This window comes from Neofelis nebulosa, chromosome 11, assembly GCF_028018385.1.
Source record: "Neofelis nebulosa isolate mNeoNeb1 chromosome 11, mNeoNeb1.pri, whole genome shotgun sequence".
NCBI classification, from domain to species: domain Eukaryota; kingdom Metazoa; phylum Chordata; class Mammalia; order Carnivora; family Felidae; genus Neofelis; species Neofelis nebulosa.
Genome location: NC_080792.1, coordinates 35,865,408 through 36,719,583, shown reverse-complemented (window position 1 = coordinate 36,719,583; position 854,176 = coordinate 35,865,408). Strand labels below are relative to the sequence as shown.

The following is an 854,176-nucleotide window of genomic DNA, read 5'->3' as shown; positions in this document are numbered from 1 at the left end:
ACTATAAGAGAATAAATTCCTTTTGTTTTAATGCACCAAGTGGGTGGGAATTTGTCATGGCAGCTTTAGAAAATTTATACAACCATCTATCACAAATAGGCACTGAGGGCTTATTATAGAGGTAACCCTGTGCCGGGAGCTGGGGATTCAGCTGGGAAAAGGAGAGTCATGATCCCTCCCCTTAGGGCCACGAGAGGTAGTCATCAACTGAAATGAAAATTTGGTTTAATCTGCAGCTATTTATACATTTTGCCAGAGAGGTAACTAAAAATAAAAACATCCGATTGCCTCAGAGAAATGAAAGATCTTTGCAAGTGCAGTTAGGGTGCATGATATTAAAATGCCCCATGAATTCTGTCACAAAAGGTAGTTTATTTGGTAGAAAAAAAAATTCTGTTGCTAGGCAGTTATGGGGGATGGACTTTCTGCATGATTTTTACGAGAGCTAAAATATTGACGGCATCTGTATGGGTACTCGTTGTGTATTTTCTTACCTAGGATCCACGTAGCCATTCTGCATTGTCATCTTACATAGAAGCAAGGATAAGGGAGGCTGAACGACTTTCCCCAGGGTGAAAGATAGGAAGTGATATTTGCTGGCTTGTCACTTTTTGCTAGTTCTGGTTTTGTTCTTGTAGAATCCTTAAGAAGGCCTGGTAATTGGATATCAATAACTCTGCTTCTGGCCCAAACCTGTGGCACAGACTGAACAGGGGTGCGGCACATGGGTGGAGGGCAGTCGTCCCCACCTTGACTAAGCCCAAACCCTGGCAGCCAGGTTGTGTACAGGTGGCGGCACCATCTAACTTCCTTTTGATAAAGGTTCGTAATCCTGCACAAATTTCACATCGGTAATTGATAATCCACTCACCTCACCCCTGCCCATCCATCCACGTACATCTAGAAGTAGGAAAGGTTCAGGAGCTCCAAAGCATCATCTTTTGAGATGATAGAATGATTCCCACTCTGGTGAAAGCACATGGTGAGAGTTTATTCAGATTGCTGCTACTCAACCAAGTGAGGGCCAAGCCACTTCTATTCTCTTAATAAGCACTATTGAATTATTGCCCTTAAAAAGAGTATTTAGATGATCCACCTGAAGAAGTACCAATTTATGATTTTGTAGTTCAAACACCATTTTCAGTTGTTGACTTAGTGGAAATTTTCACTTGTTACTACTGGATTAGTAACAATGATTTGCTTCCAAAACGTCCTGTAATTTAGAAGTAGAGCATTCCATGTACAGGAAAATCAAATCGGCTGGATAATTATAGCAGCTGAGAATGAGAAACAGCACATCCTGGCCATCAGTGGGGAAGGACTGTGACCAGCGGTTCATCAGGATCACATAGGACCCGCGTGTGCCGGGCCCACTGCACCTCCAGGGCTTGGTGCACCAGGCTCCCTGCTTGTGGCTGGTGGGGCAGGAAGAGGTTTGCATGTACCACTCACGAAGTCTGCAGACACTCACCTCCTCATCTCCCATTAGAGGGGCTAGACAGCTGGGGTCTACTTGACACATTTTCTTCTATTCATTTTGAAATAATCTAGAAGTCATCTGATTTAGGTGGAAACGGGAAGAGATGGGTTTTGGTCAAATAGAGGACCTGTGTGGCATGTTACAGATAAACAACATTAAATCAACCACAAGGTAAGTAGGGCACCTTCTATTACTATGTTGGCAGTGGGTTTTCCTCTCTTTTGAGAAGTTACGGCGATAATTGGGACTATTCCGTTGACCCAGCTAAGCAGGGGCATGGTCTTTCATGCTTTTGGAAAATAAAACAGAAAGCTCATTTTCCTTCAGAATCCCTGCCCCTTAATAGCATCTGCCTAAAAAAAATGCTTTTAAACCTGCACTGCTCTCTGAAGGGGTTCCAATGAGGGACAGCCAGATGCTTCTGAAAACGGAAGTGGGCTAGGAAATGGAGACAGTCACCCTTTCCAAACAATACTCGAATTGTGTACCCAGTGGAATATACTTTTGCAAACCTCAACTTTCAAATAAAGAATAAAAAACATGGTAGCTATACAGGAAGAGCTGGGTGCTTGGGAAAGCTTTTATAGCTGCTTTATCTGGTCTCTTAAAAAACATCCTGGATGATAATACTGATTTAGATAAGGTCATCTACACTAGAACTCTGTACATAGCAGCTGGTGGTAGACCTGGACAGGATTAGAGCAATTCAATCAACGTCAGAGCCCTTGATTTAGAAGACTAAGGCATAAGATTGGAAACGGCAAAGGGAATAGAGTCGATTCCCAGCTCAACCCAACCTTAGAAATACAGACTCAATGGAAGGAAATGGATTCTAATCCAGCATCCCTCCCAGCAGGTGGTATGAAAAAAATAATTTGCATCACTTTGGAAGAAAAACTGTCCTGAAATTGTAAAGGTTATGGAAATTGACAACTTTTTTTTTTTTTTTTTTAAATTTTTTTTTCAACGTTTTTTATTTATTTTTGGGACAGAGAGAGACAGAGCATGAACGGGGGAGGGGCAGAGAGAGAGGGAGACACAGAATCGGAAACAGGCTCCAGGCTCCGAGCCATCAGCCCAGAGCCTGACGCGGGGCTCGAACTCACGGACCGCGAGATCGTGACCTGGCTGAAGTCGGACGCTTAACCGACTGCGCCACCCAGGCGCCCCGGAAATTGACAACTTTTTAAAAAAAAGTTTTAAAATGTTTTATTTTTGAGAGAGAATGAGAATGGCGGGGGGGGGGGGGGGGGGAGGGGGGCGGGTGGCGCAGAGAAAGAGAGGGAGACACAGAATCCAAAGTAGGCTCCAGGCTCTGGGCTGCCAGAACAGAGCCCGATACGGCGCTCGAACCAACAGCAGGATCATGACCTGAGTTGAAGTTGGAAGCTTAACTGACTGAGCCATCTGAAATTGGCATCCCGAGATCGACAACTTCCTAAACCAACCAAGGATTGGGTTAAATTAAACTTTATAAGGTTGTATTTATGAAAAAATGATGTGTTAAGACAAATTTTTAAATGTCTTGTACTTGACTGAATTCTTCCTGCTTTTAATGGATTAATATTTTTCCCCATTTTAAAAAAAAGGTCTAAAATAATTTGTGGAGATAATAATTAAGGCCACAGTAGTGTTTTAGAATCAGTAAAGGAAAATAGTTCTTAGTAAAGTTGCTCAATAAGCCTATATTCTGGAATCCCAATACTCTGTTCTAGAACCTGTGTGTGGCCATGGTCTAGAGGCATCCGTGGGAGATGTGCCTCAGGAACCTCCAGACACGTAAATGCAGACTCTCAAGAGCAATCTATGCCTCCACCTCTATCCCAAGGGATAACCTTATTTACAAAGTTTAAAAGTGGACAGTTGGGAACTGGAGCTGTGGTAAAGGTAAGCGGTTTTTCCAGAGGTTTAATCTTGTCCCGAATAGATGGTCCCTCATTTGCAACTTTTGATCCCTTGGTTGGACTTGAACTAAGAATTCTGAGGGCTGTGTCCCTGCTCTGGTTGGTCTCCAAGCTATCCTTTGCCAGGCTTTCTGCTGTGAAGAGGTAACCGATCTCCAAAATAATGGCAGGTACTTTGAGAAACGTTTCTTCTTTCTGGGCTCAGGAGAGTGTTCTCAAATCAGGCCCACCTGTTCCCTGTAAGGGCAGAGGAGATGAGCTGTTCAAAGATGCAGAAACCTGCTCTTTCGTTTCCATCCGCTTTTGGGGACAGACGCTGTGTAGACGCTGAGAGGCTGAGCTGCCCTGGGCCCTTTGACCAGCACGTGGGGCAAAGCCCAGAAGGTGCACAGTCCACTGTGCAGCCAGGACAACAGCCCCCTTTCCAGGGTGTGCAGTGGCATGCTGGCACATCCCTGGCGTTCACCGTGAGCCAGGAGTTATAAAAAGAGCATACAAAGTAGGAAAGGATGTGAGGATGCTGTGTCTTAAAGTGTCTCCAGGTAATGTGCGCAGAGCAGAGTATAAAGGTATAAAGGGGCTTTGCAGCAAAATCATTCTGCGAATCGTAAGGTGAAAATAAGTCATGCGTAGTCTAGGATAGGGCTGCTCTGGAGAACTTCCTGTGGTGGCAGAAATTTCTATACCCCATTCTGTGTGGTAGCCACTAGACGAACGTGGTTACTCAACCTATGTGGGTAGAGACATGAGGAATGGAATTTTAAGTTTAAATGGCTACATGTGGTTAGTCACTAGCGTATTAGCACGGATATGAGAGAAAACACATTTGTATATATATATACTCTCTATATATTCATTTTATATAAAGGAGAATTTTTGTAAAATTTGTGTGTAAAACTGCTTTAGACTATGTTTACTCCAAAAACTTCAAACAGCATCTACAGATCTAGGTCTACCCACTGCCCACGTTGTGTTCCAAGCCTTGGGATTTCTTGTCCTCAGAGAATGCCACGTGATTGGTATTCAGTGTGGTCCCGACAGATCTGCCTAGATGCACACTCTCCTCTGAGTCTACATCGGGGCTGTATGAACTTGTCATACATGCTGTGGCCCAACACACCCATCTCTGACAACCGCTAAACCCACTTTTGCAATAAAGCTTTATAAAGCACCGCTTCAGTTCCTGTGGTGCTTGTTTTCACCCTGTCGCCCTCTGGCTGGTCCTCACTACTGCATCTCACCCGTATCATCTGGAAGTCTGCTCACAACAGGTTTTATCCATGTCAAACTAGCCGGTTGGATACTGAAGACCACCAGTTAGATGGTCTTTCATTCTGTGTGCTACATGTACCAAGGGTAGGTACTGGGCAAGGCCTGGGCACTAGGTGCTGTAAAAAAACCCTTAAGAATGGGTAATCACAAAGACTACATTTCTTAAACTACAAACCAAGGCACATTGGTAAAAGATTTTTAGCCACAGCCAGTGAGTGGCAAGAGGCAGTCTGGGAGATACTGTTTGGATGCCAAAACCTTTGCAGTGTATCAGTAACAGATTTCGTGATGGCCAGGTCTTCTGACAGAAGCGGTCTATGAGCTGGAGTGTCCTGCCTCTAAAGTAGTAGCTGCCTTTTCACAATTTGCATAAGCATTGAAATAAATTAGCATTTGCATTTTTTTTTTTTTTAACTTGCTTTGCTTGGTTGTCTGTTTCCACCGGTCTATCCTGATTTAAATATTAGGTAACTCAATATTTTAGCACAAAATCATGTATTAACTGAAGTTCAATCTTTTTTAATGGTTCACGGAGTTGCACACCAAGCAGCATGGCTTCCCTCAGTAACACAGTCCTTGTCTCAACAACCACCAAAGACAGGAAACGAGGCAACATGACCTGAGATTACTTGAGTGGTACTGGCATGTGGCTTTCCACTCTGGAGAGGGCTCTCCTGGTGGACTAGGGCTTCATGGAGAGCTCCGATGTGGAGGAGACTGGAGCAGAGCCTTGGGAGGAAGAGCAGGGACATCTGGCCAGCACTGGCAGGTAGGAAACTAGTCATGGAAGGAGAACCATGGTGGTGTTTTAGAAGGAAAGTGAGTGGATCAGGAGGCAAGAGTCAGATGGCGCATGTAGAAAGTTAATGGCTGGAAAGAAACGTTGGAGTCATATTATAAAGGAAGAAGGGAAAAAGACTATTCTGAGTTCTCTATTGTCTGATTTAATCTTCACAATAGCTCCATAATGGAGGCTGTGGATTAGCCAGGGAATGCTTAGCTAGAAAAACAATGCAGTCTGGGTTAGCTTAAACCAAAGAAGAAATGCATCACAAGACCCCAAGGGTTAAAGTGTAGTCAATTTAAATTGGTATCTACCCACTGTCCAGTCACCTGTGATCAAGGGTGGGGGAGGGGGACCGAATTCTACACAAATACGGCTACTAGGGATGCCATATGAGTGGATACTGTATTGAAAACAGAATATATATCATAATCCTTAGAGGAATTGTGAAAATGTAATGCAAAAAACTGTAATTTAGAGTTATGTAAAAAAATTAAAATTGGAAGGGTAAAGACTAGATATATAGATAAAACATGCTTGGTCATAAGAATTGTTGAGACCAAGTGATGCATACATGGGATTCATTATTCTGCATATCTTTGTAAAAGTTTAAAATTCTCCTTAATAAAAAGTTAAAAAAATACATAGTTCACACAGGGTCCCTTGGTCCTTCTGTTCCAATCATTGTACATGCTTTACTAGATTAAAAACAGACTTGAAGTTCTTCTCCATGCAACGAAGACACAACCACCTAGACTCATTAAGTAGAAAGTTTCAGACTCAGTAAGCATTATTGTCAGAATTCCAGCTGACTACAAGTCCTGATGCCTGTATTTCCTTGCAATTTTGATTTAGTGGGTCTGGAAAGGGATTTGAGTGTCTTCTCTCCTAGTGACTCCTTCCAACTCCAGTGACACTGATGCATGTTCAAGTTTGGGGAGCACAGCTTCAAGGGATTCTATGGATTGTTATATGCAAGTCATAACATCCTTGGTTTGGGTCCTTCCCTGCTGTAGGACTCAAGCAGCGTGATGATGTGGTACTTTAAGCACAATCTTAACTACATCAATGCATTAAATGGCATTCTGCCATTCATTCTCATTTTGTGATTCCAGCATACTTTTTCTTGGGCAACTGATTTATAGAGCCTACTGCCATTTTAATTGCTTTTGTTTCAAAACATAAATCTCATGGATGAGTTTTTATCTCCCATGTAGCACACTCAACTTACATGTTGTCTGAGGTCTTTCCCCAGGAATGCTCCTGCCTTCCTTTACCAGGGCAGCGGCACAGAGGACCCTGCACTCAACGGGCCACACCCTTGGTTTAACACTCTCCTGTTGTGTGAAGTTCTTAATGTTGTTTCTGAACTTGTGTTTTGTAAGTGAAGTCTCATGCAGTGTGTGCCCACTGTTCCTCACCAACCCACTCAGAGCCTTCGTGATGTCTGTATGCACAAAATTCCAGCAGACCCGTGATGCAGGAGTTGAGAGGAGATGCAAAGTAAATATAAGCAAGTTATTCCTACAATTAAGTGGGGCCCCGAAAGCCCTAAGAGGCCACACTATTTAAACCAGACTTTGAATGCAAAAAGAAGGTAATAGCATTCTAAGCAGCATGAATGACCATGGAACCCTGTCATATCTTTTACTCATGTTACTTTTTTTAAAAGTTTTTATTGTACTCATGTCATTAGCCATTTACTCACTTCATTAGCCATCCACTTATGCTGAACATGATGACAAGAAAAAATGAAAACAAAAGGCAGCCCATAGTTCTTTCAGTCCTTCCTTACTCATTAGAATAAGAATGTGTACATATGAAGAAGTGAATAGTTGAGATAGGTTTTTCGTTTTTTGGTATTTTTTTGTTTTGGCAGTGTTTCCAGTGTTCTAGTAAGGACAAAATACATATACATACAATATGTGCACATACACTATGAAATGCAAATTATCTAATTTTGGTGATTCTACACGAGTTCACTGCCCTTCTAGTTGTAGTTTAAAACTGGAATTGCATAATACAAAGATGAATAAAGTTAATGCTAATAATTTAGAATTTAAAATTTTCATTACTTAGAACAGTATTAAGTAGAAAATAAAAATCCACCATAACAAGATGTGAGAGACCATGGAAGAAAGGGAGAACATTTCAATGCCTTTAATGGTACTATTTTCCTAATTTCTGGACATCTTCATTCTGTGCTGGGTCCTACACATCAGCTAGCTGCCCGAGTCTTCATGCTCTCCTTTCCTCACCAGAACCCCCATCCTCTGCTATATTCTAAGAGGGCTCCTGCTGATGTGAAGGGCTCCGCTGCCCTCCTGGGTCTTCTGCTGCTTCACCTGTGGAAAGCAGAACGGGGCCAGGCCTGACTTCAAAGTAACTCAGGGGACTCAACAAGCACTAGAGGAAGGGTGCTTGCCACAGGAGAGGATGACAGGACTTCTCAATCCCCTTCTGACCCTGACTTGTTTTGGAGTAGCAGCCACAGGCTGGAATCACTTATCTGGTGCTATTGGTTCTCCCTTTGGTTTGATCAGTTTTGGAAGAAAAATATTTCTAAAAGACTAAGACTTCAGCTCTCATCCTTGACAGCTTGGTCCCTCTTTGTCCCTTTCTGCCACTCCATGAATTGTTGGAAGCAGTTAGAAGGCAGAGCAGGTGGAAAGCTCTTGTCAACAGTGGTTTTACCAAAATTCTTTATGAAGAGTCCTGTAGACAATACTTGGGAGTTTTTGTTTTTAAATGATTCAAGTACAGCAGATCACTTCCTCTTAAAAAAAAAAAATTAAGATAATGTTGACAAACTTTATAGCAATCTGAAAAGGGAGCAGAGAATTATGAAAAATAAAAAGAACATGTACAATTGTATCTTCAAGAATTTTCATGGACCATTATGACCCATCAAATTAAGGTATCCACATTTTCTAACAAAAATGAACCAAGAAAGGGCAGCATGAAAATATTCTAACGCAGTGCTGCCCAACAGAACTTTCTGTGATGATGGAAATGTTGTCTAATACAGAATCTACTAGTCACATGAATACTCACAACATGGCTAATGCAATTGAGGAACTGAATTTTTCATATAAACAGCCACATGTGGCTAGTGGTTACTAACTGAAGAATACAGTTCTAATGTCTCATGGGTCAAAACCAGCGATTTCCTCAGGGGCCTTCTCTAATCACGGCTGAGGGATGCAGAGGAGTGGGGATGGGGAGAGGGGAAAGCCCTGAACAGATTATTTAGCTACTTAGTAAGTTCTGAAGCTCTCCACAGCTTTTGGAGGCTGGGGGTGAGGAAAGGACTCGGGGGGAGACCTGAGAATGCCCTTGAACTCCTGGCTAATGCCAACAGGAGTAAAAGGACTATGATTTGGCTCACTTAGACGGCGAAGAGGCCTGTGGTGCCACACACAGAACCGGAGGCTTGGGCCATCTGTGCATGGAAAACATCGCTGTGGCGCTGGCAGGGATGTGGAGGTGCTCATTTGCGGACAGGGTTTCCAGGACTAAAAGAGGATTTAGAGGTGGAAGGAGGACCTGAGGGCCCTTTTTGGCCACCTGCAGGCTGGACAGGCCCTTTCTTTTTGGGGCTTAAGGTCTTGTTCTTGCTCTTGAACACTTTGCTGGGATCCAGCTTGTTCACGAAGGAGTTGGTCTCTTCTGCGAGTAGGTTTGTGTTGTAGGTGATAGGTTTATACATGTTGAACCATTGCTGTAAGGCAGAATTGGGAAAGCGGTCACAATTCAAAGGAGAAATGCCACTGTTTATGCTTTTTAGTGGGGATCCAGGGGACAGAGAGCTGGGGAGATGGGGCAAAGAGAGCAAAAGGCTTTCTGAAAAACTGCCTTGGAAATCTGTTAGTACCTCCTTTAAGTGAAAGTGATGGCACACACATTGCTTCATGAGGTCTCATAACCTTTACAATAAATGCAGCGCGAGGACTAAGAATGTGAGTAAACATCCTTCCTTCTGATCTAGTGAGCCCTGAGTGTGGGATGTTAGGTCCCAGATCATCAGTGTTCTTCTAATTGTTCTGTCCTCAAACCAGCCACTGCCCACCAGGTAGACTGGGCAGTGCCTTCCTCACACGGAAGGTGCATAACAGAGGCCAGTAGCAGGCCTTGGCTGAAGGCAGGTGCCTGTTGGTGCTGTCCTCCCCTTCTGGGCAAAGAGCATCACATTTATTGATGTCACAGGGTTGACTGGATGATGCTGTTATGCGACATTTGAGCAAAGTGGGGCCCACCAGATGAATACATACATGGAGCTGAATCCCTCATTTATTGCCACCCAGCCTAAGTTCTTCCGGGCATACCAGGCGGCATATGAGCATTACCTGGCGATCGTATGTTTGAAGTGTTGCCCAGATGTGTAATATAAATGAGGCACATCCATACAGTGGAATATTCTGTATCACTAAAAAGGACATCTCTGTATGTACTGTAGGAAGTGAGCTCCAAGATGGAATGTTAAGTGAAAAGAAGGTTGCAGAACGATGTGAAAGGTGTATTATTGCAGTTGTGATTTAGAAAAAAGGAACCAAAAATCGTATGCATGCATGCATACTTTCTAGGCAGTAAAGTGTACTGTGAAAGGCACAAGAAAAGGGGAACAGTGGCTGCCTCTGGGGAAGGCTGGGAGGCTGGAGAATCTGGGAGTAAGAGACTGACTTTTCACTTTTCCTGTATCTACATACTATGCAAAACAACTTGACCTAAGCCCTCAATAAAATTTAATTAGAAAGTAAACTCCCAGGTGATCCTGAGGATCAGTCAAGTTTGGGAACCACTTAGTTCAGTATCAAGTGAGGCTGTCTACCTACACTGGAATCATCTGCCTTGCATTATGAAGATGCAGGTTCTTGGGCTCCATCCCGGGTCTTCTGAATCAGGGAAACTGAGAATCTGCAACGTAAGCATCTCAGTAGATTCTGATAGTCCAGTTTGAGATGATAGGTGTCCCTCCCTTACCTTGGCCTGTGGGCTAATGCCGTAGCTGGTGAAGGCGTACTGCCACTGTGGCAGGCCCAGGTGTGTGATGAGCAGGCGATAGTAAGCGGTAAAGGTATCTGTGAGAAAATGCCAGTATAACGCTCTGTCCAGGAACCAAATCTCAGCGTCTTGCGCCAATGCTGAAATAGCAGACAAAAGAAATGAATGCATGGTGTAACACTTTTCTCCTTTTTTTTTTTTTTTTTTTTTTTTTTAAATCTTTTATTTTTGAGAGAGAGAGACAGAGCGTGAGCAGGGGAGGGGCAGAGAGAGAGGGAGACACAGAATCCGAAGCAGGCTCTAGGTTCCGAGCTGTCAACATAGAGCCCCATGTGGGGCTCAAAGTCACGGACTGCAAGATCATGATCTGAGCTGTAGTCGGACACCCAACCGACTGAGCCACCCAGGCACCCCACACTTTTCTCCTTTTATCTGTAACGTCAAAAAAAAAAAAATTCCAATACTTCAAGGATGTAAAATTAAAGTTCCCTCCCCCCAACCTCCCAGGCCTATGCTCCAGTGGCCACTGTTAGGCATTTCATTGGTATTGTTTTTTACAGATTCCTGATCAGTCAGCTGACTGCCCTGCGTGCTTGGCGCTGGCCTTCTGTGCACTCAGGCTCTCCATTCAGCCACCCCTGCTCCAGTGGGACATACTGTGATCTCAGCTTTCCTGATGGAAGCAGACTCTGAATGGCTCTGGTCTTCTGAAGAGGTCTCCATCAGGAATCTGAGGGGCTGTGAGCAGCCACTACGAAGGAGCCCAGACCAGCACCCGTCCTGGATCCCACCTGCACTGTTGCGAGAGGTCCCGGCTGAACTGAAGCAGGCACTATCACACCAGCTCCCACCTCATTTGCTTCTGACACTCCACTCTTCCTACTGCAGACCTCTAATCTAGTGCATCTCCTGTCTAATGGACTTAATGTCTCCCTAAGTGGCCCCAACCCTCCAGTCTCTTCCTCTTCCAAGACTGCTTGTGGTCACATACACTTGCATCTCAATTCTGCCATTCTTCTACTGAACAACCTTGGCTTCCCACTGTCAGGTCCAAACTCCTGCCAAGCTCTGCATGAAGGGGAACTGGCCTCTGGCTTCATCTCCTCCCCATCCACAAGATGAACCGGGCAGCCCAATGAACTGAAGTTATCTGTCACTCCTTCCAAATCAGTTGCACTTTCCCATGGTGTAACTTTACTGTGTGTCTTTGCCTGGATGCTTCCTTTACCTCACAACTCCTCTTGTACCACACCTTCCCATAACCCAATATGTAGATGGAAGGCTACTTTGCAAAGATGGCCCCTCTTTTCTCCAGGGGCAAAATCCTGGCGTCTGTATCTTCTCACCCCTACCAGGCAGAGAGCTACTAAAAGAGGGCTCGGCCTTGTCTACAGTCCCTAAGCCAGGGCCTGAACTGCTGTTGGGGGGCGGGGGGCAGATAACAGCTGCTTCAACAGAGGCTGGAGGCTTTTACTCTGGATTTCTCATCTGAGGTCTTTAGCTTGAGGTTTACTAATTCAGGTTTTTAGTGCTGTCAACTTGCCTATGTATAGAAGTATACTAGAAGGATAATGCTTTTCCTGGATGCTTTCCTAATGTGTGAGCCTGCTGGAGGAGCCTATAAACAGAATGACCATTTCTTTTACTTTTTACTTGCTTAGTATCCTACTCCCACTGTTTTGTAGTAACTCACAAATGATGACAGCTTAAAAAGACTCTAGTGATTGGCCTAGAAGGAGATGCTCAGGGAGGACCAAAGGGGATTTCTCAGTCTTGGCATCTCCAAGAGACCCAGTGGCATCCATGCCACACCCAACGGCAGGCAGCCCCATGCTTGTCACTGATTCTTACCTGGCTTCCCTCTTTTGTAGACAAGGCAAACTTTCCCATTCCCATCGCAAGGATCCAGCTCAAATATCACACTTCGAGAATCAAAGTGAGGCTTCTCTGGCTGGTTCTCACTGGCTGCAAATCCAGAAGTTAATGGTCATGTTCAAACATACTCAACTCAAATACATACTTACTTGTCCAGTTTTGCTAGGGTGAGGAAAAAAAACCCAAAACCGGAAAAAACCTTATCTCAGACATAGTCTTTAAAAAAATATTAGAGAAAAAGAGAAAGTGGGTGTGCATATGTGGAGGGGAGGGGCAGAGAGACAGGGAGAGAGAGAACCCCAAGCAGGCTCTGCGTTCACAGAACAGGGCCCAACATGGGGCTTGATCCCACAAACCAGTGAGATCATGACCTGAGCTGAAATCAAGAGTCAGATGTTTAACCGACCGAGCCACCCAGATGCTCCTCTCAGACATATTCTTAACGACTATTTCCAATGTGGGCCAAATGAATTCTATACTCTAAATGCCCAGGATCGTATCCATGGTTCAAGCCTTCTGTCTGGGCTTCTCCATCACCAAAAGACAGTATCACGCAATCTGGGGGAAGGTGGCACAAGGAAAACAACCTGAACTTGCTGAGAATGGGAATACATAAAGGCTAAGTAATCTGGCCCGATGTTGACACAACTGTTCTTTTCCCCAGATAACTGCTTTCTCCTCATTTATAGCACTTTTTAAAAAAAAAAAATGTTAATTTTAGAGCAAGTACATGTGAGCAGGGGGCAGAGAGAGAAAATTTTTAAAATTTTTTTTGAAGTTTATTAAGAGAGTGAGCGAGCAGGGAGGAGCAGAGGGAGAGAGAAAGAATCTCAAGCAGGCTCTGAGGTGTCAGCAAACAGCCTGACGTGGGGCTCAAACCCACAAACCGTGAGATGACCTGAGCTGAAATCAAGAGTTGAACGCCCAACTGATTAAACTACCCAGGCGCCCCACTATGATCTTTTGATTAGAATCTCCTTTCCTCTAAAATGCATGTTTATAATATTTAATGTTATTTTATAATTAGTGCTAAGCCTGGCTCAATTAGAAATACCATTTTTTTACTTATACATATAGCCATACATATAATTTTATACAAATGTGTTTATTTACATTTCTAACTAAAAAAGTTTTAAGAAATAATTAAAAATGTTTAAATAATTAAAAATTATTTCTTAAAAAATTTTTAAATTTACATCCAAGTTAGTTGGCATATAGTGCAACAATAATTTCAGGAGCAGATTCCTTAATGCCCCTTACCCATTTAGTCTACCCCCCCGTCCCACAACCCCTCCAGTAACCGTCTGTTCTCCATATTTATGAGTCTCATGTTTTGTACCCCTCCGTTTTTATATTATTTTTCTTTCCCTTCCCTTATGTTCATCTGTTTTGTATTTTAAAGTCCTCACATGGGTGAAGTCATATGATATTTGTCTTTCTCTCACTAATTTTGCTTAGCATAATATCCTCTAGTTCCATCCTTGTAATTGCAAATGGCAAGATTTCATTCTTTTTGATTGCCAAGTAATACTCCATTCTATATATATGCCACATCTTCTTTATTCACCCATCGATGGACATCGGGCTCCTTCCATACTTTGGTTATTGTTGATAGTGCTGCTATAAACGTTAGGGTGCATGTGTCCCTTTGAAACAGCATACCTGTATCCCTTGATTAAATACCTACTAGTGCAATTGCTGTAGTTCTATTTTTAGTTCTATTTTTAATTTTTTGAGGAACCTCCGTACTGTTTTCCAGAGTGGCTGCACCAGTTTGCATTCCCACCAGCAGTGCGAAAGAGATCCTCTTTCTCCACATCCTCGCCAACATCTGTTGTTGCCTGAGTTATTAATGTTAGCCATTCTGACAGGTGTGAGGTGGTTTCTCATTGTGGTTTTGATTTGTATTTCCCTGATGCTGACAGTGATTTGATCATTTTTTCATGTGTCGGTTGGCCATCTGGATGTCTTCTTTGGAGAAGTACCTACATATCTTTTGCCCATTTCTTCACTGGATTATTTGTTTTTGGGTGTTGAGTTTGGTAATTTCTTTACAGATTTTGGATACTAACCCTTTATCTGATATGTCGTTTGCAAATATCTTCTCCCATTCCATCAGTTGCCTTTTGGTTTTGCTGATTGTTTCCTTCACTGTGCAGAAGTTTTTATTTTGATGAGGTCCCAATAGTTCATTTTTGCTTTTGTTTCCCTTGCCTCCGGAGATGTGTTGAGTAAGAAGTTGCTGCGGCCAAGGTCAAAGAGGTTTTTGCCTGCTTTCTCTTCGAGGATTTTGATGGCTTCCTGTCTTACATTTAGGTCTTTCATCCACTTAAGAGTTTATTTTTGTGTATGGGGTAAGAAAGTGATCCAGGTTCATTTTTCTGCATGTTGCTGTCCAGTTTTCCCAGCATCACTTGCTGAAGAGGCTATCTTTATTCCATTGGATATTCTTTCCTGCTTTGTCAAAGATTAGTTGGCCATGTGTTTGTGGGTCCATTTCTGGGTTCTCTATTATGTCCCATTGATCTGAGTGTCTGTTTTTGTGCCAAAACTAAAAAAATTTTAAACATGGCTTTCCTCTCTCCTAGAGGTTATACTTTCATACTCTTTTTGATCAATTCACAGAGTACAACAAGTTCTGCCTGGCTTCCCCTCTCTATGCTGTAGGCTGGAAAACTCTCTTGAAGTAATAAGCTGAGGTTCCCTTTATTTCCATCTTTCAGGCTCATTGTCCTCCACTGCCTGATGGTCAGTGTCGTGAAATCCATTTTTATATATCTATATATCTCCAGGCTGGAGGATAAATCAGGTCTGTTACTCCATCTTGGGTGAAATCTAAAATCCAGATTGTAGGGTCCCACCAAGTTTCAGCAGCCCTGACTGATGATGACCAGGGTCTGTCCTCTGGAGAAAAGTAATAAAAATACGAAACTCACTCAGTGTGGTTCCCTTCTGCCATTTATAGATGCCACTCCAGTTTTTAAAGCTTTCCCAGAGGAGGGGCGCCTCCTGGGCGGCTGAGCGTCTGACTTTGGCTCAGGTCATGATCTCCTGGTTCATGAATTCGAGCCCTGCATCAGGCTCACTGCTGTCGGCACCAAAACTGTTAGCGTAGAGCCTGCTTTGGATCTTCTGTCCCCCTCACCTTCTGCCCACTCGCGCTTGTGTGTGTGTGTGTGTTGTTTTTTTTTTTTAAAGACGGGCACCTGCGTGACTCAGCTGGTTGAATGTCTGGCTTTGGCTCAGGTCATGATCTCCTGGTTCTTGAGTTCAAGACCCACATTGGGCTCCATGCTGACAGCTCAGAGCCTGGAGCCTGCTTTGGATTCTGTGTATCCTTCACTCTCTGCCCCTCCCCCATTTGTGTTCTGTCTCTCTCTCTCAAAAATAAACAAACGTTAAAGAAAAAAAAAAGAAAAAGCTTTCGCAGAGTAGTCTTGATATGGTAAAATGTACTCTGACATTACCAAAAGGTCAATATTTGAGTCTTGCTTCCTTTTTTACCAAATAAAGTGTCACCTATTTTCAGTTCCTCACCGAAATTTTAGTTCGGTTTTATCTTCATGTGTACATTAGCATATTATTGTGCCCAATAATTTCTCTCTTGGGTGTACCAGTGGATCTCTTTTTTGTTACCTGTTAATTTGTGCTGGTTCTTGTTCATGGAGTTGTGTTTCTTCATGTGCGTATTTTTTACAGTAATTATTTTTTGAAAAATTATTTATAAAACAGTTTGAGGTCTAAGGTAATGTTATCTTCTTCTAGGGTAGAATTTTCTTTTTATGTAAGAGCTTAACTGAGATATAATTCACATATCATACCACTTACTCATTTAAACTATACAATTCAATGGTTTTTTAGTATATTTACAGTTATGCAACCATTAAGACAATCCATTGTAGAACATTTCTCTAGAGTGAATTTGTTTGTTTCTGCTAGGCCCCTGAGGAGCTTAGTAATCTGGAATCAATTTAGTCTAGTTTTGGGATTTAACATGTTCTGGGACACACATAGGACTTACACGTGAGCTTCAGTCCATGTGAAAAATGGTTACTTTTGGTTCATTCAGTCTCCTCTGGTACTGCTCCTCATGGTGCCAACCTGAAAAGCAGGGTAGTTTTTATGGGTGCCAACTTTTCTAAGTCTTGGACTCTGTTTTATTCCCCTGGCTTCAAAACGAGTCCAATTCACAGCTTTCCAGCATCCTCAGTGCCTGTTTGAAAAGGGCAATGTACCCCAGGCAAAAGCAACTCCAAATGCTGCATCTCTTCCCTGGATTTCTGTCTTCTGGATGTTGATCTGATATTACCTCATCATCTTGTTAGCTCTCTGGTAAACATTTTAGGAAGATGGTTTTTGTATTTTGGTCTGACTTCTCAGTTGTCTTTAGCAGGAAGGCTCTTGTGAATTACCTGTCTGCCATTACCAGAAGAGGAAGTCTTTTCATCAGTTTAGCTCTGCTCCTAAAAATAAAATAGATGAGCTTTGCTTTTTATATTGACAGTCTTTGGTTTTCAAAAGGGAAATTTAGGGGCACCTGGGTGGCTCAGTTGGTTAAGTATCTGACTTCGGCTCAGGTCACGATCTCACAGTTTGTGAGTTTAAGCCCTGTGTCGGGCTCTGTGCTGACATCTCAGAGCCTGGAGCCTGTTTCGGATTCTGTGTCTCCCAATATCTCTCTGCCCCCCTCCTCACCCCCACTTGTGCTCTCTCTTGCTCAAAAATAAATAAATGAACATTAAAAAAAAAAAGGAAACTTAATCCCAGAACATTTAATATAGTGATTGATCTGTCTTCTTTTATTTCTCTTAATGTTTTGTTTCCTAATTTATGTTTCTTCTTTTCCCTCATTTTTACTGTGATTCAATATTATTAGGTTGGTGATATTACTGTACATTTTTATTTCTATATTAGTTACTTTCCTTATTTTCACTTGTTTGTATTATTAGAGTCATAGGACTCTACCCTTATTTGAAAATAGACCATTATCTCCCCTAATCAAGTGTGGTATGCAGAATTCCAAGATGGCTCCCAGGATTCCTGCTCCTTAATATACAGACCTTTCATGACCTCCTGACCTTGAGTATAGTCAGGACCTGTGACTATGATGTTGTAGCCATTCCCTTGATTATGTTACAAGATAGGAGACTGTTGTAGCAGACTGGAGAGACATTTTCCTGCTAGCTGAGAAGTAAACTGCCATGTTTTGAGAAGGTCATGTGGCTATAATCTGAGGGCAGCCTAACAGAGTTGAGAGTGATCCCTGGCTAACAGCCAGCAACAAACAGGGACCTGAGTCCCACAGCTGTAAGAAACTGAGTACGGCCAACCACTAGTGGGCTTGGAAGAGGTCACTGTGCCATAAATGAGATCACAGCACCAGCTGACACCTTGATTTTAGCCTGGTAAGTAAGACCCTAAGTGGAGAACTCTACTTATGTGTAGGTGAATTCTTGACTCATGAAACTGTTAGATAATCATCTATTATACAAAAATAGAAAATTCAAACATCAAGACACTCTTGTTTTCCCCAGCAAGGTGTACTATTTCTTCCCTATAGTAGGAGGATACTGTCTACTTTCTGCTTCTTTTCCTCCTTTGTCCTACATTTTCTACTAGTAGGGACCCCAGGAACATTCTCTATATTAATTGCTAGGGCTGCTGTAACTAAGTACCAAAGTGAATGGCTTAAACAACAGATATTTGTAGTCTCACAATTTTGGAGGCCACAAGTTTCAAGATCAAGGTGTTGGCAGAGTTGGTTCCTTTTGATGGCTATGGGGGAAGAATCTGTTCCATGTTTCTCCCCTAACTTATGGTAGTTTACTGGCAATTTAGCTTTCCTTAGTGTGTGGAAATACTACCCCAACTCTGCCTTCATCTTCAAATGGCATTCTTCCTATGTCTTCAAGGACACCAGTCATATTGAATTGGGGTCCACCCTACTGCCATACAACCTCATCTTAACTACTTAGATCTGTAATAACCCTATTTCCAAATAATGTCACGTTCTGAACTAGGAGTTAGGAATTCAGTATGAATTTGGGGGGGCATAATTTAACCCGTAACACTGTTATATCTTCCCTCTTTCCTTTCTTTTAGGTTTAGCTGAGACAGTACACAGTTGACCCTTGAAAACGATCTGAACTTCATGCATCCACCTATACATGGATTTTTTACAGTACTATAAATGTATTTTCTCTTCCTTATGATTTCCTTAATATTTACTCTTCTCTAGCTTAATTTATTATAGGAATACATTTACAAATAACATACAAAACATGTATTTATTGATTGTTATTGGTAAGGCTTCCAGTCAACAGTAGGCTATTAGTAAGTAATTAAGTTTTGGGGGAGTCCAAAGTTATAAGGGGAGTTTTGACTATATGGAGGGTCACGGCCCCTAAGCTTCTGCATTGCTCAAATATCAACTATCGGTTTTACAATATTCCTTGCACTGCATCTGTCCCCTTTTCCAAGAGTTCTTACGTAAGAGCTATGGAACACATTCCTAGACATTAAGATTCCTAGACACCTCTTTCAGAGGAGGTTTGCTAATCCCTTGTTTCCTTCCCTTTTTATATCCATATCTTGGGACCTCCATTCAGTTGCATTTGTCTTTTGGTTAGAGTATTGATGTCCCTGAAGTTTTACACATCCTTACATGTTTGGTCTATGTATGTGGGCCTTTTGATTTTTACTTCTTGTCTCTCTGTAACCCGTATATGCTTTCTCTCTCTACTTTCCACTGCTGCAAGAAGTCTGATGTGAGTCTGATTATTATTTCTTCATAAGTACCTTAAATTTTTTGCCTAGAAGCCTATAATTCTTTCCCATATTATGTAACGCCTAGGTGTCTCTTTTCTCATGAATTCAATTTCGCTCTCAGAGAGCCCTTTCAATCTGCAGAGAAATTTTCTTGTATCAGTGTTTACTGGCTTTCTATCTAGTGTTCTTCTCTTTCTTGAGCATCTGTAATACCAATGGAAGGTCTTCTGGACCTATTTTCTACTTCTCTTACCCTTCCACCGTTTTCTTCATAATTTTCCCCTTTTAAATACATCTTGCACTCGGTTTATCATGCTATTAACTCAAATCTCAATAATGTTTATATTCTTCAATTCATCAGTTGTTTGAGAATCTTTACTGTTCTTCTATAGGAATCCTTTGTGCTGTCTTAATGTCTTTATTCTGATTCTTGTTTTTACTTAGGTTTTCATCTGTATCCTCTAGCAGTTTTATTTCTCTGGTTGTGTTTCCCGATGTATCTTTCTTTCTGACTGGCCTCTTTCTGAATACTAAAGTACCCTGAAAAGAGTCAGTATTTTTCCAATTAGGTTTTTTGTTTTTCTTATCTTACCTCATTGTAAGTATTTATTTGTTTATTTATTTATGAGAGTGAGAGAACGCACACATGAGTGAGCACAAGCAAGGGAGAAGAGGGAGAGAAAGAATCTTAAGAAATCTCCACAGTTCAGCACAGAGCCTGATGTGGGGCTCGAGCTCATGGTCATGAGATCATGATCTGAGCCGAAATCACAAGTTGGATTTTAACTGACTGAGCCACCCAGGCACTCCTCCAATTAGACTTAGGTCTAGGGGAGCCTGGTAGCTCAGTCGGTTAAGCATCTGACTTTGGCTCAGGTCATGATCTCATGGCTCATGAGTTCAAGCCCCACATTCTGCTCTCAACATGAAGCCCATTTGGGATCCTCTGTCTCCCTCTCTCTGCCCCTTCCCCACATGTTCTCCAGCTCTGTCTCAAAAGTAATAAACATTAATTTTGTTTGTTTGTTTTAAATAAGACTTGGCTCTAACTGCTGGACTATCCTAAACAGCGTGAACCTAGAAGGTGCCCCAATGCCAACTGGGTATGTAGGACATACCCTATCTCTATGGGTATGTAGGACAATGTGGTCTCTCTCCCTAGCTGTGTCCTTTGCTGAGGGCTCTTGAGATCCTCTCTGGTATCCAGCTCACCTCTATTCTTCCAACTTCAAAGGCGGGGAAGACTCAGTCTACTTATTTAACAACTTCTTTGCCTTCAGGGGTTCAAAAGCCCCAGCACACATAAGAAGCAGATGTGACCTTTCCTCTCTTGAGAACTACATACATCTCTTGAGTGGCAGGCTCTTCCCAGTTTTTGCTCCTGAATTCCTCTAGTACAGGCATAAATTGCTTGTTGTGCTTTGAACACTTGTGGCAACCTGTTGAGCAAGTCTACTGGTATCATTTTTCAAACAGCATTTGTTCACTTTGTGTCTGTGTTACATTTTGGTTATTTGTGCGATATTTCAATCTTTTGTATTATTATATTTGTTATGATGATCTTTGATCAGTGACTTTTAAAGTCTGAACCCATTGTTACTCCTTCCTCCCCGCACATTCTAGGTACATGGGGTCATATTTTACATTGTTTTATTCTGCGAATCCTTGACTGATTTTTATGGGTATGTTACTTTTATTGTTATTGTGTTTTTACTTCTCATATTTTTTACTTATTCTTTCCTTCCCAAAGACTGTCCTTTAATATTTCTTGTAGGGCTGGTTTAATGGTCACGAACGCCTTTTGTTTTTGTCTATATGAGAAAGTCTTTTTCTCTCCTTCTATTCTGAATGATAGCCTTGCTGGTGAGAGTATTCTTGGCTGCACATTTTATCCTTTCAGCACTTTGAATATATGATGCCACTCCATACTGGTCTGCAAAGTTTCTGCTGAATAATCTGCATATAGCATTGTGGGGTTTTTCTTATATGGAACTGTTTTCTTTTCTCTTGCTGCTTTTAAAATATTTTCTTTATCGGGATGGCCAGGTGGCTCAGTTGGATAAGCGAACGACTCTTGATTTTGGTCAGGTCATGATCTCACGGTCATGAGATTGAGCCCCACGTCGGGCTCCATGCTGGCCGGGAAGTCTGCTTAAGATTTTTTCTCTTTCCTTCTCTGCCCCTTTCCTGTTCATGCTCTCTCTCTCTCTCTCTCTCTCTCAAAAAATTGTTTGTTCTTTATAACTACTTTTGCCATTTTCATTACTATGTGTCTTGGTGTAGATCTCCTTGGGTTGATTTCTGGGGGAGATCTCTGTGCTTCCTGGATCTGAATATCTGTTTCCTTCCCTAGACAAGGGAAGTTTTCAGCTACTATTTCTTCAAATAAATTTTCTCCTCCCTTTTCTCTCTCTCCTTCTTGTGGGATCTATAACATGAATGTTCTTACAACTTGATGGAGTCACTGAGTTCCCTAAGTCTATTCTCACTTTGCATAATTCTTTTTTATATCATTTGTTTAGCCTGATGGCTTTCCATTACTCTGTCTTCCAGGTCATTAATTAATTCCTCTGCTTCCTCTAGTCTATTCATTCCATTAAGTGCATTTTAAATTTCACTGTGTTCTTCATCTCTGATTCTTTTTTATCTTTGTGTTAAGGGTCTCACTGATGTTCTTCACTCTTTTCTCAAGTCCAGTAAGTATCTTTATGACCATTACTTTAAATTCTCTATTAGGCATACTACTTATATCTGTTTCACTTTGGTCTCTTTCACTGGGGACATATTCCTCGGTCTCATTTTGTCTAACTCTGTACCTGTTTCTGTGTGTTAGGAAAGTCAGCTACGTCTCTTGCTCTTCAAAGTAATGGCATTATGAAGAAGCATTCCTGCAGTGCCCTACAGTACAGTGTCCCCTGTTCACCAGGACCTGGCGCTTCAGGTATGTTTCTTATATGTGTTGTGTGTGTCCTGTTGTGTCCTAGGTACCTTTTCCTTCAGTGCAGTCATCTGCAGAAGCTCTCTTGGCCTACTGTGGGCAGTGTTTGGTCTCCAGCCAGGGTAGAGGTGTGTTTTAACAAGGTATGCACCAGTCTGCTTGCAAAATGAGACCTGCTGCCACTGCTTCTCTGCCAAGTGTGCATGGGCGGGGCACTCAGCCTTAACAAGGCACCCCTCAGCCTTCTGCAGGGCCTGCTGCAGCTGCTGTCATAGTCGCTGCTGCAGAGACAGAGGCCCTGCAAAATGCAGGGATGGGGAGATACAGTGCTGGTGAGGTTTGCACCGGTTTTGATGTTATTGTAATTGTTATGAAACACACCTGCATAAGGCAGCAAACGATTAACGTATGTGTTCTGACTGTACCACTGGCTATTATTCCCCCATCTCTCTTCCTCTCCTCAGGCTTCTCTGTTCCATGAGACACAACAATAATGAAATTAGACCAATCAGTAACCCTACAGTGAATGGCCTTTGAAGGTTCAAGTGAAAGGAAGAGTCGCATGACTCTCACTTTAAATCAAATGCTAGAAATGATTAAGCTTTGTGAGGAAGGCATGTTGAAAGCCAAGACAGGCCGAATGCTAGGCTTCTTGTGCCAAACAGCCCAGTCTTAAGTGCGAAGGAAATTAAAAGTGCTACTCTGGTGAACACCTGAATGATAAGGAAGTAAAACAGCCTTATTGCTGATACAGAGAAAGTTTTAGTGATCTAGATAGAAGATCAAACCAGCCATCACATTCTCTTAAGGCAAAGTCTAATCCAGATCAAGACGTTAACTCTCTTTAATTCTATGGCTGACAGGTGAGGAAGCTGCAGAAGAAAAGTCTGAAGCTAGCAGAGGTTAGTTCATGAGGTCTGAGGAAAGAAGCTGTCTCTATAACATAAAAGTGCAAGGCAAAATAGCAAGTTATCCAGAAGATCTAGCTAAGATAATTAATGAAGGTGGTGGCTAAATAGCAGGTTTTCAGTGTAGTCCAAACATCCTTCTATTAGAAGAAGACACCACTTAGGACCTTCAAAGCCTCAAAGGACAGGCTTACTCTCTTTGAAAGGACTACTGTAGCTGGTGACTTGGTGGAAGCCAATGCTCACTGACCATTCTGAAAATCCTAGGGCCCTTAAGAATTATGCTAAATCATCTCTGCTTTGCTGTAAAAATAGAACAAAGCTTGGATGACAGTACATCTGCTAACAACATGGTTTATTGAATATTTTAACCCCATTGTTGAGACCAACTGTTCAGAAGAAAAGATTACTCTCAAAATATCACTGTTTACGGACAATGCACTTGGTCCATCTGATGGAGACATACCATGAGATTAATGTTCTCATGCTTGCTAACACAACACCCATACTGCAAAGCATGGATCAAGAAGTCATTTCAAGTTTTAATATTTAAGAAACCGAAACAGTCTGGAACTGTGCACCCGTGGGATCTCCTAGGATGCCTATGCTAGTGTTCAACTGCCAATGCAGTTGTTGCAGAAAGCCTTGCATCGGTTTTCTAGTGAGAGAATGGCCTTAAATGCACCCAAGGCCTTGGCATTGGAGACACTAGTTACCTGCTCAATATTCATTCTCCCTCTCTTTCTTAAACTCCAATTCTGTTTGAGGAGACAATGCTGAACAGGTAAACATACTTCCTCAGATTCCCTTGCAACTATGGATAACATTTTGACTCTCTTCTAGCCAGTGGCTTCAAGAGATTCTGAGAAAACTACTGTTTTCCTGATAAAACGGGAGAGATTCTGCCAAAAGACAGTTTTAGTTGTTGCTTTGCTTTTTACTCTTTTTTTTCCTCTCTGGAACATAGACTGGAAGCTAGGAAGTAGAGCCCACATTCCCCAATGATGAGGATGAAAGCCATATCCAAAGGTGGGTGGAAGAAGCCAGAGGGAGACTTTATCATTGACTTTCTCAAACAGCTGCACCAGCCTAGTTCCAGATTTCTTGTTATGAAAAAAATAAACTCCTATTTAGTTTAGATGTTGTAAGGGGTCTCTGATACATGCAGCCAAATCGATTCTGACAAAGTTCTCACTTATGCCCAGTTGCTCCTAGCTTTTAGCAGCAATTTAAATCAGGAATGGCAAAGAGCCTGGGGAGGAAGGGAGCTGCATTTAGATTCCATGTTCCCTGAAAGCTCCTGACACAGAAATGTTGAGTGAAGTTGATCTTTAACATTCATTCATTTACTAGGCATACATTAAGTGCCAACTCTGTGCCAGTCACTGAAGCGAGTGCTGGAAACAAAATAAAAATCTCAACCCTGGCATTTCTTCATGAAAATTTCCTTTGTTGATACAGGCTGTTTTCTTACCTCACTCCCATGGTCCTAAGAAGTCACACAGGGGAAAGGTTTTGGTTTGGGGAGAGTACTATAATGCCACAGCGTCTTCCTACCGTTTTCAACATTATAGAAGGAAACAAACAGGTTAATTTCTAACTCAGAGCAGAGGTTCCTTCAGGTACCTTCAAGTGCATCATCCTCCAGGTCTGTCAGAGTTGGTGCATTAGGGAGTGAATACACAGAAGACTGGTTGAGTTGAGTCAGTTTTGAGATGCTGTTAATAACCATACTGCCCAGTGGAATGGTGTGCTCTAGGGAAACATTAGCAAAGAGAAAAAGCCTTGTTACTGTATCATCATAAGGACTTCCGCTTGAGTAATTTAAGCCCAACTGTTGTTTGATTCCAGGGCTGAGCAATCTGATGGAAAGGAAGGAAGAGGATCAGTGGACTATATGCCCCAGAGCAACAACCTTTCATGCAAAAAAAAAAAAAAAAAAAAAAAAAAGGCAACGAATCATGGGTGAAGAGACCCCCACTCCACACATTGGAACAGAGTATTAAAGGAATTTACAAAGGGGACGCTCAAAAAGAACTCGGAAATCTGGGCTAGGGACCCTGTTTGAAGAGCAAAGGACCTAAAAAGGTTTTGCTCTCTCTTTCCCTTGCATGAAGGGTTACTTCTCTTCTAAGCTTTCCACAATGGAAGATAGCTCTTTATGTGTCATTTTTCCTTACTCATTGCAGAGAACTTGGTGGCGTTCTTGCCTGATTCTAGTCTTCTGTGATTAGGCTATAAATAAGAAACAGGCAAACACATATCTTCCTTAACAATTATACAGAATCCTCGTCATATAGGATACTAGACACTGGATGGCACACGAATACCAAGAAATCTGACTGCTGAAAAAACTGAAGGCAGTAAGACAGCTGGTATACAGACCACGGAAAGTCCAAGCAGGACAGACCAAGAGGTAAACCTCAGAAGATGCCTCTGCTGTCTTCTCTGTTGTTGACTTTAGCTCTCCAGGAAAGGACGGAAATGGGGACAGAACTGGGGATTGCATAAAACGACTAGGATTAGGAGAATTAAATTAGATATTAGAATAATTAACAGGGACTTGTTCATGAAAACTTCATGAAACTTTTCTCTGAGGGCACTTGTGAAGGGGCTAGTCTGTCTTCATGATGTGGGCAAGGGAAAATCTGTCCGTCGGTCTAGTCTCTGTCCATTCTCTCTCTTACTCCAGACTGCAAAGGCCATGGCCATGCTACAAAGAAGGGCTCTGATGCTGGTGACAAGAATGGTTTCAGGCCAATGGAGGAAATAATTCGAAGCTAAAAGTTCATGTTAACTGCTCAATAATAAGCTATAAAAAGTGCCTCTGGTCAGGTGAGAGAGAGAGAGAGAGGGGACTTTGAGAATCACCAAAAGGAACTCAGGAGGTGGAGGAAACGAAGGAGAGAATTCAGGTCTGCAGATCCACTGTGCAATAAAAATTCTGCCTTCTTGGGGCGCCTGGGTGGCGCAGTCGGTTAAGCGTCCGACTTCAGCCAGGTCACGATCTCGCGGTCCGTGAGTTCGAGCCCCGCGTCAGGCTCTGGGCTGATGGCTCAGAGCCTGGAGCCTGTTTCCGATTCTGTGTCTCCCTCTCTCTCTGCCCCTCCCCCGTTCATGCTCTGTCTCTCTCTGTCCCAAAAATAAAAAAAAATAAAAAAATAAAAAAAATTCTGCATTCTTAGTGACAGCACGGGGAGCTGCAGGATGCTTCCTGAGGATGAAAGTAGATATGGGGAGGTGGTTGGAGTCCAGAGGCAATAAAGGCCTCTTCTGGCCAGGAAAGTCTGTGGAAGGAATGGCTAGAACAGGGTTTCCTGGTTTATGAAATTTTACAGGAGTCGTCACTTAATGTGCGTCATCGCCTTTCATGTGTACATAGTATCTGTACTACTAAGTTATGAGTTCCTACATCTACAACACGAATGTCTGTCCTAGACACATTTAATACTTAGGATGACAACTAGAGAAGTAAGGTGGTTGGTAACTTATGCTGGGGAGATGTGGAGAGAAGTTTAAGATCTGGTGTGAGGGACACAGCTCTTGAGATAATTGCCAATCTGGGAATGAAGGAAATTGCCCCTCTTATTTCATCTTTTTTTTGTTTTTGTTTTTGTTTTTTTTGAGAGGGAAGGAGGGAGAGAATCTTAAGTAACGTGCTGAGATCATTACCTGAGCTGAGATTTGAAGTTGGACATTTAACCGACTGAGCCACCCATGTGCCCCAGGGAGTTGCCCATCTTAGGACCATCAGTGGCTATTCCTTCCCTCACTCTGGAGGAGACTGCTCTGAGGTGCAGCCTTCAGAGACCTTAAGTTTGAAGTAGTACAAGAATTTTGTGTAGTGATTAATGTTTTTCACCTGCTCGTACCAAAAGGAAGCCTCTAGATTGAGTTTCCAGTTAAGTACCAGCTAGACTCTGGCATAGTAGGTGGTGGGTGAAACGATGATATGTATTGGCTTTGGGAGAGAATCCTAGATTCTGGACATCACACTTACAGAGAACTCCCGAAAACTATCGAGATACCCAATCTCTCAGCCAGGGAAATGTTACCCTATAGCAAGAAGGTTGTCTCACCATCCAGCTTTACACTCCATGTCATGTGGAAGCCGTTGGTCATCAGGTAAAAATTCTTCACATCCTCAGGTAGCATGCAGTTATGTTTCTAGAATCACAAAGCAGCTGAGTGTTAGGGCAGAAAAAAGGCCCAAGGCTATGCCCCAAAGCAAATGGGGATACTACTTACCATGTTTCAGATACCCCAAATAGGAAGATTCTGATAATTATCTACAAACTCGATTACTGAGTTCAAGATGGCAACACCAGAGGCCCTGAACTCACCTTCTCCCACAGACACACCAAACCCACAGCTACTTATTGAACAACTTCCTCTGAAAGAAAATCAAAAATTGACTTAGCAACTCCTACACACTGGGTGAATGAGAAAATCCCCACATGGAAATGCGTAAGAGGCTGAGACACAATTCACCATAAACCCCATCACTGGTGCAGCAACACACAATCAGGAGAGAACCCCATCTTCCCTCTAAAGAGTGACAGGTTTGAACTCCGTATCTGGCACACCAACTTTTAAGGTCTGCATGTGAGAGGTGAACTCCCCAACATCTAGCTTTGTAAGCCAAAGGGCTTGCTCCACAAGACCCACAAGGCTACAGAAACTGAGAAATAGTTGTCCAAGGGCTCATGCATGTGGGTTTACCAACCCAGGGCCTAGCGCATAGGCAGTTGACTGAAAAGTACCCAGACTTCCAGTCTTTCTGTGTAAGAGGCTTATTTGCTTATCTGACAGCATCAGCCTGAGTGGCAGTTACCTAATTTAGCACACATCTAGGGGCTGGCAAAAATACTCTCTAGAGAATGGGGTGGCTGGCTGTCACCACCTTCATGTTCTCTGCCTTGCTCCAGGTCAGTAGTATCTCCCAGAAAGAGCTTATGCATCCAACTGATGCAGTGGCTTTTGCACTGACTGCCCAAGGGACACATCCCTTGATTACTGGGCTCCGGTGGCCAAGGGGGTTAGGTTTCCAGGTCTCACAGGACCGCAACAAAGAAACCGTTCTGAATCGGCTATCCCACCATGGTACAGTATAGAGGCAGCACACTGAAAAGCCCAGTCTTTCCATGAAAGACGCCGATTTGTCGATCTCCAAAAACCGTGGCCTAAGGGTCTCTCCTCTGCACAGACTTGGGAGGCCAGCGGGCACCATGTTCGCATGCACTACCCCTCTGCCATGCTCCAGGTCACCAGTGTCTCCGTGAAAGCACCTATGTCTATGTATGGCACCCCAGCTATTTTGGCTGTTGCCCAAAGGACACAGTACTCAATAGCCTGGCTCTGGTAGCCAGCAGGGCTTGTGCTAATGGGTTCAATGGGATGGTAAGCAAACAGTTTATGACTGGCTATCCACCCAGGGCGCAGTGTAGAGGGAAAAGAGAAAAACAGCCAGTTTATACTCTTTCCCTGAAGGATGTATACAGTTGACCCTTAACACAGGTTTCAAATGTGCAGGTCCACGTATATAGACTCTTTTCCCCGATAAACTGTAAATGTATTTTCTAATTTCTTAAATAAGATTTTTTTTTCTTTAGCTTTATTGTAGGAATACAGTGTATAATACATAAAACACACAAAAATATATGTTAATTGACTGTATGTTTTCAATAAGGCTTCTTCTCAACAGTTTCGGGGAGTCAAGTTATATGTAGATTTTCCACTTTGCAGACGGGTTGGTACTCTTAACCCCTTCATTGTTCAAGGGTCAACTGTATTTACATACTTTAAAAGTTGCTGCCTGAGGGCCCAGCTTCCAATCAGCTTTATCTAGGTGTTGAGAGAGATCCTCCCCTTTGGAACACTACAAGTCTGGGCAAACCCTGAACCACTGGGAGTTATTAAGGACAAAGAAGCCTGCCTACACAATCACATCAGGTTTGGGAGACAACAAAGAACAAGGGCACAGTAGAACAACAAAGTTCATCTCCTACATTAGACCTTGCCTTTAAGACTGGAAGAGGTGGCTGTTTTACCTAATCACAGAAACCAAGGAAGAAAAAAAGAAGAGAGGAATAATACATTCCAAACAAAAGAACATAAGACCTCAGAAAGACCATAATGAAATGGAGATAAGCAATTTACCTAACAGTTCAAAATAACACTCATAAATATGTTCACTTTGAGCGCAAAAGAGGAATGCATGAACAAAGTGAAAATTTCAACAGAGTTGTACAATATAAAAGTAACACATGATGGGGCGCCTGGGTGGCTCAGTCGGTTAAGCATCCGACTTCGGCTCGGGTCATGATCTCACAGTTCATGGGTTCGAGCCCCACATTGGGCTCTGTGTTGACAGCTCAGAGCTTGGAACCTGTTTCAGATTCTGTGTCTTCCTCTCTCTCTGCCCCTCCCCCACTCGCGCTCTGTCTCCCTCTGTCTCAAAAATAAACATTAAAAAAAAATTAGAAAAAAAAAGTAACACATGAAAGTCACAGAGCTGAGGAATACAATGACTGAACCAAAAAATACACTAGTGAGGTTCCACAGCAGACTAAGTGAAGTGCAAGAAGGGACAGTGAGCTCAAAGACAGAGTAGTGGAACTCATTTAATCAGAGCAGCAAAAGGGGGGGGGCTGGGGGGGGAAGAAAGAAAGAAAGAAAAAAAAACATTTAAAAGAGTGAAGATACCTTAAAGGACTTATGAAAGAACACAGAGCAGACTAGTATTAGACAAAAGGGTCCTGGAAGGAGGAGAGAGAGAGAGAATGCGGAAGAAAAATTACTTGAAGAAATAATGGCTGAAAACTTCTCCAACCTGGAGAAGGAAACAGACATCATAAATCCAGGAAGTGCAGAGTTCCAAATAAGTTGAATCCAGAGCCCCACCCCAAGACAAATAATTGTCTAAGGAAAAGCAGCATCTTAAAGGTAGCAAGACAAGGGGCACCTGGGTAGCTCAGTTGGTTAAGCTTCTGACTTTAGCTCAGGTCATGAACTCATCATGGTTCATGGTTTGAGCCCTGTGTTGGGCTCTCTGCTATAAGCACAGAGCCTGCTTCAGATCTTCTGTCCCCCTCTTTCTCTGCCCCTCCCTTGCTGGGGCAAAAAAAAAAAAAAAAAAAAAAAAAAAAAAAGGCACCAAGAGAAAAATAAGTTTTTAACATACAAGGGAACCCTACAAAAGACTACAAAGACTATGAGATTTTCTCAGCAAAAACTTTGCAGGCCAGAATGGAATGGCACAGTACATTCTAAGTGCTGAAAGAAAGAAACTGCCTACCAAGAATACTCTATCCAGCAAAACTATTCTTCAGAATTTAAGTAGAGATAAAAAATTTTCCAGACTAGAAAAAGCTATAGGCATTCACCACCACTACACTGGCCTTACAAGAAACGTTAAAGAGATGAGGTGCCTGGGTGGCTCAATCAGTTGAGCGTCCGACTTCAGCTCAGGTCACGATCTCACAGTTTGTGAGTTCAAGCCCCGTTGTCGGGTTCTTTGCTGACAGCTTGGAGTCTAGAGCCTGTTTCAGATTCTGTGTCTCCCTCTCTCTCTGCCCCTCTCCCACTCATGCTGTCTCTCTCAAAAATAAATAAACATTTAAAAAAAAAAAGAAATTTTAAAGAGACATCCTTAAGTGGAAAAGCCACAATGAGAAGTATGAAAGAAAAAAAAAATCTCACTGGTATCAGCAACCATATACTGAAGATAGTACATCAACTACTTATAAAGCTAGTATGAAGGTTAAAAAGCAACAGTAGTAAAAGCAACTATATCTACAATAACTAAAGGATAAACAAAATATTGTGAAATATGACATAAAAAATATACAACGTGGGGGGGACTGTAAAGATGCCATGCTTGTAGAATGTGTTTGAATTTAAGTAACCATCAACTTAAAACAGACTGCTAGATACAGAGGGTATTAAACAGGAGCCTCATGATAACCACAAACTGAAAACCTTTGATATATAAAAAATAAAGAGCTAGAAATCCAAACATAATACTGAAGAAAATCATCATATCACAAGAACAGGAAAGGAACAAAATAGAATTATAAAACAATCAGAAAAGTGTGGCAATAAGTAAATACCTATCAACAATTATTGTAGAGGAACTTGGGAAGATGGTGGAGTAGGAGGACCCTGAGCTCACCCTTCCCATGTTTACAACTAGGTATCATCCACATGTAGGTCATTAAACTAGAGAGCAATTCAAAGGCTGGCAGAACAAACTCCAAAACAAAAAAAGCTGCATCTGAAAGGTTAGGAAGGTGAGATAGGCAAGGGATGTTGACCTCAAGGGAGAGGGAGCCGTGGGCCCTTGTACCAGGGAGCTCATACGGGAAGACAAATCCTCTTAACATTTATTTGTCTTTGAAAACCAGAGAGGCTGAATTGTGTGAGTCTGTATAACCAGCAGGACTTGGACCCTGGAAGCTTTAGAAATCAGCTGACTCAGCATTGGGGGAGTGGAGACACAAAGGCAAGTGACAGCTGGGTTCCTGCCCTTAAAGACACAGCAGCCAGCACAGACAGGCAATATAAAGACAGCAGTTTATGCAACACCAGGGGAAAATGGGAGACATATCTGTTCATAGGAATTTCAGAGTGCGTTGGGGGACTTCTCCGAAAACGAGGGAACTGGCAGGTGCCATTTTTCTCCCCCCTTCCCCAGCATAAACACAGGGCCATCTGTGGGAGGCAGGGCTGCACAGACACTAGCTACACACAAGCTACCTAACCTGCAAGCAGTGCACCATGCCAATGAGTTCTCCTGAGGACTTGCCCACTCTAAGCCTGCTACCCTTGGCCCTGTGCTCAGGGCAAAGTTTGTAAAACCTGTGCATGCCCCACCGAGCTGCTGGGTTCACAGCTGCCACCATACACCCCACCCAGTTCTGCACACCCCCAGCTATTGTCACTCACCAGGTGAGTGTCACTCACCAGGCTGCACCCAGCCATCCTCAGGCACTGCGCCCAGCTTCAGGCCCCAAGCTGACCAGGCATGCAGGTCCTAGCTGCCACAGTGCTTGTACAAATCTGGCGTAAAACTAGTGGCCCAGCGCAAACTTTGGTAACACCACAGTGACCCCAGCACAGCCCACAACAGGCAGAGAGTCAGTGTAGATGACTGTACTATAAGGAAAAGTGATGAAGACACAACAGCAGGAGATAAGCAACACACATAAGAAGCTCTCTTGAAGTGCCAAGATCAGATGAACAGCACACAGAACACTGCAGGACACTCCAGGACCTCTTCTTCATAAAGTCACTACTTTCAAAAGCAGAAGACATAGCTGACCTTCTTAATACACAGAAACAGACACAGAAAAGCAGATAAAATGAGGAGAAAGAGAAATGTAACCCAAATGAAAGAACAACACAAAGCCATGGCCAGAGATCTAAGTGAAATAGATATAAGTATCAGAGAATTTAAAGCAATGATCATAAGGATTCTCACTGGACTTGGGAAAAGAGTGGAGGATATAAGCAAGACCCTTAACACAGAGATAAGGAACGACATTGCAGAGATAAAGGGCTCAATAAACAAAATGAGAAATATACTTGACAAATGAACAGCAGGCTGGAAGAAGCAGAGAAATAAATTAATGACTGAGGACACAGAGTAATGAAAAGTAACCTGAACAAATGAGAAAAAAACGCAAAACAAGAACAGAGAGCTCTGTGACTCAATCACAAGTAATAACATTAGTATTACAGGAGTCCTTGAAGAAGACAGAGAAAAAGGGGAAGAGAATTTTTTTGAAGAAATAACATCTAAAAACTTCCCTAATCTGGGGAAGGAAACAAATATCCAGATCCAGGAGGCAGAGAAAACCCCCATCAAGATCAACAAAAACAGTTACCCAACAAGACATAATTAAATTAGCAAAATATAGTGATAAAGAAAAAAAAAAGCGTATTAGTTCACAAAAGACAGTTAACATATAAGGGAAAACACATAAGTCTAGGAGGGAAGTTTTCAGCAGAAACTTTCCAAGAAGGAAAGGACTGGCACTGGAAGTGCTGAATAGGAAAAATCTGCAGCCAAGAATAGTCGGTCCAGTGAAGCTATTATTCAGAATAGAAGCATAGTTTCCCAGACAAATAAAAACTAAAGGAGTTCATGACCACCAAACCAGCCCTGCAAGAAATATTAAAGGGGACTCTTTGAGTGGAAAGGAGAGACCAAAGTGACAGTATAAAGGTAGAAAACACAGCAGTAAAAATGAATATTGCTATAAAAAAAATCATTCAAGGAATTCACAAGATAAAAGGATGTAAAATACAATGACACATACCTAAAACATGGGGAGGAGAAGAGTAAAGAATGGGTTCAAACGTAAACAACCATCAACTTAATATACACTGGTATATGCAGAAGAGGTTACATATAAACCTAATGGTAACCATGTATCAAAGCACAAAGACAAAGAATGCAAAGCACAAAGACAAAGATATCCAAATATATCAGTAAAGAAAATGAACAAAACACAAAAGAAAGACAAGGGTCAGGGAAATCTTCAGAAACCACAAAACAAGTAAGGGGATAATCCAATAAGAAGCTAAAACAGTTGCAAATATGCATCCACTACTGGAACACACAGTTAAGAACAAACATAAAGGAACAAATCAATAATAATACAACAATTGTAGAGGATTTTAACACCCTACTTACATCAATGGACAGATCATCTAAACAGTAAATCAACAAGGAAACAATGGCTTTGAATGACACTCTAGAACAGATGGATTCAGCACATATAGTCAGAACATTCCATCGCAAAACAGCAGAAAACACATACTTTTCAAATGCACATGGATCATTCTCCAGAATAGATCACATATTAGTCCACAAAACGACCTCAACAAATTCAAGAAGATCGAAATCATACGATGCATATTTTCTGACCACAACGCTATGAATACAGAGGTCAATCACACACACACACACACACACACACACACACACACACACACACAAAGGAAAGACCACAGATATATGTAGGTTAAAAACATGCTACTAAACAACAAATGGGTCAACAAAGAAATCAAGAAGAAATGAAAAAATACATGGAAATAAATGAAAATGAAAACACAACAGTCCAAAACCCCTGCATGCAGCAAAAGCAATTCCAAGAGGGAAGTTTATAGCAATACAGGTCTACCTCATGAGGCAAGAAAAATCCCAAATAAACACCCTAACCCTACACCTAAAGGAACTAGAAAAAAGAACAAACAAAACCTAAAACCAGCAGAAGGAAGGAAATAATAAAGACTAGAAAAGAAATAAATGATATAGAAATTAAAAATAACAATAGAATAAAGAAACCAGGAGCTGTTTCTTTGAAAAAAATCAATATAATTGACAAACCCATCAAAAAAGAAAGACTCAAATAAATAAAATCACAAATGAGAGAAGAGAAATTAACAACCCAATCATAATAGAATATTATGAAAAAGTATATGCCAACAAACTGGACAACCCAGAAGAAATGGATAATCTTCTAGAAACACATAAACTATCAAAACTAACATGGGAAGGAACAGAAAATTTAAATAGACCAATAACTAGCAAAGCAATTGAATCGGTAATCAAAAAAATTTCCAATAATCAAAAGTCCAGGACCAGAGGGCTTCACAGTGAATTCTACCAAACATTTAAAACATTTAAAGAACAGTTAATACCTATTCTATTCAAACCATACCAAAAAACAGAAAAGAAAGAAAACTTCCAAATTCATTCTCAAAGCCAACATTACCCTCATATCAAAACCAAATAAAGACATCACTAAAAAAAAGAACTACAGGTCAACATCCCTGATGAACATAGATGCAAAAATCCTCAATAAAATACTAGCAAACCAAATCCAACAAAATATTAAAAAAAAAAAAGTGAGGGGCGCCTGGGTAGCTCAGTTGGTTGAGCGTCTGACTTCGGCTCAGGTCATGATCTCACAGCTTGTGAGTTCGAGCACTGCATCAGGCTCTGTGCTGACAGCTCGGAGCCTGGAGCCTGCTTCAGATTCTGTGCCTCCCTCTCTCTCTGCCCCAACCCACTCGCATTCTGTCTCTCTCTCAAAAATAAACACTAAAAAGAATTAAAAAAAAAAAAGTGATACACCATCTCAAATAAGATTTAACCTGGGCTAAAAAGGTGGTTCAATATTTGCACATCAATTAACCTGATGTATCAGTCAGAGAAAGGATAAGAACCATATGGTCATTTCAAAAGACACAGAAAAAGTATTTGACAAAGTAAAACATCCAATCATATGATAAAAACACTCAACAAAGCAGATTTAGAGGGAACATACCTCAATATAATAAAGGGCATATATGAAAACTCCACAGCTAACATCATCCTTAATGGGAAAACTGAGAGCTTTCCCCCTAAGGTCAGGAACAAGACAAGATGTCCACTCTCACCACTTTTATTCAGCATAGTACTGGAAGTCCTAGCCACAGCAATCAGACAACAAAAATAAATAAAGGTCATCCAAATTGGTAAGGAAGAAGTAAAACTTTCACTATTTGCAGATAACATGATACTCCATAGAGAAAACCTGAAAGACTCCATCAAAAAACTGCTAGAACTCATAAATGAATTCAATAAAGTCACAGGATACAAAATCAACACATAGAATTCTGTTGCATTTCTGTATACCAATAATGAAGCAGCAGAAAGAGAAATTAAGAAAACAATCCTATTTCCAATTGCACCAAAAAATAGCAAGATACTGAAGAGTAAACCTAACCAATGAAGTGAAAGACCTGTACTCTGAAAACTAAAAACACCGATGAAAGAAACTGCAGGCAACACAAAGAAATGGAAAAAGATTCCATGCTCACAGATTGGAGGAACAAATATCGTTAATACCTGTATCACCCCGAACAATCTACACATTTAATGCAATCCCTATCAAAATACCAGCAGCATTTTTCACAGAACTAGAACAAACAATCCTAAGATTTGAACATAGCTACAAAAGGCCCCGAATAGCCGAAACAATCTTGAAAAAGAAAAAGCAAACCTGGAGGCATCATAATTCCAGACCTCAAGTGTTATTATTACAAAGCTGTAGGGTTCAAAACAGCATGGTAGTGTTATGGAAATAGACACATAGATCAATAGAACAGAAAATCCAGAAATAAATCTACAACTCTACAGTCAATAAATCTTCAACAAAGCAGGAAAAAATATCCAATGAGAAAAAGTCTCTTCAACAAATGGTGATGGGAAAATTGGACAGCAACATGTGAAAGGAAAAAAAAAAAAAAACTGGACCACTTTCTTACACCATACACAAAAACAAATTCAAAATGGATTAAAGACCTAAAAGTGAGATCTGAAACCATAAAAAAAAATCCTAGAAGAGAACAAAGGCAGTAATCTCTCTGACATAGGCCATAGCAACTTTTATTGTCTCCCGAGGCAAGGGAGATAAAAACAAAAACAAATTATTGGGACTGCATCAGAGTAAAAAGCATCTGCACAGCAAAGGAAACAATCAACAAAACTAAAAGGCTACCTACAGAATGGGAGAAAATATTTGCAAATGATATATTCGATAATGGGTTAGTATCCTTAATATATAAAGAACTTATAAAACTTAACACCCAAAAAACACTACAAGGAGATCAGCGCCTCAGTGGCTTACTCATTTGAGCTCAGGTCTTGATCTCAGGGTCATGAGTTCAAGCCCCACGTTGGGCTGTGTGCCGGGCATGAAGCCTACTTTCAAAACAAACAAACAAACAAACAAACAAACAAACAAACAAAAGAAACCCAAAAAAACCCCACAAGGACATATCACCTTATAAGCGTCAGAATAGCTAAAATCAACAACACAAGAAACAAGAAGTGTTGGCGAGGAAAAAGGAACCCTTGTGCACTTAGGAATGCAAACTGGTACAGCCACTGTGGACTGTGGAAAATAGTATGGAGGTTCCTCAAAAAGTTAAAACAGAACTAACCTACAATCTAGCAATCATACTGCTGCACATTTACCTAAAGAATACAAAAACACTAACTCAAAGGGATACATGCACCCCTATGTTTAAAGCAGCATTATTTATAATAGCTAAGACACAGCAGCCCCAGGTGTCCATCGGTTGATGAATGGATAAAGATGTAGTGTACAGTAATATTATTCAGCCATAAAAAAGCACAAAATCTTTCCATATGCAACAACATGAGTAGAGTTAGAGAACAGAGAGTATCATGCTAAGCCAAATGAGTCCAAGAAAGACAAATACCATATGATTTCACTTATATGTGGAATTTAACAAACAAAACAAATGGGCAAAGGGGGGGAAAAAGAGACAAATCAAGAAAAAGATTCTTATTTATAGAACAAACTGATGGTTACCAGAGGGGAGGGAGATGGGATGATGGGTTAAACAGGTGATGAGGATTAAGGAGTGCACCTGTGATGAACAATGGGTGATGTATGGAATTGTTCAACCACTATATTATACACTTGAAACTAATGTAACACCGCATGTTAACTAACTGGAATTAAAACCTTTACAAAATAATTACTTTAAATATAAATGAACTAAATGTTTCAAGTAAAAGACACGGTAGCTGAAAGGATTAAAAAAAAAAAGACTCATGTATATGCTGCTTACATGAGACTTATTTCAGACCTAAGGACACCCACAGGCTGAAAGTGAAGGGATGGGAAAAGATATTCCAAATCAATAGAAGTGAAAATAAAAGTTGAGGTAGCAATACTTGTATGAGAGAAAACAGACTTTAAAACAGACTGGAAAAAGAGACAAAGAAGGATTACGTAATGATAAAAGGGTCAATACAACATGAAGATCTAACAATCATAAATACCTATGTGCCCAGAATAGGAGCAACTAAACATGTCAAGCAAATATTAACACAGCTAAAAGGAAAAATGGACAAAAATACAGTAATATTAGGGATTTTAACACCCACATATATCAGTGGATACATCATCCAGACAGAAAATCAATAAAACAGTGGCCTTCAATGACACATTAGACCCGATTGATTTAATAGATATATATACAGAACATTCCATCTAAAAACAGGAGAATACACATTCTTTTCAATGCATATGGACCATTCTTCAGGACAGATCACATGTTAAGCCATGAAACAAATCTCAATAAATTTAGGAAGACTGAAATCCTATCGAGCATCTTTTCAAACAACTGTGGTATGAAACTAGTAATAGTAAGGAAAAAAAAACTGGAAAAAAACCCCCACAAACATGAGGAAGGCTAAACAACAAGCTACTAAACAACCAATGGGTCAATAAAGAACTCAAAGAGGAAATCAAAAAATACTGTGACTAATAAAAATGAATACACAACATTCCAAAATATATGATGTAGCTAGAGTTGCTCTTAGAAGGCAGTTTATAGTGATATAGACCTAACTCAGGAAACAAGAAAAAAATCTCTAATAAACAGTCTAACTTTACACCTAAAGGAACTAGAATAAGCAGAACAAATGAAGGCCAAAGTTAGTAGAAGGAAGGAAATAATGAAGATCAAAGCTGAAATTAATGAAATAGGCTAAAAAGAAAAAAAAAAAGATAAATGAAACTAAGACCTAATTCTTTGAAAAGATAAATAAAATTGATAAACTTTTAGTGAGACTCATCAAGAAAAAAGAGAGAGGGCTCAAATAAAAACAACAATGAAAAAAATTACAACTGACACCACAGAAATGCAAAGGATTATAAAATACTGCTACAAAAAATTATATGCCCGCATATTGGACAATCTAGAAGAAATGGATATATTCCTAGGAACATACAATCTTCCTAGACTGAATCAGGAAGACTGAAAATCTAAACAGTTACTACCAATAAAATTGAATCAGTAACAAAAATCCTCACCATAAACAAAAATCCCAGACCAGATGGCTTTGCAGGTGAATGAGAACACTTAAAGAAGAGTTAATACTTAATACCTATCCTTCTCAAACTATTCCAAAAACATGAAAAAGAACACTTCCTAACTCATTCTACAAGACCCTGACACCTAAATCATATAAAATCCCTGATGAACATAGATGCAAAAATCCTTGACAAAATATAAGCAAACTGAATTCAATGATATATTTAAAGGATCATATACCACGATCGTGTAAAGGATCATATACTACCATCCATCATACAGAATTTACTCCAGGGATGAAAGGATAGTTTGGTATCCATAAATCAACCAATGAGTTATATATACCACATTAACAAAATGAAGGATAAAACTCATATGATCATCTCAATATTTGCAGAAGCAGCCCTTGACATAATTCAATATTCATTTATGATACAAATTCTCAATGAAATGGCCATATATAACAAATGCACAGCAAATATCATACTAAGCAGGAAAAAGCTGAAAGCTTTTCTTCTAAACTCAGGAATGAGACAAGAATTCCAATTCTTGCCACTTTTATTCAACATAATTCTTGAAATCTGACAATAAAAGAAATAAAAAGCATCTAAATTGGTAAGAACTAAGTAAAACTGAACTATTTGCAAATGACATGATACTCCATACAAAACCCCAAAGACTGCACCTAAAAAACTATTAGAAACAATTAATTCAGTAAGGTTACAAAATACAAAATTAACAAAAAGAAATGTGTTGTTTTTCTATACACTACTACCAATCTATCAGAAAGAGAAATTGAGAAAACAATCCCATCTACAATTATGTCAAAAAGAATACCTAAAAATAAATTTAACAAAGGAGGTGAAAGATCTGTACTCTGAAAACTATGTAACACTGATTTAAAAAACTGAAGATGACACAAATTAATGGAAAGACATACCAGGCTAACAGATTAGAAGAATTAATATTTATTGTTAAAATGTCCATACTACCCAAAGAAACCTACAGATTCAGTGCAATCTCTATAAAAACACCAATGGCATTTTACAGAACTAAAACAAACAATCCTAAAATTTGTATGGAACCACAAAAGACCCCAAAGAGCCACAGCAATCTTGAGAAATAACAAAGTTGGAGGTGTCACACTCCTTGATTTCAAACTATGCTACAAAGCTACAGTAATCAAAACAATATTGTACAGTCAAGAAACACACATATAGACCAACAGAACAGAACAGAGAGCCCAGAAATAGACCAATTCCTGTATGGTCAATTAATCTACAACAAAGGAGGCAAGAATGTACAATGGGGAAAAGACAGTCTCTTCAATAAATGGTGTTGGGAAAACTAACAGCTATAGGCAAAAGAATGAAACTGAACCACTTTCTTACACCATACAAAAAATTTACCTCAAAATGGATTAAAGACTTAAATATAAGACCTGAAGCCATAAAACTCCTAAAAGAAAACACATGTAGTAAACTCTTGGACATCGTTCTCAGCCATAATTTTTTGGATCTGTCTCCTCAGGCAAGAGCAGAAAGAGCAAAAATAAACAAGACTCCATCAAACTAAAAAGCATTTGCACAACAAGGGAAAACAGCAAAAAAAGGCAACATACTGACTAGGAGATAATATTTGCATAGGATACATCTAAAAAGGGGTTAATATCTAAAATCTATTAAAAAAAATTCACACAATAAACACCAAAACCTCCCAAATAATCCAATTAAAAATGGGCAGAAGACCTAAATAGACATTTCTCCAAAGTAGACATACAGATGGCCAACAGACACATAAAAAGATGCTCAACATCACTAATCATCAGAGAACTGCAAATCGAAACCACAATGAGATCACCTCACACTAGTCAGAATGGCCAGTATAAAAAAGATAAAACATGTTGGTGAGGACGTGGAAAAAAAAGAGCCCCTGTGCAGCGTTCGTGAAAATGAACACCAGTATAGTCGGAAAACAGTATGAAGGTTCCTCAAAAAATTAAAAACAGAACTATAATATGATCCAGCAATTCCTCTTCTGGGTATTTAGCTGAAGAAAATGAAGACCCTAATGCAAAACTCGTAAGTTCACAGCAGCATTGTTTACAACAGTCAACACATAGAAGCACCCTAAGTGTTAATCAGTAGATGAATGGATAAAGAAGATGTGGGTGTGTGTGTGTGTGTGTGTGCGCGCACACACACACACACACACCACGCACAATGGAATACTTTTTTTAATGTTTATTTTTGAGAGAGAGAGAGTGTGAGCGGGGTAGGGAAAGAGGGAGACAGAGGATCTGAAGCGGGCTCTGTGCTGACAGATGATGCAGGGCTCGAACTCACAAACCATGAGATCATGACACGTGCCGAAGTCAGACGTCTAACAGACTGAGCCACGCAGGCGCCCCTATACAATGGAATATTATTCAGCCACAGCAAAGAATGAAATCTTACCATTTTGAAGAAAATAGACAGACCTAGAGGGTAATTATATTAAGTGAAAATAAATCAGAGAAAGACAAATGCCATATGATTTCACTTACATATGGAATCTAAAAAAATAAAACAAAATGAACAAACAAAACAGAAACAGATCCTAAATACAGAGGACAACTGGTAGTTGCCAGAGGGGAGGGAAGTGAGGGATGTATACAACAGGTGAGAGAGATTAAGAAGTACAACTTCCAGGTGTAACATAAATAAATCACAGGGATGTAAAACACAGCAAGAGAATATAGTCGGTAACACTGTAGTAATTTTATGGTGACAGATGGTAAAAGGACTTATTCTGGTGATCATCTTGTAAATGTATATAAATTTCAAATCACTGCATTGTACACCTTAAACTAACATAATGCTGTTTGTCAACTACTAAAAAAAAAAAAAAATGGCTGAGTGGGTTAAGAAACAAGACCCGACTATATGCTGCCTATATGAGTCTAACTTCAGCTTTAAGGACACATACAGACTGAAACTGAAGGGATGGAAAAAGACATTTCATGAAAATGGGAACCAAAAAAAGCAGGAGTAGCTAGCTGTATCAGACAAAAACACACTTTAAGACAGAGATTGTAATAGGAGACAAAGAAGATCATTATTTTTGTTTTTGTTACAAAAATTTTTTTTTTAATGTTTATTCATTTTTGAGAGAGAGAGAGAGAGAGAGAGAGAGAGAGAGAGAGAGAGAGAGTGAGTATGAGCGGGGAAGGGCAGAGAGAGGGAGACACCGAATCTGAAGCAAGCTCCAGGCTCCAAGCTGTCAGCACAGAGCCTGCTGCAGGGCTTGAACTCACGAGCCATGAGATCATGACCTGAGCTGAAGTCAGATGCTCAACCGACTGAGCCACCCAGGCACCCCAAAGAAGATCATTATTTAATGACAAAGGGGTCAATCCAACAAGAGGATATCACATTTATAAATACTTATGCACCAAATAAAGGAGCACTTAAATATATGAATCAAATTATTAACAGAACTAAAGGGAGAAGTAGACAGAAATACAAATAATAATATGGGGGCTTCAATACCCTACTTTTATTGATGGATAGATTATGCAGACAGAAAATCAATAAAGACAATGGATTTAAATGAACATTAGACCAGATGAACAACAGACACAGAAAATTCCATACAAAAGCAGAATACACATTTTTCCCAAGCACACATGGAACATTCTTCAGGACAGATCACATGTTAGCCCCAAAACAAGTCTTAATAAATTTAAGAAGATTGAAATCATATCAAGTATCTTTCTAATCACAATGGTATGAAACTAGAAATCAATTAGAAAAAGAAAACTGGAAAATTCACAAATATGTAGAGATTAAACAACTTGGTCAGAATCACCAATGGCTCAAAAGGAATACTCAAAAGAGAAATAAAAAATATCTTAAGACAAATGAAATTGGAAATACAAGATGCCCAAATTTAGGGATTTAGCACAAAAAGTTCTTTTTTTTTTTTTAAGTTTTATTTATTTTTGAGAGACAACAAGAGAGCATGTACAATGGGGGGAGGGGCAAAGAGAGAGAGGAGAAAGAGAGAATCACACTATCAGTGCAGAAACTGATGTGGGGCTCAAACCCACGAACCATGAGATCATGGCCTGAGGTGAAGTTCAGCGCTTAACCAACTAAGCCACCCAGGTGCCCCTACTTAGTACAAGAGGTACTATGAGGGAAGTTCATAGTGATAAATCCCTACATTATGAAATAAGAAAGTCCTCAAATAGGCAATCAAACTTTACATCTCAAGGTACTGGAAAAATAAGAACTAAACCAAAATTAAAAGAAGGAAATAACACAGATCAGAGCAGAAATAAATGAAATAAAGACTAAAAAGACAAAAGATCAGTGAAACTAAGAGCTATTTTTTTAAAGTAAACAAAATAGATAAGCCTTTAGCTAGATTCCCCAAGAAAAAGAGAGAACTCAAATCAGAATTGAAAAAGAAGACGTTACAAGAGATACCACAGAAATTAGAAAAACTAATGCAAACAATTATATACCAACAAATTGGAAAACGTAGAAGAAATGAAAAAATTGCTAGAAACATACAACCTACCAAGACTGAATCATGAAGAAATAGAAAATCTGAATAAGCAAATTACTAGTATGGAGATTGAATCAGCAATCAAAAGCTTCCAAACAAAAGTCTGGGGCCAGATGGCTTCATAATTGAGTTCTACCAAACATTTAACTAATTATTAATACGAATCTTTCTCAAACTCTTCCAAAACATATGAGAAAGAAACACTTCAAAACTCATATTGTGAGGCTGGAATTACCTTGATACCAAAATTAGACACAAGTACTATAAGAAAAGAAAATTATAGGTGCCCCTCGGTGGCTCAGTTGATTAAGCATCCAGCTTTCAATTTTGGCTCAGGTCATGATCTCATGGTTTGTGAGTTCAACCCCATGTAGGGCTCCACACTGACAGCACAGAACCTGCTTGGGATTCTCTCTCTCTCCCTCTCTCTGCCCCTCCCCTGCTCACTCACGCTCTCTCAAAATAAATAAACTTAAAAAAAATTACAGGCCAATAACCATGATGAACATTGATGCAAAAATCCTCAACAAAATATTAGCAAATTGAAATTAACAATACATGAAAATGACCATACACCATGATGAAGTGGGATTATTCCACTGATGCAAGGATGGTTCAACATTCACCACTCAATGTGATACACCATATTAACAAAATGAGGATAAAAATCATACGACCATCTCAAAGGATGCAGAAAAGGCATTTGACAAAATTTAATATATACTCATGGCAAAAACTTTCAACAAACTGGATACCCACAGCAAATATCATACTCAAAGAGAAGCTAAAAGCTTTCCCTTTAAGATCAGGAACAAGATAATGATGGCCACTCTTGATATAGTGCTTGAAGTCACAGCCAGAAAAATCAGGCAAGAAAAAGCAATAAAAGGCATCCAAATCAGAAAGGAAGAAACAAAAGTCTCTATTTACAGATGACCTATTATTTAGAGAAAACTCTAAAGACTCCACCAAAAAAACCTCTTTGAACTAAAAAACAAATTCAGTAAACTTGCAGGATGCAAAATCAATATACAAAAACCTGTTGTGTTTCTATACACTAATAATCAACTATCAGAAAGAGAAATTAAAACAACCTTATTTACAACTATATTAAAAAGAATAAAATACCTAGGATAAATTTAACCAAGGAGGTGAGACCTATACACTGAAAATTTTAAGACACTGATGAAAGAAACAAAAGAAAATGCAAACAAATGAAAAGATATTGTGTTCATGGATTGGAAGAACACTATTACAATGTCTATACTATTCAAAGAAATCTACAGATTCAATGTAATCCCTACCAAATTCCAACGGTGTTTTCCACAGAAACAGCAAAAACAATCAAACCTAAAGTCTTAGTAGAATCACAGAAGACCCCAAGGAGCCAAAGCAATCTTAAGAAGAACAAAGCTAAAGGCATTACAGTTTCTGATTTGAAGCTGCACTACAAAGCTATTATAAATAAAACTGTGTGGTATTAGCATGAAAACAAACACATAGATTGACTGAGCACAATAGAGAGCCCAGAAATAAACCCATGCATACATGGTCAATTAATTTCTGACAAAGGAGCCAAGAAAATACAACGCAGAAAGGATAGTTTCTTCAATAAATGGTGTTAGGAAAACTGGTTAAATCTCTTTTTAATATTTATTTACTAAGAGAAAGAGCACTCATGAGCTAGCAGGGGAGGAACACACACACACACACACACACACACACACACACACACACACAGAGAGAGAGAGAGAGAGAGAGAGAGAGAGAGAGAGAGAGAGAGAGAGAGAATATCAGAGAGAATCCCAAACAGGTTCCATGCTGTCAGCACAGAGCCCAATGGGGGCTCAATCTCATGAACTGCGACATCATGACCTGAGCCAAAATCAAGAGTCGGATGCTTAACTGACTGAGCAACCCAGATGCCCCAAAATTCGGCCACTATCTTAAAACATACACAATAATCAACTCAACAAAGATTACAGAGTTGAATGTAAGACCTGAAAACCATAAAACTCCTAGAACAAACCATACAGGGTGAACCCCTTGACATTAGTGTTAGCAATTTTTTTTCCTCTTTGGCACCAGAATCAAAGGCAAGAAAAGCAAAAATAAATAAGTAAGTGGGATAGATCACTTGTTATGTACAGCAAAGAAAACCACCAACACAATGAAAAGGTAACCTAGTAAATGGGAGAAAATATTTGCAAATCATTTACCTGATAAGCGGTCAAAATCTAAAATCTATAAAGAACTCATAAAACTCAACAGAAAAAACAATCCAATTTAAAAATGGGTTTAGAAACTACATAGACATTTTCCCAAAAAACACAAATGAACAAAAGTATATGAAAAGGTGCTCAACATCATTAATCATGAGGGAAATGCAAATTGAAGCCACAATGAGGTATCACCTCATACCTGTTAGAATGGCCATTATCAAAAAAGACAAGAGGCACGTGGGTGGCTCAGTCTGTTAAGCATCTTCAGCTCAGGTCATGATCTCATGGCTCATGAGTTCAAGCCCCACATCAGGCTCATTGCTGTCAGCACACAGCCCACTTCAGATCCTGTATCCCTCTCTCTGCCCCTCCCCAGGTCTCACTCGCTCTCTCTCTCAAAAATAAATAAACATTAAAAAAAAAAAAAAAGAGACAAGTGTTGGTGAGGATGTGGGGAAAAGGGGATGCTTGTGCACTGCTGGTGGAAATATAAATTGGTGCAGTCACTACGGAAAACCGTGGAGGCTCCTCAAAAAATTAAAAATAGGAACTACCATATGATGCAGCAATTCCATTTCTGGGTATTTAAATAAAGAAAACAAAAACACTAATTCAAAAAGATCTATGCATCCCTGTTTCACTATAGCACTACTTACACTAGCCAAGATATGGAAAAAACCCAAGTGTCCCCCAATGGATGAATAAAGAATGTATGGTAAACACACACATGCACACACGTGCACACACACACACATAATGGAATACTATTTGTCCATAAAAAGAATGAAATTTTGCCATCTGTGACAAGACAACATGGATGGACCTCAAGGACATTATAAGTGAAATAAGCCAAATACTGTATGATTTCACTTTTATGTGGAATCTAAACAACCAACCAACCAAGCTCAGAGCTACAAAGTACAGACTGGTGGTTGCCAGAGGCAGGGGTTAGGAGTGGGCAAAAGTGGGTTCAAAAGTACAAATTCCCAGTTATAAATAAGTCTTGGGGATATAATATACAGCAAGGTGACTATAACAATACTGTACTGTGTATTTGCAAGTTGCTCGTAGAGTAAATCTTAAAAGTTCTCATCGTAAGAAAATAAAACTTAAAATTATGTATGGTGATGGATGTTAAGTAAATTTGCTGCGGTAATCATTCAAAATATACACATATATCAAACCATTATATTATACACCTAAAACCAATACAATGTCGCATGTCAATTATATCTCAATAACATTGAAAACAAAAACAATTCTATTAGAGAGGCGGAGTCTGCAGAGCAGAGTTACCAATTTGATCTCTTTTTTGCCTCACCAGATAAGGCAGAGTAGTGTCTGCTCTGCTGTGACTGCCTTGGTGGAGAGGGAGGGGGAAGGGGCAGAAGAAGAAGCCGAGGAGGCGGCTTAGGGAAACAAAGTGTGAGAGGAGGTTCTAAGCAAAGTTCTGATGATGCTGGAGGAAAATAATCCCTGGCATAAATTCCAGACCCATTCTCATAAATTATTTTCTGAAACAAATTATTGGATAAATGAGAACATCTTCAAAGTGAAGAGTATATACTTCTAGAGCATTTAATGTAATGAACCTAATGATTCTGAAAGTTCTTAGAAAGTAAAAATGTATAACAAGACATGAACAAGTACTTCATATGGACAGCAAATCATCTAGTCTGGTGGTGGAAAGAACAAAGGAATAGTTTAGTATCTTTTCAGGAGGTACTAGGAACATGCCCTAAATTCTAAGTAACTCACATCTGTGCACATGACGGACCAGTCTTCTCTAGCCAATCAAGCCCTCGGAGTGTACAGAAGGATGGGTTCAGGTCTTTCCTGGCGCCCTCAGGCAGACTTCTCGTCATCGTTACATAGAGGGGCAATATATTAGCAACTCTATCCAAAACTTTTTGCTTTTTAGACCCCTCTGAGATGTGATACTGAACACTTCTTATAAGTCACGTTGCTGGTTACTTTAGGCAGGTGATGTGTGGGCAAATTAGAGTCTAGCAGGACAATCTGAGTTTACTTCCCAATTCTGCCACTAGCTGAGTAACTCTGAGTGTCACTTAAACTCTGTGAACCCAGGTTCAAGAATAAGCTCCAAGAGAGTCTAAAAGACACCAGAGGCAGGAGAGGGTGTAAGCTTGGCAGGAAGAGAGAAGACTAGGTAATTAAAATTTTAGGATATAACATCTTCAAGAACCATAGGTGAGGAGCAAATTTCAACCTTGCCGGTAATTTTAAGCAGTATTTTTAAATTATTAAATGCACAACAGCTGTCCTTTTAATGAAATGGGTTTTTCATTTTCCTGATCTAACAACTAAAATATGCATTGTGATCAGTTTTTGTTTGATCTCTTCACCATCTAGTTCCCAGTCTCACAGATGTGTAACCTAAGGGATTCTCTGACTCCTTGGCTAACTTACTTATTTTCATACTTAGTAAGCTGTCTGGAATTAAGGCTTCCTCCCAGTGCCTCCTGAATGGCACATCCTATGTGCTCTCAGGAAAAGCATGCACACAGAATGCCTTTCTTCCATCCCCAGAACCCTAGCACAGGAAGTCTACAGTTGTCGGTGTTCTGACAAAATCCTTGTTCCTTCTGTCACCCCCAAAGTCCAGCATCTACTCTGAGATTTTGGTCACTAGTGCCATCTAGTGGTGGAAACGTGGAAACTACTGTCTATCTGACCTAACGGGGATCCCAAGAAATCCAAGCCCATCTTTAAGTTAGGCTGGAGAATTCCACTAGTAATGATTATAACATTTATTATAATATTTATTTTGCTCAAGGAAGAAATTTTGGTATTGTTTTATACCATCATTTAAAAAATTATTCAGGATTCATAAACATAAAAATCAGTGAAATCAAGTATTTACTACATTCAGATATTAACATAAACCTATAAAATGTCAAGGAGTGTTCATGAAAATCTTAAGCCCACACTGACATTCGTCCATGAATCACCGTGGGTCCTGGCTCTGCTGCGTCCTTGCTGCAGATGTCACCACCAGGAAGCCTGCACTGTGGCTGGTCCTGAAGCTCTTCACTCCCTTCCGAGTGGGGCTGTCAGGGTGCCACTTTTATGTGGATCCTCTACCCTGACCAGCAACTCAGAGCTACTGACATTTCAATTTCTCTCCTGCCCAATCTGGAAAGAGACGGCTCTTCTTTAGGTAACAATCTGCCAACTTCAGAGGGCTTCTTCACACCAGGTTCATGTGTCTTATTTTGTGGGGCGCGGCAGGGAGGAAGAAGATTGGCAGAAAGGGAATGTAAAAGGGGGAGGTATGAGGATTGGAAGGATTTGGGGAGAAAGTCAAGAAAGGAGAATCATACTGCTGATCAGTGTCTGAAATTATCAGGTGGCCTCAGTGTGGTACTGCTACTCTGTGTAGCCCAAGGCTGATTCTGTCACATGGTTCCTGGTTTTCATTCTACTTTTCTTCTCCAGAGGAGGCTATCTGCAGTAGCCTCTTTAGGCTATGCCAGAAAGAGGCTACCACAAGCAGTATCACTGCTTTATCAGTTGAAGGACTTGAGGCACTCCGCTATTTGGGGAACTATCAGCTTCTTTCCCAGACCTTCATTTTCGTTCCTGAGCACTGCCTAAGCCTTGAGGGAAGGGCTAGTAAGAGCTGTCCACTTGCTCCTGCTCACCTTCTCTACTGTGGGAATCTTGTACCACTCTGCTCCCTCCCTTTCAGAGGCCACTTTACCGGGGAAGCGGGCTGGGCAGCAGATGCAGGATGAGGCAGGCAAAGGGGCGAGGGCCAGAAATTAATGTTTCTGCAGGTGCGTGTCCATCCTGGGCAGGCTCTCCGCGCCCATCTGCAACCTCAGCAGAGGAAGAATTGCCCGGGAGGTCCATCGTGCTAAAATCAAACTAGAAACCTGAGGCAATGAGGACAGCTGCATCTAACAGAAACTCTTCTCAGGAAGGATGTCCCATGTAGTCAAAGGAGTATCTGTTGGGGCTGTGGAGGGATAGGGCGAGGCCTGCAGGAGAATTCTCAAATATATTCTCAACACCCTGCCTAAAGAGAGTGGGAGGGCCTGGTGAACTGGAATCTTTTGTCTTGGTGGGTGGTGTATGAAAGGTTGGGTCTGAGTTGCTTAAAACTCAGAGGAGAAGCAACATATTCTTCCCCAAACCCTTTCCACATACAACCATCAAATATTCCTCTAAAGACATGTGATGAAAAAGATACCTAAATATCAACCTGTCTGGGGCACCACGTTTTGGTGAAGCTCTGTGTAAGGTAAGACATCAGCCAACACAACTTTCAAATGGCAATGCCCCCAGCTTAACAAGTCAGCAGGTTTCTACAGATGGAGGCATTTGTGGGGGAAGCCCCTGCACCTGAGGCCTCCTTCTGAGATGTTGGCTGCGGCAGCTGGACTCTCAGGGCTTATGGAAAAGGCGGCAGGTCACCTTGCAGAGGCTCTAGTCTTTGTAACCTTTTTTTTTTTTTAATCTAATTCACTCATTCCGTACTTTTATTAAGTGTTATGGAATAAATACTGTGCTGGGCACTAAAAACAGAAAGGAATAAGGCCAGGTACAGAGGAGGCTGTGGCAGATACATAGGCTGCTGATTCAAATCCATCTTCCTCTGTGACAAGCCCTAACTTTGTCTAAGATGGCCACGTGCCCGGCTCAGTACTTAAGGCCCTCCTCTGCAACAAGTGTGGGGCATTAACTGTAAGCCCAAGTCCAATGAGGGAGATTTTAGGAAAACTTTCCTTCCCCTGTTAAAAGGCGACAGATGTGGCTGGAACCTCCCTTACCTCATCTTCCTGCCCTGAGCCTACAGGTGGCAGGTGTGGCTGCAGCAGTCATTTGGCTGCATAAAGGAACAGGCTGAATTAGTGATAATGGCTTAACATGTTAAGGCTGATGAACCTACTGTAACTGTCCATCTCAGGTCTTGTTATGCAAGAAATATTAATTCCTACGTGTTTAAGCTGTTCTTAGTTTAGTATTATATTTCCGTGAGCCAAACACATTTCTACTTTCTGCAGAGACAAATACGTAACAGGTAAGTGTTGTGGAGACAGAGGGGTAGAGGGTGGTGCCACAGACTCTACAGAGATAGCTGGGTAGACAACGGAGTGGTGGACGGACAGAAATGCAGGAGATGTCACATGAGAGGAATATGGGTTTAGCAGCGCAGGGGTCCCTGGTAATTTGTGAGAGCGGTGTCCAGGGAATGGTGGTGGAGAAATACAGGCTGTGGAAGTGTGAAGACTGACTGGAAAGTGAAGGACGGGGATAGTAATTTAGACCAGGGGTTAGCAAATTGTGGCCCCCTGAATATCTCCACCCTGCCACCCGTTTTTTTTTTGGTTTTTTTGTTTTTTTAATTTTTTTTTTTTTTTTAACGTTTATTTATTTTTGAGACAGAGAGAGACAGAGCATGAACGGGGGAGGGTCAGAGAGAGGGAGACACAGAATCTGAAACAGGCTCCAGGCTCTGAGCTGTCAGCACAGAGCCCGACGTGGGGCTCGAGCTCATGGACCGCGAGATCATGACCTGAGCTGAAGTTGGCCGCTTAACCGACTGAGCCACCCAGGCGCCCCTGCCACCCGTTTTTGTAAATGTTTTATTGGGACCCAGTCACACCTGTGCATTTCAGCACTGCCCATGGCTGCTTTTAGTGCTACCATGGCAAAGATGAATAGTTGAGGCAGAATACAGCCCCAGAATCTAAAATAGTTACTATTAGATCCTTAAACACACACACACACACACACACACACACACACACATATGCTGACCCCTGATTTAGACAATTTTTCTACATACTTGGCTGTGCAAACAAAGGAACAAATGGCCAAGTAGCCAGAGAGAGACACAAGGTTACAGGTTTTGTTTTTAATTTTAAAGAGATGGGAAGGCCCTCTAGGAGAGTTGCCAGTGCAGCGGGAAGAAGTGAAGCACTGGAGAGGGACAGACTAACCCACAGAGAACACAGAGGGGCTCCCAGGGTGAAGAGGGGGCATGAGGTGAGGGGCTCCCTGGTGACAAGGTGTCACAGCCTGCTCCCTCCCACCAGGGATGCTTACAATAGATTCATAGCAGGGCACGTGAGGGACAGATCCGCAAGAAGGTTCAGAACCCACTCTCTGTAGACTGTAGAAAAAGCGAGCCTAAAAGGAGAGGAGATATTCTGCCAAATCATTTGGTCTCTGCGGGCCATAGTTTCACCACCAGTAAATTGAATTTTTATCTGGGGATTGGAAAGTCTAACCAATCAAGAATTGTAAAGCACTCTGCAACTATGAAATGTCACCGGAATACTTAATAATAGAAGTCTCCTGACACCAGGATGCTGTGAGTATCAGGAGGCAGGTGCTTTCACAGGCCTGAGAGATGAAAAGCCCAGTACAGACATTAGGTCTTACTAACTACCATCATTACAGAAGGCAGGCAGCACACACAGTGAACATGAATCATATAACTACACAAACTAGGCAGATTGAAACTGCTTTTTAAGGAACAAAAACGGGTGCAATACATTAAAACAGAAAGAGGTGGTTTTTCTATTCCTCTAAACTGAGGAGACTGCCACAGGTATGTGGTCATTTAAGTTTTAGTTTTCAGCCTTTTCCTCCTGTGTTTTCACCAAAGAATCACAAAATATTAGAACTGGATGAGTCCTTCAATAACACTTATTTCAAAACACTTATACATGATGAATATGAGACCCAGAGAAAGTGTATTATCTAGCCAAGGGCCTAGCGCGGCCACGAGACTCCTTTCTACTTCAGGCTGTTTTTGCCTAGTCAGTGCCTCCACAGACTTATTCCTGTGTCTTATCTCCATGGGCTTCCCCCGAGGACTGCATTTGCCCAGAGGGGCAGGGCAGCTGTAGGGAGCCTCTTCTTGGAGGGCCTCTATGGCCCCCGTATATTCACGCAGCTATGGACAGCAGGTCTACTGCGTGGCAGTTGGGCCCTGGCTGGGGTGTCTCTAAGCAGGTAAGTCTCTAGAGTCAGTCCCCCAGAGAAGTGGAAACTATCAGCCCTTGAGGGCCCTCCCACTCCTCAGGTATAGGCACTTTCTGGAGCAGGCACAAGTCAGGGGGCCCTGCCAAGCCTGATCCTATGGAAAAATGTTCTTCAGTAACCACTTGGGTAAATAAGTGGGGTAAGGGAGTTTCAGATCTGCTCAAGACTTCTGCCCTCCACTGCTTAAATGACAAAAGTAGGTATCAACAAATAACACATAAAGCACTGTGTCTATTTTGAATGAATAAATTATTACATTTCTAGATATGTCGCCTCAGACAAGGGAAACAAAAGCGAAAATAAACTATCATCTACACCAGCATAAAATGGTTTTGCACAGCAAAGAAAGCCATCAACAAAACAAAAAGGCAACCTACTGAATGGGAGAGCTTATTCATAAATGGTATACCAAATAAGGGGTTAACACCCAAAATATATAAAGTACTTATACAACATCAAAAACACAAAGAATCTAATTACAAAACAGGCAAAGAACCTGAAAAGACAATTTTCCAAAGACATACGGTTGGCCAACAGACATGAAAAGATGCCCAACATCACTAACCATCAGAGAAATGCAAATCAACACTATGATCAGATAATCACCTCACGCCTGTCAGAATGGCTAGACTGAAAAACACAAGAAACAAGTGTTGGTGAGGATGTGGAGAAAAAGGAATCCTCCCTTGGTGCACTGTTGGTAGGAATGTAAATTGGTACAGCCACTGTGGAACAGTATGGAGAGTCCTCACAAAATTAAAAATGGAACCACCCAACAATCCACTAAACCCACAACTGGGTATTTACCCAAAGAAAATGAAAACACTAATTCAAAAAGATATAGGCACCCATGTTTGCTGAAGGATTATTTAAAATAGCCAAGATATGAAAGCCAAGATGAATGAAGGGGTGCCTGGGTGGCTCAGTTGGTTAAGTGTCCGAATCTTGATTTTGGTTCAGGTCATGATAGCATGGTTTGTGAGACTGAACCCCCTTTTAGGTTCTCTGCTGATGGCGCAGAGCCTGCTTGGGATTCTCTCTTTCTCCTCTCTCTGTCCCTCCCCCACTTGCACATGCGTGCTATCTCTCTCAAAATAAATAAACATTAAAAAAATGAACGGATGAAGAAGATGTAGTATATATGCACAATGGAGTATGACTCAGCCATATAAAAAGAATGAAAAAAGAATGAGATCATGCCATTTGCGACAACACACATGGACCTTGAAGGTTATTGTATTAAGTGAAATAAGTCACAGAAAGATAAATACCTTATCATTTCACTTATATGGGGAATCTAAAAAATAAAACAAGCAAAGAAAAAGTAAAAACAGACCCATAAACACGAAGAACAAACTGATGGTTGCTGGGAGTGGGCAAGGTATGAGCAAAAGTGGTTACAGGGAGAGGGAGGTACAGACTCCCAGTTATGGAATGAGTAAGTCATGGGGATGAAAAGTACAGCAGAGAATACAGTCAGTGGTACTGTAATAGCATTGTATGGTGACAGATAATAGGTACATGTGTGGTGAGCATAGCCTAATGTACCAACTTGTCGAATCACTATGTTGTACACCTGAAACTAATGTACACTGTATGTCAACTATGCTTCAAAAAAAAAAAAAAAAAAGAAAAATTATTACAAAAACCTGTTCTTACACTTTTTAGGGTTATGAATCCCTTTCAGAATTGGAAGACACAGCTCTGCAGAAAAAGGTACACATTAGTAAATTTGACATACATTTCAAGAAGTCCCAATTCCCTTTTTGGACTCTTAGGGGGTCCCTAGACCATACTATTCATTGCTCACCTCCACCCACCCACACAACTAAAAGTATAGTAATAGTGATTATCTCTATGTGGTAAAGTCATAGAGGACTTTTCATTTTTTATCTTTTTTAAATTTCCAAATGTTCTATAGTGACCATGTTTTGTCCAGCACAACCAGAAAAAAAAAATGTGCTAGACAAAAACAGAATCTTAAAAACAAAAGCACATACCCAAAACTCTTCTATTGTCTGTGTCCATACATTAGCTTTTAAGTATCTATCCAACAAGCCTCCAGAAAGCTCAAGCCATGGAACTGCACAAGTGAATTTCTATGCTGCTGATCCTAATACTGTTTGTACTTTAAATATGGCACATTTTACTGTAATTAAGTCTAGAATATTTCAAGTAAAGCACTCAATGGAAAATTCCAAATCACTGTATATTATTCCAGGTGCTTTCACAGAAATTACCCCAATTGAGTATGTTTGAAGAAAATGTTCCATTGACTGTCTCAGTTAGCTAAAAATCTCTTTCTCTCATGCTTACCCATTATGCCTTTCAGATCTCTGAGGGCGATTTATCCATTTCCCTTAATGTCACTCTAAGCTCAAGGGAACCCAATAAAGATGCATTGTCCAGGAGGGCAAATTAAATCTAAATGAGATCAGCTATAGACTCCAGACCTAAAAAGCAGCCATGGAAGGCATGCTCCCAATGAATAAAGTACAGCATAAGTTAAACTAGGACAAGTGGATAGTTGTCTTAGAGAGTTCTGAAGAATATCTGGTATAAGACACAAGGAAGAATATGCCTCAGAAGTTACCTCATTAAATAAGTGACACAATATGATACCACCTCAATGGTGTTCCACCTAGGACAAGGCATTCCTGCCCTCTCATCCTCCCATCCAGGTCAACGAACTCAGGCTTCCAAGCCAGGAATCTCCTTCTCTTTGGCAGACAGGAAAACACCAGGATCTCACTCACAAAAAAGCACTCCCTAAAGGGCTGACTTAGGCCTATAAAGGATCAGAGGGCTGAAACAATGTCAACAAGGCCAGGCTGGCACAGTTGCACCAGAAGCAGGCTCTCCCTGATCAGCCAGCAAGAGTTCAGCAGATATACACTGTTCTAAATTTCCTTTTCTATTGTGAACTATGAGTGGAAATGGGGGTTGGGGCTAAGCGAGCCCATGAGAAGTTGGGAGTGCTGACTGAGTGGAGGTCCTAGAGAGAAACTTTAACTACCAGTTACTGAGCTGCCAAAGAAGGTGCCACTGGCTCAGTCCATGGAGGGTGAGCCCTGCTGGCAGGGACTGAACATGCACACATACCGTGGGATGCTTTGCTGCCCAGGGGAAGGCTGCCATAGTGGTGCCCTCCATTATGAGGGCAGTCTGCCAGAGCAGACATGGTCATGCTTAGATAAGGCAGGTAACTCTAAGTTCAAATTCAGGCTCTGCCACTTGGTAGCTCTGTGACCCAGGACAAACTCTTTAACCTGCACGGACCAATGACTTTCTTCATTGGTAACATGAAGATATCAATATCTACCCTGCAGGGTTATTATGAGGATTAACTAAAATAAATTATATGATGTGTGTTAGTAGGCACTTATTAAATGGTAGGTTAATTTTTCTCCCCTGGTCAAATCCATTTGCTATTCCTCAGACACAGTGACTTTTCCAAAGCAGAAATCTGAACTTCCGAGTTCCGTACTTAAAACATTTCAATGGTTCTCCTTTGCTCTCTTAATAAAGAGCAAACTCCTTTGAATGGAAAGACCAAAAGTGATAGTATAGAAGTAGGAAATAAAAAAGCAGTAAAAATGGATATTGCTATAAAAAAATCAGTCAAGGAACTCACAAAAAAGGTTATAAAATATAATAATATGTATTGAAAATGTAGGCAGGAGAGGAGAAAAGAATGGGTTCAAACTTGAATGACCATCAACTTAAAACAGACTGCTATAGGCAGAAGAGGTTATATATAAACCCCATGGTAATCATCTATAAAAAAACCACTGATAAATCCTCAAAGAATAAAGACAAAGAAATCCAAATATATCATTAAAGAAAATCATCAAACCATGAAAGAAAGGATAAGAGAAAATCTTCAGAAACAAACACAGAAAATCTTCAGAAAATGTCAATAAATACATTTCTATCAATAATTACTTTGAATGTAAATTGACTAAACACTCCAATCAAAAGACACAGGGTGACAGAATGGATTAAAAACCAAGATCCATCTATATGCTATCTGCAAGAGACTCGTTTTAGACTTAAAGATACTTGCAGATTGAAAGTGAGGATATGGAGAAACATCTATCATGCAAGTGGATGTCAAAAGATAGCCACACTAGCAATACTTACATCGGACAAAATAGACTTTAAAACAGACTGTAACAAGAGACAAAGAAAGACACTATATAATCATAAAGAAGACAACCCAACAAGAAGATATAACAATTGTAAATATTTATGTACCCAACAGAGAAACACCTAAATACATAAAAGAGCTAATTACAAACTTAAAGGAAGTAATCAATAATAATATAATAACAGTAGCAGACTTTCACGTCCCACTTACAACAATGGACAGATCATCTAAACATAAAATCAACAAGGAAACAATGTCTTTGAATGACACACTAGAACAGATGGATTTAACAGATACATTCAGAACATTCCATCCTAAAACAGCAGAATACACATTCTTTTCAAGTGCACACAGATCATTCTCCAGAATAGATCACATTAGTCTAGGAAACAAACCTCAACAAATTCAAGAAGATGAAAATCATACCATGCATATTTCCTGACCACAATGCTATGAAACTAGAAGTCGACCACAAGAAAAAATCTGGAGAAACCACAAGTACATAAAGGTTAAAAGACATGCTACTGAACAATGAATTGGTCAACCAGGAAATGAAAGAAGAGATAAGTACATGGAAACAAATGAAAATGAAAAGACAGTGGTCCAAAACCTCTGGATGCAGCAAAAGTGGTTCTAAGAGGGAAGTTTATAGCAATACAGGCTTACCTCAAGAAGCAGGAAAAAGCCCAAATAAACACTCTAACTTTATATTAAAGTGTTTATATTAAACACTCTAACAAAACCTAAAACTAGCAGAAGAAAATAAACACTAGAGCAGAAATAAATGATATAGAAGGTAAACAAACAAACTAAAAAAAAAAAAAAAAAAAAACAAAAACAAACCCAGTAAGACAGATCAAAGAAATCAAGAGCTATTTCTTTGAAGAAAATCAATAAAACTGACAAACCTGTATTCAGGTTTATCAGGAGAAAAAAAGAGAAAGAACTCAAATCACAAACAAGGGAGGGGAAATAACAACCAATCCCACAGAAATACAATCATAAGAGAATAAAATGAAAAACCATATACTAACAAATTGGATGACCTAAAAGAAGTGGGTAAATTTCTAGAAACATATAAACTACCAACATTGAAACAGGAATAGAAAATTTGAACAGACCAGCAAAGAAACTGAATCAGTAATCAAAAAACTCCCAATAATCAAAATTCCAGGACCAGAGGGTTTCACAAGTGAATTCTACCATTTAAACACTTAATACCCATTCCTCTCAAACTATTGCAAAAAACAGAAAAGAAAGGAAAACTTCCAAATTCATCCTATGAGGCCAGCATTACCCTGACATCCAAACCAGATAGAGACACCACTGAAAAAGAGAACTACAGGCCAATATCCCTGATTAACACAGATGCAAAAATCCTCAAAAAAATATTAGCAAAGCAATCCAGCAATACATTAAAAAAAATCATTCACTAGGATCAGGTAGAATTTATTCCTGGATTGCAAGAGTAGTTTGCAATGTTTGCAAATCAATCAACCTGATACATTACATCATTAAGAGAAAGGATAAGAACCATATGATCATTTTGAAAGACACAAAGTAGTATTTGACAAAGCCAAACATCCATTCACGATAAATACCCTCAACAAAGTAGGTTTAGAGGGAATATACCTCAACATAACAAAGGTCACATATGAAAACTCCACAGCTAACATCATCCTTAATGGGAAAAAAGAGTTTTCCCCTAAGGTCAGGAAGAAGACAAAGATGTCTACTCTCACCACTTTTATTCTACATAGTACTGGAAGTTCTAGCCAAGTAATCTGAAAACAAAAAGAAATACAAGGCATCCAAATTGGTAAAGTAGTAAAATCACTAAGATAACCTGATACTCCATATATAAAACCCAAAAGACGACAGCAAAAAAACTTCTACAACTGATAATTCAGTAAAGTCACAGGACACAAAATCAATGCACAGAATTCTGTTGCATTTCTATATACCAATAATGAAGCAGCAGAAAGAGAAATTAATTAAAAAATACCATTTCCAACTGCACCCAAAATAACAAAATACCTAGGAACAAACCTAACCAAAGAGGTGAAAAAACCTGTACTCCAAAAAGTATAAAACACTAATAAAAGAAAACGAAGACAACACAAAGAAATAGAAAGACAGTCCATGCTCATGGATTGGAAAAACAAATATTGTTAAAATGTCTATACTACCCAAAGCAATCTACAGATTTAATGCAATCATATCAAAATACCAACAGCATTTTTCACAGAACTAGAACAAACAATCCTAAAATTCATAGAGAACTACAAAAGACCCTGAGTAGTCAAAGCAGTCTTAAAAAAGAGTGAAGCTGGAGGCATCATAATTCTGGTCTTCAAGTTATATTGCAAAGCTGTAGTAATCAAAACAGTATGGTACTGGCACAAAAATAGGCACATATATCAACAGAACAGAGAACCCAGAAATAAACACACAACTGTATGGTGAATAAATCTTCAACAAAGTAGGAAAGAATATCCAATGCAAAAAAGACAGTCTCTTCAACGAATGGTTCTGAAAAAACTGGTTGGCAACGTGTGAAAGCAAAAACTGCACCACTTTCTTATACTATACACAAAAATAAATTCAAAACGTATTAAAGACCTAAGTGTGAGATGTGAAACCTAAAAATCTCAGAAGAGAACATAGTAAGTAAAGTAACATCTTTGACATCAGTCATAGCAACTTTTTTCTAGATATGTCTCTTGAAGCAAGGGAAATAAAAGAAAAATAACCTATCGGGACTACATGAAAATAAAATGCTTCCTACACCACAAAGGAAACGATCACCAAACTAAAAGGCAATTGACAAAATGGGAGAAAATATTTGTAAATGATGTATCTAATAAAAGGTTAATATCCCAAATATATAAAGAACTTATAAAATTCAATACCCAAAAAACCAATAATCCAATTAGAAAAATGGGTAGAAGACATGTACAGACATGGTCACCAAAACATGAAAAGATACTCAAATCATCACTATGACAGTCTCACTCCTCAGTATGGCTAAAATCAATAACACAACACAAGAAACGAAGAGGTGCAGGGGAGGGTGTGGAGAGAAAGGAACACTTGGGTACTGTTGGTGGGAATGTATACTGGTGCAGCCACGGTGGAAAACAGTACGGAAGGTCCTCAAAAGTTAAAAATAGCAGTAGCCTGTGATCCAGCAATCACACTACTGGGTATTTACTCAAAGAATGCACAAACACTAATTCAAAGGGACACATGCAACCCTATGTTTATACAGCAGCATTATTTACAACAGCCAAGATATGGAAGCAGTCCAAGTCTCCATGGACTGATGAATGGATAAAGAAGATGTGGTATATAAATACAATGGAATATTATTTGCCCATAAAAAAGATGAAATCTTGCCATTTGCAAGGACACGGATGTAGCTAGAGTATCATGCGAAGTGAAATAAGTGAGTCAGAGAAAGACAAATACCATATGATTTCACTCATATATGGAATTCAAGAAACAAAACAAAGAAGCAAAGGGAAATATGAGGAGGGAGGGAGGGAGAGGGAGAGAGAGAGAGGGAGAGGGAGAGAGGGAGAGAGAGGGAGAGAGGGAGAGAGAGGGAGAGAGAGGGAGAGAGAGGGAGAGAGAGAGAGGGAGAGAGGGAGAGAGAGAGGGAGGGAGAGAGAGAGGGAGGGAGAGAGAGAGGGAGGGAGAGAGAGAGGGAGAGAGGGAGAGAGAGAGGGAGGGAGAGAGAGAGAAATAGTCTTAATTATAGAGAACTGATGGCTACCAGAGGGGAGGGAGCTGGGGAAATGGGTTAAATAGGTGATGAGGATTAAAAAGTGCACTTGTCATGATGAGCAGGGTGATGTTGTATGGAACTGTCCAATTACTACATTGTACACCTGCAATTAATATAACATTGTATGCCAACTAATTGGAATTAAAATTAAAACTTAAAAAGAAAAATAAAGCACAAACTCATGATGATTTAAGAAGCCTGCATGTCCTGGTCCTTACCAATCTCTCTCCCTTGCTCTCTTGTGCACCAGCCACAGGGACTTTCTTTATGCTCTTAGAAAATTTAATCCTTCCCATTTCAAAGCCTTCCCACAGGTTGAAAGTCCCTTCTCAGAGCCCCTCTGTCTGGTTAACAACTCCACATAATTTCTTTAGGAAAAACCTTTCTTAACCTCAAACTAGGTCAGTCCTCCTGACAATGCTCCCTTTACCTCTCTCTCACTGTGCTAAGTCTGCTTGGTAATTATATTCATAACGATCTACACTATGTCTTACACAGTAACATTAAGAGGTAAGGAACCGTTTTTTGATTACCACTGAATCCCCAGGAATCAACACCAAGCACAATGCCTGGCCCAGTTTAGGAGCTTAAAACTTCTACTGAACAAATGAATAAAAGTTCAGAGGAGGGTTGGAGAAGCAGTAGCTATTAATCTGGTTAAGTACTTCCCTGTAACACTTATCCACATTCTGCTCAGCATGCTTATTAATATTTAATTTTTCCTTTCCTTCCTGAATTTTTAGCTTTGTTGTATACAACTATGAATGTTCCACTGCCTCCAAATGATAGTGAGGCTCACAGGAGATGCTCCAGGCTGAGGAAATGGTATGGAACTGAAAGGAATGTTAAATGGCCTGAACATAAAAGAGAAAATTGAACTCTTCCTTGAAGGCAGCTGTGGCCTGAGATAAGAACAGGTTTCCTGCCCTAATTTTTCCTTCTTTAGGGTCACTGAAGTTGACCTCTCATTGTGGAGATGTAAGGATTCAAAAGGGCAACACTTACTTGTTCCCATGAGGAAATCATATGACGTTCAGCAGGAGGCTTTTCTATGATAGTCACGTCTGTCACACCTGGGGAAGATTCTGGAAGAGGAAAAAGAGTGTAGAGCTGCAATAGGCCCGCTCTTCCATATTTCAATACTAGAGGCTGACTAACTGTTGATGAGTACTCTAGGAATATCAGATTCCTCTGAGCAGCATTTATTACCCATGTGATAAAAACAGGAAGGGGGTGCTTGGGTGGCTTAGTCGGTTAAGCATTTGACTCTTGGTTTCAGCTCTGGTCATGATCTCACAGTTCATGTGTTTGAGCACCACATTGGACTCCGCGCTGTCAGCATGGGATTCTCTCTCCCTCTCTCTCTGCCCCTCTTGGGTTCTCTCTCTCTCTCTCTCTCTCACCAAATAAATAAATAAACTTAAGAACACAAAAAACAAAACAGGAAGAACTGCTCAGTCTTTTGAAGGCACTCAGTCCCACAACCTAGGACCATGGAGTCAACCTGGCCGAAAGGACATCATCGAATACCCCCTACACCCAGTCACAGCTTAGTAATTCAGCTGTTGAACAAAAATCAGAGATTTTATGTTCCTAGTGATTTCATACTGAAAATCTCAGTGAGCTGAATTTATGCACTTATGACATGGTCAAAAGGAATAAGGAAAAGCACCCCAATAAACTTTTACAAGATACAACACTTGTTTGCTAATTTTTCTTCCAAATAAAACTCATCTTCTACTCAAGAGATCCAGGGTTTAGAAGTTTAGGCTAACATTATGGAAAATGGACTCTATCCAGAAATAAAACCAAATAAATCATGTCTCTAAATCTTTAAAGCAGGAAAAGGTCTTTAAATCTCTTTGTGGAGATATGTTCCATCATTCATTCTGAGGTAAAAGAGAAGCCACCTGAGTTGGAATACAACAGATTTGAAGACCTCCTACATTCTCCACTTGTCTGTATTTACCCATACTCAGGATCTTTAAGTCCTTAATCTCAGACACAAAATCTTTTATCAGTGGAACTGTGTTCCTTACAAAAAAATACATTTTTGAAGTCCTAATCGCCAGTACCTCAGACCATGACTTTATTTAGATATGAGGTCATTGACTCCGTGATTAGTTAAGATGAGGTCCCACTGGAGTAGGGTGGATCCCAAATCCAGTATGACGATGTCCTTATAAAAAGAATGCTTTGTGGAGAGACACACAGAGGGAAGAGGGCCACATGAAGGTGGAGAATTGGAGTGACACATCCATAATACACGGAACACTGAGGACTGCCAGCAAACCAGCAGAAGCTAGAAAGAGGCAAAACGAGTTCTTCCCCTCCAGGCTTCAGAACGAGCATGACACTGCCAACTCTTTGGGTTCAGGCTTTTGGCCTCCAGAATTGTGAGAATTTGTTGTTCTAAGCTACCTGCTTTGTGGTACTTTTATGACAGCCCTAGCGAACAAAGCCTCTACTCTTTTCTCTTTGCCATACTGCACAGATTGTCCCCAATGTCACCACTATTTTAGGCCACGGACACTGCAAGTGTAGACGCAATCAAAGCCACAAACTCTGTGTGCTTGAGCCACCTTCAGCATACCACCAAAGAACCTTGTCCATACCTAGGCTTGCTTCTTACCTGATCTTTTCAGTTCTCCCTGTGATCTGGAGGATAAGGCCCTTACTATACTGGTCTGGTCTTATCTCCTTCCACCCTCTAGTCCAAACCCTCTGTTCCAGTTGGGTCAGTTCCCTCATTGCCTCCACCCCTCTGTCCCTCACCCGCCAAACTAAATCTGCACTCATCTTTGATTATGCTGTATCCCTTTCCTATTATACACACCCAAATATGTCCATGTATCTCTCCACCTACGCAAGTCCTACTCACACTCCAAGGCCATGCTGAAGTTCCACCTTCTCCATGAAATCATTTCGGATGGTTTTTTTCCCTGATATCCTAACCCATCACATGCAGGGTTGGGGTCACATATGTTTATACTTAAGTATATTCTATTTTGAGCCATATCTTGGTTATTTACTAGGAGTAAATAATGTAATCAGGGAATGTATTCAAATGAATTTTTAAAATTTCTAAGAATATGACAGAGACTTCTAAACTAGTTTAATGTGTAAAATGGTTCCTGGACCCAATCCCTCCGACATTTTTGTGGGGAGATTTTCTCATACCAAGAAGCAATTCTCGGATACCCCGATGTCCCACAAGGAGATGGCAACAGATCCCAATGATTATGGGTTTAGTCTGTAAGACCTTCCCCACTTCAGACACCAGACACAAGTTCAGGTTGTCACCTGTGCTTCTGACTGATCTGCAAAAGACTGGGGGTTCTCATGACCCCCTCTTCTCATACTTCAGACAGCAGTCAAAAGCCCAGACTAGCTATAAATCAGGAGGTTCCTCAGACCCCCTCCTCAAGTTGCATTAATTTGCTACAGTGGCTCACAGAACTCAGAGAAACATTTTCCTTACTAGATTCCTGGTTTATTATAAAAGGATATAACCCAGGAACAGCCAGATGAAGAGATGCTTAGGACAAGGTATGTGGGAAGGGTCAAAGAGTTCCATGCCTTCTCCAGGCAGGCCACTGTCTCCAAATCTCCAGGTGTTCACCAACATGGAAGTTTCGGGTTTTTATGGAGGCTTCATTACACAGGCATGATTAAATCATTGGCTGTTGCTGTATCCCAAGATATGAACTTTGTGACAACTTAGAGGAAACTATGATGCATAGAAAGGGTACTAGCATAATTACACAACCAGTGAACCACACTGTGATATTCTGACCTCTAAGAAATATATATTTGCTCACTCAGATGACAGCTGACCCTTGAACAAAGCAGGATTAGGGCTGCTCACTGCCTGAAGGTCAGGGGATGGGACTGAAAATGCCAATCCTCTAATTCCATGTTTGGATCCACTGGTAACTAGTGCTCATCCTTAAGTGCTTTCCAAAAATCACCTCATTAACATAATGAAAAATCTTTACCACTCTTAACACTTATGAAATTACAAGGGTTTTAGGAGCTGTAAGCCAGGAACTGTGGACTAAGACAAAATATACAGGTGACCCTGGACCAATATGGGTTTGAACTCCATCGGTCCACCTGAACACTTACTTTTTTGAATAAATACAATATGGTACTATAAATGTATTTTCTTTTCCTTATGATTTTTTTAACTTTTTTTTTCTAGCTTACTTTAAAGTACAGAATACAATATACACAACATACAAAATACGTGTTAATTTACTGTTTGTTATCGGTAAGATTTCTGGTGAACTGTAGGCTACTAGTTACATTTTTTGTGGAGTTAAAGTTATATGCAGATGTTCTACTGCACTGTTGGGGGTGGGGGACTGAGGAGCCCTAATCCCGCTTTGTTCAAGCTTTCACCTGAGTAAATATATATTTCTTATAAGTCAGCATATCACAATGTGGTTCACTGATTCTGTAATTATGCTAGTGCCCTTTCTATGCATCATAGTTTCCTCCAAGTTGTCACAAAGTTCAAATCTTGGGATACAGCAACAGCCCAATAAAGGAGGCTGAGAATGCTGGACTCCACATATTCTAGTCTTGCTTTATACATTCACCACTTGTGTGACCTTAGATGAGTCTTCACTTTCCTTAGCATTCAGAGAGACAAGACTTATAAGAATATTTCCCTTGATAATGGAAGCTGAAGAAGCAGAGATAATGGTGCTTTGGAAACGCAAAAAGTACCATATACACAATTTTTTTTTTCTGCTTTCTGGTCAATGTTCTTTCTAAGATACTGTGAAGCACAGTACTAAGGTGGAAAAACACTTGAGCTTTAAGCCGTTACACGTGGCTAAGTCCTTGCTATGTCCCTGACTGATTAGGATGGAAGATGCTGTCTCGCCCTTCAGGGGTGGCCCATTTGGTAATGTTCCCACCAAAGGTAAGACAGTGAATAATAAATGTTATTACTGACACTTTATAGCGAGGACATGAGGGTGAGAATAGGCCACTCCAAGTGGCTAGGCTGACTCCATCTATGGGTCTAGTTAAGAGTTTATGTACAAACATCATTGTGTGCCCCTTAGCAAAGCCCTTTAGCAATTAACCTATGCAAATGCAGACTCTAGCTTTAATCAGTCTTAGCAGCCTATTACTCCAACTGCAGTAAAACAGCACAATACAGAATTCTTTGTCAACAATCCACTGGTTGCATAATGATGTCATCTAACTACACCCAGGAGGCAGTCTAGTGCGTAGGGTTGCTGGAGGACACATATTTCATATAAACCAGTATAAGCACCTGACATTAAGCTTTTGATTGCCAACCCACCCATTTCAAATACATTCATCTTAAATAAATGAATTGCCAGCTATATGACACAGCTACAATCTAAACAATCAGGAACCAGGGCACCCTACTCATTAAGTTCCCCTTTTAAAAAGCCCTGAGTAACTGGGGTAACTGATGGTTTGACTGACCTTGCCTTTCTCCTCCCATGCCCAAATTCCCACACCTAAATTTTAAATTCACCAATAAAGAGTGATTCTGTGAAACCCTGGCCTCCCCACCCTTGGGCCCCAATAAAAGACCCAGGTCTGCTCCTCGTCCCCGCCATTGGGCTGTGTGGCCCTCAGGCCTGGCATGTGCCCTCTAGGACCTGTGCACAATAAATCCTTTCTTCAAAGTTCCCTAACTGTTGTCGCTGAGGTGCAGCTTGCAAGCATAGTAAGAACCACAGGTGCCAGTCCAGCTGCAACATTAACACTGGCTCCAGTCAGGAAAATGTGGGGGGTCGTCACCAATCCTACATGCCCAGGTGAGTGCCTGAGGCATTCCTAGCCGATAGCATCAATGAATAGGCTGAGACAGACAAGCACATAATGATTCAGTGAGTTAACAGGTCCAGATTCAGGGTCTACAAGGCTTAAACAGAACTGCTGTGATGCTATTGCAGATGAGGGTATGAAACTGAATAAAAGAAACTTCATTTAAAATGGAGTCAGGAGGCCAAAAGCGGGAGCCTGCAAGGTCTACCACTCTGTCAACTTCACACTTCAACAGGAAGAGAAGTACCCTGCATTCCCAAGAAGCCTGCTTTGTTACTCTAGTAGGAGGAAAGAATTTCTCCTTGCCCAGCAACAACTCAGCCAATGAAAAACCATCACTACTCTGAACTCTCACTGTCTGCCAATGAACTACCTTGAAAGCAGCCCCTTCAATTCCTTCCTTTTTCTCTGCTTCTCGTCTTTCATTTCTACACTTGCCTCCTGTTTGCCACAGCTTGTATGTCTAGAATTGCAATTCTCTGCTATTCCCCCTCCCTCCCAAAAAATCATTTTGCTGATAAAATAACTGGCTGTTTTACTTTTAGGGCCAAAAAGGACATATGATACTTTAAACACCTCCAGGATAGGCCAATTGGTCAATATGCTGGCTTTAGAAACCATCCTATAATAAAGTCCACTGTAGGGACTTCGTTATACAATACAAATAGCACTGGTGGGGAGGAGGTGCTGAGGATGGAGAAGAGAGGGATATAAAATAAATTTCATTTGTACAATGCTCTATTTCAGGGAAGTAGTATAAATTATCGTTTAATCTTTCAATGATCTTGTAAAGCAGGTATCATTACTCTCATTTTTTAAAAATGCTTTTATTCTTTTTTTTTTTTTTTTTGAGAGAGAGTGAGTGAGTGGGGAGTGGGGTGCAGAGAGAGGGAGAGATCCCAATCAGGCTCCACACTGACAGTGCAGAACCTGATGTGGTTCTTGAACCCACAAACCATAAGATCATGACCTGAGCCAAAACCAAGAGTTGGACACTTAACTGACTGAGCCACCCAGGTGCCCCTACTCTTATTATTATGTATTTTAAAGATAAGGAAACAGGATGAGAGACATTAAATAATTTCATAGAACTAAATCTCTAACCACAACTGCAACATGAAGCCTAATGCTTTTTCTACCATGTTGTCTTAGCTAATTCCGACATGGGATGGGAGGGAGCTTTCCCCAAACCACCAAGCAATTCTCAGACATCAGCTGGGTTTCCTACAATTCAACTCAATTCTGACATCATCTACCCAGAGACAGCATCCACAGGCTAAGGGCTCAGTCCCACAAAACTGCCTTCCACTTCAGATGCCAGTTCCAAAGCCAAGTTGTTATTTGTGCTTCTGACTGACTATAAATAAGAGGTTCCCCCTTATTGAAACTCTTCTTTGGTTCAATTAGTTTTGCTAGAGCGACTCACAGAACTTAAGAAACCTATTTTCTTAACAGATTACAACGGATGTTATAAATCAACAGTGAGATAAAGAAATGCATAAGGCAAGGTCCCAAACACAGGAGCTTCTGTCCTCATGTGTCTGGGGCCCGGCACAATGGCAAGTGGAAGCCTTCTGGGTCAATGACCCAGAAGCTCTGCAAGCCTGCTCCTTTTGTTCTTTTATGGAGGCTTCATTACATGGGCATGATTGAGGAAATCCCTGACCACCAGCAATTCATTCAATCTCTAGCCCCTCACCCTTCCCTGGAAATCAGGGACCAGAACCAAAAGTTCTAACCCTCTAATCATAGTTGGTTGCCCAGGCCACCAGCCCCTATCCTTATTAGGTTACCTAGGGGCTTTCCAGAAGGTACATTAACATAACAAAGGACAGCTTTTTATCACTCTCCTCACTTAGAAAATTCTAAAGGTCTTAGAAAGTCTGCTAGAACCAGGAAGACTAAATATGTATTTCTTATTATAAATGACAATATCACAGATAGCCGAAAGCATTATGAAGATGTTTAGAAAGCAATAGCAATAACAAGCTGTCCTTGGTCTATTAAGATGTGACAGGATAAGTACTATCTGATGAGACACAGTTATCCCCACTCTCTGGCCTTTGTGATCAATGGCAAGCATTTGTGAGCAGCCTGGCTAGACTAACCTGTATGGCAGAGTAGGAAATATTAAATAGCATGCATATGAAACTCAGGTTTTCCTTATCTATGTGTGATTTCATAAAAGTCACCCTCTAGTAACTTCCTCTGAAAGGACACATGGGTACAGAAACCTAAGTTCTTTTATCTGAAAGATAGTTCAGCTGGTTATAAAATCCTTGGTTCACATCTTCTTTCATTGAGTTTCCTAAAAACACTGTTTTATTCTTACCTTGCTTGGTATGCTGGTTTTTGAAGTCTGATGCTGGTCTAATTCTTTTGACTTTGTAAGTTATTTGTGTTTTTGCTTTGAGGCCTTGAGGATTTCATCTTTATCTCTGATCTTACTTTTACTAGTGTATGTCTTAAAGTTGATAGTTCTTGGTTAATTTTTTTCCAGGTATTCAGGAAGCCCTTTCAGAATCAGATCTTTTCCCATTTTTGGAAAGTTTTTAATATAATTTTAAGTATTATTTCTGTTCCACTATTTTGTTTTTGCTCTTCACAGACTCTAATAATATGAATAGCATTCCTTATTTGCTTATCTTCCATTTCCCCTTCCTTCTTGACCCTTTTACTTTTTTATGTAGCTTTCTTGGTTGTTTTCCTATTTTTCTTCAATGCTCTAGACTAAATTCACTTCAATCTAGTCTCCTTATGATACCTTATAATTCACCCTTTATTTAGAACTTTGTTTCCTTCAAATTATAGTCTGAGTTTATACAACTGTTTTTTCATTTTCCCTCCTTTTTTTCCCCTCTATTTCTGTTCTTAGTTTTTGAGTGTCTGATTCTGGGTAGTTTTTCATATCCTCAGATGCTTGTTTATGTATTTTAATTCTGTCTGGAGTTTAGACTTGCTGTTTTCTTCTGCTTCATACTTGTTTTTTGGGAAAAAGTATCCGTTGAAAGAGAACAGAAAACCCAGAAATAAATGCACAATTAAATGGTCAATTAATCTTTGACAAAAGAGGAATGAATATACAATGGGAAAAAGACAGTTTCTTGAACAAATGGTGTTGGGAAAACTGGACAACATACAAAAGAATGAAACCGGACCACTTTCTTTCACCACATAAAAGAATAAACTCAAAATGGATTAAAGATCTAAATGTGAGACCCGTGGGCACTTGGGTGGCTCAGTCAGTTAAGTGCCCAACTTCGGCTCAGGTCATAATCTCACAGTTCATGGGTTTGAGCCCCACATCACACTCTGTGCTGACAGCTCAGGGCCTGGAACCCGCTTCCAGATTCTGTGTCTCCCTCTTTCTCTGCCCCTCTCCCACTTTCTCTCTCTCTCAAAAATAAATAAACATTAAAAAAAATAAATGTGAGACCTGAAACTATAAAATCCTTGAAGAAAGCACAGGCTGTAATCTCTCTGACATAGGCTGTGGCAACATTTTTATAGATATGTCTCCTGAGGTAAGGGAAATAAAAGCAAAAGCAAAAGCAAACTACTGGGACTACATCAAAATAAAAAGTTTCTGCACAGTGAAGGAATCAATCAATAAAACTAAAAGGCAACCTATGGACTAGAGGAGGATATTTGCAAATGACACCAGATAAAGGATCAATATCCAAAATATGTAAATAACTTGTATAACTCAATACTCAAAAACAAATAATCCAATCATGGGCAGAAGACATGAATAGAGATTTCGCTAAAGACAACAGACAAATGGGCAACAGACACATGAAAAGATGCTCATTATTACTTATCATCAGGGAAATGCAAATCAAAACTACAATCAGGTATCACCTTATACCTGTCAGAATGGCTAAAATCAACAACAAAGAAAGGTGTGGGTGAAGCTGTGGATAAAAAAGATCCCTCTTCACTGTTTGTGGGAATGCAATCTGGTACAGACAGTATGGAAAACAGTATGTTCCTTAAAAAATTAAAAATTGAACTACCCTGCAATCCAGTAATTGCACTACTGGGCATTTACCCAAAGAATACAAAAATGCTAATCCAAAGAGATACATGCACCTCCACGTTTACTGAAGCATTATTTACGACAGCCAAGACACGGAAGCAGCCCAAGTGATTGTCCATCCATTGATGAATGGATAGAGATGACATGATATACACGTGTATATATATGTATATATATATATTTATATATATGTGTGTATATATATATATGTATATGTATGTATTTACATACATATATATATACACATATAAAACACCTAATGGAATATTCAGCCATAAAAAATTAAACGCTGCCATTTGCAACAACATGGATAGAAGAAAATAAGTTTGTCAGAGACAGACAAATGCTCTATGATTTCACCCATATGTGGAATTTAAGAAACAAGCAAAAGGGAAAAATAAGAGAGGCAAACCAACAGACTGTTAACTATAGAGAAATAACTTATGGTTGCCAGGTGGGAGGTGGATAGGGGAATGGGGGAAATTGGCATGGGGATTAAAGAGTACACTTATCATGATGAACATAAGTAAATAAATTAATTAAATAAAATGATAAAAAAAGAATTATAAAAAAAGTAGAGAAGTTTAGGATGGAGAAATATAGATTATACAGATGAACCTTGAGTAACACAGAGGTTAGGTGTCAGGATGCTGACCCCACCCCCACGAAGTTGAAAATCTGTGTATAACTTTTGACTCTAAAAACTTAACTACTAATAGCCTACTATGGGAAACCTTACTGATAACATAAAGTCAATTAACACATATTTTGTATGTTATATACTGTATTCTTAAAATAAACTAGAAAAAAGAAAATGTTAAGAAAATCATAAGAAAGAGAAAATACATTTCAACTACTGTACTATAGAAAATCCAGGTGTAAATGAACCACACAGTTCAAATCTGTGTTGTTCAAAGGTCAGCTGTAATTGATCTTGTTGCATCTCATGCAGATCATTTTTCACACTGTCTGTATAATCATCTGTTATCAAATGTAACATTTGCCTACTCCAGGTTCCACTGAGTAGGAAAACATTTTGTCATCATAAAAAAAATTTTTTTCCCTCAGTTGATTGTTTAGCATTTCATTTCCTGACTTCAGCATTAATTCTCTACAGGTTCTACTTTTCTCTTGTCCATTTTGTGAAACTGTGGTGTTTAACAAGATGTCTACTTTAATGACACTGTTTCCAGTCAGTTGAAGCAAAGTCCAGATATTTCAGCAGGTTTTTTGTGTATAGGGGAGTGATGTGAGCTTTCCCTTTTCTTTGTCCTCTTATTATCAATTATCAAAAAACTCTTCCATTTTGCACATATTCTTCTCTAGAATATATGCATTTGGAATACGGTCCCTTTAAATTGTATGGCCAACCCTTTAGACAGCGCCTACTTTGAAGTCACTTTACTGCAGCCCTACTCTGTTCTACCAGTTGTTACTGTTGCACTTTCAGATTGGGGCAGGTTTTAATTTTTCTGTCATTCCAACTAGCCTCTTTTGCTGGCATCCTTTCTGGGTCTGCCTTTGCTTGCCACAGAATCTTCTAGCAATGAGCAACTGGCACTGGAACAGTGCTGGGATTTGTTGTTGTTTTCTGTTTTTACTCATAGTTATTTTGCACTTTTGGCATTCTCTATCTTTAAATAATGTTGGGTTTGGAACTGGATAGAATTGCCATAGTTATGGACAACATTTCACACAACATTTAGGGAGCAGATTTAGGTATGGTACTTTGCTTACTTCACACCCACCACGGATGTCAGCCAGCTTGTTTTTTTTAAAATCCTCTTAATATGTTTTAAAACAAAAGCCAAATGTGAAAGAATAAAAATATAATTGATATTTGACTTGTGATTAACCGAAATTATGAAGTTGTGGTTAAATTTACAAAGAGCATTACACTGTTGATGGGAGACGAGCTTCACTATAAATTTAATTACCAGAGTAGTTTAATTCCTTAGGTAGGTTTTGCCTTGTGTTACCAGATGTGTCAGACATTTGAAATGCTTAATAACAGATAGAATATACTAAATGTAGAAATTAAACTTGAAATGTTGACAGTTACTTAATTATTTAGGACTTTAAATTGAACTGACAGCTTAAGGGAAATTTAGCTGGCCTGACTTGAATAGATTAATCGAAAGAAAGTAACTTTTTAAATGAGGAGATAGGATATGGTTGTGCTTGATGATTAGATCTCTCCTTGCCCAATCCTACAACTTCATTTCTAAAGCTCACCGTTTCTCCCAAACATATGATAGTGTTTCACGTCTCACTGCGCATTTACCGTAGACACTGGGGAACCCCAGGGAGAACAAGACAAAGTTCCTAGACTCGTGGACTTCTATTAAAGAAGAGACCAGCAAATGAAAAAAGCAACCAAGTAAGCAGTTCCAAGTAGTGACAAAGCCACAAGGATTAAAAATATATATATAAAAGATAAGGGAAGACAATGATAGAGAAAGGCGTTACTAGAATTACATTCAGGGAAGGCCTCTCTGAGGTACTGATATTTGATGCGATTTGAATGAAGTGAGGGAAAGACATTTAGAAGAAGATAAGGGGTGGGGGGCCGTGGAAGGCAGGAGGGAGAAGGGGAGGGTCTAGAAGAGGCCTTGAAGCAGGAACAAGCTTGGTGAGTTTAAGGTACACACAAGGAGGCCACTGCGGCTGAAAGAGTAAAAATAAGGTCAGAAAGAGGAGAATAGCTCAAAAACAGACTTGTGGGTCACAGTACAGAATTTGAATTTTATTAAAACTGCGATGGGAAGGCATCAAAGCATAACATTTGGCCTGCTTCGGCTTTTTCCTCCTTGGTTATCTGGCCAGCTTCAATTTGTCTTTCAAAATCTAGCAACATCTCCTGTAGGCCATATTTCTTAACTCCCCAGGTAAGGTCAATCACCTCCTGCTGTGTGCTACTTCTGAGCAATAATAGATTACTACTGGCCGCCTCTCACATTTCTAGGGGTACCTAGGCTGTTGATTTTTACCTAGGTTGTGTTTTGCTTCCCCTCCCCCACCCCCACCACATCTTTGTAATCCTTGAGTCTAACACAGTGGCGGGTGCTAAGTAAAGGTTCCATAAAGGAAAAACTAACCCTTTCAGTGGCACAAGCCTCGACTCCTTCCAACCACTTGGGGTGCGGTACCCGGAGGCGCATGGGAGTTGTTGCCCTGGAAGGCTGCACGCACAGTTCCCCAGCTCTCTGCTACCAGAGGAAGGGCTTGCGTTTCAAGGATACTTCCTTGGCCAAGAATGCCTCTCCGGAAACCCAACGGCCCCTCAGTCAGGTGCCCGCTGTCTCCCTTTTGCACGCCTTTGCTCGTCCTTCCCGGGCCCTGGGTTGGGGAGTGGGAGGGAGTGGAACCTTCAAGCTTCCCAGCTCTGCGTCTTCACACTACCGGCAAACGCTCCGTTGGCCTAGTCACGCACCGGGACCCCTCTCCTCCTTAACAACGGAAGTTACAGCAGCGGTGCCCGCTGGCACACAGGGTTCGCGTCGCGCCGCCCCTCCTTGATTCTAGTGTACATCCTCTGGTCCCGCAGTCGCCCCCCACGGAACCCAGCCCGCTCACCTAGAATGCGGGTGATGCCCAGGGTCAGCTTCTCCAGGTGCGGCTTGCTGCAGCCTGGGGGCGGCGTCTCCTCCATGACTCGCGTCCCGGCTCCGCGCGCTGCGGGGGCAGCTGCGGGGACGCGGCGGGCGAGCGGGGTGGGCGGGACGGCTGGACGCCGCCCCAGAAGCTCGGCCGTCCAGTTCACGGCACGCCGGGAGTTGTAGTGCTCGGCGCCTGAGAGCGCGGCGAGGCGGAGATGGGGGGCCCCGGCTGCTCTGGGAGTAGTGGTTCCGTGCGGCGCTCGTACCCGTGGCCCCGGCGGTCGCGCCACACCACGCCGCCTGGACAGAGCGACTCCTCCGCCCGGGCCCTTCCGCCCCGCCGGGGCCGGTCGCGCAAGCGGGGGCGGGCCTCTGTGCCGTGCGGCCAATCCGGCCTGGGCCTGGAGGCTGGGGCGGGGCGGCCCCGGCGCGACGCCCCGAGTGGCGGTTGTTTCAAGATGGCGGACGTGGCGGGCCCCTCCCGCCCCGGCGCGGCGGCGTTCTGGAGCCGGGACTGTATCCTTTGCCCGCCTGGCAGGGGGCGCCGGCGCCCTCCACCACGCGGCGAGAGGTCGCGTGGGACTGAGTGGAGGGGCGACGCTCGATGCTATCTCTGGGGGCGGGGCCGTCCTTTCCGGCCGTCGTGTAGGTGCCGGGCTTTCCCCTGACTTGGGTGTTAGGTAGCTGGGAGCCAGATTCTGTCTCCAGGCTGGAGACTCAGCACTGAGGTTTTCCAGCCCTCCTTGGCGGTGAGCTTTGGAGAGATGGCCTAGAATCTTGGTCCAGCCAGGGGCTGGGAGGGTCCCTCTGACCGTGGTGACCTCGGGCGGGCTGAATCTCTGCGGAGGAGGGGTAGGGTGTGGGCTGGACAGGGAGCCTTTTTGTCTTGGTTTAGGACTGTCCTTGGTCTGCGTTGTTAGGAGCAAGTCAGGACCTTGTCGGACTTCGAAGGCCTGTCAGTGATGATTTACTTTCTTGCTGGGATTTTCGGAGAGGTTGGGGCTGGACGTGGTCTGGTGGTACTGGTTACGGAATAAAAAGCGTTGCAAGTCTTTGCTGCTGGAAGTAGTGTTGATTTTCATGTGGACTGTGGGTCCCCACTGGCAGGATTGAAGTTTTTGAGTTGTTTTGGGGTGGAGAAGCTGTGGAGCTTTACCGCTGTGGTGGTGTTTCCAATTAAGTAACTGATGAGACGTGTGACAGACTGATTCTTTCTTGGGTTTGGATAGACGGTGCCCGCCTGATCTTTGGTCCTAGTAAGTTACATCACGTTAGAGAAGTGTTACATGAAGAGAGGGCAGTCCGTGTACTGAGTGCCTGCAGAGGCAAGTCTTTTTGTCTGTTTGCTAGGATTGATGATAGAGCATTGTTTGAAGCATTGCTGTTAACTTTGGCAGAATCATTTTCTGCACGTCCTACTTAGCTCCCTGTGAAACTTACAAAATTATCAGTTTTACTGATTGAGTTATAGAACTAGGATTACAGTGTCATGTGTAGAGAGGGATATTTTTGCATTCCTTGTTCAGTGTTTAATACTTTGTAAACATAATTACCACTTGTCTCTGATAGGTGGGTGACAAGTAAAATCATGCACGTATACTGTGGATGAAAACACACTAGTGCACTGTGCAAATTAAATATATATATTTTTTCTTATCAGGAAGGATGCAAAGAGAATATGTGCATTGGGAACTGGGCTGAATTAGGAAGTCAGGAAATTGGGATGAGTCTTTTCTCATGAAACACTATGCCTGCAATGGATACTTGAAGGTTAGCAGCTTCTAAGGTGCTTTTTTTAGTGTAGTCATTTCCATAACCACTTACGTGGTTTCAGTGGTTATTCCTTAACTTTCTCTATGACCAAGGGACTTGTTCTCATCGGTATAAGTGGTGTGTGTGTGTGGGGGGGGGCAGTGTATTGCTGTGCCACTAATTAAGTTAATAGGTAAATAAACAAACTGTATTCTTGGTCTAAGCAGCCCTGTATGCTCACTTAGTCATATAGTTATTCCTTATTTCACATAGAAGTCCTATATTCTCTCTTTTCTCTCTTTTCACCCTTACTCTGAAAATTAATGTAAAATACTTATCTTCTCATGGAAAGTGAGTAGTAGAAATCAAATGGGGAAGATAGTGGTGATTAAATTTGATAGAAATTCCATAATTTGAAATGAATTGCAAGGTTACTAGTGTTACCTATTTCCCTCACCTATTTCATAAAATGCCCAGTTATCATCCAGCTTCAGATGTTTTCATTTTAAATCTCCATAGGACACAAAAGCAATGTCAAATATAAATTTGCTACTGAATCTTTGCTAAAAAGTATAAGGATAGTTATGAATCATTTGGTTTAATCATGTGTCTTTGGATCTTTATTACACTAATGACTTCCTGGACCACCTCATAGGCTTTATATAGAAGTTTCAATAGAAAAAAAAACAAAAAGAATGTATGTATAATCTGGTATTCTTTTCACACTGTTAAAAGAAAGATTTTCAATGCTTTGCCTAAACAATTAGAGAAATGTGACTAGGAAATTTCCTGGTCCTAGATGTTTCTGTCATGTGAGGACAGATCATCTGTGACTGAACATCACCTTTTTTTTTTTTTTTTTTTTACTGTTTCATGAGTTCTGCATCTCCTGCACAGTATGATTCAGCAGTAATGTTTGGCACAAGGTATGTCTTTATACCTACTGTGTAAACAGTGAGTATCCCATGTTGTCATTTTATGGGTTAAATCTACAAGTAAAATATGCCCCTTCAGCCATAAACTGTTTTTCTTCAGTATAGTTCCTGGTAATGTCAAAAGAAATTAATGTTTCTGCAGTATCTAAATTTGATTGGGTAATACACTCCAATGTTTTATCATTAACTGTATTTTTTTTTTTTTAACGTTTATTTATTTTTGAGACAGAGAGAGACAGAGCATGAACGGGGGAGGGGCAGAGAGAGAGAGGGAGACACAGAATCTGAAACAGACTCCAGGCTCTGAGCTGTCAGCACAGAGCCCGATGCGGGGCTTGAACTCACGGACAGTGAGATCATGACCTGAGCTGAAGTCGGACGCTTAACCGACTGAGCCACCCAGGCGCCCCTCATTAACTGTATTTTTAACTTGATATTAACAAATATGAACTGTAAGGGACTTGGTCAAAACATTGCAGTAGCTATAATCTCTGCCATTGAATATTCAATTACAGATAGAGACTTTATGTTGATGTTAAGAGAATATACTAGCCAGGAAAGTCATTTGGGTCAATGATAATTACATACATATACGTGTGTTGCTGGTAAGTGAAACTAAAAAAGGTTAGATTAGGCTGTGCAATACCAAGTTTATTTTCTTCAGCTTTTGTTGATCTGAGATAGATATGCTCCTTCCTCTGTACTTTTGGTTTCTAATTACTGCTTTAATTCTGGGGATTTGGAGTTTGGTACTAGCCTTAAGGATGCTTTATAATTTGCTGTACTTGTCTTAGTAAAGAACTTCCAAAGAAGCCGAAGTAGAAATGAGGTGGCACATAGAACCCAGTAAGAGGTCCAGTAGACATTTGGTATATACTGTGTCTCTTTGACTTTTCCTGTGAAATATGTTTGTATATTTTTCAGACTTTGTATTTGAAGAAAGTAAGTTATTTGGGTTCTTGAATGAAGATAGATTACCAATGATTACAAAGGATAGGTTGGATGGAGGCAATTTCAAATATTTTTATGTTTATTTTTTTAAAACCCATGTTAAGGTTAATTTAGCATTTTTATATTTGAAAAGATATTTAGCATGAATGTGGCTAATGGGTTTTGCCTGCATATTTTGACATTTTCCTCTACCCTTCAAGGTAATTCTGGCTGGTCTAAGAATTAAAATGACATGAGATAGATTAAGAGGAGAAAATCAAATTTAATTACGTATATATGGGGAATCTATATATCTGTGTGAAGTTCCAAAGACAAGCGAAATGAGGTATATATGTCATCCCAAACTAAGGGGAAGGGAATAGGGGTCTGGGACTTTAAAGGCAAGGAAAGCAATTCACAGGAAGGTGAAAAGGGATAAATGTTTGGTAAACAAATGTTTCCTGGGCCATATAGAAACAATGGGACATAGAAAGGAATTTAACAAACAGACTTTGCTAAATTCCTTCCTATCTACCACTCCTAGTTTATGTTATACATAGTTATTTATGGTGATTCTCTTTTCTGGGAGCAGGTCCTACATCTAAATTCTTTTAGGCAATTAGTGGCAGGGACAAGAATTCTTTGTGAGTCTTTTGGGCCTTGATTGTTTTCTGGTCAAAATAATCCACATGCCAAAGTGGACATTTGGGGTGATCAGTTCTGAATTCCTACAGGATAAAGGGAGAAAGACAACACGGAAAAGTTGTTAGTGCTTCATGGAATTAAATATCACTTTAATTCTTTCATAGACAGTTGACTACGAGCTGGGCATTTGACATTAGGGGATATAACATTGAACAAAACCAGGGGAAAAATCCTTCTCCACTTGGTGCTTATGTTTTTGTGAGATGAGATGAGGTCATGAATAAGTAAAACATGTTGTATGCCCAATGATTATAGGTGACATATAAAGAAAAGGCAGGAAAAGGGTAGCTATCATGGGCGTCTTTTGTCTGATTTTATGCCAGTACCACATTGTTTTGATTACTATAGCTTTGTAATGTAGTTTGAAATCATAAAGCATGATGTCCGTAGCTTCGTTTTTCTTAAGATTGGTTTGGCTGTTTAGGGCCTTTTGTGGTTCCATAGAAATTTTAGGCTTGTTTGTTTTATTCCTATGAAAAATCACATTGGAATTTTGATAGAGATTGCACTGAATCTGTAGATTGCTTTGGTATAGACATTTTTAACAATATTAATTATTACACTTTATAAGCATGGAATAAGTTTCTGTTTGTGTCTTCAATTTCTTTGATGTCTTACAGTTTTCAGTGTATAGGTCTTTCACCTGCTTGTTTAAATTTTAAATTCTTAGGTATTGTATTCTTTTTGGATGCAGTTGTAAATGGGATTGTTTTCTTCTTTTTCTGTTTCTATTCATGTAGAGAAACATGACAGATTTTTGTATACTGATTTTGCATCTTGCAACTTTGTCGAATTCATTTATTCTTATGGTTTTATTTGTAGTCTTTAGGGTTTTCTATATGTAATATGTCATCTGCAAATAAAGCTTATGAAAGATCTCTACAGTTTGCTTTTCCTAAAGAGGAAACAAAGTTATTAGCTCAGAGTAAGGATGTGGGAGGTGGCATCAGGTTTGAGAGAAGATACTTGATGAGCTTCCAAATCGTGATGCAGCTGAGTTGGGTCCTCAGTGGCTGGTCTGTTCCAGCTGTGAGCAGTCTTCTTCATGAATGTTCTAGGGAAGTCTAGTGTGTTTCCCAGGATTCAGTTATGTTAGTCTTTCCATAGGTTGTCTTTGGAGAATATTCTGCAAATTCATCATTACTGTATCTTCTAATTGAAGATGTTGCCAAATGGAGCTTGTCCTGAATCATCTTGAATATTTTTCCCTTGGGTACCTTCCCATGTGGGTATCTCTAACAGCAGATTATTTATTGAGAACCTACTATGTGCACTAGTCCCAAGGGATATAAAAAACGACTTGGTTTTTGCTGTTGAAGAGGCTGCATAATTTCATTTTGTAAGGCTTTTTTTAGATTGGGTGTCAGTGAATTTGTAAATTTTCTCTCTGCTCTCCTGTTAGCTGCTGTCAGTTTCCTTAGCCTAGTGGGGTCTGATTTTGTTTGTTTACTTGTCTTCTGTGCCCCTTAACATTTTCTGAGCTCCATACCTGATGTCTGAGAGGATTTGAAGTGTAGAGGAACTAGTTATCAGCGCAAATCTTGAATCTGTGGCAGTATTTGTGTGCTGCTGCAGAGAGCTGTTGGAAATCACCTGGCGGCTCACATAGTAGCACCCCCTTTGTATTCCTAAATTCCTATGGAGATTCTGAGCACTTAACAATCAGCCTCCTTGAAAAGATTCCATAGCTAGGAGTGACCCTGAAGTGATGTATATTGACTTTTTTTAACATGTTGTTAAATCTACTATTTTACTCCAGCCTTTGCCTGGAAGGAAATTTTTAATAATTGATTTGTCTAGAAATCTCGGAGAAGAAAGCATTTTATGAAAGAACAGAAAACAGGAATTTTGTAGGTCATTTGGAAAAAATTGTTTACACACTTACTTCCCGGAAGTGTAATCGAAGGTTATCAAATTGTGGACTTATCTGGATTTAGATATAGTTCTGAATAAGATTTTGTTTCTTAAAGAAAGCTTTCTTATTATATTGGTTCTATAACACTATTATGATCTTAGCCTTTCTAAATTTTTCCTTTTGAAATTCAAAATAGTTCTTTTTGTCTTCAATTTCTTCCACTTGTTAAATCACAGGGCTTCTGGGACATTTCATGAATGCACTGCAGAAGAATAAAACCTTTTTGTGTTTGCGTGATGGACTTGCCCTCAAACAGTGTTTGTTCTTCAGTGCTAAAGCTCATTTTGAAATTATTTATTCATGCCTAAAATAACTTGTCCGTTCTCCAATCATAAACAAACTGGTGCATTTAACTTCTTGCTTACAAAAGGAAAGGTAATGAAAGGAACTTCACAGCAGAATTTATTATTCCAAGATATCTCACTTGGAAATAAGCATGGGTGAAAGTTTTATGGAAGAAGACCTCCCAAAAATTTCACAAAACATATAGTGGGACTATGTAAAGATGAACTTTAAAAGATTAAGTTTACTACATTTTATTTCAGTTGCATTGCTTTCTAATTTTGTTTTTAAAAGCTAGTTATAAATTCCCAGGTCAAAAGAAATTAGAAATTATAACAGAAGTACAGAACAGAGGCAGCATTTGGATATTGGATGATCTTTTTTAGTATTTTCCTTCATGTCCTTCTTCACAGTTTCTGATGAAGAGCAATCAGTAGTGTATGTTCCAGGTATGGTTTTCTGTATTAATTTCGTAAGCTTCCTTTGCTTCTTAAGTGTTAGGAGAAAATAAAACAGTAGGACCATTTTGCCGATATAACTAGATGGAGAACAATTCATTGGAAAGTAATTAAAAAAAAAACCACAACTTGGTTTGACCTTACTAAGGTTTGAAATACTGCCTTATTTTATGGGCTGGTCAGGCAAGTAAGCTTTAGATGAACTTGTAGAACATTTCATTTCATCTCTTAAAGAGCAAGAAATTCTTACTTTTTTATATTGCAAATAATAGACTAAATTTTGTAGTTCAAAGCAAAATGTGAAAACTTCTTGATACAGGGTTTATGTGATAGACTCCTTAAAGCTTACCGGTTATTACTAAATGAGTGTTAAACTGAACCACTGAAGATACTCTGACTATGTTAAAAATCAGATTTTTAATTTCCCCTACATTAAGGTATATATTGACTGTATCTTAAGATTTATAAGTTTTAGGGGCGCCTGGGTGGCGCAGTCGGTTAAGCGTCCGACTTCAGCCAGGTCACGATCTCGCGGTCCGTGAGTTCGAGCCCCGTGTGGGGCTCTGGGCTGATGGCTCGGAGCCTGGAGCCTGTTTCCGATTCTGTGTCTCCCTCTCTCTCTGCCCCTCCCCCATTCATGCTCTGTCTCTGTCCCAAAAATAAATAAAAAACGTTGAAAAAAAATATTTAAAAAAGATTTATAAGTTTTAATGTGACTTATGAATTTCCACATCACCTTTTAAAAATATTTAAGTTGAACCTTAAATGTATTCCAAACATAATCTTTTCATGATTCATTATTTATTAAGAGGTTTAAAATGAAGTTTATAAAGTAGAATTTTCCCTGTGGGGTCCCGTAAGGAGGGATATTGGAGAAGTGCTTACTGGGGGGGCGAGTTTAAGAGAATAAGGTATAATTTTAGTGTCTTGTTTGATGGAAATCCTTAGGAATTTCTACGGAAGGAAATGCCAGATCAAGACACAAGTTGAGTCCAAAAGCTGATGTCAAACTTAAGACTTCCAAGGTTACTGCTGCTTCAGTCTCCATGGAGTCTTTAAAAGGTGCAGGAGACTCGGTAGATGAACAGGTCAGTAATTTCCCTTTTTTTCCCTTCCTCTTCAGTCTTTATAAATGCTGACCAATATCTGATAGATAAGGGTAGAAGAGTCCTTGAAAGAACGTTAGATAATCTACAAGCAATCTTAAAAGGTACAGAGGATTCTGGGATACTTTACATGGTATGAATATAAAGTATGTAGATTACTCAAAGGTTTTGATCTAAAATGTCTAGGTTTGCCTTCAGGCTTAGTTAAGTAAAATTTATTATCTTGGTATGTCTCAAAAGACCTACATCCTGATATATGTGAAGTTAGTAAATCAAATTGACAATGAATTTTTCTTTTATTAAGTGTCCTTTATATTTTTGTTCATGTGAATTTGTTAGGTGATGGTGGATAAACCTCTATATATAAGAAAGAAATTGTGTTAAAAGAAAATTTCCCCTACATTATTATTATTTCCTTTACTTTAAAAATATCATAAAGACTCTTGACAGCCCCGTCATTGATTCCTCCTTCATCGTTGCCTTTGTAATAGTATCTGTACATTCCTTTGCTGTAGACTCTTACCTGATAGGTTTATTTTATTTTACTTTTTGTTACATTTTGTCTCCCCAGCCAGAGGGTAAGTCAGGGTTTGGCAATGTATCACCTATAGGCCTAATTTCCTTGCTGCCTATTTTGTGAGTAAAGGTGTATTGGAATACATGCACACTTACTCTTTTAGTATTATTGCTCCTTTTGTATTATAATGGTAGAGTTGCTACCATAGTGTCTGCCCACAAAGCCAAAATATTTACTATCGAACCCCTTTAGAGAAGGGGTTCCCAGTTCAGTTCTTGAGTACATTTCCAATATCTGGTTTGTTGCCAATCGTTATGTTTAGAAATCTATAGGATTTACCTGGGATGAGCCCAAAAGCCCTACTTGTGTTACTTGTATCCTCATTGTACCCACTCTACACTGAGATGTGAATAGTAGTTGAATTTGCAAGTTCTTATTAAAAGTTGAAAGTGTTTTTTTCATGTGATGATTTGTGCATTTTATACTAAACAATTGCCTGCTTTTGGATTAAGTCCGTATTTTGGGAGGGCTTATTAACTATAATTCTTTTTTGGGCTATTTCACTGGCTTTGGGAATTATAGTATACATCTTTAGCTTAGCACAGCCTATTTTTTTTTTGATGTTTATTTATTTATGTTGTGTGTGCACACGTGTAAGTGGGGGAGGGCAGAGAGAGAGGGGAAGAGAATCCCAAGCAAGCTCCATACTGTCGGCATGGAGCCCTGTGCAGGGCTCCATCTCTTGAACTGTGAGATCATGACCTGACCCAAAATCAAGAGTCAGACACTTAACCCACTGAGCCACCCAGGTGCCCCTATCACAGCCTATTTTAAGTTATAGTTTCCACTTCACCTAGAATTTTGAGGACCTTTCAGCAGTCTATGTCCTGACTTTTGTGATATTGTCATACATTTTACTTCTATAGGTAAAACCCCCCAATACATTGTTATTTCTTTTGCTTAAATAGTCAGCGGTCTTTTTTTTTTTTTTTTCATATTGGTATATAATTTACATACCATAAAATTTACCCTTTCAAAATGTATAATTCATTGGGTTTTTGGGTGTTTTGTTGTTGTTGTTGTTGTTTTGTTTCATTTTTGTATATTTACAGAGTTGTGGATCCATCACCTCAGTCTAATTCTGGAACATTTTCATCATCCCAGAAAGAAACTCCATTATGTATTAGCAGTCACTTCCCATTCTCTATTCATCTTAGCCCCTAGCAACCACTAATCTACTTTAGTCTCTATAGATTTGTCTATTCTGGGCATTTCATGTAAATGGAATCCTATAATATGTGACCTTTTGTGGCTGGCTACATTCACTTAGCATAATGATTTCAAGGTTTATCTATGCTGTATCATGTATTATTACTTCATTACTTTTTATGGCTGAATATATATTTTGTTTATCCATTCACCAGTTGAAGGACTTTTGGGCTGTTAGGCTTTTTGGCTGTATGAATAACATTACTATGAACATTCACATACAAGGTTTTGTGTGGATATATGTTTTCACTTCTCTTGGGTATTTACCTAGAAGTAAAATTGCTGGGTCAAATTGTAATTCTATGTTTAACCTTTGCATGAACTGCCAAAGTGGCTATACCATTTTACATTCTACCAATGATGTTTGGGGATTACAGTCTCTTCACATTCTTGCCAACATTTTATAGCTATTCTTTTTATTACAACCCTCCTAGTGAGTATGAAGTGGTATCTCATTGTGGTTTTGATTTGTATTTCCCTAATGACTAATAATAATCATTTCTTTATGCTTCTTGGCCATTTGTGTATGTTCTTTAGAGAGATGTCCATTCAGAAACTTTTCATTTGGGTTGTCATCTTACTGAGGAAGTTAAAAGAGTTCTTTATAAATTCCATCTTCAAGTCCCTATTTGTACATCTATGAACAACAAATAGTTTCTCCCATTTTGTGCATTCTTTCACTTTCTTATTGGTGACCTTTGAAGTATGAAAGTTTTAATTTTGAAGTCCAGTTTATCATTTGTTTTCATTTGTTGCCTGTGCTTTCCTGTCATATCTAAAAAATCAATACCTAATCCAAGTTCTCAAGGATTTACAACAATATTTTCTTCTAAGAGTTTTATTATTTGAGATGCTACATTTAGTCTTTGATCCCTTTTGATTTAATTTTTGTATATAGTGACCCACATTCATTCTGTTGCATATGGATATCCAGTTGTCCCAGCATCATTTGTTGAAAAGATTATTCTTTTCCCTCTGATCATCCTGGCACCCTTGTGAAAATCTCCTACCATGTAAATGTAAGTGTTTATTTGTGGACTCTCAATTCTATTCCATTGCTTTACATTTCTATTTTTCTGCCAATACAAGCTAATTACTGTTTGGAATTATGTATTGGAATCAGGAAATGTAAGTCCTCTGAGTTCTTCTTTTTTAAGACTTTAGCTATTCTGGGCCCTTGAATTTCTGTAGGGATCATAGAATCAATTTGGCAATTCCTGCACTAAGGTCAGCCTGAATTTTGATAGCAATTGCAATGAATCTTTAGATAAATTTGGAGAGTACTCTCAACTTAATATCAAGTCTTCTAGTACTTGAATATGGTATGTGAGATACCTTTTCATTTATTTAGTTCTTCAGTGTCTTTCAGCAATGTTTTACAGTTTTAAAGTGTACATATCTTTTGTTAAATTGTTAAATTTATTTGTAAAGATCCCTTTTGTTAAATTTATTTCTAAAGATTAAGTGTTTAATACTTTTTGATGCTATTTTTTGGGGGGAGTTGGGGAGAGCGGTGGGAAGGGCAGAGGGAGAGGGAGAATCTTAAACCAGCTCCACACCCAGCACAGGAGCCTGACACGGGGCTCAGTCTTACAAACCGTGAGTTCACGACCTGAGCTGAAATCAAGAGTCAGGCGTTCAACTGACTGAGCCACTCAGGTGCCCCTTGATTCTATTATTAATGGAATTATTTTCTTAATTTCATTTTTGGATTATTTGTCGCTAGTGTATGGAAATAGAATTGATTTTGTCTCTTGGTTTTGTATCCTACAACCTTTCTAAATTCACTTACTAGTTTCGATTTAATAGTTTTTAAGGTGAATTTCTTACAGTTTTTTATATGTGTGATTATGCCATCTGTGAACAGAGATAGTTTGACATCTCCCTTTCCAGTTTGGATTTCTTTTATTTCAATTGTGTTTCACTTTCGTTTTTACTGGTTATAGAATTTGAGTTGACAGTTTTTTTCTTTCAGTACTTTAATAATATTATTGCATATATTTACTCGTTTGCACTGTTTTTGAGGGGGAAGTCTGCCGTCACCCTTGCTTCTGTTCTTCTGCATTTAATATGTGTGAGTTTAAACTCTGGCTACTTTTAAGATTTTTGTTTTCTCCCTGGTTTCAAGCAATTTGATTATAGTATACCTTGACTAATTTTCTAAATATGTCTTTTGGTTGTGGTTTGTTGGGCCTTTTCGATTTGACAATTTATAGTTTTCATAAAATTGGGAAAATTTTCAGCCATTACATATTAAGATATTACTGTGTCTCCCCCGCCGCCCCCCCCCCCCCCCCCCGCCTTATGAGGACTCCAGTAGGCCACTTAAGCTTACCCCACAGCTTTCTGCTCATTTTTTCCTTCAGTTTGTTGTTGCTATTGTTCTGTGTTTATCTATGGATAGTTTATATTGCTTTGTCTTCAAATTCATTAATCAACTTCTGAAATGTCTAATCTACCACTTATCTCATTCAGTGTATTTTTTATATAAGCCCATGTTTTTATCTCTAGAAATTCAATCTGAGTCTTTTGTTTTTCTTTATATATTTCATGTCTACTTAACAGGCTTGGTCTTCTAGTTGCTTGAGCATATGGAATATAGTAACTTTTAAAGTTCTTGTTTATAGTTCTGTCATCTGAGTCCTTTATGGGGAGATTTCAACTGAGTCCATTTTCGAATTATGTATTGTATTTTTCTGCCTCATTACCTGCCTGCTTGTTTTTTATTGGATACCACCAAACAAAGTGAAGCATACCTTTTTTTGAGTTTTGAATATTATGTGTTTCTATAAATAATCTTGAGCTGTTTTTCTGGGACTGAGTTAAGTTATTTAGAAGTAGTTTGATCTTTCTGAAGCTTGGGTTTAAGATTTTAAAGATGACACCAGAGCAGCTTTTAATATAGGGCTAATTTTGCCTACTGTAGACAGTACCTTTCTGAGTATTCTTGCTTTTGCCCCTTGAATTATAAGGTTTTCCACTCTGGCTGGTGGGAGCATGAGCTATTCCTGGCACTGTATTAGCTGCAAAAATTATTCTCACATTGAGTTGTTCTTTCCCTGGATTTTGGTGGGTCCCCTCATAAACGTATGCTGATCAGTACTCAGTGGTTGATGTGCAGGGACCCCTCTGCAGATCCCTGGAGCTCACTTTCTGTGCAGCTCTGTCTTCTCCAGTACTCGGGCCTGCAAACGCTAGACACCTTGGCCTTCGTGGATGCCTAGCTCTGTCTTCTCAACTTGGGGAGATTGCTGGGCTTCGTTTGGGTTTCCCACGTTGCACATTGGAAACTCCAGAGGCAGTTGAATTAAGATAATGGTATGCCTCATCTTATTTGGTTCCCCTCTTTCAGCGATCACTTTCCTGTGCTGCCTGCTAGCCAGTATTTGAGAACTGCTTTTTGATATATTTGGTCAGATTTTTTGGTTGTTTTAGGCATTGGAATAAGTTGGTTCCTGTTACTCCTTTTTCCCTGGAAGGTGGAATGTAAGTGTATGGGATGTATTTTGTTTCAAAACTAGAAATGATGTGTGTGTGTGTATGCATTTTTTTTTTTTTTCCCTCATAACTAGGAAGATGTGTGCATTTTTCCTTGGAGAACATGACGGCTTGTGGCTTTTCTATATGTGTTCTCGTGATCTTTGGTGTCCAAAAGCTAGGCCCTTAATTCATTAACAGTTTCAAAATGGTAATGGTGTCAGTTCGAGTCTTCTGGGAAGTAGGTGCTATGATGAAAGTAGAAATGGCAGAGATTCAGTGGAGGAAAAGCTGACATAGAATAGAGAGTAAAGCGAACAGGGATACACAAGGAGAGCCTTAGGATTTTACTCGACATCTGGCATCAGTGAGAGAACAAAGAAAGAAGAAAAATTGACTAGGAAAAACCTCAGACTTCGTAATGCTTTGCAGTGTGAGGCAGTGTCTGTCAGGCTAATGGGGAACCTCAGAGCACATGTTGTTCTTTAAGGATGGCCTGGCAGGCAGAAATGGTTCAGTTCTAGCATCTCTGCCATTCCCAGTCATTGGCATTGGCGTGAACACCACAGTGGATCTGAAGGCGTGGCAGGAGTTAGGTGAGGCACTTGGCCAACTATACTGTTTGCAGCAGGTTCTTTCTCTCTTTGAGAAGCCACATTGTTTTACTCTTCACAGTAAAATCCACTACTCATCGGGAATTATTACGTGTATCGTGTTAAGGTCAGTTCATTTTTCCATACCGACAGTCTATTGGTCTGCACCCGTGAGTGAGAAGACCATTCTTCTCCCCACTGCATTTCAGTGATGCCATTGTAAACCACGCGGCTGTAGAGGTATGTCCTTCCCTTATTGTCATCTTCTTTGGTAATACCTATTCTGGACTTTGTGTTTATCATTCTTTTCTTTTCTTTTCTTTTCTTTTTAAAGTTTACTTATTTATTTTTGAGAGAGAGAGTGAGATTGAGCGGGGGGGGGGGGGGGGGGGGCAGAGAGACAGGGAGAGAATCCCAACCTGGTTCCCCTGAGGTAAAATCAAGAGTTGGACATTTAACTGACTGACCCAGGTGCCCCATCATTCTTTTGTTTTTCTATGTCAGGAGTTGACAAACTTTTTCTGTAAAGGGCCAGATGGTAAATATTCAGCCTCTGTGAGCCATGTGGTCTCTGTCTCACTTACTCAACTCTGCCACTGTAGTGTGAAGAGAGTCAATGTGTAAATTAGTGTACATGGCTATGTTCTAATAAACCCTTATTTACAAAAATAGGCAGTGAACCAGATTTGGCTTGCAGCTGTAGTTTACCAACCCTTGTCCTATATAGTCTAATACATAATTGTTTTTTAAACAACGTTCAGTGTTCTATGTATTTGGAACTTTATATAAATGAGCTAATACTATGTTGCATCATTTGCTTTTTTTGCTTAATATTAATGTTCATGAAATTTACTTATGTTATATATAATTCTGTCATTTATTTTCACTGATATTTCAATCAGAGTTTAGTCAGTTATTCTAACTGAGCATGTTTAATATAAAGACCCGCTGAATTGGTGCTGGAAAATTGCAAAGGCAAACCGACCTCATCAAGATTTCATGTAGGCAGTAACCGCAAGAAACAGTTCCCATCTCTAGGGCTAGGAAAACAGCCAGAGCAAGTTGCAGTTATTAACACCTAGAAGCTTGACGGAGGGGCCCGTGAGAGCTGGAACCTGGACTGAGGGGGAACCAGCCTCAGAGGCACTGCTGTCCCTGAGGAGACATGCTAAAGGCTGGTTCTGCCAGGGCTGGGAAAATTGTAAACCGCAGCGTGCTGTGCCTGCCAGGGGCGGGGCAGAACATGGGTGGGAACAGGACGCCAATAGGGACGACAGTGTCTTTTCTTCTGACAACCTCTGGTCTCCCTCTCGTTCTTCCTGTTCGCAGATTTTAACAGAGAGCCATGTGGCAAAGAAGTAAGGTTTCTGAGTCTCAGCCTCAGCATCACAAAGCAGAGGCTGGAAGGGTGGGTTTGAAGATGGAAGCCAATTAATAGTGTAACAACCCGTGCCTATGGAATTCCATTGTATACATATGCTACAGTTTATTCTTTAGTTGACAACATTTGTGTTTTCAAGTGCGTTAAACACAATGCTGCTGAAGTTCTTGCCCACGTGCAGGGGTTTCTCTTGTTTATTCTACTCATGGCACCGCTACTCGGATGTCTTCCCAGATGTCTTCTTGTGTGTTTTCAGCAACTTCTTCCATTGCCAAATGGAGTGACTTCTTTCACATTCTGTGTAGTTTTTTTGTTCCTTACCACTCTTATCCCCAAACTCTTCTTGAAACGTTTCTTTTTCTCCCACAATATTATATCCTTCTGATTCTCATCTTGTCCTTTCAAATACCAATTTTAATTTATTATCTTGGATTTGTAGATAATTTTTAAAAACTAATATTTTTTCTTAATTTTAAGGAAAATTTAGAACATAGAAAAGTATAAAGAGAATAATAAAAATCTAAACATCATCCATAATACAGTATGGCTGAAGTTTTTAAAAAAAAATTTTAACGTTTATTAATTTTTGAGAGAGAGAAAGAGAGTGCGTGAGCAAGCACAGGAGGGGCAGAGAGAGAGGGAGACACAGAATCTGAAGCAGGCTCCAGGCTCTGAGCTGTCAGCACAGAGCCTGACATAGGGCTCACCCTCAGGGACTGCGAGATCACGACCTGAGCCGAAGTTGGACGCTTAATCAACTGAGCCACCCAGGCGCCCCCACAGTATGGCTGAAGTTTAAATCTTTTATATTTTTCTCTGACTTGAGAGCCAGACCCACATTTCCAACTTCTTGCCTAAACATTTCTGTATGACTATCCTCCTGGCATCTTGAGTTGACCAAAACCAAACTCATTTCATTTTTTTTACCATCTCCTTGATATAATTTACTTTTTCTCCTCATCTATGACTATCAGTATTTCCCATCTGAGACTATCAGTATTTCCAGGATTCATTTTAGAGGTCTTGGATTACCCTTGGCTACCTGAAGAAATTGGACTAATCTACTTTGTGGTTGTCCAAATGCCAAAGTTTCCTTCCATTTACATGTTACCTCTAGTTTCCTTGTGGTTCCCTAAGTTTCATTGCTTTAAAGATGTTCACGTGCAAGTACTTGATGTTCAAGTACTGGGAGAACTTCTTATAGCACAAGAGAGGGAGGAGATAGTTCAGTGGTTGAGAGCACATACTCATTCTGCTACTTTAACTGTTGGTATCCTAGGCAAGATATGTACCCTCGCTGTTAATAGAAATAATACCTACCTAATAGCACTGTTGTGAAAGTGAGATGGATTAGTAAGTGTAAAATACTTACAGTGTTCCTGACATGCAGTAAGCACGAGGTATGTGTTAGCTACTTTTATTATTCTTTGGTCTAGTACCCAGTGCAATGAACTTTAGGATATACTGAGAGGTTAGAAACTGGTGCCTCTGCTGCCAACCTTAGTGTGCTTTCAAGCAGCCTAGGGGCTGTGATGGAGGAAAGGTTCTCAGTAACTTCCAGTAGGTGTTTGTTTTGTGACATTCACCAAGGGAACATTATTTCCTTAATATTCCCTAATATTTAAGCAGGGACATTTCTGCCTTTTGAGTTCTTCCTGTGTGCTTTTCTGTGTAAACATTGCGATGTCCCCTGCTGGACAGACAGTTCCTTAGCCTGTTTTGAGTTCATAGTAGGTTTGAATGAAACAGGTAATGAGTGTACCACCAGAGAAAAGATATCTGAGAAATTTTTTATCTCCTAGGCTAATTTTAAGAGACTTCTCATAGAGTCTTAAAAATTGTTTTTAGCCAAAGTTTAACCAAAAGATTTTTCTGTTTTGTATTAGAATTTCTGCAAGGGAGGAATAAAGAGTGCATCATTGAAGGATTTATGTCTCGAAGACAAAAGACGCATTGCAAATTTAATTAAAGAACTGGCCAGGTGAGATAAAATCTTATATGAAATGTATTATTATATAAGACAATTTTTTGAAAATAGAAACCGAAAATATGGTTTGATGTCATTGTATCATTGATCTCAGGAAAGCAAAGACTTAGGAAAAAAAGGTATTCTGTGGCCCCAAAAAAAGAAAAGTAGGAAAAAAGTAAAAAAAGAAAAACCAGAACAAACCACTTTCCAATTTACATTTTCTTGTGTATTTAATTTCCCAAATTGTTTGGTGCACATATGTGCAGTGGTCCTCTATCACAAGGGAAAATGTAGGAGTTTAGCGCTGCTGTTGATATAGGTTGATATGTTGTAATCAGTGTTATAGCAACTACCTTTGGTTTTGGTTTAGCATCTGACCAGAAATGAACATTGACTTTACTGTAGTTCATCACAAGAATATCTGTGGTCATTCTGCTAACTCCTGATGCTTTCAGGATTCAAAGTAAGGGATTTTGAATTTTGAGAATGATAGTTTGTAACTATTCAGTTTTAATATTTCAGTTTATTAATGATATGTATGCAGCATATCTACTTGGAGTGACTTAGTTGTCAACACACACATCCAGTTTTGGGGTCTTAAAATACTTAATAAATGAAAATGTATATAGAGGAATGTATTAATACAAATTGTAAAAGTCAAATTTAAGGAAAGGCCATACCTAAAAATTGATTAAAATAGTACTATTTTTGTCTTTGAATTGCATGTTTGAAAATAGATCTTTTCCATCTTTACTTTTAATTAAAGATGACTGTATGAAGGGTTTCAAAATGTCAAGGCCATAAAATAATGTTTGTGGAAGCTTTTCTAAAAAGACTGAAGTTAAAAAATTACCTTACTAGGAGTGCCTGGCTGGCTCGTTGGTTGAGCATCTGACTCTTGGTTTCGATTCAGGTCATGATTTTGTGTTTTGTGGGATCAAGTCCTGCATCGGGCTCTGTGCTGACAGTGCACAGCCTGCTTGGGATTCTCTCTCCCTCTGTGCCCCTCCCCCACTTGGCTGTGTGTGTGTGTGTCTCTCTCTCTCTCTCAAAATAAATAAGTAACTTTAGCTTCTACTACAAAGCTGTAATCATTAAGACAGCATGGTATTGGCACAAAAACAGACACATAGACCAATGGAATAGAATAGAAACCCCAGAACTAGACCCACAAACGTATGGCCAACTAATCTTTGAAAAAGCAGGAAAGAACATCCAATGGAAAAAAGACAGTCTCTTTAACAAATGGTGCTGGGAGAACTGGACAGCAACATGCAGAAGGTTGAAACTAGACCACTCTCTCACACCATTCACAAAAATAAACTCAACATGGATAAAGGACCTGAATGTGAGACAGGAAACCATCAAAACCCTAGAGGAGAAAGCAGGAAACGACCTCTCTGACCTCAGCCGTAGCAATCTCTTACTCGACACATCCCCAAAGGCAAGGGAATTAAAAGCAAAAATGAACTACTGGGACCTTATGAAGATAAAAAGCTTCTGCACAGCAAAGGAAACAACCAACAAAACTAAAAGGCAACCAACGGAATGGGAAAAGATATTTGCAAATGACATATCGGACAAAGGACTAGTATCCAAAATCTATAAAGAGCTCACCAAACTCCACATCCGAAAAACAAATAACCCAGTGAAGAAATGGGCAGAAAACATGAATAGACACTTCTCTGAGGAAGACATCCGGATGGCCAACAGGCACATGAAAAGATGCTCAATGTCGCTCCTCATCAGGGAAATACAAATCAAAACCACCCTCAGATATCACCTCACGCCAGTCAGAGTGGCCAAAATGAAGAAATCAGGAGACTATAGATGCTGGCGAGGATGTGGAGAAACGGGAACCCTCTTGCACTGTTGGTGGGAATGCAAATTGGTGCAGCCGCTCTGGAAAGCAGTGTGGAGGTTCCTCAGAAAATTAAAAATAGATCTACCCTATGACCCAGCAATAGCACTGCTAGGAATTTACCCAAGGGATACAGGAGTACTGATGCATAGGGGCACTTGTACCCCAATGTTTATAGCAGCACTCTCAACAATAGCCAAATTATGGAAAGAGCCTAAATGTCCATCAACTGATGAATGGATAAAGAAATTGTGGTTTATATACACAATGGAGTACTACATGGCAATGAGAAAGAACGAAATATGGCCCTTTGTAGCAACATGGATGGAACTGGAGAGTGTGATGCTAAGTGAAATAGCCCATACAGAGAAAGACAGATACCATATGTTTTCACTCTTATGTGGATCCTGAGAAACTTAACAGAAACCCATGGAGGAGGGGAAGGAAAAAAAAAAAAAAGAGGTTAGAGTGGGAGAGAGCCAAAGCATAAGAGACTGTTAAAAACTGAGAACAAACTGAGGGTTGATGGGGGGGTGGGAGGGAGGGGAGGGTGGGTGATGGGTATTGAGGAGGGCACCTTTTGGGATGAGCACTGGGTGTTGTATGGAAACCAGTTTGACAATAAATTTCATATATTGAAAAAATAATAAAGTGAATTCCAGCACTTGTAAAAAAAAAAAATAAAAATAAATAAATAAGTAAACTTAAAAAATAATTACCGGGGCGCCTGGGTGGCGCAGTCGGTTAAGCGTCCGACTTCAGCCAGGTCACGATCTCGCGGTCCGTGAGTTCGAGCCCCGCGTCAGGCTCTGGGCTGATGGCTCAGAGCCTGGAGCCTGTTTCTGATTCTGTGTCTCCCTCTCTCTCTGGCCCTCCCCCGTTCATGCTATGTCTCTCTCTGTCCCAAAAATAAAAATAAAAAACGTTGAAAAAAAAAAAAAAAAAATTAAAAAAAAAAAAAAAATAATTACCTTACCAAATCATGTAATTGCAGTTATAAAGGATAACATCAGTGATGTTTTGGGGGCTAGGGTATAGGGTGTGAGAATTCAGAGTACATACCTTACTCTGAATTTGATGTCCCACCTGAGATAAACGGTAATTTTTTTCACTAGAGTTCTTTGGCTGTTTTAGTCCCCCAAGTAGAGTTTTCATCAACTTCAAATAGTGTTCTTTGTGTTGGGAAAACATTAGTTAACCCTCCATACTTGCAGATGACCTTTTCACAAAACTTTTTACCACTTAGATGGCTGTGGCTATCCTTACATACACTTGATGGCGTTGAAAACTATTACCATTAGTTTGATTCCATATATTAATGGTCCTGAGTTGCCATTGTTGTCCTAAGTGATCCACTTTAACATTTATTTATTTTTGAGAGACAGAGACAGAGCGCAAGTGGGAGAGGGGCAGGGAGAGAGAGACACACAGAATCCAAAGCAGGCTCCAGGCTCTGAGCTGTCAGCACAGAGCCTGACGCGGGGCTCGAACCCATGAACCATGAGATCATGACCTGAGCCGAAGCCAGAAGCTTAACTGACAGAACCACTCAGGCGCGCCCTTAGTGATCCATTTCATTTCAGTTGCCAGGCTTGGAGAATACCTGAAATATTAGAGCATATTGTTTTGGTTTCAGCAACCTTCTGCTTTCCAGGAAAATGCTGGTTTCTTGGTAGAGGGTCAGTATGTTACTACAGGGTATTAGTATAAATTTGCTTATATTTCTAGAAAACTCCAGTATTACTGTATTTACCATTAATGTACAGATACATGGGAATAACGTGTTCTAGGTTTCTTGAGTTTGCTACGTTTCCTCTATTGGATATTTCAGTCTACTTGTTTCTACTCATACTGCCCAAACCATTTTCACTTGCTTTTACAAGACTCATTTATATTGAAGTGGGGAAGTGCCATATTCCTTAAACACTGGCAACAAAACATTCCTACCTTTTGTATTCTTTTATCTTTGGATTTTTAGCTTGGTTTCAAATAACTGGTTGCCCATTGTCATTAAATACAATCATTTGTCTTTCGTCTTGAGAAATAAAATACTCCTCTGACCACATGTTTCCTTTCAGCTACTACCTTCTTTGTACACCACAACATAGCCTCCTTCCTAGAGTCTGTAGTATTATTTTCTTTTATTTATTTATTTATTTATTTATTATTTATTTTTAATGTTTATTTTTGAGAGAGAGAGAGTGAAAGACTGTGAGTGGGGGAGGGGCAGAGAGAACCAGAGACACAGAATTCAAAGCAGACGTCAGGCTCTGAACTGTCAGCACTGAGCCCTGCGTGGGGCTTGAACTTGTGAACTGTGAGATCATGACCTGAGTGGAAGTTGGATGCTTAACTGACTGAGCCACCTAGGTGCCCCTAGTCTATAGTATAATTTTCTACCTGTTGCATTTCATTCCCTCCTCAAGCTTATTTATTTATTTTAAAATGTATAGAAGTGCAACTTATATTCAATAATATGTATGCATTTTTTGATACATATACGTTTTAAGTGTATATTTCAGTGAGTTTTAGCAAATGTAAGGTCATTTTTAAAAGTTATGTTGAGACCTTTTACAGTCTGTTTCTTCCTTCCAGACAGCCAATAATGTGATTTCTGTCATCATTGCTTAGTTTTACTTGTTCTGACATGCCACGTAAATGGCCAGACAGTATGTACCCTCTTCTGTCTGGCTTTTTTTTCCTTCTGCGAGATGATTTTGTGTGTGTAGTAAAATGCACATAAAATTTATCATCTTAACCATTTTTAAGTCTGTAGTGGTGTTAAGTACATTCATATTGTTGTGCAGTCATCTCCACAATCCCATTTCCAGAACTTTTTCATCATTCAAACCCTGTATCCGTTAAAAATAACTCCTCATCCTCCCTTCACCCCAACTGTTTGGTAACCACTGTTCCATGTGTGTCTGTGAATTTGACTCTACGAGTGGAATCATAGAATATTTGTCCTTTTATATCTGGCTTATTTCAGAGGGTGATATTTTTGAGATTTTTTTTTTTTCAATTTGTTGTGTGCAGGAGTAGTACTTTTTTTTTTTTTTATTGAGTAGTCTTCATTGCTGGCCTGTATTTTAATTTGCTTAGCTATTCATCTGTTAATACACATTTGAGTTGTTTGAGTTTTTGCCTTTTATGAATGAAGCTTCTATGACATTCATGTACAAGTGTTTGTGTGGATATGATGTTTTAACTTTTCTTCTGTGAATAATTACATACAGAATTGCCCAGTTATATCTTAAGTGTACATTTAGCCTTATAAGAAATTGTCAAACTGTTTTCTAATGTGGTTGTGTTATTTCAACACTTCCACTAGCAACTGATGAGAATTCCATCATTCAGCATATTTACTAACTCTTGGTATCGTCATTTCTTTCAATTTTAGCCATTCTAATGAGTATAGTGATCTCTCCTTGTGGAGTTAATTTGTGTTGTCCTAAGATTAATAGTATCATTGGCTATTCTTCTTTCAGGTGTCTGTTAAAATCTTTTGCCTGTTTTTTTTGACCCACCCCATTCTCTTCTTGATACTGATATGTTCTTTATATACTGTGGATGCAAGTTGTCAAATAGTGGTTTTCTCCCCAACCTTGCTTTCTGGTTTTCTTAGTGTTTTCTTTTGTAAAGGAAGAGTTTTTATTTCATCAACTTTTTCTTTTGTTGTTCATGTCTTTAGTGTTCTATCTAAAAGATCTTGCCCATCCCAAGATGATTTTTTTCCTTTGTTAGAAAAGACTACCCTTTCTGCAGAATTACCTCTGCCTCCTTGTCAAAATCAGTTGACCATACATGCATGATCTGTTCTGGGCTTTTCATTCCATTCCATTGATCTTTGTGTTGCCCTTATGCCAATACCAAATTGACTTGATTACTGTAATTTTATAGTAAGTCTTGAAATCAGGTAAATCCTACAGTTTTGTTCTTTTTGAAAACCAGTTTGGCTTTTTGAAGTCCTTTGCATTTCACTGTAAATTTTAGAGTTAACTTTTCAACTTTTAAAAGAAAGTTGCCTCCTAAATTTTGTTTAGAGTGTATTGAATTTGTAGATCAAATTGAGGAAAATTGACATCTTTATGTTATTGAGACTTTCGGTCTGTGATAGGTCATATTTCTCCATTAATTTGGATTTTCTTAATTTTTTTCTGTAGTGATTTGTAGTTTTCATGGTACAGGTTATAATATATGTACATATGTTGTCGTTAAGTATTTTATGTTTTTGATACTATTGGAGATGTTGTAATTAAAAATTTTTATTTTACATTTAATTTTTAATTTTATATAATTTCTTATATGATAACACAGAATCTTTTAAAGTTTATTCATTCTGAGAGAGAGAAAGAGAGAGAGCACACACGCACAGGAGCAGGGACAGAGAGAGAGGAGAGAGAATCCTAAGCAGGCTCTGCTGTTAGCACAGAGCCCCATGTGGAGCCGGAACCGAGGAACCTTAAGATCATGACCTGAGCCAAAATCAAGAATTGGATGTGTAAAGATCAATTGAACCACCCAGGCACACCAGAATTAGTGTTTTAAATATTGACTTGGTCTCCTTCAAAAATTTTTTAAATGTTTATTTTGAAAAAGAGGGCAAGTGAGCAAGTGCACACACGCAAGCAAGGTAGGGGCGAAGAGAGAGAGGCTCTGTGCTGTTCAGTGCAGAGCCAGACGCAGGGGGCTCCATCTCACAAACGTAAACTGAGACGAAATCCAGAGTTAGATGCCTAACTGACTGAGCCACCCAGGTGCCCCCTCCTTCAGACTTTTTATTTTTTATGATAGTTTTTTTTGGCATAAGACTTTGGATTTTCTATATTCAGGATCATGTCATCTACAAATAAAAACAATTTTATTTTTTCCTTTCTATTTGTAGACACTTTGTTTCTTTTTCTTGCCCTTTTGCATTGGCTAGAACCTGTGCTACAATGTTGAATGAAAATGGATGTCTTTGTCTTCTTGTTCCTGATCTTAAGTCTTTCATCATTAATTTCAATGTAAGCTGTAAGATTTAAAAAAAACTTTTTTTAAGTATTTATTTATTTTTTCTGATAGAGAGACAGAGTGCGAGTGAGGGAGGGGCAGAGAGAGAGAGGGAGACACAGAATCCAAAGCAGGTTCCAGGCTCTGAGCTATCAGCACAGAGCCCTACCTGGGGCTTGAAACCCATGAACCTCAAGAGCACGAACTGAGCCAAAGTTGGACACTCAACTGACTGAGTCACCCAGGCGCCTCCAAGCTGTAGGATTTTTGTAAATGTTCTTTATCAGGCCCAAGAAATTTATTTTTGTTCCTAGTTTGCTGAGAGTTGTTTTTTTAATCATAAATAGGAGTAGAACTTTGTCAAATGATTTCTCTTTATTAGCTAATAGTATGATATTTTTTTTTCTTTAACTGTTAATGTAGTAAATTACACTGATTGGTTTTTGAATGTTTAATTTACTTTAATTAACAGATGTATGATTTGCATATAATTTCTCCTTATGTGGGTTTTTTTTTTTTTTTTTTTTTTTTTACTTCCTTGGTTGTGTCCTCTGAAGCACAAAAGATATTACTACCGATGAAGTCTAAATTCTCTATTTTTTTTCTTGTCAGTTGTGCTTTCAGTGTCATATCTAAGGATTATTGCTATATCAAAGATCATGAAGATTTAACCCTATGTTTTCTTCTATGCATTTTATGGTTTTAGCTCTTATATTTGGGCCTTTGGTCCATTTTTATTTAATTTTTGTGTATGGTAAGGGGTAGTGTTTTGACTTTTTTTTCTTTCTTTTTTTTGCATATGGAAATCCATTTGTCCTAGCATTATTTGTTGGAGAGACTGTTCTTTTCCCATTTGATGGTCTTGGCACAACTCAAAATTTGATTGACCAAAAGTATACCAGTATTTCTGGACTCTGAGTACTTTTTCACTGCTCTATATGTCTATTCTAATGCTAATACCACACTGTTTCAATTAGTGTATCTTTGTAATAAGCATGAAATACAAGACCTCCAACTTTGTTCTTCCTTTTGAAGATGACTTGAGCTGTCCTGGGTCCTTTGCAATTCCATATGAATTACAAGATCAGCATTTCCACTTCTGGAAAAAAAAAAAGGCACTTGAGATTTTGATAGGATTATATTAAATCCGTAGATCACTTTGGGGAATATTGCCATGTTAACAATATTAAGTGTTCCAGTCCACAAACATGAAATGTCTTTCAATATTTAAGTCTTTAATTTCTTTTAGCAATGTTTTGTAGTTTTCACTGTACAAGCCTTTCACTTTTTTGTTTAAATTTATTTTTAAGAATTTTCTTTTAGGTGTTATAAATAGAATTGTTCTTTTAATATTCCTTTCAGATTGTTTGTTGCTGTGTATAGAAATACAAGAGGTTTACATGTTAATCTTGCACCCTGAAACAGTTACATTTGTTTATTAGCTCTAATAGTTTTTTTTGTGGGTTCTCTGTGGATTTTCTGTATATAGAATCAATCATGTCATCCACAAACAGAGATGGTTCTACTTCTTTTCCACTTTGGGTGCCTCTTATTTCTTTTTCCTCTGGCTTGAAGTTCCAGCATATTGTTGAATAGAGCGGTAGAAGCAGGCATTCTTGTCTTGTTCCTGAACTTAGTAGGAAAGCTTTCAGTTTTTCATCATTGGGATAACATGTTAGCTGTGAGTTTTTCCTAGATTGCCTTTATCACGTTAAGGAAATTTCCTTCCGTTCCTAGTTTGAGTTTTGGGGGAGTTTTTTCAAATGCTTTTTCTGTGTCAGTTGATATGAACACATATTTTTGTAGGTTTGTTTGTCAGATATGTGTTGATTGATTTTCTTTTCTTTTTTAAGTTTATTTATTTATTTTGAGAGAGATAGAGACAGCATGAGTGGGGGAGGGACCGAGAGAGAGGGAGGGACCGAGAGAGAGGGAGACAGAGAATCCCAAGCAGGTTCCACACTGTCAGTGCAGTGACTAATGCAGGGCTTGAACCCATGAAACCACAAGATCATGACCTGAGCCAAAACCAAGAGTTGGCCACTTAACTGACTGAGCCACCCAGTTAGTAGATTTGTGTTAAACCTGATTGATAGTCTTAGGTTAAAACATCCTCGCATTTTTGGGATAAACATCAGTTAGTTGGTCATGTTTATAAACCTTTTAATACATTTTTGGATTTGGTTTGCTGACTTTTTTTTTTGAGCATTTTTGAATCTCAATTCATAGGGGATCTTGGTCTGTAGTTTTATTTTCTCATGGTTTCCTTGTCTAGCTTAGGTTATCAGGTACTACTTACCTCATTCTCTGAGACCAATGGTTCTTTGGATGAATTTGAGAAGGATTGGTATTAATTCTTCTTTAAATATTGACTAGGAAGGGCACCTGGGTGGCTCATTTGGTTGAGCGTCTGCCTTTGGCCCAGGTCATGATTTCACGGTTCATGAATTCAAGCCCCATGTTGGGCTCTTTGCTGACAACTTGGAGCCTGAAGCCTGCTTCGGGTTCTGTGTCTCCCTCTCTCTCTGCCCCTCCCTGACTCCTTCTCTCTCTCTCTCTCTCTCTCTCTCTCTCTCTCTCTCTCTCAAAAATAAAATAAAACATTAAAAGAATTAAAAATAAATAAATATTGGGTAGGAAAAAAATAAATATTTGGTAGAGTTCATCCTCGAAGCTATCTGGTTCTTAGCTTGTTTTTGTAGAGTAGTTTTTGATTACTGTTTATATCTCCTTACTTGTTAAAGGTTTATTTAGATCCTACATTTATTCTTGAGTAAGTGCTGGTAATTTTTGTGTTTTTAGAAATGTTTATTTTATATAGGTTATCCAATGCCTAGGACATAAAATTGTTTGTACTGTTCTCTTACAATCCTTTTTATTTCTGTATAGTTAGAAGTAATGTCCCTACTTTCATTTCTAATTTTATTTACATCATCTTTCATTTATCAGTCTAAGCTAAAAATTTTTAAATTTTGTTGATCTTTTCAAAGAACCAACTTTTGGTTTTATAGATTCTCTATTATATTTCTATTCTCTATTATATTTATCTTTGCTCTTTATTATTTTCTTCCTTTTGCTAGGTTTTGGTTTTAGTTTCTAGTCCTTAAGGTGTAAAGTTAAGTTACTGACTTGAAATCTCTCCCGTTTTTTAATGTAGGCATTTGTGCTATAATTTATAGCACAAATTTGTATGAGCACTGCTTTTGATGGACCCCATAGATTTTGATATGTTGTGTTTTCATTTTCATTCAAGTACTTTCTAATTTTCCTTATGATTTTTCCTTTTATCCATTTAAAAGAGTGTGTTGTTTGATTTCCATGTATTTATGAATTTTCCACTTTTCTTTCCCTTATTGACTTTGGGCTTCATTCCATTGCGGTGGAAAAGGTACTTTGCATGCTTTTAGTATTTTTAAATATTTTGAGAGTTGTTTTGTGAGCTAATGTATGATTTATTCTGGAGAATGTTCCATGTGCACTCGAGAAGAATGTTGATTCAACTGTTGTTTGGTGGAATGTTCTTTGTATGTCTTTTAAGTCTAGTCGACTTATAGTGTTGTTCAAGTTCCTCTTTTTATTATTGATCACTTGCATCTAGATGTTCTATTTGTTATTGATAGTGGGTTATTGAAGTCTCCAACTATTAGTGAACTATATTCCTCATCAGTTGTGTCAGTACTTTCTTCATATATTTGGTAACTCTAGTGTGTTCATTTTTATAATTTTAATATATTCTTGAGGACTTGACCCTTTTATGAGTATATGACATCTATCTCTTTGTCTTGTAACATTTTTTGTTTTGAACTCTTATTTTGTTTGATATTAGTATAGCCAACTCAGCTCTCTTTCTATTTGAAAGATACTTGCATGGAATATCTTTTTCCATATTTTAGCTTTCAATCTTTATGTCTTTTAATTTAAAATGAGTCTCTTAGAGGCAACTTATAGTTACATTGTGTGTGTGTGTGTGTGTGTGTGTGTGTGTAAGTTTATTTATTTATTTTGAGAGAGAGAGAGAGTGCAAGCAGGGTAGGGGCAGAGAGAGGGAGAGAGAGAATCCCAAGCAGGCTATGCACTGTCAGCATGCGGTCCAGTGTGGGGCTTGAGCTCACAAACCATGAGATCATGACCTGAGCTGAAATCAAGACTTGGTCACTTAACCAACTGAGCCCCCCAGGTGCCCCTGTTGGATTTTAAAAATCCATTTTCTAGGGGTGCCTGGGTGGCTCAGTCAGTTGAGCATCCAGCTTCGGCTCAGGTCATGATTTCATGGTTCATGTGTTCAAACCCAACGTCAGGCTTTGCACTGACAGTGTGGAACCTGTTTCAGATTCTGTCTCCCTCTCTCTCTGTCCCTCTCCTGCTCACACTCATTCTGTCTCAAAAATAAATATTAAAAATAATTGTTTTTAAATCCATCTTCCCAACTGCTTTCATTGGTGAGCATAATCCATGTACATTTGAAGTAATTTCTTATAATGAAGTACCATTTTGCCATTATGTACATATATGTTTTATATGTAACACGAATGTGAAAAATGCTTCCTGTTTTTGGTTTCCTTGTTACTCCATTGGTGCTTTTTTTGTTTTGTTTGATCTTGTGTGTGTGTGTGTGTGTGTGTGTGTGTGCACCATTTTGACTGGGTCTTTTGTTTCTTTTTTTTGTAAAATTTTAAATTATTTTCTTAATGGTTACCTTGGGGATTACAGTTAACACCCTAAATTTGTAACAATTTAATTTGAATTCATCTAATTTAGCTTAAGTGATACATAAAAATTCTATCTCTATACAACTGTGTTACCCAATATTTAAGTTGTTACTTTTAGCAATTACATCTTTATGCATTGTATGCTTCTTTTGGGCTAAATTGTGACACCCCCCCACCCAAATTCATATTGAAATGAATATTGAAATGAGAACCCCCAGTTCTCAGAGCGTGACTGTATTTGAAGGTGGGGCCTTTAAAAGTGGTTGTTAAGGTAAAATGAGGTCACACTGTGATTGGGAACTTATGCATTTCACTACTTAGTTTTGTCAATTTTTTCCTTATGTATTTGATGCTGTGGTTATTAGCTGTACTCAGTTATAGTTTGCATTTTCCTGTTTAAATGGACCTGCGGTCATTCTGGGGATTTGTAATATGCATTCTTGACTAATCACAAGCTAATATTAATTGGTATTTTTAGCTATTCTAAACAGTTCAAGAACTTTAGAACTTAAGAACTTTAATATCATTTTCCTCTCTTGATTATGTGCCATTTGTAATGTGTCATAATTTTGTACATGTTTATATATATGTTTTTATATATTTAATTTATATACATTTTAATCCAATGTAATATCATTATTCTTTTGTATTATTTTGAAATAATTTTAGGCCTACAGAAAACTTGCCTAAATAGTACAGTAATGGAGGAGTGAGAAATGGGTGGTGACTGCTAATGAATACAAGGTTTCTTATGGCAAAGTTGAAAATGTTTTAAAATTAGATTATGGTGATAGTTGTAGAAACTCTGTAAATATATGAAAAGCCATTGAATTGTACACTCTAAGTGGGTTACCTTGTTATATGTAACTTATATTCAATAAAGCTCTTCAAAAAAAATCTATGATGGGTTCTAATACATTTCATCTAGATAGCTTTAAAGTTAACCTGGGTGGCTGAGTCAGTTGAGCATCTGACTCTTGATTTTCACTTAGGTCTTGATCCTGAAGTCGTGGGATTGAGCCCCACATCAGGCTCCATGCTCAGTGTGGAGCCTGCTTAAGATTCTCTCTCTCTCTTACTCTGCCTCTCTCCCCTGCTTGCACTTGCTCTCTCTCTGGAAAAAAAAATAAATAAATTATAAAAAAATAAATTTAATATCTTGAATAACTATATTGCTATGATCACAAATTAACATTGATACAATAGTATTAATTAACTGTAGTTTATTCAGATTTCTTAAGCTTGCCTACTAATTTTTTCTTCCTGTTCCAGTATCACATTTTATATTCAGTTTTCATGTTTCCTTATTCTCCTCCCATTTGTGGCAATACTTTAGTTTTTCTTTGCTTCCCATGACCTCAGATATTTTGTAGGATTTCAGGTGTTTTTTTTTTTCATGTTTTCTCATAATAGATTGCATTATGATTTATTATAGTGTGGGTATATGATGTTGATGTGTTGGTGCTGGTGCTTTTAACTATGGTAATGTCATTGATGTAGAGTGTACTAGGTTTCTCTGAAAAGTTGCATTGTTTTCTGTAATTAATGAATAAATTGGAGGAGGTCCATGGGGACTATTGAAATCCACTGTTTTTTGGGTTTTTTTGTTTTTTGTTTTTTCCTGAAACTTTTACCCACTATTATAAGCACCCATCAAAGGGACTTCACTGAAACAATCATTGCTGTGATGTTGTAATGATTACTTCATGTTTTCCCTATTTGTTTTTCATTTATTACTTGGAATAATTCTTCTTTAAGGATGAGCTGTCACTTCTCCTATATTTATTTATTTACTTACTTCAGTATTTATTTTATTGTTTATTTTTATCAGTATCAGACTCATGGACATTTATTCTAGTCTAGGACTCACAGAAACAAAAATAGAATAGTAAGGTGATGCATTTTCTAAAAGAAAGAGTTTTTTGGAGGTAATTGTGGATTCACCTGTAGTAGTAAGAAATAATACAGACTGAAAGCCCATGTCCCCTCTCCAGTTTTCACCAATGGTAGTATTTTGATTAACCATAGCACAATATTACAACCAAGAAATTGACCTTGACAGGATCCATCAATCTTGTATAGGTTTCACATGTGCTCACTTGTGTGTATAGTTAGGTTTATGTAATTTTATCACATGTAGATTTGTGTACCATCACCAGAGTAAGGATACAAAGTGGTTTGTTTACAAAAACCACTCATGTTGTCTTTTTATAGACATAGTTAATTTGTCTTCCCACCGCCCTTCCCTAATCCTTAGCAACCACTAATTTACTCTCCATCTCTATAATGTTGTCATTTCAAGAATGCTGTCATTTCGAGAATGCTATAAAAATGGGATCATACAGTATGCTACCTTTTTAGATTAGCTTCCCCCCCACCCCCCGCACTTAAGCGTAATTCCTTTTAGATCCATCCACATTCTTGCGTGTATCAATAGTTTGTTCCTTTTATTGCTAAATATATTCCATGGGGGATGTACCACAGTTTAACCATTTGCCTGTTGAAGGATATTTGGCTTCTTTCCAGTTTCTGGGTTTTTTTGTTTTTGTTGTTTTTTGAAGATTTTAATTTTTTGTAAATAATCTCTACACCCCACCTGGGACTCAAATTTACAACCCTGAGATCAGGAGTCTCATGCTCCACCCACTGAGCCAGCCAGGAGCCCCTTCTTTCTAGTTTTTGACTGTTACAAATGAAGTTGCTATGAATTAGATTTTTGTGTGAGTATAACATTTTCATTTCTTTGGGATTTTGTGTAATAAATGCATATTTAGTTTTGTAAGAAACTGTCTTCAAAAGTGGTTTACCATCGTACTTTCCCACCAGCAATGCAAGAGACATCTAAGTCCTCAGCATTCTTGGCAGCATTTGTTATAATTATTTTTATTTTAGTCATTCTTAGAGGTATTTAATGTTATCTCATTGTGGTTTTAATTTGTATTACTCTAATGACCATTGATGACCACTTATGTCGGACATTGCAGTGCTTTGTATATAGGAGTGATAAGAGCAGACATCCTTCCTGATTTTATGTGGAAAGCGTTCAGTCTGTCATTAAGTATAATGTTAAGTGTAGAATTTTTGTAGGTGTTCTTTATAAATTTGAGGAAATTCCCCTCTATTCCTCATTTTATAAGAATTTTTGTTATGATTGCATGCTAGATTTTTGTCAAACATTTAATTTCCTATGAATTTTCTTGAAGAGTTAGCTGTTGATAGGGTGGATCTTATTAATTGATATTTGAATGTGAACCTGTTTTGCATACCTGTAATAAATCTTACTTGTTATCCTTGTTTTTATCCAGTTCTAGTTTGTTTTTCTATTATTTTGTTTGGAATTTTTACATCAAGTTTCATGAGACGCATTGGGCTGTAGCTTTCTTTCTTTTCTTTTTCTTTCTTTCTTTCTTTCTTTCTTTCTTTCTTTCTTTCTTTCTTTTTCTTTTTTTACTGGCATAGTCTGGCTTTAGTATCATGGTAACACTATCCTTATAAAATGAGTTAAGTATTCTCTCCCTTTCTGTTTTCCAGAAGAAACTATAAAATTGGTGTTAATTATTCTTTAAATATTTGATTGAATTCTCGATTGAAACTTTCCAGGCTGGGAGGTGTAGTTTTAAAGAGTTTTTTAATTACAAATTTAATTTCTTTAATGGTTACAAGATTATTTAGGTTGTCTGTTTCATCTTAGTTGAGCTTTAGGGGCTTGTAGTTTTCCAGAATTGTTCCATTTCTTTGGAGTTGCCAAATTTATGAACATAAAGTTGTTTGTAGTATTCTATTCTATTATTCTTTTAATGACTGCATAGTGCTTCACTTGTGATAGTGCTGATTTGTACCTTCTCTTTTAGTCAGTCAGGCCAGTTTTATCAGTTTTACTGATATTTGTCTAGATAATCAGCATTATGTTCCATTGAGTTTATCTATTTTTCGTGTTTTCAATTTTATTGATTTTTGCTCTTATTTCCTTCTTGTTGCTTTGGATCTATTTTGTTCTTTTTCTAGGTTCTTAAACTAGAAACATAGGAATATAGAGACCATTCCTCTTTTACTGTCAGCATGTAGTTCTATCATCTTCCCTCTCATTACAGAATATGCATTCTACATAGATTTTGTTTTCGTTTGCATTCAGTATGTATATATTTTAAAAATTACCTTTGAGACTTCCTTTTTGACCCATGGCTTTATTTAGAACAGGATTTTATAATTTCCAAGTGTTCCAAGTGGACATTTTCCTCTTATCTTTCTATTATTGATTTCTAGTTTGGTCCTATTCTGGCCAGAATTTTAAATTAGAAAAAAAATTATTTCATGACCCAAGGTATGGTTGATATTCATAAATGTTTGTGAGTGCTTGAGAAAATGTTATTATAACTTTCCTAGCTAACATTGGGCAATCTGGTTTCATATTTAATATGTTTAATTTTTTGTTGTTGTTTAATTACCTCCATGTAACTAATCCTCCCCCTCTGCTGCTACTCATTCTGCACAGAAGCCTTCTTTATCCTGCTTGAGCTCTTACTCCCCATTCTAGTTCACCAGTCCCCCTCTCATGGATGCCCTCTTCTCCCTGCTTATATTTTAGCACACAAGTCTGGTCCAAACTCTGCCTTAATGCCCTCCTCACTCCATTCTGGTTCTGAGTCTTCATGTTGGGCTGTCCCCACTATTTGGATATCCTGTTTCATCTGCTTAGGCCTTGACACCCACACCAGGCTCCCCCTTTGCAGTCATGTTCTTCTAACCCTTCTCTGGCTCTGACCTCCATGTTGGTCTTCTCCCTTGTGTAGATACCCTCCTCACCCACCCTCAGGCTCTGACATTCTACCAGCTTGCCCCTTCTTGAGGATAACCCTTCTCGTTCTGCCTGAGCTCCGATACTATAAGTGTATGTCTTCCTCATCTTCCTTGGACCCTGATAATCTACTAAAAGTTAACCGTTTTTGTGTGTTCTCTTCACTCTTTGTGGGCTATTCTATACTAACACCTACTCTCAAGCCCTGCATAGACCCTTCCTCACCACACTTGGGCTCTGAATCTCCATGGGGGTCCTTCCTACCGCCTTACAAGGATACCCACCTCAAATGCTTATACCCATGCCTGGCAGCTCTTCCACATAGATGCTCTTCTCATTTCACTGAGGCTGTAACACCCATGCTGGACTACCTGTCATGTGTTGACGCCCTTCTCAATCTGCTTGGCCACTGACATCCTACTGGGCAAACCTTGTGCACAGTGTGTCCTCCTTGTGCACAGTGTGTCCTTGTGTCCTCCGGATCTCACTCTGATTCTGACTCTGCCCCACGTCAATTAATTGTTCAGGAAGAAGAAGGAAAGTGGAAAATGAAGAAGAAAAAGGGAAAATTAAAGCTCAACTTTCATTTGAGAAGAGAAAAAAGTTTTCTCTTTGAGTAAAGGATAGTTAGATATATTTCCTTGTTCATAAATAAACACACTGTTTTAAATTTGTTGTATACTTTGCTTTCCAAATCATGTCATATAAGGTAAGACATCTGTTTCTTTTCTGTCCTGTGTACCTTTTCTGGTACATGGCTTTTTTAACTAAGAGACTTTTGAATAAATAGAAAATGATTTAAAGAGTATTAATAGGGGATTATTAGGAGGCTGAAGTTTTAAAAGTTGTTTTCATTCAAGGCTTTCCAGTAAAAATTAGGTATAAAGAATGAAGATTGCTTCAGTTGTGATAAAGGTCAAACCAAATGGAGAAAGTGTCATAAGATTTGGAAAACCTTATGTAGTCCTATGATCTATTTAAGTATAGCATATTTCAACTTTTTTTTTTTTTTTTTTTTTTTTATTTTTTTTTGGGACAGAGAGAGACAGAGCATGAACGGGGGAGGGGCAGAGAGAGAGGGAGACACAGAATCGGAAACAGGCTCCAGGCTCCGAGCCATCAGCCCAGAGCCTGACGCGGGGCTCGAACTCACGGACCGCGAGATCGTGACCTGGCTGAAGTCGGCCGCTTAACCGACTGCGCCACCCAGGCGCCCCTTAAGTATAGCATATTTAAAGAATTTCAGATATTACGCAGATCTATTAACATTAATTTAGGGGAGAAGTCACTGAGAGTGTTTTAGCACCTCAAACTGATCATTAACAGCATATTTTCAAAATCCCATTCACTAGCTCTCAGCATAATATACAAAACAAATAGCATGTTTTTCAGTTACAAGGTGACATACAATATAAAGGTAAAATGATACTGTAGGTTCTTTAAAATGGTGCCTTTGAGGTGAAAGGCACCCTTTAAAAAGCATAGGCTTTTTTTTTTTTAATAAACACATGGCCTCAACTTTAAAAATGTTCGTGGAAAATCCTATGTGTTTAAATTCCAAGACTGGCTTATCTATATCTTGGAGGGATCCATTAAAAATCTAGCTGTGAGGTCCTTTATAGTCAGTATCTTTGTTGGTGCTATGGATGAAAGAATCAAAAAGATGCCTATAAGATTTATTGATATTTTTAAACAAGAATAAATGTTAATAGAAGATATAAATAAAATTCAGAGTTGGCATAATAGGTTGGAAAATGGATTCATTCAAACAGGATAAAAGACAGTAGTGACAAGTACAGGTTATTATATGTCTAAGGATAAAAATAAATTAGAAATTCATTTTAGAGACAGACTCACTGGTTAGGCCCAGTACATAAAGAAAAATACATGGTTCATAGTTAAATTTAACCTGAACATGAGCAAGCAATATTGTGCTATTTGGCAAGGAAACAAGTAGATTAAAAAAGAAAAAAAACTGGTGTAAGTTTTTAATAATCTTTAGATGTGTCCTTAATAATCTGTATATGCACAGGGAACTTTTTCACTTGTGTTAAGTACACTGATAAAAGAATAGAATAAAAATATCCAAATTTACAAGCTATTGGAAAATAGATACCACAGAGATAAATTAGGAGTGTTATGAATTATTTAGTTTGTGGAGGAGAGTGTAAGACATGACTTGATATATGGGTTTCAAGTAAATGAAGGGGTTTCCCTGAGGTGTCCAGCATTGATTTACATTTGCAGAAGGATAAGTGGAATATTGATTGATCTTTCTAGGAGGTATTAGGATAAGAGAATTTTTTAGTTCAAGATTGCTGAATTAAGTGACCTCAGAAAGTCTTTTACAGTAGAATTAATGAATTGTTTGCATAGATGGGAAAAGGAGTGTCATTTTATGGGGACTTGAAAAATGAATGGCTTTACAAAATATTGTAGTTTCTGCTGAAATATGGTGACAGTTCTTTATATATGGATATGCATTTTTTTATTGAAACTTTTTAAGATGGGGAGGGGTACCATAGACTAATGCAGAAACTACACTGTCCCTTAGTCTTTAAAGGAAAAAAAAGTTTAAAAATAATCTTGGCTACAATTGCAGTTTTTGATGTATATGAGCCATGTTCTAAGAAGCCTAAAAAACCCCCCTCTATTTCATGTCCTATGCCTACAGTGTCAAATAATGCATGGTTCCCCAGTGCATACTTGTGCACTAACTCATTTGAGGACAGGGTTCTTTTTTAAGCTCAGATACTTTGATTTTTCCCAGAGGACAGTTTGCTATTTCTACTTGCCATTTCTTAGAGGAAAAATAGAAAGTGTAGCGCCATTAGTTTCCCATTGTAAAATGAGTAGATCATTATTATTTTATATTTATTCTGGTCTTTTATTTTTTGAAACTAATCATAATTTTTTGGTCGTAATTAAATGTACATTGCAGTATAATAAGAAAATTAGACTTTAATTTTTCAGGGGCTTTTATGCTTTCCTGTTTGAAGCCAATGTGAATTTTTTTTTTTTTTTTTTTTTGTTGCATAAATAGTATTTATGTTGGATGGTATAATGTTTCAAGATGAGATAAGGAACTTTTCACTTTAGGTAGAAAGGCAGTCTTTGAACTTCAATGTATCGTGACCCTACAGAACAGTTAGTATGCCAAAATTCATTTTACATTGTCTATTCTGAACTCTACAATTCAAAGAATGTTTTTTAAGTGACTAGCATACACTCGACAGTCTTTTTAATGGTTCTTCTGGCCAGATACTGCTTCCTAAAAGAGGTTAATTTTTCTATAGCATTCTTTCCCCTTATGCATGGCATAATGTTATATGCATCAGTTTATCTTTTAACATTAATAAATATTATAGTTCTGTGGGTTATAATTTAATACTGTGGTCATTTATGTTGTTAAAGTTTTTCCATCTTTGAAAATTGGGAGAGCATGTTAGTAAAATAAGAGCATTAAAAAATAAACTGAGGCATACTACATTTTTAAGACTCAGTTTTAGCAAAAATCAATTCAAATCAGGCAGCCTAGAACCAGAAGTATTAGGAACCCTCCACCAATAGGAGCTAGGGGAGAGACTTTTACAGGGAACAGGTGGAAGCAGTCAGGGAAAGTATTTGCCAGGCGTTAAGATAAGCCATTGCCTTATTTGGGAATGGCTAGGTGGCTGTTCCAGATGGATTGTTCTTAGGTTTTGATTTCTTAACCTTGAGGCATTATAGGTGTAAGTGTTGGTTTGCTTACTTAGGCTGGTAAGGCATTAAAGCCACCTCAGTCTAATTGCCTCCTGTTGAATTATTTTAATAGAAGCAAAATGAAATAAATATGTAAGTACATATAAATGATTATGTAGGTAGGTCTAAGTGACTGTAGAGGATGTTGCTCCTAACCTTATAATTATAAAAGGAAAAAAAGAAAAGGCAAGGAAAGAAAGCAAGCAAGGTGAAACCAATGTGAAACAAACTCAGGACATTTCTTGAAACAATCAAAGAGCTCAATTTGCAAAGCAACCATAACCTGAAATCTCAAGAGAGACATGTGCCTACAGGGAAAGATGAAGTGTGAGCACCAGCTTACCTGGGACAGACACAGCTGGCAGTGGGTAAGGACATTTCAGCTGCAGTAGGTAACAAATTGATGGAGAGCAAATGTGGGCAGGAGAGAGTGGGGAGCCCTCTGGAGCAGCAAATATAGATGGAGCTTGAACTGTCTTGCAAACGTTTTCTCCATAAGCCCTACTTGATGAGAGCCCTGATAAAGCATTTCTCTTGGTGTAGGCCTGGGAGAGGGGAACAACGGTTGCTACGGAAAGGACACAAATGTGTCCTAGGTCCTTCTTTTGTATCTCTCCTATGTAGCAAAACCCATAAGGTCGGAAAGGGGGAGTACCATAAACTGTAGTCCTTAGGGCACTGGTAGAAACCACTGAAGCTGGGGGTGGGGGAAAATAACCTCAGGGGATTACAGGGTTACATCTCAGAATTGCAGTTTCAGAACTACAATATAGAGGAGAGAGAGGAACACTTTAAAACCGGCTAACATTCCGATTAGCACAGCTCTAATTAGAATAACGGAGAACTCCACCCCAACCCAGATCCCCACCAACAGGCTAACCAGTGTCTAGTAAAAGTAACAGTTGAATAGTGATGAGAAAGAAACTCACAAAACACAAACCCCCTAGGATGGAAGACACAGAGCCAGGGTACAGCAGACACTGGGAAAAACATCTGGTCCACGTGAAAAGAAGTTATACCTAGGGGAATTTGAAGCCTCTGCTGCTTGGAGGGTAGCCACTGCAACAGTAAACATCAAAACTGCCTAACTTCTGATTAAATGAACAATTCTTGCACTGAAAACCTAACCAAAGGGAAGGTCTGCCCATTTTCAAGTATAGAAATTATTTGCCTCAGTCTTTACTGACCTCTCCAAGATATCCAGATGTCAATAAAATTATGAGCATTTGAAAAGACCAGGGAAAATGTGAAAAGAGGCAAAGCAACAGAAGCAGATGCAGTTGGAATGATCTGATGAGGAATTTAAAATAACTGATTAATGTGTTAAAATCTGTACTATCTATGGCTGCCTAACATTATCACAAAATATTAGCCATTTAAAATACTAGAGATCTTTTTTCTTTTTCTTTTTTTTTTTTTTTCTTAAATAGAGACCCTATTGTTTGAGAGGATTGGCGAGGCCCAGTCTTAATCTTTTCACAGTGCCTTTTGTATGACTCTCTTGCATCAATTTTGATCTTTCTAAGGTCTTAACAAGTTACACCCCTGACTTTATCTCTACAGCTTGTTTTTCCAGGTAGTGTCTTGGATTTGAAATTTATTTTGAATATGTGTCTTACTTTTATCATGTTTGCTATTTGGAAAGGTTGAGAAATCCTGATTCATTTTGGTTTAATATTGTCTTGCCTTGAATTTATCTTTTCTCCTCCCAATTCACCATAAGCACCAGGAAGAAACTAGGCAGCACTTAACACTTGGAAATCTCCTTGGATATTTTTGTGGCCCACTTCATTAGCCCCATTTCCTACTTTCCACATTACTAAAAATGTCAGTACACTCCCTGCTACCATATGCAATGCTTCCCCTTTCTTCAATTTCCAGTAATATCTTTCTGACACTGCTTTTTTCAGTTCCTTACTGGCTGTTGGCCGAAGGCCTCCCTCCATTCCTTGTTTCAAAGGCTTCTCCATGTGGTAGTTTACGACTAGGCAACTGGCTTCTACCAGAGTGAGCAAGAGTAATCAAGACAGAAGTCCCTATCTTTTGTAATCTAATCTCAGAAGTGACATCCAGTCAGTTTTGAGAGTCACTAGGTCCATTCAAGGGGAAGGGATTAAACAAGGATATGAATACCAGGAGATGGGATCACTGGGACCCATTTTACAGGCTAGCTACCATAATAACATTGTGATTTTCCTAAATTTACTTGTGCTAATATATTTTCCATAGATTCCTTAATATTTTCTACATACATACATACATACATACATATTATCTGCACATAAAAATTTACTTCTTTCTTTCTTTGCATTTTACTTTCTTTTCTTACCTTATTGGACTGGCTAAGAGCTCCAGTCAGTATTAAATAGAAGGAGTAATAGCTGACATTCTTGTTTTAAGTACAAGGTTAGGGATAGCGTTCTTTTTTCCATCCTTATAGCTGTAATAACTATAGGTTTTTATAGATGCTCTTTATTAGATTGAAGAAATTCCGTCAGTCCCTAGATTGTAGAGGTTTTTATTGTGAATAGGTTGAATTTTGACAAGTGCTTCCCTGCATTTATAGATGAGCATTTAAGATTTCTCCTTTATTCTCTTAACGTAGTGAATTACATCAATTTTCAACTCTTACAGAAGTCTTGCTTTCCTGGGATAAACTCTACTTGGATGTATTATCTTTCTGGATCTTTGGATTTGCTTTGCTAATAATTGTTTTGGGTTTTTTTTTCAGCTATATTTATTAGATAGATTGGACCCTAATTTTTGTTTTCTATGTCTTTGCCAGATTTTAGTATTAAGATTAGAGCTACTTCATGAAATGAGTATATACTTGAACTAAAAAGAAGTGACTAGTGAGTGGCGGGCCTGGGTAGCTGTTGGTTAAGCTGTCTCTTGATTTCAGCTCAGGTCATGGTCTCATGGTTTGTGAGATAGGCCCCCACTTGGGCTCTGCGCTGACAGTGCAGGGCCTGCTTGGGATTCTCTCTCTCCTTCTCTCTGCCCCTCCCTAGCTCACGTGTGTATGTGCACGCGTGTGTGTATGTGTGTGTGTGTGTGTGTGTGCGAGTGTTCTCTCAAAATAAATGAATAAACATTAAAAAAAAAGAGTAACAAATGACTATTAGAATGCTAACTTTTTTGAGGTGCACATTTAAACATGAATATAAATGATCAGATATCCCACCATTTTAGGCATTATATAATTATACTATCTTTTATGCTTTGTTCCTTGGAAAATGTGTTTTATTCTTAGCGTTTTAAAAACAATATGCAGGGGCGCCTGGGTGGCTCAGTCGGTTAAGCGTCCGACTTCAGCTCAGGTCACGATCTCGCAGTTTGTGAGTTCGAGCCCCGCGTCGGGCTCTGGGCTGATGGCTCAGAGCCTGGAGCCTGCTTCCGATTCTGTGTCTCCCTCTCTCTCTGCCCCTCCCCTGTTCATGCTCTGTCTCTCTCTGTCCCAAAAATAAATAAACGTTAAAAAAAAAAATTAAAAAAAAAAAAAAAAAAAACAATATGCATTTTTATTATTTAGCTGACCCATTTATCACTTGATGTAGACATTTGGGTTGTTTCTATTTTTTGGCTCTTATGAATAATAGCTATAAACATTTGTATAAAAGTTTTATGTGAACATGTGTTTTCATTTCTCTTGGGTGTATTAGGAGCCGAATTGCTGAGTCATATGGTAACTCTATGTTTAACTTTTTGAGGAGCTGCCAGACTACTTTCCAAAGTGGCTGCATCATTTTACATTCCTACCTGCAATCTATGAGGGTTCCAGTTTCTCCACAGCTTTGTCAACATTTGTTATTATCTGTCTTTTCAATTATGTTTTCGTAGTGGTTTTGAAGTGCTGTCTAATTGTTTTGATTTGCATTTACCTAACGGCTAATGATGTTGAACAACTTTTCATGTCCTTTTTGGCTATTTGTGTTTCTTCTTTGAAGCAGTGTCTATTCAGATGCTTTAAATTGGGTTGTCTTTTGGGGTGCCTGGGTGGCTCAGTCAGTTAAGCATCCGACTTCAGCTCAGGTCATGATATCATGGTTCGTGGGTTCGAGCCCTGTGTCAGGCTCTGTGCTGACAGCTCAGAGCCTGGAACCTGCTTTGGATTCTGTGTCTCCGTCTCTCTCTCTGCTCCTCCCCCACTCATGCTCTGTCTCTCTCTGAAAAATAAATAAACATTAAAAATTTTTTTCAAAATAAATTGGGTTGTCGTTTTAGTGTTGAGTTTTTGGAGTTTTTTATATACTGTATTCAAGTCCCTTATCAGATATATTATTTTGAAAATTTTTATCCATTCTGTGCATTGTTTTTCACTTTTTTGATGGGGTCATTTGAAACACAAAAGTTTTTAATTTTGATGAAGTCTGTTTTTCTTTTGTAGATTGTTTTTTGATGTCCTACATATCTTAGAAGTCATTGCCTAATCCAAGATCACAAAGATGTATGCATTTTTTTTCTTCCAGGAGTTCATAGTTTTAGCTCTTACATTTTAGTCTTTGATTCAGGAAGTGTTAATTTTTTTATGTGGCATGAGGTAAGGGCCCAATTTTATTCTTTTGCGTGTGGATAGGAAGTTGTACCAGTGCCATTTGTTGAAAAGACTATTCTTTCTCTTCGATTTTGTTGGTATCCTGGTTGAAAAATCAAGGTACCATATTGAAGGTGAATATTTATTTAGATTCCATTGTTCTCTGCGTCCATCTTCATGCAAGTACTACACTGTCATGATTACTATCGTTTTGTACTAAGTTTTAAAATTGGAAAGTATGGGTTCTCCGTGTTTTTCTCCTTTTTCAGGAATATTTTAGATATTCTGGGTCCCTTTCATTTCCAGATGACTTCTGTAGTTGGGTCAGCTTGTCAATTTTTGCAAGTAAGCCAGCTGAGATTTTGAAAAAGATTGAGTTGAATCTGAAGGTTAATCCTAACAATATTGTCTTCCCGTCATGAACATGGAATGCCTTTCCATTTATTTAGGTCTTTAGTTTATTTTAATAATGTTTTTTAGTTTTCAGTGAACAAGTGTTGAAAAATCCTGCTGAATTTATTCCTTTATACTTGATTTTTCTTGACGCAAATGTAGACGGAATTGTTTCCTTGATTTCTTTTGGGAGTTACTTACTTCTAGTATATAAACATATATTTGATTTTTGTACATTGATCATATATCCTGTAACCCTGCTGAACTCCTTCATTAATTTTTGTAGTGTTTTAGTGGACTTCTTAGATTTTCTATATATAGAAGCATGTCATGTGCAATAGAGATGGTTTTACTACTTTTAGGATATAGATGCTTTTTATTTCTTTTTTCCTAATTAATTTCCCTAGCTATAATCTCTAGTACAACATGAACTGAAGTGGTGAGAGCAGACATCTTTGTCTTATTCGTGATCATAGAGGGAAAGCATTCAGTCTTTTCCAATTAGATATGGTATATTAGATTTGGGCTTTTCATAAATAGTATATTTTTAGGTTGAGGAAGTTCCCTTGTCTTTCTGTTTTTTGAGTATTTTTTAAATCATGAATCATGGTTGGATTTTTTTGAGCACTTTTCCACATCTACTTAGATAATCATGTGGGTTTTGTTTAATGTATTGATATGGTATATTAAATTAATTGATATTTGAGTGTTAAACCAACTTTTAATTCCTGGGATCAATCCCATTTGGCCATGATGTATAATCTTTTTGTTATGTTTCTGGATTCTGTTTGCTAGTATTTTGTTGAGGATTTGTGCATCTATGTTCATTTGATATTACTCTGTTGTTCTCAGAGCCCTTTTGACATAGCTTGGTATGTCTCTGATTTCTTAAAGCACCTGTGTTCCTTCAGACGGTACATTTAAAATAACAGCCAACGTACCTGAGTGGCTCAGTCGGTTAAGTGTCCACTTTCCGCTCAGGCCAGGATCTCATGGTTCATGAGTTCGAGCTCCACATCAAACTCTGCACTGACAGTGCGGAGCCTGCTTTGGATCTTCTATCCTCCTCTCTCTCAACCCCTCCTCACCCACCCCTCTCAAAAGTAAACAAACATTTAAAAATTACTTTAATGAATAAAAAAATAAAATAACAGCCAAATGTTAAAATTTGTAAAGATGGCCTTAAAGTAATTGCACTGAAATATTTTTAATGATGATAGCTTTTTTCCCCACTTTGTGTTTACTTCAGTTTGAAAACAGTGTGTCTCTTTCTGTTTGCCAGATGTCCTATGAAATCTGTTCTTTCCTTCTCTAAAGCTTACCAGGTTGATATACAGAATTTATAAATTAGAACCCACATCCCCAGCTTCCAAACACAAGACATTAAACAGGGCAAGAAATTTATCTGGTTGACCATTCGATGAGCTGTAATTCTCTTTAAAATAGAAGCTTTGCTGCCTTGACCTTGTCTTCCACATTAGTGTAAAAGTACCCATTCCTGGAGAATACGGAAGAACACCAAGGTTATGCAAAACCATAAAATAAATCTTTTACTAAAAAATCAGCTTTTAGAAAATGAAGAATAGATGAGTGTGGGAAAACTTTTTATATTAAAACAGAAAATATTGTTTTATATGGGAAAATACAAAATATGCAGTGATGTTTAAGCTAAAATGTAAGACTTCGAAGAAATTAAGTACTTTTGGCACAATTTTCAGTTCAACCGTGAAGAATATGAAGGATAATGAATATCCTTCATTATCTAAGGATATAAATTATTTTCTATTGATAGATAAGAGTACATTTTGTGGAGGTTTAAAAAAAATTTTTTAATGTTTATTTATTTGTGAGAGAGAGAGACAGAGTGTGAACAGGGGAGGGGCAGAGAGAGAGGGAGAGAGAGGGAGACATAGAAGCCAAAACAGGCTCCAGGCTCTGGCTGTCAGCACAGCCTGATGTGGGGCTGGAACTCAGGAATAGTGAGATCATGACCTGAGCTGAAGTTGGACTCTTAAGCAACTGAGCCGCCCAGGTGCCCCTATTTTGTGGAAGTTTTTAAGGAATACTCTGAGGTGTTAAATGCCAAAAATGGTGATTTCTTCATGAACAGACTGTTGTCCTCCTTGTTAATAATTAACAAACCACACTGGGACTATTCTCTTGTCCAGTTGTAACTTTTTAATCCTATTAGTCAAATATTTCCCTTCCCTATGTTTAGATTCACATTTTCTTAATTAACTTATTGCTATACTCCACATGAGATAAAGGATTAGGTCTTTTTATGTTACTTTGTGGTCTGTGAATGCTTTGATGAAAAATGTAGATCATGATACCAGATATTTTCTTGTATGTATACCTCAAGGGAAATATTATTGAACATAAATTAAACAAGAAGACAGATTTCAGAGTGGGTATCAAATCTGGAGGCTGTTTTATTGGTAATTCCTCTGCATTTAAAGGTTGTATTAATATATGTGCTCATATTAACTAGGCTAATAGGCCACAAAGAAGCCGTACATATCTTTAGATAGGCCTAGAGAAGAAGTGTTGTCCTTTGTGCTTAACACAGCTTAAGTTTATAGTCTTCCAGAGCATAATAATTGCTAAAGAGTAGTCTTATAGCAGCAAACAGAAAAGATTAAAATGAAAAAGCCCTGTTTAAGTAGTATAGCAGCACATTTTATCAAACATACTCCTAAATTTTGAAGAGTGATTTTTCTGCATAGAGTACCTTAAGTTTTGGGGAAAGCTTATTGTGGTCTCTGGCATTATGAGACATATGTATAAGCATTTCTGCCCTTACTGATCCTTAGACTTTTCATGGATCTCCTTCAGATCTGACAAAGGAAGTAAGTAAATGTTGGTAAATAGCTATATGTTCTGACCTGGCAGGCTCTAGAGATAATGTCTTTGTTTAGTTTAATGTTAAGGTAAATTTGGCATTCTACCTTTTTTTTTTTTTTTAAACTGTTTTTATGACTCTGGTACATTACTTGCTGAAAAGACAAATCTTTGGGCTGTTCTTTATATTTGTATGAGTTTTATGAATAGTCTTGAAATGATAGAGAACCATTGTTAGGTTTCTTTTGGGTACCCTGTAACTGGCTAAAGTTACTTTGATTATTTTTTTTTTCTATAGTAGGCTTTGAGTAAATTTTTAATAAGTAAAAAAATAAATATTTGCTTATCTACTTATGAATTTTCCTCTTTAGTCTTAAGATTTTACCGATCTAAATAGGGAGAGATTTTGCTACATATTTTCTCACCTTGACAGTTTTTGTTCTCTCCTTACAATATATAGCATCATTTAATCCATCTTTTTTTCCTTAAGTTTATTTATTTTTTAATCTCTACACCCAGTGTGGGGCTCAAACTCATGATCCTGAGATCAAGAGTTGCATGCTCTTCCAACTGAGCCAGCCAGGTGCCCCTCATCTTTATCTTATGCATAATCCTACAGTTTCATCAGTTCTTATGTTTTGCACTATCCTTATGCCAAATTTTGCATGTTTATACTTTTTAATATTTCTCTTAATCTACTCTCTCTCATCCTATGGCTATAACTTTTGCCTAGATTATAGTATTGTATTCCTTGTACCTTGACCAAATGTTTGAGAACTTCTTTCTTATTCCTTTACAAATGCTCTCCATGTTTATGAAGGACACATACACAATATCAGGATATTTAGAGTATAGCAAAGGAAATAATAGAACTTTAGCTCAAGAGAATTTTAAAAAAAGCCTGATCTAGTCTAGCTTTTTTTCTTTATGAGGAAGAATAATGATGTTCAGAGAAATAAGCACAGTTTTCCAATGTCTCCATGTATACATGATTTTCTACTTTATACCTTGGGAGTTTACCTGATTTGGAACCGTTTTTTGACAAAAATGTTTCAGAAGCTGATTGACAGATTGAAAATTTGGGTGGTAGAAATAGTTAATGGTTCAAATGTTTGACAATTCTAGAAAAACTGAGAGGTGGCGGGATTACTGTGAAAGATAGTGCAAGTGTGCTTGACAGTGACGACATCAAAGGGGAAGGCCCTGGAAAGGGATGGCAACAATGGAGGCAAGTTAACCTGAGACCAGAGGATAAATCGTCATCTTGTGTATATTTGTTTAGTTGTCTGGATTCCTTGTACTTGTAATCAATTTTAGAGATTACCCTTATAGAAGGAAGGGCCTGAATCCCATTCATGGGCCCAATAGTATGCTGAGCATGAATAATAGGAGTTGGGAAAATGATTTTAATGTCATGATGAGGAAGAAGAAATAAACCTATTTTTTTGTACACTACTGTGTGTCGTGCACTTTCACACAAATTATTCAAAGATGAGATGCAATCAACTCAAACATTCAAAATTCTAATTTTCATTCTGTTATCTCATTGATTTCAAGTAGAGCGGGGGTCTAGAAGGAAGTAAATTTAGGAGCTCAAAGGAATCCCTGTGGATCTCACTTACACATATTGCTGTATGATCTTGTAGGATAAATGTTTTGGAGGAGTAAGCACTAGTAGCAGAACTCAGGGCTAACATCTCTGTGCACAGAGTAACATGAAAATTAGGGCTGTCGTTTTAAGATAAGTTTTCACTGCCCCTCCCCCACACCTGCTGTGTGTGTCTCTCTCAAAAATAAATAAACATTTAAAAAAATTTTTTTTAAAAAGGGGGTGGGGGCGGTTCCTGGGTGGCTCAGTCGGTTGAGCATCCAACTTCTGCTCAGGTCATGATCTCAAGGTTTGTGGGTTCGAGCCCTGTGCTCGAGCTCTGTGCTGACAGCTCAAAGCCTGGAGCCCACTTCAGATTCTGTGTCTCTCTCTTTCCCTCTGCCCCTCCCCCACTCCTGCTCTGTCTCTTTCTCTCTCTCAAAAATAAACAAACATTAAAAAAAAAAAAAACTAAGATAAGTTTTAATGTTGTTGCTGATTAATTGGGGTTTTTAAATGATTTCCTCCCTCTGCTCTTAATCAGAAACCATCACCTCTTTCTGGTAGGATTGAGTTGGAATACTTTTCAGTTAAACATTAAGGATACAGATTTTTTTTGGTCAGTTTTTTTTTTTAACACTTTTTAATTCTTTTTGTACTAAGAATAATTGTAATGTAAACCTTTTTTTTAAGTTAATACCCTCTTTTTATTCCAGTCTAGTTATTTATATGCTACTGAGGAATGCAAGGTATCAGTTCCAAGGAAAAGAGTAAAATTGCCTATGTATATTTAATGAAGTGTTTAAGAGATATATAGATTGTTTATTTCATTGACAGGATTTATATAAAAATATTAAAAAGATCCGAATCAAAATAAAGTGATTGTGCCTGTTGTGATAAGAAATGAAACTGTGTTTTAAAAATTGAATATTTTTCTGTCCTGGTTGCAACTGGGAACCTATTTTCTATTTAGGACTTTCCACATTTAAGATACTTCTGATGACTGGGAACATTTTTGATATAAAAATCATGTTCATATTTTATTACAAAGGTATGCACGATTGCCTCATGAAAGGTTAATTTAAAAAAACAAAAAAAGAAGAAAAAGCAAAGAGTATCCCTGAAGATACTGAAGAGTATCCCTGAAGAGTATCCCTGAAGAAATCAGCACACTTCTGGAAGAAATCTAGTTTTGGTAAATGACAGCTATATGCACATATTTTATCTCATCCTCACAGGCATTTTCTTTCCATTTTTGTATTTCTTTCAGAGTAAGTGAAGAAAAGGAAGTGACAGAAGAACGACTCCGAGCTGAGCAGGAATCATTTGAGAAGAAGATCAGGCAGTTGGAGGAACAGAATGAACTGATCATCAAAGAAAGGGAAGATATCCTTTTTGAAAGTCCTCTTTTTTAATGTGCAGAGAGTTTGACTGTTTCATGAAGAAAACGTAAAACTCCAGAGAAATAATTGTTCTAATTTATAACAGGGAATAAATCTGCATGGGCTGCCATTTTTAGGCAATCAAAATGACACTTAACAGCATGTGCTGTTGCTTCCTTTGTGCTTGATACGGCCACCCAGCTGTTCTGCTGCTGCTGTTACACTGCGGAGCACAGATTTGTCAACTAAAAAAGACAATAAGATGTTTGGGCTTTAAAATGTAGTGTTGGAACTTGCCTAAATTTTGTTCCACTACTGCAGTTGAGCCTGAAACCTCTTTGTGTTTGGTATTCTTCCCAGCTAAAGCTTTGGCAGCCCTAAGGAATTCTACTCTGAAATCATAAAAATAATAAATAATGATAAAAAAATCCATTGTAATTTGTAGGTGTTATAATTGATAGGTGTTTACACTACAGCATAACATCACCAAAATTCTCATGGAGGAGAAGACTATCAGGTCTAGAACTAGAGAGGTGTGTGTGTGTGTGTGTGTGTGTGTGTGTGTGTGTGTGTAATATAAATACTGCATTATTTGTAAGATAGTAAAATAACTTTCAACTTAAGAATTGTACTTTAGGGAATATGTGAGTTAAAATAAGCATATTTCTGAAGTTTCTTTTGACTGGGTGGAATTACTTATCTTTAGGTGTTTTTGCAGTGGCGTTGATATATAAGAGAAGTGACTGTCCCTAAAACTAGGCTGATGGATCAGCCAGCTAACCTAGTATATGACTACTTGAAGGGACCAGTGTCCTTCCTGTCAATACCATCAGTAACTTGATCATTAATAATTATTTCAAAGACTCTTCAAGTGTCAAAATAATCATATATGGACAGTAACTATACCCTTGTGAATACCACGGAAATAGAAGTGTGAAGATAAATTAATTCACTGGGGGAAAAGCATAAAAATGTAACTGTAAAAGCTGAGTTCTTAACTTCTGTTTTCTAACAGTGGGAATACATCATTAGAAATTAATCAGAATTTTCAGATTTGATTTGCTGAGTAGAGCATTTTTAAGTTTATTTCCCCACAATCTAGTGGTATACTTTTTCCAGTTATTTATTTTCTGTTTCTTTAGCATTTGCATAATCATCTTGGCTTTTGTCTTTTCTTTGCCTTCATTGACTTTATTGTACCTAGGCTGTCAACTCAGGCTCGACCCTCTTTTGTGATTTTCCTCCTGCTACTTTTCTCTCCCTGGTTAAAGTTAGTGCCATTTGGTCAGAATTTATAACAAACTGTGCTCAGCCACTTTGAGTCCTTCACTTCTTGCAAGGAGTAGTGACTCAGGACTTCCAAGAAAAGGTAGATTAGGAATATTTTCATTTGTAACAAAAATTCACTTTACAGGGTCTATTTTTTCCCATGTAACCACTCTGGAGATAAGTGGCTTCTGGCATTGTTTCAGTGGCTTAAAGTTTTCAGCACTGGATCTCTACAGTTCTCTTAGCTTCTTCTAATGGTTGCAGAATGTCAGCCTGCAGAATGTTTGCTCTAATTCCAGATATCAAAGTTGCTCTAAGGCAGGGAGAAAGTGAGGAGGAAGGAATTCTGGCAGTTGTGACTCCAGCTCCTTTTTTAAAAAAATGTAAAATCTTTCTCAGGGTACTGCCCCTGGTGCCCCCTCACCTCCCCTCCCTCCTGCCCCCACCGCCGGCAGTCTTTCATGAGATATTTATTGTCCTGAACTTTAATATATGGCCATGCTAAGCTGCGAGAAGGGCTGAGAAAGTAAGCATTTAACCTGTCCAGTTTATAGAGTGAAAGGCAGCAAGGGAGAAGGGGAATTGGGCATGAAGTCAGCCTTCAACTCTATCTGGTAACAGAATAAGGGAAACAGAAACCACTTTATATGTAGTAGGGGGGAGATGATGATGCCTTGGCCTTCCTGGAACAACAACAACAACAAAATCAGTATTGTGTCCAGTGGAATTGGGGTGAGTTGGGGAAATAAGGTGAGAAAGGGAATCAAGGTGAGAAGGTTTGAAAGCCTGACCTCAGTTAGGGCCTCATTTATCTGGTAATATGCTTAACCAAAATGTGTGGCTTTCTGAAAAGTAAAATCTAATTTTGGTGGACTATTATATTTTAGCACTCTTTGGATCAAGATTAATGAATTTAGTGCTTAAGTCTAAACTCAGCATGGCTCTGAGTGGTTTTTTTTTCGTTAGCCTAAGTAGTAAGATACCTCAGGTGATTGTAGTAGCACAATTTGTCCTATTTTTCCCATGACTTAGCTCAGGGGTCAGTTAACTACTGCCATGGGCCAAATCCAGTAGGTGCCAGCTAAATCCAGCCCCGCCCATTCATTTATGTATTATGTATGGCTGCTCTTACGGCTCCAGCTGCAAGCTGGGTGGGTGCAACGAAGACCCTGTGGCCCACATAGCCTAAAATATTTATTTCTGGTTCTCTGCAGAAAAGCTTGCTGGGGCACCTGGGTAGCTCAATCGGTTGAGTGTCTGACTCTTGACTTCAGCTCAGGTCATGATCTTGCGGTTGCTGAGTTTGAGCCCAGGGTCAGTGCAGAGACTGCTAGGAATTCTCTTTCTCTCCCTCTTTCTCTGCCCTGCCCCTGCTCACTCTCTTTCTCTCAAAATAAATAAATAAACTTAAAAAAAAATTTTGCTGACCTCTGATCTGTCTGATAACCTAAAAAGGAAAGGAAAAGGCATGTAAATAAGTCCAAGACTTAGACGGATGTCATAGTTGGATCTATAAAAAGGATTTGACTTGAGCATTTATTATTATTGTGAATGAAGATTGGAGCAAATGTTAGACCATTATCAAAAATCAAAATGGTTTAGTTAATATAATTGGTTTAAGATTTTTTGAATCACCAAAAGATAAGGTGGTATTTGTAGAAGTTGTCAAAGAAGGGAGAAAGGAAGACATGATTGTTTTGTTTTGTTTTGTTTTAATACAAAATGATGGAAGAATTACAGGAAACATCATATACATGGTAATTCAGTATGAAAAGTTGAGATAATTTAAGCCCTTGAAAGTTTTGACCTTCATATATCCTGAGGTTTTATGTTATTTACTAATACTTTTTGTTTTTAAAATTTTTTTATTTTTTATTTTTTATAATTTACATCCAAATTAGTTAGCATTTGGTGCAACAATGATTTCAGGAGTAGATTCCTTAGTGCCCCTTACCCATTTAGCTCCTCCCCCCTCCCACAGCCCCTCCAGTAACCCTCAGTTTGTTCTCCATATTTATGAGTCTCTTCTGTTTTGTCCCCCTCCCTGGTTTTATATTATTTTTGTTTCCCTTCCCTTATGTTCATCTGTTTTGTGTCTTAAAGTCCTCATATGAGTGAAGTCATATGATTTTTGTCTTTCTCTGACTGACTAACTTGGGAAGATATGATTTAAAAACAGCAACACCCATGGTTTTTATTCCAAGTAGATTGCTCAGGTGCCAAATCTCCTTTACTAGCATAAACCTGTCAAAGGTTAATATGGACAATTTTACAGTACATAAAACCCTATGAAACTTAGAAACATAAAACAAGGTTATAACTTAAAACAATATAATTTTAAATACAGATACATTACCTATCATACATGAATGATTCAGACTCTTTCATATACATGAAATCATATAATTTTAGATCATTTTGCAGTCTGTTTCTGTGTTAGGAACTATATGAATTCTTATTTTTGGAATTTTAAAATGTGTTCTACTAAATTTATAGGTTTTTTGTCTTAAAAGTTCTAATAACTTGATTTATGGCTTTATATGAACACAGACCCTTAGTGAAAAAAAGAAAAGATATTTTACATGTTTGCATTTGGACCAGGCTTTTGAAGGATTTGCTCTTATGGTAAATAGAGAATTTATTACTAAAACATAAAAATTTTTGTAATTTTTAGTCTTTGAACAAAGCTTATTTCCTGAGAACTTATCTGTGTAAATGAATATGCCATTTACAAAGTCAAGCAGCCTGATGAACCTAGTAGATTTCTGCCTCACTAAATGGGTATGAAGGGAGAGATAAATCTGAAATTTAGAGAGAAATATGTCCAGTAGGAATAGTTCTGACGCATGTTAACACGTAATAGTACAAGACATAGAGAATGTAGGCATTAGAAAAGTTGATTAATATCTGAGCTAATTATATTTTCAGAACATATGTCTCAGGTCAGGATGATATCAAAAACTTACAGAAGGAAAGTCAGATCTGATGTTTGCTGTTTTAACTGGTGTAGTGAGGGAAGTGATAGAGAAGAAAGCACAGTGGCTTTAGAGACAAAATCCTGCTTTAGTGTTGGTTAGCTGTCTGACCTTGGGAAAGCTACTGAACTCAGTTCTGAGTCTCTGTTTCCTTCTATAATATGTGGATAGCTAATAATGCCTTCTCATTTCTTTGTCCTTCTTCACTGGGGTTCCGACGGCTTTCATCAGGTTATGCAAGTGTCTAGGCTGTTTCGAGGCCTATTAGCAGAGTGACAGTGATTTGTTCTCTCCTTTAGCCTGACATAGAGCTCAAATCCACAAACCACGAGATCTCGACCTGAGTCGCAGTTGGATGCCCAACCGACTGAGCCACCCAGGCGCCCTGTAGGAAAAAAGATTTTTAAATAACTAACCTTAACTTTTTTGAGGAATGTTTTAGAATGAGCCAAGGGTCTTAGCATGTGTGTGCTGAAAATAGATTGGAGAAAATTCATAAGAATTTTATCTAATTATTTAAAAAGAAATCGCTGGTTTGAATAATGGTAATACTTGAGAGGTATTCAAAGCTTCCTATTTAATTATACATCTCCGCTACAGGAGCCAGACTAGCATGATCTGCCACGGTGATCTGTTGGATTTTGCCAAGGATAGGAACCGTACTGTAGGAAGCTCTATCCTAGATCTGGGTGCAGTGCTATTGGGTGGGTAGGGAGGGTAGGGAAGGATAGTAGAAAGAAGTTTCATGAGAAAGGAAATACGTTTCAAAAGAAAGATAAGTTTCTCCTTTCTAATTGACTTTTCTGGCCCATTATAAGAGAAGACAGAAGATGCTCTAGTCTTAGAAATGGTTTTGGGAGGATAAAAATTCTAACCTTAAAATGAGGATTATAGCAGAGGAGGGGGTGCTTTGGTGTTTGGTAGTGTCATATACAAATACAGCTAAAGTACATTGCCATACACCTTATCAGCTCTGATGAATCTTGGCCTTTCTGTTTTCAATAAATTGTGGGTTTTTGTTTTTCATGTTTCCAAATTGAATTCTCTGATGACAGAATATATTCTGTGTACTTGGATAAAGTCAGTGTAACAATTCCTAGACAGTATTATTTTACTAATCTAATAATTATCTCTAATACTGTGGAAGTTGTGCTTCTTGAGGCCATTTTATTTTCTCTCTGATGCTGTATAAAGTTAACAGGTTTTGGGCCATTATTATTGTATATTGCCCTGGAATGTCATTAAAATCATGATAACAGATTAAATAACTCTTTCTATTTGTATTATAGAAAAATAAGCATGCTTAAGGAAAGAACTGATTATTACTAGCATTGTTGTTGCCTAAACTGCTCTTAAAGATTATTTTGTTCTCTTAAAAATACTTGGATATTAATGTAGACTACAGAGAGGAATTGAGGATAAATGTTTACAGAATGTTGAAAAATTATAAAACTTTATCCATATATTTAAATTTCATTCCAGTAAGCCTTTAGGTGTTAAGCTACTCTGTGGTAGTGAGTTGTATTTATACTTTACTTGTCTGGAACTCATCCAAGAATAAAAATAATAAGTACTCCTCACCTGCTGTGGTCCCCTTTGTATGCACTTCTCTTGTATGAGCTGTCATGTGGATAATAATAAACTCATTATCTGGTGTCTAGTTTATAAGTCCAGTGCAGATTAAAAGCAGAAAATTAGAAGTAAGGTTTGGAGCTACAGTGAGAATCTTTAAGCTGACAGGGGACTCCACGGGAAAACTATTAAAAACCACCTAAGAACTGAAAATGCGTATCAGTCCAGAACTCTTTCCACCTCGATATATCGCAAGGCCTTCATAAATTAAGTGCAGGGCAGTAGTTAACATTCATAGTGATGATCCTGAGGCATCGAAACAATAACATTAAATTACTTTTATCCCCTGTTACTTTTTAGTACTTCTAGTACTTCTTTTAGTAAGACCTCTAACTTTTATATATTGGTTTCCTATTTACAGAGCACTTTCTTGTATACTTTTTAATCTTCACAATAACACAGTTAGGTGAGGCAGATACTCTTATTCTCATTTTACAGGTAAAGATACTGGTCTGGAGAGGTAATTGAAACAGCCCATTGCAGTTATGAGTGAAATCTTTTGACATCCCGTGGCTTTCCCTTACACCAAATCATTTCTGCAGCAATGAATGATAACAATATCAATAAGCCTTGCCTTTCTAGCCTGCTTTGCAGTTAAAGCACAGTTTTACAAAAATTTGTAATACATTTTACAGTGCTTTGCTCTTCAAAGTTGGTTAAATTTTTTTTTTGTTTTGTTTTTTGGTACTTAACCTAAAATTATCCAGAAATGCAGACATGTAGAATGTTCCTGAGATTTTCTTGTGTCTTGGTTTTTCTGTTCAGTCACCAAGCCTTTATCATTTCCTTCTGAAATTCTGAGCCCATTGTTTTTTGCTGTTGTTTTGAACGCTTCACTGCGTGCTTCCTCCATTACTCTATAGTATCCTTTCATCTCTGTCTCTGTTCTCCAGCCCTTTACCTAACTTCATCCCATCATTGCTGCTGGGCTAGTCTTTCTTAAGGACTATTTTTATTACATCACTTGCCTTCAAATCCCTTTCCATGGCTTCTTAATGGCCCAAAGTATCAAATGCACGCTCTTAATTTTAACGTTTAAACACTCAGTTACTGATATCACATAATATATGTGACCTTCATTTTTATGACTCCCTTCCTTGTGTGGTCCATACATATTAGGAAAGCCTCATTGGGTTTTTTTTTTTCTTTATTTCAGTTATTTCTATTTCTGTGTCATTGTTCCTTTTACTCAGATTCTTCTTCAATAACTCTTTAAGACATTTTTCTCTGACAATTTTTTAATAGTATTTGGCTTTTAGGATTCTTTACCTGTACTAACTGCCCTAACTTGTGTGTCTTATCCTTCTTTGAGCAACTGTGGTGTTCTTGCAGTGCTACTGGATTTTGAATAAGAAAGCTTACATCAGAGTCTTGGATCAGCTGCTTTATACCTTTGTGTCTTTATACAAGTCATTGAATGCAGGAGCATTTCAATGGCATTTTATGGGAATCAGGCACTTTACAATGACTTTAAGTCTAAGACTTAAGTCTGAGTAGGGGTGAGAAAGTGAAAGTTGTGAATAAAAGGAGTTGTTGTCCAGCCAAAGGGGTATCTAAATTTGAAGGAATGTTTTTTAGTTTGTTTTAAGGCTGGAAGAGAACTTTGAGCATATTTATGTGTCAAAACAAATGTGCCAGCAAACGATTAGACCTGCTTTCCATCTTATAGTACCTTTTCTGATTTTTAGTTCTGTGAAAATGAAACAAATCTTAAATTCTGATAAGTTTATCCAGTTGCTAAATTTACATGCTTTGCGGTATTGAGATATGAGATTGTGCTTTTCAGTCTCTTTGCCCTCTATTCTGGGTTTAGCAAGGTTCATTTGTTTATGTATGTATATATTTTAGTATTAGCTGTGGACAGAATTGTGTCCCTCCAACATTCATATATGTAAGTCCTAACCCCATCAATGGGACTGTGTCTGGAGATGGGGTTTTTAGGAGGTAATTAAAGTTAAATGAGGTCATACGGGTCAGGCCTAATCCAATAGGACTATGGCCTTATAAGAAGAGGAGGAGAGATCTCTCTTTCTCTCTGGCCCCCTCACCCCCCACCCTGCACCTTATGAGGATACAGCAAGAAGGTGGCCAAGAAGAGAGCTATCACCAAAAACCAAACCCTGCAGGGCCTTATTGGACTTGCCAGGCTCTCAAACTGTGAGAAAGTAAAGCTCTATTGTTTAAGCCACTTAGTTTGTGATATTTTGTCATTCCAGCCTAAGCAGATTTAGACAGTATTTAACATGTACTTAGTTCTTTGGTAATTTTATTCTTTATTCTATAAAGTATAAGGTGAAAAGGCCTTTCAGTGTATCTGTACAAGAGTAGTGTTTCTAAACATTATTATGTTTTCAGATATCATTCTCTAATCATTCTCCCTTATTTTTATTCCCCTGGTTGGGCGTTAATGCACTTTGAAAAATAATTTTTAAAATATTATTTTGTATTATTTTTTAATGATATTTGCTTTTAGGGATTTCTTTACCTTATTATTGTCTGAGATCCTTTTAGTATCTGTAGTGTACCAATTTTATAATGAAACAAAAGCTTTACTTTCCCAGTTTGATTTTGATAGTGTTTTTATTTCCTTGGCATGTTGAAGGCTCCAGATGTGGAGCCTTAGGACCCTGGAGAGCAACTGCTTTGTTGCTTTATAGTGAGTAACACTATGATTCAAACAAGTGTGTACTGGGGCTTGAAAGCTGCCCTTGAGACTAAGGGATTCATTTGTTTTTGATGCCCACAGGTCAATAAGCTCAGCGGACTGAAATACAATATACATATATATACACGTATATATACATATATATACATATATGTATATATATGTGTATTTACATCTCTTTAATTAAACAAGTTTTTTCGGTGATAGTTCTGCACTGGATGAATAGTACTAAATCTAGCATCATTTAAAATTACTTTGGGAAGTTTCAGTAGTTCTTGAATGAAGAATAGACTTTCAGTAAATCAATCTCATAATTATTATTATTTGGGAGAGTTCATTATTTTGTTTAGTCTTTTACATTACTGATCTTTGAAGGGCTATTCTGACATAATCTCTTCAGCTAGATCCATTTGCCATACTACAGTTAGTAATTGCCTTAGACTTGAAGAATGTAATGAATGACTTTATTATTAAGGAGTAGCAAATGTGTCTTAGCGTTCTTTAGTGTGGCCTTCATTTATGAATGCTTAAATGATTCAGATGGAAATATCCTCACTTCAGTTAGAGACTTATACAGTAACATTTCCTTTTTTATTTTGATAGTTATGCCTAAGATTCTGCATTTCCAGCTCTAAGTTTTCAGAAGTAATAGCAGTAATTATTGTATAATCATGTAATGATCAGAAGTTAACTGAGTATCTGAAATAGATCTCCCTATAGATAAGATGGTGAGGATTGATGCTTTCTCTCAATTTTATTATCTTTTGCTAATACAGAAATACCAATCTGTTGATCTATTTTTTTGAATCCTCAGGCTTGTGAAGAGCACAGCCAAATGGAGAAATAGTTCTTTGTGTCCAGTCTTAATTAGTCCTCGAATTTCTAAATAAATGTAGCCTAGAAAATCCAAATATCTAAAGATAATATTTGTTGTGTTCCTGTTGATTAGGGTTTTTTTTTTTTTAATTACTTTTTTTTTTTTTTTTTTTTACTTTAGAGAGAGCATGCTTCAGTGGAGGGGAGGGGAAGGGAGGGAGGCAGGGGGAGGGAGGGAGGGAGGGAGGGAGAGAGAGAGAGAGAGAGAGAGAGAGAGAGAGAGAATCTTAAGCAGGCTCCTTGCTCAGCACAGAGCTGGACACGGGGCTCAATCCCACAACCCTGGGATCATGACCTGCCAAAATCAAGAGTCAGATGCTCTACAGAGTGAACCACCCAGGTGCCCCATGTTGGTCAGTTTTTCAAATAGTTTTTATGATATGTGTATTTTATTTTGGGGCCATAGCCTATAAAACCTTTTTCCGTACAAAAACTGATAAACACAGGAAAAGTGGCCAGAGGAAAAGGAGAAAATAAGAGCTGAAACAAACAGAAAAGGTTAGACATAGTAATTGCCCTAGAGAAAATTTGCGATAGAGACAGTTTGACAATAGAGAAAAGAACCTATGGCTATGGTGACAGAATAGCTATTAGTCTAATGCAGGGAAAAGTTGCCAAATAGCCACCTCTGTCTCACCTTAATAACTCCAAGGCATCAGTGTTAAAAGCACAAGAACTAGTTAAGCAGTCTATAGAGGCAAAGGAAATAAGAGGAAGTTTCCGTATGATGGTGAGTGTAATCATTGGGTGATAGCACAGCATATTCTTCATATGGTACTATATAGTAATTTGAGATAGCTGAGAAGTGCTTTATGCTCCTATGGCAGCTTTTTTTTCTTAAAAAATATCATATGAAAAGTCCTTTTTGTAAACTCTCAGTTAATTAGAGACCAGAAGTCTCAAATATGACTTATCTCAATGTGTGTATCAGGAACACTGTAGTATTTTGGAAAGAGCACTAGAATCCTACAACTTGAAATCTTGACTTAATTTTGCCTTAAAGTAGTTGTTTGGCCTTGGATAAACCTCTGCAAGTCTTAATTTCATCAGATATAACATGTGAATAATATCTGAACTATTTACCACATGAAGTGATCATATTTTAGCAAATTGTTTTTCAAAAATTTTTTTTCAAAACTATAAATGTTCTATAAAAATATAAGGTCTACAAAAATATTTCCTTGCCCTGAAAAAGTTTACAACATAAATGGATATAAAGCCATGGTTGACACATCTTTCAAATACTATCTTTTATTTCAGATATTATTTTCTATTTGAAGATTTTTTTTTTCTTTTCAGAGTCCATATTCAAACTTCTGTTGCCCAGAGAGTAACTAGGTTTCTAATTTTTGAAGAGACGATATATATTTTGAAGCAAAATGTTTTTGGCTATATGAGGGAATATCCTTTAAAAATTTTAAAGCACTTTTAAGAAAGCTTATTGCCAAGAGAAATCAGGTAGGAATTGCTAAGGAATCTCCAAGGCATAGGAGAGATCTCAAGGAAAAGAAATCAGAAGCAAAGCTGAAAAGGCTAGGACTGGATGGAGCGTAGTTAAGGGTGTTTTATGAATCTGGGTCAGTATTAAGCTTTTTTGTCTATAACAGAAAATGCCAGGGGCGCCTGGGTGGCTCAGTCAGTTAAGTGTCCAACTTCTGCTCAGATCATGATCTTGCAGTTGGTGGGTTCAAGCCCTGTGTTGGGCTGTGTGCTGACAGCTCAGAGCTTGGAGCCTGCTTCAGATTCTCTGTCTCCCTCTCTCTCTAACCCTTCCCTGCTTGTGCTCTCTGTTTCTCTGTCTCTCAAAGATAAATAAACCTTAAAAAAATTTAAAATGCCAGGGGCTCTTGGGTGGCTCATTCGGTTAAGCATCATGATCTCATGGTTTGTGAGTTTGAGCCCTGCGTTGGGCTCTGTGCTGACAGCTATGAGCCTGGAGCCTCCTTCAGATTCTGTGTGTGTGTCTCTCTCAGTCCCTCCCCCGCTCACGTTCTGTCTCTCTCAAAAAGATGAATAAACATTTTTTAAAAAATTCAAAGTAAGGTAATCAAAACAAGATATGTATTTGTTTATTTTTCATGTAAAAGAACATCTGAGTTTGGGCAATTTTAGACAGGTACGACAACTCCATACGTTTTAGGGAGCCACGCTTGTTAACTTGATGTTCTAAGTTCAGCTCTCATGTAGGCATTCTAGTCAGCATGAAGGAGTCCGCTAGTTTTGAAAAGTTTGTACTCAATTTAGTTTTAGTTTTAATTTTCAGTTGTTGGAGTTAGAAATACAATTGCTTTTTGTATATCGATTTTGTATCCTTTGACCTTGTTAAATTGTCACTTGTTCATTTTAATAGTTGTTTTACAGATTCCTTAGGGTTTTTTTATTCAAACAATGTGCCATCTGCAAATAAAAACAATTTTAGTTCTTTCTAATCTTTATGCCTTTTATTCTTTTTCTTGCTTTATAGCAGTACCTCTGGTTAGGTATTTAATAGAAGTGATGACCAAGAACATTCTTGCTTTGTTTTATATCTTAGGGGGAAATATATATTTCATCCTTAAGATTGATATTAGCTATAGATTTTTAATAAATGCCTTTTACCACAAGGAATAATTTTTGTTTTCTTCCTAGTTTGCTAAGAGGTTGTTTTTTGTCTTTTTTTAGTCGTGAATGGGCATTGATTATTCATAGCACTTGAACAGTCTTACATATTTATTTTCTATTTCCCTTATGGGACATCATTTCTGTCTTGTGCACTATTTTTATTTTTTTATTTGAGAGAGGCACATGAGTGGGAGAGAGGGTCAGAGGGAGAGAGAGAGAGAGAGAGAGAGAGAGAGAAAATATCTTAAGCAGGCTCCATGCTTAGTGTGGAGCCCAGCATGGGACTCAATCCCATGACCCTGGGATCATGACCAGAGCCAAAATCGAGAGTCAGACACTCAACCAGCTGAGGCACCCAGGCGCCCCTGTCTTGTACACTATTGTACACTGAGAATCTAGTACAATACCTGGTACTCAGTATGTACTCAAAAAATAATGGTTACATGAATGAGTTGTTATTCCTGAGTTACTGGATCAGACTCTTGAGAGAAAACTTCTACTTCATTGCTGGAGCAGCACAGTCATAGTGCTCTACCACCACCTAGTGACACTGTATCTAAATTGTAGTAAAAGCTTCTTAGGAGATGAATAAACATGTGAGAGCCGAAACCACAAACGCTTGGACTGATGTGACTCTTACACTGTTGAAATAAACATATACTCACTGTATATACCAAGACTGTGTCTGAGAGTTAGCAAATCTTTTCACATTTAGGAGGTACCAAAGTGTTTTATGTTTTTCTGGATGCTAGAAAAGGACGAAGGATCACTCTAATTACATATGTTAAAGAAATAGAATAAATTGTGAAAGTTGACGCAAGTAGAGTGAGAGCAAAGGCATTTCCGAATTTGTATTCCTGCCCTGTCAGCATTTACTTGCCGTTAGGTGCTAGCTAAACTTGAATTTTAAACTACAAGGCTTTTCCAGTTTCTTAATTTCTTGTACTAAATATTTAATATATCGCCAGAAAGTCCATCTTGTGGCCAAAAAGGAAATTTTAGGTTTGTTCTTAAAAATCCAATACCTTAGTTCCACAGAATTCACTGAGGCATAAATGTCGAACTGATTTATCTGCTTCATCAGAGAGCATCTTGGAATGAAACCATCTGTCCACTCTACTGGTATGACTACCCCTGTGTATTTTCATCTCTTAACCTCCCTTTAAAAAAATGGACCAGGTGCCACAATTTAAGTATTAAAAATTTTCTTATTGATGTTTAATGATCAGTCTTTTAAAACATTGATATTTTTACATACAGGTTAGCTCTTCTTATCAAAATACCCTAGGGTGGTGATGTTGGGAGTACTGTTTCAGTAATAAAGATTATAGTGTGGATAAGTTCCCCACAAGGCCCCATGATGGTAATACCCCTAGATTTTGTCTTTAAAGAAAACTGCTGAGAGGCAATAATTTTTTTTTTGTATGTGTCCCATTTTCATTAATGCATGGTAATTGATGGAGTTGCAGTGACTTGTAGCAGTAATGAGTTCTAAACATAATAATGCACTCTTTTCTAATAAGTGAGCACTGCTGGGGTTTAAAAGCATACTAAATCAGTTGCTTTAGTATGAATTTATTAGTTTTTTTCAGCATTAGCTTTAATAGTAGTTATTTACATAAGCGTACATCCCATTAACCGCCATCAGGGCTGGAAAACATGCTGAACTGTTCATATTTTCATATAATTATTGAACATAATGGTTTCATTTGCATTTCTAAACAGTGATGTTTCTGTCAGCCTTGGAAATAGTGTCTTTACGCAGTCCCTATTTCACATCCACTTATTTGACATCGTTAAATTTTATGCTAATGTGCTTCCCTAGAATATCATCAGTAGGACAGATGCTTGTGCTTTAATATACAAATCAGGGATGCTTTTCCATCCCCCAAATGGTGAAGGAAATTTTTAAAAAATCTGCACTTTTAGATATAGAGTCTGTCTCCATATAAATAGGTTTACGAAATAAAACTTTCAGGATTAAATGTTATAATCTGGTTTTCTCTTCAAAATGTGTCGTTCATTACAAATAGCTATCTACCTGACTAGGGTTAGTTTTGTTGTCTTGACTGAGGAGATGATTCTTAGTAAAGATCTTGTTGCTTATGAATATTTAGAATTCTGCTTCTGCAGTGTTGATCTTGAGATGCACGTTTTTCGGTGCCTTTGAATTTTATCAGACCACAGTGTTAGCTCTGAAAGTATTCTCTACAATTTTGTTCCTTTAGTTTCTTAACTTGGATCATAATACCAATGGTGGAAACTGTTACGTTAATGCTCTTGGGTATCTAAGCTTTTTGTATGCATTTAGGAAATGTCCAGTGTGAGAAAAAATGAGTCACTTGATGGGGAAGAGTACAGGATGGGAGGCCAAGAGCATGTCATTGAGGTAACAGAACTAATAGGGAAGGATAGGTTTTATGGAAAAAAACAAAAATAAAAAAACCTTGCCTTTTGGACTATGTGTACTGTCGGCTTTTGTTTCTGCAGCATTTGTGGATGGTTTTGTGAATGTTGTCAATCAGATGGCTGGAAAATTTGAAATCATCAATAAAGCAAAGAATTGTTTTGGGAGTTGACTCAGGTCTTTTTGGTGCCCACTACGAAGGTACCGCCACTTTTTGGTCTTTTGGAGCCCCTTTTTTTCTTGTGTTCTGACAGCTCGCAGCAGCCATTTGCTGTGGACTCTTAGTGGACCTGCTATGCCAGAGCTGACTTTGCAAAGTTCAAAATGCAAGTCTGGCAATCTGGCAAGATAGGGTATAGAAGCAGCTTTAAGAGTATTCTTGCCCCAAATTACTTGCTAAAAATATATTAGAACTGATATAACATAAAACTGATACAGCATAAAAGGATTTTTTGCATAGAAATGTTATTTGGCTTAACAGGTCAAGAGGCAACTGAAATTTTTGCAAAGACTTCTGTTCTTTGGGGGATTGCCAGGGAAGAAATATGGTAAGGATTGTGAAGAAACTACAACAGAGGGGAAGTTTCATAGCCATTCATTTTTACCCCAACTTCTTCATGAATTTTCTATACCATCTCTTAAATAGTCTGAGATTAGTACTTCTCACCGTGATGGGATCTTGTGAACTATTGTATTGAAAACGTTGGCCATACCCTTCTATCCAGGGGAAATGTAGCCTTCATTGTTGCCAGATGGATGTATGTGAAAATTTGTTTAAAATGCTGAAAATTTAGCCTCACTTATTATAAGCAAGGCAATAGTTTCAGCTATTCATAAAACTATTTGTGATTACATTCTTCAGTGACAGATTTTTTTGGTTGGGTGCAGTTTGCCATAAAACTAGAAATACATTCCCTGTTGCCAAAACATACCATTTATCTTTTCCTCTTTGTCCCCATTTCTTTCTTTTCTGGAAAGAGGTTTAATGTTGAGATGAAAATTTCATCTGCCTTTTCAGTTTTAAAGTGCCATAATATTTAATCTGACAACTAGTAGAACTTCTACTACCTTCAAGGCAGCAAAAGAAGTGTGTTTTAAGTGCCTTGTGATTGGTTTCCAACCCCTACTTAGAGGATAAAATAATTCTAAATTTTGGTTTTGGGCAGGTTTTTGGTAGGTTTCTTGTAAAGTTAAAAATTTGAGAAAATTCGGGTATCTTCCATAAAGTGCCAAGTGGTTGGGAAGACATTATATGTTTGTTTATACTTATTTTCTCCTTTGTGGCTGGGGAACACCATTCCCACCTCTCTTTTAGAGATGATGAAAGTGCTTAGAAATAACCCCCAAGCATGTGAGACACCTGAGCACCACCTGTCCTGCAAAGCTGCAGGGACTCTCGGGCATTCACTGCGGGACACCTGTTCAAAGAAACTTTAATTTAGGGTATTTGATTTCTCACTACATAGATTTTCTGTATTTTTTCATCATTAGCTAGGACAGCACTTTTAGAATTTTCTAGCCTCTGGATATAGGTACAAATATGTATCTGTTAATCTTTCCTCAACTCTATGACTAGTGCTAGCATTTGAGGAACTAGGGAGAGCCAAGGGAATAGTTGGTAATTAATGCCTTATTCAATTACAGATGTCTACCTTATTTTTTCCTGGTTTTAAAAACAGTACATGTGCTTTATAAAACATTTTGGAAGATTCAGAATATTGCTTCCTCCTTGAAACCATCAGTATACATCCCATTTGTCTCTTCGCAGGTCACCATTTCCTCATGGCTTGAGGAGCGACCTGGATGCAAGTAGGTCTAATTTGACATCACCATCACCACGAACGCTAGCATTTTCAGCTCTCTTGCCTTTAATTTTGTATCAATTAGTTATACTCTTTAAAAGTGAAAATATTAAACATCTCTTTTAGACACAACAGAAAAGTAGCCAGAAGATGTTGAATGGCATCTATTTATAGTAATAACTTGCCAGTTTGGTTGTGTAATGGTATTTGAGAAAGTTCTCTGCTCAGTTTTGTGATTATGCTTAGGTCTTTCCAGTGAGGAAGGGGAGAGAGGACTCAAAAGAAATAGAAATCTGGAATTTATGTGATTTTAGATGAAATGTTGGGAAAATAAAATTTTCATGGAGCTCATTTAGTGCTTAGAACACCTCTGCTTTGCTAAGCCAGGTAGTTAGTTAGATAGCCCTGGGATGTGTGTAAATGACCGACCTCTCAAAACTTCAAGTTCCATCTCTGAAAAATTAAAAATTAAGATAATTATAGTATTTATTTCAAAAAGTTATTTTGAAGATTAAATGAAATAATGTGTATTGTATGGTTTGTATACCATGACTGACCACATTAGAATCACTAGAAACAGTGTTATGTTTTTATCTGTTATTGACTTTGTAGAAGCAGGCAAAACTAAGGAGACCCTAGCTTCCTTTACTCACTTTATTCCCATCTTCTAGTCCCTTGCCATTTTGAGGGCACCCCATTATTTTGTATTGTCAACATCACTAGGAACACCCAGGGGGACTTGTCAGAAATGCAGAGTCTTGGGCTTTGTGCCAGACTTTATTTTTTCAGAATCTGCATTTTAATAAGATCTCTGTATATTACGCACTGTTTATACTAATTCCTTGCAAAACGAGTGTTTTGTGTAAGAGAGATGGGCAGTGGAGCTTTTATTCTTTCATCTAGGTTCTCACTTCTCAATATATAGCTTCAGATAGGATGGAATGTGTATGTGAGAGGAGTGTATTCGGTAAACCTGTCTTCTGCTATAAGATGGATTTCCTACAGTGTCATATGTGTGATGCAAAGCTTCTGTATCCATATTGATTTTTCATCTGCCTGTTCTATCAGTTATTGAGAAAAGGAAATTGAAATCTCTGAGTAAAATTGTGGATCTATCTCTCCTTGGAATTCTTTTAGCTGTTGCATTGTGTATTTGGAAGATCTGTTTTTAAGTGTATAAAAATGTGAGATTGTTATCTCTTTCTGATGAATTGACCCCTTTATAGTTATGAAATGACTTTTTTTTTTTATCTCTGGTAGTAGTGTTTGCTCTAAACTCCACATTGTCTAATGTTTATTGAGCTACTCCAGCTTCTTTTGATTAGTGTTAGCATGGCATATCTTTCTGTATATTTTAACTTTTACCCCAATTGTTTCTTTTTATTTAAAGCACATTTCTTGTAGCCAGCATATAGGTGAATCCTGCTTTTTTATCCAATTTAAAATCCATATCTCTTCGTTGGGGTATTTAGACAGTCTACATTTTGTGTGATTCTTGACTCAGTTAAGTGTGAGTTTATCATTTTGCAGTTTGTCCCATTTGATCTTTGCTCCTCTTTTCCTTTTTTCTGCCTTCTTTGGGATTAATTGAATCTTTAAAAACTTATCTTCTCTCTCTTTTGTTGGCTCATTAGCTATCACTCTAGTTTTATTTTGGTATGTAATGGTTGCTGCAAGGTGTTTATATTCACCTTTAATAATAGTCAACCTTAGAGCGATATTTATAATACCACTTCAGCTGACTTAGAATAGTATAGTCTTATTTCTTCCTGATGTTTGTTTACTTATCAAGATACATCTTAATTTTATACCCACACCTTACTATTTTTGTTAAATAACCAGTTATCTTTAAGGGAGATTTAAATAGCAAGAAAAATATCTTACATATTTACCATGTGGTTACTGCTTTCAATGCTCTTCATGAAGTCTGTATGTCTGTTACTACATCCGTTTGTCCGTCAGACTTCCAGTAACAGTTGTGGTTATGAATTCTTTGTTTTTGTTTTTGTTTTAATTTTTTTTTTAATTAAGTAGGCTTCATGCCCAACATGGGGCTTGAACTCACAACCCTGAGATCAAGAGTCACATGCCCTACTGACTTAGCCAGCCAAGTGCCCCTGGATTCTTTGTTTTTGAACTTATGAAAAAGTTTTTGAAGTTTTTTTTTTCCCTTCAGTAACTTAGAAATGTCACTCTACTGTCATCACACTGTCATTTCTGCTTGAGAACAATGGTTGCCTTTAGTCTTCACACCTTACTTTTCACCTATAGGCACAGCTTACTCACTGTATCTCGTATATGCAAACCATGAGGTGAGAGGTGAGATAACATCTCATCATTGTTGATAAGTATTCATCTATGTTTTCACAGGGCTTGATACTCCATTACTCTTTATCAGTTAACAGCACTCTATTATATGGATGTACCACAGTTTGTTAATCGACTCATTTATTAAAGGATATCTTGGTTGCTTCTGGTTTGGGGAAATTCTGAAAAAAACCATTATAAACATTCACATGCAAAGGTTTTGGGTGGACATAAGTTTCAAATCATTTAGGTAAATTCCCGGGAAAATGATTGCTGGGTTGTATGGTAAAACTGTGTTTAGATTTGCAAGGTGCTGCTAAATCCTCTCCCAAAGTGGCTACAAGATTTTACATTCCCACCAGGAGTGAATAAGAGTCCTTCTTGCTCTGCATTCTCACCAGCAGTAATCACTATCAGTTTTTTGGATTTTAGCCAATCTAATAGGTATGTAGTAATGGTTTATTGTGATTTTTAATTTGCCTTTCTCTAATGACATTTGATTTTGGTCATATTTTCATATGCTAATTGACCACCTGTCTTATGTTCTTTGGTGAAATATCTGTTCATATCTTTTGCCTATTTTTAAATTGGATTATTTGTTTTCTTGTTGAGTTTAAAACATTTTATATATATTCTGGATACAAGTCTTTTGTCAGATATTTGATTTGATTTGCAAATGTTTTCTCCCAGTCCAGTCTATGGCTGTCTTTTCATTCCCTTAATAATGGCTTTCACAGAACAAATGTTTCTAATTATGCTAAAATCCATTGTCACCAATTTTTTTTTTCTTTCATGGTTCATGCTGTTGATGTATCTAGAAATTCATCATCAGATCCATGGTTATGCATATTTTCTCCTATGTTTTCTTTGAAAAGTTTTGCCACTTTGTTTTACGGTTAGGTTTATAATCCCCCTTGAGTTAATTTTTTAAGGTTTAAAGTCTGTCTTGACTCAGTTTTGTGTTTTTGAATTTTTTTTTTTTTTTTTTTTTGCATATGGATATTCATTTGTTTCAATACCATTTGTTGAGATCTCAAAGCTATCTTTTTACTAGTGAGTTACATTTGCCCCTTTGCTAAAAATTAGTTGAATGTAGGGACACCTGGGTGGCTCAGTTGGTTGAGAGTCCAGCTTCAGCTCAGGTCATGATCTTGCAGTTGGTAAGTTCGAGCCTCGCATTGGGCCCTGTGCTGACAGCTTGGAACCTGAAACCTGCTTCAGATCCTATGTCTCCTCCTCTCTCTGCCCTTCCCCCACTTGTGCTCTGTCTGTCTGTCTCTCTCTCTTAATAAATAAACATTAAAAAAAAATAGTTGACTGTATTTATGTCATTCTGTTCGTAGGCTCTCTTTCTGTTCTGTTGATTTATGGGTTGATTCTTTCACCAATTCAGTTTTGATTACTGAAGCTTATTAATATTAAAATCTTATGATGAGTCCTCCAACTTTGTTATTTTTCAGAATTGTTTTGGCCATTCTAGTTCCCTTTTTTCCACATCAGTTTAGAATCATCTTATTGATACTTACAAAAAAATTTACTGGGATTTTGATGCGATTGTGTTGAATGTATATATCAGACTGGAAAGGATACGCATCTTAACAATATTGAATCTTCCAATTTATGAACATGGTACATCTCTCAATTCATTTAGATCTGATTTTCTTTTTTTTTCCTCTTAGTGTTTTGTAGTTTTCACCTACAGATCTTGCACATGTTTTGTTAGACTTTACTTAAGTAATTTTTTGGTACTAATTTGTATTAACTTTTAAAATATTTTCAGATTTTACATTTTCATTGCTAGTATAAAGGAATGTGATGGACTTCAGTATGTTGATCTTGTGTCCTGTAACTACTAAGCTTACTGACCAGTTTTATGAATGTTTTTTTTTTTTTTTTTTTTTTTTTGGTAGAGTCTTTGGAATTTTTCACATTGGCAATCATATTGTCTAAAAAGAAGGATATGTTGACTTTCTCTTGAAACACTTTTTATTTCTTTTACCTGCTTTACTGCACTAACTAGTTTACTGGGTTTACTGCACTAATATGATGTTAAATAAAAGTGGTGCTGGAGGACATTATTACATTCTCCATATCTTAGTGGGAAAACTTTTAGTTTTTCACCATTAATTATGATTTAACCTATAGCACTTTTTTCTTTTCTTTTTTTTTTTTATTGAGGTGGAGTTGACACAGAATGTTACATTAGTTTTGGATGTACAACATAGTGATGTGACAAGTCTATGTGCTATGTTCACTGCAAGTGTAGCTACCTTCTGTCACCATACAACACTATTTCAGTACTATTGACTATATTCCTTTATGCAGTGCCTTTTATTTTTAAGTAGGCTGCACGACCAGCATGGAACCAAACATGGGGATTGAACTCATGGTCCTGAAATCAAGACCTGAGCCAAGACTAAGAGTTGGATGCTTAATCAGCTGAGACACCCAGGCATCCCTATGCTCTACTTTTTATCCCATGACTTCTTCATGCCTTAAGGGAAGCCTGTATCTCCCACTCCTCCTCTCCCATTTTGCCCATCTCTCTACTTCTCTCCCTCTTAAAACCATTAGTTTTCTGTGTTTATGAGTCTCTTTCTGCTTTTTGTCTGGTTGGTTGGTTTTGTTTTTTAGATTCCACATGTAAGTGGAATCATATGGTATTTGCCTTTCTCTGATTTATCTCACTTAGCATAACACCCTCTAGGTTCATCCATGTGGTTGCAAATGGCAAGATCTCATATGTTTTTGTGGCTAAGTAATATTCCCCTGTGTGTGTGTGTGTGTGTGTGTGTGTGTGTGTGTGTACCACATTTCTATCTGTTAATTTATTGATGGATACTTAGGTTGCTTCAATACATGGCTTTTGTAAATAATGCTGCAATAAACATAAAGATGCATATGTCTTTTCAAGTTAGTGCTTTCCTTTTTTGTTGGGGGGGGGGCGGTGGGGAGTGGGTAAATACCCAGTAGTAGAATTACTAGGTCATATTGTATGTCTATTTTTAGTTTTTTGAGGAACCTCCTTACTGTTTTCCAGAGTGGCTGCACCAATTTACATTCCCACCAAGAGTGCACAAGGGTTCTTTTTGCTCCATATCCCTGCCAACATTTGTTATTTCCTATCTTTTTGATTCTAGCCATTCTGACAGGTGTGAGGTGATATCTCATCAAGATTTTGATTTGTATTTCCCTGATAATTAGTGATGTTAAGCATCTTTTCATGTGTCTGTTGGCCATCTTTATGTCTTCTTTGGAGAAATGTTTATTCAAGTCCAAGGAATTACTGTCCAAAAAATTACTGCCTATGTTTTCTTCTACGATTTTTATGGTTTCAGGTTGTACATTTAGGTCCTTAATCCATTTTGAGGTTATTTTTCTGTATGATGTAAGAAAGTGGTCCAGTTTTCATTCTTCTGCATGTAGCTGTCCAGTTTTTTCCCAGCATCAGTTATTGAAGTGATTGTCTTTCCCCCATTGATTATTCTTGTCTCCTTTGTTGTAGATTAATTGACCATATAAGCATGGGTTTAATTTTGGGCTCTTTATCCTGTTCTATTCATTTATATGTCATTTTTTTTTGTGCCAGTACCATACTATTTTGATTATTACAGCTTTGTAGTATACTTTGAAATCTGAGATTGTGATACCTCTGGCTTTATTCTTCTTTCTCAAGATAACTTCGGCTATTTGAGGTCTTTTGTGGTTCCATACAAATCTTAGGATTATTTGTTCTAGTTCTTTGAAAAATGCTGTTGAAATTTTGACAAGGATTGCATTGAATCTATACATTGTTTTAGGTAGCATCGACATTTTAATAATATTCTTCCATTCCATGAGTATGGAATTTCTTTCCATTTGTTTGTGTGGTCTTCAATTTCTTTCGTAAGCTATAGGTTTAACATATACACCCTTCATTAGGTTAAAGCAGTTTCCCTCTATTTCTAGTTTGCTGATAGTTCTTATCACAAATGGATGTTGCATTTTGTAGGAGGCTCTTTCTATGTCAATCCATATGATCATGTAGTGTTTCTTATTTACTATATGGTGAGTTACACTGATTTTTGAATGTTGAAGCAGTTTTGGATTTTTGGGCTGAACCCCATGCGGTGTGATATATTATACTTTTATATGTTGCTGGATTTTATTAGCTAATATATTATTCAAGATTTTTGTTTATAAGAGATACTGGTCTGCAGTTATTTGTTTTTGTCTTGTAATGTCTTCATCTGGTTTAGTATCAGTGTGATACTGGTCTTAAAGAATGAACTGGAAACTCTTCTGTTCCTCACTTTAGTTCCTGCAACAGTGTATAGAATGAGTTTTACTCTTTTTCCCCTTAAATGTCTGTTAGAATTCACTCATTAAGTTATCTGAGCTTGAAGTGGTTTTTGTTTGTTTGGTGGTGGATGTTGTTGTTTTTCCTTTCTGATAGGAACATTTTCAGCTACAAATTCAAGTTTGATCAACATGGGACCATTCAGGTTATCTATTTCTTTTTGAGTAAGCTTTGATGGTTTGTGTTTTTCAAGGATTTTGTCCATCTCATCTATGTTTTCAAATTTACATGCATGAATTTGGAGTATTACAGTACTGAGTATCAATAGTTTTTTGAATTATGTTCATTTTAATTTGGAATAAAGTCAGCAAATTTCTTTCCTCCTCTTTGGAATATACTTAAAAAGGGATGTGCAAAAAAATATGGTTGTTTCCTCCTTATGGAGAAATTGCTGTTTGTCATTTCTTGAACTTGAGCCTAATAGCTTAACTTAAGAGTGACAGTTGTTCTTAAGACAGCAAAGTAATTTGTTTTCATTTATTGTATCAATTTACAAACAATTTGTGTGGAAACCATAGATACTTTTTTATAGCCGATTCTGACCATATTTTTGCAGACTTGGGAGAGTGTATGTCAGTTGTGAATATATTAAATGAGATTACAAGACAGAATTTGCATCTGTATGAATCCAGGATAGTGGGTTAATTATTATTTATATATAAAAATTGCCAATTATTTATAATAGTATATTAGATTTAAATTGAGCAGCTTCTCCCTTTTTATATAGTATTGTGACATCAACTTTATTGCCAGTGTAAGTTCAAAAAAGTATCCCTATTTCTAAAGCTAAATTGAAGTAGACTTTATTATCCACATAGACTGAACCAGAGTCTGTGTGTGTGGTAGATTTGGCCCTAGTTCTTTACCCATTTCTAAATCCACTTTCCATGTGACTTTACAGTTATATATATTTACCTTCCTGTTGATTTGGGATATAATCATATTATTATGATCAAATAGAATGAGTCAAAAGTGAAAGATAGTATGCCATTTTCAAACCTGGTCATTGAAAAAAACGGCCTTGAGGGGCACCAGGCTGGCTTAGTTGGTAGAGCGTGTGACTCTTGATCTCAGGGTTGTGAGTTCGAGCCCCACATTGGGTATAGAGATTGCTTAATAAAATATTTCTTTTCTTTTTTTTTTTTTATTTTTTTAATTGTTTTAATGTTTATTTATTTTGGGGAGACAATGAGACAGAGTGAGGGAGGGGCAGAGAGAGAGGGAGACACAGAATCTGAAACAGGCTCCAGGCTCTGAGCTGTCAGCACAGAGCCCGACGTGAGGCTTGAACCCATGAAGTGTGGGATCATGACCTGGGCCGAAGTCAGGAGCTTAACCGACTGAGCCACCCAGGCGCCCTCTTTTTTTTTTTTTTTTTTAAATGGGCCTTGAATGTTTTCTCTTATCTTACTGCATTTCTATCACTGTCATGAGAAACATTCTCAGGAGGATGAAAAGTCTTTGGAAGCAGTCTACCCTTATTGCCCAGGGTGAATATATCACGTGTTATCAGTACCCCAGAAGAGTCCCCTCGTGGCTCCTTCCAATTACTACCACCTCCCCCCACCAGTGGTGGCTTTTATAAACCGTAGCTTACTTTTTACCCTCTTGCCTTGCACATTCCCAGTTGTTTGGCAGAAATCTTGAGGGAAAATCAACAACATGTTGAGGCTTCAGAAATCTACCGAAAGCTCCACTGGTTTTGTATTCTATTTTATATTCAAAAAATGCTTTCTATAATGGTTTAGTTTATAAAAATTGCTAGGATCAATTTACAGTATAATTCCCGGGACTCCTGGGTAGCTCAGTCAGTTAAGTGTCCAACTTCGGCTCAGGTCACGATCTCACGGTTCGTGAGTTTGAGCCCCATGTTGGGCTCTGTGCTGACAACTTGGAGCCTGGAGCCTGCTTCGGATTCTGTGTCTCCCTCTCTCTCTGCCCCTCCCCTGCTCACGCTCTGTCTCTCTCTCTCAAAAATAAGTAAATGTTAAAAGAAAATTTACAGTGTAAGTCCCAAGATCTTGGCATTTTTAGCCTGTTTTCCTACCTCTTTCAAGACAATGTTGTATTTAGGAATTAGAATTGTGGCCGTGAATCATTGTTAGCCATTAAGGAGATATGACATTCTTCTTTCAAAATACTTAGCTTACCAAGGCAGAAGAGAAGAGTTAGACTTTCTATTAAAACTGGTAGTGAGTGTTTAAACCAAAAATGGCTTTGGTCATTTGTCAACCAGAATTCCTATTTTCTTTTTAACTCTCTATTATTTTATTGTGACCTTGTACAAAAACCTTACACGTATTTTATCTACTGTTTAAAATTGCTCTATTTTTTTGCAAAGCAAGCCATCTGCTCTTAAAGCATCTAGGCAAGAAACACAGACTCAAAGAAAGAAATTGCATGAAGCTGTGTAGTATAGTGGTTGAAAAGAGAAGTAAGACCTATTTGGATTCAACATTAGGATATGTTCCAATTAAGCTGCATGAATTCGGTCAAATTATTTTTTAAGCCTCATATACCCCCTATGTGGTATGTGTATCTGTGTAACAGATTTTACCTCATGTGATTATTAAGAAGGTTATATGTGATAAAAAATGCATTTAAAGACTTAATATAGTGCCTGGTGCATAGTAAACACTCACAAAGAGCTCTTTGATGATATTATTATTGTTAATTACTCCTATTACTGTTACTAAATATTTCACTGGAAATAGGAAAATCTAAGCAATTTTAAGGCTTTATTAAAAATACTCTTTCTATGCTTTATGAATTTTAGAATTTAATATCTTATAGATTACTACTATGACCTTGTGAAACAGTTTTTTTCCCTTCACATCTCTGTTAATCTTTTAGTTAAATGTGTCTGTTTATATGAATTTTTTCGAAGTATTCATTTTCTATAGCTACTGCAACAAATTGTCATGGACTTAGCAATGTAACACGGCACAGATTTCTTATCTTATAGTTCTGGAGGTCAGTTCAAAAATCAGTCTCAGTGGGCTAAAATTACTGTGTCAGCAGTGCTGAGATCCTTTGGAGGTTCTAGGAGAGAACCCTTCCCCACCTTTCTTAGTTTCTAGAGTCTGCCAGTATTCCTTGGCTTCTGGCCCAGTGATAATTCAACCTCTTTTTCTGTCATCATAGATCTTTCTCTGGCTCTGACTCCTTTCCATGAGGACGCCTGTGGATATATTGGGCATGCCCAAATAATCCAGGAGAATCTTACTATCTCAAGATCCTTAATTTAATCATATATACAAAGTCACTTTTTCTAGGTAATGTGACATATTCACAGGAATTTGGGATAAGGACATAGAAATCTTTGACTTTGTATCTTTGACAAAGATACAAGTTACAAACATTCTCATTCAAAAAGGGAGAAAAATGGAGCTACCAGTTCCTGGCAGGCAATTTTGAAACCCAGTCTGGCCAGCTCCATTAGGTTTCAGTACCTAGGAAAGATACTCTCTGATGTGAGGTTCTACTCTTACAGACTCATGGCTCTTTAAATCATTCTTCCTTTTTCATGAAGGCTAGTATGTGTTCACAGTTGAGTAGTTTCATCAGCCTGATTCCCGCTTATGGTATTTGTCCTCTTTTATTTTGTCCTCTCTCTGTCCCTAGCTGGAACAGAGCTAACAGTGTTTCTGTTTTTTGGGTTTTTTGTTTTGTTTTGTTTTTTGTTTTGTTTGTTTTTTAACATTCTCCAGAACCTTGTGGGTTTCCTATGTATGTCTTGGGGATTCCTTCTGTTATCTAGGGGCTCCTTCATAAATCTTTCCTGAATGATCCCATCTCTGTATCTGGGTTCTGCCTCAATGGCTGGAGTCTGTGAGTCACATGCCTAATCTATTCCAAGATCCTTCTGTGTGTTTGAGTATTCTGACTTTTTGATCTTCCCAAGGCACTATGGAAAGGTTACGTAGCATGTTTTAGGGCAAAGTCCCCTTTGCTATTTAATGTAACATAGTCACAGGTTTTTGGGATTAAGATATGGTCATCTTTGTGGAGATGGGCATTATTAGGCCTACCATAGTATTGTTCTTGTTTTTCAAAGAATTTTTTTTTTTTAATTTCAGGTACATCCCTATTCCCCCCCCCCCCACACACACACATAGGTATGTATATAGGTATTTGCAACCAAATAGTGTTGCAGTAACTGTTATTCATTAGGGAAATACACATATTTTGGATATATCATCTTGGGCTTCTGACCAATTATAATTTGTTTTTAACACAGTAGAAATGACTTCTGTCAGGCCATCTGTACTTCTAATCTAAATTAAATGGTATATTTCTCATTTCCTATGTCATTTATGCATGCATTTGCATTATCTGGTTTTAAAATATTTTTATAAGTTACATGAGGTACATGTGATTTATTTAACTACATTTTAGGCTCTTCAGTTTAAAATGTCATTTTGACATGTCTCAGTTTAACTTTCTTTTTGTTTTATCTGGTACTGTACTCAGTAGAATAAATTCTCATTGACAGACTCACTTTTATATTTTGTTTTAATTTATCTAATTTTCATCTAATATTACTTTCCAAAATCTTATTAGATAGTACAAACTTACTGTCAAATGTTCTGAAGCTTCCCATTGGTCTCTTCAAATCCATCTTATTTTATAAATATCTGGCAGAATATTTTTTCTTTTGTATTTTTGTGCTTCAGCATTGGTTATTCTAGGAAGTTTATAGATATTTCTTGACATTTTTTCCACTGTTGATTATCAACACTGAAATACGTTTTTAAACCTCAATACCATTTCAGTATCTAATGCATTTTCAGTCTTTAATCTTATTTTGAAGTTGTAAGTTGTTATTCACTAGTGGATGTTCACTGCAATGATTTTAGGGAGAGTTGTTACAATTCTTAAGGGGCACAGTAAAGTTGTATCATCAATTATTTTTTTATATTTTTTTAATTATTATTTTTTAGAAACATACATTAATGTTAAAAACTTTAAGAACAGTTTCTTAGTTTTGTATGCACTGAATTGGGAAACAATTTGTCATTTTTATAGTTATAAACACTGTGTCACCTCTTTTAGTAGTTTCCGCCAAAGATTGATAATATATATTTAGTTATCTCTATGATGTGATTTTGAGAAAAGAAGGAAGTATAATAAGGCTCTTTTATTTTTTTTATTTTTATTGTTTTTCATGTTTATTTATATTTGAGTGAGAGAGAGTACGCACGTGCAAGCAGGGGAGGGGCAGAGAGAGAGAGAGAGAGAGACAGACAGACAGACAGACAGACAGAATCCGAAGCAAGCTCCAGGCTGTGAGCTGTCAGCACAGAGCCTGAAGCGGGGCGCGAATTCACGAGCTGTGAGATCATGACCTGAGTCCAAATCAAATGCTTAACCGACTGAGCCACCCAGGTGCTCCTAATAAGGCTCTTTTAATAGCCATGTATCAAGATGATCTGTAATGATAAGAATAAACAATGGTGAAGTAGAAAAGAATAGTGACTTACTATATTCGTGTTTATAGCTCAGAAAGCTGCAATTCACGGAGGTTGTGTAACTTGGTCCATAAATTACTAAGTAGTCCCAACAGTTTGGATACAACTATCCCTGAAGTTCTAGCTATCCCTGAAGTTCTAGCTCTTGCTATCCATGAAGTTCTAGCTCTATTCAATTACCAGTGACACTTTTATGCTAGAGAAGCAGTTGGTTTTGAGACAAAAACTAAAATAAGTTACATAAATTATGTATTGTATTGAAATAGGGTGGCCTAATTGATTTATAAATATATATAGTTTTTCACGCCTCAGGTAATTTGCTTATATGCTTAAGTTTCCTCTAATTTACAGTATCATTGCAGAGATTAATGTTTAAGTGGCAGTCTTTGCCATATTGACAGCACCATATATAATCTTTCCAACTTGTACAAATAGCCACTTCATATATTTAAGAGGTTAAAAGTCAGTTGACACAGTTTCAAATACTTTATTGGCTTATTTTTATTTACGCACAACCTGGCTATTTGTCTTTGCATTAGCTGACTCCGTGTTATACAGCCATCTTATCCTAAAACAAGTCTTGTCTTCAGTTCAATCATTCCATTTCCTTTTATTTATTCATGTTGTTGTCTATCTTCAGTGCTACAGCAGTCTTCACTATCAAGCTAAGTTCCTCCAATGCTAGCTAAGGAAATTAAACTTTTGTAATTCACCCTATTCGGAGATGTCCTTTACCTTATTTTAAAATTCTTTATTAATTACTTATAAATATTTATACTATATAGTGTGTACTTTTAAATAGCTTTCCCTGAGAAAACTTCTCTACTTTGTTTTTAAGTGTATATTTTTCTTTTAATGGTTACTCAGTAAATTTTCACATATGTGTTTAAGTTACCGAAGTCTAAAGTTAGTATCTTTACTCTTCATGCATAGAACACATTAATTCTATTAACTGCACTACTCCAATTTATATGTTGCCATTGTTTTCTATTTAAGTTAGGGTTTTTTAAAAGAGCTCTTTGAGTATAGCTTAAAAAAAGAAACACCACAGATTATTTCTTGTATCTCAGACCTTCTACCTGGCATCACTTACCTTCTTTTTCAAGTATATTCTTTAGCATTTCTTTTTGTGAGGATTTCCGGGTTTCATCTATACTTCTTTTTGTCTAAAAATGTTTGTGTTTTTGCTTCATTCTTAAGATTCTAAGTCGGTGGTTACATTTTGCCAGCTCATTGAAGACATACCATTCTACTCTCTTCTGGCTTTCATTTTTGTTCTCTAGAGCCATCTGTTTGCATACTTCTCAGTCCTCTTCTTTATATGTGTTTTGTTCTGTGGTTTCATTCTGATGATTCTAGTTATGAATTTCTTTCTGTTTACCCTGCTTAGGAGTCATCTGTTATCTTGAGTCTCTAGATTTGTGTTTCATTGCTAGTGAGAAATTTTTAGTTATTATGTATTGCTGTTGCCCCTTTCTCTCATTGGTTGCCTTCAGGAAACTCGGAGTAGATATATTTTTGATCACTTTATTTTATCCTTTATAACTTTTCATCTCTTTTCATATTATCTTTGTTTCTCTATGCAACATTCTGGCTTTTCCAAGTCTCCTTTAAAATCTCTCTTTTCATTTCTGTCTAAGCTACTGTGTTAAATACTTCCATTGAAATTTTAAATTTCAGCCATATTTTTGGGGCGCCTGAGTGACTCATTTGGCTAGGCATCAGACTTCAGCTCAGGTCATGATCTCACAGTTAGTGGGTTAAAGCCCCGCACCGGGCCTTCTGCTGTCAGTGCGGAGCCTGCTTCAGATTCTTTGTCTTTCTCTCTCTCTCTCCGTCAAAAATAAGTAAACATTTGGGGGCCTGGGTGGCTCAGTCAGATGAATGTCCGATTCAGCTCAGGTCATGATCTCACGGTTCGTGGGTTCAATCCCCACATCGGGCTCTATGCTGACATCTCAGAGCCTGGAGCCTGCTTCAGATTCTGTGCCTCCCTCTCTCTCTGCCTGTCCCCTGCTCATGCTCTGTCTCTGTCTCTCAAAATAAATAAACGTTAAAAAAATTGTTTTAAATAAGTAAACATTGGGGCGCCTGGGTGGCTCAGTCGGTTAAGCATCCGACTTCAACTCAGGTCACGATCTCGCGGTCCGTGAGTTGGAGCCCTGCGTCGGGCTCTGGGCTGACAGCTCAGAGCCTGGAGCCTGCTTCCCATTCTGTGTCTCCCTCTCTCTCTGCCCCTCCCCCATTCATGCTCTGTCTCTCTCTGTCTCAAAAATAAATAAATGTTAAAAATAAATAAATAAATAAATAAATAAATAAATAAGTAAACATTAAAAAAAATTAAAAATAAATTTGAGCCATATTTTTATATAGCTAAAAAGTTATAGTTGGATCTTCAAATCTATTTGGGCATTCTTTATTGTTTTCTACCCTCTGTTCAGGTTTTCATCCTTCTGTTTTCTTTTATTGGGCATATTAAATATAATTATTTTATATTCCATGACAGATGATTCCAAAATGTGAAACCTTTGTAGGTCTGTATGTGCTGTGTGTCGTCTAACTGATTCTCACTTATGGTATTTGTTGCTGTCTAGATACTGATTTTTTTTTTCCGTGAATTGCTTATTTGCTTTGTAGTTTTATCTCTGGGAATTCTTTGAGGTTTGTGATAGAGGTAGGTTTTTCCAAAGTAGGTTTGGGTTTTTTCCCAAAGCGCTGTCATATAGTGTTATCTCTATAATTTAGATTATCATTTTGCACCACCTGGGTAGTATAAATTTTAGATGAAAATGTATATGAAGGCAGTTTCGTGGTCGCAGATTCTTAGGATGATTTGTGTAGTCACTTGAGCTTTTCATTTTCCTACTATAATATCTTCATAATACAGATGTAGGAAAGGAATGTAAGAAACAAAGACTGCTCAGTTGAGTCTGTTTCTTTTGTGTGTGTGCCAAAGCACATCAGCACGTGCTTTACAGGGGAAGACCTTTTGATGAGACCGCAAAACTCCTGGATGTGGTGGAAGAGAGGATTAGATACCAACTTTAAGCTCTAATACTTTATGTTCATAAAAATCCCAAGGAATCTTAAAAAACAAACAAACAAAACTCCCAGAGCTATTAAATGAGTTTAAAATGTTACAGGATAGAAGATCAAGGTACAAAAAAAGAAAAAAAAAAGATCAATGTACAAATATTTATCACAATGAAGAACTAGAAACTGAAATTTAAAAAATTGCTGTTTACATTGTCTCCCCCACAAGTGAAACAATAAGGTATTAAATACATACGGAATCTGGAGGCTAAACGCCACAAAATGTTGACAAAAGAAATTAGAGAAAACCTAAGTAAATGAACAGACCAGCCATGTTCATAGAGTGGAAGATTCAACATAGTGAAGATGTTAATTACCCTGGAATTGTAAATCCCTATCAAAGTTCCAGCAAGATTCTTTGAAGATATAGTCAAGGCGATTCTAAAATTTATATGTAAAGGTAAGGAAGCCAGAATATCTAAAACAGTTATTTAAAGGAAATAAAAAGTTGGAGGACTCCCACTACTCAGTTTCACTAGAGTAATCCAATGCAGTATTGGCAAAAGGACAGATCCATAGATTCGTGGAGCAGAATAGAGATTACTGAACTGGAGCCACACAAGTTTGTCTACTGGTTTTTGGTTTTGGCTTCTGGTTTTTGACAAAGGTGCAATAGTGTCCTCAATTAGAGATAGAGTTCTTTGATATGACACCAAAATAATGATCCATAAAAGAAAATTAACAACTAATTAGACAGTATCGGAATAAAAGTTTCATATGTGCAAGAAAGACTCCATTAAAGACAACGAAAAAAATATACCACAGACTGGGAATAAACATTTGCAAATTACATATCCAACAAAGGACGTAAACTCGGAGTATATAAAGAAGCCTCAAAACAAGAAAACATCCTCGTTTCAAAAAGGGAAAATATTAGAACTGACATATAGGAGAAGATTAATATCTTCTTCCTCTACCCTTTTGAGTTCTCAACTGGGACCCCTGTAGCAAAGGCTAGATTAACAACAGAAGAGCATACAAATTTAATTAGTGTAAGCTTTATGTGACGCTGGAGCCTTCATAAGAAATGAAGACCTGAAGAAATGGTTCAACCTGAGTGTTTGTATGCTAGGTTTGATGAAAAGTGGAAAGTCATGGAAAGGTATGATAGGACAAACCTCAACAAAGTGTCGTAAACTGGGAGAAATTTGTACCAAAGCCTGTTTGTTCAGATTCCAGTGTGTCCCTTCATCTTTGGAGATAAAGATGTTCTTTTCCTCTGGATATAGGAAAGTCACCTCTCATATAAGGGTTTTATAACCTGCTTCAGAGGAAGGTCCAGAAAGTCCTTTGTGCACATTCCATATTTCATTTTCCTTCCGCTTGAAATATTCAGCATGCCAAGGTGCCAGCCATGTTTGGGAGTAGTGTGTCCTGAAGCCTATCAGACACTTCACGAAAAGACAGTATACAAATGGCAAGTAAACATGAAAAGCTGCTCAACATTTTTACTCATTTGGAAAATGCAGATTAAAGCCATAATGAAATACCATTTCACACGTATGATGGGTAAAGCCTTAAAAAATACAATAGTGTTGTCAATGATGCAGAAAAACTGGAATTCTCATACATTTCTGGGGGCTATGAAAATGGCATATCCATGTTAGAAAAAAATTTGGCAGTTTCTTATAAAGTTAAGCATTCATTTATTGTATGACTCAGCAATTCCACTTCTAGGCATTTATGAGAAATTAAATGAAACAAGAGAAATGAAAACTTACACACAAAATCCTGAATGTAAATGAGTATAGCAGCACTATGCCTAATCGCCAAAAATCAGAAACAACTCAAATGTCTTTCAATGAGTGAATGAATACACAAACTGGTAAATCCATTTGATATAATACTGCTTACTCTGCACTAAAAAGGATCAAACTGTTGTTATACCCAACAACACGGATAAGTCTCAAATGCAGGATTAATCCATGATAGTTTCATGATCCAAACAAAGTTCAAGGACATGGGGGGCACCTGGGTGGCTCAGTCGGTTAAGTGTCCGACTTTGACTCAGGTCATGATCTTGAGGTTTGTGGGTTCAAGCCCTGTGTTGGGGGTTCTGTGCTGACAGCTCAGAGCCTGGAGCCTTCTTTGGATTCTGTGTCTTCTCTCTCTGCCCCTCCCCTGCTTGTCCTCTCTCTCTCTCTCTCTCTCTCTCTCTCTCTCTCTCTCTCTTTCTCATTTTAAGAATAAATAAACGTTAAAAAAAATTTTTTTTTAAGTTCAAGGACATGGAGTTTTGCATAACAGAACATTCATGTACTGAATAAAGGTTCCCCCTTCCTAGATGAGCTATTAGTTTAGATAAATCTTCAGATGAGTATGGAATTGCTCAATCCTTTCACCGTAGCAAAGGATTAAAAAAAAAAAAAAACCAGCAGCAAATGACTTTAAATAGGGAGCTCTGGACTTGATATGTGAAATGTTTGAACATATAAATATATATGTTCTATGAATATAGTTTATAACAATGATGTTAGGCAACTTCAGGCATCACATTTCTATTACTAGTTCTTGTTTTTCATGTACTATATTGAGAATTTACATTTTTAGTAATGTCTTCAACATCAGGATCAAAGTGATCTTTGAAAATTTTTATGAATTGGGCAACCGATTTTTCAATTATGTGAAAAATAATTGTGGATTTTAAATTTTACTTAGTCCTATTATGTAATCGGGCTGCATCTTTTGGTTTGTTTCAGTTGGGAAACTTAACGTACCCTTTTATTTTGTGGACCCTGTGAGATACATAGGATCAGGCATACTTGCTACTGATATAGAACCTAGTTTCTACACAAAGAAATGTTTACCTACCTTTGGTCACAGAAATATTCTCCTGTGTTTTCCCCTAAAAGTTTTAAAGCTTTGGCTTTTATGTTTCAGGTTTTGTTTTTTACCTTGATTTAAAATTATATATATTGTGAGGTAGGGGTTGAAGTAGTTTTTTCCATGTAACTATTTGTTTCAACACCATCCATTGACCGGCTTTTCTTTACCCATTGTTGCTGTGTCATCTTTGTTGATAATGTCTATTTCTAAACTCTTTGTGACTCATTTCTCAACTTTTATGCCAATGTAATGCTGTCTTGATTACTGTAGTTTTATCATAAATGTCTAATTCAGATAAATCCTCCATCATTGTTCATATTTGTCCAGATTGTTTTGGCTATTCTAGTTTTTGGCTTTTCTGTGTAAATTAAGAAATAGGGTGTCAGTTTCTATTTAAAAAAGAAAAAAACACTTCCTGGGATTATGACTAAGAGGTTATTGAATCCATAAATTAATCTGTAGAACATTGACATCTTAATAATAAGGAGTCTTCCAATCCCTGAAAATGTTACATCTCTCTATTTATTTAGTTATTCGTTGATTTTTCTTGGCAGTGTTTTAAAGTTTTCAGTGTAGAAGTTTTGTGTACTTTTTGTTAAATATATTTCCAAGTACTTTGTTTTTTGACATTACTTTACATGGTTTAAAATTTCATTTTTCAATTTGCCTCTAGCATATAGCAACATAATTTTTTTAAATGTTGATTTATTTTTGAGAGAGAGAGATAGAGCGTGAGCAGGGGAGGGGCAGAGAGAGAGGGAGATGCAGAATCTGAAGCAGGCTCCAGGCTCTGAGCTGTCAGCACAGAGCCCGACGCGGGGCTTGAACTCACGAACTGTGAGATCACGACCTGAGCCGAAGTTGGATGCTTAAGTGACTGAGCCAGCCAGGCATCCCTCATATATAGCAACATAATTAATATTTGTCCACTGATTTTGTACACTGAGATGTTCCTCAGCTTATTTAATAGTTCTAACAGATTTTTTGTTGTTGTTGATTCCTTGCTGTTTTCTATTTAAATAATCATGTATTTGCAAATAGAAGCAATTCTGCCTTTCTCATCTGTATACCTTTAGTTTTCTCATATTTTTTTTTTTCCTGGTAGGACCTTCAGTACAACTGAATATTATAGACCTCTTGGCCTTTTTCTTCATCTTAAGGAAAACATTCAGTCTTCCATATTGTATATGATGTTAGCTTTAAGCTTTTCATAGATTTCCTTATCAGGTTAAATCACCTTGCAATTCTAGTTTTCTGAATATTCTTATTGGGAATGGATACTGAAACATGTCAAGTGCCTTTTTGCATTTATTTGAAAGTATCATACAGTCTTCTTTATATGGTTAATATGGTGGATTTCATTGACTTTCAAATATTAACCTTTTATTTCTGGGAAAATCCTTATCTGATTGTGGTGTAGTATCTTTTTATATATGCTGGATTCAGTTTACCCAGGCTTATTTTATTACTATTTATGGGGTATATTGTTCTATAATTTTCCTTTCTTGTAATATCTTTTTCAAGTCTTGATATTAGGAGTTATGGAGGTCTAATAAAATGGGTACAGAAAGTTTCTTCATTCTGTTTCCCCCCAAAATTTGTGTAAGATTGGTTCATTTATTGCATTACTGATAGAATTCACCAGTGAAGCTTTTTAGACTGAAGTTGTCTTTGTTAATAACAAATTTATATTTTCTAATTCATCATTTCAGCTTTTGTTGGTTGTGTTTTTCAAGGAGTTTCCTATTTATCCAAGTTGTTGAATATTTTGGCATAAGAAGTTCATAATACTCCATTATTCTTTTGTTTCAGTACTTTAAAGATGTTATTCTACTTTTCTTCTGACCTACATAGTTTCTGGTAAGAAGTAACTTCTAATTCATATAATTTTTTACTTGGGTATAGTAAGTTGTTTTTCTTTTTCTGTTCAAAGTAATTTTGTTACAATGTGTCTAGGTGTGATTTTCTTTCCTGCATGGGGTTCACTAAAGTTCTTGAACATTTACATTTATTATCTTTCAACTCTGTGGGAAAATTTCAGCCATCATTTTTTCAAATATTTTATCTAAACTTTTCTTATCCTAGGACTTCACTTGCATGTATGTATACCTCCTAATATTGTCTCAAAGTTCATTGAATCTGTTTAATTTTAAAATCTTTTTTCTTTCTGTTACTTAGATTAGATGATGCATACTGATCTGTCGTGAAACTCACTGACTCATCCTTCTGATACCTCCAATTTGCTTTGTAAAGCTCATTTAATGAAACTTTCATTTCACATATTGAATTTTTCAATTCTAAAATATCCATTTTGTAATTCTTATAGTTTCTCTTCCTCTGTATCGATAGATTTTCTTTTCTTTTTATTCATTATGAGCATAGTTATAATAGATATTTATTTTTTTAAATGTTTATTTATTTTGAGAGCAGAGCGAGGGAGGGGCAGAGAGAGAGAGAGAGAGAGAGAGAGAGAGAAAGAGAGAGAGAAAGAGAGAAAGAGAGAGAGAAAATCACAGTCTCTGCCCTGTCAGCACAGAGTCAGATGTGGGGCTCGATCTCATGAATACTGAGGTCATGACCTGAGCCGAAATCGAGAGTTGGATGCTTAAGTGACTGAGCCACCCAGGTGCCCCAATAATAGATCTTTTAAATCTGTGTTGGATAAGCCCAGCATCTGGGTCATTTTAGTGTTAGTCTTCATTGCTGACTTTATGGGTTATTGATTGACTTTTGGGAATAACTTCTTTATGTCATGAATGACATGTTGTGGAGTGTTTGTATTCTGTTGTATTTCTCTAAAGAGTTTTTTTTGAATTTTGTTTTGTTTTGCTTTCCTTGGATTCAGATACCAAATTCTCCTTTCCAAGATTGGATAGGAGCTGAACTCTTTGCTCAGTTCATTTAGTACTAGCTGGGCTGCTTGGAGACTGTGTCTGTTTAGTTCCAGTGTCAGCCCGGAGATTTAAGCAGAGTTTAATACATAGGATTTGTGCTCTTCCTTTCTCCTTACTGGAATATTTCTCCTCAGTTTGCATCTGCCATTATCATCCTTTATTCCCTTCTCTGATTTAACAACAGGTAAGTCTTCCAAAATGTAGCCATTCTGCTCTACATCTGTTGGAACCTACACTTTGGTAAAAAGCCATAAGAACAGGAAGCTCACACGGTCTTCCAGTTGGCAACTCCCCTCCCATTTTTTCCCTGTTTCTGGTCAACCTCTGATATTTTGAGATTGTTGTTTTTTTATATCTGGAGTTTTTTTTTTTTTTCCCAACGTTTTTTATTTATTTTTGGGACAGAGAGAGACAGAGCATGAACGGGGGAGGGGCAGAGAGAGAGGGAGACACAGAATCGGAAACAGGCTCCAGGCTCCGAGCCATCAGCCCAGAACCTGACGCGGGGCTCGAACTCACGGACCGCGAGATCGTGACCTGGCTGAAGTCGGACGCTTAACCGACTGCGCCACCCAGGCGCCCCTATATCTGGAGTTTTTGTGTCTAGAGCTTTATACTGTGAGAAGGTTGGTTCAAAACAAACTACTCACATTACAGGAAGTGCAATTCCCTGTATTTTCCTTTCGATTTGTGTCACAACTGTAGTGATACTTTCTCTTTCATTTTTTATATTTGTAATTAGTGTTTTTCCTCTTTTCTATTAGTTTTGCAAAGGTTCTATTAGTTTTATCAATTTTCAAAAAGTCAGCTTTTGGCATTCTTAACTCTTTTTCATGTCTGATTTTTGTTTTCTTCATTTCTGCTCTTATATTCATTTTTTCCTTCCTCTTACTTTGGGCTTGATTTGCTAATCACTTTCTGTCATCTTATGGCAGAAACTGAGATTATTATTTTTAAACCCTTCTTCATTTTTACCATAAGCATTTAAAGATGTAAATAGCCATCTAAGTTCTAATTTAGCAACATTCCACAAATTGTGAAATACTGTATTTGCATTGTCATTCAGTTTGAAATATTTTTGAAATTTTTGAAATTTCTTTTTTGACACATGAACTATTTAGAAGGGTATTGTTGATTTCTAATTTAATTCCTTTATGCTTAGATAACATACTCTGTATAACTTTATCCTTTAAAATTTAATGAAAGTTGTATTACAGCATAATATGTGGTATATCTTGATGAACATTCTGTGTGCACTTGGAAAAAAAAATGTGTATTTTACAATTTGAGGGGTAATATTTTCTAAATTTAAATACTAATTGGATCAAGGTGTTTGATTGTATCATTTGAAATAGTGTTACTAGGTATTTTGCCATCATTGTTATATGTACATGATATATTTACTCTTTTATTATTATGAAGTTTTCCTCTATATCTGTGATAAGGTTTATTTTATTTTATTTTATTTTATTTTATTTTATTTTATTGAGGTCTATTTTATATTAATATGGTTACAACAACTCTCTTATGCTTACTGTTTGTGTGATTCTTTCTGTTCTATTCTTTATACTGTTTGTGTGATTTTTTTCATTCTGTTCTTTATACTTGCAACCTGTGCAACCTGTGCAACCAGTGCATCTTTTAAATACATCATATAGTTGGGTATTTTTTTAATCTAATGTGACACTATCTATATTTTAGTCATGAATGCTGAGTCTATTACATTTATTTAATTATTGGTATGGTTGAATTTAGGTCTTCCATTGTGCTCTTGGTTTACTGTTGGTCATATGTGTGCTTTGTCTCTGAGATTCTTTTCCTTCCTTATTTTGTGTTAGTTGAATATTCAGCATATTATATTGATTCCTCTATTGGAATTTTAGTTCTGCCAGTTTATTGTTTAGTGTTTGCTTTAGGGATTACCATATGCACTTTAAATTACTAAAATCTACTTAAAGTTAATATTATACTCCTTCTTGTTAAAGGAAACTTGTAAAAATAGACTAGCATTTACCCTCTACTTTGTGAACCTTAATTTGTTTACCTTCGTGTAGATTATAAAAAGTTTCGGTCTTTGTTCAGATGCTATAAATTATTTGGAACCATTTTTCATCTTTTGAATCTTGCTTTTAAGCTTTATTAGAATGTGTCTGTATCAATTTTTATTCTAGGGATTAGTTAGCCCCATTATTAAGGTGCGACCTCTCTGAGGACCCTATCAAATACCTTGTGTATTATGTAGTTTCTCTACTCTGATGGCAATGCTGTATTCATCCATGTGCAAGCTCCGGCACTTATTCAGCCTTCTACTTTCTGGTGGTTCTTTCACTGACTTGATGGTGTTTTACTCCATGAGTATGCAGATTAATACTCAGCCAAAGACTATATCCCTCTGCAGATCTCCTGAACATTCTCTTTGTATAGCACCTTCCTGTGTGGTACTAGCCTTGAAAAGACTAGTGTCTGTGGCCTCCCTATATGTCAGTCTGGATCTGAATAACTCAGCAAGCCTACCAGTTCCCGCTTGGATTACCTCTCACTGTGCTGTAGCCTAGCAACTTCCTGTAAGCAGTAAGCTGGAGTAACTGTAGGGCTCACCTAACTTTTTCTTCTCTTTTCTCTGTGTAATCTTGTGATATCTTTTATTCAACATCTGAACACAGTTGTTTCATATGTTTTGTCCATTTTTCCAATTATGAATGACAGGAGGGCAGTTTTTGTCCCAATTCATCCCCTATGAGCAGAAGCAGAAGCTTTTGAAAAGACAGTTTTTATGATCATGATTACAAGAGGATTTTTTTGGTTGGGTTCAGGTTGAATGAAATTCTAGATACAGTTTTACTTTAGGTCATTTCTGCTCTTAAGTTTGACAGATATCCAACTTACAGGTTTAGTATGACTTAACCTGGTCCATTCTCATCACTATTAGAATCTTCCAAGATTCATATAAATTACTGGATTTTTACAAGCTCCTAGTTATGGTTGCATTATTATTCTAGGAACCCACTCCTAGTACTCATTTTACCTTTTTCACATTTTTGTCAAAGTAATTATTTATTTCATAAGTGGTTTGGAAATTTTTGAAAATACTTTTTTACAGTGAATTTGTATCATTTAGTCAAGTCATAGTACTTCCTTTTTCTTTCCTTTTTTTTTTGATTACATAGATTTCAGCAAAATTGGGGTAGCATTTAATACCATTATCAGATTTTCCTGGGTATCAATGCCATTGTCTTTGTTTGCTATGTCTTGAATATAATTATCTACTTACCTTATGATCATGTAGTTCTTAAGGAGGCAGGATCTGTTTTTTTTTTCTTTTTATCCCGTGTGTGGTGCCATACTTTGATTTGGTTCAAACGTGTTTGCCCGCCTCCACCAATCCCATCTCTCAGTTGTCAACATGGCCTGCCACTGTAAGTAAATCATGGAGTTGATGTGCTTGTTTTCAGTAATTGGAAATTTTCTATTTGGGGTCAGTATCATCATGGAAAATCATTCATTAAAAATACATCTTGTTACAGGTACTTCTGATTTGGGTATTGAGAAATTTTTATTTTGCCACAGTGGTTCTATGTGGTTCCATGTTAAGACTTAGGCTGCTCTTTGATTGGTTCACATTTAGTAGGCTGGCCTGTGAATGCCCTTCAGAATTGGTTATATCTTAAAATGTTTACATTTGGGCCTCTAAAGGTAATATTTTTTTCCATTTATGAGTGCCTTTATAAAAGAGAAAACTTTTTTTTTTTTTTAGCTCAACAGAAGTCTAAACAAGGTAAACTGGTATTTAATAGAGAAGAAAAATGTTAAGTTAATGAGCATATGAGGATACTCAGGTTTCATCCTTCAAGTTATGTAGTTTGGGAATGTTTTTCTCATGACAGAGATTATTTGGGAGACATTTTACATACTGCCCCAAGAAGTGTCTTGGTAGCTTTGGGTTTGTTATTATACCATTTGTAATGTTTGCATAGTATTGCAGTTTTATTGGTATACTTTACTATATTTAACAGATTGATTGCTGGACATTTAGCTTATTCCCATTTTTATTCTTATACCTTTTATGTGACTTATTTGGGAAGAATATCCTTTTGTCATGTCCCTTCTTCCACCCCATGATGAGATGAACACCTCATCTGATATTTTTGCACTTTCATCTCTTTCTTTTAGTCTGCAATATTACCTGCTCAAACCATTTGCCCCTATTACAAATTATTTACTTTTTAAGTGTTATTTAGTACAGGTGTTTTGATCACTCTTGGTTTAAAGTGTATGTATATTTGGATGTAGAAGCTTTGTTATAGTGGAAGAAACTATACCAAGCCTTGGAACATAATTCTTAGCCTTGTTTTTTAGGAGAAATAGTGCTGTCTCCAAGAAGTAATGACGGGGTGCCTGGGTGGCTCAGTCAGTTGGGCATCTGACTTTGGCCCAGGTCGTGATCTCGTGGTTCGTGAATTCGAGCCCCATGTTGGGCTGTGTGCTGACAACTCGGAGCCTGGAGTCTGCTTTGGATTCTGTGTTTCCCTCTCTCTCTCTCTAACCCTCCCCTGCTCGCACTCTTTCTCTCTCTCAAAAATAAATAATAAACATTAAAATTTTTTTAAATGTCTGAAAAAAAAAGTAATGACATTTATGACCAAGTTCCTTTTATCTTTCCACTTCTAAGTACCCATGAGTCAGAGAAGAGATTCAAGTGGAAATTACAAAGTATTTTGAACTTAATGAAAATGAAAACCCAACATATTAAAATTACTTGGAGAACATATTAAAATTACTAAAGCAGTACTTAGAAGTTTTTAGGACTGAACACCTACATTAGAAAAGAAGGAAAGTTTCAAGCTAATAACCTCAGCTTTCACCTTGAGAAAGTAGAAAAAGAAAAACAAATGAAATATGAAGTGTTCAGGAAAAGAATATAATAAAGATCAGTTAAGTCAATGAAACATAAAACCAAAAAACAATAGAGAAAAATTTACAAAGCCAATCTGGTTCTTTGAAAAGGTAATAAAATTGATAAAACTCTAGGCATACTGATAATCAGGCAAAAAAAGAGAAGACAAATAACCAAATCAGGAATGAGGTCTCATTTCTACAGATTTTATGTTAAAGGAACAATAAGAACAACTTCAGGTATGTAAATATGACAACTTAAATGAAAGGGGTAGATTTTTTTGAAAGACGTAGACTACCAAAGCTCACTCTGGAAGAAATAGGTATTTGAGTAGCTATATATGTATTTTTAAACTTGAATTTGTAGTTAAAAGCTGTTATGGAACATCCTAGTAAAAGTCCTATTAATGCAGTAAGACCAAAAAAAAAAAAAAAAAAAAAAGGAATTGAAGGTACATATTGGGAAAGAAAGAATAAAGCTGTCTTTGTTCACAGCTGACACAACTGTCTCTGTAGAAAATCCTAAAGAATAACCAAAACCTCCTGGAACCTAGTAAATAATCCTGTCAAGGTTGCAGAATACAAGGTTAATATGCAAAAGTTAGTTGCTTTCCTGTATACTAGGGATGAGAAACTGAATTTGAAATTAAAGACACAATGTCATTTACATTCACAGCAACAGAGAGAGAGAGAGAAGAAGGGAGATACAGAACTAGGTATAAGTCTAGCAAAATATGGGTAAGATCTATATGAGGAAAACTACAAAACTCTGGTGAATGAAATCAAAGGATTAAATAAATGGAGAGATAGTCTGTGTTCATGGATATGAAGACTTAATATTTTGAAGTTGTCAGTTCTTCTTAGTTTGATCTGTAGATTTAATGCCATCCCAATCAGAACCCCAGCAAGTTACTTGTTATTGGTAAGCTGATTATAAGGTTTGTATGAAAAGCCAAAGAGCCAGAAGGGCCAACAAAATAATGAACAAGGACAAAGTAGGAGAGATGATGCTACCCAACTTCAAAACTTACAATGAAGTTACAGTAATGAAGACAGTACAATATTGGCAAAAAGAAAAATAGATCAGTAAAACTTGATTAGAGAGCCCAGAAATAGACCCACACAAATATAGTGAACTGATCTTTGAGAAAGGAGCAAATGTAATTCAATGGAGAAAGGATACTCTTTTCAACAAATGGCACTGGAATAACTGGATAATCCACATGCAATAATCCACATACAAAACAATGAATCTAGACACAGACTTTACACTTTCCTAAAAATTAACTGCAAATGGATCATAGACCTAAATATAAGATGCTAAACTATAACACTTCTAGAAGAGAGGAGAAAGTCTAGTTAACCTTGAGTTTGGTAGTGATTTTTGAGATAGAACACCAATAGCACAATCCATGAAAGAAAAATTAATAAGTAGGATTTTATTAAAATGGAAAAGTTCTGTATGCAAAACACTTAGGAGAAGGAAGAGCTAGGCCATAGACTGGGAGAAAAATCTTTGCAAAACACATTTTCTGGTAAGGGACTTATATCTAAAACATACAAAGAACTCTTAAAACTCAATAATAAGAAAACTAACAACCCAATTCTTTAAAAATGAGCAAAAGATATGAACAGACACCTCACCAAAGATGATAATACTGATGGCAAATAACCATATGGAAAGATGCTCAATATAACATGTTACTAGGGAATTGCAGGTTTAAACAACAATGAGATGCTGCTGTACACATTTTAATGACTAAAATAAAAAACACGGACAATGCCGTATGCTGATGAGGGTGTGGAGCAACAGGAACTCTAATTTTGCTGGTGGAGCACAAACTGGTGCAGCCACTTTGGAAGACAGTTTGGCAGGTTCTTAAAAAGCTAAACAGTCTTAAAATATGATTCAACAATCCTACCGCTTGCTATTTATCTAAATGCACTGAGAATATATCTGTACAAAAACCTGCGCACAAATGTTTATAACAGCTTTATTCATAATTGCCACAATCTGAAAGCAATGAAGATGTCCTTTAATAGGTGAATGGATAAACAAATTGTCATGCATCCATACTGTGGAATATTATTCAGTGATAAAGGAGCTATCAGGCCTTAGAAAGACATTGAGGAACTTTAAATAAATACTGCTAAGTGAGAAAGCAATCTGTAGAGGCTTCGTACTGTCTGATTCCAAGTACATGAGTTCTGGAAAAGGCAAAACTATAGAGATAGTAAAAAGATTTGTGGTTGCCAGCAGACTTGGAGTGAGGGAAAGAGGAGAAGGTGAATAGGTAGAACAAAGGGGATTTTTTAAAATCTTTATTTATTTTGAGAGAGAGAGAGAGAGCAGGGGAAAGGCAGAGAGAGAAGGAGAGAGAGAATTCTAAGCAGGGTCCACACTGTCAGTGCAGAGCCCGATGCGGGACTCGAACTCACACACCATGAGATCCTGACCTGAGCCAAAATCGAGAGATGCATGCTTAGCTGACTGAGCCACTAGGCGCTCTGAGCACATTTTTAGGGCACTGAAAGAATTCGTATGATATTGTAATGGTGGGTACTTGATGTTATGCATTTGTCAAATCCCACAGACCTGTACAACACAGAGTGAACCCTATTGTAAACTATCAACCTTAACGATAATGTTTCAAGATTCACTCATGAATTGTAAAAACTGTACCACACTAGTGCATGTTATTAACAATAGGGAGAGATGTTGGGGGGCAATGCTGTACAGGAGCTCTCTATGCTTTATGCTCAAATTTTCTATAAATGTAAAATTGCTCTAACAAATAAAGTCTGTTAATTAAGGGGGAAACAAAAAAATTTCCTCAAAGAAAATTTCAACCCCAAATGGCTCCATTGGTGAATAATGCCAAGCATTTAAGTAAAAATAATACTGGTCTTCACTGATGGTCCCCAGTGTCACACTGAGTTGGGGCTCCCCAGGACTATCTCCAGGGATAGTGATTAGCTAGAATGATCCACAGGACTCAGAAATCATTTTACTCATAGCTACATTTTTTTTTTTAACAACAAAAGGATATGCAGCAAAATCAACAAAAGAGAAAGAGGTCCTATAGACAAAGTATGGAAAAAAAACAGGTATCCGTTTCCAAGAGTCCTCACCCATTGGTGTCCCAGAGGATGCACTTAATTTACCAGCAGTGAATTACAGCAATACGTGTCAATGTTGTCTAACAGAGAAACTTTCTTGAGCCTAATAATTGAAGGTTTTTACTAGGGATCAGTCACATACTGCCTGCATGGCCAACTATAGTTACCAAAAGCAGGTGTTCACCTTGCTTGCACAAAGTATGTAGACAGATAGATTGGTAAGTGCAGTTCACATGTGCAAAACAGTTTTTATTGGTATATTCTAAGATTTCAGTTCCCAAGAGCTAGCTAAGGGCCAGTCAGAAAATCAGGCTCTTCTGGAAATGTGCGAGTTTTAAGTGAATCAGGCCTCCATCTTGCACATAGTCCTACACAAACTGTTTCTGAAAATTGAAAAGGAACAGATAACTCATTACGTGCATATCCTAATAGCAAAACCTGCCAAAGATACTACAAGAAAAATAAATTGCAATCCAGTATCCCTTGTTAATATAGATGCAGTAATTCTCAACAGAATATTTGCAAATCAAATCCAAAAATATAAAAGTCCATCATATATCACGACCAAAATTTTTCTAAAATGCAAGATTGGTTTAACATTCAAAATCAGTTAGTGTAATTCACCATATTAACTGATACAAAAAAAAAACTATGCGATTATCTCAAAAGATGAAAAACAATGACAAAATGTAATATCCCTTCCTTACAACTTTCTCTAGCAACCAGAAATAGAATAGAATTTCATCAACCTGTTTTAGGGCATTTACAAAGTATTTACCCCCATGCTTAAATAGGAAGATTATACTTTTCCACTTAAAATTTGAAGCAAGATTACAAGTTAGAAGTAGAAGTCTAGGGGCACCTTGGTGGCTCAGTTGGTTAAGCATCCAACTCTTGATTTCAGCTCAGATCATGATCTCATGGTTCATGAGTTCAAGCCCCACATCGGGCTCCATGCTGACAGTGTGGAGCCTGCTTGGGATTCTCTCTCTCTCTCCTCTCTCTCTCTCCACCCCACCGCCACTCATGTTCTCTTTCTCTCTCAAAATAAATAAACTTAAAAAAAAAAACTTTTAGAAGTATAACTCTAAATCATTTTAGGCTGATTTTAGGCTGATTTAGGATTCTTTATTTTCATACATGTATAGAACTTTAATAGTTCAGTGCAACAAATCCTTTTTTTTTTTTTTTTTGATGGGACACTTTTATTACCCCTATGGAATTTTTTTCTGTTGTTTTGTTGTCATTTATTTTATTTTATTCCTAAATTATAAAATGCCCGTCACATAATTCTTAAGTTGTTTAGTTTGATTTAAGAGGAGAGATAGCACATGATTACTAGCAGTAGGGGATTATAGTGTTTTGAGTAAAAGTGAACCATGTGTAACATTATTCTACCTGGTTTCAAAATGTTTAAAACCTCTTTTTTCCTTGTAGGTATTGGTCCCCTGAAGAGGCAGGGACTCAGGACAAGGCTCAGGTAGTTTCTTGGATAAGTTAAATAAGGTTTAGATGTGCTCATTTTGACTTGCATATAGGTCTTTCAGAATATGAATTTGCTTATAAGGCTTAGGTAAAAAGTCACAGTTGCATGTATATTATTGACAGAAATCAAAGAATAATGTTAATTGATAATCTCTATTGTTTATTATATAACACATATTTTGCAAACTGTTTTTGAGTGCCAGCTTTATACTAGGCACTGGCTTACACACTGTATGGGGGAACAAACCAAATATTTATGATGCGGAATGATAAGTGTATGATAGAGATATTTGTAGGGTAGGAGTTCAGAGCACAGAGGAGAGGTTAACCAAGGATCAAGGAAGACTTCTCAGAGGAAGTGACTTTAGCTCTGAATCATAAACCACAGAAGAATTAATCAAGTACTGAAGGCAAATAAGGGAGTGCCATATGAAAAAGCATCAAGATATAAAACATTGTTCAGAGAGCAGTCTAGGTAGGTACTTCCAGGTAGCACCTCATGCACAATGGCTGTCCTAATAAGTAATAAATTTCTTATTACAAAGTTGTGACTTCCTCTTTGTGAATCAGTGGCTTGGACAATATTTAATAGATAACAGACCCTCGGTAAATATTTCTTGAAAGAATGACCACAATATGATAAATGGTAACTTTTTTTTTCCTTATGTATAAGCTGTTGTAGGAGTTGATGGGGGCAAAGAAGACTTTATATAAAATACTCATGAGTTGAGACTTGAAAGATGAATAGAAAATTCATTTACGTGACCCTTTTGTGCCCACCTCATATTAAACAATAGCTTTAGCGAAAATTAGTCAAATCAGGGAGAGGAGATAACTCTTTCTTATAGAAGAATTTAAAGTAATAAATGTAGATACACATGCCAGTGAGTAAAGGGTAAAGGAAGGAACATTCTAGACAGGGGGACATATTTCAAGATGCAGAGAGCATAGAGCTGCATTGTTTAATATGGTAGCCACTAGCGACTACATGTGACATTTTAAATTTAAATTTAAATTAATTAGAATTGAATAAAATAAAAACTTTAGTACCTTAGTCACATTTGCCAACTTTTAAGTTCCCAATTACCCACCTATGACTGGTATCGTAGAGAATGGGCATAGAACGTTTACATCATCACAGAAAGTTCTGTTGGACAACACTGTCATAATGTGTTTAGGAAACTTCAGGAATCTGATTTACTGCGAGTGTAGGTTGCAGTGTTGACATGGAAGTTGCAAAGGCCAGGTGGAAGGAAATGATGCTGCAAGAGTAAGCTTAGTTCAAATCATGGCAAAGAGGTTGGACTCACCCTGTGAGATTTGAGCCGGCTGCAGTTGGGGGGTGGGGATAAGGAGTGTTTAGTTTTGATTGTTGAAGATAGGGGCTGATGAATTCATCTGATTAGTGTTTTTAAAGAATCTTTGTAGCAGCAAGACAAAAAGTGGATTGAAAGGGTGAAATTAGTGTTCAGAAGCTTATTGTATAGTAGATCAGCAGTCCAGATGAGAAAGATGCTGAAGACTGAGCTAAATCAGAGGTCATGAGGATAGAATGAAGGCAGACTTGAAAGCTATTTAGAGATAGGTCTGAGGATTTGTTGTGGGAGCGAACAGCATCTAGATGGCTGTCATTTCTGGATTGGTCATTTAAGTAGATGGTATAGGACATAAATGGGGGAAACGCAGGTTTTAAAAAGAGAAAAGGATTGTGACTGGTTTTGGCTACATTCGCTTTGGAGATAGGCTCAATTTAATAGAGTCTGGAGGTGAGAATAAAATTCAGGACCAAATATGTGTTTCTGGGAATCGCCGGAGTATAATTGGTTTGTGAAGCTTAAAGTTTGGATGAGATTGCCCTGGAAAAATGTGTAACACAGAAAGAGAAAAGCTACAGACAGACCCTAACATTTATTAAGTGTAGAAAGATAGGGCCTTAGAAAGAGGAGGAGGAGAAAGAATAGCTAGGAAAAAAGGAATAGTATTAATAAAGAATTGTGCCAAAAGAGCTGAAGGAAGATAGTACTTCAAGGAAGTCATGGATCCGGAGAAGTCAAATAAGAGGATCATAAAGTACATATTGGATTTGTGGAACAGAAGTCATTGGGAACCTTTAGGAACTGCGATTTGCTGAACTACCAGGTGAATTCAGACCTTCATTTGTGTTGAATCTGTAAAGGGTCCTCGGGAGTGCCAGAACTGATATGGCCTTCAGTCATGTCGGTGACCCTTACTTATTTGTAAAATGATAACACACCATGGTGTTTTTATTATTATAAAAGTCAAGTGAGAGAATAAGAGAAAAATATTTTTTAAAATCTAAAGTTTTTCTTCAAGTTTAGAGACTTATGGTTACTTTTAAGTCAAATCTATAAGCAAACAGGAGAGAGGATTTTAAAGACAAAAGACATAAAGACATATCTTGGTAGAATATTGGGATTACAGAGGACACATTACAGTTGTATGAACAGTGGAGGTATGAGCCAAGAAAGAGGAGGAGCTGGGCCAGATGAGGGAAAGAAATAGAATACTGTGTTTTATAGGCCATGGGTTACATACCTTCTTCCTGCGTAGATCTAGAATACATTAAATAAGTTTGGGGCCTTTTCTGTACTGCACAAATGCATCTCTGTTCCTTAGATGTGTTCAAACTAATTAATGAGGTGAGCTCCCTGCTCAAGGGGTTCAGTTTCATGGGAGCTGATTGGATGGGGGACAGATTATCTGGGAAATGAGAAATTATTTATAGCCTAACCAAGAATAATTGGAAAGTCTTTTAACATATCTGGTTATCATGTCTTCCATGGCCCCTAGAGATGTTATTTCTAATAGCAGATGACAGTACCAGGCATCTTTGTGTTACTAATAGGAAAGGAGAACATTAATTTCACTCATTTTGTTTTCTTCCTTCCATACCACTCACCTTCTACCTCAGAGGGAGGTAGGAGGAGAGGGATGGAGAGAGAGACAGACAGAGACAGAGACAGAGACAGAGAGAGACACTTTGGTTGAACATGTGAAGACCAAGTCCTGTTCCACGTTCCTCCATTCACAGTATACCTTGGATGAACTTTGCTTCTTTTCCTAAGGTTACTTTTATGCAGGTACGTTGGGCAAAATTGTTTACTCAACTGAGATGCTTTAAATTTGTTTCTTTTCAGTCAAGTGGGGCTGAAGAGTGGGCTAGGGACTTGTTTATTGTCTTTGAGAGAGTGAAATCTCAGCAACAAACATTTACGTGACCCTTTTGCGTCCACCTAATATTAAACAACAGCGTCAACATAAATTAGTTAAATCAGGGAGAAGAGACAACTCTTTCTTATGGAAGAAATTCAAGTAATAAACATACATATTTATCCTTTCAGAAGATGGAGTTTCACTCTCAATCTCCACTCCTGAGAGTGGGCCATATTTAGTTATTTACACTGAAAGAATAGCATGTGGAGAGGGAAAGATAATGACTTTACAGCAGAGAAACCTGGTACACGCCACCTTCACCGAGTGATCAGGCTTCGTGTCAACGGTGTCTTGTGGCTGTCACGTGCCCCTGCTGTGAGGAGATGACAGTGGCACCTCCGTGGTGTTCTCTTCAAAAATCCACAGCCCGCTCTAGGCCTGAGAAAAACACCAGGCAAGCTTAAATGGAGAAGCATGCTACAAAAATACTGGACGGTATTCCTCTAAATTATCAAGGTCATGAATAACAAGGAAAGACTGAGAAAGCGTCACAGGCCAGAGGACAGTGACAGAGTAACTGAATGCGCTGCCACCTGGACTGTGAAACAGAAGAGGGACCGTAATGGAAAATTCGTGAAATCTGAACCAAGTCTGGACTGGGGTTAATAGCAGCGTAACGGCGTTGGTGTCCTGGGTGTGACAAATGTACCATGGGAGTGTAAAGTATTAACAATAGGGAAAGCTGGATGAGAGGTCTGTGGGAGCTCTCTGTAGTAGCTTTGCAACTTCTCTGTAAATCTGAAGTTATTCTAAAATAAAACACTTATTAAAAATAAATTAATTAATCATAACACTGTGACAAAACTGTAGCCTGGAGACTGCCTGCTGTGAGCAGAGACCATTTAGAAGTAGTAATAACTTTTTCTGTAATGTGATTATGTTCACTGTGCTTTAAGGAGAGAAAGGAGAGAAGTGGTTCTCAGTGGGAGTGCCCTCGTAAGAACAATAGGTGTAATTCAGCACAAAAACATATTCACCTGATACAGTTAGATTTTTTGTTGCTTAGAAATATTTATCTAATTCAGAAAGAGTTGTAAACACGACATACCATGCACTGCCAACCCAGTAGTGCCAGAGGAAGTTTCTGTTCTTACAGTGGTGTTGCTTTCTCTTTTAGGAGCACAGATGGGGCAGGCCGAGTATGGTGATGGAGGTGGCGTGTTAATTATTGTTGTTTGTGGTACCTAGTGCGATGGAAATAAAAGTCTTGACCAAAACAGAAGGGCGTAGGGATTAAGAGTAGGGACCATGGTGCCACACTCCTGGTTTGAAACCTGGTCCCACAGATTCTAACTGTGTGATCCTGAGCAATATACTTAACCTCTTTGTGTCTCAGCTTCTTCATCTGTAAAATAAAATGTTAATTGTACTTCATAAGGTTTTTGTGATACTTAGGAACAGTGCCTCACATGTAACAAGTGCTCAGTAAGTGTTAGTTATACCTGTTTTTATTATTTGTAATTATCAGGTGACAAATGTGAAATTGTTGCTATTGTAATATGCTTTTTTTGTTTCAGTACTTTAAAAAATGTTTTTGCTTTTTTTCCTGCTGTCTTTAAGATTTTCTCTTTGGCTTTCGCTTTCAGCAGTTTGACTATGATAAGTCTAGGAGTGTGTGTGTGTGTGTGTGTGTGTGTGTGTGTGTATCCTGCTTGGAGTTCTTTGAGCTTCTTTGCCCATGGTTTGCTGTGTTTCATTAATTTTGCAAAATTCTTACTTGTTTTCTCTTCGGATATTCCTTCCATCTCCCTTCTCTCTCTTAATCTCTCTCTGGGATTCTGATCATACATGTTTGATGTGGCTCTACAGATAGGGGATGCTTTGTTCTTTTTATCTTCTTTGTGTTTCATTTCAGATAATTTCTGCTGCCTTATTTTCAAGTTGCTTGTTTCCTGTGCTGTATCCAGTCTGTTGGTAAGGTCATCAAAAGGGATTCTTTATTTCTTACTTAGACACTGTGTTAAAGAACAGCAGAGACTGCGATAAATAGTATTTACATCGGACTTGGGCACCTCTCTCCTCTGTCAGGCAGGCAACTAGTGTGCACCTTGAGTCATTCCCACCAGTAGTTGAATTGGATGTGGGTTTTATTTTTACTGTAGTTCTCCTTGCTGCACCACACTCTTCAGTGTCTCCAGTGGTGGCCTTCTGCTACCTTGTACTTGGTGTGGATTCTGGGGTACTGGCAGGCTTTTCCTAGTGTTCCTAGTCCCTGGGAATGTTTCCTGACCTTCTTTCTTGTAGAAGCTTCTAGCTTTTGCTTTCCATGAGAGAAGGATCCAAGAAGTGAGCAGTTTGCACCACTAATGGGATTCTCTTAGGTCTCTAGCTCTGTTATTATTTCTTATAAGCCTTCTTATAAGTGAGTTAGTGCCTACTCTTCTTGTCTCTGATGTTCCCAGAAATGTGTAAACTATCACACTAGCCCACACGCAGCCTTTAATAACTTGCTACAATTGTTAGGTGTTTTCTTCTTCTCTGCCTTTTATGATGACCACTGCTTCCTCTGGGCTCTGTGTCTCTGTATCCTGTGTATTCTGTGTGTATCCTCTGTATCCTGTGTCTCCTTAGAGAGGTTTGTTACCTCTTAGAATTCAGTTCACCTGATTGTCTTGTGACCTAAACTTTTATGGGCCCACAAAAGCTATATCCTAGAGATTGTCTGGCTCTTTCTCATTGTTAATGTGGGAGCGGCATTCTCTAGAGACTTTCTACATTCTAGGCAGGGTGGATCTCCCTTCTAACCGTGATGTATCTTTTACACATGAGTTAAATAGTTCTAAGAAGAAATAATTCACCTGTAGAACTGCCTTTTCTCATTGTGAATCTAATAGTATTAGTTTAAATATAATTTAAAGTAGGGGTGCCTGGGTGGCTCAGTCGGTTAAGCTTCTGACTTCAGCTCAGATCATGATCTCACAGTTCGTGAGTTCGAGCCCCACATCAGGCTCTGTGCTGACAGCTCAGAGCCTGGAGCCTGCTTCAGATTCTGTGCCTCCCTCTCTCTCTGCCCCTCCCCTGCTCACACTCTGTCTGTCTGTCTCTCTCTCACAAATAAATAAACATTAAAAAAATTAAAGTAGTGGTAGTTTTAAAAACCATTTGAACTAGTAGTTTTAAAAATAATTTAAAAAATAAAAGCAGCAATGCTGAAATGAGTGGAACATATTCTTTAATAGGCATTTTGCATACCACAGAGAGATGGTATAAAGTGTGCTGTGTGATGTAGTTACTTGTGCATCAAGATGCTTTGATTCTGTAGTGTTAGAAAAATGGGTTTCCTGCCGTGCTCGGCACTTAGTTGTAGAATCCACTTTCTAATTAGTGTTCTACTTTTGGATGAAATCAGATCAAAGCAATGGCGACTTATTTTTGCCTTAATTCTTTTTCTACTTTAAATACAAGATGAATAAAGGGTATGCTATTCAAAATTAATCAGAATATTATGGTGTAGCTTAGATGCTATAACAATTCCACATAATTCCATAGCAACCCACAATAATTGTGAGTGTTAAAGTTAAAAAAAAAAAAAAAAGAAAAAAGAAAAATGTCCCAGGACAGTGCCCTACACTTTGCCATAGTTACCAGGCTCTGCTGCATAATAATGTCTTTATGTTTATGCCATCTAGTATATTTCTCCATTGGTAGCATTTATCCCCCAAGTTAGGGCTATCATGGAGGTTGGTACCATGGATTTCTCTTCCTTTGACCCAACATTTGAAAAAACAAATGGGCAAAATCTCCAAACAATAAAGAAGTCTTCAAGGAGGAGTTGTATTTACGAAGATAGTTCAAGGCATCCTGACCTTTGTCTTTGCGAGTGGTGAGGATTTCTCATTCTAGTTGCCTCACTCTTGAGATAACTCTGCCCAAGAACATATTTGAAGATTTGTTTTTTTCTGACTTTTAGAATTGTGAAATATTAATTTATTTTCCAGCTTTTATTTTAATCCAGAAACAAAGTAGTCAGTAATTTGCTATTTTGTGATGTTTTTGCTGTTCTTTGCTCTAGGGAATATATGCTACAGTGTAAATTTTTGAGGATTACCAAAATAGTCTAGCTATTTTATTTTCTTAAGTGTTAGTTTTGTTTTAACATTTAACATTTTATTTATACTTTTTATATACTCTCCATAAGAATGTTTTTTGCTCCATAGAGTTTCACCTTGCATATTATGTTACACAGAAAGTGTGATGTATAATTTAACAAAATCAGTTATAAAAGATTTAAGCCATGTGCACTTAAATGTAATAGCCTATTTTCCTACATTCTATCTGTGATTCAACCTCCTCTGTCAGTTTATTTTACATCTTCAATGGAGCATAGAGGAAAAAATATATAATATGAACAAAAGAAGTAAGTTTTTATTGAAAGTAAGCATATGATGATATTTTTATTGTATTTATGACACAGACCACCTCAGTGACCATGAACATTTGCAATGATCAATCCTTTGATTTGCATTGGAAGTTTGATATTTTATTTAAGTATTTCTGTAACTGGCATTTACTATAATTACCTAAAGCTCTGAAAGAGAAACAAAATTCAGCAGCACATATGGGAACAGCAAATTTGCACTGAGGTAAGAAACAAAGAAACACAATTGAGGTTCTCCATATTTATGTGCTTTTTGCTTCTAGAATTAGATGAAACCTTGCTATGAGATTGGAGTTTCAAATTCCAAATATTTTCTTTCATTCCATAGGTGCCTTTTTATTTTGTTGATTATTTCTTTTGCTGTGCAGAAGCTTTTTAGTTTGATGTAATCCCACTTGTTTATTTTTTGCTTTTATTACCGTTGCTCTTGATGTTCAATCCAAAACATTATCACCAAGACTGGCTGTCAAGTTGCTCACCCCCTGTATTTTCTTGTAAGAGTTTTAGGGTCTTAGGTCTTATATTCAAGTCTTTAATCCATTTTGAGTTGACTTTTGTGTAAGGTATAAGGTGGTGGTTCAGTTTCTTTCTTTTGCATGTGGCTATCCAGCTTCCCATCACCATTTATTGAAAAGGCTGTCCTTTCCCCATTGTATATCCTTATATCCTTGGCTCCTTTGTCATAAATTAATCAACCATATGTGTGTGGGTTTATTTCTGGGCTCTCTATTCTGTTTCATAGATCTATGTGTCTGTTTTTATGCCAATTCCATACTGTTTTGATTACTATAGCTTTGTAACACAGTTTGAAATCAGGGAATATGCTGCCTCCAGCTTTGTTCTCTTTCAAGATTGTTTTGGCTGTTAAGGGTATTTTCACAATATCTTTCCATTTATTTGTGTTCTCTTCAATTTCTTTCATCACTGTCTTACAGTTTTCAGTGTACATATTTTTCACCTTGGTTATATTTATTTCTAAATATTTAAATATTTTATTTTTGATGCTACAGAAATGAGACTGTTTTACTTATCTTTCTGATAGTTTCTTGTTGGTGTTTAGAAGTGCAACTGATTTTTATATATGACTTTTTTATTCTTCAACTTTACTGAATTTGTTTATTCAGACAGTGTTTTAGTGGAATTTATAGGCATATATATAACTACATGTATATAGCTATGTATATAGTTATATATAGTTATATATGTTATCTGCAAATAGAGACAGTTTACTTCTTCCTTTCTTATTTGGATGCCTTTTATTTCTTTTTCTTGCTTAATTGACCTGGGTAGCACTTCCAGTGGAGAATTGTTTCTTTGTTTAAAAGTCAATGATAGTAACAAGGATGAAGCTTAGAGAGGAAAATTATATGTCATTGCAATATGATAAAATAAGCTGTGTAATAATATGAGCTTTTATTTAAAAATTAGTCGAGGTTAGTTTTCAAAGAGCTAATCTCCCTTAAAACCAGTCACAGTGCTCTTAGAGACCACTTTCTTGCTGAAGGTCAAGTGATTCTCACTCATCATCGTTTAAATCTATTTTTCATAAAACCCCAGGAAAGGTACAGCCATAGTCTTTCTAGCTCTCAGCTAGGCTATCACAGAGGTTGCAAAGTACAGCCTACAAATCCAGTATACTGCCTACTTTTGTAAATAGAGTTTTACTGGAACAAAGTCATGCTTGTTTGGTTATATATTGTCTATGGCTACTTTTGCATTGCAGTGACAGAGTTTGCAGGAGACTATATGACCCAGAAGACTGAAACAGTATCTGGCACTTTAGAGGAAGAAATTTGGCAAAGTTTGGGCGGAAATCATCTACCCAAAATAAGATCTCTAGATCAAAACAGGTCTCCCTTTTATGTCCTCATCTCTATTTTTGTGCTTTTATCACCCAACACAGTTGTTGATTTTGTTTTTCCTGTCTTGCTGATTCTGATCTTGAATACTTGTGTTCAGAATTTCAACATTTCACTTCAAGATTTTGTATTTTTAGCTTTCTGAGTAAAGGAAAAGTAGTGAAGTAAGGAATTTATTTTTGCATTTTTGTTTCTAATCTTTTCGGTTAGTCTTTTTACCTGAGGATACGTATTTTCTTCCTCGTTGTTATTTTCCTTTACTCTACACTTTTCTTCCCTTTTTTCCTTTCCCCATTTACCCAGACCTGAAGTAATTTAATAAAACAGCAAATCTGGAGCTCTTTTGGTAAGGCTTTTCAGTTTATACCTTAAGGAAAAGGGTGTTTTCCTCTTTCATGAAAAGCTGCCCAGATAATGCCATCTTGGCCATCCCAGATAGCATATGGCCATCTCATACCTGATGGTATCTGGAACCATGTAGTTCATGAGTGGGGATTTGGGGCTTGGTTTAGGTTGGGTTGGGTTGCTCTTAGACTTTGTTTCATTGCTTTTGTTGTTATTGTTGTATATGGGATTTTTTGGGGGGAGCGCTCATCCTTTCTAAGGATTCTGCAGCATACACAGAACCACTTGTAAGAAACAGACCAAAGAGATAGGAAAACTTAGAACTAGTAGATGCATAAGTCCTGGAGATCTAATGAACAGTGAATATAGACAACAGCATGATATTATAATCACCAAACTTGCTAAGAGACTAGATCTTAACTATTCCCCCCACAAATTAGTAATGATAATTATGTGATGTGATAGAGGTGCAGTATATGAATGTATCAAGTTAACATGCTGTACACCTTAAACTGACAGAGCATAAGATGTCAAATATATTTCAATAAAAAAATTTACACAGGGTTATACATCAAACATATTTTAATTATATAAAGCACACCCACAAAAAAGAGAGTGCAGGGTGTATCCCTCAGCACCTGTGCAGCTCCCTGTCCTAATAGAGCAGCCAGGCTAGTCTGTTAAGTATATGCTCTGTGTGTGCATGTTAAGAGATCAGGGAAGATAGCTTGAGAGAATAAGGGTCATGTTACTAGAGAATTTCTGGGTGTTTGGCATTTAAAAGTTTACGACAATATGCATGTTCTAATGAGGTGTATAGTCCCGTCATACCAAATCTTATAAAGCTGTCATCATTAAACCTTTTTTTCTATAATTTTTAATTCATTGTAACCAGGACACTCAGGTGTTATGTCCAATTGAAGAAGAAAATACCAACTCTCTCTAGTTTTTAAAAATGTTTCTTGAATTAATGAAATACGTCCTAGGCATGTAACATAAACATGAATTGCTAAGGTTTCTGTTGCACAGATGTCTGCTGTTTTGCATCTATATGTGAAAAAACATGCTTTAAATTTTATATATACTTATATATGAAATTTTGCCTTTTGAGGAATTAATATTTAGTCATATTTAATCAGTTTTATCCCACATACCTCTTGTGATCCATTTTATCCATCCTTATTTATTGTGATCCAAACAGATTGTGTTCTAACAAGGTTAGAAAAACTAACAAAATAGCAGCAAATATTTAAAAAAAAATTCTGATTAATTTGCTATAAAAGAGCCATGACTTTGGTGGCAGGAAAGCTATTTTTCTTAACTCTGTAGAAGTGCAAGATGGGCAGAAATGGAGCCTGGAACTTCCTCACAGTAGTTTAGATCAGTGGTTCTCAGACTTTAATATGTACATTCGTCACCCGGGCAGCTTAATAAAGTGTAGACCCTGATACCCATATCTGGAAAGGGACCCAGGATTTTGCAATACTTGTAAGGTCCCAGGTGATACTGATGCTGGTGTCCATGGACCACACTATTAGACTTCCTGCCTAACAGCAAGTTTTTCTCTATATACAGCAGGTTGATAATGTGGAAAAGTGAAACCCAGTGTAGACCAACTGCAGCTGTTGAGATGTACTCTGATAAGGAAGGGATGCCCTTGCTGAAACTTGCTGTGATTGTAAAATATTAGTCGTAAGCAAGAGTGTTGACTAAGTGAAGGATTGTGAATTCCTGAAGGTTTTATCCTGGCTTCCCCTTATCTAAACACAGTGCTGGTATGGAAAACCTGTAAGAAAACTGCATTTATCTTGATGACAGCATCTCTCTGGGATGTTTGTGTTCCCTTGAACCCTGGGCTCCTTAATGGATTGCTTATTTTTCTTATGTAACTTTTTGGCTTATTCAAGTTTTGAATGACATGAATGCAAAACAAGGTGTTTTTTTGAGTCACTTGGACCTTTGCTCACTTCAGACTTCTGGGAAGAATTTGGTTGTCAGATTAGAGCAAGGGCACAAATTATTTGGTATGATTAATAGCTTGAATGGGAAAGGTAGCTATATACATATATATATGTATATATATACATATATATATACACACACACATATATATGTGTATATATATATATATGTATTTTTTCCCTCCTGAATTTTTATAAAGGTCTATAACTGAGGGTGGAGCCGTTCTAAAAACAGAGTAATATTCTCATGGAAGTAGATACATAAAACATACTTTTAAGTTACAAAATTACATAATTATTTATAATTACTCTTGCCTTATACACAAATATAGTAGAGAATTTTAGGTTTTACTATTTATTATACAGTTAGTTCTGCTGTAGCAGTCCTATGCATTCTTAAAAGTCATCACACTATGCAAAATCATTCCCCAAAAAACCCCACAGGACTTATGGGAAAAATGACTGTACACTCAAAAACTTCATCAATGAAATATTTTTATAAAAATGGAACCAATAAAAATGATAGCACAGTTTTATATATATTAAGAAATTAAGATATGCATAAATACTACAATACAGTACTTTACCTTGAAAATACCTGCAATATGCTTGTGTAAGTAGACATGGAAAGGGTAGCAGCTTGTGAGTTACTATTAAATATAGGAGAAGGGTTGAGGAGATTGGATGGAAAGTTGTAACACTAGCTGCAGGGGGGTGTGGCCCCTAGCACCACCTAGCTAGTAGATGTCTGACGTGTGTGGCCTTTGGGTGTGTTTTGTGTATTCATACTGGGCTGGGGTCAGCTGGGTGCTGTTTTTTGCCTGTATTTAGTGTTTCTCATGGGTAATATTCACCTTGTGCTCAGATTATTTCCAGTATATCAAATGCACTTAAAATTTTATATGTTTTCAAAACAAATGTTGTAGCAGAACTGACCATATGTGAAATTTCCCACTTGGAGAAATGAAACTTTTTATTTTATTGCAATTCAGTTGCACAGGCACCAGGGGGAGTAGTAGGTTCATGTTTCGCAATAGCACTGACCAGTGCTTTTCTTAGTGTTGCAGCTGCACATATGGTAGATTATTATCATTTTATGGTTACAGTTATAAGCAATTTGGTAGAAAACGACAGCTAAATTATGCAGTGTTACTTTTATTTGTTTTAATTTTGTAATCTAAATATATTTTTTTAAATGAGAAAACAAAAGGCAAAATAATTTTTAGGAGTAAGTAACTCTCCAGTGGCTTAGTCTTGTGCCACCCAGTGGAGCTTGCATTTCATTTCTAATCGATCTCTTGTGTACGATAGACATCGGAACATATAGCTGAGGGGTTATGTCTGTATTCTGGGGAATGAATGTTTTCAGCTACATCATCGTGACTCCTACTACTTATTAAAAGGGAGATTTCACTGGCATTTTGATTGATAAATCTGTGCATTTTTAAATCCTCTACCATTTCCTAGAAATATAACATTCCCAAATTTTATTCCAGGAGGCATCCCTAGAAATGCTGCCAAAACCAATTTACTTCCCTAAGTCCTGTCAGGATTTGGTGCAGTGCTGCACAGACTGCTCACTGGGTACAGGCATCATGGCCCATTGGCATCTTTACATAAAGCCCTTTTTTGAGTTGAAGGAACTAATAACATTTCAGGGAAAAGATGTGCAGAGTGCCTGCCTTGTTTGTTTGGAACTTGTGTATTCAAAGAGAGTGTCAGGTCATTGGTACCTAACACATCTATGAAAGTTACTGTGATTCAACTCTGAATACATATCTATTCTAAAAGAACAGATTTTCCTTGAGTAAAGGGACTAAATTTTTTTTTTGCGATATTTAGTTACATAGCTATTTTCGTTATTAAACCTTCCTTAGATATTTTCCTTGACTTGCTCAGCATTAATACCTGTTGATACCTGTATGGTGATCTGCATATCTTCAAACACAGTCTGTTATTTCTATATGATCTATATATTTCAGAGCCATTACCTGAACTAGGTGAAAGATATTTATAAATTGCTTGATCTTTGAAAATATTAATCCAGTAAAGTAATGTAGTGCTTATAATCTTTATTCTGTTAGTATAAATAGTTCATGTCAGTGATTTTACTAGTGTGGGGAGCTTTTTAGCATTTTTCATTGCTTTTAAGTTTTATTTAAACAATTATACAAATGATACAGATGGAACTAGAAAAAAATTTGGTTGGGCATTAGAAAATTAAACCCTACTGTAATCTTTTTGATGCCACTTGGAAAAAGAGAAGAAATTTTATTTTGATGAATAACAAGTCCTTAATATATTCAATGTGATTACTTTTTTTATAGTATATAGGTAACCCTAACTTAATTCTTTTGTATTATACCATATGTCATTCTGGATTCACTTCAGAGGGTAATCAAGTCAGGAACTAATCATGCAATATTCTCTAGCAAAGTAAATTTTGTTTTCCTTCAAATGAAGCTGATGTGTATTAGCACTTTCTTCATAATAAAGTGACATCATTCAACAATATGATGATGCTCTAAACAGTAATAGGATGTTAAAACTATTTGGAACAGTAACTTTTGTTATTTAAGTGTAAAAATCCAACAGTTATGATTTGAAAATACTGAGAACAACTTGGGAAACTGGAGTTTTAACAATTGTCATATTGACATTTTATATGCTGCATAAATGCCAAATATGTGTATGTACTCTTCCGGGTAATGATCATGTTTGTTCCGGGACTGCTGTAGAACCTCACATTACACTGCTTTTCTTGAATATAAGGTCATGGGAAGAGGAAGAGAAAACAGTAAGTTCTAGGACATTATCTTAGGGAATATCTGCATTTAATGCTGGGTAAAGGAAGGGGAAAGTCAGTAAAAGAGATTAAAAAAGGAGCAATCGGGGCGCCTGGGTGGCTCAATCGGTTGGGCATCCGACTTCGGCCTAGGTCATGATCTCATGGCTGGTGAGTTCGAGCCCTGCATCGGGCTCTGTGCTGACAGCTCGGAGCCTCGAGCCTGCTTCTGTTTCTGTGTCTCCCTTTTTCTCTGCCCCTCCCCTGCTCATGCTCACTGTCTCTGTCTCTATCTGTCTTTCAAAAATAAATAAACATTAAAAAAAATTTTTTAAAAACTGTTGAGAAAAAAAAAGAAAAAATAAATAAAAAGGAGCAGTCAGTAAGAAGGTAGAATGAGCCAGTAACTCTAAAACCAGGAGAGGAAATCCTTCGAAGAGGGAGAAAATGGGCAGCAAAGAGGAGGAAGCCCCAAATCAGGTTGTAATATTTAGTACTTAATAAAATTAGAGGATATTTGTCATGAATACAGTGAAAACTGTGACAGGACAGGAAAACATATCGTATTGTGTAGAGAGGTCATCCTAAAGGTGCAATGACGAGAGAATTGGAAAGCAGGGGTTTAGACTGTCCAGGAGCCAAAGCATTGGTCCCCTGGCTCAAGCCTCTTTTATTTTTGCAAATTGTCTGATAACAGCAGGCACATACAACATAGTATTTGGCATCTTGACGGGCTGTGCACCTGCAGTGTATTCCATACTGGGTCATGAGTACATCTGGCACCAGCTAAAACATTCTTATCCCCAGGCCTGGCGCCCATATGATGTCCTTTTGGAGAGAAAGAGCAGTCCTGGTGGCCTTCTGTCCTCGGAATGAAACTGATTTCAGTTTCTTGCTGCTCTGTCCCTTTCCTTCAGGACATTCTTATGGTGCCTCCAGCATCTTGTCCTCCAACAGTATTGGGCCAAAAATCAAATTGGAAATGAAAGAGGCACCTGGGTGGCTCAATCGGTTAAGCATCTGACTCTTGCTTTCGGTTCAGGTCATGATCCCAGGGTTGTGGGATCAAGCCCTTTGTTGGGCTCTGCACTGAGCATGGAGTCTGCTTAAGATATTCTCTCTCTCTTTCTCTGCCCCCACCCACTTGCTTGCACACACTCTCTCTCTAAAAAAAATAAATTAATTAAAAAATTGGAAATGTTAGAAGTTGAGACAAAAAGTATAAATATTTTAGAGTGTTGATAATGATGGGGAAGAGAGAGAAATGTTGGCAGCTTAAGAAGAAAATATTATTTGAAGCGGGCTTTTCTTTTTCTTTCTTTCTTTTTTTTTTTTTTTTTTGAGAGAGAGAGAGAGAGAGAGAGAGAAAGAGAGAGTCTTAAGTGGACTCCATGCTCAGCACAGAGCCCAACATGGGACTTGATCTCATGACTATGCGATCATGACCTGAGCCAATCGAGAGTCGGATTATTCAGCCAACTGAGCCACCAAGGCACTCTGAGAAGGGCTTTTTGTAGGATGCATTTAGTTTAAGGGTTATAAGAAGTAGCCAAGAGCTATTGAAATCATGAGAAAGATAAAATAATATCTATGACAATATCTGGATAACCTAGAAGGGAGTGAAGTCAGCAACACAGATGGAAAAATTTGTCTGAGAAAGCATTCACTCACTCATTCACTCCTTTCACTCATTCATTCAACATTTGTTGAATGTTCAGACCTGAGGGAGTGATTTATTGAGATGGGAGTTGTGAAGAAATTGTGGATATTTAACAAGGTCATGTTGGCCATCTGTCTTTTTAATGCAATAATTATGAAATACGTGTTTTAGAGAAATACTTTCAGATTGTACTTAAAAATGGGTAAAATTTTTGCTGTTACTCCCTAATTATTCCATTTTAAGTTTCTTCTTTATCCCTCTCAGACAATGTTACAACTTATGTTTCAGCTATCAAACATAATTTAGAAAATTTAAGAGAAGAAGGAAAGCCTATTTATCTATATTTGTACCTCGTTATGTTCTTTCTTCCTGATATTCCAACATCCCTACCTTCATTTCCTTCTTTTATAGAGAATCTTTTGTCATTCTTTTAGAATAGATCTACATTCCATTAGTTGTCCTTCTGAGAATTTCTTGATTTCTTCTGCATTTTTGAAGGATATTTTTGCTGGATATAGAATTCTGGGTTGACAGTTCTTTTAGCATTTGAATAATGTGCCACTTCCTTCTGGCCCCCATGTTCTGTGATGAAAATACATCATCATTCGATTTCCCTCCCTTTAAATAATAGTGCCACTTATCTCTTGCTTTCAAGGTTTTTCTTCATCTTTAGTTTTCAAAAGTTTATGATGTGTCTTGGCATGGATTTCTTTGGGTTTATCCCATTTAGGGTTTTCTCAACTTCTTGACTCTTGCCAAATGTGGGAAATTTTCAGGCATTAGTTCTTCATATATTTTTTCCAGCTCTTACCTCTTTCTGCTCTCTTTCTGGGATTCCAGTGACATGAATGCTGCATCTTTTGTTATAGTCCCACATGTCCCGGAGGCTCTGTTCCTTTTCTTTTTCAGTCTGTTTTCTCTTTTGTTCTGATTGGATAATGTGTATTGTTCTCTCTTCAGCTTCTCTAATTCTTTTCTCTGTCGTCTCCATTCTGTTGTTGTCTGTTTTTATCCTGACCATTGCGTTTTTCAGTTCTAAAACTCATTTGATCGTTCTTCATATTTTCTGTTTCTTTGATAAGACTTTTTTTCATTTGATTCAAACATGTCTATAATTGTTTATTGAAGCATCTCATGATGGCTGCTTTAAAATCCACACATCTGTGTCATTTCAGTATTAGCATCTGTTGACTGTCTTTTCTCACTCAAATTGAGATTATCCTGGCTCTTGGTATGTCAAGTGATTTTTAGTTGTATTCTAGACATTTTGGGTGTTATGTTCTAGTCTTATTTAAGTCATCCCTTTTAGCACACCTTTTCTGACATCACACCCGTGGGGAAAGATAAGTCCTCCCCTGTTTAATTTTAGGTGGAGATGAAAGTTCATCACTAGACCTCTGCTGATACCACCCAGCTTTCCAAATGGCCTCTGCTGTTACTGCTGGTAGGGTCGCGAAAGTCTTGGCTTTCCACTCAGCTTCTTCACATCACCCCACTAGGGAGGGACACCTCATTAAAGCTAGTTGGGAGCTGAAATCCAGGCTCCCTATGAGGCTTGTACTGAAATCATAAATGAGGTAGAGGAAGAAGTCATTACTGTCAGATAGGGATTAAAATCCTGGCTCTGCACTCAGTCTTCTTGGATAACACCCCAGTGGAAAGGGAGTGTGTGGTAGAGGGACATCTAAGTCCAGACTTCTCATTTAGCTTTTGCTGATGGAGGTAGGGTTGGGGTTGCAGTGTTTTCTGTGCTGCTTGGCTAGAGTAAGGCAGTTCTTATCTAAAAGTTTTCCATTTTGGTAGGCATCCCTTTCCCTCTTTTTTGGGGGGACACATATGTGTCCATTGGCATTTCTGGTTTGTTGACTTCTCCAGCACCCAGTTCAAGGTATTTGAACCAAAAACAAAACTAGGCAACTCATCAGTGTTCTCTAGGTTCTGAGACCCCAGCCTCTGCCATCTTCTCTCCATTTTCAGTCTTCTTATGTTTTTTTTTTTATATATAAAGTCCAAAGTTTTAATTGTACTTAGTAAGAGGAATAGGGAAAATTATGTTTATTCCATCTGATCTGGAACCAGAAATCCCATTGTACTAACTTACTTTTTTCTTTAAAAGAATATTTTTGGTTGCTGGCATTGACTCAATTTTCTGAAGACATCCTATTATAGTTAGATGTCTTACCTTAGTCCAGAAGAGGATATTTTCCATCCTCCCAGTGCAGACATGGGTGAATTGTTTTAGTAGACAGAGACTAACTGTAGAAAGTTTCTGCTTCCTAGTGGAACTGCTTAATATAGTAAAAACTATATAATGGAAATCATGGGCTTTAACTATTCTGTTCATTACTTTTAAATTTTATGATAGATCCAATTCTCTATTGTTAAGCATATATAGATAAAAACTTAGGTCTCAGAGACTGTTCTTTTAAATGTGGCCTCTTGGTTGATTTATTTAGTAGTCAATAGTGTTAAAATAGTCGAGTCAAAACCTAACTCCGTGATTTTAATGACATTGTAAAACTTTTCTCCTTGAATGTTTTGAGCTATTTCTCTGTAACATTTCTGGAATGGAGGGTCAAGCAAATAATCTGGTTCTTTACCAGTTTTTAAAATATCATTCTGCTAAACAGTCCACATAAGCTCAATTATATTAGGAACCAGTGAAGTAAAGTTGTTCATAAAATGCTTTATTACCTTCAGTCTTTGCAGCATTTGCTGAGTTTAGATAATAAACCTGCACATAGAAGTTACTTAATTTTTCTCTGAGCAATAATTTACATTTGTGAGCAGTAGCCTCAGTCATTTTCAAAGAGGCCAGAAATGAGATATTCCTACTACTTTTTCCCATTTAACCTTAAAATGTTAGATATGATTCCATTCTATAAGAAATCTCCTTTTTCACTCTAGTTATGAATACTATTTTATGGACATTGTTTGATTTTTACTTAGAATTATTATACTAGGTCGTATTTTCATCCTTCATGGAAAAGCGTATGCAACTCTGGCAAAAGTGCTGCCCCCCAAGGCCATAGAGAATGGTGTAGCAACAATTAGACTGAATTCAGAAACCATACTGCACACATAGGCTTAACAGTGTGCTTGGACAAAGTAAGAGGCTGAATATCTTTTTGAAAGTAGAAGAGAAAAATGTGGTTGTTTACTTTTCCCATGGACTCTTCCCCCGGTATAAATTTTCTAGCCCTACAGGTAATGTTTGCTAATTGTTATTACTTCAGCAGCCAGTCACAATAGAAATGGTATAGTGCTTAAAAATCTAGAATACTGCTTCCTTCTAAAGAAGAAAATGGGTTATTTCACTTTCCTATTTTATTTTCTATATACTTCTTTCAAAAACAAAAACAGTTGACCAAAAGAGAGGAAAAACACCCATCATATTCTAAAGATGGATTAAAGAGAAGAAGCAAAGGAGTCTGATAATGTGTTATATGCCTCAGTATAAAGGAGGAGAACAGGCTTCCTTCCCACTGATACCAAGGAAGAGGGAGGGGACTTAGATATGCATCCTCAGAGTGGGGTCCCCAGATCAGCCATCAGGATCACTTGGAAGGAAGCTTATTAGAAACGTAGACAGAATCTTGGGCCCTACCTCAGATCTACTGAATCAGTATCTGCTTTCTAGCAAGAATTACAGGTGATTCCTATATACATTACTTTCTAGAACACACTGAGCTAGTGGTTCTATGACTTTACTCCAAATCCCAGCTCAATGGCAGAGTGACCTTAGGTAAATTGTTAACCATTTTGTGCAGCAAATTTATTTGTAAAATGAGAGTAATAATAGTATCTAATGTTTTTTTTTTTTCCTTTCGAGGAGAACTAAGTACAATAATGTCTTTAAAGTACTTAGAAGTGCCCTGCCCCAAAGTATAGCCATGCACAGATGCTCTAATTCAGGTACCTATTCCTGGTAAGAAGCATTTAGTTCTGTGCTGGGTAATGCTGGTATCTGACTCTATACAAGAACTCCAATGAGGAATCTAAAGAGGTGAGAGATGACAAACACAACACTTAGGAGAGCTAGAAGATGAACTGTATGAGGAAAGTATAATGCCACTGGATTACTTAGTTTAGAGAAGAAGAATAAGGGATCTCAAACTGAGTACATTTCCACTTGGAAATGAATGGTCTTACACAGCAGCATAAATAGTTCAAGTAAACAAATAGAAGAATATGAAGAAAGGGAAGTATCATGTATATTGAGACTGATAGTTTGTGGAAGGTTTTAATTTAATGACAAGAATGAAACTCTCCTGTTTGAAGATAGGAAACAGAATGAGACAAGTTCTTTCTAAGGAGTTTTTAATCTGTTCCTCATGGCTGAGCTAGTAGACCCCACGCAGCTTGATGTTTACCTCTGCTTCACAAAGCATTATACGTACAACTTCACTTACTGGCCTTTCAGAGTCTAGAAAGCTTAGTGTGCAGTTTTCAGTGGTCTGTATTGTCAGGAATATACCCTCTCTAAAACTGGAAATTTTCAAGTGTTAAATCATTGTTACCACAGTTCACCTTATAAATGGTTGGGGGAGGGGTGAGATAACAACCTTCTTTTTCTCCGATTCTAGACTGGTTCCTGTAACTCAAAAAAGGCTGAATGATTTAAAGCAGCCTTCCAAATGGTGAAAATACTTATCCTTTGGGTCTGGCTGATACATGGAACCTTTAAACCAAAAATACATTTTTAAGCAAGTTAGAAACAAGAGAAAATGCATGGCTTTCAATAGAAATGTTTTTGCAACCTTGACTTTAATATCTACCATGAATGTAAATGTATATCATTAGAGTGTTACATGAACAGGAAATCAAAGAAATAAAAACTCTGGTCAATCTGGCACATCAATTGCCTGTTTTTTAGGATATCTGTATGTGAACTTTTAATTGTGAACACATGTCCTTGCTTTAAGGTTGGAGAAATAAACCTTGGGTCTCCATTGTGTGATTAGTTTCCTGAAAACCTCAGGGTCTGATGATCTGAGCAAAGACAGAATCTCAATTGTCTCAGTGCCAAGTCTGTTGTGCCCCATCCTGTTTTGCAACTCTGCAGAAAATAAGGTAGAAACTGTGATGCTTCAAAAACTCTAAAAAAGCTAGTTAATTACTCTAATTAGATCTCTTTACATGTCTCCTGTTTTTGTTGCCATTGTTCAAACAGAGTAAGTAGAATCCAGAAGAAACTGGGTGAAGCGTTTCTCTTCTTTTGTAAACGTCCAGAGTGTTGAGTTTTCCCCTGTTTGTTTTGGGGATATGTTCCTTTCCTCCAACAGATTAGTATCATCAGGAAATTGGAAAATACTGTGGTCTTGCACTGAATTTGCCATATAATAATTAAAGGGAAAATTTCAGACTTGTATCAGTAGGTTGTACTCCAGCACAGATCACAACTTAATATTTAAGGGTGTAAAGTTATTGTCATGTGAAGTTCTTGTCTAGCTCTGCTAATCAATTCGTCTTGGTATCGCTTTTTCTTTTACCAACAATCCATTTTTAATTGTATACATTATCATTGGGTACCAAACTAGTTATATAATTTGGACCTCTGTTTATCTCTGACAATGTATGTGTACTGTTTTTTGAAGGGGGGAGGGGTAGGAAATGATTGTGAGAAATATGACATGGTCAAAAGCCATTTGCTTCAAGGTGGGAAAATATTATGAAGTTAGAACAATTTAAAATTTTAATGAATCAGTATTTTTAGCCATCCTCTTGACTAATTGAAAGAATATATGGTCTATCTATAGTTTGTTTCAATTGCCAGCCCAAAGCTAACCTGAAATTCAGTAGACACTCCTTTACTTTTATTCTTTTATTCATTTCTCTAACATTTTTGAAGTGCCTGCTGTGTACTAGAGAGATACCCAGATTAATATACTATTATTTCCAGGAACACATAGCCCACTTCAGGTGATAGTGATACAAAATAATTTTAGCAGTATGCTATTTACTATAATAAAGGTGCTTAACTCTGCCTAGGAATTCAAAGATGGAGGAAGAAATGACATAAGGGCAAATTTGAAAGGATAAACAGGAATTTTGTAGGTATAAGGATAGGCAAAACATTCTAAGTACGATACACGGTATGTGCTATCTTTATATGTATACATTATGCACTGTGTTGGTGTTCAGAGTGAAGGGCGTACCTGCTCTAGTGACCATCTTTGAGTTCCCATATTTCCTTGGGAGTCTTGTGACTAATGGATGGCATCAGAGTTGGAGCCTCACGGTCACTTGTTTTTATCTCAAAGTGACCCTGAGTAAAACATCTCTTATTATCCAGAAGCTTCTCTCTTTGATGTGAAAAATAACATAAATGTCATCCACCAAAACAGTGGGAGAAATGGTGAATAACCAAGCAGTGTCAAACTTGTGTTCTGGCAAGGGTCACCAGTAGCTTTCTCAGCCCTCTGTCTTTAACTGGCATGGCCTCTGCTGCTTCGGATACAGTCAACTGTATTGATTCTTCTTCCTTTGATTGATTATTGATTCCTCTTCCTTTGCCTGCCCTTTCTATGTTATTGTTACATTGGCCCTCTTCTCTCAGTTTGAAAATATCTTTCTCCAAGTGGCTTTCCCTTGTTCCTCAGTCACTTATTTCCTTAGGGCATGCTAGCAGAGCCCGACACAATGTTCTTGCCATTATTTCCATCATTCGTTATTGTATGTGCTTGATTACCTGCCTGCCTTGCTGGATGATAAGCTCCCTGCAGGAGACAGTGTTGCTGTTGTTCATCACTGTATGTCTAGCGTCTGGCACAGTCTCAAATGCTAATGTACTCAGTAAATTGTGTTTATTCAGTAAATATTTGTTGAGTACCTATTATGTAGGCTAAGGAATTTGGCAATAAACACAACATGAATATTCCTGCTCTGTGGAGCTTTTTATTGAATGGGTGAAAGAATGAACAAATGAATGAATGAAGCTACACATTCCCTGGACAATGTTACATACTCTTGTGTTCAGCCACCACGTATAAAGTGATTAACTCCCAAATTCTCTATTTCTACTGAGACCTCTTTTCTGAATTCCAGGCCCAGCATCCAAGTGTCATGTATTAGCCATCTTGAGTGAACGCTCCCCAAGCATCCCCACTCAGTGTGTCTAAAGTGTGCTTTCCCTTCCCCCAAACCTTTTCTTTACTGTGCACTCTGTGTCCTGTTGAAGGCAACTATGCATCTGGTCATACATCTTGTCTTCCAGTTCATAAGCTGACAGTGTCTTAAATCTTCCTCCCTAGCCCAGTCCCCCTAATTTCCACCATTGTTCAATTCAGACCCCTTGTGTCTCTCATTTAAACTATTGTAGCAATTTTCTAATCAGTTGTTTTGATTCTGGTCTTAAGCTTCCCAATCCATCCTTCATATGCCTACCAAAGGTATCTTTATAAAATGCAAATTGATTTTAAGACATCCGTCAGTGAGTTGTACAGAAATAAAGTCTGGGGCACCTGGGTGACTCAGTTGGTTAAGCATCTGACTCTTGGTCTCAGTTCAAGTCATGATCTCACTGTTCCTGGGATTGAGCCCATGTCAGGCTCCTGCTTAGGATTCTCTCTCCCTCCCTCTCTCCCTGCTCCTCCCCCGTTCTTGCTCTCTCTCTCTCTCTCTCTCTCTCTCTCTCTCTCTCTCAAAAAGAAATAAACATTTAAAATTTTTTAAAAAGGAAATAAGGTCCAGCAACTTAGTGTAACATTCCTGATCTGGCCCCTGTTTGCTTCTACCACCTCATCACACCTCCCTACCTATGACCAGTTTCCCATCCGTGCTGTACCACTTGCAGTTCCATTAGGGTGCATATCAGTTTCATTCTCCATGCCTTTGCTCCTGATGATCTTTCAGCTGACGGACCTCCCCCATCCTGCCTATCCAGTCCATCAGTATACTCCTTTTCCAAAATTCATTTCTGGGGCCACAGCTGCTCTGGAGTCTTTCCTGACTGTCCCTCTTCAATGTTGTTAAAGTGACCACTTACCCCCACTTAAAAAAAAATTTCCACTGATTCCTATGTTTAAATGCCTCTCCTAGAACATGGTATTCTTATTTATTTAAATCTCTTTCTCTAAGCCCCTTGATATCATATATATTTGACATATAACACTGTGTAAGTTTAAGGTGTACAACGTGATGATTTCATATACGTGTATATTGCAGAGTGATTACACCATAATGTTAGTTTGCACATCCATTACCTCCCTGTGTGTGTGTGTGTGTGTGTGTGTGTGTGTGTGTATGAACATTTAAGATCTATTCTTATAGTAATTTTCAAACATACAATATGTACCTATCGTTAACTATTGCTACCATGCTGTCCCTTAGGGTTCCCCAGAATTTATTCATCTTAAAACTGGAAGTTTATATCCTTTGACCACCACCATCATTTCCCCAAACCCTCAGCCATTAGCAACCACCAATCTACCCTCTGTTTTTATGAGTTCAGCTTTGTAGACCCCACATACAATTAAGAGAATATAGTATTTATCTTTCTCAGTCTGATTTTTTTCACTTAGCAGAGTGCCCTTAAGGTTCATCCATACTGTTGCCAATGGGAAGATTCTTTTCTTTTTTAAAGCTAAATAATATTCCTGTGTGTGTTTGTGTGTGTTACATTTTTAACTCCCATCTGTTGACAGACACTTAGGTTGCTTCCATGTCTTGGCTGTTGTAAATAATGCTGCAATGAACATAGGGGTGTACATATCCCTTCATGATAGTGATTTCATTTCCATCAGATATGTACCCAGAAATAGGATTGCTAAACCATATAGTAGTCTAGTTTTAGATTTTTGAGGAACTTCCATACTGTTTTTCATAGTGGCTGTACCAATTTACATTCCCGTCAGCAGTGTACCAGGATTCCCTTTTCTCTACATCCTTGCCAGCACTTTTTATCTCTTGTGCCCTTGATCTCTTTTCAGAAAATCTATTGAATGTGTGCTCTGTGTGCTGCGCTATGCTAAGCACTTTTCATTTATTAGCTCATTTTATAGTCATAGTTGCCCTGTAAGGTGAGGTAGGAATCATCATCTCCAGATGAGGATGTCAGAGAAGTTACTCATCCAGAGGCACATTATTACTGAATACCAGAATTAAGATTTCAGCCAAGAATGTTGGGTGACACCTAAGCCTGCGCGCTAATCACTCTACATTACTGCCTTCATTACATGACTGGAAGAAAACTCGACAGGCTTTTAAAAAGTGATCTTTTGCTACCTTTCATATGCCTATCTTTGGTTCAAGGGATGGGTTTCTGTTGGTGTATCATCAGATCATACTAACAGTTTATCATCTGATTTAATGACCACGGATACACGGAGTTAGAGCTCTCGGGAGTCTGACCTAATGCTACCAGTTCTGCTTATCCCCAGATAATTTATGGTGGAAGTAGGAAGACAAGAAGAGACTAGCTAATAGTAGAAAGAAGACACAAAAGAATACAACCAAAAACAAGTTTTTGCAACTATTTATTATGGCAATTTTCAAATATATAGAAAAGTTGATAGAATAAAGCAAAGAACCACCATATATATGCTACCTAGACTTCATAGTTTACATTTTGCTCTATTTGCTGTGTCCTCTCACATATTTGCTTTTATTTTTGTTACATATTTACATAAATATATATGTATATAACTATAGATATAAATAAATGTATTTTCTTACATATATAAACATTTATTCACTTAATTTTTTTCTTGAGCCAAGTGTCATGTGTCACCCTAAATACTTCACATTCATCTCCTAAGATTAGGAACATTTCTCTTTATAAACCACATTATGATATTTAATAAAATTAGCCGTAATTCCATAAGATCAACTTTTGAGTCAATATTCCAGTTTCTCTAGTTTTCCTGAGAATGTCTTTTATAGCTATTTTTCTCCCTGAGCAAGGGTCCAATCATGGTCCAATCATGGTCCATGGGTTGCGTTTCTTTGGGTCTTCAGTCTCTTAAACTAGGATAGACCTCTGACCCCACTCTCCCTCCATGACATGAACTTTTTGACGAGTTCAGGCCAAGTGCTTTGCAAAATCTCCCACATTGTCTGATTTGTTTCTTTGTGCTGTAATTTAGCTTGTTCTTTACTCTAATTTCTGTGAAATGGGAGTTAGGTTTACATATTTTATTAAATGCAAGTAAAGCATTTGGCAAGAATATCTCATAGGTAAGTTGCCTACTTTATACATTAGGGGGTGTATAATTACTGGGTTTTTCTTTTCACTGTTAGTGATCTTAAATTCACTTTGGGAAATGACTACCAGGTTTTACCATTTAAAGGTACATTTTCTTCTTTGCTCTAAGTAACTAATCTTGACACTTTATGCATATCTTATTTATTAATCTTTCACTTACTGGTTTCAGTCTCCATTGATGATTCTTGCCTGGATTTGTTATTTCATTGGGGGTTATAAAATGACAATTTAAAAAATTTGACCATTCCTTCTAAATAGCTAGCTAGGATTCTTCTATTAAGATGGGCTTTACTTTTTTTTCCCCTTTCACTCTTTTTTGTCGTTTTGAAGTATCACCATGAACTGGTAAATATTTACTCAATTTGTTATTAGAGTCACTCCTTCCAGTGCTCAAATTGTCCTAAATTTGACTGAGAGTCTCCTTCAGGGTTGCTTTTATTCATTTGGCAACCCCCCATCTACTTCTCTTTGCACACTTTTGCATTAGAGCATAGCTTACTTTGTACTTTCCATATGCCAGAATGGGAATCAGCCATTTTTCCAAGTCTTTGTTCCAGAAAATAGAGAATTTTTTTTTTTTTAGTTTAATGATTCTCCCTTTTCTCCTCCCATAGAGACCTTCCTTCACTGAGTTCTGTATTAAATCAGGATTACTAAGTACCAGATCCCAGTATCCCAAATATCCAAGGCAAGGGTGAGATGGGGTAAGAGGGTAGTCTTTGCTATGCCAGATGAAATCTTCCAGCTCAAGGCGATCACTTTCTACTTTGGCAGCATACTAACAATATATCCTGTCTCTGGTCAGGAGACTCACATGATTTTTTTTTTTTTTCTTTCTCCCTATATCCCTATTCATTCTGCTTTGACCTTTACTTTTATTTTTCTGAATTAATGCATTTTGAAGTTAAGGCTTTAAGCTTTGCAAAATGACCATTTTCCACAGCCATTTCGGCTAATTAATGTTTAGGTTTTAATATGATCTTGCTTAATATTACTTTATACTTATTTATGTTATCTTATGAAGATTTCTTTCTTTAATGAGGTTGTGACGACTGCCGTTCCTTTCAGTTCTTGAATGGTGGTTGGACAGATTACCTGTGTGTTAGATTACTGTCATGGTTGGATGTACGCCTTCCCTTAGACTGGATTTTGTACATCTGTTGCATTCTTTTCTGTCATTTGGCCAGGATTGAGTTAAATGTGTCTTTTTTTTTCCCTCACTATACTCCCTCCCCCAGATCAGTGAAGAAAGCATTTTACCCACATTTTCCTTACATAAATCTCTCTCTCCAGATGGAGGGTTGAAGTCTCATTGTGTTAGGGAGGAAGGAAAATTACTGTGTTTCCTGGACATACATTTTGGATTTTCCAGGAAAAGGGAAGCATTGCAAAATCTGGTGAATCAAGACAGATATAAAAAATTGATAAAGATAGGACTGCCTGTTTTTATATTCTGCCGAATAGCATGTGTTTAAATGAATTTGCCTATAATTTGTCTTCAAATGCTGACATTTACCTCTTAGGCTGTATAATTGTGCTGGCTTTCTCCAGAGTACAATTCATATTCTGCATCCAGGCTAATACGTCCACCTACTATAAACATTACTGCCTATGGTAACAACCAGTATCAAACATTCTTTTTATATACGTCATAGCTGGCAGGGACTCTTGGGACCACCACACATCATTCTCGTCTTTTGAAGCTTACTGCCAAAAAGCATGGCAATGTAAAAACCAGCCTGGTCTGACATATAGTGACTTTGAAATGATATTAGCTTATTTAGAACACTTCATTCTATTGTTACTGTTTTTAAGATACTGAGGATTCAATAAGCTCTTCTAATTAATGTATTCTTTAAGCTTAGTAACCTATCCTTTTATTATGAACCGTTCCCCTTCTATAAACCATCTGTGGCTCCTTTCTTTTTGTTAAAGGTTAATAATGAGAATAATGAAGCAATTGGTTATTTATGCAGTCATGATTGGCAAAAGTTATTAGAGCAAGAACCTGCCCTGAGGCAATGATTAGGTTATGAAAATGTTAAGGAATACTGAAACCAGTCCACCATTTTTGACATTTACGAAATACTATTCCCACCCTTAATCATGATGACCAGTTGTAAAAGTATTTATGTAGGATAATCTTATTGGACAGTAATTTTTATACCAACAGCATACATAATTAAGTGAGGGGGGAGATTCGGAAATGATCTGAGAGAAAAGTGGGCCTGGGGAGGAAATGAGAAGGAATAGAACTCTCTCTTGGATAGAGCTGTCTCCCATACACCTGATCTATGCAGTTAGGTGACTTTTCCACTTTAGGGTTTTCGTCTTGAGCACTTTGCAAGTTCGAGGAGCTGTGGGAGAGGGTACCCCTGGTTAGATTGCTATGTTCTCCATATTGGACTGTGAAAAATGTAGAGAAGTATATGGGCAGAAAATTTCCTGATGACTGTTTTATTAATGAAACATTGACTTAACTGACATTATAGAAAAACAAGACAAAAATCTAATATAATTCCTTTATGTTTGATATGGTTAGAACTTTCTTCCTAAATTAGGCAGTAATTAGAAGTGTTATCACTTCTACTCTGCATTTTTTGTAGCAGTTTTATTGAGATATAACTCACATACAATAAAATTTACCCATTTGAAGGGTGTGATTCAGTGGTTTTGAGAATATTCCCAAAGCTATGCAAGCACAACTATCTAATTCCAGATCATGTTCATTACCTACCCACCCCCTGCCCCCCTGCCGAAATGATACCCATTAGTACTTGTTCCCTATTTCCCTCCCCCAGCTGCTGGCACACACTAATAATGTACTTTCTCTCTGTATGGATCTGAAGTAGTTTTTCAGAAAATTGGAGTACGGGAAGTGAACATGGATGAATGTAACTTTTATTTGTGATCCCGTGTACTTAGAACTGAGTATTCTTTCCCCTAGTTCATTAGAATAGGTATTTAAAACAATTAACAAAAAAACACCACAGTGGCGTTATATAAATAAAGTCACGCATGTGGCCATTTGTGTCTGGTTTTGTGAGCATAATGTATTCAAGGCTCATCCATATTATAGCATATAGCAATACTTTATTTCTTTTTATGGCTGAGTAGTATACTGTGTATACATATACCACATTTAGTTTATCCATTTATCACTTGGTGACATTTGGGTTGTTTTTACTTTTTCACTGTTATGAAGAATGTTACTCTGAATATTCATGTACAAGTTTTTGTGTGGACATATATTTTTTATTCTCTTGGGATTATTGCTAAGAATGGAATTGCTGAGTCTTGTAACTCAATGTCTAACTTTTGGGAGCACTGAATATGCTCAATGTCTAACTTTTGGGAGCACAAAATATTATTATTTCCAAAGCAACAGTGTCGTGTCACATTCCCCTTGGCTATATAGGAGGGTTGTAATTTTTCTATATTTTTATCAAAGCTTTTCTTTGTTAGTCTTTTTGATTATAGCCATCCTAGTAGATGCAAAGTGGCATCTCATATTGTGGTCTTGATCTGCATTTTCCAAATGTTTAATGATGTTGAGCATATTTTCTTGTGCTGCTTGGACATATGTATATTTTCTTTTGAGAAATGTCTATTCAAGTTCATTGCTCATGTTTAACTAGGTTAGACATTTCCTTACTGTTGAATCATACAAGGTCTTTATGTATTCTGAATACCAGTCCCTTATCATCTGTATGATTTGCAAATATTTTCTCTTAACCTGGAGGTTGTTTTTTTAATTTCCTAATAGTTTCCTTTGAAGCAAAAGTTGTTCTGTATGTACGCTTTTTCAAAAATTTAAGTCCAATTTATTTATTTATTCTTTGTTTTCTGTGCTTTCAGGTGACCATTGCCTAATCCAAGGTCAGAAAGATTTACTTTTGTGAGTTTTACCATTTTAGCTCTTATATTTAGATCAATGATCCATGTCCAGTTAGTTTTTGTGTATGGGGTGAGATAGGAGTCTAACTTCCTTCTTTTGCATGTTTTTTTTTTTCATTCAAATTTAAAGATTTGAGAGAGAAATTTCTCCTCAAATAGGATGACCATTGGTACTCTCTTTGTGAATTATTGTTTTCATTTTTTTTTTTTTTTTGGTGGATATATGTACTGTGTTGGTCTACTTGCACTCTCACCAAATATGGTTGCATTTTTGGCTCTCTTTTGTTTACTGGGATCTGAAAAGCAGCACTGATAGATGCAGTTTGAATCAGTTTATTCGTTTTTTTCCCTTAATTTGCAATCTCACCTCTTCAGCTACAGTATAGAGAATGCCAAGAACTTCTCAGTCTCTATCAGAAATACCTATCAGAACAGCAGGAGAAGCTCACCATGTCCCTCTCAGAACTTGGTGCTGCTGGAATGCAGGAACCACAGGTAAGCAGCTTTATTCTTACCTTTTCTTGTTTTGAATGGATCAGCAAGATGTCATAAGTCATTTGCCTTTATTGTATCGAGTCCCAGTATATAACGTTGTCTTAAAACATGCAAATATAGCATGGGATTGAGTTAGTGTCCTTTACTTCTTTTTTGTTTTTTCACCTCCTGTTCCTGGGGCCCAGAGGTCAGGAATGGTTACTTGAAGCAGGCTGTGGGTCAGTGAGAAGCTCCTAGTTATATGAAAGTACAGCAGGAATAGTAAAGAAAACCCCATTGCTCTGTTGCTTAATGAAGATCAGGTGGGCTGTTATGCATTGTCCTTACAGAAAACACTAATGAGCCTTTCCTAACTCATGTTTACGTTTTTAGAATAATAGAAGTGACTTGGTGATTCATAAAATCTTAAATTGTAGAAAATTGAAATATTTTGCATGATTTCATGTTTGTATGTATGTATAAATCACATATAGATGAGACTTTTTTTAAATTTTTTTTTTTAACATTTATTTATTTTTGAGACAGAGACAGACAGAGCATGAACGGGGGAGGGGCAGAGAGAGAGAGGGAGACACAGAATCGGAAGCAGGCTCCAGGCTCTGAGCCATCAGCCCAGAGCCCGACGCGGGGCTCGAACTCATGGACTCACAGACCGTGAGATCATGACCTGAGCTGAAGTCGGATGCTTAACCAACTGAGCCACCCAGGCGCCCCCCTTTTTTTTTTTTTAATTTTTTTTTTAACGTTTATTTATTTTTGAGACAGAGAGGAGACTTTATATATAAACATCTATATATACATATATACATATCCTCAAATGGTGTATATTGTGTAATTAAATGACTTTTCAGAACCCTACCGGTTGTGATGTGAAACAAGCTCTCAGCCTCTCGCCAGTGATACTTGTTGTCTTTTCATATCCAAGTGAGTTTAAACCTTCAAGTGAAGAGGACAATAAATCTTATACACTGAAGCATCGCAGAAAAAACTGCAGTAGGGTCCAGGCCATTGCTATTAAGTATTAAAGCCTGGGTAATGTGCTAACATGTTACTTTTCCCTTTGAATACTATCAGATCCTGGGAATGGTTTCTTACAACCCTTCTAAGGAACATCATTGCTGGTCAGCCTAGAGACAGTGATCTCAGATAGGTTCGGAACTGGACCAAGAATTTGCAACAATGTGGATGCAATCATGGAGGGGAAAGGAATGAAAAGAACAAAAACAAACAAACAAAAATACTTAGAGGGAGGCAAACCTTAAGAGACTCTTAAATACAGAGAACAAACTGAGGATTGATGGGGTGGGAGGCAGAGGGGCAGGGAAAATGGATGATGGGCATTGAGGAGGGCACTTGTTGGGATGAGCACTGGGTGTTGTATGTAAGCAATGAATCATGGGAATCTACTCCCGAAGCCAAGAGCACATCATATACACTGTATGCTGGCTAACTGGATGATAAAATATATATACAAAAAAAATTGGGGTCAAGAAAATTTCAGTTATGAACTTAAATGTAGACATATGGAAAGGTTAAAATAATATAATAGTATAACTTGCTGGAATGTTGTGTAGCTCAGACTTTCGGCATATCCTTTTTTTTGAAGTCACAACATTTATAAGAAATGGCCTTGCCCGGCTGGCTCAGTCAGTAGAGCATTGATCTTGGGATTGTGAGTTTGAACCCCACATTGGGGTTAGAGATTACTAAAAACAGATAAATAAACTTAAAAAAAAGGAAATGGCCAAAGTATGAATGGTTTATTTGTATTCTAATTTGAAATATTTTCTTTTGTTCTGTTTTCTAAAAAACCTAGAGTGTAAAATGAGGCAGAGGAAAGTGGCAGCTAATCTTGATATCTGGATCCTATCTGGAAAATCCTATCTGGGTTTTCCCTGCCACTTGGAAAACAGGGCAGACAGGAGTTTTTGTTTGTTTGTTTGTTTCTTAGTGGGCAGGGGAGAGGGGCAGAGGGAGAGAGAGAGAGAGAGAGAGAGAGAGAGAGAGAGAGAGAGAGAGAGAGAATGAATGAATGAATCATAAGCAGGCTCCACTCACGGTGTGGAGCTGGACAGGATGGGTGATTCCAGAACCCTGGAATCAGGACCAAAGCCTAAATCAAGAGTCTGACACTCTGCCTGCTCAACCCACTGAGCCACCCAGGCACCCAGGGAAGGCAGTTTTTAAGGTGGTCCTTGTCTATTGTTTTTGGGTGGGCTAGAGAAAATTGTAGCATAAAGTATCAGATTTCTGACCTTTGCTTTTGTATTTCCACTCCTTCCCGCTGCATGGCATAGTGTCAGGGGCCACAAAAGTGAAGGGCAACCTATTTGGCAGGCGTATTAGAGGGGAGGGAAGGTTTTTCAATTGCCAGTTTAGAGTCTTAGGACCTTAAGGAAATAGACTGAGAGTGAAGAAATAGTCACTAGAGGGCTCTAAAGACATGCATGGGGCTCTAAAGACTTCTAGATAAGGAAGGCTCACTCTTTTTATCTACTTCTGAAATTGGGGGAAAATAAAACTTTCTTAGGTATTACTGTTCTAGTGTTTTATGTTTATGCTAGTGATTCTTGGAGTTTTCACTAGAGACCCATCATAATTAACACCGACTCTCTAACCTTAACTTTGAGGAACAAAACTGAAAAAATCACTAATACTAGAATGAAGATGTTGGCCAAGTATATACAGAGAGCATCCTAAAAAGAGAAATTTTGACTTTTCATTTAGACTTACTCATGAGAAAATTTTAAAACCATGTTTTCTGGAAGTGCCTGGTAGTTAAGTCATTATGTCTTATATGCAGCGAAAATGAAATTGAGGCCACTTATAGGCTCTGCCATTTGACTTTAGAGAGGAAATAAGTTTCTTTTTGGATGCCAAGTAGAGATTATCATCTTGCTTCTTATGGAATGTGCTTTGTTCTTTGTGATAGGCTTCTCTTACCTGAACGAAGGTAAACACCTTGTCATTCCCTTTCATGGGAATTGGGTAACTTTGGTCAACAGTTTTATTTTCTGTCAGGAGGGGCGTCATTGTGATGACTCTGAGCCTGAATGAAGATGTGGTAAAGTTAAATGTCCCCTTGATGTGCTCACAAATAGGCTTTGCTCATCTTTATCACAGCACCTTTCTTGTTCTTTTGTAATCATTGTTTAGTTACCCTTCTCCTTCATCAGGCTTTAAAAAAAAACAACAAAACAGGCATCCTATTGGATTGGTCTTTATATATTCAGAACCTATCACAGCGTTTGGTTTAACGTTTAATTTTTATTTAACAAATACCTATATGGTACATATTGGGTGCCAGTTCTCAGCTCGGAACACATAGTAAATCATGTAGCCCTCATAATAAACCAGTGAAATGAGCCCCACTTTACAGAGGAAGAAGCTCAGACTCATTCAGAGAAGAGAATGATGACTTACCAGGTCAGGCAGGTGACAAGTTGGCAAATCAAGGTGTGAACCTAACTAGTCTGAATCCATAGTTTCTTGAAGAAAGACAAGAAAAACGTGAGATACCTAAAAAAAAAAAAATGTTGAAAATTCCCTTTAGATGCCCCTGTTTCCATGATAAAATCTTATTTGTTTGGTTTTTTTCTAATGTTTATTTATTTTTGAGAGAGAGTGCTGGGGGTGGGGGAGAAGCAGAGAGAGAGAGAGAGGGAGACACAGAATCTGAAGCAGGCTCCAGGCTCCCAGCTGTCAGCACAGAGCCCAACACAGGGCTTGAACTCACGAACTGTGAGATCCTGACCTGAGCCGAAGTCAGACACTTAACCCACTGAGCCACCCAGGTGCCCCTGACATTCGTTTTTTTAATATCAGAGCACTAATATACTAGAAATGGTAGGGAACTCTTTATTTGCTTTTACTGTGAACAGCCACAATATCAGGCAAACATTAAATTTTATTTGTTCTGAAAATAAGGGTTTTTTTATTTAACTAATCTCCAGATTTTGTGATGGAGATGGCAGAAGTTCATTTTGCATGAGGCATTTACTTGACTTTAAGAGACTTATTCTGTTTCTTCTTTCATTGTTTGCCATCTGGCTCAGGTTGCATATTATAGGTTTTGCTTATAGTTTTATTAAATCCACAGTTCTCCAGAAGAATGCCCTAGCTTGTGATTTTCTTCATTGATTTCTACCATTTCCTTGAAAAGAGATTACTCCATTTACAAGGTGACTTTTTCCCTTGTTTTTCCCTCATTCTCTTTCTTGCTGTGCCTCAAAGATGAATTTTCTAATTCATTCAGCCTGGATTCATTATGGATTCTAGAAATGTTTTTCACTTGCTCTGTTGAGATTAAGATATTTCACTGATGTGTGTCCGTTATTCCATTTCCCTATCTTAAGAAATAATACTTACCCACAATATAACCTTGGTCTTGGATGTGGAAGGATCTAGTAACCATAGTTTTGACCAATGTGCATTTTAGAATATAGCTTTTCTTACCACAATTGAGTGTTTGACAGGCTCTACCATTTTTGAAGTGTTACATAGCAGTGTTTCTAAAGTATTCTTTAAAGTAAGAGAAAGCCTAGGCAGCATTTTGAGTAGCTTCTCCCACTGTCATTCAAAAGTGTTGGGGGGCGCCTGGGTGGCGCAGTCGGTTAAGCGTCCGACTTCAGCCAGGTCACGATCTCGCGGTCCATGAGTTCGAGCCCCGCGTCAGGCTCTGGGCTGATGGCTCGGAGCCTGGAGCCTGTTTCCGATTCTGTGTCTCCCTCTCTCTCTGCCCCTCCCCCGTTCATGCTCTGTCTCTCTCTGTCCAAAAATAAATAAAAAAACGTTGAAAAAAAAAAAAAATTCAAAAGTGTTGGTATGCAAGCCTACCTTACTATTTTTTTTTTACCTCTCCTTTTTTTTGTCAAAAAGATATAAAAAGGAAGATTTGGTATCTTTTTGAGATTTCCCCTTTTCGATAAAATGTATAAACTCATCATTACTTTTCAGCCAAGGGCAACAGATATTAATGAATCTCTGCTGATCTGATCTGGTAAAAGGCCTTTTATAGAAACTTTTCCATTTTGTCCATGATGACTTGTTACATGTTTCTTAGTTTGAATCTGGGTCGTGTACTAAACAGAATTTGAAATATATGAAAGATAAATCATTACTGAGTACATGTTTAATGTTTTTTGGTGGTTCCTATTGTTGTCAATATAGTTTTGTTAAAAGAGTTTTTGTTGTGCATAGGGCATAGAACTACTTCCTGTTCTGTGATTATTTTCAGGCATTTTTTGTTTGTTTGTTTGTTTCTTTAGGTGCAGTGTTTTTTACGCATATTTTACGCACCTGAACTTTTGAATACTGGCACAATATATCATTTAGTCTTATGTAATGAATAGTAAGCAGAAGTATTGTCTTTAAATGAGGATAAAAGTATTATTTTTATGGTGCATAAATCCTTAACAAGAAAGAAAAAATCTAGCAGATATTCTGAGATTCAAGTGACTACAGAATCAAGAGATCCTAGAATAGTACCTAGAGCTGTGCTTTTCAGAGCCATATTAAGACCATTTCAAAATGTCTGGGTGTCTTGCTGGTAAATTCAGTGTGCTTCTAGAGCTGCTTCCCAAATCCACCTTAACAGCAGTAACCTTAAGTCAAGAAATAATGCTCATCAATAAAATATATACTTTTAATAGCCAAGGAAAAATATAAGAAATGCTACCCTTGACAGGTAGGTGAACTTAATAAATTTCTATTATTATATGTTGCAAAGAATCTCTCTTCGAGGGGAATTAATATTAAAGTGTGGTCCAATGGTATGAATCATAATGATAATGAAGGTCTCAAGTCCAGGCAAACTTTGTTGACTGCATATGGCCTACTGTGCATGAATTTTGAATCCTAAGATGACTGTGCCTATTGAATTTTGGTGCCACTGTGAACAATATTTTACTTTTCAGTATGTTTTACCCATTATTTATTATGGTCTTTTTATTATTTATTCAGACAACTATACAAATTATTATGGACCATTTCCTACCATTTTGAGAGGAGAGATCAGTCTCTATATACTCCATTGAAAGTCCTGCATACCTAAATCAGATCTTCAAATCAGGCTAAATTGAATAATAATAAATAATTACTTGGTGATATACTATAAGTCTCTTAAACACTGAAAACCAAATCAACATGAAAGACATATATTTACTATTGTGTTAATTTTTTCAAATCAAATTGCTTTATAATTGGTACTGAGTATACAGTCTTTCACATACTTGGATATTACACAATTAGTTTCAAACCAGAAAGTCTATTTTTCAGTGCAATCTAGACATTAATACTTGGCTATTAACTTGAAGAAATAGGCTTTCTACTGGTAGGTTATAGATTCAAAATTAAATCTCAAAAGTATTTAAACTGATAATGTAGTATTAAAAATGTTAAACTTTGTGTGTTCTCTATATTAGATATGATTGGGATACATGGTCAAAATATGTTGAACAACTTAGGTTTATGATCAGTCTTTTTGGAGTCAGTGTTTACTTTGTATCTGACTTTTTGACATTATTTCTCAGTCCTACATCTCAGAAGTCTATTTAATTTCTTTCAAGTGGCTCTAAGACTGTGCTAGCTGTCATAGGGCATGTAATAGGAAAGAGAATCTAATACTAAACAGATTGTCTCATTACTACATGATTCCACTTATATGAAGTGTTTAAAATAGCCAAATTCTTGGGGTGCCTGAGTGGCTCAGTCGGTTAAGTGTCCAACTCTTGGCTTTGGTTCAGGGCATAATTTTGTGGTTCGTGGAATCAAGCTTTGCATTGGGCTCTACGCTCAGTGTGGAGCCTGCTTGGGAATCTCTCTCTCTCTCTCTCTCTCTGTCTCTCTTTCAAAAATAAACTTTAAAATAAAAAAAAAATCAAACTATTGTAAACAGAAAGTAGAATAGTGGATGCACTGGGGGGTGAGGTGGGGAGAAGGGGAGTTAGTATTCAATGGATACGGAGTTTTACTTTTCCAACATGAAAAGGTTCCAGAGTTCTGTTTTACAACAATGTATATGATAAACACTAGTGTGTTGTACCCTTAGAAATGGTTAAGATGGTTAAATTTTGTTTGTGGTTTGACTACAATTAAACATAGATTGTCTCCGCCCAAGTTTGAATGAATTTTTACTCATGGAACAGGAAGTCTTGATCTGGAACCAGTTCCATTGACTGCAGAATAGAAGCAGCCAGAGTAGTAGTACTTGATTTTGTAGAGTTAGCATCAACACGTTCAGATACGACATCTTAGTGCAGGAGAGAGGCAACTGGGTCACATTTTATTACTACACTGATAATCAGTCTACTGTCTATCTGCACTCTGCCAGAGCTAGGCTTTTGTTCAAAGGACTAAGGTACCAGCTGGAAGAAATCCTAAATACCCTTTCCCCCATTTTGGATGGGAATACTGACATTTATATATCAAATGTTACTGACAAAGATATTTGACACACCCTCCAGGTAAACAGATAATACTTCAAAAAGCATAGTATTTGGCTGTCCTTCTATTTATGGACTCAGACCTTCGCGTAACTTATCTTCCTGCATGTGCCTGTTAACTAAGCTATATTTCAAACACCCTGCTGCCTGATTTTTATAGTTTTTTATTGTTCAGTGAACATTAAATTATTTCTTCCCTTGTTAACTTTTTAGTTGAACCCTTGCTAACCTGTTTTCTGCTTCTTTCAAGTTAATGTGATTTTGAGCCTTAGTACATTATTTGATTGGTTAATCTTGTCATTATAGTAATAACACTCATTATCTGATTGAAATGTTAAGACTCATGTCAATGTGTAAAGATTAACATATAAAAAAAAATAAGTGGAACAGATAGGTAAAGGTGGAATTATTGATTTGGCAGATGTCTATTGAATGCCTGTGTGCCTACGGTTTTGAGTGTTCTGGGTATAGATCCTGCCCTCATGCATCATATAATCTCAAAAGACAATTTAACAAGGAAAAGGAAATTAAAATTTCAGAAAATAACAAGGCTATGTGATAGAGTGGATAGGGCATACATGGATGAGCCCTTTGAGAATATTATAATATAAAAAGAAAAATAGAGGTACAACATGCCTGTTGAAAGAATAAAACTCAGTAAGAGGAAAGGCACATAAACAGGTCATGAGAACAGTTTATGAGACCAGTTTGGCATCTCCAAATAATGATTAATGCGTAAGTATGAGAAAACTTAATGTGTCGGGAAAAAGAACCACCAAAAGAGGAAAAATCCTTGGAACTTACTGCATAAGGCTGTGAATTGATATTGTTTCTACCAGCCAAAATCGCATCAGATGCAGTACTCAGGAGGGTATTTTCTCAGTAGAGGGCAAAAGTAACCCTAGACTAAAGGATGCTGTGGTTTTCCCTAAAAAAAGCTGAAAAACAATGTTTGGCAGGACACATTTCCAAGTTAACTGCACAGAAAATACAGCATAAAGCGTATTTATCACTCAAGAATAAATATCGAAATATCCAGCAACCAAAAAGTTAAAATTCACAATGCTTAACATCCAGTCAAAAATTACTGAAAAAAACAACAACAACAATTAACAGCCCTATAACGGGGGAAAGTATGACCCCAGGTGAGACAAAATCCACGAAAACCAACCCAGAAATGACACAGATTATACAATTAATAGACAACAACCCTAAGGTTATTTTTACTGTATTGCAACACATATTTTCAAGAAGTTAAGGAAACATGAGCTTGTTAACTAGAAGCAATACATATTGTTAAAGTCTTAAATCAGACTTGTAGAGACTAACTGCAATGGAAAATACACAGGAAGGCATTAACAGGGAATTTAACATTGCAGAGGAAAAGATTAGTAAAATAAGGACACAGTAATGGAAACTACTGAGAAGTAAACAGAGATAGAAGAAGAACAACAAGAACAAGAAGAAGAACAACAAGAAGAAGAACAACAAGAACAAGAAGAACAAGAACAAGAAGAACAAGAAGAAGAGACTGAAAGAAAAGGAACAGAGCCTAAGTTAGCTGTAGAACTTCAGACAGCCAAATATATGTGTAATTGAGTTCCCAAATGGGCTCCGGGAGAGGGGCAGAGTAGAAAAGAAATATTTGAACAAACAATGACCCCCAATTTTTCCAGTATTATGAAAACTATAAACCCACAGATCTAAGAGGATCAATCAATTAAAAGCACAAAATAGATGGAGAAGACTCTATGAAGTCACATCATAATCAAATTACTTAAAACCAAACCAGTGATAAAGAAAAATTCTTAAAAGCAGTAAGAGGAAAAAAAAACATGGCACATAAAGAGAAAGATGAAAATGAAAGCAGTTTTTGTTTGTTTGTTTGTTTTTGGTCAAATAATACAAACCAGAAGACAGTGGAATGAAATCTTGAAATTACTGAAAGAAAAAAAATTGTCGTTAGAATTCTATACTGAACAAAAAGTATCTTTCAAAACTGAAGGTGAAATAAAGACTTTTTGGACAATGAAAGCTCAAAAAAATTCTTCATCCACAAACCTGCATTACATGGAATGTTAAAAGAAGTCTTTCAAACCACAAGAAATAATATTAGAAATATAGATTTACATAAAATAATGAATCCTAGAAATGCTAATTATGTGAGTAAATATAAAATAACATTCTTTGTATTATTAAGGGTAAGTTTGTATAAGAATTCTTTGTTTTATTATGTTTAAGGGTAAAATATGTATTTTTAAGAAAGGTAATATACCATGGGGTTTATAATATGTAGAAGCAAAATGTGTAACAGTAGTACAAAGACTAGGTGAGGATAATTAACATACTATTGGAAGGTCTTATACAATATCTGTAAAGACAAATATCCTTTCAAAGTAGACTATGAAAAGTTAAAGGTACTTGCTATAAACTCTAAATTAGTCCCCAAAATAATATGACAAAAAGTTATAGCTATTAACAGAGTAGATTGAATGGAATCATAAAAAATAATCCAAATGGAGTCAGAAGAAGAGGGAAAAGGGAACAAAAAACCAAAGGGACAAATAGGAAACAAATAGCAAAATTAAAAGTAAAAAGTTGGGGAAAAAAGGTGTACCATACTAATATTAATAAAAAGAAAGTTGGACTCGCTAAGTTAATATCAGATGATTTACATTTCAGAGCAAAGAATATTTCAGAAAAAAGGTCATTTCATAATGTAAAGTATTCAATTCATCAAGGCAATATAATAATACTAAATGTTCATGTACTTAATAACAGTTTCAAAATATGTGAAGCAAAAAATGATAAAACTGCAAGGAGAAATGGATACATTGACAATTTTAGTCAGATATTTTATACCCTTCTTTCAATAATTGGTAGGACGATTTAGCAGAAAATTATTAAAGGATGTAAAGAACAAATTACATTAGCCAATTTGATGTGACTTTTAAAGAAAACACCCAATAGTCTAATGCAGTTTTTTCCAGTATACACAGATGTTTGATAAGATAATTTGTATTCTGCGTCATACAACAAGTCACAATAAGTTTAAAATAATTCAATTTATTCAAGGTACTTCTGTGACCACAATGGGATTAAGTTAGAAATTCACAACAGAAATTTGTCTCTGATATCACCAAGTATTTGTAAACTAAATGACAAATGTCTAAATAACCCATGGGTCCTAGAAGAAATAAAAGGGGAATTATAATGTATATTGAATCAAAGTGAAAACACAAATATCAAAATTTGTGGGATACAGATAAAGCAGTACTTAGAAGCATATAAGATTGTCTATATCAGAAAAAAACGTTTCAAATAAATTATCTCGGTTTCTGCCTTAAGAAAGTACAAAAAGAGAAACTAAGTCCAAAGTAAGCAGAAAATAAGAAAAAAGTGAAGCAGAAATCAAGGAAATAGAAAACTAAAAAGACAGAGAAAGTCATTGAAACCAAAACATGGTTCTTTGAGAAGATCCATACAGTTGGTAACCCTCTAAGCAGACTGGTCAAGAAAAAAAAAAAGAGAGAAGCCACCAATTATCAAAATTGAGAATGGAATATATAGCATTACTACAGTTTCTACAGATGTTGAAAGGAAAACAAGGTTGTTTTATGGACATCTTTATGTTGATAAATTTGCCAATTCATACAAAAGACAAATTCCTTGAAAAACACAAACTACCAAAGTTTACTTAACTAGAAATAGATAACCTGTATAGCCCTATAATAGTAATTGATTTGAGGCTAAAGTCTTCCCACAAATAAAACATTAGGCTCAAATGGCCTCACTGGAATATGCTACCAAATGTTATTATTCATTTAAGAAATAAATAGTATGAAAAGAAAACTACAGGCCAATATCCCTGATGGACATAGATGCAGAAATCCTCAGCAAAATATCAGCAAACTGAATTCAACAATACATTAAAATTATCATTCACCATGATCAAGTGGGATTTATTCCAGGGATACAAGGGTAGTTCAGGTTTGCAAATCCATGTGATAGATTAACAAGAGGAAGGGTAAAAAGCATCTGACAAAATACAACATCCATTCATGATAAAAACTCAAGAAAGTGGGTTTAGAAGGAACATACCTCAACATAATAAAGGCCATATATAAAAACATAGGAACAATACTTGTATTCAGCACAATACTGGAAGTCCTAGCTGGAGTGGTCAGACAAGAAAAAGAAAAGACATTCAAATTGGTAAGAAAGAAGTAAAATTGTCACTATTTCCAGATGACATGCTGAATATAGAAAACCCTAAAGACTCCATTAAAAAAAAACAAACTATTAGAACTGATAAGTGATTTCAGTAAAATTATAAGATACAAAAGTAATATGCAGAAATCTGTTGTGTTTCTATGCACTAATAACAAAATATAAGAAAGAAAAATTTAAAAAACAATCTCATTTTCATTTACAATCGCACCAAAAAGAATAAACACCTAGGGATACATTCAACCAAGGAGGTGAAACACCCACACTCTGAAAACTGTAAGACATTGATGACAGAAACTGAAGTTGATACAAACAAATGGAAAAATATACTATGCTCATGGATTGGAAGAATTAATACTGTTAAGATGTTTCTACTACCAAAATCAATCTACAGATTCAATTCAAAATTCCGACGACATTTTTCACAATACTAAAATTTGTATGAAACCACAAAAGACCTTGAATAGCCAATGTAATCTTGAGAAAGAAGAGCAAAGCTGGCGTTATCACAATCTCAGATAGCAAGATAGGCTACAAAGCTCTAATAATCAAAACAGTATGGTACTGGCACACACATAGATCAGTGGAACATGATAGGGAAATATACCCATGCTTATGGTCAATTAATCTATGACAAAGCAAGAATATACAATGTGGGAAAAGTCTTTTCAATAAATGGGGCTGAGAAAACTGGACAGATACATGCAAAAGAATGAAGACTTTCTTACACCGTACACAAAAATGAACTCAAAATGGATTAAAGACCTATGAGAGACCTAAAACCGTAAAACTCCTTAAAGAATACGTAGGCAATAATTTCTCAGACATTGGTCTTAGCAACGTATTTGTCTCAGGCAAGGGAAACAAAAGCAAAAATAAACTACTGGGCCTACAAAAATAAAAAGCTTTTGCACAACAAAGGGAACCATCAGCAAACAAAAAGGCAGCCTACTGAATGGGAGAAGATATTTGCAATGATAAGGGATTAATATCCAAGATATGTAAGGAATTTATGCAACTCAACATTAAAAAATATCCAATTGAAAAATAGGCAGAGGACCTGAATAGATATTTTTTCAAAGAACACATACAAGTGGCCAACAGATACATGAAAAGATGCTCAATATCACAAATCATCAAGGAACTGCAAATCAAAACCACAATGAGATATCTACATAACACCAGCCAGAATGATGTCAAAAAGACAAAAAATAACAAGTATTGGTAGGATGTGGAGGAAAGAGAACCTTTGTGCACTGTTGGTGGGAATGTAAATTGATGCAGTCACTCTGGAAAACAGTATGGATTTTCCTCAAAGAATTAAAAATAGAAATACCATATGATCCAATAATTCCACTACTGGGTATTTACCCAAAGAAAATGAAAACACTAGTTCAAAAAGATCTATGGACCCCTGTTTATTGCAGCATTGTTTACAATAGTCAAGATATGGAAGCAACCCAAATGTCCATAGATACACAGATGGGCAAAGAAGATGTGGTACACACACACACAATGGAATATTACTCAGCCATAAAAAAGAATGAGATCTTGCCATTTAGACCTATAGGATATTGTATTAAGTGAAATAAGTCAGAAAGAGACAAATACTATATGATTTCACTTACATATAGAATCTAACAAAACAAACAAAAGAACAACAACAAAAAGTACTCCTTTTTAATGTTTATTTATTTTTGAGGGAGGGCACACATGAGAGTGGTGGAGGTACAAAGAGAGAGGGAGTCAGAGGATTTGAAATGGGCTCTGCAATGACAGCAGAGAGCCTGGTACGGGGCTCAAACTCATGAACCGCGAGATCATGACCTGTGCTGAAGTCAGATGCTTAACTGACTGAGCCACCCAGGTGCCTCCCAAAATATTCTTAAATACAAAGAATAAACTGGTGATTGCCAGAGGCAAAGTGAGAGGGGGTGAGCTAAATAAGTAAAAGGGATTAAGTGGTATAAACTTCTAGTTATAAATAATTCATGGAAATGAAAAGTACAGCATAGGGAATATGGTTAATATTGTAATAATGTAATAATGTTGTATGATGATAGGTGGCGCCTACACTTACTATGGTGAGCACTGAGTAATGTAAAGAATTATAGGGGCTCCTAGGTGGCTCAGTTGGTTAAGCATCCGACTTCAGCTTAGGTCATGATCTTGCAGTTCATGATTTCGAGCTCTGCATTGGGCTCTGTGCTGACAGCTCAAAGCTTGGAGCCTGCTTCAGATTCTGTGTCTCCCTCTTTCTCTCTGACCCTCCCCTGCTCACATTCTATCACTCTCTCAAAAATACACAAACAAACAAACAAAAAAGAATTAAAAAATTACTGCGTTGTTATCTCTGATAAGTATATGCTTGTCAAAAGAACGTCAAATTACTTGAGGCAACAAATGATAGAACTGTAAGGAGAGATAGATGAAACACTAAGCTACAGATTGAATGTTGGTGTACTTCCAAAATTTGCAAGTTGAAACTGATCCTCAATGTGATATTATTTGGAGATGAGGCCTTTGTTTTGTTTTTTTTTTTCAATATATGAAGTTTATTGTCAAATTGGTTTCCATACAACACCCAGTGCTCATCCCAAAAGGTGCCCTCCTCAATACCCATCACCCACCCTCTCCTCCCTCCCACCCCCCATCAACCCTCAGTTTGTTCTCAGTTTTTAAGAGTCTCTTATGCTTTTGCTCTCTCCCACTCTAACCTTTTTTTTCCTTCCCCTCCCCCATGGGTTTCTGTTAAGTTTCTCAGGATCCACATAAAAGTGAAAACATATGGTATCTGTCTTTCTCTGTATGGCTTATTTCACTTAGCATCACACTCTCCAGTTCCATCCATGTTGCTACAAAGGGCCATATTTCATTATTTCTCATTGCCACGTAGTACTCCATTGTGTATATAAACCACAATTTCTTTTTTTTTTATTTAAAAAAAAATTTTTTTTTAACATTTATTTATTTTTGAGACAGAGAGAGACAGAACATGAACAGGGGAGGGGCAGAGAGAGAGGGAGACACAGAATCTGAAACAGGCTCCAGGCTCTGAGCTGTCAGCACAGAGCCCGACGCGGGGCTCGAACTCACGGACCGCGAGATCGTGACCTGAGCTGAAGTCGGCCGCGTAACCGACTGAGCCACCCAGGCGCCCCAAAACCACAATTTCTTTATCCATTCATCAGTTGATGGACATTTAGGCTCTTTCCATAATTTGGCTATTGTTGAGAGTGCTGCTATAAACACTGGGGTACAAGTGCCCCTATGCATCAGTACTCCTGTATCCCTTGGGTAATTCCTAGCAGTGCTATTGCTGGGTCATAGGGTAGGTCTATTTTTAATTTTTTGAGGAACCTCCACACTGTTTTCCAGAGTGGCTGCACCAATTTGCATTCCCACCAACAGTGTAAGAGGGTTCCCGTTTGTCCACATCCTCTCCAGCATCTATAGTCTCCTGATTTGTTCATTTTGGCCACTCTGACTGGCATGAGGTGATATCTGAGTGTGGTTTTGATTTGTATTTCCCTGATGAAGAGCGACATTGAGCATCTTTTCATGTGCCTGTTGGCCATCCGGATGTCTTCTTTAGAGAAGTGTCTATTCGTGTTTTCTGCCCATTTCTTCACTGGGTTGTTTTTCGCATGTGGAGTTTGGTGAGCTCTTTATAGATTTTGGATACTAGCCCTTTGTCTGATATGTCATTTGCAAATATCTTTTCCCATTCCATTGGTTGCCTTTTAGTTTTGTTGGTTGTTTGCTGTGCAGAAGCTTTTTATCTTCATAAGGTCCCAGTAATTCATTTTTGCTTTTAATTCCCTCGCCTTTGGAGATGTGTCAAGTAAGAAATTGCTACGGCTGAAGTCAGAGAGGTCTTTTCTTGCTTTCTCCTCTAGGGTTTTGATGGTTTCCTGTCTCACATTCACGTCCTTTATCCATGTTGAGTTTATTTTTGTGAATGGTGTGAGAAAGTGGTCTAGTTTCAACCTTCTGCATGTTGCTGTCCAGTTCTCCCAGCACCATTTGTAAAAGAGACTGTCTTTTTTCCATTGGATGTTCTTTCCTGCTTTGTCAAAGATGAGTTGGCCATACGTTTGTGGGTCTAGTTCTGGGGTTTCTATTTTATTCCATTGGTCTATGTGTCTGTTTTTGTGCCAATACCATGCTGTCTTGATGATTCCAGCTTTGTAGTAGAGGCTAAAGTCTGGGATTGTGATGCCTCCCACTTTGATCTTCTTCTTCAGTATTACTTTGGCTATTCTGGGTCTTTTGTGGTTCCATACAAATTTTAGTATTGCTTGTTCTAGCTTCAAGAAGAATGCTGGTGCAATTTTGATTGGGATTGCATTGAATGTGTAGATAGCTTTGGGTAGTATTGACATTTTGACAATATTTATTTTTCCAATCCATGAGCAGGGAATGTCTTTCCATTTCTTTATATCTTCTTCAATTTCCTTCATAATCTTTCTATAGTTTCCAGCATACAGATCTTTTACATCTTTGGTTGGATTTATTCCTAGGTATTTTATGCTTCTTGGTGCAATTGTGAATGGGATCAGTTTCTTTATTTGTCTTTCTGTTGCTTCATTATTAGTATATAAGAATGCACCTGATTTCTGTACATTGATTTTGTATCCTGCGACTTTGCTGAATTCATGTATCAGTTCTAGCAGGCTTCTGGTGGAGTCTGTCGGATTTTCCATGTATAATATCATGTCATCTGCAAAAAGTGAAAGCTTGACTTCATCTTTGCCAATTTTGATGCCTTTGATTTCCTTTTGTTGTCTGATTGCTGATGCTAGCACTTCCAACACTATGTTAAACAACAGCGGTGAGAGTGGACATCCCTGTCGTGTTCCTGATCTCAGGGAAAAAGCTCTCGGTTTTTCCCCATTGAGGATGATATTAGCTGTAGGCTTTTCATAAATGGCTTTTATGATCTTTAAGTATGTTCCTTCTATCCCGACTTTCTCGAGGGTTTTTATTAAGAAAGGATGCTGAATTTTGTCAAAGGCCTTTTCTGCATCGATTGACAGAATCATATGGTTCTTATCTTTCCTCTTATTAATGTGATGTATCACGTTGATTGATTTGCGAATGTTGAACCAGCCCTGCATCCCAGGAATGAATCCCACTTGATCATGGTGAATAATTCTTTTTATATGCTGTTGAATTCGATTTGCTAGTATCTTATTGAGAATTTTTGCATCCATATCCATCAGGGATATTGGCCTGTAGTTCTCTTTTTTTACTGGGTCTCTGTCTGGTTTAGGAATCAAAGTAATGCTGGCTTCATAGAATGAGTCTGGAAGTTTTCCTTCCCTTTCTATTTTTTGGAATAGCTTGAGAAGGATAGGTATTATCTCTGCTTTAAACGTCTGGTAGAACTCCCCTGGGAAGCCATCTGGTCCTGGACTCTTATTTGTTGGGAGATTTTTGATGACTGATTCAATTTCTTCACTGGTTATGGTCTGTTAAAGCTTTCTCTTTCCTCCTGATTGAGTTTTGGAAGCGTGTGGGTGTTTAGGAATTTGTCCATTTCTTCCAGGTTGTCCAATTTGTTGGCATATAATTTTTCATAGTATTCCCTAATAATTGCTTGTATTTCTGAGGGATTGGTTGTAATAATTCCATTTTCATTCATGATTTTATCTATTTGGGTCATCTCCCTTTTCTTTTTGAGAAGCCTGGCTAGAGGTTTATCAATTTTGTTTATTTTTTCAAAAAACCAACTCTTGGTTTCATTGATCTGCTCTACAGTTTTTTTCGATTCTATATTGTTTACTTCTGCTCTGATCTTTATTATTTCTCTTCTTTTGCTGGGTTTAGGCTGTCTTTGTTGTTCTGCTTCTACTTCCTTTAGGTGTGCTGTTAGATTTTGTATTTGGGATTTTTCTTGTTTCTTGAGATAGGCCTGGATTGCAATGTATTTTCCTCTCAGGACTGCCTTCACTGCATCCCAAAGTGTTTGGATTGTTGTATTTTCATTTTCATTTGTTTCCATATATTTTTTAATTTCTTCTCTAATTGCCTGGTTGACCCATTCATTCTTTAGTAGGGTGTTCTTTAACCTCCATGCTTTTGGAGGTTTTCCAGACTTTTTCCTGTGGTTGATTTCAAGCTTCATAGCATTGTGGTCTGAAAGTATGTATGGGATGATTTCAATTCTTGTATACTTATGAAGGGCTGTTTTGTGACCCAGTATGTGATCTATCTTGGAGAATGTTCCATGTGCACTCGAGAAGAAAGTATATTTTGTTGCTTTGGGATGCAGAGTTCTAAATATATCTGTCAAGTCCATCTGATCCAACGTATCATTCAGGGCCCTTGTTTCTTTATTGACCGTGTGTCTAGATGATCTATCCATTTCTGTAAGTGGAGTGTTAAAGTCCCCTGCAATTACCACATTCTTATCAATAAGGTTGCTTATGTTTGTGAGAAATTGTTTTATATATTTGGGGGCTCCGGTATTCGGCGCATAGACATTTATAATTGTTAGCTCTTCCTGATGGATAGACCTTTTGATTATTATATAATGCCCTTCTTCATCTCTTGTTACAGCCTTTAACTTAAAGTCTAGTTTGTCTGATATAAGTATGGCTACTCCAGCTTTCTTTTGACTTCCAGTGGCATGATAAATAGTTCTCCATCCCCTCACTCTCAATCTGAAGGTGTCCTCAGGTCTAAAATGAGTCTCTTGTAGACAGCAAATAGATGGGTCTTCTTTTTTTATCCATTTTGATACCCTATGTCTTTTGGTTGGTGCATTTAGTCCATTTACATTCAGTGTTATTATAGAAAGATATGGGTTTAGAGTCATTGTGATGTCTGTATGTTTTATGCTTGTAGTGATGTCTCTGGTACTTTGTCTCACAGGATCCCCCTTAGGATCTCTTGTAAGGCTGGTTTAGTGGTGACGAATTCCTTCAGTTTTTGTTTGTTTGGGAAGACCTTTATCTCTCCTTCTATTCTAATGACAGACCTGCTGGATAAAGGATTCTCGGCTGCATATTTTTTCTGTTTAGCACACTGAAGATATCGTGCCAAGCCTTTCTGGCCTGCCAAGTTTCAAAGGAGAGATCAGTCACGAGTCTTATAGGTCTCCCTTTATATGTGAGGGCACGTTTATCCCTTGCTGCTTTCAGAATTTTCTCTTTATCCTTGTATTTTGCCAGTTTCACTATGATATGTCGTGCAGAAGATCGATTCAAGTTACGTCTGAAGGGAGTTCTCTGTGCCTCTTGGATTTCAATGCCTTTTTCCTTCCCCAGTTCAGGGAAGTTCTCAACTATAATTTCTTCAAGTACCCCTTCAGCACCTTTCCCTCTCTCTTCCTCCTCTGGGATACCAATTATGCGTATATTATTTCCTTTTAGTGTATCACTTAGTTCTCTAATTTTCCCCTCATACTCCTGGATTTTTTTATCTCTCTTTCTTTCAGCTTCCTCTTTCTCCATAACTTTATCTTCTAGTTCACCTATTCTCTCCTCTGCCTCTTCAATCCGAGCCGTCGTGGTTTCCATTTTGTTTTGCATTTCGTTTAAAGCGTTTTTCAGCTCCTCGTGACTGTTCCTTAGTCCCTTGATCTCTGTGGCAAGAGATTCTCTGCTGTCCTGTATACTGTTTTCAAGCCCAGCGATTAATTTTATGACTATTATTCTAAATTCACTTTCTGTTATATTATTTAAATCCTTTTTGATCAGTTCATTAGCTGTTGTTATTTCCTGGAGATTCTTCTGAGGGGAATTCTTCCGTTTGGTCATTTTGGATAGTCCCTGGAGTGGTGAGGACCTGCAGGGCACTTCCCCTGTGCTGTGGTGTATAACTGGAGTCGGTGGGTGGGGCCGCAGTCCGACCTGATGTCTGCCCCCAGCCCACCGCTGGGGGCCACAGTCAGACTGGTGTGTGCCTTCTCTTCCCCTCTCCTAGGGGCGGGATTCACTGTGGGGTGGCTTGGCCTGTCTGGGCTACTTGCACACTGCCAGGCTTGTGGTGCTGGGGATCTGGTGTATTAGTTGGGGTGGATTGGCAAGGTGCACAGGGGCGGGAGGGGCAGGCTCAGCTCGTTTTTCCTTTGGTGATCTGCTTTGGGAGGGGCCCTGCAGCACAGGGAGGGAGTCAGACCCGAGGGAGGGATGGATCCGCAGAAGTACAGCGTTGGGTGTTTGCGTGGTGCAAGCAAGTTCCCTGGCAGGAACTGGTTCCCTTTGGGATTTTGCCTGGGGGATGGGCAAGGGAGATGGTGCTGGCGAGGGCCTTTGTTTCCTGCCAAGCTGAGCTCTGTAGTCCAGTGCTCAACAACTCTCCCTCCTGTTGTTCTCCAGCCCTCCAGTTCTCCAAGCAGAGCTGTTAGCTTATAACCTTCCAGATGTCAAGTCCCGTTTGCTGTCAGAACACACTCCGTCCAGCCCCTCCGCTTTTGCCAGCCAGACTCAGGGGCTCTGCTTGGCCGGCGGGCCGCCCCTCCACCCTGGCTCCCTCCCGCCAGTCCGTGGAGAGCGCACCACCTCTCTGCCCTTCCTACCCTCTTCTGTGGGCGTCTCGTCTGCGCTTGGCTCCAGAGACTCCGTTCTGCTAGTCTTCTGGCGTTTTTCTGGGTTATTTAGGCAGGTGTAGGTGGAATCTAAGTGATCAGCAGGACAGTGGTGAGCCCAGCATCCTCCTACGCCGCCATCTTCCCAGGATCCAAGATGAGGCCTTTGGAATGGTGATTAGGTCCTGAGGTAGAGCCCTCAGGAATGGGATTAAGAGTCCTTATAAAAGAGGTCCCTACACCATCAATCCACTAGGCACCTGAAGGAAGGCAAGGCACAGAATTGGCAACTGCTGAACTCTGACTTCTGTTTGGAGACTAACACATTGGACATAATATTCTTTTGTGGCCATTAGTAGCCACTACCAGCATTTAAAAAAAAAAGGCATACTAAAAGGGAATGGAATAAATTTATACTGGGTCATGAGTATTATGTATTGGTTTCTGCTACATATATATGTATGTTTGTACTAAGTCAAGATGTAAAGTACATTTTGTTGAATTCTAGTCCAATATAAACCCGAAAAAGTCGTCTACAGTAGCTAGTAAAAGTCTCTGCTATGACCATTGACATTACACATGTACAAAACAATCTATTAATTTTTTCATTATGTATGTAAAAATTTGCATTTATTAGCCCGTACACATGCAAGAAATTATATCTAAAGTTATGTATTACATGATATACCTATAATATATCTTTCCAAAATAAAAAATACCAATGTGACCATAAAAATAATTAGTGTGTTGTTTACCTGACTATATAACATTATATGTCAACTGTACTTCAATAATAACTAAAAAGACAGAAATAGTACTAAGTCTACATACATTTCCCAAAAAATTCAAGAGATAATATTTATAAATTCATTATATGAGACCTACATTACTCTGATACAAGCCCAAAGACATTACAAGAACATTGCAGACAAATATTCCTCATAAATTAGATGCAAAAAAGTGACACAATTTTAATAACTTCAATCCAACAATATAAAAAATAATACATTATAACTAAGTTGTTTATCTCAAAAATTAATTAGTGTAACTCATCCTATTAGTCAAAAAATGAAAAGTACACTCATCTCCATTGAGGTAAAAAATAAAAACTGGAGAAAACTCAATTCCATTCATGACAAAATCCCAAAAACTTAGAAGAGAATGTCTTTAACCCAATTAAGGGCATCTCACAAAAACTTATAGATAATATTATACTTTTAATGGTGAAAGATCAGGAATAAGCCATAGTTATTTTCTCCCACTTCTTCTATTTAACATTGTATGGTAAGTTCTAGCCAATACAAAAAGAAATAAAAAGTCATACAGATTGGAAAAGCACTAAAACTTACTATAAAGTAAGGTAACATGATCAAAATGTAAGTCTACATAAAGTGTAAGTGTACACAGAGACTTTTTACTAATTAACAAAAGTGCTACTAGAAGTTGTATGAGTTTAGGAAGATTGCAAGGTACAAGATCAATTTACAAAAATTAATTGTATAACAGTTGTATGAGTTACTTGGAATAATCAAAATCATAGAGACAGAAAGTAAAATTGTTGCCAGTAGCTGCAGGGTGGGGAATGAGGGCTATTGTTTAATGGGTGTAGAGTTACAGTTTTACAAAATGAAAAGAGTTAGGAAGATGGATGATGGTGCTGGTTGCACAGTATTATCAATTTAATATCACTGAACTGCATACTTAAAAACAGTTAAGACAGTAAATTTTATGTGTATTTTACCACAGTAAAATTTTTTATGATCAATTATATATATGTTAGCAATAAAGTAGAACATTGAAACTTTAAAACATTTTAAGTTGTTAAATAAAAACAATACCATTTGGTAATTGAATCAAAATATATGAAACATTCAGAGATAGATGTGACCTATACTCTGACAACTGCTTTGCAAAAGAACTTGGAAATTTCTATGGAAAGATATACCATGTCTTTGGATATCTATGGAAAGATATACCATGTCTATGGATAAGAAAACCAATATTAATATGTCAGTCCTCCTCAAACCTATAGATTTGACCAGCTGAAATTCCAGAAGCCTTTTTTTTTTTGTAGAAATTGATTCTGATATTCATGTTGAACTCTGAAGGATCTTATTTTTAAAGTACAGTAATAAAGGTATTGTAGTAATGTAAAGATAAACAAAAAGATCAATGGAACAGAGTATAGCATTCATAATTAGACCTGATATATAGTCAGTTGTACCTAAACTTAAATATAAAACAATAAAAGCTATAAAACTTCTAGAAGAAAACATTAAAGAAAAAACTTTTCACTTTGGGCTAAGGAAAAATTCTTAGAATCAATACCATAAGCATGATTCATAAAAGGAAAACTGTTAATTGTACTTCATCAAAATTAATAACTAGTTTTTTAAAGACACTGATGTGAGAATGAAAATTCAAATCACAAACTCCGGGAAAATATTCATAAAATGCATGTCTGATAAAATTGTATCTAAGTATTTGGATCAGGTCATGATCTCATAGTTTGTGAGTTTGAGCTTCACGTCAGCACTGCCAGCTTGGAGCCTGCTTGAGATTCTCCATCAGCCCTCCTCTCTCTGTCTCTGTCTCTCTGTCTCTCTCTCTCAAAATAAATAAATAAACTTAAAAAAATGTATCTAAAGTATATGAAGAACTCTCAAAACTCTGCCTGAAGAGTCTAGTCCCTTAATACTTCTAGACTTTTATTGTTGGGTTTCAAAGACTCTGGGGCAGAGAGAACAGGGAAGATAATGCAAATGTATTTTTTTCTGTATATTTACTCTGTTTATATCCTCAGTATTATTTGAAATTTTATCCCTCATGGACAATGAGGTAATAAGTTCTCTCTGGTTTCTATAGGTCTTACCACTTACATTTTAGAACTCTACTTTAGGGACCTCTTAACATTAACTTACAGCCATTAATGCTAACCTAGTCTCTACTCACAGAAAGCTCTGGTAACTCAGTTTTCTTAGACTGCCAGTGAGTTTCTTTCAAAGTGTTAATAAAGTGCCATGACTTGCCCAATCCCATTGAACGAGCCAGTGGTAGTGAAGATTCAAACCCAGATTTTGTGATCTCAAGGTTGGTGTTCTTGCCGTTATACTTCAGCTACCTGGTTGAAAATTAGTTTGGGGTCATAATTTTTGCTCTTTCTGTAATTCAACTGTGTACACTTGGGTAAATCATTTAACTACTTTGGTCTTTCATTTTCTTTTATAGAAGATGAGAAGTAGAGGGGAAAAGGAAGGCCTCTGAGGTTGTTTCCATTCCAACTTCTGTTTTCTTATCATTCAATTCTCCTTCATTTCTCTGTCCCTAGTGCAGTCCTCCCCTCTACTTTGTTTTCGTTTGACCACCGGTGAACTCCCCTTATGTGTCAGGGTTTGTTGTGTGAAGGTTGTGTCTGCAGAGTGACACATGTGCCTCACATACTCAGAAGACCACCCAGTGAGCTTTCCTTGCTGACAGCAGCTCTGTTTTCCGGTCTTCCAGGCAATGGGATTGTCGGTCTGATTCTACTTTTTCTGTCTTTAAAGCACACCATCCTCTGAAACTGAAATTAATTTCTATGAGTGTCATCTTGAATATACCTAACTAGAAATTTTACCTCTAAATTTTCACCTGCAGAAACCAGTCTTTACTTCATGAGATTTTTCCTTTTTGAGGGTAGTTCTTTCATGACAAGTCTGCCCTTTCCTGCGGCTCTGAATTAACTGTCGAAAAAAAATCACATTTCGTTAGAACCTTTGAGCACTGATTGAATTGGATGGTGAAGGGGAGCATGTAAGACAACCCCGCATAGGTCTTAGTTTGGGTGATGAAAAAAGTAAGTCACGGTGGAGTTGAGACACTACTATGACATATCTTTGTGTTGAATTATAGTCCTGATTCTATTCATATGCAATTAATGCTGCCACTTTTGTTATTCTTTCCATTTATTTTTGCCCCATTTTGCTTTGCATTGTAATTTCTCAGGAATTTTCTTGCACAGAAACTTAGCTCATTAACCATATGTTGTCCCTTAAATAGAAGCCAGTTTTCAAAACATAAATTAGGACATTTCCCTTTGTGGCTAACAGCTATAGCTGGAAAGCATGTGGCTGCATTCATTCCAGGTCCTTTCTTTTCACGAGTCTGATGTTCATGTGAGAACACATCCACACCATCCAGGCTTCCACATTCCCTGTCCCCTTCTCTGCCTGTCCCCCACTTTCTTGTCATTAGGGACCAGGCCTTACATTTCCAGCCAGTTGGAGATTATGTTAATAACACAGTCATCACCTCATTTTTAAACAATATCACCTAATATAGGAACTGTCTTACATAATAACTTAAATAAGCTAAATAATTAATAACAGAAGAACAGAAGTGAATTATACACTATTGGGGGGAATAGACATCATGGGTCCATACCTGTGATAGATAGATAGATAGATAGATAGATAGATAGATAGATAGATAGATAGACATACATACGAACATACAAACATACATACACATACATGGATGGGGGAGGAAGGAGGGTTTTTATTTACAGTATAGTGTGAACTGGTAAATGTGGATGAAGTGCTAAAGTTGAAAAATTATTATTTTGAAATCATCATGAAAAAACTGAATCAAGCAAGAGTCATCAATGGCTGCTCAGTCTAGGGGCAAATGAGAAGGAAGATCAGGATATTTGCATGGTCTTTAAATATCTCCCTTTACATTGCTTATTAATTGTAAGGGTAAAATCACTTGGTAAGTATACAGTGTGGAAAAATTGTCCAAGTAGTCAAAATGAACATATCCCAAGAATGCCTGGTGGACTCTTGTGTTAAACCATGAAAACACATCATCTATTCAGTGTTCCCATTGAGAACACATAACCTGAATCTAAATCTCAAAGAAACATCAAACACAAAATGATGAGCCTTTTTACTAAATGGGGGACTATCTACTTCAAAAATGGAAATGTCATAAAAGACAAAAGCTGTGGAAATATTTCATATAAAAGGAGAATTAAGACATCTGACAGTTGAGGGTACCTGGGTGGCTCAGTTGGTTGAGCATCCGACTTTGGCTCAGATCATGATCTCATGGTTCGTGGATTAGAGCCCCATGTCGGGCTTTGCACTGACAGCACAGAGCCTGCTTCAGATTCTGTCTCCCTCTCTTTCTGTCCCTCTCTCTCTCTCTCTCTCTCTCTCTCTCTCTCTCTCTCTCCCTCCCTCTCTCTCTCAAAAATAACTAAACATTAAAAAAAATTTTTTTAACTTTTTTATTAATGTTTATTCATTTTTGAGAGAGAGAGAGAGAGAGAGAGAGACAGACAGACAGACATATAGCATGAGTGGGAGAGGGACAGAGAGAGAGGGAGACACAGAATCCGAAGCAGGCTCCAGACTCTGAGCTGTCAGCACAGAGCCCGACATGGGGCTTGAAGTCATGAGCTATGAGATCATGACCTGAGCCAAAGTCAGACACTTAACTGACTGAGCCACCCACGCGCCTGCCAAAAAAGTTTTTAATGAGTATGACAAATGCAGTATCTGACCCTAGACTATATCTTCTAATGTTGGTGGAAATATCAGAAATTCAGAATGTTGTTGGTAGATTACATAAAATTTATGGAATTAATAACTGTACTGTGGTTATGTAAGAGAATATTCCTATTCATAAGAAATGGTCACTGAAGTATTTCAGGATACAGAGTCATGATGTATGTAAGTTATTCTCAAGTAATTCAGAAAAATGTTGCATATGTGTGTGTTCACAAATGTCTGAATATGCAAATGGTGAAGAAAATGAGGTATAATGTAATAATATATAAATCTGGGTAAAGGGCATGTGAATTTTGATGTACTTTGTTTTTAGAATTTTTTATTGTTTGGTATTCTTTTTTTTCTCTTACTCATTTTTTCGCTTACTCATATTCTTTTTCTAGTGTTATTGAGATGTAACTGACATAAAACACTACATAAGTTTAAGATGTGCAACATAATGATTTGATATGTATATGCTGCAAAATTATTACTCTAAGTTTAGTTATTGTGCATCACCTCAAATACTTACAAATGTTTTTTTCTTTGGGATGAGAACTTTTAGGATCTACTCTCTTAGCAACTTTCAAATATATAATACTGCATTGATAACTATAGTCATCATGTTGTACATTATATCTTCAGGATTTAATTTTCTTATAACTGGAAGTTAAACCTTTTGACCATCTTCACCCAGTTGATCTTGTTTCTAAATAACTTTTACAAATAAAAAATAATAATTTAAAAAATAATAAAGCTTTTTTCCCCCTTCAGTTAGAATTAAGGGCCAAATCTATGTCTTTTAGAGAAATAATTTTGAAAGTCCTACTACATGGCTACTTTAAAAACTCTGTTGTTTATCTTTTATACCTATAATTTTCTATATGTGTCTTAGATATACGCTTACTGTTTGTCTTCACAGAAAGCCCCTGGATTAGGCACATCATGGAATAAAAGCAAAACAGTTGTGAATCTAAGTACCTCATTAGTGGAATATCACCTGGAGCAGTGGTGTCCAGTAGAGGTATCTGTGACTATGGCACTCTTCTCTGTGTGCATTGTCCAATATGGCAACACATGAGCACTCGAAATGGGGCTAATGAGACTGAATTTTTCATTTAATTTTAATTAATTTTAATTTTACTAGCCACACATGGCTACTGACTACCAGATTGGACAGTGGTCTTCTGAAGTGATGACTAATGCCCAAATATGAGAAGTTTATAAGTTCCCATAATCAGTAAGTTTACTATTTAAAGAGATGAACTAGTCATAGCTGTGCTTCTTAGCTTGAGTGAGATCGGTCCTTTTTAGAAAGAATCTGTGATATATTGCATATGTTTTTACCTTTCCATTCGTAGCAGATTTCATAGTTAAATAATAGTGAATCAAACTCAATGAAATTTCCAGTGTCACAATTAAATATAATTACTGCAAGACTGATTTTTATAGGTTGCAACATTAGCTACTGAAAACCCAAATTAGATGCAGGACTTCTCTTTTAATGACTTATTCTGATTAAAGAGACAGAAGGGATATAAGGACAGGAAAAGGAGGAAAGAAAGGAAAGAAGGATGGGTAGCTGGATAGATGGATAGAAAAGAAAATAATGCAAGATATTCTATTTTAACTGCCATAGGAGGGATACATTAAGTCTCTTTTGTCAAACATTGGAATAGATTTGATGGTACCTAAGGTTCCTTCCAGCTCTAAATCTTGTGATGCTAAATCTTAAGAATACTGAACTGGAGGAAATCTCTGAGTGGAACAGTCAGGTAAATTTAGGAATTGGAGTTTAACGTTTGACTTTTGTTGTTATATGATGTTAATCTCCCAGGCCATAGGAGTGATCTCTGCTTTTCTAAGTCAATTTATTTCATTTGAAATAGGATATTGATTTAGAAAAAACCCCTGATAAACAGTCCTTAGAGTGTTGTGCCTTCCTGGTTACTTTAATAGCATTTTTAAGAGTGAGAATCATGCTTTTTAATCAGTCACATATAAATATACTACTTATGGAGGCAGCATGTTAAGAGAATAGGCTAGAAGGAAGTATAAACATAAAAGGTAACCTGTGTGTCTCCCTGAATACAGCACTTTTTAGCATTGAAGCGTCAGTCCATTGTTCCTCCAATAAAGCCTTTTACTGATATTGGGAGGTAATACTATTCTCATTGGTTAGCTAACCATGTTGATAACTTCAGTTCTTCCAGATTGAGTCAAGTCACTAACTTTTTCAGTTTAATGCTCTGTTGATTCATAAATCTGTTTCTTTGTTTGACTTATACCTTTGTGCAGCATTAAGAGTTCTCAAAAGATGTTTAGGCTTAAGCATTCTGCTCTACTTTGGGCATGAAATAAGTGCTTGATGAAAGCCTGCATGCTTGACAGGTTGAGTGCCTGCTGTTTTTTCTCTATCCTCACTCTGCTACATAAATGAATCTTGCTTGCTTGGTGCCTCTTCTTTCAGAGCATTTGCCCGAGTACTGAGAGCACTGGCTCATAGAGGTGAACACCCAGCTGGAACTGATGCCACCTTGACTTCACATTTTTTTAAGCAAGGGACCATATTAATCTGTTAAACCCAGAAACTGAGTGTATCGGCATTCCCATGACCACCCCACTAGGGAGTGGTTTGGTGACTCACTAAGAGAATCCCTAAGACTCAGCATATAGTCATATTCACAGCTAATTTTTTACAGCGAAAGGATGTAAAGCAAAATCAACAAAAGGAAAAGGTACATGGGGTGAAATTTGGAGTAAATCAGATACAATCTTGTAAGAATATTGTCCAAGTGGAGTTAATAGGATGCTTAATTTCTCTGCATTTAACATATAGGAAGTGCTCTCTATGAGGGAAGCTCATAAGAGACTCGGTGCTTGAGGTTTTTAGTGAGGGCTGGTCACGCAGGCTCCCTTTGCTGAGCATGTACTGATTTCCAGACTTGTAGAAGGAAAGCGAATGGTCAGCATAAGCGATGTTGTTTATGTAAGCCATGTGGGCATGGTAAAATACCATTATCAGTTAGGGAATGGTGAAAATCCTCCCCAAATCCAAGTTCCCATAGTGGCAGTCAAGGGCCAGCCTTGCCAGCAGGGTTTTCTAAGGATAACAGTCTTGGGCCTGCTGTGTTAATGACTCTTTTCTACATCTGGATATGCCTCATCAACATTCAGACTTGGTAATTTTAGCCTATTTTAACTTTCCTTTTGTCTAGTCTATTTACTCTCTTTTCGTTGAACATTAGTGTTCCTTAGAGATTACTAGAAATATCGTGTACTACACATCTACTATTTGGCTAATGGGGCTATGTCAACTTCTTGTAGGATAGAGCAGCAAATCTTTCCTCTTAATCCTTCCTGCTGTTGCTTCTCTTATCAAGTGATCAACAATGGATATTCTTTTCCTTAGAGGTCAGTCTTGAACCTTGTCACTGTTTTTTATTTTTGGATTTACTTTCATCAGTTCTCCAAGAGTGTGGTATCACAGCTGCATCTGAGCCTTTAACCACAGATTTCTTCCTCCCTCAGCTCCACGCTAGTAATGCCTTGAAAGAAGATAGCATGGATGCTATCTCAGAAACCTTAGAGGTGAACTATAGCACCTTCGAGAAGCTCTTATGCCTATCATAGATATAAACTGTAGGCATTATATAAGCCAAATGAGAAATAAATTGGGCCTTTAAATCAGGTCTAAATGTCAACTCGCACTTACAACTGATTTAAGAATTTGAGAATGAAGAAACTTTTTTATTTTGTAAGCAGAATCACAGTTAAAAGCATTTGGGTAAAGGGAATAGGAAAAAGATGGGGCAGTAATATCACTGTGGGAGTCTACAGAATAGGAAGTAGATGATGCTACCCTAAAAACTGAGTAACGGTTGCCATGGAAATGAGACAGTAACAGGGACTCCAAATATGCTGGTCATATGCTAGAAGACTTATTGTTATAAATTTGAAATATCTAATGATATTTGGCCTAAATGAAGGTAAAGAGGTAGTAGGAAGTACTGTTATTTTGGAGTTCATTCCGACTAACAAGGAAAACCTAATTGGTGAGGAGCAAGGGATGGGAACTTTTCAAAGAAAGCATCTGTTTCATTTCAGAATTAGTATCAGTAAAGTAACAATTAGGAATAGTGCCTTCTCCTATCAGCCAGAGGGGTAAAATTAACTCATGGGGCATTCGAGTATTCCGGCTAGATCTTCTCTTATGGATCATCATAGACATAAATGTAAAACCAAAAACTATAAAACTTCCGGGGGAAAATCTTTGCAACTTTGGGTTAGTCATATATTCATTAGCTACAACGTCAGACACACTATCCATAAAACAACAACAAAAACAATTGAGAAATTGGATTTCATCAAAATTAAAAACTTCTGTTTTTAAAAAAGCTGTTAAAAGAAAGAAAAGACAAGCTGCGGGCTGAGAGAAAACATTTGGAATGCAAAGGTCTGATAAAGAATTCCTCCAGAAGATAAAAAGATCTTAAAAAACAAACAAAAAACAACCAAAAAACAAACCTCAGTGACAAGAAAACAAACCACTGAATTAAAACAACAGGCAAAAGATTAAGACAGGTGCTTCACAAGAGAAGATGCATAGATGGCAAATAGGCACCCAAAAAGATGCTCAACATCATTAATAATTAGGGAAATGAACATGAAAACTACAATAATGTACTACTACGCAACTATAAGAAACATGGCTATTGGTCAAAATTTTAAAAGCTTACCCCATGAGACAAAGATGTGGAGGAACTGGAAGCCTCCTGCACCGCTGATCGGAATGCAAAATGTGTGTGACAACTTTACAAAAACACACACCTACTGTATGATCCATCCATTTTACTATTTACTATTTCCCAAGAGAAATAGAAGTATACATCCACATACTATTGTTCCCAGCAGCTTTATTTTTTATGGCCCCAAACTTGAAACAACCCACATATTATTAGCAAGTGCACTGATAAATTGTGGCACATCCATATAATGGAATACTACTCAGCAATAAAAAGGAACTACTAATACATGCAAAAACATGGATAAAGGTCAAAATAATTAAGCTGAGTTAAAGAATGCAGACTTAAAAATTACAAACTGTGTAATTCCATTAATATAAAACTCTAGAAAAAGCCAAATAATCTCTAACGACAGAAAGTAGATTAGTGTTCACCCAGTTAGGCAGGTGCAGGAGTAAGGGAGTAAGTACAAGAGGTTACAAAAGGACACAAAGAGACTTTTGGAGATTATAGAGTTCATTATCTTGATTGTGGTGGTGGTTCCTGGATATATACAGATGCCAACACTGATCAACTTGTACAATTTAAATATGTACAGTTTATTACATGTCAGTTATACCTCAATAAAACTGTCTTTTAAAAAAAGAACTGCATGATTTTCCTTTCAAGTTCTAGTTGCCTGGCCTTGTTATGATCCAAGTAAATTCTCCAGCCCTGGTTCAGCTTTATCTCTTCCCACGGTACGTGATATATTTAGTACTCATAAAAGAAACTTGTAAGCAGTTACTATAGTCATTACCCTAACAAACTGTGTATTCCTGACAAGTAGAAATGCTCTCATTTTAATTTCTTTGTAATGACACATTATACACTTTTTAAATGTCAGTCTTTTTATTTTCAGACTGGCAGAAACTTGACTGAAGTTTACATATAAGAGCAATCAGGTCTGATGGCAATAGGCTGAATCAGTTCTGAAAGTAAATTTTATATGACTCTTTTCTCCAGATAATTTGACTTTTAAATGTATAACTATGACACCTTTATATAAGGGAATATAGACTGAAGAAACAGCTATAAAACCTGAAACTTCCATGTTTTAATTTTTCTTTTTTGCCTTGCCTGTTAACAGGATATGGCTAGACATTGTGCACATTCATTGGTTTACTCTGCAATAAATTACTACTCTCCCGACCAGTGAATAGACAGCCATCACCATGAGTTAGAAATGTTAGGCATTCGGCTATAGCCTAGATTACAATTCATGGTTTTTAAATATTGTGTGTGTGAAAGATTTTATAAGTGACCATTTGACAAGCTACAGCATTGTACTTCCTTAAGCTATATTTGGGGGTATTGATTTATAGTTATAGTCTTGCTGTAGGGCTTGCTTTTTGGTAGACAAGAATTTTTCTGCTCATTCCTCAAGGATTCCTTCTGAATGCCTGCAAAGAGCATGAACTTTGGAGCTAGAATGTTGAGGTTTTTATACAGTAAGCTCTGTCACTTACTGTGACCTTGGGCAAGTTACTTAACATCAGCAAGCATCAATTTCCTCATCTGTAAAATGCAGAAAATGAAGGGAATATAACTTATAGGGTATCTGTCAAGATTGAATGAGTTAATAAATGGAAAACAAATACATTTTTACCTTGCATGCACTACATGCTATCCAGCCCCTTCCCAACTGTTATCACTGTTATTGTTAGAATGGATTTTTTCTGAGATTGTGGAGTAGATTCTGGTGAAAACCAAAAACATCATCTGTTTGGGAATGTCCCTATGCTTAATTATTCACCTTTTGTGCTTATAGCATTCACCCTGAAGTACTGTCAGTTTAGGGATTGATCATCACACCTCATTTTCATTTCTGTCAGTCCTGAGGTCCTGTAGTCACCAGCACTGTGTGCTTTGAGAATGAGATTGAGATTGGTGAATAAAGGGTTTTCCATCTTCTAAGAATAACATTTTTGTAACCACCAATGTTCATTTGGTTTAGAGCACAAGGAAAAAGGGCATTCTATAAAATAGATTGCTGGGTTCATCAGAATTGCTGCCTAAGCTCCGATCTGTGGTCCATCCAAACTAGCATTTGCTCTTAGATGGGGCACCAGGGAGGGACGTGGGTAAGTTTGGAGGGACTGACAGAAGCCCCCACTCAACTTTTTTTCCCCAATTTTTTTCTGCTTTTATTCCCATCTAAACATGGCTCTTTGGTTTCTTTAAATCATTAAGAAGAGAGGTTTAGCCCCAGGAACTCCAGAAAAAGCTGAGGAATTAATATTTCATCATTATGAACACATGCCAGGAAAGACAGATTTTTTTTAAGATAGTTTATTATTTCTGTGTAATTGTTATACTAACATATTTTGGTCTTAGAATATTTAAGCAATTCAAAAATATTTGGGATATTAATTCCAAGTCCTCTGTATTCTCCTTCCTCAGCAGTAACTACCGTTAACTTTAATGTATACTATTCCAGATTTTTTTCTCTGCAGATCTAATACTGTAATTTTAGAAAAGTAGGTTAATTCTATACTTTTTGTCATTTTATTTCCTTAATAATATGTTTCATATGCTTTCAAGGGGAGTACATATATGTATTCATGGCATTCTTTTTAAAGTCCATTCAGTATTTTAGTGTATAGATGTATCATAATTTAATTAATCAGTCTTGTTGATATATATTTGGGTTCTTTCTAATTTGCTACTATTACAAAAAATACTGCAGTGAACACTCCTTGTACATATAGTTTTGAATATGTTTCTGAGTGTTTCTATTGGGTAAATTCCCTGAAGTGGAAATATGTGTTCAAAGAATATAAAAATGTTTTGAAACGATAGATATTGACAAATCACGGGTGCTTACTGAAAGAACAAAGTAACTCATATATTAATAGTAGATATGTTGAAGAATGGTAGCCTTTGCTTTGCCCTCAATTGAGGTAGCTCCTTGTGTTAACAGTTAATAGTGATTTCTAGATCTTCAAAAAATTAATAGCTCCCCTTACTCCTCATTCTTATCTGTTCTACCCATTCATTCATTGATCCTTAATTTATTTAAAAAATATGGGGTTTTAATTATAAAAGTAATTTTACTATATTATAGTAAATTTGGAAAACAGCTTAAGAAAAAATTCATAATCCTTATGATTTCCCTGTGTATTTTATCTGTGTATTTGAAAAATATAATTCTAATTGTTGTGTACTTACAACTTTGGATTCTTAACATTATATTTTGGCATTTTCCATAATGTCTTTGTAGTGTTCTATTGGCTGTAACATGGTTGAATCATTTCATTATAGTTGGCAATTAAGATTTAGAATCTGTCTTTTATTATTTTGAATCATGACATTTTTTTCTGCCATATAAATTCTTCTCTATACCAAAGGCATCTAATAAGTATTTGGAAATTTAGTTAACTAACCACAACTGCTTATTAGTATATGCTCTCAAAAAGTGTTATGACTAGTGAATGGATTCCTTTCCTCAGGATATTTGACAGCTTTTTTAGCTTTCAGGTTGTTGGAAGATGAAAACAGTCAAATGACTTTTTGTTTTAGCCATCTATTGCAGCTTAACATACCACCCCCAAACTTAGACAAACAATTTGAGCTAGGTTCAGCTGTATATTTATTCTGCCAGCCTTGTCTGCGGTCACCTACGAGGCTGCATGCCAGTGGCCTAGTGGCTGTGATACTGGCACGGCTGGGTCTCTCTTCCTCCTCCCGGGTAGCCTCTCCCTGTGGTTCATCAGCAAAGTGGCTAGACTTCTTACCGCAGGTTCGGGGCTTCTTGCGGGAATGGAAGCTGTCAAGTCTTTTTACAGATTTGGTCCACAGCAACTGGCATATTGCTGTTGGGTAAAGTGAGTGACTGGGCCAGATCAGGGTCGGCTGGAGGGGACTGCTGGGAGGGATGGTTTTTCTGGGGCCGCCTGTGGAATAGACTAGCGCAAAGGGTACCTCATAGTCACCTTCGTTTGTATTTCTCAGACTTCTAGGGGAATCGAGCATCTTTCCACACGTATACTGTCACTTTCCTTTTCAGTGAAATACCCTTTCAGGTTTTGCCCACTTTTCTTTTGGGTAGTTTGTCTTCTCATATTGATTTGTAGAACTTCTTCACATATTCTGGATGTTTTCCTCTGTTGGCTGTATGTGTTAACAAACATGTTTGGCCAGTTTGTCGCTTATCGTTCACTGTCTTTCTGGTATTTGTGCTAAATAGAAGTTCCTAATTTTAAAATTGTTGAATTTAACATCTTTTATGCTTTGTGCTTTTAGGGTCCTTCTCTCCTCCAAGGCATAAAATACTCTTGTACATCATCTTCTAAATGTTTTATAGTTCTGCCTTTGATATGCAGCTTTATAATTCACCTGGAATTGATTTTGGGGATTGATGTGAGGCAAGAGTCCACTTGCATTTTTTTCCACATGTCACCTTTCTTCACTTTTTACTTTTGGATTAGTTCCAGTGTTTCTTACACGCTGTATGTTCATCTTTCCTGGATCCTTTTTTTTTTTTTTTTTTTTTTGCTGGAGCACAGCCATGCAGCAGTTCTGAAAAGAAGCAACTTAAGAGCAAATCAGTATTTAATTCAGCATTTCTACAAATAATATGATTAAACAGCTGCACTCCTTTGGTGAGGAGATAGCACTTGAGCTGGGACCTCAAATATTACAAGCCAGCATATAGAGCCTAGGAAGAATGTTTTAGGCAAAAGGAACAGCAAGTATTCTTACCAACTGGGAGAAGGAGTTACTTAGAAATGTAGTAAAAATGAAAAACTGAGCAGGAAAGTGATGGTTCAAAATGAAGTAAACCAAAATGAGGCATAATTCTGAGGAGTTGAATGTTAGCAAGGCAATGCCATTGACCTCTACACTTACAACACTCCCTTTCAAGTATCTGGTTTAGTGACCATATGCTGACATCTTACTTCTGATTAATCGTATTACATATGCTGTCTCTGCTGTGACAGGTCTTTACCTATGTTTTGTTTGTAGACTTTCCATTTTCATAATAAGTCTGTAAACAAAGTGTGGAAGATCCAATCATTGTTTCTGAGAATTACAGATGCTAAAACCTGGAAGATGTGAAAGAGATGGCTTTGTGTTAAAAGCTGGATAGTGATGGGGAGGCATAGAGGTAGAAGGAAATATGGATACGAACTTTGTCATTTTATAGACTGGGGAGTCAGGAGATACAGTCTAAAGGAATGGCCAAGTAGAGCTCATAATTATCATTCCAAGTTAGAAAGGTAATGTAGAGAACTGAAGATAAAAACATGGCTAGGAAAAATTTAAAAGAATGTAGTAGCGTAAGTGAGCTAAATTCTACCTCTTTCATGGTGAGGAAATGCTGAGTCTCCTTAATGAATACATAACTGCAATTGATGAAATAGAGGCCTGTATATAGTAAAGTTGTGGAGGCTACACAAGAATAACTAAAGTCAGAAACGGAGAAGGGTTTACCTCTGTCAATGGATTGGGAGTAGGGGAAAGAGATGCTTTTGCTTTTCATGATACTTCCTCCTCTAACTGCACTTTTACTTCTCTGTTCATTTATTACCTTTCAAATAATATAAAAAGAAGAGTAAACAAAGAAAAGCTAAGGCTGGGATTCTCTGACAGAAGAATTAAAACGATCGTGGGAAACAGCAATATCAAAGCAGTCAGTTAGCTGGACATCTAGGATAGACTTATGAATATTAGTTATATCGTTTATGAACCCGTTTATAAACTTCCCACATCAAGAAGACTTGTATCCTATAGGAGTTTATTGGAAATGAACATATTTAATTGAAGTTATAAAATTAAACTCATGACAATACTACCGTGGATACATTCATTCATTTGGCAAGTGATCATTAGTGGAGTGAATTCATATTGTTAGTCTTCTATGCCTGTCCCTGGTGTGCTTCAAGACTGTGTAAAGGAAAGCTCACAGTAGGTTTCTGTTGAGTGAGCTTAATTATAGTTATGCTTCTTCATTATTTTGAAGTTTAAAGTGTTGACATTAGAAATGAGTTTTTGAGAGCACCTTCTTCTGTGATGGGGGTGCTTTTCCTATAACACACATAGCCAGAAACCAATTTCAGTGGATGGGACTCCAGACATGATTTTTGAGAAGGTATTCTGCCCTCAGGTGATACTGTTGTGAACCCTGGGACCTTCATTCACAGAAGTGGAAACTCAGGTACTGTGGTTCACGTCGTCATTAGTGGCAGAGCATAGATTGACTCCTAGTATCTTGTGATTTTTAATGCTCTACTTTTGAAAAAAATTTCATCTCTCTTTATTTCTGCTGCTGCATGTGGTTTCCATAGTCTAGAGTGCTTTCTTGACTTCTCAGTCTGCTTATTTTAGCTTATATGCTTTCTTTCTTTTAAAAACTCATCTCCTCTGAAACCTCTTGTCTCCTTAAAGAGACTTAGAATCAACACTTCTCTTTTCAGCCTCACTACCACCCTCATTTTTAGTAATGATCAGTGTTTCCCATTCCTGGGATAATACCAGTCAGCCTGCTTCTGAATTAGGACTCTGTTTTGTTCGTGCTCAGTTACCGATTCATCTACCTACTTTCCAAAATCCAAAGTTTTGTTAGGATTATATTTTCTATGTTTTTAATGCTGTGTGTCTGTACCTTTTTATATTCCTTTCCCACCATTCCTTTACTGTTCAGTCCACCACTTTTAATCAAAGCTCTGATTTTATTTTTACAAGTCTCAAAAACTATTTTAGTACAGACAAATCACTGATACATTAGTAAAGCAACAAAGTGAGGTGATTGCTCTTAAAATGAACGGTACATATATAATAAAACTGCCTTGTTAATGTGTTCTTACATAGACCTCTAACAAGATCATCATTCCAAGTGCTTTTGTCCAGGGATTTGATCTGGAAAAATGTTAGATAAATGTACCTTTCTCCTATTTCTCCTTTTCATGGATATGGGAAAGTTCTCCTTTGACTAGTGGTTTGCAGTGAAATTAAATTTGCATTTTTCTGGCTTCCCTCAAAGAACTCAAATTAAAATGTATGACTTCTTCAGAGGGCAGAAAAATTCCTTATTGTTTGGAGAGAAGCTGGGTGATGGTGTTGATAATAATCATGGTTATTTATTATTTATTGATTACTTCTCTCTGTGTAATTTGTTTTATAAACACTATCTTTTATTAGTCCTCAAAATTCCATAAGTAGGTATTCTTGTCTCCTTTTCACAAATGATGAGATAGCTTTTCTAAGGCGAAGGAACTTATACAAGGTTACATTGCTAGTGTTAGGCATGCTATCAAACCTTCTGTTTGACTCTAAAATATATTCTTTTTCTACTTTTCTACCTTGTTAGACTCATAGCTATTTTAATAATAACAGCAGCAACAATGATAGGTGATATTTACATAGCCCTTACTCTGTGCCAGATACTATTTTAAACTCTTCATATATATAATTGACGTATTTAATTATTTTTTTTAAATTTTTTTAATGTTTATTCATTTTTGAGAGACAGTGAGAGACAGAGCATGAGCGGGGAAGGGACAGAGAGAGAGGGAGACAGAATCTGAAGCAGGCTCCAGGCTCTGAGCCGTCAGCCCCGATGTGGGGCTTGAACTCACGAACTGCGAGGTCATGACCTGAGCCGAAGTCGGACGCTCAACCGACTCAGCCACCCAGGCGCCCCTATATTGACATATTTAATTCTTACCCCTTAACCTGAGGAGGTAGACACCATGGTTACCCTCTTTCATGGAGGTCAGGTAGATTAAGTTGCTCAACATCAATTATTTACGGCTAGAATAGAGCTGGGATCCTAACATAGTTGTTTAGTTATCAGAGTAGATGAGAATGTTTATGTGTTCTCATTGATTATGGAGTCTGTTAAAGTGGCTCTAAACTTAAAAAACAGAAAGTAAATACACACTTGGGAAGCTATGAGAAGATAGTATGAGGGAGAATCATCTTACCCCCCTTAGTATACCAGCCCTTATCAAGAAGGAGTGACTAAATGAGAGGAGGGTAGGGAGCAGAACGGGGAAGGAGGAGTGCTCTGTGTTTCTGGACTGGAGTTCTGACATTAGCATTTGCAGACTGAGGAAAGCTGAAGAATTTTCTCTGAAGTGCCCTTTTTATTTTGCTTTACCCTTTAATGTTGTTTCTAATTCCAGGAGAGATCATAATATGTATTTCATCTAGCCTTCATTGTTTCAGGAGACTGAAGATAAGGTGCAGTATCTTGGCAAGGTTTTAGAAGAAAATCCTTTATGTGCAAGGCTAGACATTTGGATCTGTCAGAATGCTGACTGTGTCTCACTTGGACACACACGTTGGATTTGCTTTCCTGTCTGTGTCTGTGACACTGCAAGATGTTCACATGGAAGGAAATCGCCCTGAGGCTCCTGGTTGATGCTTTGACTTTCCAGTATTAAACTCCTCACTGCTTCTTATATTTGTCCCCTTCTTTCTTCACTCCTCACTCAAAAAGTTACTTAAAAAAAAAATAGTAAAAAATTCTTCAGGAATTATTTTGGTCTTTTTCTCTATAACAGCATGGCCAATTGGCAGTCTGACTTCATTACTTCAGACACTTGGCTATGAAAAATCCCTTTTTCATCTTGATGATGGCTTTATATTAACACGATTTAGGAAGGGATATGTTTTCTTCTCTGTTGGGGGGGGCGGTTTTCTTCTTAAGATTTTATGGTTTGGTTTGTACAGGTAGTTTCTAGGATTTCCATAGAAGTTTAAAGTTCTAAGACTTTCTTAAAAGATAACTTAGAAAGTTTATACTTCTGCTGTCATGGTTTAAAACCTTATAGCTTACCTTTTCTGCTAATTAGAACTAAGAGCTCTGGACAAAATGCAAGAGCAGCTACTATATAAGTAAGCAGAGGAAAAAGACGATGAGAAGTCCGAGCTTGGAGAGGCAGTTTGGGGATGTTTCCTACTTTTTGGTTTTTTATTTGTTTCTTGTCTCTCAAGGCTTGGCACTGGCAACTAAAACTCTGATAGAACCCTCATTTTTCTGGCGAGAAGATCCAAGGAAATGGGCCCAGCCATCTAAGGAACATGGAGGGAATTCCTGGTTTTTTTTTTCCCCTTTCCCCGCTTTGTCCCAAAGAAAGATCCAGTTGCTAAGCTGCAGGGGAAACGCTGCCTTTGTTGACAGAAGAACTAGGAGAAATGGTGGGTCCCTGTGAGCCAAAGAGCATGACAGACACCTCAGAAAAGAGAGATCTGGGTAAGGGTGCCCCCTCATTTTGTATATGATCAGCGTAAGAACTAGATTGTGCATGCATAAGGCAGACCCAAAGCAGCATACCAAAGACTCCGAGAACTGATCTTAAATTAGAACCACTGCTCAGAGAAGGTCAGAAAGAACCTGTGGTCTGAACCTAACTGATTTGCCTACTTGATTGCCTACTAAAACAAATTCTCTAGCGGATTATAGCAGATCACAGGACTCAGAGCCAACACAACATAACATTTTAAATGTCCATGATATAATTCAAAATAATGCTACCTACAAAAAAAAAAAAAGAAGAAGAAGAAGAAGAAAATTATACCCATTTCTCAAGGAAGAAGACAGTTAACAGATGTCAACCCAAGGTCACCCAATTATTGACATTACCAGGTGAAGACTGTAACACAAGTATTCTAGCAATTCTCCATAGCGTAAAGGTAAACATGCTTGGAATGAATGGATGGGAGGTCTCAGTGGAGAAATAGAAACTATTAAATAGAACTGAATAGAAATTTTAGAGCCTAAAAGTACAGTATCTAAAATAAAAAAATTTGCTGGGTGGGCTCATCAGCATAATGGAGTGACAGGAAAAGTCACTAAACTTGAAGATAGATCAGTAAAAATTAGTCAATCTTAAGAGAAAGGAAAAAAAAAGTTGGTAAAAAAAAAAAAATGAACAGAGACTTACGGACCTAACTTTTATATCATCAGAGTCCCAGAAGGAAAAATAAGAGATTACATACAAAGAACGAGGAAAGAATAACTAATTCATAAGGGGAAAAACAGCCTCTACCAAAAAGAATAAGTCTTTCATAAGACCCAAATCAGAGTAAAATTTCTTTTTGAAATCTTAAGAGCCTTTGCAAGAGTATACTTAAGACTCTTAGTTTCAAGAGCAGGTCTTAGCGGGCCCCTTGCTGGCTCAGTCGGTAGAGCAGATGACTCTTGGTCTTGAGGTTGTGAGTTTGAGCCCCGTTTGGGGTGTAGAGATTACTTAAAAATAATTTTTTTTTTAAAGAGCAGGTCTTAGTCCTTGAAAAGAATAAGGAAAAACTTACCATGTTATATCTGGGCAAAGAGACATTTGGAAGGAAGTATACTTGGTGTGTTGAGGAGTATCAAATCGGCAGACATCAGAATTACTAGGCTATTCTCATACATTTGCCAATTGTTGAAAGACTAAAGATGTCTTAAAAGAAGTTGATACCATTTTGTGGGATTCTTTAATGAAGCACTTTTCAGCCACTACCATAATGTACTTCATTCTGGCACCCGGATTTGGTCACATTAACTTCCACTAGTTCTACGTTTACCTTGGATCACATAGGATGTAACTGCTTTAGTCTCCATTGCCTAGGGTTGCAGATCCACTAAAGAGAAAGTGATAGAGGTCAGCAGTGTGTACTCCGTGGAAGAATAAGAGGTACTGTTGGTAGAGCTCTTTGGGATCCTTTTCTGATTATGGGGCAACATCAAAGCTAAAACACTGTGTCCAGACTTGGAACTCAATTAAAATGATGCTGTCTTTAGAGATTATGCTGCAGAAAGAGCTCAAGAACTAAAACTTTTTGTTCTGACCTAAAAGGGCAGAGGCATAGCAATAATTGACAGAAACAATAAAAGGAAAATTCAACATAAAAAGATCCCTAACCATGAAATTGCCTCATGCTCTCACAAAACTGGTATTGCTTTGCTATATACATGCTCACCCTAGCTCTCGCAGAGCAATGCCATATTCATCGAAATTATGGGGACCCTGCAAAATAGCCTTTTGTGGAATACAGGAAGCTTAGTGCACCTGTACATTTGCACCTGTGACAGCCTGATTGTCACTCCAGAATTTTAGGGGTTAAAAACACCCCTAAATCTTCTAATCTATTCCCTTATGATCGTAGGAAATCACGTATTAGTAAGATATAGATTCTGCCTTAAAAGGTTTCAGTCTAATGCAGCTAACAGTAGGCATATACTTGATCTGTCTACTAACACCTCAAATTTAGTATGACTAAAACAGAACTCTTGATTTCTCTTGGAAACTGTAACTTCCTCATCTATCCAGCTCAGTAAATGGCACTCCCATTCTTTCTGTCCCACAGGAATACATACATCTTCAGAGTCATTGACATCTCTCTCTCTCTGTCTCTCATCCCCAGATCCAATCCATTACCAAATCCAGCCCATTACTTACTTTACCCTTTCTTACAATCTTCACTGCTTTCACTCTAGGCCAGATCCATATTTTACCTGTATTGCCTTCTAGATTTTTACCCAAGGGAAATGTGAATTTATATTCACATGGACATTTATATGTGAATGCTTACAGTGGCTTTTTTCCTATTCATTAAAAACCAGCAGCAATCTAAATAAGCTTACTTGGCAAAAAAAAAAAAAAAAAAAGAGAGAGAGAGAGAGAGAGAGAAGAAAGGAACAGACTATTGATGTACACACTACCTACATGAACCTCAAATGCATTATGCTAAGTGAAAGAAGCCAGACTCAAAAGACTACATAGTATATGAGTCCATTACTGTGACATTCTAGGAAAGGAAAACTAGAGTCAGAAATAAATCAGGGTCTGAGGGTGGGGGAAAGCTTGACTCTGATCATGGAGAATTTTGTGGTATGATAGAACTATCTTGATTATTATGATTTTTACCCAACTGCATTCATTTATCAAAACTTGAAGAGCTGTATACTTAAGAAGGGTGATTCATATTGTCTATAAATTGTAATAATTTTTAAAAGGAAAAAAAGTTAATACATTGTCAGTATAACTGACTCTTGAACAATGCGGCGGTTTTAGGGGTGCCAACACCCTGCACAGTTGGAAATCTGCAATGTAACTTTTGAGTCCCCCCCCCAAACTTAATTACGAATAGCCTACTCTTGACCAGAAGCCTTACAAATAACAGAAACGATTAGCACATCCTTTTTATGTTATATGTATTACATACTGTATTCCTACAATAAAGTAAGCTAGAGAGAACATGTTATTAAGAAAATCAGAACAGAAAATACATTTACTGTGCTGTGTTGTATTTATTGGGAAAAAAATCCACATATAAGTGGACCCACATGGTTCAAACACATGTTGTTCAAGGGTCAGCTATAATAGCAAAAAACTCTGTGGAGAAGAGAAACCACTCTAGGTGTTTTAAGCAAGAAGAAATTTAATACCAGGAATGAAAGCTTTAAAAGGGCTGAAGAAACAGGTTTTGTGTTGCAATTCCAGCAGTGACTTCACAGCAATATAGAATTAATACATTTGGGGAGTCATGCTCTGAGACCATCACTGGAGCTATGCTTCCAAGGTCGGTGGACAGCCGACTACAGAAAACTACAGAATAGGCCCCATCATTGAGATCTAGAGGTTAGGAAGACAGATCAGCAGGTCCTTGGTGCTTCTGCTGCTGCCACAACTGCTGCTGCTTACCCAGAAAACCAAAAATTACTCCCTGAGATGCTATTGCTGGGGAGAATTCTCATGTTTTCTCCTTTGTCCTTGCCAGCAGAGACAAACAAAAGGAGGCCTCCAAAATCATGTGGAGTAGGCAGAACGTCAAAGATACCGAGAGCCATGGCTGCAAAGGAGTGCGGAATATGATTTGTAGCTTCCCAGATCTTACAATTAGGTGGAGGGTAGAGTGAGCCATGCCTCATTAATCGGCACAATATGGAAATTTCCACCAATAAGAGACTGCTGAATAAATTAGGGTTTGTTATGCAGTAGGTGAAGGGTTTACCCAGGTAGTGAGTATTCAGTAAACTGGGATATAATTGCACTCTTGAGTGTTGGTTAATAAATTTGGGTTATTTAAATGTTGAACTCTTAAATCTAGTTTATACCTGAGCCAATATCTATCTTATGGTTTCTGTAATACTGCTTTTAAACGTGTGCTACAAACATTGCTATTTCTTGAAAACAGTTAAATTGCTTCTCTTTTGCAAAATTAGCCCGAAAGATTACAGCACTAGACTTCATCATATCCAGAATGCCATACGTAAATTTAGAAAAGAATTTTTCTAAATGGTAGATAATATAAAAGAGATCTTTAACAGTTTTCTGTGTCTTGGAAATCAGCTACAGATAAACAACCACGGGCAAATACATAGTAGAACGTAACCTTACCGCTTGGCCGTGAAGTCCAAACATTGCCTTCCAAATGGTATTTGGGTCACCTCTCCAAGAGGAATGACCTTACAGCATCCTTTCCTGTATCATCCGCCGGAAATAGTTGGTGCATTTCTATGCCCCTGTATGTACGTGCTCACATAGAAATGGGTTTGGGTAAAACGGAAGCTGTGAGAAGTATTGTAGTGTATGAACACAAGTCTTGTGTGAAGTTCTGTCCCCTCTCAGCCCCACAAAATGAAGTTCACCTTAAAAGTATTTTGAAATAAAAACTATTTGAAAACGTACAAGCAACGAGATTAGAGCGAATTGCCTCAGAAGCTAAATGGCCAGACTTCCTCCAACAGATTTTCATTATTTCTGTAGTTTTCCCCCCAGGAAGACTCACAATGGCCACTTGAAGTAACCACCATAGCTGTTTCATCTTCTTCTCAAGCTTCACACCCTAAACAAAGCATGAAGCTGAGCGGTGCACTGTTTAATTTTCCAATTGGATTTTTCATTATGTTTTATGATAACTTTTTATGTTTATCAAGTCGCATCTCAGCGTTGCGTTTAGACTCAAGAAGATTTATGGCAAATGATCTGGGTGCTTATGTGGACAAACAAATGCAATAAATCAGTTTACCGTTTCAATAAAATGTTATTCATAGAACACATTATTCTGTTCAATATTATGTTATCTTTAAAATTAAGCAGAACATTAGTGGCAATGAAACTAGTTTCAATCAATACATCCCTGTAATGAAACCTATTGTATAAAAACTTTTCTTTTTAAGGAGGAAAAATGTCTTTAGCACAACTGCCAACTTCTGACTGCAGAGATGGCGTCTCACAGCTTCAAAAATGTATTGGTAGGATTTCTTTGTGTTTGTTTTGTTGTTAAGAAGATAGTTTCTTGAAAGTTACCTTGTGGCAGTTAGAACATGAATGTTCCTGGGGCTCCTGGGTGGCTCAGTCATGATCTCGCAGTTCGTGAGTTCGAGCCCCACATCAGGCTGTGTGCTGACAGCTCAGAGCCTGGAGCCTGCTTGGGATTCTGTGTCTGTCTCTCTCTCTCTGCCCCTCCCCCGCTGACGTTCTGTTTCTCTCTCCCTCTCTCTCAAAAAATGAATAAACGTTAAAAAATTAAAAAAAAAAAACATGAATGTTCCTTAAATGATTTTTTAATGAAGAATTTAGTTGGCACTTGACCTGGCAGAGACCCAAGCATGTGCCTCACTGCAATTGAAGTCAGAGAGGATTTTAAGAAAGGCAGAGCTCTGGTGACACCCAGCAGTATTAGAATTGCCTATTTGTCTTCTGATCGTATAGAGTTTTTGATTGTATAGAATGAAAAATGTGTAGTGGATGAAAAATGAGGAATATTCAGATGAGTTTATAGATGTTAATGTTTCAAAATTCACATAATGAGAATTTACTGGGATTAGAGCCCTGATGTAGACCCTCAATTACCCACTATACACCCAAATTTTAGAATGATGGTTTTAAAATTCAAGGTGGCCGAAGTCTCAGAATTGTAGTCTAGGACGCCTACAAACAGGCTGGCAGTTTGTTTCAGTGCTGTTTTAGATAGCAATGTGCCTTTAGACAGGCTGCTGTTTAATAATACACCATGGAGATTAAAGACTTTGGGATGTTAAATTGCATACACTTTCGAGTGAAAAACTCTTTAAAAAGACTTTATGGATACTTCTGCTTGGTCCCTTGTATTGTCATGTAGCCGTTTAAGGAATCTGGAGATGAGTCAGAGTCCCAAATTTACTCCTTTATTTCTGCCACTTCATATTTCTAATCTGAATGTAAGAAATAGAGACATTATCTTACTATGGCTTTATTCTCATTAAATTGTTAAGAAATTGTTGTTTGGAGGGGCGCCTGGGTGGCGCAGTCGGTTAAGCGTCCGACTTCAGCCAGGTCACGATCTCGCAGTCCGTGAGTTCGAGCCCCGCGTCGGGCTCTGGGCTGATGGCTCAGAGCCTGGAGCCTGTTTCCGATTCTGTGTCTCCCTCTCTCTCTGCCCCTCCCCCGTTCATGCTATGTCTCTCTCTGTCCCAAAAATAAATAAAAAACGTTGAAAAAAAAAAAATTTAATAAAAATAAAAAAAAGAAATTGTTGTTTGGGGAGATGAGAGCTATGTTAAGATGAACAACTGTGTATGAACCTAAGCCATCATATATATTCTGTTGGCTTAGGATAAAATTTCCATAGCCCATCAGGCAAAAAATTTGAGTATATTGAATAGGAAACAGAGAGCTTTGCACTCACTGAATACTACTGCTAAATTTTATAGTCACACTCTCCTCCTGTAGTTTAAATAAAGATGATTCTCATATTTTTTTTCACACCAGTAGGAGACTACTTAAAATCTGCATTGGAGGGAGGCATAAGATAGCAGCAAACTTGATTCTAGTTTTTTTCTTATTTCTACCTCAAAACTTTTAAATGTTACCTTTCCGAAGGAAGATTCATTTTTGTGTTATGTCTGTGAACACCTATGAAGCATTGTGTGTAATTGGTCTACAGTTGACAATGATTGAATGTGGACACCTTGGCAGCAGGTAACAAGAAGCAACTGACCATTTTGTTATTGCTGTGATTTTTTTTTCTTCTTTTTAATTTTTTCCCAATATCTTAAAACTGTGCATGTTCATAAGGGATATTTATATGTCATTTTCTTTTCTAGTAATAGTTTTGTCTGATCTTGGTATTAGAGTAATTCTGGCTTCATTAAGTGACTGAACGTTTTTTCTTTTCTTTCTTCTATTTTTGCATTATTGTTGTTTAATCATTGAAAGAATTCACTACTGAAGCCATCAGGGATGGAGTTTTCATTGTGGTGATGTTTTTAATTACTATTTCAATTTCATTGACATTGAGGTGTTAAGATTTTCTCTTTTGCCTTCAGTGAGTTTTGGTAATTTCTGTATTTCAAGGAATTTGTCTATTTCATTTAAATTGTCATATATATAGCATAAGGTTGTTTATAATATTACTTTATTAACTTGCTAATATCTGTGGCATTGTATCCATGTGCTCCTTTTTCATTTTCTATTTTGATGATTGTCTCTTTATGATCAATTTTATAGATTTCTTTAACAAAGCAACTTTTGGGGTGCTGGGGTGGCTCAGTCGGTTAAGCATTGGACTTCGGCTCAGGTCATGATCTCACAGTTCGTGAGTTTGATCCCCATTTTGGGCTCTGTGCTGACAGCTCAGAGCTTGGAGCCTGCTTCTGATTCTGTGTCTCCCTCTCTCTCTGCTCTTCCCTGCTCATGCTCTGTCTCTCTCTCTCTCTCTCCCTCTAAAATAAACATTAAAAAAAATTAAAAATCAAAGCAACTTTTATTAGATTTTCTTTATTGTTTGTTTTCAGTATTATTTATTTCTCACCTTCTGTTTATTTTTCCTTCCTTCTACTTACTTCAGTTTTAATTTGCATTTTTTTCTAACTTCCTAAGAGTGGTATTTAGCTCATTGGTTTGGAATTTTGTATAGCCACTTAAAGTTGTAAATTTCCCTCTGAGAACTCCTTTATCTGCATCCCATAAATTTTTATGTTGTTTTTGTTTTTATTCATTTGAAAATGTCTTCTAATTTGTGATTTCCTCTTTGAATAGTTTATAAACATTTATAAGATTCTTTCTTAATTTCAAATGTTTGCATTCTCAGATTGCTTTCTGTCACTTTTTTTTTCAAAATTTTATTTAAATTCTAGTTAGTTAACATGTAGTATAATATTGGTTTCAGTAGTAGACTTTAGTGATTCATCATTTACATATATCACCCAGTGCTCAGCACAAGTACCCTCCTTAATACCCATCACTATTTAGCCCATCCCCCAACACCTTCCCTCCATCTAACCCTCAGTTTGTTCTCTATAGCTAAGAGTCTGTTGTGATTTGCTTCCCTCTCTTTTTTTTCCCCTTCCTCTATGTTCATCTGTTTTGTGTCTTAAATTCCACATGTGAGTGAAATCATATATTTGTCTTTCTCTGACTGACTTATTTCGCTTATTACCACTCTAGTTCCATCCGTGTTTTTGCACATGGCAAGATTTCATTCTTTTTTTATAGGTATTTTTAAAGTTTTTTATGCTTATTTATTTATTTTGAAAGAGAGAGTGAGGGGCGCCTGGGTGGCGCAGTCGGTTAAGCGTCCGACTTCAGCCAGGTCACGATCTCGCGGTCCGTGAGTTCGAGCCCCGCGTCAGGCTCTGGGCTGATGGCTCAGAGCCTGGAGCCTGTTTCCGATTCTGTGTCTCCCTCTCTCTCTGCCCCTCCCCTGTTCATGCTCTGTCTCTCTCTGTCTCAAAAATAAGTAAAAAACGTTGAAAAAAAAATTTAAAAAAAAAAAAAAAAAAAGAAAGAGAGAGTGCAAGCAGTAAAGGGATAGAGAGAGAGGGAGAGAGAGAATCTCAAGCAGGCTCCATGTTGTCAGCACAGAGCCCAATACAGGGCTGGATCTGACAATCGTGAGATCATGACCTGAGCCAAAATAAAGAGTCAGATGCTTAACGGGCTGAGTCACACCGGTGTCCCAAGATTTCATTCTTTTCAATGGCTGAGTAATATTCCATTGTACATTCCATACCACATTTTCCTTATCCATTCATTAGTCATTAGACATGTGGATTCTTAGTATGATTGGGCTATTGTTGATAATGCTGTTTTAAACATTAGGGTGCGTATGTCCCTTTGAATCAGTATTTTTATATCCTTTGGGTAAATACCTAGTAGTGCCATTGCTGTGTCATAGGGTAATTCTATTTTTAACTTTTTGAGGAACCTCCATACTGTTTTCCATAGTGGCCGCGCCAGTTTGCATTCCCACCAACAATGCAAAAGAGATCCTCTCTCTCCGCATCCTCACCAACATCTGTTGTTGCCTGAGTTGTTAATGTTAGCCATTCTGACAGGTGTGAGGTGGTGTCTCATCATGGTTTTGATTTGTATTTCCCTGATGATGAGTGATGTAGAGCATCTTTTCATGTCTCTGTTGGCCCTCTGGAGTCCTTCTATGGAAAAGTGTCTATTCATATCTTTTGCCCATTTCTTAACTGGATTATTTGTTTTTTGCATGTTGAGTTTGATAAGTTCTTTATAGATTTTGGATACCAACCCTTTATCAGATATGCCATTTGCAAATATCTTCTCCTGTTCTGTAACTTTACCTTTTAGTTTTGTTGATTGTTCCTTTGCTGTGCAGAAGGTTTTTATCTTGATGAGGTACTAATAGTTCACGTTTGCTCTTATTTTCCTTGCCTCCAGAGATATGTCTAGTAAGAAGTTGCTACAACCAATGTCAAAGAGGTTGCTGCCTGTGTTCTCCTCTAGGAGTTTGATGGTTTCATGTGTCACATTTAGGTCTCTCATCCATTTTAAATTTATCTTTGTGTATGGTTTAAGAAAGTCTCTCATCCATTTTAAATTTATCTTTGTGTATGGTTTAAGAAGGTAGTCTAGGGGTGCCTGGGTGGCGCAGTCGGTTAAGCGTCCGTCTTCAGCCAGGTCACGATCTCTCGGTCCGTGAGTTCGAACCCCGCGTCAGGCTCTGGGCTGATGGCTCGGAGCCTGGAGCCTGTTTCCGATTCTGTGTCTCCCTCTCTCTCTGCCCCTCCCCCCTTCATGCTCTGTCTTTCTCTGTCCCAAAAATAAATAAAAAATGTTGAAAAAAAAAATTTAAAAAAAAAAGAAGGTAGTCCAGTTTCACTCTTCTGCATGCTGCTGTTCAGTTTTCTAGTACCATTTGTTTTAGAGACTATCTTTTTTCATTGGATATTCTTTCCTTCTTTGTCAAAGATTAGCTGACCATACAGTTATGGGTCCATTTCTGAGTTTTCTGTTCTGTTCCATTGATCTGTGTGTCTGTTTTTGTGCCAGTGCCATACTGTCTTGATGTCTGTTATTTATTTCTTTTTTTTTTAATTTTTTTTAACGTTTATTTATTTTTGAGACAGAGAGAGACAGAGCATGAATGGGGGAGGGTCAGAGAGAGAGGGAGACACAGAATTGGAAGCAGGCTCCAGGCTCTGAGCTGTCAGCACAGAGCCTGACGTGGGGCTCGAACTCACGGACCGTGAGATCATGACCTGAGCCGAAGTCGGACGCCCAACCGACCAAGCCACCCAGGCGCCCCATTTATTTCTAATTTAATTCCCTTGAGTCAGAAAATGTACTCTCCACAATTTTAACACCTTAAAATTATTGAGACTTGTTCTACATCCCGTGATATGGCCTATGTTGGTAAATTTTTCAACTACATGTAGTAATCTACAAGTATTGAATGAAGTGTTCCATATATATCAATAGGGTCAATATGTTTATAATTTTGTCTTCTACATAGCTGTTCATTTTTTGGCCTACTTTTTCAGTCAGTTACTAAAAGTGAACCTTAAAAGTTCAAATATGGGGGTGCCTGTGTGGCTCGGTTGGTTAAACGTCCGACTTCGGCCTAGCTCATGATCTTGCGATTCCTGAGTTGGAGCCCTGCGTCAGGCTTGGTGCTGACAGCTTGGAACCTGGAGCCTGCTTCCATATTCTGTGTCTCCCTCTCTCTCTCTGCCCCTCCCCTGCTCATACTCTGTCTCTCTTTGTCTCTCAAAAATAAATGTTAACAACAACAAAAAATTTTTAAGTTCCAAATATGATTATAGGTTTATTTTTCCTATCATTTCTGTCCATCTTTCCTTTGTGTATTTTGAATTCCAGTTATTAGATGCCTTTACATTTGGGATTGTAATGTCTTCTTGGTGCATTAACTTCTTTTATTTTGAAATATGCCTCTTTATCCCTGATATTATCACTTGTTCTGAAGTATACATTATATGATATTAATATGGCCACTCCAACTTTCTTGTAATTTTTATTTTTAAATATTTTTTAAGTTTAATTATTTATTTTGAGGGAGCGAGAGAGAGGCAGAGAGAGAGGGAGAGAGAGAATTTCAAGCCAGCTCTGCACTGTTAGTTCAGAGCCCAATGTGGGGCTCGAACCCATGAACCGTGAGATCATGATCTGAGCCAAAATCAAGAGTTGGAGGCTCAACTGACTGAGCCACCCAGATGCTCCTGTAATTTGTATTTTTAGAGTATATCCTGTTTTCATCCTTTTTTACCCTATCTTTTTCTTTATAATTTAATTACAGTTCTCAAAAATAGCATATATTTGGGTTTTCATTTAAAAGCCTATCTGACAATCTCTGGCTGTTTACTGGGGTATTTGGATCCTTTACACTTGGTACAGTTATAACCATGGTTGGGTTTAACCTGCTCTCATTTCATTTTTTTTGTAGTTTTCAACAGTTTTTCAGTTTTTCCTGACTTTGGATTAATTAAATAGTTTTAGTGTTTATTACCTCTATTTAGGGCTCTTTGTTTTATTGTTTTGTAGTTTCTCTAGGGTTTTCAGTATGCATCTTTACAAGTCTGTTTTCAAATGATAATTTACCATGTATAATCTCACAACAAAATGCTTCCATTTCTCCTTTCCATCCTGCTATTGCTGTCATACCTTTAACATACATTTTAACATATGTTAGGAAGTCCACATTTTTGTTATTATTGCATTAAACAGTTTATTATATGTCAAGTAAAATTTAATATGAAAAAACATTACTTACATTTCTGTTTCTGGAAGTGTACATGTGTTTGTATAAACTTAAGTTTCCATCTAGTATCATTCTGTTTATCCCTGATTCTTTATGGTCATACAGGTTTTCTGGCAATGAATTATTTTTTTTGTTTTCATGAAAATATCTGTCTCCCTTTCAATTTTTCAATTGAAAATTTTAATTGTTTCAGTTGTTTTATTTAAAAATTTCATTGTTTTTCTGCATAGGTGTCTCTTCTCTGAGACTCTGTACTGAAACTTCTGGCTGCCTCAACCTCCCTGAACTCTGATCTCTGTCTCCATAATCCCCCAAGACTTTTGTGTTCTGCTTAGGACTGCTTTCTCTGCACCATAGTCTGGAATGTTTGTCCAAATGGAATCTAGGGCTAATGTAGGCTCATTTGTTTACTTTATTCGTACACCTGCACCAGTTGTTGTGCAGTGTCTGAAAATGGCTATTTTATATATTTGTCTGTTTTTCTAGTTTATGGTAGGCAGGTGAATGTATTAAATACCCTCAAATGCAAATTCTTTTTGAAAGTGTATTTTAAATGTGGTTGTTAGGTTTTAGCATACAAATTTAGTGATATTCTTAGGAAAACAAAGAGGTTTTATGGAGGGAGAAGGTGTATCATGAGCTTGATAAATTCACAGTAAAAAAAAAACTTACAGAAGATACAGTAATGAATGTGTTTTTGCTCTTCTAAAGCAGGTAAAATAGGGGCGCCTGGGTGGCTCAGTTGGTAAGTGTTCGATTTCAGCTCAGGTCATGATCACACGGTTCGTGAGTTCAAGCCCCGCATCAGGTTCTGTGCTGACAGCTCAGAGCCTGGAGCCTGCTTCAGATTCTGTGTCTCCCTCTCTCTCTGCTCCTACCCCACTCACATTCTGTCTCTCTCTCAAAAGTAAATAAAAAAAAATTTAAAGCAAGTAAAAATAACACCTCATGGGCCAAAAAAAAAAAAAAAAAAAAAAAACTCAATGGGAAAATTTAAAGGAAGAGAAGCTGAATTTTTGTCAGATTTATTGTAACTTGTAATTAAAGGAAGTCCAAATTGATGTATAATAGGAATCTTATAAAGAGCAGTTATATTGAGGACCCAAAATAATAAAAGGGGAATAAAGATTTAAATAAGAACTGCAGAAATGGAGACATTTCCTTAAGTCTTGGCTTTCAGGCTGAGAAGCAAACACCATGATTTTGTCCCTAGCTTCAGTTACTTTGGGCAAGTCTTTTAGGTTCATGCACATTTCCTTACATAAATTAGATTTAACTCTTAATAAAAATAAACCTTTACTTCATCCAATAAAAGGTGCCCTCAGGTATATCTCATGTACCTTCTTTATGATGCAGTGCTTTGTAAAAATCTGTTAATACCCTGAAAAGACAGAGAAGTGAAATGTAGTTACTGATAGGTTAATAATCCCCAGCATCCCAAAGGTTTATGTGTGCTCTTGTCATAAATACATTTGGTTTTAAAATAAAAGCAAGTTCACATAAACTAGGAAGCAGAAAATTTAATCAGCATTGTTGAACAAAATTGCTGAGTGAGGTACATCTGGTACTGTGCAGGACTAAAAGATACTTTGAAAAAGTAAAGGATATAAAATGTGAATAGAGGGGAAAGCAAAAGAAGTAAAAGAACTCCAAATGTTTTGTTTTGTTTTGTTTTGTTTTTTTAGTTCTGTAGAGACCCACCATCAGAGACCTTTAAGGAATAGATAAGTGGTGGGCAGGAGATCCTTACTATAATGAGAAATAATTATTTGTTTCAGTATTCACAAAAGGAGGATCAGTGGTAGGTGTTTAGATATAGACCAGACTTACGGGAGGAAGCTGGAGAGGGAAAGGAAATTGTATGCAGCCCGTTGTGTGAGATAAGGAAATGAAAACATCTGAACTGAACACTATCCACAGCCAGACAGAACCTATCTGTGAATCAAGAGCCATTTGCAGTGAAGTGATTCTCTAAATATGTTCCCTAGATCAGTGGCATCATCATTGCCTGGGCACTTTTTAAAAAATGCAAATCCTCAGGCCCCGACTCAAGCCTACTGAATTAGCAATCCCAGCATGGGGGCCCAGAAATCTGTATTTTAACAAGTCTTGCAGGTGATTCCTATGAACACTAAAGTTAGAGAACCTTTGTGCTAGAGTAATGGAAATAAACATCATCTTTTGATCAGACTTCTGAGGAGTCCTATCCCGTGCAGTTTTATGAATACATTTCCCCAAATTATCTTCTTGGTACAGATAGTTTTGGCATATTTTCTATGTGATCAGTGTGCTCAGTCACACAAGTGTTAGAAAACAAGAGTCTATGAGATAGGAAATGAGCAAAATCCATCCTCAGGTTTACAACTCTCTTCTTTGTCATCAGTTTCATCCATTCTTATGTGATGTGTTTCTCTGCAATTTTTCTTTGTTATTGATGAAAGGATTTATATTAATGTCTGCTTAGAGATAACCCAATGCTATTTTTAGCACAAAAAATGAACCTTTAAGCTTAAAATCGTTTTTAAAAACCAGTTTGAAATGTACTGAAGTTAGGGTGGCACTTGAGTGGCTTAGTCAGTTAAGTATCTGACTCTTGATTCTGGCTCAGGTCATGATCTCATGGTTCATGAGTTCGACTGCACCGACATCACAGTCTACTTAGGATTCTCTCTTGCTCGCTCGCTCGCTCGCTCTCGCTCTTGCTCTCGCTCTCTCTCTCAAAACAAATAAATAAACACTGAAGTGTACTGAAGTGATTTTTTTTTCAATACAGCTTTTCCTGGTTGAAAAGTCTGCTCTTCCTTTCCTCCCTCCACTACTCCTCTGTCTCCTCTCTGTTCCTCTCTGCTTCTCCATGACACCACAGCTCTCTCCCCATGCCTTTTCCTCAGAGTGTACCTTCAGATTCCATGTCAGATTTGAGCTCGCGAATATAAGGAAGGGCTAATGTGAATGGCTGCTTCTGTTTTCCCAACAATGCCAAAAACATCGTCACCTGGTTTTATAAGCATCTGATCGCACATGTGCTTGCGCTGCCTGGCAACTTTCCTCAGAAAGCTGCTCCATGAAGGAGACCACACTTGGCCAGAGTGGCTTCTGGAGAGCACTGAACGATAACCTTGTTTGTGACCATTAGGTGCAACGCCTTTCTTGTGCACTGAAGTAAGCTGATTTAGAAGACTTTCCATAGCCAAGTCAGTAAGCATTTATAATTGTTGATTTATATTTCCAAGAAATGTAGTAAATCTCTGATGGATTCGCAACTGTAGTATACAGTGGACACTCACTGCACCAACCTAAAAAGGTATAATTACCTGGGAGAGGAATTCTAACAATGATTGTAGGATTAATATTATATTAGTGAGGCAAGATTTCCAGGTTCTAACACTTCTTGAGAAGAAGCGTATTGCCCTGTCCTCCTTTTTGTAAGAAAATGTTTTTGTTCACAGATTAATCAAATTCATGCTGACTTATCGTGTCATTTCAATCACTAGATAATTAAGATTCAGCTAATAAGCCTGACAGACTGGGTGCTGTCTATGCCTGTTGAAGTTGTGCCGAATCTTTCTAGGTGAGACCGACTGGTGAAAGTCTTTGACATACAATTCATTTGGACACATCGGCCATGTTGAACAGATGCTGACATCTTGGCATGCACAGATATTCCATACAATTTGAGTTGATGAGTTCTTGTTGAAACATGCAGAAACATGAAGACTGCTGCCAATATGCGAGTCCATGCTCACAGGCACCTGCTCTTTCTATTTGGAGTCGTTGCCTGGGCTGATCTCCAGTTTAAATGCCTGAGCCCACCCTTCTTCCCACAAGAAAAGTGCCATAACAATTTGGGTTTATGTTGTTGTTTCCGCACAAACCCCTTCCCTCTTCTCCACAGTAGCATTTTAGGACAGTCTCCTATGAACAAGGCTTCTCCTACTTTCTAGATTTCTGGATTAAAGAACGAATTTATTTTTGTGTGCTCTTTAGGCCATTGCAAGTAATAAAAAGCTTAAATAGTCATCCTAATCATGACCTCAGCTAAAATATGTCCATAAATTATACAGTATACAATACCTCATAATGATTTCCAGACCCTAGTGAAACCATATAGTATGAATATTATTGTAGTGGTTTTTCATTTGAATTTCCATCATGCCTCCCTCTTAGCAGTGAAGAAAGCAACATCTGGCTCACTATTTGAAGTGCTAATATTGTCTGTTGCTATTATAGTTCATTTTACCTCTTTCTACCTGTTTCCTACAAACTGTATTGTTCTACTTATATATTGTCATAAGAATACAGGGCTTTGTGCCATAAATCTCACCCCCAATCAAATTACTTTTCAGCCAATAGGCTCTAAAGGCTCATCTCAAACAAGACAAAGTGTGGATCTCCTATATTAATAACACTCTGCCTATCATAGAAGAAATCTTGAGGCAAGTAAAAGAGAGAGGGAGAAGGGATTCATTTGGTCTCTATCATTCACCCCAATTATCAGTCAACAGATAGCCCTATTCTTACAGTCTTTATTCAACCTGCAAATGACCTCATAACTTGTTTACTCGTCTTCCAATAGAATATCGGTTTTCATTAGCGCAGACTCTTAAAATTTTTTTTTATTTTTTAAATTTCAGTATAATTAAGGTAGTGTTATATTAGTTTCAGGTGTACAATATAGTGATTTGACATTTCTATACATTACTCAGTGCTCATCATGATAAATGTACTCTTAATCCTCTTGACCTTTTCGTTTATCCTCCCCCCGCCCCCCGCCTCCTCTCTGGTAACCACCAATTTGTTCTGTGTATGTAAGAATCTGGGTTTTTTGTTTGTTTGTCTTTTTTTCCTTTGTTCATTTGTTTTGTTTCTTAAGTTCCACATATGAGTGAAATCATATGGTATTTCTCTTTCTCTGACTGACTTATTTCACTTAGCATGATACCCTCACATTCCATCCATGTTATTGCAAATGGTAAGTTTTCATTCTTTTTTATGGCTGAGTAGTATTCCAGTGTGTGTGTGTGTGCGCGCGCGCGCGTGCGCATGTGCGCGCCACCTCTTTTTGCATTCATCTATTGATAGACATGGGTTCTTTCCATAATTTGGCTATTATAAATAATGCTGCAATAAACATAGGAGTGCATATATCTTTTCAAATTAGTGTTTTTTGTATTCTTTGGGGCAAATCCCCGGTAGTGGAATTACTGGATCATATGGTAATTCTATTTTTAATATTTTGAGGAACATCCATACTGTTTTCCACGGGGCTGCACCACTCCAGTGGCTGCACCAGTTTGCATTACCGGCAAGAGTGAACAAAGGTTCCTTTTCTCCACATCCTCACCAACACTTGTTTTTTGTATTTTTGATTTTAGCCATTCTCACAGGTGTGAGGTGATATCTCATTGTGGTTTTGATTTGCATTTCCCTGATGGTGAGTCATGTTGCGCATCTTGTCATATGCCTGTTAGCCATCTGTATGTCCTCTTTGGAGAAATGTCTGTTCATGTCATCTGCCCATTTTTAATTGCATTATTTGTTTTCCGGTATTGAGTTATATAAATTCTTTATATATTATGGTTCTAACCTCTTATCTGATAAGTCATTTGCAACTATCTTCTCCGATTCAGTGAGTCATCCCGTTTTGTTGGTTGCTTTCTTTGCTGTGCAGAAGCTTCTTATTTTGATATAGTCTGAAGAGTTTGTTTTTGCTTTTGTTTCCCTAGACATATCTAGAAAAAACGTTACTACAGCCAATGTTAGAGAGATTACTACCTGTGCTCTCTTCTGGGATTTTTATGGTCTTTAATCCTTTTTGAGTTTATTTTTGTGTTTGGTGTAAAAGAGTGGTCTAGTTTCATTCTTCTGTATGTAGCTACCCAGCTTTCCCAACACCATTTGTTGAAGAGACTTTCTTTTTCCTCTTGCATATCCTTATACCTTTCGCATAGATTTATTGACTGTATAAATATTTCTGGGCTCTGTATTCTATTCCATTGATCTATGTGCCATACTGTTTTGATTACAGCTTTGTAGTTTATCTTGAAAACTGGGACTGTGATACCTGCAGATTTGTTCTTTTTCAAAAACGCTTTGGCTATTTGGGGTCTTCGGGGGTTCCATACAAATTTTAGAATTATTTGTTCTGGTTATGTGAAAAATGCTGTTGGTATTTTGATAGGGATTACATTAAATCTGTAGAATGCTTTGGGCAGTGTGGACGTTTTAACTATATTTGTTCTTCTGATCCATGAGAAGGAATATCTTTCTATTTGTGTCATCTTCAGTTTCTTTCACCAATATCTTATAGTTTTTAGAGTACAGGTCTTTCACCATTTGGTTAAGTTTATTTCTAGGTATTTTATTATTTTGGGTGCAATTGTAAATGGGAATGTTTTCTTAATTTCTCCTTGTGCTACTTCATTATTAATGTATAGAAATGCAACCGATTTCTGTATGTTGATGTTGTGTCCTGCGATCTTACTGAATTCATGGATCAGTTCTTATAAGTATTTTGCTGCAGTCTTTGAGGTTTTCTCTGTATAGTATCATGTCATCCTCAAATAGTAGGAGTTTTAGTCCTTCTTTACCAATTTGGATGTCTTTTATTTCTTTTTCCTGTCTGATTGCTGTGGTTACGACTTCCAATAATGTGTTGAAAGAAAGTGAGAGTGGCATCTTTGTCTTGTTCCTGACCTTAGTGGAAAAGCTCTTAGTTTTTCCCCATTAAGGTTGATGTTAGCTATGGGTGTTTTATATATGGCCTTTAATATGTTGAGGTATCTTCCCTCTAAACCTACTTTGTGGAGAGTTTTTTCAAGGATGGATGTTATGCGTTGTCAAATGCTTCTTCTGCATCTATTGAAATGATCATATAGTTTTTATGCTTTCTCTTGATGATTGATGTATTATGTTTATTGATAATGTGAATATTGAACCATGCTTGCATCCCAAGAATGTATCCCACTTGATCATGGCAAATTATTTTTTTAATGTATTGTTGGATTCAGTTTGCTAATATTTTCTCGAGAATTTTGCATCCATGTTCATCAGAGATGGCCTGTAGTTCTCTCTCCCTTTCTCTCCCTCTCCCTCTTCCTCTCTCTCTCTCTCTCTCTCTCTGTTGTATCTTTATCTAGTTTTTGGTATCAGAGTAATTCTGACCTCACAGAGTAAATTTGGAAGGTTTCCTTCCTCTTCTATTTTTTTGTATTATTTTGAGAAGAATAGGTATTAATTCTTCTTTAAATGTTTGATAGAATTCACCTGTGAAGCTGTCTAGTCCTGGACTTTTGTTTGTTGGAAGTTTTTGACTTCTCACTCAACTTCATTGCTGGCAATCAGTCTATAAAATTTTTCTATTTCTTCCTGGTTCAGTTTTGGGAGATTATATGTTTCTAGGCATTTGTGCATTTCTTCTAGGTTGTCCAATTTGTATTTTTAATAATATTATTTCATGATCCTTTGTATTTCTGTGGTATCAATTATTTTTCCTCTTTTATTTCTGATTTTTTTCTCTTTTTAAGTTTATTTTTATTTATTTTGAGAAAGATATAGAGAGCAAGTGGGGGAGAAGCAGAGAAAAAGGGAGACAAAATACCAAGCAGGCTCCATGCTGTCAGCACAGAGCCCAACATAGGGCTCAAACTCACAAACTGGACATCTTGACCTGAGCCAAAATCAAGAGTCAGACGCTTAAGCAACTGACCCACCCAGGCACCCCTCTGATTTTTTTTAAACTTTTTTTTTTTTAATGTTTATTTGTTTTTGAGAGGCGGGGAGGGACAGAGAGAGACAGAGGCACAGAATGCAAAGCAGGCTCCAGGCTCTGAGCTGTCAGCACAGAGCCCTATGTGGGGCCCGACCTCACAAACAATGAGATCATGACCTGAGCCGAAGTCGGCCCCTCAACCAACTAAGCCACCCAGGTGCCCCTAGGATCCTTGTAATATGAATATTATTATGCTTAATGGTGTCACTGAGTTCCCTTCATCTGTTGTTTTTTCTTTCTTCTATTCAGCTAGATTACTTTACATTACTACATTACTCTATCCTGCAAGTAGCCAATTCTGGGGCGCCTGGGTGGCTCAGTCGGTTAAGCGGCCGACTTCACCTCAGGTCATGATCTCACGCTCCGTGAGTTTGAGCCCCGCGTCGGGCTGTGTGCTGACAGCTCAGAGCCTGGAGCCTGTTTCAGATTCTGTGTCTCCTTCTCTCTGACCCTCCCCCGTTCATGCTCTGTCTCTCTCTGTCTCAAAAATAAATAAATGTTAAAAAAAAAATTTTTACAAATAGCCAATCCATTCTTCTGCTTCCTTGAATGTACTATGTATTCCTTTTAGTGAATTTTTAATTTCAGTGATTCAGTTCATTATCTCTAATCTTTTTGTTATTGGTTTTTTTCTGTCTCTTTCTTGACGGTCTCACTGAGATTCTCCACTCTTTTCTCAAGTTCAGTGGATATCTTTATGACCATTACCATAAGTTTTCTATCAGGCAAATTATTTATCTCCATTTTGTTTAGTGCTCTTGCTATGCTTTTTGTCCTGTTCTTCCATTTGAGAGGTATTCCTCCATCTCCTCATTCTGCCTAACTCACTGTGTCTGTTTCTATGTGTTAGGAAAGTAGGCTATATCTTCTGCTTTTGAAGATAGTGGCCTTATGAAGAAGAGGTCCTGCAGTGTGCTACAGTGCAGTGTCCCCTGTGCTCCAGAACCTGATGCTTCAGGAGCATCTCTTATGTGTGTCCTGTGCGCCCTGCTGTTGTGGCTGAGCTGCATTGGCCTTCAGTCCAGTCTTCTGCAATGGCTCTCTTGGCCTGTTGTGGGCAGGGTTTGGTTCCGGTGTTATTAAGGAGCCAGTCTTGGGCTGCCTTGGGCACGGGTTGGTTCAGACCAGTTGTTTGCCAGAGATGTAGTCGCACTAAACTGCAGGGTGCCCTCCCTGTATGGTCCCCTGAAAAGGTTTCATTGGTGGTTGGGACCTGCAGTCACACCAGTTGGCTGCTCCTAGCCCTCTGCTGGGGCTGCGGTCGAACTGGTGTGTACGGTTATCGTTACCTCTCCCTGGTGTAGAGGTCACTGTGGAGTGGTGCTGGTTCCCGGTGGGCTGCTTGAGCACTGCCATGCTTTTGACACTGCCTTGGATGCACTCCTACCGAGGGTGTGTTGGATGAGGCAGATCTTCAGGAAAATGAAGAGGTGGGGTGCCCAGTATTGTCAAGGAGAGCAGACTTTCTATTCACTGACAATTCCACAGTAACTAGAACAGTACTTTCTATATGGTATGCATTCGATAAGTAATAGTAAATGAATGAATGGTGCCTTTTTTTTTTTAATAAAATTTACCCACTTTAAGTATCCAATTAGATGAATTTTGGTAAATTTATTGAGTTAGGTGAAAATCATCACTGTCCAGTTTCATAACATTTTGATAACCCCAGAAGGATCCTCATGCCCAGTTGCAGTCATTCCTATTACTACTGCCAGCCCCTAGACAACCACTAATCTGTTGTCTCTATGGATTTGCATGTTCTGGACATTTCATATAAATGGGATCATGTAATAGCCATTTGCCTTTGGTTTTCTTCCCTTTAGCATCATGTTTTTAAGGTCCATCCTTAAATATTGTAGCATATATCTATAGTCTGTTCCTTCTGATTGCTGAATAGTATTGTATTTTATAGATATACCACTTCTTATTTCACACTTTACCCATTAATAGATATTTGGATTGTTTCTAGGTTTTGACTACTATGAATAATGATGCTGTGAACATTTGCATACAATTGTTTTTGTGGAGATAGGTTTTAAATTCTCTTGGATAGATACCTAGGAGAGAAATTGCTGAGTAGTATGGTAATTTTATGTTTGTTTTTCTAAGAAGTTGCTGAACATTTTCCCAAATGGCCATACCATTTTACATTTTCTTTTCTTTTTTTCTTTTTTTTAATGTTTATTTATTTTTGAGAGAGAGACAGAGCACGAGCAGGGGAGGGGCAGAGAGAGGGGGAGACACAGAATCTGAAGCAGGCTCCAGGCTCTGAGCTGTCAGCACAGAGCCTGACGTGGGGCTCGAACCCACGAACTGTGAGATCATGACCTGAGCCGAAGTCAGATGTTCAACCAACTGAGCCACCCAGGCGCCCCCATTTTACATTTTCAACGTCAGTGCATGGGAATTCTAATTTCTCCAAATCCTCATTGTCTATATTTTTTATTATTGCCATTTTAGCAGGTGTGAAGTGCTTTTTCCTTTTAATTTTAACATGCTAATCATTTTATGCTTCCTAATGATTAATGATGCTAAGTAACTTTTCATGTGGTTATCATCAGTTTATATGTCTTCACTCATGAAATGTCTATATCTTTTGCCCGTTTATTGGCCCATTTTTAAACTGGGTTATTTTTCTTCTTATTATTGAATTATAAGAGTTTTTTATATACTTTAAATACAGGTTCCTTAATCAGAAAAATAATTTGCATATATTTTCTCCTAGGCTGTAGCTTATTTCTTCACATTTTTTTAAATATACATTTTCTTTTATGTTTTTATTTTTGACAGAGAGAGACAGAGCATGAGCAGGGGAGGGGCAAAAAGAGAGGGAAACACAGAATCCGAAGCAGGCTCCAGGCTTCGAGCTGTCAGCACAGAGCCTGATGCGGGGCTCGAACTCACAAACCGTGAGATCATGACCTGAGCAGAAGTTGAACGCTCAACCGACTGAGCCACTCAGGCGCACCCCTCCCCCCTTTTTTTTCATGTTTTAATGGTATCTTTTGAAGTGTGAAAGATTTTAAAGTAGATGAGTTAAAATTCATCAATATTTTCTTTTATGGATTGTACTTTTGATATTATATCTGAAAAATCTATGAAACCCAAAATCACAAAAATTTTCTCCTGTGTTTTTTTTCTAGATGTTTAATAGAATTTTTGTAATTTTAGTTTTTATGTTTAGGCTTTGATCTAATTTGTTATCTTTTGTGTATGGTATAAATAAGGGTCTTAATTCCTTTTTTTGGGGTTTTTTTGTGAGGGTTGGTTTTTATTAGTGTTGAGTTTTTTTGGCTTTTTTGCTTTGTTTTGTTTTTTTGTTTTTATTTTGTTTTTTTGGGCATGTGGACACCCAATAATCCTGGCACCATTTTTTGCTGTAGGGACCATTCTTACGCCCATTGAATTGCCTTGGTGCTTTTGTCAAATACCAGTTGATCGTGAATGTCTGACTGTATCTTTATAAGTTTCTAAATTAAAAACTGTAACTTCTCCAACATTATTGTTGTTTCTCAGAATTGTTTTGGTTATTGTGGGGCTTTTGCATTTCTATATAAAATTAGGTTTGTCTTGTCACTTTCTCCAAAAAAGGGTGCTAAGATTTTGAGAGGGATTGCATTGAATCTTAGTCTAACTGGGGAGAATTGCCATAAATTAAACTTAGTTCTTCAGTTCATTTTATCACGAAATGTCCCTCTTCATCTCTAGTTATGTTTTTGGCTTAAAGTGTGATATTAGTATAGCTACTTCAGTTCCCATATGTTTATTATTTGCATGGTATATCTTTTTGCTTCTTTTGACTTTGAAGCTATTTAAATATGACTCTAAAGTATGGCACTTGTAGACAGCATTCATTTGGATCTTGTTGTTATATGTAGTTTGACAATCTTTGCCTTTTAGTTAGAAGGATTAATCCATTTGCGTTAAATATAATTGTGATGTGGTTCGATTTGTGTTCCATTTTCTCTTATTTTTTGTATATTTCATGTTTTTTGTTTTTTGCTCCTTCCTTGCTGTCTTTTTTTGTGTGTGTGTGTGTTAAATATCTTCCAGGGAAACATTTAATTCCTTGGTTTTCTTTTCAATGTTTTTTTTTAATCATTGCCTTAGGAATTACAATACATATTTTAACTTATCACAATATCCTTAAGATGTATATAATAACAATATTCTAGTGAAATATAAACTTTGCTCCATTATATTTCTGCCCATTCCACTCTGCTATTGTTGTCATATATATAATTTTTTATGTTATAAGCCCAGAAATACTGTTTTATAATTATGATTTATGTAACTGTCTTACAAAGTGTTTAAGAATGCACACACAAATGGGTACACACACAAGTTCTTTCATATTTGTCTAAAATTATGTTTTCTGCTGTTTATTTCTGTAGATTCAAGTAACCAGTTTAATTTCCTTTTAGCTTAAAGATTTTCATTAATGTTGCTTATAAGTCAGGTCACCAGCAACTATTCTTTTAGTCTTTTCATTTGTTTTGCCTCAGTTTTAAATATGGGAATATCTTCATGCCTTCATTTTTTGAAAGATAAGTTAGCTGGATATCGAATTCTTGGCTAGCAATTTCTTTCTTTTAAGACATTGATTATGCTACCCACTTCCTTTGGGCTCCACTTTTCCTGATGTTAGTTGTTAAATGTATTGTTGTTTCCTACATGTTATGAGTCATTTCCTGTGCTCCTTTCAGGATTTTTGACCGTTACTTGTCCAAGTGTGGATCTCTTATATTTATCCGTCTTGGGATTTATTGAGCTTCTTGAGTGTATGGATTAATATTTTCCATCAAAATATATTTTTAGTTATTATTTGTTCAAATACTTTTCTGCCCCTTTGTCCCTTTCCTTTCCTCTGGCACTCTCATTTTATGTATGTGGATATGCCTGGTGTCCCACGGGTCTCTGAGAATGTTGGTTTTTCCTCTTTTTTTTTTTTTTTTTTTTTTCCTGCTCTTCAGATTAGATCATTTCCATTGATCTCATTTTAGGTTTACTGATCTTTTACTATTTCACATCTGCTGAGGAGTCACTCAACTAAATTTTTATTTTCATTTACTGTGCTTTAATTCCACTATTTCCATTTGGTTCTGTAGATACAGATAGGAATGATATAGATATGGATATAGATAAGGATATAGATATAAATATAGGTATAGCTATAACTATAGATATAGATGATATAGAATATATATATGTGTATATATATATTTCCTCTCTATTAAGCTTCTCCACTTGTTGTCAATATTGTACTTTAAAAAAAATTCTTTAAATATATTTTTCTTTAGATCTTTCAGCATATTTATAATAGCTTCTTTGAGGCCTTTTTAAAAGGCCAATACAGTAAAACCTTGGACTGTGAGTAACTTGTTTTGCAAGTGTTCTGCAAGATGAGCGAATATTTCTAATAAATTTTAACTTGATAAACAAGCGATGTCTTGTAATACGAGTAGTATGCGACGCTGAGCATCACATGATCACAACTGAGCCAACGGCTCTTCTCTCTCTTGCTGCAAGATTGTGGATGATCATCTCCCATGCTCAGATGCTTGGTCTCAGGCTGCAGCGTTTGGCAGAAAAGAGTGATTTTTCAGAACATTAGAAGGTGCCCACAGCTGGCACTAGTGTATTTTTTGTCATTTCAAAGCATCTGTGGATCATCTTTGGCTTTTCCATACAAGAGTAAGCTTAGGAATGCTTTGCTTCACTCTAGGTCAGGCTGCCTGCAGATACAGACCCTTTCCTCTGCTGCTTTATTGCCACTTACATTAAATATAGTATATGACAAGAGTTTATTAATACTGTACTGTATCAACATCCGTGTGAGTATATACAATGGCCCCCATACAGAAAAAGATTCCATCGAGCCAATAGATAGCAGTGATTCCATTAGTGATAGCGAAAGTCATCCCACATAATAACCCTCCTTTTTCTTGTCTCCCTCACACCAGCCATGAAGGTTTTCAAGGGTAAGTGCAGGTTAATTTATTTTTTTCTTTGTATTTTGTATTTTCTTTTATTATTTTGTATTATGTTACAGTATTGTAATCATTTTTATAGGAATATTTTTGGGTTGTGGAATGAATTATCTGATTTTCGGTTATTTCTTATGGGGAAATATGCTTTGGTATACAAGTGCTTTGGATTATAAGCATGTTTCCAGAGTGAATTATGCTCACAAACCAGGGTTTTCCTGTATTTTGTATACCTTGGAGACTGTCAGTTCTTCTTAATTTGGGTCACTCTCTCCTGTTTCTTTGCACTTCTTGTAATTTTTACTGAAAAATGGATATTTATGTAATATAGCAACTCTGGTTTCTGATCCCTTCTCTGGAAGGCTATTATTGTTGCTTGCTTTCTTTTATTTGTTTAAATACTTGCTTGGCTTAATTCTGTAGAACTTATCTCCCCTGCAATGTGTGTCCGCAGATATACTCTACTCAACCTTTTTTCTTTTGTTTTGTTTTTTTCTTTTTTGTATGTGTTTAAATCTAGCTTCAGGAAGACATGCATCTCTGAGTCAGCATCACTTAACTAGCAAACAGCTAACAATTGGTAGTAGGTTGTGCTCAAATACTTTGAGTTAGTCTGGCTGCCATCCTTTACCAATGGATCTGTTCATGAGCTGAGGAATGCCTTTACTTTCTGCCATGCTTTTCCATGTGTTCTCCACATGAGTGTAAAATCTCGAGTTCAGACAGAGGTAAATAAATAGTTAAAGCCCTGTCTAGTCTCTGTTGAGTGTGCACACAGCATACTGCCTTCCTTACTACCTGGTATATGGGGAATTTATCAAGCGTCTCTCTTGCTGTCGCATTCTCCTGTTTTCTTGTTAAATTTATGACCGCTCTACCAGTCAGTGGTTTGCCCCAACCAGGCTTGCACCCTGAGGCTAGCTCCCACATTGGTTATCCTCATTGCCACAAAGGTCAGTATTGTTTCTACAGCTCTCAGAGACCTTCAGATCAAGTCAGCACGTCCAGTTAGCCTGCTAGTTTTCAGGGCTTGCTTTTTCCCCTTGTAGATTTACCTTTCCTAGCTAGCCGGGAACTGGCACAAGAGCAGAGCCTCAGGCTAAAATGTCACCATCTCTCCCTGTTCTTTCTCAAGGCTCAGTTTAATAAATGCTTCTTGATTTGTTGTATGACTTGATTCAGCCCCCACTGTCCTGAAATGTTTTGTTCTTTTTTCACAAGTTAACATGGTTTTCTTATTGTTTTTAGTGGGAGAGGATTTACTGAGCTCTGCACTCTGCCATTCTAAAATTCCTACCCTCAAGTCTTCTGATTTTGATTATTGTCCTATATCAAATGCTGGATGTTTTTTCTAGGAATGTATATTAATAAAACAATCAAGAGCCACTATAGTTATTATAAAATAAAAGGAGAAAGGAAGTTATTATATCACTAAAATATTATTTTAAAGCCAAGCTAGTTTGCTGAAATTATGCTATGGCTATTTTTCTTTTAACTCTTTCAAAAACATCTCTTAGTTTTTAACTTATTTCTTTATGTGTATATGTAAATGCTACTTAAGTGTGATAATTTCATTGCTTCTTTAGCCAGAATGTCTGAATAAATAACACACTGGAGTTGTGGCACTCGCCCATCACTTATGAACACAAAACTGAACTCAGTTTATATGAGGGATCACACTTTAAGTAAAACTGGTATGAAATAGAACTAGTATGAACCCTTGGCCTTCATTTCTTCAGAATCACTTCCATTGTCATCATTTGGCTTATAGTAATAAGCTACTTCTGTGTTGAGCAAAGGGGTGTCTTTTCTTTTCTTTTCTTTCTTTTTTTTTTTTTTTTTTTGGTTTTGTTTTGTTTATTTTGAGAGAGAGAGTAAGCATGAGCAGGGAAGGGGCAGAGAGTGAGAGAAAATCTCAAGCAGTCACCACACTGTCATCACAGAGCCCATTGTGGGGCTACATCTCACAAACCATGAGATCATGACCTGAGCCAAAATTAAGAGTAGACACTTAACCGACTCAGCCACCTCGGTGCCGCAGGGATATCTTTTCTTGACCAAACATCTAGTGAAGTTTGTTTCACCACATATAAATAGAGATACAAAATAAATAAGTAAACTATTGCTAACTTGGGGCACCTTGGTGGCTCAGTCAGTTAAGCGTCCTACTTTGGCTCAGGCCATGATCTCTCTGTCTGTGAGTTGGAGCCCCACGTCAGGCTCTGTGCTGACAACTCAGAGCCTGGAGCCTGCTTCAGATTCTGTGTTTCCCTCTCTCTGCTCCTTCCCCACTTGTGCTCTGTCTCTCTCTCAAAAATAAATAAACATTAAAAAAAATTTTTTTTAATATTGCTGACTAACATACTTAACATTAAATCACAAATTTAAAATAGGCTTGATTAAGAGGTGCCTGAGTGGCTCAGTCAGTTAAGTGCCCGACTTCAGCTCAGGTCATGATCTCCTGGTTGCTGAGTTTGAGCCCCATGTCAGGCTGTGTGCTGACAGCTTAGAGCCTGGAGCCTTTTTCAGATTCTATGTCTCCCTCTCTCTCTGCCCCCTCCCCACTCGCACTCTGTCTCTCTCTCTCAAAAATAAATAAACATTAAAATATTTTTTTAATAAAAAATTTAAAAAAATATGCTTGATTAATAATCTAAAATGTTAATACAGTAACACAGTTATTACATGTGAACATAATGTAATTTAAAAAAAACATTTTCTCAGATTTTAGTGTAATTTTAGGATACAAATAACAAGCTATTCTTAAAATATCACGCATTGTATCATGTTTCCAGTACAAGATTAGTTTGCAGCTCATGGACTCACTGTATGATTTCAGCATCACTTGAAAGAGTCTGTATCTTTAACCAGACAAGTCCACTGATAACATATCTATGAATTTTTAAAAATACTGGTATGTTCTATGAAATATTTAGGACATATTTATGCCAAAAAGTTATTAATTGTTTATCTGAATTTTAAATTTAACTGGAATCCTGTATTTTTCTTCGCTAAATTTGGAAACTCTACTTTGCCTACCATACAGTTGTGAAGATTCTTGTATTTTCTTCTAGGATTGTAGAGTTTTAGTTTTTATGTTTAGATCCATAATTCCTTTTGAGTTATTTTTTTGTGTGTAGTGACATAAGGGTTAAAGATTTATTTTTTCCTTATGGCTATACAGTTGTCCAGGATCATTTGTTGAACAATCTTTTCCCCCATTGAATTACTTCCTACCTTTAGCAGACATACAGTAAGGTGACCCCCCAATGTGTATACGCCCTTGTGTAATTCTCTTCCTTTAATGGGAGCAGAACTTGTGACTTGCACCTAGCCAGTAGGATATGACAAAGGTAAAGGAATTTTGCAAATGTAATTCACGTCCCACATCAGTTGAGTTTGAGTTAATTAAAAAGGGGATCCTGAATAAACCTGACTTAATCAAGTAAAAGCATTACAACAAGAGCACGTGGGGCCCTCTCTGGAGATCTCTTACTAGACTTGAAGAAATAAGGCTTCATGAGTTCTACAACTACAAGGAAATGAATTCTGCCAACTAAGTAAGAGAGGGCCCTAAGCCTCAGATTTGATGATGGTCAGTATTTTGATTTCAGCCTTTGTAAGATCCTGAGCAGGATCATGGATATTTATACTGATCCATAAACAACAATTTATGTTTTAAGCTTCTAAGTTTGTGGTATTCTGTTGCACGGCATTAGAAAGCTAATGTATTACCTTTGTCAAGAGACAATTGATCACATATATGTGAGTCCATTTCTGGACTCTATTCTCTTCCAGTTATCTCTTTCTGTAATCCTAATGCCAGGGAAATAATGTCTTCATTATACAGCTTTATAATATTCTGAAATTAGACAGTGTTAAGTCCTTTAACTTCGTTCTTTGTCTTCAAAATTATTTTTGCTATTCTAGTTCCATTGAATTTTCATATAGATTTCAAATTGAGCTTGCCAACTTCTACAAAAGAATATAATGGGATTTCATTGAAACTATAAATCAATTTGGTGGAAACTGACATCTTAACGATATTGAGTCCTTTGATCCATGGGCACAGTATCTCTCTCCATATATTCAGGTCTTCTTCAATTTCTCTCCATAGTACTTTTTAATTTTCATCATACAGTTATGCACATATTTTGTTGAATTTATCTCTAAATATTTCATGTTTGGGGATGCTATCGTAAACAGTATTTTTGTTTCAACTTCTAATTGCTCTTTACCAATATACAAATATACCTTATTTGTATATATAAAGCTTCCGTGACTTGTAATGGAATTATGTCCCAATAAAACCATCATAAATTGAAAATACCATAAGTCAGAAATTCATGTGACACACCTAACCTCGACATCTTAATGATATTGAGCCCTTTGATCCATGGGCACAGTATCTCTCTCCCTATATTCAGGTCTTCTTCAGTTTCTCTCCATAGTACTTTTTAATTTTCATTGTACAATTGTGCACATATTTTATTGAATTTATCTCTAAATATTTCATGTTTGGGGATGCTATCATAAACAGTATTTTTGTTTCAACTTCTAATTGCTCTTTACCAATATAAAAATATACCTTATTTGCATATTCAGAGCTTCTGTGACTTGTAATGGAATTATGTCCCAATAAAACCATCATAAATTGAAAATATCATAAGTCAGAAATACATGTAATACACCTAACCTACCAAACATCATAGGTTAACCAAGCCTACCTTAAATTTTTTCAGAACACTTACATTAGACTACAGTTAGGCAAAATTATATAACACAAAACCTATTTTATAATCAGGTGTTGACTGTTTTATGTAGTTGACTGAATACCATACTGAAAGTGACAAACACAGTGGCTGTATGGGTACAAAATGATTGTGATTCGGTTGTCCCCCTTATCATGTGGCTGACTGGGAGCTGTGGCTTGCTGTCACTGCTCAGCATTATGAAAGAATATTGTACTGCATGTCACTAGCCTAGAAAAAGATCAAAATTCAAAGAGCTATAGCTCAACTGAGCTATAGTTTCTACTGAATATGTATCACTTTTGCATCATTGTAAGTCAAAGAAGTGTTGGTTGAACTATCCTAGGTCAGGAGCTATCTGTATTGTCCTTATATCCTGTGACCTTGCTAAATTTAATAAGTAATTTTGATATTCTAAATTCCTTATGATTTTCTACACATATGATCACATTATCTGTATATAATGGCAGTTTTATATCTCAGTTTCCACATTTTGTGCCTTTTTCTTTCTTTCTTTCTTTCTTTCTTTCTTTCTTTCTTTCTTTCTTTCTTTCTTTCTTTCTTTCTTTCTTTCTTTCTTATTGCACTGGCTAGGATCTCAAATATAATGCTGAAGAGATGTGCTGAGAGTGGATTTTTGTCTCTTTTTCAATTTCACATGAAATACATTGTGTCTTTTCACCATTAAGTCTGATGGTGGTTATAGGTTTTGCATAAATACCCTTTATCTAGTTGAGGAATCTTCTTACTATTTATAATTTGTTGACTAGTTATTGAGTTTTTGTCAAAGGCTTATTTTTCTGCTATCAATATAACATAATTATATTTTATTCTGGTAAGATAGTGTATTACACGGATTGATTTTCAGTTGTTAGATCAACTTACCCTTTCTGGGATAAACCCCATTTGTCCATTTTATCTTTTCCTTTTTCTATATTGCTGTATATAATTTGCTAATATTGTGGTGAGAATTTTTACATCCATGTTTATGAAGGATATTGGTTTGTTGTTTTTTTGTAATGTCTTTGGTTTTTCTATCAGGGTGATGCTAGCCATGTAAATTAAGTTACAGGTATTTCTGTTCCCTCTATTTCATGAAAAAAAGCTGTGTGCTTGTTATTATTTTTTAATATTTCACAAAGATTACCAATATTATTTTTCTCTTTCTTTTTTCATGTTTCCTCTTGCTGTCTCTCTTTTACTTCACTTTGGATAACTTGTCATTCTATATCTTCATAAAAACTTGTCTTTCCTTCCGCAGTTATCAAATGTGTTGTTAATCTCATAAAGTGAAATTTTCATTTCAGACATTGTATTTCCCTTCTCTAGAAGTGCCATGTTTAAAAATGTATATTTTGCATCTCTTTCATCATGTTTTACACGTTTTGAACATATTTTTAATCACTCATTTTAGGTTTTTTTCTGATAATTCCATCATTTCTGTTATTTTTGTATGTCTGTTGATTGATTTTTCTCCTGGGTATAGGTCACATTTTTGTTTCTAACTTTGCCTAGTAAGTAAATGCCATACATTGTGAATTTTCCATTGTCAGGTGCTGGATTTTGTTGTGTTTCTTTACAAAATATCAGGGTTTGTTTTGGCCAGCAGCAAAGTTGCTTTTGGATTAGTTTGATACAGTCAAGGTCTATTTCTAAACTGTTTTCGAGTGATTCTAATTTAGCCTTTACTGTATGGTGTAATTTTGCCACATACCTAAGGTGTGACTCTTTTGCGATCTATCTTGGATGCTCCTTATATTCAATGAAACCTCTCTACTATGGCTGGAGTGACCTCCCTGTCTTGAACTTTGTGAATTTTTCTTTCTGGAGCTTCCCTGTAATTGATCCTACCCTGGAGTTACTCATGAGTTTTCATCCTATATATATACAGATTGGTAGTCAGCCAACAATCAGGGAGACCCTCATGCTCCCTTCCCTTGGATACTTAGTCCTTCAAATTCTACCCATTACAGCTTCCTCCAACTCTAATCTCTGACTTCTCAGTTCAGTTGAAAATGTTGGGCTCTATCTGTGTTCCTCCTCCTCTGTGCTACCATTCAGAAGTTGCCTTCAGGAAGAAAGCTTATGCTATCATAGGATTTACTGGATTTTCTTTTTTTCTTTCGGACATCAAAATCTCTGCTCCCTGTTTCCTACCATCTGAAATAGGTTTTTCCTACATTTTGTCAGCTTTTCTTGTTTAAGATTGGAGGTTAATTTTTGACCCACTTACTACTCCCTTGGGTCTGGAAGCAAAATCTGTCACATTCATTTTTAAGCAATATTTTCAGTAGGTAATAGAATTACTTTCAGTTGAAAGTAAGTCTATTGTCTCCTGGAAGGTAAGATGCTTGTTTTATCGGTTGGCTTTTGAGCATGTTTTGTCCTTGGGTGGCTTTCTTTATATTTAATCTCCTTTAGATTCACACAGCTTCTTAAATCTGTGGCTTGATAACAGTTTTGAAAAATTCTCTACATTATCTTTTCAAATATTACTTCCTCATTCCCTCTTTTCCCTCCTCCTTCTGTATTATATTTATTTTAGGCTTTTGTCATCAGGTACCATACATTCTTTTGTAAATTTCCATCCTTTTACATCCTTCTCTCTTTGTTGGTCTGGGTATTTTCTTCTGACATTTACTCCAATTCACTAATTGTCTCCTCAGATACATCTAATCTGCTATTAAATTTTTAACTATATTTGTTATAGGTACAACTATATTGTTATGTTTTCAGTCCTAAAATTTCCACTTGATTTTTTTTCTAGTTGACAGTTCTCTGCAGAATTTTCTAGGATATTATTTAATTTCCTAACTGTAAATAACAATTACTTTAAAGTCCATGTTTGATAATGCCAACACGTAAATCTCTTGTGGTTCTATTTCTATTGTCTTTTTTCTCTTGCAGGTTTATTATTTTTATCTTTTTGCATGCTTGCTTATTTTTTATTGAATGCCAGACAGTGTCTATGAATATATTATTTATAATATAGGTCTCTGATGTTATCTTTACCCAAAGAGAATTTGCTTTTGCTTCTTGCAGGCAGTTAGCTTTGATTCAAATTACTTTAACCCAGTCTGGGACTGAGTGGATTTTGAAGTTCAACTTAAGTATGTACATGGGCTTTTCTATTTCTTTTTCATTTTTACTACCAGCTTTTCAGGGGTCTCAATGGAAAGCCTGGATTTTTTGACAGGACCTCTTTCTTGGCAGGCTCTGAAATCCAAATTTTGTTTCCTGCCCTGTGAGACGCTTACAGCTCTTCTCAGCTTCCCAGCCAGCATCCTAATTTAGAATGTCTTGAACAGAAAAGTGACAACTAATGTCAAGCTATCTTTTCTTGTTTACCTTCACTCTGGGATCCTGGCCTCTTCATGTCTTCACTACCTTGGTAACACATCAGTGCCTTCAAACAGATTTTTTAAAACAGTTTGTCCTCATACTTATTCATGACGGGAGACTGACTGAAAGAAACTAATCCACAATGGATTTTGCCCAACCTTTTTGAGAATTTGGAAGTACTAGACCCTGAAGAAATTCTATAGAGTTACTTAATCAACAAATTGTAGAAAGTTCATTGCTGCCTTCCTTCTACTATAATTCCTTTTTATGCCTTCGCTAGGCATCCACCCTCTACCTAGATCTACCTACCCTTACTCTCCAAAGATCATTCAGTATAGTGTATAGATCTGAACACTTTAATTTTAATTATATTATTTCAATTTAATTTTTTTAGTGTTTTCATCTGACATAGGCCTGCCTTCTTTCTTTGTCTTTTTCTGTCTCCCCATATAAACTTTATGTCTTGGTTCCTTCAGGTACTGAGTAGATTATCTTGCATTTTATTATTTTATTTCCTTCCAGCTACCCACCAGTTGGCTCATTGGTCATCTCCTGTATTAGGTGGGCATAGAAAATTTAAAGTGGAACTTCGTTAGCATGGCATTCACACCATTTATATCTGGCATCTACCTGTCTTCATCCATTCCCCATCCCCCTGTCCACCATGCTCTAGACTACTTAGAGTTTACCATACATACTCATCTTCATAATCCTTGTTTTGTCTGAAAGGTCTTATCCTACACACACTACACACCCTCACACACACCTTTATCGTTAATAAACTCTATTCTGTCTTCCAAAATTTAAATGTCTTCTCTACTGTGAAAACTTCCCAACTTTCCCCACCCCCACTAGAAGCAAATCTAATCTCACTAATGCTTTTCAACTCTGCATATAACATTCTTAGTAGACCTTATCACATAAAATGTTTTTGATTTTTTTTTTTTCCCTTAGCTAAAATTCAAGGGTCATGAAGGTCGGGACTTTCTTATCAAGCTTTGTATTCTTGCCTCCTAGCATAGCATCTGGCAGGTACTGCCAGATCCCTATCCTGCCTGCTCATTCCAAGGTGGGAGCCTGTACCTTTGGGTAAATTACAGAACAGGAGGAGGATTATAATACTGAATCTGTTTATCCATAGTATTTTATTTATATACATGCTTCCCTTATATTTTAGACAAATATAGAAGACTTGGCTTTTAGATGCACAAGTTTTATCCATTCCTATGTATCTTACACTTCATGGCTTTATTAAAAAATTAATCATTCCTCCCCAATCTCTAGCATCCTAACCATGTCTTCTCACATTTAGCACCTGAGCAGCACCCAAAAGCAGGGAACAGAAGGGAAACAAGTTTATTTTTTAAAAATAGTTTTAGGATTGTATTTGGGAGTATCCTTTACACACATTGGATGACAGCATTAACCGAGAAATGTTTTGGGGAAAAACACAATTAACTTTACATTTTAAAAGCCCTGCTTGTCCAAAATGTCTATAAATCTTTCTTCTGAACATAATGTGGTGGTCTCAAAACCTTCCAGCCTTGTTTACAATATGAAAGTCAGTTACCTTAAGGCTGATTTTTAAAAATAACTCAAAGTAGGAAACTTTGTAGCAGTTGCCTTTTATTTCAGATATTACATTTTTGAGCTTGTTTGCCTATTCTTATCAATGTTGATATAGCACGCATGTTTTTCAGTCTTTCAATATAGTGTCTTGTTTGAAAACCTTTCCATGGAGCATTCTAGAAAATAATATAAAGTTCTGCTTTAGGTTTAAATTCTCATCTCAGGAGACAGTGCCCTTATATTTTACTATTTCACAGCTCCAAACTAAATAGGCATTGAGACTCCTGAAAGGTATAGTTGGAATTTTTCTTGAATTTATGGAATCTCTTATTAACCTTTAAACACTCTGAGAAAAGGTACTTGTAGAAAAAGTGTCTCCTGAAAAAAGTAAAATACATTTTGCTATAAATTACCATCAAGCTCCTTAGGATACAAGCTAGGCCATTTAGTTGTTGATACTCCTGCTTCCTGTTTATTGGTTCATTTAACACATGTTCATTAATTTAAGTATTTTTTGTTTATAAAGACCAGTATCATTGTAATATGAAGTTGAAAGTAACATTGCCTCTCTCCTGAAGTTCCACCTGGTATTTCCTGGAGTGGGACCAAACTGTATGCAAAAAACCTCATTATTTATTAAGCACCTACTATCTTTTATGGAGATACAACAATAAACAAAAGTAACGGTATCTTTTGAGATCTCTGCTCTCAAACAGTTTATAGTTTCCATAAGAAGTGTAAATACTGGGGCACCTGGGTTGCTCAGTCGGTTGAGCGTCCGATCAGGTCATGATCTCACAGTCCCTGAGTTCGAGCCCCGCGTCCATCTCTGTGCTGACAGCTTGGAGCCTGGAGCCTGCTTCGGATTCTGTGTCTCCCTCTCTCTCTGACCCTCCCCCGTTCATGCTGTTTCTCTCCGTCTCAAAAATAAATATTAAGAAAAATTAAAAAAAAAAGTGTAAATACTTACACATCACAGGGAAACTTCGATATGTGAAAACAGCTAACGTTGAACTGTTACAGAGCAGGATGAAATGAATACAACAATAAAGGGCGGAACAAAATCCTCCTGGGGAAGGCAAAACCAAGGTGAGCTGGGGGGTGGGGAAGCCACAATAGCAGGAAGTGGTGCTAAACCAGGCCAAACCAGCCTGGAAGCATTTCGGAGTTGCATTTGGAAGACTAAAAAGGAGCCAGGGCATTTGAGCACATGGAAATTGCATCACTTATTTTTTTATTAAGTTCTAAATGAAGTCTCTTCTCTTGATTTTTTTAGTGGTACACTAAACTAGCTAATAAGTAATGTCCTAAATTTTTTAAAGTCAGGACTTAGCTGTATGCATTTAAAGGACTAAGATTTCTAAAATAAATCTTAAGTCCCCAAGGAAGGGCTAGCCCTTTAAGGTTGGTTACCTTAAATCTTTCTGGTTTGCTAGTTCCCTGTGCTTTTAGAAATGCTTCTCATTAGATCTCTTCAATATCCCTGGTCTGCAATCACTTATATAGGGGAAAAAAGGATATAGCAGACTCTAATCTTTAGTAAAAGGGCTGTGATTCATTTCAGGAAATCTTGGTGTAATAAACAACAGGCTGGCTCTCCCTCCCTCCTGTTTCCTACAAGTACACCAGGGGTTATATTTCTTGGTATTTCTTAAATATTCTTTTTCAGCAGAGTTTATTTTTACTTGCTAGTTTCAAAGATACAACACAGATACTTTTTTCCCTCAGCCAACAACATAAACATAGTTCTAACCCTGACCTCCCCTTCAGGGACAGTTGGTTATGTTCACATGCTGTTAACTTTATGTTTTCTAGAAAGTATATTAAGAATTCCTTTCATTTGACACAAACTAATCTTGCTTGCTTCCTTTAAAACGAACTACATTGAACTGCCTTCGTTCACTTCTTATTTCCATTCTTGAGGCTGTCACTGGAGCTACAGAAGAGAGGACCATAAACAGACCAGGGGGAGCTCTGCTTGGGGCCCCAGGATACACCCTATAAACATAAAGCCAAGAGGGTGCACGGGAGAATTAGTGTGAACTTTTAAGGATGATTTTCCTGTGCTGCATCCGTAACCAAATCTAAGTACAGTTGGCTTTAATATCCAGTATGTTTTCTTTTCATGTTTATGCATGTGAAGTTTGTCCTCACCACTTCTAATTTGTCTTTGTTTCATTTTCTCTATAACATTATTTCATCTTCTTTCCGATCTTCATTGAGTTAAAACTAGCCTTGTGCATCTGTTTCCTTTGGTAGATTTAGAAAACCATGTATAAATCTGCTTTTTTTTTCTTTTACCATTTATAATCATATATGGTAAAGCAATTTGAATCAGTATCACTTATATATTTCTGTGGTGAATGGTTATCCTATCTCTTCAAAATATTTAAATCTCATCCAAGTATCTGGGACTATCTTCACAACTATACATTTGTCTTATTCAATCTTCATTTGTATGTCTTTCAAATTTAATGACCAGATAAGAGGCTGATTTAAGTTTTCTAGTGTGTAAATCACATAAGGCAGTAGTGTTAAAACACAGAATTTGCAGGGCACCTTGGTGGCTCAGTCGATTAAGCATTCCACTCTTGATTTAGGCTCAGGCGTGATCTCACCATTTATGGGTTCGAGCCCAGTATCATGCTTTGCACTGACAATGCAGAACCTGCTTGGGATTCTCTCTCTCTCCCTCTTTCTGCACCTCCTCTGCTCACTTTCTCGAAATAAATAAATAAGCATTTTAAAAATTGCTAAAACAACCCACAGAATTTGTCAGGGGAAATAGAATCAAGGGACATCCGGTATTTTGCAGTAATTCTGTTAGTTGATAGCTGAAGCTTTATTGATTGGTATAATTTTTCATCTAACCCTTTTCTTTTCTTTCATCTCCTTGGGGTATAACAATCCAATCCCTGGGTTTCTTAGCTCTTAAAGATAGCATAAGCTTTAGAAATTGTCAAACCCATCCCCTTATTTTACAAACATCTAGACTGCCTAAGAGATGTAAAGTGACTTTCCAAAAATAACAGAACTCCTAAGTGGAATACTAGAATTCTAATCAAGGTCTTTTGACCTCACCTCAAGTGTGCTGTCAGTTCTTCCGTGCTCTCATTCATTTTTACAGCAAATCAACACATTCCAACTTTCAAGAAAGATAGAAATGATTAAATGTTATGAGGTTTAGCCTTTTCTGAGTCTGGTAGTTACAGTTGGAAATTTTGGCACACTTCTGGTGTACACATCCTAAAAGTTGGTAGTGCATTTGGTATGTGCTGCTAGTATTGTCATCTGTACATTATCATGTGTCTATATCTATATCCTTTTAAATCTCATAATTATTGACTTTAATGTCTTTTAGATTCAATAATCCTAGGTTGTGCCACAATCCCTGTGGGAACTAGAATAAGTCATTAGAGCCTTGCAAATGCATTTGACTGCTGCATTCTGTTATTTTTCTCTTCCATTGATAGCCTACAGCTTCAGCTGCTGAGCAGCAGAGAAGCTTAAACCTCTAGGGCCCATTAGATTTAACTTGTTTACTGCATTGATATCTATATGTTAAATGACAAGAGAGTTCAGGTTATTGAATAATTTAAAATTCAGCTCTAATTGGTGTCATATGACCTGGAAAAGGCCATGGATGATGCCAGGAGCATGCTGTGAATTTCTTATAAATAATTCATAAATTAGATGATTCATTTGCCTGGATGTCTTCCTAAATGCAAAAGTTTGTAAGTTATAACTGATGATACAACACCTGTAAGTATTTAGTTCATAACGCTGGAAGGTAATCTACCTTGATGATCTTCTAGCGAAATCTGCCAGTATAGGAGAGTTAATTGCACTGGGGAGAATGAACATTTATTTGGGATGAGACTTTGGCAAACCACACAGTGCAGCTGTTGCATTACACAGTTTCTGTCAACTTGACAACTGGTCCATGGAAGGCCAACTTTAAAAATGCAGCATGTCGTTCTATGCCTTATTTCACATTCATTCCAAATGTTCTGGGTAATGCAATGACCTGTCCCACACACAGTAATTTAGGTTTAGAAATATTTAATATAGGTCTTGAATTTCTGACTCCTCATTAAATAAAGAGCACAGGGGGAAATTTTGAAGTTATAAATTTGAGATTTTCATTCTTATAAGGCTATCTGTGGGAATGTGAGGATTGTTAATAGGGTGTTTGCCAGGATAGTAAATTATTATTATTTGCCATTAGAGACATGAATATCATAAATAGATCAATAATATTTATTGATATTGTTAACCACTAATTCTGTGGTTAACAATTCACAAATGCATTATAAATAATCACTTCCTAATCATGCAAAATAACTACCTGTTGCAAGAAATAATTACTGCAGTTTAATTCACCTCTTTTCTTATGGCTTCATAGCAGAGAGATTGGCCAGGCCTGTAAAAATGATTTGCAGAAACTTACAAAATATACTTGTTGATTGTATTTCACAAAGCAATACTGCAGATTTTTTTTTAACATGTGAGAACACTGAAAAGCTTTGTATCACCATAGGAATAGTATGTGATTGTGTGTGTTCGTGTATATGCTTGCGCATACAAGATAGCTGTACATGTGAATGTGTATACAAGATGACACATCATAGTGTTTAGAGACATCTTTGTTTCCTATGAAGTCTTTTTAATGGCATATTTAAGAAAGTATCTTAAAGATTCAGAAAACCCTCTTCCAGCTCAGAAATTTACTAACTTCCACTCTCAGAAAATTCTTCATTGTGTCCAAGCTAAGCCTCTCACATTTTTTAAACATTTTTTTATACTCTTCTCATGTTGTTTGTCTCCTGTTACTTATTTTTTTTATGTTGTCATAAGTATGTATCTACCCAAGTTAAAAGACATTGTACTCCAATTATGTCTTAAGCCAAAAATGCCTGCATTTCTCCTCATCTTTCTTTTGTGCTATGGATCCCATATCATATCCCATCAAAGACTTTATTGGCTTTATTTGTGCCACTTGTAGAGTCTTAAAGTGTAGTCAAGGTTTGTGGTACCTTTTATATAATACAAATCCTAACATGCTACCATTTTGAACTCAATTTTTTTAATAGAATAATTTTGTGTTTGTTTGTTTGTTTTGAGAGATAGTGAGTGGGGCAGGATCAGAGAGAGAAGTAGAATCTTAAGCAGGCTCCGCGCTTAGAGCAGAGCCCAACGCAGGACTTGATCCCATGACTCTGATATCATGACCTGAGCTGAAATCAAGAGTTGGATGCTCAACCAACTAAGCCACCGGGTGCCCCTTGAACTCAACTTCTTTATTTGTTGTGATCTACAGATCATTATCCTGTCTAAACTTATTTTTTCATTTATACCATTTGTTTTCCTGCCTCTTCTGCATGCTTTTCTTTTCTCCTAAATATCATTTTGTTCATCTCTGATTAAGCACTCCATTCAACTAATTTTCATCACACATAATTCTTGACAGCCCTTTGTAAGTCATTGTGATGGGTTTTAAGCGTATCTTAGTATATTCATGGAATCCTTTAATGGGAGGAGCACTCAATGTAATCATCAGGTTCAAATGGCAAAATATAGCAGGACAAATCCAATCTCATGAGTTAAGAATGGTTTTTAACTTTTTTAATGGTTGGGGGGGGTGAAGAATATTTCATAAAATGGGAAAACTACCTGAAATTCAGCTTTCAGTGTCTGTAAATAAGGTTTTACTGGACCAGTCTTTCATTTATGTATTGTCTCTTGCTTTCACACTACAAAAGCAGAACTGAGTAGTTATGACAAAGACCATATGGACTGCAAACTAAAAGGTCTATTAACTGGCCTTTTACAGAAGTTTGCTAACCTTTGCAAATCTTTGATGAAAACAAACAAATTACAGCCACATTCTATATCATGTATGAACTTCATAATTATAATGTTGGATAAAGAAGTCAGACACAAAATGTACTTCATGTTATTCCATTTATACTTTAAAAATAAACAGGTAAAACCAAATTCCGGTATGGACTTTTAAGTAGGGAAGTATGAAGCAGAGAAGTTATTCCCATAAAAGTCAAGACGGTAATTCCCTTGGACAGGAGAGGTAGAGAGTAGAGATTGTGCAGGGTCTTCTGCATACAGACAGCTTTCCGTTTCTTGGATAGTGGTTATGTGGGTGGACATTGTCTTCTTATTATTCACTTATTATTATTCACTGAGATGATTAAACTTTTCTATGCTTAATAGCATTTCATATTAACGAATTTTTTTAAAAAAGCTACATTATGGAGAAATGGAAGACTACAGATTTGGAGTGATTCATATTCCCATTTATCTCAAATATAGTGTTGATGGGATCTTGGGAAAGTTGTGTTGCTTCAGTGCACTTCATTATCTCATATGCAAATTGGTAACTCTAATAACTACCTTATAGAGTTGTTAAGAATTACAGGCTGAGGGGCACCTGGGTGGCTCAGTTGGTTAAGCGCCCAACTGTTGATTTTTGCTCAGGTCGTGATCAAGAATTACAGGTTGAGTATGTAAAACATTTAGCATAGTACATAGTAAACTCCATGTTTAGTTCAGTTCAATGGTCAGTGAAGGTGAATATTTAGAACCCAGTTCTCTCATCAGTAATAATTTGCATAAAGGTCTCTTCTCTGACCTTCATTTTCCATTTCCCATCTCAGTCCTTTAAAAGTTATTTTGGGGTGTCTGGGTGGCTCAGTCAGTTTAGCATCCAACTTCAGCTCAGGTCACGATCTCATGGTTCATGGGTTTGAGCCCCAAGTTGGATTTTGTGCTGGTAGCTCAGAGCCTTCTTTGGATTCTCTCTCCCTCACTCTCTGTCCCTCCCCCACTCACATTCTTTCTCTCTCAAAAATAAACAAACATTTATTTTTAAATTTTTAAAAATTATTTTGAATTATTTAAGGGTATTGGTTTCAACAAGCACTTCACAAAACAAGATATCCAAATGGCCAATAAGCATATGTTAATTAATTATCATTACATATCAGGGAAATGAAAAATAAAATCACAATAAGATTTCACTACACACCAGATTGGCTAAAAATAAAAACATAGTATCAAATGTAAGTGTGAATGAGAAGCAACTGGGACTCTTTTACTTTGCTGATGGAGATGTAAAACAGATGGACCACTCTGACTGTTTCTAATAAAGTCAAACATATGCCTACCTGGCACCCAAGAAAAATAAATATGTATGTCAAAAAAAGACTTTGTGTAAGAATATTGCTAGCAGTTTTATTCGCAGTAGCCCTAAACCAGAACAACCTAATCCAATAAGAGAATGAATAAACAAATTTTGTTATATTCATACAATGAAATACTATGCAGCAATATAAAAGAATGAACTATTGATACACACAGAAACATAAAAGAAATTCAAAATTATGTTGAACTTAATGAGGCTCCTGGGTGGCTCGGTTGGTTAAGTGACCGACTTCGGCTCAGGTCATGATCTCCTGGTTGGTGAGTTGGAGCCCCACAACATTCTCTCTGCTGTCAGTGCAGTGCCCACTTCGGATCCTCTGTGCTCTCTCTCTGCCCCACCCCCTTCTCTTTCTCTCTCTCTCTCTTTCTCAAAAATAAACATGCAAAATTATGTTGAGCTTAAGAAGCCAGCCACAAAAGAGTAGCATGCCATATGATTCCATTTATGTGAAGCTAAACATAGGCAAAACTAATCTATGGTCATAGAAGTGAGAATAATGGTTACCTCTGGGAGTATGAGGAGGTTGGTTTGACTAGAAAGGGCACAGGGACCTTTCTGGGGTAATGATGATTACATGGGTATATGCAAATGTAAAAATTCATCAAGCTGTACACTTAAGATGTGTGCATTTTAGTATATGTAAATTATGCCTCCATTAAAAAAATTATTGGTTCCTAAATTAGTGTGATGTATCTGAAAAATTCATATCAAACCCATATGCCAGAGACAGCGGTTTGGGATTTGTTAGTTTAAGCCTTAGTTAAAAGAGGTTACATTTGTAAACATCTCATAGAAAGCATGGTGCAGCAGCTCCAGAAAGAAAAACACATCTGTTTCATTGGGCCCGTTGTGACTTCTATGTGTCCCAGAGGCAATATTTGTCTTCACTTCACTAATAAAATAACTTAATTTCTTATATTCAGATCCTAATAGGCAGTTTTCTATTTCTCCTCTCTTCATTTTCCTTAGTAGCACATAATTCAGCCTAATCATGGATTCTGATTTTCATTTCTAATTTTCTGGGACGCATACCCCAACTTGACTTTTCTTCTTATCTGATACAGTCAGCCCCTTGTTATTGAGAATGTAGTATATGCAAGCCTCAGTGCTATACATACAGAGGAAGTAAATAGAACCCTGACTGCAAAAGTTGTTGGGGCAGAGAAGTCAATGCTAGTAACAGTAGTAATAATTATAATAGGAAACATTGTTTGAATACTGACTGTAGATTGGCAATATCCAAAGCACTTTGTGTGAATGATCTCATCCAGTCGTCACAGTAGCCCTAAGAGGCAAGGCAAGATGTCAGGGTAAGACATATTTTGTAATGAGGACAAACATGAAGAACCTGGCTATTATCTAAAGCATTTCAACACTGACCCAACTTGCAAGCCTCACTGTAGCAAAATAAAGCTGGATAACCAAACTCATTTGTTTTAGAAGACAATTTAAGGTAATCATTGTAACTGTACATGTCCCTTGGAGATCTCACTTCCCCCCTGCCCCTCCCCGGCACATACCCCATAAGGTTCTCCTTGAAAAACGTTTGGGTAAATATAAGGGTTTTTTTTTTTCCTTTTTGTAAATCAGTACCCTTATGAAATGGCAACCTTGATAAGTGCCCATCTGTCTGTCCACCATGTTCAGTTTTAAGGTAGATGCTGTCTTTGATCCCTGTTTTACTGATGAGAAAACTGAGGGTCAGGCAAGTTGAAAAAGGTGCTTTATTCATTTTTTTATTGCTGTGCAACAAAATACTACAAATTTACTAGTTTAATACAACACACATTTATTATCTCACCATTTCTATGGGTCATGAGTCAGGTGCAGGTTGGTTGGGTCCTCTGCTTGGGGTCTTAGAAAGGTGCAGTCTGGGTAACAGCTGGGCTGCATTCTCATCTGGAGCTCTAGGTCCCCTTCCAAGCTCACATGCTTGTTGGCAGAATTTAGTTTCCTGATGTCTCATTTTTTGCTAGCTGTTGGCTGGAAACTGCCTTCTGCTCCAGAGGTCATTGGCACATGACCCCCTTCATTGGTCCTCCCATAACATGTTAGCTTGTTTCTTCAAAGCCAATCTCTGATCTTAGGGAGGGCACCAGACCCTTTTATAAAGGACTTACTTGATTAGGTGTGGCCCATAAAAGATAATCTCCTTTGTATTAATTCAAACTCTACTGATTAGGAGGAGCCTGAGTTAATCTGTAATGTCCCTTTGGTCATATACTCTAACATAATAATGGGATTAATATCTCATCATGTTCACAAGTTATACCCACATTCAAGGGGAGGAGATAATACCACGTGGGCACACAAAGAGGACAGGAATCTTGGGGACCATCTTAGAATTCTGCCTACTAACATGCACAGTCACCCATCAGTAACTGGCAAAGGAGTGTTCTCTTTGAGCAAAGTGTGCATCAAAATCATTAAGTTGAACTGCTTCTCATAAACATAAAAAGTTAACTACCAACAAAAGTATTTTTTTAATATTCCAAATACCTGACACTTCCAAAAAAACATTTTTAAATATTCCAAATATGTGACATTTATGAGTAATTTAATAATCAGTACCATTAACATAAATATCAGCTATATCAGTATCTAAAGATGCACATATGTAAATAATGCTGAGGAACAAAAATAAGAATATAAAATAATACATACATGCCATTGTTAAGTTGCCAACACATGGATTAGGAAACATAGGACAATGTAAAAGAGTGGATTTAAGTTTCCAGACCTTTAAAAAATTCACCTGTCATTTTTAAATATAATTCTATGAAAAGATAGCTTACCATACAGAGTAGCAGATGATAAATGTTAAATATTTGTTTTGACAGTAAGTGCTACAGAAGTTCAGAGTAGGGGAGATTAATGTGGACTGGAGTTTCCCTTTAGTTGTAAAATGAGGTTAATTTTTTTTATGAGGTAGTTTATCATAAATTTTGCCCTAGGACTAGTTTCTTCTCCATAGCTTGCAGTCTACTCCGTGTCACCTGCTCAGTGCAAAGGATTGTGTGTCTTCTTTGAAGAGGACCAAGTCTCCTTCCTAGATATGGGTCATTCTCATTTGAATAGAACTCCTTTAGTATTGTTTTAGAAACTCAAAGTCTTAAGAATCATTATAATAATATAATATAATAATATAATAATTCTGATAATCCTCTTTTATCGGAAGATAGGAAACAGGGATGCCTGGGTGGCTCAGTCGGTTAAGTATCTTGGTTTTGGCTTGGGTCATGATCTCACAGTCGTGGGATTGAACCCGAGTTGGGCCCTGAGCCAAGCTTGGGGCCTGCTCGAGATTCTCTCTTTCTCTCTCTCTCTCTTTCTCTCTCAAAATAAATAAATAAACATTTAAAAAATGTATTTAAAAAAGAATATAGGAAACATGGTGTTGCTGTATATCTGTTGACATTTTTTTCCAATCAGATCATCTCAACTATTACAAGGTAAATTGGTGGGATTTTTTTTTTCTCCCTTCTGCTAGGGATCTCAATTATTCATTTATTCCATGTCTCTAGAATAAGGTAACCATCTCAATTGTTTATGATTTAGTTCTAATTTAAAAAGAAGTTGTGGCAGACTGAATAATGCCCCCCCCAAATATGTCCATGTCCTAATTCCTGGAACCTGTGAAAGTCTCTTTATATGACACAAAGGATTTTGTATGACAAGAGACTTTATAGATGTGATTAATTTAAGGACTTTGAGATGAGGGAATTATCTAGGATTACCTGGATGAGGCCAGTGTTACCAAAACAGTCCTATAAGAGGGACACAGGAGGAGTCAGATGTCCCGTGACACCAGTGGTTCTCAAAGTGTGGTGCCAGATTAGCAACATCAGCATCATCTGGCAACTTGTTAAAAACACAGCTTCACTTAACTCTGCTCCATACTTACTGAATTGGAAACCCTAAGAATGAAGCCCAGAAATTCACATTTGACAATTCCTCCAGGTGATTCTGATACATGCTAAAGTTAGAGAATCGCTGATATAAGCTAAGTTTTGCTCTCCCTGATAGAACAGGCGTGAGGCTAAAATGCTGGGAAAGCTCATGCTATTGGCCTGCCAAAGGTAATTTGCAACTGCTTCCTTTCTGCCTGAGTTCTATCAGGCTATGATCACTCAAATAGCTTAACTGAAAAATCACTTATGTTTATAGCTGAAATTAAATATGGTTTGTATTTAAATAACCGCTTTTGATTAGAATCATATTTTTTGGAAAGTGCTTGGTTTTATCTGTGTGCTCTAAAGATACTTACAAAAACTCATCAAATTTCTGGCGGTAACTAACATCCTATTCAGTATAAGATGAACTGTTTTACATCAAATCTCATTGTGTGTAATGGACAAACAAAGGACATTTCAAAGGGTATTTAAGGTGGCTGAGTGGATTTCTTGGCTTAGTATTTAAAAGTAAACATTTTAAGACCTTAGCATTTAATGCTTTTGCCTCTTCTCAAAGTTGATTCTATGTAACACTCATTATTTCCAACTCCTGGAATCTTGCTTAAACAGCAAATAGAAGTACTTTCTTTTTCTCTTACTTCTGGATTTACTGAAATGTAGATTGTTTGTAAATGGGTTTGGCTTTGTGGCACATGTCTGTTTAGCTATGTGAATACTATCATTTATTAAGAAGACAGAACAAGAGCTTTGTTTTGAGAAACATATATCACTGATTTCTGAAAAGTCAAAAGAACTCCTTTCAGTGTGCTCTTATTTGACAAATGATCTTGCGGTTCCTTTTAGGTATCCAATAGGAAGAGCGCTCTTCGGTCTTCAGCTATGGAACTGGATGGCTCCTACTTGAGTGTAGCCAAATCACAAACCTGTTATCAAACCAAGCAGAGGCCTATGTCTGCAATCCAAGACTCCGCTTCAGAATCCCTTGTGGAGTTTAAGAATAATTCTTTGAAGCCAGCAGATTTTCATTGTCCTAAAGAGGACCAAGACAGGGTGCCATTAGAGACCACAACATGTGATTATGGATCCCCAGGGAGAAAACTAGTAGACGCAGTCCCTACAGAGAAAGCCCCACCAGCGGAATTGAAGATGAAACAATGCCAACACCTGAAGCCTTCTCCATCCAGTCAGTGTTGTGGTCATAGACTTTCTGAAAATGAAGATCATGTTCGTGAAAGTCATCCTATGCACACGGCCCCTCAATATTCCAAAACACATCTGGAATCATGCAATAATTGTGGGCTTTCCTGGGCATCCCTGCTGCATGGTCAAGGAACACAGCAGGCTAGTGAAACTGATGTCAGAAAGCAACTCTCGGAAAATAGAAGGCAGCAACTTATGCTTCAGAAAATGGAGCTGGAAATTGAAAAAGAGCGCCTTCAGCATCTGCTGACCCAGCAGGAGACAAAGCTTCTCCTGAAACAGCAGCAGCTTCATCAGTCTCGACTGGATTATAATTGGTGAGTCTTACCTGTTCTCTCAGCAATGTCTAGCTTGGAGAACTCCGTGTAAAATGACTCTTGTACTAATATAAAGTTGCAAAGGCACAGAGGTTCCTTGGGGTCTTGGCTTCCTCAAGATGCATACTAACTATGATGACTAAGTAAATTCTATGATCTCCTTTGGAAGACTTAGAACATTACCCCATCTTCCCAAATGTTAGCCTAGAATATCTACCTCTGAGCAGTCCATTGTAACTTTCGCTGGATTCTAAGGAGAGTATTTTTAAAAGATATTGTTACATAAAATCTTCTGCTATTTGAGGTCATTATGGAGACTATTAGGCATTAAGTAAAAATTTGAGACTTCAGGATGTGGAATCAGATTGTGAAGCAGAGTGATTAACTGTCATCATACCATATTTATGTCTATCCACCATAATATAAAATGTAACAAATGATAAGAGCCTTCTAAATTCAACCTTTTCTCGTCATGAAACATAACCTGTTCAATAACCAATTCCTATAAACTTACCCACATTTGAACTCTTCTCTCTCTGTCTCTCAAAATAAACAAACTTAAATAAATAAATAAATAATAAATTACAAGTTTTCCGAGAGAAGTGCTTGTATATATATCCCTGCCATTTCCTTCTTGATCAAACTTACCATTTCCCCTTTGTACACATTCATACATTCTATGCAGACACATACATCCTATACAGACACACTTAGTACAACTGTCATTGTCTTTTAGTTCTTAGAGTTAATTGTCTCTCACTCACAGATTCTGCCAATATTTTTTAGATTCTAATATCTTTGAGAGTTCTTTCTTGGAATTTTTCCTTTAGTGTAATGCTTTGCTTGGAACCAGAAGTGCTCTGCCACTTTCTCTTTATTCATGATCGGACAGTTCTGTTCTTCACTGTTGAAAGCTGGAGGCTCTTAACATAACTGAAAATGAAGGCTCTTATAACAAGATTTTCACCAAAGGCCAAAAGATTGCTTCAGTTTGATGACCCCAATCTCTAATCCTCCAGTTAATGTCTAATCTCTCTTGAGAACTTTATTTAACTAACATTTATTGAATGCCTATGATATGTAAGAAATGGTTCTAGGCACTTAGGATAGAGAAATGAATCCAATGTGGTCATTAAAGAGGACATAGTCCAGCAGACTGCATAATTTTAAAACAGGTTTCATGTTCACTTGGACAGCACTGTTTACTGAAATAATGCTATGTAATAACAATAAATAGACATTGTGTTCATTTGAACAGCTCTATTTATTAAAATAATACTGCATAATGACAATAAAGTCTTTATTGTTATCTTGATCATCCTAGCTTAGATGAGAGAGCTATGAAATACAGTTTTTCAGCAAGTTTTGTGTATGCATAAATTGTAAAAGCTTATACATATTTATAGAGATTTATAAACTTTTCAGTAAATAATTATAGATTAACAGGAAGTTGCATACATAGTACAGAGAGGTCCTCCCAGTTTCTCCCAATGGCTATATCTTACATAACTAGAATACAATATCAAAATTAATAAATCAACTTTGGTACAATGTGTCTAGTTCCATGCATTTTACCACGTGTGGACTTGTGTAACCATCACAACAATCAAACTATAGAACTATTTCAGCAACACCAGGGTTTCCTTTTTACTACCCCATTTGAGTTGTCCACCCTCTTCTGCCCCCACCATCCTTAACCCATAGAAACCAGTAATCTGTTGTCTATTTCTATAATTTTGGCATTTTGAGATTGTTATATAAATGGGATTATACAGTGTATGAACGTTCGATGTTGGCTTTTTTTTCACGCAGTATAATGCTCTTGAGATTCATCTAGGTTGTAACATATGTTGTGCCTTTTGATTGTGGAGTAGTAGTCCATGATATGGTTATACCATGATCTGTTTAACCAATTATCTGTTGAAGGGCAACTTGGTTCTTTGCCTATTACGAGGAGAGCTGCTACATACATCTTTATACAAGTTTCTGTGTGGACTAAGGTTTTCATTTCTACAAATAAAAGTTAAGAATGTGTGGGGCGCCTGGGTGGCTCAGTCGGTTGGGCGTCCGACTTCGGCTCAGGTCATGATCTCACGGTTCGTGAGTTCGAGCCCCGCGTCGGGCTCTGTGCTGACAGCTCAGAGCCTGGAGCCTGCTTCGGATTCTGTGTCTCCCTGTCTCTCTGACCCTCCCCCGTTCATGCTCTGTCTCTCTCTGTCTCAAAAATAAATAAACGTTAAAAAAAAATTAAAAAAAAAAAAAAAAAGAATGTGATTGCTAGATCATATGATAAGTATATATTTAGTTTAAAAAAATTAAATGTATACTTAGCTTATACTATATTTAGTATAAAGTATGTCTTCACCACCAATGTATAAGAAATCGTTTCTCCACATCCTTACCAGCGTTTGGAATTGTCACAAATTTCTATTTTGCCTTTTCTAATCTGTGTGTACTGATATTTCACTGTGGTCTTAACTTGCATTTCCCTAACGGCTAGTGATGTTGAAAATCTTTTTATTTGCTTGTTTTTTTTCTTCCATCTTTTTGGGTAAATTGTCTCTGTAGTATCTTTTGTCTATATTCTATTTGGATTTCTTGAGATTTATTGAATTTTGAGAGCTTTTTATATATGCTAGACATGTCTTTTCTCAGATAGGTGGATTGCAAACATTCTCTCCTATTCTGTGGATTGTCTGTTTCATCTTACTTAAAAGGATCCTTCACAGAGCAAAAGTTTTTTTTTTTAATTTTGATAAAGTTTAATTTATCAAATTTTCTCCTTATAGGTTATATAAAGTTTTTATCATGAATGTTTGTTAAATTTCCTCAAATCCTGTTTATACATCAGTTAATGTGATCATGTGATTTTTTTTAATTTAGCCTGCTAATATGGTGGATTGTATTTATTAATTTTTGAATATTGACCTAGTGTTGCATTCCTGGAATAAGTCCCATTTGGTCATAGTGTAAAATACTTTTTATATATTACCAAATTCCATCTACTAAGAGTTTGTTAAGGGCATTGCATCAGTATTGATGAGGAATTTTGGTCTGTCTTTGTGTGTGTGTGTGTGTGTGTATACTGTCTTTGTCTGACTTTGGTATCTAGGGAATCCTGGTCTCATTTATTAGTTTCATTCATTTCTTAATATTTTCTTCCTTCTGCTTGTGTAGGATTTGTCTTGCTCTTGTATTTTTAAATTTCTTAAGGTGGGAGCTTAGATCATTACTTGGAGACTTTTTTCTTTTCTGGTGGGAGCATTTAGTGCTATAAATTTCCCTCTCAGCACGGTTTTAACTATGACTCACATATTTTGGTGTGTTGGTGTGTTCACTTCGTGTAATGTTCCTCTAGGTTCATCCATGGTGTTGCAAAAGTCAGGATTTCCTTCTTTCTCCTGGCTGAATAATATATATTTTTATATATCTTTTTACCCATTCATGTGTTAGCAGACACTTAGGTTGTTTCCATTATGAGTAATGCGACAATGAACATGGGAATGCAGATACCCAGAAGTAGGATTGTGGGATCATATGGTGGTTCTGTTTTTAAGGTTTGTTTGAGAAACCTCCATACCGTTTTTCATAATGGCTGTACCAATTTGCATTTGCACCACCTGTGTATAGGAATTCCCTTTTCTCCATATCCTGACCAACATTTGTTATCTTTTTATCTTTTTGATCGAAGCCAATCTAACAGGTGTGAGGCAATATCTCACTGTAGTTTTGATTTGCATGTCACTGACAATTAGTGATGTCAAGCAACTTTTCGTGTACCTGTGAGTCAACTTGTATGTCTTCTTTGGAAAAATGTCTTCTCAGTGCCTCTGCCAGTTTTTTAATTGGATTATTTAGGGGTTTTTTGCTATTAAGTTGTGTAAGTCCCTTATATATTTTGAATATTAACCCTTTATCATATGTGTGTGTGTGTGTGTGTGTGTGTGTGAGAGAGAGAGAGAGAGAGAGAGAGATTATATGTATACATATATATATATATATATATATATATATATATATATATATTTCATTTTTATAATTTATTTCCTTTGCTGTGCAGAAGCCTTTTATCTTGATATGGTCCCACTTATTTTTACTAGTTTTGCCTGATCTTTTGGTGTCAAATCCAAAAAATAATTTCCAAGACTAATGTCAAGGAGTTTTTTTCTACGTTTCCTTCTTGTAGTTTTACAGTTTTAGGTCTTATATTTAAGTCTTTAATCCAGTTCAAGTTAATTTTTCATTCTTTTGCATGTGGATATCCAATTTTCCCAACACAATTTATTGAAAGAGACTATCCCTTCCCCATTGTGTATTCTTGGTATGCTGAACAAAGAGTAACAAACTGTATATGCTCAAGTCTATTTCTGGGCTTTCTATTCTGTTCTGTTTGTCTTTATATCTGTTTGTATACCTTCACTGTTTTGATTGCTATAGCTTTGTATTGTTTGAAACTAGGAAGTGTGGAGCCTCCAGCTTTGTTCTTTCTCAGGATTACTTTGGCTATTTGGGGTCTTCTTGGTTCCATATAAATCTTAGAATTGTTTTTTCTAATTCTGTGAAAAATTCCAATGGAATATTAATAAGGATTGCATTCAACCTGTAGATTACTGTTGGTAGTATGGACATTTTAACAATACTGATTCTTCTAATCCATGAACACAAGACATTTTTCCATTATTTGTGTTTTCCTCAATTTCCTCAGTGTCTTATAGCTTTAGTGTACAGATCTTTTACCTTCTTGGTTAAATTTATTCTAAGTGTATTGTTTTTTTTTTTTTTTTTTTTTTTTCAACGTTTTTTATTTATTTTTGGGACAGAGAGAGACACAGCATGAACGGGGGAGGGGCAGAGAGAGAGGGAGACACAGAATCGGAAACAGGCTCCAGGCTCCGAGCCATCAGCCCAGAGCCTGACGCGGGGCTCGAACTCACGGACCGCGAGATCGTGACCTGGCTGAAGTCGGACACTTAACCGACTGCGCCACCCAGGCGCCCCTAAGTGTATTGTTTTTGATGCAACTGTAAATGGGATTGATTTATTAATTTATTTTTTAGGTAGTTCATTGTTAGTGTATAGAAATGCGTCCAATTTTTGTATGTTGATTTTTGTACCCTGCAATTTTAGTGAATTTCTTCTTTAGTTCTAACAGTTGTCTGATAGCATCTTCATTGTTTTTTATACATAAGGTTATGCCATCTGCAAACAGAGAAGATTTTACTTTTCTTTCTGATTGGGATATCTTTTATTTGCTTTTCTTGCCTAATTGCTCAGGCTGGTACTTTCAGTATTATGTAGAAGAAGAGTGACAAGAGTGGACATCCTTGTCTTGTCCCTGATCTTAAAGGAAAAGTTTTCAACCTTTCACCTTTGAATATGATGTTAGTAGTGGGCTTGTGATATATGGCCCTTGATTATGTTATGTTCTTTCTATACTCAATTTCTTGAGAGCTATTATCATGAAAGGATGTTGGACTGTGTCAAATGCTTTTTCTGCATTTTATTGAAATGATCATATGATTTTTGTTTTTTATTCTATTAATGTAGTAAATTCCCTTTGACAGTATTTTGTTGAGATTTCTTTTCATCTATATTAATTGGAATTATTGACCTATTTTTTTTTTCTTGTGGTGTCCTTACCTGGCTTTGGTATCAGTATAATGCTGCCTTATACAATGAATTTGGGTGTGTTCCTGCCTATTCAATCTTTTGGAAGAGTTTTAGAAAGATTTGTATTAATTCGTCTTAAAATGTTTGGTAGAATTCACCAGTGAAACTATCCAGTCCTGGATTTTTCTTTGTCATAAGATTTTTACTCACTGATTTAATCTAATCCTTAGTCATTTTGGGTCTGTTAAGATTTTCTGTTTCTTCATGATTCCGTTTTGGAAGGTTCTATATTTCTAGGAATTTATCATTTCTTCTGGATTATCCAATATTTTGGCATGTGACTGTTTATAGTAGCCTCTTATGATCCTTTGTGTTTCTGTGGTATCAGTTATAATGGCTTCTCTTTCATTTCTGCTTTTTTTTGGGAGTCCTCTCTTTCTTCTAACAAACAAAAGTTTGTTAATTTTGTTTATCCTTTCAAAAAACCAGCTTTTCGTTTCAGTAATCCTTTCTATTATTTTTCTAGTCTCTTATTTTTGCTCTGGCCATTGTTATTTCCTCCCTTCAGCTAACTTTGGTCCTGGTTTGTTTTTCTTTTTATAGTTCCTTGAGGTGTAATTATAGGTTGTTTATTAGAGATCTTAATTTTTTTCTTTTTAAAACATTTTTTAATGTTTATTTATTTTTGATATGTATAGATAGACTGTGAGTGGGGGAGGGGCAGAGAGAGAGGGAGACAGAATCCCAAGCAGACTCCAGGCTCTGACTTTCAGCACAGAGCCTGATGCAGGGCTCAAATTCACGAACCACGAGATCATGACCTGAGCCAAAGTCAGATGCTTAACTGACTGAGTCACCCAGGCACCCTGAGATCTTTCTTTTTCCTTAATATAGACATTTAAAACTATAAACTTACCTCTTAGAACTGTTTTTGCTGCATTTCATAAATTTTGGTATGTTTCTATTTTAATTTGCTTCAAGATATTTTTTAGTGTCCCTGTTGATTTCTTCTTTGACTCACTGGTTGTTCAGGAGTGTGTTGTTTAATTTCCACTTATTGTGAATTTTCCCATTTCCTCCTGTTACTGACTTCTAGTTTTATAACATTATGTTTGGGAAAGGTATGATTTCAGTCTTATTCAATTTGCTAAGAATTGTTTTGTGACCTAACATGATCTGTCCTGGAAAATGTTCTGTTTATACCTGAAAAGAATATGTGTTCTGCTGCTGTTTGACGGTATGTTCTGTATATGTCTATTAGGTCTATTTTATATAAAGCACAGTTAAAGTCCAGTGTTTCTTTAACATCTGGATGATCTATCCATTGTTGAAAGTAGGGTATTGAAGCTGTTATTGAATTATCTGTTTCTTCCTTCAGATATATTAGTATTTGCTTAATAAATTTAGGTGTTGCTGTGTTAGATACACATATGTACAATTGCTAACATTCTCTTGATGAATCAACCTTTTTATTATTATATAGTGATTTTCTTTGTGTCTTTTTACAATTTTTGATTTGTCTATTTTGTCTGATAGAAGTATAGCTTTCCTGCTCTCTGCATTTACCTACCTATGTATGTGTCACTACCAAATATTATTATAAAATTCTAAGTTCCTAGAGGGTAATTAATCTAATTTTTTTTTTTTGGTAAATGATTATTTATTTTTGAGACAGAGAGAGTGAGGGAGGGACAGAGAGAGAGGGAGAGAGAGAGAATCCCAAGCAGGCTCCATGCTGTCAGCTCAGAGCCCCTGGTGGGGCTCACTCTCACAAACTGAGATCATAACCTGAGCTAAAACCCAGAGTTGGACACTTGGCCAACTGAGCCATCCAGGCGCCCCCTACATATTTTTCTTTGTTTGCTACTGTGCATAATTAGTTGCAGTTATAAGAATGTCTTTGACAATGATGGAAATGATAATGCCATTTTAATAATATTTTCCCCTCTTCCTGGTTTTATTTCATAGTTAAAGAATATACTTCTACAGATTTCATTTCTAAAAATGAGCCAGAGAATATTTCTAAAAAAAACTTAGAAAATGGGTAGAAAAGGTCACATATGGGTAGAAAAAGTGCCAGTGGTTAATTGCCATCCAGACTCTCGTAGAACATGCTAATTTCTTTCTCTGCCTTCCCTCCTCAGCACATCGAGGATGGGGCTAGTTAGCATTGCTGGATAGAATTTCTTTCAGTTTCTAAGATCTAAAGAAAACACATTGGTCAGTGAGACATAGCCCCAGCTCTTTGAATTGACAATATGAGAAATATTTGCCTTTTATGGATATATTGGGCATGGTCAGTGATACTTAGTGTTACTAGAATTCCCATTAAGACTCTGATAATCAGAATACACTTGCTTAGGAGTGAATAGAAAGAAACTTGAAATTTCTAATGAAGGAACTTAAAGTACTCCTAAAGCATCTATAGTGTTGAGGTTTTGAATGATATTTTGACCAACTCAGTGTTCTCCAACTCCTCTGTAAATAAAAAAAAATTGAAATTCCTGTAAAACTGATTTGTGTCTATTTTATTTACATCCTGTGTGTATTTAGGAAGTGCCCATTTATTTTGACAGATCGAGGTTGTTGGGTTTTTTTAATGTTTTGTTTTATTTTTGAGAGAGAGAGAGAGACAGAGACAGAGCATGAGCTGAGAAGGGGCAGAGAGAGAGGGAGACACAGAATCCCAAGCAGGCTCCAGGCTCTGAGCTGTCAACAAAGAGCTCAAACTCATGACCTGAGCCACAGTTGGACTCTCAACCAACTGAGCCACCCTGGCGCTCTGACAGATCAAGTTTTAATTTGAAAACAATTGTTTGAGGTCTAGCTGAAAGCATATGGTCCTGCAAGGGTTACCATTCAGTTGCTTAGGTTCCAAGGATTAGAAAGCCTCTAATTTTTTTTTCCAGGTTAAGAAATCAAGCTGTATTTAAGTCAAGAGAACTCGTTGCTGCTAAAGAGTTTACTAAACCCCGAGAACTCAATCTGGATATGAATGGGGATGACTCTGGACCAAGGTAAACCTGAGTTATGGGTGGGTGAAAGCAAGCACATGTAGGATACAGATATTAAGACAAAAATATTAAGGATATGTTTGGTATGTTTTTACAGCTTTATATAGGTCCAGTTTTCTGATAATATAAATAAATACATTCTTACTATAAAATTTTTAACAATACAGAAATGTGTAAAAAATAAAAATCATTCATGATCCTACCATTCAGAGATGATCCTTTGAGCCCTCTCCCTCTACCTTTCTTTTATAATAATATATTCTATTTTGAGTAATAGAGATTATACTTATGCTGAATTTTAATTTTTGCTTTTCACTGTAACATATTTTCTGATGTCATAATTTATTTTATGAAAACTTGATATTAATTCATTCAACAAATATTTATTGTATGACAAGTATTGCTCAATATTCATCTATTAGCCTATTATTGTATAATATAAGGTTTTGCTATTATAAATTATGCCTTGAAGAGCATTGCTAGAATAAATTTTTTACTTTATCTCTACCCATGTCTTTGGTATGGATTCCTATAAACGGAACTACAAACTCAAAGTGCATATCAATACTTTTAAGATTCTTGATTCACATGGCCCAGTTGCTTTCCATAAAAGTTAAATCAGTTTTCACCATCAAAGCTATGTTTGAGAATTCTCTTTTCATGAAATTTGAAGAATTTTTGGCCATTATTTGTTCAAAAAAAATTTTTTTTTTACCTTTTCTCTTTCTTCTTTCCTTCTAGATTTCATTTACAGGTATATTAGATCTTTACTGAAGTCCCTGAGTCTGCTAATTTTTTAGAATCTTTTTTTTCCTTTTTCTTCATTGTGGATAATTTCTATTGATCTGTTCTCAAGTTCATCAACTCTTCTGTTATTTCCAATCTGCTGTTAAGCCCATAGAATGATTTTTTTAAATTAGATATTGGATTTTTCAGTTTTAGAATTTCTATTTGTATCTTTGTTAAAATTTCTATTTCTCTACTGAAATTTCCTATTTTATTCATTACAATTCCTTTATTCATTATTTTTCCTTTAAAATGCTTTTCTCTAACACCTGGTTTATCTTGGGGCTTCTCTCCATTGGTCAGCTTTAATCTTGAGTATTGGTCATGGTTTCCTTTGTACACTTAGCAGTTTTTTTATTGTTTCCTGGTACTGGGAATGACTCTAGAATTCACTTTTAGTCCTCTAAACAATGTTAATTTTTTGTGTGTGTTAGCAAGCATTTAACTTGACTGAATTCACATTCCAAGCCCTATCTCCCTTGCGAGTGAAAATCACTGCCGAGCCCTTTGAACTTTAACTCGGATGGATGCTTGAGTCGGCCTCATTCATGTGTAGTTCAGCGGTCAGCCCAAACTGGCAGGGTTGTTACACAGAATTTGAGGCTCTCTCTCTCCCTCTCTCTCTCTCTCTCTCTCTCTCTCTCTCTCTCTCTCTCTCTCTCTCTCTGTCTCTCTCTGCCCTCTCCAGGGTTTTTTCCCTTTTCAAGTGCTTTGGTCAGCTCAGATTCTGTTCTCTGGGTCTTTAAGACCGGCCTTCAGCTGAAAGCCATTAAAAAAGAAATTGAGAACCCTCCCAGTGCCACTGCATTCTTCAAGTGCTGATCTTCTTCCAGTTTCTGCTTGTTTTCCGTGACTCTTCAGTGCTTCAGTGCTGTTTGTTTTCTCCCCAAGTTTGTATTGTTAACTATGGGAGTTTGGGACCTATAGAACTCTTCAGCTGTTATTAGAAGCAGAACCAAAGAATTCTCATTTCAGACAATTTTGCCGTCTTTTAATTGTGATAAAATACACATAATATAAAATTTACCATCTAAACCATTTTTAAGTATATTTACATTGTTATGTCATTTTTGCCATCTTTTATTTGTGATAAAATACACATAATATAAAATTTACCATCTAAACCATTTTTAAGCATATTTACATTGTTATGTAACCAGTCTCCAGAACTTTTTTATCTTGCAAAACTGAAACTCTATACCCATCAAACTACTGCACATTTCCTCTCCCTGCCAGCAGCTGGCAACCACCTTTCTGCTGTTTCTGTAAGTTTGATTACTCTAGTTACCTCACATACATGGAATCACATAGTATTGGCCTCTTTGTGACGTGCCATAATCTATTTTTTATTTAATTTTTATTGTTTTTGATAGCAAGCATACACATACTTTAAAAAGTCAACCAGTAGGGGGCGCCTGGGTGGCTCAGTCGGTTGGGTGTCCGACTTCGGCTTAGGTCATGATCTCACAGTCTGTGAGTTCGAGTCCTGTGTCGGGCTCTGTGCAGACAGCTCAGAGCCTGGAGCCTGCTTCGGATTCTGTGTCTCCCTCTCTCTCTGCCCCTCCCCTGCTCATGCTCTGTCTCTGTCTCAAAAATAAATAAAAACATTTAAAAAAATTTTTAAAAAGTCAACCAGTTCAACAAGACTTCTGCAAAATAGCAACTGACTGTACATTGGAGCAGCGGTACTCCCAACTTTCACTCCCTAGAGAGATGAAGTTTTGACTGTTTTAGATGTTTCTTCTTGTAACTGTTTCTTCTAGCATTATATCCTTATTTCTGAATAACAGACTTATGTGGGCCTTGGTTATTGACTGTCTGCTATGAAAGATGATGATTTAGCTCTCATAGTTAACCATCTATCTGCTCTCTCTTTTTTCACCATTCCCTCCATTTCTTCCTTCTCTCCACTCTTCTCCCTTTTCCCCTTCCGCCTCTAATGTACATACCCACACATGTTCTTTCCTTCTGTCCTCTCAGTATAGCTATATCACAATATATTTACAATCAGACTGTATATATTTTATACACAGCAGGGTCATGTACTATATGATTACAATATTTAATTTTTATATAATTGTTTTCTCTAAAGCTTAGAAATGCCTTATTTAATTTTCTTTGTAATAATTCATTTGTTAGTTCACTCAGATATTTATAGTTTCCCATCGGGTGTTAGATACATCCTAAACTTTGGGGGATACAGCAGTGCACAAAACACAAAAATTTCTGACCTTGTGTAACTTAGGTTCTCATGTCTTGTCATTCCCAAACCTAACCAGAAACTTTAATTCTCTGAATGTTTAGACACATTAATTATTCTGTCATATTTTCATTGCATTCTTTTGTTGCTATATTCCCTTCTTTCTGCTTTCTTCCTTTCTTCCTTTTTTTTTTTTTTTTTTTTTTTTTTTAAAACGATATCCCTCCTGGGGTCCTCTGTAATCCTGCTTATATATTTACTTGCTTGCTTATGGTAGAAGAAAATATATAAAATGCTGATAAGCCAAAAGAAGAAATTAACACATACCCATAATCTTATCATCTAAAGACAATCTTAGTATATAACTTCTGGATCTCATTTCTTTGTGAGTGAGTATGTGATGTGTTGATATTATACATTTTGTTTCATATTCTACTTTTTTTAAATTGAAGTATAATTAACATACAGTATTATATTCATTTTAGGTGTACAATATAATGATTCAACAATTTCATACATCACTCAGGGCTCATCAAATCAGAATACTCTTAATCCCCTTTATTTCACCCATCCCCCACCCACCTCCCCTCTGGTAACCATTAATTTGTTCTGTATATTTAAGAGCCTGGTTTTTTGGTTTGTTTGTCTCTTTTTTCCTTTGTTCATTTGGTTTATTTCTTTTTTTTTAATGTTTATTTATTTTTGAGAGAGAGAGAGCACAAGTGGGGGAGGGACAGAAAGAGACACAGAATCAGAAGCAGGCTCTAGGCTCTGAGCTGTTAGCACAGAGCCCGATGTGAGGCTCAAACCCACGGACTGCCAGATCATGACGTGAGCCAAAGTTGGACGCTTAACCGACTGAGCCACCCAGGTGCCCGCCCCCCCCACCGTTTGGTTTATTTCTTAAATTTCACATGTGAGTGAAATTATGTGGTATTTCTCTTTCTATGTCTGACTTATTTCACTTAGAATTATATAATACTTGCTAGGTCCATTTGTGTTGTTGCTAATGGCAAGATCTCATTGTTTTCATGGCTGAGTAATATTCCATTGTGTATATATACTACATTATACACACACACACACACACACACACACACATACATACATACATACTACATCTTTTTAAAAATTTGAATTCCCATATAGTTAACATGCAGTGTTATATTAGTTTCAGGTATACAATACAGTGATTCAACAATCGTATACAATATTCAGTGTTTGTCAAGATAAGTGTACTCTTAATCCTTTTCACCTATTTTACCCATCCTCCCACCCACTTCCCTTCTGGTAACCCTCTGTTTCTTCTCTGTACTTAAGGGTCTCTTTGGGGGTTTCTTTCTTTATTTTTCCTTTTCATTTGTTTTGTTTCTTAAATTCCACATATTAAGGAAATCATAAGGTATTTCTCTTTCTCTGCCTGACTTATTTCACTTAGCATGATACTCTCTAGATCCATCCATGTTGCTGCAGATGGCAAGATTTCATTCTTTTCTATGGCTGAGTAATATTCCACTGTATATATATGTACCAAATCTTTTCTATTCACCTATAGATGGACACTTGGGTTGCTTCTGTATCTTGACTATTGTAAAAAATGCTGCAGTAAATAATGCTGTCTTTTTGAGCAGGTGTTTTTGTTTTCTTTGGGTAAATGCCCAGTAGTGGAATTACTAGGTCATATGGTAATTCTATTTTTAATATCTTGAAATATTAAATACTATTTTCTACAGTGGCTGCACCAATTTGCATTCCCACCAATGGTGCATGAGGGTTCCTTTTTCTCCATTTAGCCAATACTTGTTATTTCTTGTGTTTCTGATATTAGCCATTATGATGGGTGTAAGGTGATATCTCCTTGTGGTTTTGATTTCCATTTCACTGATGGTTAGTGTTGTTGAACATCGTTTATGTGTCTGTTGGCCATCTGTATGTCTTCTTTGGAAAAATGTCTATTCAGGTTCTCTAGTCCAAATTTTAATCAGATTATCTGGTTTTTTGGTGTTGAGTTCTGTAAGTTCTTTATATATTTTAGGTAGTGATCCTTTTAATAAAATGATTATATAGTTTTTATTCTCTCTCTTATTAATGTGATGTATCATATTGATTGATTTGTGAATATTGAACCATGCTTGCATCTCTGGAATAAATCATACTTGATAGTGGTGAATGATTTTTTTTTAATGTAGTGTTGTATTCAGTTTGCTAATATTTTGTTGAGAATTTTTGCATCTTAGTTTATCGGAGATATTGGCCTGTATTTTTTTGGTTTTGGTTTTGGTTTTGGTTTTTGGTTTTCAGGGGTCAATGGGTTGGTTTCTTGTAGTATCTTTATCTGGTTTTGGTATCAGGATAATGCTGGCCTCGTAGAATGAATTTGGAAGTTTTCCTTCCTCTTCTATTGTTTGAAATAGTTCGAGAAGAATAGAATTCTACCAAACTCTTTAAATGTTTGGTAGAATTCACCTGTGAAGCCATCTGGTCCTGGAGTTTGTTTTTTGGAAGTTTTTTATTTACTGATTCAATTTTGTTGCTAGTAATCGGTCTCTTCAATTTTTCTGTTTCTTTCTGATTCAGTTTTGAAAGGTTATATGTTTCTAGGAATTTATCTATTTCTTTTAAATTGTCCAACTTGTTGGCATATAATTTTTCATAATATTCTCTTATAATCCTTTGTATTTTTGTGGTGTTGGTTGTTACTTCTCTTTCATTTTTGATTTTATTTATTTGAGTCTTCCTTCTTTTTCTTGATGATTCTGACTAAAGGTTTATCAATTTTGTTTAACTTTTCAAAGAACCAGTTCCTGGTTTCACTCATCTGTTCTATTGTTTCTTTAGCCTCTATTTCAATTATTTATGTTCTAGCTTTATAGTTTCCTTCCTCCTACTTGCTTTGTGTTTTGTTTGTTCTTATTTTTCTAGCTCCAAAGGTGTAAGATTAGGTTGTTTATGTGAGATTTTTCTTGTTTCTTGAGGTTGGCCATAATTGCTACAAAATTCCCTCTTAGAACAGCTTTAGCTACATCCCAAAGCTTTTGGACTATTGTGGTTTCATTTTCGTTTGTCTCCATGTATTTTTTGATTTCGTATTTGATTTCCTGGTTGTCCCATTCATTGTTTAGTAGCATGTTATTTTTCCTCCACGTGTTTGTTTGTTTTGTGTTTTTTCCCAGTTTTTTCTTGTGACTGATTTTTAACTTCATACTGTTATGGTCAGAAAAGATGCAAGATATGATTTCAATTTTTTTAATTTATTGAGACTTGTTTTTTGGTGTAACATTATCTATTCTGGAAAATGTTCCATGTGCACTTGAAAAGAATGTGAATTCTGCTGTTTTGGGATGGAATGTTCTGAATACATCTGTTATGTCCATCTGGTCCAATGTGTCATATTCCAGTTTATTTTTAGTTATCCTTTGCTAAATTTCAAAAGAAAAACATTTTTTCTCATAAAAAGTAAAACATCCAAAGAAACATCAGAAAAAATTAGTCATCTTTTATTCCTTATTCTGTTCCCTATCCTATCCTGGTTGAATTAGTGCTAGCACACTGATGTGTATCCTTCTATATCTTTCTTTATGCCTATCTATATCTATATCATATATATATAACATCAATAAACATTTGAGATAAAACTGACCACATCGCTTGTTAATTACCCCCGAAACACACTTAACAGTACTTAATGGTTATCTATCAGATTTTTAGATATAGAACTGTAGAAAGCAGAATAATTGCTCTCCAAAGATGTCTGTGTTCTAATCCCTGGAAACTCTCAGTATGATACCTTACATGGCAAAAGGACTTTGCAGATATGCTCAAGGGAACAGACTTTGAGATGGGGGGATTATCCTGGATTATGTGGTTGGGCCCAGTCTAATCACAAATCCTAAAAAGTGGAGAATATTTTCTTTCTGGGTCAAAGAGATGGGATGGAAGGAGAAGAGATTCCAAGCATAAGAGTAACTTAACTTGTCATTGCTAGCTTTGAAGATGGAGGAAGGAGGTCACAAGCCAAGAAATGTAAGTAGCTTCTAGAAACTTAGGACAGTCCTCAGCTGACAGCCAGCAAAGTAATGGGGGCCTCCAATTGCCAGGAAACTAATTCTGCCAACAACACAAATGAGCAATGGAACATTCTCCCCTAGAGCCTCTAAAAAGGAACATCGCCCGGCCTCTACCTCAGTGTTCACCCAGTGAGACCTGTGTCATACTCCTGACCTACAGAACTACAGAGTAACACATCTATGTTGTTGAAGCCACTAAATTTGTGATAATTCATTATAGCAGCAATAGAAAACTAATACAAACTTGTTTTTTATAAAGGCATAATAGTCTGTGGTTTCTGTATGTACTATAACTTATCTAGCACTTTTATTGTTGGACATTCAAGTTGTTTCAAGTTCTTTACTATTATGCATAAGGTTACAGCAGGCATGACTGTACTTATATTCTTCTGTTTTAGTACTTGTGTATTTTAAGAATAAATTCCCCAAAATAAATAAGTCAAAGGCTATTTTTACATAAAGATATTTTGGTATAATTTATAGTTACAAATTACAATAGTCCCTGCCAATTTTATTTTCTAAAAGATTGTAGCAATTCATACTCCTGCTTGTAATTTATGAAAGTTTTCATCGCTGCTGTTCAGGTAAGGGTAGTGAATGCTTTACAAACTAGTGCTGCAGTCTGAGAGATGGATGTACTTTTAAAGTTTAGGTGCACTGGGCATGCATGGCCCACATTCCAATTATGACAAAAATAAGGTAAGACAATACACTACTTCCAAAAATATTTCCTAATATGTCTTTTATAATACCATAGACCTTTTAAAATGTTAATCTACATTGTAAGAGTTTGAATAAACTCTGACAACTGCCTGCAAAGTCTGACTGTCTTTGGAAAGCCAAGAATTCTTACTCAACAGTGTTTAAATAATTTAATCTAATGTGAGATTCAAGGAAGTAAAGGTGATGAGTTCATCTGTCTCCTTGATTCAGTTGACTATGAAAATGATATTATCTCCACTAACCCCAGAAGGAGGTAGAGATGGGGCGAGGGAAAATACATACAGCTTGAGCAGCCTTCGAAGAATTGTTTAAACCAAAATGTCTGTTGATTTCACAAAATATAATCAAGAATTGTTGTGGGAAATGACCTTCTTTCTACCTTGCAGGCTCTTTGATTTTTGCTGGTAGAACTCCCTAGGTAAAATTTAATTTTAAGCTAAATTTTGTTTATTTGGAAATTTAGATTATCTTAGTATTAAAAATGTGCATTTAAAATATTAAACTTACTCAAGTGAGGCATTAAGAATTTGAAACTAAAATAAATGAGATAATGAGGAAGTGAAAAACATCTTTTTTATAATTAACAACTCATTTTGAGTTAATTATATACAATTACCAAAATCTAATTGCAATTTATTTTCTATTATCTGTGGGAAGAATCACAGGCAAGGGAGCTTACATTGCTGCCTCCTGCATAAATGCTATAGAATGAAAATAAATAATACGTGAAACCTTAATGACAAATAAGAGCAAATAGTAGGGCACAAGCTGAGCCAAACCATTGGAAGATAATTATCACATGAAAGATGATAACAACTTAAAAAGTCACAAGAACTCTGATTGCTTATAGGTTCTCTGGTCTGTTTTTTAGTTAATTTGATGTCTGTTGGCTATGCAAAGATGACCCTTATGAAGTAACATTAGTCCTGTAATTATGCAAATTTCTAAAAATCTGACCATTTTTGTATTTTTACATAATACCGAGCAATAATTTTTTATTGAACATCTATTATTATTTAAAAAAAAAACTGGCTTGCGAAGTACTACAGGAAATATACAGAATCCCCTACCAGAGGGTACTTTAATAGTAGAGTAAGGCAAATATACCAATATTTATCATCTATTAGATAATATAAGGGCAACACAAGAAATAGAAAGAAATTAAGAAAAGGTTTTTGGAAGTGGTAATATTTGAAATAAGTTATAAAACATAAGGTAGAATTTTAATTGGTTAGGGGTATCTATGGATGTGTGTATGTGTCTCAGGTGGGTGAAGACTTGGAGAGAGTCTGAGTGAAGGAAGAAAAGCACACAGTATGTGAGGGCACCATAGCAAGTATGCTTTAGTTTTACCAGAAGAGTAAGGGAAAGTGAAACTAAAGATTAAATTTATAAGTTAGGTTAGATTATGAAAAGGTTTAAATATCAAGCCAAAGGTTTTGGACCTTTGTGATTCGAACAATAAACAAGGCAGGAAAAAGAACTGACTTGTGATAAAGATGATTAATTTGCTGTTAAAGACCATTGGAGTGAGGGTCCAGAGTACCAGGTTTTAGCCTTTCCAGTAATTAACCATGTGACTTTACAGATAATGCTGTGCTCCTCCGTCTCCTTGCCTATGAATGGGAGAGTTCAACTGGATTTTTACTGGGTTTCTTCCATCTCTAACATTCTTTTCTCTAATTATTAAACAGGTTGGATTTCTAGGCTAAGCCTACCTAGTGTATAAGTAGAAATTTGAATCTAATCCTCCTAAGAGAAATTGAAGTTAGAGGTTTAGACTTAGGAGTCATCTAGATTGGTGTTGACCCTGTAGGAATGGGTATTAATTTCTGAGAAAAAGTTCAAAGAAATGTAAACAGAACCTTAGAAAATGTGTAGATGGGAACCTGAGAAAAACCAAGAGTGGCAATGTGAAAAGTTTTCAAAAAGCGGGCTGGTGCTGTTCATGGAAATAAAAGAGGAAAAGCAGGAATGTTACCTTGGAAAGAAATTTGGTTGAGAGAGTATAATTTTGAGGAGAGGAATGACCTAAAATTTTTATAATCCTGGGAAGTGGCTAGTGAAAGAAAAGATTGCAGGAAATGAACAATTGATGGAGCACAGTCCTGAATAAGATAGGGAGATCAGTTTCTATCGCTGGTCAACTTCTCCCTTATTTGTTACAGACTTCTCTTTCTCTGCTGGTACCTGCACCCACCCCTTGTTTCTTTTTTCTACACATTCTTTCTATGTGACCTTATCTAAGCTCTTGGCTTTAAATATCCTCCGTATGCTGCTGACTCCCAAATTTGTTTCTATAGGCCTGACCTTCCCCCCCACCCCCAACCATTAAACCCTGTCCACTAAACTGTCTGATAGACATCTCCCAGATAACAAAGCTAAAACAGAAATCTTATTTCCCTTTTCCAATCCCCCCAGTCCACATTCACCCTATCCTAGACTCTGTTTCAGTAAATGCTAGCTACTCAAGTCAAAAAGTGTCCTTCACTTCTCTCCTTCCTTCTTTCTCCCCTCCCAAGCAATCTGTAAGCATATTCTTTTATTTCTGTTCTACCTCCAAAATGTATGTACTCCTCCCACCATAGTACAAACCTTGGCTTCTGTAAAGAGTTCTGTTCTTACCCTCATACAATTTATTTTCCATAGCAGATGGAAAGATCATTCAAAAATAGCAGTCTACTGCTCCCTGGCCTAAAATTCTTCAAAGACTCCTTGATGCATATAGAATAAAATCTCAACTCCTTGGCTATCTTAGAATGTTCTACATGATCTGGCTTCTGCTTAGCTCATTTCATACCACTCTCCTTCTTAAACATTTAGTGACCCTTACTTAAAATTTAAACTTCTTACCATGGCCTTTATGCTTTTCTATCTTGACTTTGCACTTTCTTCCTTAAATCCTATGTTCCAACTGCATTGGTTTGGTCTTCTTTCAGTTTCTAGTACATGCTGCATCATACCTATAGCTGTTTTTAGCACTCTTAATTCTGTTCCTCCTTGTGTTAACTTTTTTAGACGAGAGCTTAAATTTTGTCTCCTGAGAGGGTACTTTCCTGGTCACCTTATGTGAAACATGTGTCTGTCATTGTTCCCTATTCCAGAATTCCAAAGTCTCATTTGCCACCACCCAACTTTAAGCTTCATGAGGGCAAGGATCACAACTGTCTTGTTATATATGATATATTATAACACATCTTCTATATGTTATGAATATTGTATATTCAGCCTATAGTATGTGGTCATAAAATATTGGTGCAATGAATTTTTTAAAATCTCAGTCTTCTCAGTAAAGTATGAAGTGAGTTCATCTACTACAAAAGGTGGCAGTAAAGACAGTGTCTGGGAAGAGGAAAGAGATTCTTGGAATAATCTCAGGGGAAGGTTTAATAAGAAGTCATCAAAAGGTGATGAATGAGAAGTATTGTATCCATAATAGAAAAAAATAACTCAAAATGATCAGGTAAACTACCCTAAGATGCAACTCTCAGAAGAGTAAACACAGGCAGCCAATACATGTATCAAATCTTCTCACAACTAATCTTGGGAAAGTAAAAATTAAAAGCAACAAAAAGGTACCACTTTTTAAATTAATAAACAGGCAGAATTCAAAGACTTAATAATATCAAGAGTTAACAAGAGTGCAGAAACAGATATTTTAATGCACTCCTGTTAGGGATGCGGATTGCTAGAACCATGTTGGTGGTCAATTTGGTGATATCATTTTACAGTCATTTTTAATTATCGATGATAATTGACACAGCAACTCCCCTTCTAATTACCTACCCCTACCTTCTAACTTCATTTCTTTCCTCTTTTAAACTCACAACCTTTTGGCCTAAAGAATTGCTCATGTAAAAAGAGAACATTTCTCCAGTGTCTAGGTCAAAGTTCTTTAACAACCTGACTGATGCACATGGGTGGGGATCTCTGCTGTCTATCATAGATACCCTAGAAGTCATCAGTAAAATTGTAAAATTGGGTTCAGAGACATCCCATTATAAAGCATAACTAAAGTAAAATGAAAAAAAAAATGTTTGCTATTAATTGAATGTCACACAGCTTCAATAATAGAGGAAATTTCAGGGATTGGACACTGATCTTCCTATCATCTCTCACATCCTTTTGAGCCATAACTAAAAAAACAAAACAAAACAAAACACAAAAAACAACTGTTTCCTTTTAGTACTTTCTTCTAGATCCACATTTCAGTCTTTTAATCATTTACCTTTTTGAAAAATAGGAAAATCATCACTTAAACATAGAATTACCATATGACCCAGCAATTCTACTCCTAGGCAACTTTCATCTACACCAAGACTTCTGCGTGAAAATTCAGAGCAATATTATTCATACCAGCCAAAAAGTAGAAACAACCCAAATGTCTGGCAACTGATGAATGGATAAGCAAAACACCATATATCCATACAATGGGATATTTGGCAATAAGAAGTACTAACGCATGCTGTAATATGGATGAACCTTTAAAAAAAAAAGCTAACTGAAAGAAGGTCTCACAGAAGACCGTGAATTATATCCTCCATTTGTATGACATGTTCAGAAATGGCAAATCTATAGATACAAGCTGTGAATGAGTCATAGTCTAGTGCAGGGAGAGGGGAATGAGGGGCAACTGCAAATGAGCATGAGGTTCCTTTCGGGGGTGTTAGAATTATTCTAAAGTTAGATTGTGGCAATGGTTGCACAAGTCTCAACTCACTAAGAATTACCATAAATGGGTGAATTCATTGTATATAAATTTATCTCACTATAATTTTTAATTTTTCCCTCTATTTTTGGTACTGTTCAGTATTCAAAATAAATTAAATACAGCTAAGAACAAAAGAAATGTTACAAAGTGTCACATGCTCTTAGACCATATCAGCCTTCTTCTCTTCCTCCTCAAGGTTTTTTTTGCCTACATACCCCTTCCTCTAGTTGCTAATTGCTTTTTTAAACTTAATTCTCCAACATAACATCCTATTCTGTCTTCATAACAGATGCAATACTGAGACAAGTAATAGTAAATATTCAGATCCTTTTTATGAGAGCTGTGTCCTGGTGAATGATAATTTGATTTTTTTTTTAATGTTTTTATTTATTTCTGAGACAGAGAGAGACAAAGCATGAGCAGGGGAGGGGCAGGGAGAGAGGGAAATACAGAATCCGAAGCAGGCTCCAGGCTCTGAGCTGTCAGCATAGAGCCTGATGCAGGACTCAAACTCACAGACTGTGAGATCATGACCTGAGCTGAAGTCTGACGCTTAATCGACTGAGCCACCCAGGCGCCCTGATAATTTGATTTTTAAAAGTCACATATAACCAACAATTTTGAAAAGATAAATTGGTGATAAATATAATTTATGGAATCAAGTTTTCTTCATTTTAAGCAATAAAGAAGGGAGCATTTCACTAGTCTGGTGCCTAGTCTGTCCATGCCTGAACTTGACCTTGTTTAGTCTTTAAGAGCAAAGCTTCATTCTTACATTCCATAGTAGGGTACATCCTTTCTCTACCCATGCTACAAACACTGGTTTTTAAATAACTAATAGACTGAAACATAAGGCAACTTAAGGTTCTCCCAAGCTATCGTCTATGCATGCTTTGTTACTTTGCATAATGATGGCATTCAAATAGGAAAAGACAAACCTACTGTCCCCTTGTATGTGGTGTAGCATGTCCTTCGAATTAGCTTCTTTGTGGGTAATATCTACATGTTCTTGACTCTAAATAATTTTTAATTATATTTGTCATCTTAATATGTAGTGAGTTTGTGGGATAAATATTTTCTAAAATGGCAATTCATAGATTCTCAGGATGTTAAATTAGTTGGCTGCATATCATTTTCCTAGGGTCTGATTTATAGGCATATGGGGTAGGGGGTAGCGAGAATCATCTACAGAAATTAGAGTAATTTCCTGAAGAATATTGCTGCTACCACTGGTTAAATATAAGGAGCTGGATAATAAATTGTATAATCATTTACATTTTATATGCTGCACACAAATGGATAAAGTTGTGGTGGTTTTTACCCTTCACTTTAACAAATGTACACAAATCTTTGTAAAAGTAATTTTCTACCCAGACAACATTAGTAGGATTGGGGAATTGGAAGTTTCATTGCTACTCGAGTCAGCTTGCTTTGATAACCTCATTCCAAGATTTATTTGTAATAAGAGCAGTTTGATTTCTGTTAATACAGTGACTGCCTATCCTTTTCCAATCTGAAATATATGGGTTCTTGTCCCAACATGGAACAAAGGTGACATCTTGCATATTGAACATCTTGCATTGTTTCCTGGGAGACAGAGAAAAACAATAGTCTTGGAAGTTTAGCTGGTTAAAAAGTATCAGGGATGCCTAGGTGGCTCAGTTAGTGAAGTGTCCAACTCTTGGTTTCAGCTCAGGTCATGATCTCACAAACTGTGAGTTCCATATCAGGCTCTGCGCTGACAGCATGGAACCTGCTTGGGATTCCCTCTCTCTGCTCCTCCTTCTCTGCCTCTCTCTCTCTCTCTCTCTCTCTCTCTCTCTCTCTCTCTGTCTGTCTCTAAATAAATAAACTTTTAAAATGTATCATTTATTTGTTAGCATCATTTTTACAAGCCCCAATAAATACAGATTAGTCTGAAGCCTAAAACTGCAATTTTAGTTGTCCTATCAAATCTTTGGTAGTATCCAAAGGACTGTTTCTGGACCTAATTGATAAGTCTAAGTCTTGATTTTTTTTTTCTTTCTACAAGTATGTAAGATTTTTCTTTGGAAGGAATCTGCAAACATTGCTGTGTTTCATTTATACAACTGAAGTAGTTGCACATAAGATATTTTGCAGTGGCAAGAGGGAGTAAGAACTAAGACAAAATGGATGGAAGCCAGAAACATTTACCAAAAATATCACATCGGCATATAAGACTTTTATATAACTGTAAAAGGGTAGAGGCAGCAAGGTTATGATTAGTAATTATTAAGTCAATTTTTTTTATTCTTGTATTCAGAAGCCCTAAGAGTTCTCTCTAAAAGGATATACAGTTTTTCATTGCCTTGCCGTAAATGGTTTTTATTTTTAATTAGCAATAGCTTCGGCTGGCTTTTCTAACTGCCTGGATATAGTTAAAAAATTGATTTTTGGATTCAAGACAATTGAATACACAAAGGACAATCCCATACAAACACAAAGGTTTAAAAACAAGTGCATTCTTTTATTTGTAGAAGTATGTATGCAGGGACTTCCTGGGTAGATGGAGTAACTGGAGGTTTGTTTGAAGATCAGATGAAAAGAAACAATGACTGTGTTTCTGAGCATACATTTTGATCATAAAGTGTCTGAGGATATGGTTGTGATCTTGATTAGCCCATGGTTTGTTGTGGGTGGACGCCTGTCTCAGAAGGACTGGCTATTACATATGAAATAGTGCTAATTTTTGATAATCCTACAGAAAAAATTTCATATTGAACTCAACTCATTTGTTTTTCATATTGCTCCTGTGGTGAAGAGGGTTGATTTCTGTGTTGCTTTTGCTATTTGGCATTTTCTCCTTTGGTAAACAGTGTGTGCAAGCTTTAATCCTTTAACCTTGAATCTGAGCCCTGGGCTATTTGATGGAAAGAGAATCTTTCTTTGTTATATCATGTGACATGGTGAACGACTTTATTAGTCAGGGTCAACCAGAGAACAGAACCAGTAGGAGATATATTGGAGATATATATTACGAAATATATTGGAAAGAATTAGCTTAACACTAAGCAAGTCTGAAGTCCATAAGGCAGGCTGTCAGGAAGATCAGGCTAGAACTCTCAGGTACAGGCCGAAGCTGCTGTCTACAGGAAGGATTTCTTCTTTTTCAGGAAAGCCTCAGCTCTGCCTTTATGACTTTTAAAAACATTGAATCAGGCCCACCCAAATTCTCTAAGATATTATGGATTTTAATCACATCTGCAAAATACCTTCATAGCATTCCCTACATTAGCGTTTGACTAGTTTTCTGGGTAACATAGCCTAGCCAAGTTGACACATCAAAAGGACCACCACCACAACCCACCTAGTGTCCACTTAGTACCCATACACATTTCCGTCAACTATACTTAATATCCAAATAAAGATAATTAGAAAGGTATACTTCTACCTAACATGATACAATTATCACACATACAGCTTGAAAACATGCTAACCCCTCCCCTAGAGGAGGATGTGAAGTCTTTGGGTGATGGTCATTGTTCTTGATATCCTGTAATTTTAGTGCTGTGATGTAAAGTTAATTCTTATTTTTTCAATATTTTTTAAAAAGTCTATTTAGCGAGAGAGTGTGTGCATGCATGAGCAGGGGGAGGGGCAGAGAGAGAGGAGAGAGAGAATCCCAAGTAGGAATTCTCACAGGGGGCTCAATGTGGGGCTCAATCTCGTGAACCGTGACATCATGACCTGAGCCAAATCAGGAATGGGATGCTTACCCAACTAAGCCACCCAGGTACCCCAAAGGTAAATATTATTAATGCATCTTATGTTAGATGATAAAGGGATTAGAGGAAAGAAAAAAAATTTAATATACGTATACAAACATAACAAAGTAAGGGAGAAATACTCATAAATATTAGTCTTCATCTCTGCAACTGGCCACATGGCTGTAGCTGGTATTTATAACTATTTTTTTCTGTTACCCATTCTGTATTCCCTTTGCTATCAGGAAACACTTAAGCAGGTCATGGTTCTTTGTCCAGTAAGATGACCCATGCCTTCATTCCTGAGGGGGCAGGGCCATTACCATCATGCCTGAATTGGATTGTTGTAGCTTCCCATTGACTTTAATTATAGGACATAGTAACTAAGAGACACCTTAAGGGATTTCTTATATTGCTGACATACTCTTCCTTATCTCCATATGTAGTAGCAACCAACTTTCCTCTCAGATGGATCACCCCACCCTGTATAGTAACCCTCTTCTTTGGTTGTTAATTTAGAACCACGAAGAGCCCAAAGTGGACACATGGCATATCAACTTTCAGTTCAGTGGAATCCATGTTACATCTCCTTGTAGAAGTATTCCTCCTTTGGAACTAAGACCTCTAGAGCAAGAGATCCTAAGATCATGGGAAACAGAAGCAAAAATTTTGCTAATAAATCACTCAGGGTAATATGAGTAGAGCCACTCCCATTTCCAACCTTTATTTTTTGGACTTAGGAATCCTAGCTATGGGAGAAATAGCACCACATATTGGGGCACTGATTTAGAGCACCCTGGCAGACATTTCCCCAGCCCTACAAGGTATTCCTTCCTAGCTGGCACTATTGCTGAGACTTTAGGCTATTTTGCTGTACTACCAAGATAGCTGCTTCAGGATGATTGGGGATATGGCAACACCAATGACTTCCATTAGCATGGGCCCATTGCCGTATTTCATTTGCTATCAAGTAAGTTCCTTGATCAGAGGTGATGCTGTGTAAAATACCATCATGGTTGGTAAGGCTTTTATAGGTCCATGGATAGTAATTTTGGTAGAAGCATTGTGTGCACATAAAGAAAACCCATATCCAGAGTAAATGTTTATTCTAGGAACATATATCTGCAGCTCCATGACAGCTACGAATACCAGATACCTATAGTCTGTCAAGTGAAAAAAAGAATATATGGGGGCGCCTGGGTGGCGCAGTCGGTTAAGCGTCCGACTTCAGCCAGGTCACGATCTCGCGGTCCGTGAGTTCGAGCCCCGCGTCAGGCTCTGGGCTGATGGCTCGGAGCCTGGAGCCTGTTTCCGATTCTGTGTCTCCCTCTCTCTCTGCCCCTCCCCCGTTCATGCTATGTCTCTCTCTGTCCCAAAAATAAAATAAAAAAACGTTGGAAAAAAAAATGTTTAAAAAAAAAGAAAAAAAGAATATATGGCTAGAATGAATGGTGTGGCACTAGAATGACGTTGGAGACATTAGTATATATTCATTTACTTAATCCTCTCAGGCTGCCAAAACCAAATACCAAAGATCAGGTGGCTTAAACAACAGAAATTTGTTTTCTCACAGTTCTAAAGCCTGGAAATGTGAAATCAGAGTGCCAGAATGTTTGGGTTATGTTGAGAGCTCTCAGCTTGTAGATGGCCACCTTCTCCTGCATCCTTACATGGTGGAGACAGAGAGCAAGCAAGCTCTCTGGTGTCTCTTCTCATAAGTACACTAATCCCATCATGATGGCCTCACTCTCATGACTCCTCAAAACCTAATTACCTCTCCCAAAGGCTCCATCTCCAAATACAAATACCATCACATTGGGAGTTAGGGCTTTAACATATGAATGGGGGGACATAATGCAGTCCGTAGTATTTGTGTGTATGTATACACTTATGAATATATACAAAAATAAGTATAAATATAGGTTAGTACACATAACATGTATTCCCTACCTATGTCAGCTGAGAGGACCTATGAACGGTGATCCCCAGTGGCAAAGCCCACTTAGTACCCAGATCTTAGTTTCTAAATACCATTCTCCAATAAAAGAAACTAGGACTTCTGAGATAAATGGCTAATTATTGGGATGGGGCTAAGAAAAAGAGAGATGAGCCTGGATGCTGAAAGGAAGAAGTGCTCAAAAATCAAAAGGATGAGGACATGTCAAAGAGGCAGAGAAGCCAACCTGAAAGAGCTTCCAATGGCCAAACCCACGACAATTTGAGCAACAAAATAATGGTGTGATCTGTTACAACCCAAAATATAAAATAAGTACAAATGAGTCCATATCAATATAAATAAATGATAGAATGAATAAACAATTATAACAAAAGAGACAAATGTTCCTGCATAAGAATTCCAAGAAATACTTCTCCTTCTAGGAGGTAGAGCTTAGTACCCACTCCACTCGAGTGTGAGCTAGACTTAGTGGCTCAGACCCAAGGTATAGGATATGGAAAGGGAAAATCACACTTTACAGTAGATAAATATGGTGAGCACTACCTTAATCACCGAGGTTAACATCACCAATGATTAGTCGTGTTGATATCATGTAACCCTGGATATAATGTGATAAGGAGGGAACTTCACCTCTGCAGTATTCTTCCCGAACACTTACAACGTTGTACTAATCATGGGGAGAAAAACAGGCAAGTCCAAATTGAGGAACATTGTACAAAATACCTAACCAGGCCTCAAAACTGGTCAGGTATAGTCATGAAAGACAAACACTGAGCAACTGTAGCACACATGAGGAAACATGGTAACTAAATGCAGTGTGATACCCTGGAACAGATCCTGGAAAAACAACAGTTTAGGCATAAGTGTAAAAACAGATTAAACACTAATAGTCTAGAGTTTAATTAATAGTAATGTGTCCTCATGCACCCCCATGTTTCTAGCAGCACTGTCAACAATAGCCAAGGTATGGAAAGAGCCCAAATGTCCATCGATGGATGAATGGAGAATGAATAGGTGGTGTATATATATACAATGGAGTATTACTCGGCAATCAAAAAGAATGAAATCTTGCCACTTGCAACTATGTGGATGGAACTGGAGGGTATTATGCTTAGTGAAATTAGTCAGAGAAAGACAAAAATCATATGACTTCACTCATATGAGGACTTTAAGAGACAGAACAGATGAACATAAGGGAAGGGAAACAAAAATAATATAAAAACAGGGAGGTGGACAAAACAGAAGAGACTCACAAATATGGAGAACAACCTGAGGGTTATTGGAGGGGTTGTGGGAGGGGAGATGGGCTAAATGGGTAAGAGGCATTAAGGAATTCTACTCCTGAAATCATTGTTGCACTATATGCTAACTAATTTGGATGTAAATTAAAAAATAATTTAAAATAAAATTAAAAAAAAATAGTAATGTGTCCCTGTCAGAATGGCTAACATTAACAACTCAGGCAACAACCATGTTGCTGAGGATGTGGAGATAGAGGAACTTATTTGCTCTGCTGGTGGGAACGCAAACTGCTGCAGCCACTCTGGAAAACAGTATGGAGGTTCCTCAAAAAATTAAAAATAGAACTACCCTACAACCCAGCAATTGCACCACTAGATATTTACCCAAAGGATACAAAAATGCTGATTCAAAGGAGGTACATCACCCCAATGTTTATAGCAGCACTATCGGCAATATCCGAAGTATGGATCGAGCCCAAATGTCTATCGACTGAAGAATGATAAAGAAGATGTGGTATATGTATACATGTATACATACATACATATATGTATGTATACATGTATACATATATACATATATATGTATATATACATATATGTATATATATGTATATATACATATATATTGTATATATATGTATATATATATGTATATATATATGTATATATATATAGTGGAATATTACTCAGCAATCAAAAAGAATGATATCTTGCCATTTGCAACAACATAGATGGACCTTGAGTGTATTATGCTAGGCAAAGTAAGTCAGTCAGAGAAAAATATCATATGATTTCACTTATATGTAGAATTTAAGAAATAAAACAGATGAACATGGGGAAAGGGAAACAAAAATAAGATAAAAACAGACAGGGAGTCAAACCATGAGACTCTTTTTTTTTTAATGTTTATTTTTGAGAGAGAGAAAGAGAGCGTAAGTGGAGGAGGGGCAAAGAGAGAGAGGGAAACACAGAATGTGAAGCAGTCTCTAGTCTCCAAGCTGTCGGCACAGAGCCCGATGTGGGACTTAAACTCACGAACCATGAGATCATGACCTGAGCTGAAGTCAGATGCTTAACCGACTGAGCCACCCAGGTGCCCCAAGAGACTCTTAAATACAGAGAACAAACTCAGGGTTGCTGGCAGGCTGTTAGGTGGGAAGATGTGGCTAAATGGGTGATGGGCATTAAGGAGGGCACTTGTTGGGATGAACACTGGGTGTTATATATAAGTGATGAATCACTTAATTCTATTCCTAAAATCATTATTACACTCTTTGTTAACTAACTTGGATTCAAATTTAAAAAAAAGAAAAGAAAAAAAAAAAAAAAAAGGGAGAGCGCCAAACCATAAGAGACTCTTAAAAACTGAGAACAAACTGAGGGCTGATGGGGAGTGGGAGGGAGGGGAGGGTGGGTGATGGGCATTGAGGAGGGTGCCTGTTGGGATGAGCACTGAGTGTTGTATGGAAACCAATTTGACAATAAATTTCATATTAAAGAAATAATAATAAAAATAAAGAAAAAAAAGAAAAGAAAAAAAATTGTGAAAAAAAGTAGTAATGTGCCAATGTTGTTTTCTTACTTTTGACAAATGTATCATACTATTTATTATAAAATGTTAATTTTAGGGGAAGCTTGATGAAGAGTATGAGGAAGGTCTCTGTAATATCTTTGCAACTTTCCTGGAAATCTAAAATTATTCCAAAATAGAAACTATATTTTCAAAAACAAGAAGGTATAGAGTATTATGCAAATGAATCAGAGAAATCATAGGTTTTTAAAAAATAAATCATGATTTTACAACATTAATTATTCAATATCTGTACAGTGTGATCTAAAGGGAGCTGTACTACTTTAGCAAAAAGATGGGATTTTAAGCAGAATTTAGTCGCACTGAATCCCACTGACACTTAAATGTCAGGTGTTTTGTTTTTTATTTGCTTATTTATTTCCTTATAAAATGATGCACGGGTTTGTTAGCAGGTAGTTGAAGGTGTCCCTATGTAGTATTCTCAATTTTCCATCTGAGGCAAGAAGTTAGATGATCTGCTTGAATGTGGTAGGAGCATGAGGAAGGTACAGGGCTGAGTGGCAGTGGCATGGAAGGTTTGAAGAGTAAAAGAGGCTTGAAATTGCTGCCACCAAGAGCTTAAAAGAGGGAAAGAAAGCTAACCAGGAAAACAAAAGATATCTGGGGGCCCTGCATTGTTCAACTGACTTTAGAAATGTAAAATTCAACTTACGATTTTCTTTTTTATGGTGTGAAAGCCATATGAATTCAGTAGAAAATGTACTTTGAATTTTGAATTTGGATCTTTTCCCAGGCCAGCGATACATCCTACGATCCTCTCTTGTGGTGCTGGACAAGGGCAGCAAGCCGCAGCCCCCAGTCCGCCATGCAGTCACAAGGGTAAACAACGGACACCCTCACAACCATTCTGTTTTTCACTTTCAGTACAGAAATCAATAAATTACATGAAATATTCATAACTTTATTATTTTAGGATTTGTTTTAGATAATTTGGCCCTACTGCAGGCTAATGGAAACATTCTGAGCTTGTTAAGGCAGGCTAGGCTAAGCTATGATGTTCAATAGGTAAGGTGTATTAAATGCTTTTTGACGTACTATATTTTCAACTTATGATGAGTTTATCAAAACATAACCCCATCATAAGTTGAGGAAGATCTGTACTGAATTTATGCTGCCTTTGTGAAAAGTTAAGTCTCGGGGCACCTGGGTGGTTTCAGTCGGTTAAGTGTCCGACTTCAGCTCAGGTCATGATCTCATGGGTCATGAGTCGAATCCCTGGGTCAGGCTGTGTGCTAACTGCTCAGAGCCTGGAGCCTGCTTTCAATTCTGTGTCTCTGTCTCTCTCCACCCCTCCCCTGCTCGTGCTCTGTCTCTGTCTCTCTCTCAAAAATAAATAAACATTAAAAAAATAAGTCTCTTAGGACATTGAAGGGGCGATATATGTAGGGAAAATATACACAAGTGTGGAATTTCATAATTCTGGAAATGGATTACAAGGCAGTGTAGTACAATAATTTAATATCTCTAGCTCTGCAAAGAGACCTGAGATCACATCTCAGCTCTCCCACTTATGAGTTGTACGGACTTGGGTAATCATTTAACCTTGCTAAGCTTTGGTTTCCCCAGCCTTTCTTAAGAAAACATAAGGTTTGTCAGACTTAAGAGAGGAATCATTCTCACGTGTTATTGCTCTACTGGAGAGCATTTGTATAAAATCAAAGAGAAAGGGAAACTGGAAATCTTATTCCACTTTAAGAATTCTTGACTGCCTATTGTTAGCTTCATATCCTAAAAGGAGATGAAGGAAACCAGTAGAGTTGTCATGTTCAGCCTAGTTCATCACAAATGAAAATTGGTGGTAATCAGATGTGTGACCAAAACTTAAGAAAGGCAGAGGGGCACCTGGGTGTCTCCTTAGATTGAGCGTCCAACTCTTCATTTTGACTTGAGTCATGATCCCAGGGTGGTGGGATCAAGCCTTGTGTTGGGCTTTGTGCTGAGTGTGGAGCCTGCTTGAGATTCTCTCTCTCTCTCTCTCTCTCTCTCTCTCTCTCTCTCTCTCACCCCTCCCCCTCCCCCTCCCTCTCTCCCTCCCTTCCTTCATAACCCCCTGCTGCTCTCCCCCTTACACTCTCTACATAAAATAAATACATTAATAAGAAAGAAAGAAAGAAAGAAAGAAAGAAAGAAAGAAAGAAAGAAAGAAAGAAAGAAAGAAAGAAAGAAAGAAAGAAGAAAGAAAGGCAGAAAAAGAAGAAGCATAATTTTCTGGTCTGAGACCCAAAAGGGTAAAAGTCCAAAGAGCTAGGAAACTATCAAGAGTATAATTCTGAGCATGTAAACATAAATTAATTGAGGACTTAAGAAAAGATTTTGGGGGGGGGGCACCTTGGTGGCTCAGTTGGTTAAGTGTCCACGCAGGCATCCTTTGTTTGATTTTGTTTAAAGGATTAAGAGCAAACCAAGAGTAAGTTTATTATTTAGAAACTGTGATTTGTTAACACATGGCAAAGAGAATGAAACACTACCCAGTTATTTTTCCTCCCAACATGAATGACCTTTGGTCTAGAAAGAGTGGAACACCATTGGTATAAGAAAACTGAAGCAAAAGATAGGTGAGTTTATTTTTTTTTAATGTACATACACACGCATGTAGGGGTGTCTGGGAGTCTTGGTCAGTTAAGCATCCAACCTTTGATCTCAGCTTTGGTCTTAATCTTAGGGTCATGAGTTTAAGCCCCACACTGGGCTCCATGCTGAGCATGAAGCCTACTTTAAAATACACACACACACACACACACACACACACACACACACATACACACATGCAGATATACACATGTATATACATATATACATAGATATAGATATACAAATTCAGTTCTTACAGCTTACTTCATTTGTGTCTCAGGGAAGTCAGAGTTCCTATAGATAAGACTATTAAAATGTTATTGATAAAATTGAGGATTTGTGGGAAACTGTGGAGGTACTGGGGAGCTAAAGACAGATAAGTTGCATGTAAAATGTTTAAGAAAGGAGAGAGAGAGAGAGAGAGAGAGAGAGAGAGAGAGAGAGAGAGAGAGAGATTGGAAATCTCAAGCAGGCTCCACGCCCTGAGTGGAGCCCAATGCAGGGTTTGATTTCATGACCGTGAGATCATGACCTGAGCCAAAATCAAGAGTTGGACGCTTAACCAACTGAACCACCCAGGCACCCCCAGGTGATTCATGTCAGAATCATGTTTAAAACCTCTGCATAAAACTCTCTAATCGCTTCTTGGAACACAAATCTAAACTCTACCCCAGTTTATAAGACCCTACATGATGTGGTCCATGCATACCTCTCTGACATCCTTGTGCAGTGCTGTCACTTTCTCAGGATATTTCAGCCACAATGGCCTTTTAATTTCTCGAATATGCTAAGCTTATTTCATCCCAGTCTCTGTACTTGTAGTTTCTTTTGCCTGGAATGGTCTATCCCTAGATTCTTACATGAATGACTTCTTATTCATTAAGGAAAAGCAATCAACTGTCACTTCTCATTCTTCATATTGGCAAGAGTTAAAGAGTGATAACACCATTATTATAGAGCTGCAGGGAAAATATTAAAATGCATAATCTGGTGAAAATATAAATTATTTTGTAGAGCAAGCTGATTCTACAGTTAAAGTTGAAAGTATAGAACTGAATCAAAGTGAAGACACAACATATAAAAACTTGTGGGATGCAGCTAAGTCAGGGTTTAGAGAGGAGTGTATAGAGATTAGATTAGAGTTCCTTCATGGAGCTATGGAAACTGAAATCCATGTTGTAGGAGAAATAATGGGAGAAACCCAGAACATTTAACCTCCACCTTTTCAATCACAGTTTCTGTGGATGAGGCCCAAAAATCTTATTTTTAGAAAGCTCCCACGTGATTCTGATAATGTCTAGTTTGGGGATCAACTAGACAAGATCCCTCCTATGCTCAGGCTGTGCATGTAGAGTTAATTTATAAGTCTTACATGTCCCACTATAATGTAACTGATGCTTGGTAAGCCTTTTATTATAATGCCATTGTCATTATCTTTAGCAGATAGTTTTTGCATATTTTTATGGTCAGTGGAGATTCAAAGTAGTACCAAAATCGCCATTGCTTTCCAGAGTAGGTATGTGCCAAAGGTGGCAGAGAAGTGCTGTTCAGAACCCCATGGTTTCTGATTCCTCGCTTCTGTGTTTGCAGAATCTTTGAGGAATGTGAAAGGAGCTTGTATCTCTAAATGAAGGAACTAATAGCCATAATATGCTGTCATGATTTGTTTTTCACAGCCAGGTGGATATTATATACTTAGTCACTCTCTGCTCCTACCTCTCACTTTTCTCCAAGAAGCAATCTAGCGTGACATCTCGCAGTGAAATTTTTGATGAAACACACTTACTGCACAGAAGCCTTTTTGTAAAACAGCACAACTCAAAAGAGACCAATTTTAAATTGCAGATTTTTAAAAACTATGGTTCATTTGGTAACTATACAGTAATGTCAATAGCAACAAATGTTATATGAGAAAAACATGCAAAGGGCTGTCTTTGTGTAAATTATATATAACTATTAACATTAAGGTAGCATGATTGATTTCCTTTAAACTACTCACACTGGAGTAATTAAAGGCTTTCATTTTATCCTTATACTCTGGAGATTTTCATACTGTTGGAGAGTTCTGGGTCAAATGGGTGCCAGGGCATGGCCCTTACAAACTGTAAGAAATACACAGTTTATAGCTCAAAGCTGACTGCTTTAATTATGGGTTCTTTTAAGTGTTTTTCTTTGAATCCCTCTTAAATGTTGTGTTTTCTTTTTGCCCAGTTTTCTATTACATTCTCATTTACTTCAGTGGATGATGGTTTTATGAAAAGGACCTATTGGCAGGAAAAAAAAAAAAGATTTCAAAATTGCTGTTCATTTCCTCCAAAGCTATGCGCTCTCAATGGCTGTGAGCTGGTTCTAAGGCCTCTGTGGTGGAGAATGGTGCATGTATACCTATGGTCATATTGAGTATATGAAAATATGAAAGATCTTATAGCATGCTGGTGTGCCCAGGATTTTTATAGAAAGCTCATTGATTCTAAGTTTCATGTTACCAGCTTGGTTGTCCCCTGTATAATAATCAGAGCCCTAGAGGGGGATTCTTTGCTCTGTTTGGTCCCAGAAGACAAGGAAGGTTCTTGATGGTCTCTTTTTATTTTTTTAGGCTTTTATTTAAATTCCAGTTAGTTAACATACGGTGTAATGGTAGTTTCAGGTGTGTAATATAGTGATTCAACACTTCCAAATAACACCCAACACTCATCACAAGTGCCGTCCTTAGTCCCCATCACCTATTTAACCCATCCCCTCACCCACATCCTCTCTGGTAACCATCAGTTTGTTCTCTATACTTACACGTCTGTTTCTTGGTTTGCATCTCTCTCTCTTTTTTCCCCCCTTTGCTCATTTGTTTTGTTTCTTAAATTCCACATATGAGTGAAATCATATGGCATTTGTCTATCTCTGACTGACTTATTTCACTTACATAATACTCTCTAGGTATATCCATGTTGTTGCAAATGGTAAGATTTCGTTCTTTTGATGGCTGAATAATATTCCACTGTATATATATACCACATCTTTTTCCATTCATTTATAGATGGACACTTACACTTTTTCCATAATTTGGCTATTGTAGATAATGCTGCTATAAATATAAACATTGAGTGCATGTATCCCTTTGAATTAGTATTTTTGTGTTCTTTGGGTAAATACCTAGTAGTGCAATTGCTAGATTGTAAGGTAGTTCTATTTTTAACTTTTTGAGTAACCTCCATATTGTTTTCCAGAGTGGCTACATCAGTTGGCATTCCCACCAACAATGTAAGAGAGTTTCCTTTTCTCCACATTGTTGCTAACACCTGTTGTTTCTTATATTGTTGATTTTAGCCATTTTTACAAGTGTGAGGTGTTAACTCAATGTAGTTTTGACCTGTATTTCCCTGATGATGAGTGATGTTGAACAGCTTTGCATGTCTGTTGGCCATCCGGATATCTTCTTTGGAAAAATGTCTCTCAATATCTTCCACCCATTTTTTAGATTATTCAGTTGAGTTTTATAAGTTCTATGTGTATTTTGGATACTAACCCTTCGTCAGATATGTCATTTACAAATATCTCCTCCCATTCTGTATTTTGGCTTTTAGTTTTGTTGATTGTTTCCTTCACTGTGTAGAAGCTTTCTGTTTTGATAAAGTCCCAGTAATTAATTTTTGCTTTTGTTTCCCTTGCCTAAGGAGACATATCTGGAAAGAAGTTGCTACAGCTGATGTCAAAGAGGCTACTGCCTGTGTTCTCCTTTAGGATTTTTTTTAAAGTTTATTTATTTTGAGAGACAGAGCACGATCAGGGGAAGGACAGAGAGAGAGAGAGAGAGAGTGAGAATCCTGAGCAGGCTCTGTGCTGTCAGTGCAGGGCTCAAACTCACGAACTATGAGATCATGACCTAAGCTGAAATCAAGAGTTGTACACTTAACTGACTGAGCCACCCAGGCGCCCCTCCTGTAGGATTTTTATTGTTTCAGGTCTCACATTTAGGTCTTTAATCCATTTTGAATTTATTTTTGTGGTTGGCATAAGGAAGTTCTCCAGTTTCATTCTTTTGCATGTTGCTGTCCAATTTTCCCAACACCATTTGTTGAAGGGAATTTTTCCCATTGGATATTCTTTCCTGCTTTGTCAAAGATTAATTGACCATATAGTTGTGGGTTCATTTCTGGGTTTTCTACTCTGTTCTGTTGATCTATGTATCTTTTTTTTTTTTTTTTGCCAGTACCATACTGTTTTAATCACTACAACTTTGTAACATAACTTGAAGTCCAGAATTCCAATGCCTCCAGCTTTGCTTTTCTTTTTCAAGATTGCTTTGGCTATTTGGGTCTTTTTTGTTCCATACAAATTTTAGGATTGTTTGTTCTAGCTCTGTAAAAAATGTTGGTAATCTGACAGGGATTGCATTAAATCTGTAAAGTGCTTTGGGTGGTATGGGCATTTTAACAATATTTGTTTTTCCAATCCATGAGCATGGAATATTTTTCTATTTGTGTCATCTTCAATTTCTTTCAACAAAATTTTATAGTTTTCTAAGTACAGGTCTTTCACCTTTTTGGTTAAGTTTATACATAGGTATATTAATGTTTTTGGTGCAATTATAAATGGGATTTTTTTCTTAATATCTCTTTCTGGTGCTTTATTATCAGTGTATAAAAATGCAACAGATTTCAGCTATTGATTTTATATCCTGTGATTTTACTGAATTCGTTAATCAGTTGTAGCACTTTTTTGGTGGGGTCTTTAGGGTTTTTTGTAGAGTTATCATGCCATCTGCAAAACAGTCTAACTTCTTCCTTCCTGATTTGGATGCCTTTTATATCTTGTGTCTGATTGCTGTGGCCAGAACTTCCAATTACTATGTTAAATTACAGTGGTGAGAGTGGACATCCCTGTCTTGTTCCTGACTGTAGAGGAAAAACTCTGTTTTTCCCCATTGAGGATGATATTAACTGTGGGCTTTTCATGTATGGGTTTTATTATGTTGAGGTATGTTCCCTCTCAACCTACTTCGTTGAGCATTTTTATCATGCATGGATGTTGTACTTTGTCAAATGCTTTTTTTTTTTGCATCTACTGAAGTGATCATATGGTTCTTATCCTTCCTTTTATTAATATGGTATATCGTGTTGATTGGTTTGTGAATGGTGAAACACCCTCAAAATTGATGGCCTCTTGCTAATTGTTTTACTCAGCAATCAGATGCCAAAACACATGATTCTATAAACGCCAGAAAACAGATTATAGCTTTAATACTTGTTGATCACAGAGCGCCTGGGTGGCTCTGTCAGTTTACAACTCTTCATCTCAGGTCATGGTCTCATGGTTTGTGAGATTGAGCCCTGTGTTGAGCTCAGTGCTGAGCCTGCTTGGGATTCTCTCTCCCTCCCTCTTTGCTGCTCCCCCATGCCCTCCCTCTTTCTTTCTCTCTCTCTCAAAATAAATGAATAAACACTCTTAAAAATACTTGTTGATCATATGAGGTTAATGTGAGCTTCTTGGATGGGTATGAGGAGAAGGGTGAATTGGAATTGTAACTCCTGATAAATTCTCATGAGTTTATTTGAAGGTTAGTTGACTTTTATTAAATAAATGGGAAATATGCATTCCCTTAATGTAAATGATATAGTCTGATTTCAGAAACTTTGGGTGATATTTTTAAAGTTTGTCGCAAAACTTTTGTTGAGGATGTAGGAACAAGGCTCCTTTTGATACATGCTATTATCAGTGGTAAGAGCAAGAAGACTTCCTACTTTACACTCTGACTCAAATTTAGGAGCTTCCTTTATTTACTTGAAGGTTCATAGTAACTTCATTTGCAATAGCCCAAACCTGTAAACCATGCATGTGTCCTTCAGTAGCTGAATGGATAAATAAACTGTGGTAAGTCCATACAATGGAATACTATTCGGACATTAAAAGGAATGAACTATTGATACGTGTTACAACTTAGATGAATCTCAAAGACATTATGCTTAAAGAAGCCAATTTCAAAAAGAAATAAAAATAAAAAAAGAATCCTATTTGATTCCATTTACACAGCATTCTGGAAAAGACAGAGCTATCATGATGGCGAACATATCAGTGATTGCCAGGGGTTAGGTATGGGAGGAAGGTGTGACTACACAAGAAGAGTAGAAGGAGTTTTTTGGGTGATAGAACTATTTTGTGTCTTGATTGTGGTATGGTTAAAATAATCTATAGATGTATTAAAATTCATAGAACTATATACCCCCCAAAAAAAGTCAATTTTACTATATTCTAAATTTTTTTTTTTAATTAAAATCTTGACATGAAAGTTTTCTCCTACCATTGATTCGCTGGGGTCTTCCATATTGATGCCACGTTAACTTTCCCAAAGAACATGTTGATAGTTATTCCCATGCACTCATCATTTATCATGCTATGTAGAGCAGCAGCAGTTCTCAAACATTCTTATCTCAGGACTCCTTTACTCTTAAATTTTATTGAGGACCCCAAAAAACTTTTATGTATATCTATTTAATGTGGGTTGTATCTATTATATATATTAGGAATTAAAACAGAAATTTATAAATATTTATTTAAAAATAATAGTAAAATATTAAAATATTTATTTAAAAATAATAGTAAACCCATTACATATTGAAACAAATAATGTATTTTTATGAAAACTGTATTTTCCAAAATAAAGAAAATTTAGCGAGAACATCATTGCTTTACATTTTCGCAAATCTCTTTTATGTCTGGCTTAACAGAAGACAGCTATTTTCTCACAACTGCTCTGCATTCAGTCTGTTGTGATGCCACATGTTATGTACCTCCTAGAAAATTTCACTGTTCGCTCCTGAGAGAATGCAAGTTAAAAAGACAACATGTTAGTGAGAACCACTGCTATAGAGATAGCAGCAGCAACATGGTCTGGTCCTCACCTCATATAGTCAGTGATACTCTAGCTGTGTGTTGATTTATCATTGGGCCTTGTTTTTTTTGGGGGGAAGATTTTCAACCACAGTCCTTAACTGACCGCTACCTGGTTTTCTGAATTTCAAATGAACATATAGGTCTTTGGGACCTTGCATTGGATTAGTCTTGGTTCTAAAATTTTGTATTATATTCACAGTTCAGTTGCAAGATGTCTTTTGGCATATAAACATAACCTCATAAGGTCGTTCTTATCTTATGCCAGATTTCTGAAGCTTCACAAATGCTTGCTTCAATGAAATTGAAATATTGATTATACATCTAGGAATGGCCCTGAATGGTCCACAATGTAAGGAAGAGGTAATAGTTAACTAACTCAGAGTTCTGTGTTTTAATCCCACAAATGCTTCCTGAATTGTAATAATTTCTTCAGTAGATGTATATTAGGGCTTTTCTCTATGTACATCCACATGGAAGGCATTACTGGAGATTCAGAGAAGACAGGGCATGATATCTGCCCTTAGGAAACTGATTGGTGGATAATCTTCATACTTTGTTTACATTTGTATTTCTTAGTTTATATTGAACTAACATTTTCATCTTCCCAACTGTAAACCTTCTTTTAAAGTACTTATTCTACATTGAAATATACATTAATTGACTTAAAGAGCTATTTTCCCTGTTGAAGACATAGAGAAATTATGAAAGCATTTTTGGGATCAGAGCAACAGAACCCAAATTAGTGGTTTGGTTACAACTGCAGTGCAGTGTTTTATTTAGCACAGCTTCATTCTTTTGTTTGGTTTTGTTTTTTAATTTACATCCAAGTTAGTTAGCATATAGTGCAACAATGATATCAGGAGTAGATTCTTTAATGCCTCTTACCCATTTAGCCCATCCCCCTGCTCCCACAATCCCTCCAGCAACCCTCTGTTTGTTCTATTTAAGACTCTCATTTGTCCCACTCTCTGTTTTTATATTATTTTTGCTTCCTTTCCCTTATATTCATCTGTTTGTCTCTTAAAGTCCTCATATGAGTGAAGTCACATGATATTTTTCTTTCTCTGACTGACTAATTTCACTTAGCATAACACCCTCCAGTTCCATCCACGTAGTTGCAAATGGCAAGATTTCATTCTTTTTGATTGCCGAGTAATACTCCATTGTATATATATATACCACATCTTCTTTATCCATTCATCCATCGATGGACATTTGGGCTCTTTCCATACTTTGGCTATTGTTGATAGTGCTGCTAGAAACATGGGGATGCATGTGTCCCTTCGAAAGAGCACACCTGTATCCCTTGGATAAATACCTAGTAGTGCAATTGCTGGGTCGTAGGGTAGTTCTATTTTTAGATTTTTGAGGAACCTCCATACTGTTTTCCAGATTGGCTGCACCAGTTTGCATTCCCACCAACAGTGCAAAAGAAATCCTCTTTCTCCACATTCTTGCCAACATCTGTTGTTGCCTGAGTTGTTAATGTTAGCCATTCTGGCAGATGTGAGGTGTTATCTCATTGTGGCTTTGATTTGTATTTCCCTGATGATGAGTGATGTGGAGCATTTTTTCATGTGTCAGTTGGCCATCTGGATGTCTTTTATGGAGAAGTGTCTATTTATGTCTTTTGTCCATTTCTTCACTGGATTATTTGTTTTTTAGGTATTGAGTTTGATAAGTTCTTTATAGATTTTGGATACAAACCCTTTATCTGATATGTCTTTTGCAAATATCTTCTCCCATTCTGTCGGTTGTCTTTTAGTTTTGCTGATTGTTTCCTTCGCTGTGCAAAAGCTTTTTATTTTGATGAGGTCCCAATAGTTCATTTTTGCTTTTGTTTCCCTTGCTTCTGGAGATGTGTTGAGTAAGAAGTTGCTGCAGCCAAGGTCAAAGACGTTTTCACCTGCTTTCTCCTTGAGTATTTTGATGGCTTCCTGCCTTATGTTTAGGTCTTTCATCCATTTTGAGTTTATTTTTATGTATGGTGTAAGAAAATGGTCCAGGTTCACTTTTCTGCATGTTGCTGTCCAGTTTTCCCAGCACCACTTGCTGAAGAGACTTTCTTTATTCCATTGGATATTCTTTCCTGCTTTGTCAAAGATTAGTTGGCCATGTGTTTGTGGGTCCACTTCTGGGTTCTCTATTCTGTTCCATTGATCTGAGCATCTGTTTTTGTGCTAGTACTATACTGTTTTGATGATTACAGCTTTGTAATACAGCTTAAAGTCCAGGATTGTGATGCCTCCAGCTTTGGGTTTTTTTTCAAGATTGCTTTGGCTATTTGGGGTCTTTTCTGGTCTTACAAATTTTAGGATTGTTTGTTTCTAGCTCTGTGAAGAATGCTGGTATTATTTTGATAGGGATTGCCATCACCATTCTTTTTCTTAACACTCCCTCAGTTGTTTACTCATCTGGGAAGAATTAAAATAAAAATATTTTAATTAATGAAATTATAACTACATTTCCTTTGCCAAGGGAGCAAATTAAGATCTACTGACATCTTCAAGTATAAAATGCACCTTCACTAAATGAAGTCTGTGCTAATTTCTAATTACATGGGAGGGTCACATCTTTGCATAAAGCACTGACCTCTCTCTAGAGTTTATATTTCAAAGTGCCTGTCAGCACAGAAATACATATATAGATCAATGGAACAGGATAGAGAGCCCAGAAATAAACCCACACTTATTTGGTCAATTAATCTACAGCAAAGAAGCCAAGCATATATGGTGGGTAAAAGACAGTCTCTTCAATAAATGGTATTGGAAAAACTGGACAGCTACATGTGAAAGAATGAAACTGGACCACTTTCTGATGGCATACACAAAAATAAAAAATAAACTCAAAGTGGACCAAAGACCTAAATGTGAGACCTGAAAGCATTAAAATCCTAAAAGAAAACATAAGGAGTAATCTCTTGGACATCAGCCTTAGCAAACATGTTTATGGATATGTCTCCTCAGGCAAGGGAAGCAAAAGCAAAAATAAACTATTGAGACTACACCAAAATAAAATGCATTTGCACAGCAAAAGAAACCATCAACAATACAAAAAGGCAATGTACTGAATGGGAAAACATATTTATAAATGATGTATCCTATAAGGGGATAATATCCAAAATACATAAAGAATTTCACAATCCAACAAAAAGAAAAACATAAATAATCTGATTAAAAGTGGGCAGAGGACCTAAGTAGACGTTTTCCAAAGAAAACATACCAGTGGCCGTCAGACATATGAAAAGATGCCCAATATCACTAAGCATCAGGGAAATGCAAAACAAAACCATGTGAGGTATCACCTCACAACTGTCATAATGGCAAAAAAAAAAAAAAAAGACAAGAAGTAACAAGCATTAGCAAGGATGTGGAGAAAAGGGAACCCTCGTGCACTGTTTGTGGAAATGTAAATTGGTATAGCCACTATGGAAAACAGTATGGAAGTTTCTCAAAAAATTAAAAGTAGAGCTACCATATGATACAGTAATTCCAATGCTGTGTATTTACTGCCAAGGAGGAAGAATTTTCTCTTTCAGTGTCTTCCTAATTGGACCAAGAATCAAATTGACATGAAACAGATTAACCAGAGAAAATTAAATGTAATATTGTACATATGGGGGATCCACACAGACATGGAAATTCCAAACACAGCAAGTCAGTATGATTCTTATATGAGCTAAAGAGAGGTTAGGGCCTGAGGAAACAAAGGGGAGAAAGAGCATTAACAGGAAGGTGAGAGGAGATGTTTAGGAAACAAAGGTTACCCTATTATGCAAATAAATTTCTTAGATAAAGAGGAATCTCTGTTAGTAGCTCTCTTCCTGGTATAGGCATGCAGTTGAGGGGAAAATAAAGAGATTTTTCTGAATCTTCTGGGTTTTAATTGTGTTTAACTCAAATAGTCTTCATACCAAAGTGACCCATCTTGGGGCAGCCTTCCCTTACCCCGTACATTATCCAAAGAAAACCAAAACATGAATTCAAAAAGATACATGAACTCCTATGTTTATTGCAGTCTTATTTACAATAGCCAAGATTTGGAAGTTAAGATGAATGAAAGAAGATAAAGAAATATTACTCAGCCATAAAAATGAATGAAAAAAGAATGAAATCTTGTCATTTGTGAGAACATGGGTGGATCTAGATGGTATTCTGCTAAGTGAAATAAGTCAGATAAAGACAAATACCATATGATCTCTTATATATGGAATCTAAACAGAACAAATGAACAAATGGAAAACAGAAACAGACTCATCAATACAGAGAAGAAACTAGTGTTTATCAGAATGTAGGGCGAAATAAATCAAGAGGATTAAGAGGCACCAACTTCGAGTTATAAAATAAGTAAGTGAAAGAGGCTATAAGTACAGCATAGGGAATATTGTAATAATATTATAAGGTTACAGATAGTGACTAATGGTGAGCATTGAGTCATGTATAGAATTGTCAAATCACTGTGTTGTACACCTGCAACCAATATAATATTGTATGTCAACTATACTTCAATAACAATATTCTTCAATCATAAATACAAAACATAAATGAATCAAATGCCTATCAGGCATTACTGCTTGGAGGTCCCATAAAGGTCTCAAATCCAATGTCTCCTGTATCAGTACCTTGTTTATATTCCCTATTTTCCCAACGATTTCTTTGCATCCATATCTCTTCTCATGGATCTTCAGGCTCTTTCTCTACATGCTCAAAGATCCTTCTCCTTAAAAAACAACAACCAAAAACCCCTTTTTGCCTTGCCATCAGATCGCTGCCCTTTCTTTTCTTTTTCCCAAACTTCAGAGCATAATCTATGCTCTCTGCTTCCACTTCCCCATCTTCTCTTCATTCCTCATCTACTGTATCACTCAACTAAAACCATTGTTACCTATGGTCACAGGTATCCTCCTTATTGCTGAATCTTTCTCTTTCTTTTCATTACTCATCTTACTTGACTTCTCAGGTTACATGGCTAATCTTTCTGATATCTCTTTCATTTCCTTCGTTTTGTTTTTGTTTTTTGGGTTGTTTTTTTTTTGGCTTTTTGTTTTTTGTTTTTTTGTTTTTGTTTTTGTTTTTGTTCTTGTTTTTTTTTTACAATATTCTTTCTTCTTTCTCTGCTTATCTCCCTATTGGGAGATTCTCTTCCTGTTGCTTTTTGCTTCCCTTCCTCAAAGTATGTTACTGCTTTCTTTGCCTCTGCCTACTGTTTAAATATTTAAAATGCTTTTCCCTCTTTTTGATAGACTTCTCTCTGTGGGAAATTTAACTCATTGCAGTTGCTTTTGATCATATCTCTATGCTGAAAACTCTAAAATCTTTATCTCAGGTCTCAGCTTTGCCTTACTGAGGTTTCCAGACCTGTCCTTATAACTTCATGATAATGTTATCTAGCCCAAATGATTTACAGGTTCTTCAGTTCAAGATTTTCAGATCCATACCAATGACCTCCCCCAAGCCCTTTGCCAATGACCCACTCTTTATAATTCTCAGAAATTATACCATCCATCTATTCAGCTAGTCTGTTACTACTTACTATGTATTACATATTGCCCTGTCTTTTAAATGTTGCGTCATTTAATAGTAATAAAAATAATGATAATAATAGAAGCTAACATTTAGATAGTATTTATGTGTTGGACACTCTTACATATCTTACATATGTTAATTCATTTATTTCTTACAACAACCCTATGAGTTACATACTACTATTAACCTCACTTTATAAGTGAAGAAATGAGGCCCAGTGAGGTTGAGTAACTTGCTTAAGAAATCACATCTATTGGGGAGCCTGGGTGGCTCAGTCAGTTAAGCATCTGACCTCAGCTCGGGTCATGATCTCACAGTTTACGAGTTCAGGCCCTGTATCAGGCTCTGTGCTGACAGCTCAGAGCCTGGAACCTGCTTCAGACTCTGTGTCTCCCTCTCTCTCTGCTGTGTCTCTCTATATCTTTTAAAAACAAATAAAAATTTTAAAAAATTTTAATAAAAAAAAGAAATCACATCTATGAGAACTTATAAATAGCTATACAGTGCCCAGTTCTGTATGACACTAAAGCTAATATTCTAAACTACTACAACTGCCCTAACTACCCCTCGGGGTTAGACTACTCTCTTCCTTGTGCCACGCCCATGTAAATTATGTCTTTTCTGCCTCTGAAGTACCTATTGTCTTCCCAGGGCCATTATTCTACCTAGCACACCTAATGGGTTTGGCATACTCCCATAGGTCAATTCTTCACTAGGATGGTCACATCTTTTGGAGCCAGGGACCATGCCAGTGCCTTCTGCATACTACATGCTTGTAAATTATCATTCTTTTTTACTGATTTCCTTACTTCATTCCCTTCATGATCTTCCATTCTCTTCTTGCAAGCTTCCTGTTATATTTATCAACTTCTTATAGCACTTTGCACATACTGTCATCATAACACCTATCACATTATGTATTCACTGTTGGGCTGGCTATCTCTTCTGGTTTACCTGTAACTATTCGAAGACAGTCACTTATTTGTTTGTGTGCTCTTATTACCAAACACAGAATTGATGCATAGTAGGCTCTCAGATCATATTTATGGAATATATGGAAGTAAAATTTCTATTGATGATTTTGGAGCAGAAAACAAAAAGATCTAAGAGCATATGGAATATTTCATTTTTCAAATTTTACTCCTTACATTTTTCAGAATATTTTGTTCATTAACAGGTCCATCTCTGGGGAATATAAAGATCTTGTTGGGACATTTAGAAAAATTATTTTTAAGAGTTCTAAGCAAAGGGGTTATGTGCCATCTGGCTTTACATTCATTGGTAGCCAAATATGCACAGAAGTGGATATCACAACACAAGAAACCATGAATTCTTTCTTTCAAAATAGCAGGTGGAAAATAAATACTAGCTCATAGGACCTCCTTTTGCTACTTGAATTACTTAGCACATCAGTGAATCCGTAATACCCCATTTACAGACCAAGCAGACCATTTTTGCTAGATTGATTCATTGAGATGAACAGCTAAAACAAGTTAAAATCCATCATCATATCCCTGCATTAATTTCAAAATGAATTTATTTGGTGTTAAATGGACATTGTTTTTATTGTCTCAAAGATTGGCCTTTTCCTCCAGTAAAGCAGAATAATGTATCTATATGGTATTCTAACTTGAACAGTACATAAAGATTAGTAAATAAGGCCCCATTAAAAATACTTATAATGTAAGTAACATGAGTCCCAGTAGCATTTCTAATGTCCATTAATGCTTATTCTGAGGATCAGAGCTCATTTTACTGAGCCATTTAGTCAAACCGTGTGATTATTTAGAAAGTTAATTCATGCATACTAAAATCTAGCTTAAGTAATGCAGAGGGTAGGAGGTAAAACTCTATGGAGACGGTAGTCCTTTTTGTTATTTAATGATCAGCCATAATTAACTTGCAAATTTGAAATAATTAGAACAAATTAAAGGTATTTAACTTTGCCTCCCTAAAGAAAAATTCAAATTGCACCAAATGCAGCTTTAAATTATTCAAATCTCAGAGGTCTGGGCTAGATTTTTTTTATAATGCCTTTTCTATGATGAGAATACCAATCTGCTTTTTGTCAGAAGGCATCCTATCAAGTAATTGTTCTTTGTGTTTAATAAATGACAGCTATTCTTCTTTGTAAAAGTATTCCAGTCTCCCAAGACTACATCAGCATTTCCGTGGCATTTTAATTCAATAAAACAAAAGGTTAATGTTTTTCTACTTTTTAAGGAATGCAAATACAAGTGGTATTCAGTTGGTCCTGAGTGACATTTAATATTTGCCATTCATGCTCAGACAGACTATCGCGATAGGAGGTTTGTGCAAAATAGCGCAGTTAAGGAAGCTTCGGATTATTAGAATTTTATTGAACTTGAAGAACTGAAAATGTTTTCCATTTCCCCATCCTAAGTCAGGGTTACTCAGCTTCCCATCTAGTATTTTATAATAGTAAAATATGGAGATATAGTTCAATAAAATGTTAGTAACTTAAAAGTGACTTACATGGTGTGGCACTCCTAAATGCCACGAGTTTAACCTCTTTTCTTCTGCTGTCTTGAATTTGATCATTTTACCATCACCTTAACAGCTCCAACAGATGCAAAATATGAATAACAGAAACTGTTCCTATTAATTTCATCATATCAGTGAATAATGTTGTCCTATATTAGTCGTAGCCCCTCAGTGAATTTTGTACACATCATCTGAACTGCATGAAGTGATAAGAAACACTGATCATCTGACAATTAGGTTTTGACTTTATGATGCCTCTCACACAGTTAATAAATGGTAGAAAGTAACGATCAGTGAATCTTTCTTCTTTTAGTAGCTGGGTCTATGTAGTTCTGGAAATAACATATAGTTATTAATTTTAATCTATCTCAATATATCTAAAAGTTTTTTTGGTAAAAATTTCTCTGCTGTTTCTTTCAATTTTATTTTTAACCAACTTTATTGAAATATAATTTACATTTAGCAAAATGCACACATCAAGTTTGGTTTTAACAAATAAATAATACACTTGTGTAACTAACATCCCAATTAACATAGGAAGTATCCATCACCCAGAATGTACTTGGAACACGTTACGGTAAATCCCTGGACAAACCCCTGGCCCAGGCAACCAGTGATCTGATTTCTATCACTTAAAATAGTTTTGCATGTTCTAAATCTTCATGTAAATGAAATCATACTATATGCATATATCTGACATCTTTTGCTCACCATATGTTTTATGTATTTTTGAATGTTGCTGTGTATTACATTAGTTCATTACTTTTTTATTACTGAGTAGTAGATCATTGTATAAATATACCGTAAATTGTTTATCAATTCGTTTGTTGATGGACACTTAGATTGTTTCCAGATTTGACGGGGGTGGGGAAAGACTGAGCTGCTATAAACATTTCTATAGAAATCTCTTAGTAGCCTTGTTTTCTTTCTTTTAATATCTAGGAGTAAAATTACTATATCATATTGTAAGTTTACTTTTAACTGTACATGAAATTATCAAATTATTTTCCAAAATTATATAACTTCACAGTCCCACCAGAAAAATATCAGAGTCGTTTTTGCTCCATGTCATTGCCAAGACTTGGTATAGTCAGATTTTTTCATTTTAATTATTTTAGTGGATATAAAATGGTATCTTGTGTATACTGATAACTAATGATGATATACATCTTTTAATGTTTTTTATTGGCCATTCATTCAAAAGTACCTGTTCAAATCTTTTGACTATTTTTAATTAGATAAACAACCCAAGTATTGAACATATAATTATTTGTATATTTTGGATACATATCCTTTATCACTATATATTATGAATATTTTCTCCCAGTGTATTACTTGCCTTTTTATTTCCTTAATGGTGTTTTTGAAGAACAGGACTTTTTATTAATGAAGGCTAAAAAGGTATTCTTCTGTGTTTTCTTATGGGGGTTGTACCGTTTTAATTTTTACATTTAAGTCTGTGACTTATTTCAAATACACTTTTATGTGTAGTGTGAGATAGGGCTCAAAGGCTCATTTTTTTTTTCTATTCAGATGTCCAATTATTCTAGCACCATTTGTGAAAAAACTAATTTTTCTTCATTGAATTGCCTGATGCCTTTTCAAAGGTCAGTTGGATATGTACACACACGCACACACACACACACACACACACACACACACACACTTGTGAGTTTCTATTCCATTGATCTATCATTCCATTGATAAGAATGTCCATTCTAGGGCTCCTGGGTGTCTCAGTGAGTTAAGCATCTGATTCTTGATTTTAGCTCACATCATGATCTCAGAGTTGGTGAAATCAAGCCCCACTTTGGACTCTGCACTGACACTGTGGAGCCTGCCTGAGATTTTCTCTCACCCTCTCTCTGCTCCTCCCCTACCTGCACTCTCTTGTTCTCAATAATAAATAAACATTAAAAAAAATTTTTTTTGATGTTTATTTATTATTGAGAGACAGAGAGAGACAGAACATGAGCATGGGAGGGGCAGAGAGAGAGAAGGGGAGACACAGAATCTGAAGCAGGCTCCAGGCTCTGAGCTGTCAGCACAGAGCCCAATGCAGGGCTCGAATCCACGAACCCGAGAGATGATGACCTGAGCTGAAGTCGGATGCTTAACCAACTGAGCCACCCAGGTGCCTCTATAAATAAACATTTTTAAGAAATTAAAATTAAAAATTAAAAAAACAAAGAATGTCCATTTTTATGTCAATGTCACACAGTCCATACTAATTTAGCTTTATAGTAAAAGCAATGAATCTTGCAATCAGATACTATATGTCTTCAACTTTGCATTTCTATTAAAAATCCCTTTGGCTATTCTAGCTTCTTTTGTTTACATTTTAGGTTCAGTCTACCAATTTCTATTGATTAGATCAATCTGGGGGAGAATTGGCATCCGAAAAACATTGAATTTTCTAATCCATGAACATGGTGTATGTCTTCCATTTATTTAGGTATTTTTAAATTTAACTTAGTAATACTATGTAGTTTTCAGTGTACCAGTCCTTTGCACCATTCATTGAACTTATTGGTGGTATGTAGAAAGAGTATTGATTTTTGAATATTTACCTTATACTACAATCTTGCTAAATGCACATATTCTAGCAAAGTTTTTGTTTGGATTTGGAGTTTTGGTTTTTGGTTTTGTTTTGTTTTGTTTTGTTTTGTTTTGTTTTGTTTTGTTTTGTTGGTAGATTCCTTAGGATTTTCAAGTTCACTGACACATTGTCTGAATAGCTGCAGCTTTATGTATGCCTTTCCAACCTTTATGCCTTTTATTTCCTATTCTTGCCTAATTGCATTGGCTAGAACTTCCAAAAAACACTGAATAGAAGTGTTTAAAGAAGACATCCTTGCTTTGTTCTCAAGGAAAAGGCATTCAATAATTCACCAATAAATATAATGTTAATATAGATTTTTGGTAGATGCTCTTTATCAGATTTAAATAAGTCCCCTTTAATTCCTGATTTGCTGAGAGTTTTTATCAGAATTTTATCAAATGCTTTTTCTGCATTTATTGATATAATCATGTGGTTTTATGTGGATTTATTTTTGAATAAAGCCAACATTGCATTTTAGAAAAATACTCATTTGGCCATGATGTATACCTTTTAATATATTTCTGGATATTATTTTCTATTCCTTTGTTGAGGATTCTTGTCTCTATCTTCTGGAGTGATAGTAGTTTGTAATATTCCTTTATCTTAATAATTTAATTACCTTTTGATATCACACAGTAATATAAAATGGGCTGAGAAGTTTTCCCTCCTATTTACAGAAAGCTTGTGTAATATTAGTAATATATCTTCATTAAATATGATAAAATTTACAAGTGAAGCTATCTGGTCAGTTTTCTTTGTGGGAATGTTTGATTATGAATTCCATTTCTTTAACAAATAAAGGGCTATTCATATTTCCTGTTCCTTTTGAGTCAATTTTAAGAAGTTATATTTTTCAAGAAAGGTGTGCATTTTATCCCATTTCAATTATTGAATATAGTAACATAAAGTTGCTCATGAAATATCCTTAATATTCTGTTACTATCTGTAGAATCTATAGTAATATCCCCTTTCTGATTCCTAACATTCATAAACTGAGTTTTCTCTTTTTCATAGTTTGTCTTGGTAGAGATTTATAAATTTTATTAATATTTGCAAAGGGTCAACTATTTTATTTCTTCTATTTTTCTATTTCATGAACTTTTACTCTTTATTATTCCCTTTCTTCTACTTACTTTTATATCTAGTTTGCTCGTTTGTTTTTCTAGCTTTATAAAATGGCTAATTATTTCATTGATTTTAAACTTTTCTTCCTATATAATATGGGCACTTAAGTGCCCCCTATGCACTGCTTCTGTATCCCTCAAATCTCGATATGTTATATTTTCATTTTCATTCATTTCAAAATATTTATTAATTTCACTTGTGATTCTTTTTGACCTATGGATTATCTAGAAATATGTTACATAACTTCCAAATACTTGACATATTTCTAGATATCTTGGTTTTTATTTTAAAAATGCATATCCTGCTGTGGAGTATAATATTCTATACATGTCAGTTAAATCAAGTTAATTAATGACATTCAATTTTTCTTTACTGAATTTTTCTTTTTTCTATCAATTGGTAACAAGAGGATGTTGCAATATCCAAATATGATTGTAAATTCCTCTACTTTTTCCTCTGGCTTTATCAAATTTACTCTGGTATTTTGAAAGTCTATTTTATTCTGTTATATATTTTTTCATTTCTTTAATGTTTTACTTATTTTTTATTTTTTAACTTCTTTTATTTTTTATTTTTTAATATTTACATCCAAATTAGTTAGCATATAGTGCAACAATGATTTCAGGAGTAGACTCCTTAGTGCCCCTTACCCATTTAGCCCATCCCCCCTCCCACAACCCCTCCAGTAACCCTCAGTTTGTTCTCCATATTTATGAGTCTCTTCTGTTTTGTCCTCCTCCCTGTTTTTATGTTATTTTTGTTTCCCTTCCCTTATGTTCATCTGTTTTGTCTCTTAAAGTCCTCATATGAGTGAAGTCATATGATTTTTGTCTTTCTCTGACTGACTAATTTCACTTAGCATAATACCCTCCAGTTCCATCCACGTAGTTGTAAATGGCAAGATTTCATTCTTTCTGATTGCCGAATAATACTCCATTGTGTGTGTGTATATATATATATATATGTATATATATATATATACATATATATATATATATACCACATCTTCTTTATCCATTCATCCATCGATGGACATTTGGGCTCTTTCCACACTTTGGCTGTTGTTGATAGTGCTGCTAGAAACATGGGGATGCATGTGTCCCTTCGAAAGAGCACACCTGTATCCTTTGGATAAATACCTAGTAGTGCAATTGCTGGGTCGTAGGGTAGTTCTATTTTTAGATTTTTGAGGAACCTCCATACTGTTTTCCAGATTGGCTGCACCAGTTTGCATTCCCACCAACAGTGCAAAAGAAATCCTCTTTCTCCACATTCTTGCCAACATCTGTTGTTGCCTGAGTTGTTAATGTTAGCCATTCTGACAGATGTGAGGTGTTATCTCATTGTGGCTTTGATTTGTATTTCCCTGATGATGAGTGATGTGGAGCATTTTTTCATGTGTCAGTTGGCCATCTGGATGTCTTTTATGGAGACGTGTCTATTCATGTCTTTTGCCCATTTCTCCACTGCATTATTTGTTTTTTGGGTATTGAGTTTGATAAGTTCTTTATAGATTTTGGATACAAACCCTTTATCTGATATGTCTTTTGCAAATATCTTCTCCCATTCTGTCGGTTGTCTTTTAGTTTTGCTGATTGTTTCCTTCGCTGTGCAAAAGCTTTTTATTTTGATGAGGTCCCAGTAGTTCATTTTTGTTTTTGTTTCCCTTGCCTCCAGAAATGTGTTGAGTAAGAAGTTGCTGCAGCCAAGATCCAAGAGGTTTTCGCCTGCTTTCTCCTCAAGGATTTTGATGGCTTCCTGTCTTACATTGAGGTCTTTCATCCATTTTGAATTTATTTTTGTGTATGGTGTAAGAAAGTGGTCCAGGTTCACTTTTCTGTATGTCACTGTCCAGTTTTCCCAGCACCACTTGCTGAAGAGACTGTCTTTATTCCACTGGATATTCTTTCCTGCTTTGTCAAAGATTAGTTGGCCATGTGTTTGTGGGTCCACTTCTGGGTTCTCTATTCTGTTCCATTGATCTGAGGGTCTGTTCTTGTGCCAGTACCATACTGTCTTGATGATTACAGCTTTGTAGTATAGCTTGAAGTCTGGGATTGTGATGCCTCCTGCTTTGGTTTTCTTTTTCAAGATTGCTTTGGCTATTTGGGGTCTTTTCTGGTTCCATACAAATGTTAGGATTATTTGTTCTAGCTCTGTGAAGAATGCTGATGTTATTTTGATAGGGATTGCATTGAATGTGTAGATTGCTTTGAGTAGAATGGACATTTTAACAATATTTGTTCTTCCTAATTAATTTAGATGAAAATATAAAAAAATAAAATTTTTTTTAAAAAGGAGTATTGCGGGGGGGGGGGGGGAAATAACCTGTCATCCAATTAGAAATCTGATAGAGGGTATGGACAAAGATCTCTCTCAGTTTTCTTGTTTAAAGTTTATTGACTTATTTTGAGAGAAAGAGAGCGAGAGTGCATGCATGTGCACACCTCAGCAGGGGAGTGGCAGAGAGAGAGAATCCCAAGCAGTCTCCATGCTATAAGTACAGAACCAATGCAGGGCTCAATCCTATGAACCATGAGATCATGACCTGAGCTGAAATCAAGAGTCAGATGCTCGGCCAACTGAGCCACCCAGGAACCTCAAAGATGTATCTGGTTAGTGATGAATTCTTTTAGGAATAAGGAAAGAATGTCCACACTTACCACTTATATTTACATGGTACTGGAGGTCCTAACTAGTGTGATCATGCATGAAAAGTATTGGAAAAAAATAAGTAAAATGGTGTTTTTCTCAAATACCATGGCTATCTACGTAGAAAGAAATATCCTAAAGAACCTACAGAAACAAGTACTAGAATTATTAAGTGGATTTAATACATTCATAGAATTTGAGTTCAACATACAAAAATCAATTTTATTTCTGTATGATGCAATTAGCTGTCATATAGAAATACATGTAAAACAGCAAATAAAATATTAACTGAAACGAAGCATTTTTAGCAACATTAAAAGCCATCAAATACTATGAATAACTTAACAAAAAGTGTACAAAAACTCTATGTTGATCACTATAATATATGGCTGAGACAAATTCAGGAAAGCTCAAATAAATGGAAAGAAAGATATACCATGTTCTTAGATTGTAACACTCAATATTGTTAAGATACCAATTTTTTCCCAAATTGAAGATTAGATTCAATACAAGTGAAATGACTAATTTTAGTCAAAATATCAGCTACTATTATAGAAATTGGCAAACATTCTGAAATGTATATGGAAATATGAATGGCCTAGAATAGCAAAAACAGCCTTTTCTATTTTTTTATTTTTATTTTTATTTATTTATTTTGAGAGAGAGAGAGAGCATGAGCAGGAGAGTGACAGAGAGAGAGGGAGAGGAATCCCAAGCAGGCTCTGTGCTGTCAGTGCAGAGCCCAATATGGGGTTCAGACTCATTGACCTGAGCTGAATTCAGACACTTAACCAACTGAGCCACCCAGGCGCCCCTGTCTTTGCTGTTTTAGAAAAATTAATTGAAAAACTTGTGCTTCCTAATTTCATGTATGTTAATTAAAGTTATGTAATCAATACAGGTTGGTATTCACATTAAGATAGATAAATAGGTCAGTGGAACAGAATAGAGTCCAGAAATAGACCCACACACTCATATGTTCAGTTGTCTTTTAACAAAGGTATCAATCAAGTCTGTGGAAAAACGAGTCTTTTAAACAAATAATTCTGGATATACTGGATATAGATACAGGGAAAAATGACTCTTCATTCCTACCTCACATCATACCTCAAAACTGATATGATCAGAGTGTTAGAGCATGATCTTCAGAGGAGGGCAGCTTGGCACAGAATATCAGAGCTTGTGCAGGGTAGGGAGGGCTTTCATACTGGGAATGGTATTAGTATTGGAGCTTGAACCTTGACCTTCAGTATGCTGCACCCTCCCAATAAATCCTAACCCTGAATCAAGCTCAGAGGCTGCTTTCTCTTTTACTTCTGTACACCTGAGCCTTGGCACAAATTTATGATTTCTAATTATTAGGCCTTCAACACTACAGGATAGTTTTTCCCTTGTTCTTGATCATTTTTATCTTGAATTCCCTTAATACGTATATACTCCACATCCTCACTTCTCTCCTCAATACCCATTTCTTTCACTCACAAGAATGAATTTACCTTCTCCTTCCCAAGAGAATTAAAAATGAGGTCTAGAAACCCATGGGGGAGGGGAAGGGAAAAAAAAAAAAAGAGGTTAGAGTGGGAGAGAGCCAAAGCATAAGAGACTGTTAAAAACTGAGAACAAACTGAGGGTTGATGGGGGGTGGGAGGGAGGGCAGGGTGGGGGATGGGTATTGAGGAGGGCACCTTTTGGGATGAGCACTGGGTGTTGTATGGAAACCAATTTGACAGTAAATTTCATATATTAAAAAATAAATAAATAAATAAATAAATAAATAAATAAATAAAAAAATAAAATAAAATAAAATAAAAATGAGGTCTACACTTGTTCAACTCTGTTTCAGTCCCACCACCCTAACAACATTCAGCCAGCTAGCAAAAAGCTATGGACTTATTGATCCAATTGCTTTCTTGAAATACCTTCCCAGATGTTTCATAAGTACCCTAGGCTACATTTAATTTCTCCCACGCTCCCAGTCCTTTTCTCTGTATTGCTTATGCCCACAAATGCTGCCATTCCCACTCCCTTTTCTCCTCACTTTTCACATTTGAACACTTGTCAAGTTCTACCAATTAAAAAAAAAATTAATGTTATTTTTGAGAGAGAAAGAGAGTGTGAGTGGGGAAGGGGCGGGGGGGGGGGGGGGGGGACACAGAATCCAAAGCAGGCTCCAGGCTCTGAACTATCAGCACAGAGCCCGACGGGGCTTGAACCCATGAACTGTGAGATCGTAACTGGGGCTGAAGTTGGACACTTAACCAATAGAGCCACCCAGGTGCCCCTCTACCAATTTTAAATCCTAAATATGTTTTTAAAATTATCTCTCTTCATTTCCTATGATTGCTTCTCCATTCCAAACTCTCATCATCTCTCATCAGAGCTGTTACAACAGCTCTCTGACTCATCCAACTTCTTGCAGTCACTTTTGTAGGTCTACATGGTGCCAGGATAATTTTTGATAAATTCAAGTTGGATAATGCCATTTTTTTCCCCTTAGCACCTTTCAGTGACTCTGCCTTGCCTACAAAATAGAGCTTAAGCCCCTTATATGAAAAAGCAAGCCTTTCATGATCTGAGCTGAGCCTATCTGTCTGGCTTTACTTGTTGGTATATGTGCTCATGCTGTTTTTTTCTACTTAGGATATCATTCCATATACCCTGCTTATCCCCCAAAATTTAGTTTGGATGCTTCCAGAATTTCCCTTCAGTTATATAGATAGGTGTCCTGCCTTTATGCTCCCATTAACACCCTTGCATCTTGAATCATAGCATGTATCATATTGTATTAAAAATGATCTGTTTCAATGTCTCTTTCACCACTAAAATCACTTTGAAAACAGAAACCAGGTCTTGCTCATGTTTGTATACTTAGCACCTAGCATATTTCATATACTCAATAAATATTTATTTTTCAATTTTGTCCACTCTAGCTCCATAACACATTATCAGGCCTATAGAGTGTGTCCTCAACAAATATCTGATGAATATGTAAAGGAATTATTGATTTAGTAATTTATTGAACAGGCACAAAGAAAGCAGAATTCGAGATAACTGATGTTTTTCTTTTTTTTTTTTTTAATTTTTTTTTTCAACGTTTTTTATTTATTTTTGGGACAGAGAGAGACAGAGCATGAACGGGGGAGGGGCAGAGAGAGAGAGTGGGAGACACAGAATCGGAAACAGGCTCCAGGCTCCTAGCCATCAGCCCAGAGCCCGACGCGGGGCTCGAACTCACGGACCGCGAGATCGTGACCTGGCTGAAGTCGGACGCTCAACCGACTGCGCCACCCAGGCGCCCCATGATGTTTTTCATATAAGTGAGAGAATGGTAGCGTCATTAAATGCAAATGGAAGCATGGAGGAACTAGTTTCAAGATAAATGTAATGCCATTGCTTTCACATGAGTTGCTTTGGGAGGTATGGCAAGACCTCCCTTCACAACTTTCTAGTAGCTAGTGGATCAGGTCAGTAGTTTTAGAGAGCAATGGGGGCTAGATGAATCTGTTTAGAAATCATCATTGAAAATACAATGATGTGACAAGAATCACTAAGAAAGTGCTAAGTGAGGGAAGGTTACAGACAAAGACAGAATCTTGAGGAATGTCTGCATTTAAGGGAAAGGAAGTAGAAGGCTCCTAAAACTAGAAAACCAGTCATGATAGTATATTCTGAAGTCCCAGGTAAAAAATTTTCAGAAAGGAGTCAACTGCTGTGAAGTGTCCTGTAAAAGGACTGTTGAAAGAGGAAAGACCACTAGATTTGCTCTTTAAAAAGTAGTTTTGGGTCCTCTCTCTTTTCTTTTTTGATAAGTCTGGCTAGGGGTTTTTCAGTTTTATTTACACTTTCAAGAAACCAGCTTTTAGTTTCATTGATCTGTTCTACTGGGGTTTTTTTGTTGTTGTTTCCATACTGTTTATTTCTACTCTAATCTTTATTATTTCCCTTCTTCTGCTGTCTTTAGGCTTTGTCACTCCTTTTCCAGCTCCTTTAAGTGTTAGGTTAGGTTGTATATTTGGGACCTTTCTTGCTTCTTGAGATAGGCCTGAATCGCAATGTACTTTCCTCTTAAGACTGCCTTTGCTGCATCCCAAAGGGTTTGGACTATTGTGTTTTCATTTTCACTTACTTCCATGTATTTTTTAATTTCTTCTTTAATTTCCTGGTTAACCCATGCATTCTGTAGTAGGATGTTCTTTAACCTCCATGTGCTTTAGGGCTTTCCAAATTTTTTCTTGTGGTTGATTTCAAGTTTCGTAGCATTGTGATCTGAAAATATGCATGATATGATCTCGATCTTTTTGTACCTGTTGAGAACTGACTTGTGACCCAGTATGTGATCTATTCTAGGGAGTGTTCCATGTGCACTGGAGAACAATGTGTATCCTGCTGCTTTAGGATGAAATGTTCTGAATACATTTGTTAAGTCCATCTGGTCCAGTGTGTCATTCAAAGCCATTGTTTCCTTGTTGATTTTCTGCTTAGATGATCTCTCCATTGCTATAAGTGGGGTATTAAAGTCTCCTACTGTTACGGTATTATTATCAATAAGTTTTTTTATGTTTGTTATTAATATATATGTATATATGTACATATATATTGGTTCTCCCAAGTTGGGAGTGTAAATATTTATAATTGTTAGATCTTCTTGGTGGATGGACCCCTTAATTATGATATAATGCCCTTCTTCATCTATTGCTACAGTCTTTGTTTTGAAATCTAATTTGTCTGATATAAGTATAGTTATTTTGGCTTTCTTTTGACCTCCATTAGCATGGTAGATGGCTAGAACTGATATGTGAATTCAGCAAAGTTGCAGGATATAAGATCAACATGTAGAAATCAGTTGCATTTCTGTATATCAATAATGAAGCAGCAGAAATAAAAATCAAGGAATCGAACACATTTGCAGTTGCACCAAAAACCATAAGATACCTAGGAATAAACCGAACCAAAGAGGTAAAAGATCTATATGCTGAAAACCAAAGAAAGCTTATGAAAGAAATTGAAGAAGACACAAAGAAATGGAAAAATATTCCATGCTCATGGATTGGAAGAACAAATATTGTTAAAATGTTGATACTACCCAAAGCAATCTACACATTCAGTGCAATCCCTATCAAAATAACACCAGCATTCTTCACAGAGCTAGAAAAAACAATCCTAAAATTTGTATGGAACCAAAAAAGACCCCAAATAGCCAAAGTAATGTTGAAAAAGACAACCAAAACTGGAAGCATGACAATTCTGGACTTCAAGTTGTATTACAAAGCTATAATCATCAAGATAGTATGGTACTGGTACAAAAACAGACACATAGATCAATGGAATAAAACAGAGAACCCAGAAATGGACCCACAAGTGTCTGGCCAACAAACCTTCAGCAAAGCGGGAAAGGGTATCCAATGGAAAAAAGAAAGTCTCTTCAGTAAATGGTGCTGGGAGAACAGGACAGTGACATGCAGAAGAATGAAACTGGGCCACTTTCTTACATCATACACATAAATAAATTTTAAATGGATGAAAGACCTAAATGTGTGACAGGAAACCATCAAAATCCTATGAGAAAACACAGGCAGCAACCTCTCTGACCTCGGCTGCAGCAACTTCTTACTAGACATGTCTCCGAAGGTAAGGGAAATAAAAACAGAAGAGAACTATTGGGACCTCATCAAGATAAAAACTTAGGCACAGCAAACAAAACAATCAACAAAACTAAAAAGCAACCAATGGAATGGAAGAAGATATTTGCAAGTGACATATCAGATAAAGGGTTAGTATCCAAAATCTATAAAGAACTTACCAAACTCAACACCCAAAAACAAATAATCCAGTTAATAAATGGGCAGAAAACATGAATAGACACTTTTCCAATGACAACATCCAGATGGCTAACAGACACATGAAAAGATGCTCAATATCACTCATCATCAGAGAAACACAACTCAAATCCAGACTGAGATACCACCTTACACCTGTCAGAATGGCTAAAATGAACAACTCAGGCAACAACGGATGTTAGCTAGGATGCAGAAAAAGGGGAACCCTTTGCACTGTTGGTGGGAATGCAAACTGGGTGGAAATTTTGAGTTTTCCTCAAAAACTTAAAAACAGAATTACTCTATAACCTAGAAATTGCACTACTAGATATTTATCCAAAGGATACAGAAATGCAGATTTGAAGGGGGCACATGCACTCCAATGTTTATAACAGTGCTATCAACAATAGCTAAATTATGAAAGGAGCCCAAATATTCATTGATTGATGAATGGATAAAGAAGATGTGGTATATATCCACAATGGAATATTACTCAGCAATCAAAAAGAATGAAATCTTGCCATTTGCAACAATGTGGATGGAATTACAGTGTATTATGCTAAGCACAATAAGTCAGTCATATGTGGAATTTAAGAAACAAAACAGATGAACGTAAGGTAAGGGAAGCAAAAATAAGATAAAAACAGAGGTGGCAAACCATTAAAAGACTCATAAATACAGAGAATGAACTGAGGGTTCCTGGAGGGGTGTTGGGTGGTGGGATGGGCTAAATGTGTAATGGGCATTAAGGAGGACCCTTGTTGGGATGAGCACTAGGTATTATATGATTAATCACTGGGTTCAACTCCTGAAACCAATACCACACTGTATTTAACTAACTTGAATTTAAATAAATACATTTTAAATTAGTTTTAGTAGGTATATCTATAAAATTGATTATTGTTTTCTAGAGGTTTGGCAGAGAAGGAAAAGAGAGGAGATGGTAATTTTTATTTAAAAAGTACATGATTATTAGATGAAATGAAAATATGCAGAAGTATATAAACTAAATTATAAAAGCTATTCCCTAAGTCACTCTATTTCTGCTTCTTTCCACAGGTTTGGTATTTATTCATCTAGAAATTTAAAAATACTTTTTATGTATTTTTGTTTTTACAAACTTAGGTCACATTATATACATTCTATTATTGCAAATTGCTTTTCTTTCTATTTCTTTCTTTTTCTTTCTTTCTTTCTTTCTTTCTTTCTTTCTTTCTTTCTTTCTTTCTTAATATTATGTCATGAAGTTTCTCCACAATAGTATAAAGAACTACTTCATTCCTTTTAATAACTGAATATTGTTCCTTATAATAGATGTATCATGGATTTTTTTTCACTCATTCTTCTATTGAATATTTGCCTTCAATTTTCTTCTATTACAAGTATTCTGCAGTGATCATCCTTGAACAAATATTCTCATACTGTTGTTTATGTAATTCTATAGAATAACTTCTTAAAAGCAAAATTGTTAGGAGGTAGGTGCATTTTTATTTTGTGTTGACAAATCACCCACCAAAAGGCTATACAAATGTACAGTTCCTCCAGTAATGTATTAAAATGCTCTTGTCCCCTCACTGTCACTGACACTGAGTATTATACTTTCCCACTTATGGGAAGAGTTTCTGGTTTTAGATTTAGGGTTTGGTTTTTAATGGAAAGTCTGATCTTGTTTGTAATCCTCAGAAAGAATTAAGTTGAGAGGAGGAATTTGTAAATTATAAGAAAAGGAGATAACTGATAGGCCATAGTCACAGAAGGCATAGGTCACTGATATCAAGAGTACGAATAAAAGGTGTGATTTTCTTTGGAGACATTAATGGAGGAATAGTAGATAGGTAAAGCTGGAAATAAATACAAAGGAAAGGAGAGATTTTTTTTTTCTAGTCATCTTTATTTTAGAGAAATTAGAAGCCATGTCCCCTGTTGAGATAGTGGATTACCAGGATTGGGTTTGGAATAAAGGTATAGAAATGGAGTATGGAAAATGGGGTAAAGAAGCGGGAAGCAATCAGCTTTGGGAGGGATAAACATTGGCTAGTATTGGGGACTCAGCTGAGTTAAGAATGAATGAATTTAGGGGAGTCAGTAGTCTTGGTCGCATTAACTTTCATATAAGAACAAGCAAAGATATAGTCCTTGGATTTGCCTGCATTTGGAGCTTCTGGGTTAAGGTAAATTTATCTTACATTCACAGTGAGATAGTTTTATTCTCTTCTTTTTCCTGTGTCATGAATAGAAGTTATATGAGCTAAGATATACAGCCACTGGTGAATCCACATGGGAAAGTGATCTCTGAATTCTGGTTAAAAAAAAATTTAAGAGTATAAATTTAATATGCTGCATTATGCTCATATAAAGCCATACTACTAATAGTTTTTGTTTCTTTATATCACTCCAAACATAAAGCTATTTAATTTCTTGGTTTTAGTAATACATTTGATATGAGCAGACATTATTAAAAATTCTGATCAACATAAACCAGAAACCCAATGACTTTGATAGGTTTACATGATTATAGTCCTGGTCAAATTATTTCTATCTAGGGATTACCTCTGTTTCTGGGGAGTTTGTTTAGTCTTAATATTTAGATTCTACTTTTTGAGTAAAAGTCTTCTCTCTCTCTCTCTTTCTCTCTCTCTCTCTTTTCACTTTAGTACTCACATTGTTCATGGGCATGGGGAAGACAATACCAAAGTGTCATGAGTCTGTGGTTAATTTAAGTGTGAAGGAAGAGGCTGGTGGAATAGTAATGAATATACATCATTCTAACACTTCTTTCTAAAAAATAAAATGTTGTAAGGAAATGTGTTAATGGTGAGAACACAGTTTATTAGAGAGAAAAACATATGTACATGTGTTTATTTTCATTAAAATTCCTTTTTCTCCATATTTGCCTTGTTGACTTTAGAATGAAATGATGTGGGGACAGAGACCAGTTATTCCACATGCACCATTGTACTGCTCCTTACATACTCTGGGCACATAATAAATACTGTAACAATTGAAAATGAGAAACACAAATGCATGTTGAAGCAAATTGGTGATATTTTAATCCCTAATGTTCAATTTTAGTACTTGGAAACATTTTAGTTATGCAAGTCTTGTTTTAGCATACTTTTTATTTCTACAGATATTCTGGTTCTTAGTCATACTCTGTGGCTTTATTAGCAGTTTCATGAGTCTGAGTCTCATTTCCCCAACTCCAAATATAAGCTTTTTGAGGATAAAGACCATTTCTTTTCCAAAATTATTGTGGAAAGTTACAAAACAGACCTTCTATAAATTATTCAAATTATATTTCAATAAAAAATAAGAAGAAAAAGAAAGTCCTTACTGCCATGAATTGCATTTTAACTCATGCTGAATTTATATGCCTTTATGTGATCGCACACCCCCATGTATGCTGTCTACATACAGCCCATTCTTGTTTATTCTTTTTAGTTTATTGAAGTCAAAATATGCTGACTGGCTGCTGGGAGCATCATCATCCATCAAAAAGTACCAGGGGTCCACTAACAGTGGTGAAAATAGAAGGGAGAAGAAGACAGTTGGGTTTCAATCACAAACAGAAGATAATGCCCTATGGACATGTCAAAAGAAAGATGCATATCGACCCCAAAGAGGTAAGCTTAGCATTTATAAGTAGCAAAAGAAGAAGCTGTTCCAGGGCTAGTGGTTGCTAGTGGGTGCTAGCCATGAACTCCAGATGATTTCTACAACCCTGAGCAAGAGTTAAGTATGTTACAAACTGACATGTGCCTTCAAGGCCACAAGTAGCACATTTGCTAGATCACTGAATCACATCATCCTTTCTCTTAGAATACTCTTCTGAGAAACTGTCCAGTTTGTCTCTCTCTGCAAGCAGCAAACTATAAGGATGATTCAATAGTAAGTATGGTCATAGACACAAAATAATGTTCAAAGTGAGTAAAGAGCATAGGAAATTGAATATAAATTTCTTCTGGGAGAGTAAACTCTAACAATTACAGTTAATCCTCAATTAACTAGAAATATAGGAAGGGTGGAGGAGAGGTCATGGACAATTCTACATTGTGGCTAAAACAAAACCTCATAAGTCTGAAGCATATATTACCTAATAGTCTTTTAAGTGCCAGCAATTCTTCCTATTTTAGATGTCACAGATATTTTAAGATTTTATTTTTAAGTAATCCCTACACCCAATGTAGGGCCCTGACTTACAACCCCAAGATCAAGAGTCACATGCTCCACCAACTGAGCCAGGCAGGCACCCCAGATGTGACAGATATTTTTAAATAAATCAATTGTAAAGTAACAGTATGAAACGTTGAATGAAGCAGTCAAATTTAATTATGTTTCCCTATTGTTTCTGGAGCAGCTTTTTTCTTAATCTCTCCTAAAAAAATTTTTTTAAGTTTATTTATTTTGAGCGAGAGAGTGTGTGAGCAGGAGAGAGGCAGAGAGAGAATTCCAAGCAGGCTCTGCACTGCCAGCACAGAGCCCGACGTGTTGCTCAAACTCATAACACATGATATCGTGACCCAAGCTGAAATAGAGCCAGATGCTCAACCAACTGAGCCACACAGGCGCCCCTCTCATGAAATTATTAAGGGAAGGACTTCATAGCAGAATGCAGCAAGTCTAAGCTTCGTTGTAGAGGGAGATGTACAGGAAAGAAATGGCCACAAAAAGTCTTGGAGCCCCCTCTGCTCACACCTCTTTCCAAGATATCTCTTTTTCCTGCTCACAGCCATTAACCCTGACTTCTGTCTTATTTACCTCTTTTTTTTTACTGAGCTGGTACTTGCCCATCTCTGCTAGTAAGCAACCAACTTTTGATGATCTCTCTAGCCGCTCTTACATTTATGTATTTGAAAACTGGGCAGTGCTTTATTAGATCTTGTATAGCGTGCCCTTGTCACCTGCCACCTTTGTCATGATTTTTTGTTTTAATTATGATTAATCCAGGAAGAGTTTAATCTTCTCCCAAATGATTGAGAGATGATAATTAGTCCAAGCTTCAGAAGAAAAAGTATCCACATCTTGAAACAAAAACAAGTGCATTTTCTTTGACATAAGGCAGAAGTTCTGCAGACCTCCATTGTGTTAGGACAACTTAGAACAACTTTTGCCTTGTTAGACTTTGCTACCAGAAACAGAAATGAAATTGAAGAGACTTCATATCAGAGATAGAATCTTCTTTACTTTCTCTGCTAGTCCTTGAGGGATGGGAAACCCTTCACTCTTTTCTTAGCCCTTGTACTTTGGAGAATAGAGAACCAATCAAAACTGGTGTGGTGGTTACACGGCAAAGCTTAACATAGTTTTCTGTTAACTTGTCAACAAATTTGTGTTGTGTGTCGGCACTAAAATAAAATGGCAAAATGGGAAAAATATAGTGTAATAGCAAAGGGACAAATGACTTGTGTTATTGGTTAAGACCACAGCCACATTCTAGGGCTGCAGTGGAAAAGGCACTTTGAGAAAGGTACCATCAGGCCAGCCCTACCAGTGGTGGAGGTTAATCTCTCCTGGGCCCAGCTACAGAAGCTGTAAGCCTGGAAAGGGCTTGTGTCCAAAAAAATCAATTTCTAATTTGAAACAAAATCATTTTTGACTAACAGGGGTTCAGAACCCATTACTTTTTGCTGTATAGTCTGCTGACATTTCAGCACTTTCTGTGGTGCACAATGAATCCTAATAGTCATTTTATAATGTTGCTATACCAATCAATTTAACCAAGAGAAAGCTGTTACAATTCTGCAAAGTTTTCAGGAACAGTGTTCACTCATGGTTTTAGTTTTTTCATTAGCTTTTTTCCTTTTTTTTTTTTTTTAATGGGGAAAGGTTGTAGTGTCGCAGTGAAAAAAAAATAGAACCTTTTTCATCTTTTTAAGAGAGTTTGTTTTAAGGTATTCACAGGAATTAACCTTTTTTTTCCTTCTCATAAGAAGGACTGTCGTGTGTTTTTTGCTTCTTTTATTCTTATATGAAGCCATTGGCAAAATTACGGTACACCTGATCATTGAGGAGCTGACGTTGCCTCTTTGGGTCCTTCTGCTCATCGCGGAGCTCATGTGCATAGATCACAGAGTAGGGCAGTTGGTATTTACGGTGGCTCCCAGCCAGATGGGAGACAGGCCTTTCAAGATGTGTTGCCAGGGGTTTGGACACCCTGTTTATCATAAGGCCAGTGACCTAGCACTAATTGCTTAAGTTACACCACTTGGTTTAATGTCTCTTTAATTGCTTTCCCCTCCTTAACGTGTCTAAATTTTTTAACAAACTTTTCTTCTTTGTTTCCTTTGTTGTCTTTAATCATTAATTACTACATAGGATGTTTATTTCAGGACCGTTAATCTTTATTATCAGTCACTTATCCCTTTACCTTTTCTATCCTCCTCACCTTTCCATCAACTTTTTTGATACTAAATACACACATACACACACACACACACACACACACACACACACACATACACGGTGTATATGTATATGTATACGTATATGTATATGTATATGTATATAAGTATAGACCTCACTGTTGTCTCAAGAAACAGCCTGGGGATCACAACAGTATACAGTATTGTCAGAATTACACTTAAAATATAAATTGTTTTTCAATTGTCAATGCTTGGAATATTCTATTTTAGTTTTATTGAGCTATATGAAACAGGGAGACATTACTTGGGAAAATCTGAACTTGAGTCAAGAACTTTTCAGCCAAAGGCACAAATCTGGAAACACACACTGTTCTTTCCTCTTTTTTCCTCCCTACTCAGCAGTGTTTTTTTCCCTCTCCCAACTTGCCTCGAACCTCCCTTTTCTTACCAATCACTGATTCCCTTTCATAAGAGCCCTCCCAGCTGAGGGCATTTTCATTCTGTTATGTTGGCAGGCTATCAGAGGCCATGAGGCCACTGAGCAGACATGTTCCAGAATCAAAATGTTACGGCCTCAGGGCTTGGCATCACCCATTTCTAAGTGAGGCTGTAAAGCCATCCCAAAGCCCCCTACTGCATTTAGAGCTACCTCCTGTTTGTTCCTTTTTCATGGATCTCTGAATCTTCTGAAAACTTCAAGAAAGGCTGAACCTAAAGTAATTTGGATTTAACTGATGATATTGACTGTGCCCTTCATTTTGTCTTTGGGCTTTTTTAGCTCTATAATATACAGCAGCTATCACTCGTTGACAGCCCCTGAGGGGCTCCCAAACATATTTTTCTTTTACTGAAAGAGAATTGTTATAGACTCATCTGAAGTAAGGGATAATCTCTGAAGCTCCTAGGTGTTCCTCTGAGTAAGCTTGTGCCTGCAATGATGTGAATGTTCTTTGTAGTCCATGATAGATTAATATAAGTGACATGATTAAAGAAATAAACAAGTTGGAGTATCCAAAGTATAGAAGCCATTTCCATTTTGCCTCTAAGGAACACTTATTTATGTTTCTTTTATTATTAACATCATCATCATTATTGTATGTTTAATCATTAGAAATGTATATCACAAGATACTGCTTCTGATTCCCAGGAGTCTGAGCTAAAAGATTTGTTAAAAGTTGAAGCCTTTATCAATAGAACACAGAAGACAACCATAATACAGGGGTATGAATAAACCCAGATATGTAGATTAAATTGTCCTGCTCAGTCCCTTTAAAAAAGGAATTCAACTGGGGCGCCTGGGTCACTCAGTCGGTTAAGCGTCCGACTTCGGCTCAAGTCACGATCTCTCAGTTTGTGAGTTCAAGCTCCGCATGGGGCTCTGTGATAACAGCTCAGAGCCTGGAGCCTGCTTCAGATTCTGTGTCTCCTCCTCTCTCTGCCCCTCCCATGCTCATGCTCTCTCTGTTTCTCGGTAATAAATAAACGTTAAAAAAAAAAAAAAAAAGGAATTCAACTTTAAGAGACCAGGATTAAGAGTTGAAGTTGCTGTATATGGAATATTGTCACTTAAAGCAGAGACTCTACATTTCGCATTGTCCACAGCAGAAAGAAGTATCTCAAAATACTATATAATTTACTTGTTTTTGAATACTGTACATCTTCTCCCACTAGAATATGAACACTCCATATTTTACAGTTGTGTCCGCATGAGAACATCGCTTAACATGTAGTAGGTGCTCACTATATATTTTTTGTATGAATTAATATAACATTAAGTAGGTAGGTAGGTAGATCTTTCTGTTTCTTTGCCCTGTTTCCCGGCCATTAAGATCTAATAAGTTAGCTTTTTCATCCTCAGTACCTACAGTGATTTAGTGATTTAAGAAATATATATTCTTCTCCCTTCAAAATCCTTATGATTGGCAATGTCAAAGAGATATCAATGGAGTGTGGTCTTAAAAACCTCACTGCTTTGGGGTGCCTGCATGGCTCAGTTAGTTAAGCATCAACTCTTGATTTCAGCTCAGGTCATGATCTCACGGTCCATGAGTTCAAGCCCTGCATTGGGCTCTTCACTGGCGGCATGGAGCCTGCTTGGGATTCTCTATCTCCCTGTATCTCTGCCCCTCACCATGTGTTGTCTTTCTCTCTCTTTCTCAAAAATATATATTAAAAAAAAAACAGTACTGCCTTAAGAATCAAGAAAACTGTAGGGTTTTTAATGTTTTCTTTTATTCTATTTCAGATTTAATTTATAAACTGTAAAATTGCATAGGTCTCAAATGTACAGTCTGATAAACTTTGACAACTGTATACATCCATACAATTAGGATATAGTAGTTTTCCATTCTTCATGAGAGCTCCATCATGGTCTTTTCCAGTCATTCCCCCCTGAAAACCTCTCTCCTTGGTCTTCACATGACTGCCTTCTGTATCCTCACATGGCCTTTCACTAGCAGCATGCATTCCTAGTGTATTTCTCTCTTCTTTTAAGGACAAAGGGTCGTATTGAATTAAAGGCAACTCATATGACCTCATTTAGCCTTAATTACATCTCTAAAGCTTCTATCTCCAAATACAGCCACATTCTGAGGTATACTAAGGGTTAGGACTTCAACACATGAATTTGGATGAAGTGGGGGAACATAATTCAGTCCATAACAACTACTTTCTTTCCAGTCTTTCTGCTTTTTCTTTCTTTTTCTTAACTCATTATTCTTCCTAGGACTTCTTTTACAGTGTAAAATAAAATGGTTAATGTGAACTTCCATAGGGAAGTCCTGATCTTACAGGGAAAGCAGTCTTCCACCATTTAGTATGATTTTATTAGCTATAGCGGGTTTTTTTGTAAATGTTCTTTATCAGGTTAAGAAAGTTCCCTCCTCATTTGCTGGGAATTGTTATCATAATGAGTGTTGAATTTCATCAAGTCTTTTTCGTGTACCTATTGAGATGAATTTTCTTCTTTATTCTGTGAATTTGATTATTTACACTGATTGGAAGATATTGGTATATAATACCCTTTTTTGGTAATGATCTTGTCAGGGTTTGGTATCAGAATTATGCTAGTGAGTTATGCTTAATGAGTCAGGAGGATGTCAGAAAAATGGCAGAGAGGCTCCCCCAACACCCATAACTACTGAAAACCCTATCAAAACTGCCAAAATCAGCATTATCAGAACTCTGGAAGATAGTGAAAGATTACCAAAAAGCAAGCAAATGCTTAGCCAGGAAAAAGGCCACTGAAACATGGTAGGAGAACTTTGTGAAGTTTCAATTTAGCATTGTCCTATCCCATCCCCAGCATGGCAGCACACTTGAAGACAACATCCTGAGATCCAGGAATGAGCACCTGGTCCCAGAGGAAGCAGAGCAGATCTGGTTCTCAAGGAATTGTGTTTGTCCATTTGCACCTGTCTATTTCCTAAAGGGTTCATCCAAGGGACTTTGTTTTTCCTAAGTCTGAACTTTCTCAGAACAGAAGAAACTACATGTAGGACATTTCTTGCAAACATTAAAAGCAAAGTGAACACACCATTGCTTCCTGGAGTAAAAAAGTAAGAGGTGAGACAAACAATAAACACACCAAAAGCCAACAAATTAGACAACCATAGATGAAATGGACAAATTCCTAAAAACACACAAATTACCGAAACTGACTCAAGAAAAATAGGAAATCTGAGTAGACCCATAACAAGTAAATTTATTAAATCAGCAATCAAAAACCTCCCAAAAAGGACAAACCCAGGATCAGATGACTTCACTGCTGAATTCTATCAAATATTTAAAGAATTAGCACAAATCCTTTTGTAACTCTTCTAAAAAAAATAAATAAATAAAAGAGAAGGAACACTACTTCACTCATTTCAAGAGGCCAGCATTATTCTGATGCCAAAGCCAGAGAAAGACATCACAAGAAAACTACATGCCAATATCGCTCATGAAAACAGATAAAAATATCCTCAAAGAGTAGCAAAACTGAATGCAGCAGCATATTAAAAGAATGACATACCCTAACCAAATGGGATTCAGCCCAGGAATGCAAAGGTAGCTGAACATACAAAAACCAATCAGTGCAATATATCATATGAATAGAGTGAAGGGGAGGGGTGTCTGGCTGGCTCCGTTGGTAGAGCATGTGACTCTTAATCTGAGTGTCATGAGTTCAAGCCCCACCTTGGGCATGGAGGCTAATTCAAACAAAATTGAATGAAGGAATAAAAAAACATCAAACCAACATGGAAAAATCATTTGACAAAATCCAACACTCTTTCATAATAAAAACAATTAACAAAGTAAGAATAGAAGGGAACTTCCTCAACATGATAAAAGGCATATATGAAAAGCCCACAGCTAATATCATACTCAATTGTAATAGACTGAAAGTTTACCCCCAAGATCAGAAATAAGACAAGTATCCCTGTTTTTGCCACTTCCGTTCAACCTTGTACTGGAAGTTCTAGCCAGAGCAGTTAGACCAGAAAAAGAAATAGGAATGCCTGGGTGGCTCAGTCAGTTAAGCGTCTGGCTCTTGTCTTCACCTCAGGTCATTATCTCATAATCTGTGAGTTCAAGCTCCACATCATTCTCTCTGCTGTCAGCGCAGAGCCTGGAATGGATTAGATCCTCTGTTGCCCTCTCTTTCTGTCCCTCCTCTGCACTCTCTCTCATGCTCTCTCTTAAAAATAAATAAACATTTTTTTAAAAAGAAAAGAAATAAAACATATCCAAATTGGAAAGGAAAAAGTTAAACTTTTAGCAAATGAGATTATTTTACATATAGAAAATCCTAGAGGATGCACAAAAAACTCTTAGAGCTAATAAATGAATTCACCAAAGTGGCAGTCTAAAATTCAATACTCAAAAATCACTTATATTTCTACACACTAGTAATGAACTACTGAAATTAAAAAAAACAATTCCATTTATATTAGCATCAAAACAATAAAATACCTAGCAACAAATTTAACCAAGAGTATAAGACTTGTACACTGAACAGTACAAAACATTGCTGAACAAATTAAAGAAGACCTAAATGGAAAGACATTTTGTGTTCATGGATTTGAGTATTTAATACTGTTGAGATGTCAATATTCCCCAAAGTGATCCACAGATTGAATGCAGTCCCTGTCAAACTCCCAATATCATTTTTTGCAGAAATGGAAAAATCAATTCCAAAATTCATACAGAATTTCAAGAGTCCCCAGATAGTCAACACAATCTTGAAAAAGAGGAGCAAAGTTGAAGTACTCCTACTTCCTAATTTTGAAATTTACTACAAAGCTATAGTAATCAAAACTATATTGAAATTATACCTATACCTGGCATGAGGATATATGTGTGTATGTGTGTGTGGGGGGGGGGGGGGCACACACACACACACACACACACACACACACACACAGAGATCAATGGAATAGACTTGAGAATCCAGAAGTAAACCCATACATTTCTGGCCAATTGATTTTCAACAGGGGTTGCCAAGACAATTCAACAAATGAATAGTCTTTTCAACAAATAGTGCTGGGACAACTAATTGGATATTCACATGCAAAAAAGTGAAGCTGGACTCTTCATTTATATACCTCAGGCCATACACAAAAATTAACTCAAAATTAATCAAAGAGCTAAAAATAAGAATGAAAACTATAAAACTCTTAGGTGAAAACATCGGTGCAGATCTTCATTTTTCATAGATTAGACGGTGGTTTCTTAGATATGGCACCAAAAGCACAAGCAACCAAAGAAAAAATACATTGGACTTTATGAAAATTATTTTAAAAATTGTGTCAAAGAACACTTTCTATAGAATGTAAAGACACCCCCACAAAATGGGATAAAAATTTGCAAGTCCTATATCCTATGTGTCTGGTATCCAGGGTATGTAAAGAACTTTTATAATGCAATAACAAACAACTAAATTAAAAACTGGGCAAAGGGTTTGAATAAATATTTCTCTAAAGAAGATATTCAAATAGCTAGTAGGCACATGAAAAGATGTGCAACATCACTAATTATTAGGAAATCCAAATCAAAACTACAATGAGACACTGCTTCACACCCACTAAGATTATTATAATTTAAAAAATGGAAAATAACAAGGTGGAGAGGATGTGGAGAAATCAGAACCCTCATTTAAAATAATAGAACCACTATGGAGAATGGTTTGGTAATTCCTGAATAAGTTAAACATAGAATTATCATATGACCTGTCAGTTGTACTCAGAAAAATAATCGACAACAGGTGTTTATTTTTTTAATTGTCTTATTTATTTGTAACGTTTTAAATGTCTATTCATTTTTGAGAGAGAGGGAGACAGAGTGAGAGTGGGGAAGGGGCAGAGAGAGAGGGAGACACAGAATCTGAAGCAGGCTCCAGGTTCAGACTGTCATTGCAGAGCCCAATGCGGGGCTCCAACTCATGAACCACAAGATCATGACCTGAGCTGAAGCCGGACGCTTAACCGACTAAGCCACCCAGGTGCCTGACAACAGGTGTTTGAACAAAATTTTGTACACAAATGTTCATAGCAGCTTTATTTACAGTAACCAAAAGGCAGGGATACCCAAATGCCCATCAACAGATGAATGGATAAACAAAAAGGTCTGTATCTGCAGGCAGCCTGACCTAGAATGAGGCAAAACATTCCTAAGCTTACTCTTGTATGGAAAAGTAAAGGACTGTCCATCGGTGCTTTAAAGTGACAAAAAAATACACTAGTGCCAGTTGTGGGCACCTTCCCACATTCTGAAAAATCACTGATTTTTGCCAAACACCACTGCTTGAGACTGAGTATCTGAGCATAGCAGATGATCACCCACAATCCTGAAGCGAGAGAGAGAAAAGAACCATTGGCTCAGTTGTGATCATGTGACATTGGGCATCACATACTACTTGTATTGCAAGACATCGCTCATTTATCAAGTGAAAATTTATTAGAAATGTTTGCTCATCTTGCAGAACAAGTTACTCACAATCCAAAGTGTATCCATGGATGCCATGCAAGTCCCTGGACCCTCTGTTACAATTCCTTCTTTAAATTGTCCCCATCAAATGTCACCTGTCTCCACTAAATTTTTGATAGAAATATCAAAACAGAATAAATAATATTCAGGTCTTCTATAGTAGTGATTACAGAGATAATGATGTTCTTTCATTGCTGGGCATTTCTTCTTCCCTCTCACCTCGCCCACAAATCCCTTTCTGTTGGTCGTATCCCTATTTGCCCATTAATCTCCCTCACCTCACCCAGGACTCTGTCCAGACAGTTGTAGGAGTTGTGAGCTGCTTTACCTCCCTCCCTTCTCTCTGTCCCACCTATTCCAGGTTCTGCCACGAAAATAATCTCTCCAAAGACCAGGGGTTTTTTTTGTTTTTTTTTTTTAATTGTGTTTGTTGCTGCTGTGTTTTACTTTTGAGCCACCTAGCACAATGTTTAAGATCAGTTTGCCATACAAAATCAAAACCCAGCCTTGTTCTTACTAGCTGTGTGATACTGGACCTGGGGCTTGACCTTCCTTATCTAGAAAATGAGGGCAATAATATAATTTAAGGACTGTTGTAAGGAATAGTGAGATAATGCATGTAAAGTGATTTAAAGTAATTAGCAAGGTACAAGGACGTAGTGATGCTCAATAAATACTTCCTGAATACATTAAATATTTAGCCTCGAGGTTTCTAATTTAGCTTTTGCTGATTCCATGCTCCTTATTCCTTCCTATCACAATACCACCGCCTGCATTAAATCTTTTTAAATCCTATAGCGATATGTGATCTCTCCCACTTCTTAATTTCTCAGACTTTTCTGTTTATTATGGTGGAAGAGCTTAATGGTGAAAAACTCTGGGATCAGATTATCTGGACATGAATATTGGCACCTTCACTTAGTAGCTTTGTGGCCTTGGGCAGGTCACGTAAGTCCCCTATGGCTTATTTTGCCTATCTGTAAATGAGATATAAAACTGAGTATCTATTGCAAAGGGTTTTTATGAGGATCAATATAACTAATTTGTAGAAACAGCAAAACTAGAGAGAGAGAGAGCTAGAGTGCGGATACAAACAGAACAGACAGGGAGAAGGGACTGGCCACAAATGCACGTAAGGGAACTTTTAGGGGTGACAAAATACTCCATTTTATAAAATATGTGTTAGAAGTTCATTTTTTTTAATGTTTATTTTTTTGAGAGAGAGAGAGAGCACAAACAGGGGAGGAGCAGAGAGAGGGGGACAGAGGATCTGAAGCAGTCTCTGTGCTGTCAGCAGAGGGCCTGATGTGGGTCTTGAACTCACAAACTGTGAGTTCAGAACCTGAGCTGAAATCAAGAGTCACCTGTCAACTGACTGAGCCACCCAGGCCCCCTGTGAGAAAATATTCTACCCTGGATTCTAAAAAGAAACAAGTGAATCTCATGACAAATATTTTTAAAACTGGGTTGTGGCCATGCTTTCATAAGCTATAGAAATCTACTCTTTCTCAAACTGTATGCTTAAGATGGTTAAGTTTTATGGCATTCAAATTATAATGAAGCTTGTTTTAAGTGTATTTGTTTATTTATGCGTGCATGCTGGAGCATGAGCAGGGGAGGGGCAGAGAGGGAGGGAGAGAGAGAGAATCACAAGCAGGTTCTGTGCTGTGGGTGCAGAGCCCAATGGGGGGCTCAAACCCACGAATCGTGAGATCATGACCGGTGCTGAAACCAAGAATCGGATGCTCAACTGAGCAACCGAGGAACCCCATAAGGCTGTTTTTAAAAAAGATAAATGATATATGGCAAAGGCCTAGAGAAGCACCAGGCACACACTAAGCATATTGTTGTATCTGTTAGCTGTTATTACCTTATTCTGCTTTGGGTTATTTATGATTACCAGATTGTTTAGAGTATCTCATGTTCCTGCTCTCACACCTTCCTTCCCCTGCCCTAAAATAAGTCTGAGCTTAATCCTGGCAATAGCCCTTGCCCATGATTAGGTACTTGCTAAATATTTACTGACTGAATGCACTATAGGTAATGGTGGAGTTTATGTCTAGTATGAAAATGTATTGGGGCGCCTGGGTGGCGCAGTCGGTTAAGCGTCCGACTTCAGCCAGGTCACGATCTCGCGGTCCGTGAGTTCGAGCCCCGCGTCAGGCTCTGGGCTGATGGCTCAGAGCCTGGAGCCTGTTTCCGATTCTGTGTCTCCCTCTCTCTCTGCCCCTTCCCCGTTCATGCTCTGTCTCTCTCTGTCCCAAAAATAAATAAAAAACGTTGAAAAAAAAAAAAAAAGAAAATGTATTGGTTTGGGTTGAGGGTCCCACAAACTTGTGTATACAAAGAGGACTGAATTGTGCATTTAGGTGGCTCATCCTTCACCTCTGTACATAATAAAGAACAGTTAGTATTGAGTATAGCTTTTGAATACCAAGAATCACGGTGATTGTTTTGATGCTAATCTCTGTAGATAGAAGACTCTTGCTTTCTCTAGACCTGATTTTCTCTGGTCACACCTGAACGGTGCCATTCCCAGAATTATCATACTGTATTCTTGGCATCTGAGGGTCTGGTATTCCCTACACATCAAAGCTATCTTGGTCTTACTTGAACAGCTACGCTTCCCTCAAAGAAAAAGTACATCTTCCCATATAAGTTCTTTAAGCAGCCTACACAATTGTTACCCAGGAACCAGAAGAAAAACTGTGAATGAGATTCTAACAGTCTTCGAAGGAAAAGGAGAAGGAGAAAATTATTATTATTAGAAATAATATCATTAGAAATAATAATTAGAAAACAAACAGAAACGAAAAACCTTTCTGTCCATGCCATCTCATTGAGCACTCCAGAGGAGAAAACTAATTATCAACTCAACATTGTTTATTAGAAAGGAACAGAGACCAGATCAGCCCTAGAATGGTTAGGTAAGCATCTCTTCCAAGCAGGCATTTGTTTTAGCCCAGTGTCTAGTTCTTTGAAAGAAATATTTAAGATTTATGCCTACCTTGAATGTTTTGGGTTTAACTTAGGGGCCTAGGTGGTACAAAGTCCTGGGCTCAAAGAGAAGAAAGATCTCTTCTTAGGATAGGGAAAGGGAACAAAATAAAGCAATCTACCTTCTTGGGCATTTTCACAGTAAACTCAAATCAGCAGGAAGATGACAGGCCATCAGGTTTAAAAACAAAACCACTAGCCAGTCTGTTACTGCACAGATGTACTTTTTTTAAACAAGATACTGTGGATCTCTGATGTTTACAAAATCAAAACAACCCACTGAGTTTTTCCATCTGCCATTGTTTCATTTCAGAGAAAAGAAATAGCTTACTTTTCAAGCTTGGGGATTTTTGTAATGTTTAATATATTACTCAGAATGGATTTTTCCATTTCCTTTTAGTGAAAGCCCAAATTAATTCCTTTATTGTTCATACAGGGACATTGGCAGGAATTAGAAAAGATGCGTCCACATCTCCTATGACAACAGGAAGCCAAAAGGAGCTTGTAATCACAACCACGTCATCACTGCAGCATGACACTTCCCGGTAAGTGGTTTATTTTCTTGTAATGTTTATTTATTTTTTTTTTTTTTGAGAGAGAGAGCGCAAACAGGGGAGGAGCCGAGAGAGGGGGTTTAACATTCTTTAGGTAAGAGCATTTGGGAAGAGCTACTTAATACGGAGTGGAAAGTCTTGACAATTCTTAATAACCGTTACTCAGAAGAAAGGCCTTATGTGGAAGAATCTGGATTTGGCCAGGTTGAACTCATGGAGCCCTTTCCTTTATACATGCCCTGCCTTGATTGAAACTGGTTATTGGCAAGGATTTCCAAAGAAATGCAAAGCTAATCCTGTCATTCATCAGAAAATGTGCTTAGCAGTAGGTCTTTCCCAATTTATCACAGAATGGTTATATACTTTGACTATAAGTTTAACTAATTGAATTAATTGATACTGAAAATTATGGTGGGTTTTGTATTACAGTTTTAAAGGGTCTGTCAACATTTACTGATACTAGAAACATCTGAAGAGTTAGTAGTTTGATCAGCCTTTTCTGGAGTCAGGAAAGAAATACGGTATTAAAATTTCTTACATCCAGTAAGCCGACTGCCATATTATTCATTTAAAGCTGAATATATAAAGATCAACACCAAAAAGGCATAGTTTAGGGTTTCTTGGTAATACTATTGTTTGAGCCTTAAATTCTCAGCATCTTATCAGATGAATATAGATTTTAAGACTTCATTTTAATTATAAAGAACTTTGGGGAAATAACTCTAATGTAGAAGACAGTAATAATGGTGGCCATCTATTAGCATCTATTATGTACCCAGCACTTTGTATGAATTATCTCATTTAATCTTCATCACTGCTTTATAAAGAGGTACTGCTATCATCCTCATTTCTAAAATTAGGAAACTAAGAGATTGAGTGACTTGTCTAAGGTCACCCAGCCAATAAGATGTAGCATTTCAGACTCCAAAGTCCGTCATCTTAAATATTGTAACTGTTGACAACGACAGCCTCCTTATTTTGAAGGTGACCCTCAACTGAAAGAAAATTTAACCAGTTTACCACATTCTTTGTCCATTACTCCTTTCTTTTATTTTTAATGCTGCCATTATTAGCATTTTCCAAGTACCCACAGAGAGCTGTAGTTCTGAAATGTTGCGAGGGCTCCCTCCTTGGACCACTTAGCAGTGTGGCTGAATGCTTGTACTCAAAGGTCCATCTCAGTTGCCTTGAGGGCTTCCTCTGGAGGAGGTACAGGTAAAGAGGAGAAATGATCCAGATTTTCTGTGGCACCTGGGTGGCTCAGTTGGTTAAGTGTCCTACTTCGGCTCAGGTCATGATCTCACGGCTCAGGTCATGACCTCTCAGTTTGTGGGTTCGAGCCACCCGTCGGGCTCTCTGCTGTCCACACGGACACCACTTTGGATCCTCTGTCTCCCTTTCTGTCTCTGCCCCTCCCCTGCTTGTGCATGCATGCTCTCTCTCAGAAATAAAAATAAAAAAAGAAATGGTGTGGACTTTCAATCTTAGTGAATTTTCCTATTGAAGATTAAAGTGAGATCCTTAATGCTACTTTAATGTGTTTTTGATGATTGCATTTCAGTTTAGAGAGAAGCATGAAAAGGAAGAATAAAATATTTCCCCAGTAAGAATTTTGTAGAACATTCTCAGCACACGTTTTCTGAATGGACCATATCAACTTTGTACAATTTTACAAGCCCAGGTTAAATTTGCTGTGAAGACTCATATTTACGCACCGAAAAAAAAGGATTCTCTGTTAGTTCTTAATACTGCAAATCAGCTGAATATAGTTTCTCAAAGGTTTCTTAAATAATGAGTACTTGGCTACATAAAAACGATGTGCAACACACTGGACTTCATCCTTAGAAGTGCATGATGGCATATCATAGGTCTATTATACAAAGCGCAGAGTTGAAAAAAAAGATCCAGTACTATGAAAATCAGTTACCAGGAAGGCACAGTGGTTGCTTTCCAGACTTCAGAATCAGGATTATTTGAATTATTTTTATTTCAAAGTGTAGAAAAGGAATTTTTTATAGACTACTTTTCAGTTACACACAAACTCTTAATATAAGACAAAACTCAGTTCTTCATCCTAACAAACCTTTGAAGGTACTGAGAACAAGAGTAAAAGCCTGTCCACCCTTAATTCCGGGAATTTTCAAAACTTGCAAAAGAGGATGAGGGTGGGACAGATGCTGGTGGGAAAAAGGTTCTTGTTTATTCTCTGATAAGCACTAACACCTAGAAGAGTCCCACATGGTTCCATGTGCAGGTGATAAAACCAGGCGTGCAAAGTCATCTTTCTCATTCACAATGTGGGCTGTTAATTGTTCTTTCTGCTGCCTGTCAATATAATGTGAAATTTTCATTCCCCATTCAAGATGGAAAAAGTTGTGGCTGAAAATGTTAACATTTGCATTTTTATTTGTTGATTTATTTAAAGGACAGCCTCTCCTGCAGCAATCCATCACTTGGTGACACCCCAAATATGAATAATGTATTGTAGACTTGCGGTTACAATGTGTAATAAGTGCTAGAGACAGTAAAGGAATGTTAACTATGTTGCAAATGTAATATTTATTGACTCATAAAGTTTATTGCTTTCAAGGTTCAATAATACTGACCATAGGACATTAATATCGCTTATCCTGATTTTAGCTGGGCACCTTTATATGTAGAAATATTCATCTATCTCATGCTAACAAAATAAATACGTAATTTACAGCACAAGCAAAGGAGGCTTTATAGTTTTCTGTGCTGAGGGCTGCGGTGCTTCTTTGTCTGGCCTTCAGCATTGGTCACACACCCCTGAGCTGTCCGAGAGAGTGAGCGCGGCAGTCATCTTGGCACAAGAGCTTGGTGCTGTGGCACCAAACAGTGCCATGCATTTCTGCCTCGCCGGCACAGGTAACACCTCACAAACCCACTTCCCCTGGAGAGAGGACTAGAGGGCTTTCCTCCCTGTCGTTCTGAACACCTGGTGGGGGGTGCACCTATGATCAGAGAGTTCAACAAATACTTCTCCTGCCATGACCCAGAGTCAGAGTTTACAGATTCCACTTGATCCTCTGGTCTCCAAGGTGAAACCAGAGCTGGTCAGGTTACCAACTAATTTGTTATGAGCACAACTGTTACTGATAATTAACCCTTTTGTGCCTTCCAGAATTAAGTATGCCCATTGCCACCAAGAAAGATCATTCAGGAAATATCTGACACCCAAAGCAAAAGAAGTCATGTTAATTAGCAACCATCAGCTGTAATTGTCATCCCCATTAAGATGCAGAATTATGTATTTCTTCGTTATAAATAACCTTTCTAATTGTACTTGATGTATGCCAATTTAATCAAAAAGTATACTTGCAACAGATATTTGCATTAATGTAGCTTTGGATCTTCAAATTTTTTATTTCAAATTTAGTGAGAAAAAGCATATTAACAGCTGGATATTCTTTATATGTGGGTATATTTTTCTATCTAGGTATGGAGATCTAATATACTTTATATTAAAATGAAGACAGTATCTTGTGGGATTGTTCAGTGAAACAGAAATCTTGTTGCTTTTTAAAATGCCAGTGAAGTTTCTCTCTCTCAGTCATATGACAACTCTCATTGGTAATTGTTCCAAACTGATAAACAGAGGCATATACCAGGATTACATTCTCAGTCCCTGATGTAAAAAGTAAAAGTGATGCGATTTGGGGAGTGTTGGTGGGGGTCCAGAGCCAAGAAAAAATTCTTGAAACGTCTTTGTTGCAAAAAGGTGATTTTATTAAAGCATGGGGATAGGACCCTTGGGCAGAAAGAGTTGCACTGGGCTGGTAAGGAGGGACTGATTATATACTATGGAGTTGGGGGAGGTCAAGCAAAAGGGAGTTTTCCAGAAGCACTTTCATATGCTAAAGAAGACTCCTAAAATACTGGAGGCCTGGCTATTGTCAGGCCAGGGTTGTTTTTCCCTCTAGTAAGGCATTAACATGAAGACAGTAGGGAATTTCTGGAGAAATGTTATACTCTGCCTGTCTCAAGTATTTGTCAATGGGCTGCAAGTTATAAGGAAATTTAATTTTACCTGCCATTTCCTTCTTGCCTTTGTTCCCCACATCACTATGATGATGTTGGGGCTCCAGGAAACTGAGTCTATACATTTCTGGAGATTACGCTATTTATTGATTAGATTGCCTTTTTCTTGTAATTTACTAAAACGTTTGTAAACTGATGGAGACTCATATGTCCTGCATGACTGTGATCTCTATCAGTTAACCATTGTTTTCTCCCTTTCCTTTGGTCTTGGGCCACCAAGAGTGCCTGAGGAATGTCACACGTATCCCACCTAGGGGAGCTGTGCAAGGTGTTAGCTTGCCTTATGCTCCATAATCAAAAGGTTTCTTTCTGTTGTGTCCTGATTCATAAGACTTAAGGCTGATACTATTGCCCTCGTGTGTGTGTGTGTGTGTGTGTGTGTGTGTGTGTGTGTGTGTGTGAGAGAGAGAGAGAGAGAGAGAGAGAGAGAGAGAGAGAGAGAGAGAGAGAGAGAGATGTGATGTGAAGAGAGAAAAGCAGATCTCACCAAACTATGCCCAATTACTGAATTTGGGGAGCTGGAGCTATAGTTGGCCTATTTCTAGGAAGTACTGTTCACCTCTCTACTCCAGCTTTTTTCAAAGAAATTAGTTTTTTACCACAACACAGAGTTGAACATTTTTATTTTGTTTTGTTTGTGTTTTAGATATGTTGGAGAGGGGTGGTTTCGTGGAGCTTACTTTTTGTTGCGGGGGTAGGAATACATATTTGAGTACATATTTTCAAAGGTTTAATAGCGTCTTTGGGGGCTCTTAAAAAATAGCTCAAAAATAGCTAAACTTGTTCTTTTTTTTTTACGACTGCACTCCTTTGCTGTCAAACCCTATGCTTAATTGTCCTGAAAAATTTGCCGTGAGTTTACGGCTTGATAAGCTGTCTATAGTGTGCTTGCACACAATCATGCTCACAGACAACTATTTGTGCACAGCTGATTTGAAGCTTGTGGAGACTTTTTGCCCATTGAAGTTGAGACTGAGGAACCAGGCTGACAATACTGGAAAACTGGGACCCCATTACACTAAGCCCAGGCTGCAAGGGTTCAAATACCCTGCAATCTAGAACTTAAACTTGTCTCTGTCTTTTTTTTTTTTTTTTTCCAACGTTTTTTATTTATTTTTGGGACAGAGAGAGACAGAGCATGAACGGGGGAGGGGCAGAGAGAGAGGGAGACACAGAATCGGAAACAGGCTCCAGGCTCCGAGCCATCAGCCCAGAGCCTGACGCGGGGCTCGAACTCACGGACCGCGAGATCGTGACCTGGCTGAAGTCGGACGCTTAACCAACTGCGCCACCCAGGCGCCCCTTGTCTCTGTCTTAAAGACAGTATTTTCCTACATCTTTTTTAGAAGAATGTCTATTCAGGTCCTTTGCCTATTTTTTATTCAGACTGTTTTTTGGTTTGATTTTGTTTTTGCTATTGAATTGTAGGAGTTCCTTATATTTTTTTGGATAATAACCTCTTCTCAGATATATAGTTTGCAAATATTTTCTTTCAGTTTGTGATTGTTTCCTATATAAACTTTGATGCAGTCCCATTTGTTTACTTCTGCCTTTGTTGCTGAGCTTTTGATATCGGATCCAAAATATCATTTCAAAGGCCAATGTCAAAGAGCTTTTTTTCCTGTTTTCTTCTCAGAACGTTACAATTCCAGATGGTACATTTAAGACTTTAATCCATTTTGAGTTTTTTTATTTTATGCCATGTAAGATAAGAGTCCAAGATAAGAGTTCATTCTTGTGCATGTGAATATCCAGTTTTCACAGCCCCATTTATTGAAGACACTATCCTTTCCTACTTGTATATTCTTGACATCCTTGTTGAAAATTCATTGACTACTTATGCTTTGGTTTATTTCAGGGTTTTAATTATGTTCCATTGCTTTGTCTATCTGTTTTCATGCCAGTGTCATACTGATTTGATTACTATAGCTTTGTAATATAATTTGAAAGCCAGAAATATGATGCCTCCAACTTTTTTTTTTCTCAAGATTTTAGCTACTTACAGTCTTTTGTGTTTCCATATGAATTTTGAGATAGTTTTTCTATGTCTGTGAAAAATGCCATTGGAATATTCGTAGGGATTGCTAAGTCTATACATTACTTTGGGTAGTATAGACATTTTAACAATATTAACTCTTTCAATCCATGAAGATGGGCTATGTTTCTATTTGTTTATGCCTTCTTCTGTACTTTTCATCAGTGTTATATAGTTTTCAGTGTACAAGTCTTTCTCTGCCTTGATTAAATTTATTCCCAAGTATTTTATTCCTTTTGATGCTATTATAAATTCAAATTTTTCTTAATTTCCTTTTTTATTAGATCATTGTTAGTATAAAGAGACTCATCTGATTTTTGTATATTGATTTTGTATCCTAGAACTTTACTGAATTTGTTAGTTCTAACAGGATTTTTTGATAGTTTATATAGAGTCTGTAGGGTTGTCTACATATAGAATCATGCCATTTGCAGAGATAATTTTACTTCTTCGTTAACTACTTGGATGGCTTTTCTTTTTCTTAACTCATTGCTCTTGCTTGCACTTCTAGTCCTTTGTGGAACAGAAGTGGCAAGAGTGAGCCCCTTGCCTCACACCAGATCACAGAGGAAAAGAAAAGCCTTCAGTTTTTCCCCATTGATTATGATGTTAGCTGTGGCTTTTCATAAATGGCCTTTATTGTGCTGAGGACATTTTCTTCTCTATTTTGTTAAGAGTTTTTGTCAGGAATGGATGTTGAACTTGTCAAAGAAGACATACAGATTGCCACGGGTATATGAAAAGATGCTCAATACCATTAATCATCGGGGAAATGCAAACTGAAACCACAATGAGGTATCACCTCACAAATGTTAGGATGGCTATTTTCAAAAAGATAAGCAATAGCAAGTACATAATGGCAAGAATGTGGAGAAAAGGGAACCCTAGTATACTGCTGGTGAGAATGTAAATCGGTACAGCTATTGTGGAAAACAGTATGGAGATTCCTCAAAAAAAAAAAAAATTAAAATAGAACTACCCTATGATCCAACAGTCCCTCTTCTGGGTATATATTCAGAGGAAATAAGATCAGTGCCACAGTGAGATATCTGCACCCCCATATTCACTGCAACATTATTCACAGTAGCCAAGATGTGGAAACAATCTTAAATGTCCATCAGTGGATGAATGTACTTTAGAATATTATTCAGCCTTTAAAAAAGGAGATCTGCCATTTATGACAACATGCATTTACCTGGAGGACATTATGCGAAATGAAATAAGCCAGACACGGATGTATTGCATGATCTCACTTATATGTGTATCCTAAAAAGTTCAAAGCATAGAAGCACAGAGCAGAATGGTGGTGCCCAGGAGTGGGGAGGTGGAGGAAGTGAGGAGCTGTTGGTTAAAGGGTACAAAGTTGCAATATGTAGGGTGAATAAATCTACAAATATAATGTACAGCATGATGGCGATAGTTAACAACACTGTATTAAATATTGGAAATTTGCTAAAAGAATAGATTTCAAGTGTTCTCACCACACACACACAAAATTGTAATTATATGAAGAGATGGATATGTTAATTGGTTTGATTTTAGTAATCATTTCACTATATATATAATTAATAATGTCCTAATATTGAACAACTCTTCCAAAAAATCATGTTGTATACATTAAACAATTTTAACTTTCTTTTAAAAAGTGGGTTTTTTTAAAATCTTTATTTACACCTTAAGTAACTTGACATGATAATCCAGTTGCTTCCAGCTCCAGATATGATATAGTCTTTAAAGTACTACAACTGTCATGTTGGTCCTTTGCTGTGCCGCGAAGAGAGACAAACATTTCTGCATTTGTCCCTCTTTATTCTCCGTGGGTCATAAACCAAGGCCTTAGCCCCTGGGCAGTTCAAGCATTGTTTAGTTTCCCATCTCTATTTGCCAGTAGCCATTTAGATTGCACAGAAGGAAAAATCGTGTCAATATGCTGTTCCCGATTGTAGCAATGATCTGTTTTATCTCTGGCAACAAAATTCTGGAATGGCGGCAGCCAGGGATTCAAGACCTACATAAGCAACATGTATCTATCGTACTAGTAACAAAAATATAATGCTGAAAATTGTAATTACCTGTTCACAGTCCCTGGCATAGTACCTTAGGATTAACAGAATGCTTTTCACCTGCATTGTCTCATTCAAATTACACCCACACCCTGTGAAATAAGTCGTAGTAGTATCCCATTTTACAGTGAAGAGAGGGGAACTGAACGAGACTGGAAGACTGTCCGTGGTCACACAGTCATGAAGCAGAAAAGAGGTCCTGAACATCGTTCTTCTGATCCCAAATTTCAGTGTTTTTTCATTCTGCCTGAAACTTGAACTTAATTCAAGGTATGGGAACTAAGCTGATAAAATTCTGGTCTAGAGTAGGAATAAGACAAACTTGCTTTAAAGTATTTTATTTATTTATTTATTTATTTATTTTTGAGAGAGAGAGAGAGAGAGAGAGAGAGAGAACCAGCAGGGGAGGGGCAGAAAGAGAGGGCGATAGAGGATCTGAAGCAGGCTCTGTGCTGACAGCAGAGAGCCCAGTGTGGGACTTCAACTCACAGCTGAGATCATGACCTGAGCTGACGTCAGACATTTAACATACTGAGCAACTCAGGTGCCCCGAGACAAACTTGCTTTTAAGAGTTAAAATCTGAGGGCACCTGGGTGGCTGGGTTGAGCATCTGACTTTGGCTCAAGTCATTATCTTGCAGTTCATGAGTTTGAGACCCGCTTTAGGGTCTGCATTGACAATGCAAAGCCTACTTGGGATTATCTCTCTCTCTCTCTCTCTCTCCCTCTCTGCTCCTCTCCCACTTGCACGCACTCTCTCTCAAAACAAATAAACTTAAAAAAAAGAGTTAAAATTTGTTTTTATTTATTTTTATTTTTTTAAGTTTATTTATTTTGAGAGAGAGGGAAAGAGAGAGCAAGTGGGGGAGGGGCAGAGAAAGAGAGAGAAAGAGATTCCCAAGCAGGTTCTGTGTCATCAGAGCAGAGCACAATGTGGGGCTTGAACTCACGAACCATGAGATCATGACCTGAGCCAAAACCAGGAGTCGGACACAACCAACTGAGTCACCCAGGTGCCCCTAAAATTTGCTTTTGTAACCTGATAGGAAGAAGCAGTCATTCAGAGAAAGGGAAGTGCTATGTTTCCATTGCACACAATAGCCAAATTGCAACAATTTCTTGCACTTGTGCCTAGAATCCTAACTGTAACCAAATATTATTTTTAATCAGAATTGTTTCTCACCTATACATTCACACAGCTATTATGTACTCAGCTAGATTCCCTCATGTGCCTGCATATAATAATGTGTTATTCTCCCGGGGTAGAGAGAGGGAAGCTACGCTCAAATCCCAAACCCCAAAGTAGAGCAGACAGGCACTACTTGAGTTTATGTGGTAGGTTTGAAAAGCAGACTTTGTTGCTTTTATGTAGTTGGGTATATGAGCGATGACCATATGTGACAAAACTGGCCACTACTCACTGAATGTCTGTTATATATCAGGTAATGTGCTGGGCCTGTACAGGTATGTCCATTTCTACTGTATGTTCATATAAATTACATGTAAAACTCTCTTTAATGACTATTACAACTTGATTGCAAAGTATTAGATAGAATTTCATTTTAGGTTTTTTTTAAAAATGACTTCCTAAAATGTGGTCTACTAGGCCAAGAACTATCATTTTAGCTTTACATGCCCTCAGAGTAACTTCGCACACTATACACAGAGTAGCATTTACTGTAACTTTTCCATTTTGAGTATATTGTAAATAAAATAAAAACAAACCTAATGAAATGATGCACATAAAATGATGACAGTAAAAAGGAATAATCTGAAAACTTCAGAAAAGAATGTGTTGAGTACATAAAAGAAAACATGAACTATGATGTGCCTGTCTTCCATCTTTACTAAAGAGGATGAAAATCCAGCCATTCTAATGGTGTTTTGTTTAAGTTCAGTTGATGACTTGAAATTCCCTGCCAGCAGGTGCATTATTACCAAGAACAGTTGAACTCATGGAAATTCCTATGTGTTTGATGAAAAGATGTTGCTTTTAATTAAGCCATGATATTGTGTTGGAATTGTAATTCCCACTGTTAAAAGCCAGTAATATAATCATCCACATTCCTCTGACACACACTGTTTATACAGTGTATAAGTTTAAAAAAAAAAAACAGAAACAAATAGGCCAAGTAGAAATATTAAAGAGATAGCATAATTCCAGAAAATGAGTTCAGCTTAAGGAAGCTTGTTAAGACATTTTTACCTTAGGAAAAACATACTGCACCAAGAAAATGTACATTAAAACAGCTGATCTTTACTAGTCACTTAGAATTCTATTCCTCAGCTTCAGGAATTATTTCTAAGTTCTGGGTGAAGGGATTATAAGAGCTACTTCATCATTCATAGTTTTCTGTATTTCCCAAATATTCTACAATGATGTATTATTTACATACTTTTTTTTAATATATGAAATTTATTGTCAAATTGGTTTCCATACAACACCCAGTGCTCATCCCAAAAGGTGCCCTCCTCAATACCCATCACCCACCCTCCCCTCCCTCCCACTCCCCATCAACCCTCAGTTTGTTCTCAGTTTTTAACAGTCTCTTATGCTTTGGCTCTCTCCCACTCTAACCTCTTTTTTTTTTTCCTTCCCCTCCCCCATGGGTTTCTGTTAAGTTTCTCAGGATCCACATAAGAGTGAAACCATATGGTATCTGTCTTTCTCTGTATGGCTTATTTCACTTAGCATCACACTCTCCAGTTCCATCCACGTTGCTACAAAAGGCCATATTTCATTCTTTCTCATTGCCACGTAGTATTCCATTGTGTATATAAACCACAATTTCTTTATCCATTCATCAGTTGATGGACATTTAGGCTCTTTCCATAATTTGGCTATTGTTGAGAGTGCTGCTATAAACATTGGGGTACACGTGCCCCTGTGCATCAGTACTCCTGTATCCCTTGGATAAATTCCTAGCAGTGCTATTGCTGGGTCATAGGGTAGGTCTATTTTTAATTTTTTGAGGAACCTCCACACTGCTTTCCAGAGCGGCTGCACCAATTTGCATTCCCACCAACAGTGCAAGAGGGTTCCCGTTTCTCCACATCCTCGCCAGCATCTATAGTCTCCTGATTTCTTCATTTTGGCCACTCTGACTGGCGTGAGTTGATATCTGAGTGTGGTTTTGATTTGTATTTCCCTGATAAGGAGCGACGTTGAACATCTTTTAATGTGCCTGTTGGCCATCCGGATGTCTTCTTTAGAGAAGTGTCTATTCATGTTTTCTGCCCATTTCTTCACTGGGTTATTTGTTTTTCGGGTGTGGAGTTTGGTGAACTCTTTATAGATTTTGGATACTAGCCCTTTGTCCGATATGTCATTTGCAAATATCTTTTCCCATTCCGTTGGTTGCCTTTTAGTTTTGTTGGTTGTTTCCTTTGCTGTGCAGAAGCTTTTTATCTTCATAAGGTCCCAGTATTTCACTTTTGCTTTTAATTCCCCTGCCTTTGGGGATGTGTCGAGTAAGAGATTGCTACGGCTGAGGTCAGAGAGGTCTTTTCCTGCTTTCTTCTCTAGGTTTTGATGGTTTCCTGTCTCACATTCAGGTCCTTTATCCATGTTGAGTTTATTTTTGTGAATGGTGTGAGAAAGTGGTCTAGTTTCAACCTTCTGCATGTTGCTGTCCAGTTCTCCCAGCACCATTTGTTAAAGAGACTGTCTTTTTTCCATTGGATGTTCTTTCCTGCTTTGTCAAAGATGAGTTGGCCATAATTTTGTGGGTCTAGTTCTGGGGTTTCTATTCTATTCCATTGGTCTATGTGTCTGTTTTTGTGCCAATACCATGCTGTCTTGATGATTCCAGCTTTGTACTAGAGACTAAAGTCTGGGATTGTGATGCCTCCGGCTTTGGTCTTCTTCTTCAAAATTACTTTGGGTATTTGGGGCATTTTGTGGTTCCATATGAATTTTAGGATTGCTTGTTCTAGTTTCGAGAAGAATGCTGGTGCAATTGTGATTGGGATTGCATTGAATGTGTAGATAGCTTTGGGTAGTATTGACATTTTGACAATATTTATTCTTCCAATCCATGAGCAGGGAATGTCTTTCCATTTCTTTATATCTTCTTCAATTACCTTCATAAGCTTTCTATAGTTTTCAGCATACAGATCTTTTACATCTTTGGTTAGATTTATTCCTAGGTATTTTATGCTTCTTGGTGCAATTGTGAATGGGATCAGTTTCTTTAGTTGTCTTTCTGTTGCTTCGTTGTTAGTGTATAAGAATGCAACTGATTTCTGTACATTGATTTTGTATCCTGCGACTTTGCTGAATTCATGTATCAGTTCTAGCAGACTTTTGGTGGAGTCTATCAGATTTTCCATGTATAATATAATGTCATCTGCAAAAAGCGAAAGCTTGACTTCATCTTTGCCAATTTTGATGCCTTTGATTTCCTTTTGTTGTCTGATTGCTGATGCTAGAACTTCCAGCACTATGTTAAACAACAGCGGTGAGAGTGGGCATCCCTGTCGTGTTCCTGATCTCAGGGAAAAAGCTCTCAGTTTTTCCCCATTGTGGATGATGTTAGCTGTGGGCTTTTCATAAATGGCTTTTATGATCTTTAAGTATGTTCCTTCTATCCCAACTTTCTCAAGGGTTTTTATTAAGAAAGGGTGCTGGATTTTGTCAAAGGCCTTTTCTGCATCGATTGACAGGATCATATGGTTCTTCTCTTTTTTTTGTTAATGTGATGTATCACGTTGATTGATTTGCAAATGTTGAACCAGCCCTGCATCCCAGGAATGAATCCCACTTGATCGTGGTGAATAATTCTTTTTATATGCCGTTGAATTCAATTTGCTAGTATCTTATTGAGAATTTTTGCATCCATATTCATCAGGGATATTGGCCTGTAGTCCTCTTTTTTTACTGGGTCTCTGTCTGGTTTAGGAATCAAAGTAATACTGGCTTCATAGAATGAGTCTGGAAGTTTTCCTTCCCTTTCTATTTCTTGGAATAGCTTGAGAAGGCTAGGTATTATCTCTGCTTTAAACGTCTGGTAGAATTCCTCTGGGAAGCCATCTGGTCCTGGACTCTTATTTGTTGGGAGATTTTTGATAACCGATTCAATTTCTTTGCTGGTTTATGGGTCTGTTCAAGCTTTCTATTTCCTCCTGATTGAGTTTTGGAAGCGTGTGGGTGTTTAGGAATTTGTCCATTTTTTCCAGGTTGTTCAATTTGTTGGCATGTAATTTTTCATAGTATTCCCTGATAATTGTTTGTATCTCTGAGGGATTGGTTGTAATAATTCCATTTTCATTCATGATTTTATCTATTTGGGTCATCTCCCTTTTCTTTTTGAGAAGCCTGGCTAGAGGTTTGTCAATTTTGTTTATTTTTTCAAAAAACCAACTCTTGGTTTCGTTGATCTGCTCTACAGTTTTTTTAGATTCTATATTGTTTATTTCTGCTCTGATCTTTATTATTTCTCTTCTTCTGCTGGGTTTGGGGTGTCTTTGCTGTTCTGCTTCTATTTCCTTTAGGTGTGCTGTTAGATTTTGTATTTGGGATTTTTCTTGTTTCTTGAGATAGGCCTGGATTGCAATGTATTTTCCTCTCAGGACTGCCTTTGCTGCGTCCCAAAGCGTTTGGATTGTTGTATTTTCATTTTCGTTTGTTTCCATATATTTTTTAATTTCTTCTCTAATTGCCTGGTTGACCCACTCATTCGTTAGTAGGGTCTTCTTTAACCTCCATGATTTTGCAGGTTTTCCAGACTTTTTCCTGTGGTTGATTTCAAGCTTCATAGCATTGTGGTCTGAAAGTATGCATGGTATAATTTCAATTCTTGTAAACTTATGAAGGGCTGTTTTGTGACCCAGTATATGATCTATCTTGGAGAATGTTCCATGTGCACTCGAGAAGAAAGTATATTCTGTTGTTTTGGGATGCAGAGTTCTAAATATATCTGTCAAGTCCATCTGATCCAATGTATCATTCAGGGCCCTTGTTTCTTTATTGACCGTGTGTCTAGATGATCTGTCCATTTCTGTAAGTGGGGTGTTAAAGTCCCCTGCAATTACCACATTCTTATCAATAAGGTTGCTTATGTTTATGAGTAATTGTTTTATATATTTGTGGGCTCCGGTATTCGGTGCATAGACATTTATAATTGTTAGCTCTTCCTGATGGATAGACCCTGTAATTATTATATAATGCCCTTCTTCATCTCTTGTTACAGCCTTTAATTTAAAGTCTAGTTTGTCTGATATAAGTATGGCTACTCCAGCTTTCTTTTGGCTTCCAGTAGCATGATAAATAGTTTTCCATCCCCTCACTCTCAATCTAAAGGTGTCCTCAGATCTAAAATGAGTCTCTTGTAGACAGCAAATAGATGGGTCTTGTTTTTTTATCCATTTTGATACCCTATGTCTTTTGGTTGGCACATTTAATCCATTTACATTCAGTGTTATTATAGAAAGATACGGGTTTAGAGTCATTGTGATGTCTGTATGTTTTATGCTTGTAGTGATGTCTCTGGTACTTTGTCTCACAGGATCCTCCTTAGGATCTCTTGTAAGGCTGGTTTAGTGGTGACAAATTCCTTCAGTTTTTGTTTGTTTGGGAAGACCTTTATCTCTCCTTCTATTCTAATGACAGACCTGCTGGATAAAGGATTCTCGGCTGCATATTTTTTCTGTTTAGCACACTGAAGATATCGTGCCAATCCTTTCTGGCCTGCCAAGTTTCAAAAGAGAGATCAGTCACGAGTCTTATAGGTCTCCCTTTATATGTGAGGGCACGTTTATCCCTTGCTGCTTTCAGAATTTTCTCTTTATCCTTGTATTTTGCCAGTTTCACTATGATATGTCGTGCAGAAGATCGATTCAAGTTACGTCTGAAGGGAGTTCTCTGTGCCTCTTGGATTTCAATGCCTTTTTCCTTCCCCAGATCCGGGAAGTTCTCAGCTATAATTTCTTCAAGTACCCCTTCAGTACCTTTCCCTCTCTCTTCCTCCTCTGGGATACCAATTATGTGTATATTATTTCTTTTTAGTGTATCACTTAGTTCTCTAATTTTCCCCTCATACTCCTGGATTTTTTTATCTCTCTTTCTCTCAGCTTCCTCTTTTTCCATAACTTTATCTTCTAGTTCACCTATTCTCTCTCTGCCTCTTCAATCCGAGCTGTCGTCGTTTCCATTTTGTTTTGCATTTCATTTAAAGCGCTTTTCAGCTCCTCGTGACTGTTCCTTAGTCCCTTGATCTCTGTAGCAAGAGATTCTCTGCTGTCCTCTATACTGTTTTCAAGCTCAGCGATTAATTTTATGACTATTATTCTAAATTCACTTTCTGTTATATTATTTAAATCCTTTTTGATCAGTTCATTAGCTGTTGTTATTTCCTGGAGATTCTTCTGAGGGGAATTCTTCCGTTTGGTCATTTTGGATAGTCCCTGGAGTGGTGAGGACCTGCAGGGCACTTCCCCTGTGCTGTGGTGTATAACTGGAGTTGGTGGGCGGGGCCGCAGTCCGACCTGATGTCTGCCCCCAGCCCACCGCTGGGGCCACAGTCAGACTGGTGTGTGCCTTCTCTTCCCCTCTCCTAGGGGCGGGATTCACTGTGGGGTGGCGCCCGTCTGGGCTACTGCACACTGCCAGGCTTGTGGTGCTGGGGATCTGGCGTATTAGCTGGGGTGGGTAGGCAAGGTGCACAGGGGCAGGAGGGGCAGGCTTAGCTCGCTTCTCCTTAGGTGATCCACTTCAGGAGGGGCCCTGTGGCAGCAGGAGGGAGTCAGATCCGCTGCCGGAGGTTTGGCTCCGCAGAAGCACAGAGTTGGGTGTTTGCGCGGAGCGAGCAAGTTCCCTGGCAGGAACTGATTCCCTTTGGGATTTTGGCTAGGGGATGGGCGGGGGAGATGGCGCTGGCGAGCGCCTTTGTTCCCCACCAAACTGAGCTCTGTCGTCTGGGGGCTCAGCAGCTCTCCCTCCCTTTGTCCTCCAGCCTTCCCGCTTTCTGAGCAGAGCTATTAACTTATGACCTCCCAGACGCTAAGTCGCGCTTGCTGTGGGAACCCAGTCCATCAGGCCCCTCCACTTTTGCCAGCCCGACTCGGGGGCTCTGCTTGGCCGGCGAGCCGCCCCTCCGCCCTGGCTCCCTCCCGCCAGTCCGTGGAGCGCGCATCGCCTCGCCGCCCTTCCTACCCTCTTCCGTGGGCCTCTCGTCTGCACTTGGCTCCGGAGACTCCATTCTGCTAATCCTCTGGCGGTTTTCTGGGTTATTTAGGCAGGTGTAGGTGGAATCTAAGTGATCAGCAGGATGCTAGGTGAGCCCAGCGTCCTCCTACGCCGCCATCTTCCCTCTCCGGGTCTTACTTACATAATTTTAAAAACAATATTTAAAAAGAAAACAAAAGGCACACATTTATAGGAGGTAAACCCATTTCAAAATTTTTACTCTATAGTTCCAAGTAGTTCCAACAACCCTAAGATCAACCTTGGAACATACGACATAAATGTTATTTCTTTGTCAAGCCAGCAGTAGGTGAGGATCATGCTTCCTTGGTGTGCCTTCTCCAGGGTGCTGAATGCTGGAAAATGGTATGATTAGTGACATCTGTTCAGCATTGCCAGTTCCTGTTATTATTTCATAGTTTTTAGTCTCATGGACTGCTGTTTTAGAGTTGTTCATTTGGTCCAAGGTCACCAAATTCCCTTCACTTCAGTGTTAAGGATCAGTTGTGGAGTGTCAGTGTTCTAGACAGTTAAATGCTTTTTAAAAAAATTTTTTTTAATTTTTTTAAATTTATATTTTGAGAGAGAGAGCAGGGGAAGGGCAGAGAGAGAAAAACCAAACAGGCTATGCACTATAGCGTGGAGTCCAACACGGGGCTTAAACCCACAAACCATGAGATCATGACCTGAGCCAAAGTCAAGTCAGACTGTTAACTAACTGAGCCACCCGGGCGTCCCAGTTTAATGCTTTTATAAAATTCTTTTATATATGTTGCCTAATGTAATCCTCACAATCATGAGAAAGTAAAGCTCAATGAGGCACCTGGGATTATAGGCCTAGGTTTGAATTCTAGTTATGTGGTTGTGAACAAGTCATTTAGTTTAATCTATAAAATGGGCTACTAATATCTTCCTCATAGGCTTGTCATGACAACTAAATAAGACAGTGAGCATAAAGTACTTAGCACAGTCCCAGCATATACCTAAATAATAGTTGTCACTAGAACTTCCCAAGATCACACACACAATAAGGAACTAGGATTTGGACCTTGCTATTCTAATTCCAAACTCTGTGTATTCCCTGACAAGAGGTTAGGAATAGGGTTAGGTTCATCTCAAAGGTAGGCAGTAGGGCTTGTTTTGCTGTTGTTGTTGTTGTTTTCATATTTGCCATGCAAATGTGTTTGCAAACATTACCTAAGTCTGAGTCCTCCGGTGAAAATAATATTAATAGCCACCTTGCAAATTTGCTCACTGTATTAACTTTGAGTAGGTATGCAAAGCCCTTAATTTGGTGCTGGGCCATAGTGTGCACTCAGTGTTCACTTCTTTCTCTGCTCAGGGCAATAAGACTTGTTTAGGCACCTAGAACAGTATATATAAATGATATTAGCCCCTCCACCAAATGCACTGAGTGACAGTGCTCTGCAGAAATGTGGCTTAACAGCAAATGTGAATGACCCTGCATTCCAAGTATTTTTCCTATGCACCATTGGCACCTTTTTTTCATGTCTTGAGATGTTTCCTCCATTTGTTTTTTTTCTAAACAGACGAGGGTGGGGAATAAAATTCTTGGCTAGTGATCAAGTTAGGATTTAACGTTGTGTTCCTAGAACTTCTGTTTCTAGGGTCACTCAAGTCCTCAATGGAGTTACTGCTAATGGATTTCTTACCATAATTAACCCTTTGTACAATTTCTGAAAGGGTTTCATTCCCTTCAGAGCAGTGTTTGTAAAATCTGTCCACATTGGAATCATTTCAAAATCTTTGTAAAAGTATCTATTTCCAGGCCTCACCCAGATTAATTGAATCAGAAGTGCCAGGAATGGGCCCCAGTTAATGTATGTTTATTTTCCTAGTTGACTCTGATGTACTTGGTTTAAAAACACACATTTGGAAGCCCCTGCTCTGGAGCTGCACATCTCCCAAATACCTAACCCTGGCATACCGATGTTCTCCCTTTCTTCCTTCTGCCCCCAGCCACCCCACCCCCAGGCCTCTCTTTTCCATTAGCAATTTTTTTTAGCCATTGTCATCCTTTCCCCGGGGGTATTATCAGAACATATCAATAAGCCTACACTGACAAAAATGATTAAGAAGACCTTGTAGAATTCCTCCTATCAATCTAAACTGTAGAGGTTGGGGTCTAACCACTAAGAGGTATTGTAGATGGCAGTCTTCTCTATGAAATGCCTATATGGCACCATCATCCTCTGAGTAACAAGAGAAGGACTCCTGAGAAAATCGTTCCTACGTTTTCTACCTCTTCCTTCCTTCTCTGTTTTATCCTTCTTCATAGTACTTACCACCTTCTAGTATACTGTATAATCTACTAAAAATGTGTTTTATTTATTGTCTGCCTTTTCCCCTCTCCTGTGCCACCTACATTGTAAACTTCATGAGGGCAAGGATTTCTTTTATTATATTCATTGCTATATCCCTGTCTTAGACCAGGGCCTGGCACATAACAGACATCCAATAAGAATGAATGAATGAATGAATGATCACAAAATACCTGTTTCCTTTTAAATTTACTTGCTCATGGCACTCCTATAGATAATTATTTTTCATTGTCTTCTTCACATCTACAAAAGAGCCATGGTTTGTGCCCAGCTTATACATTTAATTGTGCTGCTTTTACTTCCCATTTTCATCTATTTTAATAGGGTTTTTCCATTTTACAAGAATTGGAAACCATCTAGGCTCTCAGGAGGTTTTCAAGGCTGGTTGGCAACAGATTTTCAGTTATGAGCAGTTTCAGCATGTTCTTTGCGTTGGGATTTGGTTGCTCAGATTGTGTCTCATGGTTCTCTTCACTTAGCCATTTCTTTGCTTATGTCCAGCCAGAGCATACAGCTTCTTGTAAGCCTCTGCTTTGGACTGGGCTACTTTGTTGTTCTGGTTTTGTCAGCTAAAAATCCTTGCCTGCAGACAGGCAGCATGGCTTAGCGGAAAGGGCATTAGCGTCAAAGGCCATAGACCTGGATCCATCCTGCCTCTAGAACTAACTAGTAGCAAAACCTTGACAGCGTCTCTGGACCACATGGAACTTTAGTTCTCCAGCTTTCCATCCTATACCTGAGCCTTACCCTTTGTTAAGAGACAAAATCAAAATGAAATCATGTGCATCTTCCCCTTGATTGCAGAGTAGTTTATGCATTTTGAGAATAAAATAGGAAATGAACATTTTAAAAAATAATTGATTTCACAATAACATGTTTAAAACTTTCCTTCAAAATCTTTGGTTTTGCACTGATCAGTAGTTTAGAAACATTAAGTAGTCAAACTTGGTACAGCATCATTCACAGCGTGGTGCAGAGCCGTTACTTGGGGATCTTCTGACCTTCCCAGTTGACAGGGGACTGGGTACAATTTACATTACCTGAGATTATGCTGTGTGAGGATGTGTTTACTGAGGGGTTTTATTTTTTAATGTTTAAAAGTAACCATGTCTGGAAAACATCAGAAGATCTTACTTTAGGGAGGATGCCCAGAGAAAAACAGAAAAAAAGTTAACACCATCAAAGTCCAAATTGAGGTCATTAATAACATTGAAAGAGGTGACCATATTTTAGTGTAAGCTACATGCTTTGCCTTAGGGAAAGAATGGTCAGGATTGCGCATGATAGTGCCAAAAAATGCCACTGAGTAAATCAAAGACTTTATCAGCAAGAATACTTACAAAGGATGGGATGCCTGGGTGGGTCAGTCAGTTAAGCATCCGACTCTTGATTTCAGTTTTGATTTTTACCCCTCATTGGGCATGGAGCCTGCCTAGGATTCTGTCTCTCCCTCTCCATCTACCCCTCCCTTGATTGTACTTTCTCTTTCTTAAAAACAAACAAAAAAGAATACTTATAATGGAGAATACAGACAATAATGTAGCTTGGTTACGGTATCTTAAGCTCAGATGGACATCTTTGTATACTATATATTTAAACACATGGATATTATCACTTTTGATATACTTAACACTTTTTCTTTTTATTCTTTTATTTGAGTATAGTCGACACACAGGGTTTCAGGTGTATAACATAGTGAATCAATTTCTCTGTATATAATGCTGTGCTTACCACAAGTCACTATGCAATGCTATTACAGTACCATTGGCTGTATTCCTTATTCTGTGCCTTTTATTCCCATGACTTATTCATTTCATAACTGGAAACCAGTTCTCCCATTCCCTTTCACCCATTTTGCCCATCCTCCTGCCCCTACCCCTTCCATCTGGAAACCATCAGTGTGTTCTCTGTATTTATAGGTCTGATTTTGCTGTTTGTTTCTTTGTTTATTCATTTGTTTTGTTTTTTAGGTTCCACATATGAGTCATGTGGTATTTCTCTTAGTCTGACTTATTTCACTTAGTATAATACCCACTAGGTCCACCTATGTTGTTGCAAATGGCAAGATCTCGTCCTTTTTTATGGTCACATAATATTCGTGTGTGTGTGTGTGTGTGTGTGTGTACAAAACATCTTCTTTATTCATTCATCTATGAATGGACACTTAGGTTGCTTCCATATCTTGACTATTGTAAATAATGCTGCAATACACATTGTGGTGCCTATGTCTTTTCAAACTGGTGTTTTCATTTTCTTTGAGTAAATAGCCAGTAGTGGAATTATTGGATCATATGGTATTTCTATTTTGAACTTTTTGAGGAACCTCCAGACTCTTTTCCACAGTGGCTGTACCAGTTTACATTCCCACCAACAGTGCACAAGTGTTCCTTTTCTCCACATCCTTGCCAATACTTGTTATTTCTTGTCTTTTTTATTTTAACCATTCTGACAGGTAAAAGGTGATCCCTCATTGTGGTTTTGATATTTAACACCTTTCATATTTTCATATTGATGGACTATGACCCCCCCAAAAAAGATATCACAGTCCTCCTTTTTTCTTTCAGCCTACCTTTTCCTTATGTCTTGAGAAATTCATTTTAATCTTTTATATTTTCTATAACATTTTATGAGCTTACAAAAATTAAGAGTTGGATATATATGAAAATTCTTTAGAAAGAGTAAAAGGGATATACATGAATATTGTTATTTTTATTAGCCTTAAGACTTGTGAATCTATTATCTTACCAAAACATCCTTCTTATACCCTTTTAGAGCATATGAGGGAGACATTTAGTGTATAAATCCTACTATTACCCAAGGAAGGAATATTCCAAGTTGATCTTGAAGCTCAAGAGTAATTGGCCAATGTACTACCTGTTTACTTATCAAGACATCTTTTTTTTTTTTTTTTTTTTTTTGTCATGGGTGCCTACTGAAGTAAGACTGTTCCTGAGATTGAAAGCTCATCATCTTGGTTGGAACATTAAGTCTCCTAACAGGCAAGGGCAAATGACTGTTGTTTTATATGTGAGAGGCTGTTTCTTCCTTTGGGAGAGCTGGGAGATTCTAAGATGGGCTGTGATTTGTATTAGAGTAGGGACCCTGCTTAACATTCTGTGTCACAGAACATGGGCTACAGAAAACCAGAACCCATTGTTAGAGCCTAGAAGAAAGTCTCTGACCCAGTATCAGAACAGCAAGGTAGAAAGCTGGCAAACCTTCTGTACAATGGCACATCTTATAAAACTCTTGTATACACTTGTGTTTCTTCACATCCATGAAGAATTCATCCTTTCTAAATGTTGACAATTTAAAAATATTCTGGGTTTAAGTGTTTATGTTTAATAATAGTAATATATAAGGAAGATATGATAAAATGCATGTCTAGCGAGTGGGGATTATTTTATAGTGGGATTATTTGTAAATGTTATGCATTAAGTACATAAAAAGATGTTGAGTTGTACCTTGGGGATTTTCTTCTTTCTGGGACTCTGAGTAACCCTGCGGAGGCACTTTCAAGAGCCAGGATGAAAGCCAGAGCTGAGACACCAAGCCAGTCCATACTGAGGGAGAGGACATTAAACTTATTTCTTGTTGAAGGCTGTCTCTTCCCTACACCCTGGAAGAAATCTGCCCATCAGAAGCCACCACGGTCATGTACTTAGTACTTGGTATAACCTGATGAGGGCTAGAAGTATGTTGCCTTGGGACACCTGCCCTACCAGATGCAGATTGGACAATTTCCCATAAATGGCATTCTATGTGGACTTTGATTAGGATGCTTCTGAATGTCCTCCATTAATGAATGAAGCATACCCCCCCTGCATGGGTAGTTGGAAGTACTATGCCAGCTAGCTCAGAGGAGACTCCTCACTTAATGACCTTTCATTCCATTCAGCCCCATGTGTGCTGTCTTCACAATTTCATCTCATGACTGAGCAAGTTACTACTCCCAAAATAAAACTCCTCTGTAGACCAGTTGATACACCCCACAGCCAACTCCTTCCAGTCTTCTGAGTTTCGGAAAGAAATGGACTGTGGTGGAAGGACCAGAATCTGGGCAAAGCTGAGGTGTTACACCATCTTGGGTGGATCATAACAGAGACATAACCCACCGATTTACAAAGGAACCAGCTAAGTAGTGGCAGAACTAAGACTGGAACTGGCCCTGCAAGCCTGGGAACACTGACCACTCTGGAGACCGCTAGGAGAGCTAGGAGCCAGTGGGGTTACTGTGGCACTCCCCAGTAAGCCACCTCCCGCCAGGATTGCACTTGTTCAGGTGCTGCTGTAGCTGAGTAACTTTTCCAGAACCTCCCCCTCCTGAAAGTTTATGCTTCACCACATCTTGCCCCGATTCTTGTCTCTTCTCCCTTTGGATATACATATTTTTGTGAGCAGCAAAATATTTCTACTGATGTGCAACTATAGGTCACATGGCAATGACTCTTATTCAAACCAGGTTTCATGCTAAGATTGCAGCATTGTATCATTACTTCAGTGGAGGTTTTTGCATCAGCGTGAAAACTTTAATTTCATGCCCTGCAGACCTCATAGTCTTGTGTGCTCTCTCTGGTTCTATTGTTGCACAAAGGGTAAATCCCTATGTCACGTTCATTTTAGATTGAAAAAAAGTAAAGTTGATCCATTTGAGATCTCCAAACAAAGACAGGTAAAAATCTGTTGGCAAAAAGCTGTTATATAAGAGAGAGGAGAAAAGAATTCTTATCAGCTAATATGGCTTTCCATATGGGTGAGTATGGCCTCAAGGCACAAAAAAAGGTGGGGGGTGGGGGGAACCTCTCTGTTTCATTAGTGCAGATTATCATGAATTTTCTGATTGAAACACAAGATATCCTCAAACATTTGGGTAAAAAACAATCAGACTGGGGGCAACTTCTTTTTTTGATCAGTTATTGCTGGCAAAAAAATCAAAATTTCTCCTTTACACAACTGTTTATTTGAAAGGCAGAAGGAAACATTATAGTAGAGAAAACTGTCAGTATAAAGATAAGTCTGGAATTTGGCTAAAGCAAACATGGTGGAAACAAATCAGAACTTAGTATTTAAATTGGATATTTGATTAAAATTAATATTTTAAGGATGAAATAAAAAGCTTATATAGGGAAGTTTTCATATCAGAGGTGTAAGATAAAAACACCACAGAATTAGAATTAGAATTTAATACCATAAGCTATTTAACATTAACTTCTAAGAAATATATGCATTTAGCCTGTACAGAATTATGAAATACTGTGCGGCCTATAAACTATTTCCTTTCTTGCCATCACATCTCCAGCCTTTGGTCTCAAAATCAGGTTTATACTGCTGAATAAGATCAATTGGCTATTAGATAGGCACCCAGCTTTCACCCCCTGATAATACCAACTGTAACTCTTCTTAGAGGGCTGTGTATAGGAGTCAGCAGAGTTACCACAGATCCATTCAAGAATGTGTTTGCTGATAGGTTTTTAAAGAAACTGACACCAGTGATTTGGCCGCAACCACCTAAGCAAGCACTCATGCTTATTTGGGACAATTGCCGTGGTGACATAGATTTTTAAAGTAACATTTATATTACCTATAATCCTATCATCCACTGTATATACTTTAACACTGTATATAATACTGTTAATATTTCCTTCCAATCTTTTTTCTTTGGCTTTTTATACTTCTCTTTCTTTAGACTGTTTTCCTAAATTCTGACATATGTGGAAGAAAAAAAAAACCCAAAAACTTCTTTTATGTTAGCCATAAATAAATAAGAAAGAGATAAGTGGGAATTAGTGCTAAATAAAACTGCCTAGATTGGCCTGTTGGCGAGGTTGACTGTTGGAACAAGAATAAGTTACCTCTCTTATAAGTTACTTTAGGAATGCTACAATGTGATTGTGTTTCCAATAAAACTTCTCCCTTTTTTTCTTCTCTGTTGGATCTATACACAAATTTAATCTGTAGTATAAATCACTGCTATAAAGGGTATGGTATATTCTAAATGTAACTCCTACATCTGCCTTTGAGATGAGAGAAATATGCGTTAAAGTTTAAGTGATGCAATTAGAATATATTTCTTTGTAGAGGAAAACATGACTAAATCAAATCTTCCTGGTTAGGAGTAAGGTGTTTACTGGAGAATGGCCCTCGAATTTGCTGGTTGCCATTCTACTTTGTCAGTTTTCAGGAACAGAGGTGGCTTTAATAAGCCATATTGCTTCACCTTTTGGGCACTTCAGTTTGCACTAAGAAATAATATTATTCTCTTGCTCTGAGCCTCTCGTAAGACACCGAAATAGTGTTGCATTTTCACCTCAGCATACCCCATTTATTTATTCTTTTACCTCCTTCCTTCCACTTATCATTGATCTTGACCCAAACAAGAGATATCAGATTCAATTACTATGCTGGCCCGGTGCCAACTACAATGAACCAGAAGGAGATCCTGGCCTCCCTGTCAATTTTCATCAGATTCAGTCTTTCTTATTGACACCTCTTGTATTTCAGTATCAAATTCATTGGGCTTTTCCCTATCATCAAATTTTCTAAATTCTTCCAAACTGAGATAGATCATTGATCTTTCTGGGTTTCTTTACGGCCAGAGCACTGGGAGAAACCTCAGTGGTTCCCCAATCTAGGTAATGCTCTATAAAAAGTCTGGTTTCTTTCCCATCAATTTCTGCTTTTCCATTCTATTTGTTTATGATTGAAATATTTTCACCTTATGTGGCTCCCTTGTTTTCTCTGTTGACTCCCCTTCCTTTCCTTCCTTTCTACTGAATTGTTTTAATTTTCCTACTATCAGCAAAGCTCATCAAAGGAAGTTGAAACAGTAAATCAAATAGGTTCTTGCACTATTTCTTACCCTCCTAGCCCCACCCCTGGAACAAAGTAACATGAGAGGAACATTAGGTACATTTTAATCACGTCTTTCGACATGATCTAGGTCAGAGGTGTATTCATTGGAAGAACACCCTGGTTACCATAATGGCAATCAGACATGGCTTGCATTCACAGCATATCAATTACTTTATCTGTGGTGGTCCATTTTTCATTTAATGGGGAAGCTGGGCAATTGCCTTTTTTAGGATGCAGTGTACTGTTTTGCTTATCTACCCCAAAAGTTTGGATATTCACCCATCTCTAGTTTTCATCCATGGTGTCATAGAATGGCTGGTTGGGAGGCATATTACCCAAACATGCCTCTCCATGAAGCCACATCCAGAATTAGGGAAACAGTCTCTGAGTTCACAATCCCAACAAACCATTTAAGTAATGACTCTTCTGGAGCTATCTATACCTATCAATAAAGTGGGTGAGCTCTTTAACCAGATATTCACTGGTTTCTATTATTTCATGATTTTGCCCTCTGCTAACCTAGAACATCTTTGTGACCAGAGGTTGGAGGAGTATAATCTATCTGAAATTGGAAGAATCTCAAGTCCTCTCCTTGCAACAACCTCCTGCTGCAGCTTGCTCACAGTTTGTCTACCAGCTTCAGCTGTGGCCCTGAAAGCAAGCAGAAGACATTCCTCTTCAGTTCATTCCATCCCCTCTATAGCAGCCCTTAACACTTACTTTTTCTTAAGCTAAAGAGAACAGCCTGTGGCACACACAGAGAAATTGTGTGTGTGTGTGTGTGTGTGTGTGTGTGTGTGTGTGTGTGTGTGTGTGTGTAAGAGGAGGAAGTTACTTCTTTTCTGCTAGGTTGTTCTCCCCAATAGGTTCATATAAAGGTTATAATGTCCATCAATTCATATTGTCTTTCTCTTTGAAAGTACACATGGTCAGAGAACACTGTCATTCAGGTTTGTAATCTTAAATTTCAAACAACGCAGTGATGAATTATTTATGTTATGGAATGTGTTTTCAATAATGTGTAGTGTAAAATGGAATGAATGCGCATCCATACGTGCCCTGAACTTTTCTAAAGTGCATGCTAATAAACAGGGTAACCTAGCATCACTTTGGCCTGATAGAATGTATAAGGAAAGCACTTCTCTTGCTTTTGGTTTCTATATTATGTTCTCTGACAATCAGCTTACTGCTTTTCCTGCTGGAGCCCAGCCGGTAACATTTTTCAACTCCAAGCTTAACAGTGCTTTTCTCTCAAGAGAACCAAGGTTGAGGTCTATACATTTCACTTGTCATTGTGGCTTCCAGCCATACTAAATTAGGCTTTAATTCATAATTAGTAGGAAGTTACAAATCCATAGAAAATAGAATATTTTATATTAAATGAACATTACCTAATCTCTTGATTTCATAACGTAATTAAGATGCTAAAAATAATTAAGATTTTTTAAGAAGTTTCTCAATACTTAAAAGTACAGGCATGGATATCAGGAGTGGTGATTTTTTTAAATCTGTATATAGTTCCTGCTACAATGACGGACAGAAAAATTCTGCTTAGTTTCATTTTTATAGTTGCATAGATTATCAGATTTTCCCAAATTTGCTTTCCATATCAGAATCTGAGATCAAGTACATTGCTTGCATAGCACAACACATTCCTGTTTCAGCTTGGTCACAATCAGTTCTAGTCTCCCAGCTTCAGTTTGGGGGTCTTTAACCCAAACTCCCAAAGAACAAAAACAAAAAGCCAGGAGTAGGCATCTCATGAACTTTGGATTGTGGGCATTATTAAAGAAGATTGGGTGGCCTTCAGAAGACTGTTGCTGTTCATGATGATATCTTTGCATGAAGACTTAAGGCTGACAGCCAGAAGAGAAATGATACAGGGCCACAGTCTCTCACACACAAGTATTAGAGCCAAATGTATTTCAGAATTCACAACTTTTTAAGGTAGCATGGTGTACGTACCATGTGAGTAACAGCATAATGTAGGATCATTCATATTAAATGGAATAAATGGCAAGTATAAATAGCCTCATATCAGCTCAAGTCAGATTTTGCAACCAAGTAAGTTGCTACCAAAAAGGTTGAAAAAACTTTCAATTTTCAGTACTTTTAAGATTTCAGAATTACAGGTAAGGATTATAAGCCCACATCACCACTCTTGGACCTTTTATTTATTCCTAATCCAGGAATCTCTACAAAAGGCAGTGTCTCCGCCATCCTCTAAATCATCTTCTCATATTGTTCTCCTAGAAGCTAGGCTATACATATTACAAGGAGGTACCCATTAAGGTATTTCAGATACTGATGGGTTCAATATCCACTTGTCAGAGACAGAGAATTGAACTAAATTGTTTTTATAATTCTTATCTTATTCAAGAAGCACAAACTCATAGGGATATTATCTCCTAGCCAACCAAGTACCCCCCTTTGTTTGATGTAACCACTACCAGGTTCGTGTGTGTCCTTTCAGGGATAATTACACATGTGCAGTTTGGGCTACGTATATTAACATGTGTCCTGTAGAACTGCCTTATTCTTTTAAATCCATACAGTGTGCCATTATATGGATGTACCATAATGCATTTAACCAGCCCACTAGTCAATGGATATTGGGTCATTTGGAGTCTTTTGTGATTGCAAACAAGGCTGCAATAAATAATCTTATACATGTCATCTATAATGTGTGAGGATATCTATAGGATAAATTCCTAGAAATTCAATTATTGGTCACACATAAGTTCATTATGAATTTTGAAAGATATCACTAAATAGTTTCAATAGAGATTGTACGACTTCTGCTTCCACTTGCAATGTTTGAAAGTACCTCTTTTATTACATCTTCAAGAGCATAAGAAAAAGTTTGCTCTTTGCCGGACTGAGATGTGAACATGGTTACTTGTAGTTATAACTAATGTTTCTCTTATGAGTGAAGCTTTATATTTGAAAAATAGGTAGATGGTTGATATTCAGGTGTTTATATTGTTATTATTCTTAACTATACATAAATACTATATACTCTCTTTGGTTAAAAGGTTAAAAAGAGAGATAGAGAGAAAGGGAGAGAGATTGAGAGAGGAAAAAACATTTCTAACACATGTGACGGTAAATAGGAAGGTCTTAATGCGGGAAACAACTTGTGCATTCCAGAAATAGAAAGAAGACTACTGTATACTGGAATATACTGATTGAAGCAGAAAGTCATGTGAAATGAGAAAGGGGAAGCAGGCAGGGACAGAACATTCAGGGTCTTGTTGCCTACATTAGTCGGGGTTCTCCATAGAAACAGAACCAATGGGAGATACATAGATGGAGTGAAGGAAGGGGAGGGGAAAGAAGGGAGGGAGGGATGATTATTTTAAGCAATTGGCTTATAAATTGTGGGGCCTGGAAAGACTGAAATTCTTAGGGTAAGCCAGAAGGCTGGAAATTCAGGGTAAAAGTTGATGTTTGCAGTCTTGACTCTGAAATCCATGGGACAGGCCAACAGTCTAGAAACTCAGGCAGAGTATCTGTTGCATTCTTAGGGCAGAATTCCTTCTCCTTTGGGAAACCTTAGTCCTTGCTTCTAAGACCTTCAACTAATAGGATGAGGCCCACCTACATTCTGGAGGATAATCTGCTTTACTTAAAGTCAATTGATTGAAAATGTTAATCACATCTAAAAATATTTTCACAGCAACATCTAGAATAGTCGTTGACCAAACAATTGGGCAGCATATCCTAGCCAAGTTGACACATAAAATTAACTGTCACACTGTCCTTGTTAACTGTTTTGTACTTTAAAAATAATTTATTTTTTTAATCACTATTCAGTTGAAGTCTACAGACTCCATTTGGTTGCTTGATCTCTTAAATCTTTTATCTGTAACAGGTTTCCCTTCTTTTGTAAGGTCATTTATTTGCCGAAGTAACTAGGTCATTTGTCTTGGAGAATTTCACACATTCTGGAACATGGATGGTTATATCCTTATGGTGTCATTTACTATTCCTCCATACATTGTATTTCATATGAATTGACAGTCAGGTCTAGAGACTAAATTAGGTTAAAATTTAGTTATTCTATAGTAAGAATACTTCATAGGTGGTGCTGTGTACTTTCTTCTATAGCAGATAAAGAAGAAAATAATTACTGGTTGTCCTACTTTTCATGATTATAAGATGGATAAGTATGATTAGATGATGTCCTCTTGAACCATCTTTTATAAAGGTCCCTGTCAATCTTCCATTTAAGGTTTTAGCAGCCATTGGTGATTACTGACTAGGGGTTGCAAAATGATTAATGTGCTATTGTTATTCCCTCTTCATTTGTTAGCTGTGATTTTTCTGAAAAGAAGAACTTCCAGGATTTTTGGATTTTTTTTTTTAATATTGGAAGATACTAGAACATGTTTGAATGCTGATGGTAGTGATTCAGTTGAGAGAGAAGACGTAATATTGAAGAAGAGAAAGGAGATGATTAAATGATGAAGGTCCCCAAGAAGGTGACAAGGGATGGAACTCCACGCAGATAAGGAACAGTCAGCTTTTGTTAGGAGACATCCACTCCTTTCATTGTAACATAGGGGAGAAAAAAGTTGAATGCAGATGCACGGAAGTTGGTAGTTTGGTGCTCCGAAGAGTAATATAGTTCTCTGTTTTTATATTTTTTAATGAACTGTACAGAAAGGTCACTAACAAGGATGCTGAGGAAATTGGTGGAAGGAAGTACAGGAGCAAAAGTTTTAATTTTGCTTTTATGTTTAATGAGAGCTTAAAAAAAAAAAGTAACTGGGGCGCCTGGGTGGCGCAGTCGGTTAAGCGTCCGACTTCAGCCAGGTCACGATCTCGCGGTCCGTGAGTTCGAGCCCCGCGTCAGGCTCTGGGCCGATGGCTCGGAGCCTGGAGCCTGTTTCCGATTCTGTGTCTCCCTCTCTCTCTGCCCCTCCCCCGTTCATGCTCTGTCTCTCTCTGTCCCAAAAAATAAATTAAAAACGTTGAAAAATAAAAAATTTAAAAAAAATAAAATAAAATAAATAAAAAAAAAAGTAACTGAAAATTCCTGCAATACCAATGGCTTTGTTGGAGCCTCTGAAACTAAAATTTTTTTCTTAGACATGTTATCTTTCAAAGAGATCCCTCAAAGCTGTCTAATCTCTTTGATGAAAAGATAAATCAATAATTTGTTCCACTTTATTTTTCTGTGTTTTCTCTCTTTCTTCCTGAGATCTCAACTTGATTCTCAACAAAGAAGGATTCTCTTTCCAAATTGGCATATTGAATAATCATGCCCTTTTTGCTCTGCTCTTATTAACCTGCCATTTGCATGTCTGCTATGGAGATCTCTCTTAAGGAGACAATATAAATCAAGCATGAAGGTAGAATTTGGTCTAAAATTTATGCTTACTGACATGTAAGGACAAAATAGGATTACTGGCATTACAAATCTAAATACTATGTCTTATACAAATGATGCCTCTTCTGTCTTTCTTATTAGTTAATCCTTGATGTGTATTTGAATCACAATGATACACACTTTTTTAAATTCGATTATTTGCCTCTGAGATCTGTTTCATCCTACACATGTCTTACTTGTCCTTTTTCTCCCCGAGAAACTATAAGTATGGATTGCATTACATGAATAGCATGCAGCTTTCTTCTTGTAGCTTTAATCTGGATATTTGGGGAAATAAATGTGTTATTTTCTGGCACCTCCAGAACGCAAATCCTAAGTCTATTTCCAGAACTTTTACTAAACCCTAAGCAAAATAATTAACATTTTCAAGCAAAGTTAAATACCTCCAGTGGCAAAATTGGAACACCATAAGGAAGTAGAATACCTTCTTAAGGCATATTCTTTTTTTTTTTTTTTTTTTGAGAGAGAGAGAGAGAGGGAGGGAGGGAGAGAGAACAAGAGGGGGGAGACAGAGAATCTAAAGCAGGCTCCATGCCAAGAGGAAAGCCCCAATCAGGGCTCGATCTCACCGCCAGGCTCCATCTCACAACTGACAGATCATGACCTGAGCTGAAACCAGGAGTTGGACACTTAAGCAACTGAGCCACCCAGGAACCACTCTTACAGCATGCTTTTGAAATTAAAGTCAAGATCCTATCAGGGTGCTTCTCCTTCCAACCAAGATGGAGGAACAGGGATAGGATTTTCCTCCCACTTGAAACAACTAAACACACAAAATATATGAAATAATTGTTTTCAAATATTGTACACCAAGGACAGTTATCCCTGAAAAAGGAGAAATAAATGAGCTTATCCTAACAGTTACATTTCTGGACCATAATTCGGGAACCTTGGTGGAGCCCAACACGTTTACTGACTTGAGGAGGCAGCAGATGGAAATCTGAGGGAAGCCAAGGTAGCTAGTGTTTGCAGGGAAGAGTAGGAAACAGGATAGGAGAGAGTTGCAGGCATCTATAGAGTGTCTGAAGTTGCTTAAAGAACTGACATTGGGAGGCACATCAATAGTCGATTTAAAAATAAAGCAAATGATTTCAGGTGGTTTTCCTTTACTCTTAATGAGCTGACTGATGTTACAAATACTGTTCAGTTGAAGTTAGCATCGAGTGCTGACTCAGTGACAGTAACTGAAGAATTACCCTCTGTGAATAGTGTGTGTAAAACAATTACAGGCAACAATATTTTCAAAGAAGATGAGAAAATACTATTTCAGTACAACCTGAAGCGGAATCTGCTAAGACGTATTACAACTGATGGTGGTAAAATTATGTATGAAGCAGGAAAAGGCTTAATTAACCAAATTTACAAAGCTTAGAAGGTACTTAAAGCTTTTGGTTATTCATTGTGTTACTCAGCAACAGTTACTCTGAGGAAATTGTCATTTATTATTGAACCACTAATGTCAATGGTAAACTTCATTTGTTCTCATGGACTTAACCATCATCAGTCCCATGGATTTCTTTTGTCAGACATAAAAAATAAATATCGTGACTTGCTACACACTAGTTCAGTGGCTTAGAAGTGATTTTTGTGAGTTTTCTGAGTTTTGTGTGTGTGTTGTTTTTTTTTTTGAGGACTGAGATCGAAATTTTTCCGAATAAGAAATATCCTCTTCAACCTCTATTATTGAACACTGAATCACTTTCAAAATTAGCCTTTGCTACATGTTTGATAATATTTCTTTTCTTTTTCTTTTTCTTTTTTTTTTGAGAGAGGGTGAGGGGCAGAGAGAGACAGAGAATCTTAAGCAGACTCCATGCTCAGCACAGAGCTGATACAGGGCTCCATCTGACAACCCAGGGATCATGACCTGAGCCAAAATCAAGAATCAGATGCTTAACCAACTGAGCCACCCAGATGCTCTGACAATATTTCTTAATGCATTCAACCAAAAATTACAAGACAAAACAGATATTTATATACAAACTTACACTATGATAGTAATTTCAGTAACAACTAACCTTGTTTGAATCACAGGTAATATCAAGTTCTTTTATATACTTCCCATGCTGTCAAAAGTTAAATAAAGAGGTGAGACCTCGGGGCGCCTGGGTGGCTCAGTCGGTTAAGCATCCGACTTCGGCTCAGGTCATGATCTCACGGTCCGTGAGTTCGAGCCCCACGTCGGGCTCTGTGCTGACAGCTCAGAGCCTGGAGCCTGTTTCAGATTCTGTGTCTCCCTCTCTCTCTGCCCCTCCCCTGTTCATGCTCTGTCTCTCTGTCTCAAAAATAAATAAACATTTAAAAAAATTAAAAAAAAAAAAGAAGTGAGACCTCTATTCTCACACAAATTTATGCTGGATATATTTTCTTTAAACACGTGTGTGTGTGTGTGTGTGTGTGTGTGTGTGTGTGTGTGTGTTTAATGTTTACTTATTTTTGAGAGAGATTAAGCTCTAATGGGGGAGGAGCAGAGAAAGAGGGGGACAGGTATCCAAAGCAGGCTCTGTGCTGACAGCAGAGAGCATGATGTGGGGCCAAACTAATGAACCATGAGATCATCACCTGAGCCAAAGTTGGATGTTTCACCATCTGAGCTACCCAGGTGCTCCTCTAATGGATATATTTTCTAAGCTTAGCCTACAGTTCCAGGAAAATTTTTCTTACTTAGATGCAAATGCAAAGGATATTTTTATATTGTAAAATCCATTTTAATTGTGCAAGTCTGCCTAACCATCAATTGGATTGATTAATCTTCAATGTAATGTAATGCTAAGAAGCAAATATTAAGAATCTAATAGAATTGTATATATTCTCAATTAAACTCACATGCTTATGGATTATTATCACTCTTTAACAATACCTATCTGTGTAAAAATACATTTTTATAGATGAAATATATTTTTAAAATTCATTATAGATCAGCATTAACAGATGAATATTTTCAATTTAGATGATAGAGAATATTAACTTTGAACCCTAATTAAGTGAAATTATCTTTCCAGCATCTGCCCAAAAAGAATTCCATTCTTCTTATCAGTAGACCTGAATTTTAAAAAAAGTTTACTCAATTACTATTCCATTTAAAATTTTGTTAATAATAAGCATTGTAGAATTTATTTTCTTCCTTGCTATGTAAAAGTACCTTCTCATGGATGTTGCCTCTTGGCCAACAAAGCCTAAAATATGGCCCTTTACAGAAGAACTTTTCTGACCCCTTCCCTTGATAGCAGACCACAGGCTTTGTACTACAGGATTGACCATTGCCCAGGTCCTACCACTGTCTACTGGGTAGGGTACATGTGGTACTGATCCAAATAGGACTGCAAATACTTTGAAAATTTGACTGACATTATAACAACACTTCACAAAAACCAGGTTGGGACTATGTGCTGAACTAATCCTGGTTGAATGCCTGCTACAACAGAACAAAACAAAATTGAAAATCTCTTTAGAATTTAAATAAAACCCGGAGTCTCATAGCATTCAAAATGTCCTGGATACAGTCCAGAATTACTTAGCATATGAAGAACATTGAAAATATCAACCCACAAGAAAAAAGACAGTCAATAGATGCCAAACCAGAGATGACACAGATGTTGGGTTAATCAACTTTAGAGCATATAACTGTGTTTCATGAAGGAAGGGCAAACTCTCTTCAAATAGAAAGATAAATGTCTCAGCATTGAAATAGAAGATATGAAGAACCAAATGCATATTTTAGCACTGAAAGAGTGAAATACAGTAACTGAAACTTTTAAATCCACTGGATGGGCTCAATAACAGGATAAAAGATGAAAGGAAAGTCAGTAGGCTTGTGGATAAATCAGTAGAATTTATTCAGTCTGGACAATGGAAAGAAAAAAAGATTGAAAAATGTAAACAGAGCCTCATGAGAACACCAGAAAGGGGAGAAAGAACATACAGTAGAAAAATATTAGAAGAAAATTTCTCACATTTGGTAAAAGACACAAGAAGACTTAAGAATAAGCTCAGCAAATCCCAAGCAAGAGAAACACTAAGAAATCCTCTTCCAAACACATCATAATTAGACTTCTGAAAACTAGAAGCTAGAAAAAATACTGGAAGTTGCCACAGAAATTTGATGTATATTATATAGGGGAACAACAATTCTAATGAATATGCATCTCTTATCAGAAACCAAGGACATAGAAGGAAAGGCCACAATATTTTTTAAATGCTGATGGAAAGGAACTGTCAACACAGAACTGCATATCCAGTGAAAATATCTTTGAGGAATTAAGGTGAAGTGAACACATTCTCCAATGAAGGAAAATTGAATTCATCACTAGCAGAGCTTATCTAAGAGAAAAGTTAAAACTCAACAAATGAAGGACTGGAAAAGGATAAATAAAACTGTCCCTATTGACAGGCAAAATGATTGTCTACATAAAAAAATCTCATGGAGTCTACAGAAAGTTCCTAGAACTAAATGAGTTTACAAGGGTTGTAGGATAAAAGGCAAAACACAAAATTTATTACTACTTCTGTACACTAAAAATAAACGATTAGAAACCAAAATTAATAAAAGTGCCATTTATAGTAGTTCCAAATAATTACAACAGTCTACATTTAATATTAATGCACTTCATATATGGTATAAATCCCACACAACAGTATACTTCTACTTTCCCCTCCCCTGCTCTGATGCTGTTATTATCATACATTTAACTCATACATATGTTATGAACTCCACTTTGTGTCCATCCAGATTTCCATCTCGTATCATTTTGAGACTTCTTTACGTATTCTGGATAGAAGTCCTTTGTTAGACATGTGATTTTGAAAATATTCTCTTCTAGTGTAGAACTTGTCTTTTCATTCTCTTAAAATGTCTTTCACAGATAAATGTTTTTAATTTTGAGGAAGTCTAATTTATCAATTTTTTATTTTATTCATTGGGCTCTTGATATCATATCTAAAAATTCTTTGCCTAACTCCAAGCCACAGTTGTTTTTTCCTACATTTTCTTCTAAAAGTTTTACAGTTGATGTTTCACACTTAGTCTATGATCCATTTAGAGTTAGATTTTTTTAATATGAAATTTATTGTCAAATTGGTTTCTATACAACACCCAGTGCTCATCCCAACAGGTGCCCTCCTCAATACCCATCACCCACCCACCCCTCCCTCCCACCTCCCATAAACCCTCAGTTTGTTCTCAATTTTTAGGAGTCTCTTATGTTTTGGCTCCCTCCCTCTCTAACCATTTTTTTTCCTTCCCCTCCCCCACGATCTTCTGTTAAGTTTCTCAGGATCCACATAGGAGTGAAACCATATGGAATCTGTCCTCTGTATGACTTATTTCACTTAGCATAACACTCTCCAGTTCCATCCACATTGCTACAAAAGGCCATATTTCATTCTTTCTCATTGCCACGTAGTATTCCATTGTGTACATAAACCACAATTTCTTTATCCATTCATCAGTTGATGGACATTTAGGCTCTTTCCATAATTTAGCTATTGTTGAGAGTGCTGCTATAAACATTCGGGTACACGTGCCCCTATGCATCAGTACTCCTGTATCCCTTGGGTAAATTCCTAGCAGTCCTACTGCTGGGTCATAGGGTAGGTTTATTTTTAATTTTTTGAGGAACCTCCGCACTGTTTTCCAGAGTGGCTGCACCAGTTTGCATTCCACCAACAGTGCAAGAGGGTTCCCATTTCTCCACATCCTCTCCAGCATCTGTAGTCTCCTGATTTGTTCATTTTAGCGACTCTGACTGGCGTGAGGTGATATCTGAGTGTGGTTTTGATTTGTATTTCCCTGATGAGGAGCGACGTTGAACATCTTTTCATGTGCCTGTTGGCCATCCGGATGTCTTCTTTAGAGAAGTGTCTATTCATGTTTTCTGCCCATTTCTTCACTGGGTTATTTGTTTTTCGGGTGTGGAGTTTGGTGAGCTCTTTATAGATTTTGGATACTAGCCCTTTGTCCGATATGTCATTTGCAAATATCTTTTCCCATTCTGTTGGTTGCCTTTTCGTTTTGTTGATTGTTTCCTTTGCTGTGCAGAAGCTTTTTATCTTCATAAGGTCCCAATAGTTCATTTTTGCTTTTAATTCCCTTGCCTTTGGGGATGTGTCAAGTAAGAAATTGCTGCGGCTGAGGTCAGAGAGGTTTCTCCCTGCTTTCTCCTCTAAGGTTTTGATGGTTTCCTGTCTCACATTCAGGTCCTTTATCCATTTTGAGTTTGTTTTTGTGAATGGTGTAAGAAAGTGGTCTAGTTTCGTCCTTCTGCATGTTGCTGTCCAGTTTTCCCGGCACCATTTGTTATAGAGACTGTCTTTTTTCCATTGGATATTCTTTCCTGCTTTGTCAAAGATGAGTTGGCCATACTTTTGTGGGTCTAGTTCTGGGGTTTCTATTCTATTCCATTGGTCTATGTGTCTGTTTTTGTGCCAATACCATGCTGTCTTGATGATTCCAGCTTTGTACTAGAGGCTAAAGTCTGGGATTGTGATGCCTCCGGCTTTGGTCTTCTTCTTCAAAATTACTTTGGGTATTTGGGGCCTTTTGTGATTCCATATGAATTTTAGGATTGCTTGTTCTAGCTTCCAGAAGAATGTTGGTGCAATTTTGATTGGGATTGCATTGAATGTGTAGGTAGCTTTGAGTAGTATTGACATTTTGACAATATTTATTCTTCCAACCCATGAGCACGGAATGTTTTTCCATTTCTTTATATCTTCTTCAATTTCCTAAATAAGCTTTCTATAGTTTTCAGCATACAAATCTTTTACATCTTTGGTTAGGTTTATTCCTAGGTATTTTATGCTTCTTGGTGCAATTGTGAATGGGATCAGTTTCTTTGTCTTTCTGTTGCTTCGTTGTTAGTGTATAAGAATGCAACTGATTTCTGTACATTGATTTTGTATCCTGCGACTTTGCTGAATTCATGTATCAGTTCTAGCAGACTTTTGGTGGAGTCTATCGGATTTTCCATGTATAATATCATGTCATCTGCAAAAAGTGAAAGCTTAGCTTCATCTTTGCCAATTTTGATGCTTTGATTTCCTTTTGTTGTCTGATTGCTGATGCTAGAACTTCCAACACTATGTTAAACAACAGTGGTGAGAGTGGACATCCCTGTTGTGTTCCTGATCTCAGAGAGAAAGCTCTCAGTTTTTCCCCATTGAGGATGATATTAGCTGTGGGATTTTCATAAATGGCTTTTATGATGCTTAAGTATGTTCCTTCTATCCCGACTTTCTCAAGGGTTTTTATTAAGAAATGATGCTGAATTTTGTCAAATGCTTTTTCTGCATCGATTGACAGGATCATATGGTTCTTATCTTTTCTTTTATTAATGTGATGTATCACATTGATTGATTTGTGAATGTTGAACCAGCCCTGCATCCCAGGAATGAATCCCACTTGATCATGGTGAATAATTCTTTTTATATGCTGTTGAATTCGATTTGCTAGTATCTTATTGAGAATTTTTGCATCCATATTCATCAGGGATATTGGCCTGTAGTTCTCTCTTTTTACTGGGTCTCTGTCTGGTTTAGGAATCAAAGTAATGCTGGCTTCATAAAATGTGTCTGGAAGTTTTCCTTCCCTTTCTATTTTTTGGAATAGCTTGAGAAGGCTAGGTATTATCTCTGCTTTAAACGTCTGGTAGAATTCCTCTGGGAAGCCATCTGGTCCTGGACTCTTATTTGTTGGGAGATTTTTGATAACCAATTCAATTTCTTCACTGGTTATGGGTCTGTTCAAGCTTTCTATTTCTTCCTGTTTGAGTTTTGGAAGTGTGTGAGTGTTTAGGAATTTGTCCATTTCTTCCGGGTTGTCCAGTTTGTTGACATATAATTTTTCATAGTATTCCTGATAATTGCTTGTGTTTCTGAGGGATTGGTTGTAATAATTCCATTTTCATTCATGATTTTATCTATTTGGGTCATCTCCCTTTTCTTTTTGAGAAGCCTGGCTAGAGATTTATCAATTTTGTTTATTTTTTCAAAAAACCAACTCTTGGTTTCATTGATCTGCTCTACAGTTTTTTTAGATTCTATATTGTTTATTTCTGCTCTGATCTTTATTATTTCTCTTCTTCTGCTGAGTTTGGGGTGTCTTTGCTGTTCTGCTTCTATTTCCTTTAGGTGTGCTGTTAGATTTTGTATTTGGGATTTTTCTTGTTTCTTGAGATAGGCCTGGATTGCAATGTATTTTCCTCTCAGGACTGCCTTCGCTGCATCCCAAAGTGTTTGGATTGTTGTATTTTCATTTTCATTTGTTTCCATATATTTTTTAATTTCTTCTCTAATTGCCTGGTTGACCCATTCATTCTTTAGTAGGGTGTTCTTTAACCTCCATGCTTTTGGAGGTTTTCCAGACTTTTTCTTGTGGTTGATTTCAAGCTTCATCGCATTGTGGTCTGAAACTATGCATGGTATGATCTCAATTCTTGTATGCTTATGAAGAGCTGTTTTATGACCCCGTATGTAATCTATCTTGGAGAATGTTCCATGTGCACTCGAGAAGAAAGTATATTCTGTTGCTTTGGGATGCAGAGTTCTAAATATATCTGTCAAGTCCATCTGATCCATTGTATCATTCAAGGCCTTTGTTTCTTTATTGATCCTGTGTCTAAATGATCTATCCAATGTTGTAAGTGGAGTATTAAAGTCCCCTGCAATTACTACATTCTTATCAATAAGGTTGCTTATGTTTGTGATTGTTTTATATATTTGGGGGCTCCCGTATTCGGCGCATAGACATTTATAATTGTTAGCTCTTCCTGATGGATAGACCCTGTAATTATTATATAATGCCTTCTTCAACTCTTGTTACAGCCTTTAATTTAAAGTCTAGTTTGTCTGATATAAGTATGGCTATAGAGTTAGATTTTTTTTAGAGCAGTTTTAGGTTCATAGTAAAATTAAGAGGAAGATACAGAAATTTTTCATATATCCCCTACCTTCACAGCTGCATAGGCTTCCTCATTATCAACACACCCCACCAGAGAGGTACATTTTATTACAATTGATGAATCTACATTGACACATCATAATCAGCCAAAGTCCATAGTTTACATGGTATACTCATGATGTTTTACATTCTATCAGTTTTGACAGATTTATAATGACACATATCCACCAATTACATTGTCATACAGAGTGTTTGCACTGCCCCCCTGCTAGCCCCCCAGCACCAGTGATCTTTTTTTTGTCTCCATAGTTTTGCCTTTTCCAGAATGTCATATGGTTGGAATCATACAGTATGTAGCCTTTCCAGCTTGGCTTCTTTATCTTAGTAATATGTATGTAAGTTCCCTCCATGTATTTCATGGCTTGATTTTTTTTTTTTTTTTTTTTTTTAGTGCTGAGTAATATTCCATTGTCTTTATGTACCACAGTTCACTTATCCATTCACCTACTGAAAGACATCTTGGTTGCTGTCAAGTTTTGGCTATTATGAGTAAAGGAGCTATAAGCATCCATGTACAGGTTTTTGTATAGAAATGTTCTTAACTCTTCTGGGTAAATATCAAGGAGAACAATTACTGGATCATATGGTAAGAATATGCTTAGTCTTGTAAGAAACTGCCAAACTGTTTTCCAAAGTGATACAATTTTGCCTTCGCCCTAGCAATGTATGATAGTTCCTATGCTCCATATCTCACCAGCATTTAGTGTTTTCAGTGTTCCAGATTTTGGCCATTCTGTTAAGTGTGTTGTGGTATCTTATTATTGTTTTAGTTTGTATTTCCCTGATGACATAAAATGTGGAGCATCTTTTCATATGCTTATTTTCCATCTGTATTTCTTCACACTAGTAAGGTATCTGATATGGTCTTTGGTCCATTTTTTAACTGGGTTGTTTGGTTTTTTTATTATTGGTTTTTTTTAAATTTTTATTTATTATTTTTGAGAGAGAGGGAGAGACAGCATGAGTGAGGAAGGGGCAGAGAGAGAGAAGACACAGAACTCGAAGCAGCCTTCAGGCTCCAGGCTGTCAGCACAGAGCCCGATGCGGGGCTCTGCAGGATCATGACCTGAGCTGAAGTCAGACACTTAACCAACTGAGCCACCCAGATGCCCCTTTATTATTGGGTTTTAAGTGTACTTATGTATTTTGGATAATAGTCCTTATCAGATGTGTCCTTTGCAAATATTTTCTCCCAGTCTGTGGCTTGCCTTCTCATTCTCTTGACATTTTCTTTTGCAAAGCTGAAGTTTTTAATTTTAATGAAGTTCATCATATCAATTATTACTTTTATGGATAGTGCCTTTGGTGTTGTGTCTAAGAAGTAATCACCATACTCAACGTCCTCTGGCTTTTCTCCTGTTTATCTTCAGGGATTCTCTAGTTTTGTATTTTACCTTTAGGTCTGTGGCCCATTTTTATTATTTTATTCTTTTTATTTTTTAAAGATTTATTTATTTATTTTTGAGAGAGAGAAAGTGTGAATGGAAGAGGGGCAGAGAGATAGGGAGAGAGAGAGAATCCAAGCAGGCTCCACATTGTCAGTGCAGGGCCCAACCTGGGGCTTGAACCCACAAACCATGAGATCATGACCTGAGCTGAAGTCAGATGCTTAACCAACTGAGCCACCCAGGCATCCCAAGTCTATAGCCCATTTTCAGTTAATTTGTATGAAAGTTGAAAGGTCTGTGTCCAGAATTATTTTCTTAAATATGGATGTCCATTTGTCCCAGACGATGTTTGAACATTTGTTAAAAAGGCTGTCTTTGCTCCAGTATATTGCTTTTTTTTCTTTTGTCAGAAGATCAGTTGATTTTACTTAATGTGGGTCTAATTCAGGGCTTTCTATTTTGTTCCATTGATTTATCTGTCTGTTATTTTACCAATACCACACTGTCTTGAGTACTGTAACTTTATAGTAGTCTTAAAGTCAGGTAGTGTCAGTCCTCTCCAACTTTATTCTTCAATATTGTGTTGGTTATTCTTGATCTTTTTTCTCTCCATATAAGCTTTAGAATCAGTTTGTCAGTATCCACAAAATAACATGCTGGGATTTTCATTGGATTGATTGCATTGAATCTATAGATCATCTGCAAAGAACTGACATCTTGACAATATTGAGTCTTCCTATACATGAATGTGGAATATCTCTCCATTTACTTAGTTCTTTGATTTTGTTCATCAGAGTTTTGTAGTTTTCCTCATGTAGATCTTGTACATATTTTTGTTATATTTATAATGAAGTATTTCACTTAGAGGGATGCTGGCATAAATAGTATTGTATTTTTTATTTCAAATTATACTCGTTCATTACAATATATAGTGATTGACTTTTGTATATGAACCTTGTATCCTGTAACCTTGGCTGTAATCACTTATGAGTTCCAGGAGTTTTTGTTGATTCTTTTGGATTCTCTACATAGACAGTCATGTCATCGGTGAACAAAAACAGTTTTATTTCCTTATTCCCACCTTTTATTTCCTCTTTCTGTCTTATTACAGTAGCTAGGTTTTTCAGTATGAAGTGGTGAGAAAATATCCATGTGTTATACCTGCAAGTTTCTCAACTTACTAAGTATAGCATGATGGTAGCTTTGGGTTTTTTGTAGATATTCTTTATCAGTTGAAGAAGTTCCCTTTATTCCTAGTTTACTGAGAATTTTTATCATTAATGGGTTATTGATATGATCATGTGTTTTTCTTTTTCACCCTGTGGATGTGATAGATTACATTAATTGATTTTTCTAATGTTGAATCAACCTTGCATATCTGGGATAAATACCAATTGGTTGAGGATTTTTGCATCTATGTTTATGAAAGATATTGGTCTGTAGTTTTCTTGTAGTTTCTTTGTCTGGTTTTGGTGTTAGGGTAATGCTGGCCTCATAGAATGTGTTAGGAATAATTCCCTCTGGTTCCATCTTCTGAAAGAGATTATAGAGAATTGGTCTAATTTATTCCTTAAATGTTGGTGGAATTCACCAGTGAACCCCTCTGGGCCTTGAGCTTTCTCTTTTGTAACATTATTAATTATCAATTCAATTTCTTTAGTAGATATAGGCCTATTCAGATTATCTATTTCTTCTTGTGTGATTTTTGGCCCTTGTGTCTTTCAAGGAATTGGTTCATTTCATCTGCGTTATCACATTTGTGGCAATAGCTGTTCATAGTATTTTTCGATTATTCTTTCAATGTTCATGGGCTCTGTGGTGACATCTCTTTTATTTCTGATATTAATAATATCTGTCATATCTCTCTGTTTTTTTTTCTTAGTTAGCCTGGCTAAAAGCTTATCAATTTTATTATTGATCTTTTCAAAGAACTAGCTTTTGGTTTCATTGATTCTCTATTGATTTCTTATTTTCATTACATTGGTTTCTGCTCTTATTGTTTATTTTCTTCTTACTGTAGATTTAATCTGCTTTCTTCTAGTTTCATAAGGTGGATACTCAGGTGACTGATTTTACATTTCTTGTTTTCTGATATATGCATTTATTGCTATAAATTTCCCTCTAAGCACTACTTTTGCTGTATCTCACAAACTTTCTTAAGTTGTATTTTCATTTTTCTTTAGTTAAAAATATTTTTTAGTTTATCCTTAGATTTATTCCTTGCTTCATGTATTATTTAGAAGTAATGTTGTTTAATCTCCATGTACTTTGGAATTTTCCAAGTATCTTTCCATTTTTGATTTGTAACTTAATTCCACTATGAGGTAAAAGTAGACATTCTATTCTTTTCAATCAGTATGATTTATATTCTTTTCAATCTGTTAAGGTGTGTGTTATAGCCCCAAGTGTGACCTATCTAGTGAATGTAAAGTTAATTTTCGTACAAAGTATGAGGCTTATACTGAAATAATTCTGCTTCTTCTCTTTCTTCTCCTTCTCCTTCCTCTCCTTCTTCTCCTTCTCCTTCTCCTTCTTTCTCTCCTTCCTCTCCCCCTTTTCTTCTTCCTCTTCTCCTTCCTCTCCCTCCTCTCCTTCCTCTTCTTCCTCTTCTTCCTCTTCTCCTTCCTCTTCTTCCACTCCTCTTCTTCCTCTCTTTCCTCTCCTTCTTCCTCTCCTTCCTCTCCTCCTTCTCCTTCCCCTTCTTCCTCCTCTCCCCCTTCCTCCTTCACCTCCTCCTCCTGTTCTTCTTTTCCTCTTCCTCCTCTTTTTCTCCTCTTCCTCCTCTCCTCCTCCTCCTCCTCCTCCTCCTCCTCTTTCTTCATATGGATGTCCAATTATTGCAACATTATTTGTTGAAAAGATTATATTTCTCTACTGAATTGACTTAACACATCTGTAAAAACAATTGCTAATATTTGTGTTGGTATATTTCTGGACTCTTATTTTTTTTATTGATCTGTGTCTATCTATTCTTTATTGACACCACATTGTTTGATTAATATAGCTTTACAGTAAGTCTTAAAACCATGTTATATGAGCCTTCCAACTTTGTTTTCTTCTTCATAATTGTTGTGGCTGTTCTAGTTCCTTTTCCTTCTCATATAAGAAACTGAGTCTTGGGGTGCCTGGGTGGCTCAGTCGGTTGAGCGTCCGACTTCGGCTCAGGTCATGATCTCACGGTCCGTGAGTTCGAGCCCCACGTCGGGCTCTGTGCTGACAGCTCAGAGCCTGGAGCCTGTTTCAGATTCTGTGTCTCCCTCTCTCTGACCCTCCCCTGTTCATGCTCTGTCTCTCCCTGTCTCAAAAATAAATAAAAACGTTAAAAAAAATTAAAAAAAAAAAAAAAAGAAACTGAGTCTTAAGCTCGGAGCCTGGATCCTGTTTCAGATTCTGGGTCTCCCTCTCTCTCTCTGCCCTTCCCCTGCTTGCTCTTTGTCTCTCTCTCTCTCAAAAAAGAAATACATTTCAAATTTTTTTTAAAAAAAGAAACTGAGCCTTAGATGAAAAAGTAAAGATTACAGAAAAATATAAATTATAACATGAGTAAGAGATTTTACTCTGTTAGCTGTGTCTTTTAATGTGTTATATTAAAATTGTTCTTTATTGCCTCCATACACTCATTGACTTTCTGGTAAATTCTTTAAGCTCCTTTCAAGGTACACTGACTTTGTATAGTATTCATTCTACAGCTTATTAGCACCTTAAGAAGAAATATGTTAAATTAGAGTTAATAAAGTCCTGTTATGATAGCACCTCTGTTGATTGGAGAGCAAGACACAGGTTCTGAGTAGTACCCTCAATCCAATGTCTGCACACATCTGAATTTCTCTCTATCAATATGAGTAGTTCTTCTATAAGATCTGCAGTTTCCTAGGCAGGTTCAAGACCACCCTGTTATTCTTACTAGCCTTTTTGCTGATGTTCAACAAGTGATTGCGAAGCACTTATAAAATACGTCATATCTTCTATAAGTGCTTTAGAAATCTGAATGGCAACCTAGGTTTGCTTTAGCAATTAAAGAACTTTTGAGAAAAGCTATTTAGGATTCCTGAGAAGACCTATGTGAGGACTCCTGAGAAGACCTATGTGAGGACTCCTGGCCCAGTACGGTAATTGGTTATCCTTCTACTTTCTTTATAAAGCCATTCTTTCTTGAAATGGTACCATTACTTTTCTTCCATCCAGGTAAGGATAATATATAGGGATATAAAGAACCATAAGAAAGACTATAAACACAGGTGCCTGGGTGGGCCAGTCATTTACGCTTCTGGCTTCGGCTCAGGTTGTGATCTTGTATTTATTGAGCTCAAGCCCTGCATTGGGCTCTGTGCTGACAGCTCAGAGCCTGGAGCCTGCTTCAGGGATTCTGTATCTCCCTCTCTCTCTGCCCCTCCCCCTCTCATGCTTTGTCTCTCTCTCTCTCTCTCTCTAAAATAAATAAACATTGAAAAAAATTTTAAAGAAAGACTATAAACAAATGTTCTCTATAAATACAGATTTTTTAAACCCTAAAATAATTGTAATGAATCCAATTTAATAGTACATGTAAAGAATAATAGTATATAACCAAGTAGAATATATTCTAGGAACTAGAATGTGGTTTCTATTTTGGAAGCCAAAAACAGAATATTGCTTAACAATATATCAAAGAAGAAAAAGTTTCTTATCACCTCAATATATACTGAAAAGTTACTAAGTAAAATTAATTTTTCATTCTTGAATTTAGTAAGCCAAAAGAGGAAATACCTAACATAATAAAGAATATCTGGATGGCAGATACTTAATTGTGAAACAATAGATAATTCCTGTTAGATCAGCATTATACAAAAGTGCCTATAAAACCAACAGTTTTGGGGCGCCTGGGTGGCGCAGTCGGTTAAGCGTCCGACTTCAGCCAGGTCACGATCTCGCGGTCCGTGAGTTCGAGCCCCGCGTCAGGCTCTGGGCTGATGGCTCGGAGCCTGGAGCCTGTTTCCGGTTCTGTGTCTCCCTCTCTCTCTGCCCCTCCCCCGTTCATGCTATGTCTCTCTCTGTCCCAAAAATAAAATTAAAAAAAAAAAAAAAAAAAAAAAAAAACCAACAGTTTTAGGGGCTCTTGGGTGACTCAGTCAGTTAAGTATCCAACTCTTGGCTGCAGCTTAGGTCATGATCTCACAGTTCATGATTTTGAGCCCTGCATCTGGCTCTGTGCTAACAGCACGGAGCCTGCTTGGGATTCTCTGTCTCCCACTCTCTCTGCCCTTCCCCCACTTGCACTCACTCTCTCATAAATAAATAAACATTTTTAAAAGTCTTTAAAAAAAAACCCTATAGTTGTAGCATTTCCCTAAAAGTGTTAGCCAGTACAATAATATAAGAATAAATAATGCAAATAATATAAAACTCGTAAACCCTGTCATTATTTATATTCAATATAATTGCTCACCAGTAAAACCCATAAGAAATCAACTGAAACAATAACCTAAGGAAATTGAGAGAGTTCAATAACGTACAAAACCTAATTACTATAAATCTCCATACCAGCATATTTATAATTTTTTAAGTTTATTTATTTATTTTGAGAGTGAAAGAGAGAGAGAGAGAGAGAGCATGTGCACATGGACACATGAGTGGAGAAGGGGTAGAAAGAGAGGGAGACAGAGAATCCCAAGCAGGCTCTATGCTGTCAGTGCAGAGCCTGACTCAAGGGTCAGACCCACAAACCATGAGATCCTGACCTGAGCCTGAACCAAGAAGTGGATGCTCAACCAACTGAGCCACCCAGGTGCCCCAGCATTAGCTATTTTAAAAAATATTAGGGAATTCCTGATAATAAACCTAAAAGAAATTTATGTAACCTCTCTGAAAATGTATTTCCTTGCTAATTAATTGCAAAATAATATTTATCTTTTCTATTTCTTGAGATACCAATAAGATGACAGTAAGTAAATGTTTTTAAAGGTATAAAGTCACAAAAGTAAGTGCAATAGAGAAGTCATCAATATATCAGAGATTTATGTACACTTTTGGAAAATGGGAAATGAATGGAGGATTAATAACTTACTAAATAGAATAGAAGAAGCTACCACATAGAAAGCACTGACAAAGGTATTCACACAAAAAGAGATTGATGTCAGAACTTTGGAAAGGTTTGGCAATTAGAAGCAATGTGCACAATGGAAAATAGTGATTTGAGGTGGGACTAAAAATATTATGGAATGGACATTTGAAGTAATAATCTAAAAACCCAGTACCTCTGCCACAGTACCATCCATATATGGAATATTAGTCCCAAAGAGAAGACTGGAGATTAACTATGGAGAGATTCAACAGAGAAGAGACATTAAGGAATGTCATACTTTGGAAGGTGAGATGGCAGAAAGGGCTGAAAATAGGATAGATTCAAAGTCTACAAATGGGAAAGTTGGCTCCCTCCCTGCCCCAGAAGTATACCACACATCCTTCCCATGTAGAATATTGGAAGATTCTTCTCTGAAGAAGCTTTATAATCCCAGAAAAAAAGACCTCCACATACTGATAGGAGTGGGATTGCAAACTCTACATTTAACCTTTTAAAGAACTGCCATACTGCTTTCCAAAGAGGTTAAATGTAGAGTTTGCAATCCCACTCCTATTTATCTACCTAAGACAAATGAAAACATATGTCCATGCTAAAATTTGCGCATGACTGTACATTGAGGCACTATTCACACTAGCCACAAGGTGGAAACAACTCAATGTCTATCATGTGATGCATGGATAAACAAAATGTGGTATATCCATACTGTGGAATATTATTTGGCAACAAAGAGGAATGAAGTAGTAATACATGGTACTACATGACTGAACCTTGAAAACACATGCTAAATGAAAAAGACAGTCACAAAAGGCCATATATTGTATGGTTTTATTTATAAGAAATGTCCAGGTAAATTTGTGGAAATAGATAGTGGTTGTCTAGGGCTGGGAGAGGGGGTAGAAATAGAAAGTGACTGCTAATAGGTATAGGGTTTCTTTGGCAGGGGCAATGAAAATGTTTTCAAATTAAATTATAATAGTTGCCTATTTCTTAATAAACTAAAAACCACTGAGCTGTATGCTTTAAATACGTGTAACTTCTGCATGTATTTTTTATTTCAATAAAACAGTTTAAAGTTTATAAAGAAGCGATCAGCCACATTGAATGCTGCAGAGACATTATGTAAAATAAGGGCTACAAAAATTCCATTTGATTTAACAATACGGAGGTCTTTGATGAATTTGGCAATTTCAATTTTAGCAGTGTGGTAGAAGATGAAAGCCAGATTGTAATAAATTGAGAAATGGTTTGGTTATGAAAGGAGAGATCTTCTTAAGCACTCTTGATTAACCAGTAAGCAGGAAAAGATTGAAGGTTCTAGAGTGGATAGTCAATACAAAAACGTTCCTAAGAAACATAAATGGAGTGGTTAGTCTTATCTAAAAGAAGGATCACTTCCTTCAGTGTGAAAGGAAGAAATGATGAGTGCTGAAAGACTTGTAAACTTGATAAAGACAATTTCTCTTTAATGACCTCTGTTTTCTCTGAAATGGGAAACGAGGCCATCTGTTTAAGAAACTAGTGAGAAGGGGGGAAATGAGAACAAAACAACTGATGAGAGAAATACAGTAGCTTTGTCAGAAAATGTTTAGCACCTACATAAGATTAGTGACTATGAATTTATATTGGATCTGCTCTTTGTTTGCTTGTTTCTCTGAACATTGTTTTATTTACATTAAGTTGCCCAGCTATTAACTCATAGAAAAGGCAGACATTCGTGCACTGTTGTGCTTTTGCCAGGTTTAGGGGAGAGGACAGAAAGACAGTGGACACATTATTAAGAGCATTGTTAAATAAGTGATTGGAATGCCGGACCATGAAATTGAAGTTGAATAAGGGATAAAGGGCTGGGAAGAAAGTATGCTGTTACTGGTCCCACCAGGACAGAGAATTTTAGTGATCCTGTTCACCACTTGAATCTTCATTCTTAGAACAAAAATTGTTTGAATTAATGGTCTGATGAGATCGATGGGCAGAGACAGTGGGAATAGTTGAAAAAGTAAGCTTGTGGTTAAGATGTGGGCATCAGGAAGTAGTAGGATGTTTGAATTACCGAATTCAGAAAAGATGCCATGTTAGTTGATGGCAAGTTACAGGATATGAAGAGTTGGGCTTGCTGAGAGAGTCTTTGACCTGAGATATCAAAGAACCAAGAAGTCAGAGTGTTGGTGCAATGTCATCCATGTGATGTTGACATTAGCAGGAATGATGGTAAGAGGTGAATTGAAAGAAAAGACTGATCCAAGCGTTAACATCTTCAGTGGCTGAGAGTGAGTGGGTAAATGGATGATATAGATGAAGAAAGGTTGAGAGTGGTAGAGCAGATGACAGGCTACTCAGAGCAAGAGGAACTTAATGTACTGGGGGAATAGTGATCAAAAACAATAATGGAAGCAGTGATGATTCCAGTACTGCCCTTTGACCACGAAATACATAGGGTATGTTGAGTGTAAACAATGCCCACTGAGAAGAATGGAGGGAAAGCATTGACCTCAGCAAGAGAGCCAGGTTTCAGTTCAAATAAAAGTTGAAGGAGGTTCTCTAAGAAGAGTACCAAATATAGCCAAGTATATCATGAAGCAAAAGCTCCAGAAGTGTTGAAGGCCATAGGAAGGGGTGGGAATAAAGTGAGAAAATACAGAATATAATAAAGGTAGCAGTAGTTTGCTAATCTATGATGGATTGGAGTGGGGAATACCTTTGGGCATTGATCAATTGAGAGAAGGAATCAGAAACGGAGTTGATTTCATCTCAAAAAACCTTGCACCTAACCGAAGTGCTCTTCGTTAAAAATAATGTTGTAAAAAAATTAGTATGGAAAAAAATGTTCCAGTATACCAAATGAAAAAGTAGTTGACACAAACCATATGTGTAGTGACCTTTTTTGTAAGATGAGAAGAGTATGTGGGTGGGTAATACTTTTGAGAATGTTTGAAATATATGGTGATTTTTTAAAAGACTAGCTGTCAAAAAAATGCCTATGGAGGAAGGCACTAAGATTTAAAATTTAAGCCACTGGCCCATTCATTTTTTTTTTTTTCCAACAATATATAACACCTACCTACCTTGTGTCAGATACCATTCTTGACACTGGAGATAATATCAGTTAACACAATAATGACCCTACCCTCACAGAGCCCATGACTGGTGAAAGAGATAAACAATAAATCATGTATTTTAGGTAGTATTGAGTGATATAAAGAAAATAAAACACCATAATGAGATAAAGTGACCATGGTATGATGGCTATTTCAGATAGAGCCTTTAGGGAAAGGCTCTTTGAAGACGTGACATTAATGAATAGAGTGGGCAAGCAAGATCTGACAGCAGAGCATCCTAAGCGGGGGATACAGCACATGCTCAGGCCCAGAGGTAGCTGGATTGATGGAGAGGACCAGGATTTAAAGAAAAAAAAAATGAATTCTGTTTAGGATAATTTGACATGCCAATCAGGCAGCGGTTGGGCATGTGAGTCTGGGACTGGAGAACAAGCTTCATATTGGAGCTATACATTTAGGAGTTGTTGACATATGGATATTAAAAGTCATATGAATGAGTGGAACTACCTAAGATACGAGAACTAAGGATTGAGCCCTGGGACATGCCATCATTTAAAAGGCAAGAGAAGAGGAGAGTAATCAGGAAAGGTCTGAAATCACAAAAGATGAAAACCGGTAATGCGAGGGAAAAGCTCCAGAGGCTGCATCCTCCCCTGGGCTTTGTCTCAGTATCCTGCTAGGTCAGGAGGCAGCCAACACTGGAACGAGAGTTCTAGAGGGACACAATTAATGCCAGTACAGCCAAGTTCAAATTGCTTCCTGAATGGGAGTGGCAGAATAAACCAAATAAGCCTTCTCACCTTATCGCCTCTCCATAAGGAAGCTAGTTAAGTCAGCCTGTGTGCCAGGGTAACTCCTGACTACCAACCCGGTGAGGTACAGAGGCAAGAGAGGCCCACATAGTCGATGCCTATGGCTAAAAATAGAGTCTGAGTTTTTCGAGGGATGGTATTTTATGGATGTGAATTAGTTACTTATCCGTTTAAATTAACTGCATACCAAACTCCCATCAGGGCCAGGCCAAACTAATCAACTTTTTAATCTCCTGTCATATGTCACCTCAGCACACTTAAGACACACTGCTCACAGAACACAGTTTGATAACTAAACAGTGCTCTTTGCTGTATTTAGTGTAAAATGCTATAGGAATTCATTTTGTATTTTGCTTTACTGCTATATAATTCTGGTATAAAATTGAGTGATTTCTCAAGCTGTGGTATTTAAAACGATCTTTATTAATTTGTTGCTTTTTAATCTGCAAATTATGCGGTCTTTCCTGATGGAAAAAGTACTGTTAAAAACACTTGTTGAATGAAATTAGCTATGAGGTGCCACTGAAATCCGAGGCCCTTGTCTACCACAGCCTTTCTGATTTCTCTGCCACAGTGTAATCCGTGATTAAGTATGGCTTCTAGAGAAACGGAGTCTATATGATAACAGCAGAACCATGAAGATAAGCATTTATACTTTAGGGTAAATTAAATTATTGGCAAAAAGATAGCCCAGTTGATTAGAAATGTGGATATGTTCACACTGAGTTACAACTAATCATACTATACTTTTCAAATAAAATGTAATTGGAAACAGCAACCATTTTCTTCACTTTTCCTTTAGTTATACATCTTCTTTATCTTGGCAGAGAGACTAAAGAACACAAGTCTAGGAAGTCAAGTTGCCTGGATTAAAAACCCTTTGGCTCTGCCACTCACTTGCTGTGTGACCCTAATCAGTTCACGTATAGCTCTGTGGACCTCAGTTTCCTCATCAGTAAAATAAGAGAATTATTCCAAATGATGTCTAAGACCCAGTCCTCCATGACTAAGCATTATTAGTGTTTGCCAATATCCAGTTCCTCTCCCCTTCTGGAGCCACATGACTAGTTCTGGCCAATCATATATAAGGATAAGTGTTTGCCATTTCCCGGCCATAGCAACCTATATACAATTCTTCAGCTTCCCTGCCTGCCAAGACAATAGGGAAGCTTCCGTGTTCCAGGTGGTGCAGCCAGAAGATAGTGAACCCACTCTCTGCCTGGACCTCCTTTAAGCATATGGCATAAGCATAAAATAGATTTGAGTCATGTTAAGCCATTGGAGTTTTGAGGCTAATTTGTCCTGGTGCATAACCTAACTTATCCTAACACATCAGATCTAACTTTCTATGGTTTTGTGGGTCACTCTTTCCATGTTCTAGAGATTTTTTTTTTTTACTCTATTATATGTGGATAAAAGTACTATGAAGGAATTTGAAGCCCACAACTTTTTTTCAAATGGTTAAATAAGTTGGTACCTATTAAATCAGTCTTTAAACACAAATCCCTATCATTACTCTCTGTTTCAGCTTGTTTCTCTGAAAGATTGATTTCTGACACACTTTCTGATTCCCAATTATTTTGGCTCTAATTTTTTAATGGAGAAAGTAGCTGGTTATTTCCTCATTCAGAGTATCTCTCCCTAGCTGTTTTAAGCATGAAATTGTATAGAAAAGTACAGCTTTCCATTGTTTCTAACTTTTAAAAAAAGTCTTGGCAGTCCGTATAAAGAGATGAATGTTACCATTGCCAGGTGTCTCCAAGGAAGATTCAAACAAAGCCCGTGCCTTGAGCATGAAGTAGATCTGTCTTTATGATAAACTTTCTTGGAAGCAGTACCCAACTCATTGGCTTACACTTTAAGATGTTCTGGTTGAACACAGAAACCACTGTGTTGAATGACAGATATAATTGTATTGAAACAGTGTCTTAATGCTGTGAGAATAAAAACTGCAAAAAAAAAAAATTCTGCTAAAAGGAATTTCAGTTTACAGCTTTTCATATCATAGAAAATGATGACATTTCCATGCATGAAATATAATCTGATTTTGCCTGGGACTTGAGGGCAGGGCGAGCTACATAACTTATGAAACCAACGCAAAGTGAAAATGTGGGGTCCGTTGTTCAAAAAGTAGGATGAAAATGTGCAGTTAAAGGTCCTAAAATGCAAAGCTTTTTCTTTTAAGAAGAAACTTATAAAGCATAACCAGTAATGGTGATTCGTGAGTAATAACATACACCTGCAGATAGCAAAAAAATGTATATTTTTGTGGTCATAATTTTATATAACAAATAATAATACTTTGTTAATGTGATAACTTGACTGATCCTAAGATTTTTCTGGCTGGCTTTTCTTTAAATTCATTTATTAGATCATCAAAATTGATTCATTTAGCAAGTTTATTTTAAATGATACAATTAAAAGCAAATCAGTCACTCTCGGCAAATGAAATAGCACACATAATTTCTGGCAATTTTTAATTTTGAGAAGAATATTTCTGCTGATACTACTGACACTGGAAGTGTTAGGGATATATTAAAGGCTCTGACAAAACTGGGATAGATTTCTGATAAATGATTTAAAAATATAAATTTCAGTATCTCTTGAGCTGATGACACAGAGCAATTTTTCTAAAAAGATTCGATTCTTTATACACATTAGCTTTATGTGTGTCAGAAAATCTAATTTTAAGTATAAGTTTGTACTGTGTTGTTTTTCCCTGGCTTTTCCTATAACTAGTAGAGGTCATACAAGAAACCAAAAGTCACTTAATGATTTGTATATAATTCTAAACTCCTACTTTTGCTTTCTATTGCTGTATCTTTCATGATGTAGGAAAATTAATTTTAAAACTGTCTTCCTCACTAGTTCATTTGAAGCTGCATGTGAAAATAGTGTTCTTTTCCATCAGATGCGACAGTCTTTAACATTTAATTGCTATTTCTGAACCTGTGGATATTTGCTTTGCAATGATGCAGCAGTTTTTAAGACCAGATTCTAAACTCCTCAAAGAATTCTGATATTTCTTCGATATGCTTTATTGCCATGTCCATGTATATACTTTTATTTTATAATAATTTACTAACGTGTTATTGCCTAAACACCACCATTCCCATCTCCACGTTCAGGCCAGAGAGCTAATGTTTCGCCTTGGGGACAGGATCTGGAAAAAGACAGGCAAGCCAGCCTCTCACCGCTGCTGCCGCTGCTGCCGCTGCTTGCCTTCACCATAACCATAACCAATCTGGGCCCGGGTCCTAGCCCAGCCACACCCCTGGCGCCCTGCAGTGCCCCAGGCTGCTTCTGGTATGAATGTGCACACCAGGAAGGCAGGCCAGCTGTTTGGCATAGGCACTGCCCATTGCCCACTGTGCCTGTGGGTCCGAACCCACGTATGCATACCCAGCACATCTCCTCTGCTAACACACCTGCTCCCTTGTCTCATCAGACTTCAAAAACACAAGGTCAAAGATAAAATCAAGAGTTTCAAGACGACAACAGAAGAGCATTAAGCCAAGTCCAGGGCCCTGTGCAGCTGCACAGGTCACACATGCCCTGCTTGAGGCTTCATGACGTATCTGTAGAAATTACTTGCCCCTCATATGAATGAATGTGGAGGCAGATACATTTATGCCTTTGACGTTCCATACTGGACATACATACAAATAGGCCGTGGATGAGGATACATATTATTGGCCACCACTAGTTTCTCTGCCTCTATGCTGCCCTAAGCTTACCTTTGTTTTCTTTTGTTTTGTTTTTATCTTGAGAGAGAGAGAGAGCGTGCGCACACATGAGCAGGGGAGGGGCAGAGAGAGAGGAAAAGAGAATCCCAAGCAGGTTCCTAGCTGTCGGCATAGAGCCTGATGCGGGGCTCAATCTCATGTACCGTGAGATCAAGACCTGAGCCAAAATCAAGAGTCAGACACTTAACCGACTGAATCATCCAGGTGCCCCTAAACTTGCCCTTTCTGATGAAAATGCTAGACACCAAGGCAGACTTTCTTTGGAGGAGGCTCTTTATAGATTCACATGAGAGTGTCTTTTCCCAAGGTTCTAGAGAGAGTAGGAGTAAGATAGCAGGAAGGGAACTAGTATTTACTGAGTACTTACTATGTTACTTTATACCAACCGATTAATTTCATTGTAACAGGAGTTCTGTTAGCCTTTTATGCATGAGAAACTGAACTGAGAGGTTGAAGAACTTTCCCAAGATCGTACAGCCTGCAAATAGTAGAGCAGAGATCTAAACCAGGTCTGGCTGGCTGCAAAGACTTTGAGAGGCAGCTTTAGTGTCCTGGATGTGAGCACTGGAGACAAACTACCTGGGTCCAAATCCTGACCTGGTCATATAATGGCTTCATGTTGGATGAGTTACTTCCTGAGCCTCAGTTTCCTTGTGTATATGGTGGAGATCAGAGTAGTATAATACCTACTTCACTGGGTTGTTTAGAGGGTTAAGTGAAGGTTGAATATATATAAAGCGTTAAGAACAGTGCCTGATACTTAGTAAGCTTGCAATAAATGTTACTATGTCTGTCATTACTATTGTCAAATTCCTTTGCCCACTCCACAGTCTCCCTTCACAGGTTAGAAAAGAATGTTAATGATCAGCAGAAGAGAAGAGCTTACAGACAGACAGCAGGAGCCTTCTGCTGTTTACCTTCTCTAAAGTTCCCCTAGAAGGCCCTCTTGGAAATGATGTGAGCGGTGATCTGATTCTCACCCCAGGCAGCCCAACCCTGTAGGCTTCTTGGATTCTAATGTTCCATCAGTCTGATCATTTTCTGTCTGGGTTGTGTGTGTGTTGCAGGTATGAGACTTCTCTGTTGGATTTGGTTCAATCTCTGAGTCCAAAGTCTGCTCCCAAACCTCAGCCCCATCCCTCCAGAGAAGCTGGGGCCTGGAATCACAGTACTTGCCGATTTAGTCCTCGAAAATCAGTCTGGAACAAGGTGGGGGCAGGCAGGACCCCTGAAGACCTGGAGGAGAATCAAATTCTGGAAGATATCTTTTTCATTTGACATTGAAACACATGCTACAAAATTTCCATCAGAAATGTGTGGGCTTCTTTATGTACTGATCTAGAGTGTTAAATCATTTGATGGCAAAGTAACCGTGTCTCTCCCATACTAGCATCCTGTTGTGTATTGAACACAGAAATCATTCTACGAACCCGGAGTGGTTTTGGTCAGACCAATCAGTAGGTAACACATTAAGGGGTTATGGGGGTGGAGGGTAGTATCTTTTCTAGGCCAAGCCTTGTCATATTCGGCCTGATTTCAAGAGTGTTTCCTTCTCAATACTTTATTGGAAAAGGTTGGCTTTCTTTCGTATACAAGGAGAACGTTTTCACTGAAAGATCCCTCTGATTTCAAAGTAGCCCCTTTGTAACATAAGCAGTTTCAGAAAGACCCTTTACCTCTCCTTTACCTCTGTTCCCTCACTGCCTGCCTCTATGTACGCGTAGCCATTGAATCCCAAAGTTGGAGCTCCTGTGCCTATGCTCACAAGCAACCCCGGGGACTAATTGTGAGCCGGTATCAGTAGTCATCAGCCCAGCAGCTGCCCATCCCTCAACCAAGGGGCACAATGGGCTAGAGGGAGGGACCCACCCAACCCTTGGAAGCCAGCATTAAATCACACAACAGAGTGACTACCCTCAGGAAATAAAATGGAGGCACAGGCCTAAAGTGCTTTTCCTGCCGTCCACCCATTTCCCAGGATAAATAAGAGCAATATCTCAGTACGTCTTATTGGCCCAAGTGTCTATATTCTTCACTCTTTGGAACTGCCCATGGCTGTATCTGGGGAAGATGGCAGAGCTAGAGAGGGGCATCAGCTACCACAGGCTGATAGGCTCTCCCTGGGCCTCCCTCCTACCTATGAGGATCAAAGGCCCTGGCGACCAGGCCTTTTATGTGCTCTGCTCAGGATCACTGCCCCACTGTCCCATGACCTCAAAGAACCATCTCTACTTGCCAGATTCTCCTTCACCACCCCAGGCGGAGTCTCTCCATCTTTCCCACTGGGCCTCCATTTGACCCGAGAAGGCCTGTGGGAGAAGTACACTTGAGGCCTCGTTTTCTCTCTGTTCTCCTATTCAGCAGAGCTCTGGAGATGGGTCCTTCAGCTTACAATGGGCTCTGGTGGGCACTCATGCTGATCGGCAGCATGATAAGCCCGGTAGAGCCAGTGAGTTTAAAACTTCCCAGTCATTGGAAGCAAGGGGAAAATGTGTCCCCAGATGTGTATGCTCAATGACTTTATTTGTTCTGGAAAGTGTTGCTTTTTTTCTCTCCCTTTCACCAGTCCCAGGCTTGAAGTAGGACCAAGAGTCTTTGTCAGCTAGTGAGTGTTGGTAGCCAAAGTCAGGCCACCCAGTGTAAACTGCATTTAGTGAGCCTGCATGGCCTTATCAAAACTAGATTATTTAAGCCTACAAAAGCCTTGTTAAGCAGATTCCTCATCTGAATAGATCTAAATTTCACTGTCTCTTCAGACTGAGGCCCTATCATCTCTACTCAGCCTTCCTTTACTTGGGTCTTTTTGTTCTTTGGAAAAAAGAATGGAACCTACCAATACCATATCCTTAATTTGAGGTCAAGATTAACTAGGTTTAGGCATTCAACTGAAAGTTTGAAAAAATACTACCAATTACAATGTCCTTTTAAAATTCACCCCTGTGAGAGTAACTGAGTCCATTTCATCCCATTTCAAAAAGGGTTTGGAGTTTCTTTTGGTGTGGCAGAAGGGGTAGAAGCTGAGAGCCCTCAGCCATTTTCTCAATTAAATTTAAGTTTCCAGAACTTTCTTTTCCTTGCCCCAGGTGTCATGAGTACCTTAAGTACATCCCCCCTTGGATCAGCCATAACTACACTCTCCCGTTTGGACACCGGTGTCTTTACAGCTCTCCAGAGTAAGAGGGTGCCAGAAGCACCAAGAAAAGGATTATGATTTCTTTAAGAAGCTTGTTTGCCTTTAGAAGAATCATAAGTGAGATTTAAGCTGAGGTCTTTTGGGGTGAGTCTATCACATGCCACAGATTGGAGTTTAATTGCTTCTTTACCTCCCCCTGCATGAGCAATTTGGAAGAGCCAAGATGAATTTTCAGCAGAGCATCAATCAACATACTTTTCATATGCTACATTCCGCCACCAGTTGCCTTTCTGTATCCTGTGGGCATTTCCTGTGTGTCAGGGCAGTAGGATGTGAAATTGTGTCTAATCCAGTATCTTCCTTATGAATTGAACAGTGTATGTTAACATCTTACTCTGTCTTGGAGATACATATGTGGAGATACATATATATATGAAAAGGTTCTTGTAGGACCTCGAGGCTGTTGTAGAGCCTGGACGCTTGACCTAATTGCAGATATCGTATGGAAAGAGGAGCAGACACAGAGGGGTCAGGCTTTCTTCCTGGTAAAGTACTCCCAAAGTGACTGCCTCCAGCTGCTTCCTCAAAGCAAGACTGGATACGTATTAGGAGAGCTGCACATAGGGCCACAACATTGCCTACCCTGCTACCCACTATTCTGTGAGAGAAAAAAACAACCAGTGTTTGCAAAATGGGAAAAGGCAAAGTATGTCCACCAAAGCTCCCTACAAGGGCCCAAAGTGCCTGATTTAGGAAACTAAGGTTAATCAAGGAAAAGCTTTTGCTGACAGTCATCCTTCCTGGAGGCACACTTGTGTTCATCCAAACAGACCCCATGGTGGGGACTTCTCTAGAAAACCCCAAACGTCACGGGGAAGGAGGGGCCCTCTCCTTCAGAGCTGCCCTTGGCACTTGGCCCAGCTCCCAGCACCTGGCTCCTACGAGAGAGATTTGCTAGCCAGAGACTCTGGGAAGCAATAGGCCTAAAGGAGAGAGCCGGATGAAGTCTGTGGTCATTAATGAGGTGGAGAGGCTACAGCAGACTCCTCCCAGCTCATGCTTTAGCCTCACCTCAGTGCATATTGTTTCTAATGTGGACAACTGTTCATATACGTGAGAGATTTTAAGTTAATCAGTTATCTCCATGGCTATTCTCCTCATGTGGTTGTGGTATCAAATCATCCCTTCGACACCCCTCCTCAGATCTGTGAGGCGTAGCTTGGAAGCAAGAGCAGCACCACATGTTATCAAAATGTTGTTTTCCTCAGTATGTGTTAAACATCAGGAGCGTGGGTCAGCTCAGAGAGAGGAAACGGTTTGCCACAAACTGTTAGGTTTTCCTGGTTGACTCCAACCCACTCCCATCACGTGGACCCCAAGTCTCCTCTAGGCTGTGTGGTTGCTGGAAAGGAAGTTTCAATTTACGTGCACCCCTGAGTCCCTTCCACGTGCCTGTCACCCAAATTGTTCAGCAAGGAAGGACTATCACAGCACTCGGACACAGGAAAAATGGTCCTGTCTAGGTGGCTTTAGGTGCTAAGAGATGCTGGGGAGGGCTTGTGTGCCTGAAATGCCCAGTTTTGAGATCAGACTCGTGGGTCCAATTAACAGCCAGAGACTCTATCCTGCCCCTTTTTCCCCAGGTCAACCTGGCACCTCCCCCTGATCAAGGGGACTGCAGGTATCCCTCAGAGGAGGAGGTGGGAAGACCACAGTCCTCACTCAACCAGCTCCGAGCCCTGTGCGCCATCTTGTTCAATGCTTATGATATTTGTACTTTTAAAAAATCATTTCAGGGGGGCGCTTGGGTGGCTCAGTCGGTTAAGCATCCGACTCTTGATTTCGACTCAGGTCATGATCTCACAGTTCGGGAGTTCAAGCTCCATGTCAGGCTCCACGCCGACGGGGCGGAGCCTGCTTGGGATTCTCTCTGTGCTTCTCCCCCGCTCGCTCGCTCTCTCTCTAAAAATAAATAAACTTTAAAAAAATAATAAAAATACAAAACCATTTTAGTATATAAGTGTCTCTTGTAAGCCACCTTTAATTCTTCGTGGAACGAGGACAGGGAAACATGTACGCGTGCCTAAGTGTTCAGCATGTTATCTTGTGCACCAATAATGAACATGAGGCCTGACCGACTTTAACTGAGGCCATCGGCCAGTAAAGAATAGAATTCCAACTCAGAATCTGGGGGTGGGAGGGCCATTACTCCTTTCTCCCCCCTCTGTCTTCCGGTCAAACCCGAGTAGTAACGAGTCCTCCTCCTACTCCTCAATCTGCCCCCTCCGCCCTCTCTGCTGACACGTCTCTAGGACAACAGTCTCTGTGTTGGGCTCCCTGCTAGATGGCCTGGACTCATCCTTGAAAGAGTGACTTAACCCTCTTTGCCTCGCTCTTACCTTTAAATGGGGATCGTGACAGAGGCTACCTCGGAATTGTCGTGAAGGTGCAGCGAGCATGTCGAGCGCTCAGCACAGGTAAATAAGCACTCCTAAGGGTTACCTGTTAACTTTTCTCCATGAAGCGACCAGGGTCATCTTGCCATGTCACGCCCTGGTTAAAGCGTTGGAAAGTTCCAGTACTTCATTTCCTATTGCACTTAAGAGGGAGCGTGGCCTTGTGAGCATTAATGCACGGGGCTCTTCATGGTTTGGCCCCTTCGTTTCCCTGCTGTTTCTTTCTCTTGACTTCTGTGCTCCAACCACTGCGAACTTCCATAGTGACTGAAGGCAGCGTGATATCCTTCTCGCGAGCTTCTCATGAGCTTTCTTAGCTCTCTGTATATCCTCTATCACAACACTTACTGTGCTAGGACTGCCTGTTTATCTGTTCCCTCCTTTAGATGGTAGGCCCCATGGTGGCCAGAATAAGATGCTGGTCTTAGCCATCACTCAGTCCCAAGAAAGGAACATGATTCCTGGCACGTTACAGACTCTCATCATTATCAGTTAGATGGATAGGTAGGTGCAAGGGTGGAAGGGAGGGAAGGAGAGAAGGAAGAAATTAAACAGATGTGTGCCTCCAAAGTTCAGTACCCTGAATACTCCAGGCTGCTTGCACCTCTCTCACAGGGAGAAAGAGAGGGCTGTACTGAGGGGTCTGGGGACATTCTGTTGCTCCCTCTCTATTCCCACACTGACTCACATTTTCTCTCCAAACAAATCTAAGACTTAACAACTTTTCCTGTTTAAAAACCCAAAGGACTCCACGATGCTTACAGGGCAAGGAGCATGCACTTTAGAGTGACCTACCAGGACTCAGCATCTGACCCCACCTCCCTCATCCACCTCACCTCCCTCCTCTCTCTGCTCTATTCACCTTTCCAACTCACAGCTATTGGCCACCTCCCAAAGACACGCTGCTCTTTGCCATCTGTGTGGCTTTTCCACACTTCTGTCTCACGGATGACTTTCCCAGACCTAGCTCAGCTGTCACCGCTTCCATATTCTCCTGATCCCTCCGGGCATCCTTATAGACTCTCTGCTTCTGCTAATGCTCCAGAGAACCTTCTGTCCTATCCCACCTCAAACTGTGCTGTATTGTCTTGTGTACTGTTTGTCTCCCTATTAGCATGCTGAGTGTCCAAAGACGACAAATATTGACCTTGGAATCAACTCAGCCCTACCACTTGTGAGATGTACACATTTAGACAAGTTATACTTTATAAATTTAAACTTTATTATAAAGTTAAACCTTACAGAGGCACGTGGATGGCTCAGTCCATTGAGCATCTGACTCTTCATATCGGCTCAGGTCATGATCCCAGGGTCATGGGATTGAGCCCCGCATAGGGACTCCATGGTGAGCGTGGAGCCTGCTTAGAATTCTCTCTCTCTCCTTCTGCCCCTCTCCCCCACTTGCACTCGCTAGCTGCCTCTCTTTCAAATAAAAAAATAAAGTTAAACTTTATCAATTATACTTTCTAAGCCTCAAATACAGTAATTTATAAAATCATTTATAAAAAGGGGGTGGTAATTCCTACCCTATGAGTTGGTGCCTCGAACGCTGACCTAGCCCGGGAAAACTAGCCCAGAGGAAAACTAGAATGATTAGGCAAAGATGCCCATGCAAGGAGGCTGAGGCAGGGTGTTCAGTGGAGGCAGAGGGGGCTCTCTGGAATGTAGGGACCAGAAGTCCCAGGAACAAAGAGCAGTGTTGGGGTGCGGGAGACAAGAGGCGTTCGGCTGGAAGACCAGGGCCCGTCCCATCTGAGATCTGCACAAGGCATGGGCGCCGGCCCCTCCCTCCCCTTCCTCTGCGGTCCATAGCTGGGCGGCCTTGGCCTGCACCTCATTGGCACCACCGCACAGACAACAGCCCCGGCCTGACCGCCACCAGGATGTCCAAGGCCCACGGTCCTTCACCTGTGCTGCACTTATAAGCCCTGGTATCCCTGCTCTTTGTCCTTCTCTTCCCCTGTGCTGAGATGAGGGGCTGGAGGAAGGGAAGGCCAGCTGTCCCGCCTCTTGTCGCTGCCAGCTGAGACACCATGAACCCCCCCAGCCCTGGCTTTCAGTGTCCTCCTCCCAGCTGGAGGTGATTTAAGCTTGTTGGATTTATATAACATTGGGAAATGGTAAACTGTGTAAATTTGCTATGTTTTCCAGGGACAGTTATTTATGGAGAGGCATTTTTAACTCAAGTGCAGAAGTGTTAAATCATTATAATAAATTCATGCTATTCAGACTTTCTTACATTGTAATAAATTTTTTCTAAGCATGAATGAGGAGATCCATGATTCCTCTAATATACTATTATGTATTTCTTCTCAAAATGACACAACTTACTATATCAACGTGGAGAATAAGAGAAGGAGATTTACTGCGATGGAGGGGAAAAGGTTGAGTAACAATGAGTGTGAGAAGGGTGTCTGGAGCAGTGACCCCAGGCAGAACTTCTCCCTGCCTCTCTGCTTGCCACGCACCTGCTGGGAGGAGAAGCAGGTGCAGCCCCAGCAGGGGAGGGCCAGCTAGGGCTGCGACCCCCAAATCTCCCAGCTGACCTTAGGAAAAGAGCAGAGAAATGGGTAGGGGCCCCGGGGCTTCCGTCCCACCCTATGCAGGGGGAGGTGCCGGAGTGGGCTGTCTCCGAAAGGAAAAGCCCCCTGGTCTTCCAAAACCTTCAGTCCCGCGTGGAGAGTGGCCCTGCACATGGCCCTCTCCTCACCTGTCTCCCACCTCTCTCCTCACCTGGATGCTCACCTGGACCAGAGGGTTCGTACCTTTCATCAGATCCCCAAAGTTCAGGACACATTGGTCTTCAGTAAGCTCTGAGGCCTTTTGTGATCGTCCACTATGCACTAGGCAAAGTCCAACGACATCAGTTCTGACCACCAGCAGCACACAGGCGCTCCTTCGAGCTGCAGTTAAGAGCTCTCAGAGGCCAGAACAACAGCCCCTGGGAGGGAGACTTCCATCAGGATCTTCCCAGAGATAGGGCACTTTTGCTGGGCGAGGGCAAGGACAGGAGGGTGTCCCAGGCAGAGGAGGAGCAGTGTGTCAAAGGCATGGAGACAGAGCCCCCCAAAGTAAGCTCACGCGGACAGTGTTGAATGCTAGGCCTGGTGTTCAAAGTCGGAGGAGTGGTGGGGTCCAGCGGAAAGACACCCACATAGGTTCCAACTATCGCTGCTTCCCTGCTGCCTGTCACCTCCCCAGCTGGGGCTCCCAGATCCCTCCTTAGTAGGGAAGGAAGAGGGAAATTGGCCCCTCCAATGCCCGGTCCAAGTGGCTGACAGCTGTCTTCAGGCTGACCCAGCTAATTCCAAACTGGCCACCTGTTTTTGTTTTTTTTGTTTTTTTGTTTTTTTTTCCATTTTATTTTGAAGTCAGACTTACAGAGAAGTTTTGGAAATACCGCAAAGAAGTCCTGTATACCCTTCACCCATATTCCCCAAGTGTTAACATGGTAACTCATTTGCTTCATCATTCACTCTTTCCCACACGTAAATAAACACATCTATTATTACCTTTTTCCTGAAGTATTTGAGAGTAAGTTGCACACATAATCCTCTCTAATAGTTTGGCATGTATTTCCTAAAAACAAGGACATTCTCTTACATAAGCACAGTACAGTGATCAAAATCGGGAAGTTAACATTAACACAGTGCCGTTATCTAATCTACAGACCTTAATCGACATGTTGCCAGATTTCCTTATTAACTTTCTAAGTTTCCTTTCCTTAAATATCTTTTTAACAAAGGAAAAACAATGCTGGCTCAGAATCATACGTTGCATTTAGCTATTGTGTCTCTCTAAGATGAGTACGATCCACTTGTTTGGTTTTTTTTTTAAGCTTATTTATTTATTTTTGAGAGAAATTGCAAGCAGGGTAGGGGCAGAGAGAGGTGGAGAGAGAATCCCAAGCAGCCTCCACCCTGTCAGCGCAGAGCCCAACTCGGGGCTCGAACTCATGAACGGTGAGATCATGACCTGAGCCGAAATCAAGAGTTAGCCACTTAACCGACTGAGCCCCCAGGCATCCCTACAACCCATTTGTTTTATAAAATGTTCCCCAATTTGGGTTTGTCTGATGTTTTCGTATGATTAAATTTGGGTGACGCGTTTTCAGCAGAAGTAGGTAATGTTGTGTCCTTCTCAGCACATCATACCAGGAGGCCCATGACAGCTATTTCCTTCATTCCAGGGCATATTAATGTTAATCACATGGTTAAGGTACAACTGTACAGTTATTAACCCTTCCTTTGTAACGTATTAGTCTGGGAAGGGGGGGGGGTACTTTGAGACTACGTAGATATTGTTTCCCTTCTACCTTTTACCCACGAGTTTCAGCATCCTCTGATGATTCAGCACATTCCATTTAAATCCTAGTCTTCTGCTGGGTTCTGACTACCCTCTTTGACCAGCCCAGTACTAGACAAGAGATTGGAAAAGGAGACAGCTCATTTCTCTTCATCAGGGACTTCAGCTAGGGAGGGAGCCACATACACAGAGCAGCACAGAACAGCGTGGGAACAGGGCCCGGTGACGTGGTCCCCACTCGGAGGTCAACAGGAGGTCACAGAAGAGGTGCTCAGCCTGATCTAGAGCCCTCTGGAGCAATGAACCCTGAACCAAGGGCAGGGAGAATGTGAATGGTCAGAAACCTGGAACAACATGAGAATCTGTGTCCATAAGACATCTGTGAGGGCCCCAACAAGAACTTTTCCCAAATGCCTATCATCCCCCCAGCTCCCAGTAATGAGAAGACCAGAACCATCGGGCTATCTTCTAATCCCTGTGCAGAGCTGGGGCAAGATGAAGCCGAGGGGCCTTGCTGGGAGTGTGCCAGGCCTGGGCTGCTTCAGAAGGGGTGCATGGGAGGCATCCTCCCTACACCACTCTGCTTCTCATTCATTTGGCAACCATTGTCGAGCTCCTTCTATGTGCCAGACCTTGCATGCAATGCCAAAGGCCCTAGTACCTCAAGTAGTTCTTGATTAAAGGGGATACCTTGAGCCCAGAGGCATCTTAAGGTTGCCCAGTGCTCAGGATGAGGCGGCAAGTGTCAAAACTTGCTTCAACTTCCGCCCAGAGTGGAGAGCAGGATCAAGTGGCGGGGAAAACACTGTTCTTTTCTCTCATTCGGGTAGCTCTTATCTCAAGAGCTAGGCTGAGGGCTTTCACAGCCTCCCTCCTCTGCCCTCTCTCTTCTCCAGGGCCCTTCCCAGCACTTAGCAGAGAGCTGGACCAAATCCTTGAGACCCAGGCACCGGCTCACTTCTGCAGAGGAGGAAACTGAGGCAGAGGCCTGAAGCCTTTCCAGGACAATCCTGCTTCCACCCTTCCCGTGGTTAGGTTGTGTGTCTGTGTGAGCCTTGGGAATACAGTCAGCGAAGAGGCTTCTGAGTGAAGAGTCGTGATGCAAGTGCCTGGAATGGGTAGCCTCTTCCAAAGTAATACAGCGATTACAAGCACAGAATCTGCCAGCAGGGGACCGGGGCTCACACCCCAGCTCTGCCGTACCGGTGACTTTCAGTACACAGCTGAAGCTCCTCTGTAAAACCGGGTCCAGGGTTAGCGGGAAGACAACTGGGATGGCATCAGTGAAGTAGCCAGGACAGTGTCTGGGTCATCAGTGGTGGGGGGAGGTTGTTTTTAAACAAGGCCCTGCATCTTCCCCAGCATATTCCCCGCCTACCTAAGACATCTGACAGTTCTTCAGAATGTCTGCCCATGGGCCCCTCCCTTGGGGCTCACCCTCCAGCGCCCAGCCCAAGTGTCTCCTCCCCAGACTTGGCCCCTTGCCTTCCATCCTCAGGGTCGCCCCGAGCCCTGCACCACACTATTCCGCAGTTGTCTTTGTAAGGGAACCTCATATGGGGGAATGAGTGCAGCTGATTTTTATTCTGGGCCCCATTACTTTCTTGCAGTGGCATTTTGGGCAAGTTACTTACCTTCCCCAAGCCTCTTACTGTGATTCACGTGGAGACTCTGGAAACCAGAAGAATCCTCATACCTCAATTAGTGGAGTACGGGGCCCTCAGAAATGGTACATTTTCCCCCTTGATTTTGAGTGGTGGAGAACCAGTTTGCATCGATCTTGAAAGTTTGTTTATAGTTTTCTGCAGAGTTCAGTGTACTGGGGTAAACAAAGCTGTCACAAACTCAAAAGGTTTTGAACCTCAAGTGGCTACATCAACTATTAATAAATATTCCATTTATGAATTTCCTCTCCTTGTTAAGAATAAAAGCTAACTGGGTCTTTGGGTTTTCTATCTCCCTCCAGGCTCCCCCTCTGTCCCCACCACCAGCAAGTGTTCCTAGGCAGGGAGAACTATGGATTCATTAGCAACACGCTCAGTAATGTGTCACTCATTCATTCATCTCTAAGAACCCCAGCTCCAGCCCCGCTGATGAAGGAGGGGAGGAAAGGAAAGGACTGGTACCTGAGTCAACATAGATGACGCCATTTCCTAAAGGTGAAATTGGGTTGTTGAGAAAACCTCAAGAAGAAGCAGGGAGGTGGGAGGCAGGACACAAGCGTTGGAGGAAGTGGCTGTGAGGAGGATTCACAGCCCCAGGAGGCGGGATGCAGAGATTAAGAGCATCGCAGATAGACGGCCCTGGGCTTGAACCCTGACTCTGGGTCATCTGGGCAAGGGACCGCCCCTCGCTGAGCCTGTTTCCTCATCTGTAAAATAGGGACAAAAACACTCACCTCAGAGAATTATGGGAGATTCTAATTAACTCCACACAGGGGCTGGCTCAGAGCAGCACCCATAAGTGGTAGCTACAGCCATGGCTCAAAGAGCCCAACTGATGAGGGTGACCTCTTCCCAACCAGTGGGGGTCCTGAGCAGCCCCGGGCCTGCTGGGAATCCCACAGGCCAGCTGCTGGAGCCCGGGCCCATCACTGCTTGGCTCTGGATGTCCCCACTGAAAATGGGGACCATGGCTGAGTCCCTTACACCAAAGTACATGTACCCACGTGTACACATTTAAACAGGGTAACAGAAACAACTGATCACACTGGCCGGAAGGGGTGGCTGGATTCCGGGGTGGGAAGGCTTTTCACGGTATACTTCTTCATACTTTTTGAATTTTGTTAACTTTCCAAAAAAAACACAAACAAACCAGGTAACATTTAAAAAATGCAAAGACCAAATTAACATGCAGCCTGAGGCCATACGAACCCAGAGGAGATCTGCTGTAGACAATAACAGCCACAGTGGCGCCAGGAGCGCTCCTGGGAGAAAGGGCAAAGAAAGGAAGGGGCATAGAAGCAGCAGCTAATTGGGGTCCCTGGAAGAGTGTGAACAGCGAGAGACAGAGGTGTGTGCCCTCAGCATGACAGCAATTCTCTGGGAGTGTCGCAGGGCTGACTGGACCATGAGAAGATGGCTTACGGTGGTCTGATGTCAAGTTCAAGCTGGCCTCAGTTGAGACACGAATTGTCAATGAAATGGAGCTACAGAAAGGGAAGAAGAGGACCGGAGCCTGAACTACTCATTCTGAGTATCTGTAGTGTGCTGTAGAAGAATTTATAACTCAGACTCCTTGGGGTAGGATGTAGCTGTGCATGGCTGTGTCCCATTCACTCCTCACAACTCTTGTGGTGGTGGTGGTAGTATTATCCCCAGTTTAGAGAGAAGGAGATTGAGGCTCAGAGAGGTTAGGTGACTTTTCCAAAGTGACACGGAAGATATTTGAGTGAACTAGGATTTGCATCTGGTCAGACGTCAAAGCCCATGCCTTCTTCACCTTGATACACGGGTCTCTAAGCCTCCTCCTGGTCTGGGCAAATCTTGGGTGGACCCCCACAAAGGGTGCAAGCCCAGAGGGGGGTGTTGGGAGCTCCCGAAGGGATGAGGAGTTAGGCTAGCATGAGGGAAGAGGAGATGGGGTGATAAGGAACGGCCTGGGGTGCTGGGGCTGGCTGTCAGGCTCCCCAGCGCTCACCAGCCAGGCCTGAAGCCCAGACGCTGAGGGGATGGCAGAGAAGGCAGGTAACCAAAGGGAGGACTCGCAGGGAGAAGGGAGGGCAGCTTAGAGAAACAGACAGAGGGGCAGACAGAGGGAAGTCTCAAGTAAAAAGCCTATACTTGCAAACACTCATCTGAGGGGAAAGGAGTGTTGGCTACACACTCATTCCAAATGTGCTATTATTACTTAAAAAGCATTTCCAGGACACCCACCACTTTGGAACATGCCTTCAGTTGTCTGCAGTCTGTGCTTTCCTCCCCCCCCCCCCCCTTCCTTCCTCCCTTCCTTCCTTCCCTCGTTCGTTCTTGCAGGCAGTGAATCAACAGTGACTGAAAGCCCAACTGCCAGCAACGAATGGTCTACGAAGGTGCGATGTCAATGGCTGCTAATAATTTTTGCACGGGGGTGGATTCCATTTTGTGAGATAGACAGATGGTATTCACAGCCAAGTCTGGTATGTCACCTTGGGCGGGGCTGGGTTCCTGAGCTCACTGCCCAGATGTCCCATAACTGCCTTACCCTTGTGGAGAATGCTCCTTTGGGTTCAACCGGGTATAATTCCAACACTGACCCAGCAGACCTCATGCCAGAGGGAGCATAGAGTCACCCGGCCCGGCGACAGCAGAGCTTGGAAGGCAGGTGGAAGGAGGACCCGGAGGCACTCGTGTGGGTGGGGAAGCTCTGCTGTGTCTGTGTCTCACTGTACTCGGTGTACGGGAGTGCGTGGGATCCAGCTCAGAATAGGAAAAATGTCAGATCTTTATAAAAACCCAGAAGGAGACGGGAGCTATTAACTACGAGTTCTCAGTAAACATATTCTTTTCATATTAGCCTCACAGAGAAAGAAAGGGGGAAGGGAGAGAAGAGAAAAGTGAGCACAAAGAGTGGATGAAGAGCTGAAGGCTTTAGAAAGTCACCAGGAACAGGGGCTGGAGGGGGGCCTGGGGAGTCTAACCAGGAGCCAGCACCTACCCTTGGGTAAGGCTGGGGGAGGCCACGGGTTCCCCCAACAGCTGCAGCAAGGGTGCGGCCGTCCCACAGGCCACGGCCAGCCTCTAGACATCAGTGCTGCCTCAGAAAGGTTGAGGGCAAGCCAAGATATCTACCGATGAAATGACTTGATATCCGGGATTTGCTTCAAAATAATTCATTAGTTGATGTATGTTAAAGCCAGGTGGTACATGGAGGTTCTTTATGCAAATACCTCTACTTTTCATTATGCCTGAAATAACAAAATGATGATAACAAGCAAAGTCTTTCATTTATTTATTTTGAGAGAGAAAGAGGTGGAGGGAGGGGCAGAGAAAGAGAGGGAGAGAGAGAACCTCAAGCGGGCTCCTTGCTGTCAGCGCAGAGCGTGACGCAGGGCTCGATCCCACAAACCGTAAGATCATGACCGGAGCCAAGCGCAAGAGTCAGACGCTTAACTGACTGAGCCACCCAGGCGCCCCAGCAAAAGTCTTAACTGGAGGAGCTAAGAAGAGATCACAAACTGCAGGTAGAATGCTAGCAGAGGAATATAAGCCATAGGATACAGGCAGAAATTAATGAGATTTGTGTCTTGGGTTTTCTTAAATAACACTGCAAAACAGGGGTTCTTAGCCAGGAAATGATGTGGGATGGACCCTGAACTCCCTGTAATTGTGGGCAAAGTGACCTGATAGTTTTCGGCAAGATTTCAAAGAATCTGTGACTTTCCCCCAGAGGTTAATAAACTGTATTCTCTCTCAAATATTCTATGCATTCATTAGTCACTTGGTGTGTGGTTTTAAGTAGAGGATTATTTTCTAGAACTGGCATATTCACATCTGGGCCCTGTGTTTTTGTCTCTTCTCTCAGTCAACCATACCTGGAACAGAGCAAAACTGGCCAACCCCCTTCACAGCCCAGCTCCCTGGGGGCAGCTCCCAGGGCCCCCACTGTCCCTGAGCCTCAGCAGTGGAGGTTGGGGGAAAGCTATGCCCGAGAGAAGGGCAGTCAGGGGGGAGGGGAGGCCAGTGAGGCCCTCTGGGGTCCGAGAGAGGCAGGGGGAAGTGGTGTGAAGGCCATCATCCTCTGACAGACTCACTGGCTTTTGGCTGCGAATGTCCAACAGAAAGCATGGTTTCGAATAGTCTGAGGCACAAAAGCCCAGAGAATTCCTTAGGAAACACCTTCCCGGTCCTCACAGGGTAGCACAACACCCGGTGTGACGTGACTCATCCCCCTTGCCATGAATTCTTTCAAGGAGTCCAGCTCCCCACAAGCTCCCCAGAATGCGCCAAGCAGCCCATCCATCACCCGTCCTCGTAGCCTGGTGGGCAGGGAAAGTGGGGTTAGTTTAGGGAACACTGAGGGTCTCATCTTGGAGCCATCTCCACAGTTAAGTCAAGGCTTGCAGGCCTGCCCCATTTCCTGATACATTCAGGCGAACATTTCACAAGCTCGTGTGAGAAACGGGGACTTGGCCCTTGGCCTTGGGAACAGAGGTGGGAACAGAGGATGGAACACGGGGTCCAGGTATGACTCTGGAGCTGGGGCTCTGATCTCTGCTATCAACTCACTTCAGAGAAGACATCTGAGGGCTGAAGCCATTCCCCACTCTCCCACAGGAGGGCACAGACAGACCGACAAGGACTCTTGTCTCCCAGCGCTCCTGCCTTCTTCCCCGGGCCAGGCACCGAAGCCGGGAGGCTTGCCTGCCCCCTCAGGTGGAAAGAGATGGAGAAGCTCAGTGGACTCTGCCCATTCCCAGAGCAGGCTGCAGGACCGAGGGTAGTGAGACAGGCTAGAGAAGTTCTGTCCCAGGACACAGCCTGATGAAGGCTTGTGGCTGACGTGCCTCTTTCTGAGCTCTCACCTCAGAAAGACCTGCTCCCTCCTTGCCACCTCTCCACCCCAAGTCCTGGTTCCCATCCTTCTTCCTTTGGAAACCCCACCCCAAGCCCCCTCTGCCCTGAACACACACATTTCTTCTCAACCCTCCTCTGGCTTTCAGGGTTCAGACATCTCTCTCAAGGGAGAGAGGTGGGAGCACTCCAGGAAGCTCCTCCCTCTACACCCCCTTCCACCAGAACCGTGACTCTGAGGGCGTCCTCCAGAACTCAGTTTTCTCCATCTATGCAAACTGTCAACACAGTGGAAGGTGCAGGACCAAGAGAAAATGCTTGCTGGGAAGTTTAGGACTGTGTCCTCATCCTTCCTTTACTGTGGTCCCTGCCTCCACTGCCTCCTTCCCAAACTCCTCACAGTGCTTCACACTCTCCACCCCCCGCCCCCCCCCCCCAAGCTCAGGTCAGGTGGCCTCAGTTTCCTCTTGTCAGGGAGGAAAGAGGGACTTTGTTGTGTCTGGGCACTGTGGCCTTTCCTGCCCAGGAACCAAAAGAATGGGGCTGCAATGGAGACTTCCAGAGACATCCCACCAGTTGAGAGATGTTTCATAGTGTGCAACAGGGCCTCCTTTTATTGCCCCCATTGCCTCCCAGAAAGGACTCCAACCGTGGGCCAGGAGAGCACACAGACTCCATGGGGAGCAGGACCAGGCTACTTCCAGTGGGTCAGCCTTGGGGTTTCAAGACACAGCTGGCCAGATTCCGAGAAGCACAGACCATCGAAGAGTCTCGTTTTGATTTTTTCTTTTAAACTGTGCTTTATTTAGGGCTAAGCTGGAGAAAGCGTCATCCAATAGTTACAGAAGGTTACAAGGAGTTTTAGGGAGTTGAGTGTGAAAAGAGCAGTTGTACTGAACTGCGGCTGTTTTTTTTTTTTTTTTACAACATCTGGACATCCTAAAAGGAGGAGCCAAGAGAAAGAAAAAGAAAATTTAAAAAATAATAATTAACTAACAAAATAGACAGAAAGAAAGGAAGGGCAGGAGGCCTAAGAGGAACCAGACATTTGTTCTTCTAAAGCAAAAAAAGGGGAAAATGGTAGGTCCATGAGCCTCCTGGCCTCCAGATAACCCGGACATCAATGAGAGGAGGGTATCAAGGCAGAATGCCAAAGCAAGTCTTCCCAACGGTGCAAATAAATTATAATAAATATGTTATACTTTAAAATATATGTGTTCTTAAATAATTCAGTGTTTTTTCTGATTCTGAGTTTTTTAAGCAATGTCTTTTTTAACTGCTCTAAAGTCATTTACCAAAGATAAATATCGTGCTTTCATTAAATAGTTTTCCTTGTTTTTTTTCTCTATCATTACAATTAAAAGTCCTACAAAATATGCAAATTTATTTACAGAAAAACAGAGCCGGCATCATTTAAACATCCCTGTTTTTCAAAATTCCTTGTAAACAGTTTCAGAAATTCTTCAAAGATTGTTTATTTTTCTCTCTCTTGTTTAAGGTTTTTGTGTGTGTGTGTGTTGTTTAGTTGTTTTAAGATGAATTTCCCAGGTCTCCCTTGCCCGGAAAGTCTCTGGAGCAAGCATGGAAGGCGAGTGAAGCGGCAGGTGTCGAGGGCTTGCGGAGAGCGGGCGAGCGCGCGCAGCTCCCGAGCGAAGCAGGCGAGGGCGGGGCGGCGGCTTTCCCGCGATGGCGCGGCCCCCACCGGCGGTGCGCGGCCAGGAGCCCGCAGGTCTGGGCGAGTCCGGCCTGGCCCTCGGGGTCCACGGCGTCCGACAGCACTCGCGGGGAGAAGGGATCGATGCTCAGTCTAAACTCTACAAAAGTACAGTCCTACAACATCTGGGATTTTAGCAGTAACGCTAACTTCTATAGGTTTTTTTTTTTTCCTTTTTTATTTTTTTTTTTATTTTTTGCTTTCCTCTAATTTTTCTTCTATTATATAGGTATTTTAAACTTCTCCTTTTTAAAATTCTGTACAACTATTATGATTTTAAGAGGGGGAAGAGTTAGAAGCATTTACAGACTTTTCACAACAATTATCTTGCCTTGTAAGTCCCTTTTGTCCCCTCCTTGTTTTCTCACACTTCACGGTTAATGAGTTTTAATATTTTTGTTGCTTTCCCCAAATATTCACCATTTTGTTCATCTTAACAGCTCCATCCAGACATATAATACAGAAAACCATAGGAAAGTGTCATAGACTTGAACGAGGGTAATCAAAGCGCCTCTCAAAGTATCAAAGAACTATTACCTTGCTGTTTTAAAAGCATTGAAGCATTATTTTTCCTTTTTTTTTTTTTGTTTTTTTTTTGTTTTTTTTTGTTTTTTTTGTTTTTTTATTACATTTTTCATAGAATCGCTCTAAGCTGTTTCAAGAACAGCCATGAGGCAGGAAGGAGGTTTTCCTCCATCCCCCTCTATTGGGCATAGAGCTACACAGCTGCAATAAAAAGTTTGGTCCTTTGGTCCCTAAATAGCTAAAGGAATGACAGATAGAGATGCTCAGCGGCGGCCTCCCCGCCGCCCCCTGGGGACCAGGCCCCACCACACCGCTCGCCCCAGCCTGCCTCAGGCGCCCATGGGCTGGAAAAGCCCCGGGGATCGGTAAGCAGCGTCTCTTCCCTCTTCCCAGCCTTTCAGCCTCCCCATCTGGTCTCAAGTTATTTTGTTATAAAGTTGCCTTTTTTGTGTTTTTTTTTCTCATTTTTCTTCATCATCTTCTTCTTTGTGTCATATATATTTTTCCCCCAAACACGTGCCCTCTGAACTCCACAGACGCTATACTTTCCTTGAAGAAATGTTACAGTCACAGAGAGTGTCTGGAGTCTTCAGCTTGATTGATATTGGCTGATATGTCAAAGGTGTCATCCAACAGTTCTCATTTATAAATATATATAGAGAGAGGTTTGTTTTTTAATGTAGCCCGTTCAGCATCCTGCCCTAAAATGAAGAAAATCAGGGCTGATTAAGTCAAGAGAGGAAACACAAAATGCATCCAAACACCAAAAAGGACCCTGCCTCAGGGGTTAGGGTGGGAGCTTTGGGGGATGGCGGGAGGGAGGGGAGAGACCAATATGAGAATTAGTCATGATCATGATACATAGAAAAGAAATTGACTCTTCTATTCAGAGTAAGAAACCACTGGAGGTCTAGTGGTGATGGTCGTAGCTGAGGTTTGGTTGCTGGGAGAGGGGTCTCGATTTGGGTTCCTTTAGAGTTCTGGAATGGGGGGATGGCTAGGTCTAAAGGAAAAATTTGGGACTGTGGGATATGAATTCACAATTAAACCGATGTCTGAGGGATCTAGCCCAGATACAATATGTATACAGAAGCCTAGCAAACAAGATAGCAAAAAAAATCTAGCAGCCCAGCCCATTCCTCCCCTGCTCGAGGAAAAGAAGCAAGACATCCGTGACATGAATTTCGCTGAACCTTTGCCCAGTTTCCAGCCAACAGCTTCTTTCCCAGGATCAGAAACTATTTGCGAGGCTATGTATATATATGTATATCTGGATATATGTGTAGAATATATTCACCTGCACATATGTGGATATACATGGATATGTGTGTATGTATATGCATAGATACACACATACACACACACACACACATAATATTTTTCTCATACATGCCAGGGAATTTAGAGGAAATTCGGAACTTCAAGGGAGCGGATGGGAGAACCTAAAAAAGTTAGAACGGATTTCATCATCAAGCTTAAACAAATTAACTCAGTTCTCGATTTTTTGAGTGGTGAGTTTTTTTGATGTTTTGTTTTGCTTTTAAGAAAAAAAAATCATGATCTGACTAGAATCAGAAGGAGAATGCTTAATCATTGTGAATTAACAAATGAGACTCATCTCCAGTATAGCAAGCAGCTTTCACTTATACATGGGGGTGACTGGTTACATCAAGAGAGTTAGAACTGCAAAGCCCCCAGCTGAGGGGACAACGTCATGCGTATATCAATCCATGCTGGCAGGTTTTTCACACTGTTGATTCAACAAACAGCAAACCGTACACAGCAGTCTAAACAATTACAACACCAAATAAAATAATAATAAAATTAAAAAACACTTGTCAAGGACCCTTTTTCAGTTGTAAACAAAAAGGTGCATTTTGCTTTTGTCGGTACTGTTTTTTCCAAACCAACCAAAAAGCCCCCCCCCAACCCCCGGTCCCCCACCTCCCCTCCCCACATTTAATTTAGCAGAAGTGGCTACAATACAAACCTTACAATTGTTACCAGGCTCTCTCTCAGAGGCCTCTGGCTTTGTACTCTAGTTTTTGGTTTAGAATTTTTTTTTTTTTAAATCATTCTGTAACAGTAGAGATTTTGTTTTTGTTTTTTGTTTTTGTTTTTCCTTTTGAAGTGAGATTTAAAATAGCCTAACTGGAAAAAGACCAGACCTAGGAAAATGTCAATTGAAAAAGGCCCCCAAATTTCTAGAAAAAAATAAAATCACAATATTTTCAAGTGCAAGTAAATCAACCACGCATAGATATTTTTAAGATGTTTTCCTTAATTTTAAGAAAAAAAAATAATGGTTTGCACAGTTAAATGATCCCATGTTCGATAATTCAGGAATTCATCTTTATTTTTACTATTTTTTTGTTCTTTTGTTTTGTTTTTTTCTCTATGTGACATCTAGAGAAGCATAAAAAACGCTGAACAAGAAAAACCAAACAACAGAAAGTAAAACCACTGCAAGCACCAAGAACAAAACAAAAATGAGCACAGCAAAAAAGATTGTGGCAGCACAAAAGTCAAGAAAATGCACGTGTGATCATGACTGGCCAATCATCAACTGATACAACATCCAAGAAAAACGCTCCAATCACAGCACCTCCACGAAACTTGACGGCAATTGTCATGCAACCGATTCTTAGCCTTGTTACATGACGCCATCATGTCACACTGTGAACTTTGAGTTGATTTGAACTTACGGATGGGGGACTGTTTTCTCCACTCTCATGTGATTACGTGAACTTTATTCCTAGCTCAGCGCGAGACTGTGGTGGATTTGACTGGCCCTGGTTGGGTTGTTGGAATTTGATTGAATGACAAAAGAAGAAAAGATTTATATATATATTTATATATGTAGAGAGAGAGAGAGAGAAAGAAAGAGAGGACAAGAGAGTGTGGGCAAGGGGGAGGGAAGAGGTGGGGGCAGGTTGGGTGGGGTTGGGGAGTGTGGAAGGGCAGGGACAGTTGGGTCGAGGGTGAAGAAGGGCAAGGAAAAGTTAAAACAAAATCAAAAGGAAAAATATTTATACAGCACCAGACCACAGCATCAATCTAAAAGCTCGGATGAGAGAACAGCAGTCAAATCATAAGAGAACTGAAACGAACTCAAAGAATGGAGGAAGCCGGCAGACAAAGGACATGGGCACATCAACACACACACACACACGCACACACACGTACACACACACGGTTGTTTATGCAGACACGTGATCCACTGTGAACAGTAGCAGAACCTCACACAGGGCCACTAAGGGCATCCATCATGCGTTGGGAAGAGGAGGAGGGGCGTGGGCAGTTTGGCAAGAGGGCTAGGAAAAAAGAAAACAGCCCCTCAAGCCACCGTGGCCAGCAAGCAGATCGGGGAGCACACTCTCTGCTTTGTATCATCCACGGTTCTCTCTCCCCGGTGGGGGGGGGGGGGGTCACTCTCTCCTCACCCCACCCCAGCCTTCTGTGGCGTCAGCCTGTGGACCAGCAGGGGGAGCCTGTCAGGGTGGCCCTGAATTGCAGGGTAGATCAGAGGCTGGCTAGGGTGACTTGTATCCGAAGGGTCCATCCACGGAGCACTTTGCTGCTGCAGTACTGTCCACACCGACAGCAACTCGGCCCTCCCGCCCCTTTGGTCCCGCCTTGGCCACCATTCCTAGAGAAGGGCGTCTCCACAGCAGGAGCACCCACTGTGTGGTGCTATGGTCCTCTCTCCTCTTCCGTTCTGCCTCAACCCTCTTTTCTCAGAACCTTCAGAAAACGAACATGTTCAGTTTTGAGATGGAGAGTAAATCACATCAATGTTACCGGAATTCTATAAACACGCCTCGGCATCGCTGACTTCATTTCACGATCACTTCGTACCCTTTGCTTTGCTCCCAAGGTGGCCCACGTGGCCAAAGTGAAGCTGCTTCCCGGCCTGTGAAGCCTTAAGAAGGCCCACAGTGCTGACCCGTGACAGGGCTAAATGGAAGACTATAGAGCATCCTGCAGGGTGGGTAACACAGAAAAGGACAGTCCACCAGAGAGGGAGGTGCTCTGGCTGTAGGTCTCCAGTCTCTGCTGCTGTCACTCCTGCTCTGCTGACCTCCCTTACTCCACCTCCTCCTCCATTCCCTACACCCCTGCATGTGTATCTTTCTAGACTGGCCCATCTCACAGGCTCTTACCTGCCTTCTTTACTGGCGGAGCCCCAAGTGGTTGAGGCTGAGTCCCCTTCTCTGTCAGCCATCATCAAATGTTTCCACTTTGAGTTATCTTCTGCACTCCTCACCACTTCATGGTCCTTTGCCCCAACCTGGGGATTTGGGGGTCCCCAGCCCTACCCCCTCCTCATGGTTACCTTTGAGCTTGCTCCCCAGCCCCTGCTCCCCTGCGGCACTCAGGCCTGTGCCAAAGCCTCCGCACCCGGCTTATCTGCAGGGTTCTCAATCCACCGGGCTTCTGCACAGAGCAGACTTCCACTCTAAGCTTTGTGTCTTTCTTCAGGGAGTGTGGGAGGGAAGCCTGGGACCTGAAATGTCACTGTGGATAAGCTACCAAGTAGCTGAGGGGTGACCCAGCCTCCAGCTCTGCCTTCATCAAGAAGCTCTCCCTCCACGCCCCCTGCCTGCCTGCCCATCCAAGCTGGGCTCTTGTTCTTCCAACAGCAGATCTCCCTCACTGAGACCGGGGCCCATCGCATGGCCCAGAAGTCCTGACATGCCACATCTCCAGCCCTTCCCCAAAGAAAACCCTTAGACCCACCCAGGATATCCAATGAATGGGCTGATCCCTTTGGGTGGGAGAGGAGGCCTAAGAACCGAGGAGGGCAGTGCCACCAGGTGTCAGCTCTGGCAACTGCAAATAAGGGACCCCCCTGCGGAACTCCCCTCCTTTCCCCAGCCCTCGCCCCCCGCCCTGAGCATTTCAAGGGTGCCCATTCCTCCCCACTGAACTTGCTCCTTTGCCTGCCCCAAGTCTGCCCCTAGCTGCCCTTTGGTGCCTGTGCCGTCCTGGGTCTTGAGGATCCAAGCCTATCACACAGCACCTCCTCAAAGCCCAATGTGGGGAACTCCTTGTGCACACTCTTGCCCCTCACACACACACATGCTTGGCCCCCAAACACAAACACACTGTCACACTCATTCAATCCCTAAGGAACCTCCCCAGGGCTCTGCCGGTGCACGGCTGACTAGCTGGCTACTCTCTTCACTGGGGAGCAGCCGGGCCTCTGCCTGCAGGGGTGACTCCTTCTTGGCCACCCTCTCAAAGATCCTCACAAAGTACAGTTCCAGAGGTGGCAGCAGGGTCACTGACCAGTGAGGGAGCTTGAATCAGGCCTGGGGAGCTCCAACTCATGACCTGGGACAGGAAATTAGCTGACCTGGTCAGCTAAGCCAATTCAGATGCCAGGTTCTAAACACAGCTGGGATCCAGTCATGGAAGGCCAAGGCCCAAAGCCACAGCCCAGCCCTGTGCAGGTCAGGCCCAGAGCACCCAAACCTGCACAGCTCAGAGCAGACACTGTGCGAAAGCACACTCGGAGCCACAGCCTAGGGCCCGGAAGAGAGAGGACTCCCACTGAGGTCAGACATGCTGTGCAGTGTCCTCCGGCCACAGAAGCACAGTTAGGGGTCTGCAAACCTGCCCTCAGCTTGGGGCCCAGCGCATGCTACTGACCTCTGTGGCAGGACAAGGGACTTGGGTGTGCTGCTCACTGGCTGTGGACCAGGTGTGTTTGCATTTCTGCCCAGTCTTCCTGCCTCTGCTTCCTTCCTCTTAGTTTCCTAGTAAAGATTTCTTGGAGAACCTCCCACCTTGGTACAAGATAATGAGCCCAAGCAGCCAGAGGGGCAGGGGCAGCTGGGAAGCCAGAAGCAGGTGGGGGAATCACACCCTCGGGAGACAGCAGGATGCAGAGAACCAATGTGACCCAACCCCACCCCAGCCTACCTGGGCCTCCCCTTATGGAACCTATACCCAACTACGCTCCCTCCAGCTGCCCTGCCCAGGGTCCCTCTCCTCCCCTGGACCCACCACACTTCTGTTCTGACCAGGTCCTGGCCCCCATGCTGTGACACCGTCCGTTGCCTTCATCACTGCCACTGCGGGTGGCCAGCCAGGCCCTGAGATCCCCTCCTCCCCATCACCCCTTTGCTCCTAGCTATGGCTTGTCCCTCCGCCACTGCTCAGGTCAGCCCTGCCCTTCTGAGCACCTAGGACTCATCATTTACAAACACCCTTTACTGGTCAGTAAAATCCTGAGTATTTTAGCACCTTTTGCATGTTAGTTCCTCCACTTCTCACTGAAGTCCCCTCATCCCACACCTGGTCTTAGCGCCTCCTTCTGTTACAGCCTCAAGCAGTCTTAGGTTGGGAAGCCTGAAATCCCCTTTTGTTAAAATGCTGTCTAAATGGATTAAAAGTCAGCGTTATTTGTGGGAGTTACGTTAGGTCATAGTTTTTTGGAAGAATGCTTAGTAGGGAGGAGCCCAGAGACGTGAGATGTCTTCAGGACAAGACTCTGGGCTGGGAGGGCTGGGACTAGGATAACAGTGGGGAAGTTATCACTCTCCTTACTTAAAGGCATTACGAGCACAGCCTCTGTAACTGGGCCACGGCTTCAAATCGTGGCTCTACCACTCAGTAGCTGATGGCCAAGTGACTTCTGTCTTTAAAATGGGATGTGTCTTTAAAATGGGATGGGATGTGTTCTGTCTTTAAAATGGGATGATAACACTACCCACGTTAAAGGCAGTCACAGCTTTACCATTACACCTTAGACTTGTCACCTGCAGGAACTGTGCCCTGTGCGCGGTAAGCACCGCGTGAAGTCTGGGTTCTCATCTGTCTGGCCTTCACTTTCCCTGGTGGAAGAACCCGTCTGCTTTCTAAACCACACCTCTCAAGCCCTCACTCCAGCTATGACTGCTGGCTGGTTCTACCCTGTGGACCACTTCCTATCTTCTGTGCCAAACAACAAATGTGCCTTACTTACCTCCTCCTCTGCGGATTTCTCTGACCTACAGTTTCTATCCTGGCTTGGCATCTAGGTCTAGAAGGCTCAGACCGGCCGCCTTCACGGGAGCCACAGAATACACCCAACAGGGGCCCCTCAGAATCTCAGGGCATGGCCCTGGAGCACAGCCCCTCCTCTGATGCCTTCAATACCTTGGTTTCATTAATGCAGAAACGGAAGCCAAGAGGTCATGCCTCAGTGGCAGAGCTAAGCTTACATTAAGGAAACCTGCTCTCTGCCCAGAAAGGGCTGCTTTCACTGAACGGTCCCCACTCCTATGGAAGTACACCCACCTGCAAGCTGCTTCCTGCGGTCTGTGCTTGCAGAGCCAGAAGCTCGTGCAGGCAGGATGGTGACCCGTTCACCTTTGCGTCCCAGCACCAAGCCCGGTGCCCGGCCGGAGAAGGTACCCCACTCGGAATGCATATGTGAGAACACATCTTCACGGAAGCCAGAGACGGGCAGGGGGTGGGAACTCAGGAGGCAAGAGAGGCGGGTTTTGCTTTTCCAGCCTTGCAGAGAGTAGAGGCTCAAGCATCCCCTCTGAGAGGTGAGTCCTGCTGCTTCCAGGTGGGTGGAAGATGGCTGCTGGCGGTGGTAGGGTTTGAGGGGGGAGATGGGGAAACTGGGACTCTCCCTCCCAAACTCCAGGCTCTGAACCTCCACTTGAATGTCTAACTCTCATGTGCCTGGTCTTTCCCCCAACCCCTCTTCATCTTGGGTCACGGCAACTCTGCTCTTTTAGTCGCTCCAGCCAAAAGCTGGGTGTCATCCTCGACTCCTTCTGTCACACCAGCATCCTTGGCTCTGCCTTCCAAGAACATCAAGAACGCAAACCCCTCCTACCACATCGACTGCTGTCGCCCTGGACTGAGTGGTCTGTGCACTAAACTTCTGCTTGGGGTCCTACTATGTGTCGACACAGCAACCAGTGATCACGCTGAAATGCAAGTGGGTCAATGCCACTCTTCTACTCAGAGCTCTCCAACGGTTCCCCACCACCTTCTCCCCCGTTTCAGAGGAGTGGCCACGGTCCCTACAATGGTCTATATAAGTCCAACAAGGTGGTCCTCCTCACCTCTCCTCTCAGATCTCTACTCCCACCATGCCCCCAAGCTGGCTCCCCTCCAGCCACCTTGTTCTGCAGTTCTCAAATGCACCACCCTGCCCTCCCCTTGGAGGCTTTGCACTGGCCGTTCCTTCAGATGAAGGACTCACTCCTCCAGAAGCTGGCATGGCTCCCTGACTCACCTTCTTGAAGTCTTTTCTCGAATGTCACTTTCTCAACAAGGCCTACCCTAACTCCCTGATTTAACTATAACCAACAATTCTGACACACTACATAATTTACTCTTTGGTCACATGTCATTGTTTATTGTCTGTCTCCGCTTCTAAGGACAAAGGTTCTTGCCAGTCTTATTCAGTGCTGAGTCCCAAGTTCCTAAGTGGGACTGGTGCACAGTACTGCTGATGGAATGCAGGGCGGAGGAGCTTGGAGGCTTGCCTTTGGCTTGTGGGTGAGCTGGGCCTACAGGAGCGCACAGCAATGTGGGATACCAGGTTGAAGGAGGGCCTGGTACATCTCCCCCCTCCCTCCTTTCCCCAGGAAGCTGCTTCACCCAGGGGAACAAGTGGCCTGGAAGAGGAATGGGCAACTTTTTCTCCAGCTGCAAGGCAGAACCAAGACTGAGTAGGGAAAAGTGATGACTGTCCACTTGTCATGGCCTCTTTAAAGCAGGCAGGGTAGCTGGCCCAGTGCTGTGCCATCACCCTCCTCAGCTTCTGCCCCAGACTGACTGAGCTCTAGAATTGGAGGGGTGAGGGAGTCACCTGTCTAAAGTCCACCAGCCCTCAAGATAGGACAGATGGGGAGGGGAGAACCAGGGAGTCTAGTAGAAGGCCCCAGGAGATGTGGACAGTTCCCCCCACCAAAGTTTCCCAGTCCCCGAGCTTGCCACAGGCTCACCCCAGGGTTTTCGGCAAACAGGATTACTATGTAGACCTGGGTGTACAGGCCCAGGGCTCACCCCACCTTCTCAGCAAGGTTCCCTCACTCCTGCTTCTCTTGGCTCTGCAACAGGGGGATGGCCATGCCCATTTCTGCCGGTACGACCACAGCTCTAGGCCTGTCCCCTAGGCACCCGGTGAGGAGCAGGTCGAGCTGGGCGCAGCGGGTCCAAGGCAAGTGAAGGTTCAGCTCAAGAAGGCCAGAGGAGGCGGCGGGTCCGTCCGGTGTCCCTTCCTCAACCCCCCACCCCCCCGTCCCCGCGCCCCGGCCGCCCCCGGTTACCTGTGCGAGTCCTGGTCTCCCCCGGGGGACGCTCCCGCCGGCGCTCAGTATGGGCGATTGGCGTCTTTGGGCCGCTTCAGCTGCACCTTGAGCCTCTTCATGCCGATCTGGAAGCCGTTCATGGCCTGGATGGCGGTCTGCGCGCTGGCCGGGTTGTCGAAGCTCACGAAGCCTGGCGAGACACGAGGGACGAGGGCCTGGGTTTCCACGGGGCCGCCCCGGCGGGGAGGGGTGGGTGGGGAGAAGGGCGGGGCCCGGGGGCGGGGCGGGGCGGGCGGCGGCCCCACCCTGCGCTCCCGCCGCGCCTCGGGCAGGAGGGGGGGGGCCTCGAGGCTCCTCCCCCCCTCGGGGCCCCGCCCCGGCCCGGCCTCACGCCCCCCACAGCCCGCGAGCGCGCGGCCCCTCCCGGGGTGGGCGTGTCCGGGGCTCCAGGCCTCGCCGACCGGCGCCGCCCGGCAGGGCCTCCCCAGCTCCACCGCGGCTTTGGGCGGCGCCACTTTCCTGGGCGCCCTCGCCCCCCACCCCGGCCGGCCCCGGCACCTCAGCCCTCTCCTTCGGTGGGAGGGCGGACACACCTGCGGGTGGAGGAGTTTATTGGACACTGTCCTCCCTGACAGGAGGGGGCCTGGCAGCGGGAGGGCACAGAGTGCCGGCCTGGGGAGAGAGAGGAGTGCGAGGGGGAGGGAGGGGGGCACCCCGGAGAAAACCTCTCCACCGCCGTTTCCAGCCGCCCCCCCCCCCCTCGCGAGGGCCCCTTGGCCGCGGGGAGGGCAGGGGCTGACAGTCTGACAGTCCTCACGGCCCTCGGCCCCCCTCCCGGTCCTGGGCAAGGTTGCCCCCAGCCAGGCTCGTGGCAGACACTTGCCTAAATCCAGTCCCACTCGCAGAAACCCACCACTTCGCACCCAGGGGCTGTCAGCACCTCCCTAGTAAAAATCCAAGGCTTGGGAAGTAGGTGCTCTTGCCCTGGATTCTAAGCACGTGTCCCCTACGAACCCCTCATGGTATCTACAATAACAATAGTGGTGTACAAATTAACACTATTAGTAAAACTTAGTTGAGAACCTTCCCTGTTACCCAGGGACTGCATAAGTGCTTTTCACAGGTTCACTCCTCCCAACATCCCAGAATGAGATACAGAACCGTCTATGGCTCCCAGTCACCTTCTGAAACAAGCAGTTCCCAGTTGGGGATGGTACGGTTCTGAAAGTTAGTTTAGAAGTCACCCTTTGGGAAAGGGTGTCTGTCTCTCCTTCTAAGGACAAAGGTTCTTGTCCTTTGAATGCAACTCCTTACAGAGACTACATTTTACATTAGCGTTTCCTAAACTGGCCCTAATTGGTGCTTCTGAAAAAGGGGCTTCTGTGGTCAAGTAGGCTTACCACTATGCCAGTCTGGGACAGTTCAAGGCACATTAACAAACAACACCCCCCCCCCCCACCTGCCCCAAGTCCTCCAGTAAATAAACCTTTATAGCTTTGTTTAGCCTAATATTTCCTGGAATTTATTTGACTTTAGAGGTCCTTTCTCTTGTAAAATGGAGTTAGATCCTGCAAAATATACAAAACTAAGTTTGGCGAGGTTCCCATCCTGCAAATGTCTCATTGGGGTGTTTGTCTCCAAATGGCCTTGAGATATGTAAGTGACAGGTGTACAGACCCCACAGAAGATCTAGCTGTTTTCTTGGCTGTCCGTGGTACATTGGGCCTGTCCGTGACCCCTCCCTCACTCTCCCTATGTGATAACTCTGTCTTTTTACCTCTGCCCTAGACACTGCCTCCACTGGCCTCTTTCCTCCTTCTGTTGTCTCCTTCCTGCTTTCGCTCATGTTTGCTCACATTTGTCCTTACAGCCATGAGCCATCAAAGATGGGGGAGAGGGTGTGTGTACACGCAGTGAGTATACACAAGAGTAGGTGCACGTGAGCTCAGACGGTCTTGGTGAGTCGGGCCCAGAGAAACATAACCAACATCTGTGTAAGTCCATATGCCAAAACAGAAGAGATTGCAGGTTGCCCATAGTTGGAGATCGGCATGAGGCATCCTTCTACCTCCTCCTCTCATCTCCCCGCCGGCCAATCCCTCACCCCACCAACATCTGCGTCCGATGACCACAGTCAAGTCTTAGCAGAGCAGAACAGTTTTCAAAGCTGTGCACTGTAAGTCTGTTACACTGCTCTCCCCCAGATTTAGGAAGGTGGTTGAACTAAATCTTCTTTCCCTGCTGGGACCAGACAGCCTCACTGAGGGTGACAGGTTCCACCCCTCTCTCCTCTGCTGGCCTGTCAGCTCCAACTCTACCTCGCCACCTGCCCCCTGTCCTCAGTGGCTCTTTTTGCAGGAAACAAATCTGAGCAAAGCAGAGAAGAGCTGGGAGAAAGACAGAAGGGCTGGAGGTGCTATCTAGGGCAGAGAGGCAGCCACCCAGTGGGGAGAGTGGGGGAGAAGAGGTCCTGCAGGGAAGAAGCCCAGCCTTCACAGAAGAGTTTAGAGTCTCTCGAAGCCCCAGGGGGTTGGGAAGGGTTCCAGGCTCAAAGAAACTTCTCTTCCTCAACTAGTTTTGTTAACTGGTGAGCAGTCAGGGCTGCTGAACGGGGCTCTGGACACCATCTCCCATTGTTGTGGTTTCTAGGATTACTTCCCTCCTCCCAGAGTCTGATTTCCCCCCCCCATCTCCCCCAGCCTTGAGAAGGTTCCTGCCTCACAGACTGTGGGGAGCCATGTGGGGAGGATACCTTCCTGGTATCCCCCGAGCCCTTCTTCCAACATAGCTACCATTAGCGCTGCACATCAGCTCACAAAGCCCCCTGGGAGATTCTGTTTATGCTTATAAAGAACAAGTGTGGCCTTTGAGGGGTTCACTTTAACATAGGACCACATTTACTCAAAAACGATTCCTCCTTTTGGGAACAAAGGGCATTCTCGCATCTCCTGAGGGTTTACTCTGGCAAAGCCCCTCACACACAGCCACCTTCCTGTAACCTCACACCGGGCCCCGCCCCTGAGAAATGACTACCGGTGTCCTCATTTCACAAATGAGGACACTGAGGCTCTGAGTTAAATGACCTGCCTTTGAATGAGTGCCGGAGCTGGTTCTCACACTAAAGGTCTCCGGGGGAGTTGCGGAAAACTCAGCTGCCAGAGCAAGAAAAAAGGAACCCCAGGGGCTCTGGGAGGAACGACTGGGCCCAGCCGGGCCCTCAAGGCAGGAGCGCATCCTTCTCTAAGGCCAGTGGATGTTTTGTGCTAGAAGTCTGTCTGTTCAGGAATAAAGGAAAGAGCCAGAGTAGAGGTATACAGAAGATGATTTTCAGAAAAAGCAGGGAAAAAAACCTTGGTCCTGGAGAATTTAAATAGGCAAATGGCAAGGGTAGTGTCTGGGGCAGACTCCAAGAATGGCTTCGAAAAAACGGGCTGTGTTCACAGGAGCCACAGCACAAATGCTCCAAGGTTGAGGCCTGAGACCAAGCCTGCTGGTCCAGGTGCCCAGAGCTTTGTGGGCTCTTAGCAGATGTCTGTCTTCTGATGTAGGGAACATTCAAGGCTTATTTAAAGAGCAAAGGCAATAATCTCCAGTTTGTTGTTCTTACATATGTAATTGTAATTTGTCAGGAGAAGTATCAGTCCAACAAGGGAGGGGCTCAACCCCTGTCTCTGTCTTTTTCTTTGTCTCCTCATACCCAAAGACAAATGAACTCCTGGGGCAACTCTATGCCCTCCAAGTACCACAAACTTCCTGTGGCGGCTGCCAGAGGGCAAGGGACAAAGGTTCAAAGGTCTTGACTGCTTTGGGGAATATTATCTAAAACCCGCAAGCCTTTCATGGTTCTGGGAAAGTGGTCTCCAAACTGGAATCTCTTTAACATGGGCTTGCTGATACTTCTACACACTTGTATGGTCTCCCCTACACCGTCCCAAGCTGTGATCGGGGTTCCCCAGGTAACACAGGCCCCTACACTGTCCTCACAGACCCGGGATCTGGGGTTCGACCTGGAGAGCTAAGCTTCTGGCAGGCACACATGGGAACCCGAGGGGCTCTGGGAGGAACGACTGGGCCCAGCCGGGCCCTCAAGGCAGGAGCGCATCCTTCTCTAAGGCCAGTGGATGTTTTGTGCTAGAAGTCTGTCTGTTCAGGAATAAAGGAAAGAGCCAGAGTAGAGGTATACAGAAGATGATTTTCAGAAAAAGCAGGGAAAAAAACCTGGCAAAAAATGGCAAGGGTCCCATGTGTGGCTCTTCTGGGGACTGGACTCCTCACTCCTTGGGGACCCATGAGTGGATCTAGCCGCAGAGGCACAGCTAATAGAGGCAAAAGAGAAGGCAGGAGAGGAGCTAAGGAGGAGTGGAGGGGAGAGGTGTGGGAGAGGCCGAATTCCAGGAAGTCTGCAGCAAATCCAAACACAGGATGCTCAGTTGAATTGAAATCTCAGGTAAACAATGAATTTTTTTTTTACTGTAAGTATATCCCCAATATTGCATGGAACATATTGCATATAATATTTGGGACATACTTACACACAAAAGATGCATCCATTGTTCATCAGAAATTCCAGTTTAACTGGGAACGCTATATTTTATCTGACAACCATACTCCAAATCTTCCCAAGTCCCCCGTCCCGTCTAGCATCCTGCCACCATGCACACTTCCTAAAAGTTGTATTTTCCTTCTATTACTCTCAGCTCAAGGACCTCCCCTCATCTCCCTCTGCCTCCATCCCAGGAGCATCCTCGTCTGATGGTCAGCCCCCCCAACACAGCCCCTCCCTCACAGCTGGCCTCCCAGGATCCCTTCTCCCCAAGCCTCCTGCTGGCTCCCTCATTCACTGTCCTTAGGCTCCCACACCCACTTTGTTCTCCCTCTGCAGAGTTCCCTCCCCTTCCTCACTGTTTCCATCCACCTGCCTTTCTCTTTGCTCCATTACTTGGTGCCTTGCAGACTTCAGTGCTGCGGGGTAGGCATGATTTTCATCTAAGCTCAGACCTGAGGCTTCCTGAGGGCAGGACCAGTTTGTTCTTCCTGACTCCTCAGCAATGTGGCTCTGGTGGCCTGAGGGAGTGGTGGGGGAAGGAGGGTTCAGTGGGTGGCAGGAGGGGAGCAAAGAGCAGGGTAGACAGAGAAGGGCGGCAGGGGCAGGACAGAGAGGAGGCCAAGGGGCAGGCAGGATAGGGGCCTCAGCTGGGCAGACCCCCCACCCCAAGGATCATGCGTGGCATCCACCAGGGCCTCTATGATTGCAAGACGGGGAGCTGCTGGGAGAATGGGCTCTGCTCGATGCCTCCACCACCCTGGCCCAAGGTGACTCCTTCCCCTTCTCAGTGGGTGGAAACTGGGCCTTGTGGCAGGCAGGGGGACCTGTCTCTTGGACTGTGATGGGGGAGGGGGGGCACGGGCGGGCAGGGAAAGCCAAGAAGCCAAAAGAACAGTAGCAGAGAGAAGAGGAGTGGGAGGTGGAAGCTGGGGGCTGGGCCATAGGGAGCACCTGGGGATGGGGGCGATGTGAAGGAGCAGGTTAAAAGCAGTCGGACACCGGTAAATTGGTGCGAGCACCGCCCTGTCCTGGGTGAAGCTAGTTGGTTTGTTATCTTTACCCACCAAAGCATTTACTTTGGTTAGTCGCCCGATCCACAAACACTTTCGAGGAGATGACATTACCGAAAGGGAGGAACATCTGCATCAGCTCAGCGTCCCCAAACTCCTGGGGCAGATGGTAGATGAACAGGTTACAGCCCTCGGGCCCTGCGGTGGGGGGGGTGGGGCAGGGAGGAGGGATGGCGGGGTGGGGGGAAGAGAGAGACAGAGGAGAGGTGAGCGAGTTAGGCAGCGGCAGCAGGGAGGGGGGCAAGGTTGGGAGGGGGGGTCTCATCCAAGATCCAAGGGCGGCCATGGAGGAGTGGGGACTGCTGAGCCCCAAGCCTGAGCTCTGTTCTCCGCCCTGCCCTTGGGCAAGTCACTGAACCTCTCTGTGCCTCAGTCACCTTTGCTGCAAAATGGATCTATAAGATGGTGCCTGGCAACTCGCTCCAGGGGCAGAGCTGATGAGTGAAGGGGGTAAATGTGCCAAGGCCTGGTCAGCCAGGGAGAGGAGGTGCTGAGGACAGGCAGGAGTAGGGAGAGCTGGGGAAGGCCAGGCGGCCGCCCTCCGGCCCAGCGTCTGCTCTGGAATGGCCCTGGGCAGCCCAGCAGGCCCGTGGTGCCAGGTGAGAAGCTTCTTGTCACGTCCCACAGGCAGGCCCCAGCTGGGACCTCCTGGCTGGCTGCTGCTTGGCCCATCTTCCTCCAAAATCCGCAGCCACTGCTTCCCACCTGGTGCCCAACCTTCCCCTGCCCCAAACCTCTCACTCAGCCCCAGTCCCGAGTGCAGACATCAGGACTTCTCTAGCCTCCTCCGACAGGTTAGGTGCACAGGAGGGGTTTCACGGCACGGCTCCGTGATTAGCTGGGGTACCCGCAAGCCTTATTACATGGAGCTCCCCATTTCCTGACAGCGGTAACAACCTGCCACTTCTACAGCGTGAACTACATGTCAGGCTCTTCTAAGCGCTTTATATGTAGGTTATGTCACTGAATCTTCTAGCAGCCCTCTGAGGCAAGTACTGTCATCACTCCCACTATAGATGAGCAAATGGAGGCCCAGAGAGGTTAAGTCACCTGCCAAAAATCACATGGCTGAGGTGAGAGAGCCAGGATATGGACCCAGGCCATCTGCCTCTGAACTCTGCGCTTTCCTCTCTCCCTATCATAAATCTCTGTGCCCAGAAACCCTGAACACTGTTGAAGCCTTTGGATTTCTAAAATTTCCAAACAGCTAAAGAGTTATGTTTTGTTTAAATAACCATAATTCTCAATTTTAACTTTGAAATGGAAATATTTCCAAGATGATTCATCTCTTTCTTGCCATTTTAAACAGAGTATGCTACGTGTTATTAACCTTTTAGAATGTGGTCATTCCAGTGATGGTTTCCAACCTGTGGAGGCCATGCAAAGCTGCATTTGTTAGAGACGTAGAAGAACCGAGGCTCTGACCAGAGACTGGTTGAGACTAAGCATGAGCTCAAAAGTGAAGGTAGTAAGGCATCGATGTGGGCTGTGTGTGGCTGCAAGGCCAGAACCACATCCTGCTTCTCTGGGACAGGTGAGGTTGCCAGGTAACCCAGTTCAGGAGCAAGTCTCTGGACCCTCACTCTCCTCCTTGTTCCTTCCAAAGAGCCCTTTGACCACCAAAGCGACCCTCTGAGCGTCTGACCTCCTGGGTCCTTGGTCCCCATCCTGCATCATCGACCCTCAGCCTCCCACCCTCAGCCTCTCCTTCCTGGACCACTGTCTCCCAGGAAAAGTGCCTACTGACGGCGCATTCAGAACTCACGCAAGCATGCTCCCTCACCCATCTCCAGGGGTCCCTGCTGCTGAGTCCCCCAAGCTTACCCCATCTCCAGCCATGCCATGTTCTCACTGGTTCATACTCTGAATGCGTCCCTTGATGGTCCCAGCTAGATGTGAGTGCCCTCCGGGCAGAAATCAGCTTGAAGGCCTAATCTAAGCCACACCTCCTCCAGGACTCCCACCCAGATTCTCCCCATACCTTCTCTTTTCCAGTGCTCCCTAAGTCTACAATCTGTGGTCTGAGGCTCTTTCTCCATTCGATCTGAGAGGTTTTCTCTGCAGTCAGATTGGGAGCTGTAGGGGGCAGGGGCATTTGCCTTCTCCTGCCCTCCTGCCCCTCCCCCAGCACTGCCTTCCTTCTTCCTTCCATCCCATTCTTCAGGCTTCCCTCACTGTCCCACCCCATGTAGCCACCTGCCTTGAACCTGGGACCCTCACTTCAAGTTCGACAAGATGCTTTATGTGGATGTTATATCTATTCAACTTAAAGTCTCAAAGAGCCTTCAAAGTCAGAGCCCACAGGCTCATCCCATCAGTATGGTGTGTCGTTGAACTTCACAGGAATGGCTCTCACAGCCCCAGCCTAGCCCCCTGCCCCTCACCCCTCCAGAGGGAGCACATACATTGTCTTCCACCCCCAAGCCCTTCCTGCATTTCCTCATCCACAGATGGTACATCATCCAGATGGCATCACCAGCAGGACTGTAAGATCAATCTGGTCCCACCCAGCCTTCTGAGAAATGGTGAAGCAGGGCTCCAGACACAGGAGGTGATTATTCTGGCCACACTGCAGCCCTGGGCAGAGCCAGGATTGGAGCAGCCCCGAGGGTAACCTCAACCCATCTGTGGAGCTGAGAGCCTCCAGGAATTCAGGCATCTGTTGGTTTTCAGGCTCGGCTCAAAGACAAGGTCCTGGAAGGAGGTCTCTCCCACAACCAGTGTGTCCAAGTACATCAGTGACATTCACAGGGGGTGGTAACCATGACAGAAAGGGCCAACCACTGTCATGGCTGGAGGAACACAGCCTTCTTTCTCACCTGTGCTTCATGTAACACTGTGGACATGACTCTGGTCTGGCTGCAGCCCACCCCGTCCTGTCTCCCCACCTGGTCCCGTCCCCAAGCCCAGGCTCACCTCATACTTTGCAGCACCCATGCCTTTGTTCCTGTTCTCCCTGCCTTGAATGTCTGTCTGTCCATATTTATGTGTGAAGACCTCATCTTCCAAGGCCCCCGAAGCCTTCTCTGACAGCCCCGCTCCCAGCACCATGAGCTCACCCTTGTATGAAACCTGGTTCTGTACACATCTGGGTCCACGATTCACCCCTCCCCATGCCCTGCTCTCCTATGGTGGCTCGTCCTGTGCTCCCGTCAGGAAGAGTGTGGACAATAAAGGGAGATCCCGCAACTGAGAGGTGGCTGGAGCAGAGACTGGCCTCACCAGGTCTGGTCTGGGGAGCTGGGCACAGGGGTAGGGAGCTGAAGCTGCTCAGAGATGAAGGAAGGTATGAGAAGTGCAGAGTGAGATACATGGGGTGGTGCAGAGTGTAAGAGAGGACGAACAGGGAGTAGATGGAGGGTCTCAGTCTATTTAAGGCCAGGGTTAGGGGCTAACCTGTGTATTGGTCAGAGAAGCACTGACCTGCAGGCGTGTGTGTGTGTGTGTGTGTGTGTGTGAGGCAGAGTTTAGAGACCCCTGAGCCCACAGGCCAGAGTGATGCAGGGCACTGACTGCGGGCTGAGGGTGTGTCAGCCTAAGGCCAGTGGGGTGATAGTGCCTGTGGGCACTGTGCTCTGGTCTGGGCTTGGACGGACAAGACTGGGACTCTTGGACCCTGCCCTTCATGGCTCTGCTCTCACTGACATGGCACTGGAAGAGCTGGACTGAAGGGGAGGAGGGCAGGAGCAAAGCAGGCTCAAGGGCCACAGACCAATGAAGGGACCCTCTGGTGGAGGCAGGGCTGCTGGACCCCCCGCCCCCACTTCACCACCAGCGGGGCCCAGATGTCACTCCGGACAGAGCCAGAGCAGGCCGTGTTCGCAGGCTGTGGGCAGGGGCCCCACCGCACACTCCTCTGGGTTCCTGTAGCTTGGCCTTCCTAGCCGTGGAGAGGTGATGACACATATCTCAGGAGCTGCCCAGTGTGTGTCAACTGGGGTGGTGGGCATCATGTACAACTTTGGAGGGATGACGGTTTGGTGAAGGAAAGGCTGTGTGCACAGCGAGAAATCCATAGGAAATTTCTGGACTTCTGAGTCAGACGTGAGCTTTGAGTTTCATGCTTCTCTAGCAACTAATCCTCACTGTTCTCATTTTATAGGTAAGGACATCAAGGGGAAGGGGAAGAAGGTGGCCATAAACTGGGAGTCAGATCCAGATGGATTTGCTTAGAAGTCCAGGTTCTCAGCCATCTGGGGCATGCTTGGGGCCCGTCAGACCAATGCATTAAGACTAGCAGACTCCGGGGTCCTTTCCAGGGCTAACCCACATCTCCTGGCTCTGGGGACCTATGCTGCAGGGACTATGAGCTGTTTATCTGGAGACCATCGGAATCCTCTGGCCAAATGGGCTCCTGGGACAGATGCAGTGGCCTCACTGGTGGGTAACCCTTTTCATGGGCTGGGGAAGGCAAGACCTTGTTAGTATCCCTGCCCCCCCCCCCCCACTGGGCTCTCTGTGAGCATGCCCACAGAATCCTGAGGGTGGGCTTATTTATCCAGCTCCCTGTGGGTCTCTAGTCTCTGGAACAGGAAGACACTGAGGGTCTTTATCAGATCCCAGCCTCCCAAACCCCACTGGCCTTGCCTGCCCTGTGCACACCAGGGCCTCTGGATGTGACTTTCCAGGCACCTCTCCTTCCACTAGACTGCACAGAGACACTCCCACTCCCGCACCTGCCTGTGGAGTCTCACCCTGGGAGCTCCAGCTGGGAGCACCCAGAGGATACAAGCTCTCCTGTCCGTGATGAACAGGTCTCCCTACTCCGGCCCCGTGGTGAGAATTCCTACTTCTCCCCTTCCTCTCCACTGGCCAAATCCTGCCCATCAGGGGATGGGGGATTCTCGGACCCCCACCTCTTCCAGGGCTCCACCTTCCTGCCCTCCTGCCACTTGGGTTTCCAGAGCTGCCCTTGAGAAGCCCACCTCCATGTTTGGATTGGAAAATGCGCCATGTCATGATTGGGCTGTCTTCCCTCACCCTCCTCAACACCACACACAAACATGGTCACCTTTCAAACGAAACACCCCAGCCAAAGGCCCAGGTGAGCAGCCCCTTTGGGGACAGAAGGGGGTGGGGAGGGGCCTAGGAGCCCCAGCTCAAAAACTCACCTTCTCTCTGTTGCTGGGGGATCATTGGAGGTGGCTGAGGAAAGGCCTGGCTTATCTGACCATAGGCAGCAGGGTAGGCGGCTGCTGGAGGGCCAAAGAGAAGAGGCGAGAGGAGAGACAGCGACAGTGACATGGAGAGAGACAGAGTGAGAGGCAGGAAGAAAGAGAGAAACTTCAGTGTTGAGCAGTAAAAGCAGACCAGCCAAAAGGGGCGTTTTAGCTTAGCCACTTAAGATAAAGCCAGTTCAGTGTGTGTGTGTGTGTGTGTGTGTGTGTGTGTGTGTGTGTTTGTGCGCGCGTGCATGCAGTTGGGGGAAGGCAAGCTTATTCTGAAAAAATGGAGCACCCGCATTTGTGGATAATCCACAATAACGGACCATCAAAAACATTGGAGTGCCCGCACAAGATCACCCACACCACCAGGAATCCCCATTCCTTGAGCCAGGGCTGACTCTGGCACCTGTACCCTCCTCCCACTCAGATGGCACCTGTGTGGGAGATGGGGTGCCACCCTATGTATGAGCTTGGCCTCTGGGATCCTGCCAGGGGGTGGTTCTCAGGGGCAAAGGACTCAGTTGGCCAAACTTGGTACTTTCTGGGTTCAATTGGAAAGGGTCAGAGGTGGAACAGGAATGGCCAGTCCCTGTCCCCAGCCTGGCCTGCCTCCAAAGGTACAGGATCTGAGGTCAGAGTTCAAGGGTCCCAGCAGGTGAGAGAGCTTCCCCTGACCTCCAGATGTGAGAGGCCAGCTTCACCAGAGTCTCCATATTGCCCTCAGGAGAGATATTGCTGGCTCTTTCTGACCTGGCCAGACAGCAGGAGACTGGCTGGGCAGAGATGATTATGGTGTGTGTGTGTGTGTGTGTGTGTGTGTGTGTGTGCGTGAAAGACAGACAGAGGATAATGACTGATAACTTGCCTTGGGCTTCCTACAGTGGCTGATCACCTCCCCACTCAGTGACCTAAGGCCATCTGCTGGCCCCAAGACTATCTCTTCTCACTTCTTTTTTTCTACCTCTGGCTGCCTATGTCCCCTCGCTGGAGCCCCATTCCTGCTGCCTGGATGTGGATGGGGGAAGGAGCAGAACTGCTTCTCTTCCAGGGTCGCTCCTTCCCTCAAACCCAGGCATCTACATTTGCCAGACCAGTGACTGTGAATTCTGGCCTCTCCCCCAGCACAAACCAGCCCTGGAAGCACCAAGGTTGGGAGGGAAGTCCGGCCTCAGAGCCGGGTATCTGCCCAGAGCTTCAGCCTGGCTCACCTACTCGTGTGAAGTTCTGACCACCCCCCGCTGCAAAGGGTACCGGCCATCAGAAGTAAACTGCCTGAATGCTGGGGGCTTGTAGAAGGGGAGCGGGTCCTCTTCCAGGATACCCTTCCCGCCCTTCCCACTCCTCCCCGTCCCCTCCCCAGCTTGGGGCCCAGGCCTGGGGAGGAAAGGAGGCATTGGTGCCCCAGGTGTGGGGACGTGAGGATACTAACGACCTGCATACTGCTGCACTCCAGCGTAGGCCTGCTGCAGGGGGTCCGCGGCGGTGGGGCTCTGTGCTGCAGGGGAGCCAAGGGAGCAGAAATCAGCGATGCCCACCCAGACCAGCCTTTCCCCCACCGTGCCCGGGGAGATGATGCCTCGGCTGCACTGCCCTTCCCAGCCACTGTGGCGTCTGCCCCCACCCTGCCTGGGGGCTGGGGGACTCAGGCTGCAGCCGGCTTGGGGTGGGGTAGGGTGGGATGGGTCGCTCATGGAAAGGCTGTGAAGGGACGGGAAGGAGATGCCAGAGGAGGGCTCCACCATGAGGGGCTTGGTGGGAAGATACCTGAGCGACCTGGTCCTGGACAAGGGCTGTGGGAAAACGGGTGAGGAGGCTAGAGGTTACCAAGAGGGTGGTCTCCTCCTCACTTATCCCCAACACAAGTCAGGGGCAGATCCCAGCTGGGTGAAATGAAGGGCATGGGAGGCTTCATCCTGCCACACTGTCCTCCTGGGCCACCCGTGCTGCTCAAACACAGGGACCTCTCCTTTATCCTTAGGGAGTTTGCACAAGGCAAGGAGGCCTTGCACTCTGAGGTCACGGCCGAGACACATTCAGCAGGAACTGGCCACACAGATAAGGTCTGCCCCATGTGGCCCCAAAAACTGAAGAACCACAAGACCAAGGACCTTCCTCCCACCTGATCTCGTGAGTCTGGGCTGTCTACTGCCCAGTGTAAAGAGAGGAGCCTTAGGCTGATACTCTTGCAAGCAACCTGGGGAAGCTGGACTGGGGCAAAGGCTTGGCCCATTTCTGTTGCCTCTGTTGTGTCTACAGGTGCTGCGGGTAAAAGCCCGGCGAATGTGGGCACTGCCTCTGGTGACCAAGGCCACCCACTGATGACTGACGTGGTAGGGGGCTGGCCCTGGAGGCCCAGGTTGGCGAGTGGGGACCCAGACAGATCCAGCCTCAACATGTCCAAGGCAGAGTGGATAACACAGCAAGGCAGGAAGACAATTATCTGGGCTTATATCTGCCTGGCAACCCAGGCCAGCCAGCTGGCTGGTAGTGCTAGGCTTTGGGGCCTGCAGACCAGGAAGAATTCCCAAACTTCCCTTCCGAGCTCCTGTCCCTAAACCTCTCGGTAACCTTCCTCTAGAACAACAGCACCTGAGCTGCAGGGGAGCCCAGGGAAAATCCAAGGGGCAGTGGTCCTGGGAGACAGCGTAGATGGCTGCAGGGGAGCTGGGCCCAGGAGGGGACTGCTCAGAGTGGAGAGCTGAAGACAGGTCAGGATGCAGGCCCCTCCTGCCTGGGGTTGTCCCAGGACAAAACCCTATCCGTCTATTTCCCTCGAGTCGGAGACTGGAGCCAGGAGCTCCTGGTGGGGAGGTGGTAATGGTGATGATGCTTGTCGGGCTGGTCTTCTCTACCCTTCTGCCCCCTCTGCCTGACTCCTCTACCAGCCCCAGCTCTCTGGAGAGCCATGTCTAGCTTTGCCCTCTCAGTCTTCCCAGCTGCTCAAACACAAAGTGCCTTTATGCAAATTAGAAAAAGGTGTCTCTTCCTCTGGCCAGTTGGATGGCCTATGCAAAATATCACCTGCACAATTTACATGGCAGCTCACCCAGCACAGGGCCAGAATCATAGCAAGTGCTGAGCACATTCTGTGACGTAAGGAGTGAACGGTCCTTAGCAGTTGTGAGAGCTACCCCTTCGGGGGTGTTATGTGGCAATAAAGGCCACACTGAGTGCTTCCAACATGATCTTGTTGAGCGAGAGGGGAGGACAGAGAAGCTACCCGGGGCTAGGAAGTGGAGAAAAACATTTCTGAGACCCTTCTCTACTTCTCTGCTTAATGACCTCATTAGTAACTGCCAAAGAGTGAACACTTTGAAGGATCTCGCTCATTATAGCAGCTCCAAACTCCGCATTTAAAGATGGTAAATTAATTTTTTTAATGTACTACTTTTCTCCTTTCCTTCCCTCATCCCTCCCCCCTGCTCTGGCAGGGAATTGTTTATGGGATGTGGCAGATTGTTACAAATGGGGGAGAGGAACATTTCCAAATTCCATGAGGGAAACAGCTCACAGATGCTGGTGGGGGTGGGGAAGAAACAGGTTTGTCAAAATCCAGAGATCCAGATGGGCTTGCGGGCAGGGAGGAGGGGGGGAAATGAAACCACCCAGATGTGCTGGGGACTGTATCTCCCAGCTCATGAGCCAGAGTGGGGAGGAGCCCAAGAACCTGAGCTTGGTGGGGTCTCTCCCACCTCTGGCTTGCCGAACCTCTCCCTGCCTCCCTTGCCAGCCTGGAGTCTTCATCCTTCAACAACAGTCCAGATCCTCTGGCCCTGCCCCTTTACTCTGGGATTCTCTGGCTTCTCCTAGCAGTGAGGGGAGAAGTGTGGAGCAACGTGGTAGGGGGCTGGCCCTGGCGGCCCAGGGCGGTGAGTGGGGATCCAGACGGATCCCAGCCTCTGGGATCAGATCAGAGACAATTCCAAGGTCAAAGTCAGGAAAGTCTCTATTTCTTGCTAGCACAGTGACCTTGCACTCTGCTGCTGGTGGAACTCTCATATTCTATGGATGTCTGGGCCTCACTCCAGACACTGAAATCAAAATCTCTGGGCTTCTGTGATTTCACAAAGACACACAGATGATTCTGGTGAGCAGAGTAGAGGGCACTACTTTGCCCCCTTAGCTGACCTCCTCTGTCCTAGTTGGGCCAAACTCCTTACCACCCCTTGTCCCTGTCAGGAAGGGGCCCCTGCCTCTGGGCCTCCGGGACAGCCTCCTCTACAGACTATGTTCCTCGTTCGCCCTCACCTCTCTAATTCCTATCCATCTGTTAAAGTTGATCTGGGCCTCCTACTCAGGAAGCTCCTGATGATGCTCTGTTCTGCCTTACTGTCTCATTATGCTGTCAATGTATACTGTGTTCTTGACTGGCTTTGACCTCCCAGGGGATAGGCCCATGTCCTGTTCTCCTTCTGGAGCCCCCCACCCCTCTTTCATCTGCCGCAGACCGGGCACTTACTAGTACTTACAGGGACTCTGTACTGTAACCATCTGCCCTCCAGGAAGGAGGACAGCCCTCTTCACATCTCTATTACATTGCCCCTTGCCAGTCTCCCTTAGGGCTTTAGGCCCAGCTTCCCTGCTCTAAAGTCAGTCCATCTTCAAGGCCAGAGAGAGGAGCTGCTGCAAGCAGCTGGGTACTCTCACCACAAGAGACATGCTAAGTTTGAGAGGAACAAAGTGCATCAGGAACAGGCCTCCTGGGTCTTGTAGGCCAGCATTTATGCAAGAAGCACTGGGGTGCTATCCATGGTTCTGACACACTTGTCCGAAGTGCCAACCACAGTTTTGTACAGATCCAGGGACCAAACTAGTATGTACTAGTCAAAATGTCAAATCTATATGCCTCTGCCTCGTCCATATAAGAGATTTTTTTCCTACTTAACACTAAGTATGACTATTCTTTTAGTGTCTCTCTCCACTCATTTCCTATGGGCCAAATTCACTCTCAATTAACTTGCAGTTACTAGCCTCTCTATGTCAGTGTACAACCATATCTGTTCTCTTCTCTTTCCTGACAGAGCTCCAGGAATGGGCTGGTCTCTTCTCTCCAACCAGGGGCTCCCTGAAGGAGGGCAAGAGGCTGGCTCTCTCTGATCACATTTGGGGTTCTACCAAGGAACAGGCAGAGAGTAGGAGCCACATGTTCCCTGTTACAAACAAGGGCAGGGACAGAATGGATGAGGAATGTGCTGCGTGGGGAAGGAAGGGCTGCCAGATGTGCTTACCTGGGTAGGGGTGGATGCCATTAGCAAACACAGCTTCCGCGGCAGGTTGCCCATTGGCCTGTGGGGGGAGGCCGGTGAAGCCGTTCACCCCAATGGGGGATGGGATGCTAGGCACAGCTGGTGCAGTGATGCCTGGAGGGGTGCTGCCACCTGGTTCCAGAAGTACAGAGGGGTGGAAGAGGAGGGGAGGCAAGCAGAACCAAGGTGAGGAAGGCCGACCCATGGAGCTCTATCCCTTGGCTCCAAGGGCCTGGGAAAAGACCTCCCAAGTCAGTCCTATCTGTGAATCATGCCTGGGGTTATCTCCCTTCATGGTGACACCACTCATCCCAACTGTATCCATCCTTCAAGGCAGAGTCCAACTCTGGCCCACCCCAAGAAAGCTTCCCTGACCAGTGACTGCAGCATGGCCTTGGACCTGCAGCACATAAACTATTCTCAGTGTCCTTGACTTTGACTACACTTAATCTTCCTTTCATCTTTTTTAGTGGATGTTGCTCACCCCAGCTAAGTCAGGATGGGCTGGTCCTTGTTTAGCCACTACGGGGCTACTAAGTTGCTGGCTCTGCTCTCTTGTCTGCATCACTGAGGGGCTGATCTGGCTCCCCATGAAGGAGTTTTGCTACTCAGGTGGGAGGAGGTCTTAATTCTGATGTTCCCTTGCACATAAGGAGAGAGCCCTTTGCAAAGTCCAGACTCAGCCCTATTCATACACCAAATAGATGCTGAGGCCTCCTCCAGTGGAGGCAATGGTGATGCTCATTGTGACAAGGGTAAAGTCAGGGTCAGATGACAATACCCTGTGCCTTCTCTAGGTGGGTGGAGCCCAAGGTGTGGATGGCATACTGATGATTATACTGGAAAGGGCCTTCCTCTTCCTGTAGGAATCAGGGAATCTCTACAGCTCCTGGATGTCAGGAAGGCTGCCAGTATGGTGCAGGGAGCTGAGGAAGCTGGATGAATGAGAACCTGGGGTGTTGGGCCAGGCCTTGGGACTAGACAAGGGTTTCTTAATTTTGTCACTACTGACATTTGAGGACAGACATTTCCTTATTGTGAGGGGCTCTCCTGGGCATCATAGGATGTTTAGCAACAACCCTGGCCTCTACCTACTAGACTACAGTAGCACTCCCCCTACCAGTTGTGACAACCAAAAATGTCTCAGGACATTGCCAGATGTCCTGGGTGGGCGGGAGGACAAAACTGGCCCAGGTTGAGAATCACTTAACTGAACAATAGCCAAGATCTAATTAAGAACATCCTGGGGAGCTTGGGTGGCTCAGTCAGTTAAGCATCCAACTTCCACTCAGGTCATGATCTCACAGCTCATGAATTCGATCCTCACGTTGGGCTCTGTACTGACAGCTCAGAGCCTAGAGCCCGCTTCAGATTCTGTCTCTATTTCTCTCCACCCCTCTCCTCCTTGTGTGCACTCTCTCTCTCTCAAATATAAATATTAAAAAAAAAAGAACGTGCTTTATGAATGGGGTTATTTCCAAACCTGCTGTCCTTTAATAATTCTTGAGGTTCTCTCTTGCTTATCTCTCTTGCTTATCTCTCTTGCACTTGTCTTGGGAAAAGCCAATGAATCTAAGTTGGATTAAAGAAAAGTGAAAAAACTGGGGCTCCTTCCCTGGTTAGGCCAGGAACCTAATAAGGCCACAGAATGGGCAAGATTTTTTTCCCCTCAGACCTCAAAGTGAGGAGGTGTTTTCATGTGAATTTCTTTCTAGAGATCTAGAAAAGAGATCAAGATGAATTGCTTCCTGATATGGCTCAATAACTTGAGTGAAACTTTCACCACCCTGAAATCATATCATTGACTGCATGGGGCCCACATCCCATCTTCCCTTAGGTCTCCAGAGATTCGAACATTTAAAAAAATTTTTTTTAATGTTTTTATTTATTTTTGAGAGAGAGAGAGAGAGAGAGAGAGAATGTGAATGGGGGAGGGGCAGAGAAAGAGGGAGACAGAATCTGAAGCAGGCTCAAGGCTCTGAGCTGACAGCACAGAGCCCGACGTGGGGCTCAAATGTGTGAACCTTGAGATCATGACCCGAGATGAAGTCAGACGCTTAACCTACTGACCCACCCAGGCGCTCTGGGATTAGAACACTTACAAACTTCCGGAAGATGAAGCCTGCTTGGGCCCATACATCATGTGCTCTGGCCGTGGGAAGGTCCACCAGTAGATGAAATTGGCCAAATAATAGGTCCCACCTGCTGCTTTCCTGCCACACCAGGTCCAGTGTTGGTACCTGGCCGCTCACCTGAGGTTGGGGTCATGGGTGCAGCCGCCAGGCCATTCATGTTGAGGGCCGCCATCTGCTGCATCTGGGCGGCGGCGAAGGCAGCCATGGGGTTCAGGTAGCCGCCCTGTGCGACTGACGCCATTAGTGCCGCTTGCTGCTGCATCAGCTGGGGCAGAGGAAGTGGAAAAAATATCATGCGCTTCCAGGGGGGCAGCCCTCCCCACCAGGGGGCTTGGCTCCTGGAGACCAGCCTCCCAGGCCCTGAAACCCAGGGAGTTCAGATATATCCCCCCACCCCCACCCTCTGAGAGAACTGTATTCATAAGTAATGACAGGGTCTTAGGGACTCTAAAGTTGTAGAGGGGGAGGAGGAGGGGACTGGCTCCATCGGTGCCGGTCAGCCCTAAGAAAGGTCTGTCATCCATGGAGATGTGACAACCAGAGCTCCAGAGACATGTTAGGTGAGCTTCTATAGAGTTAACTTGGCATGGATTTGTTTAAGGTGGTCCTAACTTGGAGTCTGTTCGGTAGAAGCAACAGGAGAATCATGAATAGAACTCTGGGCACCCCCAGTGTCCTCACAAAGGTGAGCGGGGACTGGGTAGGTTGGTCACATGGCCAAGTTTGGACACTGATGAAGAAGTGAAGTGAGCTTATATCTTTAGAACCGGAACGCCGGCCGACCTCAGGGCCACCCCTGTGGGGGCTGTGGTTATAAGTCTGGGGTCAGCTCCCGGGAGACAGGGGCAGAGCTGGCTCCAGTGTGGAGGGAAGAAGTGGATGGCCAGCAGCATAAGGCAGGGTCTGAAGGGACCGCGGGGCAAGTGTGGATGCAGAGGGCCTTGGGGCACCTCAAAGGAGCCCTGCCGGGAATGACCGCCTCCCATGAGTGAGGGCAGTAGAGTGGTGACAACCAAGCACGGGCACCTCTCTCACCACTTCCAGGTGGTGCTTCCTAGACTCTGACTAGTGGAAGAGCGCTGAGGGCACCCCACCTTGCTGCCCAGCCTAGAGGCCTCTCCAGCTCCTTCTCTATAGAACCAGAATAGCAGCCCACCTCCTCCTGGAAGCCACCCTGCACTGGCCTAGACTTCTCTTAGTCCCCTCTGGTCTCTACTCCCTGGGTTCACTCCTCATCACTCCTCATGCTCCAGGACAGCAGGATATTCTGGGCCAGGAGCAGGGCTCCCCTCAGCACACTTAGACGTCCTTGCTCTCCCAGGCTCTGAGCAAAGTGAGCTAGAGAACAGCTGCGCGCACGGCCCCGCCCCTCACTCGGCTGCGCCCCCACTTACTGCCTGTGCGTAAGCGCCGTAGGCCCCAAACGGGATGGCCATGGGGTTGAACATGCCCATCTGGCCGGCCATCTGCTGCATTCGCCGCATCGTGCGCTCCTTGTCGGTGTCGGCAAACTTGACCACCAGACTGGATGAGGCTCCCTGCAGCCAGGACTGCGCGTGAGGCCCACTTGCCCCAGCTGCCTCCTCTCCCAGCTGTCCTTGCCCTGGCGGGACCCACCCGATCCTCTGGGGGAGGGCCCTGGGGAGGGGGAGGGATGGAGCTGGGCAGCACGTTCCAGCGCCTGCACTCGCCCAGCTGTCTGGGATCTTAACCCCACGGCAGGCGTTTTTTAATCTAGAGGCAGTCCAGTTCCTTACGTCTCTGGGCCTCAGTGTCCTTGTCTGGGAAATGGGGATAATGACAACGCCTTCCTGCCTCTTGAGGAGGCTGTGAGCGCCCCACATTTGGCAAAGTGTGCACGGAGCTCAAGGGCAGGCGGGGCCCTGCGGAGCTCTCGGTCCCTCTGGGGCCACCGCGGGGTCCTCACTTCATCCGGGAGCGCCCCACTCACCGGCATAGTCTGGCTGCCGTGCAGAGCGTTGATTGCGGCTTGTGCCTCGGCGTGGGAGGAGTACTTCACAAAGGCGCACCCTGGGGGGACGGGAGAGGCTGAGCCAAGGCGCGAGGGCCGGCCCAAGGAAGGCCTTAGAAGCGCGAGGGCTGAGAGGTGAGTCACCGGAGGGGCCGAGGGGAGAGGGCGCATCCCGGATGAAAGCAGAATGGGTGAGACACAGAGACTGAGAGAGAAAGAGAGACACGGAGAAACACAAAGACAGAACCACACAGAAACAGAGAAAGACCTGGACGGGGACGGAGACTTAAAAGCATCCTTATTTTAAGTCTCCCTGCCCCTCTCTGGACTTGGATGGCGGCCTTCCCTTATCCTCAGGCCGGACCTCCTTGCCCCTTCCAAGCATCCTTCCCCGGCTCGCGAGTCGCAGGTCGGGGCCAGCTGGAGGCCCAGGACTGGCCGGGGTTGGGGGGCTGCTGTGGGGCCCAAGGCCTCGCCCGCCCGCTCCCCCGCCCCGCCCCCACGCACCCTTGCTGTTGCCATCCGGCCCGCGCAGGATGGTACACTCCTCAATGTTCCCGAAGGCTTCGAAGAGGCGGCGCACGTCGTCCTCGGACTGCTGCTTGTTGAGCATGCCCACGAAGAGTTTTCTATCTTCTGGAACAAAATTAGGAGATGCTTACCCGGGCCAGAGGAGCCGGGCTGCACGCGGGCGGGCCCGGACGGCGGGCGGGGGTGGGGGGTGGGGGTGGTGAGGGGGTGGTGGTAAGAGGGTACAACCGGAGGGTAAGAGGAGGAGGGGGAGGAGCTGGGCAGGCAAGAAGGCTCTTAGCTGGAGGGGGAGGGCTTGGACGCAGCTAGAGCAGGAGGGCCACAGGGTGAGAGGGTTGGGAGAGAGGGAGAGCAAAGCCAGAGGTGGAGGTGAGGGAGGAAGGGTTGGGTCAAGGGGGCTGGATTGCAGCGACTGTGCCCCCTCCCGCCCAGAGGGCAGGCAGCACACAGAGGGAGTGAGGCCATTGGTCTGGCTGCCCACCTATATGGCACACGGATGGCACAGCGGTGGCACAAGGGGCATCTGGGCAACCCTGCATTCCCTTTCTCCTTCCTCTTAGCTACATACTATCTTCTTCAGCCACTTTCACCCCCAGATGCCAAAATTAACTCACAACAGGCAAGTCCACCACAGGGCTTTTGCATCTGTCCTTCCCTCTGTCTGAAGTGCCTCCTGATCACAAGGCTGAATTCTTCTCGCCTTCTAGGTCTCAGTTTAAATACTGCCTCTTCATCAAGGCCCCTCCTTCCTGCTCTCCTTTATTCTCTGTCTCAGATTCTGTCTCTCAAGGCCCAGATTCCAAAGGACCATCGTTTACTGCTTTGCTTTGGTTTCTGTCCAGCTCCCTGCCCCCACCCCATGGATGCTCCCTGGGGGAAGAGAGCAGGCCTTGCCTGGAGTGCCAGTTAGTCAGCCCTCAGGACAGAGTTACGGAGTGGACAAACGAATGCCCTATGTCATTCCCAGGGTCACACCTTCTTTTTATCCTACATTGTTTGTACCTCCATCTGGTGTCCCTTCCTTGGTCTGGCCCTTCCTAGTTCATGCTGCAAAAATGTAGCCCTGGACACTTTTGTGGGACCTGTTCCTGAAGGCTGGGCTCCGGCACCAGTCTCCCCCCGCCCAGGGGGTTTAGAACGACTCGGTTTGTTGACACCATTTGGCCGCGTGCTTAGGGTAGCAGGAATCACACTGGACTGTGCGGCTCTGTAGCAGCCGTGACTGCCGAAGGATCTCCCATCCCACAAGCTTATTGCGATGTGACGATGTGACGTTAAGTCCTCCCACTGAGGTGGGGCCTGTGCTCCCTCCCCTCGAATCAGGGTGGGGCTTTGACTGCTCTAACCAATAAAGAATGGCACAAAGGAAGCCTGCTGACTTCCAAGTTAAGTCATAAAAGGGAGGCGCTCCTACTTGGCTCTGTCTTTGGGAATGCTTTCTCTGTGAGAAGCCAGCCACCCTGCTGTGAAGAACTCGAGACTCAAAACTAGCTCACAAGAAAGTCCCCATGAGAAGGAACTCATGTCCCCAGCTGACGGCCAACATCGACCACCAGACATGGGCAGAATGAATCTGCAGATGATTCCGGCCCCCAGCCTTTGAATCTAACAGCTGAGGACCAGGCATCTTGGAGCAGAGATGGGCCTTCCATGCTGTGCCCTGTCTGAATGCCTAACCCCCAGGATCCATGAGTGTAACAAATGGTTATTTTACACCACTCAGTCTGGGGCTAAATTGTTATGCAGCCATAGGAGCTGGAACAGAATCCTTGTGGAAGCAGCACTCAGCAGGCACTCACTAGATGTTTGTTGACTCTCGAATGACTGACAAACACAGGCACACACAGCCTATTTGCAGAAACGTACACCCCCAAATTGCAAATGGCTCTGAGTTCTGGTTCCTGCGAATGTGAGAGCATTCTGAGTCTATGTCTCTCTGTACTCAGAGTACTTGCTACCTTCTGCCCCAGAGAACCTCCCCATGCCCAGACTGCCAGGTGAATTCACATAGAGCTGAGGAGGTGTCCTGGGGTCTGGAGCAAAGCAGAGGAAACCACCTGGTCCCTGCACTGCTTCACAAGCCACCCCAGAGTCCTCTACTTCAGGAAGCCCTGACCTCTGCCCTGTCAGTACCTCTTAGCCCAGAGCACTTAGCACTGGGCTAGTCCTCAGTGATGAGGTGGTCCTGGGTCCCAGCTCCTTCCATGCCCTACAGGGCATCATTGCCAGTTGTTGTTACTGCTTCTGGACCAGGGCACCCCAGTCTAGCCCTTCACCATTAGTGGGCTTCTGTCAAAGCTCTGGGGCCTGGAGCCCCTGCCTAGCCACCTGCCCCTTCCCGGGCAAGCAGGTGGCTTCTTGGGCCATCTCAAGGCCAGGCACACCCCGGCCCCATCTTCAGGGCTCACAGACTCCAAATTCTGGGCCAGGAAACCAAGAAGAAGAGAGAGAGAGAGAAAGTGGAGGGGTGAAGCTGGGGAAAGATGGGGGGAGATGAGGTTAGGAGCGGAGGGAGAAGGAAAATGGCAGAAATGGAGGGAAAAGAATCAGAAACAAAAAGCATCGAGCAGAGATGGCAGAGGAGAGGGCAGAGACAGAGGGGAGAGGGGCAGTGGCTTATGTTTAACTCCCAGAAGCAGCAGCAACATTTTCCATGAAGTGGAGGAAGCTTCTCAAGCCTTCAGTGGAGTCATGAGTCATTACAACTCTGCACTCCTGTCCCCCACTCAGCCCCAGCGCCTTTTAAGGAATCCAACTAAATGGGATTTCCGGAAAGACAATGAAGTGAAACCCCCTGCCTCCTGCTAATCCCTGGCCCTCAGGTTTAGAAATTCCGTCTCCTCCCTGGGAAGGAAAAAGGAAAGGAAGAGGGGGGGGCCCTCCTCTGTCTGAGCCTAATTTAAATGCTGGGACCGAAACCCCGAGACTTCTCCTCTCTCCTGACATCTGAATATATTCCTTTATTATCATTATGACAGCCTTCTGATTGCATTAAAATTCACCCACACGTGCCTTTCTATTCAGGCACTTCCCTTTCGCCAGTTTTTCCCCCCTCATTTTTTTCTTCCTCTCCCCTGAAATTTTGTCTTCCTTACAGTTCTCTGTTCTCAGTTCTAGACCAGGGCCTTTCCTTCTGGAGGGCTTTCCAAACTTGTAGGGGGCCAGGCTTCTCCTCTTCCTACTCGGAGACCTGGACGCCCGGATTTCCCCAGGGAGACTGCAGCTAGCGTTGCCTTTCTAGAAGACTGCAAGAAACCCAAGAACCCAGCCCCATTGCCACTCCCCTAGGTATTCTTGGGTGAGTCCTCCCCACTGCCCCACCCTCACTCCCCTAGGTGTTCTGGGGTGAGTCCACAACCCTCAAATGTTGGTTGGTTCCGGTACCCTCAAATGCACCCAGTTTGCACGCTCTTCGTTTCCACCTGGCTTTGGTGTGCTTCTAAGGATTCTCTTTCAGACCAGAGGCTGGAAGGACTCTTGAGTCCAAAGGTGGATCTCCTTGTGGCCCAGGTCCACTGGCTTAACCCCAGCACCGCTGTCTTGCCACTGTATAACTTCTCCCCACCTGGGCTTTAGGTCTACAGAATGGCAATAATCAGTCTTTCCTCATGTGATGGATGCTAGGCTTCCAAGAGATGCTACAGGAGTGGAACCTGGCCGCCACCAGGAACAACAGGGAGGACCGTTACTCCAGGAGGAAGAGGAAATGGAGGGCCACCCCTCCCTTCATTTGCCCTGCCCTAATTTGGCCAGGAGGGCCACCCCTGCTGTGTGTCCTAGATGGGGAGAGGTCATCTCTGGGGGGACTAGACTTATGCTATGGCTGACCAGCCAGCATGGACAACCTCCCCCTGTCACCCCACCCTCTGTGACCTCCTCTCCCTCTGGCTACTTTCCTGAGGCACTGTCTCGAAGTTGTGTCAGATGACAAATGGCACCATTTGGCTGGTGTCTTGGGTCTGATGCCAACCTAGTGAAAGTCTCAGAGGATGACTCAGTTTCCCCAGCCAGCCACCCTCTCCAACATCAACACAAGACCCCTGACTCCTGGACAGGCTAAGCAGTCCCTGACCATAGCCTGCCTATCTGACATGATACAGGGTCCCTGGGTAATGGTGAGTCTGTGGTGTTCTCACTCTCCCCTGTAAGCCCGCAGCCTTAAGCCCCCGGCAGGACCTCGGGGGTGGGGTGGGGGGGGGGTGGGGGGGTGTTGTTGTGTCTCTGAGGAGGTGAGGGCAGGAGAGACCACAGAGCCAGGGGTGGAGATGGGTTGAAGACACCCCTGGGTGGGAAGTCATAGGGCCCAAACATGTGAGCAAGTGGAGGCTAGTGACTGGACCCCAGTACCTTCCCCTCAAGAGAGCCCAGCTTAAGGTAGGGGACTATAATATGTTCCTATTCTGGCTCCCAGGGCTGAGCCCAGTGCCAGACCACCCCCACCCTCGAGTCTTCACATGGGCTTCTCCTGTCAAGGGACAGAACAAGGGGAGTGTGCTCCTTAGTCATTCAATTGTTTGCTGAGCCCTTTTCTCTGCACCAGACACTGCTCCAGGCACCGGGCCTGCAACAGTAGGCTCACTGGAGCTGACGTCCATCCGCTGATGGCGACACAGGCCATCTGCAATAGACAGTTCCCAAACAAGACAAAGGCCACTGGGGCTGCCACGCAGTGGCCCCCAGAGCTCGTGTGCCCTCCCCGCAGGACTCCAAGACACATAGTTGTAGCCTCTTCGGGTCTCTTGATTTCCCAATCCTATAACCCCTTGCTCCTGCCTCCCTGCTCTTTTAAAAAGTGAGTGCTTGTGTCTGCGGGTGTGGGGAGCACCTGGGGTCCTGGGGAGCAGGAGTGTGACACCCCAGAAGGGCTGGGCGGTGGAAGGTAGGCGCTAGTCTCAGCTCTGCCTGAAGCAGAGGCCAACTCTGCTTTCTGTGCCCAGTGTCTCAACGACCACTGCCAGGGAGTAGGCATAGTCTACAGAACCCCCAAATAATGCATGGGGAGAAGTACCCAGTTCTGTGTCAAATGAAGGTGTTTACAGCCACCTCAGAAGGGCCTGGATCAGTGCACCTGACCTACCGCCTAGGCTCACCCTCTGGTGACTCCTTCCGTGAGCATTTATTGAGCATTTACTATGAGAGAGGAGAGCCAGGAAACAGCTCTGGACTGTGCACCAGAGGGGCCAGGGTAGGGTGGGGAGGGGTGGAGGGGTGGGAGGAGGGGGAGTGTTTAGACCCTGAAGGCTTCCAGAAGGAGGCGGGCTGGGGATTCCACTTCTGGGGGACCAGTGCAGGGGCTCCAGACCACAAGAGCATTTGAGCAAAGTCTGAGAGGTGGGAAGGACCCCTCTTTTCACCCACTCCCAGTGGTCTCTGCATGCCACAGGGCTGGCAGTAAGGGGGTCAGGCTGAAGTTCAACTTTCCCTTTCCAACAGCCTCTTGCCTGCTGCCCCAGCACAAACACACACAGCTCCCATTCCTCTGGCCTCAGGAGTCTTTTTTATTTCCCCAGAACCTCAATCTAATTAAGCTCCAGGTTCCCAACCTATAAAAAGCATTGGGTGACACCTCCCAGGAGCCATAGATAGGTGGATAGGTGCTTATGAAAAGGCAATGGAATCTGGTTGCCAGAATATTAGGCTTTTTCCAATCCCTCCCTGAGAGAAACTCCTACACTCGTTCACTCAGGATGTCAGGGCAGAATGGGGCTCTGGCTGGAAGGATTTGCATTTTAAAAGGAGGGCCCAGGAAACCAAGAAGCAAGACACTGATAGATGGCAAGTTTAGGCCAGGCTCCTACACAGGATATTTCCCGGTGGTGCCTGAGCTCCCTCGGATGTGCAAGGAGCATCTTGCAGGCTTGCAGGGGGAGTGGGCCCCCGACTGGGGAGGGCGGGGGTGACAGCAGCACCACTTGACACGCCAAATGCCAGCGCCCTAGCGCTAATGCTCAAATTCCGGTTTAATTTTCAAAATTTGATTCGCTCATTACCATCGGCATTAAACAATATTTCCTGCTTAAGGATAGACGGCTGCTGGGGCACTGTGGACGAGTGTTCAGATGGTTAATGCCTTTTATGGCCGCAATAGACTTTTACTGTTCTCTTCCCTCCAGCTGCCGAGGGTGGGTGGGTGGGGGGCCTGGAGCTAGGGAGAACCCCAGGGTGAGGGGCCAAGTTGGGGAATATGGGGCTTTGAGGTCTGCGGCTGGCGGGGAGGGCAGAGGGGTTACTGGGGGGCCTGGCTTCTGCAGGATTTAAAGCCAGCCCAACAAGAGATGCTTTCCTTTGGGTCCCTGGAGACTCAACGACAGCAATTTGGGGAGTGAGGAAGAAATGCTCCGTTCACAATCACGGAGCCAGAAGTCTTCCGTCCTGCTCTGCAGGCTTTGGACCCAAAGGTGGTCTGGGTGAGGCCGGAGCCCAGAGCCTGAGGTGCACCACGTGCCTGCCTCAGCTGCTGGCAGAACGTAGAGCCCTGAGGGCCACCCCAGGCAGGGCCCTCGCGCATCTATCAGGCTGTTGACTTTGGGACCAGGGGACTCCCAGGGTGCCTCCTGGATCCCAGAACCATCTGCTCTCCCTGGAGATGATCTCAGCGCACCAGGGCCCACAGGCAGTGAGTCTGAGGGGAAGATGCTTACTCCTGTTCCCTAGCTTCACCGCCAATCAGGGAGGACCTTCAAAGGAAGGGGACAAGGGAGGCACACCGACTCGATAGGAGGGGCAGGGGGACATCTTCCAGGCAGTGACTGAAGCTGTTTGTCAAATCAACCTAGGGCAAGTCATGTGCCCTCCCTGGGCCCCCATTTCCCCACTTATAAAAGGGAGAGAATAACTGTGCCCACCTTCTAGGGCTGTTAGAAAGTTAAGTGAGCTGAGTACACGGGGTGTTAGCACAGTGCCGGGCACAGAGCGAATGCTCAGTAAATGCACTCATTGTGCCGGTTACAGCCCTTACTGCCACTGCTCACCCACAGGGGCTCCAGCTGGTGGGGTGAGGAGGCCCACCCTCACCCCCAGGGGTGTGGAGAGGACCCCCAGGTACTTTGAAATGAACAAAGTGATTCTTGCCCAGCCCAGCCTTTGTACCACCCTAACCAAATGGTAGTGTTAGCTGAGATGCTCCCCAGCCTCCTCCAAGAGGTCTACCTGGATTGATCCAAAACAGGGCATTTCTCCCAAAGTCACACCAAGCCCAGCAATGTGCTAGTTCCACCAGTTCTGCTGGTCCAGACCCATCAAGCACCTCTGGCTCCCAAGGGACAACCAATCATCTGAATCTAAATCTGTGCCATTTTCAAGATTGCTGACCCCTCCCCCCACAACCAGAGTCCCAAGACCTCCCCTGCCTCCTATTTGCCAGCCCTAGTAGAGCCCCCCACGTTCCTCCCCCAGGAGAGCAGCATGCAGCCTCAAACCTGCCTTCCAAAAAAAAAGGGGGTGGAGGACAGGGCAGGGGGCTCCTCTCATAATGGGATCCGGACAATGTCCCCCTCCTCAAGTTGGTGTGGGCGGTCGGCAGCCTCCCTGCACACCCAGGTTAAGGGCTTGGGTATGGATCCCTCTGTAGCAGTGTGATGGGTTCAGCCACCCTCCTGAGACCCAGTCCCTTCACCTGGGACATGGGGTCACCCGCCAGGCCCACGTGGGTTCTCAGCGTGAAGTGAACCAGTGAGTAGAAAAGTCGTGGCCCCTTTGGTCCCCACAACACGCACGGTGTCAGAGCCAGAGCGGGGAGGCAGCTGGGGAGGAGCTGCCTCCCCCTCCAAGGATAAAAGCCTTCTTGCCTGGGAAGGAGGCTGAGGGAGACATCAAACCAGATCAAAGGCTGCTGGGGCTGGGACTGGGATGGGGCTCCCTCTCCACCGGGGATGCAAATGAGGACCTTCAGCCAGCTCTGGCCTCTGGGGGAGGCGGTGCCAGGCCTTGATCTACCAGCTCCCTCGTGACAGGCGTGACAGGCGCTGTTTGATGTTGGGGGTGGGAGGAGGCAGGAGTCCTGCGTCCAGTCCCTACACATTCGCATTCCTTCGGCTCCTGCCTCCCAGTGCTTCGGGATCTGGCCCCAGCCACGTCAGTCTCCTCCTCGCGGTCTCTTGACACCCACCCAGGCCCACTGCTATCTGCTCTCCACACGGCAGCCAGAGAGGGGTCAGTTCAAGTGCAAGGCAGAGCTCAAACCTCACAGTGGCTCCCATGTCCCTGAGCACAAGCCCACTCTTCTAGAGATGTGTAAGGGACTGCACAGGCACCCCACACTCCACTTCTCCCTGATCTCTCCTTCCCTCGCTCCAGACCTCTGGGTCTCCATGCTTTCTCAGGAATAGTCCCTGTGCACCTCTGCCCCCCGCCCGGCCCCCACCTGGGGCATTTGCACCTCCTGTTCTTCCTCTTGTCTCAGAGATCGTGTTCTAGATATCCTCAGGACTCTTCACCTCCTGCAAGCCTTCCATCACATGTCACCTGCTCATTGAACTTTTCTGACCTGCTAGTTCAAGTCACGGCCTTCACACTCACTGTCCTCTTCGCTGGACTTTTTCATAACATGTATGACCTTATTTTGCTCATTTATGTCCAGACTCCCATCCATTTCATTCATTGCTGAGCGCCCAATGCCTAACGTGCCTGGCATGTAGTAGATGTTCACTTAATATTTGTTGACATGAATACATGAGCCTATTTGCCCAGTGAGCATTGGGAGTGGCACTCCAATGGGGCTGGCCTGAGGGTGGGTGCCGGCGATGAGGCACCGACCTCCAGGAGTCCTCAGAAAGTAGGAAATGAGTGGCCCTTGTTGATAAGTGCAGGCGCCTAGCAGGTGATGAGCTGTGTGGCCAGGGGGTGGAGAGGGGTCTAAGAGGCTCAGTTTGGGCCCTGAAGGATTCACGGGCAGGGGTTGCCAGCTAGAACTGGCAAGGGGCAGGCATCCCAGGTCAGGGAGCAGTACGTGCAAAAGCAGGAGGTGAGAAGGGGCGTGTGGTACGAGGGAGCAGCAATGACACACGTAGGTATGCACGCACACGCACTCCTCCTCCTTCCTCTTCTCCTGCCCATCGCAATCTAAACACCTCCCCCAAAGCCCAAGGCCTGGACGCTCACTTCTGACCACTGCAAACTTGGCCTGGGACTCCCACTCTGGGTATAGGCTCCTTGCCTGTACCCATCCTCACTGCCTGCCATGTGCTCCCTGGGCTTGGCCTAGCTCCCCGATTCACAGCACCAGCCCATCCAGTCTCCGTGTCACCCCAGTCACCCCACAGAGCCTGTGGACCCAACTCCCACATCACAGAACCTCTGCTGCCCCCAGGCACCCCGACTCCAACCCCAGACTGACTCCCTGACTCCGGGAGGTGGTTAAAACAGCCACAATAGTGAGGACTGTCATGGTTCTCATTTATTGAACACTCGCTATGACCTGGGCAGTGAGATAAGCACTTGACAGGTGTAGTGGGTATTTGATCATTTCTACTGTGTACAGGAAGAAACCGAGAAACAGAAGAGTTCAGCATCTTTCCCAGAAATGTGACACTCAGTCACCGGCGAAGCTGAGACCCATACTCAGCGGTCTGAGCTGAGCTGAGCCGAGTTCTCCCCGTCACCTTCCTTCCAGGGGAAGACGGTGTTACCTGGACTTCTCTCTCCCTCTCTTTTCTCTCCACCCTTCCATCTCCACACAGACGACTGGCAAAGGCCTAATAACCCGTTCCTTCTCCAAGTCCAGGGCTTCGGTTCAGCGCCTGGAATGGGGACCGGGCAGGGTAACTGTAACCGGCTCAGGCTTCCCCTTGATTCCTGATGGCCTGGGGGCCTCTCTTTATGCCTCACAAGCCCTTCCCAGTCTCATTCACCCCTCTGCCCAAAGCCCCGCTGCCTTGAGCTCCCCTGGGTGACGAGGAAGGAAGCTTGTTCCGGATGAGTCCTCAGGCCTTCCCCTTCCTGAGGTCTAGGCTGTAAGGTCCTCTCTCCTCCCCACACAGGAAAAGGGACCTGCTGGCAGAATCCACTCCCTGGGCGGAGCATGCCCCTCCAGCCCCCTGGTGGCTGCCTGGAGCACAGGTGTGGGTCTGTGCCATTGAGGGCTCGCAGCATGCTTTGGGAGACAGGACTAGAACTTGGGGACTGTCACCACCCTGGGGGCCAGGGATGCCCCCTGCACGCTTGTCTCTTACATTCTTCGAGACGATGGGTAGGCATGAGGGCCCTGAGTTGGGCAGGAACTGAACCCTGGAGGTTCAGTACAGGTGAGGGGTCTGGAGGCCACCCCTGCACCCCTAGCTGCCTCCTCTTGGCCCTCCGACCCACATCCCGCACCGAGTCTGCACCAGGCCTCCCAGGGGAAGCCTGGGATACAAAGTGGATCTACGTAGAAGTCACCTTTCTCTGGGACAGCAGCGCACAGCCATCTCTCCAGGTAACCGATCGCACGTTTGATCTGCTACATTATCCTCATCAGGCGCATGGTGCATGACAGACGGCCTGGGGTTCTGTGGGGACTTCTCGGCAGCCGAACCCTGTGGTCTAATGGGGTTTCCACTGGCGTCTGGTGCATTCTGCAGCATTTCACCCATCACAGGATAATTTATAGCCTAATGGGGACTTTTTCCCTTTATATCATGTGGGAGCATAAATTATGGCCAGTTTGTCCTCGGCTCTCAAGGAGACAGACAGAGCAAGGCTCTCTTCCAGCAAAAAGAGGAGGCTTCTGTAGGGGACATGTACGGCAGGGTGGCCAGAGGATGGTGGGGCACAAGAGGAGGAGAGACCAAGGAATGCTGTTAAGAACATCTCATTGGCAGGGCAGAGAATCTAGTCAAGGTGGCCGCAGGTACTGGGGAAGAAGTAAGAGTCCCACGTAGGGCCACTCTTCTCTAGTCACTTTGGATCAAGGCTTGTTAGGTGAGTGGCAGAGCAGCATGGCTGTGGCTATGAGGAGACACTCTGCTTGCCGATCACCTGACCACCGGGCCACAGCCCAACCTCTACCCCAGCCACAAGCTCACCCTCACCCTCCCGGCTAGAGCCCTACTTCCTACAGCCTCTTAGAGAGAGTGGCTAGTCATGGGTCCCCTCCCCACCCCCACTCCTCCCCGACCTCCTGCACAGCCAGAGACATAATGTAGTGCCAGGGAGCAGTGCACAGCTCCCGCCCCTCTGATCCATGCCCAGTTTTAGCATTGAGGGTGCAGCTTTGCTGCTTGTGGGACGAGGGAGGAGAGTAGCCTTCTGACTTCTAACAGCCTGCCGCGTGTATTCCTGGGGAGGGGCAAACACCTTGTCTAATACAACAGTAGTCACGCTTGAACCCAGAGGCTATACTACTGTAGCCACCAAGCCCATTCTCCACCCTGGACACTGTGACAAGGACTTCTGGTGAGCCTGGGTGGGCTCATCGAGGCCAGTGTGGGGGTGATGCTTCCTGAAAACCCTGGCAGGAGTCTCGGGGCAGCCCAGAAGAAAGTTGCCTCACGTGCCCCACCGAAGAGCCCAGCCTTGCCCAGAGCCCAAGCCTTTCCCTAGAAGAGCAAAGCCTGCTCCTCCTTCCTTGGTACACCCTTTCTAGAAAAACAGCAGAGGTCTTGGATCTTATAAGATGTTGGTTCTTGGCCCTGATGGTTAGGAAAATCACCTGGAGGCTTTCAATAATACAGATACCCAGGGCCAGCTTCTGCGATACAGACTCGTCTGGAGCTCAGTATTTTTGTTTTTGGTTTTTGGTTTCTTTGAAAGCTACTCAAGTAATACCAACATGCAACCAGGGCTGGGAAGACCCGTGACAGGTCTTCTCCAGGCTGCTCCTGGCTATCTCCACTCAGGCACCACCTCTCTGGCCCTAGGGCCCCAGCAAGAGCTCAGCCCTCGGGACTGCAGGATTCTGTGCCTGCTGGTGCTGGGGGGAGGGCCACACCCACCTTCTCTGCCCTGACACCTGAGGTTGAGCCAGCCCTGCTCTGAGAGGAGGGTCCTAGCCTCTTTCATCAGCCCTCAGGTTTCCTTCCTGTCCATCTTTGTTCCAGTGCCCTTAGCCCTCCTGTAGTCACTGCTGTCCCCCAACACCCTTCTCAATGGAGCTCAGATGGTCTATGCTTAAGTACACACCTTGTTAACTCATGACTGATAATGGACTACAGATAGACACAGAGATGGATGGATGGCAGACATGATTAATAGATGCTAGATATCCAGATTAAATGTTGGATGATAGATACACAGATGAGAGAAAAATGATTGCTGCGAGCAGATAGATTTATGGTCGATGGTACGTAAATAGCAATAGGTAAATGTGGATGGATGGATGGATGGATGGATGGCTACAGTGTGTCTAAGGGCTTCAGATAATGGGGTCTGAATGCAAAAGGTCAGAAAACTAGTCATGGCCACCCACACCTGTTAGGGTGTCAGCTCTCAGAAGAATAAGGAACCCAGCTCTGCTCAAGACCTATCTTGAACCAACTTCTCTTTCAACTCAGGTTCCTGAACCTTCACATTTTCTGATGGGTTTGCTGTAGGTTGCAGTGGGGCTCATTTCCTGCAGACATCTGAAGCTTCTCTTTGATGCTTCCCTGAGCCTGCAGGTGGGCCCAGGGCACTTCCTGAGCCCTCACTGTACCTGATAAGGACCTCTCCTCCTAGGGGCAGACCTGTCCATCTCCCCCATAGGTGCATGGTCCCCAAAGGCCAAAGTCATATGCTCCAACCCCACAGAGCAGGTTGGTTTCTGGAGTGTGGCAGGCAGGACTGGCCCCTGCAGTTTGATGGCCGGTGTCAGCCCATATGGGATACATAGAGATTCATCCATTCACTCCTCCTGTCAGGGATCACGCCCTCAGAGAGGACAGTGAGAGCTAATCCATGCTGAGTGCTTGCCAAGGGCCAAGCACTGCTCAAGAGGATGCACCTTAGTTTCCTGAGGATGTACCACTGTTACCCCTATTTACAGATGAGGAGACTGAGGCACGGAGAGGTCTGACAGCTTGCTGACAGTCCCATGGCTAATCAACAGCACGGCCAGGATTTGGACCCAAGTGGTCTGGCTCCCCACCTCTCATCTACCATGCCAAAAGCACTCCCTGCCCTGCTCACCAGAGTGGATGGTCGCGAGGCTCAGGTGAGCTCAGGAGAATACACGGCTCTGGGAACTGGACAGGGCTGCACATTTACAAGACATTATTCTTTCCAATGACTAACGAGATTGCGAGGGGAGCGTCCATGTCCTCAGCAGAGCAAACTATGCTGAAGGGTGACAGCATAACCGTTGAGTGTGGCTCATATCGCTAACGACAGAGGCACCTGCTCTTGTCACTCAGGGGTCCTCCTGAGGCCTTCAGGTTGGCAATACCAAGTAAGTCACAGAGTGGCAGAAAGGGGAAATCCCACGTTTCAGCAGCCTGCAGGCCAGCTCTGCACCCCTTCTGTTATTCACCAGTCAGGCACACAGCTGGCCGACAAACTCTGTTCGAGGGACTGTGTCAAGAGGTACAGGAGTAGATCTGCCCCTCCGCTAAACGTGCTTCTGGACTGGAGCCTGGATGACCCTGCCGTGAAGGACAGAGCCAGATGGGCACTGATAGAGAGGGAGCATGACCTCAGAGGCCAAGCCACTCTGCCGGTCTTCTCTGGGCTGAGTTAGGCAGGGAGCGGTGGGGATAAGGAAGGAAACCTGGGATGGGTGCACAGAGGAGAGAATCCAGAGTTTTATTCAGCACAAGTGCGTTTGCAAGGAGCTGGAGAATCCCGGTTTGAGAAGCAAGACACACGCTCGCACCAACAGGTCTTTTGAGGGGCAGCTGGAGGGGAGAGGCAGGCAGGGCCCACTCTGCCTGGAGCGGGCATGTCTGCGAGTGAAGGAGGAGGACAAGATGCCGGCTCCCCTCCCAGTCCTCCCCGCCCTGCCGCAGCCAGACACTTCCACGGCTGATGGTGCTGGCTGCCTTTGTGGACGTCCTGACAGTCCGTTCGGTGCCACCTGGGCATTTCCACATGTCCCGCCTGCTTCCCACTACCATGATTCAGTATAACACGGCTGTATCCCCATTTGACAGGTCGGTTAACTGAGGCTCACGGAAGCTGAGTGACAGGCTCAAGCCCACCTGGGCAAGTGATTTGGGTGGGATTGGCACCCGATGTTTCTGACGGCTGTGCCATGCCTTCTCTGGCGTGCAAAATAGAATATGCTTCACAAGTGCCTGCCCCAGGGCTTGGTATTCCGTCCTTTGGGTTAGAGGCCTTTGGACTCAGCACTGCCCTCTTCTGGGAGCTTTGGAAATGTGGGAGCTCTGTCACCTCAACAGGACTGATTTTGCCAGAAAGCGTCCTCTGGTTAGTGGGAGCAGATAAGCATTCAGGCCTGTAGTGCCTGAGAAAGAAAAAGGAGATGCAGGGGGGTGGGGTGGGGAGGGCAGCTGGTGTCTGGGCGAAGGGCTGGATGGTGCTGAGCTGGAAGTTGGTCTGTAATCATAATAGGATGAACGGCAGGGCCTGGTGTGTGGGCTGTGGGAAGCAGGGGACCCCCTCCCACCACCCCCTGGGCTCGGAGTGAGGAAGAGGAGCCTCAAGAAGCCGATGGAGCCCGAGGAACAGGAGGAGGACAACGGCTTTCAGCCTGGATCCCCCCCACTGGTGGCCACAACTGCCCCTACCACCTGCCCCTTTCTCCCCTCCCAGCACACAGCAGCCAGATAGCCAACGGCAGTGGAGCCATCTGACCTTGGGGTCCCAGACACCGCAAGCTTCATCTGCTGACTGCATCAGAAACACTTCACTCCTAGGTAGATGTGACTATTTTTCAAACGCACATTGAATTTTTCGAATAAATGTGATTTTAAAAGTACCAGGGGTGCATGGGTGGCTCAGTCAGTTAAGCATCCAACTTCAGCTCAGGTCATGATCTCATAGTCTATGAGTTCAAGCCCCACGTTGGGCTCTGTGCTGACAGCTCAGAGCCTGGAGCCTGCTTCTGATTCTGCGTCTCCCTCTCTCTCTGCCCCTCCCCTGCTCGTGCTCTGTCTCTCTCTCTCTCTCAAAAATAAACAAACATTTAAAAAATGTACCAATTCCTTTAAAAGCACTGCCTAATTCAAGGTAGGTTGTTGCCATTTTGCATTCTCTCAAACAATGGATACTCAAAGAAAAACATCTGTCAAGGGGGGAGGGGTGCTGATGAATTTTTGATGTTAAAAATGGCTCTTAACCTTGAAAAGTCTGGGCATGCTGATCCAAGGAAGATGGCAGGAGCCTGAGGAGCAGAACGTGCCCTGAGGCAGCCCAATCCTAGGGCTGGTGCCATGTTACCTGTGAGACCAGTGTCACCCACCCAGAGGGGACGATCGCGGTGGGGCATAGGGGGGCGCACCCTGGACCCGCAGTTAGGAAGGTGAGTCCCCTAAAACTGTGACCTGGGCCCAGTGGCTGCTATTCTCTGTTCCAGGTCCTCAAGCTCATCCTTTGATGCGGCCGAGGGAGTCACAAGGACTGAGTCGCACGTCAGTTTCCAGTTAACACCGTGAGTCAGCATCTCGGTGGTGCCAGGAAAGACGCTGTCTGCGCTTCTGCTCTTGGGAGAAGCAGAACAACGGGCACTAGTAACCCACATATTAGTGAGTAGGTTTAGTCTGAGAATGTTCAAGGTGGGGAAGGGAGCCTGGCCTTACCCTCGTGTGATCGGGGTCTACCTTTTTTATTTTTTTTTAGTTTATTTATTTATTTTGAGAGAGAGAGAGAGAGAGAGATTGGAGAGAGCATGCACCGAGGAGGGGCAGAGAGAATCCCAAGCAGGCTCCGTGCTGTCAGCACAGAACCCGACTCGGACTTGAACCCACAAACCACAAGATCATGACCTGAGCCAAAATCAAGAGTCAGACACTTAACCGACTGAGCCACCCAGGTCCCCCTGATCTGGGTCAGAAGAAAACCAAGATGAAATGGGAGTCCTCCTTGGCCTGGAGGGTAGGAGCCTGGATTTGGTTCCCATCAGCGTGACAGCTCTTCGGACAGGGTAGAGGGCTCGGCCTGGCCTCACCGCCTCAGCTGGGCCACAGGATAATTGGGCGCGTAGCATGGGCTGACCTAAGGACCCAGTGGGTGAGGCCATGGAGATTTGGGATCTTTGAATAATGGGCAGCTCGTGGTGTGTTTACCAATTCTCACTCAACTCCTCCACCCCACTGCATTGGAGAGGTCCCTCCCAGGTCTCGAGGATCCATAGGTGTCCCTGAGAACAACCTATTTTGGCCAACTCTATTCAGACAGAACCCATAGTTAGATATCGCCCTCTTTCTAACCTTTGTAAAAACTGACCGGTCCCTTGTCCTAGCACAGCAGGGCCCTGTGTCCCCTCGAATACTTTGTCAGTTCAAGAGGACTAATGGTAGATACTGAGCTGATGCGGGTTTCCTTCCAGGATAGTGCATTTTAACAAGGCCCTCCAGAACCTTAATCCAAAGGAATGGACATTCATGTGACAAGTCAGGCCCTCTAGACAGCAGGGGAAGATGTATGATGGCTTGAAAACCTTCTGAGACTCCCAAACCACCCTGTAGAAATGCCCACCCATTCTGCCTTTGGGGAGGGAGGCTGTGCTCAGAGTGGGTTTCCAGAACTGCCTGCTGTCTGCCTTTTCTCCTTCCTTGCTGCCCGGAAGTGACCCAGACAGGCCAAGTACTTAGCACATTCTCTGAAATGGAAGAAAGTTGCCTGGTTATTAGTGGTGCCTAATGATATTTGCATAGATTAACAGACTTTAATACAGTCATGAATGCCACAATCCCGAGAAAATAATGAAGAAATCCATTACAACGTCATAAAGTAACTAAGTCAATACAGTAATAATTTGATCCCATATTAGTAATAATTTCATCTCCTGCTGCAAGGTGATTTTACAATGTGTACCGTTCCTGGACATTTTTTATAAATTTCACCTTTGCTGGAGATAATTAATTAACAAAATAAAAAAATACACTGCTGGTATTTTATACAATAAATTAGTCATTAGTTTAAACTAGCAAGCTGTGGTAAAACTTATTAAGACGGATGTGCTGGGATTTCTAACTTCTCTTCAAACGGCCTGTAACCCTCTCATGGGCAAAACCCAGAGGCTGCCTGGCATCGGTGGCTCAGGGGGAGAGTCAGGTCCAGCAGAAGCCCATGGGGTGTCTGGTGAGGGAAGAGGGGAGGCCCAGCCACAAGCCACCAGGCATCCTTCTCTGCCTGTTCCCCTCAGGCACTGCCTTCCTTTCCTAAGGCTGCCGCAACAGAGTACACGAACTGGGTGGCAGAAAGCACCAGAAACCTATTGTCTCCCAGATCCGGAGACTAGAAATCAGAAGTCGAGGTGTCGGCAGGGCTGTGATTTCTTTCTTTCTTTTTCTTTCTTTCTTTCTTTCTTTCTTTCTTTCTTTCTTTCTTTCTTTCTTTCTCTTTCTTTCTTTCTTTCTTTCTTTCTTTCTTTCTTTCTTTCCTTCTTCTTTCTTTCTTTCTTTTCTTCTTTCTTTCTTTCTTTCTTTCTTTTCTTTAATATTTATTTATTTTGAGGCAGAGAGAGAGAGCAAGTGGGGGAGGGGCAGACAGTGAGGGGAAGAGAGAGAATCCCAAACAGGCTCCGTGCTGTCAGTGCAGAGCCCAATGCACGGCTCGATCTCAGGAACCATGAGAACCACGAGATCATGACCTGGACTGAAATCAAGAGTCAGATGCTCAACCGACTGAGCCACCCAGGTGGTACCCTGGGGCTGTGATTTCTCTAAAGGCTCCAGGGGAGGATCCTTCCCTTCTTCCTCGCTTCCTGTGGAGTCTTGTAGCCACATCATTCCAGCCTCTGCCTCTATGGTCACATGGCATTCAGCCTGGACATTCAAATTCTCTGTGTTCAAATTTCCTCCTTTTTCTGAGGCCACTAGTCTTATTGGATTTAAGGCCTGCCCTCATCCAATATGACTTCAGCTTCACTTGATTGCATCTGCAAAGACTATTTCCAAATCAGGTCACAGTTCCAGGTGGACATGAAACCTAGAGGGACACTATTTAACCCCTACAGGCACCAAGGGCTTTTGTGTGATCACTGTCCCTCCACCCCTATGAGGGAAGGAATAGACTGTCATGCTGAGGTGCCGGTGACTCCCAGATGAGCTGCCTGGCAGGGGCTGGCTGTTGAAAATCCATGGTTTCCTTAAGAAGTTCTCTGACAGGCTAGAAGGCACCTATGGACCCCCCCTGAAATGGTTAACACCATTTCATATCTATATTTCTCCTAAGGAAAGAGTGCATAAATTCCAGCAGATTCTCAAAGGGGCCCAGGACCCCAAAGGATTCTTATCTCATTACCATGTAAAACATATGGGGCCAGGGAGGGAGGATCACAGGAACTAATCAACCAACCAAGGGACCAACCAACCAAGAGCTCCCAAATACACAATTTTACAGTGTTTCCAGAATGTTCCAATACTCTGTATCTCAAAACCAGTGTGGATGCTGAGGTTTCAGAAAGGAAGCTATTGGAATCTCTGTACTATCACTGTGGCAAGGCTGGGGGAGGTGCAGGCACAGGGGCTCCCAGGATCCTGCATCTGGAGTACAAATGTCTTTGGATTTTGAATGTATTATCCAGCAGCTCATCCTCCAGATTGGCTATGGGGCATGAGTAAATTTAAAAGTCAGCTGCTATGGGGGCACCTGGGTGGCTGTCGGTTGTGTCCAACTCTTGGTTTCGGCTCAGGTCATGATCTCACAGTTTTGTGAGTTTGAATCCCACATCGGGCTCTGTGTTGATAGTGCACAGCCTCTTTTGGAGTCTCTCTCCCTCTTTCTCTGCCCCTCTCCCCACTCTCAAAAATAAATAAGCTTAAAAAAAAAAAGTCAGCGGCTATGACTTACCCCTCCCCACCAAGTCCTTGAGAAAAATGTTCAGCAAGAAGCCACAAGGACAAAGGCCTCCTTCCCTGCCCAATTAGCTGTGTGTTACCTTCACCACTCGCCCCCATTAGGTGACATGATGCCAGGTCAGGCCCTGCAGGACCCACCTGTCAGAACAGGCACCCAGCCCCTGACCCATCTCACTCTGGCAAACCATCATGGTTCCTACGTCATCATCACTTTCCCTCGAGGGCTCTTGAGCCACCAGTTTGATGAATTTATTCTAGAAGTTTGCCAGAGGTAGTCTTCAAGATTGACAAGTTTCCAATGTTTGGAATCCAGTACCTTGACCTTTTAATAACTTGGACCTTCAGGGCACCTGGGTGGCTCAGTCAGTTAAGTGTCCGACTCTCGATCTTGGCCCAGGTCATGATCTTATGGTTTGTGAGTTCAAGCCCCATGTTGGGCTCTTTGCTGACAGCATGGAGCCTGCTTGGAATTCTCTCTCTCTCTCTCTCTCTCTCTCTCTCTCTCTGCCCCTACCCAACTTGTGCTCTCTCTTTCTCTCTCAAAACAAATAAATAAACTTAAAAAAATGTTTTTTAATTAAAAAAATAAAAACTTGGACTTCATTTCCAGGCTTTGTGATGCCTCTGAACGTGACCCCCAGAAGCTCCAAGAGCCCACGTGCCTATTCTTTATGCCCTCCCAGGGCCACAGCTGAGTTTGGAGATTCAATCTAATTATGGGGCTAGGTTGGATCTCTTTGCCTTGTTTGGACGTTCATTGTCTTTTTACAATGTTTCTCTACATTTCCTATCCTGAAGGCCAGTCTCTTTGCTGGAGAACACAGGTGCAATGCAGAAGTTAAACTCTGTTTTCGCTCAGACACCAGTTTACGGTTTGCTTCCCACACAGGTGTAACTGGTGAGTCTCAGGCAGGCAGGCATCCACCCCAGCCTGGTTGGTGTTCGTCTTTTTGGGCCATGTGGGGTGGCAGGGGTCATTTGTCTATCTCTGGGGCTCTGGATCAAAGCAGGGGGGAGGCAATTCCTCATATTGTGCTGTGCTGTGCCTTCCTCATTTGCCATGCTATGAAAACTCCTTCCCCTAATGTCTGTCCCAGATGTTACCTCAACCCATCCCAATCTCGACCCTGGAGGTGCTGACTGAGGAGGGCTGCAAAGGGCCTGCTTTCTTCCTACCATTCTCCTCAAGGAGGTCATCCTGTGGTCACCAGTTCCCAAGGCATGTCTGATGCCTAAGAAGCCCAGATGTGCAAGCTTTCAAGAAGGAGCTTGAATCTGGTTTGGGACGGAGTGGTTAAGAAGTTGCAGAAGATTTGGGGGATAAATGAAAGGTACTCCCTGAATTCAATGCCAAGGGCCCCACACAGGGTTGTGGAGAAGCTACACACATTGGCATGGGCCAGAGACTACTGCATAGAGAGGACCTGGAACACGCGAGGGGTAGGGGTCCTCTCCTGGAGGTGCCAGGAAAGGACTGTGTCTATTCTTGGAGTTCCTGCAATGTACCAGTCATCAGAAATGATAGTTTGATGCTTGTTTTATAGATGAGGAAACTGAGGTACATAAAGTCACATTGAGAAGCTCACCCACATTTGCACAGCTAGGAATTAGGAAGGGGTGGAATTGGATCAGTATACAATTTGTACCCCACCTCTACTGGCAGTGCCTGGGTGGGCCCGGGAGTCCTCAACATCCAGCACTGGATGGACACACATCTGTCACTCTCTACCCAGGGATGGTCCCTGCTAATGTTGGGGTGTGGGAGAGGAGCCGGCCTGGGGGTCAGGGCCCAGGTTCGAGCCTGGCTCGTTACCAGTGAGCTGTATAACCTGTGCCCACTGTGTCACTTCTTGGGTCTTGGCCTTCTCTCGGAAGTGCAGGGGTGTGGCATCGCTGTGGACCACCTGCTTAGGGAGGAGCCCCTGGGGGAGCTCTGGAGGTCTCTTCTGGATGCTCAGGACCCCGCCATGCCCTGTCTCTTTCCTCCCTGCTGTCCCCTTTCTTTTTCCTGTCTCCTACAAGACCCCACATTCCAGTCACTTGGCATATCCATGGACATACCTACCTCTTGGCTGTGCCCTTTAGTCATCTTTTTTGTTTGTTTTTAACCTATTGGGTATCATATAATTTATTGTCCAAACTGGGACCCTTGGGAGGTTGAAAGGGGACACTATTAATAATTCATCCAGGACAGGGATGAGTGACTCAGTCAGTTAAGCGATGGATTCTTGGTTTCAGCTCAGGTTATGATCTTACAATTGGTGAGATTGAGCCCCACATCAGGCTCCACGCTGACAGAGTGAGGAGCCTGCTTCTGCTTCTCTCTCTCCTTCTCTCTCTGACACCCCCCTGCTCATGCTTGCTCTCTCTCAAAATAAATAAATAAACTTAAAAAAAAATTTTAAAAATAATTCATCCACAACCATTGGCAACTCTGGACCTGTCCTGGCACATTGGAATTTATGGGCAACCTAGTTTCATGCTGCCTTCCTCCCATGCTGATCTTTGTGCTCCCTCCCCGTGTAACACCCCTCCCTTGAGGCCCTCCCTGACTGCCCCAGTTTATACCAATGCCCCACCCAGGAGGCAGCCCATGGATCTGGCCCCACTCATGGTCCAACATCATCCCCAGCCTAGGGCCAAATCTGAAAGCAGAATCTTTGCTCTGGCCTTTTCCCGTAGACCCATGGGCGGGATGAGAAACACCAGACTGAAACCAGACTCTGTTAAAGCCCTGACCTGGACCAGAGATCACTTAGGGCAACATCAACAGCCAGGGTGGGATAAGAGGGTAGCAGGGGGAGGCAAAAACCAGATGGTGGGGGAAGGGAGGCCACTGGAGAGGCACCTGGAAGGGGAAGATGATTATAAACTACTCTCCCCACCCCACCTCTGGCCCATTGTGTTCACAGAGCAGACCATCTGTGAGGTGTGACACGTGGGTGAGGGCACTGGGAGGCTCCTAGCCACCGCCTGCCAAGGGGTCTTCAATCCCACCATTAGAATCTTCTCTTGAGGTAAGCACTGCGGTCTGCAGAATTCACTTTTAAAATGCAAAATCACTTTCTCCCTGGAGTCAACCTCTAACACTTCGACACGAATTCCTTTATCAGATCACATTCCCCCTGCCTGCAGCTGCCTCAGAGCACTTGACGACAGGATGGGGGGGACCATTTTCCCCAAAAGACAGAGCATCCTCTTAGGCAGCTGACCCCTCCTACTTCTGTCTGGGCCACAACCATCCTTCTTAGGTCCCCTTTTTTTAAAGATAAAATTTATCAACAGTGAAACGTATACATCTTGGGTGTGTAATTTAGTAAGTTTTGAGAAATACGAACGTGCATGTACCCCACACCCCTACCAAGATATAGAACATTTCCATCTCCCTAGAAGGTTCCCTCATGACCATTTCCAGGAAGCATCCCAATCTCCTCAAAGGCACCCAGTGTTCTGACTTTTGTCAGCACAGTTGGTTTTGCCTGTTCTAGAACTTCATACAGAATGTACTCATTTGTGTCTGGCTTCTTTGACTCAGCATAATGTCTGTGAGGTTCATTACAGACCACCCAAGGGTGCCTGGGCCACCCAAGCGCCTTCTGGCCCATCAACTCACCAGCCGTTCAGCAGGGCCTGCTGGGTGTTGGGCAGGGATGCTGCCACTAATGGTATGTAGTTCTACTGCTAACTGCCCTCCTTTTGTGGGAGCTGGGAAGGCGGCCTGGCCGACACTGGGCTCACAAAGGATCTGCTAACCTCAGCTCCACAGATGAGCTAAAGATTAGAGGTGTCCTCTGGAGTGGGGGAGACCCAGGAAGGAAGGTGGGGTCTGAACCACAGGACCTCAAAGGGACTATGGCTGAGCCTTGGAGTCTAGGAGCATCGTAAAGGAGTGTAGAAAATGGCCCAAGGGTGTGCAAACGTTCCCTCTTCTGACGACCATGTTTTTTCTCACCACGAAACCCACTGTCCTGGTCCGAGCCATGTCCATCTCTCTTTGGTCACTGCAATAACCTCCCAAGTGTCCCTTGCCTCTCCCTCGTCCTCTATAGTCTGTCTCTACACAGCAGCCAGCTGGAATAGAGTATGTCCTTCCTCGGCTCAAAGCCCCCAGTGGCTTCCTGTTTCACTCTGCATAAAACCCAAAGCCTTTAAATTGGCTTACAAGGTCCTACACAGGGTCCGAACCCACCCTTTCCCCCGACTACTTCTCTCTCTTCCCTCATCCATCTCGGGCCACGCGGGGCCCTGTCCTGACCTTGAACACTGGCTGACAAGCTGAAGCCCTTGCTTTTGATTGCGGTTTTTGCTTACTACCTCCCCCGTCCCCTAATGTTATAAGTCCTGGGAGGGTAGAGATCGCCCAGTACTTAGCACAAGGCCTGGCTGTTAACTTTCTGTGGAACAACTGACTGATGAAAGGCTTCCTTCAGTTTCCCAAGGGGGTCTATCATCCAGAAAGGTTAAGAACCTCTAGGCAGGACCAAGGCAGGCAGAGCAGGTCTGGGATGAGGTCCCCACACAGTCACAGGGCCACGGCAGAGCCCTGAGCAAAAGGGCATGGGTAGTCTTGACCAGACGGACCAGTGGAGGGGCAGTGGAGAAGGGGAGGTCCTGAAGCAGCAAACTGGACCAAGATTTCCTTCAGGCAAAACATCTGGGTCTCTTACACGCACCTGTTGCAAAGACTCCCTGTTTCTATGCCGCTTCACTGTGCCTGTCCCTCAGGAGTGAGGAGGGGAGAGGGAAAGTGAATGGCCAGGCCTGGCACCTCTGGGCTGGATAGCTCACAGGACTGAGGGTCCCAGGGGCCCAGCATGGGACCCAGAGATCAGGCGGCACTACCACAGAAAGGGAGTCTCAGGGAACATTTGGAATCCTCCCCCTCTGAGGGTGGGGTTCAGGGGGACGAGGAGGAGCAAGGGGGAGGGTGAAAGTTAGAGGGTCCAAGGCAGAGACCCCAGAGCGAGGAGTGAGGGAGGGGAGGGGCTCCCGAGGCCAGGGCTGGTGCCTTCCTGCTCCTAGCTCCCCACCCACTCCCCTGTGTCACTCACTTAACATTTGCAGTTAAGTATTTACAGATATGTTCCCATGGCAACCGAGGCTTCAAAGTTACTCTCACAATTCTGTTTTCTCAAATGTGTTTCTCTGGTTGATTGCACAGAGTTTTCTGGAAGCCGGCCAGGCCTACTGAGTTGCGTTTCCAGCCCTGCGCTTCCCTTTGACTCTCCCTTTCCAGATTCCTCGTGGGCCTGTGCAGGTCTCCCCCTCCCCTCCAAAACACACCCTACTGTGGCCCATCCTCTCCCAGCTGCTGTCAGGCTGTCCCAGGGCCTGGAACCCAGACCCCACTCCCCTCCACCACCTGGAGCCTCCAGTTTTCTGGATCCTCTGAAAGCTCCCTGGTCACCAGGAATCCCTCCCCAGCTTCCCCAGCCCACAAGGAAGACCTGAACCCAGGGCTCCCTCTGTTCCTTGAGGTTCCTTGAAGGTGGGACCTGCCCCCTCTCCTCTGACCCCTAAGCATCTGGCCCAGGGCCTGGTATATGTAACTCCTGCTGTTGCAGACATTCACTGACTGTACCCCACACCCCACCACTTTGGATCCTGCACCCCACTACTTTCCTAGCGCTGTCCCTGTGGGTCCCTGTCCTGTGCATTCTCCCATTCATTTCCCGACAGCCTGCTCTGGGTCAGGCACCTGCAAGGTGCCACATACCAAATAGAGTCCCTGCCTGCATGGGACTCACCTTTAAGTGGGGAGGAGAGGAGGAGAAATAGAAGAGATTTCTATATTCTGTGCCAGGAATATAATAAGACACGGTGTCACATGGGGGACCTGGGGCTGCGGTTAGTTGGCAAATCAGGACAGGCCTGGGTGAGAGGGACACAGAAGCTGAGACCTGATGAGCAGTGGTATAAGGGAGAGGCGCTGGCAGAGGGAGAAGCTGGTGCCACGGGGGAGCAGGGGTGTCTGAGGACGAGATCGAGGGAGAGGGTGGCCGCGGTAGAGTCATGGGAACGGCAGGGTCCGCGCAGGTGAGGGCCTTGGACTCCTATCTGAGAGAGAAGATGGGAAGCCTCTGGGGAGTTTATATGGTGAAGAGATGGGCTCTGATGGGGCCACCATGTGGAGGATGGGCTGTGGGGACACAGGTGGAGGCACGGAAATGGAAAGGATGGGGGCAGTAGGTCCTCAGAGAGAGAAGGAGGCTCAGAAGGGACAGGGGATGGAGACAAATTGCCCTGGTGAGGGTGAGGGCCACTGCAGGAGCTCCCACAGCTCCCCGTGTCCTCACCCAATCGTGTCCCTGCCCGAGTCCTCGTCTCTCTTCCACCATAGCTGACGTGCAAGAAATAGAGATGGGCGTGGTTCCCCTGCCACTGTAGGTGCTCGCTGATGGCTTGTGGCCCTGCGTTCTGCACCCCTGCACTGAGAGCTTGTGGCCCTGCGTCCCGCACCCCTGCACCACATCCTCCACAGCATTTCCAGAGGGCAGGGCCTGTAACCTCCCATAGCCCCCAGGCATGGCTCCGGTCCCAGCAGTAAAGTTTGTGGGGTAAGTGCTCTTGGAGGAGCAAGCCCGGGACAGCCCCGAGGACCCTTCTCCCTCCAGCTCATTGCACTGGGGGCTCATGCAAGGCAGCAGGTGGGAGCAAATGGTTTCTCCCAACTCAGCCTTGCCTGGGCCGCACCTCCCCAGGTGGGGGCTCTCCTGCTCCAGGTCGCCCCTTCTCCCACTCCATGAGCCCCGGGAGCCCCTCCAGGGAAATACTGGGAACCCAGCCCAGGCTGAGCCATCCCTCAGTCCGACCCTGCTAGGAGGGAGAAGGCGCTGACTCTGCTAATGGTTCACTGAGTGGCTGTGTCTCTATTATAAATGATTGAAGTCACCGGCATTTAATTGATGTTATAAATATGATATTTGTGACACAGTATGGAAAACGATGCACTCTCTCGTTCCTATACATCACAGAGCGCGTATGTCCCCCTGGCAAGGCATGCTTCCACCTTCCACCTTCTCCCTGCTCTGCTGCCCTTGCCACCACTGTCCAGGCTGCCTGCCTGCTCTGGGCCCGTGCAGGCAGAGGAAGAGGTACGACACTGATGTGGGAAGGTGGGCCTGCCCTGGTTCCCCCACCTGGGTCTGGCTCTGGGGAGGATCCGCAGGAAGATGTGTGGGCTGGGACTACTCTCTGACCTTTAGGGAACTTGTGGCCTTACTGAAGAGCAAGCTGCACACACTCGCACAAAAAGGATTGTGCAGAGGGTGGGAGAAGTCAGGGAGGGCTGATGCAAGCAAGGGAGGCTTTCTAGAGGAAGGAGGCTTTGAGCTTTGAGCTGGGTTTGTGGCTGGGCAGGATTGGGAGAATGAATGAAGAGAGAAGGGGCTTACAGCCAAGACTTCAGAGTCATGCACATCTGGGTTCCAATCCAATTATTATTATTTTTGTGTGATCATAAGCAAATCATTTAGTTCTTTTGAACCTCAAGTGCCTCATTTGTAAAATGGGGGTGTGTTCTTATCAGTAGATGTAGAACCATCACCTCCTTTATTCTGGACAGCATTCTTCTCTTAAGATGACCATACTGCAAGGTGAGTCACATTAGACCTCTTCATGCTTCAATGCCTGAGAAACTCCATGTCTACCCTACAATCATGATGGAGGGGATGAACAGCCGGGGCTCGATTGAGGGAAACTCTTGAAAGTCAGTCAGAGAGGACAGAAAATAGGGAAATATTCTAGATTCTTCAATTTGGGGAGAGTATCAAGTTGGTTTGAGGAATGCCAATCTGGTGGAGGCTTGTAAGGAGCCGGAGGAGGAGAGGCCAAGCCGGGATGGTGGCTCATGTCCTACCCTACCCCATGCTGCTCTTTGCTCTGTCCCTGTGGCACCTCGCTCTCTGCAGGAAGCTCGTCACTTCAGACCAGTCTCCTGCCCACCTGACACCTTTCCACCCTTCTCAGAACCCTGTCAGGCAGCAGGTGTTCCAACAACTGGACTTGGGCTCAAAATCCCCACAAGCCCCCTCTTCTGAGCCCAGGGTGCTTATCACCGCTCTCCCTCCACATGCCCCAAACTCATTCATATGAGGTCCTTTATATGCATGGCCCCAAGGTCATGCCCTAAGCCTCCATCAAGGACTTCTCAGCATTGAGGGATCCTAGTTTCCATGGCAGAGGACAGAGGTCATTCAAAACTATGGACAATCTAAAAACTCAGGTGATCTACAGAACTGGACGGTGCCCACATCATTTTGGTTTTGCTCTGGAATGTACGTTGTCTTTCACAGTAAACAAGTTGGATGCTATGGGAATCGGGTCATTTAAGGAAAAGTCCTAAGAATACACTGGAGGAACTGTCTGATGCCCACTGGGCCCCCCTTCCTGGTGGAGATGGACAGAGTGACCACCTAATGCGCCTGTCACATCAGAGCCCCCTCCTCTGCCCCATGCTTCTACCCTCTTCTGCTGCTGGCAGTGGAGAGGGGGAGAATGGAGCTCCTGTCAGCATCTACGGGACTTGAGTCCTTCCAAAACCCGCTCCACGTAAGGTGCCAGAAGGCCTCCCCCTGCCTCTATCTCCTGCCTGCCCCCATCACATGGCCTGTAGAGGCCCCTTCTGATGTGGGGACAAGCGGTACCAAGGGCAGACTGCCATGAGATCACCTATGAGGGAGGACACTAGACAGTGACCACATCAGAAGGTGCTGAGTGACACCCCAGCTTTCCTGGAGGTGGTGAGGGGGAGGGAGGGACAGGACTAGTAAGGACTAGTGGGACTCCCAGCCCAGCTTTCCTGGAGGAGGTGAGGGGGAGGGGGGGACAGGACTAGTAAGGACTAGTGGGACTCCCAGCCCAGCTTTCCTGGAGGAGGTGAGGGGGAGGGAGGGACAGGACTAGTAAGGACTAGTGGGACTCCCAGCCTAGCTTTCCTGGAGGTGGTGAGGGGGAGGGAGGGACAGGACTAGTAAGGACTAGTGGGACTCCCAGCCCAGCTTTCCTGGAGGAGGTGAGGGGGAGGGAGGGACAGGACTAGTAAGGACAGAGCATGGGGACGTGCCAGGTGGGAGGCACAGCAGTTTCCCAGGGGCCGGGGGATGGAGAACGGGTGGGCTGAAGCAGCGTGTGGTGTGTCCCACAGGTCAGGCCCGCCTATGTGAGCCTGTGGGGAGGGCATTCCTCTACCACCTTTGCTTCTGGTCCATCTTCCTCCCAGATGGCTGCTGTCACTGAGCGGTCAAAGCAGCAAGGGGCACAGGCTGCCTGTGGGACAGGGCGCACCAGTCAGGTCAGAGCAAACAGGCATGAAACGGAGGTATGGGAGAGCAGAGTGTGGAGGGGTCTCCATCCTGCAGAAATTGGGAGCCCCTGGAGGGCACTTAGCAGGCAGGGGACTAAACATTGCATGACACGGGTCATCATCAGCCAGGAGAATAAGGAGAAGCAAGGCTGAGGGAGAGCAGTCGGCCCAGGGCTCTCAGAGCATCTTCTAGCTCTTACTCAAGCGCCCTGGGGTAAGTGAGAGTGTCACAGAAGGGCCAAGTGGTCTAGCTGTGCTCTCCCACCAGCCTCCCCAGGCCCCGTGCAAGGTGTGGCCTGAGCCGGCTCAGTTTCTCCGTAGCAGGGGGAGATTAACATTTGAAATCCATTCAGGGGGAGGGCTCCTTCCTCCACTCCCCACCCCTCACTCCCCCCCAAAATGAAAACAGTCGTTGAAATTGAAAAATGGTGCTCAGTGAAGGGTTTAAAGACATTTTGAATTTAAAATATATTTTAAAGGTCATTTTCAGCAGTAATTATGTTATAATGGTGGGGCTCTTGGCAAAGGCAGAGTCCCACAGTAATATTAGGCCAAATGGGAAGTGGTAAGAGCCTCCGCGTCCTAGAGCCCTCAGAAGAGGGTGGGAGAAGGGAGAAGAGGCCCAGGAAGGCTTCCCTTTAGAGCCAATGGCAGGGTCACTACTGGGTCCGCAGGAACAGGGAACTACACAGTTCATTTGGTCCTGGTGCAGAAGGGTCCTCCAAGAGTGGAGTACCACATCTGGGCCACTCAGGTTCACCAGAACCCTCCCCCGGGGCAGAGACTGGGGGGTCTGGCCTCCTGCCGGGCGGGACACCCTACCTTCTTGCCTCCCACCCCCACCCCTTACAAAGGCACATCCTTCCCTTCTGCTTCCAGACACTCACTCTGGCTCCTCCTAGTCACAGGCTCCCTAGCTCTCCTGGGGACAACTCCCTGGGGGGGGGGGGCGGGGAGGCTCAAAAGAATTAGGCTCTCCTGGCTCAGAGCCTCCGGGCAGCCTGCCAGGCCTGTACCCACAGCTTCCTGAGCTGGGGGCACAGCTAGCAAGGAGCTTGCCTCTCTGTCCTTCTTGACCATGATTATGGTCTACGTTATTTTTTTCTTGAACAGACTGAAGAAAAGACTACATTGGCTACTTATTTAAACCTCAATGTTTTCTATCCTATATCCCCAGTGAACAAACCCTCCCACCCTTTGACCCACTTTTCTCTTTTCAGCAAGTGCACCCATTCTTTGCAGGAAGTGTCACCCACACAGATGAACAAGCTTGTAGAAGTAACGCACAGTATGAGCACCTGCTGTTAATCATTCTAGAAGGGCTGGCTGTGAGTTAGATGCTGGCCAGGCCCCAGGAGGTTCTATTAGAAGGCAGACTGGCAAGCTGTGGGGAGATAAAACAGAGGACAGAGGACAGTGGGGAAGGGGTGTGTCTGGGCATGTAGAAAGAGCCAGATCCCTGCCTTGGAGGTAACCTGGGAGGGCTTCACGCAGGAGGTGTGTGGAGCATGAGCACAAACCAACAAAGGAATGAGGATCCAGGAACAGGCAAATAAAGAAAGAAACCGAGAACGTGGTTTCTCCCACGCTGGGAGCACTGACAGCCCAACTGGGGAGAGTGAGTTTGCTCCCCAGGCTCCTGACATGTCCCCAAAGGCAGGAGAGCTCCGGCCATGCGATCAGGGATGCAGAAACAGGGTCCATGGTCAGTGTACTCTGTGCATCGCCCCACTTCCAGCCGCTCTGTCCCTGTGGGTTTCCTTTGGGGGATGCTGGGGGAGGAGCAACCAATCTGGCTGTGGGCTCCCCTTTTCCGCTCCTGACACGGACAGCAGGACGGTGGGCGCGAGGATGCTTAGAAGCATCAGGCTGCGCGGGTGGGTGCTGGATGAACTGCAGCGGGAGCAGGAGGGGGTTGGTGGTCCCCAGTTCCTGGGTACGACCCAGCAGGGTGCCCGAGGAGGGGGGTGGTGGGGTTGTAGCCAGGACTGGAGCCCTGGAGGCAGCCAGAGGATGGGGGGAGGAAGGAGGCGGGGAAGAGGCAAAATATAAAAATATCTGGGAGAAGCGCAGCGTCGGGCTACAGTGTTATTGAACTAAAGCATCTTATAAAACTCAAGCCATTAATAACAGGCTGCCGCCACGTCGGGGTAATTTATTCAAATTGCGGGTCCGGGATGGAGGAGCAGATGTTTCAGAGCTGCTGGTGTCACGGAATGAGTTCCAAGGGAGGGGAGGGGGTGCCCGCTTCGCATTCTTGCGGGGGGAAGGGGAGAGGACCTTCTCCGAGCTTAGCCAAAGTCCCTGCATTCCAGAAGGAGGTGGAGACCTCAGCCCAGGCTTCCACAGGGAGGAGGAGCCCGTAGGGTGGAGGACAGTTCATTTAGTTCAACAAGTGCCAGGATGGAAAACCAGACGGTGAGGACCGGCGGGCAGGTAGGTCCCCCTTCCTAGGATGTCGCTACTCCCATCCTATCCAACTGAAATGCCACTTGCTACTCAAAGTCGTCCATGGTTTTTCCAGATACAGAGCTTGGTGCTCGGAATCAGAAGGGCCTGAGTTTCTTTGCAGATGCACCTACCAGCTAGTGACCCCAGTAAGTTAAGCTCTGGGTCTCAGTGCTTCATCTATACAATGGAGTAATAATACCTCAGACACTGAGTGGGGAGAAGTGACCCAGTGCAAGGACTTGGCCCATGCAGGGGGTGGCTGAGGTCAGTTGGGTTCCTGTACTACACCTTAGGGCCCTTACTTGTGTTGAACTTAGTGCTTTGATTCAAGGTCTTTTCCTGCTTCCTAATGGCTTCATTGGTTTCACCTGCATCCCAGCCAGACTGTAAGCCGCCTGAGGTCAAAAGTCATGCTGGCTTACCCATGATGTATGGGGTGTGTAGAGCACACAAGGCCTGTGGCTCCTTTCTCTGATGGGGAAGGGACAGTAAAGCTTGCAGAGGCCTCCCTTTGGATTCCTGTTACCTCAGCACAGTCCCCTGGGTCTTGGCTAAACCTGGGTTGGGTCCTAGAGGGGGGTCAGGGCCTCGACGTCTGGCCACAGTTTCCAGTACAGAGATCATGGAAAGCCAGTTGGCCCCTGGGTTCGTGCCAAGATCTCGGAAAGCGGAACCTCTAAAGATGAAAATTGGCCCCGCTGTCTGATTTTACCTTTTTGGCAAAGCAAGTATCTCCCCCATGAAGCTGATTCTGGTTTTAATTCGCTCCCCTCCTGTGGGTGTCTAATGCTGGGGCTGAGGGGCACTGCTCAGCTGATGTCTTCATACTGTGAATCTGAATCCCGATGGGGGCAGGAAACACAGAAGGGCCCTATAAATTGTAGGTGCCCTGACTCACTATTTAAAATGGTTGAGAAGATATTTTCTCCTCCTTTCTCTCTATTGCAGATGTGGCTGCCTGCTTATTAAGGGGGTATGAGGTGGGGCTCCACCCGGTGAGGGATGCTCCATTATGCCCCCCCAGGATGCCTTTGGTTCCATGCCCCTCGCTGACATCAGCAGCCCCTGATGGCGTGTTGCAGTGAGCAACAAGGGTGGGTACAAGGGTGACACTCTGGAAACGTCCCAATTGGAGGCAGACACGTCTCTTCTCACAGGCCCAGCCCTGATGGTGCCACTATAACGTGACGAGAGGAGAACGAGGAGCCCTTCTGTCCCCCACACAGCCCTGACCTGAAATGACACTACCAGAATGCTACTCTGTGAGACCAAGGTTGCTGAGGCAAATCCACCCTTGGCAGGCCCACATCAGCACATTTATCAGATGCCCAGGGCTCAGGGACCAGGCAGAGGGGCCACCTTTGCCATCTCTGTCTCCTGGCCTGGGGACTGCCCTGGACACGGTGGGGGGACTGGCTGCCAGAAACATGGGAGGAGACTATGGGGGGCACCAGTACCCCAACCCAGGAGAGGTGAGGGCAGGTGGAAGGGGTTTGGTGGCAGAAGACGGCTTGTTTCTCCCACTCCCACCCTGGCCTTTCCCCAAAACGCTCCCTACCCACCTAGCCGGGGTGGGGGGGGGGGGCGTCAGGGCAGCCACTGGCCCCATGCCTCTGCTCCCTACAAATGAGACCTGCTCATAGCTCAAGGTTCATTTCAAATGAAGGAGAAAGCTCAGCCCCACACTCGTGGGGCAATCAGCGCACTCCGTGATGAATGGAGCCTGTGTCACTCAGTGAAAATGAATATTTCTTTGCGATAATGGCCAGATGGTAGCAACTCTCCGATCCAAATTAAAACATGCATGATAAATGCCAGGAAAACAGAGGAAGACAAAACCCCAACCTGGAGTGAATTCTCTCTATAAATCTTCCCCCTGCGCCCCCTCCCCCACCACCATGGAGGCCCTGCTAATAGCCATTAAATTATTAAGATGCGCTGCAAGGAGAATGCCAATGTCAGTGGCACCCGCCCCACTGCCCACCTCGGCCCCCTGCCTGTGGGCCTGACTCTGGAGGGGCTGCGGGGGTGGGGAGACCCAAGAGGGGGCTGCTTTTAGGCCAGCAGAGAGTCAGCGTGGTGGAGAAGATTCTTCTTAGAGACATGAGTGTGAGCCTGGCCTCGTGGTGCCAGCGCTGAGGGCAGCCTGCTGGAGGCTGGTGCCCAGCCAGACTCTGTGGACAGCCAAACACACCTGCCCCCAAAGAAGACACCATCTCCGCGGAGAGATGAGAAACTAACATCCACTGCCTGACGCTATGGCTCAGGCAGAGGGCCAGAAAGGGGCTCTGAGCCAGGAAGACCAGTGAGGAACAGCTGGAAGAAGGATGCCAGCAGGATGGACCCTGATGAGGGCTTTGACCACGTGGAGCTGGGCAGCTGAGAAGGGTCAGAGAGGACCATCCAAGAGCGGGTGTGTGTCTGAAAGTAGATGTGTACTTGGAGGTCTAAAGGCATCAGGTACTGGGCAGGGCAGGGACAGCTTTGGGGCTTAGGTGTCATGGTGACAATAGGGCTCTTGAACTTACAGTTTAACTCCCATTGCCCCCTGCCCATCCCCTCACCCCCGGCACATGCATCCATCTGTCCTTGGTCCCCTTGACACCCTGTCCAGTCTTCTGTGTGGGTGGCCAGTCTTCCCAGGTCCAGCTCCCATCAATCACCAACCTCTTCCAGATTCCCTATCATCTTCCAGAAAACCCCCAATTCTTTAGCAGGGCATTCCTTGAAACCCTCCCCTCAGGCCAACTGGTTTCCTCATTTTTCCTGGATAGGCTCTAGGCCATGGGGCCTCCATTCCTTGTCAGCCTTAATCCTGTGCAACAGAGAGCTTCCTCCAGAAAGCCTGCCCTGACTGCTCCGCCTTGCCCAGCTCTCACCTCTGCCAGCTAAGGCTCACTGTCTCCACTGTTCATCTGGTGCCCGTGAAGCCTTGAACTGATCTCCCCACCAGACTGAGAGCTTCTCTAGGGCCTGTAGCTCAGCAAAGCCTTGAAGGTGTCTTCCTGGGCCCCCGACACATCTGTCTTTCACGGTCAGCTCTCCAGGGGCAGAGACCATCTCTTCTCAGCAATTGGCCATTTATGTCCAGCCTTAGACCTCTTAAGACAGTTGGGACAGTTACCCAGTGTTGTGATGTGACATCGTGATGGGGGGATCATGGGTCTGTTAAAAAGAAAACCTGCACTGGCTGGTCCTTGCTGAAGTCAGCTTCCACCAAGCCTTTCTCCTCACCAGGCCCAGACAGACAAGGCCCTGAGTGCCCAGCTGGGCTCTTCTCTGCCGGGCAGTTATGGAGTTTCTCCACCTGCCCTTCTCAGCTGAGCCTCCAGGCTCGACGTGCCACAGACAGGCTCATGTTCCTTCTGACTAGGCTTGCACCCAGGTCAGACCCGCCCTAAGTCCCCCCAGAGGGCCTCGGTGAGGGGAGTGAAATGCTGGAGAGCCCATCCTAAAGGCTGTGGTCCCTCCTCACTCTCTGTGCATCTGATGGCTGGCACTGACACAGGGAGAGCTTGCTGTGGGTGCCAGCACCCCAGCACAGACCCGCAAGAAGGCAGCAAGTCATAGAGGCCGGCCAGGAAAGGCTGAGGTATAAAGGCTGGTTACTGCCTGCGTGGATACCTACCTCTCCTCTCTGAGCCCTCATTTTCCCCTCCATAAAGTGGAGGTGCTGCATGCCTGGTTCCCATGTGTGCTGGGCTGGGCTGGGTGGGAAAGGAGCGACCTCTCTCCCAGAAGGCAGAGCACGTCTGATCAGGAAGACCGAGCAGACTGACAACACAGAGAAACGACACTCCGGGACAGGCCTGGTGAACTCGGACTGAAGGGTGAGAAGGGACAGGATCCCGTCTCTGACTCAGACACTGTGTGCATGAGCATAAATGTTCGTGCCCTGGAATGTGAGGAGCAAGGAGACCCACAATGTGCCAAATCTGATTCTTCCAGAAAGTGGACACTCCTGTCCAGCCAAACCAGTTCTTCTATTTTATTTTTAAACTCTATCTTTTTAAATTTTTTTAAAATTAATCTCTATGCCCCACGTGGGGCTTGAACTCCTGACACCAAGATCAAGAGTCCTATGCTCTACTGACTGAGCCAGTCAGGCACTGCTAGTTGTTCTTATATTATTTTTAAAAGATCTCAGATGCCACATATTTGCCTTGCTTGTCTTGGTTTTCATTTCTTTGCCTGTGACACTTCACCCTAGATGCTACCTCTTGGTAAACCTGTTATCCCAATAATCACCTGCTCCAGGAAGCCTTCCTTGTTCTCGCTCCAGTGTGGTAATCCACATGCTCAGTGCCGCTCAGGCCCTAGGCAGTATGATTTTTATTTGCACTTTGTTAATCACGCCTGTCAAAGGTCTTCACCACCCCCCACCCCAACTGTCACCTCCTCTCATTCCCCATGGACCGGACCCTAAGAATAAAATAATTGCAGCTATTGTCATCAGGGAAGATTCCACAGTTTGCCAACTGCACCCCACCTATGGCAGATCCAAGGGGGTGTCATCATCCCCTCTACAAAAGGGGGTCGCGAGGCATCACTGTGGGAAGGGCAGGACATGTGGAGTCAGAGTACCCGGGTATGGTGCCTGGGACTGTGCTGCTGGTCTCCCTGCTCTGGCTCCTGTCCCACAGCTGGTGGAACATCCCTGCCCCAGAGCTTTAGATGGCGTCCCTGTGCCGAAATGCATCTAAAGCACCTTGGAATCAATGCTTCCATATCTCATCCTCCCCGCAAGGAGGACCCCTCATTCTGGCCTCTGGGCATCTTCCAAACCTGCCTTGGCTCAGGTTATTTTCCCATCTGGAAGTTTTGCCCTTCCTTGCTCAAATCCCCTCGCCTCTGAAGCCCAAGCAGGCATTACTGGTTCTGATCTCTATGATCCATGCTACCTCTCCCTGCCCCATCCCACTCTTGTGTTGTTAAGGCTGCCCGAGTGTGCCAGGGGCCAGGTGGGCACTGGATACGTCTTGGCCATGCCAGGGCTGACTCAGTGCAGTGCTGAGGATCAGCACTGGCCCAGGAAGGGGTGCTTGTAACATTCTCTCTCTCTCATCTTGCCCATCTCCTGCAGAAGTAGGGGTCTTCCTCCCGTATGCCCACACAGTGCCTGCCACAGGAGGCCACGAGAGTGGCGACTGGGTGGGAGACAGAGGCCCACGGTCCCCTCTCTCTGTCATTCCATTCCGATTTCTGTCATCAGCCCCTTCAGCCTGGGCACACATGCGGCAGCTTCTAAATATCATCCAGGAGCCCATTTGCAATGATTAATATCCCATTTCCTCTGAAACAATCCTTTGCTAAATTAGCCGGGGCCAGAGGGAATTTGGCGAGGAGCCGCGAGTCTCAACTTAACTTGCCGAATGGATTAAAAAAAACCCTCGAAAACAAAATGCAGATCAATCAACACCCCTTTCCCCAGCTGAAAATCTAAAGTCCATTGAAACTCAGCAGGTTTGCAGTTAATTATAATTTCACACCTATGGCAGGAGTTACTGAGGTATTTATAATGCCTGCCTGCCCGCTGGAGCCTTTGTGGGGGCCTCACTAGGCACCCTTCTCACCAGCCACCTCCTTCCCCAAGCAGAAAGACCTGTCTTCCCCGAAGCTGCTGTTTGGGTTCAGTTGTGTAAACTAGAGAAGCTTCCTGGAGTTTTAAAATTTCTTTCTTTTTAAGGGGCTTGGGAAAGAAAGGAGTCGAAGATTCTTAAGGAACAGGAATTATGAAGAATAAGATCCCGGGTCAGGGAGACCTTGCACGATGATCTAGGGAAACTAACAGTTGGAAATGCTTTACCAAAAATCGGAAGGATGGTGGTCAGACACGTGGTAGAACTTCCTGCCCATAAAGAATCCAAGCCCTTGGTGGGCCACTTGGCTTGGCTCTGAGGTGTCTAATCCTTTAGCCCTTCCCAAAGGCACATCACAGGGTCAGGCAGGGTGACAGTGACCCCTATCCAGGCTGCTCCCTAAACACTGCAACTGTCTGGGCCCTGCTGTCTTATGTCTGACTCAAACTTCCTGAGCTGAAAGCTGCAATGGCTTTTCTTCAAGATCCGTCCAAAATAAATCAAGAATTCAGGTACATGAAAGATCAGCCGGGACCTTGGCTTTGGGGCTGGGGTTTAAGGGAAATCATTACAATCTATAGCTTGAGACATTCTGGTGGGGGATGGGGAAACAGGGTTTCCGAGCTCTGGAGAAGGAGGCCCAAATGGACTGTGGAGTTGCTTTTCTTCTTGACAGTTTTTAAAAACAGGAGGGGCAGGGTGAGAGGGGAGGGTGGACATATGGCTCCAGGGGCCTCTCCAGGCCTCAGGGTTCCCTGTCCAACAGGGAAGTTAGCCATTCCCCAGCTAAAGGTTCACCACCACCCCTTGCCCATCTCTGGGCCCAGGCATGGCTGTGGGAAGGGAGGAGGAGGATGTCACTGTCCCCATGAGCTAAGGGGTCTATAGGGTCTGGGGGGGGGGTGTGTGCAAAAGAAGGAAATGCACTCCCCCAACACATACACAATCACACACAGGCATCACGGGCCCACAATGGAGTACACACGCTGCCCAGCTTTCGGGCCTTCTGTGGGGAGACACAGCCCCTTTTATGGGGCTGGTGAGGGTAGAGCCTTTTCTGCTCTGAGGTACAGATCGCTTTTCTTTTAGAAGTCGGCTTTGGGGCAGCAGTCGCCGGACCCCTTCTCAGCCCAGGACGGCACCCCCTGGGCTGGGCTGGGGTCAGCTTTGCTCAATCTGGGGTCTGTCAGGCAGGGTACAAACCCAGAGCCCCAAAGTAGAGGTCAGAACGTGCTTGACCTGGGGGAGGCTCTGATGCCTCAAAGGGGAGAGACTGGGACAGAGGTGGAAAGGCTTAGCCTGTGGGACTTGATTGTCCTAGTGACGCTATTCTTTGGCTTCAGGCTCTGCCCACCCTTCCCCACCCCTAGGGGAGCCTCACCCAGGAGGTCCCCACAGGGAGTTCACACTGGTCTTCAAGCCTTTCCTCACACTTTCCCTCTCTCCCCTGCTGCACTGCATCTCCAGGGGGAGGCTGTCTAGAGTAATCGGTTTCTTTTTATAAACCTTGTTTCCTACTGTCTTGGTATATAATTTCAGATTAATCTTCATTGTACTCTGCCCACCCCCCCCTCCCGCCACCACCCTTTAGCTTTATGTTTTTGTGTACTCCATCCCGTGTGGGCCGAGGGTTCCTAACAGAATCCTGAGGGATTTCTGTCTACCCAGAAGCTTTTGTCAGTGAGACAGTTGTTGGCATCTAAGATGAGAAAATTGAAACTTCTATTGAATTTTCATACGGCGGGACCAGCCTGCACATCTATTTCCTCTAAACGCTCGCTAAATTGCCTACCTAGAGTATGGGACTGAAGAGCTAGAAAAGTCTGGAAGTGAGGCACCCAGCCTGGGGAGGTTGACAGTGTGGCCATGGGTCTCCTGGGGCCCCGGGACCTGGCAGCAGCAGGGAGCTGCCCATGCCCCTCAGCTGGTCTCCCTGGCCTCCCTTAGCACGTTGTCTGCGTCTGTTTAGAAATAAAATAATGCTCGGAGGAGAAATGAGGAACTTAATAGGATTTAAAAAGCCGCAGGAACCGATGGGGCTACAGATGGTGGAAGGGCTGGGGGGACTGAATCAGCCACGGTTTTCTGGTGGGGAACGTGGCCTCGGGGAGGGCCTCAGAGCCGCGTTCACATGCATTGTGTCCAACCTCATTAGCCAGCCTGGCGGGACTCCACTGCCACATGAGTGCCGGCCACAGTGAGGGGGGCATAGAGGCCCCAAAGATGCCATTAAATGAACGGGGGAGCAGTGATGGGCTGCAGGACGTGGCTGACTGACTGACCCGCACCTGCCTCGGGGACTGAGTGCACACGGAATGACTCCCAGGCTGTCACACCTGCCCCCAGCCCTCCTGTGCCCTCCTAGTCCTGCCGGGCTTCCCCCCAACCCTCCCCCCCACGACTGATACAGGAGGGAAAGAGGGGGCTGGGGAGGGAAGCACGTGTGTGTGGGCTCCCAGTTCTGGAAAAGCAGAGGGAGGAAAGGGAACCTGCTGTGGAGTCCTTCAACCCAGGCAATTCTGAAAGACTTGCGGGGCAGGGTGGGGGGGTACCTAAAAGAAGCTCCTTCACCCTCTAGAAGCTTCCGTAAGTGCTCCCTAGATGGTGGCTTACTGCAAGTACCCCTCCAGGGCTGGAGCTCAGGGCCACCCCCCTCAATCTGTCCCGAGCCTCCCCCAGGCCCTGCAGCCAGTGGGGGGACAATAGGACTTTGTACAGGGAGCTCAGCCCTCCTGACCACATCCACCCTCCGCCATCATCAGGCCTCCGTCAGGCTCTCTGCTTGGATTCAGTCACAGCTGCCCCTGTGGCCCCTCTTCTCTGAGCCTCCTCAGGCCTTCCTGGACAGGGAGGGGACTTGGAAGCCTCGCAGCAGTCCCCATCATGAGCTGTGACCTCTCTCCCCTAGCTAGGGCTTCACATGTCCCAACCAAAGCCTGAGTCCTCTGGAGTGTGTGTGTGTGTGTGTGTGTGTGTATGTGGTCTCCAGTTCCAGGCCCTGCAGAGGGGTGAGTGCCGTGGTGGCAGGCCCTAGAACACAGTTTTCAGCCTTGCTCACTTTTCCCTCTGGAGGGACTCCCCAGTGCCACACCTACCCCTTCCGAGGGGTGGGTGGCCCCTTGGCAACCCCAATACCTTCTTTCCTGGGACTTCCTACCAAGCCATCTTGACTCCTAACTTCTCCAGCTCATCAGCGCCCCATGTTGTTGTTTTTTTCTGTCACCTCATGTTGAGATAAAATCAAGTGGCCCCAGTCTTTGCTTCACCCCCAGCCACTCTGTTCCCAGTGGGGACATTTATTTTCCATGCGTGTGGGTCTGTGTGGGTGCCTTTGTCAGTGTGGGTATATGGCATGTCAGGGCGGGGCAGGGGTGCAGCATGTGTGACTGCCTCCCGGAATTCTTCCAAACACAGCACGGATAAGGCCCACAGTAACTGAAACTTCTGATCTGTCGATGGTTGCTGAGAAAACGTAGGGGTGGTTTCTGGTGACAATGTGTGTCTGGCAGTGGTGGGGTGTGGTGGGATCAGGCCAATATCAGCTACACCTAATCCAGACTTCAGCCACTTCTTCCCTCTTGGGCCCTTTGAGGGAGGTGGGCACACTCCCCAGCCCCAGCCTCCTCCAGTCCAGCCCAGGGGGCCCCCCAGCATGTTTTCTGACCAAGGCCAGGGTGCTCAGAGCCTGACTGACTCAAAGGGGTGCCCATACCTGGCTACAGGAGCCTCATTTGCCTGGGACAGTGGGCTGTTCTGTCTTCTGGCCTTGGTGCTCCCCTGGGCTGGGACCAGGGAGGATGGGGAGGAGGTTAGAGCTACAGGGCAGCACACTGTGGGTGCTAATCCAGATACTGAGAGTGAAACCCAGTGGCTGAAGGGCCCCTGCAGCCGTGAGACCCAATTCAGATGCTGACCATGAACCAGCTCACTGGGCAGATACACCTGCCTGCTGGGAGGCAGAGGAACTCAAGTGCATGCCTTAGGGAGAGTCACTGCCTCTGAGATGACCAGGACAGGTGGGGGGCTCCCAGGTTCCTCTCTGTCCCTAGTCTGCCTCATTCCTCTGGTTCATGAGTTGGTTTGCTGATTTGAGGGTGACTCAATTTAAATATAACTTGCTCCAGAGAGCTCTGTGGTGTTAACTGGAATCTCCTTGCAGAGAAATGGCTCCTGGGGAAGCTCTTTCTCTTTGGGTTTTCCTTCCCTGCCTAACTGGAGCCCTGGCTCTTGGTGGCAATAGCAGGGGCCAACACCTCTCTCCCTGCACAGGGGCATTATGGCTATGATGCCTTCTCTCTGCCTGGTGCCCCCACCAGGATCAGGGTTCCCTGCTTCTCATGGAGACAAGTCCAACCCCTTGGTCTTGTGTTCAGGGCTCCATTTTCACTTTGTGCCCTCACTTATTCCCACCAAGTCTATACCTATCGGTCCAATTCCCTCCAGGAAGCCCTCCCTGCCTGCTCCAGGCCACAGTGAGCTCTCTTCTTTGACCCCCTCCAGCTGTGGTCTCTCATGTCTCATGGGGTGGTCCAGGAGATCCTTATTCAGCCTGGCTCTGCCTCTCTCACCTGAGACCCTGCTCTTCCCTCAGCCGCCTTTCACACCCTTCTCTGCTCCCATTTCTTTCATCTTTTTTAACATTCACCTCTTCCCCATCCTCTTCCCACCAGAAAAAGTATTTAATGGATATTAAATTATTTTAAACTGACTTTTTTTTTTTTTTTTTGTTAAATAGCTTGGTGATAGTGCTGACTCAGGATCATCTCACTGTTTAATATTGAATATGCAATTAATAGATAGATGTTTAGGTTTGGCTCTTTTTCCCCCCTTTCCACCGCAGGAAGAATAAAAGAGCTGATTAATCTGGTTTGGGGCAAGTGTCAGTGGCAGGAGATATATGGCAGAAAGGAGATGAGGTTAGCAACTTGGAGTCAGGGAGCTATTGCCTCCAAGGCAAGTGAAGGAGAAAGGGTTTGCATTGGAGCTCAGCGCGGCCTCGCCGGGCACGGCGTCTTCTGACACCCCACTCCGGTTCTGGAGAAAACCAGCCGGACTCTGAGCTGTCTGCTCTGCACGCGAGGGGTCCCCTACGCCCCCTCAGGGGCCTCCCTCTGTGGGGCCTTGTTCATGCCACCCTGACTTCTTCTCCAGGGGTGGAAACTCCCCTCCTTCAAGGCCAGCTCAGGTGCCATCTGCTCAAGGTCTCTGGCGTCCCCCACTTACTTCGGGGCCCCTTCTCTGGGACTGCAGGTGCCGCTTACTGCTCGAGCTACCTTCCTATACACCAGAGTTTCTCCCCACCAGGGAGAGGGGCTCTTCACTACATCCTGGCCCTGCTGCACGAACAGGGTATTACAGGTGAGTCACTGCATGACGGGGTGACCCGGGGCCTGGGGCCTGCTGGGCCTGCTTCCCGGAGACAGTCTTTAGGAGAGGCCCCTGGTTCCACGATGTGCCACCAAGGAGAAGTCCTATGTGAGATGGGACAGTACCCTTACCACCAGGGTAAGGATGCCTAGGACTGGGTATTTGAGGAGCCTCTGTGTGTGCAGAAAACCAAAGTAACTGGACTGCCAGGAAAGGGGCAGGAGCGAATAGCACAAACCAGGTGGGCTTTGCTTACCTGGGCCCTTAACCCCTGAGCCATTTTTACAACTCAACTGACCCACCTCCACTCTTGGGGTTCTCAGGATGGGAAGCTCTCAGAAGACCACAGGGAGGTGTGTCAGTGCCCTGGGCCAGGGGGCCCCTCGGGGCAGCACAAAGACACCAGCTGGGCTCTAGGAGGTAGGGGTGGGATTTGAGGCGCAATTCAGACACAGAGGCCTTACAGCCAGGTCAGGGTCCCGTGAGGGCCCAGAGGGCAGCAGCCTGAGCTGGAAGGACCACAGGTCCCAGGGGCAGGCAGGACCTGTGGCCACACTACAGTTCTCTCAGGATGAGGATCTTGACTCTGAATTTGCGAGTATCTTTTGCCTATTTTACCTTTTTCCCTTAATTTCCTAAACACTTTTTGTAGGGAGGTAGGACAGAGGAGAGAGAAATTCCTCAGTGCCTGTCTAAGCTGAGAGGAATGTGACCTGTCCCGGCACAGAACCCAGGGGGAAGGCGCTTGGCAGAGGGAGCGAGAAGCGTGGCCTGGTGGAGCCTTTGTGTGCAGTGGAGGGGACAGAACCTCCCTGGGGAATGGAGCTCTATGCTTGTGGGGTGTGGCTGTATCCTCCTATTCTGTCCCTTTCCAGACATCTCCCTGTCTGCCTGGAACTGTCTCCAGAATCTTGACCTCAGTGGTCCCAAGCCCCCATGGCGGCCCTTCTCAGATTTGCCCAGTGTGGTCTGAACCTTCCCAGGGCAGGGCTACAATCCACTTCCTCTCGTCCAGCCTGGCACCCTTTCAACTTTTCAGGCTCCATCATAGGGGGCTTTCCTGGGTGACATGGAGGTGGGCACACCCTTTGGATTTCCTAAAGGAGGCAGAAGAGTACGCCAGGACCTGCTACTCATTTACTTACAGGAAGGAAGGAACCCCATCTGCAGACCCCAATCACCTCCCCACTTTCCTTCACTCTCTCCCCACACCAGTCACCCAGAGCTCCATAGCCCTGTCCCAATTCCCAGCCATGAGATCCCTAGGGCTCGGGGGGGGGGGGGGGGGTGCGGTGGCAGGAAGTCGCTGCATCACTGCATCAGGGAGAGGGAGGAAGGGTCGGGTCGGGGGAGGGGGGCAGAGACAAGTGAGCCCTCACGTGAAGGGGGCTGGCGCAGGCAGCTACTACCTCCTCGGCTCTCGCTGTCCGCTGGCTTCACCTGGATCGGCCGGTTCATCTGCAACAGAGCACAAGGGACAGTGTCAGAGCAGGCCTGGGGTGAGGGGGCATACACCCACACCCAAAGGTAACTGGTGTTCATAGGTACACAGGTGCAAGGACCACACCCACCAACACATACACCCACACCACTGCTCCCCAATGCAGCTGCACGCGGGCAGCAAAGCCCCACCCATCTCCCCTTTCCTATGCAGTCCCCAGGGCTCCATTGTCTCGGGAAGGCTTCTCTGGACTGGACACTCTGTGATGTCCCCCTCCCAGCTTTGAACAGCTCTTGCTAGCCTGTGACATCAGAACCTGAGGTGTCCTCACAGCGCATCCCTGGCCAGAGATTATGATCTTGCTGGAGACAGCTGGCTTTGCCGAAACAAGCTGCTCTCTGGCTACCCCGAGCCGTCTCACAAATGTGGGCTGTGGGTGCCAGGGGTCCCTGAGGCTCTGGGCCACCCAGCTCCCAGCTGAAGCCAAACTCAAGTGTGCGGCTAGGGCTGTCCCCTTGGAGGGGTGTGTGAGGTGGGCACAGCTACCCATCTCCCGTGGTATTTAGGGGGCCAGGAGGACAACAGGACACCGCCTGTCCCCCCCCCCCCCCCCCAACGCCTCCCTGAGCCGGGATCTCTCACGGGGATCTGCTTCAGTGCTCCGTTCAGGCCACTAGGGGTCTCTGAACTCCAAGCATCGGCGGCTACGGCGCCTGTCTTTAATCCTCAACGCTGCTGGAGGCCACGGGGTGGGCTCTCCAGCCCAGAGGCCCCAAGATATTTCAGACAATAAAAACGGAAGGAATCACGCAAATGGAATCCTACTTTATGTCTTTTCCAGTGCTTTCGCCTGTCAAGTACCTCCCTTATCCCTTACTGCATTTTTGTTCCGTATACAAACAAACCCCGACAGGCAGACAGGGCAGGGACTAATACCCCCACTTCATGGATGGAGAAGCTGAGGCAGGGCCGCCCCCACGGCAAGATGAGCCCAGGAACCCGAGTCTGCCAGGGCTGTGTCTAGGCTTCCAATCCTGCGCCAGGTGACTTTGTGTTGCCAGTTCCCCTCCTGTGTGTGTGTGCGGAGGCCGGACTAGCCAGTCACAAGCTTCCTCGGGCCTTCTGGTCTAGGATTCGAAGTGAGTTGTGGCTGCGTCAAGACAAGTGGGTGGGGGAGCGTGGGTGCCTGTGACTCAGCAAGGTGAAGACAAGGCCAGCAGAAGGGCAGAGCCACCACGAGGAAGGACAGAGAGGCAGGAGGCAGGGCATGGAGCAGAGGAAATGAGACACAGGTGGCCTGCGGGGGGGCCAGACAGGACTCTGGGGGCCAGGCCACCGAGAGGGGGTCAGGATGTCATTGTTTGCCACAAGGTCCCCACTTGGCACGCCTTCTGGAGTTGAGAGGAAAAAAGGTGCTCAGTACGTAAGCCCTGCCAGCAGAGGAAATTGTATGTTATAGAAAGCTCCAATCACAGGGAGAAGGAAGAGAGACATAATGAAGATCCTGGCTTCATTTAGGGGGTCCTGGGGCCCCGTTAAATAGCCTCCTTTGCAATTCTTGAGCAAAGGGCGCAGAAGCCCCAGCAGGCTTCTGGCTATTGGGGAAGGGCCCCAGGAGGGGGCCAGGGGACTCCTTGTGTCCCATCCGGTGCCTTCTGGGACTCAGCATCCAACCCTTTTCTACAATGTCCCTCCTTTCTGGAATAGCCCTAAAGTAAACAAGATAAATTAAATAAGGCAAATGGAATCTGCCTGGGCATGGAGCCTTCCACCTCAGGGGGCACCCCACCCTCAGGCTGCCAGCCTGTCCCCCTGTCCTTGGTATATGTAGGCATTCAAGAATACTCTGCCCCAGGCTCATGGACTTGGGCCTGATTTCCAGCCCCTCCAGGCCCCCTAGCCCCACCCGAGTCCTCCCTACCTCCTCCATGACTCGGTGCTAGGCTCCAGTTTGACAGTGGGCTTCCTGGCAGCAGGGACCCAGGCTCTCATCCAGTTTCCCACCTGCTTTCAGCCACAGGCTGGGCACCCACAGGGTGCTCCATACGGACTCGTGGAGCAGAAGTGAACCGGTTCCCATGGACCTGTGGCTCCCGGGGTGATTTTTCATGTTTCATTATGATCTAGGGATGGTCAGCATCCAGACAGCCTTTGCGGGGCTGTCGAAGAGGTGCCAGCCTTGATGGAGAGATAAAATACGGCCCGGTGCTTTCTTAATTCTCAGCAGAAATAAAGTGTCAGGCACAGTTGGGAAGATTTCTCAGCTGGAGCAGGCTCTGCACAGACGCCTTGGGCCTCAAGGGAGATCTCCTCCCTCGGCCAGTGTCTCTCTTCCCTGTTCCAGACTCCAGCCCCGTCCAGCCTCACCAAGGCCTGGTTCTTCCCTGAGGAGGGGAAGTGGACAGAGCCAGCCTGGCTGCGGAAATGGCCACTGAGGAAGGGGACAGCGAGAGAGGATGATGGGTCAGATGGTGGGAGGGGGACTGCCATCTCCTTGTTCTTCTTCTAACTTTGCATGGTTGGACGCTGGCCACAGCCTCAGGAGCTGTCGGCCACATGGCCTCAGGCGATCCCTTACAGGTGAACACCATGCTTCAAGGACACTAGAGCCCGCTTCTTGGTGCCTTTCCTCTCCCCTATCTGTGCCTCCTCTATCCAGCCATCCCTTTAAGTCACTGTATTGTCTTTCCAGAAGGGCCTGGGGCTGGGGGCTAGTGGGACCTGGGGTGCAGGTGCCCTCCTTGTTGATTCTCTTGCTGAGGTGTCATGTGTGTGCCTGTGTCCCTCTGTGGCCTTCATCCTGGTTTGTGCCTCTGGGTGCCTGACGGGGGGCTTTGGCAACCCAGGGCTGCCTTCCCTGGGTCAGAAACAGCTCCCTGAATGTACCATGCAGGCTTCTGGGGTCAGTCTTTGGGGACATTGCTAAATCTTTTGACTGTGTTTCTGTTTCCAGCTCGGGGTCCTATCAGGGGAAGCGAGTGATCCTGGCCCAGGTTTTGGGGTCCTCTGTGTCCCTACTGCAGCAGAGAGCGGGCTGGTGGCTCCTTCTGCCTCTTTCTGCCTCCCCTCCCCCTCCCCATCTCTGCCACTATTTGCATCAACACATATCCATGCATTAAACAAGACATTCCATTAATTTCTTCATCATCATAACTTAAGCTGGGACATACCCTTTAAATATTCATTCAGCTATGAAAACTGGGCATTAAAATTTTAATAATGTCAAGCTCATTTGAACCAGGCTCCTTGGGGACGATTACGATACAATTAGAATAAATACGATGATTGAGCTGGTCCAAAGGCTTCACCTGTCTGTCCAACGTGGCTTCTTGTGGAAAGAGAGGCCTGTGGCCAGTGAGCAGGCAGACAGATTGACAGACAGGCCAGCCTGGCTCTTTCTTGACTCTCTCTCCCCTTCCTATATCCCCTCCTTCCCTTCTTGGTTCCCGGCTGCCACTTCTACCTCTCACAGGTGTCCACAGGTGTCCGCAGGTCTCTGCAGCCCCCTGTGGGCCAGAGTACAGGGGCATCCCTCCCGTATCTGGGAAGATGGCCCGGATTAACCCCCAGTTCCAGACATGAATTTCCTTATCTTCCTGGTGCAACCTGGGCTGGTTCCTGTGTGAGGGCCATTTTCTTGTCTGTGTGTCCCCTCTTCCACACCCCGCAAGGGGCTCCCTAAGGCTGGAATGAACACCCCACCAGAACAAGACCAGGCTACAGAGGAGGCCACCGAGGGGGTTCTTAGACATGTTCTGCCACCAGACCAGGTAGGGACCATCTTCACCCAGCTTCCCCTCTGCTGCAACTATCTTCCTGAGAGTTGGTGTGGAGGTCTGGGGGCAGGAGCGGAGCCCCTCTGTCCCTCATTGTCAAAGCCAGTGCTGGCGAGAGCCCTGGGGACATCCACTAGTGAACTCACCCCTGCTTTACTCGGGACAGCCCTCACACCTGCAGGATCACATAGGGCCCTCCGCCATCTGCCTTCTCAGGCACCCAAGCCCTCTGCTTCACATTGGGCCCTAGTGCAGCTGACCCAGGGCTGTCTGAGAAATAAAAGGACCTGGAAAGTTCTCTGTCACCTCTCCCTGGCAATGTAAACCCTCCTATTCTTCAATAAGACTTCCCTGGTTATCTCTGAGCTCCCTTGGTCACACATGGCCTTGCACTACTTTGAGAGCTCTCTCTTTCCTCTCTCGTGCGTGCGGGCATGTTTGTGTGTGGCAGACAGAAACAGAGAGGCGCTTGTTTCTCAAGCGGGAGCAGGGACCCAGTTTCCTACTCACAGACCCCCTAGACTCTAACTTAGGACTGAGCTCCCCTGGAGTGTGTGTGTGTGTGTGTGTGTGTGTGTGTGTGCATGTTTCAGTAGTACTGGTGTGACATTACAGACATCTTAAAATAATTCATTTCGGTTGGAGACTGGGAATAAACAAGACAGAGGAGGACACTAGTGCGGTCCCTTCGGCATGGTAGCCTCTCAGTAAGTGTCATCCTCCATGTTGCTTTCCAGCATGTGAGCCAGAAATGCCTCAGAAGGGCTGGACCGACGCCTCGAGTAGTGCCACGGCCGGGGGGGGGAGATGGTTAGGGCGGCAGAGAATACTGTGGTGGCCTACAGGAATGGCCAGTATGCTCTCTATCCAGCAGCTGAGTCCCCACATGTAATTCCAGCGTGGGTGTTCAAACCTCAATGCTGAGAGTCCTTTCAGGCTCCTTCTGGGATGTGTGAGTGCTTGCTGATACCCAGCTCCCCTGCTCACCAGACGGGTTCACTTCTCCCCGAGCCAGGGAGCAGTGTGGGAATGCCTACTCTTGTCTTGTTCACTGGCGGTGGCTCTTAGCTCTGTCCCTGCCCACCCCCTCCCGCACTTGGCTCCTATTCCTCATCAGTCCCCACTGTTTGTTCTCATCACCCCAAAGAACTCGGCTTTTATGTTGTCTGCCCCCAAACCCAGCACACGTGTCGGTCATGGAAACGGTGAAGCAGCAGACCCTGTGGGCTGGGGCCCATTGTGCCCCAACCCAGCAGCAATACTGCTCTGGGAAGAGAGATATCATTTTGCAGTTCAAAAAGCAAGGGGAAAAAGCATCATTAAAGCGCTAAAATATAAAGCTTTTCCTTTCTTCCACAGCCTCTCTTTTTCTTGGCTTGTCATGGTACGTTTTATTTGCTGTTTGACGTCGTTTTAAATAAAAACAAATATAAATTGTAAATTATTAGCATAGATCCTACCATTCATCTTTATTTTGTGTAATGCCAGTTTTAAACGCAAATATCAGAACATTTAGCTCCTATGCAGAATCACCAAAATTACAGTTTGGTTTTTGTGACTTGTGCCTGGAGGGTGCCTTGAGCTGGCCAGAGGAGACAAATGCAAGCCAGACTCGGGAAGGCTAAGGAGGAATACAGAGTCCCCTCAGGCATGGAGACCCTCACAGGTACCCAGAGCCCTGCCCTGCAACATGGGGGGTGGGGGGGGTCGGGGCGGGGGGTGGTGGCAGCTTGGGCCTGAGGACTGCTGGGCCCTCCCTTCCACTGACTACCGATGTGGACATGTTGCAACCCAGTATAGGGTGGGCCCTGGGAAGTCAAGTCAGGCTTCATTTCTACCCACGGGCCACCTCCTGGGTAGGATATTGTAAATGTTCTGCCAGGACATGCCAGACCTTGCCTGGACAAGAGGCTCACTCTTGCGAAGACACGGCCTCTGTTGGCAAATCAGACACGCCACAGTGCTGCCAGCCTGGGGTACCACAGGGTGAGTAGGCCTGACCCAACCCTCCCCTAACCTGCACCAGGCCACTGCCGGCTGGCCTCGAGGGCAGATTGATGGCTTGCAGGGCCCAAGATGTGCATGTACAGGGCAGATGGTGGGAGGCAGAACTTTGCATAAGTCCCCTACACATGCTTCTTCGTCCCACAGACTTCGTTTGCTTGAAACATAACTACCAAGAGAAACTTTTAAGAATTTCAAAATGACTACAGAATACTAACCCCCAAGCCTGTGACCCTTCTGAGTACAGGGCCTGTGTGCCTGCACAACTCGTGTGCCCACGAAGCTACCTTGTAGACGATGCCTTTCTGGGTCCCCACCACCCTGAAGTTCTCTCCATCTACCAACTCCAAGCACCAGGCCTTCCCTTGACCATCAGGTGTTTTCCAGAAAGATCGTTACTCAAAGATTTATCTTTCGAAGATGAACCTTGGGTGACTCTGGGAGAATAGACCGAGAATTCTCAGCCTTTGCTATAAAAGGCTGGTGGCAAGGAAGAAACCATCCAGTATGGGCAGGGAAGTGCACTCACACACGCGATTGTGGGGACCGTAGGTGGGCAGCTCCCCAGCAACTGTGCCCTCCGCCAGGACTTAGCAAATAGGACTTTACCATTAATTGAGAACTTATTTATTTAAAGCCCCAGGAAGGCAGATTCTGAATCACATGCCCCGATGGATTCCCAGCACTGTGCATAGTAGGTTCTCAGTAACCTTGGAATAGAGGGTTAGGGCTTTGCCCAGTCCCCTGGTGAGAAGGGATTGCAGGGGAAGGGCAGAAGAAGTGCACGTTATTTGTAGCTTGTTGTAAATATATTAATATTTTAATCATCTCCTTAATAAGTCACATATGGTTCCTTCCATAAAGAGGGATTAGAAACTCAAGGAACCCTGTCTGTTGTCACCATCAAGTTCTGACTTAAGGACACCCCCGCAAGATACGTGCCTTTACCCGAGACCTCGGACCTCGGTCCAGTGTCCGAGGCCCGCCTTGGCCAGGCCAGCTGGTGGCGCCCCCTCCTAGGGCATGCCCTCCCCACCCGAAGTCTGCCCCTGGGGGTGCAGCCACTCTAGCAGCCCTTTCTCCCTCAGGTCTCAGCTTCCCCCTGGGCCTTGCAACCTAAATGAAGTGTTCCTTCAAGCTTTCCATTCTTTCCTTCAGTTGCCTTGCTGGCACGGTTAGGGACCATTACCGTCCCAAACTTGCAAGCTTATTTGTTCAATGTCTGTCTTCCCTTTATGAGGGAAGGCCCACACCCGTTTTGTTTCCCTGCTATACACCCAGAACCCCACGCACATCCCATCACCAGCACTGTCCCCTCTTGCCTCAGCTGTGTTCCTGGGGCAGGAGTGTCCAGAGGCCAGAGGTGGTCACCTGCTGGACAGCCCTGCTTCCTGCCCAAAGTTCCTCCCGTCTAGCAAAGTGAGGTTGTGGGACCTTTGGATTAGGAAGGGTTTATTGAAGCAGCGATCCTCGATCCTCATTTAGAAAGACAGCCGGCGAGCGAAGACCAGACAGAAGAACCCAGGGTTATTGTTAAAATATGCAAATCCACAGCCCATTGAAATGCAAACCCTCCAGATAAGATTTTTTAATAAATCTGGTTCTGTTCCCACTCCCCGCTCTGAGGAGGCCATCTGATGCTTGTTGGGTCAGGACGCAAACCAGCATGTAAGCTCCGTCAGCTCTTCACCCCTCTCTCCTCATTCTGAAAGCCCAACGAGCTGGAGTTGCCCCTGGGTGGGGCTGGCTGCCAGCCAAGGCCCTTGGCCTGCCCCTCGACAAAGTATTTGAGGTCACCTTCAGGTCACCCACAGAGATGTCTAACCCTGTCTCTGTGCTGGTGACAAGGCCCCCCTTCCTTCTTTACTGCCACTCTCACCTCCTCTCATACCTGTCTAAAGAGTAGAGTCCTAAGCCTTGGTGCCCCCTCCCCCCCACTGGAGACTTCGGTGATTGTGTCCACCCAGCCACACTTGTCACTTTGGGAGCCATCGCCTCTGGACTTACTTTGGTCTACTGCTGTCACAAGTGGCCCTCAAAGGGATGAAGGGCAGGCAGACCAGAAGGACCACAGACACCTGACAATCTCAAGGACATGGCTGTGACCCCGCCCCGGCCTGGCTTTGAGTCAGGACATGAAAGTGTGTGGACCTGTGTGGGCTAGTGTCATGTACCTGGATGGGGACAGGAGGCATAAGTGATGGTGGTAGGCGACAGCCGTCCTGTCCTTCCCAAGCTCGCTGACCACATGATGTGGTTTATGTCCTCAGGTCCTCTCTGAAGCCAAATAAGCCAGATGAGCAGCCTCACCGTGGGGTATGGACCATACCCATGGGGTATGGCATTCGGGGGCAGAGTGCCAAAGCCTGGGTTGTAAGTGCCCAGGCAGTCAAGCAGAGGCAGGGGGACCCCGTGTGGCCTCAGGAGGGGCTGAGGTTGTGCTGTGGGCAGTGGCCTCCCCTGTCAGTTTCCGGCAGGGACAATATAGCTCACTAGGGCCACGCTCAGAAAGAGCAAATATGTGGAAATGTGTGCAGGGGAGCAGAATCTGGTCAGGGCTGCCTGAGAAATGCCAGGTGAATGTTTAGATCAGAACCAGCGAGCGTGGTCTTGGTACTGGGTCCCCTCCCCACACGTGTGAGGACAGAAGTCCAGGGCTTATGCATAGAATGTACTTGATGGATTGAAGTAAAACTTGCCCAGTTTGGCTTTAATGCTTGGATGCAGACTGTCCCTTGGCCCCAGCTCAAGGCTGGCCTTGTGCGCTTTCCGCTCGGAAGGGGGCATCGGGGAGAAGAGGGTGGGATCCTAGCACACTAAGCGGTGGGTGGGTGGAAGGCAGAGGACACCCTGGCCAGGGAGTGTGGCTGGCTGGCGCTCCAGGCACGGTGGGGGGTGGGGTGGGGAGCTCTGCGCACGTGGTAAGGAGGCGGGCGGGGCGGGGAGCCTCAGTCCCGCAGCCCCCTCTGCGGCCTGCGCAGCCTCTGTGGTCCAGCCCCCACAAACAGGCCCTGGGCAGTTGCTATGCAACAGGCGGCTCTGCTCTGCAGTGCCCAGCGAACGGCAACAGCGGGCAGAGGCACTGACGGAGCCTATTGGTGGGACTGCCTGGGGCTGCCCCCTCCCCTTCTCTCTGCTTTCCTCTCTCTGGCTCCTATCCCTCTCCGAGCCTCCACCCTCTCCTTGCTGGCTGCAACCTAAGTTTACAGAATGCTTTCCCCTCACATGCAGGGTGGGGGTGAGTTGGCATAAACAATGGAGGTGCCCCACCCCACCCGGGGTGATGAAAGGTCGCTACCGCTGGTTTTCAGGAGGGAGGGACTTCTCAGTCAGCTTTCTGGTTTCCCTTGTCTCCCCCACTGCAGTGGGGGCGGGTTTGGGGGCCATTGGCGTGGGCAGATGCTTCCTGGGGCTGTGGCAGGCAAGGTGGACAGACAGGATGGATGCAGAGAGAAATCACCCAGATGGAAAAGTGTGTGAGGCTAACCTGCCCCTGCCTACTGGTCAGGGCTCCCTTAGGTCCACACGGCCAAGGGCAGCCTGTCTCTTTGTTTCTGAGCCCCCTGTCTGTCTCACCTGCTCCCACCAACCTGCCAGGCCTGCCTGGCAAGGGTGGGAGGATGCTCTGGGTCCTAATTAAGATCTGCTGCTGTGGAAACGAAGCTTATTAGCCTACATGGCCAGGCTGGGTCACTAACCCTCTTCAGAGTTGGAGGGGGGTGTGATTTTTTTTTTTTTTTTTTTTTTTTTTTTTTTTTTTTAAGCAGTGGCTAGATACTTCTGAATGAAACAAGCCCTGACTTAGCTGGAAGGCCTGGGTTTCAGTCCTAGCCAAACACTTGCTCATATGAGATGGGGGCAGTTCTTTGAGCTACTAGAGGCTCATCCTCCTTGGTAATGTGGAAGGATTAATGCGATAGCTCAGGTGAAGCTCTTAGCACAGTGCCTGGTATGCAGTAAATGCTTAAGAAATGAATGACAGCTATCTTCTCCCTCCTTTTCTCTTCCCTTCCTCTCTCCACTCCTTCCCTACTTCTCCTCTCTTAGTGGGTATTTTCATCATTTTTGAGGGACTACCTAACATTTGATTTTCTTCCTTCCCACCTGCTACCCCAAGGGCTCTCTTTTGGACTCTCCTGAACTGAAAAGATTGGACAGCCTCTGGGGAAGAGCTGAGAGTGGTGGGGGAGGGTAGAAGACCATGTTCTCCTGAGGCATGAACACTCCGAGCTCAGGGACTTGTGGCCCCCCTCAACCTCCACCTGCCCCAGGTCTGCCTTCTCTAACTGACCTACCAGTACTGGAGCCTATTGCTTTGCTGTTTATTTATTTTTATTAACATTTTTTTTAGTGATTTCCACATCCAGTGTGGTGCTTGAACTCATGACCCCTGGATTAGGAGTCGCATGCTCTTCTGACTGATCCAGCCAGGCGCTCCTGGAGCCTGTTGCTCTGATGGTCCACTAAGTTTGTTTGTTCATCCATCCATCCAACCATCCAGCTTATTGAATACCTCTGCGTGCCAGTCCCTGTCTTCTGGCACAAGGCAAGGTGAACCTCAGCAATGTGGCCCTTCCCTCCAGAAACTCACACCTGTCTGCAGAAGGGCCTTGCCGAAATAGTGTGTAAGCCCACTCCTCCTGGGCCCCAGCACCACACCTTCAGCCCTCAGGGCTGGAGCATAACTGATTCCCTAAATGCCCATCACACGGCCCCATACAGGGCACCTGGCAGGGACCAGCCAGCCATTCACATGGCAGTCCCTTCCTCAGCAGTGCAGTATTTGCTAACACACTACAGTGGTGGGGGTGGGGGCTCCCTCCTGCAAGGGCTGTCCTAAATCCACGCTGGTCAGTTCTAGCGTTTACAGCCCATTTCTAGCCAGAATCCACCTCCCTCTATTTCCCCTCATCTACTCTGGTACCAGAGCTCCACTGGGCAGTCGAGACCAACTTGCAAGTTTGCCCTCAGCCATGCAGACCCGAGAATTGGTTTCTTCCACCAAAACATGCTTACAGCCCTCCCTTCACGACAGCTTACTGGCCCTTCCCCCGAGAGCTCACACCTGACGAGGGCCCTTGGCTGTGGAGTTCTGGGCCTCACAGGGCTCTCTCAGGCTGGATCTGATCTTTCCCAGCCCACAGGGAGACCACTGTCCTTCTGATTTAGACTCTGAGCCTCTTAAGCTGAGTGGGCAGGACTGAAAAGTGGAGCGAGTACCCTAGCCCTGGAGGCTGGACAGAGAACCTCTTCTGGTACCCAAGGCCCACGTTCCTGTCTGCATTTCCCTTCGTCCTGTCCCCGTGTCAGGCGAGCCCTCCCTCCCCACCCACCGTGCCCCACGAGGTTGCCCCGGGGACTGTGGACCATGTGGCCAGACTGAGTCCCCTCCACCTCCCTTTCCTGATCTGGGACCCCTCCTCCCTGTCTCATGGGGCTCAGGCTCAGTCCTGGGCCTGGAGAGTCAGTCCCCAGGCCAGTTAAAGGAGAAAACAAAGCCCACACCAAGTAAATGACAGATCGAGAGGAAATTGCTCTTAATCCTCATGCCACAGCCTGATGATGCCCGCCAAGCACCAGCCTGAGTCATCCTAGAAATGGCACCGACATTTGCTTTTTGGAATTTGTTTTGTCTCTGAGCTTTAGATTTAATCATTCCTTTCCTCTCTCTCCCTCCCTCTCTCTCTCCCTCTCTCTCCCTCTCCCTCCCTCCTCCCCTTCTCTCTCCCGCCCCCTATTCCCTCCCTCCCTCTGCCCCTTGCTCTCCGTTTTCTAATATGAGGCTGCTCCGCCGGCTCATCCAAGTCTGTTTTCCTGGCATTAATTAACACAGCTCTCCAGCCTCCAACAGGCTAAATGATGAATCAGGTTAAATTCCAGACAACAGCCGCACACCGCCATCAATTAGCCATCTCTGGGGCAGCTTCATTAATAAGCATCGATCATGGCCCTCCTCCCCGAACATGCCAGGGTCTCTGGGTCACAGGCACTGCCCACGAGGCTTAGGCGTGAGCGTGATGGTGTGTGTGTGAGGGCTGGAGAGCATGAAGGGGGTGGACGTGTGCAGGATGGGTGTGCAAGAATGGGGATGTGTGGAGAGAGTGGTGACTGGGAGTGTGTGAGGCGTGTGCTGAGGTGTGAGGGGTTTGTACGGGAGTGTGTGCAAGTGAGTGTAGGCACTGTGTGGGTGTGTACATAAGGTGTGTGATGTATGTGTTGTGTGAGGTGGGGTGTGTGTGTAGGGTGTGTGTGTAGGGTGTGTGTGTAGGGTGTGTGTGAGGCGGGGTGTGTGTAGGGTGGGGTGTGTGTGAGGTGAAGTGTGTGTAGGTCAGGGTGTGTGTGAGGTGGGGGTGCGTAGGGCAGGGTGTGTGTGAGGTGGGGGTGCGTAGGGCAGGGTGTGTGTGAGGTGGGGGTGCGTAGGGCAGGGTGTGTGTGAGGTGTGGCTCTGGAATGCATGGGTCTGCTTTCTATGCCGGTGCCCCCCACCTCATCTCCACTGTGCCCTCTTCTGCTTCTCTTCCAATTCGACACCCGGCTTCTCCCCCACCCTGGCCCCTTCCCCTGCCCCCCTCCCCTGTCTCCCATCAGAAACTTTATCCACGTCTTTCTCTTCAACTCGCACTCTCTAGAAGGCAATTCCAACCCCTCACCACATCCTTACCCTCTTTCCCTGTCACATTCTACCCTCGCTGTCCCCCAAGCACGCATGACCTCGGGCCCAAAGCCCGACTCCGTCTGTGGGTTGTCTGACTTTCAGAATGTCGCTGCCACCACCAATGGCCAGGCTCACACTCTCCAGTACCTTCGGTGCCCTCAGGTTGGAATCCAACCCTAATCCTCGTACTACTACCCTCTGCCTGGATTGTGCCCTCATCCTGCCTGCCTCCACATCCCTTGCAGGGAGCAGAACACTTCTGAACCATGAGCCACCTGGAACCCTTTTGGGACTCCTCCTGCCCACAGTCTAAAGCCCACCCCTTCCACGGGGTCGAGGTCCCCCCTCGGTCCGTGGGCTGCATCCGTGTCACCTCTCCGTCTGTCCCCCCCCAGGCCTTGCTCACAACGGCGCTCCCTGCCAGACTGCGCTCCCTAAAGGCTGCGGCTGACGATGGCTGCATTTTCCTTTCCTTTATCCCTTGCTGGTCAGAGCACCGCCTCGCCCTGGACTGGGGGTTACTGGGTCCGAGCCAGTAACACCGCGGTTGGGAACGAGTGCGCGGGAGCGTTTTCGAGAGCCTGCTTCAAGAGGGGTGGCTGGAGTCACCCTCAGACGCTCGCGTGGGACTGTGTCCCCGGAGAGCCCGTGGGCCCTGGCGCGTGCACGCCAGCGGGGATGCACGTGGCCTCCCCAGGCGGCCACCAGCCGACCATCTCCTTAAAGGTTAATTAAGAATCTGAAGCCGGGCAGCGTGGTGCGGCCGGTGACGGCGGATGCGGCGTCTCTCCAGACCATTAAACACTAATTAGGTTTGGAAAGTCTATCGAGCTCCCGAGGTCTCGTCAAGGCAGGCGCTGGCCCCCGGGTGCCCTTTGAAATGCCAGAGCCGTCACCCCCGACGGCCCAGCCGCCCCGCCGGCCGGCCCCGCGACCCCAGGCTTCGGGCCCAGTCCCGCTTCATTGCTCTCCATCCCATTGTCTCCCGCGTGCCCCGGCCGCCCCCTGCGCCCCCTCCACCCCCCCCCCCCCCCCCACCGTGGCTCGCTGGCCCAGGGTGCCCGCGTCCGAGGTCGCCCTCCTCCCGCGTCCCTTTCCGCGCCCGGGCGTCGCCTCCGTGTGGTTCCTCCGCGGCCGGACGGGGGAGCCCCGCGCCCCTGCTCGGGATCCTGCCCCCTTCGGAGCCCGGATGAACGCCCTTAGTCCTGGGCCGTCCCGACCTTCTCGGAGCTTCCCGGTCTGAGCACTGCCGCACCCTGACAACGCGCCTGCACCATCGGCCTCGGTTTCCCCAGAGACCTGCCTCTCCTCCCAGCCCGCTCTTCATTGGGGTCCAACTTCATTCCTTGCCGCCTAATTCAGCCAAGTGCAGCCGGGAGGTCTACTCCTGGCAGCATTCATTCGTTCCTTCCCTCATTCCTTCGCTCCCCCTGTGATTGAAACCCTGCCTTGTTCTCAGGGGACCCAAGGGGAAAATGCCCCCGTCTGGAGGTGCCCTCAGTTACTGCTGCTTTACTCCACCCACCCACCCCCAGAAGGGGAGAATTCCATCATCCACACCCCCATCTTTAACATAAATAGCTTGTCACGGAGAGAAGGGATTTCCACTCAGTAACAGAATCATGCTCTTGCGTGAATCTACCAGGAAGAAAGACTGCTCCGCCCACTTGGGGTCCGCCAGGCTGTGGTGCAGAATTTTTGCTTCAGTTCTTCTAGAAAGTTGTGAAATAGAAGTAAGTTTATCTCCAACACACCCTGCAAGGTCTGTCTGTCTTTCACCCTGACCTATGTTACTGACAAGTCTATCTGAAAAGCCATCACCGCGACCACCACATTTGTCACCACTGCTGTTACTGTCCCCATCGCCACCACAGGTTATGGTTTGACTCAAAGGGATATCACCAATGGTAGAATTCTGGATGCCACGTGGGCAAGGCAAGGGGGGACGTTTTCAGTGAGGTGCAGCCTTCTCGCAGCTGCTCACGCAGCATGGACTACAGTGCACGGATTGGGCAGCCGCCCACGGTTCTTCTGCCCCTCCGCCAGGCCATGTGATGTCATGGGAAGAGCACAACTAGCTGTGTGACCTTAACTCAGTCACTTGACCTCTCTATGCCCCAGTTTCATGGCCTTGAAAACACAGGATAGAATTATGTATCTTCACAGGGCAGTGCTGTGAGCAGAATAAGCCATGTGGGCAACAGTACCCAAGACCTGCTTTGATGCAGGCCAATTTGCTTCCCTCCACCTTCCTTTACGGACAATGTCCTGCCCCTCCACTCCTTCAGGGAAGGCTGGGAAAGGAGAGGGACAGTGTCCTATCATTTGGGCCCATCTGCTCCCCCTGGCCCCAGCTCCCAGTCCCCAACATCCTCTGACAGGCAGGGCTGAAGTGGGCCTGTGGGCACAGAAGGCTCAGCCCAATTGTACAAGCACAGAGTATTATGATTGCATTGATTTCCATCATAAATCATATTTCCTATCTTCTGCCTTTCTCTCCCACGTGCCCCAAGTTAAGCCTTGGTATTTTCTTTAGCTGCTGCCACTGTCGAGCCTGGAGATGATATTAGGATAATGATGATAAATTTTACCCTGCCGCCAAGCCACTACCTCAGTGTGGGGAGGGGGAGTGTTTGTCCCCCAGATGGATCCCTTCACTACATCTGCTGGGCCCAGGGGAGAGTGCTCATCTGAGCTTGGCTGGGAGGGTCCTTGCAACTGGATACATGGACACACGTGTGCCCATGCATACAGTCATGTGTGTGCAAGGGCCCACAATTCTTCTTCCCAGCGTGTATCTTGTGCGGACACACGGTTTTGCTCGTGCCAGTGATGAACACGTGGCAGCAAGAGACGAGATGAGAAGGCTGAGGGGACGAGGTCTGTGCTGAGCTCCCCAAGGCCTAGCCGCTCCCAGCCATGGGGCGCATTTCCTACAAACCCCAGCATCAGGAGAGGGTCAGCGTCCAGGCTGGGCCCCCATTCTGCCCTCTCAAATGCGACATCCACTTGGAGGCCTGAAGCTGGTTTACAGCTCTCTGATCTCTCTCTCTCGAGCTCTCAGGTTTATGCCTCTGCCGGCTGGGCTGGGCTCAGCACCGACTGAGCCAGGGTCCCTCAAGCAAGCTACAGGGATACTTGGGCCCTAGGTGCCGCATCACAGCATTTCTTATGGGGCTTTGGGCTGAGCCCCTTGGGGTGGGGAGTCTCAGGGGAGAACTGGAGGCCAGCCTTAGAGCAGAAGAGGATTCAACAGGGAGTGATCTTGTGGCTAATCACTCATTCATTCACTGGCTCATTCATTTGTGTGTCCATTCAGCAAGTATTCCCTAGTTGAAGGCCCTCTCCTGCCCCCCAGCCCCACAGGCCTGAGAATGAACCCCAGAGGTAAGCGTCCCCCACACCCCACCATCTTTTACACCAGGGCCTGCCGAGATAGAGGTCCTTGGGCAGAGGTCTGTCAGGTTTTCTCAGACATAGGATAAGATATCCATTAGGACCCCCATTTTAGGAGGGTGTGTGGAAGCCACTTTATATGAGGAGGTTAGAGCAGGGGTGGGGACATCACACTGTCTCTGGATGGGGCTGGAAAGCAATTGGCTGAGGGTATATGGTTTTCACCCAGCTCCAGGGGTCAGGATGTGGCAGGAGCTGCTCCTGCTCCAACAGGGGCCCAGGCCACTTGCCCTGTGGGGGTGTGGCAGCCATCTGCCCTGTGGGGTGTGAGCTCCTGCATGTCCTGGGGCTGTGTCTGTGCGCATGCTCCCTTGGGCCCCACAGCCATGTAGGTTCCTTCTGACTAGGATTGCGTGATGATGACAGAATGTGCTCCTAGGAACCAGGAAGGCTAAGGTTTCCATCACCGCTGTGCCACTTAATGGCTGCGTGACCTTAAACAGATTACTTGGCTTTGCTTAGCCTCAGCTTCCTTGTCCACAAAAAGGGAAATGATAACTCCTACAAGGAAGGGTGCTATGAGTATTAAATAAGATATTCACACGAAGCTGCTAACAATGCTTGCCTCACAGCAGGCACTTATTTCTCTAATGGATTCCTGAGGCCACTAGGATCAAGACCTTCCTCCAGCAGGAAGTCTGCCCTGATTAATCCCACAGCTCTCTGATCCGGGTCTCCCTGCCAAGATTCATACATTCTCTTTGTTTGTGGGCTACCCATAAGTGAGTGCAGGCTGAATTGTCTGTGGGGCTGTGTCAGTGTGTGTGTGTGTGTGTGTGTGTGTCCCCCATGCTCAGAGGATGGAGGGACATTTCTCCTCCTCTGGTCCCCTCTCCCTAGCCCCCTAGAGCCATCCCTCCTTATTCTGTCCTGAGAAGGCTGTGGCCATTTTGCACCCATACAGGAATTTAGACTAGGGGGGAAGTAACAGTGTGTGCACACGCGCACGCACCCAGACACAGATACAGAATAATGTGGCAGCGTCACTACCTCTCCCCAAGTCCTCACGCTGCCTGCCTGCAGTCCTCGGGACCCCTCAAAGACACCAACCTTCTCTGAGCAGCTTTAGCGTGGCAAGCACAAGGGCTGGCCCCCCGACTGGCTCCAGGGGTTAGTCCTCACCTCTCACAGAATAACTGTGCCCGTGTTTTGTTTTGTTCTCTATTGTCATTGCCTTGAGTGTCCCTGCCTTACAGGGTTGGGGAGGCCTCTGGGAGGCAGGGCAGAGCAGGAGTGAGGAGGGAGCATTTATCCTGCCCTTCACTCTGTGCTTATTCTCTGCACGCTGCCCACCCCCATCTCAGCCTAGAAACAGTGCCCCTAGGCAGCCCCTCCTCCGAGAGCACAGGCCAGAGTCCAGACTCCTCTGGACTCCAGGGCTGGAGTCCCTGCAGCCAGCTCCTGGTATTGTGAGCCTGGGCAGGTTAACCTCTCTGAACCTCAGTGCCTTCATCTGGAAAATATGGGGAGAAGTAATAGCTAGTGTATGTAAAGATGTGTTGTGAGCCTCATGAGACAAAACCAATGCAAGAGAGTGTGTTTAATTTTACCAGTTTTACTATTCCTATTAGGTAGTCCCTTGGGTTGTAATGTGATGGATTATATGACTGTACACATGGCCAGTGTCCTGCCCTGCCCTGTGTGGTCCCCAGGGCATATGTGGTTAGTGTGAGCACACATTCCCTGTGAAGCCAACCCAGTTCTCACGTCCAAGGAGGAGGTCCTGGATGTGAGCGCCAGCAAGATGTGTGAGCTCAGAACTGTGCGGTATGACCACAGGAGATAATGAACAGTGTGCTGAAAACACAGAGAAGATGTGCACTGTTATGCCTGTGCTGGGCTACAGTGTTCTCTGCCCTTACTTCCTAAACTGTATTTGTTGAGAGGAGGTAAAAGGCAGCGTGAATGGGACTGGCTGTATTTGTGTCCATGTGTAACTGCTGGAGTTTTGTTGTGAGGCCCTTTGTGCATTTGGGTTGGGGCTATCGTGTCATGACTGGTCCCGGATGATTCTGTGTGTGTGAGGACCAGGGATGTCACTTCTGGGTGTGACATCCCAAAGAAGCCCGAAACCTCAGAGGGCGCAGTGCTCCACATAACCACCAGATGGCGCCCACGTGCAGTCTAAGGGTCTGAGCTGCTTTGTGTTCCTTCAGCCTCTAGGCCTGTCGGTGCTCGTCGTGGGTGGGGAGCCCGTGTGAAAGGGGGGGGGGGTGGTCAGGAAGGAACCGCCCCATTGCCAGCTGGGCACCTGTGCATGTACACAGGGTGACTAGTTTGTACACATGGCATCTTCCTCCCGGCCATGACCACCTGGGGATGGCCCACACTCCATGCCCTACAAATCGTGGCTCTCCAGGATTATGTGTGAAGACAAGCTGGTGGGTACATGTATATTGGGACAGACCCCATCCAGCCTCCCCACTCCCCAAACCCTCACCTTTCACTCCTGTCACGTTGCCCTTCACTGTGGCATGTCCCTCCTTCCCTCCTTTACCCAGGCTATTCCTTGAGAATGGCCTCTCTCCAGCCAAGCTCCTACCCATTCTTCAAAGATTTCAATCTAAGATCCTTCTCCAGGGAGCCCATCAGACCTCCCCAGCTTCAGCCCCTCCCCCCACCCCCACTTCGTACTTCTGCTCTGACCACCCATTGCCCATGACTGTGTGCTGGGCCCACCCTGTTTAGCAACTGCCCGCTCCATATAGTTCATTCCTGAATCTCCCTGAGAGGCTGAGTCCTGCAGAGGCAGGGTGGTGCCTGGGACAGGCCAGGCACTCAGTGTAAGTGCCAGGTAAAGTCAGATCTTTGGGTTGCACATTTCCTACCTTGCCTGCCCTCACAGGGCCCCAGGGAGCAGGTGCCGAAGACAGGCTATAGGACTACACCCTGTACGCAGCCCCTGGGACAGAGGACAACTGACTTCCCGGAGACCTGGCAGGCTGTGGCTGAGCCCTGGGGTGCAGTGGGGCAGAGGCAAGGGGCCTTAGGACAAAGAGGTAACATGGACCACAGTGACTTGTGGGGACTGTTTTTAGACCCAGCAGTGGGATATCCACTTTCCAGGCAGGGATGGAAAGGTGCCACTGTCCTAGCTGCAACAAGAGGAGCTATAGATGCTGGGAAAACCATCCTTGCAGAGAACAGGAGAGCCTCTGGTGTGAGGCAGGAGAGTTCTCTCCCCTGCAGTTCATAGGAGCCACTATTGCCGTGTGCATCCTCATGGCTTTCTGTAGTTTCCACTGTGCCCCGTTATCCACGCACTAACCCCGTGTTATACGCCGGCAAAGGGCTTTCAGAGGCATGTGAAACCTCGTGAACCTGAAGACAGGAGCTGTCACCATTTCCGTTTGACAGATGAGGGACATGTGACCGGAGCGGGGGACTCACGCTGGTGGCCCAGCCAGAGAGTGGCCATAAGGCCTTCCGGATTTCATCCCCAGGGATGCACATACAAGTCCTTCCCCCATTTTTGAAGCCACTGAGATGGGAGTGTGCTGTCCCTGATTCCATCGGTGCCCACAGCCTGCTAGCAACCTCTTCCTGTTTGTCCAAAGTCTACACAAGCCTGAGTGGGTGGGATGTAGGACATGTGAGAAGGGAGAATTGAAGCAAGGGGGTGGATGGGAGCTATGAAGCGCAAGCTCCCCGGGGACACTCTGGGTGGCTCTGTCTCTGGAGGGTTTGGAGTCCCAGGACTGGAGGCACCCCTCCCCCAAGTGGGCACGGAAACAAGATGACTGCTTTTCACTTATTTTAATTGTTCCGTAAAAGATCCTAAGAGGGAGATAAAGTGGGGGAACTGGAGAGAGATGAAGTCAAGAGAGAGAAGGACCAGACAGAAAAAGCAAGAGGGAGAGTGAGATGCCAGGCAGCCAAAGACAGACCAAACTGTCGAACCCGAGAGAAAGGGTTTGACCTGGAGGAACTGCCACAGCCAGCCTGTCTGGGAGCCTGGTGGGGGGCAGGGGGGGTGCGGGGGTGGGGCACGGGCTCTCCTGAGGGATGGCTGCAGCAGTCAGCGTGTGGCGGATACTCCACAGATGCTCACATTGACCGAGTGCTGGGGTCTGGGCCACGAGGGGGCTTTCTGCTTTGCGGCGTGGTAGCCTGGGGCAATCTCTAGGAGGACTCCCTTGGGAACAGCTGGCACCTGAAAAGCTGAAGGGGAGGAAACTGCATAGCGGGGGGGGGCCCCCTTCAAGTACCTGCCTTTTTGGCAGGCATCCTGCTGCTCCAGGCTGAAGGGGAAATGGAAGGAGACGGCAAGGAGGCTGGGGACCCCTGAGACAGAAATGCAGGTAGCCACCCCTGGGGCTCCTTGCACCTCCTCTCTGGTACCGGGGGACCCACGCTCATCCCCACTCACCCAGCTACCTTCTTGAGTGCCAAGGTGGCTGATGACGGGCTCTGCCACTCCCAGCAGGTGCCTGACCGATGCACCCCCAGGAGTTCTGTCCCAGTTCCTGGAGTGGCAGCTGGGCAGGTTACACACATTTAATTACTAGTAATTAAAAAACTGATTACTCCAAATGGTGCCTTCCTGGGGAGAGACACGCTGTGCCTGTCCTCCTGGCCTACCCTGGAGGCCATCTCTGGGGCATGGAGTGGGGATGTCCCACAGTCACCTCCTATGTATGGTGGGGAATGAGGGGCTCCCCTCCAGTCCTGAACAGTGCCCACTTTCTCCAGCTGGCCCGCACCGTGCCTGGCATCACACCATTACAGCATCACCCTATCACACGTTTCTCAAGCCCCCCTCTTGTTCTCTTCTGAGTGCACGCCCCATGGAAGGGGACACGCTCCGAACATGGTACGTCAGAAGGAAAGCACTTCTGTAGGGAGGCCCAGGCAGACTGGGCTCTGGGCCCCTAGCGAAGAGGCAGATGAACTCAGAGTGAAAAGTAGGTGTGCCACACTTGCCAAATTGACAAGTGGCATCCTGGGATTGACCAACTGTAGTCATCATGTGACTTAGTTTTGGTGAGCACACACTGTGTGCCAGGTACGGATGGCCCTGCCCTGATGGACTGTCCAGTCTGGGACTGGAGGTGGGTGTCGTGTCTACAAGCAAGCTAGGTACAAATGATGACGGGCTCTGAAAGGCTTGCAGAAGTGGGGACAGTGAACACTGTGTGTGTGTGTGGTGGGGGGGGGCGGTGCCCACTTAAGTTAGGGCAGTTGGAGAAGGCATCTCTGAGGATGTGACACTGAGAGTTTGCTCAGGGGGCCAGGGGGGCAGAGGAGGGAAGGGAGGGCCCTTGGGGCAATGGCAGCTGCTTGTGTAAAGGCCCTGGGGTGGGCGTGAGGTAGGGTGGGCGTGGAGGGGGCAGGAGTGAGGAGCTTCAGGAAGGCTGGGGCAGCTGTGGAGGGCAGAGCAGTCTTGGGCTGGGCTGGGGAAGGGCCCCAGGACCGCACCCCAGTGAGTCTTATTACAGAAGCCCTAGGGAGTCATGGATGGGCTTGAAGAAGGCAGCACTTGGCCTGAGCTGTGAGGACCCAGTGGAGGGAAGGAGGGAGGGAGTGAAGGGGGATGGGAGTGGTGGGTGTGGTGAGAGGTGGAAGATGGAAGAGCTGGAGACGGAAGATTCCAGGAGGTGGGGCAAAGCCTGAGGAAGAGGCTCCCAGGCAGCCTGAGGCTTTGAAGGAGATCTCCGGGGCACTCCAGTCAGGCCGCCGGATGCCGGGGCTGCACAGAAAGCTGCAGGCTCTGAGGCATCTCAGGGAAGAGAAGGGGGAGCCCCGGAGCATTAGGGTGTGCACCAGAGTCTCCCTGCCACCCCACCCTCCCTGGCCAAGTGGGCTGGTGACAGCAGCCACGCAGAGAAGATTTATCCCCGGCTTCACATGGAAGATGCTGATGTGCTGCCGTGCTCATCAATCAGGGCCACGGTGCCAATTATTCATTTATTAATAAGGGTTTGCGAGAGCCTCCCCTTCTGTGCCAGCCTTGCCGCACCTGCCTATCGGCTTTTATCCTGGAAAGAGTCCTGGAGAGAATCTCCCTGCCCCCTCCACCTCCAGGCAGGTCTCCCTCACCCACAAAAACCACCCAGGCAGCTGCATACGCCCTGCTAGGGGCTCCTCCCTGGCCCTGCCCAACCTCTCTCTCATCTGAGCACTGGTCTGGGGGACTCGCCGGCCCTACACCTGTCCTGCACCTGCCTGGGCTCCCTGGCTCCACTAGGAGAGGACGTTCAACAAGGAAGTATGAGGAACCAACAGACCGGTGCCACCGAGGATGTGGGGGGCGTGGGTGCGTGGGTCTGGCTCAGGGGTGGGGGCGGGGGTGGAGGATTTGACCAGTGGGTGGGGGATCCAGTGGGGCCTGGGAGCAGATGGGAGGGCTTTTTGGAGGGAGAAGCAGGGCAGGGAGCAGAGTTTGGCTCTCTGTGGCCTGTTTGCTGAGGCCTGGTCTGCAGGAGCAGCGGCAGAGATTGTTTCTGGGTCCTCGGATCAGGGTTTGCACCAGATGGGGGCCTCCCTCAGGGCTCCCTTTGTCCCTTCCTCCAGAAGATTCTAATGTTCCGACTTAGGGGCTGATCAGGTGGCTCAGGGGTGCCCCAGAAAAAGGCTGACTTCCCAGCCTGGTGGGCCACGGGTGCCCAAGGTTGGCCTAGGTGCTTCAGCCCCAGCCTGGTCTTCAGGCCTCCTGCCTATCCCTCCCCTCCTGACCCAGTGCCCTGGGGTGCCAGTTCCTTTCTCTGCCCCATCTACCTCTGCCTTTTGCTCCCCTTTCTCTCCTTCTCTCAACAGCTTTGCAGAGAGAGTACAGAAATCAGTAGCCATCTACCCCCTCTTTGCCTCAGTTCGTTCATCTGCTAATCAGGCTGGCCTTCACCTGGGCGGGGAAAGACTCAGATGAGACCACACACCATAAGCTCCCTGAAAATTGTCAGAAATCATCCTGTGCCAGATCCCTGCCAGCTTCTCTTTGTCCTGCCTTCTTCCCTCCCCCTCCCCTGAACCCCTGCTCACTCTCACTAGCAGTGTGGTGGGAGGGCCACAGCAGGCCCATCTGGCTCTATCACGTCCCCGCCATGCTCCCCAGCACCCCAGCCTAGGGGTCACAAGGCCCAGACTGCATGCCCCCTTTTCCATCTGCCTGCATTTCCAGTTCACGGGACAGGACCGAGACCTTCAGAAGTCCTGGGCAAAATTCCTTTCTCCTTGCCTTGGCCTTTGGGAACTGTCTCATGGGACAACACAAGCTAGAGTTCTAGAGCCAGTTTTTATCTCCCTCCCTTCGGTTCTCTTCTTCGAGGAAGTTTGACCATCACACACCTACTGAGGTAAGGCCCGGCCCTTCCCTCCACACCTGGCAGAGATAAGGGTGGTCAGTCAGGGCTGCCCAATGAGGCACTGGTGTACCTGTCCCAGAGAAGAGCTGGATGGGGCCAGGGTTGGGGGTTGCACTGCGGTAAAGCCGCCCCTGCCAGGCCTGCCTTGTTGACCAGCGCACCTCTGCCAAGGCGGGCATGGCAAGAAAATAACACGGTGTGAAGCTGGGTCTGTGGCATGTGAAGAGAGTCCTGGAGAAGAGTGCCATGCCATTGTGGGGTTACAAGAAGCAGGAGAGAAATGCTAGGCATGGTCAGAAGGTAACATGCTTCATAGAAACCAAGTGAGAGAAGCCCAGACAATGGTGGGGTCTACCCTGCTCAGTTTCCTGAGATGAGCCTTGTCCTCCGTCCCTGAACCTGAATCAAGGACTCAGACTGCCCTGTGTCTCCTTGGGAGTCGGGGTGGGGGGCAGTCTGTGTTAGGATCTAACAGGAGCAGGACTGAGGTGGTGGAGAAACCAGGTCAAGGTCAGAGGGCCCCCGGGGGAGTGCCTGTCAGTGTGGAGATGGGGCTGCCTACGAGGGCTGGGTCTTTTCTTTATTTCTTTTTAAAATTTATTTTATTTTTGAGAGAGAGAGAGAGAGATGCAGAGAGAGAGAGGGACAGAGGATCTGAAGTGGGCTCTGTGTGGACAGCAGAGAGTCTGACGCGGGGCTCAGACTCACCAACGGAGAGATCCTGACCTGAGTGGAAGGCAGATGCTTAACTGACTGAGCCCCCCAGGTGCCCTGGGACTGGGTCTTCACTTTGGCAGGTTTATGGAGGAAGGAGGCAAGCAGCAGGGGACACAACGGCTTATATTAAAGCAGGAGAGATTACAGTAGTGGATAAGAAAGAATTCCTCTGTTTTCCAGAGATGTACCCATTCACTCCACAAACACGTATCAACCACAAACATGGACCAGCCACTGTGTAAACGCCAGGTTGCACCTGGAATAAGACCAGCCTTGGTTGTAAATGAATAATGCAGGCAGGGACGCTGAAGCCAAGACCGAGGCTTGGGCCAGGCCCATGAGGGCCACGAAGCAGCAAGTGACCAAGGACCTGCTTGAGGGTGGCTGGTACAGTTGCTTCCCGAAAGTCAGACGGCAGTTTGCCAGGAGCATGGGACTGGGAAGGGTATTGGGGCAGAGGGACCACAGGTGTAGAGGCTCAGAGGCAGGACACCATGTGTGGGGTAGAGGGTGGGGTGCTGTACAGAGGAGGGGGCAGTGCTGCCCAGAGTTCACATCAGGAGAGCCCAGGGAGGAGCGTGGGGCAGGGGGGACAAGCAGGGACCAGGTGGAGGGTGCCCTGGGTGTGGAGGCCAGGTGAGAGGCCCCAGTCCTGCAGCAGCATACAGTCACTGCAAGTGGACTCGTTTTTCCCAGGACCACTCTGGCAGCCCCCCTGAGGCAGGGAGATGCATAGACAAGGTGGCCCAGAGATGTGCCCGTGTCAAGTGGTGGCAGTGGAATTTAGGAGACAGACGTGCTAGAGGCTGGGCTGCGGGCAAGAACTGATAGAATTCAATGTCCAGTTCAGTGGATAAGGGCCATTGGCAACCTGGGCCAGGTACAGGACAGGGCAGGAGCCTGTGCCCCCTTGGATACATGCGGACATAGAGAACAAAGTTCCTACAGCCCCTCTGCTGATGGCTGAGACTGTCCAAACGACCACGTCTTGGCCATTCCGGGAAATTGGCAACCCAGAAAGACAAAGTTGCAAGTAACTTTATTGTTTGTTACAGAGACTTCCTGAACATCCATGTTTCTGAACAATAAACCACTGGGGCTTGCCTCCTCCAGACCTCAGGCCGCTCACGTGGGCACGCCTGCTTGCCCGCAAATAGCTGTTCACTCACCCTCACGGGCTCAAAACGCTCACTTTGCTCTGTGCGCCAATTCCAAACCACCACACATGGACACTCACAAGGACTGGCTCCTTGACGACACTTTAGCCAAGTGCCTCAAAACCCTCCAGGCCTTGACCTTGTGGGCCTCATTGCCCACTTTTAGCAAGAATTTTGTCAAGTCACTTTACAGAAAATCCTTACCCTTGATGTCTGATCACCCTCATACTTGATCAAATTCCTCATGCCCCGCCACCCCCGCCCCAAGGTGATGTCTCATCACCCCAGCCTGCCTGCAGCAAGACTCCAGTCAAGTCCATTTAGCCAGAATCTTCCCTGACCCCTCATGCCTCCTCCTAGGAATTTTCCATCCACTGCCCCCAGCCATGCTCCCTGGCTATAAATCCTCACTTGCCCATGCTGTATTTGGAACTGAGCCCAGCTCTATACTAAGGTCTCTTTTCTCCTATTGCAATAGTCCCTGAGTAAGATCTGTTTTAACCACTTTAACTACTTACTGTCCAGCTTTGGTTTTATTTTGACAACCCTGTCCAATCCCAGTCAGATCCCCGCAGTGCAGGACCCACCTTCAACCAGACCCCCAACTCTCTAAATACCTCCCTGTTCTACCACTGAGACCTCCAAGATGGTGGTTGCTCCCTTTTACTGACACAGATAATGGACTCGGCTTTGCTTGAGCAGTGGATTACCTTGCTGGTCTTTTCATGGAGACAGGCTGAAATCAGATGGTCTCTCAAGTGTTGTTTTATCTCTCAGAGTCTAGAAGTTTTGAAATGTTCGGTTCTGGGGCTGTAAGCTTCTCTTACCCAAGCTCATAGGATTCTGGGAACCCTAATCCCAGGCAGAGCTCATGGTGTGTCTGATCTGAGTCCTGAGGATCGCCAAGGGGAGGAAGGATGAATCAGGACTCCTCTGCCACCCCCAGCAGAGCAGCAGTCTTTGGCATCCTTGCCGGCTTCTCCAGGGAGCCCCCACCCAGAGGGCTTCTCCATACTGCCTTGAAGGTGACCCACGTCTCCCCACAGTCACATCTTTACCCACTTCCCCCCTTCTTCTTTCAGGGTTTTATTTTTGGCCAGGTAATTAGCTTAGCTCTTCTCATTAATATTATATTTAAGAGAGAAAAGGTGAGGGTGGGGGAGAAAGGGGTTTTGGGAGGGAGGGGCTTGCACATGCCAGTAATTGTCTTGACAGCCGGAGATCCTGGTGCAATGACAGTCTACTTTAAGTGGCCCAATTAGCATAAGAAACGGCTCGCCAAAAGTTCTGAAGGCATCGTGTTGATTAATGCAATTTATCTTGCAAACCAGCGGCAGACAGCTGAATCGCTGCTAATGATTATTATATACATTTATACACATTATGTACATGCAGCCTCTTCTCCAAGGAACTGCGCCTCTCCCCTCTCCACCTGCCCGCACCCCCAGCCCAGTGGTTCCCGGCCCCACCTGCCCCAAACCTCCTGCCCAGGTTTCCAACTGGTTGTCTGGTGTCCTCAACTGCAGTTGACTGGTTGCCAGAATGGGTTGCCTTTGATAGGAAGGAGCTTGTTTTACGCTGAGATTGAGCTGGTGTTCAGAAAAAAATGCTTTCAAGATAATTTTCACCGCCCAGGTGAAACTCCAGGTGGCCACAGGAGTGGCCAGCAGATGAAGTCAGGACAGCAAAGACTGTTGACCTACAAGGTTCTCAGTGCTCAGCCACAGCCACAGTTTAAAATAAAAAAGGGGGGGGGTGCATGCAGGGGTGCCTGGCTGGCTCATGTGGTAGAGCATGTGACTCTTGATCTCAGGGTCATGAGTTCCAAGCCAAGTTTCGCACGATGTGCGAAAGAAAAAAGAAAAAAGAAAGAACAAGAAAAGAGAAATTAAAAAAGGGGTGTGTGCAGTATGATGCTGGAAGCACCCTTCTCCGTTTCGTCTCAAATGTCTTGTCATACGCTAAGCTGTCCTGGTTCACCAAACACCAGAGTCCTGGGGGCCGTGAGGGCAGGCTCTGTACGCGTCGCTCTGTCTGGGCAAGGCCAGGCAGGGCAAGAACACCACCGTGAGCAGCCAAGCAGAGTGACCACGGCGGCTGCCAGCTCCGAGTCTTCATCTCACGCCAGGACCGTCCTCAGAGCACAGGCCACCCCAACTGCCTTCCTCGTCACCTCCTCCCTATCCTACAGAGAAGAAACGCATCTGCCCTGGAGCCCAGGTAGCCAGGCTGCGGAGCCAGGGTGCCCTTGGCGGCCATTCTCAGCAACCAAATTTGAGTCAGAATCTGGAAGTCAGATCAGAGGCGGGGATGGGTGGGGCACTGGCACTTTTGGGGGTGGGGGCTCAGGCAGGAGAGGCTCCCTGCTGAGGGGAGGCACCTGGGGATTCAGGAAAAAAGGGGTAGAACTGGGCAGAACCACGTCACTGGGGCAGCACTGTGCTGGGGGCTAAGGTTACAAGAGTATGTCACTGAGGACCCTTTCTTGAGAGGCCCAGGGACTGGGATAAGCTTGATTGGGCATCTGGTTTTGCAGGTAGAGTAAAATCCCCCAAGGAGGTCAGGCTGAGCAATCCCAGGCACAGCAGTGGAGCTAGGCTGGTTCCTGGGGAAGGGTCTGAGATGGTGGAGGGGGTGTGAGTGGGGCGGTGGGGGGCTGGCCTGGGGGTAGGCTGACCCTGGGCTTGGGGCCCTAGGAGAAACAGCTGGGACGTTCTTCCTCCTTCTTCCCAGAGGGGCGGAGCCTGCTGGCGGTGGGGAACGGGGGAGAAGGACCACCTGCGCTCCGGTCCACCTGCAGAAGGGATGGGGAGCTGTCCAAGGATACTGGCAGCCTTGAGGACGGCCATAAGGGTTGCTTCGGGCTTGAGGAGGGAGGAGGTGATGAGCTTACTTTCCACTCTGCTAAGACTTCGGGTAGAAACGTCAAACAGGGGGACGCTTGGGTGGCTCAGTTGGTTAGGTGACCCACTAAGGTCAGGCTCAGGTCGGGGTCTCACAGTTCGTGAGTTTGGGCCCCTTCCCCCTGCCTCAAAATAAATAAATTAAACTTAAAAAACAAAAGAAATGTCAAACACACTGGTTTGACATTGGGGTGGTGGAGACTGGGCCTTAGGATGGAGGCCAGAACCAAAGGCATGGACTTGGAATTGTTTTTCTTAGTACTTAGAATGGCGGAGGAGGAACCGATCTTTGTTGAGCACCTAGTACATTCCCGGGCAGTGCACTGGAAGCTCATTCCTCTCTTCAACAGCTGTATGAGGAAGTACTGTTGTCTTGTCTCATTTAATGGTGGTCAAACTGAGCCTGGGGGACTAACCCACCAAGGTCATGCAGAGTAAGGGCGAGCAAGCCTATCTTCACTCTAACGCTGTCCAGCCTCCGCATTCACCGCCTGGGGGGAAATGGGGCACCGCAGAGCAAGAAATAGATGCATCGGACTGTGGGGCTCGGTGGGGGACAGGCAGAGGGCCTGGACAATCCCATCCTAACCTGGGGTGCCTGGGAGAACCCGCAGGACACCCCCACTAAGAGGCTATTTACATATGTAAACTTGCAAACAATCTGGTTCCTTTGGGTAGGTAAAAATGGATCTATTCTTCCAGCAAACCGCTGGTCCGTTTTAGGCCAGGGTCTAAAACGGGAGGCTTCAGGAATGAGATGGCACCCTGTTCCCTTCTGTTCCCCTGACTCCTTACCTGTCACCTGTGAGCGGCTTGTGGTGACAGGTACTTTGTGAGGTGAGCTAGGGCCCAGGACTGGGGGCTCTAGGAGAGAATGGACCCGCTCAAGCCTTCCCACAGCACCTTCTCTCCATCCTCCAGGGGGGTTTCTGATGAACCTGCTCGTAAAGGCTTTTAATGTCCACCCTGCTGTTCAGATCATTTGGGTACTTGGGGTGTGTTGTGGGAACCAGGAAAATAGCATTTAGGTCCCAGGGAGGCCTCTGCCCCTGGGGAGACAGGTTTCCATAAGGAAGCCTTTCGGTTTTCAGCAGCTCTTTCTCTGAAAACATGGAGGTCAGGACTCCTGAGTTTTGTGTGTCAGGAGGGTGTTCCGGGAAGGTCGCTGCTCCCGGGAAGGCCTGGGTGCAGCAGTTCCCCGGGGCGCTACAGTACTCGTTAGTTAGTGTCAGCTTATGGATGCATACAAAAGGTGATCACAGTGAGCATGCATGTGTGTGTGTGTGTGTGTGTGTGTGCATGCACATTTGTGCTCCTGCCTGTGTGCACGTATATGTGGACGTGCCTGGAAAGGCTTGATTTGTGTCTGGGCATGGCTGGGTGGGTATGTGACTCTATTTGGGGAAGTGGAAACGTGAGCCTGCTTAGGGATGTGAGATGTGAGTGTACAAGGGTATACAGCTGTATCTGTGAGTGTGTGACTGACCATGGGTGTCTACAGGCCTATAAGTATGTACACACAGGTGAATACATTCAAAAAGGTGAATCTTTGGGGTGCCTGGGTGGCTCAGGCGGTTGAGGGTCCAGCTCTAGATTTCGGCTCAGGTCATAATCTCACGGTTCTTGAGTTCAAGTCCTGCATCTGGCTGTGTGCTGACAGTGTGGAGCCTGCTCGGGATTCTCAGTCTCCCTCTCTCTCTCTGTCTCTCTCTCCGTCTCTCTCAAAAATAAATAAATAAACATTAAAAAAAAAGAAAGGTGAATCTCTGTGTAATGGTCTGATTGACTGTATCCGGGAGTGCATATGATGTTTGTTGAGTGTGTATTTGTGTGTGTGTATGCTGTAACATAATGAGCTGTAAACTTTAAACTGAAAACAGGGCTGAAGGGACACGGACAGAGTGGATAACGTCAGCCCAGGCAGGCTCCTTGGTGGAGGTGGTTTCTGAGCCCTGCACTCACTCCCACTGTCCTGCTCCCCAGACAAGACCAAGAAGGAGCCAAAGGGCAGCCTCCCTGTGCCTTTGCACCGCAGTCCTTTGGGGCCAAACCATCCAGCGGCCAGGACTCAGCAGAACCTTGAAGGCCCCTACGGGGATGCCAGGGTGGGAGCTGTGCACGCGGGGCACAGGGCGGGGCCTTTGAATGTCTTACAGCCTGCATTCAGAGCCTTGACCTGCAGCCTCCGCCTCCACCAGCCAGTCTGGGGCCTGGTCCCCAGGGCCTCTCTGGAAATGCTGCTTTGGGTATGCTAAGACCCTCTTATTTTCTGATTCAGGTGGCATCCCTGTGGCCTAGGAGAACACCCCGACCTTCTCAGTTTCTATCAAGGAGCACTGACCAATGGACAAAACCACCTAGGGGCCATCCTAGCCACTCCGTCTGGTTTTTGCTTTTTAATAGGAAAATATAGTGTGGCACTTATCCACTTTAAAAATGAAAAACAGGGACCATAAAACTTGATTTAATAAAGACACCAAATAATAAAATATTCTTCTGTTCTGTGCTATGGTAATTGAAAGGAGAGTGACAGCGGGTAGGAAGGCCACAGAGCAGAGGACTGGAGGGAGGGGGTGTAGAACAAGTCTGAGAGTGGCTCAAACGGAGAAAAGGTGGTTCTAGGAAGGACAGAGGTGCAGAGAGAAAAGCGAGAGGCAGAGACAAAGCCAGGCCTCCCAGGCCCACAGAGGACCCCAGTGTCCTAAGGAACCCACACCAGTGGAGGGCCCTTCTGGTCCAACCGTGGCTGTACATTTCATGCCCGTTCTCACCAAACGCTCTGAATAATCCTGACAAGTATGATTATAAAACAGAAACATGCAGGCCACGAGGCTTTGGCAACTCACCCAAATCCCCGGCCTGGCCTGGTTCTGACCTTGGTCTCACTGACCCTGACGTAGACCTCTCCACTGGTGGCCCCAGCTCCTGCCAGGCACTCTGCTCTGGCTCTGGCTTGGCTGTCTGGGCCCTGCACCTCTGCTCTGCACCCCCACGGCCTCAGCCTGAGCTTGTTGGCCTTCACCACAGCTCGCTTGAACGACCACAGCAGAGCCTCCCGATGGCCCTTCCTGCTTCTACTTCCCTCTTGCTGCTGTTCCTCCCGCAGGACCCTAGGCCCAGGCTACCCTCCAGCTACTCTGCCACCTACTGTGGCACCTACCCTGTGCTCCAGCCACTTGTCTCGCTAGATCACACCATGTACTTTTGTGGCCCAATGTCTTTTTAGTCGGAAGCACTCATGTGCACCACAGAAGTTTGTGCAAAGCCCAAGTGAGAACCTTAGAGAAGGGTCTGCGGGAACCAGTAACGTTTCCAGAGAAGCCGAGGTCTGAGCTTGGAGCCCACAAGCAGATGAAAGGTCTCAGGACATTCCAGGCAGAGGGAACCCCAAGTGCAGAGGTAGAGAGGGGGTGTGCAACGTGGCAGGTGCATAACATGTAAGGGCAGAGGGTGCTGGGGGGAGGCCGGCCCCCAAAGCTACCTTGTCTTGTCTGTGCTCTCCTGAGCCCAGGTGTGCTTTACACCTGGCTGTGAATCTTGGCCTAATATAAACACAGTGGCACTACGTAGGCGCAAGGCATATGGGCCATAAGCCCTTCTTCAAACTGCTGACCAATTTACTTGCAGGCTGTACTGAGTCAGCTCGAGGTTGTCTGGTAGACCTTAGGCTCCAGGAGGGTGCACAATGCACCTGACTCACCTCCCTGTGGCCTGACACATAATAAAGACCTGTTGAGTGAACGGATGTGGCCCTGCATTCCAAGGAAGGAAAAGGCTGGCTAGGCCAGGTGCCCTGAAACCTTGGCCCAGGTGAGAGGATCTCAGGGTGCCTGGGAAGGGCTGGTCAGTGGCTGTCTTAGGGCCCAGGGCTGCAGAGCTATGGGCCATCTGGACAGCTGTCACCTTTTGCCTTCTAGGTTGGTGCTGCCTGCTCGAGGCCCCTTCCCAATCCCCAGCTGCTGCCCCTGGGCCCTCACCCTCTGACCGATGGATGGAGCCTCAGGGAGTTCCCAGCTGGTGCCACATCACCACTACTGGGCCAGGCACCTCCACCAACACTACCGCTTACCAGCTGCCTAGTCAACAGCCTGCACTGAGCAGAGTCTACCGCCAAGGCCTTCCGCAGAGCCCGGCAAGTGGAGAAACCCCTGGATGGCCGGGTGTCGCTAACACCGCGAGAGCTTACTGTGTGCCAGGCTTGCTCTAAGCACAGCCCATACGAAGCAGAGCAGGACTACTGATAGTATCCCTATTGGGTAGATGAGAAAACTGAGGCCCCGTCAGGTGCAATCACCTGCCCAAAGGTATGTGGTAGGTCAGGGTGGAGCCTGTCTGGAAGCAGTCAGCCCTGCTCCGGCTCCACACTATTAACGGCCTCGATGCCCTTCCGGAGGAGGGAAGGTTCTCTGCTGGTTTGACTTTGGAGTTCTGGACAGGCATCTGCAGATCCGTAAGTGCAGCGGGAGCCCCAGTGGGATGGAGTGGGAGCTGCCTGGGCTTTGAAGCCAGACGGGCCTGGAGTTGAATCTCAGCTCAGATACGTGGAGCTGCAGGACTGTGAAAGACTACCTACCCCACTCAGTCTCTCTGGGGGTCGCTGCAGGATGAGAATGTTAGCGCCTTCCTCAAGGTGGGTGAAGCCTGATGAGGGCGTGCGCTGGAACACGGGGCCTAGCACCAGCATGGCCCATCGTAGGTGCTCATTAAATTCTAGTTATTATCAGCAGCCCCCCACAGGGTCTGCAGCAATGCTGGGCACACATTAAGTCTTGAAAAATTCAGCTTGCAAAGGCTGTTAATATAGAACAGTGGGTTGTCATTTGTACAGGTACACCTGCGTTTCCACAAGGGTGTTGATCTTTGCAAGTGTCACATTCTTGCCCTGGATCTGGCTCAGCAAAGGTTATCCACCAAAGGGGCGGAGTTCCACCAGGAACTAACCTTGGATACAGAGGGTTAAGGAGGTGCTGACCTACAACAGCTAAATGGGGTTTCTTAGTTATGGCCCCCAGACCATAACCCCTGGAATCCCTCACCTCGCCGCAGCTGCCCTACCACCGCTTAGGACTCACTCCACCTAGCAGGCACAGCTCTGTGGGCTGGCAAGTCTGGGGAAATGCAAAAGGCTGCCCTTAGTGTCATTATTTAGACTCTTGTGGTAATGACTTCCGAGGACAGCACTCCTCGAGGATATGCAAATCAAATCGTGGGGGCAAAAGAAATTAGCCTGCTTAGCTTACAGTCCACACCCCTACTTGCCTCCCAGGTATGGCTCCCCAACGGTGCCTGGGCCCTCCCCTCGGATAGAGGCCAGTGAGGGTGGGGGGGAAGGCAAGCTTGTCCCGTGGCTCTCCTCAGCTCCACACCCTATTCCAGCCTTTTTTCCTCCTGAGGGGTCACTCTGCTCATCAAGGACATTTTAAGTGGCTTTTAAAGCCTTTGCTCAGTCTCAATGGAGGCTCCCCTCGGAGATGCCCAGCCGGGAGCAGCCTGGCCCATTAGAGTCGCTCTAGCGGCAGCCCCTGCTGGGGAGGGCAAGGAGGGACTGGGAGGGGACTGAGGAGAGACACCAGAGAGGGAGAGGTGGAGGGGAAGCCAAGGAGAGCTTCGGAGAGTGGACAGCATGCACCCCAATGTCCAGGGGCATGAAGGCCAGTCAAGGCCATGATGCTGCCAGAGTAGGAAGCCAAAGGCTCAGAGAAGCCCTGTGGTCTGACCCCCACCTGGCCTGGTGGTCTGACAAAGGACAGCAAAGTGCCAAGTGTGTATCTGACGGGCACTGTCTCTCAGTCTGGGTGAAATTAGGAAAAGAGCTGCCGGGCCCTGAGGAGGGACATAAGACCACCCAGATCTTCAGGGACCAGAAGAGACCTTTGATTCAGTGCCTGCCACGCAGGCTCCTCTGGCTAGACGCCCCGCTCCAGCTCTACCTTGGAGGAAGGTTTGTTTGTTCCAGTCCTGCTGCCCCCCCCTCCTCACACCAAATGGCATTTAAATGTTAATCAAGTCAAGGTTGCCTGTGCTTCACCCCCCGGGAAGCAGCCGAAGGTCAAGGCCAAGCCTGAGAGGCAGCCCCACCTGATCCCTGATTGGCAATTCTGCAGGTCCTATTAGCCCCGGGCTTGGGGCCGGGTTCAGAGGAAGGGGCAGGGCCGCTGATTGCTGGGGGTCTGGGACCGGGGGCTGGGATGTGGTCAGGGAGCCCAGCGCAGACTGCCCTGCTGGACACCTTTCTGCCAGGACGCAGGGAGGACCACAGGGCTGCTGCAGCCTGGAGTGGAGTTTCCCTGGACTGATCTGAGGGTCTCACAGGTCAGAATAAGCCCCTGGGACCCTGCTTTCTTTATGAGCCCCCCCCACCCCCAAATTTTCTGAGCCTCCCTCCTGGTCTTGTGACTCCCAAAGCCTTTCCCTCTAGCTCCTGGGGCTCTGCCTGCTCCCGGGTCCTCCTCCTGTCTCATTCTGACAAATCTCTCTGCATCTGTACATACTGGCTCAGGGTTCAGGCATAGTTCAGGCAGCTTCCCTGTCTGGATGATGGAGACGGATATTTGCGCACAGCCCTTTGGGAGTTTACAGGAGGTGAAGCCCATGAGAGAGACTGGCACACAGTAGGCCTTCTCTATACACCCTACCCCTGCCCCAGGTTCTTCCTCCGTGTTCTGATTCTCTAGGAAACTCTCATTTCTCTTCCTGGCTTAGGCACACCCTGCACACAATGGAATCCCTCCCCTCTCCGGCAGCTGGAGGGAGGGCTACAGAGCAGAGATGTCTCCTGGGCACGGGTGCCCTGGGCCTTTAAAGAGGGTCCTGGACATGTGCTTGGGGGTTTGTGGGGGGGGGCAGATGGAGGGCTGGGTGAGGTTAGGAGACGCTGAGCAAGCCTTTGTGCCTTGAAAAAAGCCATTAGGAGCCTCGCAACAAAGGAAGGGGAACTTCCCACCCCGGTGATATTTTCATGTACCGAAATTTATCACCTACCAGGACACAGACAAGAAATAGGAAAGGAGGAATCATTTTTCCAGGTATCCAAAAATCCACATAAAGAAAATCAGAACAGGTTTAAAAAGAAAAAAGAAAATGAGTACAAATATTTTTTTCATACCATAGATTTTTCTCAGGCTCTCTCTTAGAGCCTTATAACTCTTACTTTTGGCAGGATCTTAATAGTATTGATGATCTGGGTTCTTGGCATACATGAGCTTGGAATTAGGACAAGAGGAGAGGCCACAGGTGTTACCAGAAGGAGAAACTCAGCTGCTAAGCACCTTACGGGGAAGATAATGGAAAGGACAGTAATAGTTTGGTGCTAAAAGGGGGTTACTAGTGATCTAGACTATTTTAGGTAACTCTAAGTAAATTCCTTACCAACCCTTCTAGAGAACTGAATTTTAGGCCCTAAGGCCGTCCCTGTGAACATCCTTGGGAGGGGAGGGCAGTGCCTCTTTCAGTGATGCATTTCTCTCTCTACTTAGGACCCTCACCTCAGGCTCAGCACCTTCCCCATTATCTGCCCTGCTCCCCTCAGTCTCTGGAGTCTGCCCACCTGTCTGCTTCAAGAACTAACAGGGTGGGGACCACATCTGTCACTGTGTCTCCAGGAACACATTACACCTTGTTCTCAGGGCCCCTCTGGGTGAGGAGACTCTGAAAAAAGGGGATACAGGGAACAGCCTCTTGGCCCAATGGAGGTTTCCTTGTTCTGTGAAATTCTTCATCCTCAGACTCCTTTCAGTTTCCAGGGATATTTGAAGGTAAGGTTTGCAGAACTGCTGTTCACACTCAGCTCTGGGGAGCCTGGATGCACCATGGAGTGTCTGACACTCAGGCCACAGCTGGAGAGGAGAGCAGGGAACATGGTGGGGGTAGGGGGTGAGGGGTGCGTCTGGGGAAGCAAGTGGGGGTTCCAGCTTTGTGGTCACGGGCCTTGTAACATCGAGCCCACCTGGGCTTTTTCTTGGGGCACCATCTCTCTCTCTCTGTGCGTCTCTCTCGGGCCAGCCTTTGCCACACACACTGTATTCCAGCCCCAAGTGTCTGCTCTGTCCATGCAGAGGATTTACCTGAAACCCTAATGCACCGTCATTTCCAGTTGAACCTAAGGAACTCAGAATTAGGAAGAATAGGCTAGCCAAAGCAGAGCAAGGGTCAGAGACTCTCATAAAGTATTCCAAAGAGAAATAGAGATTTCTATGCAGTTCCTCTGAGGGGTGCAGGAAGACAAGACAAAGAGGAGGCTGGGTCTCTGCCTTCTACAGACTAGGGGGAGTGGGGGGTGGGTTGAACCGTAGGAGAGGCTGAAAGGTGAGAGGCTCAGACCGGAGGAGATGAGAGAGGGGGAAGGCCTGTGGGACTGGTCACTCCTGGTCTCCCCAGGGTGGTGAGGATCTCCTGCGGTCTTCGAGGAGGAGGACTGGGGAGAAGGAAGGCAGTAATGGAGGAGGTTCTTGGGGAATGATTTGGGGGGCAGAGTTGGGTGGGAGACTGGGAGACTATCATGCTGAAGTAAGGGTTGGGTGCTGGGCAACAGAGGCCTAACGGGAGAGGAAGAGTTAGAATACCAAGGGCCTCAAAGGCTGAACACTAAAGGCAATAGGCAGCCACTGCAGGTTCTTGAGCAGGAAGGTAGCCCAAGGAAGGGAGGAGGAAGAGGTCTCCAGCAACCCTTAAGTTGGGAGAAGGACGATTGGTTGAACCCTTCTCGGCCACCCCTTTCCTACCCCTGCCGTGGGGTAGGCACCCCCATTGGAAGGGAGGAGCATGTCCCCACCACTGTGATTGAGGGTGGGAGCCAAGGGCTGGGGAGGGGTCTGGATGTAGCAGAGGAGACAGGATTCTCTCACAGTCCCTGAAGGGGGATGGGCCAATTTAAAACTAAGTCAACAGCTGGACACCAGATTAACTCCTGAAAAATGACACTTCACAGGGATAATAGCAAAATCCCACCTAGGGTCCAGGTAATCAACTGGGTGATCAGGAACAAGGGCCCCCTCTTGATAATGATTTGTGTGATCGTGGCATGGGTTTTTTTTGTCAGAATTTAGAGGGAGGCAGGCTTTAGCTCAGCCTAAGGAAAAACTTTCTAACCCTTTAAACTGTCTGACCATGGAACAGAACTTGAAAAGGCAAGGCCATGCACTGCTTCCTGTCACTGGAAATGCTCGAGAAGAGGTCTCAGGTGGGGCAGCATCTATTACCATGTTCTCTGGTTCTTGGCCCTATGAAGACCCTGCTAGGGACAATGGTCTCTTTTCTCCCCAAACGGGACCTTGAGGTACCCAATAGAATAGGGCCTGGGCTGGAACAATAGCAGGACAGACCCAGAAAACTGCTTACAGCACAGAGCACCAGCCTGGCCAGGCCTTTATTATCATTGAGATTATGAAAGACTTCCACAGTGATGCCCCAGTCTTACCCAGAGGTCACCTCTGCTGTGTCCCAGGCCCTCTGCTCCTGACTTGTGCCCGTGGCTCAAAGCTTCACACCGGTCTTACAGGACCTGTCCCTCTCCCTTTTTCACAAGTGAAGAACCGAGGCTCAGAGGTATGTAGCTCATGTAGGGGTGGAGGAGGAAGGGGTGCAGGCTGCCTGATCCCCATCCTATCTTCCCCACACTCTTGCTTGGTCCTCTCCACCTCAGTGGGACCTGAAGCTGGGTTCCCATGGACTTGGAGCCAGCAGAGGATATTCCCAGGGGAAGCCCAGGAGGCTGGGCTTGGAGAGGGTAAAGGGAGCCTAGGGTCCTGGAGCACCTGGCCTGGAATCCCAGACCTTCCCACCTCCCAAGATTCTGCTCCTCCCATGACCGCTAGAGTCTCCCCTCTGCCGCTGCAATGGATCTGGTGCCCCACCTGGGGCCTCCCTCCTCTCTTCTCCCTGCCTCCACTCCTCTTCCCACCCCCACAGAGCTCTTCTGGGTGGCTCCTTACTGGTTTTCCATTTAAGAGATATTTAGCGACCCCCCCCCTCCCCCGCCCAGTGAAAATAGTGAGCTCTGCACCATCCAGGAGTAGGGGAGCTGGGAGCCTGGCATCTCTTTAGAGAAAGATCTGGGGGAGGAGGCCTGTAGGGGTTGAGGGACCTCGAGGGGGAGTGTCACCTAAGGGGATTCACAGGGTGTACGTGCTAGGGTGTTTGCAAGAGGAAGTGAGGTAGATGGAGGTTAGGTATGGGGGGGGGACTTCCTGGAGGAGGTATGATTGAGAGTGGGAGTGGATGGGACAGGTGTACAGGAAGCAGCACAGTCAAAGGGGGGAGTAAGAATGATTAGGGAGAAGAGCCTGTCTGGGGACGCAAGTGAGGAGGAGACAGGGAGCTGGGAGGAGCTGGGTGGGGAGGACCTGGCAGCCTCCAGAGTTTGATTCTCCCAGCCGCAGGGTGCTGCAGAGGGTTCCTGAGCTGGGTTAGCATGGCAGGAGGGAGGGAAAAAATGCTCTGGGCATGTCTTCCTGGTCTGGCATGGGACCGGGGAGCCACATCTGTCCGACTTTCTCCTGAGGAGCTCCCGTCCTGGGTGCCCGCCAGGTGCAAGGTACAGGACTGTTTCCATCTTCCCTGCTCTAGGAACAGGGAGGCTGAGGAAGGAACAATGTAAATCAAATCGGGGAGACCATATTTTTTTTTCCTTAAGAGAGAGAAAGAGAAGGAGAGCACAAGTGACATTTGGAGCCATAATACCTTAAAGTCAATATCATTACCTCTGATATTTACTGTCAGCTCCGCGGCTCCAGTGAAGTGGGAAAGTTCATCCATCTCCCCTACGCCAAGCGTGGCATCACCACGAGCTTCCTTCCCCCTCCCTCCCCTTTGTGCAATTCCAGTTAATTGTTTGGCTGCGATAACAACCCCCCCCCCCCCCACATCCAGCCAGTCTTCCAGCAGGGTCAGGGAAAGTGTGGGCTCCTGGGGTGGGGGCTTGGCCCCTGGGGCCAGAGGCGGGGGATGTGGGAGGGGATCTGGCATTGGGATTCTCAGAACCAGGTTCCAGCCCCCAACTTCCCTTTTTAGATGTTTATTTATTTATTTTGAGAGAGAGAGAGAGCGAGCTGTCAGTGCAGAGCCTGATGTGGGGCTCAAACTCACAAACCATGAAATCATGACCTGAGCCAAAGTTAAGAGTAGGATGCTTAACTGACTGAGCCACCCAGGAGCCCCCCCCCCCCCAGCTCCCAACCCTTAAGTCAGATACTCCATGGGTCCTTTGTATGGAGACACTAGATATGTCCCAGGACACGAATATCATTCATTTATTCATCAGTGCATTGGGCTAGAACTCAACTTTTCCCTGCCCCTCCCCAAAGCTTGGTGAGGTTTTGGTTTTCCCCTGCCCTATATAGATACTCCCACCCTGTGACCCCATTATCCTGTCCTCATGCAGCCTCCTCCCAGCCAGTCTCCCTCCTCTTGACCTCATGCTCTTGTACTCATGTTTGCAAAAACACATCTCTCAGCCCTTGCTGCCTCCCTGGCTCTGGGACCTCAATCCTTCCCCCAACAGTGAGACCACAGGCATGGCTCCCTAGGGAGGTGTGAAGAGGTCACCGCCTCCCCCACTTGGTTCCTGGCCTCTCTTCCCACTGCCCATCCTGACTGCTGCAGTCTCTGACCGGCCCTCTTCCCAGGGGCCTGGTTTGATATCAAATCCAATTTTCTGCCATAAAACTTCCTCTTTCTCTGTGTTGGCGGTCAGCCTCTGTCACTTTCAGGCAGCAAAGTCATTTTTCCAGTCTGACCCCAGGGTTTGGGGCCACCTTGGCCTGGAGGGAGCAGACAGCTGTGCCTCCCCCACCCCATAAGCACGTGAACCCAGGCTTGCCCAGGCCTGCCCGTCTGCTGCGTCCCCTTGCGGGGCAGCCACGCATACACATAGGTGAGCTGCGCATGCACACCTGTGTTTGTCTGTGCCTTGTGCTGTGCAGGTGGGCGCGTGCCATCTGTGTGCAAGAATGAGCAGGTGCCAGGAGGAACCGGGGAAACACCTCAGCTCCCTGTATGGGTGGGTGTACCTGTTCCTGCTACTCCCAGGCCCGTACACGTGAGCCCACAGGCACTCCCTCCTGGGGGCCATGTGCTTGTTCAGACAGTGCTGAGGTAGATTCCAGAATGGGGAGGAGAGATAGGGATTGGTAGGGTGAAGTTCATTTAGAGATGCCCCCTGCCCCAGGGAGATGCAAGTCTCCTACTCCTGAGTCCCGTCTAGATACTGAGCCTCTCCCTCGGCTTCAGCCTCTCCCCTGGGGCCACCAGCACCCGAGAATAGAGCTCTTCCCCAGAACCCTGCAGCATATGTGGGGGCAGATGGAGGCTGAGCTGGGGACCAGAGTCCAGTGGGACCTAAACACTTGCCCTGCTGTTGTTCAAGAGCCATGCCTACTCCCAGACCCCTCCTCACCCCAGTTAACCATGGCCATGGAATCTCCTGGAGGACTGGCCCCGTGGGTCTTCTGAAAAATTCATGAGTGGCTCTGGGGACTGTGTATGGGACAGGGATGTAGGGGTGGCCTCTCCTCCTGACAGCCTGAGGTATGTTTACTCTAGGTTTTCTGAAGTCTCAACCAGCCTCCCGATCACTCCCCATCCTTGCTGTACTTGAGGGCCAGGTCCCATTTAGATTTGCAGTTTAACACTCTGGAGTTGCCCCTTCCTCTCCAGTCTCACCACTGCTGAACCCAGTTCCACTGCTTATTGCCCCACACCTATGCCTGATTCTACCTCTCAAACTGCTCAAAGACATGCTACGGCTCCTTAGTGCCAAAGGATTAGGTCTAAATCCTTTGGTCTGATATTCATGGTCCTCTGCAGTGTGGTGTCAGTGACTCCCCCAGAATCAGTGCTTTCTCCAATCCTTTTCACGCCTTCTCCCCAAGCCAGGCCAGGCCCTGGACTTGCATTCTCTGGGGACCAAGCCACCACTGCAAATTCTGAGAGACACTGCTCAGGGAATACATAGGGCACTGTGCCCCTGGCATGAGGCCCCTGCCTGTCTCCTCTGTGCCCTGGGACTTTGGACTGTGCTCACTGCAGGAAGCCTCAACTCCCTTCCTCACCTCCTCAGAATGAGATTGCGAAAAGCCTTTGCTCTCTCTTTTCAGAGCTTTACTTGACCCCCCAGCTTGCCTCAGTCAAGTGTTCCCTCAAAACAGAAGTCACCTGCTGCTTGAAACCAGAGGAACAAGGACAGAGAGGCCCCTGGACCCTAACTCCCAAAGCCCACAGGCTGAGAGCCCACTACGGTCCTCAGCCCCTAGTCCAACAGACGCTTTTCCTAGAAAGCTCTGGGCACAGAGCTCTTTCATTCCTCCCTCTGGGGTACCAGCCACCCCACTTTCTGAGCCCAAGGAAAGGTAGGAGAGGATGGCTGCCTCTCTCTGTCTATGGTGGGTTCATCTCCCCAGGGTTATGTTATTAATGGATTCATTCTGCTGGTCAAATGCAGGGCCAGGGGCTCCACTCTGTCCACCAGTTCCACCCACCTTGACCTTGCGTGTTACCAGAACAATAACACTTAGAGGTATATGGTAGGGTGAAAGTGCCCCTGGGATTGCTGCACCCCAACAGGAATCACAGAACCCACGTGCACTTGCAAGGGAATTTTGAGGCCATCCAGCCTCTCTTTGTCCTGACCATAAATCCCCATTAAACGACCCCCTCTCTGAGATGTGTTTGTCTACGTACAGTAACTTAACCCCACCACAGTGACCGTGCATCCTTTGCCAGCAATGCAAGTTAGTATGCTTTTAATGTTTGCCTGAAATCTGACTTCTGGTAGTTTCCATAAGTGGCCCTAATTTTATCCTTTGGAGCCACAGGAAACACTCCTTTTCCCTGGGACTGTCTTTGAATGGCCATTTTCCCAGCTGGTCCTCCCTCAACTTAATAGGGCTGGTTCCTTAAGTCATAGCATGTGTCAGGCATGGAAAGTGCCTCTGAACACACTCAGTGTTTTCCAACCTCTCACTGGGTCCCAGTTCAATAGCAGAGTGGGATCAGCGCTTCCTCCTTCTCCACATTGCCCTTGTCTTAATGCAGTCTAAGATGCAATTAGGTTCTGGGGAAGCCACATTATACTAAAGACGACTATTGAGCTGTCAACACCTGCTTGAAGCCACACCTTCCCTTTTTGTGCTTCTGCAGTGAGGACGTCAGCCCCAAGGGGAAGGCCTTACCTTTCTCCCTACTGAACTTCATCTTGTTGGATCCTACCCATCACTTTCATCAGCTGAGACATGTTTGCATTCTTGTTCTGTCATCTAATGGGTGCATCTTTCCTCTCACTTTTAAGCCATCTGAAATTTCAAGTCAGTCTGACTAACAGATCTGCAGCCAAGTCATTGATAACAATGTAGATTAGGGCAGTACCAAGGCCAGAGCCAGCTTCTTGATCCTGGAGACACCTCCCTGGGTTGATAACCCTCCTAATTGCCACTATGCCTTAGGAACAGGTCTTCAGCCAATTACAGACCTATTTGATTATTCTGTCATCCAGACTCTTCTTCCTTGGTTATTCACAAATCCTCAGGAGAAAACTTGCTGAGGGTCACCCAAGTCAAATTGACCTGTCAGTAAAGGAAATAAATTGTCTTGCCTGGTTTATTGGGAGGCCCCAAGGACAACTGTTTCTTTCTCTAAGCACCCACATGCTGTCTATTCTAGAATCTTGCTGAGGGCTGACACGTACTCCCTGGTTTGTTGCTTGAGAAAACACCTTTCTCTTTGGTGGAAGTCAGACTTACGTTTGCCTCTCTTGGCCTCACGACATCACTCCCATTTGTCATGATTCCTCAAAGACTATTAACCAAGAGTCAGTCAACAAACATGTTAGAAAGGAGCAGGCAAAGCTGAAACATCCACGATACCAGCCCTAGAGTAGTTCAAAGGGTGTCAGGCTCCTGGGAGTGTTCTGATTACTGACCAGAAGGCCTGGGAAGCCTGGCTTCTGAGGCTGTGCAGTGGATCCTCCTGGGGTGAACCCTTTGCGGACGTCTCATCCAGCACCCCCTTTTCTCCAGGACTGTGGCCACAGCTCTGGTGGAAAGATCCTTCCTTCTATGCAAGTCCTCACATGATCTCCTCATGATCTACATGTAGAAAAGCTCCTCGAGCAATGCCAGGATCCTAATGGGTCTTCTTAGTTTGCTCCTGGATTGAGAGGAAGGGAGAGAAGAGGCATGGTCTTGCCAGTAGGACCTGGAGTCTCAGAAGCTGGGAGGGGGCAGTCAAGGCACTCTGCTAACCCCAAGCGAGTGTGACCAAAAGGCTGGCCAAGGAAAGAATAAAAACAGAGCCAGGGAGGATTTGGGGCAGTCCTTTGGCAGTGCTGGGCCCTGGGGGTAGCGATGAGGGTGACTGAGACATCTACCCGATTCAAGGCCCCAGGGACAACAAGGTTCCGGGGCCAGAGTGAACGCAGGACTGGCCTGGGGACGGACACAGTTCAGACATTCCTAAACACACGTTTCTTTTCTTCCTTTCTAAGTGTGCAGTTGGAGCCTGTTGAAAACAGTGTAGACAATAAAGCCTCGGAAAGAGTGGCATTGTCTCTGTGGGCAGGGCCCTGCTTGAGCAAGTGATTGGTGTGGGCTGGGGTGGGGACTATGCCAGGAGACCAGCGAGAGCTCCAATTATCAGAAGGTTTCAGCCAAGGAGACTTGACCCAACCTCGACACTCCTTACCCAACCCAACCCAGACACTCGTTACAGGTAGGTAAGGTATGTTCATGGAGACTGTCTCCTCCACATCTCACAACAGTCTAGGAAGATACGCAGGGAAATGATGATTTCCTAGGAAGGAATGATGACCTTCTAAGAAGATACGCAGGGGGTTGCCAAGGGGACCCAGAGAGACAGCAGCTGGACTGGACCCCACTTGGTAAGTGATGGCAGAGCCATGTGGAAGGGGGTGACACCCCACCCACACACCGCCACAGACTGCGTCATCCCTGCACCCCTACCCAACACAGCAAAGGGCTGCATGCGGGAAATCAACATGCACGAGACAGAGCCCCTCGCCCTTTGAGGAACTTTGTTGGAACAAAGAACACTGTAATAGTGACGGTGATGGTCAGCATTTCCCACCATCAGCAAATGTGCTTATTTACTCACTTGATTGTCACGAAAATCCTGTGAGAGTGGCACTTAGATTCCCCATTTTGCAGATAAAGACACTGAGGTGCAGAGTGGCCCAGTAGCATGTCCAAGGCCCCCCAGACCTGGCTGTGTCCCAGCACCTCCCTGCCCAGGGTGAAAAGATGGCTTAGCCTCGAGGGAAGGGGACATCAGTGCTGGGGGAAGGCTGACATGCCAGAATGGATGGGAACCAGCCAGCCAGAGAGGATCTGGGCAGGCCATCCAGGAGGGGGCATCACGCCAGCCAGGGGCAGAAGGGGTGGTTGGGGGTGTCCTAGTCACGAGGGCTCCTGCCGGGCTGCTGGTGGATGGCAGAGGCCCAGGTGGGTGGGTGAAGAGGCCCCGCCCACCGCCACAGCCTCAGGCAAGCACCGGCATCCAGGCAGCCCTGTGATCTACAGCAGTTGGGTTAGAGGCCTGCTTTAATCGAACGATAATACTGGGGAGTGATGAGCCACCATACATCAGCTCTCACCAAATGAAAAATTCGAGAGGATAATGTGGGAGGTGAGCAATGGACTGGGAGTGTGCATTTTACCCAAATCCACAGCAATTTACATGCTAGAGAGACAGCTGTTCCCACTGCCGAGCCGAGGAGCTCCCAACCACAGCTCGGCCTGGGAGTTCCCTGCAGGCTCCTACCTCACATCCCCTGGGCCCTTGGCCCCGCCGCACGCATGCAGGCTCCACACCACTAATTTTCTTTGTTCTTCTTTTTTTTATTATTATTGTCTTAAGTTCCCCGATGGTGAGATTTTATTTTATTTAAAAAATGTTTAAATTGTGGTGAAATACACCATAACATAAAATTTACCACCTTAACCATTTGAAAGGGTAGAGTTCAGTGAACTGATTTTTAGAGCAGGTGGCTGGGGTGTGAGTCCTGTGCCCAGCCGGGCTCATGTGCCAAAGGCCAGCCCCTCGCTATCCTGCCATCACATCTTGACTGCACTTTGATGGCAGTGCCTACCTCCCCTGGCTGGGGGGCCCGAAGCCACAGTCCTTACCCCGCAGGAGGACTCCTGACTCTTCCAGTCCCCTCTGGTCTCCACCTTCTCTGGCCACCCTGAGGCTCCCGGCCTGTTGTGGGGGCTGCTCAGGTCTAAGTGCTGCCCATAACATGCTAGTGCACAGAAGTGGGGTCTCCCTGGGTCTTGCCCCCAGGTGTACACATGGTGGGGCCCTCTCCCACCAAGTGCTCTCAGAGTCTCAGGGGCTGGGCTTGTTCTGAATCAATCCCGACAGAAAAGCCTCAGGAAGGCCATCATGTCCCCCTCTTGCCCAGTGTCCTCTCTTGCAGAAGGTAACCCCTCATGGGAAGGAGGCACAGAGCAGAGAAGCATTGTCCTTGCCCAGCTCTGACCTCAAACCTGCCTCTGCTTCTTATTGGCTGTGCGGTCCCGGGTCCGGCCCTGTCTCTCCAAGCTGTGGGCTTGCCTCTGTGTAACAGCTGGAGGGAGCTGCTGTCTGGGTGTGAATTGGTGGCACAGGGCCCAGCCCAGCAGGATGACAGGGTGCACGTGGGTGTGTTTCAGATGTGGATGCGTGATTTCAGGTTGAGTGTGTGCATGGGGTGACCCCCACTCATCCACCAGCTGCAGCTGGCCTGGGCAGAGGGATGGAGCTGGCTGTGCCCAGGGTGGTGGTGGGGGCACAAGGCGTGTGTGTGTGTCCTCCAAAACCTCCTTGCTGCAGAGTATAAATATTTATACAGATACCTGCCGTAAATCTGCCCGCCTGGCAAACAAATGAATTGCAAAGGTAACTTTGGGGGCTTTTACAAAAATGCTCAGTGATGGGGTTGAAGAACTAATGAAAAAAGCACTAACATGACAAAGCTGGCTGGACAGCTCTCAGGGTCTCATCCTGGGGCAGGCAGCCGGGTCCCCTGAGAGGGGAGGGAGGGAAAACACTCTATGTAACACACCCAGACTGAGCTGTGGCCCCGGAGCATGGAATGGGCTCACAGTCGCCCAAAGTGCCAGCGTTCACTGACCTCCAATAGCTTCCTCTCTCAGCCCTGTGAGCAGAGAGGGAACTGAGGCACAGGGAGGGAAGTGGCTTTCCTTGGTGGTGCAGCCAAGATGCAAACCTGAGTCTGAGGGGGCACCTCGCCCTGCTGCCACAGCCTGGCAGGGAACTGGAGGTGGAGTACAGCATTGGGGCCGGGTTAGGGCCAAGCTCCCTTACTCTTTCACCCCCTAACATCTGCTTCTGATGACCCTCCCTGTCTCCCTGACCCCAGGCCCTGGCCTGGCAGATGCTGCCGGGTCCCAGCCCCTCAGCTGGGGCTGGGGAAGGGCTCTTTAATTGGGTCCACAAGAACTTTATTACCTAGTAGCTAGTTCCTTTGCTTTTCCTGTAACAAATTATCCTAAGGATGTGACCCAGGACCAGATGTTAATTGCAATGGAAAGTAATCAATTTCCTTTACTGAGCCCAGACTGGGAGGCAGGTTAGTCCGGAGCAGAGACGGGGTTCTTAATGAGGAGGGCACCTGAAGCTTCCAGAGGGCAGGTGCAGTGCACCCTTGGCTGCCTTGCTTCTTCTTCCTCCCTCTCAGCCCTCATCCCTTCCCGCAAGCACAACCCCTAGTCCAGCTGTTTCCCCACCTGGCAGCCCCTCCTTCTCCAGACCATGGCCCTCTAGGGGTCCCCTAACTCTCACGAGCTTCTGTGGCTCCCTGCCCCCTGGGGATTCGGTCCAGTCCTCCTTCCTCTACAGTCTGCCCCAGACCTCTTCTGGATCCAGTGGCCCTTCTTTCCCCAGAGTCATGCCCCCTGAAGCCCAGCCCTCCTCTTGTAAACAGCCCTTTGTAAACACTGCCGCCGGCCCTCCTCTTGCTGGGACCTGCAACTCTGCCCTGTCCCAGGCGTGCTCCCCGCTTCTCCCATCCCTCTGGCCAGACCACAGTCTTCCTCAGGCCTTCAAGGCTTCTATGTGTACATGCTGGGTGCTCAAGAATTCCAGGAGGGCCTCCAGGAAAACTTGGCTGCAAGAGGGCCCCTCCCCACTTCTCTTCTGCCAAGATACCTCATACCCAGGGACCTGGAGCTCTGGGTTGGAGAATAGGAGTCTTCGGGGTCTGGCCCTGCCTTGGTTGAAAATGGGCCAGGCCCCAGAGGCCTCTGCAAAGCAGGCAGCAGTGCTGACCTGGACACCTCCTGGGCTGCAGGGGGAGGGCAGGCTCTCAGCTTTCCTCTGTCCTGATAAGTAATGGGGTCATTACCTGGACTTCAGTTCAAGGTGGTGGACCTGGAGATTTGAAAGTAGAGCAGACAGTCCCTCCCTACCTCTTGCGTACATACCTGTACCCATGAGGTTTCACATGGTGTATTTCAGCAGGATGCACAGAAGGGAGGGTCACAGGAAGGGAGAGAGTGGACAGCGGGCTATCACTGAGAGGCAGGAAGGCAGGAATAGGGCTGGGACAGGAAAGGACAAGTGTCTGACGGCCTGTGGGTGGGCATGGGTAACACTCTGCTGTAGGCCCTTTGACCGACTGAGGACAACCTCCCAGATTCTGCAGGAGCCACCACCCTACATATACGAGGCCCCGAGGTCTACATAGCCAAAGGACTAGGTCAGCAGCCTCCAGCTCAGCTGTGCTGAGAACCACTTGGGGAGCTTCAAAAACAGAAAGGAAAACAAAAGGGGGAAAAAAAAAGAAAACACACTCATCCCAGACTAATTCAACCTCAGTCTGTATTTTGGCCCCCTGGCAGGGATGTGTTTGCAGCTCCTTGGTGATTCTAATGTGCTAGCACCGGATGTGGGATGGTGTTGGGCAGGTGCCAGCTGAGAGGTCATTTCTGAAGGCCCTAGAGGTGAGGGGAGGCACGGAGAAAATAGCCAGGAGAGAAGATGGAGAAAATGAAACGAATGTGCACTAACGGGCTTATCACCCGATTCTTGGCACTAGGCTGTCAGGAAAGACAGAGGTGTGCTCCTGGGGAAATGGTTTGAATACTCACATTGGAAGCCCCTGGGGTCTGAGCCAGTGCCTGGGACTTTGTCGGGGACTCAGGCTGCCAAGCTAGGAAGAGGGACTCATCCCCCCCGCTGAAGCCTGGGGTGGGGCTGGGGGACTATAGGATGGGCAGAAAGGACAAGGGCAGGGTGTGCAGGAGAGGGACAGGAGGAGCAAGAAGAGGTGGGAACTCAAAGGAATCTGGGCAGACAAGGGGAGGGTTAAGAGAGCCCAGGGCAGCCTGCAAAGGTAAGGAAGGGGTGAGATAGCTGAGGTCCTGAGAGGGAGCTGGGCTCCTCCCTTGCACACCCCCAGGTACGGAGGGGCTGGACTTCCCAGAGCCTTGCGCTCCTTGTTCCTGACCTCTAGGACCTAAGAGGTCAGCGCCCAGTCCCCCTGCCCCCTTGGCCGGACAAACCTGGCTCTAGAGTTGTCCCTGTCTCCCTGCTGTCCTTCTGGTACCGGAGCCCTCCTCCTGACTCTGGGCAGAGGTTAGGAGAGCAGAGGGGGTGTGGAAAGGCCCATGTGTGGCCACTCCTTGCTTGGGTCACAGGGTGAGGAGTATGGCCTCACAGTGTCCCTGCTGGGCTGGAGCAGAAGAAGCTGGGAGCCCAGGGAGGGAGGCAGGTGCTGGCAGGCTGTAGGGGTGGCCAAGGACAAACTCCCTGGACTTTACAATTTCCCTGTGAGTCTACAATTCTATTAAATAGGATAATGGATTTTAAAATGCTCCGAAAAGCAGAGAGTGCTGTAAGATGGGCGGCATTATTGTTATTAACAACCACATCCTTCTCGGAGCGTCTAGAGGAAATAAATCAGACAACGCTCGCTCGCAACAAGCAAGTCCCTTGGAAGCATTCATTGCCACGGAATAAACACATATATATTATAAACCCCAAATTAAAGGGAAATAGCACTTGGGGGTAAGGCATGCTTTTATTTTCCAGGGTCTTACGAAAACCCACACATGAAGGGACAGTAGATCTTTGAGGAGTGCAACCACAGCTGAGCAAGCTCTAGCCTGACTGGGAAGGAGCATCTGGGGGTGCACCACTCCCAACCCCCACCGTGTCCACATGGGGGGAGGTCGCATGGGGGGGTTGTCCTGGAAGGCCGAGACACCCTGGGCAACCAGCACCTCCTGAGCTCCTAATTTCAGGGCATCAACTCATCTTTTGTGCTCATCAAGGCTGACATAACCTCCTTCCCCAGAAAGCCACCCTCATTATTCCCACCCTAACTAACCTCCTGCTCTCCCTTCTCAGTATGCTACTGGTCTACCTTGTGTCTGACCATGCCACACTGCTCTCCATCACCTGGTGTCCCGGCTGGCTGTGAGGCATGCCTTCCTGCCAGACTTTCACAGCTGGCGCTACTGAGGAAGAACATGGAATTGAAAGTGTGGTGGCCACCCTAAAAGGGACTGTACATATTATTTTTTCTCTCTTACCTCATTAAACTTAGCTTCCAATTACATGTTAATGATGCTGGCTGCCTTTTGTAGGCTAGAGTTTACTGCAGTGTCTTTAAATTTAATCACCTCCATAATGACCAGCTCTGGCATTGCAAATAAGAGGCCATGAGAAAAAAAGTACAGTCCTTTGCTCCTGAATGAGCCAGCAAGATCTGGGGCCCTGTTGAGGCCAGAAAAGCCCTTTAACGTCTCCTAACCCTAGAGAAATTATATGAAATTCTGGGAACTGTCTTCTAGAACCTCCAACTGGACTCCCTCTGCTCCTTCATTTACAACTACACCAAGAGGGATGGAGGTCAGACTTAGGGAAGGACTTCCTGCCTGTGCTGGTATATGAGCAAAGCTGAAGAGGGTTCTCCTGAGAGGGTGCTTAAGACATCCCATGGCCCGCTGCCGGCCCTCCCCTCCTCATCTCCATTTCGTGCGTGTGGCACCTGGTGTTGGAGATGGGCAGGGGGTAGTGGATTCAGTGTCTGGCTGCCAAGGAGCCCAAGCAGCCTTTCTGCCCTGGGGCCCTTCACCCGGGGATGCGCTCTCCCACTCAAGGCCTGGAGAGTCCCACGGGTCTGTCAGTTCAGGACCAGGCTTCATGCCCATGTTTGCCACTGAGCCACAGCTAGCATTTGAGGCTCCTTTCAGCTTGGGGCTGTTGCCCCCACCCTCCTGCCCAGTCCTGTATTTGATTTGAGCCCAAGGGTGGTGAGTCACTGGGGACAGGGCTGGTCCTCCCAAACCTGCTGTGACTTTGGAGATGCAGAGAGAAGCTCTTCTGGCCTCACCTCCCTCTTGGACCAGCTGCCATGTCTCCCGCGGCCAGCCAAACACCACTCACCCCACTCCCCACTTTATCTGCTACTATCTCCTGGGACTGTGTGGTGCCGAGATCTCTTCTTTTGGGCCTCAGGTTGAAAGTCCGTGTGTAACCTCCCTTTCCCCACTGTTCCCACCAGCTGATCCCCACAGTGTCCTTGTCCAACCCCATACTCATGTTCTCCTCTTTACCCTGGCCTCCACCATTCCTGATACACTTCTGTAAGAATTCCATTCATCATCCCTCCACATGCTATCCATCTATCCATCCAGCATCCATCCATATACCCATCCCTCTACCTAGCACCCATATATGTATCTATCTATCCACCCATCCATCCACCATTCCTCTCTCTACTCATCCATCCTTCCATCCAACCATTCCTCTATCCACCATCCAAACATCTAACAACCTGTATTAAGGGCCTTCTGGATGTCAAGGCCTGCACTAATGCTGGGCCAAGGTCCAGTCCTGGTCTTCAAGGTGTCACCCTGGAGTAAAGAATGTAGACAATCTACTATGTATGCAATTGTCACATAATCAGGGAAGGCTTCCTGGAGGTGAGCTCTGAAGGAGAACTGGATGAAATCTTTATTTTCCATCTACGCTCAGCTTAGGCCTTCTTGCTTTGGGCTCCAAGCTCTTAGAATGCTCAAGACTGAATCACACCACATGGAGGTTCCAGAGGACAAGTGGGCACCCTAGGGTAGGGACTGAGCACTCATCACACAAGCATTCCCTCAGAAAGGGAAATAGAGGAGTGTTTTGCCTCTTCCGTTTGAATGGGGTTTCTCCAATGGCAGAGTGGTAACCTGTAGTCCTCCTCATCCTTCCCACTGTCCAGGCCAGGACTTGGATGCTAGAGCTTTAAAACTGAGCTCAGAGGATGTCCTGTGGCTGATTCGCTGACAGGGGAGACCCTTGTGCCCCCAGGTGCCATGTGGGTTAAGGCTCAGATTTTCATTGGCCCCCAGCCCTCCCTTCTGCTTGGCCCGCTTCTTCAGCATCCATAGAGAATTCACAGCAAGACCCTCTGGTCCCAGTCTCAGCCTGAACTCTTTCTCGCTCATCAACACTGATTGAATATATACTGTGGGCCCAGGAAGGGAGAGGGGAGGCAGCCCAGGGGCTTGTAAAGAAGGCCTCCACCTGCTCCAAGTCCTGGGAGCAGGACCCTAAGGTTTGGGAGTGACACAGAGGTAACAACTAGTACCGAAGGACCACTCTTTACACTAAATCTAGTAAAGAAGTTAAAGCAAAAATTAAGATAGCAAATATTTACCTAGAGCTTATTACATGCTGACACTGTTTCAGGTGCTTGGTGTCTGTTAACAGAGAACATCTCCACAACGGGAGGACAGGGCCGTCACCATCCCATTTTACAGATGGGAAAGCCGGTGCGCAAAGAGGTTGGACAGCTTGTCCAGGCGCATCGAGCTGGTATCAGCGGTAAAGCCAGAGCAGTCTGGCTCTTGAGCACTTCACCACTATTCTTCTCCATCAGTCTCGGCAGAAGCCCCTTGTAGAAAGTGAAAAGCACAGATCCAGGGAGGTTCAGCATCTTTCCCTCCCCCAACACACACAGCTGGTCCATGATCCAACCAGGTTCCTTCTCATGCATGACAACTACAGACCCCGGCTTCTCCCTCTCCCTCTTTTACTCTGGGTGCTGGGGGAGAAGGTGGCACCTCCTGCCCGCTGTTTCTAGAAGTTCAGTTTATTCTTTCCAACCAGGCAAAGGTCGGTGAATGTACAAACACACACGCGTGCATGCACACATACACACCTGTGCACACATGCACACACGTAATGCCTTTTCCATCTACAGTGCACCTGGTAAGCAAGCTTTCTCATTCTTTAGAACGCAAGAGAGCCAGCAAGTAGGTCATAAAGGCCTCCAAGGTTTATTAATCCCTTCATTGATTTGACAAATGTAAAATATTTATGGTCCATGCATTAAAACTCTTGCGCACTTTGCTCATAGAAAACCCGCTGGAGGAACAGTTTACAAACAACGTTGACAAGTGACTCCTCCACTCCCCTCCACAGAAACGTGAGTGTCATGATCTGGTCACTACTATTTCCCACGCCGGGAACACAGTCCAGCACGTGCAGGCTCCTGGTTGACTGTGTGAAGCTCAGTGATCCTGGTCTCTGTTATCAGAGCTGATCAGCCACTGATTTAATCACAAGAGACAGAGCAGAGCCACCAGCACTGGGAGAAGCAGGAACCTTCGGAGCACAGCAGTGGGCAGTGGCCACTCCTGCACAGAGAACGGCCCCCTCTCCTCCTGGCATTCTAGACACCGCCACCCTGGGAAAGGTGAACCCGGGCCAGGAGGAAAACTTTAGGCGATGTGGTACATGGAATAAGAAAACAGGGCACTTGGAATACATTTTAGAGAGATGTTCCCTCTAAGTCGTTAGAACGACAGTGTAAAAGTTTTGATGCTTGAAGGAGGCAATCCTCAGCCAGCTGAAAACTCTATTATACATAATCCTTAATTTCCAGATGGTTCATGTATAATACAGAAGTCTGAAATATGCAGCCCCAGGATTTTTTCCTCCCATGCCAAATGCCATGTGGCATCTGTAAACCCCTCCTTTCTTTTCAAAGCACGTCCACATCCGTTATCTAATTCGATGCCTGTGATAGTCCTGAGAGTCGGGTATTAACCCTATTGTGTTATAGCAGAGGAAACAGAGGCTCAAAGAGGTGCTGGGTCTTGGGACAGTTATGTTGGAGACCTGCATAGAGCCAGGGCTCCTGGCTCCTAGTCCAGGGCTCTTCCTTCCTCCTTGCTGGCTGTGAAGGTGGGGACCTTCAGGATCTCTGGAAAGAATGAATCTCCTTTGGCCCATCCTGCCTGTCCTTTCTTGGGGCCCAGCGGGGTCCTCCTCCCCTGGTGACTCTTCCAGACACCCCGGCCACAGTGTCCCCTGCTGCTCTGAGCAGCCCCTCCCATGGTTCTGAGCTTGCTATGCCTTTTCCATGGCTAATTGTGAAATTGGGCAGAGGAGCTCAATGCCAGGCACCGGGTCGGGCTGGGCAGATGCGACACAGAGATGGATGGATGGATGGATGGATGGAAAGAAGTCGTGCTGGTTGGGTGATGGGAGGGGGGACAAGTCTGGTTTCCTAAGTCTTGTTATTTTGCTTATGGGGGTGGGGGAAGGGAAGCTCTCTGTCCTTCCTGAGCTGTTAAATGCTGTCACAAAAACATTTATTAATATGCAAATTCTAAGTGGCAATCTGGACCCAGTCGGGTTGTGCTAATTTGCACATTAATATCTGTCTTCAGGCCGGCCTCAGCTCCGGAGAGGGAGGGGGTGGGGCTGGGAATGGGGACGAGGAGGGAGGGTGCAGGTGGGGCAGGGTGGGGGGGGGGGTTCCTGCCAGGGGCTTGTGGCCAGTGCCGACAAAGGCGACAAAGGCGGGTGAGCAGGGCTGGAAGCCAGTCTGCAGTGGAGGAACCAGCAAGCGCTGTGGTTCAGCAGGTTCCGTCCATAACCTAGACAGGCCCCAGACGCTGGCCTCTGGCCTCTTACAGGTGCCCGGATGGCCTGGGGCCATGACAGGAGTCGTGTGAGAAAAGAGATATTGCAGAAGCCTTAGCCCAGACAGGCCTCTGGTGCTAGAACAGAGTGAAGGTGGTAGGAAAAATAAGTGGGGAATGTCACAGGCCACTGTGGCCAGAGTGTGGCTACTGTCACCTCACCCACGGTAATGGAACTTTTGGGGTAGACGAATGTTTAAGGAACCCCTTCGGATTTACTTGCTCCTTCCTGAACCTGGGCCTAGGTCTCTGTTTTCCCTGAGTCACCTGCCCTCCTCATTGGCCTCCTATCCTTCATTCCAGTCACTTATGAGTATAGATCCACACATCTCAGTCTCAGATTAGCGGGGTCAACCCCCATTCCAAATCTCCTCTCCCTTTGTCCCTGTACATACAGTTACATTTGTCAGACTGTGTGTCAGACCTTTGGTTAAGAAGATGGGATCGCCTCTAATGGGTCACCAATAGCGATGGTGGCAGTGATAGGACATCAGGAGAGAGTGGTTGCTGAGTGAGTGGTCTCCTTTAACTTAGCTCAGTTAATCTGAAAGGCCAATAGCCATTGGAACAAATGTGTCCCTTCTTCAGCCCGCCAACCCAAAATACCCTTCTGCTGACTGCCTATATTCTAATTCGATTCATTCTTCAAACCCTGCCCTGTGCGTTGAGAACCTCCAGGTTCTTGTCCTGTCCAGAAGGCTATTTCTATGGCACATTGTGCCACTCACTCGCAATACTGAATGTTTCTCTGATCGTTCCATGTGTGAATCTTGTTTCTCTAGCTGCACAGGGAGCTCTCTCTTTCACTGTACACAGGACAATGTAGCCTGTGTTCAACATATACTTAGCAATTTCCCAAAGTATTTTTATCAGTTAACACCTTTTACCTTCGTGCAAGAGTGTCAAGTGGCCAGGCTGTTATTTTCATACTTCTCAAGTGTGACATTTACTGTTACTTCGTTAAGTGTACATTTATGGATTTGCTTATCAAAATAAACTAAACTTGCAATTCTGAAGATAGCCACCAGGTGGTGATATGTACCTTGGTATGTCCCTTTTGTTTGGGATGTATTTTCCAGAGGCAGGAATTAATGTATTTTTCTTTCTTAACGTTTCTATTATTTTAATTTACCTGTTCTTATGTTCCCGGCCTATCTTGGAACACTCCTCCCACCCTGAAAAGAGTGACTGCTTGGGGGAACTGATAGATGTACAAGGAAGATGATAGTATCATGTGCTATGTGAAGAAATAAACCAAGTGTTCTGGAAGCTTACAGAAAGGAATAATTAGCTCAAAGGAAGGGAAGCCTTTACACAAGAGGTAACGTTAGAATGAGGCAAGTAGGGAGAAAACAAGAGTTTGCCAGGAATGTGTCCACAGGAAGGGAGACGCACAGAATTAAGTCAGAACTTACAAGGGGAGGGAGAGGTGAGGACAGGGAGGGATAAGAAGTGATGTGGCTGATCAGAGAGTTCCTGGAAGAAGAGCAGGAGCCTGGGTGCTTCAGCAGTGCCTGGTCCAGACCATGATGAGCATTAAACACCTTCCCTTTACCTGCAGGAAGCATGGAACACGTCGGGAAAATGGCAGGAGTGTTTTATATCTACAGAAGCGGTTCTGGGGAGTGTGGGTGAAGGTGAGCCCACCAGCCGTGGGTAGTGGGGAGCTGGGTGGGAGCACTGCAGGGTCACGGGATGGAGGAAGGTGACAGAGGCAAGCCGGGGGTGGGAGGAGGGAAGGCTGGAGGGCCCAAAAGGGGATGGATGGGGAGGAATTGGCACTGACGGCACCGAGCCGGCCTGGTTTGGAGACAGTGTAGATGATGACACCATTAACCAAGAGAGAACACACACTTTCCCACTAATTATCCTTAGAAAAAGTCAAAATAGAACTTTTGATTGAATTAAATTAACTTGAACATGGCGCTATTAAACAGGAGATTGGAAAGTCTTCTAAAACAAGCCTATAAAGAAAAAAACCACCTAGGTACAATTCAGTCTCTTTCTCAATAATCTTTAACTGTTATGGTCCTAAATAGTTTCTCTTTTCCTAAATAGTTTCCCCTCTAGGGTCTCAAAGAAGAAACCCTTGACTACACGCTCACCTCCTCACTTTGCTCTCACACCTCAGGGTGTGTACAGAGTTGGGCTCTGTGAATTCTCTTTGCATTAAAAAGGTTTTATGGCCTCCTATAGGATAAGCATGCACTTTCTCACGCTTACCTGAAAAAGAAACCACCAGCAGAAAAAAAAAAAAAATGTGCCTCTCATTAACTCCGGGGCTTTCTCGGCTCTAAGTGGTAGCATCAGAGAGAGATGGGGTACACAGGGATGCATGTCCTGCATCAGGGCTCCCCGGCCTCACTTGGGATGTTTAGATATTGCTTTGACCCTCACGCAAGGCACAGATTCTAGCAGCTCAAGGACACACACGACCCCAAAGTTCCTCTGGTTCTTTGTGCTGGGGGTTATTTGTGTCCAAGGCTCTTCAGCAGAACATGGAGGCCCCCTTCCTTTCCCGCCCTCCTACTGGTTTCCACTGGGCTGGCAGGCAGGCGGGTTCCAGAGGGTGGATCTCAGCCATCTGAGCCCCACAGCCAAACTGAACCCACACCCTGGGCCAGGCCCTGTTCCCTCACCAGTAGCAGACAAGGGCCCTCAGAACCTGCCCCGGGCCCTGGCTAACCTCCGCCTCTGTGGTCTGAGCCCTGGGTGCCTGGAACCACAGCCAGCCAACTGCTTCCTTAAGCTCCAAGTCCCCTCTTGTCACCTGAAGGCTCACATTCCATCCTGCCATCCAGGATCCTGGAGCACCCCCTAATGCTGAATCTAAGGCTGAGCCAGTCTCCACCCCCTGGGACTGGATTCAGCTACTCCTTCTGAATCACTTTGGACAAACCCAGAGACTTGCTAGAACCCCGAGGACACACGGGTCTGGGGCCTTTTCTGGCCTCAGCAGGCTGGTGGAACTGTGCAGTGCTCACTGAAGCTCTGGGGCCCTCTTGTACCCTTGAGGGCTGGATGCTATTTTGCAACATCCTGAACAGATTATCAGCATGTTCTGCATTCCCCCCCAACCCTTTGCTCCTCCCAGCTCTAATCTCAGTAGACCCACACCCCAACTCCCAAAGCAAGGCCTGACAGGGAGGGCCCTATACTCAGAGCCAAGCAGAGCCAGGTTCGGGTGTCAGACAGCTTGCTGTGGGGAGGGGGTGTGTGCCCACTTTCCCCAGGCCCTCCTCCTTCCCCACTGGCTGGTGCTCTACATCAGTTATGGCCTGCACCCTCCTTGTCCCTGTTGCAATGCAACACCACTCTGGTTGGGGGACCACACTGTGAGTTAGAGAAGTCCTTTCCTTTGGGGCAGATGTTAGGAATGGGAGGGACGGTCTGAGGTCCCAGAAGGGGAAAAAGAAAGTGAGAAAGAGGGGTTAATGCCAATCTTGGCACATTTGTCAGGCTTAACCCTAAAGAGGCCTGAAGCTATGTATAGAGGGATGGGGGTGGGGAATACTGTCCCCACTCCCCAGATGGACCCCCCACTGTCAGCCCCTCGTACCTGCTGCTCTGGCTTTTCCTGTTCTGCTCTCTCCTCAGCTTTTCCCCCTCCTCGACCTTCCCCTTCTCCTCTGTCTTGTCCTCCCCATCCTCCTCCCCACTGTTCTCTGCACCAGCCTCCACCCCAACAGCAGTGCCTTGGGCCAGACTAGACTTGACCCCACATGGGCCCTGCTCCTCAGTTACTACTGAGCTCAAGACAGCAACAGTAATTCGTTAGCATAATGGGCCATACACCGAGCGGTCATTGCCATGGTCCGAGGGAGGAGCAGCCAATCCCCTCTACACAAGAGTGGGGGGCCATTCTACAGCCTCCACAGGACACCCTGTGGGCCTCTTCCATCTGGTTACCCTTCTTCTCTATGCCCTCTGCTCCCCCATCTCTGCTGCTGCCTGGAGCACCTCAACACCTTCCATCCTGGCTCCTCCCACCCAGGGAACCTTCCCCAGTGGAAGGTGGTTCATTCTGTCAGTGGACTGAGATTTCCTAGGTACCAGCTGCTGTGGGAGGGGCTGGGGCGGAGCCAACACCTCCTCCACAGGGCTGGGACCCTGTGTTAGTGAAACTGGGTGGAAGCTAGCCCCACAAAGTTCCTGACGGTCAGTTTAAAGTGCAGAGAACAAGGGAGAGGGGCCAGGAGGACTGAGAGCTGGGACACACCTGGAATGTGGGGCTGGAGCCAGAGGCAGCTCTCAGGCTGAGGCCGGAGGCTGGCTCAGATGTGACAGGGACAGGGAGGGGCATGCTGGTGGGGCAGGCTTCAAATCTCCCTCAAGCAGCCCTGCCCTGCTCCGGGGACCGGATGGGAACCCACACCCACAAGGTGGCAAGTCTAGCTGCCGAGAACTGCAGGCCGCAGGAATGCAGAGCTCCTAAAATTTATGGCTAGACTTTATGACAATGGAAATATTTTTTTAATTGAGGTTTGCACCACCATTACACTGCTAATTTAATTATTCCCTATATTTCATCCATCACCATCTGATCCTCAGGAAGCAAATAGCTTGTCTTCTTGACAAGAAAGCACCAAATTGATTAAAAGTGTGTGTAGGAGGGGGGTTGGGCTGTGATTTGCTCACCACGGCTGGACCTCTGGGTGCCCAGGGGAGGAGGAAAGCAGAGAGCCCATGTGTACCCCTCGCTTACACACGCTCTCGGGAGCGTGGCCACCTCCCGGAAACCAGGAGACCCGCACGCTACAGCCACACGTTCGAACAGCACCCCCTCCACCGCCCCATACCCGCTCACACACACACACGCGTGTGCACACTGTCACACACTCACACACACACACACACTCAGATACATTTGCAGATATGTACACTAGCAAACCCCCTGTGCCACATCCACACCTATCACACAAAGCTGTGCACAGCAAACCCACACTGGTCTCACATACAGAGCCACACCTCACAGAGTCACACATTTCACCGAGGGCACAGGCAGGAAAGGGTCTGGGTCCCTTGCCCTTGCTCATGCTCTACAGATCCTTTGGGCAGGCCCGTGACCCGGTTCTGGTGACCGGGGCTCTCTCCTCTGCACGGGGTGCAGGGGCATCGGCCTTCCCTGTCCTGCCCAGGAGAGAGGAAGCAGCAGCAACACCCCCCCCCCCCACAGCCCCTCCTGACCTGCTGGGCCTGGGACATCCTCCAGCGCTTGCCTCTGCCCATCCCCTCATGCAGGTGGCATACATAGGTCATGGTATGTGCCACGTGGGAGCCCATAGTGCAGCTTAACGGGGGTGCCCGAGGCAGTGTGGCCGTGTGTTAGTTTCCCCCACTTGATTCTTTCTCTTCTTCACTCCCTGATGCCTCTGCTAGCTCCTGGAGCCCTGATGATGAGAGCTGGGAAACATCTGTGGCATCCCCACAAGCCTGTCACTCAAGCCATCTCTTGGACACACTAGGTTGGGCTGGATTTTCTAACAGTTCCGTGCAGGTGGGTCTATCACCCCACCTATAGGGCAACTCTTTAAAGGGTCATTGCTGGATTTTCTCTCTTCCTCTGCAATCCTGCTGCCTCCTGAGCAAGGGCCCAGTGTGATGGGGTGGATGGCCGCTGAGAAAGTGGCTGGTGAGCCGGCTCAGCTGAGGGTGGGGGGTGGGGCAGAAGGGCTGGAGAAGGAAGGCAGTCAGACCGGGAGCCACAGGAGGGAGGGAGCTGGATGTGCACTAACATGAGGAGCAGGATGGAAGTGAGGGCTGGCGGTGGGGTGGGTGCAAGCGGGTGGCGGTGCTGCCATCAGTCATCGTGAAAGCTCCAGGTGCCTGGTGCAGTCCCAGCAGACCCTTGACCCAGCCTGATCAATCCTAATGGAATGGAGCAGAGGGGCAGCCGCCGGAGGGAGCGGGCCACCCGTCCTCCCTGACGCTGTCCTTGTAACTTTGTCAGCTGTCACAGCAGCCTAGAATGCAGAGCCTCCCGCCTCGGTCACGCCGGCTTTGCCTGGCCATCTAGCTGCCATCAGACAGGGGACATGGGGAGGACAGGGCAGAGGACAGATGACCTGGGGAGGAAACCCTAAATCATAGACTGTAGGTGGCCAGAGACAGAAGTGTAAGGAGCAAGCAGAGAGAGGCTTCTGGGCAAAAGGTTCCTCTGCTCTGATTTATATTTGTTTCCTTGAGAGGGGCAGAGGGTGGGGGACCCAAAACCTTCTTGTAACCATCTAGGCACATGGACACACCTCTGTTCACGGTGCAGCTGAATCTGGCCTGCAGTCCTGTCCCCCTCCCTGCGCAAGTAGATCTCTCTTGTCTGGAGCCCCCCAGCAGCACCTGTCTGTCCTCCTTGCTCTGAACTCGGGGGCCCTCCTGGCCCCAAGTAGTGATTGACAAGGTCCCCTGTTCCAGAATGGTCTTTGTGTGGGAGTGGTCCCGTCTTTCAGGCTGGGAGGCCTGGAATGCTTCTGTCATTATTGTCATCTGCTCATGGGTCTGTCTCCCACACCAGATCATGGCTTCCCTTGGCTGCCTGAGTGAGTTCTCTCCTGCACAGGGCCAGGCACACAGTAAGGACTGGAGAGGGCTTATTTGCTGGGGGTCAGATGAGGGGCAGAGGGCGGGGCACCCAGGGGATGGGACTCAGGGAAGGCAGGGAAGGGAGAAGAGAGGCAGACCTGGGACAGGGATTGGAGCAGGTGTGCTGGGCACAGACAGGAGGCAAACAGTTGAGATGGACATCATTCCATCTGCTGTAACCCACCCCGAGAGCCCAGATCCAGGGCACAGTTGGTCCCAGGGTGGCTTTTAGTGTGCCGAGCTGAGAGTGGGGGCGGGGGGGACGGTAAATAAAGGATGCTGCCTGCAACTGGGTCACAGGAACTGAATTCAGAGGGACCTGGGTGGGGGCTGTAAACCTCTGCTCCCCTTCAACCAAGATTACTTCTGTGATGGTGATTCAGCTTCACATGTTCATATCTGCTCATCACGGGGGCCAGGGGTAGGGGTGGGGGAGGACTGAAGAAAAGGCTGGAAGCTGAGTCCGGTGGCAGTTCCATCACCAATGACAGGACCTGGATCCACGCTGCCTGCACGGCCACACTCCAGGGTACCCACAGGAAAGGATTTCAGAATGCCACTCTCAGCCATCCTTGTGTTAGCTCCTGGGTTTGTACTTGGCCATCTGTTTTGCATAAAGGGCAACCCCTGATGCGCTGTTGAAATGCTCCTGGAATGTTTTTATGTGCACAGCCTGCGATGTGGTGAAGCCTCCTCTCCTCTGTGCACGTCATGTTGAATCTGACCGCAGAGAACCGTCTAAGCACAGAGAATAGAGGGGAGGCCCCTGCAAGACCCGAGTCTGCCTCTCTTAAAACAACAGGCTGTTTCCTGAGTTTGAAAAATTCCTTCGTGCTCACAGGCGGATGAGATGTTGCCCAGTGCAGCCTGGCTGCTCTCCCAGGAATTCCTGGTCCCCAAAGCACTGGACCTGAATGCCCAAAAACCCATTCTGTAACTCACAAAGTCAGACCCTCTCTGTTATAGTGATGAGTGAAGTCACTCCATCTCAAGCTGCGCCCCACCCCCCCTCCTGCCCCATCCCTGCTTCATTCTTTGCAGTGGTGTTTGGAGGTGAGGCCTTTGAGAGGTAATCAGGTTCAGGTGACGCCATGAGAGAGGGGCCCTCATGGTGGGATCAGTGCCCTTAAGGGAAGGGACACCAGAGAGCTTGCTTCAGATTCTCCCCACCATATGAGAACGTAGGAAGAAGCAGGCCATTTGGAATCTAGGAAGAGAGCCCTCACCAGGGAGCCAGCCCTGCTGGCATCTTGATCTTGGACTTCCAGCCTCCGGAACTGCGAAGGATAAATTTCTGTTGTTTAAACCTATGGTCTATGATATTCTGTTACAGCAGCCTGAGCTGACTGATACAAGTGCTGTGTAGTAGGGGAACACCTGGATGGGGGGACAGAAGAGAGGCCTGAGGAGAGGTTTAGTTTCTCTCCGGAAGTCCCTGGCATCTTCCCACTACCTCCTGGTCAAGGGGTGACCAGTTTAACCTGGCACGTGGCAGGGAAAGCCCGCCCCAGACCACAGACCTCCCTGATGGGCGTACCTGGGACTTGTTCAAAGCCACTTAGAACCATGGAATCTGAGATGGTGTGAAGGTTACACAAAGGGAACATTCTTTGCTTTCCAGGAATTATTAGATTTGTCAAGAATTCATCAAAAATCCCTTTGGAGGGCCAGCTTTCTCCCTGCCTTTCATGGGAATCTGACACAAAGATGGCCTTTGGGGGCCCAGCTTTCACCATCAAGAGTGGCTGCTCAGACACAGGGGGGCGGGTGTGGCCGGGATCTCCAGGAATCTGCCCTCCAAAACACTCAGGACCACATCACAGTTGCAAGACTGGACTTCAGCTGCCAGGTGTCTTGAGGGAGCACATTCACCCTAGAGGGAGGGCTTTGCCAGCAGGCTGAGGCCCCACACCCCCTGAGGCGACTCATCAGAGGGCTGAACCCTGCAGAGGCACTGTGGGGGTGAGGATGGGGGCGCCTCTGTGCCCCAGCCCAGATGCTGGAGTCTGTCTCCGTGATGGGGGTGCTGGTCTAGACAGATTCCTTCACCTTCTAACCAGCATCTCCTGCCCCCAACCTTGGCAATCTCTGAAGTCAAGGGGCACACCGGGGAGCCACAAATGCTAAGCGCAAGTGAAATTAAAGACGTGGTATTTTTTGCTTGCCTTTTTTTTTTCTTGTAATTTTAAACAACACTAACAATTCCAACTGCAAAGGCTAGCGAAAGAGGAAAAAAAAGGCAAAAACACCCCACCTCCTCTGAGCCTGGTGCCAGCGGCCGGCTCTGGGATTTGCATGACAAAAGCACTCGACAAACAACAACAAATTGCCAGCTTGTCGGGGGCCGCGGGGGCGCGCGCGACAACTGGTGCGCTCCTCCGAGCGGCGAGCGACTCCCCCGACCCACAGGAGGGGCCCGCGGCAGATGCTCACGACCAGCCAGCGGGGACGCGGCAGGGGAAGCTGGCGGCGCCGGCCTCGGTACCCACAGAGCCGTGACTGTGGCCGGAGCACGCGGGGCTTCCGCAGTCACCCAGTCGGAACCAGGCGCGAGGGGTGGGGGGGCGGAAGCAAGGGCTGAGTAGTGAGCAGGAGACCGATGAGGGGCAGCAGTGTGGACTGGGGGCGGGGGGGGGGGGGAGCAGAATGGGACGTCCCCACCACCACCCCATGCCACCACCTTGCCCTTAGACTTGGCCTATGCCCTCTGGGCACAACGCAGGGGCACTGCAGGCGCTCCTGGATGCTGGATGGGGGACCCCCAGGGCGACAGGCTGCTCTTGGTCCAGCGTCCTTTCCTGGTGGTGCTCCAGCCAGCCCAAAGGCTGGGCTGGGAGGGGAGAGCGCCTGTCCCCTCCTTGCGGCGATCTGGCTCCCCCCACGTGATGCCCGGGCAGATGGCTGGCCAGAGCTAAATTGATTCATAATGACTTGTGTCTCTCCCCTGCCCAGCAACGGGTAACTTTTCATTAGAGACACAGATGTCTTAATAATGCTATGCCAGGGTCCTCCTACAGCAGCTCCAGCACCTGAAGAAGGAGGGGTGCAGAGGGGCCAAGGCATGGGAGGACAGAAGAGTCCCCCAGGGGATGCCTGGCTATCTCTAGGCCCCAAGTGCCCACTCCCCCTGAGAGTACGTGCCTGACCTGCCCATGCTCTGGCTACTGGGGACACTTCCTAGCATCTGGGCCACGTGGGGCCCCCGGCATTACCTCTCCCACAGCCCATCTGATGGCCCCTCACTCTTCAGCCTCCCTGCCATTCCCAGGACATGACCTTAAGTGAATCCATTCCTGGGGCCTCCAATCTGGCTCCCAGATAACCCCCAAATTGCAGTCCCCAGCATCCACCTGGAAGAGTGCTCTTCTTGAAGGGAAAATGGCCCTCTAGCCCCATGTACATCTGCCTGGCCTTGGACACTTTCTCACAGGGTCACCTCCCCTACAGAACGTTCACCCTCTTCCCAGCAGACCCAGCCACGTGGGGAGGAGGGCGTCGCTCCCTCTTCCGTCCAGGCCTCCTGCAGTCCTGTCACACATGTCCTGCAGCATGTACAGCCACGGCCTGAGTGGTAACTGTTCAGCATGCCCCTCCCTTGGTTGGTCCCCTCCTGCATCCCTGGGTTCAGTGGAGCATGTCTGTGCCCTCAGCAGGAAGGGCTACATGTGAGGGGGCAGACACGCTCCATCCTGACGCTTACAGGTTCTCACAAACAGGAGCCGAGTTCACTTCTCTGCATCCTCCCGGTAACTGTGCTCCACACTTTATGCACAGTGGGTGGTTTTGGTGTTTGATTTTGTTTTTGTTGGGAGAATAAGTGTCTTGGTTTCCACCACTAACAATTCATCATTTTGGGACGAGTAACCCCTCTCTGGGCTCCCCTTGTAAAATATCAAGCCCCCTGAGAGGTAGGTCACAGAGGGGTCCCCATCTCTGTGTCCTGAGGCTTCCAGACTGGGGGAAAGAAGACTCTTCCGGCCGGTGTGGATGTTGAAGGTCAATCCAACTGACCTCTTGGTTGTCTGGAGTCAGCTCTGCCTGCCCGGGCACGATGACTCCCCACAGCATATCCCAGTACCAGAGCCAGTTCTGATGCCCCGCACAGGGCCACAGTGCTCCCACCAGAGGACAAAAGAGGCCGGCATCTAGGTGTTCTGCCACCAGAGGTTTCCACGGCCCATAGTGCTCAGTGCAAACTCCCGGCCTGGGGTCCAAAGTACCCCTGGCCCCAACCACATGGTGCTCTCCTGCTGCCTCACTCCCTTCAGGGACCCTAGCAATTTCTTCTCACTCTTCCCTGGAATATTTACTTATCACAGTTCCACCTTCTGGTACCTCTTCTGGTTCTTGTCTGTCTAGGTGAGTCCAGCCCATGGTTCCAAATTATGGACCCTTCTTATTTGTGAGAGCGAGTTTTTTTTCTCCACCTGTCCCACAAGTACAAGCCCTCTAGCCTCTTATATTCCCTCAGGACCCAGTCTCAGCACATCCGGGGGACCTTGTGGGATGCGTCCTTTGAGGTCGGAAGTTCCTTTGCACCCCCCATCCCCCCACCATCTTGCCCACCACTGTGACAGCTGGCCTCAGGTTCCCTAGTGCAGTGCCCCGTGGGTGCAGCCCACCAGCCCCGTGCCCATACGGCGTGTGCTACAAGGCTCCACAAATGTGTGGTTACAAGATGGAAATCCAAATTCTTGTCCTAGCTGTGCTGCCCTTTTCCCATCTGTAAATTTTGGCTATTGAGAACATGCTTCAAGATGGTGGTTGTGAATAGGCTTTGGAAAGAATTACAAACAAACAAAAACAGATGTAAAAGCAGGAGGAGTCACTATAAAGGGCGCATAGCAAGCAGCTGTGAGCTTGCATGGCTCAGTGCTGTGTCCGCTGCACTGACTCAAGCTTAGTAGGTGCTCAACAAACACGGGTTGAGTGAATGCAGCAGCCCTGTCCTGCCGTTGCCCTTGGGAGAGAGCATGGACGACACAGGCAGCTGGACAGAGCCAGGGTCACTTTGAGGCCATGGTTGGGGTCAGTCTGAGACAGGGGATTTGGGCTCCTTTCCTTGCATGTGGGGTGTGAACCTGTGACCTCAGTCTCACTGACAACCCAGCCAAACCATCAAGGGTTCCTTGCAGACAGCGCTCTTAGTGGAAGCCAAGAACCCATCCCTTCCACCTCCCTGGGCAGCAACCAGGCAGACTAGCCCTGCTCATGTCTTTTGTTTTTCTTAATTAAAGTAGCAAGAGCCAGGATTCCGTCTCCGAAGGTGCAGCCTCAAGTCTGGATGTCTTCATTTTGGCTGTGCCATTGGTGTGCCTGCCTGCTCTGGCAGCCGGACGCTGGGCCTCACAGGACCGGGAGGGAGGTAAGTGTGGGGGCCTCTACCAACTACAGCTCAGTGCACTGTGCCTTGCTGCTATCTCTGCCCCCCTCCCCAGCTTCCCACAAGCTCTCACCCCTTCCGACCCTACAAGGCCTGCAGCTGTCTCTGCTGATGCAGGGCGATGCTTGGCTGTGGCCCTCGACCTTCTGAACTCCTGCAGCGCCTGCACCCGAGCCTCTCACTCTGTTGCAGAGCCCAGCGTGCATCTGTGCTCAGGGTGTTGGGAGATCCTTCATTTGTTCAGGGAGATTTGCTGGGCTCCGTGCAGGCCTGGTGCTGGGCTGGGCAAAGCACGGTCCCTGCCCTTCAGGAGTTTCCAGTCTAACCTAAAGGGGGCGGGGAAGGCACTGAAGCGGGATTGGGGCAGGACAGGCAGGTGGCATGGGTTGGGATCTTCGGATCCCAACTGAGGAGCCCCAGGGAGTCTGTGCAGGGGGGTCTGGGTCACTTCTGGCCACTTCCTCTTGAGCTGCACAGGTCATGCTGCCCCGAAACCAGACCCAGGGTGGGCAATCACTGCTTGGTGGAAGAACGCCTCCTGGTTTATGGTGCTCTCTGTGTTTGTAAATAATGACTGTGCAAGAACCCTAAGAGGAAGGTATTGCTGGCTTTTTTTTTTTTTTTAATCAGGGAAAAGGTCCAGTCTTAGCTGGGGTGAAGCCAAGCTAGGACCGGAAGCCAGTCTGCCTCTGAGCCCTGAACTCAGGGGCTCCTTGGATGTGCTCTGTTTTGACACAAGGTTGGCTCTGCCCTTTGAAGCAAAGTCTCCTCCCTGCCCTCTGTCCTGATCATGGGTTTTGTCCTCCCTCCTGTCCCTCCCTACCCAGACCTGGGCCAGGCAGCAGGGCTGTAAGGGGACCCTGCAAAGGGCAGGTGCTTCAGGGGGAAATGTGCAGGGTGAGGGACCGAGCTGCTGGAAGGCCCGGAGAGCTTTGGCCATCGAGCCTCCCTTCCCTTCCCCCTTCCCTTCCCTTCCCTTCCCCCTTCCCTTCCCTTCCCCCTTCCCTACACTTCCCCCTTCCCTTCCCTTCCCTTCCCTTCCCTTCCCTTCCCTTTTAATAGTAGTCTGGCCAAACTGCTTCCTCACCTGAAGTTTGGAGGTGAGAAGGGAGTGGGGGTTGGGAAACGGGATGATGGTGAAAATCCCGCCCTGGGAAGATGGGCTGGTGCATCTCAGAGCAGGACTGAATGCCAGCCACAGGTACTGCCTGTGTGGGGTGAGGATTCACGTGAGAGGTGGGCTTGGTGGGGGACAGAGCACTGGGCTTGCAGTCCCCTGAGCTGCCGCCACGAGTTTGGCCACCTTGGATGGATCCCTTTTCCTGCCACATCTCGTACTTTTCAATGACACCCTCTTAGGGAGCTAAAACTAACAGAGAACCTGGGTGTGCACTTGCTTTGCAGACTGCCCACGCCTCACACGTGTATGCTTAGCCATGGTGTGACTTTCCCACTTGTGATAAGGGACACCCCCCCCTTACACTGTAGGACACCCGCTTTCAGGTCAGCGCCAACGGGCCCCTGATTGTATGCCACGCTCTGCCAGATGACAGGACACCCAAACTGATTAATGCACAGGAGAATAATTCACTGTCAGAAATACTTGATCACTAACAGGATGCCGGCACTCTGGTGGATAGCTGGAAACAGCTGGACAACAGTCGGTCTAGAAGGCCCCAGACAACCAAAACACAAGGTGCCCAAACCCACCAGGTATTGTCCACTTGCCAAGGGTTGGTATGTAACAGACCTGCACACCTGTGGAGCCCTTGTTGCTTCCTGCGCTTTTCTAGGCACAAGACCCTGTCCAGGACCCAGAGGCAGGAAGAGATGCTTTGTCCAAATGAGGGGTACTGTGGCCCTGACTTGTGAACGCACCGATCCATCTAACTAGCTGTGTGATCATGGGTAAGCCAATTCAGCACTCTTGGTTTCATTTTCCCCAATCACATGCTCCCTGAGGCCCCACAACCCCAGGCTCAAGCGTTCCCTGACGCTTTGCTTTCTACCCCTGTTGGTGAGCCTCACTGATTTAGGCCACCAGCAGGCGGAGACGACAAGGGAAAAGCAAACGCCAGAGGCAAACCTGGAGAGGTGGTTCGTTTTTTGTGTTAGCTTGGCTAGGCTATAGCACCCAGTTAATCAACCAAACACTAATCTAGGACGAATTGTGAAGCTGTGGGTAACATCTACATAAATTGACTTTAAGTAAAGAAATTATTCTCGATTATGTGGGTGGGCCTCATCCAATCAGTTGAAAGGCCTTCAAAGCAAACGGAGGTTTCCCTGAGGAAGAAGAAATTCTGCCTCAAGACTGCAGCATCAGCTTCTGCATGAGTTTCTAGTCTGATGGTGTGCCCTACGGATTTCAGAATTATCAGGCCCCTCAAAATCACATGAGTCAATTCCTTGAAATAAATGTTTTCATACATATTCATATGTATTATATGTGTATGTGAATACATATAGTAATGCATATCAGATACATACATATATATACTTATGTATTAATGTATATCAGGTACGTACGTGAATGTATGCACTTCTGGTAGATACTTATATAGATTATATATGTTAGTGTGTGAGTATGCGTGTGTGTATCTCTATCTCCTGTTAGTTCTGTTTCTCTGGAAAACTCTGATTGATACCCTTGTTCTCAAGAATACTTCAAAGAAGGGTGTTTTTTGCTTTCAGCAAATACTACTTAGAAGCAAATCAGATGGCCAACTTCAGGCAGCGGAGACTCATTTAGAGTTAGGCTCATCCAGTGGTCTTAAATTCATCCTCCTCTTCTTTGAGCCACCACCCAGCCTCAGTTTCTCAAATCAGATTCAGTGCTCTCAGTCTACCCTGCCCATCCAGACTCGTTAAGGCAACCTGGATTTCGTGATCCTCGACTCTGAATGGATGACATTCACTGGGCTATATATTTTTTTAAAATTTGACTGGTGTCTATTTTACTGTTCTGAGCAGATGATGTTCTTTGTTTATGAGAGAAATTAGGCCAAATCCAACTTTTCCACAGATGGAGAAGCCTGAATTATTTATCAGAGGCTCATGAATTTGGTTCTGGCAAATGGCAGGGCCGAGGGCGGCTGATTTGTGTTTCGTTGCTGGAACAGCTTGATCGCAGTGGGTCCTGGGCCATCTCCATACAGTGCTGGGTCTGCTGGGGGCCCCCAGGACCCTTCCTCGGCTGCTTCTGCTGGGTTTCACTGGTTCACAGAAGCCATGGAGTGGGGGTCTTGGCTGGGGCTCTGACTAGCTGCTGGGATGCTCAGGCCCCACTGGGGTCCCTGCTGGACCCCGGGATCTAGGTGTGTCTTCTTCACTTGGGAAAGAAAATGATGGAAATGGGGAAGAGGTCACTGAAACTGCCCTTCCCCCACCAGGCCATTCTTTCCTTTAGTGTTGAACCGCAAAGCCAGACGGTGGACCTCTTTGCATGGTTGGTCGTGTCTGGCACCTTAGCAAGCACCTACTGTGTGAAGGCTCCTCATTCTGGTCAGGCAAAGCAGCACCATGGGAAGGTGAGGGCTCAGCATTTGTTGGGGAAAGCCTCAGGAAAAAGCCTTTCGGTGCAATCTGGACCATCTTAGGTACTAATATTAATCCATGCTGGCGGAGTGCTGATCACGGGTCAAGTGCAGTCTAGGCATTGTTGACTCTTTAGTTCTCAGAACAGCCCTGTGAGCCAGTTCCATGGATAGCACAGCTAAGGAGTGTTCAAGTGCTTGTCCAAGACCTTCCAGCCAGTGAGCCCTGAGGCCCAGCTCAGGCATTGCTCCTGACCCCGGGTCAGGTGACATGGATCTGAGGTTCCCTGGCACCAGCCATGGGCCAGAAAGCCCTTTAAGGTGCTTCTAGTTGAATGAGGAAATAGAGGAGGAAACAGTTCAACATCTTTCCCATCCAGCCACATTCACACCAGGCTGCTTATCACCTCCCTGGGCACGGTAGGCAGTTACCCAGCCCAGTACTGAGATGCAAACATTGTAGTTCGCACCTCGAGTGGCCTGGACCAGGGGCCTGCGGTGATCTGTAAGGAGGCAGAGCCAGACCCCAGGTCTTCCTGCTGTCTCCCTGCTGTCTCCTGGAGGCTGTCTGGCCTTAAAACCTAACTACAAGTATGCCACCAGTTTGCTGGTGGCCCGGGACAAATCACTGCACCTCTCTGGGCCTCAGTCTTCTCCAGTCAATCTGTGGGCCTCTAGACTCCTTGCCTCTGGGCTTCCTCTTTGGTCCCCAGAGCCACCTGGTGGGGACCAGACATTACTGGTGCTGAGGCCATGGAGCAAATGACTGTACTGGGAACGGGCAAGGAGATTGCTGAGGTGAATCTTTCAGTGTTTGGTTTGAGCCATTTAATGTGCATTCACGTGTAAATTACCATCCGTCTCTGAGGTTGCCCACATGGGAGAAGGCGCACTTGGACCCCCAAGGATGCTTGTTCCTGCTTCTAAACACTCCTTCCACTGTACCTACCTGGGATGTATGCCTGGCTCCCACCCCCCACCCCTGACTCACCCTCTTGGGCCCATGGAGCTGTCCCTTCTCTGATCCCTGCCGCCCTGGCTTGCACAGGGTCATCCATCCTTCCCCCCTGTGTGTTCGGCAGGAGCCCCTGTCCCCAGTCCTCCTAGCTCAGAGGTGGCAGATGGAATGTGGGTGTGGGATAGGGTGGGGAATAAGCTCTTTGTCGTTCTTTATTTCAGCAAAGAATCAGGTCTGGGTGGGGAGAAGGTGAGGAGAAAAAACAATAAATAAGTAAAAAGATAAATCAAAATCAAGTCCAAGGGGACTTCTAAAATCCAAAATGGTCCTCTTTCCCCTGAACAGAACCCCCCATCATCCCCTGCACTCAGTTTATTCTGCCCTGAGAACTGGCGAGGCTGCTCCTTCTCTGGGCAGGGTCCTTCTATCATTCTACCATTTACCAAGTTCAGGGTCTGTACAGGCTCTCTCAAGTGTGCCTCCTCCAGGGAGACTTCTTTGGCTTCTCCCCACTCCAACCTCACGGTCAGCTCCCACCCTTCACTGCACACAGGCTCCCACACCCACACCCTCCCCGTGGCTCTGTGGGGTTGGCGCCTTGCCCCTCACTGGCTGGGGCTGGGAGCCTGAGGGGCACCGGGGAAGGGAAGGAGGAGGGTGGAGAAAGGTGCTGGGGCTGAGACAGCCCGAGTGAGGGGAGAGAGACAGGGAAAGGAGGGGGACAGAGACAGGCATGGGGGAGGCAGAGAGGAGGAAGAGGAAGGTAAGGGAGGAGGGCTGGGTGAGCCAGCCAGCAACGCTTACTGGACTAAATACGGTCCTGGGACAGCAAGTAATTCGGGCCTGAGTCAGCAAGTTTCACCCATAATTTCTTAAGCATCTGTCAGGCCACTGGCTCCCCGCCCCCCGCCCTGAGAGGAGCTGAGCAAAAGCCTCATTTAGCAAATGAGGGGAAGGTTTAAAAATAACACGAGGAGTCACCCTTCATGAAGGCGAGGCCACCCCCTCTCCTGCTGCTCTCCACACCCCTCCCCCAGTCCAGCAAGACCCACACGAAGGGCTGGGGACAAACGGCTGGAGGGGACGGATGGACTGGGTAACCGTGTTTGCATGTGACACCTTGTGACACTATGTGACACTGTGTGACATGGGGACAATGGGAGCTGTGTGCTGCTGGGGTGGCCTGTGTTGCTGTGCAGGTGTGGGACTATGCAGGGGGGGTCAAGCCTGGCCCTCCCTGTGTCTGACTGCGTGGTGTGTAGCCCTCTGGATGGAGCTTGTGACAGGGTGTGACAGTGCCAGAGGGGAAGACCCGCGAGAGCAGACGCTATCCTGCGTATTTCCTCCTGGCAGAGCCGTGGCGCTTGGCAGAAGTGTGAGTGACATGTGTCAGCATTTCCATAAGTGCTCGTTCAAATGATGTGTGGTACGTCGTGTGTGTAAGACAGACAGACAGACAGACACCCTGGCCGGGACAGAAGCACATGGACCTTCTGGGCCAAGGCTGCTCTCAAGAAATAGGCCATCATCGCCTCTTCTGAGATGGTCTTAGCCACACAGACTTCCAGGAGGCAGGGCCCTCACCAGGCAGCCAGGGTGGTTCACAGCCGACACCTTGCACCTTAACCGGGATCTCGACCACCATCCACTCATTCTTTATTCCCTCCCAGGTCCTGGTCAGACCTCCACACGCCTCATCTCGGTCACTCACCCAGCAGCCCCATGAGCAGGTGTAATCAACCGGACTTCACAGACAGGACAGCTATAACTCCACTGAGAGACGTCGAGGCACGTGCCTGTGGGCCACACGTGGACTCACCGCCTCCCTACCCAGCTTGTGGCTGGCTCACTATCCGAGGAGAGGGCCCCAGCCACATAGTGACTTCTTTGCTCTCTGGACCTCAGCTCACAGAGGAGGCCTCCCCTTTCCCAAAGAAATCACCTGGGGCTCCTCTGATCTAAGTTTTTGTTTTCAGGTTATTAACTGACTGACAGAGGCTGGATGTGGTCTGGGGAGGGGAGACGGGGAAGGCAACTTGGGGAGCGGGAGTCCGGGCCTAGCCCGATGGGGCATGTGCACACCTGGATGCCCAGAATCCTCCTGGAACCCTGGGCCCACTCCCACGTGGGTGGTGCTTGTGCCTGGACATGACTCAGCCCTCTCTCCTGACAGACACGCTCTGGTTCTTGGGGGGTTCAGCTCACAGAGGCCTCGGAGGAATCCTGAGAAGGCTCAGACGAATAGGATAGAAGGTGTGTACCTTATAGGCAAGGCCAATGAGGGGACAGGGTGCTTTAACAGTGCAATCTGAGGTACCCGGAAAGCACTTGCCCTTCTAGTGTCTTCCCTGTGAATCTGCCCTGGTGGCTGACCCAGCACCATTAGCACTTAATTGCAGGGTAAGCACTGCCTATCCCTCGCACCACGCTTTTTCTTGCTGCAGTATTTTTATTCATTCTGCTTCACCCACTAAAATGTCTTTTATATTTGTGCCACCAAATCCCCCTCCTTATAAGGCCTATCCAGGCCCCCCAGCCCCTGCACCCAGCCCTTCAGCCCATGGGGATAGTCCCCTGCTCTGGACTGGCTGGGTCAGTGTCTGAAGGCAGGCCTCGTATTTCCCCTGTCCTTTTCTTTAGATCCCTGGTTCCTCCAGCTATTCCTCACAGAACTTGTTTTCCAGACAGTTCCTCCCCTGCTCCCCGCCTCCCATCATGTTGTTTTCACTAACAGTTGAAGGCCAGTCGTTGCATAAGGTTGTCTGGAGGTCCCAACGGATTGGGCCTCCCTGCATGGGAAGAATTTCCTCAGGTGGGGACATGTTCATGGTGATGTGCATCTCCCCCCCTTCCCACCCCTCAGGCTGGTCCAGATCTCGGCACATAGGCCTTCGCAGCCTCAGGGCCAAGAAGCCCATCCCCAACTCTGCCCATTCTGAGAAAAGTCCCTTCCATGTGCATACATACCAGTTCCTGCTTTACCCCAGGAAAGGGGTTCTGCCCCGGGGCATGGAGACCCAGAGGGGTCTGAGAACTAGGATGGAGGTGTGTGTATCTTTACCACCAAGACCAATGAGTCCTATCTTTATGCTTCAAAATGCAGGGTGAGCCTTTCTGTTTATAACCATCATTTACTTTATCTATGAAACCAAGTTGAGACCTTAACACTGGGCTTGGGGGTGAGGGGAGGTCCTAGGATTGCTTCGGGTTTTAAGACATCGTTCCCTATAGAAGGAAGTGAGAGTCTCTCTCTACCTGTTGAGGGAAGAGGGTTGTAGGCAGCTACTGGGCCCCTGGGGCGGGAGCTTGAGTGAGGAGGGCATGCTCTTGCCAAATACCAGCTAGCTCCTGCCTGCCTGGAGCCCTCAACCCTTCCTGCCTTTCCCCTTCACACATCATTTCCATCACTTTAGGCCAAGCATCAGGTTGGGGGGGGGGACGGGGGGTGTTGCTCTGGCTCTCCTCCAGCCGGGAGTTGGAAAAATCCATCACGCACCTAACATATATTTTAAAATAACTTACACGAATAACACCCCCCACCCCGCTCCCATTTCTGCGTCTCAGATCTGATTATCTGCAGCTCTCTCTCTCTCTCTCTCTCTTTTTTAATAAAAAATTGCTATAAATCTTTTTGTCACAGAAGATATAAGACGCAGGTTTGCTACAGAAACTGCCTTGCTGAGTTGTTTTGTAGGTGGTTTGGTGCCCTGCTCTGTTTTTTTTTTGTTGTTGTTGTGTGTGTGTTTTTTTTTTTTTAACTCCCCTACAGCTCGAGTTGAATATCAAAGAAGATGAGAGTTAGGGAGAGCTGTCCCTGGTTGGCATTAAAAGAAGAAAAGAAGTTAGCAGGTCGGACCATGCCCTCCCCACCCCACGCCTTCCTCTACCACACCCCAGTGTAGGTTTGGTAGGAGGCACGAAGGAGACAGACAGGAGATGCCCAGCATAAGCTCCCATGACGGCTCATTGAAATCACCTATCCTTATTAGAAAGAATCCTTTGCCTCCCACACTTGTTCCTACTCTTCCAGCCTGGGCTGGCCATCCTGTGCTATGGGCTTAATGGGAATGGGAAGGAGAGGGGGATGGATGGGGTGTTGGACATCGGGGAGCCTGGTCAGTGAGACCACCAAGGATCCGCATGTTGAATAACCCATAGATAACTTGGAAGGTGGCCGTTTGCTGGGAAACTGTCCCAACACACCTGATCCATTTGTTACCGGGGCCGCAAAGCGTGTTGAGAGGACGCAATATTCCCTGAGATGCTCCATTTGGAGTCAGGGTTGAAGGAAAGGAAAACCTACTCATGCTGCACTTGGAATATGACTCTTTGAATGCAGGACCCTCCAGGCTTTGTATTCAGCAGGTGCTCAGCCTGCGGGCCTCAGAGACTGCAGACTGGGGAGGGGAGGTGTGTCTTTGGGAGAGAGGTCAGGAGAGGTGTCGTGGAGTGGGGAGGGAGGAAGCAGTCCAGGGAGTGGAGGCAGGCATGGCTGGGGGTGGTCAAAGAAAACTGTCTGAACAAAATGGAAATTTTGGAGAGCCGCTGCTGGCCTGCTTATCAGCTCACCATGCGTGCAAAGTGGGATGGCAGGCCTCACGTTGATATACTTGAGGGAGAACGTGCGGTTTAGGGAAAAGAATAGGAATCTCGGGGTGGGATAGACAGGGATGACGGTGCTGTCTCCGGAGCGGCCATGGGGATGAGAGGCACCCGTATACATAAAGCTGGGCATGCAGGGACTCTCAGCGGTTGTCCCTGCCCCCATCACCACTCCAGACAGGGTCCTGCAGAGTGTTTGCCCAGGTCCTGCCCGGCCATATTTACAACACGGCAGATTTTGCCAGCACAGCATTAAGTGAGCAAGACACGGCACTGCCCGGCCGTCCACGATCTCCTGGTCCCGTGGGCTGCTGCCGGGGGAAGACGTATTTTATTTGTATTTAATAAAGCCCAGAAGCGTGGCGGTTTGTGAATCACAGTGTAGTGCACAAGTGTGGACACCAGATAAATGTATGCGCATGTGTGTGTGCGTGTGTGTGCATCTATATATACATGCAAGCACACCTTTATTGGGATTTTCAGCGCCACTACTGGCGTTAATCTGATTCAAAGCCTGCAGCCCGGTTTAATATATTAAGTGAAATGGCAAGTCTTTATCCGTCTTTCCCTCCTCCTGCTCCTTACCTTCTGTCTGCTCTCCAGGACAACACCATGCATATGCCATATTAGATTCCATTTTGGTCCTGTTCTGATAAGCAGGAGATTAAATAATGAATGAGATTCCCATTAGCTCGATTTTTTTTTTTTGGCATATTTCAGGCAACCTTTTCCCTTTTTAATCAAATCTGCTCTGTACCGCAGAATATTTTTACATTGATTTGAAAGAAAAGGATTTTTTTAAAGGCCTGCTTACACTGACATGCCCGCGTGTACCGAAACTTGGCCCGCAGAGTCTCAGCAAGGGGAAGTGACCGGGGTGCAGCTGGAGGGCAGAAAGTGGAATTTGGAAAAGACCCTGATCTCTAGCACGTGAGTTCCATACACCTTCCTTCTTCCCCATCCCACTCCTCTCTCTCCTCCTTTCCAGGGCCTTCTGACCTTAGACTAACAGCCTCTGGGAGAACCGTGGCTCCTTTGTTTTTATTAGTAAGCAGGACGGTGCACTGAAATGTCATCCCAGGCGGGATAAGAGTTATTTGTAAGGTACCTCTCCTTCAGGAAGCCTCCTCTGTTGAGCTGAAGCCCCTGCCTTTCTCTCATGAAGACCCCAATCCACATGTCAACCCTCCAGCGGACCATTCAAGGGACGCAGCACCCAGCTTCCCAGGAACCCAGACACAGAAGAATCTCATGCCTCAACATGCCCTGCCCACACTGGCTGCTTCTTATGTGCCCTAAGCACATGTTTCTAACGGAAAAATCAAGAGGTGACTTTTCCAGAGGCCTAGATACGATGGGGTGTGTGTGTGTGGGGGGGGTGTGAGGATCAGAGGCTCCACCTAGGTTTGGCGAATCTGAAGGCATCATCACATTACTTTATGATTCTTCCCATTTTCTGGACATGGAGGCAGAGTTTGGAAGACTTAAGCTCATTTTCCCTGGACCCTTCTCAGAATTCCTGGGGCTCCCCTTTATTGAGCCCCAACTATGTATGAGGTCTGTGATAGGTGATGGGGTGCTAGCACTCCCAGCTCACGTGTCCACTGGCCATCGCCAATAAATGTGAGGCTCTGGATTCAGACCTGGGCTAAACCCCGTACATGCTCTTCCCCCAGTGCTGGCCTTGCTGGCCATTTCCCATACCCCGGTCTTCCCACTGCAAGTTCCCCATTGCTTCCTACTCTGTGGTGTGTGTAGATGTCTCTGTCCCCACCCAACCCCCCCACCCCCACCCCAGCACAGCTCTGGGCCCAGCTGGGCTTTATTTCTCTTGGGTGGAGTACACTTATTGAGGGGGTCAGGGGATCTGGTGGTACAGCACTGGAGGGCAGATGAGAGGTATTTGGAAGCCACAGTCGCTACATCCTAGTCCTGCCTGGGCCCCTCTAATCAGTAGGCAGGAGAGGTCTGTCCAATTCACTGTGGGACCCCCTGAACCCAGGGCTCAATAAACACACTTACAGTTGACAGACTGTAGGAGAAGGCTGAGGGGGGCCCGGTGGGGGCCTGGCCTGCTGACTCTCCTCAGATTTCCAGGGGGCAGTCATGCAGAAGGAACCCAGAGCCTGACCTACATATCTCATGGACTGGGGAACGTGGCTGTCTCTAGAGATGTAATTTCCCATGTGAACAGACAATTTCCCACCAGCTTTGAGAGAGGACTGGCCCAAACCTGGAATGGGCTTGGTGCCTCCTGCCCCCTGGCTGAGCAGCCCTGGGAGCTGGGGCTGGTGACAAGCTGTAGGGCAGGAGGGTGCCCTTCAGATGTGATGCACTGATTCCCACTGAGGGCCAACGAGATCCTGGAGGTGACTCAGAGTGTTAGAGTTGGTTAGAATCTTGGGGGCCTCATAGTCCTCTTGGGGACGCTTCTGGGCTGGGGCGGCTGGTCCCCACACAGGACGCTGCCCGTGCTGTGAGACACCCAGGCTGCGAGCAAACTCTTCACACTGAGCTGAATCTGCCCGCTCATCCCTCCTACCCCGTGGCCCACCCTAGGATATCCTAAGGGGCCAGGCAGACGCTAGCTCCAGACCTGCCAGTGAGCTTCAGAAAGCCTAGGGCAGGGGCTACCTCTTGGAAGGACCAGATGTAGAGGGTAGGGGTTGGTGGGAGATGGGGAGGTGGTGAGATGCCTTCTCAGCCTCCCAACTGCCAGCCCCTGGGGCAGTTCACGGCCAGGGACGGAGAGAAGAGAGTGGGGAGCTGATGGGCAGACAGTGGGACTCTTCATCTGAGACCTACCATGGGGAATGTGACTCCATTTATAGGTAGGTTTCTTGCTTCACCCTGCCTGGGCCTAACCTCTGGGCAAGCAAGACAGAACCTGCTTTACCAAGCGACCCTTGAAGGTCACACACGCCATCGGGCAGAGGAAGCTGCTCAGGCCCAGCCTGAAAGTCGTTTTCCCTCTGATGTTTTGAGTGGCTGTTAGCACTAGGGATGAGAGTGTTGGAGGCAGAGGCGGAAGCGAGGCCGTTCTCAGGCATTGACTGGACAGGGAGGCTGCCCTCCCCATGAAGATGTGCGTGAGGTCCTTGGGAGAGTGTGACAAGTAAAGGACAGAAGGAGGAGATAAGAGATGCCCCCCGCCCCTGCTTCCCTGGCAGCCCGGGCTTACACAATCCCTGGCTCGTGTTCCAGGGCCAATTAATCTACTCTCTCCCCTGTCTCCTTCCTTCTCCTGCTCCTGAAGACAAGGAAAGGAGAGTGTGCCCTTTTGGCTGATGCCTTGGCTGAATTATTTGAGAGACGAGACTTTAAATGGATGTTTAAAGGGCCAGAGGCTCAGGACTCAATTCTTAGGGGCGAGAAGGTCTTGCCTGCAGACAGGTGCCCAGCTGTTCTTGTACTGCTGGGACCTCAGGCTGGTGGCCTGAGGATGGGGGCTGACGTCACCGGTGTGCTCGAGTACACGTGTGGGCATCCTGCATGAGTCTGTGCCACTTCTCTCTGCACGTGTGTGTGCCAATGGGTCCTGGCTCTACACACTGGCCCACACACCAGTTTGGCACGTGTATACATGCTGGGGAGAGGGACGTGGTGTGTGAAAGCTCCGCATGTGCCCAGCAATTGCTTTGCGTGTGCTCACGTGGAGGCATGACTTTGTGAATCAGGGTGTGCATCAATTAGCGTGCGTCCTCCCTTACGTGAGCAGAAAGGAAAACAGCATGCAAGTGGGCCAAGGGGAGGGTGTGTGCTTGTGAGCCCTCCAGCCGAGGATCTGGGCAGCCTCGTGGCCTGACGGGAGCTGACCGGCGGGAGGGCTGCTCCCTCGTTTTTGGAATTCTGTGTCTGTGAGTCCCAGAGGCAGGAAAGGGGCTGCTCTCTCAGAGACAGAAACTAAACTGCCTGAATTTTAAGGAAAAGGTCCTAAAATTTACTCTGAGTTCGGAATTCTAGAAGAGGGGGAAAGAATATCCCCAAATGTGGGAGCTATGTACGTGTTTCTGGGTAGGTGTGAGTGCATCGTGTGAGACTGTGAGTTTGGTAGAACCTGATCCACTGATGGCTCCTGGCCGTGTGTGTGTGTGTGTGTGTGTGTGTGTGTGTGTGTGTTGAGAAGGAGGAGAATGGAGAGCCAGTTTCAGTCAAACCATCTATAGGAGATGAGGCTGTGGCATAACCTGCCCATGAGGCCCCTCCACGTGCTGCTCCTTCATTCTTACCCGAATGCCCCCACTGCCCTAACGGAAGTGGTTGGTGTTTAGGACATGTAAGATATCTAAATTCCTACAGCAGCCACCCAGTCCACTCCAGTGGAAGGTCTCTGAAACCCGGGAGAATAGCCAACACTGAGGCAGAGCTCTCCTCAGGGTCAGAGGTAAGCATCAGACCATCAAGAAGGCTGGTCAGGGTGGGGCAGAGAGGAGGCAGGGGCTGGCTGGAGCCAGCAAGCTTCCTGTGTGTCCAGGTCACAGCCCTCAGGAGTGAGCTCGGCCATAGTGACCGTGCCTTACTCCCAGCCAAGAGCTCTGCCCATGGTTTCCCCTCTCAGCCATGGTTTCCCCACATTCCAGCAGCTAGGCATGATGACAGAATGCCTCCCCCTTGTCCACCTGCTCCATGAAGCAAGTCCTGCCCACTCAGCACCCCTTTCTTTGCTGTGTGTTAGGTTTTTTAAACTCACGCACTCACGTACTCATTCATTCCTGTATTACTGATTCACCATATCTGCTGCTGCCAGCCAGGTGCTGGGGGATGAGAAAGAGCAAAACCACATATAACCCCTGAGTCTGCCTTCTGAACTTTAATTCAATCTCATACAGATTTACCAAACATTCACTGAGCACCTACTGTGGGTTATGGGTGCCGAGGGCCCATTGCTGGATAATCAGAATTGAGACTTTCTATCACAGAACTTACATTCTGGTGGGAGAGATCACTAATGGTGTGGTTATAAACCAGAGCGTTAGGTACTGTCTGGGGGTACAGAGGGGATGGTTGGAACATACAAAAGGTCCCCAGGCTGGAGTTCACTGAGATACACATCCTATCCTAATCAAAGTGGAAACTTCTAGGGGGCAGGGACAGCACATTTCTTCTTGCCATCACCTCTACAGCCCTTAGTTCAGGTCTGTCTGGGTTTTCATGGAACATGGAGAGATGGATGGCATGCATGGACTGATGTATGGACGCATGGACGCATGCATGGATGGAGGCGTGGAGGGACAAATGGATGGATGGGTGGGTGACACTTTTTCTATCACACTCTGATCTCTTAGCTTTCGAAGCACGGAATGGTCAGGCTGGTCAGAGCTCAGTGCAGAGTAGTAGCAGTGACACTAGCTGCCTGCCTATGACTCATACCAGGCCATGGGGGCTGGGCAACGGAGGCTCCCCTCCCAGGCTGTGCACACACATCATTGGCTCGCTCCTCAATCATGCCTTTTCCAGCTAGCTGCTCCTGTCACAGCACATCTTGTTAGCCCTGGAGGCTCAATGAAATGGAAATTCATGTTTAAATTTAAAAACAACATATTGACCCTGGGAGCCAGCGATGTCTACATTTTTAATAACTTATTCAGAATGAAGGCTTGGATGAGTGTGTGTGTTTCTTCATGTCTGTGTGTCACGCGTGTGTGGACACATGTGTTTTATGGGGTGCATCTCCATATTTGTTTGTGTAGGTGTCTGAAGCTGTTTTTACCTGTGTCCGTGAACATCTATGTGTGTGTAGAGGGGGTGTCAGCCCTGGCTCTGGAGCACTGTGTGTTTCACTTTGTGGTTAAGGCTTCATCAGGGTGTATTGTAGAGTGTGTTGGAAGGTTTTATTTGATTGCCACGTGTTCATGTAGAGGAAATGGAGATAGGTGGACACAACAGGAGAAATAAGGCAATCCTTGCTGCTACTCCTTCATGCCCCTCCACTCCTATGACATCTGATCTGGGGGTCTCCCTGTTCTTTAAGCCCTCTTTAGTCTGGGCCCCCAATCCAGCTGGTCCCATAGGCCAGTTGTGGGAACAATCCCAGCCAACTGAGGCTGGCCAGGTCCTCAGAGAACCCTTCAGCTCCTTCCATGTCTTGGCAGAATCAGCCTATCCTGGGGACAAGCATTTCCTTCCCCCTCAAGTCCCCCAGCCTCCTACAGCCCCATTCCTCCTCTCTGAGGGGTCCATTGTCCCCCCTCATACATCCCCCTGATATGAAGGAAGAAGAACATCAGTCTGGTGGTCTGGAGGCCCAGGGTGTGGCCTTGCACAACCAATTGTGTATTCCAGCTAAGTGTCTACACCCTTTGTATTCCAGGTCTCCTTTGTAGGGTTATGGGCCACGGTAAGGCCTTCAGAAGGCCCATCCTAAGGTTCTGGCAGCTGTCATGTTATGATTTCCCCCTCCAGCCCAATCTGAGACTGTAATCCTGTCTCCAGTACATTCAGTGTCAGGTCACTGACACTTCTCTTCTGCTTTCCAAACTCATGCAGCAGAGATAAATAACAAGACTAGGTACATGGTCAGGACTCAGCAAATACTTGCCCACTGACTAAAAACAGTATGGTACCAGTTTCAAGTTTCTTATTCTACCACCTCTCCATCCATCCATCTCTCTATCCATCTACTCTTGCATCCATCCATCCATCCATCCATCCACCTACCAATGGATTCATTCTACAAACATTTCTTTCCACTCAAAGTTACAGAAGACAGCTTCCACTTTTGAGATGCTTGCAGCCTACTAGGGAAGATGGCATGTAGTGAAGAGCAGTGTATGAAAGGGCCAGAATATTCTGGGGGAGGGCTTGCAGGAAGAAAGAACATGTCTGACATGCAAGGTCAAGAAAAGCTTCATGAGGGAAGTGGTAGCTGAACTGAGCTCAGAGGGCTGGATGGGTCAGATGGAGAAAGAAGGAGATAAGGAGGGAATCTCCCAGGTGGTAAGCACATGGAAAGCAAGCTTGGAGAAGAGTGAAACACCTGTCTGCCATGCAGTGAAAAAGTAGGGGGCAGTAGAGAAAATCCAGCTCAGTTATCTGTCAGTGGCCTAGAGCACTTTCTTTCCCATCACCTTGCAATTCTCTCATTGTCCCTTGGACCAAAGCAGAGAGACACTATCACCTCTCTTTCAGAAATGGGAAACTTGGTCCAGGATGGTTGAGTGTCTGGCTCAAAGTCACACAGAAGTATGTGGCAAAGTGGAGACCACAACCTAAGTCTCTGAACTCCTTGATCTGGGATCTTCTTCCCAATGATGAGACAAAGATCCCATCCAGAAAAAAAATTTGAGTCTTATTTTTTAACTTCAAGAGAAGTGGGAAAGGGTCTGCAAGTACTTTGTTTCTATTACCTATTGAAATTTGACATAATGCCTTGGCAGTTCCCCCTTAATATTCTGCTGTATATGGAGCCTGACGATTTCCACCATTGAATGTGACAGGTTGGGAAGATTAAAAAGAGGAGCTAAACTAGCAGCAGTTGGAGATGAGGAAAAGTAGCACATTTATGAATAATTTCAGCTGAATCCTCACAACACGACACTCCCTGGACAGAACACATTCATTATCTTATTCACCACGACTACTGCAATATTAGTGATTTGTTACCGAATCAATTATTAATTCATACAGGAGAACGAGGCTCTGTCACTTAACTCTTCTCTGAATGTTGGTCCCAGGGTGGGGCAGGGAGGGGGAAGGAGCCAGATTTAACCTTCATTCCCTTGTTTGGTCTCTTGTGGAACATGGAAGGACAGCTAAGGGTGGTGGCAAGTGGGTGAGTGAGAGTTCTGGTAAAGGGGAGCGTGTCATGTCCCTCCGGGCCTGGCTTGAAACCAGACACCCAATACACCATAGCAATGCAGAACCCAGAGGTCTGTCGGGGCCAACTGATGCCATCCGCAAGTGGGTGAGTGAGAGTTCTGGTAAAGGGGAGCGTGTCATGTCCCTCCGGGCCTGGCTTGAAACCAGACACCCAATACACCATAGCAATGCAGAACCCAGAGGTCTGTCGGGGCCAACTGATGCCATCCATCCACCCATCCATCCATCCATCCATCCACCCATCCATCCACCCATCCATCCATCCATCCATCCATCCAATTAATTGCCTATTTCAAGCATCTGACTCAAATAATTTGCTCTCACCTGCCATCTTCCCTGCTCTGATCACCCATGCAAGTTCTCCCAACTGTCAGAATCCAGCTCAAGTGATCCACCTCCAGGACGCCTGCTGCTTCTCCAGCCCTCCAACTCCTATCCTGGAATTCCCTAGCCCTTAGCGTAAGCTGGATCCACACTTGACACAGTTTTCATGTGAGTGTCTTATCTTCTTTGCCCAAGATTCCTCAAAGTATCTCGGTACCTGCTTCACATCACCTGGTCTGCTTTTTGAAGAGGAAGATGCAGGAGGGCCACTGTAGACACAATGAACTCTGGGGCTGGGGCCTTGGAATAACGCCTTTAAAAGAGAACCCGGGGGGCGCCTGGGTGGCTTGGTCGGTTGGGCGTCCGACTTCGGCTCAGGTCATGATCTCACGTTCCGTGGGTTCGAGCCCCGCATCGGGCTCTGTGCTGACCGCTCAGAGCCTGCAGCCTGTTTCGGATTCTGTGTCTCCCTCTCTCTCTGCCCCTCCCCTGTTCATGCTCTGTCTCTCTCTGTCTCAAAAATAAATAAACGTTAAAAAAAATTAAAAAAAAAAAAAAAAAAGAGAGAACCCGGGGGCTCCTTGGGTGCACTGCTGAGCCAGCCTGGGAGGCTCCTCTGTCTTCTCATGCATCAATCTCAGGGCTGGGCCTCCAGACAGCTGAGGGGCTATAGGTGTCCAGGCCATGTTACCAGGCTGTGACCTTCCTCACCCTCTTCCTCCTCACTCTGCACATTCCCTGTTGCATCTGCTTTGCCTTGAGGAGGTGGAAACACCAAGTTCTGAAGTCAAGTAGATTCAGAAGCAAGGCAGATGGAAATGCCAAAAGTGGCAGTGTCCTCCCTGGAGAACAGAGAGGGGAGGAGGAAGGGAGGGACAGAGAGAGACATAAAGAGGAGGATAGAAAGGAAGAAGAGAAGGGATGGAAAGAGAACAGAAGGGGGAGGAAAGGAAGAAGAAAGTGAGAAATATGGAAGGAAAGAAGGAGGAAAGGAAGGAAGGAAGGAAGGATGGAAAGAAAGAAACAGAAAATAAAGAAGCCTCTTCTTGTTACGGGAGGCTGCCCATAAACCTTGGTGAGCCTATACGAGTGTAGCTTTCTCCATGAGGTTGATGCACAGAGAACCTGCCCACTGGCCCCGAGGGGGGAGGTGGGGCGGGCTGGAGCTGGGTTTGGGTGAAGTTCACAGGGATTGCTCACAGTGAGTGGAGAGGAGGGAGCAGGCTGCCACCTTCAACTGCTTCTCTTGCAGCCACCATGCCTTTCCAGTCAAGTGGCCCAGAGACAGGGCACTGCATGTCTGCCTGTGTGTCTACTCCCCCTGCCTGCCTACTTCTCTTACTTGACCTGTTGGTAAGTCTCCTTTTCCCGAGATTTAGGCTCCCTCCTCAAGGCACTGGCCGGCAAGACATAGCAGGCCCAGTGTAAACCTGCCATTGGCCACGTGGTACCAACTCCTTCTGGCAGCCTGAGGGAGGCTCCAACAGTTATCCTTCAAGGCATTGCTTGCAGTGTCTGAGGAGTAGTTGGAACCCCCTCTCAGGAAAATGTCTTCCCGTGGAGCCCACCAGGACAAACAGGAGAGAGAGAGAAGGCCAGCAGGACAGGGTTACATGTGGCATCCTCACAGGGACCACACAGCTAGTCTGATCCTAACCTTGGCCGCTTCCTAACCCTGTCAACCCCACCCTGATGTTCTGCAGCCTGTCTGACCCTCGGAGCCTCCCGGTCTCCCTGCAAAGACCAAAGAGACAAGACTCGCAGACAGGCAGGGTAAGAGATGTATGTCATCTGCTCATAATGAGTTCTGTGGTTGGTAGTTTACCTGCAGGATGATCTGAAGGATGTCGTGGGGCCAAATGGGCCCCGAGTTTCTAAACTCTTGCTCTTTTTTTAAAAAAAAAGTTTATTTATTTATTTTGAGAGAGAGAGAGAGAGAGAGAAAGAGAGAGGGCACATGCATGCAGGGAAGGGGCAAAGAGAGAGGGTGAGAGAGAACCCCAAGCAGGCTCCACTCAGCACAGAGCCCAATGTGGGGCTCGACCCCATTACCACGAGCGTGAGATCACGACCCGAGCCAATATCAAGAGTCAGACACGCAACTGACTGAGCCACCCAGGCGCCCCGTGGCGCCCCATCTGAACCCTTGCTCTTACGCCTCAGTTCAAAGTTTGGCACCTGCCACCCCCTCAGTGTGCCTAATTTCCTGGAAGTGCCACCATTTAGGGCCATAATGGAGATTCACTTGCCCTTCAAGGCAAAAGTGGTCTGACCAAAGCCTCTGTGTCCCCTCCCAACCTTTCTTTCTGTCCCTCCCCACCGAGTGGGGGTACAGAAGGGTAACCATGTGGTTGGGGAAGGCAAGCAGCCCCTGTGCCCAGCTCTGTTGGCAGTAATTACTGCTGGATAAATAAACCAGAGGGGGAAAATCATCAGAAAATCTAATTACTAAGCGGCGCAAAGGTTTCAACCTTGGTCAAGTATGGGCAGGTCTGATTTATGCAGCATCATAAACCCTGAGCACCAGCCATCCTGACTCTCACCCTGGGGGGCTCTGCTATCTCTTTCTCAGGACCACTGGGCCCCCTCTGAGCCTCCATCCAGAGTTTCAGCTTTTCCAGACTTGGACTCTGTGTGAATTCCCTGCCCCAATCTCTTGGAGTCATAGAATTTTTAAAGTAAATAAACTTCAGAGACCATCTAGCCCAGCCCTGGAAAGAACAGTGAAGAAGGAACCAGAAAGTTTGGCTTCTGCTCCATTCCTCCCACTGTGTGACCCAAGTCGACTTCTTTGGACTCTCTTACATTTCCCTCATTTCTAAAATTTAACGTGGGGTAATAACGTATATACTCTGCTTGTCTCATCGGGTTGCTGTGAGAATAATCAAAAAATATTGCAAAGCACTCCTCGAAAAGGAAGGCCACTGAACAGTCTTTTTTAGAGAAGTTAACGCCCAGAGAGCTTCAGTAACTTGCCAAAGGCACACAGCTCTGAAGTCACTCGGTGGACCTCCACTGGCAGTGAGTGTGTGGGCTCCTTGACAGCCATGCTTTCTGAACACGGGGTAGGTGCCCGCGGCACTTCCTTCTGGGAGACTTGGCTGACTGTTCATGCTCACCCAGTCTAGCATGGAGCTGGTTCACAGGCAAGCTGCAAGGGACATGCTGGATTCCTGTGACAGGGCTATGGCTCAGCAATCCCACCGTGAGCTGCCGGCCTGCGGGGCCCTACTATCCTCAAGAGCGGGCTCTACTCTATTTCTATTTCCTTCGCACCTCATGCAGGGCCTCGTGCCCAGGAGGGGCTCAATCAATGCGACAGAACATACAGGCTAATTGCTAATCAATATTGGTTTTACTTTTCCATGTTTGATTACATGGGTTTACAAATGAATTGCACTTTTAAGTAATGAAACTGCATTTCTTTAAAATGATTCCAGAAGTATCTTCATGATTACCACCAAGAAAGATGTGCTGGGGAGGGGGTTAGTCCCTCTGGACTGTTCCACTCAGGGAACCACAGGCATGCTGTGAATCAGGGAAAGAGGCAGGGAGAAGGGGCCGGGGTTGAGGTGTGGGCCAAGGGTGACCCTAGAGAAATCTCCCTCCTGGGGGGGCCCCTTGGCTGGGGGCTAATTGGAGCTGGAATGGAGCCATGACTGAGAGATTCACCGAATTCCTGGAAGGCGCCTGGAGCCTCCCCCCATTCCACCCTTCCTGGGGAAGCAGTCAGGGAGACAGAAAGCTTGGGGCCCCCATTGGGGAGAGGCCCAAGGAGCTGCCTCAGGGCGTGAGCAGGAGGGGGAAACGAAGGAAGCGGCCACTTGCCCTGGAGCACTCAGGTTCCACTCACTGCTATCCGGAAGTCAGTCTGACTGCCCTCTGCCTGGTAGGACAGAGAGGGGTGAGGGAGGACGATCAAACTCTCGGGAAAACCTTTAGGTACCAACAGTAGAGGACCCAGGGAAAGACAGGGACCCACCCTATGCTGGGATGGTCCCTGCAGGATTTTTAGCAGCAACAGTCCTGCTGAGGCTCTGGCCCATCTCCTCCTCAAGACCCCCTCTGACCCAGGCGGGGCCAGTTGACAGCAAGGATCCCAGGAAGGAACCAGCCCCCTGTGGTGGCCTAGGGTCGGTGGGAGCTGTGTCCTCTGCGAAGGACTCGCCAAACGGCTGCCCCGGGCTTCTGGCAGCTGCATGTCGTGCTCACGTGAGTCATCTGCTCTTCTGACCACACGGCACATCGATCTGGCAGCTGTGGGCGCCCTGCTGGGAGGCGTGGGGTGGGAGGCAGGTGGGAGAATTCCAAGCCCTGCCTTCACCTGAAAGAGGCCAGCCATGCAGGGAGGGGACCCTGGCTCTCAAAATAGAAGGAGCTGCAGGGACTAATTCATAGCCCACAGTCGACTGGGGACAGCAGCCGCCAGAGGCAGTGTGGCCTCGTGGTGAGGGTGCAGTCCAGCCCCAGCCCCAGGCCCTTGGGGGCTGAGACCCTGGCTCACTCCTGGCTAGCCACGTGACTCTGGGCAGCTACCTCACTGCTCGGCGCCTTGGTTTCCTTATCTGGTAAAAGGGATGACAGCACTTACCTCACAGGGCTGTTGTGAGGAGTGAATGGAATAGTGAGAGCCATCCGGGGGAAGGCTGGCTGTGAACGGGAATCCTCAGGGAAGGCTTTGTGTAGGAGGTGGGACTTGAACTAGCGGTGAGACAAGTAAGTGCAGGGGACTATGTGAGCAAAGTGTGCAGGTGGGGCGTGCCCTGGGAGCACTGGGAGTCCTCTGTGTCCCCCTTTTGCCTGTGAGGATGCTTCTGGGGTAGGGCAGGGGCAGGGGAGTGGTGCAGGGGCGAGGGTGTGTTCCTTGTGCGTGGGGGCTGCGGCCTGCCCTGTGGTACAATCGCTTCAGCAAACAGGCAGAGTAGAGGCTTCGTGAATCCCATGAAGAGAACTTTCTGAGCACAAACTGCAAGCCAGGGGCATCCTCCAGTGACCACAGAAAGTGTGGCTTCAGTGTCCCTCAAATAGATCAGAGGCTCCCAGCTCCTGGGGCCCTGCCTGGGGGTCCACCTGGGAGCCTCAACCATCTGGAAGCCCGAGAGAGACCAAATGGCCTCGCTTCTCCCTAGTAAGAGCCTGATGCCACATTGTACTGCCCTGTTCTGGACCAACTCGAGTGAACATGGGGCTTGAACCTGGGGCACTCCAAGTCTCCTTAGCCAAGGTGTCCCCTTCCCTGATTCACTACATTTGATCCAAGCATAGGTAGGATCTGCTGGATCTTTGGTCCTGATGCTCCCTCCTCTCACCCCATCCTTTCCCTCCCAGACCTCTCAGGGGACAGACCCACCCACACTCTGCCAAGAGAGTCACAGCCCGTGATTGGGACGGCCGGGATCTACCTGCAACCCCAGTTTGTAGCTGTGGAAGCCAAGGCTCGGAGAATTGAACAGGAGCGTTCCGAGCAGAACCCAGCCCTTCTGGCTCCGAGGCCAAAGCATCCCTGCTTAGCCTGCCTTCTCCACCTTCCTGGGCTCTGGCTGGCTCAGCTGCAGGGGCCGGGGGTCTCCACCACCTTCGCCAACACACGGGTCCTCCTCACCACCACCCCAAGCCCCACCAAGCTTTCTTCTTTAACTGCAAGCATCTCTGTGTGCGGAGGAGGAGGAAACAGCCTTTGGAGTCGGTCCCAACTCTCCTGCTCTGATTAACGGCCGCCCCCTGCTCTCGATTGTGTCATGTGTGTGAGTCATGTCTCCCCAGCCAGACAGTGACCTGGCCGCCTGCCGCCGTGGCCACGTGCTCCCTCCTCCAGAGTCCCCGTGGCCTGAGCGCACAGTGGGGACTCAGTGAGTGATAAATGGATTGGAGACTCAGGCACGAGGGTGATTGAGCCTGACCTTTGCTCTCTCCACAGAGAACAGGCTCGTGGAGCAAATTAACGGTCAAGCAATCCCAGGATGGTCACATGCAGCCTATGAAATGTGAGCTGTAAAACATCTGATGTGAATTCAAGCCCTCCTCAGGCAGTGTGGATTAGCATGGCCTGATTCTTTCCCCGGCAGGCAATCCTCACACCTCCCTCCGGTCACCCACGCCGGTGTCTTTTTAGAAAGTGGCAGAGTGTGAGCAAACATGGAGAAAAGATATTCCTGGATCCTTGCCCTCAAGAACTCTCATTTTCTAAAGCCAGTTCTTCCTGTCTAACTTCAACCCTTCTTGCTGTGAGAGGTGCCACTCGGCTGCCACACCATGGGCAGAAAATCATGACCCCCATTGAGACAGGAGAAGAAACTGGGTCTAGGGGACAGCGATTTCCCCAGATCACAGAAATAGTCAGGGCCGGAGCAGGGGCCCGGATCAGGGACCTGACAGTGGTCCAGGCAGGCACTCTCAGCATCCTCCCTCCACCTGCAAGTCGGGAACAGGTCAGGGAGGGGGCAGCAGCCCGCCTCGTTGCCGGTATGGCCAGGTGGGGGACACCCTTGTGGCATATTAGAAAAACAGCTCCTTTTCCCCTCTTCAGACCTCCTGGGAGAGGAGGAGGTCTGAACTCTCCATCCGTGCTCCGAAGTCCAGTCCACCAGGCTCCAAATACTCCTCTCTTGCCCCCCGATCCTGCCATACTCTGGCCACTTGTGTGCTGTCCTCTACTCTGCTCTTTCAGACCCAAGCACATCCCCTCTCCCTCCCTGCATCTGGCACTCATCCCTGTGCCCTCTCCAGGAGTGCTCACAGCCCCAGGCAGTCTGCAGGCAGACACTCCTGTCTCTTAAAGACTCTTGGGACATGTGTTCTCGTGCTACCTTCTCATGGAACCCAATTGCCAGGGGTGAATGTGGGACTCCCAAGGACAGACTTATTCTAGGTTTCCCGCCCTGCCCAGCCTAGGACTAGGCACCCGAACGTGCTTGCCCATGGCACGTCCATTAACATCTCTGCTTTGAAGCAAAGACAGCAAGGTTCTAACCAGCCTCCTGAACCCCAGTCAGGATGACCAAGGGGTTCCCTGACAGCCCCTGTTCAGGAAGCCCTCCTGCCTCCCAGCTTGCCACCTGGCTTTATCTTATTGCCACCTGGACGAGAATACCTGGGACCTGGAAAATTCATAAGCACATGATTCCTTTACGAAAAATTAAAGAAAGAAGAAAAAAGAAAGCATACTGCCTTTCCACTGAGCTGTTCATAATTACCTAATCAGAGCAGGCACCGTGCCCTTGTTGATGGGGGAGAAACCTTGTGGAAATTTGAGAAAGAAAAGAGTGGGTCCCTGGGAGAGTTCTGGGGACAGGAACCAGTTCCCCCCACATAGGCTAGACTATTTGTATCTGTAGCAGCTAGAGCTGCTGGGCAAAAGCCCTGGGGCCACTGTCCTTCTCGGCTTGGGGACACCTTGAAAGATGAGCACATCACAGCCTGTTGGAGGAACTTCTGGTCATATACTGGTTCTCCCAGAGAAGACACGGGAAGGGAGGAACGGGTTCCTCTGCCATGTCTGTTGGGGACAATGGTTGGAGAGGAAAAGGCATGCTGGCAGTGACAGTGGCCACTGAGGAAGGAGCAGGGCACGGCCCTTGCCCTCGGGTGAAGGCAGTCCCAGTCTGTGCGGGTTCCCTGGTCAGAGAGGATGTGCACCTCAGCTTCCAGCTGGACTGCCCCCGTGCATGGGTCCTGGCCGTGGGGGCTGGGTGGTGGCTTACACTCCCTCACCCCGGCTGCCTGGCCACCTCTTCGCTCCACTCCTGAATTCCACCACAGTGACAACCATGATGTGTGCTATCAGATGACAGCCAGACTGCTATTTCCAGTGTCCCCAGAAGTGGGGGAGTGCACAGAGAATGGGGAACCTGTCCTCCATCTGCTGTGACACTAGGGGTGACTAAGGGGGAAGTCAGGTCCCCTCTCTGGCCTCAGTTTCCCCTCATGCAAAAAGGGGCCGGTGGCCTAGGTGCCTGCTTCTCCTGGCCCCAGCTCTGGTCCTGAGGTTTGGTGGCACACTGGGGGCTGGGTACACCCAATGGCTGGAAGGGGGGCACCTGTTCTGTGACTGAGCCCTAAAGAGGGGCTCAGGGACACATAAGGCCATAGTGGTGCCCACAGGGGGCTGAGCTAGAGGAGAACAACTGGACTAAGCCACAAATGGCCCACAAAGTGGATAATAAACCTGCAGAATATTGGGGCGCCTGGGTGGCGCAGTCGGTTAAGCGTCCGACTTCAGCCAGGTCACGATCTCGCAGTCCGTGAGTTCGAGCCCCGCGTCAGGCTCTGGGCTGATGGCTCGGAGCCTGGAGCCTGTTTCCGATTCTGTGTCTCCCTCTCTCTCTGCCCCTCCCCCGTTCATGCTCTGTCTCTCTCTGTCCCAAAAATAAATAAAAAAAAAAAAAAAAAAAAAAAAAAAAAAAAAAAACGTTGAAACCTGCAGAATATTGAGAGAGACGGTTGCCTCTCCCAAGTGGAGCTGAGCATGGGTGGGCTTGATGGTTTCTAGGATGCCCACCTCCTTTCTAGGGCACCCATCTCCTCCATCCATCAGAAAAGCCACCAAAGCTCTCAGCTCTGGCCACTGAGGAAGGAGGTTCAAGGCTGTGGAGGGCTGGGGGCATGGCAGCCTGATTGGGGGTCCTGTTTCCTTAAAAGTCTCATTAGGACACAGGGAAAACAACTTGCCAGGCCATGTTGCTTCACTGCCACGTGTGGTTTGCTGCACATTAAATTCATTATTTTAACAGGTCAATGCCTCTGACAGATATTCATTTGTGGGAGATGGGCACGGCTGCTTCTTTAATCCCCGCGGATTACTCGGCTCTCCCGAAAAGCGATACCGGCAACTTGCAGAGACTTTAATCCCAGTCACTCCAGACTGTTTACAAGGAGAAAAACAAACCTGCCTGCGTGGAGCCCAAGGCCACCTCACAGCCCTGTCCCAGTCCGGCCCGCTTGGCAGGGCGGGGCTCGGCCATGGTGCATGTTGGCAGCAGCAGGGACAGAGACGGGGAAGCTGGGTCCCCTCCACAGTCCCGGCAGCCAGAATGCACTGCTGCTGGCAGAGGTCCTGGGAAGATCCTTGTTCTGGTGACCAGTGGGAAGCTGCTCTTACCTCCTCCAACGCCAGGTGGCTGAGAGAGATTACTGTGTGGGGCGGGAGCTGGGGTCCTGGGGTGGCATTCTGAACCCACCCTTGTCCTGTAAAGGTCTCAGTAGCCCATGTGGGGAATAGCACAGGGGGACATGCCTTTGAGAGGCAGGGGGGTCCCTTCCTGAGGAACTCCCACAGGAGACAACTCCCCAAACCCAGCTCCATCCCTTGCTCTGTGGGCACAAGACCCGGTGGGTTTGCTGATGTCCCTAGCTGGGTCCTTCCAGGGAGCAAGCAGAGGGCCTCACACAGTCACCTCTCCTATTGGAAGAAAGTCAACCTGGGCCTGACTCTGGATGCCCTCCCTGTGGCCTCCAGCGACTCTTAGAGTCCTGGCCTCTTCTTCTCTCCAGCCTTTCCTCTGACCTCGAGTCTCCTCCTGCCTGTGGCTCCCTCCCTGTGTAGACATCACTCTTCTAATCAGCCTTCAAGGGCCTCCCTCTCCTCTCAAGGCCCTTTGGTCACTAGCTCCAGTTGTCCTTCTCGGTACCTTCCTCGGCCCTGAGCCCTCCTGGGACCAGCCCTCAGACCTCTCAGTGTTACTACCCCCTGGGCACAAAAGGGAGAGCAAAGGGGAGAGGTCCCAGAGAACCCCAGTCCTTCAGAGTCCTCTATGACAGTGATAGGGGCTGGCAAGGCACCCAGGCCTGCTACAAATGCTTTGTTTTCCTCCTGGTCTCCCAACCTATGCTCAGACACACTCTACTAGGCCTGGCTTCTACTGGAGAATGTGTCGTGTGTGTGTGTGTGTGTGTGTGTGTGTGTGTGTGTGTGTAGTGTGCATGTGCATGCTCACCCATGGCTGTGTGTGTCTGTTGTATGTGTGGCTTCACCTTCCTGTGAGTACGTCCGTCCATGTGCTGGGGGCAGTGGCTACCTGTCCAGTGAATAAGTAATTAATTGGTGGGTGATAAAGCTATTAGCCCTAGAGCTTTCGAAAATAATGAATAAGGGTCCAGCAGATGTCAATATTTGAAAATACTAATTTAAAGCCTATTAGCTGAAACAAATTTTAATTAAACAGGGAATAATCAGGGTGATGAGAGGAAAATAAAGCTTTGGCCAGTGGCTGAGTCCTCTTGAATGCAGAGTGAAAAGAAGTAAAGGGATGGTTTGCATCTGGAGCTTGGGCCTGGCCAGTCACCACTTGGGTGATGAACCAAGGGGAGGCAGGGGAAAGGTCAAGAAGGCCACATCACATTCCTGTTCTGGGGCTCAGTGGCCTCATCTGTAAAATCAGAAGGGGTCCCAGGATTGTTCTTAAGCAGACTTCTGTACTGGGGGAAGTAGCTAAGCAGAGAGGTTTTCTTCTGAGTGTATCCACTGGGGTGTTTCCAAGGGTGTTTATGATGGTGTCACCCCAAAGTGGCTGGGACAGTGCTCTCACGCCCAACAGTACAGTTGACGGGACACATAGCATTTGGAGGAACTCATTACTTTAGTTTTCCCAGACGGGATCATCTAATTCCCTAAAACCTCAGCTTTGTATAGACTTTAAATCTGCAGTCACAGGAAGACCTTCTGGTGTCAGGTGGGTTATGGGACAAGGAGACTCTCAAGGAAGGTTCCGTTTTTGTTTCAGGTAGTGGCAGCATCATAGGAGGAGATGTGCCTGAACATTCCAGGCCAGCCCACAACCCTGCAAATATTTGCTGAGGCCTCAGCGAATGTGTCTTTGGGAGGCAATGGACACCTGTGTGACCATCAGAAACCAGATTTGGTGACAGTCAAGACATTCCTGGGGCCGGCCTCCCACGAGCACCCATCATGGTAAGGAACGTCCTTGTCACACTTGCGGTTGCCTACTTCGTAACAGGGGCTGGAGCTGTTGCTGACTGAGTGGTGCTCCTCTATTTGCTGGAAATGTTACTCTCTATCTCGCCCTCTGGTACTTAAGTCTCCTGACAATATGCCCTTCGGGAAGAACGTGTTTATTCACATTTCCCACCACCCTACTCTCTGACCCACCTTCTCTTGGAAGAAGGACGTTCCCCCTGCCCCCCAGGGTGTGGCCAGCCACAGAGGGCAGTCAGTGGGCCAGGAAGGGGTGTGTGACTGTGCATCTGTGCCTGTGTGCGTTTGGCGCACCTCTTTGTGTCTGTGTGTGTCTATATGTGTACTTATGTGTGCAGGTCTGTGCACACACGCGCCTGTGTGTCTGTATCTGTGTCTGGTCAGGGGGAAAATCCAGGCCTGGATTTTCCCAGTAGGCAGCACCACCCCAGAGCAGGACTGCCCTCTTCCCAGGGCCCCAGCTCTAGCAGACAGACACAAGAGCTTCCGCTCACATCACAGCCTCTTTGGTTATGTATTTAGAAGGCCCCGTGTTCCACAAATGGTGGAGGTGGAGATCCTGTTAGCCTGGGGCTCCCCTCTGGCCTCAGTGCAGCCGGGGCTTTCCTCTAGGGCTTACTTCAGGAACCCAGGACAACCTCGTCTTCTTGGGACTGATCTTTGTTGAAGACATCCAACTTGGACTCATGCAACTCTCTGCCTCCCGCATCAGATGCCCGCCTGCGGTTCTGGCTCCCCACTTGGCCTCCAGCATCCCTGCCTGGCCCGCTCTGTCTCCAGACTCTGGACACGAATGTCCAGACCAGCTGTCTCTTCCCACAGGTACCCACTTTGTCTCAGCCCTGCCCCAGGGACTGTGCCCCCTCCCTTACTCCTGCCTCTCACAGAGGGTGGACTTGGGCTCTGCACCCCTTCCCCAGCCACCCCAGGGCCTCAGCTTGTGCTTGCTTTGAAAGCAGACCTCCTGCCCAGTGCCCTGCCCCCCACCTCTGCAGCTGAGGAGGGGCTGGGGGCTCCATCCACTCAGTCAATGCTGTTGGAATTGAAAGTTGCATAATAACCTGGGGCCCCTTGGAAACTTTTCATCTCAACACGGAGCCTGATTAAATAGCAACAAAAATAAATTATGTATACACAGGGTTGTAAAAGCACCCAGAGACTGGAGACTTGGGGTCTGTGCCTCATATAAATGCAAATACTGTAATAGCATTGCAGTGGGTCCCCTGCCCCCACCCCACACAGACCCGGGCGGGGACGGGAGGGTCCTGGGCAGGGAGGATGGTCTATAACACAGCTGACAAGAACCTCGAGCCTGAGCCTGCTGGGGTTTTAAACAAAACCTAAAGCCAGGCATGAAACCTAACTCCGTATAGAAAGAACTGACCTGGGACTCTGGTTTAGGACCTAGTTTGCAAACAAAAAGCTGCAGAAGCCAGCTCCTGCATCTTGGGTCTGCAGGGCAGGTGGAGTAGAATCCTGAGATGGGAGGAGGAGCACTGAGCAGGGAGACAGGGGGCCTGTTTTCCCATCTTCACCAAGATGCTGTAAGACACTGCCTCCTGGCCTTAGCCCCTCCTGTAAGGGGGTCGTGTGTCGGCCTCTCCAGTGACCGCCTGGAACGCACTCCCTCCAAATGTCCCCCCTTAGGGGAAGCGCTCGCCTTCTCCTCGCCTCCTGGGGAGCACAGGGTGCTCACATTAGCAGCTCTGGCTGGGACTGAAGGTGGGGGCAGGAGCTTTTTATAGATGCAGGTGTCTCTGGTTACGGTGGCCTCCCCCACGCTCCCTCCTTTGCCAGCTTCCTCCCTCCACCCTGACTCTGGGAAACCCTTCCCTGGGCCTGGCCCCTGGGTCCTGGGATGAGTAAAGGGCAGAAAGGACTCCAGGTCCCACTCCAGTTGGAGTTGTGGGTCAGCTGTGTGCTGGGAGTGCTAACGGGTCATGGGGCCCCTCCACTCCCCTCTGCCTCCTGACGGGGCTCTCCCCTGACCCAGCATCAGCCATTGCCTGCCCAGCATCTAGTTCACTCTCTGGTATATATAGCAGGTGCCCAGTTAAAATTGTCCAACTGATTGGTTAAAGTCCTATGCTGAGGACTAACGCTACTTTTCCTGGTGGCCTATTGTCCCCTTCTTATTTTTGTGCTATTGTTCTATTTCGCAGCTGCCCCCTCTCCCGTAATTATGTGAAACCTTGGTAAACCAGTCACCACAGTAAGATTAAAGTATTAAACTTCCCTGGCAGGTGAGCTCAGCACTATGTACTTTCCAAAGTGCCTTCTTATTACTTCTCTCATTTAATCCTCCTAACACATCTGCAAGGCTGTCTGGGCAGGTACCATCATGCCCAATCTACAGATGAGGAAACTGAGATCCCGGGAGGCAGCTTGTCCACACTCACATAATTAGGCCTCCTGAGTCCTAGGCATCTGTTCTATGTAAAAGCTATAAAAGCACAAAATGGGTCTTCTGCCTTAAGCACTTACTTTTCCACCGACTGCAAGGAACAACAGGGCAAGAAGGATTCCAGTCTATTGTTGTCTCTGGGCAGAGGCTGAAAGACCAGGCAGCTCAGCCTTGGGTCTCATCCAGTCTTTGGGTCCACTCCTGCCGGGTCGCCAACCTCCAGGTCCCTGCAGCTGGGTAGCAGCCAGCACTGTACCCACCTTCTCATCCATGCAGCTCGTCTCAGATGGGGGCTATGGTGAGGGTCACCTGATAGCGTGGGGACCCAGGCTCCAGAGCTCACCCTGACCAGCCCCATCCCAGGAGAGTCCCCCCAGTCAGTGCCTTGCACACCTGACCTGGGCCCAGAACATAGAGCTGGGAAGCAGGGCAGGAAAGAGGGCATCTGTTCTCCTACTACTTATTTGGAGACACCGACTTAGAGGAAGTAGAGAAGAACAAACAGGAGAAGCCATGGCTGGGCTATCCCGTCCTCCAACTTTATAAACAACGGCTGCAAACCATGCTTGCCGAAGGCTGCTCGTGTGTGGATCAGGCAAAGCCACCCCCCCAGCGACAGGGATCGGGGAGACTGGTATGCTGTTACGCAAGCTGGTGTGCCACGGTAAAATGGTAAAAATGTCCATACAAAGAGCGGCACTGGGTGTCATACCTGAGAACGAGGGGACTCTCTCTTACTGCTTCAGGGTCATCTCTTGGACTGCCCCCAAGGACAGCCACCAGGATGCATGCCTGTATACGGCTGCCGCCCTGGTGAGTCCTCCGTGTGTGGAGAGACTGGCTCTACCCCAGAAACATGGCCGGCATCTCCCACTTCCTGCTTGTACCCTCCTCAATAGTCACCTGTTGTAGGAAGAGACTTCCTGCCTCCAAGGCTTTTCTTACTATGGCCTCTCAGCACCTTTATACTCTTTATATTCTATGCTCTTTCCATTTGCTCCGGGTTAGAAGCAAGCTGGCAACTCACTACTGCTAAGTTTCTTTCGAATGCCCGGCTCCTGTCCCTATCCGTGGTAGGCACATCACAGGAATTCTATTGCCATCCACACGTGCCTCCGGCGCTCTATGTATGTCCAACGGACAGAATGAACCAGACACACTGCCTGCTGTTGGAGTGATGTAACATGTGTCTGGGATGTGCACAGTGGGGTGTCACCCCTCTGCCTTTCCAAGTTCAGTGCCTCCTGTGCTGATGTCTCCTTAAGAATTTAGGGTGCTTCTTGGGGCCCCTGGGTGGCTCAGTCGGTTGGGCGTCCAACTTGGGCTCAGGTCATGATCTCACAGTCCGTGAGTTTGAGCCCCGCATCATCGGGCTCTGTGCTGACAGCTGGGAGCCTGGAGCCTGTTTCGGATTCTGTGTCTCCTTCTCTCTCTGCCCCTCCCCCACTTGTGCTCTGTCTCTCTCTGTCTCTCAAAAATAAATAAAGGTAAAAAAAAAAAGAAAAAAAAAAGAAGTTAGGGTGTTTCCAGGACTGTGAGAGCCAGAAGAAGTTTGGGAGATCATCTGAACCCACCCCTTCTTTCTGCAGGTGGAGACACTAGGCCCCTGCCTAGGGAAGGAGCTGTTCCAAAGCACCCAGCAGTTAGAGGTGACATGGGGACAAGACCCAGACACAGTGGCCTGCAGTCCTACACTGTGACGTAGCAGTTGATGTTTTCCCTTCTGTAAAGGGCCATCATTTTCCCATTGTCTGCCCCCCAAATAGACTGAATGCTGCTTGACACAAGGATCACAGCTTCCACTCCGTCTGTGCCCCCGTCACACAAGTCACACCAGCAGAGCACAGAGCACACAGCGAGCAACAAATAGCACTAGTGACCACAGAACCATCGTTGTTTGAACCTTTGTTTTAGGAAACTATCTCCAAGTGCCACGTGGTGGCCACGACTATCTGTGTTTTGGGACATCTCATAAGCCCTGGCCAACCACAGAATGGGCCGCCTGGCAAGTGGGGAGATCCCGATCCCTGTTGGAAGGCGCGTGCACACAAAGACCAACTGACCATTTGGGAGAAACGCTGGGGAGAGTACTCCTACAGCTGGTACGAAACCAGACCACCTGGTTTCCAAGTTTCATCCTCTCTCTGAGGTTTTATGAATCTGTCTCTTTGGGGATGAAAGGAGAGACAGAGAAGTAGGCTGAGTGGCACATGTCTGGAGCCGTGGAAGATGGCTGGGTTTGTTGAAACCAGTCTTTGAAACTGGCCAAGCTCCTCCAGGACTTGAAATGCCTGTAAGAGTTTGAGTCTGGAAGGTTCTAAATAGAGAAATCCTCATTGAGCACTCACTACACATAAGGCACTATTTAGCATGTTAGTTGCCACGGGTAAGACAGACAAAAATAAGGCTTGGTGTCTGACTTCATGGAGCTTATAGTTTTGTTGGGCAGAAGAGAAGCTGCACATAAACTCTGAAACGTAAAAAAAAAAAAAGTGAACTAATAATACAAGAGTTAATTAATAGTGCTGAATAAAAAGAAAAGTGATGTTTCCAGGGCATACATGATTGGCTGCCCAATGACAGGTTTAAACAACAAGGCCTTGGGTTACTCTGAGGATGAAGGAGCACCCATTTCTGGGTGCAATGCTCAAGGAAAGTTCTGGAGTCTGGTTTCTGGCATCTGCCCTCTATTAATTGCAGTTGTGACACTGGGATTTGACTTCCAAGGATCATCCAACAAAGCCCACTAATGGTTGGAAGCCCAGGGTCACTCCTGCTACTCATCTGGGGGAGGGGACACAGTCACCCATCATCTTCTTTGGGGGGGGCCTTCTGGGGCTCCTGTCCCCAAGGGCAGAAGCTGACAAAACAGAGGGCTTGGCTATGGATCTTCCTGCCCTTCCCACCCCTGGGAGTGGGGTCAATTGCTTCATTACCCTAGCAAGGCGTGTTGTGCAGAGGGGAGGTGGGCCTGGGGGCGTGCTGGTGCTTCTCCTCTCCAGTGGGTTGACAGGCGGCACCAGAAGCCCAGGCCTTTGGGGCCTGCATCACGGTGGGATGTGTTGGGAGACCACAGCTATGATGGAAGAACACCTACCACCTCTGCCTATCTCAGCAGAGGGAGTGGGGGGAGACTCTTGTCCCTGTACTGAATCCCCCAAGTCTCCCCAGTGTCTAGTTGGGGATACAGCCACCAAGGCCACCTTGGAACACTGGCCCCTAGCTCCAGCCCCCCACTTTTCTTCCCTGCTGATGCCCTAAGCAGGGATAGCACGTGCCTTAGTCCCTTGTCTGCCATGGGCGAGGATGGCAGCTTGGCTGTGGTGGCAGTGGAGACCCAGATCTTTGGACCACCTCCTCCAAAACCCCAGGTGGGAGGAATGACAAGTCCACAGGATGTGGTGAGGGTCCTGCCCTCTCTCAAGGCGGCTCCTGTCTCTCCCAGCTGCTGTCAGCGCTTGTCTTGGTCCCCCTTTGGGGGATGGGAGGGTGGTGTTCTCACCAGACCCCATATTTTAGGACTTGGACCCTCAGCATCCTGGCTGCCTGTGAACAAATCCCCATTTTAGTTGAGCTAAGGAGGAACTCTTCCTGCTGACTTTTCTCCAAGAGAAGAACAGGAGCATCTAGAAGCCATGGGGTTGGCATGTCTCACAGGACCCCCTGGGCTTATTTGGTGGACCAGTGACAGCTTGCAGCCCTGTTCTCCAGGCCAGGATAGTGTGTGTGTGTGTGTGTGTGTGTGTGTGTGTGTGTGTGTGTTGGGGGTGGGGGGGGTGGTGCTTCTGGCTTATGTGTCCGATGTGTCAGGGTACTGTTGCCTGTGGTTCTAGTCTGGGTGTGTGAGGCCACCGCAACCTCCGCTCCACAGCCAGCAGTAGCTCCTGTGTGTCCTGTCTGATTTCAGTTCCCTTGGCCGCTAAGTTTCTCTCTCTTGTCTTAGGAAGATCTCCAATCCTTAGTTTTCTTGGCAGCCTGACTGAGACAACTGATAGGGTTTGAACCTAACAAATGATCAAGTTCTTCCCAGCTCAGGATCTCGGCAACACCCACTCGCCTGGGTTCTCTGCGATGATTCATCTCTCAGGTGCCTCCCGCTGCCCCCACGTCATCACGCACACCTACCTCCCAGCTACACACCCAGCTCCCAGGCAGCTCCAGGGACAGGAGGGCACGCCCTTTGCTTCAGCCTCCACGGACACCCTGGCCTTCGGCTCCCTAGCCCATCCTGGTGTCTTCCGGAGGGACAGAACCCAGGAGGACCCCGATGTCCCAGGCAGAGCCCCATCTCAACTTTGAGAGCTGCAGGGAGGGAAAGAGAACTAGTGGATATGGCCCAGGATGGACAGGGAGCGGTGCTTCGCCGGGGCCACAGGATGGAGGGGCTGTGGGTGGGTGGGGGTGCTCCAGGACCCCCAGGCCGCAGCCCACCTGCCTCTCACTCACCTCTCCCCTGGGCCGGGGAGGGCAGGCAGGGTGAGCTGGAGACAGCAGGAGTGACTTCACATCTTTGTTGCTGTAGCTGCTGAGCTGAAAATAGTTCTCTCTCTCTCTCTCTCTCTCTCTCTCTCTCTCGGGCAGGCTGGCTCAGGGTGTGAAAAGCTCCACTCCCAGGGTGTGGCAGGAACCAGCCAGGGGAAAGAAAAAAATTAACCACAGGCCTGGGGCTCGCTAGCTTAGCTGAAGAACGCGAGCGCCAGCTCTCCAACCCTGTTCAAGGATAAGCTAAGTCTGTGTAAGACGGGGTAACCGCAGACTCACCCGGCACAGCTCACTGTGCTCCTCAAATGCTCCCACTTTAGACTCGCATCTGCGCCTCCTCGTTTCCTGAGGGCTTCCTGCCCGTGGGCGCTGCGCTGAAGCGGCACACCTTGCAGCTTCTAAGCCTCCTGTCAGCCTGGACACAGATGGCGGCACCCTCATTTCACAGATGTGGAGACTGAGGCCCAGAGAAGTAAATTAGGCCGCCTAAGGTCACACAGCGATGAAGCCGCAGAGGTGGGGTTGTGCGCCAGGCAGAGCTGTCTGCCCCAGCCCTCCAGGGAGCGTTCTGTTATCCCTTTTCATTGGTGAGGACACCACGGCCTGGCACATCTCCAGCAAACACTTCGGTCTGTAAAGGGTCTCTGCTTCCTAATTCCTCTCCTGGGCTGCTGCCTGCTTCAGGCTTAGGACAATTGATGTGAGAATCTGTATTCCCCGGGGTGGGGGGGCCTTGGAGGGATGGTCAGAGACAGAGGCACCCTCCCCATGATGTGGGAGGGAGGGAGTTTCAGGGCTAGGCAGAGTGGGGACACTTCCCTACTCTGTCAGCCCGGGGCTGGCATTTAAGCTCCTGCATCTGTGTGATCACGGATAACTTTGTCTATTCCCAGCACGGTCCCCAACCTTCCTTTCCACCCTAAAGTACACCAGATAATTAAGTCTCTCTCAGGTCTCCTCAGTATAATGCAGATTAATTTATTATTTAAATCCGAATAGAATATTAGCTCATTGTCTTAATAGTTCTGATAAATGCTTGCAGGGGCACAGGATGGAAAGCCTACCTTTTGTCCCCCTCCCCAGGTAGAACGTAAAGACCCCACCACCTACAAGCAGCTGATGGGTGGGTGCATGATGGGGCTGGGGGCTGCGGTGGAGACTCCTCCCCACACCCCAGGCCCACCTCCCACCCAAGAAGTAAAGGAGGAGATGGCAGGGAAAGGAAGAAAGGGAGCAGTTTCCCAAACTGGAGGCTTACGGGGCCAGAGCACTAGGGCCAGTTTCTGCATGGCCACCAACCAGTGGTCTGAGAGCTGGGAGGCCTCTCAGAACCTCAGTCTGCCCTCCTCAGAAATGATTCTGGGATAAGGCCGTCTTCACCAAGTGATCCTGAGGGCGCTTTTAGTGGGGTTGGCCATGGGGCAGGTCCCACGGAAACGAGCGTCATGGGGTGCAAACTGTCTTGGCTTTACCAGCACACCACCTCCCCGCCCCGGCCACATCCTTTGTCCCAGGCTTCCAAAGGAAGGCCCAGGAAGGTAGCCTCTCCCTGGGAGGCCCACCTCCTTTCCTCATAAATAATCTCGGAGGAAGACCACTCAGGCAGGCACCAGGCCCATCCTTGCTGCTTCCATTTCCTCCAAAGAGAGCCTCCTGGTCTCTCTTCGTGACAGGAATAATGAGACTCATATGCCGAGTAGCACACAGGCACAGGAAGTGTGGACATTCCAGCTAAGTGCCCCTCCTATGACTGAAGGTTTGCGACCCCCCAGATTCATATATTGAGACCCTGACCCCCCCGGTGTGATGGTATTTGGAGGTGGGGCCTCTCGGAGGTGATCAGGTTTAGGGATGAATGCCTTTGTAGGAAGAGGAAGAGACCAGAGTTCTCTCTTTCCACCAGGTGAGGGCACAGGTGAGGGCCCAGCGGCCCTCTGCAAGCCAGGAAGGGGGCTCTCCCCAGGATCTCCATCTGCCAGCACCTTGATCTTGGACTTCCCTGCCTCCAGAACCTTGAGAAAGAAATGTCTTTTGTTTAAGGCACCCAGTCAGTAGTAGTTCATTACGGCAGCCCAAGCTAAGACAGACTCACTTTACAGGTATGGAGACTGAGACTAGAGGGTGCAGTGTGGGCGGTCACAAGAATAAACTATGTGTTCCAGATGCCAGTGTTCTCTGTTGACATAACAGATGTGTGAGGGTGCTTGGCATGATGGGGAGGGACACAGAGATGACTGCCATGTGGTCTGGTCTGGGCACAGAAAGACTAGAAGACATCTCTTCACCACAACATGAGACCCAGCTTAAGTAGCCGCCCTGAGGAAATGGAGGCCCATGAGGTCAGGCTGGTGGAGGGGAGGAGGCCACTCGGCCTCCCAATGCCCTGTGTGCCCACCACGTCTGATGCTTCCCTGGCTGCACCCTAACTTGGGAACAGTTGGCGTAGAGTCATGTTACCCTGGTGGCCCCCCAGGTCTGGAGTCGAGTGGGAGCCCTTGGCACGGAGGGTACTGAATCCAGCCAGGAAAAATATATGGGACACATCATGTGGCTGTGGTTCCTTCACACCATCCCGTCATACAGCTGGCAATTAATTTCCCCTATAAATGAAACACCTTTCATATCACTTTATCTGGAGAGCTTGAATTGACAGCAGCGGGTGTAATTTATACATACTTTTTACCCATCTGTTAGCATTCAGGCTTCAGGCTGCTAGCGTTTTTTTCTTCAATTCTCTCCCCAAATTGAAAGGATTAGGTTAGGATTAGGTGAGTGTTTTAACCAGATATTCACAAAGGTGGATGGCGGTGTTTCCAGACGGCCAATGCCCAGGGGAGGCCCTCGTACAACGGTGGCCAGGTGGGGCTCAGTGATCTGGGAAATTGTCTCCACCTGAGAGCCCAGCAGCCCCCCACGGTCCAGATGCTAGCGCTGCAGAGGGCCTCGGGGACTCTCCGGGCCCGCCCTTCATTTTACAGATGAGAAAACTGAGGCTCGGGGAAGCAAAGGGACTTGTGCAAGGGTAAGCAGTGGCAGGAGGCAGAGGCAGAGCTCGATGTGAGTCTGGCTGCAGGAAACCAGAGGGAGGGTAGCTCCACTCTACCCTGAGAGGGGCAGAGGTGTATGGAGGGGACCTGGAAGTATTTGGCAGGCAGGGGACAGTCCCTCTTGCCCCCGGGTGTCCATGGAAGTGGATTTCCATGAAAGCAGGACCAAGTTAGGGCAATTTCTGGAGGCCTTTCTCTGAGCATGCATGCATCTGTGTGCACACGTACGCACCGTGTGTACAAACACTGGGAGCCCACGAGGGCTGTTCCACTCCCCTCTGAACATCCGAAGTCCTGTTATACTGTCCCATTGGCCTTATTTTCTCTGGTGTCCGATGTCTTCCTTTTCTAAGGAGGCTTCTTCCTCTTCCAAGGGCCTTGAGGGCCAGAGCATGCTGACTCCTTGGGGATCTCCAGGCCTGGCCTGGCCCATTGTCATAGGCTTCTCCAGCAAGCTCTCCCCTGCCTGTTTCCGTCTGAGATTTCTGGGGTTCCTATGTGGCATACACATGAAGCTCTTTAGGCTGGTCTGGGAGGCAGGACCTGTTAGCCAGGTAGAATCATATCATGTGGTTTAGGCTGGGGGGCTGGTGGGGGCAGGGTGGAGGAAAGGTGCATGTCATCTGAAAAATATTCGTCCAAGACCTCTGAATCTGGAGCACACTGGCCCACTCACCCATACATTCAGGCAGCCACCGTGTATTAAATGCATGCAACGTGTACTACCCTGGCTTAGGCTCTAGGGACATAGAGATGAGCACCACAGGGCCTTGCCTTTGGAGGTCATGTGCAGGCCTCTGGCCCCAGGAATGGCTCACCTCTGCCTCTCGAGGGCCATAGCAAGATGTTAACGGCCACCACCTCCTTCACCACCTCGTTTTTGCCTGGACTCAGCCCTGAAGCCATTAGCAGTGTGACTCTGTCTGGTTAGAACCAGTACGATAGTTTTGTATTAATGCAGGGGCCTGAGGAGATTTGGCCATTAAATGTTACATTAGACCCAAGGTGTCCTGTACACGCTCCCGGTGGAGGTTTTCAAGCAGCCTTGGCTGGGGGGCCTTGGTGAGGGGGAACGTGCTGGAACTAACAACCAGGTGGAGAGGAGGGATGCTGGGCTGCACGCTCCCCCTGGAGCTCTGAGGACATCCTAGAGAACCGCGGAGGAAGGGCAGGCATGTCCTTGCCTCTCGTTCAGCCTTAGCAGGCCCTGCTGGCCATGGCTGGGTGCCCGGTTCGTCCCAGGCCCAGCGGGGCAGCAACCAAGCTCACCTCGCAGTCCCGGGGCAGCCCTGATTCACTCGTCCTCCTGTCCGAGGAGTACCTCTTCCTCGTCGGACCAGATGTCCTGAGTTTTAGCTCCAAAAATAGAGGCACGGGGGTGCTAACTGCATTCTGTGGGGCAGGTGCTTGCTACTCAGAGCAGCCGGGAGAAGACAGGTGTGCATTGGCCCAAGTCATCTAGTCTTGCCGTCAGCGGAACCACCCACCCCCTTACCCACCTACCTCACCCCATCTAAACATCCATCTACCCGATGCCCCACCTGCCCAACTAGCCATCCACCTGCTCATCCTCCAAGGACCTTGGCCAAACCGTGCAGACCCTCTGAGCCTTGGTTTTCCTGTTGCAAGTGGAGGTAAGAATTGTCCCTTGTCTCCTCCTGAGCTCGTTTAAAGGATCTGATGGTCCAGGAGACGGTCTGTAAAACGGGGTGAGGAATACAAATCCCAGATGGTGGGTATATTATTATTGTCACCCTTACACCACACTGCTGATATCGAAGCCTTCCTGACTTGAGGTGTTTTCCAACTCTCCCCTCCAGTGAACCAGTGACTCTGCACATCCACTGAAGGAGGAAAAGCTTGGGATTTGTTTTTAAACATCTCCTTCCAGCCACGGAAGGCGGGGCAGATCCTGGAGGAAGCTCCAGCCACCCAGCCTCCTCCCTGCTCTCCTGATTGTTTCAGACATTGTACACGAAGCTAGCTCCTCCCCGCCTCCCCCGAACTCAGCAGCAGGATAAGGAACAAACCTGGGAGGGGGACAGGGGAGCAGGCCTGCGGGGGCTGTAAAAGCATTAGTGGCTGGGCTGGTTGCAGGGAGACTGCAGACAGATGCCGGATGTTTGTTTTCTCCAACGTTAGGGCCTCAGAACCAGAAAAAACAAACAGGAAGCTTCAAGATGAGAAGGCTAATTGTTTGGAAAGGAAGATATTATTTACAGTAATGGGGCAATTAGGAAGGAGGGGGTAGAGTGAGCCAGGGTGGTTTGGCTGGGGCAGCCCAGTCCACCCTGCTATGGATGGGGCAGGCAGGGGGCCATTATCTTGAGCCAGGCCATCTGCCTCATGGTCACCCTCTATCTCACAAGGTCACCCTCTTTTGGGGAAGGTCCACACAAAACAGAAGGTAACATCCATTTACCCAGAGCGGTAGCCAGATCACCTCCCATCCATCATGTGGCCCTAGGAGGCTTCTAGTCTTTAAGGCTCAATCCAGTCCTCCTCCTTCAGGAAGCCCTCCCAATTGACTTGCAACTCACAGGAATTCGCCTTCCTCAAAACCCCCTGGATCTCCAGGTCTGAACTGCAGAGACCCTTGACCACACAACACCCTCTATCGGAGTTTCTCTTTCACTAGGGTCCCCACTGATGCCTGGAGCAGGGCCAGACTTGGGAAGGAAGAATGAACTGTACAGGGCCTTTGGGCAAGTGAATGGAGGAGGAGACAGAAGGGATAGAAGGCGGCAGCAGCAGCAGTTCAGGTGAAGGAACAAATTTTAAAAGTGAGTAACATGGGCTCTATGGCCCCCAAGCCTCAGGTCCCTCCTTCACCCACTGGCTCGCTGGGTCTTGCCAAAAAGAAGTAAAGATGGCAGTTGAGAATACCACACTCAACCTGCACCAAACTCTTAGATCTCAGATTGATTCCGGCTAGTCATTTGAGAATACTCGAAAACTGCAGATCTCAGGAAAAAAAAAAAATCTTTCCTTTGAAGCAGAAAATGGGCCATTTGCACATTAATGGCTGGGTGGGCCAAGAGCCCCTCCAGGAAGGGAGAAGGGATGCCCCAGTGTCACTTCTCCAGAGGTGCCCGAGGGTGCTGGCTGGGGTGATGGTCGTCACAATGCCATGATACTGCTGAGCAGGGCTTGACCCGCACTTCACGGTGGGCCATGAAAAGGCCCTATGGTGACTCTGGGGACAAGGAAACCAGACACAGGCTGCTTTCTGTAGACAGGGCGTGCTTCCAAATACCAGGAAACAGATCGTGCTGTGCTCCTCCTCTGGACATTTGTTAAGAAGTGGTTGGGCAGCCAGTAGCACAGACTGCTGGAGGGCGGTGGTCCAAATACCAGGAAACAGATCGTGCTGTGCTCCTCCTCTGGACATTTGTTAAGAAGTGGTTGGGCAGCCAGTAGCACAGACTGCTGGAGGGCGGTGGGAGCCACGTGCACAGGACTGGAAGCAACTTGGAATCTCAGACTTCTCCAAGGAGCATCCAGGCAGGGCTCCATAATCTGCCCCCTCTGCTCTGCTAAGCTCTCCCCCACTTTCCTACACAGTGCCTGCTGCCAGCCGCGCTGCCCTCTCTGTCCCCTGATGCGCTGGGTTAGTTTACACCTACCTTCTCCTGTTTCACCTATGCTCCAAAATGCTCCTGGATCCATGACTGCCCCCCTACCCGACTTCCACGCGCAGTGCTCTCACCCTCTAACGCGCATGTGGCCAACACTCCTGCTTCCAGCTAGCGGCTCTAGTCTTCCCAAATCTGAGCTCCTAGTGGGGGAGAACCCCTGTTCTCTGCGACACCCCATACCCTCTGTGCCAGACTGGGAGGGTTGTGAGCCTCTGTCTCCTGTAGATTAGCACCACACTGTAGGGCCCTGCAGGGGGACAGCCCTGGCCTATCGCTGCCTGATGGTCTCCTGGGATTTCTGTCCTCTCCTTCCTTTGCTTACAAACGTGGAGGAAGAAAAGACCGGGCCATCCTTCTGCTTGTTTAAAAGTAGAAGCACCAGATAGCCTCTGGGTTAGCAAAGGAGGTGAGGGAGGGTCTCCCAACCACACCCCTGCCTGTCCCCCTGCCCCCCCCCCCGACACTGTGACATCACTAGGGTGGGTGGGGAGCAGACGAGGCATCAGTTCTTGGATGGATGGACAGACAGAGAGAGGCTGCCAAGGCCTGTCCCCCGGTCACTGTCCCAGGCTCCCCTGCTCCTGTATTCACAAAAAAATGTGGGAGAGTGGGGAGCAGAACCCTGAATTCTGCCATGGGGGTCCCCGACATTGCATCCTGAGCCTCCCACCACATTTATAATCTCAGTCCCTTTTGGGTCCAGTCCATCCATCCTTTGTATACCAGATATTTACTGCCCACCACAAAATGCCCAGCAAGATGTCAACTCAACAAATATTCAGAGTGCGTATTCTGAGTGCGGAGCCCTAAAATAGATGCTAAAATTTAGAGGTTTATGTAACTGAATATAGGCCCAACGACACACAGTCACATGGATCTGTGAGATCCTCCTCATGATCTGTAAGGCCTGGCCTTGAATCTCAGAGCTGCTGTGTACTGTCAGTGTGGCCTGGGAGCAGTTACTTAACTTCTTCCTGCCTCAGTGTTCTCATCTGCAAAATGGACAGCTGTGCCAGTGAGGCAAGTTAGCATGTGTGAAGCATTTAGACCAGAACCTACTACACTATTATTTCCTGGGTTTCTACTATGTGTGGGAACCTGGATGAGACACTGGACCCACCGCCCTTGACCCCATGGTGTTCACCCTGCTCTCCCTGCCCTCACGCCATACAGGCCCCCTGCTGGGCAGGAGGGGGGACCTCAAGCACAGAGGAGACCAGAGCCCAGGAGTGGTTGGGGGACACTGTGGGCAGCTGGTCAGGAGCTGCTGCTTGAGACTCTGATGGGCTCTCGGAGAATGACAACTGTGGGAGGAGGCGGAGGGTATCATGTGTGAGTCCTTTGAGGGAGCTGCAGTCCACTTACGCCGAGGTCACTTATGAATATTAAATTCTTTGCTCCAGGCTCCAAAGAGTCCCACTGCCCTGCTCTACCCAAAGGCCAAGGTTACAGCCATAATAAACAAAGCTGCCCTTCTCCAGAAGAAACACACTCTCCCTCCACCTTTACGCAGGTGTACTCATGGGCATGAACACACACACACACACACACACACACACACACACACAGATGCAGTATTGGAGAAGGAAGGAAAAAGTGGGGAAGTGCAGGGGGTGGATGGACAGGAGCAGTTTCCACACTCTTGGCTTGGGGATGGGTGATTCTCTGTACTGTCCACACCCACAAACCCAGCCCATGAGCCAACAGGCTCAGGACAGGGACCTCCAGATGAGGCCCCACCCCATTCTGCCTCCTCTTACTTCTCTTCCCAGCGAGGTTCTCAGATACCAGGTATGGTCACCAAATACAACTGGAGTTCGACTCTCCACAAAATAAAGGGAGCTTTCCAGGAGAGGGTGCTGTTGGAACATCCTGTGAGCGGGATGTGAGCTCCTGGGTTTGCGGGCCTGCGGTGGGCCAAGCAGCCTGCCAGGCGCGGGTGCAGAGGTCTGGGCTGGGCCCTGTCACAATGGAAGGGGGAGGGGGCTGCATTATTCTAACTTCAGTGCACTTGCTAAAATGCAGAAAGCCTGAGGTTGGGACCAGGGAACCCCCAGCACCTCCATTGGTGGCTGATTGAGAGGACCAGTCAGCTGAAGGGAGGCTGAGGAAGGGTGGTGTCACTAGGTCACTCGTGTGTCACAGGGTGACACAGCCACACACACGGAGACGGAGGTCCCCAGAGGGGCCTGTTTGAGCCCTAGCTCGCTGTTCTGCCCCAGTGAGAATGACTGGGGGACTTGCTTTCTCTGTTCCCCGCACTGGGACCAGAAATAGAACCGGGAAGGGTTTGCCACTGTTTTGGGTGCTGAGTCCCTGAGGGGGTTGGGGCCTGCTAATGAGGGTCTGGCAGTCACAGTGCTGGCATCCGAATGTGTGCATGTAAGTCACCTCATGGGGTGGTGCTACCCTGTCTGGCTGAGTTACAAGGACGTGGTGGTTCAAATGATTAAGCAGAGGAGGGAGCTGTGGGCAGGGAGAGAGGCACGCACATAGACTTGCAGATGGGGTGACAGACACAGGGAGACAGAGGCAGAGAGGGGCAGAGGGACAGAGAGACAGGGACGGGCACAGACACTTGGACAAAAACTTGAAAAGAAGGGAAGTGGGGAGAAAAGGGGGGGGATGGATCTGATTCTTTTCATGTCTCCAGCGGAGCCTCCCCTGAGAGGCTGGGAGAGGAGAGACAGGCACGGCCGACAAGCAGACCGGGAGCAGGGATCTGGAAGTTTTCCCTGCTCTTGCCTCCAGGCCTCTCTACCACCTTCCCTACTGCCCTCCTCCTCTTCCTCATTCTTACCACCCACTCTCTGAGTGTCCCCGCTGTGCCAGGCACCAGGTTGTTATGTCTCTTCTCACAACAAGCCTCCAAGGCTGGTCTTTACCTGTCCACTTTCTGGAGAGGACAAAGGAGGCTCAGGATGGACAGGGCTGGGACTGCGACCTACAGCTTTTAGCACCATCTTCCCCTCATTCTGCCCACTGCTCCAGAGAACGTTCCAAACATGGAAGGTCGCGTCAGCAGGAAGAGACCAATCTGGGTTGTAAGGTTCCGTCCAGGTGAAGGGTGGGGGGGACTGGAGTGTGTGTGTGTGTGTGTGTGTGTGTGTGTGTGTGTGTATGTGTCTGTGTGGTGAGGAGGGGGCTGGGCACCGTACAAATACTATAGCCATCCATCATTTCCGAACCCTCGCTACCCACATCCAGGTACTGAACAGATTTGGAGAGCAAGGACCTCGTACTGTAGGTCAGGGGCCTGCAGGGACTGGGCCAGGTCTGGGTGACTGGTGCAGCCCTCCAGGGTCCCGACCCACAGATGTTCCTTGGGAGGCCATGGCCAAAGAGCCAGTTAGAACTGAGAACAGAAGACCTCCCGTCGTTCCCAAATGCACAGCCAGGCTCTCTGCATGAGGGGAAGCAGGAAAGCCTTGGCTGCCTATCCCACAGGTCAGGCCTGCGCCCCCAGCTGGGCCACTTAGGACCTGTGTACCCTTGCTTAAAGTCCCTGACCTCTTTGTGACAGCTGCAGCACCTGTAAGATGGCCCTGGCCTTCAGGGTGGACAGTCAAATGAGATCTGTGTAAAGCACCCAGCCCACTTCTTGGCACACAGCAAGCACTTGATAAATATTCACTGACACGTCTTTAATCATGAACGCAATTACTTATTCTCCTTTGGCTGCTCATCCTCCTTTCCCTCCCTACCTCTCCCCTGCTCTTCACCCCCACCCCCTCTCCCCAGCCTGTCAACCCTGTTTTCAAAGGGTCTACCAGGTGTCACATCTCTGCTAGGCTGATGGCAACGCATGGGACGGCCATGGTGCTTGCTGGGGAACAAAATTCAGTCAGTTCAACGCCACTAGGCATTTTCTCAGTGCACAGCCCTGTGATTTGCACAAGACACATAGCCTGTCTTTTCCCCTCAAAGACTTTCCGCCAAATACAAGAGCCATGGCAAGTACACAAGTGACTTCACTCGCTCATTCGTTTGTTCACCATTTATAAACCCTTCACTGATTATCCAGCAATGTGTGATCAATTGCGGAAGTGAGGAAGTACAGCAAATTGTGTCAAGGCACTAGAAGTGAAGTAAAAAAGGATCAGTATCATGAAGGTAGGGTCCTAGCATTGTTAAGTCCGGTGAAATGACACGGGGGTTGCCCCTGCCGCCAGCAGGCGAGAGGCTCTGGAGCCCAGGAGCCAGTCACCAGACACATGGACTCGGAGGTCACAGGATCCCGACTGTCACGGAAAGGTTTTGCTCTCATGGTCGAGGCTTCGTGAATAGTCTTATGTGTGCTTTATCACAGCATCCTCTCCACAGCCCTGGGAGGTAGCCAGGTGCGGCAGAATGTCACTGGGTGTCGCTAGAGATGCTACACAGGAAGGACAGCCACTTGCCCACAGTCCCCTGGCACTGACCTTCAGAGCTGAGACCAGAACCCCAGCCTCGCTTGCACCTGGGACTCCTCCAGCAGCTGGACTGAGGTGACTACTTTTGTTTTTTTCTCTGCGCAGTCTCCTCCCCCAGCTCTGGGAGCTCCCCAGTGGCCCTAGGCCACCTGGCACGTCCTCGCCAGCCAGAGGCACAGAGATCCCTTCTTGGCTCACCTGCTGTGCCCTGCTGGCCCTGGGGTCGTACCTGCACCCTCTACCCCTCTGCACTTTGACCTTCTCTTCTGATTTGCACCCGCCCCAGTGTTTAGGTTTGGGCCAATGTCCCCAAGTTTTTATCGATTATATATCTTTTGGGGGGACATTCGTCATTTATTCAGCCTCTCATCCTATCACTGTCCAAGCACTATATACAAGCTAACTGGGCACCCCCAATGGCCAGTACCCCTGGGCGTGTGTCTCCATCACCCACATGCACAAGCGCCTCCACACCCCCTCAGGGGCTCTCCGGGGCTCCCTTAGGGCCCCTGCATCCATTTTGCTGACTGGAATGTGTCTCTTTTCAGAGCCACCCTGGTGAAGCCTCTGTCTTAGCACATGGTGGTATTTAGTGCTGCCCATATTAAGATGAGCCAGGACTGTGAGGGGGTCGAAAAGACAGATAGTGCAGAATGTGGCATGGTCAGCAGAGGTAGCTTCAGAGTCTCAATGGAACCACCACACAACTGCTTCCTGTCTGAACCCAGAGAATGAGTCTCCTGTCACCAGAGGAATTGAGGCCCAGAGTGGCAATGGGAGCCTGAGGCCTGGGCCAGTCTGGAAGACCGTTTCTCCTCTGGGAAGTCATAGGCCCTTGTGAGGAGGATGGGGTGGGGCTCCAGCCCGTCTCCCTGTCAGAGGCCTCTCTGACCACGCAGCCCCCAGCCACAGCAGAACATCCCGGCTAGCCCGCCTCCCATGGATGGCCCCGTGCTGTCTCCACCGCCAAGTGGGCCTCCTTCTTTCCCCAGCTCCGCCCTGAGTGCCGGAGCAGGGGCATGTCCAGTTACGAGGCATTTGTTGACTGGCTGGGGTGGGGAGTGGCGGCCTCCCCACCCCCTTCACTCTCCTGCGTGGGCCCTGGGAGCAGGCACTGGCCCCCAACAGTTCTCTGGCATCTGGGAGGCTGGCGGGAACTGCCATGAGCTGCTCTGACCGCCTTCAAGGGCACTGCCAGGAATAGATGCGGCCACCCTGCCGCCTGCGTGGGTCTGGCAGCCTCAGAGTGCCCTTTCTCCAGACTCTGTGCACTTCCCAGGGAGCGTCATCCCCGACTGCCTGCTTCCTTACGAGTGAAAGCTCAGCTTGGTGCCTGCTCCCGGCTCTTCAGAAAGTGTCGAGCCACTTTTCCCCAACACAGCCCAGCAGATGCTACCCCACCCACCTCTCAGCCAACAAGCTGCAGCCACTGGCCAGTCAACCAGACGCGGAGCCAGCTGATTCCGTGATGCCCTCCTGGCGCAGCCTAAAAAGCAGCCCCCGAAGGGTCTGTCCAAACAGGAGCCCTTAGTGACAGAGTTGTTCACCTTTGATTGGCAGCCAAGAAACAATGTCAGGAAGGTAAGGTGTCTCGCTTAGAGCCACAGCTTGCCAAGGGCAGAAGCGAGCCACCAAGCCACAGCTGCCGGCCCCAGCCAGTAGTGTGGGGTCCACTGTGGAGAGATGGCTCTGGAGGCAGAGGAGTGGGGCTCAAGGGAGAAGGGGGTACCTGAATCCTTTTAGGCGTTTGGCATTCATACGAGAAGAGGAAGGATGTCACCCAAGACGTGGGGAAGAACGGGTTACCTCTGAGTGCCAGTGAGCGGACCAGTGTGGTCCAGAAAGCCTGCTCATGGGCGCAGAGAAAGGGAGTGTGACCGCATGGACCCCAGGGAAAGGGGCACTGAAGGCACTGGGCACTCTGCCAGGAGGCTGGCTGCACGGCTCCCGGTGGGTGGGAGACGCTCTGCCACCCGTTCCTTCATTCTTATAGGATTCACTGTGTGGCCCTTTGGCACTTACGACAGGTCCTATGCCAGGACCTGGGGATGGAGCACCAAAAAGGTCCCTGCCCTCATGACGCACACAGTCTAGTGGAGGGAGACCATCAATAAAAACAACAAGTCAAGGGGCGCCTGGGTGGCGCAGTCGGTTAAGCGTCGACTTCAGCCAGGTCACGATCTCGCGGTCCGTGAGTTCGAGCCCCGCGTCAGGCTCTGGGCTGATGGCTCGGAGCCTGGAGCCTGTTTCCAATTCTGTGTCTCCCTCTCTCTCTGCCCCTCCCCCGTTCATGCTCTGTCTCTCTCTGTCCCAAAAATAAATAAAAAACGTTGAAAAAAAAAATTTAAAAAAAAAAAAAAACAAACAAAAAAAAAACAAGTCAAGATGGGATAGATTGGGAGGTGATGGAAACAGCGAAGCCGACTAAGGGGGAGAGGATGCTGGCCCTGGGTTCAAGGGACAGCTATTTGATATAGAATGGCTAGGGAAAGCCTCTCTGATAAGGTGACATTTGAGAAGAATCCTGAAGGAAATGAGGGAACGAACCAAGTGAGCATGTGGAAGAAGAGTCTTCCAGGCAGACAGATAGCCAGTGCAAAGGCCCCGAGGCAGACGTGTGCTGAGCCAGCTGGAGGAAGAGCCATCTACAACCTGTGGAACGAAGGAGGCTACAAGAGTATCTCAGCTCACCTCCTAAGACCAAGCTGTTCAAATAGCCCATTCTGCATGCACGGCCCTATTCCTGTGTCTCACAAAGAGCTAGTGGGATTCCTTCTCTCGGCTAGGCGAGACAGCTGAGACACCTTTGCTGAAAGGGGATACAAACACGGACTTTGGAATCTGTGAGCCAGCCAGGAGAGAACAGACGGGGCCCTGAATTCTTAACCTCAAGGTGCCTCCCTAATTTAATGTGTGGCTCTTTTCTTTGCCTGCTACCCCCTGCCCACTGTTCCTCCTTCCACATGCAGGCCCTGAACACAGCCTGCTCCAGCTAGTGAGAACTGAAGCCCCCGCCTGGGAGGGGAGTCCCGAGGGGCACCAGGGCTTCCTGGAGGAGGAACCCAAGGAGTGTAGACCTTTGGTGTGGTCAGAGCAGGGCAAGAGAGAAGCAAAGGCTGAGAGGCTGCTGTGAGCATGTGCGTGTGCATGCATGTGTGTATGTGTATGTGTACATGTGTACGTGTGCGTCTGAGAGGCCCCACTGCGGTTGGGAAAAGATTCGTGTATGGGAAAAGCGGAGAAGGGTGGTGAGGTTCTGGCCTTGTACCTGTTCCCCTCTCCTTTAGGACCTGAGTTCGTTCTTTTTCCCTCTTTGTGTTTGTGTCTGTTTTTCTGCCTGAGTCTATCAGTGCCTCTGTGTGTCTGTGGGAATGTCTCTGTCTGTGTCTCTGTGGTTCTCAGGCTCTCAGTTTCCCCTCTGCGTGCGCCTGTCTGTTCGGCTGGGTCTCTTTTGGTCTCCCTCCCCCTCTCCTCCCTGCCCCCTCTCCTCTTTCTCTCAGAACAGGAAGAGGCCTGCAAAGGACTGCCATTTCCCCCCTCCGCCTCCCCACCCCGTTCCCTCCCCAGGTTTTTTCTCTCCTCCTTATTCAAGGCAGATAAAGTGCGCACAGCTGCTCCCAGCTGAAACGGGCCTTAATTGCACCCCCGTTGCCATGGCGATCCCTGATGATCTCCGTGGCTGGAATGTCGCCCTCCCGATCTCCCTGCTGGGGCCTCCGGGCTGCACACTTCGCTGGCCCCAGAGCTGACCCCGTGCGGCACCCTGGCAGGGCAGCGGGCGGGCGGCAGCCTCACCCCAGGCCCCCCCACCATGCCTTTCCCCTCCCCCACCCCGTGCCATTCCAGGGTCCAGCATGGTAATGCACACGCTCCGAGATGGGGACAAAGCATTCTTCTGTCACTAGTCTAGGCCCTGGTTTGGGGGGTGGGAAGGAGGAGATCTGGGCTCCATCCCCTCACCTATGGACCTGCCACAGCTACACCTACCAGGATGTGGGAAGGCTGCCAACGCAGAGCACCCCGTTTGTTGCAGTTTCTGTGGAGCCCTGGGCACAGAGCAGTGGGCACTGTAGAGGGAAGGGGTGCTCTGAAGTCCCCTCTAGGGTACTGAGGTGCTGCAGAGGGGCAGTCAGCGGGTCAGGCCGCCCCCCGCCCCACCCCAAGCCCCTGCAGAAGACAGCAGGGGGAGGGTGGAGGGGGGCAACCTTGCTCGGAAGGAGAGGGACACCGAGGAGATGCCACTGGGGCCCAGGCAGAGCACCGTGGTCCAGGGATGTGAGCCTGATACAAGGAGGTGTGTCTGTGTGTGTGTGTGTGTGTGTGTGTGTGTGTGTGCATGCCCGTGTGTATGTTGGGGGATGTATGGGCCACAACCCTGCCTTACACTCCCCCTTCAGAGGACCCTCCCCATGGAAGCCAAGCTGGGCCACATTAGAGTGTGTGTTCACAGCTCAGTGGCTCCTGACAGGGGTCTCGGGGAGGGCGGCTGTACTTAGCGCCCTCGTCAGCACACCCGGAGGGGCCATCACATGTCAAGTGGGATCCCTCTGGGCAGCCCAAGACCTGCTGCTGGCTCTGTTCCCTCACTGTCACCCGCTCTTCCCTCTGGGCCACCCGGACCCTCACCCCTCTATCTAGTGGGGCCTGGGTGGAGTGGGGTTTTCATCTGCTGGATCTGCTGGGCCTCCACAAACACCACCCCCCCCAGCCCGCTCCCCACCCAAGCAAACCCAGAGGTACTAGGGGTGTTCCAGCACTTTCTGCCTACCCCACCTTCCTCAGCATCCATGCCCCCTTCTTGCCAGGCAGGCAAGGCTCCGCTAGCCGGTGCCAGAACCCAGACCGTGCCTGGCTTCCACTGGTGCCTTCTCGGGGCAAGACCTCCCAGGGCGGAGCATCTTTGACGGCCCTGCCCCTAGTGATGGTGGCAGCTGAACACACACCACCCCGAGCCATGCTTGGTAATATAACGATAGCGATAACAGCAGCGGGAATAATAACAGCCACTGCTTATCAAGCGGCCGCCACATGCAGGTGCCGTGGGTAGAAACTCTATGTGCACCACGGCGTGGTTCCCTCACAAGCCTTGAGGTCACGACTCTAAAGTCCACACAGATGGGGAAACAGGTGTCACCTACCCCGCCAAGGCCACTCCCTCTGGGTGGCCATGCTCGTGGGATCCTGAGGTGGACCCAGAGATCTATGTCTGCCCTGGCCCGGGCCCTGGCGAACAGTTCACTGGTGGGCTGGTGCCGCCCCAGTACCTTCTGTCTGTAGTAAGTAGTAAAGCTACAACTCTGAGGGGCTAAAAACGTCACCTCCCGCATCGTGTTGGAAGTAGAGCAGCTGTCTGTGGGGAAGGATTTCTGCATGAGAGTCAGTGTCAGTGGTGCCCCTGCCATTGAAACACCCAGCCTTCTGTTTCCCCCAAGTCCATGGGATAGTGCTCAAGGAACCATCTCTCCCTCTCTCTCCCAGGCCTTACGTTTGTAAGTTTTCCACAAATATTTGCTGAATAAATAAAGGAGCAAAAACAAAAACAAACAAGCAAAAAAAAAAACCCCACACTTCTTACCCTTGACATTCACTCTCACTCTGACTCCTCCCTTTTCTTAATCCTGAAAAGGCTATAGAATTCATCACCTCCCCTTCTGCACAGCAGAGACCCTAACATAGCCCCAAGCCAGATACCTGCTGCCTCCCGTCCCTCCCTGGTGCCCACCGCGGGGGCGAGTCTGAGACAGGGCTGGCATGTCACCTGTCTGTGTGCGGCTCAGCCAGCCTGCAGAATCGCGTTGCCCTCTAGGCGATTTCCGGAGGGCCTGACCCCCAGCCTCCACTCTGACACCCCCTCCGGGTTCCTGAATACACTTTCTGCGCCTGGCCCTTGACCAGCCGCTTCTTCTACCTGGACGGCCCTTCTTCCTCTCCTCCGCCTTCAGAAATCATCTTTCTCACGGGGTCCGACTGCACTCACTTTACCCCGCTGACCACATTCTGCCGTGTGCTGCTGCTATTGGCTGAAAGAACAGATGTACACCAAGAGGCAGTTCAGAGAAAACAGGCTGCGTGTCTGGGGTGCCCCCTAACCCCTGAGCCCAACGCTGATACCCCTAAACGTTCCCTAACCACCCTGGGGGCCGCTAGGAGGGCGTTCCAAGTGCAGATGGCATCTCCACTGACAACCCACTGTGTGCTATTCCCTGGTGAAGAACTGGTCCCTTCTAGGACCCTTCACTTGGGCTGGAGGGTGCCAGCCCACATCCTAAGGGATGTGGGAGTTCAGACAAGGAGCTGACATTGAACTGGGAAAGGCTGGGACGGAGAGCGGTCATTTCAGGTGGAGGGGCCCTCAGGGGCAATGGCTCAGTGTAGCAGGAGACAATCGCGAGCAGGCTGGCTGGCCAGGGCTTACGGCTGAGGGTAGGATGCGGACGGAACATGGAGGGCCTCCAAGGCAGGATGTGGAGGTGACTCCATGCAGTCACCTGATGGTCAGCAGCCTGGGAACAGGAGCCTCTGCCCACTTTTTCTGCTAGTGATAAATAAGGTAAAGTAGAGAAACTTATTTCCCTTGAAGGAATCATGAACTTCTCAGGGGCGGGGGCCGATTTTCTCCCTGCCCCCACCCCTCTTCCACTCCCACCTTCTACCCCTTCGCCACCAGGTCCACCCAAGTCCTGTCACTGAGGTTGACCTTGGGCCTTGCTTAGGGTTAGATGAGGTACCCTTCCGAAGGCAGTTTCCTCTAGTTCGTATCACCCCCTTCCCCCGTCATGCTTCCTCTTCACTCATCTGTCCTTCCAGCCAAAACCCTATTCCCTTGCTGCCAACCAAGCCTAATCACATTAAGAAAGGGGAAGGTGTAATTCAGGCCCAACAGAACTCCAAAAAACTGTATACAGCGTTGCAAGGATTTGTCCACCGAGTAAATCTCACCCCTTTGCATTCTATCAGGTGAGAAGTAGCTTCTCACTGCTCTGAAAGGTGCTAGGAGGCGCCAGGGGACGCGCCTCCCTGAACTCGGTGCCAGAAGTTTGGAAACTCTGCTCCACAAAGGAGCCCTAGAAGCCCAGGGGCTCACCCCATTCAAATGGCCCCCATAAGACCAGCAGACTCCCCCGGTGACGCACTGCTGGTTGCAGAGGGATCAGTAACCCTTCACTGGCTTCCTTCCTACACCCGTCAGCACCTGCCTCAGAACAGTTAGCTCCCCGCATGCTCTCCCGGATTCTCCCTGGTTCACCTGGGTTTGTGCATCTCCTGACCTAACGTCACGTAAACTCCCTGAAGGAGGCAATGTGGCTTAAATCTTCCCTGCTTTCACTCTCAGCTTTGCTCATATCCCAGGAATGTGCAAGGCATTCAGTGAAACCACATCGGCACAAGTCATGGCTATAGGACGGGTGGACACCTGTCCCTGTGGAAATGTCCATCGGGTATCAGGCAAAAGAAATAGAGTCAGCCTGCAAAGGAGACTTTGCTCTGAATATCATGCTTTGTTTAATGAACTGTCTCCATGGGGGGCTATTAACACACTAAAAGATATACTTTTTTAAATCACATGATTAACCTTGGGAATGAAAGAGTCTATTAAACACATTGTTTCCACGTTACCATGCTCAGGAAACAGCCTCTAGATGTGCTAAGGCCCCTCATGAGGAGAATGGCCATCAGTTAACTAACAGCCATTGATCCCTTGTTCGTTGTGGCCACACTCGGAGGACAAGGCACACATCCTTGGAGTCAGTCCCTACGGGGCCAATGTCCCACCCCACCCCCACTGGGGAAAGCGTTTGCCAGGGCTGCCTAAGGTTTGCATAGCTAAGTGGTACTTCGGTGGGAAAATCTACATTTGTATATATTCCCTCTCTCTCCATTCAAAATCTCTGGGCTTTTTAATATGAGAACCTTTTATTTCCGTAAAACAGCAGCTGCTTTCATTTAGTTTGATGGATTTAGCGCATTTAGAGGCGGGAGGCACGGATGGGAAGGCAGTGGATTTCTCAGGCCTACCTGCTCACACCTTCCAAAGGATGAAGCGTGCCCAGTACGGAGCATCTCATATCTGGGCAAAAAGGAATCCTCCCTTCCTTTGTCTTAAGACTTGGGATTTAATTTATTCCAAGGGTGCTTGTGAGTGAGATTCCCTCCTTTTAGAATTTCTCTACCTATTTTTCTCCCTTCCCTCCTCCTCTTTCACTTCCTCCTCCTCAATTCTCACACACATCTGCTTGCCCTGCACTCCCAGCGTCTCCTCATCCTGGGAAAGCACAGCCCTGGAGCAGCAGCCACACCCAAGCTGTCCTCCCTGCTGCACTCCTGGCAGGAGGGAACTCACCTGGGAGCTCCCCAAGGGCTGAGAACCCCTTCCTTTCAAGACCAGTAATTGGGGAACCAGAGCAGGCAGGTCTGAGCCCAATCCTGCGGAACCCAGGCTATGGCTACACCGTCAGTATTTGCAACCAGGTAACAATGTGGTGGAGGGATGGTGGACGCTTGCAGCCCACTGGGACTCCAGGAACGTGAGATCTCAAGCCCCTGCTTATTGCAGGCGGTCTATTTCAGAAAATGGCTGACCACAAACTCGGAGCCAGGGAAGGCCACCTCACGCCCCCAGGGCTTCGAAGCTTCTCCACTTGAGGCTCTCATGGCTTCCTTGTTTTTGGTCTGTCTGTCTCCCGCACAGACTGGAAGCTCCCTGAGGGCTTGCTTACTCTTGTGTCTCTAGTGCCTTGAAGTGAGTCCTTGTGAGGGATTCTGGATTCTGGGCCCCGAGGCTTCTGCCCTCATTCTGAAGGCCTCTGAGGGTTTGTAACCACCCTGTGGCAGGGGTTCCCAGAACCTGCATCTGGCTTCTGGGCCAGCACTGTCCTCTCTGGCTGCCTGACTGCCCTAGGCTTCTCCCAGATCCAACTGTCCCTGCTTCTCCTCTCCTCCAAGGTGGCTCCTCCAGCCTTTTCCTCCCCTCCTCAGGCCTCATCTCCATTTCTACATACTGAAACCCACTCTCCATCACGGTGCTTGGCAGGGACGCAAGCAGGGCTTCTGTGGGGGTGCGCCCTATGGTGCTGGTTTGTTGAAGACACAGGCCTGCTTCCACCAGCCTGGGGCTCTGGATGGACTGAGGAGGGGAGTGGGGCTCTCTTTCTGTGCAGGCCCTGGTTAGTGGCCTGTTTTGTCCTGCCCTGACCAGCCTGCACTCTGACAGCGCACGGTTCCTAAGGGACCCTCTCAAAGGACTCAGGGCCAGCCAGCTCCTTGATGAACTTGACTCCCTTACCTACAGGGCTGCATCTTGCTCGGGGGGCTTCTGCTGCCATCTTCTAGTTGGGTTCTCTTGGGTCAAAGGCAGGGTAGGTCTTCTTAGTCCCCATTTACAGCTGGGGAAACTGAGCCCTGGGAGACCAGGTGGCACGCATCCATGAAGAGCAGAGCCGGGACTGTGCCATCCTGCCGATGCTCACTGCAGGGCTCATTCTTGATGAAGCACAGCAGTGCTCATGGGAGACAGAGACCACATGCACGCTCCAGGCCACCAGTTTGGCAGTTACTTCCACCAGGCGAGGGACATGGCCTGAGACGGAGCGTCAGGAAGCTCCCCAGCCCTGGGGCTCCATGCCTGGGGTTCATCTCACTTCTCCATCCCCTTCCTCATACTTGGATGCAACAGTATCCCACCCTCAAAGGCCTGTAGCATGAGCCTGGCCCACAGACCTCCCTTTTCCAGGCCCTTCCTGGCAGCAACTCTCCCTGGGGTGGCATCTCTCCTGAGGAAGCTTCTGAGACCTGCCCCCGACCTCCGAGTGCAGTTGGAGTGGGAGGAGGTTGGTGTTATTGCTGGGCTGCTCGCAGAAGCCAGGCTGTTTCCTGGGAAATGAGAGGGGCTCTGCGTGTCTTTGGTTCTCTTTGCGGGTTAAAGAGCTGGTTGCACGTGACCTTTGTCACCTCCATGGTCTGCCTGGTGCTGCGTCTATGGCTGATGGTGGCCCCTAGGTGCATCTGGGCCATCGCTGAATGGACCAGGCCTTACTCCTTCTCTGTGAGGGGTTGCCCCTTCTGAAAGCCCTCCCCAGGACACTCAGGTGAGCTCTCTGTCACTTTGAGACTCTGAAAGCCAGGGCTGAGCATTCCATTAGCCTCTGGGAGAGTGCAGAGCCTGGAGAGGAGAGGGAGAGGAGGCTTCCACCAGCCCACCTCCCAGGCAGCTGCTGAGCAAATCCAGGGAGTTAATAGGAGCTACACAAAGCCCTTGATTTGCTCCAGAGATCAAGGGTCAGCCTGAATAACTCATTAATTAACCAAGCAAGGCTTCCTGCTATTGACAAGGTCTGTCTGGGAGCTCAGCCTGGGAGCAGACCTCACATCCTGCAGCCAGAAGACCATCCCCAGCTCCCGCTCCCCCTCCTCTTTCCTACTCGGCACCCACCGCCCTGAGGGACACCCAGAAGGCCATTCCATCTTTGGATCCCAGCTTTCCCAGGAGCCTTTGGTCTGGTGGGATTGTGCACCCTCACCCTTCCACTTTGAAGCCTGACCTACAAGTTGTCTTTTTGCTTCCGTCCCTGCCCACTCCCGCCCCAGCCTTCACTGGCATAATATCCGATGCTCTCAGGATCCAGGCGCGAGCCGGCTCCCACACACCTCAGACGCTGCTCTTGGATGTCTATCACCCGGGAGAGGACATGATGAGCTGATTCACACTGAGGTGGCAGGCTGAGGGTGTTGGGAGAGTGGGTGGGTGGGTGGTGATTTCATTTTAACAAGGGTCAGGCTTCGATTCAGATGGTGTAAGCTCTCAGGGTGGGATTTCAGACATCGGAGATAGGCTAGGCGGAAGGACTATTTTGGTCAAGGGTCCTTCCCAGTGACGGCTGAGGTGACAGACTGGGGACGGCCACCTTCTGTGGGTGACTGAGGCTGCTCTGCCTTAGGTGTCTTTCCTTCCATTAGGGTGCAGCTTCTTCCCCATGAGCGTGAATGTCTAAGCACCTGTTTTGGTGACCTCCACACCTGTCCCTGGCACCACCTCCCACTGGAACACGCACCCCCACGGAGTTTTCTTTGCCCTAAACAGGATGTACCACCAGAGGAGACTTCACGGAGGACACTGGTCATCCCATCCAAGTGTTGCTGAAGAGGGCATCTTGTCATCACCCATGGGCCTACACGGAAGGAGTGCTCATGACTAGGTATGGACAGAGCTCTTCGAGAATGGACAGAGCTTTCTTCAGCCTCGTATTTTTAGTGACCAAGACACGGGAGACTTTGATGTGGTCTCCGGAACCTCTGCTATTGCTTACAGAGTTCATCCCTGCTGATCGACGTTTGCAGAACCTATTGCTGCTTGCAGAGCCAGCTGTTTCTTAAAGGGCTCATCACTGACGTTAGAGCCTGTTGCTGTTTGAAGAGTCCATTGTTAGCAGAACCAGGCATTGCCCATAGAGCTCATTGCTCTCTGCAAAGCTTGCTGCCACTTGTCAAGTCTCTTGGGCTTGCAGAGCCTGGTATTTCTTGCAAATTCATTAAAGTTTTCAGAGCCTGAAGCAGTTTGTGGACCCTGTTGTTTGCAGAGCCCATCCTTGCTTGCAGAGTTCTTCACTAGCTTCAGATCCAGGGACTAATTGTAGAATCTAACATCTTTAGCAGATGCTGGCTTTGTAGGCTGTGCTCATCAGTATCCACCGAACTTACTGCTGTCTATAGAGCTTGGCTCTGCTTGTAGAACCTTCGTTGCTTGCAAAGCTCCTCTTGGTTGGAGAACCTGGGGCTGTTTCAAGTCTGACATTGTTTATAGTGTTCATCACCAATGTTAGAGCCCTGCTGCATTTTCTGATTCTACTTCTTATACCTGGATTATCTGCCTTCTGGTAAATTGTTTTTAATGTTTATTCATTTTTGAGAGAGAGAGAGAGACAGAGAGAGAGAGAGAGAGAGGGAATGCAACTGGGGGAGGAGCAGAGACAGAGGAGACACAGAATCCGAGGCAGACTCCAGACTCTGAGCTGTCAGCACAGAGCCCAATGCGGGGCTTGAACTCACAAACTGTGAGATCATGACCTGAGCCAACGTCGACTCTTAACTGATGCAATCAAACTTGGTCACTTTTGGAACATTCGGTCTTTAACACCACACCAACTTAGGAACACTTGTGCTCGGCTGAGTGTTTTTTGTATGTATATGTGGGGACACAGTCTTCTAAATATACATATCCTTGGAAAACGGGGTTTAAATGGCATGATTCCAGGTACTTCTTACAAAAAACTAGTAGTTCAAATTCTAAATGGACAGGCAGTATTGGCCAGGAGGGATGCAGTAGAAGGAATCGACCCAGAAGCCACCACAGGGGCACCTTCAGGAATTTTCCTAAGTATCACTACCGCCCAGGGTTCGCCATGTCTGAACATGACTGGGTCCATGCAGAGATCTTAACACCAAGGGGTTCTGCTCTCTGGAAGTCTGTGATACAAAAACTCAAGTCAGGAGGTGATCACTCACTTCAAATGACTCCCTGGACACATTTAAAATGGAACATGCTCCTCTCTACAGCCCAACTAGGAATCCAGCTCTTCTGCTGAGTGAAGAGCTCCTGAATTGCCCTCGTTTCTTTCCCAGGAACCCCTGGAGAGGTCCCAGCTGAGGACCTGGTCTGGGCCAATGACTAAAAGTGATGAGGTCTGGACCTCCTGACTTTCTCTGCTTTAGTGCCTTGGGATGGCCTGAGGTTCAGTTTATGGAGGGAGTCAAGAAGCAGCCTTGAGGCATATGCTTTCCCTTCCTTAAAACCATTTTCTGTCCTTTGTTCCGAGAAGAAATTGAACTCTAGATATGTCTCACTGTTGGCTTTGTCCACAGGGCCCGAGGCAAGCATTGCTGCTCAGGAGATAATTCAGAGTGCTAATGGCATACAGATGCATGCTAATTCATGTGCACACACACAAATTAGGCTGCAATTATCACAGGAACTATTTGCTAATGCTGGTTACCATTTGAACCATTACTCAGCATTGGTTGCCACAGACGTCTGGTCAATATGGCTCGGCATGAGGCCTGCCTCTCAGACAGCCTTGGAAAGTAATGGAACCTTGAGTCAACATCAAGTAACAGTTGTGCCCATTGCTTCTAGGTGAGAGGCGGGTCTCCCAAGGTTGGCTGTGGGAATGGAACAAGCCTGCTGGAAAATGACACTCAGATCCCTTCAGGGGAAGGAAACGCCGGCCACAAATGCCATAGAATACAGCTCATTCCACGCAAGGAAGACCCAGAATGTCATGTACAAGGTACGTGCATTCCATTCAACAGCTCCCTGGCTCTCTACTGTGTGCCAAGAGTGTGAGACTCAGGGGAGGAGATGTAGGCTGGTAAGTGGCTTGTAAGACAAGAGCCACCCCACAGAAGAAGCTAGTTAACTCAGAGGCATGGAGGCTGATTCACTGTTGAGTCCTGTAGGAGTTCATCCACTGGGGCCCCCTGGAGGAGGCAGGGCTTGATGTTTGTTGTCAAGGATGAGACCAGTTTTAGTGCAGGTGAAAGGAGGAACAGCGTCTCAGGCAGCCAGAACCTCTCCACCAAGCCATGTGGGTGCACGTCAGCATGGCCACCGAGTCACAGGAGTAGCTCCTACTTAGGAGTGGCTGCCATCAATGCCTCCTCTCGACAGCCCCACAAAGGGGGGCTTCACCATGTGCGTTTTGCAGGAAAGGAGACAGAGGCAGGCCCAGAGCAGTTAAGAGATAAACCCACATGGCTGGGCTGGCTGGGCTGGAATTAGGACCTGGGTATGTCTGACTGTGGGTGAGGGCACTCGGGACAAGGCAGGATGGCAGGTAACTGAGAGGGCGGTCACAGTGGTACTGCTGAAAGGGTTCCTGGGAGGAGCAAATTCATTCCACGGGAGAGGGAAGTGTGGCCCAGGGACAGTAAGTGATACACATTTGGTGCACAGTGAGCAGGCAACAGAGCAGGGCAAGCAATGAGCTGCAACTCTACTGCAAACGCTGCGTTCCCTGGAGCTACCACCCCAGAGCCCAGCAGAGGCGGGAGGTGATCTCGGCATTGCGCTTCCGTCCCCAAACACATTCTCTGGCATTGCCTGGAGGTCTCAGGAAGGAAAAAGGAGAAGCGAGGTTGGGTTGCTGATCTCCCAGGGGTGTCCAATGGTCCCCAGGGGGCAGTTTGTCCCACAGCCCTCAGGGTGGAAATCTAGGGTTCCCACTGCTGGCCTGGGTGCCACCTCTCCTCGTCCCACCTTCCTCTGTGCTCCCCTAGAGGCCTTCCTGTCTGGCTGGCCATTCTCAAGCCCTGCAGGCATCATCTGACTTCCCTGCTAATCCCTCCCCTGCGGACTTGCCCTGAGATTTCCAAACTGCCAGCCTTGCGGGCTCCTGGCCACCAGAGATTGCAGTCGACAGTGAGCCTGTCAGCGTCCATGCACCGACGCTGTGGCAGGTGCTGACATCCACGCTTCTATGTTGAGGTAGGAGCTGGGGCTCCCACGTTTGCTGGGAGACAGGAGTGGATTGCTGGGAGGTGCTCCCGGACCGTTGAGGAAAAGGGGAAAAGGCAGCATTCGTGAATAGATGGCCCAATGTGACTTATCTTTGACAGCATGGGTGCTCAGTGCCTAAGAACCAAGTCAAATGCTTCAGTTCTTTGCAGAGCATTTCCTGGAGCCCAGCTTGCACTCTGGGGGACAACTTGAGAAGACCCAGCCCTGGTCCTTAGGGAGCTCCTTTTCCAGGAGGCACAATGAATGCACAGAAGTCCCCAGAGAACATCTTCGATGAGTTCAGGGCCCATGTGAGACTCAGTGGTTTTGACAGGACTGTTCACATAATTGGCGGGTGCTAATTGAAAATGCAAAGCTCCTTGTTCAGAAATTAAGAATTTCAAAATGGTGACAGCAGAGATTTCTGGGCACAGGGCTTTGTGTGACTGAGCAGGCATGGGCCCAGGAAGCTGGCCTGGCTACAGCAGGTCAGGAAGAGAGCCGTCCTTCCTCCAAGCTCTGCCTACCCCGTTCCCTCCTTGACCCTCAGACACCAGCCCTCCAGGACCAAAGTGGGATCACTCACCGGGGCTTGAGATCTTTCCTTGGAGGGAACTTCTCAGGCCAATGACCTCTCTCATTGCCCAGGGCCCCTCTCCAGACCCGGCTTTCTCAGTGCTCACCTAGAGATGAGGGCCAGTCCCAGCTCCTGCCCTGCACAGAGCCCATGCCCACTGGGCACTCCTGGGAACCTAGCACTTTTTAATCTTTGTGGGCAGTTTTCCACTCTGTCCCCACCCCAACTGAGTGTGACATTTTGCAGTCAGATTCCTACTACAGGACCATCCAGGGTTGCTAATGAGGCCTCCCCCTGGTTTATGGTAATTGTGCCTCCTGTCTTCTCCTTCACAAGGATCACATCACACCTGGCCATCCCCAGATCTCCAGGCCCCTCCTCTTGACCCCAAACTCAGGTTACCCTCCCCGATAGGCCCCCAGCCCTGTGGCATATTTACAGAAATGCCACTCAGCAGAACAACCCAAATCAAATGAACGTTAACGGGAAAGCTGCTAGCTTCCAAATTAGCGGTGCATAATTAGTTTCATGCATAAACCTCTCGAAAGCACCGGGCGCAGGCTGGTGAGAGAGACAATTAGTTTTTGCGAGGATGAAGAGGAAGAGCAGAGAAGGAGTGGGAGAAAGCGGGGAGGGCGTGGTGGGGGGTGTTGAATGCAATACAGGTTGCATTTGTACAGCAAGACCTACAGCCTGCCTGAGTGCAAATCCTTTTTGGTGCCTCCAGGCCTCCAGCTGGAGGTTCTCAGGGAGGTCGTCAAGGCCCAGCCCGTCTCTCCCAGAACTGTTCTGGCTCCAGGATGCACTCAGAATGACCTTTCCAGGCCCCTGGCTGGGTCTCATGAAGAGACACTCTCCCTTGGGGGAGATGTACAATCTTTGTCCACGTCTGCCACACCACACAGGACTCTGCCTGGAATGCGAAAGGGCACTCTGGCTGGCCCGGTGTCCGGGTGTGGAGGTGTGGAGGTGTGGAGGTGTGGTTTGCTGCTGGGCTGGCTGAAAGTCCCAGCCTATTGTGAATTTCACAGCTCCCAGTACTTCCTGATCCCAGCAGCCCCTGGAGGGGGGGGCATCTCACAGATAGGGCATATCAAGTCCCCCTTGCAGCTTGCCCTGGCTACAGTGTCATCTCCAGACTTGGAAACCCAGCCTGCTCAGCCCATTCCACACCAGTGACCTGCCCAGAGGAGGACCCTGGCCTCATGTCCTCAGATATACTCCCAGGATAACTCCCCACTTGGCATGCATTCCCAGTGGGTACAAAGGTCCCCGTGGACTCTCCTGTCCCCCAAGACTCCTCCAGCCACTCAGTCTAGGCCCCGCTATGCACACTTCCATCTCTGACCCCACACAGCTGAGGGCCTACACCTTCTTCCAGTAGATTCATGGACATTCCCTGTCCTCAGCCATGGCTAGTTCTCAGAACTCGGGCCTCGACCTTCTCCCTCTGCCTTCCCCATCGCTGCTTCCCCAGGCCCAAGAAGCTGGGGATGGGTGGCAACCTCTCACTGACTCATCCCTGAGACAGGAGGGCAGACGGGGTGGCTCAGGCATGATGATGAGTGGGGAGGGGTCGGCTCTGAGGTGGGCTATGGATTTTTGCTCTCTTCCCTCCCACCTTGGAAGGATGGTAGCACCAACCTCGCATCCTTGGAAGATTCTCCACCTCCTGCCCCCATCCTGACCAGCCTATGAAAGATCAAGGGGCACAGGGCAGGACAATGCCTTTCCCTGTGGCCCTGGGCAGGTCTCTCAGCCTCCACGGGCCTCAACTCGTTTCCATACGTATCAATTAGACATAATAATACCTGCCTTCCCTTCCTCAAGGATTTGTGAGAATCAATGGCAGCAGAAAGTTAAAGGTTTTCTATCAATGCAGGCAGGCATGCTTCCCACTCAGGTGCTATGATTGAGGACTCTAATGCTCGCCTTGGTAGAGAACCCAGCCAAGAGCTTGGGATGGCCAGTGTCTCTCAGGCTGAGGTTCTGCTGGGTCTCTAGGCCTAGCTATGGGGTGATGCTGAGGCCTGTCCAAGGAGAGCTCTTTACATGGAGGCATGCAGTCTTTATTGCTTATTATATATTATTTATTTAGTCTTAATTTATAATTGCATGATTGCCAGAGGATCTTAGTGCCATAGGGACAGAAATGTGCTGCCCAGTCCTCAATAAAGAATGCTTTTCCTGCCATAAATAAACAGAATATCCAATCAAGTACCCATCAAACTGCCTGGCCCTGGCACAAACAGAATGCCACTAATGAGACACAACACGCATTAGCTTAATGCTCTACCAGGGAGAATGAGCTGGCCTCTGACTGCCAGGCTGGGCCATAGTGATGGACCGGAATGGGCGGGCCTCCACATGGGCACCGGGGGAGGGCTCCTGCTGCAGGCACCCCAGTGCCAACCAGGCACCCCCAGGAACTGGTGCTCTTCTCAGAGGGGTCATTGCTGCTTATCCCCTTTGCTTTAAGACAGTGGGGATTGACTGTGTACCCCTGTGTGCCAGCCCAGTCTAGGGTTGGGTGCTGTGAGCACCATCAGGGTTGTCTTGTGTCTGTTTCGGGAGATACAATACATGACTACAATGTGGGTTGGTTAGATCACTACGTGAAATGATGTGGCCTTTCCCGCAAGGGCCATGGAAGGTTGTTGGTGTGAGTGGAGTAGTCAGGGAAGGTTGTTTGGAGGAAGAATATGTGAGCTCCTCTGAGGACATGCAAAAATATGGGGGGAGGTGCATTCAGATGAGAGCCACAAAAATGGGCAAAGTCACGGAAGGAAGGAAGTGCACAGTATGCTGGTGGCAGAGATGGGCACTCGGGGGCTGGGGCAGACGCAGATGTTGGGAAGGGCGGGAAGATTTGGATTGTCAAGGCCTGGGGTAGGAATCTGGGCTTTGTTGGGCAGCACCAGGACATCGCGAAGGTCCTGGAATTTTGTTTTGTTTTGTTTTTTGTTTTGTCTAACGTTTATTTACTTTTGAGACAGAGAGAGACAGAGCATGAATGGGGGAGAGTGAGAGAGAGAGAGGGAGACACAGAATCTGAAACACGCTCCAGGCTCTGAGCTGTCAGCACAGAGCCCGACGCGGGGCTTGAATTCATGAACCGCGAGATCATGACCTGAGCCAAAGTCGGACGCTTAACCGACTGAGCCACTCAGGCACCTGAAGGTCGTGGAATTTTGGAAAGATCAGTGTGCCAGAGTTGAAACCACTGTAGACCAAGTTACACCAGGTTCCTTCCTCAGCGATCTCTCTGCCATCCCCCCCTTCCCAGGCTGGCTGGGAGTAAGCTCCAGGAGGGCCCCCACAGCTCGCTCTTGCTCTCTGTCTGCTCTTTATCACTGTCAGCTGCTTAAAGCCAAGCCTGAGACGGCCGCCCTCCCCAGCAGAGCTGAGCTCCCCAAAGAGAAGATGAATGTCTGCAGGCTGCAGAGCTGAGATGTTCTGGAGGAAGTGGAAGAGGAGGAAGAAGGAATAAACACCCGTCACATTAATAAGAGTTTGGAAGAAGCTAGGGGCTGAAGCCAGGAGTCTCCAGATGGTGTTTAGTGAAATGACAGTTTGATGCTTAAGAGGAAAAATGGAACCATGGTATGCTGGGAGCATTGATCTTCATGGGGAGGGGGGGAGGAAAAGGGTGTGGGCACATGGAGCTGGGCGTAAGCCTGACCAGATCCCATTCCAGGCCCAGCAGTGAGGGTAAAATCTTTCCAGGATCTCCACTGAGGGGTTCCATAAAGTGGCTCTGGTCCTAAGGATTCAGGTACACACCCCCTCACACATTCCGGTGTTCTCACTCACCATTGAGAACTTAGCAGGCCAATCCTTGTGCCAACGCTGGACTCACAGGGATGAGTGGGACCCAGCTCCTGCCCTCCAAGAGTATAGAGTCTGGGGAAGGAACTGGACAAGAGAATGTTTAAACTTTGGAAACGGAGGTAGGAACAGGAACTTCTGAGAATACAGGAGGAAGCCTCTTACCCAGCTTCATCCACATTGGGGAAGGTTTCCTGGAGAAGGTGATATCTAGGTTGAGTTTGGAACGGTGACCAAGGATTGGCCTGGCAAAGACTTTGGGATACAGCAGGAGGCCAGGCAAAGGTAAATGACAGAGCAAAGCACGGAGTGTGAAGCTGCGAGGGAAGTGGGGGACTCAGGAGCACTGGGGTAGTCCTACATCCTAGTGCTAGGCAGGGTAGTCGAGAGGAGCTGGGCTGGGCTAACAGTCAGGGAAGGGTGGAGGAGGGTTTGGATGTCATTTGGCAGTGGAGGAGAGTCACCAGGAGTGTGGATGTATGAATCACCCCATCCCGTTCCCTTGTCCACATATGGTCTCATCAGGGGTGGTCAGAAAGCTTCTCCGGGCTCGCTTGCCACCCTACCTAAAATTCCACCCTCAGAGCGCTCTTCATTTGAGTTAAATAGAGCACGCTTTTAGCATCCACCTTTGATAGTGCTAGTACTTTCTCTGCTCTCTCCTGGGGGGCGAGAGAAGCAGCGAGGCCCTGGTGCTGGGGAGAGGCCGTCTTGCCAATCGGGGGAAGCTCCACTGGGGAACTTCGGGCAGAGCCGGGTGGGCAGCAGCCCTGTTTGGTAGCACTGGGGAGCCACGGCTCTGGGACGCCCGGTCTGGCAGAGTCCTGGCCACCGCGGCCAGGCTGGAGCCAGGGACAGAAGGGCCGGTGCTGCGTGGGGGCCGTGGTGGGCAGGCCAGGGAGGGGAGGGGGGAGACGAGGGAGAGGGCGAGGCAAGGAGAGTCAAGGAGGAGTTCCAGGCTCCTGAATCCATTCTGTTTCGATTTCCCCCCAAGTCACACAGCTGCCAGGGTTCAGACAGATGCTGTGATTAGCATTTTAATGCATTTCAGAGGACCTTGTCCAAACTGCTCTGAATATCAGAAATCAAGAGTTTATCTTCAGCTGTCCCTGTAGAGCTACGTTCTCTTTCAGTGCCAAAAGAGCCTGAGGAAGAGTGTGCGTGCACACGTACAGCTGTGTGCCCATGTGTGGGCACGTGCATGGATGCCTGTGTACGCACAGGCATGTCTTCCTCTGTGTGCTTCCTATGTGTGTTGACATGTGCACATTCATCTGGTATGTGTACATAGCTTCGTGCACGTGTATATGCCACGAGCCCCAGTGTGTGTGCGTGGTTGAATGTTAAGCGTGTGCAGGCATCTGCATCTATGTGCACATGTACGTTTTGCACATGTGTGCTTATTCTACACGTGCCTTTGCAAGTGTGGCTTCATTCAGGATCATTCACGTGGAAGACGGAGAGCTTGATGCTGGCTGAAAACAGGTCAGTACTGAATGACTCGGGCTGTCAGGGCGTCTGGGCCTCAGGTAATGGGAAATGCATTTCAAATGCGGCTGGGGCTGCTTGGCCTGATCCCAAAGCCATGTTTCCAAACAGTACAGGCTAGCGGTGTTTTTAAGCAATGTGGAACTTCTGCAGCTAGAATCCCAGTCTCCTTGGACAGTGCTAGTATCCCAGACCCAGCCTTGAGAGGTTTCTGGAGCCCCGGATAGGGGATGGGGCAGCTTCCAGTGGGTCAGCAGAGGGTGGGATTAGGAAGCCAGGAGACCCTCACGACACATCCTGTGGGTAGCGGGCTGCCCCTCGTCCCCTCTTCCTGGTTCCCAAGGTTCTCCTCCTGCTACCCCAATCTGGCTACTCTTTGTATCTGCCAAGGCTGTCCCACATCCGGCTGGATGGCATCTGTCTTTCAAATCACTTTAGATGCAAGGTACTCCTTTTCCTTCCCTTGTCATCCTCCCTGGATATATTCCCCCTGGGATGTGCACCTCTCGGCCCCAAACACAGATTTCTAAGACTATCTTCACAGCCCAGGGGAAGGCACCTGTTCACCTCCTAAGACTGCATCAGCTTTTAGGGACCTAAGTGACATCCCTGGCTCCTTTGTCTGGAGTTAACTGAAACTCCAGATCTTTAATGCCTGCCAGACCAGCTCCCCCACAGTGTCATAGCGCAGGGGTATCCACTTTTAGTCTCAGGGGGCCCCTCGGGTTTACTCTGGACTCAACCTGGATGGCACAGACAGTAACGTGAGTTGGGGGATGCATTCATTGGAAGGGGGCAGGGAAGCAGCAGACAGTTCCTTGTGAATTTGTTTAATGTAAATACATCCTTTATTTATCTTTAGCTGTTAATAAATTCATGCATTATTAGAAAATCCCTCATACCAGCGGACCTGCTGCGTTAGATCGGCTCGTTTTGAGAGATTTCCTGTTGGCAGGATTCAAAGCCCACACCTGCAGCTGGCCCAGGCACACGGATTTAACTGAACGCCACAGATAATTAGATCAGTTAACCCCACAAATTAAAACAAGCACATCGTATTAGCTCAGTTTATCCTAAAAGAAAATATTAAGTTCCCCCAGATAAATCGTTTAATAAGAATAGAGGAAGACGGCACACTGTCTTCCCAGAACCCATGGGCAGGAGCCAGGGAGGGCTCCAGCAGCGGCTGGAGAGTCAGTCTGCCTCCATCACCTGATGGGTGCCAGACGGGGCTCCTGCCCCGTGATCTAACGGGTTGGAAGTGTTTGGGGAACCCTCAGGCAGGGTGTTAGCTGAAGCACACCAAACAACACAGCATTCCATGAGGTCTGAGAGACACGAGAGGTGTCAGTGGGACCTACCCTACTCGGCCGACCTCACAATGTAGCACAATCCCTGATGAAACCTGGAGTGGGGGGGGGGTGTGTTAGAGCATGTGGGTCCACCCCATCTGGGGAGGCATTCTGGAGGGGCTATGAACCCACTGCAAGATCCTTCCATCTGTGAGATGGCCCCTCCTTAAGGAGTTGGTTGCAATCTTTGAAAATTTTGAAACCAGCAAGTCAGATAAGAAAGTGACTTAGACTTTAGCAGAGAGAAGTCAGTCTTTGCAAAGTCTGTGGTGCAAAAAATTTTGGGCAGCAAATAAACAGTGTAGACAACATCGTTGTCTGCAAGAATATGTCATCTACCTAAGAGAACAACAGTGTTTGCAAGGGGCCTACTGGTACTCACTGTCACACCATCCCTGGGCTAATTACACACACTTTGTGTCTGTTCATTAAAGCAGGCTTGGCAGGACATGCACTTGGAGGCACTGTTGGATTGTCCACTCAAAGGTAATAAAACTGCACTGAGCACACCCCATGATATGGAAGCTAATGGAAATGGGTGTCCTCCACAGCTCTTCCAAAGCAAGACGCGTTTACCAGATTTCTCAGTCATGGGGCCTCTTTGAGATAAAGGCTGTGTTGCAAGCGAAAAAGGACCCAAATGTGGCATCTCAGCAGTGTGCCCAATGTCCACGAACCTTCACAGGCTATGTGCCCTCTTTGAGCTTTTGTGTCTCCCTTGCAGAATGGGGGCATGGAGCAGGTGATGCTAAGGCATCACTCTCATCCTCATCACCCGAAGTTCTCGGGCCTCTGGAGGAAAATGTAACGGCCGAGAAGAGTCCCATTCATGGATGGAATGCCACTAGCCCAAGTCAAAGTTTCCCAACAGTGCTCGATAGACAGCGGAGGTGCCCAGCGTTCCAAGAGCTGGAGGAGGACTGAAATTGCTCAGGGAGCATTTGCAGCAGAAGGATTCCCAGGCTGCTCCCTGACTTCACTCCTGCATGCGCGCGCATGTGCACGCACCCAGGGAGGGGGGCGGTTTGAACCTCATTCTTTGCATTTGTTACAAATCTGAATATCTCAGAAACTTTGAGGTGCAGTTAGGTGGTGTAGGAGCCTCTCCAGAACTCTCTTCCAGGTGGGAACCGTCCTCCAAGCAGTGGTGGGGGTGGGGGAAGAATGCCAGGTTCCTCTCCCCAGCTTCAGCCTCCTAGAGAGAGCCCAACTTCCCCTAAGCCTTCCTCCAGCCGATCTTCCGAGCACCACGTAGTCTCTGCCAGCTAGTGCCCCAGGTGTGCTGGCTCTGCCCCCAGAGGCTGCCTGGCGAAGGGAGACTCTGAAAGGCTGTCTGCACTCTGCTGGGCTCCATTCCTGATGCCACTCTCCCACTTCTGGCCTCTCACTGGACAGGCACGGGCCGTTTACCCCTACAGACCACCCTGCCCATCATGGTGAATCTGTCACTCTCCTACTCAGGAAGCTTTAATGACTCCCGATACCCAAAGAAAAGAGACCAAGTTGCTCAGTGGGATGTTTCCCAGGCCTTTCCCACTCGAGCCCCAAACCTCCTCTGATTTTTGGCACCCCCCACCCCCGCTTCTGAGTACCCTGAGCTCCAGCATACAGCCTCATTCCCTCCCTTCCTCCTTTGTGCTTGCTCTGGCCTCAATGGAATGCTGTCTGCAATCCACCTCCAGGTGCCCAAATCCTGCCCACACTCCCAAGGCTGCACGCACCGCCCCCCCGCCCCCCTGTCCCCAGCATGGGCTCAAGGAGGGCGCTCAGTAAACGCCACCTCGCAAGGCTCCCAGACTCCTCGGAGCTCTACATTTCAGTCCAAAGTCACAATCCATTGTCCTCTAATTGCTTGGTGTGTACATCTTTTCTCCTCCACAGGAGGGAAAGCCCAAGGGGCAGCAGGGTCCGCGGCCTCTCCTCACTTCCACCTGCCACGCAGCACCTAGCACCGGGCTGTGCTCCTAGTGGGTGCTCAGGAAACACTTATGAATTGAATTAAAAACCTTCTCTCAGGCCCTGAGCAGTCCCAGCTGTCGGATGCCAGCTGTCAGGGCTGCTGGGAGAGGCCAAATGCATATTCATTTCAGATCCCTGGGTCGCCCTGCCTTGAAGGGCCTCCTGGACCATGTGGAACCACGTGGGTGCCGGGGCGTGAGTCTGCTTCTGCTCTTACTGGCTAGGGTTTTAAATCTTCCGGGCTTCCCTCCCCCAGCTTCCAGGGGCGCTGCCCTTTTTTGGGGTGTGGCTCCGTGAACGGGACGTAGCGAGGGAAGTATGTAGGTCTCGTGCGGATTGTGCGAACTGATAGGACAAGCTTAGCTCACACCTCTCACAAGGGCACGAAGCAGTGATCCTGAGTCATTCTCTTCAAGCACAGCCAGGCCTTGGCAGGGAGACGACCAGCAGCCTCCAGGGACGTTTCTGCCACTCCCACCCTTGGCTTCTATTCTTTGGGGTCTGTAGGTCTCCCCACGGGGCCAGCCCTGGGCTAGGCTATGCAGCTGGCGCACTTGCTGCCATGCATCCTGGGTCCGCGGTCCATCAGACCAGGGCAGACGGCGCCAGGGGTGGGGATGGATTGGAAGGGGCCAAGCAGGGAGGCACATTCCTCTGGAGGGGAGAGAGAACGGCTACAGCAACAGCAACGGCAGCGGAGAGACCATCACACGTGTCCGAGGAGTGTACAGGGCGCTCAGTGCTTCGCAGGCATCAACTCACACTTTGCACAAACAGCCCCAGGATAGAGGCACTACTGAAATCCCAGGGTTGAGATGAAACACAGAGAAGTGAAACGATTTGCCCAGGTTCACACAGCTGACTGGGAGAGCTGGGGTGGCCGAAAGTGGGGCCTGAGCCTGCCCAGGGGTATGCTGGGCTCTAAATCCTGGAAGTCTTCAGAGAAGGGAGAGAGTGGGAGGGCAGAGTCATCATGAGGACGTCCTCTGAGATTGAGGCTGGGGAATGCAGGCAGGACAGTGGGGTTTGGCCAGGGCTTCAGACTGGGGCTGGAGCTGGGGGCCTATGATGGAGAAACAAGTAAAACAGGGATAAAATCACAGGATCCGGGCTCACCTAGAAGTGATGTGGTCCAACATAGGAACTGCCTGCATTGCCCTTACCCCCAGGCAACTCAGACTCTGCTTGAACACTTCTGTGGCCAGAGGCTCACTACCTTTTGAGATGGCCCCTGCCACTGGGGAACCGGAAGGGTCTGGGGGCCTTCCTCAAGCTGCTGGAAGAGGCCACAGGGGAGCACAGGCCAGGCCTGGGGCCATCTCTGACCTTTTTTTTTCCTTCCCAGCTCAGTCCAGGGGGCTGAAGGCAATCACAAGGGTAAATTCTCATTTCTCAGGCAGGCTTTGCCCTGGGCACACGGCCTCACTCCACACCCCCTTACAACAGGCCAGAAGTGCCATGCTTCAGTTTCTGAAAAATAAAGCTGTCACCATTGTTGCTGGCCCTGAAAACTGGCTGGGCCACTTTCAGATGGTGTGTACCCACTGCTGCAGTGGACAAAGGAGTGAGGGTGGGGAAATGGCCACAGAATGCCTATGATGTGGGGACAGCTGTCTGTAGGCACAGTGGCCTTTGATTCCTTAGTATTTAAGCCACATACAGAGGCATAGAAGGATATAAGTTCAAGGGAGATACAGATGATAAAAATAAGGGGCTGAAATCTTCATCCCCCACTATGAAACCCATGGAATTAGAAACCATGTCAGTAGTTGAATAAACGTGCTGAGTTAGCAGTGCCATGTTGAAGAAACATCTCTGGAACGCACTGCGAAACTCCTCTTTCTGACTCAGCCGCCTCATAGAAGCAAACCCTGCTTATGTGTGGGGTGGGGCTGCTGCTTTGGCCCAGTTTCCTTTTCTGTGACCCTTACCCATCTCGGTGAGGGTGGTGGAGCAGACTCTAATGGCTCCTACCCATCACCTATCCCCCCTTCCCCTTCAGGAACCAAAGTACAGGGTTTTTTTGTCTGTTTTGTTTGTTTGTTTCATGGCAGATATGAAACCCCCTTTCCCAGCTGGCCTTGCAGCTATGGTGATCACATGACACAGTTCTGGCCAATGAGACATACACAGAAGTCTACTGGGGAGGGGCCTCTGGGAAACCTTCGGCATTTTTGATAAAAGGACAGACACAGCTGGACTTACTCTGCGTGACTGTGGATGTGATGCATAGAGCTGGGGCAGCCATTTTATAACCATGAGGGAAGAGAATCTTGACATTGTTATGCTGCCAAACCCCAGACTCTGTGATGTGCAAAACAAGCACAAAGGTCCATTTGCTGAAGTCACTGCATCCAAATGTAGTTCTGATAGGGTAGTCACTGCAACTGAGGTTCAGAGAGGTTTAGTGGTTTCTTAAGGCACGACGTAAGGATTGAGGCAGAGCTGAAGCTGGAATCTGATACTGCTTTCCATGTAAAGGCAATGCTTTCCAATCTAAAGGCATATCTAAGATGTGGTGACACCTATAGGGCCACCGCCCTGCCTCATGTGGCCCCCTGGGGCCAGAATCTGATGCCAGAATCTTCTGTGGGGGCAGCCTGATCTCGGCCCTAGGTGATAGGGACTGAGGAAGACAACACTATTCCTGCCCTTGCGAAGCTCTGACACACATCTGGTGCCACAGGATTCAGTGCAAGGAGCACGGGCCTTGCAACCAGACCTCTCCCTGGCCACGTGATCCCAGGTAAGCCCCTTTACCTCAGTGGCCTCTTCCATAAGACAGTGCTTACAGGAGAGCATCTGTGCAATGCCTCCTTGACAAATAAACGAGATACTACTTGTGATGTGTCTGGCACATAGTGAGTACTCCATGAGTGGTAGTTGTCATCAAGGCTGCAGAGACAGGCTTCTGTTATCTTCTCTCCTATTCAAGAGTACGGAGTCAGGAGCAAATGCAGGCAGTGTCCTGCCCATAGCCCCTTGCTCTCCTCACTGCAGTGACAGCGGCCGAACTTCCAACTGCCAGTGCCCGCACCTGGTGTCTGAGGGCTTTCTTAGACCGTGGAGCCCGCTTTGCCCACTCATGTGGCAAGCCAGGAGAGCTGGGGAATTAATGATCCTTGCTCACATTCTCAACCAAAGACTGGTGGGAGGTGGTGTATAAACACCCTAGTTCCTTCACCCCAAGGGTGGATGACCCCGGGGAGTGTGATCCACACTGGGGCTAGAGTCCCCAGTGGAACTAAGGGCCACTCACAGTGGAAGCTGGTCTGCCTGATAACACACCTTTTATTGATTTCTTTTCCTCCTGTCATACTTCCTCACTTTCTATTCATGTTTCCTGGGGTCACTATCTACAGAAACTACTTGCATTCAAATGCTTGTGTAGACTCTGCTTCTGGGAGTACTCAAAATAAGGCATTATCTTTCAGAGCCTAAAGTTAAGCCAGTGGCCATCAATTTTTTTGTGCACATGAATCTTCTAGAGAGCTTGTTAAAATGCAGTGGGGTACAGTCTGTGTGATGTGACACTGTCTGGGGTGGGGCCCAAGACTGCATTTCTTTTGTTTGTTTGATTGATTGATTTTTGAGAGAGAAAGTGTGAGCAGGGAATTGGGGGGGGGGGGGCGAACAAAGGATCCAAAACTGGCCCTGTAGTGACAGCAGAGAGCCCGACACAGGGGCTTGAACCCACGAGGTGCAAGATCACCACCTGAGCCAAAGTTGGACACTCAACCGAGCCACACAGGCACCCCCAGGACTACATTTCTAACAAGCACAATAATGCTGATGCGCTGAGTTTAGTGCATCAACCCTGCTCAGACACAGAGGAGACCAATGTAGCTTAGAGCAGTCTGGGAGAGCTTGCTGGAGGAAGTTAGGGGCTTACTGCTATGTCTTGAAGCCCATGAGAGGACTGTAGTGGGTGAGCAGCCGGAGGCAGGCTTTTCCAGGAAGGAGGAAAACTGGGCATTGCTGGGGCCTGAAGCCATGCCCGGATGTAAGCAGGATGTCAGAGTGACTCATCTGCCTGGAGCTGACTGGGGCCTGCAGGCTATACAGGCTGGAGGTCTGGAAGACCAGCAGGTGGGAGAAAGGTCTGCTCCGTTCTCCAGCCACATTCTCTGCATTCTCATCCCTAACTCGGAAGGAAAATTCAGACTCCTGGCTCCCCAGAATCTTCCCACCTTACTACCTTTCCAATCTCCTCTCCCTTACACACACCTGGATCCTATCTCCCCTCCATGGAGCCCTTTCTGGTCATTCCAGGTCACGGTCATCTTGCTTTTCTGAAATGTAACAGGAAGTAGGGTCCAAATTGCACATCCGACCATTTTATATTTTTATTGTCCTGTGACTATTTCATGTATGAATTAGGAGTCACCAGATTTTACTGTAGCAATGTATTGACCCTGAGGTCATTCACACTCACTTCATTGTCTTGTCATTCATAATAATCCTTGGATTATTTACAGCAATCCACAGCATATGAAGGTCTTACACGTAAGATTTTCATTATAGAATTAAGAGGTCCAGAAAGGTCAGGTGGCTTGTCCCAAGTCATCCAGCTGGTCGGTGTCCTCACTACAGGTTGTAAGTGCTGTAAGTGGGTGGAGTGGTGCCTTTGGCATCATTCTGCCTCTTCTGTGCTGAACACAGCGTTGGGCACACCAGGCACACTTGCTTTGTGCCCACTCAGCCACCAGGGGAGGAAGCTACTTGCCTAGTGCCCCCTGGTGGTCTAATTGAGAAGACCACAGCCGCCTTTGATCAAAACACGAACTGAATCACAATAAACTGGGACCTTGGGAGACCTCATCCCCCTGAACTTGAGCCCTTTTCGCTTTACAGCAAGTATTTTCATGAATAATTGAAGAATAAGGAACCACACTGCTTCCTGCCATCATCACCCAGCGTTGCCCATCTTTGCTAGGACAAGGCAGCCCACCAATTGGGAATGGCTCCCTATGGGAATTAAGAGTCACTTGCTTGAAACATGGGGACACCTTCCCACCTAGGCCAGTGTGGGCAGGGACAGAGAAGAGGAGAGTGGGCAGTTTAGGAGAGGCAAAGGCCCAGGCAGGAGGAAGACTCAGATTTCTCTGTGGGAAGGGGAAAGAAGTCTCTGGATGGAAGCAAGGGAGGTGGGTTGGGCCAAGGCCTGGTGTGGAAGAGAGGAGGCAAGATCAGAGGGTGCCACGGTAGCCCCCGTCCCTATCTGGTGCTTGGTGTCTGGGTTTAAGGCATTTCTGACTTCCCAATGGGAACTCTGGTGTTCCCTTCTGCATAATATACTCTTAGCCCCAGCCCTCCTGTCTGTGGCATGGTCTGAGAGGCTGAGAGGCAGCCAGATCTGTTTCCTGGCAGAATGGGGATCCTGCAAAGGGAGGAGCTGGAGAAAGAAATGATCTTTAATGCCTGGAGGTGAGCCTTGCCCTCTTCTGCTGCCCATTACTCCCTCTATGCTTTCGCCATTGGGGGGTGTGCCCCTTAAACTCTCCCACCTCTGACACTCTAAGGACCCTGGGGTTTGTCCCCCAAGTGAGGAGAGCCAGTGAAGAAGAGAGAGGAAGGCTCTGCCTCAAGGCCTAATTGTGTGTTTTCCACTTGCCCTTGGCCCTAACACAGGGCCTAGGGTCCCTTAGGGTCCCTTGACACTATTGACATTTGGGGCCAGATAATTCTTTATGGGGGGGGGGGGCGCTGTCCTGTGCATTGTAGTGTAGGATGTGTAGCAACTTTCTGGCCCCTACCTACTAGATGCCAGTAGAGTCTCCAGACAATGTCAACTGTCCCCCGAGGGGCAAAATTGCTCTCAAGTGTAGAACTGATGCTCTAAAAGGACAGATGAACAGTCATTTTTGAGAAATATAGGAAAAGAAGATATGTGATTCATTTCCCCAAGAGAGAAAGAAAAAAATCGAGGCCAGGGTAAGATGCAGAGCAAGGTCTGGTGGGACACGCCCCCCACTCCTCCGCCACAATCCAAATTCTTTTGAAGACTTTTCCTCCCTGTCGTGGAAGAGCCAAAGAGTTGCCTATTTCTCAGCGTCATGGGCTGAACTGTGTTCCCTCCAAAAAGATGCCGAAGTCCTAACCTCCACCCAGTCCCCATGAAAGTAACCTTATTTGACATAGGGTCTTTGCAGAAGTAATCAAGTTAAGATGAGGTTATATGACTGGTTTCCTTATCAGAGGGGAAATCTGGACACAGACAGACACGCCTACAGGGAAGATGATGTGACACCACAGAGGAACACCATCCAAAAGCCAGGGAACGCCTGAGGCTCCCAGAAATGAGGCATGAGGCCTGGAACAGATTCTCCCTCACAGCCCTCGGTAGGAATCAACCTTGCCAACACCTTGATCTTGGACTTCTAGCCCCAGAACTGTAAGACAATAAACTGCTGTTGTTTAAGCTTCCCAGGTTGCAGCATTTTGTTACAGCAGCCCCCAAACTTACACACTCAGTAAGAAGAAAGACAGCAGGGCCAGGGAGCTGGAGGCGTGCAGGGATCTGGCTTGTGACCCCACCACTCAAAGCAGAGATGCACAAAGGTGGCAGTGGCTGGGGGAGAAGATGCACGTGCTGATGGGACCCAGGCTTACCACATAGAGACAAACACCAACCCTGTGCCCAGAGGACAGACAAGTGGAAATACATCATATCTCTAAAATGAAACGCTTTGATTGCACCAATCACCAGAAGTTGTAAAACTACCCTGAAGAATTAACAGCTTCCGTACATGCTAACTACATCCATCATAAATTCGTCTTTTAGTTTCTGTTATCATATCACGGTCTCTGGGGACCCCTGTCTTGTCATCATTTGCCCTTTATAATTTATTCATCTTGTTCTTGCCTGCATCCTTTCTACTTATCATTCATCTTTACAGTTGTACATAAAATTGGATGGATCCTTCCATGGCAGGGCTGTCAGGAGGGAGATGGGCCTCATCAGGAAAGCCCCAGGAAAGCCGGTGGAGGTCCCACTAGAGCATCTGAGGATGTCAAGGTGGAGGTGGGGTGGGATGGAGGGAGAGGATGGGAGGAGGAAAGGAGAGAGCCAGGAGAGGCAAGTGAGAAGGGTAAATGAAGAAAGGGTGGAAAATGAAAGGGGAAAAGAGGAAGAGAAAAATGACCAGAAGGGAGAGAAAGGAGGAGGAACCAGGCATAAAAAGAAAAGAGAGAAAGAGAAAGAATGGGAGACAAGCTGGGACTTGGGCAAAGGAAAGCGGGGAAGAGGGACAAAGATAGAGGCATCCTGAGCCAGTGGGGCCAGAAATCCAATGAAGGTTGTTTGCTTTTGTTTTTGTTTTGTTTTTTAAGTAGGCTCCATGACCAACGTGGGGCTTGAACTCATGACCCTGAGATTAAGAGTTGTGTGCTTGGGGCACCTGGGTGGCTCAGTCAGTTAAGTGTCTGACTCTTGATTTTGGCTCAGGTAATGATCTCAGGGTTCATGAATTCAAGTCCTGCATCGGGCTTTGCTCCAACAGCTCAGAGCCTGCTTGGGATTCTGTCTCCCTCTCTCTCTCTCTCTCTCTTCCCTCCCTCACCTGCTCTCTATCTTTCTCAAAATAAATAAAAATAAAGCTAAAAAAAGAAAAAGTGGGCTCTACTAACTGAGCTAGCCAGGTGCCTCTATTTCTTTTTTTTTAATTTTTCATTTTAAATCTTTCCTGGTACCCTCCAAGAAGATCACACTGAATTTCCATGGAAATGACAGGTCCCGAGTTATAGAGACCTGAGTCCGGAGGTGTGATGGCAGTGATGTTGCTTATCTACTGGGCTGAATCCAGGGCTAGGGGTGGGAGACAGAGAGGAGTGTGTTGATTTGCTTTGTATTCTTGGGCTGCCGGAGTGAGGGCATAAAAGCCAATCTTTAACTAGTGAATTGGAACTTTAATGTTTACCAAACAGATACAGCTCCCACCCTTCCCCCCTACCCCCCACCCCAGCTCCCTCTCCTCCCCCCTTCCCTGCTTGCTCCCTCTTCTGGCTGCTTCCTGGCCTCCTGCTAACTGAACCCAGTTCTCCCCCCTCAGCAGTCCTGGTGAGGAGCCCTTTCTGCTGTCAGAGGAGCAAAGTGCTGGCCACTACTGGCCTTGTCGCCTGGTTTTCCTAATGAGAGTCTCTCCCCAGAGGTCTTACATTTCTAACTTTGGAAACAGATGGGGTCTTCCTTGAAGACAATTGCCTGAAAATTCTGAAAGGCAGGGGTTGGGGGGACCGGGACTAAGTAGCAGGGGCCTATTTTAAGGAACAGAATTCTTCCAAGAGGCCTCCTGTGCACACTTAGGTCCCAGGGAGCTCTCAGAGTGGACCTCTCCAGCCCAGCTCACAGCTCCTGACCTGTCATGCATGCCTTGTCTACAGGCTGTTCTCAGACCAGTGCTCTCATCTGACATAGCTGTCTTCCTCCCAACTCTCTATTCCCAACCTGCCCATATCCTGAACAAAACCCTTGAGCAACTCTTATACCCCATGGTCATCCGGGTCCCCTCTAAAGCAACAGGTAACACTAAAAAAGAGAGATAAGTATCCTGGGTTTGGGTAGCAGACCTGGTGCTGGTCCTGGCTTGGTCATTTGTTAATTGTGTGACTTTGGACAAATTGCTTTATCTAAGCCTGGGTCTCTTAATCTAAGCCTGTAGGGGATGATCTTGATATCTTCTTCATAGGGTAGTTGTGAAGATAAAATGAGGTAATGCAGATAACATGCTTATTTCATGCCCATCAGATAATAAGTGCTTAAGAAATATTAATTGTTGTTATTGAGCAATTGTCTACCCTACCCACTTTATAATAACCCACTGTCTTGTATTATTGATGATATTTTTGTTCGTGTGTGTGGCTTCTGTCCCTAACTTGATGGACAACTCCAAGAGGGGTAGGGATGAGTTTTTCTAATCACCGTATCTGCCAGGATGCCTAGAACAGTGCCCGGCACACACTCAGGAAATATTTGTTGATGGATTGAGAAACTGCCCCATGTGGACTATACCCTACAAATAGTGGAACAAACATTGGACATGGAAGAGAGTGGGCTGGAGAGGGGCAGAAGGTCAGGAATAAGAGATCAAGAGTGTGAGGAAGAAAGGTACCTGGGCAGCTCAGTCTGTTGAGCACCCCACTCTTGAATATGGCTCAGGTCATGATCCCAGGGTGGTGGGATTGAGCCCCGAATGGGAGCGTGGAGCCTCCTTAAGATTCTCTCTCTTTCTTCTCTCTCTCCCTCCCCCTCCCTCTGGCCCTTTCCTCTGCTCAATCTTTCCCCCTCTTAAAAAAAAAAAGTATGAAGAAGAGATAGAAATGAAGAGTTTAGAAAAGTGGGATCACTTTGCCTAGATTCTGGCAGAAGATACTATTCAAAAGGACCCTGATGACATTCTAACAAAGTCATGCTGAACTCAAAAACAGTAATCCATATGTGATACTGATCCAGGGATGACTCCATAAGTCATGCTAGGGGCTTTGGTTAGGCTGGTACACAGGGATATTGACCTCTGACTTGTAAGAACAGCCATTGAGGAATGGTTTCTGAGATTCCACTTACTCCAAGAGAAATGTCAGCTCCCCTTCTCAGTCCCCAAATGAGGACATCTTTAGCTCTGTCTCTGTTGTTTTGTTGTTGTTTTTAGTGATAGTGGTGTGTGTGTGTGTGTTGTGTGTGTGTGTGTGTGTGTGTGTGTGTGTGTGTGTGACAACAGTGGGATTGTTTTTCTTGCTGCCAACAGGCTAGCTCTGTAACTTGCTGGGAAACAGAATGGGTTGTCTGCACTATTTTCTCCCCTCTTTTTCTTTTCAGTGAGAAACTGGAGGGCTGGTTTTAATGGATTGATTTTAATGGATTTTGAAGTCTGGAAAAGTGCCCAAATTGCAGAGGTTACCAGTTTTCTAGGTTCTTTTTTCCATTTCTTTCCCCTTAATCAGACATAGAGTTCACTCACTGGGGCACCTAGTGTGGTCAAGTAAGAAGAGGTATCTTTCTGTGCCCCCTCAACCTAATGGGTGGCCATGGACACAGCCTCAATTGGTGGGAACACCCATTATTTGGGTGGGTGAGAGCATTTTGCTTGGTCCCGTCCCTGTATTTGCTAGTGTTAAGCTTTCTCCAATCTCAAAGGAGAGAATCGACCAACAATAATAACACCAGTTCTGCCTTCTGGAATCCACTTTAAAGCATAACTTTATGTGGTCATTTTGTTTTTCACTTTTTTCCATGTGAGTGTGTGTGGGGACAATGTGCCCTGGGAAGTTTGAGCTTCGGTCTTGTCTTTTCTCTCTGTCCCTCCTGCTGTAGGCTGTGCCTTTCCTGAGAATTGTGATGAGGTCTTTGAGGCCATGAGTCTCCCTGTGAGGCCTTTGAAGAAAGGACAGGCTTTCCAGGCACTGCAAGGGGACTCTAGGCTATGTTTTACCTCCACCGTTGGCTTCTCCTCACCCCTCCCATCTCCCAACATACATTCATGTTTCTTTTTGTCCTTTCTCCCAAACTTTACCAACTTGTCTTTGTGATTTCAGAAAAATGCCACTGGATCTCCCAGTATGAAGGATTAGCACAGATTATGGGGAACAGTGTTAATTATCCGTGGAAGGGGGGCTGGCGCGTCGCTCCAATGTGCTCCTGATTTCCCCTGGGCCTTTCTGCCTGGTAATAAGCCTGCTTTAATCTGGCAGGCCCCTTGGTGAAATCAGCACCACGGACAGTGGTATTGATTGCTTCTGAGAAACCATCACAGCTGCTCAACCAAATTACCTTTGATATGTGACCTTTAATGTAATTACTGCAACATCAAAGTATTTCTATAAATTATTAAAGAACTAATACACTCCATCATTTAGCTATTCTATTATATGTAAAATAAACAACCACAAGTTAATGTTAGAATCTGAACAATCCACACTTGCTACTGAAATTCTCCCAGTCCCCGTTCTCTCCCCCTTCAAAATCCTGAGCCTGTCCCTCCCACCTTCTCTTTCTGTTTCCCCTTCTAATTCCCAGCTTTTAGCCATCATGAAACTCCCTGGCAATCTCTCTCAAGCTGATGAAGAGCCTCCCAAAAACAATGTGGTATTTTCTATTCCATTTGGGTGGCTCTAAAATATCTATCACAGTCTCCCCAAAAACAAAGTACCATAAACACTTTATTAATCAGCACAAACCTTTCTCAGAAGCCTTTGATTATCTTACAATATGGCTTTATGCTTCACACATAACATGGGGCGATGTGGAGCATATTTCTGCCATCTTACAGAGGGCACCCAGAAAGTAATTACTATAATATATGTGCATGTAGCGGCGCCACTAAAAAACCAACTGGGGAATGGCCACCGTGCCAGAGCAAGGCTCCACACAAAAACCTGTGCGGTGCATGATTTCCATACATTTACATCCGCGGGTATGTTATTAAGATGACTCAGCCCCGTGCTTTGCAATCACAAGTACCAAAATACAATACAAAGGCTGTCTTAATGGAAGGAAGGCCCTCCCCTTCCCTAAATGGGTAAAAAAGGTTCTTTGATGCGAGGGAAGGCTGTCCCGACCCAGGGTTGCATTTTCAGTCTACCTGGTTAACCTTTCCCGCTGTGGGCCAGAAATGGAAAAGTGTCTTTACGTACAGGTTTGCTTGGTAAGAATGTAAACATGCATGTGTAAACACTGGTGAGCATACATACAGAATACACGTGCTCCCCTGCAGTGTCCATTGTATAAGCTTAAACACGGTATATTTGTAAATTCTTTAAATTATGTCCACAAACGCTCACATCTTTCCATTTATCTTTAGATACTCGGTGAGCCGTATATCTACCCCCCCACCCCCGCCTCCATCTCTCTGAACCCACAGGAGAGACCGCGCAGACCCTTGACCCGAGGAACACTTCTTATTTTATGGTGATGAACTAGCCTCGATAATAGCCATGGCTGATATCACACCCAGTTAGGGGGGCCATAAATAATTCTCTTCTCCCCCGCACAGAAGCTATAAACCAGGGCCGAGGCGCGATAGTTTATCAAAGACGAGGGCTGGCTCCTTAAATAAACCGCGGTGATCTCACTTGCGGCGCCGAGCCTGGGCGCGGAGGCGCCCCCTCCCGCCCCGGCCCCCGCCCCCACCCCCGCCCCAGGAACAGCCTGAGTCCGACGTCTAACGGCGGGTGCTCAGGCGGCCCGGCTACCAGGGGCCCCGTGGGGCCGGCGGAGGCAGCTCCGGGTTCCGGGGAACCAGGGCACCCGGCGTCTCCGCCCCGACTGCCCGAGCGGGCAGTGTGCGGATCAGGGACCCGATCGGAGGCGCCGGGAGGGCCAGGGGAGGAGCCAAGCCCCAGCTCCGTGGTCGTGGCGGAGTTCGCCCCCAGCCCGGGATAACGTCGGGCCTGGACGGCGGAGTGCGGAGGCCGCCGGGCGAGATCCGAGCCCGGCGCCCACGCGCCCTCTCCCCCGCGCGGCGCCTCGGGGCTTCTAAGGGCGCGGGGCGCGGGGCGCGGGGCGCGGGCCGCGGGGCGGGAGTGGGGGGAGCGCGAGCTCCCGAGCGAAAGCAGGCGCGCGCCCGGGCCCGCGATCCCCCGGCCAGCAGCGTCGCAGCCCGGCCTCCCGAAGTCGCCCCCTGTCGGCGCGTCCGTCGCTCGCGCCTCGGCAGGCGCCACTTACCCCGGGCAGGGTCTTCTGCTCGTGCAGCGCGCTCTGGGCCTTCAGCGCTGACTCACGCTCGCAGTAGGTGAGGAAAGCGCAGCCTGGGGAGGGAAGGAAGCGCCGAGAAGGGTCAGTGGGGCGCCCCCGGGCCGCCGACGCGCCCTCTCGCCCGCCCTCCAGTCTGGGCCCCTCCCCGCTCTAAGTCCCTCTCCCCACCTCTCTCTCTCTCTCTCTCTCTCTCCCTCTCCCTCTCCCTCTCTCTCTCTCTCCTGTGCACTCTACTCGAGCTTTCTTGCCTCTCCGTTTTCCTGTCGGCTTTTTGTCCCTTGCGTTGCTTTTTTGTTTTGCTCACTCGCTGAAGTCTCCCCACCCTGCATCTTTCCCCCCCCCACCACGCCCCCTCTTCCCGTGGGTCTCTTTTTGTCCTCTGCCCTGATGCCTCAGGCGCTAGCTCGGCCTTCTCCCTCCTTCCTCCCCAGGGTGCTGTTCTGTCCCTTTCAGCTCAAGCCCCAGTACCTCCCTGAAGGGGCAGCTTCCAGCCCTCACCCTCAGTACCTCTAGTCACGTTTGACCATGAATTCATTCTGGCCTCTTAGGAGTGCTGCCGGCTGCTCTATGAGGGATGATGGAGGGACCTTCCTGGTCTGCCGAATAGTCTCCATCTGTAGGGAGGACCCCAGGCCTGGTTGTGCTAATAAAGTGAATGGGGCTATCCATGTGTCCCCTGTCATCACATGTACAGTGATATCTTCAAAACGCTCCCAAAGGGCTTCTTGGGCATGTCCAGCCCACCAATGCACAGTACTGGACCTGAGGCCTGCTTTTGCTGTGCTTCTAATTCTCTAGGTGACCCTGGCAAATGCTGTTTCCTCTGTGGCCTCAGTTTCCTCGGGTGTGAACTGAGAGGGTTGACCCAGTGGTCTCCAAGGTCACTCCAGTGTAGTTTTCCCCCTGAGTGACTCTGACGGTGCCTCACCAGGGAATCTGGATTTTACAGAACAACGTACCTAACTCAAGGGGTGACTTTTTAATGCTGGCCCTTCAGGCATGGTGACAAAGCAAAGAGCATGCTTGCTAGTGGGAGAGTTTCTCAGGCAGTTCCCTCAAACTGCCCCGTGTTAGGGCCTCTTCCTCTGCCTGCAGATGTGGCCGAGTATGGCCTCAGAGGCCTACAAGACCTGGGCCATGGGGGAAGTCAGAAAGTCAACTTTGGCCAGCAGAAGGCTTGAGTCTCCTGGGGAACTGTTACCTCAGATTTTCCAAAGCCACTCAAGCCCCAGAGAAGGCCCCCTCCAATCTGTCTCCTCCCTTGTTTCACTGTCTTCTTTCCCTCCACTGCCCCCCTTGCTTTGTTTTCATGCTCTTTTCTCCCCATTTTCCCATCTTCCAATCCCCTCCATCTTCCAAGAATCTGATCAAGTTCTACTGACACCAAGCAGCCCGTCTTGACTTGTCCAGTCCATCTCAAGCCAACCTCACTTTTTGACCACACACAGCTGGCCCTTTGGTCATTCTCATGGCCATTTGTTAACTACTTCTCAAGTACCCACTGTGTGCCAGGCCCTGTGGCCCGGGCCTTCTTCCTATGAGGTCTGCAGGCTGGTGATGCCTATGCCAACCCTTGTTACCAGGTTTGCTCTGGCTTCTTGGTGCCCTGGCACAGAGTACTCCCAGCATCCTCCACAGTTCCTTTCTCCTCCATCACCCAGTAAAAACCCCTTCCTCCTCTTCCAGTGTAGCAATTAGTTCCGACTCCCTTCCCCTCCTGGTTTCAGAGAGGAGATGGAAGGGAATGTAGGTGCAAAGGGGACATAAAGATAGGAGGGAGGAAATGGAGAGAAACCTGGGAGGCAGAAACTCTCAGCAACCTGTAGGCTCTGTACCTTCCCCACCTCCAACTCTTGCCCCAGGCTGAGAGGAGGTGTGAGTTCCAAGAAGCCTCTCCCCCACTCCCATCTCATCCCTCCCTATCCAGACCCAGGTCACCCTGCCTTCTCCCCCGCCTCCCCACTCCTCCCCCTGGTCCTGGCAGACGGTTATTGATGGAGACATCAGGGGACTGAAATGAATAGCGGTCAGAGGCCCCCATGACGTTGTCCCTCGTGCTGCTGCCTGCGTCTCTGGGGGCCTCTTTCCTCCTGTCCCTTCCCTGGCCTTGTCCTCTGCCTGTGCCTGCCTGCGACTGGGAGGGAGCCACTGTCTCACTGCATGCAGGCAAGCCAGCTAGGGACAAGGTCAGGGGCAGGTGTGGAGAGGGAGGAGAAGGAAGAACCAGAAGAGGAGGAAGGTGGAAGGAGGAGACGATACAGGGAGGAGTAAGAAGAGGTGGGAGGAAGGGGAGGAAGTGGAGGGGGAAGGAAGATGAGGTGGAGAAATTGACCACATTGTTATGACCCAGGATAACAAGGGAAGGATCCCAGGAAGAAGAAAGAAAGAAAGAATCTGTTGCTTTTTTCCAGCTTCTAGGAATTTCTGCCACATTTTTGGGAGAGCTCACAGGCTCTGTCAATCAGAATCTTTGAGGGACCCCCAGACTCCATGTGACCCTCCCTAACATCTCCACCCTTGACCTTACCTCCTTCAATTCTTCCTCTTGCTCACCCCCTTGCCTCCTTCCTGTTTCTCAGCCCTGCAGGGCACACTCTGCCTTGGGACTTTTGGAACCACATTTACCCCCCTACATGCATGGCTTGCTCCTTCACTCCCCTCAGGTTTCTGCTTAAATGTGACCTAGAGATGCCCTTTCTGACCTCCTTTCACACAATACCCTTCCCCAACACACACTTACTCTCTGACCCCTTGCCTTGTTTACTCTTCTCTTTGGCACCCCTCCCCACTGAGCTATTAACATTACATGTTTGTTCCTTGATTGTCAGTTTTCCCAACCTGCAAGGGAGTTCAGGGACTTGCTTTTGTCCTATTCCTGCTTCGTTCTCAAGGCCCCACAGCAGGGCAGGATCTCAATACATATTTGTCAAGAACATTGAATCCCCGCCTCTGGCAACTTTTGCAGGGCCAGTAGGAGGGGGGCAGGGAAGCAGTGCCTGGGGGGCTGTTGGGTGCTGACCAAGGCACCAAGGACACTGAGGCATGCTGGCATTCCATAGTGGTAGGGGGACTAGGTTTCCCCCGAGAGGTGATAGGTGGTCCCTGCTGGGAGGCCTCCTGTCTCCAAGGCTTTCTGAGCCCATTTCCCCAGCGTCAGACCTTCTGGTTACTGTCACTCCCCTGCTTTCTCCCGTGAAGCCATCATTGATGCACGGTTCCAGACAGGAAGCTGTTTTCGGGGGAGACCCTTACGAGCCAAGGGTCACTTACTGATTGTTCTCTGAACCCCATTGTCCTCATCTACAAACAGGGAGAGTAATCCCCCTCAAATAGGGAGACCTATTAGTCAAAGAGTACCAACAACCTCCACAGCACTGTCTAACTGTAGAGCACGGCATAAACATAAGCCCCCCTTTGGTGGTCAGGAGGTCAGAAGGCAGAGTCCTTCCTTCCGTCCCTCTGCACCTCTGCCAGGAGTGACCAGCCTTATAGAGGCTTATAGAGAGGAGCCCCCACCCGGCTCTTCTCAAGGGATCTTTCCAGCCAGTCCAATGCCACATCTCACTATGGCTCTTTTTAAAGAAGCAGATATGGATAAACAGATATTAACCACTGACTCCAGCTTGCATGAAGGGACTGCCTCTGCTCCCTTGCTGAGGGCGGAGCCCTGGGGGGATGGCAGCTTGGCGGGGAGGGGGTGGCTTCAGGAGGACAATTTGCCATCACAGCGTCCTGCAGAGCACGGGGGGCACCCTGAGGTGGAGGCTGAGGTGGCGCTCAGGGTGGCCAGGGGAGAAGAGGGTGCCCAAGCCTCACCCACTGGACACGTGCTGGCCTCTCATGTGTAGGGAAAGGGGGTGGTACACACAGAAACCCCACTCAGAAAAGTTAGATTTGACTTCCTGTTGCTCACTGCTATTCCTCACAGGAGTGGAGGGGGGGCTCCCAGCTTTGAGGGTGGTGCAGGGGGCCTCGGCTCAGCAGCCACCAAAGCTGTCATGCTCACTCTCCTGTGACGTGCTGAGGTATCCTCAGAAACACACCTGGTGAGGCCTCTTGGGAATTCACAGACTCTTCAGGAAATGGGATTCTCTGCCTACTGAGCCAACAGAGCATGGGAGAGGAGGCTAGACCAGGCTGTGAACCTTAAGAAGGGAACATCTTTCCCAGGGACGGGGCTGTGGCCCAGCATTCCCTCCCTGACCTGGCCCTACAGGTGTTCTCCTATTTGTGCTCACAGAGAGAGCAAGAGTCCACTGTTCGGAATGGCACGGCAACCGAAAACCACCTAAAGGTCTCTCAGCATACAGGTGGTTTCGTGATTCAACTGGAGAATACTCTACAGCAGTTAAAAGGGTGGCATGGTCCTAAATGGACCAGTGTGGGAAGACACAGTCAGATGGCAAAAGCAAGTTGCAAAATAGCACACATCACATATGCACAATGGAGACATATTCCATTAGTTCCATATGCACCGAAATCTGTATTTACCCCATGGCACAAAGTCTAGAAGGTGTCACAGCAAGCTGAAAACAGGGAGTATGGGGGAAGGTGGGGCATGTCTCTCATAACGTTAACTTTTTTTGGTTTGATCAACACATTGTGACACCAGAGTGTATTCATGCATCCCTTGCACAATTAACTTTAAAGAAGATTTTTGCTGAAAGAGGATAGAATTAAAATGGAGTAGGTACAAATGGGTAGGCCAGACCCACAGTCCGTTTTGAGGGGACAAAGAGCATTGGGCATCAGCTTCCTGGCAAATTCTTCATGAGAGAAATTATCATTTGAGAGTCCAGCTATGTCCCGATCTCAAAGCTTCCTTCAAGCTCGGGAACCGAAGCAGAGTCCCTCCCTCCAGCAAACTGTGAATGGTGTTCATCCTGGTCCTCTGGTCCTGAGTTCCAGCAGCTGAGGTTTGTGGGATGGAGTCCATGACGGACGAAGCACAGAGCTTCCCCAACTCTGCCCTCCAGTTCTCCAATGACTGCGTCTCCAGTGACGCAGATGCAGTCTCTGAGGTGGGAAGCGCAGAAGTGACTCGGGAATCTCTAATGAGGTATGATCTCTCCGCTCAGCTCCCACTTTTCCTGTCCCACTGTCTTGGAGGGAGGGCTCCCCAGCGCCAGCTCCTCCCCTCAGTCTCCCATCCTCCTGAACCACAGACCAGAGCAGAATAGAAGTGCAACCCGGCAGAGCAGGGACAGGTTTTGGAAATGATTGGGGGTAGGAGTGAGGGCAGAAAGATGTCATACTTTGAGAAAAGTCACAAGGCAGTGCTGCCAGCAGCAGCTGATGGCCTGGGCTCTGTGCATGAGGTGGCCGCCATGCCCACGTGTCCGGTTTCACACCTACCTGCCTCTCTTCTGCTGCTCTCACTTCTGCCACGTGCACGAACACTGGCCTCCACTCACTCCTCCCCATGCTGCCATTTAACCTCTTCCCACTCACCATACTTATTTACTTGTCCCTCCTATTTATCAGTTTCTCGTCTTGTCTCTGAATAGATTGTCCACTCTGTGAGGGCGGAGATGAGGGCTTGTAAGTGGAGAGCTGAGTTTCTAGCTGAGGTGTCCGAGGGCTGGGAGACCACGAGAGCCCGAGGGGGTGGTGGGAGAAGGAGAGACACCTGGCACCAAAGAGAGAGCAGGAAGCCCAGAGGAGGACTGGAAGGAAGGAGAAGGGTGTGATTGGGAGAGGTTCACAAGGAGCCCCAGAACCAGGGAGCCACAGGGAGACAGGCAGAGCTGGTGATGGCAGGAGGGTGTTACCAGGCTGGGGTGCGGGTTGGGGTGGCAGACACCCCTCTCCAGTAGAGCAGCCTGTGGATAATGGTGCAACGGGGCATCGCTGATTCCTGAGAAGGTAGGCGAGTGCCCTCTCCCATGTGGGGGAAAAACACAGCCCGGCAGAATTAATTGCACGAGATGGCAGTAATTTACAAAGCCCCCGTGTGCGGGGATAAAAGGCCCTTGTCATGGTGAAGTGAAGGAAGTACAATTTCCTGCCCAACTCCAAGCAGGGCTGAAGCCTGGGGTGTAATCATCACAGAAGGGAAGGCTCCAGATGAGCTCCCTCCTCCCACCCAGCCGGGCCTTGGCTTCCCACTAATTGAATTACAGAATTAGCCAGAGGAAGGTGGCCCTAGAATAGGAAGATCTGGACTTTAATAAAACATCAGCTCCTTCAGGGCCTGTGCTTGGCTGGCCTGGAGGAAGTGAGAGGAAGCTAGGGCGTGGGGAGGGATGGGCAAGGGAAGGGAGCAGGAAACCCACCAACCAGCCAGACCAAAGGGTCAAGGAGGGGCTCCCTGTTCAGTGTGATCTTCTTGGGAGGTCCAGGATGCCCCCCACTCTGCCCCAGATCTCCACCCACAGACCTGCCTAGTTCCTGAAATCCCATCCTCGGGGCACTACCCCTCAGTGATTCTCACTGAGGCTGCAGCTGAGAATCACCCAGAGGAACAGATACGGGCCCTGCTGCAGAGAAATTAAGGCAGATCCCCGGGGGTGGATAGAGAGAGGGAAGGAGAGAAGGAACATCTGCCAGCCTCCCAGAGAAGAGGGCTGCGGGTGTTCTGAGGCCCAATCCATCCCCTCCTCCTTACCCCATAATCCAGTTCCTGTCCCCCGTGGTCTGGGTGAGCAAGGGTGGCCTCTCTGGAGCTTTCTGGAGAAATGCCCCTTCCTCCGTACGTGTGGGAGATACAGTTCCTCATGTACATGCTCTTCCTCTGGGAGTGTTCTCCCTGCTCTGTGCCTGCCCCGGGTCTGCACCTTCTTTAGGACCCACCTCTTTGGGTCCCTAGGTCTGTGGAGCCCAATGCACCTACCTGGACCACCGTGATCTCACCTTCCTCTGATTCCTATGTGGCTGCCCCTACCCATGGCCTGCCCTAAGGGTGGGCCTTGTCTGTTCATCTAATCCTTGAGCTCCTTGAGAATGGGCCCTTGGGGCTCAGCAGGGCCTGGTGACAGGCGGGAGAAAGAACCCATGGGACTACAACACTGTCTCTACCTTTCTTGGCCAGTGCCCAGACACTGGGTGATCCTCCTGCCATCTTCCCCGGACCTGTCCTGGCTGCTCCAGCCTCCCAGTCCTTTCTACCTAGACCTCACTCCCTCTCCCCTCCTTGTCTAGAGGAGTTCTCCCTGCTGGTATTCTAGCGGTTCCTGTGGTTCTCTTTTCTCCCTAGGGGAAAGACAGTGACTGCCCAGCCACGTCCATGACTCTGATTTCCTCCAGCATCTCTGCCTCCATGGGGTGAGCCCAAGCCTGACCATCCTTTCCCTGCTGCCTCTGCCGTGCCTCTCTCCTTTGGAGCCCACACGTCCTTGTAGGAGTGACCTAGCCTCCCCTCTTCCAAACAGATTTCCCTGACCACACCAACCTCAGCATCCCTTAAAGCCCTGAGCGATGGCCCCTCACCCTTGGCAGAATACACATCTCTGTCTGCCTGGCATTTATGTATTTGTGCACGTGGAAATGCGCCGCTATGGGAACTGCTAACTCCAAGGTCCTCTTCTCCTCCCAGAGACCGACATCATCGAATGCAGTGGTTGCTAAACTTCACTCTGCCCCTGCCTGGGAATGAGTGAGCTGAAATGCTGGGGAGAGATGGCTGGCTTTAGGGGAAGCAGGGGTTGTGGAGAGGGTCTGGGACATCTGTCCTTCGGCTCAAGCCCCTGATGGTGGCGGGAACCATCCATCTTTCTCAGAGGGGGCCGGGCAGGTGGGGATGACAGGCCTCTCAACAGGCGGGGGAGATAGATGACATCCTCAGCCACCACGTTAGGGCTGCGGGCCTGCTCTCCTTTTCAAGGCCCTTCACTGCTGAAACTCCACCCTGGGCCCTCACCCTGTTGGGGCTCAGCACTGCCCTCCTGTGCCAACTCTCTTCAAACAGGAAACTCCAGAGGAGAGCACGGTGGTCTAGTCGAGAGTTTCTCAGAGTTAACGGTTGCATGACACGGGGAAGTGGCCCTGGATCACTGTGACCCGAAGTGTGTCTCTGACTTCTCTCAGTGCTCCTGCCCTTGGTGGCCACAAGACAGAGATGGGCACAAAGCTAGGGGGTCGGGATCTCCTCAGACCTAGACTAGGAAGCCCCAGGGAATGGGCCCGGCCTTCTCTTTCTCTTTCTCTTCCTCTGGGCACAGGGCAGGTCCCGGTAAGTCCAGTCTCAGGGACCTGACTGGCTCTGGACCTCAGAGGCTGCAAAGAGCAGCGGGCAGGCCTTTGCCAAGTGTCTCTCCTGCCAGTTGCCCTTGTTTACACCCTCAGCACTGGAGAATTACATGTCTGGTGTCGGCTGCAACATCTTTATGGCACTGTGAAAAAGGACAAAAACTGGATAGGACATACTGATGGCCTCTCCCCTCTCTCAGCAAAGAGCTCTTGGTGGTGGAGCCTGGCCCAGGGAAGGTGTCAGCCTTTCTGAGGCTCAGCCCGTAGGTGAAGGACAGCCTGGTCCGCTGACAGACGTGCTGGCTTTCGTTCCCACAGCTGAAGGGCCGCCTTGTCTCTGGGCCAGCTCGCAGAGCACTCCCGCTTGTTCCTTTCTTCGCAGAGAACCTCACCTGCCATGGTGAGGCTGTTGTCTCCCTGAGCTCATCATTCTTGTACCTCAGAGTGGGCTGTGGGCGGGGCGTGTGTTATCAGCATCTGACAACTGCAAGAGACTGACCTGAGGCCCCCTTATGGCTGTTTGGGGCTCAGTTCCTGTTCCTTCCCACAGCCCTGGGCAGTGTCTAGACCCTGGGGGCCCTCCCGGGAGATGTCTTCCCTCCACACCCTTACCCACCCCATGACCTGCACTTGGGGTAAAGGGCTCTGGAATGACCCCGTTCTCTTCCTTCAAGGACCCAGGTGGCGTTGGCTGAGCTCTCCAGGCCTCACTGGGCCACATGTACCGGACCTCCCTCCACCCCCATTGCCCTCTCCGATGTCAGAGTCAGGCCATGGGCTCCTCCACAGAGGCTCTATGTGTGAATCCACGTTGGATTTGAAATGCGTGTGGGTATCCGTTACTCTCACAAAGGCCAGGATAAATGCTAAAGCAGAGAAACTGAACTGTGTTCACTTCTAATCAACCTGGTTGGGGAGTTTAGATCTTCCTGTTTTGAATTTTCTCAGAACAGGGAGCACCTGCAGAGAAGCCAGGCATGACTCAGTGGGAATGGACAGCCAGCTTACTCAGTGCCACAGTGGAAGGGGCTCTCAGGGGCCCCCTTGGCATGATGCAGCCCATCCCTAAACGGTAGGAGATGGGCAGTAGGCAGGGCCTCGGAGTAAGCAAGGCCATCTCAACTGGTCCGGGAGAAGAACAGTAATCCTACCCCAGACCATTCTGTCCTCTGTGCTCCCATCTCCATTGCCTGCCTGCAACTGCCTTTCCCTCTTGCCTTTCTCCCGTCTTGCTACAACTATGCAGCTTTGTTGGCTGACCTCAGCCACACTGCTGACCCCTGGCCTGACATGCTGAGCTCCTCAGGGTATGGAAATGTCATGGTGCAGGATCTGAGCCCCTCAGTAGCCCCCAGCATTAGCCCGGTCTCGTGTGTATGTTTCATGCCTACAGAGGAAGCTCAGTGGATGCTTGTTGAGTTGCATAGAATGCCCTTTGTTGGAGCTTTACGTGGTGGTTGGTCCAGCTAAATTAAGGTGGGAGTCATTTTCCCCAATAGAACCCCCTTCCCCATGCAGAGGGAAATGTGGAGGAATCCCTTCTTGGCATGTTCCTGAAGCCCCCGGCTGCCAGCCTGAGCTATCCCTGGCATATTCACAAAGGCAGCTCTCTAGCCCATGATGTCCTTGTGTGGTTGGGCATCGGCCTCTCTTGACTCCTTTCTCCCATGAAAGAAGAGATGAAGGCAGGGGGCTATTGAGTTCCCCTTTGTCCCCCTTCTCAGTCACACTTCTCCACAGCATATCCATGTCACCTCTGGGCCTTTGCACTGGCTCCTCTCCCCACCTGAGATGCCCTCCCTGCTTGGGTGAGGGAAGGATTCCTCTACCAGCTCCTCCCACCCTCTGAAGTCCTCCTCAGCTTCCCAGTGCTCCCCGATTCTCCTTCCAATGAGCTCTTCTATGTCCAAGTGTCTAAAACATAAAAGCAAGGGCTTGGTTGAACAGCATTTTCTGCTATTCTCGTCCACAGAAACTCTGTCTCCCCAGTAGACCACAGCTCACTGGGCTGGGCCTGTCCTGTCCATCCTCAAACAAGTCCCAGGATGGACTTGTTATGGAGCTTCATAAGAGCAGCAGAGCTGCTGAGAATCGGAAGGGAGGGCAGGCCAGCTCCACTTTGATCACACTCTGGCACTCAGGACCTGCCAGGTGAGGTGAATTAATCTCGCCTCTCTCTCCTGGCTCCTTTCTAATAGCCCCTAATCCACTTAAAGAACAACAACAACAACAACAACAACAACAACAACAACAAATAGAAGCACACCAACCAAGAAATTCCAACCTCAGCATCCAAGACAGGCTATTTTGAAAAGACCAATAGCCAGGAGTCCCATATTACAGGATCAATGTTTGGAAAATGTGATTTTCTTTTTAAAAGCAGAAAAACAATCTCACACAGTCCTGGCAGGCCATGGTCCAGTTCTTGGTGGAAGGTTGTCTTTCCCTCATGATCTCGGCCACTTAAGCTACTCTTCTGGCCAGGCTTTGGGCTTCACCCAACATCAATAGGATAGGTTCAATCACAGGCATTTAGCAATATTTAACCTGAGGGCCGCGGCAAAGAAGTAGTTAGCAAATGTGACTGGGTTGCTGGCTTCCGAGAGCTAATCCCTCAAGCCCTCTGAGCCCTGGCGGAGGTAGTTGTTCACATTTTAAGAGGGAAAGAGGCTCTAGCTTTTGCTTTAGAGTCAGCTGGCCCCAGTCCTGGGAAGGGTCGGAGCACCCAGCCTCCATTCGCTGCTTTCCTTGGGAGTGCCCAAGGTGGGTAAGAGGCAATTGGCCAATGGGGAAGGTGACCCATGGCGGGTGGACAAAGCCTGGCATTCAGCTCGATTTCTCCTCTTCCCAGAGTCTTACCCACATCCCACAGAGCCCACCAAGAAAGAAGATTGAACTACCTAATTTACTGATGGGTCCGCAAGGCTAGGACTTAGTGACTGGGATGGGTGGTACTGTTATCCGTGGGCGAGTGAAAGATGATTCATTCATTCATTCACTCATTCACTCATTCCACAACTTGGAATTGATATTGATGTCAACTGATATCAATTGATTTATTGATAGCCCACGATTTTCCAGATGATAAAAGGCATAAAGGAGACCCTCGGTAAACAAACTTCAGGGCTACATGACGTATATGCACACCTACCAAGTTGAAGTTTGTGGAGGGCTTGTCTGTCGGTGGCACAAATGATAACAGCAAATACTGATGTTTGGTTATCTGTTGATAGTTGGTCTAAGTGCTTCACGTGGATCGAATCATTTAATATAATAGCTATGGAATAGTACTATAATCATCCCCATTTTATAGGTAGGACATGGAGGCACTCAAAAACAAAAGACTTGCTTGGGCCTGTGGCCAGGTCCCTGGGGGAGCTGGGCTGTGAGGTGGGGCAGCCTCCTGTAGAGTGTGTGACCTTAATCCTGGGCTCTGCCACCTCCTGGAGGGGGATCATTGGCTCTGCCCAGGGTGGGGAGAAATCAGTGCAGCTCTCCCCTCCCCCACTTCCTTCCTGCCTTTCTTTTTCTCTCTCATGGCTGGAATCCCATATTCTCTCTTGTCCATCTATTTAATTCCCATTCCCGACTACTCCAGGACATACCATTTTTCCCCCATCCCTAAACAAGGTAACATCTGACCCCATGGTTTCTGTCACCAGCCAGCTGGTGCCTCTGGGAAAGCCATTTAACCCTGGTGGCCCGGTTGTTTCCATCAGCAGGACATCTGGACCCCTGGGAAAGGACTGCAGCCTCTAAGGGAGGTGGGCCTGGCTCTGACAGCCTCTGCCTTGTTCTGGAAGCCCCGGGCAGTTTAGGTAGTTTATGTAGCCCCCCACCTCAACCCGGGCCTCAGGTTCCTTACACGGGAAATGGAGACAGTGACCCCTAACTGCTGGGGTCATGGGCATCCAGCAGAGTGCCTGGCATCTAACTAGTTGATGTTGGGGGTGGGGAGATTACCACTGCTACCACTGTCGGGAGCAGCAGTGGCGATGTGATGTTAAAGACGCCCTATAGTGTGAAAAGTAGCACGGGCATTTACGCTGTCTGGTGTTGTCTGCTTCCCCTGTATGGGACCTGCACATTTTACTTGATATAACCTCCCCACCCCAATACATACTCATCAGGACAGGGACCTTGTCTGTTTCCTGCTCTCCAGCAGGCCAGCACCCTGGGGGCTCAGAGCGCTGCGGTTTGCACTGAGAGTCTAAGATGCCAGTGTGTTTACCTCGTGTATCTAATATGCTAATGACAGGAGGCAGTAATGAGCTGGCGGAGACCTGAGTGACAAAGAGCTGGCTTCATGCTTCCCCAAAGAGGCACCTCAGTGTCAATTGTTTCTTTTGTGAGAGGAATTGTTAAAGCTTGGGAATGTGGGCTGCAAGGACTGGGCAGAGGAGAGGGGGCGGTCCTCAGTCAGGAGGAGTGGAGGTCTTTAGCAGCGCTGAGATGGGACAGTCAGGGATGGGCAGACCCTGCAGGGTGCACATGGAATCCAATGCCCTCTCGGGAGGGAATGGAAGTGAATTGAACACATCTGTGTTACTCACTGACTCCTGAAGAGGCCTCTGTGAGAGCCCGAATGTGGCAGGGCTGGCCCGATCTGCTGTGGACCCTTGTTGTACCACTCCTAGCACAGGGCGTGGTGTGGTCACAGGAGGCACAGGGTGAAGGACGGACACTGGTTTGGCATTAGAACGTCTACTGAAAGCGATCTCTTGACAGTTAAATGGCCTCCAGTAAGTCACCAGATCTCTCTGGACCTCGGTTTCCTTTTCTGTGAAATGGGTTTGCTATTCCTACCCATGAGTCTGTGTCCCCAACATCCAGCACAGTCCTGGCACAAAGTGGGTGTCAGCATACATTCGTCAGTGAATGGATGAGTGGAACAGGAGGGAGGGAGGAGAAGGAAGTGTACTCTGTTCTTTTACAGAGGAGGAAAAAAATGCATGTGTCTCTGGGTCAAGGTGAAGCGATCATCCCAAGAACACACAGCTGGTCACTGAGAGAACTGGACTCCAGGTCCCCGCCTGGCTTCCCAGGTTGAGTGTGGAGAGCACGTCTCTGAGAGGGCCGGAGGACCCAGTGCAGCCTGAGGGGGAGGGAGCAAGCAGACGCTGGGTGGATGAAATGTGTAGGAAGCAGAGAAAATCAGCAGGCAGAGGTGTGTCTCTAAGGATTTGCACCAAATGGAGGGAACAGGAAGAGATTACTGTGAGCAGGTGGAGGTCAAGTCCATCCAGGATCCCCACCCCTGGCTGGGCAGATGGTGGGCAGTGACCAGGTCTACAGGGAGAGGGAGGCACAGGTCTGAAACGCTCACGTGTCCTAGAGGTGTGCATGGTTCTATTGTCTGTTCTCACAGAGGGTCTGAGGGTGGGAAGGAGCGAGGGACCCAAGAGGCTTCATGAGCTGTGCCAGGTAGGGCCAACCTGAGGCCTGACATTATCACTTCCATGATGGGTCTGACTCCCACAGCTGGCCATGGCTTGGTCTTTGTATCCCCAGGTTTTATCCTTTCTCTCAGCTTCCTAGAAATTTCCTTTAGACCTCTGCTTTGTCTTGGCTGAGCTGACTGGACCTCATGGCCAAGAAGGCCAGCTAGGGGAGCTGAGGCCTAGAAGGGGGAAACTGGACAGCGGGGGTAACAAAAGGTGTGGCTGCTGGTGCTCCCCCCTGGCATTTCTGCTCCCAGGCAGCTGTGGCCCTCATCTGAGGCTGAGTACAGAGGCCCCTCCCTGGCTTTACACACCCTGTGAATTGCAGGGCACCAGAAATGGGGGCTATGGCCAGGAGGCCAGGCTAGCTGAGACCAGAAGGTACAGGACTGGAGTGTAGGACTGGAGGTAGGAAAGGCAGAAATGCAGACAGAGGATGACCCTGGGTGCAAAGGCCCCTACGGCACGGAAGTATGAAAAGATCTTGGGCTGAAAGTTGCCACTTGGATGAGAGGCCAGGACAGGACCCTTCTGGTAAGCCCCTGGCCTTCGGGGACCTCAGCTTCCTTGTCTGTAAAATCCAGACCTGAGCATCAGATTGGCTCTGGCAAAATTCTGGGGGATGAAAATGGGAAGGAAGAATCAGAGTTCTGGATTTTAATCCTGATTCTACTGGTTTCTGAAGACCTAAGTAGAACAGTGGGAGCCCCCCCCCCACCCACCCCCTCCACCCACCCTGCCACCACAGCCCATGGGCAGCCTCTGAGGCTTACTGCCCTCAATCCTTTCTCAGGTCCAGGGGGCTCTTTGCCCAGTCCTGTCCTGGGGAGGAAGGGAAGGAGAGGAGAGGAAGATGGCATCCAGACCCTTGGTAGCCAGCACAGGGAAGGGCTGGGGAGAGAGGATCATGGAGGAAGCCTCGAAAAGCGGCATGTGGCCCAGCCACCATGCTTCCCACAGCAGAGGACCCGGGGAAGCCAGGGACAGAATGGGTGATGAAGGGGCCCCCTGTGGAGGCAGGGAATGCCCCCTGGAGCCTTGACAGAGGTGGAGAGGAAGAAGCAAGGTTATTCCCAGTGATCAAAGTGAGTGTGCTCTGTGTGGGGACCCAGGAAGGGCAGCAGGCATTTACAATCAAATGGTGTGCTCCTTAGAAACACACTGGGCTAGCAAGGGGCTAGCCCACTCTCCCCACCCCTCCCTCCCTGCACCTCTGTCCTTCCCCATCTCCTGCAGAGTGTTCCAGGCTGGCTGGGGTTGGAAGGGGCAGTGCAGGGCACAGTGGGCAGCAGCAGCCATCAGTGAGGACACGGTCCCTGGTTTCAGAGACCCAGGCTGCCTCTGCCTCCCATGACCAGTCTCCCCGTGAACCTGAACCTCGCGCCACCTCGCTGCCTGTTTTCGTCTGCAGGTCTATATATAGCGATCTCGACGCACACTTTGGAATTGGATTTGATGTAGCCCTCTGGACTCGAGCTAACTTTTGGGGAGTAGTTTTCTTGGGAGCCTGCCAGTCCAATTCCTCCCCCATGAACACTAATTACTGCACAGACCTTCTCCATGAAATCAGCGCTGAAGCCATTCCCATCCAGGCGGCTCTCCAAGACGAAATTTTTCTACTGGGAACCGACAGCCGCAAATAAACCTACCATCTACTTAGCAACAGGGAGCAAGAGCAGGCGGGGAGGTGGGGAGGGAGGGGGGACTCGGGGAGAGTGGGAGGGAGGGAGGGGGAGGAGAAGAGGGCTCGCTTCTTTTCTTCCTTCTGTTCTTCATTTTACAGAAAGGGTGTAATCAGCTCTCTCTGGAAAGGTGGTACAGGGTGTCTCATAAGACAGTGCAGTGGCCCAGGAGGAGGTGCCAGAGTACAAGGCCAGTACCTGCTCTTGGCTGCTTGAGTGTGGCCAGAGCCCCCACTGCACCCCTGGATACCGCTGGGCACCTGTGGCAGTCTGCTGGCCTCTCCAGGTTCTATTGCCTGCTTCCCCACCTGTGCCTCCCCAACCACCCTGCAGGCTCCAGCCCATGCCTGGGCACTCTGTCTCGTCTTACTGAGGATGGCCTCCTTCCACCCCTCTGCCTGGCCAGTTCCCGCTCATCTGCCAGGGACCAGACAACAGCCCCGCTCTGTCAGGCGGCACCTCCCGACCCCTCCAGTCCCTCCATTCTGAACTCTAAAGGCCTGTGCCAGCACCCGGCAAGGGGGCCTGCTCTGCTCACTTCCCCTTCAGAGCCTATGGATCAGCTTCCAGGGAAGGGTGAGCACGGGGCTGAACAGAGCGTCACAGCACCAGGTCCTGCCCGGTGCGTTGCCACGTGTCTGTGAGGTAGACGCCCTCTCCTTCATATCCCCCAGGACGAGCTTGAGGCTCAGAGGGTTCAGGCAGGATGTCCATGGCCATTCACTGCCTCAGAAGAGGCAGGGCTGGGTTTTAAACACGTGGATCTGTGTCCAAAGGCCAGACACTGCACTCTCTCCCTTCTGACTCCCCTGGGATCGTTCTGGGAACAGTGCCTGCCTCTGCCCACCCTGTGCCTCAAAGGTCAGCCCAGGGCTGAACGCTCAGCCTCTGTTCCAGGAGCACTTGTATCAAAGGACAGAAGAATTTTCCCCTGAGGTTTCCTAAGGCCCAGAGCAGGCGCAATGAGCTCTCATGACCACTGGCCATTTGCCCAGAGCAAGCACTCCAGCCAACAAAGCCAGAGAGGCCCTCAGAGCCTGCCAGGGTCACGACACTCTGTACCAGCCTTGCCCAGTTGATGGAAGAGCTGTGCCCTCCCTTGGTAGAGCCCCCTCTGCATCGTGCCTAGCTGTGTGCCCTGGGACTCTCCAACCAGGACCCCTGCCAACAAGTCGCCTCTCCTAGATCCTGTAATTTGTCTAGTGCCACTTCTGCCACCAAAGATTGGTGCGTCCCTCCACCTCTCTGGGCCTCAGTTTCTCCATCCATCAAATGATGGCTGTGATGATTGCTGCCCCAGTTTCCCTACGTGGGGGTGCGGCATGGGCTTCAAAGGAGTAGGCAGTAGGAAAGCCTGAATGCTACTCGGATGTCAGTTGTCTCCCTCCAGGCCCCTGTCTCATGCCCATTCAGGACTCTGCTGTCCCCATCCTCCCCCATCCAGGATGGATGAGTGACACCAGAGCTCAGCCTTCCTCTCCAGTGAAGCAACCAGACTCACAGAGAACCCCACTGGGTCTAGGAGAGTGGCTTCCTGGGGCAGGGAGAGGAGAGGATTCTTGGAAGAGCTCTTTCTCACAAGACAAATCAAGAAAATGGGTTATTCCCAGGGACAAGCCACCTTCCTTTCAGGGGTACGTGCAGCTTTATGTGTAAGGAGGGGAGGGGAGCTGGATGAGCTGGTCTGTGCGGCCTCTGCCACTCGAAGGCAATGCAGGGCAGTGCTTAGGAACAGGGCTTGCACACTGCTTGCCTCTATCACCTTTTAGCTGTGGAATTTGGGTCAGGTTTCTTAGCCCCTTCCTCCCTCAATTTCCTCACCTGTAAAACGGGAGATGAGTAGCCCTCACCCCACCCGGTTGCTGAGGGTTTTAAATGAGAACATATATGCCAAGTGTTAGAAAAGGCCCGGCGTGTACTAAGTGCAGCCTCAGTCAGCGTTAGCTGTGAGTGAATAGGTGTGCGCCAGTCACCGCCAGCATGATGAAGCACTTTCTGGTGCCAGGGACGTCGTTGAGCACCTTTCCACGTTGCCTCACCTACTTCAGTGGCTCTGTTTTCGGCTCTGGTGTGTTGATGAAAGGTGGAGAGCACCAAGAGGCGAGACCGGAGTGTTGCTTGGGACCAGAGACATCATTCAGTGTCAGTAGAGTAAGTCTCAGCTCCAGCACCTGGCTAGTGTAAGAAGCTTCCTCGTGGAGAACGAACCTGAGCCGAGTGGGGAGTGGAGAGTGGTCACTGCAGGCCTGGGGCCCACAGGAGCATGCATCCCCAGGCAGCTGAGGACCAGCCAGGCTGAGCCTGATGAGGTGAGGGAGGGCCTCGGGGGTCCCCAAGGGATGGTCAGGGAGAGGAGCAAGCAGCTGTTTTAGGAGGGTGCCAGACCCGTCTCCAGCTTAAGTGCGTGAGTGGCTTCACCTGGCTGAGACCCTCGAGCCCCGCCAGCTGGGCCGACCCACAGCATCAGGAAAGCGGTCTGGGTTCTGCATACCCTTCCTTCTAGCGGCTCTTACATTTTCTAGTTTTGCTTCCTCATATAAGCTCCTGGATAATTTTCGTTAGAAAAAGTCGAGCCTCCTTTCAGCAGAGCTAAACTTAAAAGGACACAACCGTCACAGGCGGTGCCCTGTGGGGAAGAGGGCAGTGGGTACACCTGTTCTGGCCGGGGGTCAGGCACAGTGGGCTGGAGGGGGCTAAATGGGGGTGAGGGTGGGAGCCAAGCCCTTCCTGACTAAGGTAAGCACCCTCCTCCCAGGGAAGCACCCCAAGGAGCATCCTTCCTTGGGAACAAAGAGGACCCTAGTAGCAGGCAGGGAGCAGGGAAGTTAGAGATGCAGGCTTTGGCATCAGACAGACCTAGGTTCCTGTCTCAGCTCTACCACTTCCTGGCTGTGTGATCTCAGGTGAGTTCCTTAACCTCTCTGAGCCCCACTTTCCAAACCGCATAACAGATTTGAGGCAGGCCTGTTGTGACACATGTAGATCTCCCAGTGCAGCTGCCAGGCCTCACACATGTCCCTCCTGTGATGTCATTAAGCAAAGGTGTCCTGTGGATTATGTGGCCCTCCCTGAGCTGCCCTGGAGCCTATCCTTTCCATGGGGCAGTAGGGCGGTGGCCTTGGCCCATCAGCAGTTATTCCCTCCCAGACTGTGGGCAGGCTGTGCCTTTCAAAGCCTCAGCCCTGCAGTGTCTCCCCCTCCCCTCCCCGCCCCCTCCCTGCCCCCCTGTTCTTTCAGCACTCTCTGTTCCTTCTCTCAGGCGGTAGATGAGCAGAAAAACAAATCAAAGTTGCCTGCATGTCCTGGAGCCCACGATGCTCCCACGAAACGATCCCTTGCTTCCCATTACCCACCCCAATAACTCTTGTATATGGAGTGTGAAATAATTAGCAGCGGCAAAAATAATTTAGGAAACAAGAAGAAACTAATTGTATAAGCTTGTTTGGGGAAAACACAGCCAAGCAAAAACCCACTACACAGGGAGATGTGGACAGACCAGCTCCCCAGAGGTCAAGCCCTCACTTGGATCACCTGGAAGGGTTCCTTGAAAGGTCCTCACTCAGGACTGGCTTCCTCCACCCCACACTCCAGGAGGGGCCCACTGGTGCCACAGCCATGGGCCCCTACATGGGCACAGGGGTGACTTCCCAAAACCCATCTACCCCTCACCTCATTTCATGCCATCCCCAGGAGGCAAGAGGGCAGGGAGGAAAGTGGGAAGGGTGGTCCAGCTACCTGGAACATGGGCCTGGTGACCTCCCTGAACTTAAGCTGTGTCTGGGTAACAGGCCCCATACCTTGCAGGCCTGGAAGGTTCTTCTTCCCTCACCCGCTGCTGCTGCTGCTTGCCTTTGCCACTCAGGGTCCCCGGTCCCAGCAGATGCCTACCACCCATCAGAGAGCGGCAGCGTGTTAACGATATGGAGCTTCCCTGGGAAATGGAGAAAAACATCCGGTGCCTCGTGTTTTATGGCCCTTCTAACTTTTAAAAGTTTGATTCCTCCTTGAGCACTTTTCCAACTCCTAAGCTCCCTCCTATCCTCCACCTCACTGCTCCTCACTTCCTGGGAGGTAGATGGCCAGGCGCCCTTGTTCCCATGTGACAGGTGCAAACGAGTGAGGAAAGCTCACCTTCCTGAATGGACAGTTTCAAGATAAGAGAATAAGGGACCAGAGAGATGCAATAATCTGCCAAAGGTCACGGTCATCAGGAAGGGCTTGTGCAGGGTTTGACCTGGGACTGCTGTTTCCCACCTTCCTTAACCTGCTGGACAAGTGACCTGGTGGCTCACCTAAGTGGGTCCACCTAAGTGGGTCCTAGTCCAGCATGGCCACAGCCTCCTCTGCTCCCTGGGACCCTGCCCAAGGCCCCTGAGACCCTTTCCTCTCATCTGAATGAGAGCTGGGCCCGGGGTGGGAAAGCCTCCTCTTCCCTGTCCCCTCCCCTTAGATGAGGGGCTTTTACATTTGCATAGAACTGTGCTATATGGTTATTCTTAATGACAGAAATCTCACCTCTCTCCTTGTGAGCTCCTGGCTGCTATCTCCTGACATATCTTCCCTTGTCTGGGCCATTACGATAACCTCCTAATTTGTCCCTTGGCCTTCAGTGTTTCAATCTCAGGCCAGCTTCGGATCTGTCACTCCCTTGCTTTAAAACCTTCTGTGACCTCCTATTTCCTCCCAAATCAGCACATACTTCTTCACCTTGCCTCCATTGTGACATTGGTGTCTGTCATCCCCCTTAGTCAAGTCTCCACGTTCGAGGAATTTAAACGTTGGCTTCTTGGTGAGAAGTCAACTCACTGAGAGCAGACCTGGTATCATCCCTGGTTGTCCCTGCCCCTCACTCCCTTCATCTGGAATCACGGTGGTCCCTATATGGCCCTTAAGCCACAGCGACCTGGTGTCCATCTCCCCGATACACCATCCCTGGTGAACATCTTGGCCTGGAGGATGCATGGCGCCTCACATTCAACCCAAGCAAAAGGGCACCCATTATTTGTCTCCACCTGCCCTGGTCCTGGACTCCCTCACACGGGTGATTGGCACTCCCAAGCCAGAAATTTGGGAGTTCTATATTCTCCTCCTTCAATCTCATCTATCCCACCAACATCTCCAAAGTGGGTTTCTCCTCTCCACCCTGCCCCTGCCCAGTACAACTCCATCATCACTTGCTGTGTTTCCCTCTTGCTGTTTGCAAGAGTGGCCATCTTCTCCCCAGAGTTTCTGGGCAGGCCTCACCTGGGCTTCTCCCTCTCTTATTTCTCATCCCTGATTTGGCTGGAATCTGGTGCTGAGTTGCCCTGGCAGGTGAGACAGGGTGGGTTTGATCGGGGCACCTCAAACGCCTAAGACACCAGAGGCGGTGGAACTAATGGAGATTCTGGTTGCAAGCACTGGGGAGGGAGCGGTGTGTGTGCAACATCAGTCTGGAATCAGCACATGGCCTGAGCCAGGGGAAAGCATTTGGAGGCAGGAGGGCGACTCCCTACAGGCAGGGCCCTCTGGGCCCATTTGCTGTGCTAATTGCCTGACAGAATTACAGGGCAGGTGTCCAGGTCTGGGGCTGTGGTCTCATCATGCACTCAGCAGCTGAGGTCTTTTGCAGGGTGGGGGTCGGGTGGAGTGCTAGGGAGGTAAGTGTGGAGTGGTGCCCCCCCCCCAACCTCCTGCAGGGCTGATGGATGGCACTAAGTATGCATCGGTGGGGCATGCCTGTACTCCAGGCTGACAAATGCCACAGGTGCAGCCGCAGGGGACGCGAGCCAGCTGCTCCCATCACATCTGCGAGTATGCTGTTCAAGGTCATGCTGTGAGCAAAGGTGGTCTGGTGGCCTGGGGGCTTGAAACCCCTCACTGCCCTTGGTGGGTCCTCTTAGCTAACCATGTTCTCCTGGCTGGGGAAGCAGAAGTGGGAGGTGGGGAGGGTCCTTTCCCTCAGGGACAAGCCGTGTCACTCTGCGTTTGCCAGCGCAAACCTTGAGATTTGTCTCTATCCTTGGTGAGAGAACAGCTGTCTCTGCAGTCTGCAGCTCACCTCCTCCTAGAATCACCTCTGCTGCTGCCTCCACCCGTTCTTCTGCCTCCTGAGATTTTTGCTGGTGCTATTCCCACCCTGATGTGGTCTTTCCACCCCAAAGCCCCATCTTGACATTTCTGAGGTCACACCAGTCTCCCCACACTGGCAGGGCTTAGGCTTCAGCCACTGAAGTGGACTTCAGTTTGCTTTTCCCCAACTCACTTATACAAAAATGAATTTAGTGGAAGAATGCCATCAATTTTATGTCCTCCCCTCCAATTAAAAAAATATTAGCACCTGCAACTACCTGTCTATAGTAGAATCTAGAGGATATTGATCTCACGTGGAATTAAACACTTAGACACTTCAGGTTCTGCAATGAGTACCATGAAACTGGGATATCCAGGCACTGGGTGCCTTGGCCATGTGGGAGAGCCATGTGTGATGTGGTAGAAAGAACCAGGAAATGGCATCTGAGTTTCTGGCACCTCTCAGTTGGATGGCCCAAGAGCTAATCTATCCGAACCTCAACTTTGTCATCTGTAAAATGGGGTTACAATTTATCAGACAGGGTAGCTCCTAGAATTAGGGAGGGCACGATACATAGTATGCACACAATAAGTGTTGAGTTAATATGAATCAAGTTGGGGACTTTGCAACAGAAAAGTCAGCCTGGAGCTTCACAAAAAAGTAAGAAGGTATCAGTCATATGATCCAGCAATTACACACAGCTATGTACCCCAAAGAAGGGAAGACAGGCATTCAAATAGGTATTTGTACAAACATATTCACAGCAACACTATTCACAATAGCCCCCAAGTAGAAATGATCCAAATTTATATCAAGTGATGAATAAGCAAAATGTGATCTGGCCATACAATGGAATATTACACAGCTATAAAAAGGAAGGAAATTCTGCTCCATGCCACAACATGTACAAATCTTGAAAATGTGCTTAGTGCGAGAAGCCAGACACAAGAGGTCACATATTGTATGATTCCACTCATACGAAACATCAAGAACATGCAGTCCATAATCCTTTGAAACAGAAGGAAGTCTAGGGATGGCCAGGGACTAGGAGGAGGTAGGAATGGATTAATTGGTATGCTCTGTTTAATGCATATGAGGTTTCTTTTCGGGGTGATACAAATGTCTCGGAACTTGATGGGGTGGCTATTGTACAACATAGCGATTGTACTAAATGCCACTGAATTGCACATTTTAAAATGGATAATGGTTACTTTGAAAAAGAAGAGGAAAGGGAAGAAAGCATCAGGGGAAATTAACACATTAAAGCACACGGCATTGCCCTCTGTCCCCCACACAGGAGTGGAATATCCTAGCCTGGATTTTCAGGGTGCACCAGGTACGCCCTTGCCCCAACCCAACAGAACATTGCTTAGGCCTAGCTGGCCAAAGTACTGCAGAAACACCGTCCTTCTTCCCCAGAGCTGGCATGGGTCTGCCGTATAGGGATGGCATCTGGGCACTGAGGGTGCCTCTGCTCTGGGGTTCTCATACTCCTCCAGGCCTCCTTGGTGACCCCAGCAGAACTCCCTCCGCCACAGAGCGAGCTCTGGGCCTCCCCCGGGACATGAGGCCCAGACCCCTTTATGCCACGCCTGCTCTCCTCCAACTCAGCCTGTGACATTCTTGGTCTCACACACCCATCTAACACATCTCGTACCCTGTACGCTGCCTCTGACTACCCAGGTGTGAGTCTCCCCCAAACTGTGAACACGCAGAGGGCAGGCACACAGGTCTGTTCATCTCTGCAGGCACAGAACACTCATACCCATCTCCGGCTGGTAAAAAAGGAGAGTGGGTCGTGAGAGAAGTTGCTGGATTCTTGTTTCCCTCGTGGCTCTCTGCCTTTTTTCTTTTTCTTTTTTTAACCTGGAGGGAATACAACTTCAGCATCTCTACCCACTTTATAAATACTTTGACAAATGGTTTCTCTCCTGCCATGCTTACCCCAAGCAGGGGGCATCTGTCATTTTGGAAGGCAACTGTTTACAGCCCTTCTGACCTTTCATGCAGAGTCAGCGGCTGGGGGGCAGGGGCTGGGGGGTGGAGGAGGGGGACAGCCGGGCCAACTGCAGTTCATCAGGCCCAGAATTTAAACACAGGAAGAAAGAAAGAAGGAAAGACAGAAAAACCCTACACAACTCTCAGAGTAATTGCTGTCTCCTTGGCAACGAAGCAGCAGTCTGGGGACCTGTGCTCCTGTATCCTTGCCTGGGCTGGGAAAGCAAGGGACTGCCGGGAGGGAGGGTGTTTTCCACCCTCCAGTGGCATTCTGAGGAAGGACCTGTTTTCAAGTCACTCCTCAGCCCCTTTACTGTTCCCAGTGTCTCTCAGCTACAGTTCATACTTTGCTGACGAGCATCCCAGGCACTGGGAAGAGCCAGGCATCTAGGTGGGAAGCACGCACAGAAGCACGGTCAAGAGGACCCACGGTCCAAGACGGCTTCCTGCTAAGCCACAGCACCCCGTGCAAGCCCTACCAAGGGAGCTTCCTTTAAGGCAGTTAAACTCTTCCTCTTCCTCCTCCTCTTCCTCCTTCTCTCTCTCCTCTCCTCCTCCCCCTCCTCTTCCTTGCCTTGGTCTTCTTAGGAAACCCCCTTCTCCCTGCAGAAGGACTTACTGGCCTTTGGGAACCATGGGTGCATACTGGCAGGAGCAGGGAGCTAATGGCATAAGGAAGGGGTTGCAGAGGCTGGGAAAGGTGGGGTGGGGTCTCCCCTAGGGGTTCAGTAAGAGAGGAGAAAACTTCCACCTGTCCCACCACCTGCCGCCCACCTGAACTGGCTGTGGTCTCGCTGTGGAGACCTCAAGGAAAGAGAGACCCTCCCTTCCATGCTCCAGTATGGATCCCTTCATCCTCCAAGGGGAAGCTCTAGTTTCCCCTCTTCCAAGAAGGCTGCCAGGGCTGCTCCCGCTGTAATGGCCTTTCCCTGCCGCCTGCCAGGCTCTCTCATTCAGTGCTTGTCTGTCATCTGGAGGTGGGGTGGCCCCCCAGAAAGGGTAGGAGCAGCCCAGGAGTGGGAGCAAACTTCATCCTTATGGGCGTCTCCGTGGTCCGGTAAGGGTTCAGCAAGCGTGTGTCTGTGGATGAGAGGCAGTGTGAGCTTCCTGCAGTCGGAGCTCTACTGCTCAAAGAGAAAGCCTCCGAGAACCCCTGGCCGGGGCATGGGCTGCTGTTACTGAGCGGGTTTGATTTTCTCCATCCTTACATTCGCTTCACCAACCTTCAGTTTCATCTACCAGGCTCTTCACACTGCTCATTCCCACCACCAGGCCTGTGCTCATACTGCCCCCAGCCTCCAGAACGAATACTCTGCCTGGTCCTTATGCTTAGGTGTAGCCAACCTGTGCTCTCAGGCCAAGTTCCAATGCCCCCTCCTCCTACGGAGCCTCCCGTAAATGCTCATGAACCTTTCCATCCCTTGTTGGCTATGGCAGTTACAGTCGTAACTACCTCTCCCGTGTGTCCTCTGATTGGTTCACGGGGACCTAAGTTTGTCCCTTCGTACGGGTGATGTGTAGGTGTGCGTGCACGCACCTTTTGATAGGTATGGAGCGGGCATCTCTTAGGTGATGGTTCTGCTGAGCCCAGCAAACATAGGAGATGCTCAGGGCAAGTCCCTGGAAAGAGGGGGACATCGGTGTGTCTAGTTGACAGCTCCTCTTGGTCCCTCTTTCTGCATTTGCCCCATCTGACCCGGCCAAAACAACCACAGCCCTTATGCTCTCTGTCCCTGGTGTTCAAATGATCTGCTCTTGGCTCCTCTACCCACATCTGAGGGGCTCCTTGGTTAAGCACTGAAAAGATGACCTCCTCACCACTCCGTCAGGAAGAGGGTGTTATAGCAGGAACCCCAGCTCCCTGTGAAGGTTTTCTGGCCTTCACTCGGTTGGCGGGTTAGGGCCTCTCCATAGTGTGGCACATCATTGGCAAACACTTATTGAGCAACTACTGTATGCATAGCTCAGTGCTGGATGTTAAAGAGGGGAGAAGGGAGCTTTCTCCCTCTAGCATGGTATTAATCTTAGGGGGCTCAGAGTTCACTTGAAGAGGGAGGTAGATCAGAAACAGACAAATCACATGAGGGATAAGGGGGGTTGTGAAACTGCCTGGGCCAGGCATCTGAAACTGATCCGAAGCTGACCCATTGAGCTCTTGGTCCCAAGCCAAGGAGCCCCCCTGGTGGTAAACAAACAGTTTAAGGAAAGCACAGGGAATTAGAATTTTAAAAACCTTCCAGTGGTAATAAAATCTGGGGTGTAAAATGGGTTAGGAAATTTATTTTTTCAATATATGATTTTTTCCCCCTCTTCTCTGAAAATCCACATATCTATTCCGCTTCAGGTTGGGGCTCCTTTAAACGGTTTTATTAAAAAAATCATTTACTGTGGGCTTTTCAGTTCAACTTTAACTGGACCGGGTGGAAATTAAAAAAAGGATATTTTAAAAATAAATTATATAAATTACAGCCCTAATTATAAAGGAACTTTTAAAAATGTATCCAAGCATTAAAAGAAAATCTTTCTTTAAAAAAATGCCCCATTTCCCTGTTCCATTGCAGGAGCATAATTTAGATACTTTTAACAAATCCTCGTCCTTTGGAAGAAGCGGGCTCTCCAGGCCCATTTGCCTGTGTCTCTTTCTGCGTGCTATTATTATTTGATAACTTTGGGCTTAAATCTGCATGAGAGCCAATTATCTCTCTTTGTCATCAAGCAGGCTTGCTGTTCGGCGGTGGTTTTTATAGTACAGTAAAAGCCTTCCAGAGCCTGGAGGAGGTGGGTTTGTGGTTCAGATTACACTCCATCTTGCCTCTCCCAGTGACTTCCCTTATTCCTTTTGTTTTTGCTTTTCATCATTTCCCGATGCGATGCAACAAGTTTTCCTCCCCCGGCTACATGCGTATCTCTGCACCCCCGCCAGCCTTCTGCCTGTCCTGACCTCCTTCCTTGAGGATCTCATCCTCTCAAGGCCTTTTTCCCTTGGCCAAGGCTTCCCGCACAGAAGTAGTAGGAATTGGCGTTTCTTGGCCCACCCTCCAAAGGGAGCTTAAAGCACGAGTCATGAGTCATGCTCTCTTTCCTTCTGAACTAGTGGAGGTGGCATGGTGAGAACAGCACTGGAGAGAGGCAGGGACCCCTCCTTCATGCAGCTGACAGTCTGAAGGGAAGGGTAGGGAAGGCTGGTGCCGGATCAGTGCCTCAGCAGTAGTGTTAGAGACAGGGGTGCCGCCCTCCTGCCTGGGGCCTGGAGAGTTCTGGGAGAGTGGGCCCTGGCTGCTGCTGCTCTTGCTGCTTCACTAGGGGAAGAGAGATGATGATCGGAAAGGGCAGATGGAGTTTCACAAAGCGGGTGGGGATCCCCAGCTTGAAAAGCCTGGACTGGGTGGAGAAAAGGAAAGGCATGCCAGGGCACGGGAACGGCCTGAGCAGAGGCAGGACCCAGGGTGGATGATCTGGATGAGGACACTTGAGCCCATGGGAAAGCAGGGATTCGGTCTGCTTTCCTCACTGCCGGGACCCTGCCACCTGGACTGGGCTGGGTACCTGGAGGCCCTTGATGCCCTTTGGTGGAACGAATGAATGAGTGAATGAATGGATGAATGAATGAATGATGAGGGTATGAAGGGAAAGGGGAGAGAGGTTGGAGATGGATTAGGAGGGTTTAGGGTATTAGATCTTTCTGGTTCTCAGGTGGAAAGATGCCTCTTCTGGCAAAAAATCATTTCCTGACTTTGCACTCTCCTTAGCGCAGAGGCCCCAGCCCCTGCCTGCCTGGTGCACCACGCCTTCCCCTCTGCCCTCTTCCAGACCCGGGTACGTGCTGGTCCCTCTGCTGCAGGGCTCTGCCCCACCCTCCTGGACCATTCTTCCATCACTTGTAGACATTCTTTCTTCCTGGAGTTCCTTCTCGAGCCCAAACACCAAGTCGGGTCCCCTTCTCTGAGAAGTTTAGCACCTGGGGTATGCCACTGGGATTCTCCTCCTTGGTTCACCTCTTGACCAACCTTTCCTCCCCCAAGAGCTGCACTGGCCTCTGTTATCTCCATGTGAGACTGTGGAGCCCTGGGAGGCTGTGGCGGCTGCACCATCTACTTTTGGCATCGCACATGCACACACTCCCCAGCCCAGCATGGCGATTGGTGGGGGCAGCGGCTCTATAGGTCTCTCCCTTCCACCTAGTCCCCAGTAAGCCCCGACGGCCGTGGGGCTTAGTCGTTGCCTCTTTCTGTTCTGGTTGGAAGGCTGGCATCAGCGGCTGAGAGCCCTGCCCCTCTTCCCACTTGCAGAGTGCCTGGAGCCCTGGCTTTCCCAGCAATGGGCCAGCTGTTTGCATTTGGAACTGGGGTACAGGTGTGTTCCTGCTGGAGGGCACTCATTTCATTTTTCAAATGAGGGCTTCCTGGAAGGTGATGGGAAACTCCACGGTTTTTGCAGGAGGTACTTAGGGAGAGGTGATGTTTCCAGAATGGCTACAGGCAGAGGTGATGTGTCCTCCCAGGAGGTGCCTGGTGGAGGTGAGCTCCATCTGCCTTCCCCACCACTCAGCACACTTCGGAGACAGTGCCCTCTTGTGCCATTCTTCTGTTGCAGTTTTAGCAGGAAGTTCACATGTCCAGGAAACCTCTGTGTCCCTGGGGCAAACCAGAATGCTAGTTTGCTGCTTTGTCTGACATATTTCTCTAACTGTCTTCAGGGCGCAGAGCCTCCATTTGGCTGTGAGAACCCCTTTCCCCACCTTCTCTTGCCTCCCTCACTGTGGGGGGTGGCCAATAGAGCACAGGTTGGGTGACTGAGACAGCTCTAGTTCTGGGTGGGTATATGCCATGCGGTGACCGTGGCACTTTGCTCTGTGGGAACTCCTGAGGCCAGGGACAGGGAAGGCACCTTCGATCCCAGGTTTGCACCCAACACCCTTACACAGGATTCTCTACAGTAGATTGCCTGAGTTCTTCTAGAGGCTGGGGGTCGGAGGGGAGGGAATTGCATGGGTCGGGGGAGCCGTAACTGGGAAAGTTTGTAATGGTATAAAAGATAATGCTACGACCGTGGAGGTCTCTCAGCCTCTGAAGTGTGGCCACCATGTCTGATTGGGTGGGAGCTGCCCCCACCGGGCCCTCCACTCTCCCTTAGCTGGCCACCCTGCCATTGATTCAGGGCCAGCGACTCTTAGGAACTCTGCGGCCCCCTGGGAAGGCCTGTTTGGTGCCTGCTCCCTGTTCCCTGGCCTCCCTGCTGGCTGGCAGGCAGGCAGGCGGGTGGGTGGGCAGGGAGAATATTACCCCTAAGATAAATGAAGAAGACTTTCAGCCCTTATTGGATTATAGTTTTTATTGAACTTTATAAATTCCAATTAGCAGACCCCTGGGCAATAAGCGACACGCAGCCTGTGGCTCACTTTATGGCGTGATTATGACCCTGTTTATCCTCCCCTGAACGAGAAGTATTAATGGAGGAAATGAAGGAAAGGGGACCCAAGAATACATAAAAACAGATATTGGTGACACAGAGCTGAACAGACGGGGTCAGGGAGAGAAAACAACCTCCTGGTGGGCCACGGGGCACAAAGGACGAGAGATTGCGAGAAAGCCATGTGCTCAGAGCCAAAGCCCGCTGGGATGCCCTTCTGGTTTCCCTTCCCACACAGAGAGCCCGCTCATCCCCCACTGGCTGCCGGGCCCTGGAGAGCACCTCCCACCCTTGTCACCGGCAAGCTATCTTGTTCTGGCTGGAGTTTGATTTACGAAGCGCAGGGTCCTGCCTTGTGCACCGGGCAGCCCACTGCCTGCCTCATGAGGCCCTGACTCTACAGCTCAGCAGCTGGAGGGAGAGCCCAGGGCTTCCTTAATGGTTCAGAGGAGTCCCTTGCCCTTTGAGAATCTGAGGGACGCTGAAGGCATTCTTCCTGGAAAAATGTCCCCAGTACACACACAGGCACGAATATACCCACACATGTAGGCATACATGCACACATATGCCATTTTCATACAACTTTAGGGGATCACGAGATCTCTTAAAACTGATCATGGTCCACCCCCTACTCCACCATCCGCCACACCCACAGGAGGCTGAGAGCATCAGATTAAGACTCCTTGAGTTTGAGGGAGCCAAGAACTGTCTCCTGTTACTTCCCCTTGGAGGTGCTAAGAGCCCACAGAGAGGAGGGCAGTGTGGGAGCCTGGCCAGAGCAGGGCTGCCGCCCTGGCCCCACCTGTGTTTCCTCTCTTCCTGGATGCTCAGGTTTGTCCCCACTCACTCCACTTTAAACCTTTAATAGCTGGGCCCCAGAGCAGCGGGTGATGAGAAGAGAGGGATGGGGTGAGCCTGGTGGGTTTCTGAGCCAACAGGGTTAGTAGGGATGGCCACACTCTCCCAGATCCAAACCCTCACCCTCCCATGACTTGCTACATTTCCTGGGAAAAAGAAGCGTGCTCGAGGATGGCATACCTTCCTCATTTTGTCTGGCTTCATTTGTACCTCCCTCCCCCTTCTCTGGGTCATCTTTCTCCCAGCCTTTGGTGGAAGATTAAAAAAAGAAAAAAAAAATTATCCTATCAGCATTTTGCCGTTGTACGGAATCACTAACACAGAAGTATCCGAGGAAGCTTTTGTAGTCTGAACAGGATGAAAAATGCTTCAGGTGTTGATCGTCTGCTGTGGTATGTAAGTAAGATGCTGAGATCTGTGTGCAGCCCAGAGCGTGTCTATCCGGCTGGGTCCATTCAGGTCCCTGCGTCTCCCCAGTGGCCTGGGCCTCGCCCACCCTCTATGCCTCTGTGATTTATGGAGCCCTGATAGGCCTGGTCTTACTTCCGATAAGAAGTATGGGAGGTTTATAAGCCCCACCGTCGTGAACTACCATGACCAGGACTTGCCTGATTCTTCGAGAGGGAGAGGGAATGAATGGGGGAAACTGAGCAGGGATTGGGGCCTGGGCTGAGGGGAAGATTCCTGGGCTGGAAGCCTGGGGAGAGACCAGGTGTTCTCTTGAGCCTTGTGAGGGGGTTACTGTGGACATTCAGGCACCAACATATTGTTGCTTCCACATCCTTGGGTAAGGTAAGGGCTTCCAGAGAGCCAACTTGAGGCCCTTGGAGGAGCGGAGGCCTGCAGACCAGGGATACTGTCTCTCATGTTCCCTAGTCTGTACCTTCTCCCCTCAAGCCCTGGGCGCCCGGATTAGCTGAGCCTCACCCCAGAAGAGTGGGCTGCCCATCCCCCCCAACCGAAGCTCCCGGGAACAGCCCCTCCTTTCTGCCTACATTACTGTCCAGCAGTGCCAGGGTTCCAGACCCGGAGCTGCAGAAACCACACCTGGTGCTGTATGTGTTTGCCACCTTTCTCGGGTCATGCCCAGCAGTGTGTGAGGTACACAGCGTGTGTCTTTTCATTTGCATTTTATGGTGTAGACATGAAGGCCTAGACAAGGACTATTTGGTCGGCCATTGTCTTATAGCTGAGCAACTAAGGGAACAGATTTTGGAGCTGGTCTCTCAGATCTGGATGGGCTTTGGGTTACCTGTTGACCCAGCTGGCAGAGGGCTATAGACTTTGGGCGGTTGCATGGAAAATAAAGTTGAGTTTTTTCTGCATAGTTGAAGGCAGCTGGGTGTGGGTGGCTGGGTAGGCAGTGGGGACAACAGGACCTGAGAGAAGAGCTGGGAGCCCAGGAGCCACTGCTGCTCCCTGGAGGCCTCATCTAGCCTGGGTGGCACTTGGGAACAAAAAGGTCCATTTCAGAAACCCTAGGGCTTAACTAATGCTGATGGCACCACCTCAGGCTGGGGCAGGGGCTTCAGCCCAGGTTCTAAGACGTTCCTGGGATTATCCCTTCCCACCCAGAGAGAACAGTTCTTGGTGGTCACTCTATTCCCATCATACTGCCATGCCCCTAATAGATGTTTAGTCCATGATTTAAGTAAGAAGAGTGTCAGTGCCAAAGCCTCAGGTGTCAGAACACAGGTAGAGTGAGCAGTGGGGGCTTTGAGTCCATGCTGGCACCTCTGCAATCACCAGGAAAGCCCTTCTGTCCATGGCCAAGGCCCTGCAGGCCCCTCTTCATGGGGAGGAGTCCTTCGAAGACCAGGGGATCCCTGGGATCTTTTGAAACAGATGAAGAAGCCACCTTCCCGAGCAGCCTCCTATAACTGGGGACGAGGGGGAGGATGGGAGTATATCAGGGAGTCACGGGGCACACTGGGCAACGTGCAGAGAGCCCTCACAAAGCGCAGGCTCACCTCTGCCACCAACAAGCTGAGTGACGGTGGCCCCATCACTCCCCTTGCTGGGCCTTCCTTTCCTCCTAGCAAAGTGACAGCATTGGCACGGGGGATCCCCAAGGTCCGTGCCGAGTCTGAAATCCGCCAATTCCCCTCTCTGATGTTTCAGGCACAAACACAAATGAGCACGTATGGAGAACTGTGGCAAGTAATAATGGCCCCCCAGGCCCCGCCCCAAGCACACACGCTCTTTTTTCTCTTCATGCCCCTGTAATAGATCATACAGGATGGATTACATTAATTTTCTATAAACTATATCAACTCGAGTGACATGTCCTTAAGGGTTGGCTGATTGATATCTACAATGCGGTCTTATAATCTAAAATCATATTAATATTAATATTAAAGATTTTCTGTCCTTTATGCGCACCATTAAATCTGGAGTATAAGGTGAAATTGACAACATACATTTTGACAGCTTATCTATAATAAATATGCAAATCTTGATGCCCACATGTCATCACAGATGCACCGCAGCTCTCTGAAGATCAGAGCGTGCCTGTCTCCCGCGTGACATTTTCAGCGGACGATCAGAGCACACGTCTGGGCGGCAGGAGCAGCGCTGGGTGAGCCTTTGCCGGCGATGACCCTGGCCTCTCCTGTCTGCCTATGAAAACCTGTCCTTCATCCTGCCAAGCAGGCAGGAGGGCCGAAGGAGTGACAGTCACAGAGAGCAGGGGACACCATCTCACGTACCCCCTCTGGAATACGGGAAAATCGAGTTCCCTCTTTATGAAGTCACAAAGGGACTTGCTGTCTTCTCCAGCCACCTGGTTACAGCAGGTTATCATCACACAGCACCAGTGAGTTTAAGAATTGAGGCTCCTAAGTTGGCAGCCCAGGGGTCAAACCCTATCTCTGCCACTAACCTCTGCTCTTAACCTCCTGCGGCCTCTGTTTCTCCATCTGTAAGAGAAGAGAAACAGCACCTCCCTTCTGGTAGAAATGTGAAGACTGAGGGAGTTCATGGAAGCAGGTGGCCAGCACAGAGTGGTGAGACCTCACTAAAGGGCAGCTCTTGGATTATGTTCTAAATTGGTCCCACTTCTTACGATCCCTGCAACCTCTTCCTGTCCTTGTATGCCTGCCCTTGCCTTCCACTGTCTACCACTTAGCATAGTGACCAACTTGGCTTCTTCTATGCTGGCCTGCACCAGGCATAAGCCCCAGGCAGCAGGGAGCACACATCTCCCTATGCCCCTAGCCGGACCAGGACTCAGGGAGAGAGCTGACACCGATGGGGGATGGACTGAGATTGGGATTCGGGAATCAACCACAAGGAGAAATATACTTATCTGTCTGCTAAGACTCTGCCAGGTGGACAAGATAGGGGTGTGTGTGTGTGTGTGTGTGTGTGTGTGTGTGTGTTGGAGGGGGCAATGAATCATATCTGTAAAAGTCATTATGCTCCTCACTCACATTAGCAGGGAGATTGAGAGAAGAGCTGAAGGAGGGCTCTGAGGAATTTTCAACCAGCGCAGGATTGTTTGTTTGACAGAGCCCCAGGCCATCACGGAGGCCCCATACTCACTTTACACCTGCTGATGGGGCAGCAGGGCCCACTGAAGGCCCTGGGGCCATATCTCTGCTCTCTGGCTTCCTTCCAGCCTCTCTGAGCTCACTCTACAGGGTAACTTCCAGTCTCCCAGGTCCCTTCATCAGTTCCATCCACCTCTAGTTTTTGGCACTGCGTTCACTCCTTCCCTGTCCCCCTTCCTCCACAAAACCATCCCAATCAGTCCAGCCACGCTGAGCTCTTCTGTCTCTGAACTCTGCTGAATTCTCAGTGTAAAGAACCACAGGATGATGTAACGCCCCCTTACATTGTTCTGTAATTGGTTGGCAGTGCACAGGTTTGTTCTCTACAACTAGACTGGGAACGTGGGGGTGGGGACTGCTTAGCTTTCCTCTTTCTGTTTCCCTGAGGGCTCACCGTGTGGCAGGGCACCTGTGCAGATGTGCTGGGTTTGGGAGCCTTCAGCACTCCGATCAGAGTAGGAACAGACACAGGGACCCCATGGATCTGCAGAAGCATTAAGAGAGCTGTTGGGCAGCTCTTGAAAGGTCAGAGTTGATCTGGATCCACTCACCCTCTTTCGGGTCTCTTGGGGCCAGGAGTAGGGCTCACAGGGACCCCAGATGTTCTTCTGGGGTATCAGGAAATCCATTCATACCCCCTACCTCCCCTGCAGGTGAGGTCAGTGTCCTGGAGGAACCAGTGTCATTGTTTACCACTTGGACCCACCATGTGTTCCAATCCCTGGGCTGCCCCAGCTCTGAGATCCTGAGACACACAAGCGCAGTTCTGACCGAGGATAAGAAGTTTGGTGATCCAGCCTGGGGAGACAGGCTCTCTGGGGGAGTACCGCTAGCCCTGTGCGGTTCTGGGAAATTTGGGCACTTCATGGGATGCTCATTGACAGACTCCTGCAGCTCGGGCTGTGGGCAGAACGGGGCCTAGGGACAGGTGGAGACCCCCATGGTTTGCTGAGAGGACTCCCACTTGGACGGTATTCTTGGCTGCCCTGCTCTTTGTCTCACAAAGTCTCTTGCCACCACCTCCTGGTCCTGCATCCCAGTGTGGAACGTGAGTCTCTACACCGTCTTTAATAAAGAGCCACAAACCAATCATCTACAGGTAGATCACTCAACAAGAAGTGAAGACAGGAGGAGTGGAAGAGAGGACAGTGTATGGCTTTGGGCAACCCACTCAGGCTCGCCGAGCGTCCACAGTGTCTGCGCTGCATGGGCTGGCTGCCGTTTGCTTGTACGTTTATTCCATCTTTCAACACATCGCCACTGTGAATGAGCTACACGAAGGAAGCCGGGTGCTGTGCATCGAGGGGAGTGGACAGACCCTGCCCTGCACCCATGGAGCCTGTCTTCTGGGCTGTTGAGGAGGTTCAATGAGCTAATATTTGATTATCACCTGGCACAGTGCCTGGCATACAGCAATACTCCATAAATGTTAGTTCTCTCTGCCTTGAATGAGTCACATCTGGTTGGAGAGAAAGAGCCACTTAAAGTAGGACCAGAAAATATTATGGGGGAGGGAGAGGTAAGGAAATGGGTCAGGCTGCAGGGGTGCCTGTGTGAGTGGTGTTGGTGGCTGCGGGGTGACAAGGTGGGTGGGAAGAAGGAAAATGGCCAATTACAGATGGCTTCAAATGCCAACCACAGGAATAAGGATTCCATGGTCTTTTAAAATCCCTTTCTGTCTCCCTCCTCATTCATCTCTTCCCTGCCCTGCCTCTTTGCTGCCACCTCCTCCCTCCTTGGCTTCCTCCCTCCTCCTTCCCACAATTAACCCCAGGCTGTCGTGATTGCTCCCCGAGTTGACGAATGTCTTTCCTCTTTCCCCATCCCCCCCCCTTTTTTTTTTTTTTTTTTTTTTTATTTGTGTTGACTTGACTTGACAAGCCCTAATCCCTGACTCAGCTCCCACTTCTTGTTAAACCAAAGGTAAATTCTCGGCCGGCGGGGCGGCCTGGAGCAGGAAGATCTAGACCGCGGAGCAGCCGCGGGAAATATTGATATTAGCCGACCTCTGGCGCCGGCCGCCCGCGGTGAAAATAGGACGCGGGGCCAATCAATTACCGAGCCATTAAGGGCAGGGAGGGGGGAGGAGAAGAAAAAGAGTGGGCTCCTCCATCCGCCTCCCCCGCGCCGGCCATCGCCCCCTGGGGGTGGCGAGCCGCGTCCCGCGCTCCGCTCCCGCTCTCTGTGCGCTCTGGCCCTGGCCCCCAGGGGGTCAATGTCAGTGCCCTCAGCAGCTGACAGGAGCCCCAGCGGGCCGGGGTTGGGACGCTCCAGTCTGGCGGCGTGGGTCCATCCCGCTGTCGGCTTGCCGCTGTCTTTGTCTGCGCCTCCCTTCCTCTCCCCGGGGCTTCTCGATCTCCAGCCCTCCCTTTCTCATTCTGCCCTCCTCCTTTTTCTCTTTGTTAAAACCTCTCCTCTTTCCTCGGTGCCTCCTGCTCCTGGGACCACCCTTTCTGTTGTGTTTCTCTGCCTCCCCTTCCCTCCTGAGCTGGCCACAGGGTGGCTCCAGCTGCCCGTCGCCCCTGAGTGCTCCAAGCCCTGTGGTGACTGCCCCTGCCGCCGACAGCCACCGCCAGCCTAGGCCAATGGCCCTCCCTCCAGACTTCATGCCCATTAACACGTGTCTTCACCAATAGGAACCAACATCAGGCCCTTCTGATTTGGGGTTAATGACTTCTGGGAATCTTTTCCATTTTTAATTTGTTCCTTCTAACTCAGACAATAGCCCCATGTTAGGAGAGGACCCCCACATCTAGATGGGGAGCCAGCTGTGCTCACCGCAGACAGAGCCTTTTTGCAGGTGGGTTTCCAGGGTGTGTGGAGGGGGTGGGAGCAACCTTGCATGTTTGTGTATGTGTGGGTTCTGGGTGTCTGTGACCAGGTTTGTACAGCTGGAGGGGTGTGTAGGAGCCAGACATGTTCTCGATGGGAACAAGCTTTTTTGTGCGGGGGGTGGGGGGGTGGGTGGAGAAGAGAGTCTTCTGGTTTCTTGAATTGACCATTCCTAAAGGGTGGGGAGGGAGTGGGCTCATTTGTCAGGTGTGGGCTCATTTGGTGACTAGCTGATTGGTCTATAATATCTCCTAAAATTTCCATAGGTTCTTAGATGAGCAAATGAGATTGATGAAATTGAAATTTATCAGGTATGGTGTTGGAATTGAATAAATAGTACTTTTTTACTTTAAAGAAGGGTCCTGCATTTTTTAATAATAAAAATCCCTTTTGCAAGTTCCCTTGTTCACAGTGCTCAAAAGGTGGCCCCAGACCTGCAGTATGGGCCCATGGGCATCAACTAGGAATTTATTAGACATGCAAAATTCTCAGGCCTTACCCATCTATTGAATCAGAAACTCTGGGGAGGGGCTTGGCCATCTGTGTTTAACCAGCCCTCCAGGTGCTCTGAAGAGCACTGAAGTTTGAGCACCACTGACCTCAATTATCCCCGCAGCTCTGGAAGGTAGGTGGCGTGGAAATGATTGTATCTTCTCTTTAGCTCTGGAGGAATAGTGGCAGAGAACCACGGCATGGCCAGACAGCAGCAGGGCCAGGAATAGGACTATGCCTGGTCTTAGGGTGAGGCAGCCTTTTTAAAGGTGTTAGAAGGTACATTTTATTTCAACTCACAAGCACCCTTCAAAGGAGGTAGATATTACACCTAGAGAGGTGACTGACATCTGCCTGGCTGTGAGACTGCTTATAACCTGTGGGGACTGGCAAGGATTTTCCAGCTCATCTAGCTAGTGCTCCGTGCTTGGGAGGGGGAGACTTGGGCTACAGCCACTTGCATGAAAAATATGATTCTTTAAGACTGATTTTTAGTTGGACCATTGAAAGCAGCCTATCGTAGAGGGACATCTTTCATACCAACAGCCCACCTCAGGGTTATGTGAGGTGCCCTCTAAAATATAGACTGTAGGTCCCCGTTCTGACAAACAGGTTCCAAAACCCAGAGAGAAGGGATTTTGGGGCCCTTGGGAACCTTCTGGGGAAAGATTTGGTGCCCAGTGAGTACAGTTTGAGCCCCAGCTCTGCCCTTTATGGGATAGTCACGCAACCTGTCCATCCTGAAAGAGCTTGACTTGTAGCATGTGGTCACCACCCCAATGTTCTGAGAGCTCTGAAACAAGCCACCCTGCATCCCTGGGCCTCAGTTTCCTTATCTATAGTGTGGAAAGTTAAACTAAAAGGCTCTCCGTCTGTAACAAACCATGGTCAATACTCTTAACGTATGTGAGCCCCACATAGCATAACATCAGGAGGACCCTGCACCCACTGCACATGCTCTTTCCACTGTCCCCACTCCTGTTTCAGGAAGATGAGCCAAGCCCTTGGCAAATGAGCGCAAGTATCAAGAAGACAGCAAGCTCTGTGCTTCGTAGAGCATACCAAAGCCCAAAACGGTGCCTGAACTCATCTTTTCAACCCACAACAATGTCTGGCTCCTGGAAGCCTTGCCTGCAGAGGTGGCCAGTATGCGTACCCCACTGGACAGGGGTCACCAGCAGGGGCTGACTGAAGCTGACAGGGACCTTGAGCCTCCTCCAAACCCTTTTTACCCTATATGACCCAGAAAACAGAATTAATTAGAATCTTCCATTTTCTGAGAACGTGGGTTAATCAAGGTTTATGTGTAGAATTTCCCCTCCCCCCAAAACAGCAAACTGAACTGATGTTTCTGTGAAGAATCCAGTACGTAGTGAAACTGCTGGTGTAGGACCTGATCCTTAGGGAGCTGGAACATCAAACCACGCTGGGAGACACGGGTTTCAGTCCCCTGTGGGAAGTAGATGGGGAGAGAGTGGATTTGGGTTGGCTTCCCAGGATCTGGGAAGGAGCGGGATAAAATGTTTCCTATTGTCATTTGTCATCTACAACAGACCATCTCTGTGCATTTTCCTGCTCCTTCCACAAAAGTGCTGCCTCCAAGGAGCCGCCCTGGCTATAGACACCTGACATCGCTCTCCTTGACCTTTTACAAGCCTGTGGACTAAACCACTCAACTTCACTCTTGATTTCAGACTCTCCCAAGTGGCTCCTTCTCAGGGTGTGTTCTACACCCCAACCGGATTTTAGATTCCTTTAGGCTGGGAGAACTCAGGGGTTCAGCAGAGTTTAACACACTGCAGCCACTGGATAGATACACTTAAAATCACAGACAGGAAGAGCTGAAGGGATCCTTACAGATCAGCTAGTCTGACCTTCAGGTAGCAAATGAGGCAGCTGAGGCCCAGACTGCAGGGTGACTTGGTCAAGGCCTCATATCTGGTGTCAAGGCAGGAATAGAAACCCAAGTCTTCACAAAAATTGTTTTCTGGGTAGACACAATGTCAGTAAGGAGTTTGGGAGAATAGGGCTCCAAAAAAATTAATGAGAGCTTAACAGATACAATCTCTTTGGAAGCAAATGTCAGTCAACATGTACAATGCTCAAATCTACTGAAATAATTTCACTTGGAAGAATTTATTCTACAGGTGGAAGCGTGCCTATGTGCAGCAGATGTGCACAAAGATGTTGATTGTGTGTGATTTGTAATAAAATAAAACAAAACTAGAAAGAACCTAATTGTCCGTGGGGACCTGGCTGTGATAAATTACTGAGTATCTGGACAACTAGATACTCTGCAGCTACTAAATGGAGTAAGTTGATCCTCAGGCATGCTGACTTGGAAAGGTCCGAGATCTAATGGAAAGTCAAAGGTCAAGGTGCATAGCAACGTCGGGAGCATATTCCAATTCCCACAACAAAGTGTCTGTGGGTGTGTTTGCACGTGCCTGTCTGTACTTGACATATTTCTGGGAGAATGCCCAAAAAACTGCTCCTTCTGGTGAGTGGGATGGGGTCTCTAATGGGAGGGAGAATCCCGCTTCATTATATACCCCTTTGTACTTTTTACTGTGTGTGGGTTATTTTTATAATAATAATTTAAAAACCTCAGCACCCCAGCCTCCTGGTTCAGCATTTCCCCCCACTGTACCAAACCATCCCGTTTGCCGTTATTCTTCTGTAGATCAGTAACTTGGAGTCTCACTGACATAATTTCAAGTAGGTAATAAACAAAAAACAAGCCATCTGCTCCTAGCTCATCCCTTTATTTTTTTTTTATCCCACAGTTGCTTTCTAGGGGACTGAGCTCTAGAGTAGGACCCACATGTGAAGGTGGTTCAGCACGGGGTTAAGAACCAGACTCTCAGCACACCTGGGTGGCTCAGTCAGTTAAATGTCTGACTCTTGATTTTGGCTCAGGTCATGATCTCACGGTCTGTGAGTTCGAGCCCTCAGTGGGGCTCTGTGCTGACAGTGCGGCGCCTGCTTGGGATTCTCTGTCTCCCTCTCTCTCTGCCCCTTCCCTGCTTGCATTTTCTCTCTCTCTCTCTCTCTGTCAAAAATAAATACACATGACAACAACAACAAAAAAGAACCATACCCGCAAGACTGCTGTTGACCAGGCAAGTCCCTCTGTGCCTCAGTGCCCTCACCTGTAAAATGGGGATAGTAACAGTTCCAGCCTCCCAGTGTTTGTGGGAGAACCAATGACCTAATGCATGTATCTGGTTCTCAGGAAGTGGTTGGATGGATGATCCTGACTTCATCCTCTCACCTGGTGAGCCTGAGAGGTGGCCAGGACACGGAGCTCCCTGTCTATCTAGTGCTCCATCCCAGATGACATCGGTAGAGTTGCCCTTCAGCCTGCAGACAGCATCTTTGACCTTAGCGTCAGTCTTGGCTGGATGGAGAATGGCAGACTCATTGCATGAGGGAGGTCTTCAGCGAAGCATATAAACAAGGGAGCATCCAAACAGTCTGGCACCAGCTCCCACATCGAGGAAGCTGGAGAGAGGAATGGAGGCAGGGGAACTGGAAGAAGAGGCATTCCAGGAGGTGAGACAGCCTGCTGCCTTGTCTTCCCATGGGCATGGGAAGCCAGAAGCTTCTGGACTTGCTCTGCCTGCACCTGGTGGATTTCTGGAAAAGCTAGGGCTGACCTTTTGAGGGAGACCATGGTGTGGTACTAGCTGCAGGACAGGGTAGATCCTATTCCTAGGGGCATTGGCACCCAGTTACCACTCGGTAGCCACCCCAGCTTGGACACGGATTTGACTTTCCTTGGCCTCAGTGTCTACACCTGAAAAGTTATGGTGCCTGAGCCTCACCCCCAAGGGATTCTGATTCAGTCAGTGAGGAGTGGGGTGTGGAGAGAGGCTGAGACCCACAGCCTGGGTCCCCAAGGGCTGCCGTGGATAGTTTTGTGGGTTTGCCATGCAATCTGCACACAGAGTGGATGACGGTCACTGCAGAGATCCAAGGTCTTTTGGTTACATCATTGTTGACACATGGTCTTACTGTTGTATTGTCCCTAAAGACTGTACCCCTTGTCCATCTTGCAGAGGACAGTGAGCAGGACTCTTTTCCTGAACTTTGGATGAAGATGTAATAATCGTGATTTATTAATAATAAGACTAACATATGATCTCATAATTCTCACCAGAACCCTGTAAGGTTCTTACAATTATTGTGTCTGTTTTATAGAGAGAGGAAACTGAGGCAGAGAGAGGTTATGGAACTTGCCTGAGTCTCTGGTGGGTCATCCAGTTCCCCTGTACCCTTGCCAAGTGCCACTCCAGCAGTCCTGCAGTCCCAAACAGGCTTCCACATACTGGACGGGACAGGGCTATCACCCAATGCTATCCTGATCGTGGGTGACCCTGTGCAAGGTCTCAGGCTTCTGTGGCCTCAATGGAGATGAAAACTCCTCTCTGCCTGCCCAAGAAGGTGCTTTGAGAATGGAGAAGGGCTGGCAGGTGGGCTATGACCATAATTATTGCCCCTTACCTCCTCCCAACTTCCCATCCCGGAGGAAGGGCGGGAGGTGGTTGAGGAGTGGAGATTGGAGGATCCTTCTCAGCATCATGTTTGCTTCCTGGAGCGGCCACTCTTTGTTTTACTTCCTTTGTTCCCCTTCCTCCTCCTGCTGGTGACGTGGTCACCTTCCCAGGAGATAATGCCCGTGTGGCTCTGTCCTGACAAGCCCTTTCGGCCCTATCTCTAATCTTCTCTGGGTTTAGGATTAATAGACTTTTTCCTCGTTTGGGATCAATAAGTACAGAGAGAGGGAGAAAAAAAAAAAGGAAGGAAAAAAGTCAGCAGGATTAAAAAAAAAAAAAAAAAAAAAGGACTGATAAGAATCTGGTCCAGGTCGTAGAACCATGATGTTGCCAGTAGTATCTTTTAAGCTGGGGGTGGTGCCAGCAAGGGAAGGGTGGGCGTTTAGAAGGGGTCTTGTCTGCCAGGACTAGGAGCTGGAGTGGGAACTGGCTATGGGACAGAAGGAGCTGGGTGAAGTCACAGGCTTGTTGAGGGGCCCCGGGGACCCTCAGCCTCTGTCCACAGCAGGTTCCAGCCTGAATCTTGGCCCTGGAAGTCTCTTTGGGTCCTGAGCTGCCTATCCTGATGAGCTGCCACATGCCAGCGGACCCTTCTCTCCAGCAGCTGGTCCCCACCATGTGGGAGCAGGGTCCCCAAAGTGTCCCCTCTCCAGGCCTCCAGGATCCCTTGAGGGTGTGGACTCTTTAGCTGAGTTTGCCAACCTGGAATCCCAGAAGCCAAGGTCTTTCTCAGTATTTCACAAAGCCAAATGGAAATTACACATGTCCCCTTGATGAGGCTGCACGGGGAAAACAAAAATAGCACCTCGCTGCTTTTAGCAAGAATTATATCCACTCCGTGTGGCTAACACTGGTTGCTGCATGCCGATCTGCGCCTCTGATTAGCCTTTGATTAATAAAAAATGGGGAAGGGAATCAATTATTTATTTAATAACAGCAGTTTGTTTTAAAGGCAAAAACCTTTAAGGAAGCAGAGGACTTGGGGGTGGGAGGGAACCAAATGAGGGTCTCTGGCGACAGAAGTTTGGGAATGGAGGCTTTCCATGGTGGAGTTGCTGTTCTCCTGTGCCCAAGCTGGAGGCCCTGTCCCGCAGGGCTTTCCGGATGTGGGATGCAGCCTCGAATGAGGGGAACCAGTGCAGCTGGGGTTCTTGAGTGCAGGGCACACAGAGGTCAGGGGGGTAGGGCAATGGTCTACTTTGGTCACTACAGGGCGGTGAGTGATCCAGGCTCATCCCCAGCTCCCGTCAGGATCTCTCTGTTACTTCTGGCCTTAATCTCTTGCATGCCAACACCAGGAACGCCCTTGGAGCAAGGGCCTGAGCGCATGGCCCCTGCTCCCCAACTGTGGCTCTAATTCCTGGAGCACCTAGGGCAGCTCCCTCTGCCTGGTCCGCGCAGGGGGCCGCCCTGCCTGGCCCGCTCCTCTCGGCCTTATTCAGGCAGCCTTCTCCTTGCAGAGGGCACTTCTGCTGATCTTTGCATTTCGCAATCATAGCCATTCATCAAGGCCGAGATCGAAGGGCACCCTGTGCAGTCGCTCCCCAAGTCATCCCCTCAGGAGACAGCCTTTCTTCTTTGGAACATTCCCCGCACTTTGAATGTGTGCTCCTGTGGCAGTTCGGGAAAATGCTGCTTTGTATTTTATTTCTTTGTAGGTATTTTGAGGGAAGGGACTGCATCTCAGTCACCTTTGTAACTCCTGCCCAGAGTGTGTACAATAACAGATGGAGCGGTGGATGCTATCTTTTGGGGAGACTGTATCCCATTTACATCTGGAATAGCTTTCTGATTAGAGAACACATCTTTAAAGGAAATGATAACAGCCTCTTTGAGGGATGCAGGGGAAATATACACCTTCCCACCTGTGATAACCAGGTTAGGGCACATGGGTCACGAGTTTGACTTTTTATTTTCTGGAAGATAAGGAAGAAAAAAAAGTCAAGTGACACAGTGTTATTTTTTCTGACAAAAATGAACCTAGCCTTTTGTCAATGGAAATAACTGCCCTCCCTCCCTTGACAACGATATTCAAACTCAGTTTTCTCATCTGTCAGTTGGGATAACAATTCCTGTCCCACTGTCCTCATAGAGCAGTTTCGAACCTCAGGGTAGAGAAAAGTGAAGAAAGAACTTTGCAAAAGAGAAAGTGCTATACACAGGGTGTGTATTATCTACTGAGGTAGTTATCGATTACCTAAAGTTATTGTCTTAGTGCATTTCTCTGAAAAGGGGGGCATTGTAGAATCGTTCAGGCGCCTGAGGTCTGTCTTTCTGTTTCCATTATCTGGATATCTCTTATGGAAGTTAAATTTCCCAGAATTATCTGGGTTGTTGCCATTATTTTCTTCTGAGCTTACTGGTGTGGGTGGCCACATGCAGCGTGAAGCCTTTCTGCAAGCTGGCTCAGTCACTCTGGATACCATGCCCTTGGCTTTAATCAGGGCTGGGGTCTGCAGGTCCAAGGCAGAACAACATGTGTACTTGTGCACAAATGTCTCCGTCACACTGTTGGAGTGCTTGGAGTCTTCTGAAATGTCTGCTTTCGTAGACATCATCCCATGAGCTCATCCCCGGTTCCCTGGATGGGAGTCGGGGCACCCCAGAGAGGGTGCCACATTTGCTGAGCTACAGAGAGCCAATTAGACCTCTGCCCCCAGCGTGGCAGGCGAGGACTTGGAGAATCAAGGGTTTCCATCACAGAGTTCATGTTTCTGCCCCCTGCCTCCCCAACCTCCCTAGTCACTGCCCCCTCTGGTAGGAGGGTGATCTGAGCTGGGGGCTTTCTGATTCAGAGAATAAGTCACCTGTAGTTCAAGGGGTGGCTTTAAGGAACATGGCCGTGTGGGACTCCCAAGCTCATAAACCAGATGAAGTAAAAGGCAACTATTCACATGCAGAGGATTCTTTCATTTCTAAAAAGGATTCCTTATAAGGCTCTTCTGATGAGCAAACATAGCACATTTCAATAGGATTCATTGGAAAGAAAGAAAGAAAGAAAGAAGACAAAAATGAAGGTAATAACAATTTGCCTTCACTATTTCAGGAGCACCTCCTGTGACAAGTGAGGCCCACCTGTTTCTCATCAAAGCGCCTGCACGTCCCTCTCCTGGAGAAAGTGGGGAGCTGCAGAGATGGGGGAAATTCGGAGGATTGGGATAGAGGTGTTGCCTTGATCACATCTGTCCTCTGAGTGAGGACACCTGTCATCTCCCTGTCGGGGGCAAGGAGTAGGAGAGGTCCTGGAGGCAGGGGCTTGGATTGGCCAGGTCCCCACTTTTTAGCTGCCCGTCCAGACCTGGCTCCACGGGGGTGGATGGTGGAGTCATTCCAAAGACAGATCTCTGACCCAACCAGGGCTGTGGACCTGGCCACTGGGTCCTGATGGATTTCTCCTCTCTCATTCGTTACTGACGGTCACCAGTGGGCTCCTGGCTTTGGCAATATTTACCTTATGGCATCAGAGCAGCGTTTCCCGTATTCACATAGTTAAATTAGTTAGCTGGATAGGAACCTCAGAGATGATAGATCTAGTTGTCAGTCGTGACTTGGTGCTAATGGCACTACAATTTGGTTACAGCCCTCGCCGTCATTAATCATCGGCCCCCAGCCGGCTGCATACGGGGTGCTGAGGACGGGAGGGTGGGGCTGGCTTGGGCAGAGATGTCCCCAGCACCCAGGCCGGGCCTCTCCCTCTTCCCCTGGACAGTGGCTCAGGCTCAGTCACCGGGCAGGCTGCCGTCCCTCAGTTCCAACCGCCACCACGGCCACCAGCACTGCACACCTCTATTTATTAGCATCATGCTACTTATGCTAATAGCAGACCGTACACTATTTCTGAGCATTAACATCTGCTCCAAGCAGCCGACTTTCACTTACAGAAACTGATTTCAGCTCAGTCAAGCAGATAAACAGAGAAATCAAAGCAGGTGGCTGAAAGTGAAGGAGGAATTCTCAATTCCTGCATTCAACCGATGAACTTCACTAAAGCCATAATTAATATTCAGATAACTATATTCCGACACATAGAATAAACAAGATCATTTAAAGGATGCAAAATACATCCCCAGGGCCAGAGGGGAAGGAATGGGAGGGGAAGAGAGGGAAGGGAAGGCAGAGGACTGAATATGAATGCAGACACTTCCACGCTGGCCTATTGTCTGCACAGTTTCAGCCTCGGAGGAGAAGAGAGGAGAGGAGAGGAGAGGAGACGAGCCTCTCAGAGCCCTGCAGGCCGGCAGGAGCCAGGCCACTCGCAACACTTTATGAAACAAGGGGAGACTGAGGGGCAGCGGCGGGGAGGTAGAGCTGTCTACACAGCAGGCTGGCGGAAAGCTGCCCTCTGCCCTCCTCTCCTCTGGAAGCTGTCTGAAGGAGGGCCGACCCTGGGGCCCCAGCTGCCGGGCCTGCCTCCCTGCACCCGGGCCTTCTCCTTCTATGGAATGCCCTGCTGGCAATCCTTCCTGCCTACGATTTGCAATTCTAGAATTAAAAATAACATCTCTATGATTTGGACGAGGCAGAATCCAACTCTTGATATTCAAAGCTACAAGACAGTACATACCTTATTAGGTCAATTTACGTCATTTTGTTGTCTTGCCTGGTTGGTCATTTCAGAAGTGTTAAAATGAGACCAATGCCACTGTCTGGAACAAATTCTGAAGCCAATTGTTCCTGTTCTCCAAAACCAGCGGCCCCGTGGCTCTGAGGTTCAGACTTCCAACCAGCAGACAGTCCCCATGCAACTCGTAGGTGCATATGGCAAGATCCTCGCCCTGACTCACTTTACCCGGTTAATAGAGAACAACAGTGGACTAACAGGAAAACTGAATGGAACCCATCACCTGGTGTGGTTCACACTCCTGTGTGTGTGTGTGTGTGTGTGTGTGTGTGTGCACCTTTGTGGGCTACAGATAGAGTATTCATACCAGTGTGTTGTTTAAGGATGTATATAGGTACCATGAGCTCAAGGAGACAGTTATGTGCCCAGGATCCTGTGTGTGGGATCCACACCGGCCCTGAGCCCCACTGGAGGGTGAGTGACCATCAGGAATGGGGGAGGGGACCCTGAGGAGAAGCCCCCTCAAGTGTGCCCTGCTGTCACAGCGCTAGCTGAGCCAGACCTATCTGGACCCAAACTGGCCATGCTGAACGGAGAGCTGGATTCGTCCCTTGGTGAAAAGGCCCTTGCTAACTTTTGCTCTGCTCTGCTTTAGTTGCTTTAGCTGAGAGGGCCCTGTGGCTAAACACGACAACAAAGTGTTATTGATAACTTTAATTTCCACTTTGGGGAAACATTCATCTCCTTCCCCACGCCCCTGCACATATGTCCTGTTTATGTCCCCTCCTCTGAGAACGGTGTTGACAATGCTGGGAGCCCCGAGCTGTGTCCTGGGTGCTGTCAGTGCCCCTCTGGAACCACTTGCTTTGTGGTTAATTTCCCCTGATGCCTGGAATCTCTTTCCTTTCCTTTCCTTTCCTTTCCTTTCCTTTCCTTTCCTTTCCTTTCCTTTTTTCTTTTCTTTCTTTCTTTTTTTTTTTTTTTTTTTTTTTTTTTGGTTTCCTTGGAAATGACTCTGAGTCACTGTGTTGGCAGCAATGGGGAGAAGTGGGAGGGTATTCCCTGGAGGGGTGTTAGGAGGGGTGGGGGGCAAACAGGCTTCCCCAGGGAGAGCTGAGGCCGCACAGGGCAGTGTGGCCGTGGGCTGAGGCTGGTGGTCTGCGGGAACCCCTGCAGAAGACAAGCTTTGGGGCCAAAGGCGGGTTCGACAATTGGGAACTCTCTCTTCCCCGGAGCTTGACTCTTCTACGGCTTTCCTGTCTGTCCACCCCTTCTCCAAGAGAACTGGCCAAGCGACAGCCTGAGCTAGGTGTCTCAGCTACAGGGCTATACCGGGCATGTCTTTCCTACACGTCTTTGCCTACTTCGAGTGTCACAATATCCGTGCGCAGTAAGTGAGGAAGGAGTTGCCATTTGCATTTGCAGAGGCTGAGATGGAGCCAGAGAGGCGTGACCCCCCTGAGACGGCGGTGTGAGTTGGTCAGTGGCAGAAGACAGGACCGAAGGTCCTCACCCCCAGCCTGGCAAGTCTGACGCGCTCTCCACCCCCCGCCCCCGCACACGACCTGCACATCTGCCTCACAGAGCCACAGGCTCATGCAGACGGCCGCGCGCTGCATGTCTCACAGACTCGTGCACACAAAGCTCCAAGGGCCTGGAGAACGACGAGGATGACACCTCCCGGCTGGCACGAGCTGTGTGCTGCTGGGGAAGGATCCCCGACTTGCCAGGGTGCTCTGGCTGACTGACTTCACAAGATTCACACGCACAGAGCCCGGGACAGACGTGACCTGACGTCACACCGTGCAGCTTAGCCGTCGCCGGCCCGGTGCTGCAGCAGGACTGGCTGGTGCACCTAGTCACCCATCCTCAGCCTGGTGGTGACACCCTCCTGGTCACTCTGTGCTCCCGGCCGCCCTGTCTCTTTCTCTCTCACATGTCCCTCTCCCTCCATTTCCTCCTCTTCTCCCCTCTCATCTCCTGCTGTATCACCACCTTGATGATTACAGTCATCTGAGTCTCCAAATTGTCATCTCCCAAACCAGACATATACTAGTTCTCAGAGTGGGAAGGAAAATTGAATTCAGACCCACATCCTTTGGAGTTCGGGAAATTTCGGCCAGGCTGGACTGAAGCAGGACTGTGTATACTCGGAAGACCTGGGCTGGTTGGCCAGGAATAGGGTTTCTATTCAAGAAAGGTCCCTGGGAAGTCCTTGGCAGGGGTGGTCTTCTGCAAAAGGGTGACCCAACTGTGCCAACTGTGAGTGGCCTTTATCATTAAGGCAGGAAGACTGGTTCCTGGTCAGTTCTATGTAAAACGACGTTGCTTCTCTGTCATGCATCTGCAAAAGGACATGAAAATTGCTGTCTTTGGGGACCATTCCGGTCTGATCTCTCCACCTTGACTCCACGTGCACAGAATGACAGGAGCTCTTCCCCATTGGTTGATTGCGGGGGATTGAGGGATGAGCCTCAGAGGTGGTGACAGATGGAGAGTCGGAGAGTCCCCTTCCTTTGATTTCTCTGAATGGAAACTACAGAAAGTACACCATTTTATGTCACAACCAGGTTTAGGCCCATCATGGGAGAAAGCTCCTTCATTCAACCCCAGGTGCCACCGTTATGGATGTGTCTCATTCTGGGAGTGCCATGAGACTTCTCGTCCACCCAAGCATGCTCTGTGAGCCCACCTCCATGTGGCAGCTGCTCAGGTAGCTCTCCCATCTGGTGTCCCATAATTGCCTCACCCCACGCAGGTGTGTGAGGGGGCAGATGTCTACGCCCTGTGCCCTGAGGGCCTCAGGCTCTGAATCCAGAACTGGGTGAGACCACTCTATGGTTGAGGCTGCTCAGTACTCCTGGTGCCCTCTGCTGGCCACATCTGAAAACACAGGCGGCCTCTAGCCCGCGTCTGGGCGGGACTTTCGGGAGGTTTTCAGGACAGAGGGAGGATGGCTCTGGTCTCTCCCCATGTGCACCTCCAAGGTCCCCCTCTTTGTGCCCTATGCGTAGGAATATGGCCCCTTTTCCTCATCTCTCCATGGTGGAAGGACCTCCCAGAACCAGGTCTGGTTCTGGTCTTTGCAAGCTGTGTGGTCCTGTGCAAGGTGCCCAGCCTATGGATGGCATTTTGTTCCTACCCGTCCTTCAGAGCTCATTTCAAGTACCAGTTCTTTTTTTTTTTTTTTTTTAATTTTTTTTTCAACGTTTTTTATTTTTATTTTTGGGACAGAGAGAGACTGAGCATGAACGGGGGAGGGGCAGAGAGAGAGGGAGACACAGAATCGGAAACAGGCTCCAGGCTCCGAGCCATCGGCCCAGAGCCTGACGCGGGGCTCGAACTCACGGACCGCGAGATCGTGACCTGGCTGAAGTCGGACGCTTAACCGACTGCGCCACCCAGGCGCCCTCAAGTACCAGTTCTTACTTGTAATCTTTTCCACACAGGACCCCACCTACCTTGGAATGTCCACTTCACCTTCAGCAGCCCACGCCTGGGGCATCTTTCTCTTGCTCTCAACCTCTTGAGGGCAGAGACTCTATCCTATCTTTTCTCTTTTTGAATCATGCCCAGCACCCACAAAGCTGTCTTTACACGGAAGAGGCACTCAACAAATACCTGTTGAAGTGATTTGTATTACAATGGCTGCCTTGGACTAGAGATTCCCTCAGGGGCCTCTCTGGCTCAGATTCTTTTTCATTCTAATTGTCCCTTGTGGGTTGGTCTCATCTCCCAGGTGAGACTTTAGGCCCTAGAGGGCAAGGTTTTGGGGAATAATAGTCCTGCTGCTTTACTGGATGCAGAAAGCAATTCTGATGTAGTAAAACACTTACACTTGTGACTCTCTCTCCCTCCCTCTCTCCCCCTCGTCCCTCAACCGGGACATTTTTAGGGCACAACAGGAAGACCAAGGCTGTGAAGAACACGCTAGGGCCCAACCCTTTCATTTCTACCCCTCCTCCTCTGTGTGTACCTCCTCTCATCAGCACCCCATCTCTGCCCCCCAGCATCTCCTGCCATTTCGCCCTGCACGCGGGCTGGTGGTGTCCCCTTGCAGCTTGTCCCACCGGTTCACCAGCCCCCTAAACTTCAGGCATGAGGGTGAGGCAATCCTTCTGTCTTGCCCTCCCTACGTGCCTCTTCTCCGAGGCTGCCCCAGCGCAGCAAACAAGGCCTCCCGAAAACGACAGTAACAGCTAGCGGTTATTAATAGCTCACGATGTGCCAGGAGCCACGCTGAGAGCTTTGCACGTATTATCTCACGGAATGCTCCTAACAACTCTCAGCCTGCTCTATTATTATCTTTATTTTATAAAGAGAAAGCTGAGGTACAGAGAAGTGAAGCCACTTGCCTAAGGTCACACAGCTAGGGAGTGGAGAGTCAGCATTTGGACCCGGTTTGATTCCAGAGCCTGTGGTTCATAACCCTCTCCTTCAGGCGGCTGGGATGTCTGGGTGGTGGACAAGGGCTAGGCGCCTCTCAGACAGACAGGCAGACACACACACACACACACACACACACAGAGCCCAGGCACTGTGCACATGAGAGCATTCCACACCTGCCCATGTCATGTTTCCCCATGCGCTTACGTATGTGCCTGCACGATGCTCTCAGGGCCTTACTTTCTGCCATGAAGGAAAAAAGTTCCATGTCTGCATAACACAGTGGCCACTAGTTACTTGTGGCTAATGAACACTTGAAACATGGCTGTGAGACTGAGGAACTGAATCTTTAATTACATTTAAATAACATGGATTTCAAGATACATATAAATAGGCACACGAGGCTGGCGGCTGCTGGGTTGGCCTTGTCGTGGGACGGTTGTGAGGACGAAGAGAGGTGGTGTGGCCTGGAGCAGAGCAGCGGCCGTCGTTGCTATCACTGCCCGCTCAGTGATGGTGTGAATGCGTTTCTGTGTGCGTCCTCTCCACATCTCCAACCGTCCTGCCATCCACTGCCCGCCCCCCTGCAGGGGCCTTTTGAAACCCACCCTCCTGACACTGGCCATGACACTGGCCTCCTGACACTGGCAGTGATGGTGATCCATGATGGTGAAGAGGAAGGAGGGTTTGGCTTTGGGTCTCCCAAGAGCAGTGTGGGTGGCCCTGAGGGCACGTTCTGTCTGCTCTCTCCCTTGCCCCAGCCCAGCCTCCCAAAGCCTCCCAGGTGCTTGGGTGAATCATTTCAGCTGCAATTTGTAAGTAAAACATCAGCTTATTTCGTTGTGTGTTGCTTTTATTCGTTTTTTTTTTTTTTTAACTTTAAAAGAGGGGGGAAAAAAAGCCCAGCAGCCTGCCTCAGGCATTTGGTGGTGGCTCTGGGGGCCAAACAGAGGTCCCTGCAGGGTGCTTCTCTCCTGGGGGTTCAGAGAACAGAGCTGGCAGGGTCAGGCTGGCGGGGGTGGTGGGGCAGGGGTGTGAGGCCACAAGGACGTGGGTGATGGGGCAGGCAGGGCGGGAGGCCTCAGCCACCGCAGAGCAGGGAGGAGGGAGCTGGGCGACCTACATCTCCGCTGTGAATCTGGCTGACTCACCCCTGGACAGTTCCCGCTCTCCCTCCTGGGCGGAATGCAACCTTGGCATCCTGGGAAAGCGATGCTGCAAGAAAGGGCAGGGTAGTGGCCCAGGCAAAAGCCGGAGGGATTGAAACTGCAGCATGAGGGATTTAGGCGGGAGCGTGGGAAGGACAGACCTGCCCTAAGCTGTGCGAGGTGGTAACGGGGCTTGGGGAGGGGAGGGTGCCCTGGATCCTGTCTCAGGCTTCATGCATGCCTGACCTCTTAGTGTGTACCACACTGTCTGTGACCTCATTGATGTTCAAGACCACGCTGGGGAAGAACAGTAATCACACCTGTGAAGTCCTGTTTAATTCGTTCTCACATAAAGAGCTTTAAATACCACGATACAAGGATGCCTCCCACATTTAGACCTCCAGCCCAGATCTTCACTCTGCTCCAGGGGACACATCCACCTGTCCACATGCACTTCTAACTGGCATCTCAACCCCTGCACAGCCAAAATGGGACGTTGATCTCCCATTCCCAAAACATGTTGCTTCCCAGTAAATGGTGCCACTCACCACCGAGAGGCTCAGAGCTTCCTAGGTCCCCCTCTTTCTCTCACTCCACATCCAGTCCATCGACAAGCCCTGGGACCCCATAGTTCCTGCACCTTCTCAGCACACCCTGATCACATACCCTTCACCTCTCCCCTGGCTGCCTACCTCCCACCTCAGCTCTCCTATCGCAGCCAGAAAGATCTTTGTGAAATGTACATAACAGGATGTTACTTCCAGTATTTTTGCTACACTTAGAATGCAGTTCAGACCCTTTCTTGACCTGCCAAGCCTGACACAGCCCACCCCGCACCGCCTCCCTCCTCTCTTTCCCCATCACCTCATAATGCTCCTGTCACACTGGGCTTTCTCCTGTCCCTTGAACATGTGAAGCCTCTTCCTGCCTCAGGACATTTGTACCTGCTGCGCCCTCTGCCTGAAGAGCTCTCTCCCTCCATCTCTGTTTGATGTTTGGATCTCAGCTTCACTGTTAGCTCCTAAGGGAGACCTCCCTGTCACACAGTGTGGAGGAGCCCTTGTCACTCAACGCCTCACCCATACACTTTAACCCTCAGTGTGGCACTTAACTATCAGGGCTTTAATTTTTATTTTAAATTTATCATTCAGCGTCTCCTCGGGAAGATGTAAGCTCCAGGGTAGCTGGGAGTTTATCTGCTTTGGTCACTGTTGTGTCTCCAGCAGCTAGACTCGTGCCTGGTGTGGAGCGGGTGATCGATAACTATTTGTGAATGAATGAATTATTTAATCCTGATGATGTTTGTCTGAGAAGGCTTTTTGCCTGGGGTAGAAGTGTGAGCTCATGCATGTGTTTCCTGGACTGGCTCTTGTGTACGAATTGCAAGACTAATTAAACTCATACATATTTGTGGAAATGCAAATATAATTTTATTTACCAATGACTGTAATAAAGGTAAATGCTCCTTACTTAAACAAACAATTCACTTTGGGAATAGAGCTGTAAACAGAAGCAATAAATAAACACTCGTTATTGAGCGCTTACTGTGTATCCACTGAACTTCAGGAGATGGGTGCTCTGGTCCTCGGTCACCCTCCTCACACCCACGGAGGCTTACTCATTCCCGGAGAGGGGGCTCACCCACAGCTGGCACAAGACCCAACCAGGCACATGACCCTCGGGGCCACTGCTTGGCATCCTGGCTGTGCCACTTCCTCACTGTGTGGCCTGGGAAGTTACTTAAACTCTCTGTTCCCTTGTCTGCAAAACAGAGATAGATGCTGAACTTCCTCCAAGGGACTTGGGAGTATTAAATGAGATAGCACATTCGAATGCTTGCTGTCAGGTTGAACACAGGGTAAATGATAAAGACTTGTTAGGCATTCTTTTCTTGTTATTGTGATTATTACCATTATACAAGCCTATTCTAGGTGTTTCTACATGTTCCCATTTAATTGCTACAATAACCCATGGAGTCGGAGTCATTATTCCTGATTTATAGGCTGAGAGCTCAGAGCTCGGGGACTAAGATGCTTGTGGTCACCATCCAGCTCTCAAGGATTAAACCTCGAGGCGCTTGGGACTCCAGCTCCAGTGCTCTCTGCATGGCACCACCACTGCCTCCCTTTGTTCTTGGGGAGAACCTGGAGCTAAGACAGCTTTTATCATGCCCCATAGTCATTTTGACCCATGGCCAAGCCTCAGACACACTAAGTGGTCTATTTCTAGTTATCTCCAACCCCTACTGTGGTCTCTGAGTCACCCCTCAAATCGTCCCACGCTTGCCCCCACCCTCCACGAGTCCTTAATGCTTGTCCACCCTGGACTCTAAATCCAGCACTAACTTCACATCATGTGGTGCTAGACTGTGAAACAGGGAGCGTTCTTAGAGGTGATTATTCTTGTCTCCGTCCTCAGGTGAGAAAATGGAGATGCGGAGGAGCCCAGTGACTTACTCCAGGGGGCTCCTGGGCTAGAACCCAGGGGCCCACCTCCCTCTGAACCCTGGGAGCAGCCTGACCCGCCTCTCGGGACGTAGGCATCTCCCCGGCCACCAAAGGGAGCAGGTGAGGACGCATGAGGGCATATCCCAAGTCAGGCTGCTGGTGGCCGATGGGGCTAGGTTGTGTTGTCATTATGCTTTGGGCACCGGTTTTCCCAGCTTTTCCTCTTGAGTCTGTTAGCCTCCTGGCAGGGGCTGTGGATCTCCCTCCACGTCTCACACGGCATGCAGCCCAGGGCCCGGTGCACCGTAGGCAAGCAACAGCCCAGACTATGTTGCTGGGAGCTTCCGCGCGGAGCCAAAGCCCCGGAGGAAAATCAGACCTGAGAAAAATCACCGTGACATTCACAGTAGTTATCTTTGAGAGGTGGGAATAGGGGTGCCTTTCTCTTCTTGCTACCTTCCCATCTTGTTTATTCTTTCTATGATGAGTATTGCTTATGGTGGAAAACATTGATAATAAACGTAATATTAAAAACACAACCGGCCTTTGCTGGGGCCAGAGAGTGGGTCTCTCCAGGTGAGTGAAGCAAGCTACCGTGGACCTGTGGTGGAGATGTGCAGAAGTCTGTTGGACACACAGTATCGCTGTCATGTCTTGCCTTGGGGAGCTCACAGTCTGAGGAGAGGCCAGCCAGACATGCACTAGCAGCCTGGGTGGTGCAGAGGGTCTGAGGCCCTGGGGTGGGAGATCCAGGCTCAAGGGGACTTGAGACTGAAGGATGTGGATGCAGCCTTTAGAAGCTTCCTGGAGGAGGCTCAGTGTGGCCTCTGCAGAGAAGGCTTCTGTCTGGGGGGAGCGGAAAGGAAGGGAATGCACGTTGGGAGTGGCGGGGGGAGCTGCAGAAGTCTGTCTGAGCAGAGGGGCAGGGGTGGACTGATCTCCCAGGGAGGAAAGCACAAGGGCAAGGGCAGCAAGGCCTGAGGTGTCTGGGTTTGGAAACTTGTGACTTCTTTTCCTTTTCATTCATTATACAGCTATACTTTGTTGCAGGCTTACCATGTTGCAGGTGCAGTGCCAGAAACTTAGCCTAGATTATTGTATTTCATATTCAAGATAGACCTATTTAGGCAGTTTGTATATTCCCATTTGCTACACAAAGAAACTAAGGCTGGCCCAGGAGGAAAAGTGACTTTCCCACGGTCTCCCAGCTGGCGTTCAACCTCAGCGCTGCCTGTCTCACAGCCCTTGTGCTGCCTCCAGAGTCCTCCCCTCCCATTGAACAGCGTCTACGAAGGCCCAGGAAGCCGGGTGAGGTGCTGAGCAGGACAATGATTCCATGGAGCTGGGCACAGAATAGTTTGAACCATGTACATATTAGTATGTGTCTCTGTGTATGCATCTGTGTGTATCTGTGTGTGTTTGTGTGAGTGCATCTGTGTGTGTGAGTATATCCCTGTGCATGAGTGTCTCCGAGTGCATGTCTCTACCTGTGTGAATATATCTCTGTGTGTCTCTGTGTGGGAGTGCCTCTGTGTGTCTGTGTGTATCTGTATGCACTGTGTGTGTGTGTGCATGAGTGTATCTGTGTGTTATGTCTCTGTGTGTGAGTGTATTTATGTGTGTGAGTGTATCTCTATGTGTAGCTGTGTGTGCGTGCGTGCGTGTGTGAGTGTATCCGCATGCAGTGTCCGCGTGTGCCAGAGTGTGAGGGCGAGACGTGAGAGAGATCCGGGCCCTCTTCCTACACGTGAAGAAGACATGTCCGTTCTGGCAGTTATGACAGGAGCTTAAGGGAGGGGTTTTATGGTACAAGTACATGGTCCGGGTGGTGTGGGAAGTCATTTCCCCGGGGAAAGAAGGCTGAGTGCCAGCGGCTACAAGGCACAGGAAGTTAGGGGGTGCTGGGACGGTGTCCGGCTCTGAGGCCGGAGGAAGCCTCAGCATTCTGACAATCTGGACTGCGTGCTGACCATGGGGCTGGGGAGCCTCCAGAAGGTGGCTCTGGGGACCAGGCATTGGTGCGCGCAGACACTTCTGAGCTATTCTCCAACTACAGGGTCCCTGAACCCACATTCAGGGAGTTCCAAGGTTTAGGGAGGAGGTCAGGATCTTTATTTCTCACCAGATTCCTGGGGGGTTCTGCTAGAGCGGACCTGGGAAAGGCTGGGCAGGGCAGGTTCTGGCCTCGGCTGCAGGAGGACAAGGCAGACTTCGCCAAAGGGCTGTGTGTGCCCTCAGGCTGACTGTTAAGGACTTTCAGGCAAAGCACAGACGACAACTGTGAGCACAGGGTAGTGCGCTTAGGGGCCAGTGTGGTGGGTCCCTTCAGATGAGTGAAGGAGGTAACAGCTAAATCTGTGCCTGTGACCCCAGGGCCCCCGGGAGCAGGTAGGCCTGGCCTTCTTCCCACACACTGCCTGGAGCTAAGCCAGTTCATGCACAAGCCAGGTTCAGGGAAGGGCTGCCCCTTGTGTCTGCACACCAGGAGCTGGACCAGCGTCCAGATAGCCCAGAGATGAGGCAAAGGTACAATTCACCTGTAGTAGATGTGTGGGCTGGGCTCAGGGACTTTGTGTGTCTAGACAGAAGGACAGGTCCAGGACAGCAGAGATGCGTTCAGCCAGAGAGCATTTCCTGGGAGCCCCACCCCGGTCCTCCCTTGCACTGTCCTTCCCTCAGGACACGCTGCTTCCAAGTGCTGCCTCTGGCCTTGCTGGTCGGGTTCGAGTGCCATCTGCTCCCACCCAGATGGAGGTAGTGGGGAGGGCAGACTCTTTCTTCCTATGGCTGCTGCCCCCAGCTCCCTCTCTCTGTCTCTGTCTCTCTCTGTCTCTCTCTGTGTCTCTGTCTCTCTCTGTCTCTGTCTCTGTCTCTCTCTCTCTCTCACACACACAGCCCTGTACTTTCAGCTTTCTTCAAGGGCAGCTCGGTGCTCAGGGCTACCTTCTGGGGAGCCCAGAAACCCCAACCCCCTCTTCTTCCGGTCTCCCAGGGGAATCTGTGGGCAGAATGTGAGAAAATGCCACAGATGGCCCAGCCGTGCATCCAGGAAAGCAGCGAGGTCTCTGGGGGACACAGTCTCACTTAGTGTCCCACTCAATTAGGCTGCCCACAACCACATGTGTGCAGAACGCTTCCTTCCCATAGACTTTTCCCACACTCCTCTACACCCTGGCCAGAGCTCCTCAAAAAGACCCCCATACTCACACACACCGGCAGAGAACTGTTGGAGTGCCCACCCAGGGAGTTGGACCCATCTTGTCTGCTGTTTTTTACATGCACTTGGTAGAAACTCTAGTCATAGATACACACACAATTCGTCACTTAAAAACTGGCTCACCTTACCTGTTCCAGCCCATATATGCCCGCATACACTCAGCTCTTATGAGCACATACATCCACCCATATCTTTGCCTGTGCTTCACCAGCTGACACTACGGTGTGCTTATAGGGAGGTAGTGTGCGTGCCTGTGCACACACCACACACACACACACACACACACGCACACACACATGGACTCTTCTCACAGCAGCTGCAATGAGGGCTGCAGATGATTCTGGAGCTCTGCTCAGACCCAGAGCCTTAGGATGGGGGCAGGGGTACTTCTCACATGAGTTACCTTTGGTTTGAAAGAAAGGGTGGGGCTCACCTGGATGGAAAATCCCAGAATGAGGGAGTTTTGCATTCTTGGCGGTACGGTGAGAGAGTCCTACCCGCATCCTCCCTTTTTTTCTAGAACCAGGGCAGGACACACAGCTCTCCTACCCCTGACACATGCATATGAACCACACAGCACCACACACACACACACACACACACACACACACACAAGAAACTCACAAGACACAGCCTACATGCAAAACATAAGGAGACAACGTGCAAGCACACGGCATGCCTCTAACAGACACACCACACGCCTGAAGCACAATCCACACCGTGGTCACTCACAGCCCTCTCTCTGCCACTGTTCCCCAGAGGTGCCAGCCTCACTCCTCACAGCCTGTCAGCATAGCATGTACACGGGGGTGGGGGTGGGGGTAGGGAAAAACACATCCACTGCCTCCGATGGCAACCCATAGTGAACCCAGGACGTATGGCGCAAGTCTGTGCATGGCAAAGCTGGCTTGCCTCTCGTCCCGAGAAAGCTTCACCTTCCAAATGGTCTGTTCATCCTGCCAGTGGTGAAAATTTAGTGAATTCATTCCCAGATCCTCAGGATTTTATTCTAAAGGAAAGAAAACCATGGGTTTCCCATTCTCTGCTGAGCTACCTGCCACCACTAACCCTTTTCTCACCGTGTGTGTGTGTGTGTGTGTTCTCCTAGCACAGCTGTACAGGGCCACTTTCTGTGCCAAGCCTGAGCCAAGTGTAACCCCATGGATGACAGGAGTCCTGCAGGCTGAGAGCAGGCTCGGGTGGACACCAGAGGATTTGGTGTGCAGACATCAGCCCTCGCTCTGAGCCACAAGGCAAGGCAGCCTGTGCACCCGCGTCCGGGACAGACTGGCTGTAAACCTACAACGCTCCTCTCTTCCCGGTTACTCTTTCCTTTTCCTGAGGCACCTCTTCTGCTCACAGGCCTGGCCACAGCCAATGCATGGGACTAGGTGGCCCTTGGAAGGCCTGCCCCTAATTCCTCCAGAACCTGCCTTTGGTCTTGGTCAGATGAGCAGAAATTTGGCAAGGATCGTGTGGGTTGATGCAGAGGGGAGAATGCACAGAGCATTCTTAGCAAATGCCTTCTGTGCATTTGTTGATGTCTAATGAGAATTTGGCCTTGGCCTTTACGGGCTTCCTGGGCCACACAGGTGTGAGTGAGAGGACTTTTGGCCTTTGGCCTGGGGCTGAAAGGTGAGTTGAGGGGCCCAGTGTGCCTACTCTCTGACTCCAAGCAGGACCCTTGTCCCCCTGCCCCCCCAACCCCGCTCCTTTTCTCTAAACCAGCTGGTTTTACTTCTCCTGCTGGAGTTATATAGCAAAATTGTGTCTGTGGTTAATTCAGCCTTATTACAGAGTGGTGTGTGAGTGTGTGCATGTCTATGAGAGTATGTGCATCTATGTTTGTGTGTGTATCTCTGTATGCCGATGTGTGTGTTCGTATGTTTCTATATGTCTCTGTCTGTGAAATCTGTGTGTGCATTTGTATTATCTGTGTTTTTGAGAGTGTATGTGTTTGTGTATATGGGTATCTCTGTGAACGTCCATACATGAGTGTGCTCCTATGTGTGTCTACGAGTGTGTATTTATTTGTGAGTGTATCTATATGTGTCTGTGTATATGTGCATCTGTAGAGGGCGTTTCAGTTACCTCTGAAATGTGTACGTGCGTGTGTGTGTGTTTTCAGAGCCATAGAGGCAACGTGGAAGGGTTTAAAAAAAACCTCAGTCTGTCATGTCTCAGGGCCTCAGTTTCCCCATCTGTAAAAGGAAGGAGATGTAAGAGATGATTGTTATTTACTTCTGTAAAGGGAGCTGCAACCATGGAAACGTGGTGGGCTTGGAAACACAACAAATTTGGGAACAAATCCTGTGTCTCTGCATCTCCCTAGCACATAACCTGGGTTGAGTTACTGCCCTTAGAGCTTCTGTTCCCTTGGCATTCAAACGGGCACAGTGACATCTCTGTCGCAGTTTTGTCACGAGGATTTGATGAGATAAAATAAGCGAGAGCCCTGTGTGTGTGCCGTGTAGTAGGTGCTTGGTCAGTACTCCCTCCCGTCCACCCTTGAGCCCTGATGTCATCCTGTTGTCCTATTTCTAAGACACCAGGACTGTCAGAGCTCCCTGTGGTCTGATGGGGGTGCTGGCACTTAACACATGACAGTGACCCCAGAGATTTTTAACTTTTTCACCACATTTTCCCTCATCTCAGCTCATTCCATCCACACAGTGACCCTAAGAGATGGGATGAGCAAGTGTCATTGCAGTGATTTAGGAGAAGAGGAAGCTGAGACGCTGAGTGAGGAGGCAGGGTGGGGCAGGGACCCAGGGGTCCAGCTCCGGGTGCAGCACGTCCTTGGTGTACCAGCCACCTCTGCAGCCGGCAGCATGCAGAGCACTAAGAGTTGCCACTTCCGGGGGTCCCTGCGATGACGGAGGCCTCTCTTGAACGGTCAGGCCAAAATCAGAGAGGCCCGCCCATGGCCCCTAGGTGCGCGCAGGCCATTGTCTGAATAGATCTGTAGAACTGGCCTTTTGCACAGAAATTTCGGGCCTGCCTTCAGGAACGGTGGCTGGTCATTCCCACAGCTGGCTCTGATCTCCTTGCAGAAGCAGGTTTCTTTTCCCCCGAAAAGTCAATGGAGTGGAGGCCCAAAGTCAGATTCCTCAGCCTCATCACCCACTTTACTTACAAGATTTTGACCCTAAGTGATGCTTGCTGGTTTCTTAAGTCAAAACCGCTATAGAGCAGTGTGGCCTGGCTCCCTGAAGAATAAGGGAAAAGATGGCCCCATGCTACTGAATGAGCCCAGTATCTTGAGGTGATGTCTCGGAAGGGGATACACTCAGTTTCACATTTAACTTTGGGCAGGCATGAGGGGGAAGAGCCCCAAACCAGTCATTTCTTAAATTATGCTTGCCTTTTAGACAAGGGCCTCAGGAGTCTGCCTAGCTGGTCTGCCGCCAGGTCTCTGCCCCCTCTGATTCGCCCGTGCCCCCTTCCCCGCCTTGCCAGCACTGGTTCTGAGCCTAAGCTGCTCGGCTGTATCCTGGCAGGATTTGACCAGATTGTAATTTTCCTTCGTGATTCCTTTTCCATCTTTTTTTTTCATAAAAAAGGTATCAGCTATACCTGGCTGCCATAGGGGTACAAAAGTGGTAATAGAAAAGAAAGCACTTTACTGGTTAAATGCTATATAAATGGAAGGCATACTATAATATAAACGAAATATACAATTTAGCATCTATGATACGGTATATAAGATGCACGATTTGACTTTAAATGGCCCAAACATGTTGGTACCTAGGTTACATAGGTACAGTGTAACCTATGACTTAATTTGTTTCATGGCATGTGCCGTAATCCATAGGATTACATAATATCTTATGACATATCATATTCCTTGCACGGAGAAAAGTAGGATCAGAATCAGTTGACATTAGGCTATTTTGGCATTCGAAACACCAGCCCCAGATTTGTGATTATAACCACTAAAGCTGGGAGGGAGAAAATGAAAAGTAGGAAGAGGGAAGAAATCTCTATGGCCAGCGATGGGGCCCACTGGGCAGGGGCGGGGGTGGGGGGGCCTGAGAAAGCAGAAACTCTAGGCATAGGTCTGGGGAAAGGGAGCAGCAGGGGGAGGGTCCTCTCAGGAGGAGGTGTACGAGTAGCGCTAGGCGGTGATTGTTGCTACTATTTGTGAAGCCAGATGAGGAGCTATAGGGCTGGCGGTGGCCCCTGTGTCTGCTGATTAGCTGGAGATTATATTGATGATGTAATAAAAATTCACTTTGTCTATTAAGTTTCACCAGAACAATCAGGAGAGATTAGATAAAAATCAGAGGAAATGAATAACAGAAGGGAGGAGGAAAGCCATGAGCCTTACTCCCTGCCATGGTCCCCGTCTGTCTCCCCTTTTTCCTGCCTCCAACGGGGCATGAATGAAGATGCCCTCACCCCAGCACCCAGGCAAAACTAGATAGAAATGTATGTCCTCGAGCTGGGCTGTTCTTGGGGAGAGCCTCACACTCAGCTATGACAATGGTTTAAGTTTACGGACCATGTTTAATATTTGATTAGACCTTTGTCGAGGCAGCCCCTGGGTAGGGAATGAGCAGGGTGACCACCCCTTCGGCTCCCTGGGTGCCCCTTGCCCTGCAACATCCCCTGGCGATGCAGCTTTAAGCCAAGCAGGCCCATGCCCTTCTGAGTAGCCAGGGGCCTCCCAGCCTCATGGTGACTCCCTCTAGCCTGGCCTGTGCCCAGATCCCCCCAGTAGAGATGTTTCTTATGGTTACAGACCAGGCTTTAAAAGGTCCCTCCACGAGGCACATGTCACCGGAGATGGTAACACATTAATGTCCATTAGCCACCAGGGACACATCTGCCCAGTTTGATTTGTCAGATCAGCAGGGGGCAGGACTTGGAAAGGATGGGGAAAGGAGGTCAGTTTGGGTTGGGAGCCCTTATCCCAGGAAGGCAGGAAGGCCTGGGAGCACTGGGGCTTGGGGTGTGTGGCCTGGGGGTGTTAGAGGAGAGAGTAGAGGAGGCTTCCACATCCCTGTCAGGAGCGGAGTCGTGCACTTACTTCAGCCCCACGACCAAGTCCAGTTCTGCTCTCCCTCTGAGACCCCCCACCCCTGGAGTCAGGAAGATGCCAGGAGTCAAGGTCTATAAGAGGAGAGTTTGCCTCCCCTAAAAATTCGGCTACAACACTCCTGCGTCTGGGGCCCCAAAGGCCACCTCATTATTCCTGCTCCTCTGGGCTGGATTTCTCTCCCGGGGATGGAGAGGCACCCTGATTGCTCCCCTGCAGTAAATGGGCTGCACCGAGGTCCTGGAACCCTCAACCACACTGGAAGCAGTTCTTCCTGGGATCTACCAAGATGCCTCCAACTGCGAGACCATTGTCACCCCAGGAAACATTGCTCCCTGACTTTATTCCCCGCCTCCCTGCCTGGCTGCTTCCAGCCATGCTAGGGGTAGGCACAGAAGAAAGGTGGAGGGCAGGAGAAGATTCTACCTTCCAGAACCCCATAGTTTATCTCTGGGACATTCAGCCAAGTGAGCCTGGGGGACAATCTAGCTGCTTGCCTTGGTGAGAGGGAACATGGCCACAGGTTTGTTTTTTTTTTTTAATTTTTTTTTAATGTTTATTTATTTTTGAGACAGAGAGAGACAGAGCATGAACAGGGGAGGGTCAGAGAGAGGGAGACACAGAATCTGAAACAGTCTCCAGGCTCTGAGCTGTCAGCACAGAGCCCGACGCGGGGCTCGAACGCACAGACCGTGAGATCATGACCTGAGCCGAAGTCGGCCACTTAACCGACTGAGCCACCCAGGCGCCCCATGGTTTCCTGACATGGCCACAGGTTTAAATATTCTGTGAGTAATTTCTCAGCCCAAGTGGGCTGTTGTTGGGACAGCTGAAGGACACTGCAGCCTCAAGGCAGGTGAGGCCAGCCCTTGCACGTTCTGTGGGTGTCACTAACTTCCTGGGCCAGGACTGTCACCTCTTCATCTGCTCCTGATCCCCACTGCTTCTCCCTCAGCCAGATTGGTGGTGGGTCCAGATTTATTTAAAGTGAGAAAGTCCTTTGTCCACTGGCCTGAGAATGAGACTTAGCTGCAGTGGGACAGAAACAAAACGTCACGGAACAAAATGAAGCAAAGCAATGGGGCCCGTCTGCAATCCAGCCTCCCCCCTCTGTCTTATTCCCGTGTGCCAGCCTTGGTTTCTGCCATCCTCTTGTCACCTGGGCACCCAGGATCAAGCTCCCCTGGGCAGGAAGCCTGTACTCTTATCTGATTACTTCTTTTTGGGGGGCTCCTGCACAGGACATTTGTATTGGGTACTTTCTTCTTTGTGGATTTGCCGTCCTCTGTCACGCCCGGTTACTTGGTGGTGGTGAGGGTGGGTCCCCACCTTCCAAGGAGAGGGCTCGACTTTCAGAGTCCCTGAGTTGCATGTTAATCTGTGCCTCCTAGAGGGAGGCCTGTATCTGCCCCATGAGACCAAGGGCTTCCCAGTGGGGGACATGGTGTGTGTCCCCACCAGACTGGAATGCCTTACACGTTACAGGAGCCTGCCTCTGCCCCATGGGGAGATATTTGGGGGGTGTCACAGAGACCAACTGCAGTTGGGTGGATGACACCACTGCTCTTGCCCCAGCAGGCTCCTCCTCTTGCATCGTCTGGCTTTGGGGACCCTCTCCTCCTTGCTACATGGCTACTGCCGTGGGCCAGACTTTTAAGCACTGGCTCAGCTGAGACAGTTCAGAACGTTCAGGGTTAATGAATGCTTGCAGAGAAACTTGAGAAACGAACTAAGGCCATGGGGGACACTGTGAGGGGCAGATAGGGGTCTTACGCCAAAAGGAGTAGGAGTCTGGCTGCCCCCCTGGGCTCCAGGTCCTTGGGTGTGGCCTGGGGTTCTGCTCCCCCACGCTCCCCTTCCCTCTCCTCCCCTCTGCTATCACAACCCCCATCTGCCAAGTGACCACTCATTGCAGCCAAAGGGCAGGCTTTCTCTGCACTGAGACACCACCCTGTAATTCGCACCCCCTCCTCTCTTTAGGGACCCACTCAGCTGCGCAGTCCTGGGCCTCACCCTTTCCTTCTCATTCCAGTGGATTTTCAAACTTGCTCAACACAATGACAACAGAATGGACTCTAAAGTAAAATTGACTCTAAAATAAATCTAATAGTTTACTTATTGAAATAATTAAGACAAGTGTAAAGAAGGTCTTATTTTTCAATAAAAAAGATTTTTTTTATTGGGGAAAAAAATGATATGTGGACATAAGCCAGTACCTCTGTTCTGCTCTGTATCTCTCTCACTCTCGTGACCAACGTGACTGAGGTCCCAGCCTCCACTGGACCTGGGTGGCCCGTGGGCCAGTGGACGCCTAGTTGACGGGTCCTCCACCCAGGTCTACTTCATCAGGCACAGGGTTGAGTGTGCAGGCCTGTGTGTGTGTGTGTCCTGTGGGGGCATTTGCAAAAGTTGAGGGATAGAGTGATTTGGATTTGGACCTGTTACAGTCCTAAGTATGGAAAAGATTCTGGTGCCCAATGTATGGAATGAAGAATAAAACCCATACTAAACTTTAAACTAAGTATTTTGTTTTGAAATGGAGCAAACTTCACATTCATGTTGAAACTACAATACTTTCTGGATTTTCTGAGTCTCCTGTCTCATTTTGGGTGGCTGTTTTGCTGCTGCCCCAGGCCCAGGCCCAGGCCCAGTGAAGGGCCTGGCCCAGGGTCTCAAGCCGCCCACTGGAGCAGGGGGCTCCCATGCGCAAGAGGAGCGGCCCACCCTCACCCTGTGAGGTGCCAGGAGAGGGGCGAGGTACGGGTTTGCCCTGCAGCTCCTCCATGGGGAGCCTGGCAGTGACAGGAGCAGCCGCTTCCTCGTCAGGAGCCCCTCGCTGGAGAGCAGGAAGTTCTCCCTCTCGCCGTCAGATGGCAGGCAGCCGCTGGTGGAGAGGGGAGCATTCCCGCACTCACAGTAGGTAGGGGAAGGGTCTAGAGGAGGGGCCTGGCTTCTGGGCTCTTTGCTGTTCTTCTAGAGCTCCTTAGATCCAGGTCTTGGGTCCGGAAGGGATGCGGCACCGTGGACAGAGGACGAGCTCGGGCTCCGGGACCTGTCCTCATCATGCTCCCGCTGTGGCTGCACCCAGCCTGGGCCGTGTTGGAAACAAGTCTGGACATCTGGGTGCTGACCTGGGTGGTCTGGGGGCCGCGCCTCTGCTAGGAAAGCTGGGCCCTTAGCAATGGGGAGGAGCACAGAGACCAGCCAAAGCCCTTGGCCGGAGGGCTGGGTGTCAGAAGTCTGAGTGTGTCTATAGCCAGGGAAGGGGAGGCAGGTCAGAGGAGGATAGACGTGGCTTGTTGGCTGAGGCTCCAAATTCCCTATAGGAAGGGGTGTATCCAGTCCTTAGAACCTGCATCTCCCATTCCAGCCAAGGAAGCCACTTCCTCACCCTCCTTTACAGTCAAAGCCATCTTTTCAAGGTCCATCTCCTATCGTCTATCACGAACTAACCATGGGCCTGGCCTCTAAGGCAGGCTCCCTTCCAGCTGCCTCCACAGGCTCTGGGAACAGAGAAGAGGAATGATCCAAAAGCTTATTGGGCTTTCCCTGCCAGCCCTGTTCCCTTTCTTCCTCTCTCAGGAGGCCCCAGCCACTGGGATTTTCTCCTTTCCTCTCCTCCCTTCCAGATGTTGCCCAGGGCTGCCAAGGAAGATCAAGGACATCCCGAGATGGGGCTCTGGCAGGCAAGGGGATGAGGGGTCAGGGGCATACTTGAAGGGAATCCCAAGGCCAAGGATGCAATGGCTTCCCCCTTCCTTCCCACTCATTGTGACTGGAGGTGAGCTTTAGGGAGCAATGGCTTTCCAAAGTCCAGAACACCGTTGACCCCACCAGACTCTGAGTCCCTGGCTCTGCTGGTCCCAAGAACCCAATCTTGGTGACTGATTTGTTTGGATGCCTTTTTTCCTGGGAACTCGAAGTTGCATAGTGCACACTGACAACTCCCGGGGCCGGTATCCCACCACATAACTGGGGATATTGCTTCAGGCTCATGACACCCCTTGGAGATAGACTTCTTCACACAGCGGGTGCAAGGATGCTCTCTGTGCCTCATCCGGTGAGACAAAGCCAAGCCAAGTATTGATTTGACAGAAAGATATGGATATGTTGGGTGGATAATGGTTAGGGGATCCTATTTCTTTCTTTTCCTGTTCAGAGAACACCTCTCCTCCGCCTCACCCCGCTGGAAAGCAGAGGCCGGATGAGGGAGAGTGTTCTCATCGGTCACCCAGGGACACCTCCATTCCCCCTGGGCTCCTTCCAGGAGTTCAAGACCATGAAGCCTCTGGGAACAAGGTCCCCCTCTCCCACCATGGCAAGCACTACCAACATCCTCACCTCTCCGTATATTCTTAGAACCAGTCAATATGATTAATTTTACATGGGTATAATTTCCTGCTGCTGCCGCAGAGCCCTCCCAGCCTCACCCATCAGCAGTGACATGATACAGTTTCTGGTTATATTGGTCAACCAAGATATTGATATTATTAATAATGGATATCTATATGCTGACCTTTGTCCACACAACTGAATCACTCTGGGCTGGCTGTCACATTTCTTTAAGAGCTATTGATAAGCCCATTACTGGAAGGGCATGTACAATCTTAGGTGTGTGCTTTTCACTCACCTTCAAGCATCTCCTGTGAGAATCTACCCTTGTTAGATGAGCCGGTGTGGGTACGGCAATGAGTGCAAGAAAAAGTCTGCATGCATGTGCTTGTGCGATGAGTATATATATGTGTGCATGCACATGTGTGAATATGCACGTAAGTGTGTGTATGAATGTGTGTGTGAGTCTGTCTTGAACACTGGCCCTTTTAGAGCTGATCAAATAGTCAATTAGAGCATTATAGGGAGGTAGCAGAATCAGAGAGTTCCTACAAATACACTGTGATGTAGTGTTTGATCTTTGGATGCCTCTTGTCTCCTAGGACTTGCGCAGGAGGCTTGGCTTTATAAGGATATTATTAGGTTGATGCCTCATTCTCTCAATGTACCTGCCAGGCAAGAGGCAACACTCGCTGCAAGCAGTCTGGCCAGAACCAGCACGGGGAGGTGTGCTGAAGGCTTTGCTGCAGGCTTGACTTTAGGGGCATGCTGCTTCCAGCCTCAGTCTCTTTATCTGAGCAGTGGCAGCAATGGGTCAGGATCCACTTTCTTAAGGCAGAGAGAGGAGTCTGACTCAGTTCGGCCTCTCAACCTTCTGTGTTGAAACTCCTGATCAGAGGAATGCTTGACACACCTTGTTATTTATTACGCGTTGGGAGTGTGGCCCCTTGCCCATCAGAAGGGTTCTGTGGTAGAACGCATGGTTTGTGTGCTCATGTGTGTCACGACAGGCACACAGATCTCATTGCTACGTCTGTCTATGATTGCTGTTACTTCTACCTGCATGGACAGTGGTGTCAGGGACAGTGCCTCTATCAGATCAGTCTACAGTAATCTGTTCCTGTTTGGACTCTGACACGCTCACTTGTCAGGGGAGCCCCTCACATGCCCCTGTAAAGGGAAGCTGGCTAGCTAGAGAGATCTTTTGGATCCTCAGACATAGTGTATGAATAAACCAGACATGGATTAATTAGGTGTGACTGCATCATTAAATTAGAATAATGAACAAACAGCCACGTATGGCATTCAAATTTGCCTAGAACGACTCCAAGGGTTGCTTTCAAGTAAGTCACCTGTCAGTTTGTAGGTTTTGGGGACTCTGGAGAGTGAGGTTCCCATCCTATCTTGAGAAGTGAATTCTTTAGGCACCACCTACTCCAGGCAAGGACAATCCTTCAACGGGCACCCAGACTCCACAACCAAATCCAAACAATGGCTTGGTTCGATACAGCATCATCTATGCACGCTTCAGCTGCGAGCATTTCTCAGAGTGAAATACGACAGTAGCACAGGTGCTCAAGAGACAGGAGGGAGAAGTTAAGAGGTGTGAGCAGCGGATGTGAAATGCATCGATCCTGTAATATTTATGTGGATGTGCACATCGTCGCTTGTGCATGTGCACGCGCACGCGCTCACACACACGCACGCACACACACACACACACACACACACACACACACACACCTTTTGCATTTCCATGAATTCCTTTTTCTTCTGTTGACACTCCCCATTTCAGCCAGATAAATGTGAAGGTGAACCTAGTCTCAGTTGTGTAATTTTAGAAACAGCTGCAGAATGGCAGCCCCCTGCCCTCTGCAGACAACACCCCTCAAAATCCCTGTCCTAGGACACAGAGGCTGTGCAGCAAGAACCATTCATTTTAACAAAGAGGAAGAAGGCAACAGCTAAGAGGGAAGAAAATGGGAAGGAAACTCACTAGCCTCACTGGAGAGCCCTGGGATAGCCTAATTCACAGGGGGCTTTGTTAGTAAGATCTGTTAAGTATCTAGAAACCTTTGATCTGGAGCTGCTTTTAACAAAGGTGATAATTAATTAAAGCAGAGTGTTTGCAATAAAGTAACATTGCGGTCAGTTTATGCGCTGTCCAGAGCCGGCCTTCGGAAGTCTCTGTCAATTAAACTCTTGTTGGAGGCCAGCTCATTATCAATTTTTTTCCCTGAGCTTTGATCAATATTTTTGGCTGTTCTGTCCTCACAGAGCCAGAACTACGTCTGTCTCCATGAGGGCACCCATTTATTTACATCTTGCAGATGGCCACGTAGGATTTGTTCCTGAGCTGAGCTGCTGGGGATCGCTCAGTTTGAGAGCTTCGGTCAGCTAATGCTGGAGGGGAGATACAAGGGAGGATAAGAGAAACCAAATATGGAGCAAGTAAAAGGGGAGAAGGCCTGTGAGCATATGGTCTAGAAAACACCCCCTTCTACTTCCAAAGGGACTTGGAAAGGAGGACAGTTACCCTGGGGCTGCCCACCTGGCTTCCTAGTTGGTTCCTGCAAGGCTGAGTCTCAGGCTTTATACCCATCCAGGGGCTACTGGGAACAGGATGAGTAGGGACAAGGAAGCCCCTAGGGCAGGCACAACAACTCTGGAAATTCCTCTGTCATCATTTCTACCCTTATCATTGTCTTTTTGTCCTGGCATTTCGAACCGCACTCTATGTTGCCAGGTGGAACTTGGATTTTTCTCTTTAGGCCCCACCTTGCAGTTTGTAAGGATGTCTTAATGGCAAGGAGAAGAAGGAAAAGAGGGAGATGAAGACTGATAGCCAGAGGGTTACAACTAAGTTGGGGGGCTCTGTTCCCCTCCCCTAGGCTATTTAGGTAGGATTAGACGAGGATTAGACACTTTTTGTGATTCTTGGAGAGTCTGTGCATTTAAGAAGGCAAAGGTAGAGGTGATGAACTTGCTTCTCTAGTTGTGGAGACACCAAAAGGAAGGCGTCCTGGTCCCTGCCACACCCTCCTTGCATGGAGGGAAAATGCAGCACTCTGCTAGGAGGGGCTAGCTTGACTGCCTTGATCAAGTCCTGTGTGTGTGTGTGTGTGTGTGTGTGTGTGTGTGTGTGAACACTACAAGAGAAAAAAAAAGCAGTTGCCAGGGGGCAGCAGGTGACATAGGAAATACAGTGAGTGGAGGGAATTATCTCTGCAGAGAGCTGGGTTCTGTGGCTGGCTACTCAGATCACAGATAGAAGGTCATTTCTACAATGAGTCCATAGGTGAGCAGAAGCAGGCAAGCATCAGAAGGATGATGAGTCGGGGGGAGATGGAACCTTCTTTTAAACCTGGACTTTTGGGTGGGGATATGAGGCAGATAAACAAGAGCACACCACCACACTGGCACTTAGATCATGGATAAAATCCAAGCTAGGAGTTCCGAGGTGCAGCATGTATGTAAGCACAAGGACGGACGGTGTTGTTCTCTCCACCTTCTCTCCTTTTCTCCATCAACCATCTCCCTGATCACGCATACTGCCTTGCAAGATGAACCTACCCCTAACATCATTCCATTTGCATTTATCATCTTTTCCCTGGACGCACACACGCACACATACATACACACATGTAAACAGAAGTTCACACACACATGCTCACACCAACACCCACATGGGCTGTGGCATCTTCCCTCCCCCAACCCTCGGTGATCCACAGATGCACACAGATTTTCACACCCTCTAGCACTTCCCTCTGCATGTCACATGGGATTTCCCTTCCAAGTTCAGAAACATTGCGCTTCAGCCACTGTCAACCAGCACTCCCAGCTTCCGGCTGGCATCTGGGCCCTACGACTTTCAGTTTCCCTTTTGCTCTGCTAATGATTTTGGGCCTCATTTTCTATGACTTCTCCCTCTCTTCTATAGCCTGCCCTCTGCAAGTCCCCTTCGAAGAGATCCTTCCTGGGTCAGTTTGGAAACAGACTACCTTGTGATGATGTGAAAGGTGTGAGCTGTGCCACATTTCCCCCAAAAGCATCCGAGGCAAGTGAGACCAGCTGTTTTCTCAGTTAAGTATCTTCTCAGGCATCACTTAGAAGCCCCTCTCCCATCCTGGTATGTAAATAATAATAATGAGGATTATCATGCTAATAATAGTGAGAAGGATGGCCATAGTCAAGTCCCCGGAGTGTGGCATGATCACTGGGCATCAGGAGTGCCTCTGGAAACTAGCTCTTCGAAAACACACTCACAACTTTACAATATGCCTACATTTTGGGGGCACACATCTATGGCATACCTTTTTGTAATTGTGTTCCTCTGGGTTGTTTTCAAGCTGTGACTTTACTCAAGAAAAGCCTTTCTTTTTGTTTTCTTTTGTTTTGTGTTTGAGAAGCCACAAACATTCAGCCAACTGGAACAGGTGGAGAGAGTGGAAGTAAGCCAAGGGGGTTCTTTCAACCCAATCTAGAATTCCCATTAAAGCTGAGGGGGGAAAAGAGTGTTAACATCTCCCTGTTGAATTGAAGTGGAATCTAGGCCAGCCCTGACTCCCATATGTGTGGGATGCGCTTAGTCATGCTTGTACATGGATACATATACGTGCACATGTGCATATTATCTGTGCGTTGATTCTGAAGAAGTCTCTTCAAAAGATAAATAAAATTATGTAAAGCAGCAAATAACCACCAGTCTCTTCAATAAATCAAATATTTCCCAATAATGTTTTTCTTTGCTCCTAAATAGAATACTTACAAACATCTGGGATTTGAGATTTTTTTATGGGGGCTGTTACTTTGGTTTACTTTAGTTTTGCAATGATTACTATTGCTTATTTTCTTTAGTGAAATTTTTTTTAATGTTTTTCTTATCTCATTTTCCATACCTCTTTCTCACAAGGCAAATCTTTCTTTTAAAAACTATAGGTGTGTGCCCAGTCATTCTATGAGTGTCTTTCCCGGGACAGACTGAATTTTTATTTTTCAAAGTAAATTTTTTTTAAAAGTTCATCTGAATTGAGCTGATGCCCATGCTGATACTTCAGCTTCACTGTCTCTTAGACTCATTTGAAAACAGAAATCAGATAGAGCCTCACTGGCTTTAATTCACCTACCTAAGGAAAAAAACAAGGAGCCCTCCCGGCTAAAGTCAAGCGGTGGAAACTTGATGTTCTGAAAATGGCTACATCTTAAATGAAAATATAAGGCACAGTTTTATGAAGATAGTCAAGAATCACCAAAACAATCATGACACTTGCTATTTCCCTTTCTCCCAGCTGCACCCCAAATCAAGGGGCTTCAGGTACTTCCTTGTCAGGTACCGCTGAAATGAGAGGTTGTGTATCGGGTGATGAGTATATTTTTAAATGAAATACTCTCCAGAGCTCAGTCCACAGAAGGTTCTATTACTCTGTCCCCACCATCCCTCTGGATGTAGTGTGAAAGTATGAGGGGCTGAAGTCCCTGCAGCTGTGGATCCTGGGTTGGGAGCACCCTGGGGCTGGCAGTAGACTAGGTTTTCCTCCACGCAGTAGGGGGAAATCTCAATGCAGAGTGGTTACCCAGGCACAGATTTGTTCTGACTGGTTAACAAGAGGGACTGTGATATGGACTTGGCTGTTTAGATTAAAATGCATCGCAGGCTCTGGGAACAAGCACACATCAGTAGTAAAGGCTGTTTAAACCTTTGGGGACAGCCTTATGTTTAGATTACATTAATTCATAAATATTATACTAAATACCACTTAAATTGGACTTAAATGACTTCAAAGATAATGCATTATAATATGGCTATCCAGAGAGCACTAGTCTTTATGTCTCCCAGTAACTCAGTCTTTGCTGCCTTCTATCCTGCTAGATAAGACCAAAGTTATGAATGGATTGCTGGCTTGTTCATGTGTGATCCACCGACTGCGTATGTGTGTGTGTTAGCAGGCATGGGAATGCGTGTGTATGTATTTTCAATCACTGCTGTTTGTTCTCCAGGAAATAAAAAGAAGAAAAGAGAAATAAATGTAAAGTGAGAGAAGGAAAGAATTAGACTAGTGGGTGACCTCTTCCCTTCCCCAAGGGAGAAAAATTCTATAGGAAGGGGCCAAATTGGTCCTCAGCTCACTTGTGCTGCTATCTGGGGAGTTTGCCTGTCTCCTCTTTAATCAATAGTACAATGTCTTTCTCTTTGGAGCCTAGAAAAAACAATCTTTCTCAAAGTGCTTCTAATGGGGGCAGAAAAGAAGACACTGAGTTAGCCGGGAGAGTTTGCATTGAACTAGGTTTTCTTCTTTGGGTGTTATTTCTTTGAATTGTAATTCTGGGCTTTTTTTCTTCCTTTCTCTCTCTGCCTAGCACCCAGATCTTCCCCACCCCTGCCCAAGTGTTTTCTAGTCTCCAGGGGGTGGATTTACCTTTACAGTAATTACCCCAGTCCACAACTGCTATTTGCTGCCTCCCCAGCCCAACAGCCTTTCTCTGATACGGCTGGGTTTGCTCCACAACACCCACCCACTCCCTCCTCCACAGACTCCCAATTTGACTGGAGTAATTGCCTTTTAAGGTTCACTCTACGCATGGCAGGTATTCCATTAACCCTTAGAACTCCTTCCTTCTTTAGTTACCTGAAATGGCAGGTGGCAAACAAATGGATACCCAGCTAAAATCTCATGCATTTAATTTAATTTTTACTTATTTTTCTCTTCTTTCTTTCTTTTTCTCTTCTTTTTTCTTTCTTTCTTTTTCTTTGCCAGTAACATGCATATGCCATCCACACTGGAGGCCAGTATCCTGTCATGTCTCTCAATTTTATACCAATATGATTCATTAGAAGTTAAAAATTCAAGAAGGGGAAAGAAAGAGCCACAAATATGCCCCGAAACCAGGCTTAACAAAGGCATGTTTCTATCCTTAGCCTCATGTTGTCAATTTAGAGTTAGGGAAAATCTAGAAGCCAAATGCAGCCCTCATTCTTCAAGCCTCATCATGCTTTTTGACTTAACAGTAATTAATCACCAATGGCAAGCGAGTAATTTTTTAAGGTGGCCAGAGGCTTATTTTATCAGGATTAGCTAATAAATCAGGCTGTATCTCTGAAGGAGGAGTTCAAACTCTTCTAGGACTGAATAAACCAGACCTCAGAGAATGCTTCATTTATTCAGCTCTCCTGGAGCTTCCAGGCACTGTTAGAGACATTGTGGCCCAACCCTGCCTGTAAAAATCCAAGGGACAGAGAGGCAGGAAGTTTCATAGGGAAAAATATATATGCTTAGGCTATGAAGGGTGGGCTGCGACAATGAGACACCAAGCATGCCGGAGCCAACGGGCCTGCCTGCCACTGACTGAGCCAGTTTAGGGGAAGAATTATTTAGAAAAAGAAGTTTTGCTTGTCCTAGAAATCCTGGCCAGATATGTGTATATAGTATATATATGATACATATGATAAAGCTATAATATAACCTTCTCTGGCTTCCTGATGCAAATGATGATAATTCTACTTCTTTGCTATAGTACAAGGGAGTCCAAATAACATCAAGAACATAGTGATGATACCAGCAAGGGATCGTGAGAAGAAACCAAGGAATATTGTTAAAGTTTATCTTCCTTTGAAATAAAGAAGTAAATAAAGTGCTCCAAACCCGGATCTCTTAAGAAGCTCAGCTCTTCACAACTGTCTTTTGCCTCTGGTGGGTTCTAAATTTTTTTTTAACTTTAAAAATTTAAATCATCACAAGAACTGATCATTAAGATGGGCAAAGGATTTCCCTATTTATGCTTTTTAAATTTTCATTATTACTATTTTTAAATCTGGGGACATATTAGAATGACAAAGATTTGATACAAACCTTGATTAGCTTCTAGGGAGCTTGATTGGAAAGGGAAAAACTATAAAGATACGGTTGACTTGAGGTGGGGGGAAGGAAAGAAATATTATTTCAAAGACTGCCTCCCCATTTCACCTTTCCAGTCTCTCTTCTGATCAGACAGACATTTTCTCCATATTGGATAAAGGTTGGTTTGTCTCTCCATTACAGCCCCCACCCTCACCCCACCCCAGCAAACCCAGTATATTTCCATTCTGCTGTGTTTTTGTGCTACTCAACATGCCATTAACTTTAAGATTTACTCCTCAGCAGGCAAGCTGGAAGATGCTAAAGCCAATAAAAACTGCTCTCTGGGACTCCAACTATGAAGAGTTTGGAGCTCTGCTTAGTATTCGGATGAAGGGAGGGCTGGAGGAGGGAGGGAGGTTGTGATAGTGAAAACCACTGCTGCTTAGAGAGCCAGACAGCTCTGCGCTCTGCACCTAATGTGCCGGAGGATCAGCTCTGTTCATAGCCCATTTGTGGCCAAGGATGAGGCTGCTCTCTGTGTGTGGGTGGGTGTGCGTGTGCGTGTGTGTGTTTTCATCTTTAAAACCACCAGCTCTAACACAGCATCTTCAGTGGCTCTCCACACTACTGTTTATTAAAAACGGAACGTCCATACACATCCCTTACAACTTCCTTAGCTCGGTGCTCCTTCCCTGCCTGACGATCAATCTCTCTCAGAAAGCATTTAACTTGCCCACACAGCTCCATCCCGGATTAATCCCCACTGCACATCCTATACATTACTGTTAGGGAGCGGAGCACTGGGCTAATTTCGTCACCCACCAGCCACCCACACACGTTCTACAACTGAACACGTTTGGGGATCTGCCTTAAAGATAATAAAACAAGGAGAAAACAGGCAGGCTGCAGACATTTCTCATGACCACTTTCCTAAAAAGTTGCTGGGTTTTAATTCTTTGATTATTCTGTCTCCCCCTCCCCCAAGCACTCACTAGCAATGATTGCTTCAAGGGAGAGAAATAATGTACTATAAGCTCTCTGCATGGTGAGTTTGGGATAATTTAGGCTACACCCTTCAAAATGCATATCTTGCACACACAGATTTTTCCCCCAAAGCTCCGCTTTCCTGAGAAGGGGATCATTCAAGCTTCCCTGACCCCCCACTCCACCCAGGGGATGGCTGGTTCCTTGATAATTCTTGCCTTAGGTTTTGTCCCTCCTTCCTTCAAACATCAAACACCCCCTCCCCCACCACTCACACCACAACCGGATTATTGAGGCACATAGCTCGACAGGGAGAGTTTACTGTTAAATTGATAGCGAAATAAAAATATCTCTCTGAATTTGTCACCTCTCTTCTTTTTAGACGGCTGCGCTCCTGCTACTCTGGCCCGGAGCGGAGAAGGAGGAGACCATCTCTTAATATTTTCAGCACCACGGCGATGGACAGCACCCTCGGTCCCTGGCCCGCTGAGCGCCCGCCAGTCTGCTCAGCGTCCCGGGCTCGGCCGGTGCAGCTGTCCCCGTCCCAGTCTTTCAAGTCGCTGCACCCAAAAATCCAAGCCCCGCTTCCCCTCGATCCTCTCTTTCTCTCCATATTCTGCTTCCGCTGCTCTCCCCACCGCACCGCTTCTATCAGCTCCTCGCCCAAAATCCAGCCTTGCCCCAGCGAACAGCTCCCCACGCACCCCAGTCCTGGTCTCCGCTGCCCGAGCGCCTCCCTCCTCGGCGTCCGCCCGAGGCTCCCTCTCGCGCCGTCTCCCGCTCGTCCGTCGCCGGCCGGCCGGCCGGCCCGCCCGCTCCTTCTCCCCGGCAAAGTTGGGAGGGAAAGGTGCACTCACCTTTGTGCATGCCTGTGAACCTGTCCTTCAGAACCGTAAGCTCGTAGATCTTGCCGAACTCCTCGAAGAGGGGCTTGAGGTCCTTCTCATCCAGGTTGCGGGGGATCTGCCCAATGAACAGCTTGATGGCATCGTGGTCCTTCATGGGAATGGTCGACGGGTTCCCCGGGCTGTGGCTTAATCCGTTCATGTGCCCGGCGCTGCCCGGGCTGCTGCCGAGCCCGTTGGTACTGAGGCTCGCGTTGTCAGCCTGTCCGTTTGCTAACGTGGCCATCTTTATATACATAGAGAAAATCTTCTTTCCTTTTATTCTTTCTCGCTCGCACTCTCTCTCGCTCTTCTCCCTCGCAAGCTCGCTCGCGCTCACACACGCACACGCATACACACACTCGGGTTCTCTCCCCCTCGGTTTCTCTACACCTCGCTCTCCTCTCGCTCTCTGCTCTCTCTCTTTCTCCTCTCTTCTCTCGCTCGCTCGCGCTCGCGCTCTCTCTCTCCTCTCCCCGCTCTCTCTCTCCCTCCCTCTCTCCTCTCTCTCCCTCTCTCTCTTTCTCTCTCTCTCTTTTGCGGTCTGATCTTTTTCTTTTCTTTTTTTTCTTTCTTTTTCTTTTCTTTTTTTTTTCTTTTTCTCTTTTTTTTCTTTTTCTTTCTTTCTTTTTTTTTTTTTTTTTTTTTTTACATTGAACAGACAGGATCTCTGTCCTTTCCGTTTAAACAGGCTGGACCGGTTCAAGTTCCGAGTCAGACCAGGGGTGGGGGCGGCGAGTGAGCGCGCGCGGAGGAGGGGGGACGCGGGGCCCGGAGAGGGAGAGACGCGGGGGGGCTCCCGCGCGGCGGCGGGCGGCGGCCGGGAGCAGGACGGCGTGGGGCGGCGCCGGCCCCGCCGCGCCTCCCCCGTCGGCGGCCCCGGCGAGCGGCGGTGGTACAGTCCGAGACAGCCCCCGGCTATAAATAGCGCCAGGCGCATGGCTCTTCGGGAGGCGCTGAGATTCCGGGCCCGGCGGCCGCGGGGAGCGGGTGCCCGTTAGGAACGGGGCTGCTGGCCTCCTCTTTGCCTTTTGGGGGTTCTTTTTGTAATAGCAGCAGGTGCAACTTTTTGTATTTTTAAAACATTGATTTTCATTTTCGTGTGGGTATGTAGGGGGGCGTTATCCACCGAGCTGCGCTCTATTAGGGCGCCAGGCGGGCGAAGCAAAGGCAGGGATGGCGGGCGGGGCGGCGGCGAAGGCGGCGGCGGAGGTGGAATGGGCGCTTTTTTCTCCCATCTGGTTCCCTTTATTTATTTATTTATTTATTTATTTATTTATTTATTTAGACTAGAAAAAGCGAGTCGGCTTGGAGGGAGTCCGCCCAGCGATCCGAGTGCGCATTGATCAGTGTCGAGAGAAAAAAAGCTACATAAATATATATTATGTGGATAAATCTGTAGACAAGAGCTCTCTCGCGCGCGCTCTCTTTCTCTCCGTGTCTCCCTGCTTTTTTCCTCCTCGAATCCCCAACCTGCCAGAGCAGCCCCAAATCTTCGCCCTCCCGCACGGCATCTGCCGCCACCCGAGCCACCTGGGAGGTCGGAACTGGGGGAGCAGTTGGGCCTCGCTGGGGGGGACGGGGCGTAGAGATCCGGGGCCCGATCCTCGTCCCAGCCCGCCTGCGAAGGCTGGAGGTGGGTGTTTCGGTCCCGGACGGCCTCCCCCGCCCGGAAGCGCGGCGGCTGGTCCGGCAAGCGGCTGGCGGGAGGAAGGTAGGAGCCGGGCGTCTCGGCCGGCTCGCCCGCCGTGGAAGGAGGCAGGGATCTGGGTGCCGTGCCGGGTCGCTGAGCCAGCGCGAGGGACCGGCTTGATTTGGCCCTCGTCTGCGTTACCGGTTCAAATTGAAATTTTTTCCTTAATTCACCATCAAAGAAATAAAGCCCCCGAATCGCTATCCGAACTGCGGCCGGACCCAGACTCGCGCGGCGTGCGCTGCCCCCGCGGGCTTCGTTGGCGGCGCCTCCCTCTCCAGAAGTGCGAGGCTCGGAGTCGCGTCTGCGGGCTGGAGCCAAGGGTCCGGCCGCCCAGCCCGACTTTGCCGGGTTCCCCACCAGGCCCGCGGGGGCCAGAGCCTCGGCCGCGCAGGAGAGGGAGTGGCCGGCGCGGGAGCCGGGTCCAAGCAGCCCCGCCTCTGGGGGCGAATGCTGGTGGTGAACTTGGGTTGGGAGAGCAGATTTTCATTTTAATGATATTTACCTGCCCCGCATCCTCTCCCACATTTGCTTTTCCAGGGCAGCCTCTTCTCCATGGCTTCAGAAGCCGGGCAAATTAAAATAACGCGCCTGCTCCCCTGCGAGTTGCAGGGGCAAAGCTGCCGGCCTGACTCTGGCCGGACCCCCACCGGCCCCCTTCGGGTGTCCTGGGTTTCTCTTTTCTTACCCTCGGATTACATGATGTTATTAGACAATATGTTTACAATTTTATTTAAAGAAATGAGACCCCAGCTGCCTGAATACCGAGACCAAGCCCGTTTGGTACAACCACAACGCCGAGCTCTCCAGCGCCAGGAGGAGGCCTGAGGAGGCCCCGAGGTTCGCAGCCCCAGGCCCCAAGCCCACCTGGGACACCTCTCCCTGAGGATCCAGGGCGAGTGACCAAACAGCAAGTACAATTCTGAGAGCTGTGGAACTTCATCCTTTCATTTTAAGATTCTTCTGTCTTTTCTTGATGGAATCGTGTGTAAGTATAGTTGATTCATAACTCGGTTCTGGGCTTACATTATCCAGTGTTATAGGACGGCCTAAGAATCGCCCGAGTTGATGGAATCGAACAGAAACTCACACATAGGGCCTCTCTGCAAGGTAGCTGTGTGCGTGGTGTGCCTATGAAGTGCTGTCATAAGGTGGCATGTCCCCAGTAGGCACACAGAGGGTTTGAGCTGGTGGCTTGGAGGTGTGTGCCTGTGTCTTATCAGGACTGTGTGTGAGTGCTTGTGTGGGTGCAGTGTGGCTGTGCACATAGACCGTTTGTATCCACACTCTGGCTGTGTGTGTGTGTGTGTGCGCGCGTGCGCACGCACGCGTGCACCAGTCTGAGACCCCCCTCCTCCCCTTCCCCTCAGGACACATCAGCAGAGGCCAGTATCTTTGTCCGAAATATCTCCTCTAACATCATCTTGTGGTGCTTACCTCCCAGGATATCACAATGGAGTGGGATGTATTTTATGCCATAACGGGAGTTTAGGAGAGTAATTCCTGCTTGAGGTCTCTCTCTCTCTCTCTCTCTCTCCCTGCCTGCGACCTCCTTAAAGCAAAGCTAGGTCTGGGGGAAGAGAAGGAAGTGAGCTGGGGTGGGGGTGGGGGCTGGGAAAGAAGGCGCCAGCACAGGGGAGGGCAGCTGTGGTTTATCTTCCACTTCTTCCTGCCCCCACCCCAGCCCTGCCCAGGTCCAAGTAAATTATTCACAGGTGTTTCATTATTCATCTTATTATTAATAATAATAGCCAATACATAAATAAAAGCAGTCCCTGGGCAGGAGTGAGTGGGAGAGTGGAGTTGTTAATGGAAGGGGGCATCTGGTTATTTCAGATACCTGCAAAAATACTGCCATAAGGTATAGCATCAACTCCCTCCAGGACTGCATCTGTGCCCCCTGCACCACAGCCCCCTCTCCCTGTCTCTCTCCACATGTGGACCCAAAGCTGTGGAGAGCTCCTTCTTCCCTAGGGAAGGTACCTCATGCTCCCCTGTCTCCCCACCTGAGGATGGCTTATTTTGGATTTGGACTGTCTCCCCTTAGGGGGTAACACATTCCTCACCTCTCAGCTCTCTGGCACCTATGTGGTAAAATGCCCTACCTCTCCCCACACTGCTGGGACAGAAGCCACCAGGACACCAGGCCCCATATAACTGAGCTACCTTGTATTAACAGCGGCAGAAACAGCTTCTGCCAAGGCATAGATCTCTTAAAGGCACAGAGCTGGATCTCTTAGGCTCCCACTGTTTTGGCACAGCAGAGTACTGGGGATAAAACAACACGGACAGGTGTCTCAAACTAATGTAATAAAGGAGCAGGACCCCAAAGAAAATAGTAAGGAATGTGGCTAGGTTGGCTCTCTGGTATCCTTGCCCTTGATATTCTAGAAAGACTTGAGCTAATTTTTTTTTTTAACCTTAGAACATCAAAGAGAAATGTAACTAGGGAAAGATGGGGGCAAAGTATTACTCACTGTGACATTTAAACAGATTTAAAACTTTTTCTTCAAGTGCCACTTCATGGCCACAATTATTCCATCCACTGAGAGAGAGAGAGAAGGCCGGCAAATGGAAAAGGGAGTTGGGAACAACTGCTTCTCATTTTCTCTCTGTGTTTGGGGTTTACATTTTGTTGCTGATTCATCTTTAGGGATGTCAGGAAGCCCTGTGTGGTGGGGATCTTGGCTCAGACGGTGTAGTTTTGCAGGCCTTACCATTGCCTCCCGCTCCTCACTTCCCTTTGCTCCTCCCCCTCAAGGGAGGAGGAAACCCTCTTTGTGTTCAGCTTCCCTTCAGTGGAGCCACCATCACTCTCCTCTCTCTGGCACCCACTGAACCACATTCTGCAGCCCTGGCCGTGGCCACACGCCCTGAGACCTGCTTTGGCTCTCCTGCCTATGAGTCTTCTCTCTCCATCTAGATTGGGAACTGGTGGAAGGCAGGAGCCCAGTAATCTGGCCCCTCTTCACCCTCTGCAACCCCTCTTGACAGGCATGAGCACACAGTAGGTGCTCAGAATGGAATTTCTAGATACCTATGGATAATCTGACTTGGAGGAGGGGGTGATGCTGTATTCATTCATCTAGGTCCTAAGGATGGGGAGCTGCAGGGGCCCAGGCAGACTCTCTTCCAGAAGAAGTTCAAAGCCAGGGATGAGAACAATCCATCTAGAATCCACATAGCAGTTTAGCCTCCCTGGGCTGCAGAGCTTGGCTTGGAGACATCACCACACAGTCATTCTTGCATTCACGGAATGCTTCCAGTCTCCCCCTGGAAGCAGCAGAGAAAGGACAGGACTGGGAAGAACCCACTGTCTAGTTAGAGACACCAAAGCTGTACCAAGTGAAAAGCCCCAGAACACCAAATGGCAACAGATGGTTAAATGTCTTCCAGGCCTGAGGAGTTCCACATGCAAGAAAATAGAAAACAATCCAAATTGTGTGGGAGAATCTGTGATGGGATTGTGTGGGCAGCAGCCTTGTTGGGGGAGAGCGGGGCTTGTGAAGGCAAGAGGCAGAAGGTGGTAGATGGCCAGAGAGCTGGGTGATGGCCTGGCCTAAGGCCTAGGAGGGCAAGAAGCAGCTGGTTCTCCAAGGCTATGTTGAGAACAAGCTAAAAAGAGAGCTGTGGTCTGCTCAAGTCTCTCCAGAGACCAGACCACTAAGTGTCTCTGTGGAGTGACTGCTCAGCCCAGACCTGCAGAGGTCAGTGGGGGGAGGCTGGAGACCTGGAGAGTCACTTGCCCTCTGCAGAGAGCTCATGGATTTAGGCAAAGAGGTTGACTCAGACAAGAGCCACCACACTAGGGCGTGAGGCCACCAAGGCGTAGAGTGAAAGGTGCTGGTGATGTGTGCCCTGGGAACCTGGAGAAGCTGCAGCTTGTGTAGGCATTGGCACCCCCGGAAGGCTCTCTGGTGGAGAGAACTCTGGCCCTATAGGAAGGTGGAGGTGTCAGCTTAGGAAGAGAGGAGGGAGGTTGAGGCAGTGGATGGAATTGCCAGGTCTGGTGAGTGTAGTGGGTTCTCACATGATAGAAGGTAGATGCTTCTAGAGGGGGCTCATGTGTGGAAGTAGGTGGGGTGGGCAAGATGTGGCTTTGAAGGCAGCCTCAGAAGTCTGTTTCTGGTCTTCTCCACAAGCTTAGGACTTCTCTGTGAATAATTTGGGAAGGTTCAGTGATACAAGAAGCACTAATTGAGGTGGAAAGGAAGAGGAAAAGGGTCCCTACCTTCTCTCAGTTAACTTCAGCAGCCTCTGGCCAGTGAGAGGAGACAATTGAAGGATCCCCTTGTCCTGTCCTGAGCCAACAGCAGACCTGGCCAGGCGAGCAAATGCATGGAGGGAGGAAGAGAACTGAGTTAGGATGCTATGTGTTTTAGGAAACCCAGGAGCTCCCCAGAAGGGACTGGGCTGCCTCTTATAGCTCAGACAAGTGCCAGGGCTGGCAAGAGAGGGGCCTTTGGGCTTCCTTCCTTGCTGGTTGAGCCCCAGGGACATATGGCTATGGTCTTGTGGGGATTCCTGGGCTCTGGGCAATGGTGGGGGGTTGCTTTGGGGAGTCTCTAGGCCTTTGGGTGGTCAGCATGGATATTCCTTGTTCCTGGCATGGGAACATGCTCCTGTTGTCCGCTTCTTTGCCTACTGGGGCTTTTCCTCACTTTTGCAGAGGACAGGTAGGAAATGGAAAGGCAGCCCAATAAGTGGGGTAAAGGGATCTGGAGTCCTGCAGCCCAGGCACCCTGCATGGGCGGGGGCCGGGAAGTGCAGGAGGAACCTGAGTTACGGCTTTCCTGGCCTCAGCTTTCTCCTCCAGAAAATGGAGACCGCTGTCCTTTCTTCCACCCTCCTTTCCTTCCTCACATCACATCCAAGAAGGTGAGACAGTGCCATGTCTGTGAGGCTGACTCACAGTTCTCATGTAAAAAAATAAGAGGAGAGCAGGGACTGAGGGTCAAAATGGGCCACAGAAAGGTGTAGATGAAATTAACTTGTTTCATGGAAGGGTTAGGAATTTACTCCTTATCTTCCCCAAATAATTCACATGTTTTCAAAGGGAGCCCTGGCCAGGCAGCACTGAGTTGGACAGAAGCAGGTGCCTTTACCGCTGCACTTAGGTAAAGCTGGCAGAACCAGACTCCTTGGCTTCAAAGTCTCCCACTTACTAGCTCTATGACCTTGGGCAGGTTATTTAACCTCTCCGTGGCTCAGTTTCCTCACTTGCAAAATAGGAAGAGGAATAGAACCTATTAAAATTGTTGTGGGGATTCAATGAGTAAATGCACGTAAAGGGCTTAGATCATGTCCTGCCAGTGGGTATTATGGGAGCCCTGCTAACAGAGAGGCCCCAGTCTGAGGGCTGGCGGAGGCCCCTCCCCCAGCATACTCGGGAGGCAGGGCGGCCCCTCTGGTGGTGGCGGCATTGGACCCAAAGTGGGTGTCCTCACTTGCTGCAAGGCTGTTTCTCTAGGTGCTCCTGGGGGGGGGGGGGCGGGAAGCCTTCCCGGAGGGCCAGGCCTGCATCACGGCCTCTTCTTGGGGCCTGCCCTAGGTACTGGCTGCCGGCACTACGCAGCCTCTTCTTACCTGAGAGGTGTTGCCGCAGCAAGTCCTTTTAATTGTGATGTTTTACTAATTAGTTTTTAATTATGTTAATTTATTGTACATGAGCCCTGAGGTTTTCAGACACTGGGCTCACTTTAGAAACTGGAATAGTAAGTTGTATTTATTACACTCACAATGCTGTGGATAAATGTCACTTTCTCATGGCCACGATTTCTCTGATAATGTTGCTGAAAACACGGCTTCTACACAGGCTTTTTAATGTTAATTCTCCCACTGCAGCCAGGCCCCCCAAGTCCAGCCCGCAGTCCTTCAGCCAGTGCCCTGGTTAAGACATTCAGCCTCCGGGGACGGTGCAGATGGTATGAAGGAGTGACATGGCTTGGTGGTATAGGGAGACCCCCAACTGGGTAGGGGCTCAGGAAGGTGAGCCTGCAGGACAATTACACCAGGCCAGATCTTCCAAGGGTTGTTATGTGGGGGCCTCAGGCTCACCTGCCTAGGTGCCCCCCCCCCCCCAGCTCCCTCACCCAGCAGCTGGGTACAGACAAGAGCTTAGCAAGGAGGCCTCAGCTACATCACCTGGGGAGAGGGAAGGAGAGGCTGGTGGTGAGGATGGAGAGGGCACGTGGGCAGTCAAGTTGGGCCCTGAAGGTCATGGAAGGAATGTAGGCTGTTGTTCCAGGGATGGTCTGTAGCCTTGGGAGGAGAGGTTTACAGCAGGGCTGGCTCACAAGAAAGACTCAGGGTGGGGACTCACTGACCACAGGCTGACCGGTTGCTGATGACAGGGAAGAATGTTATCAGTGGTATAAGACTGGGACAAAAAAGGCACCTGGGTATTTATGAAGGATGGCTGAGAAGGGAGAAATCACCCCCAACACACATGTGCTGAACTGCAGGGGCACTATTTTGGGCCCATTTTCTAAAGATCATTTCTATATCCAAAGGATGAAGGTTTGTTACCACTAGTCACATTTATTTTTTTTTTTTAAACTTTTTTTTTTTTTCAACGTTTTTTATTTATTTTTGGGACAGAGAGAGACAGAGCTGAACGGGGGAGGGGCAGAGAGAGGGAGACACAGAATCAGAAACAGGCTCCAGGCTCCGAGCCATCAGCCCAGAGCCTGACGCGGGGCTCGAACTCACGGACCGCGAGATCGTGACCTGGCTGAAGTCGGACGCTTAACCTACTGCGCCACCCAGGCGCCCCAACCACTAGTCACATTTAAAGGAGATGCCACAGGTTTTCAAGAACCACTCCCTCCCCCAAATAATTTCCAGATGGCAGCCTTCTTTTAATAAGCTTAAAGTCTTCCAAAGTGTTATAGTATATACATATATATATATATTATATACAACATATATAAATTCTGGTCTATTACTGAACAGACACACTAATATAAATTTTGTTCAAAGGGTAAAATTTAAAAAAATACAGTCTATAAATACCACTGGGCATTTAATCCTTTAAAATATGTATATAAGACTCAAGTTTCTATACTATATATACACATATGCAAAGGTGCCTACATTGTGTATAGAAAGAGTTTGGGCTTCAGAACCCTACCGGTCAGTTTTTCTTTTAAATTAATTAATTTATTTGAGAGAGACAGAGGCAGCTCAAGTGGTGAAGGCACAGAGAGAGAGAGAGAGAGAGAGAGAGAGAGAGAGAGATGGAAAATCCCAAGCAGGCTCCACACTGTCCGGACTCGGGGCTCAGACTCATGAAACCGTTGAGATCATGACCTGAGCCGAAACCAAGAGTTGGATGCTTAACCAACGGAGCCACCCAGGTACCCCTAGGACAAGATATATCTTTAGCTTACCAGCAATATAAGTCATGTTCTCTGAGTCTCCGTTTCCACATCGGAAACATGGGCATAATAACACTGCGTACAGCTATCATGAAGAGATAATGAACGATTCAAAGAGGTAACTTAGTGCCTGCCACATAGCAGGTGCCCAATCAATATTAGCTATTACTTTTATTGTATTTATTCAAAAGTAAACTAAGTCTCTCCTTTCCAGGTATAAATATAAGCTGGCCAAAAATAGCATTTAAAAAATGTGTAAGAGGACACAGACGTTTTCTAAGGGAGAGGGCAGTTTCGGTTTCCCCTCAGTGGTCCTCGCACTGTGTGGAGGAGAGGAGAGGAACCTGTCTCTGGTTGTGGGTACCATGTTGTAGGAAACGGTTTGGGGGAGGGGCCGCATGAGTTTCTCTCAACGTGGCTGCTCAGTGACGCTCACCTACATTCAGCTTTAGGAAGGGGCTCCACACTGTAGCACAGACCTGGTACTTCCCCCACACTGTCGGAGAGCCTGTACCCGGACACATGGGAGGCTCCCACACAGGCCTGCGTGACTGCCCCCCCCCCCCCGCCACCCCTTCCTGGGAAGGGGAAGGGTGGGCAAGCTCTGTGACTCACTCCCTGGCTCTGTGCCCTCTCGCTGAGTCACAATGTAATTGATCCCTCCCTGCGCCAGGTTTCTACTCTCATGTGACCCAAAGCAGGGTCATTTCCAGACCAGGGTTGGGGAGGCCTGGCTGGGGAGAGGCAATCCCGGGAAGGAGGGGCAGACCATCAGAACCGAGGATGGCACTGAGCCTTGTGCGTGACTTTCCTGGATATTTGCTGAGGTGTTGTGTTTGTAAGAGGGGTTGGTCTACTGCCTACCAACATATACATATTCTCTCATTGGCCTCCATTGGTGTTTCCACCAGGGTAGGGCTGTCTGTATAAAATAACGCCAATAGGAAATAATGAAGGTCTCTGGGCACCTCCTTGAAGATGCCCATGGTGTTTGTGCTTCTGGGACGAGGCTGGTCATCTTTATTTCTAAAATGAGTTGTGGGCTTGGGGAAGCTGAGGAGTGGGAGGTAGAAGGGTGGGGATGTGTGATCCACACATCATATGAGGGCAGTGTCACCCCTTGGGCCACAACCTCATGCCACCCTTGGCTCAGAAAGAAAAGGACGACCTCTCATCCTGATGCAATGGGAAATTCTGGCTGGCAGGGATAAAATCACAAGTACTGGCCTGGTGGCAGAAGGCAGATTTAGGGTCACCTCTGCAAGGTCTTCTCCGATAGACAGATCTGGGGTGTGGTTTATAGGCCCCTATCCAGCAATTGTCACATGGGCCTTGTTATTGACAGCATCACTGTCCCACCTTGGACAGGTCATGTAATCCCTCTTGGTATCCTCAGTTATACACTTGGCATAAAATTCTCTTTTTATCCCAGAGAGGCATCTAATGAATGTATAAAGCCCTAAGAAATAGCCAATGATATTGTTATAAACTTGCCCCCTCCCCATTTCTGTTGCCTGCCCTTGTCCTGACCTATGAGCTGGCAGCCACACGGTGGGATCTGTGCCCCCTTTGGGTCTTAGTGACAGTTCCCAGTCCCAGTTCAGAGGTGATTCCTGCTCAACCTCTGAGAGCAGAGTCAGGGCTTGATGGGGTTTCATGTCAGGAGTCACTTCTGTGGCCATCGAGCAACAGAGGGGGCTTCATCCAGGCTCTGATGGGATTCAGGGAAAACTTGTGTGCCCTTGGGTCACCTGGTTCCCCTCTCTGGACCTCATTCTCTGATTTATGAGATGGGGATGGTAATCCTTGCTCCGTACCTCCTGGGGAGTGGGGAGGGCCAGAGGCAAGGGTGGGATGGCTTCTCAGAATGCAGGGTATTTATATTGTAGATCTGCTCCTTTCCCCACCCACCCTGTCCCTGCCTCTGCACAGTCCTGGACTCACAGCGGCCTTGAGAACAGAAAGAACAGCCTAGTTCTCACATCCATCCTCCTCCTCCTGATTATTTCTCCCAATCACACTTAATAGCCGCCTGGCTTTTGGCTGCAGCCCGGTATATAATAACCTGCAATTATTGTCCACTTAAGCTGTCCCCAGGGCCTTGTCTGTTGCGCTGCCCAGGCCCGCACCGCCAGCCTGCTGATTTCCCTGTCAGAAGAAAACCCCTGAAGGGCTGGACTGACAACCTGTTCCGCAGGGCTGTCCCCCTCCGCAGCTGCATCTTCTTCAGAGATGGGGCCTCAGAGGCAGCCTGCTCCAGCCACAGCCTCATCCAGCCTGGGTGCCCCACTTCTCTGGGCCATCCACGGCCATCCTCTTCCTCTGCCCCTATCCACGCATTGTCTCATTTCAGCCTCTGTGCCTTTGTCTACCCACACCTGATGCTCCTGACTGCTTATTATAGCCCCGCCCCTTTACAGGCTTAGTTCATTCTCTCTGCATCCTTATAAGGGAGGCATTGGCATTTTACATACCAGGCTACTGAAGACCAGAGAGGTTGGGTGTCTTTTCTAGGACCACACAGCCAGGAAGTGACAGAGCAAAAATTCAAAATCAGGTTGGCTGACTCCACTGTTCACTTGTTTAATCCTGATGCTGTGCTGTCAGCTGTCTTCATCACAAGTCCTGCCCCGCCTTAGTGGTGCTGCTCAAGTGTTCCCTCCTTTGGAAAGCCGGCTTCATCACTGCAGTAGCACTGGTCTCCACTACTCTGAACGCTTGTGACCCTCGAGTTGGAACCAGGTGCCCTGGATCCCATGAAGGCAGATCATGAGTCCCCCTGCTTGCCCCTCCTCTGCCGTGTTGATTCACAAAGCATCTCTGTGCACAGACTGGATACAGCTGAGCTCTGGCCAGTGTTCGAGTCTCCCCTTCCCCGAACTTTGCCTCATATTCTCTTAAGCCTCTCTCCCAGAGCCTGATCCTTCTGCTCCTGACAAGTTCCTCCCCTACCTGAATGGTAGACATTTGCATTATGTCTATGGCTCCACCTGGCCATGATAGTGGTGATGCTGATGCTGATGCTGATGACATAAGTCGACCCTAGGCCGTTAAAGGACATGTAGGTCCTGTGCCACCGTTGGGAGAGGGCAGAGTCTGAGGGTGTTGGTATTATCACACCATTCATAATCTATTAATTAAGTGACCAGAGGGACAAAAGAAAGTGTCCAGACCCTAAGTGAGGGCCTTTATCCTGAGTGCTGGCTATCTTGGCATGTGTCTGTGTGTCTGTCAGTGAGCGCATATGTATGTGCGTGTGTGTGTGCAGGATCGAGTGCGGTGGTGACAATGGGCTGTGTGGCCTGTTGGGGCCTAAGGTGAATGGAGTCAGGACTCACCCGACTGTAGGCTAGAGGGACCTAGGGCCTGAGAGCTGAAAGGCTTTGAAGGCTGCTGTGTGCAGAGGGTCTTCCTGGCTGCTGTCGTACCAGCGGTTGCATTGAGCTCTGGGCTGTCAGTGGCGGAGGACCAGGAGGCCTGTGGCCTAGTCCACCTACCTACCTAGGCCCCAGGCTGAATGTTCCTCTCCAGCTTTGCCCCAGGGACACTTCCTTTCCCCTTCCAGGCTCACTCACCCTTTGCCTGAATGTTCCTCACACCTGCTCGCATTTTTCAGTTCTTTGTCTTGGATACAGATTCTCAGCAAGAAGACTGTTGGGATATAGGTTTTGGGGAGCCCAAGGCCCTCTCTGGTCCCTCAAATCTTATGGGCTAAGTCTGAGGCTGGCCTGAAGGTGAACTGCCATGAGGATCGTCTTGTGCCTCAGGAACGAGCCAGGCTTCCCTCTTGGATGCCACCATAGAGTCATCGGTTCAGAGGGAGGCAGTGGGCCTTCTGCCCTGGCTTCTGGCCAGCCACCCTGGTGCGGACCCTGTCATCTCCCAGCCCTGCCCCGACTCTCAGGCTGGAAATGCCCCTGTCATCTGGCCATCAGCCCAGGGGTGAGACTCTCCTGAAGGGCTAGGAAGGGATCCTCAGGCAGGGGCAGCACAGGTGAGCACAGGGGCCAGAACCAGCCATGCCACCTGCCACCTGCAGTAGCATTTGGAGACTCTACATTGATGGGGCAAACGTGCCATGGTCTTAATTTTCTCTAACTGCCATTTTATTCTCCTGCCCCAGGGCCCCATCTCTTCTGTGTCAAGGGGACAGAAAGCCTTCAAAAGTGCTTGTAAAGGGCCACTCACTCTCTTTTCAGGGTAATCCTGTCTTATGTGGGCAAACCATCCATCTTTGGAGGATCTCCTCCCCATCTCCTCTCCAACCAAAATGGCAGCTGAGGTGAGGGGAGCTTACATACCCTGTGGTGGGAAAGGGGGCCTTGGGTTGCCCTTGTGCTGTCATTGGGGACCTCAATGGGCTCCCTAGGGTCTGGTAGCCATGGTCTCCATCCTGGGCACCCCAGAGTGGGAGTTGGCAGGCTCCTTTGCGCATGAGGCTCCAGCCACCATCAGGATCACTGGGAGCCTGAGTCTCAGCTCCTCCTACACTCACCTGCCTCATTCTCTTCCTGGGTTTCTTAAATTTTTTTTTAATGTTTATTTATTTTTGAGAGAGAGACAGAGAGAGACAGAACATGAGTTGGGGAGGGGCAGAGAGAGAGGGAGACACAGAATCTGAAGCAGGCTCCGGGCTCTGAGCTGTCAGTACCGAGCCCGATGCTCAGAGCCTGATACAGGGCTCGAACTCACGAGCCATGAGATGATGACCCAAGCTGAAGTCTGGTGCTTAACTGATTGAGCCATCCAGGCACTCCTCTTACTCCATTTCTTGCCCTAGATGGCAATCAGAAAGCTTCTGGAGTTCTCCCACACGTTAGGGAAAGAACTGATGAAATTCACATTAACTCATTTTTCTGCCTAAGCCCACTCTCCTTTTATCCCTCTGGGTGGTAGCCCCAGGTTGCCCAGATCCACCCAAGCAGGAGATGGGCCCGGTCCCCAGCTTTCAGCTTCCTTTGAAAATGTGCCTTTTTCGCCCCCCTCCCCTTTCCCTGCTTCAAGTCCAACTCTGGGCAGATACCTGCCCGCCTACTCTTCCTTGTCTTTATTTCTGGCTCTTCTCTCTAAACTGGGAAGGCTTCCGTGGTCTGTCTATCCCCACCCCCCACCTTCATCACACACAAGGTCGAGGGACACTGGAGGATGATCCTACAGCCTCGTCAGCCACTTTGTGAGCCCAGCCCAGGCACAGCACACCTCTGTGTATTGAAAGGGCAGCAAGACAACCAGTGCCATCAAGAACCTACAGTGAGGTCAGGTTCAGCAGAATTGGCTTAGAACATTTATAATACAAAAAAACCTGGGGTGCCTAGGTGGCTTTGTCAGTTAAGCGTTAGACTTGGGCTCTGGTCATGATTTCACAGTTCATGGGTTGGAGCACTGCATTGGGCTCTGTGTTGACAGCTCGGAGCCTGGGGCCTGTTTTGGATTCTGTGTCATCCTCTCTTTCTGCCCCTCTCCTGCTCGCACTCTCTCTCTCTCCCTAAAATAAATACACATTAAAAAAAAATACCCCAAATATTTCCCTCTGGGGTTGCTTTTAAAACTACTTTTGGTCATTTGAAGAGTAAATCTTTAGCTACTTAGAAAGCTTGACAATCTAAAATGATTCATTTGTCCAATGCTAAGGTTAGTTGAGATTTAGTATTCACTAGTATGTACGAGAGGTGTGGCTGCAGGCCGGTCCGGCAACTTTTGTGTGGAATGTCCCAACGTGCTGTAGCCACTCTCCTCACTTATAGGCACAGCATAGCGCTCACCCTCCTGTGTGTGCACACAAGTGTGTGTCAGAGTGTGCGTGCACGTGTTTGTCAGGGACACACGTGTGAGCGTGTCTTCCTCATTGGGGTTTGTTATATTCGCTTTGTGCTGATAATGCTTTTGGCCTCTGGGGGTGCTATATATATACAGATGCAAAATTTGTGAAACACAGGATTTTCAACCTGAAAGGAACCTTAAGCATCTCCTAATCCACTTTTCTCATTTTACACAATTAATTTCCGAGGAGGCAAAGTGACTCGCTCCAGGGTGAGATATAGAAACCAGGTTTCTATCTGTCTCTCACAGGCACACACACACTCCTTCTGCAGTAAGAGATGGCTATTTCCTCCTTGTTCTTTGACTCCTCCCCCCACCTTTGACCAACAGTCTGTCTTTCCTCCTCCCCATCCTGCTCCAGTGCTCCTGGGCTGGAAGCTGAGGCTGGCACAGGAAGTGGAGAGGCTGGCTCCCAGAAAGGCTGCCTCAGCAGCTGGCCAGCCCAGGGCCCACCGCGTACTTGGGGAGGTGGAGGCTCAGAGTGTTACCTGCTTCCCTATCAGCCAGGATCCTAGGGGAGCAATGCCTCAGTCCTCAGGGAAGGCCCAGAGGAAGGAGGGTGGGTTGGCACCGCTGTTACGCAATCTGTTTTCAGCCTGGTCCTCTTTCCCTGACTCCCTTCCGGGGTGGAGATGAGGGGGGCTGACATTATCATGGGGACGGAACTGGTTACTTCCTGGCCTTTCTTCCCTCTTGAGTCCTTTACTGTAGCCTGAGCCGTGTGGCCTCCAGTTCAGATACCCCATTTGGGAGAACAGTCACACTCTTAGTCTCCAAGAGGCACAGGAACGAGCTCCTTTCTATTCCTGACATCCTAATGCCACTGTCCGGCTCCCAATCCTAAGCAGGCTCCATGGAAATGACTGTTTTGATATGTCTCATTCTCCAGAGGGGCACAGATCTCCAATTTGGAACGGAGCTTAGGGGCCACTCCCTCACTCCCTATTTACACCCACTGCAGGCATCCCTGACAGCTCCCCAGTGTGACAGGCCAGTTCCTTTCCAAAGGCCTGCGCTTGCTCCCGGCTCTCAGGATGCCGCTTCCCCTCCTTCCGTTCTTGCCAGAGGTCTTGAAATAGGTGGTTCCCTGGCTTTCTCTGCTTCTTTGTTTCCCATTTGTTCCATAATGCGTTTAGATCTGCCGTTGCCTCTCCCACTTTACTAAAATTACTCTTAGGAAAGTCATTGGTAGCTCCCTTGGCCGAACCAAGGTAGCTATCTCTTTAGTCTTCATCTTATGCTATTAACCACTTGTTTACAGTATCTTCTTTCTCTTCCAAGAAACACCTTGTGTCTCTTTGATTACCTTCTACTTCCAGCTGGTCTCCTTGACAGCCCAGTCCTTAAATGTTGGGGTTACCCTGGTTGTGTCCTTTAATTCACCTTCTTTGAATGCCGTGCAGTCTCCTAGGGACACCACATTTAGGATGGCAATCCCCTGTCATGCACGGATGTTCCCATGAACATGTCCAGTCCCCTTTGTCTTACGGAGCCTCAGCCTCTTATTTACAACTGCTAGAGGTTTCTGTCAGGAGACTCTCATACTCAGGGATTTTCCCTTCTCATGAGGAAAAAGATCTCTCCCACCCAAAGTCCCTATTTTGGTCAGTGCTCCATCACTTAGTCATCTCAGCCAGGATGTGACGCGTTCCTGACCATATCCTCTCTCTCATCCTGCAGAAGCCTTTGGTCACCAAGTCCTGGCAGCTCTTCTGCATCTTTTGCCTCCTTCCTACCAGATCCTCATTTTGTCCTACTTACACCACTGCCACAGTCTTCCAACTGGTCTCTGTGCATTGGCCTTGCCTGCTCTGACCCACATGTACTTCACTCTGCACCCAGAATGAGCTTTCTATAACATAAACATGGTCACACCAGTTCCCTTCTTAACAACCTTCGATGGCTCCCCACTGTCTCCAGGATAAAGCCCAATCTCGTTGGCTTGGTATTCCAGAAGCCTCATAACTCACCCTGGCCCCTCCCTTCTAGGCCTGTCTTCTCTCACTTCTCCCCTCCTCCTGTCCTGGGTCTCCAGCCCCAGCTGGTACCAGTCTCATCCTCACTCGTCATGCTCCTATCATGTTCTCCAGATGCCCAAGGTCTCTCTCAGTGTCACAATGGTCCCTGTCCTGGAAGCACTGGCCCCTTTCTTTTTCTAGCTAACTGAGGCTCAGTTTTCCCATCTTTCCTCAAACACCACTGCTTTAAGGAGGCCTTATTGCCTGACCCCAGAGTCCACAATAGGTAACCCATCGTGCACTCCCACCACACTCTAGATTTTGCAGCCATCTGCACTGTTGTCACCGATTAATTACTGGTTGATTCCTCCTCACTCCCCCAGTCCCAGTAGACTACATACTCCTTGAGGGTATGACTGTCCTTTCTTGTCCAGTTCCTCACCCCAAAGCCTGGCACCCTGTGCATACAATAGTCTGACTGGGTGACTGGAGGGCTTCAGATATGTCCATCTGAGTAGGATCTTGGTCCTGTAAGTGGGCAATAGGGGCAGAAGTAGTCCCCACTATGATGGTGATTAATGAAGTTTTGTGTTTTAGGAAGATTAGCTGGGAAGCTTCATGTAGGAAGGTGGTATCAGGGACTGGGGGGCTGGCGACAGTGTAGCCGTGAGGCTCAGGTCTAAAATGAGTGACTTTTCCTCTCCCATCCCATGTTTCTGATGGAGAGTCCAAGAGATGGAGTCAATTCGTGCATAACTGAAAATGAACAAAATCCAGGAATGGGCTTATAATAAGCTCAGCACATAATGGTGAAATGACCTTACCTTATCGTGGGAAGGTTTTCTCTCACTCTCTGCTCTCTCTAAACATGTTCCTATTTCATTCCCTGGCCCCCATCTCTTCCTCTTCCAAGGGTGGAATCTAGAAGAGAATGCTCTCTGTTTAGAATAACATTCCTACCTGATTGGCTGCTGACTTGTTAATATTATTGTTATTCTCTACAATGCATATGCAATTTTCAGATATCACATCTGGAGGCTTCTACCCCAGAGAAGAATAAAATTGCAGCTGAAAGTGTCCAAAAAGTGGTTGGATTTCTGAGTTTCAGACCAGCTAAATTGACAGCTTTTTCCGGCTCTAATTTCTGTGATAGGAGCAAGCAGCAACCTTCACAGCTCTCTCCCCTTGGCCCATGCTCTCCAGCCCAGTGACAAGTTAGGAGGCTGCTTTGCTACTCTTTGTGATACTGGGTTCTGCCCCATCTTTCTAAAGCAATCTTATAAATCATTGATGAGAATATTTCTATTTTTGTCTTAAATATCCTAGCCAAGAAAGCCTATGAATACTTTCCAAATCAAGTGCTGGCATTGCACGATGCTTCCTCATTGATGGCAGCCCCATTTCATTGTTTTTTCACTTCTTGGCTCTTCCATCCATGTCAGCAATGCCAAGTCTCAGCTTGTGGGTGGGGCCTGACCCTGGTGCAGTACCCTCTGTGGCCTCCCTTTCTTGGGCAGAAGCTCCTTTTTTTTCTTCTTCTCCATGGCTGCCCCCCCCCCCCCCCAAACCTCCATCTTAAACCTTTAAACCTTGAAATGCTATAAATTGTGACTGGTATTTATTCTCAGCAAGGTTTCCTCCTGATGTGCATCCTGCCTCTGGAAACACCACCCCTCCATCCTGATCATCATTCGTTCCATGCCTAGGAATTCAACTCACTTGAATATCAACCTACATTTGAAGGCATGGAGTTCCAATATAAAAAAGACACTCTCCTGTAGTGCCTTCCAAACTCTGCGAGTTTATAAGAACCGTGTACCCCTCATTCACCACTATATTACCTGACACATGGTAAACACTCAACAAATATTTGTTGAATAATAAATAGGGGAATTAATGAATAAATGAGAGACCTAAAGGATTAGATTCCTTTACACACTGGAGCTCCTCTGTCCCCTAAAACCATCTGGACCTGACACTCTAAGGTGGCTAATACAGGGTTTACTGAGGTTCATTGTAAGTCTCTACTGAGAAAGTAATATGGTTCAAATGCATCTTTCATGATTACCCTCAATTTGTTCAGATTTTTCTTTTACTTTGATTTTTCCTTAGCCTTCATATTAAATTTTTACATTACCTGGCTCTTGCCTGGGCATTGCTTAGTTTGGTTCCTTCATCTGAGTAAGGCTTGTATTCCTTACCAGAACAGAAACACTTGGAGGGAGAAACTATGTCCATTTACTTCATAGCCCAACTACAGGACTTGATACAGTGGGTGTTTAATAAATGGTTTCCAACTGGGTGATGGAATGAATGGGTCCCAAGGCTGACATCCATTTTTATTTTTAACATTAGAGGTTAGAAGTTAAGCCCAAGAGGGAATGCACGTATATTTTCAGTCCACGGTATCATGACTTGCATAGCATCTCTGTCTGATAGCATGAAGTGTTATGGATTCACATAGTTTGTTTAGTTGTGTGGGTACATAATAAGAGAAATGTCTGGTAAATCAAAATTATCCAGGCCACTGTGTGATTTCCATTATCTTTGAAATATGTAGATCCTTTAGAGAAGTCATTTCTTGGTATTTTGATGATGGTTTCAATAACATACAATATTTGTGTGACTTCCATGCCGATGGGAAATGATGATCCAGAAACTCTGGAACTGTCCATCAGTCCAATACAGCTTGGATTGAGGCTCACCATGGTCAACAACGGAGCTTCCTGCCATCAGTGCTATACTCTCTGCCCCAAGGAGCTTACAGGGCTGGGGAGGCAGGTACATGCCTGTGGCTCAAGACCAAATGTTGTAAATATTTGAGTACATAGAGAAGGATGGGGTTACTTTTCATCAGAATGATGAACATTCATGCTGAAGTCAGCATTTACACCAAGTTTTGAAGGAGAAATCTATTCTTACATGCCAGGACTATGCCTAATTTCTAGTAGGTGCTCCGCAAATGTGTGTTGGCAGCCTGAGAGAAGACTGTGGTGTTCCAGGAGGAGGGAAAGAGTGAGAAACAGTAGAACAAGGAGAGCAAGGCTCATTTGGGATGCAGTGAGTCATGTTCTGGGCCTGAAGCTGAAGCCTGGGGTATCTGAGCCAGTAACTGGGATGGCTCTGGTTGGAGGCTGAGTACAGAAGTCCTTGAGTTGAGCTGAGGATTTTACACTTCAGTCAGAAGGCAATAGGAGTCCCCAGATGCATCAGAGCAGGTCTGAGCTGGGCTTCATTGAGCTTAGGCTGCATTCATGAGAGGGCTGTGTTGGGGTAGAAGAGACTGGGAGCAGGGGAATCCTTATGAGGCAATTTCAGATGATTGGGTGTGAGTAAGCAGGGTTGTGAGCAATAGTGGCTGTGGCAAAGGGGCTTTGTGAGGAAAAAATCTGCAGATTCTGCCTTCATGGGCAACTCATCCATGCAGCCTCTCCTCCTCTCCTTTCCTCTCCCTCTCCTGTTACCCTCTCTCCTGTCCCATAGCACCACCTCCTTCAGGAGTCTGACACCTGCACCTCTCACGCCACAGAGAGGCTCTCGCTTGAGGGGAGAGTTGACTTTAGGCATGTACATGTGGATGTTCATTTATTAAGACCCCAATTGATTTATAATTAGTTATTTAATGCTTTCCTATGGTCCAAAAGGATTTGAAGAAGATAGTGTGAATGTATATAAACAAGTTCACCAACCAAATGGGACCTGCAGATCCAGCATGATTTCTTGTTTGACAGCACAGTTGAGAGTAAGAGTGTTGGGGTAGGTAGACAAGTGGGTTTGAATCCTGACTCTTCCAGTGGCCAGCTGCATGACTATCAGCAAGTTACTTGTCTGCTCTGAGTCTCAGTGTCCCTACCTGCAGGGTCAGGATGAGCATAACCTACCTCCCAGTTTTGTTGTATGGATTAAGTGAACAGTTTTGTTGTATGGATTAAGTGAGATCAGATGTGTAAGATGATTAGTGTGGGCACCAGGCCACAGAAAGCCTCAGACAGACAGTCAATATGAGAAGATTCTACCTCACTGTAACTCTTATTACTCTTTTGGGCATCACTGGTGTCAGGTTGGGAGGGTCTTTCTACGTGTGTATTCTACATTTCCTAAGTCCTTACCAGTTTATCCTCTATCTGGCCACCTACCTCACTGATGAGATAAAGAACCACATATGTTCCCCCAAGGCGTGACTTTCTGTATGGTTCCTGATATTCCCCTGCATCAAATCCTGCCTTTTTTTTTTTTTTTTTTTTTTTTTTTTTTGACAAACTGGCATAGGAGAAATACCAGAAAGTGATAAAGTGCTAGCATTTCCCTTTAGGACTCATTTATTAGGTGCACCCAGTAAAGACCTGGAATACAAAATAAGACTTCACCTCTGTCCTCAGAGACTTCGTGTGGGGGGAAGGGAGGCACAGACATCTACATAGAAAATCACAGAACAATGAAGCTGGTGATAAAGAAGGGTGGATGCAGTGCTGTGGGAATAGCTCAGGCTATGTTTGAGCTGAGTCAAGGTGCAGAAGTCCACATGGCAGACAAGGTAGGGAGGTGTTCTGGCCAGCAGGGAGGACTGGTGATCTGGGGAGTGTGCCATGTTGGGGAAAACCCAAGTAGCCTGGTAAAACCAGACTGTGGAGTTCCTCATCAAGTGGACAGGAGATAACAAGTATTGGTGAGGATGTGGAAAAAAGTGAGCCCTTATACACTGTTGGCTGGGAATGTAGATTGGTGCAGCCATTATGGAAAACCAATATGGAAGTTCCTCAAAACTTAGAAATAGAACTACCACGTGATCTGGCAGATCCACTTCTAGTTCCACTTCTACTACCCAAAGGAAGTAAAAACAGGATTTCAAAGAGATATCTGCACTCCCATTTTTACTATAGCATTGTTCACAATAGCCAAGATACAGAAATAACCTAAGTGTCCATTAACAGATGAATGGATAAAGGTGTGGTGGTGCACCTGGGTGGCTCAGTTGGTTAAGCATCCAGCTTTTGATTTTGGCTCAGGTCATGACCCATGGTTTGTGAGATTGAGCCTCACCTAGGGGTCTGCACTGATGGTGTGGAACCTGCTTGGGATTCTTTCTCCCTCTCTCTCCCCATCCCCTGTGCAAGTGAGTGCACGCTCTCTCAAAATAAATAAATAAACATTTAAAAAAAAGGTGTGGCATACAATATACAATGGAATATTATTCAGTCATGAGAAAGAAGGAAATCCTGCCATTTGTGACAATGTGTATAGACCTTGAAGACATTATACTAAGTAACATAAGTCAGAGAGGCAAATACTATAGGACATTACTTACTTGTGGAGTCTAAAGAAGCCAAACTGGTGAAAAACAGAGAGGAAAATTGTGTTTGTTAAGGAGTAGGGAGTGGGAGAATAGGAGAGATGTTTAAGGGTGTAAATTTGCAGCTAGAAGATAGATAAGTCTTGGAGATCTAATGCACAGTATGTGAGTATAAACAGCAATATTGTATTATAATCAACAAGCTTGCTAAAAGACTAGATATTAATTATTCCTACCACAAAAAAGAAGTAATTTTGTGGTGTGAAAGAGGTGCTATCATTCAATGGCAATCATATTATGGTATGTAAATGTATCGAATCAATAGGTTGTACACCCTAAATTTATACAATGTTATATGTCAAATATATTTCAATAAAAAATAGAAGAAACTATACTAATCCTTAAAAAAAAAAGATTGTGGAGTTCCTAATGGGGCATTTGTGTATCAGTAAGGGTCTAATAGTGGAAAAATGGAAAAAAAGGCACTGGGGCAGGTAAACTGGGAAGCCTTTTAATGGGCTATCCAGGTGCTTCTCCAATCACTCCCAGAGCATCACCACTTTCTCCTACAATGAGTCTTTAATATCAAGCTATGTATTATATTTCCTGTTATGAAGCTAAAATGAAAAATGAACAGCTTATTTTGCCAGATTTATATTCAATGTCTTAATTTTCTTTTATCCCTTTTATACTCTGGAGAGGGGTATTTAGTGTCAAACTGTTTCTGGCTTCATCAGCCCAGGGCATCACTTACAGCCGTATCTCCTACCCTTGGCAGAGGTTTAACAGATGGGTTATTAAACAGCTGTCCCGAGTGCACCTGGGCAGCCTGTCCTCAGGCTGAGTCTCTGAGGGTCCAGGTGCTCCTAATAAGTGCTCCCAGCAGTACTGCAGGGTGATGGTGGGAGGTGGCCCCAGCAAGGCCATCTGAGAAGTGCTTGAAGAGTATGTGTGTGGGAGGCAAGTGCTGGCATGAACACCCTGCTGGCTTCCAGAACTGCCCTGGTGACTGTGGGACAGACTGGCCTGTCCTGAGACCATTTGCAAGTGCCTCGGGTCCAACACTAGGCCTTGGTACCATCTGGGTCTAGGGATAGTTCTTGGTTTGTTTGTTTGGTTCCCCATCTTGCATATGTTTGTTTCCACTTCCGCTAAACGCCAAAGGCTGGGAATCACGGATATTGTTTTCCCTGCCAAGTGAATAAAGAGTTCAGCTTCTTCCTCACAGTTTCGAAGGGCCATGGATGTGAACTGCTGACCCTCTAGTATCATTTCTCCTTTTCCCAATTCAGACCCCGTTTCCTGGTCAGGCGTGTCCAATGTCTCATTTCCAACTGCACTCCTTTGAGCCTGTGGTTCTTGTGTCTGCCTGCGATGGGCCCCTTTACCTCACCATGTATTCCATCACAATCTGCTCATTTTTTGGTCCAAGGCCCAGGTTCAAACCTCCTGTGAAAGTCCTCTTGACTTTTTGTGCCCTCACATCTTTTCAGAGATCTGAAGTGGGTGCCCCAAGAGCACTTAAGGGGCTGAGAACTCAGATGGGAACCTCACGGTTAATTCATGTCTAGGAACACACTGGCTTCCCACACTCATCATCAGCTTCCCAATGGTGGGGACTTCGTATTTTTTGCCTTCTTGGAGACAGCCTTGCCTCATAGGACAGGCTGCAGGAGTGGTAGTCAGCTAGCATGGCTTAGCAGTGGGCTGATCTTTTTTGTTCTGTGTTCTGTTGATGTTTTTGGCCCTTTAAAACAATCATTCTGATGCAGAGAATCAGATATGAAATCCCAGCCTTTGAGCTCAAGGAGTGCTGGGCAGGCATTTGCTGCATTCTGACCTCCAGAACCCCACCGTCCCCTTCCTGGCAGCCTCTCTTGGCTGCCCTGACTCTGATATTGTATTTGGCAGAACTCGAGAGGCTTTTCTGTATGTGTGACCACAACCTCTATCCCAGAGCGCCTACTGTGCAGTCTGTCCCGTGCTAGGTTCCGGGTGCAGATGGGAGAATAGAAGACTTGGATCCTGCATTTGGATGCTTGGGATACAGCTTCCAGCCCCATAACAGTGCTGGGGGGATAGGAGGTTTGGACAGGCAGGGAGGCGGGGAATGCCATTCCAGATGTGGGAGAGGAGTCTGTTTCTTTTTGCCTCTAGCACAAATCCTTTATGATCTCTCTGGACCTCTGTTCTCTCCTCTGTCAAATGGGCATGACCAACTGCTCACTGGTGCACAGGACTGCAGGCCAGTGACTTGAGGCAATGTGACTCCACCTGCGCTCCTGGATAGGAGAGCCGCGGCTGAGTGGGGGTAGACTCCCCACTCACCATTTGAGTGAGCAGTGCCGCCTCGTCAAATTTAAACTTCACTTATTACCGCTTTACTATTCCCGTTTTCATCGATCGTTTGACGAGTGGGTTGTGCTCGTTTTTAAAAGCTTCTGAAAAAAATCCTGGGGTAGTCCTATGGTTAGAATATTGTTAAAGCGGAACGTACCTTTTCCTCGTAGCGTAGCCCTTTCCGCGAGCGCATGTGTGCGTGCGCGCACGTGTGTCAGTGCGCGCGCGCACGTGTGTCAGTGCGCGCGCGCACGTGTGTCAGTGCGCGCGCGCACGTGTGTCAGTGCGCGCGCGCACGTGTGTCAGTGCGCGCGCGCACGTGTGTCAGTGCGCGCGCGCACGTGTGTCAGTGCGTGCGCGCGCGTGCGCGCGCCTTGGGGAAAGTTACGTCGCAGGGGCTTCTCCAGGCCCAAGAGGATCGTGGATGGTGGGGATGGTTGAGATACTGCAGTCAGGAGGTTGGTGGCTTTTGGTCCATCACTTTTAAAATCAGCTATGAATGAACCTGAACTTAGAGGTGCCGCAGAGGACCTGGAAGTCTAAACCAGGGCAAGGTTTAACTTGGGTTTAATTTGGGAAGTACGCGTTTGTTCCTAAACGTCGCACTGTGCTCGGGTAGAGCTGCTTACCCCAGCTGCGGAGCGAAAGGCTGTCCTCAGCCCTGGAGGGCAGGATGAGGACCCCGAGAAAGGACTTGCGTTTTGAATCAGATCAAGGATATCTTTGGATAATGGGATTTGAGGAGCAGTCCTGTCCTTTCCTGTTTTATGGGATTTTTTTTTTTATATGTTTATTTTTAGAGAGTGTGTATGTGTGCGAGTGGGGGAAGGGCAGAGAGAGAGGGAGACCACAGAATCTAAGCAGGCTCCAGGCTGTGAGCTGTCAGCACAGCCAGACGCCGGGCTCGAACCCCGGAACTGTGAGATCATGAGCTGAAGTCTGACGCTTAACCGACTCAGCCACCCAGGTGCCACTGTTTTACTGGGATTGTTAAGTTCAGGGTATGGACTTTGAAAAATTGACTGTTTTTGCTTGCTTAATTAATTAATTAACTAATTAGTGTTCTTGCTTGCAGACAGACTTATAATTTTAATTAGTTGCTAAGATTTAAAAGGAGGCTTCAGAAGGTCTGGGCACATTGGGCCCTTGTTCCTAGGGCCGAGCAGACAGGACATCACCCTGCAGGTACACCTCACTGCCCACCTGCCTGGGTCTCTAGGCGATTGGGTTTGCAGGCCTGAGAGGAACAGCATCGGTGGGTCTCTCCTACGTTGACTGGTTATAGGTAGTGTACCTCAAAACTATTGTTTTAGTTTATCATAACCAGCTTTCTGAACCTGAAGCAGCTGCTTTTACTACCCACCCCCCACCCCCGCCATTGCAAGCTTCTGCAGTTTCTTCACTGTGTTTCTAAGTATGGGGGTTATGGACTGAATTTTATGTCCTCCCACCTCCCCCCAAATTCATATATTGAAATCCTGACTCCCAATGTGATAGTGTTAGGAAGCGGGCCTTTGGGAAGGGAGTAGGTTCTGAAGGTGGAGCCCTCATGAAGGTGATTAAGAGAGATCCCTTGCCCTTTCTACCATGTCAGTGAGAAGATGGCTACCCATGAGCCAGGAGGTAGGGCCGCACCAGACTCGGAATCTGCTGGCACTTTGATCTTGGACTTCCAGTCTCCAGAACTGTGGGAAATGAATGTTTGTTGTTTACGCACCCAGTTTATGGTATTTTTGTTATAGTAGCCCGAACACACCCACACACACTGGGTGTGATCCAGCAGCCAGTGGGCTTGAGCAGGGGAGAGGGCAGGGCTGTGCTTGGCTGGATCATGGAAGCAGTAAGCAGGGGGTAAGCTTTAAAAAAAAAAAAAAGGAAGTTCAGATGGTGGAGTTGGGGGCTGGATATACAGATTCAGTCCTGGGCCGGGAATCTATAGGGAGATATGGAGAGCTTACGAGAGTGTTCTATATTTGAAACCCTGTTTGGCTCTTCAGATATAAATTCTCTAGAAATTTTGCCTGTATAGGGAAAAATAATCCCCCCACCCCGCTCTGGCATAAGAAACTTGGGAGAAATGAAAATATATGGAATCCTATTTTTAACGTATTTTTTCAATAATATTGTCACTTAAAAATTTATGAGTGTAAACACTTATTAATTATAAATTGTTGATAATATATGCATAGAGATGTGAAAACATAGAAGAGAGTCATATGCTTTCAGTAGAAAATGAGGAGATCTTTACTTAAAAATTTGTATCTTTTCTAGAACATCACACATCCATTTTGGATACTCCGGGAGCCAGGTCAGGGGACCTCCTAAAGCCCTGCAGCTCTGAAACTCTATGAAAATTCATCTCCTTGTTTCCTATCTAGTAAGATGGTTAAACAGTTCTGTAAAACTCTTGTCTGTTCATTGGTTATGCTGTCTCTAGCTGTGCTCTAACTAACATCGTACTAAGAATTGCATTTTTCTCTCTCCTGACTTAGATTTAAATCTTGCAATCACCGCTGGGAAGTGAGCTGTATCATCTTGAGAAATCAGACCACAGAGTCGGGCCTGCAGCTGGCAGGCTAGGTCATCTTTAATCGCTTAACCCTTCATATCAAAGGATGGGTTGTAGCAGCAGATTCTTCCTCAAGAATTTGCCGTGGCAGATTTTCTCAAGGAAAAGCTGGGAGTTAAAATGAAGCAGAGTATGTACAGCAAAAACCTTGCCTTGTAAGTTGACTTTTATACCTATTCACATGAGTGTATGTGTATGTCCATGTTCCTCTCTCTTATGGGGATGTTTCCACATGTCTGGGACATGTGTGGCTGTGATATGTATGTATGAGTATATTACTGTGAGAATATGCAAGATGCATGTGTGGCTGTGAGTGTGTGAATGTGTGTGGGTATGTTATGTGTCTAAGGAAAATTCTTTCCTGTCTTATGGATTAAGATCCAGGCTGTTTAAGGCTGATTGACAACGTGGTCACGATAATTCCCTTTATACCCCTGGGTAGGGCCCTATTAAACTGACTCTGGACTTGGCCATGTGCTTTTGTTTTAGTCAATGGAATATTACCAAATGTGACACAAACAGAGATCTTAAAGGCACATGTACATTGAAGTTGTCTTCTCCTGCTGCTCTTGGAAGCCCTTAACCAACACAAGGTCAATGAACCAGGGCAAGCCTTCTAGAGACATGTGGCCCAGTGACACCTGCCACCCCAGATGATAGCCACCACCAACTGCCAGTCACACGAATGGAGCCGTCCTATGCCAAGTGGCCCCCATCCCAGTTGTGAGCTCTCTGCAGCCATAGGAGTGAGCATGGGGGAGGCTGGCAGGAGAACTGGCCTGCTGAGCCCAGCCCAGTCCAGATTGCCCACCCGCATAATCACGAGTTAATACTAAATGGTTGTTGCTTCCCATCACTAAGTTTTGGAATGGTTTGTTACACAGAAAGACCTAACTACCTGAGCTGGTTGGTAAGAGAGGGAAAAGCCTCTCCATTGGGGGAAGAGGTGTTTGGTGAGAACTTGTAGGCATGAATCACAAGAAGACATGTAATTCTGCTTAAACATTCTTTATACTCCTGTTCTTCTTTTATGAGTTTAAAAACATAAAAATTAGCTCTTATTGGAGGACCTACTATTAATTCTCGCACAGAAATGCACATTAACAAGTCAAGTGTGGGCAGTGCTGGCGTTCTCCAGTGATACTTTACTGAGGCCTTGGATAGAAAGCCAAGAAGAAACCAGCCCAGGGAGGATGCTGAGGATGCTGCACTGTGACTTGCTCCTCAGCAGCGAAAGGATTCCCCTCATCCCCGCTTCTAGCTCGTCTTCATGGGGTGGGCATCACTTCCGCACCTGTTACCCAGGAGCGCACCCCGGGCATCTTGACTCCTTGAAGAACAGTACCTATGAAATGCGGCTCTGAGAGAAACAAGATTCTCTTCGCTGCCTGAGGCCTGCCTTTCGGGAACCTGCCACCTCTTTGGATAATTGACTCTAGGGATGCTTGTCCCTCTCAAGGGAGACCACGTGCACTTCCAGGGACAAGACTTTTACCCTGCAGACCACAACAGGGTATCCGGATGTAATTATAATGATTGGCCTAATCGAGATGGCTCTACTCACATGTAAAAGCAGAGGTTGTGTGAGAAAATTCTGTGTGTGTGTGTGTGTGTGTGTGTGTGTGTGTAAATGCAAGAATGTTGGCTCAGAAGTCAGGGCACATGACTTTTACAGTTCCAGCTCCAGTCCTATCTTTTTAAACAAATTTTTAAATAGTTTTTATTTATTTATTCATTTAAGTGATCAGTACACCCAACATGGAGCTTAAATTCACAATCCCAAGATCAAGAGTTGCACGCTCTTCTAACTGAGCCAGCCAGGCACCCCAGCTCCAGTCCTGCCTTACAAGAAATTTCTACTCGGTGTGACCTGAGGGAGCTTAGGGTAGAACCTAATCTGCTATTAATACCAGTCCTTTGGGTCTGAAGGACATTTTTTTTTTTTTCTAAGAATCCTGTCTTAACACAGAGGAATACTCAAACTCCTTTGTTCTTGGTTAACTCCTAAGTGGAAGTTAGCAGACAAGGCAGGGGGTGGATGCTTTGGAGATACTAGGGAACTCTGATGCACATGTGGACACCAGGGCTTATTACACTTCATACTTTAGGTTGTATCCAGGCCTGGACCTGCCCAGCTTTCTTGCAAATAAATACATGTCACATACTGCTCAAAAGCATGTGCTACATCAGTTAGGTCAGAGGCTCAATATGACTGATCTTTCTTCTTTTTGTTTTCATGTGGTAGATTTAAGGATATTATGTGTAGGAGAGAAAAAAATGATTGGATTAAGTATAATTAACATGAAAGATATATTAGCATATAATATACATATAACATATAATATAGTATATTAACATATAATAATTAAGTATATTATTATTAACATGAAAATAACTGGCCTTATTAAGTACTGGCAATTGCCAAGCCCTATATGAAGCCCCTTATCCAATATTATTTATCCAATAATCCAGTAGTAGAATTACTATTCCAGTTTTCCAGATAAGGAAGCTGAGATCCTTAACTAAAAGGTTGAACTGTCTCATCTATGGTTGCTGCTAAGTGTTGGAAGTAAACCTGAATATAGCAGGCCTGTCTGGTGTTAAAGCACTGCCTTTATTTTTACTTAAATTTATTTTGAACTATTTCAATCACACAGAAAACTTTAGAGAACAACACAATAGACACTCATGTTCCTATCACCCAATGTTATTAGATCTTAATATTCTGTCATACTTGCTTTATATTTCAGGGTATTTTTTAAAGGTAGGAAATTTGTCTTTTTAAAATTTGTGTGTAGAAATTCTTTGTAGAGTCTGGATGTTAATTATATGAGTTGCAATTTATTTATGATAAGCAGAAAGTTTGCATTTATTTAAATGTAATCAACTGTTTACGGTTGAGCTTTTTAGTCTTGTTAGGATTTTTTCTGGTTAGTGATTGGTGGGTCTTATTTTTGAAATGTTTTTCTTTGTTATTACCAAGATAGCCTCCTTTTTCAGTTTTTTAGAGCGTTTCTTCCCACACCTATCTGGAATTTAATGTTTGTGAATACAGTGAAGTGGAGATCTACTTTCATCCTTCCAAGATGGAGCAGGGCTTACCCCAGGACACTTCATTCACCCTCGTTCTCCTCTGTGCCGTATGAAAGTGGCTTCTCTGCTCTGTGTTCTGTCTCATTGTTCTGTGGTCTGGGGCTGTGCCAGCACCAAACTATTGCTTTGTTAGAAAACTCGATATGGGCAGGGCACATCTCTTCATGTCATTCTTCTGCTTGTCCTTAGGTAATTTGGACTTCTTACTCATGCATGTTAGGATCAGCTTGTGTAGCTCCATAAAAAGCCCCATCAGAATTTGGATTGTAATTTCATTGAATTAATATATTAATTTGGGGGTGGAATTGAGCCTTTATACAATCGAGCCTTCCCAGGCCTGCACACAGTATAGCTTTCCATTTGTGGGAGTTTCTTTCATGATTCCCAGTAACATTTTAGAAAATTTCTCTATAAAGTTCTTACGAAGATTTTTTTCACTTTTATTCTTGAGGAGTTCATCATTTTTCTTGCTGTTGTAAATGAGATATTTTTCCTATTATTTCTTCACATTAGCGTATAGGAACGTTGTTAGCTCTTTAAAGATTGCTTTTTATACATGAGAATTGCTTAATTTTCTTATTTGTTCTAATACTTGATCAATACCTTCGTATTTTCTGTATGTAAAAATATGTTATCATAAATAAGGTTGGTTTTTATCTTCCTTTCCATTTTTTATATCTCATTCTTTAATCTTGATATTATTAGTTGGCTAGGACATCTAGTTCAAAAGCTTTTTATGTGCCTATTGAGAAAGTCATACGATATATCTCCTTTATATTAGAGCATCCTTACCTTCCTTTGATAAAAGTATTTTTGAAATATTTTTATATTTTTTATGAAATTTATTCGTTTATATTTTATTTAGGATTTTTATATCTGTGTTCACAAAAATGTTTATAATTTGATTACTTGTGCTGCCTTTGTCACATTTTGGTATTAGAAGATTAGATGGGTAACTTTCTCTTATTTTTCCTTTCTCTGAAATATTTTATAAAAGATATGAATTGTCTGCTCCTTATAGATTTGCTAAGTTACCTTTAAAATTGTTTGCATCTGGTGTTTTGGGGGGAAGGAGATTTTGATAACTGATTCTACTTTTTCTAGCATTAGTTTATTCAAGCTTTCTATTTCTTCTTGAGTCAATTTTGGTCATTTATATTTTTCTAGAAAACTTCTCTTTCGTATACATTTTATGGTTGCCTCCAGCTAGATGCATGCATTAAAGTTCTTGTTCTGTGTTGATATTGAGGGATCTCACATCCAGTCACACAATCTGTGGTTGTCTAGCTTCACTTTCTGGCCACAAAAGTCTATGACTTTTTTCTCCCTCTGATTTCACTGTCTAATGTCTTCCAAGCCTGTTGCCCGTGGCTGCAGGGTACCATTTTTCCCGGGCCTCCTTTTGCTTATGTGGGAGCTCTGCCTAGCCCTGGCTTCATGCAGTGATCCTAGCTTTTCCATCTAACTTCAGTCTCCTATAATCTCTCTTCGTTAACCAGCGGAAGCCAAGCTCTAAGATTACCACTCCTGCTTCCAGCTCAGGCTGCAGCAGATCCATGGGTCTGTTCAGTCTCTTGATTTTCTGTTCTTTTTCTGGTCCACAGCAATTGGTTTTGGTTTTATTGTTTTTTTTCTTTAAAAATTTTAACTTTTTGTAGCAGAGAGAGTTGTTAAAGATGAAAGCCATTGAGTTGTATTGAATGGAGGTTTCCCAGCACCTGCTTTTAACCATTAGACTCTAGTGCCTCTTTAATTAATCACTCCTTTAGCAATATCCAGTCATCCATCCAGGAAATTGCTAACTTGTGTACAGTTTCATGCTCCCTGGATTGAAGCAAGTGAAGTTCCTTTTGCTGAGATTACCCTTATTCTAGCCTAGCACATAAATAGAAGGGGTCATGAAATCAGTATTTGACGCTCTTTCGATGTCTTGAGTCCACTTGCCCCTCCTCCTTGCCCTTGACACTCTCCACTCTAGAGATGAGGAAATAGAAGTTCAGGGAGCTAAAATTATTGGAGCAAAGCTTCTCTAGGTAATGGGAGACATGGAACTAGAACACCTGGGTAGGCTGATATCAAACTTGACGTCTCCCCTACAAGATTAGAGGTTCTCAGCTTTGGTGACACATAGTAACACTGGGGATCATTTAAAAATCCTGATATCCTGAATGGATTGAGAATTTTAGAGGTTGAGAATTTTACAGGTTGGGGCCCAGACTTCTGTATTTTTTCTAAGCTTGCCAGGTGCTTTCCGAGGCACAGTGAGATTGAGGAACCCACCACTGAGTAATGTCCTTTCTTGTTTACTTAAGCCTTCCTTTACGCTCTGTGTTTGTTTTTTTTTTTCCAATGGCAGCCTTCACCCTATAAGTAAGTGACACGAGCCAGGTCATTATTGTTCTCTCCATCTTACCCTATTTTATAGTATCCTCCTCCCTCCCCTTTGTTTTTGATGATTAAAACTTTTAGCATAGGATGTCTGTTTTGTTGCTTCATGATCATCATCATAACAATAACAGTTTACTTTTAATTGCTCATTTAAAATCAACACACTAGTTTCCTTGGTAAGTGTGTAGATGAAATATATGTATACACACACACACACACACACACACAAATACACAAATACATATCAGAGGGTCCTGAACACTAAGTAATCACATAGCATATTCAGTGCTTAGAATTGGGTCAGTCTCTGGCCCAAGAGCACATGTGTGCCATAGGAACTAGATCCTGGCATAACTGTGTGTCTTTGCTAGCTCATTGCTTGCTTCCCCCAATGTGAGCTAGTCACTTTTCTGAATCTTGTGCTTGTCATCTCCTTTAAAACAGTTTTATTATATATGTACATTTCTAAGATTATGTTGCTTGGTTGGTTATTTTTAATTTTTTAGAAAAGAAATCATATTGCCTGTAGTCTTCTGGAACCACCTCTTTTTTCCCCCCCAAAATATCGTATTGCCAAGAGTCAACCATATTGTTATGTGTAGCTACAGTTCATTAGTTTTGAGTGCCTCACGATATTTCATTGTGGAGTACTCTAGAATTTACTTATCCAGTTGGAATGTTTCCAGATTTTTGCTTCCAAGAATAGTACTACTATGAATAGTTTTGTACATTCTTCCTGGTGCACATATGTACAAGTGTTTCTTGAGTATATACCTAGAAGTGGAATTAGGGGGTTGCAGGATATATGACATGTGACTACTTAACTTGATGAGATAATGCCAAATTTTTTTCCAATAAGGTTTTACCAGTTTACTCTCCCCCTGACAATCCTGTGTATCTATATAATTTCTAACACTTGATAATGGCATCTTTTTTTTTAAATTCTGCCAATCAAATGGGTATCAGAGGCATCTAATTATGCATTTCCTTGATATTTCCTCAAATGTTTATTGGCCATATGTATTTACTCTTCTGTGAGATGGTCGTTCGTGTCTTCTGTCCCTTTCTATCATTTTTTTTTTTTGCTCCTTTCTTACAGATTTATAGTAGTTCTTTATATATTCTCCACATGAATCCTTTTTGATGGTCTGTGTGGCAAGTGTGTTTTTCCAATTTTTACTTTATCTTTTCCTATATTGCATGTATAAGATCACACTTTGGCATCTTCATTTAGCACTATCAACTGTTCCCCCCAAAAAAGGCTTGACATAGTCATTTGATATATTCTATAATGGTTACATTAGGTTTCCATGATTTCCACTAACTATCTGTTAAAACATGTGTTAGGGTCCCAGTGGTAGACAAATATTCCAAAGTATCTCTCTGCACTTTAATGGGGGAGTTCTGAGGCTTAGGATTGTGACGTGGAAGAAATGTTTCTGGGTAGGGAGGCCACCATCCCTCAACTCAAACCTGTCTACACCCACTGCTCCATGGGCAGCTGAAATATGTTCAGGATTCACATCTTATAGAACTCTTCTGAAATACAATTCCCCAGGAAGCTTTCATTTTTCTCCAAGTAGTAAAACTCCCACTTCCTGATTAGTTACAAAGATAGGTTTTGTTGTCATAATGCTTTCTCTGTGTGCTGCTTTGCAATCAGAGTTTTCACCACTCAATGGATCCATCACCGAGCAGCACATTACAGCAAACGCATATCCGTTTGCCTCTATTATTGTCATAATCAAAAGGCGGGGCTACATTGAAATATTTGCTTCGTGCATGCATATCTGTTATCCGAAGGGCCCTTTAACCTAAATGGTGTGCTTTCTGTAATGTCTTCGGTTAATGAATGGGTCTGTGAGGGCCTCAGAGCAGTGCAATGTGGGAAGAACGCTATAATTTCTTTTTAACATGCAGGAATTCTGAATACGAGAAAATGCATGCCAAATTTTATTGCTTCTAAATCTGAATAATTGTATTTCTGGGCTGTGCATCTGGGTAGATAATAAAGCCACAAAACAATTTAATGAAACATATAAAAAATAAAATGACATTACTAAATATTATAATATGAAGAAACTATTTTTTGCATATTGTCACCTAATCTTTCAACCATATAGCAACAAATAATGCAACCATAATTGAAAGTTTTATTATCCATCTGAGTAAATTGAGCTCAAATTTACCTTGTTCTCGTTAGTTGGTGGGCAAGCCTATTGGGGCTACTGACAGGATTTCATTTTCGTGGTGGATTTTTTTTTTTTTTTTTTGCCCTTTCTATGGAATCTAAAGTGGTCAATAAATAGCCCTGCTGCTTAATCGATTCTGAACTCAGCTCTTCAGAAAGCCACTCCTTGGCCCTGTGACCCATGCTGGCAGCCAGCCCTGTGTTTGCTGAGTTTCAGAAACTGGCTCCAGTCTTCCTGGTCCTAAAGCCCCACAAACATGCCAAGGAGCCCAGTGTCTTTACTCCCTGTTTGCTGCAGGCCCTACTTCCTGATTGCACTCACACAACTCCGGAGGGGATGCTCCATTTGCTATGGGAGGAATTAGCATGGACTCTGAAGCCAGAGCGGGAAGAGACTGATGGGCTGGCCTATCGACGAGATTGCTCATTCTGCTTTGCGGAGGTCCACAAACTGTTCCCCCCCCCCCCCCGCCCCCATGGCAGAGGGTGGGGTGGAGGCCATGCCACAGGAAGAATCCCCTGGCATTTCTGATCTAGAGACCCATGTGTGAGCCCCCACTGCGAGGACTCAGGCCCACTCGTTCTTAGGGGAGTGTGGGCACCTCCAAGCCTTGGGAAAAGACAGCACATCTTTCTGAAGCATCTGAAGGGTTGTGGGAAAACTATTGATTTCAGCAGTAATTTTTAGTTATGCTTATTGTAAGATGTTTGGCCTTTTCCTGGAGCTTTGGTTTGAAGAATCAGTCCACCTGGCTGTTTCCCTGTTTTCAAGTTCACTGCAGTGGGCCTCTTGAAATTGTCCAAACTGTGGGCTGCCCAGATGTGAGAGGATGCTTCATCAGGCAGACTCAGGGGCACCTCACAGCAAGAAAGCTGGGGCTCTGGCATCACCCTGTCTTTCATCTCCCATGTCTGCATCAGAGAGAGCTAGCAGGAGGAACTAGCATTAGGCAAGTGATGCTTCCAGAACCGCTTTCCCCTTCAGAGCTCTGGAATAGAGTCTGGGCCTCATTTTATTAGACTCCCCCCACCTTTTTTCTCAGGGATCTTGTTCCCCTTTTCTGCCCGTTGGCCTGTTCAGACCAACTCTGCTCCATCTGGTGTGTTTCACTAACTTCATGCTTCAAAGAGAAGGGGTTGGGAGTTTTTTGTTGCTTTTCTCCCAAAGCTCTGGTGTGCTTAGGCAGATGGGCCCAGACCCTTACCCTCAGCCTCCAGGTATAGAAGGGGGAGGGCTGGAAGGAGTTTCCAGCACCCCTGGCCTCATTCCTGACCCTTCACTGGAGGTCCCAACAGGTCAAAAGTTTCCTTCACATGTCCCTTCCCCCACTGGAGCAAATATGTGGGGCACTTGGGTTATGCTCTCTATCAGTGTAGAGCCCTTCTGCTTCAACGGTAATGAAGTCCCTTCTTGACAGATGATCCATGAGGATTAGGAAAACCTCACCACCGACAAACCCCTCTCCCCACTGACAGCAAGGTTATGTTGATATTTTGGAGAAACTGTTTTTAAAAAAATGTTTTTTAATGTTTATTTTTGAGAGACAGAGACACAGAGCACAAGAGGGGGAGGGGCAGAGAGAGAGGGAGACACAGAAACCAAAGCAGGCTTTAGGCTCTGAGCCGTCAGCACAGAGCCCAGTGCGGGGCTTGAACCCACAAAGTGTGAGATCATGACTTGAGCTGAAGTCAGACACTTAACTAACTGAGCCACCCAGGCGCCCTTGGAGAAACTGTTTTCAAATGAGACCTCTAAGAAATGTACTGCATGCTATGTGCCAAGACTCCTTTCCTGACCCTGTGGAGGGAAATGGGTGTAGTCAGGGTGGGGTGATGAGGAGCCCTTTTTGGGTAATTCAGTATAAAACTTTGAAAACATTGGGTGGGGGCAGATTTTAGTTTGCCTAGTAGCTCTTCGGGGGAGAAGACATGCTTCCCACTGCCCAAGCGGAAGGACATTTACACTCCTGAAATGTCCCCTGTCTCCCTTCTCCGGGTTGAGGGATGGAGATGGGAAGCTGGGGGGCGGTGGTGGAAGATGCTGAGCTCAGGCCTTGCCCGCCCTCTGATCAGAGGCAACCTGTCTGCAGGATTCCACCTCCCTTGCTCTCACCCATGGAGTACAGAGCAGGGCAAGCCAGAGGTTGTTCGGCAGTGGGGCTCTGATTTAGGGGTGAAGGGCGGGCCAGCCCCCTTTGGTTACAGAGCTGAAGCTATGCTCTTCAATCAGCTCTTAGCTGCAGCAGAGCTGATCTTTTGTTCTCCTTTTGTGGGACTCTCATGTCTGTCCCTCAGTTGGCTCTCAGGGGACAGGAAGTAAAGAATGTTACTGATGTGCCTAACATTGTGATAGAAAAGATGAATTGAATTTTGGAAGCAAAGCTCAATAGCAGCATAATTCTTTTAAAAACATGTTGTTTTCTCAATTGCATTATTTTTTTTTAAACTGTGGTACAGCGCTCATAACATAAAACTTACTATCTTAGCCATTTTTAAGTGTCAAGTTTAGTAGTGTTAGGTGCGTTCACACTATTGTGTGACCAATCTCCAGAACTCTTTTCATTTTGTAAAACTGAAACTCTGTGCTCAACCAAACAACTCCCATTTCCCCTCCCTCCATCCTCTGATAACTACCCTTCGACTTCTATCTCTATGAATGTGACTCCTCTAGGTACCTCATATAAGTGGATTGTACAGTATTTGTCATTTTGTGCCTAGCTTATTTTGCTTAGCTTAACATTCTCAAGGTTCAGCCGTGTTGTTTTGTGTGTCAGCATTCCTTTCCTTTTTCAGGCTAAATAATATCCCATCATGCATCCTTTTGTTTATTCATCTTTCAAAGGACACTTGGGTTGCCTCTGTCTTTTGGCTCTTATGGATATTGCTATTTAAAAAAATTTTTTTAATGTTTATTTATTTTTGAGAGACAGAGAAAGACAGCATGAGCAGGAGAGGGGCAGAGAGAGAGAGGGAGACCCAGAATGTGAAGGAGGTTCTAGGCTCTGAGCTGTCAGTACAGAGCCTGACGCAGGGCTCAAACTCACAAGCCGTGAGATCATGACCTGAGCCAAAGTCAGAGGCTCAACTGACTGAGCCACCCAGGTGCCCCTGGATAATGCTATTAACATGAATGCACAAATATTTCTTCAAGATCTTGCTTTCAGTTCTTTTGGGTATATATCCAGAAGTGGAATTGCTGGATCATATGGCAATTCTGTGTTGAATCTTTTGAGGAACTGCTATATCTTTTCCATAGCAGCTGACCATTTTGCATTCTCAACAGCAGGTTACAAAGGTACCAATTTCTTCATATCCTTGCTAACACTTGCTTTTTATTTTTTATTTTGATAGTGACCGTTTGTAAGGTGATATCTTATTGTGGTTTTGATTTGCATTTCCCATAGTTTCATGTGCAGGTTGCTCATTACTGTATCTTCTTTGGAGAAATCTATTCAGACCCTTCTCTTGGTTTTAAATTTTTTTGTTGGAGTTGTATGAATTCTTTACATACTGTGGATGTTAACCCCTCATCAGATACGTGATTTGCAAATATTTTTTCCCATCCTATGAGTTGCCTTTATATGTTGTTGATTGTGTCCTTTGGTGCATTTTGATAAAGTGAAATTTATTTCTGCTCTTGGCATCATATCCAAGAAATCATTGCCAAATCCAACATCTTGTGGTTTTTTCCTGTATATATTTTCTTCTAATAGCTTTAGGTTAGGCTTTTATGTTTAGGTCTTTGATCCATTTTGAGTTAAGTTTTGTGTATTGTGTAAGATAAGGGTCCAGTTTCCTTCTTTTGCACATGGATATCCAGTTTTCTCAGCACTGTTTGTTGAAAAGACTGTTTGTTGAAAGACTCTCCCCATTCCATGTTCTTGGCACCCTTGTCAAAAATCATTTAACCATATATACGTAGTTTATTTCTGAGCTCTGTGTTCTGTTTCTCTGTTCTCTGGCCTATGTGTATGTCTTTATGCCAGTACTGCACTGTTTTGATTACTGTAGCTTTGTAGTAAGTTTGAAAGCTTAAAATGAAAGCTGTTCATTTTAAAGATTGTATTGACTGTTCAGGGTCCCTTGAGATCGTGAGAAAATTTTAGGATGGATTTGACTATTTCTGCGAAAAAAAAAATCATTGTAATTTTAATAGGAATTGCATTAAACCTGTAGATTGCTTTGGATAGTATGGACATCTTAACATTGCCTTCCAATCCATGAACACAGGATGTCTTTCCATTTATTTGTGCCTTCTTAATTTTTTTCATAAACATGTTATAGTTTTCAGTGTAAAGTCTTTTGCCTCCCTGGTTAAGTTTATTCCTAAATATTTTATGCTTTTTGATGTTTTCATAAAATGAATTGTTTTCTTATTTTCATTTTTGAAACGTTCATTGGTAGCATATAGAAGTGAAATTGTTTTTTTGTATGTCAATTTTATATCCTGCAACATTACCCAGTTTTTTTTATTAGTTCTAACAGGTGTGTGTGTGTGTGTGTGTGTGTGTGTGTGTGTGTGTGTGTGTAGGGGGGTGTTTAGGGCTTACTACAGATATGGTCATTAGAAACATTTTAACAAATATTTCCTAAATGAATTCTCTGTAATTCTTCAAGTGATTTTCTTACCTCTCACCCCCTTGACTTTCTTTCTGGTGTCCACTTCTGCCCTCATTGGAGCCTTCTTTGTATTTAGTCATGCTCCTTCTCTGATTAATCAATTAAAGTGACTCTGATGTCTTCCTAGTAACATCCGGGCAATACCCCACTTCCTTAGAGGGGCTTAGAAGGACTTCAGGATCTGGCCCTGGTTCTAGAGACCCTGAGCTATTCTAGTTATTTGAACATGTTCTTGCCTGCAAAGACCCTGTTCCTTCTGCCTGAATGCCTGCCATCTCCTTAACCCTATGTCTGGCTCACTTCATGTGTTAAAAAACCTTTTTGACCTGATATAGCTGGTTAGGAGACCATGGTATATTGCCCCCTGAGACCCTGTGCCTTATCCCATCTTGTATCCACATAGTATTTTGATTGTCGGTTTTTGTATGCCTCCCCTACTAGACTGTGGTGTGTGCATGCAAGGGACCATGGCTTGGTCCTTAATATATCCTCAGTGCCCAGCATAATTATAGGGGCAGAGAAGGTACTCTGGAGGGAGACATGATGCACAGCTTTGGAGAGGAAGTGTTCCATCCCCTGAGGGAAAGGAGGAAGTCAAGGGAGTTTGAGAAGGGCAGCTCTCCCTTTCTGCTCTACCAAAATGGGGGTAATTATAAGTGCTTTATATAATCCACACAATCAAAACAAAGTCCGTGAAAAGAATGTTTATTGTGCAGATGCTGCATTCCTCTTCCTGAGGGCACACCAAAATGGAAGTGGAGTGAAGTGAGAAGCAACATTCACCTGCAAGTTGATTAGGGTAAAACTTCCCGGGGAAGGATGCAAAGTGCTGCAAGTATATACAGCATACAGTCTACAAAGCATGCAATACACAGGAAGGAGAGGAGAGAGAAAGAACAAGTGAAGGTGGGCATAGTTTCACAGTGCAGAGGGCAAGACCAGAACCCAGTGTTGTGGTGTGTAATGCCTCTGGTGAGAGCTGTAGAGTTCATGGGGCTTGGGTACAAATAGCAAGAGACAGGGGAACTTACTGGGGAGAATGGACTGCCATTTTCACTGGCCCAGACTTTCAGTGTCTCAGTCATGACATGGACCAGAGTCATCAGTATGGAGTTAGGACCAGAGCCTCAAGAGGGGAAAGGATGTACTGTGGTCTGTTAAGCTTCTGGTGTGTGTGTGAAACATGGAGCTGGCCCTTGGAATGGCTATCTCATCATTTCTTCCCAGTAACTGGAAGATGCCAGCCCCACCTGAGAGATGCATAACTGAAGGGTTGGAGGCTGTAGACTGGACCCACTCTAGAGGGAGAGTTACTCCTTGGGAAGGTCCTGTTGACCATATAAAACATTATAAGGATACTTAGGGACTTAATAACCAGTTTGGTGCTGGAGGCAGTTTTTTAAAAAATGTTTTTTGAAATTGGATAAAACTATTAAAATTATAATTCCAAATACTTCTTTCTCCTTATCATTAATATTTTAAAAATCGGGTAAAAAATATCCCCTGCCATGTAGCCATGCTTGGTTCAGCACTTTGAGAGCCAGAAGGGAAGAAGGTAGAGCCTTGCTGTGGTTTAGCTTTACAGGCCTCATGGTGGACATATTTTTCCCACAAGGTTTTAAGCTTTGAGATTGCTGGGGGTTTTGTTTCCTTCTCAGCTGGTATCCCTAGAGCCAAAAAGAGTGCCAGGTACATACTAGGTGCTCAGTAAATATTTGTTGTATGAATCAACCAATAAAAAGTTCAGACACAAGTAACAGTTAAAATCTGTGCAAAATAACAGGTAATCCAGCTCCAGAATATGTTGCCTGAAACTTAGAATCCAAGGACCATCCAAAAAGAAATGATGGATACCAGCTGCTGTTCCTGGAAAAGGTAAGGGGCTGCCATTTGCTCTTCCTGGAGGTGGATTTGGAGTTGGGTGTTGAAGGACAGGCAGATGGCTAGGTGTAGGAAGGATACTTTGGGATATGAGAGAGGCCTGAAGGTGTGGGGACGATGCTGAGTATGGATGAGCCACTGAGGGTTCAAGAGGGGAAGGAACTTGCCCAGGATCTGCTGCTTAGGAATGCGTGGATTCAAACCCAGGCAGTCTGGCTCAGTGCACGTTTCTTTGATAAATCTGGATGATGGATGGGAGGAGGGAGATTGTAAGGAGCTGTTCCAATAGCAGGGAGGATCTGTGTGTGGAGGTGTTGTCTGATTTACACATATTTCCTGTTCAAGGAGGTCTTCTTATTGCTTTCCTTTACCACTCAGGCAGTGGGGACAGTATTTACCTGGCCATTTCTAAGTAGGTGAGTTTTAATGAGAGAGCCACTTGGGAATTCGTAGGTGGAAAAGTAGTGCACAAAGACAGAGCGTTTCTGTACCAGCAAGTGGTGAAAAATAAAGGGCATTTCAAAGAATATTATCATACAACTTGATTTTTGCATGGAGAATTCAGACAGACTGTTTTTGCAGGCTTAAATAATCCCAGGATGAAAGGTACCATATAAATGCAAAGTATTATTATTATTATCCAGTGGTAGAAAAGAAGGGCATTTCAAAGAATGTTTCAGTACAACACAATTTTACTTTGCACAGAGAGTTCAAGGGAAAAAGCTTTATTTTATAGACTTAAATAATATCGTTATGGAGCTACAGTAAAATAAATAATACAGATATGGTGTTAAAATAAATAATACAGTTAGGAGGCTTAAATAAATAATGGTGGAAAGAGAAGAGAAATTAAGAGTCCTGAGAGAAGGTGGGGGGAGATGCAATTTAGAATTATAAGTGGTAGAGAATTGAAGTCCAGAAAGCCTTAAAATATTCAGGATGTACCTACACTGACCAAAAAAATAGCATTGGACAGGTCACAATCAGGGGACTGATCTGAAAGTGTTTTAATTTTTTTCTATTAGTAATAGTCTTTTCCCATTGTTTTGATGGCTGTGAATGCAACATCAAAACTTTTGGCTGAAAAGTTAAAAATAATTAAATTGGCCATTCTATGGCATTTCTACAGAATGAAATCTGATAACATCCCTCCTCCCCTAATCCTTGCTCCTTAATCTGTCCCTCTGTTCCTTTGTCCAATTACAGAAAAAACTACCTTATTTTCTACCAGAGTCACAGCTGGCCCTTTTGAAAAGCCTATCTAATCCTGTCCTCCCTAGGTGGCCCTCTATCAGTCATCCTTACCGGTGAGTATGGGCCCTGTTCACATTTTATGGTTCAGATGTCTTTTTAAGAATCTGCATTTTCATCTTTTCATGGAGACAAGGTTGATACACTGTAGGCAGAACAACAGAACCTCTTCTTTAGTCATAAACTTGAGATCCTGAGGAGAATGAGCTGGGTGCTCTTGGGAAGGAGCTGCCATTAGTGCCACAGTTAGTTCTGAGCTTGGGATAAGGGCCACCAGAATCAGGCTCCTGCAGGTGGGAGAGTTGGAGCCAAAAGAGGACCAGGGAGCCAGAGAGTGGAAAGTGAGATGAAACTTTTTCCTCCCAAGGAGGGCTCTGGATTCTGAATTCTCCAGGGTGTGGGAGGAAAGAATGGACTATGAGGTGTAAAGGCCAGGAAAGGTTAGAGCACCCCAGAAGGACAGAGACATTCCTCAGAGGCCATCCCCTGTATGTTTGAGACATCTGTGTTCTGGAAGTAGGGAGGGGTCCAGGCTGGAGATGTAGGATTTTAGCATGGGCTGGAGAGTCTCATGTATTCCACCCCAGCTCATAGCCTGGCAAACAGAGTTTTCTCTGTGCTTGAGGGACTTCTTAAGGTCTTGGGACAATGAAGAGACAATTCTTGTTCAGAAGCACCAGTTCCATGCTGGGGACTCTTGTCAGAGAGTTAACATCCTCATTCTCCATCTGGATGTGCTTAAACACTGAGGTGCCACTGAGTTTGCAAAGAACAGCATAAGGGGGTCCCTCTATTTCAAGGGCTGTGTCTTCCACCTGTCTGTCAGAACCCTGCTTTAGGTCACAGCCTCCTTTGCCCTGACCTCAGTCCTCTCCAGCACAAGTCATGGGGTCTGGTTGGGTGGAAGTGCTCACTCTGTCACTTATATATTTTCTTTTCTTGTGATTAGGCTGTCTTACTGGGTGGGTCTTATTCAGTAAGCAAATAATGAACTCCTATTTTCTCTTGTCTTTTCCCGGTTATTCGGCTAAGGTTTAGGCATATGGTAGGTAGCTCAGTGGAACATTGTAGATTTGAAGAGAAGTGGGAAGCTGTGGCTAGCAGTGGACTTGGGGAGAAGCAGTGGGGTTGAAGGAGCCCCAGCCTTGTGTGCTTCCTGTCTCCAGATGGTGCCGTGCCCTTTTGAGTTTTCTCCATCCAACTTGAGGTTGGATGTCTGCTGGGACAACCCCATAGTGAGGGAGTCAGGAAAAGCCTTGGGGGCATTGTTTCCCCAGGAGCAAGGAGATGATGAGTTGGATGTGGTGTTATGTAACTTTGAGGGGAAAGAAAAAACAAACAAAATAGAAAGGCAGGGAAAATATAAATAAGAAGGAGTGCAAAGTTTTATTGTCAACTGCTGCTGTCACCTCCTGGAACTACAGTCGTATCTAAGAAATATGTGACATACTAATAGGAAGTAATTTACCCAAGGATGTTTTTGTGCCTTGAATTGCCTTCCCTGCTCAGCTGTGGGAAGTTTGCGAGTGTATATGCATGAGAGCCAGCGCAGAGCTTCAGAAACTTCCCAATTTGTGCACAATGTGACTTTTATAAGGCCATTAAACTCATCTCAGAAAAAGGCGCTCTGGAAAACAGTGATACATGGGATCTCAAGGAGCCTGTGAAGGCAGATGGAAATTGCAAAATGATGACCAAACTCTCTTGGCTAAAGTGACTTTGACGTGGCTGCTGTTTCTGCCATCTTTCTGCCCACCCATGATTTCTTCCTCTTTCTCTGCCTTGAGTCTGCTGATGGCTATGCAGGCCTTCATCTGGACCATCTTGAACCAAGAGAGCACTGTCCTTTTTCCTTGCTGTGGTTGGGTGGGCACTCTGGGACTTGAGGTGGGGACCGACCTGGATGCATGAGACTTAGCTCTGAGCCCAGTAACAGCCAAAGAGCCATTGTGACCTCGGGGCACTGGTGATAAAGGTCCATGGTGGCTCCCTCTGCGTGGTCCTGGGACCACACCCATAGAAAAGGGAATTCTGGCAATTAACCACCCTGCTGAGGAAACCTTGGGGATGAAGGGCCAGAAAGAAGAAAATTGTAGGGAGAAAGGATGGAGAGAGCTCAGGGAAAGAGGGATAAAGAAAGAGGGAGAGGGGCGCCTGGGTGGCGCAGTCGGTTAAGCGTCCGACTTCAGCCAGGTCACGATCTCGCGGTCCGTGAGTTCGAGCCCCGCGTCGGGCTCTGGGCTGACGGCTCAGAGCCTGGAGCCTGTTTCCGATTCTGTGTCTCCCTCTCTCTCTGCCCCTCCCCCGCTCATGCTCTGTCTCTCTCTGTCCCAAAAATAAATAAAAAACGTTGAAAAAAAAAATTTAAAAAAAAAAAAAAGAAAGAGGGAGAAGGGAGAAAGGCAGAGTGCATTGTGGAGATGGTAAGAGAGTGGAGAGGAGGAGTAAGTAAGAGAAGCATGTGGTGGAGGGTGACATGGAGGACACGGAGGAGAAAGAAGAGGAAAAGGGTCAGGAGACTGTTCTGGTGATATTTTTCTTCTCGGGTGCCTTTATATGCTTGTTCTGTAAACACAGGCAATGCCATGATCAGAATACAGAAACCTTGAAGTAATTAATAGCACCAAAGACAAGACAGCTGCCTTCCAGGGTGGGTGTGGGTTGCAGGAGAGCAGGTGGCCATTTTGAGTGCTCCTTGCACCCCCCACCCCAATACCTCCCTGCTACTCCAGGCAGAGTCCTAGGCCCCACCACCATCCCAGGCTCCTTCTAGGAAATGCAGCCTCACCTCAGAGAGGGCACTGTGCAAAATTCAGCATACTGAAGGAACTGGTAAGGCATTCTCCTTGCTGAGCAGGGCAGCAGGAGGCCTGGAGCTTTCAGCATGGTCGGGGGGAAAAGCTGAGCTAAGAAGCCAAGGGATGGGAGGTAGAGTTGGCTCAGGAGTGGTGGGAGCATGCCTTCCCAGCATCATTGCTTGACCAGGAAGTAGGCTCTGGGTGCAGAGACACCAACGAAGGGACCTGAGAGTGTTCACTGGGTGCAGGTGATTGGATGGAGATCAGGGCAGAGAAGAAATCAGGGCGCCTTTAATTTGTACTCTGGCCTGTATATCTCCTGTGTCCTAGCTGGGGAAAAAAGAAATGAGCCCTTTATCAATTTTTAATAAATTGAAATGACAAATAATCCATTTAATAAATTATTAACTGAGAAAATTACTGAAAACTGAAATATCAAACAATCGTGAGCAAATGCTCGAAGCAGCGTGTTTATTAATAACGAACCCTGCTGTAGGAGAGCACTGATACTGTGGTTGCGACCTGGTCACTGACCGGCATGCGCACTGCGGCCCAGCCTGTTAGAGGACCCAGGGCTGGGGCCCCCGCAGAGGTGCACTTGGTGCGGGTTTGAGGACAACAGAGGCAAACGGAGCAGTTACTTTAGCCCTGGGAACCTGCAGCTTGATGGTCTGCACCACAGACAGCTCTTGAATAGATGATGTTTGGATGTGGCACTTTCACATTGGATGAGGTCCTAAGATTCCCCCTTCATGGTCCTGGAAGGGGCCAGAAATAATCTCATCCCCGGGCTTTAGTTCTTTAAATCAAAAACTATGTGTCAAGAAAAAAAAAAAGTGTGTGTTTGTGTGTGCGCACGTGCATGAAATTTTGTATATATAAAGGGTGACGTCAGCCCCTAGTCTGTCTGCTGTGATGATCAGCTGAGCTGGCTGTCCCACAGCAGGCCTCAGCAGTGACAGCCAGAGGCCCCGTGTGCTTTGTGAGGGTGGAGCCCTGGTGTGGGTTGCGGGGAGGGGGCTCAGGCAGCACTTGCAGGAGTCCTTCAGCAAAGCGCCCCACCCCCCTGATCGGACTCCTTTGCTGCTCCTGAAAGGCTGTTGGAACTCGTGGAATCCAGGCATCATTCATGCTGTGAAACGGAGGTGCACTGAGAGGATGGACTTGCCTGCAGTGTCAGGGCCCGGGTTTCTAGTCAAATGCCCCTTCCGTCGTGGCTCCAGACCTGCAGGCCAGCCCTAAGCTGCCATGTCTGCGTGAAGTCCCTCTCTGAACTCGGCTCTCAGGTAGTCACATGTCCGTCCGGCCAGGACACCTCTTGCCACGAGGCTGGTCATGGTCTTCCCTGTGGTTGGCCCTGCCCTGAGCTGAGGGACAACGGGGTTATCTCTCACTGAGTGCTTGCTCTCTCTAGAAGCATAAGCAAGCCAGCCTGTCTGCCTCTGCTCTTTCAAGGCTGCAGTACCGGGAAGCACGTCTTCTCCATTATAACCCTGCTGTGGGGCTTGCGGCCGGTCAGGTGACCTCCCTGTGACCTCATTCCTTTATCTGTAAAATGGGGATAATAATAAACAGGGCAATTTGATGACTAGGATTGAAACAGTCCCATTATAAAAATACAATGCAGCAGTTCGGGATGACAGGCTGTAGGCTCGAAGATGGTGCTGCAATGGGTATTTTTAGGAAGGAGGGAAGGGGGGGAGGGATGAGTGGTTTATAAATGTTTGTTGCATTAAAAAATGTGCTAGTTTGAATTGTGCAGAACAGAGTATCATTTGTTTCTAGAAAAATTCACTGCTGTGGAAACGAATTAGTTTATATTGAATATGTGATGGTTCAGAGAAAGGGATATTAACCCAATTTGCATTTCTTTGAACTGAAATAAATTATTGCCATGTTTGCATTAGTTGGGTCAACTGGATGTATTTGGGAAGACCTGCAGTGGGGAGGGCTGGCCTTTGGGCTCCGAGGGCTCCGAGGGCTCCGAGGGCCTTGGGCTAAAAGGTCAGCGTGTGCAGATCACCAAGCACCCTCAAAATCAGGGCTTGTTAACCTTTTGTGGGGACTGTGGACCCCTTTTGGGGTCTCATAAAAGCATGCCTACCTCATACCCTTTTGTATGGATCTCAGCAGACTCTGCGTTTTTCAGCCTGCCGTGGTCCAGGTGTGAAGGCTCCCTGCCTTAAAGAAGGCAGCGTCCCTTGTCTTTCTGTTTCATGCCAGATCACAGCACAGATTGGTCAAAGCTCAACTTCTGAGGCCTTTCTCAACTGTGGAAACAAAACAGGACTTCGGTTCTGAAGAGAGAGATTGCCAAAGACGAACTCATGTATGTGCTCAGAGCTGGGAACTGTGGGCATTGAAGACTGGCATAAAACACAGCCCCAGCCATGAAGAGGAGCTGGCCATGCTCCTTTAGCCCCATCAGTCACCACAGTTGGTTTGGTGGGCCTACTTGGGAAGCCATGGCCCCTTCCTCCCTCACTTCTCTATGTCCGTGCCTGCTGAAATCACACGCTAAGCCAAATGAGGAGTGTTCCCCGAAGGTATTGAGGTGTCTGCATTTGGGTTCCTCCAAACCTGGCTCTGGCCTGGCCTCCAGGAGTTGCTTATCACAGTGAGAAGAGCACAGAGCCAACCAGCTAGAAGCCTGCACAGGCTCTTTAACACCTGACAAAGGGGCATTAGTCAGCGGCGGGTGATCTGTGAACTCTGACGGTATATGTGGACAGTAGGCAACTATCATAGATGGACACCAAAAATAATGGTAAATCCAGAAGAGATGGAAGCTACCAGTACTCAGAGACATGGGCCTAGAATTTGCTGTTAACTGTTGGAGCAAAACAGCTTCAGCTCCCTGAAGTGTCTGATAGTGGAGGAGGATGGGAAATGTGGCCAGACTTGCGTGGCAAGACTTTTGCTAATTAGCAGCCAGTGGCTAGAGAGCCTTGTTTGATGAGTACCCCCTTCAACTCCACACCCAATGTGAACTCACTTTTATGGGAGAGAGGCAACTATAGGACAACAAGATGATAATCAAAGACTTAATTAAAAAAACCCAAAACTTAAGGGGGAAAGTTCCTCTTATGTCACTTCTCTGCTTAAAACCCATTGATAATGCTTTAGCGATTTGAGGATAAAGCTCAAACCCTTAACTCAGTCTACAACTCACTTCACCCTACTTGACCACTAATGCTGGATTTCCTGAATGTACCATGCTGTCTTTGACTTCCAAACCTTTATTTCTGCTCTGTCCACTTGGGGCACCCAATCCTCCTCCCCATGGATGCCATGTCCTCCAGGCCATTTTTCTTTGGGCCCTGGACTAGGTTCGAGCCTCTGTGATAACACTTATTACATTATATTATCTGCAGCAGGAGAAGCTAATTGGGGCCAGCCAGCCAGCCAGCCAGCCAGCGGGCTCCTTGGGGGCAGAGCCACGCCTGGTTCACTGTTTTTCCCTGTGGCCAACCAGCTGTACAGGAGAGCCTGGCAAATGCATCTAGAATGTGTGCATACATAAAGTTGTGACTAAGTGAAGCAAATGACTTCAGTCACGTTGTCCTGCATTTCACCCAATCCACTGATTAGCTCCACAACATAAAACAAGATTTGTATTTACTAAGCCTCACTGATCTGTAAAGTGGGGATAATACTCTCTACTTGTTGATTTTGGTGAGGAAAAAACAAGTTAATTCACACAAAAAGCAATGCTGGCGCTCAGTAAGTACTCAGTGAATGTTAGTTATTACTGGTCTCTTTGAGTAAGATGGGAGAGATTAAACCCAGTACTGTCCTGGAGACAAGAAACGTCACTTTCCTTAGTGGGTAGAACCACCACTAGCGATTAGATAGTGAGAATGCTTCTAGAAAGCCACCTCCAGGAGAAAGTCAGACACAGACTTAGGACCAGGAATCAGACTTCAGGGGACTGTCAGGAACCATGCAGGCTTCCAATGGTACCAGATGGTAGGGTTGGATTTGGGGAATCGTGGTCAGGGAGGGCTGGAGGAAACTCCTAGTGGAGCCTGTGCCAGTCTCTGGCTAGGCTTTACTTAAGTCAGGGGAAGGCATTCATGCTGGGTAAATGAGGTAATGAATGTGCAAGTGCTTTGCAAACTGCAAAGTGCTTTACAAATGTGAAGCATTATTGCTCTCATCTATTTCTCTTCTTTGTGCTCCCAGGGTTTCCTAATAAGAGTTCCTTTTCAAAAATCCTAGCCTGGCTTTGGGTGAACTAAAGGGAAAGACGTGTGTGGTGTAGTAGGTAGGGTGCCTGTGTACCCTGAGCATAGCAGAGGTCCTGGCTAGGAAAGAGGGACTGGCTGACAAGAGGAATGTAGGAAGGAAAAGGCTGAACATTGCATGGTAATTAACCCCTCCAGACCTGGACTATTTCCCAAGCCCAGGGCCATTTTAGAGCTGTGCAAATCATTCCAGGAAGACAGAATGGTCTGTGCTGAGAAGAGTGAGGGTCAAAGCTAGGGCTGTGAATAAGTGTGGAGTGTCATGGGAAATGTCCCTAATCCCCGAGTTTGTGTTTGCCACTCAGTTACACAGGCTGGCCCAGGCGAGTGCAAACCACTTCCAGCTGCTTTGTGCAAGGGACAAAGACTGACCTGGAAGAAGGAAGAATTCTGACCCCCAATACCCTTGATTATCTAAGCACATGGGTTCACCAGGCTGGCTGGCTTCCACCTGTGCCCAGCATGTTCCTGGCCTCCTCCAGCCAAACACATGAACTTGTGAAGATCTGCAGCTCTGCTACAGCAAGATCCAGCCAGGTTAGACAGAGAATCAAAGGTACCAGATCCATTTTCAAGGCAGATTTCCCTGAGTTTATGTTTAAACTCAACTTACTTATGTGAATATGTTGCCAGGGGCAGAGTAGCTCCCCCTGGAGAGAGTCACATGAAATCTCAGCCTCTTACATCCCACTAAGGGTGTGAGAATGAAACCTTGGAAGATTGCATGGATAATCATCAGGATAATGTTTGTGATTCTTCATGAGTTGTATCTCCTTAAATTCGTGGGAGCTGTCTACACCATCGACTTCCTGAAGTGCTAAGCTGGAAGCTGCGGGTTGTTCTTACTCAACGAAGCTTAAACATGTCACACAAGCATTGTGTCTCCATACATATAAACACATATTTACAAATAAATATATACTGCTTCAGTGCTCCATACCTAGCACCTAGCACAGTTCTTGATAGGAGGGGATCAAATGCGATTGTTCACTGAGTGAATAAATGTATGAATATGGCTGGACCATCAGAAGACAAATTTCAGAGGTCCCAGCAAGACAGTGTGGAGGCAGGTTCTTTGCCCAAATGTCAGTTGATTTTCACACAAGTGACCATATCCCATCATTTCCCCCAAACAAATGGGTGTGATTTTGCGAGGCTGTTGAGGCTGCAAGGGTAACTTAAGTGGCCAAAGAATTCCATAAGCTGAGGACAGGCAGGGAGTGGGCATGCCACACTCAGTGGACAGCGAAAACTAGAAGGGCCAGATGCTAAACATGCATTATTTGAGTCACTTGTTTTGTCTGAGGCTTTCTGAGTTTTTAGAAAACTACATTTATTCATTACCATCTCCTTCCCCCAGCCCCCAAAGGACCTTTAAAACCTGCATTTAGAATTGAACTGGGAAAGGGGGTAAGCAAGCCCTTGTTTGGTTGGCCTTGCTGTTCTCAGTCTTCAGAACACACGGGAATCATCTGTGGAGCTTTAGGAACTGTAGCTGTCTGGGCTCCATCAGGACTTCAGGGGTGTAAGTTGTCAAAGCTGCGTGGGTGATGTGATGCCCTGAGGGCAACTAGCATAGTCCCACATTTCCCCCAACCCACTGAGTACTTCTGCAACATAAAAAGCGTTACTTATTCATATGACACTTCTTAGTTTCTGGGATTTCTTAATGTGTGCCCCCAGAGTGGTTTCCATGTCCCACATGCCCTCTGACCAGGGTAGAGAACAGCGGGGCCCTTATGTCATCCACAAAGAGCAGCATGACCGTTGGCTTTTGCTGTTTTTAGGTTAGTTGTATTACTGAAAGCATGGGTACAGTATGGGCATGTTCTGATGGAGGTGGCAGGAAAGGAAGAGCATAGGGCTTTGGCCAGAGGGGCTGCCCAGAACAAGGTGCGTGTGGCCGTTCTCTGAAAGTGTCAGATACACTGTGTACCAGAACTAATGTTTTCATTAACTCATGTATGTTTCCTTCATCGGTTATGTACTGAATGCCTATTATGTGTTAGGCACTGCAGACACCATAGTGTGTGGGACAGCCGGGTCTTTGCCTCATGGAACTGATAGTCCAGAGTGGGGTAGGATGAAGAGATAGAGGTGATAGACAAATCAACAAATAGATAACATTCGTGTAGACATAGTAAGATTGACAGTCAATAGAGAAAGCCTCAAACTACTTTTTTACACTGTTTTGACCCCATCCACCCCTTATACTGAATCAGTGGAAGTGACCTTCTGTGTTCCAGACACACTAGCCAGTTATGTCTTGTTCCTGCACAGGAGCTCCTGCCACGAGCTCTCCATCTTCTTCCTCTCTCTCACTTTCTCTGTATAATTTCCACGTTAACATTTGGTGATGCCAGATATTTTACAGATGAGGCAGACAAAGTCTGAAGACTTGAACTGACCTGTTCTGTAGTGCACGGCCAGCGACTGGGGGTAGTGGGACTCTGAACCCCGCCTTGTCCTTCTCCCCTAAGGCTCTACCTACCCTGGCCACGCTTCGGCCTCCGGAGCAGGTTGCCTCAGTTTCCACTCTTTCTTTGTGTTTTTCTTGGTTAGAGTCAAGGCTTCAGTTAACTTTTCTCTGTAGAATGACCATATTAGGCGAAAGTTTGTGTGGGATCCAATAAAACATCAGGTGATATTGAGCATACGTCAGGCAAAGCCTGCAGCCCAATAAGTTATTATGTGTAAATGTTACAACTTTATTTTGAGGAGAATACATGTGTACTATCAAGCTGTTTTATGGATACGCAGTGTGATTGATTACAGCATGCGGATCTGTCGCAACAAGATAAACTCCGATAGAATAATCTGTGGATATTTAGGCCTCAGCAATTTGTTATCCAAAGACGACTCTAGAAATGATAATTCTTCTCATTCCAGCGATTTCTCTCTTCTACTTCCTGATAAAAAAAAAAAAAAACCCGTATCCAGAGAGCTGACTTCTGATGCTAGGGTCCTCTTCTTGCTCATGTCCCCTTCCAGTTGCTCTACAGTGAGCAGTGGAAGGATATGTTTGCCATTGAAGGCATACCCGCAGTGGAACTGGGCCCAGAGTAAATGGGTGTTGGGGGCTGGCTGCCAGGGCTGTTACCCTAGAGCAGCCTCTGCTTCTAAGCTAACAAATAAGCAAATGTGAAAAAAATAGCCGTAACTTTTCATCACAAAGAATTGTTCGGGTTAAAGTGGATTAAATCAAGTAGCGGAATATTTTGTAGATCATCCCCAAGCAACTTGTTGCTACAGAATAACTAGGTGGAATTCATCAGCAACTTTCTGAATAACCATTTGTGAAGCAAAGTTGCTTGAATGAATTAAATCAAACTCAAGGCCCCCACCTCTTCCTTGAGGCCATTGCTGACTACCTGGGGGTACTTTGACCTTCTCTTGGCCCCTTTAGGGTCTTGGGCCACTCAACTCACTCTCTTGATAATGAGTTACTAATGTGCGTTCCCTTGGATTCCTAACCTGAGTTATGAGTTCTATTTAATAGTTACACAACTTTCCATGTGTATAAAGAGGAGACATGGCTCAGTAGAAGGGAATCCTAGATCTGGAGGGCAAAGCCTTGTGTTGTCTTCTTAGCTTTGCCTCCCACTGGTTCCGTGACATTGGGAAAGGCACTTCCCTTGAGCCACAGTTCCATCACCTGAAAAGCAGGGACAGTGACACTTGTCTTACCTATTTTGCAAGGTTTTTGTGGAGAGCAAACAAGCAAATAAAATATTTGAAAACACTTTATAAACTGTGAAATCCTATTCAAGAAATATTTATGAAACCGCTAAGACCGTTTCACTTGCTTTGGCTGTAAATATGGTCACTTCCTTTTTATTTTCCTACTCAATCACTTAAGACCTCAACTGCTCTTATCAGGAAGTCTGGTTCCTTATTTCTTATCCCCCACCATGCACATTTCTCCCATAAGCAGGGAAAAAGACAATTGAAAGCTCCATCTGTCCATGGCGCTGCTACTTGAGGGGAGGGGTGGTATCTTACTGCATTCTGGCCCACAGGGCCTGTGTTGTCTATGGGACCCTGCCCGGTAGCCTACTGGTGCCCTTGTGGGTCCAGACCTGCACCCACATCCATTTCTGGGGTTTCCCATACTTGGGTCCTCACTCCACAGGCTGAGCTGCAGTTTTCCCAGAGTGTTTCTGCAGAGTGACTGGTTCCTTGTTTCCATTGTGGCCTGTGCCAGAATCCCTGTCCCCATATTACCCCACAGACCCTAGGACTGATCTTAGGTCACTAGTTCGCATACCCCCCTTCCCTTATTGGAGATCTTAGGCATTCTTTCTTACCAGAGGACTTGGCAGATAGCATCCTGAATAAGAGCAAGGACTCTGGAGGTCAACCTGCCTCAGATCAAATTCTGGCTTCACCACTTCCTAGCAGTGTGACTTTGGAAGGATTACCTAGCCTCTCTGTACCTCAGTTTTCTCATGTAAAATGGAAATAAAATGGACAATAAAATCTCATAGGCTTGTTTTGAAAATTAAATGAGATAATAGATGTAAAGCTCTTAGAAATGACTGGCAGAGAGTAAGCACTGTAGAAGTATTATTAGCTGTTGTCTGTTATGACTGATCATGGTCACAGTGATTCATAGATACCAGTTTCCCTAATCTGAAGCTTTTATTGTAGGAATAAGATACAGGCTGTGTCTCTCTCAAAAGTCTCCTGGACTCCTAAGACAACAATTAAACTTAGTCCATGCCCTTTGCCTCCATGACCCTTGCCAAGAGTTAGGCCTGCCGAGTTCAACAAAAAGAGGAAGAAGGGGAGTTGTGTCAGTTAGCTTTCACTGCATAGTAAATGACCACAAAAATGCCATGGTTTAAGATGACAACCATTTATTTAGTTCATAGTTTGTCTTTTTTGGGCTGGTTCAGCTTATCTCTGCTGGACTTTCTCAGGTATCTCTGGTTACCTGGTAGGTTGGCTAGTGGCTTGATGAGATGAGATGGTTTCATTTGCATGTCTAGAAGTTGGCAGATTGTTGGCCAGGTATTGGCTGACTGTTGGCTGGGGTGCCTTGGTTCTTCTCCATGGGGGCTCTCAGGTTCCAGCAGGCTAGCTTTGGCTTATTCACAGGGCTGTCTCAGGGTTCCAAAGATCGCAAGAAAAGAAACTACAAGACCTTTTTGAGGCCTGGGGTTGGAAGACACATTCCATTGGTCAAATCCACCTCTTGATGGAAATGGTTTGTTGCTAAGGATTTGTGATTATTTGCTGTTAATCACAGAAGTAAACCCTTTGCTTAGGGCAGTGGGCTCTTAGTTTCCATTTGCATTATAAGAGGAATGTGATTTCACCTTTGCTAGGATGTTTCTCTTTCTCTTTTAAACTTTGATTTATTGCTTACTCCCTCTGTGCCAGGCACAATGGACTACAAGAAGATATCGTGGTCACAGGATATTTAGGGGGAAGAGGAAGACAGGCTAGAAGTGCCTGTGCTGTATTGGTGCCTGGCAGGGCCTTTAGGGTGGTTTAGGGAAAATAGGAAGACCTCTTTGAGAAAATCAAGTTAAGGCTGAATCTTAAATTATGTCAGGAGATAGCCATGTTTGGGGGCAAAGGGGAGTAGAATGGAAGGATAAAATGGAAATTACAGCAAAAGGCCACCTGATCCTGCTCCCTTAGCTATAAATGAGAACAATGAAACCTGGACACTTTCCCAGTAGTACCTACATTTAGTGGAAGAGCAGGAATCCAAGCCCCCCAACTTCTCTGTCTTGATTTGTACTCAGAATTACATCCCCAAATAGATGCATCTCAGTTAAGGCCACCTTTTTCATTTAAAGTCTACTCACAGGCTTAATCATATTTTGTCTTCAGGGCTCTGATTGTACCTCCTTTATGAGGCGCTCCAAACCCCCTTCACCCCTGGCTCCCATATCCCAATACTTAAAAGTAAGGTCTGCTCTAGGATTGGCTGGTGAGTAATCCAGACAAATGTCTCTGCTCAGGGATGGCTGTCTGGCCTTGTAGACCTGTGTGGTCAATGAGGCCATGCTGAGAAACCAACTCCAACATCCATGCTGCGTGCAACGTGTCAGAAGATAAAACTGTGTAGTTTCATCGGGTATTGTTTTGTTGCAAAAACGTACAAGAGGCTATAACTTGATTGTTATACTTCTGGAACACTTGACCCTTGGACCCTGTCTTAATTAGAAATGCATTTTGCTGCAGAGTATCAGTTCTACTTCTGGCCATTATTCCTAGCTGAGAACCCCGGCTGTTCCCAACTGGACTCAACCATGAACTCCACTGCTGGCCATTGCACAGTATTTTGCTTTATAGCCTTCAAAGTATTCTCAAGTTTATCATCTCATGGAATTCTCGTAAAACTCTACCAGAGACGCAGATAGAAAAGCCCTCTCATTTAGTGGATAAACAAGTAGAGGCTCAGAGGAGTTAAGAAACTTGCTCAGGGGCGCCTGGGTGGCTCAGTCGGTTAAGTGTCCGACTTCGGCTCAAGTCATGATCTCGTGGTTCATGAGTTTGAGCCCCATGTCAGGCTCAAGCAGTTCAAAGTTCAAACAGTGCTGACAGCCCAGAGTCTGGAGCCTGCTTCATAGTCTGTGTCTCCCTCTCTCTCTCTCTCTCTGCCCTCCCCTACTCGCACTTTGTCTCTCTAAAATGAATAAATGTTGAAAAACAAAAAAACAAAAAAAACTTGCTCAAAGCCTCAAATTAGTGAAGTCTTGATCCAGTATAGAAGGCTATGTCTCGGGCCTTTAAGAGCAGAACTTTCATGGAGAAATACAGAGCAAACAGCTTCATGGTCTGATGTGGCTTGGCATCAGACCACACCCTCAGGGCCTCTTGCACCCTGGTACAGGTTTTGCCCAATCCAACCAGCCCAGGCGTCAATACTTTCCTGAGCTCTTCCCTGCACATGGCCTGGTGCCTGACTACAACACCCATGTGATGCTTCCAGTTCCACATAGCGGTCTGTGTGCCAGAGGGCTTTGTCAGTGGGGAGTAGAGAAGAAAGGCTGTTAGTACATGTCATTGACACTCTACCACTTCTAGCCTGCATTCTCTGGTGGGCAGGCAAAGAATCCCGAAGCCATACCTTATTTAACCAAATCAGTGTATACACACTGCCCAGCTGTTAGACATGGTGGCAGGACCATGGGAGCTCTAAGGGAGAGGAGGCCTGGAGTAGACTGTTTGACAAGGGGGTGATGATTAGACTCTCTTTGTGTCGTTGAGAGCAGAACTAGGGCAAACCACAGAGACTGTCAGGAAGCAAATTTTAATCCACCACCAGGAAGAACTTTCTACCCCTTTAGAGCTGTCCAGAAGGAGAAGATTTTGTCTTAAGTGATAGCTTATCTGTCATTCATGGGAGTTGCCAGTCCCATTGCTGAAGAGCAAGAACTGACAGAAGAAGCTTTTTCAGTCAAACTAAAGCCCATCAGTTTTTCTTTATTAGGCCCAACCATTGGTCCTAATTTTAGATTCTGGAGCAGCATCAGATAAAGCTAATCACTCTTGCACATTTTACAAGAGGGGCTTGTAAATGAGTTTCTAATTGGTGGAATTTCAGGCATGATTATAAAGTGAAATGAAGAATTTCAGGCCAGTAGGGAGATATTTTGGGGCAGTGTGGTTTTTTCAGAGCCTTTAAATCATGGCACAAAGCTGACCAGCTACCATCCTGGGTTGGATGAATGTATGAGAAATTCATTTAACTTGCAATTGCTGAAGATCCTTTTGGTGGGAACCAAGTGGCGCTAGTAGGACTTTAGAAGTTTTCTCAGAGTCTTTGGTAAATGCCCCTTGCCCTTTAGACTCAGATTATCAAGTGCAGGTCCCTGATTATAGGAAGTGGCTGTGCTGGATGGGGCAGGGCCAGGATGGGGGCTGCAGATGAGCCCTGCATCTTGTTGCCCACTCGCTTGGAGATCTCTGTGGAAAGAATGAAAACTGTTAGTGTAAGCATAACTGGGCCCGAGAAGAGTTCCGCACGTCCATCTCACCCCTAGCATTGGCCATGTGTCATTACTCAAGCACCTGGCTTCTTCCTTAGTGGTCACAGATAACAGAGAAACATCCAGTGACACACAAGAGGCATCTGAGCTTCTTGCTGGAAGTCACAAGTAGAGACAGGTGCCACTGCCAGCAAGGTGTGTCCTCAGAGTCCCTGCCTCCCTTTTTCATATCACTTCCCTCCTTTCTGTGTGCATATTATTTTGGACCTTCTTGGGTCCTAAGTATTGTGGAAGCAATAATGTAATGTAGGATTTTAGCTCCCACTCAGGTGCTAGGGGCTCCCTCTATGCCACCAGTATGTCTAGCCCAGGGAGGGTGGTACAATCAATTTCCTGGATATTTTCTGCTCTCTCAGTCTTTGTTTAACCAATAAGTGCTCCTCTTTGTTTTAGGTTGGTGACAAGAGAACACAGCTCTGCCCTCTATACACAAATCTGTGCATGCATGCAGTTATTTGATAAACATTTACTGGGCTTTGACCTAGAGTCAGACACTGTGCTGGGCACTAGGGACATGCCTAGGGGGAAACGCATGACTAGCTGAGAGATTGGCCTGCAAATACACACAGCTAGTACAGTGAGACAGTCGCTTCAGTGGCGTTTTGCACAAAGACAGTAGGACTCAGGACAGGCTTGCTGCCTGGGGGAGTCAAGGAAGGTGTGACAGAAGCCTTGATGACTGAGTCAGCATATTCCACACAGACGAGTGGTCCAGGTGAGCCATGTGCTGAGGTCCTGAGGTAAGAGACAGCATGCCATGTTTGAAGAGAGGCTCCAGGAGGGCAGGGACTGCATCTGCTTTTGCTCCCATTGTACATTTGTTCATAGTGAACTCTTGTCCTCTCTAGAATATACAGCTATGCATACATCGTTAAGTTTATACACCTGCATTAAAGTTTTACTATCAAACTAGAACATGTACATGATTAAAGAATTCAAATTTATGACAAGACTTACAAAAAACCTAGTAGTCCCTTGTCCTACCTTTCCTCACTTCTAAGTCTTCCTCCCTGGAAACACCTTTTCAACTCTTTGAGCTCTTGTTGCTGGCATTTTACCTTCCTATTTCCAAATAATATTTTTATACTGCTGTCTCTTCAGGACAGTATTTTTTAACTTCCGTCTACAGAAGGGTAGACTTCTCTTTGAGCTAACACATTGGCCCTTCTCTTTCTTTCATCCTACCAACATAGCTATGATGCAATTTTCCGTTAAGTTTATTTTTAGGATTTTCATATTTTTATCTATGAAAATATTCGTAAAGGGATACAAATAGGATAATTCCCTTTTATACACAACTTTTTGTTTTCACAAGTGCTAAAAATTGTCAAATTTAATAGTTTACCTAGTTTTCTGTGTACCTACCACTGATTCTTCCCCAAACTCTCTGATGGAGCTACCAAGATGTCCTAGACACAGTCAAACCCTCTGGGTGACTGAACAGTGTCGCTTTTTTCTTGAAACTTCTCCCTCTGCGGTCCCCAACCCCTAGCTCTGTATGATTTGGACTGGCTCCCCCTCCTGGCTGGCTGCACCCTTCCTGTCTCACTTCCCTCTGTACTGGTCTTCTCTGGTGATCCCCTCTTTCTTTAATCTTTTGTCTTCTTTGTTTTACTCTATTACTTTGGTGAAGATGCTTATCTAGAAGCTTCTCATGAAAACCCACATGGATTAAAATTTTAGAACACTTGCATATCTGAATATGTCTTTTTTCTCTCTTCACATTTGACTTAACCATTTAGCCGGATATAGAATTCTGTGATGGAAATACATTGCTCCAATGTATTCTAGGTGCTAGTGTCACTATTGAGAAGTCTGATGTTTTACTGATTTCTGCCTGTGTGTGTGACCCTTTTTTTTACCCTTCTTTGAAAGTGTTTATCCCCATTCTTTATCTCAGTGTTTTGAAATTTCAGGATGATACATCCAGGCGTGTATCTTTTTTTCATTCATTATGTTTGACCTTTTGATAATTCCATTATTCTTGGAGTTTCACACTCTTGTTCTGAAAATCCTCTTGGGGTTTATTATCTGTAATTATCTCCCTTGTTCTCTCTGAGCTCTCTTATTGAAATTTCTATGAGACTATTAGACCTCTTTGATGAATGCTTTAATTTTCCTATTATTTCTTTTCATTTCACCTCACTGTGCTTTGTCTACTTCCTGAGAGATTTCTTATATTTATTTTCTAGAAGTCTCTTTAATTTATTATAGTTATTCCATGTTTAATATCCATTTACTCTTTTTTATTTTCTGACTTTTCTTTTACAATAACCTTCTGTTCTTGTTGCATAGCTACCTTTTTTTTTTCCTGAAGCTATTAGCAGTAATTTTTTTAAAGATAATTCTTTAGTTTCCTGCTTTACTTTTGTTTCCTGTGAGTCCCTTATGTCCAATTTTTTGTTTTGTTTTGATTTTTGTTAGAGTCTTTCATAAGTGTCTGCTGATCTTTGGCTATCTGTTCATACTTCAGAGTGAGGAACCATATTGCTAACTGGAATTCTGTGATTATGAGTGGGCTTTGTTGACTAATGGACTTCAGTGTGGGGTGATTGGATCCTGGAAGTTTTGTTAGCCAAATGTCAGATTATTTAAAGACAAACCCTCTAGGTTTCCATCTTGTTGTCAGTCTTCTGGGAGCTTAGCAGGTTAAGGAAGGAGAGTGTTTTACCATTCGGTCTTTAGACTCCACTTTATGTAGGTGCTAGTTATAAAGGAGACAGGCCTGAGGCCTGACCCTTAGACACCCACATTTAGAGAAGAGGAGGAAGGTGAAGTCAATGAGAGGGACATAGGACTCGTCACCATGTCAGGAAGAGAACCAAGGAAGGGGGAGTAGGTAAATAGCATTGACTGTAGCCCAGATGTGAAATCAGTTGACTTCAGGCAGCAATTGGAAGTCTTTACTGCTGCTGTGGAGGTGAAATCCAGCTTGTGGGAAAAAATCCAGCTTGAAGGAAATGGAGGAAGGGAAGCTACATGGCCCTATAGAGACTGAACTCTCTGTGTGACTGGACTTTTGTCCTTCTGCAGCCATTGCTGGCTCCAGTTCATGTTCCTTCCATAGGTTCTGAGTATATTCTGGGGAAACAGGAGATGTATGCACATCAGCCATCAGAAGTGATTGACAGGAGATGAGAGGGATTCTTAAATGTATGAAAGTAAAACAAACACTTTATTTAAGGAAAAGGCAACTTGGAAAAAAAAGCCTAATAAATAACTCAGTACAGCTGGCTTAAGCACTTTAAAGCCAGTGTCTGTGATAAGCAATGAAAACATTAATATAAAATGCTTCACCATAAATGAGTACAATTCAGGCTGATGTATTGCAGCTGAGCCGGCTGTCGGATGGCATGCTTTTAAAGTGATGTTTACAATCAGTATTTTTTCCTTTGGTAACTAGAAGAAGGCAGAAATGGCTGGAAGCCCTGCCAGGGTGCGGCTCTGAGCCTCAGGAGGGTGGGAGCTCTGCCAGGGCTGGCCTTCCTCTACATCCCCTCTACCAACCAGCTTGAGATAAGGCAGTTACAGAAGTGTGATGCGGGGCTGAGCACAGAGCTCGGAGCCTGGGTTCAACTGGTGGGCAGCTGTTAGGTCTGGAGACAGTGGGTCAGTATTTCTGGGCTCTTTATCTCCCCAGCTAGTCCTGGAGGTCACAGAGGGTGTCTCCCAAGTTCTTGGAGACCAGGGCCCTTATGTCCCTGCTGACGTTTCCTCTTCCTCTGCTGTGGAGCCTCTTAGCAGTGTTGCCCATTGGACTGCTTACCCCTGCAGTTCACTCAAAACAAACATGTGTTTCACTTTGACATTTTACAATTTATCAAATGGTGGGGAGAATGTCACCTGTCCTATCATGTCAGTGTGGTTGTGGAAGAATCAGATAAAATAGCCATACAAAAGAACACAAGAATGTTAAGCCTGCATGGGAGGGGCAGAGAGAGAGAGAGAATCCCAAGCAGGCTCCACACCCATCAGGGGCCAGACTCCAGGCTTGATCTCATGACCCTAGGATCATGACCTGAGCTGAAATCAAGAGTGAGACGCTCAACTGTTTGAGCCATCCAGGCACCCCAAGCCTTCCTTTTAATGTATGGGTAATCTGGTAATCATCCTCAAAAGGACTTTCCTTCCTATGCAATAATAATAAGCATGTCATGTTTCCTGAGTGCTATCTTCATGCCAGGCTGGAGTGGTTCCTCCTGGGAATGTACCCACCAGCTCCTGGCTCCATGCCTGTGTAGGCAGCCTTCTCAAGGCCTTTGAAAGCCCTTTCTGTCTTCCTGTCTCAGCTCCATCAGGATTCTGCTTCTCCTTTGCTGCCAACACTTGTTTCTCTATCCCTGGTTTCTGACAGCCTTGCTGGCTGACCGAGAAATGGGAGCTATTTTGTTTTGTTTTCTTTATCATTGTTGTCCATGAAACACATTACAAGGCCATTTCCTTAAAGTGGTTTACTGTCAATCACTGTGGGGAGAATAAACAAAACAGCATAGATGGTGAAGAGGTCAAAGAGAGCCTTGGTGGTTGTCACTGGCTAGTAGCTCCTGAATTCTGTTTTAAAATTTTTTTTTCAACGTTTTTTATTTATTTTTGGGACAGAGAGAGACAGAGCATGAACAGGGGAGGGTCAGAGAGAGAGGGAGACACAGAATCGGAAACAGGCTCCAGGCTCCAAGCCATCAGCCCAGAGCCTGACGCGGGGCTCGAACTCACGGACCGCGAGATCGTGACCTGGCTGAAGTCGGACGCTTAACCGACTGCGCCATCCAGGCGCCCCTCCTGAATTCTGTTTTAAACAATGACTCCAAAGTTTCCCAAAAGGGGACTGAGAGCTTCTCTAGCTATGTCTAGGGTCTCGCTGACAGCCCTTGATGACTTGAGTGAAGCCAGCCTACTCAGACTCTCACCTATAACTGTGGCTGGCTGCACCCCACAGGGGCTGGAGACCATCTTCCTCCTCCAAGCCCCTCGTCAGGTGAGGAGTTGGGCTGCTTCTCTGGACCCTGAAGTGTTTCTGTTGTTTCCTTTGCATTTCCTATGGCTTCTGTCACAAATAACCACTAGATTAGTGGCTTCAAATGACAAAAATGTATTATCTTACAATTCTGGAGGTCAGAGGTCAGGTCTCAATGGGCTAAAATCATGGTGCTGGCAGGACTGCATTCATTCTGGAACCTCTTGAGGTGAATCTGTCATCTTTTTTTTCCTTTTCCGATTTCTTGAGCCCACCCACATTCCTTGGTTCATGGCCCCTTTTCATCTTCAAAGCCAACAATGGGTCCACATGGGTCCTCATGTCCCCACTCTGGGTCCTCATGTCCCCACTCTGATGCTGACACTCCTGCCTCTTCCATCTTTTCAGGGCCCTTGTGATGTCACTGGGCCCACTTGAATAATCCTGGATAGTTTGTCTCCCTCTCCCTCTCCCTCTCCCTCTCCCTCTCCCCCGCCTCTCCCCCCCCCTCTTTCTTACATATATGTATATGTATATGTATATGTATATGTATATGTATGTGTGTGTATATATATATATACATATATATATATATATATATATATATATAATTTAAAAAAAGTTTTTACTACTTTTTGAGAGAGAGAAAGAGAGAGAGAGAAAGAGCATGAGCAGGGGAGAGGCAAAGAGAGAGGGAGACACAGAATCCGAAGCAGGCTCCAGGCTCCAGGTTCCGAGTTGTCAGCACAGAGCCTGATGTGGAGTTTGAACCTACAAACCACAAGATCATGACCTGAGCCGATGTTGGATGCTCAACTGACTGAGCCACCCAGGCACCCCTTGTCTCCCTACTTAAGGCCAGCTGTTTAGCAAACCTATTTCATCAGAGAAACCTTAATTCTCTCTTGTCACGTAAGGGAACATATTCATAGGTTCTAGGGATTAGAACATGGACATCTTTGGGGAGGGGGGTTGGCATCATCCCTATCACAAATATCTACAACTGACTTCTCCTTGAAATACTCCCCTTATTCTTGACATAAGATGAGCTACAAACACTGCTTCCACTCTCAGGTCAAGCTTGTCTTGTTACCTGGGATTCTCAGATGGACAGACTCACTCTAGTTTCTCATGAGGCCCCGGTGGTAGGCAGGTGCCAGCTTTCCAGGAGACTCCATTGCCAGCAACCAGAAGCCTCTTTAAGGGCTTCAAAGACCCTCTGTCCCTATTAGGCTTCACTCTCAATTCACACATCTGGTCTGAAGGAGTGTAAGAGGCCATGTGCCCTGAGCACCACAAAAGTCCTGCTGCCACTGTAGTCACCTGCAGGGATTTTATAATAGTACACTCCAGTATTCTATGCTTGAATGATCAATAATGACCAAGAATGATCAATTGTCAGATAAGATAGTTTGAACAATCAGAAACAAGAAATGTGTATACAGATCTTCCTCGTCTTATGATGGGGTTATGTCCTGACAACCCGTCATAAACAGAAAATATTGTAAGTTGCAAATGCATTTAATACATCTAACCAACTGAACATCATAGCCTAGCCTGCCTCAAATGTGCCCATAATATTTATATTAGCCTACACTTGGGCAAAATCATCCAACACAAAGCCTATTTTATAATAGTGTTGAATATCTCATGTATGTATTGAATACTATACTGAATGTGAAAAACAGAATGACTGTATGGTACAGAATGTTTGTAAGTGTATTGGTTGTTTGCCCTCATGATCACGTGGCTGACTGGTGCCTGGCATCACAAGAGAGGATTGCAGGGCATATCACTGGGCCAAGAAAAGATCACAATTCAAAGTATGGTTTCTACTGAATGCATATTGCTTTCCCATTATCATAACATTGAAAACTCATAAGTCAAACCATCATAAGCTAGGGACTGTCCGTATATAATTTCTAAGCTGGAAAGAGAAGGATAATTTTGCCAAGTTCCTATTGTAAGGAAGGCCAGCTGCTCCCTCAGACACGATCATGCTGCCATTACCATCCGGTACAGTTAGGCAGCTCTAGGACCGTGGTGCAGATCCACCACTGCGTCACCTTGGGCAAGTTACTTCATCTCTTTGGGCTTTAGTTTTCTTTTTCCTCAAATGGGAAGGCTTAATTTGAAGAGTGAGCCGAAAAGTACCGGGTGTATTCTCTGTTCCTTTCTTCCACTATTTGCTCCCCTTCTACCTCAGTTATCCACACTACCTCTCATTGTTCTGATCATGCCTCATTTATTTCTAAAGGGCCTAGGAATGACATGTGTTAGTTTGAGGCCCCCTTCCCCCATCCCTGACATGCATGTGCATGTGCCCACTCATGGATACACACACTGGATAGAGATGTGGATATGGTATGGAATGTCTCAGACTTTTCTGCATCAAGCCTGCCTCACATTGGAGGGAAGCTAACCCCACAGGAAGAAAGGACACAGTGGGGAAGGCTCAGACAGAGGGATCTGTGGGTGGAAGAGGATCTAGAATCATCTAAATTAATCATCTACAGTTTTCGATTTGAGAAGCCATTCCCCAGGCCAAGCACTGCTGTTCCCCAGACTTTCTCTTCTTCCATGGGGGATGGTGAACAGCATCATAGGGTGGGAGGGTGGGGAGAGGGATGTGTCACTGGCTGAACCAGCAATGGTTTCTAGACCAAATCAGCCCAAACCACTCCCCTCTATACCAGAAAGACCTACACACAAAGGGCCAAACTCAGCTCTTCAGTGCTTCCTGATTGCCACTATACTTCTTTCCAGACTGCAATTATAAATTTGAACTGAACAGATGTATTATATGGAAATGCTTTAAAACATTATTAGGAACAGCTTTTGTATTAGTGGTAATAAATCCATACCTGCAGTCACTTCTCATTGCTGTCTAACTCTTTGATAACTTGAAAGATGTAAATTCTGTTCCACTGTAAATTTGGGTAAGTGTGTTGGTGCCCTCCTTCCTTCACTATTCTGTTCTTCTCCCTCCCAATCCACTTGTCCCACTCCCCAAGGCCTGCTCACAGCTCCATTCAGAGGGGAGAGCTCAAACCTTCAAGCATTGACTCCACTGCATGATCTTGAAGGACTTAGGTACACTTCGTGCCCCTGGTTATAGGCTGCTCCTCAAGTGGCTCTCAATGATCCCTGCCTCCTGGCATTCATGCCCTCTGTGGGGCTGGACCTAGTGACTTGAATCTAATGACTAGAATACCATGAAAGTGATGGAAACGTCACTCTCGAGGTTAAGTTATAAAAGGCTCTGACGTTCATCTTGCTGGCACTCCTTTTCTTGCCTTTTCGGCTTGCTGGCTTTGATGAAGCGAGCTGCCGTGGTGGAGAGACCCACATAGCAAGGACCTGAGGGTAGCATCTGGTTAACAGCCAGTGAGGAGCTGAGATCCTCAGTCTGATGGCCCTTGAAGAACTGAATCCTGCCAACACTGGTGTATGAGCTTGGAAACAGGTCCTGCTTCATGGGAAGACTGTGGCTTCAGCTTCCACCCGGACTGCAGCCCGTGAGAGATCCTGAAGCTGACCCAGCTACGCTGGGCCCAGGTTCTATATCCATAGAAAATGGAAAATAATAGAAATAATAATAAATAATAAATGTGTGTTGTTTGAAACCACCAAGTTTTGGGGTAATTTGTTACACACCAATAGATAACTAACACGCTTTTTATGTCACTGATCTGTGAAATGGAAACTTTCCTGCTAGTCCACCTAAGTATAGCAGGAAGAATAAGGTTTGAAGACACATTTCATTTTTATTTATTTCTTTATTTCTTTCTTTATTTATTTAAAAAAATTTTTTTTTAACATTTATTTTATTTTTGGGACAGAGAGAGACAGAGCATGAATGGGGGAGGGGCAGAGAGAGAGGGAGACACAGAATCGGAAGCAGGCTCCAAGCTCCGAGCCATCAGCCCAGGGCCCGACACGGGGCTCGAACTCACGGACCGCGAGATCATGACCTGAGCTGAAGTCGGACGCTTAACCGACTGAGCCACCCAGGCGCCCCTGAAGACACATTTCTTTTTTTTTTTTTTTTTGGGACAGAGAGAGACAGAGCATGAACGGGGAAGGGGCAGAGAGAGAGGGAGACACAGAATCGGAAACAGGCTCCAGGCTCCGAGCCATCAGCCCAGAGCCTGACGCGGGGCTCGAACTCACGGACCGCGAGATCGTGACCTGGCTGAAGTCGGACGCTTAACCGACTGCGCCACCCAGGCGCCCCTGAAGACACATTTCAATAGTGAAACCTCATTCTGGTTGCATCAGTAGTAGTCAGCCATTGATTTATTCCATAAATACCTACTGAGCACCAATTATGGTCAGATACTGTGCTGCGAATGTAGGCTACAGAAATGAATGTGATATCCCTGTTTCCTTCGATGAGGTCATGGTCTTTGTGAGGAGGTGATATACAGTTTGGAGACAGAGTGAAACACGGTTATATTAAATGTTCTGAAATATCCTCAAAATGATTTGAGGAGGCCAGGTGCCCAATACAACCTCACATAACAAAATTGCCCACCAAAGTAGCAAGGATTCTTGGAAATCTCTAGGGATTTCCTGTTCTTCCTTTCTCACTGAGTGTACCAACCAGAAGAAATGAATTTAAGTAGGTCAGAAGGCTTAGAATTTGATAAGATCCTTGGGTACAATCCTCAAGTGTGTGTATGATGTACTCGTGTCTTGAGCCCGAGTCCTAGAACATACTTTCAACTGTGAACCCCTTCAGTATCACCTTTATAGACACTTGGCTCCGGCCCCATGACGTGCTCTATCTGCAGCAAACCTTGTCTTTAGCACTATTCATAATCCTTCCAGTGTTTTCTGTGATTTCTCCCTCTCACCTGATCTCCAAGAGCCCCTGGAAACTGAACCACATATTCCAGCACCCAGATTCTCTTTTGCTTCATAAATATTTTTTGTTCACTCATTCATTCCTTCATTTGACAAAAAGGAAACAGTAGGGGAGAGCGAGTGCTGGGCTTTAGAAAGTATGGGATAAAAAGAGGATTTGTTGGAAGTCTATTTGAGAAGTTGTTAGTCCCCTAGATCCGCTCCAGTACCCAGCTTCAAACCATGACAGGAGATGGGAATGGTAGTCTCTGTATAAACTGAACCCTAGAGGCCCAGACTGCATCACTGGCCACAACAGAGGGTGGGGGTGTGGTGCCTTGGGGAAAACAGTGGTTAAATGAAGAACATACATAGTCTACATCATAGCTTCATTGCTTCCATGTGATGAGACTTGAACTAGTTACCTGAATCCCTGACCTCTTCTATATTCAGCAGTAACTGCCTACAGAACATCTCCACTCAGAAGTTCCAGTATTTCTGCATTCACAACCATGAAACCCACACACATTCCCCAGCAACCTTTGGTCCCCAGACATACAAGCATAAAGTGTATCAGGGCCTTTGCACTGCTGTTCTCTCTGCTAGGAATGCTTTCTCTCTGTGCCAGAAATGGCCTACTCACTCTTCCACTTTAAGTCTTCGCTCAGATTTCACCTTCATGAGTCCCTCTTTTGTCATAGTATTTAAAATTGCAGCCCTCCTCTTCCCACAACCTTGAACAACACTTGATGTGTAATCGTCCCTCAGTACATGTTTTTAGAATGAAGTGGAGTGTTTGAGCAAAAGCTGGAAACTCATATATTTGTGTGTGTGTGTGTGTGTGTGTGTGTGTGTGTGTGTGTGGTTATAAGTATATCATCTATATCAATATCTATATCTGTATCTACATATATCATAAAGTTTTCCATTTAAACGATTTTTAAATATATAGTTCAGTGGCATTAAGTACACTCAGAATGTTATGCAACCATCACTGCTGCATTTCTGGAACTTTGTCTATCATCACAAACTGAAATTCTGGGCCCATTAAGCAATAGCTCCCTGAAGATATTTGCAATGGTGTATCTGATAAGAGGCTAATACCTAAAATATATAAAGAACTCCTACAACTCAACACCAAAAAGCCAAATAATCCAATTAAAAAAATGGGCAGAGGACCTGAATAGACATTGTTCCAAAGAAGACATATAGATAGCCAACAGATACACGTAAAGATGCTCAATATCACTAATCATCAGAGAAATGCAAATCAAAACCACAATGAAATGTCACTTCACACCACTTGGAATGGCTAATATCAAAGATAAGAAATAACAAATGTTGGTGAGCATACGGAGAAAAGGAAACCCTTGTGCACGGTTGGTAGGAATGTAAACTGGTGCAGCCCCTATGGAAAACAGTATGGAGGTTCCTCAAAAACTTAAAAATAGGAATACCATATATTTCTAGTAATTATACTGTTGGGTATTTACCCAAAGAAAACAAAACACTAATTTAAAAAGATATATTCACCCCTGTATTTAGTGCAGTAATATTTTACAATGGCTAAGATATGGAAGCAAACTAAGTATTTATCAATAGATGAATGGATAAAGAAGATGTGGTATATACATACAATGGAATAATACTCAGCCATCAAAAAGAATGAGATCTTGCCATTTGCAGTAACATGGATGGTCATGGAGGGTATTATACTAAGTGAAATAAGTCAGAGAAAGACAAATACCATATGACTTCACTTACATGTGAAATCTAAAAAAACAAATGCACAAAAAAGAAACAGACTCATAAATAGAGAACAAACTGGTGTTGCCAGAAGGAAAGGGGTAAGAGGATGGGTGAAATACATAAAGGGGATTAAGTCATGGGGATGAAAAGCATAGCATAAAAATACTGTTACCAATATTGTAGTAACTTTGTATGGTGATGGATGGTAACAACACTTAATCATAGTGAGCACTGCATAATGTATACAACTGTCAAAGCACTATGTTGTACACCTGAAACTAATATAATATTGTGTGTCAACTTTACTTCAATTAAAAAAAAAAAGCAAAGGAAGAAACAATTGCTCTTTATTTACTCCCTCCCCTTAGCTCCTGGAAACCACAGTTCCACTTTCTGTCTCTGAATTTGACTACTCTAGCTACCTCATGTAAATGGAATCATATAATATTTGTCCTTTTGCATCTGGCATCTTTCACTTAGCATGATGTTTTTAAGGTTAATCCATGTTGTGGCATGTGTCAGAATTTCTCTCCTTTGGGATGCCTGGGTGGCTCAGTCAGTTAATTAGTAGACTCTTGATTTTGGTTCAGGTCATGATCTCACGCTGTCAGCCCAGAGCCTGCTTGGGATTCTCTCTCTCTCTCTCTCTCTCTCTCTCTCTCTCTCTCTCTCCCTCCCTCCCTCCCTCCCTCCCTCCCTCCCCTGCTTGTTCTCTTTCCTTCTCTCCCTCTCAAAAGAAATAAATAAATAAACTTAAAAAAATAATTTCCTTCCTTTTTAAAGTTGAATGATTTTCCATTGTGCTCATATATCACATTTTGTTTATCCATTCATCTATTGATGGTGGAAGCCTCTGTTTTTTCAGAGATGATGCCCAAAGACGGCGGGTGGGCCTCGTCACCCCTTGTGTTCATCCTGATGAGTAAGAGCCATTGAGTTTTTTCTCCTATGGATTTGTGGTGATTACTCACTAAGGGAGAGGCATTTCTGGACAATTAGAGGAAGCCCCCAAATTTTGGGTATGAAGTTACTTTTTCTCCAGCACTATAGTGGAAGCTGGAGATAGAAAGAATTTATTGAAAGCTACGAGGGTGAGTTATCTACTTTATGGTTCATGAATAATGAAAAAAATAGACTCTATGTCGCTAAACATTATTTATATCAATTCTTCATTGAATAGGTGACTTCAGGCTAAATGCTAAAACCAAAAAACAAAACCTGAAATTAAAAAGAACCATAGCTGAGAACAACTGAGTAATCACCTTGCTAGAGATCCCAAGGGGGCTTACGCTTGGTTCTGTTGTGTGGTGTCCAAGCTGCTGTGGGAGTGGGGCAGCTAGGCACTGTCTGGTGCCCCTGAGAGGGCACTCCCATTCACTCTGGCATGATACTCCTTTGCCTTCTCTTATGCCACCTTGTTTTGCTTTTTTGTTCTGTTTTTCACTTAATAATGTACCTAGGGGTGATGGTAATTTTAAAGAAGCATATATCAGTTTTTCTTCTGTGTTGACGTTGAACCCCCATGTATAATTTGTTGTTTTGTGGATGTGTTTGATGCAGTTCTGGGCACTGAGGGTGCTCTTCAAGACAATGAAGTGAGTCCTAAGCACCCTCCTGCCTACTTTTTTGTGGCCTTTCTAGCTCTCTCCATGAGCCACCAAAGCCTGATAGAGTGTACAAGGGTAGCCACCTACCTTCCTCCCAGGAAGCCCTTTCCCCATTGCTCTCCCTCCCTGAAGGCAGGATAACCTGGGGGAGAGTCTGGTTCCCTGCATTGCACTGACGTGTTGTGAGAAAAAAATATCATTTGACTGTTAATGGGCAAGATATGGAAAAAAAGGAGAAAACTTGTAAATTATTCTGGAGAGGATGTTTGGAACTTCAGATGCAGGATCCATCTCTATGAGAACTTGGGGAGATCCTGTGACCACCCCCACAACCATGCAATTTGGAGGGGAGAAGGATCCCCTAGTTAGAACTCCAGATGTGCTCTCCCACAGAAACATGTTGGGGTCTAGGGTCCTATTAGGACAGGATTGCATTCCAGTTACATAGGGCTTCAACAGGCTTCCGTGGGCTGCCTGGGACTCTAACCACCACGCACAACATGGTTTCTATGGAAAAATGCATTTTGAGTACCAGAAAACTGACATACACTCAAACTTTTGGAACGGATCCTGCTCTTAAGTTGGAGACTGCTGAATACCACATTCACAGCTAAATTATATACATAGGCCTATTTTTAAGACATATGCCTATTTCAGCTTATGTAACAATGGGAATTGGAAGAAAGAATTGATAAAAGTAGAAATCATGTTCTTGGTGGGAAAGGGGGAAGATGTGAACATTCACTATGTAGAACACATTCAGTTTTGCATGAAAGGAGAGTGGAAAACACAGAGAGAATGCTTAAAATAGTCTCTGGGTTTGTGTGGTTCACCCATGTGGGTTTTCTTTTAAGCAGTTCCACACACATAGAGTTCTTAATATTGAGACCAACAGTTGAATTCTATAGTAACAAAGAAGATTGAATTAGATTAAGAGGTCAAGGTATCACCACAGCCTGCATTTTATAGGCTATGCCTAAGTCATGAAGGGTCACTAGTCTTCTGTCTCCCCTTGGTGTGTGGGCTTCCAGGATGATGGATAATGAACTCCCTGGTGCAAGATCTAGAGTCCCTTGTCCCAAATGGGCCTAAACTGCAGGTCCAGCAATAGCTTTGCATAGGACCATGCCTTGGTATCCATTTTCCAGAGCTCTCAGTAACTCAAGGTCAACACTCATATCCATTGGTCACCAACCCAGTGTTTAAAATGGTGGTTACTTTGCTCTCAAAATGAACTAACTTAAATTCATCTCATTTTACTTTACTTCAAATAACTTCATCGAACCCATTAATTCATGCAGTTAAAGTAATTCATTTCAATTTAACTACTGTAAATCAACAACTCAAATAATCTCAGGTGAGAACTGAATTCAATACCCCAAACATTGATTAAACCACTCTAGTTGCCTGGTACTGTGTTCTTAACTCTGGAAAATCACGAAGATGGTTCAGTTGGCCTTTGGGTTTGCAGGGAGCTGTGGGATGAATATTCTCCTCCTCTCCAACTGTGTGTATTTTATTCATAGACTGCCCTTGTATTCTAGACAAAAATAACTAATATAAATGCTGTGAATTTAAGAAACAGTTTTAGTTCTGATTCATACTTCGTGTTTGGAATAGTGTAGTTGGTGTCTCATAACAAAAAGAAAGATATGGAGGAAAAGAGGGCAGGACTGGTATCAGAATTCTTGGGGAATTCTTGGGGAAAGCTGGCTCTTCTCCATGGCATGCGCACTGTGTCACCCACACCCATTCCCTGTGCTCAACGCGGAGGTGGCTTCTATACCCAGGGAGGAAAGACTCCTGCTGTGTGTAGCTTCTCCATGCCTGGCCTTTTCATTAGCACAAGCCTGTTTCCCATGGGAATAGCTGCCCAAGTCTAGAAGGATAGATCTGTGTGCTGATAGTGGGGGAAGTGAGGAAAGGAGGGAGTTAGGTATGGATGCTTTCTTACATTCTGATCATCATAATGATGAAGGAACTCCAGCAGAATGGAAGGAACATTGGGCTCTGGGTTAGGAGGCCTCAGTTCTGGTTCTTGTTCTGTTAAAAACTTGCTGGGTGATCTTGTGCTGGGTGAACTTGCCTTTTGTGGCAAGCTGATTGGCAATGTGTCTTTTAACTCTATAATCGGAGCCAGAGGTAGTAACTGTGAGAGGAGAGATAAGCTGCTTGTCTTCCTGGGTGTAGCTTCTGCTGGTTCCAGCTATGGACAGCAGGAGCTGGTACAGTGTTTAGCCTATAGCTGTTCAATTTTTGGACCAATCCCAACTCAGCAGGTTAGCTTTTAGGCACTTGGCCCCATGAGCCGGTTGAATCTGAAATTGATAGTGTGGTTGTGCCCCTAGATGTCACTGTTAAAATTTTTTCTTCAATAACAGCAGGCCCAGCTCTGCCAGTCAGAGCCATCATCATACTAGAAATATGCTCCAGGCTCTGTATTCACCATTTCCCATTCATTACTTCTTTTAGATGTCACAGCCTTTCTGTAGGGAGGCACTGTCCCCACCCTTCAAATGAACAGGCTGGACCCCAGCTGATATCCACTTGATTCTGAAACTCACTCCTTTAAGTCCTAATGATACAATCCTCAAGATGGGTTTTCTGCTGCTGTTTTCTACCTTGTCATCCAGTTCTTGGGAAGGAACACAATGCTATCCTGAAGCCCAGACCCACTTGTGTTTGTCTTTGACTCTCTGGCAACCTTTTTCCTAGACTCTGTGAGCCTGACCCTGTTCCTTGATTCCCAAGATAGTGAGAGCCAGTTTCTGGCACTATGTGAACCACATTCTCATGCCAGGATGCTGCCCTCACCTGAATTTGATAACACCTGCCATCTGGCTCATTCTGCTTGCCTTCCCCATCCTCTGAACTGTAGTCCTGGGGATATCAGGGCCCAGAGGAGCTAAGGCTGACTTTATCACAACTCTTTGGGTCTTTTCATCAGTGGTTTGAGGCTGACCCTATAGTTCTCAAAATGTCCTTAGCTCTCCTATGGGCATCTTCCCTTTTGCCAACTGCCCACTGCTGAGAGCTCACACAATTCCATCAGAGTTCACTTGACTTAGGACATCTGGGGCCCGAGGGAAAGGACACAGGGAAATGTGGTGATCCAGGCCTAGAATGGAAGGTGACACCATGGGTCAAGCTGGCAGTGGGTAGTTATAGTGTAGGGCTTGCACAACAGAGCTCCATAAATACACCTTTTGTTTTATTCACATGTTCCTTTCTACTCTCACTTATTTCTTTGCTTGTGGAGAGCTCTTGAGCATGGAGCCACAGGGGAGAGAGGCCTTTTCACTGAGGCGGCCCAGTCTTGTTATGCCCATGCTTTTTGCAAGATTTGGTTGTTTTCCATCTTAATTATGCTCTTTGCATCAGTGGCTGGCGGGCACACAACCTTTAAAGGAGTTTATCTTAAAAACCCACTCTCTCCTGAGAGAAACCATTCTATGGGGGAAATGTGAGACTTCTAGGGAGTGTGTGTGTGTGTGTGTGTGTGTACAGTGTGTGTAGACCGAAGTGGGGGTAGTGGTGCTGCTTTCTTGCTTACCGTTGCTTTGAGGAAGTTAGAGCTGGGTGTCTGGGGATACTTAGATGCTCCCTAGCCTCTAGTCTCATCAAACACACACAGGCTTCTTGTGATACTATTGTTGAGTCAACTGAGGACAGTAGTGACATAGTGAAGGGGAATGGGTTAAAGGAGTGACAGCATTATGAGTGTAGGTTACATTTATTTTAATACAGTGACTAATTGTAACATATTTGTTTGAATTAAGACTTTGAAGACCCCTGGCTGAATAGAGATGCCATCCTGCAGAAATAACAGTTTATAATTATCAGCCATTCACATTTTAGTGTAAATTAACACACAACTCCATTACCAAGTGCATGGTCTTCCCATATCTAGGAGAAATATTAGATAATCCATTCATTTATATTTTGATTTACTCACTTGATAACTTTTTAAAAAATCTCTAAGTGTGTATTCTGACCTATACAGGAAGCCCAAACAAAGAAAAAGAACTGATCCCTTGAGGAAGTAGTTGGGGACCTGGAATTCCCCACAGGAAACAATAGAACATGACAAGGATAAATTATAGTTAGGAGCTAGACCAGGTGTTATAGACATAGCTGCACATTGATGTTGAAAGAAGCAGGCTTCAATAGGGCTGAGGTTAGCTCTGAGGAGGAGCTAAGATCTGTAGTGGATTTTTGCTCTTGGAATTGCCCAGATGAGGTTGATATTAAAGTCAGGATTGATAGTATAGAGTAAATAAGGAGAAAATGAGTAGACCACAGGAACTGGAGAAAGCAGAAGGTTTGTGTTACATATAAGGAAACACCTGCTGATTCTGTGATGGTGATGTCAAGAGAAGTCCTTTGCTCTTCTTTCCCAACATAATTGCCTAATTCATTCTTCTAATTTTTTTTAATGTTTATTCGTTTTTGAGAGGGAGAGAGAAAGAGAGAGAGAGTAAGAGAAGGGCAGACAGTGAGAGACATAGAATCCAAAGCAGGCTGCAGACTGTCAGCACAGAGCCCAACACAAGGCTCAAACCCACAAACTGTGAGCTCATGACCTGAGCTGAAGTCAGACACTTAACTGACTGAGCTGCGTAGGCGCCCATGATTCATTCTTTCTTAAGCAGTGTCCATCTCTGGTTTGAATTTTCTAGCTTCCAGGCTACCAGGTATGATGCTCTGCATTCACATACTAGGTGCTTAATTAATGTATTCAATCAATGAAAAGAATGAATCATAAATAGTGTTGAGCATATCTACTAAGCTGAACTACTTTGATTCTTCTGGACTAAAGTTCATCTATCACAAACCTGAAAGAGGGGTGATCTAACAACAAATGCTGCCGTTTAATCCCTGGTCACATTTCCATTCTCTCTCTGTTTTTCATGAGCATTCACACGGCCTCACTCAGAATCATTCAGACATAGCTTATTTTGCCATTCATGTGCTTAGATGCTGTGGAATAGCCAAGCCAAAAGGATGCCACCCTTGCTCCTAAGGACTTAAAATTGGTTGTTAATTTTATATGGTGGGCAGTGAGGAATTTCCCTGGGAAAAAAAGATCTACTCTATAATAAAATGTCACCCCAACTCTGCATACAACTCTGATTTATTTACTAATGCTGTGACCCCTCATTAGATTATGTCTTTGAGAAGGTGCACCATCTGAGAAAGAGGATTAGATATACCTGACCTGTGTGATACTCTTTCTGGCCATGAGTCTGTTCACCCAGCTGAGGATGGGCTCTCCAATACAGCATAAGCACCAGGGTCTCCTGGAGGAATGCAGTGACTCAGTGTCCCATTGGAATTCCATGTGCTCAGATTTGTCACCAATTCCTAAAACTTCTAGATGTGACCATATGTGGTCTTGTGGCTTCTACAAAAGGTCCTTTTTGTGGGGCCTCAGCCTACAGCCATGCCACAGATCAGGAGACCTACCTGCTACTCAGCTCAGTTCCCAGCCCTCCACAAAGAATCTGGAATTGAGACCAATACTAAGATGCTTTCATAATCTGTTATCCTCTCTTACTATTTCTTTCTAACCAGGAAGGCAGAATATTTAGACTTCCACCAAATTCCCAAGAAGCTGACCTTCGAATCTGCACTGTCATTGCTCAGGTCTTTTCCCACCCACCCAATGGCCATGCCAGAGGGTGGACTGGCTGTCACCGCAGTGCCCAGGAGGGTGAATGACTGCTTCCTGTGTGCCATGATGCTGGCAACAACCATGCCAGTCCTCCAGTCTCTCTAGCTGGGTGATTATCAGGATGATAATGCAGATAGCACTGCACTTGTGATGGCTTTATGATTCAGTAAACATTGAGCAGAACAGAATCAGAGACATTAAAGCTCAAGTTGGAGAAACAGTGGACAAAACCAGACCCAGCCCAAGAGGTGAGGTCACACGAGGGTTGGACAGAAGATACTCAGGTTGAGTGGGACAACTTCTAGGACCAGAACTGCATGGAACCAAAACTGGGAGAGTCAGAGAAAAAGGGCAGCTGGACATAATTGTCATGGATGAAATCTTGCTAGTGAGCCCTTCCCAGCCATGCTATGGTGCTGATACAATGTGGGGACATTTTATTGAATCCATTGTTGGAGCAAGACAGCTCTCTTCTGGGCTACACCCCAGCTTCTCTTTCCTTAGAGAGAGCAGTGGTTGAACCAGGGTTAGCAGGCAGGGCTTAGGGCCAGGACTGGGTGTGCTTCCTGTCCTGGGTTAGGCCCCATCTCTCCTTCTCACAGTAAACCCCACCCACCTGCTGCAGCTTGCCCCTTCTGCCTCTGCCTAGTCCTTTCTGTATCCCCAACTCCACCCCCAGCACCCACATCTGGGGCAGCATCACAAGGACTTGGGTTAATTGCTGGTTATTCTGTAGGTGACTCTGGTTTCTTCATTATGCTAGTATTTGTCTCCATTTGTATTTGTTTGAGATGGAGATCTCAGGGCTGTTCACAGTAGGGTCATCTGTCATGTTTGTTGATTGCTGGTTTGATATTTCCTTCTCTTCCCACACCAGTCACACACTTCTCCCCAGCCCACCAATTTCTCTGTACACTTTGTGGGGTGAGGCTAAATTTACCTTTTATTCTCTCCATTAAAAGTCTGCTTGGATGTTGGATGCTTGTTTTTTTGGCTAGCCTGAACTGACTCCAATGTATCAAAAATGCCAATCAATAGTACCTTGACCCTCCTGGGTATAGAATTGGTTTTATCTGTGTTTCATGTTTGTAATTTCTGTTGGGTCATTTTTCTCTTAGTATCGTATTTGAAGATCTAGCCAGGCACTGGCTGGGAACATTGGGATGAGGAAGATGTAGTGCGAATAAGATCCGAAGCAGCCCATGGAGAGAATGAGAACAGAGGACTGGAAGGACGGACTTACCCCATGGAAAGTTCCAGGAGATTCAGGCCTGTGAGTAAAGTGCAGTGCCCCACTGGTACAATAATCACAGACCACATTTGATTAATCTGGGCTGAATCAGCACTGGGGTACCGGGACAGATAACACTTATGAATACAGATGGAAAGTGTGTCTCAGGACACAGGAACAGTTGATACCTTGGGACCCCCTTTGGTATCTAGAAGGGGAATTCCAAGAGCCAAGAAGCATCCTCTCCTAGGAAGGACTGGGCTTGCTTATTCTTCCCTTCCTCCTTTACTTCATCAAATAATTAACAAACACTCAGTAGCTCTGCTGGGTCCTGGGGCAATCTGATTAACAAACAGAAAGACTCTTTGGAGCTCAGAGGGGAGCAGACTAAAACTAAACAAACAAATGCATGAAATAACTACAAATTGTAAAAATATCTATGAAGGAAACAAATACTGCTAAGAGAGCAAATGATGGTGGGAGGTGGTTGGAGCAAGAAAGCCAAGACTTGGGGCTCCTGGGTGGCTCATTCAGTTAAGCATCCAACTTTGGTTCAGGTCATGATCTCATGGTTCGTTTGTTAGAGCCCTGTGTCGGGCTCTGTGCTGATAGCTCAGAGCCTGGAGCCTGCTTTGGATTCTGTGTTTCTCTCTTTCTCTGCCCACCCCTGCTTGTGCTCTGTCTCTCTCTGTGTCACAAAAATGAATAAACATTAAAGAAATAATAATAATAATAAAAGAAAGAGTAAGCCAAGACTTGAAGGATGAGATGGGGCTGGCCAAGTTCAGAACATAGAAGAGAGAACTGAAAGTAGTGGAAACAGCATACAAACAGGTCCTGAGTTAGAAAATCCTTGACTTGTTGAAGGAACTAAACAGGGATCAGGATGGTTAGAGAATGCGCAAGAGGGAGAAAAACAACTTACTGAAGCAGACAGAGCCATGGAACCGTTATCTGTTAGCTTTTGCAAACAAACAACTTTAACATTATGTGGCAAAAAATAATAATGAGATATTATTTTTTGTGATTCTGTGGAGTTATTCTGGTCTGGGCATGTGGCTGGGTCTGGAAGGGCTAGAATGGTCTTACTTGCATGTGTAGGGTCTCAACTGGGATGGCAAGGATGGTGGTGGCTGGGCCTCTTTCTTCAAGGGGTCTCTTATCTTCTTATAGGAAGCCCAGGCTTCTTCACATGGTGGTTGCAGGATTCCTAGCAGCAAGAAAGGGCTCCACGGAGCAAGAGCTTTCTAAGCCTCTGCTTGAGTCACAGTTGCCAATGCTCTGTTGGCCAAAGCAATTCACGTAGCCAAGTTCTGATGGAAAGGCCAGAAAAATAAACCTCTAGAGGGTAGGAACTGAACAATATGGCAGTTTTTCAATTTAGTCTTAGGAGTGAAAGTAGAAGTTTTGTTTGTTAATTGGGTGTCTGGGCTGGGCTTCATTCAATTATTCCTTCCTTCCTTCCTTCCCTCATTTCTTCCTTCCTTTAAAAAATTATCTACTGTGTGTCAAGCACTGTCTTAGATCTGATGCTGAGTAAATTGGACCTTATCGTCAGGTAGTTCATATTATAGTGGGGGGTATACACAAATAGCCACGGGCAGTTCGGGGTAGCCAGCATGGTAGCAGGGGTGTGCCCGAGTATAATGATGAGAGACAGAAGAGGGCACTCACCTCAACAGAGTGGTGAAGGAAGGAGGGTTTCCATGCCTGAGCTGAATCATAAAGAATAAGGAAGTGAAGATAGGCATTCAGGGAACAGGAGGAGAACGAGGCAGATATCTGAGGCCAGCAATGATTAGAGGTTGAGCATGGAAATGGGGGACTGTTGCAGGCCACATCTGGTCCTGAGCACGGGGGTCAGGGCTGGGCTTGAATTCACAATGGTGGTGGTAGGAATCAAGGGACCCTAGCACTGGGGAAGGGGAGAGGTGGGGCTGGGTCTAACAGAGACTGCAGACGGTCCTGGTGTCTGATTCTGCACACTATGCTCAAGGCCCTCTGAAGCTTATGCCAGTGGTCTCCCATCAGACGGTGGATCCCTGAGTCATATAGTCAGTGCTGGCAGACAGCCTTAGCAAAGCCCCAGCACCTCCTGGCTAGAAAGAGTTTCCCGAAGCCCCCATACAGATTGTGTCCTAAAGGGACTATAGGATATGAGTGTATTATTCACTGCACTTTCCATGTGCAAGGGGTAAGGATAGGGAAAGAGAAAGATTCTCAAGAAATGTGTATATTTATGCTGGCCTCGCCTTAAGAAAACCCAGCCACCAATCCATCAAAAATGAATTTGAGTTTGGATAACATTAGCGTTTAAGGCAATGCTCTTCTCTTGTATTGATTCTCTGTGGGTTGAAATGGAAACAATTTTAGAAATGTAGTCTTAGGTTTCCTTAATCTGCGTGGCTCAGGGAGGAAAAGGCTGTTGTCACTCGTGCTAATAACCACAAGGAACGCGGTTCTAAAGTGCTTAGCTGGAAAATGGATTCCAGAAGCCAGCCCGGGCAATGCCTCCAGGGAAGTTGTTTTCCTAAAAATTCAGCCTTTTTCTTTCCTTCAAGGGAGTTGCCTCAGGTACAGAATCACTGGGGAAATAAAAACTAACATGCAGCATTAAGGATTCCTAAGAAAGGAGGAGTCAACATGGGGTGGGGTCTTCGCTGTCATTGGCAGGGTAAGGGAAGGGGTTCCTTGTGCAGTTGACTTTGGAAGTGCAAGAGAGGTCTCAGCCTTCACCATACAAATGAATATCTGCTGGGGCGCCTGGGTGGCTCAGTCTGTTAAGCATCTTGATTTTGGCTCACGAAACTCATGGTTCGTGAGTTTGAGCCCCACATTGGGTTCCATGCTGACATTGTGGAGCCTGCTTGGGATTCTCTCTGCCTCTCCCTCTCTGCTCCTCCCCTGCTCATGCTTGTGCTCTTTGTCTCAAAAATAAGTAAATAAACTTAAAAAACTATCTGCTTGGAGTTCCATTATGATACATTCTTTATTTTTTTATTTTATTAATATATTTTTTTATGATACAGTTATTCTTTAAATTAAGGTTTTGGAAGTACCTGTTCAAATGTGTGTGATGTTTGACTGTCTTAGCAGAAAGTATGTGTCAGGTTAACATGGAGAGCAGAGAAGGAAGGAGGGTTTATAGCATGGGGCACTGCACTGGGAAGAGAAAGCATGGTAGGGCCAGCAAGGGACAGTGAGAGGTCATGGAGTATCTAGGTTTGGTGTCTAAGTGCAGTGAGGCTGGCTTCTCCCACAAGGAAGCTCTAGTCCTGCTAAAGGAAGTCTCTCTGTAATTTGAGCTGAGCTTTCTAAAGACCCAACATTTGAAGCCTTGTGTCCCAATCCTTTGACTATTAAGAGAAGAAGGTAGGTAAGTCAAAACAAATGAGAATGGAGGTCAACAGCCCTTTTCCCTAAGAACTTTCCCTTTTGCATCTTGTAACTAGTAGAGCCCTTGTGGGTATTTGTCCGTATAAATATGGGCTCTATTTGCATAAAGTGTTGGCACTGTTTGCAGCGTACCTCAGAGGAGCTATCTGTCCTGTGGCCTTTTCTGTTTGTCACCTGAATTTCATCACTTCACACCTTTCTCCTTCTCACCACCCACTTATCCTGACCCAGATATGGGGGGCCAGAGCATGGGAGGAGTTTGGAAGGTGATGACAAATGGACCTGGCTTCTGGCCACTAAGTAGGGTCCAAATCCTGCCAACTTCAGAGAGTGACCTTCCTTTTCCTCTTCTCAGGGCTTTAACAGCCCTCTGTGGCAGACATGTGCCTCCAGCATAATACCTTTCTTTTCAGTGTAAGTCATTTGCTCCTAATAATTTTAATCCACATGTCCATCAGCAGCATGCATTTGGGCATAGCTTGTGTGCATGGCTGTCTCAACACAGTGGTGATATTTCAAAGAGACACAGACCTAGGGACACAGGTTGGGGTGGCCTCCCTGAATCCCTTCCAGGGGGCCAGAGCTCTGGGGAATGGGCCCCTCCTGTCACATTGTCCAGGCTCTTTAAGGTGAAAGTACAGATGCTCAGTTCACATCAAGAGTTGGGGTTCACAGCAGGTGAGGTCACATAGGTAGAACATCCCAGGACTGCAGGAGAGCAGGGCCATGCCAAGACTGTGGTAGAGTGAGTCTTGGGGCCTTTTAGATTCTAGGCTAAGTCTACTGCCTGGGTTATCTTGGCCACTTAGAAGATCATGACCTCCTGTTCCTTCCATTCATGACCGATCACCTCCCCTATTACTCTGTCTGGTTTTAGATTTTCTGTTTTCTTGTAGCTTCTGCTTAATGGGGAAAATTGAAGAGTTAAGGCCTTTTCAGACAAGTTGCTTTTGGTGTGATTTCTGTGGTCCCATTATCAAATGGCTCACGTTCTCCCGATAAAAAAATTTCTAGCAGAGCAAGTATATAGCTGATCACCACTAGGCTTATTTGGTTACAGTTTGGGTGCCCACCCCTTCAAAACTGCTGGCCAACATAGGGATTGGTCTTTCTTGATCCCAGATATGATCTAGCCGGTTGTGGCAGAGTGTGGGTAAGGAAGGGTGTTGTCATGCAACCATAGGGACCTAGGTGGGAAGATCTCTTGGAAGGGTGGTGAGCATGGTAGGCATTCCAAAACTTAACCTCTTATGCCTGCCAGTGATGGCAGCTTTGATAGCAGCCAGCTGCAGTAGTCATCTCTGTACTTGTTATGCTGAGGAAATCCTAGGTGGTCCCCTGCATCTAACACTGGTTTTCTGTTGGCTTGTTCATTTGTCCTACTGGCTGAGGGCTTTTGATGTCTAGTGAAATGCCCACCACATCCTCAATATCCAACAATGATTTGTGGAAAAAAAAAGTGTTTGCTGCCTAGGTTATCATGAAAACATCTCCTTTACATCCACCTAGATTATAAGCATATTTAGCATAGGAACCCTATTTTAAAAATTGATAATACCTAAGGACCAGGTATACAATTGGAGATTATTAAATACTTATCATGCTTGTTAAATAAATAGAGAAATATAGGAGAGATATTATAGGGTATGGCCTGCCAGTCCTTCTAATGGGGACTTTAGAGAACTTTAGATCAACGTATCCTATTGTAAATAATTAGACCATTGAATGAGGAAACTGAGCAGGTGGGATAAGGTGCTGAATAAATAAAACAAGGTCTTATTCCAGGGGCCTCATGGGCAGAGTGAAGACTCACTTGACTATAAGGAGAAAAACGACCTTCTTAAACCTCATTAACTCAAACTCCACTAATTTAGAGTAAGCAATCACTCAGACCCACAGAGCTGAAGTTTGCTTTTGCACTTTGAAAAATGCATCTGTAAAGTCAGTGAGCAGTGTCAGAAGGGAAGTGGGAAGGTGGGGTGGGTGGGGGTGAGAGGGTGGGGGAAGGGTCCAGTTGACTAATGACTGCAAAGCATAGGCCCAGTGTTAAAGCTCAGGAAACCCTCGCTGCCTTCTTGTTCTGTAGAGGCTAAGGGCCCTTCTGTGCATGCCACCTTCCATCATGGCCCTTAGCACACTGCAACAGACTGGGAACCCCTTGAGGACAATGCCCCCAGTCTCTTTTCTCTGTATCCCTAGCACAGAGCCTGCCTAAATGAATGTTTTCAGTGAATAAATAAAGCAAAGCATCCACATAACAGTCTTTACATAAATATGAATACTGTGTTCATTCCAACCAAGTATTATTCTAAGTTTTATGGTTTTTAGCCAAGTTCTGGACAAACTGGTCTCTCAGACCTACTGTTACCACTATAGAGTCTATACTGAAATGACAACTTGATGATTAAGATTAAGGCCAATAGCTTTTGAGTAATTAACCTATTGGTAATTAGATGTTTAATGTTATGTCTCAATTTCTTACAAAGGTGCCCACCCCCTCTTCTCAGTGTAAGTGAATGAATGAATGAATGAATGCGGTATAGTCTCCCTCACAATTCAGGTCCTTTACCTCATTTGGCCAGATTGCCTGCTGGTGGGATTGGGTGCACAGAGGGAAAGTGTGATGGGATTTCAGGGCCTGGACAGGCCTGGCTGGAGCTAGAGTCCAGTTGGGTGAAAGAAGGCCCTGGAGGGGAAAAGGTTGAGCAGAAGGGAAAGGGTGGGCAGAAGTCCAGCTTTGAAGGAGACTTGTCGTGAATGCTGAGGAGCAGCTAGATGGTGCCCTGGAAAATGGTTAGCTTTAAGGAAGTCACAGGAAGGGCAGAGAAGAGTTCAGATGTCAGCATCTAAGCACCTGGCCAGCAGGTGGCATCCCAGGAGCATTGGCAGGCCCCAGGACCCTGGCCTTGTACCTATAGAGACTTTGTAGTTTAAGGCTAGCAAGGTGTTGAAAAGGAGAGAGGTGGAGCCCTGGTCCTGAAAGGGATACAGAATAGGGCATGTCTTTAGATGCCAAGAAAAGGACATAAGTGAGTTTACCATAATTGAAGTGGGTATTATTTGGTCACAAGAATAAGACAGTTGTCCAGTTACTAGCCATAGGACATGAAGCCAGGGCCAGACTGGGGAAGAGGTGACTTGAAGGTGAGTCCTTAGGTAACAATCTACGAGCCTTTCAATCCCCTTTGCTAGTAACATGTCTTTAGAGAAGGGGTACATATGGGCAGAGGTCTTTCTGGAATTAGAAGGCAGTATAGAATTCCTAAGGGTAATATGGGGGCAGTGCCAGATTGTTGGATTAGTTAATTTAGACAAACTTTTCAGCTCAGGACTAGAAAAGATGAACAACAACAACAAAAGGGAGCAGTCTGAAGGATTGGAACCCTAACAAAGTAGTGAAGAGTTTCCCTGTAGAAGATTAAAATCTAGAATAGCACTAGTAAACTACTCTCAACTTAGGTTGGGACTTTGAAAGCTGTCCCTTAGAATACAGGTGAACTAGAAGTAAAAGAACCCTCTCAAGACTCCAGCCTAGATTTAGTCACTGAATGGCCCAGTAATTCTTAATACCTGAAACTGAATTAAGGTAATCCAAAGTTTTTATAGTTCTGAAGTGTAGAGCAAAAGCAATGAAAATCACCTCGGGATAAAGATATTATTCTATGTCCAAAATTATTTCTATAAATAATTTTTTTCAATACATTGTCTGGCATACAATGAAAGATAACCAGACATGTAAGGATGCAAAACCAAAACAAACAAGAACTTGACCAAAGAAAAAATTGAGGAATATCCACATATTGAAAATATCAGGTGTAGACTTTAAAATAATTATATTTATTATTTTTAAACAATTAAAACAAGATGGAAAGTCAACCAGAGAATAAGAAACTATAAAATAGGTATAAGGGATTTAAAAATTGGTTATATAGAAACTGTAGAAGTCAAGATTAATACTATAAGTCATGAACTTTATGAAATGGTTTACCTGAAGATTAGATATAACTGAAGAGGGAATTAGTTAACTGGAATATAGGTCAGAAGAAATATCCAGAATGAAGCCTAGTTATATGAAACATGTGTGTGGGAAACAGAAAAGAGGGCAAGAGACACAAAAGGAATGGTGATATGTTGAACTACATGTTTAATTCAAGTCCCAGAAATAAAAGAGAAAAAATGGAGCAGAAAAAATATATGAAGAAATAATATCTGAAAAATTTCCAATGATGTTAAAAGACACTAAGCCAAAACTTAAAAATTTAATGAACCACAAGTAAAAAATTAAAATTTCACATAGACTGCTATTTTATTTATTTATTTAAAAATTATTTTTTATGTTTATTTATCTTTGAGAGAGAGAGAGAGAGAGAGACAGACAGACAGACAGAGCATGGGCAGGGGAGGGGCAGAGAGAAAGACACAGAATCCAAAGCAGGCTCCAGGCTCTGAGCTGTCAGCACAGAGCCCAACGTGGGGCTCAAACCCCTGAGCTGTGACATCATGACCTTAGCTGAAGTCAGATGCTCAACTGACTGAGCCACCCAGGTGCCCTGCATAGACTGCTATTTTAAAATTGCAGAAAACCAAAGACAAAAGAAACTTTTAAAAGCAATCATAGTGAAAGATAGATTACTTCCAATTGCAATAATTAGACTGATGGGTAACTTTACAATAGGAAAAAAATTTAAAAAACAAAACAAAAGACAATAGAATGATATTGTTAATGTGTTGAAAGAAGATAACTGCCAATCTAGAATTTCATCTCTAAGAAAATATCATTCAGGAATGAAGGTAAAATAAAGACCATTTTAGACAAAAGAGAATCTGTCACCAGCAATGTTACATTACGTGAAATGATAAGGGTGTCATTCAGGTGGAAGGAAAATGAGCTCAGATGGAAGAATGATGATCAGCAAAAGAGGAAATGAATAATAAGTATATAACTAAATCTAAATGATTGTTGATTGTGTAAACCATGATAATGTTGCCTTGTGGGACTTAAAATTAATATGTAATTAAAATAAATAAAAAAGTGGCATACAAGTTAGGAGAGGGGTAAATAAATTAAAAATACTCTGAGGTCTTTTTCCTGCCTGGGTAAAGGGTAAAGGTTCCAATTAACATTAGACTTTGAGAAGTTAAAGATACAATTCATAGTTTCTAATTTCACCACTGAGAGAAAAAGAAATGTATAACTAACAAGCTAATATATGGCTAGCCTCGAAAAAAGAAAAAAGAAAAGAAATAAAATCATAACAGAGAAAGAAAGGAGAAAAAAAGCAAAATAGTTTAAGAAAGACAGGCATAAAAAAATAATAAAATGGTTATTTTAACTTACACATAGTAATAATTACATTAAATGTAAATGGGCTCCAACAAAAAGAGGTTATCAGATTATCAGTTCCAAAAATTTCAGTTGTATTTGGCTTTTGAGATATATAACTAAAACATGAGAATAATAAAAAAAGTAAAAGAATGGGAAAAGATATACTATATTAAGATCAGAAAAGTAGGCTTAAAGGCAAAAAGTATTGCTAGAGATAGAAAGGATTTCTTAATGATTAAAGGTTGAATTTACGATGAAGCAGCAATACTTCAAAATTTGCATGCACCTAAAAAATACAACCTTAAGACTATATAGAGTAAAAGTTGAAAAACCTAAAAGGAAAAGCAAATCTACAAATACAAAATATATTTTACCATACCTCTGTCATTAACTGAAAGAACAAACAGAAAAAAAAATACCACGGATATAAAATATTCTTTAAAAATGATGAATAAATTTAGCCTAACATGTATAGATATGGCACAGTGTACCTAACAAGGGCAGAATGTATGTTTTTTCAAGCACACAGAAAAACTGATAAAATTTGGTCATATCCTGGGCCGTAAAACAAGTCTCAAATTTCAAAGAATTAAAACTATACACAGTGTGTTCTTTTTTCTTTATTTTAAAAAAATGTTTATTTATTTTTGAGAGAAGGAGAGACAGAAGGTGAGCAGGGGAGGGGCAGACATGGGGAGGGGAGAGAACAAAATCTGAAGCAGGTTCCAGGCTCTAAGCTTTAAGCACAGAGCCCAATGTGGGGCTTGAACTCACAAACTGTGAGATCATGACCTGAGCCGAAGTTGGATGCTTAACCAACTGAGCCACCCAGGTACCCCTCTTTCTTCTTTTTCTATTTATTTATTTATTTATTTATTTATTTATTTATTTATTTATTTAAATGTTTATTTATTTTTGAGGCAGAGATGGGCATGAGTGAGGGAGGGGGAGAGAGAGAGGGAAACACAGAATCCGAAGCAGGCTCAAGGCTCTGAGCTGTCAGCACAGAGCCCTTCCTAGGGCTTGAACCCGGTGACTGCAAGATCATGACCCAAGCCAAAGCCAGACACTAACCAAGTGAGCCACCCAGGTGCCCCCAGAGTGTGTTCTTTGATTGCAACACAAATGACCTAAATGTCATCAGAAAAATCCTCATTTGTTTGGACATACAAAATGTACTTCTAAGTAACCTGTTGGTGAGAAAAGTCACAAAGTAAAATAGAAATTATTTGGAATTGGATTACAACAAACAAAATACATCAAGAGTTGTGGAATGTGGCAAAAGAAATATTCAGAGAGAAATTTATGCCCATAAATGTACATATTAGAAAACAAAGAGGCTGAAAGTTAATAATATGAGGATCCATTTTAAAAGTTAGAAACAAAACTTCAAAATAAACACATAAAAGTGATGAGATAAGGATAAAATATAAAAGTAAAAGTAGCATACAAAATAGAGGATGATAAAACTAAAAGTCAGTCTTAGAAAAGAATAAAATAATTGATAAATTCTCAGAATAATCATGAAAAAAGAAAAAGAATGCAAATAATGAAAAAGCAAATATTATGGATCTCGGAAACATAGAAAGAAAAAAAGGGAGTATATTATAAAATAATTGTGTGCAATAAACTTGAATATTTATTTCAAGTAGACAAATTTCTAGAAAAACACAACCCATTAAATGTAACTCGAGAAGAACAGAAAATCTGAGCTGTCCTATAAGCAATAAAAGAATTTAATTTGTAATTTCCCCGAAAAGAAAACTTCAGAAACACAGGTTTCCTCAGGATATTTACCAGACATTTAAGAAAAAATAATGCCAGTTTAAGCTAAACTCTTTTATAGAAGGACCAAAAAAAAAAAGAGTAGTTTCTAACTTGTTTATGAAGCCAACACAAATATATTACTAAAACTTGTGAAAAAAGAAAGGAAAATTACACATCAATGCTTTCCTGAACATTTAGACAAAAATTTGAAATAAGATATTAGCAAACCAAATCTAGTAATATATGGGAAGACTTATTTGTAACTTTTCAGTTGAGCTTATTTTGTGAATACAAATTTGATCTAAGATAAAAATAAAACTTTAGCAAACTAGGTCTAGAAATAAACTTCCTTGTAACAAAAGATAATTTTTCTGATAAAGGGTATCTATCAAAACCCTACCTTATATACCTTATTATACTTAGCATAACGTCTTCCAGGTATATCCATGTTTTTGCAAATGTTGGGATTTCCTTTATTTTTATGGCTGAATAATATTTAATTTTGTGTGTGTGTCTATATAGCTATAGCTATATCTAATCTATATTCATATGCCACATTTTCTGTATTCTTCATCCATCGATGGATTTTAGGTTGCTTCTGTATCTTGGCTACTGTGAATAATACTGCAATGAACATTGGAGTGCAGATATCTTTTTGAGATTCTGATTTTAGTTCCTTTGGATAAGTACTCATAAGTGGGATTGATGGATCATATGCTAGTTTTATTTTTAAGTTTTTGAGGAAACTCCATACTGTTTTCTGTAGTAACGGTACCAATTTACATTTCCAACAGTGTACAAGGACAAAGATTCCAGTTTCTTCACATCCTTGCCAATGCTTGTTACCTTTTTTTTTTTTAAATAATGGCCATCCTAACAGGTGTGAAGTGATATCTCATGTAGTTCTGATTTGCATTTCTCTGATAATTAGTGATGATTAGCTGAGTATCCTTTCATATACCTATTGTTCATTTCCATGCCTTGCTTGGGAGAAATGTCTGTTTCCTTTGCCCATTTTTCAATTAAGTTGAAATAAACCAGATACAGAAGACAAGTGCTAATGATACCACTTATATGAGAAATCTAAAATAGTCAAGCTCATGAAAGCAGAGAGAGCAGAGTGGTGGTTGTCAGGAGCAAGAGGAAGGGGCATATGGGAAGAAAAGTGTCAGTTATGTGTCCTAGAGATCTGGACAGCATAGTTAATACTGTATTGTATACTTAAAGATCTACTGAAAGGGTAGGTCTTATGTTAAACATTCTTATCATTAATAGTAATAGTACTGCTATTACTAAATTAAGATGGCAGGAAGAAACTTTTGGAGGTGATGGATATGTTTGTGGTGATAGTTTCATGGGTAAATACTTACCTCCAAACTCAATCTAGTTGTATACATTAAATATGAACAGATTTTTGTATGTCAATCATAACTCAATAAAGTGTTTTTTAAAAAAATAACCATTATTATATAAAAAATAATACTTTGTGTGTGTATGTTGGCAGATTTCCTTTTGAGATCATGGCCAAGAACAAGGTGCCTACTATCATTATGTCTGTACAACATTACATTGGGTACCCCAGCCAGTACAGCAGGAAAAATTAAAAATAAATATTATTTGATTTGGAGAGCAAAAAATAAAATTGTCAGTATTTATTCATAGGTTATATTATTGTATATGTAAAAAAGATCTAAACAGATCTACAGATAAATGATTAGAATTTACAAGTGAGTTTACCAAAGTTTCTGTAAGCAAGTCACTATTTCACAACTAATTGATTTTGAAATACCAGCCAATTAAAAAATTATAATTTAATAAATTTAACAAATTTAGTAAAAAATTACAATTTAAAATATAAATATAAATTTATAGTAGCATCAGAAATATAAAATGAAGTCCTAATAATAAATCTAAAACAAATGTGCAAGATGTAAGTCAGCTAAGAAAAGCCAAGATGCTCTTGAAGGAGAGTGAGTGAGATTTATTCTATTGAATATTAAGATTTCTTTTAAAGCTACAATAATTAAGACAGTGCATTATTGTTGCAACAATAGCCTAATAGACTAATGATACAGAATAAATTTCCTAGAAACAGACCCATGTACATATGGGCACTTGATTTATGACAAATGTTATATCACAGGGGTAAAAAAATGGTCTTTTCAATAAATGTCTGTGGAACAAAACAGATCTACATATGATTAAAAAAAAAAAAAAAGAAAAAGATTCTGACCTTTGTCTAACACCATTAAAAAAATTAGTTACAGATGAATTGTGTATATCGATGTTAAAAGCAAAATAATAAATCTTGTGGAAGACAAGATAGAGATATCTTCATAATCTCAGATAAGGGAAAGATTTTTAAATAGGAAAAAACACTTATATAGAAAAGACTGATTATTTATATTCAAATTTAGAACTTTTGTCCATTAAAAGAAACCATCAAGGGAATGAAAATGCAACCCCAAGAGTGAGAAAAGATATTTTCAACACCTAAAACCAGCAAGGCTAGTTTCTAGAATAAATAAAGAACTCCTAAAGATCAATTAAAAAAGAAAAAAAAAAAAAAGACAGCCTAATAGGAAAATGGGCAAGAGAGTTGAATAAGGATTCCACAAAAAGATGAAATATTCACATGGCAATGTATCTCCCTTTATTAGTAATTGATAATAGTAGGGAAAATGTAAGTTGAAACTCTGATGAGAACACTACCTAACTACAGAATGGCTAATTTAAAAACTTGTTAGCAACAAATTTTGGTATGAATGTGGAACAACTGGACCTCTTACACACTACTGGTGAGTGTGTAAATTGACTCAGCCATGCTGGAAAATGGTTTGGCTGTGCTTTCCAAAACTGACGATATCTACATCCTATGACCAAACAGTTTCACCCTTAAATAAACAGTCACCAGAAATTCATGCACACATATGTCAAAAGGTAATTCACAATGGGCCAATGCTGTAAACAACCCAAATGCCCATCACCAGTAGAATGGAGAAGTAAAATTAGTCATCTTCATATAGCAGCTTACAATTCAGCAATGAAAGTGAGCAACTACTGCTACATGCAAAACGTCAATAAATTTCACAAGCCTAATGTTAAATGAATCCAAACACAAAAGAATATATGTGTGATTTTTTTTATATACGGCTTTAAACAGGCAAACTTAAGCAATAGTATTTAAGAATGCAAATTAGGTTATAAGATTATAAAGAAAAGCAAACAAGTGATTACCATGAAGATCATGATAGTAGTTACCTTTGGCTGGTAAGGGAGGGAGAGGCAGATGGAGGGCTTCTGGGATGCTGGAAATGTTTTTATCTTGACCCGGGTCGTGGTTATACAAGTGCTCATTTTGTAATTATTTAATAAAGTGCATATTTATATTTTAGGTACTTTTCTGTATAATTTTTCTATACAAAAGAGATGGGGCAAAGTTAACAGAGAAGTGATAGCTTGCCTTCTACCTCTTTTTCTTCCTCCTCCTCTTCCTTTTCTTTTTCCTTCATTTGCCTGAGCATTACCCAGGCCTATGGGTCCTAGAACTATTTTATGTAAAAACAAAATAAATGCCTTTTCCTAAGGATTTTTTTTTTTCTTTTTACAATTTTACTCTCCAAAGAATAGTATTCTGAAGACAAGTGTTAAGATAAAAGGACTGAGTGGAATCATTAGTCACCTCAGGGCTCCTCTGTTGTACTTTCCACATTCCATTAGTCTTTGCATTTGTGGGGGCGAGAGGAGTCCTACTGTTTGGGGCTTGGAGTTCTGAAAGCAGTGAATAAACTCTGGCTGAGATTTTAAAATACTCCTTGTTCATGGTGATATTAATGCTCTGAATTCTTCTTGGATTAAGGAATATTACCTACCCACTTGTAGATGTGGGCAGATGTGGTCAACGTTGAGAATGCTTGGAAGGTATTTCTGACTCCTGCCAGAAATGAAAGCAGTAAACTCTTCACCCCCTGTCAGAGTACCTGAAATCTCCACCCACACCCACAGCCCCTTAGGGATTTAGTAATTTGGCATTTGATTTTTGTCTCTGGACTTTCCTACAGGCAGTTGCTCCTGGGAGGGAGATGTTGGGGACAAATTCAGTGTCTGACACCTCTGTGACAATGAGTTCTTGACATTATCTTCCCTACCTGATCTCTGAGCACAGAGAGAGGTAAAGTAGAGGAATGTCTCTGTGGCAGAAAAAAGGGAGGGAACTAGGGAAGGTTAAGAATAGTCACTTGTCCTTTTGTATTGACTTGGAAGAGTTACCTATATATTTTGGATATTAACCCCTTATCAGATACATGATTGACAAATATTTTCTCTCATTATGTGGGTTGCCTTCCGCTCTGATTATTTTATTGTTGTTGTTGTGCATAAGCTTTCTGGTTTGATGTAGTTCCATTTGTCTGTTTTTGCTTTTGTTGTCTCTGCTTCTGATGTCATATCTAAGAAATCATTGCCAAGATAAATGTCTTAAAGCTTTCTCCCTATGTTTTCTTCTAGGAGTTTTATAGTTTCAGGTTTTATGGTTAAGTCTTTAATCCATATTGAGTCGGATTTGTTGAAGAAACTATCTTTTCCCCACTGTGTATGTTTGGCACTCTTGTTGAAGATCAATTGACAATACGGGCAAAGGACTTGAGTAGACATTTATCCCCAAAAGACAAATGACCAACAGGTATGTGAAAAGATCCTCAACATCACTAATCATCAGGGAAATTCAAATCAAAACCATAATGAGATATCATCTCATACCTGTTAGGATGGCTATTATAAACACAACAACAACAACAACAACAACAACAACAAGCCCCCCCCCCCCCCCCGCAAAACACAAGTTGTTGGTGAGAATGCAGAGAAATTGGAACCCTTGTGCACTGTTGGTGGAAATGTAAAATAGTGCAGATATTATGGAAACCAGCATGGAATTTCCTCAAAAAATTAAAAATAGAACTACCATATGATCCATCAATTCTACTTCTGAGTATTTATCCAAAGGAATTAAATCAGAATCTCAAAGAGATTTTTGCAATCTTATGTTCATTACAGCAATATTTACAACAGGAAAGATGCAGAAGCAACCTAATGAATGAATAAAGAAAATGTGGTGTGTGCATACAATGGAATATAATTCAGTCTTAAAAAAAGAAGGAAATTCTATTATATGAGACAACAGGAATGAACCTTGAGGACATTATGCTAAATTAAATAAGCCAACCACAGAAGGACAAATACTACATGATTCCATTTACTAAAAGTATCTAAAACAGTCATTCTTATAGAAACAGAAGGTAGAAAGGTGAAGGGGTCTGGGAGAACGGGGTATGGGGAGTTGTTATTCAATGGGTATAAAGTTTTAGTTAATGCCAGTTGAAAAGTTCTGGAGATCTTCTGTATAACCTTGTATTTGTAGTTAACAATTCCCTACTGTATACTTAATTTGTTAACAAGGCGGATCTCATGTTATGTGTTCTCACTATACACACACAGATAATCAGACCAACATCCAAGCCTGACTTCATGAAGGAGATAGGGAGAAGATTGAGTGCAAGTGTTCTAGATTAGTTTAAGGAAGGTTCTACAAAGCTGCAGGGGTCCTTGAGCCAAAGTTTGTGGATTTAAAATTTTAAGAGTCAGAGCCTTTAATAATTTATGCTCCCTGAAAGTCCAGGTGGAAAATTCTTATGACTGCCATAGCAAGGAGGGAAAGGGAAGCTGATATTCTGAGGACAGTTTCTAGTGCCTCCCCCAAGTGGGAACTTTGAAGGCTGACTAATCTTTGCCCTTTGAAAAATTACTTTGGGACATGAAGTTAAATCCAGTGACTAAAGCTGAAACACAATGGTCTTAACTGCCCATATCCTTCCAGCCTCTGTGAGGCTCTCCTGAGTTTCCTCTTCTTGGGGGCACTCCAAGGCATCCCAGGAGTTAGACTCTGGGGACAGGGAGAGAGGTTCTCAAAGTCAGTGTGGAAGGCCCTTGCTGAGTTTCTTTCTGACAGTGTTTCTGCTGAAAGCAGGTACCATGATCAGGTAAGAATCCTGCCCTTGGGAAAACTACACCTGGCTCTGTTCAGGAAGAGAAGGGAGAGGAAGTCCAGGTTCTGAACATTCCATCTGGTGTTCTTTTTCTCAGAATCCTGAGCTAGCCCCATTGGACATGACTTATCTCTCTTTCGATCTCAGCATTTCCCACCCCACCTTCCCTCTGGAAGACTTCTGATGCCTGGGAGCAGGGATCATGCATTTATCTTCTCCTTCCTCCCCACAGGGCAGGCCACAGGGCCTTCCCTTTGCTTCCTCCCAAAATAGCCCTCCTGCCCCCCAAGGCTCATTGAATACTCTTCCAGAAAGCATTTGTGGCTTACTTCAACCAAAGCTCATTATCCCCAGGGCACTTGCAGTGTGAACTGAATACACAGGGTCTGCACTGTTGTCTAATTGTTTCTCTGTGTATCTTGTTCTTTTATTAGACAGGAAGCTCTCCTAGGAATCAGTTCTTTATCTCTATCAGATCATCCCGTACACAATAGGGCCTCTTTTACATATAAGAAGCTTCAAATGAACAATCAACAGGACTGCAAGGTCAGGATCAATACTGATGATTACTTTAGGAATCTAAATGGGAGAATATTACATTGCCTCTGGAAGCAAGACAAACCTTAGAAGCAAAGCTAGTTTTAGGGGAAGATGGTAGCATTTTCAACATGAGCTTGAGGAGCATGCTGGTGAAGAGTCCTACAGAAAAATGGGAATGGGGACTGGAGGTGTGGGAGTCATCATCATAGCGTGGAGATTTTTACCCTTTCAGCATATGCTTACTCAGCATAGCATTGAGCCACTCTCAACACAGTTGGGAATGTGTATCAGGCATAAAATCTCTTCTCAGAGAGTAGCTAATTTCTGCAGAGATGAAACATTGATGCACTAAATAATAACCTAAGATTATTTAAATGAAAGTCCAAGATAACAGAAGTGAGGTACAGCCCAGCGTGTAGTTGACAAATAAGAGATGCAGCTAGTAAGTCCTATTTGTTCCAAAGAAAGAAAAATCCGAGGTACAAACTTACATTGAATCTTTAAAAAAGGGAGAGAAAAGGAGAAAATCCCAAGTGAGTGCAATTCATTAGCAAATGTAAAGGCGGGAGTGTACGTGTCAACTTGGACATATTCAGAAATGTCTAGGAGATTCCAGTTACAAGGAGATTCCAGGATAAGGCTGTAGTTACACCAGGGAGCCTCATCTGTCTGACATTAATGTACCTTTGCAGGAAATAGTGTGACATAAGGCAGAGGTGCCTGGGTTAGAAGTCATGGCCCTGAGCTCTAACCCTGCTTTACCATTTACTAGTGGTATGATCTTGAAGACAGTGAATCTTCCTAAATCCCTGTTTCCCATCTATAAAAGCAACCCCTATGTTAAAGGACTTTTGTGAAGAACCAAAGAGAAAACATTTGTGAAAATCCCACAAATGCAACAGTTAATGGATGTTGGTTATCATTACATTCGACCTCTTTTTTTTTTTTTTTTCAACATTTTTTATTTTTTATTTTTGGGACAGAGAGAGACAGAGCATGAACGGGGGAGGGGCAGAGAGAGAGGGAGACACAGAATTGGAAACAGGCTCCAGGCTCCGAGCCATCAGCCCAGAGCCTGACGCGGGGCTTGAACTCACGGAGCGTGAGATCGTGACCTGGCTGAAGTCGGACGCTTAACCGACTGCGCCACCCAGGCGCCCCGACATTCGACCTCTTTACACAGCGCCTCTCCATTCTCTGAATTCTTTATTTTTTAAGTTCATTTATTTATTTTGAGAGAGACAGAGGCATGCAAGTTGGGGAGGGGCAAAGAGAGAGGGAGAGAGAGAGAATCTCCAGCAGGCTCTTAGCTGCCAACACAAAACCCAGTGTGGGACATGAACTCAAGAAACCATGAGATCATGACCTGAGCCGAAACCAAGAGTTGGACATTTAACCAACTGAGCCACCCAGGCTCCCCTCCCATTCTCTGAATTCTTGAAGATACCTAATGCTTATATCATTAATTTTCACCAACCTATACCACCTGTTATCTCTTAATTGCTTCATAGGTTTGTAGAAGCTTCTTAGATATAAAACTTACTGGGGGCAAGAGCCTTTTCTTAGATATTCACTACATGCTCAGAATATTGTGGGTACATGCTAGGTACTCAAAATATTGTTACAGTGATTGATTTCTATATCCATGAGGACCAAAATAATACCCAAAAGATTTCCAGAGGAAGTGGATGTTGGGGTTGACATTGATGGATGGGTCAGTAACAATAGGTAATATTCAAGACACAAGATACCTGGTGGGGGGAATGATGTGAGCATAGTGGCAGAGTTTTTAAAAATGTTTTCTGGATGTCTGATACCTCTAGAACATTCTACCAGGTTTTGAAGTCATTTATCACTCTGATGCTTCGTGAGAAAACCAAATTAAACAAAACCAAAAGAGAAAATATCCATCCAGCAGCTGGACAGCTAAGTTATTTTTAGGGAGAGGAGAAGCAGCCAGGGTTTGGAACTCAGCAAAACATCCCACCCTGTTTGGGGTTGACCAGTCCCTGGAAATGCATGAGTCTAAGCATTTTCTCAGCTGTAACTCTCCAGCACATGTGTATTTGAAGGGAAACTTAATCCATCTGTTTCTAATTCATTTACATTGAACTCATCAAAAAAGCTGTTGACACGTCCTTTGCCTGGCCAAGTTCTCCATGGGTTTTCAGGAAATCCCAATACATTATTGAGTTCTTTTTGGCATCCTAGGGTTATTGGGTTTTGTCTTTACTGGCAACCCAGGGAGAGTGGAGAATGCTCTGAATTGGAGTCATTCCAAACCTCCAAAGCTCTGCTCTTTCCTCAGAGCCTCAGTGGCTCCCAGGGTCTGACCAGCTTGGAAAAAGAACAAAGTAAATGGAACCCTAAGGTTTCAGATCTCTCCTCGCTCCTAGCAGAGTCTGAGGGATGGCCCAGGAGAGGGAGAAAAGTGTTTTAGAGGCAGTTTGGCCAGTAGACTAACATACAGGATGAAGAGAGTTTTAATTCTAGATGCTGTGTGATCTTGGGCAAAAGAAGTTCCTTTTCCATTCTTCAATTCCCCATAGTAAGACAATGATGTTGCAATGTTATATCTGTGTCCTAGAGATGGCTTCTGTGTTTGGTATGTGGTTTGTGACTTTGGAAACAAACATCACAGTAAGATATTATTTTCCAGATACCCAGATGACAGTCCTCACCCCTTTGAATAGAGTGTGTTCTGGGTATCCCATATTTAGCAATGGGTATGGGCAAGGATGAATTGTTCATCCTCACTCTTTCTTAGGCTTGGTGAAGGGTCCAGCTTGGGTGTGTAGCCCAAGTCCTGAGTGATGCTGACTGATCCACAAAGAGGTTAGATTATTGACAGCTGAGTCCCCCAACCTTTCTACTTAATACAACTACTTAGGCAGACATGCAAGGAGATTTGTGTCCCTGCCAGCATAGACATAGCTAATAACTCAGTGGAAGAGATAAACATGTACATTTTTCAGAGAACTAAAAGCTGAAAGGGAACTTGGGAACTCATAATACTTCTCTTTTAATATGAGGGAAATTGGGGCTCTAAGAAGCAAGACAATGTGCCTGGCACTTAACAGATATTGATTTTATGCCAGCCCTATGCTAAGTGTGATCATATTTAGCAGCACTGGATGGAAGATATTATTAATTTCATTTTTCAGATGAAGTAACCGGGGTGCAAAAGAGGCTGATAACTGGCCAAAGTCACTCAGTGAGCAAGTTATGAACTAGAAGTTGAATTCAGCTCTAACTTCAAAAGTTGATTGACATACGGCTAGCTAGTGAGGGATAAGAATTCAGAATCCTGGATCTCCCAGCCAAAGAATATTCTGAAATGTAAAAGTTGGGTTGTACCTCCAGTGTTCATACCCTCTCCACTACAATGTGTCCCACTGTCTGGGATCTGCCTAGGGGTTAGCTGCCTGCGGAGAAGAGACCAGTGGCAGAGGTAGAAAGTGATAGAGGGTAAAGCAGGTAGAAGGGAAGCTGAATCTCCCACCTGTTCAGAGCCAGGCTCAGTGAGTGGCCTCCAAAGACTCCCATATGGCGACTATGACAGAGCAAGGTTTAGAAGCCAGCAGATAGCAGTGACCAATCAATTCAAACAAAGACCAACAGAGCACCATATTGGTCAGACACTTGTCACTTCCCATCTTTTCTATCCTTTTTGCCCCAACACACCAAGGGTTGAGAGGGTAGTAGGAGATGTCCTAAGAGTAGACCAAGCTCTCCTCTTTTCCTTTGGGCCAGAGCCTGGCCAGTTTTAAGGGAGGAAATGATGCCATATTGGATGTCTGATGGAGTTCTGAACAAGGCTCAGCTTATTTGTGTGTGTGTGTGTGTGTGTGTGTGTGTGTGTGTGTGTGTGTGTGTGTTTTAACAGTTGGTACTGATTAGGCAGCAATGAGATATGCCTAGGTTGTCATTAAAAATGGGAAAAGGGATTTGTCAGGGCTGGTTTGAAACAGGTATTAGGGAAAAAGCAAATCATTTCATGTCTGTGCCCCATGCGTTCTAACTGTTCAGTGGGCAGATTATCTTCTTCTCTTTTTTCCAACCATCTATCAATGGAGGGAGTTTGAAAATGGAATGTGTCCTTAGATAAGATTCTTTTCTTCTTCCTCTCCCCTTGGGCATGTTTTGCTTGTGTCTGCACTCCCTGATTTTGGCCAGAAAGAGACCCAGAAGAAAAAGACCCAGACACCACCAGGTTGGCTCTTCCCAGATGAGCTACTCAGCACACACAATGCCCAGACATCATGGAGAGAAAGAGAGAGAGAGAGAGAGAGAGAGAGAGAGAGAGAGAGAGATGGACAGACACACCAACAGACAGATAAGATGTCAGGGAGGGAAAGGAACCAGATATAAGGGACAGGGGGGGCAAGGAAATGTAGCAAAGGAGAGAGAAAAAAGTGGAGAGAGTAGGAAGATGGGAAAGGAGTGGGGGAAGCAGGGAGAAAAGCAGAATGAAAGGGGGAGAAGGGGGTCAGGGGAGAGGCATGGGTTTTGGGGTCAGAGCTGGAGCAGTTGCCTGCCAGGCCTGCTGCCCAGCCGGCTGCTGGAACATCTGCATCCTGGCAGGGGTGTTTCCAAATGAAGCTACCTCTTCCTTGGACTTCTTCTTTGTGCAGTGGAGTGCCTGCCCAGTTATGCCCCTCCCAGACTGCTTGCCTTTCCACTTACTAATCAGCCATTCATGTCTAAACAGCTAAATCAGCTCTGAACATGGGCGATGGGTGAGCAGTTGAGGTAACCCTGGGGTCAGTGAGCGGGGAAGAAGTGTTTGCTCTTGGATTTCACAATCCTAGGCACAAGAGGAGCTGACTGGCTGCAGGAATGCTGCCCTGATCTCTTCTCAAATAGGTGAATTTATGGAAGAGCACCGAAGTGGAGTGAGGGTCTTGGGACAGAGTCACTGTATGGCCTTGGTGAGCTGAAAGTCTTATTGATTGTCAGTTCCATCATCTGTAAAACAAGGAGCTGAAGTCCTTTCCTGAGGATTTGGGAAGAAAGATGTTCACACAGCCTTATTTGGATATTCTTTGGAATCTGGTTCCTGAGTTTGGATGGAGAGTTCAAATAGGAGTTGAAAGCTGTTATTTCCCCCTCAATGTCTCTCATCTTTCTGTAGCATCTCAGGTCTTCCGTGGGGTCCTACCACAAGGGTCCCTGCACCGTTGCCCATCCTCAGAGGTGCCAGATGATTTCAGGTGTCAGGGCCAAACTTCAGCCCCTGAAAGAGGAAAGCTTGTTTCCAAGCATCCCTGGCTTCTGTGGTGTCCTCTTGGTATCTCTGAGGGTCCCCCATCCCTGGGTGTCACTCTCAGGTAAGCCCTCCTACTCTGGCTTTCAGCCACAGATAATCAGTCTCTGCAAAGCTGCCATAGACCTGGAAGTTTCCAACGGCTAATTCTATGGAAAGAGGTTCTTGTTTAGCCCTTCCCTGGGAAATCTCACTGGTAAAGGCCATCCTGTTCTTTCCCCAGATGGCTGTTCTCCTGGCCCTTCCTTTTCCTCCTCTTTTCCTCCTTCTTTCCCTGGCTCCCATGACCCCTGAGGAAGATGTCCTGGGAAGCGGGGCCAGGCTGGGCCACCATCTATGGCCTCATTCCTACGGCAGTGGGAGGTGATCTCAGGCAACCCACTCATCTCTGTGCTGGGCTAGTGCAGGAGGCCTGGAGCCTACTGTGTGCCATTTGGTAATTCACCTACCCTTGATAGCAGCACTACTAGGCAAACACTGACATGCCGTTTTTACAAATGAGGACATTAAGGCTCAGAAGATCATGAAATCATACCTAAAATCATACCACAGCTACTGGCAGACTGGGATTTTAAGGAGAGTTTGGCATGCTTGGATACTGACTATCTTGGGGAAGTGTGACAAGGGGGACACTCAAGCATTGCATGTTCTCTGCTCCCATTGGGTCTCACATAACTCCCAAGTCAAATTCTTGTCACTTTTCAAAGGCAGCTCCAGACTCAGTCCTGCTGGGAAAGTCCCCAAGTCTTCCTTCTCACATCCTTCCTCTCCACCCACCATCTTGAGCTACTACAGTGTGCATAGGAAGAACCAAATAAGTTCATTCTTCATGTGGGTCTCCTTCCTCAGGACCAGGAGCTCCTGACTGGCCTACATGGGGCTTTCATGGTCTCGCTCCCTGACCACTCTTATTATGTTCCATGCTAATGATGAAACAGAATCACCAGCATAGCAAAGCCACGGAGACTTCTGGGTTCCCATTTGCCTGGCTCTCACCTGAGCTAGCTTGGTCCCTTTGGAGAGTTCCATAGGAGGGTCCCTTTGCCTGCAGGTGCTAGCTGGATTCCCACTGAGGACAGCAGAGTGCAGAGGAAATGGCTGGTTGCCCTCATAGGCTTACTCTGCCACAGACAGGCCTACTCTTAGTCCAACATCCCTGTCCTCAACATCAGCAAACTTGCTGGCTTTCCTTCCCTTATCCTCACCTGTGTACCCTGAACTTCCCTAGGACATGGTGCTGGTGGGTAATGGAGTCATATTAACAATAGTCACCTTCTGACATTCATGAAATCTTTCTACTAAGACACTTAGCTTCCCAGATGGAATTTCGTATGTTCTTTCCTATAAATCTTGTTGGTGGCCTTCCCGGGTACTGCTATCAGTGCTCTTGGTAGTCTGCTTCCCCTGGGCACTACTACCTACTACCTTCTCTGCTCTGATCCCCAGGCCCCACTTCAGTCCTCCTGTCCCAGGCACCACTGCCATCTGCTGCTGGGCACCACTGCAGCTGTGGCCACCCTCTCCACAGTACAGGTGGAGACAGCAGCTAGAGACAGCAGCTATGTAGAGTCAACATATTAGAGGATGCCTCCTTATCCCTCTGTGTGATACATTTTTGGTGCCATCATAAGTAGAAGCCTATCTGTGATAACTGGCAGCATTTTTTGTGAAGTAGCTTTTTCTGGATTTTTATCATAGCCACTTTTTCCCTTAGACCTGAGACATAGCTGGATGGGGAGGTGCATACAGAGAACACAAATCATGCTGCCCTCAATGACCTTTCTCTACCAACCACTGCAGCTGTGTTCCTGGGCCAAGCCTGGCTTCCTGACTCTTATTTATTTTAAGAGGGTTTTTTTTTTTGCCAGGAAGATGCTTAGCCCCTCATGAAACAGATGCCCAATAGATTTACCTCATCTGATTTCCAAACCTGCCTTGATCCCACCAGGAACCTACTGCCCTGACCTCATGTGCCTCTTTGTCATCTCCTCTGTGCTCTTTCTGCCTATGCTTTCACTGTGCCCTTGCTCCTGCCTGGAGTGAGTAGAGAGGTACTTCTGTGTCATGATGTCTTCTGGCATCTTTCTTCCACTCTAAGCAGCTAAATCTCACTTCTCCTTCAAGGCTCACCTGAGCCCCTACTGCCCTGAGAATATTCCCTTGATTATCGAATTCTGCACCATAGCTCCTTCTGTTCAGCTCCTACAGCCCTTATTTAGAACCACCCATACAATTATGTGACCGTTTTACCTGTGCTGTGGACAGAATGTGTCCTCTCAAAGTTCTTATGTTGAAGCCTGACCCTCAATGTGATGGTACTTGAAAATGGGGCCCTCAGAAGGTGATTAGGTGATGAAGGTGGAGCCGTCATGAATGGGATTGGTGCCTTATGAGAGACCCCAGAGAGCTCTTTCTATGTGAGGACATAGCAAGAAGATGGTTGTCTATGAACCAGGAAGAGGGCTCTCACCAGACACAAATCTGCTGGCACCTCGATCTTGGACTTCTAGCCTGTGGGCAATAAATGTCTGTTGTTTATAAGCCATCCATTTAATGGCAATTTGTTACAGCAGCCTGAATGGACTAAGACACCGCTCAAGTTTTTCTCTACCTGATGTAATCTCTCCCTATCTAGCCTGGGTGTCTCTTGAGGTATTGGAGCATGTCATTTGCTTCTCTTGCTTCTTGCAAAGCACTCACTGCTTGCTGGTGCTTAGCAAACCTTTAATAACTGAGTGAGTAAAAGCAAGGACATGGTTGATGTGGGCTGGGAGGTTTTGGTAGCCCAGTTCCATCTGGTGATTAGTCCCTTTCTTTGTGCTGCCTTCAAACATGACATGGTTAATTAAAATTCACTAAGAAGTCTGGGAACTGGCATCTTCCATTTTGCAAACCACACTCTCTTTGGTTCTGCCCTCCTCCCCTCAGCCACCCAGTTGGCATCCCTGAAAGTGAAAGTGACTGCAGGCCCCTTCCAGGTGTTACCCCTCCACCTCTAAGGGGGAAGATTTAGTTGTATGGATTTTGGCAAAGGTTTAAAACCAGCAATAAATAACAGGAAATTCAGCATACCATTCTGCATATTTTATAACTCAGTCTAATAAAGAAATAATCCAAGATGGCACCTGCTAAGAAAACGAAGTTTATTGAAATATGACTGTAATATAGAAAAGATGGCTAATGCACTAGGCTGCAAGATGTTAATGCTCTACACTTCAGCTGGTGTGTTTAAAAGAAGTCTCTCATGTATTTTATTTTATTTTATTAGGAGCCATATCATTAGCTTTTAAAGACGTTGTGAGTGAGAGAGAGAAGAAAAGAGATTTGAACTATTTAAAAAAAAAAAAAACCTCAGCAACTCAACCGCCTTTCTCTACAGACGAAACAAACAAACCAAAAAAAAAAAAAAGTTTTTTTTCATAAACATTTTTTTTCCGGCTGGGATATTAGGACAGTATATTAAATTCCCCCAAAAGGAGGCCCTAGAACTATTTACATAATAATGTCTCCACTGTGGTTGTGACAGATGGGCTTCACTGACGCAGACATACTGTTAGGGGCTTAGCAATAGATTAAAAAAAACCACCACAATACTGTGTAACATAATAAAAGTGTATTGTAATGTACATCATAACTTGTGGCCAAGGTTAAATTTGCAGTCGGAGTATGAAAGTCGTATTCCATTATACAAAATAGATGTTACACGGAAAGGCATTAAAGATGAGTTGACTCAACCATTTATTTTTAGTTTATATTTTATTCCATTTTCCTTGGCCCTACTTATACAGTATTTTTTAATCATATGAAATGACATCATTATGTGCCCCCTACCCCTACCTCAGAGTGAGGGGCAGCCTGAAATCTATGGACTTTCTTAGCTTTGTGGATTCATGCTTCAGGGGGTCCTGACATTTTACACTACTGGAAAATGGCTGTTTTGTATGGTTTTTTTTTTTTTTTTTTTTGCTTCATTCAAAACCTTTTGCTGGAGCTGAGACCAGCAATGGCCTCTGAGGGTGGCTTTCTTTGGTTTATATGGAATCTTTGGAGACAAGCTATAGTTCCAGGGAAGTGGTGACATGGATATGAGAGCAGAGACCATCCCATGGAGGATGGTTTGTGAACTCCCTCCTAGGTGACATTTCTTGTCCAGGGCTTGACTGTTGACTTCAACTTGATGGTTCCACCCCATGAAGTCACCCTGTCTCCACTGGCATGTGCTCCAAGGCATTGCATGAAGGGAGTGATCTCCTTACTTTGTGAGGAAGTATTTATGGGGTGGGAGATCTGCTAGAGACATTTTATCCTTGTCTATTGCCTCAACTCTCCAGGTGTCTTTCAGTGTTAATAGGAAGATATTTTTTAGAATCACAGAATTTTGGAGCTAGAACAAGACATTTGTGCAGATAATCCTCCATGTGCCTCATTTCTTTACCCATAAAATGGGAATCCTTTGGTTCCTACCTCCTGGAGGTGGTTGTGAGGTTTTAACAAAACAATACAAAGTGCCTAGTGTGTAGTAAGTACTCCATAAATATTAGATATTTCATATTATGATCATAAATAGTATTGCACTTAGAGCTGATCTTCTGGAAACTAAAAAAGGTAATGGAAGAACTGTGTTTTTCCCCTTTATGACCCCTTTCTCTCTCCCTGGGTCTCTTTTCAGGCCAGAGATTAGCCCTTCCTTTCATTCTTTATATACTCTTTGCATTTCATCCTCTTGCTTTCTCCATATCCAATAGGAGCCATTTCTCGAGACTCTACTGAAATTTTGTCTTTTCCCTGAACTAGCTGTTCACGTCTCCAACTTGACAAGCTCTGGCCTTCTCTGAAACTCAGAGCAACTTGCATCTGCTCATTCACCTGGTGTCAATTTGCAGATGGAAATTGGACAGAGTGAAATGTTACTTCCTAAGAACTCTGAAGCAACCAAGATTCTGCAAGCAGGGAGCTCCATGTTACTGAAAGACCGAAAGAGTGGCTGTATGCCTTTGTGGGGATGCTAGGACAGATTATAGTTTTCTAGGTGGCTAAAGTTGCAAGTGCTTTGAGAGTTCAGCCAGTCCATGCCTCACCTTTAAAATATGAGGGTAGTGGAAACCGAGGCCCAGGTAGACAGGAGGCTGCTTTACCAGGAGTCCCACAGCTCAGTAGTGGTAGAGCTGGCTTTGAGCCTCAGCTGGTCAGTCACCCTCCCAGGATGCTATAGAGGCTGCACCAGGTATGGAAATTAACTGGAAGACTTCTAAAGTTTAAGATAAAAAGTTGTCCATTGTTGTCTTGAATTTTATTTTTTTAGTTGTGATTAAGTTTTGCTTATTGGTGAATGATCTTTCTAACTATTATATATTCAATGAAGGCAGGACTGTATTAACTGCTTCTGTGTACCCAGCACATGTAGTATACAGTAGGATTAAATTTTACTACAAGGTGGTCAATTACTATTTGTTGATCCAATTTAATTGACCCTAAACTAGGGTTACTTCTCTAGCTAGGATACTGAGTTAGTATCTTAAATTTAGACCTTACAATATGCAGATGGCAAGAACGACCCTGTAGAAGCTGCCAAAGGGAGGGAAGGTTGAGAGAAAGAACCAGAGGGCCTCTACCTAGGGAGAGAGCCCTGGACATACAGTAGCTGGTGTCAGTGTTCATGGGAGGTTGGGAATGCTGTCCAGGCTAGTGTCACATGTGAGAGTAGCTCATGGAGAAGAGTGAGGCTTCAGACAGGAGCCAGAACTATGGAGACAGGCCCCAGGTGTATCTGAGGAATTGCACATCTCTCTATTGTCCTGGGTCTTTTGCAAGGTTTTCCCAGGAGTTGGGATACTGGGTTTTGGGTGGGGAAGGTGGATGATATTGTCTACCTAGTGGAGGCAGTCTGAGGAACTAGGAGAAAGTCCCCTTTACAGAAGGTTGCATACCTCCTAGTTTTGTGTTCCTCTCACTTCCCTCCTGTTATCCTTCTGTCTTTAATCAAGTCTTGTTTGGTGATCCAGTCTTGTGTCAGGATGTTTTGGGTGATCAACAGGTGGTTGTTTCTGTCCTAAGCATATAGGACAGAGTGTAAAGGGGAAGTGGTGTTGTCTTTAGGTCATCTTGCTTGTAAGAATATCTATACTCCTATGGCAAAGATGAACTTTGGAGGCATACCTGGGACACTAGGCAGAAGTTCCCTCTCATCAATGGATTCTTTTTCCAGCACAGCTCAGGAGGTTTGGGTTTTACTATTTAAGGGAGGGGGCTTTTCTCTGCAAAAACCCACCCAATACAGGTCCCAGATTCCACTTTAATCAAATACATTAACCTTGCTTTAAGCAGTTTTTAATTCTGATATCTTTTGCTTTGGTCAATACCAGCAACCTCTCAGAAGACATCAGAGATAGGTAGAGAGCATAGCCTCTCAGTGCTCTAGAGTAGCTTGGGGAACTGTAAGGCGTGACTTTAACTAATGGTCCTCCCTCGGGGGCTGCTCACCTGGGCTCCAACAACCTTGGAAGCTAGAGAAGTTGACTGCTAGGGATGCCTTTTGGGATGGAATTTCTAGAAGGACTGCTCTGAATTCTTACTGTTTCAGATAATGGGACCTCAAGCACAATCTGAGCATATGGCTACCTTCATGGAGTTATTTGAAGAGCACTGGAAAAGCACTTTTGTCTGTATCAGCATGTCCAATCGAAATGTAATGTGAGCCACAAATGCAAGCCAGAAATGTAATGTAAAATTTACTACTAGCCATATTTTAAAAAGTAAAAAAGAAGCAGGTGAAATTAATTATATTAATTCTTAAAATTTAATTCAATCTATAATATTCTAATTTTAACATATCATTATTATAAAAATTATCGAGGGGTGCCTGGGTGGCTCATACAGTTGAGTGTCCAACTCTTGATTTTGGCTCAGGTCATGATCTCATTGTTCATGGGTTCGAGCCCCACGTTGGGCTTCATGCTTACAGCATGGAAACTGCTTGGGATTATCTCTCTCCCTCTCTCTCTGCCCCTTTCCCATGCATGCACTCTCTCTCTCTCTCTCTCTTAAAATAAATTAATACACTTAAAAATAATTTAAAAAGTTATTGAGATATTTTTCATTATTTTTTTTCATAATAAGTCTTTAAAATGCCACATTTATTTACAATTAAAGTACATCTCAGTTGGGATCAACCACTTCTCAAGTGCTCAATAGCCCCATGTGGCTGGTGGCCACCATATGAGATAGCACAGGTCTCAATGATCTCTTTTCTGCTGAAATTCTGGGTTTGGGGAGGCAAGTAGATTAAGGGATTGCTACTTGTTCTAACTCAAATTTCCTTTTAAGTGTTCATATTTGAATTCCTTATCATGTTATTGACCTTTAACCACAGTGATCAAAATTCTAAAGCTCTTTTCAGTGTTGCTGGGGTAAAAAGATGATTAAGGATTTAGCATTGCTGGTGGGGTTTGGATATCAAGGCCAAAGGCTGCCAGAGGGCCATCCTCTGGAAGGTACTGAGCTCTGAGGAGGACAAACAGTTGAGATGACGGAAACGGCTTTAAGGAAGTGCCCTGGCCACATGCAGGAGAGGAATGAGGAGAGGGGCTGGTAGATTCCCTTTCCTGTCTACATGACTTCAGAGTAAATCATGAATCTCTCTGAACCTCGCCTTCCTTGTCTGTAATGTGGGGATAAGTCCTTTCCTGCTTTCCTCAAAGGAACATTGTGAGGTCCCTTTTCTATGGTTCATGGAAAGTAGCTTTGTATAAACACTAAAGTCCCTCATTCATGTACATTGCTAGCCATCCAACTGTGAATCTTCCAGCAGAGCTGCTGTGGCTACTTCAATGGAAGCAGGTTTTGTTAAGGGTCCATGCCTAAGCCAAGAACTGTAGAGAGGAGGAGGTGTCAAAGAGGGAGTAATTACTGCCTCATTTGGAAAGAGGAGACTCAGATGGAAACAATTAGAAGACAGAATATAATTCCCGTGAAGAGGCTTGTTCAGAGAGTGACAGTGGAGACAGTGGAGAGGGCACAGTGGGAGCCTTGGTATAGGAAGGGTCAGTTGTGGGATGAGAGGCCCCCAGGCAGGATGCAGAAGGTTTGAAGAGGCAGAGCAAGAAAGAAGAGAGTGTTCCTGGTGGAAGGCACAGCACAGACAAAGGCCAGGAGGGAGAATGAAAAATCATAGTCTGGAGGTAATGAGAAACTTCCTGATTAGGACAGAAGTGAGGAACAGACAGGGTAGTCCACTGGGTCCCTTCCCTGTCAGCACCTTTCCCAGAGAATCAGATGTCAGGCAGAGACCACACTTCTGATGCCCAAGTCTTATGTCTTGCCCTGAAAGTGGGTCACCCACTGCAGAGACCAGCCCACTTGAGATAAATATGAAATACAACCACAGCCATGGTGGGGATGCTCTGATAATCACAAGATGCTCTGGGCAGCTCAGTGAGAGAGTCTGATCTCAGACCATCTCTCTATTGCACATGCTAATTCCAGGAATAAAACCAGATAGAGACCCTGCTAAAATCAAAATTGTCAGGCATTTCCAAAGTTTCCAGGGACTTCTAGCTTTCGACTCAGTTCTTTATTTAATATCAGTTTAATATTTACTATCCATTTTTAATATCACACTGTTTCCCACCATGAACCCATACGATTTGACACACACAACCACAATTTAGACTCCACCTGCACACATTGTAGGTGCCCCTTCATTCCCTTAGCCACAGATGTTCTTCCCCAACACACATGTGTACACACATACACACACACACACACACACACACACACACACACTCAAAACCACATAAGTTGTGGGAACATGGAGGACAGAACTGCTCTAATTAAAAAAAAGATTTTTTTAATGTTTTTTATTTATTTTTGAGACAGAGAGAGACATAGTATGAGCAGGGGAGGTGCAGAGAGAGAGGGAGATACAGAATCTGAAGCAGGCTCCAGGCGTTGGGCTCGAACTCACGGACTGTGAGATCATGACCTGAGCTGAAGTCGGACGCTTAACCGACTTAGCCACCCAGGAGCCCCCAGAACTGCTCTAATTTGAGAACAATCAATGAAGACTCCCGGCTGAGCTGATGTATGAGACTGTTAATCAGACACCCAACAGGTAGCTGTGGGAATGACACCAGGGGCATGCTTGTCCCCTCTTCTTTCCTGTTCTGTCAATTCTCTATCAGCTTCAATATCCTGTAAGCTTTGGGGTCTTTGCTTGCCTGTCACTTGTCTCTCCATCCGTAGGTATACCTTTTCTTAAGGTTTGGTTGGGTCTAGGAATGGGGAATTTGGAAAAAGCCAAATTACCTTTGTGATCTGTTTTTCTATCAGTTTGGAGGTAGAGAGCTTCAAAAAAGGGGTCCTCTGCCTCAGGAGCCCTCTGCCCTGACCATAGCATCTCCACCTCTTTCTCTGAAATGCTCCGATCCTGCCAAGAGGAACCACTTTATCTGGATTTGAATGATGTGTTATTTTCTTTTTTTTTTAAATTTTTTTTTTTTCAACGTTTTTAATTTATTTTTGGGACAGAGAGAGACAGAGCATGAACGGGGGAGGGGCAGAGAGAGGGAGACACAGAATCGGAAACAGGCTCCAGGCTCCGAGCCATCAGCCCAGAGCCTGACGCGGGGCTCGAACTCACGGACCGCGAGATCGTGACCTGGCTGAAGTCGGACGCTTAACCGACTGCGCCACCCAGGCGCCCCTGATGTGTTATTTTCTAGTGTTCTTTTATTGTGCAGATAACTCAGGCAGGGACCAGTTTCATCTTTTCTATGTATTCCTTACATTTAGCACAGAACTGGGTCCAACTTAATAAGTATAGTATAGATGGATGGTTAGATAAACACAAGATCATTAGTTTACAAAATAATTCTATTTGCCAGTCAAATCTTGATTTTAAACCCCAAATTATCTGAACTGAAGCCCTGTTTTTGTCCAGAGGCCTAACACTAACCAAAGAATGGGAAACCTAACTCTGAACAAATCTTCATCCCAGCCCTGACTCCCACTGCCATGGTAGGCAGGCTGAGCCATAAGCACAACCATACTGAAGTGACCCATGAAAGGCAGCTGGATGCAAGAATGGCCCCAGTGGTGCTGGAAAAATAAAGATGATGGAAGAGCTGATTAATTTAGGGTAAATTGTGCCATTGTGCATTGTTTTCCGACTCTCCTGGCTATTGAGATTCTGTCTTGCCCACTAGGTGATGCATTCCTCAAGAGCAAGGATTGAAGTCTCCCCGTTTTGAAGTCAGGGTTGGATTCCAGGAATTTCTTCAGCCTTGGAGTTAAATTTCACCTCTATAATTAGAATCTGCTTAGTTTGCACCAAAGTAGGAGAGCTATGTAGACCCAGGGGTCCCAGTGACTATGGCATTATGACTTCAGTCTTCAGGAAGGGGAGCTGGTGTATACTGTGTACTGTCCACAAATATTGTGCAGATATTCTCAGATACATAATTTTGCCTAACTTTGATGACAACTTTATGATTAAGGATTATTTTAGATAGAATTGAGGTAAGCAGCTTGCTGAGTGTCACACAGATGCCACCCAAACCTGACATCTCGGCCATGCACCCAAGACAGCCTTTGAATGGAGAAGAATGGAATGGACTGGATGATAAAGAATATAATGGAAAGCACAGGATGGAATAGAATGGGATTAAACTGCATTTCCGCATTTCCCCTTTTCTCTTCCCCAAGAGGGTCTGATAAATTCCTCCCACACTGAAGTGGGACAGCTCAGTCCATAGGATTTGCATCTCAAGGGACTTAAGTGGTTTGAAAGGGAAATACCACCAGTGCTGTGACCTCAGGCACCTTACTGAGGATGAAGGGACTCCAGAGGTGGGCATGCAGAGACACTAAGGACTTGAAAAGTTGCCTTGTATTTAAGCATAAAGCTGCTTGCATCTGGTTATCTTCTTTCTCTGCCAGCCCACTCCCCTCTGCCCTTCCCTGTCTGGCTCCTCTGCTTTCTTGCTTTCTTTTCAGGACCCTGAGTTGCTAGGCAACTCTGGTCTGGAGCTGAGGTTCTCACCGAGGCGAGCAGCCTCCACACAGGGACAGGGAGTTTGATGGAGCCTGTGATTATAAGTGTCTGTGCAGAAAGGAAGACAACAGCAGCCACCTCCCCTCATACCTCTCATGGCTTCCTAGAGAGGAGATGAGAGGGCTGGGAGAGGAAGCAAAGCTTTGCTTAGGCCATTTGCCATCTTTCCTGTTCTGCTTTCCTTTCCCACTAGCAGGAGTTCCTTCCATGCAGGCCCCAGAATTCTCCTGGGGCTCTTGGCCTCCTTCTGTCCCACTCAGACGCACAGTGATCTGGACCACCCAGCCCTTGAACACCTTGCCTGGAGCTGCCTTCAGCTGTTGTTCCAACAACACAGGCAGACCTGCCTTGATGTGGGCAGGGTAGTGCAGGGTCCTTCTGCCCTTGGAGCCTGGAGAGGTGAGAGCCACATATGTGTCTGTTGTGTTAAGGTGACCCAGGGGAAGGGATGTTCATGCTTGTCCCTGGGACCCAGAGGGGCAGTAGCAGTGCCAGACTAAGTAGGGGCAAAAACTCAGAGGAAAGCATAAGGGATACTTCACTTCACTGGTATAATGTTTACTGAGTGTTTACTGAACATGCAATGTTTACTGCAATGTTTACTGAATCCATACTTTGGGCCCGGTACCATCCATTCTCTGTGCTGGGAATTCTGTAAGCAAGGAAACATTCAGCCTCTGACCTCACAGAGCTAATATTTATACCAAAGAAGAAAGTCAGCAAACAATAGACAATTAAGCAAATAAGGCTACTTCAGATAGTGTTTTTGAGAGTTCCCTTCCAGAGGGAAAAACTCAGAGCTGAGAGGGCCCTGGGTTCCTTTCCAGCATTTTGCACCCTGGTACCAGGCCCGACACCCTGGAGCTTCTGGAGCCCAGAACTGTGGCATTTCTGGGAATAGCATCAGGCAGTGATGGCAGAAGTATTCCTAATTGGGGGTGCTGGCCTCCAAGGACCTCCCCCATGTGGCAGAGGCCCACAGAGGCAAGGGGTAGGGCCGAAGACCTTGCAGAGGCTGAACTAGCCTGGAGAATCACTGTGGTTGGTTCAATACAGCTCTGGGGAGAGTGCATGATCTAGACTTGGCCAATCAGAGCTTAGTGATTGGTTAGGGTTAGGGTTATGTGATCTGAGGTTAGCCAATCAGAGCCCATCCTTCCACCTGGAAGGAGGAGCTGTTTTTCTGCAAGAGCTGCCAAGCTGTGGGGATCTGAGCTGAGCTGCCATGGGCAGTCTTATCTCTACTTGAGGGGAATGCTGCCAACCTGGAGGAAATCAGAGGCAGGCAGAGGAGAAAGCCAGTGGGGCCTGAGGCCAGTGCGCCTTCTGACCTTTCAGTTTCATGAGCCAGTATATTCCATTTTATTATTTAATTTAATTTAATTTTATTCATGCTTAAGCCAGTTTGCATGGGTTTTTACTACTTGGCCCAGTAGAGTTTTTCTATCCATATAGCTTTATCACTTTGCTTCACCCCTCCCCTGGATCCCTTTACTGCCCAAGTACCCAGGGCTGGCCTCCAGACTAAAGATGCTTTCCTTTGTCGAAGCTCCATGTTTCAGGCCAGGGGCACCTATCCCTTCTTTGTGTCAAAACATGCCGTCATGTGTTCCACTGCTTCAGGGCCCTGCCCTTTGCCAAGGTCATTTGATGAAGTTATGCGAAATTACTGTTGGCTAAAAATTGCTCTGGCTATCAATAATCCTGTGGCAGTTTTACATTTGTCCTGCGGTCCCTTGTGCCATTGCCATAATCCATGGAACTGGCTACCTAGTGGTAAAAGTTCAGGCACCGTGGCAGGCTGCTGAAGAGATGATTTCACAGAATGTTCGTCCTAGTGACTCAAGTTTGTTGGCTGGATGTTCCGTTCCTCTGCCTGTGGCTGTGGCCAAGGGCCAACTCTCCAACTCTCCTGGCTTACAGTGTAATGCCTGGGCCTCTACAACTGCGAAAAGGTCATGTCCTTCTTATAAAAGGAGAGAGTAAGGTTCTGGAAGAAAAGCTTTTAGAAACAGGCATTCAGTTCGCCTCTGAGTCCTGAAGTAATCAGGACTAGTCAGTGAGCACGTGGGGTATCACTCTTCTTGATTACAAAGTGGAGATGTTTTGTAAGCTGATTCTGAGTCCTCTTCTCTTCCAGCACCAACGTCTTGGGTGGGGGTCTGTGACTCTGAGTAGCCTGTGGGCCTTCTGTGTTTTACAGGGAAAGTGTCCCCGATAGGAGCACAAGGCAGATTTAAATGGATATTTCTCATGGTACACTCACGTTTCACAACTCATTCATGGTTTTCTTGTTCCCTTCCACTGGCTTCAGGCTTGTTTTGTGATTTACTCATGTTCATTCTGCACAGGGCAGCAAGTGGGAAGTGTGGGGAGTCTAGCTCTATCAGTTAGGACATCTGGGGTCCAGTCCTGAAGTGGCTGCTTTCCAGATAGCCAAGACCTTGAAAGAGGTACCCACTACTTAGAGTCGTTTTCTTACTGTAAAATGGGAGTAAGATCACACTGCTTTGCTCACAGTTAGTTGTGGCTTACATGACACATTAAATGAAAATGCAGTGAAAGGTAGAGGCTGTATAAAAATATCAGGGAAGCTCTCAGCTTTTGGCTCGAGGAGGCCAACCCGAAACTTTCTTTAGTTATCCTGTATCTGGGTTTATCCTATGCCAGCTGCCTCTGCCATGCCGCCCACGTTTGACCTCAAGGAAATTAAAGTAGTGTACCTGGGGTGCACTGTGGGGAAGTCAGTGCCATGTCTGTCCTCGGTCCCCTGGGCTCATCTCCAAAAAAGGTTGGTGATGACATTGCCAAGGCAGCAGGTGACTGGTCAGGTCTGAGGATTCCAGGGACCTGATCGTTCCGAATAGACTGGCCCAGATTGAGGTGGTGCCTCCTGCCTCTGCCCTGATCATCAAAGTCCTTGAGGAAACACCCCAGAGAGAAAGAAGCAGAAAAATATTAGGCTCAGTGGAAACACCACTTTTGATGACACTGTCAGCATTACCTGACAGATGCAGCACTGATCTTTAGCCAGAGAACTCTCTGGAACCATTGAAGAGATCCTGAAGACGGTACAGCCTGTAGGATGCGAGGTTGATGGCCGTTGCCTTCATGACATTATAGATGACATCAGCAGTGTGATGTGGTGAAGTGGCGGCTAGTTAGGAACTACAAAGGAAATTATTTATTTGTTTTTGAAAAAAATGTTTTAATAAAAGATCATTTGACAACCAGAAAAAAAAAAAAAACACCAAATACCAAAGGAAAGTGTTTAATTTGGGTAATACACATAGGAAAGCAGAGTTAGTCTTCTGCCACACTCAAGGACGCAGGTACTGTAAAGCTCTTGCTCTGACAATGGGAGATGAGGTGGGGACTCAGAGGGGAGGATATTAGCTCAATCTCACACAGCAAGTCTTGGGACTGAGATTCAGTCTATGGGCAGAGAAGGAGGCCCTCTTCCTCGTGTCTTGTTGGCTTGCTCTCCCCATTTTCAGGTTAGAGATTTGAATCAGATACAGAGCAAATGCTTAGGCAAGGAAAAAATGTTTCGCCAGCTTGCTCCACAGGGAAAGAGAGTCCGTGATATGATATGAAGCCGAAAATAGAGTGCCCTAGGAAAGAAGTATCAGCTGCGGACTCTCTTGTGGTGGGTGTGGGGGCCTCCTCCAGGAAGATGGGTGTTGAAATGAGAATCCGATGTCGGTCGCTGCCTTGTTGTACTGCTGAGCGCAGAGGCTCTGGGCTGGGATTTGGAATCCGTGTCACTAGAAAGGGGTCCCGCTGGAAAGGCTCATTTAGCATTGCTTTCCTGCTGGGGTCTGTGGAACATCCTGACACAGTCCAGGGCTTGAACAAGGGCCAAGGATTTATCCAGAAACAGCAAGCCCTGTACAAAGATGATCCTGGATTTAGAACAGATGAAAGGTACTTTGAGGGAGTTCAAAGAACGGGCACATGCTCCCCGATGGCTGCTTGCTGGATATTTTGAGAGGCGACTGGGGCACGCTTTCCCTCCCAGCTTCTCCCAGGGGTCTTTTCCAGCACGGTTTCTCTCCATTAGTATATTCCAGAGCTCGCGGGCTTGGAAGTCTTAATATGGAAATTCCTGTGGTGATGGGAACAGGCCTTTCCCAGTTGGGGTTTGCTAAGGCCATTATTCTGATGATGTTAATGGTGATGATTAATTGGCACTAATGATGGAGATGGTGATGGTAATGAGGCCAACCTGGCTCAGTGACAGGGAAGATGGAGAATGTGGGCACATGGTGACAGCGACGGTGATAGTAGGCATGGTGATGACAATGGCAGGGAGCTCAGTTTTAGAAATTTGCTGAGAAATCTAAGGGACAAACCTTGACTTGAAACTGGTTTGTTGTCTGGCAAGTAGATTATTGGCAGAGAAAAAAAATCAACCTCCAGGAAAAGGGAAAAAAGAAAATCCCTTTTGTTTGTGGTCAGTTCTGTTAAACAAAATTCTTGGTAGATCAAATATATTGCACCATGGCAGTGTCTTTGGTGGGTTAGGGACCCCAGAGCAGTGTACATTGAGATACAAACTCAAACTAGTATTAGTAGCCACAAAGAAATGTCTTAGATATTGGGTTAATACAAGGAGCCAATCATCCTCCTATTCCCGCTCTGAACACTGCCTAGAGAGGAGGGATGAGAAAAGTCAATCATCACATTCTTCTTCAGAATCTGAGACAATCCCATTGCCTTCAAAGAACATTTTGTGTAAGGCTGTGCTTGCAGGAAGTCCTTCTACTTCCCTATTTCCACCCTTAAATCATGGCATCCTTTCCTTTCCCAGTCACTAGGCCCACCTGGTGGGATGACAGCATTAAGGCAAAGAGACTTTGAGGTCCGTGACTCCTGCTTATGGCATTGGTGGCAACCTCCACAGCAAGGCCTAAGTTTGGGGTCTCTGAAGCTTGGTAAACGAGGGGTGTGACACTAGTTCCAGGGAATCCCAATTTCACTGATATCAAAAACATAAATAATAGACGATGAACCAAATTTAGTCAGTTACCATCAAGTAAAGAGAAGCCCTGGCAGAATCAATCAATTTTGGTGAGATTGTGAAATGTGAGAAGCTCGATTTCAGAGCTCCTAGACTTCTCTTCTTTTGATTTTTTTTTCTTCTCTGTGAATATCCTCATTCACAAACCCCTGCTTCATTTGTGCACAGTTGCCCCTCCAGGCCAGGGACAAACTCTCAGGAACATTCATTATGTAATGTTAGGGCAAAATAGCAATTGTGCTGTCATATTGTGAATGCATGCTTCCTTCCCAAGGAATTTCTCTTTAATGAAAGAGCCTAGAGGGGAAAATGTTTACCCCATGAGGGCATCTGAAATAGTGGATTAGCACAGAGGAGACATTGCCTTTCAAACCACACCACATAGGTAGCACCATGTACCAGGGCTTTGGCAGTGATGGCCTAATGGGACTGAAGGGGTCTGTCTGCATTTTTGGATTGTAGTTCTATAGCTGGCATCCTATTGACTGAGAGTAGGAGGATAGCAGTGTCCTTGTAACATATTGGTTGCTAAAGAGGGACCATCTTTTCCTAGAAAGTGGCTTCTCCTGAGAAAAGGGAATGCTCAGAGCCATCAATTTTTTCATTGGTCCTCTTGCTATATTAGCTTTCTTCTTCTTCTTTTTTTTTTTTTTAATTTTTTTAATGTTTATTTATTTATGAGACAGGGAGAGACAGCATGAACGGGGGAGGGTCAGGGAGAGAGGGAGACACAGAATCTGAAACAGGCTTCAGGCTCTGAGCTGTCAGCACAGAGCCTGATGCGGGGCTCGAACTCACGGACTGCGAGATCATGACCTGAGCCGAAGTCAGATGCTTAACCGACTGAGCTACCCAGGTGCCCCTTCTTCTTCTTTTTAAATGTTTATTTATTTTTGAGGGAGAGAGAGACAGAGCATGAGTGGGGGAGGGGCAGAGAGAGAAGGTGACACAGAATCCAAAGCAAGTTCCAGGCTCCAAGCTGTCAGCATAGAGCCCGATACGGGGTTTCAACCCATGAACCATGAGATTATGACCTGAGCCCAAGTCAGATGCTTAACCGACTGAGCCACCCAGGTGCCCCCAACTCTTCTTTTTTAGTGAGTGAAACTTTTCTGCATGATGGAGTGTTGGAGGGGTAACAGAAGGAAGCCAAGTTCAGAATATGCTGGTTCTCTTAGGTCAGAAAGTTCTTAAGAAGACTCATTTAGCATGCATAAGTTTGGGACTAAGGAATACTATAGTGATGTTTAAAATGTTCATTCATTCATTCATCTATCAATTCTCTCCTTTATATAATAAATATGCATGGTTTTTTTTTTATAGGGCCAATGGATTTAGGGTTTAAAGTGTTCCAGAGAGGGGGTGCCTGGGTGGCTCAGTTAATTGAATGTCCAACTTTTGATTTTGGCTCAGGTCATTATCCCAGGATCATGGGATCAGGAGCCCCATGTTGTGCTCCTTGCTTGTTCAGGGATTGACTAGGCTCAGCTAGGCAGTTCTTTTTCAGGGTCTCTCATGTATTTGCAGGCAGATAATGGATGGGATTGGAGTTATCACAAAGGCTTTCTCACTTGGGTATTGGTGGCTGTTGCTGGATGTTGACTGGAACTTCAGCTAGAGCTTTTAGCATGACAAACACTGACTCATGGATTCTCCATGTGGCCTGGGCTTCCTCATCAAATGGCACCTGGGTTCTAAACGAGAGCATCCCAAGAGAACTGGGTGGAAGCACTATTTTTTTTTATGTCCTGGCCTCAGAAGTCACATGGCATTATTTCTGCTGTAGTCACAGCCTTGTTCAGATTCAAGGACAGGGAAACATAGATCCTGCCTTTTCGTAGGAGGAATGTCAATGCCAATGTAAGAAGAACATGTAGGATGGGAGAAATTGTTGCAACTATCTTGGGAAATATAATCTGCTGTGGGTTAGGTAGATCCAACTATGAGTAGTTCTTGAATGAACTCTTGCTGAAGAACTAATACTTTCAAGCCTTGGATAATTAGGTATAAGGAAACATGAGCAAATGGGTGATTGTATAACATGAATAATAATGGCTGAAAGAGTGTGAAGGGTGAGTAGTTCAGTGAGGTCCAGAGTAGTCAGAACATATTTTATGAAAGATGTAGGACTTTGAACTGACTTTGAAGCCTAGGGTAGGTCCATTTGGCTGTTTAATTTATAATTACAACCCCCCCCCCCACACACACACCCAGAAAAGAAATGATAACAAAATTATGATTCTTGGTAATTCCTCCTGAGATAACTGCATAACAGTTCCATGGCATCTTCCAAGTTTTTTCTCTGGGAATATACTACAAATTTGGAATCCTACCTAACTTTTTCACTTACAGTATTTTGTGGCTATTTTTCTGTTAAATATTCTTCTAAATATAATCTTTACATTTTTTTAATGTTTATTTATTTTTGAGAGACAGGGAGAGACAGAGCACCAGCAGGGGAGGAGCAGAGAGAGAGAGGGAGATACAGAATCAGAAGCAGGCACCAGCAGGGGAGGAGCAGAGAGAGAGAGGGAGATATGGAATCAGAAGCAGGCTCCAGGCTCTGAGCTGTCAGCACAGAGCCTGATGGCAGGGCTTGAACTCACTAACTATGAGATCATGACCTGAGCTGAAGTCAGATGCCTAACCAACTGAGCCACCCAGGCGCCCCTAAAATATAATTTTGAGTAGCTGCAGAATTCAATCATGTGAGCATCTCTCACATCCTTTCAACATTTTTCTGTTGGAAATTTAAGCTGTTCCATTTTTTTTTTCCATTGAAGAAAACACTGTGATAAAAATCTCTATGCAGAAATCTTGGTGCTCATTTCTCATTATTCTTTTAGGAGTAATTCCTAAAGGTAGAATTACTGGTCAGAAGTTACTCATATTTGAAAAACCTTTTGTGCATCTCATCACAGGGACTTCCAAGGCATTGATGCCATCCCACCAGAATGGGAGTCCCTGTTTATTTGCAGCTCTACCAATACTGACTGTTACTGGTTGCAAAGGGCACTTTCCCTTTTTGGGAGACCAAAGTGGAACTTTGGGCTTCACTCTGATTTTATCTGATTATTATAGAGGTAGCATTTTCCCATATATTTCTTTATCTTCTGCATTTCTTTTCTGTGATTTGCTACTTTAACTACGTTGCCTATTTCTGCATTGGCATTTCCCCCCTATCGATTAGTAACAGCTCTTTATAAATTATTAATCTTTTATTTAGCATATATGGTGCAATCATTTTTTTTCTTACTTGATTTTTTGCTTTCCAGCATTGTTTGTGGTGTGTCTTTAGATGCAGGGATATATGTTTTTGTTGTTGTTGTTGTTGTTTTAGCTTTTGTGTGGTCAAATCTAGTAATCTTTTTATTTATATATTTTTTCTTTTGCCCTTATGTATGAGAAGCTGTAGTCACAATAATAACAGATTAATTTTATCTTGTTTTTCCTTTGTGTTCACATACACACTCACACCCACAACAATACACCCACACATATAAAACACTGAATTCTTGAATCAATCTGGACTATCTCTTAAAATACATCCTGAGTAGAGGGCTCCTAAAGATTTTTTCCTAAATATTTACCAGCTGTTGGATCAGTTGAGGGAAAAGTACAGCTCTCTGGAGAAATGATGTGATCCTGGCTGAAGCACAGGGTGGCTGGTGGGTTTGAGGGAGCAGAGCACTTACATTCTGGAGGAAGGGGGGTGCCAGGCAAAGGGAAGTACCTTGTAAGCATTGAGAATTGCAGATTTGGGAAGAGGGATATTATTTTTTCTGTGTCTTAACATCTCTTGAAGGTTTGCAAGGAGGCTGGTACTCTTGGGAAATATACATAATATTTAATTTAATGTTTGCCACTATCTGGGAGGCAGGTACTATCATTATCATCATTTTCCAGATGAGATGATTGAGGGTTAATACATGGTAGGACTGGGACTGAGTCTAGTCTGACTGTTTCCAAAGTTCTGTGTTCAACCACTACGCTTGTTTGTTCCTCAGT

General features: G+C 44.2%; 3 protein-coding genes and 4 long non-coding RNA genes across 74 annotated transcripts; 5 read left to right on the top strand and 2 right to left on the bottom strand.

Moving 5' to 3' along the window:
* Positions 1-2,917: 2,917 nt before the first annotated feature.
* LOC131490177 (uncharacterized) lies at positions 2,918-11,433 on the top strand. The gene is made up of 2 exons (XR_009250980.1): positions 2,918-3,367; positions 11,002-11,433. It is a non-coding gene; the product is annotated as an uncharacterized LOC131490177 (long non-coding RNA).
* Positions 8,503-74,136, bottom strand: TPGS2 (tubulin polyglutamylase complex subunit 2). 6 transcript variants are annotated; one of them, XM_058692304.1, is made up of 7 exons: positions 74,008-74,132; positions 61,578-61,657; positions 27,010-27,097; positions 24,557-24,685; positions 12,293-12,406; positions 10,421-10,581; positions 8,503-9,161 (listed from the first exon to the last, which is right to left on the bottom strand). In XM_058692304.1, exons 1-7 carry the CDS (start codon positions 74,081-74,083, stop codon positions 8,931-8,933), a joined length of 879 nt encoding a protein of 292 aa, XP_058548287.1. In that variant the 5' UTR covers positions 74,084-74,132; the 3' UTR covers positions 8,503-8,930. The 6 variants fall into 6 exon arrangements, with proteins under 6 accessions (XP_058548287.1, XP_058548289.1, XP_058548288.1 ...); XM_058692306.1 differs by lacking the exon at positions 61,578-61,657 and having other exon boundaries at positions 74,008-74,136; XM_058692305.1 differs by lacking the exon at positions 24,557-24,685.
* Positions 74,137-74,245: 109 nt separating this feature from the next.
* KIAA1328 (KIAA1328 ortholog) lies at positions 74,246-439,814 on the top strand. Of its 14 annotated transcripts, none has more exons than XM_058692245.1 (14): positions 74,589-74,675; positions 75,691-75,800; positions 76,680-76,708; positions 77,512-77,586; positions 80,963-80,998; positions 81,956-82,095; positions 91,237-91,331; positions 122,044-122,159; positions 199,501-199,628; positions 286,497-287,170; positions 295,690-295,797; positions 349,918-350,099; positions 363,238-363,346; positions 419,373-430,104. In XM_058692245.1, exons 6-14 carry the CDS (start codon positions 82,054-82,056, stop codon positions 419,581-419,583), a joined length of 1,665 nt encoding a protein of 554 aa, XP_058548228.1. In that variant the 5' UTR covers positions 74,589-74,675; positions 75,691-75,800; positions 76,680-76,708; positions 77,512-77,586; positions 80,963-80,998; positions 81,956-82,053; the 3' UTR covers positions 419,584-430,104. The 14 variants fall into 14 exon arrangements, 13 of the variants coding, with proteins under 13 accessions (XP_058548225.1, XP_058548227.1, XP_058548224.1 ...); XM_058692247.1 differs by lacking the exon at positions 74,589-74,675 and adding an exon at positions 74,754-74,779; XM_058692253.1 differs by lacking the exon at positions 91,237-91,331 and having other exon boundaries at positions 74,584-74,675.
* On the bottom strand, positions 435,460-734,553 carry CELF4 (CUGBP Elav-like family member 4). 50 transcript variants are annotated; one of them, XM_058692254.1, is made up of 15 exons: positions 734,143-734,553; positions 658,244-658,326; positions 509,813-509,891; positions 466,837-466,965; positions 466,309-466,388; positions 465,752-465,895; positions 464,475-464,622; positions 462,205-462,354; positions 458,406-458,471; positions 456,923-457,006; positions 451,866-451,949; positions 451,115-451,259; positions 446,214-446,385; positions 439,635-439,721; positions 435,460-437,630 (listed from the first exon to the last, which is right to left on the bottom strand). In XM_058692254.1, exons 1-14 carry the CDS (start codon positions 734,426-734,428, stop codon positions 439,668-439,670), a joined length of 1,704 nt encoding a protein of 567 aa, XP_058548237.1. In that variant the 5' UTR covers positions 734,429-734,553; the 3' UTR covers positions 435,460-437,630; positions 439,635-439,667. The 50 variants fall into 50 exon arrangements, with proteins under 50 accessions (XP_058548237.1, XP_058548238.1, XP_058548240.1 ...); XM_058692255.1 differs by lacking the exon at positions 451,115-451,259 and adding an exon at positions 446,789-446,867; XM_058692257.1 differs by lacking the exon at positions 451,115-451,259 and adding an exon at positions 446,789-446,867 and having other exon boundaries at positions 456,923-457,003; positions 458,409-458,471.
* LOC131490174 (uncharacterized) lies at positions 690,677-692,900 on the top strand. Its single transcript, XR_009250977.1, has 2 exons — positions 690,677-690,905; positions 692,105-692,900. It is a non-coding gene; the product is annotated as an uncharacterized LOC131490174 (long non-coding RNA).
* A 237-nt stretch (positions 734,554-734,790) lies between the features above and the next one.
* On the top strand, positions 734,791-735,577 carry LOC131490175 (uncharacterized). Its single transcript, XR_009250978.1, has 2 exons — positions 734,791-735,228; positions 735,458-735,577. It is a non-coding gene; the product is annotated as an uncharacterized LOC131490175 (long non-coding RNA).
* A 7,531-nt stretch (positions 735,578-743,108) lies between these two features.
* LOC131490176 (uncharacterized) lies at positions 743,109-764,900 on the top strand. Its single transcript, XR_009250979.1, has 4 exons — positions 743,109-744,039; positions 760,921-761,026; positions 761,142-761,373; positions 762,310-764,900. It is a non-coding gene; the product is annotated as an uncharacterized LOC131490176 (long non-coding RNA).
* The last annotated feature ends 89,276 nt before the right edge of the window (positions 764,901-854,176 follow it).

Excerpts from the sequence above, each read along its gene's own strand:
- TPGS2 (XM_058692304.1), bottom strand. The coding sequence starts at position 74,083 with ATGGAGGAGACGCCGCCCCCAGGCTGCAGCAAGCCGCACCTGGAGAAG. Across the intron at positions 12,407-24,556 it reads GGAGGATGATGCACTTGAAG|CCAGTGAGAACCAGCCAGAG; the intron begins GTACCTGAAGGA and ends CTGGATTTGCAG. Across the intron at positions 10,582-12,292 it reads CTACAAAAGAGGGAAGCCAG|CATTGGCGCAAGACGCTGAG; the intron begins GTAAGAATCAGT and ends CTGCTATTTCAG.
- KIAA1328 (XM_058692241.1), top strand. The coding sequence starts at position 74,246 with ATGGGGGGCCCCGGCTGCTCTGGGAGTAGTGGTTCCGTGCGGCGCTCG. Across the intron at positions 91,332-122,043 it reads TTAATTAAAGAACTGGCCAG|AGTAAGTGAAGAAAAGGAAG; the intron begins GTGAGATAAAAT and ends TATTTCTTTCAG. Across the intron at positions 287,171-295,689 it reads TCTCGACTGGATTATAATTG|GTTAAGAAATCAAGCTGTAT; the intron begins GTGAGTCTTACC and ends TTTTTTTTCCAG.
- CELF4 (XM_058692254.1), bottom strand. The coding sequence starts at position 734,428 with ATGTATATAAAGATGGCCACGTTAGCAAACGGACAGGCTGACAACGCG. Across the intron at positions 658,327-734,142 it reads GTTCACAGGCATGCACAAAG|GCTGCGCTTTCCTCACCTAC; the intron begins GTGAGTGCACCT and ends TTCCCTCCCCAG. Across the intron at positions 509,892-658,243 it reads AGCAGAAGACCCTGCCCGGG|ATGAACCGGCCGATCCAGGT; the intron begins GTAAGTGGCGCC and ends GCTCTGTTGCAG.